Below are 1,153,433 nucleotides of genomic sequence, written 5' to 3'. Positions count from 1 at the left end.
AGCTCTCCGCAGTTCCACATTTGATGGAACAAGCAAAAGTTTCATTGCCACAGGAACAAAAGATGCGATGCCGATCGTGTGTAATAACGTTGCCTGACTAACGGTAATAAAGTGGGGAAATGCCATGCACGTGATAGCGAAAATAGCTGTAAAGTGTTCAAATGACAAGTTACCATTGGAAATGTGTATTCAAAAAAAAAAAAAAAAAAAATCTGTCGTTTGATGAAATGTGCAAATATTTCTCTAGCTTTTCTTTTATCTCAGTAGTTTCCAAAATGTACAGCGAGAAACGAAGGGAAAATCCTCTAAACAAACTGCAGTTTAAAGGCAAGTGGACTTCAAACTAAAGTTTGGCGATATTGCCCGTGGCATTCGCCTAGCGTGCTCAAGTTCTGCATCACAAAATTCTTCGTTGGTCCTTGGGATAACTTAATTCTCTTTCTCTACTCTAGCTGTATACAGTGACGCACGCGCGCATTCAAGTGATGTGCTTAGTACTTACTGTGGCATCTTCTCCAAGTCTTTTCTCAACAGGTTTAGTTAAAGATACTTCTGAAACAAACTGCCATCTTGTATTATAAGGTGTCTAAGCAAGAACCTTTACTAAGTAGCGTGCCAAATAATGACAACATAATAGCTATAATGCACTTTGAGAGAATGACAGGAACAACGGAAGAGCTGCATGATGAAGATATTTCACTACTATTGCTGCTGTTGATTAGAGAAAGAAAAAACGCCATCTGGACTTCCATCCTTTAGAGCAGAGCCAAAGAGGCAATAGTCAGAAGGTGTCAGATTCAGACTATGGGTGGGAAGGAGATCAATCCGGTCAAATGCTGCAGTTGCATTCCTTACGTACAGACAGGTGTGAAGTAGGGAGACGGACCTTATTCATGTTTCTAGTGAGCCGTATTCCACAGATGTTTTTTTTTTCAGTTTCTTCAACGTCTGTACGTATCGTATTGCCTCTATCAAAAAAAAAGTCCACAAGCGAGACGACTCTCTACTTCGCATGTGCATCTATAGCAGCTGCCATTTTGAACTACTTGCCGGCTGCGCGCATGTAACCGCTCGCAACAATCTCTGTGGTGAAACTGTCTACTATAGTCCACTGAGTGATGGGTAAAGCTTTCTGCCGCTTCTCTAATCGAAAGGACAAGAAAGCATCACTTTCGTATAGTCCTTTGAACATTAGCACTGTGGGTAGGCTAAGAGATTTCAGTTTTATTTTGTATTTTTACATAATTCAGGAATCCTGGGGTAAGGTGGTCCAATCTCTTATTCCAGCTAATAATAACACTCACAAACCTCCATGTTCACAACGGTATTTGAACCCAGAGTCTGTTGAATGGAGAGCGAATACGCTAACCACTCGGCCACCCAGGCTGTCAGGGGTTAATGCTTGATCTAACGTTTGACTTAGCCGCAGTACTACAGGCGTTCAGCGACCTTTTCTGTGTTGGTTGGTATTTTTTTTAAAAAGTCACATCAACTCTTTGATATTCTCCCGAAATGGTAGTTAACATCCTTTCTGCGAAGATGTAATAAGTCGTACAAATTAGTTATTCACATGTGACGTCAGTTGACGCCGTATGGTCACTCCCCATACTTATAAGGTTTCAGGAGTGAAGCTTTCTGAAGGGCAATCACAAATATCCACGGCAGGATTCGAATCCCGACCTTTTGGCTGGAGAGAGGATACGCTAACCACTCGATCAACCAAACCAGCTTTGAATTGTGTATTCTATTATAGTGAAAACTCCAGAATCTTTATGCTCCCCCCCCCCTAAAAAAGTCATTAGTTTTAACTAATCAATCGCCAGATCTTCTCTACAGCATTTCACATTGATTTATGTTTTTATTGGTATTTTTTATTTACTTTTTAACTCCTGAATTAAGAAGCCAATTATATGTTTAAAAAATACAACTACTTAATATATTAATTATTGTTTCCAGAATATTCCGAAATGCAAACCATCTAATATGTTGGATGTTATGCAGAAATTGATACCATGAAGAGAATTCAAGTCCAAAGATTCGTGAGTTTCAAAATAACAAATAGGGGAAAACACAATTTTAGCAATGCGATGTAACGCCATATTTCTATGCATATTGGCATACACACGTGTACAATTATAATAAGCAGTTAGAAGCACTCATTTATAAATAAAATAATGTGAAATTCACCTTCTCTCCTCCTGTTAGTAAACATGCTATCATTTTTTATCCAAAACATGCCTGTCTCTGTTCTTGTTACCAATTAATTTTTTTCTCAGAAAAGAGCTTAGAATTGTCTCATGGTCTGTTATTTATGGTGGTAAGTTGCATTGGCATAGCTTTATTGGTTTCTTCTCCTGCTTAATAATCCTTCACCTAAAGATACGGGCCTTTTTCTATTTTTCAGCTCAAGATTTCTTTTCTAACACCACTTTAAATGATTTTTTAGACCCGAATTGCGGATTAGCAATTCAAGTAAATCCTTTTTTCTCAATACAATGTTAATAGACATAAATATTCATCACCTTTCTAGGAAGATTTGATTAATTTTGATTTTGTAACTGTCTTGCCTTCATCTCGTATCTTTAAATTGAATTGAAATTTACCATCCAGCCGAATAGCTTCACTTAACAATTTCGTGTGTGAAAAAGATACTTCTCAATGCATTCATCGGATGAAGGCTTTTAACAAAACATTTGTTGATTTATTGCTTTTTGTTCAATATGTTGTAGGAATCCTGTCACTCGCTGCGCTTTGTCTTAATAATCTGTAGTTGCATGAAACACTTTGCATGCTGGAATAGCAGCAGCCGTGTGCTCTGAAAGTACAATTCTTTCTTTTAATTTATTCTGGCTCATCAAGCGTAGTATTCGATAAATGCAATTAGGGAATTATTGGGAATACTGTTTGAAATAATTTACTGAATCAAAACAATTTTAAAAGAAATCATTTTCGTTCATAAATATTGCGACATAATATTTCATAAAAATAATGATATGAATATAAGAAAATGTCATATCGATGACAAAAAAAAATTCTCACGCAATATAAATAAGCAGGTAAAATATACATCTTTTCGACCACAAAAAAATCACTATGGAGCGAATTTATAGTGGAAAATGTGGCAGATATATTAAAAAGCTGTCTATGGCAATCAAATATTGAAGCACTTTTAGCCATCCACAAACCGGAAACTAATATTATTAGATTGCGATTCCTGGTTCAAACGTCAGTCTGTGATCTCATAGTTGAAGTATCATGTGTCCTGTTGGAAAGTCTGGATAATACGATCTCGTAGCTTTAGTTGCTTGCCACTATTTTAACTAAAATCTACTAATTGTAAACGGTATTTTATATAGCAGCCAAAAAAAAAAAAACGTATTTTAACAATACTGTCGCTGTATTCAATATTTTAGTCTTTTCAATCTGCGACCTTCAGTGAATGGGGAAATAAAAGAAAAACTGTCTGTAGCGCATGTATTACAGATTCTCATTGGCTACTGAGTTCTTACTGCTGTCGTATTTGTACGAAATATTCAATTGAAAGTGAGTTATTTAGTGTCAGAGTGGGGGGAGGTACTTCCTCCTAGAAATCAGGAATTTCACTCGAGAAAAACACAAACTAATTGAATTTCCCTAAACTACTAAATAAACTAGTTCCTTTGGCGTGATGCATGACAAGCGCAGGAAACGATCCAGAAGTAGCTTTCTAGTTTCTCTATGATTCAGATTAAATGTTCCCTTTGTTCAATAGTCTGAGGGACATTTTTTTTAAGGCAAGATATAACTATTTATTTTTTAAAATTTATATCGAAACGACACGTGGCGTATTCCAGAAGTTAGTTTTCGCTACTTAGCGCCGTTTTTAGCAGATTTAATTTCGTAATAGTCGTCATTATTCCTTCAAATCAGTAAAAAATTATAATTCTTTCTCTGTCTCGTTTGCTTTACGAACATTAGTGTTGTTATTGCATTTATATATTTAGTATGCATTCGTTTAAGGTAAAAGAATACAAAAAAATCTAAAAATGTTTCAATTGTCTGTTTAAGTTGGGACGTGTTGAGTCAGTAAAAACAGTAATGGTTTAGTCATGTAATTTCAATTATGCAACAGCCGGAACCGAGATGGAAAAAGAGGCGCTGGGAGAATACAAAACGCATTAGGCGTGTTCCATCCGGGATTTCTTTTGTTGATTTAATTAGAAAAATGGTTATTTTGTAGCGAGGCCTTAACCTAACCGAAATGCAGTTCTCTCTCATCAAACATTTTTTTATGACACAGCAAAATTCACATTGTCACAAACTACCGGTACAGAGATGTGTCGGTTCTGCAAAGTTAAAAACAAACTGTCGAAACGTGCCCTGACGAGCCGGAGCTTTCATCGTAAATTACACAGAACTATACAAAGACAACCAGTGAAACACAGTTCGTTGTATTAAAGGCGTAGTTTGAGTCTCCTACATAGCTTTGAGTCCCTGTATGGCGTTGTAGTCACAGCCTTTAAGACCAGAGTCCGTTTGCATGATTAGTCATTCGTTCACATTAGTGTTTACAAAATGGCCAACTAAATAAATGAGCGTTATTAATTGGACCGCTCTGCTTTTGGTCAGAGGATCGAAGTGAAGAAATGCAAAAATCACGTTCACGCTGCTCGACTTTATATCGTTCTTTTACAATCCTGTCTACATAAAGTTGTAACCCAGTGTCCCTTTTTTATGTTTTTTGTCACAGTTTTTTCCGAAGTCAATTCAGATCACCGTAATGATAGTGGTCTCGCGACGATGAAAAAAATCGTATAATCTTTAATGATAAATTCGCTATAACATTGACCACTCTAATTAACGATAGCTTATATGTTCTATCAAATCACGAGCTGATCCAATGGCAACCGTATCATGAACAGACTATTCGATGGATGGATGTTTGTAAACTGTGGAAGACAGGGAGGAATGACTTATGAATCAGTATGAAATTCTGAATCTGGTAGAAAGGAAGGTTTGTTTTCTAGCGCAGAGGGCCTGGATTATCCTACCTGTAGCTCAGCCGCAAGATTAAACCTATATTTACGATGCTTCGTTATCCAATTTTTTTTAAGTTACATACTCGCACATCTATTTCAAATCCTAATAGGATTATATTTACTTGACTCTCTCGCATCTGCACATGAAAACATATACCTTTCTCTAAGTACATTAATATTTTTATATTTTGTTCACGTGTTTATTTTATGTTTTAAAGGATTTAGAGTTATCTCTAATAGGCGGAGGAGAGGTGATATGAGACATATAAACTGTTATGAGGAGCTTATCAGATAGATACCCAGAATATTTTTCAAAAGATTGAAGAAGGAAAGAGATAGAGACAAGAGGTCATTCTGGGAAATTGTGTAAAGGTGTTGTGGTGCATAAGAGAGTGAGCCATGACTTTTTGCGTGCAGAGTAGTTTGTTAGTGGAATGTTTTGCGAATGAAGTGATGAGTGAACATACGTTTAACCAGTTTAGAATAAAGTATGAATGGACATTATCTCTGTAAGAATGTACCTTACTATTGCTGTCCTGGAGGAGTTTTGACTCCAGGAGGTGTTTGTATTATAATAATGACAACTCTCAACATATTTACATCAAACCAGGATTAAATTAATTCCAAACGATATTTGATGTCCTTGCCTGATGAATGCAGGAAAAGAAGTTAGTAATGTCAGAACACAGCTGTCATTTCACGTTTTTTGAAATGCTTTTAATTTTCATTTATCTAATGATAAATGAAAATGTATGATATCACCATAATTGGAAAATTTTACTTATTAATCTTGCAAGTTTATTGTTTATTTACAACACTGCCTATAGTATATCGCAAAAGACTGCGAACATCATTGTTAACAAAAATCCACTTTTGCAAACAATTACAATATTTTCAATTGTATTTTATACTCATGAATTCATTGCTACAGTGATACAATAGTGCTCATGTATGATTCGCTTAAATGATATAATTTGATTAATGATCGGCTTAATTAGTGGTATTTTGATGGATTAAAGTGGGTGTTCTTGGTGATTATATAAAGTTCTATTTTTTAATTATTATTCGATTAAACATTTTGCGTTTGCGACACAACCAGGTAGTATTGTAATAGCAGCAGAATTAACAAGATTTCCGTGGAAACCAAATAAGGGGAGCCATATAGGCGGAGGATTCAGATACAACAAGACGTACGGTTCCTAAGCTGTCACGCAAGTAAGTGATTTTTGTAGTCACTTACGTAGAGGATCAGACTTTTATTAATACAGAACAACAGTGGTTGCAGCTCAGAGATGTTGTGGTTTTTAATTCCGATTGTTGTTTATGTTCTCGTACTTGGGACTGTTCTTTACTTCGGCTACTTGAAGAAAGCCAAAGAAGAGGAGGCGGCTCGTAGAATTCAGATGTGGTATCACAGAAAGAAATTTCTCCTTAAAATTCAACAGTGGAAAAGTATTCATGCATTTTGGATATCAGCGGTCAAGATTCAAAGATGGTATCGCAAATTAAAGAAAGAGCATCCTCTGCTGTGAACTTATTTATCGCAGCTAACGTGGGATCACTTGTATTGTATGCTGTTGCTTACTTAATTTTTATTTTCCTTGTAGTTCCACTAGTCTTCAGAGGGATGCGAAGTCTAGTAAGACGTTTTTGTTAAATAAATCATGTCTGTAAGCAGCTCCCTGAAATACCAATTAATAAAACATTTTCATTTCCATAATGAGTTGCTCTGATTTTTTTCATTTTATTTCATTAGAGTTTTTTTTTCTAATACACTCTGCATCACATTCGATTTCAAATATCTGCACATATCTGTTCATTAAAAAAAAAAAAAACTAAGAAATCCAATCACAAATAACAATTTCCGAAATTTTTGGACATACGTCATTCAACGATGACAGATTATGGATGCCCAAAATTTGAATTGAGAAATTATTTGTAATTATACTTCTTAGTTAAACAAATACGCACTCACACATCTATTTCAGATCCAAATAGGATTATATTTACTTGACTCTCTCGCAACTACCCATGAAAACATATACGATTCTCTATGTCGTTGCTGTTTGAATTTCCTAATTCTATTTGTGACATTGATTATGGTTGGACCAAAATTATACAAAAATATTGGTGTAATTTTAATCCAATTCATTAATTATTTTTATATTTGCATCACGTGTGTATTTTATGCTTTAAAGGGTTTAGAGATACCTCTACATCGAAGAATTCAAAGAGTTTTATTTTAATACTAAAATGAATTATTCAAATATTCCCGTGTAATACTTCATAAAAGTTCCGTGACTTTCAAAATTTGCTCGCGTCGTCGAACTCCTGCATACTGGATAATTAACATTTGAGGATTATGGTTACCGCCTCATGCATATTTTAATATTTGCGCTGTATTGAACTGCGCATGTTCACTTGAGTAATAGGTTTTACAGAAATGGGCCGTATCATGCTCTTAGCATAATATCAGATGATGATAACACTGAGCTCTCATACTCATGTTTGAAACCTGTACTACATTTTCTATATATTTATTATGTTTCACTTACTTGAGAGAAAGATCTTTCTAATATTTGGATCCAATAAAACGTTAGCTGTGACAGAAAATAAGCATCCAGATAGATAATGCGCAGATTTCATTCAGTGTTTAAATTTGTTTAACTTTCATTTGATTACTTATTCGTGAAGGTGAAATATCGAAAAACAAAATTACGAAATAAAAGCTAAAAGTGAAGCTATAAATCAATGTTGTCTTTTGTACATACGGAGTAATCCAGTTCTTTGATCCACTGGTTGACACTCAACGTTTATAATATCGCCCTCAATTGGAGTTCGTAGCAATTTATGTAAATTCTGTAGCTGTTATTTTATCGAAGTCAAACATGATGAAAATATCTGGAATTTTGTCATTTACAAACAGTAGTTCTTAGTACTACCGCCCCCCCTCTCCCCAAAGTAAGAATATTTAGTTCCAAAGTAATTCTAGTGGTGTTGGATGAGATTTGTTTATCAATAATTACTGATGATTTTTTGTTTATCAGTAATTTCCGTTTTGCTGAACATGTGAAGAATATTAGGCAATAGCATGCTGAGCCACACAAAGCATGCTCTAAGATTTTCTCCATTTCAAATGTGAAAGAATCGTATGGAAGCACGTACTTAATCATTATGATCTGCTATTTCAAAATTCCAACCTAGAATTCTCATGTCCAGTTTCCATATTTGTTAAACGTGTTGTTACGTAACGTTACTCAAATTTTATTATGCTGAGAAAGGAAGAAAACTAGGTTGGGAAAAGCCACCGCAACTTGCCAGCCAAAATCATGCGCTTATAGCTGGAAAGTTGCGGTGGCTTTTTAAATGATACTGTTTTCAGCATTGCGCATCTTAAGCGAAAAATCTCATATTTCCAGATAGCTTTCTCCTGTTGGGAAAAAAAAAACTTTATCGTAAGTCAGTCAGCCAGCAGAAGGAGTAAAGTGACCAATTCTGATTAGATAAATTTCAATTTCTTTTAACTTTCTTACTCTAAAGAATTTACGAATTCAATATATGGTATATTCTTGCTCCAAAAGTTGCAACTAGCTAGAAATTGAAAAGTGTAAAATAGTGATGTAGTATTTATGACATGAATCCAGTGAAGTCCATTAAGCCTTCCTAAGTTCATGCCTTACAGTTGTTTGTTCTGTCAAGATAGATATTTTTTTGTTTGTGGAAACAAACCAGGAATTTCTCTTACTAAAATCCCCTAACATTATCCATAGTAACACACTCAATTGAAACAAAAAATTATAAAAAAAAGCATGGCTGAAGTCCTATGAACTGCGCCATGGAGACATTTCTTGTTTAACCAGCTATCCAACTATTGCACAGTGTAATAAAAAAAAATATCTCTGATTTACTCAGTTCTTATTGTTATCCCTAAGCTGCATCTCAGCTTAGCTATCAATCTTTTCTTCTATTCATTCTGTCTTTTGAGTTTTCGACATCCGAGACGTCTTTTGCAGTAGTCTCCATTGGATATTTTTTCAATGCTCCTATCTATGTTGCACTATGCATGTACTCGGTATCGTTTGTCCTTTCTTCAAGCATTCAGTCACGTGATGTACGGCGGGTGTTTTTTTTATTGGGATTAATCGTCTGCCATGTTTCGGAAGAAGCAACACTCTTGACAGGTTATTATTCATCATTTCCAATTGAAAACACAAAATCTATTTGGAAGCGGTTTCTGTCAGCGAATGGGCCTAATGTCCTTGAGATATATTTGACAACACACACATACACAAGGGTAATGTTCGAAATGGAACACTTAGCAGACAGCGTTTCATTAGTCAATTGATATACTTGTTTGAGAGGATTATTTTGCGAAGCCATCGCAAACATCCGTCTGTCAAATTTATACTTTGACTACACAGTAGTTAGCAAATATTTTGTTCTCGTTCTAATGGAGTCGTGAACTTTTCCTAATCTTAGTTTTTTCATGTCGCTCTTATTATGTTTATTAACATTTACGTTCTTTCTGACCTTCTATTATCTAAATTATGTGTACTGCTTTAGCCTATAGATGTAAACATATAAAAAAAATAAGTCGTATTACACAAAAAAGTGTAACAATTCTCCTAACCCTCCTCACAGTTTTTGTCTGCTTGGAAAATTACTTAATGCAAATTCTAATGATCTCATTGAATTTATACTTGGGTCTAATGATGTCTTTAACCTCCAAAGCAGATTAGCACTACACTTGAACCATGTTATGCAAAGGGAATCATCTTAGTTGTTTCACGATATCTAGATCTAAGATTAATAACTGTCAGGAAGCTTCGAAATTCGGTTGACTAATTAGAATTTAATATTTGAATTGCTAAAGATTTATATTAGAATACTGGAAATCTAAAAAGAAGCTGTCAAAAGTCATGGTAGATTTTTATTCTAATTCCACTCGCGAAAGGATTGAGTTATTGAATTATTGTCTAAACAACTAAGATTACGAGTCCAATGTGTTATGTTTCTTAATCGCATGTGTTTGACTGACCAGTTTTTCTGTTTTGTGTGGACGAAAATCTAATGTTTTAAGAGGAACAAAATCCTACCATTGCAGGATGACACTGGCTAACCGACCTTCATTTGAGAATCCCTTGTAACGGATTCGAATCCCAGGTCTTTTCACTCAAATCATCTTTGATTTCGACAATGCGCACGGATTGAAATGTTAATCTATAATGCATTGGGTTGAATTGGCTAAAGGTTAGTTAATCTGGAACTACTTTTCTTAAAAAAACAAATAGCATACTTTTTAAATCCACTTCCAGCCTCCAGAAATAAGGCTGTGGTATCACATTGGACAAATGAAATTCATCTTCCGCTGTATCCACGGCGGAACTGGAACCCACACCTTGTCTGATTGGAGATCAAAAGCGCTGTCAAATTGATCCACCAGGCCAACATACGTATAGGGGTCTTCAGTTTAGTTTTTTGCCATTTTACAGCCTTGAGATTTAAATATTTGAATTCTATGAATAGGAGTGATACTTGCGTCTGAATTCTCTATTGAGCACATGGAGGTTTTCTAAGGTATATTAACTTGAGGCGAATTAGCCAGTGCCATTCGAAAGTTATTTTTCCTTCCAACAAAGTAGAGTCGAGAAAGTCATGAAATCAGTAAACATAATTTGTTCTTAATCCTTGAACAATTTTGTGTCGTGTCGAGGCATCTCTTAGAACACTTTAATACTAATGTTACGTATTAATGTTGTTGCAAAATATTTGGTACTGATTCTAAGAGTAGAATTACTCTTAAGCAATATTTTTAAATTTGTTTTTATACTTTAATTTTGAATTAGTTTAATTCAACATTATATGGTGAGAGGATTTTTCTACTGCATATCCGGAAGCAATACTATTGCTTTATTTTCTTAAGATCATTCTTAGAAAAAAAAAATCCATTGATTGACTTAAATGATGATAATGGATTGTTAATAAAAAGAAAGAAGGAAAAAATCAGTTTTCGGTATGGATCATTTGGCTGCTAGCCAAACCCATCTCTCTTAATGCGCACTTCCGCTCACCTCACTAAGACCAGAAACTGCACTTCTTATATTTTAAAACGCCAAAAAAATAAGTACTCGTACTATTTAATAAGATATTTGAACACTGGTGCAGCATTTTTCTTCTACAGTAGGGCTTAGCACGTATTGAACTAGTGGAATGTAATTTCTGTATGTGCCGATATAATTTCTGAGTTAACCCAAAAGTAGTTGATAATTTTTCGTATATCATATTATTTCTTCATATACATCATTTCTTACTGGAGCTTAGAAACTGATAAAGCGTTCGAATGAAACACACATGAAAAAATTATTCCAAGTAAACCATTTCTTGAACTTTTAATGTTCCATTGTCAGACTAAGTTCATTATTTTGTTGGGATTCCACGTCCTGCACACGAAATTTTCTAATTGTTGTTCTTCATTCGTTAACCATTAACTTTTCACCAATTACACAAATTTAAAAAGAGCAGAGCAAATGTTGACAACAAGAGAAACTAAATAATCTGCAAACTGTAATTTTTTTAAAATAACAGCTTCACACATGTACGAAGAAACTAAATATAATGTATTACTCTTACATATTTCGCTCGATATGTCATGAGCTTCAGTTAGAAGACATAAAAACTGCTAATAATATTTAAATTGTGATACAAGAACAAGTCACACAATATGAATATAATATCACGTATTTCGGTCGCAGGCGTCCTGTAGGGGGGGGGGGGTATAACACTACAAGAGTTCAGTGAAGTGGGAATAGGTGTATAATTAATGAATGAATTTAATAATAAATAAATACAAATATTTAAAATTATAACCAAATAACTGCAGTCACTTCCCAAAACTTAACTTAGAAATAGGTTTACAGCCTGTCCAATTAAGACTAGGACGGTGGCGTAGGGCTTCACACGATTCAAAAAAAAATCAAATTATAAACGATCCAATTCGAAGATATATATATATATATATATATATATATATATATATATATATATATATATATATATAACAATTAATTCTCGTCCTCCAAGGTATTTATGGTTTATCTAAGATACACATATCTGGTTTTCTCTAACGTCCAATAATTGATTGCGTAGGATCTTGCGTAATTATTTGGAAAAATATCTTTCAAGACTTCCACAAACTTTTACTGGAAAAACCTATTATATAAAAAATCGTTTTCGTTACAAAGAAAAAAAAATTGATGATCTTCATCTTAAAGAGTCTGCAATGATGGTTTCCATTGATGTAGATTCCTTGTTTACAAATATACCACTTCAAGAAACTCGACAACTTCTACGAGTAGATTTCCCTGTTGACGTCTCAGTTTATATCAATGCCGGCTATTTTAATTGGCGTAATAAATGACTTCGATGAAAAGACTTTACATCTTAATGTGAAGTATAAAGTCTGATCATCTCACATGCACGAGAGTTTTTCTGAGTTATTTATTTGAAGATATTTTCCTCTTGTTTCACTACCCAAATGACTAAGAAACAAGCTAACATTGATAAAAACAATATCTACTTCATGCTGAATTAATAAGTGTTGTACGACGGTACGCACAACACTTACTGACTGTTCAAGGAAGAATATCAGAGAAAACAGATATCCACAAAATAACACAAAAGTTATCGAAAGGGTTCCTGGAGCTTAAGCAGTCTCCAAGAAGTTAATAATGGTAGGGTAGGATAGAGTAGCGTACAGATTACATAGTGTTATGTAATTTGCAGACTCTCGTTAATAGGCCGAGGAGGGGTGGTATGATTTAGATATATAAACTGTTAAGAGGAGCTTATCAGATAGATACTCAGGATATTTTTCAAAGGGTTGAAGAGATAGAGACAAGAGGTCATTTCTGGGAAATGGTATAAACCTGTGGTGCATACGAGAGTGAGGCATGACATTTTGCATGCAGAGTGGTTTGTCAGTGGAATATTTTTTCTCTGTTAGAATGTATCTTACTATTGCTTCCTTCGAGGAGTTTTGAATCAACGAGGTGCTTGTGTAATAATAATAACCAATCTCACCACATTTACATCAAATCAAGGCTAAAATTCATTCGAAAACGATATCTTTGCCTGATAAATCAGTCTAACAGTCATAATTTTGCAACTTTCATTTCACGTTTTTGTTTTGTTTTGTTTTGCAACGCCTAAATGTTTTTAATGAAAGACATTTAGATCTAATGACAAGTGGAAATCTCAGAGATAACCATAGTTTAAAAATATTAGTAATATTAATCTTGCCAGTTTATTATTTATTTACGACACTGCCCGTAGTAAATCGCAAAACAGTGTCGAACATTATTGTTAACGAAACGTTACTTATTGCGAATATTTTCAATTGTACTTTCGACTCATGAATTCATTGCTACAGTGATACAATAGTGCTCATGTATGATTCGCTTAAATGATATAGTTTGATTAATGATCGTCTTAAGTATTAATATTTTGATGGCTTAAAGTAGGTGTTCTTGTTGATTATATAAAGTTCTATTTTTTAATTATTATTCGATTAAACATTTTGCGTTTGCGACACAACCTGGTAGTATTGTAATAGGAGCAGAATTAGCAAGATTTCCGTGGAAACCAAATAAGGGGAGCCGTATAGGCGGAGGATTCAGATACAACAAGACGTGCGGTTCCTAAGCTGTCACGCAAGTAAGTGATTTTGTAGTCACTTACGTAGAGGATCAAACTTTTATTAATACAGAGCAACAGTGGGTACAGCTCGGAGATGTTGTGGTTTTTAATTCCGATTGTTGTTTATGTTCTCGTACTTGGGACAGTTATTTACTTCGGCTACTTGAAGAAAGCCAAAGAAGAGGAGGCGGCTCGTAGAATTCAGATGTGGTATCACAGAAAGAAATTTCTCCTTAAAATTCAACAGTAGAAAAGTATTCATGCATTTTGGATATCAGCGGTCAAGATTCAAAGATGGTATCGCAAATTAAAGAAAGAGCATCCTCTGCTGTGAACTTATTTATCGCAGCTAACGTGGGATCACTTGTATTGTATGCTGTTGCTTGCTTAATATTTATTTTCCTTATAGTTCCACTAGTCTTCAGAGGGATGTTAAGTCTAGTAAGACGTTTTTGTTAAATAAATCATATCTGTAAGCGGCTCCCTGAAATACCAATTAATAAAACATTTTTATTTTCATAATGAATTGCTCTGATTGATTTTTTTCATTTATTTTATTTCATTAGTTTTTTTTTTTTTTTTTTTTGCTAATACACTCTGCATCGCATTCGATTTCAGATATCTGTGACATCACATATCTGTTCGTTCAGGACGGTCATCAGTTTTATGAAAGACAGAAATCATGCTGAACTTGTGGAAAATACGTCTTCTATAATAGTTCAAATGTCTCGCAAGTGCATGTCAAAAACTCTCACAACATGTAATTTTAATTTGTAAATTCTTCCTTCTAAATAACGATGAACCATTTCTGGAGAAGCCACACAATTTTTCATTATGTCAACTCGCAGCAAATTGATAAACTTAATAAGCGACTTTCCAGTGAAGGTCCAAAAATACCAGAACGTGTGTCGTTATGCTATATTCCTATTCATGCATGTGAACTCCTCAAACTCAGTCATTAGTTTATAATTAATCCAGACGTATTAATTAATATTTGAATTGCAAGCTCTTAATGTAATGTTCTTTTTGTAATATTTTGGCAAAATTCGCGCTTCAAAAACGAACCAGGAGAATAATGCTGAGAAGCAAAGAATAGTTCTGTATGACCTGCTTTGGCTGATTTTTATGGAGCATTTAGAGGATCGGATTTGTAATACTATTTTTTTCTAGACCTCTCGTTTGGCTACGTGTGTGGATGACATCTTTACAATCTGATCTCACTCTATAACAGAACTACTTCAATTTCTGCATAAAATTATCTCCTTTATGCCTATTTTTAAGTTTTGGGAAGTGATTGCCGTTAATTGTTTATTTTATTTATTATTTTTAAATTAATTATACATCTCTTCCCACTTCTTTGAACTCTAATCTAATAGTGTTTCCTCCTACTGGACAGCTGCGACCGAGACACGATATTATATGCATGGTATGTGACTCGTTCTTGTAAATATTGTTACCAGTTTTTCTGTCTTCTCTCTGAAAGACGCTCATGACATATTGAGCGAAATGTGTAGGAGTAATGAATTATATTTATTTTTCTGTTACATGTGTGAAGCGTTTATTCAAAAAGTATGGTGTGTCTAATGCGCATGTCTATTAAACATCTAGTAAATAATCTGGACATAGAAATATTTCATAATATGGGTCCGAAATAATTGCGACCATTACCGCAAAACCTAATATTCGGTTGGATTGGTTGATTGATTTACTGTGGAAACAACTAGGACTATGAGAGCAGCGTATTATATCTGTCAAATGGTTGTATTCTCCATTTCCCCCCTGTTTGAAGTGGAAACAAAACTCGTTTCTAGGAGAAAAACACTGCTATCACTTGTAAGAAACTTACTGCGAGATATTTCAGAAATAAAACAGAGCTCCAGTATTCCTTTTAAACATTGGCATTATTTTATAGACTTGTATCTTAAAAACGTGGATTTAAACTTTAATAGAATCGTGTTCGTTATTACAAGCGTATCAGTGGCCGAGCCAACGTAGCTCAGTTGGTTTTGACCTGTGTTGGTTCCAATTCCGCCTGTCAGGAATTTTCAATCAAAAGTGAGTTAACGGTCGCATACGGAGGTTGAAGGTTTTTTCTTCCTGGAAAGTCTTGATTCTCATTCCTCGAGGCGAACTGGTCCCATGAACACATCTATAGACATAATGCTTACTGTTGGACAAGGAAGGCAACCGGAAACCACCTTGTTCATTAATCATTTCCAATAATTTCCTAGTAAAGTAGCATCGCTAATCACCAACCACTAGGTTGGGGGGGGGGGGGGGGGGGGAGTTCCAATATGTTGACCACCAGTTTCTTTAGCACATGTTGATGAAGGTTCATGTTGATAAATAAAGATTATCGATACAGTAATCTTAAAACTAATTTTGCATTAGTTTTTCACACACACACACACACACACACACACACACACACACACACACACGTGTGTGTGTGTGTGTGTGTGTGTGTGTGTGTTAAAGATACCAAGCTATTTTAAACCTGGTTTTAAACCTCCATTTCCCAAGTAAGCAAACAGACAAACAAGTCAAGCTTGCGGCTGCAAGTGTTGCAAGTCTAGCTGACCCTGCACGTATTTAACATATATATGTTAAAAATCCAGAGAAATTAAAAAATAAAGTACCTTGATGCTGAATCTGAATTATAATCCCTCAAATACCTGATGTTTATTATAAAAGAAAATAACTGGAAAAAACATTCCCTTTGTTGCGGGTTTTTGCCAGTTTCTCACATCTGTATTACTTCCTCGCATGTGGTTCTTCCCAGAATGCGGGTTTGGTTTTGCATCCAATACTGCACGCAAACAATCAAGAGAATATACGCATTGACATGTCATGCAGTCCATTTAGCCTTAGGTTCATGTTTAAAGCTACTCAGTATCACATTGAAGCCTTCTCCTGCATAAAAGAGATATCGCTGAACTAAATACCAGTGCATTATTATCTGATAAAGCGTCTATCACAGATCTGTTCTTTAGTGGGGAAGGCTTTCGCTAAGTTCATCCATTAGTGTAAATCGTTTCACTTGGGTGACTTCGTGCGTTCGGAACTAGTACGTGTTAATCCGGTAATGGATTTACAGCTTAAATATCCACTCGCCCTTCCCTAAATGGGTGTTTCTCCGTTATAAATCCTTTACACTCCATTTTAGGTGTCCCAGTTTTCTCGTGTTGAGGACCCGAGAGATTGTTGCATCATAATCTATGATCTCCTAGCTTCGTTCACTGTACGTGCTCCAAAAGTATTATTTTCAGATGAATTCCGTTAAAACCTTGCACATTTTTCTGACTCAAACGATTCCTTAAAACTATCGAAAATAATGATCTTGGATGAAGCTGTACGAATATTGTATAGTGATATCCGGTGCTGTTGATATTAGTGCTTTATTTCTTAAAAATTTTGTTTTCTAGTTATAAATTAATTTAATATAATTGTGTTAGGAATTCTTTCTCATTCAGTACTCAATATTTTTTTTATTTTTTATAATACAAAATGCTCAACACTCCATGACAATCCCACAATGCTTTTGAATGCAAAAGAAGTAGAATTCTTTGAGATTTCAAGACTTTTCTATAAAAAGCAAAAATAGTAAAATGTGGTAGTGATTAACTAAACATTATACGAGGGAATAGAGTATGGAATTAAATTCCTTTAAAAGTTAATGATGTTTAGTAAATGAATAACTTCTATCGTAATGTTTAAATTCAATTTTTTTGCGTATTTATTTTTACTCCGAAAAAATCAGTTGGAAAGTTTATTGTTAATGTATATAGAGACATGATTTGTACTCCCAGTGCCCCATAATTTCTGTCGGACATCTAGAAAGAATCTGTGCTTTTCATAAAAATTAATTTCCATGATTTTAATTTACACTATCGGTTTCCAAAATCATGTGATCGACTAGTTTGCTCGTTCAGGCCTCGTGCGTTGAGCTTCTGCGATTCGTTCTACCCTAGAACTTCTAGGTAACTTGCGCGTTTCATATATAACCTGCACAACTTGATTGTCTTTGAGGACAAACTCCAACTTGAACCACTTGACCAAGGGCTAGATCACTTCGGACCTAGAATCTTAGGCTAGTCCACTGCAGCTAAGCTTAAGTAAATTTGTTAGTAGGTCTACAGTAAATACTAATTAATATGCATATTGAATTTTTTTAGAGAGTTATAATTAAAATTATAATCAAAATAATTTACAAACAGATATAACTGCAAAATTTCTCAATAAAAACCACTTAAACATAAACACAAAGTTTACTAATAATTTCACTGAGAATATCACGCTTATTCTCGGTGAAATGTCATGTGATATTTTGAATGTCACAATGTGACACATTGCATTTCTTTGTTGCCACCATTTTATCAAAGTTTGGTGTCATTATGGATATTATTTCTGGAAAAACTCCCAGAAATAATATCCATAATGATATGGATATTATTTGTTATTCCTCTTAACAAACTATTATATTTACGGCTATTTTGCCTGCTTCTGTTTAGGAGTGCCCCTGTTTAAATGTCATTGGCTTTTTACTCACGGATTCGTAGGGCATTGTAGATGTATATTTACCAATAAATATATGTAGCATAAAGGAAGAGAAATTTACACATACCTTAAAAATCAGTTGCTGTTTTCGACCCCTTCACCCTTTCCCACCCTATATAAATATTAAAAAACGCCCCGCCCATCCCTAATAATATAATATATATGTGTATATATATATTATTAAAAAAACCCGGGTTTTTTCCATTTCTATTTAATTCTCCCACATTGGCTAACCCCCCCCCCCACATACACACACACAGCAGTTTGGACATCTCAGAAAGAAGAAAAGCCACAACACCCAGAAAAAGGTATGTGTAAATTTCTCTTCCTTTATGCTACATATATTTATTGGTAAATATACATCTACAATGCCCTACGAATCCGTGAGTTTTTTACTCAATGACATTTAAACAATTACGTGGATGTTGATTGAGTGGATAGGTTAATAAGATTCCAAAGTTCAATAAAAGGCATTCAGCCAAAGTTTAGGAATAACTTTGCTTACTGACTGACAAAAATAATCTAATAAACATTTAGGCATTTTGCGAAATGTCCATAAAAACATGCCTCTATGACAATCGGTTTCGTGATAATATAGCCGAAAACTTCACATAAAATAGCGAGTGGAATTAAAATTTTGATTCCCGGCTTTTTATAGAGCAAAGCCCTCCAAAACTTATTCCCTGTTCGATAATAATTACGTAGGTATGTATTATGTAGTTCTTCAATATCGGTATCACATCCTGCAACCGAGGCCTCAGTTTCGTATACCTTCGCATATTATAAATGCTGTTTTAAAATTGGGCTGTACAAGTAATGCTAACAGTTAATTAAAATAACAGTATCGATAAACTTGAATATCCTCTTTTTTGCTTGGTGAATGATTATTAGACATTGAAAGCCGTGAACATTAGAAGTAAATGAAGACACGATTGTGAACTTCAAAACACTACATACAGCTCTAAATTACCTATTTGCCATTTATACTGTTCATGGTTAGCTATACCGTTATTATTAAGTACTTAATATCGTAATAAAATAACTCTGAAATGAAAAGGGCACATGCAAACATAATCGGTTTTATAAGTGTACTAGTCCCCTCAGCATTGTACTTCTGCTTCGTTTTTATAGCCTCCAAATTTGCCAAAATATTAAAATACTGGAACCTGTTATCATGGAAAGATATAAAGTATTTTAACAATTTATTTATTTATTTATTAATTTGTGTAGTTAAATACTAAGAAAATATTTTCAAATAATCGCGAAACTCTCACACTTAGGAGACGGATCAGATTTAATACATTACATTAAGAGCTTGCAATTCAAATATTACTTAATAATTGGGTCGATTAGTTATAAACTAATAAGTCTGAGTTTGAGGAATTCACATGCATGAATAGGAATATAACATAACGACGCACGTTCTGTATTTTTGGACCTTCACTGGAAAATCGCTTATTAAGTGTTATCAATTTGGTGAGAGCGGACATAATGAAAAATTGTACGGCTTCTCCAGAAATGGCTCATCCTTATTTAGAAGGAATTAACAAATTAAAATTAAATATTGTATAGAAGGCTTATTTTCCAGAAGTTCAGCATGATTTTTGTCCTTTCTAAAACCAATGACCGTCTTGAATGAACAGATATGTCATGTCACAGATACTTAAAATCGAATTCAGTGCAGGGTGGATTAGCATAAAAAAAGTCGAATAAAATGAAAAAACCAAATCAACTCATTATGGAAATGAAAATGTTTTTATTAATTGGTATTTCAGGGAGCTGCTTACAGACATGATTTATTTAACAAAAACGTCTTACTAGACTTAGCATCCCTCTGAACACTTATGAAACTACGGAAAAATAGATATTAAGCAAGAAACAGCATACAATACAAGTGATCCCACGTAAGCTGCGATAAATAATTTCACAGCAGAGGATGCCCTCATGTTCTTTCTTTAATTTGCAATACCGTCTTTGTAAAAATCTTGACCGCAGATATTCAAAATGCATGAATAGTTTTCACTGTTGATTTTTAAAGAGAAATTTCTTTCTGCGATACCACATCTGAATTCTACGAGCCGCCTCCTCCTCCTCGGCTCTCTTCAAGTAGCCGAAGTAAATAACTGTCCCAAGTACGAGAACATAAACAACAATCGGAATTAAAAACCACAACATCTCTGAGCTGTACCCACTGTTGTTCTGTATTAATAAAGGTTTGACCCTCTAACTAAAGTGACTACAAAATCACTTACTTGCGTGACAGCTTAGGAAAACTGCACATCTGGTTGTATCTGAATCCTCCACCTATACAAATCCCCTTATTTGGTTTTCACGGAAATCTTCGTGATTCTGCTCCTATTACAATACTACCATGTCGTGTTGCAAACGCAAAATGTTTAATTGAATAATAATTAAAAAAATAGAACTTTATATAATCACTAAGAACACCTACTTTAAGTCATGAAAATATTACTACTTAAGACGATCATTAATCAAACTATATCATTTAAGCGAATCATACATGAGCACTATTGTATCACTGTAGAAATGAATTCATGAGTATAAAATACAATAGAAAATATTGTAATTGTTTGCAAAAGTGGATTTTTGTTAACAACGATGTTCAAAACTGCCTTACTGTTTACTATGGGCAGTGTCGTAAATAAACAATAAACTTGCAAGATTAATATTAATAGAATTTTCAAACTATGGTTATCTCTGAGATTTCCATTTTTATTAATCTCAATGTATCATTACAAACATTTGGACTTTGAAAAAAAACACAAAAAAATAAAAACGTGAAATGCAAATTGCAAAATTATTATTGTTTGATTAATATGTCTGAATTTATTATGCAAATCTTTCAAATGGCGTCATCATCAAATTCCTGACAGGTACCCTCAAGGTCTGTAGAGGATATAACTTACATGATTGCTGACTTCCTATCAACAATCTTCCTCCAAATCAATCTGTTACTTGTCAAGACTCCAACATTATGAGATCTTATATTTCAGTGTTCTGAGGCACTTTTTACTGTATCAATTCACCTATATCGTGGTCTTCCTGTGGATCTTTTTTCCTGAGAACCTGGCAGAGAACACGTGTTCTTTCTCTTATTCCATATAAATATACCAGCTTCTTTGCTAATTATCCTTTCCCAGTCTGTTTAAGTGACCAGACCACCTGAGATTAGCTCTGCTAACGCATTCGTGGATGCTGTCAATGTCAAGTTCTTTCCTAATATCCTCCTTTTTAATATGATATTGCCATTGATATAATCTGTTTCCGCTCCTAATCTTTCTCAGGACTAGCATATCTTCGGTCTCTAGTCTTTGCTCAAGTGTTTTATTAACCCAGGTCTCAGATTCATAAGTTAAAACTGGTTTGAACACTTTCTTTTATACAGCTTACTTAGTGTTTTGAATATTTTCTCTCCTATTCCATATGAATTTATTCAGCTGACTTCCTACCATACTGGCTTTGTTGATTGTGTTCTCTATTTTCATATTTAATTTAACATCTTCACTAAACATTGTACCAATGTCCTGAAATGTTTTGGTTCTCCATTCAGGATGCTGTTGACATTTAAAATGTTCTGCTTATTTTCATTCTCTGTCTTGTTATTGCTGACCTTCGTACCAAATCTATTACAACAGTTATTTTAGTCAGAGAATCTTGCAGACTTGTACAAGATTTACTTAAAAGTATAACATAACCACATAAACTAAACAGCTGTGATTAACATCCCCAATTTTGATATCGGATTGAATGCCGTTTTCTTTCTTAATGTGATCCATATAGATAATGAATAACAGAGGGGATAATGTACATCCTTGTCTCACACCAGATGTAATGTCAAACCATTTTCCTGTACTTCCCTTAATTCTAACTGCTGACTTACAACTCAAATAGAGATTAATACTGCTTGATATAATGCCCCATTGACACCATAGAACTGTAGCCTTTTTAATAGCTTTTCTCCTGGCATCTTGTCATGTGCCTTTTGCAGATCTACAAAACTTAAATATAGATCTCTCAACTATTTGTCGTAAAGTAAAAGTCTGATCCTGACCGTCTTTATTTGGCCTGAATCCAGCTTGTTTTTCATGAAGCTTCTCTTTCGCAATCCTTCTTAACCGTTTTCTCAAGTATACTTGAGAAAATCTTACCAGGAACATTCAGTAGGGAAATATCTCTGTAATTCTCACATTCAGTTTTATTTCTCTTTTTATATGTTAGTACTATGACAGCTCTACTCCAATCATCAGGAATTCGTCCCTCTCTTCAGGCCTTCTGAACTAGGCAGTTTAGCCACTGCAAGACAACTTGGTACTCGAGGATATTTGATCGAAAATCATCTACTCTCGTTGCGTTTCCACATTGCGGCTTTTAAGCTTTTTCTTCTTCATTGTATGCCTGTTGAGTGGTTTTTTTTACCACTGTGCTGTCAATGATTGATTCATTTAGCAATTTTTCGAATTACTACATATATCAGGGATATCTTATTCTCCAGTTTTCCTGTCACCTTTATCATTTCTAATTCCTTTTACAGCACTCTTTCATTTATTTCTGAGCTTTTTCAACAGCCTTCAGAATATTTTGCCTCCTTCCTGAAATTTATTTTCTATGTTCTTACCAAAGTCTTCCCACGAATTTTGTTTAGCTAGTTTTACACAGTGTTTAGCCTTCTTACATTTGTCTCTGTATTCTCTAAGATCACAAGCTGACTTATTCGCCAGGAACCTTCAATATGATTTCTTCTTTTCCTTCACTACCTCTTTAATTTCCTGTGTCCACCATGGAGTTCTGATTTTTCTATCCTTGCACACAACCTCACCACATGCCTCTCTGGCTGAATCAATCAGTGTTTTCTTCAAGGCTTGCCACTGAATCTCCAAGGTTTGGTTTCTGTTCTCACACCTCTTTTCATTTTTTCTTCAATAATCTTTGTGTATTTTAGTCTACAGTTCACATCTGAGAGCTGCTCAACTTTTATTCGCTTTAAAACTTTCTTACGTTATTCTTTTCAATATGAAATTCGATTTTATCCTGCTCAAGACTAAATAGTGATCACTTCCAATTTCAAATCCTCTGTACTCTGGTGTCCTGCAACAGGAAGAAAACATCCCTATCAACAACAACATAGTCAATGAGACTTTTCTTATTCCTTGCCTCTTCTCTCCATGTGAATTTGTGCACATTTTTATGTTGGAACATGGTGTGAGTAATAACCAGTCCATGTCATGAGCAGAAATCTAACCGATATTTGCCATTATTATTAGCTTTTCTCTTTTCTCCAGATTTTCTCGAAATGTTTCTGTATGTCTTACAATCATTTCCTACTCTGCTATTTAGTTCCCCAACAAGGACCAACTTTTCCATTTTCATTGTGTCAGTTGCTTTTTCTAAAGCATCAAAAAATTCCTCCACTTCTACATTAGTAGAACCGTCTGTGGGACCATAGGCACAAATAAGTCTCATTGTCTAGTTCCCCATTCTCATATTTGCCCACATCACTCTACTTGACACTGCCTGCCATTCAAGAAGATTAGCCTCGTTGAATACTATTGCTGCTCCTTCTTTTCCTTGATTATAATTGCCTGAATATAACATTTTCTATTTATTGCTCAGAGAGATCTCACCAGATTTTGTCGTTTTTGTTTGTGTTTCAGTCACCCCTATTATGTCGATCTGGTACTTATCCAATTTTTTGCTAGTTCTATTTCTTTGCTATTCAGGCTTCTTATGTTGATAGCATCGATCTTGAACGCTGGTGAAGTTGAGTTGGGATCTATTTCAGGATAAAATTGCCGACTAAATCCCAAATTTCCAGCTCTTCCTCGTTCGTTCAGTATCCATGTAGATACCCAACAGGGCACCACGAGAAGGTTAGGATTGGACATTAGGTCAGAAGCTCTGGTCGGTTCTTCGCATTCCTTTAAAGGTCATGTGTAAATCTCCTGTCAGTTATACAACTTTGACCCTTTGGCACTCTACTCCATCAAATGTCGTTTTCGAATAAATTTGTCTTGGTTTGATGTAAATGTGGTGAGTTTGGACATTATTATTATACAAACACCTCCTCTAGACAAAACTTCTCGAGGGAAGTAATAGTAAGATACCTTCTAATAGAGATAATGTCAATCACATCTCATCTTAAACTGGTTCAGTGTTTATGCACTCATTATCTCAAGATGAAATAATGTCTATCACACCTCATTCGCAAGACATTCCACTGACAAACCACTTTGCACACAAAAAGGCATGCCTTCCTCTCTTGTGCACCACACCTTTATGCCATTTCCAAGAATGACCTTCTTGTCTCTATCTCTTCCCTCCTTCAACCGTTTGAAAAATATCCTGGGTACCTATGTGATAAGTTCCTCTTAACAGTTTATATGTCTCAATAATATCACCCTTCTCCGCCTATTTACGTGAGTCTGAAAATTGCATGATGTTATGTAATTTGCAGGCTCCCGTAATAGACTACCCTACCATTATTAACTTCTTGGAGACCTTAAGCTTCAGGAAATCTTTCGATAGAAATTTAGTGTTATTTTGTAGCTGTATGTTGTATATACCTGTTTTTCTGATATTTTTCCTTGAACAATCAATAAATGTGAGTACCATCGTACAACACTTATTAATTCAGCATGAAAAAGTAGTAATCGTTTTTATCAATTTGATTTTGCTTCTTATTCATTTGTGTAGTGAAATAGCAGGAAGATATCTTCAAATAACTCAAAAAACACCTCTCGCACATGTGAGACGGTCAGACTTAATACTTCACATTAAGATGTAATGTATAAGTCTTTTCAACATTCTTATTATTTCGTGACACCTCCAAGGAGTCCAGGGACTTATCGAGGAGGGCACTTTACAAATTTCCCTCTCGACTATTTAGTTCACTAACCACAGAACCGCTACTACCATCTGTGCACAACGCCATCTATTGCGTATGACCACCACGAGTATTTTTTGTCTATGAATTACGTGTGTTCTCAAATGTGATTTGTCAGTACGCGGAATTAAAAACCCGAGTTTCTTGGAGAAAAAGGGATTTTTTCCTCCTTATGAGATCGGCTAATTCAACTTCAGTTAAGGAAATCCATGTAAAGATTCCTCTCATCACGACGAAAATCTTAAATCTACTTATCATATAACTAAGTTTTTATCCCAGCTATTAAACTCCCCAAGTACAACTCCGACTCCTTCATTAAAAAAATTGCTAAATAAAATAAAATAAAACTTCAGATTTTCTAGTGAAAGTGAGGAACTTCAGAAATTCCTTCAACTCGCTGACTTAATGATAGTTTCGACGTTCGATATCCTTGTTCACCCACTCGTGGAGAGATTCAAGGGAATCTCTTGACGATTCCCTTTATCTGCTTGCAAAAGCGGTTCCCCCAGTTATGGTCAAATTATTCTATTTTGTTATCTGTCCCACCTGACAAAATAAACTTTAGAAAGAGAGGGGGTTCTCTCCGTCTGTCTCCCATAAGAACAACACGATGTGAGCTGTAGTAATTGATATATACACACACACACACACACACACGCACACACATACAGACGTCGCGTTGTTCCTTTTATACTATCACGCGGCTCGTACTGCCTTTTAAATAATCCATTGTTAATGTTTTCCCTTGTACTTACTAACCTTCCTGCCGCTGATGACCTGTAAATTTCAGATTGAAATATGAGTTCCTACAGTTTTTAATGGTAATTTCAATTACACTATACAGAAAATTATGATTTTCTGTATAATTTAGTCTGTTTATTAAAAAAAAAACTTGAAGAAGCACAAAGTAGTAGTACTACTGCTGCTTGTTTGCTTTGCTTTAGTTGAATCGTTTTCAGCTATTTTATGCGAAACAAAAATTGCCAAAGAATCATGATTAGTATTAAATACCGTGACGATGATTCAAACTATGGTAGGAAATTGGCACTCTTCTCTGGTCTGGCATCTTGCATGGCTTCTGTACCTGAAAATGAGCTGAGCTGCACTGGTTTTCAGAAACAAAATGACACGCTTTGCGTATGCTTATTTGTATATTCTGCTTAGCAACGATGTTTACATGCTGCTTCACCTGGTCACTAGATTTTCCCCTAACAGGATTATCTAGACCTGATTTTTTTCACTTATGCTGAATGAAGTCTACGTTCAATTCAATTATTTCTACCAAGGGCGATGATTTTCTGAGTGTTTTCATTTAGCTGATTCTTTCCTGTATGTGTGTTTTACCTGGTGGGTATGATAAGATAAGTCTTTATTTTTATCGAATATAATAAAATGTGTTTTGCCAACTGAAAAAGATGTTTTTTTGTCACAGTAATCATGTATAACTGTAGACTTCTTTCTAAAGTAGTGTAAAATCATTCAAACTAAAACTTATATCAAATTCTACTTTTGTTATAAGGAATACTAACGAGCAATAATAGAAGCTGTGATGTTGAGTGTGAAATTTTTCATCTGAATTTAAGAAGTTACGTTTATTCTGTACTATTAACTAACAAGCCTGAATGGCAAAGAAATAGAACTGGCAAAAGAATTGGATAAGTACCAGATCGACATAATAGGAGTAACTGAAACAAAAAAAAGACAATAAATGCAAAATGTTATATTCAGGCAATGACAACAAGGAAAAAGAGTAGCATAGTATTCAACACTAAATACGAGGCTAATCTTCTTGAATGACAGACAATATCAAGTAGATTGATGTGGACAAATATCAGAATGGGGAACACAGAAGATTCTACTAAGGCAGAAGTGGAGGAATTTTTTGAGACTTTAGAAAAAGCAACTGACACAATGAAAAGTTGGGGATCTAAATAGCAGAGTAGGAAATGATTGTCACACATACAAAAATATTTTGGGAAAATTTGGAGAAAAGAGCAAAGCTAATAATAATGGCAAATATCGGTTGGATTTCTGCTCAGGACACGGACTGGTTATTACTAACACCATGTTCCAACATAAAAATGTGCACAAATTCACATGGAGAGAAGAGGCAAGGAATAAGAAAAGTCTCATTGACTATGTTATTGTTGATAGGGATGTTTTCTCCCTGGTACAGGACACCAGAGTGTACAGAGGATTTGAAATTGGAAGTGATCACCATTTAATCTTGAGCAGGATAAAATTGAATTTCATATTGAAAAGAATAACGTAAGAAAGTTTTAAAGCGAATAAAAGTTGAGCAGCTCTCAGACAAATGTTTTCTTGAATGATGTTTGTGTACTAAAATACACAAACATTATTCAAGAAAACATTTGTCTCTATATTCTCTAACAGCCAGAGAGGCATGTGGTGAGGTTGTCTGCAAGGATAGAAAAATCAGAACTCCATGGTGAACACAAGAAGTAAAAGAGGCTGTGAAGGAAAAGAAGAAATCATATCAAAAGTTTCTGGCAAATAAGTCAGCTTCTGCTCTTAGAGAATATAGAGACAAATGTAATAAAGCTAAACACTGTGTAAAACTAGCTAAACAAAAGTCATGGGAAGACTTCGGTAAAAACATAGAAAATAAATATCAAGAAGGTAGCAAAATATTCTGGAGACTGTTGATAAAGCTCAGACATGGAGGAAAGAGTGCTATAAAAGGAATTAGAAATGATAAAGGTGATATGGAAAATGGTGAAAAAGATATCCTTGATGTATGGAGTAATTACTTCGAAAAATTGCTAAATGAATCAATAATTGACAGCATAGTGGTTAAAAAAAAACCAACAGGCATATAATGAAGCAGAAAAAGTCAACAAAAACCTGCAATGTGGAAAGGCAACGGGAGTAGATGATATTCGACCAAAAATCATCGAGTATGGAATTGTCTTGCAGTGGCTGCACTGCATAGTTCAGAAGGCTTGGACGACGAATTCCAGATGATTGGAGTACTTCTAGAGCCCTGAATGTGAAAATTACAGACATTTCATTGCAGAGTGTTCCTGGTAAGAAGATATATGCAAGTATACTTGAGAAACGGTTGAGAAGAATTCTCAATCAACCGTTTCTCAAGTATTTCGTACATATTGCTTCTGTGGAAGAAAAGCTTGGTGAACAACAAGCTATATTCAGGCCAAATAAAAGCTTCCAGGATCAGACTTTCACTTTACGATAAATAACTGAGAAATCATAGAAATATAACAAAGATCTGTATTTAAGTTTTGTAGACCTGCAAAAGGCACATGACAAAGTGCCAGGAGAAAAGCTATTAAAAACGCTACAGTTGTATGGTTTCAATGGGGCATTATATCAAGGAATAATTCGTTTTTATTCGCGTTGTAAGTCAGCAGTTAAAACTGAAGGAAGTACAGGAAGATGGTTTGATATCAAATCTGGTGTCAGATAAGGATGTACATTATTCTCTCTGCTATTTATTATGGATCACATTATGAAGGAAAGTGGTATTAAACCCGGTATCAAAATTGGAGATATTAATCTCAGCTCTTTACGTTTTGATGTTATACGTCTAAATAAATCCGCTACAATCTGCAAGACTCCCTGACTAAATTGAATAACTGTTGTAAGATATTTTTATGTGAAAATCAGCAATAACAAGACAAAGATGATGGAAATAGTCAGAAACATTGAAAATATTAACTGCGTTGTGAATGGGGAACCTATAAAACAAGTAAAACATTTCAGCTACTTAGGCACAATTTTTAATAAAAATGGTAAATTAGATATGGAAATAGACAACAAAATCAATAAAGCTTGTATGTTTATATAGAATAAGGGAGAATTAATTCAAAACACTAAGTTAGTTTTTAATTTGTATACAAGACAGTGTTCAAACCAATTTTAACTTACGGATCTGAGAGCTGGGTCAGAAGTAAAACACTTGACCAAAGAAAGACTAGAGACCGCAGATATGAGAGTCCTGAGAAAGTTAGAAGCATGAACAGATGGCATCAATGGCAATATCATATTAAAAAAGGATATTAGGAAAGAACTTGACATTGTCAGCATCCGAGAATGTGTTAGGCCAGCTAATCTCAGGTGGTTTGGTCACTTAAACAGAATGGGAAAGGATAATTGATAAAAAAAAAAAGCTGGTATATTTATATGGAATAAGAGAAAGAACAAGTGTTCTCTGCCAGGTTCTCATGAAAAAAGATCCAGAGGAAGACCACGATATAGGTGAATTGATACCCTCAGAACACTGAAATATAAGATTTCATAATATTGGAGTCTTGACAAATAACAGATTGATTTGGAAGAAGATTGTTGATAGGGAGTTGGTGTTGACGTAAGTTTTTCATGTAGTACCATCATATTCTGTAAGAATATCCTATCATATTCTACAATATACTATCATATTCTGTAAGAATATGATAGTACTACATGAAAATCAAATTGCTGATATGTACCCCTCAAAGGGTACATATCAGCAATTTGATTATGATCGTGACGTTTATTCTATGTTTTTAACACCTAGAAATGGATTATTATTTCTTTATAATATTCATGAATTTTATATTCATAATATTAAATATTCATGACGAATTAAGAGGCCCTTTCGTCCATATTGTTTTTTCGTCTAAACTGCTTAACGTACCGTACTTTTTTAACGCCGTTATAGTAGTTACGTCCGCGCGGTTAGCCTAGTGGCTTTGCGCTTCGCAATCATATGCCTGGGGAAGGAGTGTCCTAGGTTCGATTCCCGTCCACGACGTGAGGAGCTTAAGGATCTTCCTCAGCCATAGCCAAGTTAGCCGGTCTTGGGCGTGGGCAGCAGGGTTTTTTCCGCCAGTTTATCTGGGGTTTTTCATCCCGCAAGCAGGCAAACCGGCCCCGTGAACACACAGGTTACAGTCATAAATACTTACGGCAAGGAAGGCAACGGGAAACCACCTTGCTCATAATCATCTCTCCCTAGAATGGTAGCGTTTAGCTACCCTCCCGCGGCCGTATGGCAGATGGGAACCAGAAGAAGATACTAGTTACACTAAGCCTTAATTACCTTCAAATTGTTCGCTTGGTATTACGTTTCTTGAATAGCATTTTCATGTGGTAAATGTTCAGCGTGCTAATCAGTTATTATATCGATGCTTCTTGATGACGTTTACCGCATTTTCAAACCGTAAATGGTTTTCATTGTAAGTTATATGATTAAATTGGAAGAAACTGATAAAAAGAGTTGGCCAAATAATAATCGGAACACTCATTAATATATGCATTATTTACACGTATTTCCGTTACTGGAAGTTCGTTCCTTTCTTTGATAAGAGATGAAGTTGCAGATAATGTTTAAGCCGTTATACACCAGAACTTTTTTTATTTACTTTTGTTTGCGCTGCATAATATTTGATTCCTCTGTTTGAAATCAGACGATGCATTTTTCTCCTACCGTCTTTTTATTTTTATTCCCCCCCCCGCCCTCCATTTAATAATTTATTTAGTCTTACAAATTTGAGCCAATTAAGACAGATTTCCGGACAATTTTAAATATTCAAGCTGCTTCTTGTCTAGTTTATTCTTGCAAATTAAAGATGTAGGCTTGCAGAAAATAATTGCTCGTACTTTTTGGGCATAATAAGGGTAGATGTTTAACTGTAAAACCAAAATATGTATTTTCTCTTCACTTTTATTTGGCAGTTGTGCTTTTACTTCTTGTGTGATCCACGCGCACCAGCCGAAGAATAGCTACTTTTATTTGTGCAGATTTGTGCGGGCAATTAGCTATTGCCCGCACAAGTCCTCGCGCCTATCTGAAGACTTGACAGACTTCAGCGAAAATAAATATCAAGTTTAGTTTTATGCAAAATATTAAAGTCTCTTTAAAGATCAAAAACGCCATCTGACCTTCCGATTTTTCTCTTTCTACACGAGCGATAACATTTTTGAGCCTTCACTGCAGCTTTCTGATATGCATATATTTTTTGCCATCTCTGAATTTTAACAAAAAAAAACTGTTTCTTCCGGTACCATCTTTGAATTTTCAAAGCAGAAACAAACTCTAAATCCTTTTTCTTCAGATGACATAAGTAGAGAAATAGAATGCTAACCAGGAAAAAATGTGATACGGATAGTATCACAATCAGGATCCACCATAGATCCGTGGTGTTTTGTACCTTAAAAGTTCAAGATTAATTGGCACTCAGTACGGAACCTCGATGTATCAACACGTTTCTGATAACTGTTTATTTACAGGAACTCCTCACTTCCGTTTCTAATCTCTGTCTTTGCCTGTTCTTCTTCCGAATCAGAAAAATAAAAACATATAATTAAGAAATTCACTAAAAAAAAATCTTCTGGAATACTACGAATCAAAATGTCTTAAGCCATTAAATACCACTTACATAAACGCTAATAAAGAAAAATCATAGAATAGCTAGCCTTAATGAAAAACTCTTAACTGTATCACTGTTAATTCACGAGTGAGGATACTGCAGAAAAACAACAGAATAAGCAATCGTTTGTTATTGCCTTCCACTTTGTTACGCGATACGTTGTTTGCATTGTAAAATTCTTTATTTTAAACAATAAAAGTCATTACTTTTAATAAAAAAGTAATGTCTTTTATCATAGAATATAAATAAAAAAATGAATGTCAAATTATGAAATTTGAGAAACTCTAGGACTTTTTTAATTTTTTTCGAAACTGCTAAAAGTGTGGATTTAACAATAATGTAAAGGCATTCTGTTAACTTTTTATGTGCTAATAAAGTGGTGTCCGATTTCCTACATTGACATGAAGGCTTGTCATAATCTCCTGTCTTAACTACCAATTTCATCTTCTGAAAAACGCTTGGTAGCGGTTGACATTTGAACTCTTGTAAAAACAAATAAGATTTCAAGTGTCGTCGAACACACTGCAGCGTGGCAAAATCCATATGGGCCAGTTACTACTCGTTGTCATTACTTTCTTTATAAATGTTGTACCTTTTTTTTTTGCATTGCTATCCTCCTAAAGGAAAAGCTACATAACCATGAAGTGTGAATTTAGTTTTCTTTTAAAATACAGTTCTCGTGGCTGTGAGCAGAGTTAAATTAAAGGCATTCTTGGATTAATTTCAGGTCTTCGTATAAAAATATTTAGTTTATCATAAAATTAACTGTTTTAGCCTTTTCGTATTATACACATCTGCCTTTACAGTTTGATGTACCTTCCTTTTGATCAGTGGTTTGATTTTAACCACGCTCGAGACCTTCCTATTGATTTTCAAAATTAAAATTCAGAAAACCCAGTAATTTTTAAGATGTTGACACGGTGTTGCATTTGTATACCATGCTATGAATCATTATCGAATAGATTATGTTTGTGGATAAGATTTATGTCCATTTGTCTTTTTTTTTTGTTTCTTCGACGATAAACTGCGCATTTGTATTGTACCTGAAAGAGCTACATATGCCGCTTAGTTGTAAATGTTTTGGTTCGAAATCGCCTCTCGGATATAAGAAACTCGCGCACTCTTTTAGCAGAGTTTGTCTTCAGGCAAAAAGACAAATCGACTGAAGAATACGCAGGTATCACAGGATGCACTTGCCTTTTAACATTCAGTGCTCTGATCATCATAACTACCGCATAAATTCATCTAATTCCTGAGCATTATCTTCGCTATATGTCTGAATCAACCAAAACGAATACCACGAACTAAAGAGTTTACGGAGGTATCACTGAGACCAGGCGTCATAAGACGTTGAGATGTATTGTGCGTCAAGATAGAAGTAAAAAAACACAGAGGGAAATCAGATAATTAACTTGTAAGATGCAATTTTGTTATTAAACCAAAGCGATTTGATTTCATTAGCCGATTTCCTGTTCCCATAGCTGTTAGTATGTGAATCATATAACTTACTTGTTAAGTAACAACTTTTGACTGATTTAAAACACTAAGATGGAATCAACCTGTTTACGAAATGAACACTATTATTATTTTTCGAATGAGAGCGCGCGAGGATATCTTTTTTGTAATACTGGTGGTAAAACTAAAGGACAGATTAACTTTATTAGTCTAGATTTTTGAGATTTGAACAAAGGTCTGAGTTCAAATGTTTATGTGACGGCAGATTTCTGCGAACCTTTTACTTAAAGAAGCTGTCTCCATTTTTTAAAAGAATTAATTTACCAAGAGTTGTGTTTGTTACAATGAAGTTTGTATATGTATGTTGGCGGAGAGGAATAACAGAGCCATTTGTTCTCATTGATTGTAAAACATTCTGGATCATCATAATCCGGTTAGGTTATCAGTAAGATGATCAGAAGTAGGATAACTATCATAGTAATCCTTAGGAAATATACCTAGGGATTATGTCCTTAATCTTGAGAATATATCTTATTTCGTAAATCTTGGAAAAAGATTTTTCTTCCAATAAATATTCCACTCACGTAGACTTTTAAAACACCGCCATCATCATTGCCCTGGTACATCACAACCAACTCAGCTCGGACCTCTTTAAGCAATGTACAACGAGACGTAGCATTTTTAACATTTGGAGAACATTGCGATACGTTATGTGGTTTTCGATTTCAGCTATTTCCAAAAATTCATCATTTGCACGCCCCGCTTTACTAATAAAGGCGATACGTGGGCTGTTTGAAAAAAAAAAAAAAAAAACATTTTTATGGCAAACATTAGTGATAGAATGTCGACCACCAGAAGTTCACTATGATCGTTAACTGAGACCCGTACGTCATGTCCGTTGCATTATTGCCAGCGATAGCTTCCGTGTGTGACGGCACTGTGCCAATTCGTGCTCCTTTTTGAAGAAGGAAATCGCTGGGAATGACAGATGGGCTGCCTCACAGTCGAGAAGAACTAAGAAAAGGTAAGTTAATAAAAAGAAGCTAATAAAAATGCTCGAGGAGCCTCATGGAGCGTGCCTCAACGAACATGGACACACATACACAGAAGTAGCTATCCAAATAAAAACGCTGTGCAATCGAGAAAATCCCAGGTGAAAGTAAATAGAAATAAATAAGAAATCCTACTAAATATGGAAAAGGGTCTTGCGGAATCACGTTCGTTCTCTTGAGTAAAGATTGGCACTTGCGTTTTGATGGCTACCATTTCGGCACTTAGACAGAATTGTGTAGCTCGTCTTTTCTATAAAGGAAGAGAGAGAATGGATGGTATTTTAAGAAAGCCATATCGTGAAGAGCTTGCGGCACTTGAACGAGTATTGCAGAAAGTGATTGCTCTGTTTACGCAACAGTGTTGGAGACAGCATCGGAATTCTTCGAAGTAGTGTCTGAGCATCTGTTCATTGAAGATCAGTGTTGATTTTCGATCAGTTATTTGTTTCGAGTTGAGAAGAAAACCTTCCTGCATTTTAACAAGCAAAAAAACTAATAATTCAGAGCAAGTTCTCTATGAACATCACAAGATTAAAAGCAAAATCATCTGGTAGAAGAAAAGAACATGAAGTAGCCCTTGGGGGTGGATAACTCACTGCTCTTATACATAAACACTTCTCTTTGACTTCATCGCATAATCAATGGCTTCGAAAATATTATTTCTGTAGTATTAGAACTACCAAGGGAATCAAAAAGAGAATATTTTGTAAAGTTGCGAAGCTATATGTTTTGCGAACGCACTTCTACAACACTGAACAGTTCATAAAAAATATAGGATAATATTTAAACTTAGTATTTTAATTTCATACTTGAGGTTCTACCATTTGTTTTGAATATATCTGGATTTTACTTCGAGTGCAAAATTCAACAAACGGTCTCCGAAGTGTCCTGTTTATTCTCCTTATCAGACTATTCGAGTGTAGGACTGTGACCGATCGAAGTTATTGCAGCACCAAAACGACTCCGGTCGAGATCTTACATGGCTCGGACCTGCAATGTTGTGGATCTCTTGCATCACTATTCTTTTACTTTGCGTTTTGGCATCTAAAGTCGAAAGTGAATATATTCATAAAGGATCCCCCACCCTTTCTGTAGAGAATCGAGAAAAGCGACGATGAATAGAACTACGAATAGAATCGGCGCAAGACGCATCACAGAGGGAATTAGCAATTAGAAAGATATCCCCCACCTTCCTTCTTACCGTCATATATTTATGCTTAATTATTCCATCATGACACTTTAGCTCAACACTGAAATAACAAAAAAAAATAATAATAATAATAATAAATAAATAAATGGTTATTTACTTGTGTACTGCTTAGTTCAATCGTGATTAGTGAAACTTTCTTACATATATTGCATGAATGTGTGTGCGTATTTGTAATATTTATTATTATTTTTTTACTTTTATTTGCCTTATGACCATTAGTATTTTCAACCGAAAAAGCCCTCGGCTATTTTTTGCATATTTCTTACTCCCGTTTGACATGAATTACATGGGAGTACAATCATCATATATATATATATATATATATATATATATATATATATATATATTAACACATATATCTCTTACATGTTCTTCGTAACATGTAACAGTAAAACAGTTCCAGTTCATTAAACTAATTGCGTTTTCAAATTCCTGCTCTCGATATATTCACTCGTTTCTCAGTTAGCGAACATCGTATTCGTGAAAGGTGGTATTTTCTCCGTTCGCTTTTATACTATGACATCACTAGAGGTCATCAAAAAGTCTCTGGCCCACGTCAGCACTCAGAATTCCTATCACCATGGAAGGCGGCAGATTTACTGATGAATGCGAAGTAAATGTTGGACGTCCTTTGAAACTGATTTTTTATTTGTGGTTCTTTCTATCAATCTGTGAATTTGCTGCCTCATATCTGCCTCACCAAACTGTCGTCAGCAGTATTTTATGTACTGCATCCCATGATAATAAAATATATCCCTCCCTGTCTTCCATCACGTTCCTATTTCCTCCCTTTTGTCTCGCATGTGGAGACGCTTTGAATTATATTCAATAACTGGGAAACTCACTGCGTAGTTTATTTCGGGACCAAGCTACATTTTCTCTCCATCGCTGTAGGGGATGGAGAGAAAATGTAGAATTTTTACATATTCACCCTTTTTAGCATTGTTTACTGTGTTTCTGAGTTGGTATGCCGATGGTTCTATGGTTTCTACTTCCATATTAAGAATTCCACGTCTTCAGTCTCGCCATATACTTGATATAGCTTTCGGCTTCACTCGAGCAAAATGAGTTTCGTACAAAAGAAACGAGATATGGCGTTAAGAACAAAATAAAAAGCGTGCAATTATGTCACGGAGAAAGGAAAAGAGAACTCATAAAGATAAGGAGAACGACAGTTATTCTCTGAAGCAACTTCTCCGTTATAAGTAGTAGTTCTCAAGGCGTTTGCATTTCTGTTCTTCCTTGGAGCACTCAGTGCATCGCCTAGATAAGGTTTGTTTAATTAATTAATTTATTTATTTTTTAAAGCATGTCCAGCTGTGTGCAATAAACTGGTTTTGGTGCGGCCCTAGAATAGCGATATGTAGCACAAGGATTTTGAACAAAAAAAAAAAAAAATTTGGATTAAGTTCAAATGTTTGAGCTAAACGTTTGCCACTTGGGCTTCCTGCTTTAAAATATTACAATTTTAAGTTTATTGCTTCTTGAATTTTTATTTTCTTTCCTTTCAACAGACATATTACAGTAATCTCTTTACATCTGACACCTTTGTAGCATGATCAGTAAACGACGATTCTCTATTGCTGGAAAGACCTCGTTTCGAATTATCCTCTACTACTGAAAATTGTTTCCTTTAACAGAGACTTTTCAGCTGAAGGTTGAATAAACTACTTTTCCTTCAAAAAAATTGTTTTCATCTGTAGGTTAGATAATTCGGTCAGGAAATGCGCGCGATTGATAGTCATAGGATATTACGCAGATTAATATGTTATAATGATACAACATAATCTGGTGATACATATTGCCATTATACTTAATGCCGCCATGGAATAGCGTTAATTTGTTTTCTAACGGTCAGATGATATTGACCACGACAGACTAGCAAGTTTAGTTCAATTAACGTTAAGGAAAGGGGAAAATGCAAATTCTGCACTGAATTGTGAAACTTATAATATCTCCGTACCTCAAATTGCTGGTTAAAAAAAGAATTTGATGATTTTTTTTGTCATAAATAACTATAAATTCTATTTCCTGAGGAATATTGGAGGAAGAAAACTATAACGAAGGATAAGATATGTTTGCTTTGTTTCTTATCCTTCGTCATAGTTTTCTTCCTCTAATATTCCTCAGGAAATAGAATTTATAGTTATTTATGACAAAATCTGTTCTAATAGGAATCTGTTCTTATTGTAGATAAGAAATTTTATTCGGAAAAAAAAAACTAGACTGCGTTTAAATTGAAGTTAGCTGTATTTCTTTTCTTCCCATTGGAGGATGGAGAGAGAGTGTGTGGTTTTTATGACAATCCTGTGTAAGAGAAATTGTAAAATAACTTTTAGCGCTCACTTAAATCATTAGAAGGCTCTAAAATTGGATAATCCAGAAATCCTGCTATATACCCCCAAACATGGTACTCTTTCGACATGACTGGTGTCCATTATGCATAGATGACACATTTACACAGAGGCATGACACTTATAGGCCCATACTATACACTTTTCGTTTGGCATCCGTAAATAGTTTACCGTGACCACCCTGGATCATTTCGAAATCGCTGTGGACTTTTTTATATACCTGTAGTCGGCATCACAGATAAAAGATTACTACAAAGATTTATAACCTTGTCTCTCGTGGTGATCATTAATTTTGAGTATCCGACAGTGATATTTTAGTAATAACATTTTCTTAATACACTACTTTCATAGAAATACTGATCCACAAGAACTGGTGCGAATGGCTTCTGTAAGTTTACTCTACACTATGTATACTACGTAACATGATATTCGAGTGTTTATCACCACAAAACGAATGCTTAGATTTTAACAAGCTTCTATTATTGTGAATATAGAAATACACTATTGCTAGGAGGGGGGGGTTACCGAATCACTGAAGTCTGCGAGATACTATTAGATAAGACGAGATGCACGATACAGAATAAAACTGTGTAATATTCATTCGCTTCTAAGTATTTCAATTACATATACTGTGCTATTATTGTATTTTAAGGTGAGAGGAATGGAATGAAGTATGGAAAAAGACTAAAGGCAGAATTTTCAGTTGTTTTTTTTTTATTTAAAAGAAAAATAATATTTTTATCAGACATATTAGAAGGGAGAGTAATGGCAACGTATACCAGTGATGGTCATAAGATATTTTTATTTATTTTAAAATCTTCTTTATATTTTGCGTTGATTTATAAAAAAAGATATTGCATAATATCTTTTTTATAATTTTTTTTATAAATTGATATATATCAATTTAATTCCTTATCCACATTAAAACTTCCTGAGATCTTGTGATTTTAATAATTTGTATTATTTTTAGATATTTCCAGTAATAACTGATTTAATTCAATACTGTAATTAAATGATAATGTTTTATTTTTATTTTATTTTTTTTTATTTTCACCTTCATGACTGTTATGTCACCATATCTGATTTGTCATAAGTGGAATGTGAAAAGAAAGTATTCATATCTCACTTTGAATCTTACGGAAGTGTAATAGTAATTTGCATTTCAATTTGTATTTATAGTATAGAAAGTATATAAAATGCATACAGATTTTAATGATGATAATAGTCTTTATTTGATGGTAATACAATATTTCAAGAAAGAGAATTCTTAACAGTACCAAAGCGCTCATACAATTCCTTGCGCCCATCAGAAGACATGACGAACGACAACAGTTCAATCTTTAACAAAGCTCGTACAAGTCTTCGCGCCCATCTGAAGACTTGACGAACGACAACTCTCGAATCATTAACAGAGGGCTCGGAGAAGTCCTGGCGCCCTTCTGAAGATTTGTCGAACGACAATGTAAACACACTTCAAAATTAATAGCACGCATAACTTAAGTATTAACATAATGATCACAAATACTTTCTGAATCTCAGATTCGGCTTGTCTTCGCCTTCTACAAAATCGATACCATCTTTCAATCTTTCTTGCTGCTTTCTGAAATGAGTAAATCTGTTTCCACCGTTCAATTTTCAGAAGAAACCTTTTCTTCCGATACCATCTCTGTATTTGAGAAGCAGCATTCTCTCTATCTCTTATCCTCATATTTTCAGAATAAATGAAAAGGAAGATGACTAAGACAAAATGTGGCACAGCCAAGATATTAATTAATAGCCACCAAATATCATTGACATCTGCGTATGTGTCACTCAACATAACCATTGTAACGTTCTGCTCCTACGGCAACTCGCCTCACCTTAATTATTTTTTGCGAATAAATGATACTTTAATCCTCCTATTATACCAGTAAGAACCTTTAATTATAATCTGCGATAAAGCATTAAGTAAACTACGAATCCAAGTTTATTATTTGAACCAAGCATATAAAACCCCTCTTGAGACTTCAAGTTAAATTCAGTAATGAAATAATGAGAAAAACCAAACAAGGGTTTTGATTGTTTGGGAGGGCAGATCGTTGCTGCTCGCATTATAGAGTGACGATTGTTACGTAAGTATACTCTTCTGTTACTGTACGTAATTTATACTAAACAATACTGGCATTTGATTACGATGAAATATGAAGGATTTTCAAATTATAAACAATTATTTAACGTAAGATAGTCATTCACCGACTGAAATAGTTTCGTGCATTTGTACCTCTGTCCCATTCTAACTGACAATTGTTAACAGTTAAACATCTAAGCACGTTTATAGCAACGTTTAAATCAGCATGGAAGGAGAAATTAGAAGAAAATCTTCTTAGTGATCGTGTAATGAAATCAGTTAAAACAATTCAAGAAGGGTAAACGTTTCTGAAACAGTTTTATGAAGTCGGAAAAGGTCAACGTAAAAATCAGAGCCGCTGAACTGTCTTTCTGTACTGATTTGCTTGAAGTCGGAATGTTGAGACGTACAGAGAAAGTTGAAATGGTTGATTACATTTTCGTAATGAAGGATTTCATTTTGATACCTTTATTAAAGCATCTTTGAAATGATGCCTTTTATTGTTATTATTTGTTACGCTTTTATCAAGTAAAATGCGTATGAGAAAACTGCTGACATACTGCGCAAAATTATGAATGGCATGCTAGGGTTATGTTTTAAAAGATTTAACCAATTTTGGAAAGCATTCTTAAAGAGTTTGCTAACCATGATCTAGATTAAACGAGATTACCCCTTCCAGAAAATGAAGTAGTCCGTAGTTTACAAAGAAGTGTTTAACTCGTTTTTTTTTCAGAGCATAATAAACAGTATTATGTTTTGAATCTATTTAAATTATGCTATTCTACAACTTATGCATAACACGATGTCGCATTTTTCGTCTAGATGGGACATCCTGCATTCTGCAAATACTGTATAATCATTTTCTTTATTATTTGTTTAAACCTTCTTTTACGTGTCATTTTATGACACGATACTGAATTGTATCCATTTCAAGGTATACAGACAACACCTTTGCTTCAGACAGCTGTATAAAACAAACTACTTGAGAGAATGACTTGCAATTTCACACGGATGCTCCTGACAGATGTACCAACTTAAAAAAAAATTGTGCCGATAGTATTGCCATCTATGGTCGAGGCCGAGAACTTTTCAGACCACCCACGTAAACCACCTGGTTGGCTGATTGATTAGTGATAGCTAGAGAGCATATCCGTTCTCCAACCAACAACAGTCTTCGAGTTTGAATCCCGTCTTGTGATTGTCTTTAGGTAGGAGATCACCACTGGGCTTTCGAATTATGTGAAAACAAAATTAAAAAAAAAAACTCCTTAGCCTAATTGAAAATTCCAATTACTTTAAAGGAAAATAATTATTTAAGTGGTTCGAATTTTTGGAGTCAAATTTATTTACACAGTAATACACAGAAGAGAAGATTGAAAACATTGTATGCTGCTATTTGGCCTACAGTAATACTTCAACGTAGAATCTCGGAATTTATACACAGGAATTGCTAAACCAAATAACGAAGTAGTTCAATTGAAATGTCGGAAATATTTGCTGTCCAGAAGAAAGCGATTCGTTTGTAGATTCTCTCGCTTTCTCTTAGACTCATTTTAGTGGTTTTCCTTCTTTCCTGTAGATAGTCTTTCTACTTTGTATCCTTCTGTAGGAAATTTTTATGAATGGTTTTCCATCGAACTGGCTATCATCATTATCGTCGCTCCTGAATTTTCTTAAGTCGGTGTAAAAACACTTTAGTGTTTTTACATGTGCTTTTCAGCTGACTTCCTTTTAATATTTTCCCCAAAACTACAGCTGTTCGGGAAAAACATCGGTTGATTCTTTCATTCTCGTGTACGATTTGATTATACTAGCTACTACTGTTCTGTTAAAAAGTTTGCAACCTCTTAATATGTGGCGTCCATATCGAAGATTGTTGTTTGGGATTACTGCCAAAATCTTAGCTATAAGGCTGTCTGTTAATTGCATGTGTTCTTCTGGCTGATTTGCCGTTAGATTAAGTGTGTTTTCGGTAGGTGAAATCTAGTCAGATATGATTTGTGTGCAAAACGAAGTTAGCCAAATTCATCAAACAGATATAATGTTGTGATGTGCAAGGAGCGGTATGAAAGTAATGCATCCTTTTTTTTTCCTCTTTTCTTTCTATTCCAACGTTCTAGGAAGCTTGACGTGTCACTGAGTGTACAGAAGTAGCTTTAGTTCCATCACAGTGGGTGACGCTGTGATCGGTCACATCGTACCACAAGTAGTTCAAAATGGCAGCTTTTATAGATGCACGTAACGAAGCAGAGAGTGGCCGATTTAATTCATTATTGCAGTGTGAGTCCGATAGAAATTTATATCCGTCTGAAAATGTATATGCAGACACTGTAATGTTGCCTTGAACATAGTTGGACACTTTAAGAGGGGGTGAAACTGACTTCCCACCAGTTGCGCGCAAGAGATGCTCTAACAACATTTGTCTAGAGCGAAATTCCTCATCCCGGTTACAGCTTTTCGGCATCCTCTGACCACCACTTATTTTGACCTCGGAAAGATGATTCCGAAGACTCTGTTTTGCCGACGACAAAGAACTGAAACAAGCCGTTCGTGAAGAGCTCCGATATCGAAGTAATCAGCCAACCAAAGTAAAAACTTTAAGGGATCATTACAGAGGGTCTCACTCAGCGATGGCAAAGGTGTATAGAGTGTGAGGGAGACATTGTTGAAAACTGACAGAATGCTCACGAAAAGTGGGGGAAATAATACATGTAAAAAGATGACTGTTAAATAATTTTTATTTTCTTATAAAAACATAGGTATTATTTTCTTACTGTTCTTGTTAATCAACTTAAAAGAACTGGCTATGTTGAGAAATACAAGTCTTCGGACTTTATGAATGTTGAACACTTGTTATTCCAATCACTTAGTTGAGAATAAGCTGACAAATTTCTTGGTCCTTTCAAAGTCCCAATCTTATGCTGTTAGATTTGTTTCTGTGGAATTAAATAAAGGATAAAATATGCACGTGAAGAGTGCCTGTTTACTAGAATTAGGAGAAAATTTGAAACGTTTACAGCTGTAGTTCAAGAAATGGAAGTCTACATAATATGACAAGAACTTGGTTAGAGGTTAAATTTGGATGTATATCGAAATTGTGCTGAACTTATTCACTCCAATCTGCTATTCACAATATTTGTTACTTCTATATCTTAATTTTTTTTCAATAAACATTGATATTCTTTTGTGAAAATCCCATATTAGAAGTATCAGAAATGAAAGTTCTTAATTGCAAATTCGATTATTGTAAGTAATATTACTTTTTTGTTGTTATCATAAAACATCTTATGGAATCAGGCTCATCAAGGAAATTTTTGTACAAATATAACAAACGTTTTTTTTAAAAAAAAATACCTGTATAGATTCCCAGGCTCATCGGTCTACTCGGCTTTGCTTATCCGCACTCTTAGCACTCTCAATACATTCCAGCAATACATCCTACAATGCGTTAAAAATATAAAAAAATAAAATTTTAAAAAGATTCCTATTTACCATTCCTTTGTACAGCTTCCAAGGATAGTCCCTAATGCTTGTTTCTTTTCTTTGTTCTGTTTGAAAAGCATCTCTCGTGTCCCTCCAGCAAACACCTCTTAAGCATAAAGGTCTGTCATATCATGTTATCCATTCGGCTTCTATCTACCGAACTCCACAGGTAAAGTACTCTGTTTTGTATAGTATGGCGCAAAAAAACTGTACTGAATAGCTTCAGCAATATATGTTGCGAAGTAAAGTTCAGTACTTTTTTTTCCACTGGAATTTCCTCTTAAATTCCTGTTCTTCAAAAACATTACTAAATTGTAATACGTAATGGAAAGATACTCTAGTGACTTTTCATACTGCAGATTTCACCCCAAAATATTACATCGCATGGCATTCCGTAATATCATAATAATTGTAGGGAGGAAACAAGTGGTGCAAAGACTCGTTGCATGTTCTAGAACTTCATCAAGTTTTGAAGTATTAAGGGAATCTTATTTTAATATAAAATATTGCGAGTGCAAAATCATGCTTAAAAATACCTTTTAGAGCGTATAATTTTGAATATAACAAATGTCAATATAAAAGTTTAATACTTAATTACTTCTAATTATATTTTAATGAAGTTTGAATGCATTTAAAGCATGAACCTGTTTCTTTTTATTTATTTGTGACGTTGCTTTGTTGTTATTAAAAAAAAAAAAGTAAGCCCAAATGTTGCTAAATTCTGTTTCGATTAGAAATATCCCCACACATAAGAAGCGGGGATAAACATGCTTTATTTTTGAAAGGAAAAAAGTCTGATCCCTAGAAATTACTTCAAAAAACAGTTCTTGTTTTCAATTCAGGGTGGATAATTGGATGGCATCTACCAAGTGACTCATTTAAAATGCAGTAACTATTTGCGCTATTTACAGATTAGTCAGTGAAGTAAAATTAAAAATCTTTATTTTCTGCTATTAGGTATAAAGTTCCTTTGTAATTAAGTAAATTGATGTTTTCGATTAAGTTGAATTAAATCATGGCACTCAGTCCGCTTATCCGAGATAGTCGGCTCGAACGAATGTAGTTAGACTAGCATCAGAAAATCCCCTTTTTTTTTGAACAAGTAGCGGATGTGAAAGTTGAATAAGCCAGGAAATTGAACTTCGCTAGGCATTGATCACAGCTTATTGTAATAAGCTGTGATCAATTTTTTGAAATAGTTTCATTACTTTAGATTCGTAGGCATTTTTTTATTTATGGCCAATGAATAGATTTAGAACAGCGCTGACCTAGACACCGTACAGGTCAACTTGTTTTGGAGACAATCACAAAAACTTAAAACTGTACATCATATTTTAAAGACTGCGTACACTGATGGTGTTAAAAATGTTTAGTAAAGAGTTCATTATTAAACGACACGCACCACGAATCACTGAATGTGTCACCTGTCAGACAAACTTTATAAAATTCTGCTATCTGTGCGTGTGTGGCAATCCATAGTTGCCTATACTTTTTTTGTGTTGTTTTTCTTGTTTTACCTTACTGTGCTCACAACAGTTACTGCAACCACTTCGGGAAAGATCTTCAAATTCTTCTGTAATGCAATTTAGAAGACACGAGTTTGTGAATATTTAAGTAAAATTAGTGATATTTCATGTCTGAGTTTTCTTACCACACATGTATAAAGTGCGTTATCCTAAACACTTAACATTGTTATTCACAGTCGTTCTACATTCAAAAACTTAAAAGAAGAATCGGTGAATGAAATGATCTTGATATTTCCAAACATCATCGCTTGCTAGTTTTCTCGAGGCAATCATGAAAACTCTCCTTTCTGGGGTTTATTTCGCAAAGGTATCAGTCTTGGTTATTGCCACATATAGAATTGCTTCATCTTCAAACAGTGTTATCACAAAAATATACTCCAGTGTAACTGCCATATATGTTTCATCTCTGCACAGTCAGATCATTAATAAACGTTGACAGAGTGATAGATACATAATTACATTCTGCTGACCTCCACAGGCAGGTAACTGCCAACTTCACATGACAGACCATCAATTCAGTGCTCTCTGAGATGTGGCAAACGTAAAGATAATTGATCAGAACTGTCTCTACATTGATAATGTTGAAAATCTACCAGTCTGGAGTGAAAACGGGTAGTTCCCGAAGTACATTCTGTCACATAGTTATGATTGATCTTCTGGAGTTAGATAAACGTGTAGAAAAATGCCAGCTGAATTGAATCCTGGGAATATTAGTTTCAAAGTGGATTGATTCGTGGCAGCAACTTCTCGTTGTGTACCTTCGTTCTCCTGGTATAGCAATAATTATATTTGAAACTAGTTAGATTTTTAGGACGTTATTAACCATCCTGATAACATTTTCAAGTGCTTAATATACTTCGCTGACAGATCTCTTCATATAACTTTTTTAGCAATTCATGTTTGGATATTTAATTATGGAGTTTTCCAACATAGAGTGTAGTTTATCTAAATGGTTTGCACTTTATAATTGCTATAGAAATGCAGTTTTAAGCGAAAAAATAGCATGTATTGTATTGTGCTGGGCAGTAGAATATATTATGGATAAGTTTCCCAATATACCTGGTTGTTGTTCGCCTTTTTTCTGTTCGGCTGTCTCCTTTCTGTTTCTTTGACAATCGCTCAGTTTCTCGCCAACTACCTTCCAGTAGTTTTCCATTAATTGTCTTTATTTTCCTCCGTATAAGATAGCTGGCCGTTGACCCGCATCTCTTCTAAACCCCATTTATTGATCTTTCACTTGGTTAACGGGGCTAGTGACCACTAATCGCACGTGCAATCACCTAACGCCGTTTCTTATTTCCACACTCCTTGAGGTTCACAAACACGTGCGATGAAGGGTACGTGACCCAAATGTTCTCACCCTTTCTTGTTCTGTAGATGGAGATCGTGCTCAGTGCCAGTTTCGTGCGCACAAGCTAAGACTCTTATAGCCTATTTGAAGTTTTTTGTTATATTTTTCTCGGTAAAGGAATGTATTTATGATTAATTTTAAAAGTATAATTATTATTGATGTTTTGGGTTTCATCCATGCAGAAAATGATACTACAAATGATCAACGAAGTTGACTGCATAATACACGTGATTTAAACATCAGCTGGATCAGTGGGAAGCGGCCTTTCGTCCGTCCCCTTCAGAAGTATGAGCTAATTTTATGAATGAAAAACCTAAAATATGAAAGTTTAGAATTTTAAATTAAAAAAAAAAAGAAATATTTATAATTGTTGAAGAAAAGCCTAGACAGTATAGTGATGTACAGCGGTAGAATGAAAGGATATTAGAAATTTGTTATTTTTCATTACCAAATATTTTGAAACTTAAAGATTGCAAAAAACTTATGAGAATGACCTTATGAGAGTTCATGGAAATTTTGTTCTTTTTGCAATGAAGAGAGCCATACTTTGCCAAGAGATTCGCGATAGACTTTGTATTAGTCGTTTTGATTAAGGTTTCACCAGTTGACATTGTTTGAAAGTATTGAACGAACAATTTGAATAGCTCTCGGAACTTCAAAATCTTAATGAAAATAATAATAAAATAAAATATAAAAATAAAAGGCGAACTATGAAGCATAATGAATTTTCAGTACCCTTTCATTCAATAAAATATTTACTTTTCCTCTGATGCTTCTATTCTTGCAATCTTATTTTAGCAGTTCACGTTGGTCATTTAAATGTAGAGGTTGACAATATGAGTCTTAATTTGGTTACGTGGAATGGTTCGCTAAGGATGTGATAAGATGTCAAAATTCTCCTTTCAATGTAATGATTTATCTCTCTCTCTTGCTTTACAGCACACTACACGCGCCGAAACTCTAGTATTAATACTAATTAATACTAGATGTAACAGAAACATTAATACTAATGTTTCTGTTACAGTTTTCGTTTTATTTGTTGTCATAAATGAAAGGAATTTTTATAAAAATATATATTTAAAATTCGAAATAATCAAGTCACTACAAATGCTATAATTCCTTTGTTCGTCTAACAGTATAGAAATTTATTTCCTCTGCATACTCTGTCACCTAACAAGTTAGAAAATTAATTATGAATAATTCAGTAGAAATAATCTTTATAATTTCAGATTTCGGCTGTTGAAAGTTTGCTAATCACGATTAAAATTAATTAGGTTCTTTGTTTGTTTTACAGATTACATCGTACATGTGAAACGCACCGAAGTTTATTATTAAAATTTTATATACAATCATGTATCTATAGTTAGTAATAATAAGTATACATCTGTTATTTGATAAAAATTTGTCGTACGATCAACACAGATGTTTTGAAGTTTTGAATTTGATCATCATGGAAAAAAGTTGCGTGTCAGTGAAGCAGAGAAATAAATAAATAAATAAAGTTGTTTAAAACTAAATTTAATGTTCTTATTGCTTAAAAATGGAAGTATATTCCAACCTTATAAAATCTTTCAAAAAGAATATCAATTCCTGTGATGATTGTGGTGTGACGCATATCACATGACGAAGATAATAATAGAAGTGCATTTAGTTTAATTCATTGAAATGTTTCATCAATAACTTGAATATTGATCTGAATACGATTGCAAAACAATTGAGCCTTTTGTAATATTTCTTACTGGTATGAACTGTAATCCTCATACGACTAGCTGAGACGTTTGTTCGACCTCGGATGTTTCACTAGTATATTTATTTCCTCTTCTAGGTCACTTTATCTTCCTGATCCGATATGTCACTATACGCTCCCGCAGTAAGTCAAAAGGTAGACGATTGATGCAAATGAAATATCACATTTACTCTTTTTATCATCTGAGCATTGTCGAAATTCAAACAGTGACCCTTCCTGATTATCGGAAAAAGTGTGTGTATGTGTGATCGCAACGTCATCAATAAGGAAGTCTTTTAATCCATTTCTAATATCTGAATTTCTCCCCCCCCCCTCCAAAAAAAAAAAAAGAATAGAATGATTTTCGCTGTAACCACTGGTTAGGCAAATAATCCCGAAGAATGCCTTTCGCAAAGCAATTTGCTTTCGGTCTCCGAGTGTTCTAACTTGTATTGATCAAGCCCACGATTCGCGTTCATTAATGTCTTCTCTTATGGTTATTCTAGTCGTTGGCCCGTGGGGATAGAAAGTGTGGCTGCTGTCTGATTACAATGCTGCATAATTGCGAACAAAGTCGAGCCGTTCACGTTCTCCGGGATATCAACTCTGACAGCTCTCCAGTTGCCTTTTATGTCGTGTCTTTCCTGGATACGAAAAACTTTTTCTAGACTATTTTAACCCAGATCAGTTTTGTGGGTCTCAGATGGGATGACAGGGCATTATTCCCGAAACCTGTTTTTCCTATTAAGAAAGTGCATAAGATCGGCATTTCAGTTATTTCGGCAAAAATATTGGAATATTTTGGGAAGCGCTGCTGTAGTACATTAGTATCTTGTTTGGGTCATTTTTATTTATTTTTACATAGTCTGGAAACCCTGCTCTAGAGGCCACTTTAGGCCTCCAATAAGCGGAGCGGTGATCTCACACCGAAAGATGAAATTGATCTTCCACCTAAACATTCGTCACAAACATTCATGCCCACGGCGGGATTCGAACCTGCGACCTGTTGATTGGAGAGCTGGTATGCTAACCAATCGGCCAACTGAGTTTGCTCCCAAGAAAGCACACGAATTAGATCCTTGCCAGTAATCATACTTTTTTCCCTAGAAAGAATAAACAAAAAACTATGCACTCGGCGAACGCTGACTAAATTATCATTTCCCGGAAATATCTCCCATAATAAAATTTTATTTTAGTCTAATGAAGCTCTCTGAATGTATTGTCTCCTGTAATACATATTTCAAAATCCGTGTTTGTATGAATATTCTAACGTACCCATTTACAGCATTTCCCAAGGGATAACGGGCCTAGTAAACATTTCATAGGTCCACTTATTCTTTGATCATAGTGCATTAGTAACAGTTTAGCTGAAAGTTTAATGACACTCTTTTAACATAAATGCATTTTAAATGATAGAAAGTAATACTAGAGCAAGAAATATTGCACAGAAATAATAATTTCGACAGAGCCAACATTCTAGTTAATTTCATAAATTTGCACTTGTGAAGAGCAGATTATTTCTACCACAATTTATTTGACTGTAATGTGAATTCACGCTTACATCTAAATAAAATAATTTTTCAAATTTGTATAAAATTAAATAATCTAATCGATGTTTATGTGAATCACATCAATGAAAAAGTTGGAAACCTATGCCACAGTAGTAATACCGTTCATGACCTGCTCTAGACACCAAACACGGAATTTTTTCGAGCCACTTCAAGCTTCCAGTATGAGGGTGATGGTCTTCCACCAAGAGATGAAATTTATCCATCACATTCACACATAAACCACTCATAGAACTCCAGTGTTCACTGTGTGATTCAAAAATCCAGCTTTTTGAGAGCGGCGAAGGTACGCTATCCACTCGGCTAAACAGGCCGGCAACATTACGGAGGTGAACATCGTTTAATGAGGAATTTTCAACAGTCTTGACACATTTTGCAGAATTGATTACTTTGAATTTATTCTTTCACTCCTTAAATAACGGATACTATATTTGAACCAACGTAGCCATTGGGATTATTTGGATAAACCCAGAGTAAAGATAAACGTCAAGTACTGTTGATATATGATTTTCAAGATCTCGTTTTTCGTCCATTGTATGCATGCCCCAGTTTCCAGAGTGCATCTCTTGCTTAAAAAGTTATTCGATCTCAGTGCACATTCTCAGTTGTGTCTCGTGCTACACTGCTAGTCTTATTGTGCCTTCCGACTCCTACAGAAAACATATGCACTGATTAAGTCGATCAAAAGTACGTTGGACAATTCTATAGGGAGTCGTAACCGAAAATGCATATGCCCAATGGTATTGAAGTCGAGGTTATTTTCGCAGAGCTGTCTTAGTTTGCATCAACAAGTCTGCTTTTTTTTCTGTTACTGAGTTGTTTATGAGAATGACTGTCACTTGTTCGCTCGGAGAGAGGGAGAGAGAGTGACGTTGCTCTTCTCTCGTAAATATTTTATGTGCCTCGCTGTCTGTCGTTGCTGATATTTCAGCCCAAATTGTGCTCAGTCGTAAAGGACTTCTGAATTGCAGAAACTCCACGAATCAGACATGTTTTTTCTTCATGCAAAGCTTTTAAAAATAGTTAACCCTCCCAAAATTCAGAAGTATGCTCTTATATGAATGTGAACGATAGAAATTAAAACATTTTATTTCAAAAGATAATTCATTTTAATTTGTGTAACATTCACAAATTCAGTTCTAATTATTTAGTTTTCATGTTTAAAGGGGCATAAAACGTAATATTTTAAATGTTGTAAAGTATTGATAATATTCTGTGAACGTATCAAAAAAAAATAAAACGAGATTTGTCATACTTGTTTATTCGGCTCGTTTTCAATGGAAAAATGTTTCGATGCAGGATGATGGTCATCCACCGAACACAAACATTTGTGCCCAATGTGGAATTCGAACTCACAGCTTCAATATACAACAGTTCACTGTAATTTAATTAATCTGCATTCTATTAGTGTACATTATTGAAGCGACAACTTGTTGCCACCTTCCTATCTTCTCTTTAACTGCTATCTCCCTGACCTCTGCCCTTCAGAATTTTTGATATTTGCCCTAAATTGAGTTTAAAACAGTGATTCTTTATTTTTTAGTGCAGGGCAGACGACTTTTGTGCACTCTGTTCGATTGTTCTACAGATTTTTATATGAATCTCACCCACGAAAAGTTGTAACCATTCGTAAACGAACAGCTTAAGTATGTGGAGGATTAGATATAATCCTCAACATACGATGTTAATTAACGATTGGTCTACAACTTGCCGTGGGCGAGATTCATCTGGAAACAACTGCTTTAAAGACCAAGCATGGAAATTTTTCAAACCACATGAGAACTCCAGTATGCAGGATGGAATTCATTTCCGAGCTTAAAAGCATCCTCGTCCGAAATGAAATGCACCGATAGCCAATTGGTTGGAAAGCAAATACTAATCACTTAGCCAACCATGTCGACAAGTGAGTAGCATTTCAAGACTAATTAATCTTTTCTATTCATTTCGGTGGGCAATCTCACATATGCAAGCGTTTGGATCGGTGGTTCACCGATCCAAATTCCTGCATATGTGAGATAAAAATTTGTCCAACTGGTTCGTGCCAAAGTGTGGAGACCATGTATGTCATATCCTCCAGAAAAAATGGATACGAATTAAAAACTTCAATATTTATGAGAAGAAACCTTGTAGATAAACAAGAATATAGCTATCCGCCATAGGCATTGATGTTTATGACTTTCTTTATGTGTGTGACAATCGTCCTGCTTATTTTGAGCTTGAAAAAGTCCGTGTTTGGTCTCTAGGGCAGAATTTCCAGACCAGGTGAAAAATAAATTTAAAAATGCAAAAATATTAAACTAATAAAAAAAAAAGAAAATCCTTAGTCCACCCACGTACGAATATACTATAGGTTTGAAAAACAAACTAACAACAAAAAAAAATGGTGAAATCTGTTAATCTGAGTGACGAACTCTTGTAGATCCCTAAGGGAACCATGCCAAACTTAGAATCTCATCCACATATCTATATCATAAGGGAAGTTTAGGAAATATATTGTTAAAATTTTTCCATAAAATACAAAGTGATCAAGAAGTACCCCTGTTTAAGGTCTTGTGGAGCACCACTCAGCGAAGAATGCTGCGAAATTTTGCAGGAATACATTGAGCGTCATGCGGAAGCGACATCTGAGAAAAAAGTAGTTCCAAAAATCACCACCAGGGATGCTGTATGAGGCATCGAATGTAAATGTAGTAATTTTTCTGTATGAAAAGGCGAAAAGCCACACAAGCATAAATAACACATTTTTTATTTACTTCTATTAGGCATTCACGGGCTGTACTGTTCAGTGTGCTGCCCTTCCCGGTATGCCTCAAACTTTGCACAGTATGTTCAACGGGAGGACACAACTGGTCGGGACTGATGTTGCGCACATGCTGCGTTATGCTGTCTTTCAGCGCTGGCAAATTATCAGGATGATCCCGATAAACCGTTCAGAGAAACCCCTAGAGCCAGAAGTCACAGGGAGTCAGATCAGATGAAAAGGGCGGCCATTCATGGAAACGCAGATCACGGGTGATCGCTTTGCCTTCTGTAAAATCTTCTCGAGCAACCTCTTGTACGAATCGACCACTGTATAGAGGGGGGCCCATCCCGAATCCATGCACAGCCGCTGCTGTAGCTGTAGCACAACAAAAATGCTTATTACTCTCTGCAGTAACTGAGCAAGTCACATGACCGACTTGCGATTGTCCTCAAAGAAGAATGGTCCAATGATAAACGAAGTTGTAAACCAGCACCAGACAGTACCTTTGGGAATTCAAAGGAATTTATTGGATTGTATGCGGGTTTTGCGTTGCTATTCTTTTCGTGGAATTATTCATGGCCTGCTCCATAACAGCAGTAGCAACTTCATTCACTTGTGAACTGGTCGGTTTGCGACCTCTGCCAGGTCGCAGAGCAAACGACCTTCGTTCTTCGCAGAGCAAACAAAGATAGTGGACCTCGTCGATATTTCTTCAGGCGACGAAATTCGTGGAGTGTTACAACAACATTGCAATTGTTTAGGTAGTACAGCTTTACGAACAAAGCAAGTTGGGACAAGATTAGTACCATCATTGTGGACGATATTAACAACCAGAATGAAGAGAAAAATCCGGTGTCCACATTTTATAGACCCACCTGGAAAGTTGCGTTATACGCGAATTCAATTCATTTGGTGTTTACATAACCCTGGTGGTGAATTTTGGAACTACTTTTTTTTTCTCAGATATCTCTTCCGCACGATGATGCACAACGTATTCCTGCAAAGTTTCGTAGCGTTTGGATCACTAGGTGGCGCTCCACAAGGCCTTTAACAGGGATGCTTTAATTTTGATCACCTAGTTAGCAAATGTTGGAGAAAGAGGACTACCCATTGCTGTGCATTTCGTTTGTTGGTAAAGCTTATTCTAATATGTAAAGTAGTTAGAATGAATAACAAAGTCACACAAGACTCATTCCTCTAGATCAGGCGTGGCCAACTTCATTCTATACGAGGGCCAATATATGATGAGTGGTAGCGTCACGGGACGCACGCGTTTAGACAGAACTTAAATGAAAATGAACTCTGCATTTTTTTCAAGGCAATAGTTATATGTATTGAATTACTATATTTGTTAAATCATTTTGCTATTGGGAGAACAATATAAAATACTTGAAACTGAGTCTCTGAAACTGATCTCTGTAACCAGAACAGAGCAAGTGACTTTCAATGATGCGTTACTCTGGAGCGCATAGAAATCTACCACTCCCACTACTACAACTCGCACAGAAAAGCAGTAGATTTTGTAAATTGAGACTCTTTTTAAAGCAATTTTGATTCCGTGTTGAGAATATAAATTGTTTTCGTCATCAGAAATAATGAATATGACTAGTATATCAATAAGAAAACTAATAGCGGTCGAAACTAATAGCTGAATTGATAATATATATAATTTAGTATAGATTTTATCTTGTCACGGGCCGCACAGAATCATGTTACAGGCCGCATGTGGCCCTGCTGTTGGCCACCTATGCTCTAGATTAAACACTTCAAGTCAAATGTTTCATCTCGGGGACCATTGGTAGATAAAGACAAAATATCTGAGCTGAAGAGGAGATTCGAAGCTCTGATGTATTTTCTTTAAAATGAGAACTATTCTTAATAAATGAAGAGCACTCCGTGTACGCGGAAATTTTCTATTTATGGGAAATAGTACTCACACGTTCTGCAAATATTTTTTTACATTTTTAAAATTAATGGTTTTAGTTTTTTGGTATAGTATTACTTGTCCTGTTGTTATTCATAAATATAACGTGTCCAATATAACTTAATCTGTTGACTTGAATGTACTTGATAACTTGCTCATCAAATATGTGCAGTTCATAATTGTTTTCCTCCACACACAATTCTCTTGTACTGCTCCAAAAAAGATATTATTAGATAATGGTCAGAATCAGTATTTTTCCCTGCCATCTAATAGCCATGGGGTGCTCAGTTTTATTAAAGGTTTTTTTTATTTTAATCAGGCGATTTCCAGATACTTTTCCGAATGTATTTATTGCACTACCATCTTTCGCAAAGAAGCGAAGTCAATCAATGCGGTCCCGTTGTGATTGAATTCGGTATGCAAGCTGAATTTTCCCGAATAGTTGGCCACTATGAATTCTCTTTGACTATCCTGCCATACGCATAAACTAGAATCATTTTAATGCCAGTCTTTAGAAATTCTCCATAGGCATTATCTTAATCATTTTTGTAGATTATCTGTTAACAGCATGTATTCTCTATTTTGCATATAAACTGGCTGACTTACTTTCATTTGAAAAGTCCTTATAAAAATTCTTCGTGTCGTAGACAAGATTCGAACCTAGTCGTTTATGACTTTGAGTAGGGCTGAGTCGTATCTGTGTATGAATATTAAATGTCTTAAAGCAGTTTTCCTTGCTATATGGATGATCCTATCTTGTTTATTACGGGCTTCAAGTTGTTTACGCTTCTTACGAAGCCAATGTCGTTTATGGATTCTAACTAGCTGTAGGTTCTAAACGCTTCAGCAACGGAATTGCCATTAAAGCACCATAACTTTTATGGTGCTTTAATTTTTAAGGTGCATTAAAGCACCATAACTTTTATGGTGCTTTAATGTTGTTTCAAAAATGTTGTGTATGAAATTAATTTTGTTGCAAATTTTCAACAAAAACTGCCAGTATTCTAAACTAATCATGAAATATTGCGATATCTCAATAAGAAATATAGAGGAAGGCAGATTGGAGGACGAGATATTTTTTAATATTTTCTATAATATTGTAGAATTTGGGATGAACAAATAATATTTATTTGATCACCCCACATCACACATAGATGTATGTTCCTCTTCTGCAGTAACGTATCTTGAGATTTGTGTTTAATTAGTCTTGTAGTAAAATCTCTTTTGATGCGTACTTCATCCTTTCATTGAGCGCACTGGAAAAAAGTCAGATGGAAAGCGAAAGACTGAGACTAAGAATTATTCGGATAGTTTGTTTCTGACCGCCTGCTTAGGAAATGAACGTCCAGAATGATTATACAGTATTTGCAGAATGCAGGATGTCCCATCTAGACGAAAAATGCGACATCGTGTTATGCATAAGTTGTAGAATAGCATAATTTAAATAGATTCAAAACATAATACTGTTTATTATGCTCTGGAAAAAAAAACGAGTCAAACACTTCTTTGTAAACTACAGACCACTTCATTATATTGAAGGGGGAATCTCGTTTAATCTAGATCATGGTTAGCAAACTCTTTAAGGATGCTTTCCAAAATTGGTTAAATCTTTTAAAACATAACCCTAGCATGCCATTCATAATTTTGCGCAGTATGTCAGTATTTTTCTCATACGCATTTTACTTGATAAAAGCGTAACAAATAATAACAATAAAAGGCATCATTTCAAAGATGCTTTAATCAAGGTATCAAAATGAAATCCTTCATTACAAAAATGTAATCAACCATTTCAACTTTCTCTGTACGTCTCAACATTCCGACTTCAAGCAAATCAGCACAGAAAGACAGTTCAGCAGCTCTGATTTTTACGTTGACCTTTTCTGACTTCATAAAACTGTTTCAGAAACGTTTACCCTTCTTGAATTGTTTTAACTGATTTCATCACACGATCACTAAGAAGATTTTCTTCTAATTTCTCCTTCCATGCTGATTTAAACGTTGCTATAAACTTGCTTAGAAGTTTAACTGTTAACAATTGTCAGTTAGAATGGGACAGAGGTACAAATGCACGAAACTATTTCAGTCGGTGAATGACTATCTTACGTTAAATAATTGTTTATAATTTGAAAATCCTTCATATTTCATCGTAATCAAATGCAGTATTGTTTAGTATAAATTACGTACAGTAACAGAAGAGTATACTTAAGTAACAATCTTCACTCTATAATGCGAGCAGCAACGATCTGCCCTCCCAAACAATCAAAACCCTTATTTGGTTTTTCTCATTATTTCATTACTGAATTTAACTTGAAGTCTCAAGAGGGGTTTTATATGCTTGGTTCAAATAATAAACTTGGATTCGTAGTTTACTTAATGCTTTATCGCAGATTATAATTAAAGGTTCTTACTGGTATAATAGGAGGATTAAAGTATCATTTATTCGCAAAATAATTAAGGTGAGGCGAGTTGCCGTAGGAGCAGAACGTTACAATGGTTATGTTGAGTGACACATACGCAGATATCAATGATATTTGGTGGCTATTAATTAATATCTTGGCTGTGCCACATTTTGTCTTCGTCATCTTCCTTTTCATTTATTCCCAAAATATGAGGTTAAGAGATAGACAGAATGCTGCTTCTCAAATACAGAGATGGTATCGGAAGAAAAGGTTTCTTCTGAAAATTGAACGGTGGAAACAGATTTACTCATTTCAGAAAGCAGCAAGAAAGATTGAAAGATGGTATCGATTTTGCAGAAGGCGAAGACAAGCCGAATCTGAGATTCAGAAAGTATTTGTGATCATTAAGTTAATACTTAAGTTATGCGTGCTATTAATTTTGAAGTGTGTTTACATTGTCGTTCGACAAATCTTCAGAAGGGCGCCAGGACTTCTCCGAGCCCTCTGTTAATGATTCGAGAGTTGTCGTTCGTCAAGTCTTCAGATGGGCGCGAGGACTTGTACGAGCTTTATTATGGATTCAAGTGTGTTGTCGTTCGTCATGTCTTCAGATGGACACAAGGACTTGTACTAGCCTTTGTTAAGGATTCAAATGTTGGCGTTCGTTAAGTCTTCAGATGGGCGCGAGGACTTGTACGAGCTTTATTATGGATTCAAGTGTGTTTTTCGTTCATGTCTTCATATGGACACAAGGACTTGTACTAGCCTTTGTTAAGGATTCAAATGTTGGCGTTCGTTAAGTCTTCAGATGGGCGCGAGGACTTGTACGAGCTTTATTATGGATTCAAGTGTGTTTTTCGTTCTTCATGTCTTCAGATGGACACAAGGACTTGTACTAGCCTTTGTTAACGATTCAAATGTTGGCGTTCGTTAAGTCTTCAGATGGGCGCGAGGACTTGTACGCGCTTTATTGTGGATTCAAGTGTGTTGTCGTTCGTCATGGCTTCAGATGGACACAAGGACTTGTACTAGCCTTTGTTAAGGATTCAAATGTTGGCGTTCGTTAAGTCTTCAGATGGGCGCGAGGACTTGTACGAGCTTTATTATGGATTCAAGTGTGTTTTTCGTTCGTCATGTCTTCATATGGACACAAGGACTTGTACTAGCCTTTGTTAAGGATTCAAATGTTGGCGTTCGTTAAGTCTTCAGATGGGCGCGAGGACTTGTACGAGCTTTATTATGGATTCAAGTGTGTTTTTCGTTCGTCATGTCTTCATATGGACACAAGGACTTGTACTAGCCTTTGTTAAGGATTCAAATGTTGGCGTTCGTTAAGTCTTCAGATGGGCGCGAGGACTTGTACGCGCTTTATTGTGGATTCAAGTGTGTTGTCGTTCGTCATGGCTTCAGATGGACACAAGGACTTGTACTAGCCTTTCTTAAGGATTCAAATGTTGCGTTCGTTAAGTCTTCAGATGGGCGCGAGGACTTGTACGAGCTTTATTATGGATTCAAGTGTGTTTTTCGTTCGTCATGTCTTCATATGGACACAAGGACTTGTACTAGCCTTTGTTAAGGATTCAAATGTTGGCGTTCGTTAAGTCTTCAGATGGGAGCGAGGACTTGTACGCGCTTTATTATGGATTCAAGTGTGTTGTCGTTCGTCATGGCTTCAGATGGACACAAGGACTTGTACTAGCCTTTGTTAAGGATTCATCTGTTGGCGTTCGTCAGGTCTTCAGATGGGCGCGAGGACTTGTACGAGCGGTTTGAAACTGATGTCAAAAATTCTCTTCCTTGAAATATAGTATTACCATCGAATAAATTCTTTTACCGTCGTTAAAATCTGTATGTATTTTATATATTGAAATACAACTTTAAATAGAGATTATAGTTTTGCACTTCTAGGAGGTGCAAATGCAGATATGAGTACTTTCCCTTTAAATTCCATTTCTCTCTTAGGACAAATCAGATATGGTGACATAACTCATGAAAGTGAAAATATACAAAATTATCATTTAACTTCAGATTAAATTAGTTTTTAAATCAGTTATTATTGGAAATAGCTGGTGTGTGTGCTTCACATTTATTTTAAAAATGCAACAGAAACTTTCTAAAAATCATACTAAAATCACAATATCTCAGGAAATTTTGATGTTTATATGAAATTAAATGGATATCCTTTTTATAAATCGATTGTCATTACTCTCCCTTCTAATATGTCTGATATAAATATTTTTCTTTTGAATAAATTTTTTTCCTTCCATTCCTCTCACCATAAAATGCAATGTATGCATTTTATGGTGAGAGGAATGGAAGGAAAAAAGAGGAATTTAAATACTTACTAGCGAATGAATATTGCACAGTGTTCATTCTGCATCGTTCTTCTTGTATTATCCGATAGTATCTCGCAGACTGCAGTTCGGTATGCAGCAATAAACTATTTCTATATTCCAAATAACAGACGCTTGTTGAAACCTAAGCATTCGTTTTGTGATGGTAAACACGCGAATATTATGTAAAGTAGTATAGAGTAAGCTTACAGAAGCCATTCGCACCAGATCTTGTGGATCAGTATTTCTATGAAAGTAGTATATTAAGAAAATATTATTACTAAAATATGACTGTCGGATACTCAAAATTAATGAATGATCACCGCCAGAGACAAGGTTATAAATCTTTGTAGTAATCTTTTATCTGTGATGCCGACCACAGGTATATAATAAAGTCCACAGCGATTTCGAAATGATCCAGGCTGGTCACGGTAAACTATTTACGGATGCCAAACGAAAAATGTATAGTATGGTCCTATAAGTGTTATGCCTCTGTGTTAATGTGTCTCCTATGCATAATGGACACCAATCATGTCGAAAGAGTACCATGTTTGGGGGTATATAGCAGGATTTCTGAATTATCAGTCCTGTCAGTGGACTTAAATGAGCGCTAAAAGTACACACTTTTTCTTACACAGGATTGTCATAAAAGCCACACTTTCTCCATCCTCCAATGGTAAGAAAAGATAATGCAGCCAACTTCAGTTTAAATAAACGAGTCTATTTTTTTTTCAATATTCCTTTTCTACAATAAGAAGCGATTCCTATAAAAGGCATGAATCAAAAACAAAGTAAACATCTCTTAGACTTCGTTATGATTTTCTTCCAATTTTCCTCAAGAAATAGAATTTACAGTTATTTATGACACAAAAAATCACCAAGTTCTTTTTTCAACTGGCAATTCGTGAGGTACGGAGATGTTATAAGTTTCAAAATTCTGTGTATAATTTTCCCTCCTCCCCCTTAATGTTAATTGAACTAAGCTTACTAGTCTGTCGTGGTCAAGTAGCGTTTGACTTCTTAGAAAATAAATTAATTCTGTTACATGGCAGCATTAAGTAGAATGACAATACATGTTCTCTCATATAGCATGATGTGCTATGACTGTCAATCTTGTGCATTTCCTGGCCGAATTATTTAACCTGTAGATGAAGAACAGAATTTTTTGGAAGGAAAATTCTGTTCTTTCCCATCAAACTAGCCTAGTTTTTTCAACCTCTCCAGGCACAGAGAATCGTCGTTTAACGACTATGCTACAAAGGTGTCAGATGTAAAGAATTATTGTAATATGCATATTGAAAATCAAGAAAATAAAAATTCAAGAAGCAATAAACTTAGAATTGTAATATTTTAAAGCAGGAAGCCCAAGTGGCAATCGTTTAGCTCAAACATTTGAACTTAATCCAATTTTTTTTTTGTTCAAAATCCTTGTGCTACATATCGCTATTCTGGGGTCGCACCAAAAACCCAGTTTATTGCACACAGGTGGACATGCTTTAAAAAAATTAATGAATTAATTAATTAAACAAACCTTATCTAGGCGATGCACTGAGTGCTCCAAGGAAGAACAGAAATGCAAACGCCTTGAGAACTACTACTTATAACGGAGAAGTTGCTTCAGAGAATAACTGTCGTTCTCCTTATCTTTATGAGTTCTCTTTTCCTTTCTCCGTGACATGATTGCACGCTTTTTATTTTGTTCTTAACGCCATATCTCGTTTCTTTTGTACGAAACTCATTTTGCTCGAGTGAAGCCGAAAGCTATATCATGTATAAGGCGAGACTGAAGACGTGGAATTTTTAATATGGAAGTAGAAACCATAGAACCATCAGCATACCAACTCAGAAACACAGTAGCCAATGCTAAAAAGGGTGAATACGTAAAATCCCCTACAGCGATGGAGATAAAATGTAGCCTGGTGCCGAAATAAACTACGTAGTGAGTTTCCCAGTTATAGAATATAATTCAAAGCGTCTCCACATGCGAGACAAAAGGGAGGAAATAGGAATGTGATGGAACACAGAGAAGGAAATGTGGGCGCAAGAGTCCATATTTCCCTCTGTTAACTAATGTCAAGTTACCATCCTTCGAACATGATTACTGTGAATCTTCTAGAAGGCGAATCCATTCCAATAATAGGGTAATCAGTGATGAGTAATTATTATTATAATACGTCGGAAAATTAGCTTTTCTTTTGTGAAAATTCTAGTTTTTAAAGTGGCCACTATTTTGCTGTACAACAGTTGGAAAATATTATATATAAAGCGAATTCGCATATCGCTTTATTCCTTTTCCCTCCAATATGAATTGACTCTTCTTGGCACTGTGCCAGCAACTTTCTCGCATCTGTGGTCGGACAGTATGTTCATCGGTGTTAAAAATGATAAATAATCAATGCATTTTTACGTGCAACATTTCTTTGATTAGGTTAACAAAGTAATTGAATTACTTTAATTTACGAATAATATTTTCTAGATGAAGTTGATTTATAGATATAAAAAGTTCTGTTGTAATATTTTATTTAATACCTTCATGCCATCCGATTGGTCTTGAAATTTCACACTTTGTTTTGGATTACTTCACCTGCTGTTCGAGTTATGATGTAATGCTGCCCACGGTTTGGGAAAACGGGCTTTTTCTGTATAGTCTCTCATTACTCAAAAATATTTTTGTGACAAAACAAAAGAAAGAAAAATTGAAAAAAAATCGTCCGAAAAGAATCTTGAGTCATAGGATTGTAATTTAGTTTGTGGCCAGTTGAAAAATGATCCCCCATATCTGTCTAAGTTAGCTGTTGATTTTGCACAGTTGATTTTAAAACCTTAGGTCATTTTATGTTATCGTACAGAAAGATATAGATTCATTATATTTATTAATAAACACTAATTATTGATAAATATAAGCAAAATGGAATGATAAATAACATTCAGGTCAATAATTTATTCTTCTGGTTACATAGAAAACGTGGATATTAAAGATTACTTCAAAACAGTATCTTTGCCAAATTTGACTAGAGAGCTTACGTCCTCGTCCACGGAGTTGCATTACCTTGCTTAAAAGAACAGCACATCTGCTCGAGCATCCGTATATATTCTCCATTTATTAGTGATAAAGGTTTCACTGGCCTGACAGCTGTTTTGAACAGGTTGGTTCTCTTCAGAGACCAGGCAGAAACCTTAAGAGCGTAAAATCTCTCACTCAGTACTAAAGAAATCGAATGTCAGAGAAATGTATTTTTCGTAAGTGATTTTATGTGACTCCTACCCGCTAAACCTGTGACACATTCGTGCCATCGGCAGGCTCATGGTTGGATAATCCAGAAAGTCTACTCTAAAGATCAAACATGCAACTTTTCGACTCACTTTAAGCCCCTAACAAACAAGATGATTGTTACTCATTGAGCGATGAAATTCATCTACCGCATAAGATATTCACTAACTGCCATGCCAACTGTGGGATTCGAAACTACAGCCTGTTGGTTTGGGAGTATTCACAAGATCCACTAGGTTAATCAGACCGGCGTCTTTATATCTTTTATGCAAACCCACCTAAGAAGGATAAGGCCCTTCGTGAGTTTTTAAGTACCGTTGTGGTCTAAGGTTAGATAACTCTGTTTCCCTATATAGATCAAATATGGTACTTTTTCCCAATCCACTTCTGGTTCCCAATAAACAGTGTGCTGGTCTCTCACCGGAAGATAAAAACCATGAACCTCCCTAAGACATTCACAGTCAACCATGCTTACAGTGGATTCGAAACTCAAGCGTGTTGGTAGATAAGAGGATATCCAATCGGTCAACCAAGCCGACAATGTTTATTTTCTACATTACTAATAGTTTGTTCAGTTCTTTCATGATTTCTTTACCTCATTTAGGATATTTATTGTATACTTGGCTTTTTCATAAATTTCATATCGATTGCTATAAATCCTTTTTTTTAATCTATCTTTTTTTATTGTCCACGTTCACTTCTGTCAAGTAGTTGGCGTAGATAATGAAATGTATATTTGTTAATCTAGAATTATCTTAGGCTTTTTTTTCCTTTAGTTTTCTAATTTCTGTATAGAGTTTATCTTAAGAATCAGTATTGTTATACATTAGGATGAACTTGCGGATTCCTTTATATCGTCTTGAGAAGAAGAAAATTACGTCCTGAGGACGGGGAGGGGATATTCATTATTTACGTGATTTTTTGGGTAATCCACAAATGCTTGCAAACATAATGCGCATCAATAATGCAGTGGGAGGGCTGGAAACTCAACCCTAGTAATCAGACAGACACATTACTTCTTTGAAACCATTCACAGGCGTCAGTGGCATGAATATTAAATGAATATTAATGGCATGGGTTAATACATACATGAATAAATTTAATATTAAATATATTAAATGGAACCGACCTGATAACACCCCCATTCTTCAAACACTGGACTGTGGGAGCTAATCCAACTGTGGCATGATATGCGTATTTGAGTTTCATTTAATCCCTAATGCTTTTCATCGTCCAGAGTGTGCTATCAGTACCCTGCTTATTGTGGCTTCTAATGCTATTAATGTGCCATTAATGCAGCAATCATTCGTGGATTAGATTGCCATAAAAAGGATGCACGGAGTTGATTATCCTCCCCTTCCCTCAAGATCATAGCTGAGAATTTAATCCTATCTTCATTTCCTTATCTTTATGTAATTAATAGCACTTCGGAGGTTATTTGATATGTCTTTTTTGTACTATTTTAAATAAAACATTTTTAATTTGCAAATTGTTTTTTTTCTTTTCGAAATATGTAAATATAATGTATATCTCGACTGCACGCCTTCATGTTTTCTGTTACTAATTTTAGACAATGCTCGATGTACTCTTATAACAATATCTGATTTTCAAATAAAATCTGAATATTTTGTTTGTTTTATTTGATATTTTACTCTCTATATCTTGTAGTAAGAATTGCGAAAAGATGGTTTGGCTCATCCTGAAATTTTTATTATAATTTTAGTATCGTCTTTATCTTTCCTTATAAATAGGACGTAATTGCTGTTGATCTTTTCCTGCCTTGTGAGTTTTCACATTGAATCATTTTTAAATCCTATTCCTGCATATTTATATGTTTCTGAACTTAAATATTCTTCTAGTTTTTCGTTCCTATCAAACTGATTTACAATTCTTCTATTATTATAACCTTTTCATTTTCATTATCTGTTTGTCACCTTCTGTTGTATCAGCTTTCTCTAATATCTTTACTTTGATGCTTCAAAAGTTTGTGTATTGGACTTTATGATATATATATTATGATAAATCAGAAGTAAATTTGTTCCATGATTATTTTTTTTACTATATATGTATATATATAAATAAATAAACTACAGTATTATACTCAATCACCCTGAAAGTCGTTTTCATGTTGTATGAAATAATATTCAGCATTCCCAGGGTACAGATTCTGTAGTTAATTTTTTTTTAATTTTAACAGTCAAAAAGAAGGAAATTACTGATTAAATTATCCTATATTGCGTATGAATAATTTCGCGATGCAATATAAGAATAGTAACGAAGCAGCTTTATCAGTATTGTCGAATATCCTGTTGGTGAACAATGCTGGAGAAAGCATAAAGTGAGACCAGATACTACGCATCGTGCAATATGAAATAAGTAAACCGGCCAAAAAAAAAAAACTTGTTGTGAAACGTTCACTATATCGCTTTATGCTTAGTCCGCAGAACAAAGAAAAGTTGGCAAGTTGCCAAATAAAACTTAACATTTAATACAAGCTCCTTCCTTTCCTTTTCGTTCTTTCTTGGCAAGAGTTCAGGGATTTATTGTTAGGAGGAGTTTTAGCTAATCTTGGTAATTTATTTTCGTCAAATGTGCTATTGCATGTCTGGTTTTGTAATTACATTAAATCCCTTTTGGTAAAAGAAACTAATGTAGCCCTCCCAGGGTTTGTTTTATTCAAATGAACAAATGATGGCTTCTATTAAGCAGCTGAATTGTAAATGCTGCTGCAAACTGCAGGATTCTACGAAATGTTAGATTTTTCCTTAGCTTGATTAGCCTTCTGTCTGGGATTTTTCCCTGTGGATACGAATTGCGTCTCATTTTCTTCTACTTCATGGGGGTCATTCGTTCCCAAAACACATCATCAAAAGACAACGAACAGTTTTCTTGGAGTGCGCAATTTATTTCTTAAGATGTCCAGCTGTGATAATTGAGTGTTAAATTTCTCCATATTTCTTTGAAGTACGGCCTTCCTAAGTTAGTCATCAGTGTATTTTGCGAGAAATAACAAATATTTGTCGTAGCGCTTTAGATTGCCAGTTTGGATATGGTCCAAGGATTTCACTGTGGAATTGAAAGGAAAAGGTTGTCGTGAGTGACATATTCCTCTTAACTGTTGAATAATGAATGACCATATCTTAAAGATTTGAATGGTGGTTTCAGTGCATAATATGCTCACTGTAATCGAAATTATTTCTAATCTGATGTTAGTATATTCATAATTAGTTAAATCGTAATTTAGTAAGAAAACTTCGTGATATTCCTCGAATATCACGATAAGGGGACATAACAAATATCATCCTCTGTCTCTAATAAAATAGTTTCATTTGTTTAATAGTTAGAAAAGATTGGCGTCGTTTTTGCTTCGATGTTTCTTTAACAACGGTTGATTCTGTTTACTACTCCTGCCATATAGTGGATGCAGTTGACGTCGTCAAGAACGAAACGGGCAATCGCCTTACTTCGCTATAAGCTGCGCAACGCTCTCCGTTCGAATCTTACGTCCTTAATATGTAGATTGTGTTTGTAAGAACGAAATAGGGAATAATTCAGCTTACGTTTCAAAATTCTTATCATTTATCTGTCAGTATTTGATAGAACAATGCGCTTTTATATCATAGCACTGTATAACAGATATACTCCGAATAGACTTCTATTTTCTAGTTTATTTATTTATTTATTTATTTATTGAAGCTATCGTCATCATTGATTGGAAAAGTAACCCTTCCAAAACTTCTACGAAAAATGACTGATTTAATCGAAATATAAAATGTATTTTCCTTTCTCAGCAAAGAAATCGATATGCGTATTGTTTATACAGTTAGCAGTTTAAATATAACCCTGTTTACATTATATTATGTTTATAGTCTAGATTATGAGTTTTCCTTCGATAATTAGCATTAAAGATAGTAAGATCATGAAGTGAATGCATTATGAGAAAAACTCATTTACAACATCTTCTTCTACAATGGATATCAGCCTCTGCTAAAAATTTCTCAGAAATGTTACTCACGTTCTTGAGGGGGAGAGGGGTTTCCAGATCAACTCTTTCCTGCCTAAGGATATCCCATTCTTCCTGCTCGGCCGCCGCATAAGAAATATCATTCACACCAATTAAGCTGTCACCGATTCTTCATTGCTTGGAATACAAAATGAGTGGGATGTTTTTATTGTGAAATTTCAGGACACAGTCATTTGTGCATATTCGCTCCCTTCTATCTCAGTTTTGTTTTGTAATCCTCTGTGATTGGTTGATGGTTGTTTATCATAAAAATAACAGAAGGTGTAATGTGCTGTATGCTGTATATTGTTGCCAGGAAATTGTGAATTTCTTTTATGAGTTGAAAAACGGCAAGTTCTGTTTTATAAAAAAAAAAGTAAGAAATGGGAATTTTCATCGTCCTTTCTGATTAGGTGCATCTTTTTATAGACAGACACGAAAAAAGTGCGGGAAATGTACGTAGTTGTAAATCTGAAGTCTTCCAAAAACCGAAAGTTTATTTCGCTAATAAAAACTTTTATAATCCTTTCAGATAAGTAAAATTAATTTTATCTCACAAAATTATCACCAGTATTGTTAAGCGCTATAAAACTAAAATAGTTAAATGTAGTGGTTTATTCTCAAGACTTTTGCTACAACTTAAAGTGACCAAGTGTCTCTACGCTCGTCTGAAACGTCTTCGTATTTCATTTGGAAGAAGAGTACCCCGCTGTTATGAAAGCCCTCGGTATGAATCTAATTAAGGTCTCAGAGAGCATTGTTTTTGATCTTTTAAGATGGTCTGGAATATGTGGAAAGGATAGTTTTCCTCTGCTGTAACTTTTTCCTACCATAAAAAATTGATACGAAAATTTGCGAAGTTCATTTGAATATGATATGATTCTAATTCACCGTAGCTTTAAGTACCTTTGTGTTATTTCAAAACAATAAAGCCCCTATGTGCATTTTACCTAACAACAACAAAAAAAAAACTTGAAATATAATCTTTCTTATATTCTTAGTCTCTCCCTTTTTCTATGCATCCTTAACCAAATGGAGAGCGATGGAAACTGGTGTAAACGCGGGAGTTCTACTTCCCTTCATTAGTTCAAGTGATCTTTTCATGCCCTTCACCGCGAAATTTCCTCACTTCGGTAGTGGAATGCATAAAGACATTCGTTGCGTAATGAAAAGAGTGATTGCCGAGTATATATATAAAAAAACCGAGTATACTATTAGCGTCTTAACTATCTTTCAACTTCATTTAACTAATGAAATGAAGAGGGCATTAAAAATCCATTCGTCTCTTTGTCGGAAGTCATGGAATTACTAAAATATCCATTAAATATAAAGAAATTAAAGTGAATTGAGGAAAATCTCCGGATACGTTCTGCATTTAGAGAAATTATTCACGACAAAGTGTCGTCATTGTTGCAAACGTATGCCCTTAGAAACGGCGACTACTTGGAAGTTTCCTAAATGGTAAATCAGCATTCGGAGGAAGAGGAATAATTTAAAGAGCCGTCAGATAATTTGGTTGTTTCCGTGCATTTCGAGAGATGTAAACAACTGCAAATTAGGAATAAGAGTGTGATTCTTCTAAGATCATTCCATTCCTTCAAAATGCTTTCATTGCGAGTCTCTTTGTTGCATATTTAGCTTACTGCTTTTATAGTACGCGGTGACTTTGCAGACAAATATCTCACAACAGCAAGAACAGCTGATTAACTTGCCTCCTTATTAAACATTTATAACTGATACCGTATTTACTCGAATATAACTCGCACTACTTTTTTCTCCAAAATTACAGTTTAAAAAAATCGTGGTGCGAGATATATGCGAGGATTTTCGGAAACTTAAGTTTATCAAAAAAAATTAAATTGGCGTTTATAATTAAAATATCAGTATTCATTATAATTTATAATTGCTCACATTATTTATAAAATGAATGTATTTAAATTTTAATTAGCAACGTTATTTACGCGATCGACGGCTCACCTTCCTCATATTTGAATATCACCTTCCGATATATTTGAACCTTCAAACAAACAGTTTGAAGGTTCAACATCACTTTTTACCATTTCGGAATCATAAGATGACCATGATTTAAAAATACTGAAAATGGGTAAGAATCTACTCTTCGCTATTGTTACTTCCTGTCTCATATGATTGGAGTGATATTAACAACAGATCGTGCGACTTCACAACAAAGGCAAGCCGACGATTGTCGAGTTGAAATGCTCATTCTCTTCAACCGAATTCGAAAATATCTGAAACTGCCATAGGAACATTCACTATCTAGTTTTAAACTTTTTTTCGTGTGTGTGTAAAATGTGTGCGAAACTTTTTAATTTCTTTTTTCGTCAAGTAAAATCAAAGGTGCGAGATATACGTCCTGCACTAACTTCGAAGGCGAGTTATATTCGAGTAAATACGGTATATCAAAGTCCGTATTACATTACTAAATTTAACAGTTAAGCCGTGACCATAACATAGTGTTGTGTGTATTCTCAGCCAATTTATCTGTTTGAGGGGGAGAAAAAAAAATCAAAATTTCCCTTATGTAACAACCGGTAGTGTTTGTCTAAGGCTAGTTAACTCGGCCTATGAAGTTAGTTTCGAATCTTGATTCCTCCACTAACTGCGTGTATCTCACCAGTTGTGAATTAAGGGACGGCTGATAAGTTAAAATCCCTACCCGACACTGCGTTCAAGCAAACGTTAATAGATTTTTTCTTTCCTCTTAACCATTTGCTCAACATCACTAATGTACTATCGTTATGGTGCCTATATTGAATGAATTTTATCTAAGTGCCAGTATGTTTTATTTGTATGTTATATCCCCACGTGTGTACATATAATATTTGATCTACTCATTTATATAACTACGTTGTTGAGAGAACTGACGTCACTTTAAATCCGGTAGCGTACTTTCGTTTGGGTATGTTTAGAAAAGTACACTCGAGTTTATAACGCATCACTAAAAACGTCTACCAATAGCACTTCACTACTTGATCATCATATTATTATCATTGCAACTCAATTATTTCTGCTTGATTTTTAAAAATTGGTAGGTTTCATAGCTTTTTTATATTAACCTAAAAAAAACAATCTAGGTTCCATAGCGATAGTACGTTAGTGCTGTTAAGCAAATGGTTAAGAAGAAAGAAAAAAAGCTATTAATATTTGCTTGAACGCAGTGTTATAGTCTACAACGCTGCTTGAAGTCTGTTTCAGAGGACAATCAATGGAATGAATGAAAGGTACGAGAAGTGGATTCAAGTAGGTTTGAAGATAAATGTGAATGTTGGACAACAGCTGCTCGCATTTTAATATGGCGAAATACAAAAATGACGAAAGACACTTCTATAGAACGATTCCTATAAAAACACACTTCAGAAAATAGTGGGAAGAGAATGTCTGGTCTTTCTATTTGTTTTGTGAGAGAGAGAGAAAGAGAGAGAGAGAGTGTGTGTGTGTGTGTGTTAAGACTGTTAGTTATTACCGAATTATTCTCTTCTGGATAGTATCAGAAATTTTAAGAGCGTTTTGCCACTATTCAGATTGTCCGACTGTTAAGTATACATTTTATACTTACGGCTAAAGTGTCACGCATGTAACTATCGTTAAGCCTAGTGAAAAAATACAATACACATGTCTTCGAAGACCTTACGCATCTCTCCACGCAGCATGTCTTGATTCCTGCTAATAAATTACTCTCCAGTAATTATTTCGCAATTATAATAGTGTCCCACTAGAAATAATGTAATCGTTCTTATTTTTAAATCGTACTAAACTGAAAGCTGTTCACACTTGTAAGGAATACTTCTCTCAAACCTTTTTAAATTCGTCTCTTCCTTCCTTCTAGACATTCACTTCACTGACAATAAACACTAATATTCAGCTTTTAATTACATTCGGATTTGTAGCTTAAGCAAAATTTCGTATTCCTATTATTGGAAAAATCGGATTTGAATTATGTTCAGCAGTTAGTTTATTGCACTTTTACGATTCTCCCTAAAAGACATCCCGATTTTTTCCCTTTCCCATTATTCTCTTGTCATCATAAAGAGACTCGCTTACAAATGGAAGCAGTTTAAAGCGTTGATGGCATATGTCTATCCGATTAAAATCATTTTATTGCTGTAGATAACCATCAGGGTAAAGTGTTTTTTTTTTTTTTTGCAAGCAATTTAGGTTTGAAAGCTGTGTACTGATCACCGGGCGATTTTCAAAGGAACACAAGAATAATAAACGTTGGTTTAAGGTGCAACGTTTACTGCAAGGAGTTTGGATTCAGAGCTTTCGTACTGCTCTTAATTGTTTTAAGGAGAAATTAGAAAAATATTTAAATTATATTCATCTGAATGTTTTAGAAGAAACTAAATTGTGAAAACAGTAATGAAATTTCCTCCTCAGAATGCAGTATAATTTTATATATGCCTTTGTGTGTACCATAACAAACACTATTTCATCCTCTGCAAATTAGGGCAAAACAATTTTATTTATTTATTTTTAAATTAACGTTTAATGATTTTATTGCGATTTGATTGTAATTAAGCTTTCGTTTTTACATCGATACCAAAACTGTTTTTGTTTGATTACAAAGAAACGATGTCCCTACTAGTAGAACTGCAGTAGCTTCGAGGACATAAGACTTTGTCTTTATGCGATGGTTTTCACCATCGGGGAAAAAGCTGCCTAAAATGTCTGAGCATCGTGGAATTAATGACCGGTAAGGTTTTCCTTTACTGGAGTGAAGCGCTGTTTTCAAGCAGTAATTATGTCCTCAGGCCTTGATAGATGAAGTTTTAATGTCTTCTCTTGTTCATCCTCCAACAAAGCCGCTTCTAATTAACTGGAGAATACCCGAACACTTTTTTGTTACGATCACACGCCATTGGTTGGATCTTTCAGAATAGCAAGATAGTAATTGATGAAAAGGGACAATCTGGGAGTGGTGAAAAAAGCCTTCGGTTTTAGTATTTTGATGAAAATACTTGCAGATATTCTTCAGGGAGTACTGAAAGAGAAGCCTTGTTTGGGTGTTGGGTCAAGAGAAGTAGTTATTTCAGCATAGTAGCCCATTCGATTTACGGTAGCATAAGGCTGTCTTCATTTCGTTTCAGTCTTCAAGGTTAACTTCAGATAATGCGAAAATTTTGTTTTTAGTCTGCACAGTCTGTAACTGTTCCATGTAGGGTTCGTTGCAGACGGGTACAAGCATTAAGAAGTCCATAAAGGATTGTGAGTTTGCTCTGTTTCTCAGTAGGCAGCTACGTAATAGAAATCTGACCAAATTCTTCTAAGAAGACAGAATGCATTTTATTGAATGTTGTATTGTATTTACATATACAGAACTTATTTGTTTAATGATTTACTTACTGATTCAAAATTTTATGCAGCATAGAATAAATTAAAAAAAATTATTTGACCTGATTAGTATGCACTGCCATCATTAAGCACGAATTCTTGTCTAATTTTTTATTCCTTCATTAGCAGATAATTACCCCCACTTACAAGGACTGATAACGTCTAAATAGGTTAATTGCTAATCTTGAATTGATACTTTCAACATATTCTTTTGCATAATGACTCTAACTACCATCTTGCAAGTGGTTCCTCCTTTTGTTAATGTTATTTTGAAAACAGCGAATAAAGAAAATAGTGCTTTCATTGTCTGATTTGAACTCTGAGGGTTAAATTTGTATTCATAATTTGCAGTTACATTTTTTTGTGTGTGTGTGTGCCCATATACAGGAGGTTGGAAGGTCAACCTATAGTACATTAGTACCGTATATGGGTGGTGGGTTGCGAAAGGAGAAACTTGTTTGCGTTTTATTTGAACGCCTGTAAATTGTATTCCTTGGGAAATACGTCAGGGGGGGGGAGACTGTACTGCAGAGTCTGTGGAAATGAGGAGGAAAAGAAACTTGTTCTGTGGGTTTCGAGGCGTACTGTGAAAGGATGTTGGGCGGCAGCTGTACGTGTTCCATTGGGCTTAGTACAGGGTGGGGTAATTATTGATGCTGTTTCAGATGAGCATTTTCCATGGAAATATTCGTAGAATATACAATTTGCAGAGACCAAGCGTCTATGTGAAAGTGGGGGAGTGAGTTGGTGAGGGATGGGTCATTTATTAGTCTAATTGCTCTCCTCTGTATTGAGTCGAGCATGGGATGCTTATGCGATTAACTGCACTTCTGCGTAATAATTTAGCAAAATTTGTAAGCCGTTTTTTGTGTCCCTGCCGTATGCATGCAATTACTGTTCTGATAGTACAGTTTTAACCATATTTAGTATTTGGTTCTCCGTAAATTTGTTTAATCATCTAAAAAGGATGATTTTAGTTTCAAAATGATTTGAAACTATACAAACGTTTATGTTATAAATTCGATTGTTTAGATTAGATAATGAACGGGTTACTATACAAGTGTTCTTGTAAAAGACACTTTTAATACAATTTCCCGAATCATTTTAGTACTTTGCTTTATTGATGAAATTCATTATCTCTAAATAATCTGACTTTTTTTTTTTCGGTGATATGTTGAGTTCTGTTTAGGAATCCATTTGAAGAAAATGTTTGCAATTCAGACTAATCAGAACTTTTTTATGAAATCATTCGTTTAATTTTATGACGCCAACTGACAGGTTTTTTTTATATTCATTCTACTTACTTACTTACCTGGTCAGTAGTTATATTAACTACTGATCAGGGATCAGTAATGGAAATCAAGAAGGAAAGGTACAAACTCCACAAACGTATATGATGATCCATGTTTCGTTCACCCCACTTCAGAATACAGTTCTTTGCGATTTCTTTTTCCATGTTTGTAATTTCGGATTCTCTTTTCAATGAGATGTGATCTTGAATGCCAATTATTTTGTAATTTCCATTCATCTATAGATAGCACTCCCATGTGCGACTTACACCTGAAGTTTCACTCTTCGTTTGTTTGCTTCACAAAGAAAGCAGTGTTCTTTATTTCTGAAACATCGATCGGAAAATGTTTGAAATCTAATTTACTTTGTTATGTAGAAGCCAATAACTAATAATAATAATTAGCTAATGGGTGGCATTTGCCACTTGAATTGAAATATGGCGAATAATATCATACTTTATTCACATATTAGAAATATTTTAAAATTAAAACTTGCCTAAAAACAGCTCATAAATTAAATAAAAAAATTATGTAAAAATATTTGGCAGTTAGATGAATCTGAATTTACCTGAGGATCGCCCGCCAACTTCTGACTTCATTTTTATTTTCGAATAAAATTAAGCCATTTTGATTAAGTCGCCAAAAAATGAATCCGGCTTGAATTTGCATGAAATTAAGCTTAATACTTTTAGGAGAATTCACATTGTAGTTAGATAGTTTAATACAATAAATCGCAGTCTATTTCATCCTCCAAACGTTATTTTATCTTGACTTGGGTCCTTTCCTTGGTGCTTATTTTATTCTTTCTCCTTTTTGTAAAGCCTTCAGTCTTTTTCGCATATCTGGATTTTTTTTTTTGTATGTCGTGTTTTCGCGTATGTCTGTCGAAAGGATATCCAGATAAGAAAAATTCCTGCTATGCAAAAAAGCTATGGACCTTTTTGTTGTCCGCCATTTTTAGATAAACAAAACGTCCACCTTATTTTACATAAACAAAAAGGTCCATAAAATAGATGGACTATTTAATTTTATTGATTGCATGACTAACAGTATTATATGTTTCTCGTAATTGCTGGTGATATCGCATTCCTAAAATTTATAATTCACATTTAAATTGCAGCTTATTTTATTAACTTGTTCTAATTAATAGGAACTAGCATTACTACTGCAGTATCGACTTACGTTCAGCTGTATCTGACACCAGCGTGGATCAATGTATTGTACAAATGAAAAGTCAACTTTAACCTTATTTCAGTTCCAAAACTTGCTGAATACGGTTGGCATTAGTCCAACACTGGAGTTTCTACAGTATACAGAGCGCGCAACTCGTAACTCCAGTTCGCCTGACGTATATCGCAATCTCCAAATACTCTAATCCAAGAGATCTTCGTAGATTTAATGGAATTCAAAATATTCCTTCCGAATGTTAGTGAGATGACATGATATAACTCATAAGCTTATATAAGGTGCCATACAAAACAAAAAAAAATTATTTAAAAAATTCTAAAAGCAAGTTACTGTGTTAACTGGTTTGGTTTAAAACTAGTTTAGATTTGAACTTCAGAATGAAATAATTTCCATTTTACAAATACAAAATTGGATTGATGTCTTTAGTATGGCAATAATATTCTGATCATCATTACTATAATGATGTATTCTAATCTTCATTAATATAATTTCATATTGAGACGAATTATTCATGTTGAAGAAAATTTACTTGAGAACTATACAGCGTGTAATAGAAGGGGAAAATCTCGAGTTCTGTATGCGAAAAATCTTGGTTTCGCTGCTGAATTAACCGACACTCAATGTGAGAGCCGATTTTTTATTTCTTTATTGAATATTTTAAGGAACATTATACCTGTTCCTTAAAAGCAGTGGTTATGTTTGTCCCATCTACGAAAGGCTTATAAATCTATTGTATCATTTTATCGGATAGGTAGATAAGGGTTCGACAATGTAGAAATCCTGCTTCAAGACCAAATAGTAAACTTTTAAGCCACTTCTGTAATCCGATAAGATTCATGATGGAAGATAGACTTTCACAAATTCATCTACCACCTAAAGCCTATTCTGAGTGGGTCGATGCCACTCTACCCATGAAAAATGAGGGGGATGTAATCATTTCTAAGGGCCCCTGTATCGCACACAGGACATGGTTGGAAGAAATACTCTAGATGACGATCAGAGAACAAACGTATATTTCTAGAAGTTATCCAAATCCAAGAGAGAGAGAGAGAGAGTGTGTGTGTGTGTGTGTGTGTGTGAGTGCGTGCGCGCGCATGCTCGCGAACTTCTGGAATCCTATCCCTTACATTTGTTCGAACCATATAAACAGGTGTCTCTCTATGCATGAATTTGATCACTTCAAAGTGCAATAGATGTTTCAGTTAACCAGAGGTTATTTTCGTTAACAACATACCGATAGAGAACAAGATTTAATTTTCGTCATCTGGATAGATGACGAAAATTAAATCTTGACAATAAACTAAAACACAATACATCGGTAATGATAGCAGTCTGTTGATAAAAAAAAAAAAAAAAACATTATCAACAGACTGCTGTCATTACCCATGTGTTGTGCGATACTGACAGTCCTGTTCTTCACTTAGATTCTTAGTATGATGCAATAAAATAGAGTGAGGCCAATATTCATTGAGAGTAACTGTAAGAATCTTTTCTTAGCAGGAAAGATGGCAAACTTCCAGAATTCTTCTTTGGATACATGTATCATTATTATTCTCCACTCGTAGCAAATATGGCTAATCATTGTCACCGATGGATTCAGAATTTGATACCCTGTGATTATCAACGACGGCAAGCCTCGTGGAAATATATTCTTCTAATAGCCATGCCATCATTTGTTTACTCGAAATCGCAGTGGATAATGTAGTACCTCATCTCTGCGTACATACCTACCCTGAAGCCTTCTTTTATATATATATATATATATATGTGTGTGTGTGTGTGTGTGTGTGACTTTTTAAAACCTCTTAGTTCGCTGCATGCTGCAAGAGGGTTACTATATCCAGTGATCAAATAGTATTTTAACGAACAGAAGAAGGGAAAAAATATAAAGAAAACAGTGGTGTTCATGTTATACAAAGATGAAGTAGATTTGCACAATTTATAAGACATGCAACTTAACTAGGAACATATGAAGGAAATAAGTAGATCAATGGTCAAAAGAAACAATCGAAAATGCAAGAAAAACATGCTGAAAAGAGATTTGCAAAAAAGTATTACAAGGATGATAATTTAAGTTTCCTTAAATCAATCAATTTTATTCAGAAAAAAAACAAGCAAAAGAAAGAATCTGCGATAAAATTGCATCTATCAGAGGAATATCCCCTGGCAATAGTCACGAACCCTTTCCCTTTTTTTCTTTCCTCTACATCCTTTGCATACGTTACTGTTTAATCAACTTGCTTGACTTAAACAGAATTTCGAATTACCAGTCACTCAGCTAGTCCCATTCTTTCTTTAAATATAACCCCTCTCGTGTTTACTCAAGTTTTCATTTTGAAATTTTTTTCTAAGCCTGAGCTTTTTTATGGACACAATACTTTTGAATTGAAAGAAAGCAAAAAGCTTGTTTCTCTGCATCTGTTTGTTTATAAATTTATCCGTGAGGCAGGTTTTCAACCTACTAGTTTTGTGTGTGTTTCATGCATGTCATTTTCTTCCAGAGATTATTTTATTTATTTATTTTTGCTTTGAACCGTTTAAATTGGCTTCTAGTGACATTTTTAGTAAACTTTTTTCCTTCAACTCTTCGCATTGACTTATTTTTTTATTTTTGGTTCCTTCATACCCTTCTCGAACACTGATGTTATTTTTTCCCCTTTTAACTGTTTTTGATAGCAACAGTACAAATGATATCCATTTCAGCTTACCAATTCAACCTTAAAATCATTTTAAAAACTAATAGAAAAAAAAACTTCTAAAACTTCTGGAGGTGACTAATAATAATAATAATAAATCTGTAGCTTAACATTATCCAAAGATCTATCATATATCAATCTGCTTGTTAATTATTACGCCTAATCATTTAATTACCATTTCGAGTATAATGAATACTATTTAGAGCAATAGATGCACTTATAGGTTTCCTCCCGTAAATTCATCTGTAAATTTTTGCAAAGATTATTGTAGAATATTTAAAAATAGAACGATCTCTCCAGATAGTGATGAATAATTTTTTTCTGTTGTATTGTGGTGAATCCTCATTTCAATGATCATTCAGGCAAAATAAAATAAACTCTTTTTCAAAAATTAAAATGTTTATTCGTGCTTAGAGGATCAAAAAAATAACTGAAAATATTTTTAAAAGTAGAAAGAGAAGCATAAATGAAGTCTGACATGCATACGAAGGGAGGCTGCATTGTTTCAAATGTGACGCACGCGCACAAAGTCATTGCCTCCAGCAAAATATAAAAGTACGTGAAAAAAGAGAGCGGACACTTCAAGAGAAGCCCGCTGTTTGCCAATAGATACTTTCGTGTAGTGTAGAAACAGCGGAGCACATTCGGTAGCGTCAGCAGGGCATGTGGAATAGGGGGAAAAGAAATAGGGGCGACAGCGGACACAAAACGCGATTCGCAGAAACTCCGGTAATGAAGCGGAAACTCAATATCAGCGAACCGATGCTGCACGAGTCACAAAAGGAGGTCCTACAGGATGCAGGACACTCCCAGCACGTGTATGTTTCATCTGCGCCATCGATCGAAGATAGAGAGCTTTGTGACCAACGAGAAGTCAAGGACGTGACCTTGAGAAAGAGAGCGGCGAAGCTTTTTCAAACAGCGAACGGAAAGGCGTAGTCTGAGTAAACAGTGCAGCTCTGTTTCTCCTTTAATATTCGCCGTTCTGGAGAACACAGCCTTAGGCTGAAGCAGCGGTTACGACTAGAACAAAGGTCTGGTCTGCTCTGTAGGGATACGCATGTGCAGCATTCTAATCACCGAAAATGCATCGGCTGCGTGCTTGTTTGGGAGTTGATCGAAACTGGTTTAAGGATAGAAAACGTGCGATAAATTGCATTTTCAAATTGTAGCTTTTTTTCATGCACGGGATTCTATTTCCTGACATTTTCGATGCCTCCGCAAGAGGACAACACCTATTGGCGTCATCATAGTTGTCTGTCATATGAGAATCCAAATGCATTTTTCTCTCCTCCGCTGATTTTAATCACTCTGTGGAGTTAATTGGATACAGCGGATGTAATCATCTTCCTTGTGATTATTATGGCTAAACCATAGACATCTATCAATATCGCGAATGCGTCTGCAGTGTTACGTTGCCTACATCTGCAAATGTTACTGGCAATCATTCAAATTGTTTCAGAAGTTGTCCTTTGATGTTTCACATGCCTTTTTGTATTACTGAGTTAATCCTGTCCCAACGGATGTTTCTTACTGCATATGATTAAACTTAAGAAGAAACTTTGATTGTCATTACAGTTGTGTTGTTTGTACATCATGTACAAGTAACTACATATACACTAATAAAACTGTCTTTAGTGTGGAAAAAAGTTTAATCTCTTCTAAAGTAATCGGTTTTAACCATTATTTGTAGGGTGTTCTACTCATAATTTCCTTATCGTTTTGCTTCCTTGGCGCAGTTCAGAAAATAATTATAATTCCATCCCAAATGAGAGGAATATTTAGAAGGCACTTTCACCTAAAAGCGAGTTAGCTAGTCTCACACGAATTGACATCGAATTTAAAATGCGATATAACCGAGAGGATACTTGGTTTTTTGGCCTTAGTTGCTGTGTTTTAATCTAAACAACCAACTGACCACATTGTCGTACCAAAATGTTAAATTAAAATTACTCTCGGTGTGGTGGTCGCACTTTAGCCATTCGTAGTTTAATTATTAGGATTTTAATCGCTCATTTGGGATTAATTAATCTTGCCCCGTGAACGTAATGTCACACGTCTTCTTGCTTCTTTTTATTATTTTTTTTAATTATGTATCGTTTGTTTTGCTTGTCGTGAACAGTTTTTGCATGTGGGGGAAATGTGCGATACAATTTTTCCCTATTATAGGTTTTTTGCAGATTTTCTTGCTTGACCTTTTTATTATTGGCATTTCATTTTTATATGTTACATTTTAGATATTTTTGTAATAATAGGCACCTGTTAGTCTTGTTCTTTCTTTGAATCTCATAACTCGTCGCGGAAGTTCATAGAAACGTATTTTTTTGTATGAATTCTCTTGCCGACTTGTCTGTTTCTTTTGGAAACAATCAACAACCGACGCATGAGCATAGCTGTCAGTTTAAAAGCCCACATAAAGATTTCTCGCATCTTAGATAGGATTAGGACCCAAATCATTTCCAACTGAAACTCTCGTGTTTCCCTGTGACTGAGCAGATTTCATCGAAATTTGGTATTTAGGATAGCCACTAAATTTATTAAATTATTCCACGTTGGTTTAACGGCAAAAGAAAAAATGATGTTATCAATGACAATAAATGCTTTAAACAGCACCTATACGACTTTAAGCTGAGCTGTTTAATAATGAACGGCAGTCGCTATGCAAGAATGCGTTTGAAAAATTCACCTCACCTTTTTTGCTATTATCTCCAGTCATTTCCATATTTGTTTATATTGTTATCCCTTAGTCGTTTTTATTCATATTTTGAAACATTTTCCATGATTTGTTTACTCTATAAGTTTTAAATAAAAGGTTCTAAACATACCTTCTAAAATATGTTTTGTATAAAAGTTTTGATCCCATGTGTTAACAGTAGAATTGAAGGAACGAATTTTTATGGAAAAGAGAAACGCAAATGTAAATAAATGTCATATTGATTCATTCAGACTTCATATATTATGGTCAAGTCTTATTTAAACAATAATTCTTATACACATGCCATAAAATATGGAAGTATATCGTGCAATGTCTATCTTGCACCTTCCTTCTACAGCACATTCATGATTTACCAAAAATAGTATTACTTTAGTATAATTTATAGCGCACTTAATAAATCCGATTTATTTCATGTTACTGCTTTCGGAGCACAAACGCTGAATCGCAATACTTGCCTAGCTCGGCATATATTTCACGCTCTGTTTATTATTAAGATTACCGGATGCCGATTCTTGTGACATGTGTATTAAGGAGGAAGCCGTATATTATCCAGTCTTTCTTGTATAGCCCCAATGTTTACGGGTCTCGTGCTAGAACAGTGATGGCCACCACAGGAGTTATAGCGTGTATTTTACAGAATATTTCAGCACGTGCCGTTGCGGTGTTTTTCACCCCTGCATTCGTATTCTGTTTTTTTTCTTTCTTTTTTCCTCTAACCAGTGCTACGTCACTTGTTATTTCTACCCCGCCACGTCTTTGCACAGCTTTTACAGGTCATGCATACAAAGCGAGGCGATGAATACCTGCAGCTACTCTCAGTCACAATGTAAGCCATCCGTGAACAATTCACTACCGACAACCCGAGCTTTTGACATTTCGGATGGTGTCGTGCACATGACTTGAAGCCATAATCAGCTGCCTCCTAACAATAGCATGTTCTTCTCGCGAACTTTCAGATAATGTCACACAGCAGGCACGCGAAACATTTGTGAAACTGACTGGTAACAGCTAATAATGTGACAGGAATAACCACAACGGCTGTCGGGATTCGCTGTTCCATTTGATGCCTTATAGGCAGACGAGAGCACTTCATAATGTGGCGTGACTGATCTCAGTGTTTATTATTCCTGGCTAATTTCATCTTAATTATGCCTGCTTAATGACGTCAGCGAAGAAAGGAGGCATAAAATTTTCCTTTTGTCCTTCACTCCTGTCTGTAGGAATTTAAAATTTCCTTTTAATAATTTTCTCCGCCCTGATATGCCAACCAAAATTATGCTTTGTGTTAACCGAAGTTTTGTTGCGTCTTGCATATTTCGTGGAAAGAAAAAAATAGAAATGTTTCTGATAAGTGATTCAAACATAGATCAAGAGAGGAGGGAAAATATTTACTGCTCTAATTCAATCTCATTTAGCCCCTGAACGTCTTGTTTCCCTGCCTGACTTTTATGAATGGCAGTGAAAGAACCTTGCAGCACTTTCTGTATATCTAAGTAAGGGTATTATTCACTCTTTCTAGACCTACTTCTGAAGATCGAATGAGGTCATTAGACTCGATGCAACAAACATTCCTGAAAATATTAAAACTGCTTAACGACATTGAAAAGCTTACAGCAAATTTTATCAACAAATGGACGCTTTATTTAGTTATTTGTTGCTAGAAATTTTGATATGCAATTATGTAATTATCGACGCTTATTATTGTACGACATAGTTTGCGAGTGTTAGCGTTATAACTTCGTGTGCTTTCAGTGATATTAGATCATCTGTCACCTTTCGATTAGCTTTTGGTTTACGTCTCATATTGTCAGGTATTTTAGTTTAGTATCGCCGCTGATCCTCTTGAGAACGAACCGCGTCTAGCGGAATGAAAAACATAAAAGGTTAACAGTACGGATTGATATGCACTCGGCTAAATGAATCTGGCACAAATCCCTCGTGCGTGAATGTTGTGAGAATAAATTACAGCGGCAGATTTTTAGCTGTTCGAATTCAGTTATTAATTGGGAGGAGAGAGGGACCCCGTACTTAATAACCAAGAAGAATCGAACAAAATATTGGCAGATAACAGCCTGATACATTGTTTTCGTTGTGATAATCTTTAAGGAAATTCAGGTGAGGCTTCTGAAACCACAGGACCAAAAGTTCAATCCTTGTTACCAGTGAAGGACTTCTCTCTAATTTCAAAATATCGTGAACATTAAGTTTTCTTAATGTAGGCACTGGTATCAGACACTTTGTTAGCTCCATAAAGAAATATTGCGATTTGATTAATGTTCCCAAAACATAAACATTTGGGCTTTTCGACGCAATTTCTAGATATATTTAAGTTAGTCTGCCAGCCCATAAGCCGATTATAAAAATTTATGAGATGTGCTGTTGATGATTGCTGTTGCCACTTCCTCAATAGGCATACTTTTTGATTCCATTCAGCATTTCTCTTGTATCACACGATCTGTCCGCATCAAACACAGGCATTTTTGTTTACTCTTCGCCTTTTTTCGATAATCATTTTTCTCGTGCTCGCATGCAAAATACAACTGAAGATTGATGTATATCACCAGTTCAGAACTCGAATTACTTGGAAATAAAATTTGCTCCCCCCCCGCTATAGAAGTGGGTGGAAGGAAACCGTAACAATGTATGCATTACTGTCTACATGAAACGCTTTGCCAGATATGAAACTCAAGATATTTGGAAAGCGATTACAGACTCTAACTCTAATTTTACTCACTTTGAGATGAAACAGGGTGCAGAATTTGGAAATATTGATAAAAAAGAATAATAAATACACGATCTGATTTCTGAAATAAGAAGCCAGCCAAACGAATATGTGCATATGTTACATACTACCCTGGCGGTTTTTAGGAAGGAAAATTTCTGCAGCTTCCATATGAAATTTGATAACTGGGCTTCGTTTGAAAATTATTTATACATTTCTAGCTTCCTCCTAAATTATGCACGTATTTTACTTGCAGCCACGTACTTCGCAATCCCTTCAAGAACAGTAAAGGATGTTTGATTGTGTGATTCGATTTATTTATATTTATTTATTGTGAAGGTGTACTCTGTGTCGATGCTTCGTCATCTGATCATAGCTCACTCCGCTGGCCTAGAGGTATTTAATCTTCTATAAATATCATTCGCTCGCTTGACCACCTTTATTGATCTGACATTTACGAGACAGACCACATGAAAGATGATCTTTTGTTCATTGGGCTGCAGCGCCACTTATTAAAATAATGCTAAAAAAAGTGCGTGTTGCCAGTCAGTTCAGGATGGTAATACAGAATTGTAATTCTGATTTATTATAGCTGTGAACCTTATTACAATGATGTATTGTTTTTAATTTGGTCTTAAAATGCGCAAAACAGTATTAAATTCCAGCCATGTTTAAGAAGTATAGCTGGTAATTACTTCTTTCTCTGTCCGGAATGATACGGTCGACCTAGAACAAGGTCATTAGATGAGAGGGGATTATTCCTGTTTCCTAGACAACCGCCTCCAATACATATTCATGAGATACGCTGTGGACATGGATGCTAATTTATTACTATGAAAGTGCCTTCTTGTCAACCGCTCATCTGCCCCAGACTGATTATGGAAGATATATTTTGAGAATCCTTTCCTCAAATGGCCCTTTGTCCTCCGTCTTACTCCTTGTAGATACAATCTCAGTGATTTGCATTTACAGTGATAAGCTAAGATACATGCATTATTCATTTGTTGCTATGTGCGCATATTAAATCTTATTATTTGAGGCACACGTTTCAGTCCTGTCTGTAGGAATTACTCTGCCAGTTCCCAGTGAGCTTTGAGTGCTGCGAATATAGTTAAAACACGCATTAATGGGCTCTTTAACCACTCTGTTTCCCCTTTTAATTGAATAAGTTCTGCATGCTAACAGTGGCAGTCTCTTGATATTGCTTCCAACCGAGATGCGATCTTCTTGTTTGCTCTCGTTGATAACGAAATTAACTTACAAGTAAAGATGCTGTCGCCTTCTATAAGTTTCTGCGGCGTTAGATATTTTCATGGAATGCACTTCATCGTCTCTCTGCCTCAGCTAGCTCGAAAATATTTTGAAGTGTTACTTAAAATAGAGATACGAACTACGATTCGTAGAAGCACTCGTTTCCTTCACCATCATCATGATAAAATCAAACTTTTACAGTTCATTGGGCTTGTTTTATTGGCAATTTTCAGTTTTGAGCATCCTGAAGACATAAACTCGTACCTTAAAAGAAATACTCAATTGCCAGCCAGTTTACCGTCATCCCAGAATTTTGTCAGTGGCAATGATTTATTGATATTTATATACAATACAATTTAAGTAATTGAAAAAGATATAGTTTGTTTATAAATTACTCGGATGATATTAAATACCCGTATTCTCACTAAGTAATATTTTTTCTCCCACCATATTCTTCAATATCCTAAATCGCAACCATCTAATGATAACGTTTAACTTAATGTAATGCTTCATATATATATATACACACCAGGGTGGTCTGAAAAGTTCTCGGCCTACATAATCTTCTTTAAGACTAATACATTAATTCCAGCGATGCTCCAGCGCCATTATCCCGTCCCTGTAGTGGTTCCATGGTAAGATCTGCAAAATACCCCTCTACAGCTGCAATCACCTCTTGATTCGAAGAAAAACGCTGACCAGCGAGGAAGAGTTTTAGTTTTGGGAAGAGATAGAAGTCATAGGGAGACAAATCTGGGGAATAGGGTGGATGTTCCAACAATTCATAGTGCGGATCTCTTAATTTTCCCATTGCCAAAACACCTTCATGGGCAGGTGCATTGTCCGGATGAAAGATGATTTTTTTCCCTTCTGCAAACTGGGTCTTTTCTCACGAATTTTTACGCCTAGTCTGGTTAAAAGATCAGAATAATATTCTCCGGTTATTATTTTACCCTTTTCAACATAATTAATAAACAAAATGCCTTTAGCACCCCAAAAACACCGATGCCATGACCTCTCCTGCTGATGTAATCGACTTTGTCTTCTTTGGCGCTGAACCGGTTTCTTGTCCACTGTTTTGACTGCTATTTGGATTCTGGTGAATCCAAGTCTCATCCATAGTAATACATCGGCGCACAAAATCAGTTTTATTTTTGTTAAAAACTGTTCAGAGATTTTCATGCGAGTGCGTTTTTGATCTGCTGTGAGCAAGCGCGGCACCCATCTTGCGCAAAGCTTTTTCACAAGTTTGCAATTCTTCATGCAAAATATATCCTACACGTTCTTTTGAAATGTCTATAGTCTCAGCAATTTCACGCACTTTGACTCGCTGGTCATCCAGTACCATATCCAGCACTTGATCAATGATTTCTGGTGGTTACACTTTTTGGACATCCTTCACATGGATCATCTCCAAGGCCTCCTATGGCCACGTTTAAACTCGGCAGACCATTTCTTAATTGTCGAAAACGAAGGAGAAGAGTGCCATAAAGTTTTATGAACTTCGAATGAATTTCTTTTGGCGTTACACCTTCTTTTACAAAGAATTTTATAACCGCCCGATACTTAATTTTATCCATTTCAAGGGATACAGACAACAGTTTTGCTTCCGACAGCTGTATAAAACAAACTACATGATAGAATGACTTGCAATTTCACGTGGATGCTTGTGACAGATGTACCAACTTAGAAAAAAAATCTTGCCGATAGTGTTGCCATTTATGGTCGAGATCGATAACTTTTCAGACCACCCACGTATATCGCAAAAATGCTATTCTATGTACATTTTGTTAATAATGTGAACACATAAACAAACGCTTCATCTCATTAAAACTGGGGGGGGGGGAGAATCCCACAAGTGGGAGATGAACAATTAGACCTTTTAGACGCCTTGATTTAGGCTTATACTTCACATTCGTAGCTTGAATCATCGCAGTGGCTGGATGAGATCATCGGCCAACCCCTTCTTCATCAGTGTTATCTTTAAGAAAATTACTAATGAATCAATTACTGGTGAGTAATGCAGACACTGGGAGCGATCGGTATTGAAGCCAGAGCGTCAATGTGTTTTCGTGAATTAATTGGACAAACAACGTTAAATTTTACGAACATGTAAATAGGTGTAAAATGTGACTTGAAGAACAATGACTGACCAATGAGTGATATTACCGACCTAAAACACAAACTGCAATGTTTAAATATGAATTTGGGTAGATTGCGGAGTTCATTCTTTTGTTAATATAAGCTGGAAAATATACTTATTGGAATTTTTAAGTAATCATTTTATTAAATAATTATTTTCATCTTGAATGAATGTTTTCAACCTCCGCGGTCGAAGTTTTTTTTTTAAGGTGTGGTTCTGAAATGAACACCTAACAATGCACATAAACAGGGAGGACATAGCTATGTCTCAATTTTTAATCAACTTTAGGAGCATTCTTCTCATGCACCTCTTTAATTTTCATAAAGTATTGCAGTCATTTAATTTTCGTCGACGACTAATACTGTTCATGAAAAATAATTTTAATTCTATCTAAATAAGAAGGAAGCACTGAAAGGCAGAAAAACAATGGCATATTCAACAATTATCACAAACGTGTTCGAAGATATAATTCACGAATTTAAAAAAAAGAAGGAATTTTTTTTAAAAAAATGTTTTCGATATGCGAAATAGAACATGATGAAAAAGTTAAAATCGAAATACAACGATTGTTTCTTTTAGTAACAGGAATGTTGCTGACGTAGGTTGGTTTAAAACCGTGCGTTAAGAGTCTGTTCAAATTCACCATGTTTTTATTTTTTAGTTTCCATGAATTTAAATAAATGCGAGTATGTTTTTGAAAATGCCGGCGGTCATAATGATTTAGAGTAGGAATCCAGAACTGTAGATCGTGACTTTCGACGGGTTACGATTTAAAACGGCATAGCAGTCTTCTTGATAATTATTTAAGATATCATATTAACGTCGGGACGATTATAGTTTTTATTTTATTTATTGAGTTAGTTACACTTGGATTAAATTAATAAATAAATAAAAAATTACATATACGATGGCTACTTAACGAAGTGTGTATGCTTCAGAAAGTTGAGGAAGCCACCACACTGATGATGAAGGCACCAATCTTGTTGGTGGCTTCATCATCAGTGTGTACTATAGAAAACGTTTAGTGATAATGTTGAAGAAAAATCATCAGAAGTGACACCAACTCTGTCTTGTGCTGTTTCTACAATCTCATTTAATAATATCAAATACATAAAACGCGACAGCTTATATTTTTCTCATATCAGCATTCTAGTAGTTTCTGCTATATCCAAGAGAAATACGATGTATTTGAAAATAAAATTTCAGCCATTGCATCGAGTTAAAGCGGAAACCTTTTTTTGCATTTAACGTTATGAGTGAGCATTTCATCGATAGTTAGGAATAAATTACATCCATACACATTTCTGCCTGAGGGCGGGAAGGAAATAAGTAATTTGTTCTTCAGCTTTGAATCCCATTGCAACGCTAACGGCAACCATTATGCGGCTCATTTAGTTTAGAAGTTTCTCTAATCACGTTGCCTGTGCTTATCTACCGTCCTGGAATCTGCTGTTGCATTGTTCGTTCTGTTCCCATATGGAATTAACAGCGTGGGTTATGTGCTGCGAGAGAAAGATCCAGGATAAGCCTGAAAGGGAGTACACGGTATAGCTGATAATTTGTCAAGAGTTGATCACTGTGTAATTTTATGTTGATATTTATACAAATTAATTTTTAGAACAGCCATGCAATGTGTGATAGCATTTATTAACATGTTTCAGTCACTGATTTCCTTGCTGCAGTTTATAAATTTCTATCAAGTGTAAGAAGCAAATTTTTGACAATTTGTCAGTAACCCAATGTCATAAATAACGTTTATAAATATTTTTCGACATCTCCCAGATTTTTTGCTTCATAATCCTCGAATTGCACTCAAAGACTGTCCCACTATCACAACACGCATTGTGTATTTTGGTTTAAATTAATCAAACTAAATGTGTTTATAACGCATGACACGTGCTCTTTTTGATGGAAAGACTACCTTCAAATACTAAAAGGTGAGGACTGTTTACGAGATTTTTTTTTAAATTAATGGTGAGCTATCCTCATCTAAATTGTCAGATGGACAATTTAGGAAGACTGAATTTTGTCCATGAGGCAATTTCGAACTTCCTACAAAACAGACTACCAACTGGAGATGATATGCAAACGCACTCTCATACACACAGTTGACAAACAGAGAAGAGAATGGAGATAAAATTAACAGCTTTATCCTAGCAGAAATTAGGTTTAGGAATTCTTGGTTTTCCAAAACGTAATTTAATCAGGCCTCCAATAAAGCGGAGAGGTGGTCTTACACCCGGCAATGAAATCCATCTCCTACCTGAAGATAATGACAAACATCCATGCCCACGGCCGGATTCGGTTACACTAACCAGTGGGTCAACAGGCCGGTTAACTTGCTTCGGTTTCAGCAACATAGCTGAAATATTTAATGTAGATAAAAGAGGAAAAAGACTGTTCTTTTGAAGAATCTGGCTATTGGAAGAATTGAAAACGTCACTTTAAATGAACAACAGCAGAACTGACACAATGTTTTAAAAGCAGGAAGTAATCTTCAGAAATACTAGGATATATATAAATACTCTTAACAGTCACTCCTGAGGATTTTAAAATGAGCATCAACAGACCAGAAAATTTAATTACTAAAGAAAGAGCCAAAAGACTTCATTTCGGCGATGTAAAATTGCATTAAGATACGATCATAATATTGTAGCATAATTACTACCTTATGGAAGCTCGGGTTATCTAAGATAAGAATTATCATACACTACAAAACATCGCCCAAAATCATGTAGCTTTTATGGGCTGATGACACGGTATGGGTATGAATATATATATATATATATATATATATAAGTGTGTGTGAGGTACTAAAATCAGTAGTAAAAACTGAGGAAAGGCAACCTCTTTTCCAGAAATCGAATCTCGAGCTTAACCACCAAATAAGGCCTATCCTATTTTAAGATGTATTTCAATACTAATATAAGCGTGCACAAACTATCGATTCCTTTTGTATATGGACTTTTTTTTACAGTTTTGAATTTAAATAAGCAGCACAAATGCAACAAACAAGATTGTGTTTTCCATATTAAAGGTTATCAGAACTTCCAGAAAATTCGCAATTTTCGGTAATCTGCATACAACCTGAGATACATGAAGTGGGATAGATTTAAAATGCTCTGCTTGTGGATATTATACGGCTTAATTTATTTTCAAAATACAAGCATTTAACATTTTCTGGATATTCTTGAAACTTTTTGTTTCACTTCAAAACCCATATCTATAGGCCGAAAACACTTGAATCGTGAACTAGCACCTTAACCATCGTCTGCAGTGTCGCCTTCTTATGAAAATGTTAAATCATGTTGATTTGACGAGCAGCTAGTAACACTTCCCTTTTCTTACAGATCAAGTGCATATGATCAACTCCTTGTGAAAACAGCCAACAGTGATTTAAGTGGCAGGATTATAATATTGCAGATGTGTAAAAAATAGTAATCTAATTCTAATCTGATCAGGAGCTACTCGAAATTATTTTCAGAAGGATGCCATTGTTCGAATAATGGAACAATGAAATTGTTCAGTTTCGGGTTAGTTCTTTCAGATTTTAACATTTAGGATTGCATCTAGTCGACCAGTTTTGGGAAGAAGTAGTTAAAAAAATATGTTCATTAAAAAACCGACTGCCAAAAAAGATTGCTTTTAGTACTAATGAAAATTCGACTAACTCACAATATTCCCTAAAAGGTAATTGCTGTCCCAAATGAATACATCGTTAACTTCGAAGAGATAAAAAAAAAGTATTATTTAACTGCAGCTACGTTGCTAAACGCCTGCAGGGAATGGCAAGAAAAAAAAACATCCGAGAAAGCACTTTCCAGTCACTTTTATTTGTTTCCATGAAAGTCGTTTTATGTCTTGGAACTCGAAGAAAAACTTACCTTCCCTTTTTCTGCATCTTTATAGCTAACATAATTCTATTATGAAATAAGCAGCTGTGTTAAATAGGATTATTAGAACATCATCGCAACAAGAAGAAACCATAAAAGATCAGTTTCGCAAGCCAATAAACATTCGCTTGTAGAATAGAGGAAATTTTTTAAAATATGAGCTCGCTGGAAAGCTCTCCTCTGCAGGCATAAATACTTCATTTAGTGGCCGTTTAAAAAAAAAAATAAATAAAAAATAAAAAAATAGGTACATATAGGGAGAGAGAGAGAGAAAGACGTTAGTTGACTAGAAGATGCATATTCTGGAGAACACATGGTTTCACAAGCACGTGAATTAATATGAATTGAGTTTCCTGCAAACATCAATGTGTTCGTGTACATATGACAATGTTTTGCTTAGTTTACATATTAATCCGCTGTACTTACGCGCCCTTAAAGTTCATGACACGCTATTTTGGCTTTCATAACGATAATTTTAGAATAAGGTGGGTGGTCTTAAGCCTGAATATATGTATTCCTGTCTGCAGATATGCGTGTGTTCTATCGATTTGGCTGGTTTTATTACATATAAATATGGTCAATTCACTATCGCAGTACTACTATACATAAAAGATTAATTTAGAATATGTATGACACTTTATATGCCAAGTCTACTGGCATCGATGAACGCCCTGGCTGTGATTTGATTGGCAAAAGGTCTAAATTGATAAGGCACTGGCACAGTGAATACTTTTCAAATGTAAGTATAGTTCAGATACAGTTTTATCAATTTAGGTATCGAGTAAGCAAACGAGTGATGTCACATCTCGAAAAATATAGATCGTGTAGGTATTTTGGGGGTGGTGGAAATAGAAATTGGAAAAGCTGTTGGTTTAGAGCAAGGTTTTACAAACGCCCATAGCAAAGCTGAGGCTTTTGAATACTATTTCGTCAGAGGCTCTTGGTTTCATCATACTTAATCGGGGCATTTCCGTGCGTCATGCTAGGATGTAAACTTCAATCCGAGAATGGACTTTTTTTTCTTTTTTTTTTTTTTGCAATAGACCACAGGACTCCTGCTGCGTAGTGCAACTTGCTTAGACTTTCTTGGTGAGGAGAGTGAAATAAGCATTATTCCAGGAATAAGTAGTTTTATATACCACAGAAAATTAACTTTCTTCTTTCGTTATGTGTTACATAAAATTTTTGCATTGAGTGAAAAGTGTAGAGGTTTTAGCATCGTTTTTTTAATGAAATGTTTCTAGTGACAAACAAAATACTGGCAATGTTCACTAATTGTACTCTTCTGTAGCAAATACATATTTGCCAATTTGGATTTAGCAGGTTATTTAATTAACTTTTTCTAAGTTACTTTATTTACACACAAAACAACCCCATGCAGATACATCTTCTAAGACAGCGTTTCCCAAACTTTGTTTCGCGGAAAGTGAATAAGTGTTCTGTTAGAAATTATCAAAATTAACATGAACCTGGAATGGTTTTAAATGCTGCGACAAGTTCAAACATCTTTGAAAATCAGGAGCTCCTCATTTTGCGTGTGGATTGTGCTATTAAGGCCAGCGCGCTGGCCTTGGCTCAGCCGCCCACGGTTTCGACACCTCCGAGCGCGAGTGAAGTACAGAGGTATCTATTCTAGGGAAAAACGTGTCACAAGCAAGGTCAATGCGATGTGGTGCGGCCCGGCACGCCTGTAGTGTGCGCATTTTTGCGATGCGATACAGCTTGCTGCGGCGATAGTGTGCGCTTAGCGTTGCATCGAATACGAGACCGATGATACTCGATTCTAACCAAGGTGTTCTGTTAAATTTTCAGGATTTGTGAAGCGTTCCATCGTAGGAAAAGTATGGGAAACCCTGTTCTAAGATATATCTGACAAAATGGTTAATCCTGACATATCGAAATACTTTTTCTTTGTTAGTTGCATTTAGATTCTTCGCTTGTGTTATTAATTATTATTTGTTTTTGTTCTGCTTTTTTTTCCCTTCCAATTTCTTGGCTTTTCTGAATTGGAGATAGTAGTCATCCAGTAGAAATAATTCTGACGACTTGGATTTATCGTTTGTAACACCATGCTAAAATATTTCTAGTACCATTTAATTAAATACAGTAATTGTTTGTTTGTTTTAAATCAGCAAACACATTAGTTAAACAACTAGAGAAAATACTGTAACCAACGTGACTTTTCTGACAAATATTAATCATTAAATCATTTTCATCGATATTCTTCATTCTCGAGATGCACTGCAAGGTTTATTTTTGCTCTTTCAATTTGGACATCATTCTGATTACAACACAAATACGTAACTTATATATCTTGCAATAAACATGTATAGTATATGTACATGTTGCTGATTTATAAAAGTATATTTATAATACGTTTATTATTATATTGATTATATAAAAGGTTATTATACGTCCATTATACTGTAGCTTGCTACTGTTGGATCCTACGTGTCAATCTTTACTTTGGATCCGACATGATTACTATTACGATGTTCTTAACTAATTGATAAGTTGTAAGTTGATTTCTAATTCAAATATAAAGAAAATTTATATTTAAAGACTGCGCCACTTTATATCTGAATTAGTTCAAGAATTGAAGATAAACCAACTCTCAACTACCCTTCCTTTATATGTTGTTATTATATATACTGGCCGAGTATATTTAACTTACTTAATTTTCCCGCTTTGGTTCGAATATTTTATGAATGGTGCAGTAAAAGAGATTCAGGCAAAATACAACTTTTCATTAACAAAAACAAACATTTAATTTTAAAATCACAAATTTTACACTTAACTTCAAATCGCTAATTAAGTTATTAGAAACACTTCAACCTTCCTGGCAATACAGTCATGCAAACTCAGACAATGGTAATTCTGCTATCTCTACTTTACAGTCTTCTCACAGTTCCTTAAGTTCCAATATACAATAAAATCGCAGTAACACCGCTTTACAAGCAAACACTTTTAAATTTTCACTTCAGTTAATCTTCGCGATAGTTACTGTTAACATAAGGAAATTCTAGGATGAAATTCACACACTTCTCTCTACAGAAATATTAAGGTTGGAATAATCTTACCGATAATCTTTTATCTTCATCTACTTATACACAAACACTTTTTATAACCGTAAACACTTTTAACAATAAGCAGCACTCATTAAAATAAATCTTCTAAGCATTAACTGAATTAATTCACGGGCACAATACATATAATCAGACGTTCTTGTATGAAGCACTACTGAACACAATAATTCTTAACTTGGGGTTTTATATGCACAGTTGTTTATTCAATTAATTCTTTAGGCGATATATTTCTAAGCACAGCTAACAGTAAACCTCAATTTTACAGCCTCTACTATTACTTTAGTAACTTTGTGCTTTGCTTCAAGGTTCTGTGTGTCCTTGAAAGGTCGGCCCTGAAATTGAATCTCAATACAAATATCGCTAGTCTATTTAGTAGACACTCAGCTGTCTTCCGTAGCTATAATTGTTATTCTACAACATATTAGCTAACCGCCTCTCGACTAGTAGACTTTATTTAGCTGCTTGAGTGACTTGCCGACTCGCTATTATCGCACTGTGATTCCCGAATGCTCCGATTCCAACCTAATGCCAATCTCTCTCTCTCTCTCATAAATCTCTAATCTCCTAATTCCCTTTTAGTAAACTTTAAGCTTTCTCCCCACGTTCTGTTCCAAAAGCGTGCTCGTTCACTTACATACGTTTCCATGACAACCAAACAAAATATAATAAAATTGAGGTATTGCATAACGTTAAACTTTACAAACAGAAATAAATAGAGAATATTTACATTTCAAATAATGCGCAGTTAAATTATCAAATACAAGTTCTTATAATATTAACATAGTAATAATTAAAATAGATTAATAATATTTAACACAGTCTTTTCATTATTAATACATATCTTGATTAAACAATTAAATATAAAATAAAGTTAAAGGTAGTTATATGAATATTAAATTATAAAATAAGTTATTTACATTAAATAATGTTTACGTCTAGCCTTTGTGATGGAAGATCATGTTGGATTCTGAAGCAAATAATAATTACTTTAATCTCTATATTATCAGAATTCAACACTACTACAGAAATACACAAAACTCCTTACGGTAATTTAGGGATTATTAAACCAGTTTTCATCGATGAGAAATAAACTGAAAACATTGCCATATCACTGACAACAGCGATATATTTCAGCAAAAATCAATCTGCTTATATGGATGTGTGAATTCGTTTTTTTAAAAAAAAAAATCTAGAATAGGATTTCAGATCATCTAATCCTTAATGAGCTCAATGTACTAATGTGACACCTTTCCATCGGCGAGATTACCATAAATAATAATAAATGATGTTACAAGCTAATTACCTAACTCACGGATATTGTTACATTCTCCCACAACTAAGTTCTTTGGTATGCTTCACAGTTTCATCCTTTTCTGATTATTGATGGGTCTCTCCAACGCAGTGGTGTAGCTAGAGCTTTTGTCGCCTGGGGAAGTCCCTGAGTTTACCTCCCCCTCTCAATACACACCAAAAATACTAGAAAAAGTCAAAACGACGTATAGGGAAATAAATGAAAAGACTTATGTTTATTTTTGAAGTAAAACTTTAATTTCAACATTCTAAAATGTTATTTTTCTTGCTTTTCTATTAGCAAGATCGTCGATGACATTGGCGAAGTCTATTTCATAGTAATGTAGGTAATTCTTAATCAAATTTTATTTAGAAAAAACTCCTCTCACAACTAGCAACACTTACAGCAATTGCGGGGAAAATTCGCAGTAGTATTACAATATTTGGAAATGAGTTCTCGAGACTATTTTAGAATTAACTGCAAAAGTTCAAAGTGCCGCCTGGGGAGAACCGCCTCTCCCTAGCTACGTGCCTCTGCTCCAATGTTCACAAACGATAACATACTTTCGCCACTTTTGAAAAAAAAAAAAAATATTTTTAGTTCAAATGTCTGCAGCACTTCCCAGTTTAAGCATGATTCTCTCTCTCTCACACACACGTGGTATTCTTTGTAGTCTGCCATTTTTTGATGAAGGAGAAATCACAAGGGGGGGGGGGTCAACAAATTCACATTTTATAAGATATTATTCCTTAATAAAACAAGGTTACGTGGAAAATAGTCATCACATGAGGTGCTTACAGCTAGCAAAGTAACTCGGTATGCCTGGCAGTCCGGAAATTCTGAACACTTCATGTTTGAAATGAATGCAGAATTCAAATACTTGAACAAAAGCTCATTCTTTTTCAGTTGATTTTCTTGGATAACCTCGCCAAGAGAAAGAGATTAGAAACCTAAAGCTGTAGGTTTTCAATCATTCTTGGAACGCTATTATTTAGTACCATATGGGTAATCTGTGTGTTATCTTAGAGTCTTCTCCAGAAAGCAAACAACGCTTTTAAAACTCCAACTCTCCAATAAACAGCGGCGGGTTCATGCTAGGCAGTAAAATTTATGTACCACCCAAAAGCGTAGAACCGTCTAGTAAAATATAAAACTATCTTTGCTGAGTAATATGATTATTTATAAGACCACTTGATTATTAGCTTGGCTATAAAAAAAACTATTAAAAGTTTTCACTTAACATGAAAATACTTGATTATATTTGAATGCAGACTGAAATTGTTCATCAGTTTAAATCTTTTGGTCTAGACGAAATTGCAGAACCCGAATTATACCAAGACAATGGTGTAATTTTAAAGATCCAGTCTATAAAATGTGAACATGAAGTTGATAACTTGTTTTCCCATGAAGAGGGGGGTGGGAAGTGATTATGAGAGCACCTTTACCCACATTTGTAACCAATAGTATGCTTGGCAATGCTCTTATAACTGAGCAGTTTATATTTTTGAATGTCCTTCTTCATTTGGAATTAACTTTTACATTCAGATGATCGAATCCTAATGAAAAGTACAAGAAAATCCATTCGAAACTTTCTCTGTGCAGAAATGCAACGCAAGACTCTCGGTTTTCGATTTTCTCGCTCACTGGTTTCATTTTGGAATGCATCACTAATCCTCTTTCGCGATTACTAAAAGATTGTTAATGTGCGAGGTAGTTTCAGTGCACGTTGTAGGGATTACTGAAAACTTAGGCAAATGTAATAATGGTAGTGCAATGTCCTCGTTCTCTCTGTTGAATGTTCGTTCTACCAGAAATAGCGTAAAACGATATTAGTGATTTTTTTTATGAGTTGTTCTTGCAGGTATATAAATGGTCATAACACGATAGACCTACGATTGTGTTGCCATTGGATACAATATAAAACAACATAGCCAGCACATTGAATGGACATTTCATGAAAGGATATGCCTATACAACATTCCACTATTATAATAAATTGCATCAAAACTTCGCCTTTGCTTACATTTATAATACATGAAACCAACACACGCATAGAACCAACCCATTTGAAGATCGTTTCACTGCTCAGATGCAAGTTATATTCTACTGAATGTAAATACTGAATGAGTATATGGGAAACATTACGCACCGTTATATCACGGAAATTATTATCGTATCAGTATCGATAATCAAGTTATGTTTATCTACGAGCTCTTATCTTCAGTGTGTAATTGTGATTCTGCAGTTCTTCGATGTGTTGCCCCACATAAATTCACACATCTTTTAGTTTATGAATTGTGTTATCAATTATCTTCTGTTTCGTGCTGTTTTCCATGAGACAGAAAGATGGAAACGAAAACCGACCATTAAAGTCAGCAAGAAATGAGCTTGAAAGTAGTAAGGCTTTCCTTACTATTTACATATACGCATTGCGTGTGTTTTAATGGTCGGTTTTCGTGAGAGAAAAAAAAAAAGATCCTTCTCTGTACCAGATACCGTCAAAACCAACTGAGCTACGGAAGACTGCTTCCTTCTTTCATTCCCTGAAATTTGCAATGTTGCTTCCTATTGAGTCCCTCTTCATTCAACATTTCACAATAATCGTAGCGAATTCATTTCCAGTGATATGCTTAGCAATTTAGTACTTATAGCATTTGCACCTCAACATGTTTTAAAATACTGTGAACAAAGAACCGAAATACGTCGAACCTCAGACTTTCATGGGTAGTTGACCTTTACGCGTTCTATGCGCAATACGTTCGTGAAAAATTCTCTTGATGTACATTTAACGTTTCTTAACCTTTCCTAACTTGTTTAAACTGATTTCACCACGACCTGATGCACTGATCATCTTGATACAGTAGATTGATCAGTTTACAAGTAAATTTACTTTCCATGGTGATTTAAACGTTGCCATAAACTTGCTTAGCTGTTTAACTGTTAATATCTGTCAATTTGAATTGGAAAGGCGTGCATATAGGTAAATAACTAACGTTAAATAATTGTTCATAATTTGAAAAACCTTCATATTTCATCGTAATCAAATGCCAGCATTGTTTAATATTAACTATGTATAGTAACAGAAGAGAAGAGCATTCTTACTTAACAATCATCCCTCTATAATGCGATCCATAACGATCTGCCCTCCCAAACAATCAAAATCCTTGTTTCGTTTTCTCATTATTTCATTATTGAATTTAAATTCAAAGTGTCAAGAGGTGTTTTATATGCTTGGTTCAAATAATACACTTGGATTCGTCGTTCGCTTAATGCTTTATCGCAGATTATAATTAAATATTTTTACTGATACTGTAAACATAATAGGAGAGGATTAAAGAAGTATTAGTTCGCAAATTAATTAAGGTGAGGCGAGTTGCCGTAGGAGCAGGACTTGAGAATTATTCAAGACTTAAAAAGTGATTGGAAAACTTTCACATTTAAAACCATGGAACTGTCATTAATGATCGAGTTGTTTTGGGTATCGAATTTCATTTTCTTCGCTTACTTTTTTAGTGCAGTTGTCCTTCTTCTCATGATTGCGTTAATTCTCTACTCCGATCATTTGAAGATGAGAGAAATTCGGTCTGCATCTGCTTCCAACATCCAGCGATGGTATCGCAAAAGAAGATTCCTTCTTAAAATTCAAAGACTGCAAAAGTTGTATGAACTTCAGAAAGCAGCAATAACAATCCAAAGATGGTATCGCTTGTGCAAAGAACCAAAATCCATTAAGGAAAAACCAGATAATCGCATTGGATTTTTTATTTTCAAAATGGCGCCTACATTTTGTATAAAACTCAACTTGGTGTTCATTTACGTCGTCGTTCGTCAAGTCTTCAGATGGGCGCGAGGATTTGTACGAGCTCTTCGTTAATGACTTCAAGTGTGGTCTTCCGTAAAATGTGTGAACAGTTCATTTACGTTGTCGTTCGTCAAGTCTTCAGATGGGCGCGAGGACTTGTACGAGCGTCATTTTAATCTCTAAAATCTCTTAATAAATAGTTATTTTCTTATCAGTTAAAATGAATCAACAAATCTGTTAAAGTCTTATCTTCTGTAAAATGTAGAATTCAATAAACTATTACTCTCTTCCAAATATGATTATGGTGTATTTTTTTAAGTATAATTTGTCATACTTTCAATTATATGATTAGTATTTCAGTGGTTAAAATAATAGATGCAACATTTCTTTGATTAGGTTTGAGGATACAAAGTAATTATAATTAATTCTCTAAATCGCAGGCGCACCATTTCGATATGAAGTAAAAGCATACATAGAAAAAATTTTGCATTATTTTAACTTATTTGTATTTAATTTTTATTTATTTAATATTTTATGGAATATAGGTCTTGAAGGCCTATAAAATAGTTTATTTTATAACTCTTAAAGTTTCATGATCATCGAGTTTGGTTTTGGAACTTCAAGTTTTGTCTTAGGTCATTTGATTGCAGTTCGAGTTATAACCTAATTACAATTTCGAGAGTAGAATTTAGTCGACACTTTCAACAAGGAGTATCTAAACAGGAATGCAATTATAGGGAATTGTACCTACAGTGATATCTGCAGCAAAGTTTGAATTGATGAATAATGGGCTCATCTTCGAGATAGACTAAAATACCAGCTTCGAGATCATGGTCATTGCTCGGTATGATAACTTTGTTGCTTGGTGGAAGCCTGAAGTGGCAAAAACCAGGTTTTGACCATTATAAGTCCCGCAGATTTAATTATTGATTAACTAACTCTAAACACGGAATGATAGTAACACTCAAGTCAACGATTTAGACTTTCTGTTTTGTTCCACTTTCAGAATTTGGTTTACAATTTAGTGTGAATTCTACTCACGAAATGTGTACCACATTAATTTTCGCTTCTGTGCAGACCCCCTTTACCGTGCAGGTGTTTCAAACCAGATCTGAGGGAATAGGGTGGTTAATCCTGTGACAGGCATCTTCAAGCTATTTTGCAGGATGAAATACCGAATTTACGGTAGAGAAATCCATCACCACCACCGTATGAGATAAGCTAACTCACAGACAAAAAGCTGTGATAATCTTAACCAGGATTCGAACCCGGGTTTTCCCCACCAAAGGGCATCGTTGAAACTGACTGAGCTATGGCAGCGCGAAATCTAAATTTGAAAAGAAAAAAAAAAAAAAAGGCTGAGGGTGCATGTTGTTTAAAGTTCCCAGAGAAGACAATGTAAAAAAAAAAAAATTAAAGCATTACTTTGAAATGCACTCACGTGTGAGAAAGCCAATATCGTAAAAGTGATCTTAACAGACGAAAGTTATTCAGTAAAGGAATAAAGAAAGTTATCTGAACAACAATTCCCGAATATTTCTTTGGAAGTGGAATGTCGCATCAGCAGATGGAGGGACTTTGGCATGATGGTTTCTAGACGTGATGATAGGCCTAGCAAACTGGAAAACCTTCCTCTTCAAGTTTCATAGATTAGGGGACATAACAAAATGATTGTGTCGTGTTCAGAGAACTCTCCCTCTGGCTGAACGTATGCATATCTAGAAATAATTGTTTTGTCATCTATTTTTACACCAGCATGAGCTTTGGAGTTCGGTTCCAGAAGTTAATGAACCTTCATAACTGCTACTGAAGTTCATTAGCCAGTTACATAAAAATGTCGTGTGGGGTTTTTATCAAGAAACTTGTTTTGTTTGCATAATCCTCCCTGAGAATATGCAGAACTAACAGACAAAATAAAGTCTTAATGGCTTTACTTAATCCGGTTTATGGAAGGGAGTGGGTAGAGCAGCTCGTTAAAGCTTCTCCTTTTCTACTGACAGGATGTGAGGTTTAATCGCAGTGCGACATAAATAATAAAACTCTTTCAAGTTATTAATACAAATTGATTGGGATTTTCCTTAAAACCAACCTGACGTAGAGGTGATTTTTTTCCCGATATCGAGATGACGGCCTCCACTGTCATTTCGATACTGGAAACATTGTTTATATACTCTAAATCTCGTCTAATCTAGTAGTTGGCTCGCCCTCCTTACTAATACACTACAAAATAAAAATGATTATTCATCGTGGAACCAACTCCAAAGAAGATTTTTTTTTCCCTTTTTTTAAAACCTTTGCAAGCCTGACCAAAGCATCCTAACATGACTGTGTTGAAAGCTTCTTGCATGAGAGCTTCGTCGAATTTTATACCAGTGAAGTTTGATCTCTTACCGGACCAACTGGGTGCATGGCGAACGGATGAACGTCTCCTTGAAGAAATACGGATTGAGAAAAGGTGGTAGTAAAATGTTTTGTTGCTGAGTTGAATACAGCATTACAAACTATTTCGCTGTCATTTCAATAAAGCCAACTGCGGAAAACATTCTTCTTTAAGAATTATATGTTATGATTAGAATTATCTCCAAGTAACCAACAGGCAAGTTGGGTATCAAAGACGTATGTAATTTATACATTGTTTGGAAAGAAGTCAACCGACACCCCTCATGGGCAAAGTGCACTGTACCGTGTAACGAGTCACGTGTAAATTGGATGAGTATGATGCTCCCAAGTCAGTGTAACTGTGTCCGGGTGAAATAGCTGCGAGAAGGGAATTGACGGTGTTTGAAAGAGGCGTTGTGACAGAATTCCATGTTGCAGTCTTGTCTGTTGGGCAAACTGTTGACAAATTTAGCCATCTCAGGTCAACAATCAGTGATAACATACTGAGATAGAAGCGCAGGGAGACAACTGCGTTAGCAGCAGTGGACGTCCCACCATATTCACTGAACGTGACCGGAGTCTTACGAAGGATAATATGTAAAAACAGACATTCGTCGTCCGACACGTTGAATGCAGAGTTCTAGGAATCGACTGCAACACGAATCTGCACAAAAACATTCAGAACCGAGGCCCTTGCATATTGCAGTCCTACTGTGGAACATAGGTTTCCATGGTAGGACCACAATATGCAAGCCCAAATTACCCGAACCCAACAGGCAACGTCGTTGTCCGCGATGCAAAGAGCGTGCACAATGGAACGTGGTAGCTTGGAAAGCTGTGTTATAGAGCGACGAATCACGCTACACCTTCTACCGAGAAGATAGACAGATGCCCTGTGAACGTCTCTAGTGCGTAACCCCAACTATGAAATTCGGAGGTGGCGGTGTGATGGTATGGTCCTGTTTTCCTTGGTTTGGCTTCTGTTTGTAGTGGTGAACATTGAACTCAGTGAGATATTTAAACATTCTAAACAATGCAATGCTTCCTCCTCCTCCTTGAAAGAGACAATAGTCAGTTCCATAGGAACTGACTATTGTCTCTTTCAGCAAGACATAAGTTACAAGACTGCTGCTGTAACTGCGTGGTTTGTGGATGTGAACGTCCCCACACTTGACTGGCCTCGACAGATCCCTGATCTCAAGCCTGTTGAACATCTGTGGGATGAACTGGAGCGTCGAGTGACGTCAAGGGAAGTCCGCCCCAGAACAGTCCAAAATTCCCGTTGATCGCTATCATACGCTTGTGGAAAGTATGCATCGTAGGGTTGTTGCAGTCATCGCAGCGAAAGGCAGTCCTACATTTTCTTAGAGTGGGCGCCATGGCCGTTTGTTCCTCACACTATGGTGTCCGTTGACTTCTTTCCAAACAGTGTATGTAGATCTTTAGTTGGGGTGGGAGAGATTTAAGCTGATTTCCTCTGTTCAGTAGCTCACACCTTGAGACTTAATGTCGACAGTCTTTGAATTTGAAGGCTATATATTTCCTTAAAGCGATTTACCAGGATTCACACCCTGATTCGCTTCTCAGTAAACGAATCCTTTTCCGTACACTTCTAGCGTGACGAAAAGTCATTGTGCTAGAAACATCAGAATTTGCATTATATCGTAGTCCTTTTATCAATTTAGTTGCTCTGAATATATTAATTGAGCAGCAGTATTTTTTCCGGATAGTTTCTCCGAAAACCTAGTGTTAAATTTTAAGAAAAAAGCACGAATTCGGCATGGGTTATATACTTGTGCTAGGATAGCAGCTGATGATTCGGAAATCGAGTTGAAGCGAAACAGTTTAGAAACAGATTTTTTTCAAAGGCAGGAGTAGATGCAATTGACGTTTGTAGTTAGAGAAGAATTTTCAACGGAAAGTGATGGAGGGAGATAAGAAGTTATTCATTTCAGTCCTTTGCTCAACTGTTGTTTAAAATAATATTTTTTTTACCTCATCATGATCGATACACAGATCGTGACCATACCTAAAACAGCCATCACAGAAGTTAGTTTCTTCCGTTTACTAGAGTCCATTGCAACTAAAATATTCAGGACTAGCTTAGGTAACAAGTTTTCGGCATCCTCTTACTTTCTTCCTGAACATTTTCCGACAGATTTATCGATCTCCTGATGGCATGTATAATGGAAAATAAAAATCAACATGCCTATTTACCATTGCGTAGGCAGTTATTGATGAAGAAATGGGTGGTAAGGTGGTTGCGGACTCATTTTTAAAATTAAACTGAATTTAACCCGAAATAACAATCAAAAAAAGTCTTTCGTTATCTACCGATCGCCCAAGTGATGCCGACTGTCTATTCATTAAACTTCGATTCGCTATTTCCTCTTCGTTCATAGTTCATGTTATTTACTTGCCCGTATAGGTCTCTCGATCGCTCGCTCTTTTGTCTTCTCTTACTGTTTTGTCTTCCGTTTTCCGTTCTCTAAACCTCATTCCTGTCCATCAAATTGACTCGACTGGGTCTAATCTCGTTCTGTTTCCGTTGCAAGATAACCTGCACACTCACGCAGACACGACCACAGTCCCCGTGGAAATCACTGCCACTCCCGAGAGAAGCTGAAACTTGAAGAAGAAAAGAAACGTCGTTAGTTCTTGCAGAGCCCTTCAATGACGACATTGGTGGTGGTGGAGGATTTACGACACTAACGGACTTCACGCAGCACTGCTACACAACCAATATCCACATGTATTCTCGACTATATGTTCGACTGGTTTCAACTGTCTTCTGAGTCTCTACATGTGGCATTTTCGGGCAGATATCAACGCGTCCAGTGGCTTTGGAAATTTTGGGAATTTCAACTGTCAAAAGGTGTTGGCGTTCCTTGGTTGACTACGTAATCCCTCTCTATATATAATCCCGCGACGAGTCCTTGGAGGTCACACGTAATGGTAATATAATAGTTTCATTGGTTTGATTGACAAAATCAAACCAATGAAACGATTATGAAACCAAAGAAAACAAAGCACGTTTGCTTTGTTTTCTTGGTATCATTCTGCTGGCATCGAGCAGACTGCATGGGATAAACATGCTACATCGTCAAGAACAAAATAAGAAGTGCTTAGTTTAGTAAGTTGCTCACCACTGAGGTCAATTTATTCGACAGATATACAGGCCACGCGTCAACTGACAGGCACGTTACAAGAGCGAATGGGAGAAATGTAAATTGAACACTACGGGACTTCTCTGAAATATCAATTCTTTAGAATTGGTAAAAAGGAAACGAAATGGCGATGTGTCAGCGTGCTATAGTTATAGCTAGAAGAATTTGTCGTTTATAAGAACTTTTTTTTTTTCCTTGCTCTCTCTTGCCCTCGGGAAGATACGTAACAAGCACAACTTGCTCATTAAGTGCACATTTCCGTGAAATTCTGACCATTTGTTTCCTGGAAGAATACGATGCACCTTAGACCACGCAGTAAGATATATCCCCTATCGATTCAGCATCAGTTAGCCGAACACCAGAGCCGATGCCACTAACTAGCTTGCTTAAGGGTCAGCGTTTCTTCATCTTTACTTTGTAAGCACTCATATGCTTTGTTATCACGAAGCCAGATTAGGAGGATTAATGTAAAGCAATTAAACAGAAGGGTTGCAACTGATCTCTCTCTCTCTCTGAATTTTCCAATACCTCTTTCTAGAGAGGATTTAGTAAGCAGCTTAAGGCATACTTGTAATCTGCTTTCTTTTGGTTAATATCTGTGTTGTTGTTTGGCACTATCTCTCTATCTTCTTTTATTTTCGTACATCTGTCTCTTCCTACTAGAGCAGGCACTAAATGATTTGGTGTCAGATGTAATACATCCCCGGTATTTTTAAAAAAATCGCAATTTTTTTCTAAAATGCAGTTTTAGAATAAAAAAAACAAAAAAAATCTAAATGTCATCCTTTTATAAATTATTTTTCGAAATAAAAATTAAGTACATTTTGCATTCTGCAAAATGCACTTAGTGTTTGTTTTTCCGTTTATGCCTATCATTCCTAGAATACGGCTGAACGGATTTCATTGAGATTCGATATTATGGATCCCCACAAAACTTTTATGAGCCATCTGAATATTAGTTTCGGTGAGACTGTTTGCAAGGATAAACAAAAAACCTTCGAATTTAGGAAAAATTCCCCACTTCCCTTTCCCATCGCTTTAATGTATACGCATGAGAGAGTGAACATTTTGTAGACTCTTTTGTAGATCTCTATTCGCTCCAAGTTGATTTCTTCCTTCATTGTTTTCATGGTTTGTCTTTTTTGTATGTTCCTGTTCTCCACCTTTCTGTTGTTCATCTTAAGTGGTATACGATTTTCATCAACCTGTGTAAGACCCAGCCCTTCCTTATTAAAGTCCTTGAAATGACATGATACCCTATTAGGTCTCTAGATCATGATTTTTGAGTGGGATTGTCATTAAAAAATCTCAACTGGTTCTTTTTTTTTTTTAATCCGATATTAGTTTTCAGATGTCTTTTTCCTTTATCCATCGATTATTTACTATTATTGTTCTGTATGTCTTTCTGATGCGCTTTCGGGTGTGTGTGTGTGTTTTATCTACTCTATAATATAAAATGATACGCCTTTTTTGTAACGTTTTTTGTCAAGTTATTTGAAACGTTTCGAAACTCGGGCTACCGTTAGTGTCCAGTCTTCAAAATTCGAGTCATCTGAATTCAAGGAGAACTGGCCTACCCGTCCGCAACTTGGGGGGTTGGGCACCAGGGGGGCGGAACCCCTTTCAAGTTTTCAAAATTCGAGTGATCAGAATTCAAGGAGACCCGGCCTACCAGTCCGGAACTCGGGGGGGGGGGGGCGTAGGCATCAGGGGCGGAGCCCCTAGTATATATATATTTCTTATTTAATTCACGTTTAAAATTTAATCTGACTCCAGTAATGTGTCACTTTGATTTCGAATTGAATTAGACGTAGAGAGCCGTTAATTTTATTAAAAACAACTAAACCTCATCTAAGAGCAGCCTTGAATTAATCATCACACATCACCTCTCAGTCAAACGTCATTTTTCTGGCTCACATAACGATCTCTTCCGCCTCTCCTGACTTCCTTCTTTCATCTTTTCTCAAGAGCTTCTTGTGATCACGCTGCGATGCCGCAAACTGGTAATAAAGGTCGCCTGTGAAATGAAATTCTGTTCAGCCCGAGATGATATTCTGTCGCGAAGGATTTCCGTGTATCGTATACCATCTGTGATGGTTTCTCTCTCCGATATTGAGAAAAAGAAAATGTGTTTTCAGTACATCACTAATAAAAAAAAAAAAAAATACTCCGTTTCTTTGTTTTAAACTGTCTTCTTCATAATGGCCATTCAAGTGAGAAACAGAGTATACAAATTGCTGCCCATCGAGAATAAAGATGCAAGAAAATTGTGATGAATTCAGATAATGTAAGCGCTTTATTGCTGTTCATTGAAATGCAAATTATGAATATCCTCTGAGTGCGTTGATTTCGAGTTAACGCTATTTCATGTGATCGTAGATATAAATCAAAATTAAAAACAGTAAAACCAAAGTAATAAAGTGTGTGCATTCCCTGTTACTAACGATGCCAATTATTAATAGAAAATACGAAATACATTTAAATAGGGACAATGAATTACAAACGATTCAGGTTAGTAATGGAGTTTCGTTTGGATTCATTTTATAATTCCTTGCAGAAAGCTTCACAAGGACATGATGCCTGCGTGCAAGCATTAGTTGATGATATTCACATGTGTGGGCATTATCTGGGGGGGGGGGAGTCAATAACATCTTCAGTTCTCTTTTGATGTAACATTTGTATTAAAATAATTTATTACAATAAATATACAAAGAAGCATTATTATGACATTTTTCTTGACCATTACTATTAATAAATTAAAGACTTAATTTTGTATATAATCTTACCAGATATATGGAAAACTCTAATCAGATTATTGAACCAAAAAGAAATGAACTTTCATGAAAATTACAATAAATTCCTCAACAAATAAAACGTTGTACTTGCGACACGCGTATTATATCATTGTATCACGCGCAATGATAACTTTATATAATTTTTAGAATTGTCGGTTAGTTTCCTAGTTTTTGTTACTTTCTATGGCTTACCAGTGTATTCCTTTGAAAATGCTGACAGATATCAGTCAGTGAAACGTCGGATATTAAACTAATATTTACTTGACTAACATACAGAATTAAGTCTTTAATTTATTAAAAAAGCATTATCTTTATAATCCCTTTTAAATGTGACTATTGATTTATCTTAAATCTTCTTACGAGAATCACGTTTTTGTTAATTTTCCGGTATTATACTTTTCTTCTTTTCTGCAGCTTTTCCCACTTAAGTAGGGTCGCTGTTTGTGGTGAGTCTCCTTCACAACCTCCTGTCTTGGGTTGTAGCCACATCCAAGTTCTTCACCCTCAAGTCCTCCTCCCCTGCACATACATCTGTACAGTACAGTAACCAGGGTATGAAGCGCCTGTAGCAAGTGTCTAACTTGCGCCCCCCCCCCAACCCAAAAATGACAAAAATTTTGAAAAATTTAAATGTAACAAGTTAAATTTTACTAAATGCAATATGTTAAATACTTACTATTAACCCCATCAAAATGAGTTGCAGTGTGTTGCAGAATTTGTGTCTAAAGCGGCGTATAAAATAGCGGACTTTTATATCTATTTATTTAATTATATGTTTTGCGCCCCAAACCTAGTTGCGCCCATGGCGGGCGCCTCTTTCACCACGCCCTCGCTACGGCACTGGCATCTGCACGACCTTTCTTCCTACATACTCTTCCTTCCTCCTCATCACATGACCAAACCAATTCAATCTTTGCTCCTAAGTTCGTAACTTTCACCGTTCCCCTTACATAATCATTTTTCAGACGATCCTTTCTGGTCACATCGCACATCCACCTAAGCATTCTCATCTCCACTACCTCCATTCTGCTGATGTTATCTTTCTTCAGGGCCACAGTTTCCATTGCATACGTCGTAGCTGGTCTCACTACTGTCCTGTAGATTGATCGGCACCCTCTTATCGCATAGCACTCCAGCCATCTCTTTCCAGTTCCTCCATCCTGTTTGTATCCTGCATCCCACTTCCTTCTCAGCCTCACCATCCTCTTTCATTGTTGAACCTAAGTATCTAAAATCACTATCCTTCCAGCGCCAAATCTGCCTCCTGGCTGTCATCCACTTTTGATTTACATAAACTTATCTGGCTCTCATAATGTGGCTTAAACAAGCAATAAACCGCTTAAACTAGATAAAATGGAAAATACTGTATAGCCAAGTTCAGGTGGTTAAAGCCACTGCTTGCTTACTGCAACACTGTGGGTTTGAATCTCGTGTAAAACATGCATGTTTATGAAAGTCTGCTCTGGACAGAGCTACTTGAGTTTATAAAATGTCGAGCTCGTATGTTCTTTGTTTCTAAAGTGTGTTCGTAAATAGAATCATAAAAATGCGTTTGTTAAATACTAATTCTAAAAAAAATTGTCGTCGCGAAAAAAAAAAAAAGCCCAGGGTTCATAACATGCGACAGAAAGCCAACCAATAACCATAAAAACTTCTTTTATATCCATCAGATTACGGTTGAGTCGATTCACCCTATGAATAAGAAATCTTTTCTATCTGGCTTTGTCTCTGGCCCATTCTGTCATCTCTCTCTGAAGCTCGATAATTTGTGACCATTCCTTCAAAGACTGTAACCAAGTTTTCTTTTGGTCTTTAGTAATTTCGACACCTCTTGAGGTGTCGAAACTTTCTTAATTACTGTTTAATAATCATATCTATTATATGATATCTTCTCTATAGTTTAATTCGTGTTTGACTTTCTCATTTGTTTTGTGTTCTGACCAGCGAGTCTTATTTATTTTTCTTAAGTATTTCCATTTCGAATGCTCTGATTTTTCTGTATTTCTTTCTGATTGAGTGTCCATGTCTCGGCTCCGTATGTTGTTGTATATGTATAATAATGGTTTTATTGAGTTTTCGTTTGAGGATATTTGAAATGCTGTTATTTTTCCATATGTTTTGGAAGTTATTCATATTAGACCAGCCTATGTTAAGTCTGTATTTTACTGTTTCTGTGTTGCGAAGGTTATAAGACTGCCAAGATATGTAAATTGCTTTACCTGTTCAAATGTATGAGTTTCTAAGTATATTGAATATTTGTTTACTCTTCTCTTCCTGTTTTTATTGTTTTAGTTTTGCTTAGATTGATTTTCATTTCCAAACGTTTTTCACTCTCTTTTGCAATTGTGTTGTAGACTCTGCAAGAGTAATCGTGTGCATATTTAATATAGCTGATATTCGTGACATTTATTTGTAGAACTGATTCTTCGGTTATGGTTTTGCATATTTATTCGAAATAGATAGTAAATAAATAGTAAATAAATAAGAGCTGGAAATCCTGCATGACTCCTTTTTCTACTTAAAATGAATCCGTTTTTATTTTATTAAATTTGATAGTCGCTTCGATCTCTTCATAATAATTCGTAATAAAAAAATCAAAACGTTTCTCGAATGTAGAATTGAAAGTAATTAATAAAATAAATGGACTTTCGCTTACTCCCTTTGGAATGCGAAATGAAGTTAGGGAGCAGCAATGCAATAAATTTTTACTGAAGTTTAGAAAACATGATTTACGAAAATAAATAAAGAATACGTTTTCTTTTTTTCCTAACCTTTAATAATACGGCTAAGAATGATAAAATAATAGCAACTGTCGAAATGAGGATAAAAGATAGCACAGAAGTAGAACTTGAATAGTTTTACATATTTTATTTATAGTTTCTGCAGTGAACCTAAAATTAACATTAAAGTGGTGTGTTGCTTCTTTTTTTTTTTTTTTTTTAGTTAAATGGAAGTACCCATGTTGGTTCAGCTTACATATCTGCTGGTGGTGTGGCCAGGAATTTGGCCGACTGTCTGTCACGTCTTGGTCACCAGCCCCTCCTCATTAGTGCTGTTGGTGAAGATAAGGCTGCTGATCTCCTGTTAAGTTTCAACCAAGAAATGGTAGGTGAATTAAATAGGTCTCTTAGTAATGTTTTACGTATTATTTATATCGCTCCCCTACACACGAGATACAGGAATGAAGATAAATTCATCTGTTGATATTCGATTTGAAAAGCTAGAGGTTGCAGTCCATAGAGAACACTTCATAGGGAAGTTGTTCCACAGATCCAAGATATACAATCGGAATGAAAGATGAATGGAGTGACATGTTCGGTGAGTTAGCAATTCAACTGTAAAAGGGTTTTGGGAAGCTGCTACTCGTGTTCCCATAGGTTTAACATAATAGGGGAAAGGCATGACAGATTCCAGTTCTGCTGAACAGCGGTTATGGAAAAGACGTACAATACTTAGCGTGCCTGAGACACGTAGCTGGAGAGAGTCTGTGAAAGAGGAGTCAGTTTTTATGCTTACACAAGCACAAACTGTTTCTTCTTTCTGATTGTTTATTTAGACATCTTTCGTCACCACAGCAAGCTGTAGTGTAAGTAAGACACTTACTTGTTGTAAACCACTGAATATTTCCTAAATCTAGTCTTTACATCCCCAACCAAAAAAAGAAACAAATTGGCATTTTCGTATTTTGTCTCACTCTCTCTATCATTTCCCTCAGAGAAAAATAAATCAAATGAACGCTCAATCAACCTAAACCGAACTACTCTTCTCTTAGATCTTCCTGAACTTGATCCCTTATTATTTTATTTGCCATTATTCTTTTATAAATCTTTGCAAAGTGACACGATACTATTATTCCTCTGCCCTTTCCTTTCTCTTAGTTGTCTTGTATGGGGATAATAATCCCCTTTTGTCCGGTCATCAGGTATCATATTTCTCCATATTGGTCTAAAGATATCGCACAGCCATTTCTATCCTGAACCACCAACTCTGAGTTCAAGCAAATCATCTATCACAGGATGACAGACGATTTGTCTGTCAACATTTCCATCCATCATGATTTCTGTGTTCACCTCAGTTTTTCACTCATTTTCATATCTTTTTACGTGGCTCCCAACCACGAAAGGTTTGTTTTTAAACCTATAGCACATTCGTACCGTGGGTGGGTAAAGATTTTTTTTTCTATTTTTGATTGTTTTTATATATATATATAGCGCTTTTATTCATCATTTACATAGGCAATTCTGTTCTAGAGAGTAAACATGGAACTGTTTCAAGTCAATTCAGGCCTCCAGTAAACGGGGGTGTGCTCACCTCAGGCGATGAAATTCATCTGTCGCCTGAAGACGATCACAAATATCCATACCTACGGCAGGATTCGAATCCGCGGCCCGTTGGTTGGAGAGCAGATATGCTAACCACTCGGCCAACCAGGCCGTCATTTGTTCAATAGATCTCTAAAATAATGTTGCCACGATATCTTCATCCCTCTTTCACCAGTGAAAGAGAGATCGTTAATCTATAACATTTTATGCTTCCTCTATTCTTCATTAATCTAAAACATTTTCTTGTTCCCATTAATATCTTCCTCCAATTTATGTACAAATTCAATTCAGCATTTCATGTTTTCCTTTTTACCAGTTTTCTTTGCATGGCTCTTTCTCTCAATACAAACTACATTTGACTTACTCTTTATAAACTTCCGAAATGGTTAGTTGTTGAAAGTTTTTCACTTGGTTATTATTATAAATTGAAGATACCAAGAAATGATATACTTGGTTTAATCCTTTATTCAAGTGTAAGCAAAGTTCGCTTCTGATGTATCTTCAGGACTGGAGCAACTCGTGGCAAAGGTGGGCTAACTTCACATCACTTGCCTTGGTATCTCGTAATGTAAAGCACTTCTCCTTGCGGACATGTATAATGCTGTGCATTATCCCACAATGCATAGCATTATACAGGTCCGCAAAGAGATTATCCCATAATGCATAGTATTATACATGTCCGCAAGGAGATGTGCTTTGCATTATGGGTTACTAAGGCAAGTGATGTGAAGTCAAACCACCCTTTGCACGAGTTGCCCCAGTCCTGAAGATACTTCAGGCACAAACTTTGTTTGCTTACACTTGGATAAAGGATTAAACCAAGAATATAATTTCTTGGTATCTTTAATTTAAAACTTCCGAAATGTTTTTACTTTACTGCTTCTTTAACTCTCTCATTCCGTTCCACAACCTGTTTCCTTTCCTTTCACCTGACCTTCCGCACATCTCTTCTGTTTCTACCATTGCATCTCATAATTTCTCCCAAATTCTCTGTAATTACTTCATGAGCGTTTTACCTGATTCAAGACTCGAACCTTTCTTTTATCTCAATCTATTTCGACATCCATGGTTCGAGCTTTCTGTCTGTTTCTTACTACATTTATTTCCCATATGCACCATAACAGCCTGTATTCAGTTCGATCAGTGCGTTACATGGGAATAAAATGCATTCTTATCATAATGTCTTCACTAGTTGTTTTTTTTTAATTCCCCGCAAATATCCGATAGAGCTCAACATAAATCGCACATTACGTATTACTGTAACTCTTTTTGGTGAACAACGATACCATCAAAAGATAACTATTAATCATTCTTTCCTGTCAGAATTCGAATTTTAATGGTGATAAGGCATAAACTAATGCTGGGATTCCACAAGGTTATGTTCTCTCACCGACCCTCTAATATATATCAATGACCTACTTCAGTTGACCTCCAACCCAATACATAGTTTTGCAGATGACAGCACATTGCACTCCTCCCTTCCATTTGATAAACCTTACTCTACACAACTCACCTCAACCTACAGAACGTCAACCACCACTGCCCTCAATTATGATCTTCAACGGGATTCAGATAACCTCATCAATTTCAATGCTAGTAGAAACCAGTTCTGTCTTATTTCTCACAAAAAAGAATTCTTTTCTCCCAGTGTTACTTTTGCAACACTCAAATTTCCGGACAATACGAGATTTCTCTTCTTGGAATCATCAAGCCTCTCCTGGCGTAAAACACCATAACCATTGCATCCTCAGCTTCTAAAAAACTAGGATTTCTCTTTCGCTCAAGACGTTGCTTCACCTCCTTTATCCTTTTATCAGTTATCCTTTCATAAAACAAAAAGAAGAGTTAGTTTCAAGTTTATTAAAAGCATGTTAGCTATAAAACAGCGAATAGCAGAATATGAGAACGTGAGATTACGAATTACCGGCGAAGAAAACCTGGATTCCAAGAATTATGGATTTCATGAACTCCCGCCGGCCTGCGAAATCTCCTTACACACTCAAGCGCTCTGCATTTGCAGTGCAGTTGGGAACATAACGTTCCTTGTGTCGAAAGATCTGGGTTCTAAACCGTGTGAAACGCGAGGAGACTTGGTAATGATTTTTCAACTAAAGGTAAGTTATCTAATCGCAAGCGAAGGTGACAGAGATTTTTCTTCTGGAATTCAAAGTATTTCATCCCACAGAGTATGGAAAAGTGGCGTCAGCTTCAGTTCCTTTGATGTACATTACATTAACATTCATGAATCTATTAGTAACCTAGGTGTGTTCATCCTTAATAGTCACAGGCATTAAGCCATCATACTGGAGAAGAATGTCTAGAAATGAACAGATCTCAGCTTAGGATAAAAGTGTTGTGCCCGAAGTCTTAATAGAAAACAGATGAGCGTACAGGTACCACTAATGAATTTCCACACGTGGTGTAACCACCAATTTGTTTATGGAGGCTTGAAATGAATCTCTCAAGGATGAAGAAGGGTATGCTGGACAGGATGAGAATCGTCATCAAGGTCACTAATCATCCTAGATGTTTGATTCAAATCTGGCCTCGATCTACATTTAACTCTCTGTTTATGACTTCATATACCAGTTTATGATTGTGCAATTATAGGGCCTCCAAAATTTGTGGGCATACCATTATTCAACAGCATGCAGTGCATTTATTAAATTGAACTACATTCTTCTATAAATCTGAAATTAAATTTCATCTAAAAGTGGACATTTTCAAATTTTGCGTTCCCAAAGATTGTAACTTACAATGTCTTGCGCCTATTTTAATCGTCCCCCCCCCCCTCCTTTGTACCTCGTTGGGAGTTGAGGCTGTACTTTCATCCTTGCTAAAATTGATTGTCGTTCCTCATGCAATACTCTCGACCTTATTGATATATGTCGTTGCATTAGAAGCAGAAATTGCTCTTATGCTACCATCCTATTTCTCTAGGGTTCAACCCAAGCATGACTTTCGATGACTTCTGATTAGCACAGTTACTGCACATTATCATTGAAACATATCCTCTTTTCTTTTTCTTACGAGGATCACAATTATTTCACTTGCTTTTATTAGACACTTATAAATTACCAGAAGGATGTACAAAAATATGATAATAAAAACTCCAAGCAAAGTTCACTCATTATTCGGTTTATGGAATTGTAGAACAGAGAAACAATTCAACACAAGTTTAACACTCGAAAAAGTAAGTGGAAAAAAATTAAGCTTGGATATCTTTCAATGTCTCAATGACATCATCTAGATGATTTCCCGTAGAAAAGAATTATTGGAAAGCATGAAGAAGGCCTCAGAATTACTGATATTGCCGCAGAGTTTGGAATCTCACATAGCGATGTATGCAGGCTCTGGGCGGCGTTTCAAACCAATGGAATGTCTTCCAGACGTTTGCTAAAAGGTCGCCCTCGCTTCACCACGGAACATGGAGAGATTTTTGGTTATAACAGCAAACTAATCGACACACCACGGCAGATCAGCTTGCAAGTCGGACCCATTCAAGCACAGGTATGTGGATATCACGACAAACTCTGGCAGGACATCTGCGACAAGCAAGCCTATACGCCCAAAGTGCCCAGCTGAGCACGTTTTCGTTTTAAGTGATGTTGTATCCATAAAAATTGGACAAGACACCAATGAGCTGATATACTCCTTGCGGATGAGAATCAATTTAGTCTTTCTCCGATTCTAGACGACACTTGATCGTGCGTGAAAGTGGTACTGCTTATCATCGCGAGAATATTCTTGAAAGGGATATAGACGGCGGTGTTGGAGTCATATTGTGGGGAGGCATTATGCTTAATGGACGCACCGAACTACAAGTGCTGGAAAAAAAGGGACTATGACTGGTGAACGATATTGCAGCGGAGTTCTTCAACGGCATGTTCGATTGTTCCGTAGTGCTGTAGGTGAAGAATTCCTTTTTATGGAATATGATTTTTATGGATTCATTTCTCTGGAGACCGAGGATATTAATAGAATCGAGTGACCAGATCTCATCCCATATGATACGTTTGGGATGCAGTAGGGAGATGCATTGCTGCTCGAAATTCCCCTCCAGAAAACGAACAAGGCAACAAACAAACTTATCCACGGTCTGAAGGGAGAGTGGGCCAGTTTGTCCCCCCCCCCCAAAAAAAAAAACTCCTGAATTACTTGATGCTAAGCATGGTACGACGTTGTGAGAACTGCATCGTGCATCGCAATTCAGGATGGGCATATTCCATACCGAAATGTCTCTCAGCATAGTTTTCTGTAAGCATTGTACATTAATTCCTTAACTATGTCCTTAGGAAATTTGTAATTTTTGCCAAAAACGTCTTGCAATTTAATTTGTACGAAATTTAGAACATTTTTTGTGTAATATAATTTATTAGTATGATGGGAATAAAATTAAGTCCACATATATCTGTATTCATGAAAATGTTTTTCATATACAGGTAAAAATATAGTTCGTCCTTATCTTTTGGACACTAGTGTAATTTACTTGCCTTTACTTATCCGTTTCTTCAAAATATTAACATGCATTATCATTTTAAAAACATACATTGTTTCCCTGTTGTAAATTTACTCTAAAATACATTTTTGTTCCGATTTTCTGTCGTGATATCTCCCGAGAATGCACCACTAATCAACTCCTTTCTACTTTCGTCCGTGAATTGTCATCATCCTTTCATCCCTCTCCTCGCTTCAGGACTTTGTGATTGCATTATGTTACCTCCACACGCGAGAGGTTTCAGAAATTCCATCTGTAAACAGTGTATGGAGAATCAAATGTATTTCCTAGAACAATTGGTTCTGCATTAAATTATTTAATATATTTACTATTAAAGTAACAGCGTCGTCGTCGTTTCCTCTCTTTCCGTAAGATGCGGAGAAAGAGCTCGATGATTTCATAAAAGAATGAAAAACAAAATGCTTAAATATGATAATAGATATATTTTCATATTAAAGAATAATTGTGTAATTAACTTTTTCACTTTTTTTTTAAATTAACTACATTTCATTTTTAACTGGCATATATACGTTAAATCTGTACAAATTGATTCATTTAAGTGAACAGTTATCTGGGATGTAAAATGAAATAAGTTTTCATATTACTCCTCATTAAATTACCAACATTAAAGCTTATGAATGTTGCTGTGAGTACGAAAATGTGTTGCTCAATATTCAAGTTAAAATAAATATTTTTTTTGGTAATTTCGTCGTGTTATGCAACCTGACACTGACATATTTTTCTAGCATGAAAGATACGCTTCAACAATGGTTTATTTTAGCTACTCTGGCGCCATCTTTCGCTTAAAATGTATACAAAATGTTAGTAGCCTTGTGAGACCTTAAATGTCTGTTAATAATCATTGTAAAGCGATATTATTTAATTATAAAATTATTATATTTAATATTTACAGCCTGCCTATGAATAGAATCATCTTTAGGCTAAAAAGATATATTCTTCATAAACTCTAGTTTAACCACTGGCAAGTACGCCTGGCCAGATGGAATACAAACATTACCGGGAACAAGAAGCAAAACTGCATCTAACAGTAGTTAAACAGCAAAGTATATAATAAAGAGATAAGGCGGTAGTTCCATTGTAAGCACATTTCTTAATAGAGACATTTTAGAAAAACTAATTGACTACGCATGCTAATAAATATCATTGCACCTCTGTGTAATGACATCATAAGCATGCGCACAAAATTAACAGGAAATGATACTGCAGAATTGATGAATGTTTTCATTATGGCTATTATTTTAAGATTTCGGGAACATATTTAAAAATTTATGGACTATCTATGGATCAGAATTGCAGACAAATTTTTATATTATATATTTAGTTTAATCCTTTATACAAGTGTAAGTAAATAATTTATAGTCTAACCAAGTGAAAAAACTTCCAACAAAGTTTTAGTTCATGCGGGTATGTAGTGTTACGGTAGACATTTGGATATCAACTTATATCAAAGATATTTTTTAAAAAAATTAAATATACAGTAAATATACCTTTACTAATAATTATTAGGATTTCTGAAACATAAATTTCCTATAGAAACTTTGTTATTCAATATTAGTACTTAGTAACACATTCAGATAGCGTTTCACAAGAAAAATATAATTAAATTTAACTGTAATAAAATCGATTATATATATATATATATATATATATATATATATACTGTATATATGTGTGTGTGTGTGTGTGTAAATAGCTTTTTTTACCTTGGGAATAATGTATATTAGGGTTACCAAGTAATTTTCTAAATTTGGTTATTTTACTCCTAATCCCAAGTAAGCAAATAGTTAAGTTTGCGCATATATATATATATATATATCATAAACTAACTCGTGCTGAAACTATATTTCTATTCCCATCACCCATTCTGCGCAAAGACACCAAGTATATTTACGTTGTCTGTTATACAAACACCTCCTGGAGTCAAAACTCATCAAGAGAGGCATTAGTAAGATGCATCTTAACAAAGATAATCTTTATCATGTCTCATCTTAAACAAGTTCAATGTTCACTCTCCTATGCACGACACCTTTATACAACTTCCAAGAATGATCTTTTGTTTCTATCCCCTTCCCTCCTTCAACCCTTTGAAAAATATCCTGAATATCTATCTTATAAACACCTCGTAACAGTTTATATGTCTCAATCATATCGCCTCTGCTCCGCCTATTTACCAGAGTTTGCAATTTACATTTGCCCAACTGGTTTTCATAGTCAGATTCCACAATCTCAATACTGCGTTTGTTATCCATCTCTGAACTTTTTCCGAAGCTTGCTTCTACGTAGAAATGCAGGTAACCAAATCGGTGCGCAGTAGTCCAGATGTGGTCTAATCATTGCCTTGTTCAGCGGAATGACCACATCCTTATCTGTACTTGCCAATGTTCTTAGTATACTGGCAGTTCCTTGTGCTGTTTTTATCATTTTTGTAATATGTCCCTTGAACTTCAGTTCCCTGTCCACTAAGATCCCTCGCTTCCTTCATCTCCTGTAATACAACGCCTCCAGTATGATATCAGCTTTACATTTTTGGGATCCAAAGTACTTACATTTATTGGTGTTAAATTGAAATCCCCACTTCTCTGCCCATATAACCACTTTATTCAAATCGTGGTGAAGCACCGGTACATCTGTATCATTCCTATTAACTTTTTTCAACTTACCATCATCTAAAACAGTTGAATATGCGCTTGCAAACCATTCTCAGTATCATTACCAAACAAAATAAACAGTAGTGGTCCTAGAACAGAGCCCTCCACTGGTAACTCTTCTCCTCAGAGACATGACTCCTCAATACGCCACCATTTGATATGTTAGAAAGCCAGTTTCTTATTCATTCAACCAACTGATTATCCGATCCCATTTGCCATAACTTATACACCAATCTATTATGTGGTAGCCTGTCAAACGACTTTGCAAAATTCAGAATTGGCGTCGTATATGAATCACCCCTATCTAGAACTGTAGTCATCTTATTATAAAATGTAAGTAAATTAGTAAAACAAGACGTCCCTTTAACAAAACCATGTTAACCACTATATAGAATCTTTTCCCATCTACCCAATCCTGTATTCTATTCCTAACCAGTCTCTCGAAAACCTTAATAACCACTCCAGAAATGCAAACAGGTCTGTAATTTAAAGCATCTGCTTCCACCTTAATGTAATGGAACCATCTTGCCCTCTTTCCACTCGTTGGGAATTATTGAGGACACGAGACTCTCATTAAATAATCAAGTCAATGGAAGTGTTCCCTAGCACGTTCTTTCACAACACGTGGTGAAATCCCATCCAATCCAGTCTCTTTTTTCACATGAAGATGATATAAACAATTATGGACTTCTATTTCACTTTCAAGGAACTGGTGAAATATTGCTTCCACAACTTCCTGCTTCCTTAGAAGAGGATTATTACCACCAGTAGGAAAAATCTTAGCAAAATTATCACTGAATAGCCCCACCAGCTTCTTACTTGTTCACTCTTGTGCCATCTCGGTCTAGTAGAGTTATCCTCCCATAATCATTCCTTCTCTTGCTAGCTGCATAACGGAAAAACTCCCTAGGATTTTTCTTAGTCTGGTTCGGTGGGCTCTTCTCACAATCTAATTTCATCCTTCTTTTTATGCTTGTTCCTCTTCTTGCCTACACTTTATGAATTTCAGGTAACTGTTCACTTCTTCCAAGTTTGTACCGGGTGATCCAAAAGTAACAGAAAAAGTAAAAATTCAATAATGCGGTTTTCACAGAAAGACATGGGATTTTTTTTAATAACGAAAAATTTTATTACCAAAATAGTTACGTTTGCCACCGACAGGTGGCGCTTCAGTTGCGTCAGTAGTTTATGCAGTGGCGCAGCACAGTTTGCAACGCAGCTAGGATTACAAATGTTCAATGTGACGGCCGTCATTCATGAGAATGGACGTTAGACGTGGCACGACACCCTGCACAGCATCGAAGAGAGTTTCAGCTGTAATTCCTGTCACATGATGGCGAATAGCTTCTTTCAATATGGCCAATGACGTCGGCCGACCTCTGTACACCTGTGACTTCAAGTATCCCCATAACCAAAAGTCACAAGGTGTAAGGTCTGGAGATCTTGGTGGCCATTCTTGCGGAAAAGAGCGACTGAGGACACGGTCATTGCCAAATGTCGATCGCAGCAGGTGCTGGACAGCACCTGTGATGTGCAGAGGTGCTCCATCCTGCATGAATGTTACACCATGGAGCGCTTGCCTCTCTTGCACATTCGGAGTTCTGATAATAGAGCTTAACTAAAAGTGCTTTATCTCGTAACGATAACACGCCTCACCTTGGCAGAACGTTTAACTTCGATAATAAACGGTAAATGCTGAAAGTTTAACTTCAGTATTTACTACATCTGAAATTTACGGACCTCACGGTTTAAATAGTGACAGATAGCAGCTCCGGGACCGCTACAGTGCCACCTTTCGGTGACAAATGTACCAATTCTGGCAATAAAATTTTTCGTTATTAAAAAAAAATCCCTCCCATGTCTTTCTGTGCATTTCTGTGAAAACTGTATCGTGCTACTGTCTGTACTTTTCGATTTATTGAATTATTACTTTTTGTGTGACTTGGATCACCCGGTATTTTCTCCATAATATTCTCTTCTGCAATTCCTGCTTAATTTTCCTATTCATCGATTTAACATCTATTTTGTTAATCCTTTTTTATTTAGGTGCAGTATGTTATATCATCATTAAATACTTCTTCACTATGGCCCACGCCATATTAATCTCTTTTCCTTCGAGTTTTTTCCCATAGAACCCCTTCAAGCTGTTGAGTTTTCCATAATCTCCTGCCCTGTATTTATTATTTTAAATTTTAAAATTTATTATTTTCCATAATCTCCTGCCCTGACGTCAGATAACATACTTTATCTGACGTCATTAATAAAATCTAACACTTTTTGCCCACGAGTTCCCTTCATCACAAACTGTATGAGATAGTTGAACCCTTAAGAACTCAACAAATTCTTTTTGGTTTCCTTTTTATTCCTTTTTTTTTTAATATAAAATTCTTTTTTAAGAATGTCTTCTTTTTCTTAAAAAAAAAATAAGAAATTCTTTTTCGTGGGAGAAAGAAAACATTCTTTCCTTTCTCCCATTTATATTTCGAAAATTGAAATTCCCTATTACAATCACACTTTTTTTTCACTAACTAAACTAATTTGCCTGAACATTTCTTTCTCATCTCGTTCGTTATTTCCAGATCTATAACCGACCCCAACTAAATTTCTCTCTAGTAATGTTTATTTCACGGCAAACACGGAAAAGACAATACCCAAATGAATTGATTGGTTACACTGTAGGGATCTGGAGGTGACGTTGGATAGAGATTTGAAATTCAGAGGACATACGGTATTGATATATCGTATCCAACACGCGGGGGTTGGACTGGTAGGCTGGTTTTCCTTGAATTCCGATGACCCGACACTCAAGGATAGGATAGCCCCTGAGTTTCAAAACGTTACAACCAACATCCGTTCAATTTCAGCTTATCGTTTTATAGTATAGAGTACATATATATAAAGTATTGTTAAATTCACGAATAACAAAGCTTTTACGTGAGATATAAAATTAAGCAGGGGAGTAAAATTTATACCACTCATATCTCTATTAGAAATTCTAGAATATCGCCACATAATATAAATGATATAACCCAAAGTGTAATACTAATACCTATTACAATGGATCATAAATCTTTCCTAGAACAGTGAGTAAAGAAATTCCTCTAAATAATGCTTACATTCTGATTATTTCTCTTTTTCATAACCTACTACGATAAAAGCCCCACACCAGTCATTTCAGATTCAACATGACAAATCCTCTGGATTAAACTGATGTAGCTGCTATAAAACTTTTATCCTACCATATTTTAGGTTATTATTATTCATATGGGCACTCCATGGAGTCAAACGACTAATCGCAGAGCCATGCTATCCATTAATACAATATACCTACCATACATCTGTTTAAACCTATTCACTGTTGGGGGTGCTCACAACCACTTCTGACAGTCCATTCCACTCATTCATCACTCTCCAAGTAAAGAACCTAGTCCACACATCCTTACTAACCACACTCTTAGACAACTTCCAAGTGTGACCCCTTGTTTTTCCCCGATATAATAGTAACTTATAAGTTTCTATTATATCCCCTCTCTTCTTCCTGTCAGCTAAACCCTGCAACTCATGCCCTCAATCCACCTTCATACAGAACATTCCGCAGGCCTGTCACCAGCTTAGTCACTCGTCTCTGAATCCTCTGCCACCTCCCGATCCCCAAGAAACGCAGATGATCAAATCTATGTACAGTAGTCAACATGTGGCCAACATTATAAAGAGGGGATAATAACCACCTTATCTTTACTTGTCAATATGTTCTTCAGCATCCAAGTAATCCTCTGAGCTATTCTGCCAACTCTTGCAATATGTCCTCTGAATTTCAATCTCTATCCAACGTCACCTCCAGATCCCTAGCCACATCATTTTCCTGTAAACTTGTACCATCAATATGATACAAAGTATGTAATCTTTTCATTCCAAAATGCATTACCCTACATTTTACAACATTGAATTGACAAGCAATTGTCCTTTGCCAACACTGCCAATTCATTTAAATCATCTTTTAAGACATCTACATAACCTTTATTAGTTATTGCCCTCCTCAGTTTTGCATCATCAGCATACAACTGAATGTCCCTCCCCCCCCCTTCAAATATTCTGCTATATCATTGATGTTCAAAACTTCCCCCACAAGAGTAGTGCTTGTGGGGGAAAGTCCTACGAGCTCCGAAGACGACGCACTGTTGAAATGGCTCACACCCTGTTCTCTCACTCCTGATCTTATCCCATAATATCCTTCTCATTTCCCAAATATTTCTATGTTCACCCCATCCCAAAGTATTCTCTGCCCATCTTTAATAATTTAAAAAATATAAAAAAATGGGTTTTTCAAAAAAAAATTCGCATACCTCTTGCCTCGCCAATAATTCTTCCACATCTCTCAAACCCCATTTTCCAACCCCCCCCCCTTCCATCACGTCATACTTCCTTCCTTCGACAATGAATCTATATCGCCATAAGCCGGGATGTCACCGAAAAAGAAGACAGCCAGCAACATCCCATAAAGGTATGTCCAGTTTTTCTTCCTATATGTATATATATATATCTATTCTATAATATAAAATGATAAGCCTTTTTTTGTAACGTTTTGGTGTCACATTTTTTGTCAAGTTATTTGAAACGTTTTGAAACTCAGGGGCTACCCTGAGTGTCGAGTCATCAGAATTCAAGGAGAACTGGCCTACCAGTCCGGAACTCGGGGGGTTTGGGCGCCGTAGGCTCCAGGGGGAGGAACCCCCCTTTCGAGTCTTCAAAATTCTGTCCATATAAAACATAAGTAATGCCTTAAAATTTGAGTAAAAAGCCAATGACATTATAAAAAAGGGGAACTATTTTACCCTGTTTCCACCCTCTTGGAACCTTGCAAGATCTGAGACTTAGATTAAACGACTTCGTCAGACGTGCTGCCAGTTCACTTGCACATTCTCATAGCACTTAAGCTGACATGTCGTCCAGGTCCATTGCTATATTCACATTGATATTTTTCAATACACTGAGTACCTCCAGTTCATCTACCTTAATGCTCACAACCGTCTGTCATCTCAGTAACTGCAAAGTCACCACTGGATGATATATCCTTGCAAAGTGATCACTTAATAACTGAACAATTTCTTCTGCTTCTGTCACTTTCCTACCATCAGCACTGAATAGAGTTATCTTTCCATAATTATTTTTACTCTTACTTGCTATGTAGCAAAAAAAAACTTTTGGATTTATCTTGGTTTTCTTAGCTAATTTTCTCTCAAAATCTGATTTATTTAGAGATTTTAAGATACCATACTAGTTATCCTTCTTGCTTGTGCTTTGTACTGCTCATGGTATACTATAAAGTATGCTCAGTATACTTTATACTGCTTATCTCTTTGTTGTTTATGTTCATTTATTCGTTTATAATCTAAGATTGAATACAAAGAAAGGCTACCTGCTTCAGGTAGCCTTTTCTTTCCACATTTCAAGTTTCTAATGGCTAACTTTGGATTCTGATTACATTCCTTCTGAATATTTTTTATGAATGTTTTATTCCATGTTCTCATTTATTAATTTTTCATAGTAATTATTCCAGAATATTTATATGTTCACTTCTTATATCATCTTTATGATCTAGGATTCCTATTATGGCAATCTTTTCTCAATTTCTAAGCAGTATCTTTGAAAATATTTTTGTACTTTGGCGATTATTATCCTATATATTATTTTCATATTCTTCCAGTAACTTTCCCTAGTTTATTTAGAATTAAATTATGTGTAAACATAACTTTAGCTATATATTTTTCTCAATATTCTCTGAGAGCTGTCGGATTGCCAGAAACGTTCTGTATTCTTGCAGATAGATTCACAATATACTTTCCTGAGTAAACTAATCAACATTTTCTTCAGCTGCCACTCACTTCTGGAATGTTTGGTTTTTGTTTTCTTTCTCTTATTCTTTTATACTGCTCAGAACTAAATGGTAATCCCATTCCATTTGAAATTCTCTGTATATTCTTGTATCTTGAACCAGTATGAACATGGCTGTGAGCTTTAACATAACTGACAACTTTTTTTTTTTGTTTCTTCTCCCTTCATGTAGATCATTATATCAGAATATAATGTTTGTAACGACCAATATATGTCCTATGCAGAAATTGGAGGTGCTTACCATTATTATTATTATCTCTGCTTTTTTTTTCAAATGTGCCCAAAACATTTTGGTATTTCTGGGATTGATTTCTTCCTCCTGCTGTTTGTCATTAACAAGATTTCTTGTTAATGATTTCTTTTTCTTTTCATTAACTGTCTTCTCCACTGACTTGGAAAATTCATATACTACTTCTTTGCCAAATCATTCTGTGAGACTAAGGACATAAGTTTCCTTCTCAATTTTCGTACTTTGAAATTTGCCTATCTCACTTGAAATTGGTTCAAGAGATTTATCTTCATGTTTAGTGCTGTAAATAACAGCTCCCCCCCCTTTCCCTGATCCCCATTGTCTGAATAAATGATCTTATACATATTATTTAGGAACTCTCGCTAATTTTGATCTTCTTTATCTCAGTAGCACCAGTTATACTGACGTGGTATTCAATGAAGAGAAATCAATTTAATCATAAAGAAATCAAGAAAAAAATCTTATTCATTGTCAATCAAATCATTTGCTCTTGATACAAATGCACAGTTACTCTGCAATTTTTATGGATGATTTTTATTTACTTTTTTTTGGTAACTGTATTCAGGCTGTACATCATTACTATGATACAAATGTAGAGTACTGTGTTTGTCCATTATTCAGAAACATTAAGGCATTAGATTTTGCACTTATTAAGGAATGTTGTTTTTTATTATATTAATAATGGAATTAATAATCAATTAATATTGGAGTGCAAGGTGCTAATTACAAGGTAGACATAGCTCATTGTGCCAATCATAGGTTTGATTCACTCTAATCCTGTTATAGATTGTGTGAAGTCAAAGAATGGATTCTTGGAACTCCGTAATAGAATACAGTGTGCACTTATAAAATATGAAGGAAATTGGTAAGATATGCAGTAATAAGGGTAGAAAGAATTCAGTAAAGGAATCAAATGCATATGCACATGACTAGCATGCTGATATGAGAATTTTTCAAAAAAAAAAAAAAAAAATGGATGGGGAGGATATACAAAAGAAAAGTGTTGATACTAATATGTACTTTGTTTTCAATTTTGAGTTATATAGTCTCGTAAATTACACTTCATTATTCACTGATATATGATTTAATTATTTATTATGAGTTATTTTTATGTTCTCATCATGACTCTTAATTTCAGGATAGAGATGGAATAAAAAAAATTGCAGGCAGTCTAACAGCAACTTACTGTGCAGTTCTGGATGTGATGGGTGATTGCATATTTGGTGTTGGAGATATGACAGTTCACACTAAAATAACAAATAATGTGGTGAGTATAATCAATTATTTTAAACTGGGAAGATGTCTCAATACTAATTAGCAGAGTTACAGGAAACTTTTTTCCCATCACTGTGCAGAGTTGCTATGGGAATGCAGGCTGTTGTCTCTTGGCGGTTATATTACAAACTTAAAAAAAGTGCATTGCTCCTTAGTGCATGTGAACAGAGCACATAAAAATGTTCTATCACTTCATTTTTACCAAAGTTTAAAAAATTTAAATTACTGAATTAAAAACTGTAAATATAGTTTATTTCAGTTGTTAACAAATGCAATCACTATGCTTATTTTTATTCTTATAATAATTCATATTATTAACATACTTTCATGGAGTCAACAGATTCGTGGTAGGTTCTTACTCAGTGAGAAACATATCTGGCATACTGAACCTTGATCTCATTGTAAAATTCCTTCTTCAACTTAAATGCTTATGTTTCCTTGATCTCTCTCTCTCTCTCTCTCCAAAAACAATATTCCGGAGTCCTGATATTGCCTCAGTTACTATCTCTGAATCTGCTTGAGAGCTTCGCATCACAATGGAAACCTAGTTGACCAAATCTCAGCACAACAATATATGTATGGGCTGACTAATGCCTTATACAGTAGCATAACTACTTTCTTATCTCTAATTGGTAGTGTGCTCCTCATCATATCAGCAATGTAGTGTGGTTTTCCCATCATTTGGAACATGCCTTCTGAACTTAATGCCACTGTTAATCATCATCATCTCCATATCCTGAAACTTAACTGCCTCCAAATGATACCAGTCAGTTGTGTATGATAGAGCAGTGCATCAGAAAGGAAGTGACTAGTGGATGCTTCAGGATTCTGTTCTTTGGGCTCCTGCTGTTTCATGTAAATTGACTGGGATCTTCAAATGTTTGCTGATGATGCAAAATTAAGTAGAATTATAAAGAGTATTGCTGATCATAATTCCCCTAGGAAGATTTGAATGGACTTTTAGTTGGTTCAAATCAGTGGGTTGAAGTTTTAATATTAATAAAAGCCATGTGTTGCACTTTGGAATTCAGAGATATAAAGTGCATCTGTATCAGTCAGTACAGCTATGGTTCAGGAAGTGGATGAGATTTGGAATCTTAGTTTTGATGGTTGGCAGTGGGCTAAAGTTCTGAGAACACACTACAAGTGTTGCAAAGACTGCACATTGTATTACTGCCATGATAAGAAGTACATTTACAACTAGGTATAAGGAGGTGGTGATGCCACTATATCAAGCAATGGTCAGACCACACATGTACTCAAAATTTGGTCACCTAGTTTCTATTGTGATGTTGAAATATTGGAAAAGAGCAAGAGAAAATGATCAAAACAATATATCAGGACTCTGAATGTTGGTTATGCACAGCAATTGAGGAATGTAGATTGCAGAGTTTGGCAGATAGGAGGAAAAAGGTGATGTTAGAGATGTGGAAGTTAGCAAAGGGATTATAAAAAAGAGCAGAGTGAGAGGGGAAGAATGACTGTAAGGTGACAAAGAATGGTGTGAGAAGTAGATTTTACATGGAGAGTGGTGGGCAAGTGACTCTCATCACCAGAATTTGTTGTGAATACAGGGAATATAAATGCTTTCCAAGTTCATTATGGTAGACATGGGACCATCCACAATGAGTCTACTGACCCCACAGAAGTTACTGCAATAATAATTGTTTGCTCATCTGTTCTAAGTTGACCTGTAGTTTCTGAGGTTACTATGGTTAAGTGGACAGATCAGCAGAAGATATAGTTTGTGGAGCTGTACTTCCTGGAAAGGAGTTTTGAAGGTCCTGTTTGAATTCTGAGATGCATATGGGGTGAGAATGCTACCTACAGATAAAGCCATATAGAGCTGGGTGGTGGTGGCATTCTCACAGATGGGTTCAGTGAGAAATGCAACAAATGCTGCAAATTGTTCATGAAGACATCATGTGCAGTCTGATAAAATTGGGTTGATGATCCCAAATCTATAGATTTCTGAGATTACGTTATGTTAGATTGAAAAGAGACAATAGATTCTATCCATACAAAGTTAAAAAAAAAAAAAAAAAAAACAGTTATGCTGATTCATATCCTCATCTCCAGAGGAGTTGAGCAATTTTTTGTGGAACTCATAATGACAACTTGTCCAATCTAATCTTCAGATTTAACAGCTTAAGTTGCTTTTTTTCCTTTCTGATATTTGAAGAACAGGGTATGTTGGACAAATGCCAGGAACTAAAGGACTTTATTTGCAATAAGGGAAATCTTGATTATACAACAGAAAAGACTATGGCACCAGTTATAAAGCATGTATATAATAGTGAGTGATCACAGCCTTTGTCTGTCTGTACTAATCACTTACTGCATGTGATTTTCAAGATATAAAAAATAAATATGTACATGCATAATCTCCAATGTGTGCTCTTTCATTCTGATCTGATTAATTCTTTTCAGTGCCGCTGTTTAGAATATTATTACTTTCAGCAGATCCTGTGTTATTGTCATTCTCCAGTTGATCATTTATTCAATGCAGTTTTGCCAGTGACAGTCCATTGTATGCTCTATTTTTTTTTTGGTGAACTTGCACTGCACAAAATAACAAAACTTCAGGAATACCAACTTCAACAACCTTAGATATTATGTGCAAACTACTCTTCAGTGGTTTGTACAAAAACATTTTTTGCAACATGCTTTACTTCAGTATAGTTCACCCACAGATTAGAGATCCTTCAACACTTCTGCGCATGCCATAAAAAGGAGAATCCATTCCGATAATAGGGGTAATCAATCCGTATTGCAGGATGAGTTGTTTATTATTACACGTCGAAAAATTAACGTCTGTTTTATGATCATTGTAGTTAACTATGTTGCTTGTATAACAGTTGGAAAAATTTACCTATAAAGCATGTGATTTCGTGTGTTGGCAACCAATTCGTACGTCCTTCATTTCTTACTGAAGGATGTACAAATTGGTCGCCAACACGACCCTTCAGCATGAATCGACTATTCTTGGCAAGTTTCCAAGTGGAGATCTCAAAAGCGTGGGCATACTATAGCACTCAAATCTTTATGTAAGTGAGTTCTGTTTAAGATAACTTCCATTTTTGATTGGTGTAAACATATGTATATAGCCATCTCAGTCTAACCCCTAGATATTCTCTTTAGCTCCAGTCATTGCTTCATCTCTGAACAGCAATTATACAAATCACAAACACTTCAATATAGAGAATACTACACTTGCACCTGGAGTGGTGTCCAAGAACTTTAAAAATTCTTGATTTTTTATAGCAGTACTAGGGGGGGGCTCTTCCCCCCCCCTCCCGATGCCTACGGCGCCCAATCCCTCCGAGTTCCAGAATGGTAGGCTGGCTCTCTTTGAATTCTGATGACTCAAATTTTGAAAGGGGATTCCACAGAGGTGACTGTATGATAATACTAACAGTGAGAGAAAGTGAAAAGGCAACACGAAATAGAGGTTACTTCAGGAGCCACACCTTCAGAAGAACAGAGCAGTTCCATGGGGGGATCAGGAGAATGTGTATGTGTGTAATATGCAAAAATGCTTACCAATACTATATGAAAAAGATTGTTCTTTTTTTCTTTTTTTTTTGTAATGTATTCATTTGTGCTTTTGTTATTTATTAGGTAATCAAGTATGAAGGAACAATAAAAGAAGCTCCTCTTGTGGCAATAGATGGCAATTTACCAACTGAAACAATGCAGTTCATAATAGATTTATGTAATAAATACAATGTCCCAGGTAAGTTACTTTTTAATACTTGTCTTATTATTATGGTGTTTTATTGCAATAAAGCTGATCATCCAGTGACAAACAATTACAGCAGCCAAAGATATGCATTTCTACTTTGTCACAACTAAACAGCTCTGCATAGGAAATGATTCAGGACAGTGTTTGTATGCTATAAGTAGCTACTTTACTATATGTTACTTGAAATATTTGCTATACATGAAAGACATGTCTTCTGTAGAGATACATTCAATCCTTCATTATGAAAACTTATCGAACAGCATGCAAAAAAAAGCAAGGAATAAAATTCGACACATGATTTCTTAATATCTACTAGATATCTAATACTTGTTTTGTTACAGCCAGTTGAATATTTTTTTTTTAGTTTTCATGTTTCAAGGAAAAATACTTAGTTTTTTTTGTTTGTTTGGAATTCTAACTGTTTTGTCAATACGGTGTATGTATGTGCACAATGCATATGTGGAAGTGCATATAGCTTTTTTTTTAATTCTCTCCAGCAGCAGTCACCAGGAACCTTTTTTAACCAGGAACAAAAATAAATATTTTTTCTGTACGTAACACAGAAAAATCGCATAAAATTCAAGAAAGCAGGACTAATTTGCAAACTAAATTTTGATATCTGTTCAAAGTTAAAGAGGTAACTATAGTTCATCTTGAAAGCTAATAAAATGAAAACATTTGATTCAGTATCCACTGAAGATATCAAATAAAATACTGTTTAAGTATCACCAATACTTATTTCTGATAGTGAAACATTTTCAGGAAACAACTTGAATGTTATACACATACAATTAAAGGAATGAGAAAATAGAGATGCTTTGAGCCTAGTACATCATCTACAGGTGCTGCACATTAGCCATGGCTATTATTATTATTTTGGAACAAAGAAACCCTAATATCAGTATCCTTCTTGCATAGTTTTAATTGTATTGGAATGGTTCTTTACAGCAAATACCAAATAAAACCTCTCAGATTTGCACTTGCTTTAATGTAATAGGGCCACCTTCCCCTCATTGAATTATCTCTGCAATGCCAAGGGCTCTAGACAGATGCTGGCAGTTCCAGTGCTTGTCTATAGCAAAAAAAAAGCTTACCAGAAGCCAGTAGACATCTGATAACTAAAAGGAAATAAGGCTTATCTTGTGGAGATAATCCTTACTTGTTTGTATTTTACACAGTATGGAGTTTTTTTTTTTTTTTTTTGGTTAAAATTCTGGATATTTTTTTCAGACACATAACATTGTAGCAGTGATGATGTCTTTGGCTGGAAAGAACCTCAGTTCAATTCCAGTCGTAATAGAAGAGAAACATTCATGTGGGATTTTCTGCTAGACATGAGTTAGGGAATCTAATGTGAAAGTTAGAGAATCTTCCTCCAAAAATTTTGGGATTTTGCATTTAGACTTCAAGAGAACACATTATTAACATTAGACATCCATGGAGTCAAAAGAATCATCACAGGAGGTCTCCAATGGTACATACAAAGCATATTGAACCATCCCTTCACCATTTCTGTACTCACCACTCTCTGGCAATGCATTCCATTCACCAACCAAGCTCCATTCAACAAACCTGCTCCTCACCCTTCTTATCTTATACAGCTTCCAGAGATTGCTTCTGTTCTTGATCTGCCTGTCTCCTCATTCATAGAATGAGGAGACAGGCAGATTAATTTTTCACATTAATCTGGTAATGATGTCCTATGATCTTTTGTCTCAGTCACACTTTCCCCTCCTATTCACAGGACTGCAAATGGCATTCCCTCAGTCTTGTCTTCATACACCACATTCCAAAGACAGGAAATCACCTTAATCAGCTGACTTTCAGAACCTCATACTCATGAAATCAAGTGACCAAATCTGTGCACAATAATCCATATGCATACACAGTAAAACTACCTCTTGCATGTCAAGGTCCTTCTGAACACTGCCATAATCCGATGTGATGTCTTCACCATTTCAGCATTGTGGTCCCTAAACTTCAAGACCCCATCCACCACTCCCACTACAAGTTCTCTCATCACCTCTTCCACCTCTGGTAGTATACTTTGCATACAACTTAAAGACATAACATGCACCTCTCAAAGTCCCAGTTGCTTGAGAATAATCCAAACAACCAATTAAGCAATTGTAGATATATGGGACAATTCATCATTCAAATGTCTAAGTATTAATCAATGAATGATGAATCACATTCAGTAGTAAAATTAGTTCTCATGTTCTTGCTAACCACACTTTTACATAAGTACTTCCAGGGCTGAACTCTTGTTCTCTTCCTTCTACCCAAGTATTGAAAAATTTTCTTCTGCACCAATCCTGTAAAACTCCTTTAGTAACATATTTTATGTTGAACCTATAAATGAGAAGTTGATTGATCAGCCTATAGTACATTAGTACTGTGTATTGGTAGTGGGTTGGGAAAGGAGGAACTTGTTTACATTTGATTTGAATGATTGTATATTCCCTGGGAAACATAACAGGGGGAAGACTGTTCCACAATACAGCAGTTGGAGGAGGAAAATAAACTTGTTCTGTGGATTTCAAGGTGCACTGTGAAGGGATGTTAAGCAGCAACTGCAAATGTTCCAACAAGCTCAGAATGGGGGAATTAATGATGCTATTTCAGACGAACATTTCCCATTGAAATATTTGTAGAATACACATACTTCTTTGTATATTCCCTGGGAAACACAACAGGGGAAAGACTGTTCCACAATACAGCAGTTGGAGGAGGAAAATAAACTTGTTCTGTGGATTTCAAGGTGCACTGTGAAGGGCTGTTAAGCAGCAACTGCAAATATTCCAACGAGCTTAGTACTAAGTGGGGGAATTAATGATGCTATTTCAGACGAACATTTCATATTGAAATATTTGTAGAATACACATACTGCAGAAATCAAATGTGAAAGTGGAGGGAGTGAGTTGGTAAGAGATGGGTCATTAATAATTAGAATTGCTTTCCTCTATATTGAGTCAAACATTTTGATGGAGCTTTTAGGGGCCCTGCACCATACATATGTGAGAGCAGTGTTCAATAGCTGGGTAGATTTGTGATTTGTATATGGTTAACAGCTGTTCAGGGGTGAAGTAACATCTTGAGCAAAAGAGAAATCCTAGTTTTTCAGAAGATGCAATGGTTGTGATGTGTTTATGCCAGGAGAGGCTTGATGTCAGGATAATTCCAAGACGAGAAATCTCAAATTGTCTGGAAATTTGGGTTTTGTCAAAAATAACACTAGGAGAAACTGGTTCTTTTTTATGAGAAATAAGACAGAACTGGGTTTTAGCATCGAATTTGACGAGGTTATCTGACCCATTGGAGGATTGCTTGGAGATCAAAATCGAAGGCAGTGGTGTTTGATGTTCTGTAGGTTGAGGTGAGTTATGTAAAGTTTATCAAATGAAAGGTATAAGTGCAATGTGCTGTCATCTGCAAAATTTTGTATTGGGTTGGAGGTCAACTGAAGTATGTCATTGAGATATAGCAGGAAGAGGGTTGGTGAGAGAACAGAACCTTGTGGAACCTCAGCATTAGTTGAATGGTGAGAGAATAAGGAACCATCCACCACCACACATATTGTGCATCCAGGCAGAAAGCTAGAAGTCCTAAGACAGACCAAACAATGGTAGTTTGCTTAGTAAGCCTTTATGCCAGACCTGGTCAAACACTTTGGAGATATCAAATGCAACCACTTGAGATTTGCCAAACTTCTCCATGGCATTTGTCCAGAGATAGGTAACATACGTGAGCAGATCCCCTGTTGATCAGCAGCAGCGACAGAGTCCATACTAGCAGTTGTTTATTGGTGGGTGCCTTCAAGATAGTGTAGGAGTTGGGAATTTATGATTTTTTCCATTACTTTAGACAGAACTGAGGTGAGTGGAATAGAGCAGTAGTTGGATGGTAGTGACTTGTCACCATTTTTGGGAATGGGTTGATGGATTGTATATAGGCCAATTTCCAGGTTGTGGGATAGATACCAGTGTGGACTAAGAGAATATATACAGGTGACATAGGATATGAGTCAGTTCTGGTGCACAAACTTTCAGGACAGTTGCAAGAACGGAAACATTTTTCTATCATATGTCCTCTTTTCCACCTGGGAATTAAACTTTGTGACTCACAAATCTATCCTTGCAGGGATCTGATGTCTATATCCTACTAGTTAGGAATATAACATTTTAATATTAAAGTAGCACTTTTGCAGCATCAAAAGATGTAAGCAAGCAAACAAAGTACTTAAAAACTGTTTTCTTAACAGTGAATTATAACCACAGGTTACTTGCTGGTACATAAATTTGTTTACACAAGTGAGTAGTTTAATTACTTACTACTTCTCTCCCCAAGAAGGGAAGGGAAGGAAAAGTTTTGCAAAACCTGAACATTCCCAAAACCAAACATCATCCCATTTGTGGGAATGATGTTTGTTCTTACTGAAGATGTCTTTCACATTTGACAATGCCATATTAAATCAACTTGCAGTGCAAGCCATATTCATCTGATTCAGCTAATTAACTAGACATAACTAGATAAACAGTTCACCAATTCAAAAAATTATACTAAATCACTTTAGGTCACTTTTAAGAATTAAAATTGTTCAAATGTTCCAAAATCATGAACTACAAATAAACACGTATTTCTACTACTCTGAGTGTAACATGAAACCACAGAATGCTTTATTCCCTTCTCACAAATCATTTCTGCCAACACATCTGTAGCAGGTCTATCTGCAAAGCACTTCAGAAGTTTCTTTTCAAGAAACAGTAAGATTTCCTTCCCTTATTTTATCACTTCAATGGAGTTTTGTGCATGTTCTACAAATCCTTACTAATGATAACATCTTTCACTGTTGGGTATAATGCATCTATTTGCACTCTGAGTACAGCATGGTAAAAAAAAAATAATAAATAAATAAAAATAAATTTAAAAAAGTTCCTCAAAAAATCACAATCAAGTGGATTTGACTTTTATTTTTGTTTGTTTTAATGCATAAAAAAAGAAATATCAGAGTAATGTGGATGTTAATATTAATAAGCAGTATCACATTAAGCATATACCTACTGAATTCTATAAAGTACAAAGTACTAAACACTTAAAAATACTTAAATGATGCGATATCAGAATGTATTTCTGGAGTTCAAAGAATAAATAAAGTAGGAGAAAAATGGATGTGCAATCTAAGGTGTAAGAAAAAGATGCCGAAGAATGATATCAGTTATGATAATTATAAACAGCAGGCCAGAAGAGTTGCAAGTATTGTACAGAAAGCTGAGTACTGAAGTTGTTGAAATTGAAAGAATAACTGCACTTCATGCAGATGGTATGGGGGTGACTGATGCAGAAGTGACTGTTCAACTAATGAGTAGCCATTTTGCTAAAAGCTATCAACCTAGTATATGCAACATTGGAACTCACCGCTACCTTAGTGAAGAGGTAGTGGTGAGTTCATATGAGGAAACTCGTGTATGAGGAGGAAGTACTAGAGCTGTTGAATGAGAATTCTTATGCAACAGCATAAGAATTCTTCAGTACAAACTGATGGGAGATCAGCATGGATGTTGACAGTGTTCAGCTGAACTGGCTATTCCTTTGACTAGGCTATATAATTTGAGTCTCAGAACTGGGAAGATTCTGCAAGAGTGGAAAGAATGTATGGTAATCCCTTTGCACGACGGTGGTGCAAAAACCTATGTATCCAACTATTACCGAGTCAGTATCTCAGGAGTGGTGGAGGTGAAAATTTGGAAAAGTTGGTTAATTAGGGCTGACATTCAGAAATGCATTGACAGAGAATATCTGCTTTGCAACGAAGAACAGCATGGATTTACTAAAGGAAATTCATGTTTTAACAACTTACTCACATTCTGTAATAATGTTATCACGGAGTTAGACAAGGGGAATGGATACACCATACTTTTGGACTTTGCTAAGGCTTTTGACATATAGCATGTATGGAGAGGGGGGGGGGGGAATTTGCAAGATTGAAGGTGTGCCTCAAGGATCCATTCTTATTCAATCTGTATATTAATGACATTGGGAAGATTTGACATTCAACGTAAAGCTATTTGCTGATGATACAGAGACAGGTAGGGTAATCAGGAATGCTGCTGATCTGCAGTATGCTTGCAGAATGATTTGAATAGGCTGAAATTTTTTACATGTGAAAATAGATGTCACTTCAATATGTTAATAAATGCAAGCTCATGCACTTTAGTGTGATTTGATATCCAGTGTCATATTATATTGGTGGGATTATGCTAGAAGAAACTGATGAGGCTAGGGATCTCGGAGTGTTAGTAGATAGGAAGTTGAAGTTCAGGGATCATGTAGCAAAGATTGCAAATACAACTCAAAAGATAATTGCAATGCTGAAGCAAACCTTGACATGTAAAGATAAGGAAGTTATTTTGCCTCTTTACAAGGCCTTGATAAGACCTCACCTGGACTATTGCATGCAGGTCTGGTTTTCATGATTCTGATACAGTGGAGAGAGAGTGCAAAGAAGTGTTAAAAATATCAGGATTGTGGAATACTGATTATGAAGACATTGAGAATTTGTATTCTGCAGACACTAGCAAACAGGAAAAAGAGGGATGATATGATTGAGAGTTACAAACTTCTGAAAGGGTTATACAGAATTTCAGTATATGGGATTTTTTATTTTATGGAGGGTGGGGAAAGGACATGAGGGCATCCTTGGAAGTTGAGAACGAATGTTGTCAAGAAGGGATGAGGGCTAGATTTTTCTCTCATAGAGTGGTTTGTGTGATTGGAATGGATTACTGCTGGATGTTGTGCACAAGTAGCATGAATGAATTCAAGAACAGGTATAACAGTGGTGCGAACAGCGTGGCCTCCCTCAATGAGTTCTTGACTTTCTGGAGGTCTCTCTTAATAATAATAATATATGCTCTAGCTTTGGACATAACCATATTAGAGAATTCCGCTAATTCTCTAACCATATTAGAGAATTAGTGGAATTTTATAATGTAAAATTATAATTTTACAAACTCCATAGATACATCATTGTATCTATGGAGTTTGTTTGAGACATTTCAGTAGTTTGTTACAGATAGTTTGTTATAACAGTGTTTTGTATTATTGAGTTAGTGACAGTCAATACACAAATAATTGCTGCAATTTAAGTATAGTACATGATAGGATTTGAATTTAATAAACAAGTTGTTAATAAGCATATGTTTAACTAAATGTAATATGTGTGCTACCAAGATATATCTGCAAAAAGTTAAGCTTCTAAATAAAAAGTAGTATTTTAAAACAGCTTCAATTAAATAAGACATTGTTAGTCAAAGAAATTTTTGTGTCCCTGCTAATCATGTGTCTGGTCTTGGTATACAATAGCATGCTGAGGAAGGCATCTGAACTAAAGATAGAAGAAAGACTTCAAAGACAGTCTGATTATACAAAGAAAGATTTTTAAAAAAAATAGAGGGGGGGGGAGAGAATTGATATCTTACCAACTCCACACAGTACTAGGATAAAAGATATATGGATAAAGATGACTGGTTATAAATCTACATATTCAGTCTGTATTAGATCATATATTTTGTTAGTTATGCTGCAATGTTTAATTTTTTGTAGTCATCTTTAATGGAAAATGTGCATTTAATCTATTGTTAATAAGAATATTCTTTATCATTCTTGTTGACTAGCACTCATTTGGTGGTTCTCAAGACCAGACACATGATTAGCAGGGATGCAAACATTTCTCTAACTAACAATTTCTTATTTAATTGAAGCTATTTTAAAATATTATTTGTTATTTAGAAGCTTATAACTTTCTGCAGATATATATTAAATCACACATATTAAATTTATATGGCTTCAGATATCAAGTTAGTGGATTAGATTGATAATTGGCTTTCCAGTAAATATCAGAAAGTTGCAAATGGGGGAGCAGTATCAGGGAGTAGTAAGATTACAAGTGGAGTTCCACAGTGTTTTCCTTTACCATAAAACCGCAAATCAGCCAACCAACCACAGATTTCATTACTGGGAGCATTACAGTTAAATCTTTATGTCAATGATATTGGACTACAGGGAGATATTCGGTTTTTGTTTTGCAAGTAATGGGAAAGGCATTAGTAATAGTGCTGATGTTCTCCTCTTAAAGATAATTTGAATAAGGTAGAAAGGTGAGCAAATGAACGGAGATATCAATTTAATGCAATTAAATGTAAGGTTCTGAAATTTGGGATACACGTATGGATGCTTCATACTCACTTGGTGGAGTTATATTGGAAGGTGCAGAAAGTAAGAGATCTTGGGATGATTGTAGATATCAATTTGAAGTTCAGCAGACATGTTACAAAGGTTGGGAAGACTTCTCAAGGAAAGAAAACTGGCTTCGTACCTCTCTTACAATATGAAGGAGAACATTGACAACAAGAAATAATAGTGTGGTGTTGCCATTGTATAAAGCATAGATCTGACCACATCTGATCACTGAGATTTGAAGGGGACAAAGTAACCTTGGAGAGGGTGCAGAAACAGATAATGAAAATGATATCAAGATTGTACAATGTTGACTATAAGGATAGACTGAGAACATGCAGATTGCAGAATTTGGTGAAACAAAAAAAATGGGGGGGGGTATATGATTGAGACATTGTTGAAGGGTTGTTATTGGATTTCAACAATGGAAAGATTTTTTATAAGGCAGAACAAGGAGAAGGAAATAGGGGCTATCTCCAGAAGTTGCAAAAGGAAGTAGCGAATAAAAGGATAGAAGTAAGTCTTTTAGCATGGAGAGTAGTAGGAGCATGGAATTCATTGCCTGAAAGCATGGTGAAATGGAAACGGTGGATGACATTACTAAGTGGTGTGATAGACTTTGTGTTGACTAGCATTGACCTACCATGAATCTCACCTTTAAAGATTAAACTACCATGATGAGTCTTGTGAGTTCACGTAAATCAAGAAAATAATAACAACAATAATATGTTTGGTTCTTCCCTCCTCTAACACATTGCAGTAGTAATTAAATAATAATAAAAACAGAACACACAGCACTTTAAAGTTTTAAAACTTTATTAATATACACACCTTTCCTGAAATATGAATAAATGATATCAAAATATTACCTATAAAAATATCTCATAAATCTTTGTCTTTCATAGAAATTTACAATTGATATAAAAGGATATTATTTTATAACATTAATAATAAATGCATCAAAAGATTTTTTTCTAGAAATATTTTGTTGTCATCTTTAATGACTACAAAATATTTCTAGAAAATTTAAATTTATTATATAAAACCATTTAAATTTTGTTAACATTTAACAAAAATGTTATTTTTGTTAAATGTTACTTAATTTTAATACAGTATCTTTGATACTGTATTAAACTAAGTCCAAGTGTAATTCTTTGACAGCCTTATTTCACTTGAAGTTTTAAATCTTTCATAGAAGACACAAAACATTTCAAAAAATCAGAGTTGACACTTCAAGTGAAATAAGGCTGTCAAAGAATTACACTTGGACTTAGTTTAATACAGTATCAAAGATACTGTATTAAAATTAAGTAACATTTAACAAAAATAACGTTTTTAGCATATAAGAAAATAACTAACGCCATACAATACGCTCTTGCATATTGTATGGCTATTGTAATTTTACAAAAGCATGTTTCATGCATATGTTTGGATGCAAACTTTTAAAATATACATTTAATACAGAATGGTTTCAACCCCACTACATGGGCTTTCATCAGAAACAGACTATTATACAAGCATATAGTATGGCTATTGTAATTTTACAAAAGCATGTTTCATGTGTGTATTTTGATGCAAACTTTTAAAATATACATTTATCACAGAATGGTTTCAACCCCCACTACAGGGGCTTTCATCAAAGGCATAATATTACAGAGATTAAGAAGTGAGCATATATACAAAAATATACCACAGGCCTTATCATTATGTCAAGAATGAACCATTAGATGATGAGATAGAGATTCAACAGCTGTTGCATTATCTGGATATCAATTCATCAACAGGGCTAGATGGGATATCAACACATGTGCTAAAGGAATATTCAGTAGAAATGGCTTGGTCTCTTGGCATATTTATCTAAGAGTCTCAGCTCAGGAAATATCCCCACAATGGGTGATACAAAAACTTGGCTAACTGCTGACCTACTGGTATCTCTGGAGTGGTGATGCAGATTTTAGAGAAGTTGATAGGTTGAGAGACAAACTATACTTTGCAAAGAACAGTATACACTTGAGGAAGGTTGTGCTACAGACATGTTGGATAAAGGGAATGGATATACTATGATGCTGTTAGACTTTGCTAAGGCATTCGATAGGATACCACATAAACTGGAAAATACAGGATTGGAATATAAAGTGACTTTGATAAGTGGGTGGCTAGCAGATGGGTATCAGAAAATGATTTTTGATACCTAACTGTTATGGTGAGTGTGAATCTAATCAGATTTAATAAGACTAGTGGTATTCTCTATGGATCAGTCCTTGAACCACTGTTGTTCGCTATATACATTAATGATATTGGGAGGGACCTGACAGGAGATGTTCAATTGTTTGCTGATGCAAAGATAAGCATGGCAATCAGGGACTTCTGATATACAGAATGATTTGAATAATCTGACAGTGGGCAAATGATAATGGCTATCAATACAATGTTAATAAGTGATGCACTTTGGCATGATGGCATATTATAATGGTGGAATTATGTTACAAGAAATCAATAAGCTAGGAAAATTGAAGTGATGGGAGACAGGAAATTGATGTTCAGAGGTCATGCCATTGGTGATTTGCAAAAATTGCAAATACAATTTAGGGAATGATTGTGATAATGAAATAAATACTGATATGTAAGGATAAAGAAGTCATTTTGTCTCTTTACACTAGGCCTTCATATTACAGCACCTGGACTACTATGCACAGATTTGGCCTCCTGGGTTCAGAAGGAATAAAAATACTGATGCAAAGATTATTCAAGATTATGAGGAATAATCTTGAATAATCATATAGACTGAAATCTATATGATTATTCAAGTGAAATCATATAGACTGCAGACACTGATAAAGAGTGATATAATCGAGGTCTGTAAACTTCTGAAATGGGTGTCATAGGATATCATCTGATGAAATTTTGAGAGAGAGAGAACATGAAAGGCATCCATGGAAGTGAAATTTGTGCATGGTTAAGATAGAATGTAAGCACTAGATTTTTCTCTCACAGAGCAATGAGTGATTGGAACAGTTTGTCTGGTAAAGTAGTGAATGAGTTTAAGAATGGCGACATCTGATGTGGGTTGTCTACAGCCTCCCTTGATGATCCTTCATTCCTTGGAAGTATGATAATAATAATAATATTGCATATTTAATACAACAATATCACTGCAGTTCTAATAGAAAAATCAACCTTAATGTGATCAAACTCACACTTGTCAAGTTCTTGTCTCCTGGCACTTCGAAGGCATTTTAATGACATTAATTGTCCTCAAAAATATGCTGAATTGATAAATCATATAGCTCAACAGTCTTTCTTCAATAAATAATTTAGAAAGGGCCCATAAAAAATAAAAAAAAAAAGGAATGAAGAAATGCATGATTTCAAGTGAAAAAACTGTAACAAAGAGGTCATAATAATTATAGTCACTTAAGAATCTCACCTCCATAATATCAACTTCCATATTCTCTCTCCTTGATAGAAAAAGCTATCTTCACAAATATTCTACTTGTCCCTCAACTCCCATATAAAAATCTATAAAAGAAACCGCACTGGATATCAGCCAATACTGTTACCTGATAGGAACAGTATGGCTGATCTTTTTTTTTACATTCTTTAACAGCTATCTATCTTCTGTGCTTTATCTTTTAAAACTGTTTAATGGTGTTCTATTTTTCATCCATAATGGATAATCTGATCTATCACCTTGAAAGAGTGAAACTAGTTTATATATATGGATATTTTAAGTCTCAGCACTGGCAGCATCTCAAAGGAATGGAAAGAATGGAAGATAGTCCTGATAGACCCCTTAGTATCTCAGGAGTGATGGTCAAGGTATTGGAAAAGTAGGTTTAAGCCAGAATTCAGAAATAGATGGGTAGGAATATGACATTCCATTCCATGGGGGGGGGGGGGGGAAGCATGGCTTTGTGAACAGGAGGTCTTGTAGTAATTTACTCACTTTCTAAGTGACATCTGAAATGAATAATAAAAGAAATTACTTCTTCTTTCATTACGCATTATTCCTGCTTCCTATGCAGGGTCTGCGTGTTACTTAGATACGACTTCTTGTTAGTAACACTCCCAACCGACCTGTCGCCTAGCCTGCTGCTGCGGGGGGGGGGGGGAGATATTTTTGGCTGTAGAAGCGTATGTTCATGGGGCCAGTTTGCCTGCTTGCAGGATGAAAAATGCCAGATAAACTGGCGGAAAATAAAATAAATTACTACACTATGATATTGCTGTTACTCAATTAACAAGATGTCACTTATAAAATAATTTACCAGGATGCTACATGCAAGCCTATTAATTATGTTGAAGCGAATGAGGATGGACATGAAGCTGATGACATGGATTAAAGAAAGGATCAGCAGACATCAGAGAATAATGTACAGTGGAGTTGAATCAAAGAGGGCATGAGGAGCTAATAAAGAGCACTGTTGGCAAAATAGCTCAAAGGATCATGTGGATGTCAAGAGCCATACTAACATTTACATTAACTAACATTAACCATACTAATCTTACATTCAGATTACTAAACAAATTTATTATAATTCAGATTTAGTTGCCTGGATTTCTTGGAAATGAGGAAATGATGGATTTGGAGGCAAGTGACCAAAATGGTGACTGGTACATGGAGTGTTCCCAATGAGTACAGACTAAAGGTATGTGGATTACAAAGTATAAGCTGATAGGCAGAAAAAAGGGAATATGATAGAAACATGTAAATTACTACAGGGGTTTTATAGAATGGATGTTAAGGAAATTTTTCAGTGTCTGGATGGAAGAGAACAAGGTGTCACTCCCTGAAAGTTGTGTAAGAGTGTATTAACAAGAGTAGAGTATAAGGACTAGACTTTTTTTTTGCTGATGAGTGACAAATGAGTCATTAGAGATTTGTCGGTGAATGAGCTTAAAAATAGAGGTATGATATGAATTATATCAGTGATGGTTACAGGATTAACAGAGGAAATTTTTCAGAACAGGTCTGGTGGTGGGAGAACTAGGGGCCAACCTTAGAGATTGAGCAAGAGTGTAGACTAAATTTTTTTCTTGCAGAGTTATAATGGTTGCTCAAGGTAGTAGGATTAAATTACCCCATGGAGAATTATCCTGTGTAATATTATGTGAATTCATTGATGAAAGCCTATAAAGTTATAGTGCATTAACACTATAATTCAATATATAATTGTGAGCCAATCATGCCCACAATGTAATAATCCGTTGATAAAATGTTATCCATCATTAACTGGATCTGCACATTTCTACTATCAAAACACAAGCAGCATACGCCTTTTGTCAGTGATTTTAATTTGCAGCTATTTAGTAAGCTGATGTCTGCTTTTATTGTAAAAAAGCAAATAAAAGCAGATCAAATTTATGTAGTTACGTAAAAATACTATGCAAGTGAAGACTTATTTGCATGTTCAGTGATTAATATAATGAAGAGCTTTCAACAACATCTTTTATTTAATTGTTGGCTAACAAAGAGACTGTGCTTTGAAAGGTTGTATAACTTATTAACTGGAAAACCAGCCATCAGGTAATAACTCTTTTTTTTATGGAATTGTAGACTAACAAGTAAATATAGAGCATTTTCTCAAGAGAATTATTGTGTTGACTTAGTACTTAATGTGAGTCGTGCTAGGCTTTTCACACATCTTCAAAATCTTTCTACTTTGAAGATGTGTGTTCCAATGCAAGAAATTAAATTTCTGCCTCCCACAAAGCTACACATATTCCAGCTAGGATAATAAGAAACACTTTCAAAAGTATAGATGTCATTTATTAAGTAAACTCTTTCTGACTGTTCTGTATTAATGGTGCTTTTTTATAATTTTTTTAATGGTATACTCTTCTTTTGTTACTCACCTTAAGTACATTTTTTATCAAAAACTTAAGTAGGAACTGATTAATAGTTTGTTACTTACTCAACAAATTACCAATTCCCCCCCACCTCCTAACCTGAAGTGAATTTTTTGACAGCACATGTATGTTTCTGTATAATAGAGGAATATATGCTGTCTGCTTTATTCTGGTGTGTCTCATTATATCTCTTTTGTCTCTTCATGTAGCATCCTCAGTGAGAGGGTGCAGCACCATGTCCTTCCAGTTCTCTCTGTTGGTGGCTTTCCTTTTTGTTTCTGCATAGCCATGTGAACCTGTCCACGATCTTGTATCTTCAAGCCATGTCCTTCGTTTTTTACCCCTTGATCCTTTTCTCATAATTTTTCCTTCAAAAAGTGTTAGTATCCTCTGTCCTGCTGAACTTCTCAGTACATGTCCTGCCAATCTCATATTTCTCTGGATCATTTCCTGTAATAAAGATCTCTGTGTTCTCATTCTTTGTAGGACATCTGTATTTGTCACATGTTCTGTCCATGAGATTTTCAGAACTCTCCTATAGCACCACATTTCAAAGGCCATTATCTGTTGTCTTACTCTTTTCTTGAATACCCAGGTCTCACTTCCATATGTGAAAACTGGCCACACTAATGTTCTTATCATTCTTTTCTTTGTCTCGATACCCACAGAACTTCTGAGCAGATCTTTATTTTTCTAGAAGGCATCTTTAGCTATGGCTGTTCTTATTTTTATTTCTTTATCTTATTTTCCATCTGCAGTAAAGTGGGTGCTTAAATATTTGTATTCTGTTGTATGTTCAATTTTCATATTGTTTATGAATATTTCTGGCTCGGATCTGATTTCTTTTGAGATTTTCATAAATTTGGCCTTTTTTTGCATTTATATCTAATCTAAACTCTTTTATCTTCTTCAATTAGTAGTTGCAGTAATTGATTAATTTGTTTTTGTTTTCTGCTATTAGAATGGTATCATCAGCATATCTAAGATTGTTGTATTTTATACCATTAATACTGATTCCTATATTTTGTTTTTCAATCTTTTTCATCACTGTCTCATTACATATAAAAATTATTTGTTTACTATATAATGAGCGTCTGTGTGGTTAGCCTAGTGGTTATGCGCTTCGCAACCATATGCCTGGGGAAGGAGTGTCCTAGGTTCGATTCTCGTCGGTGACGTGAGGAGCCGAAGGATCTTCCTCAGCCATAGCCAAGTTAGCCAGTCTTGGGCGTGGACAGCAGGGTTTTTTCCCCAGTTTATTCTGGGGTTTTTCATCCCACAAAGCAGGCAAACTGGCCTTGAGAACTCAACACTACAGGCCATAGGATACACCGGGGCATAAGGCTGACTACCTTATCCTGTAAACGGAGTGAAGTCCGATGATCAATGGACCCTCAACACCGCAAGGTAAAAAGAGGGTATAAGGAAGATGAGATGAGATATATAATGAGCATGCTTGCTCCATTTTGTCTAACTAGGTACATTCAATATTTGCTCCATTTCTATCAAACAGTGATCAAGTTGCAGTGTGATTAATCTGAGAGAGCAATATTATGTGGTGTTGTTTTTGTGTTTGTTTGTTTTTTTCTGGATAATAAAATGGCCATTATTTGTATTAGTATTATAGAAAATTTGCTTTGAGTCTAATTCAGGAGGCATTGACTAACTGGTGGATTCTATTACTGATTTGAAGTTTAATGAAAAAAATTAACTGTTCATAAGAATAATCTGATATTAGAATTGTCTAACAGCATTCATATTAGTCTTTTGTGAGAAGATTTTTTTTAAATTCTTTATTTACATATGGGTGAATTGTTTTCTTGCTTTAGGTCAGAAATCTGGGTTAGCCATTTCTAAATGATTTGCATTAGCAAGAAATCTATAAATTTGGACTTATGTCGATCTATAAATTAAGATTGACATAAGTCCAAATTCTGATTGTTTTAGAATGCTGCTGTATTAAACTGAAATGACTAAACAATTTATCCAAGAATATATTTCTTCTATTTGTTCTTTTTTTCATCTGTAACCGCTATGAAATACAATTAAGTCATTGTATTTCAATAGAACAATACCTGCCAATACGATTTTCTGCATTTTGAATCTCTTAAAAAGAATAACATTGAATGAACTCAAATGCAGAAAACATACTGTGTTCACAAAGAAATACCCCAAGCGTAGTATTTGTTTTGCCATGAATAGCAAAATTAATACCAGCCAAGATATGACCTGTGAATGAGGATGAGAACAAATCATTATTATGCATAATGTCAGAGAACATATAAGCATAAATCCAAAACCTTAATTCCCAGATTATTAGTGAATTATCTTAAACTATGAGTTATTACTATTATCATTGTTATTTATATGGGTACTCCATGGAGTGAAAAGACTCATCATGGGAGACACACCCTATCCATTAACACAATACCTATCATACATCTCCTTAAACCTATTCACTGTTGGGGTGTTCACAACCACTTCTGGGCAGTGCATTCAACATATTCACCACACTCCAATTAAAGAACCTGGTCTGCACACTCTTACTAACCACTCTTAGACAAACAACTTCCAAGTGTGATCCCCTTGTTTTCCATCCACTCCACATGTATTGGAAAATTTCTTTTGTGTCAATCTTATAGAATCCCTTTAGTAACTCATAAGTTTCTATCATAACCCCCCTTTCTTCTGAATCTGCAACCCACACACCCTCAATCTATCCTAATAGGGAACATTCCACAAACCTGTCACTGGCTTGGTTGCTAATCTTTGAATCCTCTCCACCACCACCTCCCAATCCCCAAGAAATGCAGGTGACCAAATCTGTGCACAGTTAACATGTGGCAAAATCAAAACCTTATAAAGAGGGATAATAATTATTATTATTATTAGACACCTCCAGGGAGTCCAAAGACTCATTGAGGGAGAGTGTGCCAACAGCATCGAACGATTGGTCTCCTTCCAACTACTAAACCTCCCCATCTTTACTTGTCAGTATGTTTTTCAGCATCCAAGTAATCCTCTGAGCTATTTTCCCAACTCTTGCAATGTCCCGTCTGAATTTCAAATCTCCATCCAACGTCATCTCCAGATCCCTAGCCACATCATTTTCCTGTATGCTTGTACCATCAATATGATACAAAGTATGTAATATTTTCATTCCAAAATCCATTACCTTACATTTTACAACATTGAATTGACAACCATCGTCCCTTGCCAATACTACCAATTCACTTAAATCATCTTTTAAGACATCTACATCACCGTTATCAGCTATTGCCCTCCCTAGTTTTGCATCATCAGCGTACAACTGAATGTGCTCCCCCCCCCTTCAAATTGTCTGCTATATCATTAATGTTCAAATTAAAGAGTAGTATTCCAGGTACAGAGTCCTGGCTACTCCACTAGTCACCCTCATTCACCTTGATTCCACTCCACCATACACCACCCTGCGATGTCTGTCTACATCCATGCCACCAACCTCATATCCATTCCCATTTGTTCCACTTATATAATAGTTTTCTCATGCAGTATTCTGTGAAATGTCTTTGAAAAGTTCAGCAGTATCATGGCTACACCATGATACTGCTGAATCCAATTCTGCTGTCACATGCAATCCTTGATCCAATTCTGCTGTCACATTATTATAAAATGTGAATAAATTACTGAGGCAGGACCTACCTTTTACCAAGCCATGCTGCTCCCTATACAGTACCATATTCTTTTCCACCCATTCTGAATTTTACTTTTAACCAACCTTTCCAATACTTTAACTACTCCGGAAACACTACTTGTTTCATAATTTGCTACTTCTGTCTTGGAGCCACTTTTATGTAATGGAACTTCCTATCCTGTTTCTGCTTTCTTGGAACCTTGCCAGAACTGAGACTTAGATTAAACAACTTTGTCAGAGGTGCTGCCAGTTCACTTGCACATTCTCATAGCACTCAAGCAGACATGCCATCCAGGTCCACTGCTGTATTCACATTAATATTTTTCAATATACTGGGTACCTCCAATTCATCTATCTCAATGCTCACATCAGTCTCTGTCACCTCAATAAATGCAAGTACCATATACAGTACCATACTGGTACTGTATATGGTACTTGCATTCCTGGATAATACATCCTGCAAAGTGAACACTTAGTAACTGAACAATTTCTTTTGCTTCTGTCACTTTCCTACCATCAGCACAGAGTAAAGTTATCTTTCCATAATTATTTTTACTCTTACTTGCTACATAGCAATAAAACTCTTTTTGATTTACCTTGGCCTCCTTAGCTAATTTTCTCTTAAAATCCGATTTAGTCTTCTTTACCATACTAGTTACCCCGCTTTCTTGTGCTTTATACTGCTCATGGGCATGTTGATTAACTTGTTTATATTCCTTCCACTTTGCTCCCCTTTTTTTGTAGCTCCTGCTTTATATTTATAGTCATCCACATAATCCTTACTCAGTTTATCCTGCTGACCCTGGGACTTCCTGATCCTATGCACTCTAATACTGCCTTGCTCAAACAATCCTTGATCACTTCCCCTGCACTCATGATATTCATTCCATATAATTTCTTATGCCATAGCACTGCTCCAAGTTTCCTCCTAAGTTTGTCCTAATCGCTAGCTTTGTAGTCCAAATAAACCCTTTCTTGACTGAGACTTCTATATGTTTACCTCCCAGGACAAGACTGCTTGGTCACTTTCTCCAATCGGTCATTTTCTGTTCCTATTACAAGATCCAACACTCTCAAACCCCTGGTACCTTCCATTATACGCTGTTTAAGGTAATTATCCCTTAGTAACTGTATAAATTTCCATTTTGCCATATGCCCTTTCCTCCTTCCAATCTACATTGCCATAGTTGAAGTCTTCCATGATAATTGCTCTACCTGCACTCATTGTGCTAATCTGCTGATGCATGTCACCCAGATCTTCTTCTGGATCCCCCAGGTCTATAGCAGCAGTGGAACAAACTGGGGTGCAAAGCCAAAAATTCTCAAAACTACTTACACTACACTAATAAGGCCAATAATGGAATATGCAGCACCTGTCTGGTCACCTTTGGCTTCATTGGTAAAGGAAAAATTAGACAAAGTAAAAGCAAAAGCATCCAAGATTGTCATTGGTGCAGTGTCATTCACTAGCAACATCAGAGCTCAACAGTAATGTGGGCTTGACCTGCTGGAGGACAGACGAAAATTTGCCACCATAAAATTCATTAATAATATCAGAAGCTATGAAAGCAATCATATCTCCCTAAAAACTTATGAACACTGGAATCAAAAATGCAGACTTCACAGCTCATCAACTTTGCAATATGATGACACTATCAGGAAAGAAATAGGTCTTGATCATCTAAATGCCCACATAAGCAAAGAACCTCTATTTTCCAGTCTTTTTCTAACCTTCAAATATCTCCATAAATCTAAACCTTACCAAACTCTATACAAAAAAAAAAAAGAATCAAAAGAATATGGGTAAGATTTAAAGACAATTTTCTATCTTTATGATAATCCCTCATACAAAAGGTTGCAAATATACATTGTATTAGTAGATGTTTGTAAACTTGGATGGCCTACTGGTTAGATAGTGCAGGAACCCTGTTCTAGAAATCAAACATGTTACTTAACTTTCAACAGGCCATCCACATACCATCAACAAACACCCATGCAACAATGGCATTAGAACCAACACTGGAGAGATGTCTACTCAGCTAACCAAGTCAGTACTAATAAAACTGAGCTAATAAAATTAAGTTGCTGCATTTGTTATTTTAAATGTAACTTTACTAACAATTATACAGACCTATAAATTGAAATTTATCAAATGGAATGCATATTCAAATAATTGGCTATGTCTAAGTTTAAGCTGATTTAATGATATCCTGTTTTTTCTGGGAGGTGTGTGGATGGAGTTACATATGGCTTTTTAAAAAAACAAAAACAGAAAAATACAGTAAAAATTATCTAATCCTTTACTACTACTACCACCACATTTTCCATTAATATCACAAAACGTATCGGGATTATTTACACAAACTCTTATCAATATAATGTTTAATTACCAACCAAAAACACCCAAAACAAATACATATGGGATGAATCATTCCTAGAACTAGTCAAAGTTCTGTGTGAGTATACTCAAAGATAGTGTGCTCACACAAAACACACCACTCTTAAAAAGTCTTAGTAATGTTCTATCCACATATATGCTCATGCTGCCTATCACCTTTTTACATTTTTGTAAAGTTTAGAATGTTCAACTATTGCAGAAGTGCTAGATACTTCTCTATACAAGGATGGGCGTGCGTGTGCATACATGAAAGGCCACTAGCCTGTAAATCAATGTTAGTGCCAGTAGTGAGAATCGGAAACCCTGCTCTAGAGACCTTTTTTTTTTTCAAAGCTACTTCAGGCCTCTAATAAGGTAAGATGATGGTCTCATACTGGATGATGAAATTCATCTCCCACACTTAAAGGACACAAACATCCATTTCTGTGGTGACACTCAAACTCATAAACCTATTAGCTAGAGAACAGGTATACTATCCATTTGGCTAACCTATATATAGTTTATATGCCAATTCAACAATTCTTCTCTCAAGTTCATCATAGCATCTAAAAATGCTTTCTGATCACTAGAGCCATTACGCTATCTAATCACATTCTTAATTCTGCTAACCCTGGCAATGATGATTCTATCACCCAGTGATCTGGGATAAATCAGACAACATTTTTAGATGGTATGATGAGCTTGAGAGAATTGTTGAACTAACAGAAATTTTTCTCAATCTGGTCCACCTTAATATAGTTTATATTAAAATTTATTAATGTAAAATATGTAAATACAAATCAGTCGCAATATTTTGTTACTAATCTGTATGTGATAGGAAAAAGGTTAATTTGCTTATCCATTCCCTAAAAGTTCATTAACATATTTGATATAAATAGTACAATTTCAGACTTCAACAAAAAAAAAAAAAAAAAAAAAAACGAATTACATGCAGAAATGAAATTGCTGTCTGATAATCAGTAATGTTGAAACATACAATGGTTTCTTCTTAAAACTTGGCTTTCAACAATGACAAAAAAATAAGTAAAATAAAAATAAAATAACTGTATTAAGTGGAGATGATTTCAAGTTGCTCTTAACAAGAGTGTTATAAAAATTAAATCATATGTAAGTTAACTAAATTTAAAATGATGGAATGCAGTATAATACAAGAACATTGCATGCCGAATCCTAAATCTTAGACTTGTTTCGCTGGTATCTTCAAACTGAACTGTTAGTCATAGAGGAAAAGGCTACAAAACTAAACCCAGTAGAGGAAATAGTTCTTGTTTGACAGTTTTTGAAGTCAATTAAGTTTCTCTTTTTTTTTTTTTTCTTTCTGCAGTTTAGCAGGTAATTTAAAAAAATCAATTATATGCACGTTTTTATCAATAAACTTATTGTATCTTTCTTATATATATATTAAGCTCAGCAGCATGCAACAACTTGGCTTCTTCTAAACCTAATTTGGGTAATCATAGTCAAAATGTCTGTGACTGTGTAACAGCAGACAGGATTGAAGCAGGGTTTAAAAGTCACACAATTGAGAGAGAGAGTGTAAAAGTATTGATTGAAAGAATAGTAGAATGCCGGATGTAAAGAATGAAGAGCTGGCTGTAATTAGGGAGATAGTACAGTTATGTGGAGTGATTAACAGGATGAAGCAGGAGCTGCAACGAATACAGAAACCTCTGGCAAGTGGGTCAGCTGATATCAGAAAGAAGTGTGAGAAAAGAGAAATGAATGCTTCACTAAGAGGGAGAAGGAAAAATTAAGGAACAAGTCTTGTATGGTGATTCTATCATAAGAGGTGTGTTTGATGAGAGATTGACAAAATTATGCTTCCTGGGTGTAAAATTAATGATCTTAGTGAGAATATTAGAGTGCAAAAGGGTAAAGTGAAAGAGCCGATCGTTTTGGCTGGAACAAATGATTTTGTAAGAGAAAAGTATGGCATAGGAAAGACATGAAAGAATTACTGGAAGTAGCAAAAGAAAAGAGTGAGAGAGTTAAGATAGTGAGTCTTTTGCTCTGATATGACAGAGCAGAGTTGAGAAAAAGGGCCATAATAGTGAATGACTCAATAAATATGTTATGCAGGCAGAATAATGTTGAATTTGTAGGGTGAGTATGATGGGCAAAAGGACTTATACAAGAAGGATGGTTTGCATCTGAATGGATTGGGTGTTCAGAGTCTGAAAATAATGTTAAATGAAGTGAAAGTAAATGTGCAAAATCAGGGAAACTAGAGCTTTTGGGGTGGTGGTGGGGGGGGGACTGTTTAGTGTATATACAGATATCAGTGAGTTGAATGTAAGAATGTGCATAAAATTCCTAAGTTAGTATCACTAGTAACAAACCAGAATGGGATATTAGTATAAAGCATCAGGGTGGGAGTGGATCCAAAGGGGCTTTTGCACTTTATGTACACTAATGCCAAGAGAATTCAGAACAAGCAAGAGGAATTTTGGTATTGGTTGGCTCATCCTGGCCAAAGGTTATTGGCATTAGTGAGACATGCCTAACAGAAGATGATATAGTTAGTGGGATAGAATGAAGGGTATAGTGTTCAGGTAGGATAGAGAGAAAAGAATAGGAGAGGAGTTGTTATTGATGACAGCTGATGAACTGCAACCAAAGAGTAGAAGTTCAACTGCAGGACAGTGAAAATAGCACACTTGATGCTATCTGGCGTGAAATAGAGGCCAGCAGAACAAAATATACAGTTGGATGCTTCTACAGACCAGGGAATGGAAAAGATGATGAGGATAGTATGCATCAGCAAATAAGCTCAATAAGTGGAAGGCAAGTAATTATGGGGAATTTCAACTATGAGAACATTGATTGGAAGAGGAGAGGACATGGTAGGAAAGAAATGCAATTTATGCATTTACTAAGGAATAATTACTTGAGACAGCATGTGATGGAATATACTAGAGTAGAATATACTAGAATATTCAAGAGTAGATCCCAGAAGGAGGCCTGTGAATGATATAGCAAAGAATCTGAGAGGAATTGTTCAGTTGTTTGCTGATGATGCAAAATTGGGTAGAGTAATAGTTAATACAAACGTTAACATTTTGCTGGATGATTTGGATAGACTGACAATCTGGGAAAAGGAGAATGTATTTCAGTTTAGTGTGGCAAAGTGTAATTTTGGGTGAAAAGATTACCAGCTATATACCACATTGATAGAACTGTACTCAAAGAAATAGAAGAAGCCAGAGATTTGGAAGTTTTAGTGGATAGCGATTTAAATTTTAGGGGGCACAAAACAAAAGTGGCTAAAGGATTTGGATTACTTGGTGACTGAAGACTACTTTAACGAGCAGAGACCAGCAGATTATTATTCCTCTTTATTCAGCCTTCATAAGATCCCATCTTGATTACTGTGCACATATCTGGTCACCTGGGTTTCTTGGCAATGAGAAAGAGGTGAAGAGGATCCAGAGGCGAGTGACCAAGATGGTAGCAGGGCTATGGAATGAACCTTATGAGAACAAATTGAAGATTTGTGGGTTACAGAAATTGGCTGGCAGGTGAAAAAGGGGGTGATATGATTGAGACATACAAATTACTGATGAGTTTTTACAAGATTAATACAGAAGAAATTTTTTAAAACAGGTCTGGTGGTGGAAGAACTAGGTGCCATCCTTGGAAACTGAGCAATAGTGTAGTTAGCAAGAGTGTTAGAACTAGATTTTTTTGCTTGGAGAGTGGTGAATGAATGGAATAGGTTGCCAGAGTCCATTGTGGGTGCCATGACTAAATGAGTTCAAAGATATGATAGATACTGCACAAATGTTGGATGGTTCTTGACTTGATGTTTAGGGCCTCCTTCGATGAGTCTATGGGCACCATGGAGTAGCACGTAATAATCATAATAATAATAGAGCAGTTAAACTTATTTCCATAGTTTGTCTGTATGAGAATGTATGGTTCTTTGACTAGTTTGTCTATTTTGCAGGAGACAAAAATCCATGTTATATCCTTATGCACCTGTTAAGTTACCTTCACTTCAAAAACTCTCACTTTTTTTTTCTGACATCTCAGATGGGATTCAAACACGTGTTTTTCTAACCACAGAGAAACTTTTCTACCAGCAAGGTTTCTCTGTGGAGATGCACCTAATTAGTAATGAAAGTTATATTTCCTTTATAAGTTTTATTGATCCTCAATGTTTCAAGAACATTATGAACATAAATGGATAAATTATGTTTTGCTTTACTCTTAATAGTGATAATACCCGTTTTTTTTTTTTCAAATTTTTATTTTTCTTAAATGAAAACTGCTGTGATTATTTAGTTTTTATACATCATAAGCTTGCTAGTTTAGTTGTCTGAACTGTCTGCAACAGGCTATACTGTAGGTTCAAACCCCATAACATACATGTTTACAAATACCCTTCAGTGATGGACATTTTCACCCAGTATGAGACTGCTACTACACTTGCTGGAGGCCTGAAGTGGCTCGAGACAGTTCCATGTTTGGACTCTGGATTATTTAAATAACCCATAGTACTAAACTTACTACAGAATACAAGTCCTATGTGGGTGGAATTATTAAAAAAAAGAAAAAAAGGTGAGACAACTAGCTCAATGCTCAAGTTTGAAATTACTGATAAAAATGTATTACAATACAGAGACATTTGCATATGAAAATCTCTAGAGAGGCTGGCATAATTCTCTGCAGATTATTAATGAAGGTGTTTTCCCCCTACTCCCTTAATATCTCTTGATTGATTGCTGTGTAGAGAAGTTATTTACAATCACACACCATGCATTCATAAGTATTCAGTTGCAATTAACAACAACAGTATATTCTTTAATATATTTACAGTATATCTTTTTTTTATTATTATTATTATGATGGTTATGTACTACCTATTATGTATGGTTACATTGTACCTACTGATATGTAATACATATCAGTAGATACAATAATTAGATTAATTTAATAAAAATGCAGGTATATGATATATAGGTATAAAATGACTATACTAGATATAGTTATTTAGTTTTATTTACTTATAAAACTAAACAAATAGACAAAATTCAGCTAAGATTTCAGCAAATACTAAAAATTCCCAAATGCAGGAAAACAATTTCTATCACAGTTATGCAGTTTAGAAACCAAAAGGGTGAAGACAATGCAGCCCATACTTAGGTGTTTTGTTTTTATAAAAATACATTTCACATATCACAAACTAAATGCAAGGTAAACAGCAAATATATAAATTATCTCCTCTAAAAATAATATACAAAAACATTAAAAATTGAAAATGCCTTTTTAAGCTGATGTGCCTGAAAGTATCTCTGGTTCACTCTTATCAAAGCTATCGGACTGTCAATGGCACTCCATATATAAAGTTGTTGGTTCTGCGCCGACGTTCTCTTGCTTGATAAATCTCTGAAATTAGTGTACCAGCAGCGCAACCATGACAAATGAAGGCTATTACTGCTAATCCATATGCCCAAGATAAATGATTAAAATTAGGATACTGGATCCAAGAACGATCAAAGCACATTCCGCCAAACACACAGACAGACAGGAAGATTGGCAAAGCTTTTAAAAAAAAAAATTATAAATGTCAGTAATACATTTTAAATCAAATAGAAGTCAAAAGTGATATGAAATGCAGGTTGCTTTGCTTATCAACATTTAATTTCTTTATACCACAGCATGTCAGAAAATATCATTTTTTCATATTGAATTTTTTTAAGATTCATCAACCTAATGAACATATGTATAATCATAAACATGAAATCCCATTGTTACATAAGTGAAGTATCAGATATTGACTAATCAGTTGTCTTGCTGAATTAGCAATATGAACATAACCATTGTTGACCATACATACCAAAGAACAGCATGCAGTAATATGAATTTTGTGAGAGAAATGAATGGTAGCTGGTATAGAAATTCAAGCACTTAAGGCATGTTATATTGAGAGTGTTTTGTCACTGCAAAACAATTCAAAGATGGCTTAATAAGGAGATGCCTATTAATGACTGTCACTTCCACTTCGCTGCAGACAGTATTACTTCCAAGCACAACCCAAAGACTCACTGCAAGAGGCTGAACACTTGCACACCACAATGACTATCATAGCTTGTCTTGAATACATTCAGTGTTAAAGCACTCATCACCCACTCCAGCAATGCATTCCACTTATTCACCACCTGCCATGCAAAAAATCTCCTTTTCACTTCCTTACTCACGACCTTTGCAAGGTTCCCAGGGATTTTTCATTCTTGCATCCTCTCCAATACTTCAAAGTCCTGAGATAGTCTTAGTTATTTGCCTCTGCACACTCTCCTCCCTCCATCATCTCCTTATCCATACACGTCAACAGCCTTCACATAATAGCAGCAATTTTTTGGGTAGCTCTTAAAACTATCGCAATGTCCCTGTAACAAGGAACTTCAGTTCCCTATCCACCAAGATCCCCCAGATCCCTTGCATCTTCCTCCTCCCAAAGTAAAGTTCATCCACTATGATAAACTTCATTCCATCTTCTCTGGTCAAAGTGCATAACTTTACACTTAGCAACACTAAAATAACATCCCTATTATTAGCCCAAAGCACCAACCCATTCAAATGCTCTTTCAGCATCATATCAGAACTTCCTGACATTGCTCTTCCTAATATTTCCAACTGAATATCTCCTCTTACACCCTGAACTCTATCACTGATATATAAATTAAAAATCAATAAATTAAATCATCAATATATAAATTAAACAAGTGGCCCCAGAACAGAACCCTGTGGTACCCCACTCATCTCCTCCTTTTCTGGGACACTGCACTTCCATATACAACTTGCTGGTGCTTATCAGCCAACCATCCCTGTGACCAAACTGCAAAATGACTATTCATCCCCATCCTGCTCAATTTCAACAGTAGTTTATCATGTCATACTCAACCAAATGCTTTAGCAAAATTCAGATATATCAATGTATAAGCATCTCCTCTGTCCAATACATTCATCACCCTATTATAAAATGCAACCAAGTTACAAAGCATGTCCCTCCCTTTTACAAATGTATGCTGTACTCTTACTCTTGGAAGATTTCCATTCTGCTCAATCTAGGTTTATATACACTGGCTTATAATTTGACACTACTTGAATTTTTCCTTATCCACTGGCACTAGTTTACCTTCTTTCCACTCTTTTGGGGCGGTTCCTATTGCCAGACTTCTGTTAAACAACCAAGTCAAAAGCACTGCCAGTTCTTTTGCACATTCCTATAATGTATGTGGTGATATTATTTGGTCCTTTAAAGAGGATAAAGAAGCTGTGGAATGGGTGCAAAGAAAAGTTCCAAAGATTATATCAGGGATTATGGAATGTGGATTATGAGGACAGATGGAGAGCATGTAGGCTACAGGCACTGATAAAGAGGAGTTATATGATGGAAGGTGGGGAGAGAATGCGGGGACATGAAGCAGTGAGTGTATCGAATTTGAATGAGTTTAAAATAAGACATGAAATATGATAGCTAGTGTGGTGATGTATGGTCTCCCTCGATTACTCCTTGACTTCCTGGAGGTCTCATACGATTATGATGCTGATAACATCCCATCCAGTTCAACAGCCAATTAGTCATAATTTTATCTATGATGTACTCAAGATTTTACTTCCATAAAGCTGTGCAAAATGGACTGTTAAATCATTCTCAGATGATCATAAGAAAATTGGATATGTGTAACTGCCATATGATCCATTACCACAGAGAACCATGAGCAGCATCAGTCATCACACGCATGAGCCATAGCAAAAAAAAAACAGAAATCTAAATGGAAACCAATGATATCCCTTGTCAAGAAGGAACATGTTTAAATCATAACTTTGGCAAAAAATTTAATGTTCATACTTTGATGGGATTATCAGCACTATTCCTTGACAAGTATGAGAAAAAGAGCATATTTTACCATGTACTTTAAAGCACACACACACTGTAGGAATAAGTAAGAGCATGAAATTTATTATTATTATTACATGAGTTACATCCCTCCATGGAATACAAGGAGGAAACTTTATGCTACATAACCACTATTTACACTATTTAATCCAGGCATCTCTGAACAACTCCATCTATTACTCCCAACTGTATTTTTGTTAAATGTATGTGATCTCTGTCTGATTAGATGGTATGCAAAATGAGAAATCTGAGCTTACAGGAGGAAAAAATCCTTACTACCTCTGTATGAGATCAGCTGATTCACCTTCGAGTGAAAAAAAAAATCCATATAAAGAATCATCTTGTCAGGACAGGAAATCAAACTTGGTCTTTTTTCAAATGAAGGATGCAATGTCCCATTGCTCTTCCAATTATACTATGAAGTTGTTAATAAGTGTGAGCACAAAATTTATTATTATTCATTATTATTATTATTATTACATAACCAAACAGTGTCTTGATATCCTTATCACACTCTCTGGATGCAGTGAAGGCTGGCTAGTTTCCCAAACTTCTAAATTCTTTTTAAGATAATGGATTTTCTCCATCTTTACTAGATGACAGGTATCAAGCATATAGTTTTTCCATATTTATTCACAAATAATGGATCCTAATCCTACATTCCTGGAACTGAAAATGGATGAATGCCATCCTTAGGAGCAGATAATGGAGTCTGAATACTAGTTTTTGGTGGTTTGTACTCAGTATAAAAAAATGAAGTGGAAGAATAGAGAAAATGAGTTCCAAGAGATGATAAAAATAGAAATGAAGTATGTGGAGAATAACACTGAATGTCTAAAGAAGTGACTGATTGGCTATGAATAAAGGAGGAAGAATTTACTAGGATGAGACGAGCATCAAAAAATAATCATGAGGCATTATATGGGGTTTAAATTATTAGAGGTGTGGTGAATAACAGGGTGCACATAAACATATTTTCAAATGGTATATTCAAACATATAACCGAGGCTAGTGGTAGAATAGTGTTAGCTGTGAAAACAAAAAAACTTGGATGGTATAAAAAAAAAAAAAAAAAAGAAAGTGCGTTAAGAAATTTAAGGAGCTGGTTGCAGGAGGTCAAAAAATAAGTGTTGATGAGAAAGTGGTTAGCATGTTGCCCATATATGATAATATTCAATGAATTGAGGAGAGGAGAGATAATGAATTGCACAATGACTAAGTTACATGAGGCAAGGATGTGCAATTTGTGAATGTATGCATTGACTTTCAAGGGAAGCTGGAAGATTTAAGGTTGAAGAACTGTATTTGAATGGGTCAGGTGTTGGATTATTTGGAAAACTGTTGTTTGCTGAGATGCACAGAGTAAGTGAGTAAGTAATAAAGCAAGTGAGGTAAAGGATCTGAGAGAGATAACAAGTAGGTTGCAGGATAGAAAGGTGAGAAAGTGATTATGGCAGGTCGCAGCAATCGTATGCATAAGGATGGAGATGAGATGGATGAAACTCAGAGCAAGAAACGGGGAAAATGAAGTAGTTAGGGCAAAGACAGAAGTACACTGTACACATAGCAACTAAAGTAAGGAGGCTAATATTGAAAAAAAAAAAAAAATGGCCTCTAAGAGAATGGGAGTGTTACATTTATATACTAATATAAGAAGGTATCTTGAATAAGGGTTTGTTTGTGAATAAGGGTGAGTTTGTGGCATTGAGTCAGTATGTCCAAAGATAATTGGTATAAGTGAAACTTGGTTGTCTGAGGATGATGTACTGACAGCAATAGAAATGGAATGATACAGAATTTTCCAGAAGGATATGAAAGCAAAAAGAGGAAGGGGAGTTATCGATGATAGCGGAGGTTTATGTCCGCTAAGAGTGAAAATTGAAAATGGTAGTACATGTGAAGATTTTGAAATTATTTGGTGGGAGGTTGAAATTAATAGAATAATATATCCATTAGAATGCTGGCATAGGCTATGAAACATAGAAAGCACTGATTGTAAAATGATTGGGAAAATTGGTTGGCCATGTAAAAAAAGGTGATCCTAATGGGAGATATTAATTATAGGAATGCAGATTAGGAGGAGTAATGTATGGAGACAAGGAGAGCAAATTTTTTTAAGTTTCTGAGGGATATTAAGCAGCATATGAGGAAGGCAAACATGAGTTTCAGAGTTTAGATTTGGTGATATACTCACAGGATGTATCTTGAACGAGGTGTGAAAACTGCTATCAGCTGATGAGTAATCATGAGGTACCAGTTGGATGGTGGTTAAACGGGGAACGGTTGTTCTCAAGAAGAAATATATTGAATCTATGTGAAAGTAATTTTCAGAAATTTAATCTATTGATATATTTGGAATCATAAGGTGGATGGATGAGTATGAAAATCTCCATTGTCAACTAGCATCAACTCACATGAGTTGATGAGCTGTAGAGAAAAGAGGTTGACAGACCATGATATTATTGCTGACACTAGTAATAAAACTGAAGTTAGTGAATATTATTTCTAGGCATACACTGTGTGGCTAGACTAAGGAAGTCCTTCAATTCTACGCACTACAATATATCTCATCATAAGCTGTACTATATCAGTGCACATACTACCTAATCTAACCATATACTTAATGAACCTACCTACCCTCCTTACCAAAAACATACTTCTCTCTCCTTTGCTTATAACACCCTTATACAGCTTCAGAGAAGTCAATTGTTCTTTGATCTTGTTCTTTTTGATGTGGGAAGATACTTGTACAGTACCTTTCCATCAATCTGAAAGTCCCTTTTACCAAATTATCAGTTTCAATCATATCAGTTCTCATACTCCTATTTACCAAGTTATGCAAATCAGACTCATTCTATCCTCTTATGCAGTATCCCAGTCTTCATATAAGTTGAGTTTCTTGCATCTGAACCATCTTCAGCATTTTCTTATCTCCTAAATATTCAAGGGACTAGATTTGCAAACAATGTTCCAGGTACAGATTGATCAATGTCTTATAAAATGGCACTATCACATACCTCTTCTGACTTGTCTATGCAACTCTCAATATTTTTTATGTGGCCTCCACCCACGAAAGGTTAATGTAAACCTATAATACATTCATACCATAGGTGGACGAAGAATTTTCTCCATTTTTTTTTTCTTATTTTTATTTGTATTATTTATTCTTTAGTTTTTACATACTTTGAAAATCCTGCTGTACAGAATATATATGGAAAATTTTCAGCCACTTCAGGCCTCTGATAGGCAGGCTGATGGTCTCGCATCATATGATGAAATTCATCTCCCACTTAAAAACAATTGCAAACATTCATGCCTATAGCAGGATTCAAACCCACTGTTGGTTGGAGAGTGGATATACTACCCACTCAGCCAACCATATAATAACAATTTTCTTGAGTGACTTTGACAAATCTTTGTTGTATATTATGTAGCTTGAAGACTTGTACCACATGTTTGAGAAATTTCTGAAATTACCAAAAAAAAAAAAAAATGTCCACCTGATAGGAGGAAAGATCAGAGCCAGTATAAAATAAATAATATATTACTGCTTACTTACCAGTCAGTGCTTCTAAAATGAAAGTGACAACTAGAATAAAAATTTCTAGAGTCAAGAAAAAACGCATCAGTAACAAGCTGATTACAATCATGGCCATAACAGAAAATATCACAGCTAAAGACATCATAGCTTGAACGAACATCATCCATGCTAAAATAAAAAAAAAGCCTTAATAAAATAAAACAGAAAATTTATTAATGCACAAAATTTGTGATATAATAAACCTGTAAATACAATAATATAAAAGATTTTTAATCATAGCTGCGTGTAATTCAAAATTTGCTGCAATGGCTGCAACAAACCTATAGGGCATACTTTCCATAAGCATATAATTGCAATCAATCGGAATTGGGGACCATTCTTCCTGTAGACACGAGACATGCGCCACAACAGTCCTAAAATGTTGTGGGGCAGATGTCCCTTTACCTCATCCAGGGCTCCATTTCATCCCACAGATGTTTAATAGGATTGAGATCAGGGCTCTGTGGAGGCAAGTCGAGTGTCGTGACACTCATGTCCACAAACAATGCAGTTACAGCAACAAGGGCCTTATGACACAGTGCACTGTCTTGCTGAAGGAAACAATGGTCAGGTAGAAACACCACAAGGTAAAAAGCATTGCATTGTCCAGAAACCTATCTCTCAGAGTTCACTGTTCATGGCACCACAAACAGAGGTCCAAGGCCAAACTAGGAAAAACAGGACCATACCATCACACTACCATATCTGAATTTCACAGTTGGGGTTATGTGCTCTGGTAAGAGACATTCACTGGGCATCTGCCAACCCACACTCATCCGTCTGCTTGGTAAAGGATGTAGAATGCTTTTTTATTTTCCAAGCTTCCACGTCCCACTGTACACAGTCTTTGCACCACTGAAAACGATGTTGCATGTTGATTCAGGTAATGCAGGTCTTGCATATTGCAGTCCTACCAAGGAAATCCATGTTGTGAGCATCAGTTCTGAATGTTTTTGTGCAGATTTGTGTCCCAGTCGATGCCCAGAACTCTGCATTCAATGTGTCAGCCGACAAATGGCAGTTTTTACATATCCTTCGTAGCACCCTACGGTAACATTCAATGAGTGTGGGTCATTCACTGCAGGTAGCACTTGCAGTTGAATCCCTTCCATCTCAGTATAGTATCACTGATTGTTGACCTGGGACGGTCCAATTTGTCAACAATTTGCTGAACAGATAGGCTTGCAATATGGCATTCTATTGCGGTGCCTCTTTCAAACACTGTCTGTTCCTTTTCTCACAGCCATTTCACAGACACAGTTGCAGTGACTTGGGAGCATCATATTTCTCCAACTTTACTGGTTACAAGCACATGACTCATTACATGGCACAATGCACCTTGCCCGTGGAGGGGGGGGTATCCATTAACTAATTTTACAAGCAGTATGTATATCACACACATGACACTCAAAAAAAAAAGCTATTAATAATTGGTTTTTATCAGAAATATTTTTGACTCTTTCAAGAGAAAAAAATATTTATCATGGATACAAGATTTTTAGAGAAGTTTCTTGCTGAAAGATAATAGTTTACTTAGCCTACACATTCTCCATTGAGAATTTATGTGAAGTTTTCTTTCTGCCTGCCTGCCTATTTTCATAGTTTTGGACTTTTTATTGCTAATTTTCATTGCAAATGTGTTCAGCTATTATTCAATTTAATAGAATCAATAATCATCATCTGCATAAATGAAAGAGCTAACTTTGATACTGCCATTTCTGATATCCCATGATTTCTCAACTATTTGTCATAAAGTGAAAATCTGATTTTGACAGATTTATTTGGCCTAAACCCAGCTTGTTCTTCGTCAAGTTTCTCTTCCACTATTTTTCCTAGCCTCTTCTCAAGTATTCCTGCATAAATCTTACCTTGAACACTAAGTACAAAAATTCCTCTGAAATTCTCATCATCCATTTTATTTTCCTTTTTATAAATGGGGAAACATGAGAGCTCTACTCCAATCATCCAGCATTCGACCTTTGAACCAAGCCTTCTGAATTATGTGGTATAGCCATTGTAAAACTTATATATTACCATATTTGAGCATTTCTGGTAGAATATGATCAACTCTAGCTGCTTTTCCACATTACAGAATTCTGATAGTTTTTTCTAAATTTAAATTATACATTAAAAAAGGTATTCTTGTTACTCCTTTATCTGAGTGTGAAGTATCTTCATGAGTAGGCTACTTGTATGTAGAGACTGCTGATATCACATTAATTGCCTTAGTATTCTATAATGCAAAGCATACTTCCTTTCAAACATATACGAAAGTGGTATGAAAAGTTCTCAGCCTCAACCATAGATGACAACACTATTGACAAGATTTTTGTAAGTTAGTACATCTGCCCATAAGCATCCATGTGAAATTGCAAGTCATTCTATCAAGTAGTGTTTTTATACAGCTGTCTGAAGCAAAAGTGTTGTCTGTATACCTTGAAATGGATAAAATTGAGTATCATGTGGTTATAAAATTCTTTGTAAAAGAAGGTTTAATGCGAAAAGAAATTCATTCAAAGTTCATAGAAGTTTATGGGCACTCTTTTCCTTCATTTTCGACAATTAAGAAATGGGCTGCCGAGTATAAATGTGGCCGTACCAGCCTTGAAGATGATCCACGTGAAGGACGTCCAAAAAGTGTAACAACACCAGAAATCATTGATCAAGTGCACAATATGGTATTGGATGACTGGTGAGTCAAAGTGCATGAAATTGCTGAGACTATAGGCATTTCAAAAGAAAGTGTAGGATATATTTTGCATGAAGAATTGCAAACGAAAAAGCTTTGCACAAGATGGCTACCTGCGCTTGCACACAGCAGATCAAAAACGCACTCGCATGAAAATCTCTGAACAGTGCTTGGAGAGTTTTAACAAGAATAAAACTGATTTTGTGCATCGATTTATTACTGTGGATGAGACTTGGATTTATCATTACACGCCAGAATCCAAACAGCAATCAAAACAGTGGATGGAAGCCAGTTGTTCAGCACCAAAGAAGACAAAGTCAGTTCCATCAGCAGGAAAGGTCATGTCATCAGTGTTTTGGGATGCTAAAGGCATTTTATTTATTAATTATCTTGGAAAGGGTAAAACAATAACCAGGGAATATTATTCTAATCTTTTAACCAGACTAGATGAAAAAATTCTCGAGAAAAGACCCAGTTTGCAGAAGGAAAAAATCATCTTTCATCAGAACAATGCACCTACTCACAAAGGTGTTTTGGCAATGGAAAAATTAAGCACTATGAATTGTTGGAACATCCACCCTATTCCCCAGATTTGGCTCCCTCTGACTTCTATCTCTTCCCAAAACTAAAACTCTTCCTCACTGGTCAGCATTTTTCTTAAAATCAAGAAGTGATTGCAGCTGTAGAGGGGTTTTGTTGGAAGTTTTTTCACTTGGTTAGACTATAAATTATATATTTCGTTTAATCCTTTATCCAACTGTAAGCAAACAAAGTTTGCACCTGAAGTAACTTCAGGACTGGGACAACTCGGTGGCAAAGGTGGACTGACTTCACATCACTTGCCTTACTATCCGATAATGCAAAGCACATCTCCTTGCAAACATGTATAATGCTATGCATTATGGGAAGGGTCACCATCTAGACTGGGTTGGACCTTTATTAAGGTCTCTTCACTGGGAGCCAGATCCAGAGGTGTAGTCTAACCAAGTGAAAAAACTTCCAACGTCTTTCTCTAATCCAGAGTAATTTAATAATATGGTGACACCTTTTGCAACTGGCCTATGGAAATATGACTTCTACAATGCTTCAATCTTGGTATCACCTCTAGATACCAAGACCTCAATAAAGGTCAAAACTGGTCTTGGTAGTGACCCTTCCCATAATGGTTCTCGCTTTACCACCGAGTTGCCCCACTCCTGAAGATACTTCAGATGCAAACTTTGTTTGCTTCTACTTAGATAAAGGATTAGGCTAAATATATAACTGTAGAGGGGTATTTTGCAGATCTTACTGAGAGCCACTACAGGGATGGGATAATGGCGCTTGAGCATGGCTGGAATAAATGTATTAGTCTTAATGGAGATTATGTTGAAAAATAAAAATAATTTTGAAATTATCAATTCGTTTTTTCATTGTTAGGCCAAGAACTTTTCAGACCACCCTTATATATTGCAGTGCATTACGGGAAGTGTCTCTACCCTGACCACTTTCAGCCTTTAGTGAGGTCTCGACTTCCTTAGTAGTCCACAATGAAAAGCACAATTCTGCATAACGGATTACTATGGAATACATTATGACTTCTGCATTAATTCAATCTTAGTATCTTCCTCATTCTAGCTCCCATTAATAAGACCTCAACATCAAAACCAGTAAAGCAAATTATATGAATCCAACTGCATCTAGTATGCTAGTAGCGAAGATACTTCACATGCAATTTTTTCTGCTATTTGCTTACCCTCAGATAAAGGATTAAACAAGAATATAATTTCGCAAGATAATTTACTTTGAAACCAAGTGAAAAAAAATTCCTACTATGATAGGATTTTCTATTATACTGATATGTACTCAATAGTTTCCTCTTGAATATGTTCTATCACTGTTTTCTCACTGTTTCATTTAACACTTTTTCAAAAAAATTATTTCAGACATCTGTAATATCTTTATTTTCAGTTTCATGTCACCTTTATCATGACTGATTCCATTTACATCATACATTCCTTCATTTACAATCCTTTTTCAATACATCCAGAACATTTTGCTGCCTTCCTGATTATCTTCTATATTCTTACTAATGTCTTTCCATGACTTCTGTTTAACTACTTTTATATGTACCATCGCTTGCTTACAAATTTTTCTGTGTTCGCTTAGGGCATCTACCAACTTATTGCTAGGAACTTAATTATTATCATCATCATCATCATCATATTCCTTCCATGTATCCTCAAGGGGGTGTACAGGATATGATAGTACTACATGAAAAAAATTACATCATTACTAACTTCCTATCTACAATTTTCCTCCAATCAGTCTATTACTTGTCAAGGCTTCAGCATTATCAGATCTTATATTTCTATCGTCTAAGGCACTTTGTACTGTATCAATCCACCTATACCTTCGTCTTCCTCGGGGTCGTTTTGCTGCCAACCTGGCAGAGAACACTTGTTTTGCTAATCTTTCTTCGCCCATTCTGTTTAAGTGACCATACCACCTGAGATTAGCTCTGCTAAAGCATTCCTGGATGTTGACAATCTTAAGTTCTTTCCTAATATCCTCGTTTTTAATATGATATTGCCATTGATGAAATCTGTTCATGCCTATAATCTTTCTCAGGGCTCTCATATCTGCAGTATCTAGTCTTTGGTCAAGTGTTTTACTTCTGACCCAGCTCTCAGATCCATAAGTTAAAACTGGTTTGAACACTGTCTTGTATACAGCTAATTTAGAGTTCCGACTAATTTCTCTCTTATTCCATATGAATTTATTCAGTTGACTTCCTACCATACCAGCTTTGCTGATTCTATTTTCTATTTCTATATTTCATTTACCATCTTCAGTAAAAATCGTGCCTAAGTAGCTGAAATGTTTCAATTGTTCCACAGGTTCTCCATTCACAACACAGTTGACATTTTCAATGATTCTGCCTATTTTCATTGTCTTTGTCTTTTTATTGCTGACCTTCATCCCATATCTATTACAACAGCTATTCAATTTAGTCAGAGAATCTTGCAGACTTGTAGCGGTTTTATTTAGAAGTAAAACATCATCCGCATAAAGCAAAGAGCTGAGATTAACATCTCCAATTTTGATATGTTTAATACCACTTTCCTTCATAATGTGATCCATATAGATAATGAATAACAGAGGGGATAATGTACATCCTTGTCAGACACCAGATTTAACATTAAACCATCTTCCTGTACTTCCTTCAATTCTAACTGCTGACTTACAATTCAAATAAAGACTATGTATTTCTTGATATAATGTGCCATTGACACCATATAACTGTAGCGAATTGAATAGCTTCTCTCTTGGCACCTTGTCATATGCCTTTTCCAAATCGACAAAACTTAAATACAGATCTCTGTTATATTCCCATGCTTTCTCGACTATTTGTCGTAAAGTGAAGATCTGATCCTGACAGCCTCTATTTGGCCTGAATCCAGCTTGTTCTCCACCAAGCTTTCCTTTCACAATTCTTCTCAACCGTTTCTCAAGTATACTTGCATAGATCTTGCCAGGAACACTCAGTAGGGAAATATCTCTGTAATTCTCACATTCAGTTTTATTTCCCTTTTTATATATGGGTACTATGAGAGCTCTACTCCAATCATCGGGAATTCGTCCCTCTGTCCAGGCTTTCTGAACTATGCAGTGCAGCCACTGTAAGACTCTTATACCACCATACCTCAGCATTTCTGGTCAAATATCATCTACTCCTGCTGCCTTATTACATTTCAAGCCTTTGATGGCTTTCTCTACTTCAAGTATGGATATGTATTCCTGACTGCATGCCTGGTCAGTGTTTTTTACCACTGCGCTGTCATCACTGCTTGTTTCATTTAGCAATTTTTCAAAGTAATTACTCCATGCTTCAAGGATATCTTTTTTTCCCGTTATCATGTCACCTTTATCATCTCTAAGTCCTTTTACAGCACTCTTTCCTCCATCCCTAAGCTTCTTCAACAACCTCCAGAATATTTTGCCACCTTCTTGATATTTATTTTCTATATTCTTGCCAAAGTCCTCCCATGACTTTTGTTTAGCTAGATTTACACAGTGTTTAGCATTCTTGTATTTGTCTCTGTATTCTCTAAGAGAACAAGCTGATTTATTTGATATGCTTTCTTCTTTTCCTTCACTGCCTCTTTAACTTCCTTTGTCCACGAGGGAGTTCTGATTTCTTTATCCTTGCAGACAACCTCACCAAATGCCTCTCTGGCAGAATCAATCAATGTTTCCTTCAGAGTTTGCCACTGAATCTCCAAGGTTTGATTCCTGTTCTCAAACTCTCATTTTTTCTTCAATAATCTTTGTGTATTTTAGTCTAAAATTCACATCTGAGAGTTGCTCAACTTTTATTCGCTTTAAAACTTTCTTACGTGTCATTCTTTTCGATATGAAATTCAATTTTATCCTGCTCAAGACTAAATAGTGATCACTTCCAATTTCAAATCCTCTGTACACTCTAGTGTCCTGCACCAGGGAGAAAACATCACTATCAACAATAACACAGTCAATAAGACTTTTCTTATTCCTTGCCTCTTCTCTCCATGTGAATTTGTGCACATTTTTATGTTGAAACATGGTGTTAGTAATAACCAGTCCATGTCCTGAGCAGAAATCCAACAGATATTTGCCATTATTATTAGCTTTGCTCTTTTCTCCAAATTTTCCCAAATATTTTTGTATGTCTCATAATCATTTCCTACTCTGCTATTTAGATCCCCAACAAGGACCAACTTTTCCTTTTTCATTGTGTCAGTTGCTTTTTCTAAAGCCTCAAAAAATTCCTCCACTTCTACCTTAGTAGGACCTTCTGTGGGACCATAGGCACAAATATGTCTCATTGTCCAGTTCCCCATTCTCATATTTACCCATATTACTCTACTTGAGACTGACTGCCATTCAAGAAGATTAGCCTCGTATTTTGTGTTGAATTCTATGGCTACTCCTTCTTTTCCTTGATTGTCATTGCCTGAATATAACAATTTGTATTTATTGCTCAGAAAGATCTCACCAGTTTTTGTCTTTTTTGTTTTAGTCACCCCTATTATGTCGATCTGGTACTTATCTAATTCCTCAACTAGCTCCATTTCTTTGCCATTCAGGCTTCTTATGTTGATAGTACCAATCTTTAACTCTGGTGATGTTGAGGTGGGGTTTGTTTTCAGATTTGTTCCAGTAGCTGACTTTTTGCTGTTCGCCCTGGTTCCCTGGCGAAAACAACGGGGCCTTGTTTAACCGGGCGACGCCCCAGCCGGCATGAAATTTTATCATGTCATACCATAATTTTTTATTTTGGTTTAACCAATAAGAATACAATTTGGTCGGCTAAATCCCAAATTGCCAGTCCATCCTCGTTCGTTCAGTATCCAGGTAGATACCCAACAGGGTGCACCACGAGAAGGTGAGGATTGGACATTAGGTCAGAAGCCCTGGTCGGTTCTCCGCATTCCTTTAAAGGCTATGTGGAGGTCTCCTCTCAGTTATACAGCTTTGACCCTTAAGCACCCCACTCAATTATTATTATATGGGTATTACTATTATAATTATTACTATATAATTACTTCTGAAGTCAGAAGCCTCATTGTGGGAGATCTATACTAACATTTATACACACAACACTTATCATACTTCTCCTTAAACTCATTCACCATCAGGTGAATAGGTATTGTGTGTATGTATATATAAAGTACAGTGTATAAATGTTTCATCATCATCAAATTCCTGATATATATACCCTCAAGGGATGTACAGGATATGATAGTACTACATGAAAATTTTACATCATTACTAACTTCCTATCTACAATTTTCCTCCAAATCAGTCCATTACCTGTCAAGATTCCAACATTATCAGATCTTATATTTCTATCTTCTAAGGCACTTTTTACTGTATCAATCCACCTATATCTTTGTCTTCCTCTGGGTCTTTTTCCAGCCAAGCTGGCAGAGAACACTTGTTTTGCTAATCTTTCCTCGCTTATTCTGTTTAAGTGACCATACCACCTGAAATTAGCTTAGCTAACACATACCTGGATGCTAACAATGTCAAGTTCTTTCCTAATATCTTCATTTTTAATATGATATTGCCATTGATGCCATCTATTAATGCCCTAATCTTTCTCAGGACTCTCATATCTGCAGTCTCTAGTCTCTGGTCAAGTGTTTTACTTTTGACCCAGCTCTCAGATCCAAAAGTTAAAATTGGCTTGAATACTGTCTTCTATACAGCTAATTTCTCTCTTATTCCATATAAATTTATTCAGTTGACTTCCTACCATACCAGCTTTGATGATTCTGTTGTTTATTTCCATATTTAATTTACCATCTTCACTAAAAATCGTGCCTGAGTAGCTAAAATGTTTTACTTGTTCGATAGGTTCTCCATTCACAGTACAGTTGATATTTTCAATGCTTCAACCTGTTTTCATTGTCTTTGTCTTTTTAATGCTGACCTTCATGCCATATCTATTGCAACAGTTATTCGCTTTAGTCAGGGAATCTTGCAGAGCTGTAGCAGATTTATTTAGAGGTATAACATTATCAGCATAAAGCAAAGAGCTGAGATTAACATCTCCAATTTTGATATCAGGTTTAATACCACTTTCCTTCATAATGTGATCCATATAGATAATGATTAACAGAGGGGTTAATGTACATCCTTGTCTGACACCAGATTTAACATTAAACCACCTTCCTGTACTTCCTTCACTTCTGCCTGCTGACTTACAACTCAAATAAAGACTAAGTATTGCCTGATATAATGCCCATTGATACCATATAACTTGTAGCGTGTCGAATAGCTTCTCTCCTGGCACCTTGTCATATGCCTTTTCCAGATCCACAAACTTAAATATACCTAAACCTCTTTTTTATGCGATAGATACGTTCCTAAAAATTACGCATAAATAGAATTCACGTAAAAAGAACTACTGACTCCACAGAAAAAGTGAAGATTGGTTCCAAACCTGAAATACTGTATAAGCAAAATAATGAAAAAAACCAAACAAATTCGTTACAATCATAAGATTTTTATTTACATTTCATGGAGAACACACATACATATAATGAATTTTAATAACTTTAAAAAAAAACATATTCATTTTAGTTGTTTGCTAAGGATTCTATAAAAAAATTATGTTATTCACTTTCAGTTTCTGACAAACGCAAAAGCTTTCGTTTTCATGAGACTGTAATATCACTAGAACTACTAGATATGATATTATCGTCATCGACTTCTGCCTCAACTTGTGGAATCCTTCTTGTAATGTCTTGAACAAAAGTACCACTGGTTGTTTCAGTAGTTTTAGGCATGAACTCAGTTATTAATTGCTGTGTTGATGCTTTAGATAAGTTGCAATATAATTCTCTGTATGAAGACATTAACAACTTAAGCTCACATGAAAACTTCCCAGCATGTTCTACATTTGGATCATGTCGGGCAAAATCATTGCCTAAATTACTGGCCAGTTTAAGAACTTCTTTAATAATATCTTATTTACTTATTTAATAAGTAAAAGTGGGATTATCTTGATCATTATCATTAACTTCTTTGCTTTCAGGAGTCTCAGAAACAATCTCCACTATTTCGTCTTCGCTAAGAGGTTTGTCAATTAACAATTCGATATCTGCCGACGTAAGATCATCGAATCCGTCTCTGCCAATTTCACATGACAAACTTATTATATTGGAGAATTCAGCAGTATGACTGAAGGGAACAGGAGCATTCTCTTTAACACATGTGGGCCAAATAGCTTTCCAGCATGCATTCATAGTTTCTCATCTCAATTCAGATAACGATAATCAAACCTGATCAATACAATCCATAATTGAAATTTTTTTCCACATATCCATAACTGACAGTGTTTCATCATCATTTAGCTTGTTCAAAACGTACTGAAATGTTCGTCTGACATAATATGTTTTAAAAGTCGCAATTATACCCTGACCCAGAGGTTGTAGTAATGATGTGGTATTGGACGGCCGAAAAAAATTGCACATTTGGGTGTTCTATGGCAGGATGACAGAGTGCATTATCAAGAATCAAAAGCGTTTTAAATTTGAGACCCAAGTCATTCAAATAGCATTTAACTTCTGGCACAAAATGTTTGTGGAATCACTCAGTGAAAATATCAATGGTCACCCAAGCATTTTTGTTGGCCATCCAATGAACTGGCAATTTTTGAAAATCTATGCCTTTCATTGGCCGTGGTCTTAATGATCGATTTATGAGCAGTGGTTTTAACATCCGATCTCCTAAAGCGTTCGAACAAAATAGGAGTGTTATGCGATCTGCTGCTTTGAACCCACCAACAGTTTTTTCCATTTTCGATACGTAAGTTCTGTTTGGCATTTTTTTTCCAGAAAAGGCCGGTTTCATCCATATTCCAAACTTGTTCACGAGTGCAATCTCCATCTTCAATTATTTTAGCAAGTTTTTGTGGAAATGCTTTAGCAGCTGTTTCATCAGCAGAAGGCATTTCACCTTTAATTTTTATATTATGAAGAGCATGTCTTTTAATAAACTTAGCCAGCCAGCCATTATTTGCAAGAAATTCATATTTTTTTCTCGATTGAGATGAAGTAACTGGCTGCAGTTTTTTAATCTGTTCATAAAATCTCAATGCTGATTGCTTGATTGAATTTCCGTCAACTGGCATTCTTTTTTGTACATTATCTTCCATCCACATCTAAAGCTTTTTTGGCCTTTTCTAGAACAACACCTCTTGTGTATGATGATAATTTCACACTCGATTTTGTACCAGAACATACATTCTAATAGCCTCTTCATTTTTCTTTATAGATCTGACAGTTGATTCACGCACTCCAAAATGCTTACCCACAGCTGTCGCACCTTCCCCAGTTTGAAGACCATCTAAAATTTGAATTTTTATATCCAAGGAAACGGCTTTCCTTTTGTTTTTTTTTTTTTTGGTTATCGGCAACATCATGTGAAGGCTGGATTAAAATCTTCGGTTAATGAAATGAAAGTTTGAAAATTACATATAGCTTACCGTTTATTATTTCTTGGCAAAATTATTAATTTTATAACGCGATTTTTATTTTGATTTCACTTAAAAAAATGCAAAAACTGTGTTGTCTACTCAAACACCAAATTCAAACTGCTAAAAACTGCTTTTTTATGCGCAGTCAGTTATGTAATTTGGGGAATGTTCAATAAATGAAATTTGTAAGAATTTAGAATTTTCTGAATTGAAACGAGAATGCAATTCTACAAAATTCTCAGAATTTTCTTGAATTATGGATTTTTTCCTAACGTAGACTTTAGGTTGGTCGCGTAAAAGTGAATAAAAATCGCAAAAAAATTTTTTTTGATATCCCAATTCGCGTAACTCCGAATTACATAAAAAAAAATTCACATAAAAAGAGATTTAGATGTACAGATCTTTGTTATATTCCCATGATTTCCCAACTATCTGTCGTAAAGTGACAATCTGATCCTGACAGTCTCTATTCGGTCTGAATCCTGCTTGCTATTCACCAAGCTTCTCTTCCACATTCTTATCAACCATTTCTCAAGTATACTTGCATATATCTTACCAGGAACACTCAATAGAGAAATATCTCTGTATTTCTCACATTCAGTTTTATTTCCATTTTTATATATGGTACTATGAGAACTCTACTCCAATCATCTGGAATTTGTATCTCTATCCAGGCCTTCTGAACTATGCAGTGCAACCACCTCCATGCTTGAGCATTTCTGGTCAAATATCATCTACTCCTGCTTCCTTGCCACATTTCAGGCTTTTGATGGCTTTTTCTACTTCAAGTATGGATACATATTCTTGACTGCATGCCTGGTCAGTGATTTTTATCACTGTCTTGTCATCACTGCTTGTTTCATTTAGCAATTTTTCGAAGTAATTACTCCATACTTCAAGGATATCTTTTTCTCCTGTTTTCATGTCACCTTTATTATCTCTAATTCCTTTTTACAGTACTTTTCCGTCCATTTGTAACTTCTTCAACAACCTCCAGAATATCTTGACACCTTCTTGGTATTTATTATCTATGTTCTTAACAAAGTCCTCCCAGGACTTTTGTTTAGCTAGTTTTACACAGTGTTTAGCTTTCTTACATTTGTCTCTATATTCTCTAAGACCACAGGCAGAGTTATTTGATTTTTCTATACTTGCAGGCAATTTCACCACATGCCTCTCTGGCTGAATCAATCAGTGTTTTCTTCAGAGCTTGCCACTGAATCTCCAAGGTCTGGTTCCTGTTCTCAGACTCTTTCATTTTTTCTTGAATAATATTTGTGTATTTTAGTCTATAGTTCACATCTGAGAGCTGCTCGACTTTTATTCACTTTAAACCTTTTACATTTTCTTCTTTTCAATATGAAATTCAATTTTATCTTGCTCAAAACCAAATGGTGATTACTTCCAATTTCAAATCCTCTGTACACTCTAGTGTCCTACACTGGTGAGAAAACATAGCTATAAACAATAACATAGTCAATGAGACTTTTCTTATTCCTTGCCTCTTCTCTCCATGTGAATTTGTGCATATTTTTATGTTGGAACATTGTGTTAGTAATAACCAGTCCATGACCTGTGCAGAAATCCAACAAGTATTTGCAATTATTATTAGCTTTGCTCCTTTCTCCAAATTTTCCCAATATATTTTTGTATGTCTGACAATCATTTCCTACTCTGCTATGTAGATCCCCAACAAGGACTAAACTTTCCTTTTTCATTGTCAGTTGCTTTCTCTAAAGCCTCAAAAAATTCCTCGACTTTTACCTTAGTAGAATCTTGTGTGGGACCATAGGCACAAATAAGTCTCATTGTCCAGTTCCCCATTCTCATATTCCACATATAAATGTTACATATATATATAAAGTATAGATATAGTTCAAGGAGAATATGATAGGGCATTCATAACTAATTCTCACAATTCATTTCTCATTAACCACTCTCCAAGCCAAAAACTAGTCCATACACCTTTTTTAACCACTCACTCACATGGGTAACCCCTTTCTCTGTCTTTATTCATCATGAATTGAAAAATTACTTTTATGTCAATCTTACAGACCCTCCCCGTTTAATAAGGTTCTATTGTGTCTCCTGTTTTCCACTTATCAACTAAATTTTGCAATCCACACACCCTCAACCTATCCTCATAGGGAGTATTCCACGGACCAGTCCCCAGATTGAATCCTCACTGCCACCACCTCCTGATCCCAAAGTGACCAAATCTGGAGACAGTAATCATGATGCAGACAAATCATACCCTTATTAAGAGATATAAGAACCTCTCTATCTTTATATAATTGTTCATATGTTTCAACATCCAAGTAATCCTTTGAGATATTTTGGCAATTTTTGTAATATGCACCTGAACTTCAATTTCCTGTCCACAAATTACCCCCGAGTCTTCATTGAATTCCTGCAATGAGTACCATCAATGTGATACACAGCATCTAATCTTCAACTTAAAGTGTATTCTGCATTTGCAACATCATCAAATTCCTGACATGTACCCTCAAGGAGTGCACAGGATATTATGATAGTACTACATGAATAACTTACATCATTACTAACTTCCTATCAACATTTTCCTCCAAATCAATCTGTTATCTGTCAAGACTCCAACATTATCATATCTTATACTTTCTTCTAAGGCAATTTTTACCGTATCAATCCACCTGTATCTTGCTTTTCCTCTGGGTTTTTTTTTCCTGCCAACCTGACAGAGAACTTGTTTTGCTAATCTTTCCTCTCCTATTCAGTTTAAATGACCATATGACCTGAGATTAGCTCTGCTAACACATTCCTAGATGCTAACAATGTCAAGTTCTTTCCTAATATCCTCGTTTTTAATATGATATTGCCATTGATTCCATCTGTTCATACCCCTAATCTTTTTCAGGACTTTCATATCTGTGGTTTGGTCAAGTGTTTTATTTCTAGCCCAGCTCTCAGATCCATAAGTTAAAATTGGTTTGAACACTATCTTGTATATACAGCTAATTTAGTGTTTTGACTAATTTCTCTCTTATTCCATATAAATTTATTCAGTTGACTTTCTACTATATTGGCTTTGTTGATTCTGTTGTCTATTTCCATATTTAATTTGATATGACAGATATATGACAGATATTGTTTTGCTAGCTTGGGTCTCCCACGATGAGTCTACTGACTCCATGGAGATACCCGTAATAATAATAATAATAATAATAATAATAATTTACCATTTTCACTAAAAATTGTGCCTAAGTAGCTAAAATGTTTACTTGTTCTGTCGGTTCTCCATTCACGATGCAGTTGATATTTTGAATTTTTCAGCTTATTTTCGTTGTCTTTGTCTTGTTATTGCTGATTTTCATACTAAATTTATTACAACAGTTATTCAATTTAGTGAGGGAATCTTGCTGACTTGTACTGGATTTACTTAAAAGTATAACATCATCTGCATTAAGTAAAGAACTGAGATTAACAGCTCCAATTTTGATACCACTTTCCTTCATAATATGATCCATAATGAATAGCAGAGAGGATAATGTACATTCCTATCTGACACCAGATTTACAACTCAAATAAAGACTAAGTACTGCTTGATATAATGCCCCATTAACACCATATACTGTAGTGTTTTGAATAGCTTTTCACTTGGCACTTTGTCATGTGCCTTATGCAGGTCTACAAAGTTAAATACAGATCTTTGTTATATTCTCATAATTTCTCAACTATTTGTTGTAAAGTGAAAATCTGATCCTGACATCCTCTGTTTGGTCTGTATCCAGCTTGTTCTTCACCAAGCTTCCCTTCCACATTCCTTCTCAACCATTTCTCAAGTATACTTGCATAAATTTTACCAGGAACACTCAGTAGAGAAATACTTTTCACATTCAGTTTTATTTCCCTTTTTGTTACTATGAGAGCTCTACTTCAGTCATCTGGAATTCTTCCCTCTGTCCAGGCCTTCTGAACTATACAGTGCAGCCAATGCAAAACTTTTATATCTCTGCACATGAGCATTTCTGGTGGCATATCATCTACTCCCGCTGCTTTTCTACATTTCAGGCTTTTGATGGCTTGTTCTACTTCAAGTATGGATATGTATTCCTGACTGCATGCCTGTTTTTTTTTTTTTTTTTTTTTTTTATCATTGTGCTGTCACTGCAAGTTTCATTTAGCAATTTTTCGAAGTAATTACCTCCATACATCAAGGATATCTTTTTCTCCAGTTTCATGTTACTGTTCCTTTTACAGCACTCTTTCCTCCATTTCTGAGCTTTTTCAACAGCCTCGAGATATTTTGCCACCTTCCTGATATTTATTTTCTATGTTCTTGCCAAAGTCTTCCCATGACTTTTATTTAGCTAGTTTTACACGTTTAGCTTTCTTACATTTGTCTCTGTATTCTCTAAAAGCACAAGCTGACTTATTTGCCAGCAACTTTCTTTATGCTTTCTTCTTTTTCTTCACTATCTCTTTAACTTCCTTTGTCCACCATGGAGTTCTGATTTTTCTATCCTTGCAGACCTCATCATATGCCTCTCTGGCTGAATCAGTTTTCTTCAGGTGCCACTGAATCTCCAATGTTTGGTTCCTGCTCTCAAACTCTTTCATTTCTTCTCGAATAATGTTAGTGTATTTTAGTTTACAGTTCATATCTGAGAGCTGCTCGACTTTTATATTTTCTTCTTTTCAATATGAAACTCAATTTTTTTCTGCTGAAGACTAAATGGTGATTGCCTTCCAATTTCAAATCCTCTGTACACTCTAGTGTCCTGCACCAGTGAGAAACACACTATCAATAATAACATAGTCAATGAGACTTTTCTTATTCCTTGCATCTTCTCTCCATGTGAATTTGTGTACATTTTTATGTTGGAATGTTGTGTTAGTAATAACCAGTCCATGTCCTGAGCAGAGATCCAACAGGTATTTCCCATTATTATTAGGTTTGCTCTTTTCTCCAAATTTTCCCAAAATATTTCTGTATGTCTGAAGATATTTCTGTAGATCCCCAACATGGATCAATTTTTCATTGTGTCAGTTGCTTTTTCGAAAGCCTCAGAAAAAAAATTCCTCCACTTCTACCTTAGTAGAACCTTCTGTGGGACCATAGGCAAATAAATCTCATTGTCCAGTTCCACATTCTAATATTTGCCCACATCACTCTACTTGATACTGTCTGCCATTCAAGAAGATTTGCCTCATATTTAGTGTTGAATACTATAGATACTCCTTTTCCTTGATTGTTATTGATTTTGCAACATTAAATGGATAACCATTATACTTTTCTCACAATGCCAATTTATTTAAATCATCTGGCAGGATATCTACATTACCTTTGTCAACTAATGTTCTCCCCAGTTTTGCATCTTCAGCAAACAACACTCCTTTAAATCATTCCCTATATCATTGATATTAATATAAAAAAAAATGACAGTTCACGTCTGTGACAAAATTATTACATTCAGATTGATTGATTGCTGGTAAAAAGTCTGATGATTGTCAAAGTTGTGTGGTGTTTTTAACTTTGACTAGTTTTTGACTTGCGTACCCTAGCAACAATAAATTGTAAACTCCTCTTACAAAGTACTCCAAAGTAAAAGTTTTGCACTTCAGAGTACATATAAGAAGTGTAGTATTCTACTTCAAGTTGCCTTAGGCAATGAAGCCAGCTACTCTTACCATACAAGTTATGGTGAATAGTAGATGGAAGTCTATTGAGGAAAACCTGTCAGGAACTTTGAAGAGGGGTGATAATCCATAAGGATCTGAAGTGCAGATGGTACATCAAAAAGCTGTAAATTCTGCAAAAAAGATGGCTGCAATGATGAGTAAGACAAACTGGGACAAGTATTATTAATCCCCTATATAAGGCCTTGATACATTATAGTCATAATTTCTCATAATGAGGAAACTGATGAAATAAGACAATATCAGACCTCTGGAATGTTAGTTATTAGAGTAGACTGAGGAAACATATAATTGTCGACTTGTTAGAAATATGGAAAAGAAGGGATATGATGGGGATGTTGAAGTAATGGAATTCTGATTTTGAAAGGCTTTATAGAGTAAGAGGCCATTTCTGGATAACTTCTAGGGATGATCTCTTGATAATAATGTAATGAGAATATTTTTATTTGGAGAGGGGTGGCCAAGCACTGCCACAAGATGTAGTGAAAATGATGATCAAGTTGTGGTTAAATAAAACTTCTATGTTTCTGACTCTATGGAGATTTTTTAAATAATATTTTTCTAGCGTCATGATAACATAATATTTAAAGATTATTGAAGTTATAATCAAAATAAATATTGAAGACTAACATATCTTTTATTAAATTAACAAATGTGTGGATGTATATACAATCATTTAAAACAGGTTCAGAAAAAGAAAAGGAAAGTAAACAAAAAATTACCAGGTTGTAGCCATTCACGAATATTCAAGTACTTATTGCTAAAAATCCAATGGCAACCATCAAATTTTTGATCAAATTGGTATGATGGATGGCGATAATCTCTGAAACACACATCCCACAGTCCTAGCCGCACAAACTGTGAATAGCTTTCAGGATATGATTCCAACCAGTAAGGGCTGGCAAAAGAAATGATTAAAAGTAAGTTTGCTAAAAAAATAAGAATGGTGGATGCTATAAATGTTCCTGATACTTGAGGAAAACGAGATAGAGACTTCATCTTGAGGAAGTGTCATATAAAAAATCTCATTCACTTTACTTGAAATTTCATGACCTGCAATAAAAAAAAAAGAAAAATAAGAAGAAATCAGCTGTCTTTTTTTTTTTTTCCTCAAAAAACATGCCTTTAATATAATCAAATTTCATATAATTTCAAATGCATTTATAAAAATTAAACTCTACAGTGGTCTCTGATGTAAGTCATGGAAATTATTATCATCATGACTTCTCCACAGACCAAGGACTTATCAAATTAGGGTCTTTTTAGTCAGTTCTGGATATATTTTTCTCTTTGAATATATTAACCAAAGACACCATCTAATGGTAGCTCATTCCACCCACACACCACATGCCATGAGAAGAGGATCTTGCATGGTTCCTAACCATACACTTAGTCAATTCGAGAGATGATCCTGAGAGGTCTATTCCCACCTGCTCTAAGCTGTAAAATGTCATATCTCTCTAAAACTGGAGTATTCAGAGAAGATTTGATTGGTTAGTTGAAATGTAATGAATTTACCTAACAGAAGATGGAAAGGAGATTAAGAAGTTTATAAGTTAATTCCAGGCATAAATAAGACACACAGGAGTCTCCAGTATTTGGCTGAACTAGGCTCTACCAGACAAAATGATAAAAAAAGATACTAAAGAAGAAAGAGTAAAGATAAGACATTCCTTTTTTTACTGTATGGAGTAGAAAACTGTGGAATGGTCTTCCTCGACAGGTTATAGAAGCAGGCAATTTAAGAAACCCTAAGACAGAATTAGACAGTTATTATGATTGGAAGATGGGTTAATGTATGTATGTAGTTATATATAATGATTATCTAAATTGGCATTATTGAATGTGTCTATTGTTTAATTTGTACATTAATGATATTGGAAATAATTTTTTAGTAATTATTATTATTATTATTTGTGACACCTCCAAGGAGTCCGAAGACTCGTCATGGGAGGACACCTAGTGTACAGCTCTCAATCTCCACCACTACCAAACCTCTACCAATCAGCTACATCAGAGCTATCTACTGGCCACCACAAGTATCTTTTGTCTGTAAATTGTGTGTGTTCTGAAGAGCCAATTTGTCTGTATGCGGGATGAAAAACCCGAGTTTCTGGGAGAAAAAACCCTGCTACCTCCGTATGAGATCGGCTAACTCACCTTCAATTGAAAAAGTCCATATAAAGATTCACAATGGGAATCAAACTCAGGCCTTTTCCAATCGAAGGGCACAATGTACCGTCTTTCTTCCAATTTGACAAGAAATATTCACTTGTTTGCTGATGTGCAAAACTGGGAAGAGTTGCAGTCAATGAAGGTGGTATAGACATCTTGCAGGAAATCTTACCATATTTAATCAGATATAAATCGCACTTTTTTTTCCAAAATTAAAGTTAAAAAATCATGAGATATGTGGAGATTTTTGGAAACTAAAGTTTTCAGTGAAAAAATTTAAAAAAAAAACAAAAATGGGCATGACTTTAGTTTCTGAAAATCCCTTCATATATATAGTGAGATAGATATATGCAGGGATTTTTTAACTTTAATTTTGAAAAAAAAAGTGCCAAGAATCTGCTATCCACTATCGCTACTTTCAGCCTCGAGAGCAGTTCCCTTCTTCACTCCCAGGGCATTAGAGATGCTGGTTTTTAAAAATTACAATTATTTCTGACAAAATCATTTCCCAAGCTCTCAAAATCTAGTTGCACAACAGTTCTAATGATGGTCTCTTAATCTTCCCTGCCAGAGTCAGGTCATATCTGCTGGCTGCAGGGGCGCGCCGGCCATATGTGCAATGTGTGCGACACACACACAGGTGCCAAAGAGGAGGAAATACTTTTTTAAAAAAACATTTTTTAAGTGATTTTTTTATTGGGGGATGGGGGGGGCCCCAACTAAAGTTTTGCACATAGGCACCGGACACTACTGGCGTGCTACTGGGTATAGAGGTGCCAACTAAAGTTTTGCACACAGATGCCGGACATTACTGGCATGCCCCTGGCTGGCTGCCATCCACTTTGTGTAGAATTTTTGTATGTAATCCTTGAATGGTTTGTTGACCGATACATCCAAGGGCTGTAGACAAGGTGCAAGACCACCAGGAATAATGGCCACTTCGGTCCTCATATCTGAAAGTTGTTTTATTATTATTAATGAACAATCCTTCATGAATGACTAATGAAAAGTGAAAGCAGAGCACGAAATAGACAGTAATGGTAGGCCAGTAGAGATAGGGCAACTACGAAGACATGCATATGATTGGTGTGGTATTAACAAAAGATCGTGCGACTCAACGACAAAGGCAAGCTAACAATTATTGAGCTGAAATGCTGATTCTCTTCAACCGAATTCCAAAATATCCGAAAATGTCATAACAACATTCATTATATATTTCTTAGTTTTAACATTTTCACGTCAGGGTAGTGTTTTGCCCATTTATCGTTCCAATGGGACTTCTCATTTCCATTTGTGTACCACTTCCGCTTTGCGTGGGTGGGGTCATCTGACACAAAGTTTCAACCCTTTGATTGAATTCTGTTGCTCTTTTTTGCGTGCGACTTGTCTGCATCACACTGGCAGATGAACTCGCACACACACATTAAATGGCATGTTAGTTTCAAGTACTCAGTAGAATTTTATTTGAAGTTAGCCTTTGTGATCTGTCTTAATGACATCAAAAATTTCAAATGCAATTGAGCAAACACTTATTTCATGTAACAGTGAAATGTTTGGACAATAGTTTCTAGTTAGATGCTATGTTTGGCAGTACAACATACAGTTTTGGAGTCTATACAGCAGAGTTTCTGTGGGAGGGGACATGGGATTCATTAGTTAGGGCCGTTTATATCCTGGTTGCCTCTAATTGCACTATTTGTTGGCAAATACATTACACAGACTGCAAACGTCTCTGTATCTTATTCAGTGAGACAATAAAACTACTTGTTTTTCTTGAATCTTCAGTATAGCGGCTGTTGTTTAGAGTGGCAAGTGAGTTACTATTTAAACTTTTTTCATGTGCAAGGCATATGCGAAACTTTTTAATTTCTTTTTTCGTAAAGTAAAATCAGGTTTGCAAGTTATATTTAAGTAAATGTGGTAAATATGTTGATGTGTGTGCAAAGTTAAATGGCTGCCAGTTTAACGTGGCTAAATGTAAAGTGATGCACTTTGAGGAGATGAGATTGCATACTGTATTGATGGAAATGAACTGCATGAGGAGGAACTTGGGGGGGGGGGGATGATCGTGGACAGAGAATGGAAGTTTCAATTGCATACCGCAAAGGTGGTCAAAACAGCACATCCAATTATATGGTTGGTGAAGAACACTGACAAGCAGGTAGAGGGAAGTTATTGTTCCACTTTATAAGACATTAATAAGACCACATCTGGACTACTGCACGCAGATCTGGTGTTGCCTGGATTCTTTGGTCATGAAGAAGTTGTGGGAGGATCTAAAGGCTAGTGACAAAGATTGGTCTGAGGAATGCTTCCTCTGAGAATAGATTGAAGTGAAGGTCTATGGGCTCCAAAAACTGGCTGATAGGTGTAAAAGATGAAATATGATAGATGCATGTAAGTTATTGAAGGATTTTATAGGATTGACACTGATGACTTTTTTTTGGTAGAATGCAGGAGGGGAGAAAACCATCACCCCCTTGTAAGAGTTTCTCTTCAACATTGGAGTTATTCAATATGATGCATAGTAGTTTGCCAGTATGTACTAGGGTGTTAACAAGGATGTTAGACTAGATTTTTTGCTGGAAGGGTGGTGAATAGGTTGAATGCATTGCTAGAGGTGGTTGTTTCTAGCATTGTGTTGGTTGGCCCCAGTCTGTAGCTACAGAGTTGGTTTTCTTTCAAATGATCTGGTTTTCCCTTCATAAACATAAAATCAACATTGACATGCTCAGTTTTAGTTACATGCACCTCCTAGTACAAATGTGAATTTGGGTAATTCATGGAGTTCGTGCCACTTGATAGATCCTACATGGACATAAGTCTCCTTATGGAAGGCTGATAATAATAACATGCATGTTTCTGTCATATGTTCTCTCTCCTCTGTCTATTTCTCAAATTCTGAAAGACACACCCTCAATCTATCCTGATATGTGCAATTCCATGGACAAGTTATCATCATGGTTGCCCACTACTGGATCCTTTCAACTATTTCACCATCTCCTTACAACTGGGTCACTATATCTGAACATCCAAGAGTGGTATCATAAAGTTGGAGAATAATTTCTTTTTCTTACAAGTTTCTCTTCAACATTGGAGTTATTCAATATGATGCATAGCAGTTTGCCAGTATGTACTATCCTAGCAAAGTTCCTCCTACACTTCTTCTATGCTCTGTCCACAGCAATCTTAAATCTCTTGCTTTTTTGAATACATGCAACAAATTCTAATTAATATAATAATCTGATTGTAATGTCCTCGGCCCACAATATATAACCTTGCACTTAGAAACATTTAACTGGCACCATTAATATTTCCCACAGAATTAGTCTGTTTAAGTCAGCCTGCAAGAGAGCCTCTATCAGATATGCCACTTATCGCTCTCCCTAACTTAGCATTATCAGAAATAACTGGATATCACTCTCTCTCTCTATCTAGACAATATTAAAAATTAAACAGCAATCATGTCAAGTTTATTTTTGCATATCCACCCCTTTGAGTTTGTATAATAACTTTATCTCAGTTTTCATGTCACCTTTATCACCTCTGATTCCTTGTAGAGAATTAAGTGATAAAGATGACATGACTACTCTTTCCTCCATTATATCATATAAGAAATACTCTTTCCTTCATTTCTAAGCTTTTTTTTTTTCAATAGCTGCAAGAATATTTTGCCACTTTCCTGATACGTTCTTATTAAAGTTCTTCCCATAGCATCTGTTTAGCTAGTTTTACACATTGCTTTGCTTTCTTACATTTTTCTCTGTATTATTCTCTCATGTATGATAACTTGCTGCACTTTCTTCTTTTCCTTGACTGCCTCTTTAACTTTTTATTATCCTTTTTTTATATATTTTTCTATCTTTGCTGACAACCTCACCACATATCTCTCTGGCTGAATCTTCAACTGAAAGTGAGTTAGCTTGTCTCATATGAAAGTAGAGGGTTCTCCCCCCCTCTCGAAAAACTCGATATTTTTGTCCCTCAGTACAGCCAAACTGGCCATTAGAATACATGCAATTAACATACATAATACACTGGCTTCACCCTGAGTTGCTCTGGCCATAAATCTAAATAAACCGAACCAAATCTAGCTGAATCAATGCTTTCTTCTAGTGAATCTCCAAGGTTTGGTTCTTGTTTTCAAACTCTTTCATTTTTTGAGTCTCAACTCTGATTCTTTTGTAAACTTTCTTTCATGCTTTTCTTTTCAAGATGTTATTTAATTTTATCCTACTCAAAACAGAATTTATCAGATATTTTATATGAAGGTATCATTTTATATCAGATATTATATGTGAAGGTGAGGTACATAAGGATATTAAAACAAGTTATTCTGCATGAAGGGTGATAAGCGAAAGAATTACAAGTAGCATTGAATAAATAAGTTTTTATACAAACTCCATATGCTGGAACTTTAGTCTTAACCCTAGAGTAAGTTTTAAAAGAGGTATACCGTGAGTAGACATATTGATACAAAATTAACAGAAAAAACTCACGTACAAAGATTATTTAATAGTATAATTTTCGCCTGTGTGTCACAGGCATCTTCGGTACATATTAAGCTCAAATTAAACAATAACTGACTTCCAAAAAGCACCACCTAAGTAGCTGGTGTAAGATAACTAAAAAGGTCAATAAATTTCCTAAAAAAAAAAAACTGCCGCTTATGGATTTTTTTTCATAAGCGGCAGGGGTATTCGATCCTTATCCCAAAAAACAGCCAACAGATTACGTTTTGAATGTGCAAAAATTCTTTTTAATGCCAAGCCTCCTCGTCCTAATCTTTCTTACTCTGAGTTTAAAGCATTGAAATCACTGAAGAATAACAATAATTTAATTATTATGAAAGCTGATAAGGGGAAGGCTGTAGTTATTCAAGATAGGAAGGAATATAAGAGAAAAATGTCTCTTTTACTTCGCAACTGTTCAACTTATAGGCCTCTTACATCGGATCCTACCCGGAATCAATTTAAGAGACTTAATTCTCTTATAGATAATGTATATACATGGAATGAAGATCAAAAGAAAAAACTTAAAACCTTCTTTGGTCGTCCACCTAGATTGTATGGTCTTCCAAAAGTTCATAAAACAGGCATTTTGTTAAGACCAGTCGTAGATTGTATAGGTTACCCCACTTACAAAATCTCAAAATTTTTATCAAATTTACTCTCCTCTTCAACTAGAAGAACTGATACTTATATAAAAAATACTTTGGATTTCAAAAATAAAATTTCAGATCTTCATTTGGACGTTTCTGATATCATGATCAGTTTAGATGTTATTTCTTTATTTACAAATGTGCCTCTTTCTGAAAGCATTGAATTACTACAACAGGAATTTCCTTCAGACATTGTAAACGTATTTGATTTTGTAATAAATTCTGGTTATTTTTCCTTTAAAAATAAGTTGTATCAACAAATTGAAGGAACAACAATGGGCAATCCTCTTTCTCCTGCTATCTCCAATTTCTTTATGGAACATTTTGAACAACGTATCTTTGACAACATTTCTCCCAGACCTACTCATTGGTTCAGATATGTCGATGACATTTTTGCTGTATGGAATGGCTCTGATGATGAACTTCAACAATTTCTCACTAAGTTAAACGCACTTCATCCTAGGATCAAGTTTACCCTAGAAGTAGAATCAGATAAGCAGTTAGCCTTTTTTAGATCTTCTAATTCTTCGCCAACCAGATGATAACCTACATTTCTCAGTTTATAGAAAGAAGACTCATACAGGCCATTATATCCATGTGGAATCTCATCACCATCTGGCAGGAACTATTAAAACACTGGTTCATCAGGCCTACTCCTTTTGTTCTTCAGACGATCTTTTACAGAAAGAACTACAATATATAACTTCTTCCTTTCTATCTAATGGTTATAAGAATTGCTTCATTAAAAGAACTTTGAGTAGTTTTAATATGTCTTCCTCTTCAAACACAGAAGAAATAACGTGCATTCCTATCCCTTATGTACAAGGCATCAGTGAATGTATAGCAAAAGTTTTAAAACCACTGAATATTTTTGTTGCCTTTTGACCGTTTAGAAAAATCTCCACCTTCCTCACCTCTCGTAAGGACAAGCTTCCACATCTTAATCATCCAGGTATCTACCAGATTCCGTGCTCTTTGTGGATTATCTTATTTCGGACAAAAGGGAAAATTTGTCTCTATTCGGCTAGAACACCAATCTTATATTGAATACTTTAAACCTGAAAAGTCTGGACTTGCAGAACATGCCATCTTCACTAGACATAAGAGTTCATTGGAGAAAGACAAGAGTTCTTCACAAAAGTCAGTTCCTCATGGAACACCTTTATAAAGAAACATGTGAAACTACTACTTCATCCTCCTAACTTAAACAGATCCGATGGCTTATGTCTATCCCCTTTATGGGAGATAGTACTTTACAAATCGATTAATCTTTCCTAACTATTTATTGTATGATTTTTTTTTTTTAATAGGAAATTTATTGACCTTTTTTAGTTATCTTACACCAGCTACCTAGGTGGCACTTTTTGGAATTGTCAGTTATTGTTTAATTTGAGCTTAATATGTACTGAAGATGCCTGTGACACACAGGCGAAAATTATACTATTAAATAATCTTTGTACGCGAGTTTTTTCCATTATTAATTTTGTATCGTTAACCCTAGAGGTTTATCATAATAATTATAATATAGATGTCAAAGATCATTTTATTGTTCATAGTCTTTTTATTGTACACAATGGCTTCAACATTCTTCCCTATTTGTTGTGCATGAGCCTCTGAGTGAGAATCAGTCTGAATCCCTATTTCATTCATCATAATATTTACATGGCGGTGTTTTATTTTTTTTTTATTATATTTTATTTATTCTTCTTATTGTTGTTGTTACATGAAACCTCCAAGAACTCATCAAGGGAGGGCACTACAACTCTTTTCCACCACTTAATCTACCAAATACGCTGAACCACCACTACTATTTTATTTTTATTATTTTATTTTATGTTTTTTATTATTTTACTTTTATTTTTTGCTTCTTTAATTTCTTCTTAATTTTTTAGTATACAGTAAAAGAGTTAAGAGTATTATATAAGTAAAATAAATATTAGATCCAGCATTATTTTAGTAAAAGATTTGGAAGTACAAATGATCTGAAAGATGACATGTATATGTAAACAAGAAGAAGAGAGTAAAGATAAAGATTCTTCTGCCACAGTATGATAGATGCAAATGAGGTGAACTACGGTTGAATGTCTTGCAGGCTAGGGATGACTGGAATATGTTTGATGGACAAAAGAACATATATAAGGCTGACAAATGTAATATTGAATTTAATGGATTAGGTGTTATGAGTAAAAACTAGACACCTAACAAGAAAACTAGAGCTATTGTGTGTGTGTGTGTGTACACCAATGTGGCGAGTGTGAAAGTGAATGAAAAATTAAGAATTTAGTTCCTTAGATAACCAACTGGAATGGGATGGTCAATACAAAGGTGGGCCCCAGGAGGTTTCTAAGCTTTACATATACTAATTCTAGAAGCATTCAGAAGAGGGGAAGAGTTTGGGGCACTGGTTATTTCTTCATGGCCAAAAGTTTTGGCAGTGAGATGTGACTAACAGAAGACATTTTAGTTATTGGATAGAAGAATGTGAGGGGTATAGTCTTTTTGAGGCAGAGAACAGGATGGTTGTTGGGTATTACTGATGATAGCAGATGACCTGCAGCCAAAAAGAGGCAGTATGAGATCAGGGAGGTAAATGCAGTGCATTTAAAGCCGTTGAGTATAAGATAGATCCAAAAATATGTAGCTAGTTGCTGCAGTAGGCCAAGGAATACAAAGAATGATGTGGATGGTATGCATCAGCAAATAATCTCAGTGAGAAGAAGAGTAATTATTATGGAGGTTTTCAGCTATAGACTGGAAGGAGCAAAGGTCACATATGCAGAGGGAAATGAATGAAGCCACTAAGGAATAATTACCCATGGTAGCAAGAAGTACCAGGGGAATGAGAGTGCTGAATATCATGGTTGCATGAAGGTCTGTCTGCAACTAAGATGGCCACATTACCACCAACCAACTGGTAATAGCCATCATGTGGTTAAACATGGAATTTTTAGTTATGAAGAGTATATGTGGAATTTTCAGATAAGAAGAAGAATATATATAGAATTACACAGCTGATAATTATGGCAAACTCAAGAGACAGCTTGAGGCTGTGCAATGGGATGAGAAAAATTCGGTGGGAATAGGAAATAGCTAAGGGATGTTTGAAGGAAGTAGTAGCACACTGCATACCTAGAGTCAAGAAGAAAAATCAAGTAGGAATTAAATGGATGAGTAGCACAAACAGGAGCTGAAAAAAAAAAGTTTGTGAATGGAATTTAATGAGAAAAGAGGTATCAGCAAGCTCATGAGCAATATAGTGCACAGGCCAGAAGGGTGACCAATATAGTAAGATAGACAGATTCAGAGTACGAAAAGAAACTAGCTGAGTGAGCTAAAATTAATTATTATTATTATTATCATCCTGAGACTCCATGGAATCGGACTCATCTAGGATGACCCTTTTGTCATCCACGCACACAGTGCATCATACCATGCCTTAAACACATTCAAATTCTCTGCAGACACCACCTTCTCAGACAACGCATTCCAATCATTTATAACTCTCTCCATGCAAAAAACCTTTTAGCAAAACATTTAAAAACTCTCTTATCTTCACCCCCCCCCTTTTTTCACTGGCCATACAACATCCTATATAAAAAGCTCGACCATTTTAAAAATTCAAATTCAAAAAAAGGTTTGTGTAAAGAAGGCTCCTGGTTCAGATAAGTTTTTTTGACTAATAATACAAAAACGTTCTTGGTATTTGGCAAGTAAAAGAAAGAATGATCATGGTAGAATAATTGTGATGAAGGCAGATCGTAGGCAAGTGACTTAAGCAGACAAAATGACTGAATGATCACTTTGCAAAGGTGGAATTATTATTATTACCCCAAGACCTCATGGAGTCAAGGACTCATCTGGGAGGTCCTTTTATCACACACACACAGCTCATCATACCGTGTCTTAAACACACTCAAACTCCTTGCAGACACCACACTCTCAGGCAAGGCATTCCAATCATTTACAACACTGCATGAAAAAAAGCTTCTCGCTCCCCTACTCACATTCTCTTTATACAGTTTCCAGGGATGACCTCTGGTTCTCCCCTGATCTCCCACTATTTTCTGTAGAACCTCTCCAACAGTGATCCTATAACAACCCCTTAATAACTTGTAGATCTCTATCATATCTCCCCTCTTCCTCCTGTCCACCAGGCTCTGCAAGTTGCATCTTCTCAATCTTTCCTCATACTCAACATTCCAGAGATTAGAAACTACCTTAGTCAATATCGCCTTTGGACCCTTTCCAACTTCTCTTCGTCCTTCTGAAAACCAGGTGACCAAATCTGGGCACAACAGTTCATGTGTGGCCTAATCAAAGCCTTATACAATGGAACAAGAATCTCCCTACTTCTACAAGTCAGTGTCCTCCGCATCATTCCCAGAAGCCTTTGTGTTGTCTTCACAATTTTGGTTGTGTCCTCTAAATTTCAGATCCTTATCCATTATCACCCCCCAGATCTCTTCTTTCCTCCACCTCCAACAATATATCCTCAGCAAGCATAAATTCTGCATCCCATCTTTGTTTTCCAAATTTTAAAACCTTACATTTTGCAACATTGAACTTGCATCCCCATTGCCGTGCCCAGACTCAATTTATTCAAGTTTTCTTGTAAGGGCATAGCATCTTCTCTACTCTTCATGGTTCGTCCCAACTTTGCATCATCTGCAAACAACGAATATTTCCATCCAAATCTTCACCAGTATCATTAATATACAAGTTAAATAGTAATGGCCCTAAAACAGACCCCTGAGACACTCCACTAGTGACTTTCCTTTTCCTGGATATTGCTCCACCATATACAGCTTGTTGATACCTATCAGATAGCCAGTCTCCAATCCAATGCACTAATCTAATATCCAACCCCATCTGCTCTATAAAAAGAACTGGGTTTGGTTATGTTGTCCTGGCTATTTCTCAACGCCTATTCACAGATGCGATCCCACTACTGCACGACGCAGAAGCTTTTGCCTGCTGTGTTTCCGCCCTGGGCCAATTCGCTTCTCGTTAGGCAACCTGGTGGCTCTGAGCTCCCTCGGGGTCACCATATTGACGCCTTGCTTGGTGCGGACATCCGATCGACATAAGAACGTTGCAAAACAGAACTCCAGTTCTCAAACCATCCACCAGCCCAAGCCTCCTAGCAGGTGGATTAAAAGAGACCACCACGACTCCCAGCATTCAGATATCTCCATAATTCAGATGAAGATGATGAAATCACAATGTGAAAACGGAAAGAAGACAATGAACGAGCTTTTAATGGCACTTGTGACATAAATATCGTTAGACGCATGCATTTACAAGAATAAAGAGTAATAATTTTTATTATTGCAAATATCAGCCAAAAATTAACAGGCCATCATCAGCATAATCACAAGGTGAATTAGAACAAAGAACATTAATTCTATTCACAGAGCTGAGCCATGTGCTAGAATGCATCCAGGTGGTTACAAAATAAAATGAATTTACAAGTAAAGTTAAAACTAAAATGATCTGAAATACAAAAATTAACAAAATTTAGATTTAGGAAGATTTGTCAAGATCTGGGAGAGTCTTCCTCATAAATGACAATGGCGAGCAATTGTGCCTCCCCCCGCTTCTTTTAATATAGTTTTATTTATCTAAAATTTTGTTAATTTTTGTATTTCAGAGTATTATAGTTTTAGCTTTACTATTATTATTATTATTAAATGACACCTCCAAGGACTCATCGCAGGAGGACACTCAACTCAACTACACACATCTCATCTTCCCTGCTACTTTAATTCTCCCATTACACAGAACTACAATCAACGCCATCTACTGCCCATTTTTGTCTGTAAATTGTGTGTGTTCCGATGGCCAATTTGCTCGTATATGGGATGAAAAAAACCCAAGTTTCTGGGAGAAATAATAATGGTACCTCCATACAAGATCAGTAACCTCCAAATGAAAAAAAGCTCATATCAAGATTCCTCTTGTCATGATGAGAATCGAATAGAGACCTTTTCCAATCAAAAGGTGCAGGGTACTTTCTTCCAATTGCACTATGGAAGTGCTTTAATTATAATTTCAATTTATTTTGTGACCACTGAAGTTTACCAGTATTTTACTCTCACTTTTTATAATAAAGTAAACAGCTCAGTTGGTTAGGACAATAGCTACATAATGATAATGCTACTGAGCTGTGCAAATGCATAACAGGATACCACTCTTATATAAGTTTAGGCAAATGAGCTCAGAAATGAAATTGGTGCATGTGGATAGGAGGGTTGCCAATGGATATACATCAGAGAATATGGAGGAGCAAAGCATGTGACTAGCTGTGCACACAGCCCCTATTTAACTTATACATGTATAATACAGGAAATTGTCTGCAAAGAAATATTCAGTTCTTTGTTGATTGTGTAAAACTAGATATAGCAATAGTTAATAAGGATGATGTACAGATCTTGCAGGATTTAAACAGACTGACAGCATAGACAAAGCAGATTGGTTGAGAGTTTAATATAGAATAATGCAAGATTATGCATTTTGAGATGAACAGATTGCCAACTGTGTACCACACTGATAGAACACACAATTTACAGATTTAAAAAAAAAAATACTGGTGGTGGTGGCAGTAGTAATAGTGTCATTGTAGTTCAAGGATTAAGCAGAGAAAACAGTGAATTGTTTGCCCTCTCACAATGAATTCTTGGAGATGTCACTTAATAAAAATAAAACTGGGATTTGGAAGTACTGGTGGACTGTGAGTTATACTTCAGAAACTTCTAAAATAGTTCACAAGATTACCTGGTAATTGAAGAACATAATTACAAGCAAGATAATGAGATTATTATTCCTCTCGGAATAAGGCTTGATACAGCCCGATGTCAGAGCTTCGCTAGCGCATGAGTCAGAAGCAAGGTATTGTAAGAATGATGGATAGTGATTGGAATGTTAGGTCTCCCGCGATGAGTTTCGGACTCCATGGAGGTGTCCTTATAATTTAAAAATATAATAAGCATCATTCCATCACGCAGTTTTCTGTACATTCACTGTAAATGGAAAAACACCGAAATAAGTAATTAAATGTTTATAGTTAACTTTAAAAATTAAAACTGTAAATAAGACACGCTGCAAAAAACGGCAAATTGACATTTTTTAATTGCATCATATCATCGTACAAGGTCAAAAGTCGGATATAGAAGTAACAATTTCAAAATAACTTACAATACAAAATGAAAGAAAAGTTTGCAAATAAACACTTACTTTATCTAGATTAAAGATATGTACACAAATTTAAAAAAATACTAAAATACTCGAGCGTCTATACGTGAAACAGCATGTTACATTCAAAAGAAAGTGAGTGCATAACAACTAGCGGATGGCCCAATGAAAATAAAACCCCGATCAGCAGGTGTCTAAAACAGGTTGCTAAACAGTTGGCAGGTGGCGCAGATCCAGTAACAATGACTCATTACTTCTTTTCGGTACGGTTTCAGTTTTTAATGATATCAGATTACGGTATTCAATCTAAATCATTTATTCCCCAAGAAATCTGGCATACGAAAATCGGCCATCATGCTATTTTAATTTTGTTTTGTAACAATAGTTAATGGTAAACAAATTAATACAAATATAATAAATTCATGTGTTCAACGAGAACTAAACGTTCCAACAGAAAATATTAAGAATTGGGCATGTTAAAAGCTTAGCTTAATATTAACTACGAAGAAAAGCGCCGCCTATTCCCACTTAACTAAAAACATAGAGAGGCTGCTAAAATGTATAACACTGACATACAAAAATATTTTTCTTGCGAAAAGTATTGTTCAGCTAAAAATGTTGGAATTTGTTGCTGCATGATTGAAAATATTGTAATTGACGAGTGCCTCCGTAGCGCAATTGGAAGAACAGCAGAACATTGCGCCCTTCGATTGGAAAAGACCTGGATTCCATTCTCGTCGTGACGGGGGGGAGGGGGGGATTTTTATATGGGCTTTTTCAATTGAAGGTGAGTTAGCTGATCTTATACGGAGGTAGCAGGATTTTTTTCCCTCCCAGAAACTCGGGTTTTTCATCCCGCCTACAGACACGCCCTTCAGAACACACGTAGTTTACAGACAAAAATTACTGTTGGTGGTGGTGATGATGGGTGGTAGATGGTAGTGTCATAGTAGAAGAATTAAGTAATATGGAGAGAGCGGGATGTATTAGCGAAGTAGAGTAGATTGTCCTCCCGCGATGAGTCCTTGGACTTCATGGAGCTGTCACGTAATAATAATTTAATAATAATAATAATTTCATCATAGCATCAACAATTTTATTTGTTTATTTTTGGCCAATGGTGCCAAACTATGAATTTATACGATATTCATTCGTTAAAACATTAATTCGTCAAAAGGAAACAAGCAGAAGAATCTTTTAACCACTTTTAGAAATCGGAAGGTAGCGTGTCTTCATTCTTTGTTGTACTGGAAGTGGAGTTTCTTACTACTGGCAATTTACAGACTTGTGGGGGACGAAAATGAGACTGATGTAATCCAATCATTATGAAATAGTGTGAGTACTGTCATTTTTTTTTTCTACTTGTGGTTAAAAACCCGAATTTTCAGGAGAAAAATACCGATTTGCTTGTTGCAAAGATCGACTCCCTGGAGAATGGACTGAACAACGATTAGAAAAAGTTACGATTGATGACAAGAATTGAACCCTAATCGTTAGACATTTTTGGGGGGGGACGAAAATGTGAATTATGGAAGTGTGCGCACCTGCGCAACTAACAACGTTAAAACACTCATTACAGATTTAAAATAAAAACTTTTTATACGGCTAGAACTCAAAATCTTAGGAAAACACTATCCATAAATAATCAATAGCTAATACCATCCTTAATTTGGCAGTCAGACCTTGTCTATGGATTGATTCCAAACAATTCACAAGTATAATATTGTAACATATTATCCAAACAATGTTTTTCGGAATTTACTTTCACGTGCATGCGACATAAACTTCAGTTATGTCGCGTGTCTCCCAAATTTACAAAAATGACTGACCCTTTGATAAAATAGAATTAGATATTATTATCAGATACAACATTATTATGAATTAAACGTGAATTTTTTTTAAAAAAAGTGTGATAGAAACAGTTTTCATTTCAATGAAAGCCACAAAAAATTGATTTACAAATTATAATGGTTTATGAGTTGATACGAGTGCATCTTAATTTTTGTATCGAGTAAATTTACATTTTATAGTATATCTAAGATATACTTTTAAAAAGACTATACATATGATTCAAATAAAAATTAAAATATCACTTCAACATAACTTAAGGCAACTCTGATGCCGAAAATTGTTTTCTGATAAGCTCTATGGTCAATTTTTGGAAACATTAATTTTTTTTTACTTTGGCTATGAAAGAAGGATGGATTTTTAATATCCTCTATTTCTATCTATTTTAGCATCGCTATTAGCGTTTTTCATTATTTAATTATTAAAAAAACAAACTTCGAAAGCTGCTGCGCATCACTTCTCGAAGACCAGCACCTCCTCGTGACAATTATTATGACAACTACATATTGAATCCAACCACCGTTAAGTTCAATACGCGGGATATGCCGCCTTAATAAAGGTTTGTGTTCGATACAACAGTTTTCCCATAAGGTTTACGAATCATAGTAAATGTACAATAACATTATTGTAAACTGTCACATGTTTAGTTTATTGCATAGCTGAAATAACGTATAATAATAAAAAAATAAAATAAAGGAAAATCTCTAATATGAAATTAAGCAGTTCATATTTGCTGTATGAACTGTAGACGAGATACCTGCAGTTAATGATATGAGTCTTTCGACTCCATGGAGGCCTGAATAATATTAATGTCAACATTGCCACGAATTAGTGAGTGATTCAATAATCCTGATCTGGGAGATGTAAAAGGATACAGAGAAGATTATAAAAGGCTCAGAAAATAGCTTGAAACAGTTGTATGAGAAAATGAACTGGAAGGAAAATATATTAATATGTATAAGTAAACGTAAGAAGTATTTGATGATGGCAATAACAGACTATGTTCCTAAATCAAAAAGGGTTAACAGAATAGGTTAAATTGATAAATAGGGAAAATAAACAAGAATTGCAAAATAAGAGATTATGGGGGGGGGGGGGATTTAAACTTGGGAAAAATTAACAGTTACATGAAATCTATAAAGTGCAGGTTAGAAGAGTAACTAATGTAATAAGATGGGAGGAGTATGAGAAGACTAACAAAAACAGGCTAAAAAAATCCGGAGTTTTTTTTTTTTTTATTATGGCAAGAGAGAGAATAATTATGGGGGGGAAATTCTGCTGTATCAGATATTGTAACAGTGACATAGGAAAAAGTTACAGTGGACCTGTTCAATGATCATTTTGTTAGGGTTTTTCTTACTGATAGTATTGATATTTGGAATGTGGATTAATATATGGAAGCACAAAGTTGAGGAATCAATACCTCAACTCAGTTCCTTGGAAGTCTTTATCATTTTTATGTGAATAAAGCTGTTCAACTGGATGGGCATAAGTAAAAAGTAATTGGCATTTCCATTGAGTCAGTTGTTTCCTATCCTGTCAGGTGTCTTCTCCTTCCAGAAGATTGGCTACCATGTCCTATTCTGCACCTCTCTGCTGCATTCCTCACATGAGAGATACGTCCAGTCTTCTATATTTTTCACCCACTCCAGTCTTTGTCTTCCTCTCTTCTTTTCCTCAACAGTTCCTTCGAGAAGTGTCCTTTGTAGGCAGTTATGTCTCAGAATATATCCGAAATAGCTGACTTTTCTCTTTTTTTTAATTTCTTTTATCAGGCTCCTGTTTATGCCTACCATCTCTAGTACCTCTTCATTTGTCTTTCTATGATATCCGCATAATTCTTTGCAGCATCCACATTTCAAAGTCCTCCAGTTTTTTCATACTCAGATTGGAGTGCCCATGTCTCTACTCCATATAATAATGTGGGCCATATGTAACATTTGGAGATTCTTAGTCTTCTTGTCAGATTTAATTCTCTAGATGTCAGTAGATTTTTCATATTGTTGAAAGTTGACCTTGCAATTTCAATCCTTTTTCTAATTTCATCTTCTGTCCTGCCTTTCTCTGATCAAGTGTCCAAGGTATGTGTATGTTTGCACCTGTTCTAATTTATTTCCTTTTATATTGATGCATATTTTTGGTATTTCCTTTTCTCTTGAAATTATCATGATTTTTGTCTTTTTAAAGTTGAAACTGAGGCCGTACTGTTTGCTGTACTTGAGGGTTTCCTCTATAAGGGTCTTGAGATCATATTTGTTTTCAGCTAGAACAGCGTCTTCTGCATATCTTAAAAAAAATCCGCTAATGCCTTTTTATTCCCATATAGGGAATAGGCGAGGCCGTTTTAGCCCTGTCTAACTTTTGGAAACTGAGTGTGGAGAGAGATGCCTCAACAAGTGCCGCCATCTCGTGGTCCCTAACCCTAGCACAATATATTTAATGTCTGAAATAGTGTGGGTTCTACGGTCGATTTTCTTGAGTTTACAGGACGAAAAACCCACTTGCCCGTGCCAGAGATCGACTAACTCGGGAACCGATCGAAAAATGGATTAGAAAAATTTCCTCTAGTCGCCGACTCGACATCAAGTCTTCCTTTGTGCTGCCAAGCGCCATTTTGTGCAAACAGAACATCCACTGAGCTACACCGGCTCTTCTGCATATCTTAGGTTATTAATATTTCTTCCCCCTACAGTGATTCCTCTAAGGTTACTAATTTTATTAAATATTTCTTCTGTCTAGAGGTTAAAGAGAATCAGAGACAAGATACAGCCTTGTCTCACACCTTTCTGAACTGGGAATTCTTCTTCTTCTATCTCTTTATTTATTCTCAAAGATGGAGTCTGTTCCTAGTAAAGATTAGTTATTAGCCAAATGTCTTTTCCGTCCATGCCTATTATTGAAAGGATTTCAATTAATTGCTCATGTTGAATGCCTTTTTATAATCTATGAAGCAGAGGTATACATCTTTTTGTTTTTCTAGACATCTTTCTATGATGGTTGACGTTGAAAATACCATCTCTTGTATCTGCATTTTCCTTGAAGCCACTTTCTGCATCATTTATTTTTGTTTATTTTTCTTTTATTTCATTCAAGAATAAGAATTTTGATACTTGACTGATGAGGCTAATTGTCCTGAACTTTTCACATCTTGTAGCTTTTGTTTTCTTGGGAATTGGAACGAAAATTTTGTGATTAATATCTTTGGGTAGAAATCCAGTCTCGTATATCTTATTGATAAATTTGTTAGAAATTTCAGTCCTACTTCATCGAGAGCCCTCACCCATTCTGCCAAGATATTATCTATTGCTATGGTTTTAGTTTTCTGATGGGGTTTTCAACTTCATAAAGTAAAATGGGTGGTCCTAAATCAGTCTGTGAATATTATTTCTGTTACTCATATAATTTCCTTGTGTATTCAATCCATCTTCCCATGATTTCTTTTTTATCCATTAGAATATGGTCTCTTGAATATGGAACAATTCCTAATGAGTGGAATCAGAGAAAGATTATTCCATTATACAAAGGTAGAAACAAAACAGTTGTTTTGTTTCCACCTTTGTTTGCTTTTTTGGAAGTTTTGTTAATGTTTTGGAGAAATTGGTTAGAAATAGAAAAGAAGATTGGGTAAATATTCTATATAGAGGTCAACGTGGGTTTGTGAAAGGGAGTTATTGTTTCAGTAATTTAATTACATTTTTTAATAAGGTGACTACAGTTCTGGATAGGGTGATTCATAGACAGTGATATTACTGGATTTTGCAATGCCATATAAAAAACTATGGCATAATTAGTTCATAAGTTCCTGCAAATAGGTTTGAGTAATCAGTTGGTTGATTCAACCTGTTTATTTCTTTATGATGACTCACAGACATGAAAGGTCACATAACCTAAAACACAACAGTACCATGTGAGAGTAAATGTTTATGTAGGAAAAAAATGATTATTATTATTACAGGCCACTCCAAGGAGCCCTTAGACTCATCAAGGGAGTTCCTAAACATCATATCAAGAACTAGTCAACATTTGTGCAGTATCTATCATACTTTGCTTTGAAGTCATTCACAGTCACAGCACCTACAACAGACTGGCAACCTATTCCACTCATTCACTACTCTCCAAGCAAAAAACCTAGTTCTTAACATCCTTGCTAACTACACTCTTACTCAGTTTCCATGGATGGCCCCCTAATTCTTCCACCACCAGACCAGTTTTGAAATATTTCCTCTGAATTAATCTTGTAAAAACCTCTCGGTAATTTGTATGTCTAAATCACATCACCCCTTTTCCACCTACCAACCAGTTTCTGTAACCCACAAATCTTTAACATAAGATTTCCATAGACCTGCTACTATCTTGGCTTCTGGATCCTCTCCACTACCTCATCACAAAGAAATCCTGGTGCCCAGATCTGTGCATAGTAGTCAAGATGGGGTCTTATCAAGGTTCAATAAAGAAAAACAATAACCTGTTTGTCTCTGCTCATTAAAATATTCTTCAGTAACCAAGTGATCTGATGAGCTGCTTTAGCCACTTTTGCTATGTACCACCCAAAACTTAACTACCTATCCACTAACACTAAGTCTCTGGCTTCATCAATTTCCTGGAGTACAGTTCCACAAATGTGGCATACAGCTGGTAATCTCTTTACCACAAGATGCATAACCTCACACTTTGCCACATTAAACTGACATCTATTCTCCTTTGTCCAATCAAAAAATTTATCTAAATCATCCTGCAAAATTTTGACATCTATATTAACTATTGCTCTACCCAACTTTGCATGATTGGCAACAAATAACTGATGAGTTTCCTCTCGGATCCTTTCGTATATAATAACGAAGAAATTAAATAGTAGCAGTCCACTAGTCACAGGCCTTCTTTTGGACTCTACTCCTGAATAAAACTACTCACTGATATCTCCATCAACGACCCTCCTATTCATCTGACCAAACCTATGTCCATCCCCATGTGCTGCAGTTTACTGATTAGAATTCCATGTCATATCCTGTAAAAGGACTTTGCAAAGTCCAGCAGTATCTCCGTAAACCTTTATCCCATTAAAACCATTACCTTTATCCAACTCAGCTGTCACTATATTATAAAACATGAGCAAGTTACTGAGGTATGACCTACCCTTCACAAAATCATCCTGTTCCCCATTTCCATCTACCTATTCCTGTATTTTGCTCTTGACCAACTTCTTATACTTTGGCAACAACTACTGATATACTAATTGGTCAGTAATTTGCTACACCAGTCTTGGAGCCTTCTTTCTGCAATGGAACTATTTTTTTTCTCTTTCCACTCCCTCAAGACTAACTCAGAGCTGAGATTTAGGTTAAACAATATGGTCAAGGGCACTGACAATGCCCTCACTGCTTTACGTAAAACTCAAACTGATATACCATTTAATCCCACAGCTGTGTTCACATGAAGGTTCTGAATATGCTGTGCATCTCCATTTCATTTACCTCAGTTCCCATATAAGCATTTGGCTCTGGATGATATAATCTTGCAAAGTGTTTACTTAGTAATTCTACTATTGACTGATTCGGTTACCTACCTATCCACATTCATTAAAATCATTCGGTTACCTACCTATCCACATTCATTAAAATCATTCTGCAATAAACATTTTTTCTTTTACTTGCAGAGTATTGAAAGAACTGTTTGGGGAACTCTTTAGCCTGTATTGCTAACTTCCTTTCATAATCTGCTTTTGCCTTTCTTTCCACACTAGTTACCTTCTGGTCTGTGCTTTGTACTGTTCATGTGCCTGCAAGCAGGGAGCGCCTAAGGTTTTGCAGGGCCTCAGGAAAAAAGTTATTAGTGGGGCCTCTCATATTTGCTGGCACCTTTTATCATTGCTGGTACTGGATACAAGCAATGATAAAAGGACAAAGAATCAATATAAATTTAATTAAAATATTTCCCATGTCAATACATCTCTGAAACATCAAAAATTTTATTATCAAACTTTCTTAAAAATTTGGAAGTGTGTGGCCCCGCCTGAGCGCTGGCCTCGGTGTGAGACATGAAAAAACCGATGTCTGATCCTGCCCTGCTTCAGGTCACCTTCCTCCTTAAATTCCCTCCACAGTTGTTTCTTTTCTTTCTTTTTATTTTTTTTACAGCTCCGGCTGAATGATGATATTCATCCAGTTAACTCCCACTTGATTTACTCTCCTGACTCTAGGTATGCAGTCTACCATTACCTCCCTCGAGCATTCCTTTACCATTTATTATCAACATCCAGCCATTGCAGTTTTACATGCCATGGCACCGATCCAAGCATCTTCGAAGCTTGTCATACTTACCAATCCTGTAATTCCACATAATCTATTGATATATTTCTTAAATAGATGGCGGTTTTGTATTTGGTGAGAAAAATAGTAAGGGAAGGAAATTGTTCCAAACAATAGAGGAGGATGGAATGAAGGATAATGATGAGAATTTTGTTAGGTATTTGGAGTTGGGACAGTGTATGAGTGTTGACCAGTGGCTTCTCTAATTCTTACAGTTTGAAGAAAGTAAAGGAAAGGTAGTGACCAGTTCAGCACCAATGAAAGTACCAAGAGAAAAGGCACAGTGCAGAATCTGAGTACATATGTGGAAAGTAACTAAAGAGAGTCTGCGAGTGAAGGGTCAACTATTAAGTGGATCACTCTCTGCTGTATATAATTAAAAATTCTGAGGTAGGTTTTGGGTGCACCACTCCAAATGTGGAAACAATATTTCTAGGTTGGTCAGATTGGTGACTAGAGCCTCTGCAGTTCAGTTGGTACAGACAAAGCCCTTTGGTCAGAAAGACCTGGGTTCGATTCCTGTCCATCTGGTAATTACCCATTACCAACAACTTATACAACTCGATCATGTCTCCTCTCTTCCTTCTGTGATTTGCATTCTCTCAGTCTGTCTTCATATTCCAGAGGCCAACTTAGTCGATCATCTCTGGGCCCTTTATTATCCTTTTGAAAACCCGGTGACCAAATCTGTGCACCGTAATCTACATGTGGCCTGATCAGTCTTCTACAATGGAATCAAACCATCCTTACTTCTATATGTCAGTGTACTCTGTATCATTCCAATAATCCGTGTTGTCCTCACAATTTTAGCAAAATGTCCAGGACCCGGATCCCAAATCTTTCATCTCCTCCACCTCCAAAATATCCCCACCAATCCTATACTCTGCATTCCATATTTACTTCCCAAATTTTAAAACCTTATACTTTGTAACATTAATTGCATCATCAACAAACAACTCTATATCACTTTAAGCCCTTTCCGGTGTCATTTACATACAAATTAAGCAACAGTGTTCCCAAAATGGATCCCTAGGGCACACCACTAGTTACTTTCCTTTTCCGGAAAATCACTCCCACCTTACACAACTCGTTGATACCTATCAGACAGACAATCTCGAATCCAATGCAAGATATACTCGTATATACTATACTATATATATATATATATATATACATACTGTACTTAGATAAGTATTGCAACTGCTCCCCCTCAGTTTATTTGCAAAGCAGTTAACATTAAAAATTAGTTGATTTGATTTTCGTTTCATTTATATGTCAGCATTTATTTTAAGTCATCTGATAATTATATTTCTGAACATTTTATGAATTTTTACTTGTTAATATTTTGCCTGAAGTTGCTGTAACTAGGGTAGCAGAGTCTGATAATATATGAATAACATAACCAAGAAGAGTGTATGTTACTAGAGAGGAGAGAATTAAAATCCTATTATTATTATTATTTTATCCTATTCTATCCTGTCTATTATCCTATCTTGGTTTCTGTAGTACTTCTGTTATGTGCTAAATAGTGGTTTGAAATATGATGCATGAAGCCTGCTAGTTTCAGGATAAGATGAGTTTCAGGCACGTCAGCATATCTGCAACACATGATCTGGTCCTTGAGAATACATTAGAATCATTTTATAAATATTTTGTATTTACGTTAATCCTACATATGAATGGCTGCATACTTCATAACATAATACTCTGGAGGGGTTAAGGGTTAGTTAATACAGGAACCTCTGAAGATCAACTATATTTTTCAATTACTTAAAATCTCCAAATAAACAGGGACTTGCAACCAGTGATTTATTTGCCATCTAAAAACTTTTCCATACATCCATGCTACAGTCCACGAAACCCAAGGTCACAAACTGAGTGCCACTGTTTAGCACTTTCATTCGTTTTAAACAAACATTGGACAATTACCAAATTGTTTGTTACACTGTTTATAGTTCTTATTTGTATTACATCATACATTCATAAGCAAAATTTTACTCACAAAACTGAAAAAATTTAGAACTAGAAATAGAATATCAGATTATCTTTGTCCATTTTACATCGTGAATTGGTGTTCCACTTTAGAGACTGCAGCTTTTTAAAAAAAAAAAAACATATATATAATCCAAAACCTGCCATTGAGGTGTGTATTTTAACTACAGTAGTATAAACTGGGAAGAGGAAGATGCATGTAGCAATAATAGAATGGAATTTCTAGAATTCTCGAGGGACAAATCTCTTAGGCAACATGTAATAGAGGGAACAAGAGTTTTGGATTTGGTTATAGCACCAGAAGAGTTGATAATAATTGACATGACATCTCTCCCACCAGTTGGAGAGAGTGACCATATGGTTTTGACTTGGAAAATGAATAGACATGCAGGAGTATCAAAGAGACGGAAACGTATGTAGAATTATAAGGCAGGCGATTATAATAGTCTAAGATGTCAACTTGGGTAAGTTTCATGGAGGGAGGAATTGGAAGGCCAGAATATCATTAGTGCATGGGAAGTTATGAAAGAATATTTGTTAGCAGCAATGGTAAGTTGTATACCACGAGTGAACAAGAGGACACATTTTGGAGTAAAGTGGATGACAAACAATATTAAACAGGAAGGAATTGCATATGAAAAAGAGGCTATGGAAGAGATATAAGGAGACAGGTGAAGAGAAGATGCATGAAGAGTATAAGACACAGGCCAGAAGAGTGACTAGTATGGTAAGGAAGACGAAACTGGAATATGAGAGGAGATTGGCCCTAAGATCCAAAGAAAATCCTAGGGAATTTTTTAGATATGTGGCCAGTAGGAGGAGAAATGACTGTGGAAGAATGATATTGTGGGATAAAAATGGGAATAGAGTGACTGATGCAGAGGACATAGTGGAATTGTTCAATGAACACGTTAATGGAGTATTTCATCCTGGAGGAGTCAGCTTTAATGCTAGAGGGATTGGGTAGGTTCGAGGTTTAGAGGTACAGGAGGAGAGTGTGTTTCAAATACTGAGTACTCTGGATGGATGTCAGTAAAGCTGTGGGACTGGATGGTATTTCATCACTAGTTTTGAGAGAATGAGCTAGGGACCTGACAATGCCTTTGACCTGGCTTTTCAATGAAAGTCTGGCTACGAGAAAGGTGCCCAATGAATGGAAGGAAGGTAAGACAGTGCCATTGCATAAGGGCGGTAGCAGACTGGAAGTGTCTAATTATAGGCCAGTTTGTGTCATCAGTAGTTAGTAATATCTTGGAGAAAGTAGTGAAGGACCGTATACAGCATTGGGCAGATGAGGGTAATGTTATCTGTGAGAGTCAACATGGATTTGTGAAGGGGTGCTCTTGTTTTAGCAATATGCTAGTCTTTTATGATAAAGTTACAAGAGCATTAGATGAGGGAAAGGCATATACTGCCATTTTTTTAGACTTAGCGAAGGCATTTGACAGGGTGCCACATGATAAGCTGATATTTAAGTTGCAGCACATGGGTCTGGATGTCAGATTGGTCAACTGGATTCAGGATTGGCTGTGCGATAGGTATCAGAGAGTTGTGTATGGTGAGGCAGTTTCAAGGAAGCAGAGGGTTACAAGTGGGGTCCCACAGGGCTCAGTACCGGGACCTATATTGTTTAACTTTTATATCAATGACATTGTCAGTAGATTGCAAGGGGATATTCAGTTGTTTGCAGATGATGTGAAGCTGGGAAGGATTATTAGTAATAGTGCAGATGCGGCAGCCCTGCAAGAGGATTTGAATAAGCTAGACAGATGGGATGGGGGTGTCGGTTTAATGCAGCAAAATGTAAGGTCTTGAGGTTTGGGAAATATCGATGGGACACTGCATACTCTATGGGAGGAGTTATACTGGAGGAAGTAGGAGAGACAAGAGATCTGGGGTTGATGATTGATAGAAACCTGAAATTTAGGGGACATATTGCAAAGGTGGTGAAGGTAACACAGTGATTGCTGCAATAATGAGAAGGACGCTAACCTGCAGAGATAAAACAGTTATCATTCCATTGTATAAGTGATCAGACCACACTTGGACTATTGGTCTCAGATTTGGTCCCCAGGATTTGAAGGGGATAAATTAACTGTGGAAAGGGTACAAAGGCAGATAACAAAGATGGTTTCAGGACTGTACAATGATAGTTATGAGGATCGGCTCAGGGAATGTGGACTGCAGAGTTTGGTGGATAGAAGAAGGAGCGATGATATGATTGAGACTTTAAAACTGTTGAGAAGTGGTTACAGGGTTGACACTGGGGAGTTCTTTCGCTTGGTTGAACAGCGGGAAGGAGTGATGACAAGAGGCCATCCCTGGAAGTTACGAAAGGAATCTGTGAGTAAGAGGGTGAGGAGTGGTTTCTTTGCATGGAGCGTGGTTGAACCATGGAATGCATTGCCTGATGGAGTGGTGAGAGCGAGAACAGCCAATGAGTTTAAGGAGTGGTATGATAGACTTTGTGTTTCTTAGGGGGGGGGCCTCACCTCGATGAGTCTTGATAGACTTTGTTTCTTAGGGGGGGACCTCCCACGATGAGTCTTTTGACTCAATGGAGGCCTGAACAACAACAATAATAATAATAATATTGGAATGCGGCAGCAAAGTTGTTAATTTGATATCATTTAATAAAATTCATTTTTTCTTGAATAATATTTCTGTATTTTAGTCTACAGTTCACATCTGAGAGCTGCTCAACTTTTATTTGCTTTAAAACTTTCTTACATGGTCTTCTTTTCAGTATGAAATTCAATTTTATCCTGCTCAAGACTAAATAGTGATCACTTCCGATTTCAAATCCTCTGTACACTCTGGTGTCCTGCACCAGGGAGAAAACATCACTGTCAACAATAACATAGTCAATGAGACTTTTCTTGTTCCTTGCCTCTTCTCTCCATGTGAATTTGTGCACATTTTTATGTTGGAACATGGTGTTAGTAATAACCAGTCCATGTCCTGAGCAGAAATCCAATAGATATTTGCTACTACTGCCATGGTGGGAGAGGACAATCACAAACATCCATTCAGATGCAGGATTCAAACCCACAGCCTCTTGGCTGGAGAGCGAATACGCTAACCACTCCGCCAGCCACATTATTTATATATATATAATGTAATACACACACACACACATGAATTTTCTGATATGTACCCTCAAGGGGTGTTCAAGCTACTATGACAGCAACTATGTGATTAAGTTAACATTATTAATCTCCCATCAACAATTTTCCTTGAAGTCAGTTTATTACTTGTCACTCCAATATTATCATATTTAACGTTTCATTCTTCTAAGTTACTTCTGACTGAATCAATCCACCTATACCATGGTCTTCCTTTGGGTCTCTTTCCTGCCATCAAACACTTGTTTTGCCAACCTTTCCTCTCCAATTCTGTTTAAGTGACTATGCCATATTAGATTAGCTCTGCTCACATTTTTGAATGCTAACCACCTCAAAAGTTCCTTCCTAATATATTCATTTTTATCATCAGTGGCAGAATCATATTAAAAATGAATATTTTGCCAACCTTTCCTCTCCAATTCTGTTTAAGTGGCTATGCCATATTAGATTAGCTCTGCTCACATTTTTGAATGCTAACCACCTCAAAAGTTCCTTCCTAATATATTCATTTTTATCATCAGTGGCAGAATCATATTAAAAATGAATATATTAGGATGGAACTTTTGAGGTGGTTTTTCTCATTACTCTCATATTGTCTTTGATGAAGTGCTTTGTTTCTAACCCAACTCTTAGATCCATAACTTAAAACTAATTTGAACTGTCTTGCATACTATTGTGACTAATTTCTCTCTTATTCCATATAAATTTATTCAACTGGCTCCCCACCATACCAGTTTTGCTTATTCTGTTGTCTATTTTCAAATCCAATTTGCAATCATTATCAAAAATTGTGCTAAATAGCTGAAATATTTTATCTGTTCTACAGGTTCTCCCCATTGAGAATGCAGCTGAAGTTTTCTCCGTTCCTAGGTGTTTTTGTTCTTTTTATTGCTGGATATCATCCCAAATTTGTTACAGCTATTATTTCACTTAGTTAGAGAATCCTGAAGATTTGCCCTGGATGTGTTTATAAGTACATCATCTGCATAAAGCAAAGGGCTAAATTTGATATCTTCAATTCTAATATCAAGTTCAATGCGACTTTCTTTCATAATTTGATTGATGATATTGCTAGCAGCATTCGACAAGATTCCATATAGAACTCCATTGCAGCAAATGAGAATGAAGATGAATTTAGTGGCTTGGATTATAGGGTCGCTGAACAGATATCAAAGAGTGGTTTATGAAGGAGTTGAGCTCAGGAAAAAATATGTGACCTGTGGTGGGTATATTTTAATTTTATATACAAATTAAAAAAAATAGGATTTTTTAATTTGTATATCAATGATACAGAAAATGACCTAATAGGAAATATTCAGTTGTTTGCAGATGATGCTAAACTGGTGAGAGAGCAACAGTAATTGAAAGTGATGCAGATATCCTGCAGGAAGACTTAAATAGACTAGTAGTATGGGCAAAGTAAATGGCTACTAGTTTAATGTGGCCAAGTGTGAGGTGATGCAATTTGGGAAGAGATCACAAACCATGTGCTATATGGAAGGAACTGAACTGCAGGAATCGGATGAGGCCTGGGACTTGGTGAGTGATTGTGGACAGGGAGTTGAAATTTAGAGGACATATTGTTGAAGGTAACCAAAACAGCACATCATGTTGTTGAAGAACACACACGCAGGAACAGAGGGGCTATTGTTCCCCTATATAAAGCCCTATCTGGACTTGAGAATTCCATGGGGGATAAAGAAACTGTGGAGACAATCAACAGGCAAGTGACAAAGATTGTGGCAGGTCTGTGGAATGCTCCTTAGATACGACATCTGTTTGGATTCAAAAATTAGCTGATAGGTGATAAAGAGGAGACATGATAGAAGTATTTAAGTCAATGGTTCCCAAAGTGTGCAGCAGCACCCTGGCTTCCTCACAGGGGCACTGCAATTACAAAATTTTATTTCTATTTTCAATTCAATGTGATAGAACGCAACATCTAGCTGACCTGGTGCAAATGGTTACTAGATGGCACTCTACAATGATTAAGTTTCTCGAACTTTCTCGGTACTTTGTGTTCGTATATATAAATAGCTATCGGTTTCGCACGGCCTCAGTGTTGAATTAGTTTTCAGAGATTGTATCAAATGAATATTGTTGCGATTTAGTCAAATGAAGTTTTGAAGTATTTCTCTCATATGTATTTTTAAAAATGGATCAATTTTTACTAAACAGTAATAAGCGTTGTGAAAGAGAAAATAAAGAGGGCACACCGTCAAATAGTGGCAAGAGTGTGAAGAAGCATAAATATCGAAAATACGATGACAGTTATTTTGACTTTGGTTTTATGTCAGCAGAATTCAATGGTGAAGGGAGGCCCCAGTGTGTACTGTGTATGACAGTTTTGACAGCAGAGTGCATGCTACCAAGTAAGTTGAAACGCCATTTAGAAACCAATCATCCCAGGATGGTTAGTACATCTTGTGACTACTTTACCAGAAAGTTAAAAGAGTTAAATCAACAAAAAGGTATTTTTTATAAGCAGGTGTCAATACTAAGCAATGTTTTGCTAGCATTTTACAAGGTGGCACATAGAATCACAAAATATAAAAAGTCTCATACCATTGCAGAAAATAAAAGGGAGGGAATTTGGGTTGCAGCTGGATGAGGCCACAGATGATAATGATGCTCACTTGATTTGCTATGTATGGTTTATAGATGGTAATAACATTGTAGAAGACCTTCCCTTTTGTAAAAGTATCACTGCTGTTGCTAAGGCTCAAGACTTGTTCGAGATCCTTGATACTTTTATATCCGAAAATAATTTGAAGTGGACTGTGCGTTGGTGTCTGTACTGATGGTGCTCATCCTATGTCCAGCTGTTATGGAGAATTGCAGGCACTTATTCGAAGCAAAGCCCTGATGCAATGTGGCCCCATTGCGTTATTCACAGGGAAGCACTCGCGTCAAAATATCTGAGTCCTACATTGAACCAGGTCTTAGAATATGTAGTGAATGTAGTAAACTTTATAAAAACTCAGCCGTTGAAGGCAAGGTTTTTCAAAAAACTATGTGAAGATATGGGATCCGAGCACACGTCTTTGTTGTACTACAGCACTTCGCAATTGCTCCCTTGTGATAAGTGCACAGGATGTCAAAATTTTACAGGATGATTTGGATAGTTTGAAGGACTGGGCTAGGAAAAATGGATGTCAATTTAATGTGGCAAAGTGTAAGGTTATGCACTTTGGGGTGAAAGGAATAGCAGCAGTATATCGCATTGGTGGAACCGTACTCCAGGAGATTGATGAGGCCAGGGATTTGGGAGTGTTGGTGGATATGGAGTTGAAGTTTAGGGGGCACATTGCAAAAGTGACTAAAACAGCTCACCAAATCACTTGGCTTCTGAAAAATACTTTAACATACAGAGACAAACAAGTTGTTGTTCCTCTGTATCGAGCCTTGATAAGACCCCATCTAGACTTCTGTGCCCAGTTATGGGCACCAGGGTTTCTTCGTGATGGGGAGGAAGTGGAGAGGGTCCAGAGACGAGTGACCAAGATGATAGCAGGTCTGTGGAATGAACCTTATGAGAATAGATTGAAGATTTGTGGGTTGCAGAAATTGGACAATAGGCGAAGGAGGGGTGATATGATTGAGATATTCAAATTACTGAAGGGTTTTTATAAGATTGATCCAGAAGATATTTTTGAAAATATGACTGGTGGTGGGGGGACTAGGGGCCATGCATGGAAGGTGGGCAAGAGTGTGGTTGACAAGGGTGTTAGAGCTAGGTTTTTCACTTGGAGAGTGGTGAATGAGTGGAATAAGCTTCCAGAGTCTGTTGTGGGTGCTACGACCGTGAATGAGTTCAAGGCAAGGTATGATAGATACTGTGTGAATGTTGAATAGTTGTTCTTGACATGATGTTAGGGCCTCCCTCGATGAGTCTGTCAACTCCTTGGAGTTTCCCGGAACAACAATAATAATAATAATGTTTTGTCCCGGACATTTGAACTGCAACAGGAAATTTATATTTTTCTTAAAGCGGAAGACCACAAGTATACCGAAAATTTTGTGAATGAAGATTTTTTGGTAAAACTAGCATACTCATGTGATGTTTTTGAAAAGATGAATGCTCTGAATCTCTCCCTGCAGGGATGCAACATGCACCTTTTAAAGTCAATTGAGAAAATTTCAGCTTTTATAAAAAAAACTGAAATTATGGAAAAGAAAAATGAATGAAGATGGAGGCAAAGAATGTTCCCCCTTGTTGCAACAGTTTTTGACCTCCAATGGAGTTGATTCCTCTTGAGGCATGAAATCCATTTTTGAAGAACACTTATCACCTGGTTTGAGAAATATTCTCAAAATGATAATATCGATAAATTTGCATGGATTCAAGTTCCATTTAATGCCAGTGCTCCATCTGAATTTACTGCTGCAGAAGAAGAGAATCTTATTGAGTTGTCTTGCGACAATATGTTGAAAACAAAATTTAGCAGCATGGAATTAACTGAATTTTGGATATCAGTAAAAGATGAATATCCCCTTCTGAGTGAAAAAGCGAGAATTTTAATTCCATTTGCGACTTCTTATTTGTGCGAAGCTGGATTTTCGGTGGTCACTGTTATAAAAACTAAGTATCGTACAAAAATCAATGTAGAGAAGGAAATGTGGGTGGCTGTGTCCAGTTTGATTCCAGGATTTGAGAAAATGTGCAGTGATCAACAGGCTCATCCATCCCACTAATGATAATTAGTTGAATTTGTTCAATTACTTTTTTTTTGTGATCTTAAATATACGTGCTTTATTTTTACCGTATTTTCTGGTGTATAAGACGCACCCAAGAAATATAATACAATTTTCTGGAAAAAACCTAAACTTTAAAGTATGATTTTAAAAAAAAATGGATAAAATAATAGATAATTTTTAATAGCAAACTGAACTATCAGAAACCTTCAAAACCAATGTCACTGTCATCTGACTCTTCTCTATCATCATTAATATCTTATAATATAGAAATAATTTTGTCTTCATATTCTTTTGGCATTTTTTGACTGATTTTTGTTTTTGTACGCATACAAAGTCCACTGCGTTTCATGAAACAGTAACACATGATGCACCACCTTTAAACTCTTCAATGTTACGCTCACAGGCTACTTTGGCTGCATGTGTACGAATCATTTTTGTTGAAATGGCAATGCCATTTTTCTTGCACCCATTTCAAAACTTCGGTCTCTAGTTCTAGCCACTTTGCAATTTTTCCATGTTCCGTGCGCTTTTCTTTATGCAAATTGTACAAAATCTCCTTCTGACACGCCAAGTTCTTAGCCAATGACGCGCTAGAAGTCACGTGAAGGTCACGCATCAATTTTATTGCACCATTAACCGCCTACAAAGATCTTGGAACATAAAAGGGAGTGCGTATGACTTTGAAAAGAGGAAACAATCTTTACCTTCATTATATAAGACGCACCCCATTTTTAAGATGAATTTTTAAGGTAAAAAAGTGCGTCTTATACACCGGAAAATATGGTAACCCTTTCATTAAAAAAAATGATTCGCTATTTCGCAAAGTGTACTTGCTAGAATGTGACATAGGGGCACCTTGGGAAAACTTGGATTCAGCAAGGGCACCGAGAATCAAAAAAGTTTGGGAACCACTGATTTAAGTTATTAAAGGGGTTTTATAGGACTGACACTGAAGACTTTTTTTTCAGTACATGGCAGGAAGAGAGAGAACAAGAGTTCATTAGTGGAAGCTGTCTAAGTGTTGTTAGCAAGGGTGGCGAATGAGTTGCCAGAGAATGGGTTGTGGTTACTTCATGAGTGAATGAGTTTAAGGAGAGGTATGATTGGTATTGAGATACCTGTATAATAACAAGTCCATGAACTGTGATTTTCATAAGAGAATGTTTTTGCATTATTTCTTTTCATTATTATCAACTCCTATATTATTACTTAATAACAAAAATCCTGGTTAGCCAAGTAGATAGTGTCCCTGATGTGCAAATCTACATGGTATGGGTTCGAATTCTATTGTATCACTGCATGTGAATGACTGTTGAGTGGTAGATAATTTTCATTCCATGATATGAGCACCTTGAAGTGGCTTGAAATACCACACTGGTGGTACTTCATAGCAGAAGAGATAACTTCTGGATTATTCTGGAAGAGGACAGTTGCAAAGTTGGAAAGATAATAAAACATATGCCCTTTGGCTGAACAAGACCTAGTACAACTTTAGCTCTTCTATTTCAAGCAAATGAGGAACATTTTTCTGCAACAAGAGTTATGTGACCTCATATGGAGGTAATATGATTTTTCTACCAGATAACTCATCTTTTTAAATCTTCAAACAATCAATACTATGAACACTGGGCCTAGAAGAGGTTTGGCTGGAGGGTTAAAGGTGAACTGGGGATCTGGCTTGGAATTATGAAATAGGAAGTTACCTGGCACTGACCTAATGTCCGTGATAAGGACCATAAACAAATAAACAAACACACGCACATCAACAATCAACTAAAGATGACTATTTGTGAAGGATTATGGCACATTACTACCACTATTATTATGATGATGATACAAGGATTTGATTTTGTGATACTAATGCTTTAGCAAAGAGGTATAGATCCGGATCCCATAATTTCTCCTGCATATACTTATGATTCACACTTATCCTCACCTTTGATATAAACCTAGTATTGTCATAAGCATGATGGGTCAAATGAATTTTTTTCCCTCTGCACAGACAGAATTACATTTTAGTTGCTTTGAAGCTGATACGATTATGACCATTTCTCATGAAGGTTATTTTGAAAGTATGTTGTGTAAAAGGGAGAATGGAATGGATATATGTCAAATTTGGATATTAAAATTTGAAATATGCCGTGCATAACAGTTTCATTTTACAGCTCTCTACTCAAAGAATGCAGCCAGCTATTTCCCTCTCTTTAATCAAATGATATTTTAAAAATAGCATTGTCTAATTTAATGCTTAGTAACTCTGCCAATGGATTTGTTGCAAGGTAACTAATTTATCATGAGGATTGGTGCCGATTGTCATGGTCGACAGGCAAGGTAATTAAGACCACCAGGCTAGTACATTATGATAGTTAATCATGTGTGCTCTCTCTCTCTCTCTCTGACTGTTACTTTCAATGGTAATGGTCAGAAGAAAGAACCTGTGTTCCTGGAAGGAAACCCTGCTATGAGACCAGATTACTCAATTGAAAAGTCTTTTACAAGGATTCCTGACATCCAAAAAACACGCATCTTTTTAATTTAAAAATACAACACGTTGTATTAGCAACCCAACTGTGTTGTGAAGACAAACCCTTTATAAAAGAAGATGACTTAACCAGTATTATCAGGAGTGGCAGATTTTTTTCTCTCCTGCAAAGTAGATAAACTGTTTCAAGAACATACGAAATACTGGCATCCAAGTATTTCGTATGTTCCATCCATCCAAGTAAAAATTAGGTTAAAAAAAAAAAGGAAAGGTACTTCATTCTAACACTTCAGAAATAGAATCAAGTACCACTCCACTGCCACATCATAATAGAATCAAGTACCACTTCACTGCCACATCATAAAACAGATTATGATTATTAGAAAATGGGATGTAAACATGTAATACATTTAGTTCTATAGGCTTTTTTGTTTTATGTTTTCAAGCCACTTCAGGTTGTTAAAAAAAATAATAATAACAACATGCACTCCAAATAAGTGAGGTGATGGTATTACACCAGCCCAGAAAATTCATATCTCACCTACAGATATCAAAAACATTCATACCTACAGTAGGATTCAAATTTACAGCCCAGCCAACTAGGTCGGGTAGATATAAATAACGTATTGAAGGGTCTATAATGTAATTGACAAAGAGCAGAAAACAGAACTATCTTCATATTCTTGTTTCATAATTTTCTTGAATATTTTATGATTATATACTGCAGTAATATGACTATTACTGTAGTATATATAGCATAATGGTGTGAGAGTATATAACTGAAATTTCAACTGTACAATAGTGAAAATTAATGATTTTCATTTCATTCACTTAAGTACATGCCCATGTATGAAAAAAAAAAAAAAAATTATAACATATTGCTAAGTAACTATGACTATGAATAAGAATGACTAAGTAACCAATTTAAAAATTTATTTAATCAAATACAGAAAACAAAGTTAAAAGTCACTGTAAAATAAAATTTAAAGAAATCTAAAGTCATCAGTATATGCAAATAACTAAATTTTTTTTGTTTAACATTAGAGAGCTGCTCCAAATGTCTTGTCTTTTACACTTCACAATTAAATAAATTGTGAAGTGTAAAATTAATATTAGAAAAAAACTGGAATGTAGCAGTAAACTGCACTGCAGTCACTTACAAAATAGCAAATACAGTTATAAACATTATTTTACAAAATTGGACAACAGTAATTACATAAATTAAATACAGATCCAACATTTCTCCTATTCATTAATTCAATGCTCCATAAATAATTAACCTTGAACAAACTGGAATGTAAGAAATCTTTCCCAAAACAAGAATACCCATAAATGATATTTTGCATAACTTTATAAACCTCTCAAAAAAATGTGGTATTTAAAGCATCTTAAAGTTTTAAATCACTGTGAAGTACAATTTTCCTGAAAGCAACCTACTAATGCTACCTTGTGTTCATCATTAAAATAGAAGTAAATGCAGAAGTTAGTCAACATATCACAATTTAAGTTAAATATGTGATATCCTGAAATTAATTTACTATGTGTTAAAATTTGACATGAGTTTCTACAAAGAAATTGTCAAACATGTTTAAAATGCAAGGGATCGTCTCACATTAATAATTTCTTTTGTATCTTACTCATTAATGAGAGAATGGATGCTACCACAGATTTCATTAGATATCAGAGAGAAACAGAAAACCTATAAAGAATATACAGAAATGTTTCGCTTTCAGTTCATGCATTATGTAATTCAACTAAGAAGTTGCTGAAAATGACAGGCAGTAATAAAAACAAAGAATATGACCTGTTTAGAAATGAGGTATCCTTAACTCAGTGTTTCTCAACGTGGGGCGTATGCCCCACAGGGGACAATTTGAATATTTTGGGGAGCAATTAGAAAATGTACATGCACATATTTATATTATACTTTTCCAGAACTTGGCTGGCTATTATGCTAGGGGGGGGGCATCAAAATCTTTGAGACATTGAGGTAAGGCATCAAAATCTTTGAGATGTTGAGGTGGGGTATGATCCAAAAAACGTTGAGAAACACTGCCTTAACTGAAAGGTCATTATCACTTAAAACTGCAATTTTTATCCTAAAATTCTTGATAATGGAGACTGGAAGTATTGTACAATGAAAAACACTAAGCCAGTTATGTTTAGCCAAAAAAAATCTAACTGAAGAGAATGGCAACAAAAATCAGTTTATTACCAAGACCAGTATAACTGAAGTGGTCTATTATATAAAAGCATAAGAAATGAGGATATGACAAATATCTGTTATCAAAGTTGAATCATTGAACCTGTTCAGAAAATTACATTTTTCGTTAAATCCTAGTTATGCCTCATCAATTTCACTATTTTCTGTTAGGAGAATTCGTTATTATTTTAAATTTCATCTCATAATAACAAGATACTGAGTTACATTAGTAGGCTTTCAGAAACCAAACAGATCATAAAATTAACATAAATTATATATAATTATAAAAAAAGTCATAAATATTAAGATGCCAATAACCCACAGATTCTTTACTGAAATAACATTTATTCTCACTTCAGTGAAAAACTGCATTCATTTTCCAAATTTAAATCATCATATAAAAAAACTACACTTTCAAAATAATTATTTTGTTTTGCAAAATGACAATCACCAAACAAAAAAAAATTATAAAAACCATCTTAGAAAATATAAATAAACAACTCCTTGTTTATTTACATTTTATAAAACAGTTTGTGACCATTATATAAAATTCATATTCTTCGATAATATCAACCACAGTTCTATATCACATGAGAAGAAATATTACAATAATAAATAGGAGTACTGTATATGAATTTTCATACTTCATGCTCTGAGATTCAGCTAATCACAGATTCATTACAAGGCACTAATAATTCCTGTCTTATATGCTTCATAAGTATACAAAATAGGAAGTTTGGATGCACATGTGTGTGAGAGAATGCTACAAGAGTGGCTTCACCTTCTTGGACAGTGTCCAAGCATTGTTGAGGCACTTGGGAATGGATACCAAGTTTGACAAAAATGGATCTATATGAATCTAAATACCCAAGACAGCAACCATAAATAAGCACATGAAAAACAAGATAAAGATACTTATGTCTAGGCAAAAGTATGCATTAGTATAAAGCAGATGAAAATATATATATATGGGATAATAGAAAATTTTGTAAGGATACTGACATCAATTTTTCTTAATTGTATACCACTGCTATAGCTAGACAAAAGCTAGAACAGTTAATGTCACAAATATTTCATATTTTTTATTAGAAGTCCAAAATAACTATCTGGTACAACATACATACATACCATTCTATTTTGAGCTCTGATGGATATCAGATTTTCTCTTTTTCAGAGATATCTGCTCTGATTCACTTTTGTATTAACACATATATCTAAGTTTCAAAAATGAGTAGAATTACTTACTTCTTCAAGGAGGGAAACTTTCACATCTAGGTGGTGTCACAGACTCCCATAAAATTAATAATATTTGATCCCTATCATGTCACTAAGTCAACTTCTAATCTTAATAAATTAGCTTTTACTTTACATGTTCACTAGTGATTGTAATCAGCTGAGATTTTTAAAGATGAAGAGGCCTAGTGAAGGAAAACTCTTCATCTTGAGTCATTTGAAATTTAGCATTATTCCTCTGTTAAATTAAGTTTTATATTATATATTTCAAGAAAGATTGATTTACTCTTTTTTGATTGGGTAGATGACACTCTTTCGTGGATTTTTTTGTTCCTTTGAATTCTTTTAAATGTTTATTTAATAAAATTTTTGACCTTTGCAAGTCACACCTATTAATTTTAACAGGAATTGCTTTCTTCTGAGTGTATGACTTCAAACAGCAACAATAAAAGAAATATAAAGAGAAAAATAAAAAAGTATATATATCAAATTATTCTCCCATATGCTAATTATACCAACATTAATAGTATGATTTGCTTGAGGGCAATTTCCTTTCTCATCATAGCATTTCTCAGAAAGTACATTTTAAGATGAAGAAATTTAAACAAATTATTTGTCCATGAGTTGTAAATGTAATTTAAACATTAATGTCTACATCTAAAATATCCATTTCAAAAAATAAAAATCTAAATAGTAAATATTAAGTACAACAAAAACTAAACACAAAAGAAATGTATATGGATTACAGTCTAGTGTGATTACTTACACAATAATCACAATATTGTTCTACAAATAGAATAAAAATTCAGTATATACAAGAGGTTTTCTATGCATAGCACATTTCATGCAATACTCATAAAAAATTTTATAATTCGTACTGATTATAAAATTTTGATAATAAAGAAAACAAAAACATGCTGAACTAATACATGATACCCCATATGACTGTTTTTCTATAAAAAATACATATTATTTACATTCATGAAACCAAGAACATGATTTCATTTATTCATAAAAAGTTACCATTAACAAAAATCAGTGCATGAATACTTGTTTTTTATCAATATTTTGAAAACTGGAGGCTCATGTAAGAATACTGTGTTCAGTAAATACAGACAGAAAAATAACTATCCTAGAAAAATATACAGTATAAACTTATTTGTGTTTCAAAGAATATCACTTAAAAAATATAGGCTGAATCCCTATCACACTTTTATTATTTAAAATCATTATTATAATCTAGTTTGTTATCACATCATGTATGCTTAAGAAATAAATAAAAAGTGCAAATATTATAAAAATAAAAAGTATAATGGACTTTAAAAATGCACAGTTTATAAAAGTCTCATGTAAAGATTTCTTAGCACTGGATAGAGTAGAAAATATTTTCATTATCTTGCAAATTGGTAACTCTTCCGTTTAGTGTTAGGATATAATAGAAATTCTATGTAAAACAATTTACACTTTTGAATGTGTTTGCTCCAAGCGATACACAACTTGATGATCGCGTTCCTCTTCTTCCCGTCTCTTAACAAGTCTACTCTCAATGAAAAACAAAATTGCAGCTATGTACTCAAAGAATGTCCCAACAACAGCAAGACCAAATGACCAAGACAAGTAATTATGATCTGGATCTGGCATCCAATCATTCTGGTCTCCTAATGCTCCAAAAACTATCACTGCAAGAGTACAGAGGATCGCTAAAAATGAAAATTAAAATAATTATAAAAGTTTCAGGAGAGAGAAAAAATTAATATACAGTTATCCCTTGCTTAACGCGCCGAAATTAATTGCGAAAATCCTTTATATATGCGGCAAGAATTTTAATTAACGCACCTTTAAATGTACCAAAATTCCACCACATACGACATCATTGCTACAACCCATGGACATGGATGTCATTACAACTTTCAAAGCCTATTTTCTTAAAAAGACATTCTCAAAGGCAGTAGAAACAACAACAGGAGAAAATGCGATTAGGCTCCAAGAATTTTAGAAAAATTTTAACATTAAACACGCAGTGAAAACATTCATGACTCGTGGGAGCAAGTGTCTTCTAGCTGTATGAGAGCTGTTTGGGAAAATCTTTTGCAGAATGCGCTAATGACTTAGGTGGTTTTTAAAATCCTGTGAACAATGTGGTTGAAGAAACTGTTGCAAATGGTGAAGACGTTGGTTTTGATGGTGTTGATTCAGAAGATGCTAAATAATTATTGGATTCAAATTTAAAAGATTTCAGTTACAACAATCATCTTGAAATTGAACAATAATGCGCATATAAAGACAATGAACAAATGGAATGTGAAGATGAGGTTCCAAAGGAGATAACGATTAAAGAACTGGATGCAATATTTCCGTTTAAAATCGCTTAAGCAGCAAGTAATGGATATGGATCAAGATGTTATCGAAGAATGCTTGTTTGCCAAGGTCGAGAGAGTCATTTTGCTTATTATCATAGAACTTATGCTGATAGAAAAAAACTAAAACTGTTCAAACGACTCTTGATAACTTTTTTTTTTTGATAAAAAATTGCAGTAACTAATGTAGGTACAAACATTTATTAAACATTTACTTTGCATTCATTTTTTATCTTTCCTAAACGAGTACCATATAAAGCGAATTATTAATATAGTAATCGATCATGGACGAATTGTAATTTTTACCATTAATTATTATATTTGATTAACGCAGTAACATCAAGGGATTAATTAATTGCGTTAATCAAGGGATACCTGTAGTTATAGAACTGAAGTAATATAGCAACCGATCAGTACTACTATTATCAATGGTAAGCTGCATGATTTTAGGGAAAATATTTTAGTAAATGATTATTCAAAATTAATTCTAAAAGCAAGAGTATTACTTTGTGCAATCATAAGAATATTGTTGAAGATGAAGGGACTGTTGCACACCTGACCTTGGAAACTGGGATAATGAAGCTTATAATAAAGAAAATTAAGATAAACAAAATAGCAGTGGGTAATTTGGTTTGAAGACTTGCACCATAGGTTTAGCAAAGATTCTACATATGATACAATAAAGAACCACCCAACGTATATTGTATAAGAATGGATGTTGTTTTAGTCATCCTGGCAAGGATGTCAGAGTATGAATGAACAAAGAAATGAGATGCACAAATACATGCAGATATCCTTCTGCAATATATTAGTGATAGTAATAAAAATGTTGTGCATGCACACACAAAAAGTTCCAGTAATATTCCCAAATCATATACACAAGAGGCTGCAAATCCTATAGCAAATGAGTGCCATGTCTGGGCCTGAGTCAAGAGCAAAGTAATTTGTTGATATTTCCTCGTGAAGGAGCTAGAGAATGTAGTCTAGAGGGAATATTTCATGGATAAGGCTGTTCTTCAGAACTGAGGGGGGCAGATGGAATGAAAAATAACTGAGAATAGCTGGTTCAGTGAGTCAGCAGTTTAACTATAAAAGGATGCTGGGTAGCTGTTGCTCATAATGCTGTAGGCTGACTGGAGTCAGGGGGGAGGGGGTGCAACATATGCTAGTTCTCTGAACAGTGCCCATTAAAATATTTAAAGAAGAAAAAAATGCAGATATTGAATATCTGTATGATAGCAAGGAGTCACTAATCAACTGAACTGCTCTCTTCTGAACAGCATCAAGATTAGGTGCATCATCCCAAATGTGGGAGCAGTATTCAAAGGTTTGTATGGAATAAGTAATTGGACAGATGAAAAATAACATCTTGAGTGAAGGAGCATGTCAAGTTTTCTGGATGCTATACAAGTGATAAAATGATATCAAGAAAGGTTAGAAGTAAGAAATCTGATCTTGAGATGAAGACTATCAAAGATAAGGGGGAGAAGAATTGAGGGGAGTTTTTTTGCAATAAAAAAAAAAAGATATGAAGCACGAAGGTGACTATGTTGTTGTCGCACATCTCGTGTGTGTGTGAATAAAATGTTATGTGAAGAAAGATATTTATAACAGCTAAAAAGTAAACATGCTTTAAGAGCAGAGGTGTTATCTGAACCCAGAAATTTCATTAACTCTATAATCTGTTGAGTATACAACTGTATATATATATGAAGCTTAAGCAAGTTCTATATTATCCACATACTAAATGCTGTTTTAAATATGAGGTTTGCTAGGAGTGTACACAAAATTTAGAAATCCTCAGAATGTTATCCAAAAATTCAGTAGAATAAAAACAAAAATTAACTCAAGCAATTGCAAAGCACAAAAATAAATGCCAAAGAATCAAAATTTAAAAAATATGATGATTCCAGCATTTTGTCTACTATGTAGCTGTTGCATTAAAACCATCATTCCTAAAAATGGATGGTCAATCACTGTGCTCTGCCAATCCTGATCATTATCATAAATTCCTGATGCATAAATACTATGATAGTATTCCATCATTAAATTTACATTATTTTCCTCCAAATTAGTCATATCTGTCAAATCAACAATATATCAGATCTTATTTCATAATTCTAACTGAATCAATCCATCTAAAAATAAAAAATAAATAAATAAAAATACCCTCTGGGTCTTTTTCTGCCATATTGGCAGCAAAAACTTGTTTCGCTAACCTGTACTCTGTCATTCTATGCATACGTGACCATACTGATTTAGATTAGCTCTGCTCACACATTACTAAATGGTGACAGTGTCATGTTCCTTTCAAGTAAAGTATCTTCATCTTCAATATGAGCAAGCCATTTGTTCACTCCCCTAAATTCATTCCACTGGTTTCTCACTATGGTAGCTTTGTTTATTCTATTATCTGTTTCCAAATTCAATTTGCCATATTCTCTGCAAACGGTACCAAAATAACTGAAGTATTTTATTTCTGTAGGATATCCATTGAGGATGATATTTTCCCGAATCCTACCTAATTTCATAGTTTGTCTTTTTATTATTTATTTTCAACCAAACTTAATGCAGCAGTTATTCAATTTAGAGTCCTGAATAGTTAGTTGTATTGGATTTATTTAAGAATATAACAGCATCTGCATAAAGTAAAGAGCTGACTTTAATATTTGCAATTTTGATATCAGGTTTACTGCCAGTTTCTTTCTAATGCAATATATATAGATGATGAATCACAGTGGGCATATCAAATTCCAAGCATTGATCATCATTCATTTATTCAATAATCAAGTGGATATATCCAATAATTGGACACACCACAAGGAAGTTAGGATTGGACATTAGGTACAGAACTCTGGTCTGACTGCAGCTTTCTTTGCATTCCTTAAACCAATGTTCATTTCTTCAATAATCCACATGGAATATATCTAATAATTGGGCAAACCACAAGAAAGTTAGGATTCCATATTAGATCCAAATTCCCAGTCTGATCACAGTTGTGTGTGTGTTGGGGGGGGGGGGATCTTCTCCCGGTTATCTATTTTTGATCCTTAAACCAGTCCTGATTACATCCAAAATATTAAACTTGAGAATGAGAAATCTTTGTATACATTTGTAAAAGACATGGTTGTTATATGAAAATTAACTATTTAGATCCAATGTGCCAACACTAATATCATTCTCAGAAGTTAGTATTTTAGCATTGATAAAATTGCGTTTTTCATTACTCTTTAGGAGAAATGAAAAATACAATGCAAGATTAGTTTAATCAATGCTAATGATATTAGTGTTGGTGCACTGGGTCTAAATAGTTAATTTTCATATAACAATGATAGTGTTGTTATAATCATAAACTTCAGCACTGAAAAACACATCTGGTTATATCACAAAGTCTTGATGGGTATGCAAAAAACCATCAACTACCTTACTATATAGTTAGTGTTATGTTGCTATTTTCAAATTGAAAAATACGAATATTTGATTCTTTAGTTTTTCTCTGTCTTTTTTTTTTTTTTTTAAATTCAAGGAGAGGAGGGGAAAGCAGAACTGAAAGCATTTTTCAATTAAGAAGCCAGGACTTATTGCTCTTTATACATAATTCTTTTTAATGTGAAAATAATGCTTTTTCAAACTCTATTAATTCAATAATCATGTTGTTTTTAATTCATTTACATTACATGGAAAAGTTAATAATATTCTAAAAATAAGCATTCTTTCACCTAATTTTCTCAGCAATATTTCTTTTAAGTGAAACATCGTTAAAGCACTAAAGTTCTGCAATACTTCTGTGCCATTTAGATTCTAAAAATTGTCCAGTTTAAATCAAAATTAAAATGGCTTCACAAATTTTATAAAAGATGAAAATACCAATTTAATCCATTTAGTATTAGAGCAGATGCCACACACACAAAGCAGCATACAAATATGTAATTAAGTTCTATTATAAAAGGCATCTTAACCACCTCACCGGCCGTTATGGATCAAATACGCATCCTCATATGCTCTGTGTCCATCATATATTTCAATGTAATATCAATGGTATTATAATTTTAATATGCACTTCGCATCCATGATAACTTTGACATCTATAGATGTCTTGGCCGGTAGCGTGGTTAAAAGACAAAACATAATTCAAATGAAAGTTGCACAACTTACCTGAAACCAAAATCATCATGCCAATAATCCGTATAATGGAAACATCCTTTTCTGGACTAAGACACAGATGTAATGCAAGTATAAGTACACATGCAATCAGCAGAGCTGTGAACCCAATGGTGAAAAGAACTTGTGTTGCAATAAAAAATGCTGTAAAAAGTGTAGAATGAAATTTTTCTTAGAGGATATTTAATCAATTTAATATGTTAAAATTCATGACAGAGTATTGTAAAAAATGATAATGCAGTATGTTCAAACATTCCAGTAGTTTAAACAAATGATAAAACTAATTTTTTTCAAATATGAATCTAAGTAGGCTTTTAATTTCATAACTCTCATAATTTCAATCCCACAATGCAAAACATTTCCATATTTTTTGTTCTTCAAGGTATCTTTCTAAATAAGGTTAAGTGCCCACTGATCCTGAAATTAAACCTTGCTAATGCTTCTGCCTGGTATCTCCACTTGGGCCTGGCTCCCACTGAAGAGACCTCAATAAAGGTCAAAACTAGTCTGGGTAGTGGCTCTTCCCTTAATACATAACATCTGCAAGGAGATGTGTTTTGCATTATGGGAGATACTGAGATAGGAGTGATGTTAGCTTGCCCCACCTTTGCAACGAGTTGCCCGGTGTACCACCTTACCCTAGTCCTGAAGATACTTTCAGGTGGAAACTTTGTTTGCTCACACTTGGATAAAGGATTAAACTAAATTTATTATAATGCTTACCACATTTTGGAGTGCTTTCATTATTAAGGCTATGATGGCATTTAAATGTGGCTTTATTTCCAAGAAGAGCTGTTTAAACATAATGTCCATTAAAATCAGTGGTGCATTTTTTGTGCTGCTCTAAATAGATGTTGATTTTTCATTCAGACTGTCCACAGTAGGAAAGTCTGCATGGAGGGAGCATTATGAACTGCTGAACTTGAAAGGAGGGAGAGTGACGAGATTGATCGTGAATAGAGCATATAAAGATTTTCAGCTTAGTAGTGGCTTGAAAGCTTTACTGAGGATATAATTCTTTAAAAAAAAAAATTTTTTTTTTCATAAACACAATTATATTAGTAATTTTGTAAAATTGTTTTACTATAATCAGCATATTGTCAGGGAGATTCACTGTTTTGCTAATTTTCTTGAGAATGTAGCCGTTAGCAAAGAACTCATGATGAATGTGGTAATTCTATCCAAATTGTTAGAATTATTTTGTCTGAATAGATTTCTGGTTCTATTCAATAGTTTTCTGATAATGCTGTACTGCTGGAAGGGAAATTACATGTAGATGCACTGGCCTATGTGTAGGCTTTCTGCATGATGAGAAGGAAGGGATGTCATATAATTAAATTATTCAGTTAGATTACTGTCATCTTCTGTGGCAAACTGAGTGGTATCTTGGAGTAACTATCAAGACAGATGGAAAAATAAACTAAATAAAAATACCTAGCCTTAAAAATACTTAGTTGTTCTTATCATGTATTTGTAACCAAATCATAAGCTTTAGAGAAAAGTGTATTTTTTAACATTCTGGTAAAATTCAGGAAAAGACAAAAATCGAAAGCATATAAGTAATACGCCCTCCATTTTATCTTCTTTTTTTTTTTTTTTTGTCTTTTCCTGAAGAAACCAGAACGAATAGCTAATTTATGGGGAGCTGATGATGATGATGATATCTCAGCTGTTTGATTCAATTTAAATGAAGGAATTTGAAATAAAAAAGTTTTTTAATGCATGGGGATATGGCATTTTATAGGAAGCGCTAACTGACTAAATTACTGCAGGTGAAGAAATCTATGGCATCCAGCATAATCCACAGCAAGTTATTTGTTGTTTCTCAATACTAAATATCTTTATTAAGTAAGGACATTATTTAGAAATATGCCAATTAGGCATTTTAAATTGATTCAAATAAGCTGATGTTATGATATTAATACTTTTAAAGCAACTATTTATATGCAACTTCATCTATAATACACCTAACAAGAATGAATTCAAGCTGCAAAGTTCAGTTTCCCCTATATGTGTAATGTGTTTACCCCATAATATGTGTTATGGCTTAACTTACTTTTCACACACTGCAAATTTACATTCATGTCCTATTTTTTTTATGCCAACCCCTTCATGTTAAGAAACACAGACCAATACTAGCTATTTCAGACTAAAGCTCTTCAAATGCAAATGTCATACTAATAAAGTAACCCCGATGGGGTCCCAGGACTCCTCATAGGAAGCTATACACCTCACCAATGAATTTTTGTCTATTAACTGCATGTGTTCTCTGATAGCTCTGCATATTTCATGGAAAGAAAAAACATATTTTCCAGGAGAATAACTTCCAACTATACTCATATGAAACTTACTTCATATCACTCATATCAACTACTTCATGCCAAAAAACATCAAAGATTATTATTAATTCTTTCTATCTCAAACAACATTTAAGCCTAGATCTTACCAAATTAGTAACATTTGGTTTTGAAATATCTTCACAACTAAGTACTCTAGATGGCAGACAATTTCCATTACTTGGTGAGACCACAATCCTACTTACTGGAGGCCAATTGGCTTACAAATACCATCATGTTTGCTGTCTAAAATGGAAGGGAGTAGATTATCCCAACAAAAATGTGCACTAAACGTGTGATAATTTACAACCTGTAACAGTACGATTCATATTTTGAAAAATACATACAGAAAAGTTGACTTTCTATCAAGTTGCCTTGACATCCCCTAATACAATGCACAAATCCTTTTATATAATACCAGCATTATGGATGAAAATGCGATTTAATACAATTTCTTGTCAGGTGTAAATTACTTTCATCCCTACGGGAGGGGGGGGGGGAAGAAATCCCTTGACTGACTACCATCAGTAATGTCACTTTTATCTCTCTCTCTCTTAAAGTAACATGTTATAATCAACCAATTCCTCAATAAACTTAATAAGTAGCATTACGTATACTCCGAAGAAAACATATTAAATCATTCATAACATTAAAAGGTTCAACTTTTCCATTTGGTACTATAAATAAGCCTACATCTTTCTCTCGCTTCATGATTTCATAGTATTCTCTGAAATATATAATTTAACAAGTCTCATTTAAATGATTAATGTCTAAACTACACATTCTTCTTCTTCTGATCTAAATGAAAATTCATTTTTGGTAGCTAAGTTGAACTACAGCAACGTTTACGTTACTTACCTGGTTCTAAAAATTCCCTGAGATTCTGGTACTCATCAGTTAAAATCCACCTACATCCTGCATAATACTTTCTTTTATCAATATCAGTTGGACTCGAAAAGCTGCGAAAACAAGTCTCCCACAATCCCATCTTCACAAACAGCGCGCCATAGACGCGCTGATCAGATGCTAGCCAGTTTGGGGTACAAAAAGCAATAAAAATGAGCGAAAAACAGAACGCAGCAAATCCATATGCAAATAAACGTATCCTAGAGGTATGTAGTTTAGGCATTTTGAAGATAAGGAGCAAATATATATATATAATACTAGGAAAACAAATTCAAGGCCCACAGCTTGGCTTTATACAGCACCCGGAATCTTCCAACTCTTGTTTTCGTGTGTAGCAACATAGGCTAATATTATATTGATGCTTTTCCAGCACCTACGCTTCATGCCTGTAAAAAAGTACTTAGGCTTTAACATACGAAAAGCGTAAATAGGTCAAGTTAAGTAACAAATGTCATCAATATTACCAGAAATAACGACGCCCCACCCAAAACCGTTAAGCGTTTACAAATGCCACAATACCACACACGATGAACAGAACCGTTTACCTGTTGTCGAGAGTACAGGTGTACGTCTAGTCAAACGTAAGGCTCTAGAGCCTTAGCCAAACGTGAAACCTGGATACAGATTAGATGTTTAGTAAGCAATTGTGTGCGAGGTTCTGAATCTTATTATGATATGATTTGGGAAAAGAGTATATAATGATAAAACGGAAGCGGCAAACAAAAAGAAGGAAATTTTATGCTGAAATAGCGTTATCGTATTAGCTTATTGTTACCGTTTGCAACGGAGGCTGGCCAATTTATATATTTCAACCATTCACAGCTAGAGGCGAAAACAGCATTATACAAGTTTTCTAAATGACAAAACTTGACATTACGATTGAGTAATGAGAACGGATTAAACGTTTTAAAAGTGCTTTAAATATCACATTAAAAAAACTTTTTCTATAAATAAAACTAATTACGTAAGTTTTTTGTATAAAATCGTATAACAAGTTTATCTTCCATATATAACAATAAGAAAAATAGTAGTTATAAAAAAGCTCTGACCTTTCCGTGGACCAGGTAATGATTGGATGGAGCCAAAGCAATTAGTAGGCAAGTTTTTTCTTTTTTTAATTGCGTTCGTTCTTCTAGTTTGTTTTCTCTTTTTTCCTCGCAGCATAGAAGATCAATGCTGAACCATTGGTTACCATTTAGCTATCGCAGGTTTACAATATCTCACAAGTAGCACGATAATATGCGATTCTAAAATATATATATATATATATATATATAGTACCGTCGACAGAGTGTAGCATAGAGGCAGCCTGCCTCACGGTGTGGTTTAATAAGAGCGCTCGTTCAGCCATATTGCGTAAGCGCCGTCGCTACGCTATTATATTATTCCTGACACCTCCAAGGAGTCCAAAGACTCATCGCTGGAGGACACCTACTATTACAACTGTCTCAACCACTACACCGAACTTCTACTACGAATCAACGCCATCTACTGCCCACCTCCACAACCAGTATTTTTTGTCTGTAAATTGCTTGTGTTCTGAAGGGCCGATTTGTCTGTATGTGGGATGAAAAACCCGAGTTTCCGGGAGAAAAAACCCTGCTACCTCCGTATGAGATCGGCTAACTCACCTTCGATTGAAAATTATATACATTATTATTATTATATATTCCTGTTAGCGGAACATGTGCGGAGAGAAGTTTTTCCAAACTTAAACTGATTAAAAATTATTTGTGAACAGTAATGACCCAAGAAAGATTGGTTGGTCTAGCAATTATGGATAGAGGCGGACATAGCTTATAATTTAAACTTAGCAGACCTTATAAACAGTTTTATTGTGCGATATCCCCGTAGAGCAAACATTTAATTAATATTTTTATGTAATCGTTTTGCGTTAATGTTTCTCTTGTAATAAAAACAAAATAGCATTTGGAGATTTTCTTATATTTTTGTCTAATAATTAATCAGGGGAGATATTTAGTTGTTTGCCTCAGGGCGCGATCTAATCTGGCGACGGCCCTGTATGTATGTATATATATATATATATATATATATATATATGTATATATATGTATATATATATATATATATATGTATATATATATATATATATATATATATATAATTACTCTATTACTAGTACTGAGTAAGAGTAATATTACTTCATGGTGTAACTTCAGATTTTTTCTGCCTCTGCCAAATATGTCAAAATACCTTTTGATGCCATCCCTTAATTTCTTAGACCCCTTAAACTCTTTCATTATTCTTAATAAGGTCATGGATCCTCCGCATAATTAAGCCAGTAACAATGTCGATGATAGAGATAGACAAGCAGTGCCACATACGGTACTGTTTATATAAAGTTTATATATAGAGAGAGAGGTCAGTAGGTTGCGACGTCTCTGCTTGGTCAAGTGGGTAGTGTCTTCGGTTCTCCAGCCAGCAAGTCGTGGTTTCGATTCCTACTCAGGGCCAACTTTATCATTAGGTGAACCTAGGCAATCCCCCTAGGGGTACTAAGTAAATATCCACATGTGTAGGTGTACGTGTGCTTGTGTGAGTATGACAAAATATATATAGAGAGACGATGTGTAGGGGCGCCTGAAGTTTCTTTGCTTAAGGGCATCAGATACTCTCGGACTGGCCTTGTTCCTACTACAGACATGGATGTCTGTAAAATTTCGGTGCGAGAGGAATTTCATCACCGGGTGTGAAACCACCATCCTACTTACTGTATATTACGTATTTTAGTGAATTTAGGGGTGGCATGTACCCTAACAACGGTCCTGCTGGCGAAGATTCTGCCGTTAGACTGGGAATTAGACATTTTTCATTCTTACAAAAATGTGAAGAAAATGTCGAATTATTAACAGAAATAGTGGATACTAAAGATCCAGCCTTATTTTGCTAATTGATAATGTCAAATTATTTTTTGTCTTATTCATCAGACGGCTTAGCGTTGGCGCTTGAAACATTTTAAAATGCACTGATAAGTTTGCTGCCATACACTGTCTTTTTTTTTTTTTTTTTGTATCCCTTGTTCTTAATGTCAGAGACATAACGGAAGTGTTGAAGAATACTTTCAAATTGACATATAAACTTCAATATTAAAAGAAGTAACAGAATGGTTTGGTATTTTTGGTATATAAAATGATAAGCTTTTTATGTAACGTTTATTGTCAAGTTATTTGAAACTCAGGGGCTACCCTGAGTGTCGAGTCTTCAGAATTCAAGGAGAACCGGGCTACCAGTCCAGAACTCGGGGGATTGGGCGCCAGGGGGGGGAGCCCCTTTCGAGTTTTCAAAATTCGAGTCATCAGAATTCAAAGAGAACCCGCCTACCAGTCCGGAACTCGGGGAGCGCCAGGGGGCAGAACCGTCCCTTTTGACTCGACACTCAGGGTAGCCCCTGAGTGGCGAGTCATCGGAATTCAAGGAGAACCGGCCTACCACGGAACACGGGGGATGGGCGCCAGGGGGCGGAACCTCCTAATTAAGAAATAAACAATTAAAAAACCGACAAGTTTCGTTCGTCGTAAAACTTACATCATCAGCGGTAATGATATATAAAAGTTCAACACAACAAAAGTTTATTAACAATTAATTACACATATTAGATGTTTTTTATATCTTCACAACTGTTAATTAATTGAGAAACCAGAATACAAATGAATGCAATATTCCAACACGCATACAGTAACGAATACATCATTTGTATTCGGATTTCTCAATTAATTAACAGTTGTGAAGATATAAAAAAACATCTAATATGTGTAATTAATTGTCAATAAGCTTTTGTTGTGTTAAACTTTTATATATCATTACCCCTGATCAGGGGCGCACCAGTAGTGTCCGGAGCCTGTGTGCAAAATTTTAGTTGGTGCCCATATCCCCCCCCCCTCCAATAAAATAAATCACTTTAAAAAAACGTTTTTTTTTTTTTTAAAGTATTTCCTTCTCTTTGACGACTGTGTGCGTTGCACACATGGTCGGCGCGCCCCTGCCCCTGATGATGTAAGTCTTACGACGAACAAAACTTGTCGGGTTTTTTTAATTGTTTATTTTTTAATAAAGTCTATATATATATATATATATATATATATATATATATATATTAATATGTGGTCTCAATTCCGAAAACTACCTACAGAATGGTTTGCTATTGCATTTCCATCAGAAATTAGTGAAATGAGAAAAATTATACCTACATTTTTTTATATTATTTATTTATTCGAATTAAAAGATCTTAACTCAGAAGGCTTAAATTAATGGCCCTTTTTTATCGTACACATGAGAGGTCACGCGCAAGTGTTTAATGAGAAAGAAGAAATCATTAATAATTGTATAATATAAGCACGTAAACACAAGAAAGATATTTAATTAGCCAAATATTTCCTTCTTCTTATTGTGCTATCTTCTATCGAAGGTCAGCGACCATCTTGGCGAACAAACTGCGCTCTTGTGTTAATCTGAGCAGTTGTGCACTGCTCTTTCCTGTCCACGTCTTGATGTTGTCAAACCATGATATTCTTTTTCTTCCTCTAGTTCCTTTGCCATCAATTCTTCCTACCAAAATAGTTTGTAGAAGTTGGTATTTGCTGTTTCTCATGATGTGTCCAAGATATGATGTTTTTCGTTTCTTGATTATTTGTACAAGATGTTTAGCTTTGCCAATGGATTTTAAGACATCTTCATTGGTAATTTTTTCTGTCCATAATATCTTTAGCATTCTTCTGTATAGCCACATCTCAAAGGCTTCGATTTTCTTGATGGTTGTCGCCTTCAATGTCCATGTTTCAACTCCATAGAGCAGAATAGACCACTCGTAGCATTTCAGCATTCGGCATCTGACTTCCATGTTTAGGTCTTTATTGCAGAATAGTGTTCTCATTTTCATGAAGGACTGCCGTGCAACTTCAATCCTTGTCTTTATATCTATTTCTGGATCCCACCGTTCATTAAGCCAGCAACCAAGATATTTATATCTTGACACTTGATCAATATTTTTCCCATTGAGTGTCAGTTTCATTGATGAGGCTGGATGTTTGCTGATGATCATGTATTTTGTCTTGTTGATGTTTATATTTATTCCCATTCTTTGGCTTTCTGTGTATACTCTGTCAATGAGTTTTTGGAGATCCATAATATTATCTGCAATTAGCACGGTGTCATCTGCATATTGTAGGTTGTTAACAATCTTTCCATTTATTGTGATTCCCTCTGGACATTCTTCCAATGCTTTTTTAAAAGATTACCTCTGCATATATGTTGAACAGGAGTGGTGAGAGCACACATCCTTGTCTCACTCCTTTTTTGATGTTAATATCACTGGTGGTAATGTTGTCTAATTGAACGGTAGCTGACTGATTCCAATACAGATTTGTTATTAGTCTTATGTCTTGTTCGTCTAGCCTTATTTGTTGAAGGATTTCTATTAAGTTGGTGTGTCTGACTTTGTCGAATGCTTTTTCAAAATCTATGAAACACAAAGACAGATTTCTGTTTTTCTATGCATTTTTGTATCAATATTTGGGTACAGAAAAGGGCCTCTCTAGTACCAAAACCATTCCGAAAGCCGAATTGTGTTTCACTTAGAGTTTCTTCACTTTTTCTATAAATGCGATTCTGAATTACTTTCAAAAATATTTTTAATGTTTGGCTCATTAGACTAATAAGTCGGAAGTCACCACAGGAATTCGCTTTGGGTTTCTTTGGGATAGTGATAAATGTAGATTTGAGCCAATCTGATGGAAATTCATCACTTTCATGTAATTTATTAAATAGTTTTTCAAGAAGTTTGATGTTATCTGGTTCGATTAATTTTAAAAATTCTGTTTGCACACCATCTGGTCCACTGGCTTTTCCTGTTTTACTTGTTTGTATAGCATTCTCTATTTCGCATTTCATGATTGCTGGTCCTTGAATGTTATCTTTTATATTTATAGGCTTCTGTCTAGTATCATTGAAATGTTCTGTTACATATTTTATCCAAATCTGTGCTTTATTCTCTTCTTCTAGAACTATTTTTCCATTTTCGTCTCTTAGAGACACTATTTGCTTTTTCCTCAGTTTTCCGGAAATTTCGTTGATTTTCTTATACAATTGAAATTATCATGTTGTTTCTGAAGCAGTTCAATTTCAGTACATAGATTTTTCATCCAATTTTCCTTGGCTTCTTTTTATTTTTTTCTTGATGATGTTATGTGTTTCTGTATACCTGGCTAGGTCTTTGTTTTTATACATTCTTCTTGTATCAATAAGAGAAAGAATCTCATCTGTCATCCATTCCTGTTGTTTTATATTATTCACATAACCTACTTCTTTAATACTTGTTGTTACGATGGCATTCTTTAAGCTATTCCAAAGAGATTCCACACTTTTATTTTCTTCTATGTTAATCTGTTGTAATCGCAGGTTAAGCTGTGTCTTGGCACTTTTATTTATGTTCGGGTCTTTCAGTTTTTCTACATCAATTTTCTTTTTCTTCTTTTGTGATTTTTTAGCTGATTTTAATCTAAGACGTACTTCTGCAACTATGGGATTGTGGTCTGATGAGATATCTGCTCCAGGATAAGTCTTTGCACTCTTTATACTACTGTGGAATCTTTTATTTATCAGTATATAATCAATTTGATTTCTGACAATATTATGTTGGTTATCTTGAGGCGATTTCCAAGTGTACAGTCTTCTTGGTGGAAGTTTAAACCAGGTATTTGCTATTGTTAGATCTTCTTCCTGACAGAATTGGACTAGGCGATCTCCTCTGTCATTTCTGGTGCCTAAGCCATGTTCGCCAACAATTTCTCCATCACCCCCTCTTCCCACTTTTGCATTGAAGTCACCCATCACTATGTTTATATCATGTTTCTTTGTTAGGTTTTTAATCTCTTTTAGGTGTTCATAAAACTCTTCAACATCTTCTTCACTTTTGTCAGCTGTGGGTGCATAAGCTTGGATGATATTTATGTTAACGGGGTTTCCCTTAAGTTGTAACAGCATTATCCTTTCAGAAAATGGAATCCAATTTATTACTGATTTATTGATTTCTTCATCTACTATTACAGCTACACCATGTCGATGTTTGTTCTCATCATTCCCAGAGTAATACATTGTCATATTATCTTGTTGACACTTTCCAGATCCTGGCCATCTTGTCTCGCAAATTCCCAAAATCCGGATGCCCAGCCTCTTAATTTCTCTTGTGGCATTTCTTAATTTGCCAGCTTCATACAGAGTTCTGACATTCCAAGTTGCAATTTTAAAAGTGGACACCATTTTGAGCCCGGAGATTCTTCGCACCCCTGTCCCATTTAAGGGACGCCGGGAACTTGGGGCCAATTGTAAGGGTTTGCTCGCCATGGTGGTTGTTCTGGAGATAAGGTAGAGCAGTAGTTTCTCCATTTGCTTTCTGCTCCGCAGTATTACAGACGTACACAATATAATCATATTGCCATCTGCAAATCTCTGATCACAAGCTTTTCCGTCATCATTTGGCTTCAACCTTGTGTCAGTACTGACAATGCTGCTTCCCAATGTCAGGGGCGGTGATCCCAGTAGGTACTTATTTAATGGCGGCACTACTCGCCATGTCACCGAGTTGTCATTGGGCTTTGTGAGGTTTTAAGTGAGACAGAGTTACCACTTCTGCTCCCCCACGCCCTGATAGCTCAGTCGCTGTTGGTCCACGGCTGCTTATTCGCCAGATTGCTCTGCTTATATCGCAGCTAACCTCCATATCTGAAGGCTGTTCCCCGATCCGCCACCTGGGGACGCACCCGGTAGTAGTCAGCTCTGCCCCGGGAATATTTCCTTAAAATATCAAATATCTTTAAAAGTATCCTTAAAATATCAAATCATTAATAAGTTACTTAAAAAGCTGGGGGTTGTTGGCTGGTGGTCTGAAATTTTTGAAATAATTATTAGCTGAAAACTGAAGTAAATTATATTAAATAAATACTTATAAGAATGAATATTTGTTGATCGCCCATCTTGGAACTTGTCTTAAAAGTCATGTGAAGTATGTGCCTAGGGTTCACAAATTTTACAGGTCCTGCTTCGAGCCTGAAAGATTCTTTTTTTTTTTTTTTTTTTATTATTTATGATTTATGTTTGTTAAAGCCTTCAGGTGGTCGATGATTTTCATATCCCAGTGTAACAACCATCATCCTGTTAATCGTGACATGAAATGACTTGAAACATTATATTTGGTCTCTACTTTAGATACCGGAACAGGGAAGCCCGATTATCTAACCCTTAAATTTATTTATAAGAGGTGTGTAGATAAAAATACATTGATAAAATGCCCAAATCCTAATTATAGCTGGTACTAAATTACTGTACTCTTTATAAATATAAATACTTTACTTTAAAAATTAAGTTATCGTTTATTTCTTATTTCTTAGAATATTATGGCAGGTATAACTATATAAAGATCCTTGTAAGTTTTGCAAATTTCATTGAAGTGGTAACCCCAGAGATGGTGGTGTCACACCCCTAAACTCAGGATCCTTCCCTTCAGAAAGTGGGGAGTGTATCAGTGCTTGATGAATTTAAGAAAAACTTCCAGTAAATCTCAGAATTGCATGGACTATGCTAATAATAATAATATCTTATAAGAGCATGACAAATGTCAAGAGAAAGAAAGATGAAGGGGGGGGGGAGAGTGGATTTGGTACTGAGAAAATTGGAAGTTGTAGTTGCAGCAAATTGACGGAAGTATTATTGGATAACAAATAATACCATTGTATGCTACAATTATTAACTACGGAAACGCCTCCTTAGCGCAATGAGTTCGTCCCCCCCCCATTAGAAAACATATGAGTTGGATTCTCGTCTTGAGAGAAATCTTTATATCGGCTTTTTCAATTGAAGGTGAGTTAGCCGATCTCATACGAACAGTGCCAGAGCTACCATTAGGCAAACTTGGCAACCGCCTAGGGCGCAAGCCATGAAGGGGCGCAAAACTTCAAGCTATGCTTTATTCATACTTTACTAAAATATCAAAATTAAATAGTCATATATATGATTTAGGTATCGATTCTTTTTCCTTATCCCTCACACATCACACTATTTTACTATTTAACTCTTTGTTCTTTTTTGTTCCTTACCTAAATGATTTGAACTTACCGCTATTTAAAATTCAGTTAAGATAAATATTTTAAAACGCTAACATTTTAAAATATTAAATTTTAAAACTTTTTATAACTTTTATAAAATTTGATGATGAGTCTCCTCCACATCCTCCTGTCTTGGGCTGTCACCACATCCAAGTTCTTCATCCTCAAGTCCTCTTCTACCAGCTCCCTCCATCTCTTCTTTGGCCACCCACGCTTCCTCCTTCCTTGCACATCCATCTGCATGATCCTTCTTCCCACATATTCGTCCTCCCTCCTCATCACATGACCAAACCATCTCAACCTTGCCTCCTGTATCTTCGCTCCTAAGTTCGTAACTTTCACTGTTCCCCTCACATAGTCATTTCTCAGACGATCCTTTCTGGTCACACCGCACATCCACCTAAGCATTCTCATCTCTGCTACTTCCATCCTGCTGATGTCATTTTTCCTCAGGGCCACAGTTTCTATAGCATACGTCATGGCTGGCCTCACTACCGTCCTATAGTTTTTGCCTTTCAGATTGATCGGCACCCTCTTATCGCATAACACTCCAGTCATCTCCCTCCAGTTCCTCCAACCCGCTTGTATCCTGCATCCCACTTCCTTCTTAGCTCCTCCATCTTCTTCCACTGTTGAACCTAAGTATCTAAAGTCCCTCACCTTCCTGATGACATTTCCTTCCAGGTCTGTCTCCTGGCCGCCGCCCACTGTACAACACATATACTCTGTCTTACTTCTGCTCAGTCTCATACCTCTCTCTTCCAGTACTTTTCTTCATCTTTCCAGTTTAGTTCCCGCTTCTTCTCTTGAATCTGCACACAGCAAGATGTCATCTGCATACAACATTGTCCAAGGCGCATCTTCTCTCACCTCCTCTTTTAATTATTTTTCAAATTAATTAAAAAAGAAAAAAAGCACTATTAATTTGCCTATTAATTTAACCTGAAAGACAATTTTATTTTGTTTAATGTCAATTAGAAACATTTTAGTTTATGAAATAAGGGGCGCACTTGTAAACTTTGCTTAGGGCGCCAAATAACCTGGCACCGATAGGCCATACGAAGGTAGCAGGGTTTTTCTCTTGGAAACTCAGATTTTTTCATCCCACATACAGGCATATCGGCTATGAGAACATACAATTTAAGACAAAAATGCCCTTGGTAGTTGGCTGTAAATGGCGTTGTGTGCTGATGGTAGTAGTGTCGTTGTTTTTAGTTGAAGAATTAAGTAATGGAGATGGTGAATTGTGTGCAGTGGAGTAGAAGAGACTGCCCTCTCGCGATGAGATCTTGGAGGTGTCGCGTAATAATAGTAATAAATGAAGACATGCAAATTTTCGTAAGTTTGTACTCTTGCTGTAATCAATGAACAATCAAGCAATATAATGACACAGATACACTCTTATTTAAAAAACAATAATCACTAACGATTCATTCATAGACTGCGGTTGTTTTCCTCTATGTAAGTTTACGTATGCATAGATTATATTAGCAAAACGAACGTGAATTTTTTTTTCTAATTTTGAAAAATGAGAGAAAAAAAAATTTGTTACGTAACATGCATATTGGCCTCGTTGCTTCTAACGTAAATCCAAACATCTCCTGAATAAATAAATAAATATATATATATTCAACAATCTACAACAGGAAATAGAATGAACACAGTTATCATATTCTAAGAATTGCCCTGATCATCGACTTCCGTTTTGGAAGTTATTCGCCTTCTTTGTGGCTTCCTTTCATTATTGCTGTCGCCAGCTACATGCCATAACATGCGTTCATTTATTTTTATTTACATTAAGTAATGACTTCACGTTTTTCGTGCAACATCGCACATGTATTCATGTGTGTTGAATTAATTGCCATTGTTTTACAACTTATAGTACTCCCTTAATTGCTGCCAGTGTGTATTGTTCGCATTATTTAAAGAAATAAACTACAATAGCGTTATGTATTTCTACCGAAAATACTGGAAGTTGCGTATACAGTATTGCAGCGAGATAGGTTTATCCCACTACGGATGTAAGCAATTTTGCTTAAACAAATCACGCGAGGTTTTAGTCATATCGTTCTGTAATACGTTCTGCACCTGCACTCATGTAAAATGCTACGTGTGAAGCTTAGTCACTGAAGTATAAATCTCATTTCGTATGTAATTATATTTGCAATTGTCGTTTGGACATACCTCTTCAAGGGCGCGTTTCTCTTCCATTAACAACTTCCTTCTGTATCGATTTGTTATTGCCTTCGAGTGTCTTTGGAGAGATTGTTACCAGTTACCACGGCCGTGAGTACCGTCTCGAAATATGAGAATCAACCGGACGTGATATTCCACGTAAACTGTGGTCTCGTGAGTCACGCAAAAGGTCATGTCATGGTCAAACGCAGCTGTTTTTTTTTTTTCATTACACAGATCGTTTGTATGCATTGTGAGGAGGATAAAATTCGTTAACTGAGCGTCGTTTTTCCTGTGCAGTACTGCATGAAATTTGTTTCTCGCCTTGTGCTGTTGACCGTAAGCGACTGGTGGCGAAACTCCTTTCCCTAATATTCATCGGAATGGGAAAATAACCTATTCTTAGGACTTGAGTGTGTAAATGGAATTGTTAAGCTAATACATACCTGAAATATAGAACAGAATTCCCGAGTCTCTTAACCACAATTATGTATTTTTAATATGAGGAAAATTCCTCATATTTAAATAAGCACATAAGTTTGACTATTAAAATATTTGCGTTAGTAAGTCGGCACTACATGTTCATAATGAGCATGTGGATTCGAATCCTGCACGAGACACTTATAAACAGTGTCGTCTTCAAGATTTGGGGGAATTGAGGTCCAAAACTATTTGGAAAAGCTTAATATAATAAAAAAATAAATATTCGATGTAATATTAAATTATAATGAATGTTTTCGGTTTTCGAAGCCTTTTAAATTCTGAGATCCCAGAGAAAGACTTTTGTGAGTTTCTCTCTAACACAAACCAATAGTTACTTGGGTTTTTTTTTGGGGGGGGGGGGTGATTAAAAAGTAAAGACAGCGTTGCCCATACGGTGACCGCTCCTATAACACTTTATATGCCATATGAATTGATTCTATATATATATATATATATATATATATATATATATATATATATATATAATGATAGTGGTTTCCAGGATGATTTTTCGCACATCATTCAAGATATGAGATGAGGTCTGGGCTCTCTGTGTTGTTGAATCACCAAAGGCATTTTTTTTTTTTTTTTTCAAAATCGGACTTCGCTGTGTGACAGGGGAAGGTTTGTCACGTGAAGAGGTATAGTCCTTCCCAGTAGTATTCCATTCATGTAGAATAGTGTTTCTCAAAGTGTGGTACGCGAATCCCCGGGGGGGGTTCACGAAAGGTCTTCAGGGGGTCCGTGGCAATTTTCGGCTATGCATCATTAACGCATGGAATAAAATTTAAGTTTGAGATCGTAAAACGTTCCTATTGTATCACTGAATAAGGTACAGAGACATCTGCAGGCTGTGTAATATGTTTCTCAACAAATAGTGCAATTAGAGACAACTGGGTAAAAATGGAACTAATTAATCGCATGACCCCTCCCACATAAAATGCTGTATAGTAGACAATCAAAACCATATGGTGCACCTGCAACATATGGTTTTGTTTGAGTGAACGTGTTAAAATTAAGAAATATATAGTGAATGTGTTTCAGATATTATATAAGGAATTCGGTTGAAGAGAATTAGCATTTCAACTGAACTGTCGGCTTGCTTTTGTCAATTAGTAGCGCGATCTTTTGTTAATACCGCACCAATCATATGGACGTCTTCATAGCTGCTTTATCTCTACTGACCTACCATTGCTGTCTGTTTCGAGTTCTGCTTTCACTAGCCATTTGTTGCAGGACTGTTCGTTAAATACGGTAATTTTTTTTTTTTTTTTAACTTTCAAATTCTTAAGTATGGATCACTAGTTAAAGACTGGATTTTTAAAATGCGCAAAAGAGAGGAACACAGTAGATACAAGTAGCTGTCAGCAACAAGAAAATGTTGATATTGTATCATCAAGTGAAATTGATGTGTGTGTCGTCTGACATCTCTAAAGAACCAACTAGGAAGAAGATGAGAAAACTTCGTAAGTACGATATAAATTACTTGAAATGTGGATTTTCATGGACGGGAAACGAAGAGGAACCTTTCCATTATGTATAATTTGCGGTGAAACTTTAAAAAATGAAAGCATGAAACCATGTAATTTAAATCGCCATTTTGAATCGAAGCATAATGAATGCAACCTGTCGAATTTTTTTCAAAGTAAACTAAAAAATTTAAAAGAATCTCAAAAAGCGATGTCGATCGTGTCAGGAGGTGAAACATGAAGGCTTTAGAAGCTTCATATCGTGTGTCGCTATTAATAGCAAAAAAAGCTCCTCTCATTGATGATAAATTATTTCAAGTAAGTAAAACTTTATAGTATCTTTTTAAAGTTTGTTCTATTAAAAATAAATCAGTCAATGCAGGTAAGCAGTACAGTCCATCTGCTCAACAGCAGATGTGGGTGGAAGTTGAGCGCTTGCCGACGTATATATTTGCGTAAAATACATTAATTTTAAAAAAATTTTTGAAGTCAGCCAGTATTTGATCTTCAGTTATCGTATCAAAGAACCTTCTTCTCCGAATTTTTTTTTTTTTTTTTTTTGTGAAAACCGACACAGTCCCACGAATTAGCTAATTCTTTTGCACTCTTTTATTTTTGAATTTGAAAACCACCCAGAAATTTTGTAGTTTTGAAACCTGGAAGATGGGGGCCGGTCTCTTGGCTAGCGGGGTTGTAAGGCCTATCAGTAAGCTGTGATTCCGACCAATCCGCCTTAATAAGTTAAGAATGCTTCATAGCGACTGAAAGAAAAAAAAAATGAAGCCATATTCGAATCATGCTGTCTGATCATAGACTTGGGATTTTGACAAAGGTAAATTTCGAACAAAAGTCATCATTTCACTTTCACTGAGTGACGTTTACAAAGAAATTTAAGATCGAAATGCTTTATCTTTGCTTTCATTCGTTCATTTCCATACTCCTTTCACCACGAATCTTTATAACAGTCGATTCCTCACTGTTTAGCTTGTAGAAGTTGTGATATTTTGATACCCATATTTTTCCGTGAACACTCAAATGGCAAAAAATAAATACTCTTGCCATTTCCTTAATTGCCTTCTTTATTCTAAACAATTCCTGAGGAATTAATATTTTTACATGGAGCAAGTCACAAGCCATTGCATGTTCTGTGGCTCAGTGATCTTTCTGCTAGAAATGACTTCTAAAAAAGTTGAAATTGTAGTAACACTAAGTTAAACAAACAGCTTCTGCCAAAAAAACAGTTTTATGCAGTAGTAGTAGTCTTTCGTTGCATACATATGGTTTAACTGGATGTACACAATGAAAGACAGAATAGTGTTAATGAATGTGACCACAATCATGTTTTATGAATCAAAAGCATCTTACAAGAGGTAAACAGTATTTTTAACGCTTTAGATGAATTCAGAAGGAACACTTTATTCTTAGGGTAAGACAGTGCCAGTTGAAGGAACAGTGCCGCTTTAACCGTCACTGTTCTGCACTTCGAACATACATAAATTCTTTGAAAGGAGGTAGTCTTTGCTTTCAAAATTTCTATGCATCAAGCTCGAACCATACTTCATATTTTCCATAACACCATTTCCCCTTTCTAGATTACATTAACATCCTGTTGCAAACCTGCTAAAACTCTGTCCCCTCCAGTCACTCTTTTACTCACTTGTGTAACGGAAGAGCTTGCAGTAAGGGGTGGTCTCAGGTGAGAGGTTATCTCAAAATTTGAAGAAAGTGACAGACAATATTGCACTGAAGAGCTTCGAACAGTACTGTATTTTCCAAAACATTTAAGAAAGAATGCTGTTTTTGGAAACCTACACTATATTAACAACAGTATTAACAAAACATGAAAAACTTTGTTGAAATAATGTTATAACAACTATGTTTACATTTATGGTACCCTAAGTTTGAGGAATGGATTTCCAAATTCAGCCTTATGCTAAAGGACAGCTATCATACTCTCGTTAGTGGGAAGAAGCATTATCCTGCGAGTCAAATAATCGAACGAAAAAATAAGTATGACAAATAATCATAAATCATAGCTATAGATTGCTAGGAGAGTTTTTAAATGACGTCACATTCTGTTGAATATACATTGACTCTAGTTATGATTTCAAAATAGGCTAGCGCAGTGGCGCACTCAGGATTTAATCTTGGGGGGGGGGGGCGAGTTGAGTAGACGATATGAGAATACAGTACACACTACGCATTGCATACGACTTATGACTGAGCATCTGCAATGATCGCCAATACATGATATCCGTGATCTCTTGTCCGGTTCGGGCAAACAAATATCGCCCGAGCACTACTACTTCGCTTTGCGTTCACAACGGCCGAGAGCCAGAGGGTATTCCTACCATATGTGACCGCTAATTCATAAGTAGTATAGAAATAGAAGATACGACACAACATAAATTTAAAAAAGAATTTTGGAAATTTTTCTAAGTTTTTTTCCTCTTTTTTGGGGGGGGAAGGTCCCCTTGCCCCCCCCTCCCTGGGTGCGCCAATGGGCTAGCGTAGGTAGGAATTATTATATGTAGATGTTGAAGACTACTGGAAACCAAAACATAAACTATACAAATGTGGACTTCTCTTTTTTATAATCGGTGTCGTAATAGAGTCGGGGAAGCTCAAACCTGTGATAGCGTATGCAAATAAAAAGATTGCAAATCAAAGTTAATTTTAATTAAAGTTGTGCCATAATTACTTTTTAAAGAATTTAAATATGATATTTAAATACAAAACGTGACGCCTCTGCTAAACCATTACAGTGCAAAATATTTAGTATCTTTATAACATGCTTTTATATTTTTATTAACTCATTAAAAAAAAAAAACTGTCTTTCAAAAATATCCACAATTTAGAAACACTTTGGAGACAATAGAAACATGTGCCACTTTAGCCAACGCTGCATACAATATGTTGCATATCGTCAACATCTACGAAACCAGCTTTGTAATAATTGTAGATTTTCGATAGTCTGGCTAAGTGAATATCATTGATGCTGTAAATGTCTTTAGGTGTGAGCCGGTATGAGACCACCATCCTCTTGGCAAGATATTTCAAGCATATATTGAAAAAGCATGCCATGTTTTTGGTCTATAGTGCCCGGTTTCCTGAATATCTAACTCTTTGTGCACTAAAGCACTATAGGTTTACAGCTTTTTATGGATTACCTGAAACCACCATGGACTCCTAGGAGTCATCACAGGAGACCATTGTATACTGCACACAATCCACTATCTCAGCACCATATGTGCACACTAAAAAAAAAATCCTACAACTTCCATATTAGACCGGTTAACTCGCCTTAAACTGAAAAAGCCCATATAAAGATTCTTCTCGTCATGAAAATAAAATAACTACATTGATGTCCCATTCTAACAGATGGATGCGTGTCCCATCATTTTTCCGATTGCGGAGGCGCCACTAACAACATTAGGCCATCGCATTAAACAAAATTTGTAGAAATATCCCGATAACCAAAGATATTAAATAATTGAGCAACCATAATTTTAAAGAAATCACTTAAAAAGATTATAAGATTATCATAAAAAATTCTGTAAATATGCTAACCTTTTTTTTTTTTTACCTGTTAAGCTTAACAGAGCATATCACAGTTAAGTAACTTGACTTTATAATCCTAATCAATGCTATAATAGGACGGTTAATCCTGTCTCCACAAAGTAGTCCTACGATTACGCGTATCCCTGGCCAGTTTGTTTGTCTGGCTGGAAGAAGCCTTTCCCCGAAGTAAAAATTCTGCCGTCCCGTGTGAGACTTATTAACGCGCCTCCTGCTGAAGGGAGATAAAGTGCATACAAAAAAATTCTGTGGCATCAACTGAGCTGTCTACACGGATCTTGATTCCTTCCAGTTATGCTTGGATAACTCCACATAGGATTCTTCATAAACAGCAGCCTCATTTCGCCACTTCGGCAACTATTTATTGCTCCTCCATTACCTGCCAGGAGAGCACATGCAATTTACATACAGTATTCAGGCGAATAACCAGCTTATCCTAAAATGATGGTTACGAAACCATGTCGCGGGCCTTAAGGGCCCTAAGCATCCTGTATGATTATTACCCACTAAACTTCGACACCTTCTGAAGATTCGTTTTAATAACATATACCATTACAGATTTATCTTTATCTTCGTCTATTAAATTCAAACGAGACTTTCGTCTCCATTATGAATAAAGTCAGTGTGTAAGAAAGTGATCATGATACGGATCTGTGACAATTTCTTTAATCTTTTTTGCATGTTTAACAAAATTGTGCAGTTAAACACGATGGAACTAAATCAAGCACTTTCTCTATTGCACAGGATCGGCTGGTCAGTCTGGTCCCATGTGAAAACAGAGTTGTGGGAAGTAAGATACTCCATGGTTATTGTTGCAGAAAGATGACCAAGTTAAATTGAGATCTTGTTCTGTTTCTGAACAGCCCTATAACATCTTTTCATTCAGAACATTTCGAACCGACAGGCTCTGTGAGGTCTAAAGCAGACAAGAAAAATGGGATTTCTTATTTCCTAGGGATGCTCGAAATAAAATAAAATAATAAATATTTATTATTTTTCGTGCTATTAAAATAATATAGTACGAAGGGATTTTCGTTTCTTCCATTCAAATGATTAGGGAGTGGGGGGGGGGACATAAAAGTGCAAGATTTCAAAATAGAAAAACAAGACATCACATTTTTTCCTTTAATAAGAAAATTATTAATTCTACAAAAGTTTGTTTCTTATAATACACATATTAACAATTACTAACCAAAAGTAATAATTTTTGCATAATTAAATATAAGTGGAAAACAATTTATACGAAATAATGTTCGTCGAACGTTGATCGTTCAACGAATATTATTTGAAACGAGAAAAAGTTTCTCTAGTTGGTTACCATAAATTATGCATAACGTCGGCAGTAGTCAAATTTGATTTATTATATATACAGTATATATATATATATATATATATAGCCAGCCCGATAATCGAAAATGTTTGTTAATATGGCAAAACTGAAGGAAAAACATTCGGTGTTTGTATTGCATATACGAAACCACTATCAGCAGCAAACGCTGATAATCGAAATTGGACGTAGCAGGTGCATATTAGAATACAGCGCATACAGATCTGTAATCAAACACAAACCCGCTGCATGCGCATTACCCGTTAAAAGGATTCTAGACCAATGATTCCTTAACTTTATACAACTAGGGGCCGGTTTTTTTAGAACGAATTTTTTCGGCCCATCATCTGTACATGTATATGTATTAGTTCCAGGGCGGGCAGCCGGCTGGACCTGCTAAATGATGAAGCAATAAATTTAAAAATTCAATAAAATTTTGCTGAACAAAAAAGCAAGAAAAATTTCTTTATAGTTTCCTTTTCTTTAAAAGTAGAATCAATAACTATATTTTTAGTATTGCTTGACAGCACATATTTCTGATAAATTAGGGGTCCTAAAGAAAGATCCCAGTTGGGATCCCGCATTTGCTACTGCCGTTAATGTAAGTTTGCTGAATTAAATAAGTAGGTTTGTAGTATGTTGCTGTCTCGGTGCTTAATATCAGTTGGGCAACCATCCTGGACTGTGCATGTTATTTAACTTGAATAAAGAATCTTTATAAATTTTTGTCATGTAATTTTTTTTTTTCGTTTAGAGCGTGCTTTTTCGACCATTCATCTTCTTTCACTACGCGTTATTCCCGCTTCCTATGTGGGGTCCGCGTGTTACTTCGATGCGACTTCTTGTTAGTACCACTCCCAGCCGACCTGCCGCTAGTGGGGGGAAATATTTTTGACTGTAGAAACCTATGTTCACGAGGCCGGTTTGCCTGCTTGCGAACGCCAGATAAACTGGCGGGAAAAAACCCTGGTGCCCGGGACCAAGACCGGCTAACTATGGCTGAGGAAGATCCTGAAGTTCCTCACATCTTCGACGGGAATCGAACCTGGGACACTCCTTCCTCAGGCATATGGTTGCGAAGCGCAAATATGCCATATTTAATTATATTTTTTGAGGACTGGTAATTTTATTCCAAGGACCGGTACAACGCCGCGAACCACTTTTTGGGAAACGCTGCTGCTGTCCACCGTTCTTAAAATATTCATGTTGGTGTAATGGTCAACGATAAGAATTTTCCAACATCTTTTTTTATTCCACGAAAGCAGTGGGAGGTACTCTTTTACTCAAAACCTTTCGCAAAATAGGCTGACTCTCCACCTTGCTCTCTTATGACAGTGCAAGGTGGAGCGCCAGTTGATGCATTCCTGCTGAGGTGCCAGACGAAAGTTGATGAGAATAAGATAGTTAGCAGCCTCCTCTTCATTTCCCGATTACTGTCTAGTGTTTGCGTATGTGCATGTGTGTTTTACGGTCGATTTTTCAATTGCAAGATTAAAAACGTGGTTTTTTTTCCCGAAGTGTGAGGGACAGTACTTGTCAGAGGTCAGAGCCAGAGAGCAATTAGTTCCGAAATCGGCTGGGGAAAAAAAAAAAAAATCCTAGAAAACGTTTCTCTAGTTGGTTACCATAAATTATGCATAATGGCACGCATGTATGCACACGAGCACACACATACACACTGCATCTTAATTTTAAAACGAGTGTTGATCATCAAATAATTTTCTCTGTCGTTCCCTTTCCTCTCTGTCAATCTTTCTCTATCTCAATAATAATTAATAATTCCATTAACTTAATTTTTAAGTCTCGAAATTTATTTATAAGTGAACTCAATGTGTGGATGGAAGATAAGGAAGTACATTTGGCACTAAGAACTTATCAATACTTACGGGTTTCGAAGAGGTCAATGAGATAGTAATAGTCCTTGCTAAACAACCACTTGCAGTTCACGAAGTCATTGTCATAACGCAGGAGCAAACTCTCGCGGTAGCTGGTGTAGCACATCTCCCACAGGCCCAGCCTGTGGAAACGCTGATACGGAAGAAGCCCATCGGCCACCAGCCAGTACGGAGTAGAGAAGGCAATGATGATCACAGCAGTGGCCAACACTATAATGCCTCTCCCAACACACTTAACACACGTGTAACTCATCTCCACATCTGTTTCGGTACTGGTGCTCCCTCCATCTAATGAAAGTATCAACGTTTTTTCTTCTCAAGCTTTAAGCGTAGGAGGGGCTTCATGACGTCATTAGCTTAGTTAATAACAGGCAGAAGGTCAGCGGTTTTTCTTTTTTCTTTGTTTCTTTTTTTTTCACTTACGTAACTTTTTTATAATAGCCGTTTCAAAATAGAAAGTAAGAGTAATGAAATGAAAACAAATAAGTTGGTATGGGAGTAAACAAAAATAGTTTCTAGTCACTGTCTTGCACCCGAAAGAATAAATTCCCACAGGAAAAAAAAAAAACCTTTTCTGACAATTATTCACGCATGTGTTGGTGTCAGGCACGGGTAGATTTATCATGCTGCATGGAACTGTGCATATTAACTGTTTGGAACGAAACATAGGTGGATATTATCCAGAATATTAGCATAATCTTTACTTTGTGATTTAATTATCAAACAATGAATAGGAATAAAGGAAAGGGAGATAAATAATAAAACAAATTAACTATTTTTTTTAATAAACGGAAGAAGTTTTGAATTTTTATTAAAAAATTGAACAAGGGCAGGCCTTTGTTTCTTTTGTTGTAATCCAATTATTTCAATGATGATTGCTTCTGAAACATGAACTTTTTAGTTCATATTACATTTTATTTCATGTCATATTATGTTTCATTACAGTCCTGGGCAAATGTGTGCCTAAAAAAAAAAGTTAATGCTGTTTAGAGCATAACGTGGACACGTAAAATGCAGTCACAGGCTTGAGCCACTTTTCCAGCTATTGCAAATAACCTGCATTCACAGAACGTGATACAAGAAATTGTTAGGATTTATTTGTGTAGAGAAATAAAGTACTAATGTACATACATGGTTGTAATTCCATTTTTAAGGGTGAGGATACTGGAAGTAAGACATTTTTATTGCTTTAATTTTATGCTATGAGAAGATATGAATTATGTAGCTTCAATATTCAGGAGTGCTATAACACCTCGAGATTGGCTATACCTCTGGTTTGATCTAACTAATCAGAAAGATGATTTCTTGGATTAGAGAAATTTCCTGCTGGCAGAACTTTCTTATAGTCAGTTATACGTTTACTGATTTTTATAGTGTACTTCAGCTTAACGGTTTACCTTACAGAGCTGGATTGTTAAATCACGTCATTTTTAAATATAGGATAAGAAATATCCATATATCTTCCATAAGAAAATGTAAGTTACCAACTTAAGTACTGGAACATCAACTCCAAGAATGAGAATGTAATAGTATACATTTGAAAAAGAATGCTCCATCCACAACAATTACATAACAGGATGAAGCATGCTATTGAGTATTTTAAGATTATACTTATTCATAATAAAAGATACAGATGGCGGTTACAATGCTGTGGAATGTTATGCAGTGTGTGTGTGGGGGGGGGGGGGCTTTCGTTGTGGAATATGGCAAAAAACCAGTTATTGATAAACTGTGCTAAAACGTTAAAACTAGTGGCAAAAAGTTACTATATTAACTGGATCATCCATTTTTCGTCATCCCGTGAAGAATCAAGAAAGAAAAAAAAAATCTGTTTGTGCGTTATCAAAGAGCATGCGTGCCCACTTACAATGGTCCCGCTGCTCATTTAATTTTCATTTTCAGCATTTCTGTTGCAGCAGTCTGAATAAACGAACACAATAAATTTTTCTAATATCAGACAGGCTACCCTACCACTTTTTTTTTGCAGTGACTTCACTCCAAATTGCTACTATGGTTGTGCCTTATAACACATCTCATGCTGCATCGGCTGTCGCGCAGAATAATCAGTGCCACGTTCAGGGTTTAGGCAGAGGGTCCTGTTCGAGAAGTATATTACAGTCTCCATGAAAAGTCAGTGATACTGTGAATGAGCAACACAGAATGTATAAGATTAATCTTAGAAAGGAATTTTACATGGGCATATGGAATGTCCGGGATTTACAGATGGGTACTCTTGAGATTGTCTGTAAAGAGATGGATAGGTATAAAATTGACATCTTAGGAATTACAGAAACCAGATGGAATGGAGACGGTCACTTCAAAAGACAGGATGGTAAGCTAGTTATTTAGTCAGGTGGTGACTCAAAACATCATGGGGTAGCTGTGATACTGAAGACAGCTCAGGCAAGAACCCTTCTTGGTTATAGCCCCATTAATGATAGGATACTCTCTATTAGACTTAAGGCTCAGCCTACCAATGTATCAATTGTGGTAGTTTATGTACCCCATACGGATAGGCCTGAAGAAGAGAGTGAAGAATTCTATGAAAACTTACAAACTGTTTTGGACTGCCTACCAAGGAGAGACATACTGTACATCTTAGGGGACTTAAATGCAAAAGTGAGAAGGAGTATGAGAGTCAGGCCAGAGTGTGGCATGTTTGGGCTGGGTGAACGTAACACCCGTGGTGAAAGACTGTTTGGAATTTGCCCATGCTAACAGATTAGTTATTACCAATACCTGCTTCCAGAAACATCCACGACGGACCTAAAAAACTTGGACATCTAACATTGATAGGTCAAGGCACCAGATTGATTACATCCTGGCTCTTCAGCGGTGGAAGACAAGCATCTCTGATGTGCATACTTGTCCTGGAGCAGATTGTGGTGCAGACCATCAGCTAGTAAGAGCCAAAGTAAGACTAAGACTCCGAAAACTTTCAGGTAAGGCACATTCCACTAGATTGGATGTTAGAGTAATTCCTAGTGGATTCACAGAAGAAACATCAACTCGGTTAGATGATTTTTTGGAGACCAATGAGGAAATCTCACCAGAAATGCTTTGGGAAGGAGTCAAGATGATAATACAGGATACAGCGAAGACGTATCTCGGCCCAATAAGAAAACCAAGAGACCCATGGATATCAGATTAAACATGGGAACTAATCAAAAGAAGGCGGTTGGAAAAACAAAGAGACACAGGGACCGAAGAATACAAGAGATTACATAGAGAAGTCAGATGAGCCATCAAGTAGGACAAGGAAAAGTTCTATACTAATAAATGTGAAGAAATAGAGTTCCAGATGAGAAGGCATAATTATAAAAGGATGTTTTATTTAGTTCGTGACTTAAAGCACAAGTTTAAGCCTAAATTGAATGTCATCAAAGATAGGAATGATCATTACTAACAGAAGAGTTGGAAATCAAAAAGAGATGGAAAGAATACTGTGAAGAACTGTACAGCAGAGTGGATAAAGAAAATGTGGAGTCTTCCCACCAAGAAAATTTTGATTTGGAACCTCCTCCACTTAGGCATGAAGTTGAAAGAGCAGTTAAGCAGCTTAACAGCAATAAGGCCCCAGGTGCAGATGATATCCCAGCAGAGTTAATTAAGGCCACAGGGGATGGAGGTATAAGAGTGTTTCATAGATTGATTACAAGGATATGGGAGACAGGGTCATGGCCTAGAGACTGGAAGAAGTCCGTTTTCATACCACTACATAATAAAGATGATATGAAGGCATGCAAGAATTATAGAACTATTATTTTGATATCTCATACAAGCAAAATTTTATTAAAGATCATGCTAAATAGGATTGAGGCCAAAGTTGAGGCAGAGATGCCAGAGGAACAAGCAGGTTTTAGGAAAGGTAGGGGCACCAGAGATCAGATCCTTTGCCTTAGACAGATCATAGAAAAATATAAAGAATTCAGACTCCCTCTGGTAATGTGTTTCTTAGACTACTCTAAAGCTTTTGACTGTGTTGAGCATGTGAAACTGTGGGAAGTAATGAAAAGAATGGGTTTTCCTCAACACCCTATCAGGTTGATAGACAACTTGAATAAGGAGCAAGAAGCCACAGTAAGAACAGGTGTTGGATTGACTGACTGGCTTCAAGTTGGAAAAGGAGTTAGGCAAGGATGTTTACTTTTTCCTCACTTGTTTAGTATATATGTAGAGGACATCATGCATGAAGCATTGGATGAGCTCAGGACAGGAATTAGGATAGGAGGTAGATTGATCAGTAATGTAAGGTATGCTGATGATACAGTACTCCTTTGTAATGACATGGAAGAACTAGGACTAATTCTTGGCAAAGTTAACAAGATCAGTAATAACAGAGGACTTCAACTCCATTCTAGCAAGACAAAGATCATGGTTTTCAAAGGAAAAACAAACATAGAAGCTCTTGAGAAACAAGTGTACCTTAATGGAGAAAGAATTGAGGAAGTCAGCAAGTTTGAGTACCTGGGATCCATTACTAATGTGAAGAATTGATGTTCAGAAGATGTCAGAAAAAGGTTAGGAATGGCTAAAACACAACAGTCAGAGACCTGTCTAAAATCTGGAAGGATGGATCTATCTCTGTGGAAACAAAGCTTTTTCGATGCAGTTGTTTTTCCAGCAGCGACTTATGGTTGCGAGACTTAGAACCTAAAGAAGTCAGATAAGAAACGGATATATGCTTTTGAAATGTGGTGTTACAGAAGGCTATTGAGGATATCATATACTGAAAGGCGTACAAATGAATGGGTGTTAGAAAAGATTAGTAGAACTTTAAGGCTCCTTATAGGATATTGACAGAAGAAAGTTAAAATATTTTGGACACATAGAAAGGATGGAAGGAGGACTTCTCAGGACAGTAATAGAAGGTAAAGTTCCTGGAAAAAGAGGCAGGGATAGACCATCAATGAGATGGATGGCGTGTATGGAGTCACTGATCTTCAGAGAGTTGAGGCTGCCAGAAAAGCAAACAACAGGACTACATGGCGAGGCCTGGTGTGGAACATCACCGAGCATCGGAGTGACCATACGGCATCTGTAGATGCCCAGTGAACATAGTAGTAGTAGTAGTAGAAGACAGGCTAGACGTGTTGACCCGTGGTTGGTACTTGGAGCAGGACTGTCGTAAACAACTAAAGAAATGCCTAGACGCGGCAAGTTTGGAGGACGGCAAAAACCGACAAAACTGTATCTACTATGAAAACGCTGTTTTTAATTTTACAACAACGTTCCGACTTGGAGCATCTCAGAGATGCTGTATGCTCTGGAATGCCACCACATGTCAATTATCGCTTTTATATGAGAATTCCCACCTAGAGCAGGTTCTGCAGCATATTTCGAGCAATTTTTGATGCACATATAAGGTGACTATAATATGATGTCTAGTAGAAATAGAATATCATCGATTATCTAGTGCAGCAATGCTTCAACTTTAAAAATTCAAGTATCTTAATTTCAGGTTAAACTTTTTCGTGTATTCCAAGGGGAAAAAAATCATTAAAAATTCATTTTTATTTGTAATCTAACCTATCACTATAAAAATTATTGATTTCCTTAATTAAACCATATAAAAATAAATAAAACGAATCCTCTAATACCTTTTCATTTCTCACGGGGGAGGGGGGGGGGTACGAAGCTGTTTCAGTTCTTATTGAAAATCGTATAAAGTCATCTTCACCCTTCGTGCAGGCATCCCGTGTTCCAAAAATTTTATGACTGCTTTGAGATAGCGTTTCAAAATGTATTACTGTTTTGAAGTAGTGTGAGTTGGATTATTTTTTCGAGTTCGAGGATTGAAAACCTGGAAGAGTTTCCTCGAAGTGGAATCCTACTTGCCTGCATCAGAAGCTGAGTAACTCGGGATCCGAATGAAAACAGGCGTGGAAAAAATTCCTCTTGTTGGCAACTAGAATCTATAACGGTGTTCTTTTATCGATCTAGCGTCATAGAAATTGCAAAAAAATAAAAAAATAAAATAAAAAACGCAGGGAGCTGTATAGTTTTTTATATATATATTTTTTCATTTTAAAATTTATGAACATATTTAAAATATATAAAATGTACTTTTAAATTTTAAACTGAAAACACTTTATTGGCGAACTCTCCCTCTCTCTCTCTAAAAAAAAAAAAAAAAAAAAGGACTCTAGTGGACCGACACAACATGGAGTACAGTGAAGTACATGGAGTACAATTTATTTTGAATATTCCCTTCGCTCACAAAATGTCACGGCGACAGACCTTCCCTTTCGTCCTCTCTATATCATAATAAAATACTGAAATACGCGTTTCTTTTTTTTTTTTTTTCTTAATTTTCTGAATAGCTTTATTTCTATTATTATAACTCTTATAATTACAGGCATAGTGTCATATTTTGAAATCTTATGCATGCATCATATGCATATTAATTTATCAGTTGCGTAGCGACTTCTTAGCGCTATCGAGAAAACGACGTTTACTCTTGTGAAAACATTTGTTTATTCTCATCTGGGATGCGAGGAATTTTTGTATTAGCTTTTCAACTAAAATAACAATTATTATTAGACCTCCATAGAGTCGAAGACTCATCGAGGAAGGCCATATATCATCCATATCAGCTGTCATGCTTGCTCTTAAATTCGTTCACACTAGATGCACTCATTACTTCAACAGGCAAACTGTTCCACTCACTGCTCTGTGAGAGAAAAATCTAACTCTCATCATCTTGTTCACCTTCCATATAACGAAAAATGTTATCAACCGATATCCTATAATGACCTCTCAAACTTTATAGACCTCTTATCATATCACCTCTCTCGCTCTCCCCCCCACTGTCTACAGTCTAAATTTCAATCTATCCATAAGCCTTATATCATCTTTGTAATTTGCGCCCTTTCCACAGCAGCAGCAGCTACTTTATCCCGTTGTAACTCAGGAGACTATATCAGTGCACACTAGTCCAGGTGCGGCGGTATCAAAACATTGTAGAGGCAACGTGACTCCCATGTCCTTACATGTCAGCGTTAGTTTCAACATCGCAATTATCCTCTGAGTTCTATTTGCAATTTTTGTTATGTGACTTTTGAACTTCAACTTTCTATCAACCATAACTCCAAGATCTCTAGCTTCGTCGATTATTCCAAGCATAATCCCACCGCTATCACGCCAATGTGCATAACTTTTCATGTACTATCATTGACAACCATTATCCTTTGCGCACACTTCCAAATCACCTTGTAAATGCTGCATGTCAGTATAGCCTTGCTATCTTTGCATTATTAGCAAACACCTGTAGATCTCCGATCGGTCTCTTTCCAATATCATTAATGTATAGATTAAATAACAATGGTCGAAGGACGAATCTTTGACCCCACTACTGGTCACCTTAAATCTGGCAGATTCGCATCCACAAAAGTAAGTTGATCGCTCTCGGAAGTAGCAAGGATTTTTCCTCACAGAACTCGATTTTTTTTTTCTTTTTCATCTCGCAAACAGACCGCAGAACACATGCAATTAATAGATTCACGTAATTGACTGGCCTCAGAGCCTTATTTACTTAAGTTGGAATTCTTATTATCCAATCACCCTTTAGTTACGTATCGCAACCGGGTGTTCGCTTTTCGAGTTAAAAAAAAAATAATAATAAAAACTATCACATAATTAAAAATCTTCAACTGAGCCTTAGTTGATAAGTCCTAGAAGTTGTGCCTCGTAATACGTTCGCGTATATTATTCGTAGTGGCCATTTCGGAGATACGACGATTTATCATTCACGTGCAATCCGATTTGATAGATGTACGTATCAGATAACAACATGTAGTTATATCGTAACACAAATACAGTTGTTCTGTCTCACCATGAAGAATACTTTCCATTTCCTACATTTGTAGTAAAATTAAATCAGCTAAGCAAACTACTTACGTTTCTCGATTAGATCCAGCAGGTAATTATGCCTGTTAAATAGCCATTGACAGTTGTCATTACGGTCGTAATAGGGATAACGATTCTGTCTGCCATAACCCGATTCGTAAGAGTATCGTGGATATGTTGACCCGTAACGTTCATAACACAACGTCCACAATCCGAGACGATGAAAACGTCTCGAGGTGTACCGTTCGTCCGACTGAATCCAGTAAGGAGTGGAGAAGGCGATGGCAATCAGTATAAGAGCCGCAACTAAGAATCCTATGGCAGAGTATCTTATCGACCTTCTTCCAACTGGCCTTGCCATCGGGTTTCTTGGTTTTCAGAGACTCGGATTTCCAATTTGTTTTCACTTCAACACGCTGTCGATAAAGAGACCCTGAAATGCAAGCTGCCTGTGAGTTGGAACCCACCTTCCTCTGTCTTCCGGAACTAAAGCTATTACGTAGTTTTTTTTTTTCTCTCTGTTTTACTTGCCCTCGAATCTTCCGTTTTAAAAAGTGAACGTAGGTAATTTCCTGTTGTTTATATTTACTACGCATGCGTGATTTCGTACACCACGCCTGTCATGCTTGGTGACAAGTACTTTCTTCGTCCCTCGTTTCAGGCTTTCTTATGTAGGTTATGAATACTATATCAATTTCAAATGGCTTCATCATTCTGATACTGTACGTGTTTGCACGCTTCGTTCTATTCGGTTTTTAGTTGTGGTACAGGATGCGAGTGACTTAGCACGTTTCGGTCCCTCACCTGTTTTCTTTTTGTCCCATTTTGATCTGTTCCCTAGACTTCTCCTGCCTTCATTTATATACATTGATTTATCTCTCTCTCTCTCTCTCTCTCTCTCTCTCTCTCACACACACACACACACACACACAGAGTTTGTTTTGCACCAGTGATTGCACACATGAGTGAAAAATATTACCAAACAAGCATTTCTGAATTTACTCCTGTTAATTGTATCTCCCCTCCTATTTAATCTCGCACACGAAAATACATTATATATAGAAACATCTCGTGTAGTATACACGTCAAAGTCAATTCCCAGTTCTTAGGCACCTATTTCTCTCTCTCCTACATGATTTTTTAACTTAGGTCCACTCCTTATGATATGCATGGGAAGCGAACCCTGAATATAAGTACATTGCATTAACAGCAGTTGGAAGTAAGAAACCTCAGATAGAAGAGAATATGAGAGAAGATGGAGGACCCTTCTTATCAAATTTTGTTTCGTAAATAAATGACTAATGAAGTTTTAATGATACAAAATCATAATGTTGGTTATTTATTTTTCTTTCTTTTTTTTTACGAGTACCCCACCTTCAAGAACTGTTTTATTTTATCTTATCTGTGGATCATTTGAAAGTTCGATTTAGTTTGATGAGTCACATGGCTTGCATTTCCGCTTTGTGATATTAGGAATTAACGATTACATAAGCGACCACAGTTTTTTTTTTTTTTTTTTTTCAATCTGCAACAACTCAGCTCCTGTGTGGAAAATTGCTGATTGCGATAGTCGCAGCAACCTACAGTGCGCCGGAAATACATAAAGACAATGACATTACAAAAAAAACATATTAAAAAGTGGCCATGTATAAATGTGTTGTGAACAACACCCTGCCTTGTACGGAACACAAACGGATTGCCTTCAGCAAAACCTTGACACGAGGAACATTGCTTGTTGTGCATTAGCTTGATTACAGGGTTGTTTCAACACGTGCTTTTTTGCTTTAAGAAATTTTCTCAAGTGTGCGATGTTTAGCAGGAATGAGTGATAAATTAATTCTTCGAAAAGTGCATGTTAAGTGCTACTTGTGACTTTCAGAATAACCTAAGGTGCACTATTATAGGAGGGGAAAAAATGGAAATAGGTAATCCGTAAATGTTTAATAACATATTTCGACGATTTACTCTCAGTAGAAATACTTAACATTTCAACAGTTCAAGGCTACTTCTTAATTTTTACAATTGAAAAAGTGTCTCTTTTCTACTCAATTGAATGTTTCTCTTCGTTAACCTGTTTGAGAACCTTGTTCTTAAAAGGCATTAGGGGAAAAAGCTACATTCGAACCCAGCAACTTAGTGCAAGAACATCCTCTGGATACCATTTCCCAAAGTAAATTCACTATATACGTCCTCGGTGGGAAGGTGAATACATATATTTTGATCTTCATGTAAGTGCTAGGTCGTATTATTTTTAATATGAATTAAAACTTCTCGACGATTTCAGAACCTTATAAACTTTTATCAAAACGGTTCATCCGTTCTCAAATTGTTTAATTTGGACCGAGAATGTTACACACCACGAAGATATGTGCCAGTTACTTAATAAAATACACCTAAAAATCTACTTAGCCTTTAGTTCGCTCGTATAATGCTATAAAATCCAGAAACTGTGTAATACAAACACGTATAGATGATAAAGAGGAGACTAAGGGGATGGGGACAGTTTTTAGTCTCTTCTCATGTCTTTCAAATACAGTTTCAAGTGCCTAAAGGCCATGATCGTATCACTGTAGAAAGAGTAATAACGAATTATTAAATGATACGTTATATTTTGCACCCATCTCCTCTTCAAAAGTGGTTTGCATTATTTTCTGTGTGTTTGGTATTCATTGTTTTCTAAACCTTTCGATTCCATCATTTTGTTCTTAAAAAATGGTATAATTCCTGCATTTTTGTATAAATATACGAAAGGCTGTTTGATAATAATGCCTCCTTTTTTCTCAGAAATTATAATTAATTTAACTTTTATTTAGCTTTTAGAATGGATTAAGCCTCCACCTTTCGAATACATTTTTTCACTTTTCAACAAAGCCTTTTTATATACTTTTTATTCTTCATATATTAGTCAGTATTGCCCTAGAATTTTGGGTAAAGAGCCAATGACATCGAAAAAAAAGGGGCACTCCTAAACGAAAGTAGGCTATATTAGCCATTAAAATAATAGCCTTTATAGTATAAAGGCTATTATTTTAATATATGGCAAAAGTGTATAAAGTTTATACACTTTTGCTATCGTTGAATGAAACGCTGTATGATGACCGCGTAAAAGTATTCACTTCGAGCTCTTCACGAACGGGTTGTTTCGGCTCCTTATGCATCCTTTAGAGGACCAAACACGTGTCGGAGAGTTCCACATCCTGGCTACGAGCGGGATTGGAAAGATCATTCCAGCTAAATGTTGCAAGTGAAAAATTTGTCCATTCTTAAAGTCTCAGTTAGATGTGTCTCCATACAAATCTTTCAGCCGAGTATGAATATCCATCATCCTCAGTAAAGAATTCAATCACCCCTCTCTCTCTGCTTCGTGTGTGTGTATTCTGTGTGTGTGTGTGTGTGTATATATATATATATATATAGAGAGAGAGAGAGAGAGAGAGACGCTTCGAACCACTTCATAGCCAGATCCCTCCGTCCACATCTGGCCACAAACAAGCTACAGAGAGCATTCAACGAACTAGAGAATTGGTACACCAAATGGTACATTGCTATCAATCCAGGAAGAAGCTCTGCAGTACTTTTCACCAGACATAAAGCATAACTGAACACAAGCATACAAATGTTTGGAAAAATCATCCCTAAGCACAATTCTACCAGATATCTAGGAGTTCATCTTGATAAACGCCTAAATTTCAAGACGCACATAAATAGTATTTCCACTAAAGCAAGTCAGACAATTGCACAGCTATATCCACTTTTGAATAGGAAGAGCTTCCTAAACATAAAAACAAAATTCTCTTCTATAAATCAGTGATAAGACCACAACTCTTACGCATCACTAACCTGGGGACACACAACTAAAAGCAACATCAACAGATTACACACGATCCAGAACAAATGCCTAAGAATGGCATTTAATGCCCCTTGGTTCGTGAGAAACCTCCAGTTACACCAAGAAGCCAACCTTCCAGATATCAAGCCCTACATGATAGGCATTGCAGAAAAATTCTTCGCAGTCACAGATAATCACCCAAATCAGCGAATTCAACAGGCAGCAGACTACAAACCCTCAGATCATTTCAAACACAAAAAAACGAAATCCTCCATCGCTAATACAGCTTACAACGCTCACAATGAGCGGGTAATTTACCCACAATAATCCTCTCATACATGAGCTAAAATCAGATGAAGGAATAAAGAGTCAAGGACTCGGTCCATCTCCCAAAGAAGTTCCAAGCTTCGAACCCTGTGTGCTACGCTCATGCGACTGATAGTAGATTACTTTCATGTGTTGAAACCAGACATACTATCGGTGTCACATGAGCGCACTAAGTAGACAGTAGCAGTCTAGTATGACGTGATGAAACTAAACGACACTACTGCTCGCTTGGGGACGTATGAAGCTTTAAAAAAATAAAAATAAATAAAAGAACACGAGGCATACTTTCATAGCCTTTCTCATAGAACGCTGTACTGAATGGTGTAATTCGTACAATAAAACCATCACAATATTTGAACTGCGACTGAACAATACATTTCGCATAGCAACGCAACAGACGGGGTTAAGAGGAGCAGCATATCTCTGAAGGTCATCTCGCTCATGGCATCAATTTACATTTGTGAGTTAATTAGATAAAAGTAGAAAAAGTTGCTAGTTTGCCGCCTAATCAATAGTGATTTGTGTTTGGTATAAAACTTATTTGCTAATCTCTATCCGAAGAATTAATATACGTTATGGTGATCATTTGGTTTTAATACTAATAAAAAAAAGCTTCCAGTTTATTTGAAGCGCTGCTTATGGCAGTCATGTATGTAGATTCCATCCATGAAAAGACTGGCAAATCCATGCTACATTTAGTATCGCAGACAGGTTAAGAATTAGATAATCCGGGATCACACCTCTGCAGACCAAACATGAACTTTTCCAGGTCTCTGCTAAGTAGGATGCCTTACTACACTGAGCAGTGAAAATCATCTTCCACGTAAAAACATTTACAAATATTCCTGCCACGGTAAGATTAGAATCCATGATCTGTTGGTTGAATAACTGAAATGTTGTCCGCTCTTGCCAACCTGACAAATTTTCCTCTTCGGTCGAAAAGATCCCGGATTCGAAACATGTCTAGATTCCGAAAAATCTTTATAAAGCTTTTCAAATGGAAAATGAGCATCATACAAATGTCGCAGAGATTTTTCTCCAGAAACTCGAGAGTTTTATGGCGTATATAGCAAGAAACAAATTGGGTGAAGAACAGACATAAGTCGTTGATTTCATAGCCTTGAACGCTTCCGCCTGTCCTTCCAACCTAGCCCATTAACTTATTTTTAATAGATTTTCTTTCTTTATACCGCATTTTCAGTCGTTTCCATGCATCCCGATTTTTATTATTTTACTTATTTTTCACCTCCTTCGACAGGGCTCGAGGGAGGAAATGTAGTTTTGCGATCTTGGGAAAATTCTCTGCGGACTTGCCCCTGAAAACAGTGAAGTAATGAAGTATCGTGATCGCTTGCAAATAACTCTTCAGTACTGCTCATCATTACTGTTATCAGTACTATTACTGTCCAATAGTCCCCTTTTGCCAAAAACTGTTGGAAAATGCCTCTTAATAAATTAACCTGCAAAGACAAACTCATATTCAACCTTAAACGCTGAGTAATGCTTGAGCTAGTTAGGAAATATGAGTGAGAAGTCCGACGAATTTTGGCGAATCCTAGCTCAGTCGGTAACGATGATGTGGTTTGGTTATAAAGATCTGAATTTGAATTCGTGTAGGATACGAAAACTTGAAGGTGAGTTACTAGACTCATGCGGGAATAGCAGGGTTTTTATTTCGCAAAACAGACAAGCTGGCTCACGTGGTTATAGATACAATACATTGGTTTTTGGTATAGCCTTAGTTGCTTTAGCCATTAATTAAAACAACCCAACGTGAATTTTGAAGAATTTCTGTTTGCTTTCCTCTGTTCTCATGAAGAAATTTTAAAATGTCCGAATAAAAAGCGAATAAATTATTACATAATAAAGATTAAAAAAATGCATAGAATATCTAAATCAAATGAGCAATAGCGGACTATCAAACTTGTTGTACAAATAAATGGAAAAAGAAGAATTGGAAGACCATGAAAGTGATGGCTCAAGACTAGAACAAGCGAACTTAGCTTACGACTATAATAGAAAGAAGTTTTCTTAGTTTATTCATTTTGAAAATCGCTAGTAAATATAATAAAAGGGGAGTGTTTAGAACAAACTCCCCTTTTATTGTATCAGTTCTCGTATTCACATACCACTGTTTAGCATCCGTATTAGTGTCTTAGATTTTCACCTATCAGTTCTCTTGATTCTGTCTCTCCTAAATACCATTAGGTTTCAGCGATATTATGAGTCAGAACAGATCATAAACATTTCTCTATTGTTTTATTTTATTTATTTATTTTTATTCTTGTCCGAAATGAAAAAGGACAACGAAATAAGGAGGGGGGGGGGTCTGTTTATGCGTGACAAACCTTGTAAAAAAAAAACATATTCTTTCCAAGTATTAATATCATCGAAAAAGTCATCAACTAACTGTCACATGCATGTATCCTTTTGATCTTTGGTCATATCGTTGGTTTCACACCTGGCAGACACTTTCTTCGTGAATTTCGTGCCCGAATGTGTGAAAATGCTAACAAATTCATAGAGTAATGTAGGGGGGGGCGGATATTTTTCTATAGACGAACTCGTGAAATCGACTCACGATCTCTTTGCCACTTCTTGATCCCCTCTATGATTTTTACACACGCAATCTTGATGAATATCTACAACTATTTTCCCTCCTCAGTAATGGAGGGAAAAATTCTTACAAAATGTTGCTTAACATCGATGTACTGTTTTTTGTGGCTACTCTGGGGAAAGAAAAGGTACTGAACCTAATTAGTAGTTCGTGTTTGTCCGGAAGGATTCCAACAGAAAGTTTTCTCCTTTTAACTATTACAATAAGTCTATTTACGAAACCATTGCTGCAGTTTGTTTGTTTGTTTTTTTTATAAACAAACATCAACAGCTTTTAAAAAAAGAAATTCTAAACTTGAAATATTGACAAACTCTGGAAATTAAGGCTATTTCTTAGTCTATTCTAGCGCGGCAGTCAAAAATGACAACGAGACATTTGCCTTCGGTGGGAAAGACATGGGCCGAATCCTCTTTAGAAACTTTCTAAAGAGGATTGTCTAATGGAAAGTTTCTTTCTGTTAGACAATTCTAAAGAAACTTTATAGGGGGTTTTTGATGATAGGTCACATACTGAAATGGAAAGGTTTTTATTTCTCAAAACAGATCAGTCAGCTGGAGAACATGCGCAACTATCACAGACATAAGAGGTATACTGTTCCACTCAGCCAGATGGAACAGAACCTACACTCCAGATCTGTGCATATTCTAAAGATTCTGAAGACCACCCTCTGCCAACAACTAGAACCATCCTCAACAGATTCCCTAATAGTCAGTATTGTCCTACACTAATAGTAACAGGCACATCAATCCCAGTCATCAGTGGAACACTAATCGCTAGATGGAACCTTCGCAGGTCCAACTGGAATGCATTTCAGAAACAAATCGAGCAAACCATTAGAGCAATTCTACCCACCCCTAATTGTATCTAAGATTTGTTAAACTAATCAAAAACTGCAGCCAAAGCCTCTATTCCTAGAGGCTACAGAAAACAATACACCCCATGCTGGAGTAGAGAAACTGAAAAACTTTTAGCCAAATATGAAGAGACTGAAGACCCAACTGTTGCTAAGGGGCTCATAGCAACGCTGGATAAAACAGAAAAGAAAGATGGATCTCAACCATCCATGAACTCGATTTCACCGCATCTAGCCGGAAAAGCTGGTTACTTCCAGCTTTTCTGGCTAGAGGTTGTTGGTTCTGAGGGCAGAACCAAAAACACACAAAACAACAGAGATAACTCCTGATCAAATGACTAATCATTTATTGAAAACCTCCAAGATACGTCCCATCTCTATCAGGAAAATTACTGTGCAATCTTCCATCAGACAAATCCTGAAGGCGAGCCCCAAGTTCCCTGAACTTGTACACCCAGTATCTCGGGAAGAGGTACAGGTAGCCTTAAAACTCACCAAGAATGGTAAGGCTGCAGGAGTGGATGGTATCCTCCCTGAGTTCCTAAAACATCTCGGCCAACAATGCCAAACATAGCTGGCCGACCTTTTCTCATAAATAATAATGACTGGAAAACTACCAAATCTGCAGCGGGAAGCCAAAATAATTGCCATGCACAAACTAGGGAAAGATCCAAATGATGTCAAAAATCTATGACCTATCTCCTTGCTTTGCTCCACCTTCAAGCTCTTTGAAAGAATTCTCCTTAAAAGAATTTCACCACTCATCGAAAGTGCACTCCCGATTGAACAAGCTGGTTTCAGGCCAGGAAGAAGTTGCTGCGATCACGTCCTGACAACACAGATTGAAGCGGGCTTCCAGAAGAAACTTAAATCTGTAGCCACTTTCATTGACCTAACATTAGCTTATGACACAGTCTAGATCAGGGGCCTCCTCCTAAAGTTAGGAAATATTATAAGGTGAAAAAACCCTTCCAGCTTTTTGAATCCATTCTCTCCAACAGAAAGATCCGGATTCATATTGGCAGAAAAAAGAACAGGCCCAGATTCCTTCACAACCGTCTCCCACAGGGCTCTGTATTATCCCCTTTATTCTTTAACAACTACGCATAGAACTTATCACATACCTCCTTTGTTAATCTGGAATCAACTTTGAACACAGACCTGAACATCCTGGAAGAGTACTTCAAGCAGTGGTACTTGAAGCCAAATCCAACAAAACCTGTGTCCCACAGTATTTCACCTGATCAATGCAGAGGCGAATCGACACCTCGAACTTTCTTTCTGTGGAAAAATGGTAGAACACGAGCCTCACCTGAAATACCTTGGAGTGAGCCTGGACAGAAGCCTAACCTATAAAAGGCACATCACCAACCTATCCAACAAAATTAAAACGAGAAACAATATCATTTCAAGGCTTGCTGAAACAACCTGGGATTGTGGTGCAGAACTCCTAAGGTCGTCTGTACTAGCCCTCGCATTCCATGCAGCAGAATATTGTGCCCCTGTCTGGGAAAGAAGTGCACACACACACACACACTAACATTATAGACACCCAGCTAAACTCTACCATGCACACAATTAATGGGACAGTGAGAAGTACCCCTCTCTCCTGGCTGCCTGTCCTATCTAACATTGCTCCACCAAACATACGGAGAAGATAAGTCTCGATTAAAGAATTTAATAAAGTAATGAGCAACCCGCTCCTGCCTCTGCACCAGACTCTCATAAATTCACCTAATCTTCGTCTAAAATCTAGAAAGCCTTTCTGGTCCATGGACAAACTCTCTTCAGCTGCCCTGCCATCAACACCTGACATGTGGATAGAACACTGGTCCAACAATCTTCCAACAAATGGTTTCCTGAAGATCCCTGTGCTCCACAGCCTGGCTTTGCTCTTCCTAAGAAGATTTGATCATCAAATAGGATCAGAACTAACCAGGGCATATGTGGCTACCTACTACATAAATGGAGGCTGTTAGACCATCCTTATTGTGATTGTTTCGTTAAAAAAAAAAAAGGGAAAAAAAAACATTTCCCAAGAGAAAGGCTAATTCCAGCATTTAACACGAACTCGGGCTACCTGAACATTGCTAGTTGTAATAATAATAAAGAGTTGTTAGAACGTACATATATTTTGAGTTCCTAACAATCTATATCAGTGATCCTTTTTATTACGTGTAAACAATATTGCTACTAATTTTTATTCATTTATTTAATTGACGTATAATAACTTCATTCTAATTGGAATGAATTTTGTTATGTGTACTAATGAAATTATACACTACGACACTAGTTCGTCGAAGGATATGTGCTGTACTCAACTGTATCTTGAGTCATGACGCGTTTTATATCAGTCCCTGTTCCGTTTAGGCGCGTGCACCTCAACGACAGCAAAAATCTAATGAAGTTATGAAACGTACGTTTATTCAACTGTCTGCGATTATTTGTACATTATTCAACTATTCATACGGTAGCGAATCTACATTCAGAGGTCTATACATGGTATTGCAGCCACCTACTGGCAGAATAACATTCTAATGCATCTTTGGATGTATTTCGCACGTGATTCACTTGATAATTATTCCTTAACGGTAAAAAATAGGAAATCTCCTTTCTTAGCTTTTTCAATGCAAAAACATTATTAGCGAAAACTCGTGATGTCACCCTTTCAAAAACACGTAATTGATTCTATCATGAATAATGTAATTAACTGAGTTATTTGTAAATTACAACAAATATTCTTTCTGTATAAAAACGATACAACACAAGTTATTTAAATTTGAGTGAAGGGTTTGTGATGTTTAAACTTCTGACCTTGATCTACCGCCCAAAAGTGTGTTATGAACAAACGAGGGCGGTATACAACCGGTTTTTAAACAAACTTGACCCTGCGGTATCGTCGCTTCCTATATTTCGTTGTATGCGTAACAAATACTTCTGGTAACAAGAAATTCTTACTAAGTTAGCTGATAATCAGGAAAGGCAGTCTGATTATCCATGTGAGTCAGAGAGAGAAAAAAAGAATTGAGTTCAACGCGCATTTATCTGAATGTACTTGATATCGAAGCACTGAAATATGAAATTTGAGAGTATGAGCCCAAATTTCGCAGCATATGAGATTGCAGTCATTATATATAAGCAGGAGATATTTAATAAATGCAGTTTATTGATCCAAAGATTATTTATAATATTTAAATAATTCATATCTACCCGTAGGCATTTTCAGAATTCTGTCATCTTGCTCGACTCTCAGGAAAGAGAACTTAAAAGCCGTGTGAGAAATTAGGAAAAAGAAAAAAAGATATTCAATTATTAAATACCGAGCATTTTATTATATTTTCTTCATATAATCGTAATTTCAAGTAATATACTAGACGATATATTATGAAATTAATTATTTTTGTAAATAATCTTTGAAAAGTCGGTTTCACAAAGCATAGCTTTCTTCAACGAGTCTTAGGATATCCCCCCCTCTCTCCCTGTAAATTCAAAACAGATAAACTGTCTAAAGAAAAGACGCAGTTGACAGTCGTAACCTACCAGTTTCCTGGTCTTAACTACTTCAGCAAAATCCTAGAAAACAAGAAGAGTAATATTTTAACCTTAAAAAATCCTCTAATGTCTTTTATATTCCTTCAAAAGAGTAGATCATGGCTTTTATCCCTAATTACCATTTTTTTGAAGATTAGCGGCGTCACATCCACTGTTAGCCGTCAATGATAGCTGGCCCAAGGCTATCACAGATTTGATGGGTATCCAGGAAGAAGAGTACAACGGACAGCTGCCACATCTCGTGATCCTTAACATATATATTAACGTCTGAGATGGTGTGATTTCTACAATCGATTTTATTTAGTTGCTAGGATTTAAAAAAAAAAAATTTCCAGGAGGGAGAAAATCCTATTTGCTGTGCTAGAATTCGATTAATTCGGGATCGACTTAAACAAGTAAAAGTCCCTTTAGGTGGCGACTAAAATCGAACTTATAACGGTCTTTCTTATGATGGCTTAGCAACATTCTGGATACTGAAGTTATTGAAGACTTTTAACCGTTCACATTCTACTTGAAGGTATTTTTTTTTTTTTTTTTAAATAGATTATATGAATTTCCCAGGAAAAACGTACAGAAGTACAACGGAAAAAAAGTTTGTGCACGTGGTTAGCCGGGTGGATAACACACTCTAGCCAACAGCTGAGGATTCAGTCAGTCGTAGGCGTGGATGATTTTTCATGTTCTGGATTATGGACACAATGTTCTGAAATATATTAAAAATATTTTTTTAAAAAATCTTCGCCCGCCTACGGTACTAATGTAATTATGGGTTCTCACTCTTTCTTGAGTGGAAGTCGCACACAAAATCAATATGGTCAATAGGGTGTAGAATAGAGGCAGCCTGCCTCACGGTGCGGCTTAATAAGGGCGCCATCGCTACGCTAACAATTCCTATTAGCGTAGCAAGTGCGGAAAGAAGTTTTTCCAAGCTTAAAATGATTAAAAATTATTTGCGAACAGCAATGACCCAAGAAAGATTGTTGCTATAGCAACTATATCAATAGAGGCGGACGTAGCTTATAATTTAAATCTAGAAGAGCCTATAAACAGTTTTATTGTGCGATATCCCCATAGAAGACATTTAATTAACATTATTATATAATTGTTTTGCATTAATGTTTCTCTTGTAATAAAAACAAAATAGCAATTGGAGATGTTCTTATATTTTTGTCTTATAATCCATCAAGGGAGATATCTAATTGTTTGCCTCAGGGCGCGATCTAATCTGGCGACGGCCCTGCACAAAGTAGACTTTTCGACCAATTAATTTCTTTGTTTGGAAACATCCACAATATCTTCTTTTTCTCCGGTTCAACGGCTTTATTTCGTAGTTACTGCTGTTTTGTTTCGTGTTGGCTTTATTTTCTTGCCTTATTTGTCAATTCTCTTAATCCAGGCGTTACTTCTGATCTCAGCCGACAACACAGCTGGCTCTTTGTGTATGCTTTTAGCATTCACCCTTCAAGCTTCTGTTCTGTCTGGCCTTTTGGAAAAATTAGAGATTTAAATTCTCCCTCTTTGTTTCCTTTGTTTTGAAACTTTCCCGACTGGTGACTTAACTTATGAATACCTTGCCATAGTCTTTATTGGTTTTAAGTTTTTCATTGAAGAATGACGTACAAATGAAAAAATATTTAACTTTAATTGTTGAGTTTTTATTTTCATTAGGCTTAATAACTTAAAGGAAATAAACGAATAAAAAAGTGAAATTTAATTAATTAATTAATTTTATTTTTTTAATTTCTGGATTGTTACCCATAGCTGACACAAAACAATATTTGCTCAAACACTAGCTTTTAGTTTTCGCAACTTCCCTTATTTCATTCCTTTCATTGTCATTCTTTCATTTGTTTGATAAAATATACATGAAATATAAATAACAAAGGGATTGATTGGTCGATAACTTAATAAAATAAACGATCGTTTTGGTATCGTCAAAAATTTTTGTTTTGATATGTAGGTCATTAGTATTCTCGAACACTGAGTCATAAGTTAGTTATGGAGCCCGACCTACTTGTGTTTCTTGTTTCTTTTTTGTCTTCATGTCCAAAAAATTGAAATATGAGGAATTAACTGGTCAAACTCCATTTAAAAATATCACAATATTGCACATAACTAACATGGGAATCTATCTTCTATATTATTAGTAGTATTACGTGACACTTCCAAGGGCTCATTGCGGGAGGGCACTCTACTACACAATATATGGTTACATGACATCATCGTAGGACCATTTAGAAACCACAAATGAATATATATATATATATATATATTATCGAGAGAGAGGAACAAAAAATTGTTTATTATTTATTATTATTTTATTTTATTTTTTGGTGTCCTTGTGCGATGTGGACAAGGATGTCGGAAAAGGGAGTAGGAGTTGAGTACCTACCTCTTAACTGGTTATCGAAAGAGCCTGTCTGTTAGCTTTTTTCTTTTCCATAACCTATTTATATTTATAGTACAATTTATATAAGATTTTTCTAAAAGTGATAGAGCTTATCTCTTTCTTATTTTTATATTCTGATTTAATATTATCTTCAGGAATGTTTGCAAATATTCCCTTTGTGATCAGCCTGTATTTTTACCCACTCAGGATGAAGGCCCAATTCTCCCCATTGCGGGAGAATTAGGTCTACTTCTCCCAAGGTGATCCAGTCCATCTTGGGAGTGCGTATACATATTTGTATGAATGAACGTATGAAGCGGAAGACAATCATAAACATCCATGCCCACGGCCTCTTGGCTGGAGAGTGGATACGCTAACCACTCAGCCAACCAAGCGGGCTATATATTTACCTTAGGGGCACCAAAATTGGCGACGTGTGACTATGAAGATATTTCCTATCTTCATAGTTTCAATTCGTTCTTGATAACCTACTTTGGTGGGGAGGGGGGAGACTATCCTTTCCTGGGCCTTTTTGCTTTTAACTGGTGTCGTGAGCGAACATTATAATATCACATAATCATTCACAACGTTTTTTTTTAATTTTAAAATTTTAAATTTACGTACTTTTTTTTTTAACAAAAACATTTTTTGTTAAACAAAAACGTAGACATTTTTTTCTGTTTTGTCTCTCATGATCACATAAGCAAAATACTTCATTTTCAGTTTACATCTTCTACTATTAGAGGATCTCAAAACATTTCTCTCTTTCTTCTCAGATAGTCCGTAGTGTGTCGTTACAGCTGAAATGAACAAACATACCAAACATGTTTCCTCAGTTGCAACGAATACATCTTCATTATTGTACTGTTGACGTCTGATTCATCTTTTATTCTGATATGCAGTGGGAATTTTTTAGAAATTGTACAGTTAAAAGTATTATACAGAATACAAAAATATTTAATTAGCTATCTTACTTGGAAATTATGAGCAGTGGGGAAAGAGCTCAGAATAAAGTGTAAGTCTACAAGCCTCACGATTTTTTAGATATATCAACATGCGTTTATACGTTTCTAAGAGTAGGCAGTACCGGATTTATTGGGAGGCAGCCAAGAAAGAGGTGTTGCTCTAATCCCAGATTCAAAATGTAAATCTTTTACAAAGGCCTTTATATTAGACAAAAAAAAGTATCACATCAGGATGCAGCTTGCCGTCGTCCAGATGTTTGAAGTAACGGTGCATCGTACCAGTTTTTAAAGAGATTCCGAGCCCTGGTCCTACCAGAATAATTATATATTTATTAAATATTTTAAATATAATTTACGAAAATGTGTTTTGAATCTGTATATTTCTAGTCTTTCGCCCCTCCCTCTTAGGCTCTGAGCTAAGTTCAACTCAACCATTGTGTACCAGTGTCATCGTATGTAACTTCACCCCATAACCTATAAAAGACGCATAATTATGCGATCTTTTGTGAAACACTCCAACTACCTGAAAATAGTTGCACGGTTAGGAGTTTCTATTTCTTTTCCTCTATTCGTAACATGTAATTGTGATTTTTTGCATTGGAATGTAGTTCCAATATAGTTGCATCACGACATTTTTAAAAGTACAAAATTATTTTTTGAAATGTGGCAGAATATTCAGTGAATTACAGGACAATTTTGCACGCTTTTGATTCGTTGTTGGCTGTTGTAAACTTTTACATGATTATTTTCCTTAAGTTGCTGAAAAAAAAAAAATATGGGCCACCCTATACAATGAAAGGTTTACACAATTTCTTGGGTGGGGAAAAATAAAGAAGAGTAGACATATACGCATCTTATGCATATTTTTAAATTATATATAGTTCACATTTAATTTATGAAGCAAAATTATTTTAAGCTTTATCAGCAGACGACTATGATTTAAGGGCGGCCTTCAGTTGAGATTGGTTGTCTGTATGTCAGAATTTAGCGAATATACCGTATTTTTCGGACGATAAGACGCACCCCAAATTTATGAGACGATTTTTAGAAAAAAATATTATATAAAGATATTTACAAATTCTTACTTAATTTTTATTTATTGTTCATCATTTGTATTAGCAATATTCAGTTCATCTTCACTCTCGGTACTATCACTCGTCTCGTTAATGTCACCGTTCGTATTACTTTCGTCTGAACTATTGTTGTCACTCCCTTCAAAAATTGCGTCATCTTCGGTACCATCCATCGCATTACTTATCTCGCATTTCTTAAATGACTTGATAATCGTCTCTTCTTTCACAACTTCCCATGAATTTTCCACCCAGGTACATACTTCTGAAATTGTTGGCCGTTTCATACGTAACGGCCAACAATCACGATGTTACAACTGTTGCTGTAACATCGTGATTTGGCTTTGCCATCCATTTCTTCCACTCTTCCCGCATAAAATTATTGAATGGTTTATTAATAGATCCATCCAAGGGTTGTAATTGACTTGTAAGGCCTCCAGGAATGACAGCTAATTCTGTATTCATTTCTTTTAGAAGCGTCTTGGTTGATTCTGTTTTATGCGCTCTGAATCGATCCCACACTAATACATCGCAGGCTTTTTAAACAACGCACCTGGACGTTTTGCCCATATCTTTTGTATCCATAATTTCATTCCTGTTTCGTCCATCCAGCCCTTTATCTTGAACGTGGATAATAATGTCACGAGGAAATTCATCTCTCGGTAACGTTTTTCTCTTGAAGATTAACATGAGCGGTAGTTTTGTTCCATCCGCGCAACAAGCCAAAACTACAGTGAAGTGAGTTTTTTCGTGACATGTTGTTTTGATCACTATTGATTTGGTGCCTTTTGAATCTACTGTCCGATTTGAAGGAACATCAAAAGTTAGAGGCACTTCATCCATGTTCGCAATTTGATTAAGCTCAAAGTTAAATTTCCTTCTCGCTTGATATGACAAATCTATGGAATTCTATAATTTTAGCTTCATAGTCAGCCGGTATTTTTTGGGCTAGAGTGATTTTTGTACGCATGCATAACCCGTGTCTTTTCATGAATCTAAAGCACCAAGACGGTGATCCGGTAAAATCTAAAATTCCATTAGCAGTTGCCTATCGTTTCGCTTCAAAAATTATCATTTTCGTAGAAACAGATATTCCCATGTTTCAATGATTTGTTACCCAATTTTTCATTTGTACTTCTAATTCTGGCCATTTTTCTAGGTGCGAACAGAATGTTTTCTTATGTTTACTTAGCAGTTTTAATTGTTCCTCTTGTTTTCTCCACTCGCGAACCATTTTTTCTGTTGGTGGTGGACCAAAATGTCTTTCTGCTGCTCTGTTTCCATATTGTTTTGCATAATTTATCACATTTAATTTATAACTCACGTTATATGAAAGTCTTTTTTTGTTTTACACTCATTTTTTCTAATTTTAAGATAAAAATTTTAACGACCTGTGAAAAATAATTCAAATGAACCGTACAAAAGCACATATGTTTACACACTAATGACTATTGACGCTCTTAATCGGTGATTCACCCACAGGCAGCGAAATAACTTACGTACCTACCTTCATTGGCGTACTTACTAATTTTATTAACATATTGCGCCAGTAATTGAACTTCGTTAACAGCTTCGGTACAGTGTAAAAGATTAGTATTTTAATGTTACCTTCGGACCATAAGACGCACCCCAATTTTAAGTCGCTTTTTCGATGTAAAAAGGTGAGTTTTATGATCCGAAAAATACGGTATATTATTTAATAACATTCAGTTTATAGAGTGAAATATTTTTCAATATCTCTAAGCACAGTTTGATAATCTCTAAAAGGCAATAAATAATTGTCATTTCCAAATTTTGGAGTCATGAAACCGAGGGCCGAATATCTCATATCCGTTGCGTCTCTCCCCAATCCCCACCCCACTGATTCTCATCCTTGATACGCTCTAATTTCAAGCATGCTCTTAGCATATCCGCATACTAAAGGTCGTCTGTGAGGGATGCGGTTTTGCTTTGTTGGACCAGAAAAACAGAGGGATAAGATTGCGAAACAAATTTTGCGGTCTTTATTTTATTAATTAAATAGACTGACTCTGAATATCGCGAACGCGCTTGTTTGGTTGGGTAATCAGTCACATCTGCTAACACTATACATATGGGCAGGGCCGCCCCTAGGATTGCCGCCTCCTCCTCATTATTTTTCGTAGTTTATGTCAATTTTGCCATCCCAAAAAAACTTGTCCCCGTGCAAATGCACGTCAATAGAACCAGCCCCTGCATATTGGCATATTTTCAGGCTGGGATTCCTGGTTTTCGAGATGGAAAACCCCTGCTCCCACCATATAAGATTGACTTACTCAACTATAATTATCCTTATAAAGGTTCGTATCCTAGAAAGGTTTCAAATATAGGTCTCTCAACCTCAACCAGAGTGTCATCTGTGTCTATCGAGATGTGGACACTCTGCGAATTTGCATGCAGCATTAAGATGTATTTATATTTCCTGGTTTATTTATTCTTTCAGTCAAAAGAGTATTTGATGTGTAAGCGTAATCGGAATGCAGTATGTGTAGAAGTATTACGGCGCGTCTTTATGCGTAAAGCGGGAGACCTAAGAGTCACCCTGAGGCTGTGTAGAATGTGGTTAGTAAGAATGTACGGGCTAGAATTATTGCTTGGAGAATTGTGAATGATTGGAATGGATTGCCCGAGGCGGTTGTGAGTGTCCAAACGTGAATGAGTTTAAGACCACGTATGACAAGTGTTGTGTGAATAATGGTTAGTTTGTCTTCCGCGATGTAACTTCTGACTTCATATTATAGATACCCTTAGTAATAATAATTGGTAGTCAAAGTGAAACTACCTTTCGTTGTCTTAACTTGTGCAGCCAAATATCGACTAAATTACTAACGATGAAAAACATTCATTCAACTCGCAATAAACTTGAATACTGTCAGTAGTTCATTCATTGCTAATAATAATAATTGATTGGATATTAATGATATCCAAGAACATAGATCTAACGTGCACTCAGTGTATAAAAACTACATTTATACATTATCATAATTCTTTCACACACACACACACACACACACTTGCTTCCTAAGTCTATGATCTACCATCGGAAATTAAAATTATTTTCTTTTAAACTCGATCTCAATTACGTATAATTAATATAAGTTGATATTTTTCCACCCTCTTTCCCCCTAAAAATACCAAGACAGTTTGCCCTTCATTAACATGTATATTACAACTTTTTGTGAAGCCTTATAATTCTAATAACATCAGGCTCTGAATTTTCCTTAATTCCTTCTCACAGGTTTTGCAGTGTTGCAGCACTTAAAACAGCGATACCACAAAGTACTGTTAGTTAGCTATCCTCCAAGTCCATCCCACTTGTATAATAACGCTGATTCCGTCTCCCTCTGAATCATTATGAAACGAATACGATTCACTTGAAATTTCCTTTGCCCGTCATGATTTTCCCTTGCACTCCTCAATACTCGTTCGTTACATTCCAGCAGTGGAGGGGGGGGGGGTAAGAATTTATTTTTACTTTATTTCGATAAACAAAACACATATATAAACCAAAGAAATATTCTTTATAAAAGTAGAGTATATAAGATCAACACTGAATAATTTTTATTTCAATAAGTAAGCGAAACTAAACATTATTTATTAAAAGGTGTTAAATATTTTTTTAAAATTGAATTCTGTTTTTTTTTTTTTTTTGTTTGTTTTTGAAATCGTATTTATTCTTAAAGGCTGCCGAAGGCAGCTTTTAAGAATGCGATTTGTTCAGGTCGATTAAGATATTCAATGAATTCCTTGCATTCCTAAAGTGCACATTAGTGCCTTAAGTAGTTCCACTCGCATGCGGTTTCTGTCCCTAGGCCACTTTAATTTGATGGAAAATATCCTTTCTACAAAAGCATAGCTAAAGGAAATTACGGAAATACCCATAGCCTTTTTGATCATTTTAAAAACTGCTGCGATTTCCATTGATGTAAATATATTTACCCATAAATCTTACTTCGGCATACTGTCACTTTTAAAATTTGTCAACCCAGATATATACTGTTAATCTCGTCATGCACTGGTCTGCATCAGTGTTTCATTTTAAAAATTTAAGTACGTTTCAACAGCTTTAAAGTTTATTTTTAAAAAAAATATTTAAACACGATAATAGCTGAATTAGATTCGACTCTGATTTGTAATATTGACATAAATAATCCAGTTTTCAAGTATCGTTTATTTTCGATTTTTTTTTATTTATTATTATTTTTTTTTTTATGTTGGTATAAAGCGAATTTATATGTATCTAGCTTTTGCACCACAAAAATTAATCTTTTATTCTTATTTCCTGCTCATATTTTAGATTTTGCATCAAGACATGTAATTTTGTCATCGATACGCAATCACTTACTAAAATTAAAATAGATCCACTCATTATGTTGAGAAAATGCCAAACACGCTGTGATATGATTTCCAATCGTATACGAAACACACTGCCTATTTAAATATTTATAAATTCGAATAAAATAGAACCGCCATTTGTTTCCAAAATACAAATAAAAAATTCCAACCGGTAAAACTGAAGCCGGATCCGGAGAACGGAGTCGCCGGCTCAAAAGTGCACGGTTGGCAACCCTTAGTTAACTTGTACCTCCTTCCTCCACCCTACCTCTAATGTTACAATGGGATGAAATAGTCGTTTGTGATCAGATTTTGTACGATCTGATTTAATTATAATATAACTAATACTTTATGTTTTATTTTAAATATTTAAATTTTTGAAAGTTTAAAAACGTAGGCATATTGAAGAGATACACTTTGTTTTTAATAAAGTGTACATGTAAGAAATGGTGGAAAACAACCAGTTATATATACAGTATAATGTGTGTGTGTGTGGCATATGATACCATGTAGTTGAAGTGGGTTGAAGGTCGTGCGTGCGCATGTGTGTGTCTCTTATCCACTGAAAGTTGTAGACATATAGCACGTATCAGGATGGCCTAAGAGTTAGATAACCTGGGAATCCTACTATAGAGATCAGACATGAAAAGAGCCCGGAGACGCTATCACTTCACCAAATAGACTTTACATACTTTTGAAGACATCGTCTATCTTATGATAACGTACTGTGGCTATAAAGATTGAAACATTGTGTCAAGTAGTATAGGCGGTGAGTAGAAAAGCTGATTAAGAAGATGTGTTTTGATGTCTGAACTTGTATTAGAAGAGATACGTATCAGCTGGATCGACCAATTTCCTAACAGCGACATAAAGATAAACGATTATATTTTGAGCAAAGAGTTAACAGTGAATTTTACGCAAAGTTAAAGAAATTTACAAGTCTAAACTTCAAAAAAAGTTTATGTGAATCAACTAATGCCACAAGCAAGGTTATTTATTTTATTTATCTTTTGGCTTCAATAAATGCTTAAAGAAGACCGAAAAGAACACATGTTTGAAACTGTTGTCCGAATCCAAAAAATAATAAAAAAAAAGTTGAAAGATTAAAAAACGTTCGTTCAAATACTCCGTATGATTATTAGTCAGAAAGTTAAATTTAGATTTAAATGAAGAAATTGAGTTTAAATTCATTTAATCTCGAATTCAAATTTTCAGAAAAAAATTTGAATCCGAGATTAAATTTTCTCGGACTTTTCTCGGATTCAAATTTTCAGAAGAAAATTTGAATCCGAGAAAAGTTACCTATCACGAATTTTGAGCGACGAAGAAGAAATTTTGCTTCAAGAACGGTCATCATCCACCTTACAAAGGAACTTGAAAGAACGATGAATGATGGCCTTGAAGAAAATGAAGCATGGCTGTTGAACCTAAGAAAATCAGAAATGGTTTGAACCAGCAATAGCTGCTCTACTGCTTGAGCGTGTCTCTCCAGGTGTGCTTGCTAGAGAATATTAGGGAGGGAAATAAAATGGATTAGAATTCACCAGTAAAAGTATGTTTATTGTATCATTACTTTATAGCCAATCAATGCTTCTTGACTTATCAGCTAAGTCTCCCCAACATTTATGGTGGATAACGGCTTCTTTGTCACACTGGTCGCCGCTCATAAGTAGCAGACCAATTCTCTTACGGAATTTCTCATATGCCTCATCCCCGCACTATGAAACTTAAAAATTTCATATATTTTCTGTTAGATGACTGGTTAACAAAATGTTTTACTTAATTATAATTTCTAGTACTTTGTTCGCTATTTAAAAAAAAAAAAAAATCTTAAATTTTGAAATCTTTTAGCAAATAGTTCGGTATATGTACTTGTTTTGGTTATAATAAGGAAATGAATAATGGTTGATAGCTGGAAATTCAACAGTATTAAAAAGAAAAAGATTAGTGGTGCTTTTGGGGAATAAATTCCGAGAGATAATCTCTTTTTCTGTTGAACAGAAGGATAATCGCGAGAATTTTTAGATAAAACCGTAAAGTTGAAATGGATTGTTTGGAGACGTTTAATTAGAGCTGTAACAAATCCTCAAGTTTTGTTTTGCAGCGTAGTATGGCCGCTGGGGGGGGGGGGGGGTCACGTTATTTACAATGCTTAATTTCATTTGTTTTTAGAAAACTATCGCTATATTGTCAGCCAACTCCTGTTGGCTGACAATATAGCGATTATATGTTACTATGGGAAAGTGCATGCTGATCATAATGTTAGTGAATAGAAGACTGCCATTCTTAGAAAACAAAACAGAATTCAATGTGAAAAAAAAAAATTACACCTAAGCACACCAAATTGTTTCTATCGCTAAGCGCTTGATCAACATTCAGTGGAATTCGTGCCACGCCAAGACGAATCATGTGATCAGACATTATACGACGGACTCTACGAAAGTAATAGCTCCTTTTTTTGCTCAGAACATATATAGCTTACTTAACAATAGCTTTTACATGTATTAATCCTCCATTTTTCGCGAACATTTTATTTTCAACAAACTCTCGATCACGTTCTCTACACTTCTTCCATCGCTGAGTGAGAAGCTAGATGTCGATTCATACAAGTCTTTTACTCGGACATCGAAGTTTGCTCTTCACGAACAACTTGTTTCAGCTCCTGAATCTTCTCGTCTCTGTGATCGTTTACTACACACAAATATATATATATATATATATATATACACTGTTTTTATTAGTTAGTTGTTTTTCGCCACAAATCTCTCTCTCTCTCTCTCCCCCCCCCTCCCCATATGCACAATCACTTGTACAGTAACTGACTGTGCCACCCACAATACCATAACTGAATTATTGGATATTTACTTTTCTGTAACAAATCTATTTGTATTCATGTCTATACACTTTTTCCTTAAAATTGTATAGACATGCCACTCTTACGCAGATCACTCATGTCTCATTGAGCGAGAGATCTGTTCATGGTATTTTTGTTTTCTTTTCTTTAGTGTGGTTTGAGCCTACAGACATCAACAAAGCAGGAAAACCTTTCTTCTCTGACGCCTGGAAGAGCTTGACTTATGCCTCTCCCAACTTCAACGAATTACGAGCAATCAGCAATACTGTTCTTGGTAAAGAAGTTGCAATCGGAAAATGGTCGCCTGGTAAGTGGAAATCGTTAATAAATAAATATTTTCGTGCAACCAACTTCCAGTTGGTAGACTGAAAACCTTTTCAGTCTACAATGCCAAACATATTCATTAGTTTTTATTTTGCGTACTTCACCTAGGGAAATCTTCTTTCCAGCCTTCTAATTAGATTCTAGCTATCATTCGGTGGCTGCCTTAGTAGTCTGGTAGCCACTTCTGACAAGATCAAGATAAGATAAGGAATCGTAATGTGATTGGTTGATAAGAAGATGACGTCATTATGCCTGTAACGTCTGAGTTTGGAATTTCCCTGGGGGCATATGTGTCAATGGGTTCAGTTCTTGTGTTTTGGTTCGCGTGTGGAATTATGGGTGATGGCAGAGATAAGGATTCGTGTTGTGATTGGTGGGGCACTTCTGACCAGATCAAGATAAAATAACGAATCGTGACGTGGATGTGCATTGTTATCAGATGTAAAAAAGTGAGGTTATTGTTTTGAATGGAAAAGGGAGATATATTAGTGGATAAGGATTCGTGTCGTGATTGGTAGGACACTTCTGACCAGATCAAGATAAGATAAGGAATCGTGACGTGTATGTTTGTTATTATCAGATGAAGATAAGCGACGTCATTTGCTAGTTGTAAATAAGTGACGTTATTGTTTTGAATTGAAAAGGAAGATATTAGTGGATAAGGATTTGTGGCGTGATTGGTGGGATACTATGAACAAAATAGGGGTAGGGTGAATGTGGGGGAAGCGACGTCCGTGTCGTGGATGTGTATTGTTATGAATTGTAGATAGGTAAATAGTTTGCGTATGGCATTGTGGGTGATGGATAGTGATAAAATAAATTTTGGAATGTTTGGAATTTTGCTGCCCCTCCTTCTGTCAGGGACATCACGTGGTGTGTTGGGTTCGCGTATAGCATTGTAGGTGATATTTAAAGATAAGGAATCATCATGTTATGTGTTTGGAAATTTCTGGGGAACATATGTCTCTCTGTGATATCATATGGTGTTTTGGTTTGCCTATGGAATTGTGGGCGATGTGTTTGAGATAAGATATCTTGGAATTTTCCCAGTGTCACACATTCGTCATGTTTTGTTTTTGGTGTCTATAGATGGCTGTACTAATTTTCCAATACATTTTGGGGTATTTCTTTCCTGTTAAAGGGTGGGAATTCTTAGAGTAGAGCAAGGTTTCTCAAACTCTTTCTACGAAGGAACACTTCACAAATCCTGAAATTTTCATGGAACACCTTGGTTATTTTGCAATGTATTAATTAATAATTAATTAGTAATTTAGCTGATTTTTATTATTAATTAACAATTAAAGTTTAATTTAATTGATGTTTTGATTAATTTAATTAAAGCGTCAATAAACCATCCTTAAATTAATTTATGCTAATTTTCATTGACATATCTATTCTGATCACAAAATATATTTATAATATTATTATAAGTACTTACGAGTGAATGCAGACCTTTTCTCCTGTGTGCTGGTAGTTTTCTCCTCCTTTTATAGATCCTGGAGATCTTTGTAGGCTTGAGGTGGATGACTCACTATCTGTTCCTTCACAAACACCTTCAATAAGAGATTTCTTAGTACCAAAATTAAACAAAGTGCCTTGTCTCTTATTCATATTAGAATTTAAATCTGTATTCCTATTACTTAAATCACGGCACTCCAGTTTCAGAACAAGCGCTTACACACTGCAATACGAACTTGTGAAGAAAGTATTCAGTATTAATAGATTTGAGAACTGGATACAGACTATCTTGATCTTCAATTTCAGTGGAAAAATTTTCTTTATACTTCTTTGCTGATTGGTCACTGACATTTGCATCACAGATGTTATTTCGTTCAGTTTTGAGAATAGAGGATACATACACCACCAATTGTTGTAATCGGCTTGCAGGCAATTTTTATGATCGGTCATAAATGACGGTATTCTCTTTCCCGATTGTTGAAAGATTTCTGTGTGTGAAAATTAACGCTACACAGATGTTATTAGGGGTTCTGGGTCTGAGCTTTTCGACATGTTCACGAATATTATTCTCCTCAGAATATTTCCACTCTAAAATATTTATTCATGAAAAATGCTTAGAAAACTAAAATGACAAATTCCAGAACTTCTCGAGGAACACCTATTGACCTTCCGTGGAACACAGTTTGAGAAACTCTGGAGTAGAGTCTAGGGGCGGCAGCAGTGTTTAGGCTTTTCTGAATAATTTAATTATATACTGGTGTCCCTCAAACGCAATTTTTTTTCCATAGCTCAGACATTTTATTCTATATTCATATTTTAATTCATATTTTATTCATAATTCATCCAAATATTTTGATTTGTCTAAAATTAAGATCTTAAAGTGCAATAAATAAATAAACAAATCGTGGGTGAATTCACTGTGATTTCAAAAGTGATCTTACTTAAATATGCATAACAATCCAATGCCACTGTTTGTTCTTTTAAGTTTACACACTTATTTCACAGATATTACTTACATTTCTTTCCAGAATGGGACATCTTGGAAATATTGAGGTTTTTTGAATATTCCAATAAATTTAGTTTAATCCTTTATCCAAGTGTGAGCAAACAAAGTTTGAGCCTGAAAGTATCTTCAGGACTGGGGTAAGGTAGTACAACACCAGGCAACTTGTTGCAAAGGTGGAGCAAGCTACCAACACTCCTATCTCAGTATCTCCCATAATGCAAAACACATCTTCTTGCGGATATGTATACCGTTATGCATTAAGGGAAGGGCCACTACCCAGACTAGTTTCGACCTTTATTGAGGTCTCTTCAGTGGGAGCCAGGCTCAAGTGGAGATACCAGGCAGAAACATTAGTAAGGTCATCTCTACCTATAGGAGTTGCCAAACGGCGTCCACCTTTTTATTAAATTACTCTGGATTTAGAGAAAGATGTTGAAAGTTTATTTTTCACTTGGTTAGACTATAATAAAAACTTGGATAAAGGATTAAACTAAATTTATTATATTCTAACCAAGTGAAAAATAAACTTTGAATGTTCCAAATTGTTGATTTTAAACATATATTCACAGCACAAAACACAAACACAAGATCTGAAGTGGAGTTGACACTTTTTTCATTATATTATTTGGGCATTTTGTTTTTCCTTCACATGGCCATGTTTTTTTATTTTTCACACACTTCTGGAGTTTCTTTGCTTACCAAGAACTTTTGTATGTAATCTAGAAAGTCTAATGATAATTAAATTTACTTACAGTCTTTCCAGAATGACTCTTCTTAATGCAAATGGATATTCCAAAATTAGTTGAATTAAATCATATATCCACACCACAGCACAACACACAAGCTTGAAAAAAAGAAATTTCTGTAAATAACCTGAAAAGGTATTTGACTTTTGTTCCCCTAGATTTTCTGTCCGTTTGGTAGTTTGTTAATTCTGTCACATTGGGGTTACTATGTTTTTATTACCACAGTACTGAGTGTAAGCTCAAACTGGCTTATCCTGACTAATATATCTGCCAGCGATCAGTAATTTCCCTTCTCTCAATGCAGATTTTTTTTTTGATATGGTTCTTTTTTTTTTAATGATTGCTTGTTTTTCTATTTACTTTTAAAATTCAGTTAACTACAGATTATAACCAGAATAACTGAGTAAAATAAATAAACTGTGTGTGTGTATTATTTTCCCACACTGTTAATTTCATTAGTCTTGTTTGTAGATAACTGAGTGACTCATATCTTGTCATTTGTTTTCAGTCCTCGTTCTGAGTGCAGGAACATTAGTTCATTTAAAACTTTACACTATATGATATGTTCATGACTCAGTTTCCTCCCTTTTGATGTTTTCTGCGGTCTTTCTGTGTTCTTATGACACCAACATTCTATTAGAGATTAGTAGTTCGGGGTTTTCGAACATGTGAACGAAACGTTTACAGATGTCAATAGTTAGCATTAGACAATTTTCTAAAATATTAATTACAGGATATCAGTTTCTTTTTTTTTTCTTTCGTTCCCCTAATGGAATATTATGTGTTAAGTTTTGAAAGGAAAAAAAAGTGTCGACTGCCTATCACATGGTTTTGGAATGTTTGGAATTTCATTGGAAAATGCGACAACAACAGCACACATGTTTGTTCATTAAGTTACAGATGTATATTTTATATTGCTCAAATATTAAATCATCAAATGCTTACGGTCGCATTTTAATTCCAAAGCTCGTAACTTACATATGTAACAGAAATTTATTTATTTTTCTTTCCTTAGCATTAAGAAGGATTTTTTTATATTACAAGGATTTTTTGCATTCCTAACTAAACAAAAATAAAGACATTAAACTTAACAGGTGTCTGAAAGCAGGATTACCATATTTCTTGAAAACAATATGCAACAATGTCAACCATCAAAAAAAAAAAGAAAGAAAGAAAGAAAAATAAAATGTTTACCTTCAAATAAATATTTATGATCACAGCAAGCAAGAAATTCATCAGCTTTTCAAAGTTTTGAAATTCATACCCATATTGTTTTCATTTGGTATCATTTAAAAGAACAGGTCTGGCTATAAAGTTCGTTAATGTTTTTGATTTTTTCTTCCAATGACGAGCATTATTTGATATATGCGTGTTGATTCCTTGTTATCTGCATGCTTCGATACTTTTTTATTTTCTGCAGCAATCTTTTAAAGAGTTTAAGTAACATGATGGGATTAAATATCTGCTGTCTCTCTGTAAAATAATCGAATTCTAACAGTCGTATTGTTCGAATTTGGTACGACTGTTTTTCTAGTCTGGTGAAGATCGGAACAAAATTGTCATTTTTTACTTCATTTGTACTTTATTCAAAATTATAATTCCGTTATTTGCTATGGTCTCTGTTTTTAATTCCCCCAGCACTAGAATGTACGGGTGGTAAAGTTGTGAAAGAAGTTTCGACTCACACTCAAGTCACTTGATTTTAACTTTTATCATCTACAGAAATGTAAAAAGAAAAAAAAATGTACCTGCTCTTTATTTTTGGAAACAGCGTAAATGTTTTCTGTCTATTTCTTCTTTATCCTGTTTTCTCATTCCCCAAAATTTGTATTTTTGCTTTCTGCGCACAGTACGATACCTTTTTTTTTCTATGCCAAACTTTTTAAGAGTTTTAGTAATGTGATGGGTTAAAATATATACTGTCTCTCTGTAAAATAACCAAATTCTAACAGTCGTGTCGTTAGTATTTGGTACGAGTGTTTTCTTCTAGTCTGGTGGAGCTATCTACAAATATAGTAACAAAATTGTCACTTTTCACTTCATTTGTACTTTATTCACAAAACTACAATTCTGTTGTTTGCTATGACCTCTGTTTTTAATTTCCCTACACTAAAATAGTATGGGTGGTAAAGTTGTGAAATAAGTTTCGACTCGCAGTCACTTGATTTTAAAGTTTTATCATGTACAGATGTGTGAAAAGAAAAGAAATTTATTTCTTTTCTTTTCACACATTTTTTCTTCTTTTCACACATTATTTCTTCTTGTTACCTTGTATGAACATTAATTTATCCTGTCTTCTCAGTCCCCGAAATTTGCATTTGTGTTATCTGGCACAGTACGATACCTTTTTTAAACAGAATTGCGTTAAGGTATATAAAAGTATGGATTTTTTTTATCAAATTGTAAACAGAATAAACGTTTAAAAATTTATTCATGGAAAACACAACAACAACATCATACATCTTTGTTCATTTAAGTTTATAAATGCATATTTTAATTTGCTGAAATTTTATTATTTACAGAGAAAAAAATTAGAAACATGTAATTACCTAAAAATATTCAAAGACTTTTGTGGTTCACTCATTATTTTACTTTACTGGACACGAAACACCATAACACAATACGATAGCTGCACTGGATGAACAAATTGTAACTGAAAAGCCAATCGCTTTTCTGTATATATTATATATACAGAAAATGCAATTATATATAAATTGCAGTATTATATATAATACTGCAATTTAATTTCAAAAAATCAGTGAAAAATAAATAAATTTGTTTAACTCACTTTTTTGCAATAGTTTTTGTCACTTGCTTTCCAAATTTTGGGTCCCTCGCACTGTGGACCTTCTACTATGATACCGTTTTAGAGCTATCAGAGAAATATCACGTTTTTTTTTTTCCTCTTCAGGAACCATGAATTTAGATTCCTTGTTAAGAGAGTGTGTCCATCTTAGTCTTCCCCTCTTGGAATATATTCACACGCTGGTAATTACGCTGGGAAGCAGTGGAATTTTGCTGGTCTCAAATCTTCCTGAAGGCGCTGGTTTTCCCATCAAGGGAAGCAAATGGGAAAGGAATGTAAGTTGATTTCTTAATATGAAGAGCTGTTTTTTTTTAAGTTAAATTTTAATAGACTTAGTACATTATTAATTTTCTCTTCTGTTAAATAACGTTACTACATGCCTTATGTGAAACAAAGCCAACATAAACCTCTCACCTGAGTTTTCATCTGAGCCGTATTTAGTTTCAGCACTATATTTCTGATTTTCCACTCTTATCAGCAAACACTTTCTTTACAAACTTCCTAAATAACAACTGCTGTTTAGAGTTCTTTTGCATCTTTTCATTTATCATTGTTCCCTCCAGATTTCGAGAAACATTTCCAAATTCAGGTTAATACCATATACCCTCAGATCGACATTTTTGATACTGCTTTCTGGTTTATTGAAAATACTGAGGTCAAAATGAACTTTTTAAGTAGTAAACGTGTATTTTCACAACGTATCCTTCACGTGAACGGTTCCTTTAATAGAATCAGCCTCACGCTCTTTGTTCCTAAGTCCACATCTGCACGAAGGGCTTTGACCCCAGACATACGTCACAGATCATAGTGCAAATGCCAAGATTTATCTGACTGGTCTACCTTAGATAAATTATCAATAAAAAGTTTCCAAAGCTTTAACAATAAATAAAATCTAAAAGAATAAGAGCATTCACCTTACTTTAAACGATGAGAGTTATGATTTATTCAGTAAAGTAGCATATGGATTCTAACAACAGACTTTACTGTATCCATGGAAACACTTGACCGCATGTTTAGTCTCCTGTCATAAGCAACATCTACCAGTTTATATTTGTCGTTAACTAACTTAGACAATTACGTAATTCAGACGCTACCTATTTATTTCACTTGCCTTTAACGCCATGTAATATATTGAAGAAAAAAATATCAAACCAAGCAATTGATTCTAGAACCAAAGAAATATTATCAAATATTTTGTAATATCTGTTTATAACAAGATGAATATTTAGTACATAATGCTAATCCTTTTATTCTCATATCTTCTACATTGTATTACCATCTACTTAGATGCGTGAATAGCATGAGGCTGATTATATTAAAGTAATTTCCGATTAAAAGAACCATTCAAGTGAAGGACGCATTGCAAAGATACACGTTTACAATTTAAAAAGTTCATTTTGACTTCAGTACTTTCAATAAACAAGAAAACAGTATATCAAAAATGTCTCTGATATCTGGTATATTATCTTGAGCTTATCTTTTTTGGGCTGCGACTTCCTTAGAAAAACATTTATGCCTCGAATCTAAAATATTACACCAAAGCCTGTTCTGTTTAGATCTTGCTATCTAATTTTAGCATTTGGACTTACAAGATTGTTATCAAGTACTTGCAAATCTTCAAGAATTATGAAAAAACTACTGTGTTAGAGTAAAACTTCAGTTTAATAGAAACCGTAATAATCACTCGACGTTTCGACCTTCACATAAGGTCATCATCTGGAGTATACATATTCTCGTATATACAAAGAAACAAGCTGCACTACAGTCCACATGGTATGTTGAAATTACATTGATTTAATCAACCGTTAAAACTAAAGGCCTGACCTCTGGCGGGAAAAACCTTACTGCACCAAAGCTAGAGGTCCTCTTATTATTTATTAATGTACAAAATTAAATTAAATTTAGCTAGAGAGCAACATGTTCAGACAATTTTTTTTTTACTTATATAATTATACATATAAATTAAAACAATATAAGTAAAATATTTTTGTCTGAACATGTTCCTCTCTAGCTAAATTTAATTTTAATTTTGTAACCTAATAGATAATTACAGGACTCCAGCTTTCATGTAGTAAGGTTGTTGTTTTTTTTCACCAGAGGTCAGGTCAGTAATTTTAACGGTTCACTAAATCAATGTAACTTCAGCATACCATGTGGATTGTAGTGTAGCTTGTTTCTTTGTATATATGTGTATACTCCAGATGATGACCTTCCTGTGAAGGTCGAAACGTCGAGTGATTAGTTTGGTTTATATTAAACTGAAGTTTTACTCTAACACGATAATTGTTTCCATAATTTTTGAAGATGTATTCTGATCACCGTGTAAGCATGGAGGAAAAGAAGTACTTGCACACATTTTCCCACCTCTTAGTCTGAATTCTTTGTATATAGTATGACAAAACATTCCGGCAGTTTTACGCATGCGGTCATTGAGTACCTTTCCGGATTACTCTTTTGATAAATCGTACATCATATCCTTGGCTTTCGAGTTTACGTCAAGTACGGCTCCTGTAACCAAGTACCCAAAAGGGAATCATCCTAGATCCCATTTCCAATGGTCTTCATTTAATGCGTCCATTTTGATTTCTATTGCTTTTTCTACATTACTGAGAAACTAAGAAACAAATAGCATTTATAATCAGCAAAAAAAAAAAAAAAAAAAAAAAAAAAAGAAAGAGAAAGACTCCAGCTTTTGTTTTATTGCCCGTGCTTCTTATGGCTGGACATTTTGTCTCCATTAGCTCTTTTCACCATGCAACATCCCAATTCCAAGCGTAACTAATTCAAGTACCGAACCTGTAATGTATGGTTTACGAGTCTGAGGGATTGTAGTTCGTATGTCTTTTATCTCAATTTATTTTCCTAATCTGGAGGTAAAGAAACCGTCTCGTTCCAATGCCAGACTTCTTTAGACTGAACCGTCACTTTCTTGAGCTTTTTGACAAAGTGCTGATGTTTGATATTCAGCTCTAGCGCCAGTTTTATTAATTTTCTATCAGCTGAGGTTCTCGGTTTCCAGTTCTCGCATTTGCTTTTTCAACCCCCTGCCCCCATTATCCAGTTTCCTAACAGTTTCAGTTTGTAATCCACCACTGTTATTCACACCTCTTTCTAGTTACCTCTCTTTCTAGTTCCAGACACCTCCCCTCCTTTTTTGAGCGTCCCACCACTCAAGAAAACAGATTTTCTTATATTAGCTTTCCTAAGTCTTTGACTAATGGCTCGCTTTAAGTGGACTGCAGGGGGAAATATAGTTCGAAAAATCCTTTAGAAGGATCTAATGGTTATCCAAACTGACTATGAAAGGCAAGTTATAGAGATTGTAATAAAATTATTCCATTTATCGAAAAAACTTTATGATGAAAATAATATAACATATGCTATTTGAGCTCCATTATTTCATTTGGATCTCAAATAATATATGCTGTAATCTTATCTCCAGCAAAAGGCTTTTGCCACAGGAGTAAAATAATATTACTTCTGCCTTTCTCTTGGATTTCATAGCACGTTTTTTCCTGTCGCAACTGCCCTTTCCAAATTAAAGTTTGTTTGATCCAGTTGTAGCTTTAATTTGGAAAGGACCGTGGCATAGGCCCTAAAAAGCCCTGCTCTGCCTGAATGAATGTTAATTCGACAGTCTGCTTGCAATGGCTGACTATGACTTTTTCGAATAATTTTTTGAAACTGTTTTTTTTTACGAAACAGAAGTAGCACACTGAGCGTATCATGTTACTGATTTCTAAACGTCCTCAGATCGTTCAAGCACGACGCTGCCGTTCACCTGTCCTAAGTTCCTTAATGAATGACAGGTTGTGAGATGCGTGGCCTAGAAATCGAGTAATTTTCAAGTCTCAGTTTATCTAAAGTTTCATCTAACAGGCTACCTCTAAGAAGAAATTGTCTAAATTTAGCCAAATGGTCTATTGTGTATTCATTCAGGTGTCATCTTCCCATGATACTGTTGTTATCGGCTTATCTGTGCTGCGGCAGATGCTTGCTTTTGGTCTACAACGAAGTTTAAACTGTAATGCGTGTTGTTAGTCTGTCTGCACGACTTTGTTCTGTTTGAAGAACCAGTTTCAGCAAACAGGAAATGAACATCAACGAAACCAACATTTCGATTGAACGAAAAACATGGATAGCCATAACATCAGTTATTTCGTTGTCTGGACACGTCTCGCAAATTGCCCGATATAACATTATCAAAGCAATAGACCTTAATATATTAACTGATATTTTTCTTGTTTGGTACAAATACAGTACTGTTATCCCGCGCAAAAATAAAATAATGGTACGGTATGTGTTGAAATGCCGGTATTTCGATATGACAGTGCACTTGATCATCAAAGCGTTCAGCTTGGCTGCTGTTTATTTTACATTTTCTCTGATGGGAAGTTTTACGATACTGTTTTGGGCCTACTTCTAAAGAAAATAATCGCAGCTTGATTTAAAATTTATATTTAAAATTTTGTCATTAAAAAATACTTTCATATCCACTGCGGGAATAATAATTCATAAAAAAATTCTTAAGTCTGAAGTTCTAAACAGTGCTTCTTAGTAGGCAAAATGGGTGGTCGTTCTTTTTTATAGGGGGTTGTAGGACTGATTTTTCTGCAGTCGTTTCTCAACCGAACGTCCTGTTTGATTGCAAGGCAATACATAGACAACACAATATGAGAAAATGAGAAGGAACTTGGTCAACCCCTGGAAGAGAAGAATGTTTATCCCTAGTGAAAGGTAACCAGGAAGAGAGTTTATATATACAGTATATATATATTTCTCGGTATACCTTAGTAATAATCTTTCTTGCGTCTACGTATTCATATGTTGCTTTTTCTGTGTGAATGAAGCGCATCTAAAAATTTAGAAGTATTACCATTGCAACAAAAATCGAAGCCCTGTTCTAGGGTCGGTCTTAGGAAAAATTATTGTTTCCTTTCATAAAATACCTGAAGTTCTCAGAAGTAGGTTATAAATGAATAATATGCAGTCCACATCATTAAAGCATGCGTATGATCTATGAAGCATGATGCCAATTATACTTTTTTTTAACATTGATTCTATTAACGTTTTTATGTTAAATGTTTATTCTGCTTTTTTATGATTAGTTTTGTTAAAAAAAAAAGTAATTTCCATACGGTCAAAACTGGTTATATTGAACTTATGTATTATAACTACAGAAGCTTTACTATCTTCAGTCAGTGAAATTGCTTGTTGCTGGTTATATATTTCATATTTCAAGAATTAATTTACATTCACAACAAGCTAAGTAGCAGCTTTTAAATAGCAACGAGCTTCCTAATTCTTCAGTACATAGCTCACTTTCTTACTCATGAGATGGCTTAATTGAGATATTACTTCTATTTTAGATGCAATCCATGAAACAGTCGAAGAATAAATTGCTGAAATAGGTAGAAAGTGTATTCTATAGCGATGCCTGCAGCATTCATAACTCCCCATCTTCTTTACGATATCCCACTCGGTTTTGTTGTAATAGTGATGGAAATGCTGTACACAAATAAGAAATAACTATGTTGCAGTTATTTCTTATTTGTGTCATTTTAAATCGACTGGAATGAATTTTGTAGTTGAATATATTTGACATCAGGATCTTTTCGGTTACTGAAAGCCAGACTGACAACGACTTTTTCAAACCAGCCCAAGTTATTTGTAAGTGTTGTTGCTGCATTTATTCTGCAGGGATGATTTGGAATGGTCTTGGTTAGTAATGGTATATCTGGAGGGACGAAATGGTTTCCCGTCCAATGCGGGTGGGTGGGGATATATTATTATTTTTGAAAAAAAAACAAAAAAAAAAAAACACTGGACTTTCTTTATAAAACACGTGTTTGTAACCTTAGCAGGAAAACATATTGCTAATCCAATTGCAAAGACGGATGGATGCTTTTCGATAAACATTCTGTTTAAAACACGACGCCTGTGTAGCTCCTCATGCACACCTATCATCCGCATAGAACTGTGTTTTTTCGTCATAATTAAATTCTGATATGTTCTCTGAAGGGATGTACTGGATCTGTGATTAGTACTTACATCAAAAGTTTACATTATTACTAACATTCTATCAACATGCTCTTCCAGATTTAGTCTGTTATATGTCAGAAAGGTAGTATTGTAAGATCTTGGATATGGGCATTCCATGGCACCTTTAACAACATCAAGGTCTCCCCCCCCCCCGAGGTTTTCCTGGCATCAAACCTGTTTTGCAAACCTTTCCTTTCCCATTCTGTTAATTAGCCACACTGCTCACATATTCCTGAATACTAACAATTCTGAATTTTTTGCTAATATGTCCATTTCTAATATAATCCTGCCATTATTTTTATTTTATTTTTATTTATTTATTTATTTTGTAATATTGAATAAGGTAATTTTGAATTACAGAAGCTATTAATTTTTTTCTTTCGAACTCTAAAAGTGCATTACCCTGGATAATTCAGCTGTGACTGAAATCCGAACTATAATCACATGACTCATATCTTGTGATTTGTGTTCTGCACGTGGTTGACGGATCTTCTTTGTTCTCCCTGATGATGTCCATGCAACATTGAACGAAATATATGGGAAGTTTTAATAAATTATATTTTTCCATACGTGCGTTAACCATCTGAGGATATATAGTATAATATTTTGTTACAATCAGGCAACTCCTCTTATAAAGCTTTTCATATCAGATGACTTTTAATCAAATATAGGTAGGATTTATATACCTTTTGTAAGTAAAGTCTGTATAAGAATGTAACTTTTAAAGTGCAATTATCGCATATTTCTATTACAGAGCTGCGTAAGAGCACTTCACTATCCTGTACCCGTTCTCCAGACTGTAGTAAGCACATCAGGTGCAGGGGATTGGTAAGTAAAGAACAAATTTTGACGTCTGCTTTCTTTTGTTCGGAACATTTAATATTTCATTATAAAGTTTAATCATATTTCTGGATTGTATGTTTCTTTGCTCTAAAATATCTTCGGTTACCTATTATTTCATGCTATCTTTTTTTCGAAAAAGCCCCTTTCAGAACTGATAACTACGAGTCCAACCTTTAAGTCACTGTTCGAACTATTTGTAGTTCTACTTGGGGGAATGACAATGTTGGCAGGATGCTAGATCTATTGAAAGAGGAGAATGTGAACAACTCCTACTTTGATATTCTATGTTCACAATGCTTGGGCATAATCCAAATGAAATTCCCAACTGATTAGCTAACTAGCTTATCGTGATGATTCTCTTTTAATCCAAAAAAAAAAAAAAAAAAGGCTTGCATGTGCGCCATATTTTCCTTCATTTGTCTTGTTGTTGTTATTGTTGGATTGGACGTTCAGTATCATTAAGGCACTTACTCTGCTTTTTGAACTTGGGAAATCGATCAAATGCTTGAGTTCTGCCCCCACCCAAAAAGCAAGTTCTAACTTCTCTGATGATTCTGTGCACAAGTTTTTCCTAGTTTCAAACGGAATTTGATGCATAGGTGGTGCGCTTTGAAGTCTGTCATATTTTGATGGTAAGGAAATGGGCTCGACACATAATAGCGGTGAATGACCTCGTAGATTTTGTCCTGCCTTAGTAGGGATGCTTCGTACTAATTGCAGTGATTCTCTCAATACGAAAACTTAAATCATACCGTATAGCTAGATTTTTTATTTTATTTATTTTTTTTTGAAAAAATAGCAACGTAGGGGGAGAACTGTGCATATATCCAGTTGCGCGGGGAATACAACTTCTGGAGATATAAATATGTGATCGTTTAAAATCTGAAAATAACTATTGGGTACTTTATAGATGAATAAATATTTCTTACTTATGGGTAAAGTGTAATTGATGAGATATTGTTTAAATAATCTATATTTATTACAAATTTAACAAATTATACATTTTAGCATGAAATTATTTTAACAAGAAATTGTTTTGAGCAGAGGCGTAGCTGGGGGGGGAGCGATACTTTGAATCTTTTTGAACTTTTGCAGTTAATTCTAAAATAGTTTCGAGAACTTAGTTCCAAATATTGTAATACTACTACGAATTTTCCTCACAATTGCTGTAAGTGTTGCTAGTTGTGAGAGGAGTTTTTTCTAAATAAAACTGATTAAGAATTACCTACAATACTATGAAATAGACTTCGCCAATGTCATCGACGATTTTGCTAACGGAAAAGCAAGAAAAATAACATTTTAGAATGTTGAAATTAAAGTTTTACCTCAAAAATAAACATAGTGTTTTAATTTATTTCCCTATACATCGTTTTGACTTTTTGTAGTATTTTTGGTGTGTGTGTGTGTGTGTGTGTGTGTGTATTGAGAGGGGGCGGCAAACTCGGGGATCATCCCGGGCAGCAAAAGCTCTAGCTACACCACTGTGTAACAGGTCGGTGAGTATGGATCGACTTGAAGCAGTATGGAAAGCTTTTCAACGCAGTTCTCTGAAATCCATTCTTGGGACGAATTCTTAACTATTTATTTCATTATCCCTTTTTAAGAAAAAAAAAAAAAAAATTCCACCCACAACAGGTTGTAAACCTATTACACATTAAGTGAGTACCTTCGATGTGGACAGCCCGAGGCTAGCGAGCCAGGTGGAGTGGCAAGCAAAGAGATTTGTAAAGAGAAATTCAATTATTTCGATTAAAAAAAAAGACAGAAAGTAGTATTTATGTATAACTATACGATATGTCCTTACAACAGAAGTGTTTTATATTTTTTAAAAAAAATTTTAATTAAAAAAAAATTTTAGGATCTTGTGTGCTTGATTCAGCTGGTGATCATGTATTTCTGCAAATAATACGTATATACGTATTTTCTGTCTTTGTTTTAAAATATTTGCTATACTTTAATATGTCAGACTAAAGGGAATCTCTATAAAAGCTTGTAGTTTGAACAACTATCTGGCCCGTGGACCAGAAACCGTTGCTTATCACTACTCTAGGTGGTCTAGATTATCTAAGATTAGATAATCTTTCTTTGCCTCTTTTAAAAATGATATCAGGATTGTGGAATACTGATAATGAAGAGAGAGATTGAGAATTTGTAGACTGCAGATACTAGAAAACAGGAGAAAGGGGGTTGAGAGCGATATGATTGAGACTTAAAGTTCTGAAAGGGTCATACAGGATTTCAATTGATGGAATTCTTCAATTTATGGAGGGTGGGGAAAGGACGAGAGGGCATCGATGGAAGTTGAGAATGAATACTGTAAAGAAGAGGGTGGGGACTAGATTTTTCTTTCATAGGGTGGTGTGTAATTGGAATAGATTGTCATTGGATGGTGTGTGTGCAAGCAGTGTAAATGAATTCAAAAATAAGTACGATAGCTGGTGCGTGTAGTAGTGACCTCTCTCGATGAGTCCCTGGACGTCTCTCTTAATAATAATAGCAATAATAATAATATCATGCTGTGCTCAAAAGAATGTAACTTAGACTTTAGAAGATTTACTTGCAGGCCGAGTGGTTAGTGTATCCTCTGCCTAACCAACAGGCTGTGAGTACGAATATTGCCTGAAAGCTTGATGTTTGTAAATATCTTCAGACAAGAGATGAATATCATCGTCTAGTGTGAGACCGCCACCCTGCTTATTAAAGGTGTGTGAAGAAGCTTGAAAAAGTTTTATGTTTGGTTCTGCATTTTATACGTAATACACGAAACCTACAGAGGAAGGTTTCTGCATTATGTATAAAATAAATAAATAAATATTACCTTACCCCATCCACTGCGCCGATGTGCTATTAATTCACAAACTTTGGCGGGTTGGAATCGCATAAAAATATATAAATAAACTAACCGGAAACCTTCCCGTTATAAATATAACGCGAAAATATTATTATTATTAGTAGTAGTATTACGAGCACTCCAAGGAGTCTTTAGACTCATCGAGGAAGGCCCCAACATCATGTCAAGAACAACTATTCGACATTCACACAGTATCTATCATACTTCGCCTTGAACTCATTCACAGTCATGGCACCCACAACAGACTCTGGCAGCTTATTCCACTCATTCATCACTCTCCAAGCAAAAAACCTAGCTCTAACACCCTTGCTAATCACACTCTTGCCCAGCTTCCACGCGTATGGTCCCTAGTCCTCCCACCACGTCCTATTCCCAAAAATATCTTCGAATTAATCTTATAGAAACCCTTCAGTAATTTGAATGTCTCACTCATATCACCCCTTTTCCGCCTACCAATTTCTGCACCCCACAAATCTTCAACCTGTTCTCATAAGGTTCATTCCATAGACCTGCTATCATCTTGGTCACTCGTCTAATACAAACTAAGTAATCGGCGCTTCCGATTGCGTCATATTCAGTGGTGAGCTATGGAAATTTTAACAAAGGGCTCACATCGTCGAGCAAAAAAAAAAAAAAAAAAGGCCTAACTTAACCCTTATAATAAGGGCTAAGTTAGGCCAAAGTCGCAATATACTTACTTATATTGCGACTTTGTAGAGCTTCTGCCAGATATGATAATTCCTGTAGGATATCAATTATTAATGCTAGATCTTTTAAAAATTCCAAATTGAGAAGTCGGTTTAAAAACTCCCTTATATTTATCGTTCGATGCAAAATGCTTGCATAAAACTGGGTAATTTCTCCACAAAGCAAGAGTCGTTCGTAAACTGCAAGCTGCCCATCGTGGTCCAGACACGCGGCCGATCTTTAAAATTTCGATACCAAGGTCTTTTGCAATCGTATTTAATTCTCGTTGATTTTTGGGTGATTGATGATAAAACGCATATAATTTATCCATAAATATTTCAAAATGATTTATTTCTTTAATGTTTTTTTATCGAATCGTCTAATACTAAGTGTAAACGATGAGCTCAATGCCAAATCACAACGTTGGGAAATTTTTGTAGAAGTTTGATTGCAACACCTGATTGGTTTCCTAACATTACACCAGTTCCATCAGAACAAAATGCAATGAAATGATTTTTTAAATAGTTATCAGAAAATCCATATGAATTTAAAGTAGCAATTATAGTAGCTTGTATACATTCCACGGTGGTATTTTCTAGTTCTCCAAAATTATTAAACAAGAAGAAGAACAAGGAGCTCGCAAATTTGAGAAAAATTTAACAAAGGGCTCGCGCGAGCCCCTGATAGCTCACCACTGGTTATATCAGATTTCTCCGACGCTCGATGTGGAGATGTGCTGAAATTAGGTGGATTTCTTCATCTGTGAGTTTGAAACCACGTGATTCTATCAGTGTTAAATATGTCACTTGTCACTGACAGTAATTCTGCAAGACGATGTATGTAATGTAATATAATATTTCTGTATATAATATAATACTTCTTTTCAGCTTTGCTGCAGCAATGATCGGTGCGATCGTCAAAGGATTAAACGAAGAAGCCAGCATCGAAGCAGGAAAACAAGCTGCCATCTTGTCGCTCTCTTCGTATTATACGGTTCCGAATACTATTTCGTCATTAGTCTACAACACACCTGCTGGTAATAAGATGACACCACACTTAGTCTCGTACTAAGGCTACACATGCAAGAGTGTGTATTTGACTCGTTTACTGGTTCTTTCTTGAACGTAATTTTACTGTATGCCGAAGGAGCGGAACATATGATTAGTATATAAACCAATGATTCGGAGATCTTTTAAAAAATGTTTGAAATATTATATTTATATGTACACAGTTCATTTGGTATTTTCAATAAATCAGTGCTTCATTCCCCAAAATTAAGCAAATAATGAATATATCGGCATTTATTGAGTAAAGTTAGCAGTTTTTGACGATATATGTTAAAGAATACCAATTAAATGCGACTCAACACATACATTGTATTGATTTCTAAAAAAAATTGATTTTAATTTTAGTGGACGTCGATTTCCCCCGAAGTTAAATTAATGAGCATTGATTGCTTACTGAAGTATAAACATATATTCAAAAATCTCCAAAACTTCACCGCTCTCAGTGTTAATGATGAGTCATTTCGTTTGGAATAAAATTGAGAACGTTGAACTCATATAATTAGCTGTTTGGAATGAGAGTTTATCTTTTATATGTTTATTTTATTATTACTGTCTCCCCCCCCCGGACCAATGAACTCTATTAATACAATTCTTAAAACGTTGAGAGTATATATCTAATGAAATCTTTGATAATTCCATATTTTATAGAATAATTCCGAATTTTATATAAAAGCACATGTTTTATAGTATTTACATATTTTATATAAATAATTAAGAGTTCTATAATTTACAATGGTTTTAAAATATTATAATATAAAATATTTTTGTATTAAAAATTTTTATGATATAAAAATATTAAAACTAGTGGTCGATATGTGAAGATAATCTATTTATCTATGTATAATCTACAGTATGTTGATAATTGTATGACTGCATTTCGCAGGTATATTTTTGCTGTTTGTGCATGCGTGCAAACACGAGATAGTTGCATCTCGAGGTTTTCTTTGATAACTTTCTATGCAGATTTCTTCTTTGATGAAATACATTTTTTTAAAAATGAAATAAAGTTCTTATACTGGGAAATCGGCGTTGTGTAATTATTTCTAAACGTTTTTCATCAATGTTGTTTTGTTCTTTCACATTATTAATAAATACAATCCTGCTCTAGACACAGTTTTATGGCAATGGAATGTGCCATAACAGTCATCTACACCAGTGCTTCCCAAACTTATGGATGTGAAAGCTCCTTTGGAAAAATTAAAATATTTCACGGCCCCCATCGAAAAAAGAAATCGTAATGCAGACATATATTATTATAATATTTATTATTTTTATATTCAATACAAAACATACACGGCGAATATTGCAAAAATCAAATGCAAATATTACATTTTTAGCATCTTGCATACACATCTGACATGGTCTTAAAATATTTTAAATTTGTTTTCATTATTTCACGGGTCCCCCCTCAACAAAACTAAGGCCCTCAAAGGGGCCGCGGTCCACAGTTTGGGAAGCGCTGATCTACACCACTCTGCATCGATTTGTGGCGTGGCCGTACTCCATCAGCAGCCATAACTGGAACCAGGATTTGTAGACTAGGGTACCTTTCCCCAGTGGCGTCGCTAGAGGGGGGGGGGGAGGAGTGCCGCCTTGGGCGGCACTTTTTTGGGGTTTCACGTGAGACACAATTTTATTTGTCGACGATTATGTTAAATTAGTAGCATAAATTTTTATTACTTAATAATTAGTTTTTAACAACTATAATTACATATAACAAAACCGTTACGTTTCCCTATCATACTATAATTCAAATTTTAAAAATAAGACAAAACTCATGGTAAGGCGATTGCTTTATTGGTTATTGCTTATACCTGGCGGCTGCTTCTCAGCAGCGGGCACTGCACAATCAGTACACATTTGCGAAAACGTATTGGGTTTTTTTTTTTCTAATTTTGCGTATAACTTATGCCATCGACAGGGTTTTAGGGTCCCGGTAATAATAATATTTCTGCGGTTCCCTATTACATTACGGTTTTTGATTAACCCTTTTGATGCGTGTATAAAAATTAACAAACATGATTCCGTTTTTACTCTAAAAATGCTAAAATGCCCGATTCATCAATAGTTTTTTTTTAATACTGTTACACATTTATATCATTTGGGTCGTTATCGAAACCGGTGAAAACATATTTATTGTATTCTTTATCTATGGTTAGTCTAGAGCAGGGGTGGGCAACCCTTGGCATGCTTTTTTTCTGGCTCGCAACCAGGGGATCACCTTAAAAATAATTAAATAAATAAATATATTTTAAACATCTTCGCTGACTTGTATATTTTAACTTAATATAATACAATTTTATTAAGTACAACTATACCAAATAAAGAAGCAAACCTTACCAACTGTTTTAGTAATAAGAAACAAAGATCCTATTTCCAAGCCATCTATCTCTGCAATATACTGATGTACAAATTCAGTTGTTGCATCATTCGCCAGGCCGCCAGACGTGGCATGACTCCTTTACCATCATTTGATATATCTTTCGGTGTTTCGTTAAGAAAGTATCCGTTTTCTAAAGTGGGTATATATCTGGATTTTATTAAATTGTAAGTCATTAAAATATGGATTGGAAGTATTTATTGTCAGTTAATATGTTTAACTTATTAGATATAAAAGCAAATTTCCTTTACATTGCCACAAACATACCGTATTTACTCGAATATAATTCGCATTACTTTTTTTCCAAAATTAAAGCTAAAAATCGTGGTGCGAGATATATGTGGGGATTTTCGAAAACTAAAGTTTTCAGTTTTTTTCGTAAAATCCCCGCATAGATATCTCGCACCACGATTGCTATTGCTATTTCTTGCCTGTGGAGCAGTTTCCCTGTGTGCATCCTACCCAAATAGGATCATCTTCTTTCCCATTATTTCAAGCAAAAATTACCAGTAATTTACAACACTTGAGATACTTAATGAACAGTCCTTCACGAATGACTAATGAACGTGATATGATTGGTGCGGTATTAACATAAGATCGCGCGAGCCATACATAAAAGCAAGCCGACAGTTTTTGAATTTGAATGCTAATTCCCTTCAACCAAATTCAATATCCAACACTGCCATAAAAATATTCACTATATATTTCTTAGTTTTAACACGTTTACGAATTTCAACCCTTCCCGTTTATTTTTATTGCTGCTATTTTTATCCCAGTTGTCTCTAATTGCACTATTTGTTGAGAAATATATTCCACAGAGACTGCAAATGTCTCTGTACCTTATTCAGTGATACAATAAAACGACCTGTTTTTACTTCTGTCTGCAGTCACTATTGGCTACTGGGGAGGGCGTGTGGTTTACCACTAGAAATGAGTTACTATCGCCCTGAAACTTTTTAAACTTTTTTTTTTTTTTCCCTGTGCGAGATATACGCGAAACTTTTCAATTTATTTTTTCGTCAAGTGAAATCGGGGTACGAGGCGAGTTATATTCGAGTAAATACGGTAAGTTATTTTTAAAGCTATGTGAAATGTATTATCAATATTCAGGATTATGAATGTTATCTGCACGTGATTAGATTGCATGCGTACCCTTCTCTTTCATTTGCGTGTATAAGTCGGATTATGATTTCAAAAGTGGTATCCATCACAACAGATGGTGCGCCCAGCATGATTGGTAAGAAAGCAGGATTTGTATCTCTGTTTGCAAAATATGGTGGTCATCCACTAATAGGTTTTCATTGCATCCTACATGAGGAGAATTTATGTACAAACGCTGGCCTAAAAGGAACTTCAAGAAGTGATGCAAACAGTAACCAAAGTTGTTCATTACAACTTTGGTTACTGTTTGCATTAACAGCGTTTTTTCTAAGCTGAATGGAGAAACTATGAAAGTTTCCTGAGTTGACGAGAGAGCTTGCAGGAATACATTCCCGCAAGCTCTCTGGTCAATTCTTAGCCCACACTAAGGCAACTCGGGGATGTAAGTTTTAGAAATTCTTTTCTGTATTTTCAGTATATAAACGTTTACACGTGTACAACAAAAAAAGAAAGTTGAGCAGTATTATTTTTTTTTTATTCCAAATATGAAGACTTTTATTGCTGCTGGAAATTATTTTGTTTTTGAAATACTAGACAATAATCTTCTCAGCTGGAGGTAAAAGCTTAGATTTTTCTCCTTGCTATTGAGAAAGAGAGACCACTTCAGAAGTCACACTAAAGAGCCTCAAGCAGTAGTGCATATTACATCAACAATTTCTTTTTTTGTTTTCAATTATATCCTAAATAGAAATACTGAGATTTCTTTTACAATCTGATATAATATTTATGTAAAATAATTTCTTAATTTATAATAATCACAATTTAACTTTTATTATCGAAAACTTATAAATTATTTGATGCTGCTATTTTAGAAAAAAAAAGAAGAAATATTTGAATTAAAAAAAAATAGGTGATGCGTGTTGCATAAGCCTTAAGCTTTTTTTTGGGGGGGGGACCCACCTATTCATCCTGCTGATGTTTGAAATAATTTATTTTCAAAACCGCTCACAGACAATTATTACAAACGTAAATTACTTGGGGAGCATATTCATATATTTTAGTGTAAAATTGTACTAAAAGTATCGCTACTTTGTCATCTAATATGCGGCGATTTCTTCTTTGTACTAGAAGAAAATGCCAGATAATAATAAGAAGAAATAAATAGAATTTTCTTTTTCATTGACTCATCAACTGAACATCAGAAATAATGAGAATGACTAACTATAGCGATTTGTAAGGTTTATGACCTCTTGACTTAGAAGAGTGAATCTGTGTTACCTGAGTTTCTCCATTAGGAAATTCCAAGTTAACATTTTGGTTGTTTCCAAGATATATATATATATATATATATATATATATATATCTATATCTTGGAAGGAGATGTAAGCTTCATCAGTTTGTTGACGGTGAAAAAGAAGTTTCTCAATATTTTTTGGAGCGAAACCATTATTGACAAAGGTCTTTTTGAGGAAATTAGGTTCATTTTGAAACTCTTCGTTGTCTGATAATAAGGATCTGGCCCGATGTGCAAGAGTAGATATAATGCCATATTTCATTATTACATTAGTTCCCTCTCCCCCAAGCTGGTTAGAATTTTAAAAACGTTCGACATCAAAACGTGCTTCTCTGCTTTACCTAAACCTCGATCTATCCTTAGTCAGCCAAAAGAAAAACATCACCATCTTCAGTTCTCAGGAGTATACAGAATTATTTGTAGTTGTGGTAAACCTTACTACGGACAAACTGATAAATCAATCTTCCTCCGTCTTGAAGGGCACAAAAGAGACATCTCTTATAATAGAATCCGAGGCAGTGCCCTCGCCAGTCACGTCTTGTTCTCTGTAAACTCTGATGAAGGCCGCCAACACCAAATAGACTGGAATCAAACTTCCAACATTCACAAATCATCATCATACGTATCAAGGATTTAGGCCTAGTATGGCCTGTTCCGGCCTTCACAAATGTTACGATGAACTTGAAAGACGTATCCTGGGGTTGAAAGAAATCACCCTTGATTCTACCCACATGAATAACAACCTTAGCTACAATTTGCCAGATTCGCATAGCTCTGTTGTTCATTGCTGGAGTTCTCGCGAGATCACACGCACGCGTATATTGTAGCTAGAACTGAAGCGCGGACTCCAATTTGAAATTAATTGTAGTTTTTTTTTTGATAGCTCTGTTGTTGTTAGTGTGTTAATATTTCTGTCGGTCTTTTTTGTATATATCTTTGTACTTTGACACCTGACGAAGTTGGCTTACCAACGAAATTAGTTGTGTCCGTATTAAACTTTTATTCTTAATTATCTCGGTGGTTTAAGTCATTAAAATTATTATATATATATATATATATATATATATATATATATATACACAGTGGTATCTCGCTAATCCGAACCTCTTTAGTCCGAACCATCCAGTAATCCGAACTGCGATTTGAAAGAAAAAAAAGTTTTATTTATTACGCATTATTATTTTGTGTACTATTATTTTTATCTAATAATTATTATTTTAACTATTATTATTTATTTTATTATTATTACAGTACAGTATTTTTAAACGTGCATACTTTGGTTAAAAATATAAATCCAGATGTTGAAAGTTCACAAACAGATGTTACGAAATGGATTACAGGTAGAACCGAAAGTGAATTCGAAATCAAATCAAATGCTGAAATTATAAAAATGATGCTGCAGAATGAATTAGAAGACGATGATGATAAAGAACTCGAAAAAAAAAAAAAAGAGTAAAACATGAAGAGACAGTTGACTGTTTTAACATGCGTATAGAATGGGCTAAGCAGAATGATACCATTCCACAAAATTTTATTGCTAATGCAGCTCCGAGAAGAAGCATTCGTTTAGCTTCCAAGAAGCAATACAAAATCAGTGACTCTTTTATAGAGAAAAAAAAAACTTTTTTTTGTATTATTTTGTGAAATTGTTTTTGTGTTATGTACAAGAAAGTGAGATTTTTTTACGCAAATTAAGTTATGCACTGAAGTATGCAATTTTATTAAATCAGAATCCTCAACAATACAGGTACATACAAACTAATTTTTTTACTAAAATAAACTTGTGTACTGTATTATTTTTTGAGTTTTACACTACAGTACAGTACAGTAGCTTTTTTTTTATCAGTTCATTTATTTACAGAATTAAATTGATGTACCATTAGAATCTGATTATTTTTGTCTTAAACGCTAGTTATTGTTGTCTCTTGTGGGAAATTCGCTAATCCGAACTTTTTGCTAATCCGAACGAGCACGGTTTTTATTAGTTCGGATTAGCGAGATACTACTGTGTATATATATATATATATTGTGGAAATTATTTTCATGCTAATTTCCGCGCTTGTCTTAAACAATTGTTTTTAAAATATTCTGGAAAAAAAAATGTTAGCAAGCAAAATTTATCCCAGTAAATAAGGTCTGAACATTACTTTTTATTTTACCTTGCACTACTATGATGTATGGAAATATGCATGTCACGTGTTATGCTTACAGAATTAGATATACTGCTGCTGTTTGGAAGCTACCCTTTCTGCTTTTATGCACAAGACATGGTAAATTTCATTACATTATTAATATCGCAAAATTATATTCAGTAGTGTTTCAAATGAACTCGCAGTTGAAAAATTAAACAAATTATTGTTATTCGTAAAGTGCTTATTTCAATAATAATAGTGATGTTTCTTTACTGTTGTAAAATAACCTTTCGTGGGTGGAAGCAACATATATATATATATATATATGATGACATTATCTGAGGCATGTCCTATACGGAATTGATTAAAATTTTATGTTTAATTTTAAGCATTCTACTGCCCCCGCTGCCACGACCGCTCATAGTAATTATAAACTGAATTATAAATATCTAGTTTCTTCTAATTACGTATTTTATACTTTTTCAGGTAAGTACATTTCACATTTGATATGATTGAAGATCTTCTGTTAAGTATTCTTGAACAAAAATAACATAATCTGGAACGTCGACAGCCCGTGTGTTTTTTTTTTTTCCCAAAATATTTCAAATAATTGTCTTGAATTAATTTCTTCGAGAACAAACAAAATGTATTGTCGACTAAGTACATTACATTACATCATAGCGCCAGGCGCTATCAGCCCGGGGGGGGGACTTTTGGCCTCAAGCACCACACGTCGCCACTGGGCACGGTCCTCTGCGACTGTCCGCCACGTTCTGGTTTCCAGCCCGACAGCCTGCAGGTCTTCCTTCTCCTGATCCGCCCATAAGTGATTAGACAAAATTAGCACAAAAAATTAAAAATGAAATCAGTTCTCCAAGGTTGTGAAGAAAGCATGCAAGGATTTCTTATTTTGTCCTGACATTAAAAAATGTACAGTAAAAGGAGATAAAAATAATTTCTATATTTTTAGTATATCCGATATAACTAAAAGTCCAGTAACTCCGCATAGAACAAAGAACTGCGTTTCTTGTTATAGGCAACTGGGTCACAGCTGTGATCGCGATCTACTTAAGTGTTCTCTTCAGCGTGAAGGATTATCGCACCTTCTAATGGACATGACTGCCAAATTGCACTTCTTATCCATATTCTCTCAACAGACTGCATGCATTGTATCCAGATTTTGCTGGACCTATATAGATGTCCTGGCCAGTTGGGAAGTTTATATATATATATATACATATATAATGTCTTTTTATGTAATGTTTTGTGTCACTTTTTTTGTCAAGTTATTTGAAACTCAGGGGCTAACCCTTGTGTGTCGAATCTTCAAAATTCGAGCCATCAGAGTTCAAGGAGAACTCTGATGACCGGCCTACCAGTCCAGAACTCGGGGGTTGGGCGCCAAGGGGGGGGGGGGGGGGCGTATCCCCCTATTTCAAAAGGGCCCTTTTGGGATTTCAAAAGGGCCCCCCTTTTGAAGACACTCAGGGACCACCTTGAGTGTCCAGTCTTCAAAATTTGAGTCATCAGAATTGAAGGAGAACCGGCCTACCAGTCCGGAACACGGGGGATTTGGCGCCGTAAGCGCCAAGGGGGGGCGTATCCCCCCTAGTGTATGTGTATTTTTATTTATTTATTTTTTTTTTTTTTTTTCAAAGTACAAAATTTTACATAAAAATATGCTTTGGGTTTTTAACCTTTAAATTTTAAGTACATTAAAACTTTTCATACTCTTTAGTATGAAAATCTTCTACCTCTTTAAAGCAATCACAAATATTAATGTCCACAGTTTGTAAAGAAAAGACATTCACTCCTCCATTCAAGTTATCAGTTAGTATAATTCTTAAATAAGATTCCTAGATTTGATGAATCAGTGAAAGATGGAATCATTCAGTTAAAAATTAATACCTCTATAGCAACATCACAAGGACGACGAGATAATTTACTCTTCGGTTAAAATTTAGGTAGGGAAGAATATCAAAGTTTTTCAACCAAAGGTAAGTTAGCTGACCTCTTACGAAAGTATGAGGTTTCTTCCAAAAACACTAGATTTTGCTCTCCCAAGCAGGCATGCAAAAAAAAAAAAAAAAAGCATTTTAACTACTAGTCGCAATGACTTAGTTGTGTCGGCTGTGATACCAAGCAATTAAATCTGTAAGGGAAGATATTTGTTTGATCACATTTTGCAATTCAGCCACGGCAGTACTAAGAGGTAAAAGTTGTAATTATATTATTTCTTGATTTTACAAAGTCATTATCAATTTCCTGATATGTACTCTCAGTGTACAGGTTTTAAAAAGTCTTGTAGGATAGTGTATTTATGTATCTTCTTCCTCTTCAACTTTTCCCACTTAAGTAGGGTCGCTGTTTGTAGTGAGTCTCCTCCCCAACCTCCTGTCTTGGGCTGTAACCACATCCGAGTTCTTCATCCTCAAGTCCTCTTGTACCATCTCCCTCCAGCTCTTCTTTGGCCGCCTGCACTTCCTCCTCCCCTGCACATCTATGATGAGTATGTGGGAAGAGAGGATGACCTTTCTTCCCACATACTCTTCCTCTCTCCTCATCGCATGACCAAACCATCTCGTTTTTTGCCAAGTTCGTAACTTTCACTGTTCCCCTGATATAGTCATTTCTCAGATGATCCTTTCTGGTCACACCGCACATCCACCTAAGCATTCTCATCTCCGCTACCTCCATCCTGCTGATGTTATTTTTACTCAGGGCCACAGTTTCCATAGCATACGTCATAGCTCGTCTCATTACTGTCCTGTAGATTTTGCCTTTTGGATTGATCGACACCCTCTTATCGCATAGCACTCCAGCCATCTCTCTCCAGTTCCTCGATCCTGCATCCCACTTCCTTCTCAGCCTCACCATCCTCTTTCATTGTTGAACCGAAGTATCTAAAGTCACTGACCTTCCTGATGACATTTCCTTCCAGCTCCAGATCTGTCTCCTGGCTGCTATCCACTTTGCAACACATATACTCGGTCTTGCTTCTGCTCAGTCTCATACCTCTCTCTTCCAGTACTTTCCTCTAACTTTCCAGTTTAGCTGCCACTTTTCTCTTGATTCTGCACAATGCACGGTGGCATCTGCATACAACATAGTCCAAGGCGCGTCTTCTCTCACCACCTCCATCACAATATTAAACAGGAACGGACTTAATGCTGACCCTTGTATAGTGTATTTATGTATGTAGGAACTAAATCTTTTAGTTTGTAAAGTTGTTGTTCGCTTGCTGTTATCCAGAGTTTGCCTCTTAGATGGTTTATGCGGTTATAAATCATCCATTTCATATCTGTATCAAGGTAAATTGCAAGGTATATTGGTTTAACATGATACATGGTGATAGTTTTACAGATTGTTTTCTGAATATCGATAATTTTTTTTTATTAAAGTTTAGCTGGATTGAGTGTTTGGTGAGCGAGTTGATTTACCCAGACTAGTATCGTATTTGCATGGATAAGGGAAATTATGGTTATGAATGACAATAGATACGTTCAGGGCGTCCTAGACGATCTTTCCGATTTAGTTGAGAAGCTAAGTCGGCTTTGACTTACCCTTTGGGTGAAACGCTGGGTTCATATCCCGTCTAGGACGCAAAGAATCTTTTAGAAGACCTTTTAAACCTAAGATATTAGCCTGTCTCATAAGGAGGTTTTATCACAGAAACTGAGGGTTTATATATATATATATATATATATATATATATATATATATATATATCATGAAACAGACAAACTCGCCAAACGAACATAGTTGTCAGATATAATGCAATTAGCCTTATAGGCTTAGTAGCTTCGACAGAAAAATCAAAAGAACCCAACTCAATCCAAGCCTTTATCTGTGAGTCTATCGACTACTTTGTATAGCTTGAAAAAGGAGGTGGCAATTTTGTTTTGACCTAACTTAGTATTGAGTGGGTTTGTAAAATTCTCAAGAGAGAGATGTTGTTTCCTTACTCTTTTGGAAACCATACTCTGTTTTGGTATAAGAATTTTTTCTCAATATGTAGGGAGTTTTGTCAAGAACGGAACGCTTCAAAATTTGTTTGATAATTGGTAGCGTCGCTATAAGTCTGTAGCTGTTCAGTAAAATTCAGTTTCCTTGTTTGTATGTAAGCGTCATTAGTGTAATTTTTAACATGTCCAGTTGGATAGATTGTATATTAATAATGATATTCTGTAAACGAATTTTGGATATTTGTGAAATAGAAAAAAATAAAAATAAAAAAAGTAACACCTAACCATAAGAAAGTTTGTTACTGAAGTATAAAACAAAATATTTCGATGCTAAACTTACAGATCATCTTCAGTGACATTTCAAAAAAACAACAACAAAAAAGGAAGAATTTCAAGAGATAGAGCCACGTGCATCTAGAGTGTAATAGTATGATAGATATAAGGGTGATATCATTTTAAAAACAACTGGAGATATTCGATCCTAATTAATTGTAAGTGAATATTTAAGTGTATGTATTGTACCATCTTTGGAGTTTCTTTTAAACTTATTAACAGAACTATTGAACGCAATGGTCTGACAACTAACAAATTACATTCAAAAATGAACACAAGTACTGTATATGAAGTTAATAATCCGTCTTTAATTAAATAATATCATTTTATTAGATCCTTTTTAGTATAGTTGTGAGAAAGGAGGTGTTCCAATGCCAAAATTTATTCGTATTTTTAATTGAATATTAAATATTAGGAGCATAATGAATTCAGATAAACTTCAACATTAATACACCGTTTCTTTGCTGATTCAAATACCTCTTCACCTAGACTATCTTAAACTTTACATTTCTTATAGATACTCCACAGAAAACCACTATGAGTTTGCCGTTCCCCTCTACTACTTGAATAAACCAATTCAAGCAACAACATTCCAACATAATTTTAAAATAACACAAGCAGAAATTCCTTTCTCATAACGTTATATCAAAATCTGCTAAGGCGCAAAGAAATAAATCTTTTTCTAGTAATAAAAAATTGCTAACATGCCCAAGAGATTTAGAAATCTTATAAAACGAGCACCAAATTATAGATACAATATAAAAAGACACAACCATATAATTATAACCATGAATTAAGGCCAAAGAAATGGCTACATTTCTGTAACATTATTAATTAACAGTAATTCCTACTGAATAATCTGATGAATTTAACACAAACAAGCACATCCTATCATCACTTTATACCGCCCCCAACGCTAGTAGACACAATACTCTAAGCTCGATTATAAATTTATCTGACCATCGCTTTCGCTGGACGAAATAGAAGTATTAAAAAAAATAATAATAAATAAAATAAAATAAAACTTGAAATTTTACTATTCCACCTAAAACGTTTCCTAGAAAAGAATACACCATTGAAGCCCAAATCACAGAAAATGACCCTGACCAAGATATATTTTTCAAAAAGATATGCAATATCATAAATAGTAAAATAATTCAATGTGGATGAGATTTTTCATAGAATATGAATATGTGGAGATGGGGGGGGGGAACGAGAGGCAATCCCTGGAAGCTGTATAACGTAGGTGTGAGCAACGGGGTGAGGAGTAGATGATTTTCATGAAGTGTGGTGGATGGGTGATTGGAATGCATTGCCTAAGAGTGTGGTGAGTGCAGCCAGTTAATGTATTTAAATCGAGGCAGATGAGCTGTGCATGTGAGAGTGGGACCTCTTATGATGAGGCTCTTGACTCCATGGAGGTCTGTTGATAATAATAATTCCAAAACTTTATTTCTCACCAAGGCTTTCGCCAGCTATAGAGCTAAAAAAAAGTAACTTCAATATTATTATCAGTAAAGCTGATAAAGGCAATATTACTGTAATAATAGAACTGATTACCATAATAAAATCTTAGACATCGTTAATGATACTATCACTCACAAAATTATCACAAAGATCCCACTCCCAACATACATTGTAAAATAAATTGAAAAGCATATGCATCAACTTGAAGACAAAATAGAAAAATAAAATAAAATCACTTCTCGTACAAACCGTCCCTTCTCCCACTATTTTCGGACAAGTTAAGATGAATACCGCCCATACAAACATCGCAATATTACTCTTATCCCAATTTATTACGCACCTCCTAAACCCATTACTAAAAGATTCAAAATTTATAATTAAGAATACTCATAAACTCTTCCAATACATTGAACACATCACCCAGTAATATTCTGACTTATTTACATACCTCCTCTCTATATCAGAACGTATAAAATTATCTCATTCAGATATTCCATCACTGAAAATAGTAATCTCCGCAAATTTCTTTAACTACAGTTATCACTTTTACGAACAAATTTTGGTCTTTCCACAGGCCAAAACATCAGGCTACACGCTTAACCTTTATTTGTCCATATTGAAACACAGTTCCTATCTAATTCTTTACCCATTGGCATCTCTTACTACGGTAGATACGTGGACGATGTTCATGTGAATATCGGACATGTGAATGCGATACCTTTATATTAATTGATACCTCCAGGGAGTCCAAGGACTCATCGAGCGAGGGCACCTACTCCACAACTGTCTGTCTTCACACTCAATCCACCAAATACAACTATCGCAACTACCATCATCATCTACCAACAGTTATTTATACCCTTGTTCTTCAACCTGTGGTTCGCGAACCGGTGCCGGTCCGTGGAAATTTCCTGGAGGTAAATTTCTTCGTCTCTCAGAAACAACGCTCCAGCCACCTATATCAAATTTTCTAACCTCTAAGCAGCAGCAGATGTTGCACTAGCTAAAAATTGTAATTTTATAACATTGGATTTAATAAATAAAATACTATGTACATTGGTTTATGTTTCTGTCTTAGCGGTCAGCCGGTCCGCTAAATATTTCTCTTTTTACCCCGTCCACAGGTGTAAAAAGGTTGAAGAACGCTGATTTATACAAGTTATTTCGCTCTTTCAACACCTTTTAGCCACAAATAAAAACTCCCCAGTGGATGCGAAGAAAACAAATCCATAAACTTATGGATTCATTTATGCAATGTCACGTGGGACATAATTCGTTAGCTCTTAAACAATGTTTGAGACTTAAACGGTCAGGGCCGCTGTTTAAGTAATTCTGAAGTCGATATCTCTGTCAGCCATAGTTATATCATATTCGAACTCCGCTAATTTTTTTTAGTAATTTATTACTCGCAACGTTCCTGTAATTTAGTTATACTATAGGTAAAATAATGGGTGTAGCTGATATGGTTGACCTCCTCTAATTACTAATCTGAGAGACCTTAATGCGTTCATGTACACAAATGTACATGATCTTTACTCCTCGCAAACATGAGAAAAATACTGTGTGTGTGTGTGTGTAAGTGCAAGTGAGTTACACTTTTGGAAGCGGCTGTATTTGGTGTTGGTTCTGTGGTTAGCACTGAAAAAGGAGGTCACCCTATTATGCGACTACCACCCATTATGTAATCGGGACCAGGTGGAACTTTTTCAAGCCACTTCAGGCTTCCAGCAAGTAGTGCAGTGGGCTCACACTGGACAATGAAATTCACCTTCCATCTAGTGATAGTTAACAAACAGCCATGTCCACAACGGTATTAGAACATGCAGCTTGTTGGTTAGAGAGTTAAAGTTGGTCAATTAACCACCTTGCCTGCGAGTCTCGTTGGCTACTCTCACTTATCAATAAGTCTTGAAGTGACTTGAAAATATGAAGGTTTTCAATAGGCAACAAAAATCTTCTGCCACCTAAAGGTATTCACAAATATCCATGCTATAGGGAGATTTTATTCCTTGGTTTGAGAGTAAGCACTGTCTACTTGGCCAAATAGATAGGCACATTGTTAACATTAAATTTCATGGGAAACTGTAAGCAATTCAGTAGTGTGTGTGTGTGTGTGTGTGTGCGTGCTTGCACACGTGCGCTCACCCCCCCCCCCCCCACACACACTGACTGCAGTTGTGAGAGGTGTTATACAATATAGCTTCGAATAATTTACAAAAAGCAGCCTTTTTTATTCTGTCCTCTATCATAAATAAGTTCTGCTCATCTTGTTGGATTTATTTTGAATTAATGTGAGGATTGGCTTTCCGAATAAAAGAACATCTGTTATATCCGTTACCACGAACTAAAACATTCTTATCTTGCACGGCATGATATACGAATGTTCCATATATGAGTTTTACACCCTTTGCTATTTGCAATAGTCTTTCTTTTGGAAAGAAATATTGGATAAAGGAAAGATTGGATGTCCCAATAAAAAACATCGGTCATACCAGTTATTACAGTTACCACAAACCGACACATTGGAATTAACAATTGAATTGCTTACAGTTTTGAAATCTAATGGTAATAATGTACCCGCAAGTCATTTTGCTATTCATTTTCGTTCTGAAAAGAAGTATTGATCAAAGTATGATGTGAAACTAATTTTTTATATATCTATCGAACTTAAACAGAAACGATTGCATCATTGAGACCATTATTCTCACTGAGGATGATTTCTTTCATGCCGAAATCGATAACTGCGTTTCCTTTCATAGTGAAAAATTATTTCGAAATAATGTTGTCTCTCTCTCTCAAAAGGGGACACCAAATTCATAAACTGAAATCTTAAATTCAGTGCTGGATTTAATTACTGGACTAAGCTTTTGATATTATCGGACTCGTTCGTGTCGAATATATTTAGATAAATGGTAAGTTTTTACTGCTTCGGTTCATGAAACGAAAGAAGAAAGTATAGGATTAAGAAGTCTGGGAAAAAAAAAAAATCATTTAACCACGCTACCGGCCATGACGTATATATGCGTCCACATTTCCATGGATGCGAAGTACATATTAAAATTGTAATACCATTGATATTACATTGAAATGTATGATGGATACGAAGCTTTTGAAGGTGCGTATTTGATCTTTAATGGCCGGTAAGGTGATTTTAAGGATGACTTTTCAGATTAACGACACTTTACGACAAATAGTTGAGAAATCATGGGAATATAACAAAGTTCTGTATTTACGTTTTCTAGATCTGAAAAGGCACTGCAAAGGTGCCATGAGAAAAGCTATTCAAAATGCTACAGTTATATGGTGTCAATGAGGCATTATATCAAACAATACTCAGTCTTTATTTGACTTGAAAGTCAACGGTGAGAATTCAAAAATGTAAAGGAAGATGGTTTAATGTTAAATCTGGTGTCAGACAAGGATGTACATTATCCCCTCTCTTATTCATTATCTATATGGATCACATTATGAAGGAGAGTGGTATTAAACCTGATCAAAATTGGTCTCAGCTCTTTGCTTTATGCGGATGATGTTATACTTCTAAATAAATCTGCTACAAGTTTGCAAGGTTCCTTGACTAAATTGAATAAATTGAATAACCTGTTGAATAACATTGAATAACTGTTGTAATAGATATGGTATGAAGGTCAGCAATAACAAGACAAATACTATGAAAATAGTCGGAAGCATTGAAAATATCAGCTGCATTGTGAATGGAGAACCTATAGAACAAGTAAACCATTTCAGCTACTTAGGCAAGATTTTTAGTGAAGATGGTAAATTAAATATGGAAATAGACAACAAAATCAACAAAGCTGGTATGGTAGGAAGTCAATTGAATAAATTTATATTAGTCGGAACACTAAATTAGCTGTATACAAGACAGTGTTTAAACCAGTTTCAACTTATGGATTTGAGAGCTGGGTCAGAAGTAAAACACTTGACCAAAGACTGCAGAGATGAAAGTCCTCAGAAAGAATAGGGGCATGAACAGATGGCATCAATGGAATATCATATTAAAAACGAGGATATTAGGTAGAAGCGTAGTGAGGCTGGCCAATGTGGCCCCGGCCATAGGCGCTAATTTTACATATGCGCAAAAATTGAGATTTTTAAAGTTTTTTTTAGAACGGCACAATTTTCTTTCCTGGCCATAGGCACCAAAATTCCTCACGACGTCTCTGATGGAAAGAACTTGACATTGTTAGCATCTAGGAATGCGTTAGCAGAGCTAATCTCAGGTGGTGTGGTCACTTAAACAGAATAGGCGATGAAAGATTAGCAAAACAAGTGTTTTCTGCCAGGTTGGCAGAAAAAAGACCCAAAGGAAGACCAAGATATAGGTGGATTGATACGGTAGAAAGTGCCTTAGAAGATAGAAATATAAGATCTGATAATGTTGAGTCTTGACAAGTAACAGACTGATTTGGAGGAAAATTGTAGATAGGAAGTTAGTAATGATGTATATTTTTCATGTAGTTATATTATCATATCCTGTACACCCCTTGAGGATACATGGCAGGAATTTGATAATGATTTTCATATTAAAAAATTCGAGTTTTCTGAATTAATTTTCAGTTTTAACATGAAGTAATATTAATTTAATTAATCAGATCAGGAAATATTTCATCTCCTTTGTTCACTAATACTAAACAAAAATAGTTTTGGTCTGAACATTTACTATGAAAATTAGTTTGCATGGAAGTTAAGAAATTCATTTTCAGATTTCCAGATGCTGTATTTTGTCAGCTAGCTGAATGCTTCCAAATAAACTCTCCAGAGTCTTTTTTACCCCCCCCCCCAGAGGAGTATGCATAACTGTTCTAGAAATGGCTTTCGGAAATTGGTGGCATTAAAGAAAGAGTAACCAACTTATCTAATTGCTTACTTAGAAACCAGGAAAGAGTAACTTCTTATCTATTGCCTACTTCTTGTTGTAAACTAAACTATAACTTATAGCACATTTGTACACAAATGCACATCACTGAAGGTTTAGTTGTAAACATAAAGGTTTAGTTGCAAACTAAACCATAACTTATCTATCTGAAATAGGCCCTGCATGACTTGATCAAAGGTTGACTAACTGGGGAACCTGCTGAACAATAAGCCGAAAAAATTCTTCGTCTAGCACCAAACAAATAATAGACTTTTTTCTAGTTTAACATTGCTGAATGCTGTGAGTATTTTACCCCTTCTTGAAATGGTTATTGCATCGAATTTTTGTTCTATCCAACATCCCCCGTAGTTGATGTATTCTTTCTGCTACACCTTACTTCGAAAGATTGATGAATAAGGAAAAATGATTGGAGTATTACTGTTTCCATTTCTTTATTTTTCTGTTTTAACCATTTTCTCTCTTTATTTTTCCGTTTATTTATTTCGTATATCTTCCTTGTCGGAAGCTGCAGTGGTTTTGAACTTGTAAGATATCAGATCTCGAAATGTTTCGTTAATTAGGTAACAGAATTCTCCAACCTTACCTTTCAATCATTTTTTTGTCGCGACTCAGTTAATATAATATCACTAGAGGTCACTAACAGTGACATTCTGTTTTTACTCCGTGATTTTAGTTGGCGTGTGTTTTAACTTGTGATTTTATCGGAATGTTTTAGGTAAGTTTTTGTGTATGCATATTGTACTTTCATTTCCAGTAAATTTTAGTAATAAAATGCAAAACAGACCGGATTACTTTGTAACCTATTCATTGAAAGTATCAATTCCGCGCTTAGAATGAGACGAATTGGCTAAATGCTTAAGACTAGTTGAAAAAACTGCTTATAATTGTTCTTAACTTGGTGATAGTGCATCATGAATATCTTTGCTGTTAGTATTAATCAAAGAATAACGTCTAGATTTTTGAAGTAATTCGGCCAGTAAATCAATTCATGTTATCAGAGAACTAAAAGATGAAGTTAAAATTTACTGGATTAGTTTGTCTTTTTACATATTGAATTTGTGATTGAATAAATAACGGCTGTATTTGGTCGACCAGAAATTTTTATGCTGAAACACCAGATTATTCCTGTGCGATTTTATCGATTTTTATTTTCCTATTTTATAAAATGAATTAAAAGTTTTCGTGTTTGATTGGCGTTGGAGAATTTAGAGGAGTAATGTATTCCCACGATGAGTCCTTAGATTCCATGGAGGTTTCCCTTAATAATTGTAATAAAATTGATCGCCTTCACAATAAACATATGAATAAAAAATAATTAATGGTGTATCCATGCTAATTTTGAATTTCATCCTGTAATCGATATTCAAAATCAGCGTGAAATCCCCGCCCCCCCTTCATTTTCTTATTGCTCCAGGAACTTCAATAATATATAGCAGCCTCGTATAATTACATAAAAACAGTAGTGTTACAAATTCAAGTAACACGTTTCGAGAGTTAAAAAAAAGTTCTTGTTCCTATTTTTTGCATTGAAATATGTAACAATAGTATAGTATTGCAACACTAAAGACGTGGGCACTTCACAAACTTCATGTGCAACTTATTACCCCTTTATACGCAATTATGAATGGAAAGGAAATGTACAGGAGAATTAGTCCTTTTGTGAAAAGGGGCAAGGAAGATGGACTCAAGTAACGTAACTGTTTAGTACGCATTTACACTGAAACTTGTTATACCAGCGCTCTGCTCAGTGCTGTTCCAGTTAGTTCTTAATATTTTCGGCACTCGTTAAATAAATAAAACAGACAATTAGTTGTCATTGAGTAGTATGTTATACTATAAAAAAAAAACACTGGTTTTGGTTCCAAAAGGCACTTATATTTCATTGAAGTTTTGACGTAGATATTTTACTTTTGGGGAGGGGAGGCGGAGAAATAGGGATTACATCACGTAGCTTATTGGTAGTCTGGAGCGACTAGCAAAAGGAAGGCATGCTTGGTACTTAAATGACGTAGATCAGTAATCTCATAGTCTAGCTTGGCTTGTAATTATAAGCTATGAGAGTTGGATCTTACTTGGTTGAAAGTTGCATAAAATGTCCGTAAATTTTTGTAGTAAAAAAATTCCGTTCTGATTGGTATTCCAGGCGTAGAACTAAGTGAAGGAATTGCTGTATTCTGGTAACCTATAATAATAGAGCCAAATACTGCGCATACTTTTTTCCCCCGAGGTACTATTAGTTTAGGTGAAACATCCTTTTGTGTTTATTATAAACACAAAATCCCGTATTCGTTTTTCAGATACTTGGCTCTTAAAATGCTTAAATTTAAAATACTTAATAAATACTTTATTTATTATACATAAATTTACTAAGACTATAAAACCTAGTAAATGTTCAGACCAAAACTATTTTTGTTCAGTATTAGTGAATAAAGGAGATGAAATATTTCCTGATCGGATTAATTAAATTAATATTACTTCATGTTAAAACTGATCTGTAAGTGATTACGTATTTCCACTAAATTTTGCAACTTGAAACTTTACGTGTAACAGTACGAAATTTTATTGCTGCATATTTAATCAAAACAAACTCCGTCTCACGGAGACCAAACCATTTTCCAACTGAAGGTTGGTTAGCCAATCTTATAACACGTTATTTTTCTTCACGGAAAACAACAGTTTCATACCTGGTGAAACCAGAAGAAACATGCAGTTAACAGAGATAGTACATTGCCGTGCTTTAGCTGCGAAAAACTATGATATTGGCCCTAGGAAATTAACTTTCCTATTGAAAGCTGTAAAATATTTCACGAAAACAATTAGGCTTTCTTGGTGGGCCCAGAGAATGTGCGGAGGCAATTATCGGAGAAGTCATAGTTTCAATATTGTTCGTCGTTCACAGATCGTGTTTGCCAGCTTTAGTTTTAAACTGGATGTGTCGATCCATTAATTTCTCAGGTTACTGTGTATCCTGCACAGTCAGACCCCTTATATTTTGCCATCGGAAGATAGTACAAGTAACCCTCGTATAACGCGGATGTTAGTATTTGATTATTAATGCAGATGTTACGTTCCGTAGAAATGCCGCGTTGTATAAATAGCGTTATGCGAGTCTCAGATCACATAGAAAAAGCAGGGTTATGTTCCGAAATAGTTTTTTTTTAATTATATAAACGACATATCCACAAAATTTTTTTTTTATTTAATTCAGGTAATTCATGTAAGTTAAGAAAACAATCTATGAAACAAATACATAGTATAAAAATTACAAATTGTACTTCAATGCACATAATGCATAAATGTTTTAGGCCAAATAAAATAGTGTATATTTTAACCTTTCATAGCACGGGGATTGGTTAATAAACACTGGTTTTGTCATGTAATCACTTGATGCATTACTACGAAACAGTAAAGTAATTCTGCTTCGGAAACTTTGAATCCAGGAGCTGATTCTTTCATTTTTCGAAATACAGGTGCGTTTTTGCATTTTTTCCAATATAACCCGGATTCATCCGCATTGAACACCTGGTCTGCACTATAAATGTTTATAAACTTTGAGAGTTTTTTGTTTAATAAGATTTCCATCCATAGGAATTTTCTTTTGAGGTGCAAACTTCTATCGAAATCATTAGATTTCTCCATTTTTCAATTAGAATATCGCGTCACAAGCAATGCGCTTTGCACTTATCGTTGACCCAGCAATAAACACTTTCTCGGATTTTATGTTCATTTTGTTTGATTGTTCGAATTGTTGATTCATTTAAATTCAAAGTCCCTGCAAAAACTCCTGGTTTTTCTCCATTTTTCAACCGTTGCAAGATTTGAATATTTTTCTTCGAGAGAAATTAATTTTGTTTTCAATGTTGGTTTTCCCCTTTCGTTGCAGTTTGTGGCCATTACTATAAAAATAATTTTTTACACAAAAAAGCAAGCATTACATATTGTATGTAACTCGCCAGAAAATAAAGTGCTCAGCTTGGGGTGAACATATGATTTTTAATGCACTTTCCTGGCAGGAACGAGGACAATTTTCAACAATAAACGTTTTATACTGTAAACAATTGAGATACATGCGTGCTAAAGGGTATTTCCCCTAATATAAATTCGCTACTTATAATTGCATGCGGGATGCAGGCAGACACAAATTTAACGAAGATAAAATTTGTCACTTCTGTGCCACGACTTGAGAAGTCTTGAGTGTCACGAAAGTTTACATAGTAGAGTTTTGTGGTATGATAGTTATTCTACTGCTCTTCAGCTGACTCAACTAGTACCGAACATACAATAGTTCCGGCGTACAATCCTCGTCAAACTGACCCTACCTTTTTTAAGTTGGAAGTATTTCGTGACTTCGGAAGATAGTGTTCCCTTAACACTTCTCACACACAATCTTTAATCATTTCAGCAATGCAGTGGTATATTCTTGATCCTAGCTCTTAATGTGTGATTTCATTTCATCAAAAGTCCTAAGTCAATAAAGTGCATAAATCTTGCTTTCTTATATTCTATTGATATTTTTATTCGTTTATATAACAAATATAATTTTAGCACATGATCATACCTCACCGAATCCTTGCTGTTCATTAAAATTTAGTCATAATTCGTATTCTTTCATAATTTTCATGTATAATTTTAATCTAGTACCCAGACTTCCCCGATAGTTTTCAAGTTCAGATTTTTTTTTTAGCATTCCTGTTATATCCTTCATTCGTCGGAGAATGTCATTTCTTAAAGATTAATAAGAACACCGATTCTTTTTTTTTTTACCTCCATATTTTAGACTTGCATTATGAATTCCATCAACATTGTATAAACTAATTCGTATAATTCCAGTGGGCATATCCGACAGTTTCTCTTAATGTATTTTTAACTTTTTTTTTAGCATGTTACTTTCTGAAAACACAGATGTGCAGTTTTGTCTTTTCTTCTGCCATTCGATGTTTAAATAAATATTATTTTTATGTGGGAGACCAAACTATGCACACAATATCTATTGAACTTATTCACAGACGAATCGCTCGCAACTGAGTCAGGCAACGCGACTCTCCAAGCGAAAAATCTAGTTCTCATACCCTTGTTGACCACACTCTTACTTAATTTCCAGGGATAACCTCTTGTTCTTCCACCACTATCCCACTGCTGAAATATTTCCCCAGCATCAATCCTATATAATTTAAATGTTTCTATCATCTCCCTCTTCTACCCCCCCCCCCCCCATTAAATAACTTCTGTAATACACAAACTCAATCTCTCAATGTAGGGAGCATTTCTTACACCACTCACCAACTTGGTTGTTCCCTTCTGAATCTTTTCTACCACTTCATCTCCAAAGAATCCAGGCGACCATACCTGAACACAGTAATCCAAATGTCAACACCTTTTAGAAAGAGGAATAAAAATTTCATCTCTGCATGTTAGTGTGTTCTTCTATAATCAAATAGCTCATAGGATTATCTTGGACCCCTTAGCAATATGCCCTCTGAATTTCAACTTTCTATCCACCAACATGAAGTCCCTAGTCGCATCAATCTCCTGGAGTACAGTTCCATCAATGTGGTACACAGCCTGTAATCTTTTAATCTCAAAATGCATAATTTTACACTTATCCACATTGAAATAATTATCCATTATTTTTTGCCCATACTGTCAGCTTATTTAAACCATCCTGCAACCTCTCTACATCAATTTGATTAATATTACACCACTCAACTTTGCACCATCAGCAAACAACTGAATATCTGTCTTCAAATCATTTCTTATATACATAATGTACAAATTAAACAGTTATGGTCCCAGCACAGAGCCTTGTGGCACACCACTGGTCACCTTCTTCAACCTGGACTCCACTTCTCTATACATTACTATTTGGTATCTGTCCACGAGCAATTCTCTTATATACATCGCAAGTTTAATATTCATCTCCGTTTGTTCCGATTTGCAAAGCAGTATTTCATGGAGTATCCTATCAAAAGCCTAAGCAAAATTCAGCAATATCACTGTGTAGCCATTCCCTTGTCCAACTCAGCTGTCAGTTTATTATAAAAGTTGATTAATTAATAAGACAAGACCGATCTTAACAAAACCATGTTGCACCCATAGCGTACCATATTCCTATCTACACCATTCGTGAATTCTGAAATCAAGTTTTCTAATACTTTTACCACCACTCTAGATGGTGATTGGTGTGTAATTTTTTACAGCAGTCTTAGAGCGACCTTTATGCAAAAAACGTTTACTCTCCATCCATTTCCTAAAGACGTTACCAGATCTGAGGATTAAATCAAACAGCTAAGTAAGAGGAATTGATAATTCCTTGGCACATTCACTTAATACCCGAGCTTACATCCCATCCACACCAACAGCAGTAAAGGCATTTAAATTCAGCAATATCCTAAGTACCTCTGATTCATTAACCTCAATTCGTATATCATTTATTGCTACATAAGACATCACTCGGGTCACTTAGTAACTATTACATTTGACTCGGTCACCTTTCTACCATCAGCACTCACTAAAGCTATCCTTCCAAAGTCATTCTTCCTTTTACTTCGCGAAGAATTCTTTGGAAGTTCATTTCACTTGCTTGGCTAACAATAATCGAATCGGTGGAGAATCAAAATCTGGAAAGGCAGTTATCTGTTAACAGCTGCTGCTTTCTTTCTAGTCTATTAACCGGATCAGTAATAAATTTCGTTTAATCATTTATATGTATGCTCTTACATTTTCTGTAGTTCGCACACGAAATAAAATAAATACCGGATCAGTGAGTTTACTATGGACATTAGCTATCAGTTGCTACAAATGTCATATCCAAAATTCTTTAAGTGCTTATTTATATCCATGTAATTAATACTTCTTCCGCATTCACTTTCTTCTCGGTCTTCTGTCTGTTTCCTTTCAGGCTTCGTCCGAGCAATTAGTTTATTAGATTTCCTGTGATTGCTCTTCAATTCTTTAATTATTGCCGTCGTGTTATTTTTTTTAATGCCGATCATCTGCTTCAGCAATGTAATACATTGAATCGTCATTAAGCATTTCAAATATTTAAGCCTAGAATGGTGTGTTCTAGCCTCCAAAGTTGCCGTTTATCATTTTTATTCATGTATGAATAGCAAAGTAAATAAAGAAATATTCGCATAACTCAGTGAGATGGTCTATTAAATAAAAGCGTGCAAGTTGTTTATTTTGTGCCAAAACTGTTTTCGTTTTCTTTGTGTCCATTGGCCTGTAGATAGCTGGAGTACTTATATATATATATATATATATATATATATATATATATATATATATATATATATATACACACACACACACACACACACACACACACACACACACTGCATAGAAAGAAGTCAACGAACATCCCATGGAAAAGATGCAATGTAACGAGTCACGTGTAGCCGGTATAAATTGAACGATGCTCCCAAGTCAGAGCAATTCAGTGTGAAATGGCTGCGAGAAGGGAATTTACGGAGTTTGAAAGAGGTGTTGTGATAGGATGTAATGTTCCTGCAGGCCTATCTGTTCGGCCAGTTGTTGGCACATTGGATCATCGAAGGTGATACCATACTGAGATCGAAGCGCAGGGAATCAACTGCAAATGCTACCTGCAGTGGACTACTCACCGAACGTGACAGTAGGGCAGGGGTCGCCAGACTTCTTTGACCGTCGACCCCTTAAAGAGTTCCTTGACTTTTTATCGACCCCCCTCTATTTTACTATTTCGTAATTATGACAGGACAAGCAAAAAAAGATGCTTGTTAGTTTTTAGATTGTTTGTTTATTTTATAGTTGCAGTGTTTCTTGTATGTATAATATAGTATATTATTATATTGGCTTAACGTCAAAGGGATACGTTTTTGTTTTTGACGTCTTTATTAACATTACATATTTGATAGGAGGGATAAATAGTACATAAAATTTAATTTAGATAACAAAATAATAATAATACAATCTTCCTATAGGTATATATAGGATGTACCACGGATATGTTTATTGGTGAATACGTCATTTTGGCCTACATGATTGGTCTCCATAACTATTTTCATGACCTTGCTCCATCTTACAGGTCCTATTCATGTCACTGTTCCCACGATTCACTCTTAATTGCGATTTGTTATTCAGGATGTAGGTAATCCAAGTTAACCGAATTAAATATTACCCATACAATGATGTCTTATATTTTTCAATCGACCCTTAACAATGTTATATCGACCAGTTTGGCGACCACTGCAGTAGGGTAATACGAATGGTAATATATAAAAACCGCCATTCGTCGACCCGACACGCTGGATGCGGAATTCTGAGCATTGACTGGAAAACGAATCATTTTTGCAAAGTAATAAAAATAAATAAAAAAAATAAATCGGAACCAAGGCTCACAACATGGATTTCCATGATAGGAGCACAATATGCAAGCCTCACATTACCCGAAGCAACACGCAGCGTCGTACTCAGTAGTGCAAAGAACGTGTACAAGTTTGGAGACAGCTGTTACGGAGCGATGAATCACGCTACACCCTCTACCGAGCAGATATAGGTTTGTGGATATGGCTGATACCAGGTGAACGTCTCTTACCATAGTGCATAACCCTCAATTATAAAATTCGCTGATTATGATGGATGGTATGTTCCTGATTTGGTCTCGAACCTCTGTTTTTTGTACCACGAATACTGAACTCCGAAAGGTATTTAAACATTCTGGATATTGCATTGTGGCAATTCTAAGCTGCCATTATCTTTTTCAGCAAGACAATGCACTGTGTCAAGACTGCTGCTGCTGTAACTACGCGGTTTATGGACATGAACGTCATCACACTTGACTGACGTCCACTGAGCTCTCGTCTCAACCTTATTGAACATCTGTGAGATGAAATGGAGTGTCAGATTAAGTGATGGGATTGTGCCACAACAGTCCACGACCTGATTAAATGCCTACAGGAAGAATGGCGTAAAATTCTCATTGTTCGTTGTCGTACGCTTGTGGAAAGGATGCCGCATAGGATCTCTGCAGTTATCGCAGCAAACGTTGGTCGAAATCTTAAAGTGGGCGTTATGGCTATTTATTGTTCACACTGTGGTATGTGTTGACTTATTTTCAAGCAGTGTATGTATAGGAGAAAGGGAGTAGATTGTAGAACAGAGGTTTGAGGCACTCCAGCATTGGTGGTGAAGCTCGAAGTGAGAGACCTATCTACCATGAGTCGCAGAGAACGGCCAGAGAAAAAGCTGGTTACTCAATTGCAGGGGTGGGAGGGAAACTGAAGGATGACAATTTCTTTAGTAGGCCTCTGTGGCTGAAAGCTTTGAAACTCTCAAGAGTGACAGCACAAGTTTCCATGGTATGTATCCAGTGGTGAGTGATATATGGTCAGCTGTGCATCTTGAATGGTGGAAGCCGTATTGCTGTTCACTGATTAATTGATGGGTCTCTAAGTAATGGAAGAGTTGGTAATTGATGCATTTTTCCATTATTTTGGAGAGGACAACGATATTGACAATTAATTCGGTAGTTTGGCAGTAGAATTCTATATTTTTTTTTTTTTTGAATGGGATGAATACAAGACTGCTTCCGTGCATAGGGATAAGTACCAGATATGTGTAATAAATTATAGAGACGACACAGTACATGTGTAAGTCCTGGAGCACAGTGTTTGAAAATAATTTGACAGATGCCATCAGGACCAGAAGTAGTTTTACTGTTCAAGTTATTTAGTAATTTATTGATGACTTTTTGTCGAAAAAAAGTATAGGAGACATATGGTGCTTGGATTTTGGTATGGTAGGAGCTAATTCCATTGGTCATCTACGCAGGAGGTCAAGAAAAATATTGATGCGATATCAGCTTTATCTTTCAGTAAAGTGACAGAGGTGGAATTGCAGGAGAGCAGAAGTTGCTTCTATCAGTCTTAGCAAGCCACCAGAAGGCATGGCTTCCATTTGGACAGGAGGTGAGTTTTTGATTTGACAGATTTGCATATGTTGCATGCTTTTGTATAGGCAGAGTATGAAGCTGGTGTTCTTAATGCCAGCCACGTGTGGTAAAATTAATTTTTTTTTTTCTTTTTTGCTTGGACACATTTTCGGTTGAACCAGTGTTTCGAAAGTAAATGTGGATTATAGGTTAAATGAGGGATGAACGTCTTCATCCCCTATTAAGAAAAAATTGACTTGTTCTCTGCAGGTGTTAGCGACAGGTTACTGGAAGCAATAATTTAACCACGGAAAAAAGAAATAGAATTTCCACAAGTCATCCGAATTAGTTCGTTTTGGCGTGTCGGATGGTGAGAAGTCGAAAGTTGTAGGTGGAGCGTTCTGAGAGAGAGAGCATTTCAACAGGATTGTGGTCCGAGTCGCTGACAGGATAGGTGACTTCTGAGGTGAATCGTGGACGTTGAGATCGCCGGAGAAGATGACGTCACTATTTGTATAGCTGAATTGCAGGTGGTCAATTTTCATAGAAAGGAACGTGAACAGTTCTGAGTGGTTATTAGTGTTTGAAGACCGGTAAATGTAACAAATTAAAGTTACTAAATTGAGAAAGAGAAGATAAAAAGCAGGGGATTCTAAATTAGCCTTTCTATGGCAGCTATGTCAGATTTAATAAAAGCACAGGTGCTAACTACCCTTGTGTTGAAAAGAATCGTGAAGTGTGGAGTTTAGGCAATGAAGGTGGAGTACATGTACCTGGGATCTGGGTTTCTTTCAAAAATAAGATGTATGGTCTGAAAGACTGCAAGTGATGGTGGACGTTAATGCCACGAATTTCACATTTACTATAGTAAAGCGGATGTGAAAGTGAGTTTTTAGTGAGAGATCATATCCTAAAAGTCGCATAACCAGACACAGCATACAGGCCATATGACTTCTATGATAGAATTAGTTTGAGGGAGATTAGCTTTCATTGGAGTGTTATTGTTTCCAAGTCTTCATAGGTTTGATTAGATGAAAGGATATATAGTGGGAACTTGCAGAGAAAGATCATTGACTCTTGGAAAAGAACTCCATACAGCAAGAAACCAGTCTCTGTGCCTTGATGTTGCGACGAGAGTTCCCGCCCATACCACTGCTCGATCTCTCCTTTTCAGGCATGACTTGGTAGAGTATTTGGCAGTGAGCATGAGTTGAGCGGGAGTTTGTAGTCTCGAAATGGAACAATTTATACTCTCTAAGTATGTTTGTCATGGCACTGAATGATATGACTCCTACCGCAGGGATAAGAGAAAGAGTAGCATAAAACAGAATCCGTGCTCTGGTGACCAAACATGGCATTTGCGACTTCAGATTTTCTATAAGCTTGTTGAACAATCGTGAAGGTGGATGTGTAAATTGGTGTCCTAGCTACTTCAGCTGATTTTTTTTAAAAATTATTTTGAATGATTTTTTTGCTGGCTTTCTTCAGTAATAACAGTATTAATAATGCGAGTTTGCCATATGTATTCTAGTTTTGATCGCGGGCATGTTGTCTCCAAGCTGAATAGTGATGTTCCATGTTTGTTAACCATATGTAAATATGGCTTAACTGATGATTTTGTACTGACGAATTTTAGTATTTATGTCGAGTATGGTTTCCAGATACTAATTAGATTTTTTGAACTTAAAGAGCTTGGTGCTTTTTTTTTTTGATTGTCACTTATAGTATTGATATAGAAAATAAGGTACTGAAAATCATTTACTTCTCCAGGAGTATGGTCATTTAGCTTAAGATTTCCTTCTGCTCTGTTCTTTAGGACTTTAGTTGTATTGCTGTTGACTGCTAACCCAATTAGTGCCTGCATTGTTACATAAATTATCTATGTGGTTTTGGGAAGTCTGAATGTTAGTCAATCAACAAAACATCTGCAAAACAGAGACTGCTTATGTGGGGTTTTCCCACCAAACTTCGAGATTTAATCAGTACCTATTTCCTGTGAGTCTGAATACATAACATATATGGTGCCAGAGAATCTCCATGGAGAATTCCAGTGAAATTGGAAAGTCCTGTCATCTCATTATTCCTGCATGAATTTTTGAATGTTTTGTCTACTGATTGAATGGAAGGATTTTGAGAAATCTACGTTGTCTCTTTTAATGAATGACCTGGTGGTTTACGTTAAAAATGCTTGTTTGGGCAATCTTCCCGTGAATGAATATATTAAATATCTCATAAGTCATTTGGTTCCATTTAGATCTGTGGCTAATTATAGTATAATACAGTATTCGAAATCGCAAACTGAATATAATAATATCCGAAATAAATGATATAAATGATAAATTTAGTCATTGAGGGCGCTCTTTATCGAAGCAGAAATAGTGAGTGCGATTTGTATCGGTAGTTAGAAGTTTCGGGGTATCGTAGTGCACGTATGATTTTCAAGAGGATGTTTTGGGATGCATTGGTTTTTATTAACTCTTTATTTTTATAGGTAATTAGTGTTTAATGTAGACATGTGTATGTACATTATATTCTGGATATCAAATAAAGATACTTTTGATTTCTTGTTTGATATTTAATAATATGATTCATTCCCTCCTCTCTATGGTTGTTTCGGTTTCGCGTGTGAAATCGGGATGCCAAACTTCCGAACATCATGCGCTCATTGGTGTCACGGAGTTTAACCTATGTGTTTAAGGAGTTGAACTATTTTTATTATATCACTAGAAACAATACATTCTCACGAGTATTATGAAGTTAACAGTATTCCATCAGGGGAAAAAAAAAGTCAACTTTGCAAATATACGAAGCAGGGCGAAAGGAAGGCAAAATCATTGAATTGTACTAATACCGGTTAATCAGTTTTACACAAGGTGTGATTCTTTTTTTTTTTTTTTTTTTTTTAAACTCATTTCTGAAGTGCAATTTCCTTTTTTTTTTTTTTTTTTTTTTTTTTTTCAATACAGAAAAATTAGCTGCATTTGATAAACGTATATGCTGATGCCATATGGCCCGAACTGTTTACGTGATAATTTTAAAAATGTACCTAATAATTCTAAAAAGGGTGATATTAGGAATATGTAAATTTATTAACATAAGTACTCTGCAGTAATAGGAATGGGTGGTTTTGTTTAAAAATGCACACCAGGCTTTGTCATAATAATAAAAGCAGAAGGCTGCTTCTTGCCTCATAATAATTGATATCACACTGTTCATTTGTGATCTCTTTAGCTCTGAAGAAAATGCACTATTCACTCTTGTTTTTCATCCTCTTACCCCCCCCCCCCTCCCATTCCATAAGAAAGAAATGTTTTAATTGTAATGCTTTAATATAATGTTTGGTGTATTTGTAGGCAAGTACAATAAAAAATTTCCTTCATTTATTTTTAAGAAACTTTAAAACAAATTGTCCAATAGAACTATGGGCAAAAATTTTAAATATGTTAACTAGGTGGACAGCCTTAGACATCGATGTTATTCATGTTTTTTACACATATTACAACACCAAGAAGTCATAATTTCTTGTATATTTCACTAGATCTCAAACTAGCATCTCCACAGCACAACTACTTGTTACAGTACAGAGGTGACAATAAGAAAGAGTTAAAAAAAAAAGGATTTCAAGTCCTACTTTGGTACTCTTTTTTTTTTTAATATTATATAAATAGAATTTTTTTTATCTATACAGTTGTTGGGTTGAAGTTGATCTCAAAATAAATTTCCCACATATTTTTGTTGGATTAATGAAGCAATATTTGTTGAGGTTAGGTGAATGCTTTATAGCAATTGCCAGCTAAAAATAGTCTCTCCAACTTAAATTCTCTATGGTATGCTACAGGTTTTTGTATGGAGCATTTAGGGAAGAAAGCATTTACACAACTACTTTCAAACATAGTTTGAAAGTAGTTGTGTAAATGTTGTTGCTAGTCACACTTTCTTGAAATGCTAGTCACCCATCTTTCAAATGGGTTCACTCTTTTTCAGTTTATAGAAACTGAATACACTGGAAGATACTTGCACAATTAATCACACCATCATCCATATAAAACCTAGCACTTTAGGATTCTTAAAATGATAAGTCATCGAGCCAGGGATGTTTATTCTTATGGTGCAGTTCTTGGCGTAGTGAACTACCTTCTCTATACTTCTTTGATCAGTGGCCACTGATTCTTGCAAAATGGTTAAATAATACTGCATGCACCTCTACCCCCCCCCCCCCCCCCAGCACACAAGACCAATGTCTCTACTATTCTTATCCTATAGGTATATTCAAAAAGATAGCTGAAGTGCAAAAGAAATATAACATACAGAAAAATGTTAACATCTGCTTTGGGAGCACACCATGCTTTGAGCACTCCTTCACACAGGATCAGGGTGGAAGAAAACCTATATGCATCTTGTTGCAAACTGGAGAGAATATTCTCATATCATATCTAAAAATTTTCGAGAGACAGTTGTCTTAATTATCACCTTCAACCCAGCAAGTGTAAAAAAATTGCTATTTAAACAATATTAAAGGACCCCAGATTAGGACTGCAGGTCTTTTGTTCACTACAGTTTTACAGCTTAAATTGTTTTCTGTCCTCATTTTTGCTCAAGTAGTATTACCCTAAGTTGTATTCTGAAGATGCTGGCTTGAAATCCAGATTAACAGCCAGTCAATAAAGATTTTTATGATCTATTGATTTTGTGTCAGATAATTTGTTGTTTAAGTGGGGAATGATTTTAATTGCTCACTGTGACATTTCCTGTTTATTAAGGGATCTGATTTTTCCTTAGGTAAAAAGAAGGAATCATTTTCAAACTTCTTGAACAAGTGCATGACTAATGAAACTTTAGGATTTAAATTATATTCTTTAATAGCATCATTTTACAAATGAAGGGGAGAAACTAGTTTCAGTAAAAGAGAAAAATGCAAGTTTTGCAGTATTCTAAAGTCTCTAATTTTCATGAGGAAAAATCACTTTTCATCATGTCGTATGTATGTCAGTGCTTGAATATTGGAATTAATACTTTCAGAGCTGTATAAATAACATGCATCAGAGGCCATTGCAGTGGCATGTTTCATAAGCTTTTTCTCTGTTGAATTCTATAAGTATAGTCAACTCGGTATCAGAACAGTTTATTTTATCGATTCCATATAATAAAGCACATTAAGGAAGGCAAATTTTTTTCCTTTATTTTTTATGGAATAGAATGGGGTTGCATTTGATTAAGTAGAATAGGATCATATCTGATTTTAAGTTTTTTTAATTTGAAAGAACAATAGAACATTGGAAGGGTACAATGGAACATTGTACCCTTCATTTCAAAAAAAAAAAAAAGACTGGTTCATTTGTCATTGTGATGAGAAGAATCTTTATATGAACTTTTTTCAGCTAAAAGTGAAATAGCTGACCCCACATGGAGGAAGTAGCATTTTTTCTTCTGGAAAACTTGGTTTATCATTTTTGATGCAGTCTAATTGGCCAAGAGAGAGAGAATTTAATGTAGGCAAAAAAAAAATACTGTTGATGGTGTGTAATAATAGATTTGTTGTTAGTAGTAGTATCCTTGTGTATGGTTGGAGGATTAAGTAAGGGAGATGGTGAGATGCGTGATAGGATGGGGGAGGGGGATACAGCTGATGATAGCAGATGAATTGCAACCAAAAAGAATTAGAGACAGGCTGGAAGGTGGCTATTCATTTGAAGCCATCTGGTGTGATATTGACAATAAGAAAAATATACAGTTCATTGTTGTTATAGGCCAGGGAGTTACACAGATAATCTGAAGACATGCATCACCAAATTAGTACAATGTGTACAGGTCGAGTGATTATTATGGGAGACTTCAACTATGGAGATATAAACTGTAAGGAAGAAAGATCATATTGCAGGAAGGAAATATAATTTATACCCCTGCTAAAAGATAATTACTTAAGGCAGCATGTGATGAAGGGGACTAATGTTGGAAGAGTATTGGACTTGGTCATAAGATTAAAAGAGCTATCCATAACCAAGATGACAACATTGCTTCCAATTGGTGAAAGTGACCGTACGGTCTTGACTTGGGAGATTGTGAAACATAAGGAATATTCTATCAAGAAGGGGTATTTGTCAAACAACAAGGCAGGTGATTATGACATGCTTAGTAAGAAGCTTAAATCTGTACCAATGCATAAAACACTGCAGAGTAAGAATGTTAGTAGTGCATGGAATATAGTTAATGGTGATCTCAAGGAAGCAGTATTAAATTGTATACCTAGGGTAAGGAGGATTAATCGGGTAGGAGTTAGATGGATGAGTAATGTCATTAACCACCTTACCAGCCATTATGGATCAAATACGCATCCTCATACGCTTCGTATCCATCATATGTTTCAATGTAATATCAATGGTATTACATTGAAATATAACGCATCCGTGATAAACTTGACATTATAGATGTCTTGGCCGGTAGTGTGGTTAAGCACAAGCTGCAGAAGAAGAAAATTATGTGGAGGGTTATAAAGAGAAAGGTGACCACCATACTCATGAACAGTACGTCTTATTCAAGAAAGGTGATTAGCATGGCAAGGGAAGCAAAATCAGATTGAGAAGAATTTAGCTGAGCAGTACAAAGGAAATCCCAAAGAGTTCTTTCGTTATGTGGCAAGTAAGAGGAAGAATGACTATGGAAGATGAACCTTAATGAGTAATGATGGTCATGAGGAGACAGAAGAGGATAAAATAGTTGACTTACTGTAAGTGACCACTTTGCAAGGATATATCATCCTAGTGAGGTTACTGCTTTAACCTATGTGTCAGAGATTAATATGAGAACAGAAGTGGATGAATTGGAGGTTCTTAGGATATTGCAGAATCTCAGTGTTAATACAGCTGTGGGATTAAATGGGATATCAACTAGGGTTTTGCGAGAAGGTGCAAGAGAATTGCAATGCCTTTTGACTAGGCTGTTTAAGTCTGAGCTCTGGCTGAATTCCAAGGGAGAGGAAAGAGGGCAGAATAATTCCTTTGCATAAGGGAAGTTCTATGACTGCAGTAGCAAACTATAGACCAATCAGTATCTCAGGTCTGGTGGTAAAAGTTCTAAAAATTGGTCAAAAGGAGAATTCAAGAATGGGTGGATAAAAATGATACTGTGTGTAATTTATTAACTTTTTATAATGGAGTAACAACTGAATTAGACAAAGGAAATGGCTACATGATTTTGCAAAGGCATTTGACAGAATACCACATGGTACTCTGTTATGCAGATTAGATCAAATTGGGATGGATGGGACACTGGTTATGTGGATAAGAGGATGACTGCTGGACAGATATCAAAAGTTGGTATATGGAGGGGCAGAATTGAGGCAAAAACTAGTGGCATGCTGCAAGGTTCAGTGCTATTTAATTTGTACTTTAATGATATAGGAAATAACCTGAAAGGAAATATTCAGTTGTTTGCTGATGATGCAAAATTTAGATAGAGGAATAGTTAATCAAATTGGTCAAAAAGAGAATTCAAGAATGGGTGGATAAAAATGATACTGTGTGTAATTTACTAACTTTTTATAATAGAATAATAGCTGAATTAGATAAAGGAAATGGCTACATGATTTTGCTGGATATCTCCAATGTGGAGAGAGCTTACAGGACTTTAAATCTGCTGTCAGTATGGGCAAAAGATAATGGGTATTAGTGATTAGATATCCAGTGTCATATTATTGGTGGGATTATGTTTTGGATAAAATGATGATGCTAGGGATCTTGGAGTGTTAGTAGATAGCAAGTTGAAACTCAGGGGCCATGTAGCTAAGATTGCAAATATAATACAAAAGATAATTGTGATGCTGAAAAAAACTTTCATATGTAAAGATAAGGATGTTGTCATTTTGCCTCTATACAATACTTTGATGAGATATCACTTTGAATGTTGTGTGCAGGTCTAGTTTCCTGGTTTCAGTCTTGATTCTAAGTGGAGAGAGTGCAAAGGAGAATGTTAAAAATGATGTCTGGATTGTGGAATACTGATTATGAAGACAGATTGAGAATTTGTAAACTGCAGACACTAACAAACAGGAGAAAGAGGGGGGATATGATTGAGACTTACAAACTTCTGAAAGGGTCATACAGGATTTCACTGGATGGAATTTTTCATTTCATAATGAAAAATTCCATCAGGTGGGGAAAGGACAAGAGGGTATCCTTGGAAGCTGAGAATGAATGCTGCTTAGAAAGGGGTGAGGGCCAGATTTTTCTCTCATAGGGTGGTGCATGATTGGAATGGATTGTCATTGGATGTTGCTTATGCAAGCAGTGTGAATGAACTCAAGAATAAGTATGATAGCTGATGTGTGTAATTTAAAAAACCCATGGAAGGTTAGCAGGTTGGAAAAGTACTATTTTCCATAAGGGAGATTAACGTAGGCCATTTAACCCATTCAGATTAAGATGATTTAATTCTTTAAAGCATTATTTCTTAAAGTTTTTGTGACTGGATCCTTATATAGAAATAATTATTTTTTGCAAACCATATGAAAATTCCCACAAAAATTATAGGAAAGTAAATTATGACAGTGAATGGTTATGTGCAAAATATTTTTATCAAGAAAGCATGACTCTTCCAGAAATAAGTCAATTTAAAAAATATCATTCACTAAATGCATAAATCTTCATTAGAAATGAGTTTGCATTGAATGACGCAAATTGTCAGTGTTTGCTGCAAAAATTATTAGAGTAGGTGTTAAAATAGCCATCAAATTCAGCCTAATTCAATGTTTTGCGATTGCAATCGAGAATTCATTTTCATGTAAGTGAAAGATGGATGTAGCAGAATAGAATTCTGAACCAATGCTGTTTGACTTATAAGGACTGTATTCACTGTCTTGCTCTTATATAGTTATTGCTACTTATTGTCTTTGTAGTTTAGCTTCAGGTCTGCATTTCATAACATTTCAGTTTTACATTAAAACCAAAGATTTGTCAAATAGAAGTAGCAGTCATTAGTATTGATTTTAAGCAACTGTGGAGTATCAGATGTCATTGATTAGGTACCTTTTTTTTTTTTCAAGAAGTCAAATACCTTGCATAGATGTTGCAAAATGGGGAGTGGGGGTTAGGTTCAGGCCTGATCTCTGAAATCATATCCAAAATGCTGCTTATGTTTTTTCATCAGTGGAGTGAACTGCTGTTTTGCAGATATTAGTGTTGTTTCACAACACATACATAGCAAAATGTCTGTACTATTTATTTATTTAGTGTATGATGTACAGGTCTCAGAATAAAACATACAAATTATATAAAACAGCATAAAAACAATTGTAAAAATCGTATTCAAAGGGGTACACTAGATTGAAATGATTAAACATCAAAATTAAGAATTGGGAGTCTTAGCTTAATCCTTAAATCCCAGATTCACTCCAGGGATTCTGGGATCAGTTTAAAAAAAGTCCTCTTTTAGAACCCGAGAATGATTAGATAGGGCACTCAAGCACAATGTGATTAATGGTCTGTATCCCTCTTCCGCATTCATAGTTTGGAGTATCGGACCAGTTCCATTTATGCAAGAGATGCTTGCATCTCCCATGTCCTGTTCTGATCCGATTTAAAGTGGTCCATACATGTCTAGGGAGGTTGAAGACCTCCAGACGAGATGTCGGATTTGAGATGGGTATTTGAAGATTGTAGGTATGTTGAAACCAATACTCTCCCCATGACTCGCATAGGTCGAAGTTCTGGTCGTTTATTTGTATTGCACTCCTCCAGGCAGGGTGTGCCTGGATTTGAGTCTTTGTGAAGTATGGAAGGAAATGTCTTGATGGATAGGCAAGGAACTGTTTCCAATTATTTTTATCCATAGTTTGCTTAAAGCTTGGCTCCTGCGGAGCGAGGGAGCGGCTATATTACTGAGAGTTGGGAGCCAGTAGCTAGGAGTAGATCTTAAAGCTCCAGAGATTATCCTCATAGTTTGATTCAGCTGTACATTGACTAAAAAAGCATGTGTTGTTCAGCCACACAGGAGCACAATACTCTGCTGTGGAATACACCAAAGACAGTGTGGTAGTATGCATTATGTTGGCATTAGCACCCCCAAGAAGTACCAGTAAGTTTATGCGTTATATTATTAAGAGTTCTTAATTTCCCAGCAATATTTTCTAGATGGAATTTAAATGTCAAACTTCTGTCTAGGGTAACTCCTAGGTATTTTGGATGATTGTTAAATTTCACCTGTTTATTTCTGAAGTTAACTTTTGGGATATAGTTGGCCTGGATATTACTAAAATGAAAGGATGCTACTTCAGTTTTGTTCAGGTTAGGTTGTAATTGCCATCGTCTGAAGTATTTATCAAGTACAGCCAGATCTTCAGTTAAGGTGTTCTCAGCTTTTTGGAATGTTGAGTTGCAATGGCAATATTGTCAGCATACATGAATCTCTGTGATGCTGTCTCTGGGATATCACTAATACATAAGTTAAAGAGCAATGGGGCAAGAACTGACCCCTGAGTAGGCCATTTTTAATATTAAAGAATTTACTTTGGTTTATTGAGAGATACTTGTATCCATCTGTCTGCTGGTATTTGATTAATTAGGTTGGCTAGTTTTGGTGATGGGATAGTTTCTAGGAATTTTAAGATGAGACCCTCTCTCCACATTGTGTCATAGGCAGCAGAGAGGTCCACGAATACTGCTATTGTTTTCAATTGTTTTTCATAACCATTCTCTATAAAGGTTGTCAAGGCCAGTACTTGATTGCAACAACTTCTGTTTAGGTTTGAAGCCAGCCTGTTCCTGTGGAGTTCTGTTATGTATACTTGAAGAAATTCTGTTGTATAGCATTCTTTCGAGAAGTTTCAGGCAGATAATTAACAAGGCAATAGGATGGTAGTTGGAAGCAATTGTAGGGTCTTTGCCAGGTTTTAAGACAATGATTTTAGGTCTTTTAAAAATCGATGGAAGTATTCCAGAGTGCAGGATGTTATTGTTCAGTAAGCCATTGAATAGTTTTTGGTCCACAATTCTTAATGAATTCAGGGTAGATGTTATAGAGTCCAGCCACCTTCCCAGTCCTCAGTGAGTTAACTACCTGGGTAAATTCCTGGGAAGTGAAAGCCTGAGATAGTGATGATGGTGGAAGATCTGTTTGAGATTTTTTAGTTTTTGTTTCATCTCTCTTGTAGCTACTTTATCTTGAGGATATTTAGTCATTGAGACTGTATGCTTTGCAATGTGTTTCAGATCTATGGCAGTCAGTTTACCAGAAGTCCTTGTATTAGTGTCAAGCTTCCTAATCAGGGACCAAGCTTTTCGACTGGAATGAGTAAAATTGTTTGTTTTAATCCATTTGTCTTTTCTAGCATTGTCAAGAGACTTCAGTGGCAACTGTAGGGTTATTATTAGTAGAGAATTGCCCTGGATAACGCTAAATAGTCTATGGTAACAGATGGATCCATACTCTCCTAGCAGGACTCGCGGACACAGGCTCTCAGATAACCGACACAAACCTACCAAGGATTTGAGAATCAAGAATATGGGCTCACTCTTAAAAACATGCCAGTTAAACATAGAAGGATAAGTAGGGCTAAATGCGAAGTTCTTACTAAGATCCTGAATTACCATCAAATAGATGTCTGTACTGATGACACTCTTACATGATAATGCATTTTACATGTGTTTGCTGATCTGTTTTGCTAACCAAAATAAATGTCAAATGAATAACCATACCATAATGCACTGTTATTTTAAGACCAGAACACCAGTTATGGGAATGACAGAAGAGGAGAGAATGGAAACTGAGAGAGAGGGAATGAGAGGAGTACTGGAACAGGGATAGAGCGATGCCAGGACACAGGTATGAGGGTGGTCTAAAAGGTTCCTGACCTCAATCATAGATTGGAATGCTATCGGCAAGATTCTTTTTTTTTCTAAATTGATACATTTGTCATAAGCATCCATGTGAAATTGCAAGTCATTCTATGAAGTAGTTTGTTTTATGCAGCTGTCTGAAGCAAAAATGTTGTCTGTATCCCTTGAAATGGATGAAATTGAGTATCATGCGGTTATAAAATTCTTTCTAAAAGAAGGTTTAACAGCAAAAGAAATTCATTCGAAGTTCATAAAAGTTTATTGGCACTCTTCTCCTTCGCTTTTTTGACAATGAAGAAATGGGCTGCCAAATTTAAACATGGTCCATGTGATCCATGTGAAGGACGCCCAAAAAGTGTAGCACCAGAAATCATTGATCAAGTGCATGATATGGTATTGGATGACCGGCAAGTCATAGTGTGTGAAATTGCCGAGACTATAGGCATTTCAAAAGAATGTGTAGGATATATTTTGCATGAAGAATAGCAAATGAAAAAGCTTTGTGCAAGTTGGGTGCCACGCTTGCTCATAGCAGATCAAAAACGCACTCACATGAAAATCTCTGAACATGGTGCTTGGAGCGATTTAACAAGAATGAAACTGATTTTGTGCATAGATTTATTACTATGGAGACTTGGATTCACCATTACACACTAGAATCAAAACAGTAGACAGAAGTCAGTTCTTCAGCACCAAAGAAGACATAATCTGTTCCATCAGCAGGAAAGGTCATGGCATCAGTGTTTTGAAAAGAGTAAAACAATAACTGGGGAATATTATTCCGATGTTTTCACCAGACTAGACAAAAAAAAAAATTCATGAGAAAAGACCTGGTTTGCAGAAGAAAAAAATCGTCTTCCATCAGGACATTGTGCCTGCCCACAAAGGTGTTTTGGTAATGGGAAAATTAAGGGATCTGTACTATGAATTGTTGGAGCATTCGCCCTATTCCACAGATTTGACTCCCTCTGACTTCTATCTCTTCCCAAAACCAAAAGTTGTCCTTGCTGGTCAGTGTTTTTCTTCGAATTAAGAGGTGATTGCAATCGAGGGTATTTTGCAGATCTTGCCTGAGAATCACTACAGGGACGGGATAATGGCACTTTAGCATCGCTGGAATAAATGTATTAGTCTGAAGGGAGATTATGTTGAAAGATAAAAATAATATGAAGTTATAAATTTGTTTTATCGTTGTTAGGCCGATAATGTTTTCAGACCACTCTCATAAGTAGGGGAACACAGAGAGAAAGGGTTAGAGGAGGGAGAGAGAGTGTGTGTGTGAGGGATGCAAGTGAGCAATCAAGAAACAGTGGTAAGAGGTATGATGTATGGAGACCCAGTGATCCATGGCATGCAAGATAGGATGCCAGAGGAATGATAGGAAGTGTGGCTAGGCAATTAAGCAGGGTGAAATGTTTGGATGAGATGAGTGTGATAGTGGGCACGAATGATTTGAGAGCCAGTGTAAATCGGATGGCGAGAGATCTGAGATTCATGTTTGAGGTTGTACAAAAGAAAACGCAGAGAAGAAAGATAGTGTGTGTTACCCAGGTATGATAATGATGAGCTGAGCAGAAGAGCAGTAATAATGAGTAGCATAATAGCTAGAATGTGTCAGAAGAGAAGATTGGAATATATGGATGTTTGGAAGGTATTTGCGGACAGAAAGGAGCTATATGCGAGTGACTGCTTTCATTTGAATGAGGAAGGATAGGCATCTAGAGATTGCCGTTTTCTGAATGAGTTGGTGTGTCAATGCAGAGAGTTGTGTATGGTGGGACAGTATCAAGGAGGCAGAAGGTTTCAAGTGGGATCCCACAGGACTTGGTACTGGGGCCTGTATCATTTAACCTTTATATCAATGACATTGTCAATGGATTGCAGATGATGTGAAGCCGTCAAGGGTTATTAGTAGTGCAGATGCGGCAGCCCTACAAGAGGATTTGAATAAACTAGAACAGATGGGCGAATTAATGGGGTGTCAGTTTAATGCAGCAAAATGTAAAGTCTTGAAGTTTGGGATACATCGATGGGAGGCTGCATACTCGATTGAAGGAAGTAAGGGAGACAAGATGTGGGGATGATGATTGATAGAAAACTGAAATTCAGGGAACATATTGCAAAGGTGGTAAAGGTAACCCAGAGAATTTCTGCAATACTGAGAAGGATGCTGACCTGCAGAGATAAGAGTTATTGTTCCACTGTATAAGATCCTGATCAGACACACTTAGACTATTCTCAAATTTGGTTCCCAGGATTTGAAGGAGATAAATTAACTGTGGAAAGGGTACACAGGCAGATAACAAAGATGGTTTCAGGACTGTACAATATTAATTACGAGGATCGGCTGAAGGAATGTGGACTGCAGAATTTTTTAGATAGGAGAGGTGATATGATTGAGACTTTTAAACTCTTGAGAGGTAGTTACAGGGTTGACACTGGAGAGTTCTTTTATTTGGTGGAACAGTGGGAAAGAGCAATGACAAGGGACCATCCCTGGAATTTGCAAGAGGGTGAGGAGTGATTTCTTTGTGTGGAGGATGATTGAACCGTGGAATGCATTGCCTGATAGTAGTGAGAGCAAGAATGGTCACTGAGTTCAAGGAGTGGTATGATAGAATTTGTTTCCTAGGAAGGACCTCTCACGATGAGTCTTTTGACTCCATGGAGGCCTGTAATAATAATAATGAAAGTAATGGTTATGAGGAAGCAAGTAGATCACTTGCTAAGGTGTAGCAAGTGACAACTGCATTGTACAAAAACAGATGGATACGCAGTAGTTATACTTAAATTTTGCAAAGGCTTTTGGGAAATTACTGCATGATTAGCTGATATTCAAACTAGAGATGTGGTAATCCAAAAGGATATTAGACTAGTGCATTGGATTGGAAACAGACTATCTAATAGGTATCAGCAAGTTGTGTATGGGGGGGGGGGGAAGTAATATCCCAGAAAGAGTAATGTCACTAATGGTTGGCCTCAGTTTTAGGGCCATTGCTGTTTAACCTGTATGATAATGATATTGGGGTCGATTAGGATGGGGATATTCAGTTTTCAGATTATGCAAAGTTGGGATGAACTATGAGGAGTAGAGCAGATGTGGCCTTACAAGAAGACTTGAATTGATTCAGTGAATGAGAGTGTGGATGATAGTTCACTGTTGCAAAATGTAAGTTTTTAAATTTGGAAAAAAGATGGGTTGTATAATTTATGCCCATTAGGGAAATATTGTTTAGAGGTGGAGAAAATAAAACATCTTAAGGTGATGGTGGATAAGGATCTCAAATTTAGAGGACACATTGTCAAAATTCTGAGAACAACACAATGAATTCTGAGAATGCAAAGGGCACTAACTTGTAGAAGAAAGGAGATTCTTGTTCCATTGTATAAGGTTCTGATTATGCTACACATGGACTACCATGCACAGATTTGGTTGCCGGGTTTTCAAAAGGACAGTTTTTGGAAAGGGTCCAGAGGCGATTGACTAAGCTAGTTTCTGATGTCTGGAATGTTGAATATGAGGAAAGGTTGAGAAGATGCATTTACAATCTAGCAGATAGGAGGAAGAGGGGGTGATATGATAGAGACGTACAAGTTGGTAAGAGATTGTTATAGGATCAATGTTGAAGAGGTTTTTCATAAAATTGTGGGAGATTAGGAGAGAATGAGAGGTCATCTCTGGAGGCTGTATAAAGGAGGGTGAGAAGCAGGGTTTTTTTTGCATGGAGAGTTGTGAATGATTGGGATACATTGCCTGAGAGTGTGGTGTATGTTGAGAATTTGAATGTGTTTAAGGCATGGTATGATGAGCTATGTATATGACAACAGGACCTCTTAGATGAGCCTTTCACTGCTTTGGGGTTCTTAGGAATTATAATAAAGAAATTCTTCTTTTTTTATGTACATATATCTTCAAGTTATAAATTTCCTCATAGGTACTGGAAATAGTTACATTGTCTAGTAACTTCTGCAGTAATCTGAAAGATAATTGGGTGAAATCCCCCCCCCCACTTTTTTTTTTTTTTTAATGGCAGTCCTACACAAGAGGTATCAGAACCTGTGGCACATTGATGCTGTGATACATGTAAGAGGAAAGAAGAAACCTATTGACGTTTCTTAAGAGTTAAAGGTTTTAGTTCTCAGGAACATTTCATGAGAGAGCTTTTTCAGAGGACAAAGTAGATTAAATAAAAGTGGAAAAGGAGAAGCAGGTTTGTTGCAATGTGGAACTGAAAAGGGATACTGGACATTCACTGGCCCAGTGGAAAATGGAAAAATGATGGAATTCAGTTCAATAGAGGCTTGAAAATATTGCTCTCCTCTGCACAGTATCAAGAATTGAGAGAGATTTAAGTACATTATTAGTAAGAGTATTTTAATGAATGGGCAGTTTGGCTGGTGAAAACTAGCATCTTTAGCAGAAAAAGCTTTAGTTTTTTAGAGGGTGACAAAGCTATTCATTTGATGTGTATATGCTAGGCTAGGAAAGGCTGAAGGTGAAAGTCATTCAAGGGGTGGGGGGTAGAGATCTAATCCCGTTTGGCAATTTGTGTATTGCTGATGGTAAAGGGAGGTGAACTGTGATCCCTTTTTATGAGGGAAAAAAAATTATAATTCTTGTGATAAATGATAATGGCCAACCACATGAATATATATATATATATTTATTTTTTTTTTGGATTTGGTTACAGTTGCAAGTAATTAATTCATTCTCAACATCATCAGGGCCTATTAGTAGTTGTAATCAATCTAATCCTTCTTGCTACATAGCATAAAGATTTCCTCTGGCCTCGCTGATCAATTTCTTCGCATGGTGTGCCTTTCTTTTCCTAGTGTTATTTTTCTCTCTTCGTTTGGTCATTTTCTAGTTAGTAACTTCCTCCATAGTTCTTGTCCAGTTTCATTCCAACCTTATTTAGTTGTCTAATTCTTAGGCATACAGTTATCTGTTATCAGATCTCCATCATGGAGTTCCTACTGTTGCACGCATAGCTCATCATAGTGTGCCTTAAATGCATTCATTATCTCTGCACTTACGGCACCATATTCTCAGGCAGTACATCCTAATCACTCGTTACTCTCCGTGCAAAAAATGAACTTCTCCCCTCTCACCCTCCTTATACAATTTCTAGACTTAGTCTCTTTTTCTTTCCCTTCTATTTTCCCTTATTCTTTGAAAACCTCATCCACACTAGTCTGGTAATAATCCTTTACCAACTTATGTTCCAATCGCATTCTCCTTCTCTCCCCTCCTATCCACTTACTTTGTATCCTGCATTGTAGAAAACATCTTAATCATCCATTTCTGGGGCTTTCTTAATATCTCATCTTTTTGAAAACTAAATGATGAAATCTGTGCATAGTAATTTATATGGTGTGATCAAGGTAGACTCAATGGAACCATAATTTTCTTACTTATGGTCTGTGCCCTCTGTATCATTGTGCTACCTAAATTTTAGGTCTTTAAAATCGCTGCCACCTCCAGATCCCTTACATTCGCTACTACCAGGATATTTCTACCAGTTGTGTATTCTTTAGCCCATCTTTGTATCATAACCCAACACCTTATAGCTTTGAACTGGACCTGAAGTAATTACTTGCCCACCCATTCAGTCCTGTTCAAGTTGTCTTGTAAACTATAGCTTGTGCTTTACTCTTTATAGTTCTTTGCAACATTTGCAAACAACTGCATGCCACTATTCCAGTCCTTTCCCCAATATTAATAACATTCAAGGGTAAATATCAATAGCCTCCAAAAAACAGACCCTTGTGGCATACACAAAATGTGCTGATGTCTATCAGACAGCAAATCTTCAATCTGTTGTGCTGATCTGTTATTTAGCACAATCTTTTCCTATTTAATTACAAGTTTGTCATGCCACAGTCTATCACAGGCCTATCAGAAATTCAAATATATCACTATGTATGGATTTTCCTTGTCCAATGTATTTGTCATGTTGTAATAATGAGGAAACATATTGTTAAGACAGAGCCTTTGCTATCCATCAGAAAGAATCCTACTGTTGTCAGCTTAGTTCTGATCTTGGTCCTTCCTTACCTCTCTAACACTTCAACCACAACTTTACACGTTCAGATTGGGGCTATAATTTCAAAGCCTGTCTTATCTCTCTTCCATTATGAAGCAGAACAGTTTTGTTCTGGAACATGTCCTAGTTGCAAGACTTATGTTAAACAAGTGCATCAAAGCAGTTCACTGTCTTGGAACATTTTCTCAAAACACTGCAATATGGCATTAAGCTGTGTATAGTCTTATTAACATTAAGTTTGTTTGTTAACATCAAGTTCTCCATATACCTCTTGGTCTTACCACAAGTCTCTCCTCTTCCCATTTCCAACTGCACTCAAGCTCTGCATGCTCATATTCCTGAGTATGAAATACCTTTTTATGAATTGCTCATTTAATATCTCGCCTATATCCTCTGCAGTTGTTATTCTACAGTAGCAAACAAATTAATCTGAATAAGCCAAATTTTCATGAAGTTTTTGGTTTGGTTTTTGTTTCATTTCACAATAATTTTGGTTTTAGTTTACTATTTTTGTTTTTTTGGTTTGTTTTTTAGTTCACTATTTTGGTTGAGTTCTGTGTGTTTTAACCGTCTCTAAAATGTTTATTAATAGTGTTGTGCATTTTTTAATAGGGTAAACAAATTGGTATTCATAGTGTGTTATTCATTTTGTGTAGCTATAAAAATGGATACATCTCCAAGAAAGCATTCAAAAATATGTACTTTTTCACAGCACACATCTGACTCAAAGACAAATTGCCAGTGAGTGTGGTCTTGGTTTGGGTACTGGTAATGTGATTTGCAGTACCCAAACTGTAATGTAAAAAAAAAAAAAAAAAGCCTTTGACAGAGTATGGCACAAAGGCTTAATAAGCAAACTCCCATCATTTGGATTGCCTCAGGACTTATGCAGATGGATTGCCAGCTTCCTGTCTGGACGCACACTATATGTGATGGTAGACAGCTCCCTATCCTCTCACCATCCAACTAATGCTGGGGTCCCATAAAGTTCAATTCTCTCACCGACCCTCTTCCTTCTATATATCAATGACCTACTTCAGTTGACCTCTAACCCAATGCACAGTTTTGCAGATGACAGCACCTTACATTCCTCCCTTTCATTTGACAAACCCTACTCTACACAACTCACCTCAACCCACAGAATATCAACCACCACTGCCCTTAATTCCAACCTCCAAGCCATCCAAGCCAATGGGGCTCAGATAACCTTATCAATTTCAATGCTAGTAAAACCCAGTTCTGTCTTTTCTCACAAAACAACTATTTTCCCCCAGCATTGTTTTCGATAACACCCAAATACTCAAACAAGATGAAATTTCTCTTCTCAGAATTACCTTGACATCAAGCCTCTCTTGGCATAAACACATCGCAACCATTGCATCCTCAGCTTCCAAAAAACTAGGTTTTCCCTTTTGCTCAAGATACTACTTCACCTCCAAACAGTTGTTAACACTATATAACTCACAAATCTGCCCAGCTCTCACATCTGGAGTGGGGCTCCAAAAAGCTTCCTCAAAATGCTTGACACAAAAAAAAAAAGTCCTGAAGCCATGTTTCTCTTTCACCTTGATAGGTCATTATTCTGTTTATTAATTTCATTTCCATCCTTTTTGTCTTGCCTCTCCAGGAGGTTCTCTCATCTTATTCTTTCTCACCTGTATTTTCTCTTTGGTTAGCTGAGTTTTGTATCTGCAGTAATCTTTGGACATTACTGCTCGATGAATGTGAATGCAACCAATTCTTCATTCTTAATTATCATATTCTTTGCATTAGTCCTCTGCTACTAATAGCTCAGTTAAGTAAGTTTGCGGTTAGTAGTTGGAAGGGGACCAATTGTTCAATGCTGTTGGCACACTTTCCCTCGATGAGTCTTTGGACTCCCTGGAGGTGTCTAATAATAACATGACAGTATGTTTGAAGACTTTTAAAGTCATGATTTGTATTATTATATGGTACCTCCGTGGAGACTTATTGTAGGAGACCCAAACTGTTATATACACAAAACCTATCGTATCTCTCCTTAACCCTGTGGAGGTTGGGGTCTAAAAAATCACAGTGTAGGTCACGTGTATCCGAGATACATTCATTACTAGTATGTGCTAAAATGCAATAAAACTTTAAAAAAAAACAAAAAACACTGCAAATATAATACATGGTCTATTTGTTTTCAGTTACAATCTAGAAATTATTGAACGAAGAAAAACACAACCTCTAAACCAATACTATACTGACATCGGAGTTCGTGGTATCTCTCAGATACAATTAAGTATCAAATATCACTTTCGCATTACTCTATCATTTTCATCATCGGACTCGAGTAACAAAATCGCTGAATCTCTTCAACATCTGATGGATTATCCAATTGATATATTTTTCCAGCCATTTTCAACAGTAAATAAATAAAAAAAAAAAAAAATTAAAAAAAAAACTAAACCAATACTATACTGACATTGGAGGTATCTCTCGGATACAATTTACTATGAAATATCGCACGCCTTTTTACATAACACGTTAAACCAAACTGACTGCATAAACAGTGTGGAATATCACTCGTAATATATGCATGCTCAGTTACTCATTTCCTCCACGCTATACACTAGGTATGTGTAAGAATATATATTAAACAATTTGTATCTGTCAGATCAGCTGCGACTCTGCAGGATTAAACTCATTCACTGTCAGGAAACTCATAACTAATTCTGGTAATCCATTCATCACTCTCCATGCAAAATATCTAGTAGCTATGCTCTAGTTACTAGCCCTAGTAACTATGCTCTTACACAACGTCCATGAATGGCCCTCTAGTTCTCTATTTATCATATATTGAAAAATTACCTTTGAATCAATTTTTTATAAATCCCCTTTAATATATTAAAAGTTTCTATCATGTCCCTTCTTTCTGCATATCAACTAAATTTTGTAACCCACCACCTTTTAACCTATCCTTATAGGGAGTACTCCACAGACCTGTCACTATCTTGGTCACTCGTCTTTGAATCCTCTCTATGATCTCCTAATCCTCAAGAAACTCAGGTGTACAGTAGTGGCTGAATCATAACCTTATAAATAGGAATAATAACTTCCCTGTCTTGTTAGCATGTTTGTCATCATCCAAGTAATCCTTTGATCCAATTTACCAACTTTTGCTATATGCCCTTAGAACTTCAGTTCTCTGTCCACCATTATTCCCAAGTGCCTAGCTTCATCAATTTCCTACAATCCAGTACCATTAATATGACACATGGTATGCAACCTTATCATGAAATGCATAACTTTTATATTTTTCAACATTAAATTGACAATCGTTATCCTTTGCTCACATGCCAATTTATTTAAATCATCCGATAAGATATCCACATCAGCTTTATCAATTATTGCTCTCTCTCTAATTTTGCATCAGCAAACAACTGAATATTCCTTCTTAAATCTTTCCCTATATCATTAATATTCAAATTAAAAAGTAGTGGCTCTAATACAGAACCGTGAGTTACCACTATATACTGCTCTGGTGTCTGTCGGCCATCCCCTATCCATGCTACAAGTTTCATATCTGTTCCCATTTATCCCAATTTTTGTAATAGTTTTCTATATGGTATTCTGTCAAATGGCTTTGCAAAGTCCAGAGGTATCATGGTGTAGCCATTTCCTTTATTCACTTCTGTCATATTTATCATAAAATGTGAATAAATTACTAAGACAAGACCTATCTCTCACAAAGCCATGCTGCACACTATGAAGTATTGCATCCCTATTCACTCGGTGTTTGATTTTATCATTAACCAACTTTTTCAATACCTTTTTTTAACAACCGCTGCTAGTATATCAGAAATGGTATAAGTATCCACAATCTTTTCAAGTATTCTTGGACTTTGCAACCATAATTTAAGGATAAGGTGGTTAGCCCTATGCCTCCTGGTGTGTCCTATGTCTGTAGTTGCATGTGTTCATGGGACTGGTTTGCCTGTTCTGGAGGACAAAAAAACTAGTTTCTGGGTGAAAAAAATTCCCTACCTCCATATGAGACCGGCTAATTCACCTTTTGTTAAGAGACCAGATAAAGGTTTCTCACGTCACTGACTGTAATCAAACAAGTCTTTCCGACTGAAGGGCTTTTTCTATACCAACTGAGCTATGGAGGCTTGTCTTCTGATGTACACTGGTGTCCAAAACCTAAGGACGTACACTTTCTGAAGATTACAACTGCAGATTCAAATAAATCAGTTTGTGGCAATTTGTATAACTCACAATTTTGAGTAGAAAGTGGGTACACATTTAAATTTTTAATTACAAAGGGGTCACATGGTAGCATTCAACAAGATAAAAGACCTCACTAAGCCAACTGTGTTTGAAGGAAGCTCTTTTCATGAAGAAAATAGGATACTACAAATAGCACTACAAATTTGGATGTCTTGTAATGTCTCAAAATGATTTCACTTGGAGAACAATTATTGGAAAGCTTAAAGAAGTCCACACAATTACTGATATTTACAGAGTTTGGAATCATGCATAGCATTGCCCATAACCTAGATATGTTTCAAACCAATGGAATGTGTTCTAGATGTTTGCTGAGAGGTCAATCTTGCTTTACCATGGAGCATGAAAACAGATTTTCAGTTATAATAGCAAAATGTAATTGCATCTCAGCATGGCAGTTGCAAGTTGGCTCCATTCAAGCACAGGTATGCAGTTAACTCGACAAACTGTGGCAAGATATCTGCAACAAGTAGGCCTATATGCCCAAGAGCCTTTAGTCAGTGTCCCTTCATCCACAGCTCATCATAGAGTAGGTTTTTAGTAGTGTTGTATCCATAAAAGTTGAATGTGACACCAGTGGGCTCTTTACAGACGAGTCATTTTAATCTTTCCTCCAATTCTAGATGACACTTGATCTGGTGTGAAAGTGGTACTATTTCTCATTATGAGAATGTTCTTGAAAGGGATAGATACTGTGGTGTTGGGATCATGGTGTAGGGAGTCATTATGCTTAAAGGATGCACTGAGCTACAAGTGCTGGAAAAAGGGACTATGACTGGTGAAAGATGTTGCACCGAATTTCTTAATTTCTGGCCCACTCCTCCTATCTCCGAAGGAGGAGTGGGTCAGTTTTTCACGAGAACTCTGGAATCACTTGGTGCAAAGCAGGGTGCAACGTTGGGAGAGCTGCATTGCAGTTTGGGGTGGACATATTCAATACTGAAATCTTTCTGCATAGTTTTCTATAAGCACTGCACATTTTTTCTTAAGTACATATTGCAATTTAATTTGTATGAAATTTGTAACTCGTTTTTTGTTGTAATATAATTTATTAGTATGATGCTAATAAATTTATATCCACATTTGACTGCAAGTTTATGATTTGTAATTAGCTTTTGGACACCAGCATATTAATTGGTCTGTTACCGTTTTCTTGGACCATCTTTATGCAGTGGAACTATTTTACATTTGCCTGGAACCCTTCAAAATCTGAGAATTAAATTGACTGACTTCATCAGAGGCAATGCCAATTCTCTTGCGCATTCATGTAGTACACAGGCTGTCATGCTATGCAGTCCCTTTTGTGTTCACAATCATATTTTTCAATATGCTGAACACCTCTTTTATCTCAATTTTTGATATACATCTGTCATATAACTACTGTTATGTGACAGAATATTGTTTACAGTCATCCTATCATAGTAATTTTTCCTCGTACTTGTTACATAACAGAAAAAAACTCATTTGGGTTCACTTTGCTCTGCTTAGCTAATTTTCTCTCATAATCTGATTTGACCTTTCTTACCAAACTAGTCTGCTTTCTTGCGTGCACTTTGCTGATCACCTTCCTCCCCCCCCCCCACACAGTGTTTCCTTTTTGTGTAGCTGTGGCTTTGCATCTCTCATCCACTGAATTAATTACCACTTGGTTTATCCTCCTGACTTTCGGTATGCAGTCCGATATTACTTCCCCTCAAACAATCTCTGAACCACTTTCCATGCACTCTGATATTCTTTGCTTGGAACGTCTCAAGCCGTGGCATTGCTCCAAGATACTCCTAAGACTGTGTCATCTTTATAGTTTATCATAAACCCTTTTCTCGCCAGAGAATTCCATTATGTTTGAAATTTTTCCAGAATAAGACTGCATGTTCACTCTCTCCAATTGGAGACAGTCTACCTTGGTTTTGAATATATCTTCTCATACTATTATCAGATCTGACACTCTCAAACCACTTGTCCCTTTCTATAACATGTTGTTTCGTGTAATTATCTCTTTAGCGACTGTATAAATTCCACTTCCATCCTGCCATGCCTCCTATCCTCCCTTCAACATATGTCCCCATAGTTAGTATCCCATAATAATTGTTTGGCTTGCACTCATTGTGATAACCTACGTTATTAACATCCAACCTCCATGGAATCGCTCTTCATGGGAGGTGCACATTATTGCACACAATGTTCATCCAGCAGTGCTTTAAAATGATTCAATGTGTCTATATTCACAATCCACTCAGGCAATGCATTCCACTCACCAACCACTTTCCATGCAAAGAACTTACTCCTCACTTGTTTGCTCACACTCTCTTTATACAATTTCCAGTGATGGCCTCTTGTTCTGTCCCCCTCTCCCATTCTATGAAAAATCTTTTCCATGCCAACCTGATAACTCCTTTCTAGCATATGTTTCAATCATATCCCCCCCCCACACACTTTCTCCTATTCATGAGGCTTTGCAGTTTACATTCTCTGAATCTGTCCTCATACTCCACAATCCAAAGACCACTGGAAATCTTTGTGAATCTTCTCTGGACCCTTTCCAACATTCTTGTCGCCATGAAAACGTGACGACCAGATCTGTGCTCGATAATCCATTTGAGATCTGATTGAGGCCTTATACATTGGCATCATCTCTTTATTTCTGCATGTCAGGGTCCTCTGCATCATTGCCATTATCTGATGTGAGGTCTTCACAACTTGTGTAATGTAGACCCTAAATTTCAGGTCCTTGTCCACCACTACTCCCAGATCTCTCATTTCTATTTCCTTCTATTCAAGTCCTCCTTCGTCATAACATCTGCTTGACTCTGCATTTCTCTTCTCAGTTTTGCATCACCTGCAAACAGCTACAAATCACTAGTTAAACCCATCCCAATATCATTAATGTACAAATTGAGTACATTAATGACCAAGATGATAGCAGGTCTGATAGCAGGCGAGTGACCAAGATGATAGCAGGTCTGTGGAATGAACCGTATGAGAACAGGTTGAGGATTTGTGGGTTGCAAAAATTGGTTGATAGGTGGAGGAGGGGAGATTCAAATTACTGAAGGGTTTCTATAAAATTAATTCAGAAGATATTTTTGAGAACAGGGCTGATTGTGGGAGGACTAGGGGACATCCATGGAAACTGGGCAAAAGTGTGGTTAGTAAAGGTGTTAGAGCTGGGTTCTTTACTTTTAGAGTAGTGAATGAGTGGAATGTGCTCCCTGAGTCTGTGGTGGATGCTGTGACAGTGAATGAGTTTAAGGCGAGGTATGATAGATACTGTATGAATGTCAAATAGTTGTGATGAATATGATTTGGGGCCTCCCTCGATGAGTCCAATGACTCCCTGGAGTTGCCCGTAATGATAGTAATAATTATGCAGTAGAACAATTTTGCCCTCCTTCCATTCCCTTGGAACCTGTGATATTGTAAGACTTATTAAACAAGCATGTCAATGGTACTGCCAATTCCCTGGAATGTTCCCTTAAGACATGGTGATACATCATCAAATCCTATTACCTTATTGACATGAAGGTTATTTATTTCCTCAAATACCTCCTGCTCATTCATAATATCATCTACACTTAGGTTCTTCATGATTCCACCCTGATCAGGATGAAACACCCTTATAAATTGATCACTGAATACTTCAGTCTTCTGCAGCTGTTATCATTCTACTATCTTATATTTTCATCCATTTAACATCTTATCGTCATCATTCTTCTTTCTACTTATCCAAAAAAAAAAAACCTCTCTAGGGTTTTACTTTGCCTGATTTGCCAATTTCTGCTCATATTGCACTTCTGTTTTCCTTACTGAATCGCTCTCCTGGCTTGTTCTTTATACTTCTCATGAAACTGATTTACCATTATTCATCTTGTACTGCCTCCAAAGTACCTTCTTACTACTTCAGCTATCATCAGTAATATCCCACCTCCTGTGCTATTCCTTCTATCCTCCATGAAAATGCCAATACCCTTTGCATTCTATCCCTGTAACTATATAATTACTGATGTCTATAATTTTTGGCCGACTTGAGCTAACTGATATAAAAAAAAAAAAACTCCTCCTGATACTGCTTGCATTCATGCACATGCATTTCAACATCCCCTTTGACTTACAAGTACCCTTGTGTAATGTCATTACCAACCCATTTAAATTTAAAACATGAAATTGCATTCATTACTGCATAATCATTTCTGTACACTTTCCCCAAACATTTAACTCTAAAATGTAGTCCATCAGGTATATACATATATATTCTTTCGTACATTGACAAACTGCAAGCTATTCTTCCTTCACAATCTCTCATGGACTCATTAAAAATCGTGTCCCTTCTTCTCAACTCTGTCCTGTTATACTGAAGCAAATGAACTCGTAACTTTTACTTCCTTACTCTTCATTTTTACTTCTTGCAACAACTCTTTCACATCTTCACTCATTGTATATTTCTTCCCCTTTCAAATACTTTGTTCCTGCCAAAATAATTATCTCATTCACTTCTCCCTTCTGCAAATTAACTGCATCACTAACATCTTTCAATTTCACACCTGGGAAACATGCTTTTGTTACTCGCTCATTAAGTAGTATACCTCTTATCATTGAATCTCCATATAATACCATATCCTTATTTTCAGTTTCTCATACTGTCCAAATTCACATTTTCTTTCATTCTTCAACCTGCTGTACCACACGACAATCGTTTCTCCAGTCGCTCTAGTTTATTTCACTTCTTACCATCACTTCTTTCACACTTTCATTTTGGGCACTATCTTTCACTACTTCTGTTTGAAAGACTGCTTTCACTATCTTTCCTTACAATGTTAACATTTGTCAATTAATTTTCCTGCTTTCTACATGATCCACATTTCTTACACTAGCACACAAAACATTTATGACAGATATTCTCCATTCATACTTTCATACCACAACCCCTTGCACTCTTGGCAGTGCATTCATAGAACATACGCTATACAAGATCCCTCTTGCTAAACTCGGTACCATTTTCCATGTATGCATCAATGCCATATGTTAAAACACTTTCTAAAACAATATCCCGTATTAAATTTCACAAATACATAATTTAACTTTACAATCTAAAATAATTGAGATGTAACCAAAAATAGTTACTGAAATGATTAATATCCACTAAAATAAGACTTATCTGTAGAACACATGCAACATGCAGCTTTTGTTCTTTGCTCAGATATACAGGTTACGGTATCTGGACTTGTATCTTATCTAGTGCAGTTATCTAAACAGTACTGCAAAAAAGTAATGAGACAGAATTCAAATAAGCTCAAACTGAAAAATACAAATAAGGAAAATATTTTCTTCTCCTTCAGTAATCTTTAAGGGATCTAATACATTGTACTTGTTACAGTAGCATTCATATAAGCTTTGAAAGACCTGAGGCACTTGTCAACTGTGATGGTATTAATTTCTGCTAACACATTCTTCTAGAGGTGATAAGGATGATCAAATCAGCATTTCTTCAATTTCAACTTGGGAAAAACAGGAAAGTCAAAGTAAGTCAAGGGAGGTGCAGTTGAACACCGTATCCTGTATAAATAAAAGGAATAATTGCCAATACAGAAGCTTTCTACATCTTTCGGGATATAATTTGCAACCAACTTCTATCTTATTACCATTTTACTTTTTTAACCAGATATTTTGTAATATATAAAATTTGGTCAGATAAGTAGGTTAAAAGGGGTGGTGAATGAGAGCATGTAAAGGGAACTATGAAAGAGTGTGAAAAGGAGAAAAATAACTTGTACAGTATTGTAGTTCTATAGATAGTGTATTTGATGAGACAGAGAGCTATGAAATCATTTTCTAAGAGCTAAGATTTAAGAATTACTGTTAGAATAAGAAAGAGTAGCATTTTGGCAGTTGAAAAGTGATTACAGAATGAGGAAAAGGGTATGAAAGAGGCCATAAGAGTGCATGTCAAGATAGTAAGTTTGATCAGTAAAGATAATAGTAAATTGGAAGGACTGAGATTTTGATTAGTGCACTGGTTATCGTCTTAGAAAATGTGTGCAGTAGCTCATTTATAATTTTGGTTTTTATTGTAGATGTGTTGGAGTGATTTTTATGAGGAAGGTAATTTATATATGTACATAAGTGAATTTGGGATTAGTTATCTGGAAAAATTTTAATGAGTGAGAGAATGAATGAAGGATAAGGGGGGGGGGGAAACGAATGTCGAATTGTCGACAATGAGATTAGTGATTATGAAAATAGGAAGGATTAAAGAGTTTATGGTATGGGATTAGATTACCTGAAACATATTATGTATCTTGATTGGATAGAGATGATTCCAAAAATGTTTTTTTTAGGGGGAGGGGTGGAGGGAGAACTTTTTTGATTTATGAATGAAGCAGCTGAGGATGCTGTATTATTCTGGTAGATTTGCTTATTATGTGACACCTCCAGGAAGTCCAAAGACTCATCGAATGAGTAATTTCCTCCCAACTACTAACCACGCTCAAACTTGCTTAACTTTTTTAATGAGCCATTAATAGCAGAGACTACCGATCGACCAACGTTTTGCTGGATGAAAAACCAGTTTCCAAAAATAAAAATAGCTGTATGAGGCTGGCTAACTCATCTGAAGGTGAAAAACCCTTATAAAGGTTCATTGTATCCTAGAAAAGATTTAAACCCAAATCTTTCTAACTGAAGAGCATATTGATACTGAGTTATGAAGACTCTAAGAGTTTGTGAGAGGGAGTGAGGGGTAGAGTTACAGTCAGAAGATATTAAATGTTTCACAAATTGAGTGAAAGTCCAATGAATTAGTCCGTTATTAGAGGAAGAGAGAATGAAAGTACCTTGGATTGTATGGATTATGATGCTGTTTTTGACGAAATTGGAAATTAGCAGACAAATGGGCTATAAATTGTATAAATATACTATTTGTAAATTGTGTGTTTTGAAGGCTGAGCAGGGTTTTTCATCCTATATGTAGGATGGAAAAAAATCCTGTTCCTCCATATGAGATCAGCTAACTCGCCTCTAAATGAAAAAGCCCATGTAAAGATTCCTCTCTTAAACGACCAGAATTGAACTTGGGCATTTTCAAATTGAAGGGTGCAGTATACTGCCACTCTTCCAGTTGCACTACATTAAGGAGAACAAATAATTTGCTTTTTTTTGGGGGGGGGGGATCTTGTGCTAAGATGCAGTTTTATGGAAAAGGGAAGAGAGAGAAGGTGGGTAGAGATAAGACAATGTTTGGACTGCTTTGCATGGATCTGGTCATCTGGTCTCTAGGATTTCATTGGATATTGAAACGCTTGAAATGGTACAGATGTGCGGAACTTTGACTATTACGGGACTGTGGGTAATGAGAAAAGGTTAAGGTGATGCACACTACAAACTCTGAATAGATGAGGAGAGGTGTTATGATAGAAACATATCAGCTGTCAAAAACATCAGATGAAGTTGTAGAAATTTTTTTTTTTTCATTTGATCATAAATTAAAAATTCCAAGAAATTATTTTTTGTTTAATCCTTCATTCAAGTGAATGCCAACAAAGTTTACATGTGGAGTTTCTTCATGACTAGGCTACTTGTACATAGAAGCTAATGACTTCACTTTAATTGCCTTAGTATTTCTTGGCATTTTTAATTTATTTATAACCAAGTGAAAAAACTTTGTACAACTTGCTCTAATCCAGAGTAATTTAATAAGGTGTCATACCTTTTCTCTACTTGTATATGGGAAACATGACTTCTGCATTACTTAAACTACGTATCTCTTCTGGGTCTAGCTCCCACTGATGAGATGTCAATGAAGGTCAAAACGGTCTGAGTAGTGGCATTAGATTTTATATACAAGTAGCCTAGTTATGAAGGAACTTCGTGTTCAAAGTTTGTTTGCTTATGCATGGATAAAGGATTAAACAAGAATGTAATTTCTTGGCATTTTTAACATTAGATGAAATTGTCAAATCTTTCATCATATGGTAGGACAGGAGAGGATGTGGGATCATTCGTGGAAATCATGGTAAGCAAGGATGACTTTTGAATCGTGGGAAGTGAGTGGAATAGGTAGCGATTGCATTGTCTGTGAATGAATTCAAGAAAAATATAATAGATGGTACGAGAGCAGAGTCGATATCTCATGAGTCCTAGGACTTCATCGAAATTTTAGTATAATTTTATTTTTCAATTGATGAAATTAGTAGTTTGACCATGCTTGTCTTCAATTGCTGCCATCAGAATGGTAAGTTTGGCAGATGATTATATTAAAGGAGTCACTGCACTGTTTCATAAATCTAGCAGTGCAAATTGTTTTGAAAGATTAGTAGTTGGCATTTAATTTGTACATTCTTGCTTCCTAAAAATTATGAAGGGAAAAAAAATTCTGTAAATTTTGGATTGTAAATTTATTAAAGACTTGATGATGGTCAATCATTGATACTAGTTGGTCTATAATAACCTAATGGATGTTGTAGAGACCACAGTGAAAGATTGAAGGAAAAATTCTTAACGATAAAAAAAAAAAATTAATCTTTAAAGGTCCTATGGTATGATTATAAATAACAAATTACACGATAACCACAGTAATTAACTTTGATGAAATTATAGTACAAATATTTCGTACAATAAAATAACAGTACGTCATCAGTGTGTAGAAACAAGCAGTCAAAGGAATCGGATTATAAAGTACGTACGGGAGTCTGCGGTTTACCAATTAAACTGTTGCTGCCTGCTAGAAATTTAGTGTTATTAAAAATATTATTAAACAACTATTTTTGATGATTACATAAGATAATAATCACTTTTGGGGAAGAGAGACAATTGTTCCAATTTAGGTTTGGCCGACATAGAAGGGCTTCACAACTTTCTTTGAAAAGGTTTCATATTTAAACCTGCATCTATGGAGAAGACGAGCTTTATCCCACTGGATATTGTGTTTAGCGTCAATACTATGTTTGAAACCAGTGCGTTAGTTTCATTAAAAACAAATAGCAATATATCTATTTCCAAAACAGATAAAGGAAAAGCAGTAGTGGTAATGGATAAGGCTGGCTACGAGAGATAAATAGACTACCTTTTACAGGATACCTCTACCTATCAAGAAATTAACTATAACCCTACAAAAGAAGCAAATGAAACAATTAAATAAGCTGCTTGATGAAGTTGTTAGCTGAGATCAAAATATTGTGGACAAGTTGTGCGTTCATTTTAGAACTCCTCATTTATGTGGCCTCCCAAAAAATTCATAAAGAAGGTATCTAGTAAGATCCACTGTGAACTGCATTGACTCTCCCACCTATAGAATTGCTAGATTTATTTCTGTCACAGTTTATTAACTGCCCACACTGGACAATCCAGATCAAGAATTCCACACATTTTCTCGAAAAAATCGCGGATATTCAAATAAAAGTTAGATTTGTTTCCCTCTTTACCAACATTTCATTATCTGACACTGTTAATTTACTATATAATGATTACCCTCCTGATATTGCAAAGCTTTTTGAATTTGTTATACATTCAGGATATTTCTTCTGGAAAAACAAGATGTATAGACAAGTTGAAGGTACTGCCATGGGTAGCCTTCTGTCTCCACTTTTGACAAACTATTTTTTGAACCATCTAGAAGATGCCTTGTTCCCATCCATCAACATAACACAACTTACTGGTTCTGTTATGTTGATGTTGTCTTTGCTATTTGGCCTCATTCTGAAAATGAACTTACCACTTTTCTACAACAAATCAATGGCCTTCACCCACTCATTCAATTCACCATGTAAAAAGAAAAGGCTGGTAGTTTACCATTCTTGGACTTGCCTTGCACGCACAGCCTCCAGTAATTTAACAGCCAGTGTTTATCGTAAAACTACCTTTACTGACAGATATATCCATCAAAAGTCTGCTAGTCACACCTATCAAAAAATTGGTGTTATCAAGTCCTTAATTAATAGAGCACATAAGGTGTGCTCCTATTCCTTGGGCTTACAACAAGAACTTCTCACTATGAAAAAGTTAATGGAATTTAATGGTTATAACCATAATCAAATCCATCAGATAATGGACTCCTATGTTCCAACACCTTCAAATTCTTCAACAGACCGCAGGGTTCCAATCCTTTATATTTCTGGCTTCTCGGAACTAATTGGTAGAATTTTGAAGAAGTATCATCTCATTCCCACATATTTTCCGATTAACAAAATTTCTTGTCTTTTGCCATCTACAGAAGACAAACTGGCACCTCTATCATTAGCTGGCATTTACCAGATATACTTTGGACAAACGGGCTGTTCTGCAGAAAAAAGAATTAAAGAACATCAATATTATATTGAATACATGAAACCTCTGATCTGGCACAGTATAGTATTGACACTAAACACAATATCCAGTGGAATAAAGCTCGTCTTCTCCATAGATGGAGGTTTAAATATTTAAATGCCTTTTTAAAGAAAGAAGCCCTTCTATGTCGGCCAAATCTGAATCGGAACGATTCTCTCAAAACGATTTTCCCAAAAGTTTGGGAGATTCTTATCTTATGTAGTCATCAAAAATAGTTGTTCAGTAATATTTTTAATATTTCTTAATACTAATTTCTAGCACACAGCAGCAGTTTTTAATTGGCAACCACCATCTGCTGTATATACTTTGTAATCCGGTTCCTTTTGATTGCTTGTTTCTACACACTGATGTACTGTTATTTTCAGTATGAAATATTTGTACTTTTATTTCATTAATTGCTGTGGTTATCTTGTAATTTTTTATTTAAAAAAAAAAGTTCATGATGTAGTCATATGAGAAGAGCTAAAAGGGAGAATTTAAAATTTTCCTTACTGTTTTCCAAATAAACTAACTCGTTAGTTAACTGTTCTTCTACCTAGTATATTTTATGTTAGATAAGCAAATCTTTATTGTATTCAGGGTGTTCTGTAATATTTTTAATATTTCTTAATACTAATTTCTAGCACACAGCAGCAGTTTTTAATTGGCAACCACCATCTGCTGTATATACTTTGTAATGTATAATGTATATAGTTTGATGGTATTCAAATTCACAATGAATTTGAATACCATCAAATGTTTATTGCTCAATAACAAGGTTTCATATGAATATGTAGTTGAAACCAGTTTTTAAATCAACTATTGCAGTTATTGTTATAATACAAATGTTCAGTATACTATGTGTGTTTTATAGGAAAACTAGATATAGAGATTGCCTAAGATTCATAAACCACAATAACTTGCTTGTCTTGTCAGGTGTCATCTCCTTCCAGGAGGTTGACTACCATGGACTTCTACCATGTATGGTTTTGTGCCTCTCTCTCTCTTGCATTTTTCATAAGATAAAAAGATCCAGTCCTTTATATTTCTCATCCAATCTGTTCTTTGTCTTCTTTGTGCGATAATGAAAAACCAAGTTAGAGATGATTGGTTGCATACTAACGCATGCATCCCTACCATCTCTAACTTGGTTTTTTGGCAGTGTGTGGGACTCTAAGGATTCTTCTTTAGATCTACATTTCAAAAGCTTTCAGTTTATTTTCATAATATTTTGATATTGTCTGAGTTGCTGCTCCATATGTAGCATTTGGACAACCTAATTCTTACTGCTTGAGACTGATGTAAAAGTCAAGATGATGGATAAGTTAAAGATGTGGTATGATAGATAACATGGGAATTTTCCAGAAATAATATTATACCTAATTCTTATTTTTGCATGAATTTCCCTTGAGGTCAGAATGTTTTTCATGCTAATGAAGGTTGATCTAGCAATTTCTATCCTTCTTAATATTTCATTATCACACTTTCCATTCTTTGTAATTAATACTTATATTGTTGGGTATTTTCCTTTTTTCTCTTGTTACCAGCATGGTTTTGATTTTTTTTTTTTTTAAAGTTGAAATTAAGTGTCCCTTCTAGGTTTTGAAGGTCATTTTTGTTTTCACCCAGCAGTACTATATTATGTGCATATTTTAAGTTGTTTATATTTCTGTCTCCAATGTTGATTACTTTAAATTCTGCTACTAATGGCTCGCAAAATGTTAAGCAAGTTTGAGCACGTTAGTAGTTAGAAGGGTCAATCGTTCGATGTTGTTGGCACGCTCTCCCTCGATGAGTCTTGTGACTCCCTGGAGATGTCACATAATAATAATAATTCTTTGAAGATATTTTCAGTATAGTGGTTAAACAATATAGGAGAAAGAACACAGCCTTGTGTGACAACCTTTTTTAATGGTCATTCCTCTGAGGTTTCGCCTGCAATTTTTATTGAGGCAATTTGCTTCCAGTATAGATTTATCAGTAATCTGGTATCTTTACCATCTACTCCTAATTTTTTGATTCATTCTGTCAGTTGTTCATGTTCTACATTGTCAAATGCTTTAGAGTTGTCAGTAAAGCATAAATAGCCTTCTTTCTGTAATAGTTCTAATGTTGAAGAGTTTTTCTCTAGTCTCTTTATTTTCCTGAAAACTAATTTGTCTTATTAATTAGTCTCATTCCGTTTATTTCTTTCTAGGATGATATATAGCATAACGTTTGCTATCTGGCTGATTAGACTGAGCACTCTTCATATTTGATTGTTTTTGATTTTTTTTAGGTATTGGTAAGAATGCTGAGTGCTTAAGATCTTTTGGCAGATATCCAGTTTCATTTATTTTGTTACATATGTTAGTCAGTGATCTTATGGCCTTATCATTTAAAGCTTTCAGGCATTTTGTCATAATTCCATCCATTCCTGGAACAACTTTTCTGGTTTCCATTCCCAAATGTTGTTTTTTCACTTTCCAGGTAAAGTAGTAGGTCCCTCCAGATTTTCTTGCAACAGCTTATCTGTTCTATCATGATTGTAGAGTTCCTTTTGAATACTCTATCCATCAATCCATTATTTTGTCTTTCTCCACTATCATATTAACATTGGTATCTTCTATACGGCAAGACCCTATCCTTTTCCCAGATTTCCTAGTAAGCTCCCCAACATTTTCATGACTTGCTTGTGACTGATGTAAAAGTCAAAATGGTGGATGAGTTTAAGATGTGGTATGATAGACTTTGTTTTCCAGCATTGACCTCCCATAATTATTTTTATGGTGCCATGGATGTCAGGAAAATAATAATAGTGTTCAGTTCATTTTGAAGTGCCTTCTTTATTAAAGTAAAATTTACTCTGTATTCAACATTGACTAAATGTTATTTATCTTTTTATTTATTACTAGGTAAATTATCTTAGGAAGGATGATGGATAAAAATGAAGTAATTGCAACCATTCGGTCTGCAGTGGAATCTTCACCAGTTAGGTTACTATTAACAGATTTGCAGAGTAAGTATTGTGTTTAATACAACATAAGAATTCAAATTTGGGTTATTGAAGATGAAACTTAATTTGTTTGAGATTAAGGGAAAAATCTTGACAAAAGAGTAGAGATGGATGAATTAGTAGTATTAAAGCTATTACAAGAGCCTCAAAGTCCAACTCTACCTCCTCATGGTGCACCCTGGGGTGTTGGGAATACTAGCCATTATTCAGGCCTTGACCCTATACTACTAAGAGTTCTGGTGAACACTTTAGAAACCTAGTCAGGAGAAGTGTATATCCGACTAGAGCAAAGATGCCACTACTGCAAAAACAGAAATGAGCCAGAGTCCTGCATGGCCCACACTCACCTTTCTGTGGCAGTGGTAAGGCATTGAGTGAGGCCAGGGGGTGTGTGTGTTAAGAATTTTGCAGATGAAGGCAGGCTGCCTATTAGATCTTTTGAAAATGGCAGTCAGTACCCTCAATACTCAAACTTTGGCAGGAGACTACAGAATAGATTCATTAATCAAAGCACTAACCAGTATCAACTTAGTTATCCTGCTAATGAATGAAACAAAAAGATTAAAAGAACTGACAGCAAGCTGGTACAATAGCTCACGGATACTCCTTGCAGCATTCTCAAGCAGTGGCAAACAAGGTGGAGTGGGCTTTATTGTTAAATCTATGCTCACCAAGTCATTCCTTTCTTGTAACATATCTGAAAGAATAAATCTGTTCCTAATTGGAATAGAGAACAATATAACAGTAAAATTAATATCCTACTATGCCCCAACATCCTTAGCTGATAATCAAGAAATAGAAAATTTTTACATGAACCTTGAATAGACATTAAATTACATTGGTGTAGACCTTGATACAAAATAGGACACGGAAAACAAAATGAAATGTTCATAGATCCAAATGGCATGGGAGAGAGAAATAGAAGAGGAGAGAGAGAGAGTAGCCGAATTCGCTGCAGCTGAACAACTCTTTATTATGACCACTTTCATAATAAAGAGTTGTTCAGCTGCAGCTTCTTCCTGAATCTTCAACAAACATTCAGGAAGAAGATGGACTTGGCAATCTCCGAATGGAGACATAATAAAATGAAATGGGCTACATTTAAACACTGTAAAAGACTGGTACAAAATGTTAGTACAATAGGAAAAACATTTGAACATACTCTGACCAGAGTCCTCAGAGCCATTATAAGAATAGACCACAAAAAAAAAACATTTTAAGGCAAGTGAAACCACAAAAGACAACCCGAACAAATAGAGACTGAATGGGACTATTAAGAACTGCTAGATTTGAGGAGATGTGATCTTCCCAAATCTATTTACCAGCGCTTTAGAAATATAATCTGAAAAAAATAGACCTAAATGAAGGAATAAGCATAGATGGTGAAAAACTACAAATCCTTGTTTGCTGATGATTTAGTACTAATATTTCAAAACCCCAAAAGATGAAGAAATGGGTGAAAACATATACCCAAACAGCAGTGAGATAGGCTTAGAAATGAATCTAGCAAAATGGATTAAGATTATCTGCACAAGTGACAGCTGCATATGTATTAATAATATCCCTATAGAACAAGTTGACTCTTCAGTTATTTAGAACAAACAATAAAAATGAATAACGATTTATCTGAAGAACTAGTTAAAAGAATACTGCATGGCTATTATTCAACAGACTAAAAGAGACACTGATTCAAATCTTGACATCTCTGCGAAGGCAAAACTTTAATAGTGACATTCTTCTATCACTCGCATACAGATTAGAAACAACAAGAAGAGAATCTCGGGATAATTCAGTTTGCAATTGAACGTAGGATTTGTAACATCAGCAAATTGGAACTTGAAAGTTTATTTTTTACTTGGTTAGAGTATAATAAAATTAGTTTAATCCTTGCTCCACCTTTGCAAGGAGTTGCCCTAGTGTTGTACCACCTTACCCCAGTCCTGAAGATACTTTCAGGCGCAAACTTTGTTTGCTCACACTTGGATAAAGGATTAAACTAAATTTATTATACTCTAACCAAGTGAAAAATAAACTTTCAACATCTTTCTATAAATCCAGAGTAAATTATTAAAAAAGGGTGGCACACCAATTGGCAATTCCTATAGGTAGAGATGACCTGCTAATGCTTCAGCCTGATATCTCCACTTGGGCCTGGCTCCCACTGAAGAGATCTCAATGAAGGTCGAAAGTAGTCTGGGTAGTGGCCCTTCCCTTAATGCATAACATTAGACATATCCGCAAGGAGATGTGTTTTGCATTATAGGAGATACTGAGGTAGGAGTGTTGGTAGCTTGCTCCATTTTTGCAACGAGTTGCCCTGGTGTTGTACCATTTTAACCCTGTCCTGAAGACACTTTCAGGTGCAAACTTTGTTTGCTCATACTTGGATAAAGGATTAAACTAAATTTATTATACTCTAACCAAGTGAAAAATAAACTTTCAAGATTAAACTAATTTTATTATAAGCAAAGTGGAACATATTAGAAATATGGAACTAAGAGAGAAAACAGGCGTAAAAGATGTGGTAACTGCAGTATACGAAAGCAAGATGAGATGGGCTGGACACATAGCCAGACTCAAGGATAACAGATGGACATAGAATACTTAATTGGCAACCAAGAACAAAGAGAAAAACCAGAAAGACCACTTACAAGATGGGAAGACCCATTAGTGAAATCTATGGAATAACATAAGGGAGAGAGGGGATCAAGATTATTGGAGGCATCTTTGTGACCTGCACTCATTGAGAAATCCTGAATGAAATGGATCCATCAAGGTAAAGAGTCTCATTCAAACAGTGTTGAGATTGAATATAACACAGGCACAATAGTGATTTTCAGACATCTATGGTTCAAGAACCTTGCTGGATTAGCTGTTTTGCCAGACCAACAAATGTCATGCAGTAAAAATTATTCATCAGTATGCTACTGAAATACATTAGTGCATGTAAAAATGATACAGGTTTATCAGTACAATATATAAACAAAACATGTTTATTAATTGCTGTTACAATGTTGCATTAGTACCACTCCAATAGTGACAAAATTTAAAATTTTATTGGAATTGTAGGTCATTGAAGTCTAGAAGTTGAAGGCTATCAGAATTACTGTCTGTTTAAATGGTTATATTTATATCTCATCTAAGTGAAATATTTCAAGTGCTTTTGATCTTTTGTGTAATTTTTTTCATGCATTAAATAAATTTATTTGCATTTTATTTGGTTATGAAGGTATATTGCTCTAGCCCCGTGATTAATTTACAAGTTGACTTGCTATTAACCTGTCAATAGTAAGTCATTTGTCTATTCTGTTTAAATTTTTTTTTTTAAATATGGATTCAAGACATTATTTTAAATTAATACTTTGAATACTAGATGCTGCTACTGTTCATCCACTAGACCAAATTTTCTTCATTAAGCAAATTCTATACCCTTGACAACTAGTTGCATAGCAGTTTTTGTATGCTGAAGCAGCCAACAAACAACTTTTCTGCTTTGATACCTTAAATTCTGTGAAGTCATTGCCTACAGATTCATTAGAAGAATTGTCACATATCAAGACAGCATTTGCTAACATTTTCCTGGTATTAATGCTTGAATACCAAGCAGTGGCAGTGAACCAAAGCACATCTTTCATGTTAAGTTTGTGTCAAACAACTTAGCCTTCATAGACTGTAACATTCCTTAGTCTTAGAGTTGCATAAGAAATGTCTGGTGTGGTACATACACTGTAAAGATTTTTTTTATACAGGAATTCAGCTCTGGGGGTGTGCTAGACAGTTGCCTAGAATGAGAAGTATTCTTCTTCCAGCAGGTATATAAATGTGTAGTATGCTCAGGCTTCCTTGGACAAAACGTTTTTATGGGGTATCTCTGTGGAGTTGAGACTCGGGCCTCACCATTATTCACATAATACAGGGTGTCCACATTGTACTTCCCAAGTTTCAAAGAATGGTAAAAAATCAAGATGCAAAAATATGTAAGGTTTGTGTTGTTCAAATGTTCCAGAGAGACTTCACAAGTTTCATCCAGAATTTTTTTAATAAAAACTTGGTGAGTGTTCCTTCTCATTTGTACAATTTCGACACTGTGGTCCATACTACTTAGTAGTAACATGTTGAAATTAGGAAAGTTCAATGTGGACTCCTAGTTTCAACATCTTACTACTTTCCAAGACACCCTGTACTTATCATACCTCTACTTAAACTCGTTCACTGTTTGGATCACTCTATCTACCTCTGGTAATTATCAGAGGTAGATTGAGTAGATAGAGATCAACTAAGTGGAATGGATTATAATCCATTCTACTTAGTTGACTCTCCAGGCAAAAAATATAGACTGCACATCCTTACTAAACCACACTCTTACAAATTCCCTTGTTCTTTTCCTACTCATGTATTGAAAATTTCTTACTTACTCTTTAGTAAGTTTTGTAACTTTTTTCTTTTTTTAGTAATTTCTATCATGTCTCCTTTCCTTCATCTGTTAAAAAAAAAAAAAAAAAAAAAAACTAAATAAAAAATTCTACAACCCATTAGCACATTTGTTCTGCCCTTATAGGGAACATTCCACAGACTGTCACTAGCTTAATCATTTGTCTGAATCTTCTCCACCATCTGATCCACAAGAAACCCAGATTGATTGTATGCATTTCAGATGAGCCAAATTATAGCCTTAAAGAGGGATAATAACTTCTGTCTTTAGTTGTCACTGTTAAACATTGAAATATTCCTTTTGAGCTATTTTGCTAACTTTTCTGCAATATGTCCTCAACTTCTATCCACCATCAACCTCAGATCCCTAGCCTCATCATTTTCTGTATACAAATACCATTGATATGAAGTGTGTAATCTTTTCATCTCAATGTGCTTTACCTTACAATTTCACAACATCAAATTGACAATCATTGTCCTTTGCCCTTGCTACTTATTTATTCGAATCATCCTATAGGATATCTACGTCACCTTCAACTATTGCCCTCCTCAGTTTTGTCGTCACCATCAGCAAACAACTGAATGTCTCCTTCCATCTCTTTAATCTTCAAATTTAATATTCGAATTAAAGAGTACTGGCCCTAGTATGGAGCCATGATGTATTCCACCAGTCACCCCCCCCTCTTTTGTCTTAATTTTGCTCCACCATGTACTATTTCCTGCATTTCCAATCCATGTCACCAGCTTTATGATGACGCTGTATTATAAAATGAACAAATTACTAAGCAGGACACTTTTTATAAAGTGTCATATTCCTATTCACCCATTCTGTAATTTTACCTTGAACCAACTTTCATCCAGATATCTTGAGATACTTATTAGTCTATGATTTGCTACTTTTTCCTTGGAGCCACTATGAAAAACTTTTCAAACATTAGTAGCAATCCACTGTTTTTATTTCCATAGTATGAGGTAAATTTTTATGCCTTTCAGCACCCTAAGACAATATTTTTTTTCTGTCCCCCCCCATTGGCTTACATCTGTGCATATCTGCTGTGTTTGAGCACCTTAGGACAATAACTCTATCTTTATTCTCCGAAGTTAACATCCTTTGTGGTGTGTGCCTTGCCAATATAATGCAGTTTCATTTCCATTATATGCACTCTCAAGGCTGAGTTGTTTTGTCAGCTGGCATTTTAGTAAATTTGTCCACATACTTTGACTACTTCGTGGTCTTTGGACAGTTTTTCACCATGCATTTTATGCATGGAAATTTCATGCCACTTAACCTTTTAATATATCCTTTACTGTAGTCACACTCATGTTCACTTGAAGTTCTTTAATAATTTAGCCTCTTCCATTAATTACTACTTAGCAAATTGATCCCATCATTCTAGCATTGTTGAAACCCATTCTACCATCACTCAGTCATGCTCAGTATATTTAAATTTTTTTTTTTTTTTTTTTTTAGCACACATGCTCCTTGGAATTATAGTCTGTAAGTCATTAGTATTTTCTCTCATTGCTTTTTTACATATTCAGTTAATGAACCAATACCATATGGATCACACAGCTTCCTCACAGGAAACATCAGTTGAATTGTTTCAGTACGTCCATCTTATTTTGCATACTGTGAATTGGACCTTACTAAGAGGCCATGACTATGGTTTTTGAATGTAAACAAAAATAAGCTAAGGATCGTAATCAAGGAATTGCCACCAATACCTGCAGATGTAAACAGTTAAGTGCATGACACAGGCGACACTATCTGTGGCAATCCAATAAATTAGTTGGGTGGCATTAGGAATTTTAAGTGCATTCTCATAACTTAACCCAGGACCACTGGTTCCCCAACTGAGTACTGTGGCACCCTGGGGCACTGCAGTAGACAGTTTGTGTATTATTTTTTCAAATGGCTAATAAGTTTTTAGGACACAAATAATTATTTGGATCAACTAATTAATAAATGGAGATGTTAAGTTAAAGGGAGATGGTAAATCCCGTTTTATTTTATAGCCGGGTACGAAACTCGGATCGAAATCCATAGTTTCATGCCGAAAAAACTATCGGCGAGCCAAAGTGCAAGTGATCACTTGGGTAGTACAACACCAGGGCAACTCCAAGTAAAGGTGGTGCAAGCTCCATCACTAACCTTAATATTCTCTCATAATGTAAAACACAGCTCCTGAGATTTAAATAAAATTAAATGGGATTTACCCTTTAACTTAATTTATGTCGCTGGTAAAATAGCCTTTTGGCTTATTATAGAGCTGTTAGGTATTTCTTTTTGCCTAGGGGTGCCATGAACTGGGAAGTTCGGTAATCTCTGATCCAAATTAAAGGAGGGGCTGGACTATCTGTTGCTGGGAAAATTGGTGGTGTACCTGTATTAGCACAGTTGCTAAAGGAATGTGCAAGAGAATTAGTAGTCACCTGATCCTGGGTGTTAAACTCGCATTTAGAACCCAGGTCAGGTGATAAAGATCGATGAATGGAGGGCAAGATCATTACATTATACAAATAGTAAGGACAGGCAAGGATGATAGTTCCCAGTTTGCCCTCTGCAGATGCCCATGACTGTATGATTTGCATTCTTATTGATGTATAAAAGTTTTGAGTGTGCATAGCACATCGGTGCTCATCTTAGTTGCTCCAGTGTAATTAATTGCAGGATAACTTTGAATACTGCTGCGTAGAGTGGGGGAACAATATTTGTTTTAAGATTTATTAGAAGAAAATAATGAAGGAGAATGCTATAGTTGGTTGGTATCTTTGAAATACTCAAAGATGAAAATATGTGAACCATCATTTATGACATGTTGGAAGTTTGTCCCCTCCCCCTTCCCTCTGCAGATGCCCATGACTGTATGATTCTCATTCTTATTGATGTATGAAAGTTTTGAGTGTGCATAGCACATCGGTACTCATCTTAGTTGTTCCAGTGCAATTAATTGCAGGATAACTTTGAATACTTCTGCATAGAGTGGGGGAACAATCTGTTGGTTTCAAGATTTCTTAGAAGAAAACAATGAAGGAGAAGGCTATAGTTGGTTGGTATCTTTGAAGTACTCAAAGATGAAAATATGTGAACCATCATTTATACAACATGTTAGAATATAAAATGAAAAGAAAGAATAAGTGTGAGTAGAAATACTTTCATTAATGGTAAATGAATTATTAGTAATTAACATTTGTGATATGTGTATCCTATAAGTTGCTGGGTAGAATGAATAGCACGATCCTATAAAGTCTAGACATAAGTGAATTTATAATGGCATAATTAAAAAAAAAAAAAAAACTCTCTGGTTTGTGTATATTTTGCTCTGTTTTTCAAGGAATTTTTTTTTACTGAGACTCGGTATACATAACATCTGATCATTATGGGAATTTTCAAGAGTCCTACATTCATCAGTTTTTTTTTTTAGTATCAGCGGTTCTTCTGTCTTATCAATCTCACATATGCTGGTTGTAGATCAACAGTGTCTTATAATACACATACACATAATATTCATTTTTATTCAGGAATAGATATATTTTAAAAATATATCTATTCCTGAATATGTTTGGAAACAGACATATCTATGTCTGTTTCCAAGGACTAGAATAAAAATGTCTCTATACTGTTAAAAAAAACTTTGCAACCTCAACAGATGCTATACTGCATCACAAGAGAAACATTTAGGTTTTTTTCTCCTAACATCCACTTTCAGATTTTTAGTTCGAGAAAATGTATAACAGCTGTTTGTAATACAGCCACTGGATACAGAAAGCACTCAACTAATGACAAATGACAACATTCAATTGGATTGGTTGACACAATAACCAATCACAGCTGCTAGGTGCTGGGTGAGCTCAGAATGTTAGCTTACCCAGTCTTGCCTTCTCAGCGGTTTTAAAATACTCAAGTGTAAGAATTTGACCAGCTGCGCCCTCTTTACATCTTTTCTAAGCGCTCAAAGGTTTATGCATTTTGGAAGCACACCCGAGCTATTAACGCGAATGTGACGCAATGTTTACGTATCAAAGTGCCCTCTTCATGAAGCACTAATGCTTTATTATTCTCGTGAAGAGGACAATGAAGCATTAGTATATTGTGTTCAATTTTATGAATTGTTCCAAGTCTACAAACAATTGGGGGAGTCTTGAACAGGAATAAATGCAAAAATATAATATTGGTGATACTAATTTTTCGTGGATGAGCACCGTGCACCTAGCATGCCCGGAATATTTGTCCCTGGTGTGTGTATACAGCAATCCCTCGATTAGTGTGCATAATGCATTCTTTAAAACAGGTGCATTAATCAAATATAATAACCTATGGGGAAAATGTATAATTCGTTCCTCAGATTTCTTTTTCGACCATTAATTTTTTTTCCTAAAAGAATTAGGGTATGTCTCAGGATCTAGTTAAAGGAAAACCATGAAGCTGAAAGACAAAACATATTCAGAATATAAATTTATTATTCTACTTCTTAACAAAGAATTGAGCTAACTTAGTTTGGTGGGCATTTTGTTTCTTTTTTTTTATACAACCTATTGGTTGTATGAAATCTCTTCATCAGGGTCAGCCTCTAAGCATTGCTGCTTACAAACTTCGATTGTATGAAAAGTATTTTAAAATTGTTTCTGTGAAATCTCTTTTGGCTGACTATCTGTGGTTAAATTTTCTTCATATTCTTCAGGATCTTCCCACTGTGCATCTAAATTTAGCAGGTCGGAATCGCTCGATTCTTAAGAACAAGATTTAATTAACTCTTGGACGTTATCATTGAAGGGGAGAAAGAAATGAAGGACGTACGAATTGGTCGCCAACATGCGAAATCACGTGCTTTATAGATAATATTTCGCAACTGTTATACATGCAAAATAGTTGCCACTTTAAAAACTACAATAATCATAAAAGAGAAGTTAATTCACGACGTGTAATAATAATAAAAAAAAACTCATCCCAGAAGACGGATTGATTACCCTATTATCGGAATGGATTCTCCTTTTTGTCCCGAAGAATATGAAGAAAATTTAACCACAGATAGTCAGCCAAAAGAGATTTCACAGAAACAATTTTAAAATACTTTTCATACAATCGAAGTTTGTAAGCAGCAATGCTTAGAGGCTGACCCTGATGAAGAGATTTCATACAACCAATAGGTTGTATAAAAAAAAAAGAAACAAAATGCCCACCAAACTAAGTTAGCTCAATTCTTTGTTAAGAAGTAGAATAATAAATTTATATTTATTTGTGGAAATACTAGTGGTGGAAATACATGCGCAAAAGTATTGAAGGGTCTCGAATCTGTGGGTGTACTATAGCAGATGACATAAATTTTGGCGGTAAGCGTTTTTGAACATAGTATACATGGAAGTAGTGTAGTATGCCATTAAAAATAACTTTGTAAAATGTTTTAAATCGATAACTAAATTATTTCATTCTGGTGTGTGATTTTTTAAAATAGTTTGCCATAAAAATGTATAGATAGGAAATTTTTAAAATCTGTAACATTTATTTTTACGATGTATATTGGTGCACTATGAATTTGGGTATCGAAAAAAATGACGCACTAATCGAGGGATTACTGTGTGTGTGTGTGTATATTTTATTTTTATTTTTTTTATTAATAAAACATTTATGAACAGTGAGTAGAAGGCTCACTATAATTTTAAATCTTAGTTCACTATAATGTTAAAATTATAGTGACCCTTCTACTCGCTCATGCATTCAAAATCTTGAAATGTTGCATCATATGAGTTAAATTTTAAAAAAATGTCTGCACACGCAAAAGTTAAACACCACAGAAATTGAGTGTGGATAATAGCCTCCTGGTTGGCCGAGTGGTTAGCATATCCGCTCTCCAGCCAAAGGCTGCTGGTTCGAATCCCACTGTGGACATGGATGTTTGTGGAAATACTAGTGGTGGTTGGTGGTAGATGGCATTGGTGTAGTTGCGGTCATTTGGTGGATTTGAGTAGTGGAGATGGAGTTGTAGAGCAGGTATCCTCTCTCGATGAGTCTTTAGACTCCCTGGAAGTGTCAAATAATAATAAGCTTGACTTTTGTTCTTGAAACTAAAAACATGTCTTCCTCATCAATCGTTAAGTATTTTGAGTTAAAGTTCTCCAAGGGAAACCGCAGTTACACAAGAATTGGCAACTCATATCTGTATAATCCCATTACACAAGGGGTAGTGCAGAGACTAATCTGCACAACTATTGCGTTATCAGTTTCTCTGGAGTGGTTGTGAAGATTTCAGAAAAGTTAAGAACTCTTGTGCAGAAATGGGTGGACAGGCAAAGTATACTTTCAAGCAACAGCATGTGTTTGCTAAAGGGAAGTCATGTTTAAGCAATACATTATTTTATAATGTTACAGCTGAGTTGGTTTAAGGCAGCAGTCAGCGACCTTTTTGGAGTGAAGAGCCGTTTTTAAAATTATATCTGTTAAAAAAAAATTTAGGGAGCTGCATGTGAAAGTAATTTTAATTGGCATGAATTAAAACAAATATTTGACAAGCAGTGGGTTTATGAATTCTTGCATTATCCATGATAATCCAAAACGAATGTAAAGATGGATTATTGCATATGATTTCAAAGAGTTCAAACATGAAAGTATTAAATTTTTCAGCATCGCATGTACTATTTTCAATTGCAAAATATCCTTGATTAAATATAAAATGTCCTTAATTTATTGCAAATGCTATATTTAGGGTTTTTATTTTCTAATTAATAAATAACATTAATTCTGCATTATTCAAAAATTGTTTAATAACAAAGAGTCTCAATTATTCATTTAAAGAGCTGTAGGTTGCCGACTGCTGGTTTAAGGGAATGGATAAACTATAAGGCTGTTCGACTTTTGCTATGGCATTCAATAGGATGTCACATGAATGGCAGTTGCACAGACTGGATAATATGGAACTGCAACACTGACTTCAAATATGTGAATGGCTGATGGATGGGTATCAGAAAGTAGTATGTGGGGGTGAGGAGTTGGCTGATAAGGCCTTTTAGGAAAGATTAAAGTAAGTGGGTCTTCCTCAAAGTAGAAGGAGAGGATAGATCCAGCTAGGGGTCCATGGGAGTGCCGCTTCCCTTACAATCAAGATGATTGGCCCTGTTGGTCCACGAGTCCTTATTTCAGTATATTTGGACCACCCGACAGTGTGTGTGTGTATACACGCACGCGCATGTACACACAGTGGGCTCCCCTATCCGCCACCCAGGGGACTCACTCTCTAGGGATTACAGGGTCCCCTGAGAGTTTTATGGACTTCACCTAGGGAAAACTTCTTTCCAGCCTTCTAATTAGATTCTAGTTATCATTTGGTGGCTGCCTTTGTAATTACGGACTTATTCACATCAAAAATGTGAAAATTTAGGTAATGTCTCTTCTTCTTTCTATGTATACCAGCTACTGAACTAGAAAGTTTATTTAATACCGTGTTGGACCTCCCTTAACGACTGCTAATACTGATCCTCTTCAATTCCTTGTGCATGGAAATTGCACAAAGTTGAGAGAGTGTGGAAGCAAGGGATAGAGAGATAAGAGGGAGAGTGGAAGAGAAAGGAGAGAGAGGTATGATATTCTCATGATTTCTCAACTATTTGTGTTTAAAAAAAAAAAAAAAAAATCTTATCCTAACATCCTCTGTTTGACCTGAACCCAGCTTATTCTTCTCCATGCTTATCCTCCACCATTTTTCTTAGCCATTTCTCAAGAATATTTGCCTAAATTTTACCAGTAATACTCAGTAGAGAAATTACTCTGGAATTCTCACATTCAGCTTTATTCCTTTTTATAGACAGGTATTATGAGTGTTCTACTCTCAATTATCTGGAATTTGACCCTCTGACCAGAAACTCGTTTTTCTCCATTTTTATTAAAAATGCGAACATGGTCATTTTAAATGTTTGCCAAACAAGAACTATGCATCACACATGGCTAAAATTTTGCCAGGGGTCATGAAAAAGTTGATACATGCCAACACTGGTATGAATGAATGAATTGTATCGGCATCTATTGGAATTACCAAACTTTTCAACCAACCCTCGTAGATCCATCGCTTTAATTCTCTCATGCAAGTAAAGTTATGCTGAACGTAATTATACAGAGGTTGGACTTATATGTGAAAAGTGAAATGAACAGGCAGTCTTTAGGAGGGATAGAGGACCTAGAGACCAAATAGCAAACATGAGATGGATTATAGAAAGAATAAGATAATTTCAGAAGGAAGTATTTTTTTTATCGAGTATAAGAAAGTACAAGAAAGCTTTTGATTGTGTGGATCACAACACACTGTGGATTGTAATGAGATCAATGGGAATACCTTGAACATCTAATTTGCTTGCTAAGAGATCTGTATGACAACCAAGACTTTTCATTAAAAACAGCTTTGGAGAAACTGTTTGAGTGGAAAAAGGGGTATAGCAGGATTGTATACTCTCGCCCTGCCTTTTTAATATTTATAGTGAATGTTTTAAGAATGGCTGATTTAGACAAATATCCAGCTGGAATTAAGATTGGTGGCAGAAAAATAAATAATTGAAAATATGCAGATGATAAAACCCTCAGAGCAGAAACTAAGGAAGGTCTGGAGCAGTTGATTCTATTGGTTAAGACAGAAAGTAAAAAAGCTGAGCTTAATTTAAACATCAGCAAAACAAAAGGGATGGCTTCTAGAATTTAAATTAATTTATAATAGAGGGAGATAAAATAGAATTGTTGAAAGTTCTGATTCTGGATCTCAGTAAATCATAAGTGACGGTAAATGTGAAGATGAAATTGAAATGATAGTCATGGGGAAAAAAGCGATGTGAAACCTGACAAAAATTTTGAAGAATAGAGGTGTGGGTTCACGAAAGTTAGAATTGTCAAAGCAACGGTATTTCCAGTAGTGATGTATATGGATGTGAAAGAGGATTATTAAGAAGAAAGACAGAAAGTGAATTGATTCATTTGAATTATGGGTGTGGAAGAGACTATTAAGAATCTCATGGACTGCAAGAATGACCAATAAGGTTTTAATGAGTATAAAGACCAAAATGCTTCTTAGAGGCAATGATTGCTAAATAGAGGTTGATGTACTTTGGACATATTAAGTGAGCTGATGAATCATTGGAAAAGACAGTTATGTTGGAGAAGATTGAATGAATGAGAAGAGGAAGAAAGACCGCAAGAGTTGGATGGACAACATAAAAGATATTATGAACTAGACCTTTCAATTACTGAAAGAAATGACAAGACGCTGAGTGGGATTGAGAGACTTTGTTCACGAGATCACCAAGAGTTGAAAATGGATGGATGGTACATAACAATTTTAGTATTTCTGGTTGAATATCATCTACTCAAGCTGTCTTTCTGCATTTCTGTTTGTGATAGCTTTTCTGCTTCAAGTAAAGATACATATTCCGCATGGCATTTCTGCTAAGTGTTTTCTACCATCATGCTGTCACTGCTCGTTTCATTTAGCAGTCTTTTGAAGTTATTATTGTTAACATTTGACCTCCATGGAGTCACTTATTGTGGGCTCACTATTGCATACAATGCTCATCCAACCTCGTCTTAAACAATGTGTCCACATTCACAACAGACTCAGACAATGCATTCCACTCACCAACCACCCTCCATGTAAAGAACCTGCTTCTCACTCCTTTGCTCACACCCTCCTTAAACAGTTTCCAGCAATGGACTCTTGTTCTACTCCCCTCTCCCATTCTATGAAAAATCTCTTCCATGTCTACCCGATAACAACCCCTGACCAGCTTATGTCTCGATCATATTCCTCCTTCCCTTCCTCCTATTCACGAGGTTCTGCAGCTTGCATTCTCTCAATCTATCCTCGTTTCCATGAAAACCTGGCGACCAAATCTATGCACAATAATCCATATGAGGCCTGATCAAGACCTTATATAATGGAATCATAACTTCTCTATTTCTGCATATCAGGATTCTCTGCATTATTGCCATTATTCAATGTGATTTCTTCTGCAATGTGGCCCCTGAATTTCAGGTCCTTGTCCACCATCACTCCTAGATCTCTCATCTCCTCTACTTCTGTTAAAGTTTCCCCCACCAAGTGTATACTTTGCATCCCATCGTTGCTTACCAAATCTCAAAACCTTACACTTGGCAACATTGAACTAATAGTCCTACTTACCCGCCCATTCATCCAATCTATTAAAGTCTTCTTGTAAGTCATTAACATCAGCCTGACTGTGCATTGCTTTCCCCAGTTTTGCATTATCTGCAAACAGCTGGATATCGCTAGTTAAACCCAATCCATATCGTTAACATACAAATTGAACAACAGTGGTCCCCAAAACTGATCCCTGCAGCATACCACTGGTGACATTTCTCTTTCGAGATACTGCATCCCCCCACATACAACTTTCTAATACCTATCTGACAGCTAGTCACTGATCCAACACAGAAGTTTGTTATTCAATCCCATTTGTTTCAGCTTATTTAAGAGCTTGTCATGTAGCAGTCTATCAAAGTATATGCATCTCCCTTGTCCAAGGTATTTGTCCTTGTTATAGTACATAAGTTAGTGAAACATGATCTCCTCTTGACAAACCCATGCTGATAACCACAGAGAATACTGTTGTTATCAACCCATTTCTGTATCCCACAACTCCAGATATACACTGTCCTATAATTTGAAGCTACAGCCTTATCACTGCCTTTGTGCAGTGGAACAGTTTTACCCTCCTTCCAATCCCTTGGAACCCGTGCTCTTGCAAAACTCTTATTAAACAGGCATGCCAATGTTTCTGCCAGTTCTCTGGAACATTCCCTTAAGATGCATGGTGATATGTCATCAAATCCTATCACCTTATTAACATAAAGGTTATTTATTTCCTCAAATACCTCCTCACTCACAATTAAGCTATCCTTTCCTATGTCCTCTACACTTAAGTATTACTCCATACATCAAGAATATTTTTATCCTCAGTTTTCATGCCCCTTTATTATCTTTAATTCCTTCTACAGTATCTTTCATCCATTTCTGAGCTTTTCAATAGCCTCCAGAATATTTTGCCACCTTCCTGATTTATTTTCAGTGTTCTTACCAAAGTCTTCCCATGACTTTTGTTTAGCTAATTTTACATGTTGCTTTGCTTTCTTACATTTTTCTTTGTATTCTTTATTCTTTTCTCTAGAACACAAGGTGACTTACTTGCCTATGAACTTTTGACATGTTTTCTTGAAAGTTTATTTTTCACTTGGTTAGACTATAATAAATTTAGTTTTATCCTTTATCCAACACTGGGCAACACTAGAGTGTTGCCCGGCGTTGTACCACCTTACCCCAGTCCTGAAGATATTTTCAGGGTCAAACTTTGTTTGCTCACACTTGGATAATGGATTAAACTAAATTTATTATATGTTTTCTTTTCTTTGATTGCCTCTTTAACTTCCTAATTCCAACCATGGAGTTCTGATTTTTCTATCCTTGCAGATTATCTCTCTCCACATGCCTCTCTGGCTGAATCAGTTTTCTTTAGGGTTTGCTACTGAATCTCCATGGTTTGGCTCTTGTTTTCAAACTTAATTTTTCTTGAATAATGTTTGTGTGTTTGAGTCTACAGTTAATCTGATAACTGTTCCACTTTGATTAGATTCTTTTTAAAAAAAAAAAAAAAAATTGGAATATATGTAGCTGAAATGAAATCTCTTAGAGCAGGGGTTTGTAACCTTCTCATACCTGCGGGCCACATTAAACTTTCATTTTTAATGATCGGGTCGCAAGCGTTTAATTTAGAGAAAATAGCAAGTGAAAAAAATACTTGAGTTAAAGTACGACATTCTCGTAATGACATCTGATATTATATTCTTTCATAACAGCAACACTTTTATGACAAATAAGACAAATGGGCTTATTCCCATTTTCAATAAAGAAATACTTGCTGTTCCATTCATCATTAAACCTTCTTCCTTCATCTGCAATTTTACGTTTTCTTGAACCAATTTTTTGAATTATTTTTAACAACTATACATCCTCTGAAAAGAATAGTTGATGTTATTGAACTATATTAAAAGACAGACCAGGGAACAAGACTGCAGAAGTGCTCCAAAATCTCGGTGGTTGGATGGAGTCGCCTTTGTTATCCCCACCCATGATGACTTACACGGTTGACTCGCAGCAACTTGCACGTGGATATCACAAAGTATAGATATAAAATTATTTTTAATTTATTATTCATATTATAAAATGTATTATTTAAATAATTCGACATATGGGCCATATGCCATGCAAGTATGGTCAACTTTTTATGGGATCCCAAAAATGCACGTTTGTGATGCATGCGGGCTGCCGGTTGCCGACCCCTGTCTTAGAGCATTTAAAGAATGTTCAAGACTAGACAGAATATGAAATAAGAAAAAAAATTACAAATACAATCAATAAATGATAAAAAAAACTTCAAACGAGAAAACATGTAGAATGAACGGAAGAAGGAAGGCCAACGAAGGGAATAAAGGGAAAAGAGATACAGAAAGGCCTAGGAAGGGAATAAAAGTATAGTCCTCTAGATGTGGAAACAGGCTTTTAGCTTTGATCTTGAAAGAAGTATAATTTACTTTGTAACAAAGTGAAACACTTTATACAGCTATCTGATCCAGAGTATGATGATAATAGGGTGATATACCTTTTACAAGTTGTGCATAGAAAATGACTTGTGCATTAATTCAGCTTTGGCATCTCATGTATCTCTCACTCTGATTGAACCTTAATAAATGTTGCAACTTCTGGGTGGTGACCCTTGTCATAATCTATAGCAATATACACATTTGAATGGAAGTGTACTTTTTCATTATGAGATATTAAGGCAGTTGATGTATGGTCAGAAGCTTCTATCTACAAGTAGCCTACTTATTAAAGTTATTCATATGCAGTTTGTTTGCTTATACTTGGGTGAAGGATTAAAGAAGTTTGTAAATTTCTTGTCAAGCATAATTTACTTTTATTTCAAAGCCAGCCAGCCCTCAGAACCAAGTGGGTTAAGATATCATGTTACTCATTATGAATTCTGCATTTTACTGAGCAGTTGATTAAAGATGAAAAAACACTAAGTGAAACCAGTGTATAGTTGAGAAATTTCTAAACTATCAGTGATGCTATTTTTTTTAACTGTACATTGCTAACTATTTTTATTTGCTGGCCTAAAGCTGACCAAAAGATTACAGATGATCAATGTTAGGGCCAAAGCCCCAAAAATCTGATGCTACTCTTTGATAACCGCTGAGTAGTTCAGCTTCTTGTAAGTCATTTATTTCCTGAGCTCCATGGAGTCGCAACTCATCATAGGTGATCAACACTAGTCATAGTATCATACCACTCATTAAACTCAATGTCTGTATGTTCACCATCTCAGACAATGCATTCCATGCTCCTACCACTTTCCATGCACAAAACTTACTTCCCCTTTTGCTCACTAGTCCCTTTGTAATTTCCAGGGATAGTTCCCCCTTGTCCTTGCTTCTTTCTTCTTGTTCTACCATATAAAAAATCAGTGTGAACACAATAACATTTCAATAGTTTAAATGTCTCTTGATCATATCCTCCCCCACCCTACCCTGTCTACTCCTCACCAAACTCTGCATGCCCTCAGTCTGTCCTCATAATCAACATTGTATAATCCTGATATAATTTTTATGTCTCCATCTCCTCGAAAAGGTTACTTCATCCCCTTTGTGAAGGATAGGTCATAAATATTTTATAATAGGGTAACAACTGAGGTGGTTAAAGGAAATGGCTACATTATAATTCTGCTGGATTTTGCAAAGGCATTTGACAGACTACCACATTGAACTGTTACACAAATTAGAAAATAATAATAAAAATAATGCCATTCAAATCCTGGTGATGAGATCTAAGCACAGAAATCCTGATGTCAGATCAAAACTTTGTACAATGGGACCACCATATTTTTATCTCTTGCAGTCAGTTTCCTTCTCAGCATTGCTACAATTCACTGAGATGTCTATAACCTTCACAGTATGGCTTTAGAACTTCAAGTCTCTATCCATAATCACCCCAAGAACCCTTGCATCTCCACCTCCTCCTCCAGTAAAACTGCACCAAGTGAATATGAAGTGTCCCATCTGTGGATCCCAAATTTTAAAATGTTGCATTTAGTTGGATTTTTAAATTGACATCTCTATTTGTTTGTCCACCTTCTTCCTCTTGAAGAGCCAAAGCATCAGCACTACTACTAATAGCCCTACCAAGCTTCACATAGTCTGCAAACAGCCAAATATCTCCTTGTAGTCCTGTGACAATATCATTGACATACAGATTGAACAGCAATGATTCAAGGACCGAATCCTGTGGAACTCTACTTATAACCTTTCTACTCCCTGATACTGCTCCCACACATACAACTGATATCTACCAAAGAGCCAATCACCAATCCACTAACCTGATATCCAAACCCATATGTTGCAACTTAACTTGTCATGTGGTATCCTGTCAGATGGCTTTTGAAAAATCTAAACAAATGAGTGTAGGCCTCATCCATTGCTGTTGTTTTTTTATTGTAAAAGGTTACCAGATTACTAAAACAAGCACCCTTTAACAAATCCATACCTGCCTAAATAAATGTTATTGCCTTGACTATTCAATTCTATATATGAGCTCTCACTAATTTCTCTAAAATCTTAACTACAGAAGAAATAAACAGGTCTGTAGTTTGATGCCTCCATTCTACTTGCCACCTTTTTATGCAATGGTCCTTTCTTGCTCTCCTTCCACTCTCCTGGAACCTGATCCATGGCAAACACTTGATATTTGGAAGACATTTTCTTCCTTTACTTCTAACCCTTCATCACTTGTTATTCTTCTAAGATTATTATCTGCTGTACCAGGAGGAAACACTCTAATAAAGTGATCATTAAATAAAGTATGTCGTCGACTTTAGTCGCCCACTTCCCATCTCTATCCAGTCCACTAATCTATCCACTATTATTTTTCCACCTCCTTGCCACATAGCAAAAAAATCACCTTGGATTGCAGTGCCAGTCTTCTCTCATATTCATATTTTTCTTTTCTTTCCTTTTTTTTTTCTCTCTTTCTCCTTTTTCTCAACTAGTCACTTTCTTAGCTGGAGCCCTATATTCCACATGCAACTGTTCTCCACTTCTCTCTTTGTCTTTCCTAATCTCTTTTTCAATTCCCTTTTTATTTTTCAGGTCATCCATTTGACTAGAGATTATCTTCTTCAATCAAGTTATACAATTTGCCATTAACTTTTTAAGTATCTCCCATGTACTAATGACCCCTCTTACTTAAAATTATTTCTTTCATTGCACTGCTGCAAGCTGGTTTTAAGCCTGTAGTAGTTGCCTTCCCTTATAATTCTATATAAATTCTTTGTTTTGATATATCCTCATGCCTATTCATCCTCAAAGTCAGGACTACAAGGTCAAATATTCTCACCAATGGAGAAAAGTATGACATCTCAGTCATAATCAGATCATCTGATATGACCAAATCCAAAACACTTGATCTTCATGTTCTCTCCCTCCACCACATGCTGCTTAAGACGGTTGTTCCTCATCAAATCAAAAAATTTAGTTCCATTATTGTTGCATGCTATCTCCTTTGTCTAGTTTATATTGCTATAATTAGTCACCATAATGATCACTCTCCTTGCTCTTACCAAAATAATTTGCCTAAACATTTCCTGCTCATCACCAGTTATATTTTTTGGTTTGTAGCACCATCTCAATAAATTTCTTGTTATATAAACATCTGTCTCACACCATATATACTCTCAAAGCCATTAGTGTTATCTCCACTATGGTTCTCCACCTTGAGAGGGAACAGTTCATTTCTTAACATGAATAACACTTCACCACAATGCTTATCCTATCCTGCAGAAATGTTATATCCTCGGATTTTTTATTCTTGTTAGAACATCCTTCTCAGTTAACTGATTTTACTGATACCAACAACCTTTGGAGAGGCTGAATCAGTCAATGCCACAAACTCATTTTGATATACAAAATGACTGTATACAAATGCTTGTAGCATTTGTATACAGAAAAACCAGTGCCGGTATACTTATAGCCATTATTTCTTCCCTCGTACTTCACATTGCTCTGTAATATAGTGTAACCCCCCCCGTCTCATTTCTCATGCCACTGTCCCACATGAGGCCATCCCTGCTATATTCCATCTGTGCAGTTCTAGTTTTTCCTGTCTTGATACACTCGCTTACCCAGAAAAGTCTCTCTGAATTCAAATGTAATCCATCTTTCATCTAACTCATCTATCTTCAAATGTACTCCATGCACCCACGTATTCCAGACCCCTTTTTTTTTACACATTCATGTTATCTCCTTTGTTATTATCACTCTTCTCCTTCACTCCATATTATCGTACCAGCGAAACATATTTGCTGTCTTTCCTTGGACACATTTCTGCTGCACTATCTCTAACATCAACCTCGAGTGCCATGCTACATGATTAAGAACCATCTCTCAGTTCATTGTCCAACCGTTACTGTCATCTCCTCCACATTTTCATGTTTGGAATTCTCAGTCAAAAAGTTTGCGGAATTATAAAGCTGGTGATAATGATAAACGTAGGTGGCAACTTGGAGCAGTGCCATGGCATTCTTCACCACTAGTGCTACACTATCATTACACCAGGGAAGTACTCCTCTGGCACTCTATGTACATGCTGAATCATTGAATCTCCACATGATGCTCGAAACAGATTCATTTATATTTCTGTCACTGGCATCAACTATTACAGTTTCCTTCCTTTCTCTTCCACTCTCCCTCTTATCTCTCTATCCTTTGCTTTCACGCTCTCTCAACTTTGTGCAATTTCCACGCTTCTCCTGTCTCTCCCATTCTCTTGCCTTCATCTCTTCCTTGCTATCTGATGTTATACCCTTACACCCAGTGGTGAGCTATAAGGGACTAGTGCACGCCCTTTATTACATTTTTCTCAAATTTGCAAGCCCCTTGTTCTTGTTGTTTACTCTTTTTATTTTTTCAAAAAAAAAAAAATTTTTTTAAACATATTAAGCGACAAACTCGTACGATAACCTAACAAACATTAGTCTATTCGGCAGTGTTTAGATTATTTAGAATTATTGTTTCAACTCCTCTATAACAAATGCGCCGAAGCTTGAAAATAAAATAAGTGCATGCACTATCTTTACCCTTCTCCCTTCTGGTAGCCAATCAAATCTGTTATAAAAGATTTCATTCTTATAATATTTTGATACATAAAAATGTTTTTCTTATGTAAGAAAAATTAACACAGCTGAATTGGTGCAAATATTTCATGTTTAGATCATGAAATATTTGTTTAAAAATGATAGCCTTTAGAGGATGATTGTTCTCTCATACTTTTTGATTGCTTACACCTACTCTTGTACTTCTTTCTCTAGCCAACTTCTGCATCCTCCTAATATCTTTATTCATTCTCCTCAACCTGGGCTTCATTTTTTTCAATCTCTGTTCTCAGCAGTTCTATTTCTCTCTCTAGCTTTCAGTTTACATTCATATATAACCACCTGGCCTGATTGGCCAAGTGGTTAGTCTACCCACTCTCCAACCAACATGTCACAGGTTTGAATCCTGTAGTGGGCATGGATTCTTAGCTTTGCTTACTGCTATAATGTTTGGTACAGTGCAATATGACAGTGGCTGTCCTTATGCCATTAAAAAAACCATAAATCATCATCATCAGACAATCCATCTCATGATTATCCCATCTGCTACACTGCCCAAGGTTAAATCCATGTGCATGTTTTTAATATTTTCCCTACCTTTCAACACACTACTGGTAGCCACAAACTTAATTTTACTCTGTCCCTAAGCACCATCTCCGTTGCTGCTAAATCTCAAGATCCGTATACTTAGGTCTCCCACTGCCTACATTTCATGCACAAATACACATTGTGTATTTGTGCATGAAATGTAGGCATGCACAAATACACATTCCTGTCCCTCACCTGCTACAGTTTGTAAACAACTGTATGCATACATATTAGGTGTAGCAAGCAACAAAATCATTAACTATGCTATGAATAACATAGTCTCATCGGTGGGGAACTGGGTGTATTGCTAAACTGGTGGCTACCATGTTTGAATACATTTGATACAGTTGGATGCAATACTGAGATAAAATCCTAACAGAATACCACACAAACATACGAAAAATCTATTAGATTGGTTCAAACTCGAAAAACAGTATTGGCAATGAAAGAAACAATATATTTCCTTCCTACTAATACTTGTATATATTTTTTTATTAATAGCTCACTACATGTGTTACCTCTGTCTTCGATTTTATTTTCAATTAAGTCATGGTTTTCTAACTCGATTAAATTTTGAATTCATCTACACTTTTTAAATTCTGTTCTCAATATGTAATTTCATGGAATTATCTCTGCCATTATTATAGGAAGATTTACCTCATATATAAGCATACATCAGAATACAAAACTGGAGTACAAAACCTGCAATTTTCTATAATAGGTTAACCTAAAGTGTGAGTTAGTTTAGTCATTTCCCTTGCAAGTAGCACCCTATTTCTCATATAGGAAACAAGGTATTGTGTTGCTCTTTCAAAATTATTACATTCTGTTCTATCACAGTGTTAATTCTCATTAGGGATATGCAGTGTTTCCATTTTCTGTATAATTGGTTTTTCCCTTGGCATATTTTAAAGCTACTGCTTCTTGTGAAGATGTTGCAGTATTTAAGGGGGGGAGTAATTGATCTGTTTGCACTCTCACATTGTTGGTGTTTACTAAGATTTTCATTTAGATACATGCTGAGCTCAGAATCCCATGAATCTGCTTAGCTGTTTTAAATTTTTTTTTTTTTTTATGGTAGCAGTTTGGGAATGTTGAAGAACAAGAGCAGGCTAAGAAAGAATAAGTGTTTTTCCTTTCCCCATATATTCATCTATTCACAAAAGGTTTACCACTATGTGTTTTAGCTCTTATGCATGCCTGTATGCTGTAGAATTTATTCATTTTCACATAGCTTTTAAGACTGTTAAATATAAGTAATTAAGACTTCTGTGAAATTCTTTTTTTTGGGAGAGAGGAGAGATTTATTTATCAGTGGCATTTTGGTTCTGCCCTGCATAATTCTTGTCAATTTCTCAATAAATAAGCATGAATTTGCTGATTTTTCTGGGGTGCTGACAAATCTAGTTACTCTGAATGTTGAATTGCACTTTTAAGCCTGCTGTTGTGTTAGCCCTTCAGTGTCCATTTGTGATACCAACCAAATTGCTGGGTCTTGCAGACCACTAAACTTTTTTCCTGTTATGAATGTCTTTTTTAAATTCCAACATAAGATATTGCTTAATTTGTTTGTGTGTGTGTGTGTATATGTCTGAGCAGAATTGTGTTTTGGAATATAACTGGTTATATAGGGCATTATAAAATAGAAATCTTTTCACTATTCCTTTCATCACTGGGATGCACATTGAAAAACTTTCCCTCTACTTATTTTTTATTTATTTTTTCAAGTCTTAATTGAAAATATTGTCTACATCCCTTGAGTACATCAGATTCTTATGTACTCAAGGGATGTACAGCATACTGTGATAGCATAACATGAAAAGCTTACATTTTATTTCATATTTTTTATATGGTTCCTATCCACGAAAGGTTATTAGTAAACATATAGTACATTCGTACCATGGATGGATTAAGGATATTTTTTTCCATTTTTATCAATTTTATATATATATATATATTTTTGTACTTTTTAAACATTTTTTTTTTTTTTGTACGTTGTCCTGAAACCCTGCTCTAGAGGCCAAACATGGAACTTTTTTGTCCGATCTTTCATATTTCAGTCTTCTAAGGCACTTCTAACTTCATCAACCTGCCTGATTTTTTAGTATTCCTCTGGATCTTTTTAATGGCACCAAACAATAGTTTCATTAAACTTTTGTTCCCATTCTCTTTTAAGTGACCATATCACCTTCTGTTAGCTTTGTTCCATACATTCTTGAATGCTAATACTTTCAAGTTACTGCCTAATATCTTCAATTTTAATGATTCTGCAATTGATGCCATCTTTTAACTTCTGATAACTTATATTTGTGGTATCCAGTCTTTGATCAACTGTTTATTTCTAATGAAGCTTCCAGATCCATACGTTGACATTTGGTTCAAACACCGTCTTGTATTTAGCTAGTGTTTTTGGCTAATCTCCCTCATATTCCATATAAATTAATTTGATGCATCGGTACACCAGTTCTGTTTATTCTGTTCTCTTATTTCCATATTTATGTCATCTTCACTAAAAAAATTGAGCCTAAATTTTTTTTACAGCTATTTTGGACTGTGGTGTAAAACAAAAGAGGAAGACAGACTTCAATGAAAGCAAATTGCACCTTTGCATACTTTTCGTGAAAAGCATTAGACTTCTCGTTATATGCCTGAATTACATACAGAACAAACTATGATATCCTTAGTATGCTTTGAAGTGTCACTAGTGAAAACCACTCAAACCTAAACCTGCACCTATGTAAAAGGTGAATATTAAGATCATTGATTAAAAAAAAAAAAAAAAAAAAAGTGAGCATCCCTATCTGCTTGATCTGTGTGGTACAAAAAGAAAAGCCATTTGGAATTTTGAACAAGATCTCAAAGGAAGGTGACATCATTATTTAGGGAAGTTGGACAGGGGAAAAAATCATTTAAAGAAAAAGTTCAGAAGGTTGTTGGAAATTGAAGCAACAAATAAGTTTGATAGAATGGTGCAGAGATTTTTAACCAAAGAAGAGGAAAACAAGGAGATTCTAATTTGTGAACTCTTTGCACAATGAGACGAATTTTTAATAGAACTTGTGCCATTATAACTAATATTATACACATGTATTCATAAAAATGCAGTAATTTTATTACTGCAAATATTTAAACCAGAAACTAACTGGTCATCAGTATAATCACAAGGTGAAGATACAGCAAAGTTAATGTTTTTTTACAGAGCTGAGTCATATGCCTGATGCCACCTAGTGAGTAGTTATAGAAAAATAAGATAATGCCTGAATTTAAAATTAAGTGATTCGAAATAAAATAAAATCTTTAATTTAATTAAAGAAATGACATAGCATTATATTAAATGAAAAAAATAATTAAAATACAAGGAACATTATTGCTTCTCATTTATGAGGATGAGACTCTCCCAAATCTTGGCAATAGAGAGAAGACAGTCATTCTGATTTAAATTTAGGTGGTGTTGAAGTGCTTCAGCACTCTTTAAATAACCACTCAAACCTAAACCTGCACCTATGTAAAAGGTGAATATTGTGGTTATTATACACTCCATTGCTGAACAAGGCTTGGTTTTTCAGGTTACAGTGGAACCTCGGTTGTCGAACATAATTCGTTCCTACAGGCTGTTCAGGAACGGACTTGTTTGAAAACTGAAACCATTTTCCCATAAGAATTAATGTAAAATGGATTAATCCGTTCCCAAACCCCAGATGATTGCTTATTTAAACCTTTAACAGTACTTCATGCATAAAATCTTCCACAAAAAGAATAAACACAATAGATAAAATATAGATGAAAATTTAACTTCACGTTAACTATACAGAGGAGAATTGTAATTTATGAAAAAACAACATAACGAAACACTGCAAATTCAAGCAGATGTTTGCACCGAGAGGAGGCTGCCGCGTAACTGACGCTCTCCCTCCTTACATCTTTGCCCACGGAGCACATGGTTGCCAGTTACCTGTTCTGGAACAGAGATTCTGTTTGGAAACTGGTGCATTTTTTATTCAGAAAATATGTTCGGGAACCGATTTGTTCGAGATCAGAGTCGTTCGACAACAGAGGTTCCACTGAATATTATTACCTTAAGACTGCATGGAGTCTGTCTTATCTAGGAAGAAAGTCAATTGGTCATGCATACAGCTCATCATGTCACTCCTTAAACATATTCAAATTCTCTGTAGTCACCACACCCTCAGGCAAGGCATTCCAATCATTCACAACTCTGCATGCAAAAAACCTGTTTCTCACACCCTTGTCCACATTCTCCTCATACAGCACCCAGGGATGATCTCTTGTTCTCTGCTTATCTCCCACCATTTAATGAAACGCCTTCAACATCGATCCTCTAACCTTATAACAAGTTGGTAACCTTAACATTGATCCCATAACTTACCAACTTGTATGTCTCTATCATATCACCACTCTTCCTCCTCTACTAGATTGTAAATTGCATCTTCTCAACCTGATCAGAGCCTTATACAATGGAAAAAGAGTCTCCTTACTTCTACAAATCAGTGCCCCCTTTGTTATCAGAATTCGTTCTGTTGTCCTTGCAATTTTGGCAGTGTCCTCTAAATTTTGGATTCTTATCCACCATCACATTAAGATCTCTTATTTCCTCCACCTCCAACAATATATCCCCACCAAGCATAAATTCCATATCCCATCTTTGTTCCTCCACCTCCAACAATATATCCCCACCAAGCATAAATTCCATATCCCATCTTTGTTTCCCAAATTTTAAAACCTTATAATTTGCAACATTGAACTGGCATCCCCACTCTCATTCATAAGTTTGCTCAATTCTGTTAAAGTCTTTTTGTAAGGCCACAACATCTGCTCTACTCCTCATATTTTGTCTCAACTTTGCATAATCTGCAAACAACTGAATAACCCCATCATAATATTCCCTAATATCATTATCATATATGTTAAACAGCAATGGCCCTAAAACAGACACCGAGGCATACCATTAGTGACATTCCTCTTGCAGGATATTGCTTCCCCCATACACAACTTGCTGATACCTGTCAGATAGCCAGTCTCCTACAATGCACTAGTCTAATATCCAATGCACTAGTCTAATATCCAACCCCATCTGCTGTAGTTTGACTATCAGCTTATCATGTGGTTAGCTATTTAAAGGCCTTTGCAAAATCTAAATATACTTCTTTGTTTCCATTTTCTCTGTCCACTGAAGCAGTCACCTTATTGCACTAAAACATGACCTCCCTTTAGCAAATCCATGTTGTCCATCAGAGATACCATTGTATCTTTGATGGACAACATGGTGAGAACCATGACCCAATTCTGGATCCTGGTTTTCACCAGTCTCTCCAACACTTTAACCACAACGTCTGACACATACATATACCTATAATTTGATGCCTGAGCTTTGTCACCTATCTTAGGAAGTGGCACAGTCTTGCCTTCTTTCCACTCTTTTGGAACTTGATCTAATGCAAGACTCATTAAATATGTCAAGACAAATGCTGGCTCCCTGGTATGTTCTTCCTTCAAAATGTGTGGTAGTATATTAAGTCCTGTAGCCTTATTAACATGAAGTTTGCTCAATTCTCTATATACCTCTTGCTCACTTACAGCGAGTCTCTCCTCCTCCTCCTCAACTGCTCTCAAACTCCATGATGTCATATTCACAAGAATGCAAGATTTTTATGAACTGTTCATTAAATGTCAACAATATCATGCAGCATTTTTATACTTCTATACCATTTTTTCCAATCAGTATCAACCTTCCATAATCGTTTTTTTTTTTTTTTTTGCTACATATCGAAAGAACCTCATAGAATTCTTATTTCTCTTCATTAGCTAACTGCTGCACATACTGAACTTTTGCTACCTTTACCAAAGTAGCTAAAGTTCAGTATGTGCAGCAGTTACCTCCTTGTCTGTTCATTGCAATCCTCATGGAATTATCATATGCTTAATCTCTTCATTGATCCATTTCACATCTACCTTATTTAACCTTCTGACCCTTGGAATACATTTAGACAATGCTTTTATTAGTTCTTCAATATCACCAAAGCTATATTGATCTCCTTTCCATTCAACTCTTCATGTTATTCTGCACTTGCAAGCTGTCTCCTGAGCTTCTCATAATCAGTTACCTAGGTAATCACTTCGTGGTCACTCTCACAAACTGAGGGTTATTTGACACCTCATTTATAATAACATCCTCTGATAAGATGATCAAATTCAGTACCATCAATCCTCGTATGCCCTTTTTTACATACTGCCTGAAGAATTTGTCCCTCAAAAACTTTCTCATTTTCTTTACTTCCAGTTGCTCTCTCATTATCCCAGTCTATATTGCCATAATTAAGATTTTCCATAATGATTACCCATTTGTTATTTGCATGACTATTTTGATTGTACATTTCATGGTCACTAACAACATCGAAGTATTTCATTCTATTCACTTTTATCCCACACCATTCCACCTCAAAACCACTGTGCCTATTTCTCTCTTGCATCTCTACCTTATATGGACTTAACTCTTTCTCTATCCTCAATAGTACTTCCTCTCCCTTTTTACCCTTTCTATCTACGTGAAACACATCACATTCTTCCATCTCTATTCCTGTCAAAATGTCATCCTCATCCAACCATGTCTTACTTATGCCAACAATTTTTGGGTGAACAGACTTGATTAATGCAATTATTTCATTTGTCTTGTTTCTTTATACTTCTAGCATTTGTATATAAACATAACAGCTCATTCTTGGATCTACACTGATATTACTTATTACATGTGACTTCTCCATACTTAACTCAAGTCATTTCTTTTTCTCCTTATTTATCTTAGAACCTTCAAATCCAACTGTTTTCCATTGATCCCAGGTCATCGCCCTTCTCTTTTTGTCCACACACGCATTCACATCCTCTTGGAGCATCAACCTTTCTCACGTTGTTCCTCTGTCCACTTTGAGTCTCTCCCCCATTTCTCTCTTTGTCTTGCACACTTCTCTCATTCTCAATACTCGTGCTACTCACTTCTTCATTCACAACCACCACTTTCATCTCTCCTTTCTTGCTCTCCTCCTTTTTCACATCTTATCTTACTTTATCATATTCATTTTCTTCACTCATTTCTCTACCTTCCAGCAGCAGTCTCTCCAAATGACACACACATACCAAAATTATTCAAATGTAGTCCATCACTCGTATACAGTTCAGTTTGTTTTTCAAACTCATTCCACACATTAACAAATTGCACTCTTTTCTCCTCACACATTCCTGCTAACATATCATTCACAATCTTTGCTCTCTGCCTCATTTCACAATCATCATACCTGGGCAACACATTAACTACCTTTCACATCACACTGTTATCTTTTTATCCTTCTCAACAACCTTCTGATATCCAATCTTACTTGTTCGTAGTTCCCAGTCAAGTCATTTGTCCCTTTACCACTACCATCTCTTTTGCTCACTTAATCCTCATATCCAGTGTCCCACTCTATTCATTTTACCTCCAGGAATATAAACCTTGTGCATCTTTTCGTTTACCATACTCTAATAATCGAATCCCCATACAGCACCACTCATGGGGTTTTCGTTACCTCCTTCATACCTATAATTATTCATTTTCATCATTTTCACTCTTCCATATCATATCTCAGATTCTCTTAATTTCACTCAGCATACATTTCATCATTGTCTCTTCTTAACCAACTCGGCTTTCAAATTGTATGTAAATAAGATTTGAAAACTGAGTTGGTTAAGACTATTCTATATAAATAGGATTAACATTCTTTGTTGCAGCTTCACCTTGTGATAATGCTGATACACTGATCAATTAGTTTCTGGTTAAAATATTTGTAGTAATAAAATTATTCTTTGCACAAATGATGTCTTTTTATAGACAGTCATGCATGTAAATGGACACTTCAGGTGTGAGCATTTTTGAAGTGCTGGAATTTGAATTTCTGTAGGGGAAAGTAGGTCTAGTTTTGTAGCTGAAGATGGGATTGGAATTTGAACCACATTTGTAAAGTGAAACTTTGAAAGATCTAGGAATTTTCCCTTTATTCACATGTAATCTTTTTCTGTTTCTTGACTTTTCATTGGGTTGACTTGAAATTGGGAAGCATGTGAAACATACAATAATGGATTCTTTACTAAGCCATATTTCACTCAATTCCTGCAAATCGTGATCTTAGTGGTGCTTCTGCCACTACTTGAACTCTTTTTTGAGGCACATCTAGCAGAATAGTGGCAATAAGATCATCTTCCTGGAGGTCGCCTAAATCATTACTATGAAGTTCAGTCCAGTATATTATCTAGCAGTGTTACACCCTGATAACTTAAGAATGTGAAAATTTCAGTTATCATGATGTAAAAAGAGAAGAATTAAAAAACTCTGTATAGATAGCTAAGTAAGCAAGCTTGTTTCTAAGCAGATACCATTAAGAGCCTTTGAAAGTAATGAATACAAAAAATTAAAAGAAAGAAAAATATGCTTGCATCCAAGCGAAAATTATAGCTGAAATTGTATGTTGAACTAAATAAAAAAAAAAAGGGGGGGGGGGGAATTTATTACAGTTGTGATATGATTAAAATATGCTTAAGTAAAGCAATGAAGATTAGTCATAGGATTTTGTATGTGAGAGGCTAGTTTTTACTTGAAATAAGAGATTAAAGATTCCAGTTAATTCTTAGAAAATTTTTGAAATGGGATTAATTTAGTATAAATGACAGAGGTTAGCTTAAACAAGAACCAAAGCTCAAGGTCATAATTCCCAAATTGAGACCTTGTTACATGTCAGTCGTGTGCACATGGACCGCATGGCGTTTTGGCAGAAAAACGCTCCTCTAATTGGTCAGTGAAATTGACTCCGGTAATTGGGGGGGAAGAAAAGAAATTGAAGGTGCCGGTAGGGATCATCGTATAAAAAGGTTAGGACCCCCCCTCCCCCAAGAGGCTTTTTCCTCGGTTTTCTTCATATAGGTCTCGCATGGTTTTCCTGAATGACTGGTTAGGAGTTTTCTCTGTCCGACACAATAAGGAAACAAAGTGTGCAGGATTTCGGTTCAGTGTTCCTATTGTAAGAAATGAGGGATGCCATTTAGTTAAAAAGAAAGAAGATAATGTCAGTGTGTTTCATCGTCCAGTGATCGTAATGAGAGAAAGAAAATTCTATAAAGAAGTCGGTGCACACCTGGTGAATTTCACAGCCATAGAATAGATGATCCTATGTATGTCCTTGATTGAGGAATGTAAGGTAAAGATTGTGAAAGTCCATCTTAGTGCCAAAAGAACTTAGGAGTGATAAGTTATAGAAGCATTCGTCCTAGGAAGGTAAAATATCGGAAAAAGGTAGAGACCAGTGTAGAAGACCCCAGTCAAAAAGTACTGTGAAATCTCATGTCATTTCAAATCATATGTAACTGTAGTCATTGTTCAATTACTGAACAGTTGAAAGGATTAATGAGAATTATACTAGGACTTTAGTACATGTCAAACTAGAATAAAAATGAGCTTGTTACTATTAATTAATACGTATTCATGTGCCTAGAGATTTATGCATGTACATTGTATTTTAATTAAGAGAGTTTTAAGGGTAAAAAGTGTGTATTAGCTCAGCGAAAGGATAATTTTAATCCATATTGTCTTAGTGAGAGAATTAGAGTAATTAATTCTATATGTCCTAGAAAATTCAGAAATATAGTGTGATCAGACCAGTAAAAGGTTAGACAAAGGATCAACTAGTTCTAGGATTATACATGTTTGTATGTATAGAATCTGTTATGGCAATATGATCACAATTCTCATGTAGGATCTTAACCTAATACTTGTGTTTAGCTAGTGAAAATTTGTATTATATATATATTCTTAGTATTGAATTGAGTTTTATTTCATGACTTATTTTTCACGGTATTAACAACACCAGAAACACTTTTATCAACAAAGATGTTTTATTAGCGCTTATATTTTGCTGATTTTCAACTCGGCATCATCAGAGCACAACACACTTGTAAACACGACAGTGAGTGAGTGAAACAATATAATTGTAAAAGACAAAAGATCTAAAGTCCTATTTTTTGGCGCCTTCTAACGAGGAAAAAAAAAAATAAAGCAGTTATCCAAGAGTTTTTCTTAGGATAACCGTCTCCCAAATTTTTGGCAAATTAATGCAACCATATTTGTTAAGGTTGGGAGAATTCTTCGAAGCCATTGCTGACTCAAAAAATAATCTTTCAGATCTATAACGACTCCTAAATAGCACATTCGTTTTCCTCCATCTAATCCTGTGTGAAGGAACATCCAAAGCATGGTCTGCCAGTCCCGACTTGCCATAGTAATAGTAGCGAATGTATCTTTCATGTTCTTCCAGGCAGATGTTCACTGATCTTCCTGTTTGCCCATAATAGGCCAAGTCACAGTCACACAGAACTTCATACACTCCTGGGTGTGCTAAAGGGTGAAGTTTATCCTTAGACGAGTGGATCAGAGTTGCCAGCTTGACACGAGGTTTGAAAGTGGTGCGAAGGCCATGTTTCAACAATACTTTGGCTATCTTTTCCGATGTACCTCTGATATAGGGAATAGAAATAGTCATGTTGTATTCTTGTGTATTAGGGAAGGGCAGAGTAATGGGCCTATGTAGTATTTTATCTATTTTGTAAGGATTGTAGCCGTTAGCTAAGAACGTATGGCGCAGGTATTGGAGTTCAATGGTCAGAGCTGTATCCTTAGAACAAATGGCTCTGTGTGCAAGTGTTTTTAAAATGCCATACTGTTGGACTGGATGATGATGATGTGATTGTTTATGTAGGTATCTTTCTGTGTGTGTGTGTAGGCTTTCTGTAGATAGAAAAAGATGGTGATCCATCTGAAAGGCAGGTGACTAATGTGTCAAGAAATGGTAAACAGTTATTTGATTTTTTTTCTACTGTGAAGTGAAGATTCTCTTTCTACTTTTTCTTGACACATCAGTCACCCGCCTTTCAGATGGATCACTATCTTTTTCTATTTACAGAAAGCCTACAGACACAGGAAGATACCTACATAAACAATCACATCATCATCCAGTCCAACAATATGGCATTTTAAAAACACTTACACACAGAGCCAGAGCCATTTGTTCTAACGATACAGCTCTGCCCACTGACCTCCAATACCTGCGCCATACATTCTTAGCCAACAGCTACAATCCCTACAAAATAGATAAAATACTACATAGGCCCATTACTCTGCCCTCCCCTAATACACAAGAATACAACATGACCATTTCTATTCCCTATATCAGAGGTACATCGGAAAAGATAGCCAAAGTATTGATGAAACATGGTCTTCGCACCACTTTCAAACCTCACGTCAAGCTGGCAACTCTGATATGCTCGCCTAAGGATAAACTTCACCCTTTAGCACACCCAGGAGTGTATGAAGTTCCGTGTGACTGTGACTTGGCCTATTATGGACAAACAGGAAGATCAGTGAACATCTGCCTGGAAGAATATGAAAGATACATTCGCTACTATTACTATGGCAAGTCGGGACTGGCAGGCCACGCTTTGGACACTCCTTAACACAGGATTAGATGGAGGAAAACGAATGTGCTATTTAGGAGTCGTTATATATCTGAAAGATTATTTTTTGAGTCAGCAATGGCTTTGAAGAATTCTCCCAACCTTAACAGATATGGTTGCATTAATTTGCCAAAACTTTGGGTGACGGTTATCCTAAGAAAAACTCCTGGATAACTGCTTTTTTTTTTTTCTCGTTAGAGGGTGCCAAAAAATAGGACTTTAGATCTTTTGTCTTTTACAATTATATTGTTTCACTCACTCACTGTCGCGTTTACAAGTGTGTTGTGCTCTGATGATGCTGAGTTAAAAATCGGCGAAATATAAGCGTTAATGAAACGTCTTTGTTGATAAAAGTGTTTGTGGTGTTGTTAATACCATGAAAAATAAGTCATGAATAACCATCAACACCAAAGCTTATCTGTTAGATTGAGTTATATTTGATAAAGAATGAATTGTATCATGTTTAAGAGTTCAATAAACTTTTGTTCATTGAAAATACAGTTGTCTGAGATTGCCGCTCAATGCACCACTTGTAACAACGTATGAACCTAATCATGTGGGGGGGGGGGATTTTGTTAAGTCACGAGATAAAGATAAAGGTCACGACTGCATATTAGTTTCGCCCTCAGACATATTTTGGTAATTGCTCTTTTTTTTTTTGAATTTTATATCTTAAACTAAATGTCCTGAAAGGTGCAGTATAAAATATTTAGGGACACTAAGGGGAGAAGAAGCTTGAATATTTGTATTTGGGTGATATCTTGTATATAGATAAGATTTGGATAAAGACAAATAGTTTCACATGTAAGGATAGTTGAAAGCCTAATAATTGTAAATTGGGACACAACAGCAGCAGATCTGCAGAATAACTGTTTTAAAGCTGTACCATCAAAAAGAAATGTTGGGTCACTCCATGGTGTCTACTGTAATTGTGAAAACTTGATATATTGCAGAAGGAAGACAGGGAGAAAAGTAAAACTGTCTGCTCTGGAATCCATAGTTTTCAGTGGAAGTCTATCTAGTGATACTGAGAAGCACTAGGATTATTTTTTTTGCTGCAAAGTGTGGATGGACCTTAATCCTCGTCTTAGTCTGCTCCTGTTATGATGGTCTAATGCTTGTTGGTTAGGAGATATATCCAGGGCCAATGACCAGCCTGCAAACTTGAAGGTGTAAGCGGAGTATTTGGTTGCTGTAGATCAGACTTACCTTAAGTTTGATGTACTTCACATTATGGTAACCATAATGTCAGTTTTGTCAGTAATCTAGATTTCAGACTTTTAGCCCTAGACATTGCAATCATGAAATTATTGTGGTTATCCAGAGAAGAACCTCTTAAGCACCTTTTTAGCATTGAAGTTTAAGGTACTGTATGACAGAACTTTTGTTGCTTGAATAAGACTTCTTGTGATGAGTCTGTTAACTCTATGGAAGTCTTCATAATAATATTAATTAGGGTTCATTTTCTATATAATAAATAATATTCTTTATTTACAGAAGAATATAAACTTTTAGTTGGGCGTCCAATTCCATTTGTCGAAATGGGGTATCGCTCACTAGAAGAAATGTTGAGGAGTATTCCTGACGTGGTACAAGTAGTAAGGTATGTTCATTGTTTCTTTCAAGGACTTATTTTAGTTAAAGTTAGCTATAGAAGTGAGTTTTATTTTTTAATTAGTTCTTAAGTCTGGTATATATTAATTAATACCTAATACATTAATTACCTTAGTATCTGATAATTCAAAACTCGTCCTTTTGGATCATCAGTTTCAAAATGAGAGTGAAGCATAATTCCACTGTACTTAATTCCTTTTCACATTAAAAATAAATTTTTTGGTAAGTAGACTTCATACAGAATTATAAAGGCCAAAATCTTTTTCTTGTTTCTGGTATTTAATTATTCATTACTATACTAAGATAGGCAGTGCCTTTCTTGAATAATGAAAACCGTAATTTAGCATTAAATTAAAGATACCGAGGAATTATATTCTTGTTTAATCCTTCACCTAAGTGTAAGCAAACAAAATGTGCACGTGAAGTATCTTCACAACTAGGCTACTTGTATATAGAGGCTAATGACTTCACATTAATTACCATAATATCTCACAATGCAAATCATGTACCCTTTTGGGTATGTGTAATGCTATGCATTATGGGAAGAGCCACTACCCAGACTGCTTTTGACCCTTCATTTGATGTCTCATCAGTGAGAGCCAATGATAGTATGTTATATAGGTCTGGGATAAAATCTGATTTTAAGTACTAAAATTACAAATAATAAATTTAGTTTAATCCTTTATCCAAGTGTGAGAAAACAACGTTTGCACCTGAAAGTATCTTCAGGACTGGGGTAAGGTAGTACAACATCAGGCAACTTGTTGCAAAGGTGGAGCAAGCTAACATCACTCCTATCTCAGTATCTCCCATAATGCAAAACACATCTCCTTGCGGATATGTCTAATGTTATGCATTAAGGGAAGGACCACTATCCAGACTAGTTTCAACCTTTATTGAGGTCTCTTCAGTGGGAGCCAGGTCCAAGTGGAGATACCAGGCAGAAGCATTAGCAAGGTCATCTCTACCTATAGGTAGACCACTTGGGCCTGGCTCCCACTGAAGAGACATCAATAAAGGTCGAAACTAGTCTGGGTAGTGGCTCTTCCCTTAATGCATAACATTATACATCTGCAAAATGTCTTTTGCATTATGGGAGATAATGAGATAGGAGTGAAGTTAGCTTGCTCCACCTTTGCAGCGAGTTGCCCGGCGTTGTACCACCTTACCCCAGTACTGAAGATACTTTCAGGTGCAAACTTTGTTTGCTCACACTTGGATAAAGGATTAAACTTAATTTATTATAGTCTAACCAAGTGAAAAATAAACTTTTAAAATTACAAATATTGATGAGAAGACATTCAAATAGGAGACAAAAAAAAAGAGGCATATATTGACTACAACAGTAATGAAAATTAAAAATGACTTGACAATACTTAAGTGTCATGTCTCTCTTTTTTTTTTTTAAATCAACATATTAGCTAAATGTTAAAGAATTGTTTTCTGATTATTCATGCCGTCTACACTGCTTGGAAAGAAGGCAATGGACACTATAGTGTGAGGAACAAACGGCCATGGTGCCCACCTTAATGAGATGTAAGACCTCCTTTCACTGCGATGACTGCAGCAAACCTATGGGACATGCTTTCACGGGTGTATGATAGTGATCATTGGAAATTTTGGACAGCAGGAATTCAGTGGTCTGAGACATCATTATATATGTTCAGGAAGAATGGTAATGAGGTCCTGGACTGTTGTGGGATGGATGTCCTTTGATGTCACCTGATGCTCAATTTCATCCCACAGATGTTCATTAGGGTTCAGATCAGTGAAGGTCAGTCATGTTTGGTAACACTTAAGGTCGCAATCCATGCAGTTACAACAGTGGTGACTTTAGGACAACTAAAAATGCTTAAACTAGTTGTTTCCAAATAAAATTTAGTACTGAAAATAGTTCCTTTTAAAAGGCACGAAATTGCCTTAAAAATTTCTATATACTTGGTTGAAAAACCACTGGTTTGATTCATAGTTATATTTAAATGGATTGAAGCATGTGCACTGCAAATGTGGTATCTCGCGCTTACTACAGCATTCATGTTACATATTATCTCATCATCACATTCCTGACACGTACCTTTAAGGGGGTGTACAGGATATGTGATAGTACTACATGAAGAACTTGCATCATTACTAACTTCCTATCAATCTGTTATCTGTCAAGACGTCAACATTATCAGATCTTATATTTCTGTCTTCTAAGACAATTTTTACTATATCGATCTACCTATATCTTGTCTTCTCCTGGGTCTTTTTCCTGCCAACCTGGCAGAGAACACTTGTTTTGCTAATCTTTTCTCTTCCATTCTATTTAAGTGACCATATCACCTGAGATTAGCTATGCTAACAATGCCAAGTTCTTTCCTAATATCCTTGTTTTTAATATGATATTGCCATTGATGCCATCTGTTCAAACCCCTAATCTTTCTAAGGATTCGCATATTTGTGGTATCTAGTCTTTGGTCAAGTGTTTTTATTTCTAACCCAGCTCCATAAGTTCAAATTGGTTTGAACACTGTCATGTATAATGTTTTTACAAATTTCACTGTTATTCCATATAAATGTATTCAGTTGACTTCCTGCCATACTGCTTTGGTTGATTCTGTTGTCTATTTCAATATTTAATTTGGCATCTTCACTAAAAGTTGTGCCGAAGTAACTGAAATGTTGTACTTGTTCTGTAGGTTCTCCATTCATGATGCAGTTGATATTTTCAACGTCAACAAGAAATAACAAGACAAAGACATTGTCTTTGTCTTGTTATTTCTGATTTTCATACTAAATTTATTACAACAGTTATTCAATTTAGTCAGGGAATCTTGCAGACTTGTACTAGATTAATTTAAAAGTATTAATATAACATCTTCTGCATGAAGTAAAGAGCTGAGATTAACATCTCAAATTTTGACATTAGGTTTAATACTGCTTTCCTTCATAATGTGATCAATATAAATAATGAATGGGGGGGGGGGGGAAATGTACATCCTTGTCTGACACCAGATTTAACATGAAAATATCTTCCTGTAATTCCTTCAATTCTAACTGCCGACTTACAACTCAAAGTAAAGACTAAGTATTGCTTCATATAATGCCCCATTGATACCAGATAACTGTAGTGTTTTGAATAGCTTTTCTCTTGGTACCTTGTCATATGCCTTTTGCAGGTCCACGAAACGTAAATACAGATCTTTTGTTATATTCTCATGATTTCTCAACTATTAAAGTGAAAATCTGATCCTGCCATCCACTATTTGGCCAGAATTCAGCTTGTTCTTCACCAAGCTTCCTTCCACAAGCCTTCTCAGCTGTTTCTGAAGTATATTTGTATATAAATCTTACTAGGTAGGGAAATACCTCTAATTCTCACCTTCAGTTTTACTTCCCCTTTTTGTATATGGGTACTAAGGGGGCTATGCCTCTGTGGCACTCAACCCCTAAGTTCTGGACTGGTAGGCTGGTTCTCCTTGAATTTTAAAGGCTCGACACTCGGGGTAGCCCCTGAGTTTCAAAATGTGACATATATATGTGACATAAAAAGGCTTATTTTATGTATAGGGTAGATTGTGAAAGCTCTGCTCCAATCATCTGGAATTCATCCCCCTGTCCAGGCCTCCTGAACTATGTAGTGCAGCTGCTGCAAGACTTTTAAACCTGCATACTTGAGCATTTCTGGTTGAATATAGTCTACTCCTGCTGCCCTTCCATTTCAACCTTTTGATGGCTTTTTCTACTTCAAGTATGGATATGCATTCCTGATTGCATGTCTGTTGAGTGTTTATTACCACTGTGCTGTCACTGCTTGTTTCATTTAGCAATTTTTCAAAGTAATTACTCCATACTTCAAGGATAACTTTTTCTCTAGTTTTTCATCATCTTTATTATCTCTAATTCCTTTTACAGCACTCTTTCCTCAATTTTTGAGCTTTAACAACCTCCAGAATATCTTGCCACCTTTTTGATATTTATTTTCTATGTTCTTACTAAAGTCTTCGCATGACTTTTGTTTAGCGAGTTTTGTGGTGTTTAGCTTTTTTACATTTGTCTCTGTATTTTCTAAGAGCACAAGCTGATTTACTTGTCAGGAATTTTTGATATGCTTTCTTCGTTTACTTCACTGCCTCTTTAACTTCCAATGTCCACTATGGAGTTCTGATTTTTCTATCCTTGCAGGTATTGGTTAAATTCAGCCGGGGCTCTCTGGGGCCGATCCCAAAACATTTTTATGCACTGGACCTGGAACATTTGGTGAGATCTTTCTGAGCAATAAATACAAAATGTTATATTCAGGCAATGACAATCAAGGAAAAGGAGTAGCCATAGTATTCAACACAAAATACGAGGCTAATCTTCTTGAATGGCAGTCAGTCTCAAGTAGAGTAATGTGGGCAAATATGAGAATGGGGAACTGGACAATGAGACTTATTTGTGCCTATGGTCCCACAGAAGGTTCTACTAAGGTAGAAGTGGAGGAATTTTTTGATGCTTTAGAAAAAGCAACTGACATAATGAAAAAGGAGAAGTTGGTCCTTGTTGGGGATCTAAATAGTAGAGTAGGAAATGATTGTGAGACATACAAAAATATTTTGGGAAAATTTGGAGAAAAGAGCAGAGCTAATAATAATGGCAAATATCTGTTGGATTTCTGCTCAGGACACAGACTGGTTATTACTAACACCATGTTCCAACATAAAAATGTGCACAAATTCACATGGAGAGAAGAGGCTAGGAATAAGAAAAGTCTCATTGACTATGTTATTGTTGATAGTGATGTTTTCTCCCTGGTGCAGGACACTAGAGTGTACAGAGGATTTGAAATTGGAAGTGATCACTATTTAGTCTTGAGCAGGATAAAATTGAATTTCATATTGAAAAGAATAACATGTAAGAAAGTTTTAAAGCGAATAAAATTTGAGCAGCTCTCAGATGTGAACTGTAGACTAAAATACACAAAGCTTATTGAAAAGAAAATGAAAGAGTTTGAGAACAGGAATCAAACCTTGGAGATTCAGTGGCAAACTCTGAAGAAAACATTGATTTTGCCAGAGAGACACGTGGTGAGGTTGTGTGCAAGGATAAAAAAATCAGAACTCCCTGGTGGACACAAAAAGTTAGAGGCAGTGAAGGAAAAGAAGAAAGCATATCAAAAGTTCCTGTCAAATAAGTCAGCTTTGTCTCTTACAGAATACAGAGACAAATGTAAGAAAGCTAAACAGTGTGCAAAACTAGCTAAACAAAAGTCATGGGTGGACTTTGGCAAGAATATAGAAAATAAATATCAAGAAGGTGGCAAAATATTCTGGAGGTTGTTGAAGAAGCTTAGGAATGGAGGAAAGAGTGCTGTAAAAGGAGTTAGAGATGATAAAGGTGACATGAAATCAGGAGTAAAAGATATCCTTGACGTATGGAGCAATTACTTTGAAAAACTGCTAAATGAAACAAGTAGTGATGACAGCACAGTGATAAAAAAAAAAAAAAACACTGACCAGGCATGCAGTCAGGAATACATATCCATACTTGAAGTAGAAAAAGCCATCAAAGGCTTGAAATGTGGAAAGGTAGCAGGAGTAGATGATATTTGACCAGAAATGCTGAAGTATGGTGGTATAAAAGTATTATAGTGGCTGCACTGCATAGTTCAGAAAGCCTGGACAGAGGGACAAATTCCCGATGATTGGAGTAGAGCTCTCATAGTACCCATATATAAAAAGGGAAATAAAACTGAATGTGAAAATTACAGAGGTATTTCCCTACTGAGTGTTCCTGGCAAGATCTATGCAAGTATACTTGAGAAACGGTTAAGAAGAATTGTGGAAGAAAAGCTTGGTGAAGAACAAGCTGGATTCAGCCCAAATAGAGGCTGTCAGGATCAGATCTTCACTTTACGACAAATAGTCGAGAAAGCATGGGAATATAACAAAGATCTGTATTTAAGTTTTGTCGATTTGGAAAAGGCATATGACAAGGTGCCAAGAGAGAAGTTATTCAATACGCTGCAGTTATATGGTGTCGATGGGGCATTATATCAAGCAATACTTAGTCTTTATTTGAGTTGTAAGGCAGCAGTTAGAATTGAAGTACAGGAAGATGGTTTAATGTTAAATCTGGTGTCAGACAAGGATGTACATTATCCCCTCTGTTATTCATTATCTATATGGATCACATTATGAAGGAAAGTGGTATTAAACCTGATATCAAAATTGGAGATGTTAATGTCAGCTCTTTGCTTTATGCGGATGATGTTATACTTCTAAATAAATCCGCTACAAGTCTGCAAGATTCTCTGACTAAATTGAATAGCTGTTGTAATAGATATGGTATGAAGGTCAGCAATAAAAAGACAATGAAAATAGGCAGAATCATTGAAAATGTCAACTGTGTTGTGAATGGAGAACCTGTGGAACAAGTGAAACATTTCAGCTACTTAGGCATGATTTTTACTGAAGATGATAAATTAAATATAGAAATAGACAACAGAATTAGCAAAGCTGGTATGGTGGGAAGTCAATTGAATAAATTCATATGGAATAAGAGAGAAATTAGTCGGAACACCAAATTAGTTGTATACACGACAGTGTTCAAACCAATTTTAACTTATGGATCTGAGAGCTGGGTCAGAAGTAAAACACTTAACCAAAGACTAGAGACTGCAGATATGAGAGTCCTGAGAAAGATTAGAGGTGTGAACAGATGGCATCAATGGCAATATCATATTAAAAATGAGGATATTAGGAAAGAACTTGACATTGTCAGCATCCAGGAATGCGTTAGCAGAGCTAATCTCAGGTGGTATGGTCACTTAAATAGAATGGGAGAGGAAAGATTAGCAAAACAAGTGTTCTCTGCCTGGTTGGCAGGAAAACGACCCAGAGGAAGACCAAGATATAGGTGGATTGATATGGTACAAAGTGCCTTAGACGATAGAAATATAAGATCTGATAATGTTGGAGTCTGGACAAGTAACAGACTGATTTGGAGGAAAATTGTAGATAGGAAGTTAGTAATGATGTAATTTTTTCGTGTAGTACTGTCATATCCTGTACACCCCTTGAGGGTACATGGCAGGAATTTGATGATGACCTGGAACATTTTTCTGTTTTGTGAATTTTCTCACTCTATTGTAATTAAGCCTAACATGAAACAGACAGCAAAGACTGGTTATTAAGACGTGCATATGATTGGTGTGGCATTAACAAAAGATTGGGTAACCAAAATATAAAAGCATAGCCGACAATTGAGTTGAAATGCTAACTGTCTTCAACCGAATTCCATATGTGAAACTGCCATAACAATATTCACTATATATACATATATTTCTTAGTTTTAACACGTTTACGAATTTTATCACGTTCGGTTGAATTTTATTGTTGCCTTGTGGAAATCGAACTCGCACATATCTAATTAATAACAATAGTTTTTAGTTAGATACTGTATTTGCCAGTGCAACATGGTTTTGCTTGAGTCTAGACAGCATAGTTTCTGTATGAAGGGACATGAGATTCATTCATTAGTGTCGTTTTTATCCCAGTTGTCTCTAATTGCACTATTTGTTGAGAAATATATTACAAAGACTGCTCATACCTTATTCACTGACATAATAAAATGAAAGTGCTTGTTTTTCTTGCCTCTGCAGTATAGTGGCAATGGGGGAGGTTGTGTTGTTTACTGCTGCAAGCAGGTTACTATCGCCCGACCTGAATGCATTTAAGCTTTTTTTCATGTGCGAGGTATATGTGAAACTTTTTAATTTCGTTTTTCAAAAAGTAAAATCAGGGGTGCGAGTTATATTTGAGTAAATACCGCATTTCAACTATGGATAAGTACATTGGGACTGTCTTTAAACGGAAAAATAGCTCTGATTACTGAGATAATACAAAATGAATTTGTAATGACAGTTTGTGTGTAGTTTCTGAAGAGAGAGAGGTCTGTAATGAATCGACAGAAACACAAAATTCCCATCATTTGCAATGTGATAATATTAATACGCTGAACAAAAGTAAAGATTTGCTGACTTGGACACTCGACCATTGGATCTCATTCGAAGGTAAATACAATTGATTATTTTGTAGGAACATTTTCCTGTTTTGTGTAACAACTGTTTACAGTTTTAAATGTATATATAAAGTCAATATCAACAGTCGTCTGATTACAAACGCATGATGAAAGGGACGGGGAGGTTTGGCGCTTCTGTGGATACCATTCAACGGTAAATACAATTAATTATTTTGTATAGGGCCCTGGAACTGAATTTATTCATTTAGAATTTAACTACTGCTTGCAGCCAACTCACCATATGCCTCTCTGGCTGAATCAATAAATGTTTTCTTCAGGGCTTGCCACTGTCTCCAAAGTTTGGTTCCTGTTCTTGAACTCTTTCATTTTTTCTTGAATAATGTTTGTGTATTTTAGTCTACAGTTCACATATGAGAGCTGCTCAACTTTTATTCACTTTAAAACTTTCTTAGATGTTCTTCTTTTCAATATGAAATTCAATTTTATTCTGTTCAAGACGAAATGCTGATCACTTCCGATTTTTAATCCTCTCTACACTCTAGTGTCCTGCACAAGAGAGAAAATATCAACAATTACACAGTCAGTGTATCTTTTCTTATTCTTTGCATCTTCTCTCCATGTGAATTTGTGTACATTTTTATGTTGGAACATGGTGTTAGTAATAAACAGTCCATGTCTTGAGCAGAAATTAAACAGGTATTTGCCATTATTATTAGCTTTGCTTTTTTCTCCAAATTTTTCCAAAATATTTTTGTATGTCCGACAATCATTTCCTACTCTGCTATTTACATCCCCAACAAGGACCAACTTTTTTGTTTTCATTGTGTCAGTTGCTTTCTCTTAAGCCTGAAAAAATTCGTCCACTTCTGGCTTAGTAGAATCTTCTGTGTGATGACCATAGACACAAATAAGTGTGATTGTCCAGTTCCCCATTCTGATATTTGCCCACATCACTCTACTTGATATTGTCTGTCATTCGATAAGATTAGCCTCGTATTTTCTGTTGAATACTATAGCTACTCCTTCTTTTCCTTGATTTGTTATTGCCTGAATAACATTTTGTATTTATTGCTTAGAAAGATCTCAACAGTGTTTCATTAACTCTATTTTGCTTTGGTAGTTATCCATTTCCTCAGCCAGCCCCATTTCTTTGCTGTTCAATCTTATGTTGATAGTACTCATCTTGAATTCTTATGTTGAGTTGAGGTGTGTTTTACGATTTGTTCCAGTAGCTGACTTTTCGCTGTTTGCTCTGGTTCCCTGGAAAAAATGACGGAGCCTTGTTTTACCAGGCGACATTCCAGCTGGCATGAAATTCTGTCATATTTTACCATTTTATTTGTGGTTTAAGCCAATAAGAATACAATTTGGTTGGCTAAATCTAAAAATTGCCTGCCCATCCTCATTCGTTTAGTATCCAGGGATACCTAAAAGGGTGCACCATGAGAATGTGAGATTGGACATCAGGTAATAGTGTTATACAAAATGTGAATACATCATGTTTATATCTGTTGATTAATGGGCACTCTTCCTTATCCATGCATTCTAGTTTAAATGTTCCTTTAATCAGAGGGAATACTCAACTTGACTTTCTTATATAGTGAAACCTGTGGAGTATCCATAGCTATTAGAATCACACCTAGGCCACAGTTAATAACTTTTTTATTATGTAAATATTTTGTCTTATGTATCATAAGACATCATCTGCACAGTTATCAAATGATAGAATTGAATTCAAAAACAGTAGCACGTATGTTGAAATTGGAATCTTTCTACATGTACAGTTCACTTGTTCATGAACTAAAGCTAATGGGCTGAAATTAAAACTAATTAAATTACATGAAATAGTACTTGGTATATGCCAGGTAGCATCATTGGTGAGAGTTTGGAGAAGGTAGCAAGTTGTGAATGTGGTTGGGTTTCTAGGCAGCAGTGAGTTGATATTTTTTCATAATTTTTGTCATGTGTTCAGATATGCCTTTAATATTTAATATATGGTATAGGCTGTGGGTTTCTTTGTCTGGTTGATTTATAGGAGAGTAGTTAATTATTTTCTGAATTATTTTTGGATTATATCCATTTAGTAAGGTTGTTTCTTTGATAATTTCCAGTTCTTGTTTTAGATTCTTCAGAAGAACAAATCTTGTGTGCTCTGGATACTGAAGATTTTATAATGCAAAATTTGCTCGCCATCCATCTCAAATATATGGCAAAATAAAATTTTTAACAACAATTATTATGTTATTAAAGAAACACAACAATTATTATATTATCAAAGAAACAGTTACTAAATGGATATAATCCAAAATAAATAAAGCTAAACATCTTTCCAAATGTCATTGCCAACTTACATTGTGAATAATTCTACTGACCTCAGACTATAATTTATCTCATCATTTTACTTAAAATTATTCAATACATAAATCTGTTTAATTCATAATACCATATTTACAAAATTATCAAAATATTTATTTTATTGGATTCAAACCACATGTGTGGAGCAGAAAAGCAATTATCATGGAACATGAGACATAGCAGTCCAGTGATTAGTGGACTGCTATGGATTAGCAGTCCTTGGCTGAAAATGACCATACTTGTTTTGTTGTATTTTATATCCAACATCTCGTAAATGTTATTTTAAAACCATCTTCAGTCTAACAGCGACAGCAAACTTCTATATCCTGCACACAGTAGGATTCTAGGTTCTTATTTTTTTATTACAATTTTGAACTGTTTTAATTTTGCTGTGTTCTTTGTTTTGTACAAAATATTTTTTTGCTCTTTAGATGCTTATTTAAATCCAGCAACATAATTTATACTGCATTGCAATGATTAACATTTATTCAGAAAATAACACCTGTTACCACAGTATAGAGTAGAGGGGAGAAGAATAGCCATAATAGTGAATGATTTGATGCATAGGTTATGCAGGTGGAATGGTGTGGAGTGAGTTTGATGGGTGAAACGACTTATACGAGAAGGATAGTTTGCATCTGAATGGACTTGTTTAGAGACAAAGAATGTTGAATGAAGTGAAAGTGGATTAGCAGGATTAGGGATAGAGCTTTTAGTGGGGTAAGCTCTTGTGTGAATATGCAGATATCAGTGAGGCAGTTGAATGTAAAAATGTGTATAGTATGCCTAAGTTGTTACCACTGGTAACAAGCTAGAATGGGATAGTTAGTATAAAGCGTCAGGATAATGGCCCACCTAAGGGGCTTTTGCACTTATGTACACTAATGCCAAGAGAATTCAGAACAAGCAGGAGGAATTTTTGATATTGGGGCTCATCTTGGCCATAGGTTATTGGCTGACATGCCTAACAGAAGATGATATAGTTAGTAGGATAGAATGAAGGGTATAGTGTGTTCAGGTAGGATAGAGAGAGAAAAGAATGGGGGGGAGGAGTTGTTATTGATGACAACCGATGAACTGCAACCAAAGAGTAGACGTTCAACTGCTGGACAGTGAAAATAGCACATTTTAGGCTATTTAGTGTGAGATAGAAGCCAGCAGAATGAACAACACATTGAGTTGGATGCTGCTATAGACCAGGGGAATGGAAAAGATGATGGGGATAGTATGCATCAGCAGATAAACTCAGTGAGTGAAAGGCAGGTAATTATGGGGGGAATTTCAGCTTTGGGAACATAGATTGGAAGGACACGCGAGAAAAGGAAATGGAATTTATGCTGTTACTAAGGAATAATTACTTGAGACAGCATGTGATGGAATACACTAAAGATTTCAGAGTGCTAGATCTAGTAATTGCATTTGAGAATTTGTCTGTAAACAATATGACCATGTTGCTGCCAATTGGTGAGAGTGATCATATGGTCTGGACCTGGAAGGTGGCTAAATGTGTGGAATTTTCAGTTTAGAAGGGGGGTATATGTGGAATTACAGGGCTGGTAGGTATCGACCAGCTTAGGAGATTGCTTGGGTTGGTGCCATGGCATGTAAAACTGCAATGGCTCGATGTTGATAGCGCATAAAAAGTGGTAAAGGAATGTTTGAGGGAGTAATGGTAGACTGAATACCTAGAGTCAGGAGAGTAAATCAAGTGGGAAAAGCAGATTATGAAAAGAAGTTAGCAATGCAGGCCACAGAGAATCTCAAAGTTCTTTTGATATGCTGCAAGTAAAAGAAAGAACATGTATGCCAGAATGATTTTAAGGAATGCTTATGGTAGGGAGGTAACTGAATCAGGCAGAATAGTAGAATTACTAAGTGAACACTTTGCAAGAGTACATCATCCAGGTAGTGATATTGTAGAAACAGGAGAGCCAAATGCTTATATGGGAACTGAGGTAAATGAAATGGAGGTGCATAGCATATTACAGAACCTTAATGAGAATACAGTTGTGGGATTGGATGGTATACAAGCTTGAGTTTTACATGAAGCGGTGAGGGAATTGTCAGTGCCCTCGACCATATTCTTTAATCTAAGTCTCTCAGCTCAGGGTTAGTCTCGAGGGGGTGGAAAAAGGGGAAAATAATTCCATTGCATAAAAGAGGCTCCAAGACCAATGTAGCAAATTACCAACCGATCATCGTATCAGTTGTCAAAATATTGGAGAAGTTGATCAAGAGCAAAATACAGTAATTGATAGATGGAAATGGATACTGTGTGAGGGCAGTATGGTTTTGTGAAGGGTAATAAAAACTTGTTCAAATTTTATAGTGCAGTGGCAGCTGAGTTGGATAAAGGTTTACAGATATACTGCTGGACTTTGACAAGATACTACATGGAATTCTAATCAGTAAACTGCTGCACATGCGGAGATGGATATGGATTGATGAGATGGATAGGAGGGTGGATGATGGTGAGATATCAGAGTAGTTTATTCAGGAAAAGGGGTTATATGATTGAGACATACATATTACTGCAGGGTGTTTTTACAATATTAATAAAAGATTAGTCCAAAAATGACTAGTGGCATACCACAGGGTTCTGTTCTTGGACCTCTACTGTTTTTAATTTGTTCGTTAATGATATAGGAAAGGATCTAAGGACTCCTTGGTGTTGTCCATAAATAACTGTTCTGTTACTTGCTGATGATGCAAAGTTAGGTAGGGCAATAATTAATACAGAGGTCAAAATTTTCAGGATAATTTGGATAGATTGGCAGACCAGGCAAAGGAGAATGCATATCAGTTTAATGTGGCAAAGTGTAAGGTTATTCATTTTGGAGTGAAAAGATTACTAGCTGTATACCACTTGGACCTATACTGTTTAATTTGTTCGTTAATGATACATGAAAGGATCTGAGAGTTCGTGACATGTTTAGGGACACCCTCAATGAATCAAAGGACTCCTTGGAGTTGTCCATAAATAACTGTTCAGTTATTTGCTGATGATGCAAAGTTAGGTAGGGCAATAATTAATACAGATGTCAAAATTTTCAGGATAATTTGGATAGATTGGCAGACCAGGCAAAGGAGAATGCATATCAATTTAATGTGGCAAAGTGTAAGGTTATGCATTTTGGAATGAAAAGATTACTAGCTGTGTACCACATTGGAACTGTACTCCAGGAAATTGACAAAGCTTGAGACTTGGGAGAGTTAGTGGATAAGGAGTTGAAGTTTAGGGGACACATAGCAAAAGTGGCTTAAACAGCTCATCAGATCACTTGGTTACTGAAGAATACTTTGACGAGCAGAGACAAGCAGGTTATTGTTCCTCTTTATCAAGCCTTATAAGACCCCCATCTTGACTACTACACAGAGATCTGTGTGCCAGGGTTTCTTTGTGTTGAGGTGGAGAGGATCCAGAGGAAAGTGACCAAGATAATAGCAGGTCTATGGAATGAATCTTACGAGAACAGGTTGAAGATTTGTGGATTACAGAAACTGGTTGGTAGGTGGAAAAGGGGGTTATATGATTGAGACATACATATTACTGAAGGGTTTTTACGAGAATAATTCAGGGGAAATTTTTCAGAACAGGTGTGGTGGAAGAACTAGAGGCTCTCCATTTGAAAATGAGCAAGAGTGTAGTTAGGAAGGGTGTTAGAACTAGGTTTTTTTGTTTGGAGAGTGGTAAATGAGTGGAATAGGTTGCCAGAGTCTGTTTTGAGTACCATGACTGTGAACGAGTTGAAAGCAAAGTATGATATATATAGTGGGCAAATGTTGGATAGTTCTTGACATGATGTTTAGGGTCTCCCTCGATAAATCAAAGGATTCCTTGGAGTTACCTATTATAATAATAACAACAATAATCTTGATACATAATAGATTATTTGAGAGGTGCTGTTTTTTAATTCCTTTGAAGTTAATCAAGAAACAAAGATTCCCAAATTAAATGACTTCAGTGAGATTTTTATACCAGAGTGTACTGGTATGTTTCATGTTGATGTTAACACACCTCAACAGGCAGTGCCCAAGGATCTCTTTCCCCACTGAAAACAAAATCATTATCTATCTCTACTAATCCTTATCATCCTTGACACTATGGTCACCTAGTTACTGAATGGTTTTTTATCCTTTTCTGCCTACAATAAATCTATCCATGGTACATCCATCCCCTGTCATATCACTCTTCCCAGCTGTATGATTATTATTTAGGCCTCCAAGGAGTCAAAGGACTCATCGTAGGAGATCCTTCCTAGGAAACAAGTCTATCAAGACTCATCATGGGAGGTCCCTCATAGGAAACAAAGTCTATCATACCACTCCTTAAACTCATTGACCGTTCTCGGTCTCATTCTATCAGTCAATGCATTCCATGGTTCAACAACCCTCCATGCAAAGAAACCACTCCTCACTCTATAGCTCAGTTTCCTTTCGTAACTTCCAGGGATGGTCCCTTGTCACGACTCCTTCCTGCTGTTCAACCAAGCGCAAGAAATCCCCCAGTGTCAACCCTGTAACCATCTCTCAACAGTTTAAAAGTCTCAATCATATCACCTGTCCTTCTTCTATCCACTAAACTCAGCAGTCCACATTCCTTCAGCTGATCCTCATAACTAACATTGTACAGTCTTGAAACTGTGTTTGTTATCTGCCTCTGTACCCTTTCCACAGTTGATTTATCCTCTTCAAATCCTGGGGACCGAATCTGAGAACAATAGCCTAAGTGTGGTCTGATCAGGATCTTATACAACAGAATGATGTATACACACATAATGAGAAGGATGCAGGTCAGCATCCTTCTCATTATGTGTGTTACCTTCACCACCTTTGCAATATGTCCCTTGAATTTCAGGTTTCTATCAATCATCAACCCCATATTCCCTACTTCCTCCAGTATATCTCCTCCAATAGAGTATGCAGCTTCCCATCGATGTGTCCCAAACTTCGTGTCCATTAAACTGATTAAACCATCAGCGTCGTTAAACCGATAACCCCATTCATTTGCCCATATGTCTAGCTTATTCAAATCCTCTTGCATGACTACCACATCTGCACTATTACTAATAACCCTTCTCAGCTTCACATCATCTGCAAACAGCCGAATATCCCCCTGCAATCCACTGACACTGTCATTGATTTAAAGGTTAAACAATATAGGTCCCAGTACTGGTCCCTGTGGGACCCCACTTGTAACCCTCTGCCTTCTTGAAACTGCCCCACCATACACAACTCTGATGCCTATCGGACAGCCAATCTTGAATCCATTTGACTAACCTGACATCCAAACCCATGTGCTGCAACTTAAATATCAGCTTATCATGTGGCACCCTATCAAATGCTTTCGCTAAGTCCAAAAAAAGGCAGTATGTGGCGTTGCCTCGTCTACTGCTCTAGTAACTTTATTATAAAAGGCTAGCATATTACTAAAACAAGAGTGCACCCTCACAAATCTATGTTAACTCTCAGAGATAACATTACTCTCATCTGCTCAATGTTGTATATGGCCCCTAACTAATTTCTCCAAGATCTTAACAACTACTGATGACACACACAAACTGGCCTATAATTAGACACTTCCAGTCTGCTACTGCCCTTATGCAATGGCGTCATCTTACCTTCCTTCCATTCCCTGGGCACCTTTCCTGTAGCCAGCCTTTCATTGAAAAGACAGGTCAAAGGAGCTGTCATTTCCTTAGCACATTCTCTCAAAACTTGTGGTGAAATACCATCTAGTCCCACAGCTTTACTGACATCCATCCAGAGTACTCAGTATTTGAAACACACTTTCCTCCTGTACCTCTAAGCCTCGAACCTGCCCAATCCCTCTAGCATTAAAACTGACTCCTCCTGGATGAAATACTCCAATAACGTGTTCATTGAACAATTTCACTATGTCCTCTGCATCAGTCACTCTATTCCCATTTTTATCCTACAATGTCATTCTTCCACAATCATTTCTCCTCCTACTGGCCACATAGCTAAAAAAATTCCCCAGAATTTTATTTGGATCTTAGGGCCAATCTCTTCTCATATTTCCAGTTTTGCCTTCCTTACCATATTAGTCACTCTCCTGGCCCATGTCTTATATTCTTCATGCATCTGCTCTTCACCTGTCTCTTTATATCTCTTCCATAGCCTCTTTTTCACATGCAGCTCCTGTTTAATATTGTTTGTCATCCACTTTACCAAATTGTGTCCTCTTCACTTGTGGAATACAGCTTTCTATTGCTGCTAACAAATATTCCTTCACAATTTCCCAAGCACTAATGATATCCTGGCCTTCCAATTTCTCCCTTCATGAAACTTCCCCAAGTTGATGTCTAAGACTATTATAATCACCTGCGTTATAATTCCACATATGTTCCTGTCTCTTTGATACTCCTGCATGTCTGTTCATCCAAGTCAAAACCACATCATCACTCTCTTCAACTGTTGAGAGAGATGTCATCTCGATTGTTATCAACTCTTCTAATGCTTTGACTAAATCCAAAACTCTTGAACTTCTTGTTCCCTCTCTTACATGTTGCCTAAGATATTTGCCCCTCAAGAATTCCAGAAATTCCATGATCAAAACCTTTGCAAATAGAACTAGAAACAAGTGTTCTGACCATCCAACCTCTCTGCTGAAATCTGTTATATCTGGGAAACTATTTTTAAACCATGGTTTTTCCCTCTTATAATCAACAGCTCTCTGCTCACTCTCCAAACTTTTAACATATTTGTCATTGCAGTTGGAACTCTCTTGCTGCTATCTTTACTTTCTGGTGGCGAAGGAGAGAACTCTGATTTTGTGTTTATGTATTGGTGTTACTAAACATTATGACAGGTTCTTAGATTGTGACTAAATCTGTGTGGGTGGGGGGGGTAATGAGTGTTTGTTTTAGGATATATTAGAAAACAGTAATTAAGGAGAATGCTATATTTGGTTGTGATATCTGAATTACTAAAAGGAATAAAAATGGGAAAAATCATTAATGAGCCATGTGAGAATGGTGCATATATAAGGGAAAGTAAGAAAACAAGTGTGAATAGAAAACTTTCATCACTGGCAAACAGTGATGAAAGTTTATTAATAATAATTAATAAATTATTAATTTATTATTAATTTATGTATGTGTCCTATGAGTTGCTGGGTGGAGTGAATAACATGTGATCCTATAAACTCTAGATATGCGTGTTTGCATTTGTGATGGATATAATTTAAAAAAAAAAACTTACAGGGAGAGAGATTTGTTTGCAAAATATAAATAACTAATAATAAATAGCCTCTGTTTACATTTGGTAGCTCATGCTAATCTGATGAACTAATGTTCATTTAGATGTGGTAGAAATACATATGGGATGATGTAGTAGCAAGTCATCTTGTACAATTTGTTGTGCTTGTTATGTGTATTTCTTTGATTTATATTTTGCTTGGTTTGCTAAGAAATTTCTTTTATTCACTTGATCAGTACATACTTTTTTTACATGGTAATCTATATATATAAAATTCTCAATCATCGGAATTATCCACCTTTTTGTAGATCCTACATTCATTACACGTTACATAAGTCCACGTGGTTAGCCTAGTGGCTGTGCGCTTAGCAACCGTATGTCTGAGCCAAGTTAGCCGGCCTTGGGTGTGGACATTAGGATTTTTTTCACAGTTTATCCTGTGGTTTTTTCCCTGCAAAAAAGCAGGCAAACCGGCCTTGAGGATTCAACACTATGGACATGGGATACACTGGGGCATAGGGCTGACCACCTTATCCTTTTGAGGTCCAATGATTAACAAACCCTCGACACTGGAAGGTAAAAGAGGATAAAAGGAAGATGAGACATAACTTTTTTTCCCCTTTTTTTTGTCAGCATCTCTTCTGTATTACCAGTAACAGTATCTTGCATATGCCAGTATTTTGTTAGAGATCAACAGATGAATCCACTTATAATACATAGAAGAATCCATTTTTGACAATGGTCTTGTCCAAACAACGTCTGGACAAGACCATTTTATGCAAGATGTCGAATTTAAGCCTAATCGACAATTTTTTGGTGTTTACAGTCCTGTTCAAATAAAAATGCACCTCGTCTCCTCGCAGAATTTTCCACGAACAAGCATTGTTGACTTGCAATCTTACCAGAAACATGAGAGCAAACATCAGTGGCTTATCATAATCATTGTGTAGCAACTGCTCTATGTGGCAAGTCTTGTACAGATGAAATGTGATAATTTTGCACAAGACTTTCCCTGCCATGGAATAAAGCATATCCAATTGTGCTACACCATGGTCACTGCTACCACCATCAAATTTTTGTATGATCTGTCAGCAATCACAATGGAAACGTCAATTATTTGCAGTGGCAATGGTTTTTTTGTCCTTTGTCAGGTCAAACTTCTAAAGATCCTGTTTCTTCAAACTTCCGAATCATTGATGTAACTCTTTTTAGCTGAAAGAGAACCTTTATGCAAGTTCTGACAGATTCTACAATCACAAAGAGTGGTTTATGCGTTGTACTCATTGAAGTAAAATAACTATACAAGTAACATGCAAAAAGGTAAAGTGAGCATGTTGAACATGACTATCAGTAGGAATACATTTGTGAAGTTTTCCCTATACTTTATAGATCTTATGATGCCAACCAAAATTATAGTTTTTAAAGTGGTAACTATTGTGTTTGTACAACAGTTGGAAAATTTCCGTATAAAGCACGTGATTTTGCGTGTTGGTGATCAGTTCATACAGCCTGTATTTCTTTCTCCTCTTCAACATGAATTGACTATTCTTGGCAATCTGCCAAACTGAGTTTAATGAAGTGTGGATGTACTATAACTTTGAATATATAAATGTTTAATTATGACAACACTAGTTATTTTATGCACTTTGTAGCTACACTTCTATCATAAAAATTATTTGTCTACAACTTCAGACCGGATGTCTGATTTGATGTCATTTATGAAGAGATTTTGGTTGTAAAGAAGTGCTTGTTAGTATCCAGACCTGAATATGTAAAGAATAAAGTGTTAAGTAGTTTGTCTGATGTGAATAGGTAGAACAAATTCTTAAGAAAGAGGCCATTATTTTTATTGGAAAGATTAATCCTGTTGGCTTCTATTTTGCAATAGTTAAGTTCGAATGCACTGCTGCCCATGAACCTTCTCCTGCTGAACTCTTGCTGGTTGGTGTTCATCTGTTTTCAGCAGTTCCCTGATCAATTCTGTTCTGTCTCTCTGAAAATACATTGTTTACATTCCATCCTTCAACTACACCTTTCTCTGGCAACCAAATCTCAATAATGCCAATAATTTTTGACTTCAAGCTGAACTACCCATTTCCTAAAATTTCTAATCCAAATTCTGACATAAATATCCATCAATTGCAATATCCACTTAAGCCTACAAAATAAGGTAGGCACATTACAAGCTCCTTGGAGCTTGTATCAAAATCTGAATACCATACCTAATAAACTACATTCAGCATTCTTTGATCATTTCCTTTCTCATATTTGCATCACTCCAAGTTTCTGCAATGTTTCATAATCCTAGTATCCATTTTCATCAAATTCACTATACATGTTGAGTTTTTTAATTTTTTTATAACTGTTTTAATTCAAAAATCAATGAGAAAATATTTACTTTGCTGCTGATATTTTGCTGGTTTTGTACCCAGTGAAATATCAGAAACTAGATAAATATATATACTAAGTTAACTAAAAGATATTTGCATGCTTTGGCAACCTGTGCTCTTTATGTTGTTCCCACCACAAAAGGTTGCAAACCTATAAAACGATTCTGTACCGTGAGTGGGGCTAAGGATCCCCCCCCCATTTTTATGAATTTTTTATATATTTTTTATATATTTTTAGTATTTTTTTAATGTTTTTTATAGTCCGGAAACCCAGCTCAGACCAAATGTAGAATATTTTTCAAGACACTGCAGGCCTTTCAGTAAGCTAGGAGGTGGTGTCACACTAGGCAATGAAATTCATTTCATCTCCCACCTGCAAATGTGGGAGATGACAATCACAAACATCCATTTCCATGGCAGGATTTGAATCTGCCACCTGTTGGTTCTTTAGTAAGTACCTTAACCACATGATCAACCAGACCTGCTCTGAAGGTGTTTTGTGTAAAACTAGCAAAATATCAGCAACTAAGTAAATTAGTATATTATTTTGTTATTGTCTTGTATTGTGAATTAAAAAAGCGCACTTGAACTGCCAACACAACACTTTTACTCACTCGCTACAAATTGCACGCTACTCTTACAGTCTCCTGTACGTAGACTTTTTTGCAATCATAGTCCTTTCATTTGTTCCTATCATACTGTGGCAGAACAGACAGTCTGGATTCCCTCACCCTTCCTTTTAACTTCTTTAGTAAGATTGTCATATCCTTTCATTCTGCATATTCTTTTCATTCCTCTTTGCATCTTAACAGCATCACTGAAATCTCTAATTTTTGCTCCAAGAAAAATAACTGGATGTCCTTAATATGTATAATCCCTGATCATAGAATTGCCCTCCTGGGATCAATTAAAAAATTCCATAAATTATAATCTTAAAATTGATTGAGATATGTAATCTTACACCCTCAACCCTGGGATCGCTTTCTTAAAATTTTATTATGGGTTGGCCTGTTGCGGGGTAGCCATGAACAAATGTTTTATTGCAGTAATAAAACGTGTTGCTGTTTTTGGTTCATCTTTGTCTCATTTGTGAACAGTGACCGGTTAGTTTTTCCTCTGTCTAGTAAGTTAGAGTGAAGTGTGAATTGTAAATTTATCATCATCAAATTCCTGACATGTACCCTCAAGGGGTGTACAGGATATGATAGTACTACATGAAAAATTTACATCATTACTAACTTCCTATCTACAATTTTCCTCCAAATCAGTCTTTACTTGTCAAGACTCCAACCTTATCAGATCTTTATATTTCTATCGTTCTAAGGCACTTTGCACCGTATCAATCGACCTATATCTTGGTCTTCCTCTGGGTTGTTTTCCTGCCAACCTAAGAGAACACTTGTTTTGCTAATCTATCCTTTCCCATTCTGTGGGAGAGAATAGATTAGTGACCTAACACCTGAGATTAGCTCTGCTAATGCATTCCTGGATGCTGACAATGTCAAGTTCTTTCCTAATATCCTAATTTTTAATATGATATCGTCCTTGATGCCATCTGTTCACGCCTCTAATCTTTCTCAGGACTCTCATATCTGTGGTCTCTAGTCTTTGGTCAAGTGTTTTACTTCTGACCCAGCTGTCAGATCCGTAAATTAAAACCGGTTTGAACACTGTCTTGTATACAGCTAATTTAGTGTTCAGACTAATTTCACTTATTACATATGAATTTATTCAATTTGAATAAGTGAAATACTATCTTTGTTGATTCTGTTGTCTATTTCCATATTTAATTTACCATCTTCACTAAAAATCGTGCCTAAGTAGCTGAAATATTTTCTTGTTCCACAGGTTCCCCGTTCACAACAAAGTTGACATTTTCAACAATTCTACCTATTTTCATTGTCTTCGTCTTTTTAATGCTGACCTTCATACCATATCTATTACAACAGTTATTCAATTTAGTCAGGGAATCTTGCAAACTTGTAGCAGATTTATTTAGAAGTATAACATCGTCTGCATAAAGCAGAGCTGACTTTAACCTCTCCAATTCTGATATCATGTTTAATACCACTACTTTCCTTCATAATGTGATCCATATAGATAATGAATAACAGAGGGGATAATGTATATCCTTGTCTTACACCAGATTTAACATTAAACCACCTTCCTATACTTCCTTCAATTCTAACTGCTGACTTACAACTCAAATAAAGACTAAGTTTTGCTTGATGTAATGCCCCATTGACATCATATAACTGTAGCGTATTGAATAGCTTCTCTCTTGGTACCTTGTCATATGCCTTTTCCAGATCGATAAAACTTAAATACAGATGTTTGTCATATTCCCATGCGTTCTCCGCTATTTGTCGTAAAGTGAAGATCTGATCCTGATAGCCTCTATTTGGCCTGAATCCAGTTTGTTCTTCACCAATCTTTTCTTCCACAATTCTTTGCAGCCGTTTCTCAAGTATACTTACATAGATCTTGCCGGGAACACTCAGTAGGGAAATAACTCTGTAATTCTCACATTCAGTTTTATTTCCCATTTTATATATGGGTATTATGAGAGCTCTACTCCAATCATCGGGAATTGGTCCCTCTGTCCAGGCCCTCTGAACTATGCAGTGCAGCCGCTGTAAGACTTTTATACCACCATACTTCAGCATTTCTGGATATCATCATACTTCAGCAAGTCGGATATCATCTACTCTTGGTGCCTTTCTACATTTCAAGCCTTCGATGGCTTTTTCTACTTCAAGTATGGATATGTATTCCTGACTGTATGCCTGTTGAAAATTTATTTTGGGGATTTATTATGGGAGATACTGGGTTAGAAGTGCCTGGTAGCTTGCTATACCTTTGCCACGAGTTGCCTTGGTGTTGCACTACTTACTGGATAAGATAGTACAACACTATATTTAGTCCTGAAGATATTTTCAGGCGCAAACTTTGTTTGCTCTCACTGGGATAAAGGATTAAACTAAATCTATTATTATTGACTGTATGCCTGTTGAGTGTTTTTTACCACTGTGCTATCAGTGCTTGTTTCATTTAGCAATTTTTCGAAGTTATTATTCTATACTTCAAGGATATCTTTTTCTCTCATTTTCATGTCACCTTTATCATCTCTAACGCCTTTTTACAGCACTCTTTCCTCCATTTCTAAGCTTCTTCAGCAACCTCCAGAATATCTTACCACCTTCTTGATATTATTTTCTATGTTCTTCCCAAATTCCTCCTATGACTTTTGTTTAGCTAGTTTAACACAGTATTTATCTTTCTTACATTTGTCTCTGTATTCTCTAAGAGCACAAGCTGACTTATTTTCCAGGAACTTTTGATATGCTTTCTTCTTTTCCTTCACTCCCTCTTTAACTTTCTGTGTCCACCATGGAGTTCTGATTTTTCTATCCTTGCAGACAACCTCACCATATGCCTCTCTGGCTGAATCAATCAGGGTTTTCTTTAAGGCTTGCCACTGAATCTCCAAAGTTTGGTTCCTGTTCTCAAACTCTTTAATTTTTACTTCAATAATCTTTGTGTATTTTAGTCTACAGTTCATATCTGAGAGCTGCTCAACTTTTATTTACTTTAAAACTTTCTTCCATGTTATTCTTTTCAATATGGAATTCACTGTTATCCTGCTCAAGACTAAATAGTGATCACTTCCAATTTCAAATCCTCTGTATACTTTGGTGTCCTGCACCAGGGAGAAGACATCATTATCAACAGTAACATAGTCAGTGAGACTTTTCTTATTCCTTGCTTTTTCTCTCCATGTGAATTTGTGCACATTTTTATGTTGGAACATGGTGTTAGTAATAACCAGTCCATGGCCTGAGCAGAAATCCAACAGGTATTTGTCATTATTATTAGCTTTGCTCTTTTCTCCAAATTTTCCCAAAATATTTTTGTATGTCTGCCAATCATTTCCTACTCTACTATTTAGATCCCCAACAAGGACCAACTTTTCCTTTTTCATTGTGTCAATTGCTTTTTCTAAAGCATCAAAAAATTCCTCCACTTCTACCTTAGTAGAACCTTCTGTGGGACCATAGGCACAAATAAGTCTTGCTGTCCAATTCCCCATTCTGATATTAGCCCACATCACTCTACTTGAGACTGCGTGTCATTCAAGAAGATTAGCCTCGTATTTTGTGTTGAATACTATAGCTACTCCTTCTTTTCCTTGATGGTAATTTCCTGAATATAACATTTTGTATTTATTGCTGAGAAAGATCTCACCAGTTGTTGTTGATAGTACCGATCTTTAACTCTGGTGATGTTGAGTTGGGGTGTGCTTTCATATTTGTTCCAGTAGCTGACTTTTTTGCTGTTTGACCTGGTTCCCTGGCGAAAACAACAGGAGCCTTGTTTAACCCGGCGACGCCCCAGCCGGCATGAAATTTTGTCATGTTGTACCATCGTTTTGTATATTGGTTTAAGCCAATAAGAATAAAATTTGGTCGGCTACATCCCAAATTGCCAGCTCATCCTTGTTCGTTCAGTATCCAGGTAGATACCCAACAGGGTGCACCATGAGAAGGTGAGGATTGGATATTAGGTCAGATGCCCAGGTCGGTTCTCTGCATTCCTTTAAAGGTTATGTGGAGGTCTCCTCTCAGTTTATACAGCTTTGACCCTTAAGCACCCCATTGTAAATTTATAGTGAAACAAATTTAAATAAAAAAAAATACATTTTTAAAAGGTAATTTTATGTAATTTAATATTATTTTACTTGTTAGTTTTGTGATTTTTTTGCCTTTAAACTAAAATAATTTAATTTAGGATTAATTAATTAGTTGATTTTTAATGAAATATGCCAGTCAGTTTTTTAATATGAAATTGTGCTAAAAACTATTAATTCTGAATACCTTTTTTTCCCAAGAATGAAAGATCATTAAAATCAATGCAAAATGAAAATAACGTATTTATAGTTTACATCGACAAATAATTACATAAAAAAAAGCTAAAAGACGTTTATTGTAATTATTTAATTAAATTAATAATTATAAAGTATTTATTGATGTAATTATTTGTCTCCAAGCTTCTCCTTGTGGGAAATTATTGCTTGATATAATTCCTCATTGATGCCATATAACTATAGAGTATTGAATAGCTTCTCACTTGGCACCTTGTTATATGCCTTTTCCAGATCTACAAAACTTAAATAGATATCGAAAGTTTATTTTTCACTTGGTTAGAGTATAATAAAATTAGTTTAATCCTTTATCCAAGTGTGAGCAAACAAAGTTTGCACCTGAAGTATCTTCAGGACTAGGGTAAGGTGATACAACACCAGGACAACTCGTTGCAAAGGTGGAGAAAGCTACCAACACTCCTATCTCAGTATCTCCTATAATGCAAAACACATCTCCATGCTGATATGTCTAATGTTAGTGGACCTTCCTTTAATGCATAACATTAGACATATCCGCATGGAGATGTGTTTTGCATTATAGGAGATACTGAGATAGGAGTGTTGGTAGCTTTCTCCACCTTTGCAACGAGTTGCCCTGGTGTTGTATCACCTTACCCTAGTCCTGAAGATACTTCAGGTGCAAACTTTGTTTGCTCACACTTGGATAAAGGATTAAACTAATTTTATTATACTCTAACCAAGTGAAAAATAAACTTTCGATATCTATTTAAGTTTTGTAGATCTGGAAAAGGCATATAACAAGGTGCCAAGTGAGAAGCTATTCAATACTCTATAGTTATATGGCATCAATGAGGAATTATATCAAGCAATAATTTCCCACAAGGAGAAGCTTCAGGCGCAAACTTTGTTTGCTCACACTTGGATAAAGGATTAAACTAATTTTATTAAATAGATATCTTTTGTTATATTCCCATGATTTCTCAACTATTTGTCGTAAAGTGAAGATCTGATTCTGACAGCCTCTATTTGGCCTGAATCCAGCTTGTTCTTCACCAAGGTTTTCTTCCACAATCCTTCTCAACCGTTTCTGAAGTGTACTTGAGTAAATCTTACCAGGAACACTCAGTAGAGAAATACCTCTAAGTCTCACCTTCAGTTTTATTTCCCTTTTTGTATATGGGTACTGTGAGAGCTCTGCTCCAACCATCTGGAATTCATCCCCTTGTCCAGGCCTTCTGAACTATGTAGTGCAGCCACTGCAAGACCTTTATTCCTGCATACTTGAGCATTTCTGGTTGAATATCATCTACTCCTGCTGCCTTTCCATTGCAGCTTTTTGATGGCTTTTTTCTACTTTAAGTATGGATATGTATTCCTGACTGCATCCCTGTTGAGTGTTTTTTTGCCACTGTGCTATCACTACTTGTTTTATTTAACAATTTTTTGAAGTAATTACTCCATACTTCAAGGATATCTCTTTCTCCAGTTTTCATGTCACTTCAACTAACTATGTAATTACATGAAAATGTGAAAATAAAAAGAACCATCCTTATTTTATAACTATATATGTAGAAAGTTTTGGAAAAAGACTAGAGAGCTAACTTATAAGAATACAACCCATTGCATCAGAGTTGCCTTAGCTTGCTTGAATTAACACACGAGCGACACCCACGCACAAGCTTGTTCAGCTTTTTTTAGTGCATTTTTTTATTATTAAAGTTTTCTTGACCTGACAGCTGTTTCAAACTGTTCTCATCAGAGATCTGACAGAAACCTTAAGAGGACAAAAACTCATTCAGTACCAATGCAATTCTGAGTGAGAGTTGAATTTTTTTCATAAGTGAACTGCAGTTTGTGCATAAGAGCATTTATCAGAGAAAAGCCTAAAACATTTCAGCATTGAAATAAACAGATAAATCCATATTATCTCACGCAAGCGTGCGCACACACACATGTACATACAGATCTCGATAAATTATGTAAACCCTACTTGTCATGCAAAAAATTTACTCACTGAAGATCCTCATTTTTTTTTTAATATGTCCCAATTAGTCAATAGTAATTCTACCAAATGATTAATAGTATTTTATGTGATTGGAGAAGTTATTTATGTGGTTTTTTTTATTAAATATTTTTTCTAGTTGCAGTTACTTTCTAGCTAGAAAAGCTTAATAGCTACAAGCGTGCAGGTGTGTACCTGCGTGCTTAATATCTGTTATTTCTGTTTATTAGGATTATTTTGCTTCACTGAAATGAAATGAAACTTTTTGCCTAACGTAAATGTTTTACAGCTATCGATATTAACAGAGCCAGAGACTTCCATTTGGCATTAATCCAGTGTTTCTCAACGTGGGGCAATTTGAATATTTTGGGGGGCAACTAGAAAATGTACATGTTTATATTATACTTTTTCAGAACTTGGCTGACTATTATGCTAGATGGGGCATCAAAATCTCTGAGATGTTGAGGTGGGACATGATCCAAAAAAGGTTGAGAAACACTGCATTAATCAGATGTGCTCTAATCAGGATAATTATGGATTCTTCTGTATTTTACAGCCAAATGTAGAAAACTTTCTAGAGTTTATGAATACAACTTTCTCATAAGCTCTCTGATAAATTTTCAAAACTTTTTCTATGTTTATAAAATACAAATGGATCTATAATATCCTCTATCATACACATACTGACTGCTAAATTAGAAACCATGTTGAACCTTCTTCAACCCAAGTTACAGCATATATCTATGGTTTGGCATAGATCCCACAAGGTGTTGGATTGCATGTATGTCTGCAACATACCAGGTAGTCCTTTAGCTGGCTCAGATTTAATGGAAGAAGACTTTGCTGCCTTTGTTCATATCCAGGCTTTGTGGTGGCCATGGAAGATGGTGGAAGTCATCGTCTTGCTTGCTGAACCACTGCTGAGCAGTTCTTGTGCAATGGACAGAAGTATTTTCATCTATGAAACAACCATAACCTGACGAATAAAATGTCAACATTGCAGGATGGACTTGATCGGCATCAATTTTCAGATATTCATTAGAGGACACTCCACCTTCTAGTAGTATCAGGGGACCTGTTCCATACTAACAGAACATGCCCACACCATGACACCAACCCCAGAACCTAGTTGTGTTAACAAGGCGAGCAGGATTAATTGATTCATGGGACTCTTGCCAAACTCCCCTTACTGTTGGTATAGAACAAGCTGCACCATGAATGGTCGGACCACATGATTCCCCCTCCCACTCCCCTAGTCTTCCATTGTCCAGTCACAGTGTTCCTGACACTGCTGTAGATGAACTTTCTGGTTCTTTGCAGAAATCCAGTAGTTTCTGTATAGGCATGCAGCTGCCAATACCAATCCTCTTCATTTCTTTGGAAATAGTTCTGTGAGATATGGGTCAGGAATAGCTTTCATCAAATGTTTTGGTCAATTGCTGCACACAGTTCTGTTTGTCTGTATACAAGCCTTCTCAGGTGATCTTATTCTTGACAAATTGTCTTAGGACTACAGTTGTGTCTCTTAGACAATGTTTCCCCCCCCCACTGATTAAACATCCATGATATCTAACCATTTGAGAAACCAATCTCTACTGTTTTCAAAATCATGACTCTAGCCAGATTGGCAATCACAATAAGTCCTTTATCAAAATCCAAAAGATTCTTTGTTTTTTGCATTGTGATCAACACCGTTTACAATCATTTACAATTACTGACCACTAATCATAAATAGTGTTGCCTAGAACACATGATGCATAAGTGACATTTACAATCATCTGCATAAAGGTTTCTAATTCAGTGACTAGTATGTGGTGGTATCTTATGTATTCCAAACTAAGGTCACTTTGCTCTCTATTTTAATTTGATAATGCACCTATTATGAGTTTACTTATGAATTTAACTTTTTGATATAGAATTGCTATGGCACAATTAACAAGAGTTCAGTGCACTAATAGGTGACAGATGCTGAAGGTTATATTCTCATAACGTTTCGGTAAATTTTCCAAACTAAGTATATCTTCTTATATGTGGATGAAATGTATGGTTGAATTCATAACTTTCATTTTAATATAATAAAACTGTGATTTAAATTTTATAGGGATAATTTATTTTAAAAAAAAACATAATACAGTAAAAAAATCAGAACAAATATTACACTTATTTCTTCAACCAAATAAGTATTAATAGAACTTTTATTTTAAATTGTGAAATTCAGAGAATAATTATTTATTATTTTACACTTGCTAAGAAATTATATTCTTGCATCATTGTTTTTCCAAGTGTAAGCAAACAAATACAAGTAGCCTAGTTGTGAACATACTTCACATGCAAATAATCTGACTTAAATGATTAAATAAGAATAAAATTTCTTGACAATATTAATTTAATTTATAACCAATTAAAAAAACTTTCTATAAGAATAAGTTTTCCTAGATAATCTAGGAAAAGAAATCTTGCAGCATTTTTGGGAGAAAGACTTGTTCATAAATATTTCTTTGTCTGCAAAAAAATTCTTTCAATGAATATGCTAGCAGTTTGTGCTGTAAGAAATTTGCTGAAGAATAAAGTTTATTTTTTAGCATTGTATTAGATCTTGAATGGGGGACTCTTTCAACAAAAAGTCATTCATTCAAGATTTAACAAGAAACACAATTCTGAGCTAGAAATGTTTGCACTATTAGTTAAGTAAGAAAAATTATAAAAGAAAACCTGTTACAATTACCTTAGAAAGAGATAAAGTTAAGGAGAAAATTGTATGTCTAAATAGAATTATATTGTTAAAATTATTGATGTCTAAATTATACTGTGTAAGAATGTAAATCTAAGTGCAAACAAAGGTTGCTAGCTAGTTGCCTACGATGACGTAATGGCGCAGTGGAAGCGTTCGTGGAAGGCGAGCTGAACTCTCGTTCCGCAAAATGAGTGCTCTTCAAGGAGCAGAAGTGTGATGCAATCATGTGGGGTGAATAGGAGAGCACAGTGAGAGATCCTCCATTACGAAAAGAGGGCGCTAAAAAGAATAAAAAGCAAGTTCACTCGGGTTTGAAACCCCCCCCCCCCCGTTTTTTTCTGTTCTTGTTTTCTCGTGTAGACGAGCAGAATGCTGACCGATCGACAGTGATGGAAGTAATCTCCTTCCCGGTTGCTAGCTGAAGGAGTCGGGCATGCTATACGCAAGCTGACGGCAGACACCAACTGGGGCCATCGGTAAAAGTTTACCAATGTGAAACAGCGGAATAAGTTCCCCAAAAAGGATGGCCAAGAAGACTATATCGATCCAGTAAATGAGCGTTTATACGGCAAAGTGCAAGGAATGGCGATTTGCGTCGATCAGCGTAACCTTCACGTGGACGTGACTCGTTAAGTCAAAAAGACATCTGACTACAAAGGGCGGACGAGAAGAAGCGCAATATCCTCTCAGGACACTGGTAAAGTACAGTAAATTCCTTATTCTTGTAACGATTAGTATTGGGGCAAAGAGAGAAGAACATATTTCTGCTTGAAAAAAAAGAGAACTTTTAAGTGACTTTTGTGCTCAGTAACGTGTTAATCATATTGGACTAGTAGTCTGAAAGCCTGAGAGTATTCAACACTTAGTTGATTGTGAATTGACCTTTGTTAGCAAATTTTACTTAGAATTCTGAATTACTGTTTCATGATAAATATGTGCTTACTTGATGAAAATTTAGAGTGTTTTGATAATTAATGTGTTCCTTATAGCCCAGCTAATGGATTAGAATTCTGATATGACATACCTTGATATGTAAAAGTTTATTGTATGAATTTTTGATAATTAATAAACATGTTTTTTCTATGTAAGTCTGAGTTTGTCTGAGCATGAGATTGAAATTACCACTAGCTAAAGTTCGAACCTGTGAATAAGGGGAAATTAAAGAAAGTCTAGAAAGTTTAGGCCATGACTGCAATGTCAAAGTTTCTATAGGCACTTAATACTTTATTAAGATTAAGTAATACTTAAACTCTGGGAAGGTTTCTTTGTACAAGAACTCTTCTGTACTAGGACTCTGGCTGGCGCAGCTAAAATAAATTTTGTCAGAGTTCCGAATAGAGAAGCAGCCCCAGAGAGAGAGGTTAGAGATTTCAGGCTTAGTTGGTACGACAAGGATTTAAGATAGAAAATTAACAAGAAAGTGACGCCGTGTAAAGACAAAGAAAGGAGATATAACAGTTGGAAATGTTTTGAACAGTTAAGTATGGACTGTTATCTGATGCAGTCATTTCAGCCTAAGTGTAATGAAAAGATTTTGCCACCTGCATCCTATTTTATTATTACTTTTTTAGATTATTTGTAAATGTCTAAGTAACAATTGTTTTCATGGATTTACTTTATTATTTAGATAATTTAGATTCTGACTGCTTATTTGTTCTTGCAGTTTGATATTTCAGTTTAATTTCATTTAAAACTTCATTGCTATCCTTGCATTTTTATGCAGTTAATAATGTGTACTTCCTGTTTTTGCAATTAATAATGTGTACTTCAACTTGCATCCTGATCAGCGGAAGATCACTGTAAGTGACAATGGTGTAAAGGATACTATGGTAGGGTGGATAATCATGAGGTATGAGAAAGAGCTAGCACACTGAACCTCTCTAGAAGGCTATTGCTGGACATGGAAGGCAAGGGGATACCACCCTGTTCTATTTTTCCCTAGTAAGATAGCAGTATGGATGGACATTCTAAAAGATAGTAAAGCGCACTATGGCTCAATACTTGTGCACAGCAGGGGAAGAAGCAAGGCTTCCCAGGTCGTAAACCAGTGAAATCCTTCTACATTCAGTGGAATGTGAGAACCCTCCTACAAATTAGAAAATTTGAAGAGAGAGATGGATAGATGAAAAATAGCTATATTGGGAATTAGTGAAATGAGATGGACTGAAACTGGAGACTTTTGAGTGGTGATTTCAGAATCATTTATACAGGTGATGAGACAGCAAAAAATGGAGTCACGGTAGTTCTCAATAAGGAATGGGGAAGAAGAGTAATCAACTCAGTAAAATGTAGTAGCAGATTGATAATGGTAAAATTAGAAGCAAAACCAACAAATATTATAATAATACAATAAGACATCAAGGCCGCCAATGACTGCATAGGATTAAGAAGCAAATAAAAAAAAAAAAAAAACATGGATCACCCAGGACATTCTAGTTCTAATAGATGAAAGAAGAAAATACAAAACCTCCCTAAAGGAAGAAAGCAAAGACAAATATAAACATATAAAAAATATGATAAATAGAAAGTGTAAAAAAGCAAAAGAACAATGATTTACAGAGAAATTTAAAGAAATTAAAGATCTAACAAAGACTGGAAGAATCGATAAAGCTTATAACATTATAAAAGGAATAAGCCAACAAAACAAGACACGAAGTACAATTATCAAAAATAAACAGGGGAACATACTTATAGATAGGAAGAAATTTCGGAAAGATGGAAGGAGTACTTAGAAGATCTATATAGCGGAAAAGATCTAGATGCCAAGGCTATAGAAGATGAAACAAGACTTGATATGGAAGAAATTGGTCCAACTATATTAAAAGATGAATTTGAATGCGCACTGAATGAATTGTCAGCCAACAAGGCACTGATAATATCCCCTCAGAATTAATAAAATACTCAGGAAACATAACTAAGTCATACCTTTTCAAGATCATAAAGGATGTTGAAAGTTTATTTTTCACTTGGTTAGAGTATAATAAATTTAGTTTAATCCATTTATCCAAGTGTGAGCAAACAAAGTTTGCGCCTGAAAGTATCTTCAGGACTAGGGCAAGGTGATACAACACCAGGTCAACTCGTTGCAAAGGTGTAGCAAGCTACCAACACTCCTGTCTCAGTATCTCCCTTAATGCAAAACACATCTCCTTGCGGATATGCCTAATGTTATGCATTAAGGGAAGGGCCACCACCCAGACTAGTTTCGACCTTTATTGAGGTCTCTTCAGTGGGAGCCAGGCCCAAGCTGAGATACTAGGCAGAAGCATTCGTAGGTCATCTCTACCTATAGGAGTTGCCAAATGGTGTGCCACCCTTTTTTAATAAATTACTCTGGATTTAGAGAAAGATGTTGAAAGTTTATTTTTCACTTGGTTAGAGTATAATAAATTTAGTTTAATCCATTTATCCAAGTGTGAGCAAACAAAGTTTGTGCCTGAAAGTATCTTGCCCTAGTCCTGAAGATACTTTCAGGCGCAAACTTTGTTTGCTCACACTTGGATAAATGGATTAAACTAAATTTATTATACTCTAACCAAGTGAAAAATAAACTTTCAACATCTTTCTCTAAATCCAGAGTAATTTATTAAAAAAGGGTGGCACACCATTTGGCAACTCCTATAGGTAGAGATGACCTACGAATGCTTCTGCCTAGTATCTCAGCTTGGGCCTGGCTCCCACTGAAGAGACCTCAATAAAGGTCAAAACTAGTCTGGGTGGTGGCCCTTCCCTTAATGCATAACATTAGGCATATCCGCAAGGAGATGTGTTTTGCATTAAGGGAGATACTGAGACAGGAGTGTTGGTAGCTTGCTACACCTTTGCAACGAGTTGACCTGGTGTTGTATCACCTTGCCCTAGTCCTGAAGATACTTTCAGGTGCAAACTTTGTTTGCTCACACTTGGATAAATGGATTAAACTAAATTTATTATCATAAAGGATATTTATGAAACAGGGATCATCCCCAAAGATTTTACACAATGCCCTATCATACCCATTCCTAAAGTAAATAATGCAAACAAGTGTGAAAATCATCGAACAATAAGCTTAATATCATATGCTTCAAAAATACTACTCAAAATTATATAAAAAAGACTAACAAAGAAGGTTGAAGAATATGTTGGCAATGACCAGTTTTGATTCAGGAAACAGCAGGGGACAGAAGTAATCCTAACTCTAAGAACAGTTATTGAAAGGAGATTGGAGAAGAATCAAAATACTCTGATAGTCTTTCTTGACTTGGAGAAAGCCTTCGATAGTATTGACTGGAATCAAATGTTTCACCTCCTAAAAACAATAGAAGTAGATAGGAGAGAGAGAAGGCTCATATTTGATCTTTACAAGCATCAAAAAGCCCTAATAGAAGCAGCCAGCAATACAACAAAAACCACAATAGCAAAAATACGTAGAGGTGTAAGACAGGGGTGCTCTCTTTCACCCATATTGTTTAATCTGTACATTGAAGATGCAATAAATAAACTGAAAGAACTAATAGAAACTGGAACTAAGATAAATGGAATTGATATTAACTGGCTACGGTTGATATAGTAGTTCTAGCTGATAACGAAAACAAACTGAAAGCCACCCTAACAAAGATGGAAGAAATCTTCACACAGTACAGCCTAAAAATTAATTATAAGAAAACAAAATTATTAATTACAAGTAAAGCAAATCCAATGAAAATAAACCTGGAAATAAATAATAACCTACTACACAACAGGTATCCTCTTTTAAATATCTTGGAAGTCTTATCACAGAAGATGGAAGAAACCAATCGGATATTAAAGCACGAATAATGCTAGCCAAAAAAGCATTCTATAACAGAAGAAACATTTTTACCAGTAAAGGACTTAGCATCCAGCTCAAAAAAAAGGCTGGTGAAAACATACATATGGAGCATTGCATTATATGGTTGAGGCCTGGAATCTAACAAAACATGAAAAAATTGGAGGCATTTGAAATTTGGTGCTGGAGAAAGATGATGAAAATTAGTTGGACAGAAAAGAAAATTAATGAAGTTCTGAATATAGTTCATGAAGAGCAGTCATTAATGAAACATATCAATAAGAGAAGAAAAAGCCTAATTTCACACCATTTGAGGCATGGAGGACTGATTACAGAAATAATGGAAGGCACTGTAGAAGGAATGAGGCCACGAGGCAGACCAAGAATTTCATATATAAATAACATAATGATGCTAACTGGCGCTAAGAGTTATGAAGAGATAAAAAGGAAGTCGCAAGACAGGATGTTGTGATGTGCTGCTATATTTACCAATTTTCGGATTGATGCACCAAAGAAGAGACTTCCTGTTTTCTGTATCATCAGTTTTTTTTAGTTTGTTTACATATTTTAAACTTTGCTTATTTTGAATCGTCACATAAACAGTGAAACTTTCAAATATTATTTTTTTATTTATTTATTATTTATGGGCAAAACTGTCCTCTTTTTCAATATTTTAGTATAAATTTTAATACTTCGTAATACAATCAACTTTTAAGATTGCATAATATAAACTGAAATAAAAACATCAAAAAGTTCCTATAGCAAATGAAACAAGCCTATGCATGTAATTGCATAAAGTAATTCCTTAAGTTTGTTATGCCACGTGTCATGGGAATTTTTCTGTTTTAGCTGGCTGAATAAGAGTTTTTCTACTGATTTGACTGAAGCTGAATATCCAAAAAAAAAAAAAAAAAGTTGAATATCTAATACTCAGTGCATTCTAATATAATTTCATCATTTGGAAAAATGGCTTCTATCTTCTGGGTTTACTTGTATATCAGATGAGGTTATGTTGTTTTCAGATTATAATTTTATTTACCCCCTCTTTCTTTCAGGGCTTCTGAAATACTACTTAAATCTATTAGTCACCTAAAAATTTTACTCTTCCATTATATGAACTGTGGTAAGGGGTGTGTGGGGGGGTGTAATAGAATTTAAAGTGGTCAGATTATTTGCAATAATTTGTAAGATCTGGCATGTCTAACTTTGCCATTAGCAACTTTTTTCCCCTCTCCTCCACATGCTACTTCTGTTCCACTGCCTGCTAACTATTTATTGTACATGCACAGATGTGAGACCCTTTGACACTTCTGCACATGTCAGAAGGAGAATCCATTTCGAAAATAGGGTAATCACTCCATCTTGTGGGATGAGTTGTTTGTTATTACACGTCGGAAAATTAACTTTTCTTTTATGAACATTGTAGTTTTAAAGTGGTAACTATTTTGTTTGTATAACAGTTGGAAAATTTTACATATAAAGCATGTTTTCATGTGTTGGTGACCAATTCGTACAGCTTTTATTTCTTTCTCCCATCTGGAGTGCGCGCGCACACACACACACACACACACACACAGAGAGAGAGAGACAAGCTATATTACATTTCAAACAGTATGCCAAAAAGAGCATGATTTGATCAGCAGTTATTCTACTGGCTTGACCTCTTGTGAAAAAAAAAAAAAAAAAAAATAAAATGAAAATTAATTTGAGGATACAGGATAGGCTTTACTTTATAACAGGGTGAGCAATAGTGCCACTTGTTGTCATAGATTGTGAATTGATTCACATCAGGGAAGTGTCAGCAAGGTATATTTGAGATTATCTTTATGCAAACTAACTTTTGGCATGGACAGTCTACAAAGGAATTAACTATTAGATTAATTATGTAATATATCCTGGTCAAAAATAAATCTTTATTACATTCATTGGAGGCTGTCCATGATCAAATAACTTGACAGTGAATATGATTGTTTTAAAACAGAAAAAAAAAAGTGTAAAATACGTGAAGAAAATAAGGCAGTATATTTTGAATGCATTTAGAATGAGACTGAAAATTCACTTGCCACTCATCTGACTTGCTTATGGTGAGTGGGTTTCTAGTGCCCTGCATATACATGCATGCACACACAAGTAGAGGTGATAGACTACATAGCTGGTGTAAGATAACTAAAAAGGTCAATAACTTTCCTTAAAAAAAAAAAAATAAATAAAATAAAATAATAATAATACAATAAAAGGTTAGGAAAGATTAGCTGATTTGTAAAGTACTATCTCCCATAAAGGGGATGGACGTAGGCCGTCGGATCTGTTTAAGTTAGGAGAATGAAGTAGAGTTTCACATGCTTCTTTATAAAGGCGTTCCATAAGAAACTGACTTTTGTGAAGAACTCTTGTCTTTCTCTAGTGAAGATGGCATGTTCTGCAAGTCCAGACTTTTCAGGTTTAAAGTATTCAATATAAGATTGGTATTCTTCTAGCCGAATAGAGGCAGATCTTCCCATTTGTCCGAAATAAGATAATCCACAAGAGCACGGAATCTGGTAGAGACCTGGATGATTAAGATGTGGAAGCTTGGCCTTAGGAGAAGTGAGAAAGTTGGAGATTTTTCTAAACGGTCGAAAGGCAACAAAAATATTCAGTGGTTTTAAAACTTCTGCTATACGTTCACTGATGCCTTGTACATAAGGGATAGTAATGCGTGTTATTTCTTGTGTTTGAAGAGGAAGACATATTAAAACTACTCAGTTCTTTTAATGAAGCAATTCTTATAACCATTAGATAGAAAGGAAGAAGTTATATATTGTAGTTCTTTCTGTAAAAGATCGTCTGAAGAACAAAAGGAGTGGGCCTGATGAACCAATGTTTTAATAGTTCCTGCCTTTGGACGGGGATGGTGATGAGATTCCACATGGATATAATGGCCTGTATGAGTCTTCTTTTTATAAACTGAGAAATGTAGGTTACCATCTGGTTGGTGAAGAATTAGAAGATCTAAAAAGGCTAACTGCTTATTTGATTCTACTTCTAGGGTAAACTTGATCCTAGGATGAAATGTGTTTAACTTAGTGAGAAATTGTTGAAGTTCATCTGAAGAGCCATTCCATACAGCAAAAATGTCATCGACATATTTGAACCAATGATTAGGTCTGGGAGAAATGTTGTTAAAGATACGTTGTTCAAAATGTTGTTCCATAAAGAAATTGGAGATAGCAGGAGAAAGAGGATTACCCATTGCTGTTCCTTCAATTTGTTGATACAACTTTTTTTTAAAGGAAAAATAACCAGAATTTATTACAAAATCAAATACGTTTACAATGTCTGAAGGAAATTCCTGTTGTAGTAATTCAATACTTTCCGAAAGAGGCACATTTGTAAATAAATTTGTATAGGTTGCCCCACTTACAAAATCTCAAAATTTTTATCAAATTTACTCTCCTTGTCAACTAAAAGAACTGATACTTATATAAAAAAAAATACTTTGGATTTCAAAAATAAAATTTCAGATCTTCATTTGGACGTTTCTGATATCATGATCAGTTTAGATGTTGTTTCTTTATTTACAAATGTGCCTCTTTCGGAAAGTATTGAATTACTACAACAGGAATTTCCTTCAGACATTGTAAACGTATTTGATTTTGTAATAAATTCTGGTTATTTTTCCTTTAAAAATAAGTTGTATCAACAAATTGAAGGAACAGCAATGGGTAATCCTCTTTCTCCTGCTATCTCCAATTTCTTTATGGAACATTTTGAACAACGTATCTTTGACAACATTTCTCCCAGACCTACTCATTGGTTCAGATATGTCAATTTTTGCTGTATGGGATGGCTCTTCGGATGAACTTCAACAATTTCTCACTAAGTTAAATGCATTTCATTCTACGATCAAAGTTACCCTAGAAGTAGAATCAAATAAGCAGTTAGCCTTTTTAGATCTTCTAATTCTTTGCCAACCAGATGGTAACCTACATTTCTCAGTTTATAGAAAGAAGACTCATACAGGCCATTATATCCATGCGGAATCTCATCACCATTCCAGTCAAAAGGCAGGAACTATTAAAACATTGGTTCATCAGGCCCACTCCTTTTTGTTCTTTAGACGATCCTTTACAGAAAGAACTACAATATATAACTTCTTCCTTTCTATCTAATGGTTATAAGAATTGCTTCATTAAAAGAAAGTAGTTTTAATGTCTTCCTCTTCAAACACAGAAGAAATAACGTGCATTACTATCCCTTATGTACAAGGCATCAGTGAATATTTTTGTTGCCTTTCGACCGTTTAGAAAAATCTCCACCTTTCTCACTTCTCCTAAGGACAAGCTTCCACATCTTAATCATTCAGGTGTCTACCAGATTCAGTGTTCTTGTGGATTATCTTATTTCGGACAAACGGGAAGATCTGCCTTTATTCGGCTAGAAGAACACAATCTTATATTGAATACTTTAAACTTAAAGTTTAGACTTGCAGAACATGCCATCTTCACTAGACACAGAGTTCATTGGAGAAAGCCAAGAGTTCTTCACAAAAGTCAGTTTCTCATGGAATGCCTTTATAAAGAAACATGTGAAACTCTACTTCATTCTTCTAACTTAAACAGATCCGACGGCTTAAGTCTATTCCCTTAATGGGAGATAGTACTTTACAAATCAGCTAACCTTTCCTAACTTTTTATTGTATTGATTTTTTTTTATTTTTTTATTTATTTTTTATTTTATTATTTTTTTTTTATTACAGAAGATCCTTTACAGAAAGAACTACAATATATAACTTCTTCCTTTCTATCTAATGGTTATAAGAATTTCTTCATTAAAAGAAAGTAGTTTTTAGGAAAGTTATTGACCTTTTTAGTTATCTTACACCAGCTACTTAGGTGGTGCCTTTTGGAATTGTATTGTTTAATTTGAGCTTAATGTACTGAAGATGCCTGTGACACACAGGCAAAAATGATACTATTAAATAATCTTTGTACGCGAGTTTTTTCCGTTATTAATTTTGTATCGATATGTCTACTCACGGTATACCTCTTTTAAAACTTATTCACTCTCCATACATATATAAACTGCACACCATTCCTCCTGCACTAATCTTCTCGTTGACTTATTATCAATCATGGCTTTTCTTTTCAACTCTGTCTTATCATACTGAGACATCAGACTCTGTCTACTTCCTTATTCTTCATTTTTGCTTCTTTCAACAATCCTTTCACTTCCTTTCTCATTGCTTATTTCACACATTTCAAAGCATTTATTCCTGCCCAAACCATCAACTCTTTCACTTCTCCCTTCTGTAAACTAACATCCCTGATCTTTGCACCTGGGAAACACGATTTCGTCATTTTCTCATATTTACATGAATCTACATACAATACCTTCTCCTTATTTCCAGTTTCTTACACTTTCATACTTTTCCCATTCACTTTTTCTTTCATTCTTTCACCTGCTGTACCATATGACCATCACATCTCTAGTTGCTCCAGTCCTGTGGTGGATGCTGCATAAATGTGATATTTTAATCCTTACTGTTCCCTCATAATCCATATCAATTTCAGCCACTTCTTTCATGCCTTAATTCATATTTTGTGCATTAGCATTCACTACTTCCACATTCTCCATAACATTTTTGCTATCTTTCTTTACATTATTAATATTCTCACTTTATTTTCATAATTTTCACACAACTTGCATTTCTTTCACTTGCACAAGAAACATTTATGACACACTCTTGCTTGTATACCATAACCTGCTCACTCTTGGCAATGAATACTAAGAACATACACTACTTTGTAGAAAATCCCTCATGCTAAACTCTGTTAGCAAGGCTTTGGACGAATTTTTCAAGGCATTAGAGAAGGCACCTGACAGAAAAAGTTGATTCTTGTTGGAGATTTAAACAGTTGAGGAGGAAATGAATAGCAGCTGTGCAGAAATGTTTAGGAGAAAATTTGGAGGAAGAGCAAATCTAATAACGGAAAGTATCTGATGAATTTCTGTCCAGAACATAGACTAGTCATTGCTAACACCATGTTTCAACATACACGTGCTCAAATTCACGTGGATAGATGACAAGACATAAGTCTTGTTGATTACATTATTATTGATAGCAATATCTTTATGTTGGTTCAAAACAGTTGCATACACCAAATGGATTCGAAATAGGATGTGATCACAATTTAGTTGTGAGAAGGATAAAACTGATAATTTTCCTCCGTTTATAGTGAAATAATATAATGTACAAATTATAACATGAAATTACTATATATACTGTATTGTAATAATGAAACACTAGTGTACAGTGTGAGCTTACTAAAATAATTAGCTGAAAACACATGGAGCAAGAGGAAATTCTTCAAAGCTGCTGCTTTATTAACTGGACAATTCAATGGATAAGACAAGGGAAGCTGTCAGCAACAAGAAATTCTTTAAATTCAGGAAATGTAACGAGGTGTTCTGAGTACAGTTCACCAGATGCGTAACTTAAAGTTCAGGCTCATCTTCTGGGTAGGACTCTAAAAACTCTGTTAGCAAGGCTTTGGACGCCATTTTTCTTTATGCATTGGTGCCATGAAAAAGCATTATGTAAATGATGACCTATATAAATTTCTGTAACAAACACATGCACTCAACTTTACAGTGTAAAGTAGAGGTATAACCAAAAATAATTACTAATCACTAAAATAAAATTTATCTGTAGGACATGTGCAACACCACTTCTACTCTGCACTACCCTAGTGCAATTTTTGTCTTAATTTTATCAATAAACTTGAAATATTTCTCTAAACTCTCATTTTTTAATTGACTTGCGTATTTTTTTGCAGAAATTCATCTGGAACATTTGTTCAAGCAATTCCAAGTTCATCTACTGCACACATTGTCAGTTTGGTTGCAAGACAGAGGAAATCTAAACCTCGTAGAGGTCTTCCAGTAAGTACTTTTATCATAGTGTATAAAATTGTAAAAAATTATTTATTAGATGTGGAAATCAGTTATATCTAATCTTCAATTTAGATTCATTATGGAAGGTAGCTATAACTATTAGTCAGGTTATATTGCTAATCCTATTGTAAAAGGATATCTTTTCTAGAAAGTTGGAGGAAATGACAACTATATTTACTGGGTTGTAGATGGCCATCATGCATATTTGAGGCCCAGAGTGGCTTATGTCATGTTTTCTAACCCAGTATTGGAGCTGTACCTCAGTTTTCTAACATGCCATGCAGTGTGAGTAATAACCTTTGCTTTATGTGTAATATCCTGTGGAGATCCAGAACTTCTTTCTTCTCCCATATTTTAGGTACAGCAAAGCAGTTGCATAGGCTGGCCAACAAATAATTGCAACAAATCTGGTGCATAACCTCTAGGTTATGGAGTGGAGACAGTGTTCTCTGTATGGATGACACATTTAAGAGTATCTTCTACAGTATGTTCCTTTGCTCTTTTTCTCTTCATCTTTGAAATACTGACAGTAAACCCAAATAGAGATTGCATCACTGTAGTTGAATTAAAAGCAAAACCCTCTTTAAAAAAAAAAAATAAAATAACTTCACAAAAAAAAAAAAATCTCTTCCACCATTCACAGTACATACACCAGCTTAAATTATGTCCCATTTTTGGCCAAAGCCAAAATTACTGCCACAACTACAATGCACCTTAACTTTCCATATCTGCTTTTGTGTAATCAGCTGTTTCTTTCCAGTGCCTAATCTTGAATCTCCTCTTCTTAACTTTCTGTGGCTTAAGGTTTCCTTTTCTCATTTATGCATCATTCATTTGTCTCTGTTGTCCTTTATTTCTGAAAATTGTTTTGATCTCTTTGAATTCTTATCCTTGTAGTTTGATTTCCTGCATTTCATCTACCCAACTTTGTAGTGATATTTCTTTTGTAAATTTACTTCGCTCTGTATCCAGCTCTCTTTTCCTATTTCCATTCCCAAGAGAAGTGACCAACTCGGTGTACATCAAATCCTGAATCCACCATGAAGAATACTTAATAGTCCTCTCAGCTCACCCAACATTCTGGAATTTCTTTTAGTTAATTCTTTCAGGTACACTGAGTTGGTCACTTCTCTTGGTGATTGAGATCACTCTCATTGAAGATTCATCTCCAGTGAAATGTCCTCCCTTCAGCATTCACAACCTCATGCTGTCTGGCACAGCACAAAGTGGGCAGATTTCAGAGCCTTTTCCTTTCTGTTGCCAGGTTGCTGTTACCGTTCTTTGGATGCTTGATGTGATATTGTTGTAATTGTAAGGACCTTCAGTTCCTATTCTGTTAAAAATTCCTATCCATTGTCAATGTTTTTCTGAGGGAAAGGGAATGAGCACATTACAGAAGATCCAGTTTATTGTAGGTGGCTTGAGATAGCAACTCAAGCTTCATTAAAATCTGCAAATTACAAAATTATCATTAACAGGGCTAAGTCTGATTTTGAAAGAATTAAATGCAAACTCTTTTTACCTGTACCAATCATGGTTTCTGGTCCCTTACAAAAGTTGTAAGGGTATTTCAATTCATCCATCCTCTCTCTTTCCCCTAGAAGGCAGTCTTGTGACATCACCTGAAGCTGATCCCCTGGCATAATTTTTCTCATCCAACTCCTGCATAAATGACCAAGGCAAATCACCTCCTACTTTACCTGTAACTTTGCATTGTATGATATCTATCATACCTTCGACCAGAAAAACAGAAGAGTGCTTGAACAACTTGGATACTAAAGGGGCTATGGATCATGGTAGTATCCTACCAGTTGTGGTCAAGAGATGTGCATTTAAATGCCTGTCTTTATCTTTTTCTCTATACTACATTATACATGGCCGTTTGTTCACCTTAAATTGGATGTCAGCCATATACAGCCAATTTTTTTTTTTTTTGGGGGGGGGGGGGAAGAGAGAGAGAGATTTGTCTCCCATTAAAGTATTGACATCTTGTTCTCACATCAACAATGTCTAAAGTAATGAGAGAAAGCATTTGACTGCCAAATAACAGCTGGGCTTGCATTTGAAAAATGAGATATTTGTAGAAATTGCTGCATTTAAGTCTGAAACATATTTTTTTGCACAAGACCTGTCCATGCTTTGGTAAATTCTGTATCGGCATTTTTGTTATGAGACCCATTAAGAAATGCAGAGCCTGTGTTCTAGCTTCTTACACTTTCTGTTCTATTCTCTTTCTGTAATTATGCAGTTATGTCAGTTGGTTGAGCAAAAAACTGTTCATTGTGACAACATTATAGCTTTGTCTAAAGACAGTTCCATCAGACTTTTCTTTCTGCTTAGGAACTTTCTTCTTAAGAACTACTTGCACTTCCATCATTGCTGTAATATTCTTTGCTTTTCCATCCATTCCTTGACAGGTGTCTCATTCTTTGTATAGTTTGGATCATCACTTGCATAAGGAGACAGAATTTGTGAGGATTGCCTTTGTTCTTAATTTCATTTTTAACTCCTTTGAATTCTCAAAGGATATTATTCTAAGTAATCAAATTAAAAATGAAAGTAAAATCCACAATTACAAGTTTGAGACTATTCAACACAGACTTGGTTTCTGAGGTGAAGTTTCTTTCTTCAAACTGTTCTAGAGCTTGTATCACATCAAGAAGATTGTTTGCTAGGAAACTATTTTATCGTGAAACTCCTGATAATGATTATTGCTAACCTTCTACTGACTGTTATCTTCCAAATTAATTTATCAGCCAGGACTCAAGCATGGTCAGATCTTATATTTTTCATAGTGAAGAATTTATGGAGATGACACGCATGTTAGAATAATTACTAAAGTTTATATTAAGAAAGTAACAGTCGACTTTTCGACCTCTGTATGAGGTCATCATTTGGGGAATTACACACGTATAAGATATAAGCTACATGACAGGCCACTATACAAAAGTAAGGTGAATCTAAATACTTATTAATCATTTACCCTAGCCTGACCTCTGGTGGAAAAAAATGGAACTGCATTAGATAACTTCTGAAGTCGTATTGTGATTTTCTTCTTTTTGGGTTCTGGTTGCTATAAGGGTCGAAGATGGGTCCTACACATTCTTTGAATAATTAATCCATTTTTATTCCGATTTGGATGATGTTTCAGCATTTCACAAGCTTCTTTGAATTTTCTTTCAAACCAGGTTTTGGTGCAGTGTAGGGACTTTGGTGCCTTTCCAGTCAATTCTGTTTCATGTTTGGAGTGCATGGTCTGATACACCTGTTTTACCATAGTTGGAGGTACTTAATGTGGATTTTCTGTTCATCTTTTCTGATTGGGATTGTGTGTCCTGTTTGCCCTATGTAAGGCAGGTTGCAGATACATTGAATTTTGTAAACCCCTGGAAATGGGCCAGGTGTGGAAGAGGATCTTTGGAAAAGCTAAGTGAATTTCTTAATTTTGTTGGGGATTTGAAGGGGTTGTCTTAATGTTATATTTAAGTAGTGTTCTATTTTTTCCATAATGTCCCTAATGTCGAGTATGGCTATAGCATTCTTGTAATCTTTTTTGCTTTTAGTGGCATTTTAATGGAGAAACTTGTAAATTGTTATTTTAATGTAGCCATTTTTTACAAATGTTTGGTTAATAATTTAAAATTCTTGATTCAGAGCTTGTTCATTAGAGCAAATTGTTAGGGCTCTGTGAGGGTGCTGATGACTCTTAGTTTTTGTATTGGATGGTGGTATGAATTTTTATGTGCGAGGGTGGTCTGAAAAGTTCTTGGCCTAACAATGAAAAAACGAATTTATAATTTCAAACTTGTTTTTATTTTTCAACATAATCTCCCTTAAGACTAATACATTTATTCCAGCAGTGCTCCAGCTCCATTATCCCATCCCTGTAGCAGTTCTCAGTAAGATCTGCAAAATACTCTTCTACAGCTGCAGATTTGAAGAAAAACACTGACCAGCAAGGAAGAGTTTTAGTTTTGGGAAGAGATAGAAGTCAGAGGGAGCCAATTCTGGGCAATAGGATGAGTGTTTGAAGAGCTCATAGTACAGATCCCTTAATTTTCCCATTGCCAAAACACCTTTGTGGGCAGGTGCATTGTCCTGATGAAAGATGATTTTTTTCTTCTGCAAACTGGGTCTTTTCTCACGAATTTTTTCTTCTAGCCTGGTTAAAAGATCGGAATAATATTCCCTAGTTATTGTTTTACCCTTCACAAGATAATTAATAAACAAAATGCCTTTTAGTATCCCAAAACACTGATGCCATGACCTTTCCTGCTGATGGAAAACCAACTGTCTTCTTTGGTGCTGAACAACTGGCTTCTGTCCACTGTTTTGACTGCTGTTTAGATTCTGGTGTGTAATGGTGAATCCAGGTCTCATCCATAGTAATAAATTGATGCACAAAATCAGTTTCATTCTTGTTAAATTGCTCCAAGCACTGTTCAGAGATTTTCATGCGAGTGCATTTTTGATCTGCTCTGACCAAGCGTGGCACCCATCTTGCATAAAGCTTTTTCACAAGTTTGCAATTCTTCATGCAGAATATATTCTACATGTTCTTTCGAAATGCCTGTAGTCTCAACAATATCATGCACTTTGACTCTCCAGTCATCCAATACCATATCGTGCACTCGATCAATGATTTCTAGTGTTGTTACAGTTTTTGGACGTTCTTCACATGGAGCATCTTCAAGGCTTCTACGACCATGTTTAAACTCAGCAGTTGATTTTTTAATTGTCGAAAATGAAGGAGAAGAATTCCCATAAACTTTTGTGAACTTCGAATGCCTTTCTTTTGCTGTTAAACCTTTTGGAAAGAATTTTATAACTGCATGATACTGAATTTTATCCATTTCAAGGGATACAGACAACACTTTTGATTCAGACAGCTGTATAAAACAAATTACTTGATAGAATGATTTGCAATTTCACATGGATGCTTATGACAGATACAATTTAAAAAAAAAATCTTATTGATGGTGTTGCCATCTATGGTCGAGGCCGAGAACTTTTCAGACGAGCTTTGTATGTATTAGCCTGTGTGTGTGTACTGTAGGCTTGTGGTAGTCTGAAGGAGAGAGACAGCCTGAGGGAAGACTTGTGACGAGTGTGTATAGAAAGGAAGAGAGTTGTTTTATATTTCAATCGCGAATTCGATAAGTTTGTGGTGTTTGTTCAGGTGGCTTAGGAATGTATTTAACCTTTCGCAATCGTAGGGCCAAATGATGAATATGGCCCTGATACCAATATCCTTCATAACATGATCCATATAAATGATGAATAATGGCGATGTGTATCTAACCTGGTGTTACATCAAACCATCTTCCTGTACTTTTGTCATTTCTAATTGCTGACTCACAATTTTAATATAGCAGTTACTGTACAACTTTTTTGTACCTCCATATTTGAGCATATCAGGTTGAATATCATCTCCAGCTGCTTTCTCACATTTCTAGTTTTGATAATTTTTTTTTTTTCTAACTTAAGTCTAGAGTTACACTTCTGATTTTATTCCTCTTGAATATTTTCGATCATCCTTCTGTCACTTATAGTTTAATGTTAACAGTCTTTCAAGTAATTACTTCGGACATCAAGGATATCTTTATCTTCAGTTTACATATTACATTTATCATGATTTGTTTTACAGTGATTTCTCCTCAATTTCTGAGTTGCTGATGGGAATCTACAAAATTGTACATCAATTAAATTTGGCCAGGATATTGTTGATCTATATTTAAAAACATCAAATTTTTCATAATTCTTTTTCTTTAAATAAATTTTCATAGTTTTTCTTTTCCACCTACCGAATTGGCAGATTGATCACCAATAATGGAATCTTTCCAGGACTGCTACTTTTTTTTTTGACAAATTTGGGAAGACATTTCATTGTCTGTTTTTCCTGTATAAGAAAATTATTGAAATGCCAGCAGTAGTTCATTCAGTGCGTAACCATGATTTACAAAAAAAAAATAAATAAAATAAAAATAAAGTTAAAATAATATAATAATTTTTGAAGCTGATCTTCGCCTGGTTACCAAGTTAGTCAATCTCTGGCACAGGCAAGTGGGTTTTTTCTCCTGGAAACTCGGGTTTTTCATTCCATAAACTCAAGAAAATTGACCATAGAGCCCACATTACTTCAGATAGTAACATATTCTCTTAGGGTTAGGTACCAAGAGATGGCAGCACTTGCTTGCTGGTCTCTCATCGGTGGCTGCTTATAATTAGTTGATAGTCATGGGCCAGCTATCTCTAATTGGCTACTGGTGGAGATTGAACTGCCCACTCAGTCTCCAAAAGCTAGATAGAGTTCAAAGGCCTTGCCTACTCCTTATAAGGGAACATAGAGGTGTTAGCTTATTATTATTTTATAAAATAAATAATGTATATATAAAAGCCTCTTTATTGCATACATGCACTCTAGTTGGATTTTAGCAATTTTAAAATTGTTTCTTAGTCTTTTGGTGTGTGATCTGCAGAACTGTAGTTTAAAAAAAAAAAAAAAACACAAATCAATTTAGTAAAGCTGCTGATAGACTCAACAAAGAAAACCTTTGCATTTTAAATATGTAGATTATTTGGGCACATCTTCTTGAGGACCAGAGACTCATCATGGAGATATATACTAACCATTATTTACACAATACCTATCATAACTATCCTTGAACTTTTACTGATGAAGCACTTATGACTTTCAACCATGCCACTCATTCATCACGCCTCAAGCAAAACCTATGTGATGCTGACGACCAGAGTGTTTCTGAAATTTGTTCAGCATTAATTCTTGAAAACTCCTTTAGTCACATTTACCTGTCATATTCCTTCTTTTCCACCTAACGGTCAAATTTTATGCAAGAGAAGATTCCTTATAGAATGTCCGCGTAAAGTTGAAGTTGAGATCTTATATCATCAAAATTTGAATGGATCTGATAGTGTTTAGTTATCCCCTTTATGGGATGTATTATTTTATTGTTCTAATTTTTCTTTTAATTTAACTAATTTTCCACACTAGTTTTGGTCCTATCTATTATCTAATATCTTTACCTGGATGATACACTCTTGCGGTACATTGCGCCCCTCGATTGGAAAAGGCCTAAATTAGGTTCTCATTGTGACTTGAGGAATCTTTATATGGGTTTTTTTTTTTTCAATTGAAGGTGAGTTAGCCAATCTCCTACAGAAGTAGCAGTGTTTTTTCTCCTGGACACTTGGGTTTTTCCATCCTGCATACAGACAAATCGGCCCCTCAGAACACATGCAATTTACAGACAAAAGATAGTAGTGGTGGGCAGTAGATGTCGTTGATGTAGATGATGATGATGGTGGTAGAGGTTTGGTGTAGTTGATGGATGGAGTTGTGGAGATGGAGGGTTGTAGAGTAGGTGGCCTCCCTGGATAAGTATTTGGACTTCTTGCAGGTGTCACAAAATAAATGAGTAAATAATAAACAAAATTGAATGATCGCTCATGTCGATTGGCCTCAATATCCTAGTTATGGAGCTTGTTAATTTTAGTTATTCATAAATCATCAGATAATCACAAAGTTCAGCACTTTTGCTCCTCTAATAACTTCCATTACAATCTTCTTTAGGTAATTATTCCTAAGAAGATGTATGAATTGCATTTCCTTCAGCCCATATGACCTTTCTTCCTACCAGTCTTTATCTGCATCATTAAAGTCAACCATAATAATTACCTACCCTCCACTTATTAAGTTTATTTGTTGATACATATCATTTGCATCATCCTTTGTATTCTCTGGCCTGTACATTAATCAACTGGATACTTTGTCATTCCAGTTTATTTCACTATGGCTTTCATCTTTGTTTAGCACACTTCTAAAATCTTTTTTTTCTGGGTGGCACATGATTTCTGTCTTCATTGATTAACATACCTGGTTCATCACCACTTCTTCTATTCTTCATTAATCCACATAGCAAGTTAACAAATCTTGAAGAATAGAGAACTTCAAATGTTTGGGAAGTATATTTTCTGTTGTTTGGACAACCAGTTTGAGATTTGTCATTTACTTTGGGACTGATGTCTCACTGAAGGGTAAGTTTAACAGAAGTGTTTGCCCATTTTGTCTTATGTAACAGAGACATGGAAACTAACAACGATATAATAGAATGCATGGAAATAAGGTAAAATCAAGGAAAGATTAGATATGTGGGCATTAGGGAAGTTTTGAGACTAGAAAGTATTTAAGAAATACTTGTGAACTTTTGAAGTGCTTTTGACATATTCTGAGAATGAGTCTAGAAAGCATATCAAGAATGTATGGAATTCTGGGGAGAAGACCCAGAGGAAAATCACAAGAGTAACAAAATAATTCTTACTCAATGAATGGGTAGTACATTACTGTGTTCTAAAACACCCCATGAATGATGTTTTCCACTGTTGCCCATAGTTCTGAAGATAGTGCCTGTTTGTACATGCATGTTTTCATATACAAATATAGATTAAAGTATTAAAACTCCACGGAGCTTGGGTTGTAGTTATGGAGGTTGTTAATATTCACATTCGATATGTTATTGGATGTCATGCATCATTACTATACCTCATGCTGCTGGAAGTGACATCTGCCTTTTCTACACAGAATTAGGTAAGACAATCACAAATATCCATGCTCATGGTGATTTGAACTTGCAGCCTGATAGTTGGAGAGTGGATATGCTAACCACTCAGCCAACCAGGCTGAGTGGGTAATATGTACAAATTTTTATATCACCTTAATAACCTGATCTTCTATATTATAAAACTTTCTATCAAATCATGCTCTTTCATTATTAAAAGTAAATTAGTAATTTAATCCTTTCTGGTTCATATTGTGCAATGCTTTTGTATCCATTAAACCAGATACTGTATGCTAATTCAGATTTCTAGGTATTTAAAATAAAAAAAAAAATCATATATATATATATAGATACGAGGACGGAGACCTCGTGGATTATTTCATGCACCTGAATTTCATCCTGCAAGAATTCCACAAAGGTGGCTCATCCCAGGTTATTCCTCTGGAAGTATTCCATCCCGTAAAACTAGGCCTGTACCTACACAAATGTTTTTCCCATCTTCAGTCGGGAGGCAAATTTCAAAGGTATGTTTTAAGATTTTAATTTTTTGTTCTTATTCTACTGTTATTCTCTTACTTCATTCATTTTAATTATTTTATCTTAATCGGAAAAGTTTTCAAAAATAGCCAAAATATAAAAATTGCAAGTTGTACTTACTTTTTTTCTTTCTTGTACTTGTTAATGAAATTAAGGTACAAAAGTAAATTGTGTACAGATGCACATTGTTCTAATAGCCTGTGGTGAGTAATTTTATGGTCTTTATCCAAAATAGTCTGCGGTATAGGGGGTTCCCTGTTTTTCGTGGTCTGTTTAGAAAGCAACTTGCAGTTTTTGATCCCTCAGTAGTCAAACTTAAGAACACATTTTTTTTATTAATTTTATTATTTAAATTATTTTTTTTATGCTACTAATTTTTCCAATGTCTGAAGTCAAGTTGGTAGTTGTTACATTTTTATGAATTTTATATTTGAATTTTGAAAAAAATGACTTCATGCTTCTATTCATTTTCATAACATTTACTTTGAATTTCATCATGGCAAGAAGAAATGGTTTACTTATTGATTGTAAAGTGCAATCTGCTTTTTTAACTGTTGCATTGAATATTAAATACAGTGATGTCTCAGCTATCTGTCCAAATAATCAAACCTTCATCTAACCGGCTCTTAGTCGTTTATCATCTGTGAGGGAAAAGCACTTTGTTATAATATGCTAACTGATATCTTAATTTAAAAAACAAATCCATTTTATACCATGATATCGGATAATTAAGAAATAACTGTAATTACTTTAAATATACGTTAATGAGTAGTAATCAGATCGCCATGGTTTGGGAAAATTCCATTGGTGGTAGTCATGTGACTGCCCTTAGTTGGCTTAGTAGGATCTGCTCTTCAGTCAAGGTTTCAAATCCCACTACAGGCATGGATTTTTGTGGATGTCTTTATTAGATGGAGGATGAATTTCATTTCTTGGTATGAGACCATTCTGCTTATACTAGAAATATGAAATGGCTTAAAGTTGCATGTTTTTGGCCTCTAGAGAAGGGCTTTCTGGATTATATAATCTCTAGCCTACCTGCAGTGCTAAATGTGGGATAGATTTAGAAAACTTGTGATTAGTGATTTAGTGAATCCCAGGTTACTATACTTTAGTTTTTCTGAGTGTCATTTCTGAAATGAACATGTTAAAATGAGATTTTTTTTTGATAATGTGGGAGCTGGTAAGAAATTGCTAAATAATAGAAAATAATTTTCATCACATGAGCTGCTATCATGATCTTGCTTATCACTTGCAGTTGCAAAAAATTTGTCATCAGGCCATATTTAGACTGAACACCAGAAAAGAAACTTACAGCGCTCTTTTGCAAAATCATCTTTCCACAATCCAGGAACACCTTCAGAGGGTTTGATGGATACATTATGGTCATAACTACTTGGCCCTGTCAGGAGGATGTCTGACTAGTGCATATGTATGTATACCCCTCTCTCTCTCTCTCTCTCTCTCTCTCTCTCACACACACACACACACACACAAAACTTGACCAGTTTGATTGCAAATGGAAAATTATAATTAAAATTATGAGTTATAAACAAGGAATGACCAGATTAAATAGAAATTTATATAAGATGCTCTTGATAAGGACAACTTGACTAGTGCTATTCTTAAGGTGATAGAGATTAACATCATCATCATCAAATTCCTGCCATGTACCCTCAAGGGGTGTACAGGATATGACAGTACTACATGAAAAAATTACATCATTACTAACTTCCTATCTACAATTTTCCTCCAAACCAGTCTGTTACTTGTCAAGACTCCAACATTATCAGATCTTATATTTCTATCGTCTAAGGCACTTTGTACCGTATCAATCCACCTATATCTTGGTCTTCCTCTGGGTCATTTTCCTGCCAACCTGGCAGAGAACACTTGTTTTGCTAATCTTTCCTCTCCCATTCTATTTAAGTGACCATACCATCTGAGATTAGCTCTGCTAACGCATTCCTGGATGCTGACAATGTCAAGTTCTTTCCTAATATCCTCATTTTTAATATGATATTGCCATTGATGCCATCTGTTCACGCCTCTAATCTTTCTCAGGACTCTCATATCTGCGGTCTCTAGTCTTTGGTCAAGTGTTTTACTTCTGACCCAGCTCTCAGATCCATAAGTTAAAATTGGTTTGAACACAGTTTTGTATACAGCTAATTTAGTGTTCCGACTAATTTCTTTCTTATTCCATATGAATTTATTCAGTTGACTTCCCATGATACCAGCTTTGCTGATTCTGTTGTCTATTTCTATATTTAGTTTACCATCTTCAGTAAAAATTGTGCCTAAGTAGCTAAAATGTTTTACTTGTTCCACAGGTTCTCCATTCACAACACAGTTGACATTTTCAATGATTCTGCCTATTTTCATTGTCTTTGTCTTTTTATTGCTGACCTTCATACCATATCTATTACAACAGCTATTCAATTTAGTCAGAGAATCTTGCAGACTTGTAGCGGATTTATTTAGGAGTATAACATCATCCGCATAAAGCAAAGAGCTGACATTAACCTCTCCAATTTTGATATCAGGTTTAATACCACATTCCTTCATAATGTGATCCATATAGATAATGAATAACAGAGGGGATAATGTACATCCTTGTCTCACACCAGATTTAACATTAAACCATCTTCCTGTACTTCCTTCAATTCTAACTGCTGACTCACAACTCAAATAAAGACTAAGTATTGCTTGATATAATGCCCCATTGACACCATATAACTGCAGCATATTGAATAGCTTCTCTCTTGGCACCTTGTCATATGCCTTTTCCAAATCGACAAAACTTAAATACAGATCTTTGTTATATTCCCATGCTTTCTCGACAATTTGTCGTAAAGTGAAGATCTGATCCTGACAGCCTCTATTTGGCCTGAATCCAGCTTGTTCTTCACCAAGCTTTTCTTCCACAATTCTTCTCAACCGTTTCTCAAGTATACTTGCATAGATCTTGCCAGGAACACTCAGTAGGGAAATACCTCTGTAATTCTCACATTCAGTTTTATTTCCCTTTTTATATATGGGTACTATGAGAGCTCTACTCCAATCATCGGGAATTCGTCCCTATGTCCAGGCTTTCTGAACTATGCAGTGCAGCCACTGTAAGACACTTATACCACCATACTTCAGCATTTCTGGTCGAATATCATCTACTCCTGCTGCCTTTCCACATTTCAAGCCTTTGATGGCTTTTTCTACTTCAAGTATGGATATGTATTCCTGACTGCATGCCTGGTCAGTGTTTTTTATCACTGTGCTGTCATCACTGCTTGTTTCATTTAGCAGTTTTTCAAAGTAATTACTCCATACTTCAAGGATATCTTTTTCTCCTGTTATCATTTCACCTTTATCATCTCTAATTCCTTTTACAGCACTCTTTCCTCCATTCCTAAGCTTCTTCAACAACCTCCAGAATATTTTGCCACCTTCTTGATATTTATTTTCTATATTCTTGCCAAAGTCCTCCCATGACTTTTGTTTAGCTAGTTTTACACACTGTTTAGCTTTCTTACATTTGTCTCTGTATTCTGTAAGAGTAAAAGCTGACTTATTTGCCAGGAACTTTTGATATGCTTTCTTCTTTTCCTTCACTGCCTCTTTAACTTCCTGTGTCCACCAGGGAGTTCTGATTTTTTTATCTTTGCACACAAACTCACCACATGCCTCTCTGGCAGAATCAATCAATGTTTCCTTCAGAGTTTGCCACTGAATCTCCAAGGTTTGATTCCTGTTCTCAAACTCTTTCATTTTCTTTTCAATAATATTTCTGTATTTTAGTCTACAGTTTACATCTGAGAGCTGCTCAACTTTTATTCGCTTTAAAACTTTCTTACATGTTATTCTTTTCAATATGAAATTCAATTTTATCCTGCTCAAGACTAAATAGTGATCACTTCCAATTTCAAATCCTCTGTACACTCTGGTGTCCTGCACCAGGGAGAAAACATCACTGTCAACAATAACATAGTCAATGAGACTTTTCTTATTCCTAGCCTCTTCTCTCCATGTGAATTTGTGCACATTTTTATGTTGGAACATGGTGTTAGTAATAACCAGTCCATGTCCTGAGCAGAAATCCAACAGATATTTGCCATTATTATTAGCTTTGCTCTTTTCTCCAAATTTTCCCAAAATATTTTTGTATGTCTCACAATCATTTCCTACTCTGCTATTTAGATCCCCAACAAGGACCAACTTTTCCTTTTTCATTGTGTCAGTTGCTTTTTCTAGAGCATCAAAAAATTCCTCCACTTCTACCTTAGTAGAACCTTCTGTGGGACCATAGGCACAAATAAGTCTCATTGTCCAGTTCCCCATTCTCATATTTGCCCACATTACTCTACTTGAGACTGACTGCCATTCAAGAAGATTAGCCTCGTATTTTGTGTTGAATACTATGGCTACTCCTTCTTTTCCTTGATTGTTATTGCCTGAATATAACATTTTGTATTTATTGCTCAGAAAGATCTCACCAGTTTTGGTCTTTTTTGTTTCAGTCACCCCTATTATGTCGATCTGGTACTTATCTAATTCCTCAGCTAGCTCCATTTCTCTGCCATTCAGAGATTAACATTCACTTCTTTATGAAGAAGTCACAAGGGAAATAGATTAAGGTAAAGACTTGGATATGATTTCTTTGCATATCAGCAAAACCTTTTGATAGAAGCAAGTTCCACTTAAGAATCTGCTACTTAAAATTATCTATTGAGATTAATAGGAAATTGACAGGTGGATAGGAAGTAGTGTAAAAATTCGATGTAGCTTGAAAATGACAAAGCATTCAATTTTTACAGAGGTCAAGTCCTGTAAGATGGTTAGAAAAATAATCATGTACATCTGTATATAGTTAAAGCTAAATGTTAATGTAAATAATCCTATGGGAATTGACTGTTTACTGCTCTAAGAAGGAAATTTTTAGAATGTAATGAATGGGAGATACCTTGCCACCAGAAACTTCGTATGATAGCTCCTTATAAGGACATATGAAAGTCATTCAAAATTAAGTGAATATTGAATACCACATTATTTCTTAGCCAAATAAGAAACTCAAAGATAGGAGATCCAATCTAAGAGTTTCATGCCGAATATAGAAAACTATATAAAGATAGAGGCCAAGCGTAAGCCAACCCTGGTAGTGTAATGCTGGGCGACTCATAGTAAAGGTGGAGTAAGCTCCAATCACTGTTCTTAGTATTTTCCCATAATGTAAAACACAGCTCCTAGTAGATCTCTTATTGTTCTACATTATGAGAGAAGGTCACTACCCAGACTGGTTTCGACCATTTTTGAGGTCTCATCAGTGAATAGGTAGACCTAGATGTAATACTAAAGTTTCAATGGTCATAACTTATATCTTTACTGTATGAGTTGCCAAAAAAGGTGCACGAATACAATTACTAAAATAAGAGCCAATGGGCTTAACTTCAGCGAAGTAAAATTATTCAAAATTAAGTGGATATTGCTGAAGTGAAGCCTGTTAGCTCTTATTTTAGTAATTGTATTCATGCACCTTTTTTTGGCAACTTGTACAGTAAAGATATAAGTTCTGAACACTGAAACCTTAGTATTACATCTAAGTCTACCTAATCACTAATAAGACCTCAAAAAAAGGTCGAAACAGGTCTGGGTAGTGACCTCTCATAATGTAGAACAATAAGACATCACCTAGCAGCTGTGTTTTACATTATAGGAAAATACTAAGAACAGTGATCACAGCTTACTCCACCTTTACTACAAGTCGCCCAGCATTGCACTACCAGGGTTGGCTTAAGCTTGGACTCGCCGATCTTTATATAGTTTTCTATATTTGGCATGAAACTCCGAATATCCTATCTATATTCGGCTAAGAAATAATGTGGTATTCAATATCCACTTAATTTTGAATAATTTTACTTCGCTGAATTGAAGCCTGTTGGCTTTTATTTTAGTAATATATGAAAGTTGTTTGTGAGCTCCACTTGTAAACACCTTCAAGGTCAGTGCCAAATGGACTGCCAAACTTCAGACAGCTTCAGCTGCCCAATGAATAGGATTAAAAGAGTGCAGTAGGAGAACAAAGAAAGGGGTCAGCATTAGTGAAAGATCAAGTGATTGCACCGAAATATTTGGGATCCCATATCTTCCTGCAGGGATCCAAAAAAGAATGAATAAAAGCCGTTGGATAGAAGAACGGATATTTGTCTTTAATTGGTTGTCTATAGGTTGCACATCGGAGGTCTATCATCGGGGAAGAGACTTTCCGGAGAAGTTATGCCAGGAGTCTGAAGGTATGATGACAGAAGCCGATCTGCCAGGCAAGGACTAGACCTGATGACAATCTTTACCGGGAACTAATTTCCGAAGAGAGGAATTTTTGAGCTGGAAGGAACTGTTCTGTTACGATAACGCACATGCAGAAAGCCTTCGCCGAAATACCGGAAAGACAGCAGCCATCATTGTCAATAAAATCCAACTGCGGTGTAACAAGGGAGTAAAAAACCTGATACGGTAGGAAAGATCAGGATCCCAACCTGAAGCCAGGGGATAAAATTTGCACAGTGGGTAGCAGCTGTAATGAGAGTTCAATCATTTTATTTTATTTTTTTGTGAAATATAGGAGAACTTTATTAGTGGACTGTTCAGTTTAAAGTGTTGAATTTGTGCAGAATTAATGAATGAATTTTAATGGTTGATAAGTAATAGAAGATCGTGTGTGAAATAAGCATAGTGACCGGTTGTTAATAGAAAAATTGCCTAAGATACTAACTTAGAAATGGAAAGGAATGAATATTTGTGTCATGATAATCCAGATCATGTATGTAATAGTTGAAGGTTAACAATTTGATAGCAGTACAGTTGCATAGGATATTAATTTAGTATTGGAAAAGATTGAGTATTTATATGTCATGGTAATCTTGAAATGATAAGGTAATTTAACTTTATTTTATTTTTTTAGTTAAATGGAGTATCTATTTTTAACGGAATTATAGTGTAAATTGTTTTGTTGTTAATAAATGTGTTTTTCAAATCTCAATAGAGTGTCGCCTGAACTTTAATTTTTCGATGCACTTTTCCGAAATAAATTAGTCTATTCGTGGGAACCCAAGAGATAATTATTGGACCATAACTGTAAAGTAATAATTGAGTGGAGGTAGTTTGAGTTTAAGGGAAAACTATTGGACTCACTTACTACATTTCATTGCTAGGAAATGAACACCGGTGGTGCAGCTTATCAAATAAATTTTCTGGTGTTCGAGAAATAAGTAGGGAAGTGCGGAAGGCAGTTAGTAGAAAGGGAGTTTATGCGTTAAGGGAAAACTTACATAGGAAGAAATAGAATAATGTTACAAAGGCGCTGCAGACTGCATAGAGTAAAGGGTAAAGAAGGATAACAATTATCGAGATTGATAGAGACAGAAATATATTAAGTTTGAGATATAAAAAAGTAAAATAATAAACAAAATACCCCCCCCCCCCTTTACAGTAGCATTCAGAAGAATGTGTGCCAGGTGAACAGAGTACTCCAGTGTTCTGTGTCAGGGTCTCAGAGTAACCCCTCCATGTGCCATGTGGGGCACCTGTTCGTAGTGGAGAGGACCTCCCAGTGATGGTACTGGCCCTCTTTTTCTTTGCTTTTCTTCTCGTATTCTTTGCTCTACTTCTCCTGAGTCTTTCTCACTTCTCCTTTCATCCTTTTTCTTGACCACCATCACTGGGATCCAACGCCCTGCTGTGTTTGCCATGCGGTGCAACCCGTGGACATCCAGAAAGGGGGATCCTGGTAGTCTTGCACTTCTTTGGCCCCTGCTTCGGCAAGACGGGCAGTCCTGAATGGCTCAGCTAGGGTCAGTCGGCTAGTGGGCTTGCCTGCAAGGGTCAATGGTGTTGCAGTAAGTCTCTCACCCTATAATCTAGGGTTGTGATCCTAGACATGCTGCAGTGCTGGTATAGCATCCAAGGTAGCCCTGGTGTTCCCCTCCTGAGCGCAGTTTTTGCTTGCCGGGTAGTGGGCATCTATGTGTGGCTCTGTGGTGGGTGGGGGAGCTCTGGCGCCGAGCTAAAATCTCCTTAAATATGAATCCTTCATCCTTTCTCAAATGTTTCAGGGACCCTCACAAAGTCCCAACCAAGTACTGATACTATAGATACAGCATATGGAAACAGAAGCAAGAAACAAAAGATATCGGATACTAACATAAATGTACCAACCTTTTTAATCATGCAACAGGTGAAAAACCAATTGGGAAAATGTTACCATTTATCCAAAAAGGTTTAGAAGGACTGGCAGGACCTCCCAAAGCTGTCGAGAAATTGCTTTCTGGTGATATCCTCGTGGAAACAATTTGTAAACAACATTCCAAGAAACTGTGGAGAGCAACGACAATGGGTGGAGTACAAATTGCAGTAACACCTCACAGACTACTTAATTCCAGTAGAGTAATGATATCAGAATGGGATCTCCTTGATGTTCCTGATGAGGAGATATGTTCAGAGCTTAAAGATCAAGGAGTGATGGGTGTGAGGCACATCCTGATATGTAGGGATGGTCACCTAGGCCTCAGACATCTGTAAAAGCAGGGTATCTCAGCTGTCCTGTCAGAATGTACATCCCTAACCCACTGAGATGCTTTAAATGTCAAAGATATAGACATGCTCAAACTGCCTGTCATGGTTCTACTACCTGTGCCCGATGTGGTAGTAAAGGACACGATAATAAATCTTGCTGTGAAAAAAAAGCTAAATGTGTCAACTGTCAGGGAGATCATCCAGCTTGCTCTCGTGCATCAGAAATGGAAAGATGAAAAAGAGATGCAAAATATTAAAACATAACATATCAGGATGCAAAAAGAAAGCTGGCCACAATTACACCTGTTCTACGATATCCTCTTATGCTAAAAAAGTAACAATTAAATAAGTATCAACAGCAACTCAAACATGTATGTCTATTCCACCATCTGATAATTTCAACATACCTGAACTTTATAATCGCAAGTGCTGCTCTGTTGAGTGCATTAATCACAAGACCTATGGCTTTACTCCAGAGACAACTGTAAAAATGGTCCCATTCGATGAAAACTTACCTGTCAAAAAAAAATTATGGCGGAAACATCACTCAAAGATAAACCACCAGACACTCGCACAGAAAAAATGGATACTTCAGTACCCACTGAAAGCAAACTAAACATACCAACTGACCCTGACACATTTGATGTTTTGAATACTCTACCAGAGAAAGAGATGGACACTGGCCGTCCATACTTCCCTAAAACGGGATAAATATAAATCTGACAAAGGTAAGCCCTCAACTTCCCGAAAACCAGACAAGTCAATAAAATCAAGACAGTAGGAAAATTTTTACAATGGAACGATCGTGTTATTTGCCAGAATATTGACGATATCAAGGTGTTATTGCAGAAACACAAACCTTTCTGTTTCTGTCTACAGGAAACGTACTTAAGACCCAGTGACAACCGTACCTTTCACTGTTTTACGTAAAGACAGAACTGGAGGTGGTCCTGCTCATGGAGGAGTAGCTATCCTAGTGGGCAGTCAGGATATCTACTCCTCCAGTAGCGATTCGCTTCTCTGTGGGATTTCTTATTACAGTATGTTCAATTTATTTACCACCAAATGCCGAGTTAAATGAAATTGATCTTGATAACCTTATCTCGCAACTGCCTGAACCCATACTTTTGATGGGCGACTTTAGTGTTGGTAGTGCCAACACTAATAGAAGAGGTCAAATCTTTGAAAGAATTCTTGATAACAATCTCTCCCTTTTAAATAATAAACTCAATACTTTCTTCCATATGCTTACCCGTTCATATTCTTCAATTGATCTTACAGTCTGCTCCCCTTCCATTCTTTCACTACTCGCATGGGACGTTGAAGAGAACATGTGGAAGTGATCACTTTCCTGTTCTTTGTACAATGTCTTCACAGGAACCATGTTTCCCACACAGATACCTATATGGAAAATTGACCAGGCTGACTGGAACACTTTCTCTCATCTAGCAAAATTTAATGCTGATGCCATCAGTCAAATGCCAATCAATGAAGCGGTAAAATATATAATAATGCATTATCCAGGCAGCAACAGCCTCCATTCCAAAAACATCATCTCGGTTTCCAGTCTATCCAAAGCTTTGGTGGTACCCAGAATGTCAGACAGCCAAAAATGATGAACACAGAGCTTGGGTCATATTTCTTAGACCATAATGGAAGTGTTATTGCTGATCCCAAGGCTATTGCAAATACTTTGGAGAAACTTTTGCTAGAATCTTAGCAACGGCTTCCTATTCTCCTGAATTTTTAATACTGAAAGAGCAGCAAGAAAAACAAAGGCTTAATTTTTCTACCAACATTCTTCAGCCATATAATCAGCCTTTTGCTAATGAAGAACTAAAAAGAGCTCTCCTGCAATCTCACCCTAGTGCAGTAGGGCCTGATGACATCCATTATGAAATGATAAAACATCTACCATCATCCTCTATGGATCATCTTTTCTTATTATGCAATAGAATTCTTGCAGAGGAAGCGTTTTCCAAATTCTTGGCATGAATCAATTGTCATTGCTATCCCAAAACCAGGAAAAGATCCAACACAAGCAAATAATTACTGACCCATTGCTTTGACCAGATGTCATTGTAAGAAACTAGAGAAAATGGTTAATGCCAGATTTCTCTGGTATTTAGAAAGCAACAATCTTCTCTCCAGTACACAATGTGGTTTCCATAGACATCGATCAACTTTAGACCATCTGCTTTGTTTAGAAACGTATTAGAGATGCGTTTCTGAAAAACTGAGACAAGAACATCTTGTCTCAGTTTTTTTTTTGACATGGGTAAAAAGCTTATGACATAGCTTGGTGATATGGCATATTAAAAGACCTCTATAACCTAGATCTCAAAGAACACCTCCCTATATTTATTAAAAACTTTCTGTCCAGGCAAACTTTCCAAGTCAGAGTGGGAAATACACTATCTCAACCATATCATCAAGAACAGGGTGTTCCCCAAGGCTGTCTTAAGTGTGACCCTTTTTGCTATTAAAATTAACTCAATCATTGAACAGCATTCCTCCCACTGTGAACAATGCTCTATATGTTGATGACTTCACAATTTACTGTCACTCACGTAACATGAGGGTAATTGAAAGACAACTTCAGCAAGCAATTGATTGTCTCTCTGTGGGCTCTTAATAATGGATTTAGGTTTTCAACAGAAAAAAGTGTCTGTGTGCACTTCTGTCGAAAATGCACTCATCACCCAAATCCTGAACTAAGAATGGAACATACTGTTATTCCAGTAGCACAGAAACCAAGTTCTTGGAACTCATCTTTGACAGAAAATTTACATTTCTAGCACACATTCGTCAACTAAGAGAAAAGTGCAAAAGAACTTCGAACCTCCTTCACACTCTGTCCTTTACTGAGTGGGGTGCAGATTGAGCTTCATTGCTCCATCTTTATCGTGCACTTGTACGTTCAAAGCTGGATTATGGGTCTCAAGCCTATGGTTCTGCAAGACAGAGTAACCTATGATGGTTGGATTCCATCCATCATCAGGGTATATGGATAGCTACTGGTGCCTTTTGCACGTCACCCATTCAAAATCTCTATGTTGAAGCAAATGAACCGGCTCTATCACTTCAATGGAAACAGTTATCTCTTAATTATGCCCTAAAAATAAAATCTCTCCCAGATCACCCTATATGGAATAGTATCTTCGGTCTGCATTGGGAAGCTCTATATCACACACATCAAACTGCCTATACATCCTTTTGGTATGCATGTTAAAGAAACTGTGCAAGCTGTTAGTATAAATGTTGACAATATTAGCTGCACTAAACTTAACAGCATTCCTCCATGGCAGGTTTGCACACCATCTTGCAACCTCTCACTTTGTCAGCTACAGAAATCTTATACTCCATCATCCATTTACCAGCAATTGTTTAATGCACACAGAGCAGCACATGCTGATTTCTTAACCATCTATACTGATGGTTCAAGAACTAATCCCTCTGTTGGCTGTGCTGCTGTGTTTCCTGATATTATTGTTTCAAATCAGATCCCACCAGACTGCAGTAATTATACAGCAGCATTACATGCCATTCAGCTTGCACTTGTGCATATAAAAGAAAACTGCTACCAAAAGTGTATAATTTATACAGACTCATTGAGCTCTTTATAGGCTATCTTCTCTCCTATGTATAATCCACATCCAGTACTTTATGAGGTGGTACACCTGTTTCACAAAATGAAAATCCTTAATTTTGATGTTCAGTTCTGCGGGATTCTCTGCCACATCAGAATTGAAGGAAATGAGGCTGCAGATGCAGCTGCTAAATCAGTTCATACCTTCTCCACATACTGTTCGACAGTTCCATATACAGACAGCTAATAAGATCAAAGCTAATTGCTTAGTGGGATTCAACATGGCAAGAAGCATTAACAAACTATATAACATTAAACCTGAAATTAAACAGTGACATACTGGTCGACATACAAAGAGAAGGGAGGAGGTTGTTCTTGATAGGCTCTGCATAGGTCATAGTTGCCTTACACATTCTCATTTACTGAGAACTGATGACCCTCCCATATGTGAAAAATGTAACACATATCTCACTATTCATCATATTCCGTAGATTGTCAAAAATTTACAAGAGAGAGGAATGAAATTTTCACCTATCTAACCAAGCCATATACACTTGGGGAAATGCTAGCAGACTCAGGCAAATTGCATGATGTTTTTAATTTTTTAGAAAGAATTAATTTGTAAACATATTTGACTATATATAAATTTGTTTATATGTAAATACTGTTTTGCTTAACTTTTATACATGCATATTATTCGTTAGGTTAAATCTGATCAATTATGTATGGGCACATAGACAATTAACCTTGTTTATTTGTGTACCTTCTAGTAATTCTGTTTATATGTATTGCTAAATTCAGTTTATACTACATTGCTAAATTTAATTTTCATCCATGCATATTATATAACAATCCTTTTTTGCCTATTTTTGTACTGCTATAAAAGCATCTATTATAATTTTACATATATGTAGAATTATAATATTGATATTATAATTCTATGTATAAGATATTATAATATGAACCAGCTCTATCACTTCGATGGAAACAGTTATCTCTTAATTACACTTAACGTTTCGTATTTTGTGTATTAACTTGTATTGTTAACTATTTTTGCATTTTGCACTACTGTAATAACCTCTGACTTTGTGTGCTGCTGTGCCCTCTGCAGCAGTTCTGTTTATCTATAGATACTGCTTATTGGAACTAGATTCTTGTACAGACATTGTTTACAATTTTCTGTAAATGTTAATGTTGGAACCTTTAGTATAGCACAGTATGACCTTTGTAGTTTTTGTGCCAAATAAACTATAAACCAACCAATCTCAAGAGTGAAATTTCTTTCTTGGTGATAATGATGCAATGCTAGTGGAATAATCATTTGTTTACATGAACTCAGTTCTTTATAGGATTGAATGCAAAAGATTAAAAGAATAGACAGAGTTGGATTTAAAATTTAATGTGAACAATATGTAGAAAGTTTATTTTTCACTTGGTTAGAATATAATAAATTTTAATCCTTTATCCAAATGTGAGCAAACAAAGTTTGCACCTGAAAGTATCTTCAGGACTGAGGTAAGGAGGTACAACCCACTGAAGAGACCTTAATAAAGATCTAAACTAGTCTGGGTAGTGGCCCTTTCTTTAATGCATAACATTAGACATATCCACAAGGAGATGTGTTTTGCATTATGGGAGAAACTGAGATAGGAGTGATGTTAGCTTGCTCCACCTTTGCAAGGAGTTTCCCTGGTGTTGTACCACCTTACCTCAGTCCTGAAGATACTTTCAGGCGCAAACTTTGTTTGCTCACACTTGGATAAAGGATTAAACTAAATTTATTATGAGCAATATGTAGTTAGTGTATTTCTCATGTCATGCAGATTCTATGTGGGCAACTTCATGTTAATGCAATTTCTGTAACAATTTTAGAACGATAAGTCTTATAACTCACACAGCAAAAATTCTGGCACAAATAATTTTAGAGAGAATTAAGAATAAAGCAGAAAAAGAAATGAATGGGGAACAGTTTGGATTCCGAACCAACAGAGGAACTAGAGAGGCTATAACTTGTCTAAGAATTATTGGAGAGAAAACACTAAACCGTGGTGGAAAGTTGTTTTGGGATTTCTAGATTTTGAAAAGGCATTTGATACAGCGAAACATAAAAGGCTTTTTGACATTCTAGAAAATATTGATATCAACTCTTATGACTTGGAAATTTTAAAGAGATTATATTGGTCACAAACAGCATCAGTATGTGTAAATGGAGAGGAAACAGTAGAATTTTCGGTGGAGAGAGGAGTTAGACAAGGTTGCAAGTTATCACTATTATTGTTTAACCTTTATAGTGAACAGATTCTTAGAGAAGCACTTGAAGATGTAGAAGAAGGAATAAAAATAAATGGAAGAATCATTAATAACTTAAGATATGCGGATGATGTAGTGGTGATGGTAGAAAGTGAAAATGGATTACAACAAATTGTTCAAAGAATTAAACTCTTGTAAAGAGTACGGACTAAGGATTAACACAAAGAAGACCAAGATAATGATAATGGGCAGAAAAATAGCTGATAACGTAAAGATAAGATGTGGAGGAAAGATTTTAGAAGACGTGGATAGATTTCAATATTTAAGTAGCTGGATCTCAGAGAAAGGAACTTCAGAGTTGGACATTAGAAATAAAATAGGCAAAGCCAAATTGGCATTTATGGAAATGAAGAGAATTTTAATAAACAATATTAAAATAGGTGTTAGAGTCGAAATAGTTAAAGCAACAGTTTGGAGTATTGCAAGTTATGGAATTAAGTCATGAACGCTCGGAAAGAGAGAGATGGAAAGAATTAATACATTGGAAATGTGGTGTTACAGAAAGATTGAAAAGATTAGCTATACAGAGAGAATATCAAATCAAGAAGTTTAAAGAAGAGTTGGGATGGAAAGAACACTGCTCAAGAATATTATGCAAAGAAAGACCAGATTTGTAGGACATCTTTTGAGAGGTTCTTCAGAACACTTGACAAGAACTATATTACAAGGGAAAGTTGAGGGGAAGAGAAGACATGGAAGACCAACTAGAGAGTGGTTCAATGACATCGTGGAATGGACTGGTTTAAGAATGACGGAGGCAACAGAGAGAAATGGAGAAGACCTGCTCATCTGCTGCAACCCTCTTGCTAGAGGATGCTACCGGATGACGACAAAGTAATTTCTTAGTGTGTATGCTGCAATTAGATGAATGATAAGACAATGGAGTGTTCAGTTGGAAAAGACTTGAGTTTTTTTTTGCAATGAAAGGAATAGTCTTTCTATGGATTTTTCATTTGAGTGAGTTAAGTCAGCTTATCTTGCATAAAGGTAGTAGAGTTAATCTGAGAAAACTCGCAGTTAACATTAAAAAAAAAAAAATACAGTTGGTGGGCAGTAAATAGTATAGTTGTAGATGGTGGATTTTTTTAGCAGATGGTGATGAGTGCCCTTCTGCAATGAGTCTGTCGACATCACAGATGTATCACATAAATAATAATTGGTTGTAAGTAACCTTTTCTTTGTTAAAAGTAGTGCAGATGTCATAATAATGGATAGGAAGAAATTATAATGAATTGCATGCAGAAGCAAATGGAAAATTTCAAAGAATGTCAAAAGTTAATTTCAAAAGATCTAGAGGCATTGGACAATCCTGAAATGTAACATAGTTTCTTGAGGAAGAAACTTAGGCCTAATGTGATAGATTCACTAGACATTAGTAAAAAGTTTAAAAGATAAGTAAAATTGTTGGATTGATGAAATTAGTAGGTTTTGATGAGATGTGTGAAGAAAATCTTGAATTGCTAGTCTGTTAAGAACTAACAAAAATTTGAAAAGGTTATGCATGAAGTAATTACAAAAACTTTGCCTATTTGTGTAATCAAGGTTTCAGGTTTTCTAAAGTATTACATCTTACTAAAAATGATTTAAATAAAAAATATGAAAGTTTCAAGAATGATAATCAGTGCAAATTCTTTATGAAGGGTGTAAATATTTTTGTAGAGAGAGAGAAATGGCATGAAATGCCATTTCTCTGGCTTTTGGTAACTCTTTTCCTATAATCTGTGTTTTAACTACCATTCATTTGTATGGATTAATCATCATCATCAAATAACTGACATTTCCCTCAAGGGGAGTACAGGATATGATAATACTACATGAGAAATTTACATCTTTACTATCTACAATTTTTCTCCATATCAGTCTGTTACCTGGCAAGACTCCAACCTTATCTTATATTTCTATCTTCGAAGGCATGTTTTACTGTATCAATCCACCTATATCTTGGTCTTCCTCTGTGTCTTTTTCTGCAAACTTGACAGAACACTTGTTTTGCTAATCTTCAATCTCCTGTTCGACTATACACCTGAGATTTGCCTGCTAACACATTCCCGGATGCTAACAATGTAAAAGTTCTTCCCTAGTATCCTTGTTTTTAATATGATGTTGCCATTGATGCCATATGTTGAAAAGATATGCCCCTAATCTTTCTCAGGACTCATATCCGTGGTCTCTAGTTTTTGTTAAGTGTTTTGATTTCTAACCGAGCTCTTAGCTCCATAAGTTAAAATTGGTTTGAACACTGTCTTGTATAGTGTTTTTACTAATTTCTCTGTTATTCCATAAACATTCATTCAGTTGACTTCTTACCATATCAGCTTTGTTGATTCTGTTGTCTATTTCCATATTTAATTTACCATCCTCACTAAAAATCGTGCCCAAGTAGCTGAAATGTTTTACTTGTTCTATAGGTTCTCCATTCATAATGCAGTTGATATTTTCAATGCTTCTGCCTATTTTTATTCTTGACTTGTTATTGCTGACCTTCATACCATATCTATTACAGCAGTTATTCGGTTTAGTCAGGGAAGCTTGCAGACTGGGGTGCTTAAGGGTCAAAGCTGTATAACTGAGAGGAGACCTCCACATAGCCTTTAAAGGAATGCGGAGAACCGACCAGGGCTTCTGACCTAATGTCCAATCCTCACCTTCTCGTGGTGCACCCTGTTGGGTATCTACTTTGATACTGAACGAACGAGGATGGGCTGGCAATTTGGGATTTAGCCGACCAAATTGTATTCTTATTGGTTAAACCAAAATAAAAAATCATGGTACAACATGACAAAATTTCATGCCGGCTGGGGCGTCGCCCGGTTAAACAAGGCCCCCGTTGTTTTCGCCAGGGAACCAGGGCGAACAGCAAAAAGTCAGCTACTGGAACAAATCTGAAAACAAACCCCAACTCAACATCACCAGAGTTAAAGATCGGTACTATCAACGTAAGAAGTCTGAATGGCAAAGAAATGGAGCTAGCTGAGGAATTAGATAAGTACCAGATCGACATAATAGGGGTGACTGAAACAAAAAAGACCAAAACTGGTGAGATCTTTCTGAGCAATAAATACAAAATGTTATATTCAGGCAATGACAATCAAGGAAAAGAAGGAGTAGCCATAGTATTCAACACAAAATACGAGGCTAATCTTCTTGAATGGCAGTCAGTCTCAAGTAGAGTAATGTGGGCAAATATGAGAATGGGGAACTGGACAATGAGACTTATTTGTGCCTATGGTCCCACAGAAGGTTCTACTAAGGTAGAAGTGGAGGAATTTTTTGAGGCTTTAGAAAAAGCAACTGACACAATGAAAAAGGAAAAGTTGGTCCTTGTTGGGGATCTAAATAGTAGAGTAGGAAATGATTGTGAGACATACAAAAATATTTTGGGAAAATTTGGAGAAAAGAGCAAAGCTAATAATAATGGCAAATATCTGTTGGATTTCTGCTCAGGACATGGACTGGTTATTACTAACACCATGTTCCAACATGAAAATGTGCACAAATTCACATGGAGAGAAGAGGCTAGGAATAAGAAAAGTCTCATTGACTATGTTATTGTTGATAGTGATGTTTTCTCCCTGGTGCAGGACACCAGAGTGTACAGAGGATTTGAAATTGGAAGTGATCACTATTTAGTCTTGAGCAGGATAAAATTGAATTTCATATTGAAAAGAATAACATGTAAGAAAGTTTTAAAGCGAATAAAAGTTGAGCAGCTCTCAGATGTGAACTGTAGACTAAAATACAGAAATATTATTGAAAAGAAAATGAAAGAGTTTGAGAACAGGAATCAAACCTTGGAGATTCAGTGGCAAACTCTGAAGGAAACATTGATTGATTCTGCCAGAGAGGCATGTGGTGAGGTTGTGTGCAAGGATAAAAAAATTAGAACTCCCTGGTGGACACAGGAAGTCAAAGAGGCAGTGAAGGAAAAGAAGAAAACATATCAAAAGTTCCTGGCAAATAAGTCAGCTTTTACTCTTACAGAATACAGAGACAAATGTAAGAAAGCTAAACAGTGTGTAAAACTAGCTAAACAAAAGTCATGGGAGGACTTTGGCAAGAATATAGAAAATAAATATCAAGAAGGTGGCAAAATATTCTGGAGGTTGTTGAAGAAGCTTAGGAATGGAGGAAAGAGTGCTGTAAAAGGAATTAGAGATGATAAAGGTGAAATGAAAACAGGAGAAAAAGATATCCTTGAAGTATGGAGTAATTACTTTGAAAAACTGCTAAATGAAACAAGCAGTGATGACAGCACAGTGGTAAAAAACACTGACCAGGCATGCAGTCAGGAATACATATCCATACTTGAAGTAGAAAAAGCCATCAAAGGCTTGAAATGTGGAAAGGCAGCAGGAGTAGATGATATTCGACCAGAAATGCTGAAGTATGGTGGTATAAGAGTCTTACAGTGGCTGCACTGCATAGTTCAGAAAGCCTGGACAGAGGGACGAATTCCCGATGATTGGAGTAGAGCTCTCATAGTACCCGTATATAAAAAGGGAAATAAAACTGAATGTGAGAATTACAGAGGTATTTCCCTACTGAGTGTTCCTGGCAAGATCTATGCAAGTATACTTGAGAAACGGTTGAGAAAAATGGTGGAAGAAAAGCTTGGTGAAGAACAACGCTGGATTCAGGCCAAATAGAGGCTGTCAGGATCAGATCTTCACTTTACGACAAATAGTCGAGAAAGCATGGGAATATAACAAAGATCTGTATTTAAGTTTTGTCGATTTGGAAAAGGCATATGACAAGGTGCCAAGAGAGAAGCTATTCAAAACGCTGCAGTTATATGGTGTCAATGGGGTATTATACCAAGCAATACTTAGTCTTTATTTGAGTTGCAAGTCAGCAGTTAGAATTGAAGGAAGTACAGGAAGATGGTTTAATGTTAAATCTGGTGTGAGACAAGGATGTACATTATCCCCTCTGTTATTCATTATCTATATGGATCACATTATGAAGGAATGTGGTATTCAACCTGATATCAAAATTGGAGATGTTAATGTCAGCTCTTTGCTTTATGCGGATGATGTTATACTTCTAAATAAATCCGCTACAAGTCTGCAAGATTCTCTGACTAAATTGAATAGCTGTTGTAATAGATATGGTATGAAGGTCAGCAAGAAAAAGACAAAGACAATGAAAATAGGCAGAATCATTGAAAATGTCAACTGTGTTGTGAATGGAGAACCTGTGGAACAAGTAAAACATTTCAGCTACTTAGGCACAATTTTTACTGAAGATGGTAAATTAAATATAGAAATAGACAACAGAATCAGCAAAGCTGGTATCGTGGGAAGTCAATTGAATAAATTCATATGGAATAAGAAAGAAATTAGTCGGAACACTAAATTAGCTGTATACAAGACTGTGTTCAAACCAATTTTAACTTATGGATCTGAGAGCTGGGTCAGAAGTAAAACACTTGACCAAAGACAAGAGACCGCAGATATGAGAGTCCTGAGAAAGATTAGAGGCGTGAACAGATGGCATCAATGGCAATATCATATTAAAAATGAGGATATTAGGAAAGAACTTGACATTGTCAGCATCCAGGAATGCGTTAGCAGAGCTAATCTCAGATGGTATGGTCACTTAAATAGAATGGGAGAGGAAAGATTAGCAAAACAAGTGTTCTCTGCCAGGTTGGCAGGAAAACGACCCAGAGGAAGACCAAGATATAGGTGGATTGATACGGTACAAAGTGCCTTAGACGATAGAAATATAAGATCTGATAATGTTGGAGTCTTGACAAGTAACAGACTGATTTGGAGGAAAATTGTAGATAGGAAGTTAGTAATGATGTAATTTTTTTCATGTAGTACTGTCATATCCTGTACACCCCTTGAGGGTACATGACAGGAATTTGATGATGATGATGAACTTGCAGACTTCTAGCAGATTTATTTAAAAGTATAACATCATCTGCATAAAGCAAAGAGCTGACATTATCATCCACAATTTTGATATCAGGTTTAATATCAGTTTCCTGATTAATGTAATCCATATTGTTAATGAATAACAGAGGGGATAATGTACATCATTGTCTGACACAAGATTTAACATTAAACCAGTTTCCTGTACTTCCTTCAATTCTACCTGCTGACTTCAAATAAAGACTAAATATTGCTTCATATAATGCCCCATTGACTCCATACAACTGTAGCATTTTGAATAGCTTCTCTCTTGGCACCTTGTCATATGTCTTCTATATCTACAAAATTTAAATATATATCTTGATTATACTCTAATGATTTCTCAGCCATTTGTCGTAAAGTGAAAATCTGACCACAATCCTTCCCAACCATTTCTGAAGTATACTTGCATATGTCAGGTGGTCTGAAAAGTTATCGGCCTCGACCATAGATGCCAACACTATCGGTAAGATTTTTTTTTCTAAGTTGGTACATCTGTCATAAGCATCCATGTGAAATTGCAAGTCATTCTATCAAGTAGTTTGTTTTATACAGCTGTCTGAAGCAAAAGTGCTGTCTGTATCCCTTGAAATGGATAAAATTGAGTATCATGCGGTTATGAAAATTCTTTCTAAAAGAAGGTTTAACGGCAAAAGAAATTCATTCAAAGTTAATAAAAGTTTATGGGCACTCTTCTCCTTCGTTGTCAACAATTAAGAAATGGGCTGCCGAGTTTAAACGTGGCCATACTAGCCTTGAAGATGAACCATGTGAAGGACGTCCAAAAAGTATAACACTAGAAATCATTGATCAAGTGCATGATATGGTATTGGATGACAGCAGAGTCAAAGTACATGAAATTACTGAGACTATAGGCATTTCAAAAGAACGTGTAGGATATATTCTGCATGAAGAATTGCAAATAAAAAAGCTTTACACAAGATGGGTGCTGCACTTTGTCACAGCAGATCAAAAATGCACTCGCATGAAAATCTCTGAATGTGCTTGGAGTGTTTTAACAAGAATGAAACTGATTTTGTGTGTCGATATATTACTTGGGTGAGACTTGGATTCACCATTGCACATCAGAATCCAAACAGCAGTCAAAACAGTGTACAGAAGCCAGTTGTTCAGTGCCAAAGAAGACATTTGGTTCCATCAGCAAGTAAGGTCATGGCATCGGTGTTTTGGGATGCTAAAGCAATTTTGTTTATTAATTATCTTGAATAGGGCAAAACAATAACTGGGGAATATTATTCCAATCTTTTAACTAGACCAGATGAAAAAATGAGAAAAGACTGGGTTTGCAGAAGGAAAAAAAATCATCTATAATCAGGACAATGCCCCTGCTGACAAAGGTGTTTTGGCAATGGTAAAATTAAAGGATCTACACTATGAATTGTTGGAACATCCACCCTATTCCCCCAGATTTGGCTCCCTCTGACTTTTATCTCTTCCTATAACTTGAACTCGCTGGTTAGCATTTTTCTTCGAATCAAGAGGTGATTGCTACTGTAGAGGGGTATTTTGCAGATCTTTCTTTATTTTGTGTTATCCTGTCCCACTATAGGGACAATGGGATAATGGCACTGGAGCATCACTGGAATAAATGTATTAGTCTTAAGGGAGATTATGTTGAAATTATGAATTCGTTTTTTCATAGTTAGGCCGAGAACTTTTCAGACCACCCTTGTATTAATATGAATCCATTTCAATCTTTTTTTTTTTTTTTCTTGTAATCCTTTGTGCCATTGCTTTTCTGCTTTGCTATTCTATATATTACTTTTCTCTCCATTTTCCTTTTCTATCTCTGCATATATTTTCTTCCATTTTTTTCTCTTTTGCTTTCCTCCCTTCTACCTTTTGCTTTCCATCTTTCCTCTTTATATTTCTCCTAGGTTTTGTTGTTTCTTATTTGCCTCCAAGTCCCAAATGCTTCTTTTTCATTTTGATTGCCTGTTGGACTTTTCATTACACCACCAAGTTTCTCTCTCCTTCCAAGATCTGAATCGTCTTGTTCTACACACACACACACACTTCCTCTCCAGCTTTACCCAAGATGTTTTTCATTTGATTCCAAGTGTTTTCTACAGTCATTTCTTTGATGCTACCCTCTCTTCCATAACTCTTTCTTTGAATTTACTCTCATAATATGATCATACTCATAGATCATATGCTACAACTTCATGTTATGTGTTCATGTGGGATTGTCTTGCAATTTTTTAACAAATTTCTATTTATTCCCTTTGTGAGAATATAGTATCTGGGTGTAATTTTTTTTGCTTTCATATATTATCAGCTGGTCTTCCTCCCTAAATGGGGTGATGGCCACAGCAAAGCCCAAACTTCATGCAAATTCCAGTATTCTATGATCGTCCTCATTCCTTTCTCCAAAACCCTGTCCTGTGTGTACACCTTCGAATCCTTCCCTTCTCACACCAACATGTACATTTAGGTCTGCTTCTATTATTATTTCCTCCTTTCTAATGTTATCCACATCTACTATTCTAATATCAGATTTAATGACACTTACTTTCATAAAGTTATCCTTCTAGATTATGAAGAATGGAGATAGTATTCACCCCTCTTTTATACCTGAATTTATGTCAAACCAGCTTTATTTTCATTTCTTATTTCTGAGTTACAAACTTAGGTATAGACTGTATTGCTCAATATAATGTCCTGTTTTCACCATATAATTCTGGCATTTCAAAAAGCTTTTCTATGCACCTTGTTTGTATTCCTTTTCCAGATCTATAGAAAAGTAAAGAAAAATCCATCATCAAATTCCTGACATTACCCTCAAGGGGAATACATGATATGATAATACTACATATAAAGTTTACATCTTTACTAACTTCCTATCTACAATTTTCCTCCAAATCAGTCTGTTACTTGTCAAGACTCCAACATTATCAGATCTTCTATTTCTATCTTCAGAGGCACTTTTTACTGTCGATCCACCTATATCTTGGGCTTCCTCTGGATCTTTTTCTGCCAACTTGGCAGAGAACACTTGTTTTGCTAATCTTTCCTCTCTCATTCTGTTTAAGTGACCATACTACCTGAGATTTGCTCTTCTAACATCATTCCCAGGTGCTAACAATGTTAAGTTCTTTCTTAATATCCTCGTTTTTAATGTGATATTGCCATTGATGCCATCTGTTGATATCCCTAATCGTTCTCAGAACTCATATCTGTGGTCTCTAGTCTTTGGTCAAGTGTTTTACTTCTGACCCAGCTCTCAGATCCAGAAGTTAAAATTGGTTTGAGCACTCTTGTATACATCTAATTTAGTGACCAATTTCTCTCTTATTCCATAAGCTGATTCTGTTGTCTATTTCCATATTTAATTTACCATTTTCACTAAAAATCGTTCCCAAGTAGGTGAAATGTTTTACCTGTTATATAGGTTCTCCATTCAGAATGCATTTGATATTTTCATTGTCTTTGTCTTGTTATTGCTCATCTTCATACCATATCTATTACAACAGTTATTCAATTTAGTCTGGGAATCTTTCTGACTTATAGTGGATTTATTTAGAAGTATAACATCTGCATAAAGCAAAGAGCTGACATTAACTCCAATTTTGATATCAGGTTTAATACCATTTTCCTTCATAATGTGATCCTATAGATAATGAATAACAAAGGGCACAATGGTATCCTTGTCTGACACCAGATTTAATGTTAAACCACCTTCCTATACTTCAATTCTAACTGCTGACTTACAACTCAAATAAAGACTAAGTTTTGCTTGATATAATGCCCCATTGACATCATATAACTGTAGCGTATTAAATAGCTTCTCTCTTGGTACCTTGTCATATGCCTTTTCCAGATCGATAAAACTTAAAATACATATCCTTAAATACACTTTAGACAAATAGTTGAGAAGTCATGGGAATATAACAATTCCCATGACTTATCAACTATTTGTCTTAAAGTAAAAATCTGATCCTTACAAACTCTATTTGGCCTAAATCTAGCTTGTTCTTTATCAGTCTTCTCTTCCGCAATCGTTTCTCAAATATACTCTAGGGTTAGCCACTAGAGGGCTACATGATGTGTAGTGTTTGTAGAGAGCTCTTGAACAGATAAGTAATAATTGGTAAATTTGCTTGAATCTAACTTAGTATTATTTACTTTTCGTATCTTAGTGTATCTGGGTGATTTTTGTGCGTTTTCTGCGTTGTTCAATTAGTAATCTGATAGATACGATTATTTGTGCACTTGGAACCGATAAGGAGGAATACAATAGCGTTCAGGTCGGCATCTTAGTCTAAAAATTTTAATTTAAAGGATTTTATTCAGTGTACCATTTTGTGAAATGTATGCTTTGAGGAGAGCAGTTGGAGTCTGGTTAGACAACGATAGTGGAGTGAATGTGTGCAGAAAGTGTGAGGATTTAAAGAGTGTTTCAGGTCGTGAGAGTGATATTGTTGTTGAAAGTGACAATGTAGATAATAGTGATATGCAATTATGAATAGTGATATTTGCGTGGTGGTACCAGATAGCTGTGCGAGTGTCATTGAAAGTGAGAATGAAGGTAAACATACAGAATGAATGAATGAATTAACGGATAATAAAAATGATGAGACAGATGCAATGAGTGAGATTGCATGGTTACGGGAGTGATACACAGGGCAAATCAGCAGCTGGAGCGTCAGCAAAAATGTTTGCCGAGGGTACCAAACAATAAACGGCAAAAGTATGATATAAAAAAGTAAGAGTATGATAGCGAGTGTAAACAAAATGAAATTGTGAGTGTTGTACGGAGATTCGTTAGTAAGAGGTGTGATAGATGAGAGTTTAACAAAATTGTACCAACCTGGTGCAAACGTTAAGCATGTAAGCAAGTCAATTAGATTACAGAAGCAGAGGGTGAAAGAATTGATAGTGGTAGCAGGAACAAATGGTTTGAAAGGAGACGAAATGGCTATGAGAGGATTTGAAGGAATTGCTTGAGGTAGCAAAAGAGAAGAGCGAGAGAGTTATGGTGGTGAGTCTGTTGCCATGGTATGACACCAAAGAGTATAGAAGAAGGGCCAAAATTGCTAATGACTTTATCCACAGATTATGCAGGAGGAGTGGTGTGGAGTGAGTTCAATGGGCGAAAGGATTTATATAAGGTGGATGGTTTATATTTGAATGGATTTGGTGTATGGAGACTTGAAAAGGAGGTGTTGAATTAAGTGGAAGTGGATGTGCAGAATCATGGAAACTAGAGTTATTAAGGGGGGGGTAGATATTTTGACTTTATGGAGACAGTTGAGTGTATGAATGTGTGTAATATGCCTAAGCGAGTACGAAGGACAACAAATCAGAATGGGATAGTTAGTATAAGGCATCAAAATAGGGATGGGACAAATGTGCTTCTGAAATTCATGTATACTAATGCCAGAAGTATTAGGAACAAGAAGGAAGAATTTTTGGCCTTGGTTGGCACTTCCAGGCCACAGGTTATTGGCATTGGTGGAACATGGCTGACAGAAGATGATATAGCTAGTGGGATTGAATGTGAGGGGTATGGTATATTCAGGAGTGACAGAGAATAAAATGGGGGGGGGGGTATTGATGATGGCTGAGCTACAGCCAAGGAGAATAGAAGTGGAACTGCAGGATAGAGAAAAGAGCACATTTGAGGCTGTTTGGCATGAGATTGAGACTAGCAGAACAAAATATACAATTGGGTGCTGCTATAGACCAGGTGATGGGATAAATGGAGATATGCATAAGCAAATAGAAGAAATGAGTGGAAGTAGGGTAATTATTATGGGAGATTTCAACTATGGTAACATTGATTGGAAGGAGGAGAGGACACATGGGAGGAAGGAATTGGATTTTATGCGGTTATTAAGGGATAACTATCTGCGACAGCATGTAATGGAAAATACTAGGGGTCAGAGAGTGCTTGACCTAGTAATTGCATCTGAGAATTTTGCTGTAACGAATGTGACCACGTTGCCACCAATTGGTGAGAGTGATTATGGGGTCTTGACTTGGGAGGTGGCTAAAGGTGTGGAATTTACAATTAAGACAGGGTACATGTGGAATTATCGGATTGGTAAGTATGACAAGCTGAGGAGTTTGATTGGTTCAGTGCCATGGCATGTAAAACTGCAAGGACTGGATGTTGATAGTGCATAGGTGGCGGTTAAGAAATGTTTGCATGAGGCAATGGCTGACTGTATACCTAGAGTCCAAATAATAATTCAAGTAGGGGTTAAATGGATGAATAACACTGTTAAGCTTGAGCTGCAAAAAAAGAAACAATTATGGAAAGGTGACTGGCAGGCACATGAACAGTATAAAGCACAGGCCAGAAGGGTAACGAGTGTGGTAAGAAAAGCAAAAGCAGATTTTGAAAGAACATTAGCTATGCAGGCTAAAGAGAATCCCAAACAGTTTTTTCAGTATGTGGCAAGTAAAAGAAAAAATGTATATTGCAGAATGATTTTAAAGAATGCTGATGGTAGGGAAGTAACCGAATCAGTTGATATAGTTGAATTACTGAGTGAGCACTTTGCAAAAGAATATCATCCAGGTGGTGACATTGCAGGAATGGAAGAACCAACAGCTTAGACTGGAATTGTATGAAGTAGAGGTAAATAGTCTATTACAGAACCTCAATGTCAATACATTTGTAGGATTGGATGGTATACCAGCTTGTGTCGTATGTGAAGCAGCTAAAGAATTGTCAGTGCCCTTGACCATTTTGTTTAATTTGAGCCTCGGGTCTGGGTCAGTCCTGAGGGGGTGGAAAGAGCAGATAATAGTTCCACTGCATAAAGGAGGTTCCGAGGCTGCTGTTGTAAATTACTGACCAATCAGCATATCAGGAATCGTTGTCAAGGTTTTGGAGAAATTAGTCAAGAGAAAAATCAGGATTGGATAGATGAAAATAGGATACTGTATCGGGGACAGCATGGTTTTGTGAAGGGTAGATCATGCCTCAGTAACTTGCTCACGTTTTATAACACAGTGACGGCTGAACTGGATAAGGATAATTGGTTTACAGTGATTCTACTGGACCTTGCTAAAGCCTTTGACAGGATACCACATGGAATTCTAATCAGTAAACCTGCAGCATATGGGGATGGATATAAGGTTGGTGAGATGGATAGGAGGGTGGTTGATGGAGAAATATCAGAGAGTGGTTTATTCAGGAGTAGAGTCCAAAAGACAGCCTGTGACTAGTGGTGTGTGGCATTGTTCTATTCTTGGACCACTAATTTTTAATTTGTTCATTAATGATATAGGAAAAGATCTGAAAAGAAATGTTCATTTGTTTGCTGATGATGTAAAGTTGGGTAGAGCAATAGTGAATGCTCAGAATGTCAAAATTTTGCAAGATGATTTGGATAGTTTGTAGGACTGGGCTAAGGAGAATGGATGTCAATTTAATGTGGCAAAGTGTAAGGCTATGCATTTTAGGGTGAAAAGACTAGCAGCAGTATGTCACATTGGAACTGTACTCCAGGAGATTGACGAGGCCAGGGATTTGGGAGTGTTGGTGGATAGGAAGTTGAAGTTTAGGGGGAACATCACAAAAGTGGCTAAATCAGCTCATCAAATCACTTGGTTGCTGAAAAATACTTTAACAAGCAGAGACAAACAGATTATTGTTCCTCTTTATCGATCCTTGATAAGACCCCATCTAGACTACTGTGCCCAGATATGGGTGCCAGGGTTTCTTCTTGATGGGGGGGGGAGGAGGTGGAGATGACCCAGAGATGAGTGACCAAGATGATAGCAGGTCTATGGAATGAACCTTATGAGAACAGGTTGAAGATTTGTGGGTTGCAGAAATTGGTTGATAGGTGGAAAAGGGGCGATATGATTGAGACATTCAAACTGAAGGGTTTCTATAAGATTAATTCAGAAGATATTTTTGAGAATAGGACTGGTGGTGGGAGGACTAGGGGCCATACATGGAAGCTGGGCAAGAGTGTGCTTAGCAAGGGTGTTAGAGCTAGGTTTTTTACTTGGAGAGTGGTGAATGAGTGGAATAAGCTGCCAGAGTCTGTTGTGGGTGCCATGACTGTAAATGAGTTCAAGGCGAGGTATGATAGATACTGTGTGAATGTTGAATAGTTGCTCTTGACATGATGTTATGGCCTCCCTCAATGAGTCTGTCGACTCCTTAGAGTTGATAGTGATATGCAATTCTGAGTATTCTCAGAATAATACTGGCATAAACCTTATTGGATTTATGCTAGTTTTATTTCCCTTTTTTTTTTATATATGGGTACAATGAGAACTCTACTCCAATCATCTGGAATATATCTCTGTCCAGGCTCTCTGAACTATGCAGTGCAGCCACTTATAGTATGGAGGTGTAAGACTTATAACTCCATACTCGAGCATTTCTGGTCGAATATCATCTCCAGCTGCCTTTCCATGTTTCCGACTTTTGATGGCTTTTTCTACTTCAAGGAATACACATCCAGATTGCATATCCGGTGTTAAATCTTCATTTTACTTTCGCTATTGTTATTTAATATACTAACTTACTTCCTTAATAATGCCCTACTCAACTCTACCTACGAACACTTCCTTTTCGGACACTAGCAAATTTATTTTTTTATTGCTGCGCCAGCCAGAGTCCTATAATATGAGCTTATTAAAAATTCAAGGAAATATTCCTAGGTTAACTGGCATTCATTCTAATACGCACTAAATAGATACTGGTTCCACTTGCAGTCGTGACCAATAAATCTATTACTCAAACACATTAAATTCTCTCCTGCTATGGTCCTAAATTTTTGCAAGTGGTAATTTGAATTCTCGAATCAAGCACGAATCAGGCATATACAATAAAACATGTTTATTGGAACAAATTCACTTTACAACTATAATTGAAATGGTATATTAAGCTTTACAAAATCTCTTACTAAATTAGTTACTCAATATTAATTTAAGAAAACACTCATAGATCAACTTGGCAATTACTCACACTCTATGCAACATTAAAACAAGCTGTTATTCTAAATCAAACTCTTAACTCTTGCTACATTAAAATACATTTTTCAACCCTTATTCTGATATAAATTCTGATATATATCAGAATTATATAATGTTACTATTCTGATATAAATCATCTACAAAATATCAAATTCACATATAATCTCAGTCACATGCAGCTAAAATTTCACTCCTGACATTCCTTTGTTTAGCAGAATTACTCTATCTCAAAATTCAAATCCTTATTATAGTCCACTATGAAATGTCCACTTAATATGATCTAACATTAAATTCTGTCTCATTTAAACATATAACAAAGGTCTTTACATTACCCAATCTGTTTCTTCCAAAGGTCTGTTAACGGCCGCGTGTATTTCGGGTTCTCCTTCCGTCGGTTGCTTCTGCAATGGGCTTAAGATTACGCCATCCATTTTACATTCTTCCCGGACTAATTTTCACTGCCTTGATACAGCGAGGCAGTGAAAATGCTCTGCTCCTACTCAAGTGGGACATCTCTCTCTCTCGCTTGTCCCTAATCCATTCGCGATTCGGGAATCCTTGAAGTGAAGTCAGGAACAACCAGAAAAAAGCCCCGCATTATCATGCGCATTCCGCTTATATTTCATCCCTTCTTTCCCATACGACCCTTCGTTTTCATGCCCTTAAGGTGATCCTAAAGTCCTAGCTGCCATTTAGGTGTTCTCGGGAATCCCGCTTACGCCACCTTCCTCGTACGTTGTAGCTGGCGGCATTACGGCCAATAATACATGTGTGTGTAACTCTACCTTTGCACTCGTACTCTTAACTTCTTTGGCGACTTAAGTTTAAGACAGCTTAATGGGACAAGATTATACTACAATTTCCTTATTAAAATTTCACTAATCCTATAATCCTTCAGTTTAACTTTCAACTACAAGATTTTTTTAATACGATTTACATGTTATTATACAAATTCCTTTGCAACATAAATTTAGAACTGTGTGCTGTCAACGAGGTATTATCTGAGTTAGCCAAATTCTTTTGTTAGATTCTGAATGAATAATTTCTAAAAAAAAATTGTCCATTCAGGATCTAACACCGGTCAATGTTTTTTATTGATATGCTATCATCACTGCTAGTTTCATTTAGCAAGTTTTCTTAGTAATTACTCCATACATCAAGGATATCTTTTTCTCCAGTTTTCATATCACCTTTATAATCTGTAATTCTTTTTACAATACTCTTTTCTCCATTTCTGATCTTCAACTTTTAAAATAACCTGCCACCTTCTTGATATTTATTTTCTATGTTCTTACTAAAGTCTTCCTATGATTTTTTTAGCTAGTTTTACAGTGTTTAGCTTTCTTACATTTGTTTCTGTATGCTCTGTGCAAAGCTGACTTATTTGCCAGGAACTCTCTAAATGAAACTAGCAGTGATTACAGCTTATCGATAAAAAAAAAAAAAAAAAAAAAACATCGACCAGCCATGCAATCAGGAATACATATCAATGCTTGAAGTAGAAAAAGCCATCAAAAGTGTGAAATATGAAAAGGCAGCTGGAGCAGATGATATTCGACCAGAAATGCTAAAGTATGGAGGTATAAGTCTTACAGTGGCTATACTGTTCAGAGAGCCTGGACTGAGACATGAATTCCAGGTGATTGGATATTTATTTTCTATGTTCTTACCAAAGTCTTCCCATGACTTTTGTTTAACTAGTTTTACAGTGTTTAGCTTTCTTACATTTGTCTCTGTATTCTCTAGGAGCACGAGCTGACATATTTGCCAGGAACTTTTGATATGCTTTCTTCTTTTCCTTCACTGCCTCTTTAACTTCCTGTGTCCACCATGGAGTTCTGATTTTTTTATCCTTGCAGACAACCTCACCACATGCCTCTCTGGCTGAATACATAGGTACAATGAGAGCTCTACTCCAATCATCTGGAATATATCTTTCTGTCCGGGCTCTCTTAACTATGCAGTGCAGCCACTGTAAGACTTATACCTTCATACTCCAAGTAAAAAAAAAAAAGACGGAACCTGAGCTTCCTGATCTCGTACACCCAGTATCTTGGGAAGAGGTACAAATAGCTTTAAAACTTACGAAGAATGGCAAAGCTGCAGGAGTGGATGGTATACTCCCTGAGTTCCTAAAACATCTTGGTCAACATGGCCAAACATGGCTGGCTACCCTTTTCTCAGAAATCATGACTGGTAAATTGCCAAAGCTGTGGCAGGAAGCGAAAATAATTGCCGTGTCCAAACCAGGGAAAGATCCAAATGAAGTGAAAAACCTACGACCTATCTCCTTGCTTTGCACCACCTTTTAAGCTCTTCGAAAGAATTCTCCTTAAAAGAATTTCGCCACTCATCGAAAGAGCACTCCTGACTGAACAAGCTGGCTTCAGGCCAGGAAGAAGTTGCTGTGACCAGGTCCTGGCCCTGACAACTCAAATTGAAGCAGGCTTCCAGAAGAAACTTAAATCTGGAGACACTTTCATTGACCTAACATCTGTTTATGACACTGTCTGGATCAGGGGCCTCCTCCTAAAACTGTGAAATATTATAAAGTGTAAAAAAACTCTACAACTTTTTGAATCTGTTCTCTCCAACAGAAAGATCCAGGTCCATATTGGTGGAAAAAAGAGCAGGCCCAGATTCCTTCACAACAGTCTTCTGTGTTATCCCGTATACTTTTTAACATCTATGTGTATGATCTACCTCATACCAAATCAAGCAAGTATATGTATGCTGATGACCTAGCGATCTTACATCAATCAACCTCCTTTACCAACCTAGAATCAACCTTGAATGCAGACCTGAACACCCTGGAAGAGTACTTCAAGCAGTGGTACTTGAAGCCAAATCCAACGAAAACAGTGGCCTCAGTATTTCACCTGATCAATGCAGAGGCGAATCGACACCTCAAACTTTTTTTCTGTGGAAAAATGGTAGAACACGAGCCTCATCCAAAATTGACCTTGGAGTGAGCGTGGACAGAAGCCTAACCTATAAAAGGCACATCATCAACCTCTCCAATAAAATTAAAACCAGAAATAACATCATTTCAAGGCTTGCTGGAACAACCTGGGGTTGTGGTGCAGAACTCCTAAGGTCGTCTGCACTAACCCTCGCATTCTATGCAGCAGAATATTGTGTCCCTGTCTGGGAAAGAAGTATACACACTAACATTATAGACACCCAGCTAAACTCTACCATCCACACAATTAGTGGGACAGTGAGAAGCACCTCTCTCTCCTGGCTGCCTGTTCTATCTAACATTGCTCCACCACACATACGGAGAAGACGAACCTCGATTAAGGAATTTAATATTTCCTTATTAAATTTAATAAGGAATTTAATGAGCAACCCATTCCTACCCTTACACCAGACTCCCATAAACCCACCAGTCTTCGTCTGAAATCTAGAAAACCTTTCTGGTCCATGGACGAACTCTCTTCAGCTGTGCTGCCATCAATATCTGACATATGGAGAGAATACTGGTCCAACAATCTCCTAACAAACGGTTTCCTGGTAGAAGATCCCTGTGTTCCACAGCCTGGTTTTGATCTTCCTAGGAAGATTTGGTCATCCATAAGCAGGATCAGAACTAGTCAGGGCAGATGTGGCTATTTTCTACATAAATGGGGGCTGTCAGATCACCCTTATTGTGATTGTTCTCCTGTGGCTCAGACGATTACTCATATTGTGTACGACTGCCCAAGCCTCCAGTTTCACGGTGGTGGCCTACAGGACATCCACAAGGTGATGGATGAGGCCTTGAATTGGCTTTCCAGCTTGGATCTTGACCTGTAGTTGGTGTGGCAGTGGTTATGGAGGAAACAGAAGATCACGGTCCCATCTCACCATGAAGATGTAATTCTCGTAGTCACTCTCATAGCCCTCGTCATAGTATCAGCAGAACTCCTCCTCATGTTAGAAGATGATGATACAGTGTGAAATGGGCCTCCTCTAATGGATCAAGTTTTCTCACACAATACACAACTGCTCCCTACTTAAACCTCAGATACAGCTACTTTTATGTTGTGAAGTGTTGTGAGAACATGCAGCCTTGTCATACTTGTACAGCAGGACGATAACTGTCCCTGGCTTAATTATGACAAGTTACTTTTGCTTTATATTTTAAAAAAAAGAAAAGACTTAGAAAGCAAGTTGTACCTTTTTTTTATGTAATGAACTTTTTTATGTTAAGATTTTCATTTGTTTCTGTTTGTAATTTTCACTTACCAGTTTTCATTTAGCTATAAGCATAAATAAATTAAGGAATTAGCTTGTATAGCCAATTCTTTAACAAAAAAATGCTATTTGAACATCTGGTTTGTTTATTTTATTTATGTTGGGAAAAGGATCCCAATAAGAAAAATTTTTGATTAAAAAAAAAAGGTAATCAGTAATTTAATCAATCTGCAATTGTCTACTAGTATTCGGAGATAAATTATTTTATTATCTTCTCCACCCCCCCTTGTTTTTTTCTTATTCAGGTTTTTAAAGTTCCATTTTGAAATCGGTGGACTTATGTTTTTGTGATAATAGCAGAGTGGAATGCTTCACTTTTCTAATCTTTATTCTCCATATCATGAATTAATTTTCTTCTAATTCCATATAAGCTTATTCAGTTGACTCCTTACCATACCATCTTTGCTAATTCTGCTATCTATTTACATATTTAATTTACCATCACTAAAATTGTACTTAAATGGCTGAAATGTTTTACTTGTTTTATAGATACTCGATTCAAGATATAGGTGTTTTCAATATTCCTGCTTGTTTTTGTAGTTTGTAGTCTTATTACTGATTTTCATACAGAATTTATTATTGCAGTTATTCAGTTTAATTAGGGAGTCCTGTAGACTTGTACTATATCTCTTTAAGAGTATAAATGAAGGCTACATGTCTGCTGCATGCATTTATTCCGCATACAACTTTAAGATGTTTATGCAATTTTCTCATCAATATAATGAGCAAAATTTCATCTGCATAAAGTTCAGCGCTGAATTGAATATCTCCAATTTTGATATCAGCCCTAATGCCACTTCCTTCCTAATTTGATCTGCATAGATTATGAATAATAGTGGAAATAGTGGGCAATTCAAATGTAGACTATTACTTGATATAAGGTGCTATTTACACTATAAAATTGTAACTCTCCAGATTTACAAAACTTCAGATCCTTACGATTTCTAAATCATTCATCTTAAAGTGAAAATTTGATCCTGATAAACTATTTGCCTAAACTCAGCTTGCTTTTCTCAATATATTTACTTCTTACAATTATTTTTAGTCCATGTGGTTAGCCTAGTGGCTATGTGCTTCGCAAAAAGGAGTGTCCTAGGTTCGATTCCCGTCGATGACTTGAGGAACTTGAGAATCTTCCTCAGCCATAGCCAAGTTAGCCGGTCTTAGGCGTGGATAGCAGGTTCATTTTTCCACCAGTTTATCTGGGGTTTTTCATCCTGCAAACAGGCACCTGGCCCCATGAACACAGAGGCTACAGTCATAGGATATAGTATGGCAAGGAAGGCAATGTGAAACCATCTTGTTCATAATCATTTCCCTGGTATGGTAGCATATAGCTACCCCACCAGCCATATGGCTGAGGGAATAGGTTAAAAAATTATTTTTAGTCTCTTCTCAAGTGTGGGTGTATACATCTTACCAGGAACACTCACTAAGGAAATTCCTCTTTAATTCTCATATTCAATTTTATTTATCTTTTTATAGATGAGTACTATGATATCTCTATTTGACATTTTACCATGATATCTCGATTATTCAGTGCAACACCTGTAAAATTTTTATACCTCCATATTTAATATTGCTGGTCAAATATATATTCCAGTTACCTTTCCACATTTGAGATTTTTTATGGTTTTTTCTACCTGTAGTATTGATATATACTCCTGATTTCATTTCTCTTAAATGTTTTCTATCACTTCTTGTTTCATTTAGTAATCTTTCAAAGTAATTACATATTGAAATGGCTAGTTTGTGTATAAATTGATATCTTGCAATGCATCTTCTGACTACGGAGATACCTGTATAATAATAATTACTTCAGACATCATTATCTTCAGTTTTCATGTTACCTTTATCATCTCTGGTTACATTTCCAGTACCCATTTCTCTAAGTTATTTCAATAGCATCCAGGATATTTTGTCACAATCCTGTTATCTTCTGTATTTTTACCAAAATCTTTCTCTGGCTTCTTTAGCTGCTTTTACACATTGCTTTGCCTTTCTTACATTTTTCTCCATTCTCTCAGAGCAGTTGCTGGTTTACTCTAAGAACTTTTGATAGACTTTCTTCGTTTCCATGACCGCCTCTTTCTGAGTCTACCATGGAGTTTTTTTTCCCTATCTTTGTTCTTAGCTGATCAGAACAATGCTGTAGTTTAGGTTCCTGAATGTTATGTATTTAAGATTAAAAAAAAAAAAAAAAGAAACCCCCCTAATGAATTCAGTTAATCTTATTTTGCAGGGAACTCCAGTACATCCAGATTCTTGGTTACCTGAACGGTATGAGTTGCCTCCTCGTTTCAGAAAATTGGAAGAAATGAAAAGTTGTGAAAGCACTAAAAGAACCGTTTTTTTCCACGAACCAGATAAACTTGATATTGAGTTTAGCAATGTTAAACCACCACCTGTAGTAAAAAGTAGGTATAAAATTGAATTTAAGCAGTCATTATTGAAAAGATATTCACAACTGTAAAACTCAGTATTCCAATGCACAGACACTTCTCTTTTGTTGTATAAATATACAGTTAACTCTCACTGTAGCAAAATTGTAGGATCACAGGAATATTTACAGCAAATAGTCTGATATAGTTCCCCCCCCCTCTGTGTACCTTGTTATATTGCTGTTGGCAATAGTGAGAATCAGCTATGTTAAATGTAATAAACTTGTAGGTCGCTCTACATGCATTGCTGCAACAACCGTATAACAATTTCCGTTGAGTAAAGGGGATGGGATAACTGTCTGAAACAAATTTATGCATGTATACAAATATTAGATACATTGGGACATGCAAAAACAATACTGAGGTTATCTGCTTATGTGTGTGTGTATATTGTTTTTCAGATAGTTTGTTTCACCTGATGGTAAATAATATATGATTGTTGGACATATGCAATAACTTCACAAATATATTTAGTAAATTACATTTTTGTGATAAGTTTTCTGTATTACATTTAAACAGTTATTTTATCTTACTTCACTTTCATATGTTTTGGTATTTTCTATCACTACTTTATGAATTTGAAATCTTGTCATATTTTTATTTACTTTTAGTTTAAGTAAGTTAGGTTTATTTCATAGTGTGATTAAATTAATTGCAATATTGAGATCTTTAAATTGAGGAAATTATGAGACCATCATTATTTCATAGCCAAAATGAACATGAAACTTTCAAAATTGACCAGAAAGCTTATGAGAATATGACCTTCAGTTGGAGTTGCCTTGGCATTGTGCTACTTAAAGACATGAAGTCTGCCAATGAGCATGCTCAGTATTGAACAGAGGGTTCTTGTCCTATAAGGGTTTCTGAATGGTTCCTTATGTAAAAACAACTCTTCAGAAAAGCTGTTAGGCCAGTGAAACTTATTCACTTATTCTGCCTAGTTCATATAAAGACAAATATATGAACTAGGCAGAATTTGTGTCTTAAGTAATGCAGTTCTAAGGCATCTCCACTGTCAAAGGTTGTATTCCATAAATTCTGTGGTCAGTTTTGAAACTAAGTTTCAAATTCAGTTATTTGGCTATGAAATTGGAACCATCATAGCTCAGACGGTATCACTGATGTCCTCTGGTTAGAAACACCTTTGACTGAATGTAGTCAAGGATCATAAAAAAAAAAAAAGCCAGGAGGAGGGCTTTCAATTGAATGTGAATGGGATCTCATTGTGGTGGCAGGTTTTTTCTCACACAAACATTAGTTTTTCATTTCACAAAATGAACCTCAAACTTACTTGCTTCAGTGATGATTGCAAATGAAAATATTGCAGTAAAATCATGATGGATTTATAATATTCTTTGTTATTTAAATTAAGGGGATATTAAATCCTACATTATTTCAAAGCCGAATAAGAAACTCAAAGATGGGAATCAGAGTTTCATGCCAAATATAGTTAACGATAAAAATTTCTGCAGATTGTAGCATAAGCTAACGCACATAGTTCAACACTAGGGCAACTCTGCCAAAATTTTTATAGTTTACTATATTCGGCATGAAACTCTTTGATTCCGATCTTTGAGTTTCTTATTCGGCTTTGAAATAATGTGGGATTTAATATTCCCTTAATTTAAATAATGTTACATCGCTGAAGTGAAGCCTCTTGGCTCTTTTATTTCAGTAATTTATGGGTGTACCTTTTTTGACAACTTGTATAGCAAAGTATATCAGTTCTTTTCGCTATAACCTGGGTATTACCTGGTCTACCTATTCACTGATGAGACCTCAATAAAGGTCGAAACCGGTCTGGGTAGTGACCTTCCACCATAACGTATATCACCCATCTCCTAGGAGATGGGTTTTACATTAAGAGCAGTGATCAGAACTTTACCCACCTTTGCAATGAGTTGCCCTAGTGCTGAACTATGTGCATTAGCTTACGCTACAATCCGCCGAAATTTTTATAGTTTACTATATTTGGCATGAAACTTTTGATTCCGATCTTTGCGGCTTTGAAATAATGTGGGATTTAATATCCCCCTTAATTTAAATGTTACATTGCTGAAGTGAAGCCTATTGGCTTTTTTATTTAAGTATTCTTCGTTATGATTTAATGAAATGAAGACAGCACAAGGAATGAACTAAACAAAGGTTTAATGATATCAGCATTTTGTTTGTCAAAGAGACATCAGGGATACAGGTAAAAATTATAACACTGCATAAAACACAAAAAGAATAAATGGAAGAGATTGACTGAAGACTTGAAAAGTCCTAAGGGGGTGTTGTTATATCTGGGGGGGGGACTCTCTTGTTATAATTTATTTTTTGTTCTATATATATATATATATATATACACACACACACACAGGGTGTTCGGGATAAATTTGACATATTTATAATTAATTATATTTTTCCGTAAGTTACATGTATTAACACACACTTCTCTTCATTTAAAAGTTTGGACCCTTCTTCATTCATATACAAGATGTCAGAAAGGATGGATAGCTGGAACCCACCTGAATCATGGAAGAGAATAACTTGTATCATGATGATTCGTGCCCGCCATCAAAATAAGGATATTACGACTGCTGCCCAATGCTCCCTGAATACAGTAAAAACAATCAGGCATGAACTAGAGACTTGCAATGGTGACTACGAGGATGTAGCAAGAAGAAAGATCCCTAGCAGACGATCTGATTGCGTTCGTACAGCAGAATTCCTCGCAAATCTGCAGGAACAGGTGTTGAAGAACCCTGGCATTGGAATTCGGGCTTTGTTCGTGGAGTTGCTAACTGTAGTCAAGCCCTGGATAACAAGGGTAGCCAATGGTAGGCCGTATGTATGGCAGCAGGATTCGGCCCCTTGCCACACCTGGGAAAAGTCAAAAATGGTTGTCTGAAAATTTCTACGACTTCACCAGTCCAAATGTTTGGCCTCCAAACTCCCCAGACCTTAACCCCATGGATTATTTTGTATGGGGCGCAGTTGAAAAAGACACCAATCGCACTTCCAGTAATACAAAAGCCCAGTTAATGGATAAAATTAAAACAGTTTTTGCGGCCCTTTCCAGGGAGACTGTAGCATCAGCTTGTTCGAGGTTCCGAAGCAGAATTGAAGCTGTGATCGATGCTAATGGTGGTTATTTTGAGTAAATCTTGTTGATAGTATTGTAATTAACTCTGCCTGTAATGTTTTTTTGTCAATTCATTAAATTTAATAGATACAAAGAAGATTTTCTTTTTCCTTACGAAACTGTCAAATTTATCCCGAACACCCTGTATATATTATAGAATGTCTCTTATATATTCTTATCCTATACACTCAATTGTTAACATCTGTTAATTCTCTACCATGTAGTTCTTAATACATCTGGCCTACTTCTTATTTTAGTGTTATTATATTCTTGAGTACGAATAAAAGAAGGTATGCTTATGAATGAACCAGCCCTTCTATTCTTCTGATAATTGATTCCTATTTCGACACAGAAAATTTATTTATACTGCGCCACTCCACGTCTAGATAATCACAAGCATAATATCCAGGAATCAATGATCAGAGAACACAATACCACCACTACTTCAAAGACTTACAATAAAATTATTTCTGTCCTTAAACACATTACAGTCGTGGTCCTTTGCTAATAATTTGGGTTCCTGCTTAGATTCTAACGTTTTATGAGTGGTAAAGATGAAATTAAATCAGGCAAGCACGTACTCAAAATTAACACAAAACATTTATTATACTAAAACATGAAAATTACACACATTATGAGATCTTAATTCACATCTAATTATCAAGGTTAAGCAATTTCCTTCAAAACATTACAACTGAAAATTGATTAAAATATGACTGTTTAGCAGATTATTTAAGGATCGTACTTTGTTCACACTAATATAATACACATTTCAATCAACTGAAATCAAACGTAAACTCATGCACATAGAAAATGTTACTCAACTGGAACATACAAATCAATTTCATCACCTTTCCTACGCTACAACTAAATTCCTGAAGTCCTTTACTTTTAAATCATTATTCCAAATAAATCTTATTTAACCTTTAACATGTTCTCAAGGAACTAACATTATCTCAATTCACACATCTGAGCTTAAACTATTTTAACACACGTTCTCAAGGAACTGATTAAGATATCACAACCCGTACTCGAGGAACAAAGAAATTACTAAGTCACGTTTCCTTGGAACAAACATTAAACTCTTGCATACATTCAACATGAACTCTTATTAAGATTATACATGTCCCTTCTTTATGATTCCAAAATGTGAAGAAAAGGAATTTCTTACCGGGAATGAAGTTATACTTTCCTTCTCAGCTCAATATCTGGGATGGCGGTTCCTCCTTCCTGTTCCATAGACTTTCTATTGGAGTCCTTACCACATACCACAGGTGGACATTGAGTATTCGTCAGTAACATATAGCATGTCCCTGCTGTGCCGTTTCTGTCTTGGCTATCTGAGGAGTGCATATTTTCTGACTACAAGACATCATTCCATAGGTTATTGCCTTAGAGGTCTCCGCGAGTTTCACAGGAACAAGAGCTTCCCGGTGGCTGCAACAGGAGCTGGAGCAGAACTCTAACTGGAACAAGAACCAGAGCAAGGGGTAGAGAGCGTTTTCGGCTCTGCTATTCTGTTTTGTATTTCATGCTTTCTTCTGTCATTAGTTCTTCTCTTTTTGTGAACAGTGCATGGCTCTTTGACAACTAGTGCCAAAATTCAGTGCCGGCGATCGTCCTTGCCACATCACGTGATGATCAGCTCCAAATAGGACTCTAGCAGATGATTTATCCTTTTGCATGAGTCACTCATACTCTGAATCGCATGTCTTGCCCTAGGCAGGCACTCTAAACAAGGGGATTAAGTTCCAAGGTCCCGTGCATAGTTTACAGCATACATATAAATTACTAAGAATTAATCCTTTTTATGAACAGTACTACTTACAATTCAAAGTTGTTATTTATATGTTACAATTATTCTACAATTAAGTGAAGTGCAATACTAGACAAAATTTTACCATTTAGTTCTGATTAACAAGAATTTGCTTTGGGAATGGCAGATTATGTTGAACTCTGAATGAGATGCTATAATTGTACAATTCTTCTCATTCAGAATTTAACAGTGTCCTCTTTGGGCATTAGTAGGTAGTCCTTGATATTGGTCAAGAAGTATAAGAATTATTGTTTACCCATATCTTGAAGGTACTCCACATTTATATTTTTCAAGGTGTGGACTATTTAAAGATCTGTTGCTGATTGTAAGTCATATTTGTATTTACCTCACTGAAGTATTTTTTTCCCTCTGCAAGATCCTCAAGGCTGACCTGGCTGACCAAAATAGTAATAGCAGATACATTTTTTAAGGTTTTTTCAAGAGAGATAAGATGTCAGATTTGCAAGAGATGTCAAGACAGATGTCAGATTTGCAATTTACTATCATAATATGATAGTAAATTTATTTATTTTAAACTAAAGCAACTAAACCTCAATAAGTATAGTTGTGTGAAACTTCCCAAACATATGGGAAACAATAATTCTTAGACTTCTTGCCCAACAGTGAAGGCTGCCTGGCAGTGCATACACAAATAGTGAATGTATTTAGAACTTCAGGTTTTGTCTAACCTTCCACTTAGTCTTCGAATTTTTTTTTATTTTTTAATGTGTATGTTGTTGCAGTCTTATTGTATTTCTTATGTCCCTTTGATAGAAGAGGAAATATTTGAGTCATTAAATCTGTTTAAACTCCTGACCGGCCTGGATATACATCCACAAAATGAGGATGCGAAGCATACAATTTAGTTCAAGAAACATGAATAAGAAGTGCACACCATTAATTATCTCCATTAACCACGCTACCGGCCAAGACGTCTATAGACGTTCACTTTATCATGGATGCGAAGTGCTTATTAAAATTGTAATACCATTGTTATAACAATGAAATATATGATGGATACGAAGCGTATGCGGATGCGTATTTGATCCATAACGGCCGGTAAGGTGGTTAATAGGTGTAATGATCTTTAAATGGATTAACTTTTCGTCAAGTACCTAAGACCCAGCGCTATTAAGCAGCATGAAACGCATAGGTTTCTTATGGTTTGTGCTATGCAGTTTTAGAAATATAACTAAATGCATACAGTATATTTTTATATTTGTAGTTCTTTTATCAGTAATATATCCTTTTCTTCATTATTAATGGAAGAACAAAATAAGAGTAATTCTCATTCTAAAAGAATTTTTTATCCAATACAAAAAACCACCACCATCAGTGTACACCAGTTGTCATTAGTTATGGCATGTAAATCTTAAATTAACTTTAAAAAAAAAAAAAGTGACTGTCTATCATTTTTTTTTCTCCCCTTTTGGTGATATATTGTCCTGTTATGGTTTGATGACCACTCAGTTTTTATTATTATTATTTTACGGGCACCTCTATGGAGTCTGAAGACTCATCACTGGAGATCCAAACTATCCATACAATCTATCATGCCACTCCTTGAGCCCATTAACAGACAAAGCGCTCGCAGCTGACTCCAGCAACCCATTCCACTCATTCACAACTCTCAAAGCAAAAAAAATGCTGCTTGCATCCCTACTAATCTGGCCCCTTTAGAAAAGTGCTGAAACATATCCCCTGCATCAATCCTGTAAAACCCTTTAAGCAACTGAATTGTTTCTATCATTTCCCCTGTTTTTCTCTTATTAACCAACTCCTGTAATTCATATATCCTCAATCTATTCTCATAGGAAACATTCCACAGACCACTCACTATGTTAGTTGCTTACCTGTGAATCTTCTCCACTGCTTCATCAACAAGAAACTCAGGAGAACAGATCTTAGTACAGCAATCCAGATGTGTATGTATCAAGGCCTTATGAAGAGAAATAATTTCCTAATCTCTACTTGTTATTGTGTTCTTCAGTAACCAAGTAATGCTGTTATTCAACAATACACTCACTTCAACTCTAAATCTCTAGCTTCATCTATTTCCTGGAGTGCAGCTCCATCAATGTGGTACACAGCTTGTAATCAATTTATTCCAAAATGCATAACTTTACATTTCTCCACATTAAACTGATACCCATTATCTTTTCCCATACTGACAGCCTATTTAAATCATCTTGCAAGCTCTGCACATTACCTTCTCTGTCTAATTTTTGCATCATCAGCAAACAACCAAATATTTTCTTTCAAGCTGTTTTCTATATCATTTATCTACAAATTAAACAGTACTGGTCTTAGTACTAACCTTGCAGCAGACCATAAGCCACCTATTTTTGCCTAGATTCTGCCCCCATATATGCAAGGGAATTATTTTGCACTCTTTCCATTACCTTGGAATTCTACCATAGTTGAGACTTAAAGTGAAGTGCCTATTCAGAGGCATTGCAAGTTCTCTTGCACATTCTCACAAAACCTGAGCTTAATAGTTTGATATCTCATCTAATCCCACTGCTGTATTTATATAGAGATTCTGCAAAATCGTAAAAACCTCCAGTTCATCCATCTCTGTTCCCACAACAGTGTGTATGACATGTGACAGCAATAACCTCACTTGGATGATATACCTTCTTAAAGTGGCCATCACTTAATAACTCAACTATTTTATCTGCTTCCTTCACCTTGTAACCATCATAATTCATCAAGGTTAATCTTCCATAGTCATTCTTCCTCTTACTTGTAGTAAAAGAACTTAAGTAGCAAAAAAAAAAAAAACTGGGATTTTCTTTGACTTGTTTGGCTAGATTCTTCTCATAATGTGATTTTTGCCTTACTTGACATTCTGGCCATCTTTCTTGCCTGAGCTTTGTACTGTTCATGAATTTGCTAGTCACCTTTTCCTTATATACCCTCTGTGACATTTTCTTCTTTTGAAGCTCATGCTTAATGATATTAATCATCCATCTGATTCCTACCTGATTAACTCTCTTTAGCTTAGGTATACAGTTTAATACTGCTTCTTCTAGTTGACCTTAACTATCTCCAGGTACTATTAACATCCTTGCCTTGTAGTGTTTTATGCTATGGCACAGATTTAAGCTTCCTCCTAAGCTTGTCATATCACGTGTCTTGTAGTTCTGCATATAGCCCTTCTCGACAGAACATCTAGAAGACATCAGCAAATGAGTACAGTTCAAGTGATTATTATGAGGGACTTCAACTGTTTGTATCTCTAGTTGAAAGTCATTCATAATAATCACTTGACCTGTACTCATTTTTATTAATTTGCTGATGTCTTCTAGATCAGCGCTTCCCAAACTGTGGGCCGCATCCCCCTAGGGGGCCGTACGTTTTGTTGAGGAGGTCGTGAAATAATGAAAACAAATTTAAAATGTTTTAAGACTAAGTTGTTCTTTTTTTAATCTTAAAAGAAGCGTATTTAATTTTTATTATTTATTATTTATTTTTTGTTATTCTTTACATTTTAATGGAAAAAATCGCACATTGGTGTTGGTTCACAAATTTTGCTTCCTGCATATTTCGTCAGTTAATGAATATTAGTAAATAAATGTTTATTCATATAAGTTTCATTTCAAAGGTATTGATAAGAGGCACAAAGATTACAAATGCCAAATCTTTAATATAAATTGTGTTGAATGTAAATACAATAAATATTATAATAATATATGCCCGTATTAAGATTTTTTTTCCAATGGGGGGGGGGCCCCGTGATATATTTTAATTTTTTGCAAAGGGGGGCTTTACATCCATAAGTTTGGGAAGCACTGTTCTAAATCATCCATGGAGCCCCTTGGCCTATAGCAACAACCAACTGTATATCATCTTACTGGCCTTGATCTCATTCAAGACTCTTTCTCAAATGAACAGCCACCCTCCTGCCTATGTCCTACTCTTTTTTTTTTTTGCAGTTCATCCGATATCATCATCAGTACCGCTCGCTCCATCTTCTGTATCTTCCCTGAAAATACTAAACCCTTATTCTTTATTCCTGCAACTACATCTGCTGTTAGCCAAGTCTCATTAATACCTCTAACTTTTGGTAAGGTTGCACTAACCAATGCCAAAAACTCATCCCTCTTGTTTCTGATATTTCTAGCATTAGTATATAGAAACTGCGGCTCCTCCACCCACCTTTTCTTCCTGAATTGATTAGCATATTCAATATTTTTGCTTGGGAGACTAGATTCCACACTTTGTCATTTTCACACTCACTTGCCTCAAGTGCCTTCAAACAAACTCGCTTTCTTCCATCTTAATTGCTTACATTTTCCTGAATTTGTCCTTAAGCATGCTCATGAACAAATCTCTCCCGACATGTAACACCAAAACCATTTAGATGCATTCCATCAGCATTATACAAATTCCTATTTCCGTCAAATGCAGATCCACAAATTCCACATTATTCCTTCTGCACAACCTATGCATTGTTTCATTTGCTACCAACACTCCTCCTCTATATTAGCATGGCAGGAGGCTTACGACCTTCACCTTCTTGCTCTTCAGTTTTAATTCTGTCTACTTCTTTTACATCCTCCCTCATAGAATACTTTTCAGATACTTTTAGAATACTCCTCATAGAATATTTATCTTTAATAAAGATGTCTGAAACAGTTATTTCATAAAATAACTGTTACATAATAAATCAGCAGCATGAAATGAGTAGTTTCTTACATCATAAAAAAATTATGGAGACAACTACAGTGTTAGAGCAAAACTTTAGTATAAACCAAAATGAACACTCGACGTTTCGACCTTCATATCAAGGTCGTCATCTGGATTATACACATATACAAAGAAACAAGCTGCACTACTACTGGGTAGTGCAGCTTGTTTCTTTGTAACACGGTAGTTGTCTCCATAATTTTTTATAATGTAAGTATTCTGATTACTGTGTAAGCATGAAGGAAAAGTAGTTTCTTACGGTATATGCAATGTCTGTGATTTTAAATATAGACTGAACATATACAATTTATTTTTATACATCTAGTCCTTTGGTCATACAATTATAGTTTGTTATTAGCAGAACAAAATAACAAACTTCCATTCTGAAATATTTATCTGAGAAGGAAAAAAAAGAAGAAAAATTTCATCGATGTATATTGAAAATGGTTGCTATCAATTACTTGCATGTAAATCTTGTATCTGCCTAGGAAACGTAATGCCAGAATCATTTTTTTCATATTGCCTAAGTATGGTTAGATGACTTTAGTTTTTATCTTCAGTAAAGATTTTTCAGAACATAATTACTTTTCCGAAACAATTCATTCATAAAATGTGTAGTTCCTTGCAGTATATGCTCTGCAGCTAGGTAATTTTAAACAGAGATAGACTAAATGCATAGAATATGTATGTAGTCCTTTTTAGCATATAATTATACTTAGTTATTAATGGCAAGACAAAATAAGAGAAACATTTCATTCTAAAATGTCTTGTGAGGGGAGGGAGGGAAAGTCATCGATGAACATGGTTGGTATCAATTATATGTAAATCTTGTATCGACCTAGAAAAAAATTCCAGAATCTTTGGTAATATTGCATTAATTATGGTTTCTTTCAAGAAACAGTTATTTCATTAAATAATTGCAAATGTATTGATTAAAAGTTTACTGTTTCTTCTAAATTGTCTCATTTATAATTCTAAATATAAATCACTTCACAGAATTCTTGCAATTTCTACACTTAAATAGTTTTGATTTCCAGAAAACAAACTGTGATATTTATAATAATGAATGTTGTTGTTATTATTAATACCAGACTTCCATAGGGTCAAGACGCATTGCATGAGGTAAACACTGTTACAACCGTGCTTTAAACTCATTCAGTGGATCTGCATTTAGCACATTGTCAGGAAATGCATTTCATTCACCAACCAGTTTCCATGCAAAGAATCTGCTCCTTATGTCCCTGTTGACAGCCCTCCTTATACTACAGCTTTTAGATATGCCCCTTGTTCTATTCCCTTCTTCCATTCTTTGAAAAATTTCTTCCACTCTAGCCTGGTAACAACCCTTTACCAACTTAAATGTCTCAATCATATCTTTTCTTGTCCTCCTATTCACAAGGCTTTGCAGACTGTATTCCCTCAATCTGTCCCTTTGTCTCGCATCCCAAAGATCAGTTACAACCTTAGTCATTCTTCTCTGGACCCTTTTCCATTATATCCTCATCACCATGAAAACAAGGGGGGAGGGGTGCCAAGTCTGCACAATAATCCATATGAGGCTTGATCAAGGACTTGTATGATGGAACCAGAACCTCTTTATTTCTACAAGTTCTATGCATCATTGCTTGCCATAATCTGATGTGAAGTCATCACTTGTGCAGTGTGACCCTGAACTTCAGATCCTCCACAATCCAAGGTCTCACTGCAGGAGGAGATCACTCCTCAACTTCATCCAAAATTTCCCCTCTCAATGAATGCTTTGCATTCTATCATTGCCTATCAAATTTCAGGCACATGTTGCCACAACATCTGCTTGATTCCTCATCACTCTCTACAGTATTGCATCATCTGCAAACAGTTGTAAATCACCAGTTAAACCTATCCCAATATCATTAATATAAAAATTAAATAATAGTAGTCTCAAAACAGTCTCTTGTGGCACACCAATACTGACTTTACTCTTTCAAGATAGTTCTTGTCCCAACTTACTGATACCTATCCAACTCACTTTGTTCTTTGTCCAAAACCATCTATTTGGTTAAGATATATTGATGACATTTGCAGTATGGAATTGCAAAGCCAGAACTCTATTTTTTAAAAAAAAAAAAAATCTTTTTTTTTTCTAATGTGAATTAAATTTACATTAGAAAGAGATACCTCAAGTGGAATTCCCTTTCTTGGAATATCATATCATAAAATCCTCATAAATGAAAGATGCCATGAAATTATATTCTTAGTTTCATCCTTTATCTAAGTGTAAACAAAACAAAGTTTCTGCATGGAGTAACTTCATGACTGGGTAACTCATATATAGAGGCTAGTGACTTCACATCAATTGCATTTAGTAATAATCTTTGACACATTTTGGCTACTTGTATATGGTAATATGATTTCTGCATTACTTCAATCTTGGTATCACTTCTGGGTGTGGTCTCCCCACTGATGAGACCTCAATAAAGGTCAAAACCGGTCTAGGTAGTGACCCTTCCCATAATGCATAGCACTATACATGTCCATAAGGATACATACTTTGCATTATGGGATACTAAGGCAAGTAATGTGAAATCATTAGCTTCTGTACACTAGTAACCCAGTCCTTCAGTTACTTCAGGTGCAAACTTTGTTTATACTTGAATAGAGGATTAAAACTACAAATATAATTTCTTGGCATCTTTAATTTACATTAAATCTTAATTTACATTAAATCTTAATTTACATTAAATCTTAATTTACATTAAATCTTAATTTACATTAAGATTTAATGTAAATTTATAAGAAAATTCCTACTGTAATACTAATACTTTCTTCACATCTCACTATAAAGATACTTCAACCTTCACATTAAAGGGTAATCTTAAGGAATGTGTGTGTGTATATATATATGTATATTTGAATGTAAATTTGATGATCCTGAGATTATTCTGGGGAGCTTGAGAGGTGTGTATTACTATTAGGGTTGCATATATTGACCAAATCATAGAAATTTTGAGACCATTCTGAAGTCTTATAAGCTTCTTAATTTTTTTTTTTTTTCCAGACCTAGTTCTTGTTTGATGCAAGGGTATCCTGTTTCACCTATACAGTAGCATAAAAAATTAATTTTATAGGAGATTTAATGGTAATTTTAATGTGCTTCAATCAATTTCTGCCTGTTTTTTTTTTTTTTTTTTCAGGTAGATTTTTAACATTTGGGATAGATAACTGTGCTGAAGGCATTTTGTGTCAATATGTTATCAGTTTTTACAGGAAAAACTCTTTTAACGCAAATTTGATATGCACGATAATCAGTTACCGCGATTAAGTGAAATCATACCATTTCCTGCTTTAAGCAAGTAATTAATCAGTTAATGCGATTATTTTATGTTATGCAAAAAATTTTGTCAATCTGCAGTGAGTGGCAGCACTTTTCAAAGTAGCAGCCAGCGGGCAGTGGCCGGTGACACTTGGCAGTTGACTCAAAGCTATCATCGCAAGCACACATACAAACTGTTCTCTTGCTCAATCACTTTTCCTTCATTTTGCTTTAATTCAGATACCTATAAGGCTTTTATTATATTCAACCTTTGATATGGAAAAGAGAAAGACTGATAAAGAAAGCTGCAGTAATAAAAAGAGAAAAGTAATTATGTTAGAGGAAAAGCGGAAAAACTTATTTGATTCCCATTCAGAACAGCAAAGCGAGAATGATCTCCTTCAACTAGAAGAACAGTGTGCATATGAAGAAAAGAAGTGCAAACAAGAAGAGAATGTTATGACTAAGAAGCTAACTGCAAAAGAACCTGAGCTAGTTTTCAGTCACATTGAGCATGCTAAATTTTGTTTGTTGCTGATCCTGATATGGAACGAAGCTTCAAAGTCTGTCAAAATCTTTATGAAGCGATCGACAGTTATGTCAAATTGCATGACAAGATGAAAAAATTGAGTACTATTCAAACATTTTTACTTAATTTTTTTGTAAAAAAAAAGTAGCTTGATCAAATGTTTAGACATTAAATAAAAATTTAATCAATTGATTTTTATTAACTTTGATTTTATTCTCTAATATAGCTTATACTGAAATTTTTTTTCCAAATTTACGTTAACAGATGGATGAATTATAATTATTCCTATTGTTTCTTGTATTCGTTTAACAATTTCGCTTACCTTGCATTAATTGATGGATTAATTAATCACGTTAAGTAAGGTTTTCTTGTATATATCAGTTTTCACTTTTAAAAGAATAATTATTAGTTTTGTATTCCCTTTCATGGGAGCAAATTGTTATGGATGTCAGTTTAAGGGTCTTTATTATACCTATTTTGTGTTTGGGTGGTGATAAATCTCTGTTGACCAGTATATATAGGTTTGCAATATATGCTAAATGAGAAACTGCTCAAAGGAAGATTCTATAAAGCATCCTTGTATAGCATGTATGTTTTGAGATCTGGTAGCTGTTGACAAATCTACATTATCTAAGCCAAACTTGAGGTTTACAAATTGCAGATTCAGGAGCTTTGTCTATTTCTATATAGAAGTTTGTGATAGGTGGTTTAAAGGTAGTTTTGAAGGAGATTATCATTGATGGGTATGTTTGTAAATAGAGCAGAAATAGCAAAGCTGACTAAGAGGCCGTGGTTATCTAAAAAGTCTTATTATTACCCCAAGACCTCATGGAGTCAGACTCATCTAGGAGGTCCTTTTATCACACACACAGCTCATCATACTGTGCCTTGAACACATTCAAACTCCTTGCAGACACCACACTCTCAGGCAAGGCATTCCAATCATTTACAACTCTGCATGAAAAAAATGTCTCGCTCCCCTACTCACACCCTCTTTATACAGTTTTCAGGGATGACCTCTGGTTCTCCCACTATTTTCTGTAGAACTTCTCCAGCATTGATCCTATAACAACCCCTTACCAACTTGTAGGTCTCTGTCATATCTCTCCCTCTTCTTCCTACCCACCAGACTCTGCAAATTACATCTTCTCAATCTTTCCTCATACTCGACATTCCAGAGGTCAGAAACTACCTTAGTCAATTGCCTTTGGACCCTTTCCAACATCTCTTCATCCTTCTGAAAACCAGGTGACCAAATCTGGGCACAATAATCCATGTGTGGCCTAATCAAAGCCTTATACAATGGAACAAGAATCTCCCTACTTCTACACGTCAGTGTTCTCCTCATCATTCCCAGAAGCCTTTGTGTTGTCTTCACAATTTTGGCTGTGTGTCCCCTAAATTTCAGATCGTTATCCACTATCACCCCTAGATCTCTCCACCTCCAACAATATATCCTTACCAAGCATAAATTCTGCATCCCATCTTTGTTTTCTAAATTTTAAAACCTTACATTTTGCAACATTGAACTCTCATCCCCATTTCCATGCCCAATCACTCAATTTATTCAAGTCTTCTTGTAAGGCCAACATCTTCACTACTCTTCATGGTTCGTCCCAACTTTGCATCATCTGCAAACAACTGAATATCTCCATCCAAATCTTCACCTATATCATTAATATAAAAGTTAAACAGTAATGGCCCCAAAACAAGACCCCTGAGGCACTCCACTAGTGACTTTCCTTTTCCTGGATATCGCTCCCTCACACACAACTTGTTGATACCTATCAGAGAGCCAGTCTCCAATCCAATGCACTAATCTAATATCCAACCCCATCTGCTATAGTTTGACTATCAATTTATCATGAGGTACTCTATCAAAAGCCTTTGTGAAATCTAAGTATATTACTGTGTATCCTTCTCCTCTGTCTAAGGGAGCAGTCACTTTATTGTAATAAGTAAGTAGATTACTAAAACATTGCTTCTCTTTAGCAAATCCAGGCTGTCCATCAAAGATACTACCATTGTTGTTAACCCAACTCTGGATCCTAGTTCTCACAAGCTTCTCCAACAACTTAACCACAACACACCTGACACACAGATAGGCCTATAGTTTGATGCTTGAGTTCTATCACCTCCTTTACAAAGTGGCACAATCTTGCCCTCCTTCGACTCCTTAGGGACTTGACCGAGTGCAAGACTCATATTAAAAAAATATGTCAAGACAGGTCTCAACTCCCTGGCACATTCCATCAGAATACGTGATGATATATTATCAAGTCCCATAGCCTTATTAACATCTAGTTTACTGAACTCCCCATACACCTCTTGCTCACTTAGTCAGTCTCTCCTCCCCATCTATTGCTCTCAATCTCTCCATGAAGTCTTATTTTTGCATTAAAGTATTGACTGGTTCTCCTTCATCCCAATTAAAAATACACAACTTTAATGTTGTACTGTCAGTTCTTTCCCTTAGTGGTCTCAGTGGTATGTTAATTTTGAAAAGCCTGCAAATTCTTGGTGGTGTTGAATAGTGTGATATTAATCTCCCCACTACCCCTCCTAATTTCAGAAGGTGAAGAAATAACCTCTTTTAGTAATTTTTTTTTTTTTTTGATTCATTATTTTAGAGAATCTTATGCCATAATGATTAGAGCTGTGTGTACACACACTCGAGAATATATTAATTGAAACAAATTAAGACTGAAAAAAGTTTTTTTTTTTTTTTTTAAGTAATAAGTATGAACTAGCTTGTTCATACTAGTAACTAGCATGAACAAGGTAGAATGTTAACAATGGATTATTTTAGATGTGTGAGCAATGTGATGGTATAAGGAATATTATGATGGGACAGGGCATAGTAAATTGATATATATATATAGATGGGGGAGGGAGAAAACTATTGATGGCTGAAAAGAATAAGAATTTCCCACGTTTTTGGAAAATTTCCGTTAAATTATAATGGCTGTTTCTCTTTACCAAAAATCTAGGAAAGTCTCATTCTTATCAGCCATCAATAGTTTTTCTCTTCTATACGCATATCAGCTGTGATATTTGTTTTTGATTCTTTTTTGTGGGATCATAGTTGTTGACATCTATGGTAGGTACTGATATCCAACACCAGTACATTCATTTTCTGTAGGTAGTCTTTTCTGTTTAACAACATTGTCACAATATATTATTTGACTATCATGACTAATTTGTTATTCATTTTGCTGACAAGGGCAACATTTTCTTAAGTTCTTGGAGATGTTTCTGTCAAACAATACACTTAATAAATGGGAACTTGCATTACTCAACAGAGGTCCAAATTTTGCAGTTGCACCAGAAATAATTTGTCAAACATTTGAAAAATTAATTCTGGACAAACTTAGACACAAATGAATTATGCAAAAAATAATAAATAAAATCAAATCCATAAATTTAATTTGTCAGGAAAGGCAGGAGATAAATATCACTTGAAGAGGAGATCTGATCCGATCTGGTACTGTCTGTGCTTTTAAAGCTTTTAAAGATAAGAGAAGTGAACTGAAGTTCTTGTTATGAGAAATAGGAACTGTTTTGGTAGCAATGAATTTGGCTAGGCTATCCTAGTATTGAAAAAATGATATGAATATCTGTGGGTAAGGCACTAGTAGAGGTCTTGAATCTTGGGATGTTTGTTTACTGCCAGGTTCATCAAATAAGGATGGAATAGTGTATTATTGTCTTTGGTCAGTGTGAGAAGCACATGTGCTACACACACTTTCATATAATATATTAGAGAACTCTGAATGCTTTGTGTGCTGACTTTTTTGGGGGTTCATTCTCTTTTTATATGAAATATGTTGATTAGTAAGAAATGCCAATTTTAAATGTTTTTTTACTTATATATTTAAATTATGTTTCATAAATTTTTCTATCTCTTTTTATTATTTTTTTTTCATCTCTCTAACCAATAATTAATTCTTTTTATTGCCAGTTTCCTATTTCTTTTAATAATTTTTCAGAAACCAACAAGGATCTAATAGAAGAATATGCTACCACATTAGGAACTAAGCCATTGTACTTCCAGCGTTCTGTTGATGGTTATTTTGTTGCTCTCTTGAAGATTGGAGGTAATACTTACACAACTTATCCTGAAGAGATATCTAGTGCTGAAGAAGCAGAGGAACGAGTTGCATCCCAGGCTGTTGAAAAACTTGGTCTTAACCAAGGTAAAGAGAAGGATGTTCAGTCTATCAGCAGAAATGTTATTTGGGATGGATATTCACTAATTATAAATATTAACTTCAACAATGATGATTAAAATTATAGATAGGCATGTTCTTGCTGTTAAGAACTAATTTGCATCAATTGGGTGTAACTAAAAGTTTATAATTGCAAGAATTAAGACTTGGTTATTTAATATACAGTGTGTGAAGGCAGGTTAATTCAAGCACTTAAGTGATGGGGAAGGATATATTCTCCATATTTTAACTTTCTACTCATTTACATTTAAACCATATTTGTGGTCACTTATACTGTTGATTTTACCAATGTTCAGGCCATTCATTCCAGCATATAAAATTCTTATGTGTTCCACTGTTACAGTGGAATACACTGCAATATTGCAGTGTACCCTTGCCTGAAAGAGATGTATAATCCAAAGATCATATTTCATCTGCCAGTTAATTACCAAAGAAAGATATAGTCATTTTGTCATCTTGCGATAATTGTATATAATGGCGGCTACTTCATGAATATTCTGCTTCAAACATATCATTACATATTAAAAAAATATTGTAAATATATATGTATTCCTTTCATTGACAATTATAAATGAATAATAAAAAAATTAATTTTATATCATGCTTATAATTTGCTTTGATTTTATTTATGATGTACTTTTGACCATTGCAAGAAAAAGAAAACAGACAACTTAAATACTGTTGCAAATGGAGTTATTAGTTTTCTTTTTGTTCCTAAAGCAGTAATGGTAAGTGCATTGGGATCATTTAGAACTGGATTGTTGAGGATTATCCTCATACAATACATTAAATGCATTTTCAACTTTAGTTTATTTCTTCAAGTTAAAAGAAAAATTGCTTTATTTATTTACCTCTCTGAATAGTTTGACATTCCATACAAATCACATTGAATGAAATGATTCATTAGTTCACTTATTCTCTTTACATGAAACAATCTTTCAAAAAGGTTGAAATAGTCTTTATTCAGAATTTATTTATCTTTTTATTATTTTTTTCTGCAAGTCGACATTTAAATTATTCTTAGAGATCTTTGACAGGTCAGATTAGATCATTCTTAAATTAGCAAATGTATGTTATTTGTTTATTTTATCTATCTTAAAATAGAAGAATTCTGTTTGCATTGGTGGATTCTTTCAACTACCATACTAGGATGCAGGTTTCATGAATTTATTTTTGTGATTCTTTTTTATTAAAAAGGATGGGATTTCAGAGGGATGAGAAGAATTTTTAATAAGATGTGATAAATTTTCATAAGGTGCAGAGGAAGAGTTGCCACAACCTTTTTAAGACTCACAATATCAATCATTTAGAAATGACTGACAAAAACTTTTACCAACCTTAGATAAATTGACAGTATTTTTGGTTATTCTATTTTTATTGCAATATCTAAATTAGCATAATTTATTCTAATTTTTTAATTTCTGTGGCTTTGAAAGCAAATTTTTTATTTGCTAAGGCACATACAGGAATTCCTTGCTGTACAGTTGCTTCCCATGAAAATGCAGTGCTAAGCAAAAATGACTTAATTTCAATATAAGTAATGAAAATAAATTAATTCATCCATGGACTTTAAAACTATTAATTTTTTTTGAAACACATTTGTTTTTAGTGCCAATAAAGAATAATGAATTGTTTGAAACAATTGGAAGTTTATTAAATACTGTATAATATGCATTCATAATTATACATAAAAGTACAGGCAGTTCTTGCTTTGCAATTCTTGGACTTAAAAGGGTTTTTAAAGTATCAACAAAAAATCAAAAATTTGAATATTAATTGCAATAAATCAATGTTCAAGATTCTTAAATACAAGATTTCAAACCACATGCATAGCACTACAATGCCCTGTGTACTTTCAGGCAGATGAGAAAGCATCTCACATAATATAAAGCACTTACCACACTGATGTTACAAAGAGGGGTTGTGTTTCTCTTTGTTTTCACTGGCTTGTCTTATTTCACATTTATCCATCTTATTAATACTGTATGGTAAGCAAAACAAAATAGCATTATGGAGAGTGATGTTAATAAAAAGAAATGCTGAAGAACCATCAAGTGTGCAGTTGATAATGAAGAATAACATTTTTTGTTTTGAACATTAGTATGATATAAATAATTTCTTTTATTATAATTTGCTTGATTTTAAAGACTATTTTCATTTCTTTGGATAAATAAATCATTATAAATAAATCATTATTTTAAGCATTGGTTATTGTTTCGTTGAACTTTATTTAACAGTAACATTATTATGGTAAAATTTCATTGTTTGGAATGTAACCAATGTTTTTAACATTGGTTAACATCGTTTTGCAGTCCTGCATTAGAAACACTTTAACTTATAAAAGTTGAACTACTTTCTCATGATTTTATATTTTAATAAAATCATGAGAAATATTTGAACGAAGTAGTTTTGCATGGCTTTTACTTTTTCTATATGTTCATCTTGTGGTAGCTCTGTGTACTTTACACTGGACTTGTGTACTGTGGTTAGGGTTAGGGCCAACATCCATAAGTTGTTTTAAAGTTTCAACAGTGTGAAACAATAATTCAATTTCTTTCCAAGTTCTGTCCTTTATTAGTACATTTTCTTCTGCATCACCATCTTTTCTTCATAAATGCATGTTGTTCATTGATGTTAAAGTGTCATTAACACTCATTTCTTCTGAATGAGAGTTTAATAATTTTTTAACATTTATATTGTCCATGTCATTTAAGCATTTAGTTCTTTCACAGTGATATTTTTTTTCTTCAGCAACATAATTCATCTGTTGAGTAAAGACTACAAAATTGTTTGCATTTGCACAATGTAGCAAACATTTTTTCCATACTACTGGCATATTACTTGGTCCCATGCTTTGTCAGTATTTCAAATAGAATTTTTTATATTATAATTTTTCGAGAACTCCACCTGTGTAATTGGCTTTCTGCATGTAGTTGCTTGAATTATATGTTCACAAGTTCTTTTCATACAGTAAGCCATAAAAGTTGTTATTGTTCCTTGATCCATATGCTGCAAAATTTTTGACATATTTGACAGTAAATATACAGTCATCTGCCATTTATCCAAACTTCAAAACAATGACCCTTGCATGCCAACTAACTTCTGGTAGTACCATGTAATTCTACTTCAATTACCCAACCCTTCAGTTATCATGACTTGCTGTTGTGATAATTGAAGGAATAGTTATCTACAAGCGGTAGATAACTGTATCACTTTCCCATTTTCATTTAAGTCCTAGCAAAACATGGTGATGGGGCGGGGGGGGGGGGGATCTAAAAGCAACAGCTTCAGCTAATGGACAGTTAATGAAATAATTTTTTTGAACTAGTCTTCAAAGATATTCGTGGTCATCCATTATTTTTATTAGGCAGCAATCACTGCCAGACACGCAATGACTGCTGGCTGTAGCCTTTAAGCACTCTAGAATTTTGTTTACAGTAGACAAGCATGAACTTGAATTTGAGATCTCCTTCAGCATTACCACCCATTAAAACTATTATTTGATCTTTTGAGGATTCATAATCTAGTTTTATAAGTTTTATTCATAATATAAGTAAGAAATTTCTCTGCATAAAAATCTGTTTGATTCTTGCTTTTCTCTTATAATACAGTAATTTTAAAATAACAGAACTTGGTTATGTTATTAAGAAAAATGTGCACTATTCATCTTTTGTATGAATGGGAAAATCAAGTAAGCAGATTGATTGTTTTTTCCCCACCAAAAAAAAAAAAAATGCTAGCATTCATAATAGTCTTAATATTAATACTAGCTAAATTTTTCCAAAGAAAATAGCCTTATTAGAGGAATGAAGTGGCAGTTTCCTTATATTTGGCTCCCAGAACAAGTCTTTTTGGTTTCTTGTCCCACTCTCCCTTTTTGATCCATATTTAAATGCTTGTCACAGTAACCATTTCTTTCTATTATTTTTTTTGCAAAAATTCTCAAAAATTTGCTTTGGCACCTTTGTTTGCATTTGTGGACTCACTTTGAATGGTTATGGAAGTAAAGGATATTGTATTAAAATATCATTTCACATAGGAATGCCATTATAAATAATTCAGATAGTTACTGATTACCAATCGTGTTGATAGCATTTTAACTTATATTTTAAAATTCTGTTCACTGATGTAGTTGCTATCTTCAGAGAACAGAGCTATATGCACTGCTACAGACATACAAAACTGGCATTAAACCTGTCATTTATTATATATTAGATTTTCTGGTAGCACCATGTAATTGTACTTCAATTATCATAACTTGCTGTTGTGATAATTGAAGGGCTAGACAAATGGTAGATAAATGAAAATGGGAAAGTGATACAGTTAAATCATCTAGCAAAACATGGTGACCTGCTGAGTGGTTAGCATATCCGCTCTTTAGCCAAAAGGCTGCGGATTCAAATCCTGCTGTGGGCATGGATATTTGTGAATGTCTGTGAAAATACTAGTGATGGTGGTGGATGGTAGATTGCATTGGTGTAGATGATGATGGTAGTTGCAGTTCGTTGTAGTTGATGGATTGAGTGGTGGAGACAGAGCTGTAGAGTAGGTGCCCTCCCGCAATGAGTCTTTGGACTCCTTGGAGGGATCACGTAATAATAATGTATGGAGTCAACTACTGTTTGTGATAAAAAGTTTAATAATAAAATTCTGTTTTGACACTTAAAATTAGTCCTCTTCTGCAATGTATGCATCCATATACACAACTACATGACAGCAACTACTAACATTCCATAGTAAGCTATAGCACATTTATTACTACTTAACTTGTCTAGCCTGACACTCTTGTAGTGTAATAAAAAATAAAATAAACAAAGAATAATAGCTAACAGAATTAAAAATCCAAGTGAGATTAATAATTAATTACATCAGTCAGAATATTCATATTTATATCTGGTTCTAATTACCACCTTACTTTGTCTTGATACTTAGTATTACTATATTTATTCATTTAACTTGTGGTATTTTAGCCTAGTCCTTAAGATCTGTTGGCTTTTTGATATCATGATGCAAGTTTCATGAAACCGTTGGTTATTTTTTTTATTATTATTAAAAAGGATGACTGCATCAAGTTGCCTAGAGTACCTCCCTGCAGAGGATACTGATTTCTACAAGAAAAGAAAAATCGCCATCACATGGTTACTTGAAAGTAGAAATAGATTCAAAAAAGTCAATAGGAGATCCTAATGCCTTTTTATATATATATATATATATATGTATATATATATATATATATATGTATATGTTCAATAATTTTAATGACTTAAAAACCGAGATAATAAAGAATAAAAGTTTAATAAGGACGTAACTAGTTTTGTTGGTAAGCTAACTTCATCAGGTGTCAAAGCACAAAGGTATATACAAAAAAGACCAACAGAAACATTACACACTTAAAACAGCAGAGCTTTCAAAAAAGCTTTCCAAAATTGTAGTTCAGTTTGAATTGGAGTCCACGCTTTTATTCTTAATTATCTTGGTGTTTTAAGTCATTAAAATTATTGAGCATCTTCATAAACTGATTCACTCTGCATATAAATATATATATTAAATAAAGCATGAAGACATCTGGTTCTTACCAGATGTCATAAGAACATTCTGAATGGCTAATGTAATTATTAATCTTAATTTTTACACAAAAGTGTTAGCTGTTTTTAATTTAATTTCATTATTTTTTTATCATTTTTTTTCCCACCACAGTTCAGTGAAGTTAAGTAGTTTTAGATGTAGCTTACTATGGTTTATTGGCAGCTGCTGTAGCGTATATTGTGATGTATGTATATATATATTCCTGAAGATGGCCTTACTGTAAAGGTCAAAACGTTACATTTTATTATTAATGGCCAGCACTATTAATCTAGTATAATGAGTGCTGTTCAGCATTTAATTTCACTGAGTGTTTATATCTGGTGTCACCTTGGACATATTCACCTGTATCCAGTGATACTGGATACAGGTGAATATGTCCAAGACTGTGAAAGTTAATATTCATCTTAGTTTCAGTATAATGACCACATAATGTAAAGAAAATATACTTTATTTAATTAGCAACTACTAGTTCAGTGAGCTTACAATCCCACTTTGTCATGAGCCTTTATCATTGAAAGAATACAAGAGATCAAAAAATTAAACAGTGATATACATGAACGTAGGAGAACTAGTTGGTACTGGTACATTTTATAGATTCTAGATTATGATGCACAAATGTGTGTGTGTGTCATATGTCAGATTCATGATGAATGAATACCAAACAGAATGATCAAGACAGATCTGCATGTCAGAGCATTATAAAGATTTTGAAAGGAACAGTACAAATCTGGATTAGTCTTTCACACAATTGGACATAATTGTTTGTAAGGAAATTTGAGATAGCTTTAGAAATGATATGCACCCCCCCCCCCCCCAACTCAGGTCAAAACCAAGGCATAATAATATTACACCAAGTATTTATTTCCCTGAATAGTGATGCATATCATTCTTGAAGCCTCCTTGAATTTCCTTACAAAAGTTATGTTCAATTTAAGTCATTTTCTGTCACTTCACTGGATGTTTTGACTGATTATAGGAATGGCTCATCTGGAATTGTGTTGTCTTTTCTGTTCAAATTCTTCAAAAGCTAACATGCAGAGCCACAAGATAGTCTTGTAGATCCTAGATTTCTTTGGTTGGGTGGTGGGAGTGGGTAATGGGGGGGTTAAGATGCTGTATGAACCAGGATATGTTAAGTGGTGTGCAAGTTTCTTTACAAAGAAGATACCATAACGAGTCAAATATTTTACATAATTATGTTGACAATATTTTCATCTGGGTAAGCTCAAAGAATAAATTGGAATATTTCAAAAATATCTTAATATCATATGTCCTAATATAAAGTTCACCCTTGAACCTGAAAAGTGCAAGAAGTTACCATTCTTTGACATTTTGCTTGCAGATAGTTTCTCAGTGTACAGGAAGTCTACTGAAACTAGCCAGTATTGGTTGGACTTCCTGTACACTGTATTAGCAACACTTCTCCTTACAAAAGACAAGTATGGTGGGAAAAAAAAAAAAAGAGGGAACAGAGCAATTATCTCTTGAACTATGGATAAAAGAAACAAACCCCTTAATGGGTATGACAACAATGAAGATTTTAATAACTCCACCCAAGATATTGACTAACAAAACAAGTATTTAAAGTGTTATAATCCTTCACTCCATCTATATTGTCACTAAGAGAATCTCTTATTTATTGTAGTGCTATAACATAAAAGTGACTTTCACTCCTTTTACAAGATATGTAGGTTCTTTAGCCTCCTGACACTTGGTATGTTGATCAAACAGGATATTCTTGAGAAATCTGCATATAGAAGCCTTTCAAAAATGTTGAAAAATAACACAAGTCGAAATTAGCCTTTCACAACTAGTGTTATCTAATTAGTTATGTGGAATTATAAGACAGGTGACTACCATAGACTTAGAAACAAGTTTGCAACAGTACAATGGATGAATGCATTTAATGGAAGAGGGGTCATTAGTGCACGAGAAATACTTAAATTGTTGATGCAATTGACATATTGTATACCTCAGGTAAAGAAGATAAAGCAATTTGGAGTCAAATGGATGAAAAGAAATAGATCCTTACAGTATTCTTTCCTCTCTAAAATTTTTCTGTTTCAGTTAGAATGTGCCCATCTTTATCTTCTATGTTGTAGTTGTTGCCTCAACTATTAGTGCTTTGATTTTTGAAAAGAGAAACCATTTTTTTTTTTGTTCTGTCTGCATGGACTTTCTTCGCATATTTTGATGTATGTTTATCTTTCTTACAAGATTTCTTTATTGATTTCTTTGTAATAATTCTTATTGAACTTGTTTGTCATTCCCTTTGCTTTCATTTCTTTCATGTTGTTGATCAGATCAATTGTTTCTCTTGAAATCAATTTATTAATTTTCTTTCCACTTGTTTCCACATATAATTTGCTGTTTCAATCAAGATCATTTTGGCCTGGTTCCAATAATTCATTAGATGTGACATTTTCTGCATATTGTAAGACCTCATCGAATCTTTTTTCACTTTTATACTTGCATGCTTCAAGGATTCTGGTAAAATCCTATCTGTTTACTGGTTTCATGACTGTAGTTTTTAAGGAAATTATGAGTTCAACATAGACTAAAATGAAGTACAATAAATTTAATATTTCCAATATTTCAGCAAAGTCAAATTGCTACTACCAGGGAACATATACAACATATGTTCATACAGGCACTACACTGAGTAATGAGGCTGAAGCATTTCAACTAAAAGTAAGCCTATAGTCCTAAATAACACCCCTTGGTGAGTTAAAATGGATGTTCTTGGCTGTTGGGCTGAAATATCAAGGATAGAGCTTACTGAATTTGGGACAGTCTCCTTCAAACAAATTTGTTGAGGTTTGGGTAGTTTCTTAAAGCAGATTCAAGGAATAGTCTGTTGTATTTATATTTGCTGCAGTGGAGTAAGTATCCCTCTTCCATTATATGCTGTGGATCATTCCTCTTTCACACAGAACAATTAAGTCTTGAGTGGTTGTGGTGGAAACAGATATAGTCCTTATGTTAGTTCTGCCTGTTTGGCCATAGTAGGATAGTTTACAACTGCAGATGATCTGGTAAACACCTTCAGATCAGGACTGTGGCTGGTCTTTGGTGGAGCAGATAAGGGATGAGAATTGTTTATATGGTCTGTAAATGGTTGTAAGGTTGTATTTTTTTTAGATGCTAGTTTGTCAAATACATACTTGATATACAAAACAATGATAGCTTAAGTGTAGTCTCTATAGTACAGATGGGGAGAGGGAGCATGATTTTGGTTTTAATATTTTTTGGATATGGTCAGAATTGTAGCTGTTGGCTAAGAATGTTTTTTTGAATATATTCTAGTTTATTAGAGAGGGCACTATTATCTGTAGTAATTAATTTAGCCTTGTTGTATAGATTTAATAATCCATACTGTTGGGAGGAGGGGTGGGGTTGAGTGTTTGTGAATGTATCTACTAGTTTGTGGAACCCTAGAATATTAATTGTTTAGATGTTTAAAAAAAAGTTACGTGCATCCAGGCCATGCAGCTAAAGAAAAAACATATCAACAGAGCATAACAGTGGGTCTGTGTGAAGCTTTAAGGATTTCTATTCAAAGGTCTCCATTAAGTGGTTAGCCAGTGAGAAAAAGCAGAGTCCAAGGTTGTCCCCTCCCCTCCTCCTCCTACTTGTTTTTACAAATTTCTTTGCTAAATGAAATAGGCTGAGATATCAGGAGGAAAATTCAGCTTGAATAATGTCTAAATTGCCTTTTAGTGGGACATGGTAAATAGAGAGGTGACATCAAAATATTTTGTTTGTGAATTTTAGGTTTGGCAAAGAAAATGCTACAGACAAATAGAGAGGACAGCCATGGGCTCTCCATTTTCTCCCACCTCTGGCTAACTACTTCATGAAGACTTTTGAAAAGAAAGCCTTAAACTCTGTCCCACAGATCCACTGTTTGGCTATGCTTTGTTGATGATGTGTTCCTCTTTTAGTTATGGCTTAGTTGCTCTCAACATTTTTTTAACACATCTAAACAATCAGAATCACAGTATCTGGTTCACCTTAGAAAAGGAAAATAGCAATAGTCTTCCCTTCCTAGGCACTTTAATTACATGTCAGCCTGATGGACCCCTGGCACACATTGGTAGATATCCCCAGCTCTCTCCCCCTTCCCCAGTATTAGGGGATTATTAAAACTCCATATAACAGATAAATTAATTAGTTTAAGATAACATTGCCCTTTCCACTGAACTTGACCACATATGCAAAATCTTATCTAATGGCTACAATACCCATCGTATGTTTAAAAAAAAAAAAAAAAAAAAATCCCCTTCCATCCTCTTCTAAACAGAAACTAAGACATGCAAAAGTCTATTAGCTTTTTTGCCTCTGATTTCTAACACCAAGTCCATACCTCTCATATACTCCTCCATTTCTACATCCAATCTTGGCATCTAGGTCTCCTTGGAGTATTACAATATCCTTGTTTTGATGTCTTCCTGATGGCTCTATTAAATTCATTGTACAGTCAGTCCTCTATTTACAATGTATGTCACATATGACCATTCATACTTATGACTTTCTCATTACTCCTGTGACCCATTGACCAGGCTGTCATTGCTGCCTTTAAGACATAATATTTAAAATGCTTTTTTCCTAGGCTATTGCTGCCACCCCAGTGTGAGGAAATGATATCTTGCATTGTACAAAGAATGCAGTGCAACATGTAGTGTGGTGACAGCAGAGATTATGAAATAATCCTCTGCTGTTTGGAAGTGTGTTATTAAAGAAGCATATGCCTCTTTAATAGCACAAATCAGTTATTTCAGGAATTGGGCCCAAACATGGAGAGATTTATCAGAGTAGACAGAATGAAGTAAGTTGCAGTTTCTTGCTGCAGAAAAATTTATGTAGAAAGGCAAAGCATGCAGACTAATTTCGATGAAATGTACACATCTGACAGTTCTAAAATCTTCCATATTTCTTGCTCATAAAACAATGAAAGAAAATTGCTACTCTTAAAATTATTTTTCAAATTGGTCTGGTAGAATTAGTGCTTGCATAAAATGAAGTAACACTAGCTAGTGGTACAATGAGAAGACTTGATATGCACTGTTGAAACTAAGTGGATAGTAGGTGTACAGCATAGTTACTTCTGTCTCCCAATTTTGTGACACGTATGCTGCAAGTTTACTCTGTGGGGTTCTATAAAAATGTTTCACATTAAAAAAAAATTTTTTTTTTTTAGAGATCTGGTCCTGGGATCTAGTGATATTACATTACAGCAACCTTTTTTTTTTTTAATGGTGGCTTGCTGCTTAACAGGCACTAATCATTGTGTTAATGAGACAACCCTAGATGTGGTTTTTGTATTGTTCTTTGATCTTTACATTGATCTCTGCAGACTATGCACTGACTTTGTTAAATATTGAATATAAATTGTTTCTCATCACTTTGTATAATTAATACTGTTAGGATATTATGAAGATATTTTAATTTGTTTTCATTTCATCTTATAGTCCTATCAGGAACTAGTATAAATAATTATGAAGTGTTGAGAAGTGGCTAGTTACCTGTCAATTCCATTCTGATTGTCCTGAGAGATTCTGATCATAGAAAGATTTGGAGTAGAGATCCTGTAGCCATTATGGCAAAATGAGGACCAGAAATGCACTTTGTTTTCATAATAGATTTTAGTTTAGGAGTTACCAGAAGCAGGTATCTGGGGAGGAGGGGGAGGGAAGACTTGGATTTCTCTGCAAAAAATATAATGTATTTTCAGTATACAGGTGAAAGTGATATTGTTCCAAAATTGGGGTGTTTGCACCTTGGTTCAACTAAAAGTAAAATAACCATGAACCTTGTTCTTAGTGAACTGTTTTGCTATATTCAAACAGCTATGTTCAAATGATCACTCTTTACAATTAAATTTTGATGTAGTCATGCTGTGATTATATTTTGATTTACATATTTTTAAAATGCTGTTCACTCGATAATTTTATTGCTTTGACAGTATTAAGTAGACTTGATCAGAAAATTTGTTTTTAAAAATAAGCAATGTCATACTTGTACATTATGTGAATCAAAAGTAAATGCCACCTTGTTCATATTTTCTCAGTAAAGTGGAGATGTCTTCTCTGTGTTTGAATATACTTATTAAAAGTCTTAAAATGATAACATATTATTTTGAAGCCTCCATTGAGTTATTAGACTAATGACAGCGGAATAAATGAAGTAGACTTATGCCCTGTTGGAATTCTCTCAATGTATGTGTGCAGTCCTACCCAATTTGTTAATGCATAGCACTCATCTCTTATCCTCTGTCTAGATAATCTACTTTTTTTTTTAACTAGTTTGTAATATCTTTTAGGACTGCCCACTCTAAGAACCTTAAAGAATAAGAAAACTGTCTAAATGTGCTCATTATAGTGATTTATGAATTAAACTACTGTTTGAGTTAAAAACTTTTATATTAAAATTCTACATTTCAACTTTTACTTTGTCATCTTCAAGAATGTATAAATCTGTATACACTCGCTGCATTACAGCAACTAGCAACATACCATAGTAAGTTGCATTAAGCCTAAAATTGCATAATTCACCTAGCCTCATGTGGTACAAATATAACATTTACAAAAAATAATAAGTAAAAACATTAATCACATCAATCAGAATATTCTTATTTATAATATTGGGTTCTTACATGTTACTTTTAGTCTAGATGCTTCATATTACTGTATTCATTCATTGGTTTCACCTTTAGAATTTAGTGTTGAGTCCTTATAAGGCATTAGGATCTTCTGTAGTGAGATCAATGTAGCAAGGTATTTTAGGTCATCTGAGGATGTGCATTGTTGTCAGGATTGAATATACTTAGTCAAAATTTTGGAAATTTTTAGTCCATCACCTATCATTTTTGTTTAAATTGGGTTATTTTATGAATGCTTCACAGAGGTGGATATGGTTTTGTATTTTTTTTTTTTTATAGATATCAGCACTGTGTGTTGGGGGATATTTAGATATACTGAATAGATGTATTAGTTTTATAGGAGTTTTGCAGGTAGTTTTTATGTTGTATTTCTTTAGATTTTTACTTTTTTTCTGATAGACCTTTAACATAAGGGATGGATATAGTTTTGCTGAAATCGTTACCGTTTGAGGATGTTATATTTATGTGCAGTATGTTTTTAGCAGAGGCGGTTCTAATCCATTGCAATTCTTTTTGACATCATTGTTATTCAAGCAAATTAATGCTCTTTTTGAGAGTATTGTTGGTTGTTTTTGTGTCGGTTGGTGGTAGGAGCCTTTGTGCACAAATTGGCCAGTATGTGTAGGTTTCCGATAAATGCTAAATGAGAGACAGCCCAGTGGACGGCAAGTTACGAGAATCCCCAAGAATGTTAAGGAAATTTCTTTTTCAATTTCTGATGTTAATTGTATGCACTTCTGCTATTTCTTTAAATGGCTGAAATATGCATTCAACGTTTTGATGGCCATTTAGCCAAATCATGAGTCACTGACATATCTAAGCCAAACTTTCAGTTTTATAAAACTTTCAATAAAGTTAAGCATACATGTAAAACTTCCATACATTGATGAAATAGGACACAGTTGATATCAGAAGGGGATGGGGGACCATAACCACCTAAAACCCACCTTGGAAAAAACAGGCCTTTCTGTATGTGCTGGACTGGAGGAGACCTTCCATAGGGTTGATTGGAAGGGCACTCAAACCACAAAAAAATCTGGCAGGAAAGAAAATTTAGAGAGGCGTATGAAATATTCATAAAACAACCAAATTTAAACAAATGATTGGCTAAAAATTTCCAAGTTTTAGACAACATATATATAACTCTGATGTACCTCTCTACACTGATCTTCACATCACATAATGGCAACTTGCAAAGAAAAAGTAACTTAAAAAAAAAAAAAAAAAAAACCAGAAGATCCTAGTACCTTCCCCCTTTCTCCCTTTTTTTTAAGTGTGTGTACACACACATACGTACATACTCATAAGTAATGGACAAAAAAAAAAGCTGAGCTATCGGATTGCTAATCTTTTAAGTGTGTGTATATAGATACACGTAGAAGTAATGGATAAAATGAAAATACTGAGCTATCATGTTGCATTATTGGTAGTTGCAGTTCAGTATCTATGATGCACCAAACACTCATGCAGTTGATATGCAGAAGTACTCCTGACATTTCTAGGAAGATGTGTATGAAGGCAAACAGAAGCTTGCCACCTTTTATTGCATGCTCTAATGAAAAACAAGACCTCAATGACTTTGAAAGGAGCATGATTGTTGGAGCTAGGCTGGCAGGTGCATCTGTGACCAGAACAGCTGAAATTGCACATTAACCCAGGGAATCTCTAAGGAATGCATAGTATACAATGGCAGTCGACATGACAAACATCAGCAGCAAAACGCAGTAGTGGACAAAAGCAGTTACTGCTAGAGAGGTGGTTCAAGCATTAGTATGCTGTACCACAAAAAAATAGGCAGGCTACTGCTGAGCATTTGTGTGAAAAATTCAACATCAGTTGAGAGAAATCCATTTCCATAAAAACTGTGCCAGGAACTACATAGTTGAATATCATCGTCGGGTTGCCATACACCAGCCTTTGATCACTCCCATCAATGCGTGTCATGTCCAATGGTGCAAAGATCACAGGCAGTGGATTACACAACAGTGGAGGGATGTGATATAGTCTGATGAATCCACATTCATACTTTTTGCTGCAAATAGACATGTGTGGCATCAGCAAAAGGAAGCACTACCAGCCAGAGTGCTAGTTCCCAACTGTGAAAGGTTTTGGTGGTTCTGGAATGCATTCTCATGGCATGGTTTGTATTCACTTCTATTTGAAGGCAGAGTGGATGCTGCATCTTTTTCAAACAAAAGTGATCATCTTCATCCCATGTTTACACACTTTTCTCTTATGTAACTGGCTACATTTCAAGAGGATAATGCTCCCATTCATTGAGGAAATGTGGTCACTTGGTTTGCGGTACCTGACAGTGATGTGGCCATCTCATTTGCCAGACTTAAATCTTATAGAACATTTATGGGACATTTTGGAGCCAGCATTCAGTCAACATTTCTTAACCTCCAAAGAACAAAGGCAAATTGATCCAGTTTGTCAGACAAATGGTGTAAAATTCCTCCTATTCATTTCTGAGCAATGACAGTCTCTCCCTCGAAGATTACATTCTTTACTAGATGCCCACAGCCCGTTAATGCCATATTAATCAAAACATGTCACTGTTTCCTTTTTTTTTTGTTCATTATTTGTATACACACTTTCCAAAACCAAAAGTCCAACTATTTCTGAAGATTATAGCTGCAAATTCAGACAAATTAGCTTGTGGCAATTTATATAACTGACTATTTTGGATAGAAAGTGCATGCATATTCAAAATTTTAAATCATGCACAAAGAGGTTAGGTGGTAGCACTCAACAAGAAAAAAAGCAAATGGCTCCACTAAGCAAATTGTGTTTGGAGGAATCTCTTTTCAAGAAGCAATTGCTGCAAACTTGGATATCATGTAATGTTTCAGACATCATCTAGATGATATCGTGGGGAGGGATTGGAAAGCTTGAAGACCGCAGAATTACTGATATTGCCAGGAAGTTAATCTCAAATAGCATTGTATCCTGGCTTTGGGTAGCATTTCAAACCAAGAGAATGTATTCCAGGTCAGCTTGCAAGTGTGGCTCCATTCAAGCAGAGGTACACAAATATCTCTACAAACTATGGCGAGATGTCTGCAACTAGTAGGCACATATACCGATAGACCTGTAGTCCCCCTATCCACAACTCAGTGTAAGGCACATTTTCTGTGGTGTTGTATCCATAAAAATTGGACAAGATGCTAATAGGCTCTATATAGCTGAGTCATTTTAGTTTTTCCCTCTGATTCTAGATGACATTTGATCTGGCATGAAAGTGATACTGCTTACCATTGTGGGAATGTTCTTGAAGGTTAGATACGGGGTACTGGAGGTCATTGTATGGGGAGGCATTATGCTTAATAGATGCACCGAGTGACAAGTGCTGGAAAAAGGAACTACGGCTGGTAACGGTATTGCAATGAAGTTCTTCAGTATCATGCTCTCCAGATCTGAACTCCATACAACATGTTCAGGTTGCAATAGGGAGATGAATTTCTGCTTGAAATTCTCCTCCAGAAAATAAGTCCTTACCCTTCTCTGAAGGAGGAGTGGGCCAGTTTGCCTCAAGAACTCCTGAATTACTTGATGCTAAACATGATACGATGTTGTGAGAGCTGCATCAGAGTTTAGGATGGACATATTCCATACTAAAATGTCTGTTTAGTTTTCTGTAAGCACTGCACATTAATTCCTTAATACGTCCTTAGAAAATTTGTAACTTTTGCCAAAAACTTATTGCAATTTAATTTGTATGAAATTTATAACATATTTTTTGTGTAATATAATTTATTAGCACATTCCCAATAAATTTATGTCCACATTTGGCTGCGGTCAACATTTTTTTTTCATATACAGGTAAAATGCATTTCCGTTCCTAGATTTTAGACATCTGTGTAATGTGTGTGTGGAAAGCACTATGCTAAATACCATAGGTCAAATAACCATTGAGTGAATACAGTAATATGAATATATAGACTGAAAGTAACATCTACGAACCAGATATTATAAATAAGAATATTCTGATTAGTTGATATAATTATTGTTTCTTAATTGGTTTTTGTAAACATTATTCTATATTAGTTTTCTACCACAAATAGGTCAGGCTAGGTGGATTATGTAATTTTGGACATAAATTAGCTTACTGTAGTATGTTGCTAGTGGGTATATATATATATATATATATATATTCTTGAAGATATCCTGAATGCAAAGGTTGATATGTACAATTTTCATATTTTTTTACCTTCATTCTGCATAATTATATAAAATAATTAGCATTTGGTACAGTATGGTATCTTAATTAATCAAAAAATGACTTAATTACTTAATAAGTACTTAATTTTTTTTAAAACTAATTTATGGTGATGTTTCTGGAGCATGAAAATGCAACTTTTATAAATTAATCTTTATTATCTCCAGTGAGTTGGGCTCACTAATGGATGCCATATATCTCGTGCCTTTTCTTGAAGTCATTCACACCCTCCAAAGGCAATCCATTGCAGTCATAAATCTAAGAAAAACCTAGCTCTTTTTTACTGCATTCATTTTCGACTTCTCTCATATCACTCCATTTTCTCTTTCATTGTGTAGAATTTATGGAGACAAAAATATACGTGTTAGAGGAATTACTTTATGAAAATAACATGTTTTGACCTCTATATCAAGATCATCTGGAAAATATACATAAGAACAAGACACAAGCTACATGACACTACACAAAAGTAATCTAAACCTGCTTTGTTAATCATTTGTTAGTCTGACCTCTGGTGCAGAAATGATGGCAGAACCCTCAGCACAAGACAATACTGTAGAGATGCTTTTCATAGAGTTCCACTAACTTTTTAAATTATTTTTAAAATATATTTTAATTATCTGTTATTATATTTATATCTTTAATTTTCATCAATTTTTTTTTTTTTTTTTTTTTTTTTTTTTTTTTTTTTGTTCACCAGAGGTCAGGCTAGCATAAATGATTAACAAAGCAGTTAGATTTAGTTTACTTTTGTGTAGTGTCACATAGCTTGTCTTGTTCACATGTATATTTTCCTGATGATGACCTCTATATATACACATAGCTCAAGGCATTCAGTGTTATTTTCTTAATTTGTAAGTAAAGTAATTGCTCTGTGTTTTTGTCTCCATAAATTCTACGCAGCGAATGCTGACCACTGTGTAACCTTGATAGAACTCCACTTTCTCCGGTTTGCTATTGTTACAATCCTGCATTATTATAATGCTTTCATCTTGATGGTGAAGAGAGAATGGAACCATAGATAAGTTCCTATTGCATACAACTGCTGTTTGTAGAAATAGCTTATCTTTGGTCTTTTCAAGCAAAATTTTATTTGTTGATTATTATATTCAGGCCTCCATGGAGTCAAAAGACTCATCGTGGGAGGTCCTTCCTAATAACATAAAGTCTGTCGAGATTCGTCGAGGGGAGGTCCCCCTTAAGAAACAGTCTATCATACCACTCCTTGAACTCATTGACCGTTCTCGCTCTCACCACTCCATCAGGCAATGCATTCGACGGTTCAACCATCCTCCACGCAAAGAAACCACTCCTCACCCTCCTGCTCACAGCTTCCTTTCGCAACTTCCAGGGATGACCTCTTGTAATCACTCCTTCCTGCTGTTCAACCAAGTGAAAGAACTCCCCAGTGTCAACCCTGTAACCACCTCTCAACAGTTTAAAAGTCTCAATCATCACCTCTCCTTCTTCTCTCTACCAAACTCTGCAGTCCACATTCCCTCAGCCGATCCTCATAACTATGCTTGTGGAAGGGATACAAAATCTGTCTTTGTATCCTTTCCACAGTTAATTTATCCCTTTCAAATCCTGTGGACCAAATCTGAGAACAATAGTCTAAGTGTGGTCTGATCAGAGACTTATACAACGGAATGATAACCCTTTTATCTCTGCAGGTCAGTGTCCTTCTCATAATTGCAGCAATCTTCTGTGTTACCTTCACCACCTTTGCAATATGTCCCCTAAATTTCAGGTTTCTATCAATCATCAATCCCAGATCTCTTGTCTCCCCTACTTCCTCCAGTATAACTCCTCCCATAGAGAATGCAGCATCCCATCAATGTTTCCCAAACATCAAGACCTTACATTTTGCTGCATTAAACCAACCCCTCATGCCATTCATTTGCCCATCTATCTAGCTTATTCAAATCCTCTTGCAGGGCTACCACATCTGCACTATTACTAATAATTCTTCCCAGCTTTGCATCATCTGCAAACAACTGAATATCCCCTTGCAGTCCATTGGCAATGTCATTGATTTATTTGTTGATACATTAGACTACCTCACAACAACAACAACATAACAGTAACTTCACAGTTGCAAAGTTTCAGCATAGTCTATGAAAGAAGTTTGAAGTTTCTTAAACCACTTACAATATGTGTGATTTTTTTCTTGGATTTTCTCGACACACTGTGGAAAATTAAGACTTGAAGTGGTGGGTGGGAATTTGAAATGGAATTAGGGAAGATGACCTTTATTCTAGTAAGAAACATTTTCATAATTTGATTAAGAAGGGGCAAAACAGTCTGACCACAGAAAGGAAGAGAAATTCTTTAGGTCCACTTAGGGCCTTCAGCCAAGAGTGTTTCTATCAAATTCCTGATATATACCTTCTGGGGGGGGGGAAGTGCAGGACATTTTTCATTGTACTGCATGCAAAAGGTTAATTCGTGAGAGAGTTCCTATTGACACTTTTTCTTCAAATTACTGTCATGAATCCAGTATTGTCAAATCTTATACAGTCATACCCCAACTTATGCGAATCTGGAGTTATGCAGTTTCTTATGTATGTATTCCTGTCCCGCTTCATGCCTCGCCACTAGTCATATCTTTCAGCCGCCAGCAGCATTTGCCAGTGTCGCACATGCTGTGAACAAGCACTGATGTGTTTCGCACGGTCTCCATTCATATAAGATTTTTATAGTCTACAAACCTTGCGGTTGTTTAATGTTATGTTCTTGATTATTTTTTATGTGATAAAATTTTTGTCATCCAAAAGAAGCAAGTCCGATTCTTCTACTGCTAGCAAGAAAAGAAAAACATTGACTTTGGAAACAAAACTCAATATTATTAAGGATTTTGAAGGTGGAATGAAAATTTGTGAGCTAGCAAAGAAGTTCGATCTACAGGAATCCACAGTAAGAACCATCATAAAAGAAAGGTTTACAGATTTTGGAGGACATAGATTCTAACAAGTAACGAATTGTAGCTGCAAGGAATAAATTAAATCATTAGCTTGCTATGAAGAAATTTTGCGTGACAAGAAAAAAAACATTATGCTGTCAGACGAATCTATTAAATTTTATGAAACCATCGACATTGAAATAACTTTCTATTTTTTATGTATGAAAATCTATAATTATGATTATATTTCTTAAAAAATATAGGTGTTTTTGTAAACCTTTGGTCCCAATTGTATGTTTGTATATATAAATTACATGCAAAATGATACCCCGAGTTACGCAAATTCGACTTATGTGCTTTTTGTTGGTCCCACCTACTGCATAACTTCAGGGTTTTACTGTATTTTGGTCTTAGGCATTCCTTACTGTATTGATCCACCTAGATTGTCTTTTCAAGTGACTAATATCACTTGAGATTAGCTATACTTGCACATTCCTGAATGTGTTACATTATCAAGTTCCTTCTGAATATCTTAATTTTTAATATGATTTTGCCATCTATTCATTCATTCCCCATAATCTTTGAGTACTTCTAAGTATAGTCATTTCTGTGGTCTCCAGTCTTTGATCAAATATTTTGTTTCTAACTTGGCACTCAATCCATAAGTTAAAATTTATTTGAATACCATCTTGTACACATGTACTGCAGTGTTTTGACTTCTGCCGTACTTCAGAAATGCTGTTTTTAGCAGCGTTTCTAATTCAAATTTAGCTATCAAGTTATCAGCCCATTTAAAACCTGTCCATTGATGGTCTATTCAGAATATCCAGAAGAATAATTCTTCATACCAGTTGACTAAATTCGTGGAGCTATTAGTGGAACTAAGTATCATGCCATTTCTACTTGCAGCAGTGCAGTGAAAAAAAAAAAACAGGTGAATAGAAAGCACAAATTTTTCACCTAACACTGTTTTTCACTGCAGTATTTACATGCAACATATGTGCAATTCTTAAAGTATTTCTGTGCATCAATTTTTACTCTGTTTTAGAGAGTAGAATTTGTTCCTTTCAAAATGGTATAATCGGTTTTACTCATCTGTTGTGAGAACATAGGACATTCCATCATTAGAAATCTATTTTTGTTATTTTTATAATTACATTTCCTTGTATGCCATTTAAGGTCAAAACTAAGTAACTGGGAGAAGGTATTCACAAAGAGCCTTTTAAGGAATGTGGAGGAATGACTGATGCTTTTGATCTTCAGCCTGTTTTTCTGGCCAGCCGTGCAGTCTGGATGTCCAGCAAAACCAACCAACAAACAAATAAAAACTCTCGGTAATCTTGTTCTGGCCTGTGATTGTATTGTGAATGAGAAACTAAAGATTTCTTTATCTCTAATTTCAATCGAAACAAATCTCTGATTAAACAATATATTCACAAAAGCTGCTAGAAATTTAGTGGGCATGAAAAAAATTTATTGTGTTTTATGTATTTGTTTAATATTTATTTTATGGCTTGACTGGGGCTTATTGGGCTCGGTGCTTTGCTCTACTCCAAAGTACATGCTTGTTAGTAATAGGCATAACATAGGAGTCAACCAGATTTTGGTTCCTTTTGTTTAATGCCTATTACTGTTATTAGTTATGTTGTAATTATTTTTATGCCTATTACACTTCCATTAATTGAAGTTCAAAACATGCTGATACTTGCAATGAAGGTCACATAAACGAGTAACTTGAATTATGGTGATTAATTGTTACATTAAAATTGTTTAGTTCTTAAAATCTTTTGTCATTTTCCATAACTATCATCAAATTCCTGCCATGTACCATCAAGGGGTGTACAGGATATGATAGTACTACATGAAAAATTTACATCATTCCTAACTTATCTACAATTTTCCTCCAAATCAGTCTGTTACCTGTCAAGATGCCAACATTATCAGATCTTATATTCCTATCTTCAAAGGCACTTTTTACTGTATCGATCCACCTATATCTTGGTCTTCCTCTGGGTCTTTTTCCTGCCAACCTGCAGAGAACACCTTTTCCATGTGACCATACCACCTGATTAGCTCTGCTAATGCATTCTTGGATGCTGACAATGTCAAGTTCTTTCCTAATATCCTAATTTTTAATATATTGCCATTGATGCCATCTGTTCATGCCCCTAATACTTCTCAGGACTCCCATATCTGCTGTCTCTAGTCTTTGGTTAAGTGTTTTACTTCTGACCCAGCTCTCAGATCCATAAGTTAAAATTGGTTTCAGCACTGTCTTGTATGTAGCTAATTTAGTGTTTTGACTAATTTCTCTCTTATTCCATATGAGTTTATTTAGTTGATTTCCTACCATACCAGCTTTGTGGATTCTGTTGTCTATTTCCATATTTAATTTACCATCTTTACTAAAAATCGTGCCTAAGTAGGTGAAATCTTTTACTTGTTCTATAGGTTCTCCATTCACAATGCAGTTGATATTTTCAGTGCTTCTGCCTATTTTCATTGTCTTTGTCTTGTTATTGCTGACCATACAATATCTATTACAACAGTTATTCAATTTAGTCAGGGAATAGGGAATCTAACAGACTTGTAGAAGATTTATTTAGACGTATGGCATCATCTGCATAAAGCAAAGAGCTGACATTAACATCTCCAATTTTGATATCAGGTTTAATACCACTTTCCTTCATAATGTGATCCATATAAATAATGAATAACAGAGGAAATAATGTATATACTTGTCTGACATCAGATTTAATGTTAAACCATCTTCCTCTACTTCAATTCTAACTGCTGATGTACAACTCGAATAAAGACTAAGTGTTGCTTGATATAATGTCCCACTGACACCATGCAACTGTAGCATTTTGAATAGCTTTTCTTTGGGCACCTTGTCATATGCCTTTTCCAGATCTACAAAACTTAAATACAGATCTTTGTTACATTCTCATGATTTGGCCTGAATCCAGCTTGTTCCTTACTGCCGTTCCACAATCCTTCTCAATTGTTTCTCAAGTATACGTTCATAAATCTTACCAGGAACACTCACTAGAGAAATACCTCTGTAATTCTCACATTCAGTTTTATTTCCCTTTTTATATATGGATACTATGAGATTTCCATTCCAATCATCTGGAATTTGTCCCTCTGTCCTGGCCTTCTGAACTATGTAGTGCAGCCACTGTAAGACTTGTATACCTCCACACCTGAGCATTTCTGGTCGAATATCTTCTACTTTAAGTATGGACATGCATACCTGTTGAATTTTTTTACCACTGTGCTGTCACTGATTGTTTCATTTAGCAATTTTTCGAAGTACATCAAGGATGTCTTTTTCTCCAGTTTTCATGTCACCTTTTACAGCACTCCACTCTTTCCTCCATTTCTGAGCTTTTTCCAACATCCACCTTCTTAATATTTGTTTTCTATGTTCTTACCAAAGTCTTCCCATGACTTTTAGCTAGTTTTACACGGTGTTTAGCTTTCTTACATTTGTCTCTGTATTCTCTAAGAGCACAAGCTGACTTATTTGCTAGGAACTTGCCTTCTCTGGCTGAATTAATCAATGTTTTCTTTTGGGGTTGCCACTGAATCTCCATGGTGTCGTTCCTGTTATCAAACTCTTTCATTTTTCTTCAATAATGTTTTATTTTAGTTTACAGTTCACATCTGAGAGCTGCCCAGCTTTTATTAACATGAACCATTCATGTTTCTTTTATTTCAGTTTATCAAACGTTATAATTTTTTTTTTTTTTTTTTTTTTTAAGTAAACAGAATAAAAATGATACTGGACTGTAGTACTGATATTGTGGAATTCACATTTAACCTGAGATAAATTTTTTTTTTCTAAATTAGTTAGTGCCTCTTGTGGTCAGGATTCACTTATAACAGCTTGGTAAATACAAAATATGGCATACTTTTTAGCCGAAAACATTAACATCTTACCTTCATGGAGTCAGACTCATAATGATGCACACTATCACATGCATAGTTCATCTAACCATGCCTTAAACTGATTCAATGTGTCTACATTCGCAACTCCTTGTACAATTTCCAGGAATGGCCTTTTGTCCCCCCGCTGCCCATTTCTCTTTCTCTGAAAAATCTCTATGTCAACCTGATAACAATCCCTGACTAGCCTATATGTCTCAATCATATCTCACTCCTCCTCTTATTCACGAGACTTTGCAATTTGCATTTCCTCAATCTGTCCTGGTACTCCACATTCTAAAGAACGCTGACCACCTTTGAGTTTTTTCTGGACCCTTTCTAACATATCCTCATCACCATGAAAACTTGGTGATCAAATCTGTGCACGAGTCCATATGAGGACTGGTCAAGGCCTTATACAATATCATCTTTCATTTCACACTTTTTTGAAAATGAGTCAGTGAACCATTCCTGTTTTGTCTTAGGTCGTAAACTCTTTCATCCAAACTAGTTTGAGAAATGTTACAATACGTATGAACCTTCCTACAAAATTCATTCTTACTTTCCTTCATTCAGACTTCTTCGAGCAGTTAGATTCTTTATTTTGTCTCAACCTATAATTTTTCATAATCTATACAATATTATTTTATAGACATATCTCTAGGATGATTATTGCTGTGGTTCATTTTATTTCTGTCTAGAGTATGTCACTTTCTTAATGACTTCTCTTATCCATAAGAGGAGTCATGGGAGTCATCTTGCATTTAGAATCAGTTGCAAAAACAATTGTGTTAAGCAATTTTAGTAGTTGAAGGTATCTAGTCAGATCTATGTATGACAAAATCAAAGAAAATGTCTTTTCTGTTCCTAGCGTAATAGCCTTTCACATGTTAGGAATAAATGGTTGGCTTCTCCATGGCTCTTTAGTTCATGCCATTATCAGATTAGCAAGGCTGGCTATCTATTTTAATTTTTAATGTGAGATAAATTTTTTTTTTGGTGCCCATAGTTTATTTTGATCCATAGATTTCATGAAGTTTGATCTGACTAGCTTTTTAATCCATTGTTACCTCTTTTTTCACTATGAAAACTACTAGAAAAATGTCTGTGCCATTGCCATACAGTTCATGGCATAATGTATAACTGAAAATTACACAAAATAAAACACTGTATTCTAACAGGAAACACTGCTCAGACATATGTCTTAATACATATTGCATTAATATCAACATTAAGTTCAGAATGTTTTTCTGTTGTGAATGCTACTGTTCTGACACTTGTCTTGCTACCTATTGTTTTACTAATCACTAATTTGAGAATTTTTTCTATTATAGATATGCTAGATATTTTCAGAATTTTGACTTTGGCTTCATAAAATTATTTTGTTTTTATAAAATATTGAACTCCTGGATTCACAATCTCACCTTCATATAATCAAAAATTATCAAGCTTCTAGGCTAATGAACAGTAGACAAAGGTTAGTGTTTGTGGAATATTTCATGGGGGAGGCGAAGGGTGTTTCACAGAACTGAGGCAAATAGGATGAAGGATAACTGGGAATACTTGGTTGGGTGAGTCAGCAGTTCAACTGTAAAAGGATGTTGTGTTTCTCTTGCAAGATTATAAATGGGAGTATAATGGATGTTAGTTCTGATGAACAATACCATTGGAAATAACTAAAAGAAACAAAATATGAAAACTGACCATCTGTGAGGCAATGGCTGAAGAGTGCATAAGAGTTGTGAACCAACTGAAACTGCTTTTCTGAACAGCATGAATAATTTTGTGAAAGGTTTAGGTGCATCACCTCATTGTTGAGAGTAGCATTCCAAGGTTGGGCAGATTTGGGATTTGTACAGAGTAACTGGATAGATGAAAGTAATATCGAACAAAAGAGGATGCCAAGTTTTCTTCAAGCTGAAGATGCTTTAGAAGTGGTATCATTATTGCCAGGAAAGGATATGAGTAAGAGTCGATCTGAGAAGAGAGATCTGATCTGGACTGTTGAGAACTGTCAAAAGTAAAGTGTAATTAACTTTACCTTTGAGGGAAACAAACTAAGGACTACTTTGTGAGGAGGAAAAAATAAATCTTTTGTAAGCATTTAAAGTGACTAGATTGTTATTGCCCCATTGCAAGAAGATGGTGTGGTGATCAGGGTTGATGACCCTTATTGTAAATGATCTTGATCCAAGTTGTTTGAGCACTGAGAGGTTTGTCATATAACTAGGATGAGTGAGATTGCTGTTATCAGTCAAAGTGTGAACAGGGTTTGAAGTCGGTGAAAACAGGTCGTTTATGTATGAGGAAAAGGGTGGTGAAATTAGTCCTGAGGAACACCTGCATTAATTGGAAAGATCTGAAAAGAGAATACCTTTCACTATCACACATGATGAATAACCTGAAAGAAAATTAGCAATCCAGTTACAAAAAAAGGCAGCATACCATAAGATGACAATTTGCTGGGAAGCCATCAGTTTCAATCCCTATCATATGCTTTGGAGTTGTCAAGTGGTGGAACAACATGGGTTTCACCAAACATTCCCATTGCACATATCAAGAGGTATGTTGTAGGTGAGACCTCCTATGGATTTTGATTGGCAAAATCCATATTCCCTATGAATCGAAGTTTTAATGGCCTTCTCCATTACATTAGATGGCACTGAAGTTAGAAGAGTATGTCAGTAATTTGAATGTAAACACTTAACACCCTTTTTTTTGATTTTGCTGTGTATGGTCTTGCTTTTGCTATAGGGTGAATGCCACCTGACTATAAGTGCAGAAAAAATAAAGAACAGGTGTTAGTTCAGGAGCAAAAGTGGTAGGATTCCATCAAGACCAGAAGCCTTTTGGGTATCCAATTTTTTTCAATATTTTTCTGATGTCTTGGCAAAAGGTCATAGGAAGCTTGCATTGCATTGTTCCAGGTAAAGAATTGAGAGTATTTGCCTTGGTCATCTTTTTGAAGCTTTGGTTTCATCTCAAACCACTTACAATAAGTTTTTCTTTTCTTGGTCCACCCAAGTACACTTTTGGGAAACCGTTGCTTGGATCTAGGAAGGACATATTGAGAAGAACAGGGAATGAAGCCTTCATTCCATTATAAACATCTGTTAACAGGATTACAAGTATCTGGAGAATTTAAACAATAGTTTTACTATGGAAAACAGCAGTAAAAACTTGGAGATCTCATCCTCTTAGCCATTCACAACCTCCTGTACTTTGGCACTGTAACATTTACAGGAGTTTGTGAATGGCTGAGAAAATGGTTCTGCTAGATTGATTGTTTAAAAACCTCGATGAAATTGATTTCAGTTAGGAACAGGAGTGGTCACCTGAGTAGTGTAGCTGGAAGAACTGGTTAAGAAAAGATCCATAGGTTGGATTGAGTATAGAGGGCTGCCAGGAATTCTGGTTTGGGAGGTCATTGCTTATAGCAGATGTCTCTACTTCTCATCTGGCTGGGTCGGTGAAATTGGGAAAAGGGAGTAATTGTAGAAATTAATCACCACAGAAGATAGATGCTTTCATTGTTAGTTAATTTGAATTGCAGGAAATCATGCTTCAAGGATAAGAAGTCGAAGAGGGCAGAATGATTTTCAGAATTGAGGAAAGAATGGTGGAGAGATCTGATGAATGTAACATAATGAAGCAAGGAAATCTTAAGCCACAGAAGGTGAAAAAGGGTAATTAAAGATTAACATCCTCTTTCAAGAAATATTACACCAAATAAAAGGATAAAACCACTCTTGTGGCAAAGATTTGGAATTTTGTCAAACATATGATCATGTTGGATATCTCCAGGTGATATAGTGCACATCATTGATGTTTATACCATGAATGTTGGTAAAGTGAAATACTTTGGCTGTATATGTGCTTGCTTTTGTCATAGGGTGGATGTCACCTGAGTATAATATAGTATGGAGAAGATAGAACAGGTGTCAATTCAGGAGCACATTTCTTGAGCACAGGTGGTGGGATTCGATTAAGATCAGAAGCCTTTTGAGTATGCAATTTTTTTTCAAGATTTTTGATGTTTTTCTGGCAAAAGGTCATAGGAAGCATGCAGTGCATTGTTCCATGTAAAGAATGATGGGATTTGCCTTGGTCATCTGTTCCAGAAAATTTTAAGATTTTTTTTAGTGTTTTTTTAGGATGGAGGGGGTGGGTTATTTTTAACTGCAGTGATACCATATTTATTAAGTTTATTTTCATGTTAATATGGTAGAGTGAAAAGAATAGAGGAACATATTAGGTGATGGACTTGAGATACTCTCAGACTTGTCATGCATACAAATAGCCCAGTCTCCATTCCATAATATGGCCTCAACAATGTCTCTTGCATACAATTATCTGTCCCCCCCCCTTCCCCACAGACATGACATAGCAACATACAATGTAGATGGGCAGCTAGGTCATGTGTCAGCCTGATTAGGAAACTTCTTAAACACATACCAATTGTTCAATCTGCATGCTATCTGGCAGCCACCCTGTAAAACTGCTCTATTGCTATACTCTCAAAGATTGGGGTGGGGAGCTTCTGAATCTCCACAATATGTTTGGCGTATGCCATTGATGGATTTCACTCATATGGCATGTTGGAACATGGGGAAGACTGAAACTGGAACATGGTAACAGCCACTTCATGTACCCGTTAAACAAGGTTGTGGCCAATAATCTATCACATAGTAGGTCTAGTTCGCACTTCTTCAAACTAAGACGGTATCCTTTTACAATTTTTAGCATGTCTCACTGAAGTTATCAGAGCTTCTTTGGTTGAAATGGGCTACACCTTAGTGTTGTGGTTGACTTGACCAGGAGAGGCTTAATGTTGTTCATAGTATTCCACATAAATGTATTAAATTTGAATTCCAGTGGAGCATTGCACCCTTTGATTGAAAAAGACCTCTGTTTGATTCTCATTGTGACAAGAGGAATCTTTATGAGGTTTGTCAGTTGAAGATGAGTTAGCCAATCTCATATGGAGGCAGCAGGGATTTATCCTCCTGAAAATATGGGTTTTTTTATCCTGCGTACAGGCAAATCAGCTATGAGAACATGTGTAGCTTACAAATACTGTTATTGATGGTAGGTGGTGTTGATGGTGGTAGTAATAATGTCATTGTGTATATTTTGAGAATTAAGTAGTAGGGGAGACAGCGAGATGTGCATAGCAGAGTGCCTCCCATGATTTCTTGGAGGTGTCAGGTAATGTTACAAAATATATAACATACAAAAAATAATTTAATTAGTTGTTAAACAGTTTCATTTCTGACTGCAGTCATCTTACCACATAGCTTTTGGAATCAACAATGTACATGATAGAATATATGCTGGTGAAAAAAAGCTAAGGATGAACTACATTTTTACCTGTATAATGAAATAATTGTCATGACTACAGCCAAAAGTGGGCATAAATTTATTGCCAACATACTAATAAATTAAATTGCATTAACTTTTTACCAAATGTTGCAAATTTCCTAAGGATATAGTAAAGGAATTAATGTACAGTTTTTACAGAAAACTATGTGGAGAGACATTTCAGTATGTAATATGCCCAACCTGATCTGCGATGCAGCTCTCACAACACTACTATGTTTAGCACCAAGTGATTCAGGATTTCTTGAGGCAGACTGTCCCACTCCTCCTTTAGACCAAGGATAAGACCTTGTTTTTTTTTTTTTGTTTTTTTTCTGGAAGAGAACTTTGAGCAGAAATGTCACTCTGTTGCATCCTGAACATGTTCTGTGGAGTTGAGATCTGGGAAGCATACTGGCCACTTGATTTGATTAATATCCTCAGTCTCCAGAAGTATCTCCACCTCATATATGAAATGGTATGGCCTTTTCATCCAAAAAATAAATTCTTTTCATATAGCACCATATGAACAATCAAACATAAGTAATTTCATTGCAATATTGTTCACTAGTCATAGTCCCTTTTTCCAGCACTTGTAGCTCAGTACATTTATTAAGTATTATGCCTCTACACACAATGATATCCTGGTACTGCTGTATCTTTCCCTTTCAAGAACATTCTCACAATGGTAAGCAGTATAACACTTTCACTCCAGATCAAGTGTCATCTAGAATTGGAGGAAAGACTAAAATAACTCATCTGTAGTGCATTAGCCCATTGATATCTTGTCTGATTTTTATGGATACAACACCACTGAAAATGTGCTTTATGATAAGTTGTGGATAAAGAGATGCAGACTACAGGCCTCCGGGCATATAGGCTTACTCGTGACAGATTGTCGAGATATCTCCGTACCTGTGCTTGAATGGAGCTGACTTGCAAGCTGACCTGCCATGATGTGTCAATTAAGTTTTGCTGTTGTAACTAAAAATCTGTCTTCATGCTCCATCCATGGAAGAATGATGGTAACCTCTTTGCAGAATCTGGAACACATTCCATTGGTTTTAAACGCTGCCCAAAGCTTGTATACAATGCTGTATGAGATTCTGAACTTTCTGGCAATAGCAATAATTTTGCAGCCTTCTTCAAGCTTTCCAATAATTCTTCCATGTGTGAAATTATCTAGTGATGCCTTTGAGACATTACAAGACATCCAAGTTTGTAACTTTATTCCTTCAAACACACTTCACTTACTGTAGCCTTTTGCCTTTTTTCCTGTTGAGCGCTACCATGTGACTCCTTTGTACATGATTCAAAAATTTGAACGTGTACTTGCTTTCTACTCTAAATCATCAGTTATACAAATTGTCACAAGCCAATTCATCTGAATTTGCAGTTATAATCTTCAGAAATAGTGTTCATCCGTAGGTTTTGGACACCAGTGTATTATTCTACCATGTGCATTGATGGTAAAAAAAAAAGTTTTATTTATTTATATTTCAGTGTGCAAGACAGATAGCAGTTTGATGGAGATGAGTGTGAAAAGGGTGATATATAGAAGAGCTCAATTTTGAGGTTTTGATGAATGCTCCACAATACCACACAGGGGTTGGAGAGACTAGAAAAGTGCTTGAAAGCAGGAAAGATAAAGGAAAAAGAATGTGGGTAAAAAGTAAAGGGGGAGACAAGAAAGAAACATATAGAAAAAGTGTGATATATGTTGATTCCGTGATTAAGGGTATTCTTGGATGAATGAACAATGAAAGCATGTTTTTCCTACTGGTGAAAATTCATGTGACATTATATGTAATCAAGTAGAATGAGTCAAATCATTTCAAACTCTTTCAAATCATTCACCCCAACAAATTCAGTCTCATCATCTATGATGAGACTGAATTTGTTGGGGTGAATGATTTGAAAGGGTAATAAATATGATATGAGAAATGTGAGACAAGAAAAAAGATTGTTTTCTTAGTTTGACAGGAGTGATTGATAGCACAGTGCTCTGACTGGGAATGATTAAGTGAGATGGTATGGGACAAATGGTGTGCAGTGTTGATTTGGAGGTGATTTGTATTTGCAGAATGGATTATATATAGAGAATACTGCAGAAAATATACAGTATATTTTAATGAATTTGGTATTAGGCATTTGGAGAAACTGTTCAGCAAAAAAGAGTGAACATAGAAGGAAAATAGATATGTTTTGGTGGTCGCATGAAAGAGTTAACTTGTTCATTAAATTTTGTAATTATTCCAAAAAAACAGTAAGTTAGGGATGACCTCAGAAACTGGCATGTTTGAATTGGTGTCATATTTTAACAGTTACCAGAATACTCATCCGGATGATTGTCGTGTATGGCAGAAACATTGAGAATAACAAGAATCAAAGATAACAGGTTCTTCGTATTTAGGGAGGATAAACATGGTAAGACAGATTGTGTGTGTGTGTGGGGGGGGAGTATTGGTTATGGTGACAGAAATTCAAGTAGAGTAGAAATATCCAGTGATGATGATTTTATTATGAGTAATATGGATAACATAGATTTGTAAGCATATGTAGCCAGTCTTGTGAACTGATTTGTGGCCTGATTTTTTTCTCCAAAAATATTTAGCATAATGTTACCTCTCTTGATATAGTTACAGCCCTCTTCATAAATTTATTTGGCCTTCTAAATTGTGCCTTACATTATCACTCTTCATTATTTATCCTTTCTAAGTATAGATGAATGTGAACTTTTGGAGACAGATAGCAATCACATGAACTCAATGGTTGTGTGTTAAGTTTCTTTGAAAGTGACATCTTGTTCATACTGTGATCCATCACAACTTGTTCTAATCTATACATTGTTGCAATTGCTTTTACTATTGCTTTTACATTCAACATGGCTGTATGTTTGTCATTATACCCTCCATGCAGTCGGCAGACTCATGGGAGGTTCATTCAACTGACAACATATTTATTGCACTGAATCTTAAAATCCTTAACACTCCCTGCGTTAACAACATCCTAGTTATGTGCTCCATTCACTCAGTTTCAGTAATGCATTTCAGTTAAGATTCTCCATGTAAAAAAAACCTGTTCCTTGCACCTGTTTTCACTACATTCTTAAATAACTTCCAGGGATGGCCTCTGGTTATTTTGCTCTCACCTTCTACTCTTTTTATAATCCTCTCTGGATTAATCCAATAAAATCATCCTTGTTAACTTAAACGTCTCTACTATATCACCTCTTTTCCCTCCTATTTACAAAATTCTGCAATCCACATTCCTTCAACCTCTCCATAAACAACATTCTGGAGTCCTGATATTGTCTTAGTCGCTCATCTCTGGACACTCTCCAATGTTTCCATATCATAATATGGCTTGGTGTCGCACTGATTAGATCGTCGGCTTGTCGAGAGCTCCTGAAAAGATTAGTAGTATTTTGTGTTAACATTAGAAATTTTACTAGAATTTTAAGTAGTATTGTTTGCTTTTTGTTTCTTGGTGTGTCTGTGCAATTTTTGCGTGTTTTCTGTTATTTTAATTATTAATTTTAAGATAAGATAGCGTACATATGGCACCGATAAAGAAAAAAATGGCAGCCAGGTCGCCATGTTTGTTTAAGAGTTTTGATGTAAACGAATTTATGCAATGTGCTGTCTGTGAGATGTTTGCCTTGCAAAGAGCGGTGGGAGTCTGGTTAGAAAGTAATAGTGGTGTTAATATGTGCAGAAAGTGTAAAGAGAATGAGGATTTCAAGCGTGTTTCATGTGGCGAGAGTGATATCGTTAACGATAGTCAGAATGTAGAAAATGGCGGTGTGCTAGAGAATTGCGTGGTAGTGCCAGATAGGTGTGAGAGAGTCGTTGAAAGTGTAAATGAAGGTAGAAATACAGAACGAATGGATGATTTGATTGATAATGAAAATGGTGAGATAAATGTGAGTAGTGAAATTGCCCGTTTGAACGGTGCGATACACAGAGCTAAAAGGCAACTGGAGCGTATGGGAAAATGTGTGCTGAACGTACCGACAAATAACCGGCAAACGTCTGTGATGGCAAATAATAGAATGTTCGTAAACTTCAATAAAATGAAGGAGTGAGTGCTGTATGGGGATTCGCTATTAAGAGGCGTAATAGTTGAGAGTTTAACGAAGTCGTACCAGCCGGGTGCGAACATAAAGGACGTCAGCGAATCTATTCGACTGCAAAAACAGAGGGTGAAAGAGATGATAATCGTGGCAGGAACAAATGATTTGAAAGAAGACAAAATGGAAATGATAGAGGATGTGAGGGAATTATTTGAGGTAGCAAAAGAGAAGAGTGAGAGAGTTAGGATGGCGAGTATCTTACCGCGGTATGACAGCGAAGTGTTTAAAAGGAGGGCCATAATTGCCAATGACTTTATGCGTGGGTTATGCATGGAGAGTGGTGTGGAATTTGGATGTGTGGAATGAGTTAGATGGGCGAAAGGACTTATATAAGATGGATGGGTTACATTTGAATGGAGTTGGTGTACAGAGACTTGAAAAAGTGTTGATGAATGATGTGGAAGTGGATGTACAGACTCAGGGAAACTAGATTTATTAAGAGGGGGGGGGGAGTAGATATGCAGACTTTAGGGAGGCAGTTGAGTGTATGAATGAGTATATTATGCCCGAGCGAATACGAAGGACTACAAATCAGAATGGGATAGTTAGTATAAGGCATCAAAGTAGGGATAGGACAAATGGGCTTCTGCAATTCATGTAAACTAATGCCAGGAGTATTAGGAATAAGAAGGAAGAGTTTTTGGCCATGGTTGGCACTTCCAGGCCACGGGTTGTTGGTATTAGTGAAACATGGGTGACAGAAGATGATAACGCTAGTGGGATTGAATGCGACAGGTATAGCGTGTTCAGGAGTGACAGGGTGGGGGAGTGTTATTGATGATAGCTGATGAGCTGCAGCCAAGGAGTATAGAAGTTGAACTGCAGGATAGAGAAAAGAGCACATTTGAGGCTGTTTGGTGTGAGATAGAATCTAGCAGAACAAAATATACAATTGGGTGCTGCTATAGACCAGGTGATGGAATAGATGGTGGGGATAGTATGCATAGGCAAATAGAAGAAATGAGTGGAAGTAGGGTAATTATTATGAGAGATTTCAAATATGGTAACATTGATTGGAAGGAGGAGAGGACACATGGGAGGAAGGAATTGGATTTTATGCGGTTATTAAGGGATAACTATCTGCGACAGCATGTAATGGAAAATACTAGGGGTCAGAGAGTGCTTGACCTAGTAATTGCATCTGAGAATTTTGCTGTAACGAATGTGACCACGTTGCCACCAATTGGTGAGAGTGATTATGGGGTCTTGACTTGGGAGGTGGCTAAAGGTGTGGAATTTACAATTAAGACAGGGTACATGTGGAATTACTGGGCTGGTAAGTATGACAAGCTTAGGTGTGTGCTTGGCTCAGTGCCATGGCATGTAAAACTGCAAGGGCTGGATGTTGATAGTGCATGGGAGGTGGTTAAGAACTGTTTGCAGGAGGCAATGGTTGACTGTATACCAAGAGTCCGAATAATAAATCAAGTAGGGGTTAAATGGATGAATAACACTATTAAGCTTGAGCTGCAAAAAAAGAAACAATTGTGGAGGGAATTTAAGGAGAAAGGTGACCATCAGGAACAGTATAAAGCTCCACCCAGGAGTAACAAGGGTGGTAAGAAAAGCAAACGCAGATTACGAAAGAAAATTGGCCATGCAAGCTAAAGAGAATCCCAAACAGTTTTTTCAATATGTTGCAAGTAAAAGGAAAAATTCTCATGGTAGAATGATCTTAAAAAATGCTGAGGGTAGGGAGGTAACCGAATCAGTCGATATTGTGGAATTACTGAGCGAGCACTTTGCAAGAGTATATCATCTAGGTGGCAACTTTGCAGGAATGGAAGAACCAACAGCTTATACTGGAATTGTGATGAATGAAGTAGAGGTAACTAGTCTATTACAGAACCTCAATGACAATACATCTGTGGGATTGGATGGTATACCAGCTTGTGTCGTACTTGAAGCGGCTAAAGAATTGTCAGTGCCCTTGACCATTTTGTTTAATTTGAGCCTCGGATCTGGATCAGTCCCAAGGGGGTGAAAAGAGGGGAATATGGTTCTGCTGCACAAATGTGGTTCCAAGGCTGCTGTTGAAAATTACCGGCCAATCAGCATAACAGGAATCATTATCAAGGTCTTAGAGAAAATAGTAGAGAGGAAAATACAAGATTGGATAGAAGAAAATGGGATACTGTATCAGGGACAGCATGGTTTTGTGAAGGGTAGGTCATGCCTCAGTAACTTGCTCACGTATTATAACACAGTGACGGCTGAACTGGATAAGGGTAATGGGTTTACAGTGATTCTACTGGACCTTGCTAAGGCCTTTGACAGGATACCACATGGAATTCTAATCAGTAAATTGCAGCATATGGGGATGGACATAGGGTTGGTGAGATGGATAGGAGGGTGGTTGACGGAGAGATATCAGAGAGTGGTTGACGGAGAGATATCAGAGAGTGGTTTACTCAGGAGTAGAGTCCACAAGACGGCATGTGACTAGTGGTGTGCCACAAGGATCTGTTCTTGGACCACTGCTGTTTAATTTGTTCATTAATGATATAGGAAAGGATCTGAGAGGAACAGTGCATTTGTTTGCAGATGATGCGAAGTTGGGTAGGGCAATAGTGAATGCAGATGATGTCAAAATTTTGCAGGATGATTTGGATAGATTGGAGGTCTGGGCTAAGGAGAATGGATGTCAATTTAATGTGGCAAAATGTAAGGTTATGCATTTTGGGGTGAAAAGATTGGTGGCAGTTTACTGCATTGGTGGAACTGTGCTCCAGGAAATTGATGAGGCACGAGATTTAGGAGTGTTGGTGGATAAGGAATTGAAATTTAGGGGACACATCGCAAAAGTGGCCAAGTCAGCTCATCAAATCACTTGGTTGCTGAAGAATACGTTGACGAGCAGAGACAAGCAAGTTATTGTTCCTCTGTATCGAGCCTTGATAAGACTCCATCTCGACTACTGTGCCCAGATTTGGTCACCTAGGTTTCTTCTTGATGGGGAGGAGGTGGAAAGGATCCAGAGGCGAGTGACCAAGATGATAGCAGGTCTGTGGAACCTGTTCTCATAAGGTTCACCTTATGAGAACAGGTTGAGGATTTGTGGGTTGCAAAAATTGGTTGATAGGCGGAGGAGAGGAGATATGATTGAGACATTCAAATTACTGAAGGGTTTCTCTAAAATTAATTCAGGAGATATTTTTGAGAACAGGGCTGGTTGTGGGAGGACTAGGGGACATCCATGGAAACTGGGCAAAAGTGTGGTTAGTAAAGGTGTTAGAGCTGGGTTCTTTACTTTTAGAGTAGTGAATGAGTGGAATGCGCTCCCTGAGTCTGTGGTGGATGTTGTGACAGTGAATGAGTTTAAGGCGAGGTATGATACTGTATGAATTGAATAGTTGTGATGAATATGATTTGGGGCCTCCTTCGATGAGTCTAATGACTCCCTGGAGTTGCCCGTAATAATAATGAAAATCAGGTGTCCAAATCTGAGCACAGTAGTAGTCCATGTGTGGTTCTGACTAGTGCTTTATACACTGGCACAACCACTTCCTTATCCCTACATGATAGAGTACTTCTTAGCATAGCATCATTATGATGCATAGTCTTTGCAACACTTACAATGTGTGCTTTAAACTTCAATCTATTGGCGACCATCACTTCCAAATCTCGAATCTCATCCACTTCCTGCAGTACAATGCCATCAACATGGTAAACAGTCATATTTCTGCACTCCAAAATGCAATACCTTGCACTTGTTAATATGAAAACTACAACCTCACTCACTTCCTTGTCCAAGTCAAAAGTCTATTCAAATCTTCCTGAAGGGAAATAACATTAGGCAGTGCTACTTATAATTCTCCCTAACTTTGCATATAAGCAAATAACTGAAGATCCCTAGTCAGTACACATAATATATCATTTACAAAGAAATTAAATAGCAGGGACCCAAGAATAGTACCCTGGGGCTTGCCTCTGGTTATCCTCCTTTTTTGAAACTCTGCTCAATTATATTTAACTTGCTGGTATTGTTCAGAGAACCGATCACCAATTCATCTATCTACTCCCATCCTCTGCAGCTTGTACACCAACTTATGTGATGATCTGTCAAATGCTTTTGCAAAGTCCAAGAATATCAATGTATACAATTTTTCCTTATCAAACACTCATTACCTTATCATAAAATGCAAGTAAATGGCTAAAACAAGACCTACCTTTTACGAATCCATGTTGACCATCATAAAGAATACTATGTCCATCAACCTGATCTTGAATTTTATTTTAAAATATTTTTTATTATTATTAATAGTTTGATTTGTCCAGTTAAATAAATGCATATGACAGGTTCTATAGAAATAATCTTTAAGATGATGTTCTGTAGAACTAGTAAAGCACCACTAAGTTCTACGGTGATGAATTGTTTTTGCATTGTAGAACATTTTTTAGATTGCTGGAGAGAATATAACCTTGCCCATTTGTGTACTTATTTGTAATATTTGTGTATTTCTTATTTATGTAAAATTTCCATAAGCTAAATCTTACATTCTCTTGATATTTGGCATATTTTAGAATGACAGGGTTACCAAGACCTTTACATGAAGCAGGAAACCAGCCATAAGCACATGCAGTCTACAGACATGAATATGAATGCCAACCTGGAAGTCATATTTGAATCATGTTATTCTTTTTTGGAACTTGTGAGTTTGATTATCTGTTCGGGTGTTATGGACCCTCTGACTCCACTATCTCTTCTCCATATTACATATAGATTGGAGAGAAGGAATGATTAATATTTTAACACACCAATTTTTGTGACTTCAATAATCAGATCAAGTTCAGTCTCATATTTTGAAATTGTATATATTTGGTAGAATTTGAAAATCTTACATTAATTGTTTTTATATCAGCAGAAATTATTTATTAGGTGAGACCTAATGTAGAGTCAGGGAAACTAGAATACCCTGGGAAAAACGATCGATTGGTTGTGTAAGATCATTGAGCATGATGAGGGATCTGGTGAAGGGAGAAGCTGTATGTTTTCATTTAAAGTTTTTTGAATGCGCCCTGGGGATGAAAAAGAGAAATTGGCCCAACCAAAACAAGTAAACTGTAGATATAAGCATACAAAAAAAAGCACTAATTATATTTTGTTTTATCCTTTGTCCAAGTGTTAGCAAACAAAGTTTGTGCCTGAAGTACTTTCAAGACTGGGACAACTCGTGGTAAAGGTGGTATAAATTCTCATCACTTGCCTTAGTATCTCCCATAATACAAAGCACATCTCCTTGCAGACACACATAATGCTATGCATTAAGGGAAGGGCCATAACCCAGACTGGTTTCGACCTTTATTGAGGTCTCATCGGTGGGAGTCAGATCCAGAGGTTTCTATAAACTTATCTCTAATTCAGAGAATTTTAATAATAGGGTGTGACACCCTTTGGCAACTTGTATAGATAAATATGACTTCTCCATTACTTTCACCTTAGTATCACTACCTTTTGGTCTGGCTCCTAATGATGAGACCTCAATAAAGGTTGAAGCCAATGTGGATAGTGGCCCTTGCCTTAATGCATAGCCTTATACATATCCACAAGGAGATATGCTTTGCATTATGGGAGATACTAAGGCAAGTTATGAGAACTTGTACCACCTTTACAAAGTTGCCCCATTCCTCAAAGTACTTCAGGCACAAACTTTGTTAATACTTGGACCCAATATATAATTAGTAGCATAGCCAAGTGAAAAAAAAAAAACTTCCATAATACAAAAAAGCAAGTAGATGTAACTTGTAATGTATTTACCTGAATGGCAGGAGCATCAGGAACAAAAGAATTTTTGGATTTGGTGAATATGCTGTGACCTAAGATATTATTGGCATTAGTCAAAACTAGCTCTCAGAGTCGGATGTAGTAACTGGAATTGAGTATAAAGGATATACTATTTTTGTGACTATTAGAAGAGACAGGTGGGAGTTGCTATTAATATCTGATGATTTGAGTCCACTTTGGGTTCAAACTCAGAAAAGCCGTCACAGTAATAATGTCCCATGTAGTAGTAACTTCGAGGCTATCTGGTGTGTGTGTGTGTGTGTGTTGGAGGCTAACAGAATGAAATTTATGTTGGACTTGCTGTAGGAGATGAAGAAATGCATTGCCAAATTACCCTGATTGGTACTGAACAAGTATTATGGTTGACTTATTTGAACATTGATTGGGTAGCAGAGAAATTTCAAAAGAATGAAGGAAAATTGGCTATTGCAAGACAGTTTTCTCAAGCAGCATGTCAAAGAAGGTACTCAAGAGTAGAACTCTAGAATTTTACAGAGTTTGAAGAACAAATAGGATGGCAGTAAAATGGATGTGCAACTTGATTTAAGTAAAAGATCCATAAGAAGATGATAGAGAAGGATTATCGTGAAAATAAGAGTAAGAGGAATTATGAAATATATGGAAGGCTGAACTGGAGTATAAAAAGAAATTAGCCAAAAGAATTTTATGTTGCAAGTAAAAGAAAAAATGCTATTCATGTTGAAGAATAACTTTGCTGAATGCAAATGGTACCCTTATGTGAAAGGCAGATAACAGTGTTCAGAAAATGTTCTCACTTCACTAACATCTGTCAACTAAACGTATGTTATTGTGTGCTATTGCTACATTGAATGAAAAAATAGAGATGTGCATGAGAAGGAAGTTCAAGACTTGCATAACCTGGATAAGAATTTGGCAGTAGCAACAGGTAGGACTAAAGGAATGTTTTAACCAAATTGGATAGGTCCTTGACATGTTGGTATAACATGAGTCTCAGCTCAGGAAAAATCGCAGGAATGTGAGGAATGCATGATAGTTGTGTTGTAGAGGAGTGGTTCAAAAACCAAATGTTAACTACCAACCTATCCATTTCTCTGGAGGAGTGGTGTGAAGATTTTAGGGAAGTTGGTAAGAACTCGTATACAAGAGATATACTGAATAGCCACTTTGCTAGGGACACTTCCCCATTTAGGAAAACAGATCATTCCTGAAATAATATTCAGTTTGCTATATCAATCAGGCAGACGGGCATCTAGCAGTTCTGTTTGACTTTTTTGTTTTCTGTTTGACTCGAGTGATGTAATAACCAGACTACTTCAATTACAGTCCTATGGATGGAGACAATTATTGATGAACAGGGTCAAAGAAGACTTGCAAGGATTGTGAAATGTGACAGGAGTGTTACAACTAGTCAAAGGTTGTAAATGCAGCTCAGCCCAACAGTATGGTCAGAATCACTTGAGCGCATGGTTCATCACATGCTGTATGGATGTGGTACAGGAGCAGATGACTCTCTCAGGGCTGAGTGCTGTCAGCTAAGAACAGGAAGATGTGGTTCAGTGGGCATGTGATCATCTGGACAGCTGAAAACTGGAAAAATGTTACCTGGTCTGTTGAGTCCTGGTTTGTACTGCATCATGGTGATGGGAGAACCAGAATATGGTGGCAACAGCATGAGGTAATCAACCCTTCTTGCTAAAGTAACAACAGCTCATGCTGGTGCCAGGGGTATAATGGTGTGGGAGAATATTTTCTTGGCACGTGAGGTCTGATACCAGTTGAATGCCTGAATGTCAGCCTTAATATCATTGATGGTCATGTTCAGACATTTGTCTGCAACTTATCTTATGTCAATTGGGTACTTCCAGCAAGACAGTGCACCATGCCACAAAGTGCGTAGCATGTTGATATGTTTCAAGGAACATAAGTGACTTACTTCAGTGGTCAGCACAGTCTTCAGACCACAATCTAGTTGAGCATTTCTTGGATGCGGGAGAACAAGCAGCCCACAGCAGCAGTGTGGAAAATCCAGTCTGCAACATTTTGGCAATGCTATTGTTACAGTGTGGTAAGACATCCCAGAGGAATGTTTTAGACACTTAGCTGAATCACTCTCACAGAAAATACTGGCTCTTCTTAACCAAAGGGGGAGGGATTTCCACTCATTAAATGCTGTTGCTAATGAAGTGACCTCTCAGTGTGCTTTACAAAGACTATCATGGGTTTACTAAAGGGATATCATGTTTTAGTAATATGATCATTTTATGAAAATATTATGACTGAATTGGATATAGGAAATGGATTCACTTTGATGAAGCATTTGATAGGATACCACATGAAAAGCTGTTGCATAATCTGGAGAATATGGAATTGGAATATAAACTATTGACTTGGATGAGTGGATGTCTGATGGACAGGTATCGGAAAGTGGTATGTGGATGGGGGGGGGGACAGGAATCTGCTTGATTTCAGTCCTTGAATCCTTTTTTTGATCTGTACATTAATAATATTGAGAAAGACCTGATGAGCTGTTTGGTTGTTTGCTGATGATGCCAAGATAGGTAGGTAATTAGGTCAATGAGTGATACTACTGATATATAGCACTTGCAAGTTGATTTCAATAGCCTGAAACTGTGGGCATTTAACAGTGGCTGTCAATTCATTGTTAGTGTGAAGTTTGTCATATTGAGATTTTCAGTGGCTTATTATTTGGTGGGATTATGTTGTGAGAAACTGATGAAATTATGGATCTTGGGTTATGGTAGACAGGAATTCGAAGTTTATAACTAGTTTGTTAGCAGATGGAAGTGCCTTCCTCTCATCTAACTAGACTTAGATGTTTTTCATAGCATAGTTCAGTAGGAATGGGACAGGTAGCCATTGCTACGAGTTAATCAATGGTGTAGTCAGCATAGGAGTTGAAGAGTAGATGTTTCTTGTGGAAAACGAGTGAACAAATGTATTGATTCTCTGTGAATTTAAAGAATGGCACAATTCATTTTTTTTTTTTTTATGTGAATCATATCCACAAAAATTTTGTACATCTAGTGGGTTATGTTAGATAATCTGGAAATTTAGAGAACAAAAATGGGGTTATTTTAAGACTCCAGTATGCAGGGCAATGATTAAGTGCCAGGTAACGAAAATCATTTACCACCTGAGTCTCCTTCTGAGGAGGTCTAAAATAAATAATAAATTTTAAGATTGAATTGTAATGTCTCCAGTATAAATATTTTTAAAGTGGCATATCTCCTGAAATTTATTTTATTCTCTAATTTCAGAAACTGATAATTCACTTACATTTAATTTTAAAATACCTTTGTAGAAGCCAAGTATATCACTACGAAAGTTGAGACTGAAGAGGAAATTAAAGCATTTGTAGGGAGGATTTTAGAAGTGAGTTCTCAAATATTCTTATTCTTTTAACTTTATTTTAAGTAAGTCTTTATGACAGCTAAACTTCCATCATTGGGTATGCTTGTGTAACTAAATGTATAAATTATATATAAACATCAAGTGGACCTGCATACCTATGATGCAACAAAATCTGCTTTACCACTGACATTATCATATGTCATTTCCAAGGTAGATAATCAAGGCAGGTGCTGAAGAATAGGGAGGAGCATTCACTGGCCAAACTTCTAGGAGAAGTAACAGCTTATTGTGTTAGCAGAAATTATGAGAATCATGCAAGTCTAAACTTGATCATTGAATTACTGGAGAATGCAACAGTGGCATGCTGAGGAGCTTATCACGACATATATTCAGTCAGAACCTGTCACAAATGGTGTAGTAGTACAAAGTGACTGTCAGACATAATCAAGCAACTGCTATAGTGGGTGTCCCGTAATTTTTAGTGCACTTTTGATCTTTAACTGCTTCAAAAGTATCGCAGTTACAGAGTTGCAATAAATATCATTTGAAAGTATAACTATTAGAATTTTTGATGCATGAATATTATTTCATTATATTTTTTTTTTAGACTGGTGTGATTGAAGATGGCAAATGATTTATTATAATGGACAGAGAAGAAAATTCTCTGCCCATTATAACAAGGAGGCTCCCCACAGAAATTTAATAAGTGGAGAAAAAATTCAAAGAAACTGGATCAATTCATGAAATGATTGAAATGATTAATTCAATCATTTCAACTCTGATCAACGAAATCAGAGTTGAAATCCGAATTCCCATTCAGATTTCAACCGAATGTGGTTGAAATCGAATGGGAATTTGATAAGAGTCTCAAGAAATCAGTGCTACATGCGCTGCTGAGTTAAATGTACCAAAAACCACAGTGCAAATAATTCTAACCAGACAACTCCATATACATGCTTACAAAATTACAATTGTTCAAATGCTACAAGAAGAGAGTTATCATGTCAGGTTGGATTTCTGTCTTCAACTGATGAAGACACAAATGGAAAATGACATGTTATTGACATGTTGACTTTTTTCATCTTAAAGTTAACCATCACAATTGCTGCATTTGGGATAACGAGAAGCCTCGGGAAATGTGGCAATATGAAAGAGACCAAAAGTTAATGTGTGGTGCATGGTTAGGAGGTTGCATTATCGGGCCATTCTTTTTCGATGATCCCACTTTCAGGAGTGAATCTTATTTAGCAATTCTTCAGAATTTTTTTATTCCCGAATTAAAGAGACTAAATCTTTATGAATAAAACCATTTTCCAACAGGATGGGGCACCCTGTCACTATGCGACACAGGTATGAAATTTTCTGGATGACTTCGCAGATAGATGGAACTTTGTGTGACCTGACTTTTTCTTATGGGGTCACATCAAAACAGTCGTGTATGCTTCTCTCTGACCTTAAAAGACTAAAATTACAAATGCAATCAATTCAGTCACTTCTCAGCAACTACAAAATGTTTTCTGGACTTCAAAAATTGCCTAGTTGCATGCATTGCACAAGATGGCAGTCATGTTGAGCACTAATAAGAAACAGATCATTGTAAATAAAACTTAATTACATACTCTTTAAGCTATTATATACTATAAATCTGTAACTTTTATAATGTTGGACCTATTAGAGTTCAAAACTGCACTAAGAATTATGGGACACCCTGTATAGTGGACACTTGAAGATTGGAAAAAAATGTTGCTTAAATTTAAGCAACCATGCAACTTAAATTTATATTTAAGTTTCATGGTTCATTTGAATCTGTCATGCTGGAAACAATACAGACTAGAGGATGATTTTGCTGGAGTGCATTTTCTTGGTACAAATTCAGTCCCCTAAAAACTGGTGAAACATCTATATACCATACCATAACATTTCTGAGCAGATGAATCATTGGTCTGCAACAGGTATTCTTATCCTGGTGAGACAGTACCATTCACTTTCTGCAGGCTAATGTATTGAAAGTGTTTTTCAGGAGCATGAGGTCAGTCACTTGTCAAACCAGTTAAAAATTAGGCAAAATGAGTCATTGGTGAGATTTGCTGCAGTCCAGTTTGCAGCATCTGTGTGGTGTATGTATGCAAGTTTGTGTATGCACATTCCTGTGAATCTTCTAGCATCTAGTGGAATCTATGCCCAGATGATTTGACAGTTCTAGATAAGGGGGAATACTATCCATTATTAGGTTTGTAATAAACTGGCTATTCAGTGTATATTTAATAATGTTATATAGTCAGATACATCTTGCTCTGGTCACATATTTAGGGAATTTATATATGCAATTCTTGAAATATGAATGTACAGGGAATCATATATATACTTGTTTGGGACGTTTGCAGACTGAAGGTATATTTGAGTTCAACTGCATGTTATTCAACTTTATTATGATAGTGCAGAAAATGTTTTGCAAGTTTCTTTCTCTGGCCTCTTTTTTTTTGTAATTTCAGTCTGCACTGATAAAGCAGTAAGGCCTATTGTATTTTTTCACTCATGACAAAGTACGTAGCAATATACTGGTATTAAGTTTCTTAGATTTTTATTAGTATTTAGATTTTTTATTAGTATTGGTTTTTTTTTTTTTAGGTTTTAAAACTTCTATGCTCTATGCAGTGACATCTTTTGGTTGGAAACATATCAGACTTGGCTTGCTTATCATAGTACAAGCAGAAAATTTATAGTGTCCTTTTATCTGAAGGTGAATTAGCAGTTTCTTGTGAGAATGGCAGGAATTTCCTCTCAGAAACTTGATGCTTTATCCTGCAATTAAAATTTAGGTTATACTGGTTTCCCATCACTTCATACCAACTGAACAACTCCTCCTCCTCCTCTCCTGTTTGGTCTACCTCTCTAAGATTCTTCCTCATATTTTGTGATCCCAAAGAAATTATCTGCAGGTTCTCTCTCCTCCCTTTATCACCCCCCCCCATACCAAAGTGCTATAGATTTAGCAGTTTCTTTAGTGCCTGTTCATCAAACACTTCTTTCCACAACCTTTTTCTTCCTGCTTAATATGCAAATCAGCCAAAGAATACATACACTTTGAGGACATCTTCTCTCTCTGTAGTCTTTTTGCATAATCTGAACAGCCAACTAGCTAGAAACATAGGAATTACTATAAATATGGAGGTGCATCTCACAATTACTGAACATATTCAGTGGTTCATTGTTAATAGTCAGTATAGAAAGTTCAGTCAGTATAAAAAGGTCTCATATGAATTATATAATTGCTCTATAAAGAATATATTTCTGTGTAAAATCTTCAAAAAAAACTTTTGTTGAGATAGATAGCATGTTCTGCTAGGCCAATTGTAAGATTTATGTTCTTCATGATGAATGGCTGCAAATCTGCCGGGCTGTCCAAAATAAGACATACCACAGGTGCATGGGATCTAGTAAACACCAGGAGGGTTAAGGGAGAAAGCTTGTGTTTAGGTGAAGAAAGGAAGGTAGAAATCTTCCTGATAGGAAGAAAGGTACTAGAACTGTAACTGTGGGTGCAGAAATCCCCTTTAATATAAGGATATGGAATCTGAGCGATACCTTCAGGAGATCTAGAGACTGGTTGTTGAAAGCTGTTCAAGGTTTTCTTAATAAAAGATTCATTAAAGCCATTTTATATAAAAATAGATTTAATATAATTCAATTCTTGTTTTAAAACATCTTCAGTGGAACATATATTATGAGCACGATGTAAGGTTTTAATGGTTCCAGTCTTTTGATTAGGATGATGATGATGAAAATTAGCATGGATATAATGATCAGTATAAATTTCTTTACTAACACAGAAAATTGTAAATTGCTATCTGGTCAACAAAGAATTAAAATTATTAAAACACTTAAGGAATTGAACAACGTAGTTAAGAATATAAATTAAATTATACTTTAATAAATATTTCCGATATTTCGGCAACGTCACGTTGCCATCTTCTAAAGGAACTTACAAAAAAAGGCACGTGCACGTAAGCACTACAACAAAGTAACTGGGAATGAGGTGATGAAGCTATTGTTTTCCTAAAAGTCCTGATGATGCCCTCTAGCAGGCTAAGTAGGTGTTCTTGGCCGTTGGGCTGAAGGTCTGCTGATGTAAGCCTCCCAAATTTGAGGCAGTCACATACAACCAAATTTGATGAGGTTTGGAGAATTTCTTAGTGCTGAGGCTGATTCCATAAATAGTCTTTCGAATTTGTATTTGCTAGGGTGTATTACTGTAGCTTTCTTCCACCGTATTCTGTGGCGTGTATCCAGAGCATGGTCTGCAAGACCTATTCGTGCCGTCGAAGATGAGCTTTCGTGCACTTTAAATCACGAACTTTGGTCGATTTTACATGACTTCTCGTGTACTGCTGCAGACAAAGAATTTGAAAAAATATGAGGCCGACAGATGAAAAAATTCGAAAAATTAAAAAAGAACTCTACCGTCTTTCCAAAACTTGCTACCAACACCGTGATCAACCTTTCTTCAGTCACCCTGAAGCACTCAACACGCTTTCACGTGGCCACAACTTCGCCATTGCTCCCAGTAAAATACCTAGTGAGGATATTGTGATCCAGATCGAACGTGGAATCCGCCACCTTCCACATCAAATCGCCAACGGTATAAGACTGGATGTAGCTTGTGTCCTCTCCAAAGCAAGACCACCAAAAACCAACATATCTAACAAGGAATATAAAGCTCTACAGGAAATGAGGAATAATAAAGAATGTTATCATCAAAGCGGATAAGGGAAATATAACTGTAGTACTTAACCAAAAGGACTACACGTGTAAGCTGAATGCTCTTCTATTAGATCGGGCTACTTACCTCCCTATCGAATACAATCCCACCAACTCTCAAATTAGAAAACTTAACAGGCTCCTTAAGAAAGTCACTTCTTGGCCTTTAGAAGTTACCAACAGATTAAAGCCTTTTAATTCTATACCCCCCACCCCATATTTACGGACTCCCAGAAATACATAAAGAAAATGTGCCATTACATCCCATGGTGGATGGCATTGATTCCCCCCACATACAAATTAGCTAAACATTTGGCCAAAGAGCTCACACACTATATTGGCAACACACCATCACACAAAAAAAAACTCAGCCCACTTCAAAGCCAGCATAGAAAACCTTACACTCCAACACACTGACATAATGGTCAGCTTTGATGTCTCCTCCTTATTCACAAATATCTTACTCAAAGAAACTTTAGAGCTAATCCAAGCTAAATTTTCTCCCAATATCTCAGCTCTATTTCAGTTCACAATGAACTCAGGCTATTTCATTTGGCAGGGAAAATTCCACAAACAAATAGAGGGGACAGCCATGGGTTCACGACTCTCCCCACCCTTGGCCAATTTCTTTATGGAGACCTTTGAAGAAAAAGCCTTAGCCTCTGCCCCATAAAAACCAACCATATGGCTTTGCTACGTTGATGACGTGTTCGCTATTTGGCCACATGGCTCTGAAACACTCCTCTCCTTCTTAATACACTTAAACAACCAACACCCCAGAATCAAGTTCATCCTGGAAAAAGAGGAAAACAACAGCCTCCCTTTCCTAGACACACTAGTCACCTGCCTGCCTGATGGAACCTTGGTTTTCTCAGTCTATAGAAAACCCACCCATACAGGCAGATACATTCACCAACAATCTCCCCCCCCCCTCACAACAATATGGAATGGTGAAAACACTATACAACAGGGCTAAACTAATGTTCTAACGACAATGCCCTAAACACTGAACTAAATCACATCCTCAACACTTTCTTAACCAATGGCTCCCCCCCCCCTAAAAAAATCTAAAAAATATTAAAACCTACAAGCCACAACCTCCCCCCCCTCCACAACAAGGATTATTCTAAATCCATCACCAATCCCTACATCCGAGGCACCTCGGAAAAGATTACCAAAATCTTAAAAAAACATGATCTGACCTCCTGTTACAGACCTTACAGAAAATTGACATCCCTTATCCACTCCACTAAAGTCCAACCACTTCCCCTAGACCTACCTGGTGTATACCAGGACCCTTGCAGTTGTAAACTATCTTACTTCGGCCAAACAGGCAGGAGAGCAAATATCAGAATTTCTGAACACAAGGACTACATCTGTTTTCACAAGTACAGTCATTCTGGTCTTGCAGACCATGCTCTGGATGCACTCCACAGAATACGGTGGAAGAAAGCTACAGTAATACACCGTAGCAAATACAAATTCGAAAGACTATCTATGGAATCAGCCTCAGCCCTGAGAAATACTTCAAACCTCAACAAATTTGGTTGTATGCGACTGCCCCAAATTTGGGAGGTTTACATCAGCAGACCTTCAGCCCAACAGCCAAGAACACCTACTTAGCCTGCTAGAGGGCACCATCAGGACTTTTAGGAAAACAATAGCTTCATCACTTCATTCCCAGTTACTATGTTGTAGTGCCTACGTGCATGTGCCTTTTTTTTGTAAGTTCCTTTAGAAGATGGCAACATGACGTTGCCGAAATATCGGAAATATTAAAGTATAATTTAATTTATATTCTTAACTACGTTGTTCAATTCCTTAAATGTTTTAATAATGCATAACCAACGTATAAGTTTGTCTACAAGAAAGAATTAAAATATCTAAAAACACTATTTTTTCTTCTAAAGTAAACTGAATTCTCAAATGAATCATACTTTTTTTTAAAATGAATAGTTTTAAATTGATCATGAACCTTTCTATGTTGTAAATATCTGTATCTTGCTGTAGGTTTAGGAGAAATGTCTTTAACCACGCTGCTGGCCAGGACGTATATATACGTCCACATTTCCATGGATGCGAAGTGCATATTAAAATTGTAATACCATTGATATTACATTTAAATATATGATGGATACAAAGCTTTTGAGGGGTGCGTATTTGATCGTTAATGGCCGGTAAGGTGGTTAAGGAGACAATCTTCAACATGCTCCATGTAGTACTTGACAAGGGTATGAGAGATAGGACTACCCATGGATGTTCTTTTAACTTGTTGGTATAATTTGACTTGTACACTGAAATAACCTGAATGCATTACAGTTTCTTGAAGTTTGATATGAGGAGAAAAATCTATAAGTAAATTAATAGTGTCTACCAAAGAAATCTTTGTACAGAAAGAGATTATATCAAGACTAAATAAAATATCTGAAGGTTCTAAATATAGATTATGAACTTTTATTTTAAAATCTGGGGAGTTCTTGATGTGGGAAGTAGATTTTCCAGTAAGTTAAGAGAATAACATAGACAAGTAGTTAGAAACTTTATATATGAGACAGCCAATACAATAATTTACTAATGATTTTAATGGAATATCTAGTTTATAAATCTTGGGAAGACCATATAATCTATGCAGGTGAGCATGAAAAAAAAAATTTTTTTTTCCCCTTTAATTCTCTGTTCAAAATTGAAATAATATCAATCAGTTTATTGACTTTAACTTGGCTAGAAGTCAGATCAGATGAGAGAGGATACTAAGTAGAGGAATCATGTAGTATTAAGGAAATCTTTAGAAAACATTATGTTGTATGACTACTGCTTGCCTTTGTCTGCTTAAGTAATGATAAAATTATTATTCTTTTTGAGAGAATTAAGTGTTTTGAATTCTGATGGAGTTAGGTTAGAAGGTGATAGAATTTCTTTGAAAAGAATTATGGCTGATTGAAACTGAACTTTGTTTGCTGTCTCAGAAGGAAATGAATATATATCTCTGTCAGGAAAATATAGTGAAAAATGTTCCATAATTGGTAATTTACTTGGAGAGATGGCATATTCATGATGATTAGCTAAAACTGAGGTTTGATCCTGAGTAAGAGGATGTCCTGGTAAATTTATTACTAATTTCTCCTTGTTGTCAGTAATATTACTAGAATGATAGAGCAGTCAACTACTAAATTAAATTTCTGTATAAAAGAGCTACAAGTAGAGTTGAAAAGTCTCTTATAGGAATCCAAAGAAATGTTTAAAAATTCAGTGGATACCAATTCAGAAATGGAGCTATAAAAAGACCTGATTTCGATATTTAACAAGGCCAAAGATTTCTTTGCATCATTAAGTTGTAATTTAGTAGTGATTTACTAGCTCTAGTATATATACAAAGTGCTTTTAACAACTGCAAACTTCTTTGATTTTGCTGCATGTAGGAATCATCAGTGCTATCTTACATCTTTTTAGAAATGATTCTATTAGTGTATTTAGCTTTCTTGAATAAAAGTTTGGCATGTGCTCTACATTGCTTAGATAAAAGTTCTTCATAAGGCCAAGATAACTGTTTTAATATTGGTATGCAAGTTAATTTCCATGAAATAAATTTATTAGCTGTTTTTTTTTTTTAGTCACTGTCTGTTGTCCTATTAACACTATGGTGAAGGTTTTTTGAAACTGATTATTTTATTGTAATTTTATATTGTGTTCCACTGATAATCTACTGAGGATGCCTATGATATACAGGTGAAAATTTTGCAACTGATAAATTTATTTCATGTAAGTTTAAATTTCCATCTTTAAGTATGTCAACTTGCATACCTTACACTGAGAAGACAACTGTAAAGAAAGTCAGTTTGGAACAGTGACACATATGTTAATTCTGCCTCCTGAGAGATAGGACTTGCTCGCTATTCCTGTTGAGTGAATGAAAGTAAGAAAAATCATTACAACAAAGTTAAATATAGTGTGGCTTTTTGTCACAAATTGTGCTGCAATTGTGCATCGGTTAGAAACAAGTGTCCTTCAGTGGTATTGTTTAGAACTGTGTTGTATATATTGTTTTCACTGCCGTTTGTTTCACTATATCAACGTGTAAAGATGGCGTCCAACAAGAAACGTACGTCAGCGGCGCGCAGGACTTCTACTACTACACGAAAGGCTGGCTCAGCGTTAGATTTTTCGCAATGGATGCGTTGCGGAAACTGCTATATGTATGCACCGAAAAATATGAAGGATCTGTGGTCGGTCTGGCAAAATGAGAAGAACGAAAATGTCGACGTATGTGAGAAGTGTCGGGATAGGCTGGAGCGTTTAGGAATGGAAGCTGACATCGGGACCGTAGCGGAAGAACTTCGGCGGGAGTTTATGAAAATGAAAAATGACCTTCATCTTCTACATGAGGAAGTGGAAGTGATCGGTAAGGAGATACTGGAAGTTAAAGCTGAGTTTAATGTGTTAAACAGAGAAATTAGGACTATAGAGATTACTTTAGCTGAAGTAACTAGAACAGGATTACATATGGGTGAGTCTTTGGTGAATGATTCAGTAATAAATAGTATGGGAGTGATTGGGAGTCAACATAATAAAACCACAAGTGGCCTAGAAGAAATGAGATGTAGTGAGAGTGGGGGGGTAAGTAATAGAGAGTTGAGTAATGAAGCTGGGAGAGTCATGCTGAATAGTGTAGAGAATGAGTCCATGAGTGTGGACTTGAATGAAGTTAAGAGTGGTAAAATATATGATGATTCTATGATTAAGGGTATGGAGAGTGGTATGCATGAGGAGTGCTTGGCTGATGGGACAATAGAAAGAGTGGCTTTAGCAATAAAGAGAGGGCATGAAGCAGACAAGATGATAGTTATGGTGGGTACGAATGACCTGAGAGGTAGTATAAATCGGGTAGGAAAAGATTTAAGAACATTATTAGATATTGTGAAGAGGAAAAGTGTCAATGGGAGAATAGTGTGTGTGCTGCCTCGTTTTGACTATTATGAGTTAAGTAGACGAGCAATGATAATGAATGATATGATTGCAAGAATGTGCAGAAAAAGAGGTCTGGAGTTTGTTGATGTTTGGAGTGTGTTTGAAGGAAAAAGGCAGTTGTATGCTAGAGATGGACTGCATCTTAACATGGAAGGACATAAGCGATTGAAGAAGTTATTGTTTTCTGAACAGGTTGAAGTTATTGGGCAGGGAAACTAATATTGAAAAGGTTGAGTGTAAGAGAGAGAAACTTTAGCACTGATTGTGTATTTATTGATCCTTATAGGCTGAATAAATTGCAGAAGAGAGGGGATAAAAATCGGCATAGGACTACGGTAGTTAGTGACTTATATATCAGTTCTAAAGCCAGTACAAGAACTAGAGGGAATCTGCAATTTTTGTATACCAATGCTAGAAGCATTCGAAATAAGAGAGAAGAATTTTTGGCATTAGTCAGTGAAATCTCACCAAAAGTTGTAGGCATTAGTGAAACTTGGCTGTCAGCAGAAGATGTGGTCACTGGAATTGAATGTGATGGGTACAGTATTTTCAGGGAGGATAGAGAAGATAGAACAGGAGGAGGAGTACTGTTGATGATAGCTGATGTGTTGCAGCCAAAGAAAATAGTATATCATGATGATAGACATGTGAATGAGAGTTCATTTGAGGCAGTCTGGTGCGAAATAGTGACCAACGCAACCAAATATACAGTTGGATGCTGCTATAGGCCAGGGAGTACTGGGGGAGATATTGAATTCATGCATCAGCAACTTAGTGCAATGAGTGAAGGCTTGGTGATTATTATGGGGGATTTTAATTACGGTGATATCAATTGGAAGGAGGAAATATCACGTAGCAAAAAGGAAATGGAATTCATACATCTTCTACGAGATAATTACTTGAAACAGCACGTAACTGAAGGGACACGTGGTGTGAGAGTGTTGGACCTGGTTATTGGTTCAGAGGTTATATGCATAAGTAAGGTGTCCTCGTTACCTCCAGTTGGTGAAAGCGATCATGTGGTATTGACTTGGGAGGTTGCAAAATCTGTGGATTTTTCTATTAAGAAGGGGTATGTACAGAACTACAGGTTAGGCAATTATAACAAGCTTCGGAGTGAGCTTGCAGCCATCCCATGGCAGAACATATTGCAAGGGAATGATGTTAGCAGTGCTTGGGATAAAATCAGCGGGTATCTGAGGAAAGCAATATCAGATTGTGTCCCCATGGTTAGGAGGTCAAACAAGGCGGGCATTAGATGGACGAGCAGTAGTATCAAGCTTGAACTGCAAAAAAAGAAAATGTTATGGAGAATTTACAAGGAGAAAGGTGATCAGGACACCCATGAGCAGTACAAGGCTCAAGCTAGGAAGGTTACCAGCATAGTAAGAAAAGCTAAATCAGATTATGAGAAGACCTTAGCCAAAGAGATCAAGGGTAATCCCAAAGAGTTCTTCCGCTATGTGGCAAGTAAGAGGAAGAATGACTTCGGAAGGATAACCTTAGTGGGTGCTGATGGTATTGAGGTGACAAAATCAGATGTAATAGTAGAGTTACTGAGTGATCACTTTTCAAAAGTCTATCACCCAAGTGAGGATATCTCTATACCTACAGCAATACCTAATGTGAGAATTGAAGCTAAAGAATCAGAGGTATTAAATATATTGCAAAACTTAAATGCAAACACTGCGGTAGGCTTAGATGGAATGTCAGCTCGGGTGTTGCGTGAATGTGCAAATGAATTGTCAACCCCTCTCACCTGGATATTTAACTTAAGTTTGAACTCTGGTATGGTCCCTAGGGAGTGGAAGTTAGGCAAAGTGGTTCCTTTGCATAAGGGTGGCTCTAAAACTGCAGTATTGAATTACAGACCAATCACCATCTCAGGAGTAGTGGTAAAAGTATTGGAAAAGTTGGTTAAAGACAAAATTCAAGAATGGGTGGATCAGGATATGATACTCTATAGGAGCCAACATGGTTTTGTTAAAGGTAGATCCTGCCTTAGCAATCTATTAACTATTCATAATAGAATAACATCTGAGTTGGACAAAGGAACTGGCTACACAGTGGTACTTCTGGATTTTGCTAAGGCTTTTGACAGGATACCCCATAGAACACTGTTATGCAAATTGGAGCAGATGGGAATGGATATTAAATTGGTGATATGGATAGGAGAATGGCTCAGGGAGAGATACCATAAGGTGGTGTATGGAGGAGCCGAGTCTAGAATGAGGCAGGTGACCAGTGGTGTGCCTCAGGGCTCTGTGCTTGGGCCAATGTTGTTTAATTTGTATATAAATGATATAGGAAACGGCTTAAAGGGAGATATTCAGTTGTTTGCTGATGATGCAAAGTTGTGTAGTGCAATAAAAAATCAAGCTGATGTTGAAAGTTTGCAGGAGGATTTAAATAAGCTGGTAAAATGGGCAAAAGAAAATGGATGTCAGTTCAATGTGGAAAAGTGTAAAGTCATGCATTTTGGGATTAAAAGATTACCAGCTGTGTACTACATCGATGGAAGGGTACTCCAAGAGATTGATGAGGCTAGGGACTTAGGGGTATTGGTAGATAGGGAGATGAAGTTCAGAGGACACATTGCTAAGGTGTCCAAGATTGCACATAGGATTACTCAGTTGTTGAGGAACACACTGACATCCAGAGATAAAGAGGTTATTATTCCCCTTTATAAAGCATTGATACTTCCACATTTGGATTACTGTGCTCAGGTCTGGTCACCTGGATTCCTTGGAGATGAGGAGGCTGTGGAGAGGGTTCAGAGAAGAGTGACCAAGTTGGTGAGTGATATAAAAAATGCTCCCTACATTGATAGATTGAGAGCTTGTGGATTGCAGAGATTGGTTGATAGGCGAAGAAGAGGGGATATGATAGAAACATTCAAATTACTAAAAGGTTTTTATAGGATTGATGCAGGGGAAATGTTTCAGCTGTGTGATAGTGATGGAAGAACAAGAGGTCATCTCTGGAAATTAAAGAAGAGTGTGGTTAACAAAGGTGTCAGAACAATGTTTTTTGCCTGGAGGGTGGTGAATGAGTGGAATTCATTGCCTGACTTAGTTGTGAGCTCTTCGTCTGTAAATGAATTCAAGAAGAGATATGACAGATATTGTTTTGCTAGTTTGGGTCTCCCGCGATGAGTCTACTGACTCCATGGAGATACCCGTAATAATAATTATGGACTCACTTCTGAAGACATGCCAAAAATGGTCCAACTACATGAAAATCTTCTTATTCAAGAAGTAATGGAATGTGCATCACAAAGCCATTCCTCTAGATAGCATGGATACCTCTTTTTCTCACCTCCCCTCCCCCAGGGAGATAAAACAGTTAATATACTAAGTGCCCCAGAGAGAGAGAGAGAGAGTGAAATAATGGATACTGGCTGTCCACAATTCTCATAAAAGAAAAAAAAATCCAAGAGTAATAATGAAAACAAAACTTCTCAATGGAGGAAGCCAAATGATAACATCAAAAAGAAAAAATGGAAACACTTCTTCGGTGGAACTGTCATGGATTCTGACAAAAACTTGAGATCAAAGCTCACTTGCAGAAGTATAAATTGCTTCTGTCTTCAGGAAACATAATTGAATCTGAGTGATGATCTAGCTTTCTGTAATGTTATAAGGACAGGGGATGAGCCTGCCCACAGAGGAGCTGCTATCCTTGTAGATAACCATTTCCAGCAAATCCAAATTGGCACCAATGTTTAAGCAGTTTCTATCTGACTCTCATTCAGAAATATAATAACATATAATATATGTATGCTGCATCTACTTTCTTCCTGCTGCAGATATTTCTCATGATGATCTTGATGTAATATCACAGTTATCATTCCCTTTACTTTTAATTTAGGATTTAAACAGACACAGGATTGTGGGATAGTGTCTGAATGAACATCAGAGGAAGAGTTGTCTGTTTGACAACAACAATCTCTTCCTCTTAAAGACAACAAGCAACACCTTCTTCCATATGTCTACCTAAACATTCACTGTAATTGACTTAACTGTTCTCCCTTTCCCACTGTTTCAATGGGAAACTGATAACTTCCTGTTTCAGAGTGGTCACTTTCTCTTGATAATCTATCATGACAGCAAATCAAGTAAACTGACTGGTCCACCTTTTCTCCATCAGCCAAATGTGATTCTGCAATGGTCAACTTATCTCCTGTCAGTTATGTAATGAAGCTTGCAACAGTGTATTATAGGAACAGCCAGAATTGCAATTCTTCAACCATCTAATTTGGTCCTACATTTTTCTGTGCCATGGTGCAATGATTGCACAGCAGCCAAAGAAACTCAGAAGAAAGCTCCAGATGAGTTTCAGCAAGATACATCTGTTCTCATAACCACTTCTTCTCTGTCAAGATCCACCAACAGCAAAGAAGTATAGGGAAAAAATCCAGAAAATGAAAGGCAGATATATCACTGAGCAGCTCTCTTAGAACATTCAGCAACATCTTATTCCCCCCCCCCCCCCAAGTTCCTTGCCCAAAAAAAAGTAAAGCAGAAAAATGGCAAATTCAGTTTTCTTTGAACAGGAGTGAAGAATACAACAGGTTGTTTTACCAAAGAAATGAAAGCTGCTCTGCTTAGATGCCAACCAACTGCTGTTGGACCAGATAATGTTCATTATGAGATAGCAAAATACCTGTCACCATTGTTCATGGATCAACTTTTGCACCTTTAGAACAGAACTTCTGTGTGTGCACTCAGATTTGGTCACCTAGTTTTCATTGTGATGTGGAAACACTAGAGAGGTCCAACGATGAATAACCAAAGTGATATCAGGACTCTGGAGTGTTGATTATGAAGAGCATTTGAGAGAATGTGGATTACAGAGGTTGGTGGTTAAGAGGAAAAGAGAAGATATGATAAAGATCTTCAACTAAAGGGATTCTATCAGATTAATAGAGAAGAAATTCTAAAAAGAGTGGATGTAATATGGTAAGAACTAAAATTATATAGAGATGTGGTGAAGGAGTAGATATTTTGCATGGAGAGTTGTTAGAGAGTGGAATGCATTGCCTTCGGTGTTTGTGAGTGCAGGTAGTGTAAATAATCATATTGGAGGCTTAATGGATTGTATACAGCACTCAGAAAGGATTAAAACAGAATTTAATGCTTCCTATATATTTCGTCTCATTAAATGAGACATCTTCAGAGATTACAAAAAAACTAATGTAACATAAAAACAAATAACACACAATGCTAAGCCCAACCATGTGACTGACACTAAAGTCCTATCTAGGTGGAGCACCCTCTAAGGGCAGTTATACAACCAATCTTAGAGGGCGCTCCATTATGATCCACTACAATCCATTAAGCCTGCAATATGATGTCCTCACAGCACTTAAGCCTCTACACATGGGTAATGTAAATAACTTCAAAGCTCATTATGCTAGATGTGTTGCTGGTTGAGCGGGCCTTCTACGATGAGTCCCTGGAGGTTATCAAATAATATATTTCTAGATACCTGGCAGAAGGCAATTATTATTGCCCTTCCAAGCAAGAAATGATCCAAAATCCCCACATAACTATTGTCTAATTGCTCTAACCAGCTGCTTGTGCAAGATTCTGTAAATAAAGGAGTTAAGTCTGTCTTTTATGATTTCTTCAGAGAGACTTTTGTTTTTTCCAGAACACAATCTGACTTCTGAAAATATCATTCTATTACTGATCATCTAGTCTTGCTGGAGGCACCCATTACAGATGTTTCTTAAAATGTGGGCATCTAGTATCAGTTTTCTTTGATGTGAAGAAAAGCATACGATGCTACTTGGAGATTTGGATTATTTAAAGCTTTACACAATTTTGGACTCGGAGGGAATCTTCCTGTTTTTATCAAGAACTTTTTATCTAACTGAATCTTCCAAGTCTGAGTAGGAAACTACCTCTCTTTCCTCACTGTACACTCAAGAGGAAGGAGTCCCACATGATTCAGTTTTAAGTGTCATATTTTTTTTGTTTTTTATTTCCAGTCAAGGTCAACTCAATAACAAAACACCTTCCTTCAACAGTAAGCAATGCCTTCTATGTGGACATCTTCACCATCTTCTGTCATTCTTGTAATATGAGGGGATCATAGAAAGACAGCTGTAGCAAGCCATTAAAACATCTCTCAAATTGGGTGCTTTCAAATATTCAGATTTTCACAGCAGCAGAAAATTTGTATACACTTATGTTTCAGATGTGGTCTTCATCCTCATCCAGAACTCGCACTAGGGTAAACATTAATCCCATTTGCACCAGAAACCATGTTTGGGACTCATATTTGACAGCACACTCAGTTTCCTCTCTCACATATGTCAGTTACAAGACAAGTACTACAAAGCAATGAACATTCTATGTACCCTATGTTCCCTTCTAAGGTGCTGACAGATGTTCTTTATTTCATTTGTACAGGGCATTGATAAGATCAAAACTTGATTATGGATCCCAAGTCTATGCTTCTGCCAGAGAGAGTACTCTGCAATGGCTAGACCCTGTTCACTGTCAAATCATCAGAATTGCAAGTGGAGCATTTCGAACATTACCTATTCATAGTTTGCACATTGAAGCAAATGAAACCACCTTTTCACTTCAACGCCGACAGCGGTCTCTTATATTCAGTGAAAATAAAATCTCCCCCTCCTCCATGCCCATGTTGTGAACTATTTTTTTACACACAATGGGAGAATCTATATAACACTTGACTGCTATAAAATTCTTGGTTTGCAAGTAAAAGCTCTCCTATGAGCTCTAGAGTTTTTGGTAGGCAACATCCCAGATGCCACTAAAAACATTTTCACTGTGGCAGTCATGTATCACCATGAAGCTTTTTCTTTCAGCAGGCTACAGTTTAAATTTTCCACCTCTCCTGTTGTCTACAGCAGCCTTTGGAGCTCTTGGAATTCAATATTTTGAATTTGTGCCTATCTATACTCTTCAAAATTGGAAGACCTAATGGTATCTTCTGCCATATTTACAGACATCATTTATATCTAAAGAAATCCCACTAGAGTGTAACAACTTTCCACTGATCTGTCTGTGGTATTGCTTGCACTAAAATAAATGTTACATTGCTACTGAAGATATATTTTCCTCAAAGTTTTCTTCAGGCAATAAAAAGTCTAGAGCTACAAAAATATCCATTTCTCTTTCAAATCAAATATCACCTCTTTCAATTAGGGACGCTACACTTAGATGTGCACTTCTGTTGGATTCCAAGTGATGGAATCCAATGCAAAAGAAATGAGGATGCAGATACTGCACCTAGGCCAGCTAATTTCTCAAACACCCACCCTCTTCTTATACCATACATTGATTACTGCCAGATTATCAGACACAAACTTCTGTCCCAGTGGAAGTCATTTTGAACAGAGAGATATTAATAATCAGCTCTAGCAAATTAACCAGAAATCAGATTATGGCAGTTCTGTTTGTGCAGGGTTTGAACAAAACAGACTAAGTTCTTGCTCAGCTTCATGTAGGTCATAGTTGTCTCGCACTCTTTCTTGTTGAGAGGTGATAACATACCTGTGTGTTTTGTAATGCTGGACTCGCCATTTGTCACATTTTAATTGACCAGCTTCATTTCATGAATGAGCACAGTCAATATTTTAGATGTATTCATAATCTGTCTGAACCCCATACACTTGGGCAGCTGTTACCAGACTTCAACAGATGTTTCTTTTGTTTTTAAATTTTTACAGACAATTACCATCTTTTACCATATAGATCATTTGTTGTTTTTATTTTTAGTTGTTTCTTGTAATATCTTGCTCCCAGTTGTACAGGGAGGAGACCTTCACGTAGCTTTTTAAGGAATTCGGAGAACCTACTGCAGCTTCTGACCTAATGTCCAATCCTCATCTTGTGGTGCATCCTGTTAAGTATCTACCTGGATATTGAACGATGGGCTGGCAATTTGGGATTCAGCCGACCAAATTGTACACGGTGTCCACATTGGACTTCCTTAGTTTCAAAGCACGGTAAAGAAATCAAAATGCAGAAATATATAAGGTTTCAGTTGTTCAAACATTCCAGAGGCTACAAGTTTCATCCAGAATTTTTTTTACAAAAACTTGATGGTTTTGTCACTATGGTCCATACACCTAAGTAATAGTAACATGTTGAAACTAGGGAGGTCCAATGTGGATGGACACCCTGTATTCTTATTGGCTTAAATTACAATATAAAATGATGGTACAACATGACAGAATTTCATGCTGGCTGGGCCATCTCCTGGTTAAACAAGGCCATTTCATCAGAGAACCAGGGAAAATGACTAAATCAGTTACTGGAATAAATCCCAGAACATGTCCCAACTCCTCATCAACAGAGTTCAAGATTGGTACTATTAACATAAGCATCAATGGGAAGGAAATGGAAACTAGCAGAAGAATTGGATAGTACCACATAATAAGCATGACTGAAACAAAAAGACAAAAACACTGATCTTTCTAAGTGGCAAATACAAAATGTTATATACAAGCAATGACAATCATTGAAAAGAGGGTATAGCTATAGTATTCAACACCAATTATGAGGATAATCTTCTTGAATGGCAAGCAATATCACATAGTGATGTGGGCAAATAACAGAATGGGAAACTGGACAATGAGTTGTATATGCTTATGGTCTCACAGAAGGTTGTACCAAGGAAGAAATGGAGGAATTTTTTGAGACATTAGAGAGGGAAGCAGGATCGATGAAAAAGAAAACATTGGCCCCTTTTGGAGATCTAAACTGCAGAGTAGGAAATGATTACCAGACATTGAGATGTTTTGGGAAAATTTGGCAAAAAGTGCAAAGCTAATAATAATGGTAAATGCTTCCTGGATTTCTGTTCAGCACATGGATTAGTTATTACTAAGTTCCAACATGTGCACAAATTCACATGGAGAGAAAATGCAACGAATAAAAGTGTTATTGATTGTGGTAAAAGTTGATAGTGATCTTTTCCCAGTGGTTCATAAGAGTATACAGAGGATTTGAAATAGGAAGTGATCACTATTTAGTTTTGATCTGGATAAAATTGTAATTTCATATTGAAAAGTAGAGTGTGTAAGAAAGTTTTAAAGCGAATAAAAGTTGAGCAACTCTTGGATGTGAACTGTATGCCCAAATACACAAACATCATTTAAGAAAAAAGCGAAAGAATTTGAAAAAAAAAAGAAAACCATACCTAGGAGATTCAGTGGCAAATCATGAAGAAAACATTCATTTCAGCCAGAGAGGCATGTGGTAAGGTTGTCTGTAAAGACAGAAAAATCAGAACTCCATGCTGGACTACAATGAACCACAACTACCATCATCTACTCCAACCCCATCTACTGCCCACCACCACCACTAGTATTTTCACAGCCAATCACAAACATCCATGCCCACAGCAGGATTCGAACCTGCAGCCTTTTGGCTGGAGAGCGGATTTGCTAATGGCTCGGCCAACCAGGCCGGCTTTTCTCTGCATTCCCAGAGAACAAGGTGACTTGTTAAGAATAAAGGACATTCTTAACAAGTCACCTTGTTCTCTGGGAATGCAGAGAAAAGCCGGCCTGGTTGGCCGAGCCATTAGCAAATCCGCTCTCCAGCCAAAAGGCTGCAGGTTCGAATCCTGCTGTGGGCATGGATGTTTGTGATTGGCTGTGAAAATACTAGTGGTGGTGGTGGGCAGTAGATGGGGTTGGAGTAGATGATGGTAGTTGTGGTTCATTGTAGTTGATGGCCAAGACAGAGAGCTGTCGAGTAAGTGCCCTCCCTCGATGAGTCTTTGGGCTCCCTGGAGGGATCACATAATAATAATAAAATGTAAGAAAGCAATGTACTGTGTAAAAACAGAAGTCATGGGAAGACTTTGGTAAGAACAGAAAATAGATATCAAGAAGGTGGCAAAATATTCTGAAGGCTTTTGAAAGACCTTAGAAATGGAGGGAAAAGTGCTGTAAATGGAAGCAGATATGATAAAGGTGACATGAAAACTGAAGATAAAGATAGATATTATTTCTATGGCTATTTTAGCCTGCTTTCATTTAGGAGTCCCTTTTTTTAAAGGTCATTCGCTTTTTACTCAAAAATTCTTAGGGCATTTACGGACGTGTTTTAAAGATAAATATATGCAGAGTAATAGAAGAAAATTTGCACATACCTTGTTTGGATGTTGTTGTTTGGTTGTCTTTGTTCTGCGATGTGTGCACTTCTGCTGTTAAAAGGGAAGGTTTTTTTGGGGGGGGTTGAGGCAAAGTGGGAGAATTAATTTGAAAAAAAACCTGTTTTTTTTTTTTAAAATAATATATATATATTTTTTTTAAGGGCTTTTTTGAGAGGAGGGGGGTAGGGTTTATGGGAAAAGGGGGCCTGGGGAGAGAGTTAACGGGGTGCGAGCTGTTTCGACCGTGTTGTCATCATTGGAACATCTTGGGACAAGTGTAGGCCATGTCATGTCGACTTGGTGTTTTTGCCTTTGAGTGCTTGTGTTATCACTTATTGTCGGAGTTGTGACCTAATTTTTATGTTGTGGAGCTTCCAACGCTTGGAGAATATGTAGGGTCGGCAGACTTTGACTGAATGATGAAAACTCGATCAACATCCACCAACCCTACATAATCTCCAAGTGTTGGAAGCTCCACAACATAAAAATTAGGTCACAACTCCGACAATAGGTAATAACACAAGCACCAAGTTGACATGACATAGCCTACGCTTATCCCAAGATGTTCCGACGATGATACACAGTCGAAATGGCTCCCACCCCGTTAACTCTCTCCCTGTCCCCTTTTCCCATAAACCCTTCCTTTTTCTCAAAAAAAAAAAGAGTGCCCTTAATATATATATATTATTTCAAAAGAACCCGGGTTTTTTCGAATTAATTCTCCCACTTTGCCTCAACCCCACTTTTCCAAAAAAAAAAATCTCACTTCCTTTTTAACAGCCTAACAGCAGAAGTATGCACATTGCAGAACGAAGACAACCAAATAAGGTATGTGCAAATTTTCTTCGTCTAGTATTCTGCATATATTTGTCTCTAAAACACATCTGTAATGCCCTAAGAATTCTTGAGTAAAAAGCCATTGACTTTTAAAAAAAAAGGGGGGGGGGGATGGCACTTCTAAACGAAAGCAGGCAAAAATAGCCATAAAAATGTAGCTTTTAAGAGGAGTAACATGGGAATTTTCCCAGAAATAATATTAATGTTCTAGATGTCTGGAGTAATTACTTTGAAGACTGCTAAATGAAACAGCCATGATGGTAGAAAACTCCCAACTGGAACGTAGTCAGGAAGACGTATTCATACTTGAAGTTGAAAAGTTATCAAAACCCTAAAATGTGGAAATGTGGAAGATTCAGAGAACTTCTCAAGTATACTTGAGAAATGGCTAAGAAAAATTGTGGAAAAGAAGCTTGGCAGATGAACATGCTGGATTCAGCTCAAATAGAGGCTATCTGGATCAGATTTTCACTTTACGACAAATAGTTGAGAAATCTTGGGAATATAACAAGGACTCATATTTAAGTTTTATTGATCTGGAAAAGGCATATGACAAGGTGCCAAGAGGAAAGCTCTTCAAAAGCGCTACAGTTATATGGTGTAAATGGGAAGTCTGTCAAGCAATACATGGTCTCTATTTTAGCTTTAAGTTATGTTTAGAATTAAAGGATGTATAGGAAGATGGTTTGAAGTAAAATCAGGTGTGCGACAAGGGCACATTATCCATATGGATCGCACAAAAAAAAAAGCAGTATTAAATCTGATATCAAAATTGGTGATGTTAATCTTAACTCTACTTTGTGCAGATGATGCTATACTTCTGAATAAATCCAGCACAAGTTTTTAAGTTTCCCTGACTAAATTGAATAACTGTTACAATAAATTTGGTATCAAAATCAACAATTAAAAGACAATCAATATGCAAAAACATTGAAAACATCAACTGCATCCTGGTGAACCTATAGAACAAGTAAAACATTTCAGTTATTTAGGCACAATATTTAGTGAAGATGGCAAATTAAGTATGGAAATACACAACGAAATTACTAAAGCTGGTGTGGTAGAAAGTCAGCTGAATAAATTTATATGAAATAAAGAAATGTGTCCAAACCAATTTTAACTTATGGATCTGAGAGCTGGATTAAAAATAAAACACTTGATCAATGACTAAACCTCTGATATGAGAGTCTTGAGAAAGATTTGCAGAATGAACAGATTACATTAAGGGCAGTATCACATCAAAAATGAGGATATTAGGAAAGAACTTGCCATGTTTAGCATTCAGGAATGTGTTATTATAGCACATCTTAGGGTATGGTCATTTAAATAATGGGAGAGGAAAGATTAGCAAAACAGGCATTCTTTGCCAGGTTGGCAGGAGGAAGACCAAGATGTAGACGGATTAATATAAGTATCTTAAAAGACAGAAATATAAGATCTGATAATATTGGTGTCTTAACAGATTAATTTGGAAGAAAATTATTGATTTGAAGTTAGTAATGGCGTAAGTAGTACTATCATACTTATCCTGTACACCTCCTGAGGGTACGTATCAGGAATTTGATGATCATGACTTTTTACACTTCTTTATTGATTGCTTCATACCTTGTTTTTTTTAATCCATTTTTTATATACTTGATTTTGTACAGGCTCTTTTTTTTAGAAGTACATCTGTGTACATTTTTATTTGTCCATTTGTCATATTTTAACTTGTGTTCAACTATGATAATTACTGTGATATATGACAAAAGACAAGTTTCTTTAAATTAACTTCAATTTTCTTTCTTTTTTTTTTAATACTTCTCATCTTCCTTTTTCCTTCTTTTACCTTGCAGTGTAGAGGGTTTTATTAATCATTGGACCTCAAACTGTTCACAGGATAAGGTGGTCAGCCTTACGTCCCAGTGTATCCCATGTCCTGTAGTGCTGAGTTCTCAAGGCCGGTTTGCCTGCTTTGGCAAACCAACCTTGAGAAAAACTACGGTCCATGCCCAAGACTGGCTAACTTGGCTATGGCTGAGGAAGATCCTTCAGCTCCTCATGTCACTGATTGGAATCAAACCTAGGACACTCCTTTCCCAGGCATGTGGTTGCAAAGTGCACAGCCACTAGGCTAACTGCACGGGCTTTTTATACTTAGTGAAGGTAATTACTTTTCTAAATCACTTTAGGAATTGAACAACATAGATCCAAATATAAATTAAATTATACTTTAATAAATATTTCCGATATTTCGGCAACGTCACGTTGCCATTTTCAAATGGAACTTATAAAAAGGCACTTGCACGCAGGCACTACAACACAGTAACTGAGAATGAAGAGATGAAGCTATTGTTCTAATAGAAGTCCTGATGGTGCCCTCTAGTGGGCTAAGTAGGTGTTCTTGGCCGTTAGGCTGAAGGTGTGCTGATGTATGCCTCTCAAATTTGGGGCAGTCGCATACAACCAAATTTGTTGAGGTTTGGAGAGTTTCTTAGGGCTGAGGCTGATTCCATAAATAGTCTTTTGAATTTGTATTTGCTACAGTGTATTACTGTAGCTTTCTTTCACCGTATTCTGTGGTGTGTATCCAGAGCATGGTCTGCAAGACCAGAATGGCTGTACTTGTGAAAGTACTTGTGAAGGTAATTACTGTTGGGAATGTAATTGGATAGATGTTTTATGATTCTTTATGTAAATTCTTTTCTTTACCAACCCAGCTGCTTAATACTGAACACATAGTACAGTATTTGGATTCTGTTCTTCTCTCCCCCATCCATTGATACAAAATCTCTTTGTGTTAACCTTTAAAAAACTTGCTTGTGACACTGGTTCTTAGTTTCACTAGTCTGCTTAGCACTTGTTGATAATTATGAGTTTAAGATGTCTAATTTAGAAGTATAATACAGATATTCAATTTATGTTAAAACAGGTCCTAAAGTTTTTGAGTTCCATGCATTTCATGGCAGGGTTTCTGTTCCAGTTATAAAAAAATAAAAATAGAAAATATATATAAAATTTAGAAAAATAGAAAAAAAAATTTCTTATCCACCAACTGTATGAGTGTACTATCAGTTTACAACAACAACAAAAAAAAAACTGTTGTGGATGGGAGCCTCATGAAAAGAAAAGACTGTTTATTCCACAATTCCGGCCTGTTTGGCCTAGTGGTGAGCATATCCACTCTTCAGCCAAGAGGCCACGGGTTCGAATCCTGCCATAGGCATGGATGTTTGAGATTGTCTGTGAAAATACTAGTGGTGGTGGGTGGTAGATGGCGTTGGTGTAGATGTAGTTGGAGAATTGGGTGGAGAGAGTTGTAGAGTAGGTGTACTCCCTAGATGAGTCGTTGGACTCCCTGGAGGCGTTATGTAACAATAATAATTTGCATTTACATATTTCATTCTGAAAATAAGAATATGAAATTTGTTGCTAATTTTCAGAAATCTTAACTGTGTCAATGTGTTTTGATCCTATATTAATGTGTTAGATTCCATTCTATTGTAGTTATGTTGACATCTTGTGATATCCCAAGAGCACCCCCCAGTTCATCTATACCTATTTCCTATTGGTCTCTGTCACTTGTCACTACATTAGCTCCTTGAAGAGTGATTGTTCAGTAATTCAACCGTTTCTTTTATCACCCTACTTATCCATTGAATTCATTAAAGTTATCATTCATGGTCATTCTTCCTTGTTTTTGTCATATAGTAAGTGTTTGGAAGTTTTTTTTGTCTTTCTAGTCTGATTTCTTTTCACTATGTGATTTTCTCTTCTTTACAACATAGGTCATCTTTATTGCTTGTGCTTTCTACTACTCACAAGCTCATTCATTGTTTCTCCTTATATTCCTTTCACAACAATTTACATTTTCAGCTAAATGATATTACTCATCCATATAACCCCCACCTGATTTTGGGATTTTCTCTTTAATTCTGTATGTAGTCCAGTAATGTTTCTCTCTAACGTATTTTGGCACTTTTTGAGACACTCATCCAGTGTCTCAAAAAAATGAAGAACATACGAATTGGTCGTCAACAACTGTTTTTTGAGACGGTAATCTTCCCCCCCCCTATTAGTGTGTTTTCGATTAGTGCTTCATTTTTTTTTTCTATACCCAAATTGGATTAGTGCGCCTCTAAAATTGGAAAATAAATGTTACAGATTTTAAAAATTTTCTATCTATACATTTTTATGGGTAACTATTTTAAAAAATCACTCACCAGAATGAAATAATTTAGTTACCGATTTAAAACATTTTAAAAGTTATTTTTAATGGCATACTACACTACTTCCATGTATACATGTTCCAAATTTTTACCACTAAAATTTATGTCGTCTGCTATAGTACACCCACAGATTCGAGACCCTTCAACACTTCTGAGCATCTCACAAAAAGGAGAATCCATTCCAATAATAGGTAATCAATCCGTCTGCTGGGATGAGTTGTTTATTATTACACGTCAGAAAATTAACTTCTCTTTTATGATCATTGTAGTTTTTAAAGTGGTAACTATTTTGCATGTATAACAGTTGGAAAATTTTATCTATAAAGCACATGATTTCGCATGTTGCCGACCAATTTGTACGTCCTTTATTTCTTTCTCCCCTTCAATGATAACATCCAGGAGATAATTAAATCTCATTCTGAAGAACTGAGTGATTCCAACCTGCTAAATTCAGATGCACAGCAGGAAGATCCCGAAATACATGAAGAAAATTTAATCACTGATAGTCAGCCAAAAGACATTTCACAGAAACAATTTGAAAATATTTTTCATACAATCGAAGTTTTTAAGCAGCAATGCTTAGAGACTGACCCTGGTGAAGAGAGAACCAGTAAAATTTGCAGAAGAGGCAATAGGGCCATACCATTGATTGTATGAAAAAAAGAAACAAAATGCCTGTCAAACTACGTTAGTCAGTTCTTTGTTAAGAAGTAGAATAATAAAATTTATATTCTGAATATGTTTTATTATCTTTCAGCTTCATGATTTTCCTTTAACTAGGCCCTGAGACATACCTTAATTAGTTTATAAAAAAATTAAGGTTCAAAAAAGAAATTCAAGGAACGAATTGCACTTTTTCCCATAGGTTATATTTGATTAGTAAGTTTTCGATTAATGCACCTGTTTTAAAGAATGCATTAGGAGCACTAATTTAGGGATTGCTGTATGTTCTTTCAAATATACCCCACATTAACCAAAAACTCTATATGCTTGGCTATTTCGCAGGATTAAATTATTGGAAAATTTTCACATCGAGAGCACAGTTGACTATCATGGCCATTATCAAATCTTTGGATGATTTCACTACATTCAGCCCTTTCAAATTCAAAGTCCACTCCTTTACATGGTATTTGGTAATTATCTATGCATAAATTCCAAATATCCATATAAATTCTGTACATAGGTACTAATGACATCTATATATCATCATTACCTCCCTCTCTCCATTTTGTGTCCTTTGTTGTCGTTGCTTCGTGTTCATTAACCTTATTTGTTGATTCATTCCATATGAAACCAAAAGTGGCTAATACCATGTTTGGTTTCCAGAGCTGAGATTCTATACGGCTTTTCTGTGTAGTGTGAGTGATGCCTCGCTGGTCAGAGTTTCTCTTCTAATCAAGAGGTGATTGCAGCCATAGAGATATTTTGCAGGTCTTACTGAGAACCACTACAGGGACAGGATAATGGTGCTGGAGCATCGCCGGAATAAATGTATTAGTCCTAAGATTATGTTGAAAAATATAAATATCAAAATTATAAATTTGTTTTTTTGTGTTAGGGCGAGAACTTTTCACACCACCTTCGTATCTTAAGTAGCATGTGGCTAAAGCAACTGGGGACTTTATTGTTTTGGATTTGGTGATAATTTTACAAGATGTAATTGTTAATGAGGTATTAACATTGCTGCCAGTTGGCGAGAGTGATTGTGAGGTATTTGTTTGGGAAGTGGTGACACAAGATAAGGTTACTGCCAAAAAAAGGACATGTGGAATTATAAAGTGGGTGATTATGGGAAGCTTTGTGGTCAACTAATATCAATATGTTGAGTAGATGAGCTGTGCAGAAAAGATGTTGACAGTACATAGAAATTCATAAGGTAATATTTGACACAAGCAATATAACTTATAATACCAAGAGTTAAGTATGTAAGTAGAATAGGAGTGAAATGGATGAACAATCAAATCAGTTAAGCTGCTTTGGAAAAGAATGTTGTGGAGCAGATACACAACAATTAGTGGTGATCAGTTCTCCGAAGAGCATTAAGTGAAAGCTAGGAAGGTTTTGATCATCTTAAAGAAAGAAAAGATGCAGTATGAGAGGAGATTGGCTGGTCAGGCCAAGGTTAATTCAAGGGAATTCTCCTCCCATGTGGAAAGCAACAGGAAAAATAATTATTTAAAGTTAATACTGGTGCATAGTCATGATGGCAGAGTGACTGTTACAAAGGATAGAGTGGAATTATTGAATGAGCACTTTATATCATACTGGTGTAATGAATGCCAGGCAACATGTAGGAGGGAGAGAACTTTTAGGAGAACTGGAAGTTGAAAGAATTAGAGGTGTATCAAGTGTTGATTGGGCTAGATGTTAATAAGACTGTGGGAATGGGTGACATATCATCATGTATTTTTAAGGAATATGCAAAACAATTAGCCTATACCCTTGACGGATTATTTAACGAGAATCTTGCAGTAGGTAAGGTTTCTAAGGAGTGGAGTGAGGGCAAAATAGTACCAATCCCAAGCATGGTTCTAGGACAGAATCCTAGTCTAAAAATATAACTGGTCTATAATGGAATGCAATACTGAATTGGAGAGGAAGTTGCTTTACCTTTATTTCCAAGCATGTGCAAGAGTAAAGAGAATGAAAATATACATTGCTAAGCATCAGCTGTTCCAGTTATAGTGTTTTGTGTCTTATATAAAGATTGGACATAGAAGAAGAAAAATTAGAAATGGAAGATGGAGGAAATCTTTTAAAAAAAGAGAAGGTTGAAGTTTGTGGTAGTTATTATTCCACATACGATTTATTCAGTTAAAATTGAATGAAACTTGATTGTTTTCTAGTGCATATAGAAATGAAGTAAATTTTGATGCATGAACATCATTTTATTTAAGATTCTCAATTTTGAAGGGTAATTTTAAGCTTTTAATGATTTCAATGAAATATGCTGAGACTTTTATATAGAAAGTAAATTCAATCTACAGTAATGGAAGAGGCCAGAAGAACATTTTTCTCCGCTCCCCATCTAAGTTGCTATTAACAAGTTTGAGCAGTTTCTGTTAATTTTTAAGAATTCAAGAAAAGCCAGAGAGTAAAATCTCAGAATTATGTCCTAAAATAAAATAACTGTTTACAGTGTATAATTAAATAAAGGAGGAAGTGTAGAAAGTGTTTTCATACCATTTCATGTTGTGATCTAAAATTAAGCACACACACACGTGTGTTTAATTTTATTTTTATTTATTTTTAATTTTATTTTTATCTATATTTATTTTACATATTTTTATTTTCAGTATGAAATTCATTTTTATGCTTCACAAAACTAAATGGTTATTTTAAGTTACCTCTATATTCTTGTGTTCTGAACTAGTGTGAAGATATATCAATAATGGCAACAATCATTGAGACTTGCTTATTTCGTCATATGATTTTATGCATATCTATTTGTTGAAACATGGTATTAGTAATGAATGAGCCATGTTTTGAACAGAAATCTAGCAAGTACTTACTATTATTATTGACTGATGTGCACATGTACACCAATAAAAAAAAAAAGACTTGCACAAAATTTTTGCTTTCAGAATTTTTAATTTGCTGTCAATTTTTGAGCATGCTACAAAAATGAATTATATAATAAATCATATTTGTCACTTATTTTATTTAGTAATTCCTCCTATATCTTCACAATTCCAATTTGTTGTCAGCCTGTAGAATCCCACTGCTGGGCAAAGACCTCCCTCATGTTACTCCATTTGGCTCGATTTTGGACTGTTCTCAACCAAGTTGGTAACCGGATATCTATGCCAACTTAATACACTCTAATTAGTCACTTTTTGCCTGTGCTGTAGGAGAACTGATGTGATGTCAGCAAGTCACAGAGGTATATTTGTTTAGATTGTTTACTGTCTAGAGTACAGTCACTTGACCTCATGTAAACTGTGATGGATTTTGTAGTTGCATGATTTAAAGCAATTTTTTCAGGTTATACCTGGGGGAAAGGGGAAGGTGGCAACATTAATATGAGAAATATTACGTTAGCAGTTTTAGTGTGTTAAATTCTCAAAATATCACTATTAAAGCAAAAATGAACTGCAAATTTTTTAAATTTGATTGGCTGACAAATGCGTCAAAACAGCAATGCCAACATTGCTGTCATACTAAGAGTTTGTAACTTGGGACTTTTGCTATTGCAAGCATAAACTGCTGCCCACATTGAATATCAGACTAGAAACTTGTGCAGATAGACCAGAAAAAAATGTAAATAGAATGTTGTGTGCTGTATTATATCCATGAGGTTTGACATGATAAAGTTTAATGTTATTGTAATAAATTTAGTTTAATCCTTTATCCAAGTGTAAGCAAACAAAGTTTGCACCTGAAGTATCTTCAGGACTGAGGCAACTCATGGTAAAGGTGGACCAAGCTCTCATCACTACTTGTCTTAATATCTCCCAGAATGCAAAGCACATCTCCTTGCAGACATGTATAATGCTGTGCATTAAGTTCTGGAAGGGCCACTACCCAGACTGGTTTAGACTTTTATTGATTTTGATGTCATTAATGTTATTGGTAAGTTCTTTAGGCCAAGATGTGATTTTTTAAAATAATTTATACACTTTTTTTTTTTTTCCATTTGAGATTTGGCAGGATCTTGATCTGTAATCTAGTATATGGAGAAGTTTTTAAGGAGATTATTCATTCATTTTTATATTCTACTGCCATTATTAATTAGATAGAACAGAAAAATGAACAGTTTCTTTAAAGACACCTCTGCATACCAGATTACAGATCAGATTCCACCAAATCAAATGAAAAAGTGTATAAATTATTTTAAAAAAGTTGCAACTTGGTCTCAAGAAATTGCAAAAAAATAAAAATAATAATAAGCAGCCTCACCATGTTTTAGTTTTCTGCATGGTAGGTAGCTTTCTCATGATGAAGGGTAGCGAGTGGTTGTCTGGGACTCGACTTATATGTTGATGACTGACTCTTCAACTTTTTTTTACAGCAAGGTCAAGTTTCCTCACTCCATTGTTAGTTCTATAGTAGAATTCTACTGCTGTTATCTGGCCTTTGTTCTTCAACCTATTATATTATCTTCTGACATGTACTCCATGTGTGTGTGTATGATAATATATGAGTAACATGAGTTTTTTATAATCTGACAAGCTGTTATGCAGTTCTCCTTATCACTTCTTCCCCTAGTTGTACAAGATTGAGTTGGCAGAGCAGTGATTATTGTCCTAATTAAATATACAGGGTGTTCGGGATAAATTTGACAGTTTCGTAAGGAAAAAGAAAATCTTCTTTGTATCTATTAAATTTAATGAATTGACAAAAAACATTACAGGCAGAGTTAATTACAATACTATCAACAAGATTTACTCAAAATAACCACCATTAGCATCGATCACAGCTTCAATTCTGCTTCGGAACCTCGAACAAGCTGATGCTACAGTCTCCCTGGGAAGGGCCGCAAAAACTGTTTTAATTTTATCCATTAACTGGGCTTTTGTATTACTGGAAGTGCGATTGGTGTCTTTTTCAACTGCGCCCCATACAAAATAATCCATGGGGTTAAGGTCTGGGGAGTTTGGAGGCCAAACATTTGGACTGGTGAAGTCGTAGAAATTTTCAGACAACCATTTTTGACTTTTCCCATAGGTGTGGCAAGGGGCCGAATCCTGCTGCCATACATACGGCCTACCATTGGCTACCCTTGTTATCCAGGGCTTGACTACAGTTAGCAACTCCACGAACAAAGCCCGAATTCCAATGCCAGGGTTCTTCAACACCTGTTCCTGCAGATTTGCGAGGAATTCTGCTGTACGAACGCAATCAGATCGTCTGCTAGGGATCTTTCTTCTTGCTACATCCTCGTAGTCACCATTGCAAGTCTCTAGTTCATGCCTGATTGTTTTTACTGTATTCAGGGAGCATTGGGCAGCAGTCGTAATATCCTTATTTTGATGGCGGGCACGAATCATCATGATACAAGTTATTCTCTTCCATGATTCAGGTGGGTTCCAGCTATCCATCCTTTCTGACATCTTGTATATGAATGAAGAAGGGTCCAAACTTTTAAATGAAGAGAAGTGTGTGTTAATACATGTAACTTACGGAAAAATATAATTAATTATAAATATGTCAAATTTATCCCGAACACCCTGTATTTCAATCCAGGCAGGAAGCAAGTCTCATGCTTGATCCATTGATGTTGAGAGGAAACATGTTTAGATTCTTGTAATTCAGCTCTGTCATGGCACAACTTTAAAGCCCATCTCCTTGGCCCAGCCAAGGCAGTTGCAATCACTCTCTTCCATTAAGTACCCATTCAGAAGTCCATTGATAATCAACTTTTATACAAGAAGTCTCAGAGGCAGCAAGACATAATTCTGAAGTGGAGAAAGAAAATTTCTGTAATCTGAATAGATGCAATCTAGGTACTAACTATTGCAATGAGGGAGTGAGTCCCAGGACCTCCATGGTTTATAGTGGCATGGAGAAATGCTAATGGGGGGAGTACTAAGTGAGAGACTTTACATAGGACTTACCTCTAGTTAGGTGTAGGAAGTAATTTATAATGAAGAGTTGCAGTTGAGGTTTAAGTGTGGCTTTTCAGAGAGAGAGAGAGAGAGAGAGAAGATCCTATAGTGGATGGGAAGAGGAGTGGCCTGTTGCAGAACAACAAGGTATCTCCACACATTCAGAACTAAGATAAAATGCAGGGACATTTTTTTTGCAGGGTTAACTCAGTTCTCAACCTTACATTTCTTGTTTCTGACTGAGAGGACCAGTAAAGGTGTACTCAACTTTTTCACACTTATTTAAACCTCGAACTTGAAAAAAGTGCAAAATGCTTGTTGAGAAGTTCCTGCAAGCCTTCTTTAGTATAGGCTGTGAGTATAAGATAATCAGGGAATGCCATGCACCGAGTGAGTGACCAATGGAAGAGAAAAAAAAAATTAATTGATGATACATTTGAAGAAAATAGGATACAGAGGATCTCCTTGGTGCTCATCCCTAAGTCTTGGGCTGGATCAATCTGGGGCCTAGAGTGCTAGTTAGGGGATTTGCAGAGTAGATCTCTGATTCATAGGTGAGGAAAGATTCTACACCTGCTGCAGTAGACTGTGCTGAAAGTATAGCTTGTGAAGGGTGACTCGGTCAAAAACCTTCTGGAGGGTCAGTGATGCCATAAGATAGTATCTCTGACTCCAGAGTTAGTATCTGAATTCAGAGAGAGAGGAGAGGAAAGAATGAAGATGTTCTTCTTGTGGACAGCTATCCACAAGGATGAAGGTTTTCTGTCTGAAATTTTTAGTTGTAAGACTAAAAATGTTTAGCTAATACTTCATGAAAGTAGATGTTCTAGCACAAACACTTCCATTCTACTTGTAGAATGCGTGCATTTGGAAATAAAGGGATCTCTGTCTCCATTTGGATCAGACAGATGATGCAGGATGATATTCTGCTAATGGAAAGAGATGTTTCCTGGAAAATTCCAATTTCAAATAATGATTCAACTTAGTTATAATAGATACTTCATTGAGTGACATTCTAATAATTTTCTCTAAAATCCTTTGAGTTTAAAATCCTTGAAAAAGTTCCATGTTTGGTCTCTAGAGCAGTTTCCAGACTACATAAAAATATAAATAAAACTACAAAAAAAAAAAAAAATATATATATATATATAAAAATCACCCGTTAGCTCATCCATGGCACCAGGGTTTCTCAAACTTTTTCTATGACGGAACACCTTGGTTATTTTGTGATGTATTAATTAACAATTGCTAATTAATTATTAATCAATAATTAATTAAACATCAATAAATTAATTTGTGCTGATTTTCATTGACATCCTATTCTGATCACTTCTTCTTCTTCTTCTGCAGCTTCTCCCACTTAAGTGGGGTCACTGTTTCTTATGAGTCTCCTCCACACCTTCCTGTCTTGGGCTGTCACTACATCCAAGTTCTTCATCTTCAAGTCCTCTTCTACCAGCTCCCTCCATCTCTTCTTTGGCCGCCCACGCTTCCACCTTCCTTGCACATCCATCTGCATGACCCTTCTTCCCACATATTCGTCCTCCCTCCTCATCACATGACCAAACCATCTCAACCTTGCCTCCTGTATTTTCGCTCCTAAGTTCGTAACTTTCACTGTTCCCCTGACATAGTCATTTCTCAGATGATCCTTTCTGGTCACACCGCACATCCACCTAAGCATTCTCATCTCTGCTACTTCCATCTTGCTAATGTTATTTTTCCTCAGAGCCACAGTTTCTATAGCATATGTCATAACTGGCCTCACTACTGTCCTATAAATTTTGCCTTTCAGATTGATCGGCACCCTCTTATCACATAACACTCCAGCCATCTCCCTCCAGTTCCTCCAACCTGCTTGTATCCTGCATCCCACTTCCTTCTCACCTCCTCCATCTTCCACTGTCGAACCTAAGTATCTAAAGTCTCTCACCTTCCTGATGACATTTCCTTCCAGCTCCAGGTCTGACTCCTGGCCACCGCCCACTGCGCAACACATATACTCTGTCTTACTTCTGCTCAGTCTCATACCTCTCTCTTCCAGTACTTTTCTCCATCTTTCCAGTTTAGTTTCCGCTTCTTCTCTTGAATCTACACACAGCAAGATGTCATCTGCATACAACATTGTCCAAGGTGCATCTTCTCTCACCTCCTCTGTTACCACCTCCATCACAATATTAAACAGAAACGGACTTAATGCTGACCCTTGATGCAAGCCAACTGTTACTTGAAAACTTTCTGTCTGTCCCAAACAGGTCCGAACACTTGTCTTCACATTTCTGTACATTTCCTGCACCAACCTGACATATTTCTCCGGCACCTTCTTCTCCCTCAGACACCTCCAGACTTCTTGCCTTGGCACTCTATCGTATGCTTTCTCCAGATCAATAAATACCAGATGTAGCTCCCTTTGTTTCTCTCGATATTTTTCCATCATCTGTCGTAACCCAAAGATAGCATCTGTTGTTGATCTACCAGGCATGAAGCCAAATTGTTCCTTTGCAATCTCCACCTCCTCCCTCAATCTACCATCAAGAACCCTTTCTAGGATCTTCATTGTGTGGGACATCAACTTTATTCCTCTGTAATTTTTACAGTCTTGTGCATCCCCTTTACCCTTGTAGATGGGAACAAGAGTACTCTCCCTCCATTCCTCGGGTATATTTTCCTGTTGGCAAACTTTCATGAACAGGTCCCACAGCAGGTCAATTCCCTCTTCCCCCAGTGCCTTCCATGCCTCCACTGGAATTCTGTCGGGGCCCACCACTTTTCCATTCCTCATCCTCTTCATGGCCTCCGTCACTTCCATTCTACTGATGTTCTGCACCATCTCCTCTGTGAGTCCTTACATTTTCCTCATTCAGAAGTCCATCAAAGTATATTTTCCATCTGTTTCTTATGTCCACATCCCTCCATAATACTCTTCCTTCAGCATCTCTGATCTGCCTCACATGTAAGATGTCCTTAGCTGCTTTATTTCTACATTTCGCTAGTTGGTAAATTTTTCTCTGACCTTCCTTTGTTTCTAATTGATCATACAGATCTTGATATGCCATGGCCTTCGCCTGTGCCACAACTCTCTTGGCTTCTTGCTTTCTCTCTTTGTACACCTCTCTGTCCTCTTCCACTCTTGACTCATCCCACTTCTGCTTTGCCTTCCTCTTAGCTGTCACTGCCACTTGTAAATCATTATTCCACCACCAACCCTCCTTCTGCTCTCTAATCTTTCCAGATGTCTCACCAAGCACCTCGATTGCACAGCTCAGGATTACTTTTGAATTATGTTTCCACCAATGTTGTACACTTTCCAGTCCATCCGAAATCCTCTCTAACACTCTCTCCCTAAAACGATTCCTCACACTCTCTTCTTTTAAGCGAAACCACTTAATTGTCTTCATCCCATGGCAACCAGAAGTTCTTATCTTCGATCTTAATTTAAAGTCTGCGCACAGCAGTCGGTGTTGTTGTGCTACTTGATCTGTTGGAATTACCTTACAATTTGTCACAACCTTAAGATGTTTTCTTCTAGTCAAAATGTAGTCAATTTGTGAGCTGTTGTTACCACTTCTAAATGTTATCAAATGTTCTTCCCTCTTGAAGAAAAACGAGTTCACAATTGCCAGATCAAACGCTACTGCAAAGTCCACAACCCTCTCTCCTTCCTGGTTCATCATTCCCACTCCATGGCCACCATGCACCCTTTCACAGTCTCTATTCTGTCTTCCTATGTGCCCGTTCAAGTCTCCTCCGACAATCACCATCTCATTTTCTTCCAATTCCCTCATTTCTTCATCTAACACGTTCCAGAACTCATCTTTTTCCTCTGCTGTACAACCAACTTGCGGGGCATATGCACATAATACGACCACCCGCTCTTCTCCAAGACCCAATTTCATTCGCATGATCCTGTCGTTTCTTCTACCCACTTCCAGTACTTCACCCTTCATTCTGCCACACACCACAATTCCTACACCATTTCTTCCCTCGTTATTCGCTCCAGAGTAGAACAATTTAAATCCATCTCCCAGTTCCTTTGCCTTTCCCCCTTTCCACCTTGTCTCCTGCACACATAAAATGTCCAACTTCCTCTTCCTCATCATGTCTGCCACCTCTCTTCCCATTCCAGTCATGCTTCCAACATTCAGTGTTCCCACTCGCAACATCCTCTCCACCTGCTGGGCTCGCTTCTTTAACCGCACCCGCCCTTGATGCGGTAGCCCTCGTCCACTTCTTACAGCTGTAGGGCGATGTGGCTGCGCGTCGCTTAAGGAGTACGCACTAGCCCTTATATCGTTTTCTCTTCGACTCATAATCATAGTTTGAGTTGGCACTGAAGTTTTACGACCGGATGCCCTTCCTGACATCAACCCTCGCATTTATCCGGGCTTGGGACCAGCACATATTGAGGCTAGTTTGCCTCCTTTGGTGGCTGCATAAGACGAAATGACTTAGCAAGATAGGAAAGACTCACCCCTAGCCCTCGATCAGATCCTATTCTGATCACTAAAAATTTAATATTATAAGTACCTGCGAGTGAATGCTGACTTTTTCTTTTCTCCTGTGTGCTTGTAGTTTTTCCCTCCTTTTGTACATCCTGGAGATCTTTGTAGGCTTGAGGTGGATGACTCTCTATCTGTTCCATCACAAACACCTTCAATAAGAGATTTCTTAATAACAAAATTAAAGTGCCTTGTCTCTTATTCATATTAGAATTTAAATCTGTATTCCTATTACTTTTAAAAAACCACGGCACTCCAGTTTCAGAAGAAGCACTTGCACACTGCAATACGAACTTGCGAAGAAAGTATTCAGTATTAATAGATTTGAGAACCGGATACAGACTACCTTGATCTTCAATTTCAATGGAAAAATTTTCTTTTTACTTCCTTGCTGATTTGTAGCTGACTTTTGCAATAACACAGATGTTATTTCGTTCAGTTTTGAGAACACGCTGCCCATTGTTGTAATCAGCTTGCAGGCAATTTTTATGATCGATCATAAATGGCAGTATTCTCTTTCCTGATTGTCGAAAGATTTTGATGTGTGAAAACTAACGATAATTCATGAATATTTCCACATTTAAAAATATGACTCTTGGTCACTGACATTTGCTGCACAGATGTCATTTCCTTCAGTTTTGAGAACAGAAGATATGCCTCGTTATAATCCACTTGCAGGCAATTTTTATGACCCATCATAAACAGAAGTATTCCCTTTCCCAAATGTTGAAAGGTTTCAATGTGTGAAAATCAATGATATACGGATGTTATTAGGCATTCTGGGTCTGAGCTTTTCGACATATTCACAAATATTATTCTCCTCAGAATATTTCTACTATAAAATATTTATTCATGAAAAATGCTTAGAAAACTAAAATGACAAATTATAGAACTTTTGGCGGAACACCTATTCACCTTCTGCAGAACACAGTTTGAGAAACCCTGCATTTCACTAATATACTATAGTTTTAGATAAATCTTTTGTGGGTGAGAGCTACACACACGATTAATAAAATAAATAAAAACATCTAATAGTCAGTTTTTTTCCAAATTTTCAGTATATAGAAGAATTTAAGTTGTACAACTGCTCAGAAAATGCTTACTATTTCATGCATAATTACTAAATATGAGAGTTTTTTCTGCTTGGAATTTTGATTGGCTGTGAAATGTCTAGTCTTATTTGGCTTCATCTCTTCACTATTCTGCATTGTATAGTAGAAAGATATCATGGTGAGGCTGTAATTTCTTTCATCTCACTGTTAGTATCCTATGTCTGTAGATATGTGTGTTCGGAGCTGGTTTGCCTGTATTAAGGAACAAAAAAAAAAACCTGAGTTTTCCAGGAGGGGGGGGGGAACCTCCACCTCTGTATCAATTAACTCACTGTTTGAAAATATCTGATAAAGTTTTCTTTCATCATAGACTGGATTCAAACATGGGTCTTTCTAACCAAAAGACTTGTTTATACTGAGTTAAGGAGGCTCCCATATCTTTGCTGTAGTTTAGTATATTGTGGTGTTTGCACAAAGTAGTTGGATTTCTCATGTTTATTGCTTTATGCATTCTTTTTCAGGTTTGTCATTGCATGCAAAACACTGCACATTAATTGAATTTGTGACATGAAATGTGTATGCTGTTGAAATTCACTGCTGATTACAAGATTCTTATGCTGAAGCAGTTACAGATGTAAATACAGTACATTGTTTGGGCATGAAAAACAAGTGGGCAGTCAAAAACAACCACAGCTGATGATTTCTGTAAGGAGAAAGCTGAGCACTTAATCATAAAAATGGTGAACAAATGAGATTACTAGCATTGAACTTGAACATTGGATTAGCTTGAGTTACAGAATTGGCTACAAGAAAGTGTGCATGTGTTAGGGGTACAGTGATAATTGACTAGCAAAACGAAACAGATGAGACTTAGCAATTCTGAAATTAGGCATTTCACAACTCCACACTATTTTTGACAGTTGTCTCATTAACTACTTGCATTGATTTTTTTCAGTTGTCAATTTTTCCTTTCATTTATTTGATGCATGATTGCAGATATCTTTCGACAGCAGGTACATCTGAATCTTTTTATTTGATCTACATTTACGAAATGTTTTTTCCCAGCATTTAGTGAATTAAAGTTGTTCATATACCGTTGTAAAATCTTTCATGATAAGTGACTTCATGACTTATGTTTTGTTTTACATGTTTTTTAATTAAGGAGAATGCACTCAGAAAATTGTTAAATTTTGACTGAAATTATATTTTCTGCAATATTATTGTATTCAGCCTTTGTTAAGAATAATGTGGCACATTATTCATCATCATGTAAAGTATTGAGTAACATTAAATCAGTTAGTCTAATGCCAAGATTAGATAACTGATTTAACATGCAAAGAATGACATCAGCATGTCTGGAGGTAAATATGTGACCAATTTTGAGAGATGCGCACATGCACATGACAGAAGTCAGGGCCTATATAAGGCAGGTCATCAGAAAAGAAATTTGTCTTAGGATTTTCTTCAACCTTCTCTTGCATAAGTCTCTGTCATGATGAGATCACTATCAGAAGTTGAAAGAGAAGTGTCGTTTATCTTAGGATTTCCTATTTCTTCCTTTACCTGAGGTCACCGTCACACAATATTTCATTGTCGGGAATTGTAGGAGAGGTGTCGTTTGTCGTCTACCAGGATTGCTGCCATGTGGGAGATTTGTCAAGTCGTCGTAAAAAGGAGCTGCATTTCACTGCCATGCCAAAGGTTTAATAAGGAAAGTTATAGTTGACTACTCGAACAAGGAAGAAATATTAGTGGGAAAACAGGAACGAGTTAGTAAGCAGAGAACCTACATGTGAACAAAGGAATAATGTGAAAGACTATCTGCTGAACTTATATTGTAAGTAGTTGTAATACTGAACAAGGTTATATGTTAAATGTCTATGTTTGTGAGTTATTGTATAGTAATGATAAATGAGGCTTAACTAAGGTATATCTTATAATTGTGTAATGCTATGTTATATTGTATTTAACTAGAGTAGAAAGAATTGAGAGTAGCAAGAAAACTAATGATTCAGTCAATGCACTATCCTAAAAAAAAAAAAATTAAAATCTGTACAAGAGAAGTTTATGATTTATGTTTATGCCACGACTAGTTTAAAGAAAAAATAATATTAAGTGAGAATATGAAATGATATCTTTTGTCTTTGGTTTAAGATCTTATACTCTTGCACTTAATATATAGCCTAACTGGTGCAGTCGTTAAACATATAAATTTGCCAGACTATAGGGCGTGGGAGATAAGATATAGTAGAAGTATATATGTGGCGGTATTAGAGAGTTAAGATAACTGACCACTAACGATAATTAAGTAAAGAGAAATTAAAGACATAGCAGGGTAGTGGAAATAAGTAGTATAACAAAAGGTGCAACCAACAGGATTACCGAACATATAACCACTACTTTACTGTCATTGGTTTCATCGTAACATGTGTGTCATATTTAGCTTTCCTATCTTTTTCTTTCCACCTTATAACTAATTTTACTCTGTTTCTTGATTTATGTGTATATTTTTTCTTACAATTTGTGATGCCACACATCTTTTCATTAGATGAAGTTATACCCTGGCCTCCTGAAACAATCCCTGGCTATGAAAGGCTATGAAAAATATACCAAATGCCCTTGAGACCCATATCAGATAGTATTCGTTCCCCTACTTATAAAGTGGATGATAAATGCATGTAAACACAAGAAAGATATTTAATTAACCAAATATTTCGGTCTGGAAATAGCAGACCATCTTCAGTGGTATTACAAGAACAGTTTTAAAAAATATAAGCTAGAATAATAATAGATCGTTAAAAAAGAACACGCCACCACGTGTTGTTATATCACTAAGTATTAAGCATAAAATGGAACATTTTGAAGTAGAAACCTGATTGGAAAAAAAAAAAAAGTAATGAGTAATCTTGATTAGACTTTCCCAGATTTTTGATATAGATATACAGTCATTATGATTCAGGTTAGGACGATGGAGTAAGGCCTCCACGCTTTCCTTGAACAAACGTTCAAACCTATAACGGGATCTATGTAAGAGGCGAGTCCTGGACCAAAAGATGCTGTGGTCAGTTTTAATCCCATGTTGAGCCAATCCAGACTTTTCAGGTTTGTTGTGGAGGATTGATGTTCTTGGATTCTCTTTTCAAGAGAACGTCCAGTCTGTCCAAAATAGGAAAGATCACAGTTGCAAGGAATTTGATAAACTCCAGGAAGAGATAAAGTTGAGCGTTTGTCTTTAGGAGAAGGAAAATGAGAAGACAATTTGTTGATAGATGAATATGTAGTTGTTAAATCATATTTGTTTAAAATTCTTGCGATAGGTTCTGAAATATCGGAGATATAAGGAATAGGCACTCGACATATTGAAACTTTGATGTTTTGTGGAGGATTATAAGAATTGAGAAGATGTTGAGTACTTTTTTTTAGAAAAACCATTGTTTCATGTGTTGTTGGATAGTAGAAAGTTTTTTCTGTAGATAATCAAAAGTAGAACAATTAGTTTTGGCTCTTCTGATGAGGTATTTTATAATTCCTGTGTTTTGACAAGGATGATGGGCTGATTCTTTAAGAATATAACGATTATGAACGTTGGCTTCCTGTATACTGTAGTTGTAAGAATATTTGAAGGTAACTGGATGAGGAGAACGTCTAAAAAAAGATAACTGGTTGTTTTCTTCTATTTCCATAGTAAACTTTATATGATGATGCAAGGAATTAATGCTGTTTAAAAAAGAAGGTAAAGAGTTTTTGTTGTGAGGCCAAATAGTATAGATGTCATCTTACCCAAAAGGATGGTTGAGGGAAAATAGATGAGAAGAGGACTTTTCCTAAATGTTGCAAATAAAAGTTGGCTAATGCAGGAGAAAGAGAACTTCCCATGGCCGTTCCTTCTACTTGGCTGTAAAATTTATTTTGACATACAAAATATCCAGGATGTATTACAAAATCGAACAGTTTTATAATGTCTTGAGGAAAGATGTCAGCAAGTAATTTTAAAGTTTCCTTAAGAGGTACATTGGTATATAAAGATTCTATATCAAAGCTAACCATAAGATCTGGTTGTAATGAGACATTTTTTAATTTTTCTAAGAAATCTGAGGAGTTTTTTAAAAAAGAATTAGAGTTGCCAATGTAAGATTTCAATAATTTAGCTAGATATTTGACTATACAGTAAGTAGGAGAATCAATACAATCTACTATTGGACGAAGAGGATAGTCAATCTTATGGATGTTTGGAAGGCCATAAAATCTAGGAAGTCTTGCAAAATGAGTTTTAAGTCTTTCAATTGTGTCTTTATCTAAACTGATGACTTCATCTGAGAGAGAATTTAATTTCTTTAGTTGTCTGTTGGTTGAATTATAATCAATTTCTTGATATGTGGAGCAATCTCGAAGCAAAAGAGAAAGTTTTCTTCTGTAATTTGTTGAGTCCATCACTACTGTTGCTTTTCCTTTGTCAGCTTCGGTGATAATGAGGCGATTATTTTTTCTCAAGGACTGTAAAGATTTCATTTCTACTATCCAACAACACATGAAACTCAATGGCTTTTCTAAAAAAAAAAAAGTACTCAACATCTTCTCAATTCTTATAATCCTCCACAAAACAAAGTTTCAATATGTCGAGTGAATATTCCTTATCTCCAGTAATTCAGAACCTATCGCAAGAATTGTAAACAAATATGATTTAACAACTACGTATTCACCTATCAACAAATTGTCTTCTCATTTTCCTTTTCCTTAAGACAAACGCTCAACTTTATCTCTTCCTGGAGTTTATCAAATTCCTTGCAACTGGGATCTTTCCTATTTTGGACAGACTGGACGTTCTCTTGAAAAAAAGAATCCAAGAACATCAATCCTCCATTCTTCACAACAAACCTGAAAAGTCTGGATTGGCTCAACACGGGATTGAAACTGACCACAGCATCTTTTGGTCCAGGACTCGCCTCTTACATAGATCCCGTTATAGGTTTGAACGTTTATTCAAAGAAAGCGTAGAGGCATTACTCCATCGTCCTAACCTGAATTGGAATGACTCTATATCTGTATCAAAAATCTGGGAAAGTCTAATCAAGGTTACTCATTAATTTTTTTTTTTTTCCTCAATCATGTCTCTACTTCAAAATGTTCTGTTTTATACTTAATACTTAGTGATATAACATCATGCGGCATGTTCTATTTTTTAACGATCTGTTGTTAGTATTCTAGCTTGTATTTTTTAAAACTGTTCTTGTAATACCACTGAAGATGGTCTGCTATTTCCAGACCGAAATATTTGGTTAATTAAATATCTTTCTTGTGTTTACGTGCATTTATCATTCAGTCTTATGTCACAAGTATCCTTAAAACAGCAAATACTTATAAAGTGGCCAAAACTTTAATCCAAGATCTATCATTACAAGCACTTCCTCCCACATCAAAAACTCAGTGCACTTACTCTCTTCATATTGTATATAAATGACCTGCTCTCACATCTCTATCCATAGCTTTGCTGTGATAACAATACACTCCATTACTCCTTTTCATTTGACAAACTTCATAGTGCTCAGTTGTTACAATCCTCGAAATCCACCTGGATCAATGTCTTGAATCTTCTAGCTATATTTCAGTGGGACAAAGACTGTCTTGTAGACTTCAGTGTACTGCAACACAGTTCTAATCTCTTACAAGAAGGAGCTCGCATCTCTTCCCCTAACGTTTGATAATTCCCAGGTATCCAAATATAATGAGATTTCCCTTCTTGGACTTTTTAACCTTTCCTGGTACAAACACATCTCAACCATAGCATCTGCAGCCACCAAAAAACTTGGTGCATTTTTTTAAACAAGACTACTTCACAGCTGCTAACTCGACAAATTCCAAATCATGGAATATTGCTCATATGTTTGGGATGGTGAACCAAAGTCCTCTCTAAGATTGCTCATTTCTATCCAGAATAGGACAGTTGAGGTTGATTAATGATCCATCTCCAACTTATCCACTTCAATCCTTCTCCCATGCTCAGTTTTCATCTTATGTCTTTTCGACAGATAGTTTCATGGACACTGCTCTGTTGAATTGACCGCTATTATTTTTCCACTTTCCTCCAAAATCATAAGGACAAGAGCTATTGCTAACCAACACCCTTTTACAATTCTGCTTGAAACTCGCCAAACATACTTTTCTGGATTCACTTTCATTTCATCTCTTCTGTTCTTTGGAGCAACTCCCCCTACTCTGTCGGGGGAGTTGTTCCAAAGATTTGGCTGCCTCATTTTATCTAAAATATGGAAGGCACATTCAGTGAGTTTCCATCACCTCACCCTTAGAGGACTGTAAGATCTTGTCTTACATACTCAGTCTGTTCTTGCCTTCTTGCCATGAAGATGCTTCAGACTGAATGTGATTTAATAGATAAATAAATTTAGTAATTATCTCTGACCGTGCTTTCTCCATTCAACTTCAACGTTGAGTTATAAGGAATGTCTAAGTATGCACACCAGATTTTTTTTTTTTCAGTTTCAATTCGTTAAATAAAGAAATAAAAAGAAATCAGAATTTCATGTTCAAAAGGATGTGAAAATCTTTATGATAAAGATACTATAGCCCAAACAAATTATGCAGAATGAGGATAAAGAAATTTCCATATACCAAGTTTCCTGATTTAGCTTGGTTGATGGATGTGCAGAGTTATTTTTAATACTGTGTATAATTTCCTAAATTTATTATACAGCATTAAAAGTGATGGAATATAATGTACAATTATCAAGATTTGATTTATTTTGAACTAACTAGTCATAGTTACTGTAATATGTAGTAGAAATATCAGTGCTATTGTTGTGTATGCTGCAAAATGACCATGAATAGATAAAGCAGGTGCTCTGTGGTTTTTCAGAAACTAAATCGAATGTTATTGTTCAATAATCCTTCAGTGAGGAAGAGCATATACAAGTGGCATTGGCATTTTTGAAGACCTGATGAATCCAGTGTTGCTTTGCTGTTATTGAATGATTCAATTTACATTTTTCATCTAGCACCCAGCACACTAGACAAAGACATTGCCTCAGTCTGTCTTCATATCCTGTATTTCAGAGACTGAACACTGTCTTAGTGAATCTTCTTGAAAACTACGTGACCAGAATTATTAACGTCGGTCAAGAGGCTCATCGTAGTGGGATCTCTCATTTAAAATAAATAAATAAAATAATCACCTGTGTCTTGAAACCATTTCATTATCTGCAATTGCTACACTCAGTTGGTGGCGTCCATCTCCATGCAAAGAATCTGCTTTTTACTCCCCTTTCTCACACCTCCTTACACAATTTCTTGGGATGGCCTTTTGTTCTACCTCTGCACTCTTTCTCTATTATGAAAATCTCAGCAATATAATCTAGTAATAATCCCTCAACTTCTATGTTCCTATCATATCCCATTTCCTTCTATTTACAAGACTCTGCAAATTGCCTTCCTTCAGTATGTCTTAATACCAAGTGTTCTCAGAGACCCAACTGCCTTAGTGAATCTTCTGTGGACGCTTCTGAGATATCCTCATTCCCTTGAAAACCAGGTTACCAGATTTGCACACGGTAGTTCATATGTGACCATAAAAGAGAACCATAACATCTTTGCTTCCACATATCAAGATATTCATCAACATTCTCATAATTTGTTGTGATGTCTTGACAGATCTCTCATCTGCTAAAATTTCCATATTAATTGTATACTTTAAATCCCATCCTTGCCTATCAGACTTCAACACCGTACACTTTGCAGCACTGACAGACTGGTAGAGCTACTCACATATTCTGTTCAGATCCTTTTGTAAAGATATAACATCTGCTCATGTGAATAGTGGTTTTACTTTAGATATTTTTAAATAAAAATGTCTCTTGATTATTCCATCTTACAAAAAAAAAAACGGTTGAAATATGGAAAATTTGAAAAAAGTGACTATCCAAATCCCAGTGGTGGTTCTCTTTCAAACGTTTTCTGTGGTTTTATCATTTACTGTTTACATTTAGACATAATGAAATATATATATAATAGTATAAAGAAGGAACCAGGAGAGTGACTCGGTGAGGATAACAAAAGTGCAGTATGAGCAGAAATGAACAAATCAGGTGAAGAAAAATCCTAGGCAGTTTATTGGTATGTGGTAAGTAGAAGGAAGAATAATTATGATTAGATGATGTTAATAGATAAAAATGGTAGAATGAATGGTGATTGCTGCAGCAGACATTGTTAAGATATTCAGTGATCAATTTATAAGGGTATTTCATCCTTATCAGGGTGAAATCCCAAACATAAATGTAGAGGATGGCTTAATTGTGAGGTGAGCAGGAAGTATACGAGGAAATAAGTAAACTTGATAATCACTAAGGCAGTAGGATTTGATGACATATAACCATGCTTCTTAAGGGAATGTTCCAGGGAACTGGCAGTAGTATTGGCATGCCTGTTTTAATAAGAGGCTTAAAACAGCACAGGTTCCAAGGGAGTAGAAAGAAGGTAAAATTGTTCCACTGCATAAAGGTGATAAGGCTGTGGCTACAAATTATAGGCCAATTTGTATATCTGGAGTTTTGGCTCATAACCACAGGGAATAACAGTAGTATTCCTTGTGGTTATGAGCATTGGTTTTCTAAAGGGAGATCATGTTTCACTAACTTTTGTGCTATAACAAAAGTGATGACAAATGCCTTGGACAAGGGAGATGCATATACAGTGTATACTTAGATTTTACAAAAGCTTTTGATAAACTGCCACATGACACTATTAAACGGCAGTCTGTCAAAAGCTTTTGTAAAATCTAAGTATACTACTGTATACAGATAGCTATCAGAAAGCAGTATATGGGGGTTCACTATCCCGTTAGAGGAAGGTCACTAGTGATGTGCTAAAGGGGTCAGTTTCTATTGTTGTACAATTTATATATTAATGATATTTTAATTTGTAATAGTTTAAATGGTGATATTCAGCTGGTGCTAAATTGTGGAGAGCAATGCAGAGTCAAGCGGATGTTATGGCCTTACAGGAGGACTTGAATAAATTGCATAAATGGGCAGATAAGTGTAACTGTCAATTCAATGTTGCAAAGTGTAAGGTTTGAGATTTGGTAAGCAATGATAGAATGCAAAGTAAACACTTGGTGGGGAAACTTTAACAGAAGTAGAGGAGATGAGAATCTAGGTGTGATAGTGAATAAGGACCTGAAATTCAGAGACCACATTGTGCACAATTTGTGAAGACGTCACATCAGACAATGACAATGATGTGGAGGACCCTGACATGCAGAAATAGAGAGGTTATATAAGGCTTTGATCAGGTCTCATATGGATTGTGCACAGATTTGGTCACCAGATTTTCACGGTGACCAGGATATATTGGAAAGAGTCCAGAGAAAATTCACAAAGGTGGTCTTTGGAATGTGGAGTAAGAGGACAGATTGAGACAATGTAAGTTGCAGAGCCTCGTGAATAGGAGGAAGGGAGCGGGGAATATGATGAGACATATAAGCTGGTCAGGGGTTGTTATTGAGTCGATATGGAAGAGATTTTTCATAGAATGGGAGAGAGGGTAGAAGAAGAGGCCATCACTGGAAACTGTATAAGGCATGGGGAATGAGGAGGAGGTTCTTTGCATGGAGAGTGGTTGTTGAGTAGAATGCATCGCTTGGGTGTGTTGTGGATGTAGACATATTGAATCATTTTAAGGCACAGTTGGGCAAGCTTTGTGTGTGATAGCGTGTAATTTTCATGATAAGTCTGTGACTCCATGGAGGTCAGATGTTCATCATATTAATAAAAGAAAATGGCTTGAAAATAAATTGTGATACAAATACTGTTTTTTTTTTTTTTTAAGTGAAGGTTACTGCTTTAAAAGAGCTATGAATTGTTTTTTTTATTAACCTTTATGAAATATTTTCTTCAAACTTTACTTTATCAGGTTAATTTGACATTCATTGAATAGTTTAATAATAAAGAATACAAATTGCATATGTACCTTGTTTAAAAATGCAAATTGTAAATTTTGTTCTAGATTATTTCAGGAAAAACAAATGGCTTGTGGGATGAATATGTAATCAATGAGTACAAGCAAACATATCAGGAACAACCTCCTTTTGATTGGTTAGATTTTGTAAAAAAGTATAGTAATATCTATTTATCAAGGTAAGTGTTTCAGAATATCTTATCATGAAATAAGGTTGTGTGAGTTTCTCCCTCCTCCCCCTCAATTTCTGATATTTAGAATGTACTTAAATCAGACTATAGTAATGATATCTCCTGGTGATATTGGATGAAAATCAGATGCTTTCAGTAGTTCTCTATAGATGCCAGATGTTTCTAGTGTTTATTGTGCAGAAAAGAAACATGAAAAATATAAAAATAGTTAAACTTTAAATTATGAACTACAGCAATCCCTCGATTAGTGCACCTAATGTGTTCTTTAAAACAGGCATATTAATCAAACACATTAATCGAATACAATAATCTATTGGGAAAAGTACAATTTGTTGCTCAAATTTCTTTCTTGAATCTTAATTTTTTCATAAAAGAATTAAGGTATGTCTCGGGGCCTAGTTAAAGGAAAACCATGAAGTTGAAAGACAATAAAACATATTCATAATATAAATTTTATTATTCTACTTCTTAACAAAGAATTGAGCTAACATAGTTTGGTGGGCATTTTGTTCCTTTTTTTCATACAACCGACGGTATGGTCCTATTGCCTCTTCTGCAAATTTTACTGGTTCTCTCTTCAAGAGGGTCAGTCTCTAAACATTGCTGCTTAAAAACTTCGATTCTACGAAAAATATTTTCAAATTGTTTCTGTGAAATCTCTTTTGGCTGACTATCAGTGGTTAAATTTTTTTCATATATTTCAGGATCTTCTGGCTGTGCATCTGAATTTAGCAGGTCGGAATCACTCAGTTCTTCTGAATGAGATTTAATTAACTCTTGGATGTTATCAATGCTAAATGAAACAAGCAGTGATAGCACAGTGGTAAAAAAACACTCAACAGGCATACAGTCAGGAATACATATCCATACTTGAAGTAGAAAAAGCCATTAAAGGCTTGAAATGTGGAAAGGCAGCAGGAATGGATGATATTCAACCAGAAATGCTGAAGCATGGTGGTATAAAAGTCTTACAGTGGTTGCACTGCATAGTTCAGAAAGCCTGGACAGAGGGACAAATTCCCGATGATTGGAGTAGAGCTTTAATAGTGCCCATATATAAAAAGTAAATAAAACTGAATGTGAGAATTACAGAGGTATTTCCCTAATGAGTGTTCCTGGCAAGATCTATGCAAGTATACTTGAGAAACGGTTGAGAAGAATTGTGGAAGAAAAGCTTGGTGAAGAACAAGCTGGATTCAGGCCAAATAGAGGCTGTAAGGATCAGATCTTCACTTTAAGACAAATAGTCGAGAAAGCATGGGAATATAACAAAGATCTGTATTTAAGTTTTGTCGATCTGGAAAAGGCATATGTCAAGGTGCCAAGAGAGGAGCTATTCAATACGCTACAGTTATATGGTGTCAATGGTGCATTATATCAAGCAATACTTAGTCTGTATTTCAGTTGTAAGTTAGTAGTTAGAATTGAAGGATGTTCAGGAAGATGGTTTAATGTTAAATCTGGTGTAAGACAAGGATGTACAGTATCCCCTCTGTTATTCATTATCTATATGGATCACATTATGAAGGAAAGTGATATTAAACATGATATCAGAATTGGTAATGTTAAAGTCAGCTCTTTGCTTTATGCGGATGATGTTATACTTCTGAATAAATCCGCTACAAGTTTGCAAGATTCCCTGACTAAATTGAATAACTGTTGTTATAGATATGGTATGAAGGTCAGCATTAAAAAGACAAAGACAATGAAAATAGGTAGAATCATTAAAAATGTCAACTGTGTTGTGAATGGAGAACCTCTGGAACAAGTAAAACATTTCAGCTACTTAGGCACGATTTTTAGTGAAGATAGTAAATTAAATATGGAAATAGACAACAGAATCAACAAAGCTGGTATGGTAGGAAGTGAATTGAATAAATTCATATGGAATAAGAGAAATTATCTGTATACAAGACAGTGTTCAAACCAGTTTTAACTTATGGATCTGAGAGCTGGGTCAGAAGTAAAACTGATCAAAGACTAGAGACTGCAGATATGAGAGTCCTGAGAAAGATTAGAGGCGTGAACAGATGGCATCAATTGCAATATCAGATTAAAAACGAGGATATTAGGAAAAATTTAACATTGTCAGCATCCAGGAATGCATTAGCAGAGCTAATCTCAGGTGGTATGGTCACTTAAACAGAATGGGTGAAGAAAGATTAGCAAAACAAGTGTTCTCTGCCAGGTTGGCAGGAAAACAACCCAGAGGAAGATCAGGATATAGGTGGATTGATATGCTACATTGTGCCTTAGACGATAGAAATATAAGATCTGATAATGATAATATTGGAGTCTTGACAAGTAATAGACTGATTTGGAGGAAAATTGTAGATAGGAAGTTAGTAATGATGTAAATTTTTCATGTAGTTCTATCATATCCTTTACACCCCTTGAAGTTACATGTCAGAAATTTGATGATGTTCTGTGGCTCATTTGTATTAATGCTGACACTGCCACTCATTTGTATATGATAACCAGACTCAGTATCACTTTTTACATGATGCCAACAAAGTTTGGTCGATTGGTAGAGCCTCTGCTACTAATGGCACATCCAAAGAATTAAGCAAGTTTGAGCGTGGTTATTAGTTGGAGGGGATCAATCATCTGATGCTGTTGGCACACTTTCCCTTGATGAGTCTTTGGACTCCCTGGAGATGTCGCATAATAATCCCTCAGTTTATGGCCCCCCCCCAGAGTTATCACCATATTTCTCTTTGTTCTTTAATTTATGGAAACCAGTATTTCATATACTTTGGTTCAAACTCATTAACAGTTATGGCACTCACAACAGGCACCCTATCTAACGGATTCAATACTCACCAAGTAGAAAATCTCATTCTCACACCCTTGCTAACCACATTCTTGCTCAATTTATGAGGTTTGCTCTGGCCATCAAACTTGTGCTGAAATATATTAATATTATTATTGCATTGGCACTTCTTCATGTACTCCTAAGACCCATTGTGGGAGACCTAAACTATTAGCAAAATGGTTGCTCTCCTTGAAACCATTAACAGATAAAGCACTCACAACTGACTTGGCTAACCACATTCTTACACAACTTCCAGGGATGAATTCCTGTCCTACTCCCTCTAGCCAAGTGCTGAAATATCTCTTTTGTACAGGGTATTAATTCTGCATTAAGCTATCTGTTAATACTGTTAAATAATACTGTTAAATCTGATTAATCCTGTATTAATCGTATAAAATCCCTTAAGTAACTTAAATGTTTCTATTATATCTTTTCCTTTTTTTGCCTATCAACCAACTCTTGCAACCTACAAACCCTCAATCTGTCCTCACAGGGAGCAATTCCATCTTGGTCACTTACCTCTGAATCCTCTCTACCACTTCCTCATCCCCAAGAAATTCAGGTGAGCACTCACGTTAATCCAGATGTTGTCATATCAAGTCTTTATAAAGAGGAATGATAACTCTCTTTTGTTATTATGTTCTTCAGTTACCAAGTAATACTGTGAGCTACCCTGGCTACTTTAGCATTATACCCTGTAAACCCAAACTCTCCCTGGCTTCACCAATTTCCTGGAGTACAGTTCTCTAAATGTAGTGCACAGCTTGTAATCTTTGTATCCCAAAATTCATAATTTGACACTTTTCCACATTTAAGCTTGACAGTATGTGCAAAACATCCATTGTTTTGCACATACTGTCAGCCTATTCAAATCATCTTACAAGTTCTCCACATCACCTTGATTAATTATTACCCTATCCAACTTTGTATCATTAGCAAACAACTGAATATCTCATTTCAGATTATTTCCTACATGATCTATGCACAAATTAAACAGCAGTGTCCAAGCACAGAGTCCTATGGCACACCATAGTCACCTGCCTTCTTTTGGATTCTGCTCCTCCATATTCTACTTTTTGGTATTTTCTCATCAGCCACCCTTTTATCTATCACCAGTTTCATATTCATCCCCATTTGTTGCATAACAGTTCCATATGGTATCCTTGTCAAATGGCTTTGTAAAATTCAGCAGTATCATCGTGTAGCCATTCCATTTATTTCATCTGTCACTCTATTATAAAAAAAAAGATAAATTACTAAGCCATGATATGCGTCATTGAGCATCATTTTTGCAAAATTATTATTTTGTCATACTTCTATTCTCTTAGGACTTGGCCAGAGCTGAGACTTAAAATAAATAGCCTTGTCAAATGTATCATCAGTTCCCCTGCACTCGCTTGTAAAACATGAGTCGATATTTGTAAATACAGTTACTGAGAATAATGGCAATGCTGAAACGAACCTTGACATGTAAAGATAAGGCCATTTTGCCTCTTTACAAGGCCTTGGTAAGGCCTCACTTGGACTATTGCACACAGGTTTGATTTCCTTGTGGTGATTCTGATACAGTGGGGAGAGTGTCAAAAATTATATCAGGATTGTAGAATACTGATTATGAAAAAAGATTGAGAATTTGTAGGCTGCAAACAAGAGAAAGAGGGATGATATGATTGAGACTTATAAACTTCTGAAAGAGTTATACAGAATTTCAGTAGATGGAATTTTTCATTTTATGGAGGGTGTGGGAAGGACGGGAGGGCATCCACGGAAGTTGAGAATGAATGCTGTCAAGAAGGGAGGAGTTAGGGCTCTATTTTTCTCTCATAGAGAGTGCATGATTGGAATGTATTGCCGGTGGATGGTGTTTGTGCAAGTAGTGTGAATGAATTCAAGAACAGGTATGATGGTGCAAATAGTATGGCCTCTCTCAATGAGTTCATGACTCCCTGGAGGTCTCTCTTAATAATAGTAATAATAATAATATCCAATCCCAATACCTTACTTGCTATATAATGGAGGGGGAAAAAAAAAGAAAGAAAGAAAAAAAAAATTCCTTGGGATTTCCTTTTGCCTGCTCAGCTAATTTCTTCTGATAGTCTGATTTTGTCTTGCTTACTATGTTAATAACCTTTTTTGCCTGACACTACTATTCATTGGTCACCTTTCTGCTTATATACCTTCCACAATTGTATTAATAATGGGAATGGATATCATTATCTGAAATAATTGAGGAGAGAACGATGAATGATTTTGGGTTTGTGCGGTTCAGACTTATCAAGTATGTGCAATGATATCTGCTTAAGAAAGGCATTAGATAAGAGCAGAAATCAACAATTTGTCGGCGTACACAAACTGCAGAGAAGAGTATACAAAAAGGCATGCTAGTAACTTATCTCTGTACGTTAATGCGAGGAGTATCAGAAACAAAGGTGTAGAATTTGTTGATTTGGTAAATACATTCATATTGTAGGCATTAATGAAACCTGGCTATCTGAGGCAGACATACTAATGGTATCTAGTGGAAGGATATAGTATTTTTAGGGAGGATGGATATATAAGTTTTCCATGTGGCAATGAGTTTGAAACCATCTACGTGAGGTGGAGTCTAAGATCAAATATATAGTGGATGTGTTGTTGCAGACCTAGTGGATTGGTTGCTGGTAATAAAGAAATGCATTATCAAATAAAGATGATGGGTGTAAAATGATTAATTATAATGGGTGACTGTAATTATCTGAACATTGATTTGGGTTTAGATAATTGAAGAATTATCTTGAACCCAAGATAATTCTTCAATGAGAAGAAGGAAACTGAATTTGAGCTGCTGCGAGAAAACTTCCTCAAGCTGCATGTGACAAAGAACTCAAGGTCAAAGAGTGTTAGATCTGATTATAGTGTCCGAGGAGGTTTCAGACATTACTATTTTGCATCCAATTGGTGACAGTAATCATGCAGTATGTTTTGGGAAGTGGCTAAGTTTATGAATGTTCCATTCAGAAAATGTTATATGCTGAACTGCAAAGCAGGATATTATGATCTTTAATGAGTATGCTGGATTCTGCACAATAGTGGCAGTTGTTGGATGGGAAGGATGTCCACAGTGTGTGTGGGAAGAGTTTTAAAAAAAAAAAATACTTAAATGATGCAATATCGAAATTTTTGTTTCCCTAGAGGCCAAAGAATAAAACGGAGTATGAATGAAATGGATGTGAAATTTTATTAAGCCAGAAATTCTTAAGAAGATGATGTAGAAGGAATAGTATGTGCATAAGGATGTCAGTTATGAAAATTGTAAAGAACAGGCCAGAAGAGTCACAGCTGTTGTATAGAAACACAGGTCTGAGTAGAAAAAAGAAACTGGCTCTGCAAGCTAAAGATAATCCAAAAGAATTCTATCTTTATGCTGTGAGTAAAAGAAAGAACAAATATGCAAGAATAACTACTGAAATCAGATGGTCTATGGGTGTAGAAGAGATTGTTCTGAGTGCCAATTTTTCTAAAAGCTATCAACCTGCTGTATGTAACATTGAGCTTACTGTTATCTCTTCACTGGATGAAGGAGCTCAGTATAAGGAAGTGGTACTAGAGCTGTTGCACAAACTGAATGAGAATTTGGCAATATGGGCTGATTAGCAAAAGCTTGATTAGCAAGAGGATATCAGCACAGATGCTCATTCAAAGAGTGTTCAGCTGAACACTCTTTTTGAATGAGCTATATAATTTGAGTCTTGGAAAGAATGTATGGTAATCCCATTGCACAACAGTGTTTCAAAGACCAACTATCGACTTGCTTGCATCTCTGGAGTGGTGCTGAAGATTTTAGAAAAGTTGGTTAGGTATTGCATATAGAAATGGGTTCACAATTAATCTGTACTTTGCAGTGAACTATGGGATTACTAAGGTAAGGTCCTGTTTGATTAACTTGCACACATTCTATGTTTTCCATTGAGTTAGACAAGAGGAATGGATATACCATGAAACTCTTGGACTTTGCTAAATGTTTTGACAGCATGGAAGGCTGTTGCATGAATTGAAGAATATGGGATTGATTGATTATACAACATTGCTATGAATAAGGGGAAAGCTGCATGACAGATATCAAAAATTTGTGTATATGTAGGCGATGTAGAGTATAAAATTTAAGGTAACTGGTGGTGTGTGTATCACACGGATAAGTCCTTGGACCATTTTTATTCAATTTATACATTAATGACATTGGAAGGATTTGATAAATAAGTGTCTTACAGCTGTTTGCTGATGCAAAGATAGGCAAGAGGAATGCACCTGATATGCAGTACTTGCAGAAGGATTTGAATAACTAGAATTGTTGGTCTGTGAAAATTGGCTGTCATTCTATGTTAATAAATGTAGTTATGCACTTTGGTGTGACGAGATCTCCACTATCATACTGTGTTGGAGTTATGTTAGAAGAAGCTAATCACTCTAGGAATCTTGGAGTTTTAGTAGATTGGAAGTTGAAATTCAAAGGCCAAATAACAAAGATTGCAAACACAGCTCAGAAGATAATTGCAATGCTGCAACAAACATTAACATGTAAAGATAAGGAAATAATTTGGCCTCTTTACAAGGCTTTCATAAAACCTTACTTGAGCTATTTGTAAGTAGTTCTGGTCTCCTGGTTTCTGTGGTGATTCTCATACAGTAGAGAGGGCAAAGGAAAGTGTTAAAGACTGTTAGGATGGTGGAATGTAGCTTATGAGAACCGTTAAAAATTCATGTCTTGCAGACACTAAAAGCAGTAGAAAGAAGGGTGATGTGATTGAGACAAACTTTTGAAAGGATCAGATATTAGTAGATGGAATTTTTCATTTTATGGAGGGTGGGAAAAGGATGAGTGGGCATAAATGCCATCAAGAAGGGGTGAGAGCTAGCTTTTTCTCTCATAGAGTGGTGCATGTTTGGAATGGATGGATGGCCATTAGCGGGTGATGTGTGGAGGCAGTGAGAACAAATTCATGAATAGGTATGACAAATATTGCGGATAATATTTGGCCTTCCTCAATGGATCCCTAACTCCCTAAAGTCTCTCTTGATACATTAAATAAAAGGAAATACATAAATATATTGAGTGAGTGTACTGGAGAAAGCGTTGCTAGATGGAATGCATTGTGTGATGCAAGCAAGAGATCAGAAGTAAGAGATGAAGTGAATAATCTGGAGAGTAGTATTATAAACACAGAAGTGCTTCGCAATGGAAACAGTAGTAGTGAGAGAGATGAAGAGAGAATGGGAATGCAAATGGAACAGAGAAATGGGGGAGTCTGGATAAACAGGGAGACTGGATGTTGGAAATAGTATTGAATGTATGTATATGGATGATCAACATAGAAATGGAATAGATTGGGATGTGGGTGGGGAAGTTGAGACTGAGCAGGTATATGGTAATAAAGGTGATTGGATTAAGCAAGTGTGGTGGAGAAATCAAAACCAACAAGCGGCTTGGATAGAATATAATTTTTCAGGTTATAGACTTACAAGTGAACCACTGTGTTTATTTACAAATGCTAGAGGTATTAGAAATAAGGGAGATGAATTGGTTTCACTGATTGAGTTTAGTCACTCCAAAATTGTTGGAATAAGTAAAACACAGTTGAATGAAGATGATGTTCAATTTTCACTTCCTTTCTTGTTTTACGTGTTCTTTGTTTTTACTTTTAATTGTTATTATTATTTAATATCCCTATTACTTGACATAAATTATCGCGCTTGCTTTCACCCTTTTTGTTCTATGGCCACTACTTAAATTGCTTGCGTGTGCAAAACTTGGTTGACAAAGAAATTGCTCCCCAGATAAAGCCAAATTTCTTGGATACAAATCTGAAATTAACTCTGTCAGAATTTGAAAAATTTGTTTATTAAAGCTGCGCCATCCAAAGAGAATTAGAATCTTCATGTCAAGGAGTTAACACTCAGAACGACACACTATTCGATAATCAAGCAATTAAATTTCCCAATTACAACAAAAACTCGTATATATTTTTACTCTTACTGCAGTCGTAGCTATCCCCAAATTTTAACTCTCACTGGTTCTATTTTTATGAGTGGTGCATTGAGTTCACAGATTAGTTTGTTTGTTAGGTAAGAAAAAGAAAGGTTTATTCATTGCTCTAATATGATATACAATTATTAAGATCACTTAACAAAACTGAATCTCTCCTACAAATTGAAAGTTGATTAATCAGGCATAACCTTATTACTCCTAGTCTTAAACAATGTGAAACAATTTCTACAACTAGTTAAACTTCTGACTTCATCTTATTCAACTAACATTCCTGTACAAGCATTAATCTTATTCTAGATTCAAGAACTATCAGGCTATAACATACTTCAGCAATTCAATACCACACTGTACATGAATTCTTACTCAGAGCTAAGACAATCTGCTAGTTGATTAGATACTAAAGTCCTGTTTCATTTTTGTAAGTTCAATCACTGAGCATTTCCGTACATTATTGCACACTAACTGTTTCTTGCATACAAAGGAATTCAAAAGTTTCTACATTACCGAGCATCAGGATCTCTCTTGCTTTTTCTCTCTATCTTCTGAAAAAATTCACATGGCTTGTTACCCTCTCTTACAGTCGGCTGTCTTCAAGTAGGACAACTAGTGATTACGATCACGAATCACCTTTTCCAATGTGGGCGAAGCTGCTCTGCCGGGTTTGGTCCACGTGGTTTCACATGTTGATCGGTTTGTGCTGGCTTTTCTGCTACCAATGATTATGCCTACACTGGATCGCTATCTGGCCACATAGCTGCCACTGGACATCGTTCTTTTCTGCTGCTCTCATGCACTTTCTCCTGGAATGACTGGAACAGGAATCCCGAACAAAAGAAAAGCCACGAGTTGGCATCGCCAAGCTTGCTGAGCTGTTCTCCCTATTACGTTACTCTTTTCCGGCCGGCACCCAAAATTCTTGCACCTGGTACCGTTCTCTCCACATGCGCAACTTGGACCTCGCGTACGTGACTGCCTGGGGTCGTTTCTTTAAGCCGATTATCTCGTTGTATACTTGGATCTCTCTTTCTCATGTTAACATAATACTTTCACTAAATTTCAACTCTTATCAGTTTTACAAGAACACTTAGCATTATATTACATAGGAGAATTTACAATTAAATGACTCTTTCGTTATTTCTTATCAACCATTTCACTTATACCTATATACAAGCAATTTCTCCAGGAATTTTTGTAGCTGTTAAATCTGAATGAAATATTTTACAATATAATAAACCTTTCAAGATTTAACAATGATATCCTAAACAGAATAGAAGTGGAAGGATATGGTGGTTTTTTGCAAAGATAGAAAGAAAGGAGGGGAAGTGCTGCTGCTGATGATATCAGTGGGAATTATGTCCACATAAGGTAGACCTGAAAGAGGGAAATAGTGACAGTGGGTGTGAGGTGGAGGTTGACAGGAAGACATATTTAAGTGGATGTTGCTATAGGTCAGGGAATGTGGGAGGGTGGTGATGAAGAAACGTAAACAACTTGGGGATAATGAACAAAAGAAGGGTAATTATTATGGACAATTTTAATTATGGTGATATAGATTGGAATAAAGAGAGGGCATTTGGGAATAAGGAAAATAAATTTCTTGAGTTCTTGAGAGACAATTATCTCAGGCAGCATGTAAAGAAAGAGAGCATGTGAAGATTGAGAATTTTAGATTTGATAATTTCATCAGTGGATGTAATTGTGAGTGGGATTTCACACTTTTCTCCAGTTAGTGAGCATGATCATGAAGTGATCATCTGGGTAGTGGATAGCCATATGCAGACTTCTGTGAAGAAAGTATATGTATGGAAGTACAAGGCTGGTAATTTTGACAAGCTATGGAGACAACTTGGAACTATAACATGAAATGAGGAGTTGGGTGGTAAGGAAATAAATGCCGCTTAGGAACTGACAAAGAAATTCATAACAGCAACAGTGTGTGAATGTATTCCGAAGGTCAGAAGGCTGAATAAGATAGATATGAAATTGATGAATGAGGGGATAAAGCACGACAGCTTGAAGAAGGCACTTTGTATGAAGTACAAGATGAAAATCAGCTACATGAAAAGTGTAAAGAAGCCAGGAGCATGACAGTAAGGACAATAAAAGTGCAGTGTGAGCAGAAAACAAATTAGGTGATTACTAAAAAAGTTTTTTAGTAATCTCAAGAGTAGAAAGAAGAATGATTATTGTGAGATGATAAAAATGGTAGAAATATAACCGCTGCAGAAGACATTTTTGAGGTATTCAGTGATCAGTTTGTAAGGGTGTTTCATCCTCATCAAGGTGAAATCATGAGAAACTTAATTATAGAGAACATAGGAGAGGATGAATTAATTGTAAGTGATCAGGGGATAGTTTCAGAAATAAATAACGTTGATGTCAATAAGACGATAGGATTTGATGACACCTAACATTGTGTCTTAAAAGAATCTTGCAGGGAATTCGCAGTAGATTTGGCATGACTATTTGATGAGAGTCTTACACCAGCACAGGTTCCAAGGGAGTGGAAAGAAGATAAAATTATTCCACTGCATAAAGGTGGTGATGAGTCTGTGGCTACAAATTATAGGCCAGTCTGTGTATCCGGAGTTGTGAAGATACTAGAGATTGGCAAGAAGTAGGATACAGAAATAAGTTGATAACAGTAGCATTCTCTGTGGTTGTCAACATGGGTTAAAGGGAGATCATGTTTTACTAACTTATGTACTATAAGTTAGTAAAACATGACTTACTAACAAATGTCTTGGACAAGGGAGATGCATATACTTAGATTTTGCAAAACGTTGGAAGTTTAAAGGATTAAACTAAATTTATTATTAGATTTTGCAAAATCTTTTGATAGACTGCCACACGACATGCTGTTATATAAGTCCTTCAAGTCCTGAGTGACTGTGAAGTGCAACCAGATTTAGTCCTTTTGTTAACAAATTCTGATAATGGCTATCCTGCCTGTTTGGCTGTAGTAGGACACTTGGCAACTGCAAGGGACCTGGCAGGGCTAGGAATGTAGTTAGTGTTTAGTGGAGTGGATAAGGGATGCCAATTTTTTATGTAGTCTGTAAGCAGTTGTAAGGTTGTTTTTCCTTAGGATTTTTGTTAATTTTTTTGGATGTTTCCCTGATATATTATTATTAAGAGAGACCTCCAGGTAGGCGGGGACTCATCGAGGGAAGCCACATATTACACACACCAGCTATCATACTTATTCTTGAATTCATTCACACTGCATGCACAGTGTGAATGAATTCAATACGTCTCAATCATATCGCCCATCTTTCTGCTGTTTGCTAGTGTCTGCAGTCTAAAAATTCTCAATCTGCCTTCATAATCAGTATTCTAATCCTGATATCATTTTGAACACTCCACTGTATCAGAATCACAACAGAAACCAGGAGACCAAACCTGCCCACAGTAGTCCAAGTGAGGTGTTATCAAGGCCTTGTAAAGAGGCAAAATGACATCCTTACATGTTAAAGTTTATTTCAGCATTGCAGTTATGTTTTAAGTTGTATTTTCAATCTTTGCTACATGGTCCCTGAATTTCAACTTGCTGTCTACTAACACTCCATGATCCTGGCCTGATCAGTTTTTGATATCTGACAGTCAGCTATCTTCTTATTGACACTAATACCTTTATAATCCAATCCCATATTCTCCATCTTATGCAACATTCTTCCATGCTGTGTCATCTCAAATAAAGCTTTAGCAAAATCCAAAAGTATCAGCGTATCCATTTTCCTCTCGTCTAACTCATTGGTACCATTATTAGAAAATGTGAGCAAGTTGCTAAAACATTACCTTCCACTAGTAAACCCATGCTGTTCATTGTAAAGTAGCGATTTGCTGTCAACCCATTTCTGAATGCGAGACCTAATCAATTTTTCCAAAAGAGTATATTACCATATATTCTTTCCATTCCTGTGAAATCCTCTGTTGTGAGACTAAAATTATATAGTCTGGTCAAAGGAATGGCCATTTCAGCTAAATGCTCCTTTAGCAACCATGCTGATATCCCATCGTCCCTGTTGCTGAATTCTTATTCAATTTGTGCAACAGTTGTAATATCTCCTCTTTATACACCTGAGTTTCTGCAGAAGAGGTAGCAGTTAGGGTTTATACAATAACCGACTTTTGAAAAAACCGGTTTTTGAATTCCCGTATTACCAAAAGAATGGGTAAAACCAGTTTTTACGAAAAATATATAATTAAAACTATAAAAAAATTTATACTTTAAAATTTTTCAGTTTATTTAATATTTATGGAACTAAAAAAAAAATAAAATAAAATATGCTCCATACAAAACCAAATTAAAAAAAAATAACTAATATCCATACAAAATATAAATTATATAAATTTTTATTTCATTTAGTATTTTTCTTCAGGAAATATGATTTCAAAAAACATAAATATCCACTGAACGATTACTTAATCTTGTTCTTATTCTAGATACAAAATTGCATGAAATAGAAAATATTCTCTCACTGGCTACTGAACTTGGTTTTATTGTTTTCAGGACATCAAAGAATAAATCTAGATTCGTTGTTCTTTTATTGGTTGCCTGAAATACTGAAAATTCAACCTTCAGTGTCTTTGGATTTGATATTATTTCTTCAGGTTCTCAAGAAACCTATGAATTGATTTTTCCATGGCTTCTTTTAGACTATTGCCCTGATTAATGGTTTCTCTGTCTCTGATATATTCATCATCGGAATCTGTTTCCATACAAGAATTTGGATATATTCTAGACAATATTTTTCCAGATAACTTAATAATATCAAGGTTTGAAGCTAATGGAAATGCACTAGATTTCTTTGTTGAAATGTTTTGTGGATTTTACAAATATAGCAAAAGGGTTACTAACTTGTCTTCTTTCTTGAATTCGTACTTCTAAAGCATTTAATAATTTGGAAGTAATTTCAGTCTTTAAATTTTTTAGTTCATTTAACAGAATTTCAAATATGCCTTCACTTGTTAATAAATTGGCATCTCGCTGCCCTAACACCTCAGCTGCTAGACGTATTGGTCCTAACTCTTTAAGAAGCTCCATGATTTTAGGATATTGAGCTTCATTCCCCATATGAGAAGCACCAATATCATTCAAAGCTAAAACAACATATTCTTTTAATGTTATAAATCTTTCAATCATGGCTTCTAAACTATTCCATCTTGTTTGGTAGTCAAGAATCAGACATAATTCCTTTCCTTTTTCTTGTTTTACATAATTCTGAAAGATGCTATCTCTTATGGGAGATTTTTTAAAAAGATTGATTGTAATTGTCAGAGAACATAGGGAATCCACAGTCATTATCTAGATCAAGAGAATTTAAAAATCCTCGCCATAGTCATCTTCACATTCTACTTCACCTTCTGATTCCTCACTTGTAACATATACATTGGTTTCAGCAATTTCTTTATTTTTATATAACACATCAGTAACTGCTAAGTGTGTGGCATGTGAATAGCATAGTTGGTTAATTATAGGTGATAATTGGCCGAATGTTTTCATAACAACAGCACCATCATTTGTCACTGCAACTATGTCGGTTGCTAGATCCAAGTTAAAAATTTGTAGCCTCTCAGAAACTAATTCTAATGTTTTCTTAGCATAGTAGGAACTAGCTATTGGAACTAAACCCAAATTAAGATCACCTGCAAAATGTGTACATTGATATTCAAATATCTGCAATTTCTTATGCTAGTCTACTCACCTAAAGTTATAGAAATTTTTTTCCCATTCTTCTTAATACAATACAATTCATTTATAGTTTCACATTTGGCATTGTCATAAAACGTATAAATGAGATCCATTACTTGAGTTGTTTCAAGAGCGATTTCAAGTCATAATGTTAACGATTTTAATTAAATAATTAATTTTTACATATTAATTCTAGTATCTAAAACCAGTTTTATAAGTTTAAAAACCGGTTTTTAAAAACTGACAAACCCTAGTAGCAGTGAATTCAATGTTGCATTCACTAGGTTGATATCTTTTAGCAAATTAGGCACTCATTAGTTGAACAACCTCCTCTGCATCTGTCACACTATGAAATGATAGATTTTATGTAATCTCTTCTCTGAAGCGGAGGGGGGGTGTACAAAGTTTAAGGCTATTTCTTCAAAGGTCTTCATGAAGAAGTTGGTCAGAGGTGGAGAGAGAGAGAGTGGAGAACCCATGGATAATTTATCTTCTCTCTGTTTATAGGATTTTCCTTGTCAAACAATGAAATAGCCAGAGCTTATGGTGAACTTTTTTATTTTGCTTATGGATATTTGGGCTACCAAATATCCATAAGCAAAATATGCCATTATGTCCCATTGTGGGTGGCATTTGATTCACCCACATACAAATTAGCCAAACATTTGACCACAGTGCCCACACATTATCCTGACAACACACCTTCACACTTAAAAAAAAAAACTCAAGCCAGCTTTAAAGCTAGTATAAAAAAAAACCCTCGCACTCCAACACACTGACAATGGTCTTTTTTGATGTCTTCTCTCTATTTACTAATGTCCCATTCAGACTCCTTATATCTCATCGAAACCATATTCCCCCCCCCCCCATCTCAGCCCTGTTGCTGTTCACAATGAACTCGGTCTATTTCCTTTGGCAAGAAAATTCTACAAACAATTGGGGGGGGGAGCAGCCATGTATTCTTTACTTTTTCCATCCCTGGTCAACTTCTTCATGGAGACCTTTGAATGAAAAGTCTTAAACTCTGCCCTACATAAATCCACTCTCTGGCTGTGATGTGTTCTCCATTTGACCAATATAGCCTGAATACTCCCAATATTTTTTTAACACATCTAAACAATATATACCCCAGGATCCATTTTACCTTAGAAAAGGAAAGCAACAGCAGCCTCAGTCTCTTATTCCTAGACACTCTGATTACGTGCCAGCCTGATGAATTCCTGGCATCCTCCATTTAGAAAACTTGCACATACTGCTAAATACATTCACCAGCAACAATGACCCCCCCCCCTCCCCCAACAATAATGGGATTATAAAACCTCTATAACAGGGCAAAATTGATTGGTTCTGATAGTAGTACCCTAACTAATTTCTTAGCCAGTGGCTACAGTCCCCCAAAAATATCAAATTCTGAAACTGCATCTCCCTTCTCTCCCCTTCAAGGCAGAGATTATACAAAATATCACCATTCCATATATCCAGGACACATCTGAAAAAAAAATCCCAAGGAAAATGCAACCTTACAACCATTTAACTTAGAACAAGAGCTGTAATCCCACATGTTAGCAAAATTCTGCTAAAAATTATTCAAAATAGAATTTATTCAAAAATAGATTGTCTATTGGATGAAGACCAATTTGGATTCAGAAAGAATAAAGGAACAAGAGAGGCAATACTCTGTTTAAAAACAATAATAGAGAGATTAGACCCTAGTCAACCAGCAAATACTTTTAAATTGTCTAACTAATATTGGGGGGGGGGGACTGATGCAACTGATGATGGTGATAACAGAATACTTCATTACTATTCTGTTCTCACTGTGATTGGAATGATGAAGTTATACTTAATTTTTTACTTCAAATGTTTTATTCTCTTTAAATGAATATTATATAATAAACTTTGTGTGCGAAATTCTAGAATAGCATTAATCTCTGGCTGATGATAATGAAAGGATTATGATTATTCTTTAAAAAAAAAAAAGCCACTCAGGTAAACTGTTAAGTGAATATGATGAACTTGAAAATATTAAGCAGTAAAAATGTTACCACTTTTGAATTACATAATTGTTTAATTCTTCTTTCATTTTATAGTTTTATAAGTAACTATTTATTTTCTTTCATTTTTTGAAGTGATTTTTTTGATTTCTTGTTTCTCTGCCCATTTACTTAGCTTAAATTGTGGTCGATGTATTCTTTATCCTCCTCAGTCAAAAAACAGTTTGCATGATATCAAGGTAAGTTTTAGAAATCTGTACAGAATTTTCTAGATTTTTTACAGTTTTTGATAATTAATATTTATGTTTTGAGGTTGAAAGATAGATTTCTGTGGTAACTGCATATTTAAAATCTTATAGAATGAATGCATTTCAGATTTGAGAATGAAATTTGCAGGAGAAAACATTGTATATATATATATATATCACTTTCTTTCATGCTTACACAGTGATCAGAATACATTACGAAAAATTATGGATACAACTACTGTGTTAGAGTAAAACTTTAGCTTAATAAGAAACTTGCTCCTGTTCCTGGATACACTAGTCACACGTCTTCCCTCAGGCAGTCTATCCTTCACTGTTTACCGTAAACGTACACATAACGGCTATATACATGCTAACTCATATCACCACCCTACGCAGAAATTTGGAGTCATCAACACCGTCAAAAACAGAGCTATAACAATTTGCTCTAATGAACAGTCTCTTAAACAAGAATTAAAAATTATCAGCAATACATTTATAAATAATGGATATAGCAAAAATACTATAAATAAAATTTTTTATTAATAAACTTAAAATTAACAATCTCTTAAACTAGAATTAAAAATTATCAGCAATACATTTATAAATAATGGATATAGCAAAAATACTATTAATAAAATTTTTCATAAAACCACAGAAAGTAATATAGATTACAGTAAAATCATAACACTCCCATACATTAAAGGGTTATCCAAAAAAATCAATAGAATTCTACATCATTATAATCTTAATGCCACTTTTAAACCACCTTTAAAATTAAAAAAAAAATATTCAACATCTCTAAGGATCCTCTCCACCCATTGGCACACCCTGGAGTCTTTTGCACCTGTAACTCACCCTATATTGGGAAAACTGGACGTACAATCCCTATCTGTAAAAAAAAAAAAAAAAAAAGCACATTAAATATAATAGAAATTAGTGAGACTTGGTTAACTAAGAATGATTTAGTCATAGGGAGTGATGTAAGGGATATAGTATCTTCAGAGTGGGGAGAGGAGTTTCACTAATGATAGACAAAGTGTTAAAGCCAAAAATGGTAGAACTGCCTCAAGGTGACAGGCATGTAGAGGGTAGTTCATTTGAGGCTGTTTGGTGTTGAGATAGAAATCAACAGGATGAAATATGTAATTGGTTGCTGCTATAATACAAGGGGTATAAGGGAGAATGTAGATGGTATGCATTGGCAAATTAGTAAGATAAGTGGAGGACATGTAATTATTATCAATTTTAACTATGGGGACATAAATTGGGAGAAGGAATGGTCTCAAGGAACAAAGGAATTGGAGTTTATACAATTGTTAAGAGATAACTACCTGAGACAGCATGTAATAGAAGGGACAAGAGATTTGAGTGTGTTAGATCTGGTCATAGCATCAGAGAACATATCAGTAAGGAATTTATTTATTAATTTAATTAAGGAACATATCAGTAAGGATACACTGTCTTTACTTCGGGAAAGTGATCATGTGGTCTTGACTTGGGAGATTGTACTATGTGCTGAATATTCTGTTAAGAAGGGTTATATGTGGAATTACAAGGTTGGTGATTATGACAAGCTGAGAAGTTAGCTTTCAAAAGTGCTATGGCATGAGAATTTAAAGGGGAGAGATGTTGATGGTGCATGGGAGATTATCAAGGAGTATTTAATGAAAGCTGTATCTGACTGTATTCCCAGAGTCAGGGGGAGGAATCAGGTAGGAGTAAGATGGATGAATAATATTAAGTGAGAGTTGCAGATAAAGAGAAAACTGTAGTATAAGTATAAAGAAAAAGGTGATGAGCATTCCCATGAGTGGCACAAGATACAGGCAGGAAGGGTAGCCTGCATGGTAAGGAAGGCCAAAGCTAATTATGAGAGGAAGCTAGATGAGTCCAAAAAAAAAATTCTAAGCAGTTCTTTCGTTATGTGGCAAGTAAAAGGAAGAATATCTTTGGAAGGATGACTTTAAAAAGTGTTGATGGTAAGGAAATTGCAGAAGCTAATCAAATAGTTGAGTTTAGTGATCATTTTGCATAAGTGTACCATCTTGGTTGTGATATTGCAGTGCCGAATGTGTCATTGCTGATGAGTGTGTCATTGACTGATGAGAGAGTCTTAGTGATAGAAGAATTTGAAGTGCTTAGTATATTACAGAACCTTAATGCTAACACTGCCATTGGGTTAGATGGCATATCAGCCCATGTTTTAAGGGAATTTGCAAGAGTATTAGCACCTCCTCTAACTTGGCTGTTTAATTTAAGCCTCAGTTCTGGTATAGTCCCAATTGAGTAGGAAGAAGGGAAAATTATTCCACGGGGTGGGGGAGATCCAGGACTGAGGTAGCAAATTATAGACCAATCAGTATATCAGGAGTGGTGGTTAAAGTTCTGGAGAAATTGATAAAAATTAGAATTCAGGACTGGGTGGACAGCAATATGATGCTTTATAAGGGGCAACATGGTTTTGTGAAGGGGTAGATCCTGCCTTAGCAATTTGCTCACTTTCTATAATGAAGTAACAACGGAATTGGATAAAGGAAATCCTTTTTCAGTGATCCTGCTGGACTTCACAAAGGCATTTGACAAGATTTTGCATAGAACTCTGTTGCATAAATTGGAGCAAATGGGTATGGATCCGAGGCTAGTGATTTGAATTAGAGGGTGGCTAGTGGATAGATATCAAAGAGTAGTTTATTGTGGAGCAGAGTCCAGTAGAAGGCAGGTGACTAGTGGTGTGCCTCAGGGCTCAGTGCTTGGTCCTCTATTATTTAATTTGTACATCAATGATATTGGGAATACTTTGAAAGGAGATATCCACTTGTTTGCTGATGATGCAAAACTGGGAAGAGTGATAGTTAATTCAGATGATGTGGATATCTTGCAGGATGATTTAAATAGGCTGACAGTTTGGGATAAACTAAATGGCTGGCAGTTTAATGTAGGCAAGTGTAAGCACTTCAGAAGGATGAGATCACATGCTGTTTATTATATTAATGGAACTGAACTGCAAGAAGTTGATGAGACTTGGGAGTTGTGGACAGAGAGCTGAAGTTTTGAGGGCATATCGCAAAGGTTGCCAAAACTTCACATCAGATTACATGGTTATTGAAGAACACACTGACAAGCAGGGATAAGGAAGTGATTGTCCCACTTTATAAGGCATTAATAAGACCTCATTTGGACTATTGTGCACAGATCTGGTAACCTAGATTTCTTGGTGATATGGAAATGTTGGAGAGGATTCAGAGGTGGGTTACGAAAATTGTTGCAGGCCTGTGGGATGTCTCCTACAAGGATAGATTGATAGATGTAGGAGAGGAGATATGATAGAGGCATATAAATTATTAAAAGGGTTTTATAGGATTGATACTGATAACTTTTTTAAGACCAGTGCATAAAGGGAGAGAACGAGGGGTCATCCCTGGAGATTATACAAGCATGTGGTTAACAAGAGTGTTAGGACTAGATTTTTTTTGCTTGGAGGGTTGTAAATGGATGGAATGCATTGCCAGAGGTGGGTTGTGAATGAGTTTAAGGGGAAGTATGACAGGTATTGTGGGAATAATGGTTATGTTAATGTTGGGTCTTCCGCAATGAGTCTTTTGACTCCATGGATGTTAAAAAGTTCTGATAAACACTTAGAACAAAAATTATTATTATATATAAGAATAATTTTTGTTCTAGGTGTTTATCAGAAACCCCCCCCCCCCCATAGAATCAAACATAGAATGGTCTTTCTTCAGGCAGACTAAGCACTATAGGATACAAATAGGGTTACACAGGCCTTTTGATATGTTCCCTATATAGCATAATTCACATTATTAAAATAGTACAATGTGATTAGTTTACATTATTACTAGCTTCCTATCAATGATGTTCTTCCAAATTAATCTTATTTTGAGGTCTTCATTGTTGTCAGATCTTAGCTTTTGGTCTTCTAACATTATTAATAATATCAAGTTGCATACCCCCCCCCCCAAAAAAAAGAAAACCTGCAAAATCTCGGCTATTCTTACCTTTTTAAACTTCACTTCACTGAATGCTAATATCATGCACTGAATTCCAGGATATTGTTATCACACTGCTTTGCATTTTCTAGAATTCATGCATAATTATAATCATTATCATTATTGCAACTAAGTCAAATTCATTACTGTTGCAAAAACCATAACCAAATATTATGACATATTGTCAAAATATTATTTTCCTATTCAGAGAAAGCAGAATTAATGAAAAGACAATCATTAAAATATAATCACTCCTCATTCAGTTTTAGTCTTACCGAAGTAAATACCAAATAAATCAAGACTATCTTGCATCCTGTTATCGTCTCTTCTCTGGTCATGCACATTTTTAAATTTTTCATTTTTTACTATCTTATTTTGATCTTCCTTTTTGTTAATACAACTCTTGTGAAAATAAGAGGACTTATTTTTGACTTTGGAATTATTCACTTTGGAATTTCCTGAGCACAGTTTTCTGATTTATGTAATCTACTTACTGAATTCTGCATTCCCACTTAACTTTTTAACATGCAGTATATGGGTCAAATTTTTTCAGTACTTTCAAATTTGATAATTTTTCTGTTATCTCCCTATGTTGTTGATCATGTTTCACAACTGCAAGTTAATATCAATCATAGATGACTTGAATAGAGTTTTCCTTTAGATTTTTTGATAATATTCTAGATTTTAGTAGTTGTGAAATTGCAAAATATGACTTGCCTTCTCAGTTGTTTCCTCTGTCGCTTGATGCATGTTTTGGTAGTTTTAATTAATAATTTTAGCTCTCTACAGTTAAAATTTACTTGCTCAAAGATATAATTATGGACAGCCGAGTTGGGTCAGTAATGATTGAGTCCTTGCCTATACAACATATCATGTAGTCTTTTTCTTTTTATGATAATATCCACAGGCTTACTTGCCTTAATTAAATTGGATATAGTTTTCAAGGAAATAATGCCATCAGTATAAACCAATGGGATGTTCTTTCAATTAATTTCATTCTCCTTTGTTGATTTGACGCATTTGATAAATCAAGATATGATCTCATATTGTGGCATTGTGATTTATGCTGAAGTTGCAAATGAAATGAAACTATTCATTTGATTTATAACAGTCATGTAGTTTATAGACTTATATATATTGATATCATAAAAAAAAAGGTTGAGAGACCTATAAGCACATCAGTGCAATGTGTGGTTTGCAGATGAGGACTGAGATAAAGTTTGTTCGATTTTTAAAAAAAAAAATTTTTTTTTTAGAAATTTGTTGTAGTTCTTTGAGAATACTTCATGAGAAGAACCATTCCAGAAGAAAGAGTTGGATGGAATAAACAAGAAAGAATAGAAGCTGATTCTCTGTGTTTGCAGATGTTGGGAAGCTGCTGCTGTTGTATAAGCAAGTGCAACAAAAAGTGGAGAAATGATGCCAATTCACTGAAGCAGTGACCATGGAAGAACCTGTAGAATAGACTGAGAGATACAGGGTTGAAGTGAATCTGTAAGAGAGAGAGAGAGAGGGATCATCTATGAGCCCAATTGCTCACCTCTCAACAGCATCAAGGGATTTAAATTAAGTTTTAGGTGCACCACCCAAAATGCAAGTAGTATTCTAAACATGAACAGGAGTTGGTTGGGTGTAAAATAAGCTCTTGAACAAAAACTGCTTGGATGCTGAAGAGGCTATTGATGTCATGTGTTTATGCCAGGAAAGACTGGAGGTAAATGTATGCCCAAGCAAAGAAATCTGATCTTGTCTGGCAATCTGTGTATTCCTTGAGGGTAAGGATAGTTGGACTGGGATCTCTTTTGCGTGAGAAAAGGCTAGACTGTATTTTGGTGGCATTGAACAAGGTTGTCCTTTTACCATTGGATAATAGTATTTAGATCAATGTTTAAGGCACTAATTGTATATCTTGTAGTCTATGATATCAGAGTATTGCATGGTTTGTCAAATGAGTAGGATAAGTGGAGAGTACTATCATCCGTGAAGCTGTGGATAGGATTAGTGGTGATTATTGTGAGTAGGTTATTTAAGTACAGGAGAAAGAGAGTAGGTGCTAGGATTGAGCCTTGAGGCACTCCAAAATTGGGGGTGAAGCATGAAGAGAGAGAGAGCTATCTACTGTGACTTGCAGAGAATGACCAGAGAGAAAGTGGCAAGGAGACCAAAGGATGACAATTTACTTAGTAGCTCTTGATGCAACACGTGGTCAAAGGCATTGGAAATGTCAAGGGTGATAGCACAAGTTTTGCCAAACCTTTCTGTGGCACATGTCCAATGGTGGGTGATGTCAGCTGTGGATCTTGAATGACAGAATCCATATTGGTGGTTGCTGATTAATTGGTGGACCTTTAAGTAGTAGAGGAGTTGGCTTTCAATGACTTTCTCTATTATTTTAGAGAGGCCAGAGGTGATGACAATCAGTCAGTAGTTTGATGGTAGACTTCTATCGTCCTCTTTTGGAATAGGATGGATATGAGATTGCGTTCATGCATTGGGATAAGTACCAAATATGTGTAATAAATTACAGAGATGATACAGGATGGGTGTTAGTCCTGGAGCACAGTGTTCAAGAACAATTCGAGAGATGCCATCAGGACCAGAAAACTTTTTAGTATTCAAGTTATTTAGTGCTTTGCTGATGTCTTTTTGTTTAAAACTATAGAAGGCATACAGTGCTTGGATTCAGGTATGATAGGAAGTGATTCCCCTTGGTCATATATGCAGGTGGTAGAGGAAAAGAGTGATGCCAGGAGTTCAGCTTTATCTTTGGATATGAAAGAGGGGGAAAGCAAAAGTGACATCCAGCAGCCTTAGCAAGAGGCAAGTTTTCTATTGTTGGCCTTTATCAAATCTGATTTGGATCTGCTGATGACTGATTTGGATCTGCTGATGACTGATTTGGATCTGCTGATGACTGATTTGCATATGTTACGTGCTTTGGTAAAGACAAAATATGAAACCAGAGTTCTTCATGTGAGCCATATGCATTAAGCTGAATTTTTTATTTTATTGCTTTAATACATTTTCAGTTGAACTAGGGCTTGAAAGGTGAATGAGGATTATTGGTTGAATAGAGGGATGAAGGCCTTTTTATACAAGGAAAATAATTTCTCTGTGTTGAGGCTTAAGTGCTGTGAGGACATCATGTTGGAGGCTTAATGGATTGTATACAGCACTCGGGAAGGATTAAAACAGATTTTAATACTTCCTATATTTTGTCTGTCACTGAGACATCTTCAGGGATTGCAGAAAAAACTAATGTAACATATACACAAATGCCACACAATACTAAGCTATCCACATGAGTGACTCTAAAGTCCTATCTAGTTGCTGCACCCTCTATGGACGATTGTAGGTGGCCTAGAATGTAAGGTGGAATCTCTGATGATTGTTTCCCAAATCTATGGAAGTTTAATGCAATCATATTTATTTGGTTGATTTCTGAGAGATTCCTGACTGACCACATCTTGGATATTACCTACAGGATCTCTTGGGGAAAAAACCACCATGCTCCACCACAGTAAATTTAAAAAAGAGAGACTATTTTTAGAATCTACAACAGCTCTCAGAAATCAACCAAATCAAAATAAATACAGTTGCATTAAACTTCTAAAGATTTGGGAAACATTAATCATCAGAGATCCCACCTTACATTCTAGGCCACCTACAATCGCCCATAGAGGGTGCAGCACCTAGATAGGACTTTAGTCACCCACATGGTTAGCTTAGTATTGTGTGGTATTTGTGTATATGTTACATTAGTTTATTTGTAATACCCGAAGATGTCTCAGTGATTGAGACAAAATATAGTAAGTATTAAAATCTGTTTTAATCCTTTCTGAGTGCTGTATACAATCCATTAAGCCTCCAACATGAGAATAATTTCTGTGACTCATTTCAGTAGGTTCTAGGGTCAGGTTAGTAGAGTATTCAGACCAAGAAAAGGAGGAGAAATTCCAGAGGTAATCCCAGTTGGCTCCTTTGCTATGTCAGAAGATGCGAGGTTGGGAGTGGTTGGAGGAGGGGCATTCTGTGAGACAGAAGACTTGTACAAGATTATAGTCTGAGTTGCCAAGAAGAGAGGTGACTGCTACAGTGTATCTGGAAGAATGACTTGTCATAGAGCAATCCAGAGTATTTAGAGTGATGAGGGTGATCAGGAATTTGAGTGGTTAGATGTACAATTTGTTTTAGGTCATTACATTTAGCATAGGATACTGCTTCTTATTTTGCTTGATCATTGGTGTTGAAGTAGGAGAGCCAGTTGGAAATGTGGATGTTGAAGTTGCCCAGGAAGATGACTTCACTATTTGGATAACTGATAGCTGGATTGCAGGTGGTTGAGTTTCATGGAAAGGAATTTGAAAAGATCTTTATGGTTTTCAGAGTTTGGGGACCAGTAAATGCAACAAATGAATGTTACTAAATGTGGCAAGGAAACCTTGAGCCAGAGAAGGTTAAATGCAGAGGATTCTAAATTAACAATTCTCTAGCAGGCTATGTCAGATTTCACAAAAGCACAGGTCTGACCCTTGTGAAAATAATCATAAAGTGTGTAATTTGGGAACTGGAGATGAACAATAGTAGATAAGCTGAATTTTTTATTTGATTGCTTTGCATGAGGATTATTGGTTGAATAGGGGGATGAAGGCCTTTATACATGGAAAATAATTCCTGTGTGTTGAGGCTTAACCATTCCCTGAGCCAGCCAGAATCTCTTATTCCTGGCAGATCTGGATTTCTGTCAGGAATAAGATGTCTAGTCTAGAAGACTGCAAGTGATAGTGAATGTCATTTATTTTTGAATTAATGCTGCAGATGTTAGTAAAGTGGATGGGAAAGTGAGCTTTTAGTGAAGAGATTCTGGCATGGTTTGTATGCTGTGACTGGTTATGTGGCTTTCTTGAATGGATTGATTTGAGGGATATTCACTTTGGTTGTAGTGTCACTGTTGTTATTTGTCAGAGTCTTTATAAGTTTGTTTAGACAGAAGGATATAGTGAGGATGTGCAGTGAGAGAAAATAATCAGCCATGATTCCATACAGAGAGAAACCAGTCTCTGTGCCATAACATAGCCTCAACAGTGCTCCCTACATACCACTTTTTTTTAACTAAATAATTTAAGGAAATTACAACGTAAACTAGGATATACATTAAAATAAATTTTAATATACTTCAATATTTCGTCAATATCACATTGCCATTTTCAAGAAACTTAAGAACAAGACACGTGCATGCAGGCACAACAAACATTAAGTCAGGAAGAAGAAGGAAGCTTTTATTTCTCCTAAAGTCCTGATGGTGCCCCCTAGCAGGCAATGATGGTATTCTTGGGCGATTTGGCTGAAGGTCTTCTGATGTAGGTTTCCCAAATTTGAGGCAGTCTCATGCAGCCAAATTTGTTGAGGTTTGAATTGTTTCTTAGGGCTGAAGCTGATTCCATGAAAAGCCTTTCATATTTGTATTTACTATGGTGTATTATCGTGGCTTTCTTCCACCGTATTCTATGGCAGGTATCCAGCGCATGGTCAGCAAGACCAGAGTGGCTGTATTGGTGAAACCAGGTGTAGTCCTTATGTTCTGAAATTCTGATATTTGCTGTCTTCCCTGTTTGGCTAAAGTAGGACAGCTTACGACTGCAAGGGACCTGGTATACACCAGGTAGGTCTAAGGGTGGGGAGGTTGGTCTTTAGTAGAGTGGATAAGGGATGCCAATTTTTTATATGGTCTGTAACAAGAAGTTAAGTCATGTTTTTTTAGGATTTTTGTAATTTTTTCTGAGGTGCCTTAGATATAGGGTATGGTGATGGATTTAGAGTAATCCTTGTTGTGAGGGGGGGGGGGGGTGTGGTTAATTGGTTTCAATATTTTTTGGATTTTTTTTTGGGGGGGGGATAGCCATTGGCTTAGAAAGTGTTGAGAATGTGGTTTAGTTCTGTGGTTAGGGCATTGTCATTTGAACAGATAAGTTTAGCCCTGTTGTGTAGTGTCTTAATGACTCCATATTGTTGCGAGGAGGGGTGGTGGGATTGTTGGTGAATGTATCTGCCTGTATGGGTGGGTTTTTTATAGACTGAGAAAACCGAGGTTCCATCAGGCTGGCAGGTGACTAGTGTGTCTAAGAAAGGAAGGCAGTTGTTTTTTTTTCTTCTTCCAGGGTGAATTTGATTCTGGGGTGTTGGTTGTTTAAGTGTGTTAGGAAGGAGAGGAGTGCATCAGAGCCATGTGGCCAAATAGCAAACATATCGACATAGCAAAGTCAAATGGTTGGTTTTTGTGGGGCATAGTTTAAGGCTTTCTCTTCAAAAGTCTCCATATAAAAGTTGGCCAAGGGTGGGGAGAGTGGAGAACCCATGGCTGTCCCCTCTATTTGTTTGTAGAATTTTCCTTGCCAAACAAAATAGCCTGAGTTCATTGTGAACTGAAATAGGGCTGTGATATCCTGTGGAAATTTAGCATGGATTAGCTCTAAGGATTCTTTGAGTGGGATATTTGTGAATAAGGAGAGACATCAAAACTGACCATTATGTCAGTGTGTTTGAGTGTAAGGTGTTCTGTACTGGCTTTGAAGTGGGCTGGGTTTTTTGTGTGTGAAGGTGTGTTGCCAGTATAGTGTGAGAGAGCTTTGGCCAAATGTTTAGCTAGTTTGTATGTGGGGGAATCAATGCCATCCACTATGGGATGTAATGGCACATTTGTCTTATGTATTTTTGGGAGTCCATAAATAGGGGCAGGGGCATATGGAGTTAAATGGTTTTAATTTGTTAATGATTTCAACAGGCCAAGAAGTGACCTCCTTAAGGAGCCTGTGGTGGAGTTTTCTAATTTGTGAGTTGGTGGAATTGTACTCGATAGGGAGGTAAGTAGCCCGATCTAACAATAGAGCTTTCAGCTTATCTGTGTAATCCTTTGTATTAAACAATACTGTGGCGTTCCCTTTATCAGCTTTGGTGATTATTTTTTTGTTTTTCTTTAATTCTAGTAGAGATTTAATTTCCTTACTGGGCATGTTGGCTTTTGGTGGTTTAGATTTGGTCACGACACAAGCCACATCTAGTCTAATATCATCGGTGACTTGGTTTGGAATGTGTCATATCCTGCATTCAGTTCGTATCATAATATCTTCAGCAGGTATTCTTCTGGGCGCAGTGGCGAAGTTGTGGCCACATACGATGGCGTCGAGTGCTTCAGGTTTAACACTAAATGACGAAAGATTGACTATCGTTTCGGTAGGAAGTTGTGGTTTTGAGATCGAGTTCTTTTTTAAATTGTGAAATTGTTTGTCGATCTCGTACTTTTTAAAATTGTTTCTCTGCTGCAGTGCACCAGATGTCGTATGAAATAAACTAAATTTTGTGGCTTAAGGTGCTTGAAAGGTCATCTTCGAGTGCCTGGATAGCTAAGTTAGCATCATTCAGGAAATGGCGAGTCGTGGTGATTTGTTCCCTGAGCAATGCTTGGCTTGTATGATTATAAATATGAAGAGCCTTTTGCGAAGAGAAACGGTGCTTGAATTTGACACAGTTAGGAGTTACCTGGTTATCCTGGCAGCATTTTAGGAAGGCGAGATGATTCAGTTGTCTTGATAGCTTTAACTTCATTTCGCTGTAATGACGTGCTTTACATGCGATATCATCTCCATGGATTATCGTAATTCTCGTGGAAAGGCTTAGATGTTAGCTATGCATTTTTTTCTAAATAATTTAAGGAAATTACAACGTAAAACATTAAAATAAATTTTGATATACTGCAATATTTCAGCAACGTCATGTTGCCATTTTCAAGAAACTTAAGAACAAGACACGTGCCTGCAGGCACAACAAATAGTAAGTGAGAAAGAAACCTATGATATGAATTGAATGCAGGATACGACACCTTCCAAACCACGTCGCCAATGATATTAGACTGGATGTGGCTTGTGTTCCGACCAAAGCTAAACCACCAAAAGCCAACATGCCCAGTAAGGAAATTAAATCTCTACTAGAATTAAAGAAAAACAAGAAAATAATAATCACCAAAGCTGATAAAGGGAATGCCATAGTATTGCTTAACCAAAAGGATTACACAGGTAAGCTAAAAGCTCCATTGTTAGATCGGGCTACTTACCTCCCTATCGAGTACAATCCCACCAACTCACAAATTAGAAAACTCCACAGGCTTAAGAAGGTCACTTCTTGGCCTGTTGAAATCACTAACAAATTAAAACCATTTAACTCCATACCCCCCATATTTATGGACTCCCAAAAATACATAAGGAAAATGTGCCATTACATCCCATAGTGGATGGCATTGATTCTCCCACATACAAACTAGCTAAACATTTGGCCAAAGCTCTCTCACACTATACTGGCAACACACCTTCACACATAAAAAAAAAAAAAAAAAAAAAAAAAAAAAAAAAAAAAAAAAAAAAAAAATTCAGTCCACTTCAAAGCCAGCATAGAAAACCTTACACTCAAACACACTGACATAATTATTAGTTTTGATGTCTCCTCCTTATTCACAAATGTCCCACTCAAGGAATCCTTAGAGCTAATCCATGCTAAATTTCCTCCCGATATCACAGCTCTATTTAAGTTCACAATGAACTCGGGCTATTTTGTTTGGCAAGGAAAATTCTACAAACAAATAGAGGGGACAGCCATGGGTTTTCCACTCTCCCCCACCCTTGGCCAACTTTTGTATGGAGACTTTTGAAGAGAAAGCCTTAAACTCTGCCCCACAAAAACCAACCATTTGGCTTCGCTATGTTGATGATGTATTCGCTATTTGGCCACATGGCTCAACAACCAACACCCCAGAATCAAATTCACTCTGGAAGAAGAAAAAAATAACTACCTTCCTTTCTTAGACACACTAGTCACCCGCCAGCCTGATGGAACCTCGGTTTTCTCAGTCTATAGAAAACCCACCCATACAGCAGATACATTCACCAACAGTCCCACCACCCCTCTTCACAACAATATGGAGTCATTAAGACATTACACAACAGGGCTGAACTTATCTGCTCGAATGACAATGCCCTAACCACAGAACTAAACCACATTCTCAACACTTTCTCAGCCAATGGCTACCACCGACCCCTCCAAAATAAAAAATCCAAAAAATATTGAAACCAATTAACCCCCCCCCCCCCTCACAACAAGGATTACTCTAAATCCATCACCATACCCTATATCTGAGGCACCTCAGAAAAAATTACAAAAATCCTAAAAAAACATGACTTAACTTCTTGTTACAGACCATATAAAAAATTGGCATCCCTTATCTGCTCTACTAAAGACCAACCTCTCCCCCCCCCCCCTTAGACCTACCTGGTGTATACCAGGTCCCTTGCAGTCGTAAGCTGTCCTACTTTAGCCAAACAGGGAAGACAGCAAATATCAGAATTTCAGAACACAAGGACTACATCTGGTTTTACCAATACAGCCACTCTGGTCTTGCTGACCATGCGCCGGGTACTTGCCATAGAATACGGTGGAAGAAAGCCACGATAATACACCGTAGTAAATACAAATATGAAAGGCTTTTCAGGAATCAGCGTCAGCCCTAAGAAACAATTCAAACCTCAACAAATTTGGCTGCATGAGACTGCCTCAAATTTGGGAAACCTACATCAGAAGACCTTCAGTCCAATTCCCCAAGAATACCATTATTGCCTGCTAGGGGGCACCATCAGGACTGTAGGAGAAATAATAGCTTCCTTCTTCTTCCTGACTTAATGTTTGTTGTGCCTGCATGCATGTGTCTTGTTCTCAAGTTTCTTGAAAATGGCAATGTGACGTTGCCAAAATATTGAAGTATATTAAAATTTATTTTAATGTATATCCTAGTTTACTTTGTAATTTCTTTAAATTATTTAGTAAAAAATGCATAACCAACCTTTAAGCCTTTCCACGAGAACTACATACCACTACCTGGACTCCCTCTTCAAACACAACCTAGCAGAGTATGTGGCAGCTGGATTATGCACCAGTTCATCAGAAAGCATAAAAATCTTTTTCTCAAAGATGTTTATTGTCAGGTTAGAGCTAATGCTCTAACTTGTGACCGACTGCAAGTTAGTGGTACCACTGTTTTAACTGATGTACCCTTGAAATGGAGAAGGTTATAGACTTCTAAGTATAAAGTATATCTGTTATTGCTTTGAAGGGTATAACTTACACTGCATGGAGAAAAGAGAGGGTGGTGTGGGGGGGGGGCTAATAGAAACCAGAATCTCTGCCCTAGAGATCAGACATTTGCCACTTCAGACTTCCATTAAGTCAGATGGTGGTATTTCACCAGTTGAAGAAGAAAATCTATCACCTAGTATCTAAAATTATATAACAATAAAGGGATGAGTAGTCATTTGAATGACTGAATCTCCTGTACTATAAATGTAAGCATTCCTAGTATTTGGTGGAAATGAGACTACAATAATTTTTTTCAAAAGATCCTACACTACGTTGACAAAATTATTTTGACACCTAGTTCTGGTCAAAGAAATGTGTTTTAATTACATTTTTAGTATCAAGTGGGACCACCGTTGGCCTGTGCCAACAGCAACTTCCCTTTGAGCCATTTTCTGATACATTACAACAAGAATATTTTTCCATTCCTCATCTACTCCCATTGCTGATGACAGCTGCTTTTGTATGGAGCAAATTTGGTGTTCTAATTTGTCCCAAAGATGTTTTATGGGTTGAGGTCTGGAATCTGAGCCAGCTAGTTCAGCACTTCAATGTTGTTTTGTGAAAACCAGTCTTGACACACTGCAGTATGGCATGGAGCATTATTGTGCTGATACGTGAAGGATCACTGGCAAAGTATGTCCACAGCATCGGAAGCATGAAGTTGTCCGGGATGTTCTTGTAGCCATCAGATGCCATGGTTTTGAACATGCTCACCATTGGTCCAAGTCCCATCCAACTGAAACACCCCATACCATTACTGAGCCTCCACCAATTACAATGGAAATTACCCAGGGATGGTTCCTGCTGGAGCCATTCCCTGGTTAATTTCTGGATTTAAATGCAACCATTAGAGTGAAGCATTTTGTACCTTGATTTGCAGCTCAGTTCTTTTCTGATCACCTATGGACCAGGAATGGTGTAAAAGACACTAATTCAAATGTCATTTGGCATTGAAGAGGGATGACGTGTGGCTTGTTCACGGCAGCTCTGCCACGATAATCTAAGGCATGCAGTTCTAGTGCTGACAGATGTTCTTGCAGTATTTTCCTGCTCGACTGTTGAAGTCTGCCACCGATGACATGTGCAATGCTTGAACATTCTGAGACAAAGCCTGTCGATGTTCACTGAGTGTTGGCGGCCTCCCAGGGCATTTTCTTGCTGTGGTAGCACCATCATCTTTCCATCTATGAATGACATAAGCAATGGTGAATTTCGGTATACCAAGATGGGTAGCAATATCAGACAGAAAGACAACTGATATGACACTCAACTACCATATCACATTGGAACTCTGTCAGTTCAGCTGAAGGTGGAATCTTGACACATTGAGTACAGTGTAAAACATGCGCCACATCTCACATTTTATTACCAGACTTGCACAAACATTCACTGAATATTTGCTTGTTGTAGGATCCGACATTTGCATGACATATAAGGTGTCCAGATACTTTTGTCAACATATTGTATATTCTCACTTAGCAGGAGGTATGCCAGCATTTTACTATTTTGACATCTAGAATAGATGTTAGAATAGCAAAATGCTAGGCATACTTCCTATATATATAATTAGCATATACACTCTGTATTCATTAATTAGAGATAAGTGGTGAATGCAGCATATACTGAAAAAGAGATCCTCTTTGAGAACATCTTTATTTCAGCTATTTTTATAATAGGGCAAAATGGTGAAATAATACATGAGGAGAGGAAGACTAGAGAAATGTGGTTAATGAGATGGTTGATAAGACTAAATTTATATTCAAAACTTATATAAAATGTAACTATTTACTAGCATAAAATTTTCACCTATGCTGCATTTCACCTGTCCTTAGTATAAAAATGGAAGAGGGACATAAATTCATAACAGTAAAAATTCAATACCTCAACACTAATAAGTAAGGTAACAGTAGTTCAGTTATTCCTAGTCAAAACTAGGAAAGATGAACAGAGTTGAGGTCATCAGACCTGTTCAGAATAGGACAATTTAATAGCACTACACTGCTTTCTTAGAAAAGCTTTTCCATAAGATCTCTATTCTTGTATAAGACTTAAATTTTCTTTCAAAGGATCCTGTGTTTAAAGGAGATGGCACATAGATTGTCCAAAATATAACTAATGGAGAGGCATCTTGTAGATACCAGGGAAGTATGGACACTGGATAACGGAATTTGGCAAAAGTAGAAATTTTGCAGACAGGACAAAAGGCCACTCAAATATTCATTAGCCTGGGAATTTTAGAGATGCATTCAGCTATTCCTTTAATGAGATTAGATTACAATTGATTTCTTCTTGAGCAGAAGTTATATTATTATTGGCTTCATTGTTGTTGGCCTTTGGAACCAACAGTTAAGAATGTAGATTTTCAATGAGACAGATTTGGGTATAGTGAATGATGAATTAAGGTTTTGAAACTCAATTTTGTATCGACAAGGATAATGGTAGGATGGTGCATGTGTGTAATTTCAAGATATAAAATTTAAGGCTTCCATGTCTTTGACAAAGAATCATGATATCTAAATGCAGTAATTGATTTTTTCTCCATTTTGAATGTTAAATATATAATAGGATTGGACTACATTAATGTTACTGATGAAATATCATACTAAGATTAATGGTGAAGATATTGTCAATGTATTGCACTAGATCAGTAGTTCTCAACATTTTTCCACTTGTGTACCCCTTTTAAACCCATTTCTATAAATTGTATCCCTTGTTTTTAAAATAGCTGTTTTTAAATACTCGCACTTTTGTTCAGTGCTGATCTTAATGTAACGCACTTACTTATACTCAGTCAATAACTGAACTAATAATGCGTCAATGTCTAAATCAATAATGCATACCCCTGGGGGTATGCATACCACTGGTTGGGAACTAATGCACTAGATAATTAGTTTGGGAAGAAGTTGTAGATGAGAAGCTCTTCAGGATGCTCCATAAAATAATTTGCAAACACGGGTGGAGGAACACTTGCCAAGCAAGTTCTCCATGCTTATTTTTATATCTTAAAATCATGGAACACTGAAGAAAACATGTCTTCATCCAGTGCACTTCAATAACATCACTTTCTGTGAAAGTAACAACTCTATTGAATAAACTACTAAGAAACTTCATCAACAGTTTTATCACTTCAGAAAAAATTTACCTCCTTCTGAAGAAATAACTAAAATGATTTCAATAATTTCACTGACTTTTCAGACTGAGAACTTTAAATTAACTTTATTGGACCCATTTTTATATGAACTGGGAAGCAACAATGTCTTTTCGTTTTCACTGATTAAATCCTGAGTGGATTAATAACTAATAAACTTCATACGTATCTTTTTATAGCAAGATATCTTCTCTGTCTTCCATTTCTAACTTTTCTTCTCATTTCTCTTCAGTCTTCCTATAGAGAAGACACAGAAAAGCCACAATTTTTCTCCTGCTGTGTTCCTTTCCTACTTTCCTAACAATTGAATGCTTAATGACATTAGATAACATTCTTTTCCACTCTGTGCATGCTTGAAAATATAATGGTGCGACTTCAGCCCTGCTTTGAAACAATGACAATGTTCTTTTCATAGTGCAGGAAAGTTACTTAATTGTAATTTGGAAATGAAAATAGCTGAAATTATAATTCTTTATTTCATAACCTTCTATGCTGAGGTAAGTTCACTTAATTATTTTCACAGCATAAATACATAGGTAACTTTTACTTCCTTCATCATTGACAAATATATTTTGTACACATTTGCCAAACCACACCATTATAAAATTTTTGAGAGGTCATACAAAATTACATTTAACTTCCCATACCTAAGCAACACTTCAATAGCTAAGGACAAAAATAACATCACAAAATGTCTTGCTTTTTTGTTTTTTTTCTTGCAAAAAGAAAACTCATTACTTTTATAAAATGCCTTATTACTACCTTCTTAATTTTACTTCATTTTTATATTTTTAATTTGTGGAATATCTGAATTTTAATGCAGATAAGTTTAATTTCTGAATGTGACATGGTTGTAGATTTGGACAGTTTCAGCAAAAGAATCTTGCTTATGTAAATCTGTAGTTTTCTTCAAAGGTATGTTGGCATGAAGGTAACTATATAAGAACTAATCATTATATCAGATGGAGGTAAAATTTGCTGATCTTCCCTTTAAAATTCATAAGGTTCTTAATATAAAAAGCTGACTTTTCTGCTTGGAGATTTTAAAATGTATATGAGGGTTGTTTGAAAAGTTTGGTAAATTTCCAATAGATGACAACACAGTTTGTTCATTCATACTAGCGTCAGCACATATCATCTTTTTCATAACCCCTGGCAATATTTTAACCACGTGTAACACGTAGTTCTCGTTTGGCATGGGCATTTAAAATGACTGTGTTCGCATTTTTCATAAAAATGGAGACAAAAGAGTTTCATGCAGTGATAAAACACTTATTTGAGAAGTGGACAGCTGCGCAGATCAAAGCCAAGTTAGATGCAGTTCGTGGGGACTCTGCACCATCATTAAGAATTATTTATTTTGGAATAAATGAGTTTAAACGTGGTCATAAGTCCATTGAAGATGAAGCGCGTTTCAGATGCACACTGAGGTCACTACAAAGGAAATGATCGACAAAATCCATGGTATCGTTATGGAAGACCACTGAGTGAAACTGCATGAGATTGTAGGCATCTCAACTGAATGGGTGTATAATATCTTGCACGAAAAATTGCACGTGAAAAAGCCGTATGCTCAATGGGTGCCCTGATTGACTGTCGATCAGAAACATTCAAAAAGACATTTCAATGCAGTGTTTGGCGATGCTTAATCGCAATTTGCACAGGATTTTTTTGCATCGATTCGTGACTGTAGACAAAACTTGGATCCATCACCACTACACACCTAAGTCCAAGCAGCATCAAAATAGTGGACAATCCCCAGTGAAGGAGCACTGAAAGAAGCGAAGACTGTTTTGTCAGCTGGAAAGGTGATGGCCACTGTTTTTTCGGATTCCCAAGGAATTATCATGATAGACTATTTGGAAAAGGATAAGACAATAACAGGAGTCTATTATCATTATTGGACCGTTTAAAAGAATAACTGAAGAAAAAATGGCCAAGATAGGTGCACAAAAAAAAGTTCTCTTTCATCAAGACAATGCACTGTCTCCCACACATCGGGCATCGCAATGGCAGAATTGCACAAACTGAGGTTTGAATTGGTTCCACATCCATCGTATTCTCCGGCTTGGTCCTGTGTGACTTCTTGTTCCCAAACTTAAAAATTTGGCTCAGTGGGAAAAAACTTTCATTGAACGACGATGTCATCAAGGCTGTCAATGACTATTTAGCACAATTTGACAAATCCTACTTTTTAGATGGGATGAAAAAATTGGAAACTCGCTGGACCAAATGTGTAGACCTCAATGGAGACTTTATTAATAAATAAAGGTGAGTTTTTCCAAAAAAAAAAAAAAAAAATGTTATTTTTTTTACCAAACTATTCAAACAACCTCATATTGATATGATCAATGACTGGTCTAAAAGAAGCACCTGGTTTGATGACCTTTGGAAGATCACATAGCCGAGGGTACATGAGAAGTTTTTGTTTCTTAAAATCATCATACCATCAAATTCCACCATCTGTCTTTTAGCGTGGCAAGTTTGTTAATCTGTCTTATTGTAGGATTGAGAGAGAGAGGGGGGGGTGATGGTAATAGAGTAATCATAGAGCATCAATTTTAAGCATTCTCTTTATTTTTTTAATTTTTAACATATTTTAATGACTTTTAGTTCATAAAAGCTTAGCTTTGGAGGTGTTGCTTTTGCTTGTTACTGATATACTTGATATGATATATTACTGGTATACTTAATACCAGTAACATATCATGTTACTGGTATTAAGTATACCACTAACAGTATACCTTACCAGGAAAAATAGTACATAAGCCTCAATTAATTTAGGGAGAAAAAAAGTCCATCTTGAGTAGTATTTTTTCTCCAAAAAACAGTGTAGTCGTGACCTTGAAATAATACTGTTACATTTTTATATTCGGAATCATCCACAATATAACTATCTGATCATTACCAGGAACATATAAATGAAATGCTGTTGCAGAAAGTTTTGCATTAATGTTCCATGACTGTTCATTGCCTTCTTTTTCAATCCTGCAGTAAACCAGATTACCATTAATCTGCAAATTAATGCCATATTAATCCACTCTTGCTTTTATTGCCGTATGTATATGTTACTCTTTGAAATGAAAGGTTATTTTTGCATTCACATACCGCTAACATTATCATCAGCAACAACCTGGTTTTACTAGTTTTTTTACATTTAGTTATATTTTGCTAAGCGTGTTAGATAGACTGACATTGATATTTTTATATCTTTACTACTGAATAATCGTATTTTATTGGATCTGAAATATAAGTTATCTTGGTTTATAATGCATTTCGGTAATAAAATTTTTTATAGAACAGAACAGGTGATGGTGATGAAGTGAAAAGCATGACAGAAATTTCCGAATGTGTTTCGATGTCACCACCACCACCACTTCAGTTTCCTGAAGGCCCGTATTGGGATATTTTTGTTTCATATATTAGAGGTGACAATGGCCTTGCAGTTCGCCTTATTGACTTTGCAGTAAGTTACTTAATATTAATTGAGCCAATTTCTTTAATACATACTGAAATTGTAAAATAACCTGTATCTTGATATGCATCTAAGGAATCTTAATTATTATTATTTATTAATTCTCGTAGACAAGCTTGTACGTTGGTTATGCATTACTAAATCACTTAATCACTTTTCTCAGTTTATAGAAAACCCACCATACAGGCAGGTACATTCCCAACAATCCTCTCACAACAATGAGTGGTGAAAACACTATACAACAGGGCTAAACTAATCTGTTCTAACGACAAGGCCCTAAACACTGAACTAAATCGCATCCTCAACACTTTCTCAGCCAAAAGCTACCCCCCCCCATAAAATCCAAAAAATATTGAAACCAACAAACCACAACCCTCCTTCACAACAAAGATTACTCTAAATCCATCGCCATCCCTACATCTGAGGCACCTCTGAAAAAATTACCAAAATCTTAAAAAAAAAACATGACTTGACCTCCTGTTACAGACCATACAGAAAATTGGCATCCCTTATCTGCTCCACTAAAAACCAACCACTTCCCTAGACCTACCTGGTGTATACCGGGTCCCTTGCAGCTGAAAACTGTCTTACTTTGGCCAAACAGGCAGGAGAGTGAATATCAGAATTTCGGAACCCAAGGACTACATCCGGTTTCACAAGTACAGTCACTCTGGTCTTGCAGACCATGCTCTGGATACATGCCACAGAATACGGTGGAAGAAAGCTACAGTGATACACCATAGCAAGTTCAAATTCGAAAGACTATTCATGGAATCAGTCTTAAGAAACTCTCCAAACCTCAACAAATTTGGTTGCATGAGACTGCCCCAAATTTGGGAGGCTTACATCAGCAGACCTTCAGCCCAATGGCCAAGAACACCTACATAGCCTGCTAGGGGGGCACCATCAGGACTTTTAGGAGAACAATAGCTTCATCACTTCATTCTCAGTTACTGTGTTATAGTGCCTACATGCACGTGCCTTTTTTGTAAGCTCCTTTTGAAGATGGCAACGTGATGTTGCCTAAATATCAGAAATATTTATTAAAGTGCAATTTAATTTATATTCTTATATATATTATTTATTAGTACTTTTTTTTTTCCAAATCAAGAAAACAAAATGGACAGTTGTTAAAAATTTAGCAAAGTATACTATATAGGTGTAATCTTCTAAAGTATAGGGTAATCATTCATTATCAGAATATATCTTTTGTTTGTCAATTCTTCTTTCCATAAATATTTGTAATGTCTCAACTCCAAAGTATCCTAAGTTTTATTTTTGATATTTATTGTAATCATCAGAACAGAAATCTGAAAGTATAGTAAATAATAAACTTAATTATAGTTTCTTCTTTGAGTGCCATATCCTATTGGAGGTCGGCGACCATCTTGGCAAATTTTGAGTGATCCTCAGCCACTCTAAACAGTCCCTCAGAGCTCATGCCAGTCCACTGTCTGATGTCTGCCAGCCAAGATTTTCTTTGTCTTCCTTGTCCTCTTCTTCCATTTATCTTCCCCTTTATAAGCAATTGAAGTATTTTATATTTTTCATTAAGAAGTAGGTGACCAAGATATGCAGTTTTCTTTCTTTTTATTGCATCTAAAAGTTCACGTGATTTCCCAATTTGTTCCAGTACTTCCTGATTGGACGTTTTTGCTGTCCATGGGATTTTTAACATTCGTCTGTATAACCACATCTCAAAGGCTTCAAGTTTTTATATTGATGTTGTCTTCAATGTCCAAGTTTCTGCACCGTACAGCAGTATAGACCATACATAGCATTTAGCCATGCGTGCTCTAAGTTTAAGTTGCGGTTACAGTGTTGATTTCATCAGGAGAAAATATTTTCTTGCCATTTCAATTCTAACTTTTATTTCCATTTCTGGATTGCATTCTTCATTTAACAGCATCTGAGATATTTAAACTTTGTCACTCTTTCTATTCATTTCCCATTTAAAGAAAATGATGAATTAAGAATTGGTTTCTTGCTTATGACCATGAATTTAGTTTTGGTGATATTTATTTTTAATCCCATTTTTTCACTCTCTTCATTCACTAGTTCCAGAAGACTTTGAAGATCCTGAATATTGTCAGCCAGGAGAGCTGTGTCATCAGCATATCGGATGTTACTGATGATTTCACCATTTACATTAATCCCTTCCTCTCTTCCTTTTTAAGATTTTTTGAAATATGGCTTCTGAGTATATGTTAAAAAGAAGAGGTGACAGTACACATCCTTGCCTTACTCCTCGTTTGATGTTAATGGGGTCTGTAATAATGTCATCAACTTGAACAGATGCCTTTTGGTTCCAATATAATTTTTGAACGATCCTGATGTCTTTACCATCTAATCCGATTCTCTTTAATAGTGCAATCATTTTAGTGTGTTGGACTTTATCAAATGCTTTCTCAAAGTCAATGTATCAATGAATACTTCCTTGTTTTGACCGATACATTTTTGAAATAAGATTTGAGAGTAGAAAAGAGCCTCTCTTGTTCCCAAACTGGGTATCACTGATGGTGTCTTCACATTTTCTGTATATTCTTTTTTGAATTATAGTTTAAAAATATAAACTCACATCTGTATTTTATGTGACTTTTATCCGCAAAACTTAAATCAATATGTTAGAATAGTGAATGAATTATGGATTTTTTAATTTAATTTAGTTTAATTTTTAATATCACAACTATTTTAACCTTTTATGCTATATCTCCGTTATACACTCAATCGGGTAACACGTGGTACCTCTGAGGGACAATGGAATTTCCTCGAGATCGAGGCAGTATCAGAGTGTCCGAGATTTACCTCTCGTAAAGCGCCAAGAAATTTATTTGTTTCGCTGCGCCATTTAGTGCTATTAGATTATTAATATTAACAACCAAGAGGTAATCTCAGGACAGTACTTAATGATACCTATCAACTCTGCAGACGTGGCCAAAATATAGCCTTTTCTAATATCCCGCATAGGTTCGCATTAATATTTTATAAGCGGTGCATCGGATTCCAGAAATCACAGAAAGTCTTTGTTAGAATCAAAAGCAAGGTTTATTATACTCAAAAGTTGATACACGTAATAACATAAATTAAAATCCCATCTTAAGGGAGTTCTAGACAAGGTATATAATATTCAAACACTACTATTACACTCATAAAATATTATACAGTAGCTTCCTAAGTAAGAATTATATTAACCTTCGCTAATGCATTAATCATGTACTATTATCACAATCAATCTAAAACTCCGTAGCTCTGTCAGACTACACAAGATAACATTCATATCTTTCACAATTCCTTTATACTTTTGCCAATTCGTTACTCTAACATATCCTTAACTTCATTCAATATAAAGGCAAACTTTAACACAACAGATAGTAAGGTTAAAATTAATATTCTTCTAAAGTGATAACAATACAATCCTATCCTATATCATTAATGTTCTTCTATAACATATTAACGTGACACAAATCTTTCATTCATAATCAGTGTAACACAAAGTTTACTTATCTTCCCTTTTTGGTTCTTTAGTGCTTCATAGGTTCACAGGAAACTGGCCTTCTGTGGACAGCCAGACTTGCTTCTTTTCACGGAGAATACGGCTGCTGAGACCGTAGTTGCCTATTGGGAATTTCTCCGATACCGAGGGCACTCGCACCCTACGCCACCACGAGAGATGAACACACAGGAGATCCAGGAACAAAAGGCCTTGTTACAGGGTCGCATGACCCTTATATTTCCCTCTTTCCTTCTCGGCGATTCTCGCCATTTTCGATGTCCAGCCATCTCACACGTGCTACTACGTCATGGCGTCCATATCTCTCGTCCATACCTCTATTGCACGTATGCTGGCATCACATTGTTTGCTTGGGGCGAGCCGTTCCTCGCGTACATCTCCGTAACCTTTGGACTTGACTCCCCCCCAACTGTTGAATTTGTGCTTACATTCTATAATTCTTTTGTACATGAACTTTTATAATGCTCTGTTACTGTTTTATACCTTCAATATTAATCTAATCACATTCGTGAATGGCACAAAATACATATTTATTTACCCTTTTATAGCAGAACAGGCTTGATACATATATACATATTACTTATTTTACACTTAGAGGCAATTTACTGTATTTATCTCATTCTTTTGTTTGGAAAAGCATGTTAGACTGTGATAAGATAGTTGATAAATTTCCACTCTATCACAATCTAACACCTTTTCAATAACCCTATTGAAAGCAATGAGGAAGAAAGTAATGAATTCTACAATATGCTACAAGATGTCTGTAACAAGGTAGATAAAATTATTACATATCTGTTCCTGGGGACCTTAATGCTAGAATTGGAGACATCCCTATTTCTGATTGTGTAGGAAACTATGGAGAACATATATGCAATAACAATGGAAAAAATGAATTGATTTTACAGTATTTAATAGTTTAAAAATTACAAGTTTATTCTTTAAGCATAAAGATTTCCATAAATATACTTAGTCAGCATGTGGTTCACAGACAATTGTAGATTATCTAATAGCTAATAAACTTGCAAAATTCACTCTAGACACAAGAGTATACTGAGGTTGTGAATGAGAAACGGACCACTTCTTGTTTCAAACCTAAGACTCCCACCTCAATGTTTAATGAGAAAAGTCCATTCATCTGAGCAGGAAACCTTTTTTAAGATGGGTCTTTTAAATGACCCTAGCACTAAATGGCTCTATAAAAAAAAGAATTAATGAAAAAATAGAAAATATAAACTTAGGCAAAACAGTTGAGAAGAATGGAATAACATCAAAACAATTATAACAGATGCAGCCAATGAATCACTGGGGAGGATGTGACAAAGAAGAAAGGGAATTAGAAGATGGGATGATCAGATTATTGAAGACAAAAGGAATGCTTTTAAGAAAAATACTTAGCAACGAAATCTCAAGATGACTATATAGAATACAAGAGAAAATGAGCAATCGCTAAACAAGCTGTAAGGGGGGGAAAAAAAAATAGAGTCCTAGGACAACTTTGTCTCTGAACTTGAAATAAATATTATATGCCCACAGTCCAAAACTTTTAAAATATAAAATAATTTAAATAGAGATCTAAGAGAAAACATACATCTTTCACCCATCGATCAGAATACCTGGCTAAGCTATTACAAAAACCTTTTGGTCTTATAATAAAGATTTTGAAACAATAAACTTTAATAATGAGACACTCTTGGATCCTATATCAATAGACGAGTTAGAAACTACTCTAAAAAATGTTGTAAAAACCATAAAGCACCAGGTGAAGATGGAATAAATACTGAATTAATCAAATATGTAGGCCCAAACCTTAAAATTCGTTTCCTTAAACTAATAAATAAAATATGGAATGGTGAACCACCACAAAAGACTGTTAAAAGGCAATAGTTATTCCTATACACTAGAAGGGCGATATTAATAACTGCAAAAATTATAGAGTAATAAGTCTCCTAAACTCTGTATATAAAAATCTTCTGCTGCTGCATATCCCACTTAAGTATGGTCACAGTTTTTAGGGAGTTTCCTCCACATCCTGTCTTTGGCTGTAACCATGTCCAAGTTCTTCATCTTCAAGTCCTCCTCCACTAGCTCCCGCCATCTTTTCTTTGGCCACACATCCATCTGTATGACCTTACTTCCCACGTACTAATCCTCCCTCCTTGTCACATGACCAAACCATCTGAACCTTGCCTCCTGTATCTTCGCTCCAAAGTTCATAACTGTCACCATTCCCCTTACATAGTAATTTCTCAGATGATTCTTTCTGGTCACATCGCACATCCTTCTAAGCATTCTCATCTCTGCTACCTGCATCCTGCTGATTATTTTTCCTCAGGGCCACAGTTTCCATAACATCTATCATAGCTGGTCTCACCACTGTCCTGTAGATTTTTCCCTTTAGATTGACCAGCACCCTCTTACCACATAACACTCCAGCCATCTCTATACAGTTCCTCCATCCAGTTTGTATCCTGCATCTCACTTCCTTCTCAGCCTCTTTTCTCCATCCTCTTTCACTGTTGAACCTCAGTATAAGTCCCTAACCTTCTTGATGACATTTCCCTCCAGCTTCGGATCTGTCTCTTGGCTGCCATCCACTTTGTAACACATACTCTGTCTTACTCTCTCTCTCTCTTCCAGTAAGTTCCTCCATCTTTCCAGTTTAGCTGCCACTTCTCTTGATTCTGCACACTGCACGATGTCATCCACATACAACATTGTTAAAGGTGCGTCTTCTCTAGACAGGAACAGACTTAATGCTTTCCCTTGATGGAAACCAACTGTCACTTAAAAACTTTGTCTCTCCCAGTCAGGTCCGAACTCGTCTGTACATTTCCTACACCAACCTGACACATTTCTCCAGTGCTTTCTCCCTCAGGCACTATCGTATGCTATCTTCAGATCAATAAACACCAAATATAGCTCTCATTGTTTCTCTCGAAACTTTTCTATCAACTGCGTAACCCAAAGATAGTATCCGTCGGCGATTGACCAGGCATGAAGCCAGATTGCTCCTTTGCAATCTCCACCTCCTGGTTCACTCTTTTATCAAGCACCCTTTCTATGATTTTCATTGTGTGGGACATCAACTTTATTTCTCTGTAATTCTTAGTCTTGTGCTTCCTCTTTACCCTTGTAAATAGGGACAAGACTAATCCACGTACTAATCCTTACTCCTCGAGCATATTTTCTTGTTGGCAAACTTATGAACAGGTCTCACAGCAGGTCAATTCCCTTTTACCCCCAGTGCCTTCCATGCCTCCACTGGGATCCTGTCACGGGCCCACCGATTTTCCATTCTTCATCCTCTTTATGTGGCCTTCTTCACTTCCACTCTACTGATGTTCTGCACCATCCCCTCATATGGCTGCCCATCTTCTCTGTGAGCCTAGCATTTTTCTCATTCTAAGTATATTCTTCATCTGTTACTTATATCCACATACCTCCTTAATACTCTTCCTTCAGAGTCTTTGATCTAACTCGCATGTAAGATCCTCCATGCGGGCACCTGTTTGTGGTGAGGGGACCTCCCAGTGAGGGTACTGGCCCTTTTCATTCTTCCTCTTTTTGTTTGCTTTTCTTCCCAATTTCTTCGCTCTAATTCTCTTGAGTCCTTTTCACTATTCTTTTTTCCAGACCACCATCACTGGAATCCAATGCCCTGCCACTGTGTTTGCCGTGTGGTGCGACCCATGGACATCCGGAAAGGGGGATCCTGGATGGCCCAGCCAGGATCAGTCGGCTAGTGCGCTTGCCTGCAAGGGTCAACGGTGTTGCAGTAAGTCTTTCATCCCCCATGCTCAAGAGTCAGGATCCTAGGCTTGCTGTAGTGCCGGTATAGCGTCCAGGGTAACCCTGGCATTCCACTTCTGAGCTCAGTCATTGCTTGCCAGGCAGTGGACGTCCATGTGTGGCTCAATGGTGGGTAGGGAGCTCTGGCGCTGAACCAAAAACTTCTTGAGCATGAATCCTTCATCCTCAGATGTTTCAGGGGCCCTAACAAAGTCCCAACAAAGTACTGATACCGTAGATACATCATATGGAAACAGAAGTAAGAAACAAAAGATATATGATGCTAACATAAATGTATACCAACATTTTTAATCATTCATGCTACAGGTTAAAAACCAATAGGGAAAATGTCACCCTTTTTTATTCAAAAAGGTTTAGGACTGGCAGGACCTCTCAAAACTGTTAAGAAATTGCATTCTGGTGATGTCCTTGTGGAAACATTGTGTTAGCAACATGCTGAGAAACTACTGAGCAGCAACAATGGGTGGAATAAAAATTACAGTAACACCTCATAAAACACTTAACTCCTGTAGAGGAGTGATATTAGAATGGGATCTCCTTGATGTTCCTGATGAGGAGATATGTTCAGAATTTAAAGATCAAGGAGTGACAGGTGTGAGGCACATCCTGATATATAAGAATGGGCGCCTAATTCCAACCAAGAACATCCTTACTTTTGATACACCTAAGCCTCCAACATCTGTAAAAGCAGGGTATCTCAGCTGTCCTGTTAGACTGTACATCCCTAACCCACTGAGATGCTTTAACTGTCAGAGATATGGACATGCCCAAACTGCCTGTCATGGTTCTACTACCTGTGCTCGATGGTAGTAAAGAGGATGATAACAAATCTTGCTGTGCAAAAAAAAGCTAAATGCTTTAACTGTCAGGAGATCATCTAGCTTACTCTCGTGCATATCAGAAATGGAAAGATGAAAAAGAAATACAAAGAATGAAAACAGAGCAAAATATAACATACCAGGAAGCAAAAAAGAAAGCTAGCCACTATCACACTTGCTCTGAGATCCTCTTATGCTGAGAAGGTAACTCAAACTTGTATGTCTGTTCCACCATTTGATAATTTCACGTTACCTGCACCTTATTACCTGCACAAGTATTTCTCTGCTTCGGCAAGATGCAGAGAAGTACTTGTCTTGCCATTAAACCTTATAGCTTTCAAGCGTGCTTGAGCAAAAGCATGCTATGAGCCATTAGAGTCAAAAACAACCATGGATCCAATTTACTACATCACTTAATCAAATGACCAGTCCAAAAATTGTATGGGATAAAATCCAGAAAATGAAAGGCAGATATAGAACACATTGTTTGTCTACCTTAGACCATAATGGAACTGTTATTGTTGATCCCAAAGATCAGCAATAACACTCTGGGAGAAAATTTTGTCAGAATCTCAGCAACAGCTTCATATCTTCCTGAATTTTTAATTCTGAAAGAACAGCAAGAGAAACAAAGGCTGAATTTTTCTACCAATGTTCTTGAGACATACAATCAGCCATTTGTTAAGGAGGAACTAAAAGAGCTCTCCGGCTATCTCACTCTAGTGCAGTAGGGCCTGATGACATCCATTACGAAATGATAAAACATCTACCATCATTTTCTATGGATCTCATTCTCTTACTATACCATAGAATACTTGCAGAGGAAGAGTTTCTAAATTCTTGGCATAAGTCAATTGTTATTGCTATCCTAAAACAAGGAAAAGATCCAACACAAGTAAATAATTATCCACCAATGCTCTGACCAGCTGTCTTTGTAAGATACTAGAGAAAATATTTAATGCCAGACTTCTCTGGTATTTAGAAAGCAACAGTATTCTCTCCAATACACAGTGTGGGTTCCGTAGACATTGCTCAAATTTAGACCATTTGATTCGTTTAGAAACTTGTATAAAAGATTCATTTCTGAAGCAAGAACACCTTGTTTCAGTTTTTTTGAGATGGAAAAAGCTTATGACACAGCCTGGAGATATGGCATATTAAAAGACCTCTATAACCTGGGTCTTAAAGGACACCTTCCTGTATTGATTAAAAGCTTTCTTTCCAAGCGAATTTTCCAAGTCAGTGGGAAATAAGCTATCTCGGTCGTATCATCAAGAACAGGGTGTTCCCAAAGAATCTGGCTTAAGTGTGACACTTTTCGCTTTTAAAATTAACTCAATCACCGAACAGCTTCCTTCCACTGTAGACAATTTCAGAAAGCAATTGATCATGTTTCTCTGTGAGCTATCAGTAATGGGTTTAGTTTTCAACAGAAAAAAGTGTCTGTGTACACTTCTTTCGAAAATGCACTCTTCACCAGATCCTGAATTAAGAATGGGATGCACTATTATTCCAGTAGCTACAGAAGTCAAGTTCTTGGAACTGATCTTTGACAGTAAACTTACATTTTTAGCACACATTCGTCAACTAAGAGAAAAATGCAAAAGAACTTTGAACCTCCTCGCACCTCGCACTCTATCCTCTACTGAGTGGGGTGCTGATCGAGCTTCATTGCTCCATCTTTATCATGCACTTATACGTTCAAAGCTGGATTATAATTTATTTTTTAAATATTTTGTAATTGCTTTACATTTTATGATAAAGCAACAGCAGAATTGGATAAAGGAAATGGCTACACCATGATACTGCTGGCATTTGTATTAGGGCTACTACTCTTGAATATGTACATCAATGATATAGGGAAAGATTTAAGGGGAAGGAATAAGATGAATAATATACTTGACATTTTTATAAGCTCCCAGTGATTTTAAAAAAAAATTGAGAATTTACATATTCCCATTCAGTTGAGTAAAAATTCAACTTCATTTAGCCATATGTGAACTTAAATTGTACACATTTGGTCTAATGTATTAAAATGAAGAACTTTTATTGCTAAAATACCATAAGATACAATGATAAAATATACAAAGAGCCAACAAGTTTCACTAGCCACTGTCTAGCATTTTCAAGGCTGTACATGTGAAAACAAATGCATCAAGTTACATGAAAAGCATACACTTTAGTAACTGCTAGGCCGTTACATTTGATAATTTGTGTTTGATGGCATTCATGCATTCAAATGCTTCAGTCAGAATCTGGTACATGACCATGTGTTGTGTAGTATTTTGCATATTGTAGTTCTGTTAAACTGACAGAAATGATGAGATTTTTCCATATGTCTTTAAGAATAATACCTTGATTTCTATTAAAATCAGAAGTCTGGCCATGGGTAGCCCCCTGTCACCACCATGTGCAGATGTTTTTATGGAAAAACTTGAAAAGGATATTCTTTTCACCAAAACCATCGATTTGATGGAGATATGTCGATGATGTGTTAATCATCTAGAAGGATACCATGGAAAATCTTCTCGTGTTTCTTAATAAAATCAACTCGCTACACAGTAAGATCAAATTCTCTATGGAACTGGAGAAGAACAAAGAACTACCTTTTCTTGACATCCTCGTGAGGAGAGAAGATAACAACATCCAACTGTCCATTTACAAGAAACCTACAGATAGATATCTACATTATTCGTCTAACCATCATAGATTACAAAAACACAGCATCATTCATATGCTCCGAAATAGAGCCTTAAGGTTCTATTTCAAAAGAAGCAGATGTACAGAGAGAACTGTCACAAATAACTAACTCTATCTCTGAATGGATACCCTTCTAACATTTTAAACAAATTGCTATTTAAAGACAACCTCCAACAACATGTTACGGTGTCCCAATATGTGTCCACAGCTGTCATTCCATATATTAATTCAGTTTCTACAAAATTGGCGAGAGTGTTAAAAGCTCATAACATCGGAGTGGTTTTTAAACCAACTACCATGATCAGGCAAATCTTAAGATCACCCAGAGATGAGGTACCTTTCTTCAAATTTCCTGGAGTATATGAAATTCCATGCACGTGTAGCCTTTCTTACGTTGATCAGACTTCTAGAAGTTTTGAAATAAGACAGAAGGAACATGTGCGAGATGTCAATCACAATAGAATCATCACATCTGATTTAGCTCATCATTTCTCAACATCAAATCACGTTATAGATTGGAAAAACAGTTCTATGCCTTACATTGAGAATGACTACAGACACAGAACTTTCAAAGAAGCAGCTGTGGTGCTATGCACAGGCAATAATTTAAATAGAAGTCATGGTATTATTCTTAAAGACATGTAAAAATCTCATCATTTCGCTCAGTTTAACAGAACTACAATATGCAAAAAACTACACAACACGTGGTCATGTACCGGATTCTGACTGAAGCATTCGAATGCATGCATGCCATCAAACACGAATTATCAAATGTAATGGCGTAGCAGTTTACTAAAGTGTATGTTTTTCATGTAACTTGATGCATTTGTTTTCATACCAGTACAGCCTTGAAAATGCTAGACGGTGGCTAGTGAAACTTGTTGGCTCTTTGTATATTTTATCATTATATCTTATGGTCTTTTAGCAATAAAATTTCTTAATTTCATTTAGCCATGATAACTGTGAAAAAATTCTGTGGCAGAGATACCCAATAAAATAGCCATTTATACATTGTGTGTGTATTTGTATTATGCAAAATAGATAAAACATAATTATTGTTATCATTGATAATATAGGATCAGTATGAACAGATGACAGATGAAATGGATAATTACTACAAAAATCACAAGTTGCCTGTTGAAAAATTGGTTATATCAAAACTTTATGCAGCTCACATTGAAAATTCTTGGCATCGTGTGGAACTCTGTGCTATTGATAGTAAGGTAAGCATTTCAAATGAAAATAGGAAGTAGTGTAGTCTTGCTCATTAAGTTAATTATAAAACAATTAACACTGTATAAAATAGACATTTACAATGAAATATACTTTATTTATTATTTTTTATTTATTATATTATTTATTATTATATTATTTATTATTTGATAAGGATAATAATGAAATTTTCTCTATAAAAGAGGGATGTGAACATTACAGAAAAATTTCTCTACTGAGTGTTCCTGGTAAGATTTATGCAAGTGTTGTTGAAAAATGGTGGAGGAGAAGAAGTTGGGTTCAGGCCAAACAGAGGTTATCAGGATCAGATTTTCACTTTAAGACAAATAGTTGAGAAATTGTGGGAATGTAGCAACAATCTGTATTTAATTTTGTAGATCTGGAAATGGAATATAGCAATATAGCAAATACAAGCAATACAAGCAAATACATACAATTTCAAGGTGCCAAGATAAGTTGTTCAAAATGTTCTGGTTATATGGTATAAATGGGACATTGTATCAAGCATTACATAGTCTCTATTTGAGTTGTACTTTATCAGAAGGAGGTTCAGATTTGATTAACATGATAGCAAGTTTCCTTTACTTCAGTGGCCAGCTCAATTCACAACCCAATAGAGCACTTTGAGAAACACTGAATTAGAGAATGAATGAATGAACATGAGCTGGCTTGAACTATAGCTATGATAACACAACAAACATCATGCCAGCTCTGACAATGCTCAGTTTAACAGGGTTGTCACATGCTATTTTTTGCCATGTGAAAGCAAACAACACAACTGAAGATAGTGCCACAATGATAAGATACATCAAAGGAAAAGAGCTTCCTCTAGCAGAGAAATTACAGAAATACCATGTGAATATAATTAGAACTACTAAGATAAAGACAAACAGATGACATCACTATAGTTCCATTAAAAGTACTGGTAACAAGCAGAGGAATTCTTTGAATTATGTTACAAAAATAATAAAAAATAGAAGGCTAACATATTAAGATGTTGTGAGAAAACATGGAGAAAGGCATGACTAATAATCATCTTACACATTTGCAGGAATTTTGTTTAGGATGTGGATTATAATACTGGTACTATGTTCAAACACAGCAATGTAAATAAATAAATTTGACATCAGTAGAGCGTACATACACACGCAGGGGCACACACAAAAGAAGGCAGTCTTACTGACTACATTATTGTTGATTCTGATGTCTTCAGAGTCGTCCAAGATAGACAAGGAACTGAAAGTGATCACCATTCAGTTTCGAGCAGAAGAAAACTGAGTACCATATCCAAAAGATAAACATGTACAAAAGTTTAAAAAAAGATCAAAGTCAAGTAGCTTTCGGAGGTGATGTGTAGACTCAAATATATAAATATTACTGAGAGAAAAATTAAAGTTTGAAAATTAGAGCAAAGCCTTACAGAAAACTGACAAAATCTAAAGTAAACTGATTCATACAGTGAAAGAGCTGGGTGAAGACCCAGCTCTTTCACTGTATGAATCTGCAAGAATATAAAAATCATTAATACTTCCTGAACTCTCAAAAGAGATGATTATAAAAAATAAGAAAGTATCATTACCATGTGAATAATTATATTCACTTGATATTTCTGTAATTCCTCTGCTAGTGGTATCTCTTTTCCTTTGATGTATCTTATCATTGTGGCACTATCTTCAGTTGTGTTTTTTGCTTTCCCTTGGCAAAAAATAGCATGTGACAACCCTGTTAAACTGAGCATTGTCAGAGCTGGCATGATGTTTGTTGTGGCCATCATATTGTAGCTGTGGTTCAAGCCAGTGCAGGATAGTTCAGTTGGCTCTGTCTCATATCGCCAGCTCATGTTCATTCATTCATTCTCTAATTCAGTGTTTCTCAAAGTGTGGAACGCGGACCCCTGGGGGTCCACAACAATTTTCAGCTATGCATCATTAACGCATGGAATAAAATTTAAGTTTGAGATCGCAAAACGTTCCTATTGTATCACTTAATAAGGTACAGAGACATATACAGGGCTGTGTAATATGTTTCTCAACAAACAGTGCAATTAGAGAGAACTGGGATAAAAACGGCGCTAACTTATGAATCGCATGATCCCTCCCACATAAAATGCTGTATGGTAGACAGTCGAAACCACATGGTGCACCGGCAACATATGGTTTTGTTTGAGTTAACGTGTTAAAACTAAGAAATATATAGTGAATGTGTTTCAGATATTATATAAGGAATTTGGTTGAAGAGAATTAGCATTTCAACTGAACTGTCGGCTTGCCTTTGTCCATTAGTAGCGTGATCTTTTGTTAATACTGCACCAATCACATGAACGTCTTCATAGCTGCTTTATCTCTACTGGCCTACCATTGCTGTCTGTTTTGAGTTCTGCTTTCACTAGCCATTTGTTGAAGGACTGTTCGTTAAAACGGTAATTTTTTTTTAGCTCTTTCAAATTCTTAAGTATGGATCACTGGTTAAAGACTGGATTTTTAAAATGTGCAAAAGAGAGGAACATAGATACAAGTAGCTGTCAACAACAAGAATATGTTGATATTGTATCTGGATCACGTGAAATTGATAAGTGTGTCGTCTGACATCTCTAAAGAACCAACTAGGAAGAAGATGAGAAAACTTCGTAAGTATGATATAAATTACTTGAAATGTGGATTTTCATGGACTGGAAATCAAGAGGAACCTATTCCGTTATATGTAATTTGTGGTGAAACTTTAAAAAATGAAAGCATGAAACCATGTAATTTAAGTCGGCATTTTGAATCGAAACATAATGAATGCAAGGACAAACCTGTCGAATTTTTTCAAAGTAAACTAAAAAATTTAAAAGAGTGTCAGGAGGTGAAAACATGAAGGCTTTAGAAGCTTCATATTGTGTGTCGCTATTAATAGCAAAAAGTGGTGCAGCGGAAACAATTGGTGAAACTTTGGTCAAATCTGCAGCAAAAATAATAGCGGAAATTATGATCGGAGATAATGCAAAAAGATCTTTTGATCGGATTTGCCTTTCAAATAGTACCGTTCATCAAAGAATCACTGAAATGGCTGAAAATATAAAACAAACATTGTTATCCGATATACGTAAGAGTCTTTATTATGCGTTGCAGGTAGATGAATCCACCGACATTACAAATTTTGCAAATCTTCTAGTGTTCGTTAGGCACAAAAAAAATAAAAAAATTCATGATGACCTTTTATATTGCCAACCCTTGCCAGAACATACAACAGGAGAAGAAATATTCAACAGTATAAATACCCTTATGCATCAAAACAAGCTTGATTGGAAAAGTTGTGTTGGATTAAGCACGGATGGAGGGAAATCCATGGTCGGATCTAAAAAAAAAGGGCTTGTTTCAAGGATTCAAGCTGTTGCACCAAATGCAAAGTTGACACACTGCTGCATGCACAGGGAGGCTTTGGCTACACATGATGTCTACAGACCTAAGAAAAGTTCTTGATGAAGCTATAAAAATCATAAATTATATTAAAGGCCGTCCTCTAAACACCAGCCTTTTCTCTTAACTTTGCAATGAAATGGGAAGCAACTATACACAACTTCTTTTCTATACTGATGTTCATTGGCTTTCTCGTGGAAAAGTCCTTACTCGTTTATTTGAATTTCGGAATGAACTACAAGTGTTTCTTGATGAAAAGTTTGAATTGAAAAAGCATTTACATAATTGGAAATGGCTCAGTCAATTAGCATACCTGGCAGATATATTTACTGTATTAAATAGTCTTAATTTATCTTTACAAGGCAAGGAAATTTCTATATTTCATGTCCAAGATAAAGTGAACGCCACGTTGATGCATTTCCATCGCTTCATGAATTACTTGCAAGTTCAAATGAACAAATCGATGATGTGAAAATTACTATCATGCAGCATTTAAAAAACTTACAAATGAATCTAGAAAAGTATTTCCCTGAATTGGACATTAATATTGAGTGGATAAGATACCCTTTCAATAAAAACAAATTTATGCCAATGAGTCTATCGTCAATAGAAGAACAACTTCTTTTAGAACTTGCTTCTGATGGTTTCCTAAAAAATAAATACAGCGAGAATACATTATCATCATTTTGGCTACAAATACAGAATGAATTTCCTGAATTAACAGATAAAGCTCTAAGGTTCATTTTTCTATTTCCAAGTTCATATCTGTGCGAAGTTGGATTTTCGGCCCTTGTAGATGTTAAGACGAAGAAGAGGAATCGCATTATAGATGTCGAACCGCATCTGAGATTGAAATTAACAACTATAGAGCCAAAGTTTGCCGAAATTTTATCTCTCCATAAGCAATTTCACTCTTCTCATTGATGATAAATTATTTCAAGTTAGTAAAACTTTATAGTATCTTTATAAAGTTGGTTCTATTAAAAATAAATCATATTTTTTGTTTACATATAAATTCAAATAAAATAGATATTTAATTTTTTAATATTTTAAATTGATTTATTTGTTTTAATTAATTTATTTGTTTTAATTAATTTATTTCTAATTAATTAATTAGTGGGTACTTGGTAAAAATGGAAATTTAAGAAGGGGTCTGCGGATATCTGAAGTTTGAGAAACACTGCTCTAATTCATTCAATGTTGAAATCTGTTAACCTGTTGTGCCACAGAAAGATGAGGAATGTGTCAGAACCCCTGTTTGGTTATCAGTATTCTTTTTTGAGATTGGTGACAGTTTCTTACATTTATCTGGGTTTTCATCATTAAGTGATTCCTGGATAAAAAGCATTCCAAGTTGCTCAAAAATTTGAATTTTCAGTGTAATATATATATATATATATATATATATATATATATATATATATATATATATATGTTAAAGGTACCAAGCAATTTTAAACCTGGTTTTACTCCATTTCCCAAGTAAGCAAACAGACTAAAAGTCAAGTTTGCGCCTGCAATTGATGCAAGTCTAATTGATCCCACAGGTAGTGCAGGAACAGGGCAACTCGTGGCAAAGGTGGAACAAGTTCCGATCACTAATCTTAATATTTACCTTTAATGCCAAAACACATCTCCAAGAAGGGGATGTATGATGTTTTGTATTAAAGGCAAGGGGCCACTACCCAGACCGGTTTCGACCTTTATTGAGGTCTCGTCAGTGGGAGCTAGGCTTAGAAATACCAAGATTTAGTAATACAGAGCTTGTAAGTATTTCGCCAAAACAAGTTACCATAAGGTGTTTTAACCTTATTAAATAAAAATCTCTGGAGGAGATATAAATGTAGAAAGTATTTTTACCTTGGGTAATATTGGTATCTTTAACATATATTTATACCCAAGGTAAAAATACTTTCTACATATATATATATATATATATATATATATATATATTGATTCACCTACATATAAACTTTCAAAATATTTAGCAAAGTACCTCAAGTGTTTCTCCAATAAATCTTCATCTTTCATCAAAAACACCACAGATTTTGTTTCTCATATTAAAGATATTCCCATCGATGATAATGATATTCTAGCTAGTTTGGACATTATATCTTTATTTACTAACGTTCCTACGGACGAGGTACTTACATTACTACAGGATAAATTATCCAAAAAAATGTTCACTTTATTAAAACATTGCATTCATTCTGGTTACTTCAGATATAAGGACTCCATTTACCAACAAAAACAAGGCCTGGCAATGGGCAACCCTTTGTCCCCTGTGCTAGCTAACATCTTCCTTGAAGACTTTGAAAAGAAAGCCATATCTTCCTTCTCATTTAAACCAAAAGTTTGGAAAAGATATGTTGATGATATATTCATTATTTGGAATCACGGGCACACAGCTCTCACAGATTTTCTTCGTCATCTAAACATCCAACATCCTAATATAAAATTTACTGCTGATATAGAAAATAATAACTCTTTACCTTTTTTGGATGTTATGCTTACACGATACTCTGAAAGATTAAAAATCTCTATGTACAGAAAACCTACGCATACCAATAGATATCTGCATAATCTTTCTCATCATTTTCCACCACAAAAACTTGGAATTATATCTACCTTAGGACACAGAGCACGTTCTCTCTTAAATGAACAAGATGAACTACAAAAAGAAATGAATCACCTCACTCTTATTTTTAAACAAAATGGATACTCTGAAAAAACAATTAAGAAACTTCTTCTGAACCCTCCTAAGCAGTGCACAACAGAGACTATTAATTTTAAAGGTAGCATCTCTATTCCATACATTAGCACAGTCTCTAAGAAAATAGCTAAAGTCCTTAAAAAATATAATATCAGGACCTTCTTCACCACACTTCCAAAAATCCGCTCTCTAATCAGCCATCCAAAACCTACTCATCATAACCTTAAGTACCCTGGAGTATATAAATTGTGGTGTGATTGCAATATCCCATACTTTGGTCAAACTAACAAATCTATTGAACAACGCATAGAAGAGCATAAGAGAGACATCTCATACAAAAGATCTCATGCAACTGCTTTATCCAGTCATGTTCTTTTTTCAAATAATCCTAATGATGACCAACAAAGCCACTCTGTATGCTGGAATAGATCAGAAAATATTTTTCGCTGTGAAGATGAGTTTGAAAGAAAAATCGTAGAATCACGGGAAATCCTACTGAACCCGGTCCACTTAAATAATAATTTAAGTTATAACATCCCAGATAGCCATGCTGCAGTTATTCAATATTGGCGTTCACGTGAACTTGCACGCACAATTGCAACAAACAATGGCACGCCAGTTGGAACAACTTGAAAAATACAACGTTTTTATGTATCGATTATGTGAGGCAATTTGTACCTGTAATTTCCAGTTTGTTTATTTAAATAATTCAATGTTTATTAGTATTCCTTTCCTTTATAAATACCTGAAGAAGGCTGCTATATGCCGAAACTAGTAGTATTTATCATTAAAATCTTTATATGTTATCTCGGTCTTGGAGTCATTAAATCTATTTTTTGAAATGTATAACAACCGAGTAAAAACTAATCGCCACATATATATATATATATATATATATATATAAATAAAATAAATTGTTTAATTTTCCCCTCCTCCCCTCATAGGTAGAATGTCATTTTGTTGATCATGGTGATGTTGATTGGATCGATGTTAATGACTTACAAGAATTGAAACCCTCATTTACAAAGCTTCCTTATCAGGTAAATATTGCATTCAATTGTTTTTATTATTATTACTATTGAGGGTGTTGTGATAGCATCAGTGCATGCATGCATGCTTTTATCATAGCTCCTGTTCTTTGAATTTGATTTTTTCTGGTACTGATTTGAATTACTTAATTGATAGCAAATGGAAGACTTGAGACAAAAATCATGACTAATTGAATAAGCAACAAAGATTATCAAAGAATAAAAACAAGTGCAATTTATGAGAATGCAAAACGGTTTATTCAACCATAAAAGTAATGGAGCATGTTCGAGCATGTCTGAACCTGTTTTCATGAAGGAATACTGTCATACAAACCAAGCCTTTTAGACTTCAGTTGTGTCAGATACCAACTAAGAGTATACTCATAGTTGGTATATGAGCCTCACGAGCCAGCTACGAATATATACTCGTATGACACTTACTGCCGGCAACGAGATTACCCTTACTGATCTTGAAGTGAAAATGCTTGGCTTGTGGAGCTAGCAGCAAAAGTGTGTATACTCGTAGATAGTATATAAGCCACACAAGCCAACTATGAATATACTCGTATGTCGATTACCGCCGGCAACGAGATTACCCGTACTGACCTCAAAGAAGTGAAATTGCTTGGCATATGGGAACAAACTATGCCCAAGTAGCATGGCAGTGAACCTGTTAATGATAGTCATATTTAAATTTTAGGCTGTTAAACAAGTATGTATTCTTTTTCTGTGTGTGTGTGTGTGTGGTGACTTGGCATCATGCACATAGAGTATGTATTTGTATTACTTTTGTTGAAAAATGGGATACTGTAAAGTAGGGTTTCTCAACCTGTGGTACATGTATTCCTTGGGGGTATGTGGTAAAATTTTTGAGGGTATGCCATGAGAGCTCAGAAGTCACTAGATCTAGTAAAAAAAAAAAGTCGCTAAGTTGGCAACACTGATACTTATTAATTTCTGAAAACTGAGTGACGAAGCACACTGCTGTAGTTCATGTCTATACATGTTTGTCAATCCTTCCCTACCTGAATAGCTGATCTCCAGGAAAACAGAATTAAAAAGAACAGCTGTGACCAATTTCAGCAACTAGATTCATTTCCTAAAGATAATGAGCAAATGATTGCAGACGTCGAAGGCATCAGACAACAAATAATCATTCACTTAAGCACTATTAAAACTCTTATAAGGCAGTATTTTCCACCCTCTGATGAAAGACAAGAATGGATTCGAGACCCCTTCCCATTTGATTTGGAAAAATGTAAGCTTCCATTGTCCATTAAATAAAAGTTGATTGAGATATCTTGTGACAATAGAACATTTGTTCCAAAAAGACATCAATTAGTTTTTGGATTGGAATGAAGAAGGAATATCAGACTTTGTCAAAAATTGCAGTCAAATATTTGTTTACCTTTCACAATAACTTGTTTATGTGAAACTGGTTTTTCAGTACTTTGGGGGTACAGGATAATTATGATAGTACTACATGAAAAAGTTACATCATTACTAACTTCCGATCAGCAATTTTCCTCCAAATTAGTCTGTTATCTGTTAAGACTCCAATATTATCAGATTTTATATTTCTGCCTTTTAATGTGCTTTTTTCTATATCAATCCCTCTACATCTTGGTCTTCCTCTGGTTATTTCCTCTCCCATTCTGTTTAAGTAACCATACCTCTACTAACACTTTCTCTCTGTTTAGTTCTACTAAACTTTCCTGAATTGCTAATAATGGCACATTCTTTTCTAATATCCTAATTTTTTATGTGACAGTGCCATTGATGCCATCTGTTCACGCCACTAACCTTTCTCAGAACTCTTACATCAGAAGTCTCCAGTCTTTGATCAAATGTTTTATATCTTACCAAGACAGTTCTTTCACCTTACCTTTTTTTTTGCATCTGGATAATATGATTAATATTAATTTTTGAGCCTGGGAAACATGATTTTGTTATACTTTCATTAAGTGCTCTGATCATAGACTCCCCATACATAGTTTTGTCCTTACCTTGTTTTTCTTGTTTTTTAACATGATCTCGATTTTAACTTGAACCATCTGCTTCTTTCTCTTCTCAGTCCTGCTAATCTTTTGCTGCTTCTGCAACTTTTTGATTTTGCACCTTGTCCTGTAAAGGATAACATTAAAGTGTACCATTTACTTATTTATGACTATTTTGTTCTCCTGTATTTCCACTGCTTCACATTCAGTATTAATCCTGACAATATCATTTTCCATTTTACTTTCGATGCTATATATTCATTTCTTTCTCACCACCTATCTCTAACTTACTGTTGAAATACTTAATACAAACTTGTTGGGGTGGTTCACTCTGCTTCCAAAAATTCTTTAATTTTTGTGATGAATACATCTCTCGTGCACACACGCACATTGCACTGTACAAAATTGCAAATTCAAATCTCCAAACAATGATGTCTTTGCTGCCATTGTTCTCCTAAGCATTGGTGCTATACTGACAGTATAATTTAACCCCCCCCCGTTTTATGGACACTTGAGCAGTGCTCATCTAAGGCAACGCTGATGCCAAGGATTGTATTCTCATAAGCTCTCAGGTCAGTTTAACGAAACTTCCATAATTTCTACAAACGTTTGAAATAATGTTAGATCTAATATCCATTTTGCACACACACACACACACACACACACACACACACAACATTTACTTGCAAACTAAACAACTCAATCACACTCTTATGAAACAAAACATACAATGAGTTAATCTAATATTATTAACTAAAACATGAAAAAATGACTTTTCTTTCGGCAGTATTAAGAACAACACAACACACAGTGCACCCTCTCGTGGTGACTTGAGACTAGTCTGTAAAAATTATAGTCATGATCATTTCTTTATCCATTATGGGTGTTAAAGGAGTGTTCAGAAGAATCAAAAAAATCAGTGACAGCTCACATGCAGAAATGGGTTGACAAAGAATCTGTACTTAGCATTGAATGCCATAGATTTACTAAGGAAAAGCAATGTTTGGGTAATTTTCTCACATTTTATAATGTTACAGTTGAGTTAGACAAGGTGAATAGATACACCATAATACCTATGGACGTTGCTAAGACTTTTGACAGGATACATCTTGGAAGACTGTTTCTGTAAGGTAGTGGATATGGGATTGTATTGTATATTATTAAGTTTGATAAAAGGATGGTTGATTGAGAGGTATCAAAATATGGCATTATAGGTAATATGAGTCTGTAAAAATTAGTGACCCATGGTATATCTGTGATCATTTCTTTACCCATTATTATTCAATCTATACATTAATGACATTGAGAAAAAAATTGATGATAGACACACCACTGTTTGATTCTTAATGCTACCAAAAATTTGTAAACATAATTAAATGACTATTCACATAAAATTATGTAATGAAATACATAATTTAATATATACCACTAATATTTTCTGATGAATATCTCATCACCTCATTAGAATTAACATACAACAAGAACTGAAGCTATATGAAGCCAGAAAGAACTGAACAAAGCTTACAAATTACTTCTCTTCTAGTGCTCTCTTGCCAGTCATGGGGTAATATAGTAATCCATGATTTATCAGACATTTCAATTATCAGAGTGGGGCATTTTGATAATTCATGGGTCTGATAATTAAAGTACACTTGCATGGTGTTCTACCAGAAGTTGGTTGGCTTGCAAGGGTCATGGCACAGAGCAGGTTTCACAAGAAAATTACTAAATTTAAATTGACCACTTACGATTGAAACATACTATTGGATTTTTAATACCATGGATTTAATAAAACATTTATACATAATCATCTACTACTTTTGCTAGCTGTAACTGTCTAGCTTTGTCAAGATGAGAAAGGTTATGCTGATATTAAATGCAAAAACAAGAGAATGTAGTTAAAACAGTTAGACAAATTGGAAAGAATGCGTGACATCACATGCATAAAGCGTGAAGACTTAGTTATTGTTATTAAGTCGCGTTTTATAATTTTTCGCGTAATTTAGTTCTGCTAAACTTAATGATTTTAACAGATTTCTCCAAGTCTTTTAATAATATTGCCTGGTTTCTATTGAGGTTATTTCCTGTTCGTAGGACTACTGCAGGTTCTACATCTATAATCCTCTTCGATATATGGAATGGAACTGTTATCCCAATCTATTGCATGGTTAGAAGTTGAGAAATGATGAGCTAACACTGAGGTATCTGTTCTATTATGATTGACATCTCTGACATGTTCCTTCTTTCAGTATTGACCACTTACATTAAATTTTCCGATGATGGGCTATTAGTGCAAGAATAATTGTTCAAGATGCATTATAATTTGGATGGAAAATATTTGTTCAGAGTCATATCTTTATAGATTGTAATGCTTGTCTGAGTGTGTCTCAGAAGAGATGACATGTAGCTTTAGATTTTGTTGTGTGTGTTCACTGTAATGATTTGATGAGATACTCATCATGAAATATTAATGGTTTACATTAAATTTTGTATTTTGCTACATAATTTTACATGTATCATCATTTAATTATACAGCTGTTTGATGGTGATACATAGATAGGCTGGGTAATTAAGGATGTGACTGACATGTAGCACTTGCAGAACAGTTTGAATAGACAAGAATTGTAAGCATGTGAATATGGTTGTCAGTTTAACATTAGTAAATGTAATGTTATTCACTTTCACGTGAGGGATGTGTCCAGTGGTGTATTACATTGGTGGAATTATGCTAAAAGAAAGTAACCAGGCTAGTGATCTTGGAATTTGATAGATAAGAAGCTGAAGTTTGAGGGTCAGATATAGCACAAATGGGAAAATACAACCCAGAGATTAATAGCAATGCTGAAATGGACAGTCTGGTATGGATAAAAATGTTATTTCACCTGTTTATAAGGCCTTGATACAGCCTCATCTAGACTGCTGTGCACATATCTCTCCTGGTTGTTGAGTTGATGCAGAGAGAGGACAAAGGAGAGTGTTAAAGATATTAGGAATGTGAATTACAATGACAGAGAATGGAGACACTCAAACATCTGAATGAGTCATATAGCACACCATTTGATGGAATTTTTCATTTTATAGAGAATGTAAGCAATCTTAAATGGAGTAAGAGCAGTGCATGATTGGAATAGCTTACTTTTTTATGGTGTGAATGATTTTCATAGTGTGATAGATTTACTAAGGAAAAGCTATGTTGGAGTAATTTTTTCACATTTTATATTAATGTTACAGTTGAGTTAGACAAGGTGAATAGATACACCACAATACCTTTGGACTTTGCTAAGACTTTGACAGGATACATCTTGGAAGGCTGTTTCTGTAAGGTAGTAGATATGGGATTGTATTGTATATTATTAATTTTGATAAAAGAATGGTTGATTGAGAAGTATCAAAATGTGGCATTATAGGTAATATGAATCTGTAAAAATTAGTGACCATTGGTGTATCATCATTTCATTATACAGCTGTTTGATGATGCACTTCACACTGTGATAGCTGGTGCTATTTATGTATGGCCACTATCAATGAATCCCTGACTCCTTTGTTATCACTAATAATAATAGCATTGCTTTAAAGAAACATTACAAGAAAATGACATTCAAGATATATTTTTCAGATACAATATTAATAACAGGAATTTTTACTTACAAGCAAAGAAATGAGAATTATTTTCTGAGATGTTTATATTTTATGCTGTAAAAGTAGTGTCATTAATTATTTGAGGAAGTGAGAGATAAAACTTATTGAATAGATTAATGTTAAGTGAAGTTTGCAGGTCCTAAGTAATAAGTTCTGTTTTTAAGAATTGAAATGTATCTACAAGAGTGGTCTGAAAAGTTCTCGACCTCAACCATAGATGGCAAGTAACACTATCGGCATGATTTTTTTTTCTAAGTTGGTACATCTGTCATAAGCATCTATGTAAAATTGCAAGTCATTCTGTCAAGTAGTTTGTTTATTACAGCTGTCTGAAGCAAAAGTGGTTGTCTGTATCCCTTGAAATGGAGAAAATTGAGTGTCGTGCAGTTATAAAAGTATTTTATAACCGCACATCTAGACTGCTGTGTTTTGGAAATTTTGGAAAAGAAGGTTTTACACCAAAAGAAATTCATTCAAAGTTAATAAAAGTTTATGGCACTATTCTCCTTCGTTCTCGACAATTAAGAAATAGGCTGCAGAGTTTAAACGTGGCCGTACCAGCCTTGAAGATGATCCATGTGAAGGAAGTCCAAAAAGTGTAACAACACCAGAAATCATTGATCAAGTGCACGATATGGTATTGGATGACCGGTGTGTCAAAGTGCATGAAATTGCTGAGACTATAAGCATTTTAAAAGAACATATAGGATATGTTTTGCATGATGAATTGCAAATGAAAAAGCTTTGCGCAAGATGGGTGCCACGCTGGCTCACAGCAGATCAAAAACGCACTCGCATGAAAACCTCAGTGCTTGGAGCATTTTATCAACAATAAAACTGATTTTATGCGTCAATTTATTCCTATGGATAAGACTTGGATTCACCATTACCCACCAGAATCCAAACAGTCAAAACAGTGGACAGAAGCTTCTTTATGGAAGCTTCTTGTGGACCAAGTGAAAAATAAACTTTCAACATCTTTCTCTAAATCCAGAGTAATTTAATAAAAAGGTGGCAACTTTGGCAACTCCTATAAGTAGAGATGACCTTGCTAATGCTTCTGCTTGGTATTTCCACTTGGGCCTGGCTCCCACTGAAGCGACCTCAATAAAGGTCGAATCCAGAGTAATTTAATAAAAAGGTGGCACACCATTTGGCAACTCCTATAGGTAGAGTGCTAATGCTTCTGCCTGGTATCTCCACTTGGGCCTGGCTCCCACTAAAGAGACCTCAATAAAGGTCAAATCTAGTCTGGGTAGTGGCTCTTCCCTTAATGCATAACATTATACATATCTGCAAGGAGATGTGTTTTGCATTATGGGAGATACTGAGATAGCAGTGATGTTAGCTTGCTCCACCTTTGCAACGAGTTGCCTGGTGTTGTACTACCTTGCCCTAGTCCTGAAGATACTTTCAGGTGCAAACTTCGTTTGCTCACACTTGGATAAAGGATTAAACTAAATTTATTAAAGGTGTTTATCAATATAATTAGTGGTATAGTTGAGTCTTATTATAGCAAATACTGTTCTATTAGCACAAGCTATTCTAAAGAAAATACACTTTTGCAAATCTCCACTGTAACAGAGCAGTATTCTTGTGCCCTGTATGAGTTCTGTAGTGAGAAATAGCTGCACTACCAGCATACAGTTTACAGCAGCTTCTATGAATTAGTGCCCTTGAAATATTATTCATCTTAGGATTTTTTTTTTGCATTAGTAAGGACTGTTTTTAAGGTGATTTAGTTTTGCATATTTTCTTGTTGTAATAAAGTTAAAATTTGTGCCAAAAAAGTTCATGCCTCACAATTGAGGAAATGAACATTTCCTTAAAATAGTGATGAATGCTATGAAATTATTTTATTGTGAAAGGAAAGAGTTCAGCAATTTGTTGTTTTGCCGAATTTGAACATCAGGTTATGGTAGTGTTTTTTTTTTTAAACACGTTTGGTAAACTTTTGGATGTCGTTCATTCAAGTATGATAAATTTGTCAACTCTTTCATTCCATAGATCTCGATTATGGAATGTTATCAACAGAATACAACCAAACTGTTGGCATTATGGAAGCTTCTTGCAAAAGCAACTCTTTTGGTTGCAGTATGTTCAGTATTATTGGTGGTAATATTGGGGAATCCATTGCTAAACCATAGTCAGTTGTAGATCCTGCAATGGTAGGCATTGCAGGATCTACAAATGAGGAAATGAACACATATTATGATATAAAGGTATATTTCGTAATCATTATTTTACATAATATAGTACAATGAAAATTCATTATCACAACAGTTGAAAGTAGTGCTATTTTTAACATGTATTTGTACACCCCATTCATCATTTTGTTTATCTTAGTTATTGTTGAATTCTGAATGAAGAGAAATTTAAATTATTAATACTCTCTTTAGAATCCAACATAATCCGCCATGGCAAAGGCTACATTTGTAAATATTATTTAATGTAAATCACTTATTTATAAATTAATATTCATATAACTACCTATAAGTTGATTTAATATTTAATTATTTAATCAAGTATGTGTACTAATAAAGAAAAAACTCTGTATTAAAATATTAACAAGTTATTTTATTTATTGCTATGTTAATATTATAGGAGTTTGTATTTAACATTTAACTGCGTATTAATTGAAATGTAAATATTCTTTATTTGTTCCTGTTTGTAGAGGTATAACATTATGCAATGCCTCAATTTTATTATATTTTGTTTTGTTGTCATGGAAACGTATGTTAGATAGCTTGCACGAGTTTGGAACAGAGCGTGAGGGAGAATGTTGAAAGTTTACTGGAAAGGATTTTAGTTAAAGAGAGCACGAGAACAATTTAGGTGGGAAGAAAGGATATATAAGCTAGGTACACTGAAAAAAGAGAGGATATTCTAATTCGGCATTCGGAGGAAGGAATGGAAAAAAAGGAGATTGATTCGGGAATCAGAGTGCGATATTGGCGAGTCACTCAAATAGCTAATTAAAGTCTGCTAGTCGTGGAGCGGGTTAGCTAGTAAGTTGCAGAATAACAAATAAAGCAACGGAAGATAGCTAAGTGACTACTGAATGACTAGCTGTACTTTAGGTGAGATTTAATTACAGGGCAGACTTTTCAAGGACACACAGAAACTTGAAGCATAGCACGGAGTAACTAGAGAATAATTAGAGGCAACAAGGTTGAGTTTAACGATAGCTGTGTTAAGAATTATAGTGCCTGAAAGATTAATTGAATGCCGGAGGAATAGGCAACTGTGCATGAAAACTTCAAGTTAAGGAATTATTGTGTGTCACCTTAGTTCATGAGTGATTAGTAGAATACTGAATTGGTCAAGTAATGTCTAAGATAGTATAAGCGTTTTACTTCATGCAAGAACATTTAGCCATGTGAATTGTGACCATTAATTAATTCAGTTATTACTAGGAAGGTTTGTTTTAATGAGTGCTGTTAATTCTTTAAAGTGTATAAAGTTATAAAAAGTGTTCGTATATAAGTAGATGAAGAAGGAAGATTACCGGTAAGAATATTCCAACCATTGCTATTCCTATGCAGAGATGTGCGTGTTTCTTCCTAAAATATTCCTATATTAACAGTAACATTTTTGCAGAGATTAGCTGAAGTGTGGATTTAAAAGTGTAGCCACCATTATATTGTATTTGAAACTTAAGTAACTGTGAGATATTTGTGTAAGTGGTTACCAAGGAACTTTATGACTTTGAGCTTTACCAAGTGTTTAATTAAGGCTGTGTTTTGGACAACAGATTTACCATTGCTTAAAATTATGACTGTATTATCAGAAGAGCTAAAATGTTTATAATGTCTCATTTAGTGATTTGAACTTAAGTGTATAATTTGTGATCCTAAATTAAATGTTTGTTTTCATTAATCTAAAGTTGTATTTTGCCTGAATCTCTTTTACTGCACCATCCATAAAAATATTCAAACCAAAGCGGGAGAGATAAGTGAGTTAAATAAACTCGGCCTGTAAACATAACAACATATAAAGGAGAAATAGTTGAGAGTTGGTTTTTCTTCAATTCTTGAACTAATTCAGATATAGAGTGGCACAGTATATAAATATAAATTTTCTCTATATTTGGATTAGAAATCAACTAGCAACCTATCAATTGTTTAAGAACATCGTAATAACTAAATGTCGGATCCAAAGTATAGGTTAAGACGAAGTGGGATCCAACATTATTTTCTTAAAATGTTTCACATAAAATGACTCAATAAATTTTAATAGTGATCATAAAATTCATGTATATGGTGGAGACATTGAATTTTCCTGACAAAGCATGTTTCATTCAATTTTCTTTTGCATCAGACTGCAAGACTTTCTATTCCAGATATAGTTTGGATGTTCACCAGTTATTTTTTCTTGTTGCTTATTTTCTCTTTTCCTTAGCTGCTCGAAGGAAAAAAGAAAGCACGAAATTGGATCCAACTAATGCATGCTTGGTAAAGAACAAAAATTGTGAAGTTTCCTGATAAGAAAAAAATAGGAACAAGAAAAACATCTTAAAATTTCTATAGGATGCTCACAAATGCCCAAAACATAAGAACTAGGAAACGTAAGAACTGTGGACTCTGCTAAGTAATCTTTGAATAGCCTTGTTTTTTTGGGATAGATGTACGTATGTACAAGATTCCAATAAAGGTTACTTTCAATTCAACAATTGGAAATGTGTCCGAGATGGTTGTTTCAGATAGCTAACCTTTTTTTTTTTTTTTTTTTCAATATAATGTTTATCATCAGTCTCCTAATTCCATAGTAGACTTGATCCTTGAATGAAAGCTTGATTTTTTTGTTCAGTCATGATACAGCAAAATGGTGAAGAAAATCATAACAGATCCAAAAAGGGGGATGGTCAGTGCCACTACTTTCGTAGGCCTCCCGGCTAGGGCCATGGGACCCGCTAACCAACAACAGCTGCGGTCCTCCATTCATATTGGGAGTTGGATGATTATGGCGGCCCATTCTGTAAAAAAAAATGGCACTGTGTAAAGCATCATTTCTGCCCAGAAAAGAATTAAAGCCCAGGTAGTCTCAATATGCCTGGAACGGTGGTGTCAGAGTGATATAGCAGGCCCTCCGGAATCATCAGTCCGTGACTGCTATAAAGAAACTTGACACAGAAATTGCTTGAATGTTGCTACTTGGAATGTAAAAGGATTGAATAAATGCAGGAAATTGTCTAATATGATGAGAGAGATGGAGAGATCGAATATTAGTTACTAGGAATAAGTGAAACTTTTTGGAAAGGATCATCAGATTTTGAGTCGAAGCTTCCAAATGGCAAGATATGTGAAATATATACGTCAGGTGGTAAAATATCAAGAAGAGGTGTAACATTTATTGTAGAGAAGAAAACTAATAAAAACATTATCTATATAATCAAAAAATCAGAGTAATGGCAGTTCTAGTGAAATCTAAACCTAGAGATATGCTGATCATTCAAATATATGCTCCTACAGAACAGAATGAGGAAGCAGAAATAGATATCATGTATGATGAAATAGAATGGTGTGTAAAGGAAGTCGGAGGCAAGAAAGATTGAGTTATTTGTGCTGTGAGTGACTGGAATGTAAAAGTTTGGACTAGGAATTCGGAATGAGAGAGCAAAAGCTGATTGATTTCTGTAACAAGCACAATCTCATAACTAACATTATCTCATAATTTTGAGCAAAAACCAACAACATGATACACATGGAAAAGTCCGGATGAAAGATACAAAAATCAATTTGACTATATTGTAGTCAGTAAACGTTAGAGTAAATCTTTGAGTTCCGTATTCAATGGAATATGGAACTCAAAGGTGATGCCAAGTGCTGGCTGTGGGTCTGATCATAGACTGGTCTTAATGAATATGAATATTTGCCTGAAAACAATAAAATTTAAATGAAGTAGACTCCTAAAATAGGATCTGCAAATGGTACAAAATCTAATAATAAAATCAAAATGTAATGAAAATATTTCAGAACTGCTGTCTGCACAGTTGCAAAACAAAAATGTAGTCTATTCCATTGAGAGGGTTTGTTTTCGCAGCTATCATAACATCTGCTAAAAACCACATCAATAAACAAAGAAAGAAAAAAAAACCATTGTTTACTCAAGAGGTAATCAACCTTATTGATGAAAGAAGAACATGGAAAAGAGGAGCAAATGAAGAAAGGTTAAGATATAAAACTTTGGATAAAAGAATCAGTTATGTAAAATATTGAAAGAAAACTGGATGAATAGGCAGTGCACTGAGAGAAGAATTACAAAATAGGAACAAAATGAGAGAAGCATTCCTGAAAGTGAAAGAAATTAATGGAAAAATAAAACGTACCCAGTCTAATAACATCAAGGACAAAGATGGAAACATACTCATTGATAACGAAAAGATAAATGGAAGATGGGCGGAGTACTTATCAGCTCTCTATGATGATAGTAATGGTAACATGTTAGATCATAGGTTCCCAAACTTTTTCGAGCCACCGCCCACTTTGCAAGACATAAATTTTTTTAACCCCCCCCCCCATTATAACAGTTTTCCGCATTCAAGCCGTTTGATATTTATGACATAGATAGCAACTAATGATACATTACTGCTTACGCTGTTAAATTTTTAAAAAGAAGTGGCCAATACGTGCTTCATCTTGAATACAGTTATTGCTATACCGATTTTGGTGAAACGTAACCCATATGTAAAGATTGTAAAATGTATGCTTGAATAACATTATGCACAGTTTCATACAATGGTTTAAATATGAAAATGTGGAATACAATTAAGAGATTGCATTGCATTAGTAAGAATCTTATTGTAATAATTAAAACACCATCAAATGTATTAGATGGTTTATTTTGAACTTACAAAGTAAAAATACAAAGAAAAAATAAATTAATGTGAAGGATGAGCCTGGTGTATTTTTAAAAGTTTGTTAATATCAGGTTCAACTTTCATTAAAAACGGTCGTAAATCGCCATGCTCGGTTATATGCAATCGATTTCTTTTCTTAGATAGTAAATTCACTACAGCACTAAACTCGCGCTCAGCCAAATAAGATTGAAATGCAATTAAAAATTTTTGCACTATTTCCCATAATCCAGGGTACAGTGTTGGTATTGATTTTTGAAGCCAGAACTCTTGGTATCCAGTTTTAAATTTTATTTTTAGTTCTTCATTTGTTGTGAGTTCTATGAGTTCCACTTCTAAATTTGATCTAGAACCCAATTTGGTATATTCATGTTTAGAATATCCTTGAATCGCTCATTGAAATCTGCATGGAGAACCTCCAAGTGTTGGCAATATGTAAGTAAATCTTCCTTTTTGAGAGACACTGCTGATAATTTTGAAAAGTTGGCTATGTTCCCCTCAGCCCATATTCCGCTTGAACAAAAGTTTCCCTACAAAAGCGGCAATAACGTTTTTTGTTTTAATTCAATTCAATTCATCACCTTGTAGTTGTAGATCGACGTCATTAAATATTTTATAGAGGTTTGTCAAATAAGCGATGTCATTTTTGGATGTATAGCGAGTACATTTGGTAATGCTTGTTTCAAATGCACTATGAAATCCTTGTGGTGCCCTGTCACTGCTGGAGCACCATCAGTAGCAGCAGACAAAATATTACGAATAGGAATGTGTTTCTTTTGAAAAAACTTATTCATGATATTAAACATAGATTCTCCCTTTGTATCTGCTTCCAAGTTTTTAGCAAATAATAATTCTTGACAAACTTTTTTTTCTTTTATGAATCGTACGTATGATAATAGTAGTGGTTCATTATTTGGGAGAGTTGATTCATCGAGTTGAATGGAAAATTGGCATGTCTTCAAATAATCGCACAATGATTTTTCAACATCTTCAGCCATTTCATCGATGCTTTGCACTGAATTATTGCTCAAAGGAATTTTCCTGACGATATCTGATGCTGGCTTATGTGAAGCACAGTGTTTATTACTTCTTTTACTGCCAGCAAGATTAATTCCTCACCAATTGTGTGTGGTTTTCCCACTTTTGCGATTAATAATGAAATATTATAAGAAGCTTGTAATCTTTCATTATCTTGTTTAGTGGATGACGTAAAAAGTTTTGATATAGTTAGACATTTCAAATATTTTTCTTCTAGTACTTGAAAATAGGACAAATCTATATCCTTTTTGTCAGCATGCATTTTAGTCGAATGCTCTGGTAGCCTAGAAGGCTCATTGCTTTATTTGAAAACACTTTCTGGCAAATCAAGCACATGGGTAATAATTGGTTTGTAGGAGACTGAATAAAACCATATTTCAAATACTCAATGCTATACTGTCGACATTTCTTCTTATATTCAGACATAATGAAGTAATAAAATTTGCAAAAATATTCACAAAATAAAAGATTTAATTTACACTTTGTATGACTCCACTTATCTATCACACTTTCTCCTGATGATTGTTGGCAAAGCACACAAAAAATAATGAAATTTATTCCTAAACCATTGGTATTTATAGATTTGAAATCTAGCCCGAATCGACTTGCATGCATTGACTTGTTTGCGATACCATCGTACTCGTGCTTTGAACAAGTCACTGCAAGCTCCCATATTCCTGTCAAAACGTGCTGAATTGAGTGAATTACCTACGTAATAGTTGATTGACATACTACTAGTTAAGACTCGTCTGCTGCGTGGATAGACTAAATGGCACGAGCCTGTATGGCACGATCAATTTTTACAATAGCAAAAAATGAATAAATTTTTTAAGTATATAAAAAATAGAAGTTAAATATCTTGTATGATACGTTCAATTTTTTATTTTGTTCGTCTGACCATGACATTGTCCGAATAATTATAAATAATAATTAATAAATAAAATAATTACACAAGATATAAACAACAAACCTACAAAACATAACCACAGAAAACAGTATAATAAGTTTCGAATAATATTTGCTTTGTTTTTACCCTCTTGGTAGCAATATAAGTTAGTATTAACTAGGCTAACTAAAATTTAAGATTTTATTTCTTTCTTGCCATTATTATTATTTTATATAATTTAATATTCGTAATATTAAATTATATAAAATTGGGTTTATTTTTGTACAAAACAATTAGAAAAGTGGTTTTCATCATCATCATCAAATTCCTGCCATGTACCCTCAAGGGGGTGTACAGGATATAACAGTACTACATGAAAAAATTACATCATTACTAACTTCCTATCTACAATTTTCCTCCAAATCAGTCTGTTACTTGTCAAGACTCCAACATTATCAGATCTTATATTTCTATAGTCTAAGGCACTTTGTACCGTATCAATCCACCTATATCTTGGTCTTCCTCTGGGTCGTTTTCCTAAAAAAAAAAAAAAAAAAAAAAAAAAAAAAAAAAAAAAAAAAAAAAAAAAATTGATCATGTAAGACTGCATAAGATGAATTAAAATGCAATATTTAAATTTTAAATGATTATCTAATTGCAAAATCACGAAAATAACTGATTTTTAAATATATATTATTAATTTCTTCTATAAAGAGCCACCGACCCCTAGACCGCCTGAATGCACCCAAATGCTTCTGATCCCACTGTAGACCCCTAGGTGTCAGCGCCCACATGGGGGAGTGGTACTGCCCACTTTGGGAACCTATGTGTTAGATGATTCACGACATCTTAAATTAAACATAACAGATATCACTCTACCCACAAGAAAGGAGGTAGAATATTTAAGAATCTTCCTAATAATAAATCCCCTGGGTGTTGATGATCATCTGGCTGAGCTGCTGAAAGCTTTGACTGGCAATAATAATAATTTAGTGGAATCCATTCAGGACATCTATAAAACAATATAATTACCTGAAGTTTTTACAACATCTGTCTGTATACCAATTCCAAAGAAACATAATGCACAAAATTGCAAGGATTAAAGAACTGTGAACCTAATATTCCATGCATCTAAAATTATTTTAACCACCGTTAACAAACAAATTGAAAGAGCCATAAGCAATGAATTGAGTGAACAACAGAAAGACTTCAGAAGAGGAATGGGAACCATCAATGCTATCCTGGAACTAAAAATACTAATAGAAAGATCACTTGAAAGAAATAGGAACATTTACATATGCTTCATAGACTTTCAGAAGGCTTTTGACCAGGTAAAACATAATAAAATATTCAATATATTAGATAAATTAGACATAGAAAATCATGTACTTAAGATTATAAAAATGATTTACACCAAACTGAAATATAGCAGTTTAACTGTGATACTTCTGAAGTGGAAATAAAAAGAGGAATTAGACAAGGTTGTATCCTTTCATCAAATCTATTTAATATCTATAGTGAGACAATGATGAAAAAGATTGAAAAACAAAAAACAGAAATTAGTATCAATGGTATAAAATACAACAATCTTAGATATGCTGATAATACCATTCTGAAACAAATTAATCAAATTACTGCAGCTACTAATTGAAGAAGGTAAATAATTTGAATTAGATATTAATGCAAAAAAAAAAAAAATTATGAAAATCTCAAAAGAAAGCAGATCAGAATCAGAAATATTCATAAACAATAAGAAAATTTGAACATAAAACAGAATTCAAATATTTAGGCACCTACTTTACTGCAGGTGGAAAGCAAGATAAAGAAATAAAAATAGGAACAGCCATGGCAAAAGATGCATTCTGGAAAAATAAAGATCTGCTTAGAAGTTCTGTGAGTATCGAGACAAAGAAAAGAATGATAAGAATATTAGTGTGGCCAATTTTCACATACGGAAGTGAGACCTGGATATTCAAGAAGAGAGTAAGGCAACAGATAATGGCCTTTGAAATGTGGTGCTATTGGAGAGCTCTGAAAATCCCACGGACAGAACATCTGACAAATACAGATGTCCTACAGAGAATGAGAACACAGAGATCTATATTACAGGAAATAATCCAGAGAAAGATGAGATTGGCAGGACATGTACTGAGAGGTTCAGCAGGACAGAGGATACTAACAGTTTTAGAAGGAAAAATTATGGGAAAAGGATCAAGAGGCAAAAAACGAAGGATATGGCTTGAAGATATAAGATCATGGACAGGATCACATGGCTATGTAGAAATAAAAAGGAAAGCCACAAACAGAGAGAACTGGAAGGACATGGTGCTGCATCCTCTCACTGAGGAAGCTACATGAAAAAGAATGAATTCAATAATGAATTTAGTTTAATCCTTTATCCAAGTGTAAGCAAACAAAGTGTGCGCCTGAAAATATCTTCAGGACTGAGGTAAGGTGGTGCAACTCTGAGCAAAGCTGGACCAAGCTTTCATCACTCCTTCTCTCAGTATCTCCCATAATGCAAAGCACATCTCCTTGTGGACATGTATACTGCTATGCATTAAGGGAAGGGACACTACCCAGACCAGTTCCAACCTTTATTGAGGTCTCGTCAGTGGGAGGCAGACCCAAACGTGGAGATACTAAGGCAGAAGCAATAGGAAAGGTCATATTTACCTATACAAGTTGCCAACTGGTGTACTATCTTATTATTGAATTATTCTGGATTTAGAACTTCCAACATCTTTCTCTAAATCCAGAGTAATTCAATAATAAGGTGGTACACCTGTTGGCAACTTGTACAGGTAAATATGACCTCGACTATTGCTTCTGCCTTAGTATCTCCACATTTGGTTCTGCCTCCCACCGAAGAGACCTCAACAAAGGTAGAAACCAGTCTGGGTAGTGGCCCTTCCCTTAATGCATAGCAGTATACATGTCTGCAAGGAGATGTGCTTTGCATTATGGGAGATACTGATAGGAGTGATGAAAGCTTGGTCCAGCTTTGCTCAGAGTTGCACCACCTTACCTTAGTCCTGAAGATATTTTAAGACGCAAACTTTGTTTGGTTACACTTGGATAAAGGATTAAACTAAATTCATTATAGTCTAACCAAGTGCAAAGTAAACTTCTAAGAATGAATTCACAACTGAAAAAAATGTCTTCACTCTGCTCAACAGTTTTAGGTATACAAGGAATAAGTGAACTTTTATATGCCATTTTTGGAAATAAAAAGGAAGTGAGATGGAACATTTTATTGTACTTTGGAAGATTTACTGTTTCTAGGAAGGCAGCCATAATGACTGGAATACACCTAATTTACAAAGACTAAGATAAACAGATTTGATAAAAATCTTAGGAAGGAAAACTTTAGGAGCCTTCATAGCTCAGACAGGACACTGATGTTTTTCCTTCATTTAGAAAGATTTTGGTTCGACTTCTGACAACTGATAATGCTAGAAATCCTTTCTCTTTTAGCTGAAAGCAAGTTAGCTGATTTCATTTCATCCTGATGTGTTAGGTAACTTGTGAGAATTTATTACCCTAAGACCCCATGGAGTCACTCATCTAAGGAGGTCTCTTTGTCATACACACAACTCATCTTACCACTCCTTAAACACATTCAAATTCTCTGCAGGCACCACACTCTCAGTCAAGGCATTTCAATCATTCATAACTCTGCATTAAAAAAAAACCCTGCTTTCTCACTCCCTTTTCACACATTCCTTATACAGCATCCAAGAATGATCACTTATTCTCCCCTGATCTCCTACCATTTTATGAAAAACTTCTTCAATATTGATCCTATAACAACCCCTTACCAACTTGTACATCTCTATCATATCACCCCTTTTCCTATCCACTAGACTCTGTAAATTGCATCTTTCAAAATTCCAGAGATCAGAAACTACCTTAGTCAGTCTCCTCTGGACCCTTTCCAATATCTCGCTGTCCTTTCGAAAACAAGGTGACCAAATCTGTGTGCAGTAGTCCATGTGTGGCCTAATCAGAGCCTTGTATGATGGAAACAGAATCTTCTTACTAATACAAGTCAGTGTCCTCTGCATCATTCCTAGAATTTAATGTGTTGTCCTCACAATTTTGGCAAAGTATCCTCATAATTTTAGATCCTTGTCCACCATCACCCCAAGATCTCTTATTTCCTCCACCTCCAACAATATATATTTCCACAAGCATAAATTCTACATCCCATCTTTGTTTCCCAAATTTTAAAACCTTACATTTCACAACATTGAACTGCTATCCCCATGCCCGTTCACTCAATCTGTTCATCTTCTTGTAAGGTCACATCTGCTCTACTCCTCTTAGTTCACCCCAGCTTTGCATTATCTGTAAACAACAATATCCCCATTTAAATCTTCCCCAATCTTCTTCTTCTGCAGCTTCTCCCACTTAAGTGGGGTCACTGTTTGGCCGCCCACGCTTCCGCCTTCCTTGTACATCCATTTGCATGACCCTTCTTCCCACATAATTGTCCTCCCTCCTCATCACATGACCAAACCATCTCAACCTTGCCTCCTGTATTTTCGCTCCTAAGTTCGTAACTTTCACTGTTCCCCTGACAGTCATTTCTCAGATGATCCTTTCTGGTCACACCGCACATCCACCTAAGCATTCCCATCTCTGCTACTTCCATCCTGCTAATGTTATTTTTCCTCAGGGCCACAGTTTCTATAGCATATGTCATAGCTGGCCTCACTACTGTCCTATAAATTTTGCCTTTCAGATTGATCGGCACCCTCTTATCGCATAACACTCTAGCCATCTCCCTCCAGTTCCTCCAACCTGCTTGTATCCTGCATCCCACTTCCTTCTCAGCTCCTCCATCTTCTTCCACTGTCGAACCTAAGTATCTAAAGTCTCTCACCTTCCTGATGACATTTCCTTCCAGCTCCAGATCTGTCTCCTGGCCACCGCCCACTGCGCAACACATATACTCTGTCTTACTTCTGCTCAGTCTCATACCTCTCTCTTCCAGTACTTTTCTCCATCTTTCCAGTTTAGTTTCCGCTTCTTCTCTTGAATCTACACACAGCAAGATGTCATCTGCATACAACATTGTCCAGGGTGCATCTTCTCTCACCTCCTCTGTTACCACCTCCATCACAATATTAAACAGAAACGAACTTAATGCTGACCCTTGATGCAAGCCAACTGTTACTTGAAAACTTTCTGTCTGTCCCAAACAGGTCCGAACACTTGTCTTCACATTTCTGTACATTTCCTGCACCAACCTGACATATTTCTCCGGCACCTTCTTCTCCCTCAGACACCTCCAGACTTCTTGCCTTGGCACTCTATCGTATGCTTTCTCGAGATCAATAAATACCAGATGTAGCTCCCTTTGTTTCTCTCGATATTTTTCTATTATCTGTCGTAACCCAAAGATAGCATCTGTTGTTGATCTACCAGGCATGAAGCCAAATTGTTCCTTTGCAATCTCCACCTCCTCCCTCAATCTACCATCAAGAACCCTTTCTAGGATCTTCATTGTGTGGGACATCAACTTTATTCCTCTGTAATTTTTACAGTCTTGTGCATCCCCTTTACCCTTGTAGATAGGAACAAGAGTACTCTCCCTCCATTCCTCGGGTATATTTTCCTGTTGGCAAACTTTCATGAACAGGTCCCACAGCAGGTAAATTCCCCCTTCCCCCAGTGTCTTCCATGCTTCCACTGGAATTCTGTCGGGGCCACCACTTTTCTATTCCTCATCCTCTTCATGGCCTCTGTCACTTCCATTCTACTGATGTTCTGCACCATCCCCTCCGAAGGCTGCCCATCTCCTCTGTGAGTCCTTGCATTTTCCTCATTCAAAAGTCCCTCAAAGTATATTTTCCATCTGTTTCTTATGTCCACATCCCTCCATAATACTCTTCCTTCATCATCTTAAATCTTCCCCAATATCATTTACATATAGATTAAATATCAATGGCCTTAAAAGAAAGATCCTTGAGGCACACCACTAGGACTTTCTCATCTGGGATATTGCTTCCCCATACACAAATTGCTAATACCTATCAGATAGCCAATCTCTGATCCAGTGCACTAGTCTAATATCCAACTCCATCTGCTCTAGTTTGACTATTAACTTATCGTGTGGTAATCTGTCAAAAGCCTTTGCAAAATCTAAGTATACTACTGTGTATCCATTGTCCGAAGAAGCCATCACCTTATTGGAATAAGTAGATTACTAAAACATGCTGTCCATCAAAGATAATACCATCATTGTCAACCCAATTCTGGATCCTAGTTCTCACCAGCCTCTTCAAAACTGGATCCACAACATTTCTTTGCAACTTGACCCAGTGCAAAACTCAATTAAACTTGTCAAGGCAGATGTGAACTCCCCTTCAAAATAAGTGTGATATATTATCAAGTTCCACAGCCTTATTAATATCAAGTTTGCTGAATTCCCTATATACGTCTTGCTCACTTAGTCAGTCTCTTCTGCTCATCAACTGCTCTGAAACTCGTGATGTGACATTCACAAGAATGAAAGACCTTTATGAACTGCTCATTAAATATCTCAGCTATGTCAGCAGTTGTTCTTATACCATTTTCTTCAGTCAATATCATCCTTCCTTAATCTTTTTTTGCTGGCTATGTATTGAAAGAACTCCTTGGTATTCTTTTTGGCTTCATTAGCTAACTGCTGCTTATACATCAGTTTTGCTACCCTTACCAACCAAGTCACCTCATTGCCTGTTCTTTGTAATCCTGATGGAATCGTATAGTGCCTCCATAATGCTTTTTTCCTCTGTATTGCACGCTTAATATCTTCATTCATCCATTTTACACCTACTTTCTGACCCTTGGAATACATTTAGACATTGCTTTTACTAGATGGTTCTTGAATATCACTTAAGTTGCATTAATCTCCTTTCCAGCCAACTCCTGATTCCATGCTACACTTCCAAACTGTCCCCTGAGCTTCTCATAATCACCAGTTTTGTAGTTCCACATATACCTTTTACTTACTGAAGTCCTCACATTGCTGGTTACCATTCAGATAATCATTTCATGGTCATTCTCACCAGCTGGAGAGTGATTTGACACCTCATTTATAATAACATACTCTGAAATCATACACATACATTTATTATATGCCGCTGTAAGGACACAAGTTATGGTGAATGAATGAAATAAGGTGAGTGATAGATATAACTAACAGAAATGTTATAAATTTTTCTAGAAGTGTCATTTCAAGAATAATTTTGAAAAATAAAGAATAGTTGAATTGTATATGAACGTTATAGGCAGTGTTGTTTAGCGAATTGTCATTAATAAAATCTTTTTTAATGTTTAGGCAGTTCCATGTCGATTGGAGGGCTTACATGTCTATGTAGAAAAAGGCATGATCACTGACTATGCAGCAGAGCTTTTAGGCAGAACATTTGTAGCCCAAGTTGTGGACAGGTATGGGTGTGTTTGCATTTTTCTTTCCTTTTATATAGTCGAAAGAATTTTAAATGTGCAGATTTGCTTACAAATACCTTGGAAATCATAAAAATTAGACATGACATTTTTCTTGTCGTAACCAAGATATGGTAATTAAAAAAAAAAATAAAAAAAAGTGTAGGCAGATCCATGAAACATTACTCTCTAAGATGCAGTAGTAGCTGTTGCTACTCTTGTGTTTAAGTAGGTAGAGGCATGTTGAAAGATATTCTTACTTTGTAGTCCTTTCCAAGATGATACATTATATTGATCATCTTGGAAAGCCATGAGAAGTCAAGAATTCTCATGACTTGCCAGTTATTTAGAGGATACGTTAGGATTTTGATGTATCAAAGAAACTGTCAAAAACCTGTCATGTGGAAAGGTAACTGGAGTTCAACTAGAAATGCTCAAATATGAAGATATAAAAATTTTACAGTGACTGCATTGTATAATTCAGAAAGCCTGGTCAGAGGATTGAATTCTGGATATTGGAGCAGTTCTCTAATAATACTATCTATAAAAAAGGGGGGGGAAGACTCAGATTTTCAATTTAAGACAAATGGTTGGGAAATCAGGGAATATAACAAGAATTTTATCATCATGAACTACTTCGTGGAGTACTTAGACTCACCGAGGGAGGCACTAAACATCATGCAATGCACTATCCAGAATTCCCCTAGTGTCATTAATTCTTTGTTTTAACTCATTCACAGTCATAGCCCCAACAACAATTTCTAGCAACCTATTCCACTCATTCACCACTCTCCAAGCAAAAAATATAGTCCCGACACCCCTGCTAACTATGCTCTTGCTTAGTTTCCAAGGATGGCTCCTAGTTTAGTCCTGTTCTGAAAATGTCCTCTGTATTATCTTGTAAAAAGTATTCAATAATTTGTGTCTCAATCATTTTACACCTCTACACCTCTTCTGCCTGTCAGCCAATTTCTGTAACCATATCTCTTCAATCTGTCCTCTTAAGATTCATTGCCTCTAGATTCTCTCTTCATCCTCAAGGAACCCAGGTGACCAATTTTGTACAAAGTAGTCAAGATGGGGATTTTATGATGCCTCTCTAAAGAAGTTTAATAACCTACTTATCTCTGCTTATCAGGGTATTCTTCAGTAACCAAGTAATCCAGTGAACTGTTTTGGCTACTTTTGCAGTGTACTCTCTACAATTTAATTTCCTATCCAATAGCACCCCCAAATCCCATGCTTCATCAATTTCCTGGAGTACAGTTCCATCGGTGTGGTACATAGTTGGCAATCTTTTCATCCCATAATACATGACCATACGCTTTGCCACATTAAACTAGTGTCCATTCTCCTTTACCCAGACTGATAGTCTGTTCAAATTATCCTGCAGAATTTTAACATCTGTGTTAAGTATTGCTCTACCTAATTTGGCATCATCAGCAAGCAACTAAGGTCCTCTCAGATTCTTTCCTATAATCATTAATGAACAAATTAGTACTTGCTTGAGAACCCTATGGTATGTTGCTAGTCCCAGATCTTCTGCTGAACACTACTTCTAAATAAACTACTCTCTGATATCTCTTCATCAATCACCCTCTTATCCACTTAAACTTTATATTTATCCCATGTGCTGCAATTTATTGATTAGAATTCCATGCAGTATCCTGTCATATAGTATTGTCACTGTAAATCTTTATCCTAGCTTTCACTGTATTATTAAATGTAAGCAAGTTACTGAGCCATGACCTACCTTTTGCAAAACCATCTTGCCCCCAATATAGCATCCCATTTCTTTCTATTCATTCCTGTAATTTGCTTTTAACCAACTTCTCCAACCTCAACTATGACTCCTGATATGCTGATCAGTCAGTAATTTGCTACATCTTCTACTTGGAGCCTCCTTTCTGCAAGAACTATTTTCCCTTCTTTTCACTTCACACATTTGGAACTAACCCAGAGCCTAGTTAGATTAAACAACATGGTCAAAGATAGTACCAATTCCCTACCACCTTCTTGTAACACTCGACCTGGTATGCCTTCTAATCCCATAACTGTATTTACATCAAGGTTCTATAATATGCTGTGCATCTCCATTTCATTGCACATCATTTATCTCAGTTCCCATATAAGCCTTTGCCTCTTGATACTGCAATATCTCCACCTGGATGGTATACTCGTTTAAAGTGATCACTTAGTAATTTACTTTTTTTTTTTTTTTTTTTTTTGTCTGACTCAGTTGCTTCCCTACCATCAGTATTCATTAAAATCATTCTGACACGAACATTCTTCCTTTTACTTCCTTTTTTACTTGAAAAAAACTCTATGGGATTATCTTTGGCCTGCACTACTGATTTTGCCTTTCTTACTGCACTGGTTGCCTATCCTGGCTTTTGCTTTGTACTGCTCATGTTCCTGCTGGTCACCTTTCCCCTTGAATTCCCTCTATATTTATTTATTATTATTATTTATTTTTTTTGTAGCTCCATTTTATTATTATTACTAGTATTATCTTAAGAATCCATGAATTCACACTCATCTAGGAGGTTCCTTAAGTCATACACACAGCTCATCATACCACACCTTAAACACATTCAAATCTCTGCAGACACCACACTCTCAGGCAATGTATTCCAATCATTCAGAACTTTGCATGCAAAAACCTGCTTCTCATTCCCTTGTTCACACCCTACTTATATAGATTCCAGGGATGACCTCTTGTTCTTCCCTGATCTCCCACCATTTTATAAAAAATCTCTTCAACATTAATCCTATAACAATCCCTGATTATCCTGTACATCTCTATCATATCATCCCCTTTTCTGCCTAACCACTAGACTCTGCAAATTTCATCATCTCAACCTTTCATTTTCAACATTCCACAAATCAAACTCTTTTGGTAAATCGCCTCTGAACCCTCTTTAGCATCTCTTCATCTTTTTGAAAACCAGGTGACCAAATCTGTGCACAGTAGTATGTGGCCTAATTAGAGCCTTATACAATGGAATCAGAATCTTCTTACTTTGGAGTGTTCTAATTTGGAAGCTGGTGGGATTATACTCATTAGGGAGGTAGGTTATAAGTCAGTGTCCTCCGCATCATTCCTAGAATTTGTTGTGTTGTCCTCACAATTTTGGCAATATGTCCTCTACATTTTAGATCCTTATCTACAATCACCCCGTTATCTCTTATTTTCTTCAGCTCCAACAATATATCCCCACCAAGAGCAAATTCTGCATCCTCATCTTTGTTTTCCAAATTTTAAAACCTTACGTTTTGCACCATTGAACTGTCATCTGCACTCCTATGCCCATTCACTCAGTCTATTCAAGTTTTCTTGTCAGGCCACAGCATCTGCTCTTTTCCGAATAGTTCATTCCAACTTTGCATCATCTGCAAACAGCTGTATATCCCCATTCAAATTTTCCCCAATATCATTAACAAACAGGTGAAACAGCAATGACCGTAAAACAGACCATGAGGCACACCTAGTGTTTTTACTCTTCAGGGATATTGCTCCTCCATACACAATGTATTTATACCTATCAGACAGCCAATTCAGTGCACTAGTCTAACAGCCAACCCATTCACTCTAATTTTGCTATCAACTTATCATGTAATCTATCTAAAGCCATTGCAAAGTCTAAATATACTATTGTGTATTAATCTCCCACATCCAATGCTGCTAGCATCTTATTGTAATAAATAAGTAGATTACTAAAACTTGACCTTTCTTTACAAATCTGTGCTGTCCATCAAAAATAATGGCATTGTTGTCAACCCAGTTCTGAATACTGATTCTCACGAGTGTTTTCAACACTTTATCTGGCACATGGATTGGCTTATAATTTGATATTTGAATTCTGTTATCTCCTTTATGAAGCAGTACTTGCCTACCTTACATTCCCATGGAACTTGACTCAATGTAAGACTCATTAAACAAATATGCCAAGGCAGATGTCAACTCCCTGGCACATTTCTTCAAAATCCACTGTGATATATCAAGTCTTACAACTCTTTATTAATTTCAAGTTTGCTTAATTCCCCATATACCTCTTGCTCACTCAGTCTGTAACTCCTCATTTATTGCTCTCAATCAGCTTGCAGAATAAAAAATAAGTAAAAGTTAGTCCTGTAGATCTAAACAGCAGATTAGGAAATAATTACCAGATATATAGAAAGGTTTTGGGAAAATTTGGATAAAAGCACAAAGCTAATAATAATAGTAAATGCCTGCTGGATTTCTGTTAGGGACATGGATTACTTACTACTAACACTATGCTCCAACATAAAAATGAGCACAAATTCACATGGAGAGAAGATGCAAGAAATAAGTTGATAGTGATGTTTCCCACTGGTTCAGGACATTAGAGGATTTGAAATAGGAAACAATCATTCTCTTGTTTTTGAGTAGGTTAAAATTGAATTTCATATTGTAAAGAGTGTGTAAGAAAGTTTCAGAACAAGTCAATGTTGAGCAGTTTTCAGAGGTAAACTATAGACTCAAATACACAATCATCACTGAAGAAAAAATGAGTTTGTAAACAAGAACCTAACTTTGTAGTCTCACTGGTAATCCCTGAAAAAAAAACATTCATTGATTCATCCACAGAGGCATGTGGTGAGGTTAGAAAAATAAGAAATTCATGAAGTCGAAGACAGTCAAGGAAAAGAAGAAAGCATATGGAAAGTTACTGATAATTAACTCAGATTATGCTCTCAGAGAATACAGAAAAAATGTAAGAAAACAAAGTACTGTGTAAAGCTAGCTAAACAGAAGTCATGGGAAGACTTTGGTAGGAACATAGGAAATAAATATCAGGAAGATGGCAAATTATTTTAGAGGCTGTTGAGAAAGCTTAGAAATGGTGGGGTAGAAATGGTAGTACTGCACTGTAAAAGTAATCAGAGACGAGAAAGGTGACATAAATCGAAGATAATGATATTCTAAATGTTTGGAGTAATTATTTTGAAAGACTTCGAAATGAAACAAGCAGTGTCAGCACAGTGGTACAAAACTCCCAATGCAGCCAGGGGATACACATCCATACTTGAAGTAGAAAAATTCCCTGAAATGTAGAAATGCAGCTGGAGTCTATGAAATTCAACCAGAAATGCACAACATAGAAGTATACAGCGGCAACATTGCATATTTCAGAAGACCTGGTCAAGGGTGATATTCCAAATGATGGAAGCAGAGCTCTTATAATACCCATCTATAAAAAAGGGAAATAAAACTGAATCAGAGAATTAGAGCTGTTTCCTTACTGAATGTTCCTGGTAAGATTTATGCAAGCATTCTTGAGAAATAGCTTACAACAATTGTAAAAGGGAAGCTTGATGAAGAACAAGCTGGATTCAAACCAAATTGGGGTTGTCAGGATCAGATTTTCACTTCAAGACAAATAGTCGAGAAATCTTGGGAGTATTACAAGAATTTTTTTGTAAGTTTTATTGATCTGGAAAAGGCAATATGACACCATATGACAAGGTGCCAAGATGAAAGTTCTTCAAAATGCTACAGTTATGTGTAAATGGAACATTATATCGAGCAATACATAGTCTCTATTTAAGCTGTAAGTCAGCAGTTATAATTGAAGGGGATACAGGAAGATGGTTTGATGTAAAATCAGATGTGCGACAAGGGTGCACATTATCTCCACTGTTATTGATTACCTTATGAAGGAAAGTGGTATTAAATCTGATATCTAAATTGGTGATGTTAATCTTAGTTCTTTACTTTATGCAGAGGATGTTATACTTCTAACTAAATCCAGCACAAGTCTGCAAAATTATTATTACGTAACACCTCCAGGGAGTCTAAAGACTCAAGGGAGGGTACCTAGTCTACAACTCTGTCTCCACCAACTACAATGAATCGCAACTACCATCATCTACACCAACACCATCTACTGCTTATCATCACTAGTATTTTCACAGACAATTGCAAACATCCATGCCCATGGCGGGATTCGAACCCACAGCCTTTTGGCTGGGGATTGGATACGCTGACAACTCGACAACCAGGCCAGCTGGTTGGCTGAGTGGTCAACAAAATTTCCTGACTACATTGAATAACTGTTGTAATAAATTTGGTATGAATATCAGTATTAAAAAGAAGGCAATAAAAATAAGCAGAAATATTGAAAACATTAACTGTATCTTGAATGGTGAACCTATAGAACAAGTAAAATATTTCAGCTATTTTTTAGGTATAGTTTTTAGTGAAGATTGCAAATTAAATATGGAAATTGACAACAGAATTATAAAGCTGGTGTGGTAGAAAGTGAGCTGAATATATTGAAATGGATAAAAAAAAAAAAAAATACACAAAACACTAAGTTTGCTGTATACAAGACAGTGTTCAGTTTTAACTTATGAATCTGATACCTGGGATAGAAATAAAACACTTGATCAAAGATCAGAGACACTTCCGATATGAGTGTTCTGAGAAAGAGTAGTGAAATCAACAGTTGGCATCAATGGCAGTATCACATTAAAATTGATTACTTTAATAATCAATTATTAAATTGATTATTAACTCCCCCTAAGAAAAGACCCTGCCATTGTTGGCATTCGGGAATGTGTCAGTAGAGCTGATCCCAGGTGGTATGGAATAGAATAGGAGAGGAAAGATTAGCAAAACAAGTGATCTTTTTCAGGTTGACAGGAAAAAGATCCAGAGGAAGACCAATGTGTAGATGGATTGATGCAGTAAAAAGTGCCTTAAAAGACAAATATAAGATCTAATAATATTGGAGTCTTGACAGATAACAGATTAATTTGGAGGAAAATTATTGATTGGAAGTTAGAGATGGTGTAACCTTTTCATGTAATACTATCATAATTATCCTATACACCCCCTGAGGATACATATCAGGAATTTGATGAACTTCAAGAAATACATCACACCCTTCCATCTCTGTTCTTCTCAGGATGTCACCCTCATCCAACCATGTGTCACTTATTCCAACAATGTTTGGGTAAACAAACTCAATCAATTCAACCATTTCATTTCCTTTGTTTCTGATACGTCTAGCATTTGTAACATAACAGCTCATTCCTGGATCTGTAACAAGATTTACTGATGCTATAATATTTATTAGATGTAACTTCTCCATAGGTATGCAGTCTGCTATTACTTTTCTCAAACACTCCCTTACCACGTCCCATGCTCTATCAACATCCAGCCATTGCAATTTCAAATTTCATGGCACTGATCCAAGCAATCCCCCTAAGCTTGTACTTACCAGTCTTGTAATTCCATATATGCCCCCTCTTAACTGAAAATTCCATGCATTTAGCCATTTTCCAGGCAAGATCATATGATCGTTCTCACCTTCTGATGGCAATGTGGTCATATTGGTTATAGACAAATGCTCTGATGTGATGCAATTACTAGATCTAGCACTCTCAAACCTCTGTCACATTCCATCATATTCTGCCTTAGGTAATTACTCTTTAGTAACTGCATAGGTTCCGTTTCTTTAATCCCATGTGTCATCTTGTCTTTCCAGTCTATGTTCCTGTAGTTGAAGTCCCCCATAATAATTAACTGTCCTCCACTCATTGAGCTTATCTGATGGTGCATACTATCACAATCATCCTTTATCTCCCATGGTCTATAGAAGCATCTAACTGTATATTTTTTCTGCCACTATCTCACCAGATGGCCTCAAATGTGCTATTTTCACTGGCATGTAGTTGAACTTTTATTCTCTGTGGTTGTAGTTCACCGGCTATCAATAATACTCCTCGCCATCCCTCTTTCTTTTCTCTCTATCTGCCATTAACACACTATACCCCATTCATGTAATGATATAATATGTTCAGGGTATAGTTTGTTTATATGACAAGGTGTAAATCAGTGGCGTCGCATGCCCATTTCTATTGGGTGTGCTGTCATGTGGGTTATACAATGCGCTACAAATTTCACGTCAATTTAACTGTATGCATGGTCATGCGTCTGCAGAAAATTTTCCGGGGGGGACAAAGCTTGGAGACAAATAATTACATGAATAAATTTTTATAATTATTGATTTAATTAAATAATTATATCAATAAACATCTTTTAGCATTTTTGATATGATTATTTATCGATGTAAACTATAAATACAGTACATTATTTTCATTTTACATCGATTTTAATGATCTTTAATTCTTAGGGGAAAAAAGTATTCAGAATTAATACAGTTTTAGCAGAATTTCATATATAAAAAAATTGACCAGCATATTTTATTAAAAATCAACTATTTAATCCTAAATTAAATTATTTCAGTTTAAAAGCAAAAAAAAAATTGTAAAACTAACAAGTAAAATAATAGTAAATTACATACACATTTTAAAAATGTATTTTTCTGTTTAAATTTGTTTCACTATAAATTTACAATTTACACTTCGCTCAGTGACTCACTAGACACAGAGGGCAAACGAACTGGTCTTACTGTTCACAAATCATATTCTATGGCTACCCCGCCATTGGCCGAAACAGGCCAACTCATAATAAAATTTTAGGACAGACAAAGCTTACATATAAGGCTATAAGACATAAGGTTGCATATCTCAAGCACTCTTACGATTATAATTTGTGAAATTTTTTACTCGAGCCCGGGGGGGGAGGAGTTCCCCGTTTTCCCCTTCCCTCTGCAGACTCCCATGACTGTATGATTACATTTTTATTGATGTATGAAAGTTTTGAGAGCGCATCAGCAATCATCGTAATTGGTCCAATGCAATTAACTGCAGGATAACTTTGAATACTTCTGTGTAGAGTGGGGGAACAATGTCTGTTTTAAGATTTATTAGAAAACAATAATGAAGGAGAATGCTATAGTTGGTTGGTATATTTGAAATAATCAAAGATGAAAATATGTGAGCCATCATTTATGACACGTTAGAATAGGAAATGAAAAGAAATAATAAATGTGAGTAGAAATGCCTTCATTAATGGTAAACGAATTATTAATAATTAACATTTGCAATTTGTGTGTCCTATAAGTTGCTGGGTAGAGCAAATAGCACGATCGTCATCATCAAAAATCATCATCTGCCCAAAGTATTTTAAACTTCTATCAATGTCCTTAAGAAGCCTTAAAGTTCTACCAATCCTTTCTAGCACCAAGCTATTTGTCTGGCTTTCAGTATATGATATCCTTAACAGCTATCCTTTACCTTTATTGGGTAAATGGGACATTATATCAAGCAATACATAATCTTTATTTGGAAGGAGTTATAGGAAGATGATTTGATGTAAAATCAGGGGTGTGTGACAAAGGTGTGCATTATCTCCACTGGTATTCATTATATATGATTACATTATGAAGGAAAGTGGTATTAAATCTGATATCAAATTTCATATTGTTCTTAACTCTTTACTTTATTCAGATGATGTCATAATTCTGAATAAATGCATTACAAGTCTACAAGATTCTCTGACTAAATTGAATAATGTTATAATAAAAAAGACAAAGAGAATGAAAATAGGCAGAAACATCAACTGTATCCTGAATGGTGAACCTATAGAACAGGTAAAATATTTTAGCTATTTTTAGGTGCAGTTTTAAGTGAAGATAGAAAATTAAATATGGAAATAGATAACAGAATTAGTAAAGCTGATATCATAGAAAGTGAACTGAATAAATTTATATGGAATAAGATAAAAATGTGTCAAAATACTAAACTAGCTGTGTACTAGATGGTGTTCAAACCAGTTTTAACTTATGAATCTGAGAGGTGGGTTAGAAATAAAACACTTGATCAAAGACTGGCGACACTTCCGATATGAGTGTTCTGAGAAAGAGTAGTGGAGTAAAAAGATAGCATCAATGAGATCATATTAAAGATGAGGATATTAAGAAAACTTACCAAAATTAACATTCTGGAATGTGTTAGCAGAGCTAATCTCAGATGCTATGGTCATTTAAACAGAATGGAGAGAAAAGATTAGCAAAACAACCGTCCTTTGCCAATTTGGCATTAAAAATTACCCAGCAGAAGATCAAGATGTTAGGTGGATTGATACAGTAAAAAGGGCCATATTAGACAGAAATATAGGATAACGTTGGAGACTTGACAGATAACAGATTAATATGAAGGAAAATTGTTGATCGGATGTTAATGTGTAACTCTTTGTAATACTATCATGATATCCTGTACACTCCCTGAGGGTACATATCAAGAATTTGATGATGATATCAAACAAAGCAAATTGAGTGCGAAAACACAACATGCTTTGAGAGTGCTTATTTAAAATGTATTACGTTGCAGCATAAGTTGCTATTTCCAAAATGAAAGACAAAATTTTTTGACGTATTGTTCTCTCTGAGAAGTTTGTTATATTATTATGATAGCTCAATACTATATTTTGTGTCTAATTTCCTATCAGCACCACTTTTCCAAATGTGAACTGTTATTTGACAGTTTCCTATTAATCAGCTTTGACATTTTTAGCTAATGCACTGCCCACCATCCTACTTACATGAAAATCTTACTCTGGGTCTTTAATCTTGTTTACTGGATTTTTTTGCTTCAGACAGTTTAATCATTCATCAATCATTTTAGATAAGCTCTGCTTAGATGTTTTTAAATATTAATAATAGTAAGATATATTCTGATATCTTCATCTTTCATGTAGGCATTTCATTGATACGCTGATGTCCAGAAACTAAGGACTAACTGCCTTTTTACCAGTATATGAAAAACTTTCATGACTACAGTAAAATATGGACATAAATTTATTGCCAAGATAATGATAAATTATATTACACAAAAAAAGTGTTATAATTTTCATCCAAATTAAATTGAAATACCTTTTTGGTGAAAGTTTCAAATTTCCTAAGGATGTAGTTATATAATTAATGTACAGTGCTTACAGAAAACTATGCATAGAGACACATCGATATGGAATATGGCCACCATGAACTGGGATACAGCTCATACAATGTCATACCATGCTTAGCACTAAGTGATTCAGAAGTTCTGGGGACAGAACTCCTCCTTCAGAGCAAGAATGAGGCCTTGTTTTCTGGATGGAAATTTTGAGCAGCAGTTCATCTCCCTATTGCATCCCATACATGTTCTATGGGGTTAAGATCTGAGGAGTGTGTTGGCCACTCTATTTGATTAATATCCTCTGTCTCCAGAAGTATCTTTACTTCTCTTGTATGATGTGGTGTGGCATTGTTATCCATAAAAATGAATTCTTTGTCTACAACACCAAATAACAATCAAGCATGATGTTGAAGTACTTCATTGCAATATCATTCACCAATTATAGCTCAGTGGTTATACAGTTATACAGTAGCCCAGTGCATAATGCCTCCTCACACCATGGCCCCACCACTGTTGTATTGTGTCCCTTTCAAGAACATTCTTGTGATGGTAAGCAGTACCACTTTTACTCCAGCACAAGTGTCATCTAGATTCAGAGCAGAGAATAAAAGACTCTTCTGTAAAGAGTACATTAACCCATTCATGACTTTTCAAATTTTTATGGACACAACACCACTGAAAGCATGCACTGTGATTATCTGTGAATAAAGGGACGCAGTCTAGTGTCTTTCACATGTATAGGCCTACTTGTTGCAAACGTCTTGCCATAGTTTGTGAAGATATCTGCATATCTGTGCTTGAATGGAGCCAACTTAGAAGCTGACCTGCTGTGATGCATCGATGCCATTTTGTTATAGCCAAACATTTGTCTTCATGTTCTGTTATAGAGTGAGGGCAACCTCTTAGCAAATGTCTGGACCACATTCCAGTGATTTGAAATGCTGCCCACAGTCTGGATACGATGCTATGCGAAATTCCAAACTCTGGTAAAATCAGTAATTCAGTGGCCTTCTTCACACTTTCTAATAATTCTTTCCCATGTGAAATTATCAAATGATTATCTTTTAGATATTACAAGAAATGCAAGTTTGCCACTTTATTCCTTCACGAAAAGAACTTTCGAATACAATTCACTTAGCGCAGCCTGTTATCCTGTTAAATGCTACCTTATGACCACTTTTCGTTAATCAGTCTAATTGCTCTTCTCTGTATTGAATCAAGCATTTTGAGGGATCTTTAAGGAGCCTCCTCCACCCCCCATATGTGGGAGCGGTATTCGATAACTGGGCGGATTTCTGATTTGTATAATGTTAACAGCTGTTCAGAGGTGAAGTAACTTCTTGAGCGAAAGAGAAATCCTAGTTTTTTTGAAGCTGAGGATGCAGTGGTTGAGGTGTGCTTATGCCAGGAGAGGTTTGTCAGGGTAATTCCAAGAAGAGAAATTTCAATCTGTCTGGAAATTTGGGTATCGTCAAAAAGAACACTGGGAAAAAATTTCTTTTTTATAGGACACAACCGGGTTTTATTAGCATTGAAATTGATGAGGTATTTCTGTATCTTGGCTTCTTGCTTTCTGTTTTGTTGGAGTTGAAAATTTCCTGTCTTTACATGTAATTTACTGACTCTATATTATCCTTACTTCTGTTATCTCTATTCGTACTCATTTTACAATTTTAACTGAAAATTGTACCTAAACACCTAAAACATAATCTAATCTATTGATTCTCAGCTGAAGTAGTTGATGCATTGTTTCCTTGCCTATTTTCAAAAGTTTTTTTTTTTTTTAAATTCCTAGTTTCCATGTCAGAATTGTTACCAATTATTTGACTGACGATTGCAGTGGATTTATTTACTTATTTTTATATAAATCTTTATTATTACGTGACACCTCCAAGGAGTCCAAAGACTCGTCAAGGGAGGGCACCTACTCTACAACTCTCTCACTCTCTACTGCCCACCACCACTATCGCAAACATCCATGCCCACAGCAAGTTTCGAACCTGCAACCTTTTGGCCAGGGAACAGCTATGCTGATCACTCAGCCAACCAGGCTGGCCAATCTTACATACAATCTTATGACCATCTTGCATTACATTCAGTTACAAAATCTGTAACGTAATGGTGCAATGTTTGGACAAATGATTAGAGAGAAAAACGAAATCTATTAGCATTGTTTTTGAAGAATGAGAGATTATATTCATTGGGAAAAATGGAATGTGGAATTCTGTATCGCAGCTCAGAGATAGATGGAATGGATGTAGAAGATGAGACGTTGCTTCAGTAAGTGTGGAGTTAAACTGTATAGATTATTAACTAGTAACTGCTTCTGTTACTGGATTCTAGGAAAGCAGAGGAATGGTAGTGGCAAGTTTGTTGGAACAGCTCTTGCAAGTATCTGCAGAACAGCATCCATGAAAAGAAGGTGGCTGTTTAGAGAAGAGTGAACTATTAAGCAGATTGTTCTCTGCAACTGAGAATTCTCAGAGTGTATTTGAGATTGATATTGTTAGTTTAGCAATTAATAGCACTTCTTAATTGTACATTTCTTAATGTGATCCATATAGATAGCCATTGAGATATCATATAGCTCAATTTTATGGTTGATTTGAATCTGATTTAATTGCTAATTTGCAATTCATCCGTGAGTTTTCTGTTGTTCTGTATAAAGTTCCAATTACACTCAACAGGTTTAGTATGTTGAATATTATTTCCGTGGTATCTTGTCCTTTTACAAAAGATTAAAAATAAAACAATAAGATACTTAATGTTCTCACATTTTTCACCTGTATGTAAGATCAAAAGATTATAAGTATTACCAATCATACCTTGGTCTGAATTGGGATGAAAGTTCATGACAGCAGATGATTCAACATGTAGGTTATGCAGGCAGAATGGTTTGTATTTAGATGGATGGACTTATATATGACTGATAAATTGCACATTATGGTTTTGGTGTAAAGTAGATGTTGTTCAGTGAAAGAATCGGAGTGCTAAGGCTTAAGTGCTGGGAGAAATTCATAAAGACTAACATGAGTAAAAGAATGGAAGGGCAAAATCAATGAAACTATTGCTATATGGCAGGGGTAGGAGGGCTAGTTAGATGTACACCCTCTGTCCAAAAAAGATACCGAACTTTTTGAAAAATAGAATAAACTAATGGCGCCATCTGTTGTATCTTTTGTTGTTGAAAGCAGCAACCTTCATTAGTGTTGTCAACTATTTATGACAGTTGTTTCATTAGAAGCCGAGTTATAGTGCCAAGAGTGACAGTGTGTTTTGACGAACGGTTGGTCATCACGATATTCATGCCATGCCATACGCGACAAATTCTCGTTATCAGTCGCTCAAAACTTCAAGATAAAACTAGACATTGACCGTTTGGCCAGGCAGAACATATTCTTTATTGATTAATGCCTTTGGAATTGTAGAAATAAATCAGCATTGTCTTTACTTTTGACTTCTCAAAGCGACTTTTTTTTTTCCAGATGCCCCTCTTCTGGTGGTCAGCACTCTGGTGCTTTTGTTTCGGGCTGATACTCAAAACACCATGTTTCGTCACCAGTAACAAAACCATTTCAAGGAAGTTTGAGTTCTTACGAGCGGTTTTAATGAGGTCTTTGTAGTGTCCAATTCGATACTTTTTTGGTTGTCGGTCAACTTGTGGGGGAACAAATCGCGAATTCAATTTACGAAGGCCCAAACTCTTGGTCAAAATGTTGTGTACAGTTGATTTTGGAATCTCCAATTCATCTACAATCAATCTCATGGACAATTTCGGGTTTTCTTTGATGAAATCATGCACTTTTTTGGACGTTAACTTCGCTCAGTCCAGTTTTTGGACTGCCTGGCTTTTCGTCGTCCTCAAGCATCTCACGACCACTTTGAAATTGCTTAAACCACTTATAAACTTGAGCGGGATAAGCATTCATCACCATATGTGTTTTGAAGCATTTGATATGTTTCTGTAAAACTTTTACCAAGTTTAACACAAAAGTCAGTCGCAACTCTCTGTTTGAAACTCATTTTCCGACCATTCGTCAAAACACGCTGTCACTCTTGGTACCATAACTCTGCTTCTAATGAAACAAATGTCATAAACAGTTGACACAATGCTAATGAAGGTTTTCGACAACAAAAAAAAAAAGATACAACAGGTGGTACCACTAGTTTCTTCTATTTTTCGAAAAGTTCGGTTTCTTTTTGAACAGAGAGTGTACTTCAGGACACCTTCAGATGAGTGTTTGAAATGAAGGATCAAAAATGCACATGATGCAAGAAGGCATGCAGGTGCAATTCATGCATACCATTGCCAAAAATATTAAAACCAGTAGTGAAGAGTTTTTGTCATGAGTTGGTATGAATTAACCAAAATTATAAGCATATTGAGACCTGGTTGAAGAGGAGAATGTAGTTTTAGGATTAGAGAGAAAGCATATTGTATCAGGAAGGGAGAGAGAGAGTGAGAGCAGGATGGAGATAGCAGAAGAATTGCGACCAACAAGAATAAAAGTTCATTGTAAATGTGAACTGTGGGAGATAGTCTAATTAGTGGAGGATAAATCTATCATTCACAGTTCAAAATGGTTTCCCTTCTTTAAATTCATAAACCAAGCTGGACGAGAAGCCAAACTGATTGCTGTCTGTAATGACAAAATACAAATTGTTCGCTGACCAGAATTCCGGATAAATTCTCATCATTCTCCCAACACTGGACTTTTTCTTAACCAGTTCTTCCTTCAAATATACTGTTGATATTAATTCTCCTTTTGGCAAGTTTCACCATAATCTTTTCTGTGTTTTCTTTTCTACAGATCATCCATTCTCCCAGTACCATATTCCAGTTGGTGCCACTGTTGTGATACCAATTTGGATACTGTTTCTGCTCAAAATCCGCACCTTAGTCTGAGTTGTTTTTCCAACAGTTGTGCCAAAGCAGTTCAAACCCAAACTTTGACATATGTCTAATGGGTCAAGTCAGAATCTCCAGCATCTCACTTAGCTTACAGCAGGCCCATAACCACTGCAAAAGAATAGTCAAAATTCAAAGTGCATTTAGCTATTCTGCTCCAAATGCAGTCAAGCCTTCTGGTCCCTCACCAAGGCTGTGGGATATGTACTCTCTGCCTGCCATGATCTCACGACCTGATGGAACAGTGGTAGCATCTCCTGAGGATAAGGCACAACTTGGGGCATAATTTTTTATCCACTTCTTCTATAGATGACAAAGGCAATTCTCTTCCACTAATTGTATGAATTATCCACTGTATGCCTGCTTTGATCTCTTACTAGAAGAACATCAGAAATATATTGATAGGCTTGATACTAAGTTTCCTGGCCCATCAGCCCTGATCGTTTTCTTCCAGTTTTACCAAAATCTTGTGCTTCAGAACTAACACCCATTTGTATTGCCTCTTCAAGCCATTAATCATATGGCATCTATCCAATAGTTTGGAAGCATCCCACTGCTTCCAAACTATTGGATAGATAATATCAAGAAATATCCAATACTTGAGCTTGTCCAAAAGTTTGGACAAGCTCAAGTATTGGATATTTCTTGATATTTCCGAGCCTTTTGATCTAGTCTGGCATTGTAGCCTTCTTATCACACTACGATATTATGGTGGTCCTTCAATCCTTTGTGTATAGATCACTGACTTCCTCTCCTGTTATTCATTCTGGGTCATGGTGGATGGTTTCCTTTCATTAGATTTTTTTTAATCGATTTCGGTGTATCCCAGGGCTCTATGCTTTCACACACATTCTTCCTTCTATACATCAGATCTCCCTCCCCCCGATATCTAAGGTTTTGAGAATGAAAAAGAGGAATGGAGAGTACTGTCATTTCCATCTCTCTTTTCATAAACGTTTTTAGGGCACATGTGATTCAGACTTTAAGTTAATCTATAAGCAATACCATAAACACCAATATTCTGGCTATGAGCATGACCTGATGAGTTTTAATGCCAACAAAATGTAGTCCTGTGTCATTTCCCTTATTTCCCCTTACCTCTGATAATATTATCCTTCAAAACTGGGATCAGTTTTTTTCTTCTTGGGTTGACTTTCACATTTAGTCTATCCCGTCAAAAAGCTTCCTATTCTTTTTTATTCTAAATAATGCTTCTCTCCTGCTCAACTCCTGACATTTTATAAATCTCGCATCTGCTTGACCTTAAAATATTGTTCTCACATTTGGGCAAGCTCAAGTATTGGATATTTCCTTGATATTTGGCTGATGCATCTAAGACTGCTTTCTCTGGATGCTTGATTATATTCAGAAGACAGCTATTTGCTAAATTCATGATCCCTCTTTTACTGACTCTCTCCCTTCACTTTCCCATTGCTGCATATCTTTTAAGTATTTCCATGGATGCTGCTCCACTAAAATGACTGCTACCATCCGTCCACCTTACTTATGTATGGACACATGCAGCTGCTGGTCAACACCCAGCAGCTGGAGGTTGTAAGATGAGGGATGGTATTACAACCTGCCAGCTCTTGTAATATGATCCCTCATTGTCATAGTGTAAAAATAGTCATAATTTATAATTATGAATCTTTTTGCAGTTGTTTCTCAACATTAGTATTTTATTAGTTTCAATTTTGCAACCATATGTGATCAGCACTTGTGATGTGCCTGATAAGAAATTTATATTTATGTTAAAATAAAATGTAAGGTATGTGAGATTTATTGCACTTAGCAGATGTCTGATAGTTGTAATCATTTCATTGTTCTTTATTATAATTAAAAAATGTTGAGCGTTCTGCAATATTTGTTGTTCGCCGTAAAGACATTCTCTTTTTGCCGGTGACAATAACATGTCAGCCATTACTGACATTGCCTGCCGCTTAGTTGAAGACGTGCACATTCTAATCAAGAAGTTGATGGGTGATTGACGTCTGACACGTTGTTCAATATTGGGATTATGAGCCGAAACATGGAGATAGAGTGGGAGTTTGAGGTTGCAGACCAGAGAATTTTGTTTTTAAGAAGTTTTTGAAAACTTGACAGTAGAAATAAATTAATACAGGATTCTGAAGAGGAATCTTACCAAGGTGAATCCTTTGAATGAAAAACGTAGACTGTCAACAAGTGAATAATAAATAAAAGGAGATATTAAATAGACGTTCTGTTTTCACCAGTCAAAGAAACACAATAAAAAGTTATATCTTCTGTCTCGAGGACACTGGTAATATCAGTTATTTTCTAAGAACAAGTCATGGAATTAGTGAAATCTGAAGCTGTAAAGTGGCTTTAATGAAAAGTTCTAATTTCATATATTATTGCTTATAAAGTAGTAAGAGAAATTGTTTTATTCTCTGGTAAAAGGATTTGTGCTTCTCTTAATTAAATAGCCTGACGAGCGAGGCCTTCATTCCTTAGATAAGAACAACATATGCTAAAAAAGGAAACACTGCATAGTCCCATGAAAGTTAAGAAGTTTTATATTTTGAGAAAAGGCTTGGTAAAGAACCGACTCTGATGAACATTTAATATTCTTAGGAATTTGTTGTGAAAAGGAAAATGTTCTGTCTGGTAGACTAAGTACATGTGAAATAAACCAATAATAAAATATTTCAATGAGTTGAATGACTTTATCCTTTAAAAATAAAGGTAATCTCTAAATATAGTTTGTATTTAGAAGACCTTGGAATCCAAACAATTTTGTACTTATTAATTTAATTATATTTACAAGATATATAGGTTTTATTTAGTTTTATTATGTACGAGGGTGGTCTGAAAAGTCCTAGGCCTAACAATGAAAAACGAATTTATAATTTCAAAATTATTTTTATTTTTCAACATAATCTTCCTGGAGACTAATACGTTCATTCCAGTGATGCTCCAGCACCATTATCCCATCTTTGTAGTCATTCTCAGTAAGATCTGCAATCACCTCTTGATGTGAAGAAAAACCTTGACCAGCAAGGAAGAGTTTTAGTTTTGGGAAGAGATAGAAGTCAGAGAGAGCCAAATCTGGGGAATAGGGTGGATGTTCCAACAAATCATAGTGCAGATCCATTAATTTTCCCATTACCAAAACACCTTCGTGGGCAGGTGCATTGTCCTGATGAATGATGCTTTTTTTCTTCTTCAAACCGGGTATTTTCTCACAAATTTTTTCGTCTAGTCTGGTTAAAAGATCGGAATAATACTCCCCAGTTTTGTTTTACCCAATAAACAAAATGCTTTTAGCATCCCAAAACACCAATGACATGACCTTTCCCTCTGATGGAACCGACTTTGTCTTCTTTGGCGTTGAACAACCAGCTTCTGTCCACTGTTTTGACTGCTGTTTGGATTCTGGTGTGTAATGGTGAATCCAAGTCTCATCCATAGTAATAATTCGATGTACAAAATCAGTTTTATTCTTGTTAAAACTTTCCAAGCACCGTTCAGAAATTTTCATGGAAGTGCGTTTTTGATCTGCTGGAAGCAAGTGTGGTGCCCGTCTTGTGCAAAGCTTTTTCATTTGCAATTTTTCATGCAAAATATATCCTAAATGTTCTTTTGAAATGCCTCTAGTCTCAACAATTTCATGCAATTGAACTTGCCAGTCATCCAATACCATATCGTGCACTTGATCAATGATTTCTGGTGTTGTTACAATTTTTGGACTTCCTTCACGTGGATTATCTTCAAAGGCTGGTAAAGCCATGTTTCAACTCGGCAGCACATTTCTTAATTGTCGAAAACAAAGAAGAGTGTCCATAAACTTTTATGAACTTGGAATGAATTTCTATGCTGTTAGACTTTCTTTTACAAAAAATATTATAAACCACACAATACTCAGTTTTTTCCATTTCAAGGGATACAGACAACACTTTTGCTTCAGACAGATATATAAAACAAACTGCTTGATAGAATGACTTGCAATTTCACATGGATGCTTATGACAGATGTACCAACTTAGAAAAAAAAAAATCTTGCTGATAGTGTTGCCATCTGTGGTTGAGGCCAAGAACTTTTCAGACCACCCTAATATGTTTACCAGATATATAGATTTTATATAGTTTTATTACATATATATTATGTATGCACTACACAAAAACAAACACAAGTAATTTCAATAAATACAGTCTCTTTAGGATAAAACAATAGAGCTTGGGTGTGGGACTGATATATGAATTTGAGACCATCCGTTATGAGATAAAAGTCAAGCACAAAACATAAGTTATTGCTGCCATAGACTATGAAGTACAAAGGAAGATGTAGATGGCATGCATTAATAAATTAGCTCAGTGACTTATATAATTATTATAGGAGGCTTCAACTATAGGGATATAGATTAGAAAGCAGAAAAAGACATTGAGAAAAAAGAAATAGAATTTATTCAGCTACTGAGAGATAATTACCTAAAAGCACACAATATGATGCAGAGTTTGAGTATGCTGGATCTAGCGATAGTATCAGAGGATTGGCCCATCGCCAAAGAGATATTTTGTATATACTCATATAACTGGTGATAATAATTATGCAGTCTGGATATGGGAGGTGGTTAATAACATAGAACCACAAGTTATTGATAATGACAAATCCAGAAGAAGCAGCAAAAGTAGAAGAAATGCTTGAGTTTGATTAATTTGCAATGGTGTATCCATCCAGGTGAGATAATGCAGCAGCTTGTGATAATTGAGGTAGATGAACTACAGATGTTGAAGATATTACAAAATTTTGAGTTGTATGGAATTGGATATTATATCAGGATTATAAAAGGAATGAAGTTAAGTCTCTGCACCAATTGTAGATTGAACTTTTCTAAATTCACTTAGCACTCTGTGTGATGACAGTTAAGATGCTTCAACAGGCATACACAAAAACAGTGGTGATAAAAGTACTGAAAAAATTGGTTAGAAAGCGAATTCAGAAATGGGTGGATAATAATATGAAACTCTGAGCTGCAGCACAGCTTTGTGTGAGAATGCTGTGTGAAAGATTGGTCATGCTTTAGTAATCTGTTAACTTTTTATAATAGCGACCCTGATTGGGATAAAGGGAATGGTAGCACATGATACTGCTGGACTTTGCAAATCTGTTTGACAAGATACCATGTAGAACTCTGTTATTCAAACTGCAGCAAATGGGGATGGATATGAAACTGGTGATATGGATAAAAGGGTGACTGATAGACAGATACTAAAGAAGTAGTATATGGAGGAGCAGAATACAAGAGAGTATAGGTAACTAATGGTGTGCTGCAGGGCTCTCTGCTTGGACCATTGCTGTTTAATTTGTACATAAATAATATAGAAAATAATTTACTGGGAGATATTTAGTTGTTGATAATGCAAAGTTGGGTAGGGTAATAGTTAATCAAGGTGATATAGAAAGATTGCAGGATGATTTAAATAGGCAGATAGTATGGATAGAACATAATGGTTGTCAGTTTAATATTGAAAAGTATAAAGTTATGCATTTTGGGTTACAAATATTACAAGCTGTGTACCGCACTGAGGGAACTTTATGCCAAGAAATTGATAAAGCCAGGAATTTGGAGATAGTAATAGATAGTTGAGGTTTAGAGGGCATATTGCTAAACTAGCCAAGGTAACTCATAAGATTACTTTGGTTGTTTAAGAACAGTCTAACAAACAGAGATAAGGGAGTTATCATTCCCCTTTACAAAGCCTTAATTTGACCACATCTGAATTACTATGCTTAGGTCAGGTCATTTGGATTTCTTGGGAATGAGGAAGTGATTGAGAGGATTCAGAAGCTAGTGACCAAGATGGTAAATGGTCTGTGGAATGCTTCCTGTGAAGATAGATTGATGGTTTATGAATTGCAGCAAAAGTTGGTTGATAGGTGAAAGGGGGGGGGGATATATGATAGAAACATTTAAGTTAAAGGGTTTTATAGGATTGATGCAGGGGAAATTTTCAGTACTTGGCTAGAGGGTGCAGAACAAGAGGTCTGTTAATGATTTCAAGGAGAGGTACTAAAGAGGTGAGGTGCCCATGCAATAATAATAATAATCTGGCAAGTGAGTCACATGAAAGTAAAACAGAAGTAGCAGTGTCCCTGACTAGGCTCTCTATCATTATCAGGTCACAGCTGAGTGGAAAGAGTTCCTTTACAATAAGAGGATACAGGAAAGAGATAAATTATACATTGATCAAACACTTAGTGGTAGTTGGTTTCTGTCAGAATTTAATGATGGGAGATGGGTATATAGAAATACACGATACAATATCTAGTGTAACATGACTTTGTCTTTTCTTACTGAATTATGCACTTTCTATAATAATGACAGTTGAGTTGGATGAAGGAAATGGCTACACCAAAATGCTGCCAAATTTTGCAAAGGCATTTGACAGAATATAGTGGGAATGCTATTATATAATCTGAAGCAAACAGAGGATGGCTCTGGAATCGATGATATGGAAAACAGGGATGTGATGGACATGCATCAGTGAGTAGTATATGGCAGAATAGAATCCAAGAGAAAGCACATGCCCACTGGTCTTCCATAGAGCTGTGTATATGTCTGCTATCGCTATTTAATTTGTACATTAATGATTTGTGGTTTGATTTGGAGGATGTTCATATAAAAGCAACATGTGTGAAAAAAATGTTTCTTCTTTGATTGTATTAAAAGCAATGAATATGAATGCAAATGTATATCTTTCTTTCCTTCATGACTAAATAGATTTATTGCAATGCCTCTGACTAGGCTCTTAAGTGTTGTGAAAGTTGTGTCCTGTGCATATATGTTCTCCTGATGATGACTTCAGTGCAGAGGTTGAAACGGTTAAGTAAAGTAATTACCCTAACACTTGTCAAATTCTTCACAATGAATGCTTGACCATCTTGTAACCTCAAAAGAAAGAATTATTTTAAATGAGAGGAAGATAGACTCTCTTTTACAGGATACCTCTGCCTATCAAGAAATTATTAATAACCATACTAAAACACAAATTAAACAATTAAATAAGCTGCTTGATGAAGTGTTAGCTGGGATCAAAATATTTTGGACAAGTAGCATACGCATTTTGGAAGTACTCCTCGTTTATATGGCCTCCCAAAAATTCATTAAGAAGGTTATCCAGTAAGATCCATCGTGAACTCCATTGACCCTTCCACCTGTAGAATTGCTAAATTTCTGTCACGTTTATTAACTGTTCACACTGGACAATCCAGATCATTCATCAAGAATTCCATTCCACACATTTTCCTGAAAAAAATCAAGGATATTCAAATACAAAAGTCAGATTTGTTAGTCAGTTTTGACATTCTTTCCTTTTTTACCAACATTCCATTATCTGACATTAATTTACTATATGATGATTATCCTCCTGATATTGCAAAGATTTTTGAATTTGTTATACATTCAGGATATTTCATCTGGAAAAACAAGATGTATAGACAAGTTGAAGGTACTGTCATGGGTAGCCCTCTGTCATGACCTTTGGCAAACTGTTTTTTTGAACCATCGAAGATAATCCCCAACCCTCATTGGTTCTGTTATGTTGATGTTCCTCATTATGAAAATGAACTTGCCACTTTTCTTCAACAGATCAATAGCCTTCATCCATGCATTTAGTTCACGTGGAAAAAGAAATGGCTGGTAGTTTACCATTCTTGGACATCTTTCTTGCTTGCACAGCCTCTGGTAATTTATCACCCAGTGTAGAGCACATAAGGTGTGCTTCTCTCCATCAAGCTTACAACAAGAACTTCTTACTATCAAAACATTAATGGAATTTAATGGTTACAACCTTCATCAAATCCAGCAGATAATTGACTCCTATGTTCCAACAGCTCAGGCTTCTTCAACAGACTGCAAGGTTCCAATCCCTTATATTTTTGGCATCTTGGAACCGATTGGTAGAATTTTGAAGAAGTATAGTCTCATTCCCACATATTTTCCTATCATAAAATTTCTCATCTGTTGCCATCTACAAAAGACAAACTGTCGCCTTTATCATTAGCTGGCATTTGCCAAATACCTTGTGAATGTAATCTAACATACATTTAAAAATTTTATGGAATTTACAACCATGTTAAAAAAACTTTTTTATTATCCCAAGGTTTCGATCTTCATATTAATATCATCATCTGGAGCATACATAAATATACAAGACAAGCTGAGTTACATTATTAACTGTAAGCTAGAGAAACGATGATTTGATCACATGTTATTCTACTGGCATGACCTCTAGTAAAAAAAAAATAAAATTATAAATTACATCTAGCTAAATTCTATTTATGATGACAGGATTAAACATTCTTTCTTATAGATGGTTTTCTTTCAGAAACAATGATGTCCTATTTTTAGTATTACAGTTATTTAAGATACTGGATGTAAAGTCCTGTTTATAGTTGTTCTTAGTGAGGAAGGTTCCGTGGGTCGAATATATGCCTTCCGTATGTTTGAGATTTTAAGACCATCGTTATTGTTCAGATTGGGGTGGTTGATAATGATCTCATAGGCTCCTGCTTTCCAGGCAATTCTGTGTAAAGTATTCAGGGCATGATCCGAAAGGCCAGCTTCACCATAATTATTATATTTAATGTGTCGTTTATGTTCTTTTTGTCTGATTGTGCATCCTGTTTCTCCTATATATGGTATATTGCAAGTACAATAAATATGGTATACTCCAGGTGGAGTATGTGGAGGGAGTGGATCTTTGGATGAGTTGAGTAAGCTTTTTAATTTTGCGGGAGGTTTAAAGGTGGCTTTGAGATTGTATTTTTGTAGTATTCTGTTTATTTTGTCTGATGTTCCTTTAATGTAGGGAATGGTTATAGTTATACTGTAGTCTGGTTTGTCTTTGTTTTTCATTGAGGTTTTGTAGAGAATTTTGTTAATAGTGTTTTGACTGTATCCGTTTTTTTGGAAAGTATTGCTGATGATTTTAAATTTGTCTTTCAGTGCCTGTTCACTGCAACAGATCATCTGAGCCCTGTTTTTTAGAGTGTTGATGACACCTAGTTTTTGTGTTGGGTGGTGGTAGGAGTTTGTGTATATATTGTCCCGTATGTGTCTGTTTTCAGTAAATAGTGAAGGAAAGATTGCCAGAGGGAAGACGTGTGACAAGTGTATCTAGAAACGAAAGTGTGTTATGTTTTTTCAGTCTCAATTGTTAACTGTTTGTGTTTGTTTAGGTAGCTAAGGAATGTGTCTAAAGTCTGGGGGCCATGGGACCAGATCGTGAAAACATCGTCAACGTATCTAAGCCAGACTTTTGTTTTTAGAGGGGAGGAACCTAAAGCAAGTTGCTCAAAATGTTCTATGTAAAAGTTAGCAATGGGGGGGGGGATAATGGCAAGCCCATGGATGTGCCTTCTTTTTGTAGGTAGAAGGCGTTTTGCCATACAAAATAACTAGAACGTAATACATGTGCAAAGAGTGCCATGATATCTGGAGTGAATTTGTTCTGTAGGAGAAGGATTGTGTCATTGATTGGGACATTCATAAAGAGGGCATAGACGTCAAAACCGACTAATAAATCATCTTTTTCTAATGTAACGTTTTTGATGTTTATGAAGTGTTGTGTGTTTTTGATATAGGAGGGGAAATGACTTACCAACTCCTTGAGTGTTGCTGCTAATTTTTTGGCTAAGTGATATGTCAGGCTGTCAATTCCTTCAACTATAGGTCTTAGCGATGTGGATAAAAGATAAAATGTCAGGATAATAAAAGTTTTTTAACACGGTTGTAAATTCCATAAAATTTTTAAATGAATGCTGATCACCAAGTAACACTGAAAGAAAGTAATCTAACATACTGTTCTGTGGAAAAAAGAATTAATGAACATTAATGTTATATCGAATACATGAAACCTCAAAAGTCTAGCCTAGTACAACATGGTATTGACACTAAACACAGTATCCAGTGGGATGAAGCTCGTCTTCTCCATAGAAGCAGGTTTAAATATGAACGCCTGTTCACAGAAAGTTGCAAAGCCCTTTTACATGGGCCAAATTGGAATGATTGTCTGTCTCTCCCAAAAGTTTGGGAGATTCTTATGTTATGTAACCATCAAAATAGTTTTTAATAATATTTTTAATATTATTATACTCTCTCCCTCGATGAGTCTTTGGACTCCCTGGAGGTGTCAAAATAATAATAATAATAAAGTTAATTACTGTGGATATTGTGTAATTTATTGTTTACAAATATATTATGCTTCACTTCTTGTTTGTAAAATTGCTTTGTTATATATGGCTTCTACTTCACCCATAGTCCATTTAGACCATTGGGGCACTAATGGTGACAGTCCTAACATAGTCTCTCCAGGTGTTTCTGTCTTTGGATCTCCTTAACAAGAACAGAGATCGAAAAATTAGTCCATTTTCTAATATCTATCCAAGTGTTTCTAGGTTGCGCTCCAGTGTTTTGTTATTTTAGATAAATTATCAGATCTAGCCACATGACCCAGCAACTAGAGTTATTTCTGGAATATTTTAGTGATGCTATTTTCATGCATTTGACAAAGGAGCAGATTTTCCTTTTAACCTCATCATTTGTTACATGTGCCATGTATATCTTCAGAAGTTTTCTGTAGCCCTTCATCTTATAGGCCTGTTCTCATCTTCCTTTAGCAATGTCCAATTCTCACATCCATATATTAAGATAGAACTAACAAGATTATCAGTGCTGTAGTTATTTTATTGTCCTACTGAAGTTATTTTATTGTCCTATTTTATTGTCTTTAACCTCTGAAAGGTAAGTTACTTTAGCAATGCATACTTTAATATCATGTTTAGACCAGCCATCTCAGTGTTGTACACTTCCGAGTTAGGTGAATCTTTCTTCTACTTACAGTTTTTAAATCATTAACTGAATTTTTCATAGGCATTTTGCCCGAAGACATTGTTTTTGATTTGTGAATGCTTATCCTTAATCCATAATCACTTAAGTGTCTTAGAAACTCTCTCTGTTAATTCTTCTAATTGATATTCATTCTTTGCTGTTGAATCATTGTCATCAGCAAATCTATGATTATTGATTTTTTTTGCTTCCAACTGTAATTCCAATGTCACTGTTTTTCAAGACCAAGTATAGGTTAAAAGTATCTGTGAAAGTATGCAGCTTTGATGCACATGCCTCTTTCCATTTTGAAAGTCTTACCATTGATTTCTTTTAACACTTCTGAGGAATGATAAAAGTTTTAATTAGGCATATTATTTTGTTATCTATTTCATATTGGTTCAGTATTCTCCATAGTGCCTTCTTTTTGTCTATAAATTGTGACATAGTATTTTATTATGTTCAATTTAATTTTGCTCCAATGAGATTTATTGTAAATAAATGATCTGTTGTACTCTTATTTTTATGGAATCCTGCTTGGCACTCTGAAAATATACGTTCTCTTTTCCTGAAACCTAGAGAATCAGATTTTTAGGAAAATTTTGCTGGTAGTTTTATAATTGCTACATTTGGTACTATATATGGCTGCATTTCTGTGTTTCTTGGCAACAAAATTGAACAAGTTTTGTCAAAAGCCCTCATATACCATTGTAATCAACATCTGAATAGTTGAGTAACAGTTCAAGCATATACACTGCTATGAAGGCATTTTCAAAAAGATTATGGAAGCAATGGTGTGCAAGGAACATTGTCTACATTATTATGCTATAAATAGTAAAATTAAATTTGCTGTTTGAGGTCCATCCATTCTTTTCATCTGCACACAAACTTTCTTGTTATCTGTTCTCTGTTGCTGTTTCTATGCCATTTGTATTATTTCACAAAGAATACTGTAAATGAATTTACTAGAGAGGTAAAATCTGTAATAAACATTTTTGACTGATTTTTTTTATTTGTTGTGGTAGTAAAATATTAATATTCATTGCTTTTTATTTCAAATCAATGTTTAGTTTTTTAAGCAATTTTGTTTTGAAGAGTAAACACAGAAATGTTTATAGTAAAAACTTTAAATGTCCCCTCCATATGTGCACCTGTTCTTTATGGAGTGGACCTCCAGTGATGGCCCTTTTCATTCTTCCTCATTTTCTGGTCATATCAAGAATACAGATAGAAAGGTATTCTTTGCTCTACTTCTTCTGAGAGTTTTTTAATATCCTATCTTCCAGACGGCTATCACTGGGATCCAGTGCCCTGCCTCTGTGTTGCAGCCCATGGATATCTGAAAAAGGTGTGTGTGGGGGGAAATCCTGGTAGTTTCGCATTACGTTTTTCCATGCTTTGGCAAGATAGGTGGTCCTGGATTGCCCAGCCAGGATCATTTGGCTATTGGGCTTTCCTGCAAGGATCATTGGTGTTGCACTAAGATTGGGTGATTGGGTGAGATCTCTGGCCAAACTAAGAAACTTCCTTTGAGCATGGGTCCTTCACCCTGACACTTCTAGCTCTCACAAGTCCTCACCCAAGTGTGCTGTAGAAACATCATTTGATAACAGAAATAAGAAACAGAAGACATCTTACACATTCTCTCCTGTCCATTTGCTTACTATCAAATCTACCCAACCTTGGATTACTACTCTCACATTTGAACTGGTGCACCTAAGATCCCTCTAAAAATTCTTGATGCAGTCCAAAAGAGTTGTTCAGTTGATTGATGACCTCTCTCTCACAGACTCTTCCACTGTCTTATAGATGGTGAATTTCTCCATTGTGTGCCAACATCCTTTTACAGTTGAACAGTAGACTTACCGAACCTCTTACTCCCAGTAATCCTTTATTCTATATATCTCGCTTCTATTGGCCAACTTCTCCCATGAAGTATTCTCCAAGGAACAACTTCCATCTTTTTGAGAAGAATATCAACAGATTACTTTGCTCTTGGTCCCATCTTGCACATGGAATTTACTTGCTATAGGCCTTGTGGCTGTTTTGTGTATAAATGTTATAAATAAATAAACCAGTGTTTCTTATCATCCATGAAACAGGTGAAAACCTAGTAGGGGGAAAAGTCACCCCTTTTTTATTCAAAAAGGGTTTAGATGGATGATAGGATATCCTGAAACTGTTAACTACATTTCCATGATATTGTTGTCGAAACATCATGTCAGCAACACTCAGAAAAACTATTTTTGAGCCACGTCATTTAGGGAAATGCCAATTATGGTAATACCTCATAAAACATTCAACTCTTCTGGAGGTGTAATATGAGAATGGGATCTCCTTGATGTTCCCAATGTGGATGTATGTTCAGAGCTTAAAGATCAAGGTGTGATGGTTGAGACAATGCATAGGAATGGTCACATAGTGCCAACAAGGAACATCATCCTTACTTTTGATACACCATAATCAAACCTCCATCATTAGTAAAAGCAGGATATTAATTATATACAGTCATACCCCGACTTACGCGAATCCGGAGTTATGCGGTTTTTTATGTGTACTTATTCCCGTCCCGCTTCACACCTCACCACTAGTCATATCTTTCGGGTGCCGGCCACGTTCGCCAAGTCACACGTGCTGTGAACAAGCACTGACGTGTTTCGCGCGGTCTCCATTCATACATGATTTTTATAGTCAACCTTGCGATTGTTTATTATTTTCTTGATAAAAATTTTATCACATAAAAAATAATAATGTCATCCAAAAGAAGCAAGTCCGATCCTTCTACAGCTAGCAAGAAAAGAAAAACATTGACTTTGGAAACAAAACTCAACATTATTAAGAATTTTGAAGGTGGAATGAAAATTTGTGAGCTAGCAAAGAAGTTCGATCTACAGGAATCCACTGTAAGAACAATCATAAAAGAAAGGCTTACAGATTTTGGAGAACATAGATTCTAACAAGGAATGAATTGTAGCTGCAAGGCAAGGAATAAAAAAATCATTAGCTTTGCTATGAAGAAATTTTGCCTGACAAGAAAAAGACATTATGCCGTCAGACAAATATATTAGATTTTATGAAACCATCGATATCAAAATAACTTTATTCTTTTATGTACGAAAAACTACAATTATGATTATATTTCTTAAAACATATAGGTGTTTTTTTAAACCATTGGTCTCAATTGTATGTTTGTATATATAAATTACATGCAAAATTATACCCCAAGTTATGCGAATTCGACTTGCGCGTTTTTTGTTGGTCCCACCTACCACGTAACTTCGGGGTTTTACTGTATTTGGTTTTATCCTTTTTCCAAGTGTAAGCAAACAAAGTTTGCGTCTGAAGTACTTTCAGGACTGGGACAGCTCGTAAAGGTGGTATAAGTTCTCATCACTTGCCTTAGTATCCCATAATGCAAAACACATCTCCTTGCAGACATGTATGATGCTATGCATTAAGGGAAGGGTCACTACCCGCACAGTTTTTGACCTTTATTGAGGTCTTATCAATGGGAGCCAGACCCAGAGGTGGTGATATTAAGGTGGAAGTAATGGAGAAGTCATATTTTTACCTAAAAACTTCCATATACTTATCTGTAATCCAGAGAATTTTAATAATAAGGTGTGATGCCGTTTGGCAACTCATATAGGTAAATATGACTTCTCCATTACTTCCACCTCTGGGTTTGGCTCCCACTGATGAAACCCCTAAGTATCGAAACCAGCTGGAAGATTGGTGATGGATGGCAATGCTATATGTAGCCAACAAAGTTCTAACTGAGGCTAGGCTGTTACCCAGGTAGAGGTAATGGATGGCAATGCTGTACCTCATGAAGTTAACTGAGGCACGGCTGTTGCTGTTAACTCTCCGATAAAATGTGATCGGTTCTGCTCAGTGGTGGATGAACCTGCCATTGGGTAGAGCCAAGCGCTAAGAATTCTTCTCAGTGACAGGGTGAGCCTGTTACTGAGGCGAACAATGCTGAGTTTTGATCCTTCGTGTCGCTCATTGTTGGGTGATCTCACGAGTTTTTGGAGAGGAAACCTCGCACTTAATACAGGGAAACGTCTGGGTAGTGATCCTTCCCTTAATGCATAGCATCATACATGTCTGCAAGGAGATGTGCTTTGCATTATGGGATACTAAGGCAAGTGATGAGAACTTATGCCACTTTTACCACGAGTTGCTCCAGTCCTGAAAGTATTTCGGGCACAAACTTTGTTTGCTTACACTTGGGAAAAAGGATAAAACCAAATATATAATTAGTAGCATAGCCAAGTGGGAAAAAACTTCCATAAAGTAATCCAGAGAATTTTAATAATAGGGTGTGACACCCTTTTGCATCTCGTATAGGTAAATATGACTCCTCCATTACTTCCACCATAGTATCACCACCTCTGGGTCTGGCTCCCACTGATGAGATCTCAAAGGCCAAAAACGGTGTGGGTAGTGACCCTTCCCTTAATGCATAGCATCATACATGTCTGCAAGGAGATTTGCTTTGCATTATGGATACCACCTTTACCATGAGTTGCCCCAGTCCTGAAAGTACTTCAGGCACAAACTTTGTTTGCTTACACTTGGGAAAAAGGATAAAACCAATAATTAGTAGTATAGCCAAGTGGGAAAAAACTTTCAAAAGCAGGATATCTTAACTGTTCTGTCAGGATCTACCTTCCTGAACCACTAAAGTGCTTTAAATGTCAGAAATATGAGTATACCCAAACTGCTTGTCATAGCTCTATTAATTGTGCATGATTTGCTAGTAACGTGCATGATAATAAATTGTACTTCACAAAGTACAATGTGTTACTTAGGAGACTCCATCCATTCTACTCGCATCCATTCCAAAGTCTAAGAATTAAAAAAGAAATACAAAATGTAAGAACTGAACAAAATATCTCATATCAGGATGCAAAGAGGAAGCTAACCACAACAGCATTTATCCTGAAATCCTCTATCTAACCACAACAGCATTTATCCTGTAATGCTGAGAAGGCAACAGTAAAGAAAATATCAAAAGCATCGCAAACATGTCTGTTTCATCATTCAATAATTACAGCATACCTAAAACTTATGATCATGAGTGCTTCTCATTAGTTTTCCTTAACTATTATGGTCTCACTCTTGAAATAACTCCTAAAATTATTACATTCAGTGAGAACCTCCCATAACACATAGCATTATACATACGGTAAGGATATGTGCTTTGCATTGTGGGATACTAAAATAAGTTATGTCAAGTCATTAGACTCTATATACAAGTTGCCCACTCATGAAGTTACTTCACGTGCAAACTTTGTTTGCTTACACTAGGATAAAGGATTAAACCAAGAATATAATTTCTTGGCATCTTTAATTTATAATATAATCCAGTGAGAGAAGCAGCAGCTCAGTTTTTCTACAAATGGATTAGTCAGACAATCAGCCATTTGTTGAGAAGGAACTAAAAACAACTGTACTCTCTCATGTTAGTTCACTGGGCCCGATATGGCATCTATTGTGAGATGAAAAAACATCCTGCACCAAGGAGGAGTTTCTGAATTCACGTCATTAGTCAGTAGTCATCACCATCCCAAAATGAAAAAATCCTGCACAATCAACTGATTACTAATCCGTCACTCTAACCAGCTATTTTCATAAGATAGTGGAGAAAATGGTGAATTCCAGATTTCTCTGCTATTTAGAAAGCAACAATATTCTCTACAATACACAATGTGGCTTTCATAGTGATCGTATGACATTTTTCCATTTAGAAACATGAGATCATTCCTAAAATAAGAATATCTAGTTTCAGTTTTCTTTGACATAGAACCTTATGGCATAGCCTGGATATATGGCATATTAAAAGATCTCCATAATGTAGGTCTCAAAAGTCACTTCCTGTTTTTATTAAACACTTTCTGAATCTTCAGTCTATGTGGGAAGTACACTTTGCCATTTTGCAAGAAAGAGTGTTTCCCAAAGTTAGGTTTTAATCATGACACTATTTGCTGTCAGAATAAGCTCAATCATGGGCAATTTTTTTTTAATCATTTTTGAATTTTCATAATAGTCAATGCTCTACATGTCATGTTGATGTTTCAGTTTACTGTCATTCTTGTAACATGAGGATCATTGAAATGCAGCTTCGACAAGTAATCAATCTTATCTCTTTATGAGTTCAAGTTTTCAGCAGTATTAAAATAAATATTAAGCCTAATTTAAAAAAAAAATAGTCATACAGGCATCAAAACCAACTAGATAACTAGGAAGAGATCTCTTATGTGGTGTGATTATAAAGAATGTAGAGCACTGACCAGTGCTGTTGATATGTCCATTCATCAATTTCTTGTAGTGGTAATCATTTCCCTTTATAGAACAAAACAACTGCATTCCATTCTGATTTGGCTTAAACCACACATAATCAGATGATAGCTGGTTACACTTTGGCATCTTTTAGGCATTTACATTAGGTACTGAGGCAACAGCGAAAAAGTCAGCAAGGTGAACAACCTTAAAATCCAACCAATATTCAGGATAGATTCTGTCACTGTAAGAGGCATCAATAGAAAAAGAGGTAAAGGTAGCAGAAGAAGTACAGAAATACCAGTAAACACTTTTTTTTGATTTCCCCCATGAGAGACTGCTGAAACCCATAACACATTAGTACTGTATGCAGGTAATGGTTAGGCGATTTGAAACCTGCCTTCTTGAAAAACTTGGAGGCTGTAATTGTTGGGGAACATTTTATGAGAATGCTATTCCAGAGAATAAGATGGAAGGGGAGAGAAATGGGAGAGGCAGATTTTATTGAATCTGCAGTTGGATCATAAATGGAGTACAGCCACTGCTTGTGTTTTTGACAATTTTAGTAGAAAGGATAGGAAAGATGCGTGCTACTTCAGTGGAATAGCATCTGTGAAATACTGGGTGGGGGGATGAAACTCAGAATCCTTGAGATGTTGGGTGAAGTGAGTGACTGCAAAAATTGTCATGAAATGGCTAAATTGCTATTTGTCCAACATAAAGAATTTTTTGGATGGCATTTGGTGCACCGTATTAGCATTAGCTGGATGGATAGGTGAAAAAGCTATCTATTGATGCAATGTGATTGTGCCTGGAAAGCGCAAACGTAAATTCCCCTGAAGAGATCTGATTTTCTGTCTAGCAATTAATCGTTATCATTGAATGGGAGATGTATTGATCTTGTTAAGAAAAAAAAGTAGTAATCAGTTGAACGTGACTAAAGATGTCTTTACCATTGAATGATAGTATGAAAATGGGAAGATCACTTTGTGCCATACCTTGTATGGCACAAAGTGTGCTATCATCAACAATGCTGTCAATAGGAGAAGGTTACTTATGTTCATATGAAAGAATGCAGTGTCATAAGAGTCCTGGGATATTAGTACATTAGTAGATAAGCTCAAAAAAGTGAAAGTCATCTACCACGTTACACAGTGATTGACCAGAGAACAAACTTGGATGTAAATGCAGAAACCACTCTAGATAATGACTCTATCCATAATGCATAGCAGTATGCACATCTGACAAGAACGGTGCCTTGCTTTATGGAATGCAAGGGCAATTGATGTGAAGGTAGCAGAGCTGCTATATACAAGTAACCTAGTCATAAATAAACTTTATGGCAAACTTTGTTTGCTCACACTTGGATGAAGGATTAAACAAAAATATAAGTTCTTGACAAGTAAAATTTACTTCGTAAGTTGAAGAACTTTCTATATATATATATATATATATATATATATATATACACACACACACACACACACTCTCTCTCTCTCTCTCTCTCACTCACATATGAGGGTGGTCTGAAAAGTTTTCTCAGTCTCGTCCATAGATGGCAACACTATCACCAAGATTTTTTTTTTTTCTAAGTTGGTACATCTCTCATAAGCATCTATGTGAAATTGCAAGTCATTCTATCAAGTAATTTGTTTTATACAGTTGTCTGAAGCAAAAGTGTTGTCTGTATCCCTTGAAATGGATAAAATTGATTATTGCGCGGGTATGTCCATGTGGTTAGCCTGGTGGCTATGTGCTTTGCAACCATATGCCTGGGGAAGGAGTGTCCTGGGTTCGATTCCCGTTGCCAATGTAAGGAGCTTAAGGATCTTCCTCAGCCATAGCCAAGTTTGCCCGTCTCGGGCGAACAATGGGGTTTTCCCCCCCAGTTTATCTGGGGTTTTTCATCCCGCAAACAGGCAAAGTGGCCCCATGGACACACGGATCTACAGCCATAAATACTTTCCCCCCCTATTGAGGGGGCTCAACTTGCTCCAATAGGGATGGGGGGGAAGGAAGAAAACTCCATATGAATAAATAAATTGTGAGTTTATAAAATTCTTTTTAAAAGAAAGTTTAATTCCAAAAGAAATTCATTCGAAGTTCATAAATGTTTATGGGCACTCTTCTCCTTCGTTCTCGACAATTAAGAAATAGACTGTTTTAAACATGGCCATACCAGCCTTTGAAGATAATCCACGTGGAGGAAGTCCAAAAAGTGTAACAACACCAGAAATCATTGATCAAGTGCACGATATGGTATTGGATGACTGGCGAGTCAAAGTGCGTGAAATTATTGAGACTATAGGCATTTCAAAAGAATGTGTATGATATATTTTGCATAAAGAATTGCAAATGAAAAGATTCGCGCAAGATGGGTGCCATGCTTGCTCACAACAGATCAAAAACGTACTCGCATGCAAATTTCTTAACATTTGCGTGTCGATTTACTACTATGGATGAGACTTGGATTCACCATTACACACCAGAATTCAAGTAGCAATCAAAACACTGGACTGAAGCCGGTTGTTCAGTGCCAAAGAAGACAGTCTGTTCCATCAGCAGGAAAGGTCATGGCATCAGTGTTTTGGGATGCTAAAGGCATTTTGTTTATTAGTTATCTTGAAAAGGATAAAACAATAACCAGGGAATATTATTCTGATCTTTTAACCAGACTGGACGAAAAAAATTGTGAGAAAAGTTCTGGTTTGCAGAAAAAAAAATCATCTTTCATCAGGACAATGCACCTGCCCACAAAGGTGTTTTGGCAATGGGAAAATTAAGGGATCTGCACTATGAATTGTTAGAACATCCACCCTATTCCCCAGATTTGGCTCCCTCTCACTTCTCACTCTTCCCAAAACTAAAACTCTTTGTCACTGGTCAGCGCTTTTCTTCGAATCAAGAGGTGATTGCATCTGTAGAGGGGTATTTGAAGTTTATTTTTTCTCTTGGTTAGACTATAATAAATTTAGTTTAATCCTATATCCAATTGTAAGCAAACAAAGTTTGCACCTGAAAATGGGAGGCAGATTCAGAGTCTGCCTGGGTTTACTCTGATTCTGCCTCCCACTGACGAGTCCTCAGTAAAGGTCGAAACCGGTCTGGGTAGTGGCCCTTCCCTTAATGCAAAGCAGTATACACATCTGCTAGGAGATGTGCTTTGCTTTATGGGAGATACTGAGACCTTGGTCCACCTTTGCTACGAGTTGCCTAGGGATTGCACCACCACCTTACTTCAGTCCTGAAGATATTTTCAGGTGCAAACTTTGTTTGCTTACACTTGGATAAAGGATTAAACTAAATTTATTATAGTCTAACTAAGTGAAAAAGAAACTTCCAACATCTTTCTCTAAATCCAGAGCAATTTAATAAGGTGGTACACCGGTTGGCAACTTGTATAGATAAATATGACCTCTCCATTGCTTCTGCCTTAGTATCAACACTCTGGGTCTGCCTCCCACTGAAGAGTCCTCAATAAAGGTAGAAACCAGTCTGGGTTGTGTGGCCCTTCCCTTAATGCATAGCAGTATACATGTCTGCAAGGAGATGTGCTTTGCATTATTGGAGATACTGAGACAAGGAGTGATGAGACCTTGGTCCACCTTTGCTAAGAGTTGCCTAAGGATTGCACCACCACCTTACCTCAATCCTGAAGATATTTTCAGGTGCAAACTTTGTTTGCTTACACTTGGATAAAGGATTAAACTAAATTTATTGTAGAGGGGTATTTTGCAGATCTTACTGAGAAGGACTATAAGGACAAGATAATGGTGCTGGAGCATCACTGGAATAAATGTATTAGTCTTAAGGGAGATTATGCTGAAAAATAAAAATAATTTTGAAATTATAAATTATTTTTTTCATTGTTAGGCCGAAAACCTTTCAGACCACCCTTGTATATATAGCACTAAGCACAGTATATCATGCTAGTAACTTATTTTAAAATTTACATATAAGGGAATTCTATTCCATCGTATTTACTTCACTAGATGCAGAAATTAATGTTTTATGACTTAGGAAAATATTACATTTGAGATTTTATGACATTAAGATGTTTAAAAAAATACTAATCTTAGAAATAAATCTTCTGAGAAAATTTAAACTGGCATGCCATGTATATTTAACAATTTGCAAAAATGTGTATTCTTGATACGGAAAGGACATGATGTGCAGATAAGTGAAGTCCTGTGTGATTTATTCATTAACACATTCAAGAATGTCTTGAATGTGTTAATGTTTAAATATGAAATTCTAAAAATTGAGAAATTTTTTTATCACAAATAACTTAATGTATATAGTGAAAAATGTATTTCATTAAATAACTAAGCTTATTTGAATGCTAAGTAAAACATTTAAAAAAAAATACTGAATATTACAATTTTTAAATGTACTGCATCTGTCTTATAGCACTGTTAGCAAAGATGCAATTAATTCATACCATTGTGTACTGCTAAAAGAAAGAAAAAAAAAAATTTTTAAAGTAATGTGAAGGGAGGTGTGATAAGTATTTAAACATTCAATGACTCCCCCCCCTCCTTCCATTCAGTCCTTATAAACATTCTGGGAGAGCCTAATAACAATTGCATCAGTGTAATATTACTACCACTCATTCTACAACTATTTCAGACTGTTTTGCTTAGTAATGAAACGTTTATTGTGGTATGCACTCGGACTTTCCATTTGTAGTAGTGACAGTAATTTTGATGGTAATTTCATCTACATCCTTTCAAATGCTTTATGCAATGGAATGGCAACTCTTATCTCTTTAGGCCATCATTCTTAGTATTTCCTCAATCCTCTGGGTTACCTGAATTCACCACCTTTGCAACATGTTCCCTGAATTTCAGGTTTCTATCAAAATCACCCTCAGATCATTTCTTCCCCCCCACTTCCTCCATTGCAGTTCCTCCAACAGAGCATTCAGCCTCCCATAAACGTATCCCAAACTTCAAGACTATGTTTAGCTGCATTAAACTGACATCCCCACTATTTGCCCATTTGTCCAGTTTATTCAAATCCTCTTTCAGGGCTACCACATATGCACTATTACTAATAATCCTTCCCAGCCTCAAACTGCAAACAACTGAATATCCCACTGCAATCCAATGTCATTGATATAAAGGTTAAACAATACAGGTCCTAGTACTGAGCCCTGTGGGTTGTCATTTGTAATCTTCTGCCTCCTTTATACTCAACTCTCTAACTATGAGATAGCCATTCCCGAATCTAGTTCACCAACCTAACATTTAACTCATGTGCTGCAACTTAAATATCATCATATTATGTTGTACCCTGTCAAGTGCCTTTGTAAAATCCAAAAAAAAAAAAATTTGGCAGAATATGCCTTTCTCTCATCAAATTATTATAAAAGGTAATCATAAAACATGAGTTTTATGATTACCTTTTATAATATCCATGCTGACTCACAGATAACATTACCCTCATCTGCCAAAAGCTGTAATTGATCCTTTACGAATTTCTCCAAGATCTTAACAACTACTGATGAAATACCAAATGGTCTGTGGTAATTTCATCTATATCTTTTGAAATGCTTTATGTAATGGAATGACATCTCTTATCTCTGCAGGTCAGCATTCTTCTCAGTATTTCAGCAGTCCTCTGGGTTACCTTCATCACCTTTGCATCATGTTCCCTGAATTTCAGGTTTCTATCAAATCACCCTCAGATCTTTTTTCTCCCATTTTCTCCAGTGCAATATAGTTTGCAGTTGAAAAGTACAGCTCTGTTGTAATAAATTTAGTTTAATCCTTTATCCAAGTGGAAGCAATCAAAGTTTGCACCTGAAGTATCTTCAGGACTGATGCAACTCGCACTAAAGGTGGACCAAGTCATTATCTCCCATAATGCAAAGCACATCTCCTTGCATACATGTATAATGCTATGCATTAAGAGAAGGACCTCTACCCAGACCGGTTTTGACCTTTATTGAGGTCTTGTCAGTGGGAGCCAGACCCAGAAGTGGTGATACTAAGGCTGAAGTAATGGACAGGTCATATTTACTTATTTCATATTTATTTACTTCAGGCGCAAACTTTGTTTGCTTACACTTGGATAAAGGATTAAACTAAATTTATTATAGTCTAACCAAGTGGAAAATAAACTTCCAACATCTTTCTCTAAATCCAGAGTAATTTAATAATAAGGTGGTACACCTTTTGGCAACTCATATAAGTAAATATGACCTCTCCATTGCTTCTGCCTTAGTATCACTACTGCTGGGTCTGGCTCCCACTGACGAGACCTCAGTAAAGGTAGAAACCAGTCTGGGTAGTGGCTCTTCCCTTAATGCCTAGCATTACACATGTCTGCAACGAGACGTGTTTTGCATTTATGGCAGATACTGAGACAAGGAGTGATGAGAGCTTGGCCCACGTTTACTATGAGTTGCCTCAGTCCTGAAGATACTTCAGGTGCAAATTTGTTTGCTTACACTTGGATACAGGATTAAACTAAATTTATTATATTTTAACCAAGCAGGAAAATAAACTTCCTGCAGCTCTGTTGAAAAGCCAGGTCAACAGAGCTGTTAGTTCTTTAGCATATTCTTTCAAACCCCATTGCAAAATTCCATCCAGTTTCATTCCTTTATTGATATCCAAAGTACTCTTAATTGATCTAGAGAAATCGTGCCATAGAGTACCAAGGCAAGAAGTCTGGAGGAGAAGGAGAAATATGTCATGTTGGTGCAGGAGATGTACAGAAACGTGAAGAAGAGTTTGGACCTGCCTGGGAGAGACAAAGTTTTCCAGTGACAGTTGGCTTGCATCAAGGGTCAGCATTAAGTCTGTTCCTGTTTAATATTGTGATGGATGTGGTGACAGAGGAGGTGAGAGAAGATGCACCTGTCATAATGTTGTATGTGGATGACATTGTGCTGTGTGCAAAATCAAGAGAAGTGGCAGCTAAACTGGAAAAATGGAGGAAATTATTGGAAGAGAGAGGTATGAGGCCAAGCAGAAGTAAGACAGTGTATATGTGGCAAAGTGGATGGCAGCCAGGAGATGGAGCTGGAAGGAAATGTCATCAGGAAGGTTAGGGACTTTAGATACTTATGTACAGCAGTGAAAGAGGATGGAGAGGCTGAGAAGGAAGTGGGATGGAGGAACTGGAGAGAGATGGCTGGAGTGCTATGTGATAAGAGGGTGCCGATCAATTTAAAAGTCAAAAATCTACAGGACAGTAGTGAGACTAGCTATGACATATTCTATGGAAATTGCGGCCCTGAGGAAAAATAGCATCAGTAGGATGGAGGTAGCAGAGATGAGAATGCTTAGGTGGATGTGTGGTGTCAGAAAGGATTGTCTGAGAAATAACTATGCAAGGGGAATGGTGAAAGTTATGAACTTGGGAGCGAAGATACAGGAGGCAAGGTTGAGATGGTTCTGTCATGTGATGAGGAGGGAGGCAGATGAATGTGCAGGGGAGTGCACATCCATCCTCATGAAGGAGGCTTCATGCAGATGAAACACAGGTGGCCAAAGAAGATGGAGGGAGCTGGTGGAGGACGACTTGAGGATGAAGAACTTGGATGTGATTACAGCCCAAGACGGGAGGATGTGGAGGAGACTCACTGAGACAGCAACTCTGCTTAAGTGGGACAAGTTGCAGAAGAAGAATACTCAGTATTTGAAACACAAACTCTCTTCTTGCACTTCTAAACCTCGAACCTATCCTATCCTTCTAGCATTAAAACTTACTTCTCCAGGATGAAATACTCCAATAATATGTTTGTTTATTGAACAACTCTGCTATGTCCTTTGCATCAGTCGCTCTATACTCATTCTTATCTAACAATGTCATTCTATCACAATCATTTCTCCTCCTACTGGCTACATAGCAAAAAATTCCTTATGATCTCAGGCCCAATCTCTTCTCATATCTCAGTTTTGTCTTCCTTACCATACTAGTCACTCTCCTGGCCCAAGTCTTATATTCTTCATGCATTCTGCTCTCTACCCCTCTCCTTATATATGTTCCATAATCTCTTTTTTGCCTGCAATTCCTGTTTGAAATTGTCATCCACTTTACACCAAATTGCATTCTCTTCTTCACTCACGGTATAAAGCTTGCTATTGCTGTTAATAAATATTCCTTCCCAAGTACTGATATCTCGCCCTTCCATTTCCTCCCTCCATGGAACTGCCCGAAGTTGATATCTAAGACTATTATAGTCACCTAATCTTCAAAGGTACCTGTGTCATGACTATAAACAAAAAATTACACGATAACCACAGTAATGAAAGTACAGATAATTCATTCCTTTCTTTTCATTTTAGCTCTCCTCTCTTCTCTATAATCAGCTCTTCTGATGCCATGATCAAATCTGAAACTCTTGAACCTTGTGCATCTTCTATTACATGTTGCCTCCCTGAAAAATTCCAGAAATTCTATTCTCTTATTACCACATGCAGTTTCATCTTCCCAATTTATACTGCTATTGTAAAATGAATGTAAAATGAAACAGATAATTTGTACTGAAAATAACAGTACATCAGTGCATAGAAACAAGTAAATCAAAGAAACGGGAATACCTTAGTTATGTACAACATTTGGTTTACCAATTAAAAATGGCTGCTACATGCTAGAAATTAATATATTAACAAAGAATATTAAAATATCTGTACTTTTATTTCATTAAAGTTAATTACTGTGGTTATTGTGTAATTCTTTGTTTATTATAACTACACATTTCTTTCTCTTTGATACTCCTGCACGTCTATTAATCTTCCAAATCAAAAACACATGGTCACTCTCTCCAACTGGGGGACAGAGATGCCATCTCAGTTATATCAGCTCTTCTGATGCTATGACCAAATCTAAAACCCTTGAACCTTGTGCTTCTACTACATGTTGCTTCTCCTCCAGAAATTCCATTCCCTTATTACCACATGCAGTTTCCTCTTCCCACTTTATACTGCTATAGTTAAAATCTCCCATAACAGTCATTCTTTTTGCACTTGCCAAGCTCAACTGTCTAAAAAATCTCCTGCTCTTCATCCTCTGTGCTCCCTGGCTTCTAGCAACGTCCCACTAAATATCCTGTCCTGCCCATCTCTACCTCACACCATATGCTTTCAAAACCATTGGCACCATTGCACTCCATAATCCTCCATTCTGAGAGGACGTAGGTCATCACTTATAAGCAGTACTCCACCACTGCATTTTCTCTTCCTATCCTGTTAGAAAATGCCTATTCCTTGCTACTCCTTGTCTATACATCATATTCTGTCAACCACATCTCAGATCCCAATAATCTTTGGACAGGCTAATGCTATCAGCACCACTGATTTGTCTCCTTTATTTCAGATACTCCTGGCATTAGTACAAAGAATCAAGGCATTGTCACTGTTTCTATATCTATCATTATCCCTCTCAGACTCCACTGAATTCAGCATTACCCTAATCCCACAAGAGGCCATCCCTGTTCCCACATCCACCCTGATAATTCTAGTTTCCCTGCATTGACATTCTGACTTGTTCAGAAAACAATATTCTCTCCAGATGCCTATGTCTTTATTCATTCAAATGAAGACATTTCTCCCACACAGTTACTTCCTTTTCTCAAATGCCAGCTTTTGTGCAAAGAATCAAGGTTGGTCGATTGGTAGAGCCTCTGCTACTACTGGCTCACGCAAAAAGTTAAGCAAGTTTGAGCACGGTTAGTAGTTGGAAGGGGAACAATTGTTTGATGCTCTTGGCACACTGATGAGTCTTTGGACTCCCTGGAGGTGTCACATAATAATATTAATAAAAATGCCGCAAGTATTCACGTATTCCGAACCTCTATTTCAACACATACTGGCTATTATTCTATTCATTATTGACGATCTTCTTCGCATCTCTGCATTATCATAGCTTGGCAACACATGCACTATCTTTCCCTTCTCAGTCTCTTTCATACAACCTCAAGCATGAACCTCATATTTTCTCTTGCCACCTGATTCGCACTGCCTCTCGAGTCATACATGCTGTGCCCACCGTCACAATAATTTCATCCACCCTTTCACCTTAATTGCCATAGTGACACTGTCTGTTGTTCCTCCAGGCAAACTCTCCTCAGGCATCCTATCTTGCACACCATTATCATTCCATCTTGCACACCACTCTCCCCCCCCTTCTAACACTTTCTTTGTTTCCTACTTACCCATTGTCTCCTGTCATCTCTCCATCCCTGGTTCCATCACTGTCTTGCCTTTCTCATATTCCACCTCTTATACTGTTCTACTGGTCTCTCCCCTTATATCACCCATTTCTCTCTCTCTGTCTTACTCCTAGTCTGATTAGCTTTGCATTCATTATTTTCAGTTGCCTAATTTCTTCTTTCACACTTCTTAACTCATTCCCAAAACATTTTACTTCCTCTTTTAGCACATCTATCTCTCTGCAACCTACCTACTCTTGCTTGCCTTTCATCCTCCCATGTAGCACCATCTTTGAAAACTTCACGGTGTTTCAACCTTACGTTCTTCCTACTTTTATTTTTTCATCCACACTGTGCTCGTTATCCTCTCCGTCGATCATGCTACTCATCTCTCTCTCTCTCTCTGTCATTATTCTCCCATTTCTGATGTAACGCTGCCGAGGTCTGATATACTAATGTCTAAATCACAAAGTTTTTCCCATTTTCTACATTTTACACATATATGCACTTCCTGATCTCTCACATGCCACATATCTGTTGGGATGCATACATGCTGCAAGCACCGCATACCACAAATTCCAGTATGCTGTGAAAATGTAGATTTAAATGTGGAGGGACTTGGTGATAAGCCATCTGCAAACTGAGCTGCAGCCATTATTCAAATACTACACTAAGAACTACTACAAACTATAGCAAAATATTACATTTTTATGTACGTATTCCCTAGCTGCAAAGCTAGGGAATACGTACTTATTCCCACATAAATACATAAAGTATTCCCACAGACTATAGGTTGTATCAAGCTTAGATTTCCTGTAATTTAAAGTAAAAAACTTGAATAAAAATAATGAAACTTATCTTCTTTTTTTTTTTTCTGCTTCCAATTAATGCATCTGACTCTGACCTCTGGTGGATTTTTTGATTTTGATGTATAAATTTTAATTATTGATTTCTGAATTAAGTTATGAACTTAAATATTCTCTTTCTCATAGGGAATCATATCCAATTTCTGTTATTCTCTATGATACATCCACAGATGAAGACATCAACATAAATCAGAAATTGAAGAGTGATATGATTAAAACTATTGGAGCTCCTGAGGTACCAATGGTAAATTTTAGTGTAATAAAATTGTATATTTCTTTATCATGTAAAAAAAAAACTTGTGCTAAATGTGGTTAAAGCCACTTCTTGGCTTAATTCAAGCATTAAGCCAAAAAGTGGCTTACATAAGGTATCCTCCCCACAAATTTATTGTAACCCAAGTTATAAGAAAGTCAGAATTCTTGGAATTATCACCATAGTGTAGTATGGCAAATAAGTCGGTGGGAAAAAATCAATTTATGCATAAAAATGTTGTGCTTCGTTTGAAAAACAGCAATTTTAAAAGTGAAGCCTTTTAAGCATTTAACAGCAGAATTTAACTTAGATAGTGAAACTTCATTATAATCAATGTTAATATTAAATACTCTGAAGCTCTCGCATGTTCTTTCATGTGTGCACTGTCCTTCAAAGTCATATTCACTGTTACTATACAAATAAATAACGGAAAAACTCACGTAGAAATATTATTTAATAGTATAATTTTCGCCTGTGTGTCACAGGCATCTTCAGTACAATTAGGCACAAAAATTAAACACTAACTGACAATTCTAAAAAGCGCCACCTAAGTAGCTGGTGTAAGATAACTAAAAAGGTCTAACTTTCCTAAAAAAAAAAAAAAAAAAAAAAAAAAAAAAAATTTAATACAATAAAAAGTTAGGAAAGATTAGCTGATTTGTAAAGTACTATCTCCCATAAAGGGGATAGACGTAAGCCGTCGGATCTGTTTAAGTTAGGAGAATGAAGTAGAGTTTCACATGCTTCTTTATAAAGGCGTTCCATGAGAAACTGACTTTTGTGAAGAACTCTTGTCTTTCTCCAATGAACTCTGTGTCTAGTGAAGATGGCATGTTCTGCAAGTCCAGACTTTTCAGGTTTAAAGTATTCAATATAAGATTGGTGTTCTTCTAGCCGAATGGAGGCAGATCTTCCCGTTTCGGACAGATAGTACTTTACAAATCAGCTAATCTTTCCTAACTTTTTATTGTAGTAATTTTTTTTTTTTTTTTTTTAGGAAAGTTATTGACCTTTTTAGTTATCTTACACCAGCTACTTAGGTGGCGCTTTTTGGAATTGTCAGTTAGTGTTTAATTTTTGTGCCTAATTGTACTGAAGATGCCTGTGACACACAGGCGAAAATTATACTATTAAATAATATTTCTACGTGAGTTTTTCCGTTATTTGTATAGTTATGTCTACTCACGGTTTACCTCTTTTTAAAACTCATATTCACTGTTGAAGTAGAGAGATTTAGTTATAGGCAGTGGAAAATGAAGCAGTGTCCCATCACGCTTCTCTTTCATTTCCAGTTTCTTCTCTATCAGTTTTCTAATGCTTCTGAGTTGGCCCTACAATTTCACTATCTTTGTTGCTTTCTAGTCATGGTTATAAGGGAAAACAATATTGTAAAATGACCCTTGCGCATCAGCACTCAAGTATAGCAGAAGTGACTCAGTGTAAATACTTTGTGGGAGGAAATTGCTATAGATCTTGAATGCAGTATAGTGCATCATGAGATTTAAGAACAGAGATGGCAAATGGTTGCCATATGTTATATATATTATACGAGGGCTATTCAATAAGTAATAAGACTAATTTTACTGTCACGAAACCACTCATCACAATATTAATTTCTGTGGAATAAAGAAATGTTGCTGTCTGTAACAAAAAAGGTTGATAGATGGCGTATATGGGCTGATGTGCCAGAGTGTCACGTGACTAAACGCAAGCTTGTTTAGGCGCGCCTACGAGCTGCGACCAGTCATCGAAATGGAAGCATCCTTGGAACAGCGTTATGCGATTAAATTTTGTGTGCGTTTGCAAAAATTGGCATCGAACACTTTTAACATGATACGCGAAGCTTTCCACAATGAAGCAATGTCGAGGGCAAGTGTTTTTCGCTGGCATAAAACTTAAGGAAGGCAAAATGTGGAAGATCTTGAACGTGAGGGTAGACCTTCAACATTCATCACAGAGACAATGATCAAATTCTGTGATCCTCAAGGAGGATCGCAGAATTACAGTACACCAGCTGCATGTTGTCCTGAATATTTTTGTGGGAAGTGTTCACTCAATCATGGCTGAACATTTGGGACTGAAACGTGTTTGCGCCTGATGGATTCCCAACCTCTTGACACTGGAGCAAATGCAGCATCGAGTGGATGTGTGCACAGAATGGAAAGAAAGACTGGAACAAGAAGGCGACAACTACTGTAAAATGCATGATTACAGCAGATGAAGCTTGGTTGTATCATTATGACCCTACAATGAAACAACAAAGCAGTGAATGGAAGCATCCGTCTTCGCCTATCCCCAAGAAAGCAAAAACTGTAAATTCGGCTGGTAAAGTTATGACCATAATGTTTTTTGACTACGAAGGCATTGTTTACCAACATGCTGTAGAACCCGGGAATACTGTAAACGGTTCATACTATGCAGATGTTTTACGGACAGTGATACAGCACGCCAAAAGGAAGCGTCCATTGCTGAAGAATGGCTTCTTATTGCACCACGACAATGCAAGGCCACATATTGCTGGTGGTGTAGTGGACGTTTTGCAGAAGAACAACATAGATAGCCTACCACGTCCTCCATATAGTCCTGATCTCACACCGTGCGATTTCTGGCTGTTTCCTCAGCTCAAGAAACCACTAAGAGGCCGTCATTTCGAAAGCAACAAAGCATGTGTAAAAGCTGCGGAGGCAGTTTTGAAAGCACTCTCAAAAAATGGACTTTCACATGTGTTTAAGAAGTGGACGCAATGTTGGGACAAATGCATCGCGTCTCACGGTAGTTACTACAAAAAAGACCATGTAAATGATGACGATTAAAGGTAATCTGTTTTCTGTATAAATATAGTCTTATAACTTATTGAACAGCCTCTGTGTGTATATATATTATTAAAAAGTTTTAATGACTGATACCAAGAGATAAAAAGATTACATGGTATATTTGAAAAGATACTACTAATTTACTACTTTCATTGAATTGATCAACATCTTCAGGTATCACAATCAACGAAATATAAAGAATTACAGAGCCTTAAAATTGCATTAACAGAACAAGTACAAAAAGACAGCGTGTTTGAAAACAAAATGCGAGCTTGAGTGCCAAATAAACACACACACACACACACACACACACACACACACACACACACGTGTGTGTTTGTGGAGTTTGTTATATCAAGTTTACTTTTCGCTTTGCAACAGATGTATCATAAGAGTGAGGAGTGGCTGTACAGATTCATAAATCACTAGATATCCTTGGGTTCGGGTTACAAATGCTCTTGTTTCTTTCACCAAACTTTGGCCTCTTGCTCTTTGCAACTCTGATTTCATTTGCATTTTCAAAATACAAACTGTTTTCAAATGTCAGTTAAATGTTTATTGTATTGTATGTTTTGTAAAGCAACATGAATTCAAATTTTTAAACTAAGCACAGAAATGTGCACTCAATCTATATTACATTTTACATAATGTGAGCAAACAGTTCAAATAATTCTGAAACCCTGGTCTTTAGAATCAACATGGTTCTCAAGCCACTTCAGACTTTCAGTAAGCAAGATGACGAGGAAAGTGACTCCTCTTCTTTTGAAAGTAATGAGGAAGATGACTTCCATTACCTGGTGTCATACTATGTATAACTCTTGTAATCATCTTTCTCCTAAAGACATTCACAAGCATTCATTCCACATTGTGATTTCTGCATGTAGGAAATCATAGCCATTGATCACTTGGCTAACTCAAGTTGATAAACATATTTAGTAGGAGATTGAGCTACAGTATCAAAAATTACCTTAGTTTCTGCCACACTCAGTACATATCAAAAGTTGATCACAAAGCAGATAGAGGTTGAAGTAAGTCTATGAGATCATCTAAACTTTTCTATTTTGAAGAGGCTTTTGGCACGCTACCTGAAAATCGAGAACAGTATTTTAAGCATTAGCAGATTTTAATTGTGTCCAGTGTTTAACTGGACAGGTGAAAACTGTTGCAAGCAGATGAAGAAACTATGTATGTGTTTGTTCTAGGAAAGATTAGAGGTTGGGGATCTGGAGTTACAGAATCCATATGGATAGTCATTGAAGAACTGGTCTGTTTCAGGTAGAGTGGAAGTATACTGTTATATGTGTTATATATAATTATCTTCTCCATTATTTTGAAAAGAATTGAGACAAAGTTAGCATTGTCTTCAAAGTGTTGGTGGAGTAGTGCCATCTGGATTGTGAGAGATGGAAGCACAAATATATACAATTCCAGTGGCCATTTTCATGGGACCAGAAGCCATGCTACAAGATCAGGGTTTACTGCATTTAGCTCTTTCAGAGTTAGATTTGGATTTCTTCATGACAGTTTTACAGTTCATCCATATCTTACTATCCACTGAGAATGAAGCTAGAGTTTTTGTCTTAAGCCACTTAAAATAAGATTAAATTTTTAACTACCTTTATTAGAAAGCCAATGTTTGGATATTAAATGGACATTTGAACATAGTGGGAAATGATCTTTATTCAAACAATATTTCTGTAACTCAGTCTGAGTTACAGAAATATTGCTAGTTAGGAGAATGGAAACAATAACTTGTCCATGGAGAGAAGTTGAAGTTCTGGAGGCTGTCAGATTTGATGCTGAGATGCAAATTTTAATTTACACAGTTACACCATTGTAATGTAAGGTAGCATTGAACAGACATCATCCTTTCAGGATGATAGGCCCAGTGGTCTGTTTCAGTCTCATTCCATCTTTTTCTTGGTTGTCCCTGATTTCTGTCCTCCAACTGGCCAGTATTGGAGTATCTTTTTTAGGCTTGAACTGTCCATTCTTGAATATGTTATAGAATAATATAAGCAAGAAATATACAAGAAAGATATTTAATTAGCCAAATATTTTGGTCTGAAAATTGCACACCATCTTCAGTGGCCCGACAAGAACAGTTGTAAAAAAAAATACAAGGTGGAATACTAACAATAGATCATTTAAAAATAGAACAAGCCGCGTGATGTTATATCACTAAGTATTAAAGGGAATATTATTAAGCAGAGACATGATTGAAATAAAGATATTAATTGTTAATATTAAATAACATAAAATTAATATGAATTAATGAGTTATCCTGATTAGACTTTCCCAAATTTTTGATACAGATATACAGTCATTCCAATTCAGGTTAGGACGATGGAGTAATGCCTCTATGCTTTCTTTGAATAAACGTTCAAATTTGTAGTGGGATCTATGTAAGAGGCGAGTTTTTGACCAAAGGATGTTGTGCTTAGTTTCAATCCCGTGCTGAGCCAATCCAGATTTTTCAGGTTTGTGGTGATGAATGGAGGATTGATGTTCTTGGATTCTTTTTTCAAGAGAGCATCCAGTTTGTCCAAAATGGGGGAGATCACAGTTGCAGGGAATTTGATAAACTCCAGGAAGAGACATAGTTTGTCTTTAGGAGAAGGAAAATGGGAAGATAATTTGTTAATAGGTGAATACATAGCTGTTAACTCATATTTCTTCAGAATTCTTGAGATAGGTTCTGAAATCCCGGAGATGTATGGAATTGGAACTCGACGTATTGAATCTTTGTTGTTTAGTGGTGGATTATAAGAATCAAGATGTTGTGTACTCTTTTCGGAAAAGCCATTGAGTTTCATGTGTTGTTGGATAGTAGAAAGTTCTTTCTGTAGAAAATTAGAAGTAGAACAATTAGTTTTGGCTCTTCTGATTAGACATTTTATGATTCCTGTTTTATGACTAAGATGATGGGCTGATTCTTTAAGAATATACCGACCTGTGAATGTTGGTTTCCTGTAAACTATTACAGGAAATAGTTTTCCATTTCCATAGTAAACTATGGTTTACTATGGAAATAGAAAAAAACAACTAGTTATCATTTTATGATAACTAGTTGTTTCGTCTCCGTTATTATAACAACTAGTTATGACGGAGACGAAATATTCGAAGTATTAAAATTATTTTTAATCCTTTCTCAGTGCTGATAATATTCCATTAAACCTCCAACATGAATATGTCCCAGTACTGAGACCTCTGGGAACCCACTTGTAGCCTTCTGCTTCCTTGATACCTCTCCCTCATACTCAACTCCTTGATACCTATCAGATAGCCAATCCCAAATCTAGTTCACTATCCTGACATCTAAACCTATGTGCTGCAATTTAAATATCATCTTATCATGTAGTACCCTGTCAAATGCCCTTGTAAAATCCAAAAAAAAAAATGGCAAAATATGCCTTCCCATTATCAACTACTCTTGTCACTTTATTATAAAAGGCAATCATCTTACTAAAACAAGAGTGCTCCTTAACAAATCCACGCCGACTCTCACAGATAACATTATCCTCATCTGCCCAATGCTGTTAATGATCCTTGACTAATTTTTCCATGATCTTATCAACTACTGATGAAATACAAACTGGTGTATAGTTTGACACTTCCGGTCTGCTACTACCTTTATGTAATGGCTCTGTCTTAGGTTACTTCCACTCCTTGGGCACCTTTCCCAGAGCCAGACTTTCATTGAAAAGCCAGGTCAGTGGAGGTGTCAGTTCTTCAGCACATTTTCTCAAAGCCCATGGCAAAATCCCATCCAGTTCCATTCCTTTATTGACATCCCGAGTATTCAGTATTTGAAATCCTCTCACTTCCTGTACTTAAAACATGAACCTGCACTATCCCTCTAGCATAAAAGCCTACTTCTCCAGGATTAAATACCTTAATAAATGTCCACGAATAACTCCATTATGTCCTTTCTTCACACCAGTCACTCTGTTCCCGTTTTTGTCCGACAATGCCATTCTTCCATAACCATTTCTCCTCCACTGGCCACATAAGGAAAGAATTCCTTATGATTCTCTTTGGATCTCAGGACCCATCTCTTCTCATAGTTGACCTGTCTTGCAGAAAGAAACTTCAGTATCCAGGAGGAAAACCCTGCTTCCTCCATATGTGACAAACATACCTTCAGTTGAAAAGCCCTGTATGTGGTGAAGTTTGCAAAGTATCCATGACAGACACAGGATGTTAAAGAAACAGTCCTGGACAAGAGAAAGCATACTGAAAGTTCTTTGCAAATAAAATGGTAGATGTCTTAAAAGAATACAGAGAAAAAGGTAAGCTAAGCTATATGTTAAAGTAGCTAAACAGTCATCAGAAGACTTTTGTAAGAATATAGAAAATAAAATATAAAAGGTAGCAAAATATTCCTGAGGCTATTGAAAAAGCTTAGAAATCAAGGAAAACTACTGTAAAAGGAATCAAAGATGATAATAAACATGGCATGAAAACTGAAGATGAGGGGTATTGTATATCTGTGGAGTAATTACTTTGAAAGATTTGAACAAAACAAGCAGAACAGTAGTAGAAAATTTTCAAGAGGAATCCAAGCAGGAGCTCATAATCAACACTTGAGGTTTAAAAAAAAATAAAATGTGGAAAGGCAACTGCTGAGTTGATATTTGACAAGAAATGTTTAAATATGGAGGTATAAAAATTTTGCATGATGCAGTACTGCATAATTCTAGAGGGCCTAGTCAGAAGGTCAAATTCCAAATGATTGGAGTAATGCTCTCATAATCTATGAAAGAGGGAATAAAGCTCAGTATGAGAATTAGAGCAATTTTTCTGTTAAGTGTTACAGAATATGCTTACAGATTTATGTAAGCATATACTAAAAAGAGGTTGAGAAAAATATGGAACCAAAACTTGGAGAAGAACAAGCTGGGTTCAGACCAAGTAGATGTTCTCAATATCATTTTTCTCTTTACATCAAATATTTGAGAAATCAAGGGAATATGACAAGAATCTGTACACTAGTGTAAATCTGGAAAAGACATTACAAAGTGCATGCACAGGGAAAAGTTTTTCCAAACTGTGTGGCACTGCTAGCACACAAAGATGTTTGTAATGTATGACACAAGCTGTTAAAAAAAAATAAATAAATAAATAAAATAATAACTACAGTTCACCCTTGAACAATGTGGGGGTTAGGGATGCCAACCCTCACTCAATCGGAAATCCATGTATAACTTTTGACTCTCCAAAAACTTGACTTAAGAACCTGCTGTTGACCAGAAACTTTGCTAATAACATAAACAGTCGATAAACACGTATTTTGTATGTTATGTGTATTACATATACTGTATTCTTACAATAAAGTGAGCTAGAGAAAAGAAAATATTAAGAAAATCATAAGAACTAACACTAGACATAAAAAATGAAAAGTTAATGTAAAAAAGAAATTATTCGTATTTATTTACACATAACGATTTATGCATAAATAATGATGCAGCAGCAATATGATTGCTTTATGGTAGTCTAGTGCAATCAGTACGATTGCTTTGTGTTAGGCTACCCTATATGCTAATGAATGAATTGATCATTTTTTATTTTATGCTAATTAATTAACAGTTAATTTTATGCAGTTATGGTTTAATATAATAGATTCTCTATAATAGATTTGTGTATTCTTTATGGTATTACATGATAAAATAGACTAGTATCTACATATTCATGTGTAGGTTTCTATAGTTAAGAAGTTCAATAGAAATATTCCGGTTTTGTGACCACATGTTAGAGAACTGCTTTTAAAAAACTAAACAAGTACTAAAAATAACCCAACAAGTTTCATTAGTCGTAAGACTAATATCTTCAGGGGTAAAAATAACTAACAGTTTAAAGAACAAACTATAAGAAATTACGAAAAACAAGTTCATTTGTTGGTATTATGAACATCAAAAAAAGTTAGTTAAAAAACTGAATAACAGATCTATACAACCGTTAATGCGTGTTAGTTGGAGACAATGCTATTTGTTGTCGCGTTCTGTTTCACGCTCACTCTGTCTGAGGTCTGAAGTGGGTAAATTTTTAATAAACGATGACCAAACTTGGTTTAAAATCAAACCTTGGTTTTTGTTGCGTTGCGTAGGAATTTTAATCATATTTGCTGCCTCTTTGAATTTTCTTGTGAAACAGTTCATATCAATATAGGACATGTTTGTTCTATCCCAGAGTACATCATGACCTGCTGTGTGATATGCTAAGCCAGATTTGTTCTCTCTTCTTTTGTACGTCCTTTTAATGTTTGCTCATGCGATTTCCCCTGATCTCCCTGTCTGGCCTATGTAGCAGATGCCACAGGAACAGTGAATATTATAAACCCCTGGCTTTTTCATTGGATGATGTGGAGGTTTTGGAGGATGAAGAGATCTTGATATTTTTTCAAGTGGCAGGAAAGTCACTTTTATGTTGTATTTGTAGAGAAGTTTGGTTAATTTATCTGTTACATTCAAGGAAGGGTGACTGCGTTCTTGAAATCTTGTTCATTTAAGTTTCTTGTAGGTGTTGTATTGAGATTGTGATTCTAGTAGTAAGACTTATACATTGGTCATACATAACTGGTAATTAGATTACGGAATTAATAACACATATAAAGGATATTAATTAAAGGCAACTTTAATGAATAACTTCAATATTTCGACAACGTCACGTTGCCATCTTCAGGAACATAAAAATATGGTATGTGCATGCAGGCACTAACAAAAGCAAACGAGGAAGAAGGCAAGAAACTAATATTGTTCCTAAAGTCCTCATGGTGCCCTCTGGCAGGCTAATTGGGTTGTCTTGGTCATTGGGCTGAAGTTCTCATAATGTAAGTCTCCCAAATTTGGGGTAGGTTCATGCACCCAAATTTGTTGAGGTTTGGAACATTTTTTAAAGCTGCTGATGATTCCTTGAATAATCTTTCGTACTTAAGCTTGCTGCGGTGTATTATTTTAGTTTTCTTCCAACGAATTCTATGGTGGGTGTCTAAGGCATGGTCTGCCAGCCCAGAGTGGCTGTACTGGTGAAACCGGATGTAGTCCTTGTGTTCTGAAATCCTGATATTTGCTGTCCTGCCTGTTTATCCTACTTTGGCCAACGGCCAGTCCTAGAGTCCTAATTGTGCTCCCTATTGGGCTAAATTGGGTTGTCATGGCTGTAGGGCTGATGTTCTTAGGATGCAAGCATCCCATATTTGGGGCAGTTTCATGCATCCAAATTTGTTGAGGTTTGTGGAATTTTTTTTAGAGCTGAGGCTGATTCCAGGAATAATCTCTCATATTTATACTTTCTGCGGTGTAGTAAACTGGCTTTCTTCCAGCATATCTTGTGGCAGGTGTCCAAAGCATGGTCAGCAAATCCTGAGTGGCTGTATTGGTGGAACCAATACAGCCACTCATTAGCCACTTCCACAGGCCAAGAAGAAACTTTCTTAAGGAGCCTATGGAGTGTTCTGATTTAGGAGCTGGTGGGATCATATTCTATAGGGAGGTAGACCGATCTAACAGTAAAGCGTAGTCAGTTTGTTTAGAACTACAGTGGCATTTCCCTTATCTGCTTTAGTAATTATTATTTTACTGTTTTTAATTTCCTGTAGAGCTTTGAATCCTTCCTTAGGTTGATTTTTGGTGGTTTAGCTTGGGTAAGAACACCAGCTACATTCAGTCTGATATTTTTGGCAATGTGGTTGGGAAGGTTGCAGATACCACGTTCTACCTGTAACATTATTTCTTCAGAAGGAATTTTTTTCGGTGCTATGGCAAAGTTGTGCCCTAGCGAGAGAGCATTGATTGCTTCAGGCTTTATTTCTCCACTATCTCCACCTCTGGCCAACTTCTTTATGGAGACCTTTGAAGAAAAAAAGTCTTAAACTCTGCTCCACTTAAACCTGTTTGGCTATGCTATGTACATAATGTGTTCGCTATTTGGCCTCATGGCTTAGACACACTCCACAACTTCTTAACACACTTAAACAATCAACACCCCCAGAATCCAGTTTACCTTGGAAAAGGAAAACAATAACACTCTCCCTTTCTTAGACACTCTGATTACACGCCAGCCTGATGGATCCCTGGCTTTCTCTGTTTACATAAAACCAACGCATACAGGTAGATACATTCACCAGCAATCACACCACCATCCCTCCAAACAATATGGAATTAATATAAAAATCCTATATAACAGGGCAAAATTAATCAGTTCAGATAACAATGCCCTAATTACTGAACTTAACTATATTCTTAACACCTTCGTAGCCAATGGCTACAATCCCCATAAAATCCAAAAAATATTAAAACCAATCTCCCTCCATAACAGAGATTACTCTAAATCTATCACCATTCCTTATATCCAGGATACTTCTGAAAAGCTTATAAAAATCCTAAAAAAATATGACCTGACAACTTGTTACAAAGCATATAAAAAAATTGGGCTTTCTTATCTGCTCCACCAAAGACCAGCCACTTCCCCTAGACCTACCTGGAGTATACCAGGTCCCTTGTTGTTGCAAACTGTCCTACTATGGCCAAACAGGACAGCTAATATCAGGATATTTGAACATAAGGACTATATCCGGTTCCACCAATACAGCCAGTCAGGACTTGCTGACCATGCTTTGGATCCCCCCCCCCTCCCCAAGATACGTTGGAAGAAAGCCAGTTTACTACACCCCAGCAAGTATAAATATGAGAGATTATTCCTTAATAACTGAATAAAATCGAATTCCTTCCTCCCGTGTGTCCTCTCCTCCTTCCAATCAATGTTACTCTAGTTGAAATCCCCCATAATAATTATTACCATCCTTCCACTCATTGCATCTATTTGTCTCTGCATACTATCTCCACTATCTGTTCTATCACCTGGTCTATAGCAGCACCCAACTGTATATTTTGTTCCACTAGTCTTCTCAATCTCACACCAAATAGCCTCAAATGTGCTCTCTTCACTAACCTGCAGTTCAACTTCAATTCTCCTTGGCTGCAGTTCATCAGCTTTCATCAATAACACGCCTCCCCCCCATTCTTTTTTCTCTGTCCCTCCTGAACACACTATACCCTTCACATTCTATCCCACTAACTATATCTTCTTCTGTCAGCCATGTCTCGCTAATGCCAATAACCTGTAGCCAGGAAGAGACAATCAAAGCCAAAAATTCTTCCTTTTTGTTCCTAATACTCCTGGTATTAGTATACATGAAGTGCAGAAGCCTGTTAGTCCCACCCCTATCTTGATGCCTTATACCAACTATCCCATTCTGATTTGTTGTCCTTCGTACTAGCTCAGGCATATTATACTCATTCTTACACTCAAATGCCTTACTGATGTCTGCATATCCACTCCCACCTCCCACCCCCAATAGCTCTAGTTTCCCTGATTCTGCACATCCACTTTCACTTCATTCAGCAACACTTTCCAGTCTCTGCACACCAAATCCATTCAGATGCAAACCATCCATCTTATATAAGTCCTTTCGCCCATCAAACTCATTCCACACGTCCGCAAACTCCACACATTCCTCATGCATTATCTGCACATAAAGCTATTTGCAATTATGGCTGTCCTTCTCAACTCTTGTCTGTTATACTGTGGCAACAGACTCACTAACTTAACTCTCTGACTCTTTTCTTTTGCTACCTCTAGTAATTCCTTCAGGTCCTCTCTCATAGCAAATTTATCACCTTTAAAATCATTTGTTCCTGCCAATACTATCATTTCTTTCACCCTCTGCTTTTGTGCTCTAATAGCCTCACTTACATCCTTAATTTTTGCACCCGGTAAGTATGATTTTATCGAACTGTCATCTGTTACACCTCTTGCTAGTGAATCACCGTACAACACTTGCTCTTTCACTCCCAATCATGCTCTCATTTTTCTTATCACACATTTGCTTCTTTCCGTTAGCTGATGCACTCAGTAAACAATTTTGTAATCACTTCAGCTGCCGCTTCACCCTATTTATCACTCGGTGCAACTGTGCGATCTCCCCCACTGCAACTAACTCTTCATTTTTTTATCACTCAAACCATTCTCATGCTCTGTACTTATACTTTCACTCTCACCCTCAACACTTCCATCAATTCTATCTGGCACAATATCGCAAAATGCTATCATATCACTATTTTCTATCACATTATGGCTTTCATTTATTACATCAATCCTGCAACCTGAGACACACTTCAAATCCTCGCATTCCTGACACTTTCGGCACACTTTCCCACTACTATCATTATCGAACCAAACTCCAGCCTCTCTCGGAAAAGCAGACGTTACACTGAACGAACTCTCTTGGATTAAATTTATTCAACAAAGACGGCGATGATTTGGACGCCATTGACTTTCTTCTCATTGGTGCTATGTGCTACGCTATGCATGTATCTTGTCAAAATACTAATTTTTAACACCAATTGAAACAAACTTTTTATGCTAAACAGATTAACTCCACAATATACTATAATTCTAGCACAATTATTAAATGATAATGCTATTTTTTTTTTAAAACTAAAAAGATTTTAAAACTTAATTATACTATAAGAATTGTAGGAAGCAAGGGATCTTGGGTGATTGTAGAGATTTGAAGTTTCAAGGATATATTGCTAATGTTGCAAAGACATCTCAGAGAATTGCTGCAACATTGAGGAGGATACTGACCACAAGAGATAAGTGTGATTGTCCCATTGTATAACGGTTTGATCAAACTGAGAACATGCAGACTGCAGAGTTTTGTGGATAGAAGACAAAGGGAGACTGGTATGATCAAGACATTTAAATTGTTGAAGGGTTTTTATTGTATTAACACTGAAGAGATTTTTTCATATAGTAGAATGAGGGGAAAGGAGTATGGACAAGGACCATCCCTCTAAGTTGCAAGTGAATGTGATGAGTAAAATGGTAAGAACTAAGGTTTCTGCATGTGGAGTGGTACGAGCATGGAATGCATTGCCTGATGATAGACTTCATGTATCTAGTGTTGACCTTCGACAATGAGTCTTGACTTCATAGAGGTCAGGAAAATAATATTAATAATAATAAAACTACAATTATATGAGGTAGAAATTGAACGTTATACAGAACAATGCATAGTCTATATTTAAGTTATTGGTGAGCAGTTAAAATTGAAGGAAATACACAAAGATGGTTCGATGTAATATCATGTGTAAGACAGGAATGCACATTATCTGCTCTCTTATTCTTCATCGCATGTGGATTGCATTATGAAAGAAAGTTGTATTAAATCTTATATTAGAATTGTTGATATCAAATTTAGCTCTTTGCTTTATGCAGGATGGTTACTCCTAAACATATCCAGTGCAAGTTTCCTATGTTTTCTTCCTAAATTGCTATTAACATATAGCAATTAAGTAAGGATCTGAGAGTTGGGTTAGAAATAAAGCACTTGATAATCAGACCAGGGGTGCTTAAGGGTCAAAGCTGTATAACTGAGAGGAGACCTCCACATAGCCTTTAAAGGAATGCGGAGAACCGACCTGGGCTTCTGACGTAATGTCCAATCCTCACCTTCTTGTGGTGCACCCTGTTGGGTATCTACCTGGATACTGAACGAACAAGGATGGGCTGGCAATTTGGGATTTAGCCGAACCAAATTGTATTCTTATTGGTTAAACCAAAATAAAAAAAATGATGGTACAACATGACAAAATTTCATGCTGGCTGGGCCGTCGCCAGGTTAAACAAGGCCCCCGTTGTTTTCGCCAGGGAACCAGGGCGAACAGCGAAAAGTCAGCTACTTGAACAAATCTGAAAACACACCCCAACTCAACATCACCAGAGTTAAAGATCAGCTATCAACATAAGAAGCCTGAATGCCAAAGAAACGGAGCTAGCTGAGGAATTAGATAAGTACCAGGTCGACATAATAGGGGTGACTGAAACAAAAAAGACAAAAACTGGTGAGATCTTTCTGAACAATAAATACAAAATGTTATATTCAGGCAATGACAATCAAGGAAAAGAAGTAGAAGCCATAGTATTCAACACAAAATACGAGGCTAATCTTCTTGAATGGCAGTCAGTCTCAAGTAGAGTGAATTGAACTAATATCAGAATGAGAAACTGGACAATGAGACTTATTTGTGCCTATGGTCCCACAGAAGGTTCTACTAAGGTAGAAGTGAAGGAATTTTTTGATGCTTTAGAAAAATCAACTGACACAATGAAAAAGGAAAAGTTGGTCCTTGTTCGGATCTAAATAGCAGAGTAGGAAATGATTGTGAGATATACAAAAATATTTTGGGAAAATTTGGAGAAAAGAGCAAAGCTAATAATAATGGCAAATCTGGTTATTACTAACACCATGTTCCAACATAAAAATGTGCACAAATTCACATGAAGGCAAGGAATAAGAAAAGTCTCATTGACTATGTTATTGTTGATAGTGATCTTTTCTCCCTGGTGCAGGACACCAGAGTGTACAGAGGATTTGAAATTGGAAGTGATCACTGTTTAGTCTTGAGCAGGATAAAATTGAATTTCATATCAAAAAGATTGACCCGTAAGAAAGTCTTAAAACGAATAAAAGTTGAGCAGCTCTCAGATGTGAACTGTAGACTAAAATACACAAAGATTATTGAAGAAAAAATGAAAGAGTTTGAGAACAGGAATCAAACCTTGGAGATTCAGTGGCAAACTCTGAAGAAAACATTGATTGATTTTGCCAGAGAGGCATGTGGTGAGGTTGTCTGCAAGGATAAAAAAATCAGAACTGGTGGACACAGGAAGTTAAAGAGGCAGTGAAGGAAAATAAGAAAGCTTATCAAAAGTTCCTGTCAAATAAGTCAGCCTGTGCTCTTAGAGAATATAGAGACAAATGCAAGAATGCTCAACACTGTGCAAAACTAGCTAAACAGAAGTCATGGGAGGACTTTGGCAAGAAAATAGAAAATAAATATCAATAAGGTGGCAAAATATTCTGGAGGTTGTTGAAGAAGCTTAGGAATGGAGGAAAGATTGCTGTAAAAGAAGTTAGAGATGATAAAGGTGACATGAAAATGGAAGAAAAAAATATCCTTAAAGTATTGAGTAATTACTTTGAAAAACTGCTAAATGAAACAAGCAGTGATGACAGCACGGTGGTAAAAAAACACTGACCAGGCATGCAGTCAGGAAAACATATCCATACTTCAAGTGGGAAAAAGCCATCAAATGCTTCAAATGTGGAAGGGCAGCAGGAGTAGATGATATTCGACCAGGAATGCTGAAGTATGGTGGTATAAAAGTCTTACAGTGGCTGCACTGCATAGTTCAGAAAGCCTGGACAGAGGGACGAATTCCTGATGATTGGAGTAGAGCTGTCATACTACCCATATATAAAAAGGGAAATAAAATGGAATGTGAGAATTACAGAGGTATTTCCCTAATTCCCGGCAAGATCTATGCAAGTATACTTGAGAAGATTGAGAAGAAAATAGAAAATAAATATCAATAAGGTGGCAAAATATTCTGGAGGTTGTTGAAGAAGCTTAGGAATGGAGGAAAGATTGCTGTAAAAGAAGTTAGAGATGATAAAGGTGACATGAAAATGGAAGAAAAAAATATCCTTAAAGTATTGAGTAATTACTTTGAAAAACTGCTAAATGAAACAAGCAGTGATGACAGCACGGTGGTAAAAAACACTGACCAGGCATGCAGTCAGGAAAACATATCCATACTTCAAGTGGGAAAAAGCCATCAAATGCTTCAAATGTGGAAGGGCAGCAGCAGTAGATGATATTCGACCAGGAATGCTGAAGTATGGTGGTATAAAAGTCTTACAGTGGCTGCACTGCATAGTTCAGAAAGCCTGGACAGAGGGACGAATTCCTGATGATTGGAGTAGAGCTGTCATACTACCCATATATAAAAAGGGAAATAAAATGGAATGTGAGAATTACAGAGGTATTTCCCTAATTCCCGGCAAGATCTATGCAAGTATACTTGAGAAACGATTGAGAAGAATTGTGGAAGAAAAGCTGGGTGAAGAACAAGCTGGATTCAGGCCAAATAGAGGCTGTCAGGATCAGATCTTCACTTTACGACAAATAGTCGAGAAAGCATGGGGAATATAACAAAGATCTGTATTTAAGTTTTGTCAATTTGGAAAAGGCATAGGACAAGGTGCTAAGAGAGAAGCTACTCAATATGCTACATTTATATGGTGTCAATGGGACATTATATCAAGCAATATTTAGTCTTTATTTGAGTTGTAAGTCAACAGTTGGAATTGAAGTACAGGAAGATTGTTTAATTTTAAATCTGGTGTGAGACAAGGATGTACATTATCCCCCTCTGTTATTCATTATCTATATGGATCACATTATGAAAGAAAGTGGTATTAAACATGATATCAAAATTGGAGATGTTAATGTCAGCTCTTTGCATTGTGCGGATGATGTTATACTTCCAAATAAATCCGCTCCAAGTTCTGCAAAATTCCTGGAGTAAATTGAATAATTGTTGTAATAGATATGGTATGAAGGTCAGCAATAAAAAGATAAAGACAACGAAAATAGGCAAAATCATTGAAAATGTCAACTGTGTTGTGAATGGAGAACCTGTGAAACAAGTAAAACATTTCAGCTACTTTGGCACAATTTTTACTGAAGATGGTAAACTAAGTATAGAAATAGACAACAGAATCAGCAAAGCTGGTATCGTGGGAAGTCAATTGAATAAATTCATATGGAATAAGAGAGAAATTAGTCGGAACACTCAATTAGCTGTATACAAGACAGTGTTCAAACCAGTTTTAACTTATGGATCTGAGAGCTGGGTGAGAAGTAAAACACTTGACCAAAGACTAAAGACCGCAGATATGAGAGTCCTGAGAAAGATTAGAGGTGTGAACAGATGGCATCAATGGCAATATCATATTAAAAATGAGGATATTAGGAAAGAACTTGACATTGTCAGCATCCAGGAATGCATTAGCAGAGCTAATCTCAGGTGGTATAGTCACTTAAACAGAATGGGTGAAGGAAGATTAGCAAAAGAAGTGTTCTCTGCCAGATTGGCAGCAAAACGACCCAGAGGAAGACCAAGATATAGGTGGATTGATACGGTACAAAGTGCCTTAGACGATAGAAATATAACATCTGATAATGTTGGAGTCCTGACATAACAGACTGATTTGGAGGAAAATTGTAGATAGGAAGTTAGTAATGATGTAATTTTTTTCATGTAGTACTATCATATCCTGAGGGTACCACCCTTTGAGGGTACATGGCAGGAATTTGATGATGATCAGACCAGAGATCACAGATATGAGATTTCTTAGAAAAATTAAGTAAACAGACTAGCAGAATCATATTAAAAATGAAGATATTAGCAAGAAAATTGATTTTGTTTGCATTCAGGAATTTTTGCAAAGATGACTGGAAAGAAAGCCAGAGGAAGACCAAGGTCCAAGTGGATTGATGCAGTTAGAAGTGCCTTAGAAGCAGACAGTGTTAGATACAATAATATTGCAGTGCTTACAAATAATAAATTCATTTAGAGGAAAATTGTTGATAATAAGTTAATAGTAATGTGAACTGAACCATGTACTGCTGTTATAGCCTGAACACTTCTGGATGGTACATATTAGGAAACTGATGGTGTTGATGATTAAAATTGGCGATAGGATGTTAGTACTACATGAAAAGGTCACATTATTACTACCATAATAACTTTCACAACCCGGAATCCACTAGTGCAGGGTTTCTCAAACTTTTTCTACAATGGAACATTTCACAAATCCTGAAATGTTCACGGAACACCTTGGTTATTTTGTAATGTATTAATTAATAATTGGGAATTTAGCTTATTTTATTGTTAATTAATAATTGATAATTAATTAAACATCAATTAAACCATCATTATATTAATTTGTGCTGATTTTCATTGACATATCCCATTCTGATCACCAAAAATTTATAATAAGTACTTACGAGTGAATGTTGACTTTTTCTCCTGTGTGCTGGTTTTGTAGGATAGGTAAATATAAATAAAATAAGTGAGTAAATCTAAGTGTTAAGAAAAAATAATAATTTATTGTCAAATGTTAATTAGTAAAAACAAAATACATAAAAATAGTAAAACACGTATATTGCAAATTATGTTCTTAATGACTCCGATGTTTTTGGGTCTTTGAATTACAAATTCTTTTGATATCAGACACAATATTTGAAAGTTGAATTCTCATATTTGGTGTAGCTTCGAGTCTGTTCCTGGACTTTGATTTGGTTGCAGCATAATATGAAAATCCTGCCTCGCATAAATATGTCGTTGTAAAAGGAAGTAAAACAAGAATAGCTAGTTTTGACAAGCTGGGGTACTCTTCTATTAAATTTCTCCAGAAATCATTTAGTAAGAAGTAAGAGAGGAGAAGAAGAATAGAAGACCAGTCTCCAGATATGATATATCAAGTGTATATTGTTTGAAGTAAGATCAGGTATAGCTTGGGTATCTCGGGTTTGCCATGCCCGTACTTGCCAATGTGAGCCCCTGAGAGAATTGGAGGAATAAAGGTGATATAATAGAGATATTTAAGTTAGAGGATTTTATCAGATTAATTCAGATGAGATTATTAAAAGAGTACAGGGTGAGAGGGAAAAATCAAAGATTATTCCTGGAAGTTATGTAAGAGTATGATGAAGGGTGTAAGGAGTAGATTTTTTTTTTTTACATGGAGAATTGTCAGTGAATGTAATGCATTACCAGAATGTATTGTTAATACAAAGAGTGTTAAGGATCTTAAGATTTGGTATAATAAATGTGTTAGTTGAATGAACCTCCCAAAATGAGCCTTCCAACTCCATGGAGGGTGCAATAATAATAAGCTGAATTTGTTAATATGTCATATGGAAAGTGGGAAAAGGAGGAGGTCCAGAAAAGCTAATTTTGGAGTCTTGACAGAGTACATATTAATTTGGAAGAAAATTGTTGATAGTAAGTTGACAGTACATAATAATATCCTGCACACCCCTGAGTGTACACATCAGGAATCTGATATACATGATTTAATTGTTCTTAGAGTAGAACCCAACCAGCTTGTCATTGCAAACTATGAAGCATAGGGAAGCATTATCAGCAAATACAACTGCAGGTAACAAATTTGTTTGAAATTTTGAATAACTTGTTCAAGGTTATTCCCTTTCCAGATGTCAAGCTTCAATAAAACTGGTCTTTTCTGGAAACAGATGCCCGAAGAACATACCTTATGAAGGATGAACAGTAGCTGCAAAGTCAGAAGGCATCAACAAGTTCATCTGATGTCAGTGTTGATAAAGCGGCCCAGCAGGCTTCAGATGAGCCACTAGTTATTTATCATTCCAAAACCTATTACTCTTGAAGAATATGATTACATCTCGACTCAATGATATTTAAGAATAGTAAATGAAAGGTGTTGGTGACCTGTGAAAATTTTCGATGTTAGTCTGTGTAGAGTTACAAAGGCTCTAATATTTGTTGAAGTAACACATCAGCTCATAGCTTAGACACTAAGTATTCCACAGAATTCATAAAAGTGAAATTTTTATTCCTAAACATTACTCCATTGATTCAGTTATCAAATCAATGTCATTGCAAATTTTTAAGACCAAAGTACTCTAAGCTTACATTCATACAGCATTTCAGGCAATCAATAGAGAAGCAAAGCTAATATTAAGAATTATAGAAGAGTTATAACAAGACAGATTCTCTAGATAATATTGGCAAAGCATGGATGAATGTGAGCCAGAAATTGTTATTGACATGAAAAATTTGTGCCAAATTTTGAAGGATTCAAACTTACTGAATGAAGACTAAAAGAAACTGAAGTGTCACAGCTTTGGAACAAATCTTTGCCTTGAGTAACGATGGAAGATGTGGTGGTGGTGATGCTAGTCCAATTTCTTTCTGAAAACCTCTTTGAAGAACATGTAAAGTAAAAAAGATTGTGAATAAAAGAGAGAAAGATCATAAGGATATACTTTTTTTTATGATAATTTTGTGTTAAGAGGAGTACTTCACAAAAAGCGTAATGAAATGTTGTTTCCCTGTTGCATGCACAGTTAGTTGGAAGAAAACCTGCAGCATTTCCCTCTGATCATAAAAGACCTCACTTCATTTCTCGTCATGATGAGAAATATTTTTATATATGGAAAGGTGAATTAGATGAATTAGGGCAGTCCAGTTAATTGATGATTACATGCTTCGATTCTCTTGTCAATTGTGTCTGCCTTATACCTCTTCTTAGGTATTTTTGTGGACAGATGGTCTGTCAAGCTCACCATTGTTCCTCCACTTCGTTTGAAGACTGAAAACAGAAATAGCTACTGAAGTGGCATTTCACTGTTTAGCTTCACTTCTACCAAATATATTCCTCTCTCCTATTTATTCTTTCTGTTCTTTGGCACAATTCTGCCATCTCCACTGTAGTAATTCAAGAAAGCATAATCAAATTCGTTCAACCCCCTGGCAGTGATTTTTAATATCTTCCCCATCTCCCTTTTTAAAAACTATAATAAGGATAGCATTATTCCAACTCTTAGGTATTTTCTTCTATCTTAGGCAGGATGTATAAATTTTACTTGACAATTTCATGAGTGGTTCAATGCCTGCTTTCAGACCTTCTATCAGTATCTCATCTTCACTTAGTGTTTTTCTATTACTCATGCCAGCTACTATTCTGTTAATCATACTGAGTTTCTTCTTTTAAACCAGTAGTCACCAAAGTGGTCGATATCGACCCCCAGGGGTCGATATAACATTATTAGGGGGTCGATAGAAAAATATAAGACATCATTGTACGGGCTCTCAGGGGACCCTGTAACCCCTAGAGAGCGCGTCCCCTGGGTGGCGGATAGGGGAGCCCACCGTGTGTGTGTGTGTGTGTGTACATGCACGTGTGTGTATATATGGTGGGGTGGTCCGAATATACTGAATAAGGACTCGTGGACCAACAGGGCCATAAAGGGCAATCATCTTGATTGTAAGGGAAGCGGCACTCCCATGGACCCCTAGCTGGATCTATCCTCTCCTTCTCCTACTCTGAGGAAGATCCACTTACTTTAATCTTTCCTATAAGGCCTTATCGGCCAACTCTTCTTACTTTATGACCCTTATGCTATTAGAGTACTCTAGGGCAATGGGGTCTTTTCATTTCTGGCCTTACAACTATGCCCTCTCTATAAACTTTACTATATTTCTTCTATAATCTACTTTCCCTTTCAATATACTCTATTCCTCCTATGGGTTTAAATTCGGAAGAAGGCTAGTTCAGGAGCCTTAAGGTAGCATCCCTACCACTGAACTATTCCATCGTCAGGCTAGTCCCCTGACACGGAGAACATAATCCTACTTGTAAGCTGACAGAAAAAGATAATCGGATTGAATCTATGGGAAACGACCCTGGAATGGGAAAACGAAAATGGAAACGACAAAATATAATACACATAGCAAACTGGAATGTAAGAGGAATAGCATTTAAAGAAATAGAATTAGACCAGTTATTAAATGAAAGAAATTTTAAAATAGCAGTAATCACTGAAACAAAAAAGAAATTAAAAGGAACTATGAGAACTGAAAATTTTAATGTGATATACAGTGGAGTCGACAGAGACCAAAGAGCACAAGCAGGAGTCATGATTTGGATTCATAACATTATAAATTATGGAATGAAAGAATAATAGAAGCTAGAATAAAAATAGATAGAGGCTATTAACAATAATTGGTTTATATGCCCCAGAAGGAGGAAGAGAACAGGATAATATTGATTTTTATAATCAGCTACAAAACATTTATAATGAAATAAATAAAAATGATTACATAATTTTAGCAGGAGACTTAAATGCAAGAATTGGAAACACAAAAATTAATAATAATATAGGAATACATGGAGAACACACTCTAAACAGAAATGGTAAAAAATTGATTGACTGTAGTTTATAATAACCTAAAAATAATGAATTCCTTCTATAAACATAAAGACATACATAAATATACTTGGGCAGCAAGAGGATGGAAATCAATATTAGATTACTTCATATTAAATGAAAAGACATCAAAATTTTCACTAGATGTTAAAGTTCACAGAGGATATGAAATAAGCAGTGACCACTTCCTTGTTAAAATAAAATTAAGATTACCACCTAAATGGCTACAAGTAACAAGAACAGAAAGAAAAATTGAAACATTTGTTTATAAAACTAGACTATTGAATGACACAAATGTACAATGGCTATATGAACAAAGAATTAACCAATATCTAGATAAAATAAAACAAAATGAAGAAATAGAATGGCTTAATATAAAAACGATACTAAATGCAGCAGCAAATGAAAGCTTAGGAAAGACCAAAAAAATTCAATAAAAGATAAAAACTGAAAATCTGGGATGATACAATCAAAGAAATAATCAAAAAGAAAAAAGAAGCCTATCACAAATGGTTAAGCAGTAAAAGATTAGAAGATGAAATAGAATATAAAAGAATAAGAGCCATAGCTAAAAGAGAAGTCAGAAAAAGACATAGAGAATCATGGAATAAATTTGTTTCTAATTTAGAACATGATTTATATAAAATTAGACCCAATGTATATAAGATTTTGAAACACCTAAATGCAGATACCAAAGAAAACATAAAATTAAACACTGAATTGAAATGAGAAGAATTTCTAAATTACTACACAGAACTGTGGACAGACACATATTTTAAAAAAGACAACTGGCAAACAATTAATGAAAAGGAAATAACTGAAGAAGAATTAGAAATCAGCCTGAAAGAAACAAGAAACGGAAAATCACCTGGAGAAGATAAGCTAGGTTCAGAACTATATAAATACACAGGAACAAGATTCAAAGAAAGACTCTTATTATTTTTAAATAAAATTTACTCAACTGGTATCCCCCCAATAGAATGGAAAAAAGCAATTGTGATTCCTATCTTTAAGAAAGGTAAATTCTTAAAGATAGGAATCTCTATATAGGGTCAACTCTATAGAAATATAGAGATGACCCTGTAGTTTTTAGGGTCATCTCTATAGAGGTATCAGTATACTAAATTCCTGTTACAAAATATATAGCAGAATCTTAAATAACAAACTAATGAAATATTCCGAAAACTTTTATTCTAGAGGTACAGAATGGATTTAGAAAAGGACGATCATGTATAGACCCAGCCTTTTGCCTAAAATTAATAATAGAGAAAAGAAGAGAATATAATTTAGAAACACATATTGCATTTATTGACTTTGAAAAAGCATTTGACAAAGTTAAAAGAAACATTATTTAACATATTAAAAGAAAGACAAATACCAAATAATATCCTAAAAGCTATCACAAGTATATATGAAAATAATCAAATACAAATAAGATTAAATCACGAGCTATCATATACAAGAGAGATAAACCAAGGGGTCCGACAGGGATGTCCCCTCTCAGCAACTCTTTTTAATATCTACTTAAATGAAATAATAAAATGGAGTAAAAATTTACATCAAGGAATTAAACTTTCACCTACAGTTAACTTAAACACTCTCCTCTTTGCAGACGACCAAATAATAATTACAAATTCTGAAGATAACTTACAGAAAGCTATTTTAAATCTAAATGAGATATCCAAAGATTATGGTATGATAATATCAACAGAAAAATCAAAAACTATGGCCTTTAAAGGACAAGATCCAGCAAGAACTAAAATAGTAATAGATAACAAGATCTTAGAACAGGTGAATTCATTTAACTACCTAGGATGTATGATCACATATGAAAAAGATATAAATGTAAAAATTGCAAAATATTTAAAAATAACAGGTGTAATTAACTCTATATTTAAACCAAACCTAGTTCAAAAACAAACCAGGCTAAAAGTATACAATACATTAGCCTTACCAGTCTTAATGTATGGAAACGAAATCTGGACAGTATCATTAGTAATACCAGTGATATTAATATCAGTAATTTATTAATATCACTATTAATACCAGTGATATTAATAGTAGTAGTAAAAGTAATATAATAATATATACTATATTATGCATACAATGAACATTAACTATGAAATAAACAATCTAAAAATTCACATAAGCGTCTTTTTTGCTTGTCCTATTATAATTACTTAATAGTAAAATAGAGGGGGGGTCAGTAAAACATCAAGAAACTCTTGAAGGGGTTGATAGTCAAAGAAGTTTAGCGACCCCTGTTTTAAACCATGAGGGCATATTTCTTCTTCCATTTGGGGTATTGCATTTCTGTTTTCATATTGGTTTAAGTTTTGGGAATCATCATATCCTCCTCATAGAAGGATTCTATTCTTTGTCTTTAATTAAAATTATATTTTTATCTTTAAGGACTATTAATTTATTTTGTCCTATGGACAAGTCACTTCTCACTCCTTTTAGACTAATTCTCTTGAAATTCTGATTTTCCCTGTTCTGAAGTTTCTGATTTCATGTGTCATCCTTTTTCCTTATTGTTTTACATGGCCTTTAGAATTTTATTCTACTTCTCTTGTCTTGTTTTTTTTTATCTTTGTCTTGGATAATATTTTCTGTTGATTAAAATATAATTATTCATTAAACATCTGTCATTTGCACTTCATGGCCATTTCTGATTCTTCCTTTTCAGTTTCTTGCTTTTCGGTCATCATGAAAGTGATTTTTTAAAGTTTATTATATTATAAAATTTGTATATACGTACAGGCATCCCTCTGTTTATGGCAGTTCAATTTACGGCGATTCACAATAACGCCAGTTGCCTGCATGTGCTTTCTTACTGTAGTGTGGTTGACTGAGAAACGACGCTAGCAGGCACTCTAGTGTTTGAGTGTTTACTGAGCTACCACGACAAATATGTATCAAACCTAGTTTTAATGTTGAATCTACCTAATTGTTCTATTTACTTTTTTTACATACATATGTATTTAAATTGAAGTTAGTAATTACATACCATGTCTGATAATAGAAGTGCAGAAAAATTAGCAGAATTTGGTGTTAAGAAGGCGTGGAAATCAATCGCACTTGAAAAGAAGATGGAGGTGATTCAAATAATGGAAGATGGGCAGACACGTGCTAATGTCTGTAGAAGTATGAACTTACCTCCATCGACTGTTACTAAAATTATGAAAAATGCAGATAGAATAAAACAGTCTTCGCAACAATCTACGGCAGCACTAAATGCAAAACATGTACGTTATAGCAGGGATAAACTTCATGAAAAAATGGAAAAATTATCATTATGGGTGGATGACTTGAATCAGAAAAACATTCCTCTGATGCAGGCTGTTATAACTGAGAAAGCAAAAACAATTTTTGAGGATCTTAAAAAGACAGATGGAGGTGGAGAAACATTTTTAGGAAGCAAAGGTTGGTTCATGAGATTTAAGTCTCAAAGTAAGTGTCAAATTATGTGGTGAGGCAGCAAGTGCAGATGTTGCGGCAGCAGCTGCTTTTCCTAAGAATTTCAAGACTGTGTAGAACAAGGAAGTTATCCTTCTGATCTCATTTTTAATGTTGATGAGACTGGGCTCTACTGGAAAAAATTGCCATCATGCGCACCTTCATTTCCTGTGAAGAACGTTCTGCTCCAGGTTTTAAAGCTTCAAAAGATAGACTTATGCTTTTGTTGGGTGCAATTATCTCCGGAAATTTGAAGCTTAAACTAATGTTGGTGTACCACTCACAGACGCCATGGGTCTAAAAGCCATGCTACCAGTCTATTGGAAATGGAACAAGAAAGCTTGGGTTACACAAGATGTTTTTATAGATTGGTACACAAATTAGTTTTGTGTAACAATCCTACCATGCTTTGCTTCTGTAAAGAAAATGATTTGCCAGAAAAGGCATTGCTTCTCTTGGATAATGCCCCTGGACATCCTCAAAACCTTGCTGAAGTAAGAACACCATTGGATGTCAAGGTTGTTTACTTGCCCCAAACACAACATCGCCTTTGCAACCGATGGATCATGGGATTATGTCAATCTTCAAAGCCTATTACCTCCATATAACATTTATGGAAATGGTAAGAGTCTTGAACACTCCAGGAAATAACAACTACTAAAGACTTTTGGCAGTTATTCGATATTTTGAAGGGCATTAACAACATCAAGGCAGCTTGGAAAGACGTGTCAGCAAAGTGTTTAAAAGGAGCACAGCGAAAACTTCTTCCAGCATTAATGCACAGCTTAGGAATTAGAGCAAGAGGAGAATGTTATTGAAGATGTTACCAAGCTTGCACGAGAGGTGGGATTGTACATATTACAGCTGAAGATGTGACAGAAGTCTTGGAGAGCCATGATAAACCGCTTTCCAATGAAGACTTAAAAGAATTAGCTGAACAATTAAGTCAACATCCAAAGGAGGAGGAAGAAAACGAAGAAGGTCCTCTGAGAGATATGAAAATGGCCGATTTGCAGTGTATCCTTGCAAGCATACTGACTGATGAACTCTGCGAAATGAACCACGATTGGGAACGGAGTGCTAACGTAAAAAGAAGTGTAATCGCATCTATTCGACCTTACACTGAACTCCTTAAAGAAAGGAAAATAAAATCTAGGCAGTTAACACTGGATACTTTTTTTCAAAAAAATGCAGGTGATCTGAAACCAGGAACTTCAACATAGAAATATGTAATATCTTTTCAAAGTTTCATATTTTTTGTATATAATTTTGTTTTGTTTTCGTTATTAATAATTTTATTTTAGCAAATGTATATATTATTAAAGCTTTAAATATAATATTACACATACTTCATGTGCATATTTTTTGACTGCTCGGAACATAACTACACACCTCCCATTAAAATTGGGTTCGTTTTACGCCGATTCGGTTTATGCCCGTGTTTTCAGGAATGGAACCAAGGTGTAAATTGAGGGCTGCCTGTATATGTATGTGTGTATATATATTATTATTATTTTTTTTTTTTTTTTTGCATGAAAATTTCTATTTTTTTGACACTGTTTAATTGTAAATGTTCTGATTTTTATTAAAAAAACAAGTAATTTTTGCTTTAGGTGGGAGCAATACGGGAAGTTTACATTACCTACATTAGTTCTTTTGGAGAAATCTATGTACAGTTTGATGGAATAAACCTAACTCTGTTGGAAATGGAAATAAACCAAGTACTTCATCTGTGTAAGGTAAGAAAAAAATATTAGTTTTTTTTTTTCTCTCTTATGGTAAAAAATATTTCCTAGTTAATATGATTTTGCAATTCATTTTTCATTGTATTAGACTTTTAAAACTCTTCAAAAAATTCTGTATATTTTTAGTATATTTAAGATATTAAAACTAGATTTGGATATTATGTGACATGCCACACTTCACTAATAACAGTACTAATATAAGCTTGTTAATGATCTTTGCCATTGGATTTTTATTGTTATTTTTAAGCACAAGTAGTTTATTTTCTATAGTTATATTGCTAATTATATATAGTTATGATATGAAGATATCATACATGTGTATAATGTAAGGCAATATAACTAATATGAATCTCACTGTGGACATGGATCTTTTGAGAAAGTGTTTCAGTGGCAGATGAATTTTGATTGGAAGCTTGAAGCAGCTCAAAAGTTCATGCTTGATTTCTAGATCCTCCAGAGTATCAGGTAAGTCTTTTGCATTTGCAAAGGGTGTCGCTTTTTTTCCTAATCATAGGAGCTTATAGATCATCTGCCAGAAGTTCTCCATTCATTTTTTCCAATGCTTTATTCATGTTTAGCATGGTTCAGCTGTGGTATTATGAAAGGATATAATGATGTGTTGATGAGTAATCTTTGCTGGATGATTGTCTAAGTAGATAATGTATTGGCTTTCCAGTCAGTTGGCCATGAATATGAATCTTACTGTAGACATCGTTCCTTTGAGAGAGTGTTTAGTTAGCAGATGAATTTGTCACTCATTGTGAGACTACCATCCTGATTACGATGAAGGTTATTTTCTTGATCATAAATTAGTAAATAATAATATTTTTTGGTTTACCGATCAAGTGGTGATCAATTTTATTAACTGAACCAACTAGTTTCGCCACACTTATCTGTTGGCATCTTCAGGGCTTACATAGAGGTTTAAACAATCTCACAATTATGCGTAACTGCAAACTGACAAGAATAACTGTAAAAAACTGACTAGAATAATTACAAATAAAATAGTATCGAACGTGAGTGAGACACGTATCGCGTGTACAAGATCAGCTAGCTGTTGCTGAGGAACTTTCTGTAGTTTGTATTAAAGTTCATTTCTTCCGTTTTTAAGGTTCTGATTAGGGTTTTCCATATCTCTGGGAGTATTAGGCCTTGATTTCTGTTAAGGTTGACAGTAGAACTGGCAACTGTGGCTGCTTCTTTGAAAATTCTTGAATGGTAATCTTTCTCTATCTAAGGGGAACAGCTTTTGTCCCACTCAATGACATGTTTAGTTGTAGAGAAATGAGACAATAGGCCAGAAATGTCCTGTCTGTTGTTTTTGACATAGCCAATGTGCTCCTTTTGCCTGATTTCGAGGCTTCTCGAAGTCTGTCCGATGTAACTAGAGTCACATGAGCATGGAATATTATAAACTCCAGCATATTTGTAGAAAGGATGGTTGTCTTTTGGAGATCTTAGTAGTTTACTAATAGATTCTATTGGTTTGAATGTTACTCTTATTTTATGTTTGAGGAGATTGGCGAGCTTGTTGGAGATGCCACTTACAAACGGAATTGCAATCGTTTTTATATATTGAATATCTTCTTGTTCTCTTTGTGGTGGTTCAGAGAAAAGGATTTTATTGACTAGTCTTCTTGGATATCCGTTCAAGTACAAATTGTTGGAAATAAATTTTAACTCATCTTGAAGGGTCTTGTTGTCCGTTGTGATGCGAATCGCTCTTTTCTTTAATATGTGTACAATGCTGAGTTTATGTGAGATGTGGTGGGAGGAGTTGAAATGTAGGTAGCGACCTGTATTGGTTGGTTTTCTGTACACCAATAGATGTAGGGGGGGGGGGTAAGATACCATAGAGGAGCCAATGGATTTTGGGGGTGATAGTGGACAAGTATCTAATATTGTGGGGACATATTGCTTTATGGCAATGATACCGTATACAGTTATGATCAGGCTACATATAGATTACTGTGCACAGATTCAGTTTTTAAAGGATGAAGAGATATTGAAAACGGTCTAGTTGGTTCAGTTAATAATATTGATCAACACTTGATCGGTAAACCAAAAATTATTATTATTTACCATCTTGATTATTGGAAGCTTGAAGTGGCTCGAAAAAGTTCCTGCTTGGATTTTAGATCCTCCAGATTATTTAACATTGGGCCTGCCCATAGTGCTAATATTAGTTAGGTTTACATGCTTTAACAGCCATGAAATTGTGTACAGAGTGGATACTTATAATTAACTTTCCAGTCATGAATTGCTGTTCTGTTATCTACCATCATTCTCCACCTTCCTGTCGGCCTATAAAACAAAGTTTTATAGGCCTGGAGGAATGAGGAAAGTAGTCAGTAATGACTATCAATGAGTAATACCAACCTTCAACAAGGTTGGTATAACTTCAAACTCACCAAACACTTCTTCTTTCATTCCATCTACATCTGCCATTTTGTGAAAGTGTTCTCATAAGATATCTGCCAGCTACAAAGCTCTCCTGGTTAGTTTTCCCTTTTCAAGCAAGAGGTGCATGCACAGTGGATATATCTAGATTTTTTAAAGGCCTTGGAAAGATTGCCACATGATAAACTGGTAATTAAACTGGAACAAGATTGTCTTGGATAGAAATTAGTGCACTAGATTGCAGGTTAGTTGCCTGATAGGTATCAGCAAAGTTGTGTATAGAGGAGCAGCATCCCTGTATATTAATGATAATTGAGAAAAGCTTGAATGGTGATATGTACTTGTTTATAGATGATGCAAGGTTGGAAAGCACTATGAGGAGCAGTGCAGGTGTTCAAAGAGGACTTGAATAGACTGGGCAAGAGGAGCCACCAGTACAGTGCTTCAAAGTAATTTAAAATTCAGGAAGCAAAGTATACAATTGATGAAGATACCATAGAGGAGCCAATGGATTTTGGGGGTGATATGCTGACCCTTGATGCAAACCAACTGTTACTTGAAAACTTTCTGTCTGTCCCAAACAGGTCCGAACACTTGTCTTCACATTTCTGTACATTTCCCACACCAACCTGACATATTTTTCCGGCACCTTCTTCTCCCTCAGACACCTCCAGACTTCTTGCCTTGGCACTCTATCGTATGCTTTCTCAAGATCGATAAATACCAGATGTAGCTCCCTTTGTTTCTCTCGATATTTTTCCATCATCTGTCGTAACCCAAAGATAGCATCTGTTGTTGATCTACCAGGCATGAAGCCAAATTGTTCCTTTGCAATCTCCACCTCCTTCCTCAATCTACTATCAAGAACCCTTTCTAAGATCTTCATTGTGTGGGACATCAACTTTATTCCTCTGTAATTTTTACAGTCTTGTGCATCCCCTTTACCCTTGTAGATGGGAACAAGAGTACTCTCCCTCCATTCCTCGGGTATATTTTCCTGTTGGCAAACTTTCATGAACAGTTCCCATAGCAGGTCAATTCCCTCTTCCCCCAGTGCCTTCCATGCCTCCACTGGAATTCTGTCAGGGCCCACCGATTTTCCATTCCTCATCCTCTTCATGGCCTCCGTCAATTCCATTCTACTGATGTTCTGCACCATCCCCTCAGAAGATTGCCCATCTCCTCTGTGAGTCCTTGCATTTTCCTCATTCAAAAGTCCCTCAAAGTATATTTTCCATCTGTTTCTTATGTCCACATCCCTCCATAATACTCTTCCTTCAGCATCTTTGATCTGCCTCACATGTAAGATGTCCTTTGCTGCTTTATTTCTACATTTTGCTAGTTGGTAAATTTTTTCTCTGTCCTTCCTTTGTTTCTAATTGATCATACAGATCTTGATATGCCATGGCCTTTGCCTGTGCCACAACTCTCTTGGCTTCTTGCTTTCTCTCTTTGTACACCTCTCTGTCCTCTTCCACTCTTGACTCACCCCACTTCTGCTTTGTCTTCCTCTTAGCTATCACTGCCACTTGTACATCATTATTCCACCACCAACCCTCCTTCTGCTCTCTAATCATTCCAGATGTCTCACCAAGCACCTCAATAGCACAGCTCAGGATTACTTTTGAATTATGTTTCCATCTATCTTGTACACTTTCCAGTCCATCCGAAATCCTCTCTGACACCCTCTCCCTAAAACGATTCCTCACACTCTCCTCTTTTAAGCGAAACCACTTAATTGTCTTCATCCCATGGCATCCAGAAGTTCTTATCTTCGATCTTATTTTAAAGTCTGCGCACAGCAGTCGGTGTTGTTGTGCTACTTGATCTGTTGGAATTACTTTACAATTTGTCACAACCTTAAGATGTTTTCTTCTAGTCAAAATGTAGTCATTTTGTGAGCTGTTGTTACCACTCCTAAATGTTATCAAATGTTCTTCCCTCTTGTAGAAAAACGAGTTCACAATTGCCAGATCAAACAATACTGCAAAGTCCACAACCCTCTCTCCTTCCTGGTTCATCATTCCCACTCCGTGGCCACCAAGCACCCTTTCACAGTCTTTATTCTGTCTTCCTATGTGCCCGTTCAAGTCTCCTCCGACAATCACCATCTCATTTTCTTCCAATTACCTCATTTCTTCATCTAACACGTTCCAGAACTCATCTTTTTCCTCTGCTGTACAACCAACTTGCAGGGCATATACACATAATACGACCACCCGCTCTTCTCCAAGACCCAGTTTCATTCGCATGATCCTGTCGTTCCTTCTACCCACGTCCAGTACTTCACCCTTCATTCTGCCACACACCACAATTCCTACACCATTTCTTCCCTCGTTATTCGCTCCAGAGTAGAACAATTTTTATCCATCTCCCAGTTCCTTTGCCTTTCCACCTTGTCTCCTGCACACATAAAATGTCCAACTTCCTCTTCCTCATCATGTCTGGCACCTCTCTTCCCCCTCCAGTCATGCTTCCAACATTCAGTGTTCCCACTCGCAACATCCTCTCCACCTGCTGGGCTCGCTTCTTTAACCGCACCCGCCCTTGATGCGGTAGCCCTTGTTCACTTCTCACAGCTGTAGGGCAATGTGGCTGCGCGTCGCTTAAGGGGGTATGCCCTAGCCCTTATATCATTTTCTCTTTGACTGATAATCATAGTTTGAGTTGGCACTGAAGTTTTCCGACCGGATGCCCTTCCTGACATCAACCCTCGCATTTATCCGGGCTTGGGACCGGCACCTATTGAGGCTAGCTTGCCTCCTTCGGTGGCTGCATAAGACAAAATGACTTAGCAAGATAGGAAAGACTCACCCCTAGCCCTCGAATACTCTAATAGCATCTGGGGGAAGGAGCAAGGAGAGGAGAAAGAAGCAAAGAAAGAAGAGGAAGGACCAGTCTACAGAATAATATCAGATATATATTACATGAAGTAAGGCATGGTTCATAAGCTCCACATTAACTATAAGGGTAAATTCTCAGCAGCAGCAGTGAACCTACAGTGACCTCCATCTCTCCATCATCCAACTAATAAATGGGAACATTTTTATAGGTAAGCCAGAGTGGTTGGCGCATCTGCCCTCTCCATCCCAAAGGCTGCAGGTTCAAATCCCACCGTGGGTATGGATGTTCCTGATTGTCTGTGAAAGTGGTGGATGGTTCATTGTAGTTGGATTGAGTGGTGGAGACAGTTGTAGAGTAGATGCTTCCTTCAGTGAGTCTTTGGACTCCCTGGAGGTGTCACGTAACAATAATAATAATTTTACACCTACTTTATTCAACCTTTTGGCCTTCAGAATATATTCACACATTGATGCTGTTATGTATTTCTTTGTCAGTTTCCATGCAGCATTTATTTCCTTACCACTAGTTGAACTGAAAAACGGAACGGTTAAACGGAATGGCAAATTCCTGTAAAAATTTCAAATACCAAATCTCGCTAAAATTCATCCTATGTAATTGGTACGTGTGTGCGTGTGGAATTTGCATACTAATATTAATAATAATACTAATAATAATGGAACCTCTGTAGTTCAGTCGGTATAAATGAAGCCCTTTATTTGAAAGATTTGGGTGTTTGAATCCTGTCTGACACAATTATTATCAGTCCTCTTCAACTAAAGGAGAGTTAGCAGGTCTCATACGGAGATGGCAGGGTTCTCCCTCTGGGAAACAGGCAAACCAGTCCAATGAACACACACATTTATAAAAAGAATATGCTTATCAGACAAGAGGAAACCAAATTGTTCTATAATTATTTCCTAGTAATGCAGCATTGCTATCCCATCAACCATTAGGTTGATGAGAGAGAATAATGGTTGAGGGGGAGATGGAAATAATAATAACCATTACTACTACTATGCTATTAATAATAATAATGCACCGACTATTAATAATAATAATTATTAGTAATAGATGCCTTTAATTAGGAACATAAGGATTCCATTAAATCCATGTCGATATAAAGATTTTTTATCTTACATGATCTTTTTCAGATTCTGCAAAACATACATAAAATCCATGAAATGCATATACTGACTAAGGAAAATCTCTCAAAAAAAATAAAGAAAAGCAAAGAGAAAAATTACCAGATACATCTGATAAATATGTAAAGGAAATATCATGCTGAGCTTCAACTGCATCATCTGCTTCTGTAAGGTATTATTAATATTACCCAAGACCCCATCTAGGAAGTCCTTTTATCATACACACAGCTCATCATACCATGCTTTAAACACACTCAAATTTTCTAAAGACACCACACTCAGGCAAGGCATTCCAATCATTCACAACTCAGCATGAAAAAAACCTGCTTCTCACTCCCTTACTCACACCCTCTTTATACAGTTTCCAAGGATGACCTCTTGTTCTCCCCTGATCTCCCACTATTTTCTGTAGAACCTCTAAAACAGTCATCCTATAGCAACCCCTTAATAACGTGTAGATCTCTATCATATCTCCTCCACTTCCTCCTGTCGACCAGACTCTGCAAGTTGCATCTTCTCAATCTTTCCTAATACTCAACATTCCAGAGGTTAGAAACTACCTTAGTTAGTCACCTCTGGACCCACTTTCCAACATCTCTTCATCTGTCTGAAAACTAGGTGACCAAATCTGGGCACGATAGTTCATGTGTGGCCTAATCAAAGCCCTATGCAATGGAACAAGAATCTCCCTACTTCTACAAGCCAGTGTCCTCTGCATCATTCCCAGAAGCCTTTGTGTTGTCTTCACAATTTTGGCTGTGTGTCCCCTAAATTTCAGATCTCTTATTTCCTCCACCTCTGACAATATATCCTCACCAAGCATAAATTCTGCATCTCATTTTTGTTTTCCAAATTTTAAAAACCTTACATTTTGCAATGTTGAACTTGCATTCCCGGGCCCAATCACTCAATTTATTCGTCGAGGCCACAACATCCTCTCTACTCTTCATGGTTTGTCCCAACTTTGCATCATCTGCAAACAACTGAATATCTCCATCCAAATCTTCACCAATATCATTAATATACAAGTTAAACAGTAATGGCCCTAAAACAGACCCCTGAGGCACTCCACTGGTGACTTTCCTTTTCCTGGATATCGCTCCTCCATACACAACTTGTTGATACCTATCAGATAGCCAGTCTCCAATCCAATGCACCAGTGGTGACCCGTGAAGTTTTAAGTGGGGCTGCTGCCTATGCAAAATTATTTTTCAAAAAAAATTTTTTTTTCTAATTAGCAACCAATTTATTAATAAATAAATCTGCAGATTTATTTATTAATAAATTGGTTGCTAAATAAATCTGCAGATTTATTTATTAATAAATTGGTTGCTAATTAGGAAAAAAGAATTTTTTTAAAAATTATTTTGCATAGGCAGCACCCCCACTTAAAACTTCACGGGCCGGCACTGCAATGCACCAATCTAATATCCAACCCCATCCACTCTAGTTTGACTATCAACTTATCATGCGGTAATCTATCAAAAGCCTTTGCGAAATCTAAGTATATTACTTTTTATTCTTCTCCTCTGTCCATGTAATGAGTAAGTAGATTACTAAAACATGACCTCCCTTCAGTAAATCCATGCTGTCCATGAAAGATAACACCATTGTTGTCACACCAATTCTGAATTGCATTGACAAGCTTCTCCAACGTAAGTACAACACCCGACACACAGATAGGCCTATAGTTTGATGCTTGAGTTCTGTCACCTCCTTTATGAAGTGGCACAATCTTGCCCTCCTTCCACTCCTTAAGAATTTGACACAGTGTAAGACTCATATTAAAAAATATGTCAAGGCCTGCATCAACTCCCTTGCACATTCCTTCAGAATACATGGTGCTATATTATCAAATCCCACAGCCTTATTTACATCTAGTGTGCTCAACTCCCCATACACCTCTTGCTCACTTACAGTCAGTCTCTCTTCCCCATCATCAACTGCTCTCAATCTCTCCATGAAGTCACATTCACAAGATTGAAAGACCTTTATGAACTGTTCATTAAGTATCTCCACCATGCTTTCTGCAACAGCTGTCTTTATACCATTTTCTCCAATCAATGTCATCCTTCCATGATCATTCTTTCTTTTACTGGCTACACATCGAAAGAACTCCTTTAGATTCTTTTTGGCTTTATTAGCTAACTGCCGTTCATACCTCACTTCAGCTACCCTCACCAACCAAGTCACCCGCCTTGCCTGGTCTTTGTCTCTTTTCCAGCTAACTCCTCATTCCATGCTACACCTGCAAGCTGTCTCCTGAGCCCTTCATAATCACCCCCCCCCTTGTAGTTCCACATATACCCTTTTCTTACAGAGGTCCTTGCGCTGCTGGCACCCACCTAGGTAATCACCTCATGGTAACTCTCACCAATTGGTGGATGATTTGACACTTCATTTATAATTACATCCTCTGAGATGACCAAATCCAAGACCCTCAATCTTTGCGTGCCCTCTGTTACATGCTGTATGAGGTACTTATCCCTCAAAAACTCAAGAGACTCATTTTCTTTACTTTCAGTTGATCTCATGATTCCAGTGTATGTTGCCATAATTAAATTCGCCCATAGTAATCACTTTTCTTATTTGCTTGGCTAATTTGATTATACATTTCCTAGTCGCTACATCCACATTTCCTGATCTATAACAACATCCAACCAAGTATTTCATTCCATTCACCTCAATCTCACACCATACTGCCTGAAAATCACTGGCACTATTTCCATCTTGCATCTCTACTTTGTAAACATCTCTTTCTCTATCATCAGTAGCACTCCCCCTCTCTTTTTACCCTTTCTATCCTCACGAAACAGATCATACCCTTCCATCTCTATTCCTGTCAGGATGGTTGTCCTCATCTAACCATGTCTCACTTATTCCAACAATTTTTGGGTGAACAAACTCTGTTAGTGCAACCATTTCATCTGCCTTGTTTCTTACACTTCTAACATTTGTATATAAACACAACAGCTCATTCCTGGATCTACAGTTAGTTCCACTGATACCGCTCAGTCGATGTGATCTCTCCATGCGCGACTGGGGCCATTTCACTTTCTGCTGATTCATTTTAGAACCCTCTTCAATTCCAACTGTTTCCTCTTGATCCCAGGTCACCCCATTCCTTTCCTGTCTAGATATGCTCTCACATCCTCTTGGGGCATCCACCTTTCTCATGATGTGTTCCACTGTCCACCCTGAGGCTTCCTATTTCCCTGTTTATCATGCACACCCATTCTCTCATTTTCCATACTTATGCCACTTACTTCCTCATTCATAACCACCTCTTCAATCTCTCCTGTTCTTCCACATCACTTCCCACTTGATCTGATTCATTCTCTGTACTCACTTCTCTACCTTCCAACAACAGTCTTTCCAAGCAACTCGCACCATAAACTCTCAAATGCAGTCCATCGCTCCCATACGGTTCACTTCGTCCTTCAAACTCATTCCACACATTAACAAATTGTACTCCCCTCTCCCCACACATTTCAGCCGGAGTATCAAATTATTCATAATCCTTGCTCTCTGCCTCATCTCATCATACCTAGGCAACATACTTACTACACTTCCTGTCACACTATTCTCTTTTATCCTTCTAAGCAGTCTCCTGATATTCATTCTGACGTACCTTTATCTTCTGTCAAGTCATTCGTACCTATTAAAACCATCAAGTCCTTTGCTCATTCCCTCCTAATATCCAATGCCGCAATCACTCTACTCATTATACTGCCTATAATTAACACCAGCAGTACCCAGGGTTCCCAGGTGGTACCCCTCCCAAGTACTAACTGGGTTCAGATTTGCTTAACTTCAGTGATCAGACGAGAACTGGTGCTTTTAAAACGATCTGGCCGCTGACAAAAGAAACAGGATAGCATAAGTGGTCCTTGTTTATTACACCCGTGTAAGGGAAGTAACCACTAGAGCAATAATAGCTACAGTTCTTTTTTGATAAATACACTTCACCTCTTTTATTTCATTTTTCGATTAACTGTTCATTCAATGTTTTGTAGCTTTGATGAATTGTATGAATTGTTGATATTCAGTAAATTGTTTTTTTGTGGAACTGCCTTTTGAAGAATTGCTTTTTTTTGTTAACTGTTGTTTGATGAACTGTCTTTTGATTTATGGTTTATTCGATTATTGTTTTTTCAATAAACTGTCATTTGCATAAATTGGCATTCCCATTTGCTTCAGTTTAGTGATCAACTTGTGGTGTGGCAGCATAGAAATGGAATAGATAGGAATGTGAGTGGAATAGTTGAGACTGAGCAGATATGTGGTAAGTAGTAATAAAGGTGATTGGGCAGGGTTAGGTGGGGAAATGGCAGCCAGCAAGTGGCTTTGGTAGGATGGGTTATAGACCTAAAAGTGAACTGATGTGTTTATTTACAAATGCAAGGAATAGCAGAAACAAGGGAGATGAAATTGTTTCACTGAGGTCATTTACCCCAAAATTGTTTGAACAAGTGAAACATGGTTGAATGGAGATGATATCCTAACAGGAATAGAAATGAAAGGGTGCAGTATTTTTTGATAGGATAGAAAGGACAAGAAGGGAGTGCTGCTTCTGATATCAGAGGAATTATGTCTACCTAAGGTAGATGTAGAAGAGGGAAATAGTGCTAGTGGTTTTTTGAGGCAGTGTGGTTGGCAGGAAGAGATATTTAGTTGAATGTAGCTATAAGCCAGGGAATATGGAAGGCGGTGGTGATGAAAAAACGTATAAATAACTTGGGTTAGTGAACAAGAGAAGGATGATTATTATGGGAGATTTTAATTATGGTGGTAGTATAGATTGTAATGAATAGATAGCATATGAGAATAAGGAAAATTAAATTCTCTAGTTATTCAGACCGTAAAAGAGGGCATGTGGAGATCAAGAATTTTAGATCTGATCACTTCACCAGAGGATGTAATTATGAGTAGGATTTTCAAACTTTTCTCTAGTTGCTGAATGTGATCATCTGGGTGGTGGCTAACCATATAACCGTGTGGAAGTACAAGACTGACTATGACAAGCTTAGGAGGCAACTTGGAGTTATAGCATGGTGGAATGAGGAATTGAGCAATAAGGAAATAAATGATTCTTGGGCACTGACAAAGAAATACATAACAGCAAGAATGTGTGAATGTATTCTGAACATCAAAAGGTTGAATACAGTAGGTGTAATATGGATGAATGAGGGGATTAAACATAATGGTAATAATCAGTTGCATGAAGAATTTAAAGGTTTTGAGGTAGTGTGGTGTGAGGGGTGGGAAGTTGCCAGGAAGAGATATTTACATCAATGTTGTAATAGGTAGTATCGTGAGAGATGAACAGAAAACAGGAATGCAAGAACAGGCAAACAGGGAGAGCCGAGGTGGACAGGGAGACATGGCATATAGAGAATGCATGTATGTATGGGGATGATCAGCACAGAAATGGAAGATATCAGCATGTGAGTGAGGTAATTGAGACTGAGTGGATATATGTGATAAGTAGTAATAAAGGTGATTGGGCAGGGGCATGTGGGGTGAGAAAATTGGACCAAGTGGCTTGGATAGGACAGGTTATAGACCTAAAAGTGAACTGCTGAGGTTATTTACAAACCTCAAGTATATCAGAAATAAGGGAGATGAAATTGTTTCACTAACTGAATTTGTTCATCTCCCAAAATTGTTGGAATAAATGAAACATGGTTGAATGAAGATATCTTAATAAGAATAGAAATGGAAGGGTTCAATGTTTTTCCAAGATTAGAAAGGACAAGAAGGGAAAGGGAGTACTGCTGATGAGGTCAAAAGGGAATTATATCCACATAAAGTAGATATGAAAGAGGGAAATCATGGCAGAGAAATATGTGATGTGTGTGGGGAGGGAGTGTTGACAGGAAGAGATATTTACTTTGATGTTGTAATAGGCCAGGGAATGTGGAGTTGGTGATGAAGAAATATATAAGCAACTTCAGTTAGTGACCAAGGAGAAGGCGATTTTAATTATGGTGGCATGAAAATCAATTTGTTGAGAAACAACTATCTCAGGCAGTATGTGAAGGAGGGCACATGAGGATCAAGAGTTTTAGATCTGATCATTTCATCAGAGGATGTAATTATGTTTGAGGTTTTGCACTTCCCTCCATTTGGAAAGTGATCATATGGATTGTGGCTAGCCATATGAAGAAGTGTAAGAAAAGGATATATGTATAATACAGGACTGGTGATTATGACTAATTTAGGAGACATCTGAGAGCTATAGCATGGAATGAAGAGTTGAACAGCAAGGAAATAAATGCTGTTTGGGAACTGAGAAAGAAATACATAACAGCATGAGTGTGTGAATGTTGAATGCAAAAGGTTGAATACAGTAGGTATAATATGGATGAATGAGGGAATTAAACATAATGGTAATAATCAGTTTCATGAAGAATTTAAAGAGCAGGCAAGGGAGAGTAACTCATTTGGTAAGGAACAAAGATGCAGTATGAGTAGAAATTAGCAAATCGGGCTTTAAAAAAAAAAAAAAAAAAAAAAAAAAAAAAAAATTGTCAATATGTGGCAAGTAGAAGGAACCATGCTTACGGTAAGAATGGGTGAAAGTGGGAGATTGGTGACTGCTGCAGTGGATATTTGAGCAGTTTACCAGGGTGTTTCATCTTCAGTGTGAAATCAGAAGCTCAAGTGTAGGGAAATGGAATATCACCACATCTTGAGGGAATGTTCCAGGGAGTTAGCATCAACATTGGACTAACTGTTAACAAGAGTCTTGCAACAGCAAAAATGAGTGGAAGGAAGGCAAAATTGTTCCACTTTACAAAGGTGGTGATGAGGCTAAGGCAACAAATTATAAGCTGATCCATGTATCTGGAGAGTGGTATTCTTTGTGCTTGTCAGCATGGGTTTGTTAAAGGGAAGTCGTGTTTTATCAACTTATGTATTATAAGAAGGTGATGCATGTATTGGATGAGGGATATTATACAGTGGTATACTTAGATTTTCCAAAGGCATTTGTTAGATTACTACACCACAAGTTGTTCACCAAGCTGAAGCAGATGGGATTGCATGATTCGTGTGTAGAGATCAGCTCCCTCCTCTCTCTCTGCCTGGAGTTTACAAAGTACCCTGTTCTTGTAAGCTGGCGTACTTTGGACAGACAGGCAGATCAGCATCCATCTGCTTAGAGGAACACAAGTCTTACATCTGCAAACACAACTATGGCCATTCAGGCTTGGCTGACCATGATTTGGATACCACCCACAGGTTATCTTGGAAGAAAACCACCATGCTCCACCACAGCAAATTCAAGAAAGAGAGACTTTTCTTGGAAGCAGCAGCAGCTCTCAAAAACCTAGTCATTAGATGTCCTAGTGACTAAGATGAAATATAGGAAGTATTGAATTCTATTTTAATTCTTTTTGAGTGTTGTAAAAAATCCATTAAGCCTCCAACATAAAGGGGATTGCATGATATACTAATCAGTTGGATAGGTGAATGGCAATCTGATAGGTATCACCTAGTTGTGTGTGGTGGTGGGGGGTGGGGGGCACTAGCTCAAAAGAGGAAGGTCACTAGTAGTGTGCTGTAAGGATTGGTTTTTAGGACCATTGTTATTTAATTTGTATGTTAATGATATTGGGATAGGTTTAACTGCTGATATACAACTGTTTGCAGATGATGCAAAACTGGGAAGGGTGATGAGAAATCCAGCACACATTGTCTTTACAGGAGGACTTGAATAGATTGTATGACTAGGCAACAGCATGGAAACTGTCAGTTCAATGTTGCCAGGTGTAAAATTCTGAAATTTGATAGGCAACAATGGAATGCAAAGTATACACATGGCATGGCAGGAATATTTTCAAAGAAGTTGAGGAAATATGAGACCTTGGAGTGGTGGTGTATCACATTGCACAAGTTTGGAGGCATTACATCAGATTATGGCAATGATGTAGAGAATCTTATTTTGTAGAAATAAAGTGGTTCTGGTTTCATTGTATAAGGCCTTAATCAGGCCTTGTTTGGATTATTGTGCACAGATTTGGTTCTCTGTTTTTCATGGTGATGAGGATAAACAGTCCAGACAAGACTAAGGTTATAACTTGTCTTTGTGATGTGGGATTGAGGAAATGCAGTTTGCAGAGGCCTTGTGAATAGGAGGAAGAGAGAAGATATTAGTCGGTAAAGGGTTGCTACAAGGTTAATGTGAAAAATGTTTCATAGAATGGGGGTAGAACAAGGGGACCTATCTGGAAGTTGTATAAGGAGGGTGTGAGCAGTGGCATAAAGAATCAGTTTTTTTTATGGTGAGTGGTTGGTCAGTGGAATGCTTTGCCTGACATTGTGTTGAATGAGTTTAAAGCCTGGTTTTGATGGACTTAGTGTGTAACAGCATTTGCCTCCTATGATGAGTCTTATAGACTCCAGGGAGGTCTGAACTTAATAATAATAATTTGCTTAATTTTATTATAACTTAATATATATTATAACTTTATTATATCTAAGATTGCCCTAGTTCTTCATTTCTTCTATTGTGCATATCATTTCTTCCTTTGACAGATTTTATCTTCTTCTGACAGTTCTTTATATTTTCCTTTTTTTAATCCTAGTTGGTCTCTTGCAGTAAACTCTTTATATGCTTTATTTTTTTTTTATTACTGCTTGAGCACATTCTTCTTCAAGCCAGTCTCTTTTCTTTTGCTTATTTTTGTATCCCAGTATTTCTTCTGCAGTAGTCAGAATCCATTGTTTACTGTCCACCTTCCACCTTTTTACATCCTGTTGGATGTCTATATTTGCAGCCACAGTTTTTTTTTTCATTAAAATTTGTTCTGGAAGTTGGTTTTAATTTCAATTTCTTTATGTTAAACTTCAGTGCTCTTTCATGTTTCTTCACTGAGATCCTTCACCTGTATTTAATTTTGACCAGATAATGATCTGCATCACAGCAAGCTCCTATATATGATCTTATATCCATAATACTCCATGGCAGTCTTTTATCTATAAGCACATAATCAGCACATAACCACATTTTTACTTATAGCAAAATCTATTGTTGTTGTTATCATCCCAAGACCCCCATGAGTCAGTCTCATCGTGAGATATCACTTTGTCTAACAGCATACTGTGCCTTAAATACATCCAAATTGTCTGCAGATGCCACAATCTCAGGCAGTATATTCAAATCGTTCACAACTCTTAATGCAAAAAACCTGCTTGTCACTCCTTTCTCACACTCTCCTTATACAGCTTCCATGGATGACTTCTTGTTAATAATAATAATTATTATTATTAACATCTATTATTTTATGAAAAGCTTTTTCAACATTATTCCTATAACAACTACTACTTACTATCATATCAACCCTCTTCCTCCTATCCACTTGACTGTAAATTTCATCATCTCAATTTTCATCTTTCTTCATATTCGACATTCCATAGACCAATAATTAACTTAGTCAATTGCCTCTGGATTCTTTCCAATATTTCTTCATCCTTTTCAAAACACGCCTTACACAATGGAACCAGAATCACCTTACTTCTAAAAGTCAGTGTCCTGTGCATCATTGCTAAGGAGTCAAAGACTCCTAGAGGAGTCTCTGAAAAAGAAAAAAAAATTATTTTGCCGATCTGTTTGTCTGATTGAATAGCACTTCTGGTGTCCAATCAACAGACTGTCAGTTCGAATCACCTATAATGTTTGTGAATGTGTTTTATATGGCAGATGATTCTCATCGTCCTATATGAGCACTTTTCTATTAATTGAAGAGTTCAAATGGCTTGCAAAAGTTACATGTTTGATTTCTAGAGCTGGAAGACCTGATAATTGTACATTACTAATATAATGTACAACCATTCGTAGGTGCTGACATCTGTATCTTATAATATCCGTTAATCATATTACATGCCACACAGTTTGAGAAAGAGAAGTAGTTCGTGCTCTACTTCTTCAAGGAAAAATAATTTATCATCATCTTCAAATTCCTGCCATGTACCCTCAAGGGGTGTACAGGATAAGATAGTACTAACATGAAAAATTTAAATCATTACTAATTTCCTATCTACAAATTTCCTCCAAATCAGTCTGTTACTTGTCAAGACTCCAACATTATCAGATTTTATATTTCTATCATCTAGGGCATTTTGTACCATATCAATCCACCTATATTGGTCTTCCTCTGGGTCATTTTCCTGGCAACCTGGCAGAGAACACTTCTTTTGCTAATCTTTCCTCACCTATTCTGTTTAAGTGACCATACCACCTGAAATTTGCTCTGCTAATGCATTCCTGGATGCTGATAATGTCAAGTTCTGTCCTAATATCCTCGTTTTCAATATGATATTGCCATTTATTCCATGTGTTCACGCCTCTAATCTTTCTCAGGACTCTCATATCTGCGGTCTCTAGTCTTTGGTCAAGTGTTTTACTTCTGACCCAGCTCTCAGATCCATAAGTTAAAACTGGTTTGAACACTGTCTTGTATACAGCTAATTTAGTGTTCCAGCTAATTTCTCTCTTATTCCATATAAATTTATTCAGTTGACTTCCTATCATACCAGTTTTGTTGATTCTGTTGTCTGTTTGCATATTTAATTTACCATCTTCACTAAAAATCGTGCCTAAGTAGCTGAAATGTTTTACTTGTTCCACAGGTTCTCCGTTCACAATGCAGTTGATATTTTCAATCATTCTGCCTATTTTCATTGTCTTTGTCTTTTTATTGCTGACCTTCATACCATACCCATTACAACAGTCATTCAATTTTGTCAAGGAATCTTGCAGACTCGTAGCGGATTTATTGATAAGTATAACATTCTCCGCATAAAGCAAACATCTGACATTAACGTCTCCAATTTTGATATCATGTTTAATACCACTTTCCTTCATAATGTGATCCATATAGAAAATGAATAACAGAGGGGATAATGTACATCCTTATCTCATACCAGATTTAACGTTAAACCATCTTCCTGTACTTCAATTCTAACTGCTGACTTACAACTCAAATAAAGACTAAGTATTGCTTGATATAATGCCCCATAGACCATATAACTGTAGCGTATTGAATAGGTTCTCTCTTGGCACCTTGTCATATACCTTTTCCAGATCGACAATACTTAAATACAGATCTTTGTTTTATTCCCATGATGTCTCAACTATTTGTCTTAAAGAGAAGATCTGATCCTGACAGCCTCTATTTGGCCTGGATCTAGCTTGTTCTTCACCAAGCTTTTCTTCCACAATTCTTCTCAACCGTTTCTCAAGTATACTTGCATAAATCTTACCAGCAACACTCAGTAGGGAAATATCTCTGTAATTCTCTACTATCAGAGCTCTATTCCAATCATCAGGAATTCAGGCCTTCTGAACTATGCAGTGCAGCCACTGTAAGACTTTTATACCACCATACTTCAGCATTTCTGGTCGAATATCATCTATTCCTGCTGCCTTTCCACATTTCAAGCTTTGATGGCTTTTTCTACTTCAAGTATGGATATGTATTCCTGACTGTATGCCTGTTGAGCGTTTTTTACCAGTGTGCTATCAATGATTGTTTCATTTAGCAATTTTTCGAAGTAATTTCTCCATACTTCAAGGATAGTTTTTCTCCCGTTTTTATGTCACCTTTATCATCTCTAACTCCTTTTACAACACTCTTTCCTCCATTCCTAAGCTTCAACAACCTCCAGAATATTTTGCCACCTTATTGATATTTATTTTCTATTTTCTTGCCAAAGTCCTCCCATGACTTCTGTTTAGCTAGTTTTGCACAGTGTTGAGCATTCTTGCATTTGTCTCTATATTCTCTAAGAGCACAAGCTGACTTATTTGACAGGAACTTTTGATATGCTTTCTTCTTTTCCTTCACTACCTCTTTAACTTCCTGTGGAGTTCTGATTTTTCTATCCCTGCAGACAACCTCACCACATGCCTCTCTGGCTAAATCAATCAGGGTTTTCTTCAAGGCTTGTCACTGAATCTCCAAGGTTTAGTTCCTGTTCTCAAACTCTAATTTTTTTCTTCAATAATCTTTGTGTAATTTAGTATACAGTTCACATCTGAGAGCTGCTCAACTTTTATTCACTTTAAAACTTTCTTACATATTATTCTTTTCAATATGAAATTTAATTTTATCCTGCTCAAGACTAAATAGTGATCATTTCCAATTTCAAATCCTCTGTACACACTGGTGTCCTGCACCAGGGAGAAAACATCACTATCAACAATAACATAGTCAGTGAGACTTTTCTTATTCCTTGTCTCTTCTCTCCATGTGTACTTGTGCACATTTTTATGTTGGAACATGGTGTTAGTTATAACCAGTCCATGTCCTGAGCAGAATCCAACAGGTATTTGCCATTATTATTAACTTTGCTCTTTTCTCCAAATTTTCCTAAAATATTTTTGTATGTCTGCCAATCATTTCCTACTCTGCTATTTAGATCCCCCAACAAGGACCAACTTTTCCTTTTTCATTGTGTCAGTTGCTTTCTCTAAAGCCTCAAAAAAATTCCTTCATTTCTAACTTAGTAGAACCTTCTTTGGGACCATAGGCACAAATAAGTCTCATTGTCCAATTCCCAATTCTGATATTTGTCCACATCACTCTACTTGAAACTGCCTTCCATTCAAGAAGATTAGCCTCATATTTAGTGTTGAATACTATGGCTACTCCTTCTTTTCCTTGATTGTCATTGCCTGAATATAACATTTTGTATTTATTGCTCAGAAAGATCTCACCAGTTTTTGTCTTTTTTTGTTTCAGTCACCCCTATTATGTCGATCTGGTACTTATCTAATTCCTCAGCTATCTCCATTTCTTTGCCATTCAGGCTTCTAATGTTGATAGTACTGATCTTTAACTCTGGTGATGTTGAGTTGGTGGGTGTTTTCAGATTTGTTCCAGTAGCTGACTTTTCACTGTTTGCCCTGGTTCCCTTGCGAAACAACAGGGGCCTTGTTTAACTGGGCGATGCCCCAGCCGGCATGAAATTTTGTCATGTTGTGCCATAATTTGTATTTTGGTTTAAGCCAATAAGAATACAATTTGGTCGGCTAAATCTCAAATTGCCAGCCCATCCTTGTTCGTTCAGTATCCAGGTAGATACCTAACAGGGTGCACCATGAGGAGGTGAGGATTGGACATTAGGTCACAAGCCCTGGTCGGTTCTCCGTATTCCTTTAAAAGCTATGTGGAGGTCTCCTCTCAGTTATGCAGCTTTGACCCTTAAGCACCCCGAAAAATAATTTAGTATAATTTTTTTCATTAAGATTACAGTACCCGAATTTTTGAATTGAAAAATTTATTAGCAAGTTACCCGTCATTTATGACCAGTGATAAGCCATTTTATAATCTAATTTTGAAATATTTGGTTTTCTTACATTAAATAAAATTTGAAGAGTTTCATGCGAAAAATAAGTGATTAATTAAATACAGTCTTATTAATAATAGGAAGGAGGGGGGGGGGGGTTTGAGAATGTAGAACAAAAAAAATTTATTTAAATTTCGGCCATGTTGATTATCCACACATTTGGTAATTCTTGTGGAAAGGTTAGACGTTGGTTATGCATTTTCACTATATTATTTCAGGAAATTACAACGTACTAGGATATACATAAAATTAATTTTAATATATTTCTATATTTCGGCAACGTCACGCTGCCATTTTCAAGAACTTAGGTACAAGATACGTGCATGCAGGCACAGCAAAACAATAAATGAGCAAGAAGTATGAAGCTGTTATTACTCCTAAAGTTCTGATGGTGCCCTCTAGTGGGCAATGTTGGTATTCTTGGGTGATTGGGCTGAAGGTCTTCTGATGTAGGTTTCCCAAATTTGAGAAAGTCTCATGCAGTCAAATTTGTTGAGGTTTGAATTGTTTCTTAGGGCTGATGCCGATTCCTGAAAAGCCTTTCATATTTGTATTTGCTACGGTGTATTATCGTGGCTTTCTTCCACCGTATTCTATGGCAGGTATCCGGCACATGGTCAGCAAGACCAGAGTGGCTGTATTGGTGAAACCAGATGTAGTCCTTGTGTTCTGAAATTCTGATATTTGCTGTCCTGCCTGTTTGGCCGAAGTAGGACAGCTTACAGCTGCAAGGGACCTGGTACACAACAGGTAGGTCTAGGGGGGGAGGTTGGTCTTTTGTTGAGCGGATAAGGGATGCCAATTTTTTATAAGGTTTGTAACAAGAAGTTAAGTTATGTTTTTTTAAGATTTTTGTGATTTTTTCTGAGGTGCCTCGGATATAGGGTATGGTGATGGATTTAGAGTAATCCTTGTTGTGAGGGGGAGGGTGGGGGGTTGTGGTTTACTGGTTTTAATATTTTTTGGATTTTTTTGGGGGGGGTAGCCATTGGCTGAGAACGTGTTGTGGATGTGCTTTAGTTCTGTGGTTAGGGCATTGTCATTCGAGCAGATAAGTTTAGCCCTGTTGTGTAGTGTCTTAATGACTCCATATTGTTGTGAGGGGGGGGGGGGGATTGTTGGTGAATATATCTGCCTGTATGGGTGGGTTTTCTATATACTGAGAAAACCAAGGTTCCATCAGGCTGGCAGGTGACTAGTGTGTCTAAGAACGGAATGCAGTTGTTTTTTCCTTCCTCCAGGGTGAATTTGATTCTGGGGTGTTGGTTGTTTAAGCGTGTTAAGGAGAGGAGTGCATCGGAGCCATGTGGCCAAATAACGAATACATCATCTACATAGCGAAGCCAAATGGTTGGTTTTTGTGGGGCAGAGTTCAAGGCTTGCTCTTCAAAAGTCTCCATATAAAAGTTGGCCAAGGGTGGGGAGAGTGGAGAACCCATGGCTGTCCCCTCTGTTTGTAGAATTTTCCTTGCCAAACAAAATAGCCTGAGTTCATTGTGAACTGAAATAGGGCTGTGATATCCTGTGGAAATTTAGCATGGATTAGCTCTAAGGATTCTTTGAGTGGGACATTCGTAAATAAGGAGGAGACATCAAAACTGACCATTATGTCAGTGTGTTTGAGTGTAAGGTTTTCTACGCTGGTTTTGAAGTGGGCTGAGTTTTTTATGTATGAAGGTGTGTTGCCAGTATAGTGTGAGAGAGCTTTGGCCAAATGTTTTGCTAGTTTGTATGTGGAGGAATCAATGGCATCCACTATGGGACGTAATGGCACATTTTCCTTGTGAATTTTTGGGAGTCCATAAATACGGGGGGGGGGGGGGGTATGGAGTTATATGGTTTTAGTTTGTTGGTGATTTCCACTGGCCAAGAAGTGACCTTCTTAAGGAGCCTGTGGAGTTTTCCAATTTGTGAGTTGGTGGGATTGTATTCGATAGGGAGGTAAGTGGCACGATCTAACAATAGAGATTTCAGCTTACCTGTGTAATCTTTTTGGTTCAGCAATACTGTAGCATTCCCTTTGTCAGCTTTGGTGATTATTATTTTCTTGTTTTTCTTTAATTCTAATAGAGATTTAATTTCTTTACTCGGCATGTTGGTTTTAGGTGGTTTGGCTTTGGTCAGAACACAAGCTACATCCAGTCTAATATCGTTGGCGACGTGGCTTGGGAGGTGTCAGATCCCGCGTTCAATCCGTATCGTGATATCCTCAGCAGGTATTCTTTTGGGCGCAATGGCGAAGTTGTGGCCACGTGCAAGGGCGTCGAGTGCTTCAGGTTTCACACTTAGTGATGACAGATTCACTACCAGATTGGTAGGAAGTTGCAGTTTCGAGATCGCGACCTTTTTTAAATTTTCGAATTTTTTGATGTGTTGATCACATTTGGTAATTGTTCAACTTTCTGATTCCTTTTCTTATAACAAAGAACATTTCCATCGTCAATAATGTTTTTAAAATATGCATGTATTAATAGATTTCTGAAGAAGCAATATATTATATATAAAAATAATTGTCTAATTATAATCAAACATACAAGGATTACTGTTATATATATATTAATGAATATTTCCAATCCTGGTATGTATTAACTTTTGAAACATATTTCAAAACAACTCCTTTGCTACTAATATTGTAGGACAATTCTGCCATGCTTTAACAGCATAGCTATGTCTTTGTAATTTGTGATGATTTTATATGATAATACTAATACATCATGGTACTTTTATTCGTACAAAGAAAATATTTTAGTTTCTTTGCTTTCTTTTTGTATAAGTAAAATAAAAGATGAATGCTGCTGCATAATACACTGGTATCATGAGTAAGTGTCAGAAAGTTCAGGAGAAAGAAGAAAACCTGTTAACACTGGATATGAAGATCTGTAAATTGCACTCTTTGGGAAATATGTAAAAGATGAGACTATTTCAAAAGATAACAGCAGGACTGAATGTAGAGGAGGAGAAAATTGCTTCTGTAAGATAAGCATTGTATATTGACAAGGTATTCAGATTCAGTGCATACATTTTAACAGATTTAGAGGAGTATGGAAAATTACTAATCTCATTTCTGATGAACAGTGGTAACTGAGCATTTGGATGAATGCACATGTGAACTGGGGGCAGTCGCTACCCAGCCTTATTGCTCTATTCTGGATTGTAAGTTCTTGAGTTGCTTCACAGAATATGAGAAGTATTCAGTTCTCAGCCCGATTTCATATGTATATAAATTTCATGATTATCAGCAGTAAAATAATTCATTGAGAAAAAAAAAAAAGCTTAATTTTTGGATTCGAAAGATTTTTGGTGATTCGTGTAGTATAGATTCAATATTTAAGGGGGAGGAGAATATGCTATAGTGATAAATTGAAGGACATTGATAATTAGTAGAGAGTGAGCAAAAAAAAAAAAAGAACTAGGTACATTTTAGTTGCAAAGTTTAAGATAAAAGATCCAACTACCATCATATGTAAATTGTGATGAAAAAGCCAGTGACCTCGACAGTCAGAAAATGGAACATAAGATAGAAATTGACTTAACAGACATTTGTATCAAATCTTAATGATATGATAGCCATGTAGGTTATTCGAAATTTGGCCAAGATATTTATCCAAAGACACTGGATGGGCAAATTATTGTTAGTAGTAGTATTATCTTTAAGACCCCATGGAGTTTCAGCTCCTCATACCATTCTTCAAACATACGAAAATTCTCTGCAGACACCATGCTCTCAGGCAATGCATTCACACCACTCCATGCAACAAGCCTACTTCTCACTCCCTTGTTCACACCCTCCTTATACAGCTTCCAGGGATGATCTTTTGTTCTCCCACCATTTTATGAAAAACCTTTTCAATGATAATCCTATAACAACCCCTTACCAACTTATACATCTCTATCATATTACTCTCCCCACTTCCTCCTGGACTCTGCAAATTGCATTCTCTCAACCTGTCTTCATATTCAACATTCCAGAGATCAGAAACTATTATGGTCAATCACTTTTGGACCCCCTCTCCAACATCTTTTCTTCCTTTTGAAAACCAGGTGACCAAAGCTGTGCACAGTAGTCTATGTGGTGTAATTAGAGCCTTATACAATGGAATCAGAATCTCCTTACTTCTATAAGACAGTGTCCTCCACATCATTGTCAGAATTTGTTGTTGTTCTCACACAATATGTCCTCTATATTTTAGATCCTTATCCCCTAACACCTCTTGATTTTTTATTTCCTCCACATCCAACAATATATCCCTACTAGAGTAAATTCTACATCCCATCTTTGTTTTCCAAATTTTAAAACCTTACATTTTGCAACATTGAACTGACATCCTTTCTCTCTTGCCCATTCTCTCAGTCTGTTGAAGTTTGGCATTCACAACAGTGGTATTATCTTTGATGGGCAACAAATATTTACTAAAGGGAAGTCGTGTTTGAGTAATCTGCTTACTTATTACAATAAGGCGACAACTGCATTGGACAAGGCAGATGGATACACTAGATTTTGCAAAGGCTTTTGATAGATTACCACATAATGATAGTTGATGCGATGTAGAGTGGATGGGGTTGGATATTAGACTAGTGCATTGGAATGGAGTTTGGCTATCTGATAATGTCAGTAAGTTGTTAGTGGGGGGAGTAATATCCCAGAAGAGGAAAGTCACTAGTGGTGTGCTTCAGGGATCTGTTTTAGGGCCATTGCTGTTTAACCTGTATGATAATGATATTAGGAAAGATTTGAATGGGGATATTCATTTGTTATGGTGCAAAGGAAGATTCTACTGAGGAGTAGAATAGATGTGGTTTTACATAAGAATAGGCATGAGAGTCGGGATACCAGTTCACTGTGGCAAAGGTAAAGTTTTAAAATTTGGAAAACAGAGATGAGATGTGGAATTTACTCTTGGTGGTTATATATTGTTGGAGGTGAAGGAAATAAGAGATCTTGGGGTGGATAAGGATCTAAAATTCAGATCCAAAATTTTGAGGACAATATAATAAATTCTGACAATGATGCAAAAGATGCTGACTTTTAGAAGTAAGAAGATTCTGGTTCCATTGTATAAGGCCTCGATACTTATGGACTACTGTGCACAGATTTGGTCACTTATTTTCAAAAGAAGGAAGAGATATTGGAAAGGGTTCACAGGTGATTTGTCTGAGGTAGTGTCTGATCTCTGGAATATTGAATTCAAAGAAAAGTTGAGAAGATGCAAGTTTTAATATCTAGTGGATAGGAGGAATAGAGGTGATATGATAGACATACAAGTTGGTAAGAGGTTGCTATAGGATTAACCCCAAAGAGGTTTTTTCATAAAATAGTGGGAGATGGGAAAGAACAAGAGGTCATCCTTGGAAGCTGTATAAGGAGGGTTTGAGCAAGGAATTTTTGAGAGAAGCAGATTTTTGTATGGAGAGTTGTGAATGATTTGAATACATTGTCTGCAGAGAATTTGATTGAGGCATGTTATGATGAATTGTGTATATGAGAAAGGGACCTAAACCAATTTCATTCATTTATTCATTCAATAGTTGATTACATTATGGGAAATTAAAAAAATACTATACCTAATAACAGATTTTAAAGTTTACATTTTGATGCAGATTATATGTAGTGACTGAAAACATGTCAGTTCTGAAAATGGCTTGAACATGATAGAAAGATAGAAAAACCATAGAAAGTGTATATAAAATAAAATCTTAGAAGCCATACCAAAGAATTTATAAGAGAATTAGGGATGGTAGTAAATGAAAATATTGAAGTGAAATGGAAGAATATATGCAAAATGAAGAAAGCAGCCAATTTATTACATAAAGAAAAAAAAAATTAAAGGATGGCTAGGGGTAACAGAAATTGGAATTGAACATACAGAAAAAATAAGAGATGAATAAAACTTACTAAAAATGGTTATCTTTTGATATGATCAAAATAAACAAAATTATGAAAAAAGAAACATGCCATAGCTAAAATGGAAATTAGATTCTTTCATAGAGTAAACTTAAATGACTGAATTGATGAAATAGAAATGGAGTTAAATAGAGCACAATCCTAAAGTACTTGAAGAAAGAGATAGAACAGTGTGATTTAGTTAATGTAAAATGATAATTATTTTAACACTCACAGCATATTACACTAATAAATTAGAAACATTAGATGAAGTAAATTAAATTCTGATGGGTGTGTGTGTGGGGGGGGGGAGATAATGGAATTATGAGTGGGGATAACAAAGGTGACTTCATCCGACGACAACAGAGATTTTGGCGCACGTTAAAGAACGAATTTTCATTAGAAAATATCCAAAAATTTTATCGATGCTTGCCAAAAAAAAGCAGGGAGACACGCATATTGTGATGCATAATCTATATTACTTTGTTTTTATGCAATAATAATTTTTCATTGAGTTTCATTTTCATGATTGTTTCATATTTCGTACTTTAAATATTTCTGTGTTTTTTAAGACTGATATAATAAGAATTGATAACTCAAATATTTTTTTCACTTACTATTTTTGCTTAATTAAACGCTTGTGGCCCAATTATTAAAAATAAAAGTTGAATGTGGCCCACAACTCTGAAAAGGTTGCCAACCGCTGATTTAATCCATTGGTTTTTGTCACTGTTATACATTCAAGATACATGAAAAATCAGGTATACCACAACTGGCTCAAATCAAGAACCCCATCCTCATTCGATGTCCATACTGAAGCCTGTAACAAATGCAAGAAAATTATCAATACTTCCAAAACAGAATTTGAACGGGCCAAAAGCAGGAAGCTTGCAGCCTGTCCAAACGGCAGCCGTGCCTTTTGGTCTCTTGCCAAGGCAGTTGGTCATAACTTTTGCCCTACACAATTCCCACTTCTATCATACCCAGATGGCTCAATTGCAACATCACCCATAGAAAAAGCTAATCTCCTGGCATCACACTTTGCCTCCAATACACACATAACTGACAATGGCAAATGCCCTCCAGTCATTCCAACTGCCCAACATACAATGCTCCCTGTATCCTTTTGCCAAAAAGACCTCACAAACCTGTTGTCTAAATTAGACACAGAAAAGTCTCCTGGCCCTGACTGCATTCCTCCAATTATCCTGAAGGTCTGTGCATCGGAACTGACTCCTATCCTATGTCACCTGTACATACTTTCTTACTCTACTGGTATATATATCCTAGAAACTGGCCTATATTCAACCCATTCCCAAAAAGGGTGACAAATCACTGCCATCTAACTACTGCCCTATCTCACTCACTTCAGTCTTTTCTAAAGTAATGGAGAAAATCATCAACTCTCAACTCCTAATCTAACTTGAAGGTACCCGGATATCTATCAAGTGACCACCAGTACAGATTCTGTCAAAGCCGTTCAACAGGAGATCTACTCTCATACATCACCCATCGCTGGACAAAAGCCATGGAGAAATTCGGTGAATCCCAAGTAGTTGCACTTGATATCTCTAAAGCCTTCGACTGAGTCTGGCACAAGGGCTTACTAAGCAAACTCCCATCGTTTGGACTGCCTCAGGACTTCTGCAGATGGATTACCAGCTTCCTGTCTGGACCCGCACACTATGTGTGATGGTAGACGGCTCCCTATCCTCTCACCATCCAATTAATGCTGGGGTCCCACAAGGTTCAGTTCTTTCACCGACCCTCTTCCTTCTATATATCAATGACCTACTTTAGTTGACCTCTAACCCAATGCACAGTTTTGCAGATGACAGCACATTATATTCCTCCCTTTCATTTGACCAACCCTACTCTACACAACTCACCTCAACCCACAGAACATCAACCACCACTGCCCTTAATTCTGACCTCCAAGCCATCTGCCAGTGGTGCTGAGATAATCTCGTCAACTTCAACGCTAGTAAAACCCAGTTCTGTCTTATTTATCACAAAAAAGAACCATTTTCCCTCAGCATTGTTTTCGATAACACTCAAATTCTCAGACAAGATATTTCTCTTCTCAGAATTACTTTCACATCAAGCCTCTCCTGGCATAAACACATCACAACCATTGCATCCTCAGCTTCCAAAAAAAACTAGGTTTTCTCTTTTGCTCAAGATGCTACTTCACCTCTAAACAGCTGTTAACACTGTACAAGTCACAAATCCGCCCAGCTCTCGAATACTGCAGTGGGGATCCAAAAACCTCCCTCAAAATGCTTGACTCAATACAGAGGAGAGCAATTAGACTAATAAATGACCCATCCCTCACCAACTCGCTCCCCCCACTTTCACATAGACGCTTGGTCTCTGCAATCTTTATATTCTATAAATATTTCCATGGAAAATGCTCATCTGAAACAGCATCAATAATTCCCCCATCCTGTACTAAGCCCATTGGAATACGTACAGCTGCCGCCTCAACATCCTTTCACAGTACATCTCAAAACCCACAGAACAAGTTTCTTTTCCTCCTCATGCACCCCTGCTACTGCAGTACTGCAGAACAGTCTTCCCCCAGACATATTTCCCAAGGAATACAACATACAGGCTTTCAAATCAAATGTAAACAAATTTCCCCTTTTGCAACCCACCACCCATATACGGTACTAACGTACTATAGGTTGACCAACTAACCTCCTGTATATGGGCTCAACATAAAAAAAAAAAAAATACAAGATAGTTAAAATATGCAGATAATCTATTGGGTAGTTTTTCTTTGTCGTTTTTTTATCCAGTAACACAAATTCTTTAATTATAATGGTGCAAGTTCAACAACTTGTGAAACTTGTCAGATTTTATTGTTATTTAAATAAAATTCTTGTTACTAATCATATGGTCTCTGTACTAGAATTTGAATGAACGGTTGCATAACCATAGCAATATGAGACAAAACTGGTCTCATCAACTAATATTTAACCTTAAGTTGCTTGTTCTTTACCAGTTTTTTGATTCAGTAATTTTTTAGTCTTTTCTCAATTATGCGTGGATAAAGCTTTCCTGAAATATTATTAATTGCCTGATATACCCTCATTGGATGTACAGGATACTCTCACAGTGCCATGTGATTCAGTTTACATTATTTCTAATCTATCAACAATTTTCTTACAGAATAGCCTATTACTTGTCAGTACTCCAGTATTGTTGTATCTAACATTGCATGCCTCTAAGGCACTTCTGACTGAATCAATCCACCTATACCTTGGTCTTCCTGTGGGTTTATTTTCCTCCATTTGGCATCAAAAACCTATTTTGCTAACCTTTCCTCTCATATTCTGTTTAAGTTACCATATCACATTAAGTTAACTTTGCTAAACATTCTTGAATGCTAACAATATCAAGTTCCTTTCTAATATCTTCATTTTTAATATGATTCTGCTGTTGGTGCCATTTGTTCGCTCCCCTAAGTTTTCTCAGAACTCTCATGTCTGTGGTCTCTAGTCTTTGATCAGCTGTTTGTTTCTGAGCTCACAGATCCATAAGTTAAAATTGGTTTGAACAGAGTTTTGCTTGCTGCTAGTTTAGCGTTCTGGCTAATTTCTCTTGTTTCATATAAATTCATTTATCTGGCTTTCCACCATACATGCTTTGCATATTGTTATTGTTTCTGAACTGAATTTGCCATCTTCACTAAAAACTGTGTTTAAGTAGCAGAAATATTTTATTTACTTCTATAGATTCTGTATTGAGAATGCATTTCAAGTTTTCAATGTTCCTTGCTTATTTTCATAGTTTTCATGTTTTTTAATTACTGTTTAAATGTTATTCAGTTTAATTAGAAAATCATGGTGACTTGCACTGCATTTATCAAGGAGTACAACATGATTTGCATAAAGTAAAGAGCTAAGTTTGTAATCTCCATTTCTTATGTCAGGTTTTAATGCCTCTCTGTTATAATGTTATCCATGTTGATAAGTATGGAGATGGTGTGCAGCTTGTCTTATACCTGATTTTACATCAAGCGTTAATCCTGTATTTCGTTCAATTGAATTGAATTCAATTATTCAAAGTGCCCACAGAAAAGTTTTTCTGTGGGAACCTTATCATATTCCTCTTTTTGATATCTACAAAACTAAAATACAGATCATATATTCCCACAGTTTCATAAATGTTTATTATAAAGAAAAGATTAATCTAGATCTATCTCTGTTTGGCTTGAAACCTCCCCTCCCTTTTTTTCCCCCTCCAGAGTTTCTTTTCTACAATTTTTTCTTAGTTTCTTCTCAACTGTGCTTAAGTAAATTTTACCTGTATCACATAGAGAGATTCCTTTATAATTATCACATTCAATTTTTATTTCTTTTATTTTTTATTCAGTTTTATTGTTTTTATAGATGGAAACTATTGAGAACTTAAATCATCTGGAATTCTGCCTTCTGATCAGGCAGTGTGTTAAGGCTTAAGTGCTGAGAGAAACTCATGTCAGAGGCTTAATGGAGTGAAATGGCACTGAAGGTTTAAAAGAATATTTAATTCTTCCAATATTTCATTTCACCGGCAACACAAAACTAAATGAAACACGTGGACAAAAGACTAGAGTTCTAATCACGTGGGCACTTGTTGGTGGCCTAGGATGTTAAGTCAGATCTAGAAGTATTAGTGTTTCCCATATTTTTGGAAGTTTAATGCAACTCTATTTATTCAAATTGGGCTGATTTCTGAGAGCAGCTGCAGATTCAAAAAACAGCCTTTCTCTATTAAATTTAGTATGATGGAGTATGGTGGTCTTTTTCTAATTAATTCTAAGAGTCATATTGACCATAGTTGTGATTGCAGGTGTATTTTTTGTGTTTTTCCATGTGGATGCTGGTTGATGTTCTTGTTTACCCATAGTAGGCGAGCTTGCAGGAACAGGGAACTATGCACTCCAGGAACTGAGAGAGGAGGGATTTGGTCTTTAGTTAACGGATAAAGGTAGCTAGTATCTCGAACCTTCTATCTGGTTGAGATATGTGGGTGTTCTCCATTTGTCCTTATGGTCCAGATACATTACTCTCTCATCTCAATGATATTTACCTTAGAATCCAGTTTATTATGGAAACTTATAACTAGTAACCCAACTTATAAGTTAACTAATAATAGTTCAGTATTTCTAGACACCTTGGTAACATGATAACCTGTCCTCTCCAGAATATAGGAAGCCCACTCACACAAGCAAATACATTAACAAACTTTCTAATCCCCCCCCCCACCAAAAATAAAAAGTATGCTCTGATTAAACACTAACCAGTAGTGCCTGTAACCATTGTTCCAATGAGCTCTCTTGCAGCAAAACATACCGATATACACCACACCTTCTTATCATTGCTATAGTTCTCACAGTATCAAAACAAAATCAATCCTTCCCTCAGTTCTTGACTTTCTTATCAGAAAGATTTTAGTAATTTTCTCATCATCCCACATGTCCGAAGCACTTCAGAAAAATTAACGAGAATCTTAAAGAAATACGATATCTGCATGGTTTTCAGCCTCACTTGAAACTAGTTACTTTTATCCTCTTTACTAAAGACCAAATCCCTCCTTTCTCAACTCCTGGAGTGTATACATGGAAGAGCACAAAAAATATATTTGCAGTCTTGCAGACCATGCTTTGAATACAGCTCATATAATCAATTGGAAGAAGATTATCGTGCTCTTTTATAGTAAATTTAGAAGAGAAGAAAAACTGTTTTAGAAATTTGCATCTGCTCTTACCAATCAGCCCAATTTGAATAAATATGGTTGCATTAAACTTCCAAAAATATGGGAAACACTTATACTTCAAGATCCCAATTTACATCCTAGGCTGCTAACAGGTGCCCACAGGATGCACGTTAGGACTCTAGTCTTTTGTCCACTTTTTTTTTCACTTAGTTTTGTGTGTGTTATAAGTCTCATATTGTATTCCCTGATGGTATCTGAATGAGATGAAATTTGGAAGAATTAAATATTATTTTAATCCTTTCTCAGTGCTGTTTGACTCCTTTGGGCATCTAACGTGAACTTCTAATCAAGCCTTTTGAATTATGAGTACCACTACAAAACTTTTATACTCCATTTGAGCATTTCTGACTGAATATCACCTACTGCAGTTGCATTTCAAGTTTTCGATGCCTTTTTGTACCTCAAGTAATGATGTGCTCCTGTTTGCTTTTCTCTTGAATATTTTCTTCTACTATGTTGTCACTGCTTATATCATTTAATTTGTCTTTCAGAATAATTACTCGAGATACCTAGATATCTTTAGCTTCAGTTTTCATGTCACTTTTGTCATCTTTGATTTCTTTTACATTCCTTCATTTCCTCCATTTCTATGCATTTTCAGTTAACCTACAGGACATTTTGCTTCTTTCCTGTATATTGTCATCTTTGGTATTCTGTAGTCATTCAGTTTTTCAGCATCACTTGGTTTTTTTGAAGAAATATAACTTCCTCTTGTTTCATGCTGTGGATTAAGTTGGACTTCATTTCATGTTATGTATACTCCTTGATAGAGGACCTCTTCGTCATACAATGCCTGAATACCTCTCATATCTTTCTTTGAAATAATTCACTAAAATGCTTCAACAACATCCACTTGTAGCCCATTTCACACTAACCACATACTATGAGAAGAGCCTGGACCTCTCATCCTTGCTAACCACACCCATATTCATTTCCAGGAATGACATTTTCTTTGCACATACCACAAGTGGTAAAATCTTGTTTGTGCCTGTTAAACCTTGGTCGCTACTATAAGAGCCCTTTATATATGTTTTTACCACATCCCCTCTCTTCCATCTATTACTCAAAAATTGTAAACTGTGTTCCCTCATTCTCTCCTCATTTGAGGTAATAGTGAATTGTAAACTGTGTTCCTTCAGTCTCTCCTCGTATGTGCAGCAGTAAAATTTGGCAGAGAACATGTGATTAACAGTGAAAATACATTTATTATTATTATTATTATTATTATTATTATTATTATTATTCAGGCCTCCATGGAGTCAAAAGACTCATCGAGGGAGGTCCTTCCTAAGACATAGTCTGTCAAGACTCATCGAGGGGAGGTCCCCCCCACCTGAGAAACACAAAGTCTATCATACCACTCTTTAAACTCACTGACCATTCTCGCTCCCACCACTCTATCAGGCAATGCATTCCATGGCTCAACCACCCCCCACACAAAGAAACCACTCCTTACCCTCTTGCTCACAGTTTCCTTTCGTAACTTCCAGGGATGGCCTCTTGTCGTCACTCCTTCCCGCTGTTCAACCAAGCGAAAGAACTCCCCAGTGTCAACCCTGTAACCACCTCTCAACAGTTTAAAAGTCTCAATCATATCACCTCTCCTTCTTCTATCCACCAAACTCTGCAGTCCACATTCCCTCAGCCGATCCTCATAACTATCCTTGTACAGTCCTGAAACCATCTTTGTCATCCGTCTTTGTATCCTTTCCACAGTTAATTTATCCCCTTCAAATCCTGAGGACCAAATCTGAGAACAATAGTCCAAGTGTGGTCTGATCAGAGACTTATACAACAGAATGATAACCCTCTTATCTCTGCAGGTCAGTGTCCTTCTCATAATAGCAGCAATCCTCTGTGTTACCTTCACCACCTTTGCAATATGTCCCCTAAACTTCAGGTTTCTATCAATCATTAACCCCAGATCTCTTGTCTTCCCTACTTCCTCCAGTATAACTCCTCCCATAGAGTATGCAGCATCCTATCGATGTTTCCCAAACCTCAAGACCTTACATTTTGCTGCATTAAACTGACACCCCCATTCATTTGCCCATCTATCTAGCTTATTTAAATCCTCTTGCAGGGCTACCACATCTGCACTATTACTAATAATCCTTCCCAGCTTCGCATCATCTGCAAACAACTGAATATCCCCCTGCAATCCACTGGCTATGTCATTGATATAAAGGTTGAACAATATAGGTCCTAGTACTGAGCCCTGTGGGACCCCACTTGTAACCCTCTGCCTCCTGGAAACTGCTCCACCATACACAACTCTGATACCTATCAGATAGCCAATCCTGAATCCAGTTGACCAATCCGACATCCAGACCCATGTGCTGCAACTTAAATATCAGCTTATCATGTGGCACCCTGTCAAATGCCTTCGCCAAGTCTAAGAAAATTGCAGTATATACCTTTCCCTCATCTAATGTTCTTGAAACTTTATTATAAAAGGCTAGCATATTGCTAAAACAAGAGCGTCCTTTCACAAATCCATGTTGATTCTCACAGATAACATTACCCTCATCTGCCCAATGCTGTATACGGTCCCTCACTACTTTCTCCAAGATCTTAACAACTACTGATAACACACAGACTGGCCTATAATTAGACACTTCCAGTCTGTTACCACCCTTATGCAATGGCACTATCTTACCTTCCTTCCATTCCCTGGGCACCTTTGAAAGCCAGACTTTCATTGAAAAGCCACGTTAAAGGTACTGTCAATTCCCTAGCACATTCTCTCAAAACTAGTGGTGAAATACCATCCAGTCCCACAGCTTTACTGACATCCAGAGTACTCAGTATCTGAAACACACTCTCCTCCTGTACCTCCAGACCTCGAACCAGTCCTATCCCTCTAGCATTAAAACTGACTCCTCTAGGATGAAATACTCCAATAAAGTGTTCATTGAACAATTCCACTATGTCCTCTGCATCAGTCACTCTATTCCCATTTTTATCCCACAATATCATTCTTCCACAGTCATTTCTCCTCCTACTGGCCACATAGCTAAAAAATTCCCTAGGATTTTCTTTGGATCTTAGGGCCAATCTCCTCTCATATTCCAGTTTCACTTTCCTTACCACACTAGTCACTCTTCTGGCCTGTATCTTATATTCCTCATGCATCTCTTCACCTGTCTCCTTATATCTCTTTCATAGCCTTTTTTTCGCATGCAATTCCTGTTTAATATTGTTTGTCATCCACTTTACTCCAAATTGCGTTTTTTTCTTCACTCGTGGTATACAACTTACCATTGCTGATAACAAATATTCTTTCACAATTTCCCACGCACTAGTGATATCCCGGCCTTCCAATTCCTGCCTCCATGAAACTTCCTGAAGTTGACGTCTAAGACTATTATAATCACCTGCCTTATAATTCCACATAAGTTCCTGCCTCTTTGATACTCCTGCATGTCTATTCATTTTCCAAGTCAACACCATATGGTCACTCTCGCCAACTGGTGGGAGAGACATCAACTCAGTTATTATCAACTCTTCTGATGCTATAACCAAATCCAAAACTTTTGAACCTCTTGTTCCCTCTGTTACATGTTGCCTAAGACATTTGTCCCTCAAGAATTCTAGAAATTCCATTCCCCTATTGCTACATGCATCTTCCTCTCTCCAATTTATATTACTGAAGTTAAAATCTCCCATAACAATCATTCTTCTTGCACTTGCCAAACTTAGCTGTCTAAACATCTCTTGGTCCCCATCCTCTGTGCTCCTGGGTCTGTAGCAACACCCCCACTAAATATCCTGTCTTGCCTACCTCTCCCTCACACCATACGCTCTCAAAATCATTTGTCTCACTTCCTTCCAAATTCTCCACTCTTAGAGGACATAGGTCATCACTTATCATAAGCAGTACCCCACCACCACGCTTTCTCCTCCTATCCTGACGAAAAATGCTATACCTAGCGACTTCTAATCCTGTTGTTATATCCCCTTCTGTCAACCACGTCTCAGTGATCGCAATAATTTTTGGCCAGGCTGATGCTATCTGCGCCACCAATTCCTCTCCCTTATTCCGGATACTCCTGGCATTAGTATAAAGCATATAAATGCCATTGTTTCTATACCCAGCATTATCCCTTCTAGACTCCACTGGGCTCAGTGTTACCTGACATTGTCTCCCTTCTCCCAAGTATCCATTCCCACAAGAGGCCACCCCTGCTATCATCCTCCCTGGGACACACTGACTCGTTCAGAACAGCAATCTCTCCAGATGCCTACGTCCTTCCTCATTCAAATGTAAACTGTCTCTCGCATACAATTCCTCTCTTTCCTCAAACACACTCCAAGCATCCACATATACCAGTCCTCTCTTGTCACACATTCTCGCTATTATGCCATTCAATATCACCACTCTTCTGCTCTGCTCAGCTCCTCATTATCATACCTAGGCAACATGCACACTATTTTTCCTCTCTCTGTCTTCTTCCGTACAGTCTCAAGCAAAAATCTCATATTTCTCGCTGCCCGACTTACATTACCACTCAAGTCATTCGTTCCTACCATCACAATCATCTCATCCACCCTTTCACCTCTCTTAATTGCCATAGCCACCCTTTCTATTGTTCCTCCTGGCAAACACTCCTCACGCATCCTATCTTGAACACCACGGATCATTGAGTCGCCATACATTATACCTCTTACCATTCCCTCGCTCCTATTGTTTCCATTCTCTCCTCTTCTTTCATTCCCATACCTCTCTTCTACTGTTTCCATTCTCTCCTCTTCTTTCATTCCCATACCTCTCTTCTACTGTTTCCATTCTCTCCTCTTCTAGCACTCCCATACATCTCTCTCATTCCCTCTCTCCTACTGTTTCCATTTTCTCCACTTCTAGCACTTCCATATCCCTCTCTCATTCTGTCTCTCCTACTACTGTTTCTATCCTCTTGTCTTCTAGCATTCCCATACTTCTCTCTCATTCCATCTCTCCTCTTCTAGCACTTCCATATCTCTCTCTCATTCCGTCTCTCCTACTGTTTCCATCCTCTCGTCTGCTAGCATTACCATACCTCTCTCTCATTCCCTCTCTTCTACTGTTTCCATTCTCTCCTCTTCTAGCACCCCCATACCTCTCACTCATACTCCCTAAATTCTCTCTCTCTCTCCTACTCTGATTCACCTTGCATTTATCTCTTAATACAGGGAATCGAATATAGTGACCTTTCATTATAAGTATCAAGTCTCTGTAGAGATACAGTGTAATAGTAATTACTGTTACTCTTAATAGTAATAAAATGTATATATTCCCACTGCAGTGGGGTTTTTTTTTTTTCTTCTTGAATTCTTTGCTTTAGTGGAACTAAATAATTTTCTTTAATAATTTAGGACAATGTTGGAAAACTAAAAGCATTTGAATTGGACAAACTCTATTGTGTCAAGTATCAAGATGGCCACTGGTATAGAGCTAAAGTTTTGAATATTCTCTCTGAAAACAATGATAAAGTAAGTTGAGAAAATGATGGCAAATGCTAAGATATATTTTGCATCAAATTAATGATCTGCTGCTTTTTTTAATTGTTTAAATTTGATGTTACATAATGTTTGTCTTATGAATTGTGAGATGCAGTAGATGCTTACCATAGTGAACTTGTAGAGATCAGAAAAATAGTTGCTATTGTGTAGGGAATGAACAAACTTATCCCTTTACCCACTCACACATACAACATTCCCAGGAAATAAATACCAAATAAGTGTTGACATTGTAAGATAACTATAGATTCTTGAACTTAATCTATGCCAAACTTTAGCAGGTTTTGGGATCATCACTCACCCTCGCATGGAGCACATTATTGGTAATTTTACTTTCTCCCATGCATCAAACAGTTTCAAGTGTTGGTAGTACTGAAGTATGTTAAATTTTGAATAACTATGATGAGCTTCTGTGGGAGAGTGATCGATGCATTTAGGAGAGGTGGAGAAAGAGAGACCTATAGCTGAAGTCAGTAAGCAGAGGAAATCATATGGAAGCCTATACTGATTTAAAAAGTTATTAGTTTAGAAGCTGAAAGCTAAGTTGTTCACGAAAATAATTAGCAATACTTGATTCATCAGGATTAATGCTTTTATGAATGCCCATTTGTGTAGTTTTAAAAAGCTTTCATTATATACTTGTTGAGGAGGAACTGCTCAATGACAGACCACTGAAGCTCAGAGAAATCTCAACAAGGTTGGGACTTTTTATAACAACTGTCTTTCATATCATTCACAAGAAGCTTCACATAATGAAGGTCAGTGCAAGGTGGGTGCCCGAACTTTTCTCTTTAATTCAAAAGGAATATCGTGTGACCTGTTCCCACAAATTTTTAGAACTTTGCCAAGGGAATCAGAGAGAAGTTCTGGAATCCATTGTCACCAGGGATAAAACCACAGTCCTTTATTATGATCCTCTATCCAAAAGGGAATCCATGGAGTGGCACAAACAATGCGAAGCACTGCTGAGAAAAGCCAAGGTCACTCGGTCCACAGAAGATCATGGCAACAATTTTTTGGGGATTGCCAGGGAATTCTCTTAATTGACTTCTAGGAAAGGAATACCATCGTGAATGCAGAATATTATGTTTTGCTCCTGCACGAATTGCATGACTCCATAAAGGAGAAGAGACAAGGAATGTTGAGTCATTGTGTTTCCTTGCTTCACAACAATGCTCCTGTCCATATGACTCCAGGAGATTGAACACCCACCTTTCAGCCCATACCTAGCACCCAGTGACTATTACCTCTTCTTGAAACTGAAGAAAGGCCTTTGAGGAAGGAAATTTGCAGATGACAATGAAATGAAAGATGCAGTTTAGGCCATTTTGCAGACAAAACTATGGAATATTTTTTCAAGGACATGGAAATGTTAATTCAAATATGGGAAAAGTGTATTGAAGTAAACAGAGATTGTGTTGAAAAGTGACACAGTTGTTTTCTTTCTGTCACCTCTAAAAGTTAGGCTGGCTGGAAACTTATGGAACCACTCACATATGTCAGAAGTGTTTTGAAATCAAGTGCTTAATTGTGAAGGAGTAAGAAGAATGACAGCAGTGAGTTGAATGAAGAAGGTTAAGAAAATGCAATATTGAATGTCTGCAAAGTTACTTTTGCAAGTAAAGTTCACAAACTTGACCAAAAAAAAAAAAAAGAAGCAAGCAAAGGTGTATGTGGTTGATAGGAGTGGTAACAAGAATAAAATTATAGACAATGTAGAGAATAACCAGATGATAATGACAGATAGCAGGATTGCTTAAAGGACTTTGCAAAACAAAACATGAGATAGAATATTTACAGAAATGCCAGGTGAGAGATGAAGTGAAAGAAGGGGAAATGCAAGGGCAGAGAAATGGGTAGAGAGAGAGAGAGAGAGAGAAGCAGAGCATGAAAGAGTGGGAGTAAGGATTAAATTTTATATGGTGATTCCATGATAAGAGGGTGCTTGAGGAGAGCTTGATGAAATCGTGTTTTCTTGAGCCAAGATTAAGAATGTTAGTGATGCTCTAAGGATGCAGAGGGAAAGAAATTATTTTGATCGGTGCTAACAATCTTGCAGGTCAATGGTCTAACAATTGTGATGATATGAAATAGTTACTGCCACAGTGCTACTGTATGATTGAGGCAAACTAAAAAGGAGCTCTTTGATTGTGAATGAGTCAGTGTGCAAGAGGAATGGGTGGAGTTTGTGGATGTGCGAAGTGAATTTGATGTATGGAAGGAAGGACTTATATTAGGTAGATGGTTTACACTTGAATCGATTGAGAGTTAGTTGTCTTGAGAAAGTGTTGTTCATTAAAAGTTTGGAAATGCAGAGGCAGAGAAACTAGTCTGTTTAGGGAAGATGTGGGAGAGTAATCACATGATGCTGAGTGCAGCTCCCCAGGTTCATTAGTGAGATAATCAACACAGTGTGTAAGGTAGATTGTGAGATGGAGGTATTGTAGTTGATGTGTATTAATGCAGTATTTGAAATAAAGGACAGGAGAGGAGTTTTGGGGCATTGATTAGTTCACAAACCTGACCAAAAGTGATAGTCATTAGATATGGTTGACAGAGAATGATATAGGCAATAAAATGCAAGGTATAGTATTTTCAGAGGACAATCTGGGGAAGAAGTTCTGTTAATGATAGTAGAAGAATTGAAGCAAAAGAGTACATCAAGAGGACAGTGATGCAGAGGGTAGTTTATTTGATGTTTTCTAGTTTGAGATAAAGGCCAACAGGATGAAATAAATGGTTGGTTGCTGCTATAGGCTAGGGAATATGAAGGAAAATATCAATGACATGCATTGGAAAATTAGCACAATGAGTGCTGGGCAAGAAATTATTTCTTGTCTGTGTGACTATAACTATGGAGACATAGATTGGAATGAGGAAAGAGAATTCAGATATAACTACCTGACAACATCTAATGGAGGGGACTGGTTTGAGTGCCAGATCATGTCATAGCATCAGAAAACTTAGAAGTCATGTGGTCTCAACCCAGGAGATTGTCAGACATGCAGACCTTTCTTTAAGAAAGGTTATATGTGGGTATTACAAAGGTGATTATGACAAACTGAGGAGTCAACTTTATTAATGATTAGTAGCATTTACAAAGTTTGGGTGGGTGGGGAAAGACATGATGAAAATCTAGCCTATATTAGCCAGGCTAAGAGAAGGGGAAAATGGTCTAGCAAGGGCGAAAAAAGTCATCTTCTTGATTGGACAGAGACTTAATGATAGACAGCTGGCATAGGTTGACTGTTCTCTTAAATAAAAGAAATATAAACAATGTGCAGTTTTTTGTTGTTTTTTTAATCTGAAATTTGATTAAGATTTACAAAGAATGAATTATATTTCTTTATCCATAAGGTAAAAAAAATTCTGAAAAAGAATTAATTTTCAAACTCGAAATGGAGCTATTTATTATGCCAGCTCTCCATATTAGGTCTCTGTCCATTTAGGAAGCTGACTTGTTTACTTAAAGTGGTCACTTAAGGATCAAAGCCAAAAAAAAGATTAAAGCGAAATCACCTTTAAGGATTGCAAAGAACCAACTGGAGCTTCTGACTTAATGATTAATTTTTCACCTTCGTGTGGTGCACCCCATTAGTAGGTATCCACTGGGTACTGAATAAACAAGAATGGGCTGGAAATTTAAGGCTCAGCTGACAAATTGTACATTGTACAATTGACCACAAATTGATTTGATAGTACAACATGATGAGATTTCATGTTGGCTGGGCATTTCATGGTTAAACAAGGCCTCCATTGGTTTTTTCATCACAAAACCAGGGCAAACAGTGAAAAATCAATTACGGGAACAAACTCCAACTCAACAACTCAATGAAGAAGAATAAAAAACCCAACGTCAGAACTGGAATTGGGTTTATAACTACCATCAATATAAGGAGTATTAATGGAAAGGAAATCAAATTTGCAGAATTGGAGAAGTACCACTTGGACATAATTGGCATTATATAAATCGCGTTATGCGAGACACAGATCGCATAGTAAAAGTAGGGTTAGGTTGTGAAATCGTTTTTTTTTTTAAGATTATATAAACAATGACATATCCAAACAAAAAAATATTTTTATTTAATTCATGTAAGTTAAGAAAATAAATAAACTATGAAACAAATACATAGTATAAAAGTATAAAAAATTATAAATTGTACGTAAACTTCATTGCACATAATAATACATAAATGTTTTAGGCAAAATAAAATAAAGTGTATATTTTAATTGTCATCACTCTCTTCAAAACTAACATTTCGTAGATGTTCTTTATTTACGAGTGGCTGGATGTCGTCATCACTTGAAATCTCTTAGACGTCATTTGTATAATTCTCATTGCATACTTTGATTGGTTTAGTTATCAAGAAGTCAATAATAAGATCTTGCTTACCATTATGCTGCAATTTTTTATTAAGTTCATAATACAGAGCTAAACAAATATCCAATTGTCTCGTGAATTTTCCGGAGCACTCCATGGGGAGATCATTATCCATAAAATAACTTTCTTGCCAAGTCCAATCCTTCTGCTAATTTCTTTAAATTGAATTCTTTAATGGATTCATTCCAATCAGAATCTTCGGCAGAACTTTCCCCACCATTTGGTTCGACGTCATCTATTAATTGTACCATTTCCTCCTCATTTAAATCTATTTGTCCATCAGTTAATTAACTAATTTTGTTTTCAACCATATCGCAAAAGCGCTCTAAATGGCCATTACTATAAAAATATTTTTTTTACAAAAAAGCAGCATTACATATTGTATGTAACTCGCCAAAAAATAAAGTGCTCAGCTTGAGATTAACACACTGATGATTTTTAATGCACTTTCCTGGCAGAAAACGAAGACAATTTCAACAATAAATACTTTATGCGGTAAACAATTGATGTACATGCGTGCTAAGGGGTATTTCCCCTAATATAAATTCGCTACTCATAACTACATACGCAATGCGGGCAGGTGCAAATTTAACGAAGATAAAATTTTATTTTTAAGTCACGCGTTGAACAATATATGAAAAGATAAAGGGTTACTACAGTTTGTAGACCTGTCTTATATCGAAACTGCGTCTATACGAGGTTACTAAAATTTGTAGACCATGTTATACGAGGGTTACCTGTATATAGTCTTGTCAAAGGAATAGCCAGTTCAGCTGAACACACCCTTTTAGCACCCATGTTGATATCCCATCAGTCCCTATTGCTGATTTTGTGCAACAAATTCAGTCAGTTTTAAACTGAGCTGGGTTAGAGATAAAGCACTTGATCAAAGACTAGAGACCACAGATATGAGAGTTCTGCAAAAGATTAAGGGATTGAACAGATGGATGGTATTAGTGCAACATTATTAATATTGAGAATATATCAGGAACCTCACATGGTTAGCATTAAGGAATGTGTGAGCATGTTAACCTAACCATGAATCAGCTGGTGCACCTTTTTTTCTGCAAAGAATATCTGGCAAAAGACTGTTATTGCTGCCTTTCCTAAGCCAGTGAAGGATCTGAAATCCCCAGTAAATTATCCAATTGCTCTAACCAGCTGATTGGTCAGAGGAATTCCAGTTCATTTGCAGAAGCCAAATTCTTGGGATTCATATCTGACAAGAAACTAAGTTTCCTCCCTATGTGTTAGTTGCACAAAAAGTGCTGTAAAACCTTGAATATCCATCATCTTCAACCTCTTTGTGTGCTGATAGATGTTCTGTGCTTTGATTTTACAAGATACTGATTAGATCAACATTTGGTTATGGATCCCCAGTCTATGCTTCTGCCAGAGAAAGTACTCTGAGAGCTAGGCCTTGTTTATTATCAATCCATAAGAACTTCGGCTGGAGCATTTTGAACTTCACTGATCCTTAGTCAGTATGTCGAGGCAAATGAACCACCTTTGTTGCTTTCACATCAATAACTGTCTCTATTATATGCTATAAAAAAATAAAATCCCTGCCAGACCATCCCAGATGGCCAGTTATTTTTTTCTTCACAGTGGGGAAAATCTGTATTATACCAATCAGACTGCCATGTAATCTTTGGTTTGCGAATAAGAGCTCTCTTACAAGCTGTAGATACTGAATTTTCCACTTCTCCTGTCTATCAGAAGCTGTTTCAAACATATAGAATTGAATATTTTGATTTTGTGCCTGTTTACATTGATGGTTCAAAATTTGGAGACCTTAGAGGGATCCTATGTCTTTTCATTTGATTCTAGTCACCGACTGGAACTTTTTCTAAGCTTTTTTTTTTTTTTTTTGTTAAACCAGTTCCTGAGTTAGTGAAGCTTTGCATGGGCAAGCAGATTTTTTTCTCCTAGAAAATCTTTTTTTTTTTTGTTTTTTTTTTTTCCTCTCCCGTAAACTCGAGAAAATTGACCACAGAATCCTACACTATTTTTGACACTAAACCTAGTGCTAGGATTAAGGACTGCAAGATAGAGCAGCAGCATTGTTAGCCATCTCTCTTCTTCACAGGATGGCATGTATAATTAGTGAAAGTCTTGGGCATGCTATCTCGGATTGGCTGTTGGTGGACATTTAACTTCTCCCCTCATTCTCCAAAAGTTAGACAGGGCTAAAACAGCCTCACCTGCTCCCTATAGGGAAATTAAAGGCATTAGCAGATTGATATTTTAATTTATATAGTATCAGTGTTTACCATCTAATATATATTATGCACATTTCAGTTTTATTACTTTAATTTATTGTGTATATATATGTATGCTTTTAACCCTGCGTAAGCCATGTGTATCTGAGAGATACATTTATTACTAGTATGTGCTAAAATGCGATAAAACTTCAAAAAAAAAAAAAAAACACTGCAAATGTAATACATGATGGTTTATTTATTTTCAGTTACAATCTAGAAATTATCGAACAACTAAACCAATACTATACTGACATCGGAGTTCGCGGTATATCTCAGATACAATATACCGCGAACTGTCATTCTCATCATTGGACTAGAGTAATAAAATCGCTGAATGTCTTCAACATCTGATGGATTATACAATCGATATATTTTTTCAGCCATTTTCAACATTGTAAAAAAAAAAAAAAAAACTAAGCCAATACTATACTGACATCAGAGGTCGCAGTATCTCTCAGATACAATTTACTATGAAATATCACACACCTTTACATAACATGCTATACCTAAACTGACCGCATAAACAGTGCGAAATATCACTTGTAATATATTCATGCACAGCTATTCCTGATTTCCAAGCTATACACTGGATATGCGTAAGAATATTTATATTAAACAATTTGTATCTGTCAGATCAGCTACGACCTCCACAGGGTTAATACCTGTTTTATGAATTTTTTTTACACTTTTTATACAACTGTTTTCCACACATCATTCAGATTTGTTTTTTTTCCCTACACTTTTTGGTATATGTTCATGCTCATTCATCTTTTTATATACAGATTTTTAGATCTATATATATATATATGCCTCTTATTTATTGCATTGTGTATTGTCATGACCATAGCTGCCCTTGTGTTTGTTGATCCTAACAAACAAGCTAAGCTAATGCCCAGTCACTTTTGTCAACACTTATTTCCCTTCTGACTCAACCACTCCTCTTATATCCTGGGGCATTCCATTCTACACCGAACATTTTGATATGCCCATTCACTACTGCTTCCAACATCCACTATCCTTACTTTAGTCCCCCATTCACCCCATCTTCCTCCGCACACATGATCTTTCCTCCCATCTTACACTTCAGTTCTCTCACTGCAATTCTTATTATTCTCTCCATCTATGAGACATTCAGTTGCACCTCTTTTGCTCTCCTGATACTTCACATCATTCACTTACTTTTTCATATATCTGGTGTACATCTCTCATTACAAGGGCTTGAAATATTTTGTGCTAGCTCACTAGTCAGGCAAATACACTACATGGAAATAAGTTAATCGACTCCCCCCATGGACAACGTGATATAACAAGTCTGCGAGAATGGAGCTGATGGAGTTTATAAGAGGTGTTGCAATCCTATCTGTTGGACAAATTGGCCATCCCAGGTCAACAATCAGTGATACCATACTGAGATGGAAACACAGGCAGTCAACTGTAAGTGCTACCTGCAGTAGATGACCCAATACATTAAACAAATCATAGTATGGTACTTTGGAGTATAATATGTAAAAACTGCCATTCATTAACTGATACGTTGAATGCAGAGTTCTGGCATATACTAGAACATGAATCTACATAAAAATATTCAGAACCGAGACTCATAACATGGGTTTTCATGGTAGGACCACAATATGCAATCCCCACGTTACCCGAACCAACATGCAGCATTGTCTTCAGTGGTGCAAAGAGCATGTACGGTGGGATGGGGAAGCTTGGAAAACTGTTTATGGAGCAACAAATCATGATACACCCTCTAACAAGCAGATGGATAAGAGTATTAAGAGACATTCACCAGGGTGCATAACCCTAACTATGAAATTTGGTCCATTTTGGCTTAAGACCTCTGTTTTTGGTGCCACAAACATTAAACTTCAAGAGATATCTGAATATGTGGGACAATGCAATACTTCTGCTTTTTGGCATTTTTACAGAACTATGATAGTGCATTAACTTGCTGAAAGAGGCAGTGTCATAAGGCTGCTGTAACTGTCTGGTTTATGGACATGAATGCCACCACACTTGACTGACCTCCACAGAGCTCTGATTTCAACCCTATTGAACATATGTGAGATGAACTGGAGCATTGGGGGAGGTCAAGGGTGTCAACTTCCCCACAACAGTTCAGAACCTCATTTCATGCCTACAGGAAGAATGGTTCAAACTTCCCATTGGTTGTATTTCATTAGGAAAAATCAATAATTGATTTTGATGAAAAATTGATAATTGCCACACAGGCATTTGTAATAACTGGCTTGCTCCAACAGGTACAAGTAAAAAATTATTTATTTTTTTAAAAATAAATAATTTTAAATAAAAAAATGTAAGACAATTATTAAAAATTATAATTGTCTATTTATAACATCCAATATGCCTTACAATCTGCTTAAATAAATATGACAATTAAACAGAAACTCATATTCTGGTAGCTTTACTAATTTGTCAGCCAGAAATTCTTAATCATCAGATGAACTGATGAATGCATTTTTTCAAACCTTGCTCATTACACTTCCTTCTAACAACAAGCTCGCCAGTTGACATATACCAAATCCATTTAAATGAAAATAGTCACTTTTGTACAAATCCCAGAACGCATCCCAACTCAACATCAACTGAGTTTAAGATTTGTACTATTAGTGTAAGAACCATCAATGCAAAATGAGCAGAAGAATTGGATAAATACCAGATCGAAATAATAAAATGGCTGAAACAAAGAAGAACAGGTGAGATCTTTTTAAGCAACAAATACTAAATGTTATATTCTGTCAATAACAATCAAGGAAAAGGGAGAGTAGCCATAGTATTCAACACTAAATATTGAGGAAAATTTTCTTTAATGGCAGGCAGTATCAAGTACAGTGAGTTTAAGTTTTTTTAACTAAAAATAATGATAAATGTCTGTGGTGAGTCGTGAAGCGGGATGGGAATATGTACATATAAGAAACTGGGTAACTCCGGATTCGCATAAGTCGGGTATGACTGTACACAAATACCATTAAAGAAAAAATGGAAGAGGTTTAAAAAAAAGGAACTACTATACTTTGGAGATTCAGTGGCAAATTATGATTGATCAATTGATTCAGCCAATGAGGCAAGTGGTGTGGTTCTCTGTAAAGATAGAAAAATCGGAACTCCATGTGCACTCAGGAAGTTAGAGGCAGTGAAGGAAAAGAAGAAAGCATGTGGTAAGTTCCTGGCAAGTAAGCTTGTGCTCTTAGAGAATACAGAGAAAAATATAAAGTGAGGCACTGTGTAAAACTAGCTAAACAAAAGTCAGGAAAACTTTGTTAAGAACATAGAAAATAAATATCAGGAAGGTGGCAAAATATTCCTGATAGAAATTGTGAAAGCTTAAAAATGGAGAAAAGAGTACTGCAAAAGGAATCAGAGATGATAAAGGTGACATGAAAACCGAAGATAAAGATATTCTGGATGTCTGGAGTACTTTGAAAGACTGCTAAATGAAACTACCACAATGGTAGCAAACTGCCAACAGGAATACATATCCATACTTGAAGTAAAAAAAGCATCAAAAACCAGAAATGTGGTAAGGCAGCTGGAGTAGATGAAATTCAGCCAGAAATGCTCAAATATTATTATTATTACTACATGACACCTTCAGGGAGTCCAAAGACTCATCGAGGGAGGGCACCTGTTCTACAGTTTGTCTCCACCACTCAATCTACCAACAAACTATAACTACACCAGCGCATCTACCTCACACCACTACTACTATATTCACAGACAAACATCCATGCCCACAGCAGGATTCGAACCCGCAACCTTTTGGCTGGAGAGCAGATACGCTAACCACTCAGTCAACCAGGCTAAATATGGAAGTATAAAAGTTTTACATCGTCTGCATCACATAATTTAGAAGGCCTGGTCAGAGGACCAAATTCCATATGATTGGAGAAGAGCTATCATAGTACCCATCTATAAAAAGGGAAATAAAACTTAATGCAAGAATTGCAGGAGTATATCTCTGAGTGTTCTTCATAAGATTTTTTTTAAGCATATTGAGAAATGGCTAAGAAAAATTGTGGAAGAAGGCATGGTGAAGAAAGCTGGATTCAGGCCAAATAGAGGTTGTTAGGATCAGATTTTCACTTTAAGACAAATAGTTGAGAAAACTTGGAAATATAACAAGGATTTGTATTTGTTTTGTTGATCTGGAAAAGGCATATGACAAGGTGCCAAGAGGAAACCTCTTCAAAATGCTACAGTTATATGGTGTAAATGGAAAGTATGTCAAGCAATACTAGTCTCTATTTAAGCTGTAAGTCAACAGTTAGAATTGAAGGATATACAGGAAGATATTTTGAGGTAAAATCAGTTGCAACAAGGGTGCACATTATCTCCACTGTTGTTCATTATCTATATGGATCACATTATAATGGAAATTGGTATTAAATCTGGTATCAAAATTGGTGATGTTAACCTTAGCTGTTTACATTATGCAGATTATGTTATACTTTTGAATAAATCCAGAAGTCTACAAGATGCTCTGACTAAATTGTATAACTGTTGTAATAAATTTGGCATGAATATCAGCATTAAAGAGACAGTGGAAAAAGCATTAACTGTATCCTGAATGGTGAACCTATGGAACAAGTAAAACATTTCTGCTATTTAGGTACAATTTTTAGTGATGATCGTAAATTAAAATGGAAATAAACAGAATTAGTAAAGCTGGTATGCTGAGAAGTCAGTGAATAAATTTATATGGAATAAGAAAGAAATGAGTGAAAACATTAAATTAGCTGTATACAAGATTGTGCTCAAACCAATTTTAAATTGTGGATGTGAGAGCTAGGTTAGAAATAAAACACTTGATCAAAGACAGAGACTTCTGATATGAGAGTTCTGAGAAAGATTAGTGAAGTGAACAGATGGCATCAGTGGCAATATCACATTAAAAATGAGGATATTAAGAAAGAACTTACACTCGTTGACATTCAACTGAGCTTAGCTCTACTAACATATTCAAGAATATGTTAGTAGAGCTAAGCTCAGGTGGTATGGTGACTTAATAAGATTGGAAGAGGAAAGATTAGTAAAACAAGTGTGCTTTGCCAGGTTGGCAGAGAAAAGTCCAAGATGTAGATGGATTAATACAGTAAATACATCTTAAAAGACAGAAATATAAGATCTGATAATATTGGAGTCATGACAGATAACAGATTAATTTGGAGGAAAATTATTGATTGGAAGTTAGTAATGGTGTGACTTTTTCATGTAGTACCATCATAATTATCCTGCACACCTCTAAGGGTACATATCAGGAATTTCATGATGATTATACAATTTTATCCTTTTCTCAAATGCATCCTGCACATGAACAAACTGCACTGCTATTACCTCAGCATCTCATTTTGCCATTGTTATACCTTTGCAACACACAGATAACCTTTTTTATCATGCTGTTATCTTTCACTGTCCTCAATAATCTCCTGATATCCATCCTCACATTCTCCTTTCCAACCAAGTAATTTCTCTCCACAACAACCACTAGCTCTCTTTCTCATGTAGTTCACATATTCAAAGCATCAAACAACCTGTTTATCCATCCTCCAGGACTTGGTGGACCCTCTCTCTCACACACCACACCATTAATAATGAAATCTCCATTCATCTCTACTCTCAAATTCATTCTCTTTCATTCCTATCCAAACATCTAATCTCTCTGCACGTATTCCTTATTTCTTGTTCCGATCAAATTCTCTTTCAAATGTTGCTTGCTCGAAATTTGTTCCTTCATTCATGCTGTTTATTTCTCATAATTGTCCTTAATTTTGTTCTCTTTCTCTGTATTCTGTCTTGCACACCCACAATTATGCTTACTTTTATTTTGCTATTTTCCTTCACATTTAGTGATGCCTCACATTATTTCCGAATATTTCAGCAAAATATACTGTCTACAGATCCATTCCTTCCCACATGTCTTGTTCGGTCTCTCTGCAAATATCCTCTCCACATTACACAATACATAATTGCCCCACCTGATGACAGCAAACCATTTTTGAGAAATTGTGTTAACTGCATTTAATCTTTTAACGATATGATGCGATGACCTCATTTGCAATTTTCTTTTCATTCATCACAAGCTACAAATTTCAGGAAAAACAAATATATCACTAACACAGCCACTATGCAGTTAGGCTATTTTTATCTAAATTAGAGAAAATTTTCCTGGAATGGAAACCCAGTCTCTAATTATTCCACAAAATAACAGTTATGTTTTCTTGTTTCCAGCAGTCTGGCACTTTCAGCCAATAGCACTTTTTATTGCTGAGCATGGCATAAGTTTCTTGTAATATTATCACTTCATCATTGGCATATACTACTGAGATATTAAGCAAGTGAAGTTGCAATGCCTCTTATTGCTGAAGAAGCCTCAAGTGAATATCCAAATATTGCTTATTAGAGAGTTGGTCATTTCACTTTTGACATCTGGCTCTGTTTCTTCTTTCATCAGTTTTACCTCCTTAAAAAGTCCCTTTGACTGCTTTTTATCATACTAAGCATGATTGCTGTCTCCCATTAACAGACTGAAATTTTGACAACTCAAAATTCCAGTCAGTGACCAAATATTGAATGTGACATTGTCTTATGATCACATATTCATATGGATGGCATTTGTTCTTAATGAGCTCACCACCACCACCTCATTGGTATTTTGACAGAAAATAGCTTGGTTTGAATCACATCAACATTGCATTGGTTCTTTATAAGAGCTTTTCAGTTTATGGCTGCCAAAAGGTAGGACAGCAAATAAAAAGTCTTTCTATCTAAAAAAACACATTAATTATATGTTATCATATTTTTCAAATTACAGATAATGATCTGTTTTTCTAAGTCATTTTTTCTTAAATTGCATGTGAATAATCTAGTATGGATGCCAAGATGTTGGTAGATACTTATGTTGATGTTTAACGGAGAAAACATGTCTAAAAGTAATAATCGGCTAAATTTATGTATCTAATTAGACTGCAAGCCAAAACTTCAATCTGGTCACAAGGCATCTTCATTGGCACAAAGAAAATCTAAGCACTAGCATATAGACTCTACAGGAAGGCAAACACAGACTGATATCAAAAGGCCGGCTCCTACAGTCCTAACTGGCAATTTCTGTTGATGCATTGGTGGAATCTTGCCAAAGGTTTCACAAGGAGCATCTTCCTAGAATTTTGGCAGTGTAATGCAGCTGAATTTATGTAGGTTTGGGGAATTTTTTTTATTGCTGAGGTAGTTTCTATGATTTGTATCTGTTTCTGTATAAGAGGGAGATTTTTATTTCATAGGATAGTGATTTGTATCTCTGGCATTGTCTGCCGCCCAATAACAGCTGAGGGCAGATGATCGATATATTTTCGGTATTCTTCTAGACAGATATTAGCTGTTCTTTCAGTTTGTGTAAAGTATTTAAGTTTGCAGGATCAAGGGATACTGTAGACACCAGGATGATCAAAATGGTGAAGTGGATCTTTAGATGAGTGAATAAGAATAGCTAATTTTTGTTACACTTCCAAGATATAACATTATTCCTTCAGGACATACCAAAATTAACTATCCTTATTCTCACCTTTAGATCCATTTTTGCCATCTTAATCATCCTGGTCCCTACACGTATCCTTTGCTCCTGCAAGCTAAAATACTTAGGAAGAACATAAGAAATATAAGAAGAGCCAGCCTTTTAGGCCTGACTGGCCGAGTGGTTAGCATATCTGCTCTCCAGCCAAAAGGCTGCGGGTTTGAATCCCGCCATGGGCATGGATGTTTGTGATTGTCTGTGGAAATACTAGTGGTGGTGGTTGGCGGTATATGCAGTTGGTGTAGTTGCAGTCAGTTGGTGGATTGAGTGGTGGAGACAGTTGTAGATGAGTCCTCCCTTGATGAGTCTTTGGACTCCCTGGAGGTGTCAAATAATAATAATATATCTCATCTGCACTAGAGCTGATCTGGGATGGCAGATCATGCCAGAGATACAGATCACTGGATTCTGTGGGGGAGGGGGGGGTTCTTGAAATCTGCCTGAGCTGTATTTAAAATTCTCAAAATTTGATAAATTCAGTGCATCACACTGCTTAAAATCTGTGTGAGACTTTAGCAAGATTCCACCACCACAACCATAGAAGGCCAAGTTAGGATTGTAGGAGCAAGCCTTTTGAAATGGGTCTGTGTTGTCTTCCTGCTGGTTTGTCTATGTGCACATACTTAGATTTTCTTTGTGCCTGTGAAGATGCCTTGGTGACCAAGGCAAAATACTAACTTAGTCTAATTGGCTAAATAAATTTAGTTCATTATTGAAAACATGTTTAACAGAGAAAATGTGTATTTTCTCCATTAAACATCGTCAAAAACTTTTTAAGTCATGCATTATTCATATGGATATTTTACTTTGTAGGATGGAGATGTGTTATTCTTCAGATAAGCATTGGTTAATTTTATATTAAAATTGTTTACTGTCTTTTTCAGGCTGAAGTATTTTATGTGGATTATGGGAATTCTGAAAGTGTTTCAATAGCCAATGTCTGTGAAGTGAAATCACTTTCTGATGTACTTAGTAGAATTCCATATCAGGTTTGATTTTTTTTGTTTGTTTTTCTTTAAAAAAATAATGCTGTAGTTTTATTGAAAATGTAAAATTCAGCCTTTCGTGTATATGGTTTACTTAATCATGGCTATGTAGATATATCATCTGTTGATCTTATGAACCACTTAAAAAAATAAAAACAATAATATAATTGTATATCATAAATACTTGATTTAAATAAATGCCTTTTTTTTTTTTTTTTAAATAGGCAGTTAAGTGTGTACTACATGAAATTCCACCAGAACCCAATCTTCTTTGGTCTGATGAAGCAGTGGACAGATTAAAAACTTTAGCACCAGATGATCAAATGATTCTGATGAAGGTACGTTACTTGATACTTTTATGTAATGCATGCGATGTAACATGCACTGCTTGTAATAAAAAGCTTGAGCATTTGTGTGTATAGTTGATGTCATGTTAAATATAGATAGGGCATGAAGAAGTCCATGACCCATACTTTTTTTTTGCGTGCACTCTGGCTTGTACGTGTGTGTATGTGTGCACATGTAGAAATTATTTTGCCACATGAAACACCTGGAACAAAGTACCTTGGCAGAAATTTGTTCAGTAAGAGAAGAATCATGTCACTGATTGGGACATTCATGAAAAGGGCAGTTACATCAGAGCTGACTAATAAATGTTTGTTGTTGAGTGTGAAGTATTTAATTTTGTTTATGATGTGTTGTGAATTTTTTATGTGGAGAGTGAATTATCCATAAACTCCTTGAGTGTCACCTACAGTCTTCGCTAGGTAATAATTAGGGCTGTCTTTCCTTCATGATCTACCATAAATCTGCATGCACACAGGTCAATACTCACAGAAAGATTTTATACCATCATCCAACACAAAAACTAAGGGTTATCAGCATCGTCAAACATATAGCCCTAACAATGACTATAGAATAACATGTATACCACAGTAAATAACTTTTTTATTATTTAAATATTTTGTCTTATGTATCATAAGACAAAATATTTAAAGTCGCATGTTCATGGATTAAAATTATTGGGATGAAATTAAAATAAATTGAATTAAAATATATCAGATAATTAATACATTTGAGGATAACAATTTTCCCAACTTCTGAAATAATGAAAGTGGTTCCAATTAAAATTAGGTCTATGAAGTAAGGCTTCAGCACTTTCTTTACATAAATGTTCATGTTTATATGTGGATCTATGTAGTAGATTAGCACTTTGCAATTGGATCCTGTGGTTAGCGTTTTCCATTTGTGATTTGATTTGTGGCCCAGATTTGTGAGCTTTGATGAGGCAGATATGGTCTTGATGTTCAGAGATATGTTTATTTATAGATCTTCCTGTTTGTCCAAAGTAAGACAAGTTACACGAACGTGCAACTTCATATACTCCTGGTAGCATCATTGACAAGAGTTTGTCTTTTGAAGAAGATAGCAAGTTGTGAATTAGGTTGATAGGTTTGTAAGTTTGAGAGGAGACCTCCACATAGCCTTTAAAGGAATGCGGAGAACCGACCAGGGCTTCTGACCTAATGTCCAATCCTCACCTTCTCGTGGTGCACCCTGTTGGGTATCTACTTTGATACTGAACGAACGAGGATGGGCTGGCAATTTGGGATTTAGCCAACCAAATTGTATTCTTATTGGTTAAACCAAAATAAAAAATGATGGTACAACATGACAAAATTTCATGCCGGCTGGGGCGTCGCCCGGTTAAACAAGGCCCCCGTTGTTTTCGCCAGGGAACCAGGGCGAACAGCGAAAAGTCAGCTACTGGAACAAATCTGAAAACAAACCCCAACTCAACATCACCAGAGTTAAAGATCGGTACTATCAACGTAAGAAGCCTGAATGGCAAAGAAATGGAGCTAGCTGAGGAATTAGACAAGTACCAGATCGACATAATAGGGGTGACTGAAACAAAAAAGACCAAAACTGGTCAGATCTTTCTGAGCAATAAATACAAAATGTTATATTCAGGCAATAACAATCAAGGAAAAGAAGGAGTAGCCATAGTATTCAACACAAAATACGAGGCTAATCTTCTTGAATGGCAGTCAGTCTCAAGTAGAGTAATGTGGGCAAATATGAGAATGGGGAACTGGACAATGAGACTTATTTGTGCCTATGGTCCCACAGAAGGTTCTACTAAGGTAGAAGTGGAGGAATTTTTTGACGCTTTAGAAAAAGCAACTGACACAATGAAAAAGGAAAAGTTGGTCCTTGTTGGGGATCTAAATAGTAGAGTAGGAAATGATTGTGAGACATACAAAAATATTTTGGGAAAATTTGGAGAAAAGAGCAAAGCTAATAATAATGGCAAATATCTGTTGGATTTCTGCTCAGGACATGGACTGGTTATTACTAACACCATGTTCCAACATAAAAATGTGCACAAATTCACATGGAGAGAAGAGGCTAGGAATAAGAAAAGTCTCATTGACTATGTTATTGTTGACAGTGATGTTTTCTCCCTGGTGCAGGACACCAGAGTGTACAGAGGATTTGAAATTGGAAGTGATCACTATTTAGTCTTGAGCAGGATAAAATTGAATTTCATATTGAAAAGAAGAACATGTAAGAAAGTTTTAAAGCGAATAAAAGTTGAGCAGCTCTCAGATGTAAACTGTAGACTAAAATACAGAAATATTATTGAAAAGAAAATGAAAGAGTTTGAGAACAGGAATCAAACCTTGGAGATTCAGTGGCAAACTCTGAAGGAAACATTGATTGATTCTGCCAGAGAGGCATGTGGTGAGGTTGTGTGCAAAGATAAAAAAATCAGAACTCCCTGGTGGACACAGGAAGTTAAAGAGGCAGTGAAGGAAAAGAAGAAAGCATATCAAAAGTTCCTGGCAAATAAGTCAGCTTTTACTCTTACAGAATACAGAGACAAATGTAAGAAAGCTAAACAGTGTGTAAAACTAGCTAAACAAAAGTCATGGGAGGACTTTGGCAAGAATATAGAAAATAAATATCAAGAAGGTGGCAAAATATTCTGGAGGTTGTTGAAGAAGCTTAGGAATGGAGGAAAGAGTGCTGTAAAAGGAATTAGAGATGATAAAGGTGAAATGAAAACAGGAGAAAAAGATATCCTTGAAGTATGGAGTAATTACTTTGAAAAACTGCTAAATGAAACAAGCAGTGATGACAGCACAGTGATAAAAAACACTGACCAGGCATGCAGTCAGGAATACATATCTATACTTGAAGTAGAAAAAGCCGTCAAAGGCTTGAAATGTGGAAAGGCAGCAGGAGTAGATGATATTCGACCAGAAATGCCGAAGTATGGTGGTATAAGAGTCTTACAATGGCTGCACTGCATAGTTCAGAAAGCCTGGACAGAGGGTCGAATTCCCGATGATTGGAGTAGAGCTCTCATAGTACCCATATATAAAAAGGGAAATAAAACTGAATGTGAGAATTACAGAGGTATTTCCCTACTGAGTGTTCCTGGCAAGATCTATGCAAGTATACTTGAGAAACGGTTGAGAAGAATTGTGGAAGAAAAGCTTGGTGAAGAACAAGCTGGATTCAGGCCAAATAGAGGCTGTCAGGATCAGATCTTCACTTTACGACAAATAGTCGAGAAAGCATGGGAATATAACAAAGATCTGTATTTAAGTTTTGTCGATTTGGAAAAGGCATATGACAAGGTGCCAAGAGAGAAGCTATTCAATACGCTGCAGTTATATGGTGTCAATGGGGCATTATATCAAGCAATACTTAGTCTTTATTTGAGTTGTGAGTCAGCAGTTAGAATTGAAGGAAGTACAGGAAGATGGTTTAATGTTAAATCTGGTGTGAGACAAGGATGTACATTATCCCCTCTGTTATTCATTATCTATATGGATCACATTATGAAGGAATGTGGTATTAAACCTGATATCAAAATTGGAGATGTTAATGTCAGCTCTTTGCTTTATGTGGATGATGTTATACTTCTAAATAAATCCGCTACAAGTCTGCAAGATTCTCTGACTAAATTGAATAGCTGTTGTAATAGATATGGTATGAAGGTCAGCAATAAAAAGACAAAGACAATGAAAATAGGCAGAATCATTGAAAATGTCAACTGTGTTGTCAATGGAGAACCTGTGGAACAAGTAAAACATTTCAGCTACTTAGGCACAATTTTTACTGAAGATGGTAAACTAAATATAGAAATAGACAACAGAATCAGCAAAGCTGGTATCATGGGAAGTCAATTGAATAAATTCATATGGAATAAGAAAGAAATTAGTCGGAACACTAAATTAGCTGTATACAAGACTGTGTTCAAACCAATTTTAACTTATGGATCTGAGAGCTGGGTCAGAAGTAAAACACTTGACCAAAGACTAGAGACCGCAGATATGAGAGTCCTGAGAAAGATTAGAGGCGTGAACAGATGGCATCAATGGCAATATCATATTAAAAATGAGGATATTAGGAAAGAACTTGACATTGTCAGCATCCAGGAATGCGTTAGCAGAGCTAATCTCAGATGGTATGGTCACTTAAATAGAATGGGAGAGGAAAGATTAGCAAAACAAGTGTTCTCTGCCAGGTTGGCAGGAAAACGACCCAGAGGAAGACCAAGATATAGGTGGATTGATACAGTACAAAGTGCCTTAGACGATAGAAATATAAGATCTGATAATGTTGGAGTCTTGACAAGTAACAGACTGATTTGGAGGAAAATTGTAGATAGGAAGTTAGTAATGATGTAATTTTTTCATGTAGTACTGTCATATCCTGTACACCCCTTTAGGGTACATGGCAGGAATTTGATGATGATGATGAGGTTTGTAAGTAGCAATGAGTTTCTTTTTTTTTTTTTTTTTTTTTTTTATCATTTGAAAAAATATCAACTTTTTAAATTAAATTTTCACAATTCTTCACATTAAATTCTTCACTATGGTAAAATGTGTCTTTCTGACCATGCACTTCAAATGAATCACAGAATTTATTGGAAAGGCACCAAGTTCCTACACGGTGCCAGAATTTGGTTTGAAAGAAATTGAAAGGTGCTTGTGCAGTGCTGATTCATCATTCTAATCTCAACAAAAATGATAGATTAGCAATTCTAAGAATCTGGAAGGCCCATCTGTAACCCAATATAGAACACGATGGCAGAACCATAATGCAAGATAACCTGGTCAGTGCGCAGAACCTATAAGAATAACAGGACTGTGCAGTTAATGTAATTTTTTATCATTATTTTATTTTGTCATACTGTACTTTTTAATTTTAATAATTTTTGTAAATTATTTTTTTATTTTATTTTATGTGTATGTTTTGTGTCTCGTTTCTAGTCATTTAATCTACTTAAAAAATGTGTGTGTGTGTGTGTGTGTGTGTGTGTGTGTGTGTGTGTGTGTGTGTGTGTGTGTGTGTGTGTGTGTGTGTTTTAAATGTTAAAATTTTTCTCCTCTCTTACTTTCACTCATCATTGGTAAGGCTAGTGTAAACAGTTAACAGAACTGTTATACTGTAGCTTACTAACGTGCACCGTGATGTAGCTGGTATTCATTTGCATGTATCCCTAATGATGAGTGATACAGAAGTCAAAATATGAAGTGATTTTAAGAGGAACCTGTGGCATAGTAATTAATTAATTAAGAAACACATAAAAACCACAGTGATATCTTTAATTAATAAAAGTACAAGTTTCTTCAACAGTCTGCAGAGTTCCTATTCCATACATTCCAGGAATTTCCAAGGATTGCTGTGGTTTCTATATACTAATTTCTGAAATATGAGTTTTTGACATTGGTTAGTGCAACCTTGCCGAAAGTTATAGGTGTTAGCTTGACTTGGCTACAGCATATGATATAGTTACAGTGATAGAATGTGAAGGGTTTAGTATTTTAAGGGAAGATAGGATGCGGGGGGGGGGGGGGATACTGCTGATAATACTGGGTGAATTGCAGCCAAAAAGGATAGGAGATAGGTAGGTGGGTGGCTGTTCATTTGAAGCAGTCTGGTGTGAGATTAAGGCCGGTAAAACAATATACAATTGGTTATTGCTGTACATCTGGGAATTTCACAGATGATCTGGAAGACATGTATTAGCAAATAATTAGTACAATGAGTACAGGTCGAATGATTTTATGGGGGACTTCAACTATGGTGATAGAGAATGGAAGGAAGAAAGATCACATGGCAGGAAGGAAATAGAATATATACACCTACTAAGAGATAATTACTTAAAGCAGCATGTGATGGAGAGGACTAGGAGTGGAAGACTATTGGACCTGGTCACAGGATCAGAAGAGCTATTTATAACCAAGGCGACCACATTGCCTCCAATTGGTGAAAGTGACCATGACTTGGCTTTGTTTTGACTTGGGAGATTGTAAAACCTGAGAAATATTCTGTCAAGAAGGGGTATACGTGGAACTGCAAGGAAGATGATAATTATGACAAGCTTAGGAAGAAGCTTAAATCTGCCATGGCATAAAACACTGCAGGATAAGGATGTTAGTAGTGCATGGGAGATAGTTAAGGGTCATCTAGACAAAACAATATTAAATTGTATACCTAAGGTAATTAGGATAAATGAGGTAGGTTGAGTTACCAAGTAACCACTTTGCAAGGGTATATCATCCTAGTGATGTTACTGCTTTAATGTGTGTGACACACTAATGTGGGATCAGAGGTGGATTAATTGGAGGTTCTTGGTATGTTTCATAATCTCGGTGTAAATACAGCTGTGGGATATTAGCTAGAGTTTTGAGAGAATATGGAAGGGAACTGGCAATATCTCTGACTAGTCTTTTTAAGTCTCAGCTCTTGTAGAGTCCCAAGGGAGTAGAAAGAGGGCAAACTAAATTCCTTGTTTAAGGGAGGTTTTAAGACTGCAGTAGCAAATTATAGACCAATCAGTATCCTAGGTGTTGGCAGCAAACGTACTAGAAAAATTGGTCATAAAGAGAATTAAAGAATGAATGTATAAGAGTCAACATGGCTTTGTGAAGGGTTGGTCATGCCTTAGTAATTTACTAACTTTTTATAATATAGTAACAGCTGAGTTATATAAAGGAAATAAGTACTCAATAGTTTTGCTGGATTTTGCATTTGACAGAATGCCACATGGAACTCTGTTACACAAATTTGAACAAATGATGGATTTGACACTGGTTAAGTGAATAAGATGGTGGTTGCTGAACATATATCAAAATGTGATATATGGAGGGACAGAATCAAGGCAAAAACAGGTGACTAGTGGTGTACAAGGTTTAGTGGTGCTTGAACCACTAGTGTTTAATTTGTACATAAATGATTAGGAAATAACCATAGAAGGAAATATTCAGTTGTTTGCTGATAATGTGAAATTAGGTAGGGTAGTAGTAGTTAATCAAAGGGATGTGGAGAGCTCACAGGATGATTTAAATAGGCTGTCAGTATTGGGTAAAAGATAATGAGTGTCAGTTTAATGTGGAAAAATTTAATGTTGTGCATTTTGGGATAAACAGATTACAAGCAGTGTATCAGATTGATGGCACTATACTCCAAGGAATAGATGAAGCTAAAGATTTAGGAGCAGTGGTAGACAGAGTTAAAGTTTAGAGGACATATTACTAAGATTGCTCATAAGATTATTTGACTTTTGAAAAACACATTAACAAATAGCAATATGAAAGTTCTTATTACTCTTTATAAGGCCATGATATGCCCACATCTGGATTATTGTGCTCAAGTCGGGTTTCCTGGGGATGAGGAAATGGTGGAGAGGATTCAAAGGTGAGGGCCTGTAAAATGTTCTCTATGAGGATAGAATGAGGGTGTGTGGATTGCAGAACTTGGTTGATAAGAGAAAAAGAGGGGAGATTGTTAAAACGATTTAAGTTGCTTAAAGTATTTTATAGGATTGATGTAGGGAAAATGTTTCAGCAGTTGGATATAGGGACCAGAATAAGGGGTCATCTCTGGAAGTTGAATAAAGGTGTGGTTAGTAGGAAAGATTATTTCTACTTGCTTTGTCTGTTAATGGGTTCAAGGAGAGGTATGAGATTGTGTGGATAGACTTGGTCTCCTGCGATGTCTTCGGACTCCATTGAGGTGCTGTGTAATAATAATAATCTCTCTCTATTATAAATTTATTTACATTGCCAAGAAACCATTTCATTTTGCTGATGTTTAAATTAATTCCGGCTTCGTTAATGTCTCTCTTAACCAATAGAATCAACCATTCCAGATCATCCTTAGTTTCTGCTATGAGGGTTGTATCATCTGCATGTCTTATATTGATCTAACTAATCCTATGGCTGTATTTGCATTGAGATTCTGCAACATCCTAATTGTTTCCATTTCATTAGCCTTTATTCCCATATCAGTTTGTCACTGCACTATCTTCTTCACCTGAATGATAAATTTTTACAAAGTGGTGATCAATAATCAACTGTTTTGTTTGCTTTTGTCCACTTCCTACCATCAGCATTCATTAAGGTTATCCTTCTATAATTATTCTTCCTTGCACTTGCAGCAAATGAACTCTTTTGAGATACCTTGTGGCCTTATGAGCTAATTTCCTCTCTTAATCTGAATTTATCTTCCTTATCATACTGGCCACCCTTTCTTTCCTGTGCCTTGTACTTTCTTTCCTGTTTCCCATGTGAGCTTGCTGATCACCTTTCTCCTTATATATACCCTTCACACCTTTTTTTTTTCCTGCTCTCACTTAATGATATTATTCATCCATCTAACTGTGATATGATTTATCGCCCTGATCATGGATATATAATTCGATAGGTTTCTTTCAGAAACCCATTAACAATCTTCTATACACTACCAGCATACTTCTCTTAAAGTTTTTATGCCGTGACACTGCTTCTTGCTGCTCCCTAAGCTTTTCATAATCACTTTCCTCCTCTAGCTCTACATATACTCCCTTTTTAAGTGAAAATTCCATGTTTGGCAGCCTCTCAAACCAAGACTACATGATTACTCTCCCTATATCTAATATCTAATCAATGTGTACTTTGGTGATGGACAAATCCTCTAATTTCACCAAATCTAGCACTGTGAAATCTCAAGTATCCTGCTTCACATGCTGTTTCAAGTAATTATTTCTTAGAAGTTGCATAAATTACATTAGCTTCTTTCCATGTTATCTTCCTCCTGCCAGTTTATATAGCCGAATTCCTACATAATTATTTTACTTACCTTTAATGTGCTAATTTACTAATGCATGTCATTCACATCTTTCCCCTGTACTCCTCCCCTCCATTGCCTGCAGAGCATCACCGTTCATTTTGTCCTATCTGATGTCATATTCAAATGCATGGTCCTCTGTATCTGTATTCTTACTGATATCTTGTTCTGCAATTTGGCTTCAGTTCATCTGCTGTGATCAGCAGTATACTCTCCTGTCTTTCATATTTTCTCTCATACTGTACTTTTGAATTTGCAAATCACTTGAGCATAGCAAAACAATCAAATCTTTCACTTGACTTCTTATATCTGGACAGTCTCACCAATATTCATTTTCACACCAGGAAAACATGATTTGGTCACACTTCTATTACCGTATGACGCACCCCCATTTTTGTACAAAAAGATTTTTCAGATCCTCTTCCTGATTCTGCCAAGTTCTTATCATTTTCTCAGTTGGGGCTGGCCCAAAATGCCTCTCTGCAACCCTGTTTCCATGTTCTTTAGCATATGCAATCACACGTAGCTTGTATGCAATATTGTAGCAATGCTGACGTTTTTCAGCCATAATTTGCCAAGAAATTTAGAGAAAATTTAATGGCAGAAATTTATCACTGTTCACAACAACTGGAAAGTTTAAATGAACAGGAACATAGCTGTGATCTTCGAGGACAGCGCATGCGCATCCACTGAACTCTGTAACTGGAAAGCTCTCGCACAACGCAAGGAAGCAAGAAAGAAATCTCGTAACTCGGAACAGAGAAAATTTCCAGAAATGAAAGTAATAAAAAACTGAATTCCCCTGTATAAGACGCACCCTGTTTTTCAGACCTATTTTCAAAGAAAAAAAGTGCGTCTTATATGCCTGCGAATACGGTAAATATTCCTCTTATCACCATAAAAACACTTCCATCTTGATTCATGGTAACTACAAGAGAATATTTTAAAGAAAAAGTTTGTTGACATGAGCCATCTCTGGAAACTGCATAGAAGTGTGGCAAGAAAATGAATTTGGTGAATTAACACAAGTAGAAACATTTAATTGTTCTTATATTAATACAAGTCATAAACTGTAAAACTGCTATAAATTCAGTTATCTCTCACTACAGCTAATTTGTGGGAACCACAGATATAGTTTTTTATAATTAATAGTTTGCTACAATAAATTTTATTTAGAATAGCAATGTGCATATAGGACTTCATTATAATTGAGGGCTTATTATAAGAATATAACATTTTTGTCATGGGAATTGCTTGGTTTGGTTTTCATAAGCTTTCAAGAAAATTTGAGTCTGGCTATAAAAAAAGGATATATATATATATATATATATATATATATATATATATATATTTCAAAAAATAGATTTAATGACTCCAAGACCGAGATTAAATCTATTTTTTGAAATGTATAACAACCGAGTAAAAACTAATCGCCACATATATATATATATATATATATATATATATTAATTATACCATTTCATCTGGGTCTTTTTTATAGCATGCAAGTTTATTAAAACTGTGTTTGTTATAGTGAGAATTGAATGTATTTAGCAGTATTCTTTTACTTGCATTTCTGAAATTTTGGCAATCTAGAATATGAACCTGCTTAGTTCTTATTAATAAAAGGATGGCAACAATCTATGCCAATTTTTATGTTGACTTCAGCGATTTCCTAACAGCAATGGAGTACATGTTTCATCCATCACATGAATTTTTGCACTGTGTATGTGTAGCTGTATTGTGAGAAACCTTGCTGCAATAAAGGTTTCGTACTGGTAGCATCACAGTTATAATAAATTTAGAAAGTGTAAAATGTAATTGCTTAAGTAACTGAATTCAAATCAGTCTGTAAAAAGGGTAAAATATTGCTACAGAGCCTAAAAGGCTTCATATTGGCATAGTTAAGTTATATGAGAGGATATTACATATCCGTTCTTCTTCTTTATAGTCAGAACAAATTTCCCTGAGAGCATAAGAGAATATATAACTTTAGCATAGAAGTTGCAGTACCAGAAGAAGAGAAGATCAAGAAGAAGTGGATTAGACAAGAAACACTGAATTTAGTAGGAGAAGAGAATGTTGAAGATAAGAAGGGATACATCAGAAGAAATAGAGGAGCAATATGAAGAAAGTAATGAGACAAAAAAAAGCAGTCAGAATAGATAAGATGTGAAATGGTTAGAAGCCTAATGCAGTGGTCTGTTTTGGTTGCTAGATGAAAAATGAAAAGATGAAAAAGGCAAAGTATTGATGAATAAAGATAAAATCGTACAGCGGTGGACAAGATATTGTAGTGAGTTATATGAAGGAAAACCAGATTTTAGATAGCTTTGGGAAACTGATTGAAGAATTGAAGCAAATATTACCACTACGTAATGAGTATGATGTGGACATTTTAAGAGGAGAGGTAGAAAAAGCAATAGGACAGCTAAAAGACAAATCCTGGTAATGATAACATCACTGGAGAAATGATTAAATATGATGGTGAAAGTATGGTTACAGAAATGCACCAACTATGTAATATGGTACGGAAAGAAGGGAACATGCCAGAGGAGTGGGTGAAATTGATAACAGAATTGGAAGCATACCTTGCAGACAAGCAAGCAGGATTTAGGAAAGATAGAACTACAATTCAACAGATTTTGAAAATGTGGTTAATAGCAGAAAAAACTAGGAGAAAAAACAAAAACATTACTTGTTTTGTTGATTTTCAAAAGGCATTTGACAGTATCAACCAGAAAATGACATTAGCACTGCTAGAATTGTATGGAATTGATAGAAAACTAATAGCTATATTAAAAGATGTCTATAAGACTGCAGTTGCAGCAATTAGAATAGGTAATGATTTGGGGAAATGGTTTAGAACAAGCAGAGATACTGGGGGGGGGGACCCAATATCACCAAGCATTTTCATCTCACATTTAGAAAGGCAATGGATAAAATGAAGGAAGATGCAAAAGGAATATCAATACATGGGATGAGAATTAACAATCTGAGATTTGCAGATGACATTGTTATTATTGAAGAAGACGAAAGAGAACTACAAAAAACATTGAATCTGTTAAATGAGGAAGGGAAGAGATTTGAATTTGTTAGAACTTGGAAAAAAACAAGGCAATGGTATTATTATTATTATTATTTGTGACACCTCCACCACACTCTCAGGCAAGGCATTCCAATCATTCACAACTCTGCACGAAAAAAACCTGCTCCCCTACTCACACCCTCTTTATACAGTTTCCAGGGATGACCTCTGGTTTTCCCCCGATCTCCCACTATTTTCTGTAGAACTTCTCCAGCATTGATCCTATAACAACCCCTTACCAACTTGTAGGTCTCTATCATATCTCCTTCTCTTCCTCCTGCCCACCAGACTCTGCAAATTACATCTTCTCAATCTTTCCTCATACTCGACATTCCAGAGGTCAGAAACTACCTTAGTCAATTGCCTTTGGACCCTTTCCAACATCTCTTCATCATTCTGAAAACCAGGTGACCAAATCTGGGCACAATAATCCATGTGTGGCCTAATCAAAGCCTTATACAATGGAACAAGAATCTCCCTACTTCTACAAGTCAGTGTCCTCCACATTATTCCCAGAAGCCTTTGTGTTGTCTTCACAATTTTGGCTGTCCCCCCCCTAAATTTCAGATCGTTATCCACTATCACCCCTAGATCTCTTGTTTCTTCCACCTCCAACAATATATCCTTACCAAGCATAAATTCTGCATCCCATCTTTGTTTTCTAAATTTTAAAACCTTACATTTTGCAACATTGAACTCTCATCCCCATTTACATGCCCAATCACTCAATTTATTCAAGTCTTCTTGTAAGGCCAACATCTTCACTACTCTTCATGGTTCGTCCCAACTTTGCATCATCTGCATACAACTGAATATCTCCATCCAAATCTTCACCTATATCATTAATATAAAAGTTAAACAGTAATGGCCCCAAAACAAGACCCCTGAGGCACTCCACTAGTGACTTTCCTTTTCCTGGATATCGCTCCCCCATACACAACTTGTTGATACCTATCAGAGAGCCAGTCTCCAATCCAATGCACTAATCTAATATCCAATCCCATCTGCTCTAGTTTGACTATCAGTTTATCATGAGGTACTCGATCAAAAGCTTTTGTGAAATCTAAGTATATTACTGTGTATCCTTCTCCTCTGTCCAAGGAAGCAGTCACTTTATTGTAATAAGTAAGTAGATTACTAAAACACAACCTCTCTTTAGCAAATCCATGCTGTCTATCAAGAATTATACCATTGTTTTCAATCCAACTCTGGATCCTAGTTCTCACAAGCTTCTCCAACAACTTAATCACAACACCTGACACACAGATAGACCTATAGTTTGATGCTTGAGTTCGATCACCTCCTTTATGAAGTGGCACAATCTTGCCCTACTTCCACTCCTTAGCGACTTCCCCAAGTGCAAGACTCATATTAAAAAAATGTCAAGTCAGGTGTCAACTCCCTGGCACATTCCTTCAGAATACGTGGCGATATATTATCAAGTCCCACAGCCTTATTAACATCTAGTTTACTCAACTCCCCGTACACCTCTTGCTCATTTAGTCAGTCTCTCCTCCCCATCATCTACTGCTCTCAATCTCTCCATGAAGTCACATTCACAAGATTGAAAGACCTTTATGAATTGCTCAGTAAGTATCTCCACCATGCATTCTGCAACAGCTGTCTTTATACCATTTTCTCCTGGCTACATGTCGAAAGAACTCCTTAGGATTCTTTTTGACTTCAATAGCTAACTGCTGTTCATTCCTCTGTTTAGCTACCCTCACCAACCAAGTCACCCTCCTTGCCTGGTCTTTGTAGACCTCATGGGATTGGTTATTTCCATTTCTCTTATGCTTCCTCCACACTGCCCTCTTTCTCTGTATTGCATGCTTAATCTCTTTATTCATCCATCTCACACCTACCTTATTTAACCTTCTCACCCTTGGAATACCCTTAGACATTGCATCTACAAGATAGTTTTTGAAAATTTCCCAAGCTGCATTGATCTCTTTTCCAGCTAACTCCTCATTCCATGCTACACCTGCAACCTGACTCCTGAGCTCTTCATAATCCCCCCCCCCCCTTGTAGTTCCACATATACCCTTTTCTCACAGAGATCCTCATACTGCTGGCAACCTCCCAGGTAATCACCTCATAGTCACTCTCACCAATTGGTGGGTGATTTGACACTTCGTTTATAATTACATCCGCTGATGAGATGACCAAATCCAAGACCCTCAATCCTTGTGCGCCCTCTGTTACATATTGTCTGAGGTAGTTATCCCTCAAAAACTCAAACTCGTTTTCTTTACTTCCAGTTATTATCTCATCATTCCAGTCTATATTACCCTAATTAAAATCGCCCGTAATGATCACCCTTTTCTTATTTGCTTGATTGATTTGATTATACATTTCATTATCGCCAACATCCACATTACCTGGTCCATAACAACATCCAACCAAGTGTTTCATTCCATTCACCTTTATCTCACATCATACTGCCTCAAAACCACTGGTTCCATTTCCATCTTGCATCTCTACTTTGTATGGACATAACTCTTTCTCTGTCATCAATAGCACTCCCCCTTCCTTTTTACCCCTTTTATCCTCACAAAACACATCATACCCTTCCATCTCTATTCCTGTCAGGATATCATCCTCTTCCAACCATGTCTCACTTATTCCGACAATCTTTGGGTGAACAGACTCAATTAGTGCAACCATTTCATCTGCTGTGTTTCTTATACTTCTAGAATTTGTATACAAACACAACAGCTCATTTCTGGATCTACAGCTAGATGCACTATCACTCACTCGATGTGATCGCTTTATGCTCGACTGGGGCCATTTCCCTTTCTCCTTATTCATTTTAAAACCCTTTTTCGATTCCAACTGTTTCCTCTTGATCCCAGGTCATCCCATTTCTTTCCTGTCTACACATGCTTTCACCTCCGCTCATAGCATCCACCTTTCTCACGCTGTATACCCCTGTCCACCCTGAGCCTCCCCGTTTTCCTGCTCCTTTTGTACACCCATTCTTTCATTTTTTATACTCATATTCCTCATTCATAACCACCTCTTCAATCTCTCCTGCTTTTCCACATCACTTCCCGCTTGATTTGATTTTCTCTCGCACTCTACTCACTTCTCTACCTTCCAGCAGCAGTCTCTCCAAGCAACTCGCACCATAACCACTCATATGCAGTCCATCGCTCTCATACAGTTCACTTCTTCCTTCAAACTCATTCCGCACATTAACAGACTGTACTCCCATCTCTGCACACATTTCAGCCCGCATATCATTTATAATTCTTGCTCTCTGCCTCATCTCACCAGAGTCATACCTAGGCAACACACTGCCTACCCTTCCTGTCACACTATTCTCTTTTATCCTTCTAAGCAGCCTCCTGACGTACATTCTGACTTGCTCTTTGTCCTCTGTCAAATCATTCGCTCCTTTGCTCACTCCCTTCTCATATCCAATGCCTCAATCATTCTACTCATTTTACTGCTTGGAAAACATACCTTGTGCATCCTATCATCCAGCACACCTTTAATAATGGAGTCGCCATATAGCGTCACTCACTCATCTTTTGTTAACTCTTTCATGCAATCGTGATTAGTTTTAATAATTTTTACCCGAATTTTCTTAATTACATTTCATATCCATTTCATCTCTTTCCTCATCCAATTCAACTTCTGAATCTTGCATCACATTCTCTCTAACTTTCTAACTCTCGACACCCTCTTCTCACTTTCACTGTCATTCATCCTTCTGTACTTTCGGTCCAACATGTCCAACTTTCGCTATGATTCGTTCTTTCGATTTTCGATTCCTGCATCACTCCATTTCCAGTAGTTTCAATTGTTCTCTCAATTTCGTTTCCTTCCGCCACTTTCATCATTATTAACATCCGTTATGGTTTTTAAATCACTCGTTTTCTTTTTCACTCTTTTTTTAACATTCTTTCGCCTCTCTTTCACACCATTCTTCTCTTTCGAATGTGCACTCATTTTCCCTACTAATTCCATTCTCGCTACTAACACTTTCTATCATCAATTTCATATTTGCATTCATCAATTCCTCGTTCAGGTCACACTTCGCACACACCCTCCTTCCATCCGCCCTAAACATCCACAAATCATTTATGTAATCGAAAGAATACATATAACACACCTCACACTTAACGAAACGACTGAAATCTAAGTTAGTCATGGAATGATAAAGCCACCGCCATGTTTAATCTGCCGGTTACTACTCTAAAGTCTAATAATAATAACCACGAATTCATAATTAAGTTTAAGCAAAACAAAATCCCCCACACTAATAATAATGGTAGCGCACAACTTTTACAGCAGCTCTTACTCTAACAAACACTCATACATACTTAATTATTCCAAGAATACTTATCTCAATCTGGAGCTCTTACACACGTGCGCCATGCTTGACTCACTAGCGCCCTCTCATTTGGTGAGAAGAACATGAAACAAAAGATACAAGTGGATCGAAATGATATAGAAAATGTAGAACAATTCACATATTTGGGAAATAAAATGACATATGATTTTGGACTATAAAAAAGAAATAAAGATCAGGATTGCAAAGGGAAAAACAAATCTGAAGGCCATAGATAGCATCTGGAAAAGTAATGTGATCAGCCTGCAAACAAAACTAAGAGTACTGGAAACATGCATCTTCAGCGATGCACTGTATGGATGTGAAATGTGGGTAATAAGGAATCAAGAAAAATAATTTTGGGCATTTGAAAGAACTTGTTACAGGAAGATTCTAGGATGGGTCCAGAAAATCACAAATGAATAGCTCTATTGAAAGATACAACCAAAGGAGAATCTAATGCAGAAGATTGTACAATGGAAGCTGCAATTATTTGGATACATCTGCAGAATGAGTGAGGACTGGGAGATAGGCATTCATATGTTTGGTATTATGGATGGTGTAAACAGAAGAGGCAGACCATACAGAGAATGGATAGATGACAAAAAGGACTGGTGTGGAATGGGTTTACAGAAACTGCGACACTGTGCACTGGACAAAAAAAGGTGGAAGAGGATAGTGAAGGAGGCATCGAACACCAGCGGGCAATGATCCCATGGTTTGTGATGATGATGATGATAGAAATTGCCTTGGTTTGCACTACTGAGAAGATATGAACTTTGTCCAGGAACCCAAATATTTCCCTTTTATTAGTGCTCGAGTTCTGTTTCACTGGCTTGACAGCTATTTTGAACTGTTCATCAGAGACCAGATAGAAATTTCTGCCTAAGAGTTTTTCTGTTGCTATTCAACCTTAGCAATCCTATGTCAGAAAGCTTTGTTTCTTAAGCAAACTCTCAGTAGATGTGTTCATCAAATATTATAATAAAGAGCTCCAAAGGCTTCATTCTGGTAAAGTAACTATATCCATCCCTTTTTTTTTAATAGCCAGACTCAAATTTTCCTGAGAGCTTGTCAGAAACCAAACCAAGCATCCCATGTCAAAGGTGTTATGTTCTTGTAATAAACCCTTAAGCAAATTTGAATCTGGCTATAAAAATAGATGTACTTCTTCTCCCTTCCATCATTTATGGGGCTTGATGATGAGGCCGAATGAACTCTTTCCACTTCTGTCTGTCCCTAGTGAGTCTGAACAATTCTGTCCAGTTTGGTGTCACTTGTGATTTGGTTTTTAGGCCCTCGTTTATTTTGTTTTTCCATCTAATTCTGGGCCTTCCTTTGATTCTTTTACCTTCCATCATTGTATACAGGGCTTTAGTTTGTAACCTTTCTGTGTCCATTCTGGTCATATGACCAAACCATCAGTCTTTTTCTTGGAAAATGTCTGTTATTGTTATTTCTTGTTTTAGTCACTTCCTTATGTGTTTGTTTCTTAGTCCATCCAGCAGAGATACTCCAAGTAATCTTAGCTAACCCATTTCTGTAGTTAATAATTTTTTCTCTTCAGCTTTTTTGAGATTCCAGCATTCACTTCCATAGAGAAGTATTGGGAGGACCATTGTCTCATAGATTCTTCCTTTCGTTACTTGTTTGATGTCGCTTGACTTCCATATTTTTATTTAGTCGTCCAAAAGTTTGGGATGCTTGACTGATTTGTCTGTTTATATCTTTTGTAATTTCACCATTGTACTCAAATTACATTAGCAATATTCTCCCTGTTTCCCCCAACTCTCCACATCAGAGATCCATCAATTAGCATATGACAGAGAAGCCTCATTTTTCTTCACGACATAAGAATCTCTAAGGCCTATCTTAGTGTACACAGAGTACTTATTTGTTTTGATTGATTTCCATATTTAGAATTATAAACTTATAAATAAACGATGATGATGACTCATTTACTCCTCTGAGATGAAGTTTTTGACATGCTCTAAATTCTTACTATCAATGTCAGTTTTCAGATTGGTGTTTCTTTATTCTCTTTGCATAATTTCTGTTTTGTCTATATTTAGGTTTAAACCAAATTTTATACATTCTTCCTTTATTTTATCAGAAATTCGTTGATCTTCTTCCCTACTTGCAAGTAATGCAATGTTGTCTGCAAATTTTAATTTGTTATATTTTATCTATATATTTTGATTGCAGAATCTTCTTCATTTAATTTTCTAAAATAAAGAGCCCAAAGGCTTCAGTTCGGCAGTTTGTTTTTCCTAATGCAAATACTTCATACGAGCAATAACCATTACCATCTCAGATTATTTTGGATGGCTGAGTGCATGATGTCTTCCTTTATTATCTTTGTACTCAAAAAAACTTTACAAGCAATCTACTGAAATCTCACTCGTACCATGGATGCTTATGAAAAGTATTTGGATGATAAATGATTTCATCACCTGATGTGAGATCATCTTGCTCACTAGGAGTCTGAAGCAGCTTGAAAGAGTTGGGATTTTCAGATTTTTATGATTTATTTTCAGATATGTTACCCTATGAGATTTTATACTTTTATATAAAATATAAAAAATATATAAAAGTATATACAACATGCTTTTCTTAACTCACTGTTAGGGGCATTAGTGTAATTGCTATTATTATGCGGTGGAATTTCAGGTAAGAATCTGTCAACAATTAAAATAAGTTGCAAAGTTAACCATCTTTGAATGGATTCTGCAGTTTAAGAAGTAGTATATGAAGCAGTTGATTATAGCTAGTTAAATGGTGCATTTTATTTTCAATGCTCTCCCCAAACCTCCATTTGGTTTTCATTGAATTCTTGGGTCGGAAACATATTATATTTCACATTTAGTTGAAATATGTTTAATGGTGTGGCTTGTAAAGATGCTTGAAGAGTTGACAGAGGGAAAATGGACAGTTTAACCTTTTTTTATATGGCTCACCTATCAAAGGTTTATTTGTAAACCTATGGTACATTTGTACCATTGTTGTTGGGTTTTTTCCCCCTATTTTATTGATTTTGTTTTTTACTTTCTACATAGTCCAGAAACCCTCCCATTAGAGACCAAACATGAATCTTTTTTAAGCCACTTCAGGCCTCTAACATACAAATCACTGGTTTCCCACCTAAAAACAATCGCAAGCATTCATGCCCATAACAGGATTCAAACCTGCAATGTGTTAGTTGTTGAGCAGATATGCTAATCACTCAGCCAACCAGACCAGCAATTTCTTGTGCTATTTCCTATTTGGCATGCCAAGGCTATTGCATAAAAATGGTGAATCAATAATGTTCACTCTAGAATCAAAGTTATAAGTTAGATATGGGTCTGAAGGATTCTTATATCACTTTAATCAGTAATTGGTTAATTACTGTTTTTATTAGTTTAGAACATATTAATAATCTTTTGACTCATCGCAGGAGGTCCTTCCTAGGAAACACAGTCTATCATACCACTCCTTAAATTCATTGACTGTTCTTGCTCTCACCACTCTATCAGGCAATGCATTCCAAGGTTCAACCACTTTCCATGCAAAGAAACCACTCCTCACCCTCTTGTTGACAGTTTCCTTTCATAACTTCCAGGGATGGTCCCTTGTCATCACTCCTTCCCACTGTTCAACCAAGCGAAAGAACTCACCAGTGTCAACCCTGTAACCACCTCTCAACAGTTGAAAAGTCTCAATCATATCACCTCTCCTTTTTCTATCCACCAAACTCTGCAGTCCACATTTCCTCAGACGATCCCCGTAACTAACATTGTACAGTACTGAAACTTTGTTATCCGCCTCTGTACCCTTTCCACAATTAATTTATCCCCTTCAAATCCTGGGGACCAAATTTGAGAACAATAGTCTAAGTGTTGTCTGATCAGGGTCTTATACAACGGAATGATAACTGTTTTAATCTCTGCAGGTCAGTGTCTTTCTCATTATTCCAGCAATCCTCTGTGTTACCTTCACCACCTTTGCAATATGTCCCTTGAATTTCAGGTTTCTATCAATCATCAACCCCAGTTCCTCTACTTCCTCCAGTATATCTCCTCCAATAGAGTATGCAGCGTCCCATCGATGTGTCCCAAACCTTAAGACCTTACATTTTGCTGCATTACACCAATACTCCCATTCATTTGCCCATCTGGCTAGCTTATTCAAATCCTCTTGCATGACTATCACATCTGCACTATTACTTAACCCTTCCGAGCTTTACATCATCTGCAAACAACTAACTATCCCCCTGCAATCCATTGACAATGTCATTGATATAAAGTTAAAAAATATAGGTCCCAGTACTGAACCATGTAGGACCCCACTTGTAACCCTCTGCTTCCTTGAAACCACTTCACCATACACAACTCTCTGATACCTGTCGGACAGCCAATCCTGAATCCAGTTGACCAACCTGACATCCAAACCCATATGCTGCAACTTAAATATCAGCTTATCATGTGGCACCCTGTCAAATGCCTTCGCAAAATCCAAGAAAATCGCAGTATATGCTTTTCCCTCATCTACTGCTCTTGTAACTTTATTATAAAAGGCTAGCATATTACTAAAACAAGAGTGCCCCCTCACAAATCCATGTTGACTCTCACAGATAACATTAGCCTCATCTGCCCAATGTCTTATACAGTCCTTAACTAATTTCTCCAAGATCTTAACAACTACTGATGACACACAAACTTGCCTATAATTAGACACTTCCGGTCTGCTACCACCTTTATGCAATGGCACTATCTTACCTTCCTTCCACTCCCTGGCACCTTTCTAGCCATACTTTCATTGAAAAGCCACATAAAAGGAGCTGTCAGTTCCTTAGCACATTCTCTCAGAACTCGTGGTGAAATACCATCCAGTCCCACAGCTTTACTGACATCCAGAGTACTCGGTATTTGGAACACATTCTCCTCCTGCACTTCTAAATCTTCAACCTGCCTATCCCTCTAATATTGAAATTTACTTCTCCAGGATGAAATACACCAATAAAGTGTTCATTGGACAATTCTACTATGTCCTCTGCATTAGTCCCTCTATTCCCATTTTTATCCCACAATGTCATTCTTTCACAATCATTTCTCCTCCTACTGGCCACATAGCTAAAAAATTCCCTAGGATTTTATTTGGATCTTAGAGCCAATCTCTTCATATTCCAGTTTTGCTTTCTTTACCATGCTAGTCACTCTTCATGCATCTGCTCTTCACATGTCTCCTTATATCTCTTCCATAGCCTCTTTTTCACATGCAGCTCCTGTTTAATATTGTTTGTCATCCACTTTACACCAAATTGTGTCCTCTTCTTCACTTGTGTGAATCCAGCTTACTATTGCTGCTAACAAATAATCCTTCACAATTTCCTAAGCACTAATGATATCCTGGCCTTTCAATTCCTCTCTCCATGAAACTTCCCCAAGTTGATGTCTAAGACTATTGTAATCACCTGCCTTATAATTCCACATATATTCCTGTTTCTTTGATACTCCTACATGTCTATTCATCTTCCAAGTCAAAACCACATGGTCACTCTCTCCAACTTTTGGGAGAGATGTCATCTCACTTATTATCAACGTTTCTGATGTTATGACCAAATCCAAAACTCTTAAACCTCTTGTTCCCTCTATTACATGTTGCCTAAGATATTTGTCTTTCAAGAATTCTAGAAATTCCCTTCCCTTATTGCTACATGCATCTTCCTCTCCCCAATTTATACTGCTGTAGTTAAAATCTCTCAAAACAATCATTCTTCTTGCATTTGCCAAGCTCAGCTGTCTAAGCATCTCCTGGTCCCCACCCTCTGTGCTCCTTGGTTTGTAGCAACTCCTCACCAAATATCCCGTCTTGCCTATCTTTACTTCACACCATATGCTTTCAGAATCTTCAAAATCATTAGTGTCACTGCCTTCCAAAGCCTCCACTCTTAGAGGACATAAATCGTCACTGATGTCCTCTAAGAGTGGAGGCTTTGGAGACCACCACGCTTTCCCTTTCTATGCTGCTGAAAATTGCTGTACTCTGCTACTTCTATTCCTGTTATTATATCCTCTTCTGTCAACCACATCTCAGTGATCCCAATAATCTTTGGCCAGGCTGATGATATCAGCACCACCAATTCCTCTCCTTTATTCCAGATACTCCAGGCATTAGTATAAAGCATAAAAATTCCACTATTTCTATACCTAGCATTATTCTCTCTAGACTCCACTGGGCTTAGTGCTACCTGATGTTTTCCCCCTTCTCCCAAGTCCCCTTTCCCACAAGAGGCCACCCCTGCTACCACCTTGGGCATTCTAGTTTCCCTGCATTGACACACTGACTTATTCAGTGTGCTACATCTAGCAAGAATCTCATATCTCACTGCCCAATTTTCATTGCCTCTCAAGTCATTTGTTCCTACCATCACAATCATCTCATCCACCCTTTCACCCCCTCTTAATTGCCATAGCCACACTTTCTATTGTTCCTCCAGGCAAACACTCCTTACGCATCCTATCTTGCACACCACGGATCACTGAATCACCATTTATTATGCCTCTTACCATTCTCTCCTCTTCTATCATTTCCATAACACTCTCTCATTCCCTCTCTTCTACTGTTCCTTCTCTCCCCTTCTATCATTCCCATACCTCTCTCATTACCTCTCTTCTACTTATCCTATTTTCTCCACTTCTTTCGTTCACATAACTCTCTCTCTCTTCTATCCTCATTCTCTCCTCTTCTATCATTCACATAATTCTCTCTCATTCTCTCTCTTCTACTGTTCCCATTCTCTCCTTTTCTATCGTTCATATAACTCTCTCAATCCCTCTCTTTTTACTGTTCCCATTCTCTCCTCTTCTATCATTCCCATACCTCTTATTCCCTCTCTTCTATCATTCCCATACCTCTCTTATTCCCTCTCTTCTACTGTTCCCATTCTCTCCTCTTCTGTCATTCTCATACCTCTCTCTTATTCCCTGTCTTCTACTGTTTCTATACTCTCCTATTCTATCATTCCCAAACCCCTCTCCTACTGCTTCTATTCTCTCCTCATGTATCATTCCCAAAACTTTCTCTCACTCCTACTCTGATTCGCCTTGCATACATCTCTTCCATTCTCCTAATCTCATCGTTCATACTTCTAATCTCGTTCACAAGATATTCCAGCTCCTCTTTCAGCGCATCTATCTCTTTCTGCAAGTTAGTCACTCTTACTTGCCATTCTTTTACCCAATCAAAACCATCTCCGTAAACTTCACAGTCATTCAAGTCTTCCACACTCCCAACTCTTATTTTCTCATTCATACTGCGCTCGTCATTCTCTCCTACGACACTACTCGTCTCCCGACATTCATTTCCCATCCCTGAAGCAACTAGGTCGGTTATCGATATATCCAATTCGTTAATTTCCTCCCACTGTCTGCATTTTGCACATATACGCACTCTCCCTTCTACCCGCGACATGTCCTACTCCCAGGAAGCATGCATGCCACAAAGTCCTTTGTTATATTACATATAATAGAGTTCTTAAATGGCAGAGGACTCTGTGACATGCCATTTATGATTGCAGTTGCATCTGCCATCATTCCTTACTGCCAAGTACATAACTTCTAAACTAATCGCCAAAAAATATATATGAACACTGTATCACAGATATATATATATATATATATATATATATAAATATAAATAAATAAATGCTAAATATAAACATATATAAATATAACGCTATAATCAACTATACTAGATAGCGAAAACTTCTCTTCTCTTCCACCACAATGCTGCCGACTGTGACCTAGGCTTCTCAGTAACCCAATGAAACTCCAAAAGCAGAACCACTAAATAACACTTGTGTTACTGAGAAAAAAATGCAGCACAATTCACAAAAGAATTCACACTATTTTGAAGAACAGTGTAACAAAAAAATTAAAGATGCCAAGAAATTATATTCTTGGTTTCATTCTTTATCCAAATGTAAGCAAACAAGGTTTGCACATGAAGTAACTTCATGACTGGGCTACTTGATTTGAATTAGTATCCCATAAGGTAGGTGTTCAACTCGTCGATTGTGGAACGATTTTTGGTTGATCTCTTGTGTATTCCTCCTTACTTACAAATTTAATTAAAACTAAAAACATAATATTTTATTTATCATTATTTTGTATTATTTTTAATTCACTTTAAGTGTATTGCTATTGTTTATTTATTTTTCGTTAAAATTGTCAAATCAGTAATTTTCTTAAGTCTGGGTAAATGAATTAATTTGGATCAGTGTAAGTCAAACAGCGAGCTGAATGAATACGATTACAAGCAAAGTGTAAAATGTCGATTGTAGCTTAAATATTCCAAAGCACATTATATCGTTTTTTTGTTTAGGTTAAGTCCCATGTGAATATTATAAAAAAATAAACTTTGTTTTCTCGGTATAGTTTGTATTAGATGTTTTTGTAAATAACTTTTGAAGCTAACTGTATATACTGCTTTAATAAGAATATGTTATAGTGTTAAAAACAAAGGCAATGTTTTTGTCGCCAAAGCTGTATATGGGGGCATTAGAAAGATTGTTATTAAAACTTGTATCAAACACTTTCCGATGGACGGCAACTTGCAATCAAAAGAAAGCAGAGGAGAACCAAAGGCGTGCTGAACTTGAAACTTAAGATGAAAGACTCATACTGATTCTTTGGGGGTTGCTAAACTTCATGCGAGGTCTCAGAGGAGGCCTAATAAAAAGGGGATTGAAGCAAGCAGAAGGGGTCCCGATTTCAGAATTGCTGTCAGAGAGGAGGTCACCCAGTCCAGAGTCTCCATCAGAAAGACGGAGAAGCTGCCCGGATCCACGTTGCTTGAGAGAGTAGTTTTCCACTTCCAGAAAGGAGCTTCTTGGTTCGAGACACTAGAGAGAGACTACTTCTAGGCCGCAGACAAGATTTCAAATTGCTGGAGAAAAGTTTCCAGGCCAGAGAGGGATCCAGTTAACAGTTGGTGGCAGCTCTCGCTGTTGAAACGGCAGAAAAAGAAGGCATTCGTCCAGACATTTTCGATGAGCCCAAGCAGAGGAGAAAAGGCAAGGCAAATTTCCCGAAGCACCTTTGCTCGTAAGTTTTTCTTTTCCCCGAGGGAGAGTAACCTTTTGCTGGAGCTGAATGAGCCCACCACCTGCTACGTTCCTGACGAGATGCAGCCGAGCCAAAATTTGCTGAAGAAGATCTGAGACTAAAGAATTGCCATAGAACTTTTAGTGAAGGACTTTTGACTGAATGTGAGATACAGAGCCTTTAAGTTCAAAACTTTTATATAATTCCTGTTATAGTTGATACAAGAAAGACTTTTAAGATATATGTTTAATAGTGTTAAAAAATGTCCATAAGAGAATCAATTGGAATTAGAAGTTGATATCAAATGTGTAAAGATAACTTAACACAGATTTAGGTAACCTCTTTATGAGTAAGCTTAGAGATTAATAAGTAAAAATTTGTAAACTGAGAGTAGGTAACCTTATGTGTTAAAGAAAGTATTTTAATGTTTAAATACTTTTAACATTAATTTTAAAATTAAAATACTTTTAATTAAAAGTATTTTAATGTTGAAGAAAGAAGGTTCTAATTTTTGCTAAAGAGTTTTTATAGATGGATAGAGAAAACCATCTCCCTAACGTTAAAATTGTGCATATTTCATAGTAATGTAAATAATTGTCATTTATTTACAACTGCACTGTTTCTAAAATAAATCGGACTTGTTGAGCAGGAATCTAAGTGAGTTGGCCAAAGTGAAATTGAGAAAAAGAACAGACCACGACTGTTTGTGAAAGTTTTAAGTAGGAATTTGTGTTAGAGAAAGAGAGAGAGAGAGAGAGAAATCTACCAGCCGTATATTTGAGTTCTTTTTGCTAATCAAAAATATTAGTGGCACAGTCTCATTTTAAATAAATTTTCTAATATCTTAGGCATAAGACTCGTAATGCGAAAGGTAGATAAATATAGCACGTAATAAGATAAATGAGAGATTCTGAGAGAGAGAAAGTGCGCACAGCAAATTAGAATAACAGAGAATAAAGTATAGAGTAAAATACATCACAAGTAATTAATGGAAATTATAAGTAGACAAAGTTAAATAATAATAAAAGTTTGCAACGTCGCAGTAAGGACTGGATAGCAAAAGTAGACGCATAACAAAAGTACATCGTATGCGTTTCATTTAATTTGAGGATAATCATGAGTGTATCAAAGAAATCGAAGACGTATCATTTTCCCAAGACATGGAAAACGGATTTTTTTTTTCTCTACAGTGGTAAATGGAAAGTGTTGTTTGATTTGTAATTCATCTGTAGCAATTCCAAAAAAAAAAAAAAGGTAATATTGAGAGACATTTTTAATTGCTACATGCGAAATATGAAGATTTTCCCCAAAATTCCAAAATCTGTAAATCAAAAATTATAAATTTAAAGGCAGGACTTTCTGGACAACAAAATATGATTTTGAAAGTAATAAACTAATATCAGTCACTATTGCATCTTTGAAAGTGTGTCATTTATTAGCAAAAGCAAAAAAAGCCTTTTACTGATGGAGAATTAATAAAAGAATTGTTTCTTGCAGCAGCAGAATCTTTATTTTCTAATTTTAAAAATGAAATCATTTCGAATATTAAAGATTTACAACTTTCCAGAACAACGTTTATGAGAAGAGTTGAAATTTTAAGTGCTGATCTGAATACTCAGTTAATGTCAGACATTCACCAGTGTGTTGCGTTTTTATTACAATTTGATGAATCAATCGACCTAAGGGCCAGGAGAGAAGGACCAGGGGAGAAGACATTTTTTCGGCATTTGATGAATTTGTGAAACAACACAAACTTCCGCTTTTTAAACTTGTCTCTATTACTACTGATGGTGCTCCTGATGATAGGTAATAAATCAGGCTTCATTTCATTATGTAAAAATGATGAAAAATATCCAGATCTTTTAACGTACCACTGTATTCACCAACAAGTACTGTGTAGTAAAAGATTAAACACAAAAGATATTTTGGATATTACATTTAAAATTGTAAATTCTGTTCGAGGAAAAGCCCTGCAACGGCAGTTATTTTTATTACAGGCAGATGATGATAGGGTACTTCTGTTGTACAGTAATGTTTGCTGGCTCAGCAGAAGTCAATTTTTAGAAAGATTTCTTGTATTAATTAACGATGTAAAAATTTTTCTTGATGAAAAAGGATATATTTATTCAAAATTGAAATTAAGCAATTTAAATTTAGAGTTATAAGGTAGAGAGAAAAATTTAATTGACATGTTAAGTTCAATAAAAACTTTCCAACAATACTTACTTTTATTAAAGAAAAATATAAATGACCACGAATTTAGACATCTCCCATATTTATTAAAATTTTTTGAACAAAATCAAGAAATGCTTTGCTATGATTTAAAAGAATTTATTCGTTAAATAGAATTAGTTGGGGAAGAAATAAATTCAAGATTTAAAGATTTTAATAGAACTGAAATGATTGTATTTTTTATCAATAATCCATTTCAAGAAAACTTGAACTTCACAGAAATTTAAAATAAAATTAGTGGGCTGTTTAACATAAACCAAGCTGAAGTAGAACTTGAGATAATAAACATTTAGATTAGTTTACATTTAAAATCAATAAACAATGAAGTCATTTGGAAGTATGCACATGAAAAATTCCCAATGTTAACTAATATTGTACGAAAAATTCTGTCGTTTTTCGGATCGCCATACTTGTCAGAATCCGCTTTTTCAGATATGACCGTCATAAAAAATCACTTAAGAAACCAAATTACAAATGATCATTTGGATGATTATCTGTGATTGGCCACCTCTTCATATCAACTTGACTATGAAAATATTGCAAGGTCCAAACAATGCCAAATTTCACTTCTTTTTTTTTTAATCGACCAGCATTTCCTGTAACTTCTGAGTTTGTAATCAATCTGTTGTTTTTTTTCTAACTTTGGTTTTCCAAAATAGAGAAATAAATATTTTATTCGTAGTTGTTTCTTTGTGCGTAATCAGATATCAGGTTGGAGGAACATGATCTGTATGAGAGAGTAGATCGTCGAATAACTTTTTATAGAAAAGTAGCTCGCGTAGTAAAAAAGGTACCACTTCCATAAGGCAATGATTGAATCACCATAATGATTATGGTATAGCAGATAATCTTGAAGATCTGGAAGAAAGGCTAAATCAGCTAAATGAAGCCTCCAGAATAATTAGATTAAAAATAAATAGAGAAAAAACAAAAATAATGATGAATAAATACATAAACCATAGAACTGTTAAAGTTGAAAACCATGAAATTGAACAAGTTAGTTCATATGAATATTTGGGCCAATTGTTATCCTTTGAAGATTGCCAAAGAAAAGAGATTGAACGAAGAATTCAACTTGGATGGCTTATGGGAAAATGAGAAACATAATCAGAAGTAACATCCCTATGAGTCTAAAAAGGAAAGCTTTCTACCAGTGCATGCTTCCTGTCCTAACATACGGTTGAGAAACATTGACTTTAACAGAAGCCCTAAACAAAAAGCTGAGAATAACACAACATTGCATGGAGAGAAGTATGCTAAAAATAACATTAAGAGATAGGAAGACAAATACCTGGATAAGATCTCAAACAGGTGTCATGGATATTGTAAAATACATTAAACAGGCTAAGTGGAGATGGGCTGGCCAGATGCAGTGATGGGAGATGAACTAGAAAAACAACGGAGTGAAGACCAATGGATGGAGGAAGACCAAGAAGAAGGTGGAGGGATGGACTGGAACAAATTGCAGGAGTGAGATGGATGGGAGAGGCAGAAAACAGAGTAGTCTGGAAAATCATGGAGGAGACCTTTGTCCATCAGTAGACAGTACCAAAAGGTTGAAGAAGGCAATCGATGTGAAGTCATACCTCTATACACAAGTTGCCTAGCCATGTAGTTACTTACTGTTTAAACTTTGTTTGCTTACATTTGGATAAAGGATGAAACCAAGAATATGATTTCTTGGCATTTTTAATTTGTAGTATATATAACTAAGTGGAAAAACTTTAAACATTTCAACAGTCTTTCCAACGTATTTTAAGAATTATTCTTCAACTTTTCAATTGAAGTTGCATGTTTTTGTCTGTTTTAGGTCATATCAAATGCCACAGAAAATGTACCCATGCAAGTAGAACTGTTTAAGAGGACTGATGCCCATGAATTAGTATCGGTTAATCAAACTCTAGCCCTAGATAAAAAATTATTCAGGTATTTCCATTTATTTAATGATTTCTATGTTTCCTTAAAGTAAAATTTGTGTAAATACAGTAATACTTAAATTATTTTCAGATCATAAATGAATGCCATTCATCAGTGAAAATTGATATTTATGGGTCTTACAACGCACTAAAATGCAAGCTTACTTAAAATAAATATAAAACTGGCCAAGTCACTGTTGGACGTTAATTGGAACTCTTGTCCAAGCAGTTAGCCTAGTGGCTGTGCGCTTCACAACCATATGACTGGGGAAAGAGTGTCCCAGGTTCGATTCCCGTTGAAGACATGAGGAATTTGAGGATCTTTCTCAACCATAGCCAAGTTAGCTGGTCTTGGGCGTGGACAGTAGGGTTTTTTCCACCAATTTATCTGGCATTTTTCATCCTGCAAGCAGACAAACCGGCCCCGTGAACACACATGGATCTACAGCCACTTACCTCCCCCCCCACGAGGGGGCTCAACTCTCCCCAATAGGGACGGGGGAGAAAAAAGGAGGAAACTCCATACGAATAAATAAATAAATTGAAACTCCTTATCACTGATGATGGTTAGTTCCATTTCCATTGCATACCTTTAAAAGATGTATCCATTGTACTTAAGCAGGGAAGTGTTGGTGGCTGAAGTATGAGCAAATGATTTGATAAATGAGTTAACATGATCAAGGAAAATGTAATATGGAAAATAGCAGACAGTTCTGTTGGCTGAGGCCATGCCAGGCTATCCTCAAAAGCCAAAGCAAGCTTTTCTTTAGAAAAGTGTGTCATCACAAACGCACCAGGTGAGTGTGTTAAGTGTTTAGTTTGAATGAATGAAATTCTTATCATGACAGTACTGCATGATTTTTTACTAATCAAGCAGTAATCTTCTTTGAAATTCGTCTTCTACTTGTCATCACTCCAATATTGTCATATCTGATATTTCAGATTTCTAGAGCACTTCTGACTGAATGAATCTGCCTAGATCTTGGTCTTTCTCTCGGCGCTTTACTTGCAGTCATGGGATCAAACATCTGTTATGCTAATTTTTCCTCTACTATCCTGTTTAAGTGACCGTATCACTTTAGATTAGCTCTGCTCACATATTTTTCAATGCTAATAATGTCAGTTTCGTTTCTGCTATTTTCATTTTTCATACGATTCAACCATTGATGCTATCAGTTCACTCTCTTAATATTTCTCATAACTTTCATATGGGGTGGGTGTTTATAGTCTTTGATCAACTATTTTGTTTTGAACTCGGTTCTCAAATCCATAAGTTAAAATTGGTTTGAAACACTGCCTTAATTATAGAAAGTTTTTTTTTTTTTTTACTTGGTTACAAAGTAAATTATAATTGCCAAGAAACTGTGTTCTTGTTTAATCCTTTACCCAAGTGTAATAAGTGTGTTTTCATTATGGGATAGAAAGGAAATGTAGATAAAGTCATCTGCCTCTGTATACATACAAAGAACCTAGTTGTGAAGATCTTTGTTTTTTGCCCTTTGTTTGTGTACACTTGGGTAAAGGATTAAACAAGACTGTAATTTCTTGGGAAGTATAATTTACTTTGTAAACAAATGAAAAAGTTTTAATCAAGAGAAATATAAAAATGGAGAAAAACTCACATAAAAAACTTTCATTTAAATTTTTGCCATATCATAGGCATCATCAGTACAAGATCATAGAACAGCAGTTAAACAGTAACAGACAATTCTAAAAAGCACCACTTAAGTAGCTAATATAACGTAACTAAATAAGGTCAATAATTTTCTAATTAAAATAAAAAACGCACATACACACAGATATTTAGGCAAAGTTAGCAGATTTAAAAAGCACTATCTCCCATAAAGGGGATAAAGATAGACCATCAGATCTGTTTAAGTTCAGATAGTGAAGTAATGTTTCACATCTTTCTTTATAAAGACATTCTGTTAGAAAACAATGTTTATGAAGGCCTCTCGTTGTGTTCATTGAACTGTGTGTTTAGTGTTGATAGCGTGCCCTTCAAGTCCAGACTGTTCAGGCTGATAGTATTTAAGATAAGACTTGTGTTCTTCTAGATAGATAGCAGCAGATTTTACTGTTTGTCTAAAATAAGATAACCCACAAGATCAATGAATCTGATAGATGCCTAAATGACTGAGAGGTGGAAGCTTGTGCTCAGGAGAAGTGAGAAAGGTGGATATTTTTCTGATGGGGCAAAAGGCAACAAAAATATTCAGTGGTTTTAAAACTTTTGCTATACATTTACTAATGCCATGCACATAAGGGATAGGAATAAAAGTTACTTCTTCTATATTTGAAGAGGTAGAGATACCATAACTGTTAAAAACTTTCTTGATGAAAGAATCCTTAAAACCATTAGATAAAAAGGTGGAATTAATGTAAATTAAAGATGCCAAGAAATTATATACTTTGCTTACATTTAGAGGCTAATGACTTCACATCACTTGTCTTAGTATCCCACGTGCAAAGCAATTATCCTTACTGACATGTATAATGCTATGTATTATGGGAAGGGTCGAAACCCAGAATGGTTTGAGCTTTATTGAGGTCTCATCAGTGGGAGCCAGACCCAGAAGTGATACCAAGGTTGAAGTAATGCTGAAGTCACATTTCCATATAAAATACTCTGAATTAGAGATAGATGTTGAAAGTTTTTTCACTTGGTTATACTATAAGTTAAAGATGCCAAAAAATTATATTCTTGGTTTCATACTTTATCCAAGTGTAAGCAAACAAAGTTTATGCATGAAATAATGGCACAACTGTGAGCTTCATGATCATGTCACATGAACTTCATATGATCTGGAATTATGACTAAGACACACTTCAATGTCAGTTGCACTAGAAGCCAAGTTCTCGAGGCTCATATTTAACAAGAAATTTAAGTGATGCACACCCTTCTTATCCTGTCTTCTTGAGCCTCCATAGCTCATTCGGTATAGATGAAGTCCTTTGGTTGGAAAGACCTGGGTTTGATTCCCATCTATGACTTGGTGAACCTTTATCTGGTCTTTTTGACTAAAGGTGAGTTAACCAGTCTCGTACGGAGATAGAGGGTTTTTTTCACCCAGTAACTCTGGTTTTTCGTCCCTCAGAACATGCAAACCTAATGAGGGATTTACAGTCATAAGATATTTATACACACACACACAGTGATGAGCTATGGAAATTTTAACAAAGGGCTCGCATCGTCAAGCAAAAAAAAGCCGTATTTCACACAAAAACTTTTATTAATACAGCTTGTGTACAAATGCCAATCAAAAAGTATGAACGGACAACCTGTAAAGGCTATCATTTTTAAACCAATATTTCATGATATAAACATGAAATATTTGCACACAATCATCTGTGTTAATTTATCTTACATAAAAAAAACATTTTTTACTATTAAAATATAAGTATAAAATCTTTTATAATCGCACATATGAAATAGTCTGCATTTTTTTATAAACAAAATAAATTTCTTTTGTTTGTGATATTAGTTTTAATGACAAATAATCTATAAATAATAAATAAATATTATCTAAACACAATAATATTGAAGTACGTTATATTTCTCTGTTTTTATACTTCTAGTGATAATCAACGGTACCAATCAAGATGCATTTTATAGTCCTATTTATTTATGTGATTGCCAAAAGTGAATTCTTATTTGTAAAATGGTAACAGTAACTGTAATATTTTATTTAATAAAATGCCTTTGTTAGGTTACCGTATGAGTTTGTCACTTAATATATTTCACAAAAATGTTTTTTTTTTTTTTTTGCTTTTTTTTTTTTTTGAAAAAATAAAGTAAACAAGAGGCTTGCAAATTTGAGAAAAATTTAACAGAGGGCTTGGGTGAGCCCCTTATAGCTCACCTAATTAGGGGGTTCAACTCCCCTTTCCCAAAGGGTCAGGGAGAAAGGGAAGTAACCCCATATAAATAAATAAATAAATCCTGTCTTCTTCCTCTTGGGTTGCTGACAGATGTTCTTTGCACTAATTTGATTGACACTTGAGAATACACTGCAGTAGTTTGCTACTATCCATGATCAAGTCATAGCAACTGCAATTGGAGCAATTTGAACCTCGCCGATCCGTAGTCTTTTATGTTAGACGAATGAACCATCCTTGTCGATTTGACATCAACCGTTGCCTCAACTATACACAAGCAAAATAAAATCCTTGCCAGATGATCCAGTATGGCCAACTATTTTTTATCCACAGTGAGAGAATCTGTACAATACTCATCAAACTGCTATGACCTGATTTACAAACAAGAGCACTCTCAGAAAGTGTAGTAAATATTATGAATAACTGGTAATTAATTTACGGAATTAACAACGCATATAAAGTAAATTAATTAAAGATAACTTTAATGAATCACTTCTATATTTCGACAATGTCACATTGTCATCTTCAGGAACATAAAGATATGGTATGTGCACTACAGGAACTAACAAAGCAAATGAGGAAGAAATTAAGACACTAATTTTGTTCCTAAAGTCCTAATGGTGCCCTCTTGCGGGCTAATTTGGTAGTCTTGGCCGTTGGGCTGAAGTTCTCATAATGAAAGTCTCCCAAATTTGGGGCAGTTTCATGCACCCAAATTTGTTGAGGTTAGGAACGTTTTTTAGAGCTGCTGAAGATTCTTTGAATAATCTTTCGTATTTAAACTTGCTGCGATGGATTATTTTTGTCTTCTTCCAACGAATTTTATGGTGGGTATCTAAGGCATGGTCTGCCAGCCCAGAGCGGCTGTACTGGTGAAACCGGATGTAGTCTTGGTGTTCTGAAATCCTGATATTTGTTGTTCTGCCTGTTTGGCCAAAGTAGGACAATTTGCAGCTGCAAGGGACCTGGTATACACCAGGTAGGTCTAGGGGAAGTGGTTGGTTTTTGGTAGAGCGGATAAGGGATGCCAACTTTTTATATGGTCTGTAACAGGAAGTAAGGTCATATTTCTTGAGGATATTAGTTATTTTTTCAGAGGTGCCCTGGATGTAGGGGATAGTGATAGACTTGGTGTAGTCTTTATTGTTGAGGGGGGGGAGGGGGGTTGTGGTTTTCAGGTTTTAGTATTTTTTTTGAATTTTTTTGGGGTTATAGCCATTGGCTAAGAAAGTGTTGAGGATGTGGTTTAGTTCCATAGTCAGGGCCATAGTTTAGTTCCATAGTCAAGAGTACTGGTGAAACCGGATGTAGTCTTGGTGTTCTGAAATCCTGATATTTGTTGTTGCGGCAAATTGAGGTTAAAGATATCGAGACAAATAAATCGCCTGACGTTCCTAAAACGCTGCCGGGATAACAAAGTGATCCCCAACTGTGTCAAATTGAAGCACCGTTTCACTTCCGAGAAAACTCTACGCATTTATAACCGCACTAGCTTCGCCCTGTTAAGAGAACAAATTACCGCGACGCGCGTTCTCCTTGCCGACGAAAACAAAAACGTACGGGCGCTAGAGGAAGAGCTTTCTAACACACTCGGCCTTGATCTATGGTCGATACTCCATGACATATCATGCATATCGGCAAGAAAGGAATTCGAAAAAATACGTAGTCAGCACGTAAAAAAATACGAAAACCTGACCAAGACTTCTACTTCTGTGCCCCAGCCACCACTTAACACAGTAGTCAACCTCTCGTCGGCAGTTTTAAAGCCTGAAGCACTCACCGCACTTTCACGTGGTCACAATTTCGCCCTAGCTCCAAAAAGGATTCCTGCTGAAGAAATCATGATTCAAATAGAGCGTGGAATTCGCAACCTGCCTATCCATATCGCCAACAACGTGAGACTGGATGTAGTCGGTGTTCTCACTAAAGCCAAACCTCCAAAATCCAACTTATCCAAAAACGAATATACAGCCCTACAAGAATTAAAAAACAACAAAAAAAAAATAGTAATCACCAAAGCTGATAAGGGAAGTGCCACTGTGGTACTCAATCAAAAAGACTACAAAGGTAAGCTAAATTCCTTAATACGAGACCGTACTACTTACCTCCCCATTGAATATAATCCGACCAGCTCTCAGATTAGAACTATCCACAGACTCCTTAAGAAAGTCACTTCTTGGCCTGTGGAAGTCACCAACAAGCTTAAACCTTATAACTCTAGACCCTCCCAATTATATGGACTCCCAAAAATACATAAACAAAATGTGCCATTACGTCCCATAGTGGATGGCATTGATTCCCCCCACATATAAATTAGCCAAACATTTAGCCAAAATGCTCACACACTACACTGGCAACACACCATCACACATAAAAAAACTCGGTCCACTTTAAAGCCAGTATAAAAAACCTCACACTGACATAATGGTCAGTTTTGACGTCTCCTCCCTATTCACTAATGTCCCACTCAAAGAAACCCTTGAGCTCATCCAAGCCAAGTTTCCTCCTGATATCTCAGCCCTATTTCAGTTCACAATGAACTCAGGCTATTTCGTTTGGCAAGGAAAGTTCTACAAACAGATAGAGGGGACAGCCATGGGTTCACCACTTTCCCCACCCTTGGCCAATTTCTTTATGGAGACATTTGAAGAAAAAGCCTTAAACTCCGCCCCACAAAAACCCACTATTTGGCTTCGTTATGTGGATGATGTGTTTGCTATTTGGCCACATGGCTCAGACTCACTCCACTCCTTCCTAACACACTTAAACACCCAACATCCCAGAGTCCAGTTCACCTTAGAAAAAGAGGAAAACAACACCCTTCCCTTCCTAGACACTTTAATCACCCGCCAGCTTGATGGATCTTTGGTTTTCTCTGTTTACAGAAAACCCACCCATACTGGCAGATACATTCACCAGCAATCCCACCACCCCCCCTCACAACAATATGGGGTGATAAAAACACTATATAACAGGGCAAAATTAATCTGCTCAGATGACAAGGCCCTGACTATGGAACTAAACCACATCCTCAACACTTTCTTAGCCAATGGCTATAACCCCAAAAAAATCCAAAAAATACTAAAACCTGAAAACCACAACCCCCCTCCCCCCTCAACAATAAAGACTACACCAAGTCTATCACTATCCCCTACATCCAGGGCACCTCTGAAAAAATAACTAATATCCTCAAGAAATATGACCTTACTTCCTGTTACAGACCATATAAAAAGTTGGCATCCCTTATCCGCTCTACCAAAGACCAACCACTTCCCCTAGACCTACCTGGTGTATACCAGGTCCCTTGCAGCTGCAAATTGTCCTACTTTGGCCAAACAGGCAGAACAACAAATATCAGGATTTCAGAACACCAAGACTACATCCGGTTTCACCAGTACAGCCGCTCTGGGCTGGCAGACCATGCCTTAGATACCCACCATAAAATTCGTTGGAAGAAGACAAAAATAATCCATCGCAGCAAGTTTAAATACGAAAGATTATTCAAAGAATCTTCAGCAGCTCTAAAAAACGTTCCTAACCTCAACAAATTTGGGTGCATGAAACTGCCCCAAATTTGGGAGACTTTCATTATGAGAACTTCAGCCCAACGGCCAAGACTACCAAATTAGCCCGCAAGAGGGCACCATTAGGACTTTAGGAACAAAATTAGTGTCTTAATTTCTTCCTCATTTGCTTTGTTAGTTCCTGTAGTGCACATACCATATCTTTATGTTCCTGAAGATGACAATGTGACATGGTCGAAATATAGAAGTGATTCATTAAAGTTATCTTTAATTAATTTACTTTATATGCGTTGTTAATTCCGTAAATTAATTACCAGTTATGTCTAACCAACGTATAAGTCTTACCACTAGAGTAAATATTATGGTAGACAATATTGCCCAGATGCCATCAAATACATCAAATATACTACTGCCATGACATTCATATATATCTATTGTCTGGGAGCAGCTCTTTCCAGCACATAGAATGGAATAGTCTGATTTTGTTCTTGTTTTCACAGATGTTTGAAAATCAGAGGCTCTGGTGAGATCTTCTACGGTCTTCCCTGACAGCAGAATATCTGCTCACATCCCAGTAGAATGTAGTAATTTCACTGCTGAGCTCTCTGCTATAGAGTTTACCTTAATCTGCATAAGACTGCAACACTGCCAAAGGTGCATTATATGTACAGATTCATGGAATTCTCTAGAGCAGGGGTGTCAAATTCAAATTGAACTGTGGGCCATTTGCTATAAAACTGTATCTCAAGTGGGCTGCAAAAAATTACTAAAAAACCTTGCACTAATTAGAATCGAAGGGAAGTGAAAAAATGAGTATAAATAAATTGGAAAATTAATAACAAAAATTTTATTTATTCTAAGCATTACAAGACATAAAATAATAGTATAATGATTGACAACTCAAAAAAATATATATATATAAAGAATATTTTGATTATATTAATATTTACAATAGATAGCATTTAATCCAAATTAAAACGAAATTAAATTTTATTTAAATCAAATATTTATATATTCTAAAAAAAAGTATAAACTCTCATTAATAACCATCACAAAAATTGACAGAGCGTCCTGTTAGTTTGAAATTTTTTGTTTGCGTTGAAATAAAATACTTATATATAAATTTTTTTTTTTGGCAGCGGGGGGTCTATATTTTGAATTTTTAAATTTTACTGAAAATATTTTGGGGAAAATTATAATATTTTCAGGTTAAAAAAAAAAAAAAAAATATATATATATATATATATATATATATACATACTTGCATAATATAATTATAATAATTTAATTTCAGTATTTTATTTTTTTCCCGACACTTGACGAAGTTTATTAACCAGCCTGCAAAAAAATTTGGACTCAAAGATTGTGAGCATATGACCTTCATTATGACAGAAAGGTTGACTCGGTTAATCTTGATCTGTGGGCTGTTTTGTTACCTTTCATACATGAGAATAATTGTTCCATAAATAGGTGCTTCCAAAATAACATAGAATATTTGCAGCAAACTTTTTTATTTCTGGATATTTTTGACCTAAATAACTGTATATTTTTGGTACACCAACTCATTGGTATTTCGCTTTTAGAATGGAATTATTTTGGAAATCAATAAGTTCCATTTGAACAAATAGCAGCTTTTTCAAAATTAAAGGATCCGTAAAAAGCGAAAAAACTTCTTCTTGCTTCTTGAAATAGCCTATCAAATTCTTCTTTTATCTTTTCTAGTTTGGGACGATATTGAGAAAAGGTAAAACTTTGATTCTTATTGTTCAACTGTTCGCACATAGAAAAGTAATTTAGAATATTCTCTTTTAAATGATTTTGAAACAAAACTAACTTACATCTAAAACTTGCCAGTTCATCATACATGTGTGTGTTATTAACTGATCTTTCCCCTGATGTTTGACATTTAAATCATTCAAATGTCCTGTAATATCAGCTAAGAATGCCAGATCTTGTACCCATGTCTGATCATTAAGAAATGCAACATCGTGATTTTTCATTTCTAGGAACAATTTGATCTCCTCTAAAAGTAAAAAAAAAAGCTTTTTAGAACCTTATGACAAGATAACCAACGAATCTCTGTGTAATAAAGTAGCCCTTCAAATTCACTCTCCAAGTCTTTTAGAAATTGTGCAAACTAGCAGTGATTGAGGCCTCTGGATTGGATGAAGTTCACAGTATTTGTCACAGGCTTAAGTATGCTACTCATTTCCAACATTTTGGAGCACAGGACCTGCTGATGAATAATGCAATGGAAAGATTGCAGTTTTAGAATGTCTGGATACATTTCCTTTAACTTTGCAAGACTTGACACAAAACCTTTAATTTTGGCTGTCATTGCTAGAGCACCATCGGTTGTCACTGCTGCGAGCCTATTCAGAGGAAGTCAATATTTTTCAAAAATGCTCCACACGGCATAAAAAATGTCTTCCCCTGCATTGGTTCCATGAATGGGAATCATTTCCAAGAACTCTTCAGTAATATTCATATTGTCGTCGCAAGCCCGAAGAAACAAAGCAACTTGAGCCATGTCATGAATGTCGAAACTTTCGTCAAGTGCAATTGAAAAGCACTGTACGTTTGCGGATATTTCTTGCAACTGGGTCACGCAGATTATCTGTAATTTCGGTTATTCTTTCGATCACAGTATTTTTGGACAAAGAAATGTCACGAAATACTTGCACATTTTTGGGACATACGTTCCTTAACCAAGGAACCGTCACTAAAAGGTTTTGAATGTTTCGCCAATAAATAGCTGATTTCGTAACTGGCTCTCACTGTGATTCGTTATCTTTCATAGTTTTTGAAAATACTTGTTGATGACTTTGAAGTGAATTCTTCATACTTCTTAATTTTTCTTCTCTCAGTTTACCCTCAAAGCGTGAATATTGTTCTTTTATCGTAGTGCCTTTTTATATTATATTCTTTGGCGACACTAATTGTTTCGTAACAAATAATGCACACAATTTTGTCCTTTGTTTCAATGCAGAAGTAATTTAATTCCCATTTTTCTTGAAATTTTCTCCTCTCATCAGCAATTTTTCTTTTTCTTGTTGGCTTGGAAAGTGACATTGCCTCGGTAAATAAATATAGTATTAATATTATTAACAATTCGTAATAAAAATGTTTGAATAAAACCGCACAAAACTGTAGACCAGTGCATTATACTATTGCAAATAAAAATAAAAAATAATAATAAAAGGGATTCTCTCACTGCTAGATTGTCGTTGAATCATGTTTCGCGCACTGACTTCAAAGATCACTGATTGACTGTAGCAGGAATTTTAAACTCATAGCTGAATTCCCATGAGTGCGTATGCTGCGCGTCACGTGAACAGCTGGTAGCCAATAGAATTCAACTTTTTCAGTATGCTACCAGCAGCGTACTGTAAATTAACAATGAAAGCATAAATATATTTATGCTTTCATTGTTAATTTTGACTGATTAGGATTGGATCTAACATTGAAATTGCGACATAAATTTTTATTATTGCAATTATATTATAGCAGATTGTTGCATTCATATTGTAGCTCTAAGTGTCATATGAAAACAAATAAATCGATACCATATTTACTCAAATATAACTCGCACTTTTTTTTTTCTCCAAAATTAAAGCTAAAAAATCACGGTGCGAGATATATGTGGGGATTTTTAAGTTTTCAGAAAAAAAAAACTGAAAATGGGGATGACTTACCAAGAATCTCCTCTTCATTATAGCTACTTCTGGCCTTCAGAGCGGTTTCCTTGTGTGCATTGTCAAAGTCATCTATCCAAATAGCATCATCCTCTTTCCCATTATTCCAAGAGTAAAAATTACAAGTAATTTGCAAGATTTTAGATACGTAATGAACACCCTTCATGAATGTCTGAGAAGTGAAAGCAGAACGTGAAATAGGCAGCAATGGTAGGCCAATAGAGATAGAACAGCTATGAAGATGTGGATATGATTGGTGCGGTATTAACAAAAGATCATGTTACCAAAACACAAAGTCAAGCCGACATTTTTGAGCTGAAACGCTAATTCTCTTCAACCAAATTCCATAATATCTGAAACTGTCTTAACAACATTCACTCTATATGTCTTAGTTTTAACACGTTTACGAATTTTATTGCAGCTTTGTGTTTGAATTAGTGGGGCACTCGCACACATCTAACTAAAAACAATAGATTTTAGTTAGATACTGTTTGCCGGAGAAACATGGTTTTGCTTAAGTCTAAACAGCATGGTTAATGTGGGAGGACACATGTGATTCATTAGTCACATGGTATAAAAACGGCATTAGACATGCCGTTTTTATACCAGTTGTCTCTAATTGCAGCTGGGGAAGGCATATTGTTTACCGTGGGGAGCGAGTTATTGTTCCGACGTGAAAGTGGTTTTTTTCGTGTGCAATGTACAGTACATGCAAAACTTTTTAATTTCTTTTTTCATAAAGCAAAATCAGGGTACAGGGGAGTGAGTCATATGCAAGGGAGAGTTATATTCTAGTAAATACGGTATTTCTGTTTTATTATAAAAAGCAATCATCCTTGGTGTTGGGGGCTGCCTGCGGGCTGCCAGTTTGACACCCCTGCTCTAGAGCAATAAGATGTCCAGAACTGCAGAGGTATTTGGGCACTTTTGTATCCAATATATCCTCTCTCACTTATAAAGCTACATTTGGACGTGTGCTTTTTTAGATCCCAAGTCACAGTGGGAGACAAGGTTGTAGATATTTCAGTTTGTTCAGCTCGCATCTCATTTCACCATCTGCTTATCCTCTACACCAATTACTGGCAAATCATAAAAAACAACTTTTATCCCAGTGGCAGTCTCATCATGGAATGAAGAGATCAACAACAAGCTCTATCATATCAAGCCTGAAATCAAATTTTGGCAGTCTAACCTACCCAGGGACTATAAAGAGGAAGTTGTTTTTGTTTGACTCCGCATAGTTGTTTTTGTCCAATCTATCAAGCGCAATAAAATACATATAGTAGCAAACAAATTAATGTGAACAAGCTGAATTTTTATCATTTTTGGTTTGGATTTGGTTTCGGTTTACTATTTTCAGTTTTGCTTTTAATTCACTATTTTGTTTAAGTGCTGTGTGTGTTTTCATTGTTTCTGTGTTTATTCATTGTGTAATGTATTTTTAATAGTTTAAATAAGTTGATATTCATAGCATTTTATTCATTTTGTGTAGCTATAAAATGGGTATATCTCCAAGAAAGCATTCAAAAATATGTACTCTTTCTCAGCACAGATTCATGACTTAAAGACAATTTTCCAGTGAGTGTGGTATTGGTTTGGGTACTGTTAATGCAGTTTTAGAGAGGTTTAGGAAGACAAGTACCTTTTTCTCCTGACAGAAAAGGAAAATGTGAGTGAAAAAAACTACACTTAATCCAAGATGGTCTGCATAGATTTAAATAGAGAATTGGCAGCTAGTGGGATTAATGTTTCTGACATGACAGTCCATCAAAGATTGTTAGAAGCAGGTAGGACTGTCCACAAACCAAAAATGAAACATTTGTTGCCCAGGCTATGCAGATAAAGAGATCCCAGTGGACAAACATGTACAAAGATTGGACTGTTGAGGAGTGGTAGGAGGTCACATTTACCGCTTAATTAGTGATAGCCTTGGGCCATCTATCTCTGATTGGTACCAGTGGAGATTGAACTGCCCACTCAGTCTCCAAAAGTTAGATAGGGCTAAATGGCCTCGCCTACTCCCCGTATACGGGAATAAAAAGGCGTTAGCTGATTTTTTTTTTTTTTTTTTTTTGATTACAAAGGATAACGTAGTACAATTTATTATAAAAGTTGGTTTCAAGATTCAGAAATAAGAAAAACGTATTCTATGTTGGTAGAGTCCATTTCTAAGCAAATTAATGAACTTATTAGGAACGGAGGAGCAAATATAAATTATTAAGTCAAGTTGGAGTTTAATTTTTATATTTATTTTCTTGGAAAATTTGAAATTTTTTTTTTAAATATGAGTGTTTGGATTAATTTGTTTACTACTGTATATGTCTACATATGAATTGTGTGGTACCAGACAAACCATTTGCATTTTATTAATCAGCTGTCCTTTAGTCATCTCTAAGCACGATCACTGTTTAATCATTTTCATTATTTGTCTGAGCTCTGTACATGCAAGCAAATTTTATCAGGTTCATTAAGTGTTATTTCAGTTATTAAATTTTTCAGAGCACTAATACCATATCATCCTATATAGATTAATAATATTGTCTATATTAATTTTATTAGTTTAACCTAGATAGTGCATATAAGCTTTGAACATTAAACTTTCTGTTTTTATGAATTTTTAAACTTGTTTTTATACCCCTTTTTACATTTGTTGTTATATAATCCTTTTTATATCTGTTTATGCTTTTGTTTATGAATTTAATATGTATTTATTACCTTTGTGATGCTATGACACATGTTGGAACAGTTTGTATGTCCTTGCACTGTTAAATCCAAAATCGATGAACCAAATGAAGCATAAATATCTTCAGGTTTGTTTCCAGTGAGCATGTTTGTTCTCCCACTTTTCAGTCCATCAAAAACACTTCAATTTATATTAATCAGAGTGGTCCTTTCCTTTAAAATTTCTTCTTTTATAACATTGATTTTCCTGATATTTTACAAGGATATTGTTTCTTAAAGTATTAACATCATTTTTGTACTTAAGGGTTCTTGAATCTGAAAGAACAGCAGTGAATTTTAATCGACTCTGTACAATCATCCAATAATCGAATACTGTTTTCACATTTGTGTTGGTGCTCTGAAAGATCCCCAAAAATACTAATTACAGAATACAGAAATTATTGATTATTTATCACTGACCGATTCTCTTCACTCTCTTTCACCCAAATCAGTTTCTACTGCTATGCATTTTCCACAAATATTTCTGTGGTCACTATTCATCAGAATTAATATTGGCAGTTCCTCTACTTTAACATCATTAATATATGTGCATCAACACTTCATCACAATCAATTCTAAACTGGTAAAATAATTTTCTTCATCTTTCTCACTTCCTTCTGCTGCTGCTGTATTTTGGTGACAGTTTCCCATCCTTGTATTCCGTAATGAGGATGCCCTGGAGGTCTTAAATCACAATATCAACTTACATATGCTTTAACTGGAAATTATGTCAGTGTCAACAGTTGGCCATATTATTAATGCACTATTATTATACTATGGAGAATTGTATTATATAATATTATAGCTTATGTTTCTTTGTGTGTGTGTGTGTGCACGTGTGTGTGTGTGTACTCTAGATGATGACCATAATATGAAGGTCAAAATGCTAAATAATGATCTTATCTTAAATGAAAGTTATGGGGGGAGGAGTATTATTGATGATAGCTGATGAGCTGTAGCCAAGGAGAATAGAAGTTGAATTGCAGGATAGAGAAAAGAGCACATTTGGTGTGAGATTCAGGCTAGCAGAACAAAATATAAAATTGGGTGCTACTATAGACCAGGTGATGAAAAAGATGCTGGCGATAGTATGCATAAGCAAATAGAAGAAATGAGTGGAAGGAGGGTAATTATTATGGGAGATTGCAACTATGGTATCATTGATTGGAGGGAGAAGAGGACACATGGGAGGTAGGAATTGGGTTTTATGTGGTTATTAAGGGATAACTATCTGTGACAGCATGTAATGGAAAATACTAGTGGTGGGAGAGTGCTTGATCTAGTAATTGCATCTGAGAATTTGGCTGTAACGAATATGACCACGTTGCCACCAATCGGTGAGAGTGATCATAGAGTCTTGACTTGGGAGGTGACTAAAGGTGTGGAATTTACAATTAAGACGGTACATATGGAATTAATCGGGTTGGTAAGTATGACAAGCTTAGGAGTTTGATTGGTTCACTGCCATGGCATGTAAAACTGCAAGGGCTGGATGTTGATAGTGCATGGGAGGCAGTTAAGAAATGGTTGCATGAGGCAATGGCTGACTGTATACCTAGACTCTGAATAATAATTCAAGTAGGGGTTAAATGGATGATTAACACCGGTAAGCTTGAGCTGCAAAAAAAGAAACAACTATGGAAAGTTGACCGGCAGGCACATGAACAGTGTAAAGCACAGGCCAGAAGGGTAACGAGTGTGGTAAGAAAAGCAGAAGTGGATTATGAAAGAACATTAGCTATGCAGGCTAAAGAGAATCCCAAACAGTTTTTTCGATATGTGGCAGGTAAAAGAAAAAATGTATACGGCTGATTGATTTTAAAGAATGCTGATGGAACGGAGGTAACCGAATCAGTTGATATAGTAGAATTACTGAGTGAGCACTTTGCAAGAGTATATCATCCAGGTGGTGACATTGCAGAAATGGAAGAACCAATAGTTTATATGGGAATTATGGTGAATGAATTGGAGATGAATAGTCTATTACAAAACCTCAATGTCAATTTATCTGCGGGATTGGATGGTATACCACTCGTGTCATACAATAAGCGGCTAAAGAATTGACAGTGCCTTTGACCATTTTGTTTAATTTGAGTCTTGAGTCTGGGTTAGTCCCAAGGGGATGGAAAGAGGGGAAAATAGTTCCACTGCATGAAGGAGGTTCCAAGACTGCTGTCAAAAATTACCGGCCGATCAGCATATCATGAATTGTTGTCAAAGTCTTGGAGAAAATAGTTCGAGAGGAAAATACAAGATTGGATATATGAAAATAGGATACTCTGTGGGGGACAGCATGGTTTTGTGAAGGGTAGATCATGCCTCAGTAACTTGCTCACGTTCTATAACACAGTGACAGCTGAACTGATTAACGATAAAGGGTTTACATGATTCTACTGGACCTTTGCTAAAGCCTTTGATAGGATTCCACATGGAATTCTAATCAGTAAACTGCAGCACATGGGGATGGATATAGGGTTGGTGAGATGGATAGGAGGGTGGTTGATGGAGAGATATCAGAAAGTGGTTTATTTAGGAGTAGAGTCCAAAAGACGGCCTGTGACTAGCGGTGTGCCTCAGAGTTCTGTTCTTGGACCGCTAGTGTTTAATTTGTTCATTAATAACATAGGAAAGGATCTGAGAGGAAATGTGCATCTGTTTGCGTATGATGCAAAGTTAGGTAGAGCAATAGTGAATGCTCAGATGTCAAAATTTTGCAGGATGATTTGGATAGTTTGGAGGACTGGGCTAAGGAGAATGGATGTCAATTTAATGTGGAAAAATGTAAGGTTTTGCATTTTGGGGTAAAAAGATTAGCAGCAGTATATCAGATTGGTGGAACTGTACTCCAGGAGATTGATGAGGCCAGGGATTTGGGAGTGTTGGTGGATAGGGAGTTGAGGTTTAGGGGAGACATTGCAAAAGTGTCTTGATAAGACCACATCTAGACTACTGTGCCCAGATATGGGTGCCAGGGTTTCTTCTCGATGGGGAGGAGGTGGAGAGGATCCAGAGACAAGTGACCAAGATAATAGCAGGACTATGGAATGAACCTTATGAGAGCAGGTTGAAGATTTGTGGGGTTGCAGAAATTGTTTGATTGGTGGAAAAGGAGTGATATGATTGAGACATTCAAATTACTGAAGGGGTTTCTACAAGATTAATTTAGAAGATATTTTTGAGAATAGGAGTGGGAGGACTAGGGGCCATCCATGAAAGCTTGGTAAGAGTGTGGTCAGCAAGAGTGTTAGAGCTAGGTTTTTTACTTGGAGAGTGGTAAATGAGTGGAATAAGCTGCCAGAGTCTGTTGTGGGTGCAATGACTATAAATGAGTTCAAGGTGAAGTATGATAGATACTGTGTGAATGTTGAATAGTTGTTCTTGACATGATGTTGGGCCTCCCTCGATGAGTCTAAGGATTCCTCGGAGCTGCCCATAATAATAATAATTACTCCACAAAGAAGTAGGTAGTCTCCATAATTTTGTCATGTCAATAAATGTACCAATCCATTCAGTATTGCTCACATTTGGAATGCTGCTTCCAAAAACTTTCACTCAGTAAGTGAAAAATTTGGTCATTTAATTCAGTGCACATTCATATAATTGCTGTTCAGTTTTTACTGATTGCTGTTTTTCTATAGAAAAGTCTGTAGCCACTTCATTAGCATTGGTAGTTCTCCCCACTATCTTCTAAACCTTTGAAACATGTAACAGGAGTTCATCTTTCCTTTACATTTAAACTCTGAGGTGATGATTATCTGAATCTTGAAGCAATGCTGTCCAGCCAGATAACCAACACCATCCTCCCCATACTCTGGACCTTTTTTTTAGCCAATTTTCATTCCAAATATACTGGAAATGTCAGCTTTCCTCTGGTAACTCAGTTCTAACTTCATACAGGTTTATCTTTCAGAACATCTTTTATTTAGTATTACAGTGATGCCAAATGGTATGATTTTTGTGACCTCTAATCCTCCTTTCCACTGTTTCCATTCTCCCAATCTGAGTACCTGCTCCGATTATTTCCACATAGCAGAAATAATCATTGCTAGAATGAGGAACTTAATCTCTCCCCTTCCTTCAATTTTATACCACAAATGACTATTCCAGTCTTACATCTCAAACATATATCTAAGTAATCCAAGAATAGAAGAATTCTACATATCTCATGTGGCTCAGGTCAGAAACTCCAACATTTGCACTTCACCTACCTGCGGTTTACTAGAGTTCAGGTAGGGGAAACTGTCAACAAGTATGGCTTTTGAAAGTGTCAAATACAGAGAATTTGTCCACATGTGATGTAGATGATAGATCAGTTTCATTGCTTGGTGTGAGACCACCATCTTACTTATTGGAGACCTAAAATGATTGGATTGGATTGGATTGAATTGCTTTTAGTCAAGCCCAAAGCAGCTAAGGTTTTTGAAGCCAGTGTATTATGTCTGTAAATTTCATGTGTTCTTTTGGTTGGCTCACTAGTTGCAGAATGAAAAAATCTGAATCTCCAGGAGGAGCAAACTATGCTGCCTCCATGTGAAATTGGCTAACCTACCTTTAGCTGAAAAGCTGTTGTAAATATTATGTAGAAATGGCTAGAAAAAGGGTTTCTAGAATATCTGCTGTAGGTTCAAATCCAATCATCGATATCTGTGAATGTTTTGAAGCAGTTCATGAATGCCATTGCCTGGTGTATATCCACCACATTGTTATTGGAGGCTTTAAATGGCATGAAAAGAAAGTACCATGTTTGGTCTTGTAACAGAATTTCCAGATTATCTAGCCTATACCCAACTCTGGCACCAATACTTAGAAAAAAAAAAAAGTCTTCTGATCCCTATACATATAACCTGCCTTAAAATATTTTGCCTATCCTCTCTTATCCATATAGAGATGGTATTGCAAGATCATCCGAAGACAAGGCAGTCTTAGGCAAAGTACCTCAACTTTATAAAAAAAAAACAGCTCATTGCTTGTCCCCTCTTTAAGTCATAAGAAACGTTGACTACTATGAATTAAGAACTGACTTCTATCATCTTTACATTGTTCTCAGCATCTGCTCTGTAGCACAAAAGCAAGTGTATATCATTTTTCCCCCACTTTCCTCCCCAAAAAGCGAGACACCAATACTAATTCACCAGTGGTTTACAACCTCTTATTTGAGTAGTCAACCCCCCCCCCCCCACACACACAAATTGTTGATCATGTCAATATAACTTGCTTTCCAAGCTTCTGCCTCTTCTTTCTCACTCGCATTCAGATCCTCTCTACCATCCGGACCATCCTGGGGTCTACAGTATCCCTTGCTCCCTGCAAGCTTAAATATTTCAGAAAAACAGGAAGAACTGCAAGTACCCTCCTAGGAGAACACAGAAAATACCTCCTTCATCTATGCTTCAATCATTCTGGGTGATGGACCATGCCATGGATATTGATCACTGGATCCATTGGAAGAAAACTGAAAATATCTCTCCTGTTTCCTTCTCCTCAGATGTTTTCAACTCTACTAAAGTATCATAAGACTCTTTACTTAACCAATTTTCTTTCTTCTGTATGTACATGAGAAAAACTTCTGCATGAATGAATGAATAATTGAACCCTTTCAATTTTGGTTGGTGTGACCATGCGTGCTCACAGAAACTAAGCTAGTATCACTTTGTGCATTTTTTGAAATATACCAATTTTATATGGTGTTTAATTTTTCCAGATTTTTAAATTTTGCACCATTTTTAATGTTTTGTTTCATGCAATTATAAATTTATTTTGAAATTACTTAGGAAGGCCGAGATTAGTGACATTATGATCCAACCTATTCGGAAATTAAATTTAAGCCAAAGAGAGAAGGATTACAGACCAAAATCACTTTTAACTAGAGATCTTTCTATACCAGATGTAGCTCTTTCTGCTGCAGTTGCTGAAGAGCAAATGGCAAGGCATAAATCTAAAAGGGAACTATCTATGTAAGTATGAATTATTTTGGTCTCTCTTGTATTTTTAGCTGCAGTATCCTTCTTAGAAAGTATTACTCAGGAAATGCCTTGTGCCAAGTGCATTGTTTCCAGCTTGATGGCATGATGTATTTGGGCTTTCATTAGTCTGACCAGACATGCACTTTTGATCATTGTTCCTAGAATGATGAAAGCTGATGGATATATACACCACTTCTGAATAATGCAATGCTTCCTATTGTGGCACTGTTAAAGAAGACCTATGTATCTTTCATTACTGCCAGAATCCAGCTTAAATAAGAACATAAGTGGATATAATTATTAAAAATTTAAAATTGGAAAAAGTTAAGTTAGATAGAATATTTTCAGGTGCAAAATTTTTGCTTATCTATCAAATGCATCTTCAGTACAACTAGCAAATGCAACAACATAATATATAAATGAACAGAAAGATTCTAAACAGCACCACAACAACTTCAGTAAGGTAGCACCAAGTTAGCAAAATTCCTAATTTGAAAAAGGTGCCTTTTTAATGTGCTGATCTTTCTTATCTCTCATATGGGAGATAAATGTAGTCCATCAGATCTTTTAAAGTTAGAACAATGTAACGAATCTGTTCTTTTGTAGGATTTTTGTTTTCCACAGGACTGTGTACTTAGTGGGCATGGATATGTTCATCGAAGCTGGATTGTTCAGGTTCTTGATATTTTATATATCTGGCGTATGCCTGGAACACTCAAGTAGTAGAAGCTCGTGTGTTTTTTTGTGAAGAAAGAGAGGGGGAGATTTTTCTGAACAGTACATAATGCCCCATAAACATTGAAGTGCTTTAGAACCCTCACAATATGTTCAGAAATTCCTTGAATATATTGAAGTGGGATGAAATTCTACCAGATTCCATGCTCTTGTGGCCTATCTTTTATTTGGACAGTTTGAAAGATCTACCCTTGTTCCTCACAAGGAACATAAAACTTAAAGCATCATGAACAGTTTGGCCTTGCCGAACATGTCATCTCTACTAAGCATAGAGTCCCATAGAAAAACACAAAATTCCTGTGTAACAGTAGATTATTCCTTACGGGAACACCTTCATAAAGAAACTTGTGGAACATTCTAAGTAATGTTAATGATTGGAAATAATTGTCCACAAAGTGTGGAAGTTCATAGTGTTTAGAGATTGTCTCTATTAAAGATTTTTATTATTTCATCTCTACAAAGATTTCTTATTCCAACTGTTTATTATTACACAAGAGTTCAATTCCGTTGGATGCAATGACTTTTAACTGTTTCTTTTAGAATCCAGAAAATCACTAACTCAAGACCAAATACAAAAAATATACACATTTAATAAAACTAAAACAATATATACACTTTAAATAAAATTACATAACTAACTACAAAATTAACTGGATCCAAGGCCTTCTAAAATAAATCTACACTTTAGAGATTTTTTTTATCGAAAAATATTAAAATCACCCATTCTCTGACTCATTCTGTTATTGGATTTTGACCTGTTTCTTGGCCTGATTTGTTAATTTCTGCTCATGATGCACTTTTGCTATCCTTAGCAACTGAATTACCTTCCTGGCCTACTTTTTATACCATTTGTAGAACTGTTATTACTATTATTCGTCTTGTATTGTCTCATTGACTCTGACTTCTACATTTCATACATGAATTCTGCATATACTTAATCACATCTACCAGACTAAACACCTTGTTTTCATAACATTTATAGTCAGTTTCTTTATTTGGGTCTTTCTGAAAATATAAATTTTTCTTCTTTTCCATAGCATCCTTTCTTATCTCCCTTATGTAGTACACAATATTATTCTTTCTGTCTCACCGAAGTATAAATACATGAATAAATACACGAAGTATAAATACATGAATTCTGCATATACTTAATCACATCTACCAGACTAAACACCTTGTTTTCATAACATTCATAGTCAGTTTCTTTATTTGGGTCTTTCTGAAAATATAAATTTTTCTTCTTTTCCATAGCATCCTTTCTTATCTCCCTTATGTAGTACACAATATTATTCTTTCTGTCTCACCGAAGTATAAATACATGAATAAATACACGAAGTATAAATACATGAATTCTGCATATACTTAATCACATCTACCAGACTAAACACCTTGTTTTCATAACATTCATAGTCAGTTTCTTTATTTGGGTCTTTCTGAAAATATAAATTTTTCTTCTTTTCCATAGCATCCTTTCTTATCTCCCTTATGTAGTACACAATATTATTCTTTCTGTCTCACCGAAGTATAAATATTTCTTACCTCTTGCAGTTCTATTTGACACAGAATTTACTAATTTTTGTACCAGAGGAAAAAAGTTTCTTCTACTACTTCATTAACAACATATCTAAGTTGAGTTAATTCCATCGCTTTATCTGGAACTACAAAGCCAATTACCACTAACTTCTATTCTTGCAAGTCCTGTTATCCATGTAAGGATCATTGTTAGGAGTTGAGAGAACAGTATTAGACTGCATATCCAGGGTAAGGAGGAAACTAGGTGATAGTTAAATGGATGAGTAGCATCATAAAGTAGGAGCTGGGGGAAAAAGTTGTAGAGAGAATATAAAGAAAAAGGTAATCAACATGCTCATGAGTAATACAAGCACAAGCAAGAAGGGTAGCTTGCATGCTAGGGAAGGCTCTATAAATTGAGTTGAGACTAAATTAACTAAGCAGGCCAAAGGAAATGCTGAAGAGTGTTGACTGTGTAGCGAGTAAGAGGAAGAATGATTATAGCAGGATAACTTTAGTCAGTGATGATAGGAAAGTGACAGAAAGCAGAAGAAATTGTTAATTTACTAAGTGAACACTCTGCAAGAGTATGTCATCTGGAAGGAGATATTGCAGATGCCATTGTGACATATACCAGTGTGGGAATTGAAGTAGATGAATGCTGAAGGTAACTATATGGAAAAATATTGGAATCAGTACAGTAGTATGGTTGGAAGACATTTTGACGTGTGTTACAAGTATATCCCAGAGAACTGTCACTGTCTCTCAAGCAGCTCAATTTAAATCTCAGCTCTGGCAAGTTTCTGAGGGAATGGAAATAGGGCAAGATAGTTCCATTGCATAAAGGGAGTTTCAAGACAGAAGTAGCAAATTAAAAAAAACAGGTGGAAAAGAGGGAACATGATAGAAGTAGAAAATTGTAAATTGATATCTTAACAGTAATGGTTAAGGTATTAAGGTTAAAAAGCAGGATTGGATGAATTGGAATATGATACTGTATGGTGGGTAGCATGGTTTTGTGAAAGGTAAATCCTTAGTAATAATTTACTCACTTTTTATAGTAGTGACACACGAGTTGAATTAGGGAAATAACGGTATTATCATGATACTGTGGGACCTTGTACTTCAAGACTTTAAGATTGAAACATGATGTTACATCAAGTCCTGTTGCCTTATTGATTGATCAAGCTTACTTAACTCTTCATATACCTCTTATTCACCAAAAGTCTTCACCGATTCTTCTACGCCTGAGCTTCTCATGATTTCGCACTAATGAGGATGAAACACTTGATGAATTGCCTCCTTAAATACTTTGACTGCGTTTCTCTGTATCAGTTACTAATTACCACTTTCATCCATTAATATCATTTTATGATAATCATTCTTTTTTCTACTTGCCACATATTGATAAAACTCCTTAGGATGTTTCTTGGCCTGATTTGTTAATTTCTGCTCATAATGCACTTTTGCTATCCTTAGCAACTGAATTACCTTCCTGGCCTACTTTTTATACCATTTGTAGAACTGTTATTACTATTATTCGTCTTGTATTGTCTCATTGCCTCTGACTTCTACATTTCATACATGAATTTCTTCATTCATGCATTTGACTTATTCACACTTTGTTTTCACAAATGTGAAAGAAGTTCGGGAAAGTAAGACTGTTGACCTTCAGATTATATTCGTGCATTAATGCTGTTAAATATATCTTTGTCGATGCCCAAGCAGCATTTATCTCCATCCTTCTTAACTCCTCATTCCATGCTATAGCTCTAAGCTTTCGTAATCACCATCTTTGTAGGTCCACATATATCCATATATGTGCACATATAATTACAGAAATTTATGAATTGCATATTTTTAAATGTGAATAAACCCTTCTAAAGATTGGAGACCTATAATACAGGGTGTTTCAAAAGGGGTGCATACAACTTTGCAGGAAAACAGAAAATAACTTGGAAGACATACTGAAGCTGAGTGAGTGTCATAATGTAGTGAAGCACATCAATTTTTGGTTGTGTAACTTTGGCATCACACCATTTGAAAATGATGACTTTCGGTGGTGCAGAGCGAGCACATTGTATGTTTTGGTTTGAGAAAATGAAGTCTGCAACACAAGTTCAGAGGAAATTCTGCATGTAATATAGCAAATATGGCACCTCCTAGTAGGTGCACAATCAACACATGGCACAAGAATTTTGTCGAAACGTGCTGTCGATGCTGATGTGAAAGAAGTTCGGGAAAGTTTCTAGAGAAACCCTTGAAAGTCGGCCAGATGGGCATCTTGTCAAATTGGAATTCCACATGTGACTGTGTGGCATGTTTTACAATGGTGTCTACATTTAAGGCCCTACAAATTTACCCTTATACAACATTCAAAGAAAGACGATAAGATTATATGCCAGGATTTCTACATGGAAATGATCAATAGGACAGCAGAACAAAATGAGTTTTTTTTTTTTACACGATCATTTTCAATGATGAGTGCACTTTTCACGTAATTAAAAGTGCTCACAACTGCAGAATTTGAGGAAGTGAAAATCCACATGGCATTGTAGAACATGTTCACTGCACCCCCAAAAGCTAATGATTTTTTTGCACTATAAGCAAGAGTCTACTGTTGCTAGTGGTGTGTATCTGGACATGCTACAAGGGTACCTAATACCATAATTAGACAATGATTACCATGATGGATACTTAGATTTCCAGAAATATGGATCTATTTCTAGATCCTCATTACCTGATAGGCATAAGGCCGTACCTCAACCATTTTCCAGGCAAGTGTGTGTGGGGGGAGTAACATGGTCACCTCATTCCCCTGACCTTACACCATTATTTTTTTTTTTCTTGTGGGGCTTTGCGAAAGATTGAGTGTATGTACCACCACTCCCAGCCAATTTGGATGTGCTGCATTTCTTTCATGTTAACCTGATAACAACCTCTGACTAAATTATGTCTCAATCATATTCCCCTCCCCCTCTTCCTATTCACAAGGGTTTTGCAATTTACATTCTTTCAATCTCTACCTTTGTGAATCTTCTTTGGACCCTTTCTAACATATCCTCTTCAACATGAAAACCTAGTGACCAAATCTGCGAACAATATTCTATATGTAGCCTGAACAAGACCTTATACAATGATATCATAGTCTCTTTATTTCTGCATGTCCAAGTCTACATCATTGCCATTATCCAATGTGAAGACTTCACAACTTGTGCAATGTCACCACTGAATTTCAGATCCTTGTCCACCAGATCTCTCATATCCTCTGCCTCCTTTAAAGTTCCCCCCATGAAGTGGTATACCTTGCATCCCATTGTTGCTTAACAAATTTCAAAACCTTGCACTCTGCAACATTGAACTGATGGTTCTATGCTGTTGCACACACATAATCTATTCAAGTCCTCCTGTAAGATCACAACATCTGCTTGAATTTGCATTGCTCTCCCCAATTTTGCATCATTTGCAGTTAGTTGCATATGTCACCAATTAAACATATCCCAATATCAGCAATATATGAATTGAATAATAATGGCCCCGATACATACCCTTGCAGTACACCACTAGTTACTTCCCTGTTTCGGGATACTGCACCCCCCCCCCCCCATATACAACTTTGATACATATCTGACAGCCAATCACAGATCCAACTGTTATCCCATCCCATCTATTTCAGTTTATTTAGTAGCTTGTCTTGTGGCATTTTAACAAAAAGCTTTTACAAAATCTAAGTATAGCGCTGTATATGCATCTCCCTTGTCCAAGACATATGTCATCTTGTTATTGTACATGAGCAAGTTGGTAAAATACTGTCCTTTAACAAATCCATGCTGAAAAACCAATGAATACTACTGTTATCAATCCATTTTTGGATTCTTTCTCACCAACCTCTCCAGTACCTTAACTACAAGCCCAGATATACATATCAGCCTATAATTTGTAGCTTTATCACCATCTTTGTTACATGGAATAATTGTACCTTCCTTCCACCTGGGCTGTTGTAAGACTTAATAAACAGGTATGCCAATGCCACTGCCAGTTTCCTATAACATTCTCTTAAGATACCGGTGGTAAGCGTACTCTCAGGGGGGGGTACGTGCTTGGCCATTCAGCAGTACACGAAAAATAATCAATAATGGTGGAAAAACAAGTAAAGTGAACAAAATGCAAAACATTAGTTATGGAACAATAAAATGTCAGTTTTTAAAAACAAGGGGTACAATTTATAGAAATGGGTTTAAAAGGGGGTACACAAGTGGAAAAAGGTTGGGAAACCACTGTCTTAAGAGAATGTTATAGGAAAGTATAACAGTATCACCTTATCCTCTTCCCTTCCTGTGGGGCACCTGTTCGTGGTGGAGGAGGACCTCCCAGTGATGGTACTGGCCTTTTCATTCTTCCTCTTTTTTTGTTACTTTTCTTCCTGTATCCTTTGTTCTACTTTTCCTCAGTCTTTTTTACTATCCTTTCTTCCAGACCACAATCACTAGTTTGGGCTCTGCTTCAGCAAGTCAGGCAGTCCTGGGTGGCCAGACAGGATCAGTTAGCTAGGTGACTTGCCTATTAGAGTAAATAGTCTTACAGTAGGTCTCTCACCCCATGAACTGGGGTGGGATCCAATACTGTTGTGCTGGTATAGCATCTGAGGCATTCCTGGCATTTCACTACTGAGCACAGTCATTGCTTGTTGGTCAGTGAGTGGCCATGTGTGGCTCCATAGTGAGTGGGGAGCTCTGGCTTGAACCAAAAACTCCTTAAGCATGAATTCTTCATCCTCAAACATTTTAGGGGCTCTTAACAAAGTCTCAACCAAGTACTGATACCATAGATAAATGTTTGGTAACAAAAGATATATTACACTAGTATAAAGTATAAACACTAGTATAAATCTACCAGTGTTTTTGATTATCCATGCAACCAGAAAAGCCAATAGGGAAAATTTCACCCTTATTTATTCAAAATGGTTCAGAATGGTTTGAAAAGATCTCCCAAAATTTTAAGAAATTACGTCCTGATGATATCATCATGAAAACATTGTGTTAACAAACGTGACCCAGTGAGGATCCTACATTAAGGAATTTTACTGTAATTTGCAAGGACATAACTGGAGGTGGTTCTCCTCATGGAGTATGTTCAATTTATTTACCACTGACTGCTGATTTAAATGAAATTGCTCTTAATAGCAATTTTGTAACCACTTGAACCCTTAATTCTTATTGTATGACTTTAATGAGCACAATACTCTGTGATATAGTGACAACACAAATGGACAGGGTCTATCATCCTTGACAATAACGACTTCTCTCTTTTGAATTAGACTCACTACTTTCATCCATATGCCTACCTGGTCATATTCTGCAATCAACTTACAATCTCAGAAGCAAAAAATCTAGTCCTCACAGCTCTACTAACCACACCTTTATTCAACTTCCAGGGATGACCTCTTGTTCTGTTCCTTCTGAGTGCTGAAACATTTCACCTGCGTCACTCTTATAAAATCCTTGAAGCAACTTAAATGTTTCTATCATATTCTCCCTTTTCCTCTTATCACCTAACTTCTGCAATCCATACATCCTCAATCTATCCTCATAGGGAACATTATTGGTCACTCATCTCTGAATCTTTTCCATCCTCATCCCAAAAAAACTCAGGAGACCAGAGGTGACCACAGTAATCCAGATGTGGATATATCAAGGCCATATAAAGAAGAATAATAACTTCCTTACGTCTACTTGTTCGTGTTTTCTTCAATAGCCAAGTAACCTTATGGGCTAACTTAATACCATTAACAACATATTCTCTGAACTTTAACTCTCTGTATACCCATCATCATCATCAAATTCCTGCCATGTACCCACAAGGGGTGTTCAGGATATGATAGTACTACATGAAAAAATTATATCATTACTAACTTCCTATCTACAATTTTCCTCCAAATCAGTCTACTTGTCAAGACTCCAACATCATCAGATCTTATATTTCTATCGTCTAAGGCACTTTGTATCATATCAATCCACCTATATCTTGCTCTTCCTCTGGGTCGTTTTGCTGCCAACCTGGCAGAGAACACTTGTTTTGCTAATCTTTCCTCTCCCATTCTATTTAAGTGACCATACCATCTGAGATTAGCTCTGCTAACGCATTCCTGGATGCTGACAATGTCAAGTTCTTTCCTAATGTCCTCGTTTTTAATATGATATTGCCATTGATGTCATCTATTCAAGCCTATAATCTTTCTTGGGTTCTCCTATCTGCGGTCTCTAGTCTTTGGTCAAGTGTTTTACTTCTGACCCAGCTCTCAGATCCATAAGTTAAAACTGGTTTGAACACTGTCTTGTATACAGCTAATTTAGTGTTCTGACTAATTTCTCTCTTATTCCATATGAATTTATTCAATTGACTTCCCACCATACCAGCTTTGCTGATTCTGTTGTCTATTTCTATATTTAATTTACCATCTTCAGTAAAAATCGCGCCTAAGTAGCTGAAATGTTTTACTTGTTCCACAGGTTCTCCATTCACAACACAGTTGACATTTTCAATGATTCTGCCTATTTTCATTGTCTTTGTCTTTTTATTGCTGATCTTTATACCATATCTATTACAACAGCTATTCAATTTAGTCAGAGAATCTTGCAGACTTGTAGCGAATTTATTTAGAAGTATAACATCATCCGCATAAAGCAAAGAGCTGACATTAACATCTCCAATTTTGATATCATGTTTAATACCACTTTCCTTCATAATGTGATCCATATAGATAATGAATAATAGAGGGGATAATGTACATCCTTGTCTCACACCAGATTTAACATTAAACCACCTTCCTGTACTTCCTTCAATTCTAACTGCTGACTTACAACTCAAATAAAGACTAAGTATTGCTTGATATAATGCCCCATTGACACCATATAACTGCAGCGTATTGAATAGCTTCTTTCTTGGCACCTTGTCATATGCCTTTTCCAAATCGACAAAACTTGAATACAGATCATTGTTATATTCCCATGCTTTCTCGACTGTTTGTCGTAAAGTGAAGATCTAATCCTGACAGCCTCTGTTTGTCCAGCTTGTTTTTCACCAAGCTTTTCTTCCACAATTCTTCTCAACCGTTTCTCAAGTATACTTGCATAGATCTTGCCAGGAACACTCAGTAGGGAAATACCTCTTTAATTCTCACATTCAGTTTTATTTCCCTTTTTATATATGGGTACTATGAGAGCTCTACTCCAATCATCGGGAATTCGTCCCTCTGTCCAGGCTTCCTGAACTATGCAGTGCAGCCACTGTAAAACTCTTATACCACCATACTTCAGCATTTCTGGTTGAATATCATCTACTCCAGCTGCCTTTCTACATTTCAAGCCTTTGATGGCTTTTTCTACTTCAAGTATGGATATGTATTCCTGACTGTATGCCTCTTGAGTGTTTTTTACCACTGTGCTGTCATCACTGCTTGTTTCATTTAGCAGTTTTTCAAAGTAATTACTCCAAACTTCAGGGATATCTTTTTCTCCAGTTTTCATGTCACCTTTATCATCTCTAACTTCTTTTACAGCAATCTTTCCTCCATTCCTAAGCTTTTTCAACAACCTCCAGAATATTTTGCCACCTTCTTGATATTTATTTTCTATATTCTTGACAAAGTCCTCCCATGACTTTTGTTTAGCTAGTTTTACACAGTGTTTAGCATTCTTGCATTTGTCTCTATATTCTCTAAGAGCACAAGCTAACTTATTTGATAGGAACTTTTGATATGCTTTCTTCTTCTCCTTCACTGCCTCTCTAACTTCCTGTGTCCACCAGGGAGTTGTGATTTTTTTATCCTTGCAGACAACCTCACCACATGCCTCTCTGGCAGAATCAATGTTTTCTTCAGAGTTTGCCACTGAATCTCCAAGGTTTGATTCTTGTTCTCAAACTCTTTCATTTTTTCTTCAATAATCTTTGTGTATTTTAGTCTACAGTTCACATCTGATAGCTGCTCAACTTTTATTTGCTTTAAAACTTTCTTACGTTATTCTTTTCAATATGAAATTCAATTTTATCCTGCTCAAGACTGAATGGTGATCACTTCCAATTTCAAATCCTCTGTACACTCTGGTGTCCTGCACCAGGGAGAAAACATCACTATCAACAATAACATAGTCAATGAGACTTTTCTTATTCCTAGCCTCTTCTCTCCATGTGAATTTGTGCACATTTTTATGTTGGAACATGGTGTTAGTAATCACCAGTCCATGTCCTGAGCAGAAATCCAACAGATATTTGCCATTATTATTAGCTTTGCTCTTTTCTCAAAATTTTCCCAAAATATTTTTGTATGCCTCACAATCATTTCCTACTCTGCTATTTAGATCCCCACCAAGGACCAACTTTTCCTTTTTCATTGTGTCGGTTTACTTTTTCTAAAGCATCAAAAAATTCCTCCACTTCTACCTTGGTAGAACCTTCTGTGGGACCATAGGCACAAATAAGTCTCATTGTCCAGTTTCCCATTCTCATATTTACCCACATTACCCTACTTGAGACTGCCTGCCATTCAAGAGATTAGCCGCATATTTTGTGTTGAATACTATGGCTACTCCTTCTTTTCCTTGATTGTCATTGCCTGAATATAACATTTTGTATTTATTGCTCAGAAAGATCTCGCCAGTTTTGTCTTTTTTGTTTCAGTCACCCCTATTATGTCGATCTGGTACTTTTCTAATTCCTCAGCTAGCTCCATTTCTTTGCCATTCAGTCTTCTTACACTGATAGTACCGATCTTTAGCTCTGGTGATGTTGAGTTGGGGTTTGTTTTCAGATTTGTTCCAGTAGCTGACTTTTCGCTATTCGCTCTGGATCCCTGGCAAAAACAATGGGGGGCCTTGTTTAACCTGGCGACACCCCAGCCAGCATGAAATTTTGTCATGTTGTACCATCATTTTTTATCTTGGTTTAACCAATAAGAATACAATTTGGTCAGTTAAATCCCAAATTTCCAGCCCATCCTCGTTCGTTCAGTATCCAAGTAGATACCCAACAGGGTGCACTGCGGGAAGGCGAGGATTGGACATTAGGTCAGAAGCCCTGGTTGGTTCTCCGCATTCCTTTAAAGCTATGTGGAGGTCTCCTCTCAGTTATACAGCTTTGACCCTTAAGCACCCCCCCTCTGTATATTCCCCCCCCCCCAATCTCTAGTTTCATCTATCTCCTATCAATATGGTATACAGCTTGTAATCTATTTATCCCAAAATGCATAACTTTACATTTCTCCACATTAAACTCTGGAGAAATGTAGTTTTGCTCATACCTGACATTGTCTTTAAATCATCCTGCAAGCTCTCCACATCACCTTGATTAACTATTACTCTACTTTATTTTGCATCAATAGCAAACAACTGAAAATTTGCTTTTAAGTTATTTTCTATATCATTTATATACAAATTAAACAGTAGTGGTCTCAGCATTGAACTTTGCAGCACACCACTAGTCACCTGTTTTCACCTCGGTTCTGTCCATCCATATATCACTTTTTGATATCTCTCCAGCAGCCACCTCCTTATCCACATAACCATCCCCATTTGTTTTAATTTCTGTAACAGAGTTCCCATGTCATGTTCTGTCAAAAGCCTTTGCAAATTTGAGCTGAATCATCATGTGCCCAACTCGGTTTTTACTCTATTATAAAAAGTTAGTAAATGACTAAGGCATAAACAACCCTTCACAAAGCCATGTTGTCCCTAATGCTGTATCAAATTTTAATCCACCCATTCTTAAATTTTCTTTTTGACCAGTTTTTCCAGTATTTTTACCACCATACTTGAGATACTGATTGATCTATAATTTGCTACTGCAGTCTTAGAACTTTCTTTATGCAAGGGAATTATTTTGCTCTCTATCCACTCCCTTGGAACTCTACCAGAGCTGAGATAGAACCTCATCAGCAGCATTACCAGTTCCTTTGCACATTCTTGTAAAACCCACACTGATGTCCCATGTAATTCCACAGCTGCATTTACATCGAGATTCTGCAATATTCAATGAACCACCACCCATCATGCAGACCTGGTGTTTAGTGGTCAGTGTATCCGCTTTCCAGCCGAAAAGGCAGCTGGTTTGAATCCCGCCATGGGCATGGATGTTTGTGATTGTCTGTGAAAATACTAGTTGTAGTAGTGGTGGGTGGTAGATGGTGTAGTTGCAGTTCATTGTAGTTGGTGGAGTAGGTGTCCTCCCTCAATGAGTCATTGGACTCCCTGGAGGTGTCACGTAATAATAGTAATAATAATCTCTGTTTCCACATGAGTGTTTGTCCCAATATGTTATGTTACAGCAGTAACCTACTTGCATGATATACCCTTGTAAAGTGGTCATGCAGTAACTCAACTCCTCTTTTATCAGCTTCTGTCACCTCATAACTATCATCATTCATTAAGGTTAATCTTTCATATTCATTCTTACTCTTACTTGCCATGTAGCGAAAGAATGCTTTGAGATTTCCTTTGGACTGCTTGGCAAGATTCTTCTCGTAATCTGATTTTTCATGCTGCTCACCTTTCTTGCCTTGATCCTTGTACTGTTCATGAGTTTTCTGGTCACTTTTCTCCTTATATACCCTCCACAGCATTTTCTTCTTCTGCAACTCATACTTAATGATATTACTCATCCAATTAACTCCTACCTGATTAACCCTCCTTACCCTAGGTATCCAATTTAATATTGCTTCCTCTAACTGGTAATTAGTTTACGGAATTAACAACGCATATAAAGTATATTAATTAAAGGTAACTTTAATAAATAACTTCTGTATTTCGGCAACGTCACGCTGCCATCTTCAGGAACATAAAGATATGGTATGTGCACGCAGGCACTAACAAAAGCCAATGAGGAAGAAAGCAAGAAACTAATGTTCCTAAAGTCCTAATGGTGCCCTCTGGTGGGCTAATTTGGTTGATTTGGCAGTTGGGCTGAAGTTCTCAAAATGTAAGTCTCCCAAATTTGGGGTAGTTTCATGCACCCAAATTTGTTGAGGTTAGGAACATTTTTTAGAGCTGCTGAATATTTTACGGTGGGTATTTTATGGTGGGTATCTAAGGCATGGTCTGCCAGCCCAGAGCGGCTGTACTGGTGAAACCGGATGTAGTCTTTGTGTTCTGAAATCCTGATATTTGTTGTTCTGCCTGTTTGGCCAAAGTGGGACAATTTGCAGCTGCAAGGGACCTGGTATACACCAGGTAGGTCTAGGGGAAGTGGTTGGTCTTTGGTAGAGCAGATAAGGGATGCCAACTTTTTATATGGTCTGTAACAGGAAGTAAGGTCATATTTTCTGAGGATATTGGTTATTTTCTCAGAGGTGCCCTGGATGTAGGGGATGGTGATAGATTTGGTGTAATCTTTATTGTGGAGGAGGGGGGGGGGGTTGTGGTTTACTGGTTTGAGTATTTTTTGGATTTTTTTGGGGTTATAGCCATTGGCTAAGAAAGTGTTGTGGATGTGGTTTAGTTTAGTGGTTAGGGCCTTGTCATCTGAGCAGATTAATTTTGCCCTGTTATATTAGTGTTTTTATAACCCCATATTGTTGTGAGGGGGAGGGGGGATTGCTGGTGAATGTATCTGCCAGTATGGGTGGGTTTTCTGTAAACAGAGAAAACCAAAGATCCATCAAGCTGGCAGGTGATTAAAGTGTCTAGGAAGGGAAGGGTGTTGTTTTCCTCTTTTTCTAAGGTGAACTGGACTCTGGGGTGTTGGTTGTTTAAGTGTGTTAGGAAGGAGTGGAGTGAGTCTGAGCCATGTGGCCAAATAGCGAACACATCATCCACGTAACGAAGCCAAATAGTTGGTTTTTGTGGGGCAGAGTTGAAGGCTTTCTCTTCAAAGGTCTCCATAAAGAAATTGGCCAAGGGTGGGGAAAGTGGTGAACCCATGCTTCCTCTAGATGACCCTTATTTATAATCCATGCACTACTAACATCCTTTCCTTGCAGTGTTTTATGCCATGGCACGAATTTAAGCTTCCTAACTTCCACATGTACCCTTTCTTGACAAAATATTCCTAATGTTTTATTATCTCACAAATCAAGACCACATGGTCACTTTCACCAATCAGAGGCAATGTGATCACTTTGGATATGGATAGCTTTCCTGATCCTATGACCAGGTCCAATAATCTCATATCCCTAGTCCCCTCTCACATGTTGCCTCAAGTAATTATCTCTCAGTAGCAAAGTGACCAACTTTTGAACATGAAAATAAGGGAGATTGGGTGATGACAAATTTTAGCGAAATTTTTGGGACATGAATCCTACATTAATTGATAGGATGGTTCATATTTAAAATATACAAATAGCAATTTAAATTATACCACATCAAAGTATTTAATATAATTTTAAACATTTATACTTGCATACAATTAAAATATCCATACTTTTTAGATTAAACTTATTTATATTTATCGTCAAAGCTGTATAACTGAGAGGAGACTTCCACATAGCCTATAAAGGAATGCAGAGAACAGACCAGGGCTTCTGACCTAATGTCTAATCCTGACCTTCTTGTGGTGCACCCTGTTGGGTATCTACCTGGATACTGAACGAACGAGGATGGGCTGGAAATTTGGGATTTAGCCGACCAAATTGTATTCTTATTGGCTTAAACCAATATACAAAATGATGGTACAACATGACAAAATTTCATGCCGGCTGGGGCGTCGCCCGGTTAAACAAGGCCCCCGTTGTTTTCGCCAGGGAACCAGGGCGAACAGCGAAAAGTCAGCTACTGGAACAAATCTGAAAACAAACCCCAACTCAACATCACCAGAGTTAAAGATCGGTACTATCAACATAAGAAGCCTGAATGGCAAAGAAATGGAGCTAGTTGAGGAATTAGCCAGATTGACATAATAGGGGTGACTGAAACAAAAAAGACAAAAACTGGCAAGATCTTTCTGAGCAATAAATACAAAATGTTATATTCAAGAAATGACAATCAAGGAAAAGGAGTAGCCATTGTATTCAACACAAAATACGAGGCTAATCTCCTTGCATGGCAGGCGGTCTCAAGTAGAGTGATGTGGACAAATATCAGAATGGGGAATTCTGATATTTGTCCACACCTATGGCCTCACAGAAGGTTCTACTAAGGTAGAAATGGAGTAATTTTTTGAGGCTTTAGAGAAAGCAACTGACACAATGAAAAAGGAAAAGTTGCTCCTTGTTGGGGATCTAAATAGCAGAGTAGGAATTGATTGTGAGACATACAAAAATATTTTGGGAAAATTTGGAGAAAAGAGCAAAGCTAATAATAATGTTGGATTTCTGCTCAGAACATGGACTGGTTATTACTAACACCATGTTCCAACATAAAAATGTGCACAAATTCACATGGAGAGAAGAGGCAAGAAATAAGAAAAGTCTCGTTGACTATGTTATTGTTGATAGTGATGTTTTCTCCCTGGTGCAGGACACCAGAGTGTAGAGAGGATTTGAAATTGGAAGTGATCACTATTTAGTCTTGAGCAGGATAAAATTGAATTTCATATTGAAAAGAATAACATGTAAGAAAGTTTTAAAGCGAATAAAAGTTGAGCAGCTCTCAGATGTGAACTGTAGACTAAAATACACAAAGATTATTGAAGAAAAAATGAGTTGGAGAACAGGAACCAAACCTTGGACATTCAGTGGCAAGCCTTGAAGAAAACTGATTGATTCTGCCAGAGAGGCAAGTGGTGAGGTTGTCTGCAAGGATAAAAAAATCAGAACTCCATGGTGGACACAGGAAGTTAAAGAGGCAGTGAAGGAAAATAAGAAAGCATATCAAAAGTTCGTGGCAAATAAGTCAGCTTGTGCTCTTAGAGAATACAGAGACAAATGTAAGAAAGCTAAACACTGTGTAAAACTAGCTAAACAAAAGTCATGGGAAGACTTTGGCAAGAACATAGAAAATAAATATCAAGAAGGTGGTAAAATATTCCGGAGGTAGTTGAAGAAGCTTAGAAATGGAGGAAAGAGTGCTAAAAGGAGTTAGAGATGATATAGGTGACATGAAAACAGGAAAAAAGATATCCTTGAAGTATGGAGTAATTTTTTCAAAAAATTGCTGAATAAAACAAGCAGTGATGACAGCACAGTGGTAAAAAACACTCAAGAGGCATACAGTCAGGAATACATATCCATACTTGAAGTAGAAAAAGCCATCAAAGGCTTGAAATATGAAAAGGCAGCAGGAGTAGATGATATTCGACCAGAAATGCTGAAGTATGGTGGTATAAGAGTCTTACAGTGGCTGCACTGCGTAGTTCAGAAAGCCTGGACAGAGAGACGAATTCCCTATGATTGGAGTAGCTCTAATAGTACCCATGTATAAAAAGGGAAATAAAACTGAATGTGAGAATTACAGAGGTATTTCCCTACTGAGTGTTCCTGGCAAGATCTATGCAAGTAAACTTGAGAAACGGTTGAGAAGAATTGTGGAAGAAAAGCTTGGTGAAGAACAAGCTGGATTCAGGACAAACAGAGGCTGTCAGGATCAGATCTGCACTTTACGACAAATAGTCGAGAAAGCATGGGAATATAACAAAGATCTGTATTTAAGTTTTGTCAATTTGGAAAAGGCATATGATAAGGTGCCAAGAGAGAAGCTTTTCAATACGCTATAGTTATATGGTGTCGATGGGGCATTATATCAAGCAATAATTACTCTTTATTTGAGTTGTAAGTCAGCAGTTAGAACTGAAGGAAGTACAGGAAGGTGGTTTAATGTTAAATCTGGTGTGAGACAAGGATATACATTATACCCTCTGTTAATCATTATCTATATGGATCACATTATAAAGGAAAGTGGTATTAAACATGATATCAGAATTCGAGATGTTAATATCAGCTCTTTGCTTTATGCAGATGATGTTATACTTCTAAATAAATCTGCTACAAGTTTGCAAGATTCCATGACTAAATTGAATAACTGTTGTAATAGATATGGTATGGAGGTCAGCATTAAAAAGACAAAGACAATGAAAATAGGTAGAATTGTTGAAAATGTCAACTGTGTTGTGAATGGGGAACCTGTGGAACAAGGAAAACATTTCAGCTACTTAGGCACGATTTTTACTGAAGATGGCAAATTAAATATGGAAATAGACAACAGAATCAACAAAGCTGGTATGGTAGGCAGTCATATGGAATAAGAGAGAAATTAGTCGGAACACTAAATTAGATGTATACAAGAGAGTGTTCAAACTAGTTTTAACTTATGAATCTGAGAACTGGGTCAGAAGTAAAATACTTGACCAAAGATTAGAGACAGCAGATATGAGAGGCATGAACAGATGGCATCAATGGCAATATCATATTAAAAACGAGGATATTAGGAAAGATTTGACATTGACATTGTCAGCATCATGGAATGCATTAGCAGAGCTAATCTCAGGTGGTATGTCACTTAAACAGAATGGGCGAGGAAAGATTAGCAAAACAAGTGTTCTCTGCCAGGTTGGCAGAAAAATAACCCAGAGGAAGACCAAGATATAGGTGGATGGATACGGTACAAAGTGACTTAGACGATAGAAATATAAGATCTGATAATGTTGGAGTCTTGACAAATAACAGACTGATTTGGAGGAAAATTGTAGATACGAAGTTAGTAATGATGTAAATTTTTCATTTAGTACTATCATATCCTGTACACCCCTTGAGGGTACATGTCAGGAATTTGATGATGATGATATTTATCAACAGATGCTGCAGCAGCTTTTATTTTCTTGTCTTCTTGTGCAAACTGCCAAAACTCTTTACAATCGTAATCAAAATTGATCTGTCCATTTATTGTTCAACATTGAGAACATTCTCTCAGTGAGCATTTGAGCCTGGAATACTAACACAAAGCCTAAAATTTTACCAAGATTTGGAACATTGATTTTCTTGTTATTTAATTCAGTAAATATATTCACCCACTTTTATTTTGTACTTCCTGATTTCACCATATTCACAACACTCACTACACTACAAATCTCTTCATACAGATTGTCTTCATTTACAATATCAATATGAAATTGTTGAACAATGACTTGCAAATGTATGAAAGAAAGTTCACTGTCCAAATTTAGGGGCACAAGGCAATGGATGGGATTTGCATCAGATAAATCAAAATTCTTGGAAATGCACTGATACAATGAACAGTAAAAACTAACAAAATCATCTTTAATACTGAAGTCACATTTACATAATATACTATTAGCTTTGTGAACGTTGGATGGCATGGGTTTTAGTCATGAGTACTGTTCTTCTCATTTCTTCAGATAAACACACAAATATTTACATTTATTTTTTTTTTTTGGTGGTGTTTTTACATTATTACTTTTCATTTTGCCGTCACTATCCATCACGAAAATATACTATGGCACTTGTTACTTGCAGTCATTATTACCCCCATGGGCGATACTGAAGTCACGTTTACATAATATACAATTATGTTTGCGAACGTTGGATGGCACAGGTTTTAGCTATGAGTAGTGTTCTTCCCATTTCTTCAGATAAACACAAAAATATTTACATATCTTTTTCGGTTGCCTTTTTACATCATTACTTTCCGTTTCATCATCACTGTTCATCATGAAATTATTCTATTACACTCGATGTTCAAGGATCCTGAAAATACTTTGAGAATGAATGCAGACACAACAGCTGGTAAGAACCAAGATAGAAAACAGCAAAATAGAAAACAGACAAACAAAATCCAGAAGTGTATATTGAAAATCATTTGATTTGATTATTCCTAATGGCTCTTGATTATTAAAATGGCAGCAAAGGTTACAAGATCAATGCAATGATATAACATCTTTGCCGGAACACCCATGTATATTTATTGGCTGGAACAGAATTGTATCAATTAGAATTTTCCAAACTATCGATATTAGTGTCAAATTGTATTTGCTGGTTTATAATATACATTGAAAAATTAATGACAATAATTGATTATGAAAATCAATCATTGTCATTAAAAGTATTTGAAGATCAATACAGGACCCGGGATGATCCAAAAAATTAGCTAAAATACAGGAGTTCCTGGGAAATATGAGAGAGTTGGTCACCCTACTCAGTAGGTGTATAAATTCCATTTACTTCCTGCCATGTGACTTTCCCTCCTTCCAGTTTATATCTCCATAGTCGAAGTCCCTCATAATAATCTTCAACCTGTAATCATTGTTCTAATTTTCTGATGCATATCTTCCAGATCATCTGTGGAACTTCTGGCTTATAGCAACAAAAAACTATATATTTACTCTTACTGACCTTGTTGTCACATCAGACTGCTTCAAATTAACAGCCACACTCCTGCCTATCTATTATTTTTGGTTTCAGTTCATCCACTATTATCAGTAGTAAACTTCTCCTTCCATTCTATCTTTTCTCTCTTTCCTGAAAATACTAAATGCTTCACATACTATCCCAGTAACTACATCATCTGCTGTTAGCCAAGTCTCATTAATGCCTATAACTTTTATCAAAGTTGTACTAACCAATACCAGAAACTCCTCTCTCTTGTTTCTGTATACTAATGCCAGATACTTCTGGCATTAGTATACAGAAACTGCAGCATCCCTTGAGGTCCTTATCCACCTTTACTTCCTGAGTTGACTATTCTATTCATTATTTTGCTTAAGAGACTAGATTCTGCTCTTGGTCATTCTTGTTCTCACTCGCCTCATGGGTGCCTTCACACAAACTTCTGTTTCCACCCTAATTGCTTAAATTTTCTTGAATTTGCCCTTCAGCATGCTCAATAAACAAAGATCTCTCTAGACAGAGAGAGAGAGAGAGAGAGAGAGATTTATATCATTACATTATCATTACAAGATGAAAAAGTGTATTGCACATAATAGGTTTAACAAGAAGATTATTACATTTAAATTTACCACTAACAATTAAAATAATTGTTAGTGGTAAATTAAAATAAAAATTAATAATTTTTTTGTATATGTTTCTATTTGCAATTCTAGATGTAAATTACTTAATGTTAGTAGTAAATTAAAAGAGGTCATAATCTTCTTGTTAAACCTTTTCTGTGCCATACACTTTTATATTTTGTAATGAGCTATGCTTGCTTACAGTTGTGTTAATTATCTTGTCCTCTGTTCCCATGGGTCTTAATAGTAACATGCGACTGGTTGAGGTATAGCAGAGCAGTAGCAATCTAACTTTTGTTCAGTTCTTGCTTGCTTGATGTAGTAGCTTCATGTACATTTTTGTTTTATGTTTTCACTCTGATAATGTAATGAGATACACCTCATGAAATATTAGTTGTTTATATCAAATTCTTCATTTCACTATGTAATTTATCAGTACAGTCATTTAATTAGAAATGCTTTTAATATAAGGAATTCTCTTAGAGAATGTTGAGCAGAACTGTCAGTGTGTAATTCTTGGGCTATAACCATCTCCTAAGCTTCTCATAATCACCGGACTTGTAGTTCTACACACACTTTTCCTCAAAGAAGTCCTCACATAATTGGCAACCACCATCTGGAGGAAGATTTGACACTTCATTTATATAGCATCCTCTAATAAGAGGATCAAATCCAAGACTGAGAACTCAGTAGGATTTTTTTTTTTTTTTTTTTTTTGGCTTCATTAGTTAACTGCTGCTCATACTTCACTTTTGCTAACCTTACCACCTGAGTCACCATCCTTGCTTGTTCTTTGTAATCTTCATGAAATTAATCATTACCACTCCTCTTATGTTGACTCCTTAATGTCTTTTTCCTCTGTATCACATGTTTAATCTCTTCATCAATCCATTTCACACTGACTTTATTTAATATTTTGACCCTTAGAATACATTTAGACATTGCTTCTACTAGATAGTTCTTGAATATCATCCGAGCAGGACTGATCTCCTTTCCAGCTAGCTCCCCATTCAATGATACACCTGCAAGCTGTCTCCTGAGCTTCTTGTACTCACGAGCATGGTAGCTTTACATATACCCTTTCCTCATATGGTTGGCAACCACCAAGGTAATCACTTCATGGTCAATCTTAACAACTGGAGGAAGATTTGACACCTCATTTATATGGCATCCTCTGATGGGAGGATCAAATCTAAGGCCCTCAATTCCCCATTGCCTTCTGTTATTACCTACTGCCTTGAAGTAGTTATCCTTCAAAAACTCGCTCATTTTCTGTTTTTTCCTGTTGTTCTATCTTGTCATCCCAATCTATATTGCTATAATTAAAATCACCCTTGATCATCCCTTTTCCTGTTTTCTTGGCCATTTTGCTTAAACATTTCCTGGTCACTACCCACCACATTACCAGGTCTATAGCAACATCCAAGGAAGTATTTCATTCTATTCACCTCTATCTCACGCCATACTGCCTCCAAACCATTACCACTATTTCCCCCTTGCGTCTCTATGTTGTATGGACATAACTATTTCTATCATCAATAGCACTCCACACCTCTCTTTTTACCCTTTCTATCTTCATGAAATACATCATGCCATTTAATTTCTATTCCTGTCAGGATGTCATCCAACCATGTCTCAGTTATTCCAGCAATTGTTGTGGGTGAATGAACTCAGTCAATGCAGCCATTTCATTTCCCTTGTTTCTGATAAAACTCGTTATAGATCCAGGAATGAGCTGTTACGTTTTGTATATGAATGCTAGAAGCTCATTCCTGGATCTATAACGAGTTTCATTGATACCACTTATTAGATGTGACTTCTCAATACTTTCCTCGAGCCATTTCTTTTTCCCCTTATCTTCAAATCCTACTGTTTCTCCTACATCCAAGGTCATCCCCTTCCCCCCTTTTTTTTCTACATGCACATTGACATCCTCTTGAAGCATCAGCCTTTCTCACGATGTGTTCCTCTGTCTGCCCTGAGTCTCCCTGTTTGTCTTGCACACTCCTCTCATTCTCTACACTCATTCTTCCCACTTCTTTATTCATAGGCACTCCTTCAATCTCTCCTTCCTTCCTTATTTTCCTGCTCTTTCACATTGCTTCTTACCTGCTCAGATTCATTCTCTGCACTCATTACTCTTCCTTCCTTCCTTCCTTCCAGCAGCAGTCTTTCCAAATGACTCTCACCAAAATGTGGTCCACCTCTCTTATAGAGCTCAATTCTTCCTTCAAACTCATTACACACATTACCAAACACCATCTTTCTATTCACACATTTCTACTAACATTATCATTCATAATTCTTGCTTTCTTCCTCATCTCATTACTGTCATACCTTGGCAACACAGTTGACTACCTTTCCTTTCACAGTATTATCGTTTATCTACCTCAACAACCTCTTGATATCCAATCTGATATTCTCCTTGTTCCCAGCCAAGTCATTTGTCCCTGCTTCCACTGCCAACTCCTTTGCACCCTTATAAAAAAATTTGGGGAAAATCTGAGCAAAAGAACCAAGATAATAGTGCCGAAACTCCATTCAGGGCATGGACATTACATGTAACATTACTAACATTATGTTCCAACATAGAGATGTGCACAAATTCACATTTAGACAAAATGTAAGAAAAATTTTCACTGACTGTGTTATTAGTGATATCCTTATCCTGGTTCAGGACAAGTCTATATAGGGGAATTTAAGATAAGAAGTAATCACCATTTAGTTTTGAGTTGAATGAAATTGAATATCATATTGAAATAAAAATTTTATAAGAGTTTTAAAAAGAATCAAAGTTGAGCAGCTTTTAAAGGTGAACTGTAGACTAATATTTAAAATTCAAGAAAATATGGGTATCTGAAAATGAGAACTAAGCCTCGGGATGCAGTTGCAGACCCTGAAGGAAACATTGACTTATTTAGCTAAAAAGATATACTGTGAAGTTATCTGCTTAGGATAGGAAAAATTCTTATCTCCGATGGATGAAGGACAACAGAGGCAGTTATGGAAAGCAAGAAAATGCATCAAAAGTTCCTAGCAAGTAAATCGGAATATCTGAGAAAGGTGAAGCAGTGTGCAAAAGGAGCTAAACAAAAGTGACCAAAGGACTTTGCTAAGAATATAGAAAATGAACATTAAGAAAGTGGGAAAATGTTCTTGATGCTACTGATGAAGGAAAAAGTATTGTAAAAGGAATTGGAGATAAAGGTGGTTGTGAAAGATGATACTTAGAAAGATTACTGAATGAAACAAGAAGTAATGGAATAGTGGTAGAAAATTGTCACCAGGAATGCTGTCAAGGATACATGTCTGTACGTGAGATAGAAAAAACCATGAAAACCCTGAAATTTTAAAGGCAACTGGAGTAGATATTTGACCAAATACAATAGCCCATCAGATGATCGAAATCCAGATGATCAAAGTAGAGCCCTTATAGCCTTCTATAAAAGATGAAATAACTGAATGCAAGAATTACAGAAGAATATTCCTGCTGAGTTGTTCAGGTAAGATTTATGTAAGCATATTTCAGAGAAGACCAAGAAAAATTAAGAAAAACAAGCTGAGTTTAGGTGAAATAAGAGGTTCTTAGGATCACATCTTCACTTTAAGACTTCAAAATCATGGGAAAATAACTATTCTGTATTTAAGTTTTGTAGATCTGGAAAGCATATGACAATGCACCAAGAGAAATTATTTTTTCAAACTGCTAACAGTTATATGGTGTGAACCATAACGTATTTTTAATGGTATTACAAACACCAAAGCAACTAAATTATAAAAAAGAGATGTTCATTAACTGGCTTATATTTTGTAGAATTTCAAACCATCTTCAGAGCATATTAAATGTTTCACTTAACATGCAACAATGTGTAAGTGAAACAATTCAAATTGTAACAGACCAATGATTTAAAGGTTCTAATGTGGGACCCTCTAATGTTGTAAAAAAAAAAAAAAAAAAGTATTATTACAGCTAAGTAGGAGTTAATCTTAAGATATCAGTCTCCGAAATATTTGACAAATTAATGCAACAATATATGTTCAGGTTAGGAGAATGGATTATTATTATTACGATGATGATTCAGGCCTCCATGGAATCGAAAGACTCATCGTGGGAGGTCCTTCCTAGAAAACACAGTCTATGATACAACTCATTGGCTGTTCGTGCTCTCACCACTCTCTCAGGAAAGGCATTCCACCTTTCAACCACTTTCCATGCAAAGAAACCACTCCTCACCCTCTTGCTCACAGCTTCCTTTCGTAACTTCCAGGGATGGCCCTTTGTCATCACTCCTTCCACTTGTTCCAGCAAGTCAAAGAACTCCCCAGTGTCAACCCTGTAACTACCTCTCAACAGTTTAATTCTCAATCATATCACCTCTTCTTCTTCTGTCTACCAAAGAAGAAGAGGTGATATGATTGAGATTTAATCCGCCTCTGTACCCTTTCCACAGTTAATTTATCCCCTTCAAATCCTGGGGACCAAATTCAAGAACAATGATCCAAGTGTGGTCTGATCAGGGCATTATACAATGGAATGACAACTCTTTTATCTCTGCAGTTCAGCATCCTTCTCAGTATTACAGCAATCCTGGGTTATCTTCATCACCTTTGCTACATGTTTCCTGAATTTCAGGTTTCTATCAATTATCACCCCCAGATCTTTTGTATCCCCTACTTCCTCCAGTACAGATCCTCCAACAGAGTATGCTGCCTCCTTTCGATGTATCCCAAACTTCAAGACTTTACATTTTGCAGTATTAAATTGACTCCCATATTCTGAGAGTTTATTTTTCACTTGGTTAGACTATTTGCCCGTCTGTCCAGTTTATTCATATCCTCTTGCAGGGCTGCCACATCAGCACTATTACTAATAACCCTTCCCAGCTTTACTTCATCTGCAAACAACTGAATATCCCCCTGCAATCCACTGACAATGTCATTGATATAAAGGTTAAACAATACAGGTCCCAGTGGTGAGCCCTGTGGGACCCCACCTGTAACCTTCTGCCTCCTTGATATTGCCTCACCTTACACAACTCTGATCTCTATCAGGCAGCCAATCCTGACATTGCAGCTTAAATATCAACTTATTGTGTTGTACCTGTCATGCCTTTGCAAAATCCAAAAAAAGGCATCATATGCCTTACCGTCATCAACTGCTCTTGTCACTTTTTATAAAATGCAATCATATTACTCAAACAAGAGTGCCCCTTCACAAATCTATCTTGACTCTCACAGATAACATTACTCTCATCTGCCAAACACTGTGTTTGGTCCCTCATTAATTTCTCTAAGATCTTAACAACTACTGATGAAACACAACCTGGTCTATAATTTGCCACTTCTAGTCTGCTACTGCTCTTATGCAATGGCACTATCTTACCTTTCTTCCATTCTTTGGGTACCATACCTTTTCAGTAACAAGACTTTCATTGAAAAGCCAGGTCAACGGAGCTGTTAGCTCTTTAGCACATTCTCCCAAAACCCGTGGTGAAATTCCATTCAGTCCCACAGCTTTATTGACATCCAGAGTACTCAGAATTTGAAACACATTCCTCTAAACCTTGAGCCTGCCCTATTCCTCTAGTGTTAAAATATACTTCTCCTGGATAAAATACTCCAATAAATTGTTCATCGAACAACTCCACTGTGTCTTCAGCCTCAGTCACTCTGTTCCCATTTTTATCCAACAATGTCATTCTTCCACAATCATTTCTCTTCCTACTGGCCACATAGCTAAAAAATTCCCTTGGATTTTCTTTGGATCTTTGGGCCAATCTCTTCTCATATTCCCATTTTGCCTTCCTTACTATGCTAGTCACTTTCCTGGCCTGAGGCTTATATTCTTCATGCATCTGCCCTCCACCTGTCTTCTTATATCTATTCCATAACCTCTTTTTCACCTGCAGTTCTTCCTGTTTGATATTATCTGTCATTCATCTTGCACCAAATTGTGTCCTCTTCTTCTCTCATGGAATACAGCTTACTGGGCTGCTAACAAATTTTCCTTCATAATTTCCCAAGTGCTAATGATATCTTGCCCTTTCAATTCCTCCCGCCTTATAATTCCACATATATTCCCTTCTCTTTGATACCCCTACGTTGTCTATTCATCTTCCAAGTCAAAACCACATGGTCAACTCTCCAACTGGGTTAGAGATGACATCTTAATTATAATCATCTCTTCTGATACTATGAACAAATCCAAAACTCTTTCACTTAGTGTTCCTTCTATTACATGTTGCCTAAGATATTTGTCCCTCCAGGAATTCTAGAAATTCCATTCCCTTATTATTACATACATTTTCCTCTTCCCAATTTCTACTGCCATAGTTAAAATCTCCCATAGCAATCATTCTTCTTGCACTTACCAAGCTCAACTGCCTAAACATCTTTTGCTCCTCACCCTCTGTGCCTCTTGGCTTGTAGCAACACTCCACTAAATATAGGATATTTAGTGGAGTGTTGCCCACCTCTACCTGGCACCATATGTTTTCAAAATGATTAGTGTCACTGCCTTCCAAAGCCTCCACTCTTAGAGGACATAAGTCATCACTTATCTTAAGCAGTACTACACCACTGCATTTTCTCTTCTTATCCTTTCGAAAAATGCTGTACTCTGCCACTTCTGTTCCTGTTATTATATCGTCTTCCATCAATCACATCTCAGAGATCCCAATAATCTTCGGACAGGCTGATGCTATCAGCACCACAAATTCATCTCCTTTATTCCGATACTCCTAGCATTAATATAAAGCATAAAAATGTCACTGTTTCTATACCTATCCATATCTCCTCCTGACTCCACTGGACTCTCTGTTACCCACTGTATCACCTCCCCTATTCCCACAAGAGGGGCCCCCCCCACTACCATTCACCCCGGTACATCTAGTTTCCCTGTATTGACACACCGACTTATTCAGAGAACAGCAGTCTCTCCAGATGCCTCGTCCTTCCTCATTCAAATGTAAATGGTCTCTTGCATGCAGTTCCTTTCTGTCCTCAAATGCCTTCCAAGCATCCACATATTCCAAGTCTCTCCAGACGCATTCTTGTTATCATGTTATTCATTATTAATGCTCTTCTGCTCATTTCCTCATTATCATACCTGGGCAACACACATGCTGTCTTCCCTCTCCTCTGAGTTTTCTTCTGCACTACCTCAAGCATGAATTTTAGATATCTCACCACCCAATTTACACTGTCTCTCAAGTCATTCGTGCCCACCATCGCAATCATTTCATCCACGCTTTCACCCGGCTTAGTTGCCATAGCTACACTTTGTCATTCTTCCAGGCAAACACTCCTCTGGCATCCTATCTTGCACACCACGGATCATCAAGTCTCCATACATCACACCTCTTAACGCTCTGTTCCTTGGTTGCTCACCTGCATCCCTCACACACTCTCTCTCTCTCCTCTAACACTTTCTCTACATGTTCCCCTACTTACCTGCCATCTTGGCATCTTTTTATTCTTGGTTCCAGCACTCCCTTGCATTCTTCTCATCCCTTATTGTTTCTGTTCTCTTTTTTATCATTCCATTAATTCTCTCTCATCCCCTCTCTTCTGTTTTTATTTTCTCCTCTTTTATCATTCCCATGACTCTCTCACTCCTACTCTGATTCACCTTGCATTCATCTCTTCCATTCGCTTAATGTTATCTTTCACAAGTCGCAACTCCTTCCCAAGACATTCCACCTCCTCTTTCAGTTCATCTAGCTCTTTCTGTCTCTATGCAAGCTACCCAGTCTTGCTCGCCATTCATCTTCCCAATTAAGACCATCTCCAAAGATGTCACAATTATTCAAGCTTTCCACGCTCCCCACTCTTAATTTGGAGAAATGTTGTTCATAGGAAGTTAGTGATAATGTAATCTTTTCATGTATTACTATTAGTATCAGAAATCTGTGAAAGTGTGAGAAATCCTCCCTCGATGATGATGATTATAAATAGCATTAGATTGCTTAAAGAAAATAAAAAATCTCAGTTTTTTTCCATTTATATTTTACTCGTTATTCTCTCCCTCTATCACAGTACTGTTCTCTATAATTCGATATTCTTCCACCTCGGACACAACACTATCGAGGTCGGTTATGGTAATATCTAACTCACAAAGTTCTTCCCATTTCCTACATTTTCCACATACCACAAAATCTTGTAGTATGCTACGCAAAAGGTAGTCCTTAAATGGGGAAGGATTGGTGACATGGCATTTGTACAAATTAAGGGGATATTAAATCCCACATTGTTTTAAAACCGAATAAGAAACTTAAAGATTGGAATTAGAGGGTTTCATGCCGAATATAGTAAACTATAAAAGTATCGGCGGCCACTAGCGTGAGCTAATGCAAGTAGAAAGACCAAGGTCCAGGTGAATTGATACAGTTAGATATCTTTAGAAATTAAATAAGATCCGAGAGTATTGGATTCCTGACAGATAATCAACTACTTTGGAGAAATGTTGTTCATAGGAAGTTAGTGATAATGTAAACTTTTCATGTATTACTATCATAGTATCAGGCATCTGAGAAAGCATGAGAAATCCTCCCTCAGTAATGATGATTATAAATAGCATTAGATTGCTTAAAGAAAATAAAAAAATCTCAGTTTTTTTTTTTTTTTTTGTGTTAGAAAATTTATAATAGTAAAGGAAAAGATTAAAACCAGGGTAGCTGTCCACCTGTCTTGATGTATCCTTTTCTAATTTTTATATACTTTTATTATATCACAAGAAAAGAAAATATAATCTATATTTGTGTTATATGCAACTGTTTTACATTTGGTTGTTTTAAGTTTATTGTTCATTTTCAGAAGTCTTTACTCTCCTATAACACCTGATGGAAATGGTGATATTACAGATGGTATAAATCAGTTACCTCCACTTAGACCACCATTTATTCCTCTTCAAGGTGAATGTTTTGATGTCCATGTTACTGTTGCTGCTACCCCACATAATTTTACTGTGAGTATGTGCTTTTTATATGTCTAAAGTTTATTTTTCATTTGGTTAGACTATAATAAATTTAGTTTAATCCTTATCCAAGTGTGAGCAAACAAAGTTTGCGCCTGAAAGTATCTTCAGGACTGGGGTAAGGTAGCAACACCAGGCAACTTGTTCCAAAGGTGGAGCAAGCTAACATCACTCCTATCTCAGTATCTCCCATAATGCAAAACACATCTCCTTGCAGATATGTATAATGTTATGCATTTAGGGGAAGGCCATTACTCAGACTAGTTTACACCTTTATTGAGGTCTCTTCAGTGGGAGCCAGACCGAGACATGGAGATACCAGGCAGAAGCAATAGCAAGGTCATCTCTACCTGTAGGAGTTGCCAAAAGGTGTGCCACCTTTTTATTAAATTACTCTGGATTTAGAGAAATCTTGCTCCACCTTTGCAACGAGTTGCTTGGTGTTGTACTACCTTACCCCAGTCCTGAAGATACTTCCAGATGCAAACTTTGTTTGCTCACACTTGGATAAAGGATGAAACTAAATTTATTATAGTCTAACCAAGTGAAAAATAAACTTTCAACATCTTTCTCTAAATCCAGAGTAATTTAATAAAAAGGTGGCACACCTTTTGGCAACTCCTATATGTAGAGATGACCTTGCTATTGCTTCTGCCTGGTATCTCCACATCTGGGCCTGGCTCCCACTGAAGAGACCTCAATAAAGGTCGAAACTAGTCTGGGTAGTGGCCTTCCCCTTAATGCATAACATTATACATATTCGCAAGGAGATGTATTTTGCATTATGGGAGATACTGAGATAGGCGTGATGTCAGTTTGCTCCACCTTTGCAACAAGTTGCCCTGTGTTATTACTACCTTACCCCAGTCCTGAAGATACTTTCAGATGCAAACTTTGTTTGCTCACACTTGGATAAAGGATTAAACTAAATTTATTATAGTGCTTTTTATATTTGTGATATTTTAATTGCACTTAAAAATTAGGTTGCTTTTTTGTTCATCATTAGATTGCTAGCCAGTTGTTAATGGTTCTCACTTTTTATTATAAAACGTGCATTATGGCCTAATATGGGAAAAGAAGTGCCAGTCATTTTATGAAAAATAGTGTTAATGAAGTGTTAGTGTTAAATCTGTTATAATAGAAAAATAGTGTTAGTGTTAAATCTGTTCTTATTAATGCATTGGCAAGTCAGAACCTTGCCAATGCATTAATAAGAACAGATTGATACATCTCCAAATTTCTGCTACCAAACAATTAAAGACCCTGATTACTTCTTGCTATTTTATTAAATAGTAAACATCATGTAATCTTCATTTCTTTATCACATGTGTGTGTGTGTATATTGCAGTGATTAAAATTATAACATTTACTCTTCAGTTAGAATAATTTGGGTTTGAATTCCATCTAGGATGTGAGAAAATAACTATAGAGAAGTCACAAGGTTTTTCTTCTTTTTAGAAATTTGACTTCTTCATCCTGCAAAACAGCCAGAAAACACAATTTACTTACTAGCTTCACAATCCCCAGTGGTTCAGCTATAATTCAAACTGCTCAGCTATTTTTTCACTCGCATTCTCTTGTGCTCTCTTATTTTTTATTCCTCCTGTGACAGTAGGAATCTTTATATGGATGTTTTTCAGTTGAAGATTAGCTGATCTCATGTGGAGGCAGTAGGGTTTTTCATCCTGCATACAGACAAATTGGCCTTGAGAACACATGCAATTTACAGACAAAAAATACTAGTGCCAGTGATGGTGTAGATGAAGATGATGGTAGAGTTTATACACTACCAGTCCATATAGGCTGGTAGTGTATAAACTCATAAATTATTTATTTATTACTATTACGTGACACCCAGGAAGTCCAAGGACTCATCGATGGAGGACATCTACTCTACATCTGTCTCCACCACCCAAATCCACCCACTGCAACTACGTAAATGGCATCTACCGCCCGCTACCACCACTAGTATTTCCACAGACAATCACAAACATCCATGGCCACACCGGGATTTGAACCCGCATCCTTTTGCTGGAGAGTGGATACGCTAACCGCTCGGCCAACCAGGCTGGCAAAAATTCATACCTTGTGAGAAGAATTAAATAAAAGTGCAAAAAATGCATTATGATGACCAAAGTGAATGAGGCGAGCAATTGTGTGATAAAAGGGAGAAAAATAAAAGGGTGACTCATGAGATTCGAAATTGCAGTACTTTGTACAGTGTTCCACAGATCTAAATGGAAGTTCTAATGACTGGAAAGCACCTCAGTAAGTAGCAAGAAAGAAGATCAAGCATAGGAATAAAGGAAGATATGAAAATTATTAAAAAGTATATGATATTATACAGTGATTCTATGATCAGGTTTGTGTACCAGACAGATAAGCAATAAGCATTTTCTGGATTTAAAGATTTGTAATGTGTAAGCAAATAAAGCAAGTGAAGGATATAATTATGATCATTATGAGAGAAGATATGAAACAGTCGAATGAAGAGAAAAGAAGAGCAATGAAAAGGGAAGATATGAAGGAAGAGAAAATGTGAAAAAGGGGATGGTGTTGTACAGCATCTTCATGATCAGAACTGTGTACTAGAGATGAGAAATGAAAGTGTTTTCTAGATATAAAGATTTGTGATGTGACATAATGAATCACCTGAAAGAAAAGTATGGTAAAAAGAGAAGATGTGAAACAGCTGTTGTATGACGAGAAAAAGAAGAAATTGTTAGTCTGTTTACTAACATATGATAAGAGTGAACTGAGAAGTAGAGCTGTAATTGCAAATGTGTCATTGTGCAGACTGTGTAGGAGAAATATTTAGGTCAATAAATTAGAGGGTAGGTAATTATTATGGAGAGGGGGGGAGGGGGAACTTCGACTATGTCGATATAGACTGGAAGGAGGAAAAGGACACATGAGAGGAAGTAAATGGAATTTTTGCAGTTATTATAAGGAATAATCACCTGAGGCAGCATGTGATGAAATATACTAAGGGTTTAAGAATACTAGATCAAGTAATTGCATCAGGGGCTTTGGCCATAACCAATAAGAGATACCACACAATTTCCATTAATTGCTGAGAGTGATCATATGATCTTGATCTGGTAGGCTAAATGTGTGGAATTTTCATTTTGGTGGTGGTGGTGGGGGGGGAGTGGAGTGGAATTACAGAGCTAGTAAGTATGCCAAACTGAGGAGATTTGCTTGGATCAGTGCCATGAGATGTGGTAAAGGGTATAGTGCACGAGAAGTGGTGGAGTGTTTGAGAGAAGTGATAGCAGACTGCATACCTAGAGTCAGGAGAATAAATCACGTGGGAGCTAAATAGATGAATACCCTTATTAAGCTAGAGCTACAAAAAAATAATAATAAAAATATGGAAGAAATTCAAGAAGAAAGTTGAGCTGAAGGCACTTAAGCAGTACAAAACACAGGCCAGAAGAATAATTTTGGTAAGAAAGGCAAAAGCAATGAAAGGAAATTAGCAGTTATAAGCCAAAGATAACCCCAAAGAATTCTTTCAGTTTGTTGCAAGTAAAAGAATGTTCATGGCAAAATGATTTTAATGAATGCCAATGATAGTAAGGTAGCTGAATCAGATGAAATAGTAAAATTACTAAGGGACTACTATGTAAGAGTATATCATCCAAGTGGAGATTGCAGTGATGCGAAAGAGAAGGAAAGGTTTATAGGAAACTGAGATAAATGAACTGGATGTGCATAGCATATTACAGAACCTTGATGTGAAAACAGTTATGGAATTAGGTGCTATACTAGCGCAAGTTTCATGAGAAGGTGCCAAGGAATCTTCAGTGCCTTTGGCCATGTTGTTTAATCTACGTCTCAACTATGGGTTACTCTCAAGGGGTGGAAAGGGGGAATATAGTTCCATTGCATTTTAGCAAATGCATCAAGACTGATGCATCAAATTATCCCGATCAGCATATCAGGAGTCATACTCGAGGTAGTGGAGAAGTTGGGCAAGAGCAAAATGGGGGAATGGATAGACAAAAAATGGGATACTCTTGGGGGGGGGAAAACAATGGAACAACATGGTTTTGCAAAGGATAGGTTATGCTTCAGTAACTGGCTCACATTTTATAATACAGCAAAGGATGAGTTGGATAAAGGTAATGGTTTTACAGGGGGGGAGAGAGATTTATAGTGATACTGCAGGACTTTGCAAATGCTTTTGATAGGATACCACATGGAATTCTAATTAATAAATTCCACCACATAGGGATGAATGTAAAGTTGGTGAAGTAGATAAGAAGGTGGTTGATGGGGAGATAAGACTAGTTTATTCAGGAGTAGAATGCAGTAGAACGCCTGTGAACAGCGGTGTTGTACATTAACAAAATAGGAAAGGATCTGAGAGGAACTATTCAGTTGATTGATAATGATTCAAAAATGGAGTAGAGCAATAGTTAATAAAGATAGTGTTAAAATTTTGCAGTGTTATTTGGATGGACTGTCAGTTTGAGAAAAAGAGAATGGATGGCATTTTAATGTGGCAAAGTGTAAGGTTATATATTTTGGAGCAAAAAGATTACAGGCTATGTACCACATTGATGGAACTGTACTCCCAGAAATTGATGAAGCCAGGGATTTGAGGGTGTTAGTGGATAAGGAGTTAATCTATAGGGCATATTGCAAAAGTGGCTAAATTATCTCATCTGATTACTTGGTTACTGAAGAATACCCTGATAAGCAGAGACAAGCAGGTTATTATACCTCTTTATAGAACCTTAGTAAACACCTCGTCTGGACTACTGTGTGCAAATCTGGTCACTTGGGTTTCTTGGGGGATAACGAGTAGGTGGAAAGGATCAAGATGGTAACAGGTCTGTGGAATGAACCTGTATGAGGACAGGTTGGTCGAGTAATTAGCGTGTCCACTCTCGAATCTCACCATGGGCATGGATGTTTGTGATTGTCTTACAAACTATGTGTGGAAAGGGAATCTGCAACCCTACCACTTATAATCTAACAGAAGACTTCACTCGCAAAACCATGTGAGGTATGGGAGTGACCGTACAGCATCTACGGACGGCAAATGTGGAAATGAGGACAGGTTGAAGATTTGCAGACTACAGAGATTGGTGGACAGACAGAAAAGGGGTAATGCGATTGAGACATTGAAATTACTGAATGATTTTTACAAGATTAATACAGAGGAAATTTTTTCATAATAGGTCTGGTTGTGGGATAAGAGATTGGTGGCCATCCTTGGAAACTGAGGAAGAGTGTAGTTATCAGGTGTGTCAGGACTCGATTTTTTGCTTAGAGAGTGGTAAATGAGTGGAATAGGTTGCGAAAGTCTTTTGTGGGTTGAGTTCAAAGTAAAGTGTGATAGATACTGGCAAATGTTGGATGGTGCTTGGCATGATGGTTAGGGCCTCTTTGATAAATCTAAGTACTTCATGGAGTTGCACATAATAAAAAAAAAATGGTATGCAGTATTATTATTATTACGGGCTACTCCAAAGAGTCCTTAGACTCATCGAGGGAGGCTCTGAACATCATATCAAGAACTATCCAATATTTGCACAGTATCTATCATACTTTGCTTTGAACTCATTCACCAGTCTCCAAGCAAAACACCTGGTTCTAACACTCTTGCTAAGTACACTTTTACTCAGTTTACATGGATGGCCTCTAGTTCTTGAACGACCAGAATGAAACAAGAACAATCTGTACTAAAAAATTTCCTCTGAATTAATCTTGTACAAACCCCCTTATTAATTTGTATCTTGATCATATCGCTCCTTTTCCTGCCTATTTGTAACCCTGCCAGTTTCTGTAAGCCACAAATCTTGAACCTGTTCTTGTAAGAGTCATTCCATAGACCTGCTACCATCTTGGTCACTAGCCCTTGGTGATGAGGAGAAAGTGGAGAGGATGCTCCCAAGTCTCTGGCTTCATCAATTTCCTGGAGTACAATTCCACCAATGTGGTATACGGTTGCTAATTTTTCTCTCCCAAAATGCACAACTTTGCCACATTAAACTGATATCCATTCTCCTTTGCTCGGTCTACCAATCTATCCAAATCATGCTGCAAAATTTTGACATAATCTCTCAAACTACTATTCTGCTACTATCACCAACTATGGCTCTACCAAACTTTGCATCATTGGCAAATAACTAAATAGGTTTTCTCAGCTCGTTTTCTGTAATGTTATGTACATATTAAACAGTAGCGGCTAGAACAGAACCCTGCAGCATGCTACTAGTCACATGTCTTCTTTTGGACTCTACCCTTGAATCAACTACTCTCTATCTCTCCATCAACCATCCTCTTATCCATCTCACCAACCATATATCCATCCCCATGTGCTGCAGTTTACTGATTAGAATTCCATGTGGTATCCTGTCAAAAGCCTTGGCAAAGTCCAGCAGTATCACTGTAAATCCATTACCTTTATGCAACTGAGCTGTCACTGTATTATAAAAACATGATCAAGTTACTGAGGCATGATCTACCCTATGGCTGGTTGAGTTTCTACTTGCAGAAATTGCACATAAATGGATTTAGTATACTTGCTCAGAGAAGCTGTCTTTTGATGAAAGAGTGAATATAAATAGTTAGGAAAAGATGTTATCATTTTTACTAAAATAAAGAGTCAGAAGGCTTCAGTTCGGTGATGCAAAAATATATAAATCGAGTGGATATTAAATCCACCATTATTTCAAAGCCAAATGTAAAAACTATGAAAGTTTACAAAATTTGACCAGAGAGCTTGCAGGAATACTCGCTGGCATTTACGAGTTGCCTTAGCATGAACCTTATAGAAAACATGATCACTTGCTTAAGCATCCATATATTCACCTTCTATTGGTCCATTTTGAAAGATGTGTTATGGTGTTTGCATGAGAGCTTAGACTGCGTTAAGGTGAGTAATTGTTATGGCAGAAGAAGAGAATGGGAGGGATGACTCCGATAATGGTAGTTTTTACAGGAAAGAAAAGTGATGTCTGCAGTGGTGGGGAAGAATTTAGCTGAGGAATATTAGGCAGTCTTCTTATTTGAATAGGTCAAATATTGCTTATTCATTTATTCATTAGATATTGCAGACATCAGGAATAAAGCACGTAGTTCTTCATTGGTAATTACAAGAAGTGATGGAAAATTATTGGCATTAGTGACACCTGGTTAACATAACATTGTATTTCTTACTGGAATACAAATAAAAAGAACAATGTTTACAATGCATGTTTCATAATTTTCATTAATTCAGAATAATTTGTACACATTAAAACTGAACTTTTCAACTCTTGGTTGTTTATCTTTCATGGCACAAAGTATATAAAAATGTCTTCATAAAATTTTTTCACTTGAACTTTTACACTTACAAAAGTTTGATATACATTCCTACATTTATGTTTAAGAGGATTTAAAAAAAAAAAAAAAAAAAAGATAACTGTCTAAAATTGTTATGATATAAATTAAAAGTAGTGATGCTATCTTGTTTATTGTGTGATTTTGGTATTAAAAAAATAACAAATCTAAGTGAATTTGACTGCTTTCCTAATCCTCTGTATCCATTTCAGAAGTATTTAATTTAATATTTAATAAGTAACAAATCTTATTACCATTACTAATAGTAATAACTCTTACCTCTATGGAGTGACAGACTATCTTGTTTGATGAAATGTAGATTTGTGACTGTAGATACATTCACAACAATTAAAGAACCTCCTCCTCACTCCTCTACTCACACCCTCCTTATACAGTTTCCAGGGAGTGTCTTTTGTTCTGCTCTCCCATTCTATGAAAAATCTCTTCCATGTAAACCTGATAACAACCCCTGACTAGCTTATATGTTTCAATCATATCCCCCTCCTCCTTTTCACAAAGCTTTGCAATTTACATTCTCTCATTCTGTCCTTAAAAAAAAAAAAAATCTTATAGAATCACAGTTCATTAACTTTGATGAAAAGCGCTACACTTTTGTTGAAACAAGTCATAGCTATTCCATATGAGGGATTTCTGTGGAATAAAGTTTGTTTTCATTTTTATTCTTTATTTCAGTTTTAATGAATAAACTTCAGTATTTTTTCATTTAAATTTTTCACATCAGAGTGTAATTTACAGTTGTGTTTATTTTAATATACACTGCTTAGAAAGAAGTCAATTGACATCCTCATGGGCAAGGTGCATTGTGTCATGCCACATAATGAGTGCCGTGTTTGTAGCCAGTATACATTATGGGAATACAATGTTCCCAAGTCTGTGTCTGGGTGAAATGGCTGTGAGAAGGGAACTGACGAAGTATGAAAGAGGCATTGTGATATGATGCCATGTTGCAGGCCTATCTGTTTGAGAAATTTTTGACAAATTGAGCCATCTGAGGTCCACAATTGGTGATACCATACTGAGATGGAAGAGCAGGGAGTCAACTGCAAGTGCTACCTGTAGTGGATGACCCACCAAATGTCACCGTAGGATGCTACAAAGGATAATATATAAAAACAGCCATTTTTCAGCCAACATATTGAATGTGGAGTTTTGGACATTGATGGGAAAACAGATTTGTACAAAAACATTCAGATCCAAGTCTCACAACATGGATTTCTGTGGTGGGGCTGCAATATGCAAGCATCACATTACCCAAACTGACATTACAGCATTGTCCTCAGTGGTGCAAAGATCTTGTACAGTGGGATGTGGAAGCTTGAAATACTTCCACATCCCACTGTACAAGTGTTATGGAATGATGAATCATGTTACACTCTCTAATGAGCAGATGGATGTGGCATCTCTTACTAGAATGCATGACACCAGTTATAAAATAAAATTTGGAGGTGGCAGTGTGATGGTATGGTCCTGATTTTCGTGGTTTGTCCTTGGACCTCTATGTTTCCACAAACATTGAACTTTGAGAGGTATTTGACATTCTGGATGATGCAATTGCTTCTCACTTTGTGGCATTTCTATGGAATTGTCCATTGTCCTTTCAGAAAGACAATGCATCATGTCTTAAGGCTGCTGCTGTAATTGTGTGATTTGTGGACATGAGAGAGACTAAGACTGCATTATTAGAACCAAGAAAAGAGTCTCTAAAAGAAGTCGGCTCTTTATTACACTGAATTATTATTTATTTTTGTATGAATCCTGTACATGCCAGTTTGTAGAACCTATAGTATATTAATATCATTGTGGGCAATGTACACCTTTACACCACTTTATGTAGCCAGGAATTGACTGACATAATACTGTTGTAGATGAAGCAGCAGATTTAGTGGATGGAGTGTCATTCAAATGACATCTACTCTTGGTTAGAAAGATCGATGTTTCTCAGATCCATCAAGGATCTGAGAAACTTCATTTGATATTTTTTTGTCAAGGTTAAGATATTATCAGACAGCAATAAAAAGTTTTTTACTTTTACCCTTTTGCAAACAGCTGCTTTTCAAGCAGCTGTTTGCAAAAGGGTAAAACAGTTGAGACATTTCATGCTGATGGCATTGGCTACCTTAGTAGACATTCTAAATATCTAAATAAAAGTTACTTGTGTTGAGTCTAATATCTGCTTATTCCTAAACTAGGATAAGACTCACTTGCAACTTGTATCAAGAACCATTCGCATTTCTACCTGGTAAAGTTACTGGGTCAAAACAATCCATTCTCATCATTGAACATATTTTATTTTCTGAGAAGTAGGTTATTTAGCAAATCTGTATTACAGATTTTAATAATATTTTATGAATAATATATAGTATACAGTTCTAGAACATTTTTTTAAATAGACACTGCTTTTTACTTTATTTTTGATATAGTGCCAGCCATGGGATCAAGGAGCTGATTTAGACAAACTTATTCAAGAAATGCAATCTTTTTATTCATCAGAGGTATAATTTCTCTCAATCTGTATTTTTAATTATTTGCATAACATGTTCATCAGCATTTGATTTTATTTCACTAATACTGATAATACTAATTGAAGAACATAATTAATGCTATATAAAAGGTTAGCCTAGAAGATATGAAAAAATAATATAAATATAATTAATATAAATAACACTAAATAATAAATTGAAATTTTTGTTTTGCCTTGAAATAAAAATAAACTAGTAATTAATTTTGATTTGCTGATTCAAATATGAGCTAAAGTTGCACATTCACCTTCTAGTTTTTCAGGAATCAAAATTATGCATTAATGTACAAACTGAATTTCATATATGTTGGTTCTTTAACTTGATATGCAGTAGTTAGAATATACAAAGTTTGAAGTCACCTGCTTGAAACTGGTATCAACAGAGCTCAATAAATCAGCAGTAACAGCTTTTAACAAATTTTTAAAAAAAAAATTGTGCTTTTTTTTAAATATTATTTAATATGCTAAATATTTAATATTTTAAATCACATGAGTGTATTTAAAACTCGTGAAATGAGTGATTTTTATCTGCTTTATAGCATTGCTTTCTTAGAATAATGAGATTTTTTATAGTATAGTACTTTTAATTTTCATATTATAGCATCTGTTACATATCCTGTAATAGTGATGGGTTACTGTAATATTAAAGTAGTACTATAAAAATGGCAACAAAACCTTCAAGAACAATAGAGCAGCAACAGTGAGGAATGCTAGTGAAATTGTGAACAAGGAAGCTGGCCTCCAAATGTATAGGATCTTGCCATTTCAAAAACCAGTGAGGATATCGAATATTAATTAACCATGGAAATATCTACACTAAAATAAATTATTAGATAGACAGTGAGGGTATTGGAAAAGTCAAAAGGTTATTAGTGAGGCATCAGAAGGACATGAAATAATAAGTTATTACATAATGATAATCAGGTAGGTAAAATAAATTATAAAAAGGAGGATAATATATGGCATGTTATAAAATATTATATGCAATTGATGACCATGTTGCTGCTTAGTGCAACATGGTCACCAATTTCTGAGTGCTAAAATCAGAAAGCTAACTAATACAGTTGAAAAGCAGAGAAGAAAATTATAAGAGATGGTAGTTCTGGTAGAAACAATTTTTCTGGTGATAACTACAGTATGAGACAGGATGTCAAAAGATTGCTGGAAGAAGAAGAGTGAGAAAGTGGAAATATATTTCCTCAATATGAAAACGCTTAAGAAGGGCTACGATGGCAAATATTTTAATATATAGGGTGCTGCTTAGAAAGTATAGTTGTGAGTTTTTGTGTATGTGGGGTGAGTTTGAAACAAGCGAGGATTTATATGAGGAATGGCCTACACCGTAATGTATCTGACAACAGGAGCCGGAGAAATAATTTCTTGGTATGAGACCTAATACGTTTAGTCAAGTCTAGATGATGATGAGGGTTGAGAGTTTGTGCATGAGAGTGACGTAATTTTTGTAACTATACTAACGATATGAATATACTTAGTAATAGAGGTGAATATGATGAAAAGATGAAACTTATTATGTCTATACACAAATGCCAGGAGTATAAAGAACAAAACAGTTTGTGGCCTTTAGCAGCATTTTCCAAAGAAAAGGCACTGCTAGCATGCGAAGACAGATGCAATGAGTGACTCCAGCTGTTAAAAAAGGAAGTATTAGTAATAAGGAAAGGTACTAATGTGTTTATTTCATGACAATATTGGTTTTTAAGTTTGTGTTATTCAAACTGATGATTTTTTTGTATCATTGTGTGGTATTTAGTAAGAATTTTACAATCTCAGTATTGTCTCCAGATGTAGCAACTATATTTAGCATGGTGGCAGTTTTCGTACTAGTATATAGTTCCCCCCACTATTTAAAGACTATGTTATTCGTGACCTAGTTGAGGATATTGTAGCTTGCTACACATGAGATATGTTTGCATCCCGTTGTTTAAGAATTTGGCAGTTGTGTGACAGGAATGTGTAAATGTGCATAAAATGCAGGCAGTGGAGGGTGCTGACAAGAAGAGTGAAGAAGGGTGAAAGTGTGGAAGGGATGATAGTAATGGTTGGGACGAATGACTGAGAGGTAGTGTGAATCATGTAGTGGGAGATTTGAAGTTGATGTTAGAGATAGCGAGCAAAAATGTGTCTGAGGAAAGATAGTGAGCAGATTGCCCTGCTATGGTAATATGGAGTGGAGGAAAAGAGCCATGATGACAAATGAGATGATAGCAAGAATGTGCAGGAAAAGGGATCTGGAATATGTGGATGCATGGGGTACATTTGAGGATTGAAGGAAGCTATATGCAAGAGATGGATTGTATTTGAATGCAGAAGAGTGCAGGCATTTGGAGAGACTGATGTTTTCTGGGCAAGTGAGAGCATCAGAAAAAGGAAACCAGACTTGTGCAGGTGAAATGTTGCATGAATAGCCTCATGTGGGAATAATGTCTTGAGAAATGAGGTGATTGTAGTACCCTATATTACAGAGCCAGGTGGAATATAAGGGGAGTAATAATGGCTATAAAAATACTGGCAGTACACTGGTTTTTCTATGTACAAATGCTAGGAAGCATTAAGAATAAAGGGAATGAATTTGTGGCATTGATTGACTCAGTTTCTCCTCAGTTGGTATCAGTGAAATATGATTAACTGAGGAGGATATTCTAACAGGGATAGAAATCAAAGGGTATAGCATATTCTGCAGGATAGGGAGGATGAAAAGAGATGAATTTTGCTCTCTCATTGTGGAGAATCTCAGTGGAAATAACACTAATGGCTTTGAGAGTATATGATTCAAGATGAATGTTTATAAGTCAAGATATTTAGTGGTATGGTGCTACAGACTAGGAAATATAGATGGTGATGAGCAGGAAATGTGCATGCAAAGTATTTTGGCAAGTGCAAAAAAAGCAATCATTATGGAAGACTTCAACTATAGTGATATAAATTGGCAGAGGAAAGAGCATGCAGTAATAAGGGAACTGAATTTTTGGATTTCATCAGCCGGACAAAAGGCAACATGTGGTGGAGGGAACATGAGCATCTTGAGTCCTGGATTTTTCATAGCATCAGAGGATCTGATTATGACTGAGATAACATACTTGCCTTCCATTGGTGAGAATAACCATGTAGTCTGTACTTGGAGTTTGAATAAACTTGGGGAAGTATCAAAACAGAAGGAAGTTATATGGAATTATAAGGCAGGTGACTATCATAGACTTAGAAACCACCTTGCAACAGTACAACGGATGAGAGGATTTAAAGAAAGAGGGGTTGTTAGTGCATGGGAGATACTTAAGAAGAAATTGTTGACAGTAGTGACAAATTGTATACCTCAAGTGAAGAAGATAAAGCAATTTGGAGTCAAATGGATGACAAAAGGAATAAAAGGGGAATTGCAAAAAAAAAAAAAAAAAAAAAAAAAGAGAGAGATTGATTACAGAAGGCATATAAGGAGAGAGTTGGAAACAGATGCATGAGGAATTTAATCAGGCTAGGAAAGTGACTAGTGTTGTAAGAAGAGAAAAATTAGAATACGAGAGGATACTGCCACTGCAATCCAAGGAGAATCCCAAGGAGTTTTTCTGCCATGTGGGGAGTTGGAGGGAAAACGATGGTGGATGGATTATCTTGCTGGATGGAAATGGGAATCCGGTGACCAAAGCAGATGAGATAGTCGAGGTATTTAATGATCCCTTTATTAGAGTATTCCATCCTGGTCTGCAGGCTTTATTCCTAGGAGAATGAGTAGTAAAGTATTAGAAGTGAATGAAGAGGATGTATTTAGAGTAAATATGCTAAATGTCAATAAGGCATGGTGATTAGATAGAATTTCATTATGTGTTATGGAACTGACTGTGCTGTTAACTTGGATGTTTATTATTTATTTAATATTACCGGCATCTCCATGGAGTCAGTAGACTCATTGCGGGAGACCCTAACTAGCAAAACAATATCTATCATATCTTCTTGAATTCATTTACAGATGAAGAATTCACAACTAGCAATGAATTCCACTCATTCACTACCCTCCAGGCGAAAAACCTCGTTCTCACACCCTTGTTAACCACACTTTTCTTTAATTTCCAGGGATGACCTCTTGTTCTTCCATCATTATCACATAGCTGAAACATTCCCCCTGCATCAATCTTATAAAAACATTTTAGTAATTTAAATGTCTCTATCATATCTCCTCTTCTCCACCTATCAACCAACCTCTGCAATCCACAAGCTCTCAATCTATTAATGTAGGTAGCATTTTTTACATCACTCACCAATCTAGTCACTCTCCTCTGAACCCTCTCCACAACCTCCTCATCTTCAAGGAATCCAGGCGACCAGACCTGAGCACAGTAATCCAAATGTGGAAGTATCAATGCTTTATAATGAGGAATAATAACCTCTTTATCTCTGGATGTTAGTGTGTTCCTCAATAACCACGTAATCCTATGTGTAATCTTGGACACCTTAGCAATGTGTCCCCTGAACTTCATCTCCCTATCCACCAACACCCCTAAGTCTCTAGCCTCATCAATCTCTTGGAGTACTGTTCCATCAATGTTGTACACAGCCGGTAATCTTTTAATCCCAAAATTCATAGCCTTACACTTTTTCACGTTGAACTGACATCCATTACCCTTTGCCTATTTTGCCAGCTTATTTAAATCATCTTGCAAATTCTCACTTGATTTTTTATTGTGCTACTCAACTTTACATCATCAGCAAACAACTGAATATCTCCCCTCAAGCCATTTCCTATATCATTAATTATAAATTAAACAATGGCCCAAGCACAGAGCCCTGAGGCACACCACTGGACACTGCTCTTCCATACACCACCTTCTGGTATCTCTCCCTGAGCCATTCTCCTATCCATATCACCAGTTTAGTATCCATTCCCATCTGCTCCAATTTGCATAACAGTGTTCCATGGGGTATCCTGTGAAAAACCTTAGCAAAATCCAGTAGTACCACTGTGTAGCCATTTCCTTTGTCCAACTCAGATGTCATTCTATTATAAAAAGTTAATAGATTGCTAAGTCAGGTTTTTGTTAAACCTTTAACAAAACCATGTTGGCCCCTATAGAGTATCATATCCTGATCCACCCATTCTTGAATTTTGTCTTTAACCAACTTTTCCAATACTTTTACCACCACTCCTGAGATGGTGATTATTCTGTAATTAACTACCGCAGTTTTAGAGCCATCTTTATGCAAAGGAACTACTTTGCCTTCCTTCCACTCCCTAGGGACCATACCAGAGTTCAAACTTAAGTTAAATAACCAAGTAAGAGGCGTTGACAATTCTTTTGCACATTCACGCAACACCCGAGCTGATATTCCATCTAAACCAACAGCAGCGTTTGCATTTAAATTTTGCAATATATTAAATACCTCTGATTTCTTAACTTCAATTCTCACATTAGTTATTGCTATAGGTACAGAGATATCCTCACTTCGGTGATAGACTTTTGAAAAGTGATCATTCAGTAACTACTCTTACATCTGAATTTGTCACCTCAATACCATCTGCACCCACTAAAGTTATCCTTCCGAAATCATTTTTCCTTTTACTTGCCACATAGCGGAAGAACTCTTTGAGATTACCTTTGATCTCAATGGCTAAGGTCTTCTCATAATCTGATTTAGCTTTTCTTACTATGCTGGTAACCTTCTTAGCTTGAGCCTTGTACTGCTCATGAGTGTACTGATCTCCTTTCTCCTTGTACATTCTCCGTAACATTTTCTTTTTTTTGCAGATTAAGCTTGATACTACTGTTCATCCATCTAATGCCTACCTTGTTTGTCTTCCTGACCATGGGGACACAATCTGACCTCAGATACCTGCTGATTTTATCCCATGCACTGCTAACATCTTTCCCCTGCAATATGTTCTGCCATGGAATGGTTGCAAGCTCACTCCGAAGCTTGTTATAATTGTCTAACCTGTAGTTTTGTATATACCCCTACTTAACAGAAAAATCCACAGATTTTGCAACTTCCCAAGTCAATACCACATGATCGCTCCCACCAGTTGGAGGTAACGAGGACACTTTACTTACGCATATATCCTCTGAACCAGTGACCAGGTCCATCACTCTCACACCACATGTCCCTTCAGTTATGTGCTGTTTCAAGTAATTATCTCGCAGATATATGAACTCCATTTCCTTTTTGCCACATGACATTTCCTCCTTCCAGTTGATATCACTATAATTAAAATCCCTCATAATGATCACTAAACCTGTACTCGTTGCACTAATTTGCTGATGCATGAATTCAATACCCCCCCCGTACCCCTGGCCTATAGTAGCAGCCAACTGTATATTTGGTTGCGTTGGTCACTATTTCACACCAGACCACCTCAAATGAACTCTCATTCACATGTCTATCCTCTTGATATTACTACTTTCTTTGGCTGCAACAGATCAGCTATCATCAAGTACTCCTCTCCCTGTTCTATCTTCTCTATCCTTTCTGAAAATACTGTACTCATCACATTCAATTCCAGTGACCACATCTTCTGCTGACAGCCAAGTTTCACTAATGCCTACAACTTTTGGTGAGATTGCACTGACTAATGCCAAAAATTCTTCTCTCTTATTTTGAATGCTTCTTGCATTGGTATACAAAAATTTCCCTTTAGTTTTTGTACCACATTAGAACTGATATACATGTCACTAATTTCAGTAGTCCAATGCAGATTTTTATCCCCTCTATTCTGCAATTTATTCTGCGAATAAATGTTTAATGAAAGTCTTGCAATGAGGTAATTTCCTGGAGAGTTGGAGGATAAGATAGTACCATTGCATAAGGGTGGTGATAGAACGGAGATATCAAACTATACACCTATTTGTAGTTTGGATTTAGAAGAAATTGATAAGAACAGAATTGGGCAGATGAGGGTAATAGTATTCATACTTTAACAAATCTAGCATAGATTTGTTAAAGGATGCTCTTGTTTTAGTAACTTGGTTACATTTTACAGTAGAGTAACAAGAGCATGGATGAAGGTAAGGCATCCACTGTCTTTTTTGATTTTTGAAAAGGATCTACATGACAAGTTGATTTTTAAGTTGCATCATATGGGTTTGGATATCAGGTTAGTGGATTAGTGATTTGCTCTCTGATAGATATCGGAGAGTTGTATATGAGGGAGCAGTATCAAGGAATAGGAAGGTACAATCTGCCTCCCACTAATGAGACCTCAATAAAGGTCGAAACCGGTCTGGGTAGTGGCCCTTCCCTTAATGCATAGCATTATACATGTCTGCAAGGAGATGTGCTTTGCATGGTGGGAGATACTGAGACAAAGAGTGATGAGAGCTTGGTCCCCCTTGCCTCGGTCCTGAAGATGTTTTCACATGCAAACTTTGTTTGCTCACACTTGGATAAAGGATTAAACTAAATGTATTACAAGTGGAGTTCCATGGGATTCAGTCCTGGGATAATTGCTGTTCAATCCTTATGTCAATGAAATTGTCACAGGACTACAAGGAGATGATCAGTTGTTTGCAGGTAATGTGAATTTTGGGAGGGTTATTAGTAATAGTGCTAATGTTTTGAATCTTCAAGAGGATTTGAATAAGCTGGAGGGGGTGGGAAAAGACATGACGATATCAGTTTAATGCAACTAAATTTAAGGTTTTAAAATTTGGAATCCATGGATGGGATGCTTCATACTCACTTGGTGGAGTTTATACTGAGAGAAGTGGAAGAAGCAAGGGATCTTCGGGTGATTTTGTAGAGATTTAAAGTTCCAAGGACATATTGCAAAGGCTGTGAAGACATCTCAGAGAATTGTTGCAATCATAAGGAGGTTGGCCAGAAGAGATAAGTATGGTGATCCCATTATACAAAGCTTTGATCTGATCACATCTGGATTTCTTTGCTCATATCTGATCACTGGAATTTGAAGGAGGATGAAGTAACCTTGGAGATGGTGCACAGATGGATAACAAAAACAATATCAGGTATAATGGTGATTACGAGGATAGATTGAGAGCATGTGGACTGCAGAGTTTGGTGAACAGAAGGCAAAGGGGGAGGAAATGTGATCAAGACATTTAAGCTGTTGAGAGATTATCATATTAATACTGAGGAGAAGGGGTGCTTAAGGGTCAAAGCTGTATAACTGAGAGGAGACCTCCACATAGCCTTAAAGGAATGCAGAGAACCGTCCAGGGCTTCTGACCTAATGTCAAATCCTCACCTTCTCGCGGTACACCCTGTTGGGTATCTACTTGGATACTGAACGAACGAGGATGGGCTGGCAATTTGGGATTTAACTGACCCAATTGTATTCTTATTGGTTAAACCAAAATAAAAAAATGATGGTACAACATGACAAAATTTCATGCCGGCTGTGTGAACAGCGAAAAGTCAGCTACTGGAACGAATCCTAAAACACACCCCAACTCAACATCCCCAGAGTTAAAGATCGGTACTATCAACATAAGAAGCCTGCATGGCAAAGAAATGGAGCTAGCTGAGGAATTAGATAAGTACCAGATCGACATAATAGGGGTGACTGAAACAAAAAAAGACCAAAACTGGTGAGATCTTTCTGAGCAATAAATACAAAATGTTATATTCAGGAAATAACAATCAAGGAAAAGGAGTAGCCATAGTATTCAACACAAAATACGAGGCTAATCTTCTTGAATGGCAGTCAGTCTCAAGTAGAGTAATGTGGGCAAATATGAGAATGGGGAACTGGACAATGAGACTTATTTGTCCCTATGGTCCCACAGAAGGTTCTACTAAGGTAGAAGTGGAGGAATTTTTTGAGGCTTTAGAAAAAGCAACTGACACAATGAAAAAGGAAAAGTTGGTCCTTGTTGGGGATCTAAATAGCAGAGTAGGAAATGATTGTGAGGCATACAAAAATATTTTGGGAAAATTTGGAGAAAAGAGCAAAGCTAATAATAATGGCAAATATCTGTTGGATTTCTGCTTAGAACATGGACTGGTTATTACTAACACCATGTTCCAACATAAAAATGTGCACAAATTCACATGGAGAGAAGAGACAAGGAATAAGAAAAGTCTCATTGAATATGTTATTGTTGATAGTGATGTTTTTTACCTGGTGCAGGACACCAGAGTGTACAGAGGATTTGAAATTGGAAGTGATCACTATTTAGTCTTGAGCAGGATAAAATTGAATTTCATATTGAAAAGATTGAAATGTAAGAAAGTCTTAAAGCGAATAAAAGTTGAGCAGCTCTCAGATGTGAACTGTAGACTAAAATACACAAAGATTATTGAAGAGAAAATGAAAGAGTTTGAGAACAGTAATCAAACCTTGGAGATTCATTGGCAAACTCTGAAGAAAACATTGATTGAGTCTGCCAGAGAGGCATGTGGTAAGGTTGTCTGCAAGGATAAAAAAAATCAGAACTCCCTGGTGGACACAGGAAGTTAAAGAGGCAGTGAAGGAAAATAAGAAAGCATATCAAAAGTTCCCGTCAAATAAGTCAGCTTGTGCTCTTAGAGAATACAGAGACAAATGCAAGAATGCTAAACACTGTGTAAAACTAGCTAAACAAAAGTCATGGGAGGACTTTGTCAAGAATATAGAAAATAAATATCAAGAAGGTGGCAAAATATTCTGGAGGTTGTTGAAAAAGCTTAGGAATGGAGGAAAGATTGCTGTAAAAGGAGTTAGAGATGATAAAGGTGACATGAAAACTGGAGAAAAAGATATCCCTGAAGTTTGGAGTAATTACTTTGAAAAACTGCTAAATGAAACAAGCAGTGATGACAGCACAGTGGTAAAAAACACTGACTAGGCATGCAGGAATCCATATCCATACTTGAAGTAGAAAAAGCCATCAAGGGCTTGAAATGTGGAAAGGCAGCTGGAGTAGATGATATTCGACCAGAAATGCTGAAGTATGGTGGTATAAGAGTCTTACAGTGGCTGCACTGCATAGTTCAGAAAGCCTGGATGATTGGAGTAGAACTCCCGATGATTGGAGTAGAGCTCTCATAGTACCCATATATATAAAAAGGGAAATAAAACTGAATGTGAGAATTACAGAGGTATTTCCCTACTGAGTGTTCCTGGCAAGATCTATGCAAGTATACTTGAGAAATGGTTGAGAAGAATTGTGGAAGAAAAGCTTGGTGAAGAACAAGCTGGATTCAGGCCAAAAAGAGGCTGTCAGGATCACATCTTCACTTTACGACAAATAGTCGAAAAAGCATTGGAATATAAAGATCTGTATATAAGTTTTGTCGATTTGGAAAAGGCATATGACAAGGTGCCAAGAAAGAAGCTATTCAATACGCTACAGTTATATGGTGTCAATGGGGCATTATATCAAGCAATACTTAGTCTTTATTTGAGTTGTAAGTCAGCAGTAAGAACTGAAGGATGTACAGGAAGATGGTTTAATGTTAAATCTGGTGTGAGACAAGGATGTACATTATCCCCTCTGTTATTCATTATCCATATGGATCACATTATGAAGGAAAGTGGTATTAAACATGATATCAAAATTGGAGATGTTAATGTCAGCTCTTTGCTTTAGGCAGATGATGTTATACTTCTAAATAAATTCGCTACAAGTCTGCAAGATTCTCTGACTAAATTGAATAGCTGTTGTAATAGATATGGTATGAAGGTCAGCAATAAAAAGACAAAGACAATGAAAATAGGCAGAATCATTGAAAATGTTAACTGTGTTGTGAATGGCGAACCTGTGGTGGAACAATTTTTACTGAAGATGGTAAATTAAATATAGAAATAGACAACAGAATCAGCAAAGCTGGTATGGTGGGAAGTCAATTGAATAAATTCATATGGAATAAGAGAGAAATTAGTCAGAACACTAAATTAGCTGTTTACAAGACAGTGTTCAAACCAGTTTTAACTTATGGATCTGAGAGCTGTGTGAGAAGTAAAACACTTGACCAAAGACTAGAGACTGCAGGTATGAGAATCCTGAGAAAGATTATAGGCGTGAACAGATGGCATCAATGGCAATATCATATTAAAAACGAGGATATTAGGAAAGAACTTGACATTGTCAGCATCCAGGAATGCGGTATGGTCACTATAACAAAATGGGTGAAGAAAAATTAGCAAAACAAAGGTTCTTTGTCAGGTTGGCAGCGAAATGACCCAGAGGAAGACCAAGATATAGGTGGATTGATACGGTACAACGTGCCTTAGACGATAGAAATATAAGATCTGATAATGTTGGAGTCTTGACAAGTAACAGAGTGATTTGGAGAAATATTGTAGATAGGAAATTAGTAATGATGTAATTTTTTTCATGTAGTACTATCATATCCTGTACACCCCCTTGAGGGTACATAGTAGGAATTTGATGATGATACTGAGGAGATTTTTCATATGGTAGAACAAGGGACCATCGCTAGAAGTTGCAAAAGGAGATTGTGAGTAAAAGCATAAGTAGTTTTTTGTATGGAGAGTTGTAGGAGCATGGAATACATTGCCTGAGAAGGTGATGAATGTGCAGACTGTGGATGATTTTAAGGAGTGGTATGATAGACTTTGTGTTCACTAGTGTTGACCTCCTGTAAATGAGTCTTGTGACTCCATGGCTCTCAGAAAAATAATATCACCTAGGTACATAAAAAGGTCTTTTTTTATGTACGAGACACTTTTTTTTATAAAATTTTGATTACTTTTTTTAATTTATATTTTTTGTATATAGAGCCATACCTATTTCCATAGATATGGGTCTATTTATAATTCATTTTTTAGTAACTAAAAAACCTGAAAGAATTTTTTAAACAAAATGCATCTTTTGGTATTTATTGGATGACCAATATTGGGGCCATGTCCTAATATAGGTCATATGATGGCACTATCACATTCCATCCATATGGTTCAAACTGTTTGCATTAAAATTTCAAATGGCTCGAACCACACAGTCAGAACTCTCAGCTAAATTTCAGAATCATTCTTGTTTTAAATGTTAGCCAGCAATTGTTTAACCCCTGCATGCATGCATCTACAGATTTCTGTGCTTTTGGACCTCAAAACCAAACGAAATTTTCTCCTTGAATTAGAGCCTCATCTACAGCTAAAAATAAAAAAAATATAGACCTAATTATCAATCTAACTTCTTCCCAACTAATAATCTTGTTCATCTTGTTTAAACTTTCTTTTTACTGAGAAGTTTAAATTTCATAAATTTTGTTTCTACTCTGTGTATTGGATTCATATAGCTATAAATGTATTAAATAATTAAAAATGTTTTACATGTTTGCAATTTATTTATACTGCATGTGTTTAGAAATAAATACCGTTATAATTATTTGGGTTTAAATGAAATATTTCTCTCACATGGCCTTTGCCTGAGAGGAGGTATGCTGGTGTTACTAAAATTTTAAACGGAGTTATGCTGAAAGTTCAGGAAATACTGCCTTAGTGAATATAAAACCTGTGGTTATTGCTGTGACCTCAGGTTATTGGCATTAGTGAGACCTAGAATTTACAAGAAGATGGCAGATTGAACTGAAATTGAGTGTAAAGAATATAGTATATTTTAAAAAGAATAAAGATAGGAGAGATAGGGTGTATGTACTACTATTGATATCAGATAATTTAATTCCAGTTACAATAGAAAGTTGTGATTGCAATATTAGTAATACTTTTCTGTATAACATTAAGTATGAAGATATATGGTGTAAGGTGCAGTCTAACAAGATCAAATACTACAGAACTAGTGGCCTTCCCCCATGGGACAGCTGTTTGTGGTGGAGAGAGGGGGGGGGACTGCCAATGATGATCCTGGCCCTTTTCATTTTCCCCATATTCTTGGTTCTACTTCTCCCGTGTCTTTTTTACTGATTTTTCTTCCAGGCCACCATCACTGGGATCCAATTCCATATTGCCATGTGGTACCACCCATGAACATCTGGAAAGGGGAATCCTGGTAGTATCACTACTTTGGCTTCTGCTTCACCAAGATGGGCAATCCTGGATGGCCTGGCCAGAATCATCTGGCTAGTGGGCTTGCCTGCAAGCATCAATGATGTTGCAATAAGTCTCCTATCCCGTGATTAAGGGACAGGACTCTAGGCTTGCTGTTATGCTGGTATAGTTTCTGTGGCATACCATTCCCAAGCAAGTCATTACTTGTTGTCAGTGGATGTGCAGTGTGTGACTTCATGGTGGGTGGGGAGCTGTGTGCCAAACAAACAAAAAAAAAAAAAAAAAAAAAAAAAAGAAAAGAAAAGCTTGAATTCTTCATTTTCGAATGTTTCAGGGTCTTAACAAGGTCTGAACCGAATACTGATACATAAATACATCATTTCATAACAGAATGAGAAACAATATTTATAAATTCTGTTTATATAAATTCAAGCTTTTTTTTTTTTGTTTAGCACACAGTCAGTTTTATACAGAATTTATAAATGTATCACTGTTTCTCATCATCCATGCAACAAATGAAAAACCAATAGGAAAAATGTCACGCTTCTTCATTCAAAAGGGTTTAGAAGAACTGGCAGGATCTCTCAAAAGAGTCGAGAAACTGCATTCTACCTAGAATGCAGTTTCCTCAAGGAAACAGAAAAATGACACTCAGAAAAATTACTAAAAGCTACATCAGTAAGTGGAATACCCATTACAGTTACACGTTATAAAACACTAAACTCTTCTAGAGGAGGGATATCAAAATATGATCTCCTTGATGTTCCAGATGAGGATATAAGTTTAGAGATTAAAGGTCAGGTATGAGGTGCATCCTGATATATAGGGATGATCATCTGGTTCTGACCAGGAACAACATCCTTACAAAATTTTGTTACAGCTAAGCCTCAATTTGTAAAAGCAGGGTATTTCAACTGTCCTGTTAGTCTGTACATCCCTAATCCAATGAGATGCTTTAAATATCTGAAAATATGGATATGCCCAAAATGTCTGTTGTGGCTTACCACCCGTGCACAATGTGGTGGTAGAAGCATGATAACAGGTCTTGCTCTCTAAAGAAAACTTAAGGTGTTAACCATCAGAGAAATCATCCAGCCTGCTCCTATGCATTTCAGAGGTGCAAGGATGAAAAAGAAATTCCAAAGATTAAAAAAAAAAAAATGCCATACTAGTGTCCAAAAAGGAATTGGCCACCACCTCCTGAAACCCTCTTTTGCTGAGCAGATAGCTGTTAAGAAAATATCAACAGCAACTCAATCTTGTATGTATATTCCACCATATCTAGGCTCGAGGGAAGTATTGAGGTCACATCTAATGAGTGGTATCAGTAAAACTCATTATAGATCCAGGAATGAGCTGTTATGTTTGTATGTATATGAATACTAGAAGTATCAGAAACAAGGGAAATGAAATGATTGCGTTGACTGAGCTCGTTCACCCAACATTTGTTGGAATAAGTGAGACATAATGGATGAGGATGACATCCTGACAGGAATAGAGATTGAAGGGTATGATGTATTTCATGAAGATAGAAAGGGTAAAAAGAGAGGCGTGGAATGCTGTTGATGATAAAAAAAAAAAGAGTTGTGTCCATACAAGGTAGAGACACAAGGGGGAAAATAGTGGTAATAGTTTTGAGGCAGTATGGCATGAGATAGAGGTGAATAGAATGAAATACTTCCTTGGATGTTGACTATAGACCTATAGACTTACCTATAGACCTGATAATGTGGTGCGTAGTGACCAGGAAATGTCTAAGGAAATAGGAAAAGGGGTGATCTTAATCACCCCTTTTCCTATGGGCGATTTTAATTACAGCAATATAGATTGGGATGACGATATAGAACAAAGGAAGAAAAGAAAATGAGTGAGTTTTTGAAGGATAACTATCTCAGGGGTAGGTAACAGAAGGCAATGAGGATTGAGGGTCTTAGATTTGATTCTCCCATCGGAGGATGCTATATAAATGAGGTGTCAAATCTTCCTCCAGTTGATAAGAGTGGTTGCCAACCATATGAGGAAAGGGTATATGTGAAACTACAAGGCTAGTGAGTATGAGAAGCTCAGGAGACACCTTGCAGGTGTAGCATTGAATGAAGAGCTAGCTAGAAAGGAGATCAGTCCTGCTCGGGTGATATTCAAGAACTGTCTAGTAGAAGCAATGTCAAATTGTATTCCAAGGGTCAAAATGTTAACGTAGGTGTGAAGTGGATGAATGAAGAGATTAAACATCATACAGAGGAAAAAGACATTATAGAGTCAACATAAGATGAGTGGTAATAATTAATTTCATGAAGAATACAAAGAACAGGTAAGGAGGGTGATTCAGTTGGTAAGGGTAGCAAAAGTTGAGTATGAGCAGCAGTTAACTAATGAAGCCAAAAAAAATCATACTGAGTTCTTTCAATATATAGTCAGCAAAAAAAAAATTATGGAAGGATGATTTGGAGAAAATGGCATAAGAACAACTGTTGCAGAGGATTTAGTTGAGATATTTAATGAGCAGTTCATAAAGGTCTTTCATTCTTGTGAATGTGATATCATGGTGCTGTTGATGAGGAGAAACCGACTGTAAATGAGCAAGAGGTATATGGGGAATTAAGCAAACGTGATGTTAATAAGGCTTGATAATATATCACCATATGTTTTGAAGGAATGTGCTAGGGAGTTTACATCTGCTTTGACATATGTTTCAAAGTTCTGGAGGGAAGGGAAGATTGTGCCACTTCATAAGGGAGTGACAGAACGCAAGCATGAAATTATAGACCTATCTTCGTTGTGAGAACTAGGATCCTGAATTGGGTTGACAATAGTAGTATTATCTTTGATGGACAGCATGGATTTGCTAAAGGGTGGTCATGTTTTAGTAATCTACTTACTTCCTACGATAAGGTGATGGCTTCATTGGACAAAGGAGATGGATATACAGTAGTTAGTATGCTTAGATTTTGCAAAGGCTTTTGATAGATTAATACATGATAAGTTGACAGCCAGACTAGTGCTGATGAGTTGGATATTAGATTAGTGCACTTGATTGGAGATTGGTTATCTGATAGTTATAGGGTTTGTGTATAGGGGAGCAATATCCCAGAAGAGGAAAATCGCTAGTTATGTGCCTCACGGTTTGTTTTTGGGCCATTGCTGCTTAACGTGCATGTTAATGATATTTGGAAGAATTGAATGGGGATATTCAGTTGTTTGCAGATGATGCAAAGGTGGGATGAACTATGAGGAGTAGAGCAGAGGTTGTTATGACTTTACAAGAAGACTTGAATAGACTGAGTGAATTAGGCACTGGAATGGGAGATGCCAGTTCAATGTTGCAAAATGGAAGATTTTAAAATTTGGGAAATAAATTAGGATGTAGAATTAACGCTTATTGGGATATATTGTTGGAAGTGAAGGAAATAAGAGAACTTGGAGTGATGGTGGATAAAGATCTAAAATTTAGAGAACATATTGCAAAAATTATGAGGACAACACAATGAATTCTGAGAATGATGCAGAGGACACTGACTTTAGAAGTAAGGAGATTCTTGTTCCATTGTATAAGGTCTTGATTAAGCTACATATGGACTACTGTGCACAGATTTGATCACCTGGTTTTCAAAATGATGAAGAGATGTTGGAAAGGGTCCAGAGGCATTTGACTAAGATACTGTCTGATCTCTGTAATGTCGAATATGAGGAAAGGTGGAGTAGATGCAATTTACAGTGTAGTGGATAAGAAGAGGGGTGATATGATAGATACAAGTTATTAAGGAGAGTCATTACAGGATCATTAAAGAGTTTTTCATAAAATGGTGGGAGATCAGGGGAGAACAAGAGGTCATCCCTAAAAGCTGTATAAGGAGGGTGTGAACAAATGAGTGAGAAACCAGTTTTTTGCATTCAGAGTGGTGAATGACTGGAATGCCTTGCCTGAGAGTGTGATGTCTGCAGAGAGTTTGAATGTGTTTAAGGCAAGGTATCATGAGCTGTGTGTATGACAAAGGGGCCTCCTAGATGTTTTGATTCCATGATTGGGGGGGGGGGGGGAGTCTTAGGATAATAATAATCATAATGTTGAAGCAAATGAACTGGTGCAATCACTTACATGGAAACAGTGTCCCTTAACTTTGCCTTAAAAGTAGTCTCCTCCAGAGCATCCTATGTGACCTAGTATCTTTTCTCTGTGTCAGGAAGCTCAATATCATACCCATCAAACTGCCATGTGTATTATATCACAACTATGCAAACTTTTTTTTTTTTTTTTACATTTGGATAAATGATTACACAAGAATATAATTTCTTGACAAGTTTAATTTAATTTATAACCAAGTAACTGAACTAGTAACCAAAATAATTCTCACAGGAATGAGAGCCTTCATTCCCCACTCCACTGCAAATCCCCAGCCTGTATCCAAGCTCTGGTTCTCAAAAACATGTGCCTCTGCCATCCATGATAAATATGCAGCTTATGTTCAGTGGCTTAAATTAAAAACTGTAGCTTCTCATTCAGCTTACACAACAGCTAAAAAAAAAAAGTTATAAATGATTCCAAAGCTGACTTTGGAAGAATGAAATGTAATTAACTCGCTTCCTGTTCAACTGAAAGTCAAGCCAGTTGAGCAGGCAGTTGAGTAGGAGGCTTCTAGTACCTTGCTAAGGCTGTTGGGCATAACTTCTACCCTTCCATGTTGCCACCTGTCATGCATCCTGATGGCACTATGGTAACCTGACCCAAGGATAAGGCAGGCTCTTGGTATCAGTTTTTCCCTCCAACTCCAGCCTGGACAACCAAAGCAAATCTCCTCCCATACTTCCATTAACTGCCAACTGCACATACCTCTTCTGAACTTTCACCAAAGGGACATTAGAAAAATCCTCATTAATCTTGATACTAATAAGGCTCCTGGTCCAGATGGTATTCCTCTGGTTGTGCTCCAGAATTTACACCCGTCCTGTATCGTGTTTATAAATTTTCATATTCTACTGACATTTACCTAGCAGTCTCCCATCTGTCATTCAATTGCTTTCATCTAGTACTTTCATAAAGTAATAGAGAAAATTATCAACAACCAGCTTCTTGATTACCTGAAGGCTTATCAGTTAATTAGCAATTACCAATATGGATTCTGCTATTCTCTTTCTACAACTGACCCCCCTAGCTAATCTCATCTACCTTTGCACTCAGGCCATGGAAAGATTTGGAGAAACTCATGTTATCACTCTCGATATTTCTAAGACATTTGATTGTATCTAGCACCAAGGCTTCCTGAACAAACTGCCCTCTTATGTCCTCCCTTCTATACTCTATAATTGGATTGCCAACTTCCTGACTGGTCATTCATTGTGTATCATGGTGGATGGCTTCTCATCAGATTTCCCCATCAATGCTAGAATGCCTCAGGGTTCTGTGCTCTCACCCACACTTCCTCATTTACATAAATTACCTTGTTTATCTGACTTCAAATCTTATTTGCATTTTCGCTGATGACAGTGCTCTTCATTCCTCTTTCTCATTCGATAAACCCTGCAGTATTCTAATGTTAAATACCTCAAGATCTTCCATTACCAGTGACTTGAACACCACCTCAACATCCTGAAATGGGGTGAAGACAGTAAATTTCAATGTCAGAGAAACTCAAGCCTACCTTATTACCTTTACATTTTACTCCAATTTACTTTTTAGATTAACTTTCTCTTTTTAGGTTGACTGTCACATCCCAGTTTATCCCACCACAAACATATTACATACATAGCCTTAGCCTCTAAAAAGCTTGGTGTTCTTTTCTGTTCTAAACATTGCTTCTCCTCCTCGCAGTTCCTAACACTATCAGATCCATCCAACTTTGGAGTACTGTTCCCACATTTGATTGGAGCACCCAAGACCTCCCTAAGAATTCTTGATGATATTTAGATGAGGGCAGTCTGCTTAATAGACAATCCTTCCTTCACAGACTCTCTTTACCATAGGCACTCTGCTTCAACACTGTGCCTTTTCTGTAGGTACTTTCATGGGCATTGCTCCTCTAAATTGGTGGCCACAATTCCTTCGCTTTCTTCTAACCATAGGAAAACTAGAACAGCCACTAGCCAACACTCATACAGTGCCCAGCTTCGAACACACCGAACTAACTTCTCATCAATTTTCTTCATCCCTTCTACCTCTGTTCTTTTGGACAATCTTCCCCTGTGCTGTTTTTCCCACTGAGTAGTTTTCCACTCTTTAAGAAACTTGTCAACAGGATTCATTTTTCTCCTTAATCACTTGCCCACACATGGCACTATAGTGTTATAGGTCTTGTGACCTTTCATATGTGGGGTCAATGTTGGGGCATTATAAAGCAATATGCATTTTCTATAATTTTAAGCCATAAGTCAGCAGTTAGAATTGAAGGAGGTACAGGAAGATGGTTTCAGGTAAAATAAGTTATGCAATAAGGGTGCACATTATCTCCACTGTTATTCATTATCTATATGGATCACATGAAAGAAGGTAGTATAAAATCTGATATCAAAATTGGTGATTAATCTTAGCTCTTAACTTTATGCAGATGATATATTTCTGAATAAATCCAGTACAAGTCATCTGCAAGATTCCCTGACTAAATTGAATAGTTGTTATAATAAATTTGGTATTAAAGTCAGCAATAAAAAACAAAAGACAATAAAATAAGCAGAAACATTGAAAACATCAACTGCATCCTGAATGGGGAACCTATAGAACAAGTAAAATATTTCATCTCTTTGGGCACAATATTTAGTGAAGATGGTAAATTAAATATGGAAATAAACAACACAATTAGTAAATCTAGTATGGTAGGAAGTAAACTGAATATATTTATAAGGAATAACAAAGAAATTAGTCAAAACACTATATTAGCTGTGTATACAAGACAGTCTTCAAACCAATTCTAACTGATCCCAGAAGTGAGTTAGAAATATAACACTTGATCAAAGACTAGAAATCTCTGATGTGAAAGTTCTGGGAAAGATTAGTGGAATGAATAGATGGCATCAATGGGTATCGCATTAAAAATGAGGATATAATTATAAGACTGGTGATTATGACAAGCTTAGGAGACAACTTCGAGCTGTAACATGGAACGAGGAGTTGAGCAGTAAGGAAATAAATGCTGCATGGGAACTTGCAAAGAAATACATAACATAACATCATCAATGTACGAATGTATCCCAAAGGCCAAAAGGCTGAATAAGGTTGGTGTAAAATAGATGAATGCAGAGCTTAAGCATGAAATCTGGAAAAAGAAAGTCCTTTGGAGGAAGTACAAGATGAATAATGGTAATCGGTCACATGAAGAATATGAAGAACAAACCAGGAGAGTGACTCAGTAAAGAAAAACAAAAGTAGAGTATGAGCAGAAATTTGCAAATCAAGCTAAGAAAAACCTGGAGAGTTTTTTAGATATGTGGCAAGTAGAAGGAAGAATGATCATGGAAAGATGAAGTTAAGGGATGAAAGTGGTAGAATGGTAACTGCTGCAGAAGACATTGTTGAGACATTCAGTGATCAATTTATAAGTGTATTAAATCCTGATCAGATGGAATCACGAGGAACTTAAGTGTAGAGGACATAGAAGAGCATAGCTTAATTGTGAGTGAGCAGGAGGTATTTGAGGAAATAAATAACCTTGATGTTAATAAGGCAATAGGATTTGATGAAATATCACCATACATCTTAAGAGAATGTTCCAGGGAACTGGCAGTAGCATTGGCATGCCTGTTTAACAAGAGTTTTACAACAGCCAGGTTCCAAGGGAGTGGAAGGAGGGTAAAATTGTTCCACTGCATAAAGGTGGTGATAAGGCTGTAGCTTCAAATTATAGGCCAGTTTGTATATCTGGAGTTGTGGTCAAGGTCCTGGAGTGATTGGTGAGAAGTAGGATAGAGAAATGGGTTAATAACTGCAGTATTCTCTGTGGTTATCAGCATGGGTTTGTTAAGGAGAGATCATGTTTCACTAACTTGTGTATTATAACAAGGTGACAAATACCTTGGATAGAAGAGATGCATATACAGTGGTGTACTTGGATTTTGCAAAGGCTTTTGATAGCATTTCACAGGACAAGCTCTTAAATAAATTGAAAGAGATGGCAGTGGATAACAGACTTCTGTGTTGGATCAGTGACTGGCTGTCAGATAGGTATCAGAAAGTTGTATATGGGGGTGCAGTATCTCGAAAGAGAAAGGTGACCAGTGGTGTGCTACGGGGGGTGTCAGTTTTGGGGCCATTGTTCAATTTGTATGCTAATGATATTGGGTTGGGTTTAACTAGTGATATCCAGCTGTTTGCAGATGATGCAAAACTGGAGAGAGCAATGCACAGTCAGGCTGATATTAATGCCTTACAAAAGGACTTGAATAGATTCCATGAATGGGTAGGTAAGTGGATTTGGTAAGCAACAATGGGATGCGAAGTAGACACTTGGTGAGGAAACTTGAACAGAAATAGAGGAGATGAAAGATCTAGGAGTGGTGGTGGACAAGGACTTGAAATTCAGGGGCCACATTGCACAAGTTGTGAAGACATCATCGAATAATGGTAATGATGTGGAGAACCCTGACATGCAGAAATAGAGAGGTTATGATTCCATTGTATAAGGCCTTAATCAGGCATCATATGGATTATTGTGCACAGATTTGATCACTGGGTTTTCATGGTGACAAGGATATGTTGGAAAGGGTACAGAGAAGATTCACTAAGGTAGTCAGTTGTCTGACTACCTTTTGTTGGAATGTGGAGTAAGAGGACAGATTGAGAGAATGTAAGTTGCAGAGCTACGTGAATAGGAGGAAGAAGGGGGATATGATTGAGACATATAAACTGGTCAGGGGTTGTTATCATGTAGACATGGAAGAGATTTTTCATAGAATTGGAGAGGGGAGTAGAACAAGAGGCCATTGCTGGAAACTGTATAAAGAGGGTGTGAGCAAAGGAGTGAGAAGCAGTTTCTTTGCATGGAGGATGGTTGGTGAGTGGGATGCATTGCCTGAGTGTGTTGTGGATGTGGACACATTGAATCAGTTTAAGACGTGGTTGGATGAGCATTGTATGCAATAGTGAGTACCTCCCACAATGAGTCTCTGACTCCATGGAGGTCGGGTGTTGATAATAAATAATATTAGGAAAGAACTCTTCATTGTTAGCACTCAGAAATGTGTTAGTAGAAGTAATCTTAGGTGGTATGGTCACCTAAAGGGAGACCCTTTAGCAAAACAAGTGTTCTTGCCAGGTTGACAGGAAATAGACCAAGAGTAAGACCAAGATGTAGATGGATTGATACAGTACAAAGTGCTTTAAGAAATATAAGATCTGATAATATTGGAGTCATAATAGATAACTTATTGATTGGAAGTTAGTAATGGTGTAACTTTTTCATGTAGTACTGTATAATTATCCTGTGCATCCACTTGAAGACACATATCAGGAATTTGATGGTATGATTAACAGCCATGCACTTATGATATTAATATAATAATCTTTATGAGAAATGCATTTGGTCTCTACAACTGTGCTTAAACTGACACTTAGGTCACCTTCAATACAAACTGATGATACACTTAAAACTATTGACAATTGGGATTATTATTAAAACAATTTCAAGTCATAAAGTATATAATGAGACCTCAGTGTTTTATGAATTCTACACTAACATTTTTTGAAAGAAGTGGACTGAAAATCAGTCATTGAATGCCTTAGGGAGAAACAAGACATAATAATGAAAGATACCTCTAAAAGTTGTTCCAGAACCCAACTTACAGGAGGTTATATGCCTTGAAGTACCTTTAACTAGTTGAAAATGTTGGATTTAAGACCAAGATATGAATTTAATATGAACAAAAAAAAAGATTATGTAAAGAAATAAATGGAATTGAAGTGAAAAAGGAACAGAAGTTATAAGATGATAAAAAATATTTAAAAAAGGTCTTTAAAAATAAATAATAGGATAAATGAAAAATTAAAAGTAATTATGTTTGTTAGTGTGTGTATTGTTTGCTAATTCATAAAAGTTTGGAGACTATAGCACATATTAGTGCATGAATGGACTGAGAGTAAGATAATCTGGAAACCTTGTTCTAGAGACCAATTGAAACCTTTCATGCCACTGTAGATCTCCACTCATGATAGTGATAGTCTCACATTTGGATGACATCTGCTTCCCAGAGTGGAATTGATGGGCTCAAACAGTTGGATACTGAGCTCTTCTAAATTTGATCATCTTGAATTATCTAGGGTGTATATATTTATAGATTACATCCATGAGCCAAAACATTATGACAACCCAGCCTGTTTACAGCTAACCAGACTGCATGATTCACCTCTCTCTCTGGTAGTGGCTGTATCCTGGTATGGGAATTGTTCCCACAGACATCACTTAATCCTTTCATCTCAGTTGCACACAGTTCGACCACTAATTCCTACCTGGGGATTCACACCTGGTATTGCTTTACATTATGACCATGTGGTGCAATGGATTCTGCATTGTCTTGCTAGGAGTCCAATAAGACAGTACACCATATCATAAGGTTCACCTTATGCAAGCATGGCTTGAAGATATGTTCTTCAAGCATTTCATGGGCTCCCTTGGGTGCCTAATTCTGATTTGAATCCCTTCGAACATTATGGGATCATGAAATGCAGCATACACTAGATATGCCTTTGCCTTGCTCAGTTGCTGACCTGTGGCATATTATTCTTTCTAGTCAGTCTAGATTACCTCCAGCCACCTTCTGTGGTCTAGTGGATTCAGTGCCAAGATGGATGCAATCAGTTATCTTGGCCAAAAGAGGCCAATATGCTACTAGATAGGTGGTCATATATAATTTGTATATGTACATTAGAATCTATCATGCTTTATTTTATCTTTTGAAAATAATTATCATGATAATTAACTTAATTTCTTGTTTTAATACTACAGGTCAAAGCTGTACTAGCTGTAGAAAGTTTTTTTTTTTTTCACTTGGTCACAAAGTAAATTATATTATTGTTATAATCCTTTTCACAAGCTCAAGAAAATAAAAGTTTATGTATGAAGTATCTTCATGACTAAGCTTCTTGTATATAGAGGATGTTTACTTTAATTCCGTTGCTTCAGTATTCCATAATGCAAAGCACTCTTCCTTTGGGGGTCCTCTATATTGCTGTGCTGGTGAGGATCTTTACCTAGACCAGTTTCAATATTTACTGATATCTCATCATGAGAATAGTGAAAGCTAAATCAGTGGGAAGTCATATATTTTTCATATACAAAACAGTATATGAAAGGGTAAAGGAAAAAGATCTAAGCTTTTTTTTAAAAAAAAAAAAGAGAGGATAAAACCATATCCTGGAAGTGCTGATGATGACCAGGCCAGCATCATCCCTCTGAAGGATGGTACAGAGATCAGCATCCAAATATGTGTGAAGCCCAAGATTCCAAACTACTGTAACATGTGTGTAAGTAGGATGAAAGTAGGACTTTTAATTGTGTGTTATCACTTCCATTCACAAGAGGCTGCAAGGTCCATAGCAAATAAATGCTGTGTGTGTGTGGATGAGAATCAAGAACAAAGAAGTAATCTATCTTTCTTGACTAGTGGCTATACTCTATGGACCACCCATGGGGAAGGATGCCTTGCAGAACTGAAAAATGAATGGGAGTTAGAGATCTGGTGAGTTAACAATTTAACTGTTATTAGAATGCGTGGACATGATAGATACCAGCCAAGCTGAACAGCACTTATGTGGAAGCATTTGCAGAAGAAACAATCCAAAAACTGCCCTCCCCCAAATAGTATCAATAACTTTCAGAGATCCTTTCAGGTATGCCACCCAAATTGTGTGAGAGTAGTATTCTAAGTCGGAGTACATTTGGGATCCATACAGAGCAAGCAGCCAGGCAGATGAAAAGCAAATATCTTGAGAAAAAAAGGGATGCCAAGCCACAAAATGCTAGGAGTAAAAGTCAGTCTGAGAAGAGTGATCTGGTCTTGACTATCAAGCTTTTGAGCATTATCAAAGGTAAGGGGAACAGATCTAAGCTTTTTTTAAAAAGAAAAAAAAGGATAAAATCATATCCTGGAAGTGCTGATGATGACCATGCCAGCATCATCCCTCTGAAGGATGGTACAGAGATCAGCATCCAAATATCTGTGAAGCCCAAGATGCCGAATTATTGTAACATTTGTGTAAGTAGGATGAAAAAAAAAACACAAACCATCCAGAAAATCAGAAGAGATAACCCTTTCCCATCATATGCAGTATCTGATCCAAATAAATACTGGCAGACTGAGATGGCAACTCTCCATGAAGTCCTCATTGCTAAATGCCTTGGAGACTGGGTGCAACAGCACAGGTCTCTCTCTTTCCAACCATTGTGGATCTTGGCTGATGAAATCCACACTGACCACTTTACCCCCCCAACACACAGGTGGTAAATAAGGTAATTTTGATTGATTTCATTTCTTATTTTAATCTGTAATATTGACTCATTGCTCTCACCTCAGTGCTGTCTGAAGTGATGGGGGGGGGGCATCATTAATTCAATGGTTAGACACATCACCTTTTTCTGGAATTGGCTGCATATAGGCTCATCTATCACATCATCTGAGTACACTACAAGACAGAAATGACAATGAACAGATGCCACATCCCTGAAAATAACCAATAGGATACCACAGGAGCAGAAGGTCCTTTTGCATACATATAGGATGTTAAAGATTCTTCTGATCTGATTCTTCAGAAGGAAGGCATGCAGTGCAGTTCCCAAGGAAAAGGTGACCTACACTGGTTATTCATGCAGGAACCAGATGAAAGAATGATGCCATCACCATCCCCAGACAATGCAGCAACACTGCCATCTGGTGAGACAGGAGTACAGATGGATCAAAATAATGTGTAATTTAAATGAGTGATAAGAATGATGCTCCTAATCAAAATTAATACTATGAAAAATATTTATGCAATCAGACATAAAATTTTTAAACATAACTTTTTTCTTTCTTGGAATTATTTCTAGAATCTGTGTCTCAGGAGATTATATATTCTGCCTTCCTCAAGAAACATTGAACAGAAGTGGATAAAACATTTTCAAATTGATGAAATATAATTATATGACATTCAAAATAATCACCGTTACCAAAAGTCTAAACTGTAGCAACTGTTCACTTGATTGCTAAGTGAGCACACTTGTTTCTAATATATTTTTGTTGCAGTATCCACATTGCAATCTATCTTTGTCGCAGTATTTGTAATATAGATACTTCAATACTAAGCAAATTCATTGTCTTTAATGAGTTCAAATACAGATGCTATCCAAATGCTTCTCAAGAAAAGCCATTATTGCAGTTTACTGTAAGGCTTTACGTGCTTGTTAAAATGAATAGCTTACTTGAAGAGTTACTTGTGAATGGTATAATAGCTACATCCTGAGCTATTATGTGTCATTTGTGCATCGGACATCTTGTGTCTGTATTTGCCATGCAATCTTTTTCAACTCAAATGTTGAACAGCCAGTTTCATTAAAATAAAAAAAATACCGCATCAACATTGATTTTAGACACATGGCTTTAGACCTTTGATGGATTGTGCTAAGGTTCTGAACTAATTTCTAAACTTAAAGGCAAGGTATCCTTAAGAAATGCAACTCTTTTTTTCTGTATCTTAAAAGTCTACTTTGCCAACATAAGGCAGAATGACTGTCCCTGCATTCCTGGCATGTTTGTGTCATACTGAACATTGAGCAAAATGGCATTCTTTATGCCTCTAGTGCAATTGAAAGAATGGTGGTACATTGTACTTTTCATTTGGAAAGGACCTGTGTTCATTTCTTATGGTGATGAGAGGAATCTTTATATGAGCTTTTTCAGTTGAAAGTCAGTTAGTTTTCACCCCTTATACAAGCAAATCAGCCAAGAGAAGATATGAAATTTACACACCAAAAAATGCTATTGATATTAGCTAGTGGATTAAGTAGTGGAGACTAAGTTGTTTACAGTATAGAAGAGCAGAATAACATCCCCTGATGACTCATCAGGGGATGTTATATTAAAAGAAGATTTTAAAAATTGCATAATTTTTAATATATATGGAAGTGTTTTAGTTTGTTTGCTAATGATTTATTATCCTTATGGACGAGAATCTGTTATGAGCATATAACAGGTAATTTTAAGTTGAAATGAACCTCATTTCTCAGGTCAGCAATGATTTATGCTTTAGATCAGTAGTTCTCAAACTTTTTTTGTCTGGCAGCACACTAAAATTATTATTATTGTTATTGTTCCGGGAAACTCCAAGGAGTCGACAGACTCATAGAGGGAGGCCCTAACATCATGTCAAGAACAACTATTCATCATTCACACAGTATCTATCATACCTTGCCTTGAACTCATTCACGGTCGTAGCACCCACAACAGACTCTGGAAGCTTATTCCACTCATTTACCACTCTCCAAGTAAAGGGGTGCTTAAGGGTCAGGGGTGCTTAAGGGTCAAAGCTGTATAACTGAGAGGAGACCTCCACATAGCCTTTAAAGGAATGCGGAGAACCGACCAGGGCTTCTGACCTAATGTCCAATCCTCACCTTCTCGTGGTGCACCCTGTTGGGTATCTACTTTGATACTGAACGAACGAGGATGGGCTGGCAATTTGGGATTTAGCCGACCAAATTGTATTCTTATTGGTTAAACCAAAATAAAAAATGATGGTACAACATGACAAAATTTCATGCCGGCTGGGGCGTCGCCCGGTTAAACAAGGCCCCCGTTGTTTTCGCCAGGGAACCAGGGCGAACAGCGAAAAGTCAGCTACTGGAACAAATCTGAAAACAAACCCCAACTCAACATCACCAGAGTTAAAGATCGGTACTATCATTGTAAGAAGCCTGAATGGCAAAGAAATGGAGCTAGCTGAGGAATTAGATAAGTACCAGATCGACATAATAGGGGTGACTGAAACAAAAAAAGACCAAAACTGGTGAGATCTTTCTGAGCAATAAATACAAAATGTTATATTCAGGCAATGACAATCAAGGAAAAGGAGTAGCCATAGTATTCAACACAAAATACGAGGCTAATCTTCTTGAATGGCAGTCAGTCTCAAGTAGAGTAATGTGGGCAAATATGAGAATGGGGAACTGGACAATGAGACTTATTTGTGCCTATGGTCCCACAGAAGGTTCTACTAAGGTAGAAGTGGAGGAATTTTTTGAGGCTTTAGAAAAAGCAACTGACACAATGAAAAAGGAAAAGTTGGTCCTTGTTGGGGATCTAAATAGTAGAGTAGGAGATGATTGTGAGACATACAAAAATATTTTGGGAAAATTTGGAGAAAAGAGCAAAGCTAATAATAATGGCAAATATCTGTTGGATTTCTGCTCAGGACATGGACTGGTTATTACTAACACCATGTTCCAACATAAAAATGTGCACAAATTCACATGGGGAGAAGAGGCTAGGAATAAGAAAAGTCTCATTGACTATGTTATTGTTGATAGTGATGTTTTCTCCCTGGTGCAGGACACCAGAGTGTACAGAGGATTTGAAATTGGAAGTGATCACTATTTAGTCTTGAGCAGGATAAAATTGAATTTCATATTGAAAAGAATAACATGTAAGAAAGTTTTAAAGCGAATAAAAGTTGAGCAGCTCTCAGATGTGAACTGTAGACTAAAATACAGAAATATTATTGAAAAGAAAATGAAAGAGTTTGAGAACAGGAATCAAGCCTTGGAGATTCAGTGGCAAACTCTGAAGGAAACATTGATTGATTCTGCCAGAGAGGCATGTGGTGAGGTTGTGTGCAAGGATAAAAAAATCAGAACTCCCTGGTGGACACAGGAAGTTAAAGAGGCAGTGAAGGAAAAGAAGAAAGCATATCAAAAGTTCCTGGCAAATAAGTCAGCTTTTACTCTTACAGAATACAGAGACAAATGTAAGAAATCTAAACAGTGTGTAAAACTAGCTAAACAAAAGTCATGGGAGGACTTTGGCAAGAATATAGAAAATAAATATCAAGAAGGTGGCAAAATATTCTGGAGGTTGTTGAAGAAGCTTAAGAATGGAGGAAAGAGTGCTGTAAAAGGAATTAGAGATGATAAAGGTGAAATGAAAACAGGAGAAAAAGATATCCTTGAAGTATGGAGTAATTACTTTGAAAAACTGCTAAATGAAACAAGTAGTGATGACGGCACAGTGATAAAAAACACTGACCAGGCATGCAGTCAGGAATACATATCCATACTTGAAGTAGAAAAAGCCATCAAAGGCTTGAAATGTGGAAAGGCAGCAGGAGTAGATGATATTCGACCAGAAATGTTGAAGTATGGTGGTATAAGAGTCGTACAGTGGCTGCACTGCATAGTTCAGAAAGCCTGGACAGAGGGACGAATTCCCGATGATTGGAGTAGAGCTCTCATAGTACCCATATATAAAAAGGGAAATAAAACTGAATGTGAGAATTACAGAGGTATTTCCCTACTGAGTGTTCCTGGCAAGATCTATGCAAGTATACTTGAGAAATGGTTGAGAAGAATTGTGGAAGAAAAGCTTGGTGAAGAACAAGCTGGATTCAGGCCAAATAGAGGCTGTCAGGATCAGATCTTCACTTTACGACAAATAGTCGAGAAAGCATGGGAATATAACAAAGATCTGTATTTAAGTTTTGTCGATTTGGAAAAGGCATATGACAAGGTGCCAAGAGAGAAGCTATTCAATACGCTGCAGTTATATGGTGTCAATGGGGCATTATATCAAGCAATACTTAGTCTTTATTTGAGTTGTGAGTCAGCAGTTAGAATTGAAGGAAGTACAGGAAGATGGTTTAATGTTAAATCTGGTGTGAGACAAGGATGTACATTATCCCCTCTGTTATTCATTATCTATATGGATCACATTATGAAGGAATGTGGTATTAAACCTGATATCAAAATTGGAGATGTTAATGTCAGCTCTTTGCTTTATACGGATGATGTTATACTTGTAAATAAATCCGCTACAAGTCTGCAAGATTCTCTGACTAAATTGAATAGCTGTTGTAATAGATATGGTATGAAGGTCAGCAATAAAAAGACAAAGACAATGAAAATAGGCAGAATCATTGAAAATGTCAACTGTGTTGTGAATGGAGAACCGGTGGAACAAGTAAAACATTTCAGCTACTTAGGCACAATTTTTACTGAAGATGGTAAACTAAATATAGAAATAGACAACAGAATCAGCAAAGCTGGTATCGTGGGAAGTCAATTGAATAAATTCATATGGAATAAGAAAGAAATTAGTCGGAACACTAAATTAGCTGTATACAAGACTGTGTTCAAACCAATTTTAACTTATGGATCTGAGAGCTGGGTCAGAAGTAAAACACTTGACCAAAGACTAGAGACCACAGATATGAGAGTCCTGAGAAAGATTAGAGGCGTGAACAGATGGCTTCAATGGCAATATCATATTAAAAATGAGGATATTAGGAAAGAACTTGACATTGTCAGCATCCAGGAATGCGTTAGCAGAGCTAATCTCAGATGGTATGGTCACTTAAATAGAATGGGAGAGGAAAGATTAGCAAAACAAGTGTTCTCTGCCAGGTTGGCAGGAAAACGACCCAGAGGAAGACCAAGATATAGGTGGATTGATACGGTACAAAGTGCCTTAGACGATAGAAATATAAGATCTGATAATGTTGGAGTCTTGACAAGTAACAGACTGATTTGGAGGAAAATTGTAGATAGGAAGTTAGTGATGATGTAATTTTTTCATGTAGTACTGTCATATCCTGTACACCCCTTGAGGGTACATGGCAGGAATTTGATGATGATGAAGATGAAGTAAAGAACCTAGCTCTAACACCCTTGTCAACCACGCTCTTGCCCAGCTTCCATGCATGGCCCCCTAGTCCTCCCACCACCAGTCATATTTTCAAAAATATCTTCTGGATCAATCTTATAAAAACCCTTCAGTAATTCGAATGTCTCAATCATATCACCCCTCCTTCGCCTATCGTCCAATTTCTGCAACCCACAAATCTTCAACCTATTCTCATAAGGTTCATTCCACAGACCTGCTATCATCTTGGTCACTCGTCTCTGGACCCTCTCCACTTCCTCCCCATCACGAAGAAACCCTGGTGCCCATAGCTGGGCACAGAAGTCCAGATGGGGTCTTATCAAGGCTCGATACAGAGGAACAACAACTTGTTCGTCTCTGCATGTTAAAGTATTTTTCAGAAGCCAAGTGATTTGGTGAGCTGTTTTAGTTACTTTTGCAATGTGCCCCCTAAACTTCAACTCCCTATCCACCAACACTCCCAAATCCCTGGCCTCTTCAATCTCCTGGAGTATGATTCCACCAATGCGATATACTGCTGCTATTCTTTTCACCCCAAAGTGCATAACCTTACACTTTGCCACATTAAATTGACATCCATTTTTCCTAGCCCAGTCCTCCAAACTATCCAAATCATCCTGTAAAATTTTGACATCTTGTGCACTCACAATTGCTCTACCCAACTTTGCATCATCAGCAAACAAGTGAACACTTCCTCTCAGATCCTTTCCAATATCATTGATGAACAAATTGAAAAGCAGTGGTCCAAGAACAGAGCCCTGTGGCACTCCACTAGTCACAAGACGTCTTTTAGACTCCACTCCTGAATAAACCACTCTTTGATATCTCTCCTTCAACCACCCTCTTATCCATCTCACCAACCCTATATCTATACCCATCTGCTCCAGTTTACTGATTAGGGTTCCATGTGGTATCCTATCAAAGGCCTTGGCAAGGTCCAGTAGTATCACTGTAAACCCATTACCCCTATCCAGTTCAGCCGTCACTGTGTTATAAAACGTGAGCAAGTTACTGAGGCATGATCTACCCTTCACAAAACCATGTTGTCCCCCATACAATATCCTATTTTCATCTATCCAATCCTGTATTCTTTTCTTGACTAATTTCTCTAAGACCTTGACAATGATTCCTGATATGCTAATCGGTCGGTAATTTACAACAGCAGTCTTGGAACCACCTTTATGCAGTGGAACTATTTTCCCCTCTTTCCACCCGCTCGGGACTAAATCAATAAATAAATTTCATGGCACCTCTAGTATTATTTGCTTTTTATGGAGAGTAAAGTGCTGATTAATTGATTCTGAAAGACTCGCATATATAACCCATAAATAAATTGATATTACAGATACTAAAGATATGAAGGAAAGCGTGTTTAAAAGAAAACAGATTTTATTTAAACTAAATTGGTTTATTTTCAAATAACCCAAAAACATACAAAACAAAAGCTATTATAAAAGTTCAGATAATAAAATATGAACTTAATGTAAAATATGTGCCTGGTGTTGTTTGCATATTATTTCTTTGATATTAGGCCTTGTTTTTGAGAGACATATTCTCATCTCATTTTCAAGGGCCTTTAGTCTTTCTCTCTTCTTTGTTTTAATATTTATGAGTGCAGATTCACACAAATAAGATGTAGAAAATTGCAATAAGGTGTTAAGTGCTTTGAATCCTATATTGGGGTACTCCTTCATAGTTGTTATCCAAAATGAATTCAGACACATTTCTGAATGCTTCAATCTCAACGTATACGATCGTTACTTATATCAATTAATTCTTCGGCTTCTATAAGACTTAACTCGCTCATTGCTGATGTTGACTCCACAAATAGATTTTGAATCCAATCGTATAAATTGACTGAAATGTCTGGAAAATAAAGGTCAAATTTTTCTTCTAACAATGTTAAATGACTGTAAATAAGCTTTTGCAGATCAGTGTTCTTACATTTTCTGGAGGCAACTTTAAGGAACATTTCTACATTGTTGGTGCTTAATTTTATCTGTAGATGTCAAAATATTCTCATTTCTTCCTTGCATGTTGGTGTTCAGATGATCGAACATGTCTGTTAAATAGGCTAGTTTGGAACACCAAAAATCATCTTGTAATAATTTATAGAATTCTGGTTTGTCTTCATTTTGGAAAAACATTAATATTTCTTCTTTAAGTTCAAAAAAACGATCCAATATGCGACCTTTTGAAAGCCATCTTACTTCGGTATGAAGAAGATTCTTGTAATGAGATTGCATCTCTTCACATAGTCCTGCAAATATTCTAAATTTTAATGGTCTGGCCTTGATATAATTAACCATCTGAATGATTTCTTCTAATACACTTTTTAATTCCAAGCCTATTGTCTTTGCCACCAATGATTCACGATGAATGAAGCAATGAGTCGTTATAATGTTCTCATTTTCTTTTCTAGCAAAGGAAAAAAACCCTTTTGTAATTCCAACCATAGAGGGTGCACCATCTGTACATATACCCACACAAGTTTTCCAAGATAGGCCATTTGTATTAAAATATGTGTTCATTATATCAAAAACATCTTTTCCCGTCATAGTTTTTTCTAATTCCTTGCAGCATAGAAATTCTTCGATAATTTTATCATCTTCAATGAATCGAGTAAAAACAAGTAAGTGTGCTTTACCACCGATATCAGTTGACTCATCTAACTGCAAACTAAAATTTTGATTAGATTATTTTGGTTATAACTGACTTTTCAATATCGACTGACAGATCATTAATATGTCTACTCATAGTATCATTTGATAATGGAATCTTCTTTATTTCTTCTTCTGCCTCAGTACCAAAAATTGTTCTCACAATTGCTGAACAGGCCGGACGAATCAAGGTTTCGCCGATAGTATGAGGCTTCATTTCCTTTGCAATTATTTCAGCGACTAAATAACTCGCTTCTTGAACTCGGTCGGAAATTGTAAACTTTCTTACAAAACTTTTACTTTGTTTTTCTTGTAATCTTATTAACTCTTTGAAATATTCAGGATTTTTATTTGACAAGCAAGTTGTCATGTTTTGTGGATAAATGTCGCAATAATTTGCTAGGAACCATAGCCTCATTTGATAGAACCAAACCACACAAAATACACTTAGGTCTGGGAATTAATTTATCACCACACCACGTAAATCCCATTTTTAGGTAGCTCTCTTGATATAAACAAGTTTTTACATTCTTTTTCATTGTTCCCTTTTTACATGAACTTATTCTTTCTGTTTCTGTTGTTTCATTAGTGCTTTTTTGTTGCTGAACGTTAAAATTAGTCAAATCTTCATTAATGCAAGTATCAGTTTTTGATAATTTATTAGTGCGAATTGGTTCGTTAGCTTTGCTACAAGTAGACATTTCTTGATCGTCAGAATCTTCACTTCTTTTTTTAAGGAAAAAATTATTCATGATTTTGAAGGGCATAATGTAACTTTAATATTTTATTTTAAAATTTATTTCAAGTAAATAATTTTTTTTCCAGATGGAAAAAGGAAAAACATTTGTTTACGATGTCTCTCGTTATAGTTGGAATATATAACAATAAGAAAAACCTCTACTTGCTGAATTTAACGACTTTAATATTGTATTTCGTTTATTCTCACCGATGACAAAAGACTCATGATTTTTGTTTAGGGGAAATGATCATGTATAATACTTGTCACACTGAACAGAGAAATACTAAAACAGACAGCAGGACAACTAACCATTCATTAGTTCAGTATTTATTGTGCCGTCACATATCTAGTTACTACAACACGCGGTGATCTAATGAAATCCCAGGATATAATATAAGAGTGATACAAAAAATGATAATTTTTATATATGCTTCATCCATTAAAATCAAAATATGTAATTTTTTTTTGTTTTTGATTTAGTTTTTGTGGCAGTTGAATATTTTGCTTTTTTCAAATAAACGATTCAAAATTTCACGGCACCCTTGTGGCATACTTGTGGCACCCAGTTTGAGAACCACTGCTTTAGATAGTTAAAAAAAAAAAAAAAAAAAAAATGTGATATGTTACTATAATCTTATTCCAGTGTTGTTAACAGCTGATAAATGGATTTATTTATATACAGTAACCTTAAATGCTAGGGTTCTCTGGGCTGTTCGTTCCTGTTGAAGGATATTATTCACATATTATCTGTTGTGTGAAAGAAAGGTTAAAAAAAAAAAAGCACACACACCAAACTCCAGACACCACAAACACTTCAAACTGTACTGCAGTGATTTGTGTAATTCTAACAGGTATCAGAAAATGATGTGTGGAGAAGTTGAGTCTAAAAGGAGAATGACCAGTGGAATACCACAGGATTCTGTCTAGAGCCACTGATCAGTGATATTGTAAATGGTCTAAAGGATAATATCCAGTTATTTGCTGATTCAGAATGTTAAGAAGGATGATAAGATTTGAAAAGTATAATTCTATGGGAATAAAGCTGATACAGATTTGAAAAGTATAATTCTATGGGAAAATTATGAGTATCAGTACAGTGTTAAGTGAAAGGTTATGTGTTTTTGAGGTGAGGTTATTGCATGCAGAATAATGATTCCTTCCCTTCTTATCCATCCCTTAGAACAGGTTGAGTCCCCTAATGAGGGGGTTTATGACGAATTAATGCAGCTGACTTGTCACTCCTCTGCTGTATCCCGCTCAGGCAAGTATTAATGAGTGTAGATCGTGTGTATTCATGGGGCTGGTTTGCCTGTTCTAAGGGATGAAAAACCAGAGTTTTCGGGTAGGAAAAACCTTCCACCCCCATATGAGACCTGCTAACTCACCTTCAGTTGAAAGAGACCAGATAAAGGTTCCTTACGTCATGGACAGAAACCGAATCCAGGTCTTTCTGACTAAAGGGTTTCATGTATACCTACTGAGCTATGGCAGCTCAGAATAATGATTATATTAATGGAAATTTGCTGCAAGTAGTCACTGAAGCAAGAAACCTAGAGATGAAGGCACACAGAAAATGAACTTCGTGTCGCATTAAAGTGATTGACTCATCACATCAGCCTATAATTTGGGTCTCTCATGTTGAATCTTGACTCCATGGAGGTGCCTGTACAATAATAATATCTGTGGTATTACATGTGAATAATGTGATTACACAGATATGGTGGCATTATGTTCCATGGAGTCCTAAGATTTGTCGTGAGAGGCCTTAACTATCAACACAATAACTATCATACCTCTCCTTAAAATCATTAACAAACACTCACAACTGACTGAGACAACTCATTCTTTTCATTCATCACTCTCAAGTGAAAATGTAGTCCTCATGCCCTTGCTAACCACACTCTTATTCAACTTCCAGGGATGACCTCTTTTTTTTTCCACCACTCCAAGCAAATGCTGAAACATTTCCCCTACATCAATCTTGTAAAAATCTTGAAGTAACTTAAAGACCTTTGCAAGACACCACAAACACTTTTGTGTAATTCTGACAGGTATCAGAAACTGACGTGTGGAGAAGTTGAGTCTAAAAGGAGAATGATCAGCAGAATACCACAGGATTCTGTACTAGAGCCACTGATCAGTGATATTATAAAGGTCTATGAACATTAAATGCTTCTATCATATTCCCCTTTCAACCAACTTTTGCAATCCACAAATCCTCTATCTCTTCTCATAGGAAGCGTTCCAGAGATCACTCACCATCTTATCACTGCTCTGGATCTTCTCCACCACTTCATCTCCAAGAAACCTAAGTGACCAGATCTAAGCACAGTAATCCAGATCTGTCCTATCAAGGCTTTATAAAGAGGAATGGTAACTCCCTTATATCTTTACTTGTGTATTCTTCAATAACCAAATTATCCTGTGAGTTTCCTTGGCTGCTTTAGCAATGTGCTCTTTAAACTTCAGCTCTCTATCTACTACTACTATCTCCAAATTCCTAGCATCATCAATTTCCTTGAGAACATTTCCCTCAATGTGATCCAAAGATTACAAGCTTTGGGATACAAAGCTTGTAATCTTTGTATCCCAAAATGCATAACTTGACATTTCCCACATTAAATTAACATCCATTTTGTTTTGCCTACACTGTCAGCCTATCATAATGAAAAGAAAAATTATGGTCACCTGAATTCCATGAAGATAGAGATACAGCTAAAAAAAAAAATCCTGCTGAGGGCAGCCAACATGATATTTAGCCTGTGGAATTATGCACATATAGAGATTAAAGAAATGTTATCTTTCACAGTGAGAAATAGGTGGATGAGAGGAGGTATGACAAACATACAAGTAAGGGAATCTCACAGATCTCTTTACCAACTTGTCAAAGATATCAGATACTAGTGCCATTTTGCAGCTGCTGCTTCATGTAGCTTCCTCAGTGAGAGGGTGCAGCACCATGTCCTTCCAGTTCTCTCTGTTGATAGCTTTCCCTTTTTGTTTCTGCATAGCCATGTGATCCTGTCCATGATCTTATATCTTCAAGCCATGTCCTTTGTTTTTTGCCTCTTGATCCCTTTCCCATAATTTTTCCTTCTAAAACTGTTAGTATTGTCTGTCCTGCTGAACCACTCGGTACATGTTCTGCCAATCTCATCTTTCTCTGGATTATTTCCTGTAATAAAGATCTCTGTGTACTCATTCTCTGTAGGACATCTGTATTTGTCACATGTTCTGTCCATGGGATTTTCAAAGCTCTCCTATAGCACCACATTTCAAAGGCCATTATTTGTTGCTTTACTCTCTTCTTGAATATCCAGGTCTCACTTCCATGTGTGAAAATTGGCCACACTAATGTTCTTATCATTCTTTTCTTTGTCTCGATACTCACAGAACTTCTGAGATTTTTATTTTTCCAGAATGCATTTTTAGCTATGGCTGTTCTTATTTTTATTTTTTGATCTTGTTTTTCCATCTGCAGTAAAGTAGCTGCCTAAATATTTGTATTCTGTTGTATGTTCAATTTTCATATTGTTTATGAATATTTCTGGCTCAGATCTGTTTTCTTATGAGATTTTCATAAATTTGGTCTTTTTTGCATTTATATCTAATCCAAATTCTTTACCTTCAATTAGTAGCTGCAGTAATTTGATTAATTTGTTTCTGTTTTCTGCTATTAGAGTGGTATCATCAGCATATCTAAGATTGTTGTATTTTATACCATCGATACTAATTCCTATTTTTTGTTTTTCAATATTTTTCATCACTGTCTCACTATAGATATTAAATTGATAATTAATATAATTAATTTTTTGAGTTCACTAATAATACTGCTGAGAACTCCTCATCTTTATTCGTTGATGGTTCTGGCATTAGAGATGCCAGAACCATCTCAAGGTGAAGGATAACCTCACAAAACTAATCCTGCATTTCCTGTGGTGATCCCTAAAAAGCTATCATTTTCTCTCTCTCTCATTACAATCGCAATTTCTATCATACTTTATTTAATGCATGCATACAACCACTCAGGCATATCTGGTTTCACTGATAGTTCATATAGGCTCTTTCACCAAATAATTTCTCCGAGCACTAAAACCATTCAAACAACCCATCTTGTAAGTGGACAAATCCTTTTGCCCATCAAAGTCAATCTTACATCTATATAATGCCATTTCTCCTACACAATCTACTTATCTACATTTCTACTTCTCATTTGCAGTTTAAGCTTTCCATCTCACTCCTGTTATGGACAGGCTCACAGTCTTTGCTCTTTTGGTCTTCCTTGTTTGCCTCACTTAACTCTCATATCATTTCTTATCTTACTGTATTTTCTCCTTTGAAATCATTTGTTAACAATCATATTATTCACTCGCTCTTCTTGTTTTCATATTTCTTCATCAGTCATGTCATGGGTCGTGCTTAAAAAAAATTAAAGCTGGGAAACATGCTTTAATTTTTCACTTGTCCAGCACACCCCCGATCATGAAACTGTTATATCATATCATTTTAAATCCATTTCAGCTTTCTTCTTCTTTCTTACTTGATAACTTAATGCTTTTATTATTATTGTCAATACGCGACACCTCCAAGGAGTCCAGAGACTCATTGAGGAAGAGTATCTACTCTACAGCCCTCCATCTCCACCATTACAGCAAACTGCAACTATCATCATCATCTACACCAGTGCTTCCCAAATTTATAGATGCCAAAGCCCCCCCTTGGAAAAATTAAATATTTCACGCCCCCCCCCCCCCATTGGAAAAGAAATCGTAATACAGACATATATTATTATAATATTTATTGTATTTATATTCAAGATTTTGCATTTATAAGCTTTTTTTTTTTTGTGCTGCTTATCAATGCCTTTGAAATGAAACTTATATGAATAAGCATATATTTACTAATATTCATTAAGCACCGAAATACGCAGGAAGCAAAATTTGTGAACCAACACCAATGTGTGAATTTTTTTTTCCCGTTAAAATATAAAAAATAACAAAAAAGAAATAATAAAAATTAAATAAGTTTCTTTTAAGATTTAAAAAAAAGAACTACTTAGTCTTAAAACATTTTAAATTTCTTTTCATTATTTCATAGCCCCCTCAACAAAACTTATGGCCCCCAAGGGGGCCACGGCCCACAGTTTGGGAAGCGCCGTTGATCTATGCCACTGCCATCTACTGCCCACTACCACTAGTATTTTTTGTCTGTAAATTGTGTTTTCTCAATGCCAATTTGCCTGTATAAAAACCTGAGTTTCTGAGCAGAAAAAACCCTACTATATCGATATGAGATTGACTAACTCGCCTTAAATTGAAAATACCCAATAAAGATTCCTCTCATCACAGTGAGAATCAAACTTAAGTCTTTTCCAATTAAAGATGCAACGCACTGTCATTCTTCCAATTTCCTTATGGAGGTGGGAAAAAGTAAAAAGCAAGCAACCTGAAGGATCATTTTACTCGGCAGCGGTTCCACTCAGTGACAGTCTCAACCCCACCCATGCAGAGCCATAATCTCAGCAGTGGCCCCAAGCAGAGCCACTCATATCTCAGTGCAGCAACCACTTCTGCACAAAAGCACATCAGTGGGAACCTTTTAGTCTAGTCTCTCCGTTTCTCATGTAGTATTATACAACACTTATCCGAAGCTTTGAAAGTTCCAACATCATGCTTGACTCTTCTTTTATTCCCTATTTCTTTCACATCTTCTCTCTTTCTCACTTCTTTCATCCCGCTATTGCCACCTTGCTTGCATTTCACTATGTATGCATCACTATCTGCCATGTCATCTCATTATTTGTTCTCTCATTTGAATCTTAGCTTACATTCGACATGGCAAATTCTAGCACCACTGCCTCCTTTATTCAGTAACCTATTCACATTTGCTGTTGAATACATGCTACACATACTAAATAGAATGAAAGTTTTTAAACCACCTCCATTATTATAATATAAGTATAGTGTAGTATGAGAATCAATATACTAAAATATATTTAGTAACTTGATCATTATGGAACTGTTTTAGAGCCCATCAAATTCAGAATAAAATATATAGTAGCCAGTAATTAGAGTATTCAAATATAATTTTTATGTGTCTGAAAGTTGAAATTAATATGCATTTGTTTATTAAAACTTAGACTAGATACTACAGACTAAATTACTGGTTACTGGAAATAGAAAGTTTTTTTTTTTTTAAGCACAAAAGTCAAAAGCAAGTAGAGAGATAAATATTTTTTATCTCTCTATTGTAACATGGAAGATTTTGCATATTAAAAAATGTTAAATCTTCCATGAGATAAATTTAAATCTTTAATGGGATAAAATGTTACATGGAACATTTTATCTCTTTATTGTAACATGGAAGCAATAATGCAATAAATAATATCTATACATTTCAGGATTTTTCTGCATTAAAAAAAGCACACACTCAAACTAATGCTAGTGTTTTTTCGTTTTTTTTTTTTTCAGGAAAATATCATAGATATGCATGAATGTTTGTTGAAAGAAGAGCTTTTTTATGCTGGCAAGCATACAGATGATATTTGGTATCGAGTATATGTGAAAAGCATAATAGGAAGAGATCCATTTACTGTAAATATATATATTATTATTAATTATTAATACATAGTATAATATATCTAAAAAAAAAAGTCCATAATTGGAAGTAAGAGAAACTATTTTAACGATATAGTATAAGAAAAAGTTAATATAAAGTCATAATAAGATCACGAGTAAATCAGCACACATTTTGTGAGATGCAATGTGTGTGTGTGTGAGAGAGAGAATGATGTATTCATTAACAAAGACAGTGTCAAAAGCGAGTGAAAGAAATGTGGGATGTGTTACAAGCAAAGTAGCACAATGGTGAACGTTGCTGGTAAAAGGTACAAAAATGGGTAGGTCTTCAAAAGGAATATATATATGAATGCACTTGTCAGGAGTGAGTAAAGGTAAACAAAATATTATTATGGCATGGGAACTTCATGAAGTCTGAAGACTTATCGCAGGAGTTCCACACAATGCATATAAGATCTGTCATACCTTTCCTTGAATACATTCACCAACGAAGCACTCGCAACAGCCTGACAACCCATTCATCACTCTTCAAGTAAAAAATCTAGTCTTCACACCTTTGCTAACCACACTCTTATTCAGTTCTGAGACGTGATCTCTGGTTTTTCTCTTATTTGGCAGTTAACTGCTGGAAAATTTCCTCTGCATCAGTCCTATAAAAACTCCTTTTGTAATGGATATGTGAAATGCTCCTTTTAGGAGCATTCCACAGATCACTCAACACTAGATCTTCTCTTTATCACTCTTCATCCCTAAGAAACAAAGTTGACTGATCAGTGATAATATGAAAGAAATAGCATGCTTACAATTGTCTGTGCACAGGATAAAGCACAATCTTAAGCAATTGGAGGTGTTTAGCGAGTGGCACAACAAAGAAAAAGGGAGAGCTGAAATGGAAGAGAAGTAAAATATGAAAGAGGAGGAGAAAGACAGTTGTGTAGTGATTTCATGATGATAGGTGTGCTTGACAAACTTTTTTTTTTGTGTGTGTGTGTGTGTGTAAAGATTAAGGATGTTAGTGATGCTGTGAAAATGCAAAGAGAGAAAGAGGAAAAATAAATAGTTTGGGTAGATGTGAATGATGTGGAAGGTGATAAATATGGAATAAGAGAGAAAGGAGGTAAAATTATTATTGAAAGAATTGAAAAAGAGAGATAGTGATCAGTAAAGATTGCAAATATGTACAATAGGAGAGAATTCACAAGAATGGCCATGATTCCAGTGCAGTTAGTAGATGTATGGAGTGATTGAAAGGACTTAAATATGACTGAATTGTGCTTGAGTTGATTTGGAGTTGGATGTCTGGAAAAACCTATGGAAGTGCAAAATGAGGGAGAATACAGCTCTTAAGGAGAGATGCAGGTGAGTATGCATGCTGGCAACATTGAGTTCAGTGTATGAGAATGAAGAGGTCAAAAGCTGATTGTAGTTAGCTTCTCAGGTGTCAAACCTGAATAATGCATTCACTAAATAATACAAAGATAGTTGAGACTCAGGAATAGTGCAATTCGTATATACTAATGCTGGAAGGATCCAAATAAGTGTGAAGAGTTTTTAGCATTAGTTAGTGACTTGACTATACATTATCAGCATCAGCAAAAATAGTTTGATGAAGAAAAGTTGAAGGAAACTACCAATTGACGATATAATTATGGGGATAAAATGTAAAGGGTATTGGATTTTCAGAGAGGATGGAAACAACACAATTTGTGGGGGTATTACTGATAATAGAAGAATTGCAATCAACAGGAGTAAAAATAATAGGAAGAAAGGAATGTGGGAGTTAACACATTCACGGCTATCTTATTTCAGATGGCAATCAACAGAACAAATTAACAGATTGCTGCTATTAGACCAGGAAGTATGTAACGACATTTAAACATCTGTACATAATTTTTCTGTAGACAAATGTTGTTAGTTTTATTATTAAATAAAATGTATATGGATATCATTATGTCGATTAAAATTTTAACTCATTAGTCTAAATGATATTCCAGTGTAAAAAGAATGCAGCAGAGCTTGTAGTTTGAAGCCATTATGCCTAACCATACCTCACATTAAAGTCATCAATGTAAAAAGAATTGTCAAAATGTACATGCCTACACACCTTCCATCATTCAAACTAAAATACCTGTAGCTGTTTTTCTGCCAATTATATTAATTAGGCATCAAGTTAAAAGGAAGCTTTGCCTTGATTTGTACCATGCACAAATATGCTGTCTTTCTTGATTGTACTGCTGTTTACTATTTATGATACCCAGCTATCAGGACCAGCTGGTATCACAATTATTGAAAATATAGTGTATGCTATATTCTGAATAGAACAGTCAGTTGATGGAGAAAGTTTTTTTTCCACTTGGTTAGACTATAAATTATATATTTAGTTTAATCCTTTATCCAAGTGTAAGCAAACAAAGTTTGCACCCGAAGTATCTTCAGGACTGGGGCAACTTGTAGCAAAAGTGGACAAAGCTTCACATTACTTGCCTTAGTATCCCCTAATGCAAACCATGTCTCCATGCTCCAAAGTTTGCACCTGAAGTATCTTCACGAGTGTGTCCTGAAGATACTTCAGGTGCAAACTTTGTTCGCTTACACTTGGATAAAGGATTAAACTCAATATATAATTTATAGTTTAACCAAGTGGAAGAAAAAACTTACAACTTTCTCTAATTCAGAGTAATTTAATAATAAGGTGTCTCACACCTTTTGGTAACTCATATAGGTAAATATGACTTCTGCATTGCTTCAACCTTGCTATCACCTCTGGGTCTGGCTCCCACTGAAGAGACCTCAATAAAGGTAGAAGCCAGTCTGAGTAGTGAGCCCTCCCATAATGCATAGCATTATACATCTCCGCATGGAGACGTGGTTTGCATTAAGGGATACTAAGACAAGTAATGTGAAGCTTTGTCCACCTTTGCTACGAGTTGCTTCAGTCCTGAAGATACTTCAGGTGCAAACTTTGTTTGCTTACACTTGCATAAAGGATTAAACTAAATATATAATTTATAGTCAGTTGATGGACATGTGAAAAAGAATATATGTTGAAAGAAGTGTAAAGGAAAAGCGAGAAAAGGAAGAGTTTCTAATGTTTCCTTTAAGAAATGAACTAATGCCAATAATGAATAGTGGTGTTATCTGTGTTTTCACTATTATTTAAGTTCTTGTTGAAAAATTAACTTACCTTAAGTAGAAAATGTGTGTGAATTTTTGTGACTGGAAATTAAAAGAAAGGTAATATAATGTGCTTATGGACTTAACGTCAAGTAAAAGAAAGAAAAAAAAAATGGATGTTCCAAAGCGGTTTCTTCTTGTTGATTACTAGACAAAGTTTGGGAAATAAATCAATAATATATTTGATTCCTACTAAAACAGACTATGAGTGTATTTTAATAATATTCAGGTATAGATGTCATTGTCTTTTATCTTTTAGGTGTGATTGTATGAAAGAATATTTGCTGCTACTGTTCTTCTATTGTGCATTTTGAAAATTTGAATAATTTAAATTGTTAACTTTTTGTGTGTTTGATTCGTGGATGAAATACATAAACTTCTACAGATAATTTAAAAATATATTCGAAAAATCTTGACCATTATTTATTTTAAGGTTTGATTGTGTAAGTGATATTTTTTTTTAATGTAAATCCTATCCTCAAGAGGTTGTAAACATATAATACATTTGTATTATTGATGGGTTAAGGATTTTTGTTTTTGTTCTTATTAATTTTTGTATATTTGTATTTTGTTTATTCATTTTTAACCTGGTCCAAAAATCCTGCCCTAGTAACCAAACGTGAAACTTTTTCACACCACTTTTTTAAGGTGCATTGTGTCAGTAGAGTTATATGAATTTGTTAAGCTTTTGACTCTCTCAGGCTGATTTTAAGATACTCCCTTTGAAGGGCACACTGGTGGCATGGAGGACTTATCAGAGAATGACTTCTAGAATCCCCTGTATGGAGTTGGATAGCATAGGATATGACTGGGATCTGGGCTTATTCTGGTCCTACATGTGGGGCCATAAGATGTAACTCTGTTTCAGTGCGAAGTTCCTATCCTAATTTACACTCGCACGTAGACCTACACTTTTTACCGTGTAGGCATTCGAAACCGAAATCCTACGGAATAGGTTGGTTACTCCTTATTCCTGGAGGTAACCTATGTCTGTAGAGTCGTGTGTTCACTGGGCTGGTTTGCCTGCTTGTGGGATGAAGAACCCCAGATAAACTGGGGAGAAAAACCCTGCAGTCCATGCCCAAGACAACTAACTTGGCTATGTCTGAAAAAGATCCTAAGCTCCTCACATTATTATTATTATTATTATTTCAGGCTACTCCAAGGAGTCGACAGACTCATCGAGGAAAGCCATGACATCATGTCAAGAACAACTACTCGACATTCACACAGTATCTATCATACCTCGCCTTGAACTCCTTCACAGTCATAGCACCCACAACAGACTCTGGCAGCTTATTCCACTCATTCACCACTCTCCAAGTAAAAAACCTAGCTCTAACACTCTTACTAACCACATTCTTTCCCCAGCTTCCACGTATGGCCCCTAGTCCTACCACCACCAGTCCTATTCTCAAAAATATCTTCTGAATTAATCTTATAGAAACCCTTCAGTAATTTGAATGTCTCAATCATATTACCCCTTTTCCACCTATCAACCAATTTTTGCAACCCACAAATCTTCAACCTGTTCTCATAAGGTTCATTCCATAGACCTGCTATCATCTTGGTCACTCGTCTCTGGATCCTCTCCACCTCCTCCCCATCAAGAAGAAACACTGGTGCCCATATGTGGGCACAGTAGTCTAGATGTGGTCTTATCAAGGCTCGATACAGAGGAACAATAACTTGTTTGTCTCTGCTTGTTAAAGTATTTTTCAGCAACCAAGTGATTTCATGAGCTGATTTAGCCACTTTTGCCATGTGCTCTCCCCCCCCCCCCCCCAAACTTCAACTCCCTATCCACCAACACTCCCAAATCCCTGGAGTACGGTTCCACCAATGTGATATACTGCTGCTAATCTTTTCACCCCAAAATGCATAACCTTACACTTGGCCACATTAAATCGACATCCATTTTCCTTAGCCCAGTCCTCCAAACTATCCAAATCATCTTGCAAAATTTTGACATCCTGTGCACTCACTATTGCTCTACCCAACTTTGCATCATCAGCAAACAAGTGAGCACTTCTTCTCAGATCCTTTCCTATATCGTTAATGAACAAATTGAAAAGTATTGGTCCAAGAACAGAACCCTGCGGCACACCACTAGTCACAGTCCATCTTTTTGGACTCTACTCCTGAATAAACCACTCTGATATCTCTCCATCAACCACCTTCCTATCCATCTCACCAACCCTATATCCATCCCCATATGCTGCACTTTACTGATTAGAATTCCATATGGTATCCTCTCAAAGGCCTTGGTAAGGTCCAGTAGAATCACTGTAAACCCATTATCTTTATCCAGTTCAGCCGTCACTGTGTTAAAAAATGTGAGCATGTTACTGAGGCATGATCTACCCTTCACAAAACCATGTTCCCCCCATACAGTATCCCATTTTCATCTATCCAATCCTGTATTTTTCTCTTGACTAATTTCTCCAAGACCTTGACAAAGATTCCTGATATGCTAATCGGTCGGTAATTTACAACAGCAGTCTTGGAACCTCCTTTATGCAGTGGAACTATTTCCCCCTTCTTAGGGAAGTTATCCTAATAACTTCCCAAAACTCAGCATTCATGTGTTTTATAAAAATTGTAATTAATTATTTAAATTTAAAATTTTATTTTTTAAATTTATTCCTTTATCTGTTAATGTACATGGAGTTATCCTCCCACAGTCGATAGTGCATATAATATCATTCTTTCAATTTAATTGTTTGTTTTTATGTTTACCTCTTCTTACTATAATATATTAGAAAAAATTTCTGTAGAACTTTGGCTATGTTTCATAGCCAAAAGTTCTACAGAAATAAATAATTGATTTACGTAAGTGTTGTCTGTAATTATTTATTACTATATGTCTTCCACTTACTTATTGATTTTTTAAATCAATAAAATAAATTTATAGGTGTTGCATACTTGTACCTCCACAGCAGTTAGCTATGATTCTTGAAAAATTATCAAAACTAGTGAGTTACTAAACTTCTGGGGCTTCTGATGTAAAAAAAAAATTAATGCAACACTATCCTCAAATCCTATTGACAGTATGCAGAAATATACAAAAAATAACATTACTCTGGCTGTGGAGAGTATTAACAGTTCAATGCATTTCTTAGCAAAAAATTAGCAATGATTCTGAAGGAGTTAGATATATTATCTCTCTCTCCTACATAAAAAATTTTTCTCAACATTTTATATATGACTTCTATTCTCCTCTTTTCTCGACAACCAACATGCATCTCTTTACAAGCTTTTACATCAATAACACATTTCTCCTTATTACAGGAAAATTTCGATATGATATTGCAGCTCTTTGCTCCACTCAGATTCATTTTCAAAAAGAAGAGATGACTACGGGCTTACCAGTCTTTACCTTATCACAAACTTCTGCATTGGAACAATAGAAACATTCTGGTTGTTAGCAACTTGAGTTCACAAAAAAGAGTTTTCTGCATCCCATCTTTGTTTTTCAAATTTTAAAACCTTACATTTTGCAACATTGAACTCGCATCACCATTTCCTTGACCAATCATGCAATTTATTCAAGTCTTCTTGTAAGGCCACAACATCTTCTCTACGCTTCATGGTTCGTCACAACTTTGCATCATCTGCAAACACCTGAATATCTCCATCCAAATCTTCACCAATATCATTAATATAAAAGTTAAACAGTAATGGTCCTAAAACAGACCCCTGAGGCACTCCACTAGTGATTTTCCTTTTCCTGGATATCGCTCCTCCATACACAACTTGTTGATACCTATCAGATAGCCAGTTTCCAATCCATTGCACTAATCTAATATTCAACCCCATCTGCTCTAGTTTGACTATCAACTTATCATGAGGTAATCTATCAAAACCTTTGCAAAATCCAAGTATATTACTGTGTATCCTTCTCCTCTGTCCAAGGAAGCACTCACTTTATTGTAATAAGTAGATTACTAAAACATGACCTCCCTTTAGCAAATCCATGCTGTCCGTCAAAGATAATATCATTGTTGTCAATTCAATTCTGGATCCTAGTTCTCACAAGCTTCTCCAACAACTTAACCACAACATCTGACACACTCAGATAAGCCTATAGTTTAATGCTTGAGTTCGATCACCTCCTTTATGAAGTGGCACAATCTTGCCCTCCTTCTAAAACCAAATGTTGTCTTTTATATATATATATATATATATATATTAACTGACTTAAACCCGAGAATTATAACACAATGACATTTATTTGAAAAAAACGCAACATGTTTCGTCAAAAATGACTTCTTCAGGCGATAAGAACATAGAAAGATAATAAGACACTTAAATTAACATTGACACACTCTAAAGCTATACAATTATAAAGCCATAATATTCGACTGTAAATTACAGTTATTATGAGCTTGAACTACAGTCCGAGTTAAAGTTCTATTGTTGTACACCTGTGCGTGTGTGGAATCACGCGATCTCCAGTATCTAATAGTAGAGTTGAAAGAGTCTGCGAAATTATAGCTAAGATTATTATTCAAATGAAAAGGATCTAAGGTGATTTCCCTTGACTCGACAATGCGGCGCTCTATTTCATCATGGCTGATGTGTAGGTTTGAAGTCAATGTCCAATTTATTTCATGTTGGTGGCCTTCGTTGTTCGTGTTTATTGAAAGCAGGACATGGCCCGACAGAGCAGTTGCTCTGGTTCTCTTATAAGCAATGTCTCTCTGATGCTCTTCGAGACGTAGTAAGATAGATTTCTCTCTCTGCCCATAGTAAGGCTTTCCGCATTCACAAGTGACCTTGTATACACCTGGGAATTGTAGAAGGTTGTGAGGTTGTTTATAGTTGTTGAAGCGTGATATTATTTTTGGCAGAGTCGAGAAGCACGTTTTTATGTTAAACTTCTTTAGAATTCTGCTCAGCTTTTGGATAGTGAGCTGATATATGGCAAGACGATATGACCTTTGGAGTCATCCTGTGTCTCTATGTTGTTACGTTGGCGGCGGGATAATTGGTTGTTGATACTTTTTAGAGAGTAGCCATTGTTTTTAAAGGTCCATTTAAGATGTTGTAGTTCCTTTTTCAGTTCTTCATCTGACAGTACAGATCTTGCACGATTCGCTAGAGTTGATATAATACCCAACTTTTGCGCTGGATGGTGATGGGAGGACGCATGCAAATATCTGTCTGTGTGTGTTGGCTTTCTAAAAATAGAGACTTTAATTGATTCAGGCGTCTTGGTGAGTTTAACATCTAGGAAGCAGATGGAACTATTTTCTTCAATCTCCATAGTCAATTATCTTGATGGCGGTTGTTTAAGTGGTCGAGGAACTTGTTAAGATTCTCAGTACCATGCTCCCATATGAGGAATATATCGTCCACATATCTAAGCCAAATTTTTGGTTTTAAAGTAAAAGAGGAGATTGCCTTTTCTTCAAAGTCCTCGAAAAAAATGTTGGCTAACACAGGAGAGAGAGAGGGCTTCCCATAGCTAATCCTTTGACCTGTTTGTATAGTTTACCTTCGAATTCAAAATAGCCAGAGTTTACACAGTGAGATAACAGAGAGAACATTTTATTTGAAATCTTGTTTTTTAAAATATGGAGAACGTCCTGTGTCGGAACGTTGGTAAAGAGTGCTACCACGTCAAAGCTCACCATGATATCAGAAGATTTTAGTTTTAGGTCCTTTATTTTAGAGACAAAATCTGTTGAGTTTTTAATATAAGAAGAAGATTTTCCTGCATAAGCTTTTAACGATGACGCCAAATATTTGGATAACCTGTATGTGGGTGAGTCAATGCTGTCTACTATAGGTCTCAGTGGATAGTTTTCTTTGTGTACCTTCGGGAGTCCACATAACCTTGGAATGAGGGGGTGTAAAGAGCAGATGGAGAGCCGTGTATTCCATGGAATTTCTGTGGTCTTTTGTAGGAGATTATTTGTTCTATTGTGTATTTCTCTTGTTGGGTCTCTCTCAATTTCCAAATAACTATCTGAATTTAACAGTGCTAAGATTTTTTCTCGGTAGTCTATTTTATCTAGAACTACAGTTGCATTCCCCTTATCAGCCTTTAAGATGACAATGTCCTTGTTAATCCGTAGATTTTTAATTGCAAGTCTCTCACTAGGGGATATATTATCAGAAGGAGGTTTTGCGTCGTTGATTGCAAGAATTGCTTCGATGCGAAGTAAACTCGCATCTGCGGTAGGAAGTAGCGAAGCTGCCTTCTCCATCTTAGTTAAAAGTAATTCTTTAGGGATGCATTTTGGTGCTAACACAAAGTTTAGGCCTTTTTCGAGAATTTTCTCTTCATCAGGACTTAGCACGTATGACGATTTGTTAATCACCAAATTCTTAAGACTGCTATGACAATTATTTAAGGTAGATCTTTCTTGTTTTGACTTGAGAAAGTTGAATTTTCTGATTAGCTTTTGTTTAAGTTTTGATAATGTAATGCACAGTGTGTACTTAAATCTTTAATGTGATTCCAAGAATCCAGATCTAAGCAGGCTGCTAATTGGTTTTCTAAAGATGTTTTTTCTGTGAAAAGCAAAGATAAATAGCGTTTTGTATCGCAAATCCTCTCTGTTAACAGAAGACACTAAAGAGCATTGGAATTAATATCAACAGACTCATCTTCTTGAAGAAATGTAAGTTTTCCTCAATTATTCCAAAGTTCCTACAATTTAAAGAAATCATTACTACAGAAAGAGCACACCGTATTTACACTAGAGCTAAACTTGAACTGTTAACAGAGAGGATTTGCGATACAAAACGCTATTTATATTTATATATACTAATAACTCTACTATTAGATACTGGAGATCGCGTGATTCCACACACGCACAGGTGTACAACAATAGAACTTTAACTCGGACTGTAGTTCAAGCTCATAATAACTGTAATTTACAGTCGAGTATTATGGCTTTATAATTGTATAGCTTTAGAGTGTGTCAATGTTAATTTAAGTGTCTTTTATTATCTTTCTATGTTCTTATCGCCTGAAGAAGTCATTTTTGACGAAACATGTTGCGTTTTTTTCAAATAAATGTCATTGTGTTATAATTCTCGGGTTTAAGTCAGTTAATTTAAAAAAAAAAAAAAATGAGCATATCCCAACCCCGAGTTAATAGTACGTTTCATATATATATATATATATATCAGTGGCGTTGCATGCCCATTTCAGTTGGGCATGCTGTTGAGTGGGTTATTATTATTATTACCCAAAGACCTCATGGAGTCAGACTCATCTGGGAGGTACTTTTATCACACACAGCTAATCATACCGTGTCTTAAACACACTCAAACTCCTTGCAGACATCACACTCTCAGGCAAGACATTTCGATCATTTACAACTCTGCACGAAAAAAAACCTACTCCACACACCCTCTTTATACAGTTTCCAGGGATGATCTCTGGTCCTCCCCAATCTCCCACTTTATTTCATAGAACTTCTCCAGCATTGATCCTATAACAGCCCCTTACTAACTTGTAGGTCTCTATCATATCTCCCCTCTTCCTCCTCAAATTACATCTTCTCAATCTTTCCTCATACTCGACATTCCAGAAACAACATCTCTTCGTCCTTCTGAAAATGAGGTGACTAAATCTGGACACAATAGTCCGTGTTTGGCCTAATCAAAGCCTTATACAACGCAAGAATCTCCCTTCTTCTACAAGTCAGTGTCCTCCGTATCATTCCCAGAAGCCTTTGTGTTGTCTTCACAATTTTGGCTGTGTCCTCTAAATTTCAGATCCTTATCCACTATCACCCCCAGATCTTTTATTTCCTCCACCTCCAACAATATATCCTCACCAAGCATAAATTCTGCATCCCATCTTTGTTTTCAAAATTTTAAAACCTTACATTTTGCAACATTGAACTCGCATCACCATTTCCATGCCCAATCACTCAATTTATTCAAGTCTTCTTGAAAGGCCACAACATCATCTCTACTCTTCATGGTTCGTCCCAACTTTGCATCATCTGCAAACAACTGAATATCTTTTCCATCCAAATCTTCACCCATATCATTAATATACAAGTTAAATAGTAATGGCCCTAAAACAGACCCTGAGGCACTTCACTGGTGATTTTCCTTTTCCTGGATATTACTCCCCCATACACAACTTGTTGATACCTATCAGATAGCCAGTCTCCCATCCAATGCGCTAATCTAATATCCAACCCCACCTGCTCTAGTTTGACTGTCAACTTATCATGAGGTAATCTATCAAAAGCCTTTGCAAAATCCAAGTATATTACTGCGTATCCTTATCCTTTGTCCAAGGAAACAGTCACTTTATTGTAATAAGTAGATTACTAAAACATGACCTCCCTTTAGCAAATTCATGCTGTCCATCAAAGATAATATCATTGTTGTCAACCCAATTCTGGATCCTAGTTCTCACAAGCTTCTTCAACAATTTAACCACAACACCTGACACACAGATAGGCCTATAGTTTGATGCTTGAGTTCGATCACCTCCTTTATGAAGTGGCACAATCTTGCCCTCCTTCCACTCCTTAGGAACCTAACTGAGTGCAATACTCACATTAAAAATATGTCAAGGCAGGTGTCAACTCCCTGGCACATTCCTTCAGAATACGTAGTGATATATTATCTAGTCCCACATCCTTATTATCATCTAGTTTCAACTCCCCATACACATCTTGCTCACTTACAGTCTCCCCCCCCCCAACATCAACTCTTCTCAATCTCTCCATTAAGTCACATTCACAAGATTGAAAGAGCTTTATGAACTACTCATTAAGTATCTCCACCACACATTCTGCAACAGCCGTCTTTATATCATTTTCTCCAATCAATGTCATCCTTTCATAATCATTCTTTTTTTTTGCTGGCTGCATATCGAAAGAACTCCTTAGGATTCTTTTTGGCTTCATTAGCTAACTGCTGTTCATACCTCACTTTAGCTACCCTCACCAACCAAGTCACCTGCCTTGCCTGGTCTTTGTAAACCTCATGGAATTGGTTATTTCCACTTCTCTTATGCTGCCTCCAGAATGTCCTTGTATCGCATGGTTAATCTCTTTATTCATCCATTTCACACTTACCTTATTTAACCTTCTCACCCTTGGAATACATTTAGACATTGCATCTACTAGATAGTTTTGAAAATCCCCCAAGCTGTATTCATCTCTTTTCCAGCTCACTTCTCATTCCATGCTACACCTGCAAGCTGTCTCCTGAGCCCTTCATAATCAACCCCCTTGTAGTTCCACATATACCCTTTTCTTACAGAAGTCCTCACACTGCTGGCAACCACCCAGGTAATCACCTAATGGTCACTCTCACCAATTGGTGGGTGATTTGACACTTCGTTTATAATTACATCCTCTGATGAGATGACTAAATCCAAGACCCTCAATCCTTGTGTGCCCTCTGTTACATACTGTCTGAGGTAGTTATCCTTCAAAAACTCAAGAAACTCATTTTCTTTGCTTCCAGTTGCTATCTCATCGTTTCAATCTATATTGCCATAATTAAAATCGCCCATAATGATCACACTTTTCTTATTTGCTTGGCTAATTTTATTATACATTTCATAGTCACTACATCCACATTTCCTGATCTATAAAAACATCCAACCAAGTATTTGATTCCATTCACCTCAATCTCAGACCTGCCTCAAAACCACTGGCACTATTTGCCTCTTGCATGTCTACTTTGTATGAACATATCTCTTTCTCTATCATCAATAGCACTACCCTCCCTTTTTACCCCTTCTATCCTCATGAAACACATCATACCCTTCCATCTCTATTCCTGTCAGGATGTCGTCCTCATCTAACCATGTCTCACTTATTCCAACAATTTTGAGGTGAACAGACTCAATTAGTACAACCATTTCATCTGCCTTGTTTCTTACACTTCTAGCATTTGTATATAAAAACAACAGCTCATTCCTGGATCTACAGCTAGTTCCACTGATACCACTCATTCGATGTGATCTCTCCATGCTCGACTGGGGCCATTTCCCTTTCTGCTTATTCATTTTAGAACCCTCTTCAATTCCAACTGTTCCCTCTTGATCCCAGGTCATCCCATTCTTTTCCTGTCTAGATATGCTCCAAGAGGATCCTCTCCACTCTGAGGCTCCCCATTTCCCTGTTCATCATGCACACCCATTCTCTCATTTTCCATACTCATGCCACTTACTTCCTCATTCATAACAACCTCTTCAATCTCTCTGGCCGGCAAAGGTTGGTCGATAGGTAGAGCCTCTGCTACTAATGGCTCAGTTAAGTAAGTTTGAGCGCGGTTAGTAGTTGGAAGGGACCAATCGTTCGATGCTGTTGGCACACTCTCCCTCAATGAGTCTTTGGACTCCCTACAGGTGTCAAATAATAATAATAATTTATTCTCCTGTTCTTCCACATCACTTCCCACTTGATCTGATTCTCACTTCCCTACCTTCCAACAACAGTTTTCTCCAAGCGACTCACACCATAACCACTCAAATGCAGTCCATCACTCCCATACCGTTCACTTCATCCTTCAAACTCATTCCACACATTAACAAACTGTACTCCCCTCTCCTCGCACATTTCGGCCAACATATCATTCATAATCCTTGCTCTCCACCTCATCTCACCACAGTTATACCTAGGCAACACGTTTACTACCTTTCCTCTTACACTATTCTCTTTTATCCGTCCTAAGCAGCCTCCTGATATCCATTCTGATGTGTTCTTTGTCCTCTTTCGAATTATTCATACCTATTAAAACCATCAACTCCTTTGCTCGCTCCCTCCTCATATCCATTGCCTCAATCACTCTACTCATTTTACTGCCTGGAAAACATACCTTGTGCATCCTATCATCCAGCACACCTTTAATAATGGAGTCGCCATACAACACCACTCGCTTGTTTTTCATTAACTCTTTCATTCCATCATGATTTGTTTTAGTCGTTTTTACCCGAATTTTCTTAATTTCATTCTGTATCCATTTCATCTCTTGCCTCATCCAATCCAATTCAACTTCCAAATCTCACATCACATTCTCTCTACCATTCAATCTTTCTAATTTTCTAACTCTCGACCTCCTGTTCTCACTTTCATTCTCATTCATCCTTTTGAGTTTCTGTACTTTCGGTCAGGCGTCCAACTTTCACTATTATTTATTCTTTCGATTTTTTCCACTCTCGATTCTTGCGTCGCACTATTTCCAGTTTCATTCGTTCTCTGAATTTCATTTCCTTCCACCCTCTCACCTCACTTTCGTCCTTTTTACCATCCATTACGGTTTTCAAATCGCTCCTTTTCTTTTTTATCGATTTTTTAAAATATTTTCCTCTCTTTCACAGCCTTCTTCTCTTTCAAACGTGCACTCATTTTTCACGCAACAGTCTCGCTACTAACACTTTCTGTCATCAATGTCATATTGGCATTCATCAACTCCTCATTCAGGTCACACTTCGCACACGCCCTTCTTCCATCCACCCTAAACATCCACAAAGAATACATGTAGCACACCTCACACTTAACAAAATGACTGAAGGCTAAGTTAAAGTCATGGAATGAGAAAGCTGCCACCACCATGTTTCCTCTGCCGGTTACTACTCTAAGGTCTAATAATAATGAATTTGTAATTAAGGTTAGGCAAAATATCCCCCACACTAATAATACTAGTTCAATTTTATGCAACCTACGCTACAAAATTCATGTTAATTTGACCGTATGATTGCATTTTTATCGATGTATGGAAGTTTTGAGAGTGCATAGTGTATCAGCACTCATCTTAATTGATCCAACGCAATTAATTGTAGGATAACTTTGAATACTTAAATTTATCTATTAATTGTAACCAAATCTGCATACAAGGCGGGGGGGGGACAAACTGTTTGTTTTAGGATTTATTAGAAAATAACAATGAAGGAGAATGCATTATTCGATTTGTATATTTGAAATACTCCAAAGTGAAAATATGTGTACCATCATTTATGAGACGTGTGAGAATGGGAAATGAAAGGAAAGAATAAGTGTGTCCTATAAGTTACTAGATAGAGCGAATAGCATGATCCTATAAGTCTAGACATGACTATGTGAATTTATGATGGCATAATTTAAAAAAAAAAAAAAAAAAAACTTACGAGGAGTCGGGGAGTATGGCAGGAATAAATATGGTTTGATGGAGCAGCAAATCATCTCGTAAAATTATTGCGCATGTTATGTGTATTTCTCTGATTTGTGTATATTTCGCTCCATTTTATAAGAATTTTTTTTCGTTTACTGATGAGACTCAGTATACATTTTATGCAAAATAGGATACATAACATCTGATCATTATCATAATTATCTACACTTTTAGGAATCCTACATTCATTACCTTTTTTTTTTTTTTTTTTATTTAGTGTCAGCCGCTCTTCTGTCTTATCAGTAATAGAAGATATCTCACATATGCTGATATTTTATTGCAGATCTACAGTTTCTTATAATACACAGAAGTATTCATTTTTATTCAGGAATAGATAATTTTTAGTGTCTATTGTTTCCGAAGACTAGAATAAAAATGTCTCTATACCATTAAAAACTCTTTCCAACGTCAACAGATGTTATACTGCACAAGCAAGAGAAACGATTAGCTTTATCACTAAATGTGCAGTAAACAGATTTTTAACATTTGTGTAATATATTTAGGAACAATTAGTGTAAGACAACTCAAACAACACACTTAATGGAAAAACACTCTGTTCCCGCAGACTATGCTGCATGCGTGTGAACTAATTAAACACATTTGTCCTAAACTGTTGCATATGTTTTCAGTTCCAAAAAACATGTTGTAGCTGTTTGTAATGCAGCCAGTGGATACAGAACGCATTCAGTTTATAAAAAGCAAAATGAATATATATATATACAGGGTGTTCGGGATAAATTTGACATATTTATAATTAATTATATTTTTCCGTAAGTTACATGTATTAACACACACTTCTCTTCATTTAAAAGTTTGGACCCTTCTTCATTCATATACAAGATGTCAGAAAGGATGGATAGCTGGAACCCACCTGAATCATGGAAGAGAATAACTTGTATCATGATGATTCGTGCCCGCCATCAAAATAAGGATATTACGACTGCTGCCCAATGCTCCCTGAATACAGTAAAAACAATCAGGCATGAACTAGAGACTTGCAATGGTGACTACGAGGATGTAGCAAGAAGAAAGATCCCTAGCAGACGATCTGATTGCGTTCGTACAGCAGAATTCCTCGCAAATCTGCAGGAACAGGTGTTGAAGAACCCTGGCATTGGAATTCGGGCTTTGTTCGTGGAGTTGCTAACTGTAGTCAAGCCCTGGATAACAAGGGTAGCCAATGGTAGGCCGTATGTATGGCAGCAGGATTCGGCCCCTTGCCACACCTCTGGGAAAAGTCAAAAATGGTTGTCTGAAAATTTCTACGACTTCACCAGTCCAAATGTTTGGCCTCCAAACTCCCCAGACCTTAACCCCATGGATTATTTTGTATGGGGCGCAGTTGAAAAAGACACCAATCGCACTTCCAGTAATACAAAAGCCCAGTTAATGGATAAAATTAAAACAGTTTTTGCGGCCCTTCCCAGGGAGACTGTAGCATCAGCTTGTTCGAGGTTCCGAAGCAGAATTGAAGCTGTGATCGATGCTAATGGTGGTTATTTTGAGTAAATCTTGTTGATAGTATTGTAATTAACTCTGCCTGTAATGTTTTTTTGTCAATTCATTAAATTTAATAGATACAAAGAAGATTTTCTTTTTCCTTACGAAACTGTCAAATTTATCCCGAACACCCTGTATATATAACTTGAAATCAGTTTGAATTGCATTTCAAATATTCGATATCATGCAGGCACTTAAATGCTAATTGCGTTGAAGTGTTTGGATGGAACTAAAGCTTTGTGAAAATGCGACCACTCAATGTGGAAGCCGCATACATACACTAAAAGCTAGTAGACTCCAGGGAATAAGAGAAGGACAGATACCCAGGTGCAAACGAGATGTGTTAATATAATTTTAAATATGGAAATCATAAAGGTCAAATGAACAATAGCTAAAGCTAAAAGTTTTTAAATGTCTAAAAGAGGATCATACTCACGGAGCATATTTAAATATTCTATATAATTTCCTCAGTTAGCTGAATCTTCAGACTCATCATCTTCCTCTCAAAGGAAGCTTTTGCTTAACCAAATAGCATACAACATCAATTAATCTTTTTAAAATGTCTCAATCTTTCTTTACCTGTTCATTATGATGAGTAACTTCAATTTTTCTTTGTCAAGGAGAATGTCAATTCTTTGTTTTCTAAACATCTTAAGATTTAAAAATGATTGAACATGTGATTGGGAGCACTCATGTTTTTGCACTACTGCTGTTAAATGATTAAGGTCAAAATATCCATTCTTATTCCAAATGCACTTGGAATCCAGTTAACCATTCTACTCTACTGTATTGTGAAATAGAAAAGTATCTGATGTACTCAGTTTTGCATCTCAGTTTCTGCATGCTCTGTAAATTTGGAAGAGGAGGATAAGGCTTACCTCCTTCGAGTACAGTCATACAATCCACAAAAGTTCTGGCAGAAAACGGGATATTCAGTAGATCATCAACGCTGTGTCCCATTGTAAATATGGGCAAAAAAGTTATAAATTTATGCAGAATTATATATTAAAAACTTGTCCATGTGTATATTATATATGAAAACTTGCCTACTGCATCCTTTCACACTTCACGCATGCAAAACACAGAAAACAAAAATAGCAATTCATGACAAATGACAATGTTAAATTGGATTAGTTGACACAATAACCAATCACAGGTGCTGGGTGAGCTCTCAGTGTGAGCTCACCCAGCCTTGCCTTCTGAGCTGTTTAAAAATACTAGAACACTAAGAATTCTACCTGCTGCACCCTCTTTGCATCCGTTCACACTTCACACACGCGAAACAGATGAAACTCAGAAAACAAAAACAGCAACTCATGACAAAGACAAATGACAACTTTCAATTGGATGGATTGAGACAATAGCCAATCACAGCCACCTAGGTGCTAGGTGAACTTTCAGTGTGAGCTCACCCGAATTCACCTTCTGAGCTGTTTAAAAATGTGACATGCTGCACTCTCTTTACATCTCTCTTCAAAGGGCTCAAAGTTGTATGTATTTTGAAAGCACACCTGGGCTATTAATGCGAATGTGATGCAATGTTTATGCTTTGAAAAGTGCCCCCCCCCCTTCATGATGCACTATTGTTCCATTGACCTCATGAAGGGGGAAATGAAGCATTAGTATATTATGTTTAATTTTAGGAATCACTTGAAGTCTACAAACAATTAGGGGAGTCTTTAACTGGAATAAATGCTAATATATAATATCAGTGATACTGATATTTCGTGGATGAGCACCACACACTCGGAATATTCGCCCCTGATATTTATAGATAGATGACCCATTTGTTCAACCACCAAGAAATTAACCCATTCATCAGCCATCTAAACAAATGCTTGCAATTCATATAGAAACAGAAAACAAAACTCCTTACTGTTCTTGGATACATTTGTAACTTTTCTTTCTTTAGGCTGCCTGTCGTTTTAGCATATTATTATTATAATTACCCTAAGACCCTATGAAGTCAAAGAACTCTTCTAGGAGATATTGCATTCATATTGGCCATTATGTTCACAAACTCCTATCACCACCCAACACAGAAACTAGGGATAATCAACAACCTCAAAAAGAGATTTGTAACAATGTCCTCAATTGAGGATGATCTCAAAGTAGGAATACAATTTATTAAATCCATCTCTTTAGAAAATGGAAATAATACAAGGATTTTAAAAAAAATTCTTAAACATGCCAGAGCAGCAACATTTACAGTAAGGCTGTTGTATCTATTCCCTATACATGAGGGTTTAACAAGGGGAAAAGAAAAGTAGAAACTTATGAAATTATACTCTCAAAATGACCTTTAAACTCCATTTAAAATTAAAGCATTTGTTAAGCACTTCTCTCACATCCCAAGAGCATTCCAAATTAAATGTACATGTAACCTTCCATATAAGTGAAACTGGATTTATAGCAGAAATCAGAAAAGAGGTTCACAAAACATTTGATTCATCTACCAAGGGAAAATAGGTCTTTCTGATTGTGTAATAATGTACCGTATTTTCCAGTGTATAAGACGCACCCAAGAAATTTAATACAATTTTCTGGAAAAAACCTTTACTAAACTTTAAAGTATGATTTAAAAAAAAATGGATAAAATAATAGGTAATTTTTAATAGTAAACTGACCTTTCAGAAACCTGTAAAACCCATATCACTGTCATCTGACTCTTCTCTATCATCATTAATTTCTTCTCTTGATCTTGGAACATAAAAGGGAGTGCATATGACTTTGAAAAGAGGAAACAATCTTTACCTTCATTATATAAGACGCACCCCATTTTTAAGATGAGTTTTTAAGGTAAAAAAGTGTGTCTTATACACTGGAAAATATGGTAATAATTTAATAATTCCTGAGACATTTCAGTTATTAACAGGACTTCAAGTGATTGATAATAACCCAAAGGGACTTATTCATTGTGGGACAGAATTTTAAGCATTCTTTAAGTGTTGCAGTAATATTAGAATTGAAATAATAATTACAAGATAATTTCTGAATTATTATTCAGATTAATTTTTAGATTAATCTTATGTAATTTATTTTTTTCACCACAGTAGATGCAGACTTGGCAAGTCAAGTGCCACCACTGTACAAAAGTTATTTTTATGTATACAGTTATATATATACACGCTTCTGATGATGATATAAAGATAAAAAATGTAGTTTAATTTTGCTTTGTTATTTAACAGAAAATGTAGCTATGTCCATAAATCTATTATAATGAACGTTGGTCATTGTTCCAATCACATTGAAAAAAAAGAAGTAAATTCACATAGTTTCTTCACACCCTGTGATATATATTATCCAGATTCTTCACATGAATGGTGGCAAACCTAGAGCATGTTACCATGGATAACAGCTGTAGGTACTCACATTATTACCATAGGCCCCACCCACAAATACTTATGAACCTCTACCCTGAGTGATCTAAACACCATTTGAAATATCCTTGTCCATACTCAAGAAGCCAGGGTCAGATTTGAAGGAGAGGATCCCCATAAGAAAGGGTGTGGGATATCTCCACTCCTTTTTAATCTCTATAGTGAATGGATGATGAGGGAGGCCTGGGAAGATCTGATGGATGGAATAAAAATAAATGGACATCTGATAAATAATATAAGATATGCAGATGACAATGTACTTATAAGTGAAACAGAGGAAGGCTTGCAAAGAATTTTGAATAGACTGAACAGGGTTGGAAATGAGAGATAAAAATGAAAATAAAAATTCAGAAGACAAAAATGATGAAGATTTCAAGAAAGGAAATGACAGGAGATGGAAATCACTTTGAATGGACAAAGAATAGAAAATGTAAAAAAGTTTTGAATACCTTGGGAGTTGGATAACAGAAGACAATAGATCTAATTGTGAAATTAAGAACAGAATTAAAAAAGCAAAAGCAGCATTTTTCCAGATATACCACGTATTAGGAAATAGAAATCTGAACAAACAGTTGAAAGTAAGAATCCTCAAGACAATGATCTGGAGCATTGGGACATGGATGTGAGTCCTGGACGATCAATAAGGAGATGAGTGACCGACTGAATGCATTTGAAATGTGGTGCCTGAGAAAAATGGATCGTATCAGCTGGACTGAAAAAGTGAGAAACGAAGAGGTTCTTAAAAGATTCAAAATGAAAAGAGAATGAAAATAGGAAGGAGAGGAAGACCCTGACTGCAATGGAAAGACAACATCAAAGATTGGACGGGCAAGAGTTTTAAGTAAGAGAGATTCTTACTTAAGAGAAGAGAGAGGCGTGGAAGCAGACTGTTCATCAGCTACAATCCTCTTAAGGATAGAGTGTACCATGGAATTGGAAAAAAATTATTAATCAAATAACAGTCATGTTATTTATTGTTTTTGTTAGGGAGCAATGTCAATAATAACTTTCTTGGAAAAAATGTTTAAAAAATTAATTAAAAAAAAATCATGAATTTTTTGCATCACTTTTTTTTTAGTTCAAATTTGCTACACATATTCTATCATGTCTATTAAACAATCTAAAGTAAAATTATTGAGCAAATATCAGTTCCTTTAAAGCTATGGAATTTAATTTGTCCATATAATTATTACACAAATTTTGCATGTTTGAAAAATAAACTTTTAAAATGAAAATACATATCAGTGATTATAATTTTACTTCAATATATTCTGGATATATTAAGCTGTGTTAGAAAAAAAAATGAATATTCTAGGACTAATGGTTTTTAAGATATCTTGCCAAAACCAACTGCAATGTGTTAAAATTTAAAAACCAGACAAAAATCAATATAAAGTTTATAACTATACTTTATTATTATTATTCTATGAATATTTAAAAGCCACCAGCAATATATGTGTTATTAACAGGTGTTTTAAATAACATATTCATAGATTTTTGCTTTCTTTTTAATTTTTTTTTCTTATTCTGAGGCAGCTTTTTTTGCTCTTAAGCATCTGTTTACCAAATATCTGAAATGTTTGTAAACATTGTTCACCTATTTTCAGTCCCTATCTTTCAAATACTGGTAATCTTCCTAGATCACCACCATTAAAAGTTATCAGTGCATCATATATTGTTATTTCTTTTCTTATTTTAGGCATATATATATATATATATATATATATATATTTATGTTTTTAAATGTTATATTAAAACTTAATTTTTATAATAAATCTTAGACAAAGCTTTGAAAACACATTTAAACACGCGAGTTAGTGGCAGCCATATTGGTTCCTGTTTTGTAATCTTTGCTCCGATTGACTTATTTCACAGTAGCTTACAATATAGCAATGGCAGCAAGAACCAATAAAATTTCTTCTCACAGTCGATTTTACTCATGAAACTGATGTTATAGAGCTTTTATATCTGCATAATTTACTTTTAAAATTTTTTAATTCTGACAATTACAATCAAAGTTATAATAATTTAAAGTTTTTGCATGTTTAATGAGCATTTAAATGATAAATATGATAAGATAACTCAAAATGTAGGAAGTTTTTGAGTACGAAAATTACAGAATATATTCTTTAGTATATAAACTTTATAAAAACAAAAAAATTGCATCTAAAAATATATTTTGCCAGGTATGTTTACATTCAGCAGTATGTAGTTTTTGTATATCCTGTGTTTAATATATTTGTAAAAATAGTTTTATTTCTTGTAAGTCAATAAAAGTTGAACATAAGATATTAAAGTTCTGGTTGAGCTGAAATTCTGTAAGTAATTTATTTCAATATTGGAATACTCTGAGATGAAAGTCTCAGTCATTTTATTAAACTTACTTACACTGATTGTATGCATAAATATTATACTGATGAAGTATTTTATTTAATTTTTTTTTTTTTTTCTTTTAGGTATCTGTGTACTTTGTTGATTTTGGAGATTATGCACTGATGAGTCTCAATAAAATCCAACCTCTTTGGCAAAACTTTCGATCTTTACCTTTTCAAGCAATTCGAGCATCACTAGCAGGTAAACCATAATCATGCAATTTCATTGATAGATAATAATTAACTCTGTGCTCATCATTTATTGAACCATTTCAGTAAGTATATGGGTGGTCTGAAAAGTTCTTTTGAATGTTCATGGCTACTTCTGTAGCCATGAACATTAAATTGTTTATAAGATTTTCAGAGTCCAGAAAAAGCAAAGTGTTTGTAACTACTGGTGTCAAAAAACAACTGAAAATGTTAGTAGATTTAGGAGAAATTAATGAAGCTACATTTTTTGAGGTAGTTGTGAATTTCTATGAAACCAGTTTAGAATATGGCAACAAGTAGAAGTGCAGTTTAGGAAACACTGAGAAGTTCAAGTGGGTGCTACTAAGGAAGACACCTGAATGGAAAGAAATACAGGACAGCCTGAACAAGGAACTCATCACATGCACAGAAACAGAAGAAACTCATGTATTCGAACAATGGATCATCGTAAAATCTATAATTGTGAGACATTTGGATATATGGAATAAAGAAAACATACCTGTATCTGATGAGTATAGATTTTTTCTGAAATGAGTGAAAAAGATTTGTGATATTGTAGAGTTTGTCTTCCACGAAGTACAGCACCTGTGAGAGAATATTTTTTGTTACAAACAGTATGTGGTCAAAGGTGAAATCTAAATTAAGTGTTGAGACAATGAGGGCTATGTTAGTTAGTTTTAAAAGAGGTAAACCGTGAGTAGACATATCGGTACACAATAAATAACGGAAAAAACTCACGTAGAAAGATTATTTATTAGTATAATTTTCGCCTGTGTGTCACAGGCATCTTCAGTACATTAAGCTCAAAATTAAACACTAACTGACAATTCCAAAAAGTGCCACCTAAGTAGCTGGTGTAAGATGACTAAAAAGGTCAGTAACTTTCCTAAAAAAAAAAAAAATTAATACAATAAAAAGTTAAGAAAAATTAGCTGATTTGTAAAGTACTATCTCCCATAAAGGGATAGACGTAAGCTGTCGGATCTGTTTAAGTTAGGAGAATGAAGTAGAGTTTCACATGTTTCTTTATAAAGGCGTTCCATGAGAAACTGACTCTTGTGAAGAACTCTTGTCTTTCTCCAATGAACTCTGTGTCTAGTGAAGATGGCATGTTCAGAAAGTCCAGACTTTTCAGGTTTAAAGTATTCAATATAAGATGGGTGTTCTTCTAGCCGAAAAGAGGCAGATCTCCCCGTTTGTCCGAAATAAGATAATCCACAAGAGCACGGAATCTGGTAGACACCTGGATGATTAAGATGTGGAAGCTTGTCCTTAGGAGAAGTGAGAAAGGTGGAGATTTTTCTAAACGGTTGAAAGGCAACAAAAATATTCAGTGGTTTTAAAACTTTTGCTATACGTTCACTGATGCCTTCTACATAAGGGATAGTAATGCGCGTTATTTCCTCTGTGTTTGAAGAGGAAGACATTAAAACTACTCAAAGTTCTTTTAATGAAGCAATTCTTATAACCATTAGATAGAAAGGAAGAAGTTATGTATTGTAGTTCTTTCTATAAAAGATCGTCTGTAGAACAAAAGGAGTGGGCCCGATGAACCAGTGTTTTAATAGTTCCTGCCTTTTGACTGGGATGGTGATGAGATTCCGCATGGATATAATGGCCTGTATGAGTCCTCTTTCTATAAACTGAGAAATGTAGGTTACCATCTGGTTGGCAAAGAATTAGAAGATCTAAAAAGGCTAACTGCTTATTTGATTCTACTTCTAGGGTAAACTTGATCCTAGGATGAAATGCATTTAACTTAGTGAGAAATTGTTGAAGTTCATCAGAAGAGCCATTCCATACAGCAAAAATGTCATCGACATATCTGAACCAATGCGTAGGTCTGAGAGAAATATTGTCAAAGATACGTTGTTCAAAATGTTCCATAAAGAAATTGGAGATAGCAGGAGAAAGAGGATTACCCATTGCTGTTCCTTCAATTTGTTGATACAACTTATTTTTAAAGGAAAAATAACCAGAATTTATTACAAAATCAAATACGTTTACAATGTCTTAATAACCTTCTTCCTTTCTATCTAATGGTTATAAGAATTGCTTCATTAAAAGAACTTTGAGTAGTTTTAATATGTCTTCCTCTTCAAACACAGAGGAAATAACGTGCATTACTATCCCTTATGTACAAGGCATCAGTGAACGTATAGCAAAAGTTTTAAAACCACTGAATATTTTTGTTGCCTTTCGACCGTTTAGAAAATCTCCACCTTTCTCACTTCTCCTAAGGACAAGCTTCCACATCTTAATCATCCAAGTGTCTACCAGATTCCGTGCTCTTGTGGATTATCTTATTTCGGACAAACAGGAAGATCTGCCTCTATTCGGCTAGAAGAACACCAATCTTATATTGAATACTTTAAACCTGAAAAGTCTGGACTTTCTGAACATGCCATCTTCACTAGACACAGAGTTCATTGGAGAAAGACAAGAGTTCTTCACAAGAGTCAGTTTCTCATGGAACGCCTTTATAAAGAAACATGTGAAACTCTACTTCATTCTCCTAACTTAAACAGATCCGACGGCTTACGTCTATCCCCTTTATGGGAGATAGTACTTTACAAATCAGCTAATCTTTCCTAACTTTTTATTGTATTAATTTTTTTTTTTTTTAGGAAAGTTACTGACCTTTTTAGTTATCTTACACCAGCTACTTAGGTGGCACTTTTTGGAATTGTCAGTTAGTGTTTAATTTTGAGCTTAATGTACTGAAGATGCCTGTGACACACAGGCGAAAATTATACTAATAAATAATCTTTCTACGCGAGTTTTTTCCGTTATTTATTGTGTACCGGCTATGTTAGTTGTAAGACAAAATTGTGTCATGAAGTGTGAGAAGTTTTATGATATATGATAAGGTGTTGAAAGACCGAAATTTGCTGTGTAAGATCACTTCATTGGAGAAATATTCATGGTATGATTGTGGTTAAATACAGGTGTCCTTTTCTATGTCTACCTAAATTTTTGTATGGGTTCTGTCACTAAAGAATAATAATGGTAAGCTCAATATGTTTATGTAATAAAACTGTTGTTTATCGTCTTACTTTTTCATGAATACAGAATATTACATAACTTCCATCCCAATGTCCCATTTTTGTCTGAAGGAAATATGGTCAGACTGTTTAAGCCCTATCTAACTTTTGGAGACTTGAGTGGGCAGTTCAGTTTTTACTGGTAACCAATCAGAGATAGCTGGCCCAAAGCTATCACTAATCAATCGGCACACAGTGAAGAAGATGGCTAATAAATGCTGCCATCTCGTTGTCCCTAACCCTAATACAACATTTTTAATGTCTAAAAATACTGTGGGTTCGACGGCAGATTTTCTTGAATTTACAGGATGAAAAACCTGAGTTTCCAGGAGAAAAAATCCACTTGCCCATGCCCAGAGATTGACTAACTCAGGAACCCATTGAAAAAAGGCTTAGAAAATGTTCCTCCAGTCAGTGACTAGAATCAAACTTATAAGTCTTTCTTCGTGCGGTCAAGCGTAGAGTGCAAACGCCACTTCTACTGAGCTACACACTCCTTGCTTGTCGACATTGATAAATAAAATTTATGAACCAAAATTTTCTTCAGCATGTACCAAATCAGAAGCAAGAATTACCAACATTTTACCACCATACATATTGGGAAAAGCAGTAGAGGATTTGAATAAATAAAAAAAGCATTATTGTCAGTTCAGATGCATCAAACAAACAAGACATCAAACTTTTTCCAATCATTGGTACTTTTTTGCCAAATTGTGATGTTCAAATCAAAATTAATGTGCAGATTTTGGGGTTTGCAAAAAACTTGGTGAAAATAATGTGTTTATGTAATAAAACTTTTTTTTCATCATACTTTTTCATGAATTACATAACCCCATCCCATTTTTGTCTCAAGCAAATATGGTCAGCCTATGTATAACCCTTCCATGGAAGCCAAGACTATGGAGTTCGATGCATAATTTCTGGAACATCTAAAGCTCTGGTGGTCCAAACCACCACAGCTTTAGATGTTCTTGAACTCCTAGTTGAGAGAATTCACTACATGCAGTGAGAGGAGTGTAACCTTTTTCAGTAAAATCCTAATCCTTTCTGTTAGTTAGTCTCTGTTAGTCTGTGACCTACTTGACTATTTCTTTTCCCCATTACGTTGCATCTTTTAACAACATTAACTATAGCTAGTCTCTTCTAATGCAGCATGCATATGAACTGATAGATAAGTACTATGGCAGCCTGTTAACTGACTTCCAACACGATAATACCATGCTTGAACTCAGCTCTAAACGAGATTCTATTTCCAATATTATATAAATTAATATTAATTTAGCATGTATTTCCTTGCTTTTATACCCTACTCTGCTATATGATTTATTAGTAAGAGTGAAGTATTCAAGAAAAATGCTGGTGTGTATATAATTTTTCCCGTACAGGTATCCCTTCATTAACGCAAATAATTAATCCCTCGATGTTACCGCGTATATCAAAATTGCGTTAATCAAATATAATAATCAATGGTAAAAATTACAATTCGTCCATGATCATTACTATATTAATAATTCGTTTTATATGGTACTCTTTTAGGAAAGATAAAAAATGAATGCAAAGTAAATCTTTAATAAATGTTTGTACCTACATTAGTTACTGCAATTTTTTATCAAAAAAGTTATCGAGTTTTTTGAACAGTTTGTTTTTTTTTTATCAGCATAAATTCTACGATAACAAGCAAAATGACTCTCTAGACCTTGGCAAACAAGCATTCTTTGATTAACATCTGGATCCATATCCATTACTTGCTGCTTACATGATTCTAAACTGCAAAATATTCCAACCAGTTCTTTGATTGTTATCTCCTTTGGAACCTCAAATTTTTCAAGCAGATAGAGGATTTGAATAATTCACAGCTTAGCAGCCTTTGTTAGCTGTGAATTTTGAATTTCCTTCTTTTTAGTCTTGAAAACGGCTTAGAGCTTTGGCCATGATATTATAGGCACTAATTGGAATTCTCTTTTGATTCCAACCAAATTGCAGATGTACTTCACCTTGCTTGCAATCTTACTTTCACCACGTTTAAATCTTTTAATTATATCAAATTTTGTTTCTAAGCTAACTTTCGTCCTCTTTTTTTTTTTTTCACTTAATGACCCAGTTGTAGGATTGCTCTTATTCTTCGACATGATTAATGGGCTGTAAAATTTACAAAGAACATTTGTAAATATAGCAGAACAACTGGAGCTTATAATACACCCACTCTTAATGCTTAATGGATGGAATGACATCATCATGCTCATGACTTTCTTTCTCTCAGCTTGCATGTTTTTGCATGGTAAATTTAAAGAAAGATTCTTTAATTAAAACTCTTGCTGCGTATATAAAGGGATTGTCACAATTAATTTTGTTGTATTAATCAAATTCCACGATAAGCAAGGGATACCTGTATAGTGTTTCCAGTATGGCATGTATCTGAAGAGGATCTCTATTCCACATTATTTTAATGTATAAACCATTGTTTCAGACATAATGATTTAGTGAATGTGAAGTTCACTTCAGCTTTCCTTCTTCCTAATATCAGAATAGCTTTAGTTTATGTCAATTTTTTTGTTATAGGGATAAAGCCTGCATATGGAGATTGGACGCCAATTGAATGTCTCAGGTTTAAAGAGTTAGTCTTAGAAAAACAATTTGTCTCTTTCATTAAAGAAAAACGACCAGGACCATTAGCTGAGTTAGGGTGTCAAGAATTAGTGCTATCACTTATCGATACAACAACACCAGGAAAAGATATTTTTATTGATCGTCTGCTTGTGGATCATGGAATGGCAGTATATGATCCTAGTTACTGACTTTCTATTAAGATAATTTTAATAGTTTTTTAATTTAAATAGTCCCAATATACAGAAATTGTTTTCTCACCAAATTGGGATATGAAATATACATAGGTTATTTTTATTCACTGTAAATATTTTGACAAAAATAATAAAAATAAGATCACATTTTCATGCGAAATATTTTTCTCCACAAAAAAGAATGAAAAAAACTTCAGTATATTAAATGTTTTATTTCTTGTGCTAGTTTTTCCATTTTAATTCACCAGTCAATTATCATTATAGCAAGCTTCCTCACTATAAAAACACTACTTGAATAGCATCATCCTAAAGAAAATTCCCTTTAGAAAACCTTCTGCTATAATGACTTTCCTTCAGTCCCTCGAGTTCACTACTATGAGAGTGGACCATGTTCTTGCAAAACTTTCTAGAATAATTTAAAATTCTGAGTTTGCTACTTGAACAGGTGTTTGTTGGTAGTGTTTTGTTTTCTGTTGACCTCTTACAGAGGGATAAGATTCATTGGTATGTTATTTGGAAATACTTGGCATTACTCTAAGTATTATGAAGTACATCAAGAGATCATTTAGTGGAAATGGAAGTTTGCATTAGTTACATAAACATCAAGGTATCGTGTTGCTTTAATTTCACTGAGAAGGCTGTTATGTTACAATGTGGCCTGTGTTTGACTAATGATCTTCCATTTCAATATTCATACATCATGATATATAGCTTTGAAAGCAGAGTGTTTCTTTAACAGCCTGTAAATTTGCCCCCTCTTGAAGTTCATTCTTTAGAATGTGATAATCAAATTGCAACAGAAAATTTTCAGATTATGTTTTGAGTTATTAAACTGAAATTTTTATTGTTACTGAGATGTTAAAATAAAAGTGTAATAATTTATTTGCTGTGTATTCAGGGTGTTGAATATATTTTCCACATTTCTCTCCCCTTGATAAATGATATCACCATTGCTCTAAACATTCCATTTGTGTTGCCTGTTTACATTAGTTCTCCCATTTGATTTAATGTTGGTTAAGAATGCGACAACTGTTCCTTACATTTTTCTTAAATCAAGTTAACTATCCTAAGCCCATGTATATTAATGAATGTGACCTTCAAGAAAATGTTACTCGCACTTGGGACATGAATGTTTATAAGTGGCCCTGCAAGGAATTTCAGTGAATGAGTTTCAGCCTCATAATGCTAAACTTTTTTCTATATGATTAGCTAACTTAAAGTGCTTTATTTCTGAAAATTAATTTGCAAAGAAAAATTTCCAATCATTTTGTTCAAATATCAATTGTTATTCATAGATATTTTCATGCTCCTTGATACTTCTGAGCATGCACCACTTGTTGTTCCATTTTCAACTACTAGTTACTGACAGAAATAAACTTTTACTCATAACAGAGAAGATATTTCATTATAGTTTATCATTTATGACACACAAGTTGGTTTATTTGAATTCAAATATTAGACCTCATTATTTAATGTTTTCTTTCCAGTGAAAACTTTGTTTTGTTGGCCTTATTTTTGATGTGTAGTTAAAATGTTACTTTAAATTGATATTTCTATCATATTTGGCAGTGCCCAGCTATGTAGAAGATTTTTTAAATCTATCTTCGATGTATTTTTATTTTAAATTACAAAATGTCCTTCATGTGGGAAGGTGGGGGACATTCTCCATTTAAGACAGGTAACATAAAACTTTCTAATTCTGTTTTCAAAGTTTTGATCATTCCTTTTACTTATAATTGCAGTTATATTTCCTGGTCATAAATTTATAAATTTGCCACATTGTAAATAAAAAATAAAGAAAAAAAATATATAATTTCCGAAATATTGTTTGTATTGGTAAGAATATGTGAAAAAGAGGTGGTAATTGAATGTGATTTGTGGAGTGCTCGTTGTATCCTACACAACTACTTAATATATTACAGAACTTATGAATCTGAAATGAAACAGTGAAATTGATTTCACTTTAGAAATGTAAATATGAAATATAAAAACTGTAGAGTTCATGAAAATCTTACTTTCAGTGATATGTCATAATGTGTTTTTAAAAAAATAATTTGTATTCTGTGCTTGTTCTTAATGAGAATCCATGTTATTTTATTTTTTTGTGTAAGTTATAAAGATCAAAACTTCCTTTTTTCGTTTATTGGCAGTACTGAATAATATGGTTTCCTTTTGTCTTTGACATTTTATGACTTCCTGTAAATAAAAATTATAAGAAATTGAGTTTTTTTGTATGTCTACTTCTTATAATACAACTTACATAATTCAGTATATTTTAATTGTGGTACTATAACATTTCTGCCTGGCAATGTCCCATCTCAGTCTCTCATTCATATTATTGTTTAATGGAAATAAACATGCACTTCATATTTTTTTATTTGATTATCATGAAATTCCTGATATATACTCTTAAGGAGTGTACAGAATATTATGATAGTACACCCCCTTAAACGTATATGTCAGTAATGAAACTTTTTCATGTGTGAAAAATTTTTTCATTATTAACTTCCTATTAACAGTGTTCCTTGAAAGTAATCTATTATGTATCAATCTATTTCTGTCTTCTAAAACACTTTTAACTGTATATATCAGTCCACCTAGATCTTGGTTTTCCTGTCATCCTAGAAAAGAATACTTGTTTTGCTGACCTTCCCTCTCCCATACTGGCTTGAGATTAACTCTGCTAACAATGTCAAGTCTTTCCTAATATTCTCACTTTTAATCTGATATTGCCATTGATGCCATCTGTTCACTCTCCTAATCTTTCTCAGAACTCTTGCATCCATGGTCTCCAGGCTTTGATCAAGTGTTTTCCAGCTCTCGGATGCACAAGTTAAAATTGGTTTGAAAACTATAAATCAAAGATGCCAAGAACTAAATTCTCTCTTATTCCATATAAATTTATTCAGTTGACTTTCTACAATACCAGGCTTGCTAATTTTGTATCTATTTCCATATTTAATTTGCCATCTTCACTAAAAAATGTGCCTAAATAGTTGAAATGTGTTTTACTTGTTCTATAGGTTTCTTCATTCAGGATGCAGTTAATGTTTGATGTTTCTGCCTATTTTCATTTTCTTTGTCTTGTTATTGCTGATTTCCATACCAAATTTATTACTGCAGTTATTCAGTTTAGTCAGGGAATCCTGTAGACATGTGCTAAATTTATTTAGGAGTATAATATCAACTGCATAAAGCAGGGAGCTGAGATTAACAATTTCAATTTTGATATCTGGTTGCCACTTTCCTTCATTAGGTGATCCCTATAGATGATGAACAATAGCAGAGATAATGTGCACCCCTTAAGATGAACCTGTCTTCCTGTACTCCTTCAATTCTAACTGCCTACTTAGAACTCAAATATAGACTAAGTATTGCTTAATATAATGTCCCATTTACGCCATATACCCATATCATTTTGAACAGCTTTTCCACATCTCTGAAACTTGGATGTTTCAGACAGCCATGTTCAGGTTTGCTTAGGTTTGAGGAATGTTATAGCACATTCAGAAAGACTTCTGAATTTAAAGCTGCATCTGGATATTAGAGAAGATTTTTCTTCACTACATGCAAGGAATGTTTTTTGAATATAGCCACAGCCTTGTATTTTCCTAGCTTTTAAAAAACAAAATATATATATATATATATATATATATATATATATATATATATACAGGGTGTTCGGGATAAATTTGACATATTTATAATTAATTATATTTTCCCGTAAGTTACATGTATTAACACACACTTCTCTTCATTTAAAAGTTTGGACCCTTCTTCATTCATATACAAGATGTCAGAAAGGATGGATAGCTGGAACCCACCTGAATCATGGAAGAGAATAACTTGTATCATGATGATTCGTGCCCGCCATCAAAATAAGGATATTACGACTGCTGCCCAATGCTCCCTGAATACAGTAAAAACAATCAGGCATGAACTAGAGACTTGCAATGGTGACTACGAGGATGTAGCAAGAAGAAAGATCCCTAGCAGACGATCTGATTGCGTTCGTACAGCAGAATTCCTCGCAAATCTGCAGGAACAGGTGTTGAAGAACCCTGGCATTGGAATTCGGGCTTTGTTCGTGGAGTTGCTAACTGTAGTCAAGCCCTGGATAACAAGGGTAGCCAATGGTAGGCCGTATGTATGGCAGCAGGATTCGGCCCCTTGCCACACCTCTGGGAAAAGTCAAAAATGGTTGTCTGAAAATTTCTACGACTTCACCAGTCCAAATGTTTGGCCTCCAAACTCCCCAGACCTTAACCCCATGGATTATTTTGTATGGGGCGCAGTTGAAAAAGACACCAATCGCACTTCCAGTAATACAAAAGCCCAGTTAATGGATAAAATTAAAACAGTTTTTGCGGCCCTTCCCAGGGAGACTGTAGCATCAGCTTGTTCGAGGTTCCGAAGCAGAATTGAAGCTGTGATCGATGCTAATGGTGGTTATTTTGAGTAAATCTTGTTGATAGTATTGTAATTAACTCTGCCTGTAATGTTTTTTTGTCAATTCATTAAATTTAATAGATACAAAGAAGATTTTCTTTTTCCTTACGAAACTGTCAAATTTATCCCGAACACCCTGTATATATATGTGGCTGCCTGAAAGAGAGCGTAGCTTTGAAGATTACCTTAGATATGCCTATCGTTGGCTCTAGTGAGGAATGGTGGATTCTTGTTTGTCTGTGAACCTTTGACCAAGGCAGAATATCAATGTGATAATTAAATAAATTATATATTATTCCATGGTGTGTCTTTATTTCCATTAAGAAACAACATAAAAATCGTCTGAGTATCCCCACTAAATTTAATCATGACATTCTCCACTTTTATGTCGTTGTCAAATTTCACCTGTAAACATGCTTTAAGTTAGTAACCTAACAGGAACCTTTTATCATTACCATGGTAAAAATCTCTGCAGTGATAATGTGATTTGGATCTAGTCTAGATGATAAAGCCAGGAGTATCACCATCATAGCTATAAAAACAATGAACAAGACAGAACAGAATCTGATAGCACATTAGAGCTGGATTGTTTGCTCCTGCAAACTTGGGCTATTATTCTTCCTAGCAATTGATTTCATTAACTGTTTTCTTTTCTCAGACAACTACATGGTCGTCTTCAGTGCTCTATTTGCAATATATATATATATATGTATAAAATAAGCTCCATTTTAAAGCCCCCCCCCATAATTTATTAGAATCCTTAACTGTAGTTCTCTTTCACAAGATGTCCATGTGGCCTGTTCCATATGTGCAAAATACTTAAGAGAAAATAGCAGCTAAACTTCTATACCCCAAAAGTTTGCTGATCACCTTTTACCCACCATTTGAGTTAACTCCCCTCCTCCCAAAAAAAAAAGAAAGAAACGATGTTTTGTAATATACGAGACTTTACTATTGTCCTTGCTTAATGTGACATCAAATAAAGTAATATTGTTTCCTGTTGGAATCAGACCAATAGATTAAATTCATTCCTGTCTCGCATTACACTGAATTTTAGAAGTAATATTGATAAACATTAAAATTATTGCAAGTTTATAAATAATTACTTCGTTTAATTATCATATTAAAATCTGATGTTTCAGAACATGTAACATCTCACGTACTAGATGAGCATTGTTTTTGCATTTTACTTGAAGTATTTTCTGCCGCTTTGCATATTACCAGTTTAAAAATGTGTCATATTAGATGGTCACATCACTGTTGAAAGGATTTGTGAATGTGCTGTTTAAGTGTTAGTTACAGTTTTGCCACAGCAACATAAATGCTGCCATTCAGGAATGTTGGTGACAATTTCTAGAATAAAGCACCCAAGTTGGAGTGTGTATTTAGTTCACTGACAAAAAAAAAAAAAAAAAGATTCTAAAGTGGCTTTCTCTAAGGCAAGAAAGCAACTTCACTGTTAGCAAGATCTTGTGGTACTAATCATAGTTGACTTTAAATTTTGTATGTAAACAACCGTCTGTATAGACACACTCTTGAAAAATATTTTAATTTCTCTGTTGTATCAGTTAAACTGATTCTGCATGGTTTTTTGTTGATCAATTTGAGTCCTATATCCTGTACTGATTTTTCTAGTTCCAAATCCGTTTCTTCTGCTTTCTACTTGGTTGTTGAAATGATGTTAATATCATCTTCATATTCCACATTCTAGATTGATTTGTTTATTAGTTTCTTTAGTATCTATTAGCGACAATCTGGTAGTATTATTCCAATGCTAAGTTAACAATTACTCTGTATTAATTGGAAAGGGGTCTGTTAAATCATTTTATATTTTAATCCCTGCTTCCGAATTTTCCATTGTTAACCTTGTAAGCCTTACTAACATCTGCTATTCTAAAGCGTATCATAATCTCATATAATTTACCTCTGCTAATACTATCATATGCTTGTTGAAAATCAGCAAAAATCTGATAAATATCTATATCAAATTCCCAGTTTTCTAATCTAATCAATTGTGATTTGCCTTTGCCCCGAAACATCCTTAGTAGACACCAGTTATCTTCTCCATAAATGGGGTTACTGCTCTTCAAAATAGAAGTAAATATTTTGTATGCTGTATATATCAATTGGTAGAGCTTCTGCTACTAATGGCACACGGGAAAAAAAAGGTAAGCAAGTTGGAAGAGGACAATCGTTCGATGCTGTTGGCACACTCTCCCTCGAAGAGTCTTTGGACTCCCTGGAGGTGTTACATTCTAATAATATAAAACAGAGAAATACCTCTATAATTTCCACTAAGCGTTTTATCATTCTTCTTGCACATCGGGCAGATTGAGGCCCTTTGTCCATTCTTTTTGGCATTTTCTGTTTCTTCCATTTGATTAAAATCAACTTATATATTGTCTTCTAGTTTCTTTCCTGCATTTTAGTAACTCGGCAGGGGTTTTGTCTATTCCTGTAGATTTGTTATTGCTGAGAGAGTGAACAACAGAGGAATTAGTCTACTAAACGACAGAGTAGAGAAAGACTATTAGAAGACCAAATGGATTATGTGAAATGGCCGCTTTTGTAGAGAGAGAGACTCAATGCCTATTAACTGAAAAGAGAAACATATTGCCTGTGATAAAAATTAACAGTTAAAAATAGTAGCTGCTTTAAACATATTAAACCAACCCTTGCAGCCATTTCAAGAAATTAAAATAGTCAACTTAGAACAAGTATCAGATAAGAAAGTTAATGCCATAGCCACATTTGATGGTCTTAAGTCTATCCATGGAAGGCCAATATAATGTGTAGCATACGTTTAATTCATGGGAGATTTTATGCTAAGGACTTGTGTAGGGAAGATGGCACTTTTCCGAACCCATAATTCTGTTATTCTGCTCGTTAAACGCTAATTTTCTCTTTACTGTTTTTATTAAATCATACTGTGTAATCGCAACAAGCCTTTGTGTGCGTGTGTATTCCGTGAAGATATATCAAAAGAAACCTCTATTATTACGATACATTGTTTTTTACTCGATGAGACGGTTACTTTTATTCTGCAGTTAGCACTGCCACCTGTTGGTCCTAGACAGAAATCCACCTGCTCTCTCTCCACGTGATTGGTCGATGGACGCCCGACAGACGTAAACATTCCTCCGAGCAGTGAGCGGTTGTTTTATACTAAGCAAGGTACTTGGGTGAGTGAGAGCGTGCTTCTGAGATCGCTGCTAGTTGCTGCCCTTGGCAGGGTTACAATGACGTCGGAGTAAATCTTTTTTATTAAGAAAAAAAAATTGCCCGTGGGGCGCAGCCGTTTATTTAATGGTTGCCGTGTGATTCGATCTGTGCACAAGTTCAAGTTTGCATCTGGATCCGGATTCCCGCATCTCCTCCGTTTCAACGTTGGGTATGGCGGAGGAAGTTTGCTCAGAGCGACAGCTCCCACACATTCAGAGAGACACATTGCTAAAGGTAAGAAACATTTTATTTGTTCGCGGATTCATAATTTAAAGGGCGAAGCAGTACAAGCCAGATCGGGTTGTCATGGTGTGTAATTTTCAGCATTTTGCACATTGAATTTGGTGAAAGGTGCTTGTCAAATATATCATTTCTACTTGGAACAAAAACTTGCAACTTTTTACTAAAATTGTAATCATTTTAATGAATTATACAATCATTTAATAGTCGAGTGCGCCTTTTGCGAGAATGCAATAACATTTACGTCTGCATTGACGTATATTCGTTTCCATAAATAAAAAGTGGAAAAAATGCCAGATAAAGTGCATTTATATTGCATATTTTTATTGTCCCTGTAAACCATGCTTTACTGTGGAATACTGAGTTCTGCGGGGAAGTCTACCCACATGCCGCAAGTACATAAAAGTGGTTACCTGGCCTTGCTGCAGCTGATGCTTAAAGGTTATTGCCACGTCTGCTGACTTGTCCGTGTATGTATATCGATCTTCTACGAAGCTGGAGGCCGGCTCTTTTTGTGCGATTCGCAATCCGTTTTCAGCTCCCCGGGAAACGTACTGAGGTTTCAATGACTACGTACTGTATGAATTTGAACAAATTAAAAGGACCATTCGTTTATTTTGCAGTGAAGCGATGAATTATGGTGGTTGCCAAAAGGAAATAATTGGCCAGCCGATTACTTTAGAAAAAACTCCTGGGTAGAAACAAATATGGGAGGGGGTGGGGGGGGTTACAGAGAAACTTGCATAAAGTGCATTTATATTGTATATAAAGAAGTCCCCCACACTAACCATTTGGACAAACTAGAGAAGTGCAGTTATTTTATATAAAATTGCAAGCAACAAAGTGATGACAAGCAAAATAAGTACTGGTGAGCTAAGTAGCAATTTACTGATATTGTCAGTTCATGCTTCTTTTACATCTTTTCATGAAGCCAAAGAAAGGTAACTACTTTCAAGGATGCCGCAGTGCCTCATATGGAAGGGGAAAAAAAGTATCTTTGGGTTGAGAACCTTGTTTTGAATTTCAAAGGATACGAGGAATATTTTTAGTCGTAACTTGAAGGTTACGACAGTTGTAAAATTACGAGGAAAGTACAATGCACTTTCCTCGTGGCCTTAGATGCCTTTCATTAATTCTGGACAAGACAAACAGCAAAATTTCTTCTAAAGATGACATTTGTGAATAATCACCATTGTTCTGAAAATGGCGACTTTCAGAGGATTTGGCATTTCCCTGTTCAGGGAAATTTGTGCATCCCTGGATTGTTTTTAAAAATCTCATTTCTGCTGCCTGTATTTCACCTGAGTCCGTATTTTATTTCTGAAACATATGCTAGAGTAGCCATTACTTTATAAAATTTAGGTTAGGTTTCTTGTCTTTTTTTTTTTTCAGTGTTTCCCTTTGACACATTTATTTGCCTATCTATATCATTTTTTTTTTCTCCTGTGGCTGTTTTTGATTAATACGATGACAATCTTCAAATGCCATAATTTTTTTTTTTTTTTTTTTTTTTTTTGCGAAATCTTAAATTGTAGAGTTGGCTTGTTTTAATGTAATTCATAAATTGATTTTTGAAGGCCAACTTCATTATATTGATAACAGTTCTTGTTATCAAAAGATCCACTTCTGAAGAGCAAACTAGTCTAATTCGCTCGTTATGGCAAGTCAATTAATAATAGTATCAGTTACACTACAATCAAATTTCGATATCAATGAAATGTATTTTAATAAAGCACGGTAGAGTAAAAGTAGGGTGTAGACATTTAAAGGTGTATTGCTGACAATTTTCTTCGCAGTCGTTTCAATGGTTGTCATGGTAACAAAGACTTAAACAGTTTCAACAATACAGGTTTCCTTATATTTTGTCATATCGAATAACTGAAATACTTAACCGAAATTGAAATGCTACTAAATTTAATAAACATTTGACTAACCAAAGTGCTATTTGAGTAATAGAAAACTTTCCATTGTTGCTGTGCATCCTTTAAATTCGATTTTTAAGTATCCACAGGAGCTAACAATGAACTTTTGTTCGCTATATAATTGGGAGGAAGTCATCAAAAGTTTTAACATTGATTTATTAGAATAAGCTGTTTTTAATAAAGATTATTATTGTTCCCAGTAAAAGCATAATTAACAGTTCCCTATTGAAGCTTGCAAAACCACTTTCACGTCATTACCATGTGATAACAAGTAGGACTTGACCACCAGTGGTCACTATGTGCTATGGCTAACGAAGATAAGCTCTTCGGAATATCCAATACGAAATTTCTGTTTTAAACAAAAATATAAATGCAAAAAATAACGTGCTTCAGCAGTTTGAGGTGCAGAATGTGTTATTTGAAGTGTCGCCGTATACAGCACTCGTTAATCTAGTAATATTATAATTTTAATACTTTCGAGAGAAATATGTCTGTCGTGGGTTTTTTTTTTTAATTAAAAAAGCGACGAAGTTTTCCGTTTTTCCAAATGGTCTATTAGACTCTTTTCTGAACGTAATGACGCTATTTTATCATTGTCATCGCAATTTAGGGAGAGAGGGTATGATAACGTCACCGATCAGAAAAACGAAAGGCTAGTAACCTATAGTGCATTCCCAGACGAAACACAGAATTTTTCAGCCTTTTAATGACCTGGATGGTAGTTTTGCATCGAGCGATGAAATTCCCAAACGTCCTCAAGATTTCTATCTCACAATCTGTTTGAAGAGAAGAAACTTTCGGCAACCAGCTATGTTTGCTTCAGACGTGATTTTTTTCATTAATTTAATTAACATGAAATGGCATTCAGAATCACGTGATAAAACTTCCATGGAAATTTTTCGAACCCGAAATGATTTTTGATTGTTGATACTTTTTTTTTTGGCCTCGAGAACTATTCCGATGTTTGTGACAAATTTACTTTATTCAGAATGCGTGTTTCGTTAATCATTTTTTTTGGCTTATACGAAGAGGGGTTGTAAAGTTCTCATGAACACCCAGAACAAAAATGAATTACTTTTATGTCTTCTTATATATCCTAAAAGAACAAATTATTACGATTTGATGAAGCGTGAGAATGAAAGGTTGGTTTTAAGATATGTTTTTTCTTGTGGTTATATCAGTTGCTTTAATATCATTTTTGTTCTAGGTGTTTATCAGAACCTTTCAGCCCCCTCCCCCGTATGTGTACCAGACATAATTATGTTATAGTAGATAGTCAGATTTCTGTTCTACAAAACTTTATTACCTCTATAGATATATTGGATACTAAATTTAATTCAATTCTGTCTACAAGTGCGGAATTACAAATCTCAATTGGAATCATTTTCCACAGAAAATTATATGCAGAAACCTTTTATTTTAAAAAACTTTTCATCCTACAAACTGGCCATAAGAACATAGCAATTTACACAGGCTCACTGTTCTTTTATAGCCTCGACTGCAATTTCAAAACGACCACCAACCACAGCTATATCAATCAAATCGATCCGATTTGAACTTAATAGACATACAAGAGTTTCTTAATCGCATTTTTTTTTTTTTAATTTGATTGCATCGTATAACTTCGATTTGCGGTGCACTTTCAAAATAGTTCGATTGAAACAGTGAAGATTATTCCAAACATTATAAAACTGATCCGCTCAGCCAGAGTTGGCCAAGAAGGACGGACTAATGAACCTAACAGGCATTTACACATTTTACGAAATGCACCTGAAATAGATTTTTCAAGAGACGGCTGGCAATCAATCTTCCTTTTCTATAGACTCCATATCATATTGGGACTAGAATTACTTTTTATTTTTTAAGTAAGCACTTGTAACAATTTTTGGTTGGTGACTGTTTAAAAATAGTTAAAACCGTGTGCGAGTATCGCTTACGAGGCTAGTTGAAAATGCCTACATTTTCCGCTGAAGCATTCTCTTCCAACAGCCAAGAATAATGACAGAACTTTTTCCAGAACTCGCTGTTAGAGGCTTCAGCTCTGTGCAGAAATAACTTAATGAGTAACACCTAATATATTATAAAATTCCTCGTACTTAATGACACGTTCGAGATATTAGGTATCTCTTGATTTCTTTCAAGCAACGACAAGAGAATGTTGCATGTGCGGATTAACTCTGGTAAACGCAATGAACGAAGTGGTAGATATAGCAATTAAGATTCTGTGATCTGATAAGAATGGAACTAACAACGCAACAAGTGACGCTTCCTGATTAAGTAATTTTGTTTTTTACTTCTCCTCACACAAGAGATCGCACAAAATCCATAACACAATAGTATTGGGGGGGGGGGGATGAGTTTCTTGAATAGCTGGGAGTTGCAGCCCTCGATTTTAAATGCAGTGGTACCGCCGTTTTCGCTATTAGAATGCAGAAATAAATATTCAAAGAGGTCAGATTTGTTGTGGGAAATAGGAGAGCGGTAAAGGCCGAAAACTACAGAAGTGTGGCAACGAAATTTGGATCAAAGTAGATCAAAAAGGGAATTCAATATCGGCATGGAATGTCTGAGATTGCTAATCTGGTGTGAGCATTTTGAGACTGGCTGATATAAACTATATTAAATTCTGAATCAGTCACGTAGCTGCTATTTTACAAATAAACCTTTGTCATCGGAAAGGGCTGTTGATGTGTTTAAAAGGCGAGGCGATAAGATTTAGTCACCAAATTAGGAGAATCATAGTACTGAATGGCTGCTTTGTTAGAATATATCTGTAGCGGCAAAATTAAGTCATCGGTTGAAGGAAAGGAAATAGCAAATGATTCGATGCCTAAACATGTAAGAACAAGGAAGTTGAAGATTTTGGCTACTCCACAGTACAATTCAATGTTACTGTGGATATAGGATAGAAACTTAGAGAAGTAAATTTTACAAAGGCATATACGGAATGTCTAAGAACCTCCCTCTAAGAGTTCTCTTGATTGCTGGTTGCAGAGAGAGATAGAATATATACAGAATCCTGGAAATTACATGAACTACGTGGGGTGGAAAGAGATTTCGGATCAGGACAGTGTAGTAGTTACTTTCTTCAAGGTGGGAATTCGATGCAGTGAGGAAGAATCAGTATGGTCATTGCTTGAATATAAGCCGATAAACAGCAGGATACTTTTAGGTTACTTTAGACTTCCTGTCAACGCAAAGGGAGAAAGACGCTGATATTTGTGCAGAGCAGTTATACAAGCTTCTGGCATCACCTATGATTTAGCTATACCTGGATATCGATGGACCAAATCATCAGATTGATTACATTCTGGCACTGCAAAGTTGAAAATGCCACACACCGACTGGTAAGAGGTGTGTGAACATATCTTAGTAGCTGGTGATCTGTAGAACAAATTAAGGAAAACTCCGATACCGTAAAGAGAATTACTACCCGTTTGATTAGAAGTGAGGATGATCTCCCAGGGGTACAGAGCAGAAAGATCAAAAAAGTTGAAAATAGTGAGGAATCAGTAACAGAAGGCAGCCAAGGTGCATTACACATGGAAAAGAGGAGGAGAGTGGAGAAGTAAGGGATACAGTGACTGAAGAATAGATGAGATTACATAAAGAAGTTAGAAACGCATCAGGAAGGACATTGAAAAATGTTATGCGAAGAGATCCCTACCCAGCGGGGTCTTGGCAAAATAATATTCTGTAATGCTAGAATATTTTTTTTAATATATATATATACTTACGGTATATATCTGAGTACAGAAATACGTGTATCATATTTACAGTGAAGTCTTGATTCATAAGCCTTTTTACGTAACGTTATTTGTCAAGTCATTTGAAACGTTTTGAATCTCAGGGTCTATCCTGAGTGTCGAATAATCAGAATTCAAGGAGAACCGGCCTACCAGTCCGAAACTCGGGGGTTGGGCGCCAGGGGGCGGAGTCCCCTAGTATGAATATATATAGCGGTAACGAAACTAGCCGAAAGCAACGTCATCTGGGAACAGAAACCGATTCGAAAATCAGTGTTGCCATCCGAGAAAAAACTTCCACATCAAGTTAATGGTGGGAAAACAATACATCGTAAGAATAGGCCTTATGACAGGAACGTAAAAACGAGGTTTTATTGTATGTGTGTATATATACACATTTTTTACGTTCCTGTCATTTTCCGTTGGTCCCGTCTTAAGGCCTATTCTTACGATAATTGATTGTTTTCCCACCATTAACAACTTGATGTGGATGGTTTTTTCTCGGGTGGCAACACTGATTTTCGAATCGATTTCTGTTCCCCGATGGCATTGCTTTCGGCTAATTTCGTTTCCGCCATTACGGTGACTTGCATGCTTCCAGCAGTCGCGATGAGCGATACCGTGATTTTTCGATCACCGTACGAATTGATACCGTTAAGTTTTCATAGCAGTAGCTCGTGGCACCCGTAACGTGTTGTGATGCGATTTCACATTCACAGTGCGGTATTGGAATCGTGAAATCATATTCGCACTTCTACCAAGTAACACCTTCGTAGAAGTGTGAAAGAACGTAAGAAATCTGCCTACTAAGTATGATGCCAACATCACAGCATGGATGACCAGCAGCAACTTCACATCCACCATGCATGTTCTGGATGCTAATATGGGGGAAAATCACCGCAAAATACCTGCTGCTAGACAAATGTCTTGAAGATCTGCAGCTCAGAAACATGAGATCAGTGTTCTTTCCCCCTAATTGTACAAGTGAGCTTCAGCCATTAGATCTGGGCATCATCTATGCATTTAAATGGAAATGTTGAAAAAGCTGTGTTTATGCATAACAGTATGGACCCAAATCAAATCACCATATCATTCCTTGGTGCCATGCATTGTATGGCCAAAGCGTGGTTGCATGTTACTACTGAAACCATATCCAACTGTTTCCGGAAAGCAGGAGGAAGAAGACATCAGAGCCCAACAACTGGTATGTGATGGAGGTACTTCTACACTTGGTACCATTGATGTGATCAATGATACCAAGTTTAGAAGACATCCTTTCCAACCACCTTGGTGAAGAAGACTGTGATCAAGAACCTACGGTCCCTATTAGTAAAGAAGCAATGGAAGCTGTTTTGAGGCGATATATTGCAAGTGCATCAGGAGACGATGGGGCATTTAATGCCTTATACACTGTGGAGAGGCAGGTGGAACTTATGAATGCGCAGAAAAAGCAAAAACAATCAACAATTAAAGATTTTTTAAAATAGATAAACGTAAGTAATTGTAAATTCATTTATTTTGTAATCTAGTATGTAGAGTAACATACTAGAAGAAAATCGTTTTTTACATTTCCTGCTATTTACACTTTTTTCCATCAGTCCCCTGGAAAGTGTAAAAATGGGGTTTCTACTGTGTGTGTGTGTGTATATATATATATTAAGAAAACAGTATATCCCTTGTGTGATTACTTTCTCCTCAAGTAAATGTCACAATTCCCCCCCCCCCCCCTTGTTTTTTAAAGGTGGAGAAATTTTGCAATGGGAAAGGATCACCAGTCATTTTTCCGGACGATGACTTTGCATTGTTGGAATCGTAACAATTTCGAAGTTCTGAGCACCACTGTGACGCAACATTTGGTTTATCTCGTAAGATAAGAGAAGTCCTTGATCTTGCGGTTCTTGTTGGATTATGGAAGAGCTGACAAATATAGCGCGTTCGCTAAACTCTTGAGTAATCACGGTAAATGTCTGTATTCCACGTTTTTTTTTTTTTTAGCACGGTCAAAAAAAAATTAAATTTCCGAAGCTTCACGATAACGCCATTTACTGATTAAAGTGAAATTTGTCGTTTCTTTTAAAAATCGTATACTTCGGAAGTCAATGCATGTATAAACGGTTTTATATTTTAAATAAATCAACTCAAACAGCTGCAGTAAGTGGCAACTTTCCAAGTTCATTGGCCAGGAAGCACTGTAAGGCTACAATGAATGCTGCGTTAAGAAGAAAACGTGAAAGTTTTCTATGAAGCAGCTGAGAATAAACTTCTGATTATTATTCCCCCCCTCCCCCATACTATTTTCTCCTATCATCTTATCAATTCTGCTAATGTCAACAAAGCAATTTCTTCTTCATGAATAGGAATAAAACACTGGTTGCTTAAGGAGATTTCAGCCTAGTTTCTTATTGTTTTTGATTACTACAGCATCCTGCAATATTAAGGAGTAAATATTCGGTGCAAATTTTTCCCAGCGATAACCGGGTTAATAAACAATATTGAGCTCTTTATTGCATATCGTAAAGCTGCGTAAAAATATGACCTGAATTAAATAGTAAATAAATTGATTTAACAGAATGAACCTTAAAGTCCTCTAAATTTAAATTCATCTCCCACATGCATCCAGGTCGCGGCGGGATTTGAACGATAAACACTCGCCTAATTATATGAAGTAGTTTACAATATTTTATGAAAAATAGTTGCCTTTATGTATACTTTAAACCTTTTCAAATCCCATAAATAATTTAGAAATTCTAAAAACTAAATATCGCCGCAAAATTAAAACTTTAACAATTACAAATTCATTTGGAAGTCATTTTAAAGAATAATTTATATTTCAATACTGCATATTTTGCTTTTACTATAAAAAACTTTCATTTATATAATTTCACAAACTAAGTTAAACCTTTCCCAGCTATTTTATTTGTGAACTTGGCTGACAATAAACAGTATATATGGAAGCTTGTTTTTTTTTTTCTTTCTTAATCTCAAGCGATATCGTGCTGTATCTTACTTGATCGCTTCATAAAATCAATATCTTGTATCGGTAGGTTACACACAGTAACATCATTTCAGGAGGAAAGCACCTCGACCAATAAAATGTAATCTAAATCTTTCAATCTCTTGACAGATAGAGTAGAAGCACGCGAAAATGGATGCTGCTGCGAACATTTGGCATATGTTCTCTGTACTGCAACATAACGAATGGAGATAATAATGAGATCGAAGTTAGTTCTTTCCTGACTAGCAATGATAAGAACTAACGTATGTTTCAAAGAAATTAGAATAATTCCAGCGAGAGAGAGACGTACAAAGAGATCGTGAAATTTTTACTCTTTATATACCGAAAACAAGGCTAAAAGCTGAATTTAAATCGTTTATGCAGAACTTAATGATTTGTAATTGCCGGAGCATCAACCAAAAGATCCTTTATCTCCAAGTATCGATTATGTTCATGATTAGCTGTTGTCCATCCTCAGACTTTCTTGAAAACTACATATTACAGCGAAGAGGAAAACATCTTTAGGTTTTATTATATTATTTAAAAGTTTATGAATATTACATGCTGAACAACAAAGCAGAAAATTATGACCAACTGAGGAGTACTGCGACACTGTTGATGAATGGAAAGCGTTTAAAAAATACACAAATGATGCAATATCGGAATATGTCCCTAGAGTTCGAAGAATAAATAATGTGTAATCTTATTTTAATAAAGAGATTCGTAAGGAAAAGATGTGGAAGGAATATCGTGTGATTCAGCTAGGAAAATTATAAAGAGCAGACCTGAAGATTTGTACGGAAAGCTAAATCTTGGTACGAAAATACCAAGATTTAGCTTTCCATGCTCTTTAGCTCTGCAAGATTCCACGAAAGTGAAAAGGTGTGATAATCTTATTGCACGTGAGTGATGCGAAGACTGATGTGGACAAATTTCGACCTCTCAGTATCTCTAGAGTAGTGATCAATTTTTTGAAAAATTGGTCAGGGCTCGCATACAGAAATGGGTTGACAGAGAATCTGCACTTTGCAATGAATAGCATCGGTTTACTAAGGGAATGTCATGTTTGAGCAAAGTGCTCACATTTTTTGATAGTTATACAAGGGGAATGGATACATCATGCTATTTTTACATTTTGCTAAGGCTTTTGCAGAATATAGCATGGAAGACGGTTGCATAAATTGGAGAATATGAGATTGGACTATTGGCATGGATAGCTGACGAACATATCAAAAAGATTGAAGGTAACCATTGGTGTACCGTAAGGATCGATCCTTGGTCCATTATTATTTAATCTGTATATTAATGACATTGGGAAGGATTTAACAGACGACATACAGCTATTTGCTGATGAGGTAGGTAGAGTAATCAGGAATGTGGTTGATTTTCAGAATGATTTCAATAGGCTGGAATTGTGGGTATGTGAAAATGTCTATCAGTTCAATGTTAGCAACTGCAAAACAAAATTTATTTTGTGTCATATTATATTATATTGGTGCGATTATGCTAGAAGAAACTGATGAGTGTTAGTAGATAGCAAGTTGAAGTTCGCAAATACAACTCAGAGGATAATTGCAATGCTGAAGCAACCTTGACATGTAAAGGTAAGGAAGTCATTTTATCTTTTAATAAGGCCTCACTTGGACTATTGTGCGCATGTCTGGTTTCCGTAGTGAAGAGTGTTAAAATGATATCAGGATTGTAAAATAGTGATTATGAAGACAGATTGAGAATTTGTAGACTGCACACATTAACAAACAGGATAAAGAGGGGGGGGGGGTGATATGATTGCGACTTACAAACTTCTACAGGATACCAGAAGATTGAGTTTAATTTGTGGAGGGCATCCGTCGAAGGAGATAAACGCTAATTTTTCGCGATTGGAATGTATTGCCATTCGATGTTCAAATAGTGTGAATGAATTCAAGAACAGATGTGATAGTTAGTATGTGGAGTCCCTGACGGCGTGGAGATCTCTCATCTTATATATATTATTACTACTACAAGAGCGATCTTTATTATGAGACATTTTCTTTGTGAACTGCAGGCTTATCTAAATGGTGGATATCTGTTCATGAGTTCACAGCAAAAAGAAATTGGACTATTACAGGAAATGTCCTTTTATTTGATCTCTGAGAATGAACCTGCTTGTATTTTAAGAGAGTGTTTAGGGAATCGCGTGCAAAAGGGGGGGGGTGGAGGCACACCAGCACTAAAAGCCGAAGTTCATTTACTAACTCCATATAGTATTCTACATCAATCTGCATAACGATTATATAATCCATGCAGGTGGTTCACGCGCTGGTGAGGATTACTTCATCCGGGATATATATACCCGCTCAGAATGTTTAGCGTCAGGTTGATGACCTCGACAGAGAACCGTTTTCGGAGACACCCATTGCATGATTGATTCCTGGAAGAGAATATGAGAACGAACAAACAAAGAGAGAGAGAGAGAACAAAAAAAAAAAAACTAATTAATTTTTCTCTGTGGAAAACAGTGGCATCAACTTTATTGGTTTCCATTCTGATTACACGAAAATTAATATATAATTCATTTTTATAATTAAAAAGTCAAAAAAAATATAACTTTATATATGTAACGAAGTCATTCAAGCGCGTGAAACGAATGGCACAGATGGAAGAGCTATATCTTTCCTTTTGAGTGCACTGCAGTTGCATTATATATTTTGTTAACAGAATCCATCAACTCATATAAGCTATTTTATATTTTGTTATTTCTTTTTGACTTTCCTTTGTATTATAAAGGAAAGAAACATTACTGAATATGTTCCGATTATGCGATGTAAACGTAAGTATTTTATTTTATTGCACAGGCGATACATGTCGACGGCATTATTTTGGAAGCGGTGCGCGAAACAACCGACTGGCAACTTTTTTTTCCTCATCTGAAATTCAAAAAAAAAAAATTGAAAGTCTAAATAATGCAAAACTGAGTTTAACTCAGTTATTCCGCAGCTGAAATCACTACATCAGGTCAATGTGTTTAAGTAGTGACCATCCCGAATTCATAAAAGATGATAAAATTGGAAAAAGTGTGGCTATCGCTGATTAAGAATAAAAAGAAAACTGCACACAGTGAAAGGCAAAGCGTATATAACTGAATTAGAGCCAAACGATCGTGCGGTAGCGAGTGAGAGGACCCGTGTTCGGATCCACCGAAGGCCATAAGAAGATTTTCTCTGCCTGTAACACTCCGTACTAAGTTAGTCGGTCTTAGGCCGTGGACGTCAGGTTTTCCTCCGGGAACTCCGGTTTCCTCACCACCAAGAAAACCGACCACAGAATACACATGAGGGTGCAGACAAGGACACTCACGGGGGCGGGGGGGTTAACTTGAAAATGCGTTGGATTTTCAAGGATTTCTGAGGGCAGTTCCCTGCTATGCTAAACTAATCAGGTTTCGTTCACAGAGAGGCAGGGGGGATGGGTGTTGAATACGTACTAATTAATTTAAAATATGGAGGAGGGATAATGAGCTGAGTTTTATATAAATAAATGGAGATAGATTAAGGAAATTTAACAGATTCAGTTGATGCATTTTTTTTAAATGCAAAGAGAGAGAACATGAACACTAATTAGCATGCTGTGGCACAAGTTTAGTAATAAGATATGCTGCTCATGAAAAAACCTCACGGTTCTTTCATGAGCATCATATACCGGAAAAAGTAAACTGTACAGCACGTTAGCATTGTGAAGCCAAAAAATAGTTTTGCAGTCCTCGGGTAAGACCGGGGTGGGGAGAGCCTCAGGCAACAGAACATTTGTAAAAGTAATATATTTATTTGGAGGTTTTTTTTGTAATTCAGACTAACTGCCGTCAAACTATCCTGAACTGAAAATATTGCGTTGAAGTACAATAAAATCATTTGCCTGAAAAATCTGTTATAATATAATAAGATGGGAATACACCTGAGTGGTTGCTGCAAAACATGGAATGGACTGCACACACGTTTATTCATTATTCTTCCTTGAAGCTATACGAGTTGCCATGCTTGAAAGAGTAATTCACGTTCAGAATTATGCAGATGTTATCTGACGTGAAGTGACCATTCGTTTCTTGCATTTCAATGTATGAATGAGTATTCTGATTTTTTGCTCTAACAAAAAAAAATCTCTTTGATATTGAGCAAGAGTTTATTCAGTTGACAACAAAAAAAAAAGTTAATGAATAACAAAAGAGGTAATTGGGAACAACGTATTTGAATGCTTTCAAGAGTATCCGATTATCACAAAAGAAGTATAAGATATCTATAAAGTGTGCATGCCAAGCATACTTTATCCACCATGCTGAATAGAAATACAATACGCTACAATTGACTTCTCACAGCACCGAAATAACTCATTGGCAAGTTATTTACATGCAAATACAAAAATATAAGTCGGCTGCTGAAACATTATATATTTCCGTTATTCAAACAAACAGGTCGGGGGGGGTATGCACACAATGATCGGAGTTCGAACACTCCCAATTTTAAATTAAACATTAAAATATGTCTCCACCTTGACACCGCAAGGAGGCTTGCGCGCACCAATGACCCCAAAAGATGTGGTAGGGGCCAGACTAAGAAACAGACCCTGGTCGTCCAGGTTGGGGGGGGGGGGTTGAGTAAGATTTCTACAACTCGGACGCTTGAATTGGAAAATTCATCGGAACGGTAAACGATTAGGAATGTCGGATATTTTAAGTAGCCACGTGGTGGCAGAACAGACTCGGCAGCTCTGCTCAACTTCAAACCTCATAAAAACCCTAGGGCAGCACTAAATCATGGCGAGTCCATGCTACCAGTACTGGATTGAGGCTCAAGACCAGACAAATGCAGGCATGGACAATGGAAGTCTTGAATGGCTACATCACTGCGAAGTTGGGTGGAAACCCACCACCTTATTTTCTCAAGACTAAACTAAAACGATTACCAAGTAAGGGAAACCAGCTCTCCTGAGAATTGGAGGGCTGTCCCTGACAGGAGAGGAAATCATCGCAGGGTCACTCGGGCCGTCAACCTGCAAACTAAGTACTTGGAACGTCAGATGTACGAAGCAATGTGGAAATTGCTTCATAGATCATGTGTGTATCTTACACTTCCTTTGTGATAATCGGATACACTTGAAAGCATTCAAATACGTTGTTCCCAATCACCTCTTTTGCCATTCATTAACTTTCAGCTAGAAAATTTAAAGATTGAAATGAGACAGTTTGGCCAGACAGTAGAGATTACAGGATGATCTACTCAGATTCACCAAAACGACATAGCAAGTGTTGGATTTTTTGGTAAATAAGAAATTAGACATAAAATCCATTTAGGGATATACTGTGAAAGAATAATCCTTATTGAGATGCAAGCAGAACCAAAAGACCTAGCCCTTATAGATGCCAACAACAAGATATACCGCGGTGAGGAAACATTGGAATGCAGTTTTTGGAGAAGGAGAAGATTATTGGCAGACTTGGATAGATCAACGAAATAGCACAGGAGAAAGACTCGTCGAATTCGGTAAACGTCACAAGCTAAAAATAGCAAACACACCATTTCAACAGCCAAAAAGAAGATACACATGGATTGCAACACGGAACGATATCGATTAGATTACGTAATCATCCGGAAGAAATATACATATATATCGTAACCAGGTGAAAATATGGAACACTGACCATATCCCAGCTATTTATATATAAGTGAAGAAATCATGCAAAAATGGAATATAACTGAAATAAAGTTGCAGAAGAACACGTTGGAAAAAAAAACACAATACAATATACACTAGTGGCCAAAGTTGTGGAAACAGTGCATTTCTGAGGTTTGATGGCTCATAACACCACTTTTTTTTTTTTTGAGTAATACCATAAAATTATATATCAAAGGAAAGATAATTTAATGCAATAACTTTTATAAAGGATTTTTTATTAGAACAGCAGTTATAAAGAAGAAATGTGAAACACACTGTGCGTTAATACTTAATTGGGTAATCTTTAGCGTTAATTACTGTCTTACAACTCCTTCCCATGGAGTGAAACCAAGATTGAATTGTTTCTTTAGTCGGCTCCATAGATTTTCGATTGGGTTAAGGTCTGGGCTATTTCCGGGCCATTCCAGCAGTGGAATATGATTATCCTGAAACCACGTTTTGCACACAGCAGCAACATGACATGGAGCTGAATCCTGTTTAAATATAAAGGCTTCCTTATCTTGGAAAAGATCACGTGCGGAAGGCTTCAGTTTGGGCTCAAGTATTTCATTTATTTTTGTATTTTGGGGCATTTATATTCCCATTAATCACTCAATTCTGCCTACACCTTTTGATGTCATACAACCCCAGATCATTAAGTGGGTGTTTCATGGTAGGTGTAATTCAATCAGGATGCAATTCTTCTCCTTACGTATTTTATGCCATCACTACCAAACAGGGAGATTTTGGTCTCATCACTCCAAATAACGCTGTCCAGTTCTCATGGGTTTTTAGACCACTTTAATCTTTTCAACCTTTGTTTGAGAGAGAAAAATGGCTTTTTTCGTGGAATTCTAGCATTTAGACCAAATTCCTGCAGTCTGCACCGAACAGTCCTTGCACTCAACTTCACACTGTATTGCGCCATTTCATCTTATACATCTAAATGATTTTCTTCTGTCACGTAGGCACAGTCTCAATTCTTCTATCATCACTTGCTGTTGTGCATCTTTTCCTTCCTTTACCAGTCTGGTTTTGTAGTGACTGAGTTTCCTTATACCTCTTCAAAAATTTAGAAATGCCACCTTTGGTTAAGTTTCCACCAATTTCTTCATAACTGTAGCCTCGTTCACCTAATAGTACTATTTTACATCGCTTTCTGGGTGACCAGTCAACTCTTTGCGCTTCTTTTTTAATTTTATTATATTTTATTTAAGCTCACTAAATGAAAGAACACACACAAAAAAAAACCGACCAACTTGATAGCAATCGCATAACACACTGACAAATGTCCTCCTCTCAGCTCCAAAACATGACATCAATAGATGAATCCTACTGTGACTTCATTCAAATGAAGGAAAGCTACTTCATATCAACCTAAGCAATTTGTGCTTCTTTTTTTCTGGTTATTTGGCTATACCTTTTCATAGAATACAGGTAATTGAACAAACTTTGTTGCATTACATTCTTCATTAAATTATCTTTCCACTGATATATAATTGTATGGTATTACACCAAAAACAAAGTGGTGTTATAAGCCATCAAACTTCAAAAATACATTTTTTCCAAAAGGTTTTCACAATTTTGGCCACTAGTGTATAGGCCATCGATCACTGGAGAGATATTACTAATAACATCAAGAAGGGTAGAAACATGGTAAACAGAGAAGCTAAGAAAGCAAAATAAAAATGGATTGAACAGACATACAAGGCAATCAATATAAACATAAGTAGAGGTAACGCCTAAGTGCATATAACGATATATACAAAACAATTCAGAGAAAAGATAAAGATAGCGAGGATGGAAACGTGCTAATTGAAGAAGTTTATAGAGATGAGAAACAGCCACTTCTCTTAAAGTGAGAATTTGATAAGGCTGTTAAAGAGATGAAACAGTTTAAAGCACTAGGCGATGAAGCAAAATGATCAGTCCAATGTACACAGCTGGAGAAAAATATTGTTAGTAATTCCAAAAAAAAAAGCACAAGCATGTTAAGTCTATTACCCCACAGTCTTAAAATTCTAACTAGAATTATCTATTGAAAGAAAAATAGAACACTTACCCGATGACCAATTTGGCTTCAGAAGGAATAGACGAACAAGCGAAGCTATACTAACTGTACGACTGATCACAGAAATAACACACCCATAGCATTCATTGATAGAGAGAAAGCTTTTGCCAACATTATTATTCGTGACACCTTCAAGGAGTCCGAAGACTCATCGCAGGAGGACACCTATTGTATAACTCAGGGTCTCCACCACTAACCGAACCTCTACTATCAACATCAGCACCATCTACTGGCCACCACCACAGCTAATATTTTTTGCCTGTAAATTGCGTGTGTTCTGAAGCGCCAATTTGAATGTATGCGGGATGAAAAAACCCTGCTACCTCCGTATGAGATCGGATAACTCACCTACGACTGAAAAAGTCCATATAAAGATTACTCCCGTCATGACGAGAATCGAACTTAGGCCTTTTCCAATCGAAGGGCGCTACGGAACATTGAAATTATTCCGATCAAAGTCCTAAAAATTGAAGATGATTTAGTCTTCTGTCATTGCAATCTATAAAAACCAAACCAGTCATAGGGAAAGAAGCTAAAATGAGGCAATGGTGTGGGTCACCATTAATTTTTAATGTCTACATCGAAGAGAAAAGGAATTAAAAAAAAAACCAATGGCAGGCTTTATAGTACAGTGCGATTTGCTGACGACATAGCTGAAAGAGCTACAAGAACCACTTGGATGAATAAACTTCTAAACGAAAGATGCTGAAAAGTAATGAAATGTACCAGAGATAGAGAGCAAATCATGAATGTCACAATAGATGGGAAAAGGTTATCGCAAGTTAAAGAATATGCCTACCTAGGAAGCCTAAGAACATCAGCTGAGAGATGTGAGAGCAAGAATAGCACAAGCAAAAGGGGCATTCAACAAGAAAAGAACACTATTAACATCAAAGAGTATGCCGTTGAGTACAAAGAAGCACTTTATTAAAAGCTTTCTCTGATCTGTAGCCCTCTACGGATCAGAGACATGGACTCTACAAAAAAAAAAAAAAGCGAGCGAGAAATGAAGACTGCTAACATTCAACATGTGTTGGCGCCGAATGCTGAATATCGCATGGACAGAAAGATTTAGAAATGAAGTATTAAAGAAAAAGGAGAAATAACATGATAAGACACTCGAGACTGGAAGACCATTATCAACAACCCATGCTACCCACCAACCGAGATTGAGGAGAGAAGTCGTGGAATGTACGAAGCCTATCAACAAAGGAATTAGAAATAGTAAACAACTAAAAGTATTTAAATATCATAGGAATATATGTCCCTGAAGAAAAATAAAACAGGTAGGAAAGAGGATTCCGAACGATTTGGTGAGGAACTATAAATAAATGTAATAAAAACTAGCTATATATATTAATATCAGAAGATCTTAATGCCAGAGTTGGAAATCATCAAATGTCTTTGGAGAAACTAGCTCCATACGTACATAATTACAGATCATTACTTAATAGTCTCTAAAATAAAAATACTAGCAAAATGGAGAAAGGAAATAGAACAAGTATATCTATTACAATTAAAAGGCATATGATATAGCATTCTATCACGATTAACAGATTGCCTAAATCAGTGAAGATATAGAAGAATGGAAAACTTTAATCCTGAAGTACTTTCAAAGAAAAATGAAACGTACAATCACTCCTTCAAAAACATACAGAATAAATAGCTAAAACCATACCAAGATTCTTGGAAGAGATAGTAAAATAGAATAGAAGCCAGGACCTACAGAGAGCCTACAAAATATTAAGAAATGAAACAATGAAGAAAAAGATACAGTACAAAGCAATATAATACAAGAGAAACAATCGACAGAACATTATAAGAATTTATATGACTTAAATTTAATAACAAAAAAACAATAATGAAGAAATCAGTACTTATATAGAAGCAATGGTTAATACAAAATCAACCGGAGTAGATTGCATAAATAAATATGGCGGAGAAATTCCATCAGACTGGTTAAATCTGTTATTTAAGAAAGTGTCAGAGATGATTGTAGAATTTACTGAAGAATAAGTTTATTAAATACAGATTACAAAATTTACAGCAAAATCCTGACTAAAAGATCATGTATAGACACGTGTTAAAACACATTATTTTGTAAAAAAAAAAAAAGACGAGAAATCTTTTGATAAAATACACACAAAAAAACTATACAAAATGCAGTTATTTAATAAATTAACAAAGAGATTGAAATTATCAGATATATTGATCTGATTATTCAAATATGGAAAACAAGGTATTATCCAGTTAACCAGAACACCTGCTATCGTGTATGAAGTTAACAATGCAATTTAAAAATTTCACCGCATTTCGAGGTGGGGATCATGTTAGAAAATAAAATAACGACACAGTGCAATTATTTAGGCTGCGTAATACCATATCTAAAAGATATGGATGAAGAAATTTCAAAAAATCCCTGAAACAATTAAAAGGAATGAATAAAACTAAACTAAAATTATATAAAGTAATGGCCACTCCCATTCTATTATATGGTTCAAAACACGGACTGCTAAAAAGAAAGATGAAAATAAAATAAAACACGCAACATTTTTTGATAATGATTAGTCCTGTTAAATGCATAAGAATCGTAATATTTTGCAGATTGCTGCTTTCAGATCATATCCAGAAAGGAACCGCATTCCGGTATTAGTAAAACGCACCATCCGGGATATTATATGTTTTTAGCCTATTCGAAAGAGATTTTTTCCTCCGAAAATATACCTTACAAACTAATCGGATTATTAAAAAAAAAGCTCTCTTCATATCTATTTGATGATAACATGACTTCGACCGCGTGCTTTCTCTTAATATATGGTTAAATAGTGAACACAAGGAATTCAAAAAAAAAAATCACATCCATAAAGAAAATAAAACGGTAAAACGTTTCGTAGTCGCTAATAGCATCGATCCTTTACACTACGATAATTTTATTTTAAAAATTCGGCTGCACAACGAACGGCAACCACGCAAAGCGTATAACTGAATTAGAGCCAAACGATCGTGCGGTCCACGGTAGCAAGTGAGTAGCGTGCTTGCTTACGGAGTGAGAAGACCCGTGTTCGGATCCACCCAAGGCATTAAGGAGATTTTCTCGGCCTGTAACACTCCGTACTAAGTTAGTCGGTCTTAGGCCGTGGACGTGAGGTTTTTCTCCGGGAACTCCGGTTTCCTCACCACCAAGAAAACCGACCACAGAATACACATGAGGGTGCACACAAGGACACTCGCGAGGGGGGAGGGGTACTTGAAAATCCAACGCACCGTTTTCGGTGCGATGGATTTTCAAGGATTTCTGAGGGAACTACTCCCTCAGGGGGAGAGGGTAGTTCCCTGCTATGCTCCTCTTATTAAAATACGACGCCAAGTGAAGTAGAAGATGGACTTACTATGCTGTGGTCACATTCAGATAAGGCTGAATTTATATTCAGGCGTATTGGATCAAAGCATATATTTCCGTGTATATTAAAATATAAATAAAAAAAATTCAGACGACAGTAAGTTTCATATACATACAATTACACCTCACAAGCCATTTAATCTTTGATGGAGTAAATAGAGAAGGGAAGAAAAGAATGCATGGGGTGGATACGGTAGAAATTGCTAGAATATCAAAACCATTCATTTGAACTGTTGAAAGTCTACTTGCAGGCGCACGGACATCGTTCTCCACATAAGAGAACCCTTTGTTCCCCAGAATGATCGATTTATGCTTAGAATGTGTGAAAGGAGGGGAGATCCTCGATTTGAATTTCCATGAAGGTCGACGACCAGAAATTTAAACACACAGACTGCACTGAGCTGTTATCATGCGTGCTCTATGACAGGCCGCAACGAAATAAAATGTTCTGGACTTGGCGCCAGTCACCGTGTGGCCTTGTGTTATATTCATCTCACGTATCTGTCGCGTGGTATCGTGCAATTTTGAAAACCATCGAGTTTGGGTGAGAGGAGTGCAAAACGATACTTAGTGTGGTTACCAAGGTGAAACCAAGCAACAATGAATCTAAAATTCATGACTAGTGGTAAAATCCCTTGGACTTATGTGCGCATTATGTAAGAAAAACATTAATAAACAAAAATAAGGCAATTTGTGAAAGTAAAAATGATTTAATTTTACCGTGATATGGAGGGCGACATGGCAAGGGTAATTTGAAGTTATGTTTGAATAATCGCTCTGTCAATCAGTTGCAAATGATTATGAATTTACTGTTAACGAATTATCGTATCTTTCAACTGGACTACTCAAATTCAGATAACCTGTGTATTGCACTTTATTCCGTAATAAAATAAAGAACAAACAATTTTCGAAAAAGATTAATAAGCCAATCTGCAGATGTTATAATACTAACTATCTCAAAGTCGAATAAATTATTTTCAATTACATGAAACTAAACGGTAAAGTTATTTTAATGGAACCAACCATAATTGGAATATAATCAGCATAAGTAAAGCAAATTGGTTTAATTTTCTCTAACAAAAATAAAATTTAAAAAATCGTGTTTCGCCAACTGTTAATTAAACAAATTTCGTTTTAGTACTAAACTACATTCCTTCTCTTTTTATATATGGAAATTATTCATATTTGCAAAGTAAGATAAACTTATAAAACATTTACTGAACAATTAAATTCACAAAACACATTCCCGTTAAACGAACTTCTCGAATCGTCTGGTTATCGACAGAGACAACGCCCTCTAACAAGAATGGAAAATGTGTGAAAGATTATTTTAATATGTTAGTAATTAGAAAAGCTGATAATGTTTATCAATTTTTCTAGTTCTGAACTATACTTCTCCATTTTCGTTAATGTTTAACAATAAATTCCACCAACTGCTGCAATCTTGTTTAGAGACTGAAGAGGCACAGAAAAGCATTCCGGTGATAGTTTGTCGTTACCTTTCTTGATTTACGGCCTATGCGTCGCACAAAGTGTTTTATTTGGTCCAAATGTGACAATTTTGTGGGTTAATGACCCCTTAGAGAAATAAAGTTGGCTTCGTTGATCCATAATATATTGAAGTTCTTCACGTATAATAAATGTCATTTGAAAATTACAGATCCATGCGAGTTGCCAGGAAAAGTGTAGCACATATATTGCAGTTATTTTTATAAGCAAGCAAATTTATTTATTGAAAATAAACAGCGATCAGTCAGAGGTGAGGATGGGATGGGAAAAACTGCTCCCTTTAAATGACACGTTTTTAACTGCATTCTTTGAAGATAGGCAATAAATCAGTATTCTTGACAGTTAACTCATCACTTTCTTTGTATTCGTTACTTGTTATTGAGTTGAAAACGTGTTATTATTCCTTCGAAATAATATTCAAAATAACCGCTCTCTTTGATATTATCGCTTCTTTAAAAAAAAAAAAAAATACTATTTCAAGACAGATTTTTATGACTTTCGTCTTCTTGTGGATCTATAATCGAATGCACAAGTAGTCAGATAGCGTGTTCCATTAACCTTGATAACATAGCAACACCATTAATGATTGGTTTAAAATCGATCCTACAACATCCTGGAGCATGAATGATTTCGGATTATCCAATTCTTCAGTAACCCGCTATATGTTTCCAACCTTTCATGGAAAGAATCATCCACTGCATCTTTTCCTTTAAAAGGAGCGTCTGTATAGGGGAAAAAAAAAACAAAAAAACTTATATAATATTGAAATTGCTATTAAAGATTTGTATGCCAAGGAATAACTTGTTCGACATTCGGCGAGAAAGATATAAACACGCCTAAGGGGAGAAAAAAAAAAACTAAAATTCAAACTACATCGGTGCTTGCACTACATAAGCGAAAGTGTGTCGATTTGTTGTGTCACTAATGCCATGGACACGCGCTTTGAATGCTGCTTTGACCTCCTCCCGTGTGGCTGAAAGGGGGGCATCTACATGACTGCACGCAGACATGGAAACAAGAATGAGAGCACTCACTTTCGCTAGCCCAAACTCGAGGAAGAGCGGAAATTAAAACAGAGGAAAAGAGAGTCACTTCCACGTCGTTTTGTCCACTTTTGTAGAAGGGGGTGGTGGGCATATCTACCCCAACAAGGCGATCCACCAAACTTTAGCATCGCGATGTTAACATCATTTCACCTCACTGCACGAAGGCCCCTCGTTTCTATTTTTATCTTCTATAAAAAGCAGCGGTCGAAGCGTTAGTAGAAAAATCTTTATTTTTCCGTTAATCCCCCTTTCCTCGCGAGCATGAGCTCGTCACACCAGTCGCTACTGACCTACTTTCCTGCGAGACGTCTTCACAATCTCCCGCCACCTATCCATTCGTTCCCATAACGGCGTTGTTCCCGAGATAGGATATTGACCGGACGTCTTGCACTTGCCTGACATTTCTGCTGCCTTCCTTAGAGACCCCTGCACGTGATGCGTTTGTGCAGCTGCAGCTTGCCGTCGCCGTCACTACTACTCCCGGCTTGGTGTTGTTACTTTTCATGTTGCAGCAATTTCCACCTCCGGAACGCCGACTTTTGCCCGTATGGAAAGATAAGATGCTTTTTTGCAATTTGTTTTATTCTTACTATTATTTTTACTATTAGTATTATTAGGAGCTTCGTACGACAGATAAAGCGATTACAGTGCATGGGTATTTGTCTGTTTCTGGGACCAAAGGATATCGATTCACTGCTAAAGATAGCGAAGGATAGGAGGGGGGGGGGGATAAAGAGAGGAAGAGAATTATAGGGCAGGACTGAGCAAAACAACCTGTTTCTAGGAAATAATGGCGGAAACGATAGTGTAATTGATTCAAGTACTGCAGGGGATGGAGTGATCCGAAAATTAGTAAATGTAAGGAGTTAATTAAATTATGCAAATGATGCTAACGAAGGTTTGACAGAGCAAAATCCTCGTTAGAAACGTCGAACATTCTTCATTTACTGCCTTCCTCTGAAAAATATTCAAAACATATAAAAGAAAACGAGCAGAATTAACGGATTTTTTTATGCTTTAGTTGATGCGATGAGAGGTGGGAAGCCTTTCAGTTCTTAGCAATTTAAGCTGAGCAGTTCTAATATGACAAGTTTTTCTCATTGTAGCGAATGGAGGAAAATGTATTTCAAGAAAAAAACCGACTTTTTTATTTATTTATTTATTTATTTTTAGAGTGATTAACGAAACGTGGATTTAGCATTTTCCTAACACAGCCGTAGTGACTCGAGATGTGTTTCTTAGTTAGTGTACGGTAAATCATTTTTCGTACCGGGAAAAAAAAAAAATAAATAAATAAAGAGAGCTTTTTTCGATATTAATGTTTTTGTATATTTTGTTCAAACGTAAAAGTTTCTGAAGATCAAAAAAAAGGCTGTTCTAACACATTATTTTTTTTTTTTTAAAAAGATTGATACATACTTTTATCTCGTTTTCATCCAATTCTTTGAATATCAGTTTAGTATTTCAATCCCTCTTCATCTTTTTTCAACATGGATCAGTCAATTTCTTGGTCTTCCCTTTTGCCTACTACCATCCATAGCTTTTCATGCTGTCAATAATTTAGGCCATTCTTGTGTTGTTATATCTTGCAAATAGTCCCTTCCATCTCTATTTTGAATGCATAATGTAACTGATGATGTAAACGGATGTTCTTGTACATCCGTTTTTGATCTTACAGATAGGAGGGTATCCTGTCTCTAAGTCATGTCATACTGAATATACTCATTTCCGCTGTTCTCTGGGTAACTGTCATTTTGTGAAGTATATCTTCAGTTAAATTCCAGGTTTCACTGACATGTAATTACAGTTAAGACGTAATAGTCAAAGCCTTTCTTCTTCACCTTGAAAGATATCTTTCATCCTATTAAAAGCCATCCAACCTCGATCAGATTTTCACTTCTGGTGACATTTTAACCATTATTAGAGGTCGTTATTTGGATTACATCAGGGTTCAACATTATGACTATTTGCGTTCCCCTACTGGTAAAGCAAAGTTAAGGTGAAATCGGATAACGCTTCCCTCGTAGTATTCTTAATTTCTTTATTACAAATTATGAATTTGATTGAAAACAGATAAACAATTATATTTATATTAAATTATATTTATAGCATGATTTCATATAAAAACTTATTTAAAAGTATCACATGTCAGGATTGAATAATATTTTTTACTATGCAAGGCTTAATCCCCATAAATAAACTGTAACTCACTTCAAAGGGTGCGCACACAAAGATCAGCAATGCAGATGACTGGGAGGGAAAATTAAAAAGAAACGGCATTTGGTCAAATAAAATAAAATAAAAAAGTGCATTTCGCAATATTAATCATCATTACAATTCAAGAGTCATTTTGAGGTCTTCACAAAATTCTGGCTGAAAAGATTTTAATGAAATTTGATACTTCGCTTCTTTACTTAATTTGTTGAGCCGTTTAAACTGTGGTTCTGGTCGGCCCATTTTTTAATGACAAAATGATCCGAAAGTAAACAAAATTATGTTTAAGGAAGGACAACAAAACTAGTCACAGTACCTCTAAGATGAAAACAATTCAGCTGCTGTGATTATGAATGACGTCATTGTAAAAGAATACTACTGCGAAACGCCTTTTTATGGTTGTTTCCATACCTGTTCATTATGTACGTTAATTATTCCTGTTTGCAGTTGATAATTTTCTATCTGTTTTAAATTATGTCACAAAAAATGATTCTAATTCAGTAAAAATTGAGATCACTCCACAATGTTTAGTGAAGATCCCAAATTTCAGAGTTCCAATACCGCTAAGGACTAACAAAAAACGAATTTAAAAGATACTTATGCATTTTACGATCGAGTGGAAAATAAGATGAAGGAGAACGTGTAAAAACAACATAATAAAAATTCTTCCGAAAAAGAATAGATTGAGCGACATAAACATCAATAAAATTTATTTATTTTGAGTTGATGATTCGGAACTATGATCCCGACAGTACCAGTCATTGGTTTAGATTGCGCGCAACTTAATTTTGCCACGTCATTGTTTAAAGATCCAGAGTTTGTGACAATAGACTCGCCCGACATAATCATCCTGAAGAATCTCACTGTCAGCATCCAAGAAATTGTTATCCGCGAACGTTTTCCGAAGGGTTATTACCCACAGAATGACGAACTCAAATACAACATCAGATATTATTTCCCACCGTGTGTGTGTGTGTACTATGCAGCTGCCAAGGAGCTTCCGTTTTCGGAGTCCGTGAAAGCAAAGAATCCTTTTGCTGCGCTGTGAACTTCATTCCGGTCTCTACCGTTCTCTGACCTCGGTGCTATTTCCGAAAGTAGGAAGTATGCAATGCGCGCGCTTGTGGGTAACGTACGTTGATCAATAACGACCGCCGGGGTATGTGACATGGGAAGACAGGAAAGATTACACGAGTTAGCAAAGAAAGCGAGGAATATTTACGCAGCATCTGAGTTACCTTCGCACAATGATATTTAAGAGCTGGCGACGGATTGTGTTAGATAAACACATCACTTCTCTCTTCAGTCTTTCTTCTTTGCGTGCTATAATCTACTGATGATTAATTGCAAGCTGCTCTACACTAAGCTGTATATATAGCTGCATTCTTTTTATTATATCTTCCTGCAGGAATATTGATTTTTCTGAATTATATCATGAAAAACTGAATCCCGATATAAGTCACAAATTCAAAACGAAGCAAACTATTTCATTTTAGTTACTACTAAACTCATCCAGATTAAAACTAGTTTGCTCCTTTGGAAAATGCTAAATTTAGTCGGCATTAAAATCGGCAATGCACTAGTCACTACGGCTAGCACTTTTTCCATGTCAAGGATTCATTTAGGCACTTCCTTTCTTCAGTAAATGTAAGTTATTTTAGGTTACCTAAACGGATATCTACATTACTAATAATACTTGTCAACAATTAGGTTGTATTGCAACACCAGTTATGTGACTTGTCAGTTTGCGATCTTCAAACCAACAGGGTATGAACGATATAAGAATAAAATTTGTCCAATTGAAGACCACGAATATCAAATTTCACTTAAAAAAAAAAGTAAGCTAACATAAATATCTTCCCGTGCCTCGTTGTGCGTTCTCGATATCTTCCTCGTTATGTGAGTGTTATACATTTTCTGGTTAAATGATAAAAACTGTTCATCCTTCAGGTCAGTTCATAAATCACATTATATTAATATGGGGAGGGGCAAAGTCTCTAGTACGGATCATAAGTAAGACAGTACGGCATGTTTTGATATTTCCAGTGTTCCTGTTCTTAGTTATGATTTTTCACAGGGAAAAACATGTTTCCTTCGTCAGCCAGCGTGGCCTCAGCATCAATGTTGATGGTTCGTGGATGTTCTTTCAGTATCCACGCATGCTGATTACCGTGTTTCGTAACTTGTTATTTTGGAACACAAAATGCCTTCATGTTCCAACATCACTTCCAAGGCTAATCTTGCCTTTTTTATAATCAACCTGAAAAGAGTCTGCTTCAGCTCAAGTGGCATTCCGTGCTTTCTTTTTTATAAAATTCCTTTTACGACTGTCAACAGCATGTGTTCTTCGGCTAATTTTATCAGTTTTTCGGAGAAAAGATCCCAGTAATCGAAACTAAAAACAATTCTCTATGAAACCAGTTGGCCTACTTTCGGTTGAAAAATCTTAAGTTAAACACGACGGCTAATTTATTCTACATTTTTAGAATAAATTTAATTTTCTACTGTGGCTCACGTGGGATTGTTTAACTAATTAAAAAGAGTCGAATGCTGCCTTGGTCTTCGCGTGCTGTATCTTATATTATCGGTATCAGCATTTCTAACGTACCAGTCGATAAACATTTTGGTTCCCAACTGAACTCTGTTATCGACAGGCTTCACTTCTCTCTCGCAACCGCGTCAAGAATAGACATCACGTGAAGAATGCGTGTCATCTATCAAGAACTCTGCTTTTTGGTAACAATCGCCTGTCTGCCGCGCGCGTATACAAACACACGATGAGGAAATAGGTATTGGAACAGGACTATACATCAGATAAAGCCAAACTACACGCATACTACAGTAGCGTGTAGGTCTCCATATTTCCACTGGCTCTGATCATATTTAACGCCCTTCCAAGCATATTTTCCACCAGTTTATGAATCATAGTGAATCAAGTATTTTGAACCATTCATATTGCAAGATAACAACCAATTCATGCACGATTATTGGACGCACTAGTCTGCAGTAACAGATGTTCCAGTTCATCTAAAATTCATTCTGTTGTGTGCAGACCATTCATCTTTTGAATGAGGGTCTTTTATCAGTGCCAAGGAAGGATAGGCCATTGATATAGCATCCTGTGATAACACATCTTTTTCCAAAGTTATTTATTTTGGCCTTATATAGCGGTAAAGGCCACGTGTGATACCACAACACATCGGTATAGTTTCTGCTAAAACAGAGAAAGTGTTCGAATACTTATTCCGCCGATGTATATATAAGTTCCTAGAGAGAGAGAGATTTACTTAATAAAGCTTATTAAGCTCGGATTATTTTGACTTTGCACAAACCAAAACGAAGGCTTCCGTTACCTAATTAATAGCAAGGAACAAGCTTATCGCAAGGGATATGCAAACATACTTATCTTTTTTCAGTTAGTTTGACTACTCAGCTTTGGCTCTGTTTGCTATTTGCTTTTCAGAGAAACACAAACTGTTTTGATATACAGCACCACATGTTGAATAAAAAAAAACCTTGTGTACACATAAAAAAAGCGACTCTCTGTCCTTGAAGATCTTAAATTTCAAATACTCATTTCTTATATGGACATCAGGAAAGGATATATTTGATACCATCATATGAAATGGATGCAAGCCCTGTTTTATGCTCTTTCTGTTCTGACTGAACACATCGCTGAATAAATAAGGGTGTAATATTTATCCTTCATAAATAAAAATTTCCAGAGACATCGTCTGGAAATCCAGTGTGTCAAGAAAATTTAAATTAAGCTTTGTTCCACGCAAAAGCTAAACTACTTTTTTTCTGTGAATGGCTGACCACCCGTTGTAAAGTAAAGGCAAATTGCTTCACGAAAAATAATGTTTTTAAAAACATTTCAAATTTTGACCGATTTTCACGGAAGGGTAATTCTGTTGCTATGACATCAAGGTAACAATCACTTGCTAGCGGTCTATTACCATCTTGGGAGCATTTCCATTCGTTACCGCTGTAGGATTCGGACAATGTTAATTATGTTTTATTTAAGAAGACAGTTGCAAAATAACAAATAAAAAATTACGAGCTTTTGATTGATGGATATGAAGTTTCCATGCCAACAACAAATGTTCTTTGCGTGCGTCAATCAGGTGACAGAGTAGTCAATGTAGGTTTCATTGTCACGTTACTTCACAAAGGAAATAGTCGAACGTCAAGAAATAGCTTTCACATTTTTCTCCTTATTTCTAAATTGTATTGCATATATGCACCCCAGACTTTCAACCAGAGGATGCAATGCAACAGCGACTGGAAAATATAGATCTGTGAAACTCGTTTCCTTTGAACTGGGGGAAAAAAAATAATAAAGGCGATTTTTGCGCGTCGAAACTTCACTATAATAATTTCTTTACATATTATACAATATCAAATACTTACTTGTATTCTTCTTATTAACATCGAATTCCTGAACTATAACAATACTAGGAATATTCTGTTAATAGCGTATACTTGACCATAGTTTTCAGTACAGGAAGAACAAATTATAGAAAAAGAGAACTTTCTCTTTGCTCATCCTTATGCGAGTCTTAATAAGGCCATTTATTATTATTTCACTGGAATTATTACTTCGTTGGTTGGCCAAGCGGATAGTATTTCTACTGTTCAACAGCTCGGTAGATTTAAATTCGATCGTCTATTCCTTGAAGCATGTGAAAAACTACGTTGCCGTCCTAATCTTACCGAACAGACTTCATGCCTATCTCCAAGTTATGGGAAGTAATCGCCACAAATTTATTATTATTATTTAGTTTTGTTTAATTACACAACTATACCAGTTTCCTCCTGCTCACTCGTCTGCGACGGTGAGAGTATGACTTATTCTTGTGTTAATATTTTGAATTTCGTAATCAATTTTTTTGCTATCTTCATGAATGGTACTCATGTTACAGTGAGCTAAATATATGAGTCGTAAATAAATTCTAATTTCCTTTACATGTATTAAATTGGTTTAAGGTTAATTATTATTAACGGTTTATTAACGCACCACTCATCGAAAAAAGCGATAAAATGTATGTTAGTGATATGAAGTCTTACATTGAATGCAGGGAAAAGAGGTTAAACGGATCTTAAAGTCGAATGAAAAGTTGTAGAATATAATCTGTCTTTCAGATCAGTACTAGCCTGATGATAAGGAAGTCCTGCAATTATATCTGCGATGAAGTAACAACATTTTGGAAAACATTCATATGATTTTTTAACAAACAGATGGAATCATCATCAAAGTCGATTAAGATTACAGCATGCAGATGCTGTAATCTTAATGCGAAATGGAGAAAGCCGTGTGTTGAATCATTAGTCGTATTAGTGCTATTTTTCCTCACCAGTGATAGCATTGTGTCTTCTGTATAATGACGTGTTGACCTTGAGTGACATTCAACACTGAATTAGATTTTCTTTCATGGTTGTTTGATCGCTAACCTAGTTCCCATGGTTACCTAGTTCAAGCACGTCAACAGTGTTCAACAAGGTGGATGTCTGCATGCCTTAGTAAAGCTTCTTGATTTACTTTTTATTATTTATGAGGAATCTCACCAAGGATATTGGTTTAGAACACGTATCGTTGCAAAGCTAAGAAAGAAAGTACTAAATATACTTTCTTTGAATTTAGAACAAGATGGCGCTGGAATGGTGAAATTAAATTCAAAAAATAGAATCCACTGCAATCATAGAGCAAAAAGATGGTTTAAAATTGCGCCATCGCAAAGTAACCAGATGAGATCTCTTTAGTGCGTGTTCAGTCTGTTTGTAGCTACTTCAAGCTGGAAAAGGAGATCGCATCTTTCACCATTTTACATTAAAACTTGGAATTCCGTGACTGGAGACCACACTATCTGTAACATCGAGAGTTGCTCGCACTTCTTCTGAATGTCAGTCTTAAGAAGCGAGTTCAGGAAAACTTCTTGAGAATTTAATAACGTCTATAAGAACTACAATGAGGCAACACACGCAATACGGCCGTCTTTCTGCGTAATTATGAAGCAACTTGTTTCCTGTTCCCTAAATAATTTTATTAAGAAAAAAAAAATGCTGTGCTTTATGGTGGTATTTCCTTAAAACAGTCTGCTGATAGTCCTTATTAAAGTAATAAAACTAATGAATACAATGAACGAACTATGTTCATTTATTATCGCAGTTTTATAAAACTAGTGTCGAGGGCTCACGAGCATTTGAATTTATTTTCTAGTTTCTGAAATATAGTTGCTTTCTACTCTCTGCTGCTCAGCCGTATCAAAAAAGTTAGAATGTTTTCTGACGTTGAAACTATTCTAGCACAAAATCCATAAGGGTGACTGATATTTACTGACCAAGTTTGTCCTCACTGCAATTTCTTTCTATTCGTAAGGAATGAAACGCATCCCTAAATATTTCAAGACTCGTGGATATACAACTAAAGACTACACAGTAGCTGCAGACAAGTTTACCAGCAATTCAATGAACAATGGAAGGATAGCCAGCATCTCTACATACAGTCAAAAAGAGCGCACTCTAGACGGGATCAAATCATAGCAAATTGTACGTATTTAAAAAAAGAAAAACTGCAAAAAATTCGTTTTGGGCATTTTTAATCAACCTTCGTGCGTTGAAATGTTCTATGATGTACAACGAGAAAATGAAAACTAGCTTCCCCGACCAAAATATCCCACAGATCATAACAAACCTGGGAGTGAGGGGGAAAATTGTATTAAAAGACTAAAAATTGGCTTGGCCAACAGGCAAGATACAAAATTTGTAGTACAACACTTTTCCAAATTCCTTCCGAGTAGGTATGTGAATTCTCAAAATCCACTTTATTATCAGGGCTCACAGTTAAAGCAGCAGAGAAACGTAAGCGATCAACTTGGATTGGATTATCAGGAAATTTGTTCCGTCGGAAATGACAAGCCCTCCCATTGGTCAACAATCCACAAATGTGTTGCTCATATAGCATTTTTATTATTATTATTTATTTATTTTCAAGACTATCTACTTATTTGGAACCTTCTAGGATTTACACCGCTCTGAATGCAGTATCTAATAAGTAGTCTTGCATTTTCTACAAAACGAAGCCTGAAAGAATGGCGCTCCTCTTTGGCTACCGATTTGTGCTTAATGAATTTCTGCTTTATCAAAATATGCTTCTTGTAACTCGCAGAAACATTTCCTTGCGATCAAAGAAAACCTATGGCCTAACTATGATAAAAAAAAACTATAAAGGAGGTCCAATTTTAATAAAGCAAAAATAAAATCCGCAGATATACTAGATTACATGAAGGTTCATATACATACTTAGCGGTGACCCACGAATAATCCGTCAGGATTTGGATTTTGACATTTGAAAAATACGATGGTCATTACAGATCATCGTATTTTTTTCGCAACAGAGGAATTCTAGTGATCGAACCATCTTAATTAATACGGCTAACAAAACGTGAAACTTTGTGGTGTGGATCCTCAAGGTTCAAGGGATTATAATTCTTTCAAATTATGACAAGATCATCATAATCGAATTCCTGACATGTCCCCTCAAGGGGAGGGGAGGGATGTACAGAATAATATGATATGAGTACTACATGAAAAAAGTTACATCATCGCTAACTTCCTATCGACAATTTACTTCCAAATTGATCTGTTATCTGTCAAGACTCCAACATTATCAGACCTTATTCTTTAATGCACTTTTACTGCCTCAATCCACCTGGAGTTTGGTCTTCCTCTAGGTCTTATCCAGCCATCCTGGCAAAGAACATTTGGCTAACCTTTCTTCACCCATTCTGTTTAAGTGAAAACACCATCTGAGATAGCGAATGGCTACTTTTTAACACTATTTTGCATTCTGATTTATCTACAGGAACTTAAAGACAGGTTACCAGAACATTTTCTGTCGCCTCCATTGCACATTCACGAATACGATGCAACAATTTACCTTTCAGTTTGGTAAAATGTGGGGGGGGGGTCGAATGTCATAAAGAATGCTAGAAACTCTATAAAGGCCTCTTCAACCGAAGTTGAGTTAGCCGGTTTGATACAGTGGTGGAGAGATTTTAAGCTCGGATGTTTATTTCGGCAAAATACATTCCAGCCGGAGAACAAATTCAGTTAACAGATATTCTTCCCTTGTAGCCATAGTTGCTAGTGGGCCAGAATTCCAAAAAAAAAAAACCATTTTGACTAATATATAAGAGCCACAACACATTTTCAATCATAAAAAACAAATTATCCTTATGTGTTTCCTTTCAGCAAAATTCCACAAGATTTGATTCCTGAAAAAACTAGAAAGTTTGTTAGTCGTGGTTTTCATAAAAGAAATTAACTGACAGATGGCATAACTGTTGACCAGAAAAGTTTAACAGTTTCCTTGTTAAAATATTCCTGTTCAGAAAAGGGAGAAGGGGGAGGGTGCTGAATTAAAGATACGTGCGTATTCCCAAAAAAGCTGTTTTCTAATTTTTCATGCTGAATACGGGATTTATATTACAAAATATAAATCCGTATTAATTTGGGTTTTCAAAATGAGAGTGACCTTTGATTAGAAAAATGTGAGTTGACGGTTGTTTCATGGACGACAATGGCCATCGCGCAAGAATTGTTCAACGAGCATGATAGCGACTTCCCTGGCCACCACAAAGCCCAGATCTAGACTCCATTGAGAATGAGATATTTTAGAGAAAGAGAAAGAGCAAAGTCCTCTCGGTCAAATGTCTGGTGAACGCCTCATATGTTTTAGACGTGGATGCAATCCAACACCTTGTGGCATCTCTGCCAATTCGCATATGCGCTGTAATTCGAGCTAAGGAGATCCAAAACGTTATTAAATAAAAGTTTCTAATTTAGTGGCCAGTCGGTGTAATGCATTTTTTTAAAGTTAAAGTAGTCGTAAAAAGTCTATTCATCCTCCCCATAGCATTCGAAGTAATAATTCATTTTTAGTCTTTATGATTTTATTTAATGATAATGCTGACTTTAATAGCTAATTTTGCACTTCTGAAGTTCTTTCTGTATCCGTTGTATAATAACAATCCCAATTGCATATTAAAAGGAGATAAAACCTTCAGAAATAATCAGCTTTATCCCCCTTTCTCTCTGGATTTAATCTAAATGGATCATGATCATTAACGGAATACATAAATTAGGATTAGTTTATAACGTTAGTGTTAAGTGAGAGTCCCAATTTCAAATCAAGAATTTATGTGTGTGCCATTTGGGATATCGTCCAAGCCACAACGACGCAAAAAAAAAAAGTTTGCGCTACATTGTGTGACCTTTCCGAACTGTGTCATCCTCGTCATCACTGCGTCTTTTTTTTTTTTTTTTTTTTTGTTTACGCAGTGCTTTATTCTGCTCCTACAAAATAATCTGAATATCCATTTAGATTATTTATTATTTAGTGCTGTAAGCTGACTTAACAAATCGATATAAGCTTTTGTCTTTTAACTTGGCAAATAAAGTGCTTACTTGCATATTCAGGAGAAGAAAAGAAACTTAATTACAAATAAAGTTTTTCTCCAAGAAACCCAAATTTGATGTGAAATTTAACATGAAAATACCGAAAAGTCATTAGCAAAAATATTATAGAGTTTATTTCGATGTAATATCATAATCGAATATGTTGCTGGAGTTAAATGCAACATTAGGAATGTGGAAAATCAAATACCAATATATCATAGTACGGTCTTCGGGCGAACAGTATCCTTTCTGAATCAGCATTCTAACAGCCGGCAAACTGAGAGGTTATGTTTTTGTAACGTTGTGTTTTAGTGGTGCGAGCGATTTTTTCTTCTGCAACCGAAATAGCAGATTTTAAAGAGCAAAGAATCCGCATCAGATTTTGCTTCAACTTCAAAATCTGCTGCAGCAGCAGCCTGAGACAAAGGAAGAATGGTCACAGGGGAAGTATTCGAAATCACCCCGGCTGAAAAAAGCGCGTCAAGTTAATATTGATCGTTTTATTTTACATCCAAGGAATTGTCCACAAGGAATTCTTTCCTCCGGTCAACGGCAAGTTTTACTGTTAGGTTTTGAAGTGGCAAAGGGAGAGCATTCAACGAAATTGTCCCCACGAGTGGAAGAACAACGACTGGATTCTCCACCATGACAACGTGTCCAGGTTCCTGGCTTCCAAACACAGGTCAGTCATTCCCCATCCTCCTTCTTCGCCTGATCTCGCCACGTGCGACTTGTTCCTGTTCCCAAAGATGAAATTCCGGATGAAAGAGTTCTTTTGACATGAATGAGAGGAGATCCAGGCAGAGTCAAGGAGATGCTCAACACGCACTTCAGGGCTTCCAGAGATGCATGGAATCAACATATCATGGACAAAAACACTGGAATCGCTGTATTCACGCTCAAATAGACCACTTCGAAGGAGACTGTGGAAAATAGGAGTGAGGGAAAGTTTTTTATTTATTTATTTTTTTTAAATTTTATGTCAAATTCCTCGAACTTTTGGGTAGCACTTCTTATATGGTTCGACTTTAGTTTCGGAGTGATTTAATGGCTCTGTATTAATTTTTTCTATTATGCGCAAGGTTTAATTATCTATTTTTAAGTATTGTAACTGTTACTAGTGAAATTATTAAAATTGTATTCTAATTATTTTTTGGAGTATAATGTCATTTGAGAAAATAGTTCTGGTTTTGCTAATAGTTCTCTATTATGTTTATCATGTATGGCACAATATATTTTAGCATATGTGGGTTGTCTGTAGATATAAAATAGAATCATCTAGAAGTCTGATAATTAATGATACACAATTGTTTTCAATTTGTAAAGTAAATATTATTCTAGGGTTTTGGTTCTTTAAGTGCGCTAAAAATATATCGCGACCATACGACGAATATACTTTCCACGAAACAGCCGGAGGGAAAGTTTTAGTAGACAGGGGCTTAGCGCTTTTCCTTCAAATATTTCCATGAAATTTTTGAAGTGGAGAGCCAAATGCATTGCGCTTGGTTTGTAGGTAAAATTGTTATGCCATACACTACATTGCAAAACGAAAGAATGTTTTTCTAATTAAAGTTGATGTTTCTTTAAGCAGAATGTTTGTAAATAGAGAAGTAGCATCAAAACTCACTGATTCTCAGAATCATTCTCTTTCAATTTTTCGTTAACGATTTGAAGTTGTTTTAAGTTACGTCAGGAGGTAAAGTTTTACTTTTTTTTTCTTTTGCTAGTTAGTTGGATTTCTATCATTACTTGATATGCTGTGTGGTGTATGATTTTTTAAGTTTGAGTTAACATAATTTTCCCATTATCTTCATTATTAAGGCTTTGAATAAGCGAGTTATACAAACAGAAACATGCATATCAAACCCAACTTAGGAAGGTGGTGGCATGGTGTTCACAGGAGATCGATTTCGCTCGGACTAGATAGTTGATTTGATGAATCGGCGAATACGTTCTCTACAATGTCTCCAAACTCGAAACTTTGGGGAATAATTAAACAAAAGCGATCTTAAAAGGGAAATAAGATCAGAAAAGAACATTAACTATAACAGAAGAAAGTCAATATGGGAGTTGTTTATAATTTTTATTTCATATCTCATTTTTAATGTTTTGTCTTTTTTTTTCTTCTTTTGTTAGTTTGCTTTTCTGATGTTCTATAGATTTTTTCCATATCTATTCAGTTATTTTCCACGAAATGAAAAAAAAAAGCACTTTTTATAATCTAAACTTTTGCTAATTTTTTTAAAACCCAAAAATTCAGTCACAATCATTACTTAATACCTTGGCTTCTGGTAAGTTGTTTCGCATAAATGTCCCTGTCTATATAATTGTAAACGCTAAGAATCCCTTTATGGAACATCTAATAACTCATTGAGCATTTAAAGAAGCGATGCTCTCTTTACCAGACAGTACCTCTAAGTAAAGCCATTTCTTATTTAAGAATTAGATGAGAAAGGTGCCTTTAAGATACGAAGTTCTTTATATTATAAAAGCTTCTGTTCGCAGAGATATCGGAATAAATGAGATGGCGTACAGTTAAAAAGATTCTAGTTTTACTAATGATGCTAACGGAAATAAAAAAAAAAAAAAACGCGGTCTCTTTAATGAGCCAATTCTTGGCACTATCGTCTACTAATACTGACATTTCACCCACGTAGCGCTTCTTGTAACCATTCAGCTGATACGTGCATAGCACGGATGTTCTACGAAAGAAGCCTTTGATTTGTACCGAGAATTACAGCTGGCGAAGAACAGCATTACTTGCTTTGCAGTCGTTGATATTTCACTTTCTGCCATCAGTAAACATTTCAGGCTTTTCTTTGCCTACTTAATATCCATTTGTCAAAAGCAACACTTCGTGGGAAATGTAGCGTAGGCTGTCAACCAAGAAGTTTCAGCCGACGACAAATACTTCAGTTATTTTTTCCCTTCTACTGAGATTTTAGTCACTATGAAATAATAATAATACCCAGTTTTTTTTTTTTTTTAGTTTGCAGTGTTCTTTCTCCCCGCCCTTCTAGATTAGTGGATCGATATAATAAAATGTTTCTCAGTATATATCTAAAATATTTCCTTTGACTATATTATGAAAAAATTCTTATTCCTGTTTAAGAGATATTGCATCCCATATTGCTTCTTAGCCGAATAAGAAACTCAAAAAGTTTCATGCCGAAGTTCGGCGATTCCAAGCGTAAGCAAATACCTGGATAGTGCAGCACCTGACCCATTTGGTAGTGCAAACTGAGGCAACTCATAGAAAGGGTGGAGCAAGATCCGATCACTATTCTTGGTATTTACCCATGATGTGAACTTAGCTCCTAGGAGCTGTATTACTGTTCTACATTATGAGAGAAGGTCACTACCCAGACCGGTTTCAACCTTTATTGAGGTCTCATCAGTGAGGAGGTAGACCTAGTTAATACCAACTTTGTAGCGAACAGAACTTGCATCCCTTCTATAGACAGGGAATGCTACAAGACGGAATCGCTGAACTTTATATAGTCTCTATATTCGGCATGAAGCTCTTTGAGTTTCTTATTCGGCTAAGAAACAATATGGGATGTAATATCCCTTAACTTAAATAAGTTCATGTCGCCGAATTGAAGCCTTTGACTCTTCATATAATTAGTTCTTATTCCTGTTTTACTTTGATCGCTAGATGAGATTCGCTGGTGTTTGCTGTTAGGGCATTCTTCGGTTCACTAAAGTCCAACCGTATATGGATGCAATAGATTTTATGAATATCTTTTAAATTCATTGTTTCGATTTTATTACACATGATATCCACATGTGCAGAATAACATATGCTGAAATTAGATATAATTTCAAGAACTGATTCTAAAAGCGTGTACAAATATCTATCATGTCTCGGAACATTTTGATTGTTGTTTCACAGTGAGAATTCCCACTTAAAAAGGCATTTCCATCATTCGAAAAATAAATAAAAAAAAGTTAGTTTCTTTTGCAAGACTGATTAAGAAAAAGGTTTTACGACAATGTCCTTAGAAAAGTAAAAACTCAGCAACTATTTTTCAGGATGCAGACCGTTCTCCAAATAGTACAGGGGTGTTTTGTAGTTTGTATTCTAGGTATTAGTGACAAATAGCTTGCGAGTAATCTTTTGCTAACCTTTTGACCTATGAAACTTTTACGCCAACCGCATCCCCATGGAAACTAACTACATCATGCTTCGATTTTCTGTGTCCATTGGGCAAAAAAAGTGTAAGATATTTTAATTTATTAGTTATAGTGTAATTTGTGTAATGTTAGGTGCGCTCATTATCTTTTGCAAATATCTACGCTTTTTTTTATTTGCTACGGCAGCGGCCTTTGCAATGCAGGTCACTGGGTCAATATATCCAGGAATGCATCTACATCGAGGAAATCCTCGGCTGCAGCTCAGTCGATCAACAGCCTTTCGCCAGTTTAGTTCCGTTTCCATAGCAACAACCTCCATCCTGTAGCGTTCTCGAAACCGGGGATTTTATGTCTCGCGCGAGGTAGGAACACGACACGGTAAAGACGGTAACCCAAGGGGAGCATTAGAAAAGGCGGAACTTGCATGAGGCGAAATTTCAAGTTGGCTTTGGGAGACGTGAAAATACGGGAGAAATATTCGAAAATTGGAACTTTCATCACTGGTAGTAGCTTTGGCTATCCGCAATAAGATGCTGTGCAGATACAGATTTTCCTCTACTTGTTTGGTCAAAACACTTTGGGTCATTGTCAGACGGCAAAGCATAGGCAAATTATCTTTTTCCTTCTGGAAGAGCAGTATCTGCAGATTCCATAAATATGCATGCACCTTCAAAATATTCTCTGGAACATTGAAGTATGAACAATAAATATTCTATTATCACAAATATTTTAAAGCTGCATGCATATATTTATAGAATCTGCAGATGCTGCTCTTTCAGAATAAAATTTTGTCCGGAGTTTCTGGGAGGAACAATAATAATAATACTGCCAAAAATGTTTTTTTTTTTCATTAAAGATAAATTTACTTATAATTGTCTGCAATTATTCGCTAATAATTAATTGTAATAATTTTTATTACTGAATAATTATTATAATACTGAGAAGTATAATACTGATTTGATGCCTCAGTAATTTTAGACTATTTACTACATCTAAATCTCACCAAGTTAACTTTCATTCTGCTACGGAATATAGACGTATATTATTATAATATTTATTGTATTTATAACATATTCAATACAAAACATACACAGCGAATATTGCAAAAATCAAATGCAAATATTACATTTTTAGCATCGAAAATACACATTTGACATGGCACATTATCTCGTATTTTATATAGATAGATTTATTGTTATTGTACATTTGCAGTACAAGCACATGAAACGTAAAACAATTAGTAATAAAGAAAGAATTAAAAAGTTAAAAGAAGTTTAATAACAATTTAATGTGATGGATGTGTTTCAATACTGCTACACCAATATCAGGTGAAATATTTGAAACTGCAGTTCTTTGATTTCTGCTTTGAAATGAAACTTATATGAATTAGCATATATTTACTAATATTCATTACGCGTCGAAATACGCAGGAAGCAAAATTTGTGAAGCCGCACCAATGTGTGAATTTTTTCCATTAAAATATAAAAAATAACAAAAAATAAATAATAAATAATAAAAAATTAAATACGTTTCTTTTAAGATAAAAAAATTGACTTAGTCTTAAAACATTTTAAATTTGTTTTCATTATTTCACGGCCCCCCTCCACAAAACCAAGGGGGTCGCGGCCCACAGTTTGGGAAGCGCTGCTTTAGTTCAATTGCCAAGTAGATGGTTGCTAGTTTTAATATATAACAAATGATTAAATATTCCATTCCTAAAGTTTTAACATCCACACTACAGTGATTCTTCGTCTGTCAATAAAAACGTCTTTAAGTGTGCAGTTAACTTGCATGTTTACACGATATGGTGTGTATTGCAGAAAATACTTACCCCAACCAAAGCACGGGTTTCCGAAAATACATCTGCTTTCTCGACAGAGGCGACATCTACATTTTAACAACGAAACATCTCATGGTTACAGCAATTCCAAGACTTTCGGAAATCAATATCTTTAATGCACTAATTTAAGTAGCATTCGTAGTAAGAAACGAGGAAACCCGTGTCCTACAGACCTACAGAGAACTAAATCCAAACGAAAGCATTTAGCACACTAGGTTTGCTTTATAAATAACACTACGCAACTTGTTTTCTGTAGCTACATAGAAACTGATACGAAAAAAACGCGGCTTTGGCAGATAGGATATTGTTGATCATATTATATATAAATGCATCAAGACTTATTATCTACGTTTTGTTTTATTGTACAAAAATTTTAGTGTTTTTAAAGGCTAATAATTTGCATTTATTACCTTTTTGGCGTCCAGATATGACACTAACAGCGCTGCAAACGTTAGCATTACTTGTCAGTTTTGTGACTTCCAGCCGGTATATGTCGCTGCGTGTCATTCATAATATCAGCATTAACGAACATTTAAAAAATATGCATTTCATAATGCATATTTGACAGCTTCAAGTGTCAACAGTAACAAACAGAAATCAAATTTAATATCAAAAATACGTGTAAACTAAACAACGTTTAATCCTAAAGGTCGGGAAAGTTTCCATTAACTATACGGTGTAAAAGTTTGTAGCTAGAAGAGTTTTAAAAAAGTTTCTTGTTATGGTTTTTCATATGTTAGGTTTCATTTTGCAAACGGATTCGTGGTTGTGCGAATAATAACTAGTCCTGAGGCGTAACCAGGAAACTTGGTGCCCGAGGAAAAGACGAAAAACAGCGTCCGTGAACGCTATTTTTCGGACTATACGCTAATAAGGAATGCCTTCAAACTTCACTTTCCGTCTCTATTGATTTGGCGCTTGAAAAGATCTTCATTCCGGTTTTACGTCAGATCAGTCAAGTTCATTGGATGGTAATATAAAAGGCCTATATTTAGTAACAATTTACCTTCTTTTGATACTTTAGGCAAAAGAACTTCGCAAAGCTTAGTATCTGCCATTTAATCCGGGATCTTTTATGTTTTTTAAATACGTTTTAAGCCTAAAAATTGCGTAAGAACAAAACAGGGGGATTAATTACAAATATGCAAACGTAAGTTTCTGTGGTTTAGCAGTTCTGTAGGAAGTTTTCGATACTGAGACCACATTATGATGTAAATAAAGAATTTAATAATAAAAAAAAATAAGCAATTAAAACGCAAGTTTCGTAAGTAGTAAGACTTACATCATCAGGGGTAGTGGTACATAAATGTTTTACGCAACAAAAGCCTATTAACAATTAATTACACATATTAGAAGTTTTTGATAACTTCACAACTAACATATAATTGATAACCCAGAATACAAATGGTAAATTCGTTGCTGTATGCGTGTTGGAACATTGCTAGTTTGTAGCAATCACGTTCTGTGGTTTCACGCGTGTTATATCCTCGGTGGTCCGTGGCAGTTCAATTTTTGATGAAAGCAGCCCATACTCGATGTAAAATTAAGCCTTGATTTTTATTGCATTGTGTAGGGATCCTAAGCATTTGAGATGATTGAAAATATGCCGAAGTAACTAATCATCTGAGGCATGTATTTTATTTCTTAATTGTGTTCTCGCCTGTTTTGCGAGATTAAAAAAAGCCTGGTTTCCGAGAGATAGTTTACCTCATCTTTAGTTGAAAATTTCCTCCTAACCACGATGGGATTCGTAATCGGGTCTTTCACACTGACGAACAAAGCACTGTCGAAGCTAAAAAAAAAATAAAAAAAATAAAAAAAATAAAAAAAAAATTCATGGAAAATGACTAAGGGGAAAAAAATAAAAAAAAAGCTCTTAGGTTTAGACAGTTGTGTCATGCATACTTCATGTGAAGAGGACGGTGACGTAACATTGTTTGCGACGCACCCGGTGTTTCGCTATGCTGTGTTACGGTTATGCCTCCACCACTATTAGAAATATAAAAATTTGCTACACAACAAAAATGAGTACAAGAGAAGATAACTTTATTCAAGAAAATTGAATATATTAACTAAAACCTATTCTTGAATATAAACATTCTGATAGGAATGTTTTTATTCAAGAAATTTTGCCTACATAGTGTCGTCAGTAGACTGGAGAGAAAAACTCTCCTCCGCCGTCTGAGACTGGCTACTAAATTTCAGCTGGAAAAGTATTTATAAAGGTGCTTCGCATCTCACAAAATACCTTCATTATTGCAAAACTGAAATCTGTTCTTTACTTCTTAAATATATATATAAACAAACATTATAATTGCGTTATATTTCTCGAGAATCACAGACACAGCATCAGCTTGTAAATTGTGATATCATTCCTCTGTACAGAAGGAGAGAGAGATTAGTAAGGGTTGGGTGGTGGGGGGGGGGAGCCGCACACGATTAAAAATGTAAAACATTTTCATAGGAATTAAATCAAACCGAGATATAAATCAATATCTTTTTCGAGGTGTATTACGTAGCACCGTAAATTACATTTTTGTGGTAATCACAATATTTACACAGCGAGTGACGTCACACATTGTGTTTATGCCTTTCTTCAGTGTCACTGCCAAGAAGGAACGACCTTGTAGGAATATTCCCTAGGGTTCTCTTCATGATTTTAAGCGACGAATAAACCTTCCCTTGCCAGATATGACAATACGTTGTTGTTTATTATTATGGAGTCTTTCCAACAGCCACACATTAACAAAATTCAACTGGTACTCTCTCGAAGATGCAAATGGCGTTTGGAGTAGCGTCATCGCTCACCTACAAAACAAAAGTCCAAACTTTCACATTCTATGCATTATTCAATAAATTCTGGAACACGAAAACATCTCGAATATCTGCCAGAAATGCCATTCTTATCTACATAATTGCACGTTATGAATATGCTGGAACATTAGAAGGTGACGAGAAACGTTGGACACCTAATGAATTTTAATTTATTTGGAATTAGTTGCAAAGTCTAGAGAAGGTCGAAGGTGCAAATGGAAAACTAGACTTCTTTGTGTTCTTTTCTCCCAATTAGTGAAAGATTATGTACTTATTCCGTAGAATGAGTAGGTAATCTTCTACTTTGGCAGTAGAATGAAGGTTCTCGTGTATCGGACAATTTGCAAAACAGAAACTTATGCATGTATTTCGGATATGCACAGAGTTATTTTTAGACTCTTAAATGAATCTTTGTACTTGGAGAAGCTCAAAGTTCCTTCTACAGATAGTCGCATTCTTTATTTTTCTTTTTTATTTTTCAAATTATATTTGCGTGTTTGCTTTGTGCACGTAGTGATTTATATTCATAGCTAAGGGAAATAGATAAAATGTGACTGAAAATAAAGCTGCCTTGTTATTATAGAAAGTCTACAATTTTTGACGTGAACATGGATTTTCAGTCCGTTTGCATAGATCATGAAACCACACATCTCTATCAATAAGCCAATACTGGATAAAACATGCAGGAAAATGTTGTCCAATATCCATGAGTAAAAATCATCGTCTGTCACTGATAGAAATAGCTCCTTTGGCAGAAACTTTGGCCTTTCTTAACCACATCTTCGATTTTTTTTCTGCTGGAAGGGTCTTCACACTAATCAGAGAACACCGAGTTACTTGGCAAATACTTGGAACTGGTCCAAGGGTAGCTAAGATGGACACATGGCGACTTAACAAGAATAGTTTTGCGGAAACATTTTTCTGCCCGACTCATTTATAATTTAGGTGCGTCTAGACATCTCCCTGGTAATTACCATATGGCAACCTCACAAATTACTTCCTACCTAAGTTACCTGCTTCAGTCGTTATACTTTTCTACATGACCGTCTGCGATGAGGTCACGCTATTTTCACTCGTGCCAGATTCCCTGTGGCTCGACCTACAGTTACCGAATGGAAGCAATCAGTGGTAAGCAAACAAATAAACGGGGATGCTGAACTTTTGCTAATATTAGTGTGCCAGATGTTTGGCTTTACGCATACGATGAAGGAAACAGCAACCAAAATCGATGCCAATGTGTATCACTGGCCATGTCTTTCAAATCTCTGTACTATTCTCTGTATCTAAGCTAATAATTTAAAGCCGAATAAACTGTTTTTTTAGTTTCTTTTGTTCAGCAGTTCAGTGATTTCATTATGGATAGCATGCGCTTGCTTCATCTTTCGTGTAACTGATGTAAGAACTTATATGACGGAGTTATTATAGTAGATGACGCACGGTATATACAGTAATGGTTTCAGCACTCGGCGACAGAGGATTTGCTAGTAACCATTCCCTATGTCCAAATAAGCGCTTTACGTTCTCTCTCCTTTCTATAAGAGATGCTGAGGGATTTTGCAGCTAAAAATATACCTAAAAGCAGTACGTCAACTAGCAGCAATTCTGTGAATCCTGTGTTTAGGAAAGAGTGTTTAAATCATCATTCAAGTCAGGTTCGAATTTCTAAGAACTTCACGCAGAAGGCGTTCATGTGTCTGAGATCATGTTAAACTAAATGGCCTGAAATTAAACGGATATTCAGGCATTAAACTTATCGAAACGTGAAAATGGTTCTTTATTAAAAAAAAATCATCTTCTGTATGATGTCACACTTTTCGAATTCATCCACAAACAAATGAAGTTTCTTGAATTTGTACAAACACTCCCCCAGAGATCGCATTCTTTACGATATTCTATATCTTGACGTCATAAGACTTTGTCTTACTTGACTTGATAACGATGGTTATCAGGTGATCGTCACGAGACAGCAATGTCTAAAGACCCAATAGTTTCATTTATCTCCTCAGCCTTACTAACAGCATTTACTAAGATGTAAAAGCAAGGGAGAAGTTCAAAACTTCCTTCGGAGAACGTTGTTATCCATTCTTCCAACGAATGAAGAGCCATCGACAAGCATCATTTGAAGAATTTGCAAAATCCTTTTCAGAAAATAACCCAAAGCTTTCAAACGAACTCAAAACGTGTACAGAACCTCAAAAACACATTGTTGGCCTCTAAAGTCCTCGTATTTAAGCTAATAAGCAATTGATTTATTTTAATGACCAGTGTGTTAAAAATGTAATAGATGCCCACAGTAATGAAGCAGCTCTCTCTCTCTCTCTCTCTCTCTCTCTCTCTCTCTCTCTCTGGGGTTCTGATAATGCACTTGTTTGCATAGATTCTCTTTTAATGTACGTATGCATGAATTGAGCGAATAATACATTATGAATTCATATCCGTGATGTGGTTACTAATGTGCCTCTAGTGTGATCATTTTTGACTTCTGCAAAATGGGGGTTTTTCCTCAAGAATACTAGGGTTTTATCTCCTCCAAACGACCGGACTGAGAACAACTCACTACGCATCCCATGAAACAACTCAATAAAAAAAATAGGATTATGGTTGAAATGATATCTTTTAACCAGAATTATGAAGTAATTGATGGTACTCCAATATTAGCTAAATGAAAGTAAAAACAAACATAATTCTTTATCTACTTGAAGACTACGAAGCAACAGAACTGTGCCAGTAGTCCATAATATTTAAATCGAACGAATGAAAAGCAATGAAAGAAATATTTCTTAAAAGTAACTGAAATAGTGCATAAACATTAATTATAACTAAATTCTTTCGAATATGATAGACTGAAAAAGATGATAATAAACAAGTTCAAACAGCTCAGTTAACAATAACAAAAAAAGTATTTTAAAGAAAATTAGCACAAAGCAAATCTTCAACTTCCTTCTGATAGAGCACTTAAGACGTACTCTATCAGAAGGAAACATAATCCAGAGAAGGACGAAGAAGCAAACTGAAGCCACAGAAATGAGTATCAAACTTCAAGGATATTCCTGACTTGATGAAAAGAAAGATGAGGATACGTAAGTAGCTGCAAGTTAAAGACGTAGTGGGCGTAACTACAGAAACAAATGAAAGAGAGCGGATTTAAACGGAACAGGACAAATGACTTAAGATGGCTCTAAAATATAAGTACACTGGTGATCAAGACAAAGAAGATGAAGCGAGGACATTAAGATTGGTACTAGAGGGAGGTTTAATCAGTGAATTGAAGGAATCAAGATTTACGAGTTACTACCATTTTCTCAAGTTTTTTATTATTATTTTTACTACAATTTCTTAAAATCGTCACAACTTCGGAATTGCAGTAAATTTTGTTGGAGATCCAAAAATGAATCCTCGTAGGCGGCAAAACATTCTTTCCTGGATAAAAATAGAAATGCTTTTTCCAGTAAGTAAAATATCGAACTCCGTTTACTTGTAGCAGCAAGAAGTTACCAAATGTTGCGAAGAGCAGCTGCTAATTTAATAAGAAATTTTCAGGCTCAACGAACTGCATGCGTAGTGGTGAACCAAACCGCGTGTTTCATCTGATAATCCACCATGCTCCAAATCATCTTACAGGGAAAAAAGTAAACAGTGGCAAGGCCACTGGCATATTTCCCAACAACACTGTTCTTTTATTAGAAGAAGGATTGATCGCTAGACGCAACACTGGGATGCAACGAAGAAGAACGACACTTCATGCTAGACATAACAACAATAATAATAAATATAAAATCCATAAAGTTAATCTGTTACTGTCCGAAAGACATTTAAAGGGATGTTTGTACTAATCACAGTGTAAGTGTTAAATTTTATGCATTTGCTGTGTGTAAATAAGTTTTCATGCATTTAGACGTATTTTTCTTCTGCAACGAAGCACTCACTTTTTTAAATCAATGTTTGTGAATTATGACAGCAATTTCTTCAAGAATGGTTTCCATAAAAAAATCACTTTTAAGTTGGAAGTGCTGCCTGCTCATGTTAGGATCAGTGGCTAATTCAGTACGTTCGTGGTCATTGAATTAAGTGTAACAATGAACTGTTTTGCTGTCGTAGACAATCAATCCCCTTAACTGAATCGATCTACTGCTAAGTGAGCAATTTTAATGAACAGAAGTTAATCATTGTGATCTTACAGTGTAGGAGTAAGTGTGGGTGTACGATGAGGGTGAAGATAAAGGCTGTTTATCTCCCGCTGCAGCTAACTGATTAAAATATCACAAAGAGATCAAATTCGAATCTCAAACTAGAATTTAGTGGGATTTTCAAAGAGAATGCAAGTTTAATTCCTCTTGTCAAACACATTAAATATATTACATTAACTCATGGTAAAGGATACAGAAGTCCGTTCATTTACTTAGGAAGTTTTTAAACGTTTTTCAGAGCTTTATTTATATACACACAACGTACGCACTTACATAGAATCTCAATATGCTGGAAGTGAAAACTAAACTTAAGTTTAATGAAATGTTTAATTATTAATTAAGGAATTACCACTTCCAATTACCGTCAGATATCATATAAATTAGTCGTATTTTTGTAATTTATAGTAATAAGGACTCTCTCCTTTTAGAGTATAATACAGTCTAATATTTGTGGATTCGTATTAGGGGGATTTTCTAAAAAAAGTCGCACCAAGTTCTTCTAAGTAGCTAAGAAATTATTTTTATTTTAATGAGAATTCCATCCCGGGAAGGTCGTACGCCTTAGTACTATAGGCGGGCTCGTGTTAATCCTCAAATTCTGTCTAGATAAACATGTTTTTTTTTTTTTTTCAGCTAGTTCAGGAGTCCAACAAACAAGACTGTATCACACTGGACAACGAATATCATCTACCACTCAAAGACATTCATAGATATCCATGTCAACGCGGGTTCGAACTCACAACCTATTAGTTGAAGAGTGACATCTCCACTCGACCAACCTAGACGGTAGATTAACTATCAGGGCGATAAACAAAACAATATAGATTTTTTAATTTAAAAATGAAATACAGTCTAGTACTATATGTGGTTATAAAAATAAGGTGCACAAAGTGATTCTATATGAACAAGCATGTAATAATACTTGCCAATGTGAAGATCTGATGGAACGATTAATGTTTAAAACTCAGAAGTAAACGATATACTGCGCAAACGCAGAAGTTACAAATAAACATGCATTCAATGGAAAATTGGATTTATATGGATCGATATTGGTCAATAAATTAATCCTTAAGTGACATCGGATGACAACATTTTGATCATGGTACCAGACTGAAGAAGCCTACCATTTATACATATCAACTGACTCCCAGAAAATCTTAACTTTCTCTTTCTCTCTGTTATGATGTAATCGTTATAAGAATGCTCGTTTTTAATACTATAAAATATAAAAGGGAAATAATCCACCTAAGTATAGGGCTGAGTCAAATAATAACTATTTACGGTCATACTATTCGTTTAAAATTAAAGCAATAAGTGAATTAATATGTGCCAGTGAAATAAGTGCTTATTTCACTGGCACATAAGAAGGAAGTGTATGCCGAAAATACCCCGACAGTGTTCCAGCAAGAAAGTAATCATCTCAAGATTTGGCTGATTTTGAATTACGACAAAAGGGACAAAGCACAAGCATATTGTGTCTGTTAATTGTACGTTCTTCGGTCGATTTGTGAGTTTTATTTAAACTTCCGAATGGAACTAGAAAGCCCTATAACCACTCCTATCTTCTTACATGTTGGAACCAGGGTCGTTTCAAATAACCAACATTCCCCCTCCTTTCTTGTATTATCTATATTCTCACTACAGATAATCAAATACTATACAACGCTAAGCAGTTAGGGGGAAAAAATATTATTGAAAAAGGAGAAAATGTCACATCAGAAATCCTTCGCCATTCTTGGAACAGAAACAAAATCATTTGTCTTAAGTTAGTTCTATTATTCCACGAATCAAATGTAACTGCTCTTGTCCAAACAGCTCCTCGCGAGCAGACATAAAAGAGCATCGATTACTTCGCATTCTGTCGTGGAAACTGATCCAAGAAGTTGTTGGGCACTCGCAAGTTCATGTTGACAAGGACCAGAAAACAAAACACTACCATTCATTTTAACTTAGACGCATTTTTCATGATTTCGACATATTTTAAGTCGCCCCCCGCGTTATACTGCACAGTTGAAAACGCATCAATTTTGACTGCCTAATTTTGTGCTTTTAATGAAAACAGAACAGAAAATCACCGATTTTTAATTAAAACTGTTACATTTCTTAAAATTTTGGAGTCAACTGCCTTTTAATTTTTTTTAAAAAAAACATGAAAAATATTTTGTTACTTGTAAATATATTAATATTTTAAATTAAATATCAATACCAACACAGCTAACAATAGCTGCACTTACAAGCTATAAAAGTTTCAAAAGTATGGCAATTACATAATACCACTATGCAAATACAGATAATTGGTACCTAAATAGGTACGATTGTCTTTTACACAAAAATGCCAAATAGTTTAAAGAAGTATTATATAATACGAACTATATAATTTAAATTGATTGATTCTGCGCAGAATCACCGAGTTGACTCTTGATTTTCGAGTGGGATCTTAATATGGCATTCAATTGGCAACAGGAAAAAATTCTAATTAGGATTTACAGAATCAGAATAAGGAATTTTAACACGCCTTTAACAATTTACAATCAAAATAGTTTTTCTGTCTTATTGGTATCCCCTTGTTAAGTAGTGGGTAGAAAGCAAACTAGCTGGAATAAATTAAAATGGCCACTGCTGCTGTGTAAAAGAGATTGTGGAGCTAAGCTTCTATTAAGCTCATGAATTAAAAAAAAAAAAAAAAAAAAAAAAACCTTGAGAATTCTGAAAATCCTTCTCGAGAATAGGACGAACTTCAAATTGTGAGTTGTTGATTTTACTTTACTAAGTTAATAATTAATATAACCACCTCCTTTGATACATTATAAATTTAAATGGATTTAACGACTATTTCGTAGTGAACTTAGCGCTTAATTAATTTGGAGATTTCCAAAAAGGCGAAAAACGTCCAACTGGCGTTTTCGGTTAACAATCAACTCCAATTAAAAGGCAAATAATAACAGTTTAATTATTCACTAGAAGGTGTGTTTCGCTTTCTTTAACAAAACTATTTTTGTTAAATAACGGAGTACATTTTTTTATCGCTTCCAGAATATAGAATTTATCGAGCTAAGATATCTATATTGTTCTCGTTTCTCGGTAAAGAATGTTTCTCTTGCACAACAGCTGGGCTTTTCGCGTTAGTCTACACGTGCATTTTCTGTTAGTGTACCACATACAGTCGCTGGGAAACCACCTTGCTTTCACTTTTTTTGGCCCCTTTCTTGTTATCAATATTTGTTGTCAATTTCTGTGTTGGAAATGCAACCATGGAGACAAACATCAATGCACGCAAAGTTTGACGCGTGTTACTTCCCGTATAGCATTTATTCCATTCTTACAGCAGGCTATCGGCAACAGAAAGACGATAGTGCTGCCCTCTGGTGATCATAAATATAACATTTTATAGCTGTCGACAAATCGCATGTAAGTGCAAACAAATAGTAAAGTTAAAACAAAATTACTACATTCTGTTAAGGATGAAAGATAAAATAAACATATAATTTCCAACAAATGTTTAACTTATTTTTCTTTTTGAAATAATTAAACGTATTAATTTTATTAGCCGATAAAGGGGAAAGGGGGAAAAAATGCACTGTCGGTGTATGAGTAAAGACATGGGTATTTGAGGATGATCACGTGCTTTTAGATAAAATTAATTAACATGCAAAAACATCCATGTTTGAATAACTGAACAGTTAGTATCTGTTAGGTTTTATTCATGTAGACTTCGCTGATTGAGTAGTGAGTAAATACCATTATCATTATTATTGCGTGACGTAATATTTTTTTTTTTTTTTAATGTTGAGCCCATACACGAGAGGTTGGTTAATCAACCTATAGCACATTAGTACCGTGTATGGGTATAATAATACTTATAGTAAAATGAAATTACTAGCAGATTATTAACGAAGTGCTTGGATAACTGTTAAAAGAAGAAATAAATAGGTTCGAGTCTAGTAGCGAGTAGAGGAAACCTTTTTCTAGGACTATTTTCAGTCGATTCGTGAGTTAGTCGCTTTTTTTTTTTTTTTTTTTTTTACAGCTGTGTAGCTCACAAAAATCTTTTGCAAAACAGACATAATTTCACACAGCAATAATGATCAGGATTAGGAACACGAAATGTCAGTCATACCTTATTGTTCTTTCGTCTATGTAAGTCGGCTAGAGACTGCATTAATCTTCCCGTTATAATGAAAATGGTGACTAGCAGTCAACCACTTTCCAGATGTTGGACTGTGAGTGCTGCCTACTACCACCGAGCAATAAAAAGCCATGAAGAATTTATTTTTGCGATTTTCGTCACCATATTCAATAGGATTTTTTAAAAAAAACTTAAGCCAATGTTTGAACTACAAAATTGAGTATTCCAAAGTCAAGTAATGGCATTAAATGAATCCAAAGAACTGCTGTTAATGCTTTGGTTCTGAGTGAATTCTTGCGTCTTGTATCAAACACGGGGGTCTTGGTTATTAGTTTAACCTGGGGGAATCTCGTACATTTTGTCTTTATTATTTGGTGATGAATCCAAGCTGTATGTAAAAGTTTTATCACAGACGCAAAATAGTTTCATTGCTATTATTCTGTTCCCAATATTTATAAAAGTGTAAAGATATAAAGATGTTTATCATTAGGATTTCTTATTATTTTCTAGACTAAAGTAATGACGATATATCGTTGAAATACCGCTACTTAGTTGGTCTAAACCTGTGTTTCCCAAACTTGACATGGTTATGGATTTTTTCCCCTTTCCTTTAATATTATTTATTATTTTTAATCGTTATAGCTTGTTTTGTTTCGCTTTATTTAAGATCGTCAAAATCTTAAATAAATAAATAAATTACTCAAAATCGTCTGTGATAAAATCTTACCAGAGAAGACTGTTGGCTTAAACTATTAAAAAAAAAAAAAAAAAAAAAAAAAAAATCTGCTTTAGCTTATTTGTGTTTTATTATTATTAATTATTATTATTATTATTATTATTATTATTATTTTAAAGTAATTCCACACTAAGCAAAGATTATCCTTTCCTCTGTTTTTGTTAATTTAAATGTTCAATTCTTATCCGATTTTTGCACCGGAAACAATGTTTTTCTGAGGGGATCAAGTGGAAAAACTGTCATTGAAATGAAGGACATTATTTGATATGTCGCACCCTTCGCGGAAACTAAAGACAGAAAGTCATTTAATGAGAGGGGGTAATCGTTATGAAAGTAAGCAACTTTTCAGTGATGAAATATTATCTATGACACCTGCAAAGTTAACATGACACCAGTATTATGTCGTTGGAAGTGAGAAAATTAAACATTTTTTCTTGCCAGTTGTCCCCAGCGAAGAAATGCATTAAACCGATAGGAATGCTGAAATTAGGTTGCAAGCATTTTTGGATCCCACTGAGTTCTGTGCCTTACAATTACTCTGCTTTGATCCAAATGGGACTGCAGTGGCAGCTCGGATCAAAGTCAATATAAGCAGAAATATGACGATCATGGTAATAATAATAATAGTATGATGATACACGGCCGTGAGTCCCCTTTACGGGGAGGTACGGCACAATTTCAGTCCCCCAAATTTTATCCGGGCTCCGGAACCGGCATAGCCGACGAATCAGACCTATGGCTGAGTCAGTATTCCTGACTGTAATCCACGTGTGTTCACTGGACCTGTTTGCCTGCTTGCGGCATGAAAACCCCCAGATAAACTGGTGGAAAAAACCCTGCTGTCCACGCCCAAGAGCGGCTAACTTGGCTATGGCTGAGGAAGATCCTTAAGCTCCTCGCGTCGTCGACGGGAATCGAACCTAAGACACTCCTTCCCCAGGCATATGGTTGCGAAGCGCAAAGCCACTAGGCTAACTGCGCGGACGACGATCATGGCGATTTCAGATGTAAGCATTTATTGCGTCCAAAGCAGTCGTAAGTTGCCTTAATTGCCACTAAGCAACTAAGGCAATGAAAAATGCAGCAAGTTGGTAGAGTAGCAACATTAATCTCCACCATAAAAATACCGATATAAAAAAGTTTACATATTTTCTTAAATTTAGGGGAAGCAAAATAGTGTTTCCCTAGGGTTGGCATATACCGTTAGTTAACAACAGTTCTGATTGAATCCTCTGTTCCACTTCAGTTCGTATCAGATAGTCCCGACTCATTGACAAATATTGTTGAGATCTAAAATCCGTCTTCGCTTTCGTTTAGTTGACCGAATAGAGAATAGTTTGTTCCGCGAATAAAAATAAAAGCAAACAACTTATATATCTATATATAGAGGAGAGTTCCAAATCTTATGTGTTTTCACGTGGCCTATTCGCCTGTTTTTTCAAAACAGGCAAATAGGACACGTGAAATCGGGTATTCTTCCCCCCCCCCAAAAAAACCCAAGTTTTCGGGGAAGAATACCTCCCCATGAGACCGGCTAAGTCACCTTTAATTGAAAAGCTCTAATAAAGGTTTTTGGCGTTATAGACGGGATTCGAATCCAGGTGTTTCCAGCCAAAGGCCTTCGCAACTAACTGAGCTACGGAGGTTCCAAAGGATTGTTATAAAAAATAAAAAAAATCCACTATGCCGTCATTAATTGAATAAAAATGTATTTTTTTTAACAAGAAAGTGACATACTGAAATCCCTTTACGTGCTCAACTTTGGTATTATGAGTCGCTTTGTCTTTTCTCAGAAACAAGCGGATTATTCCCAGTAACTGGGGCGGTCATTTCCCAAATAGGAAAATCATGTAATTAAAAACTCTCTCTTCTTATGAGCAAACAAGCGTCACAGTCCAGTTTGATTTATTAAATCAATTTAGAAGAACAAAAATGTTTGTACTAAGAAACGAGAACACAGTTGGAGCGTGAAATCAAAAGAAATCTCGCCTAATTAAGCGTGATGACCATCATCAAAAAAAAAACAAAACGGCTATTGACTTACAGAGCAGCACGAATCCAAAGCTAAAATTAGCGTTGTTAGCTGTCAGAAACAGATAACTAGCAAGTAATTAAATTCTCAGGATAGAGAAAAGAGTGTGACATCACTTAAATTCAGAAAACGACGTAAGCAGATTCTATTAAGGAGTTAAATTTACGGCAACACCTGCGTTAAGATGAGTCGCAGTTGATCATGGAAACTGAAAGGGATGATGACTGATCTTACGTCTTTGTGGAACCCAAGTGTTGGATTGTTTACAGTTAACCACAAGAAAATCCATAGTCATGAAGTAAGCATATTACGCATGGTTGGTCAGGTTTGAGAGTGGAAAAACAAATAAAGAACTCTGCCATCTTTCTTCACAAATTAACTTAGCAGTTTCAGTTAGAAATCCAGAGATTCGATTGAAAGAATGAGAAAATGGGATGAGACATGAGTTTTGAAGAAATAAACTGTTCAATAGGAAAATAAGGTTAATTTCCTTTTCAGTAAATTTATTTTAAACAATATGAGAAAATTAAACTGGAAGAAAAGAGTCTTAAATATGTATGGAATGATGAATAATCTCTGATTTGCCAATTTTACCGTTCTTTCAGTACTCAGGAGCCTTCACACACCACAGCAAAAAAAAAAAGTCTTTTCATCCAGTTGGAAAGATCCAGATTGTAGGACCGAGGAACTGTAAAAGTGTTTCCATTAATGACAAGGTATCTAATTTGATATGGAAGTGGACGGGTTCCAGAAACGGTCTCCTGCAAATCAGACATTAGAGAACACAGGCGATGAACAAACATAACACTAGTCTCAAGATCTTGTGTGTACCCCCCCCCCCCGACACACGTCATTCTTAGTAACTTTAATCTTTGATTCGTAGGAAACATGAGCAGACGTGGGCAAATCTGGCTGGAGATCTTGTGGAAGGCTAAAGTCCATTTTCTGACCACTGCAAAAGAAGATGAATGCCAAAAGTAAGCGAATTTGGACAGATACTAATGTTAATGATTGATATTTTCTGAATGGTACCAAAACGACGCATGGTATAACTTAAACCAGCTATTTCACTATTGATCCCTACTTTTTTTTTTTTTTTTTTGGCAGTGGGAGATTGTTGGCATTTGTTGCATTCCTTATGAGGATAGTAAACAACAAATGCCAATAAGCGATGTTGAAAACTTAATAATACCCAGTGCGTTATTCTCAAAAACTTTGTGTTTACTAATATTTTATCACCTTCTGAGTCATGTATAGTCAACATTACACTGTCCTCTCATTATTCCAATTATGAAACCTCCATTTAAAATCTAGCGAGGATTTATAATGAATTTTCGCTAACCATCTGTACACCAAAAAACTACAATTCTGTATATGCTGGATTCCTTAATTGTTTTAATCGGCATGCCATTTTTTTTAATTCTTGAAGGATAAAATATCGTATGGTATGGATGTCTTAAACGCAGCAACTTTCAACTCTTTTTTTTTTTTTTTTTTTCTTCAGTAACAACAACCATTGCAGGTATAAAAGCACGAATACGTGCTTTTATACCTGTATTTGGGACACAAATAAGTGATGTATGAAATTCGCATTGAAGTTAAGATGGGACCCCCACCGCCCTACAAACCTCTCATTGAAGCATGCTATCTTCACCTTTACAATAAAATGCGATAATGTTACTGCTTGAGAATTACAGTATCGCAGATCGTCCATAGACATTGGTTTTCATTAGTATACCTTTTTATATACTCAATTCTTTCGGTGGGTGACTGAACAACAGCAATTCCACGTAGAGAAGCTCTCATAGAAGGACCGCAGGACAAAGGTGCAGTCTCCAGTAATTCATAAATGATGGATCAGTAATGCAATAAACCAGAATTTATACTTTACTAAAGTGAACTTTTTTTTTATCGAGAGTTTTAATACCAGTTTAAACAAATGTGAGATCTGCAGCTATATTTGCGACTCTCAGAGCAGAACTGAGAGCAGAAAAAAAATAATAAAAATATAAAAATGAGCTCATAGTTGAGCTCAACCTAGGAGAAGGTTCAGTGATCCCGCCTCATACGACACGTACACTTTTCAAGAAGGATCTAGCATAGTAGATTCTCGAAGAGTAAGCAGGTGATTTTCTTCACTGTTTATTCAACCTATTAAAAACGAACTTGGGTTCACTACCCCCCCCCCCCTCCGATTAGCGTGTGAGAATAGCTGAACATGAAGCTCGCAAATGACAAAATCCCCCAAGGAATATTCCCCACTTTTACACCCACTATAGAAACCCTCAATGATCATTTACTGATGCTAATCACTTGGGCAGTTCACAAGTGACTGCCCAGTGAAATGTGTCCGAGCAGATCGTTGCACCCCCACCCCCTTGAAAACAGAAACCTTTAAAAAGAAATCCATTTCCTTCATGCAAAAATATCGCCATTGTGCATTTACTCCGTATTAACAAACAAGAAACAGAGCTGCAACCTGGAAATAAAAACGCACTTTTGCAACTTTTATTTTGTTTTAATGAAACCTGGCAAGTTCCATGAGAATCACAAACGTACAAGCTGTGACGTAAATACCCAAACGCAGGTGTGTTTCCCAGGTTACGCTCGAGAAAGTGATTGTTATTCTTATGTGGACCCAGAAGAATGCGGAACGAAATGGTGATGTTTCTTTAGACTGGGCAATGGTCCTCGTTACATTCCAAATCCCTGTAGCTTTGTTCTTGGCTTGAAGTTCCATTAAAGCGACTAATTTAGTTGGAGAGCGAACTCCGAAGTGTTTATTCTAGTGGAGTCTACTCGGTTACTTTCCCGTTCTCTTGTTCATCGTTTTTATGAACTTGCGTTCTACAAGCTTTGTCTTATCATTCATAAAATTTTATTTTTTTATCTTTTCAAACATTATTCATTTCTTTATTTACAATTTGCCGTCCATTAGATGGGGTTCTTTTCTTTTCGTTACATTCAAAAGTAATTTCTTTTTCCTTATTCTCTATGGTCTACAAAAGCATTTCTCCGGAAGAAATAATTATGACATACCATTTTTATAAAATCTTCTTCTTCTTCCAGATGCTATTATAGAGATCATAATAAAGATCTTGCTTAAGTCACAAAACTTAAGACGTTCGTCCAATTCTTTTGAAGAGGAGGAATTTTTTTCAACAATCAGAATGAAATTAAGAACTACATTTTCAAAGAATTGAAATGAAAGATTCAAAACAGATGCAATAAAAAATTATATAATTTTAACACCAAATTAATAACAGGTTTCCGCAGATTTCCAAGAAAGGAACGACTTTGTAAGGTAAATGTTCACTGCTTGGAATGTGTGCAAGTTGGTTTCCCCGTACAGGACGAGAAGAACCATTTCTAAGAGTTTTCAACTGAATGTAATCAGTCTCATATGGAGGTGGAGGATTTTTCTCTGCTCCCGGAAACTTGGTTTTCTTCCCACAACTCGCCTTACTTGCTTCGGCTGTTATCTAATTCTATTCAAACAACCCCCTAAAAAAATCCAATAAAATGATTTTAAAAAATTTAAGCTTGAGAATATTGCGTGATTTCCAGGGAAAAAAAAAAACATTGGCACTAATCGGTAATTTTCCAAAAAAAAAAAAAAAGTAGTTCAATATGCAACAACTCCCGACGAGGTCATGTTCTTTCGAGAAGAAATTCGTCTTCGATATTAGGGGGGTTAGTCCATGTTTTAATACGCTGCACACGTTCTGGCTTAACTCATGCTACCAGCATTTTTATAACAGGGCTATCAGTTCGGACAACATAATAGCATTCTTCATAGTTATGCCATTCATCATTACAGCAAATGAACCGGGGTGTTAAGTTGTGTCCTATAGTATTTCGTCTAATTTTTGATTAACATATTAGGCCTAATGGACTATTATACCAGCAAACTTGGCTAGAAGACCGAAGTTTGTTATATCTCTACTAAGTCTATTTGTTCCCCAGCCAGTTTGTAATGCTGGAAGTAAAAAAAAGTTCTGCTAAGAACTAAAAAAGTTCTAAAAGTTCCTTGCATTGTAGACAAAAAAAACAAAATGCAAACCCAAGTAATTCCATGCCATAGACAGACCGTTTTGTTCTTCTGGGCCAGAGGCGCCAATCATACATAGCATTTTTTAAAAAATATATGTGAATCCTATGCAGGAAAGAATTGTAAGCCTACAGCACATTAGCTGAAGGTGGATTAAGGTAGACAATCCGGAATTTGCATGCAACTTTTTTCCAACCCACTTCAAGTCTTCCGTAACTAGAGTTGTAGTCTCACACCAGGCGACAAAGATCATTTGTAACCTGAAGAGCTTTGAAATTCATGCCATTGTGAGATTCGAACCTACCCTGCAGGTCTGAGAACAGAAATCCTGAATTAAGACAGCCTATTCCAACCGTAGTTCACGAATTAAGAAGCATCTAAGGCTGTGGAGAAATGTAATGTACTATGTCTGTTAATGGCGTAGATGTTTCCTGTTATACGGGATTATCAACCACCTCCATGTGAGACTGGATAGCTCACGTTTAACAGAAAAGTCTTATATCGGTTCTTAACGTCCTAAACTGAATTCAAACCCAGGTCTTATCGCTGAAAGGTCATCATCGAAACCGACTAAGCTACTAAGATTCAATTCACCGGTTAGAAACGCACTCGTCTTTAACCATGAAGAAGGGGAATGTTTGGCATCCAATCATTTCCAAATGATTAGACCTGCAAAAGTGCACCGTTCTCCTCAAGGGAATAAAAACATCATAATTCGGATTCATTCCCATTCATTTTTCTTCGTCACGAACATTGATAACTAAGACATATTTCATAATCTCTAATGTTCGGGATTGTATTAAATAGCAATCATCTTCTTATCCTGTGCCACATTTTTTAACTTAAGGTTTTTACTACATCATGACAGAAAAGCTCCTGCGCATACGAGTTTCATAAACGGTTCCCAATCCAATTAAACCATGACTAGCAACGTATCAACGTACCTAAACAGAAAAACGAGGAATTTCTGCAGAAAAACGAGGAAAAAAAACTGCTTTCCACCATTCAAATGACTCAAAACCAACAGATCTTTAAGTGCAGTTGTTATCACTAAAATTCGGAAGATTGGCAAACTGTAAGAAGAGTATCGCAGAAATCATGTGATCATAATGGCGTGAATACTTTTCAGATTACAGTTCGGCACATTTTTCTAAGAAGTGTTGCAATCACTGATTTTCTTGTCACGATTTAATTTATGGTGTATTATATTGCCGTAGGCCTTTCTGAAAGCGTACAATGATCAATAATATGACGGCTGTAGTAAGAATTGCTCTGCAGAAACCGTGTGTGTGCGCGCGCAGTGTATGGGTGAGATGAGGGTGGAAAGAGAGAAATATATCGGCATTGAAGATTAAGAAGAAAAATCAACAAAGCGGAAGATATAAAACATCAACAGTGGAAGAGATATATTGTGCTCAAAACCAAACTGGAGCCCAACGAAGCCTGGGGATGAACTACAGCAAACAATCGAGCCAAGCCGTATAAAACCAATTCCTTATACTCTATTCATTTTATGAACAGGTCTGTTTATATTATTTGCTTCATCACACTTTTATCATTATTTGAAATGCTTTGAGCTATATTATGTTAAATATTAAAATAAATGGTGGTAGTTCTAAAATCGTATTCTTGTAGTAGTGACATCATTCAGTATTATAACTGAACATAAAGCAGTTTTTGACAGTTTTTAGAGACTTCTTTAAAAAAAAAGACATATAAAGCTTATACTTTTAGTAAAATACATTGCATTTTTTACGTTTCTTCTAGGCTAGTGTTGTCCAACGTTTTTATCAGGCTGAACAGTTATATAATTCGACACAGCATTTTCTGGCATAAAATGTATTTGCCTCATGTAATCAAATATCCAATTATTATTTTTTTTTTGAAGAAGAAGAAGTGTAATTTTTATAAGGGTTAATATCAAAGATATCAATTGTTGCAATAAAAGTTGAATTCTATTCATAATTTAATTTTAATAATACAATTTTGTTAAGGAATCTTTTAAAAATTTTAAGCAGCATTTTAAACGGAGATTTGGGGCACTAGAAGTACCAATTCGCAAGAAACCTCGGCCTTTTCACCACGTATGGCTAATGGCGACTGGACTAAAGGATTTTAGATTTGACCCCCCCCCCCCCCAACGAATGACTCCACTGAAATGATTAATTGTTAATCAAATTTCGTTAAATTCCATCGAGTTACCAGTACGGATTTATTAATATCTGTTCAAATAATTTTACAAATAAAAATACGCGGTTAAAACAAACTGTGAATGTGCATGGACGTCTTGTATGAATAACGCTAGTCGAACGTCAACAAAGTTTGCGCGAAGCATCTTCACGAGTACTCTACTTGTACAAGGAGAGACATGGCTTTTGATCCAATCCTTAGTATCCCATAATGCACAACAAACTCCTTTCGGATGTATATTGCTCTGCATTATGGTAAAGATCACTGCCTAGACCGTAATCGACCATCACTGAAGTCTCATCAGTAAATATTAATTCGCTGTGCATTATGGGATATGAGGAAATTGACAAGAAAGTAACAGGCGCAAATTCTGTTTGCAAAATCATGGGCACAGAATTTTAAAAATATATATAATTTCTTGTCTGGTATAATATAATTTACTTTGTTGTAACCAAACGAAAAAAAAAAAGCACTTCCTTCAACTTTTGGTGTGGACCTAAATGAAAAATTCTATTCATTTTCGTCCAGCCAGAGCAGAGTCTTTGGGATATTTAATTTCGATAAGATTTTTCCCTTTCATGCCATGCTATTGTACGAAGTCCGATTGGAATGTCTAGAGAAATTTTTTATAAAGAATCCAAATATCAAAAGGGATTAAAAGTCCTCAGGCCATAGTCCACTAGGAATACAATATCTTATGTCAGTACGTTACGTACAAGCAAATCGACTCGTCTTGTGCTTATGCATAAATTGGGGTAAAATATGAAAAACTGATACTGTGAACGATATTAACTAAAACTAGAATGATTTAATCAAAATATTTCTTAATTATAAGAACACATAAGAACAAACAGAATTACGAGTACTTTTCTTCCCCTTCCTAATTCGTAGAATATCTCTAAAACTTTTTCCGCGAATCTGATCAAATTTTGAACAGTTTAATCAGCAACCGTAATCATTGTAAGACAATTAGGGTTTAAAGGGAATAAAAGTTTTCCGGAAAAATGCATTAATAATAAAAGTACTATTTAATTTCTTTTGAAATGAGCAACATTAGATGCATTTATTATAAAGGATTTAGAACAATATTCACGATGAATTTCATTTTTAATGAATAATTTATTATAAAACCGTAATCGTCCAAAGTGGTTTCGGATCTTTCTAGAGCAGCTTTTAGCAAACTTTGTTTTTTTTTTTTTTGGAATAATTTTTTATGACTCATTGAATCATGTATTCATTAATGTATGCAGTTACTGAATTCCACTTATGAGCCGACCGTTGATCAGAGCACGGTTGACCAGAAACAGGTCGATAACAGCCGTATCTAGGAATGAGAATTGTTTTCATGGACATCACTGGATCCTCTCATCCCCCAGCGAACACACTCCGACTGCTAATTCTTACGTAATGATTGTTCGAGACCAGGTATTATTATCCTGCATAGTAACAATGTGGCCCGATGGATCTGGATTCTTCCACCATGTCATAAGTCTCACACTGTGCAAGCATGGTTCGAAGAACATATCGAAGCATTCTGTGTGCTTCCTTGGCCACCTAATTCTCCCGATTGAATCCCATCGAACATTTGTGGGATCATGTGGAACGCAGCATCCTGGCGATAGTGCCTCTATCGGTTCCTAACCTCCGGGATGCTATTCTGTCTAGTCGGTCCAGAATGCCTCAGAACACTTTCCATCGTCAAGTATTTTAATATTTTTACATATTCCATGAATCCTGTTCTAAAAACTAAACATGGAATTTTTCCAGCTACTTCAGGCCTCCAACAAACAGATTGATGGTCACACAATCGAGTGACAAAAACTATCTACCCTAATGTTATTAAACTTTGTATTAAGCTTGAACACATACCTACAGACATAAAAAAATACTTATCCTTAGAAGGATGTATCGGGGGGGGGGGGTGATGGTAAACCAGCTGTATTAAATTGCCTAAATCCCTAAGGAAATTTAGAATTGGATGTATGGATTAAGCTTGAAAAAAACTTTTGCACATGTCCGTCCCACTTTCATTTTTTTATTCCTTTATTATTTTTATCGTCAATTTTAGTTCATCATTTACAGCTTAATTTTCTTCTAATTACAGCTCACATATTTGCATTTTTATATTTTCTTGGGTACTGAATTAAATGTGTGTGTAGGGGGGGAGGGAAAGAGAACCAATAACTCCAGAACAAAATCGCTGGACTACACTCCGGAAAATTCAAGCTCAATACCCAAAGTTGGCAATGTCACTTGAACGCCAATTTAACTGTCTCTATTCGCCAGTTATGTTAAAAATATATAATGATCATTTTGAGAACAGTGTTTTATGGGCTAGCGCACAGCAGCAGAGTGAAAAAAATGTGTCCAATAAATGATTTCTTTTGAAATGCGTCAACTGACTGTCAGTATGTAACTGTGTTATGACTGGGCGGATTTTACTGAAATTTGATATTGTGTCCTCACAAAAAAAAAAAAAAAAAAAACTCCAGCTAAAGTCAATTTTTATTCAACTTGGACTTGACCTGAGGTAAAACTCGAGAATTGGTACAAAATTATAAATTCCACTCAGCTCAATGGAATTTAATTTGTATATCAAACTAAATAAATATATATATAAGCAGGGCTAACTGTTTTGATGGCATTACTATAAAAGAATGGAGTCGCGAAAAAAGTCACTTTATTATGTTCTTCTCGGAGTTTTTTCCATACTTATTCATAATGAAGACATATATGGAAAAAATAATTAACATGATGTATGTACGAAAAACCTTTAGATGAAAAATGGAAGGATGTTATGGATTAAGAAGCGAACATCTTAAAGTTCTTTTAACTGGTAGTTGCGTGGTTTACAATTGGGCTCAAATAAAAATCAAACAACATGTAGACATGATACCCTTATGGGCAAATGTTTTCATTTTTTTTTCTGGAAAATACTTCAACTAAGCACGTAATAATGTTCTTATTTTTAGACCGTATTATTATGTGGGAGCGGTTTACAGAGCAACGTGCCAGCCTTTCGGCTGCAAATAAAATTATTTCGTCCTTAAATTGATCGGTCTTTTCATAAGCTTATAAACATGTTCCCCTCCAGCATTACATTTATACAGAATCGGTGTTCAACAAAACATTTCCCAGAGGATTTTAAAGCTACACCAAGTTTCCGCTATTTTCGCTTCGATGCAGCATTAAATCAGATCACTTTAAGGGGAGCTTATTATGTGGGAAAGCGCATTGATTTTCAACACCGATATTACCTTCGCGAAGTAAGCTGGTGCCAGTGAAGTGCAATTAAATGAAGTTAATGTTACACCTCTCGTGACTCAAATTTACAGACTTTAGCTGACAGGAAAATTTGACCCGTTTACACTGAGTGCCAGTTAGTAGTAGAGCCTACAACTCCATCAACCACTGAATTTAGTGCTTCGTTGGATACGGTATTACATGTCTGATCGAGGCTATCGACTATGCATATCTGCCCCACCAAAGGTTGTGAATCTTTCATGGGTGGAAAATGTCCTTAATACGAGTTATCTGCAAACACGATTTTAAACACCAAACATAGAACTTTTTTCTGGCCCCCAGTAATCAGGACGATGGTTTTTACACCAGTTTTGTTGGTTATAGGTGAGGAACTTCATTTACCACCTGAAGAAATGCATTCACAAACATCCCAGTAAGATTCGATCAGTTGGTTGAAGAGACGAGACCTTATCCACCCGGTCAGCCAGCTGGCATTATAAAGCCGAGAAAAACACAAGGAGGATCGTCCGTGTGTGTGTGTGTGTGTGTGTGCGCGCGTGCAATTCAACAAATGATAATTGGTTAAAGAGCACGACCTAAGTGATTTGAGAGTGATATGATTGGTGGTGCAAGCCAGGTATATATGGAAAATGTAAAAAAAAAAAAAAAAAAAAAAAAAAGATTGCATTTTTTTTCATCATGCATATGTCCGAAAGCAAACAAAATAAAATGACTGTCTTCCTTAACATTTATCAAAATTTAAAATCGTTTATATTTTTTATATGGTTTATAAAATTAAATGATATTAAAACAGTTATTAAACATAAAATTTGAAATACATTGAAAAATAAAATACAAGTATATTTAATTTTATAAGGAATGTGACATTTAATACAATACTTCTTTTATTCCGAAAGACAGCAAGCGGAGCTCCATTAGCCGTAACTAGCTTTTAAAAGATATAGCGAGCAACTGGTCTCTACCCTTTGGCCATCACCGATAGTGGGTTCAAGCTATTACTGAGTGAAGGCCATCATGGGAGAGGTGACGACAGACAAGTGTTGCCTATCTCGTGATCTTAAGAGATATTAGGTCTGAAATAATGCGAGTTCCGTGGTCACTATTCAACGGAGTTAAACCTCGAGTTTCCAAGAGAAGGAGAAACTCTTCTTGCTAGCACCGAAGGTCAACTACCTCGAAAACCGGCCAAAGAAGGGCTTAGAAAAAGTTCCTCTATGGAAGCCAACTTCACTTCCATACTAGTTACTATTGAATTCAATTATTTCTATGTAAATTTCTGTTTGTAATTTTTGTCATGTTTATTTAATGAGTATGCAAAAGAAGCCAACTTGAGGACTAAGGCAGTACGGCAGATGGCTTGCAAAGGAGACTAACAGAACGCACCCTACATTTGACCCTGCTACGATGAGGTACAGTAGCAAATTATCGCAGTCAGTTCCACTCCAACAGATAGAAAAACTAGTGACTACCGGTAAACGAATACATCACATAGAAGTGGAAAAGGCTCGCCTGGTTCGACAATGCATTCCAATTGATCCATGCTGACGAAAGAATTTGGTATGGCGACAACATTGCAAATCATTAAACCAATCATACCAAATGATCAGAACTCCGATTGCCAGCGTAAAAAAGTTTTTTTTATTTTTGACACACGTTAGTGTGTCAAAAAAATGATACTAGTGAAGGGCGTTTGGTAGCACAATACCAAAGCAACTCAAGCCAAAAATTTGAATTTTTGTAAACTCTTGATCACTTTGAAACATTCTAAAAGTCAAAAGCAAATAGTTTCATGCTTATTTAAATAAATTAACGAGGGATATTTCGAATTTGTTTCAATAACTGTATATAATTTTCCTTTTCCTCAGTGTGGCCCATTGAATAAGAACAAATTAGCAGCGCTATAGTTGGAAATAAAAAATTGCGCCTCTTCTGATTAAAATGAGAGCAATACCCCTTTAGCAGATGAATGATCCCTCTCTTATCTGAATAAACCTGATGTCAAAAACTGAAACTAGATTCGAACACAGCGATACGACATCCCTTCACTGCACTACAAGTCGTTAAGATCCAAACTTACAAGTTTGATAAGGAGCACGACCATTCTTAACGACATCCTGACCTTTTTTTTTTTTTTTGCGTTCCTTCCGTTGTGTAGCGTTTTATGACCTCTTCCTGCCTAGAGTCATGTAGCGCGCATTTTTCTTCGTGTTCGTAGAAATAAATGGAAATTTATACAATAAATGTACCAGTATATATACACCGTTCTGTGTTCTTGTGAGTTGTCGTTTATTTCTGTTTAAATTTTGTTTATTACAGATCATGTAACAACTGTTTCGGACACTAAAAAAAATAACCGAGTTTATTATACAGAAATAAGAAATTTTGATGAAAAATTGAAAAGTCATTGCGAACATTCTTTTTTTTTATTTGATGAACATTTCAGAATATACAAATAAAAGATGAGTCTTGATTTGTGTTTTTTTAATTTTTTCCCTCATAGGTGGCATTATTGTTTTCTGTTCATTATCATGCCAGAGAAACAAGGAAAGTATTGTGCAGGAGGGTTTATTTGGCGGGGGGGGTTCCTTACAATGTGATACCAAATGGTATTTATCGGCAAGTGACCACAGTATAGAGAGGTTGATGAATGGCCTCCATTTCGGCGATTAAGGTGACAAAAATAATTATTCCTTATCTAGAGGGTATCTAATATCTCTTCCCATGAAATTTATTATCAACTCATGTTCTGAAACAATTAAAATTGTGCAGCCAAGGGATGTCGTATCACTGTCTTCGAATCTAGTTTCAATTTTTGACATCAGATTCTTGGGTTAAAACTTTTCTGCTTTGCACTAATGGTAACTGTATTCGCATGCTTTTACGAATTGTCTTGTTATGGACGCTGGCGGTCTACTACTAAAATAGAAATGTTTTACCTTATAGTAACAGACGGATAAAGGCACGCTATTTTTTTTTTTTTAATGATGGAGCTTCAGAACTTCTTAATCCTTCTCTGTCACGGTTTGTTCCCAGGCTTCAAAACTCTACTGGTTACGCCACAAATTAAAACGCAAATACAGAAAATCTTGCTTTAAGAATTTCTATATTATATTCGTTTATGCAATCAGTGATTATTTTGTTATAGAAATGAATAAATATAGTTTTGTTGGTATTGAACATTTAAACTGTCTTAAGGTTTTTTTTTAAATATGTTAAATCTGCATCTAACATGAAAAATGTAAAGTTATCTTAAAAAAAAAAAAACTTGAAGACCTCATTGTACGTACTTATTTCTACTCTTCCTGAAACTATATACAAGATCGCCTCAAAATTATATTGCAAACAAAAAAGCAGCTTTTGAATACATTCATAGAAACTTATGCGATGCGTTTTGGAAGAGTGGGATGAGTTTATCCAGTCACAGAGATCTTTTTCCTGTTAGTGATCTTGCTCCTCTCACTCTTAACTGCATTGTAATATATTAAACTTATGGACTTCGCCTTAATTTATACGCTGGAAACACACACAACGATTGAGAGAAAGGGAACGTGCTCTGTCCTTGCCTGGAATAGTACTGGAATAGAAACCGTGATGCACTCACTGTTCTTCATAGTAACTTACTTCTCCTGACGAGTGCGAAATACCTCTCGTGCTAGCGCTAAAGTAACTTAGGACAGGATTGCAGTTAGAGCACGAAACCAAGGTATACGTAAGCTTACAAAGAAGCGACAACAGGCATTTAAATATTAAGAAGCAGACACTGGTGCCCATTACACGTATTAAGTGAAGATGTTATGCCAGCTAAAAAAGTGTCCCAGAGGAGCGATCTATTTTACGAGTTACAAAACAAAAGTAGTCGCGCGCTCGTATACGCTCACTCGCACACATACACACACACACACACACACACAAACATACGCATAGTATGGGGCATCTAATTCCTTTCACGGTTAAGAGAACGACTTACGGAAGTGACTGGCTAAAATAATGATCAACACTGTGCCAGCCGTAAGTCAGCGGCTCTGTGCATCGGATAACCGGCAACTGCAACAGGCAAATACTGAGAATGCTGCACAAATATTATGGAGATCCAGTAAACGTGAGTCCATGATATTACTTAAAAAAGTTCTAAAATTCTTGTGCTCTTAAGTTTTCAAGATTAATTCGATTGTAAACGTCTGTCACAGTCAAAAGAATGCGTAAGAAATGTTCCTTATGTCTTTACTGTATGACTTACGAAAATATTTTTTACTGTGGAAATTTATATATATTTTTTTAGTCCTTGAGTTAAAAGTATTAGACATCTCTCTCGTTGTTTTTTTTTTTAATTTAAAATTAGGTTAACTTCTCATTAGATAGCAGTATTCTCGGAAGATCGAGAAAGAAGGGGAATTTAGAATGATGTCCCTTAACAAAGAAGTAGTAAGGAATTAATGGCGAAGCTGATAAAGTAATAAAAAAATGACAAAGCTAACAAATCTAATAAAGAAGTACTTCGTTTTTTCTAACACTTTTAGTCTGTGACATTTGTTGTTAATCAAGAAGGATTTATTAGGTATGCAATTACATAGGCGATAGATGTCGTTGATGGTAGTAGTGTCGTAGTTAGAAAATTAAGTAGTAGTGGAGAGGATGAGATGTAGGTATTTAGCAAAGTAGAGTAATGTGAATCCTTGGACTCCCTGGAGGTGTCGCGTAATAATAATAATAATAATACTCGTATTCTCAAAACTGACAGATCTACTTTGGATAAAGCTTATTATTTTTTTTTTATCGTACGTAATTTAATGGAAATCAATACCACACCTGTCTGAAATGAATACGAATCCATTTGTCGTGAATATAATGCGTCTTTGAATATCTGACATGAGAATAAAGTTATAAGAAAAAGGAAAAACGAAGTTCCTGCAGTTTGTGCCATAACCAGTTATTAAGGACTCGTTAGTTTCCTATTCATGAAATAGGATAGTTTAGTAACTAATCCAAGAATTAATTAATTTTTAAGGGGAGTATTATTTCCAATAAAAATTTGCTTTTTACCAAAAAAAAAAAAAAAAGTAAAAAAAAAAAAACATATCCCCGGCATTTCTGTACTAGCATTTGCCGGTATAACTTCAGTATGCATGAAGAATTAAACTCTTCCGATAACACTTATAATAGAATGTGATTAAAACCAGACTGTAGTAAGAGAGAGAGAGAATGGATTAATACCGAGACAACCAGAGCGTTGAGGTCTCTTCTGGTTGCTGAATTTATCTGTCAATTGTCTGCATTCTTCAGTCACATTGTTTTGTCGCAGGAGAGGAATCCAGTATCCTTCCCCCATATGAAATCAGCTAACTCAGACTGGCTTCATGAAGGCAGGCCTTCTATAGTTACATTATTCGATCAGGTTTTTCTTTCTTTAGGTATCATTATACTTATGCACATCTTTGGTAAAAACATTAATATTTAATGCTAGCTAGTGGTATATACAGTTCATTTTTTAATATCACAATATATTTTAGAATAATGGTGAAATGAATTTCAATTTAAAGCTGATTTTTCATGATGAAATGCAGATCTCTTTGGATATCTAAAAACTTTGTTCCACTTCCCTATCCCTCGATACTGCTCTTTCTAATACGTTGATAAAAGATATGGAATCCAAAGAGGAAATTAATATTCGCACTCAAGTGATGTTTGTGTCCTAGTAAACGTTTATATACATTGCAAACAACAGAGAAGAATATGCCAATAGAAACGGTTTTATATTCGCTGCTTGAAGGAAAAGAGCACTATCTGCTAAAATATGCAAATAAATAATACCAAGAAGTAGACTGGAAGATACTGCATAGTAAACGTAAAGAATTTAACAAGACGATCTCGAAAGAACTTGGGAGAAAGAAAAGTTACTTGTTAGTGTGATCTCTCCCCGCATTGCTAAATATTTCAAAGACATCTATTGACATTTGGGCACAAGCAGCTGAAGCAAGCTTCGAAATATCCTATTTAATAGTGAACTCATTAAAGTCCTTTACTGATGCTAATTTCGTGGTGATTAAAATTCTTGAAGAAACTTTAATTAGCACATCACAAAGGCTTTGTTGTATGAATCGCATAAAGACTTTCAAAGCCCTCAGACTAAACTAGATGATAATACGTTGCGTAGGTGATTTTTTTTTTCTGAAATAAGCAATACTTTCCTTGTTGTTAGTTGACTGCCCGAGCAGACTAACATTACCTCAAGAATGTGTAAACATATTTATGTGTCAAGCAACACTGGATTTCAAAGTGCGTGACTTGCTTGTAGAAACTCGTTCATTGCATTGATAGCAATGAGATCCAGTGTTCGAAATAACAGACTGAGCTACTGACATGGTAAGAAAACAACAGGATGACAATATTTCTCTACATACATTTTACTCAGATAACATATACAACTGAATGGATATAAATATTACATTACAATCCCGTTCTCTACTCTCATTATACCACAAACAAAATCTTTGTTAGTGGAGCAGCGATGATCACAAACATTATCAAACAATTCAATTAATTCTAAGAATACACTTACATTAGCGAAATTCATTGGACAGGAAGTGACGAAGCTTTCATCTCTGTGATGGATATATAATCAACTTTGTAATACTAATTTCAAACACATGAACTCACTGAATTTTAGAGTGCGAAGTGAAAATATCACTTCAGCAGTTTCGAATAACGTGGGAGCCTTTTTTTTTTCAAGTATGACAGGATCCTCCATTCTGTGGTGACCATTGCCTACAAGCCAGTAAGTTCTGTCTATAAACTAAGATCAATATTTACGTGAACAAAGCAGGAAATTCATCCAGTAAAAGACTTTGCTCAAAAAGGCTTTCATTTTCAGCCCTGTGGGGAAAATCTGATCCATCAGTGTTTAAACTTCAAAGGAAACATTTCTCTGAACTCCCGAAAATGCTACTGAAAAATTGTTTAGTTCTTCAGAGACAAACGAAAAGTGTTTTTATCAACAGAGTGATCGGAAGTACACTTTCATAAAGCTAAGATACCAATATCGCAAACAACAAACCAGCGAAAATATGAAGTCATGCTTGACGACATTTAAGTCGACTTCAAAATCATTCCTTCCAGCATTTAGATTAGACGCACGCATTTAAACTCCAAGTATGCACTTAAAAATGGTAACATTGTTGATCATAAAAGCTCCTAAAGCTAATTTAAACATTTTAAGTTGCCTCAAATTTGTTCCGTTTGTTGTATATGAACATTCAAATGTATAAATTCAACCTTTTAAAGAGTAAAAATTTCTGACTATAGGGGTTATAACCCAAGTCATGCGATAAAGAACCGCAAGTTTTGTTTGCTGTATTAAGTTGCCTTTAGCTTTAAAACGAGGCAAATGAATTTTTGATGTTCCTCCAAAAAATAAACAAGTTTGAGCAGCACAAAAAAATATACAAATGTTGGCACTATATTTCGTCAGAAAATAAACGAGAATCTCAGGAAACCTTGCTTAAATAACGTAAATAAATTCAAGTAAATTGACTGATCATATAAGCAAATTGTGTGAAGATGAAAAGCATTATGTAGGGTCACATACAGCAACCGTTTGCGCGTGCAATTCAAAGTACAGTACTGCGAAACCCGCAATAAAGCTGTTGGTTCTTTTGCATATCAAGTCGTGTCCTCATTCCTAAGAAAAGATGTCGGATTAATCTATATTAAACTGCACATTACTCGGAAAAATCACTTTACTGGATAACTAAAATTCTTTTATAAGCGGCTTTACACGCCTTGAAAATTATTACAAATGAATGAAGTGAACCAATGATTAAAATATTTTTTCACTCTTAATCCTATCCCAATTCGAATTCACTTTATTATTGAAATGTTCAGTTTGTTCTCGACTTTTCCAAATGTCCTGTTCGCATAATGTTATCTTGCTACTAAGTGGTTGTAATTTAATCGTTTTCTCATCAGATCAATTCGAATACTTGAACGAAAAGGTGTGGGGAAAGGGGTGCGGACGCTTAAGATGCTACTGTTTTTGTTTAAGACTAAAGTATCGAAAAGTGCGCAGAGAACTGGTTATAAAATCAAAGTCACCAGAATAGCATCGAAATCCACTACTAGAATTTAAAAGAAACGTAAGACTTAGTTTCTAATTTAAACATGCTAGAGATATCGGAATAAATTTTTATTTTGCTGGAGAAGCCGATGTTCTCGGGAGTACGACCATGCGACCTTCAGGAATAAAAGCTTTCGTATTTACTTAAAAACAGAACTACTAGAATCGATCAAGGTTATAGTGACAGAATCTAATTAAGCTACACAAGAAGAATATAAACAAACTGCGTTTCCTTTGCTCTTGAGTTCACAGATGTAGAAAATGCATTAAGTGGTCATAATATTTAAAAACATTCTCATGACAAATAAAATCCACCAGGGACACGAGGCTAACCACAGATGATACAGACTGGCTATTAATAAGAGGCTGATGAGCCAGAGTGAAGGTTCATTTGTCTTCTGTGGTCACCATGAGCCAGAATGAATTAGTGGGTATTTCTAATAAACTGTCTCTCAGAAACTAAAGAAATTGTTTTGTAATTTTCCTTTAGATAAATTGATACTACAAATAAATTGCAAAGGGAAAAAAAAAAGATGAAGAGTGGGAAAAGGCCGAGGGGAAAACGACATTGCATCGAAAATAAAATAATAAAAAAGGAGATGGAGAGAGATTTAAATTGTTGGTTGGTTCAACCCAGCAATTTAAAAGCTGGAAAAAATTGCTTAAGTTAAATTATTAGCCGCTGAGAACTAAAGAAAGACAAACACCATCTCCATCTTAGTAGAACTTTATGTGCCAAATCCAATTTCGTTCACAGTTCACTTACGTAAATCAAATGAAAGTATCGGAAAGACAAATTACTTTCAGTTTAGAGCTGTTCGTATCCTCGAGCAGAGGGAAACACTGTTTCTGCTCGTATCGTAGCCATCGCATTACACTTGCACACACACTTTAGTCTTCCTTCCTCGCATGCAACGTACATTTCGTGCCGTTCAAGCGATGATTAAGCAACGTTTCGTGAGAAGCAGTTGAGTGATTCTTCAAAATTTTCCATAGCTTTAAAAAAAAACCCTTCACCGTGATTGTGTACTGCATATGGAAGGAATGCACGTGAAGCGCCTCGAATGTGTGTTACTAATTTAAACCCGAAAAGTCTGCCTCCCTCTCTTCCCTCCCCATTTGCCTCGTAACCTCCAGTGGAAAAGGAAGGAAGCGAAAACATCCCCAGTAAAATATGTAAGGCCAACGCGCAGCGCAGCAGCTGTCGAGTTCACTCGAGATTTGAAGTGTTTCAATCTGAACGGCTTTACCAACAGGGCTCATCACATGCACCCTCAATACTCACATTGAAATCAGAATACGTTTCTTACATTGTAAAGTGGATTGAGAAAAAGAATCTGTTTCTCGTTTTTAGAAAAAGAATCTGTTTCTCGAATTAAATATCACATGCTCGGAGTGCAAACAGAAGTTGCGTCTCAGATATCGGCTACTTCTCGAGCTGGGTTGAAATTAAGAATACGAGGCCAATGTGTTGTGTGGGTTCGCCTGTAATGAGAAATGAAAAATCAGACTTTCTAGGTGGGAAAATTGTTCCTCCTGCGTGTGAGACCGACTAACTTAACCCTCATTTGGAAAGCACTGATAAAGGTTCTTCGCGTCCTAGACGGGAATCGAACCCAGATATTTCCAACCAACGGGAAGGAATATTCAATATTGGCAGATACGGAGGCTCACTTCTTAAAGTCAAATAATTTATGATTTCAGATACATCTCTTATATCAAACATGTGATTTTGCATGAAATTTAGTATTCTAATATTTTCCCGAAAATTCTTCAACCACATTTGCAACCTATTTTCGATGCTTTTCACAAAGAGAGAGAGAGCAAATCGGTTAAATGATGCCTCCCTGATAGGTTCACTGTAATCGTTTCTCATAGGAGTTCTGTTTCTGGCTTTTCTATTAATCCTTTTCGTGAGATTTATTCTATGGTATAATCTTTTCTACTCTTTTCAAACATTTACTTCAATTTTGGTGGATATGATCGTATATCAATTCTAGTTGTCACCTAAAGGAACTTTTCTTCAACCGGTTCGTGAGTTAGTCGCTCTTTTTTTACCTGCAAGGGGATTTTTCTTTTTAGAAACTCGGAATTTTAATCATGCATCTAAACAAAATCGACAATAGACGCCACGAGATGACTGAAAGTTGTCTCCTCAAGTTCATTGATAGATTGAGCTCACAATCAAGGAAGACTGAAGCATGAAAACTGTTTGCCTACCTATCTTCGCAAAATTAGTTAGGACTAAATAACTCTTTTAGTCCTAACTAAGGGAAGACTAAGCTCTTTGGAAAATAAAAGAGGGGATCGTATACTGATATGAAAGCCCGGACTTCAAAATGCACTAAAGTCCACTTAATGTCGTTAGGAGTGAAATTCTTACAATGCAAAACAAAACTATACTCATATAATAATGTACATTTATTAAAAAAAAGACTAAGATCATAGCATTTTTTAAAATACTCCCAGGCCAACTTAATGTAAATCATATATTGCATTGGGGAGGATATGGAAACAATTATTTCTTTAAAATGTGCTTACGCTCATAATTATTTCGTATGTGCATGTCACAAAACCACACTGTCTCTCCACAAAAAAAAAAAAAAAAAAAAAACTTGACTTAATTATCAACGATCCCAACGTTATTTTATTATTTCAACCAGGAATAAAAAGTGCAGCAATCAAGCATTCTGCCCATTTATTTTAGCTCGTTTTCCACCTTTTTCTCTGTAACGCCAACTTTTAATTTCCTCTCTGAATTTCATAAAAAAGACGACGCAGCAAAAAAAAAAAAAAAACATACCGAAGTTAGAATACAGCGACATGCGAGAAGCAGTGTTGAAGTTACACAAACTGTTTCATGTGATTATACACACGAGCGCGTTTCGCAATAGAATTCTTGTATAGCGACATTATAAAAAAAAAATTGGATCTATAACCGTTTTTGGCATACACCTGAATCATTAAATGGTCCAATTATAGCGAAAGATTTAAAAAAATCATTTTTATTAATTGCTAATAAATACGAAATAATAATAATGAAAAGTGAAAAATCTTATCAAGTAGTCTTGAAAAAAGAAAGACATTTAGCTGCTTAACAACTGAAATTACTTCGTTGCAGCTTACTATTAACCAAATGAGCGTTTCGACGAAAATTCCACTTAGAATAAGTGGAAATTTTCCTGAAAATTGTCATCATATCTGCAACACATTGACGCTATTCAAAGAACTGTAATCAGTAGTAGCGCTTCTACAAAAATCTAAGGAGTGCGTCAAAAGTTATGGTGCGCTTATGGCATACGAATTAGTTTTTGACATTCTCCAGATACAATTCCATCCTTGCTGTTCTTGCTACTGCAGACAATCCGATCAAAAATGATTTTCGATTCAACCGATTTTAGTAGATATCGTAAATACAAAATTTCATTAAAATCCATCCGACTTGAGCGGAGTTATAGCAATGTATAATTGGAAATATTTTGCATTTTTGTGTCCTTTCAGATTGTCCGATTCAAAGAAAAATCAGAATGATTCAATAAATTTGGTAAAGATTCAAAGTTTCAATAAAATCGCTGTGCGTAGATACTGGCGAAAAATGAATCTAATATGGATAAACACATTTTAGGTGATTTTCGCATTTTGCGAAAAGCTCCTAAAAAATGTGTTTATCGTTTCATCTTGGATAAATAAAACATGTGAGAGAATATAATTTACAGCATGGAGTTAAGTGGCTTTTATTTCTGATAGCAATATGCCTTCAGCAGTTTGTTGATCAAAAAAAAAGATTGCAGGTAAAGACGACCAAACACTACTCATGTCGTTAACTCCCAGACGTACCTATTTAGACAAATATTGTCTCGCTGACACTGCACGCTCTATAAATCTTGGTTTCTCTGCAAACAAAAAAATGCTGTAAGCGGACCAGTAAACGCCAATAGGCTGCACGTGTCAATATAACTGCTCCGTGAAACGACGATGACCCCATCGTGCCGGAAGTGCATACAAACAAAGCGGATGCACCGAAAACTTTTCGTCACAATGTGACCCTAATGAAGCAATACAGCCACTACTAGCATGCCGTCGTACATGTAGATCAGAAGGGTGAGAAGACGTCAGGAAATTGGCATGCGATTTCTTCCAAAGAACGTATTTTATAGAATGTATTTCCATAGTAACGGCGTCAGGATCACTCCATTTAAGAAATAAGCAGCTAGCGCAGAACTTAACAGACCGAATTCTGACACAATTCATCAGATTAAATTGCGACCAAAGCAACTAAGGGTATTGGCTTAACAGTCATTGTTTTAACGGAAATGGAGATATGATAGTCAATATAATAGCTACCTTGTACTTGGATACACACTTTCTGTGTCTCCAAGTAGAAGGTAGCTATTATAAATTTAAACGCAGCCATTACAAATTTGAAAACAATCGGTAGTCTGTAGAAAATTCTCCGGTGCAGATGAATCCCTATCGTTTGCCTTTTGCGCGTCTATTAATGATTTCATATAACTCCAGACACAATAGTCTAAATGGCAGTAAATTTAGCTGGCTAAAAATAAGGTCCTCCTCGACCAATCCAGCAACAGTCGTTAGAGTGACGCATTCCAGATAAAGGAGAAAAGTTAAGTGGAGCTCCATCCTGATGGAAATATAGACGCAGTCACATCAAAATAGGAATATCCTATTTAAAAAAAAAAAAAAAAAAAAAACGTGGGGAGAAGAGCGTTCTGTCCACTGAAATGCTCCTTGAACACATCCGGTCCGATTAATGGTTCTCAACAAGTCAAATTGAATACCGAAAACAGACGTGGAAATTTGTTTCATTTGTTAGCCTGAGGATTTCTCAACTCATAGAGACTTCTTACGAATATTTCTCACTCTACTCCGAATAAATGTCGCTGCAACAGCAAATAAAGTAGACCTAAAAACACCATCTGAAAGCGTTCAAATCACTAGCGGCTCATAATCTTCCTAAAACAACAGAAAAGTATATTTTCTCACTTATAGGATTGCAATAAACACATAATTCATTCGTTTTAGTTTTGCTGACTAAGAAAGCGAAGCAATATAGAGTTAATATCGTTCACTACATAAATATTGCTATATCCGGTAATCATTTCTAGTTAGTTGTTGAATTACGTTTCTATGAGTTTAGCTTTTCTTGCATTATTCTGGCATAGAAAGACAAACCGGTAAAGCTAATTCAGTATGTTTGATACGATGGGCGTGGCTAATTTACAAACTACAAATTCTGGATTTGAAACTAAATTTCTTTATACATCTCTTACCCAATGAAATATCTCTGCTATATTCCAAAGTTAAATTTGAAGCTGGGTTTAATCCAAATTAGTAAGTGCATAACCTGATGAAAATTCTGTTGAAATATCTTTTAGTTCTGTAAAATAGGTTAATTCTTTTTTTTTTTTTTTTTTTGCTTCCCGGTTTTATGTCCGCTTTTTGCAAGAGAAAGCATCTTACTCGCCACGCCCTCTGGTACAACTTTAGTTATTGCTAATGGAAGAAAGTCAAATACACGTGTTGGAGAGCTGCCATCTTGTGGCACTTTTCTGCAACAGGTTTTCAGCGTGAATCTGATGATTAAAAAAAAAAAATTTATTTACATCTGTTACAATTTCTGAAAATGGTCTAAAAATCTAATTTTTACATCGACGTTGACTGTTCGAAGAGCAGTTTATGCGTTGGATCTAGAGAAGAACTACACACGTGTAAATCAGCAAATAGAAATCTTTAGAATCTTCTTCCTTAAATCGATTCTATAATCACTGGTAAAAATATTGAAAAGCTAAACCGTAAAACTGCTAAGGGCTGCCGCTACACAGGGCGTCGTCATTTGTGTTTTGAATATTACAAATCTTATTTTCCCCGAAAAATGTTTTCCATGAATTTCCATTCTAAACTTGTGAAATATTAAAACATCGGTTTACATATACTTCCGGAAAGAATTAAGAATTTTCATTTTATACAATTCATTCAACACGATTATTAAAAATTCTGTTAGGCGGCAGCCTGAACGAAAGAAAGCGCCACTAAACGAGACGCATAAGGAATTAGATGCAGGCGGTAAAAAAAAAACGCGATTAATAATTCACACTTAATTTATTAAGCAAAGGAGAAGCACTTTCTATCTCAAGTGCTTCCGGATGGAATTTTTTAAAATCAACTCACACTGTCTCGATATTAAAATATCGCGAATCTTTATCATAGAAAAGATTTATAGGAAAAAAAAATATAAAAATGTATAAAGCAAAATTTCGAAAACTGCTAGTTAGGAATGTTACAGAATTTCGCCATACAGAACAGGAAAAAAATTACTAATCAGACCTGTTTTTTATGTCTTATAAATTACTTCAATTTACTAATTTACTTTGTCGTTTTATTAGCTTTTAATACAAACTCTCCACATGAAGCTGCCGCCTTGTCATAATTTCCACTAGTTAGACCTTAAGGACGATTTTCGGCTAGATTATGAGCACAGTTCATCTCATAAAAAGATGAGGAAAACTAATCTTACAAATTTGTACCTGTCAGATTCAGATTTATTATATAATATTTTTTTAACTGAAGCACGTCCTCAGTGTGAGACACAGACCTATGCCGATCTGGACACTGTAATCTGTTTTGATGAATGATTTGCTCGCTTCTTATTTCGTAACAGCAGTGATGACATATCAAAAGACTACAACTTCCGACTTGAGTTGTTATAGGTTAAAACTATACTACAGAAGTGGATCACATGATCTTCGATGTGACCGTATATTTCGCCTTTTATAGGTCATTTATTTTTTCGGGTTTCATTTACCTGTTGCGAGAGGTTTTTAAAAGGATCGTTTTTAATTTAAAAGGAGGAAAAGAAAAGTATGTTTTAATTTCTTTATATGCAAGGACACAAACTTTTGATCCGCTTTTGTAGTAATGAGTAGGTGAAATTTCGCTTGAAAATACAAATACAGACTTTAATTTCACCGAATACTTTTCTTACAAAATAAATCAAGAGATTGTTGACGTTTATCTTGTTTGGTAATTATCGTCTTGATTGGCAATCCTTTGATGGATAACCAAGTAATGTTATCTATCATGACAGCCGTTCTTAGGAACTGTCAGTACTAGCTTGAAAGCAACCACCTCAGCTTCGAAGAAATCGGCACTCAGAATAATTATCTCCCGTTTTGATGATTAGATTCAGTAAATCAACCGAGATGTCGGGAGACAATATTATTCTTGTATGTATATATGTCATCAGCGTATATTCCAACAATTTTCAACTGTTTTTAGAAAACATTCATGTTCTCATTTCTCTATGGTACAATAAAGTTTTGTTATGTTTCTGAATGACATGTGGCTTTGTCAGTATGGACGATGCCGTTCGGTTAAAAAGACCAAAGTAAGAATTCCGTATAGGACAAGAAAAATCTTTATAGGTGCTTTCATCTAAAAGCAAGTCAACTGGATTCATATGGAGGCAAATCCCCCCCCCCTAAAAAAAAATTCATCGCATAAAACAAGCAAGGCAGCCAATAGAACACATGTTTATTAACTACGTATGAGGTTAACAGACGGAACATATTTGGATGAAATTAGTCGCTTCGGCCATAATTCCATACAGACAGTCAGAATTCCATGTTTAGTTTTGGATTGGGTTACGTTGTTATGACGCTAGTGTATTATGTCTATTAAGTGTGTGTTTTCTTTTGCCGGTTTGCCTGTGAAAACTCGAGTTTCCGGGAGAAAAACCCAGCTCATACAAAGGTGAAAGTTGTTCTTTGTTTTCTTCCCTGAAAGCTCCGGCTAAATGATTACCTTCTTAAAAAGGCCTTTATAAAGATTCTTCGCGTCTTAGATAGCTTCAAACCAGGTCTTTCTAACCAGTGGGAATCATCGACACTGATTCGAGGCTAATTTATTTCAGCTACACAGAATCAAGTCAACACTTGATAGCAACAGCAAACTTCTATCCGAGTATGGCAGTGTGCTTTCTCCGGTGATTTTTCTGTTTTATGAGGACACAGAAACTCTAGTTTCTGTAGGAGAAAATCTTTCCGCGTCCTGCCGAAACTAACTAACCTTCAATTTATAGACAACTAACTTACCTTTCAACTAAAGGTAAGTTTGTTATGTTGGTCGAACATGACAAGGCTTTCCCTACTAAACAGAAGAAAAAAAAAAGATTGTCATCTTTCTGACCGCGCTACGGTGATAGCTCTTGTGGAAACTATTTTTATCGTCTCATAACACACACACACACACACACAGAATGGAAACATACTTAAAAAAATAATAAAAAGCGAGGAGAGATGGGTTCATACGAGAGGAGAAAACATCCAAAATTATATTCCGTAGTAGCATTTATTTTACTCAACATTTTTACTAGGCTTCCATCCAGTACCACATTAGAATATTTTTTCTAACCCTTTAAAAAACGGAGGCATTTTAAATGTTTCATTTGCTGTTTAAACAACGTTAACCCAATTCTGTAATTCCATTATTCAGTTGACTAATTTTAATTTCAAAAACTGAAGTTATAAATAATTATGCAATTTTTGCAATTACATTATTTATTATTCTTGGATCGTAATTACAACTTCTTTTAAAGAAACATCGATCGAAGAATCTTTTTGAATTGCATAACTTCATGTTATTCTATAGTCTGGATTCACAATAGCGTTTTCATTCTCCAATCAACAGACTGTTGGTTTGAATCCCAGTGGACATGAATGTTTGGGAAGTCTTTAACTGGGAAATGAATTTCATCATTACAAATGGAAAGAAGTTTTTTTGTTTTTTTTTTTTTTTTTGAGGGAGGGGTAATTTTAAGTCTGCATCGTAGAAAAAAAAAGAAAAATAACAGTAACTATATAAAAATGCGTTATAGAAAATACCAAGAACAGTACGAAATGCATAAAAATTATATCAAAAGGAAAAAAAAAACATTTTATATGGGATGACGTAGTATTTTAAGTCATTATTCGCTTATTTTTAAAGCTTCATTTTGACAGATAAATACTGCATAATCTAGCAAAGAGCAATGGCTTACGTTCTTGCAGGACTCAATGAAGATGCACAGAAGACTCGCCAGAGCTCTTCAAGTGATCCAGCTCGCCGCATGTTTATTGTTTGGCAACCCAAAACTTGTGGGTATGCTACTGGACCTATGATTTGATACGTATGAGGACGCATCTATTGAATAGCAACTGAAACACCAGCTTCTCATCTTCAATAAGTAGTAGATTGCACTCGAAGTTAAACGAGAATGCGTAACTGTTTATCCAAGGCTGTCTCTCGACCCCACTTCGCAGGGTGTATGATTATCAGCCGCTGTCAATGGTGAAAACTTTGGACTGGATCGAAATGAAATTTCTGGCAAGTCCTTGAATAATTACTGTGGATTGTCTTCAAGTATTGCTAACAGAAGGTCATCACAGAACAGAGCAGGTCGGTCCGAATGAATTACAACGACTAAGTCAGAGCTGAGCTTTAGAATTCTCAGCTGCCTTTTTGAATTTAACAAAAAAAAAAAAAAAAATCTCGAGTTCCTTTGGACTAAGGGTGATTACCCATCTCGAACTTGAAAAGCGTTATTGATATATTCTTTTCTTCAGACTTCAATTTTTTTTAAAAGGCAAGGAAAAGCGGAACATACGCTGTTAATTCGGTAATATCAATGAATGCGAATTGATTATTAACATTTCCACACATTAGCATAGCAATATTCCTGTGATGTTTACATAGAGACATTTCAAACCAGGCGAAACTGGTGATGCCAAAAAAAAATCATTAATTACTGGATGATCTCACATTACAACATTTGATTATTTCAAATATTTAACGATATATTTATTTTAGGAAATATTAAACATTACTCGAAGAGCAAAATTATTATTATTATTATTATTATTATTATTAATGCCCTCCCTCGATGAGTCCTTGGACTCCCTGGAGGTGTCATGCAATAATAATAATAATAATAATAAAATAGATAATAATTATTTTGAACAGCCACAATACACCTTAGGATTGAAAGAACAAAAAAAAAAAAAAAAAAAAATCTCCATCGTTTAAACGAAACCATATGTTATATAATTATAAACAAACATGACAAGAACATTTCAAACCAATGGTCAACAATCATTTTTCAAAAAAACTAATTTATTAATGTATAAAAGAAATAGAAAGTAAGGCAGACAGCAAATGTAATCATTAACGCTTTTCCTCACTGTACCAGAGGAAGAGAAGACCTGGGCGGGAGCGGATATCCTGGATGTCATTCATGAATGTTATGTTCGTTGAAAGCGACCTCTACCGGTCACCAAATAGCAGTGGTGAACCTTGACGAATATAGACACAGTAGTGAAACAGCACAGTTATTCTCCAAATAATGCCGCCCGCCCCCCTTGCACAAAAATCAACGCAACTCGTGCGTGCGTGTTAACAAAATTAGTCTCGCCCCTGCATTAGGTGCGAGGGCACGCGAAAGTCTATACAATAAAGGCTATGTCTCGGCTTTTGGGAAGTAGTCCACATCCCTAGGTAAACAGTAATATTTGTGTGCTCCATTTCGCCTGTACAAAACACGATTTACTCGGTCTTCGGCATAATGTCCACAAAGTTGGCAAACTGTAGATGCTCTGCTTCCAAACAGGGTCAACTAAAATACGTGCAGTTCTATAACTTCAAATGCTGCCGCTTCGTATGGATCACCCAGAAAAAAAGTGTCTGAGACATTTGAAATGTGTGTGTTTGGGCAAGCGGTCTCAGTATAAATGTGTCACCCCCCTTTGCCAGGTGAAAATCCCGTCGACATTCAGGTACACATGTGGTGGACATGTTATAGTGTGTACCCTTGACTGTCAACATCTGAGCAGTCCCTCGTTTAGTGTGTTTCTCTTGGGCCGTGGAGCTTCGCGAAACCCGACTATATTCCCCTAACCACAACAGCAGAACCCTGTAGGGCTACCATCTATATTTAAAGTTTATTTCGCTTTATTTATTTATTTTTTTTTTTTTTGTCATGTGGTTCGCAGTGTCATGTTACCCTACGAATACTCTGCACCCGACTTTGGAAATACTGCACGTGTCCCCCTACTTGCCTGTACCTCCCCACATCTCCAGCCGAAGATGCTGCCTCGTAGGATGCAACTGCCAAGGACATCATTTTGTTTTGAGTAAGATGGTGACATCGCGTTCATTGTCAGAAGAGAAATGGCAGAAGAATTTACTGAAAGAATGTCAACATTCCTGTACCAGTCCGGTAAAAGTTAATTTTTTTTATTGTAAAATCTTTTATTGGTGAATTAGATAAGACTAAATTATATATATATATATATATATATATATATATATATATATATAATTTAGTCATATATATAAATTATATATATATATGATGTTCGGTCGGTCTTTTTCCTTTATATTAGATCCTCTTCTTCAAAAAATGGAACCGCATATTCAAGAAGGAAAACAGGCGATTTTTTTTTTTTTTTTTTACTTTTATTTCCTTTTTAAGGACTAAAATTCGTAAAGTAGTGAGAAAACAAAATATTCGTATCCTGCATTTTTGCTATAGTTCAATTTCCGGAAGAACAAGTTACTATCCGTAACTTTATAGTGCCCGTGAGATCGTAATCAAAAAACAGCAGCTCACGCTACTGTTCCTAGCTCAGCACTTTCACTGTTCTAACATCCAAACACGTAAGCACAACACGTTCTCAAAGATCAGGGGCTGATACATTACCCTACAATATTTTCATATTACGATTTTTCCATTATACTCAGAATATGTCCGTACGTTCAATCATCGCCATCCATTTAAAGTGAATTCTTTAAAATATAAGTGTTTGATGTATTTAAGTATTAACCAAATTTCATGTTTAGTTTATGTTCTGATCAACACGAGCTTATCTGACTACATTAGAATCTTAATTCCGATGCCAATAATTACAAAAAGCAAAGAGCTAAAAACATGAAGGAAAAAAATTCCGAGTAAAACGATTGTTTCTAATTCAATTAGAAATTTGAAAGCCTTGCTTATATATATATATATATATATATATATATATATATATATATATATATATATATATATATATATATATATATATATGTGGTTAGGACTTTCAACTACAAATATATTCAGAATTTGTTGAACATCTTTAATGATGATAAGGAGATAAAAACGCAACAAAATTTAAGATTTAACGGTAAAACTACAAAAATGTGTGGAAAAAGGAATCGTTTATTTATTTTTTCTGTTTCTTCAGAGTCAACTGGAGACTGAAGGAAGGGGGGGGGGGACAACGAAGGCCAAGAACCGCGCTGTGATTCATTCCGAAGAAATGGCGTGGGAGGGAGGAGATAAAGAGAGGATTTCAGACTTAAGTATGAAGAAACTGTATCAGGAGAGAATTAGGCATTGGGGAAAGAAAGCTAAAAATAGATCCCTGTTCACAGTCTAGGTAGTTCTCTGTCCTTTATATTTCAGCGCAATTTAATGCAACAACTGCGACTCATTTTTAATCCAAGCAAAATAATTTGGTACGCTATTCATTTCACCGTTTCGAAGTGAAATTGTTCTTTCTTTCTTGGAAATGAAATGATTATAAAATCTACTTTTTCATGTCCAAGTTATCGTTATACTTGATGATGTGCATATGCATACTTGAGCGAAACTCTTATCATGAATAAAGAATGCAAATAAGATAATTTTTTGATACTACTAATCAGCTAAAAAAATAATGAAAATGTATCGATGTAGCTAAAGGTGTGTTTTTCTTAAGGAATGGGGAATTTAAACTCCCTGGGGAACATGGACAGTTTGGCGTAGTCACTATTTGTATCCTCGCTGACTACACCAAAGTGTCTCTATTTCCTCCAAGAGAGAGAAAGTATCGGTGTGAGTGTGAACAGTGATATTATTATTATCATTCCTGACACCTCCAAGGAGTCCGAAGACTCATCGCGGGAGGACACCTACAACTGTCTCAACCTCTACCACGAATCATCTCCATCAACGCCATCTATCGCCCACCACAACTATGTCAAATGCGATATGTCAAACGGTTGAAGGGCGTCAGATTTCTTGTTTTTCATTCACAGCCATCGTAGATAAAAAGCAAGCGTGGGAATCCTCGTGACATTAAGATACTCTTCAAGTGAAATATTAAACTTGGAGAATATAAAAATCATCGACAGAAAAGTTTTTCAAAAAATCCATTACCACGACTTTACTCAGCATCGCCTACAAGCATGAATTATTCATTAGTTTACTGTGACGATAGCGGTGATTGTTTATGACATTGTTAATAAAAAAAAGTGCAAAGATAATTTTTACCATGCAGCAGTAAGGAAAAACAAACAAATTGTCGAAAGACATGTATGCTAATTTTCTTGCGAGTTTGTATTCGATAAAGAAGCCTCAGACCAGACACTTCGCTAATGCCTAATAAAAAAACAGCGACATCTTGCGGTGATTAATATAAAACAAATTAAATTTCTACAAAACGGAACAAGGGATTTCTATATCTATATGGATCCAAAAGGAATCATGGCTGATTCCTTTTGGATCCATAAGCATATGCGAAACAGAGTCCCAAAATTTATAATAATAACGCAGGAAGATTATCTATTATAGCATACACGTTAGCGTTTGCCTTTTACTCATTTATAATCAAAGCAACTTTAGATAAAATGGGCATCTGTTTTCGAAGGACATTCATGCCAATGAATCAAACTTCTGAATCCTTCACATTTGTTGTGTTCTACATGAGCATACTGTAGCTACAGCTTGTGTGAAATTTAGCGTCTCGTTGCACTACTTCTCTTAGCTAAAATGAAAGATTTCAAGTCGTTATTTTGTCTGACATTCTGTTTGGCAAACCTCTTTGCTTGTTCCATGTTTAAATGTCCGTCATTTGAGTTTCCACAGCAAAAGGTCTGACGTCACTGTCTCCATGGTAACGTAATGTATTCTGCTTGCCTTACCTGCCAAACTAACTTCTCAACAACCTGTTGCCACACGTTCAAAATAAAAGAACCCCGGGTACGTTTTTAACATCTCCCAGGCACGATAAAAAGCTCGCCATAGTTTCTAAGGCTTTTATTATCCATATCAAAAATGTTCTCATGATAAAATGAGGATTTCGACCCTAAATTATGCTATGTCGATCTGATAAATCGATAAAGTTTGCTATCAGTGATGTGCGCAGTTGACTGAATAAACTTAATCTTCGATAACGGGAAAAAAATGACATCAGCAGGAAATGTCACAGAGCCGACCTCACTTCATAAAGCGAGATATGTACGTTCATAACAAGGAAGAATGGTGACGGCTGCCATGATAGCAGTGCCACCTGACGATTACATTAATTAGGCGTACAAATTTAACAACAATGTGGAGGCTTTCGAAAAAACAATTAATAAAACTTGAATCGTACTCTTATTATCATTATAATTTCTTCTAATAAAAATGAGCTTGAATTTGTGAGTGATTTTTTACTGATAATTTTATACATGATACCGATCTTTCTTTGAATTCAAATATTGCACGAATGCATGTTCAAAGTCGTAGCCACATTATGAAAGAAAAAATATTTTGAGAAAATAACATTCACTACATAACTTCTTTAATTTAAAGAATGTTACTTTTATGTATAATCCTGCCAACATCGATAGTGGCACTGTTCATATTTCATATGCGTTATTCGGAGAAAACAGATCAAGAGCTCCGATTTTTAGTTCTGAAAATATGGTCGTCGTGTACGGGTAATAAATATGTTTTAATAGTTGGATTCGAAATCACTTTTCGGCAGTTATCATTTTTGTGTTATTTCAAATGCCGAATCGAAAAAAGAAAAGAAAAAAAAATCTGTCTTTCGGTGTACTGTGTGCGTAGAACTGAAAAGTTGATTTTTTTTTTCGCCTTGCATTTAAAAATTGAATTCAATTATATTTGAGAAATGAAAATTCATGAAATAAAAGAATTCCATATGCAAGACAAAAAAGCCAAAAGAATTCTTTAATTTTGACAGCCATGCAAGCGTGGAAGAAAGCAACGTTAGATTTATAATATACTGCAGACTAACGAATGACTACAAAATTGGGAAAAGCGTCTTCTGCAAAGATAGAAACAAACTACATTTAAAAAGAAACACCCTTCAATGGAAGTATACACAGGCTAAGTAGAAAGGATCACATCTGCTGAGAAAGCCAAAGACGGGAGATCGTGCCTAAATGAAAACTAGAACATCGGGTTTTCTGCGTTCTGGTTCATTCAGGACTTTCAGAGTCCATTTTTGAGGGGTTCCAAACTTCTAAAGAGTCCCCTAAAAGCTTCATATAGAGTTGGATGGACAAATTCAAGAAATATGGGACTGTCTTAAATCTTTTTTTTTTTTTTCCCAAAAAATCTAACGCTTATCCAAGTCTGTCAGAAAATCAAGAAAGGGAAAAGAATAAATTATCAAATCAACACGAGAATCTGGGAAATGCAACCCAAAACGGTCCGGCAGAAAAAAGAATCAATCACGTGGAATCATCAGAGAAACATTCAGGAGGCCTCTTGTTACCATGAGACTCATGAAGGAATATCACCATGTTGATTCTTGTTCAGGAAATGTTCATCTATTGCCTTTCTTTTTAGTTTATCCATCAAAGAGCTTAGGCTTGGTCTCTATCTCGCGCGGGCATTTCTTGAGGACACCCCCCCCCTTATTTTGGAAGGGGGATTCACTTTCTTTGACCTCCACGGAAAAGTGAATTATAAAAATAGCGTCATATGAAGGGCACCTCAAGAAGTTACAGAAAGATCGTTACATTCAGAAATATTTACTGTTTGAAGAGAAATTTCCTCAAGGTCTAATTGGCCCAATTTACTTCGAAAAGCATGAAGGAATATCACCATCACAAAGAAGCGGTATGTGGATGCGCCTGGAACATTTTGAAAAGAACTGCAGCATTTTATCCATCAGCGTTTGATAACATCTGGTTCCAATAGGATGGAGCTCCGCTTCACACGTTAGTTATGGCCAGAGAATGGTTGCCAAAACACTTCGGAAGTGAGAAATCAGTCTCAAGGCTGAATTCCAGTGAGCTCCTCACAATCCTGATTTAAACCGTTTTGCTTTCTTCCTGTAGGATTATTTAAAGGACAATGTTGGCTAAGGAGGTTACAAACATTCTGCAACTAACAACAATAATCCGAGATCAGGTCAATTCGAAAGGATGTGTGCACGAGCATGATGCAATACTTTACCATGAGACTCAAAAAATGCACCTAACTAAACGGGGAGAATATGTGCTATAGCTCCAGAAGCAGAAAGCACTGAATGGTGTAATTTTTAAAAAAGTAGAAAACTTATCTGTATTATATCCAGTTTTAATTTAATTTGAATAAAAAAGTCTCACTTTTAAATTTTTAATTTTGACCCTTTTTTTTGAAGGTGGGAGATTACTTGTATTTATTGCAGAAACAATTTACTTCATATCTGTATAATTTAATACAATCCTGTATAATGGGAAGAAATAACTTAGCAAATACGTAATTAAATTAGCTTTTATTATTATTATTTTTATTATTATTATTTTATTATTAGTATGTCATAAATATGCATTAATTTAAAACATCTGAATGCCAAAGCAAAACGTGCCACTTCATGGAGATCAAACAAATGGAAGGATGCATCTTCACTGCAGTCCTGCTTATGTTGACATTATGATAAAAATTCCCGTATAGACCAGGCCTTTTGCCTTAAAATTAATAATAGAGAAAAAGAAGAGAATACAATTTAGAAACACATATTACATTTATTGACTTTGAAAAAGCATTCGACAGAGTTAAAAGAAACATCTTATTTAACATATTAAAAGAAAGACAAATACCAAATAATATCCTAAAAGCTATCACAAGTATATATGAAAATAATCAAATACAAATAAGATTAAATCACAAGCTATCATATACGAGAGAGATAAACCAAGGGGTCAGACAGGGATGTCCCCTCTCTGCAACTATTTTTAATATTTACTTAAATGAAATAATAATAAAATGGAATAAAAATTTACACCAAGGCATTAAACTTTCTCCTACAGTGAATTTAAACACTCTCCTTTTTGGCGACGACCTAATAATAATACCAAATTCTGAAGATAACTTACAGAAAGCTATTTTAGATCTGAATGAGATAGCCAAATATTATGGTATGATAATATCAACAGAAAAATCAAAAACTATGGCCTTTAAAGAACAAGATCCAGCAAGAACTAAAATAGTAATAGATAACAAGATCTTAGAACAGGTGAATTCATTTAACTACATAGGATGTATGATTACATATGAAAATGAGAAAGATATAAACCTAAAAATTGCGAAATATTTAAAAATAACAGGTGTAATTAACTCTATATTTAAACCAAACCTAGTTCAAAAATAAACCAGACTGAAAGTATACAATACATTAGCCCTACCAGTCTTAATGTACGGAAGCGAAATCTGGACAATAAAACAAAAACAAAAAACAAAGATTAATAACAGCTGAAATGAAGTTTATGAAAAAAACGGCAAAATCACAAAAGAAATGAAGAAATTATGAAAGAATTAAACCAAGAACCAGTAATAGAAAAAATTAAAACTTATTAACATAAATGGATGGAACACGTTCAAAGAATGAAAACAGAAAGATTACCAAAACAAGCCTTAAAGTACAAGCCATTAGGAAAAAGAAAACCAGGACGTCCTCTTAAACGATTCAACGATGACTTCTAAGGCCGGAACAGGCCATGCTAGGCATAAATCCTTGAGAAGCATGATGACGATGATGAATGATAAAAATTAAAACGAATCACGCCTTCATACTTGGGAATTAATAATTATGCTATATATAACATGGTACAGTGATCAGTTTGAATAAAACTGCTAGATTTTGTTTAACAATACACGAAATAATACCCGGGGGAAAAGTTCATTAAAATTTGGGAACAAATACAGTACAAGTAAATAATAAAGAATGATATTATCCTAATGATATGTATGTTCGTTGCTTTGTTTTGAATATTAACAAATACCTTTCAGCTTAATTATTAGCTGAATCACTAGCATAAAAGGTAATCGCTATCACGAATACAAAACAGTGCAGTATTAAGAGCAACTATGGCAACAACTAACTGAGCCGAAGTATGATACGCCAGCGCCTCACCCAATGTACAACGACGCGATAAACGCATGTTATGGTCTCACTCATACGCGGTTATCGTTGTAATAAGGAATTTTATGCGCAGCAAGTGAGCTTCTCAAGAGTGCTTTTTCACAAAACCTTTAAGCCGTTAAAATATTGTAAAATACAAAATAATCCTTTACGTACAGGACATCTTAACAACAGCTCTCAAGAGATAAAGAATGAATTTCCAAATCCACCTCTTTCAGGATTAGAACTACTAAAAATCTATAAGTCACAATTAGAGTAGACAATCCATCAGACTGATCGCTACAAACTTATTGATTTTACTCTTTTGCTCCCCCCCCCCCAATATATTCTAAAAATATTCAAATTCATCTTTCCTTAAAATTAACGCCTCGACCGTGACACGAATGACATCGAATAGCCTTTTGTGTTTTGGATTAGCACAGATATAAAAAGCGCCTTCGTAACTCAGTCAGCATAGACGAAGCCCTTCGGTCGGAAAGATCTGGGTTTGATTCACCTCTATGATGCGAGGAACCTTTATCTGGTCTCTTTCGAGACCAGATAAAAACCAGATCGAGTTTTTCGTCGCACAGAACAGACAAACCGTCCCCGTGAACACACATGGATTACAGTCACGAACACGTCCCAGCCATATGCCGGTTGCTAGCCCGGATAAAATGGGGGGGGGGGGGGGTTTGAGGGAAAGCAATGAACTACCCGGTAAAATTCTCACCAAGAATACTTTGTGGGCAAGCTTACAAAGTCACCTACGGTCGGAAACGACTGAAAGGGAAAATCAGATAAAAAATTCTAAAACGACTTCTTAAAATTCAGAGACAATTTTTAATCTATCTTCTATTAAAATCCCGAAATATTACCTGTACAAATAAAAAATAATTAAAAAGTCGAAAGGTTACATGTAGTTACAACAAACCAAACATGGCTGTTACATCCAACCAACCAAATAAACCAATTAAATTGGTTAGTCTTTCGATTTCATGCAAATGAATGAATGTGAACTCACACGTTTAGTTTCATACATTGGCGAAAGCATAGAGAAGGCCTTTATTAAGTGTGATGGGATCAGCCTTATTATTGCTTACTCGTGGCCATATCGCGATCCTCTGAGTCCTGAATTACTTGCAGAGAAGTAGTGCTGGATTTGTTTGGAATTACACCAAAGTAACTAAGGCTATGACGCCAATTCGTGATAAAATCTGATCTTTTTAGTTTGACGTCACTATAGAATGTTCTAGATATAAGCAGCAATGATAACAATTGTTTTAAGCAATTTTAAATATTAAACGTTCTAACGAATGTTTAATATTTAAACCGTTGAGGGATGAACTGTCAGACAATTTTTTTTATTTTTAAATTGGATAATAATAACATGCACTTTATATGAATAGCAAATTGCATTTCTTGTAGATGTTAATCGGCACGGAGTGAACTTTTCATGCAACACTTATCAGTTTTTTTTTTTTTTTGTTATTAAGTGACATAAGCAAATGCACATGCGATATTACGTTGTGTACACATTTTCTAACTTGATAAAAACGTGATTTTCACAGAGGCATGAAAGAAAAGTAAGAGCCGTTGCTTGTAAACCATGTATGATAAAAAAAAAATTCTATTTTTCAGAGCCCGGGCACATTGTCACATCGAGATCCTATCTCTCGATTAGGATGTGCGTTCTCCACTCAGCTTCATGTTGCAACGACGAAACCGACGGCCACCCTCGGGACCCTGCCTCATCGACTACCCCGTAATGGTCGACTGGGACAATCGGATAAATCTACAAGTCTCCCGAGCATCGCAGTCCAGAGAATCCCTCTATCGAAGTTCCATTATACGGACACTTACATCGGGGGACACAGTTCCTGTAGTACGAGTAGTAACAGCACTTCCGGATCCGCGGCATCGTCGCTTCCGTCGCTCAACAAACCCGGAAATAACCACTTGTATGTGAACTCAGTGAACCATCATGGCTACAACAATAACAGCGACTCTGGAAGTGTAACCCACTTGCACGCTATTTGTAACGGGAGGGACAGTCAAATCAATCATGCGTTTTCCGATTCGTCGGGCGAACATCAAAAACGTTGGACTTCTTCGCCGTCTCCGTTTTCAACAGAACCGAAGCAGCCAACGAGGTTCGATCCCTATGGAAGAAGATTGCCTTTGACTCCAAATGGCAAGTATTTAAAGTAGCAACTTTTATATATTCGATGCAGCAAAAATTTATCGTTTTTAGTTCAATGCATCCCCAGCACATGAAAATAATTTGACGTTTTTTAAGTTTGACTTAAAAAAAAAAGATTTCTATATGTTTTGTTTCAGATTCATAGATTTATTTTAACGCGCGTTCGGTGATGTGGTATAGGTTGAGAAAGCGATGCAAAGGTAAGTAGATCTTTAGTAAGGGATGGAAGATCTTTAAAACGGAATTGCACAAATAAAGGCCTGAATATGGAAGTAGAGAATAAAAAAAAAGTACGTTTTGTAATACCATTCTTATATAGTGGCCTCACTTGGTTACCACAACAACAACTGAAGGGTTTTTTTTTTTTTTCCTTCTTCCATATGTATAGGCATGTTATACAATTAAAATGTCTCGGTTGAAACCAGTGATCGTAAGTACCAACTTTTATCAATCTTAAAATTTAAAAATATTATTTTGCCAATAAAAATAGGCTTACAGAAAGGGTGACCATATTTTTCTTGGAGAAAATCAAGGACAAATTAGAAATTGTTTCGTACTAAAAATGCAGGTTGAGTTTATTTGTTTCACTAAAACTAAAAAGTTTTATAATATTTGTAATAAAATATAAGCATGTGCATAGCATTTTAAACAATCATATTATTACTGAAAAAAATTTAATTTTGATACTTTTCAGGTTTGTGTTTTAAAAATTCATAAAACTGTATACAATTCATGTCAAAATTGCATTTGGTATAAATGCAAGCTTTCAGTGTTTCGATTTTTAATTGGGTTTTTTCACTGGTCCACATATTGTTCACTTATGAAAATACTCGTTCAGAGGGAGCGTTAGATCTAATTTACTATTTCAGTTCACAAAATAAAGAACAAAATGGCCATTTTAGAAAAAAAAATCTAAAGGACAGAGCAGTGAAATAAAGGACTGTATGGTCACCGTACATATAATACGGGGAAAAATAATTCCTAGTTAAATTTTCGGAATTTAACTGGGTACTATATTTCGAATTCTGTACAAATATGTGAATTCTAAAGAATATCGTGTGGTGGATCGATACTAAAAATCAGACGAGAATTGCGACTCTTTTTGACTCGCATACTGCAGGTTTATAATCAAATAGCCCAATTGAAACCAAACTGAAACTACTCGAAATTCTAATCGAGATCCGAAATATTAAATTATAATAAATTCCATCCAGCAGGTGTGGAATTATTAACGTGGAATGGAAATGTTTTACGATTGCAAATAGTTAGAAGGAAAGACAAATACAAAATTTCAATAAATTCCAGATATAATTTGAATAGACGGGGAAAAAGCAAAACCGAATCATATGATAGTTTGCGAAACGCACTCTCTAAAGAAAAACAGCTATGTAGCCGATATTATGATAAAAATCAAACAGATAATGGTGTGTGTGTGTGTGTGCGTGTATATATATATATATATATATATATATATATATATATATATATATATATATATATATATATATATATATATATATATATATATAATAAAATTGTGGTATTAAAATGTGATTTATGCGCGTAAAGTTTTTATTACGTAGCTGCAACACGAATATTAAACTAATAAATAACTAACTACGTTTCCACAGCAACACGAAAACTCAATTAATTTATGAAATGCATTTTGAAGGACACTCCGAAGCAGGAAATGTGTGGAAAGAAAAACAGTGTAAGATTGTTTACTAAACAGCTTCCTATTTTATTTTCGCTCAAATGTGACTTCTGGCGACAAACATTATTTGCTAAGCATCTCCTACGCAGCAACCTTTCATTTGTGAACAACATAACGAAAATGTCTATTGACAAGCCACTGGCAGTTGTGTGGTCTTCCTTTCCAGCCCAGTTCCCCACCCATATAGGATAATAACGTTAGTGTAGCGCAATTCAATTAAGCCAAAAGAAAGTCGTGAATAAGCTTAGTGACTACGAGGGCAGCGTTTTAAGAATATTTCATTATTTTATTGGTGAGACTCGCCTAAGTCACAAACAAAAATTCCAAGGCTCGGCCAAAAGTGAAGGTAAAAAACAGAAAGCCATAAACGTGCGAATTTTCAAGCAGATGTAGCTTAGTTACTTTGTTTAGCATTTTATAATCCTGACAAATGCATTGACTGTATAAAATTCCCCTCACTCCATAGCAAGTTTTGCAAAACAGGTTAGCACCTATTAGATTTTTTTTGTTGTTTATTCCTAATATATCTTTTTATGGATGAATTTTATTGAGATTCATCCAGTTAGAATCGTTACAAACGTTAGTCAAGTTGTTTTTTTTCAATTATTTGTTCCAATCGAACTTAATTTCGAGAGGCAAAATTTTGGCAATATTTAAAAATTAACTCCCTTTCATAACAAAGTAGATTCGAAAATTTAAAAAAAATGTCATAAATCTACTCCTCTGACTGAATAGAATTTAATGAAATTTGGTATAAGGATATCCATCAAAAATCTGTTTAGTTATCTCAATTTTGGTTTCAATCGAATCCATTTCTATTGACAAAATTAGGTAATACCAATGCGAAATGGCAGTAAGAATTTTGCTCTATCAGGATGTGAATGAATTTAGTATTTATGATATCTATTTCTCCGTTTAGGGAAAACAGACCGCTCCTGAAGTTTGCTGTACAAATCAGGCAGACATGTATTCGACAGTTCTGTTTTTTGTATTTGATGAATAAGAATGGATGCGCAAAAGGTGCGACTTAAGTCACTTTCAGCATAGTGTGGATTGTTGGTGGTGTTAGACGTTCTGGTGCCGGTATCTCACAAATACCTACTCTTCTGGGCTTTTTGTGCACAACAGTTTAGGGTGTAATAACCAGACAATTTCAACCAACGGCAGAACTGTGAAAAAACAGCTCACTGGTGCATTTGGTCAGAAAAAATATGGCAAGGACTATGAAACGTAACACAAGGGCCACAACCAGTCATATCACAGCCTAGTACAACATCATCTCGGAGCGATTGCGCAGTTCGTTACATGCTGTTACGAATGGGGTACAGGAGCAGACGACCATCCTGAGTCCCAATGCTGTCAGCTAAGAACAGGAAGATGCGGCTTCAGCGGACACGCGATCACCAACACTGGACAGCTGACGACTGGAAAAATGTTGCCTGGTCTAGCGAGTCCCGGTTTTTACTATCATGCTGACGGCAGAACCAGAATATGACTGCAACAACATCAGGCCATGGCCCCTTCCTGCCAAGTAGCAACAGCTCAGACTGGTGGCGGGGGATAATGGTATGGGCGTTTTCTTGGCCCACGTCAGCTTCCCCCACCCCTCCCCCGATATCAGTTAAACCCTATCTGAATACCACAGCCTATCTTAATATCGTCGCTGATCATGTTCACCATTCATGGCCGCAGTTTAACCATCGTCAAATGGGTACTTCCAGCAAGACAATGCGCCATGCCACAAAGCGCGTAGCATGTTCAAGTGGTTCGAGGAACATGACAGAAAGTTTCCTTTACTGCAGTGGCCAGCTCAGTCCCCAGATCTCAGTCCATTAGGACATCTCTGGGATGAAGTAGAACGATCATTTCGCAGCTGCAACGTGCCACCATCCAATCAACTGCGTGAGAAACAATCAGAGGAACGCGCTTTAGACACTTAGTTGAACAATGCCACAGAGAGTACAGGCCACTGTTAAGGAAAAAGGCAGTCCCACTCGTTATTAAATGCTGATCCCAATAAAGTGGCCACTCAGTATATACAAGAATCTGTTATGGAACGTTTTTAATGATTATCTCAGATCATCTCCATTTTTTTTTTTATTATTTGACTGGAGTATTATTTTAAGTCAGCTGATATATGAATCACTAGAACAGAGTTTTTTTTCAAATGGCAGACCATGACTAGTTATGGGTAGTCATGTTGCTTGAACTGGTCCGCTAATTAGCAGCTGAAGAATAAGGAAACTGCGGAAAAATTACTACAATAATAATCATACAAGTTTCGTTTCAAACTGAGAACAATTAATTGCACTGATTACTGACAGCATCAGTAACATCTCTGTTATGACGAGAGTCACTTCCTGAGAACTAATATCTTCATGGCTACCGATACAGCCATTTATAATTCAACGTAAACACATGAAATCCAATTATTTTTCAACACTAGAACAGCTTTTTAAAAAATATTTTTAAAAAAATGAGATTTTTTTTTTGAATTCCCGAGTTTTGAATTCCCGAGTTTATACTGTAATTTCTTTTAAATATAATTCTTCATATAAACGAAACAAAACGAATTACATCCTTTCTTTTTATCTTTATTCTACTTTCTATTATCTGTGTTCTAGCAAGTGACCGAATTCGCGTGAATGAACCGCATTACAACTTTTATTTACGATTTTATTGCAAAATGTCTCATTTAATTACGAACCTCTTAAATTTTAATTTTTTAATTTTTTTTTTATTGATTTGTATATTTTTTCCCAAGTGTCGCTTTTCCCACTAGGTGATAACTGGCAGGGCCAGAGATTCAGCACTCAAGGTTAGTGGCCTTTTACTTAATTTAATTGAAAAGCACTGAACTAGAACATTCTCCAGATAAAAAAAAAAAACATTTTATTCTCCAAAGGGAGTCGACAAGTCTTTAGTCCAAGCTAACTTTTGAAAATTTAAAACCTCTGGGAAGACCGTAGTTATCCCTTGTCTTCAAGGGGCTACCGATGGATCCCGGAGCAAAGAGCATGGCTAACAACTCGTGACCCTAATCCTTGACACAATGTTTGAAATAGTGAGTTTCGGAAAGAAAAATCTACTTGCTGTGATTGATTAACTCGGGAATCATGTGGAAAAGAAGGCCTGAGAAAAGTTCTTTTGATCTGTGATTCTTCTTCAGATAATATAATTAAAAAAAAGTTTCAATTTCCAATGGGCACATTTGAAGCGACCTGAGTGTAGACCAGAGTGCAAGGAGATCTGAATGCGTGAGGAAACGTAACAAAAATGTGGAACCTGAATTTACAAGATGACTGAACAACTAAATGTGGGTCACCCATGAAATATTAACAACCTGCTAGTGCAAGCACAACTCTATTATTGCCATAGACGCATGGAAGTATATCTGTCATGTCGGATCCACTTTAGTGAAAACAAGTATTTGATTCTAAGTGCAAGTGCTATTTAAGCCAAAAATATCAGAACAGCTGTAAAGTTACTTAATAAATTCAAACCAATTTGTTAATTAGATGCAGGCAACATCTTATACCAAAATCGTAGTAATGGTTTTCTAACCCGTTTGTAAAACAATGAATACAAATTCTATCTAGCTTCTCACTTCAATCTTTCTTTTCTTCTGGTGGTTTAACGTCAGTACCAGAATAAAGCAGATCGAATAGCACTTTTACATTTCTCCAACTTCTATAAATGATCTCAACAATTCCAGCTGTAACACATCTCATTCTATTAATATATCATTTTTTTTTTCATTTTCCTCCTCAAAAATTAAAACGATCAGAATAATCTTCATAGCGAAATCCTATTTTATATCGTTCTTTACCCTCTTATTCCAGGTTGGCGATTTAACGTTATTTTTATTTGTATGCGACACATTAAATACCTCGTTAACTAGGAAAACGGCAGGCTAAAACTTATTACTGTAATAATCAGATATGTGAAACAAAAATATAAGTACATGAAAAAAAAAAAAAAAACTGAAGACAATTGCTCTAGTTTAAAAAAAAAAAGTAAGGAACTGACCGAAGACAATTGCAATTTTTTTTCTTCATAATACCATTATTGTACAGTGACGCAATCTATTATCACATTCATGGAACATAGTTTACATAGTTTCTAGTATGTATAAGACAATTCTGTTTGGCCTAATTTCGTTATTAAAATGATCCAACTGAAACCAAAACTGAAATAACCCCAAATTTTAACAGAAATCTTAAATATGAAACATTTCGTTAATTCCATCAACCAAGGGAAGGACTGTTATCATTTGAAACTATTTAGCCAAATATATATATATATATATATATATATATATATATATATATATATATATATATATATATATATATATATATATATATATATATATATATATATATATATATATATATATATATATAGCTACAAAGAAGGGGGGGGACGTTATCAACTAAAGATGATTTGTCAATAAAAGTGATCTAATATAATGAGATCAATAAATAAATAAATCTCGTCCTTTGAAATCGTTCTGCCAATAAAAACAGAATTACAACAACGTATTTCACATGCACTCTTGAGTCGAAGGACTGGATTAACAACGAAAAAGCATACGCACACCGATTGGGTCCGTCTAATTAGAGTCCTGGAATAACTTCCCGGACTCTAATTAGACGGGACAGCGATTACACGGATGTTTACACATTTTGCGAAACGTACCTTTAACAAAAAAAAAAAAAGAAAAAAAAATGACACAGCACCTCACGCTGCTACATTCTATCAGCACATTCCTTACGATGCATTAATTCTATGTACTTATCCTAAAACAGCGTTTCCGAAACTATGATCCGCGACCCACTACCGGTCATTGATAAATATCAAGAAATAGAAAAATTCAAATGCGATACATGAGTTGTCGATACAGAAAAATAAAATCTATTAAATTATAAATATATATAATTCTGGATATTTCAATGACATGAAGTAATGTTTCCATGGCAACAGTAGCTAGGCTTTTAATAGCTCGGGATAAGAATGCTAATTTCCATAGGTTCTGCGTTCGTGTCCACCTTAACAGCAAATAAAAGTAAATAAATAAAAAAAGTGATATTTTAGCGAGCTTCATATGGACCAGTTATAGGATACTAATGAACATTCTGATTATTTCCGCTTCTTGTTCCCCTTCGTAATGGGTTTCTTCATCATTGCATATTTAAATTATAATTGATTTTTATCAAGCTTTATTTAATAAAGGATGTTTGTAATTACGCAAGACTTAATGCAACACTCCAGAAAAAGGCAGCGTAGTGACAGAAGAATAATGCATTTCAAAATGGCTAGCTGTTTAGATTTCTATGAGGAATGTGTTTGTCAACTGCGTCTGTTTTCTGGAAGGTCACCATATTCTGCAGAGTGAAAAACTTACCACCTCCATAGGAGATCGGCCATCATTTCAAGAAAAAAGTTAAACAGACGAGTTTGGGGATTATTTCTCGAAAGGTCTGTTCGTGTATTCCACGATGGTGTTACTAAAATGCATCCTTCCAGAATACAACACAACCTAACTGTCTAATGTAAAATATCTTCTTGGGTACTAACCAGGGAAGTGATGACGAGCCTACGGGACGAATGCAATATTTGCTGGCAGCACACTACGCCAAATCGGTCATCAACCTCAGTTCTGTTTTAGGAAGATAAACCTATCTTCTGGAAGAGAAAGCAAGTGTCATGCAATGATTATTACGACAACTAACAGAGTTGTCGTATTATCCTGATTTATGCATTTCACTTGAGAGGAGGACTCGTTTTGGTACCTTCACCACTGAAGAAAAAAAACTAAGGTTATTTCCCAATGAGTATGGTAATTAACTCCCTTAGTTAATTACCATATAATAAATATAAGAACATTAAATATTATCAAAATGTGGTCGTTTAAGTTTATCAAGAAATAAAACGTGACAATATTTTTCTTATGTGGCACACAGTAAACTTTATTTCCACCGAGAAAAATATTTCACTGTTTTCACCCCATTCACACACACACACGCTACTTTAAAATTCAGACACACGCTGGATCTGTCAGTTGCTTTTAATTTATTTATTTATAATTTATTATAGCAATCTAAAGTTTTAAAAAAGTAATAACTAAAATAATTATTACTGGTAGTATGATTCAAACACCATGATATCTGAAAAGCCTTCATTCTGCAATCCTAAAAGGCTGAACTCGGTTAGTCAAGTACTTCCAGATAAAAATTGCACATCTCAAGATCTCTACTCAGAAATTGTCGAGTTTTTCCGCCTACACTGCAACCCGCAACATCTTTTAAAGAAACACATCCAAATCAGATTTTGAAAGAGAGGGGGAGGAAAGGTTGTCTCTATCTAGTTTTCTAGTCTCTTGGTAAGGCAACTGGGACTACTGCTCTGCAATCTCGTATCCAGATAGATTACCAGCAACGAAGAAAACCAGATTTACTGGGCTGCAACAGGCATTGAGAATAACACGTTAAAGAACATGCAGTGGAATATACTGAATATATCAGTGGCACTGGTGAAAGCAGTAAATCGGTTTCGCTCTGTGCCATTTGTGGGGGGGGGGGAGAACAACGGTAGGCCCGCCATCATTGGGAGTTCGTATCCTATGGATTTTTCCACACTGCATATGCCACTAGCGTACAGTAATATCTCAAGATTTACGAGTCTTCCAATTACGTGATTTCTTATTAAAGGCGATTTTTTTTTTTTTAAATTCCCGTTGCAAGTAACATTAATCATTCATACAGATTTTCAAATACGTCCCATACTTATCATAAATGCATGCAGAATTACAAACAAAAATGTAAAGAATAGTTCTTTCATTCCGCCTAATGTTGTTTACAGAACCCTGTTTCTTACAAAGTAGAGTAGGGTCAGGATAATATGTCCTTGCCAAATTTCTGCCTGGCGAGTTCCGGTTCTGTGTGCATGCTTAGATTCAAATTTTCATTTACCTATTTTGTATTAAGAGTTTTTTTTTTTTAATTCACAGAACCTTACAATATGAGTTCTATTAAGGCTTCAAAATAAAAAGAAGGCTATTACCTTAAAAAAAAGTTTGCTGTTGTGGGAGAAGATATGAAAGTGAAGGAAAACTCGAAAGATATAAAAATAAGTGACCGGACTTAGTAAGTTAACACTTCGTCCCATTAGAGACAATGCTGGGAAAAAATCCTATAAAAGGACCACGCATAGGAAGGAGCCTCAATTTTTGTTATTCGACTAGTGATTGTGGGAAAATGTGAAGGATTCAGGGGTCTAACACGCTCACGTTTCTGCTCAAGTGACTCAAGGAAAAGACCGAAACATTTGTAAGGCTTTGAAAAGTGATGATCCTAACGCTAAAGAACGTATAGCTTATTCCGGAAGGTTCGATTCCAGAAATTCAAAGACCGTCACGGTTTCCAGAATTTAAAACTGAGGGAAAGTTGACCAATGAAACCTCTGCAAATGTCACAAGCGCGTTGAAGGCTCTAGCTAATAAGTAATATTATAAAGCCAAGCAAGCAAGCGTTTTACTTAAATGAAAGTCTATTTTGGAAAAGTGTCCCCAATCGAACGTTTGTTTCCATTGAAGATCTTGAAAAACAAATCTTACGCGAAACGCATTATTCAGTAACCTTAACTATTCCTGTATTTTATTAATATTTTATTATTATTTATTTATTTATTTTTTGAATGCGAATTGCGAAAATATCTTATTTTTGTAGTTTTGGTACATGTAAAAAAAGTGTCCCATCGTTGATTCAAGAGGTTTCGTTCCCTCCGCTAACGAACCTCGGTCATTGTTGATGTTTTTCACCTCAGTTATCTGAACATAACGACTTCTACTGACATTTCGAAGTTCACTCCGCTCAAGTTCATGGATTAATCGTCACAACGCTCTATGATTACCATGGTATTTAAGGCGATTTATTCAGTTTAGTTGTTCTCTAGATGAGCGCAGTCATATAAAACGTGATACGCTCGGAAGTTTCGCAATGATGATCTTTTTCGAGGGGGGGGGGCAGTGCAATAGTGACGTATATGTACAGTCGGTTAATTCTCTACACTCAGTTACGGTGAGTATAGAGAATTAACCTGTGCGTGTGTTTTCGTTAACCAGAATTCTACACTGAAAAATCAAGGAACATCGGATGAATGATTATACGGTTTACAGTAGTTTCCTTAGCAAGTAAACGATCAAACTGGCTAAACAAAATGTTGGATTTCATGATCGTTATATTTATTATTAGGTATCATTTATTTGAATCGTCATGCAAGGAAAGTGCAAGGCGCCACTTACATAAAAAACGAACGATAGTTCACTATTTGCCTAATTGGGTTGTTGTGAGGAGGCTTCTGGCACGACCTTCACCTTTGTGTTGCACACAATAAAAAAATGAATACACACAGAGTGTGTGCGTATATGTGTGTGTGTGAGAAAGAAAACACCTGACTAGCTAAATGAAGTCCAACAAATCGGAAACCTAATTATCAAAGTCCCACTGCTCCACATCCGAAAAATTCTTGATTGAAGGGAAGGAGTGGGCGAATCTGCTTTATAAATAAATGTAAGAGGTTGTATAATGAACACAAGACTTAGTTTATTGAGTAACATAAATTATTCCCAATACATGAATTAGGCGGCCATTACAGTTGGGAGCTATACAGTAATGTGAGTGAAAGTTTATGAATCTGGTATTTTTATCCTTACGCTTTGTTTTAAACTTTGGATATGTTACTATTAGGCGAGAATAACGAAAGCGGCAGCATTTTCGTTTAGTGTTTTACAATTTTTCACTGTGTGGCTGAAGATTCTATATCGAATCTTAACAATTTGATGCATCCATTAGAAATTTTAAGGCATCTTATTCTTCCGAAGAATTACGCAAAAGAAGATATTTTCATTATTTTCTAGATTCGATATAGAAATTAAACTAACATGTTTAGTTTATTTCATGTCTCTCGCGTTTTTAAGTATTGAATGAGTTGGGAAAAACAAATAAAGCTTCCTTGTTGCGTTTTTAAACTGGCCTTTGTCGTTCTTCTTCCGCACACATATGTTTAAGTATGAATCAATCTTCTAACGAGCTCTGTTTTTGAACACCTTTGATAATATCTAGATTTCTAATCATTATGATTTCTGGACTATAAAATCTTTTTCATTTTATATATTTTATGTATTTCTTTTCAGAAAAGCCACATGGACTGTATATTTCACTTCACTTAAATGAAATTAATATCAGGTTATCTTAGCTTGTTGGAAAATGGAATTGTCCCAATGTGGAAATATACCTGAACATCCTCAACAGAACTTGTGATAGGGTGGCAATCAGTACAAAAATAATGCGGCACAGAAAATGTATACATCGAAATCATAGAATAGCAAGAATATGAAATGAATATAATTCAACAAGGTAGTAAATAATTAATATCTAAACGTATAAAAACTAGAAATCAAAATCGTACAGTATAGATAACAAGCCAGCTGTATCAACTGACACTGCGCTGGCCATTTCGAGAAATCATCATCGTCAGAGGCCGCCTGGGAATCCAGGACTCATCGAAGGCGGCCTTGGATTGCCCACACCGGATGCCATACTTTCTCTTAAACCCATTCAAAATGGATTCGCCCCCTACTTCACCAAGCAAATTGTTCCGCTTACTGTTTATAATAGAGAGGAACGATAAAACCAGTAATGCACGTGAAAGTAACTAGATATTAGGTGTAATTTAAATGATTTTAACTGTTTAAACCAATTAAACACAAATACCAAACGGCTGACGCATCGCCATTGATACTGCTCCTGATTTAGATATACTATTTATACGACTGCAGATTCAGAATTTTATATTTCATTGAATTATATCTCTGCTATTCTGTTTTAAAATGATACATTTATTTTTTTCATACATTTTGTTTGTCACTTCCTGAATTATTATTTTTAGACTGATTTCGGCCCTATCACAAGTTCTGCTAAAAATTAAACATTCTTTAAGTTAGTTCTTATCTATCCTAACAAGTATATTCAGGAATCGCTCCATATTTACATACATTTAGAAACCTTAAATTGGTATATTTTACATTACCAGATTTATTTATTGATCCTTGTGGATTGATTAATATTAGAGCAGATCCATTTACAGTAGGCTAAGATAATCTGGTAAACGCCTACACTGAACCTTCTTGTATAAATCACTCAATCTCTAAACAAGCTAAGGACTTCCTCTCTGATGTGATATCAGCATCCATTCTTTATATATTACCTTTATAGCGTCTATAGGTACTTATCGTGGTATGCGTCTTCCTCATAAAAAAAAGATAAAATATGGCTATATCCTACAGACAGCATCTTTTGCAATTCATTCTGATTCAATTGGGGATATATTCCTTTAATTTGAGGTTTAACTTTGATCCGATAACAAAAAAAAAAAATTGAAATCGCTGGTGCTGTTAGAATTTTGAACAAAATGGAAGTTACCAAAATGCCAACGAAAACACCTGTTTGCAATTTCATCTCCTCGAGCATTTTAGTGACTAGACTGACCCATTAAAGTTTAAAAATATAACCAAAGCATTAACTTTATCTTATAGTAACTGACATAAAGCGTGCTGATATGAAAGTGATATATAATTTATGGAAGAATACTTAATAGAGCAAAATTAGAACCACAATGCAACATAAATGGCTGGTCACTGCTTGCTATTGAGGTTCATACAACGCAAAATTTTCTGATAAACCTAAAGACATTGAAAATACACATTACGTTTCGTCATGAACTGAAGGCATGATATGATTTTCTAGTCAGTCCATAATATTTATTCCAAAATTCCTTTATATATGTACGTACTTACTTTTTTTTTTTTTTTGAAAACTCTGTGCTCATTAGAGGAGGCATTCTTTTTGACTTTATACGTTGAAATGTATTTTGGTGTTCCGAGGAGTTACCGTCTTTTTTTTTTTTTAAAGCCTTGTTAGTTTACCAGCATCCGGTGCTATGTGCAGCGTGACGATAATTTAACACGGACCGAGGCCATAGGCTACAATTTTCATTGTCATTTCTCATTAGGTGCGACACTGTACTTAAATTTAACGCAAAGGAATGATATTAATTCATTCTGGCAAGGAAAAATTTACAAATTTCGTGCATTAACCTTCATTTGTTCACCTTTGTGAACATAACAGGATTAGTTTACCTGGAAGTGTTGTTTTCGGTACAAATTCAATTACTGGCTTAGAAATTAAATTATTGGCTAATTACAAATAGTATCATATTGAAATCCACCAATTAAGCAAACTTTATCTGCATGAATTGCAGCCGTACATTTTGCAATCGTAGCAGATCCCATTTCTCATTCATTCTGTAATAAAGCACAAATATGCTGCTCTCTCTCTCTCTCTCATTAACAGCCTGTTCAATGCACTGAACTCTTAATAGTTTTAAATCAGCATCTATAAAACGGTTTCGACTCATATATACAAAACATGCTGACTGTAGGATCCAGATCATTTTTCCGACATACAAATTTATCAGAATTAATCTATCTTTGACAGAGCTATTTCTCATTCCAGCACGAAGATAATACAAAGAAATTTGGCATGTAAACAATTTTTCAGTCTGATATTTCCACCAGTATAAGATTTTCAAGGAAGAAAGAAACTTATCGGAGGCAAATTTCCGCACAATATGTGATACTTTCCTCCGAAGCTATGAATGCTTCTACAGTACGTACTTCATATGGTTCAACTACTACTGCACGGAAAAAAGTCACAAGAGGTCATACTGTAGGACAGAAATGGCTGATCACCTTGTCAGTGTAAAATATTCTGATCAGCAGTATGGCAGATTTTAATATTTTAATACATATCCTACTTACGAAAGGTGGTAAACCGATGGCATCTTTAATATGGATAAAGATTAGGCAATTCGGCCACTCTTTGAAAAGTAGACATGGCATTTTTTTCAAGTCACTTCAGACCTCTAATAAGTAAGATGGTGGTGATCGAGCACCTTGTGATGAAATTCATCTACCAACATAATAACATGCTCGCAGTGGGATTCAAACCAGAAGACTGTCTTAGAGATCGGAAACGCTATAACAAACAGGCTGTTATATGAGAGGTTCCTTTTTGTTTTCATGACATTTCGCTCCATAAGTTTGCAAACCTTAAGATCACCTACAGGTGCTACAGCATGAATATCCACATGAATATCCTAATGACTACATGGCTGAATCGTGTAAACTAATAACATTAGTCCACGCTATTCAAAGTAATATATTGATACTCACAGTAACGCGATGGTATCAAGAAGATGACTTGGAAAACCTTTATTCAAAAGAAGAAATATCGAAACTATATATATATATTCTGAAATAAAACCATTTTAACAGGAGCCAAAAAACATAACCGGATGAAAATAATAATTTGTTACTTTTGTTCTCATCAAAGTTAATTTTGAATTTTTAACGTAATAGTTTCAGGAATGAAAACGGCAAACTTGTTATTAAATTCATTCAGCAATTCCTCTGGTTTCTTTATTCGGTAATAAAGACTGCAGTTTATTTCACATGCTAGCAGCGAAGTGAACGAATGTAGACAATCTAAGAAAATGACTGTGCAATCGTTTTCTTACTTGTTAGTATTTAAAATAAATTGTAGTCTTTATTACCAAATAAAGAAAGCCACGAACGTGAATTTCGTAGTTTCATTATTTTATCCTGACACCGTTTTTTCTATCATTCCATTTTTCTATCATTCTCGCACACGAGCGGCCGCAAAGTATATTACAAATTGATGCCGTGTTTGGGCAAAATTACTTGTGCTGGACGAGATTGATTATCACGGCAAAATATTCTTTTATTCTACCATCAAAATGGTCCTGAAATGACAAGTACTAAAAGTATTATAATTTTAATCTAAATACCAAATTTCAATAAAATCCACTTAAGCAGAGAATCCATTAATGTACGGCCAATGAATTTAGTAGCTTTTTACGAATTCAGCGAAACGCACCTGAAATCAGTATAACTGTTAGATTTGACTAAGAAACTGTAGCGATAACAAAGATGGTAGCTTGACGAGACAGAGAGATACTTAAGACTTTGATCGATCTACAAATTCGATTTGAAATATAACATGCAGTTAAACGGAATTTTACTTGCCTTAGCAGAAACTTGACATTTTCTTTTCCAGGTAAGATGCAGCTTTCCTCGCGGCTAGTGGCTTCTTAAAAAGATGGTTAGATTTCTTCAAGTTTGGCACGTACATCTTGGAGAGGAAATCAGAAACTACATTCCTAATGGAATTATTAAATCAGCGGTCACATATTATTCATGGGATCTTCATATCTGCATATGAAAAAATCAGTATTCCGCTTCGAAACTAGCAGCAAATAGATACAATCAGACAGAAATGATGCAACTAAATCTCTCATGAGAGTATATTGACTCTATGTTTGGTTTGACAGATGTATTCTTTGAACCTGGGAATCTCATGGATTAAAAAAATCCAAGAAATTCGAATCCATGTAGAGAGATATCAAACCACATCGACTCAACCATCCCCTCCAGGAAGAAAAAATAATAATAATAAAGTGGGGGTAATACTAAATGCGTAGTGAACAGTCATTACTCCACTGATAAACAGCATCGACGTGGTGGTGAGATTTGGAAAAAAAAAACCTTTGTACACAGACACCGGGGAGCGGATAGAGTTCGGTTTTAATTCTAAATTAATAATAAGGAATAAAAAACATAAAATTATATTTTATGAATACCACAAAATGTTTAGCAGTCTTTAATTAGGAGTATTAGAATTCTAAAATATTTCATATGAAATGTTACTTCTTATTTTGTCTTAGTTGCTTAAAAATCGCCACAGTGGTTGAAAGCGTATTTGCAGTTCAACCTGCAGAATGAGTAAATAATTTATGAACACGGCAATATTCTAGAAAGCAAAATTAATCTGCTGAAATAAAGAATCATATCATTAATAGCAATCGAGCAGCTGAAATAGCGACAGGAATGTAATAAAAAAATCAAAATTCAAATTGGAAAATACAAATAAAAGTCATTAAACTGAGATAATTTAAAAGATCCAATAAAGATTTCTTATGCTAAATAGATATGTACTAAATACTGAAATGATATTCTCTGTTCTCCAACTACCAGGGTGTGTACACGAATCCTGCTCTATTACATGAATGTAAAATTTTGTGAATACCTTAGGTAGCAGATTAATTTCATTGTTCACTGTTATCGTAGAACCCAAGCTTACTGAAGACCTGATGGAGCCTAAAACGCCCAATGCTTGGTCTCTAGAGCAGAGTTTACAGTTTATTAAAGCGAAAATAATTTGAATTGTTGTTAAAGTCGATATTTAAATTAAGTTAGTTTCCGAATAAACGAGAGAATAAAATCAATCATACGCGGAGTGTATTGTTCACAATATTTATATCCAAATTAATAATAAAAGGGGGCTTCGTTCTCTACATTGGGACATCCCATGGGACTACTGTACGATAGGTATATAACCTTTCATATGTGAAATTATCATTGAAAAATTTCGTACACCGGGCTTAGATTAATTACTTTCAATTTTAAGTTTTCTTTTAATACCAAATTAAAAAAAAATAAGTCTTACGAACTATTTGCAGGCAAAAACACATAGGTATGATGTAGCGGTCCTCTCTCTTTATCACAATCGGAAAAGGAATAATAATGCAAAATTAGAGTCTGATGAATAAGGGAAGATAACCGACATAATGGCTAGCGCAGTCATTCTGTGGACTGGACCACAGCACATAAGGTATTTCACTGAAGTTATCTACGGCATTACGCCCTTAATTTCTACCCACGCTTCGTACAATATCGAAATCACTAATTACATCCCATGACACCAGAACATCAATTATTCCATTACTCTCACCAGTGGTCACTGCGAAACTGCTGACTGGTATTACACGTCACATGCGAGATGGGCGAGTGGTCTTTTCCGGGTTTAATTACTCAACGATGTAACTCCATGGTAATTGGTTATAGTAATAATTCTCGTATCGTGTGTATATTAAAAATACAGAATTTTGAAAACATCATCAGTGATCTAATTATTGAATTAGGTTTAATTTTTCATTGGACTTCCAATGACCAGTTATCAAACCACAGAAATATCAGACTTCAATTTCAGGTCAAATTTTGTAAGATTTCGTAGTGGTTTAAATATAACACAGATTTTCATGAAAATGTAGAAAAGTTGTAGTCGGATGTTTGTGATATACATAATCTTGGTTGAATCGTAACTTGTGACTCCTCTACCGTTATTTGGGACTAACTACTCCAACTTCCCTTATCTAAACAGAACAACATCGCTTGGAACTTGATGCAAAAACAGTTGGAGGGAAATGCGCATGCGTATTTTTCAACGAGATACTTGTTTCAATCAATGAATGTCAATTTACAAAACTCGGACAAACGTTGGAGTGTAGTGCAACATAAGATAAAATAGAATTTAAATGGACAAGAATCTCCATAAAAAGAAGAGTATGAACATAATGACAACTGTCCGGACTATGTAAGCTGGTCGCACAACAACTTTCTCTGTGCGAAAAAAAACAAACAAACAAACTTAATTTAAACCATAACGTTTAAGAGGAGAAAATTAAGGGATTAATATTGCACTTAGTACTGCGAAAGTTAATTTGAGAGTTCGGATCATTTGGAGTATGTGGTAGGGAGTACAGCAAACGAAATAACCTTTTATTTTGCAAACGAAATAACTCGTAACTAAGTCTAATTCTGCATACGACAGTTAAGCGTGCTAGCCACAATTCATTTCAATCTCGAATTATTAAATTTTCCAAGAAGGATGGATGGCTCTGGCAATCAATCAGCACAGACCATCATCGGCATGTCGAATAACATTTGATTCCGAGAGGAAGCAGAGAAAAGACGAATACAGATGAAATAGAAGACCATAAATATGTCTCAAGATATGCTTATTAAAAAGAGGGAAAATGTGCATACGCGAAAAATCTTTAGGATTAGTTTCATATCTCAGAATGAGCGATGAAAGGATGTCAAATCAACAAAGCAAAGTGAACACAGTTGCATTTAAGGACTCAATCGAAGGATCTTGTTTTCTGCGGTGTCAACAAGAATTTCTAAAATAACAATGAGGTTTATCAGAAATATCGAATTTCGGAGATATATAAAGACTATATACTAGTCTTTATATATTAATTGTTTACGTATTAACCTTCTTTTAGCAACCTTTTTTATACCTACAAAAAGGAATACAACTTCCTGAACTTCCTTTATTATATAGTCGCTGTCCTTTGAGACTGCGAATATATAATGAAGGAAGGCTCGTTGTTTTTACCAACGAGTTTCATTCATAATTTGCTTATGTTCTTTCTCTGAACTGGAACTCTATCTACTATTGGTCCAATAGTCGTATTTCTGCAATGACGTGTCGCTAATTATACATACTTAGTCTGCTTCTTAATTCAAAAATGCATAATCTTATAGTACTGCGAAAGTTTAATTGGAAAGTTCGGATCATTTGGAGTATGTGGCGTGTCAACAACGAGATGAAATTCATCATTACTTGCCCAAATACAGAACCCATGTATTCTATCCTCTTGCAGGGATTATGTATCAGAATAATTCCTTCCAACTTAGCATCATCCAAAGAAATGTACATCCTCCCCCTCCATATTATTAGCACCCAAAATTAAATGGCAGTAACAGTCCACGAAGAGACCGGAATTCTGCGACACACTACTGTTCATAGTGATTTTCTTAGAGGTTGCTCCTTCATACACTCCATTCTGATGGCTGTTATCAGTTGGAGGTGGACGATTTTAATTCCCGGAAACTCGGTTTTTCATTTCGCAAAATAGGCTTGACGCTCAGGAGAGATCCGTATGAAAGAACACATGAAAGTTGTAGAGAAAAATAGAGCACACAAATCTAGCCTAGATTTTCATACTACCAATGACAAACATCAAGTACTTTGGCAACTCACCAGAATGCAATATAGCTACTGTATGCTGAATTCAACAACTAGATCCGCATATTCCAGAAGTCGCTAAAATGGCACGTTTTTCAATGCTGTGCAACAAAATCCAAGGCCTTAAATCAACTATGATCAGCATGCACAAGACATAAGAAGCTGGGTTATGAGAAACATTACATATCGCTGTTGAACAATGACCCACGTGTATGAAATCTCAGTACAATGTGCACCGTCAGTTTAACGATAGTTCTATATATGGCAGTTTATGTTTTAGGAATCAATCTGTTAATATATACAGGGTGTTCGGGATAAATTTGACATATTTATAATTAATTATATTTTTCCGTAAGTTACATGTATTAACACACACTTCTCTTCATTTAAAAGTTTGGACCCTTCTTCATTCATATACAAGATGTCAGAAAGGATGGATAGCTGGAACCCACCTGAATCATGGAAGAGAATAACTTGTATCATGATGATTCGTGCCCGCCATCAAAATAAGGATATTACGACTGCTGCCCAATGCTCCCTGAATACAGTAAAAACAATCAGGCATGAACTAGAGACTTGCAATGGTGACTACGAGGATGTAGCAAGAAGAAAGATCCCTAGCAGACGATCTGATTGCGTTCGTACAGCAGAATTCCTCGCAAATCTGCAGGAACAGGTGTTGAAGAACCCTGGCATTGGAATTCGGGCTTTGTTCGTGGAGTTGCTAACTGTAGTCAAGCCCTGGATAACAAGGGTAGCCAATGGTAGGCCGTATGTATGGCAGCAGGATTCGGCCCCTTGCCACACCTCTGGGAAAAGTCAAAAATGGTTGTCTGAAAATTTCTACGACTTCACCAGTCCAAATGTTTGGCCTCCAAACTCCCCAGACCTTAACCCCATGGATTATTTTGTATGGGGCGCAGTTGAAAAAGACACCAATCGCACTTCCAGTAATACAAAAGCCCAGTTAATGGATAAAATTAAAACAGTTTTTGCGGCCCTTCCCAGGGAGACTGTAGCATCAGCTTGTTCGAGGTTCCGAAGCAGAATTGAAGCTGTGATCGATGCTAATGGTGGTTATTTTGAGTAAATCTTGTTGATAGTATTGTAATTAACTCTGCCTGTAATGTTTTTTTGTCAATTCATTAAATTTAATAGATACAAAGAAGATTTTCTTTTTCCTTACGAAACTGTCAAATTTATCCCGACACCCTGTATATATATATATATATATATATTAAGATATTTTCTTCCTCATTAAGTACTCCACACAGCTTAGGAAACTATTTTTATTTCGTATTTTCTCCTTATAGTTCGTATGGGAAATAATAGCCTGGACAATTCCCATCACAGGAGTTTAATATTACGTTTCTTTCACTTCAATACGCATGCTTGAGCTTATGGAATAAGCTGACATTTACCTGAATAGCAAAAGTATGACAATTCTATGTATCATTCACGATTTTTTTTTTTTTTTGCATTTTTCCCCCTTATCCATGCAGGAAAATGTTGAAATTTCCCTAATTTATTAGCTCCCTTAAATAATATCTCTTTTTGTTGACCTAATAAACGCTGTCAGTTCCTTCTGTGTGTCACGTCTTCTCGATAACTTCTTCGAAATGCGAATGTTTTGGGTATTTACTAAATCAAATGCTGTTCCATCGTTGCCGATTTTGGCAGTAAGCATAATGATTACAAAGTAGAGAGAATGTATGTGTCGTATCCCATCAAACGCTGCTTTCGATTCCTTTCTTCCTTGGTGTGGTGAAACCCGCTGAGTTGGAAGATTGCTCTCCGAGGAGTAGATCGCGAAGAAAGAATTCTCTCCACGTACTACGATGGGCGCGTGCTTTTTCAGCATGTCGACTGCACAAGAGTAGTTAGCATTCTACTTGGCTTTATCTGCCGCAATTAGGAAGAGCAACGCCTCGGACTGTCACTGTACAATCTCTAATCAAAATTTATAGATAAAACTCTTAATTCTCATTAAAGGGTTGTTTTGGGTGCTTAAATTGCAGCAAAGCAATTAAAGCAATGAAGCGAGCCATTAAAACGAAACTGATTTATGCTTAACATGCCATTGATTAGCTCTGATATTCATTTAAAATAAGCTGAATTAGATTATTGTCAATGAATTTAGATTACAGCACAGTTGCAATGAATGAAAGCTAAAATATTGCAACGAATTTAGAATAAAATCGTTTTTGAAAAATTGACTTAAACTAGAAGTAAACGAAATTTGAGACCGTTCAATCAAGAAACTGTCGAATGAGAAATCGTAAAGATATATTCTAAACTTTTCGTTATTTTCAGATCAGACACTAAAATAATTACTTAATCCGTCCTTAATCACTGGCGTAGAGTAGGTGACTGCAAGCAGTTTAGCTGTAAGATGAAATCACTCTTGCAAATGACTTATCTTTAAATTATGCTTTTAGAGGTCCTCAAATTCTACGGGTCACGACTAAATATCTTCGAAAGGACAGAAGTGCAACAGTACCCAGAAATTTGGTATTTGGGACTGGAAGCCAGTAAAATAGATGGAGAAGAAGGTGCATCCCAAAACGGAGGATATGACGATGAAAATGGGTCTTATATTAAGGTACGTTTATTCCGTTGATCGTATTAATTTATAAATCTGTAATATGTACTTTCTGTTACTTTATAAGAAACATTTTAATTGATAAAATGTGTATAAAATTGCAGGAGAAATGTGCTCTAGGATTCTACATGAATTTTTCTTAATAAAATTTCATAAACGTAATTTTTTGCACATTTTTATAGTTCAGTAGAATTTACTACAAAGCTGTATATTGTACAAATTTACCAACTAACTATAAATAAGAGTTAAAACGTTTTTTTTTTTATTTTTAATAAATCTCTCTTTTTCAGATTTTGTGAAAGTAGGTAGTATGGGTCTAGTTAATAATAATAAACTTTAAAACGTGGATATGAAATGCAATGTAAAGTTAGTATAACTAGCTTTTCTTTGAGTATCTTCAGTAGTATGCTGACTCTGCTTACATAGTCTTTATGTATTCCTCTCTCTCACATACACTTCTTTGTGAGATGTGTATGTGAGAATATATCAAGAAACATATTAAACTCCACAACTTATTAAACATATTACATAACACTACAACATATTCAACTATTTCCCCAACGATTTAAGTGCCAGCAGTTAATTGATTTTTGTATCATTTTTAACCAAGCTGCTCTCTGGTCGACTAACAATGAAAAGCGTAGTATGCATATGCCCGCAGATCGGTAGCGCATTTTTTTGCCAAAGAAAAGCCCTCAATTTACGGGAGTAATTCATGTACCCTACCTTTTCAAATAAGGAGGTCATTTTCCCAAGCTTTATTTTCTCGTACGAATCTTTTACTTGGTGGTTTCTTATCTTAATTTTTCCGGTGTATTAAAACTAATTTTTTTTTTATTATGACAACAAATTCGCTTCCAGTTATTTTGTACTGTAAAATTAAGGTGTCCCTTCGGTTCCTCATGGAATATGCTGTTCTTTTTCCCTTCTTTCTGTTACAACTGAAGTTATATCCCTTCACTCTGCGTCTGCTTCCTTCAGAAAATGTTTTCCAGAAATCGCACATCATCTACACATGGAAATCATAGTATGACCCAGTGGAATTCTAACTATAAGAACTTCTTTCCAAAGTATCGTCAGTCATTTAAAATGTCTATTTGTATTAGAAATTAAGTGAAAAAATTTAATAAGTATCTAAAGAGGATAAAATATCTTCTGTCAAATTTTTTAACGAGTGCGTGTCATTTCTTTGATTTTTTTTTTCAATTAAAACAAATAAGAATTAAGACTCCTTACTGATCTTCTAAACATTTGAAAAAAACAGAACATCAAATGCTCTTCAAAGTGACTCCTACTTCCTTCAGCATTTCGTAATAGAAAAGGGACAGAGTTTTATAGCCAGATATTTTTCATATTTCCATCTAAACAACCAAATATCTCATGTTTGTGTAGATTTTTCTACTTGAAAGAAACAAATAGGCAGTCATAAAAGGGGTCTACGACTCAAGACCAACAAATTCAGAAATGACGAAAATCTATAGTGGTGTGCACAACTTGACCTCTATTCCATTTGCACATGCGCAACAGTTTACTTATTTTTCGTAGTACTATTTAGTCCCATCATACGGTGCAAAGTTGCAGCACGTTGCAAGTTATACACACGTGCAGTGCAGATAATAACTACAGGTAGTCGTGCCATAAGATAAAATTTAGTATATACGGTCAGAGATTCTTCTTCTTCCCTCTTTTTACCTAGCGGTGTCGAGGGTTTAATATTCATTCAACCGCAACCGTACACAAGGATACGGGTTAGCCCTATGCCTTCCGGTGTATCCTATGTCTGTATAAGCGTTGAATTCTCAAGGCTGATTTTCCTGCTTGTGGGGTGAAAAACCCAAGATAAACTTTGGAGAAAAACCCTGCTGTCCACGCCCAAGACCGACTAACTGGCTATGTCTGAGAAAGATCCTAAACTCCTCACGTCAGCCACGGGAATCGAACCCAGGACTCTCCTTTCTTAGGCATATGGTTGCGAAGCGCATAGCCAGTGGGCTGACAGCGCGGTCAGAGATGCGGTGTAGAAAACATTATACATCCCCTTCGTACATTTTCAGTTATCTTATTAAAAAAAAGAGTAAAAATCCCGAGGAAAAGGATCTAGACTGCTGTGACTTCTTCAGCATTAAAACCCCCAACGTTCTAATTTTGCCCTAGACGGGAGTTGTGACTTGAACAACTACCCAACCCTCTTTATAAATCGGAGTGAATTAACTACGGAATACTGCTTTTACATATGGATAGGAGGGAAAGCAGAATAAAACCCATAACTTTGTTTAAAAATCTCATATCCTGTTAAACAATGCGTAACTAGATATCCTGCAGTACTAATCGATTCTGTTCTTAGTCGGTTTTCTGTTTTGTCTCTTCTACAACATTACTGTTCAGCTGAAAAGCATCACTCAGTCCTCAAAACTACATAAGGCACAAATAGTAACTGGTTGCTATGGTTTGGTAGCCGAACTCACTGAAAACAACTCTTTCTTTTTCTGATTACAGAAAATACTGTTCAGACGACCGAAGAAACAAAAGCTGAGAAAAGTACGTGTTACCCAGCAAATTGTCCTGTTTTGCGGAATGAAAAATCGGAATGTTCTGGAGGGAAAACCCTTCTGCTCCCTATGAGACACGCAACTCACTTTCGTTTTAGAGATTTGCATCTCTTCTACAGGATTCGAACCTGTGTGGATCCAGTCAAAGAGCAACCATTACGACGTTCGCCTTGTGGAGGCGCTCGCATTCAAGAGCAAAATGAGAGTCGCATCATATCATTTGCGGGAAATTTCTATACGGCCTATTGTGGTGAGATTAAGCATTTACAAGTCCACGGCTGGTGATGTGCTGAAGAAATGGAAGCTTTCTATGTGTTTCCACAACGCACAGAGAGTTGCATGTTAACGATGTTCACGAAAGATCGGCAAACGAAAAAAAAAGTTCGTTTATAACAAAAATACACATTTTTGATTGCCATGGACTAAGCCAAATAAATCTGGATGCGCGGAGCGACTATCCGCATGCTTTTCTAGTCTACTGGACATTTTTAAGTATTGAGAATGTCTAGAGACATTTCTTTAAAACTCGAATACGTTGTTTATCGATGAGGTTTGTAGGTGGCAGTGTAATGATATGAGGGCTTGCTCTTCTCATGGTAGGTTCACTGGTCGTAGTGCATGGAATCAACTACTAGATTCTACTTCGATATCTCGCACAACTTGCATATCTTACTCTGTGGCAATTTTGTAACACAAGTCCTTACACCTTCCTACACGATAATACTCATTATTACAAAACAATGATTGTAGAGTTTAATATGTTCTTGATATAATCGCATTATGAAGAGAATTAATTTCGTCAGATGCAGCGGCAATCGAAGATCAACAACACTGAAAAATTATTATTGCTAAAGGCAAGACACCACACTTAATTTATTTCAGCAAAAGCGCGCTTTATTTATATTTGGCACATCTGTCATAACTTCAAATATGTAATACATATCTTGGGAACACGATTCTCAAAACAGCATTTCCAGAAACCAAATACAATCTGCAGTTTCTTAAGCAAATATATATATATAAAACCGTTTTTGGTGAGATTGCTATTAAAAAAATAGCTAAAAATTATAACAAAAGACATGCGAATGTTATATTTTGAAAGAGACAAAATGTTCATTTTATAGCATTCAAACTAAAGGATAAAAAATAAAAAGAAACTAAAGAATTATACAGTATAATGTTTATGTTGTTTTGTACAAATATTTATAAGGAAAGTAAGAGCTAACTAGAGTTTTGGTTTCAGGTTCTACATGACCATATTTCTTATCGGTATGAAATTCTGGAGGTAATTGGGAAAGGATCATTTGGCCAGGTTATACGTGCACTAGACCACAAAACCAATAATCAAGTAGCGCTAAAGATCATTAGGAACAAAAAGAGGTAAATCCTACGCTTAATTTTATATATAAATGCAATAAATTATGTAATCAATAAATTAAGAAACTTTCCAATAACTGAATCATAAAATTGGCCCAGTTAATGGAAATTACGCTATTCACTCAGCTGGCTGAGTCATAGCGCAACCAATCCCCAACCAACAACAGATTCGAATCCCACCACGGGCATGGATGTCTGCGAATTGTTCGGGTGCATTTTATTATGAGGTGAAAGCTTGCACTATCCTTCTTAGTGCAATCCTGAAATGGCGTGAAAAAAAGTTTCGTGTTTGGTTGCTAAAGCACGATTTCACGATTATCTAACGTCACCGTAACTTTAATATTCACAACTTTTTTGGTTAGGACACAAAGTCAATCATCCAAAGATGTAAAATGGTCTGAGGATCTGCTAAAATTATGCCTTCAATGTAGCCTGAAATCTCTCTGATCGTCTTTACGAATGAAGGCATAATTTTAGCAGATCCTCGGACCATTTTACATCTCCGGCTAACTCATCTTTATTGAAAAGTCCAAAGGTTCTCCCTATACTGCACGTCGGCTTAATTGATGTTTTCAGCCAAAGAATATCACCGCTACCTATGGAAGTACATCTGAAAAGTGATTACTTATTATATAAGTCAAGTGGATATTAAACCCAGCATTATTTCAAAGCCAAATGTAGGAACTATGAAAGTTTTGTAAGGTAAGTTGATCAGAGAGCTTACGGGAATACCTCGCCGGCATTCCGAAGTTTGTCTTAGCGCGGACTACTTAGAAGACGTAGGCGCCGCCCAAGTGTCTATATATTCGTCTTTTATAGTCCATTTTGATAAGGTTTCACTAGCTTGACAACTGTTTCGAACTGGTTCGTTCTCCTCAGAGAGCAGGCAGAAACCTTAAGAGAGCAAAAACTCTCGTTCAGTATTAGGGAACTTGAATGTATTTTTCGTAAGCCAATTCACGGTCGGTGCATAAAAGTAATTACTAAAATAAAGAGCCAAATGGCTTCACTTCGGTGATGCAAAATTATAATACATAAAATTAGTAAGTGATTACTTATAATTAAATAAAGGCCATAACGCTGATTGATCTTAACTCTCAAAGTGTTTAATATTACATCATTCAAAATTTTCGAGTTTATTATAACATTGCAAATGATATTTAAATTGGACCAGTTTAGAATCTATAAATTTTTCGAACTCAGTTTTAACAATTAGATTTTTGCATTCTGACATTAAGTACTATTCAGTCATTTTGTACTTAAATATAAAATACTTAAAGAATAATCCATTTTATTACATTTCACTATTTAACTAGGAGAGTCTACATAAAGTCGTGAGTCGTCAGTTTTGAATTTCCAATCAAGTTTCAATAGTTTGCAGACGATAATAAAAACCTTCGTGAATATTCATACATGATGTTAGGTAAACAGACACATTAAAATCATTTCCTTTATTCTGAATATGACATATTTATACCGAATGAATAAAGGGAGAATGGATAACATAACATTTGTTAATGGAGAGAGAATTCCATCATTTACGACAGACAATACAGTACAGGAGGAGACGATTGCTGACAAAACTAACCAGCAGAGGTTGGTCGATTGGTAGAGCCTCTGCTATTAATGGCTCACGCAAAAAGTTAAGCAAGTTTGAGTGCGGTTAGTAGTTGGAAGGGATTCAATCGTTCGATGCTGTTGGAACACTCTCCCTCGATGAGTCTTTGGACTCCCTGGAGGTGTCAAATAATAATAATAATAATATTAACGAATAATCTAAGATGATGGAGAGATCGAGTTTATTTTAAATTATTAATTTATTTGTTAACTTATTAGTGTTGTTCATTTATTTAAAATCAAGATCAAAATCTATTGCACGGCTATCTTATTAAAAGTTGCCCTATTAAAGAAACATCTTCAAATGACTTCTGAAGCTCTCCTTTTCAAAATTAAATGAAAAAAAAATGAATATATTGAAATCGACAATAAATTATATATATTTGGAATCGCAACGGTAATTGAATTCTGTTTGTATTCAACAAATTTTCGATATTTTAAATAAAAATTTTGGTATTAAATCCGATAAAGGGAAGAACAACTTAACTAACATCCACATACAGAAACAGAATCCTCACAGCCAAATGATGTTGACTCATACAGTAAAATTATTGTACTTAATTACAAAGCTACAAGGAACACCAAATAAACGAAACTAATGCCCTCCAAATATTATCGAGGTTCATCTTGCATTTATTTATTACTATTACATGACATCTGCCATGGAGTCCAAAGACTTATCTCGACAAGACACTCCACATCATGGATCCCACCGCCCACACTACTTAATAGACAACACCCATCGCCCATAAATAGCATTTTTGTCTGTTAACTGCGTGTTTTTTCTGGCTGATTTGCTTAAAATCCGGTATGAAACACCCGAGTTTTCGAAAAAGAGAGACATGCTATCGCCCTATAAAACGGACAAAATCACTTTCGGTTGAATAAGCCCATATAACGATTCCTCTCGTCGTGACGAGAATTGAACTCAGGTCATTTCCAATTGAAATACGCATTTTCTCCTCGTTCTTCCAATTGCGCTTCGGAGGCACTTGTATAACAGCGGACACAGTCCTAGTTATACCTCCCTTCGTCACAAAATGCGCATTTCGGAATTACCTTTTAAATGCGCGTCTTCAATTTAAAGATAGCCCCTAAAATAGAAGCACATTATTGGCTTAAGTTAATTTCTGATCTCAACAAATAAAGATCGCTATTTTACCAACTTATTTAAGACTCTTTCAAGTAGTGTTAATAATCAGTTTCAATTAACTAAAGATTGAATTTAAAACTGTACCCTTTATCTCCGTAACATTAAATTAATAAAATATATATTATAAAATTAACACAGCAAAAAAGCTTCCATACGAAAAAAAAAAAAAACTACTGGAAATTTTTTCTATTTATTTTTTGTATACTGGCAATATCTACGATTTCTTTTTAAACGTTTGCAGTTTCTCTGTCTCTTGCACTTAATTTATCGGATGTAGATGTCATATCTTCTACACCATTTTTATACTCTGTAAAAATGATGACATTTAACCGTGCATCATTTCGGTAGTTCTCACTTTACATATAATATCACTTTATCTACTGAATAATAAAACCTTTCTGGAAGTCTGCTAAAACACAACCGATTTCTTTTGTCGGTTTTTCAAAACAGAAAAAAAAAAAAAAGAAAAAAAAAGTCCACTTAGTTAGTTGACGAGGGAAATTCCGATGTTCATTAGTATTGTAATTGCAAATGAAAAACTACTTGCATTGTTCTCATCCTATGGTGGTTCTTGATCTCACCCACGACCGCTTTTAATTATTGCAAACCTCTCATGGGTACAAAAAATAAAAAAAATAAAATAAAAGAAATAAAAATACAGTGAATGATAATCGAGGAAAGAATGTTTTCCAGCCTTTATTAAAGTGTAGTGGGAATTGATTTAAAATGTGTGCAGTTAAAATATCATACAGAATATTTTAATGTTTAATGAATTCGCAGAGGCCCACTTGGAATTCTGAAAACTTGTAGTGTGTGTGTGTAGGGGGGGGGGATAAAAACAAAGTGCAGTGTCCTCCGCACATACAGTGTCCCTTGTTGTAGTGTTTTTCTAGCCAAGCCGGTCTTGGGCAGTAGGTCCCCCCCCCCAGTTTATCTGGGGTTTTTCATCCCACAAGCAGGCAAACCGGCCCCGTGAACACACGCTCAGGAATACTTAAGACAATCCCTCTCCAGCCACAGATCTAAATTGTCAGCTATGCCGGTCCCTGATAAAAAATTGGGGGGGGGGATTGAAGGTGGTGTCGTATACCTCCCCGTAAAAGGGGCTCACGGCCGTTGAATCACCATACGAAATGAATGAATCCACCCCATGACAGTCTACTTAAAACTGTTTCGTGACTGTGATCGATACCTCCGATCATTTTTTTTTTCTCTACACCTAGATTCTATATTCCTAATTGAAAATAAATCTCTGTCATAGTAGTTCTCTTTGGTCCGTCAACTTCTGATGGATCAACTCCATGTGTGATGGAGAAGGTTCAGGATATTAATAAAGTCTGTCCTACCAAATGACTTTTAAAGTTAAGAGAACCCCAACAATTTCATAATTTTTGAGTATGAAAAGCAAATTTCGAGCATAACCTCGAGGCCAAATAATCGGTAAGAATGAAAACGAACTCAATGTTCTAAGCGATCGTTCTTACTGATTGCAAATTTACCTTTAACTCTTGCTATTTAGACTTAGAGAATCGTGTGATGTATCAAAGTAAAAATGCCAAGGAATTGGATTCTGGTTTTAAAGATTTCAAGTCTCTTTACGACTAGACTACTTGTATATAAAGGCTAATGACTTCACATTAATTATCTTATTATCCCATAATGCAAAGCACATATCATTTCGGGTGTATAATAACTACGAATTATAGGAAGGGTCACTACCTCGAGAGGTTTATAATTTATAACCAATGAAAAAAACTTTCTACATGTGGTGTATCATTATATACGTATAGCATCCTGGGTTTACGCTCAGATAAATTCGTATGCGACAATTTCTTTAACAGTTATCGATTATTAAATAAAATTACGTTCATTATCATTTCTAAAAAAATTGTCAAAAGCAGTCAAATTAAATTTTTGATTAGCCTTGTCGGCATGGCTTGAGACCAGGTCGGCTATTACGAGTTTCAAAATTATGAAATAAGAATATTCTCAGATATGATAATGAAAATCTAAGAGTATCAAAATCTTTAAGATAGACACTTCATATATTCCAGTCAGTAGTCTGTTGACGTTTGGGTTAAAAAGAAAAGATTTCTCACGCGAATACACTGAATTCATTAAATCCAGTTGCTCTTTGAAAAACGGCATTACCAGAGCTGATTACAATTCTAAAATCCTTTCAATTTCAAGAACAAAGACAGTATCTTTAAAAAAAGTGAAAAACGTGAAATCGAGAAGTAGATGTGAATTTGAAAAATAGCAATTAGTTAAAAAAAATTAATAATTGTAGCAGAAATTTTAAGAAGTGATTGTTTCATGGTTTAAAGGTCTGAAATTAAAAATAAGTGTTAGTAATTGTTACTAATTAAAAAGAATTTAATAAGTTAAGCTAGTAGTGCTGCAGTGTTCTTTTATCGATTATTCTCCAGTTAGAATGTTCAATTTATGCATGCAGCGACATCTGTATTGTGTTGTGTTATTAAATACATAATTTAAAATAAAAAATTAGCCAATATACGTAGTTCTTCGAGTTAAAAACAAATCAGGTTTTCTTGATTAGATTAGTACATACAGTTTTCAAACGCTACATTATTTTTCTGTCAGGTTTCATCAGCAAGCACTAGTAGAGGTGAAAATCCTGGATCATCTGGGCAAGAAAGATCGAGATTGTTACCATAATGTTATTCACATGTTACACCACTTTTACTTCAGGAATCATCTCTGCATTACTTTTGAGCTCATGGGGTAAGTTCAATTTTATTTATTTATTTTATTTATTATTTTTTTTTTTTACGGTGATACTTAATGGAGAGAATAATGACGGTAATCGATATTCTTCTTCAACCTTCTGGTTCTGTCCACTGCTGGACGAAGGTCTCCCCCATGATTTTCCAAATCACTCGGTTTTCTGCCTCTCCCATCCATCTCACTCCTGCGATTTTCTCCACTTCATCTCTCCACCTTCTTCTCGGTCTTCCTCTTTGTCTTGCTCCATCCATTGGTCTCCACTCTGTTGTTTTTCTAGTCCATCTCCCGTCACTGCATCTGGCAATATGGCCAGCCCATCTCCACTTAGCCTGTTTAATGTATTTTACAATATCCTTGACACCTGTTTGAGATCTTATCCAGATATTTGTCTTCCTATCTCTTAATGTTATTTTTAGCAAACTTTTTTCCATGCGATGTTTTGTTGTTCTCAGCTTTTTGTTTAGGGCTTCTGTTAAAGTCCATGTTTCTCCTCCGTATATTAGGAGAGAAAGTATGCACTGGTCCAAAGCTTTCCTTTTTAGACTCATAGGGATGTCACTTCTGAATATGTCTCTCATTTTCCCATAGCCATCTGTCCAAGGTGAATTCTTCGTTCCATCTCTTTTCTTTGGCAATCCTCAAAGGATAACAATTGGCCCAAATATACATATGAAGTAACTTGTTTTTTTCATGGTTTTCAACTTTGATAGTTCTATGGTTTATGTATTTATTCATCATTATTTTTGTTTTTTCTCTATTTATTTTTAATCCAATTTCTTGGAGGCTTCGTTTAGCTGATTTAGCCTTTCTTCCAGATCTTCAAAATTATCTGCTATCAGGACAATATCATCTGCAAATTTCAGATGATTCAGCCTTTCTCAATTTATGTTTATTCCTTTTGTTTCCCAATCAAGGCTTCTAAAGACTTCCTCTAGTGCAGCTGTAAATAATTTGGGAGATATGGCATTGCCTTACCGGATTCCTTTTTGTATTGGGAACTTTTCACTGTTTTTATATAATTTAATTACAGTAGTTGCATTATTGTAAATATGTTTTAGTGTTTCAATATATGGTTTCTCAGTTCCCTGGGTTTCAAGTGCTTTTAGTGTTGCAGATGTTTTAACTGAATCAAATGCTTTTTCAGTCTATATAGGCCAGACATAAGGATTTATTGTATTCAATTGATTTTTCAATGAGCTGTCTTAATGTGTGAATATGGTCCAAAGTATTGCAATTCTTCCTAAATCCAGCTTGTTCACAGGATTTCATTTCCTCTAGTTTAGATTTTATTCTATTATTTATAATTTTTGTGAAAACTTTATATATGGTGGGGAGTAGGTTTATAGGTCTGTAGTTTTTAATTTCTTCCTTATTGCCCTTTTTAAAAATTAATATTAGAAGTGAATTGTTCCAATTTTTCGGATTTTTTTCTCTGTTTTAGTCATTTATTGAAGAGTTTACTCAACTGTTTGATGACAGGGCTTCCTCCCAGTTTTGAGAAGTCTACCATAATTCCATCTCCTGGGGCCTTCACTTCCCGCAGTGCCATTTCCACTTCACCTTGTAAGATCTCAGGGGCATCATGTTCTTCCTCACTCGAGTAATTCATAGATCATTCTTGGATGTCCCCGTCTTTGTCTTCATAGAGTTCAGTATAAAATTCCTGAATTCGTTTGATTATTGCATCTCTATTTTTTATCAGTTCACCATTTTTTCCTCTTACAGCAGCTATTTCCTTTGTTCCAACTGATAATGTTCGCCTTAGGACCTTCATATTACTATTGTTTCCTATTGTTTCTTTAATTTTCCTAGTATTATACGATCTAAATTCATGCTTCATCCTTTTACGTATAGTTTTACAAATTTCGGTATATTTTATTTTATTGGTGTCATTCAAATCTCTTTTCATATCTCTTCTTTTCTTCATCAGATCTAAGGTTTCCTGTCTTAGTTTTTCCTCTCTTTTGGTGCCTTTTTACTCCTCCTATTTCTAGTACACAATTCAAGATAGATTTTGTTAATATTTCATTAGCATCATCGATGGTAGTAGCTGTGCTTAACTTTTTAAGTTCATTTTTTAGTGATTCTCTATAACTTTTATTGTGGTAGAGGTTTTGTAGATTCGCTAAATTGGACTTTTTTCTTATGAGCTTATTCCGTTCCCATTTTTTGTTGATCCATACTTTTGCCCTTACTAGTCTGTGGTCACTTCCTGTATTAAATCTATTAAGCACTTCGGCATTATTTATTATATATCTTCTGTTGGAGAGGATGAAGTCTATTTCATTGTAAGTTTGTCCATTTGGGCTTCTCCAAGTCCATTTTCGGTTGACTTTCTTCTTGGAAAAAGCTGTTCATAATAAAGAGGTTATTTTCTTCTCTTTCATTTCTCTGTCCAAATCCAAATTTACCGATGGAGTTCAGATGGTCATCTCTGCTTCCAATTTTGGCATTAAAGTCACCCATTATAATTATGTAGAATTCTTTAGAATTATTGAATGTGGATTCTAATATTTCATAGAAATCTTTCCTCTCTTCATCTGGATGGTTCATAGTTGGGGCATATACTTGTATAATTTTCAGTTGGTATCTTTTATTTATGAAGAGACTTAGTTCAGCTATTCTTGATGTTATTTTATTTATAATCGATATTATTTGTTATTAAATAATGTTTTTGTTCTTTTATTTATTATTTGTGGTTTAACAAAGTGCAATGCAATGTTTGCTTTTATAGGGTAAATCTTTACGAGCTGATTAAGAAGAATAATTACCAGGGCTTCAGCATCAGCATCATTAGAAGATTTGCCTATTCGCTAGTCCAGTGCCTAAGGCTTCTCTATAGAGAGAATATTATTCACTGTGATCTCAAACCCGTAAGTCTTGTAAAATATTCGCTACTTCAATAAGAGCGCTGCATTAAGTTGCTTAATTTAATGAACAGAAAAATACTCTAAAAAAGAAGAAAATATCATGAGTATTGAAACCAATAGATCAGTACTTCTCCAGTCTTTTTTTTTGTACTACAGAAAGTATAAACAAGATTTTTATTCTAGTTTTTTATAATTGCAAATAGTAAGTAGGGTATTCCAGCCTGCAACAGAGCATTATCCAACTTCCCTGTCGAAGTATGCCATTGTGCGTCCAAAGATGGCCGAGTCGAGCTGGTTGAGATCTTTTGCTATTATTTTAAATACCTAAAAGGTCCAAAGTCATGACGCTGTTAATAAAGATGAGTTCCTTCATAATAGATAGCGGCACGTGTAATATTAGCGAGCCGAGCGGATGACTCTGCCTCCAAGCGATTCCTGATCCACGTAATGTTTAGCCTCTTTCGCTGTTGCGTGCTAACCTGGAATTAAGCATTCAATTTCCCTACGAAAAGTTTATTCGTTATATCGTTTTCGCTACTTTCATATTAATACTAATAATTAATTAAAACGTTTATTATTACTTAATCGTATTTGTATCATAATAAAATAGACAAAAACCTGAATGTTAAGCGTCATTTATAAATTCTCCGCTGTTCCGGAATGCATCTACTTTACATAAGTCTGAATGAGAAAATCACATTCTGTTTAAACAATTTTCGATTATGCGCAGTGACTCAAGATCGCATATATCACGTTAACAGGATTCAAATTGTTAGCATCGCATCGATAGATTTTACACACTGATGAATCAAGCGAGTATTAAAAAAAAAAAAAAAAAGTTTAGCATTTGTCTTCCCATGTTTTCAGCCTGATTTGTCTTTTGCAAGCGAGAAATTTCCCGAGGGAAAAATCTTTCAGAAACATGCTAATACCAATTTTCAAGCAGTAATTATACACATTAAAGGTTGCTCAACCTATAATTAAAGCGGAATAAACTAAGATTGAATCCAATATGCGTGTGTTCTCTGGCCAATTTACTTATGTACTGGATGAAAATCCCCATCTGGAAGTAAAAACCTGCCACCTCCATTTGAGACCGGCTAATTCAGCTTCAGCCGAAAAGTGCTCATAAAGGTTCTTCGAGTTCCTTGCGAGATTAGAACCAGGTCTTTCCAACAGAAGGGTAAATGTCCCACCTTCCTCGCGACTACCCTGCGGAGGTGCGCACATGGAGTAGAAAGAAGACTCTTGTTAATATTGGATTTAATTACCTGCAGATTGTTCTCGTCTGGAAATTTCTAACAGCGAAGTTATTCAGAAAGTTATTCAGCAATAGAGTAACGAAGATAATGAAAATATGCTCCATGAGTTTAAGTTGGATTCAACACCAGAATTTTTGCCGATGCGTAGGTTTTAACAGAACTAGAGGAGTAGATGAATTACTGATGGCCAATGATGATGAAAATATCTATATAAAATGCAAGCAGTAGGATGTGGAGGCTTATGAGAAAACGTTTAGTGAATTGGTGTGAGTGAGTGAGAGAGAGATGAGCAATTAGTCAATCGAACTGCTCTTTTGCGTGCCTAGAAAGATTTTAGGGGTACCTTAAGGACTGTTCCAAATGCGAGAAAGCGGTATTCATTGGCTGAACGGACAAGCTAATATATTTTGGATGATGAGAAGGTGACAGTCGTGATACAATGCCAAGAGTGAAGTTATTTAGAGCAGAAATAATTTTTTTTGAATATTTGGATTTGCCAAAAGTAAAACTTTTTTTTGCATTTTGAATCGAAACTCAATGCTTTCTACAATCTTTAACATGGCATCTATTCAAGAGTGAGTGACGTAAGCAGCTTCTCTTGATTGGCAGCATGAATCCCCTTATTTATCGGAGATGTTTTCTAGTAATCTAGAAACTGACTACTCATGGACTTCTCCATTGCTTTGGGAACAGAAGTAAGGGAAAGAGAATGGTAATACTGTTCACAGCTACTCTCAGAAATATGTTGAATAAGAACTAATTTCCATAATACCAGTCACTTCATATCTTTGGTTTGAAAAACTCTGGTTCAAATTCCGTGTAGGACGCGAAGAACCTGTATAATAATAAACTGAATGTGAATTAACTCGCAAAATATTTCATCTCGGAAAGTCTGGTTTTTCTTCTCAAAAATGAGGAGGATATAAGAAGACCGCACATAGGTAACAGGCGTCGTTGCCTTAATTGGTCAACATTAACTGTAAACAAATCCACCCAGACTCACTTGCCGCAAATGCTTATATACCACTTTCCACTTGAAGATCCCATACCTCGTACAAGGTGACTCGAAAGCCTAAAGAACATTACGGGTATATTCCGTATTAGGGGTTAGCATTTGTTAGTCCGGTCTGTGGAATAACTGTTTTGCAAAGCTATACTCTCAAGAAGAAAAAGAAATGAGCAGTCTTTTCATGATATTCGAGATTGATCCGAAAACACTAGTATTACAACGAGGAAAATGACCATTAGAAGTTAGAGATGTCTGATGAGATTCGAATCTAAGTCTTCCCAAGACATGATCGTCCTATCAACAGCACTACAAAGACATACGTGGAAAAAAAAATCAAACATTTGCTGTATAATCATAAGCAAAAACACTTGAAGGATATAAAAACAAGGAATGTGTACTAGTCACTAGGAAATACACAACTTTCAGTGTCATTCTTAACAGATTGAGCTAATATGAGCTAAATTATATGTATCTTAAACCTTGTGATATAAGGTAAATTCCCGTACACTTTTCTCTATACACAGTTTTCACTAAGATCCGTTGAATGGCGTAGCTACCGATGTAAAGGATGGACGTGACCCTCCTTTTCATATAAGGGTTATACCATTATTCTCCTATGAGGAACTACTTCTGATTCACTTCATTGAAAACATCTCATAAAGGTGGTTTGATAAAAATGAAATTTTCTACCCACAACCAGGAAGATCTAAAAAGCGAATCATTCGCCCACGGAATAAACACAAGATGCCAGTTTTATGTTTGCAGCAATAATTTGTCTGAACTAGAGTTTCTTAAACTAAATTTACGTAAACTGGGAGACTGTTTTTAAGGTATATAATTTTTTTGGGGACCCTCACGTAAATATAGATGTAAGAATGTAGTTTTCTGGATTAAATATGTAGATTTGTAATACTAATAAAAACGTCACATATTTTTACTAGTATTACTGATCAAAGACCTATGAAAAAAGAGCTTCAATACCATACAACATCAAAACATTCTATAGTCTCACATATCTGTGCGAGTACCCAAAATTCAGACACTTCGTTGTAACCAACTGTAGATGCTAGGTTTATGTAGTTCAGATATGTATGTAATTTTAAACTCCTAAATTACATAAAACAACATTTTAAATTTTTAGCCTAAGAACTAAAATATTTTATTCACAAAGTCGAGGACATTATCTCAAAACTTACCGAAATATTTAAAAAAAAAAAATCAGACATAACTAGTCTATTCATTAATGTGTCCAGAGAATAAACTACAATTATTGCAAGGCCTGATTTCTATAAACATCAATCTTTTAAAAATATTTTTGGGCAACACTTTTTTTTTTTCTAGTTTGAGAACGAGTACTGTGGGCAGAAGAATTTTTAACCATGGGAGCTTCTATTTCGTTACATCTAGGTAATGTGTTCATGGAATCATTTGAAAATATTCCATATGTTCTACAAAATCCAAATATGGCGATGTTATATTGATATTTTCTTCATCTGACGAGGAACCAAAAAAAAAACTTAATGCGTTCACCGCTTCCTTCATTCACTAAGAAAAATCAATTAACAGTTGCAGTAAACAAAGGGATGGGTTTAACATTGACACCATCATCCTATACGGATATCAATTAATTCTTTTTAACATTAATTCTATTAACGTCTTCTTCTTCTTTTTTTGCTTTATGTGCCTTTGTTAACCTAATATTCCTGAAGAAGTACGCCATACTACGTAGGAAACTAGTGGAATTTAAAAACATTTCCCCCCCCCCCCTGTGGTTATACCGCTTTATATTACTGTTATGAATACCCGCCACAGAAGCTTACCGACTTGATTTTTCTTTATCGACTGCTCCTTACATGCCGTATGATTTGTTATATTTTCTGAGGACCAGTAGTTTATTCTCACGTTCCAGTACTGGGCCGTGGAACACAGTTTGGGAAATGCTGATTTGAATCATTCTAGTTGGTTATGGTAAATAAATAAACACAGTCTGAGGAAATGAGGACGAAAAGTAAGTTTCTCAGGTTACTTTCATGCAAGAAAATGTTAACTACTAAACAAATCTTTACTGGAATGATTCCTCGGATGTTATTAAAAAAATAAATATAAATAAATGAATAGAAGTGAACTGTAACAAAAACTTTCGAATTTTGCTACATGCACTTTTATATGTATCAGTATACAAATATGCTTAATAAATCTAGTAAGACTTCGCCTTCCGCTGATTTGCTTATTGTCAATTTTTTCGATACACTGTTCTGCGATTTTTTTTTCTTCTTTGTTTTGTGTTAACAAAGGGATTCTTTGCCTATTTCCGATTTCAAACAAGAAAAAAACACTCGGGAGCTGAGTGGCAATATGAATACTGTGTCTCAAAACTTAGTACAAGAGGGTCCGCGCGGTTAACCTAGTGGCTTTGCTCTCCACAACCATATGCCTGAGGAAGGAATACCCTGGGTTCGATTCCCGTCGACGACGTGAGGAGCTCAAGGATCTGCTATAGCCAAGTTAGCCGGTCTTAGGCGTAAACAGCAGGGATTTTTCCGCCAGTTTATCTGAGGTTTTTCATCCCAAAAGCAGGCTAACCAGACCCGTGAACACAGGCTACAGTCATAAATACGGCAAGGAAGGCAACGAGAAACCACCTTGCGTCACTATCTTCCTAGTAATCAGCTGCAGCCTTCTCAAGAGAGGAAGCCACAGATCACATCAGTACAAGAGGACTGCGTATGTATTGTTCTAAACCATATCAGCAACTCTAACAGTTTCTTCAGTTAACTCTTTTAGTGATTTTTAAATATATTTTTAAATAGCGCCGATTCCGTTAGTCTGCATTTCAGAATAAGAGTTTTTTTTTTTTTTTTCCAGAGCATTTCAAGTGCAAATTATCATATTCTATGAGTCGTGTGGTTTTCCCCACAAAAATTTAACATTTGGGTATAGAGTCAATCGATTAACTGGCCTATCATTTAGCAGAAGGCTTTTAGTTATGAACAAGCAGAGGACAAGGTTATAAGGTTGTTTTGAATTTATGGTCGAAAGAACTGGCGTATGTGTTGTCTACTGAAACCGGAAGCTCGGGTTTCCAGTAGGACATGACATGATCATGGAGAATTAGTTAATAGATACTGTATCATATTTTGACTACTGTCAACATAACGAATCTGTGAAGGAGACAAAGCTTCCTGCCTCATGAAGAAGCTGGAGAATCTAATTTCACAAAATTCTGAAGAGTTTTTGAGAAATTAGCCAGATGTTGGATATGATGGTTATATGAATTTTGGTATTACGGTCGAAGCAACTAAGACTATGATGTTGGTGTATTATGTCTTAATTGCGTGTACTCGCTGGATAATTTACTTCTTTTTTTGTGTGTGTGAATGGGAAAAAAAAAAAAAAGAAAAAAAAAAAGACAACCGAGTTTCAGGAACGAAATATTGTCACTCCAGTATGAGACATCCCGCATTTGAATAGCTCTTCAAGGTATTCAAACTCAGGCTTTTCCAACGAATGTGCATCGTCGTTACTGACAAATGTACGGAGATTTCTCTGCTATTCGGCTAATCAGATTCGCACTTAATCCAGTTGGCTGAGATAGAGCTAACATAGGTGGCAAATGTCCAGAGAGAACGAGGATCGAGTGCAGCCTCATCTCACAACCACACTGAGCGATTATTCTTCAAAAGGATCAATTAATTTCCTTCAAGAAAAACTGAATCTTCTCAAATCAACCTTATTCTTCATTTGATAACACCTAGTTCTTACACAGTGCCTGCAAATATGGTTGCAATCGTCACTAAAATCCGTCAAACCATTACGATACGTTTTAATAATACATTAAAACTTATTGGAATGCTTTAGGTATTATTCCACAATTAAAGAATCAGACAGAATAAGAAACTAATTTTATTTATTTCTCAACTAGGTTCGTGAAAATCTTTTATTTCACGTCATCAGGATAATTATTGAATAAACTAAAAAACTAGAGAAGGTAATAACAGTTAGCACACATAACGAAAATATATTTTACTAAAAATTGTGATTTGGAAGTTTACTAACATTTATGGATAATTTCGATTTAAATCAGGGGAGTTAAAAGTCTGTCTGTCCGTATATAAAGAACAATCCGCAGTCCATTTGTATACACACAGTAGAATCTTTCTGCTATTAACTTTTTTATGACAGTTCCGCCTACGAAAATTTAGAAACCTACTATGGGTTAAAGGCTATATATATAAAAGTTGGAAACTGGGCTTTAGAAACATAATAGTCTTCATACCAGTTATGACGATATAATCATCCACTAGTAAATCTCATCTTCCTTTTTCCCTCTTTTACCTTGCCGTGTCGAGGGTTTATTAATCATCGGAAACAGTTCACATGATAAAGTGGTCAGCCCTATGCCCCCGGTGTATCCTGTGTCCTGTAGTGTTGAGTTCTCAAGGCCGGTTTGCCTGCTTTGCGGGATGAAAACCCCCAGGATAAATTGGGGAAAAAACCCTACTGTCCACGCCCAAGACCGGCTAACTTGGCTATGGCTGAGGAAGATCCTTCAGTTCCTCACGTCATCTACTAGTAAATGACTTTCACAAACATTCACGACATAATTGGATTCCAATCCACTACTTACCAGTTTCAAGCGGAGACGCTTTCCACTCGGACACCCAGGTTGGCAATGATTCAGTAGGCTTAGTTCAAACAGCATCCAATATGTGATTTCTATTTTTTCTTTATAAAAGTTTTCTCGTCTTTCAAGCTATCTTTCCTTAAAACAGTTCTGTTCAAAGATTAAATTTTGTCGCACGAATGTAACTCGTTAAGGTGTGCCATAATTGGTAAACTTTTTGCAAAAACTGTTTCACACGTATCGTTCTCAAAACAGTCAACTAGAAAATATATGCAGAAAAGCAAATAAATTTTGTTTGTATTCTAAACTTATACCGTAGAGTGTTGTCCAAAATGAAATTAAACAATAAGCAACCATACGACATCATCGCCTCTTTCTATGACGCAGCTTAAAAAATAGTTTACTACTTTTCAACTACTGACTTTCCTGCTAATAAAAGAAAGAATGAAATTCTATTTAGTTATTAATAAAATATAAAAAAATTGACAATGATCTTTAATTCTCGGGATGAATTAACCGGGGAAGAAATGACGTGGTATAAATAAAAAACTAAAACATATCAGGCTATCAATTATCGGATAATTTTTCTCTTCATGAAGAAATGATTATTTAGTATGCTCTCAAATCTATCATCTTTCGAAATCTAATATTCTCCCACGCTTGCAGTTATTACGACACGTTATATATTTATAGCGCTCAATTCGACTGAAAGGAGAAAATAACAACTCCCATTTCTCTTGCAGGAAAACATCTTGCTCAAACAACGTGGGGCAAGCTCGATCAAAGTGATCGATTTCGGTAGTTCCTGTTTTGCTCACCAGAGGGTATACACATATATCCAGTCAAGGTTTTATAGATCACCGGAGGTAAGTAACCCCCAATTTATGTTTTTATGATCGAGTGAAAGTTTCTTTTATTATAGTAAATCGTTCATGAAGGATACATATTTAAATGCCTGCTTGTTTAAGTATGCGTTAGCAACGCGTACTCTAAAGAATTATGCAACGATTATTTTTCCCTTAATTCTTCTTCAGATGATGATGAATTGTGAAACTAGCTCTCAGCAATAGAACATAAAAATTAGTCAAAAATGGTGCGAGGTAATCTAGTCAGCTTATCATACATACGACTGCACTAATAAACTGGGTTTTACATGGGTTGTTTTAATTGGTATTTCTGAGAAAAATTGGTTTTACCAGTACAGTCTGTATTTTATTTTAAAAAGTAAAATGCATATAGCTAAAATCATATAAATTCCACATCATGAGGGCGATTCGAATGAAAATTCATCGTTCGTGTTTGATGTACATCCTCTGTCTAAACAGAAACCGCACTTTTCTAAAATAGAAGAAACTAGTGGCGCCACCTGTTGTATCTTTTTGTTGTCGATAGCAGCAACCTTCATTAGTGTTGTGTCAACTGTTTATGACATTTGTTTCATTAGAAGCCGAGTTATAGTGCCAAGATGGACAGTGTGTTTTGACGGACGGTCAGAAAATAAGTTTCAAACAGAGAGCTGCGATTGACTTTTGTGTTAAACTTGGTAAAAGTTTTACCGAAACGCATCAAATGCTTCAAAAAGCATACAGTGATGAATGCTTATCCCGTACTCAAGTTCACGAGTGGTTTAAGCGATTTCAAAGTGGTCGTGAGACGCTTGAGGACGCCGAAAAGCCGGGCGGTCCAAAAACTGGACTGAGCGAAGTTAACATCCAAAAAGTGCGTGATTTCATCAAAGAAAACCTGAAATCTTCCGTGGGATGGACTGTAGATGAATTGGGGATTCCAAAATCAACTGTACACAACATTTTGACCGAGAGTTTGGGCCTTCGTAAATTGAATTCGCGATTTGTTCCCCACAAGTTGACCGACGACCAAAAAAGTATCGAATTGAACACTACAAAGACCTTATTAAAACCGCTTGTAAGAACTCAAACTTCCTTGAAACGGTTTCGTTACTGATGACGAAACGTGGTGTTTTGAGTATGAGCCCGAAACGAAACGCCAGAGTTTTGAGTGGAGACCACCAGAAGAGGGGGCAATCGAAAAAAAAAAAAAAAAATCACTTGGAGAAATCAAAAGTAAAGACAATTCTGATTTGTTTCTACAATGCCAAGGGCATTATCCGCAAAGAAGTCGTTCCGCCTGGCTAAATGGTCAATGGCCAGTTTTATCTCGAAGTTTTGAAGCGATTGATAGCGAGAATTCGTCGCGTACGGCATGAATATCGTGATGCAGGTAGGTGGTCACTTTCGCACGATAATGCACCATCTCATCGTTCGAACATTGTGAGACAGTTTTTGAGCAAAAACCAAGTTTGTGTGTTGGATCAGCGCCGTATTCATCTGATTTAGCACCCTATGACTTCTTTCTCTTCCCGCGACTTCATTTGCCAATGAAAGGAAAGCGATGCGACACCACCGAAAACGTTCAAGCGGCAATAACCACGATCCTCGAAGTGTCCCAAAAACCGATATAAAAAACTCATTTAACGAATTAATTGAACGTGCCAAAAGCTGTATGGAAGCTGAGGGAGAGTATATTGATTGAAATAAATGATTTGAATAATTATAATTGACCTGTGTTTTATTTTCTATCAAACATTCGGTTTCTTTTTTGGACAGAGGGTGTATATATCAATAGGTTGCTAGGACGTTTCATTTTCTCTTTCCTCATGCTGCCAGAAGATGGCTGGTGGCAGTACCGTAGACAGGGTGTAGCATAGAGGCAGTCTGCCTCACGGCGTGGCTTAATAAGGGCGTTTGTTCAGCCATACCGAGGAAGTTTTTCCTAGCTTGAACTGATTAAAAATGAGTTGCAAACAGCAATGACCGAAGAAAGATTGGTTGGTCTAGAGTCTAGACTATATCGATAGAGGCGCACATAGCTTATAATTTAAATTTAGAACAGCTTATAAAGTTTTATTGTGCGATATCCCCGTAGAGCAAACATTTAATATTATTATGGAGATCGTTTTGCATTAATGTTTCTCTTGTAATGAAAAAAGAAAACAGCAATTGGAGATTTTCTTATATTTTTGTCTTATAATCCACCAGGGGCGGTGTTTAATTGTTTGCCTCAGGGCGCGATCTAATCTGGCGACGATCCTGGCTGGTGGGCTGTTTTGCATGGCCGAAATAGCCAAGGCTATGAGGCCAGTGTATTATGACTGAAATTGCGTGTACCCTTCAGGCAGGTATGCCTGCTTTGCGAAATGAAAAACCCAATGTTCCAGTGGTTGGGAGGAACCCTACACCCTCAGTGTGAGAATGGCTAGCTCACTTTCAGATAAAAAAACCTTATAAGGGTTCATTGTATCCTAAACAGGATTCGAACCCACACCTTTCCAACCAGAGGTCATCGTCGATACCGACTGAGTCAAGCGAAATTGCACCACAGACGACACAGGACTGCATTTTCAGTTCAAGGACTGGAGAATGGCGCAACACGATCAGATTTTGACATATTAAGGTGCATCATTCGACAGTGTAAACTTAAAAGCAGGCGTGACATATAAATCACCTAATTATTATCCGGTGCAAAAAGATTCGAAACAACGCCATCAGCAAATATGAATCTGCCAACAATATGATTATGAAGACGTCTTCGCCTTGAGCTTCTTAAAACAGACTGGTGAAACTGTACGGTTACTGAACACGATTGTTCAGTTATGGCTGGCCATTCGGAGGACGCACAGAACACACGTTTCTCAACATGAGATTTTCTATATGAAATAGTCAATTTCATCGAGTTTTTTTTGTTGTTGTTGTTCTGAGATTAATTTTCATGTACTGAATTTTATTTAAACCTACATCTCAAATTCACTTCCTCATTATGTTTTCTCAACAACAACAACAAAAAGTTTCAAAATATCTGCAGGAAGAACACAATCTAAACGCACTACCTTTTTTACTTGGAACTATTCTGAGAATTTACGCTCTATTCTTATGATACTGAATTGTTGAGAGATAGCCGATTATTTGAATAATGCATTTAGGAATTCCATTTCTAGTAAAACTTAATATTATGTTGTAGCCTATAGTTGATAATAAAGCAAAGATATGTAAAAAAGGGACATTATATTCATAGGTGATTTTTTCTGTTAACAACATAGGTAGCAGTAGTTACATAAAACACCTATCTGAGTGTCTCTTTCGCATGCATCTAAATATAAATGTGGGGGCACAAAGTTATTCGATAAGATAACATGAGAGATAAGAAGGTTATTATTATTATTATTATTATTCCGCTTTATAATTCTTTGATAACGCCACATCTGAATTACAGTGCACGGATCTGGTCGCCTGGGTTTCTTGGAGATGTGGATGAGATGGAGCGGATTCAGAGAAGAGTAATTAGGATGGTGTGATGCTTCTTTGTTGAAATTGAGGGAGCATATAATAGAGACATTTAAGTTGCTTGTGGGGGAGGGGATTATAGGATTGATGTGAACGAATATTAAATACATAAATAATGAGGACAACTAGAAGTCATCCATGGAAATTGGGTAAAAATGTGGTCAATAAGGGAGTGAGGACTAGATTTTTTGCTTGGAGAGTGGTGAATGACTGGAATAGATTGCCAGAGGCAGTCGGTGAATGCTTTGAAGGCAGATAAAGTATTGATAAATGTTGAATATTTTTAAGTGGACTTCTCGCAATGAGTCTAAGGATTCCACAGAGGTGCATGTATAATAATAAAGACCGGGAGTTTTTTTGTTTCCTTTTTTTCCATTTCGGAACTCTGATTGTAAATAATATTTCTTGCAATCATCTCTTCTAGTTTCATCTCTTTTCTTCACTACTCCTATATCACAATGATTCCAAAAGTACCGATGATCTCACTGTTAAGTTAATTACTGCTTGTCTGTAAGTAGCAAATGTTGTTTACCTTAACCTCTTTACCGGCTATTAAAGCTTAACTTATGAATTATGGTAATCTGTTTGTTTGCAGATTAATGTATCTGTCTCTTCGGTGCACCACCAACTGTTGGTTCGTTCCCTCCGCGTTCACCTTACGCTCTAGTAATCGAAGTTAACGGGATCAAAGGCTTGCATGCCTAAAAGTTTCGAATCATGCGATATTGTGGCCACTAGTGACGTCATAAGTAAACATTTAACTGTACCGTCAGAATTCATTATGAATATTATAACTCAGAAACTCAGTCTTAAATGCCCTGAGAGGCTGCTCTGCCTTGGTTAATTTACACTCGCCTGAATAAATGGAACAGATGAGTCTATATTTCATTACACAAATCAGACTTGTTTAAATCCATGGAAGGTGCGCACCATCTGAGGTTCAGTTATTTTTCCCATGGACGTTTCCTTCTCAGAGAAAGTTATTAAAAGTAATAATATTAATTATAAACATGCCTATCTGGTATGTCAGTGAAAACCCTACTGAGGATAAATGATTTTTTTAGCAATATCTCAATACTGTGAACACGACCGCAACATTAAGTTGTATGTACATTTCCTAATTTATTCCCCCCCTCCACCTTTTTTTAAGAGGAGTGCTAATTATCGGAGGTTTGCAAGGCTAGTGTTTTACCATGAAATTTCAGCGATAGAAAAAAAAAAAATATTTTTTTTGGAGTTGTTGCATTTTAGGTATCTTCTTTAGTTATGCGTCCGTAGCATTGTGAGAGTGGAAGAAAAAAAGCTGTGGGCCGAAGTAGATTGTTGTCACAAGAACTTTAAACCTTACAGCCGCCTTTTTTGAGATAAAGGGGGGATTCTTCCTTACTGTATAGGCCCCCATCAACCTTCGTACAACGGGGAAAATTAACTTGATGCAATGTCTTTCTCGTAATTAATTCTGGTTTTGTTCTTCAAGCATACTTTCCATCTATTTATATTTTCTTCAATTTTCATATTGTTATTGGCCTTTGTTTTCAAAAACGGCGCTGGACCTCCCTTTCAACCAGCTCTCGGCTAACCTGATCAATAGGTAAGGGCCCATTCCAAAAAAAAAAAAAAAAAAAAAAAAAGCCTGCTGTCCAATTACCATCATCTCAACCCAGTGGCATAGCTAGAGCTTTTTGCAGCCCAGGGCGCTCCCTTAGTTTATCGCCCCTCTCAGTTTACACCAAAAATAATACAAAAAGTCAAAACGACATAGGGAAATAAATTAAAACACTATGTTTAATTTTTGAAGTAAAACTTTAATTTCAACATTCTAAAATGTTATTTTTCTTGCTTTTCTGTTAGCAAAATCGTATGACATTGGCGAAGTCTATTTCATAGTAATGTAGGTAATTCTTATCAGTTTTAATTTAGAAAAACTCCTCTCACAACTAGCAACACTTACAGCAATTGTGAGGAAAATTCGCAGTAGTATTATAATATTTGGAACTGAGTTCTCCAGACTGTATTTTTAGAATACAGCCTCGAGAGGGCAGGGGGGGGGGATCCGCTCCAGATCTCCTCCGCTCTCCCCTAGCTACGCCACTGTCTCAGCCTATCGAAAATAATGAAGAAAGTTATCAACAGTCAACTCCTTCACTACCTAGAAGCTCACCAGTTAATGAGGGACCTCCAGTATGAATTTTGCCAATCCAGATCCACTGCTGATCTTAGTCTACATCACTCACTACTGAATACGTACCATAGAAAGGGTCCCAGAAACGTGGTTTCGCTCTTAACATTTCCCAGAGCTTTTGATCTCATTTGATATCGAGGCATGGTAAACAAATTTATTGTTTGGTCTACTTGTCATCCTTTGTAACTGAGTGGCCAGCCTTCTCTCTGGTCGCTCACTACTTATTATAATCGACGACTCACTCTCTTTGAGCTGTGCCACTAATACAAAAGTGTCAAGAATGTGTTCCATCAGATATCCTCTTTGTGATAATAGCAAGATGACTGGAGTCTTCACTGATGATGGTGTACTACATTTGTTGTACTCAAACCATGCAGCGCTCAGACATCTCAAGCTTCAAGATCATCTCCAACCAGTGCCTTAAATACTGATTTCTGTGCCCATCCTTCAGTGGAGAGAGGACAACCTGCTCATCCTCAATGCCACCAAAACGCAGTCTTGCCTTTTCTCTCGAAAAAGAGATTTCGGCTCACTCATCCTTTCCCTCAGTAATACACTAATCACCAGACAATTAGATCTCTCGCTCGGCTTGGAATGGCATTTACTCGCCAATCTCTACTACCATAAACATATCACGTGGATATGTGTATGTTTATCACATATCCATGTGATACCAACTCAAGGCTCTATTTCTGATCCACCAAGTTATTAAATCTGTACAAATTCCAAACCCACCAATCCTTGGAAACTACTTACATGCTTATGGTGATGAACCTAAAGCCTGGCTAACAATTCTCGATGCTGTCCAGAGGAGAGCAGTTCGATTCATAGTGATCTCTTCCTCAGACTCACTCAGCGCCGGATTTACGTATAAGCTAAAAAAGCTACAGCTTAGGGCCTCGCAATCTGCTGGGGCCTCAAAAAAAAACAAAATGACCAGCTGATGTAATTTAAAACAGTAGGGAGTCTCTGGGTTTTGTATAGCTTAGGGCCTCAGCAAGTCTAAATCCGGCCCTGGACTCACTTCAACCTCAGTCTCACAAACGGACTGATTTATTTGTGTTCTAAAGGTAGTTCCATACTCACTGTTCCACTGAACTGGCAAACATCATTTCGAAAACAAGAGTAGTAGCTACCTAACATCCGTTTTCAGTATAACTGCAAATACACCGAACTTGCTTCTCCACTTCATCTCCAGTTCCGTCTACCTGTCCTCTGGAATAGCTTCCCTCATGAAGTATTCCCGAACAACTAACTTGAACTCTTCAAGAAAAATGTCAATAAACTTTCAGCCCTCACCTGCATCCCACACACGACGCTGATATTCTTGTAGGTTATTCTATCTCTCGTGTATGGGAGCAATATAAAAAAGTACGATATATATAAGGAAGCTTGTATACTCCAAGCTTTCCTTTAGCTCTAACTACAGGTTGTGTGAAATACTAGCCTGAGACTATAAAGTGCTTTGCAGTGGTACATTTCGAAATGTTCGCACGATGAATAAACGAAAAATAATTACAACGAAAAATTATACAAAGTCATTAAAATCAACTAATACATCAAGAAAATGATATACTGAATATTAAAGACTTTTTTCGAACGAATATTGCAATTTATTTCTTAGTAATAAAACTATCACTTCAGTTTTAATCATTTACACAGTTCAGATTATTTTCATGATTATTATTGTTATTATATGATGAGGAAGATTTCTGCTATATAAGGTAATGACTTCTCCCTCCCCTGCAAAAACCAAATTGCAAAAACATTAAAAACAAAACAATTTTGTTTTGTTTTTAACTAGCGAGAGCAAAGAAAATATTGACAACTCCTATGTCAGGATGTAAAAGACTGCTCGATTTTATTTAAATAACCACAAGTACTTCTTAAAAGGTGTATGCATATACTTATAGATCCACTGTTTCAGAAAAAGTCTTAAGAGAAGACAAAAATCAAAAATATGGCGTGCAGTACGTTGTTTACAAGAAGGAACATCAGAATTTAAGGAGGAGGGGGAAGGCAGTAATTGTCTAAGTAGTAGCGTTTACTCCCAATGCTATTTCATTAAATCATTTATATAAACAAATAGATTAAGAAAATTTCCACGTTTTGTCTATCTTTAAAGAATAAAAATTCGTCGTGTTGAAAAACGCATTAATCTAAAGCACGCTACTTAATTTTTAGCTCATTCAAAATGAAATGAGATGACATGCAGCCCAAACATAATTGGCAAATATTGCCGAGAATGACTTTGTCATTTCATTGCATGTTTTGTAATCATCTCTTACGTTAAAGTAGATTTTCTGATCAATATATCCTAAAGATATCAACTCTTGTATTTTAATGAATACATTTGATTGATATATGTTATTTCAAATACACCTTGAAGTATTCCTTCTAGTATTAGTATTCTAATAATCGTTACACTTCAACATTTTACACGAAAAGACAGTAATATCTATACTCATACGGGAATTCATCTATAAGAAATAAATAATACCCCCCCCTTCGGAAGTTTAACGATTACTTACTTCTACAAAAACGTCAGCAATGCTCCTCAGTGGAAGAAAGTCTATTCTTCTGCTTCGTTATGGCTATTGCAGAACTCGGTGAAAATAACTATTTTATGATTTTCACAGTACACTACTCGTAACACCCACTGATATTTCATCTGATAATATTTAGCGTACAGAAAAAAGGAAATACAACTGAATGCCTAAATAAGGTTCGAACTTTGGAAACATAACTCTTCTTGTCACTTCAAATATGTATCACTACAAACATCTACCTGACCTAGTGGACTGTGTGATACAAACGCAAAAATATGAAGAAAAGAAACTAGATAAATAAAGACAAGCAGTAAGACTAGTTGATATGTTTTCACGTTTATTGTTCTGTATCATTAGCACACTAATTCAACCCCATATTACATTATTATTAAAAAACGGAAGTTTCTGGAATGGACCTGTCTTTTATTTTTAATTACAAAATAATTAAAAACCTGCAGTATTTCCATAACACTCATACAGTTCACCCCAAAAAGGAAGACGACCTCTAGCGGAAGTTGAATGATCATTAGCTGACGAAAGGCGATCTTCTGTCTCGTCCAATGATATTTATTTTAATAATTTCGACACTTTTACAGTCCTCTTTTCAACCAGACAACAAGATCCGTATATGCCCATCGTTTTGTACTATCAACATATAATTCATATTCTAGCTTGACTACCACAGAAGTTAAAATTCTCTTCTGAAAAGTTTTTAATTCAAGAAATCTCTAAAGAAACATGTTCATGGAACAGGTAAATGGTGGTTTGTTATTAGGGAATTCTGAGGAAAATCGTCAATTTTTTTTCCCACTATATATACAACAAAAAAGTTAATATAACTATTAACTGGAAACAACATATTCAAACCTGTTTAATTATTGTCTGCAAGAAGTTATTTTTAGTTTTTTTTTAAAAAAAGGGCACTTTTCACTCAAAAGTCAAGGAGAAGTCAAACAATCCGCAGTGTTAAGTTCTTCAAAAGGTCATTCTCTTGATTTTTTCACTCATCATCATCATCACCACCACCACCTTTGTCAAATATGGCGACTTAGTTTAGCTGGACTCATGCAGATATGGCAGATTTTGTACTTCTATAAAACAAACAAACCGACCTGAAAAGCACTAAGTTAACAGATATAATATACTGACCACACAGCCGCAGATGCTTTGCATTATATTCTATCTCCCAGGAAAAATTTTAACGTGAGGAAATCAAAGTGATGACTAAGTAGCTGGTAACGTGGCAGAAAGTATCTCTGTTAGCTACTGTTAAATGGCACGATTTCTTATATGTGCAAAGTTTTGGGGCGATCTTGATGTGTGAAGTTGTTGGTTGGCCGAGTGGATAACGTGTCTGCTGTCCGACTGGCAGGCCTTGGTTCGAATTGTAATATGGCATGGATGTTTGTAAATGACCTTCGGCATCCAGTGGGAAATAACCATGCTGCTTATTGCATAGTCCAAGTGGCTTGAGAACATTCTATGCCTGGTCTTCAAACTGTTTAACCCTTAACTTGGCCAATACTTAACTACCTTTTTAACTTAACGACAAGAGAGAGAGAGAGAGAGAGAGAGAGAGAGAGAGAGAGAGAGAGAGAGAGAGAGAGAGAGAGAGAGAAGACTAAGCTTCTGTTCGATTTTTCGTGGAATGACTGTGGCCCTTCATAAGACACCAAGGTTAATTTAGCGGTGAATTGGGATCCACTCTGCAAATGTCTGTGTAGACGATATTCTAGGCGCATTGCTAGATATTGCTTCCTGAACGAAATCCCACAATAAGAACACATTTCATTATTTCTGTTATTGAGTCTCTCGCACAAAAGCTTCTGTGTTTCGCTAAAATAAAATAAGAGATCATTGTTTAAAAATGAATGAGCTTCAAGTAGGGAAAATTTAAGCTTACCATAGAAACATATTATTAAGTCAGCCTGACAAAACATGAAGATATCACCACCGCTTCCATTCTTATGATTTCAGAAGCAAGTATACTTCTAAGATCAGAAACAGAGCTGAGATGTCCACAAGTAAATAAATAAATAAATAAAAGAAGTTACGAGCAGTTTTATTTAGCAATAGGCAGCTGTCGTTGAATATATTGAGCAGTTCTCCTGTATATACTTGGCTTCTTCCAGCTCTATTAGACCGCCTGTACTTTTGTATTATCTTTAAAAATCACCAAAGAACTGTATATTTAAGACATTATCATCATCATCATCATTCTAAGAATAGTCGCCGTCTCTATCGAGAGTTTCCTCTTCCAAGTCATCCTATTTCGGCTTTCCTCTAAGTACTTTATAACCTCGTCCGATTAATCTAAACACCTTCACTAAGAATACATATTTCGGCCATCCTCTTCTTCTTGTCCCTGATATCTTCCCTTTTAATACGTTTATCATCCATTTGTTATTTCTTCATTCCTGTACCAGGAATTTCATCTTTCTTTCTATGATTGTCTTTATCAATACTCGGTTCTTTTATTTCATGCAAGACTTCGTTGTTTTTTCTTTCTCTCCAGTTTAAGCCTAGCAATATTCACAACAGTAGTACGTTTCAAACGTACTACTGTTTCAATTCTTTTCCAGTTTTCTGCTGTTATAATCCAAGTCTCACAACCATATAAGAATATGTTCCAGACAAATGTTTTTATAAATCATTCCGTATATCTTTACTTATCTTACTTGTAATAAATTATCTATTTTTCTTTAATACTTCTTTTGTCATAGCAATTCTTCTTCGTATTTCCAACTTACATCCTTCGTCTACTTGAATAGTTCCTCCAAGATATATGAACGATTCTATTTGTTCAATCTTCTTACTTCTAATTACTATTTTATCTATCTTAGTTTGTTCTTTTGAACCTGCCACCATTACTTGAGTTTTTGCTGAATTTATCTTAAGTCCATAATCAGATAAAGCTTCATCTATCCTAAATAATATCATTTTTAATCTTGTTCATTCTGAGTTAACACAGCTTTATCATCAGCGAGGTATCATACGTAACTTGCACTCCAACTATATTTACCCCACTGATTTCTTGTTTTATTAATTTCATTGCATTCTCGATATACAGGTTGTAAAGTAAGAGGGACTGGTACTTAAGTCATCAATCTTGTGTTAAATTCAATTGCTTAAGGTGACCGAGTGATTTCATCGACTTTTGGCTCAAGCATAATGTGTTGAATCTGAGTTCTCATTCAGGTGATGATTTTCCACAATGCTCCATTTGGTGTTTCGTACAGGATCAGTTGTCTTTGTTAAATCCAGTACCCCCCCCCCCACACACACACATACACACAGATTTCTGGTACCCACCCATTCAAATGTTTTTAACTTCAGATTGAGAAAATTTTCCATTATCCAAATTTTTCAGGCAAGATTTTATGATTTCCTATTATGAAAATGTTTCATTCATTCCTAATTTTCTAACTTCGATTCTTGATTATATGGGCGACGAATTCTGTTTTTATTATGCGAATAAAAGTCCAAAGTCAAATATTGGAAAGTATTGTGCCATACAGAAACAAACTTGTTTTTTGCTTATAACACTGACAAGCTCTGTGTGGAATATGCATCAGGGGTCTGTCCTTTGCACACAAAGGAAGGGGAGAAAATCCTTATGAAAAAAAAATAATTATGATGGGAACTATAGCTCTCTCTATTCACTTATCTCACAGATGTTCTCTCACCAACTTTAAATGTATCTGTTGCTTTTGCCGAACACACGAGATATCCTCAATGATAGTTTACTCTGATAGTGTCCGAAGCATGGCCAACTGTTTTAGATCACTTGCTAATTGCACTGCACAGTAATTTGATCAGTACATCTATTGGACTTAATGATCATTCATAATTATTAAATTATTACCGGTAAAAAACACGTATGAAGTAAAACAATTTAATAAATCAATGGCTAGTTTCGTGCAACAATATTGTGTACTTCTTCATCTTGATACAATAAACACAAATATAAAAGGTGTTAATAGGAATATTTCTAAATATATATCTCTGACATGTTTTTGACGGATTTCTCCAGAGCGTCCGGTCTGATCAACGTAACAAACACTGCAATTGCAATAGATTTTATAAACTCCTAGTCTCTTCATAATTTGATGTGGTTGTTTAGGCGATCTTAACATCATGGAGATTTTTTGTAGAGGTCTAAAGGCAATTTTGAAGTTATGTTCTTGTAGGACATTTGCTATTTTGTCTGTAACATTCTTGATTTAAGGTAAAGAAATCATGTTTTTGTAGTCGTCTGGCTATTGTTTTAATTATCGTTTAAATTCATGGTCGTTCTTTTTATACCAATACCTACAACTAAATGAACGTGACCATTGTAACAGAGCAATGGTTTTTGCAATGCTTTTATACGTCCATCTAGCTTCTACTATCTCAAATTTACCCAATTCACTCATTTCCACCATTACACACATATATAAATAGATAATCTTCTTCTGAAGGTACTCATCTGCCTCTTATTTATGGCCAATTCATAGTAGATATGAATTGGCCATAAATAAGTGTCGTTAATCGCCTGGTGGGGAGTTCTTCGAGTACTCGAGATGATAATGTGGCCTGCAGTAACTCTCTTTTATTATTATTATTATTATTATTATTAATAATAATAATATTAAGGAACAATAATTATTATTATTGTTCCTTAATCAAGAAGGCTGCATATCATTAGCGCCATATAAAAGTGAAATCAGAGGACGCGCACATTTTTCATGCTTTCCTTTACAGTCTGAAAGAGATACATTCTTTTATTCGGACTTGTTAGATTGTCTGGATTAGAGGCAAGACAAATAAGATATTACATGTTCGTGCATTATATTTCTAATTACGTTCTGATTAACAAAAATCCTTGAAATACATATATTTGAAAGGAATAAAACAAACTTTAAGATTCCACCAGGTTTGTATTATCCACACGCAGCGTTTCAATGGTGCTTCAGTTAACTAGCCTAAGACAAAGATGCATAGTTTTCTTCCCAGAAACAAACAAAATAATCGAGGAACACGCGCGCGCACAGATAAGATATTGTGTAGCTTAGGTACCTCGTACTAATCCATTTCATTACATCCTTTATATTATTAAATTTTAAGATTTACATGTCAGCGTTTATTATTATCCATGCGTGACTAAAATTGCATCATTTTGTAATAAGTATGTCTGTGTATATTACTTGGTATATACCCTATTTATCTTCACATGTAATATTTGTTTATGAAAACATTTTAAAATGTTTTAAAAATATGTTTAAATTCAAAAAAAATTCAAAACAATTAAAATACATTTTTTGAAAAAAAAATTAATTATGTATTTAAAAATATATCGAGATTATTCATATATTTATATGCTGAAATACTATTTATTTCAAACTGTTTCAAAATATTGTTGAAAATACTCACTACAGGTCATATTTACTTCTCCATTTTATGTTTATTTACCTTACCATTTCTTCATCCGTAATGATGTTCATTTGATACCAAATGCATTTCTAATTTTTCCCATCCGCCTAACAATATATAATATAATGTGTTTATTTTATTTTTTTAGGTAATTTTAGGACTACCGTATGGTACTGCCATTGACATGTGGAGCCTAGGATGCATCTTGGCAGAACTGTATACTGGCCTGCCTCTCTTTCCAGGAGAAAACGAGGCTGACCAACTGGCCTGCATAATGGAAGTCCTTGGTTCCCCGCCAGAAGATGTTCTAAATATAGCAACTAGACGGAGACTCTTTTTCGGTATGTAGTTATTCTTTGTTAAGAATGTGTTTAAATATGTCACTGTTTTAGGAGTCATTCCCATTTAATGTGGAAAACTAGGCTACTGTGAGTAAGTTTTGTTTCTTAGTACGCTCTGATTAACAAACAGCCTTGAAATACATCTATTTGAAAGGAATCAAACTTCGAGAGTCCTGCTAATAGTGTCGTAATTCACTGAAGTTAAATATATAAAACTTTACAGTGATTAAATATCACTCCGCCTACGTATATATGGAGTTCAGATAAATGAAATAATGATTGACAGGAAAGAGTCTGCAATGATTTATGTTTCTTAAATTTATGTGGTAGCCGCAAAGTTGATTTCAATGGAGTGCATTCGGAAAGCCTGCAAAATAGTAGTTTCAATAAGCTGTTATATCGGTGCTATGCAATCGGTGTTCTATATTTAGAACACCGATTTCCAAAACTTCCGAATTGATTTGCATGCATAATAAGAAATGAAATTTCAATCTTCAGATGAATATTCATTAATCAACATTGTTACATTTAAAATAAACTTTTATTTATTTATTTTTCTATGTTTCTTCCCTTCCTATGTAGATTCAAAAGGAAATCCACGCACACTGACAAACAGCAAAGGAAAGAAACGTAAACCTGGATCGAAGACTTTAGCCACCGCCACTAATTGTAGTGATGACGAATTCATTGAGTTCTTGACCCGGTGTTTACAGTGAGTAAATCAGTTTTTCTAGTATGCATTCACTTATCTATTCATATATTAAAAATATACTTTATATTTGAACTCTAACTTTTGAGTTATAATAATATTTATTATAAAGTATAATAAAAATATACTTTATATTTGAACTCTAACTTTTGATAGAACATCGGAATATGTTCTTTGCTCTGTAATTTGTTATCTGGTTCCATCCTTAGCAACGGTTGGTATCTTGCATTCAGAATGAAATGAACAGAGAGAGAGAGAGAGAGAGAGAGAGAGAGAGAGAGAGATTACCATTCCACATATCATAAGCGATCAGCATCTTTCACTCTGTGATATTCCATATAGTTATTGTGTTGCGTTGCTCTTTGCCTCTTCCCCCCCCCCCCACGCACAGCATTACATACTGCAAATACTTTACGTCTGTGTGTAGACTTAAGTGATCTGTATTTTGGTTTGGTTGAGTTAAAAATACGGTCGAAACAGCTAAGGCTATACGATCGTCTATTATGTGTATCAATTCCTTGTATTATATTGTATTCGCTGACAGATTAAGGATGAAAATCCTGTTATGTATGCATGGCTAATTTACTCTCATGTAAATTGAGAGTAAATTTACAAATAACTGTTGTAAATTGACTTATAACTGTTCCATGTGCAGTAGATCGGATTTGAACCCGGGTCTTTACAATCGAAGCATAAGTTGTTGCGTTTTTCTCTCGACTGTACTACAGATGAGCCGATGATCTAAAAAATAATCCCTGTTTCAGTTCTATTTTAAATTTTTTTAGAATATAGTTGATAATTTAGTGTTTATGTTCAAAAGTTATTGTATCCAAGCCATCGGCGACAACGCTGATACAAAAATTACTTTTCTTTTGGTTCCTGCCGAAAACTCGGGTGTTTCATTTAGAAAAATAGGCACATTAGCCAGAAGGACACATCCAATTAACAGACATAATGCACTGGCCTCGTAGCCTTAGCTTCTTCGTCTGTAATTCGGTTTCAATATGATGATCGAAATGATTATTTCTGACTAAAGTCGATGCCGAAAATATTTGGTTGCACAATTATTGGATTTCTTTAAGTTTACAACCTTATGCAAGAAATGACCACCCACGATTCCGATGTCCTCTCACAAACTGCTCATCGTAGCATAACCAATTCAAGCACTAATTATAATAACAGATAGGATAAAAATAATATACAAAACAATGCGAGAAACGTTATTAAAATATCTCATGACGACATTTATTGTGATTTGTTAATTTTTCTAAATTATTTCAGATGGAATCCTTTATACCGAATGACTCCCGATGAAGCCCTCCGACACAGTTGGTTAGCCGGTCAAAGACAAGACAGTTCCCATAGCTCAAAGACCGTTCAATCCCTTACAGTCCGAGAAATTGAAACAGGCAAGTTATTAATCTTCTATGAGAATTTGTGCATGAGTGAGATGGAAAATGAGTGAGTTACCATTACATTCGAATACAAAGCACCTAGAATCAATGCAACAGTTCAAGCATACTGTACCAGCCTATGTTGGTAAGTCGTTACTTTGTTCTTACCCCACTGAAGTATGGCAAAGAGATCAAGGCATTGGTTATGGACGACATTGAAAATTTGAACATTTTAGCACTCCCAAGTTTACTAAATTAATGAGAAATGCAAGGTTCTGTCATCAGCAAAACTGTGGATAGGATTTTAGGTTAGAGAAAGAAAGTCGTTCATGTTCAGAAGAAACGTCAGCAAAAGTATATAGCCCTGAGGTACTCACTCCCAGGGTGGCTGGAGTACCCGTTGTATTATTTCTCCAATATGCGATGTAGTAAACAACCAGATTGGAAAGAGATCCAGTTCCAAGGGTAAAAAGTAGATATAAGATGGCGCTTGATGACCCTTTGTTCAAAACCCAATCAAATGCCCTCGAAATATCAAGAACGACCACGAGAATTTTCCAAAGGTTGCATGGCTGCAGTAAAGATTGGTAAGGTTGGCCAGTAGATGTACTGTGAACCGTAGAGCAGAGGAAATCATGTGGGTGTTAATTAATTGGTGGGTCTCCAGGTAGTGAAAAAATTTGCTGTTTATTCTTCACTATTTTCGAGAGAATTAAGATAAGGACAATTGCATTATAGTTAACTTACTTTGGATGGAGGAAACATAGACTACATTCGATGATTTTTGGTTATCGATGTGGAAACAGCCTGTACGTGCGATATACGATGGGTGTCAATTCCGGAACGCAAATCTTTTGAGCACAGTTCTGGACGGCATGTGGAGCAGTAGATTTGTTGTCATTCACGTGATTAAAAATTCTTGTCTTTCTTGGCGAAAGATCAGAGGATGCATGCAGCGAGCTGGTATAGTGGGAATTGATTTGCCTTACGAGAGTTGGGGGAGAAGAATGATGCCAAGTGGTCAGCCTGGTCTTGGAGTAGTATTACAATGGTAACATTCGTAGGTGAAAGAGAGAGAGAGAGAGAAAGTGTGGAAAGGAAAGACAGAAGTTTGTCTTTAAAAGAGACCAGAATGCTTGGCTGTTAGGACAAGAGTAAAGCTGCTTTTTTTTTCTTCCATTTGGCTCGTTCAAAGGGTCTGATTTGTATTTCCTGTTGTTGTTGTTTTTTTTAATACAGTAAATGTCGTGGTTTTCTAAGCCGAGTGGTCATCTGAAGTTTCTGTCTATTCTATTTATTATTTTCGTGTGTGTGTGTGTGTGTGTGTGTGTGTGTGTGTGTAGATGGAACTAAGATTTGATTTCCCCTTAAATAGTGTGTAACGGCATTATATTCAAGGGAAAATCAAATCTTAGTACTTTTAAAACTCAGAGTTATTTATAATTTTGAAAGTTAATAACAAAATAAAAATATTTATCGGTTTTTATCTCCGTTTCTGTCTATGTAGAAAACGTTTCCACGTCAATTTACAAAGTATACAAATCAGGTAAACCCAGTAAAGGAAAAGAGCCAAGTCGTCGACATCCTACGATATCAACATCTAGTAAAACATCATCAGAAGAATCTTGTAAGCAATCTTTTCAGTTATTTTCTTCCTGGCTGTTTGTTTATCGATTTGGTTTCCTACTTTCTAAGAATCTCCCAGTTCATAGATCTAGGAACTCAAATTTAAGAAACTGCATAAAAATAATCAAGACTTTAGAGGGGTTTATTTAATTATATTAAAATAATTTATATGTTAATTAAATAGTATAAATAATAATAATAAAAAAAAACAGAGTACCTTCGCATTGAAATATTTAAAATTCTCATCACATGATTTGTGAACAAAAGTTTATATATATTGTGTTTTATTTTTAAGGTAAACTCAGATTTATATTGCTTATAAAAATCAAACTGATGTACCACATAACAATAGAAATTAAACTCTTGGACAAAATAGTAATAAAAAAATACGCAAATGTGGATCTTCGACCACCTCAGAATTGTTTCAAATACGCATTGATGATGCATGTAGCAACAGGATCCAATGTTTAGTAGTCGCAATACATTATCTTTTCTAAAAGAAGGCATCCTAGATCATTCCAGACAGGGGTTAAACTTATTATCAGATGTTCTTGAAAGTAAAAAGAATGGAAAAATTCTTCATCATCATGATATGGAGTTGATGACATCAAGCATGATGCCAAGTAGGCTACAATCTTCCCCGTGCGATACACGCCTTTTAAAGTTCATTTAAAGCGAACGAAGCAAGACGTAGTGTTACTACCTTAAAGTTATACTGCCTATGATGATCATCTTTGTTACATATTTTCGACTTCCTGTGAATTAAATTATTTTTGATAATCCCTTATGATACAAGCAATTGTTGCATGTCAGTCCCTCCAGGATGGCGATATGAAGTTTACTGGATATAAGGTTTCGTAATCAACACTGAACTTTAACACCCGATGGCCTTCAGTGCTTTGCGAAACAGAAGTCATGAAGAATGCACTCAAGATACATTTTTCACTGTTGGATATGACCATTATTTACAAGTACGTGAATAGCTCTTGCAGTTAGTCGGAATTATAATGAAGGAAGCTAAGACCACGAGATCAACATGCTATAGAATGTAATCAGTAACTTTGTGATAGCTCTGTAAATCAGTCAGATGATGCTAGTCATGAACAGTCACAACTTTATTGAAAAGTGGTAATAACCTGCAATTATTATTATTTCGCACCACATATAAACCTAATAAAAGAACTTTTATGAACAATTGAACTCTAATAATTTTATCCAAGTATCTTGCACATCTTTGTATTAACTATTTCTTTACAAGTTATTAATATACGCGTTTCACTAAAATTCAGAATTTAAGTTACTACTTAAAGTTTAGGCATATTAGTTAATAAATCTAATGTTTAAATGTGTAATTAATTGTTTGACACATCAATTCATTATAACTGAAATAGTCATGTTGGGAATATTGAAATATGCATGCCATTCGCCATCAAATATTTAAAATAAATAATATATTTCATTCTTTAGTGCTTCACCAAATGGACAACCCTGAATCTAGTTCTGGCAATCCTGATGACCCGTTGGAGGATTCTGGTACTTTCTTACCACCGATTTTGTGAAGATGGCTATTAATTTAGTGATAAAATTTCTTTCCATCTACGTGTAAATAAAATAACGGACTTTAAAAACTGACGAAAGTCATAAAAATATAAATAAATAAATAAATGTATATACATGCACCTATACATGCGTGTAAAGGTGACTAGAAATCAATAATTCTTGTGCGAAACCAAAAAAAAAAAAAAGAAAAAGAAAAAAAAAGTTGTTTCATTGAAAGAGTCAATTTTTCGTCATGCAACTGACGGAGAAAAAAAAAAAAGTTAAAGTAAGTCTAAGATGCAACGTTATTCATCGTGCCGTATATATTAAAATTCCATACAGCCGAACAGATGTGTGTCTTCTAATTGAGGAACTGCTCATTTAAACATTCTTAGTAGAACATCTCTAGTGTTAGATACCATTTTTAGTTGTTGTCGAAATATGTTCTGTCTAATCCGTGGTGTTTCTTGTAGACAAATTACTTCTCTAATTATCTTATACTCCTCGAGTAGAATTGATTCTGAAAAATTAAACGCACATAAGAAGAAAGAAAGATAAAATCTCGCCAAATATGGATAAGGAGAATTATAATTTCCGTTTATAGAAAGAAAGTATTTCATAATGTTTTTAGTTCCTTAAATATGCACAAGTACGGGATCTGTAAACTTAATGTCATCGACTCACACGCACACAACACAACACACCCACAGTTACAGGGTGTTCGGGATAAATTTGACAGTTTCGTAAGGAAAAAGAAAATCTTCTTTGTATCTATTAAATTTAATGAATTGACAAAAAAACATTACAGGCAGAGTTAATTACAATACTATCAACAAGATTTACTCAAAATAACCACCATTAGCATCGATCACAGCTTCAATTCTGCTTCGGAACCTCGAACAAGCTGATGCTACAGTCTCCCTGGGAAGGGCCGCAAAAACTGTTTTAATTTTATCCATTAACTGGGCTTTTGTATTACTGGAAGTGCGATTGGTGTCTTTTTCAACTGCGCCGCATACAAAATAATCCATGGGGTTAAGGTCTGGGGAGTTTGGAGGCCAAACATTTGGACTGGTGAAGTCGTAGAAATTTTCAGACAACCATTTTTGACTTTTCCCAGAGGTGTGGCAAGGGGCCGAATCCTGCTGCCATACATACGGCCTACCATTGGCTACCCTTGTTATCCAGGGCTTGACTACAGTTAGCAACTCCACGAACAAAGCCCGAATTCCAATGCCAGGGTTCTTCAACACCTGTTCCTGCAGATTTGCGAGGAATTCTGCTGTACGAACGCAATCAGATCGTCTGCTAGGGATCTTTCTTCTTGCTACATCCTCGTAGTCACCATTGCAAGTCTCTAGTTCATGTCTGATTGTTTTTACTGTATTCAGGGAGCATTGGGCAGCAGTCGTAATATCCTTATTTTGATGGCGGGCACGAATCATCATGATACAAGTTATTCTCTTCCATGATTCAGGTGGGTTCCAGCTATCCATCCTTTCTGACATCTTGTATATGAATGAAGAAGGGTCCAAACTTTTAAATGAAGAGAAGTGTGTGTTAATACATGTAACTTACGGAAAAATATAATTAATTATAAATATGTCAAATTTATCCCGAACACCCTGTATATTCAAAATAGGCTATTCATTATGTTTCACCTGATTAATATTTTTTTTTATTGAATTAAACAGAAATGAATTAAGTGTTCGTGGTTACCTAAACTTACTGTTCTTACTGTTTGAAGAAAGCGACAACATAATTATTCATAAATAATTTTTAGATGCCCAGCTACATTAAGTACAATTTTATCTGATAAATTTAAAAAAATAATACAGTAATATCTCCTCCCTCCCACGTTAGCGTTCAGGATACTTTCTTAGAAAGTGGAGCGCTGAACGGAGTCATAACATTATAATTTATTGGAAAAATGAAAATATATAAATACGGTAGCACGAATTTAGCATTTTTTTAATTTTTTTTTATGAGCGTCACTGATTATACCGTATTTTAGATGAAAGACCGGACTGTGGATCTTCTGAGAACCTTCTTGATGATATAGTCGCAAAGAGTTATCTTTTCTTGAGTTTTCTCTTATGAATAGTTCATGAAGTGGTTCATGATTCGCGTGATCGTGCTGGTACTAAAGCTGAGGAATTTTGTAGTAATGCCATAGATATCACCTGTACCATTCATAATCTTGTAGCCTTTCCAAAATTGGCTGATGGACTGTTTATCTCCTTTCTTTCTTTCTCTCTCTCTACGAGTTTCTTGAATATGTGCGGCAGACGTAGTAGGTCTTAAAATTTGATATTGCTTCGCCTCAATTAGTTATTTTAATGAAGTGGAGTAAGTGCAGAAGCTTTATGTTGTCTGCGTTTGCCCACCAATCTAGAAAGCATTTGGTTGGATGAATATTAGCGATAATGCAGTAATGGTCGATCTTGGGAATCACCCAGCACGAGTGCGATAAGAAAGCTGTGCTAAACAGAGTAGCGTTAAACGAGGTATCACTGTATTATTAGTTAAATTTATCTTTGTAATTATAAATGCTTGTTGAGAAAAAAATTCATTCTACTCTTTCGATGCCAAACTACTGTAATTCTTGTCTGTAGGGTGGATAGGGAGTGACGAAAACCCTAACATCTACTTCTTTTTTTATCTCTGTTCAATTTAAAGATATGATCAGTTGTTAATTTTGTTATTTAAATCTCTCTTTTATAGTTTTATCAATACTGATTGCTTTCGAAAACATTTGTTTCTGAATACTACGAATATAATGATGGTTCAACAATGATAACGAATGTAAAAAAAAAAAAAGACTAAAAAAAAACAATGGTTTTGAATATATTTTACTGGCAACGTTCACAACGGCTCTTATAACTGAATTATAATTTCAATTATAACTTTATAACTGAAATTCGTCCAATTCTTCTCTGGTTAAAGGAAAGGTGATCGAAAAATCACGCAACTCATTAGATATGTTTTATTAATTTAAAATAAAAAAAAAACATGTAATATATAAAGATGAATTTTTTCGTTGTTGTTGTTGTTTTGTGTGGCATGAAATTTTCATTTGAACCAATACTCATCAAATGATGAGTGATCCTTCATTTGATTAAGGCATTTGGACCCAAAGACCTTACAACTATATCTTCCTGCCATAAAGGTTTCAACGAATACGTGGAGAAGCTGTATTGATAAATTGGAAGAAAGAAAGAAAGAAAAATAGAAAAAATTAAATGGCTAGCCGAAAGAACAGTCCAGTTCCCAAAAAAGAATACAGTGAAACGAAAATGAATATATATGTTCTACCTTTTTGAACTAAAAAAGTTAGGAAACGTGGAAAAGTGCTTCAAGAAAATGTTAGAATCATACCAAACTACAACGATCAAAATAACGCGATTTATCGATATATCACATGTGGTAGATAAAACTGTTTCAACTAATCGAATATATGTGAGCTGACAAAACAACAGAAGATAATATATTTAAAATCGTTTATACTTTCCACGAGCAACCGCTGCACTCTGTTAAACATTTGTGTATTTAATCACACAATTCATTTCGTAATCACAACAAAGGAGACGACTACTATGCCTACTCCAAATTGAACAACAAAATTGGGAAAAGATATCTTTTGATTGCAAATTTTGGTCGTCTAGTTATTTGGATCAATCATCTAACGTTTACCTTTTTTAGAACTTAACTATATATATATATATATATATATATATATTATATATATATATATATATATATATATACTGCCTCAGTTAAGTTCTATATATATATATATATATACTGCCTCATATATATATATATATATATATATATATATATAATATATATATATATATATATATATATATATATATATATATATATATATATATATATATGACAGAATGATCATTGACTCGGTTAACATACATAGTTTTATGAAAAAAATTGAATGACTAGAACCGAGATTTAATTAAAAAGGTTTTAATATAAACACACTACTAGTTTCGGCCTGTAACAGCCTTCTTCAGGTGACATTATAAAAGAAAAATCACTAAACATTGAGGGTTAAAAGACTATGAACATCATAGACAGTCTTTATACATATATATATATACATATATATACATATATATACTGCCTCATATATATATATATATTTTTTTTTATATTATATATAATTGCTTGGTATCTTTAACATATATATATATATATATATATATACTCGTGGTAAAGGTGGAATACGCTATGATCACTTTCCTTAGTATCTCCCATAATGCAAAGCACATCTCCTTGCGGACATGTATAATGCCATGCATGAAGGGCCACTACCCAGACCGGTTTCGCCCTTTATTAGTGTTTAAGTACAAGTCATTTCCAAAAACTCGTGCGGTCCCCCAGATCACTTAACAATGAGCAACCCGAAGGACCAAAAACTCAACGTTGTTCCCCACCGCAACAGGCTCACCCTGTCACCGAGAAGAACTCTCAGCGTTGGCTTCACCCCGTAGGCTTACCCCACCACCGAGTAGAGCCGCTCATATTTCGTCTGGGGGGGGGGGGGGGTAACAGCAACAGCCGCGTCTCAGTTAACTTCATGGGCTACACATTACCATTCATTACCCCCCCCCCCAGGACCTGGGTGACAGCAACAGCCGAGCCTCAGTTAAAACTTCATGGGCTACAGCACAGCCAAGATACTAAGCAATTTTATAAACTTGGTTTTAATACCCAAGGTAAAAAACTTTCTACATCTTTCTCTCATCCTGAGATTTTTATTTAATAAGGTCAAAGCATCTTGTAGCAACTTGTGTAGGTAAAATTTATAAGCTCTGCATTACTTCAATCTTGGGATCTCAGGGTCTGGCACTTACTGACGAGACCTCAGTATATATATATATATATATATATATATATATATATATATATATATATATATTAAGTTCTAAAAAAGGTAAACGCTAGATGATTGATCCAAATAACTAGACGACCAAAATTAGCAATCAAAAGATATCTTTTCCCAATTTTGTTGTTCAATTTGAAGTAGGCATAGTAGTCGTCTCCTTTGTTGTGATAACGAAATGAATTGTGTGATTAAATACACAAATGTTTCACAGAGTGCAGCGGTTGCTCGTGGAAAGTATAAACGATTTTAAATATAGTACCTTCTGTTGTTTTGTCTGCTCACATATATTCGATGAGTTGAAACAGTTTTATCCACCACATGTGATCGATGCCTATCTTGAGATACTAAGACATTCTTTTACCAGAAACAACGACTTCTCGAGATCACTAACAATAATGGTTTTGTTTTGTGTTTTTCTGATTTTGGATCTTAAATTCACTGTGTGTGGGGAGGGGGAGGGGGAAATGTATTCGTCATATGTAGTCAAATAACAAATTACTTGTTTTTTGAAAGAGAGATATGCTTTTTATACGAGTGAATGTCAAAGATGGCAACTGTTGCAATAAAAATTAAATTATATTGCAAACTCTTTACTTATATATATATATATATATATATATATATATATATATATATATATATATATATATATATATATATATATATATATATATATATATTAAAGGAGAGTTATGACATTCTCCAAGAACAAAATTTAAACATCTCTTCTCCTTGTACTTAAAATAAAAAAAGATCATTTACTATGGTTTGCGTGATTTTCGATCGATCACCAGATATTTTGTCTTCTCTTCAAGCAAAACGGACAAAAGAAAATTTTAATAGTCCATTGTTGGAATACTTAAAAAAATTCAAAGAAATTTAAATATACTAATTTTGTAACGATCAGTAAAACATGGAAAGTATATTTTGATAAATAAATAAGCATATATCTTCTTTTGCTGCTGTTAAGTTATTTTCGAATCAAGCCTCTATTAAAAATAATTATTAGAAATTTTACGAAACAGGAAAAATAGTATAAATCCCGAAATAAATTTTGAAGAATTAAAAACAAAAATGAGTTCTAGTTTCTGGGGTTCAAATTTGTGAAATGTAGACATGAGCAAGAAAACTAATAAACTCCAGTTGAAGTTGAGGATAATTGTTTTGTCTGTAACTAACCAATACTCATTTCATGACTCATTACTGTTAGCTAAGAGATTCTACATAAATACATATCAGGTGTTGCCCTTTATCAACAGTTATACAACTACTGCCATAAATGATCTGTTAGTTAAGTCATCTTGTTAAAGTTAATCTTAAATTTTATGATAAGTTTGCTGATATTAGAAGTAAAACATGCGGACTTGTAGCATTCATAGAAGCTTTGATACATGTATTGTTAAACGTTGCAATGTTTAAGTGTTGATTTATAGGCCTATAAATAAATAGGCATGACTATAGATTTAGTTAGCAATTTGTATCAGAGCGCAAAAGTGGAAAGGCAAAATAAATCGCTGTTGTTATCTAGCAAATTGCTCGCGACTAAATACAAATTATTATATCATTGTTTAAACTAGATATTCAAATACGTAAAGTAAAAAATTATTTTGCTGTTGTTAAAAGACGCCGTTCACAAATTGAAACTTACTCTTACGTACAGTATTATATATAAATTCACTCCACGTTTAGTTAGCCAACACATTTTAGTACCAGTGACCGCTACACGCTAAGAATATTTTGCAGATTAATCCTTACGTAATCGCTTATGCAACATTTGACTTACTATTATTAATCTAAAACTACAAGTAGTATCCGTACGTATAGCCTATGTTTGTACAAAAGTTCATTAAAAAAATCTAGATCAGATATGTTCTTAGTATCTTATGGACATGTACTCTTACAGTAATCCATGGTAACCCCGCATCCCACCAAAATTTTTCTATAGTCAGGGCCAGCCTTAATCTGATTGGACCTCCAGTCCCGAAGCAAGAGATTTAAAGTCTGATAAAATTTTGGAAGATTTTGCTGAACAAAACGTGAAATGCATATAATTAATTTATATATTAGCGAAGACTGTAATATATAAACCATTATTTACAGTTAATACAATTACAATAAACATTAAGTCGTATTCTAACGTGAATAAAGAGGATATTTTATACTAGAAAATTAAATACTAAATAATACATGATTTTATGAAAAATTTCGCACCGTTATGGTAATCACTAATGACCCCGAAAAAGAACTTGACTATCTTCAAGAATCAGCAATCACACTGGTATCGAAGAGAAGGCGTTCTCCTTGGGATTAAATATGGATCATACGGGTCTGCACTATTGTTTGCCCCAATGCCTTTTATCTGTTTGGTTACTCTCGCCATAGTTTCCTAGAAAATGGAGTAACCACATGGTGATATCCATGTCAATGGGTGCGAGGAAGGAATTATTTCGGATGCACTAATCTCTCTCTCTCTCTCTCTCTCTCTCTCTCTCTATATCTGACAACCATTCTCATTTTTGTAAGTAGGCCCCATCATAATCTGAAAGACGATATTCTTCCCCCACCTCCTGGGCTCCCTTCCCATATCCCTTAGAAGAGTATTCCCAGTTAGGCACCTTAGTCTAATAGATTTGGGTTATTTGTTAACAAAAAAAAAAAAAAAAAGTTAATGCAGGTTAGCGCTGTATTCTTGAAACTGTATCTATCGCGCGAGTTAGAATGAATGTTTTAAGTTGAAAGATTTATTAATTAACACATTTTTTATTTGTTTGTTTTTTTCCCATAAAGTTCTTGAAGGCATATTTAACAGGAAAACAAGAACCATAAACGTAAATTCGGCATTACAAGAAACAATCTGCCCAAAGTTATGATAGGGATAGCAATTGCAGAATAATAATAAAATTGGGAAAACAAGTCTAATTTGGAAAACATTTAAAGCTGAATCGATATGCTTCCTATAATGCAACGGTTCTGTATTTTTGTTACGAAATATTGTTTCCATAATTTTCTTTCTTTTTTTTTTTTATCATTCACAGTTATTATTATTACCGCAAAGACAAAACCTGCTTTTACCAAAAATAAAACAAACATGTCTTGAGTTTTTTCTGTGTATACCTCCGGTAACTTCAGTCCAACTTGGTATCACAAATTCACAAGGAAAACGAGATATTATACCTAATAACGTATTTAAATATAAATAATCTTACAATGCAGTGTATCACGTAAGTCATTAATTTCCTGTACTGGTTTCCTTTTGAAATAGGAAAGCAATTTAGAGCTATCTGTCTTTCTCCTCTATGTGAATGAGAATTTAATTTCATAATATACCATTTATGATTTGTATTTGTTGCAAATACGATTATTATGTTAGAAGTTTTATTTGGAATGAACTATACTCGATATATCAAAAAGCAAAACTAATACATTATTTGGTTTTTTAAGTCCATTCATTGTTTCATTCAAAAAACGTTTTCGGTAATTACAGCAACGATAGAGTGAGATGCAACTGCCAGATTGACCCTCACCCTCCCCTCCCCCCTAAATAACGGAAGTATCGTTTTCAAATATCATGATTACATATGCTTTAAACTTGGAGTTCTGTATCGTAATGCAGCTTTACTTCAATAAATTTTGTATTTCAATGAGTGAACGGTGTTAGTAGCAAATAGGAGTTTTTCTGGGTGCCTTGTCAGTGTTTACAAAAGTACTGTAAATTTTAAGCTTGCTAGTTATTTCTTTGAACATAAATAGGGGCTCGACAAATTATGCAAATTTCTACTCGTTACGAAAAAGAATGTACTCGCCCATCACCCTGCACCCATTTTTTGTTTTAATTATATGTCCCAATAAGTTTAATAGGAGTTCCATAAAGGATTAGTGGTGCTGTGTCGTTGTCTGCAGAACATTTCCTTTGTGTGAGACCCATTCCAAGAAGTCAGTAAATAATAAGCATACGCGGGATAGTAAAAACAACTTTGATTTTTTGGAAAATATAATTTGCTACATTCATTTTCGTTAATAGAATGGCCGTTTATATTACGCATATTCTTCTGTGTTTTCTTAAAGTTAAAAAAAAAAGAGATTTTGTTTAAAAAGTTAGTTTTTATTAAATAATAATACAAAAAACATATTTTGTCTAGTCTGCAGTTACTTACCAAGCAAAATATATTGGCCAAGGGCGAGTGGACGAGCGTAATCTGTCGAGTCCTGGACATAAATATATATATTTATTACTCATCTGTGAAATGTCTGTATAGTCTACAATAATAGTTTTGAAAAGTTCACTATCATGTTCAGTTACTCCTTTATTTCTGTTTTTTTAACGCAATACAGTTATGTTAATTGAGCCACTTTCTTGTACACAGTGTATACTGAACTGTGATCGAATATTAACACTACGATTTCATTATTCTTAACTATATGTTGTGTGAAATGTATTATTAAAATATTAAGAAATAAAGAGCACATTTTTATTTGTTATCTTTTTAATTATATACATCATACTCATTTTTCAAAAAAAAAAAAAAAAGAAGTTTTACATGCAAATAATCAAACCAAACGGTGCTAGTAAAAACTATTATATATGTAACTGGTGCCCATAAAGTTACATCTAAATGTGCGTAATTATTGCCGAGTGTTATTATGGAAGAACCTTGCAATCACGCTTAAAACCCACACTTTTTCATTATTAAGAAAGGCCGCCAACACTGATCAAAACAATTAGGGGATATTTTAGTTTCTGTCGGATAATTATAAATTTTTGCAAATAATTATAACTATTGGGTACTTTATATATGAATAAATATTTCTTACTTATGGATAAGGTCTATTTTTTTATTTTTATTTTTTTATGTTGGTCCCATAAACGAGAGGTTGACTGTGTCTAATTTTGACAACAGGTTTATGATCTCTTTTTGGCAAAAGGATACAGGGGGCATGGGCATTATATGTTGGGCAGTTGGAATGACTGGGGGGGGGGCATTTGCCATTGTCGGTTATGCGTGTATTGCAGGCAAAGTGTGAAGCCAGGAGATTAGCTTTTTCTGTGGGTGATGTTGCAATTGAGCCATCTGGGTATGATAGGGGGCGGGAGTAGTGTAGAGCTAAAGTTGCGACCAATTGCTTTGGCAAGAGACCAAAAGGCATGGCTGCCGTTTGGACAGGCTGCAAGCTTCCTGCTTTTTGCCCGTTCAAATTCTGTTTTGGAATCATTGATATTTTTTTTTTTTTTTTTGCATCTGTTTCGGGCTTCAGTATAGGCAATGAAGGAGGATGGAGTTCTTAATTTGAGCCAGTTGTGGTGTGCCAGGTTTTTCATCAGTACAGCCTTGGCACATCCTTTGGGGAACCAGGGTTTGAATAGGGGACGGCAGTTCAGAGTGGTGTGGGGGATGTATGTTATCATGCCAGTGAGGACTACTTTGGTGATATGTTTGGTGCATATGTTTGGATTGGAAGACTGCAAACAATAGTTCAACCATGGGAACGAGGCATAGTAGTCTCGAAGGCTGTCCCCTTTGGCACTGTTATAATGCCAGACTACTCCTGTGTGGGAGTGACTGTGTAAGCGTTGTTGCATGGGGGAGGAGATGAGCACTGAGTTGTGGTTAGAATTGCCCAAGGGGTTCACTATATTCACTGTATATTTGGAAGGGTCATTGGTAAGGAAGAGATCTAGGGTATTTGGGGGGAATGATTTGGGTTATCTGATATTCTGATCGGCTTGTGAACTATTTGAGATATTGTTTAAATAATCGATATATATTACAAATTTAACAAATTATACATTTTAGGGTGAAATAATTTTATCAAGAATAACCAAAAACACTTTTGTTAATTTTTAACAGAGCGTATGGGTCTCCATTAACAGCGGTACATCTTGATTGCATGGACCGGATAAGATGATCAAATAGTTGTTGTGGGATATTTCCCCACTTTTGTGTGAGAGTAATTTCGAGCTCTTGAAGCGATTGTGGTGGCACCAGTCGAGCAGAAGCGCGCCTACCTAAAGCATCCCAGGCATGTTTGATTGGATTGCAATCCGGTAAACAGGCAGGCCAGTCCATTCGTCCAAATTTGTACGGTGTGGACGAGCATTGTCATCCTTAAAAATATGAATTCTTGGCAAATTGCAGCAGCATATGGACGAACTATAGGTTCCAAAATCTCATCGCGATACCTTTGGGCTGTTAAGGAACCGTTTCTGATAAAATAGAGATCAGTATCAGCACCTACACTCATTCCAGCCCATATCATCAAACTCCCACCTTGATGTTGGAGTCTTTCACGAACAAATTGTGGATTATTTCTTGTTCCACTTTCACGCCATATCAAGGTACATCGGTTATCTGGTTACAGAGTGAACCTGGACTCGTCACTAAAAAGTACAGGAGCCCAATCCTCATTTGTAAAATTGCGGTGTTCCTGTGCCAAAATTCTTCGGGCTCTTTTGTGATTTGCAGTAAGTGGAATGCAAACTATTGGTCTTCGAGCATATAAACCTATGGCATGAAGACGATTTCGAACATTTCGTCTCCAGAAAGTGATTCCAAAGTCACGAAATTACGCTTTGAGATACACAACACACTTGAACGAAATCTTGCTGCGTTTGTCCAGCTTCTAATCAACCAATGGCTCCAAGCCATGGATTCCGGGATATCATGTTACTCTGCAATTTTTAACAAAATAAAGGGTGGTAGGTGACACAAGTTTACAATTGAAGTGATAATCATGCATTGTGGAAGTGAGAGTTTTGTACGCAGCTGCGTGTTCTACACTGTTGTATATTAAGAATATTTTAAAATAAATGTGTTACATTCGTAAATTACTTTTATAACTTTATAATTTACAAGAAAATAAAAAAAAATATCCCTAATTGTTTTAAGCAGTATATTTCCCTAGTTCAGACATAGTCCCTAGCAAAATCTGTCTAACTCAAACTGTCTAGCCAGCTCGTACGCTGGCTATAAACGCTACAAATAATGTTCGCAGTCATTCATATCGTTACCTAATTCCAGAGATGATATGCCACAGTCATGGAAAACAGCTATGTTGCAAGTTGTACATCAATGGAATTTCTAAAAAATTTACCCTAGTTGTAACCAATCCTTGCTCTAAACGGAATGTGAAATTCTATGCTCCAAATATAGAATAATTGTATTTTCTTATAATACATATGGAGAAGGGAACAAAAACGTTGCAGAACTGTACTTTATTTTTAGAACATCTAAAAACTTGACCACTAGCATTTGTTAAGTTTTATTTCATAAAGATTGATTGAGATTCATGACATTGGTCTCAATAATGCTAATGAAGTTGATTCTAAAACAAGAGTGTCTTACTTAATATTTAAAATGCTTAAATACTTATACATAGGGTATATTTAAACTTAAACATATGCAAACATAGGGTAGTAATAGCAGCTAACGGTGGCGTCGCGTGCCCATTTCGGTTGGGTGTGCTGTCGTGGCTTATGCACCCCGCGCTACAAAATTCACGTCAGTTTTGACCGTATGAATGCATTTTTATCGATGTATGGAAATTTTAAGAGTGTATAGCACATCGGTGCTCATCTTAATGGTTGGTATATTTTGAATTACTCAAAAGTGTAAAATTTGGAAGAGGAGAATGAAACTTACCTCCTTCGACTACAATACTGTTTCCCGTTGTAAATATGGGCAAAAAAGTTATAAATTTATCGAAAGTTATATATTAAAAACTTGCGTTTCATAATTTCACACTTCATGCTTGCAAAACAGATGAAACCTAACAAACAGAAACAGCAACTCATGACAAATGACAACGTTCAGTTGGTTTGGTTTACACAATAACTAATCACAGCCTCTACTTGCTATTGTCTCAGAGCTCACCCTGCATCGCCTTCTGAGCGGTTTAAAACTACTAGAACTCTAAGAATTTGATCCGCTGCGCCCCCTGCACACAACTTTTCCAAGGGCTCAAAGGTGTATTTATTTTGAACGCACACCCTGGCATTAACGCGAATGTGATGCAACGTTTATGCGTCAAAAAGTGAAGTATTAGTATATTGTGTTTTAATTTTAGGAATCACGCGAAGCCTGGAAACAATTTTCCAGGAATCACGCGAAGTCTGGAAACTGCCGCTGGTAGAGCTTTTCATTTCTAAATGAAGATATATATATACTGGGTTTCGGAGGAAAGAGACATTCCAAAAGTAGGTAACTAAAACACAATCAGGACTATGGAATGTTTATTATAAAGAATGACTAAGGAAGTGTGGATTGCATAAGTTAACTTGTAAGCGGAAAGAAAAAAAAAATAGAAATATGGTAGTCATGTTGGTGAGGGGATTTTATATAAGAGATATATGGGAGACTTCCTAGTACATGGTAAGGAGGGAAAGAACTTAGTATCATTCTGGAAGGTAAGTCAGCACGGGAATGGAGAACAGCGTTTTCTCATGAAGAGGTATGTGTTGTTGTCTGAGGAAACAATAAATGCACTGATAATCAATGAATGCGAAGAAAACTATCTCATATATATTACGAGTTATTGTATAAGATAGAATAGGCCTCCCGAGATGAGTGAATTCATAGATAACCAATCAAATGAACAACATCAATAATAAGAATAATAATCAGTCAATGAATTTAAAGAGAATAGGACAGTAGACTGAGAGATACTGTTTACCTTCCAAGATGAATGAATTCCATTGATATATCTAATCAAATTAATAATAGTAATAATCAGATAATTTGGCGAAAGCGTCTGCAGCTAAGTATGCTTAATTATAACGAAATTCTTTTGTTCGAAAGACCTAGGCTTGAACCCAGTTGGGATCGAGGAACCTTTTATCATAAAATTTTCTACTTCGAGTGAAGGTAATTTAGTCAGTCTCACAAGGAGGTGGAAGATTTTTCTTTTCAAATACACGGATCTTTTATTCCAAAAATCGAAAAATCGACCAGAGAGCAATTATATCATAAACAAAAGTATTTCATTACCTATAATAATATTCTGTATATATTATTAAAAATACGTGTTACTGCACACATTTTCTGGGATCCTAATTCTGCCGATTGCTGGAGGGCACTTTTATTTATTTTTTATTTTGTGCCGCTACGAATTACTCCGTTATTGTACTCCCCGAGAGTATACGTAATTGCAAGCATGGCAGGTCTTGTAAACAGGATTACTTGCAGTATCACCACATTAATCATGTTAATACGAATCCACGTTACTTAACCATGATAGACTGTTGAGACATGCTAATATTACCTATCAGAGTGATATTAGATGAGCTCAGATAACCACGAACGAAATTTGTGGATAACTAAAAACCGGACTATTTAATCGACTGCTCATCCTGGTTTATTAGTATAACATTTAAAGTAGTCATCGTTTTTTAAATTGGTTTCTATTCATGTTCTGTTACGGTAGTTTTACGGATGCTCTGAGCCTCCGTAGCTCAGTCGGTACAGACGAAACCCTTTGGTCGGAAAGATCTGTAATCGATTCCCGTCTATGACGTGAGGAACATTATCTGGTCTTTTTCGACTAAATGTGAGTTAGCGGGTTTCATACGGATGTAAAGAGTTTTCCCACCCGGAAAATCAGTTTTTTCATCCCTCAAAACAGGCAAACCAGTCCTGTGAACACACACACACACAGATTTACGGTCATAAAAAATATATATACTTAATCGTTCATTAAGCGGGCTCAACCCTCGTCCCTTAGGGGCAGGAGAGAAAGGCGGAACTCCATATGAATATTATTATTATTATTACGGATGCTCTGCGTTCTAATGGTAAAGAGAACAACGTCATGCAACGAAGTGAGAGATCTATATATCAAGGATTTTAAGATGAACTCTGACAATTGGAGGAAATCTGAATGATTAGGTAGGTAGATGTTTCTTTGACGTCTCAAAATCGTTTGGAGAAAAAACGCAGGAATTTGGCCTACAAATTCCATATTCTGAGGTCTTCCCAGTATGTGTCAGAATGTTACTAGAATTTGTTCTTCTAAGACGTCGAGGGTAATTCATACCGGAATGTGACTTTGAATGACCTCCATTAAAATAATGATGCAATAGTTGGCATACTGAATTTAGTTGGGTACAGGGCTGGTCCAGGAGCCACCAAAAGAAGCACATGCTTGGGAAGACATGACATTCCATCAATATACAAAGAACTGTTTTTTTTTTTTGTTTGTTTTAAATCTTTCATATTGCAATTTTGTAATTATGACTATAATAAAATAGAAAACAAAAAATGGGGGAATAATTGTTTTTGCTTGGGGTACCAGAAAACCCTAGAACCACTTATGATAGGGTGTACCCTAAACGAAAAGGTGGTGGTGGAAGCCGCTTGCGGATAGGCAACAATAACCGGCACTAAGTAACAAAACTCAGCAGTCAAAATAAGACCAAGAAGTAAAGAGTAAATTGCCAGAGAAATTGTGTTCAAGGGTGTTTTTATGGATTTTAGCTTGCAGTTGCAGACTTGAGAATTAAATCGCTCCTCAGTGAGTCAACCTTGGAAGTTGGCTCACTGTGGCTTTCATAAACAGTTTTGAAACAATCATTATTTCAAACTGATAGGAAAATGCCTGCGCAGTAAAGGGCACTTCAAGCTGGGTATAATGAAATCAATTATAAACATTCTGCAATAAACTAGTTCTGTATTTAAATGTCTTCAAATAATGAGATACTATGATTAAAAAAGGCTCAATAATGGAGCGCTTGGCAATAAAATGATTGTAGTATTTCGACGTACATGCAAAAGACTAGCATCCAAACAAAGGAATAACCGAAACGGACACATAAACAAGATGAGCAATTTCAAAACAAGAGAACGAGATCAGCGTTTAAACGATATTTTCCTCCTCTAATATCTCAGTAATAATGGAAGGAAACAGAAATAGAATTATAAAACAACAAATGAAAATAAAGATGTACTTTCCACCGATTTTCATTTGTCAAAGAGAGTAAGCCTTACTTTGGATGATATTAGCATATCATGTTGACATTACCCAAAGATAATGGCCGACTTCTTGTTATCGGTATTCTCCACCAACTCATGGATAACTGAGAAAGCATCTTTCACTGTACTACAACCAGCGCGTGGTGCAGTATGTGTATGTATATGCGCGTGCGAGAAAGCCAGTTGTTCATCCAACAATGGCTATAAAGTGTACAGTGACACATACTTCAATCCGCACGCAATGGCTAGCGGATTTGGGTGACGAGATTGTATATGGTGGCACGGAAAATTCAGTTGGAGCACGTTTATTTCGGTATTATTTGTGCTGCATTCCAACCCCTGCTCATCCGCATGCCTCAGAACCTGTGTAGGGATTATCTTCTAGCAATTTTACAGAAATATTAATTTTCAACGAACGTCTACTTTATTTAGCCAGGGTAATGATTTTCCCCATCCTCACCGCCTTGTAAAAAATTTAGCATTTCTAGAATTGTCATGAACCTAATAGACATTCATATCATGAACGTTCATTAACCCAAGAAGCGGTAGCTCAGGGAAATTAAATATTTCTGATAATGGAATTCGTTTATATATATATATATATATATATATATATATATATATATATATATATATATATATATATATATATATATATATATATAATTTGGGAGTGGATGGGGAGATTGTAATTATCACAAAGATGAAAACAGCTACTTTTTGTTTGCAAGCAGAGTCCTCGGTGTATGACTTTTTAGTAGGAAGACATCAGAACTTCAAGCACTTAATATCAAATCGTTTCATCCTGATGGTATTTTTTTATTATCATCAAATTCCTTATATGTACACTCAGGGGTAGTACTATCATAATATTCTATATTATGATAGTACTACATAAAAAAGTTACACCATTACTAACTTCCAATCAACAATTTTTCTCCAACTTAATCTGTTATTTATCAAGAGTTCAATATTTCTGTCTTCTAAGGCATCGTTTCTCAAACTGTGGTACATGTACCACTAATGGTACATTACATTGTTTTTGGTGATACAATTTTTACACAAAATATTTAAATGTTCAGAAAAATGTATTTATTACCCACCATTTACTATATTTCATTATAATGTAAAAGTTTCATTTACGAATGAGATTGAACTACCTACTCAGTCTCCAAAAGTTAGACAGGGTAAACGGCCCCGCCTACTCCCTGTACGGGAACAAATAGGCGTTAGCTGATTTTTTTTTGATAAATAACACAAATTAAAAATGTTTTATTCTTTGATTATAAACACTCCATTTGGGATGTATTGATTTTTTATCGGGAAATGCTTTTATGGTGGTACATATATTTTTTTATTCTTATTTATGTGGTACAAAATTTAAAACGTTTGAGAACCCCTGTTCTAAGGCACTTTTACTGTGTTTTCGCCTATATCTTTGTCTTCCTCTGGGTCTTTTTCCTGCCAAACTAGCAAAGAACACTTTTTGCTAATCTTTCCTCTCTCGATCCCTTTCAAATGACCATCCATATGAGATTAGCTTTGCTAACATTCCTGAATTAATAATGGTAAGTTCTTTCACAATATCCTCATTTTTAATACAATAGTGACACTGATACCATCTGTTCACTCCATTTTCAGAACTCTCATATCTGCGGTCTCTAATCTTTGATCAACTGTTTTATTTCTAACCCAGCTCTCAGATCTATAAGTTAAAATTAGTTTAAACATTGTTTTGTGTACAGATAGGTTAGTATTTTGATTAAATTCTCTCTCTTATTCCATATAGATTCATTTAGTAGGCTTCCTATCATTCCAGCTTTACTAATTCTGTTACCTATTTCCATATTTAATTTGCCATCCTTACTAAAAAAAATGTGTCTAAATAGCTGAAATGTTTTATTTATTCAATATTTTCATCATGAGGAGCTGAAGGATCTTCCTCAGCCATAGCCAAGTTAGTCAGTCTTGGGAGTGGCCAGTAGGGTTTTCCCCCCATTTACCCTGGGGGTTTTCATCCCACAAAGCAGGCAAACCGGCCTTGAGAACTCAACACTACGGACATAAGATACATCGGGGCATACGGCTGACCACCTTATCCTGTGAACTGTTTAAGGTCCGATGATTAATAATCTCTCGACACTGCAAGGTAAAAGAGGAAAGAAAGATTTGATACGTTCATCATTCAGGATACAGATGACGTTTTCAACGTTTCTGCCTATTTTCATTGTCTCTGTCTTTTTGTTACTGATTTTCATACACCAGGGCGTAGGTCAAATTTATTACAACAGTTATTCGATTTAAATTGTACTGGATTTATTCAGAAGTATAACATCGCCTGCATAAAGTAAAGTAAAGTAAAGCGCTAAGATTAACGTCGCCAATTTTGATATCAGATTTAATTCTATCGTCCTTCATAACGTATCCAATATAGTAAATGAATAATAGTGGAGATAACGTACACCCTTTTCGCATCAAATCATCTTCCTTCTATTCTAACTGCTGGCTTATAACTTAAATAGAGACAATGTACTGCTCGATATTCAATTTATACCATATAACTGAGCATTTTGAAGAGCTTTCCTCTTGGATTCTTCAAGATTTCTCAACTATTTGTCTTAAAGTTAAAATTTGATCCTGACAACCTCTATTTGGCTTGGATCCAGCTTATTCTTCAAGCTTTCCTTCCACGATTCTATCCGCTTCTCAAGTATACTGTACTTGCATAAATCTTACCAGGAAATACCTCTGTAATTCTCACATTGTTTTATTTCCCTTTTTTATTTATAGATGTACTATGATTGCTCTACCCCAATCATCCGGAATCCGAATTCTGACCAGCTTTCGGAAATACGCAACACAGTCCCTGGTTTACCTCGCTTTCTTATATTTTTCTCTGTATTCAGTAAGATAAGTACAAGTGTCAGTCAGCACAAGCTGACATACTTGCCAGCAACTTTCCACATGCTTTCTTCTTTTCCTTGATTGTCTCTAAACTTTCACTTTCTGAGTCCACAAAGGAATTTTAATTTTTCTGTTCTTACAGACAATCTTACCACATGCCTCTCTGGCTGAATCAATCAATGGCTCTCCAAAGTGTAGCTCTTGTTTTCAACTTTATTTTTTTCTTGTTTGATGTTTGCGTCTACAGTTCACCACTGAAAGTTGCTTTGATATTTCTCGACTGTGTTAAAAATTTGTGTTCTAGAAAAAGTGCATCTTGTAATGCCTAGTCAAATTGTAGTATATTATACGAGAATAACAACAGTCATTTCGGGGGGACAAGTCATCAAACTAACATTTCATTTCCTTGACCTTTCTCAAAACAATTGAGAAAGTCGACTATCAAGCTTCTTTTTTTTTTTCTGGAGGCCCACCAAGTAGTGACTGACGATATGAGTTTCTTTTATGACGACCGTTCACACGTTTATGGGTGGCTTCCGCTCTTTGGATTTCTCTACTAGACTGTATTCCAGAGCTGTGGCTTCTCTTATATGTTAATAACCTTCTCTCAGCGACTACAGAATCCCATCTACTGTTTCTCTGTTGAGATCACACTTCATTCATCTTTTTCACTCCAGAAAAACTTGCGGTATTCAAAGGATTCGAGCTTAAATTTTTTTCATAATGAATGTATTAAACACTGCCGTTCTTACCTCTCTCCTAGGATAAAATACGAGGATAATCTTGATTTCAATGCTCACTTCGCTCCTTCCCCTTAACTTTTTTTTTTTTTTTTTTTAAATATAGATCTCCAGTCAAAATTAGATTTCTTTTCTTGGTTTACACTTCTAACCTATCTTTGCACGAACACATCACACTACATTCTCCAAAAATTATGGCGTCTTCTTCCGTTCAAACCATTACTTCTCGCTTGGACAATTACAACGCCATATACTGTAAATGCCAAATCCACCAAACCTCAGAATGCTATTTTCATAAGGACAGTTCAACAAAATCTTCCCTACTTATACTCGATGATATCCGAAAGGTCATTTAATAGAAGACATACGATTGTTTTGGTACAGAATAAGGGATCTTAAGGTTTCTGTCTAGTCTTTGATGAAAACCAGCAGTTAGAAACAGTGGCCAGGCCAGTGAACTCTTAATCAAGAGCATTAATAAGGCGAATATACGGACGCCTGGGCAGTGCTCGTGCAAACGGATGTCGAGGATTGTATTCTCATAAGCTCTGGTTAATTTTTTCCAAAAGTTTCGATATATTTATTCGGCTGTGAAATAAGTATGTATCTTTAAAATTCTCTATTTCTATTAATTTTACACAACTTAAATGAATCTTCTCGGTCTTACTGCCGTTTCTCTAGCGACCTGTAAAGCACTAAATACACTGCTTGGAGAGAAGTAAGAGGACACCAGAGTGCGAGGAACAAATAGCCAGTTGTAGATGTAGGACTTCCTTTCGTTGCAATGACTGCAGAAAGGAAGGTACTTTCCAAAAGCGATTTATGGGAATTTTGGGTCATTCTTCCTGTAGGCATATAATGAGGTTCTGAACTGTTGTGGGACAGACGTCCCTTGAATTCACCGGACGCTCCAGTTCATCACATAGATGTTCAACAGGGTATAGACTAGGACCCTGAGGAGACCGGTCAAGTGTGATGACGTTCGTGTCCACAAACCACGTAGTTACAGCAGCAGCCTTATGACATAGTGCATTCTTTCTGAAAGAGAAACACCACAAAAAGTAGAAAGCAATACGTTGTCCGGAATGTTTAAATACCTCTCAGAGTTCAATGTTTGTAGAATGACAAAGATCCAAGGCCAACCAGGAAAATCAGGCCCATATCACCACACAACCACCATCGAATTTCATAGTTGGGTCATGCACTTTGTTAAGAAATGTTCACTGGGCATCCACCACACCCACCCTGCCCATCTGTTCGGTAGAGGATGTAAAGTGATTCATCACTCCATCACACACCTTTCCAAGTTTCCACATCCCACTGTACACGCTACGTTAGTTCGGGAAATGGAGGGCTTGCGTAATACAGTTCTACCATGGAAACCCATGTTGTGAGCCTCGGTACCGAATATTTTTGTGCAGATTCATGTTCCAGTCGATGCCCGGAACTCCGCACTCCACGTGTCGGACGACGAATGGCGGTTTATACATATTTATTATCCTTCGTAGCATTCCGGTCACATTAGTGAGTCATACACTGCATGTCAGCTAAAAAAAAATCAGCTAACGCCTTTTTTTTTTATTCCCGTATACGGGAGTAGGCGAGGCCATTTAGCCCTATTTAACTTTTGGAGACTGAGTGGGCAGTTCAATCTCCACTGGTACCCAATCAGAGACAGATGGCCCAAGGCTATCACTAATTAAGCGGTACGCAGTGAAGAGAGACGGCTCAAATGTGCCGCCATCTCGTGGTCCCTAACACAAATATATTTATTTAATGTCTGAAATAATGTGGGTTCTACGGTCGATTTTCTTGAGTTTACAGGACGAAAAACCCGAGTTTCCGGGAGGAAAAACCTGCTTGCCCGTGCCAGAGATCGACTAACTCGGGAACCAGTCGAAAAAAGGCTTAGAAAAATTTCCTCTAGTCGCCGACTAGACTCGAAACCAAGACTTCCTTCGTGCGGCCAAGCGCGGTGGTGTGCAAACGCCACATCCACTGAGCTACACTACTTGCAATTGACTCCTTGCACTTCCATCTCAACATGGCATCACTGATTGTTGACCTGGTATGGTCCAATTTGTAAACAATTTGCCGAACAGACAGGCCTGCAACATGGAATCCTATCACACCTTTCAAACTCTGTCACTTCCTGCTCGTAGCCATTTCACATGGACACTGTTGGGAGTATCATGTTCTTCCAATTGATACCGGCTACAAACACGTAACTCAATACATGGCACAATATACCTTGCCCATTGGGACTTCTTTCCAAGCAGTGTATATGCTCTTTAATTAACAGACAGAATTTGAATTCCACTGCAGCAGAGATGGTGATTCGTAAAGTGGTTGATGAATTTCATCCTCTATTATGAGATTATCAATGCTGTGTAGCTCAGTGGATGTGGCGTTTGCACACCACCGCGCTTGGCCGCACGAAGGAAGTCTTGGTTTCGAGTCTAGTCGGCGACTAGAGGAAATTTTTCTAAGCCTTTTTTCGACTGGTTCCCGAGTTAGTCGATCTCTGGCACGGGCAAGCAGGTTTTTCCTCCCGGAAACTCGGGTTTTTCGTCCTGTAAACTCAAGAAAATCGACCGTAGAACCCACATTATTTCAGACATTAAATATATTGTGTTAGGGTTAGAGACCACGAGATGGCGGCACATTTGAGCCGTCTCTCTTCACTGCGTACCGCTTAATTAGTGATAGCCTTGGGCCATCTGTCTCTGATTGGGTACCAGTGGAGATTGAACTGCCCACTCAGTCTCCAAAAGTTAGATAGGGCTAAATGGCCTCGCCTACTCCCGTATATACGGGAATAAAAAGGCGTTAGCTGATTTTTTTTTTTTCAATGCAATGTCATAAGGCTGCTGCTGTAACTATGTGGTTTTTGAACATGAACGTCACCACACTTGACTAGCCTCTACAGACTCCTGATCTCAACCCTATTGAACATCTGTGGGATGAACTGGAGAGTAGGGTGAGGTCAAGGGGCATCCACCCCACAACATTCCAGGACCTTTACATGCCTACAGGAAGAATGGTCCAAAATTCCCATCGTACATTTGTAGAAAGTATAACCCCAAATGATTGCTGCCGTTATCACAGCAAAAGGTCTTGCATCTTATTAAGGTAGGCACTGTGGTTGTTTGTTCCTCACACAATGGTGTCCATTGACTTCTTTTCAAGTAGTGTATATTATCCACTCGGCCAACCAGGCTACCAAACTTTTTTTGTGAATTTGACACACTACTACCATTTATTTTAAATCTCTCTCTTACCTACACCACATACAATGTATGCCAATTCAGTGACTTAAACCAATTTCACCAATTTTAGAGTACGATTTTGAAATTTTATGGATTTCTTACATTATATCCTCTACAAGCAATCATCATCATCATCATCATCAAATTCCTGTCATGTACCCTCAAGGGGTGTACAGGATATGACAGTACTACATGAAAAAATTACATCATTACTAACTTCCTATCTACAATTTTCCTCCAAATCAGTCTGTTACTTGTCAAGACTCCAACATTATCAGATCGTATATTTCTATCGTCTAAGGCACTTTGTACCGTATTTTCCTGCCAACATTGCAGAGAACACTTGTTTTGCTACTCTACAAGCAATCCAAATTAAAATATTTTTCAATGTCTCAAGCACAATCATAATTTTAGAGAAATGCATAAACAGAGATCAGGACTTATATAATTAACCACAGAACTATAACGACAAACCACTTCTGTATACATTGCCAAGAAAATCTTATGAACTCAAGTCACTGAGGTATGGTGCCAGAAAAAAAAAATTGGGTACCCAGGTTGGAAGGAATCAAAATGGTTACAGGAGAAGAGTAGAGCGACTCTCTAGAGCAGTGGTCTCCAAACTTTTTGCCGTGAGGGCCACATTGGGTACTTCAACCCGATTCAGCAAGACGTAGTAAAAAAAAAAAAAAAAAAAAAAAAACACTTCAGAACTAGATATGAGTTTTATTGAAAGCAGATTAAAACTGATTACAGAGTATGTGATATTAAATTATGGTATATTAATGACAACGTACACTGTCAGCCAATTCTCTTATTTTTTTCACAAATTATAATAATCCATTAATGTGAATGATGTAATTGTGTTTGTGTTTTTAAAATCTTATTAAACTCAGGTTCAAATTTTGAAGTGCTAATTACAAGTAGCGATTTCAAATGTTCATCAGGTAAATTTGCCCTGTATTTTGACTTGATATATTTCATTCAGGAAAAAGTTTGTTCACAAAGATACGTTGTCCCAAAAATAGAGATAAATTTACAAGCAAATTTCTTCAAATTTGTTTGTAAAATTCAAATTTTTTTTCTTCATTAGTCCATTTTAACCAACCTTTTACAGTCAGAAAGACCGTAACTTGGATTACGGTTACTTTTTGCTATTCGGGAATATATTTTGAACACAATTTTAATTAATGCATTTGAAAACTATCAACACCCCGTGTTTTTTTTTTTTTTTTTGCGGATTCTTATTGAAAAATTAGTTCAATTGGCAGGTCAGATAAAATCATATCGCGGACCACATCTGACCCGCGGGCCGTAGTTTGGAGACCCCCTACTCTAGAGTGTAAAACAATAATGAGGCTAGATAAATTAAATGCTTCAGGAAGTTCATTTTTTGATAGCATTAATTTCAGAACCCCCACTTTACATAAAACAGATTATTGTTATCAGATATGGGCAATTCTGTTGAGTCTGTACATTCGGCACGGGATGTCCCTTAAATTTCACCAAACAGTGAAATATCATTAGCACCATACCTGTTATTTTTTTGCTTTGCACTCATTTACTGACAAAATAGTTACTGGAGAAAAGAATGCTCTCTACAGTGTAAAACAAGAATGAAGCCAGACGAAAGCCTTCAGAAAGTTCATCTCTTAGTAGCATTCATTTTAGAAGAATATGCCCCACTTTACTGATTTACATAAAACAGATAGAATATCAAAAAAAAAAAAAAAATCAGCTAACGCCTTTTTATTCCCGTATACAGGAGTAGGCGAGGCCATTTAGCCCTATCTAACTTTTGGAGACTGAGTGGGCAGTTCAATCTCCACTGGTATCCAATCAGAGATAGATGGCCCAAGGCTATCACTAATTAAGCAGTACACAGTGAAGAGAGACAGCTCAAATGTGCCGCCATCTAGTGGTCCCTAGCACAATATATTTAATGTCTGAAATAATGTAGGTTCTACAGTCAATTTTCTTGAGTTTACAGGACGAAAAACCCGAGTTTCCGGGAGGAAAAACCTGCTTGCCCGCGCCAGAGATCGACTAACTCAGGAACCGGTCGAAAAAAGGCTTAGAAAAATTTCCTCTAGTAGCCGACTAGACTCGAAACCAAGTCTTCCTTCGTGCGGCCAAGCGCCGTGGTATGCAAACGCCACATCCACTGAGCTACACAGGCTCAGATAGAATATAAGTATTATTATTAGATATGGGTAATTCTGCGGAATCTGCAGACTCATTGGGGATGTCTGTTAACATTTCACTGAACTATCATTAACACAATACTTGTCATATTTTTCTTTGCACTGAAAACATTCTGGCAACATATTCTACTTGTTCACAGCTCTCCAAGCGCGTGTGCACACACACACACACACACACATAAATACTTGCTAACACAATCTTAGTTAACTTCAAGAGTTGACTTCCTAGTTTTCTCAGCAGTAGTCATCTACTGAAAAAATTTCCAGTATATCAATCAGATTTAAAATTCTTCGAATAACTTATGTTTCTATCATATCTCCCCCCCCCTTTCACATATGAACCAACTATATCTCACAAATCTTTAATCTATCCTTATATAGAGAATCCTATAGACCTGCAACCATCTTGGCCACTCACTAGAGAATCCATTCCAGTTCTTTGACATCTCCAAGAATTTCAGCTGACTAGATCTGTGCAAAATAATCCAGATGGGTGTATATCAATGCCTTGTAAAGAGGTATAATTATCTCTTTATCTGATTTTCCCAACGTGTTCTTCAATAACCAAATAATCCTATGAACTATTTTAGTCACTTCTGTAATATGACTTCTGAACTTTAACACAGAGTCCATAAATCTCTAGTTTCACTTATTTCTTGTAGTCTATTTTCTATCAATGTAGTACACAGCTGGTAATCCTTTCATAACACAATGCATACCCCTACACTTTGCTGCATTAAACTCACATTCTTCTTTAAATACTGTCAGTTCGTCCTACAAGGTCCCTAATCTTTCCTTATTAACTATTACTCTACTAAGTTTTACACAATCAGCAAATTACTGAATATTTTCCCTCAGATAAAGGTAAAAATTAAATAGTATTTGCCTCTTCAGGCCACAATGGCACATCACTGGTTACATGCTTTCTCTTAGACACTCCTCCATAAGCTACTCTCACATCTATCCAGTCACCCTCTTATCCACATCACTAGCATCGCATCCAAACCTATTTGCGGTATTATGTCATTCTTTTGCAAAGTAGAGTCACCTCTTTATTATAAAAAGTGAGTAAATCACTGAGGCATGACCTACTCCTCACAAAATCATGTGGCTCCCCTCATAAATTATGTTATTCATATTCCTGAATATTCAACCAACTTCTGCAATACTCTGACCATCACTTCTGAAATGTTGATCGGTATTCCAAAACTGAAGTAACAAATCGATATTTCGCCCTTTTTGTTTCGGAGCCTGCTTTATGCAATGGAACTATTTTTCCCTCTATCCACTCCCTTGGAGTCCTACCCTACCAAAGCCAAGTGTCATATTAAACAACACAGTCAACATCTGTCGGTTCCCTACTACATTCTTATAATATGCAAAGTGATATCCCATCTAATTTCATAGTTGTATCCATGTCAACGTTCTGTAATATCCTATACATCCCAACTTCATCTATTCTGCTTCCACATCAGTCCATGTCACATCTATTATTGCAATATGGACATTTCACCTGGATGATACACCTTTGCAAAGTGATCACTCAGGAATTAACTATTTTGGCTGCTTCCTTCCCTCCTTACCATCAGCATGCATCAAAATTATTTTACCACAGACATTCTTCCTTTTACTTGTCACATACTGAAAGAACTCTTCAGATTATCCCTAGCTCGCTCAGCTAATTCCCTGTCACACTTTGATTTTGCTTTCCTTACATTATACTGGTCACCCTTCTGGCCTGTGCTTTATGCTTGCTCATAGGCTTTCTGATCACCTTTAAACTCTCCCCACAATTTTTTTTTAACTGTTGAACTCATCCATTTAATAACAGCTTTATTTATCCTCTTGACTCTAGGAATGCAATCTTGTACTTGTTCCTTGAAGCATTCAATGACTACTTCCCATGCACTGCTAATATTTTTCCCATTGTTTATCCACCATGACACCACTCCAGTCTCCTGAATTTTTCATATCAGCAGCTCAGTAATTTCATATACAACCCTTCTTTGCTGAAAATTTCACATATTATTCAGCCACTACCCAGATCAAATTGAATGATCAGTCTCGTCAATTGGCAGTAATGTTACTAATCTTGGTTATATAAAATCCTCTAGTGCAATCACAAAATCCAGAGTTCTCATTCCTCTAGCATTTTCCATAATATGCTGCTTTATAACTGTATTTTTAAAGGAAATTGTATAAAATGTAGGTTAATATACTAACTGAAAGAGAGAGCAGGAGCGCGCCGGCAATATGTGCAACGCATACAGGCACCAGGATAGTAAAGGCACCAAAATATTTCAGGCGAGGAGGAAATACTTAAAAAAAATATTATTCATTAATTATATCAAAATAAATTACATTTTTGTTTAAATTTTAATTATATTTTATAGATTTGTCTTAAACAAATTATTTATAATCACTTATTTGTTATTATTCCTTAAGATCTTATTTTATTCTGATCCTAGTTCTAACAAGTAGTTCAGCTTAAACAAGTAAAAACTTGAACTTGCGTGAGTTTACTATTTGCAGGATGACGTGTGTTTGAATTTGTTTAATCATGTTCAAACTTTAAACATGTTCAATCATGTTGCCTATATTCTGCTGTTATCAGCAGAATATAGGCAACATCTTTCAATGTACCTGAATCGTCATGAGAAAAATTTATATCATTTGAACAATTACAAAAAATGGACAGAATTAATTATATCCTTAGAAAATAAAACTTGTATTGATCATTTGAAACAAACAGTTTTAGATAATGAAAGGAAACGTTGGTATGAAATTATAAAAAGAATAATTTTTTAGTACAGTTTTTAGGCAAACAAAATCTAGCTCTTCGTGGTAAAAGTAATAAACTTCATGATCGCAACAATGGCCATTTTTTAAAATACATTGAGATGTTAGAAAAGTTTGACTTTTTATATCGGAACACACGCGACGTGCAGCGAATGATCCTGACTTTAAAAATATGCCCTCCTAGGAGATAAAATTCAAAATGAAATACTCACTTTATTGGCATCAAATATTAAAAATAACACTTTTATAAAGTGTTTTTTTATTGGGGGGGGGTATAGGGGCGCCAACTAAAGTTTTGCACACAGGCACCAGACATTACTGCCGCACCCCTGAGTGAGAGAGAGAGAGAGAGAGATAAGATACTGTTCAGAATTATATAAGACACAGGGAGATGTTGAGGTCCAAAACAGGTTTATTGATGAATTGAGGGTAATATCACTATCCAGCACAGAGGGATGAGATTGTAAAATGCAATAAAGCATCTGAAGAACCATAAAAGTCAAGGAATGATGAAGATGTTGAAGCATGGCAGAAGATAGATGGATGATAGATGAACTACACTAGTCATATAACGTTGCACAGAATGAAGGAAAAACATCAAAAAGAATGGACAAAAACACAAAAAGGGAAGTAAAATGGACTGCAAAAATCCTAAAGAGTTATGTGGAAAAATACTTATGGCAATATTAATAGAAATAAAAAAGAAAGTAATGAAAAAAAAATCTAGAAGATGAGATGCAGGATTCAGAAAAGACAAAGGGTACTACTTACCAAGTCTTAATGTTAAGGCTAATTGTGGAGAGGACTCTATATAAAAATGTAAACATTCATATCTCTTTTGTTAACTTTTAGAAGCATTCAACAGCATATATCAGAAAATCGCATGGATAATATTTCAATTTTTGTAGAGTGGACAAGATATTGGTATATCTATTGCAAAATATCAATGATAATGCTGACACTGCTGTGAGAAATTGTCTCTTGTTGTCCAGAAGATGGTTCTGGACAACAAGAGACATGAGACCCAATATCCTGGTGTATCTTAAGCATGCTTTTTAGAAAGAATAATAAATGCTATAAAGTAGAATACAAGGGGAATTTTTTCAGGTACAGGAATCATGCAGATTACAGTAATTACTTAAGTAGATGAACTAGAAAATCGGAAAATCGCATGGATAATATTTCAATTTTTGTAGAGTGGACAAGATATTGGTATATCTATTGCAAAATATCAATGATAATGCTGACACTGCTGTGAGAAATTGTCTCTTGTTGTCCAGAAGATGGTTCTGGACAACAAGAGACATGAGACCCAATATCCTGGTGTATCTTAAGCATGCTTTTTAGAAAGAATAATAAATGCTATAAAGTAGAATACAAGGGGAATTTTTTCAGGTACAGGAATCATGCAGATTACAGTAATTACTTAAGTAGATGAACTAGAAAGAAAAATGCTGAAAGTAAGTGAAGAAGGAGAGAGAAATATGTTGTTAATGAACATTGAAAAAACTAAAACGATATTCAGACAGAGAGTGAGGAGGATGAAGAAGAGAATAAAGGTCAATGGACATGAGCTGAAGACGTTAGGAGCTTCACATGACTAGGGAATGACATGACACACAATTTAGATTGTAAAAAGGAGAAAAGATCTTGGATAATAAAAAAACAAAAGTAAACCTACAGGAAGTGGATAAGATACGTAAAGCAATGAACCTTGATACTAAGCTGAGAGTGCTGGAAACATACATAATCATTAACATGTTCTATGGATGTGAGACATGGGTACTGTTCAAAGACTATGAGGCAAATATTGACATTTGAGAGAATGTGCTATAGAAAGGTTCTATGAATTGATTGAATGCAATGCAGAAAATAATTAAAAGAAAATGTAACCCTTTTGGATATATCACAGAATGGACAACAGTAGTAAGATCAAAATATTGATGTTCAGTACAACAGATGGCATAAACAGAATAGGCTGGCCAAGACAAAAGTGGGTAGAGTAGATGATGTAAAGGAGTGATATGGAACGAGTCTAAGAGTTGAGTCACCTGGCATTGGACAGAAAATAGTGAAAACTATATCTGACACCAATAGTTATTCGACCCATAAGCAGTGATGATGATTCTAGCTATATTCTAGTTATATTTGATTAGTTCAGTGCGATGGCATGCACAACTGCAAGGGCTAGAAGTTGATAGTGCATGGGAGGCAGTTAAGAAGTGTTTGCATGAAGCAATGGCTGACTGTATACCTAGAATCCGAATAATAAATTAAGTAGGGGTTAAATGGATGAATAACGCCATTAAGCTTGAGCTGCAAAAAAAGAAACAACTATGGAGGGAATTTAAGGAGAAAGGTGATCGGCAGGCACATGAACGGTATAAAGCGCAGGCCAGAAGGGCAACGAGTATGGTAAGAAAAGCAAAAAAGGATTACGAAAGTACATTGGCCATGCAGGCTAAAGAGAAACCTAAACAATTTTTTCGATATGTTGCAAGTAAAAGAAAAAATGTATATGGCAGAATGATTTTAAAGAATGCCGATGGTAGGGAGGTAACTGAATCAGTTGATATAGTTGAGTTACTGAGTGAGCACTTTGCAAGAATATATCATCCATCATCCAGGTGGTGACATTGCAGAAATGAATGAACCAATAGATTATACAGGAATTGTGGTAAATGAAGTGGAGATGAGTAGTCTATTGCATAACCTCAATGTCAATACACCTGTGGGGCTGGATGGTATACCAGCTCGTGTTGTACGTGAAGCGATTAATGAATTGTCAGTACCCTTGACCATTTTGTTTAATTTGAGTCTCGGGTCTGGGTTAGTCGCGAGGGGGTGGGAAGAGGGGAAAATAGTTCCAATGCATAAAAGAGGTTCCAAAACTGCTGTTGTAAATTACCGACCAATTAGCATATCAGGAATCGTTGTCAAGGTCTTGGAGAAATTAGTCAAGAAAAGAATACAGGATTGGATAGATGAAAATGGGGTATTGTATGGGGGACAACATGGTTTTGTGTAGAGTAGATCATGCCTCAATAACTTGCTCATGTTTTATAACACAGTGACAGCTGAACTGAATAAGGGTAATGGGTTTACAGTGATTCTACTGGACCTTGCAAAGGCCTTTGACAGGATACCACATGGAACTCTAATCAGTAAACTGGAGCAGATGGGGATGGATATAGGGTTGGTGAGATGGATAGGAGGGTGGTTTATTCAGGAGTTGAGTCCAAAAGACAGCTGTCTTTTGGACTCAATCTTTTGGAAACTGCAGCACACCACTTTTCAATTGAAAAGTGGTGTGCTGCAGGGTTCTGTTCTTGGACCACTACTTTTCAATTTGTTCATCAATGATATAGGAAAGGATCTGAGAGGAAGTGTTTACTTGTTTGCTGATGATGCAAAGTTGGGTAGAGCAATTCTGAGTGGGCAGGATGTCAAAATTTTACAGGATGATCTGGATAGTTTGGAGGACTGGGTTAGGGAAAATGAATGTCAATTTAATGTGGCAAAGTGTAAGGTTATGCATTTTGGGGTGAAAAGAATAGCAGCAGTAATCACATTGGTGGAACCGTACTCCAGGAGATTGATGAGGCCAGGGATTTGGGAGTGTTGGTGGATAGGGAATTGAAGTTTAGGGGGCACATTGCAAAAGTGGCTAAATCAGCTCATCAAATCACTTGGCTTCTGAAAAATACTTTAACAAGCAGAGACAAACAAGTTATTGTTCCTCTGTATTGAGCCTTGATAAGACCCCATCTAGACTACTGTGCCCATATATGGGCGCCAGGGTTTCTTCTTGATGGGGAGGAGGTGGAGAGGATCCAGAGACGAGTGACAAAGATGATAGCAGGTCTGTGGAATGAACCTTATGAGAACAGGTTGAAGATATGTGGGTTGCAAAAATTGGTTGATAGGCAGAAAAGGGGTGATATGATTGATACATTCATATTACTGATGTGTTTCTATAAGATTAATCCAGGAGATATTTTTGAGAATAGGACTGGTGGTGGGTGGACTAGGGGGCCATACATGGAAGCTGGGCAAGAATGTGGTTAGCAGGGGTGTTTGAACTAGGTTTTTTACTTGGAGAGTGGTGAACGAGTGGAATAAGCTGCCAGAGTCTGTTGTGGGTGCTACGACCATGAATGAGTTCAAGGCGAGGTATGATAGATACTGTGTGAATGTCGAATAGTTGTTCTTGATATGATGTTAGGGCCTCCCTCAATGAGTCTGTAGACTCCTTGAAGTTGCTCGGAATAATAATAATAATTCCTTGCTCTCTTACAGGCATTCTCTCTCTCTCTGGACTAATGCCTAGGAGAGAACCCTTCAGCATACTTTTTCAATACTACAGATCAAGAATTCATACAAAAGCAATGAAACCTTAAAAGACTGGAAAACTGGCCATTTTCCTTTGTTTCTAGAGCTGCAGTACTTAAAATCATAACATCCCTGCACAGCTGTACATAATAAATATTATGGAAGCATGGAAAAAAAAAAAAACTGCATATAGTAAACCTGAGTAATATTTTGATACAGCCAATACAAAATAGTTAAAAAGAATTTCTTCAACTATCAAAGGAGCATGGAGACTTAGAACTTCGAGTATTAAAATTATGCTATTTAAGCACTACAGCCACAAAAATCCATCAAATATTATAGACCAATTAAACAATCAAATATTATAGACCAATTAAACAAGTGTAGACCATCTCTGGGTTTCATCTCCCAAGTTTAGATTAAAAGGACCCAAGAGCTGAAATAGTTCCTGAATACCAGCATTCTGCACTTAACTCTGATGCTGCTACATAATTTTGGAACTGACATTTTCATTAACAGAACCTGGTATAAGATCACATTTTCCCTCTTCTGCCATGAACTTTCACAGTTGGGTACACGAGGAGTCTTGTTTGGAGAATTGCAAACAGTTCATCTTCCAGAAAATAACATCAGATACAGATCGGAGATCCAATCTGTTACAGTAAAATATGCATTCCACAACTACCCTCTTACTCTATGTACCGAAGATATCATGTAATGTGTTGAGCATTCTATTACTTCTATTCTATTGCAGTAGAATGCATATGTACCGGGTGATTATAAAATAACGTCAAGTGTTCAGAGCCCTCTAGAGAGTAATGTATTGGACGAAACACACCAATATTCGGTAGACGTACACAGTGGAACATGGGAATTTGATTTAATGAAAAAAAAAATAGCACCAAAAGTCGCCAACAGGGGAAATTTTAATGCTGCCAAATTAATTTTAGTAGGTGTGACAAATGAATGACTAAATGGCAAATGAGAGACAGCACATATCAATTTCATGACGTTTATTGTTAATTACAAATGAGGTTCAATATGACCACCATTCTGATGTTCCAGGAACTGCATATGATGCACAACATTTTCCACAGTGGCTTGCAACATATCAGAATTGATTTGTCTCACGTGTAACGTTATTCAATCTTTCAAAGTTGGAATATCGGGTACGTGTTCTTGATACACAATGCTTTTAAGAAATCCCCACAGACAAAAGTCACAAGGATTGAGATCAAGAGATCTCGGTGGCCATAGTGTGGGAAATGCACGACTAATGATTCTTCTGTCAGATTAATGTTGTCGCAAAACATGCTGTATCTGAAGTCCGATGTGGAGTGGTGTACCATCTCCTGCATGAAGATGGTCAAATCGAGACATCCTCTTTGCTGCAGTTGTGAAACTATAAAGTTCTGTAGCATATTAGTATACCTGTTACCATTGACGGAGCAGGTCACTGGTCTATTTTGGCAATTTCCTCATAAAAGTATGGACCGATGATAAAAGATGCCGTAAATCCGCACCAAACTGACTTTGGGTGAGTGAATAGGCATCTGCAGAAACACGTGTGGATTAGTTGCAGCCCAAATGCGACAGTTGCATGTGTTAATATCGCCGTTCAAATAAAAGTGCGCTTTGTCACTCCATTAAATCAGCCACGGCCATGCATCATCCACTTCCACGCATGCTAAGAATCTCAAAGATTAGTTGATTCGTGTGGTCACATCACCAGAGCGCAATTCTTGAACATGACTGATTTTATAGGGGTAAAACTTCAACATCTGATGTAGGATTTTCCACACCGTTGTGTATGTGATATCCGTTTGCCGGGATATTGCTCATGCACTGCTGGTACCCTGCACATTCGTCATCTTCTGTTCCACAATAGCAGTTTGCAACTTGTTGGTGATTGATTGGTTTGAGTCCCCTGCCTACCTGCACTGCTAGAGTTCCAGTAGTTTCAAATCACCGAATCAGTTTTCGTAAGTTTGTTATGCTAATCGGTCCTTTTCGTAAATTTTTCATATGCCGACAATCATGGGCATTATTGTTCCGCTGATAATAGTTTGACTAACAAAGCACGCTCACGTAAGATAAGAGGCGTTGAAAAGCAGTTCGTCTACGAATGATAAGAAATCTCACAGGCTTTCCTTTTATTGCATGATTGTTCACAAGAAACGTGATAATGCAAATTAATATATTTTACTCGGTAAACAGCGCCAAAATTTCCCCTGTTGGCGACTTTTGGTACTTTCTTTTTTCTTGTTAAATCGAATCCCCATGTTCCACTGTTTATGTCTACCGAATATTGGTGTTTTGTCCAATACATTACTTGCTAGAGGGCTCTGAACGCTTGACGTTATTTTGTATGTATGCAGCACACCGGCGCCTAGTATTTTTATTGTGTGTGCAATCAATGTTCGGCGCCTTTCCAAAAAAAGTTTTTTTTTGAATAAAGTGTGAATAAAACGAACAGGAAATGAAAAACAAATTAAAATCGCTTTACAGTATAATGTTACCTACGGATTAGTCCTGCTTATACAATTTTTTTTTACACGGAACTCAACAATTAATCATAAGTTGATTTATGATACATCAAAAAATAAAGAACTATTTTAGGTATATTTTCATAAATTTTAATAAAAAATTACAGTGATATAATCGGGTCCTGGATACAATTTCAGAATTTATTTGTTCGTTTCCAGGAAGATCTCAAGGGGGCCCGAACGGAAGACAACGTACATTCATAATTATATGTACCACCATTCATTGTTCATTTAAACTCTTATCTCATATTTTTTGACTTCTTTTAGGTGCCTGTGTATATTGCACATTTCGCACACGCTACCAGCCAGGCCTGTATGTATGTAGTACATGCCATCAAATGTAGGTACTTCAACATCTGAGAAATAATCTGTTAGAATGAAAACAGCACAACTTAGATTCTACAGCTATTGTCTTGCCTTGTGTATTTGGAATGACACTATGCAATGTGTTACACATTTCATCATTTACAGCAGAACTTTTTTTTTTTTTTTTGCAATACTTCCCTATCTGTTAGCAATGGGGTGAGAATTTTAATATTATTTATCAGATTGAGTTGAAATATCATTAATGAAAAAAAAAAAAAAAGACAAAAGAAAACAAACAAGCAAGACTTTAAAATACATTCTAGGAAATGCAAAATTTTTGGAGATGGTGCAATATTCATCAGGAAGAGATAAAATCCTGTCTGTGCTTCTTATGAGAAGTTTTCACACTGTTCCATCCTCATAGTTCACTGTGGACTTATGATTAACTGCAGGCAGTGAAGGCTGAATCAAGGTAGCTAACTTAGCAAAAGGTAATCACTTAGATATCGAGTGTTTCTGGATTTTGGTTCCAAATGGTCTTTTGGTTGTTTAACTGCATAAGACTAATGAAAAGGAGAAAAAGATGGCCTTTGGCTACATGATGTTATAAAGCAGCTGCAACCATTTTTTTCAAACTACCTATCTATAGCCTAGACTACTCTAAGCATATGGCCCTTCACTTTTCTCTGCCTAAATAAAAATGAAGGTCGAAACTGGTCTAAGTAGTGACACTTCTGATAATGCATAGCAACATATACTATCTATCAATAATTGTCGAGACAATTATTGATAGAAGTTTTGAACAGTCCAGGTTATGTTATGTTATTGTTAATAACATAAAACTGCTATACAGATAGTAGGAAGCAGTATTTCATCATAAAAGTTGAATACAGGTGGTATGGCATGACGTGAGCTCAGTGACTTCAAGAGAGGAAGTCACTGAGCTTCATGGTCTTCCACATTGGTGACACGTCCATACATACCATTGCCGCTCAAATGGAGCATCCAAAATCAACAAATGGAGACGTTCTTGCATCACTTGTGCAAGAAAAACACCCATGGTGGTCAGTGAAAATTGACTACCATGGGTAGACCGACAGGGAGAGGGGGGATGTTAAAATGGGTGGCACACAAAAACCAGCCAGACCATCTGTGATGAATTCCAGAGTGCCAGAAACACCATAGTGAACACTAATACTGTATGAAAATTATTCCATTTACTGGGTTTCCACAGAAGACAGTGGAGCACAAGCCGAACATCATAACAAACAAGGTGGCTTGTCTGGTCTGGTTCAAAGAGTATGTGAACTGGACAAATGACTAGTGGAAAATGGTACTCTGCTCTGGAGCAATGAATAAAGGTTCACCTGCTTAGATTATTCATATTTGGTCTTTGTATATTTAATAAACACAAAACTTATTCTTATATAAGATCATCTGTTTCATACAACTACGTACAAGAACGCCTACTAGTTTCGTTAGCCTTGTCAAGACTAAAAAGGTGGACAAAAAAATAATAAATGCAAAAAACAAACTAATAAGAACCGTTTACAATGGTTAGCACACCAAATTTAACAGCTCGTGTGACAATGTGTGCATGTAGCGAGATGCTTCAGTTATTATTGTGAACACGCATTACATAGTTTTTAGCATACTGTAGTTCCGCTAAACTCAATGAATTAATCAGATTCTTCCATATATCCTTTAATACTGCTCCTTGATTTTGGTTGTGATTGTTTCCTGTTTGTAGGACCACTGCTGCTTCTTTGAATGTTCTGGATCTGTAATCATCCCCTATATATGGCATTGAGCTGTTTTCCCAATCTATCGTGTGGTTAGAAGTTGAGAAGTGATGTGCCAAGCCTGAGGTATCTGCTCTGTTTTAATTAACATCCCCAATGTGCTCCCTCTGTCTAATTTCCAGGCTTCTTGAAGTTTGGCCAATGTAGGAAAGTCCACAAGTGCATAGTTTCTATAAATACCTGCATATTTGAAAAATGGAACGCTATCTTTAGGTGATCTTAAAAATTGTGTAATGGTTGTAGTAGGTTTGAGCACAATTCTGATGTTGTAAGGCTTTAAAGCCTTTTAGCTTTAAAATGGCTGTAGTAAGACTTTAAAGCCTTACTACAACAACAACCGTTGCATCCGATCGTTGATGACAGATTCTCCCCCACATATCTATTAGCAAAACACCTTGCCAATCTACTTAGAGGAAAAATCAGACAAACAGTCTTATCTGAAGAACTCTCAACACTTTGTTGAGAAACTCAAGAACGTTAGGCTTTCAAAAACAGACATAATGGTCAGTTTGGATGTGGTATCCTTATTCACGAACGTTCCAGTTGAGGAGGTCATTAACATTATAAAGGATCACTTTTCCTAGAGATATCATACAACTCTTCAATCACTGCCTGAAGTCCAATTTCTTTAAAGACAACAACATCGTTTATCAACAATTGGAGAGTCTAGCCATGGGCAGTCCCCTGTCACCACCATGTGCGGATTTGTTCATGGAAAAACTAGAGAATGAAATTCTAGCCAACAGTGTTCCAAAACTATCAATCTGGTGGAGATACGTTGATGATAATTTTATCATTTGGAAAGAAAAAATATAAAGCTTACATGTGTTTTTAAATAAAATCAATCTCACTTCATAACAAAATCAAATTTACTTTGAAATTGGAAAACAATCAACAACTCCTTTTTTAGTATTCTGGTCAAAAGACAAGAGAATGATAATTTTAAACTTACTATATACAAAAAGCTTTATATATTATAAGTTTTATATATTATAAAAAGTTCTTGTACATAGTTGTATTAAACAGATGGTCTTATATAAGAATAAGTTCGGTGTTTATTAAAGGTTTGCCTGTTTCCACTCTGATGATGTAGGTATGGAGGCAGCCTGGTGAACACTTGTTACCACAGCGTGTTGTACCCATAGTAAAGATTGGTGGTGGAGGAGTAATGGTGCGGAGTGCATGCAGCTGGTTTAGAGCAGGACCACTGGTCAATGTCTGTGGTTCCATGAAGTACCTTGATATTCTGGATAATCAGGTGCTGCGTATACTGTGGAGTTTTTATGGAATGGAGCCATGTTACTATCAAGACAATACTCAATGCCCCATGCCACAAACGTATCGCTGTGGCCTGTGCAGAGTCCTGACCTCAACCCCATCGAATACCTTGAGATGAATTAGAGCAACGATTGAGGTCCAGAGCAGGAAATCCTTGATCTCTCACTGAATTCAGTGCTGTTTTGGTGGAGGAATCGAGACAAATTCCATCCGATGTCTGCAGCACATTGGTGGAAAGCCTCGCTCAAATGGTACAGGAGGTGATCAAAGCTAAAGGTGGAAATACTCTATATTAGGGTTCGCCTCCTGGTATCAATTATAAATTGCTAAAGTGTCCAGATATTTAGTGGTAGATAATATACATGCCTAAAACAAAGTATGCATTGCATTATAGAGTACCAAGACAAGTGAGACAGGAGTGAAATGGATGTGTAATCTTATTAAGTAAGAGATTTGTAAGAAAAAGATAATAATGAAGGAATACCATGTGCATAAGGATAATGTCAATTATGAAAATTATGAGGAGCAGGTCAAAACAGTTGAAGTGTTGTGCAGAAAACTAAGTCTGAAAAAAAAAACTGGCTATGCAGGCTAAAAACAACCCAAAAGAATTCTATTGTTTGCTACAAGTAAAAGAAAGAAAGAATGAATATGAAAGAATAACTACCGAATGTAGAGGGTATGCAGGTAACAGATGCAAAAGAGATTGTTCAATGCAAAATGGGCACTCTAATGAGTGCCCATTTTGCTAAAAGCTATCAACCTGGTGTATTCAATATTGTGCTTGCTAACTCATATTCTTTACTGGATGAAGAAACTCAAGTGTTATAAGGAGGAGGAGATACTGCAGCTATCGCATAAACTTAAGAATGTGGCAAGAGGGACTGATGGGATATCAGCACGAATGCTAAAAGAGAGTTCTGCTGAACTGGCTATCATTCCTTTTATCAGACAATACACTTTTAGACTAAGAGAACAAGGAAGATTCCACAGGAGTAGAAAGAATGTACGGTAATCCTATTGCACAAGGCAGTTCAAAAACTGACATATCCAACTATTGGCATCTCTGGACTGTAGGAGGGGAATGAAGATTTTGGAAAAGCTGATTAGGGCTTGCATACAGAAATGGGTTGACAGAGAATGTATACTTTGTGATGAACAGCATGGGTTTACTGAGGAAAAGCCATGTTTGATAGCTTTTGAGCAACTTGCTCACATTCTATAATACTGTTACTATCGAGTTCAACAAAGGGGAATAGATACACAATGATACTTTTGGATTTTGCTAAAGTTTTTGACAGAATACAGCATGGAAGACTGTTGCATAAATTGGAGAATATGGGATGGGGTGGATTATAAAATATTGGCATGGATAAGAGAATGGCTGACTGATATATCAAAAAAGTGGTATATGGGGGGATGTGTGTGTCTGCAAGATTTAAGGTAACCAGTGGTGTACCACAAGGATCAGTCCTTGGTCCACGGTTATTAAATCTATACATTGGGAAGGATTTGACATGTGACATAGAGCTATTTGCTGATGAAGCAAAGATAAGTAGGATAATCAGGAATGCATACGAATGCAGTACTTGCAGAATGATTTGAATAGACTAGAATTGTGGGCATGTAAAAATGGTTATCCATTCAATGTTAGTAAATGTAAAATCATGCACAAATGTCATATTACATTGATGGGATTATGCTAGAAGAAACTGATCAAGCTAGGAGGGATCGTGGAGTATTAGTAGATAGGAAGTTGAATTCAAGGGCCATAGCAAGGATTGCAAATACAACTCAGAGGATAATTGCAAAGCTGAAACGAGCCTTGATATGTAAAGATAAGAAAGTCATTTTGCCTCTTTACAAGGTCTCCTGATTTCTATGGTGATTCTGATACAGTGGAAAGAGTGCAAAGGGGAGTGTTAAAAATAATATCAGGAACGTGTAATTCTGATTATGAAGACAGATTGAGATTTTGTAGGCTGTAGACACTAGCAAACAGGAAAAAGAGGGATGATAAAATGATGAGACTCAGAAACTTCTGAAAGGATCATACAGGATATTAGATAGAATTTTTCATTTTATGAAGGGTGGTGAAAGGACAAGAGAATGAATTGAAGAATGGTGTGTGATTGCCAGTGGAAGTTTTATGTGCAAATTCAAGAACAGGTAGGAAAAAACAGTTGGTGCTGATAATGTGAGTGTGTGGCCTCCCTCAATGAGTCCTGGTCTCCCTGCAGGTCTTTCTCAGTAATAGTAATAATAATATACAAGGAGACTAGTTGTGATATACTTTACACACAAAATTTAATATGCTCAAATAAAAGATTAAAACAAGGATATAATTTCTTATCCGGTATAATTTACTTGCACATTGACAGAATACGATTCTTTAATCTAACTGAATAATTAAGATGGTTCTAAGTATAGAATAAACTGGCCACACGAATAAGAATGCTGATGTCAGTGACATATTGCAGAATAAAGTCAAAGAGAATGAAGACAACAAGAAGTGTCAGAGGGTTCGGCCACTACTTTTAATAAGTGCACATCCTCTCCTCTACTTTCTAACCATCTACAATATTACTGATATACATATTTTTAAGAAGAAGAATAACAAATGAACTCCAACATAGTATAACTTCAGCATAACATGTAAAATGGATGCTAGTATTCCCAAATGTAAGGTTTTAAATTTTATATGAAGTGTACCATATGCAACTGCACTCTATGAGATTAAGAATCTTCGTTTGATTCCTAAAAGGAACTGAAGTTCAGAGGACATATTGAAAAGGTCACTGATAAATTGAAATAAAGAAGTTAATAATCTAGTTAAATTAGATTACGTTTGCACAGTCCACAGTCTGCTTTTTCAGTTATATATTACAAAATACACACAAGATATAAAATAACACGTATAACTACTTCACTCAAAAGTAAAAACGCAATAAGAATTGAATGTTGTAAACCCAAAAACAAACTTCACATACCTGATGTCACAAGTGAACATCATTATTGAGATTGCTGGCATACTGCCTATCATATCATAACTCTGTGAAGATTTCTGTCTTATAGGACCAAATGTAAGTTGACCTAGAGTCAGACCTAGGTTTTCAGTGCAGTGCATGTGGAAATCACTCCCAGAGACTATATGCAATGTGTGGCATTTTGGTTTGCTGCCAATGTTTCTCACTCATTGTATGGAAGGCAGATCTGATTTATGATCTGATTCTCGTATGTGCCTCTGATATGTTCCCCTATATGGATGTCACCAGAGCAGCTTATCTTCTCTACCACCAATACCACAGACACAATAAGCAATGCTTCTGCCATCTTTTGATTTCTCTGAAAGTGGATGTGGAGGCTTAGGGAATTGTAAAGTTTTGTTGTGGATATTTTGATAGGTGAAGATCAGTCTTTAAGTTATATTCTTTGATGATCAAAGTCAGAGCCATTTTGTTTGTTTGTCACTTTTTATGTAAGGCAGAGTAATGGTACCTGTGTGTTCTCAATTTTCTCAACTATTCGAAGCATGTTTTTTTAGATATAACTGACCTGCTCACTAAAGGTTGTAATACCTACAGCATTTCAGTGCCAATGGCATATATAAGCAAGAGGGTAAGAAAAAAGGAGGAATCTATTCACATTTTTGTCCCCCTGAACATCTGAAGGTCATATATTCTTTGGTGAAGGCAGAGTGGGGGGGGCAGGCTGTTCCAAAGTATATGGAATGAAAGAGAAGACAAAGGTTGGTTTGGCAAGTTTCAAGCTGGACTGTAAATGGGTGTTAGTTAGCAGCACCTCTTGTTATAATTTTGGAGGAAAGTAGAGGAATGATAGTGGCTAATTCAGCAGACCAGAGTATTGTTTGTGAAAAGTATCTGTAAAACACCCACAAGGAGAAACTGAGTCTCTAATATTTGTGTGTGTGTGAGAGAGAGAGAGAGAAATCATTAATTAACAAGACTGTCCTCTTTTGGATAGCATTAGAAATTGAGTGTCTAATGTGTGTGAGAGAGAGGAATCATTAATTAACAAGATTGTCCTCTTCTGGATAGCATTAGAAACTGAGTGTCTAATGTGTGTGTGTGTGTGAGAGAGAGAGATGAATCATTAATTAACAAGACTGTCCTCTTTTAGATAGCATTAGGCAATCTCAAAGATTTTGGTGCACCACCCCAAATATGTAAGCAATATTCTATGGATAGATTTGGGATTTGTATAGAGTTAGCAGTTGTAAAGTAGTGTCTTGAGTGGAAAAGTACAGCGAGTTTGATAGTGGCTGTAGAAGCTATTCAGATGTGTTTGTGTCAGGAAAAGGTGACAGTGCAAATCAGTCCAAGGAGGGAAATCTGATGATGTTTGGATATCAAATTATTGTTAAAGTTTAGGGGAAAGAATAAGATCTTTAGGTGTCTTAACAATTTTAAATATTATTTTTTAAATAGGATATCTCTTAGGTTCTTCTCCTAGTAACTTGGTACAGCATATGCTGTATCCTTTGATGATGATGCCATCAGGGATACATTTTATGTTGGAAAGAAGCATGTAGATGTCAATTTGCATGTGATTTCTTCCTGCAGAGGTGCAAGTAAATCCTAGCAGAAAGTAGAAATATATCCAAAAATGAGAGGCTCTCAGTGTTTTCATTAAAGCATAAAACTTATTTTAGGAAGTAAACTAAGTAGCCAGTGAATTGAACCAGCAATTCTTTGGGCAGTACTGGTTCGTACTGGCAGTACTGGTTCAAAAATGTCATCAAAATATTGGAGCCATGTTTTTGAGTTTCATGTAACAACCTTCCAAGGCCAGTCATTTGGAGGACTGGACATACATATTTGCAGGCTACAGTGAGATTCATGAGCCATTGCCAAACCTTCTTCCTGTTCACATTATTTGTTGCCATACTACTGGAGAATGTCCTAAAAGTGCTTGAACTGTCTAAATGGTACCTGATAAGAAGAATTCTTGTAAGAGCAGTAAGGTTTCATTTCTGAGTACCATTAGTATAGGATATAAAGTTTTCTAGTTTTTGAGAAAAAGCTGCCTTACATATTAATATGATAGAAAAAAAATGCTTTGGTTTTGCAGCAATGCAAATGCAGAGGGGCCTTCACTCATCCAAACAAAATATCTATAATTTTGCAATTGCAAAGGATGATGCATGTGCTTGAAGAAATCAACTGTCTGTAAAATATACTAGGTCTATGATACTTGTTATGAATGTATGGCTGATGGCCAATGCAGTGATGTACATAGAATCCACATAGAAGAATGTGGAAAAGGAAAGTCTAAGAATCCTAGGGAGTTCTTTCGATATGTAGCCAGCAAAAGAAAGAATGATTATAGAAGGATGGCATTGATTGGAGGAAATGTTATAAAGACAGCTGTTGCAGAATGTGTGGTGGAGATACTTAATGAGCAGTTCATAAAGATCTTTCAATCTTGTGAATGTGACTTCATGGAGAGATTGAGAGCAGTTGATGATGGGGAGGAGAAAATGACTGTAAGTGAGCAAAGAGGTGTTTGGGGAATTGAGTAAACTAGATGTAAATAAGGCTGTGGGACTTGATAATATATCACCACGTATTCTGAAGGAATGTGCCAGAGAGTTGACACCTGCCTTGACATATTTTTTTAATACGAGTCTTGCACTTGGCCAAGTTCCTAAAGAGTGGAAGGAGGGCAAGATTGTGCCACTTCATAAAGGAGGTGATTGAACTCAAGCATCAAACTATAGGCCTAGCTCTGTGTCAGGCATTGTGGTTAAGTTGTTGGAGAAGCTTGTGAGAACTAGGATCCAGAGTTGGGTTGACAACAATGGTATAATCTTTGATGGACAGCATGGATTTGCTAAAGGGAGGTCATGTTTTAGTAATCTACTTACTTATTACAATAAAGTGACTGCTTCCTTGGACAGAGGAGAAGGATACACAGTAATATACTTGGATTTCACAAAGGCTTTTGATAATTTGCACCTCATGATAAGTTGACAGTCAAACTAGAGCAGATGGGGTTGGATATTAGATTAGTGCATTGGATTGGAGACTGGCTTTCTGATAGGTATCAACAAGTTGTGTATGGGGGTGCGATATCCAGGAAAAGGAAAGTCACTAGTGGAGTGCTTCAGGGGTCTGTTTTAGGGCCATTACTATTTAACTTGTATATTAATGATATTTGCGAAGATTTGGATGGAGATACTCAGTTGTTTGCAGATGATGCAAAGTTGGGATGAACCATAAAGAGTAGTGAAGATGTTGTGACTTTGCAAGAAGACTTGAATAAATTGAGTGATTGGGCAAGCAAATGGGGATGTGAGTTCAATGTTGCAAAATGTATGGTTTTAAAATTTGGAAAACAAAGATGGGATGCAGAATTTATGCTTGGTGAGAATATATTGATATATTGTTGGAGGTAGAGGAAATAAGAGATCTGGGGGTGATAGTGGATAAGGATCTAAAATTTAGGGGACACATCGCCAAAACTGTGAAGACAACACAAAGACTTCTGGGAATGATGCGGAGGACACTGACGTGTAGAAGTAGGGAAATTCTTGTTCCATTGTATAAGGCTTTGATTAGGTCACACATGGACTATTTGTGCCCAGATTTGGTCAATAGGTTTTCAGAAGGATGAAGAGATGTTGGAAAGGGTCCAAAGGCGACTGACTAAGATAGTTTCTGACCTCTGGAATGTTGAGTATGAGGAAAGATTGAGAAGATGTAATTTGCAGAGTCTGGTGGAGAGAAGGAAGAGGGGAGATATGATAGAGACCTACAAGTTGGTAAGGGGTTGTTATAAGATCAATGGTGGAGAAGTTCTACAGAGAATAGTGGGAGATCAGGGGAGAACCAGAGGTCATCCCTGGAAACTGTATAAAGAGGGTGTGAGTAGGGGAGTGAGAGGCAGGTTTTTTTCGTGCAGAGTTGTGAATGATTGGAATGCCTTGCCTGAGGGTGTGGTGTCTGCAAGGAGTTTGAGTGTGTTTAAGACACGGTATGATGAGATGTGTGTGTGTGATAAAAGGACCACCCGGATGAGTCTTTGACTCCATGAGGTCTTGGAAAATAATAATAATAAGAAGAACATACCAGACACACACATGGAAGAGCACATAAATCAGATCTGACTTCCACTCCCCTTTCACATGTCTTAGATACACTCTTCCACTGGATTTCACTAGAACAGCCAGCTGTCCTACATATTATTATTATTGTTATGACACCTTCAAGGACTCACTGAGGAAAAGCATTTTGCCCCTCCCTATAACCACACTCAATCCACCACCCACACAACACCACTAGTACTTTTTTTGTCTGTGAATTGCATGTGCTTTCCCTGATGTGTCTGTCTGTATGTGGGATGAAAAACCCTAGCATCGAGAGAAAGAAAAAAAATCCTGCTATCTCCATATGAAATTGGCTAACTCACACCTCCAACTGAAAAAGTCCATATAAAGATTCCTCTTATCATAATGAGAATCAAACTGAAGTCTTTTCCAATCAAAGGGTACAATGTACTGTTGTTCTTCCAACTGCACTGCAGAGGTGCTTGTTATACTTCATAATGGTTGGTCAGTGGTGGTATTGATGCACACAGTCTTCATATCGGCTTGGTTTAGTTGTTCATCAAGCTCATCCTTTTTAAGTGCAATACATTTTACATTCCATGTTGTAATATTCATTACATATTCCTTTTTCAACCTTCATTTACCTTTTCCTGAGTCATGATTTTTTTTCTTAATGATCTGTCTGGCTTGTCTTCGGTTGAAATTATATGAAATTTCTCCAGGACTAGCCTGTCACTGTGTAAACAGTAGTAGTAGTAGAGTTGCTACCTATTGCCTCTGAACAGGCATTTCTAAAAGCACTTACTTTGTTAAGGGTATCAGGGATCTACCACTCATGCTTAGTCACTAGTGCCTTGGTTGAACTTTTAGAACAGGGTGGAACAAAAGAAGACAAGGTTGGTATTTGTGTGGGAGAATATATCACCACCCATCCAAGACAAAATCCAAGTTCTTATTCTCAACCATACATGGTCTCTTGTATAAGAAAGATGAACATTAGAGTTTGAATTATAACAGACAGTATCAGCAAGCTGAACTAAGATGCTCATGAGTGATAGTTGGCACATGAAATCTGTTGTTTTCACCATTTGTAATGTTTTAATTTTTTTTTTTTTTTAAATTTTAACTTCTAAATGATGTAGTCTTGCTGCTAGTGCCAAAAGATTATTTTTTCTTTAAAAATATATCATATTCTTCTTCTTCCTTTTTGTGTATTAGGACTAGTGGCCTGTTACGGAGCTGTCCTTAGCCCTTCCAAAGGGCTAACCACCCTGCACTCGTCCTGAGGATAAGGTGGTTAGCCCTATGCCTTCTGGTGTGTCCTATGTCTGTAGATGCATGTGTTCACAGGGCCAGTTTGCCTGTTCGGGGATGAAAAACTCGAGTTTCCAGGTGAAAAAAC

The 1,153,433-nt window shown here is 35.8% G+C and overlaps 5 protein-coding genes, 1 non-coding gene and 1 pseudogene across 9 annotated transcripts; 3 read left to right on the top strand and 4 right to left on the bottom strand.

Moving 5' to 3' along the window:
- The first annotated feature begins 105,487 nt into the window (after positions 1-105,487).
- Positions 105,488-294,807, top strand: LOC150094643 (uncharacterized). The gene is made up of 8 exons (XM_090411613.1): positions 105,488-105,553; positions 108,781-108,942; positions 124,607-124,735; positions 128,365-128,479; positions 276,525-276,680; positions 282,819-282,988; positions 289,510-289,583; positions 294,024-294,807. Exons 1-8 carry the CDS (start codon positions 105,488-105,490, stop codon positions 294,205-294,207), a joined length of 1,056 nt encoding a protein of 351 aa, XP_090267739.1. The 3' UTR covers positions 294,208-294,807.
- LOC150094645 (uncharacterized) lies at positions 153,628-192,268 on the bottom strand. Its single transcript, XM_090411428.1, has 4 exons — positions 192,069-192,268; positions 178,222-178,552; positions 160,107-160,256; positions 153,628-154,188 (listed from the first exon to the last, which is right to left on the bottom strand). The coding sequence occupies exons 2-4, from the start codon at positions 178,496-178,498 to the stop codon at positions 153,959-153,961; spliced, it is 657 nt and encodes a 218-aa protein (XP_090267554.1). The 5' UTR covers positions 178,499-178,552; positions 192,069-192,268; the 3' UTR covers positions 153,628-153,958.
- Positions 189,716-190,014, bottom strand: LOC150094646 (signal recognition particle RNA). Its single transcript, XR_016550197.1, has one exon.
- Positions 213,393-226,227, bottom strand: LOC150094644 (uncharacterized). Its single transcript, XM_090411290.1, has 3 exons — positions 225,625-226,227; positions 222,425-222,574; positions 213,393-217,612 (listed from the first exon to the last, which is right to left on the bottom strand). The coding sequence occupies exons 1-3, from the start codon at positions 225,893-225,895 to the stop codon at positions 217,371-217,373; spliced, it is 663 nt and encodes a 220-aa protein (XP_090267416.1). The 5' UTR covers positions 225,896-226,227; the 3' UTR covers positions 213,393-217,370.
- Positions 294,808-324,036: 29,229 nt separating the features above from the next.
- LOC150094641 (tudor domain-containing protein 7-like) lies at positions 324,037-948,640 on the top strand. 4 transcript variants are annotated; one of them, XM_090410991.1, is made up of 26 exons: positions 324,037-324,173; positions 356,999-357,102; positions 392,350-392,455; positions 433,662-433,767; positions 442,706-442,879; positions 478,720-478,894; positions 496,364-496,570; positions 538,487-538,557; positions 585,564-585,694; positions 602,408-602,471; positions 623,107-623,274; positions 635,199-635,345; positions 642,411-642,506; positions 664,241-664,350; positions 708,381-708,489; positions 736,279-736,404; positions 773,155-773,271; positions 788,419-788,523; positions 788,745-788,858; positions 818,208-818,323; positions 837,904-838,086; positions 867,040-867,190; positions 876,979-877,050; positions 917,685-917,807; positions 940,450-940,567; positions 946,179-948,640. In XM_090410991.1, the coding sequence occupies exons 2-26, from the start codon at positions 357,018-357,020 to the stop codon at positions 946,412-946,414; spliced, it is 3,210 nt and encodes a 1,069-aa protein (XP_090267117.1). In that variant the 5' UTR covers positions 324,037-324,173; positions 356,999-357,017; the 3' UTR covers positions 946,415-948,640. The 4 variants fall into 4 exon arrangements, with proteins under 4 accessions (XP_090267117.1, XP_090267115.1, XP_090267116.1 ...); XM_090410989.1 differs by having other exon boundaries at positions 708,381-708,498; XM_090410990.1 differs by having other exon boundaries at positions 664,241-664,356.
- LOC150094642 (5S ribosomal RNA) lies at positions 746,540-746,658 on the bottom strand (annotated as a pseudogene).
- A 118,779-nt stretch (positions 948,641-1,067,419) lies between the features above and the next one.
- LOC150094640 (dual specificity tyrosine-phosphorylation-regulated kinase 2-like) lies at positions 1,067,420-1,107,073 on the top strand. The gene is made up of 10 exons (XM_090411226.1): positions 1,067,420-1,067,593; positions 1,071,386-1,071,522; positions 1,076,894-1,077,034; positions 1,079,772-1,079,910; positions 1,087,546-1,087,668; positions 1,101,452-1,101,644; positions 1,102,227-1,102,356; positions 1,103,635-1,103,762; positions 1,105,255-1,105,374; positions 1,106,841-1,107,073. Exons 1-10 carry the CDS (start codon positions 1,067,420-1,067,422, stop codon positions 1,106,930-1,106,932), a joined length of 1,377 nt encoding a protein of 458 aa, XP_090267352.1. The 3' UTR covers positions 1,106,933-1,107,073.
- Positions 1,107,074-1,153,433: the final 46,360 nt, after the last annotated feature.

Source organism: Typopeltis vanoorti, chromosome 21 (assembly GCF_054136105.1).
Source record: "Typopeltis vanoorti isolate ZY-2024b chromosome 21, IOZ_Tvanoo_1.0, whole genome shotgun sequence".
Classification (NCBI taxonomy): Eukaryota; Metazoa; Arthropoda; class Arachnida; order Uropygi; family Thelyphonidae; genus Typopeltis; species Typopeltis vanoorti.
This window is presented reverse-complemented; position numbering and strand designations above follow the sequence as displayed.

Coding starts and splice junctions, on each gene's coding strand:
- LOC150094643 (XM_090411613.1), top strand. CDS start 105,488: ATGCCAATTATTAATAGAAAATACGAAATACATTTAAATAGGGACAAT. Junction 108,943..124,606: donor TAAGTTTCAACCAAGAAATG/GTAGGTGAATTA, acceptor TCTTAATTTCAG/GATAGAGATGGAATAAAAAA. Junction 124,736..128,364: donor CTAAAATAACAAATAATGTG/GTGAGTATAATC, acceptor GTTATTTATTAG/GTAATCAAGTATGAAGGAAC.
- LOC150094641 (XM_090410988.1), top strand. CDS start 357,018: ATGATGGATAAAAATGAAGTAATTGCAACCATTCGGTCTGCAGTGGAA. Junction 635,346..642,410: donor TCTGTGCTATTGATAGTAAG/GTAAGCATTTCA, acceptor CTCCCCTCATAG/GTAGAATGTCATTTTGTTGA. Junction 788,524..788,744: donor TTAGTAGAATTCCATATCAG/GTTTGATTTTTT, acceptor TTTTTTAAATAG/GCAGTTAAGTGTGTACTACA.
- LOC150094644 (XM_090411290.1), bottom strand. CDS start 225,895: ATGCCTAAACTACATACCTCTAGGATACGTTTATTTGCATATGGATTT. Junction 222,575..225,624: donor CAGGGAATTTTTAGAACCAG/GTAAGTAACGTA, acceptor CACTTTTTACAG/CATTTTTTATTGCAACACAA. Junction 217,613..222,424: donor CATGATGATTTTGGTTTCAG/GTAAGTTGTGCA, acceptor TTTCATTTTTAG/CGATCCTCTGTACTCTTGCA.
- LOC150094645 (XM_090411428.1), bottom strand. CDS start 178,498: ATGAAGTCTCTATCTCGTTTTCCTCAAGTATCAGGAACATTTATAGCA. Junction 160,257..178,221: donor TCGTGAATGGCTACAACCTG/GTAATTTTTTGT, acceptor TTTTTATTTTAG/CATGGATGATGTTCGTTCAA. Junction 154,189..160,106: donor CATTTTAGAAGCACTGACTG/GTAAGTAAGCAG, acceptor TTTTTTTAAAAG/CTTTGCCAATCTTCCTGTCT.
- LOC150094640 (XM_090411226.1), top strand. CDS start 1,067,420: ATGCTTTTAGAGGTCCTCAAATTCTACGGGTCACGACTAAATATCTTC. Junction 1,067,594..1,071,385: donor AAAATGGGTCTTATATTAAG/GTACGTTTATTC, acceptor TTTTGGTTTCAG/GTTCTACATGACCATATTTC. Junction 1,103,763..1,105,254: donor AGTCCGAGAAATTGAAACAG/GCAAGTTATTAA, acceptor CTGTCTATGTAG/AAAACGTTTCCACGTCAATT.